The sequence below is a fragment of the Triturus cristatus genome, chromosome 7 (genome assembly GCF_964204655.1).
Source record: "Triturus cristatus chromosome 7, aTriCri1.1, whole genome shotgun sequence".
Classification (NCBI taxonomy): domain Eukaryota; kingdom Metazoa; phylum Chordata; class Amphibia; order Caudata; family Salamandridae; genus Triturus; species Triturus cristatus.
Window position 1 is genome coordinate 1,044,394,033 of NC_140590.1, and position 1,153,433 is coordinate 1,045,547,465.

The window sequence follows — 1,153,433 nt, forward strand, 5'->3', positions numbered from 1 at the left end:
TGGAGTGGCGTACTGTGGACTGTTGTAGAGTGTCCTGGTGTAGAATGGAGAGGTGTAGCGTGGGGGGGCTTAGAGTGGGGGGCATAGAGTTTGGGGTGTAGAGTGGGGGGGTGTAGAGCTGGGTTGTCATAGAGTGGAGTAGCATAGCATTTAGTGGCATGTTGTAGAGTAGAGGGGAGTGTCTTACAATGGAGGACCGTAAAGTGACATGCCGTAGAGTGGAGTGTAATGTCATAGTGTAGAGTTGCATATAAGAGTGGTGTGGATTGTCATAATGAGGAGTGGAGTGCTGTGCGGGGGCACCCCTTTCCCCTTTATATATACATACTGGCGTGCAGTGGTGTGTCATAGAGTGGAGTCACTTGTTGTACAATGGAGAACACTGAAGGGACAGAGTGGAGTGTCATACAGTGTCGTTGCATAGAGTGTGGTGGCATAGAGTGTGGTGGCACAGAGTGGATAGGCGTGTTCTACTGTGGAGTGTCGTAGAGTGGATTGCAGTGGAGTGTTGTAGACTGGAGTGCCGTGTTATAGAGTAGAGTGGCATGTCAGAGTGGAGTGGAGTGGAGTGACGTGATGTAGAGTGGAGTGGCCTGTCATAGAGTGTTGTACAGTGTAGTATAGTGGAATAGCGTGTCAGAGTAGAGTTAAGTGGCTTGCCATAGTGGTGTGTCTTAGAGTGGAGTGGCGTAAAGTGGAGTGGCGTAGAATGGAGTGGCGTGGCGTAGAATGGAGTGGTGTGTCACACAGTGGAGTGGTGTGTCATACAGTGGAGTGGTGTGTCATAAAATGTACTGCATTAGGTGGCATAATTTGCCATTTCTGTTGCATAATTTAATCAACCTGTTGCATAATTTGGTCCTCCCTTGGCACATAATTCCAGTGGCCCTGCAAATGAGCTAAAATGATCATTAAATACTTTAGCCTTTAATTGTAAAGGACTGTAAATGTGCCACAATTATTCAGATTTGTACAGCGCATGGATACCCAACAAAGGAATTTCCAGCGCTACGCTACAGAAAAGGTACTCAGAAATAACACAGGCGCTCCTCCTGATTCCAAAGTTAAAACAACCAGCTTTTAAGCTTCTTGCGGAAGATTGACAGCGAGCGGAGACTGAAAGCGAGTGGCAGGCAGGGGTGGCTCCTCCATGTGGCGAAGGAGCGTCGCCCCACTGCTTTCTCGCTGTGCGAGAAGCAGATGCATAAAATGGTATTTAATACCATTTTATGTTTCTGCTTCTCGCACTGCAAGGAAGCAGAAAGGTTTGGTTGGGGGCAGGTGGGTGGGCGGGCCTGCTTGATGGCAGGGGAGGAGTGGCTAGCCCAATGCTGTGGGCCCTGACTGTTTGGTCGGTCCTCTGGGGCCGACCAAACCAGTCATGTGCACTCTCCATTTTCAAACTTGAGAGGGTTGCACTCCGATTCTTCTGAATGCTTATCACCATGTTTAACCACACAATTCTTCTTTTGGCGTGCTCACTGATGACGTGCCAAGCCCAAACAGCACGTGTAGAACTAAGCGTCATCGTATCGAGGCTTCTTTTAACCCCAAAATCAGCGGCGACAGCCTTAAACTGCGTTTGCAGATACTTTTAATCCGTCATCATCTTTAATTAATTAATGATGACGGATTAAAAGTATCTGCAAACGCAGTTTAAGGCTGTCGCCGCTGATTTTGGGGTTAAAAGAAGCCTCGATACGATGACACTCTCCATTTTCTCCATGTAGGCTGCATGCAGCCTACATGGAGAAAATGGCCTCCCCATAGACTCCTGTGCGGTCAGCGTCCCAGCCAATCACAACGCTGCCATTGCAGTGATGTGTTTGACTTAGGGGAGGGAAGGGAAGCTGCCTGCTTCCTGTTGCAGAGGACAAAGCAGGAGCGACGACGCGGGACAGGGCAGTTGAAGGTAAGCTTTTAAATTAATCCTTCCCCCCACACGATCCCCTCCCTGCGCGACCCCTTTCCCCCCCCCACCCGCGACTCATACTGGCCGCGACTGGTGTCAGGCTTTCAGGTCAGGGGAAGAGAATTCCACAACTTTGGGGCTAAAAAGAAAAATACTTGGCCTCCTTGTCTGAAACTCCTAACTCTAGGAACTACAGCGAGGTCCAGATTGCTTGAAGGCAAGGACCGGTTAGGTGTGTATGGCATCACCAGAGATCTTAGGTAGGAGGGGCCAGAGTTTGAAAGACATTTATGCACAAAGCATAGCGCTTTGAATTGAACGCAACGTTCAACTGGAAGCCAGTGAAGGTTGCGGAGCAGGCTGGCAGTGTGATGGATCTTAGGGGTGATTAAGTAGGAGTCATGCCACTGCGTCCTGCACTCTTTGGAGCCACCTGAGAAAGTTCTTCGTTACCATGTTTCCATAATAAAGCCTAGAAACAACCAAGATATGGATGACTGGTCGCTAGGCTGAGGTCGGGAGACATCCTAGAATTATTTTGAGCTATTTCAAGATACCGAAACAGGTAGCAGCCACCTTTGTGATCTGGTGACCCATGGACAAGCTCTCATCCAGCCAGACTTCCAGATTCGTGACCACTGTTAAAGGAGTGGGGATAGTACCCATCACCTCAGGCCACAGATGTGGGCCCCACAGCTGGGGAGGTTGCCCAACAATATGACCTCAGTCATTTTTCTGTTTAACTTCAAGGAGTCAGAGTTCATCCAGGAGCAGACATGTATGAGGCAGCTATTCAGTGCCTCTGTGCTATGGTTCTCCTGAGATGAGAAGAAGAAAACAACCTGATATCGTCGTGTCACGAGAGGAGGGTGAGACCGCACTTTTCTACGATGTCTGCAAGAGGCCTTACGTACAAGTCAAAGTGTGTTGGGCTGAGGGTGGAGCCCTGCGGGACCCCAGAGGGAAGAGGGTGTAGCTTAGAGTGATGGTGCGGACTTGAAAGACAAGATTTTGTAGGAAGGAGCTCAGCCAGAACAGAGCTGTGTCCTGCATCCCCACAGCCTCTATCCTTTGGAATAGTGTGTTATGGCTCACCATGTCGAACGCTGTGCTGAGGTCTAGCAGAATCAGTGCAGATGTGTCACTGTTGTCTAGTTGTTGCGTTTGATATTCTGTTACGGCCTGTAGGGCTGACTCCGGCCTATGGCCGGCTCTAGAGCCGATTGTGAGGGGTAAAGCAGGCCATTGTGTTCGGTGTGGATCGTGAGTTGTTCGTTCACGTGTTTTTCCAGACCTTAGACAGAGTAGGAAAGAGGGATAGCGGTTGATAATTAGACCAGCTAAAGGGGTCTAGAATATGTTTTTTGAGTAGATGCATGACCATTGCATGTTTCCATGCCTTTGGGACCATACCTTTCGAAAGTGAGGCATTTAGAAGCTGTGCAAGTATATCCATCAAAGATGGTTCTAGTATGCCAAACAGTGAAGAAGGGCAAGGGTCAAGAGGTGAGCCTCATCAATGGAAGTGAGGAGGGATTTGAAGACCGTGGGGCCCTGGGGCTGAAATGAGCTCAATATACTTACAATAATCATTATCATTGTTATATTCATTATTATTGTCTGTATTATTGATAGCAGTATTATTAACAAGTTCTAGTTATTAATCAGTAGTAGTAAGTTGCTAAGTAAAGGTAATAATAATAGTATACTAATACTTTCCTGATTTTTAAGAAAACGCAACTGCTGATTTGCTGAGATAGTATAATAAAGGAGTGTTTGAGCAGCATATAACAGTAGCTGTTTTTTAGGTAAGTGAACCTTGGTAGTCAAATCTAATGCATGTGGATCCCGGAGGTGTTGTTTAATTCAGACTCCAGAGTCAACGTTCAATATTAATTTTGCGGAACTGCAGCTTTGCAAGGGCTGGTGCCAGCCGCCTGCTCTCAGCTTGCTTGGCACAACCTCATTTGCATATCTTGCTTCTCCTGCTGATAAATGCTTGTGATTTCTTTTCCAGTTGTCAGCATTTTATCGCCTTTTTTTGTTGTTCTTCCCGCTTTCGTGCTCTGGTGAGGATCGCCGGAATGTTTGTATTTTTAATTAGTTCCTTTTTTAGAGGAGAAACACAATTTGTGCTTAATTGCAAATCAGTCAGGCAACACAGAGCTGAGCATTGTGGAACAGCCCTAATCCGGTGGGAAAATTTGGATAAACAATTAATAAGAGAAAATGGGAAGGGTGCGGGTGAAAAGTCTCATTTTCTAAGGTGTTTATTAAAAAATGATTAAGAACTCTGCAAATCAATAAATAAGGTTCCAATTATACAGTATACTTCACATATTTGTATTATCATGTTTTGCCATTGACTATTTCTTCATATTCTTATAGACGACATACACAGGTGTAGAATTTCCTCAAATTTTTAAGTAAAGATTCACCCATCTAATATTTGAATTTCTTAAAATTATAAATGTTGCTGGTTATTCTAGCATTGAGAAAAGGGAAGCACTGTTGCACTAACACTCCATGCCAATGAAGAGTAGATTCACATGGGGTAGATACCAGTCCTAACTACATCCAAAACAAGCATTGGCATAGCCAATAGGTCTCGCCTTTGGGACCTTATAAGTGTTTAGCCATGCAACAGTTGCATAACTAAATACTTATGAGGTCCCAAAAGCGAGACCTATTGGCTATGCCAAGCGGCCGCTAAAGTGAAAGTGATCGCGATCAAACTTCAAAGCGGCTATGCGGCCGCGAAAATGAAAGTAATTGCGGTCAAGCGCTGCGCGCGCGCCCGCGCACATGCGCTGTAGGTCTAGGCTGGCCTGGTAGCACTTTTTGGAGCCCTCTCAATAAGTCTCGCCAGACCAGCGCATGCGCTGGGTCAGGTGAGACCTAAAAACATCAATGAGGCCCCCCACCTGTCAAAGTACCACGACCGAACAAAATGATCATTTAGTTTTCTTCCGACGCTAGGCACTTACCATCAGGGGCCATATTACACACAAGGCGCATTTTCATTGTTTGCACCGGGTGAACCTTTTAAAAGGTACACCCAGCGCAAACAATGAAAACGTGCCATATTATGAGGAATGCCCTGCCCGCAGGGCAGCTGCAAACTCGGGCTGCCCCCAGGGCAGCGCGGTCAGGTGAAAAACGGAGCAGCTGTTTAAAGCTGCTCTATGTTTCCTCAGTGCAGGCTGCAACCCGCCTGCAATTTGATGGGGGATTAGAGATACCCTTGCAGGAGGTGCAGTGAGTTACTGCACCTCCTGCAAGGGTATGTCTGAGGGTCCATTAACCCCCTGCAGAGGGCTGCTATCAGTGGGCGCACTGACAGCTTCTTTGCCTCTGCGCCCTCATCTGTAATACTGTGTGGGCACAGAGGCAAAGGGATTCCATCTGCCCCATGCAAATGAGGGAACGTCCTCTGAACATAGCCCTGGCGTTTTATGTGCGCCAGCGCTATCTGCATTACAGAAGGGGCCGCACAAGCATCTGCAGCTCATTCTGTAATACTAAAGTGCCCCAGGGCGTGCAAAGTCGACGCAAACGCCTGCTGCACCCCCGGGGCACTTGTATAATATGGCCCAAGGTGTAAGGAAGCTGGGGCCGTATTATACAAGTGCCCCGGAGGTGCAACGGGTATTTGCGCCTACTTTGTGCACCCCTGGGGCATTTGGTAATACAGAAGAGGCCGCAGATGCTTGTGCGGCCCCTTCTGTAATACCGATAGCACTGGCGCACATAAAGTGTCAGCGCTATCTTCAGAGGGTGCTCCCTCATTTGCATGGGGGTGTGCCCCATGCAAATGAGGGAATCCCTTTGCCTCTGCGACCGGGCCGTATTACAGACACTGGGGCAGAGGCAAAGAAGCTATAAGGAGGCACGCCCCCTGATGGCAGCACTCTGGAGGAGGTAAGGGGGGCCCATGGATCCCCCAGACATCCCCTTGCAGGTGGGTGTAGTCACTCACTGCACCCGCCTGAAGGGGCTCTGTATTCCCCCTTCATAGTGCGGATGGGTTGCCACCTGCACTGTCAAAACACGGACGGCTTCAGGCCAGCACGAGTTCAAGGCTGCCCTCAAGGCAGCGCATTCATCATAATACAACGCATTTTCCTTTATTGCGCTGGTCACACCTTTGAAAAGGTGCACCCAGTGCAATGAAAGAAAATGCGCTGCATGTATAATACGGTCCCTGGATTCTAAAATCGAGCACGCCTCCACCACACAGGATAGATGGACGCCTGAAAATCAAATAGGCCTCACTGTCCACCGCCCGCAAGAAAGGGCTACTTTTGCCTTTCCTGGGGGCTGGTGAAACAAGATCTTACCCACTTGGTTTCACTACTCCAAGGACCCAGCAAACACTGGAAATAACAAGCATTTAGGTAATAGACAGACACCCAGTCCCACAGCAGCTGAGTAGGCAGAAGGAGTGGGATGGAGATGGTCTCATTGAACCAAGGAGGGCAAGGCAGAGTAGAGAAACAAGGAGAGATAGGATAAGAGAGGCAGTGGGGTATAGGGAGTGAGAATAAAAGGAGAGTGAGATAGGGTATAAGAGAAAAGGTTACTGGGAAATATGCAGGAAGAGAAAAAGTGGAACCAGAAAGAGACGGGAGAGTGTGAGCTGAAAGGTAAAAAGAAGCAGCGTGGAAAAGAGAGAGAGTAGGCAGCAAGAAACAGCAAGAGGGAAAGATCAAGACTAGACAGACAGTGAGATGGAGGGAGAATGAAAGAAAGTGAGGGATCATTTACATGGTTCTTGCCAGGCTCGTGTTTTAGCGCTTAAAGCCAAGCCGCCCCCTGGCTCAGCGTCTTTCCACCATTTTTCTGGAATACTCACCTCTGTTAGTAAACTTGCCAATACTAAAAAGATAGTAAGGTTGAGTGGTTTTGCAGAGTTTAAAACCTGTGGCCTGAAGATTGCACACAGATATTTGCATGGGGCCCACAAAACACTACACTGTTCTGTTACAGTTACTGAAGTACTGACCGCACACCGTGTTTGTGGGGCGGTTGTGAGCTGTCCTATGTCTTTAGAAAACTGGTAGATAGGTAGCTCTTCGCGAATATAAGGCGGTGGGTGATCAAATTATTCAAGTATTTAGGTAGTTTTACATAGCAATATAGCCAGGTGTCCCTCGTTTTACACCTCTCAGCCCTATGGGTCCCAAGGAATGTCAGATAGGGAGGTTTGGAGGGTGACTACATTGAATTAAATTAAAGCGAGATATTTTTGGGACGGTGAGAACGTTTGCAGGGCAGGGGAGCACGTGGAGGTCTATGGGATGAAATCTGCTTGTTTGGAGGTTGAAGGTGAGTTCAAGGAGGGTGAGACCCTTCAAATGAGCGTGAGCCTGAGAGACGTGCGTGAGCACAGACCTGTTGCAGAAGAGGACTTTTCCGCATTACATTTGTCATTGATTGCGCTACTTGCCCTAAGAGCATATTACCTTTAATGCTATGAATTTAAGATCTCAGGGGCTTATTTACAAGCCATTTGAGCCACTGGTGCGTCACTTTTAATATGGAAAGATGTAATGCACCGGTGGTGCAATGGGCTTGTAAATAAGCCCCTCAGTTTCTGTGTTTTATTTGGCAGCAGGTGAGCAGTGTCACTGCCGGCCCTCACAAGACCGCATCTGCTATATAAATTCAAAGACAATACAAATAGAATATACAACCCACACTGACAGTGATACCATAAAGCTCAGCGGTTGGGCAGTCAATTGTAGTTCATACAGGCTGCTAATAAACTACTTGACACTCACGTCAGACAAGACTACTGTAGGTCACATCCATCACCCAGCACTGTGCCAGTCCACAGCAATAAACCACCCATCACCAACTGAACAGACGTGGAATAACTGGAGAGATCTGCCAAATGCCGCTGGCCAACAGAGGATTTTAATTTAGTCCACTACTGCAGGTCGCAACAAGCTACATTCTACCATCGCTGCTTGACATCTCATAATGACAAACAAATGGGATGATATTAACAAAGTCATGTATCCTCATCAAATGGGGCATGTATTATTGTGTTGAGGTTGAACAAGTGGAACCTCATAAAAATAATACATGCACCAATTGCTGTGGAAACATTTCTGAATTAGGGAGGATGTGTGTGGGTAGCTCCTTTTCTCATATTTCTCTCCTCTTTTTCTGTTTTGGGTGTGAATTAACAAAGTCATCCTAGCAGATCTTGCCACCATTTCTCCACTTAACCTATGCCTGCTGAGGACCATAAACTTTATACAAAATATCTCTGAATGGACAACCCAGTGCAGTACCAGCTATGTGGATTATGAACATAAGAAATACCATCAAAGGACTTGAAGAGCTGCTTAAAGCTGCCAGTGTGCTGAAAACATAAACTGCGTCTCTGTCTCTCACACTTCTTCATCCATCACACTCCTAAGCACTAACACGATAACCGCACCTTGGTGTTCCTCAAGCAGGATGTGGAATCACGTCCCACAATGTTCAAAACAAAGACAACATTCTTCCAACCACACACCCTACATGGTGTAATGCCCCATATACGGGTAGTAACCGTGATATAAATGTTGCCATACAATACAATATAACAAAAAAGGCTTAAATATATCATGAATGTGGCAAGTATGTAGTGACCATTTTAGTTTTGCTGTTTGATTGGAAATCAGATGTCCAAAACGCCACCTGCACACTGAGTATGTGAGAATAACGAAGCATAATCTTGGATGTAAGCAAAAACCTAACCAACTCACAGACAGTACACCAGAAAGAAAAATTATTCACTTGCAGCAAATACGAGAAGAGCTTTAGTTTGTCAATAGTACAAAAGTGTATTCAGAAAAACACACGGGAAAAGACTTTCAAACGCATTGAGGCTCAGATTTACCAAACATAACGCAAGACTGGATTTTGTTAAAAACAATTGTGCTGCGTTATGCTACTGTTTTGTATCATGGGAATCTCCATATTTACAAATTGCTGCACTATGATGCAAACCTATGCATCGTAGCACAACGAGCCATAAGGCAACATGTACATGCATACCTTTAATCAGACTAGCTTTCCTCAAGGCAGAGTTGCATCACACAAAAGGCATGTGCATCGCTTTTCCATTTAAAAAAGACTCAATCTCATGCAACATTTCTGCACTTTCAACATGGCAAGGCAGAGATATGCTAACACTCAGAAGAGTATTTTCCAAGCGAAGTCAAGCAGGTTAGAAGAAACAGGAAGGTAAATTTCACAGAGGAGGACATTTTTAGGTCTCGCCTAGCATCGCAGCGCATGCGTTGCACGCTCTGCGAGATCTATTGCCATCGGGTTGCTTTAGGAAGTGGAGTCGAAGCTCCGCCCATGCTTTTCATTGGCGTGCGTCACACTTTATGTTAAACACTCGCCTTTGATTTGGAGTGTGGCTTGTTTGTTTCCTCCTTGTCTCCTTTTCGGCTCGCCCACCCGGCTGGATATTTTGCTCGCACACGGTGTTCATTTTGCTCGCACACGGCGTCTCTTCCACCTTGGTGTGCGGTCCTAGTGGCCTCGCCGGGGCTTTTTTTTTGTAAGTGCTGTGACGTCGTGATTTAACTTTAAAAATATGCATATTTTAATGCGACAGATCACTGCAGACTGGGCGTGTGGCATCAGCGTGTGGCATCTTATGTCAAACGGTCCTTTCCTGTTATTTACAGCTTGGGCTGGCTGCCAGTTGTTTCCGTGTTCGGCTCAATGCGTGAGCTACAGGTGACATTGACAGCAACAAGATTTGATCCTCTGCATTCAGCCATGGCTCCTGATGGGCTGGCTTCCAAGCTGAACCGGAGGCTGAAGGTGGAGGAAGGCGGCAAAGAGCCTCCGGGACTCGGGAAGGGCGGAAAACCAGAGTCGGAGCGGCAGAATGGGGAGCCAGCACCAAGCGCTGGACTGGAGTTCAGCGCTAAGTTGCAGTGACGGAACGACCTGAAACAGGGGTTAGGTGAGCAGCAGCAGCCGAGTTTGCGGGTCTTCCGCCCATATACTGAGTTCAAGGAGTTCAGCAGGAAGCAGATCAAGAGCATGGAAAGCATGTTCAAACAGTGAGCCACAGCGCCAGTCTGCTTCGCGCTGCATAAAAACAGTCCTCCAGGCTGCACCCCGGCTGGTCCACAACAACCGTAAAGCCGCCACTCTACCTTGTGCACAGCCCGCACATGTTTAGCCCCTGTATATTTCTAATGCGTGCAGTGTGTCTCCTACAGGTATGCAGTGCTTGCATACAGCACTCCAGGCTGTAAGGCTTTTGCCCCAGAACCACCATAAACTGAGTGGAACTGCTGCATGCCACCTTGTGCACAATCCGCACATCTGCAGACCGCCAATGTGTACATCCATTTACACCTACATTCATGCAGTACATGTAATCATCTCCTTGCTGCACCCTGGGTGCCAGCCTCTGCAGAACGAAATCAAGCACATCGCGCTGATACAGTAAGTCACGGCACTGCAGCGCCATACAGCCTTGGCAGATCAGGATAATTCTCTGAGGTTTGACAACATGAATACACATACAGCTTTATTTTCACACCTCCAATGTCTGCAGGTCAAGAGCACGTTCAAACATTGCATAAATCATACAGCTCGTTACACGCTGCTTTCTACCTACCACAACCCGTCCATGCAGATTAAATGGTAGAACATACTCGCACCGAGTCACTGCACCTCCCAACCCCTGAAGATCGAAAATGAATATTAAAATAGTGAGTCAGATCCTGTCGCATAAACATCACCAGGGCACCCACACACTACTATTTGAGGATACCACGCGCCATGACCTGCTCGCTGTCATTTCCCCTGTTCTTGAAGTGACCATGTCATCTTTATACTCTCGCAGCAAAGAGTACACCCGCAACCGGAAGTGGCAGTCCAACTCGCCCCCATCATCTCCCTCTCCCACCACCAAAACTCTTAGAGTAAGACTTTTTTTCTTGTTACCTTTTGCTTATATAAAAACATTTTCTGATGCCTGACTCCTGCAGTGATGAAAGCTATTTCACTAATAAGCAGCTAGAAGGAAAGTTGATGCTCCTGAAATTTTAGAGAAGCAAAGTGTTATGGTTTCTTTGAAATGCATTTTGTGGCAGTTGTTCAAAGCAATAGCTTGCTGTTGAAAGCCTGCAGCACTTTCTTTGTTGGTATTTGAAAAATATTAATTAATAAAAAATGAAAAATCCCATGCACTCATAACCTTAGTATATAAGGAAACTGACATATCAGTAAATTTGACTTTACAGAGAATGGCACATTTATTTTCGATTCCAGCAAGCCAATTAGTCCTGAAGTGAAAGATGTAGTATTATATATGACTAACAGCAAGCAGTGCTGCCACTGAACCAACAGCACGCGGAGCTGCCAAAGAGTCAGCAGCACACAGACACAGCACTGCCATTCAGCCAGTAACACACTTTTGTTGGAAGAACCAATAAAGAATTCTGTGAAAAAAACTATTATTTCAAACACTACACAGCTCTACAAGTAAATTTGAAACTGGGAACTTCACTACACACCACATAAACTCCATAACACATGGATAAAAGACATTGTCATTTACAACGCCATTTACAACGCCAATAGCTCTAACTTAAGCAAATGCGAGACCTATTGCATTTTCAATGCTTGTTATTTCTAAGGTCACTAAACAAGAGAAGTAACTGTTTCTCACTCCAAATTACCATTGTCCAAGAAGCAAACTGTATGGAGGGGAATAAAAATGTGATCGCACCAGGGAAATCTTACGGATTTAGGGGGGTCCCTGGACCAAATGTATTTTTGGGGTCCCTGTTTGGATCAGTTTTGAATTTATGATCCAGTTTCAGCTCTTTCACACCCTCTTCACTGACAGTGCAAAGGCACACTGCCCCAAATTCTAAATGTGTTTATGTTATGTTATGTTATGTTATATCCATTTATAGCGCGCTCGGCTACTCGTAAGTGTCCCGGCGCGAAACCCAAGGGGAGAAGGAGAGTCCATCATGCAAAAAGATGTGTTTTAAGCTTCTTTTTAAACGCTACAAGATCACGAGTGAGGCGGAGATCAGATGGAAGAGCATTCCAGGCCATGCTGGATTTGACCACAAGGGAACAGCCCCCGACCCTCTGGAGCTTGAAGCGCGGCAGAGGAACGAGGAGCACAAGGTCCGCGAAGGGACATAGAAGGAAAAGAGCCTCTGGAGATAAAGGGGGCCCTGACCGTGGAGGGCACGATGGGCCAGGACCAAGAGTTTAAACTTGATCCTAGCCGCCACGGGCAGCCAGTGAAGAGAGTGCAAATGAGAAGTGACACTCTTCCTTGGCGAGATGCCCAGGAGCAATCTGGCCGCCATGTTCTGGACCACCTGTAGTTTTTCAATCAGGTACCCAGGGACCCCAGCATAGAGGGCATTGGCGTAATCTAGACGAGAGAGAATCAGTGCATAGGTGACAGTTTCAATAGCGGCCTGCGGGAGCAATGGAAAAAAATTCCTAAGAGTTTTTATAAGACCAAAACAGCAGCCAGCAGTTTTCCTGATATCTAATATTCAGGGATAATGATGTGTGTTTTCAATATTGTAACACAGCAGCAGCTCACTAATATTACTGCAAATAATCTCTGTGACACCCTCCCATTTCATATGTAAAATCCTGTTTGGATCTAAAAGGAACGTTTTTTATGGAAGTTGCATCAAACATAAGCTCAACATTTGCCTGCAAAATGTCTGTAGTACACTCTCACACATCACCCACATTAAAAATAAATCAAAGAGCGAAGACTACATGCAGAACAGAGCTGGATCTATCAGGGGGCCCCCTGAAAGGCTGGGGCCCTTGGGCAGATCCCACTTTGTCCATGCCTTAAAATGTCTCTGGATAGTACCGACACACTGGATTGTTGTAGAATGCAGGAAAAAGTGGCATGATTACAGGTACAGACCTGAGGAGAAACTTGCAAGCAATCTGAAAGCTGCAATGACAAGTGTAGGACCAGACATCCATGAGGACTTAACACCAATGGAGGAGCACACTGCAGCACACACTGGACCTGAGATGGCTGCTGACAAAGAGGGCACAGACACTGCTAATCTTGAGATGATACCTATATTTCAGGGCAAGTGTAAATGAAAGATTATGCTTCTCATTTTCTGATTAGGATTCATTTAAATACAGCTATGTCTACCTAATACCTCTCAGCATAATCAACACTCTTTGCAAAGTCAGTTTTTGAAGTATATGAAAAAGGTCTTGAATAAGAGTAGTTGCATTGTACACTTTCTTTGTCCATTTTTACATTACACAGTAAGTGAGCATTGTTGACTGCAATGCTCCCCATATTTCTAGGCGTTTTCCTAAGTGTTTAATGTAACAATAAAAGTATGGTTGCTTCCTTTCATTGTAAGCAATATGATTCTAAACCTTAATCAACAAGTTACCTTAATTCAAAAATTTCCATGGTTGCATGGATGTGAATGGTCATGGACCATCTACATCACTTTTGCTCAGGTCCACCTATTTGTAAGGAGTGGCTCATCATATGATTGGCTCATGCTCCTTGGTCGGTACTGAGGGCATATGATCATGGCTAGATCATGGCTAGATGCCCTCAACCTTTGGATTTTTTGTCTTTATTTAGTGTTTATAGTATTTTTGACCCCAGAGTCCAGAAGGATTAGGGGACACTGAATAATTTGGTTGTTAACCTCCATTCTCTGTCCCTGAGATATTGATCTTTGAAATTTCCTTTGTAGATATGATCTTACTGAACAACAACTCTCTAGACACACCAGACAGTCATCTACACACCATCTAAGCATCAGGACCTATAGTGAATAGCCAGATGTTAATACCCATGCATAGACCTTAGGAAATACCCGCTTGACCTAAGAGCACAGCAGGTCAGCTTCTGGACACACCATCACCTTCCAGGCTCCTACCAGGCCTATGGATACTCTGGACAGGCTTCAGGACAAAACTACCAGCTTGTGCTACAGACACAACAGCCGGTACTCTGGAAACACCAGACTGTCCTTTGTACACAATATCCAGGGCACCTCAGACAATCCTCTGGGAACACCACCTGGGTCTCATCTCTCAGAAGCCACACCTCTGGACATACTAGCCATTTATATAGCAATAGAAATTAATGTTGAAGTCCTATTGCTTTCTTTGCCCTGACATGGCTGCAGTATATAAAATTCCAGTTTTCATCTTCACTACTCTTATTAAATAGTTACTTGAGCATTGTGCGGGATAATAGGATAACTTAACTAACCATCTCGTGGGAAATATTTAAATCACTTGTTTCTCAATATCCTAATGCTAACTTCATTATATCTGGCGATTTTAATATACAACTTAACACTGCCAACTCAATAACAACAACAATGCACACCAAGTCCATTAACACGTTAGTTCAGAACTCCCATGAACAACTTCAAAGATTTGGATTCCGGGTGCTTAATGAATGTCCTTCAAACAACTTATTCATGGTTCAAACATTAAGGTCTTATCAACATAGTTCAGTTGTAGATCATGCTATTATTTCAGAAGGCTTGTTGACACATCATTGGATTTTTTATAGTACCAAGAATTGAAAGTGGTTATAATCCTCAAGTTTTATCTTTGGATCTACTTATTCCGTCATAAGCAGAAATCCACCAAGCTGTTTCTTCAAACAACCTACAACGCTTGTCTTGAAGGTCCAATACCCAGGACGAGATCCTTCAATATGCAGATTCACTATTAAGAGTGTATTGTTCTTTTCCTGCTGAAAAACATCTATTGTGGTTAAAAAGAATGCCATCATACATTGATTCATCTCAAAATGTGTGCCCAAACGTTCGAGGAAGGATAACCTCCTTGTGAAATCTACTACAAAATGGTACACGCCAACCGTGCATCAACAAAAGAAGGATCTGAATACAATGAAGTCATTTTGACCAAGTTTATTCCAAAGTCATGGCAAGGAAGCATTATGCAACCTATCTACAAGAAAGGCCCTGTGGACTCACCCACAAACTATCATTTAAGTGCGCTGACAGGTGTAGAGGCAAATGTTTTTTCCTCTCGTCTGTTAGAGGAGATCGAAGCTTGGGCAGATGCGGCGCAGCTCATTCTATTGAATCAGACTGGATTTAGTAAGGGCCTGTGGACCTCTCCCAATCTGCTTGCACTGCCACTCCTTACTGAGAATGCCATATCAATGAAGCACAACATTTACATCCGTTTCATTTGATTTCAAGGTGGCCCTTTGCTAAGGTTAACCACATGGGGTACCCCAGAAAAGCTTCTGGGCCTCATTATACCCCTTTACCCAAACATGTGGGTCCAGATCAAGTTGGGAGATGGAACATCTCTCGCTTTGAGAAACAAAACATCAAATAGCCTGAAACAGGGGTGCTTTCTCACCCCCTGTTTATTTAATTTTGTTATGGAAGACCTCAAACAACGTTTGGAAAAAAACAACTCCCACTCTCCTTGTCAAACATTCCATTACACTATCTGCAATATGCCAATGATACTGTTTTACTTAGTCAAATACCTATAGGTCTTCAGCATTTAATCAACTCCTTTGAAAAATATATATTAGCCAATCATCTTGAGCTTAACATAAAAAAAACTGAGATCCTGTTGATCGGAGCATCTCCAGTCAAATCACGGTCCTGGCATTCAAGAGGGAAACTAACTGAAACAGTTAAAGGCTCTAATTACCTTGCCATTTTGATTGACAATAATTTTGTCCTTCAGAAGCCATTTTGACTTACTCAAAGCTAAAGCTGCTACTAACATTTCTGCCTTTAAGACTCTTCGTGATAAATTGGCATAGCCATCTTAGGTTCGTCTTGTGAATATAAAGGTCAGTTCAATTAATTCCAGCTTTAACATAAAATTATTTTTTTTTTCGAGGGAAAGATGTAAAACTATTGGCTCTGTTCCATGTCAAGGCAGTACAATCTGTTTTTAGGTTTCCAATGACTATTGGCAAGGCTACAATTCAACTAGAGTTTGGACTTCAAAGACAGACCTTAGAGTGCCAAGCAGCATTTCTGTAATATTTGAATTCCTTGGCTTCATCAGACCCTGGCTCTCTTGCCAACATGTGCTGGTTGCCAGTCATCAACTCTGCCCATACCGGCCAATGACGGGTTCATATGACGAATTCCCTCCAAGTCTTGGGCCTATAGGATCAATGGCCTATTCATATGACCGCAGCATGCTTTAAGTTCTCTCTGAATCAATGTTTCTTTCATTCCAGTTGGACATAGAAGCTGTTGCAGCTAAAAGGCATGCTTGGTCAATCATCAACTCCTACGAAACTCTGGGCATTCAATCCTACTTGATGACACATTTCTCTCCTCGCATGCGAGATTCATCCTTGAGGCTAAGACTTGGTGTTCATCCAACTAAGGATGGGTCTCCAAAATGGGTACAAGATTGGCCTAGTAATAAAGGCAGGTGGTGTGGATTCACGGAGTAGACACTATTGCATCAGTATATATTTGACCAAGTTCATTACATTCTCGTCGAATTTTGCTGAGACCCTTATTTCTAAAAGCTGTGTTAAGAACGTGTCATCAAGACCTTATTTTATGTTTATCAGGCAATTCTATTCCACTTATCTGCTGGTTTGGCAGAGGCCAAAAAATAATTTCCTGTTTCAATCTAATTTGTTTTTTGTAAATGAGAACATTACTGTTTTTTTCCCTGATAGCTGATTGGCTGAAACAATTATTTCCCAGGCTTTTTAAGTCACTGTATTTCTGCCAGACATTGTGTGTTCTGAGCTGTTCAATAGGGAAATTGTTCAATATTTGCACTTTAGCATGTTTGAACATGTTATGTGAATGCTTTGCCCACACCTTGCTGTTACGTAAGGCTTGACTATAGTTTTAGTTGTACTCATTAAATTATGTGGCTATATGAATTGAAGAACATTGGTGCAATCTGTTAATTCACTGTTTTTAACTTTGCTGACGATTAATGTTTTTAGATTACTTGTTTGTTTATATGCGCTTTGCACTTCCGTAACTTCCATTTTATTTTATCTTCAAGATCGAAACTTTGGAAAAATGTATTTTGTAACACAACCTTGTTTAGAGTTATTGTTGCACATATGACGGAATTCATTTTATTACCAGGTTCATCAAGTCATACTGATGGAGCAAGGACTCAAAGAAAAGAGACTTGCTCGGAAGCAATCATCTCATTTAACTTCTAACCTTGTATTAACTATGTATTGTGTAAATTAATACGCATCACATTTGACATAAAAGAAAGAGAAGCTTGCCTGTGTGTCTTACTAATAAGTAACTCGAGCGAAATTCTAAAATGGCCGCTAGCGGGGGAATCTTTACTGCGCATGCGTCAACTTCATCTACGCAGTATGACGAGCTGTTGCTTGGAGGGAATTTCTTGCACCTGCGCAGACGCTATTAAAATGGCTGCTTGAAAGCTCACATGCTTGGCATCTGCTCTGCTGAAACTAAACCAAGCTGTTTTACTAATGCTAATGCAGGGAAAGCATTTATAAATAAATGGGATTAGAGTAGTGATAGGTGGTATACAGTGAAACCATTTTATTTTGAAATTAATATTTGTTTTTTTGACTCTATTAGTATGTATTTGGGCCTCTCATACAAATCCAGTCTGTAACCCACCTGATCTCCACACATACATGGTGTGAGTGAGCCGGAAGAAGTGATGTGAGTCTTGAACGCAGTCCAAGGACACAAAAGATACATACCCTGGGAACGAGCCGAAGTCCTCCGAAATGAATGGAAACACATGAAAATTATACTTTTGTGTCTAATAAGATGTGAATACGGGTGGGAATAAAGATTTATGAATGCTGCAGAGCTCGGGATACTGTCAGAGTGATGAAGAATCGAATGCAGAACCCTCTACCTAAACTCAATAAATTTAGACGAAGATCGGGGAAGAATCTCGAGGAGGAAGAGAGTGTCAGAGAGGGGTGATACGTAAGCGTCGGTGTTAGAGAGGTCCTCTATCCTGTCCTGATTCCTGTCCTGAAGCCTTTGTCACCTGATCTTTCCCGGGGGACCCTTCCCAGCTCCTTGGCCAGGGGACAGGTTTTCACACCATCCTAGGTAAATATATTTTCATGAATGTGCAGATGTGCTTTTCTCTCTATCCTCTACTTTCTGAGCAATGTCATTGCTGGGTATGATATATCTGTTTAATTGATTAATAATTGAATCTTCCTTCCTATGAGTGACGGAGACTGTACTGTACTTTGAAAATGGTTCACCTGAAATTAATTTAGATAAAGTCTTGAAATTTTCCCGAGTCTGTGGACATTTCATTCCAAAGAGAAATAATTCATGTCATTTCACCATCAACTAGTTCAACTAATGGTCCATTGACCAGAGGAAAGAACTTTTTGATCAGTGAAAAATTAGTTAGGAATGATAGGTAACTAATCTTAAAGTAAGAAACAACACAAACTTTGACTCCAGCGGTTTTACTGGCCTGTGCGTGTGTATGTGTGTTTATGGGCCCAGGTGAGTATATGGTATTGGAGTATCTGTTGCTGGTTCACCGCTGGATCAATACTACTTTAGTTGAGTTACTGAGTTATTCAAGTATTGAATAAGAAAATGATTTAACAGTATCCACTTTAGCACATTTTCACTTATGCCCGGTGAATGATTTGTCCATGACTGGAACATTGTATATATTATAAAATCAACACTTCATGGATAATGTATTTTAAGCCATATTTCAAAGATATTGTTCTTGTTTTGAATTGGGGACTGTGGGGACAGATCGAGGAGAGGTGTCAAATTAGTTGGTAGGTGATGGCCTGGGCCTTTCTAGCTTAAAACTTCATATTGTTTCTTTGTAATAACAACCAAATTAATCTGAGGCCTCCGGGCCACATGGATCCGCCACGTTACTCTCTGAAAACATAACAATAGTGAGACTCCACGTTCAAACTCGGTGGATCGGGGCTTTCTCTGTTCCAGGCCCCACAGGCCACCAGTTGCTCATATTTGTTTTTCTTTCTGCTCCCATGCCCCACCCAAACAGGTGTTCGTTGGACTAGAAAGACTGCGGTGGTCGTTAGAGGTGGGCAGTGGCATAGCGAACGATGGTTTACATTCCACCTTGGGATTACTGGGGATCCTAGCTGGCTCCTCTTAGCGCCAACCCCCTTGGCATTTAGGATGTTTTTAACTCAAGTTGAGTCAACAGGCACTCACTTGTGTCTTCTGGTTACGTAACAATGCGTGCACCATGATCGCCATCTAGTCCGGGTGGTCAGGGCTGGCTATAGAGCTGGTGGCGCCCAGTGCGACAATGTTTGTTGGCGCCCCCCAATGACCACCTCCACCACGGATTCCATGACTACGACCCTTTACCAGTACTCAAGTCTCCATAACCACTCTCTCTCAGATACATATATAGCACAATCTCTCAGATACATATATAGCGCCACTCATACCAGTGTAGGGTGTCAGAGCATTTTGCATCACACACACATTACACAAAGACAATCAATCATACGTGTGTAACTCAGCGTATAGGAAATGTTACAAATAGAGGACTACATGGTGTAGGAGTCACATGTCATCCATACTGGTAGGCAGAATAGTTTAATAGTGCCTGGTCTGGAACACCATAGTCGGGGGTTCTCTTTAATAATGAGAATAGATTTCTGGCTAAATTAATCCTTTTTGCAACATTAATCTTTGCTCAAATCTATACTTTGCAGGGTGCATGCAGTTCTTTGATAAAAGTTAATAGTTCAGTACAATTAAAAAGTGCATAGAATGTAAATAGGTAAATGGGTGACTGCTTTTGTTTCTTGCAATTTATAAATTCAAATCCTATTTGAGGAATTTAACCTATAAATTGCAAGTAACAAAATTATGTCTCTTTTAAAACGAGTAACCCACTGACCTATTTACAATCTATTCACTTTGTAATCTGCTCGGTACTTGTTTTCTGCAACAGGCATATTAACCCTTTGCACTACTTTATAGTGGGTCAAAACCCCAATTAAACAAAACTCTGATCCCTCTTCAGGAAGAACAATAATTCCAGGATTTATCCTGATATATTTTTTGCAGGAGGAAACTGGCGGGGTAGCAGCAGGTGCTTTAAAATAACAATAAACTTGAAAACACGGCGCCCCCTGGAAGCCAGCACCCGGTGCGGTGGCACCAGTCGCACCGACCTAGAGCCGGCCCTGCGAGTGGTAGCAGTATGAAAAGCCCAAGGCGCATTGCCTGCCTTGCTGAGTACTCACTGAGCAGTGTGGCGCCCAGCACCAAACAGAGGCTCAAGCACTTAGCACCTGAGAGAGCAGCTGCAGTAAAGGACTGATGCCGACAGTCATGGCAGGCTTACCAAGGCAGGCTGAGAAGGACAATAACTGGCCACTGTGTGGCACACCACAGAGATGAGTCCAAAAGTCTCATGAACACTGGGCAGTGGTTGAATTGCACAAAAAAGAATGGGAACTGTAATTCTGAGTGCAAAGGATGCTGAGACAGCCAGGGGCCGCTCCTCTGCATTGGCGGGGGAGCGTCGCTCGACTAGCTCAGACCCAGCAAGTGAAAAATAAAACGAGATTTTACCATCGTCTAATTTTTCATTCGCCGGCTCTGAGCCAGCTTGTGCAGGGAGCGGTGGGGTGGAGCATGGGAGGGGGAGAGGGAGTGCTATTTGCACTTCTAAGTGCACATGTGTGTTTGGCCAGCCGTCTCAGGCTTGCCAAACACACATGCGCACTTTGGTTTCTCCAACCCGGCTGCATTGAGCAGCCGGGCTGGAGAAACCCTGCAGACTCCCTGAGCGGAGCGTCTTCTCGACCCACTCAGACCAATCCTTGCGCAGCTCCCAAGCATGAGAGCAGTGCGGGGGATTGGATGGGAGTCTGTGTAGCAGTCCCAGTGCCTGCTGGGACATGGAAGTTCACCGAGGCGCAACGCTACGCTGGATGCGGCTGGCATGTTAAGGTAAGTGGGTTTTTCCTTTTTTAATTATTAAAACCCACGCATCCCCCCTCTTGCGCTCCCACCCGTCTCACAATCTCTTAATTGTGTCAGCCACCACTGGGGACAAAGAGTGTAGGGGCGACGGGTGGGTCAAAGATGTGGCAAAATAGAAAAAAATTATCTGTAACTGTTTTGTCCGTCTTTCACCTTGAAGTAACTATGTATAAATGGAAGTGTAAGACTTACCTTGGTTAAGAGCTCTGGAATTGAGGCTGAAGGGATAGAAAGTTTTGCACAGTGCCTTTATAGGGGTGAGGTCATAAAGATGTTCAAACTACATGCTCATTCAGTCTTTGTCCTCTCTGCAGAGAATACAGAGCAGGGGTCAAATATGTGCCTATTTCAAACAAAATATTTTATGAAAGTGGGTGAAAGAGGCATGCAGCTGTTGAAATAATGACAATGCCAAATAAACAAAAATGGTGTGTATATAGGTGAGGAGATAGAAAGTGGATGGGCGTGTGAAGAAGGAGGCAATAATAGAAAGTGCATGCAGAAGGACAGAGTGAAAAGGGGAAGGAGATGGTGTGTGAGATATGCAGACTAGATTTCAGACAGATGTCATGCGAAAAACGGCATAAGTGGCAATGAGTGAGAAACTGTAGGGGAAAGTTATGTAAAGGAGACAACGTGAGTTATTGAGACATTCTGAAGATCAGTAGTGCTCCTTAAAGAGATCATAGTAACTCACCAGGCCGGTGCCTAAATACTGGTCATTGATTTGAATTTCAAGCGAGTAACTAGCACTTGAACTGTACACGTTAGGTTGCCACCTTTCAACAAAAAAAAATTACTGGCAGTTTGTTCATGTTTTAAGAGTTTGCAAAGGCCCAGATATAGTACTACATACATTTTATGTAAATAGTCTGTATTGATTTGTAAAATGAGCTTTTGTTTCTGTTTACTTTTATTATCGGTCAGGGATCATTAACGCAGGCCTAAAACATCTAAAGGAATTTCTTTTTGTGTTTGCTGGTTGAAATATGTAAGTACTGATAATGGGAGAAAATACCGTCTTTTAGTGGTTTTTCTAATGTTTGTCATGCCTGTAGGAATCACTAGTCACGCATCTGGAGTAGAGTGTCACTCCCATGCTCACTGACACAGAAGATCTCTTTTGCCTGGACCATCTGCAACGCTGGAGTTAGTGGAGTTTACTGGGGACGCGAGATGATTTCCCTTTTTCGGCTCCATCTGCACCCCACAGCTTCTGCTCCTGCGTTATCCCCTCTGTCCCTTTGTCTCTGTGCCCACATCTTGTCCACTGATTCTACTAGGTGCTCGAAGCTCTGAGCTATCAGCGCTGCAGGATGGCCTTAAGGCACTAGGCTCAGTGGTTTCGTGCCCCCAGGTCAGCTATTACAGCTGTCACCATTCCAGCCATTTGCCTGATTGTTCTGTTTTATGAATTTATTCTGAGTACATTTCTCATATTCCATCCTGCAGCAATGAATTTATTCTGAGTACAATCGATTTATTTCTTTTTAGGTCTCGCTGAGTCAGCGCACATGCGCTGCTCGGAGAGACATTTAGTTGGTGAGTTTTCAAAGTGCTGCTGGCTGGCCTAGCGCTTGGGTTCACGCGAGCAGCCGGCAGCTTTGCAATATGTACGGCCGCGATCCTTTAACTTTCGCGCGCGCAGCCTACTTTCACTTTTCCCATCGCGAGCGCACCTCTCGCGTCCACTTTTTGCTCACGCTTCTTGTTTTGTTTATACTTCTCTAACTTTTCGCAAGGCTTGAAAAACATTTATCTTTATAGAAGACTTTCATACCTGTTGTTCCCTGTTTCTCCTTTCTAATAACAAAAACTGTTTTTCCTAAATGTGTTTTTTCGTTTTCGAGAAGGCTTGTTATAGCTGGTTTGAACACAATTAGCTTATAATTTACAACGAGGAAGAGTTTGGATTTGAATTTAACTATTGTATGTTCACAGCTAATTAAAATCATCGCAAATCATCATAGTGAAATCAATAGAATATAAAAAGAGCACGTGATTAAAACCTGTGTTATAGATCAAAATGTTTGACCCCAGACGCATTATAATATATGAAATAAATAAACACCCATTAAAATTTGATACAACATTTCAATCCAGTTTTACAATACGAGCCAGCATAGTAAGAATACATAGCTGAGAAGTGGTTACTGTTCAGCAAATACCGAACAATCACTAAAAGTACCAGTACTGCATAAAATATACCCATCATGTATCATGACATAAACGGAGTCATAACAATATGCAGAAAGTGTACTCCAAAAACTCCCCTTTTGAACATTCCTCCATTGCAACTTTGCAAGTTCTAATGTTCAGCTGTCTAAAAATTGTGACCAGCCAGTAACATGTTGGTGCAATCAGTGTGGTGCATATGCAGATAATATGCTGGACAGTTTCCAGTGCTGCACCACAGCTCCTACATAGAGTTTTGTGAGCACCTGTCAGCCGTCCGAATTTGTATGCCTGGAGTGGGATCAACCCCAAATTCAAGTGGAGGAATAGGGTTTTCGTAGTTAACTCAAATGTACAAGATAAGTAAGATGGCAGCCATAGCGGATGATACAGGCCAACCAATGCTATAACGGGCTCTAGCGCGAATTGCCTCTAAGTCATCATGGGTAGACAACAGCCTTGCCTGCTTTCAAAAACATTCTTGCTATTTCGGAGGAAAGGCAGTTGCATCACGGCCTTGACTGCAAGCCCTTTGATTGAATCCATGTATAATTTCTGTAGACCTGATTCTTTGCCCTGAATATTACTCCATAAAAGCTGCTTAGATGAGCGCTTCTCATTTTTGCACAGAGGGAAAGGAAGTGTGCATAACTAATATAATCCCGCCGTGTCAGGTTGAACTCAAGACGAATATGTGCTTATGCCGTGCACTGTGGTAAATGGAACAAGCATTGGCATAGCCAATAGGTCTCGCCTTTGGGACCTTATAAGTGTTTAGCCATGCAACAGTTGGTGTTGTTGCGCCAAGGATATTGTGCTGCATAACTAAATACTTATAAGGTCCCAAAAGCGAGACCTATTGGCTATGCCAATGCTTGTTTTATAAGTGATCCTTTGAAGGGAATGAGGTGATCAACTATGCAGCACCAAAACGCAAAACTTAATTTGGGCCAAAACTTCGGTATGTCCTTTGAGGATACACAGGTCTATTAAATAATTACACATAAAAACAGGAAAATTAGATAAAATCGGTCCAGTTTAGTTGTAGCAGTTGCCTACATTTTCATGTTTTTTATGAAATACAAGTTGCCATGTCCAATTCACTCATGGAGCCTGTGGCAGACGGTTCTATCAGGGGCCAGCAGAGGGCGCTACTCGCCTGCCGATGAAATTCACTGAGCCACATTCTATGATGAAAGGGAGAAGTGTTCCTCTTCCGGGTCAGCGGCGGGAGAGACAGCACCAGAAGAAGATTCTGACATCACTTCCTGTCTCTCCTCGTGTTTTTCCCGCTGCGGTGGAGGGAGGACCCCGTGCAGTGTGCAGTTATCTTCATCTTCGGGCCCAAATCTGCATCCGACCCACCGCATCTCCAGGAGGAGAAGGCGAGAGCCTGGAAATATCTGCGCAGGTTCCTGCTCAGGTAAGAACTTGTCAGGACCGTCTGCTGTGTTTGTAGAAATAGGCTCAATAATCTTGAAGGCAATCTCTGCCAGGAGCAGGGCTGAGTTGGACTTTCTTTTCGGGGGGCCTCAAGGGGGCTATCCTCGCGGCCCTGGGGGTGTTTGTGGTCATCATTTGTATTAAAGAGGGGAGCTATGCACTGCCGTGCATCTTGCTGCACTGTGAGGAATCTGTGCACGCCCCACTGCATCTTACTGCACTGTGAGGAATCTGTGCGCACTGCATCTTACTATACTATGAGGAGCCTGTGCTCTGCACTGTGAGAAATATTTGCGCACTGCACTACATATTACTGCACTATGAGATGTCTGTGCACTGCACTTCATCTTACTGCACTATGAGAAATCTGTGCATGCTGCACTGCTTTTACTGCAACATGAGGAATCTGTACACACTGCACTGTTTTCTTACTACACTAAGATGAGCGTTTATAGCCTCTAGGAAGTTTACACTACCCTTGTTGTTTCAAAAAGAGAAACTCTGTGCACACTGCTTGAACGTTTACTTACACTTTGAGGAACTCTGTCCATTTTCCCCTATTTTTTCCTATACTATGCTGAGTGTTTACAGAAGAGCTAATTGGTGCACGCTGCACTGCTCTTTCCTAAACCACAAGGGGCGGTTACGGAAGAGGAATGTTCGCATTTCACCATTTTTCTTAACCTGCACTAAAGGGGTGTGTGCAGCTACAGGAGAGAGTCCGTTTTACAACTGAATAAAGGATGGTTATAAAAGAGTAAATCTGTGCATTCTGCACTGCTGTTTACTGACACTATGAGGTGCCTTTACAGAAAAAATCTGTAACCACTACACTACTTTTTCCTATACTACGAGGGGCAGTAACAGGAGGAAATTATGTACATATAATTGCTCTTTATTACTCTATGAGGGACATTTACAGAGGAAAACTGCGCACTGCGCTGTGAGAAGTGTTTACTAAAGAGTAAATCTGCACAAACTGCTCTGCTTTTTACTACACTAAGAGGAGTGTTAAAAGTGATTTACACCTGTGCACACCACACTGCTCTTTACTGCATTATAAATTGTATTTACGGATCTGTAAGGCACACTGATTATTACTCACACAAAGAGGGTATTTAGAGTGGAGGCGAGCTGTGCACTTTACAGTGCTTTGTGCTCACACTAGGAGGGCATTTACTGTAGGAACTAAACCATGTCCAGGCATTCACACTTTATAAAACAGCGATCAGAAAGTTCTGTGATAGGTGAAAACTCTCGTCCCTCATGAGATTTCATCCTTTTTGCTGGTGGTTTACGACAAAGCTGTAGGTTTCTGCATGTGCACCGTAGCAGCAATCCAGCTGTTCCTCTTCATGTGTGAATGCATTTCCTTGCTGTTGTTTGTTTGGTCCAAAGTAGTGAACTAAAGCTTTAACTTCATGTGCAGTTGTGTAAGTACTTGACAAGGTGCGGACTTTTACTTCAAGATTTTGGATGTTCACAGATATTCCTACACAGTGACAATCTCAGCCTGTTTAATAAGAAAAAGATGAAGTATGATCTGTCCGTCCAAGCATCCTTGTATGTATCCCTGAGTAAAGGGATTTTGTTTCTTTGTCTGCTGCTAAACACCACAAACTTTCTGTGGTGATGTCATGTACTCAGATGACTGTCAGAACCTCCATATGTCATTTGGAGTGTTGGTAGACTTCTGATTTCTAATGTTCTGTTACTGTCAGTTACCACCTGTGCCTTGGTCATACCAGGGACGGCTCTCTGTACCAATAAACCTTTGGCATCTACCTTACTTTATGTTCCCTATCATCATTTCATTGGCGACAGAAGATGGGATTTGGAGCTACAATCTACTTTCATACTACAAGATGCGAGTCCACTGCAACTCTACATTAATATGAATTCCTTTTGCCCAGGTACCACATCCTGTCACTGTTTCCACTGGACTTTTCTTCCACTAACCAACAGTGAGTACATTTTTTTTTATTAATGATCAAGGCGTTTGGAATCGTCCATATACAGAGAGCCGTGCCCTTCTCAAGTTCAAATCCAAATTTGAATAGTACTTTATTGACTTTCTCGTTATTTCCCCTAATATCTGTGCTCGCACCGCACTGGGAGGAAATGCAAAGTTTAAAGTTAATTTTGGAAAAATCATACGGAGCCCAACCGTGAGACGCTCTCGCGCTCTGCTTCCCTCGAGCCACCTCCGCGCTCTGTTTCGCTCATGCTATCTCCCAGCGCGCGATTGAGCACTCACCTAAGCTTGTGTAACTGCCATTGTTCTCCTCCTGCATTGACTTCAAGATTTGTGACGCACAGCGTCAACACGGAAGGAATTCACGTTTTAACCCTGTGGAGCGCAACGTACAGCATCGAAGACGCAAAAATTATTTACTTTGCTACGCGCTGACGCGCACAGCATTTGCGTGTCAAATTCACCTCCCTGGCGTAATTTCTTTTGTATCGCGCTGACGCGCACAGCCATTGCAGTTTGCTGATATGCTCAGCTTTAGCATAAAGTTCGTATATGATTATAGCACTCGTTGCATCTTCGCTGATACACACAGCTTCTACTTATGTGTATCATTCAACACTCCCTTTGGCACAGACAGTATCTTTTTCCTACTCATTTTAAATAACGCATTACTGCCATCTTGTGGAATAATTCATTGATGCATCAGAAAATCAGATTTAAAAAAAAACACACTCTTGAGCAAATTTCCAGCACATCTGTCTCATTTATAACTTTATTCACTTCTACATTTTAAATCTTCATTACAATTTTTTTTTTCTTTCTTTTCTTCTCTTTTTCTTCCTTTTTCTTTTCTCTTCTTCAATTACTTTTCTTCCATATTTTTACTCACTTTCACCAACATGCAGAGTGTCACACCTCCTGCACCCTTTTTACAGGAACCTGGAGAACCTCCACTTGAATGGAAGTTATGGGTCAGATCTTTCAAAGCATATCTTGGTGCTCTTGATGGACAGAGATACAGGCCTGAAAGAAAGAAAAACTTGATGTACTACCATTTGGGAGTCGAGGGTCAAAATGTCTTTGATCATCTACCTGACTTTGAGCCACCCGAAGGTCAAGACCCTGACGAGTTTGAGATAGCAGTAATGCAATTGGATAGGTACTTTGCTAAAAACAAAAAACATTGTTGTACATAGATTCAACTTTTTCACTAGAGCACAAAAACCCAATGAAAGCATAAACACCGTCATTACTGCGTTAAAAGTCCTTGCTGCAAAATGTGAATTTGATAATTTTACATCTCAACTTGTAAGGGATCAACTGGTTGCACGCTGTTACTGTAAAAAAGTACAACATAAATTACTCACTTGCAAAGATCCAACTCTCGATGAAGCAGTAGATATCGCGAAGAGCATTGAAAGATCTATGGATGATGCAAAGCAACTTGAGTCTGCTTTATCAAATTCCACTATTTCTGGTGCTGTCCACTCTAAACCTTCCTTTTCTTTTTCTTCTCTTCCAAATATCCCAAGAAGATCCACTATATTCAGGGGTGGAAGAAACTTTACACCTAACAGACGATTCAACTATAAAATAAGTTGCTATAGATGTGGATCGTCCACGCATGTATCTTCCTTCAAAAATTGTCCTGCAATTAATCAACAATGCAGTAAATGTGGCAAAATAGGTCATTTTGCAAATGTTTGTATGGGAGGTAAAAGGGGCAATGTAAGATGTGTACTCAATGATTCTGATGATCAACTCAGCGAAGATGTTACTAATCAAGAATATCTTGTAGTGGTTAAGAATTGTTCAGACAACTGTGTTACACAACATATTCCAGATCCAGAAGTTGAAGTTTTCATTGATAATGATCATATTCAACTTCTTGTTGACACCTCCTACTCCCTATCGTGAGAAACTTATTCTAGCCGCGCATTCTGGTCATCTTGGGGCAACCATCACTAAAAGGAAAGTTAGAAATGATTTCTGGTGGCCAAGAATTGACATTCAAATAGTATGGTTAAGAATTGTTCACGTTGGAACACTAGCGACAAAGTGTTAGTACTTGAAGGTACTATTGAATCTCCTGTTCTTCCTCCCAGTAGAGCATGGCAAAAAATTGGTACGGATTTTCTAGGACCATTTCATGTTCTCCCTTCCAGTTCAAGATACTTTTTAGTTCTAATTGACCATCTATCTAGATGGGTTGAAGTTGAACCTATTTCTGTTCCAAATTCAAAAAGTGTCATTAATTGTTTGAACACCATTTTTACAAGAGAAGGCTATCCAGAAGAAATTCTCACCGATAATGGTGTGCAATTTGTGTCGCATGAAATGACTTCGTTTTTGGGTTCCTGTGGCATAAAACACACCAGAACTCCACTCTACCATCCGCAGAGTAATGGCAAAACAGAGGTTTAACGGAGTCGTGGTGGAGTGCGTACAAGCAGCTTTTAGATCTAGATCTTGTGTTTTTCAAGCTGTTAAAGATCTTGTTTGGTCATATCGCACTTCACCTCACGTTGCAACCAACCTTTCCCCTTTTGAACTTATGAGTAGGGGTGGGCGGAATTTGCGGAATTAACCTCCGCAAATTATCGCGAGATTGCAGAAAATCTCCGCAAACACGCCGGAAATATCGCGAAGATGCGGAAGTTTTTTGCCGCCTGTTCGCGGTATTTTTTGCGTGTTCGCGGGTCGCCAACTTACCCATGCGGTCGCTCATGGGCGCGGCCATCTTGTTTTCACTTGTCCCGCCCTCTGGCGTTGTTTACTTCCTGTTCCGGGTCGCGCAATGCATGTTCGCGGTCGATATTTCCTGTTCGCGATCGCTTTTACTTGATCGCGTTGCTTTTTGCTTGCTCAGGGAGAAAATATCGCGCGAACTTGCGCACGTGGTCGCAACGGGCGCGGCCATCTTGTTTTCCACTCTATTGCATGGTTCTGGGGCCTGATTTTCAATCCTCCCTAAATCTTTTCAATCCTTTGTTTATAGCCACTTTTTTCGGATCTTTATTACTTATTATTTCTCTAACTATTTTCCTGCCTCTATATTTTTGGTTTTTGTGTACCTTTTTTTTTGTTTTTTAGCTACTTTTTCTCTTTGTATTGCCTGCTATTTATTTCCTTTACTCCTTTATTTATTTTACCTTTTCTTTCCCGCCCCGTCCCCAGAACCATGTCCAAGGGCAGGGCTGTTCGCCGGCGCAGCCAGAGCCGCGACCGCCTTCCTTGCGGAAGGCGGCGCCCACAAGGGGTGCATGCACGGGCCTTATTTGGGGAGGCGGAGTTGGCTGCACTAATTTTCTTTGTGCAGCGCCACCTCCCCTCAACCCTGGCAGCAGGTGGCAGGCCTGGGTCCGGGTACGGCCTCCGGGAGCGTCGGCAGCGGTGGGGGAAGGTGCGCCGGGCAGTGTCTCGCATCTCTGGGGTCCGGCGCACCCAGGCACAGCTGACGCACCGGTGGTCCGACATCCTGGACCGTGAGCAGGACCTGCTGGACCTGCTAGGAGTGGAGGTCCCGGGGCTTGGTGAGTACCTATTTAATTATTACAACTTTGTGTCTGTTCTTCTGCTCTATGTTATATATTGCGAATATCTTTTTTTCCTTCCAACCAGATAGAATGTTGCTGCTTGCAATACATTCCAGGTTAATAATGTTTAAAAGTCTTCTGTGATTATGACACAGGTGCTCTTCTGCGCTACTACTAATCTTACTTGTTTGCAGCTTTGCGTTTGCGCTTGCTTAGCGTGATTCTTTACGAGTTTATTTTAGAGAAATTAAGTTACGTAATGCTACAGTGACTCATGTCCACTCCTTACTTTGTCCTGTCACTAATAGATAGGGGCGGATTGATACATAGGTTTAGGTACTTTGTATGAGCTTCTAATTGGTTAGTGGTATGCGTGATGCCCCCTCACTCAGTTACGTGACGTGCTGCTAGTACGCCAGTCTTTAGAACCTTTCTAGTTTGTTCAATGAGTGGAGGTAGGCTTTGCAGTTACTTAGCAGTAGCAGATGAGCATCAATCAAACCAAAATTGTGTATATACAAAAAATGTAGTCATGTTAATGTGTCCTCCATGATTGGATCATACACATTGTTGAGGAATACAGTCGAAATGCATACTTAATGTACAATTGGCATGCCTGGAATAGGTGGGCTAGGTTGGGTGGTAGGTTGTACTAATACTTAGGCTTACTTGTAACTTAGTTTTCTGGAATCAGAATGGAAGAATGGATTACTGTTGATAAATAGTAACTTAAGTAGTCGAACTGCGAATCCCCCGATATTACATGTTGACCAGATGAGATCGGTCAATGTAGTTATTGCAATTGTTTACATAAGTGTTTTTTGACCGTTGTTGAAAAAAATTGTATTTGCTTAAGTTGACACCATCCATCAATGTTTGTCTTTCTTATATCTTTCCTGTTCATCAGCACCCAGGGGCAGACGGGCAGGGACTGGGCAGTCGGCGGGACAGGAACACCACGAGGAGGACACCGCTGAGGGCTCCTCTGCTGGCCCCAGTAAGTCTTCTTGTTTTTAATAATATTTCTTATTCCATAACTTTTACTGCCCCATTTCTCCCGAACTATAGTGTGTTTCCAAATGCTATTTTTTACCACCAATTATCCTTCGATCTGTACGGTTTCAAAAAGCTTATCCCTGCCTCCGCTATGATGACTGAGTACTACTACATACTATCAGTCTGTCTGTCTGTACTGTAGTAGCTAGTCTTGCCCAGTGCCACTCTTTGTGAAAGGTTGTAATATAAAACTCATATTCACCAGTAGCTCATACAATCCGTTGGGTCGTTGTCTTGTACTACTTTTTACTCTTGTTGATGTTTAGGCTTTGAAAATTCACAGCAACAGCCCTACCAGATTTCTTAATATTTTGATATGATACCCTATAGGACATACAACTGTTGTAGGGATCTTGCACATACATTTGCACCAGAAAATAGGATGTTGGTGATGGTAGGTTGGACCTTCCTTGCACACCTCAATCAGAAATTCCGCACCCACCACAATTCCACTGCTTGACTATAGTACTGTCTTGTCATACCTATTAGGTCTCGGAACCCTCCCCCCAAGACAACCAACAAGTAGACAACCCAGAACATTAACACACCCAACCTCTGTCGTGGAAGCAATTCACATGCACACCCTTACTTTAATTTGCTCAATCGTGTAAGTTAGTCCACTCCACACCAAATACCACAAAGTCTATGTAAGTTTAAAATTTTTATTTCAATTTGAGAAGGTCTGTACACTGTTATCTTAGCAGCACCAACCGGCAAATCAATAACATTAAAACAAAATACATTGTTACACTAATACAGTTGGGAATTAAATCATGATAACTGAAGTGGTGGAAGGCAGCACCACCATCCCATAGCAATTTAGTTTATATACATTTATAAATGAAGATGTGAGTGAAGGGACCCCTCACCTCAGAAGAACCTAGTACTGGTAGTTGGTGCATCGTTCAGAAGCTCTGGTTCGTAGAAGCGAATCTTGCGTCTGTAATGCGAAAAAAGGAAATGGTGTGCGTTAGTATATTGCAACTTGCAAGCATTTCTCAGCCGTGCCAAAAAGTGTAGCATCTATGGATAAGCAATATGGACTAACAGTAACAGTAGTACACCAGTTCTTCCTAAAAAAGTGGCTTGGTAATGTTTGTTGACCGCCTGTACGCAGCGCGTAGACTAGACAGTAGCAGTGTGAGGCAGGTCATGTGGGCTCAAAGGTGTCTTAAGAAGCTGCAAGGTAAAGGTAACGTCACATGTGCATGGCTAGGGCTAATCAAGCAAATGCTACAATGATCATATAACTTAGTGTCTACTCTACTACTACCTGATTTGTACTAGTGATTTATGTTAGTATTAACTCATTTTTCAACCTTGCTACTGATCAATAGGGGGGAGGTGTATATGTTGCCTAATAAATGTGTAATGTTTTCTAGGCGCACTACCGACCACCATTGCTGGGGCCAGCGAAGGCGACGCAGAGGGCGAGGATGCGGCAGTTGCAGATAGCAACGGAGGGGGAGTGGCAGCACCAGTGGCAGGCGGTGGTAAGTTAGATTCATAATCTTTAACTATTGTTGAACTTGACAGCACACTCACTGCAAAGGTGTACTGTATGTATATGTATACTGTAAAGTTGTGAATTAGGGCCCCATTAGGATGGTGGGCGTATTGCCCCCGCCGGGCTGGCTGGAATTCACTGCCGTCACAGCAGGGGCAAACCTCCCGCCATCCCTGTAGAAAATATTCAGACATGTCTAGGCGGAAAAGGGTTCAATATGGCGGTGGTGTCTCTCTCACCACACCGGCAGCCATATAATCTGCATTTTGGAATGCCTTTGCGTGGCGGCATTACCGTCCGCCACGGAAAGGCATGCACACATTGCAGAGTATGCTTGGGGGCCCCCATGGAGGGTACCTACCGATGCTATGGTACCCCCCGACTTTCAAAGCAAAACGTGACAGGCTCCGTGCGAGGCCCGTCATGTTGTGCTTGGAAAAGCAGCACAACATTTTAGCATTGCTTTCAGCGTCACTGTGCCGGGCGCATCATCCTAATTAATTGTCCCCACGGGACCCCCACCCTTTTTAGCAGTCGGATGGCGGGCGGACAAAGTCCGCCCGCTATCCGATGTCGTAAGTAAGTATGAGTTCTTGGGGACGTTTGAAGAGTGAACTAGAAGACTAGAATTCCCTTTAATTGGTATAGGACTAGGAGCCAGAGTATTGAGTAACCAATGGCCTCATCTATCTGATTTCAACTCCGCTTTGAAAGTTATGGAGAAGAGCACCTGGTGCACTGTTCAACTAAAAAGTGTAAGACAGGTGGAAGGAAGAAGGACGGGCGACATTTAAAATGTTATGTACTACTGTGCTTTATTTTATAGTGCTACTCTACCATGCCACTATGTGTATAAATAATTACCTTGTCCTACTGTTTTATTAAGACTATATTTTACAATTGTCTTGTTTTTTTCTTTTTGATACACAGCTACTCCGAAAATCAACCGGAAGGAGTTGGCCGCCAAGGCACGGCGCCGGAAGCTGGAGGCAATCCAGCAGGAATACCGGCGGCTGGTGGTCCTAGCCGAGGAGGAGGAGGAGAGTGCAGCAGCAATTGAAGCCTCCTCCAGTGCCCCGGGCCCCAGCCACCGCCCTCCAGCGGTACGGCGCCACCGTCTGGCGGCTGCCCGCCGCCACCGTGCCATCTCCGGTGCCCCCCCCCACTGTGGTTGCAACTGCCGCGGCCTTAGACGCCGCGTCGCCCATTTAGAGGACCAGATTCGTGTCCTCCTCCAGTCCCGCCCCACCAGTTAGTCCCTGTCACTGCCCCTTTTTTAATTCCTGTTTGTTTCCTCACTCGTTTGGGCGTTCTCTATTTCTATGGACAGTCGTTGGGGTTAGGGAGGGGGGTGGGTCAGCTTTTGTGGGTTTAGTTTATTTGTTAGGGTCAATTAAATATATTTTTCTATGTTACATGCAATGTTGTTAATGTTTTGTAGGTGGGGTAACTGTTTTACATCACACTGTTTCTTTGCTGGTGCATGGCCGCCCATAGCGTGTGTTTGATTTCAATAATTTGCTGACTGTATAAGACACAAACAGATAGATGCGACACACCTCACTCATTGACTGGTCCTACTATGCATTCTTTGGAGTGGTGTTTGAAACTGACATCATTGACAACATGTCCATTATTGATTCTGCCTCCCCCAAACTTCTCTCTTACCGGTGCTTGATGTTTATGTCCAACTGTGGCACAGCACTGGCTGCATGGTGAAGATGGTTTCCTTTTTCATACATGCCATGATTGGGGTGGTGGTGGTAGTATAGTAGTAGTATACACTGGCAGGGTAGCAGCATTTCCAAAAAAAGAAAAGGAGATAGTCAATCGCCTTTGAGAGACTGTTAGAGGAGTAGTTGAATGAAGTACATCACAGAATTTACCGAGCAACAATTATATGCTCAAATATTTGACAAAAAAAATGAATGCTGGATATTATGAGGATAGCCTACTAGACAGAGTTACAAACTATAGTTTTGTCGACTTGGCTATGCCTACAGTCTAACAGTTAGTGCATGATATGAGGAATGACAACAAACAAATCAAATCAATGCCGGCAATTCATGCTGAGGTATATGTTCCTTTGTTAAATAAAATAACCTGTGAAATATCCTACTCATGGGTGGGCAAGCAGAAGAAGATCATCGCTCTGCATTGAAATTGAAGTAGTGTTGCTTTCACCACATCCGCCCCAGCAAGTGTGTGATTAAGTATTGGTGTACATTTAATTTAGTTACACCTCGACAATAAGTCACACAGCCCGGGGGAAGAGGGTTAGGGTCCGTTGATTGGATGGGAAGGGGGATTTTGGGAAAGGTTTGACATAGAAAAACAGTATGCATACATAGACAAACAACAATCATTGAAGACTACCATACCATATCCATTCCATATGTTAAGGTATAAAAAAGGAAATGCATGCATGATGAGACCCGGATTACATACACTTCTATTTCTTGTTCTGTTCCGGCCTTAAAACTTTAACAGATAGCAAATAGAAATTTTAAATATTGGTAGTGAAGAATCGTAAACACAGAGCAAACGTAATGATGATTGATAATAACAACTCCAAGAACACACTGTTGTAAAGAATGTATACAAGATATTAATCAAATTATTTAAAAGAAGTGAAAAGTGGATACTGTTACTGTGTTATCCTGGTCAAAAATGTGGACTGGTTTTTTGCATCTCGGCTTTGCTCTTGCTCCTCTCGTCCATCAATCTTGGGTGTGTCGCCTCACCACTCGCCACTGCCCGGCTGGAATAAAAAGGTGATTGATTGGTAAGGTAATTAATATGCATTGTAATGTTTTACAAAGTTTTGGACAAGGCCCGGCCTGTAATTTTAGATTGAAAACCAAAGGGGATATTCAGAAAGAAAGTGAAAACAAATGCACAAGTGATGGTGTAGTGCAACAAGAACACTTTCCGAGGTGGCATGTATGCATATGCATCATCTCTACTGTAGTCTGTTTCCAGCATAGACCTTCAACAGTAACAGGAGAGATCAGGCCCACAGTGCTTACCATTAGCACATCCTACGTTAACACTTTAGAGTCCTTTTTTTTTTTCTCTCAAAGAGTTGGACAAACGCAAAGCACATTATCCATTCCAGACATAGCATTTTACAGTTAAAGTTAGTAAAATCAATGCACTGCAGTCATCCCACCGCTACACTCTATTCAACTTCTACACAGACATTTGGGTGTGCTGTGGTTGTGGTTCACGTGTTTACCTTTAGGCTTTTCCGTTTTATGCCACTCATGAAACATCCTCCTGACTTCATCATCAGCTCTGATACTTCTACTGACTGAAGATCGGCCTGCAGTACAAGTGTAATTTTTAGAACACAACAAGAGTAGAAATATAAATATTACTGACTTGAGTCATTCTTTATTGTGTACAGAAAGATAGATTAACACTAGTACACTTTGACATCATTCACTTTGTGCACAACAAACAACGCAAACACAAAGATCAATAGCTCAGAGTCAGGTGTCCAATGCATGCCATTAATTATCATCATTTATTACCTGTTACTTCTCATCTTAAGTTAACGGGCTGTCTCTTTCGCCATCATCATGACGGACGGTGCTGTTTAAGTCACAGTCATTTGCATTGCGCAGCAGATTGAGTGAGTCCCCTTCCTGTATTGAATTAAAAGCAATGTATCACCAAGATGCAGGAGAAGTACACATTTCTTGTTTGCCAGAAGAGGAAAATTAGTAATTACTAGTGTGTTCTGTAGAAAGTTGATTAGTGGCAGTGCACAATTACATCAATTCATGCGAAACACACCACAAAATCTACATCATTCAGTCTGCTATTCTGCGGCCAATGCATGGCATCAATCATTACCTGTTGCATCTCATCTCGTTAACGCTGCAGGCCGTCTCTTTCGCCATCATCATGATGGACGGTGCTGTTAAGTCACAGTCATTTGCATTGCGCAGATTGAGTGAGTGCCCTTCCTGTATTGAATTAAAAGCAATGTATCACCAAGATGCAGGAGAGAAGTACACATTTCTTGTTTGCCAGAAGAGGAAAATTAGTAATTACTAGTGTGTTCTGTAGAAAGTTGATTAGTGGCAGTGCACAATTACATCAATTCATTCATGCGCAACACACACAACAAAATCTACATCACTCAGTCTGCTTTTCTGCGGACAATGCATGGCATCAATCATTACCTGTTGCATCTTATTTTCAGTTAATGGCCAGTCTCTCTCGGCTCTGAAGGAGGATAGCTATAGAAGTCATCAGATTCATGGTCCACTTGTTTTGGAAGGACGAGGAAAGTTTGAATTTGTTGTTACCATCATCCAATCATCATTCATGAGGGAAATGGAATTGACCAGGAGATGCAGTATGATCGAGCGGAGGAGCTGGATTCTGAGGACTGTAGTGTCAAATGGCAGACACCTGAAACTTGCATCTTAAATTAGAAGATTAGAAGACGGTGATAATGCATTGGTTGCGATTCACAAGTTTATAACCGGAACAACAGACACAAACAAAGGGGGAAAAAAGGGAGGAAGACAGTAAGTGCGAGCCTAATTGTCAGGGAAGTATAGCTCGTCCTCAAACTCTGGGGGATCGTCCAGTAGTAGGTAATCATCTGACACAATACTTCCGTCACCTGAGCCGCTGTCCTCATCTTCCTCTGTTGATTCATGCATTGTGTAATTCGGTGGTATGAAGTGCTGATTCATTTTGATCATTGTTAACCTCTCCACGTTTTTGGGAGATAGACTGGTCCTTCTCAAGGTTACAATGGAACCAGCAGCACTGAAAACACGTTCGGAAGAGACACTTGCGACAGGGCAAGCCAGATAGCTTATTGCCAGCCTGCTGAGCTGTGGCCATTCAGACCTTTTCCTATACCAATACTGCACTGGGTTTTGATCAACGTACACCTCTGTTGGGTCGTCCAGATAGGCCTGGACCATCCGCTCAATGTTCAGGGTTGCTGCTGGTAAGCTTTTGTGCTGTTTTTTCTGTGCATCAGCACTGTGCTTACGGCCCATCTTTACATACCAATCTGATAATGATTGTACTCGGCTGAATGATCCAGTTATTGTTTTTGTAGTCGATGGTGATGGTGAGTGTTGCGATTGTGAGCCAACCGCACTGCCCTCAGCCGACGAAGTTGCACTTGATTCTGCATGGCCTGCTTCAGTATCAGTACTTGTTGTGGGTTGATGTGGCGGGCTTTTAATTAGCAGCCCTTCGTTTTCAAACTTGATGGCTGCTTCAGCTATACAACTTTTGTAGCGGGCAACATCAGTGTCGGAAAAAGAAAGGAATAGTCCTAATTTTGCACGTGGATCCAGAATTGTGGCACAAATGTAATGGTCTTGTGACAAAATTTTATTTTGTATCCTTACATTTTCTGATAAGCGCCTGGATAAGCTCTCCACCAAGTCATGGGCTTGCCTTCTGTCCTCTACACCTTTGTAGGATTCAGACACATTATTCAGCTCATGCTCTAGCATTTGCAACAATGGGATCGCTTGGCCCATTGTACAGTCCTCCTTGCTGACTTCACGTGTGAAGACCTCAAAAGGAGACAGCATCTCAGTCAGGCATTGAATTAGGGTCCATTGCTCCCTCTGAAGGGTCATGCCTTTAACACTAGCATCACTGCTTCTGTACCAGACATAATCATTGAGTGACCTGTGCTGTTCGTACAGACGATCAAGCATGTAATACGTTGAGTTCCAACGTGTTGCCACCTCCTGGATGAGTGCCTTGACTGGCACCCTACGCTCACGTTGGAGGATCCTCAGCTGCTTCCGAGCTTTAAAAGAATGGCTGAAATGAGTGCATATTCTTCGGCAGATGGACAGTAAATTGCTTACTATGGGTTCTTTTTTCAGAAAGTCTTGCACTATAATGTTTATGCAGTGTGCCAAACACGGAACCCTGAAATAGGAACCAAGTTCCATGGCCTTAAGTACATTACTGCCATTGTCTGTGGCAACAAAACCAATACCAAGCCCTCTGGGCTGCAGCCATTCCAAAACCTTGGTGCGAAACTCTTCTAAAATGTTTTCAGCCGTATGAGATTTCTCCATGGCGAACATGGCTACAGTTGCATGTTTCCGAGTACCTTCAAAAATCGCAGCTGTGTCAACAACACCTCGTGCAGATAGTTGATCTTTAACCCCCACAAAAGAGATCCAGTGTGCAGTGATACACATGTAATCTGTGGCTTGGCAACTGGTCCACATGTCTGTTGTCAGGTGGATATTGTGCACAGCACTCTTCTGCAAAGCTTGTCCAACCAATTCCAGCACATCATGATGTAGTGCCGGAACAGCAATTCTTGCGAAATAGGACCGGCTTGGAACTTTCCATTTCGGGCAGATGGCAGACACAAATTCAAGGAAACCCACCCATTCCACAAATGAAAAAGGAAGAAGGTCCAGCGCTAACATTTTAGCCAGCTTCGCATTGTACAATCGTGCCGTTGGGTGGTTGCGTTGGAACTGCCCCTCCAACCTAAACATGCTGTCAATGGTAGGCTGGCTTACTTTCCTTAGTGGTGCCATTAACCCACTAAGGCTCAACGACACAGATTGTCTCATTGAGGTACTTGCCGCCGGTCGCCTTGGTGTCTCACCCACACTCTGAGTATGGCTCTTACTGCGGTGCCACTCTGATGTTACTGAGGAGGATGTGGGCGTTACCACTGCAGTGACTGCACTACTGGAGACAGGGCTAGAAATGCCTCCCTGTTCTTCACCTGCCACCACAATAATATCGCTCCCTGATTCCTGACCAACTTCAAAGGGTTTAGTTTTCCTACTTTCTTTTAACTTAAGTAGGTGATCCTCCCACACAATAGTGTGGTGTATTCTGAGATGACTTGCTTGTCCTCCGGTACCATAGTTTGTACCAAGCTTACCACGCCGAACACCTTGCCGACAAATTGCGCATATAGCAATGTTCTCCTCCTTGGCGCTAACAGAAAAGAAGTCCCAAACTGGGGAGGAGAACTTTCTGGCACTGCTGGATGTGCCACTTTCAACACCAGATGAACTTGAGGGGGTCCTTGAAAATATGTGACCCTGTCCACCTACACTGTGACTTTTACTACCACTTCCTACTGAGGTGGTTGAGCTGGATGTAGGTCCCTGCCGGGCCTTGGAAAATATGGCAGCTGGAGGTAGTGGTGGTGTAACCTGTGTTGGTGAGATCCGTGCTGCATCCCACTCAGTAGCAGCCTTTCTGGATAGGGTTAGAATGTCGGTCTCCAATCCCTTTGGGGCGGGAGTAATGTGCGTGATGACTGGCTCGTCTTCATCAACATCATCACCCCCCTCTTCTACATCTACCTCCATAACTCTAAGTTTTTCTGGGACCTTCCTTTTCAGAAGCAATGTCTTGTGGCGTACTTCACTCTCAGACCGAGCTGGTGGGACCCAAGTGTCATTACGATCATCAGAAGCGGGGCTTGAAGAAGAAGATGATGGACTAAGCCTCCTTTTCCTTGCTGGTGGTCTGGAAGACAATAGATGTTCTGAAACAGTGGTTTGACTTCGCTCCGCTTTGTCTGCAGGAAGCTCGATTTCCTGAAATGCCCCTACGTCAGGAGCAACAACTACTATGGTGGGCTGTTGTGGCGGCTGCTGCTGTTCTGGTTGCGGCGGCTGCTGCTGCTGTTCTGGTTGCGGCGGCTGCTGCTGCTGGTCTGGTTGCGGCGGCTGCTGCTGCTGGTCTGGTTGCGGCGGCTGCTGCTGCTGGTCTGGTTGCGGCGGCTGCTGCTGCTGTTCTGGTTGCGCCGGCTGATGCTGCTGTTCTGGTTGCGCCGGCTGCTGCTGCTGTTCTGGTTGCGCCGGCTGCTGCTGCTGTTCTGGTTGCGCCGGCTGCTGCTGCTGTTCTGGTTGCGCCGGCTGCTGCTGCTGTTCTGGTTGCGCCGGCTGCTGCTGCTGTTCTGGTTGCGCCGGCTGCTGCTGCTGTTCTGGTTGCGGCGGCTGCACACTGATCTGCTGAGTTTGCGCCTGCGTTGAACTTGATTGTGTACTACTTTGCGGTAATGACATTTCTTCAACATCGCTGCCCGTTAGTAGACTGGCTACCTCTGCGACAGTAAAGCCCTTGGGCCTAGGTTGGTGGGGTTGCTGGACCGCTGTGCTGCTCCCAGCTTGGTTCCCGGACAACGCTTTGGTGCCAAAAAAAACCTTGGCCGGCACACCACCAGTCGTGGTTAATGGCACTTCCTTTTTCTGTTCCTTCTTCTCACCAGCAACTTTCTTGGTACTGGACCTGGTACCTTTCTTTGGGGCCATCTTATTCCGACGTCAGGCAGGAGGCAGATGCACAACAAGTTCTGGTCACACGTGGGCGTGATGCGCAGCAGGACTTCTGTCTGGCTGGCAGTACAACGGGTAGCCAGGTGATGCCGATGACACCTCCTACTCTGTCTTTTGTGCACCTAAAAGCAAAGAAGACAGGAGAAGAACATCAGTGAAATGTTGCATTTGTTTTTGTGGTTCAGTTACTTAGTACTGTACTAGTGCAAACAAAAGATAGTCTAGCCATTTATGAATTTTTTTGTAACTAGAGCTATGTTATACTACTAGTACTGTGTACAGCCACACTACACTCTCAGGAAGGTGATGTCTAAAAATTCAACAGATCACATAGAAAACACTTGATCAATAAAGCTGTGGCTACCTGCTCTGGTAGCAGTGGATGAAAGCAGGCCTGCTGGCAGACAAGGCCAGGCAAGCTTGCAGGCCTAGGCCTCAAAATGGCCACCAGCCACATGGAGAGCCCCAACAACAACAGCAAGGCCACCCCAAAATACACACTTCCCCAACTCAATCCAATGCCATCCATGCCCAAAATGATGTCTAAAATCAACAGAACACACAGAAAACAGTAGATTACTAAAGCTGTGGCTACCTGCTCTGGTAGCAGTGGATGAAAGCAGGCCTGCTGGCAGACAAGGCCAGGCAAGCTTGCAGGCCTAGGCCTCAAAATGGCCACCAGCCACATGGAGAGCCCCAACAACATCAGCAAGGCCACCCCAAAATACACACTTCCCCAACTCAATCCAATGCCATCCATGCCCAAAATGATGTCTAAAATCAACAGAACACACAGAAAACAGTAGATTACTAAAGCTGTGGCTACCTGCTCTGGTAGCAGTGGATGAAAGCAGGCCTGCTGGCAGACAAGGCCAGGCAAGCTTGCAGGCCTAGGCCTCAAAATGGCCACCAGCCACATGGCGAGCCCCAACAACATCAGCAAGGCCACCCCAAAATACACACTTCCCCAACTCAATCCAATGCCATCCATGCCCAAAATGATGTCTAAAATCAACAGAACACACAGAAAACAGTAGATTACTAAAGCTGTGGCTACCTGCTCTGGTAGCAGTGGATGAAAGCAGGCCTGCTGGCAGACAAGGCCAGGCAAGCTTGCAGGCCTAGGCCTCAAAATGGCCACCAGCCACATGGAGAGCCCCAACAACATCAGCAAGGCCACCCCAAAATACACACTTCCCCAACTCAATCCAATGGCATCCATGCCCAAAATGATGTCTAAAATCAACAGAACACACAGAAAACAGTAGATTACTAAAGCTGTGGCTACCTGCTCTGGTAGCAGTGGATGAAAGCAGGCCTGCTGGCAGACAAGGCCAGGCAAGCTTGCAGGCCTAGGCCTCAAAATGGCCACCAGCCACATGGCGAGCCCCAACAACATCAGCAAGGCCACCCCAAAATACACACTTCCCCAACTCAATCCAATGGCATCCATGCCCAAAATGATGTCTAAAATCAACAGAACACACAGAAAACAGTAGATTACTAAAGCTGTGGCTACCTGCTCTGGTAGCAGTGGATGAAAGCAGGCCTGCTGGCAGACAAGGCCAGGCAAGCTTGCAGGCCTAGGCCTCAAAATGGCCACCAGCCACATGGAGAGCCCCAACAACATCAGCAAGGCCACCCCAAAATACACACTTCCCCAACTCAATCCAATGCCATCCATGCCCAAAATGATGTCTAAAATCAACAGAACACACAGAAAACAGTAGATTACTAAAGCTGTGGCTACCTGCTCTGGTAGCAGTGGATGAAAGCAGGCCTGCTGGCAGACAAGGCCAGGCAAGCTTGCAGGCCTAGGCCTCAAAATGGCCACCAGCCACATGGCGAGCCCCAACAACATCAGCAAGGCCACCCCAAAATACACACTTCCCCAACTCAATCCAATGCCATCCATGCCCAAAATGATGTCTAAAATCAACAGAACACACAGAAAACAGTAGATTACTAAAGCTGTGGCTACCTGCTCTGGTAGCAGTGGATGAAAGCAGGCCTGCTGGCAGACAAGGCCAGGCAAGCTTGCAGGCCTAGGCCTCAAAATGGCCACCAGCCACATGGAGAGTCCCAACAACATCAGCAAGGCCACCCCAAAATACACACTTCCCCAACTCAATCCAATGGCATCCATGCCCAAAATGATGTCTAAAATCAACAGAACACACAGAAAACAGTAGATTACTAAAGCTGTGGCTACCTGCTCTGGTAGCAGTGGATGAAAGCAGGCCTGCTGGCAGACAAGGCCAGGCAAGCTTGCAGGCCTAGGCCTCAAAATGGCCACCAGCCACATGGCGAGCCCCAACAACATCAGCAAGGCCACCCCAAAATACACACTTCCCCAACTCAATCCAATGGCATCCATGCCCAAAATGATGTCTAAAATCAACAGAACACACAGAAAACAGTAGATTACTAAAGCTGTGGCTACCTGCTCTGGTAGCAGTGGATGAAAGCAGGCCTGCTGGCAGACAAGGCCAGGCAAGCTTGCAGGCCTAGGCCTCAAAATGGCCACCAGCCACATGGAGAGCCCCAACAACATCAGCAAGGCCACCCCAAAATACACACTTCCCCAACTCAATCCAATGCCATCCATGCCCAAAATGATGTCTAAAATCAACAGAACACACAGAAAACAGTAGATTACTAAAGCTGTGGCTACCTGCTCTGGTAGCAGTGGATGAAAGCAGGCCTGCTGGCAGACAAGGCCAGGCAAGCTTGCAGGCCTAGGCCTCAAAATGGCCACCAGCCACATGGCGAGCCCCAACAACATCAGCAAGGCCACCCCAAAATACACACTTCCCCAACTCAATCCAATGCCATCCATGCCCAAAATGATGTCTAAAATCAACAGAACACACAGAAAACAGTAGATTACTAAAGCTGTGGCTACCTGCTCTGGTAGCAGTGGATGAAAGCAGGCCTGCTGGCAGACAAGGCCAGGCAAGCTTGCAGGCCTAGGCCTCAAAATGGCCACCAGCCACATGTCCAGGCCCAACAACATCAGCAAGGCCACCCCAAAAAACACACTTCCCCAACTCAATCCAATGCCATCCATGCCCTAAATGTGATTGAAAATGAAATATATTCAAAAAACAAAAGGAACAGTTGCTTCATCATGCACACACACACCCATGAGGCCATGCCCATGGCTAGCTCGGGCCTACTACTACAACCCACAAAATTAAAATAAATTAAAAAAAAAAAAAAGGAATGATGATAATTAATTATCAAAAATAAATTGTAGTTACACAACAACTGCAATGCCCACAATCAAACACAACAACCACTTACTTGTAAAATATCCTATTCCAAAAATCCTGAAATCCAATTGCAATGATGCAGCAGACAAAAAGAGAGATCTTTCCAGCTCCAAATCCAAAGGCAGAATGAGCAGGAGATGGACAAAGCACTGGGAGGAGCCTGCTGGACAGGAACAGGAAGTTGGAGAATCTGTGTCACTTCCTCCCTCTCTCCACTTTGTAAAAAAAAAATGACTCCTGGAGTCCTTGCACAAAAAAGGAAAGCCAAATGTGAATGTAAGGAGTTCTTTTCATCCAAAATCAGTATTTGCAGATGGTTTCATGCTGCTAGAGCCGATATTCCTCTCCAAATTGTAAATTTTACATTGTTGAGTTCTCCAGCTTCACATTACTTCCGCCGGCGTGTCGAAAACGATATGATCGCGTTCTCTTCTTTGTCCCTGTCGCGTTGGATATGACGTGTTCGCGGTCTCTTTCTCCTGTTCGCGTTCGATTTCATGTGCCCGCGTCCTCATTCTCTGGCTCGCGATGTAGAATGACATGTTCGAGATCTCAATCTTCTCATACTCGCGCGGTGCATGATCGCGAGAAGAAATACCTGATCGCGCGACAAATGACGTGATCGCGTGAAAAATGACTTGAATGCGGCCGCGAACTCTCGCGAGACAGCGCAAAATGGCTACCAAAATCCAACATCTCGTGGAGAACGCGACCGGGTCAAGAAAACTTGTCGGAGAACGCAGGGATTCAGGTAAGGCGATCGCGCGCGCGCGAGAATGTATTGTTTTACAGCGCGAGCAAGAAAAAAATTATCGCTAAGCTGCGGAATGCGGAAATTTTGACATTTTCGCGCTTTCCGCGGAACGCGAGAATGCCAAAATATCGCAACTTCCGCGAACGGAACGGAATTTTGGCCCAGGCCTACTTATGAGGTGCCGAAAAGCATCTTGTCAAGTATATACTTTTTGGATGGTGAAATTTTTTAATCATGGTAGTGATATGAAATGCTTATGGGAATCTGCATGGAAAACTTCAAGTGAAAATTGTTCTAAGTCTTGTCAATTTTCAAATAGAAAAGAACCTCACAGACTATGTATTGGAGATTGGGTTAGAGTCAAAAATCCAGTTTCAGTGAGTAAAGGTCTTTCCAAATTTCTTGAGTCGCAACAAATTATAGATATACGAAAGAATGCTGCAAAGTTGACGAATGGTAACTGGTGGAGCACCTCTCGTATTGCCAAGGATCCTTCTTTTTCTTCCAACATTGATAGACACAATCAAAATGTCTCAGGAGGGGATGGCGTTAGGAAAAGCACTAGAATTTGTTCTAGACCTCAAAATCTACAAGACTATGTTTAAATCTCACTACATGTTTTTTTTAACTGTTTTCGGAAATTGTGTTACATCCTCACTATTTGTTTTCCAGTTGTTTTTCCCTCTTTTTCGGGTTTTTCCTTTGTTTATGTATTTCTTCTTCTTTTGTGTTTCCTTAAGAGTTGTTTTATTTAAAGGGGAGAAGTGTGGTGATGTCATGTAGTCAGATGACTGTCAGAACCTCTATATGTCATCTGGATTGTTGGTAGACTTCTGATTTCTAATGTTCTGTTACTGTCAGTTACCACCTGTGCCTTGGTCATACCAGGGACGGCTCTCTGTACCAATAAACCTTTGGCATCTACCTTACTTTATGTTCCCTATCATCATTTCACTTTCCCCTATAGGCCATGTGCCTAGGCATGTGCAAGAGGTCTGGCGAATAAATCTTCTCAGCTGTCGTACTCAGCAAATCTTACTTCTGGTACTACATAAGGTTAAATCCGTATATCACACAAGCTGTCTTCGCTGACGTCCCTGTAATAGTACATCCATTGTAAATCAGCAGATGTCCTGCTTCACCCACTTCTCAGTTCCCCTGCCTTATTTAGAGATGGGAGTATCACTGAATATCCGATAGCCCAAGCGCTTTATGGCTGCCTGCTCAACTATTTAAGATGCACCGCCCAACACAGTTTTTTTTCCTGTTCATGACGCCATGAAAGTAATAACATTAACAAAGCTACAAAAGTAGTCCCAACGTAAGAGAGGTACCTACATGTGTTGTTGTTTTACTGCCTAAAGAGAATTTCCTAAGGATATAGTTAGGGCCACTGAAATTACATGGAAGGGTACCGCCAAATAATGCAGTAGGGTTGTCTAAATGACGTGGCAAGTAAAGACAAATTATGCATCACATTTTGATAGTGTTACTTTATTATTTTGTAATTTTTCCATATGGTAATACTGTCTCTGCAAAAAGTTCAACTCATTAATACCGGTTTAACAACCAAATACAGAAATAAACTAGTAAAATGACCAGTTAACCTTTGCGAAGTGGCTTCCACTGAGCATGAGCACGTGTGGTCACGTTTTGATTTGTTTCAGCTAGAAATCTGCATATTATACAGCAGATGATAGATTATGTGGCAAATGCAGCAAATCTATTACTATGCAAAAAAACGCCATGGCTACAGAATCTCCTAATTCCAGTGGGTCTGGATAAAGTAGCCTCTTTCTCTACAGAGAAGAATCTCAGGATGTGGTAGTGTTGCCCCCTGTCAGATCCTGTTCTTTTTTTTTTTTTTTTTACTTGAGCTCATTCCTCCCCTTTCTTTCACCTCCTTTCTCCTTTGCTCTTATTCCTGGTGAGCAAATCTCAGCTTTTTCCTCTCAAACGTGCTGGCTTTCTCACCTTCTTCAGCCATAGTTTGTTGGAGTCATCTACAAGGTCAGGGTCTTAGTCAGACATAACCCACTGAGGGAATAAGTCCTTGAGTTGATGACAGACAGTGGTACCTTTGAAATCTGAGAGTAAGGAGAATGTCTCGAGGAAACCTTGGAAAGCACATATGAGGTCACATTTGGGATGATGTTTCTGGAGAAAACCTGTGGCAAGAGATTAGGATAGACTGATGCCATAGCACTCCCTCCTTAAATTCCCATCATGTACCTTTCTCTAAATGCAACACAGTTTCCTCCTTGCCCACTCCCAAATTGGTTCTTAATAAAACTCACGAGAATCTGCCTACATAGTTTCTCGGAGTCAGAGTCCTCCATCTTGCCTGCAAACACATATTCCTCAAAGGACTGGATGTCAAGGTCTACACCGAAGAAACTTGTATCTGCTACTCTACTGTGCAGGTAATGCTGTGTTTAAGTTGAACTTCTTGTTCTGTTCAAGACAGTTGGAGATGGGACTTGCAGATATCCCACCAACTTCTACCTATTGTCAGACCACTTTCGGTGGCTATAGGGCAGACAGACTACTGGCCGCAGCCGTGGTGTGTGTGGCTGTTTCCCACTGGCATCCTGGGTCCTGTCCTAGGATAGCTCTGTAAAATTCACAACCCTTACTGCCCTTTATTAGGTCTCGCCTGAGCTATCGCGTAAGCGATGCTCTGCGAGACATTTAGTAGGTGGGTTTAGAAAGTGCTACCCACATTTTTGTGCTGGCGACAAGCTACAGTGCACGATTGCGTGCACGCGCACAGCTGCTCCCCGCATTCCCCCCTCCCTTCTTGCCCAGCCATCTGCCTTTCCTGCGCCAGCCTTCAGCCCCATATCCGCCCCACCCCCCGCTGCTGCGCGCATCGCAATCACTTTCGCTTTGAGAGCGATCGCGATGACTACCCTTACATACATTCTGAGCTAACTGCACATCACCTACGCGCCCGTCGGACCGGCCTCCTATGCTCCTTTCGCCCTCAGTCCTAAGCCAGCACGGAGCTCTGCTGTCGCCCGCCCTTCAAACCTACAGCTCGCCTCTTACACTCCTTACCTGTTTATGTTACAAACGGACCTCCTGCGCCACTTTCAACCTCCAGCAGCAGCTCTCCTCTTACACTCCTTACCTGTCTATGTTACAAACAGACCTCCTGCGCCACTTTCAACCTCCAGCAGCCCTGGCCCCAGTACCCACCGGCCTTCTCCGTTTCACTCCTCACACAGCCACCATTTTGTTCCCGTAATTTCACCCTCAGTGTTGCCAGGTCTAAGAAGCCCGCCCATGTGAAAGCAAGCCCATCCCTACATATCGACAGTAACTGTCTACAAAAGAGAACATGTGACTCATCGCTCCCATTGTTAGTGAATCAACGTGAATGTTCGTCCGCTCTAATCGATGTCTATACTTTTCGACCTCATACAGCCTGTGAAAAAAGAAAGGAGCGCCAACATTACTCCAGCGGCTGGAACGAGGCAGGCCAATCTCGGTCACTACGCAGCTCAGGGTCGGTGGAAATTCATTATCAGTCCAGTGCTAAAAATTGGATGGGCATAGTGCAAGCAGTGATAGAGTTGCTCTTAAGATTCGCACAGTGCTGCGGGCTTCTACTTTTCACAGGCACAAGGTATAGTTTTATCCATTTGAAAAGTTAGCAACATTTATCTCGACCTAGGGAGGAAGTCTTTAACCAGTGTCAAATGAAATGCAGTTGCATCCCGAAACCAGTGTTGTTATTCAGGTCTGTCGCAGTAATGGTCGTGTCACGTGAACAGATTTATGTCAGCAGTATTTTAATTTGTTTTGGGCTTTTAGTCTATTCACAGCCCAGTCCTAAAAGCCTGCTGTTAGTGCCATATTGGATTCTGTGGTGTGTTTTTACATTGTTTCAATAAAAAAACATTAAACACAAACTAAAACGCCTTAGTCAGCTTTTACCATCGACAAATCCAAATTCCGCTAACAGAGATCTGTGTATCCAATAGCGTAAGTTCTGTCTCTTTTGGACGGGTGTACACTTCGCCGAAAAAACACAAACGAGTCGCCACCAGGTTTGTTCTTGGCAGACACAGCAGAGAGGCCAAGACTTGACGGTGCACGGAATCTGAAAATTCTTTGAAGGGACTTCAGTGGCTACAACATCACAAGTGTTAACCCCAATTAGATCTAATTTGGAAGTGGAGGTTGTCATGTTGTTAAAGTGCAGCAGACAACTGCCCATGACCTCAGTGTGTGTGGGTGTAAGATGGCTGACACTGCTGGTGTTTGACCTACCACTGGAACTCACAAATGCTTACTGTGGCTGCGATCAATTCATGGATGTTGGGATTATATGGCGCTTATGCGAGACGTGACACAAGAGTCATCATCCACCCTTGATCCTCAGTGATAATATAGGGTGACTCCATATCCCACCTGCAGCCTATCACCAACATCCTATTTGCCACTAAGCAGCTAATGGAGGTGCAATGAGTGGAACCCACACAAAATAAAGGTGACTTGGAGAGTCCTGGTTTCTTTTTAGGTGTCGACTACAGACAGATTTAGCTGCCTGCTCGCAAGATCTGTCATTGCCGATGCAGAGCACAGACTTAGTGCAGGTTTTGCCCTTTGCTCATGATGCGGTGGTAGTGTTCTATCTCTGATGCCTGCTTTTGATTCCATGGTTTTTCAACTCTATGCTTGTGGGTATCACAATGAGGAGTATTTTGTCTCACAGTGTTCTGACTGGATGAGGTGTATCCTTCCAGTGCTGACTTGAGGGGCATAACTTTTCGTTTGCAGTTAGAATTCCGGGGAAGTGAATCAGTTTCCCCTGCACTCTCCCATTTCTTTTTCAGTGTCCCCAAAAGCCTTAATTTTTACTCCTCTCCTCATTTCCAGATGCTCCCTACCTCTCATCCCGCTGTGTATTTTCCTGAATATTTTTTATTGTTGTTGCTAAAAAGCGCCCGATAGCTGTAAAGTGCTGCCAGGCTGTTTGCTTCCCTTAATTGCACTCACACGCTCTTTGATTGTTTGTTTTTTATGTGCCTGCTTAACTGTCCATGTGCAGTGTTTCAATTCCCAATCCTAGGCCCTCCAATGCCCCTCACACTGCTCACCTGCCCGTTTTACATTTATTCATTTAATATTTGTTTTTTTAGAGAGCCTGGCAGCTACAAGTGCTGCCGGGCGACTCGCTTCTTTTTTAGGCCTCGCATACGCAGCGCTCAAGCACTGCGTAGGAGGCACTTTAGCGGTCGTTCTGCGCTTTTACGTCCGCGCGGCGTTCCTGTTACTGCCGCACGGCCAGTGCTTTTTTCCTCTGACCCTGCTCACAAAACACATTATGCTGAAAGGCACTTTGCACCACTGCTAAATTACCATAGAGCGCGTCCCTAAATACCAGCTTCTGTATTTTAGCAGGGATCAGCAATCGGCACCCCAACTATCTTGTGTGTCTTATAATGTGTTTCTGTACAGTCTTAAGTCATTTTTCTGGGGAACTTATCTTCACTTCCTCACTGGCCGAAAACAAGCAGAACATCATTATCGGTCTACTTACTAGATGATTCTTTTCAGAGAGCAAGGTACGAGAAGGTGAACCTTACCCAATTTTGCAGCCTCCAGCTCCTTCCTGATAGTCTGGGCCAGTTATCACAGAACACAACTCCTGTTTCAGTGGGCGGCACTAGCAGCTGCCTTCCTTCCACCCGCAAACTGTGAAGTCGCTCTTCAGCTGAAGAATCCCCACATGGGAGAGTAAACATAGGGGAGGATGCTTGCAAACCCAGCGGCCGTCTTTAATCCGCGTTATTTCAGCGTCCACACTAGAAGAATTAACAAACTTGCAATCCTTTTTCATATTTTTTAATGACGATTAGTAGTTTCAAGTTTTCATCATATATTTTCGATATCTGATAATATAATACAATATGCCAACTTTTTAAAATGACTTGAATGAGATCATAAAGCAAATCCATTTGAAGACAAAACTGCTATGAAACCGTTTTTGACCAATACACTTATTTATGAGTTGCTTTCATGGTGAGCTATGTTTGTTTGAGCTGGAAATGATGCTTTTCTAAAGTTGCTCCCTAGCTTAATACAAAAGAGAGAAAAAAATAAATTAAGAAAGTTGCAGCTAAACACACTGACGCCTATGCCCAGCAGTGGAGAGGTTGTGGTGTAACCTCCTGAGCTGCTGACTTTCGAACTGGGGAGCCGGGTTAGAGTCCTGACATCGGTAAAAATGTGCCTTAACAACAAGCATTGGCATAGCCAAATGTCTCGCCTTTGGAACCTTATTAGTGTTTTTCTCCTTCTGTCCCCTTCGTTGCACCCGTGATTCTGTGCCTTTTTTGTCATGTCCCCTTCGCTGCCCCCGTGACTCTGTGCCTTTTTTCTCCTGTCCCCTTCGCTGCCCCCGTGACTCTGTGCCTTTTTTCTCCTCCTGTCCCCCTCGCTGCCACCATGATTCTGTGCCTTTTTTCTCCTTCTGTCCCCTTCGTTGACCCCTTGATTCTGTGCCTTTTTTCTCCTGTCCCCTTCACTGCCCCCGTGATTCTGTGCCTTTTTCTCCTTCTGTCCCCCTTGATTCTGTGCCTTTTTAGGTCTCGCCTGACCCAGCGCATGCGCTGGTCTGGCGAGACTTATTGAGAGGGCTCCAAAAAGTGCTACCAGGCCAGCCTAGAGCTACAGTGCATGTGCGCGGGCGCCGCGCTTTACTGCGATTACTTTCGCGGCCCCACGCCCGCTTTGCATAGCCAATTGATATCGCTTTTGGGACCTTATAAGTATTTAGTTATGTAACTGTTGCATAGCTAAACACTTATAAGGTCCCAAAGGCGAGACCTATTGGCTTTGCCAATGCTTGTTTCTCCTTCTGTCCCCTTCGCTGCCACCGTGAATCTGTGCCTTTTTTTCTCTTGTCCCCTTCGCTGCCCCGTGATTCTGTGCCTTTTTCTCCTTCTGTCCCCTTCGCTGCCCCGTGACACAACCACACACAACCACACAAAAACAATCACAAGCACACACACAACCACACCACACACCACAAAACACACACAACCACCACACACACAACACACACACACAACCACCACACACACAACACACACACACACACACACACACAACCACACACACACACAACCACACATACAAAACCACACACACAACCACACAGTCAGTGCACGCTTTCACCGGGCACAGACACCATCAGTCGTCAGTGCACGCTTTCACCGGGCACAAACACCACCAGCCGTCAGTGCACGCTTTCACCAGGCACACACCACCAGACGTCAGTGCACGCTTTCACCAGGCACACACACCACCAGCCATTAGTGCACAATTTCTACAGGCACAAACACCACCAGCCATCAGTGCACGCTTCCACCAGGCACACACCACCGGACGTCAGTGCACGCTTTCACCAGGCACACACACACACGACCAGCCGTCCGTGCACGCTTTCAACAGGCACACACACACCACCAGCCGTCAGTGCTCGCTTTCACCAGGCACACACACACCACCAGCCGTCAGTGCATGCTATCACCAGGCACACACCACCAGCCGGCAGTGCACACTTCCACCAGGCACACACACCACCAGACATCAGTGCACATTCTACAGGCACAAACACCACCAGCCATCAGTGCACGCTTCCACCAGGCACACACCACCGGACGTCAGTGCACGCTTTCACCAGGCGCACACACACACACACGACCAGCCGTCCGTGCACGCTTTCAACAGGCGCACACACACCACCAGCCGTCAGTGCTCGCTTTCACCAGGCGCACACACCACCAGCCGTCAGTGCACGCTATCACCAGGCACACACATCACCAGCCGGCAGTGCACACTTCCACCAGGCACACACACCACCAGCCATCAGTGCACAATTTCTACCGGCACACACACCACCAGCCATCAGTGCACACATCAATTGTTAACGCATCCACAATTCACTATTGTAGCAATCGCAGTAAGGCGCACTTTACTTTTAAACATATTCATCTAAAGCGCAGCATGCCACCATTGCTACAAAAATATATACACATTGTTTTGGCCTACAATTTATAGACTTTTGTTGCAATTGGCGTTGCAATATTTAGCAATGCCAATATCTCAAACTTAATTAATGCGAGACCTATTGCATTGCAAATGCTTGTTCTTACGGCAGCAAGAGTAAGCAGTCACGGCTTCTCAGGGAGGTGGTATGATGGGGCTGAGATTCAGAAGTAATCCATCAGACGCTGTAACATCATGTCCAGCTCAGGGCTTATTTTTACGTGGCAAGAATGTACTTTAATGTCAAAGCAAAGCCACATACTACACAACAAAATGAGAGCCTAATATGGGGTTGTAATCAGTTGCATCTAATAGTGAAGAGCTACACCCCCTTCTTCTCTCTAGCTCCCTTCTCCTTCCCACTATGTTGAATTGTATGTCTCTACAATTCCCAAAGCTATATGGAGGAGACAATCAAGGAACAGGTGCGAATAACTCAAAGCAGTCTCACTCAGCAGCTGTATGTAGGAGGCATGAATGATTCACCTGTGCAAATAACTCAAATCAGTCTCACTCAGAAGCTGTACGAAGGAGGCCAGAATGAGGCACAGGTGCAGATAACTCAAAGCAGCGTTACTTGGTCAAATGTCTTTTACAGGTCCTGATTAAAAGGTTGTAAACAGTGCGGCGGTTTTGTCCCTGTGAATCAGTGTCTGTCACGGTATGCAGGTAAAGCCCCATGTTTTCGTGCACTTCTCAGTGCTCAGTCTCAAAACTGGACTGTCACCTGCTATGCTGTTGTCTGTCCCTCTTCTCCCTCAGAGTTCTCCTAAAATAGACCTTCTGAGAATCTCATCTCTCTGTTTCTGATATAGTATCTATCTCTGGAAACTGGAATGTTGGACGCTCTGCCTTCCTCCTTCTCTCTTCTGCCACGGAGTCCTCCTGGTTTTCTTCATAGAATTCTCCACTTCTTTCATCACGTTTGAGTGTGTTGGTTTTACAGAATTACCATTTCAGTTTATTGATTTTAACATAAATGCACTCGTATTCTATCTGTAACTACCTCCGCTAATGAGCATTAAATCTAGCTTTTGACTTTGACGCATTAGTGGGATGGTATGGTCATGGCTTACTCCTCAAGTATGATGAAAGAAGAAAAACTGAGATATAAACAGCACATAAATGCCACTCTATAAGTGTATTGCCCTGTTCGCATTATGCCTTAATAAATAGAATAGAATGAGACATTTATTCACTTTCATTAGTTTGGAAAGTTGCAATAGTGTTGAAGTTAAATGTACTTCTCCCTGTTGCCCTCTTCCATAATCTTAGTCTGTGCTCAGGCTACAGTGTGGCACTTAGTGGCACCTCATTCTGCTCGGGTTACAGCGTGGCACTTGGTGGCACCTCTGCACTCAGGTTACAGTGTGGCACATGGTGGCACCTCTCTGCACTCCGGTTACAGTGTGGCACGTGGTGGAACCTCTCTGTGCTCAGGTCATAGTGTAGCACTTGGTTGCACCTGTGTTTAGGTTACTGCTTGGCACTTGGTAGCTTCTCCCTGTTTGCGTTTTTACCTTGTGACCTTGGTGCGTCATGCATGCCTGAATTGCTTGTACAGAATGTCTTGTGTCTTTCAGTCGTATGTGTCCTTGGCGATGAGCATCGTCTCCGGGTGTTGCTTGTTGACAGAGTTCCAAAACATAGAGGCGGACATACTGGACGGGTGCAGCCTGTGTCAGCCTTAATCAGTCAGTTCCATGTGAGTCCTCCTCTGCTGTTACTGTGTGATACCACAACACCACCAAGAGTGGTAATCTTACTACCACGAGGTATAAACTCCCTAGTAAGGATGTGGAGTGACTCGCACTGTTCGAGAATTTTTCTGTATCTGAGCCTCAGCCAACGTATTTATCATAACAGACAGCATAGGTTCCACACTGGGTTCAGCCTCAAGGCACCTTATATAAATATAATGACTACCAGATCCAAGAGCATTGCAATCTTTTTTTTTTTTTTCCTTATTCACCAAAAGGAAACTGGCATGCAAGGCCTCTGTTTGCTTATCAATTTTCTCATAATATGTACAGGGAGCAATTGCAAAAAAAAAAATAGAAACGTGTAAGTATGTTCATTTTTAGGTCTCGCCTGAGCCAGCGCTTTAGCGCTGCTCTGGCGAGACTTATAGTAAGCGAGTTTTGGAAGTGCAAACAGTGGCTTTGCAGGCCTCCAACTACAGTGCATGTGACCCGTCCGGGCGCGCGCACCATTTGGAGTCCTGAAACCACTCGTTTGCTTTCACTTTCGCCGTGATGGAAACCCTTCGCCAAGCCCTGCCAAACATACCCCGTGCACCTCCTTCCAGATCTGTTCTTGCTAATCACCCGAACGCACTCGGACAATTTAAAGCAGAGTTGTATTTTTTTTATTATAAATGAGAGCAGTCTTTAGTTGTTAATTGTCCTCTTGGTTTGCTCCACACACGCTCCGTCCCTGCACCTCCTTCGAGATCAATTCTTGCTAATATAGCACTGTTAACACACACGCTCCGTCAGGGCACCTCCTTCCAAATCTGTTATTGCTAATCAAATGCATTTTCGTTTTTGCTTCCGTTTAAACAAAAAAAAATATAACCATTTGGCAGCCTGCGTGCCTGCCTCCACTCCCCCCTCCCACTCCCTCTTCGTCAGCTTCAGAGCACGCTTGCTTTCAGATTTTTCGCTCGTTACAACGACTGACTCACTAGCCTTCCCCCCCCCCCCCCCCCCAAACAAACGTCTCCTTTCGGACGTGCAGCGAACTCCAGATTACTTCTCAGCACAGTGAGGAAATAGGCTGAAATGTTTGTTTGGTTTTGTTTTTGAAAAAGAAACAAAAAATTGCATCAGAAACGGGGGCAGCCAGTATGTCCCAAGTGAGAAAACATCACGTGTACCTTAACCTTTTGCCATATTTCACACAATGGATTAGTGCCCAACAGGTTTCCAAAAAAGACTACGTGCCACACACACATTATTGAAATCTTGCAGGAATGTCTCTTTACGCGAATTCAAAGCACTCTGTGATTGCTTGGCATGCACTTTCTCAACTTTTGTTTGTTTGTAAAGCCTTAGCCACTATTACAGCGGCCCTCGCATGGCAGTCTTCCCCGCCCCCACCCACCCCCCTCTCTCAGATGCTCCAACCCCTCCCTTCCTGCAGGGAAAAACACGATCACACAACAGACATCAGGCGCCACAGATATCGAAACCAGACCGAGCCTTTAGGCTTGGTAAATGGCCCATTCGCAAGTGTGGGAATTACAGACAACAGGGGCGCCTGGAGAGAAAAAAAAAAACGCAAACATCCTTCCAATTGCAGTTTCCTGTTCTGCTGACAACACAGGATACAGTGGCCAGAGAGAAGTCTTTACAAAAAGACATGACTGCTCTGATAAAATGTTTTATAACAGTTACGAGATTTTTCTTGGAGCACTCCAGAGAGTGCTCAATGTTTGCCGTTTACAAGTTCATTACTAAAGAAAAGTTGGTTGTAGGAAAATCGACAGGAAATCCATTTTGGACGCTTTAAAACTAGTTTTTTATTAATTGTTATGCACTCTTTCACTCATTATCCATTTCATACCATTACACAGGATGAAAGGTAAGAAATTGAACAACGGCCGTAGATTTCTACACGATTACTTCACCTGCTTCTAGACTTAATGTGCTGTTCGAGGCACTATGTGGGGTACCCTTATTGGATGTGAGTCGACATTGATGTCAGAGCAAATACAACGAGGCTTTATGCACTCAGACCGCTATAGATAACAAAGTAGGACCCTTGCAGCCCCCGTTTACATGTAGGCAAGAGCGACCTTATGTTTGCGGAGATGCTACTCACCCGAACGCACTCGGTCAATTTAAAGCAGAGTTGTATTTTATTATAACTGAGAGCAGTCTTTAATTGGTATTTTTGCTCTAGATTTGCTCCACTAACGCTCCGTCAGTGCACCTCCTTCAAGATCTGTTCTTGCTATTCTATCATTGTTACCACACACGCTCCGTCAGTGCACCTCCTTCCACATCTGTTCTGGGTCATCTATCATTGTTACCACACACGCTCCGTCAGTGCACCTCCTTCCACATCTGTTCCGGGTCATCTATCATTGTTACCACACACGCTCCGTCAGTGCACCTCCTTCCACATCTGTTCTGGGTCATCTCTCATTGTTACCACACACGCTCCGTCAGTGCACAGGGCTGCATGCCTCACATTGCTACAGAAAAAAATGCTGCATGCCACTCACTGCTGCACGCCGCACACTGCTGCACGCCGCACACTGCTGCACGCCTCGCACTGCTGCACGCCTCACACTGCTGCACGCCTCACACTGCTGCACGCTGCACACTAATTTGATACAAGTTTACGCTACTGACACTGTAAATGACAATGCATTTGATTTGTAATAAAACCAAAACATAAAATAAAAAGGAATTGTAATTTTACAATGCCAATAGCTCAAACTCTTACAAATGCGAGACCTATTGCATTGCAAATGCTTGTTATTTATGAAGGTTAAAGCAAAAATATCTTCTGGAAGATGAAAGTGGTCTGGCATTGGCGAATTTTAGATATTATTATGCAGACTTGCATGAATGAAAATATTTTTCATGGTGTACCATGGGAACATGCTTTTTTGCCAATTATATGGTAAAGGTGATTAGACTTGAAGCACAGCCCTGTTTGTTGAAAATCCATAATCCAAATCCAGTTTTTCCCGAAACGTGTCATTTTTGTTCTCCTCGGCAGACTTTCTTTCTGCAGTCGGTGATCCTGACATTACACACAGATATAACGCTGAACGAATGCTTAAAGAAAGCTGTATCTGGTCTTTTGGGGGCTAGCACTCCTGGTAAAAGAGTAAATTTGGAAAATCTGGAGACTGGATTATAGAGTGTGAGATTATAACATGAGAATCAATAGGTGTACAAGAACAAGGTCACAGGGATGGTATTTATTCTCTTATGGCCGATCGCTAGTATACTTCAGAATCTCCATCTATGGGATTAGGAAAGCACAAGAGCATTAGTAGGCAATTCAATTAGCAAAATATCCTCTGAGGTTAACTTGAAGATTTGGAAAGAGGTTTGCAAATATAACCTAACGGTCCTCAACAGAGCAGGTTACTGCAGGATGTAGCTCTTTGTTCCATGCACGATTTATTATATTCCATGTTTTATTGATTTCTTTCAAGGAGAAAGTAAAAAGCACAGCTAATACAGGGATTCCCATGGAGCACCGGAATATTACACATCAACTTGGTACATTTGAGGAGCCTTGTGTGAATGCACAATTAGTCCCTTCTCCTTGAGGGGAGTTTATGTGTTCATTTAATCTATTGAGGTAAAAATTCCTCCGGGCTGCCCCGGCATCATTTAACCCCTCTATAACGAGCTCACGGGCCTTGTCTCTGTTCCATCCCTCAGTCCGAAGCAGTCCTTCCAAGGCCCCTATATCTTTTTAGGTCTCGCCTGAGCCAGCACATGCGTTGCTCTGGAGAGACATTTAGCGAGTGGGCTTTAAAAAGCTGACCACAACTTTTTGGGTGGCATAGAGCGTGCGGTTACATGCACAATGACTAGCAGAGTTGCCATCTGGCTTTCCTCTCTCGTCATGGTGTGCGCACATCGCTCACCAGACGTGATGCTGCAGCTGCTTTCACTTTCGCGTGCTAGAAGGAACGGGAACGGCAACAGCGCGCGATCACTATCTTGATCAGTTTCACTTTCACGGCTGCCCGGCCAATGCTTGTATTGTATTCTATTGCTGAACCCGTGCATAAAGCTAGGCTTGAAGTGTATATCATAGACGTCAGCACTGCATGATTCACCAAGCGTGGTTATTGAAAATGAGACTTTGTTTCCTTAGAATGAGATCAGTGTCATTGAGATGCGCTTGCCGTTTATAAGGCCCTCTGCTGTTTATTCATCTACTAAAAGTGATAGCGTCTATCTGCAAGAGGGAAACAGATTTTTAAAACGGTGAATCAAGACTCATTATAATGTAAAACCAAAAAAATTATATATCTACGTAAAACAAGATGCCAGCGACTTTGTAGCCAAGCCATGCCAGGCTTCGTCTACGGTTTACTGTGTGCTTGCCTTGTTAATTTGTTTTTTGGAAAGCAAGGTGATATTCTTCGTGTGATGTCCTGTAAAGGTCTTGTTTCGTTTTACCTGATAGTAATGTTTTCTTTCTGTCTCCCGAGTCGTGTGTGTAGTCCTTTAAAGCACCCGCTGCTCCTTGCGTTGCGCTTTCTCCTACTTCTTGACAAACCGCTTCTCTCGCTGGCCAAAATAAATAATGCAGCCTATGAAGTAAAAGCACGGCTCGCGGTAGGAAGACACTTTTAAGAACTAACTATATGAAGATATTTTATTTTTGACATGCTTGGGGAATTAATTGCTTTGTCATCATGAACATATATCAATGTTCTGTTACAATGTTTCAAACATAACTGATCACCACCCTCAATCTGTCTCACTTTTACTGTACATGATTTCCTTCTGGAATGCACGTTATACGCAAACAAGCACATCGCATGTGTATTCTAATTTTGAAATCAATATAAGATAATCAATGATGCACTAGTTTCTTGTTTGATATTTGACAGAATATCTTCGTTCTGGAACGCAAGCGTTGTCTATACTGATATCAGATTTTCTATAGCTTTTCCGCTTGTATCTCACTTGTAACTCACTCAAGTCTTCTATCTTTCTTTTCAAATTCCCAGGTGCACATTTTTATTCAGACGTTTCATACGCATTATCTCCTCCAGATCTCTGCCTAGTATTTTAAGCGCCTCACATTCCGCTCTGACTCAGACGTAGTGGAACGCGAACGGCACGTGCTCCCGTCACTCATTTCCATGATGTTCCACTGGGATTTGCTCCCAACAGGCACTAGGCAATTGAGCATACATGCAACCCCCCCCCCACCCCCCACCCCCCACCCCATCACCCTTAATCTTTACGGGCTCCTGTAATATGGGATCTTTTATCGCCGAGCTTGTTCAGACTCGTGGCTTCATACAGCACGAGAGATGGCGTTTGGCAGCGAGCGAGAAGATACACAACTCACTCTCAAGAAAATCACAAAGAACAAACACATCGGAAGTTAACTCGGACTCTCGGAAGCAGAACGCGCTTTTGAACGAAGTTGATGACCTTGTCTACGATTATAAAGAAAAATAATCATAACAGTTAAATATCAGTTAATAGCGTGATTTATTAAAACCATTGCAATGCATCTGCAATGAACCAGAGCCCCTTTCGGACCCCATCCAGGGTCAGGCTGCAAAAACAAATAGGCCCTGGCACCAAGGTCAGACTGGCCATACCATACTGCGTCAGAGTTACCGGGGAGCAGCAAGTCAGGAAACTGGATTCTGCGGGTTCAGTGCCTGCAGACTGCAGGGGTGTAGTACCTCTACTCCAGAGGAGTTCTTTGGTGATTTATCGATGACTGGAGGAGCTCTGGGATTCTTGGAGGCCTCACAGTTCCAAGACGAGACAGCACACCATGATTGTCAAGTCCTTAAGGCACCAGGCAGGGTTTCGTGCCATAATTCTGCATCAGGGCTTCTGTTCTCGGGTCAGCAGCTCCTCTTTGTCTGTATCTTCTTTGTGTCCGTTTAATATGAAGTTCAGGGGCCAGGGAGAACACCTAAATACTAAATGTAAGTATGTTAAGGAGGGTGACATCAGTTCCTATTTTTCTGTGCCTTTAAATGCGTATCCGAAGCTCAGCTCCATTTTTCTACAGTTTTCCAAACTAGTGTGCTAGGTTACAATATCCCCACTACAAATTACAACATTTAAACAATGTGATGACTGTCAGAAACAGATGTCCATAACTGACCCACATGAGGTGTGCCTTTGGTGTGTCGGCTTCGGGCACAATTTCAAGTCATGTAATGAGTGTGCCCTCATGCACCCGAAGACTACCCCAGGACCGTGAAGTGAAGCTGTAGGCCTCAGGGCATCAAAATAAGTTACTGACCATGCAAAAGTCCTGATCCAAGTGAAGACAGATCTTCTTTTTGATCGAAATCATAAGGTAAGTCGAAGTCCAAGTTGAAGAGGAAACAGAGGAATGTAAAATGGGACTTGACCCGAAACTACTACTCTCTATTGAAAGAGAATTTTATTAAGATACCAATCGGTCTCGCTCCCAATTTCCTCTTGAGCCAATTACTCAGTTTATCACAATGACTTTAAGGAGGGCATGCTGTTTACTTTTGGCACTCTTCCGGCTCCCTCTGGTAGACCTTTGGGCCCAAAGGATTCGCAGGAGTCTCCAGTCCGCTTACTGCTGGCAAATCCGTCCTCTGCACTGTTTGAGTCCCTAGGACTGTTTTGAGTTATGCACCAACTCGGGTGCCAAATTCCATCTGGCCCGAGACCTGCACTGGCCCATCTTTCATCAATACTGATAACCATGTTGCCGCAGGGGAGTTCGGTGCTAGCTCCCGATATCTGACCCGAGCTGAATCCATCTCGACTACCGAGGTTGTGGTCCGACTATAATCCAGTGCACCCAATTTCTGTCCCGTCTGATTCTGACAATGTACTCACTGCCGCAGAGCTGTGCTCAGATGTTCCATCTGTGTTTTTTGGTTCTAATTCAGACCAGAGTTTACCTTCCGCCAATGGTAATGGTGAAGATGAGGATGATTTACCCTTGCAGTGTGGTGATGACAGTTTATATATGGACCTACAGGAGGCCGATGGGCATAATACTTACTATGATACATGCCTTCTTTTAAGGTTAAAACAACATCCTTACAGAGCTTCTGCTTCTTCTGAGTCCTTACTCTCATTTGGCAAAGCCCTAACTAATTCTCTGATGGGCGCCTTGCTCTTGCTCAGCAGTGAACAGACAGGTGGCCAGGCACCAAAGACTAGTAGTGATCCTGATTTTTCTGGCTCAGCATACTACTCTACAGAAGTTCTTTATCCGGGCTTCGATCAGCAAGGTGAACCCCAATTAATTCCTACCAAACCCCTACCCCAGATGGGGAGTCAAAAACGATTGAGTCGTTCTGGAAACAAATGTTCTCTTTAGTTAATGCCCTATGGAACATGGCTAGCGAGATATTCCGGTGATTTTGGAAGAAATTAGGGCCTCCCCTAATATGTTATTTGTGCTTGTCTTGGTGATATTGATTGATTTGGACTAGCAGCCAATATCAGTATGGTGCTCTATCGCCATGCGTAGATGCCGTTCATGATTCCAGAGATATGAAGACATCCCTTATGGATATGCCTTTTGATTGGTCCCATCTATATGGTGAAAATCCCCCTTAGAACATTTCTGAGGTAAACCAGGTCATGCACACCTTTTAAGCCTCTCAACCCTTGCCGGATAGTTTCCACACAGTTTTGGTCTTTCCTAGACTACTCATGAGGGCTGACGGACAGGTAGCACCATGGTACCAGCCCCCATCCCCACAGCAGTCACACTAAGTCCTTTCATGGCTGGGAAGGAGTCGGGCCGGCACAGTGCAGGTCCCCAAGGCTCCTGATTATGTAGCCCCTCTCACATGCGGCATCACCTGCCACAAAGATTTAGTTTGTCCTTAATGGTGCATATCCATCCTGTGGGAGGCAGGATACAACAACTTCTCCCAGGGTGGCAGTCCTTCACATCCTCTTGAACCATTTGAGATGCCACAGTGAGACCTTAACATGGTCCTGATGTTCTTCATGTGTACGCCTTTCAAACCAATGCACAGCTGCTCATTGCATCTTCTAACTCTGTTTTCCTCATTGTATTCACTTCAGCAAATAGGGATCTCCGTACACCACTCTACACCAACTTTTATCCAGACATTCTGGTTCTGAGCACCTCAGTGGCCTTTTTGACAAAGATTGTGATTCCTTTTTTTAGTTTGTCAATGCATCACTTTCACAGCTGTCTTTGCTTCATGTCACTCCCCTTAAAGGAGGAGGAGAGACCCCGTCTGCTGGACCAGGTAGAGCTTTATAAGAATGTGCTGGTCTTTTACTCCTCTAGGCAAATTAGTTAGTGCTTACTGAATCCCATGAAATCTGTGAAACAACACATATCATGAGTCCAAAACCCTAACAAGGAAGGCTTGCCTTTGGTGTACTATTGGCTCACTCAAACACATTCCAGAAGGAACAGGTGGAAGAATAGCAGACATAGTCCCAGAGCAGACATAGCATTCATAACAGCCTTAGTGGTGAAAGCAGAGCCTGAAAGGTATAAACTGCCTCCACTGATACTAGGCACTGCAAGTCTTTTATGATTGCTCGAGCAATAGCAGTCTTTTACGGCTACACACACAGGAAAGAATCAACCCCAACTAATATATAGTTTTTTTAACTGACAGCTTGAAAGTCGGTGAACATGGTTGAGGAAACTGCACCAAAAACACTTGTCGAAGTCGGGGTGGCCCGATGATGAAGCATGACACCACTAGGGTGTGTGAGGGTACCTAAACCAAAAGGAATTGCTTCCTTGCTCACCTATTGGTAGAGTTGACATTTCCCCACAGTAGCTTCGTCATTACATTCCATCTACGTACATTGATTTTGACCGGTTAGTGGTCAGTTGGAGAGAAATTATAGTGACATTGATTATATAGGGAGGTATCTCTCTGACCTTGAATCCTCTCCACCCTCTTGGCGAATGAAAAACGTTTTTCAATAGCCTTTTGTGTACACACTCCTGTTCTCTGTCCCTGTGACAGCACAGGTAGCACTCCCAGGTCAGAAGTGGCCTCTCCGGGATCAGTCTTGAGGTGCTGTTCTCTCAGATCAATTAACCGGCTCACATGTGTTGCAAAAGCGCTCACAGTACTGGACTGGAAGAATACTGTTAGGGAAAAATATTTAGATATTTCAAATAGATTCTTTAGTCACAATTTAGCGCTTGGATCACAGTTTTTCACCACAGTTCTGCAGATTTCTCATGTGTTACCCATTGATGAAGGTAAGAGCATGTTCCACCATACAGCTCTTTGCAGCCTGCAACTGGCACTAAGCAAAAATATTTTGCAGCTCCTACAATTCGGTTACTGCTCCGGGAGGATCTTCTGTTGCAGCAGTAGGGCAGGGTTCTGCAGCCAAACCTGTGCAATCTGAACCTTCATGGAAAACTGTTTTATTTTTTGATTTGCCTTTGGCCCATTAAGGTCTTTTTGGAGGCCACTGTTAAAGGTTATTTCTCAGCTCTTTCATCTGTTTTTCCATTTGCCGGACCAACCGTCCTTGTTTTAAATCACCTGGTGTGATGCAGTTTCTTAAATGTTTGACATACAATTTCCCTCCCGACCTTTTGGGATGCCACAGTGTGACCTAAACTTTGGTCCTGATGTTTTTCGTGTGCACTCCTTTTGGACCAATGCACAGCTGCTCTTCACGCCTTCCAACTCTAAAGACTAACTCTTAAGACAGTATGAACTCCCAACTCTTTTGATACAACAGCACTACACCAACTTTTATCTGGGAATTCTGGTGCTGAGGACTCGGGTGGCCTTTTTCACAAAGGTTGTAACTCCTTTTTATGCTGGTCAATCTGTCACTCCCAACAATCTGTGCCCCACCTCACCCCTCAAAGGAGGAAGAGAGACCCCATGTGCTGACTCATTGTCAGTGAAATTGATCTCCCTCCCTCGCAGCTCCACCATTAAGTGAGGCCTTCCCCCGAGACCCTGCACTCTCGAGTGTTGTTTTTCGAGGCCCTGCTCCACCCGCAGGTTTTACCTGCGCTTCATCCCTGGTGGTCTAGTGGACCTCTCTCCTTTTTCTCGCTCCGTTTCCACTTGTTTTACCCTCTTCTCTTTTCTGCTTGGCTGCACTTTTCTGCTTTTTGCCTTATTTTTTCCTTATTCCTCTTTATTTCCTTCTAATTCCTTTACCTCCTCTTATTCTTTTTTTTCCCCCTCCCCCCCCCCACACAGCATGACCAGCACAACCGGCCCAATCCAACTCCCCGCTCGCGCCTCCCAGCTGCCCCATCCTCCCCGACACCTACTTAATGGCAGCCGCTGTGCGGCCGTGCACAGCGGCCACGCCGATAGCACGCCAAAGGCAAGCCCGTCCGCGACCAGCGCCAGGAACCCTGGACCTCCACGCCGCCATTGCTATGACCCAGCGACACTCCACGCACTCAACCCAGGCAGCAACAACAACTGCGAGCTAGCATCACCAGCTGACACCCACGGACCCTTCAGCTGTCACTGCTGCTGACTCACCTACAGCACCGCCAAGAACACAGACCCAGCACAACCCGCCCACAAGAACACTACCGAACCGAAGACCCTGAAATGCATCCTCCTCAACGTCCTCCCTCCACAAACATGCCTCTGAAATCTGGGACCTCCTCGACAGCACCACCCCGGACTTAGTGTTCTTCACTGAAACCTGGACCAACACAACCTCAGGCCGGACATCGCCATTGCCATTCCCCAAGGATACAAGATCTCCAGGAAGGACCGACCCACCCGCGAGGAGGAATCGCCATGGTCCACAAATCCACCGTCCGCCTGAGCACACTCCCTGACGAGCCCACAGACCTGATGAAACACCTTCACTTCAAGATACTGATCAACCCTACCACCACCCTCTGAGGAACCCTCATCTACCGACCCCCCCCCCCCTGGATCTCACGGACCTTTCGCCAACTCCATCACAGACATCATCTCCCCACAAGCCATCGCATTAACCAACTACACCCTGCTGGGAGACCTCAACTTCCACCTCCACAACCAACTGGACCTCAACACCACATCCCTCCTGCACAACATTGGACTCCGCCAGATCGTGACTGAACCCACTCACTCAGCAGAACACACCCTCGACCCCCCCCTCTCCACAGCAGGAAACTCCCATCACCATCAGCCACACCACAGAACTCCCATGGACTGATCATCCATGAGTCTTCTTCACTTTCAGAACACCCACCATCAACAGACACCAGCACCTGCTCCCACAAAGAAACTGGACCAAAATCACCAACGTTCAGCTCCCCTCCGCACTCAGCAACTCCACCCCAACCATCGTAGAAAATGACGACCCCAACACCGCTGCCCGAACCCTGCACAGATGGATCTCCGACAGCACCAATGCCTTAGCCCCCTCAAGAAAAACAACAACACCCACGCCAAGAAAGCTGGATCGTTTACCACAAACTTCGAGAGTCGAGACGCATTTGCCCCAGCCTCGAAAAGGCCTGGAGGAACACCAAATCCACAGAAGTACACAACAACTTCAGAGCCGCCACCAACGTCCACGACCAACTCATCAGAAAAACGAGGGAAAAAACGATTGAAGACAGAATCTGCACACAACAGTAAAGAACTCTTCAACATCATCCAGGAGTTCGCCCAACCCACCAGCGAATCTACTGACATCCCTACCTCACAAGACCTCTGCGACAAATTCAGCACCTTTTTCCACCACAAAATCAAGAACATCTACGACAACTTTGACTAAGACAACCAACACAGTGACCTTCACCAACTAACCCCGACACCCGGAACCCAGCGATTGACAACTGGACAGCCCTCACCACCGAAGACACACTGAAGATTATGAAGTCGATCCACTCCGGGACCCCTGCCCCCCACCACATCTTCAACAGAGCTGCCAACACCATCAACCGCTCCCTGGCAACCGCCTCGTTCCCTGATGACTGGAAACACCCCGAGGTCAACCCCCTCCTGAAGAAACCCTTGGCAGACACCACCGACCTCAAATACAACAGACCCATCTCCCTTTCCCAGCGAGAAGTCATCGAGAAAGCCAGCAACAGCCAACTCGCCACCTTTATCGAATAGCACAACATCCTCGACTCCTCCCAATCCGGCTTCATAAAAAAACACAGTATGGAAACCGCCCTCCTCGCCGTAACAGGCGACATCCGCACCCTACTGGACAAAGGAGAAACGTAGCCCTCAACGGCGTTCGACTGGATCTGGATCCACTCCTTCCTATCAGGCAGAACGCAGCGGGTCAGACCCCCTCCCCCCACCCTTCCCTCCCCCATTCCTCTCGGACCCTACACCAACCACCTGCGGAGTCCCCCAGGGCTCCTCCCTCAGCCCTACGCTCTTCAACGTCTACATGTCTCCGCTAGCCCCCATCGTCGGAATCTACGAACTCATTGTGTCATACTCAGACGACACCCAACTCATCCTCTTCCTATCCAACGAACCCACCACCACCAGACACAACTTACAAGAAGGCATGGAAGCCGTCGCCAAATGGATGAAAAACAGCTGCCTACATCTAAACACCAAAAAAACAGACGTACTCTTCATGGGCCCAAACCCATGCCTGGAATGACACCTGGTGGCCCCCCCGCCCTCAGAAGCCCGCCCACACCCACGGACCACGCACGCAACCTGGGAATCATCCTGGACTCCGAACTCAAAATGGACCGCCAGATCAACTTCTTCTCGTTCTCCTGCTTCCACAGCCTCCGCCTCATACGTAAGACCTTCAAATGGATCCCCTTCGAACACAGGAAGACCGTCACTCACGCCCTGGTCACCAGCAGATTCGACTACGGCAACGCACTCTATGCCGGAATAAACAAAAACCTCACCCGCAAGCTACAGAACATCTAGAATGCCTCCGCAAGACTGGTCCTCAACCTGCCAAGACACTGCCACATCTCCCAGCGCATGCGCACACTTCACTGGCTCCCCATTGAGGCTAGAATCACCTTCAAGATGCTCACCCACCCCCACAAGGCTCCACGACACTGGACCATCATACCTGAACAGCCGACTCAAATTCCACTCACCCCAAAGGGCCCTACGATCAGCCCAGCTCTCCTACGCCGTGGTCCCCAACACTAGAAAGACCAGATCAGGAGGCCGCTCCTTCTCCTTCCTCGCGGCCAGAGCCTAGAACGCCCTTCCGCTCCACCTCCGACCGACAACATCGCTCTCCATCTTCGTAAGAAACCTCAAAATCTGGCTCATCGACAGACCCTCTCCTTGATGGACTGAAACCTGCACCTCCCCCACCGCCTTGAGGCACTTACAGGTGAGTAGTCGCGCTCAACAAACGCCTGATTGATTGATTTGATTGTGCTTGAACAGGTAGTGCGTTTATAGAGTGTGATAATCTAATACTCCTCTAGGCAAATTAGTTAGTGCCCTCTGAATCCCATAAAATTTGTGAATCCACACCAATTGTGAATCTAAAATCCTAACAATGTAGGCTTGCTTACGGAATACTATTGGCTTACTCAACCACATTCGAGAAGGAACAGGTTCAAGAACAGCAGACATAGTCCCAGAGCAGACATCGCATACATAAATGCTTTAGCGGTGAAAGCAGAGTTTGAAAGATATGAACTGCTTTCATTGCTACTAGGCACTCCAAGTCTTTTATGACTGCTTTAGCAATGGCAGTCTTCCACTGCATGTGGTAACTCCCCCTTAAGCCATGCTTAATGTTCTGGGAGACATACAGGGATTTCTAATGTTACATATTGTTCATAATTTGGAAGCAAGCGGGGCATGGCCAGGCAAGATGGCTGCGTAGACATGTATCCTTGGAGGTCCTGCCGACCAACATTAAAATCCTGCACTACCTGCAACAATCGGTAGCAATCCCACCGGCACACAATTGAGTACTGCGTCCCCCGCCCCCCCGTATAGCTTGCACACCCGGAGCCGACATCGGAGGGGGCAGTGAAGCTGGCTAACGAGCAGCCCACTGGGAGGTTAGCGGCTCCGACAAGTGCGCTGCGGCAGTGCCAGGCCGCTTTGAGAACATTCGCCCTGCACATGGATACGTCCGAAGGAAAGGCGCCCACTGTGGATCAACGTGCGGGGGCAACACGACCTATGACCTGGGTGAGTGCGGGAGGTGGCCATGAACAAAGGCAGTGGGCTGCACTCCGATGAGCCGGAGCTCGGAGCTGAGGAGGACCGCAGTGAGGGTGAGGTCTAGCATTGACCAATGAGTGTCAATGAACATTTTCGATACAAAATAAACATGTCTAATGATCGATGCAGACAGCAAGCAAACAAACAAAAAATGAATCCCGTGAAAGCACGCTTGAGACCCTACCAGCACCAACCAATCTTTCTATCTCATTACCTCACCTGGGGTTTAATATGGGTCCTGTGGTCCCTGTTGTGGGTAGAGCATCCTCTGCTGGCCGTGCCGAGCCGAAGGCCTCTGTGTATCTTTTAGGTGCCAAAATCTTGCTTCACTACACACTGCACCTCAACTCTACACTTCCAAAACATCACGGGTTGGAAGATGCTCTTTTGAAGAGGGAAATGCTCTTCGGGACAGTGAAAGAAAAAGGTCACTGAAGGTCACTTCGTTGTACCTGTACCACAGGAAAAAATAGTGTTGCCGCTGCCCTGAGTGTAACAATCCGACCATGTGCAAAGGCCAGGTGTTAGCCCTCCCTCTGCCATGGATGGGTTCATGGGATCCCCATCACGTGTCACTTAGGAAGACTGCATGCACCAGGTGTGACCATGGGATCTGGGTCAGGGGTTATTGGGTACAAACTTCAGGCCATGCCCTGTTTTCCTCTCACGTGGGCAGGTATATTGGTACCGATGGGAGCACCTCTCGGGGAAACTATTCAAAGAAGGCCACATCATCACCAGAAGTCAAAAATGTTCATGTTTCCTGCGGTGGCGCTTTAAAAAAAAAAAAATCAAACATTTAAAGGAATGGCAGTGCTTCTCTAGCTAGGAGGTGTCTTCATCACCTTTTTCAGTGTCTGCAAAAATCTTCACCAATGAGCAATTTAAAAGAAGGACAGACAATATTAGCTATGCACTATCCTATTCTGATGAACTGTCGACTCCCGTTACGACTTTGACAGCATGAGAGACTTGTGTGGTTAGGGTAGGCCGGCCCCACGCCTAGGTTTTCGAAGGGCAGTACCTACTTTTAGGCAGAATGTTCACATTTCTACCACCTCCCAAAAACATTACAGGCATTCGCTAGAGAAAGTGTTAATTTCTACCAGCACAGCAATAAAATAGCATTTGAACAGTGAAAAGTCTGCCCAGAGGCATGTTAACTCAGTCTCTACAAGCAATTCAACTCTGCCCCTGCGCACCCCCGTACCAGGGCGGTATGTGGTGCCCACTGCAAATGACGGCAGGTGCAAGAAAAGCCCCAGAGTGGCTCCCGGGCACAGGGAGCAGGGGAGGGGGTCAGGTGTCGGCGCGTGCACCTGTCCGGTTTGAGGCGGCAGGTGCCATGTGCACCTAAGACGCCTAGAGCCATGCGGCAGAGGCGCAGGCGTGCAGCTTCCAACCCCCTTTAGGAGAGTCCAGTGCCAGCCGCATGCATCGCAGTAGCTCTTTTGCTGTCCAGGTAACCCGACCGCTAATAATTATATTTTTCACATCTCCTAAAGTGCCTCTTCTTGTTTATGCATTTCTAAGAGAAGTTGGTGCATGGTCCCATACCATGTTTCCTTCTACACACACACTGACAGCTCTCCGTGACTCGCAGAGGGGCCGCAGCACCCAAGGCAGCTCCCGTGCACGCCCGCCACCTGTAACACCTGCGCTCCTCCCGCAGCGCTGACAGACACAACATGCTTAATGAATGGGGGTCCCGGGCCGCACGCCGCTTGGTGCCCTGAGCGCACACCGAGCCTAACCGCACGCCTGCCATATGCCGGTGTAATCCCCTGCAAACACGCGCTCGCTCTGCACACTTCCAGCAGGTATGCAGCCTCAGGTAGTCCCCGGGCTTGCCCGCGCCAGCACTACTGCTGAGACAGGCAGGGGAGGAGATGGCGTATGCACGAGGGTGCCCTGCCCTCTTCAGGGTCAACGAGTGCACACCGTGTGCACCGGGGCTGCCATGCCAGGGCACTGTGGCAACCGCTCCACAACAAACTGCCTGTTACTTCAGCTGCCTCTGCTCCGTGCAAAGGAGGCATGCTTTCCGGAGCATTGCAGCACACACGCGAAAAAGAAAATGCACCTGTTCCGCTGTCTTCCCTTTCCAATTATGTGCAACAAGCAATTTTCAGACCTGCCTGTCAAACATAAACTAAATATTGTTAGGCAAGGGAGCCTTAATTCAAGTCAGTCTTAGTTAACGTCACTAAGCAAGTTTTATATGAAGAAAACAAGTGCTGAAACACAAGCACGGCCCCGTGGCTGCGAAAGTTAATTGTTGTGAGAGAGAGGGGGAGCAGGAGGTGAGCCCACGAGTGGTGCGTGGGTGCGCAGTTTGCTCATTTTCAAGCACTGCACTCCTGCTTGTGGCGCGCCCCTGCTCGCTCTCCCCAGGTGGATGCTGCCACAGGCACGAGTGTGTGCTTGGAAATGAGCAGAGTGACGGCTAAAGGCCCTCCTATGCAGCGCATGCGCACTGCGTAGGCGAGACCTAAAAAAGTGGAGAAAAATCAGTAAAGAGAATTGGTCACTGGAAACATCAGAGTGAACCAATAAGAAAATCGACTTGGGTCAATTCAGGACCATCGTTGACAGGTGCTGGGAAAAGAAGAGAAAAAAACAGTAAGGGTGGCAATATGACTCCCTGTCACAGCAGTGGTGGGATAATACTGTGCTGTTAATAACATTGAGACTTTCCAACACCGAAAAGGCAATAGACACAATGTACTCCAAGGGCCTGATTTCGATTTCAGGAGACAGGTTACTTCATCACAAATGTGACTGGTATCCCGTCCGTCTTATTAAAAGTGTGCTAAATCTTGTGGTAATTGTAATCAAGTGGACAGGATATCTGCCACGTTTTTGTAATGCAATAACCTGTCTGCTAAACTCTAATCAGAACTAAAGTCTATAACAAGTATTGTAGGAGGAGAGCGAACCAGCACTACATTATGGGGGAGTACGGGGAGCTAGAGGCGGGTGTAGTCCCAGCCACTCTAGAAAACGGATCTGAGTCTGAGAGTGGACTGATAGTAAATGAACCCTTGGATCTGTCATGGGAACACCCCAAGAGTAGTTCTAAGGATCCTTTTGTCTCCCAAGCTCATGCTGTCTGACACCTGAACACTCACGATCATCGTCTAGGCAGGCATCCTCCGTGTGTTGTGCTTTCTGAGGTTCTGCTCAACTCAAGTAATGGGTCAAAGTGGTAAAACCCATGCAGCAAGTGCCCATGTGAGGCCCCAGGAATGGGATGCATTGTACACCAATACACCACCAAGTACAGATGGAAACATACCTAGAGAGGAACACGTACCTACCAGTGCACCTCCTCTGTTTGTACCTTTTAAGCACCTGCCTGCGCACTTCCTCTATTTGTGCCTTATAAGGTCCTGCTCTTTCTTACTAATTTACCCTGTGAACACTGGTAAATCACTGCCTTTTATGAAGTAAATAAGATGTGATGTATTCAGCATAACCTTTAGTTAAATATATGTGTATGGTAAAATATCCCTTGCTAAGTTTCAAAGATGGTAAAGAGGAGATGTCTTTTATAACCAGATAAATATTGTGTATTCATATTCCATTACAATTGTGTTGAGTAATTTTAAATCTCTTTACATTCAACAGGAAAACAAAGTCTGGAATGCAAAAATAATTATGAAGATAATACTTAAACTCTGTAAAACAGCTGTCAGAAATAACAAGCACCAGTATACAGAAAAATATAAGTGCAATCGGTGACAGAGGAACCTGAACATAAACTGACAGATCCTGGAAGAAGCGGTCAAGGGTAATTCAGTAATGTAAGAGTTTGAGCTGTGACAAACCACCTCCTGAAAAAAACGGAGTTCTACAAAAGCTTTGATCATGGGCTCGGTATCATGTGTTTACAGCAGTTCTACGATTCCTAAAATGATAACAGAGCATCATTCAGTGCTCTTGGTGTATTGTAAGCTCTTCCTGGCTATACTACAGCAACCAGAGAAAAGCACAACCGAGTGGGGTAAAACAACTGCAGGATAAATGAAAGAGGGGTTCTACTATCTAAAATATATAATACAGTCCCAATTTGCACTGATCAGAAGTGAGAATAATCTTTTACCCGCAAGCATCAAAAACTGTTATCCAGTCTACAGGCACAATCACCCACAAAGAAGCCTGACACATTGTAATGAATGTGCTTTTCACAAAAAGGACACACCCAAACCCTGCACTCCCACCTGGGAGGCAATAAAGCAAATTCAGGTGTTAGTGATGCCAAGATGTAATGAATGTCTTACCACCCCTGGTGCAGCAAACACTTCAACACAAAACAAACAGCACCTTTTGAAAAGGGGTTTTATTTAACAAAATGCAGGGACTCTCTCTCTTTCAGAATAAGGCTTGGAGTTTATTACACAATGCTCTCTAAACAAAGGCTGTCTCAGATACCAAATGCACAAGATTCAAATATATGTAGCAAACTATAATCTAAATGCATGAATAAAACTGATTAATAAACAAGCAGCAACTGATATAAGATAAGACACACTGGACGTCCTGCAAGAGATCAGAAAGATATATATGTATATATATATATATACAGCAGAAGATTACTCTGGATGTGCACCTCCTACACCACAAAGAAAACACCTTAAATGATCAAAGTCACTGGCTAAACATCACAATGGCAATAACCACAACTCAGAGATCAAAGCCACTGGCTAAACATCACAATGCCAATAACCAAAACTTCAATGTTTAAAAAGGTAGGCCAAATGTATCAATGAATGCAGATTCCCAAATATCAATTAACTACAATGAACAATTAGAATAAAATGCAGTATGTACAGGTAGCAAAGAGTAGAAAATATATACAAAATGGTTAGGAACACCTCACCGACTGAAGTTGCATCATCCTTGCCAACTCAAGCTTTAGGAAGCCCATCAAAAGCCCAGGAAGGAGTTTCAGTCAGGACTCAAGTTCCGACACCTCCACAGCAGTACGTCTACTCTGTGGTGAACTTCCACCTGGCCCACTAAGGCTCCCAGCTTAAATATCATTACTAAACGTGAGGCGAAGCTTCTAGAAAACCTCGCCCACTCATTAGAAAAAACCGAGCTGGCTGTACCCGTCTGCGCCCAGGCCAAGACGGAGGCTGGCCAAGCTCCCGTATTTTGACTTCGAGGCAGAGTTGCACATTCCACAAACACTTCCCACAACATATTCCAGTTCACTCTGGTTGGTGAGGTGCGAAAAACAAGTGAAGAGCAGAAAGACCTTGAATATGAATCGCAAGCACTGCTGTGTATGCAGAAATAAGGCAAAGTCAGACATGAGGCCATGTCAAAGTCAATAGTTAGCAACTATAATTCTCATAACCCAAAACAACTTGCAAGCACTGCTGTGCACGCAGAAGTAAGGCAAAGTCAGAAAGCAAGATGACATGAGACCATGTCAAAGCCAATAGTAAGAGCTAATAATTCTCACCAATGTACAACACAATGCACATGTGTGCATCACTGCCCACAACACTGCGCTTCGAAACCAAAGAGTACATTCCACACCGCTCCCTCTCACACTTTCAAATGTACATCCCACACCTTCTATTCTTGGCAAGACTATTCTACTCCGTGACAGCTCCCACTGAAAGACAGCAAGATTACAAGACAGAAGAGAAGCAGGCATATGAGGTACCGTCTCATATGTCCAGATTAGGGTATAATAACACACTAAAGTCAGTTAAAATGGTGGCAGTTGAAGGTCATCATAGGGTGCCAAACCACAAGAGTGGCTCTTTCGCTACACAAATATTATGAGTGTAGCAAGTATTTAGTGACCATTACATTTTACTTTTAAATTAAAAATCAAATGTCCTAAGTACTAACACATACAGGAAATTTGGGAATAATACAAGTGCTTTATCAACCATGTTGACCCTTCAGGAAACGCAGATGTGGGAAGAGGACATCTATAAGCCCAACCCAGAGGCACTAATCAAGAAAGAAGAATCAAAGACTTCCATTGAAATCTTTAGTTTGTCATCCCTACTAAAGCACCACCGGGAAACGCACACAGGAGAGAAACTGTTCTATTGCAATGAATGTGTACAAAGCTTTAGTCATTTAGCACTCCTAAAAGAGCATCAGCGAACACACACAGGGGCAAAATGTGGTGAATGTGTTAAGAGTTTTAGGGCCAGATGTAGCTAGCGAAATAGCGATCGCAAACACTGAAATCCACAGAATTTCAGTGTTTGCGATCGCAAAATAGCCTTGTGCAATGTAGAGAAGAAAAAATCTAATCGCAAAATAAGGATTCGCAAAAATCGAGACCAACCATTCTGCGAATCCTTATTTTGCAAATCTGACCTACCGAGTCCCAATTTGCGACTCGCTAATTGCGGAACCGCAAATAAGAATTTGCAAAGAAATGTATTAAAAATTGCAAATTGCGATTTCATTGAAAATCGCTATTTGCAACTCGCAAATTACCACCAACTCAAAGCAGGTGGTAACCAGGTGCACTGCATATAAACATCCCCAAAATGCATAATTTTTCACACAATGGCAGCCCTGTATGTCATAGCAAGGAGGATGGGGATGCAAGCAACAGCACAGAGGATGAGGAAGCGACAGGAACGCATATACAGAGTGCGCATTACCCTGTTCCAACTGACAGAAGAAGAAATACATGAGAGGTGCAGGCTTGACTCCACTACCATCCTAGACCTGATCGAGACCTGCATCCAATCCTGGAGCATCAGACAGGCAGGACCCACGCAATTCCAACACATGTGCAGGTCCTGTGTCCACTGCACCTACTTGCATCAGGTAGTTACCAGGGGGTGATAACTGTAGCCGGAGGGGTCTCACAAAGTTGCCTGTCACGCTTCCTCAACATCTTCCTGGATGCCATGCTTCAAAGAATGCACCATTACGTCCGGTTTCCCACCACGCAACAGGAACTGCATAAGATCAAAATGGATTTCTATCACATGTCATTGGGTGCATTGATGGGACACATATTGCAATCTGTCCCCCCTCTGCTACTGAGTATGTATATCGGAACAGAAAATCCGATCATTTCATCAACGTCCAGGTCATTTGTGAAGCGTCACACATCATCACTGATATAGTAGCAAAATTTCCAGGAAGTACGCATGACTCTTACATCTTTAGGCATAGTGGAAACTATACACGTCTGACTTGGGGAGAAATTAGATTCTTAGATTAACATGAAAAGAGAATCAGGATTTCATTAAAGACACGGAGACTAACATTATGCATACATTCTTTTATTGCCACTCCTGAGCAGCTCCTTTAAAGAACTTAAATTACAACAACCCAGCATTAGAACAACTCAAAACCAATAAATGTCTCCTGCACAGAATGCTCATCCTCTTTGAAATGCAATCCTTTGAAAAGAAATCATCTTCTTCTTCTCAATTCCATTAAGTCCAATCCTCGAAAATAAGTTGACCAAATGAACGTTATTCTGAAATAAAACAAATACTCCTGCTTAATAAAATATTTTAAATAACGAAACATCTCAAAACCTTGATCTTAAAATATAAACCACTATATTCTTTAAACGTTTTTTTTTTTTTTTTTTAAACCTTAAACTATCATTATTTTTCCAGAACTCAAACCAAATTATAAAATAACTCCTCATACTTGGGTGAGGAGGGTGGGATAATGTTAGCCTCCGTGTCTTTAATGAAATCCTGATTCTCTTTACATGTTAATCTGAGAATCGTCATTTCATTACAAGACAGGAGGCTAACATTATGCATATTGAAAGCCTCTTAGCACAACATTAGACATATTACTTTAGGCCAGTAGAGCATGTCTTGCAAAAGTATCTGCATTAGACCAATCAGCAGCTTTCATAATACTCTCCTGACTTCCACCTATCAAACAGGACTTACTCGCCATAGCACCCTTATTGGAATGTGCTTTGAATTTTTCAATATCCACACCAGCCTGACTCATAACACATCTCACCCATCTTGAAATTGTAGCAGTACTAGCTGCTCTAAATGGTTTGACAAAAGAAATCAACAATTGATGTTCACCATCCCTTCTATTCTCAGCAACTCTACACTCCTATTCTTTCAAACAATCCACCACACATAATTTTCTGTACTCCTCATACATAGGATAAAACACAGATGGCGACATTGTCTTCGTTCTTTTAAAGATTTAAAAATACACGCCATCTGGAACAAAATGTCTATTATTAACTCTAAACATTTCACATCAGATACTCTTTTGCAAGAAATCAAACATAACAGAGTTGCCAATTTAATAGAAATATTCTTATTACTCAAATATTTATTTGAAGGCCATTCACAGAACAACTTTAAAACCAAATTCACGTCCCACATAACATCATAACGAGCCCTGGGAAGTCTCTTCAATCTCATGCACTTCAACACTGTACAAACCAAAACATTACTCCCAATAGACTTTCCTCCCACCATAGCATGGCCTGCTGAAATTGCTGACCTATAACAATTTATGGTCCGATAACGAAATCCTTTTATTAAAATGCTCCACAAGAAAATTTACAAGCTCTACAACAGGGGCCTCCACAGGATCCAAACATCTCTCCAAGCACCAACACATCCAAATTCTCCATACTCTCTTGTGCCTTCTCATTGTCCCTGGAGCCCAAGATTCTTTGAGCAACTCTGCAGGCTCATTTGAAAGTCCTTTGACGCAACCGGATCCCCTGACACTTTCCAGACAAGAAGGTCCAACCCCCCACTCATATTCAGAGGATTAACTTCTCCTTGCTTGTTTATCAACAAATCCTCTTCTGTTTTTATTAAAAAAGGAACACCGCACACTAACTCCAGCACCGCCGGAAACCAAGCCTGAGTAATCCAAAAGGGGGTGACCAGAACTATTTGACATCCTTCTCTCCTCACATTCAATAATACCCTCTGTATCATTGCAAATGGAGGAAACGCATAACCCTTCAGATTCAACCATGCCTGCTGAAAAGCGTCCGTAGCCAAAGCTTCTGGATCCGGCATCCAACTGTAAAACTTCTCCAACTGGCGAGTCAATCTCGACGCAAACCAATACACCTCCAATGGACCCAAAACCTTCTGAATTTTCCTGAAGTATTCCTTTCCCAACATCCAATCACTGTAATCTCTCACATGTCTTGAATTCCAATCCGCCACCACATTTTTTATACCTGGAAGATACTCTGCTCTCAACGCTATCTTGTTCTTCAGACAAAACATCTACAGCACCTTTGCCACATCCGAAAGATTCTTGGACCTGCAACCTCCCATACGGTTTATATAAGCTACAGCCGAAATGTTGTCCATCTTCAGTAGCACAGTCCGACCCTGCAATCTTACCAAGAAACTCTTCAATGCGTACAAAGCTGCATTCAATTCTAAACAATTTATGTGCATTGTTCTTTCCTCCTTTGACCAAGCACCACCTGTTTCTTGATGACCCAATCGGCCCCCCCATCCTAACAGGCTCGCATCCGTTTCCAGATTAACAGCCGGAAGGCAACCAAAAATTGCTCTTCCATTCCAAATTGTGCATCCACCACTCCAGCTCTTCCTTTTCCTCCACGTCTAATACTATTTTGTCCCATACCACAATTCCTTTCTCAAGGCATTTGCTTTCACTCTCTGTAATGCTCGATAATGCAGGGGACCTGGAAAAATCGCTTGAATAGACTAAGAAAGCAAACCTAGAATCCTCGCCAAATCTCTCAACGTCATGCTCTCTTTCTCCTGAGCCCTCAGCACTTCTTTCTTTATCATCTGTACTTTCTTCCTCGGCAACCTCAAAACCTCCTCCTCTGTATCTATCGTGAAGCCTAGAAAATCCAAACTCTGAGCTGGCTCAAAAACTGATTTCTTCTGGTTTATCAAGAAACCTAAATCCTCCAACCTGTTCACTACAAATTCTAACTGAACCTCTAATTCCTTTGCATCCTGCGACATCAACAATATGTCGTCTAGATATACAATTAACCTGAAACCTCTCTCCCTGAAAAAAGCCACAACTACTCTCATTAACTTGGTAAAACACCACGGGGCTGAAGACAGACCAAAAGGAAGACAAAGGAACTGGTACAATTGTCCTCTTCATCTGAATTGAAGAAATGTCTGGCTGCACTCCCTTCATTGGAACGGTGAAATAAGCGTCCTTTAAATCCAGTTTCACCAACCAATCCCCTGGTTGCAACATGTCTCTCAGAAGCTGAATCCCTTCCATTTTGAAATGTCTATAAACTAAGGAATGATTCAGACTCCTTAAACTTATCACAGGTCTCCAACCTTTCTCTTTCTTTTCCACCAAAAATAGAGTGCTCACGTAAACTCTTAAATCGTCTTCTATCATACATATCGCTTCCTTCTCCAACATCTCTTTTACTTCCAAATCTACAATATCCATCTTTTCTTTGCAAAACACTAACTCTTTTGGTTCTATACTTTGAAAGGGTTCTTCCACAAAATCTATTTAGAACCCCTGAACCACATTTAAAATCCAAGGATCCTGCGTAATTCTTTTCCATGCTTCTACAAAATACCTCAAACAACCTCCTACTTTTCTGAGGGAAGAACCAGAAAATGTCCCCTTTGTTCCTTGATTCGATTGACTTCTTCCTCTTCCCCCTCTATATCTTTGTGATCTTCCTCTTTGAGGGAAAACATTCGAGGATCCTTGGAAACCCCTTCCTGATCCTCTATTTGAATAGTTGTATTGTGAATAAAACTGGGACCTTTGTATTCCGCGGCCGGCATACTGTCCCCGTCTACCGGCCATTCCAAAAACACCAAACACCTTCTTCATGTTTGTCTGTGCTCTATCAAGCGCAGTAAAAGTAGCTACATGCTTTCCTAAACTTCTAACAGAGCCATCTCCGGACAATAATCCTTTTGCATCCTCACAATGCTCCTTGTTTGCCAAGTCACCTAATTTTGGACTTATCTTGAAAAGTACTGATTTTCGTCTCTCTGCCAACAATCCTGAGTTTGCATTCCCTAACAACACCATTGCTCTCTGACTCCAACCACGTAATAACTGTACATCCACATTTTCTCCGTTTAAATAAGCCTCTTCAGTCATGTCTAAAACTTTCCCTAAAGGACCCAAAACGTCCAGTAATCGATCCAGACATATCTTCAAAGAACGTTCCAATCCCTTCCTAGGATCCTTTCCCAATTTAAAAAGATACAATATTAAATCAGGATCTAGATTTGGTGTTTGGCACACCTTGTAGTCTATCTGCGGTCTCGAGCATTCTGCCCTCAAAACGCTCCTCACCTCTCTATCCAGAGGTTTTCTTATCCAATGTTTAATGAACTTGGCAAAATGTTCATGCAGCCAGCAGTCCGCACTTCTCGGATGTCTTATTTCATAAAGATTAAACATATCTCCACCAAGTGGATCCTCTTAATATCATCATTAAGAGCATCATCATGATCCACATCTAATACATATTCATCAATAAACTTATTGTATCTTTCTTCATCTCTTACATCCACATCCATTGTATACTCATCATCTGAGTCATCTTTTGTGCCGCTACGGACACCTTTCACTTGCGTACCGCCATGGGTACCACTCTTTCTTATGGAGCTTAATCCATCTTTCCCATCCTTATTCAGATGTTTACTCTTTTTTACTTTTTTATATCCTTTCTTCTCTCTGATATCATCTTCCTCATCTGAGTAAGACCAAAAAACCTTCATCTGACCTATTATCTTTCCTTTTCCTATCCATTAAAATTTGTATCGCTTCCCTAATTGAACTTTTCACCTCAGTCTGAATTAGTTTCCTGAGGTTCTCTTCACTGACTCTCCCTTCAACCACATTCACATTCTGTGAAACACTAGACTCCTCTGAGTTCATTTTAAATCTTTAAAATAATCTCTACTCCAACACCTAACCAAACTCACTAAAATCCAACAGCTGACCCCAAACGCTTCTCCGATAACCTATTCTTCTTATTAATTTTTTTTTTATTCTTACATTCGCGAGCAAAACTACGTATCTATCCATCTAAAACATTGATTTCTTCCCAATCCAAAAGGCCACCGAACTCTCGCGAGATTTCGGCAGCCAATAGACTGTCAATCCTCCTCTGTGACTCATTCACGCACTTGTGTGATTACTTTTAATCCGTTGTAGCAACAACGGCAAACCGAGAAGACCCCTCGGTATTTGCGATTCGGGATAGCGAATTTTAGGGAATCGCTAATAAATAGCGATTTTTTTTTTTCCCCCAACATTGCGGTTTGAGATTCGTAAATAGCGATTCAGTAAAAATCGCTATTTAGGAATCGCTATTGTGGTCTTTCATACATCTGGCCCTTAGTCTGTTATACCTCCAAAGACATCAGTGAGCACACACAGGGGGAAAATCATACCATTGCAATGAATGCGTGAAGAGCTTTAGTCTTTTATCATACCTCCAAAGACATCATCAAATGCATACAGTAGAAAAACTATACTATTGCAGTGAATGCGCAAGTAGTTTTAGTCAATCTTCAACATTAAAGAATCATCAGTTAGCAAACACGGGAAAAACCATTCAAGAACAGTGAATGCGTAAAGAGCTGTAGTCAATTATGCCTACAGAGCCATCAGAGATCTACAGAAGATGATACAATTACTATTATGTGGGTCATTCTAATGCAAGAGGATAATACGTAGATTATATAAGACCCGACTACCAAAAAAGAAGAAAAAATCATATGTCTAGAATTATAAAAATGTTTTTTCTCCGTGAATACTCATTTCCCTACAGGTAAGAAAAAAGACATAAACTAGCAGAAAACACATTGGGACTTAAAGACAGTGTGGACTATAAACACACCCGCTAAAGTGCCTGTTCTCCAGATGTGTCCAACATCGAGCTGGATCCTGTGGAGATTTGTTCTCTTATTAACTATGTAAATTAGTCATGGTTAGATTAATTATATATAAATAAAGTGTAGTGTCCTACATATGTTCTTGTCATGCCCTCTACTCCCCCGCTCAGCCAGTGTGTTTGTGTGTGACCTGCTCGGAATGTTGGAGTGATGATGCAATTGGAATGTTGGGTGCCTGAGAGGTTTGGAGCAGCAGTTGAGAATGGGCTGAGCAGAAAGCAGCCTGATCCTGGTGGGGCTGCTACTGAGAACATAACTACTTGTTGTACTTTTAACTATCTTCATTAAAGCTTCCTGAATTGCATCCTTAACTGCGTGGACCTCCTTACTACATTTATTTTGCGACGAGCTAGTGACAAACCTACGTTATAAAAGCAGATCTCAGGGACCTTGCGAACAAATGAGGACCTGAAGATGGAAACAACTACTGAGCCTACAGTTTCTACCACTGCAAACCATTGAATGAGGTATCCACAAGAAAGGAAGTACTCCAAACAAGGGAGTTATACTTTGAACATCAAAGACGTCTACATGAAAGAAAACATTTCCTCACAGAAAAGAAGATGACTAGATGTAGGTAAAGATGAAGCACTACGCCTTTCAGCCCCACCAGTGTCCTCACCAACGGACAGCCCTAGCCCAGGCGTTCAGTGCTCATATGAATTACTACCTATTGACTGTTTTTTTACCACCTTTGTCTTCACGTCATACAGCCTACCTTAACGTGCTGCGCTCATTAACATTTTTACGAACTTGGGATTTCCTGTGCAGTCTGTACCACGCTTTCAACGACTTTGACAGCTTTTTACCTCACCATTTCTTTTCTCAAAACTGTGGTTAGAAGATGTTGTCTATAAAGGACTGCCTCCATAGTACATTCAACTCGTCAAGAATGTTTTTCAGGGTCTGTCAGGGAACTTTGTGGCTTAAATAGTGCACTGCGCCCGCTACATTGTGTGATACTGAGCACACTCTGCCTGCCTAAATTCCTTAGGAATGGTACCAGAAGTGGTTGAAGTGTCTGGTCACGTCATGTTTCAGTGGTGGGGACTGACTGTACAGGTCAGGAGTTTAACTTTCTCCACACACATTATTTTGACTGACTTTGTGTTTATGCGTGTATCTCTGTCTTGGTGCTGGTGGACAGTGTGGACTGTGGTGTGTGTTTCATTCAAACTGTGGTGAGTTTTACTTCTCCTTAACATTCGTTGCGTTCTGCCGGTACATCTGCAGTTTCAACTGTTATTCTTATGTTTAAAATGACTGCACGCAGCTCACCTCATCTTCTTTGCCGCGTGGATCTCCTCGAGAATCCTGTGAGACGACACGCGCTGACATCACGGCAGATCTGGCTGTGTGACACTGTTTGGTGCCCGAGTGCGCCGGGAGCCACCCAGCACAGTGGATCGTGCGTGACGCCATATGTTGTATGCTTCAACACGGAAGCAGCAGAATCAGTTTCTACCGTGTTTTCATTCCGGAGGATCCGCAATGTACCACTTGCATCTTGAAATTTGTGGCGGTAATCTCCAAGTTTGTTTCCATGTTTCCTGTGAGACGTTTGCACTTTTGAAGAACACTCTATATGAACTTACACGCTTGTGTAGGGAAAAATGTAAGTACATTTTTTTTGGGCTGCAATGTCTGGACCAACTTCTGGCTCTCTAAATACTCCATTGGAATATTTGTTTTTATAAGTGGGTGCCTTCAACCGGACTCTACATCAATGCTGGACTACTCCTATGTGCTGACTGTGCACAAGGATGACAACGGCTTTCCAAATGCACGATGTATTCTAGCTGACAATGCATGAGTGTGTTTCAAGGCACAGTCAGCTCTTGTCCATCACTTAAAAGCTTGTCTTATCATGAACTTTAGTGTGTATCACAGGACTTCGGTGACACGCGCACCCTAAAATCTATCAGTCAGCAAAAGAAATGCTAATGTGTTTTGTTATTTAAGCATATTGTACACTTTGCTGTGATTACACCGAATGCATCTTTGTTTTGGCTTTTCGTACATTTCATGAAGGTTCAGTCCTTCTCCCCACTGCTTGGGATTGTTTGGTGGGTTTCGTTGGCACTTCATTTTAGATTCATGTATTTTGGGTACACACCTTCAGGGTATCTTTTTTCTGCTCATGTGTGTACTCCTTACACTTCTTTCTTCCCTACGTAGGGATGGCAATGGGTTTCAAGTCCTATTTGCTTAGTGTACATTTGCCTACATGGGCTACCTACAGTTCCTACCCTCACACAGGGCATCGTTGTATGGGTGTTTGTCCCATTTCACTGTAGCTAACTATTCCGATGTCAGGCGTTTGGTTATGGGTACTGTCCCATTTACAGTAGTTAACCTCCCTTACGTCTCGGGGTAGGTTATGGGTCTGTCCCATCTTCTTGTACATTGTTACCCTCACACAGGGTGTGTCTGTTTGGGGTCAGTCCCATTCACATTAGCTTACGCCCTTTTGTCAGGGGTAGGTTATGGGTTTTATCCCATCTTCTATTACACTTTTACCCTCACACAGGGTGTGTTTCATGCGGTATAGTCCCATTGCAACATATCACTACATGTGACCTCTACACGGGGGTTGTCCTTTCACGGGCTATCATATTATGGGTCTCTGTCCCAATTGCTGTTATTTACTCGAAATATTATTCTTATAATGTTCCATGTCAATTTTAAAACGCACCGTTATTCTCATATTATTATATTGTCAATTTAAAAATGGGGGAGGATGAGTTTTACTCTTGGTATTTGCTTCTCATCTTCTCTGTTTTCTCTCTTGTCCAGTTCTCCATGTGATGTCACATATTTCTGTTCATCCTCGGCATCTGGACTACTTTAGTTGTTAGTCTTCCTCGTTCCCAGCCTTTCTCTCTTTGAGCTTCATTCTTTTTCTTCCTTGTTCAAGAGGAGATCATTCCCTCTCTTCTTCGCGTGTCTGGGTGTTAGTCTTGTGCTCTTTACGCTTCGTGCCTTGTCCTTCCTTCCTTGCTTGCCTGCCTGGCCAGTGAGTGTGTTTGGGGGTAGTCTTTGATACGACTGTCCTTTTACTTTCTTGCTGTTTCTCACTACTTATTACGTTTCTCCTTGTTGGAGAGGATGGGTTATTTTATATGTGCCTTTCACCCTTTGCTTCCTCTTTGCTTTCCCTCACCCTTCTCTTCGCTCACTCTTTTCTGTTTTTCTCTTGTCTTTACTTCCTCTGTTGCATTTGCATTCCTTTCAGCTCTTTCCTTTCTGGGTACTTATTGTTGCATCACTTTTAAGTATAGGACTATTTCTTCCGTTTTATACGAAAGGGGGATATGTAGTATCCTACTCATGTTCTTGTCATGCCCTTTACTCCCCCTGCTCAGCCAATGTGTTTGTGTGTGACCTGCTCGGAATGTTGGAGTGATGATGCAATTGGAATGTTGGGTGCCTGAGTTGTTTGGAGCGGCAGTTGAGAATGGGCTGAGCAGCAAGCAGGCTGCTCCTGGTGGGGCTGTTCTTGAGTACATAACTACCTGTTGTACTTTTAACTATCTTCATTAAAGCTTCCTGAATTTCATCCTTGACTGCGTGGACCTCCTTACTACATAAAGGTGATGAGTTTCTTATTTGCAGAGCATCGTTCAACCAAATTCTAAATAGTGAAAGGACAGAATCCATGTATGATGGCAAAGTTATTGATATGAGGAAGAGATGTTGAAAAGTTTAGTTCTTAATCGGTTTTTGAAGGTTTGACAGTTTGATAAACATTGAATCTTGAGCAGTAAAGAATTCCTGCTGTTAGAAGCTAAAATTGAGAACCGCAAGAAACATGAATCATATTCAGGCTTGCCCAAACGATATTCAAGCTTGTGTTTATAAGTATAAAGGCCCCCTCATTTTATATAAATGCCTCTGGTGAATTCATGGACTTATAAAGGATGTGCTACCTCGTGAGCAAACAGTGAAAGTCTGTGATGAACAGGACACTTCCTCAGACCCCAAATGCCACTGACTGCAGTATTACGAATCATCTTAAAATAACCTTTCTGTTCCTGGAACCCTCAAATACACAGTGTTTTCATAGCCCAGGCTTGTATAGAGCAAGGAGTTCACCAATCAAATGTGCATTTCATAAGAAAGAAAAGGAAACCTTCATTAGCCAAAGACAATAGAAAGTAATGCATTCCACTGAATGAATTTTAACAAAGTAGTGAGGCCCTGCTGTTGACATGTATCACCACCACCTAGTAGTAGTAGTTTGGGACGAGGTCACTTTCAGAACTTAGAAATGAAACTCTTACTGGCTGTTAAATACCAGAATGAGCACAACACCTCGATTTCACCCTAGTTCCGTCCGTCCTGGCATGTTTTGCTTTGAGGGTTTTGTGAACAAATGAGAGTCCAGTGTCTCCCTCTATTAAAGAGTCTTGAGATTTTCTCAGAAATGTTCCCCACAAGTACAGTACCATGTCTCTCTCAAAAGACCAGAGGTCAAACTGTGAAGGACAGATGTCCATAACGGATCCCCACTTCATCTGCCTCTGGTAACTCTGTTCAGACCACGACTCACGGTTCTGTGACTACTGCGAGAACAAGCACCCAAAGGTCATCAAGGACTATGAGGCGAAGTTCTTAATGGCCCAGCCCAGGAATGAGAGGCACAGTTTACATTGCTTCCAACCTCACTACAGGTCACCGTCATCCCACTCTTCAGGTGGTAAGGGAAGAATGCACATAGAAGCATTCGAAAGGCAAGTCACCTCAATGTCTTCTGACTTCCACAGGATATTCACCTTGGAACCGTAGTTAGTTGTCATCAAAGCAGTTGACTGTTTTCCCAATGGCCCTGCTACGGTGACTTCCCTGGCCCTGGCCCAGAACTGTTTCAAACTCCACCGGATCCATCCTCGACCTTCCTAGATGCTTCGTGACTGGCCTTCTCTTCTGGCAGTTCTGACACTGGCACCTGTGTTCCCCAAGTTTCACTGTGAACTGGCAACATTTTTGCTGTATATTCAATCTTCGCTTGGGCATTTGTGCCATCCTGCATGCTTTCCGGCCCTAAGTATTGTATGACCTCCCTATGTTTATGCACTTGGTTCTGATGCAGTTTTGCTCCATCCCATCTGGACTAGCACTGACTAATCCATCTTTTGATCTGGCTTTTAGATAATGAAAGATGCTTCGACCTGCTACCTGGCAGCTCCACCACTACTGATGCCTTCATCACTCCTGCTTCTGGCGCCAATCCCTGAAATTGTGCCTCCGTCCAAGCTGCACAGGGAAGCATCAAGACTGTAAGGCTAGTTACTAGGGCAGAAACATGTTGGCTTAGAAGAGACACTGTGAACCATTGTTCTCAAACTACCATCTCAATTTGGTTTTTAGCTTTCCCCGAGGTCCCCACCATTAAAAGGGATATACCGGGGAATCACAATGTATTTGGAATTGATCTGGACCCCGTCATTGATTTTATCTAAGAGATCCGTCTTGTCTGAGTCCGTCAGGAGGTTGTGTCCGCTCTGGTGGCACTGTCCTTACAGGGTGGGGAGAGGTCACTGATGATGATATGGATCGTATTCCGCTTGCTCTGATAGTAGGCCTGACACGTCCCTCATTGGACTTTGACGTGTATCCCAAATAGGGATAACAGTCACTTGGTCCTCTTCCTAGCGCTACTGTACTTATTCGTGATTTAGTTAACTGACCAGAGTCCATAACTTCCGACAGATAGACAAAATAATGAAGCAGCCAGGCAATCAGAATCCCTTCAGTTGTACACCCCTGGCAGTTTTTCAGGACATTTCTGCCTTGACACTGGCTAGATAGACATCACTCAAAATAGCAACTGACTACGTAAGAGCCCATAAGATACCTTATCGCTAGGGTTTCCCAACATGCCTTTTGTTCCACTGCAAGGAGTAGCCAAACATAATTTCCACACAACAGGCTGAAGTTGCACTGTGCCAGCTAGAAGATTATCGGAACTCCATGGAGGAACAAGTCGGCCAAAAGTGCCTGGAATGGAGATGACGACAACAAAGAAGGCAAGACAACATGACATATGTAGGAAAAACGGTTAGCTCCAATCCCCCGCAGAGATGACCCTCACCCCCAGAACTCCTGATCTGGTATTCCATCAATGCTGGTGCTGCTAGATTTGTCTGCAGCCTTTGATAGTGTATCCCACACTGGGCTGATTCAAAGGCTGCATGAGATTGGCAGTTTTGGTACGGCTCACCAGTGGTTCTGGGATTTCTTAGGCAAAAGATCTCAGACTATCTCGCTAGGCACTTTCAAGTCTTGCACTATGCTGATTGATAAGAGGGTACTGCAGGCTCTTGTTTAAGCCCCACACTGTTTAACATCTTTGTGGCCACTCTAGCTACCATCGCTATAACCTTCAGATTTGAAATTATATAATACGCTGATGATCCTCAGCTTATCAGTTCCTTTTAGGAAGACCTGGACATGGTCAAAGACCAGTTCTCAAAAGGCATGAAAGCAATTGCAGACTGGATAGCGACAAACTGTCTGTAATTAAATACTGAGAAAACCGAGATCATGCTATTGGGGAAGGCACAGCAACTTTGGACCTCAGAATAGTGGCCTACACAATTAGTTCCTGCTTCTATACCCAAACAGGTAGCTAAAATTGTGGCCTTAAAGTAGATCAGTCGTTATCTAGCAAAGACCAGGTCGTAGTCACTAGCAGTAGTTGCTGCAACATGATATGTCCTCTGAAGAAAGCTTTTTCCTATCTTTCACTCTCTGTCGGGAAAACCCTTGTTCAGGCTCTGATTATAAGCAATTTTGACTACGGCAATACTCTACTTCCATCAGCAAATGAGGCCTTAATGTCTAAATTGCAAGTGGAATCCATCATGCGTTGTCTGCCATTAGACAACGTCCCTCTGGGCGCTACGTTGGATTTGTCGCATTAGCGAGTTTGGTATGTTATATGTGAAGTTGAATCAATGAGGTTGATACTGGTCTCGTCCCAGGAGTTTGTAGCAAAACTTTATTGATATTCCATGATTTAAACGAAGGAAAACATCATCCTGATGGAGTTAAGCTGGGCCCTTCATCAGGGGGATCTAAACAGTAAAATAAAACTAGTATCACAATGGGGGACCATGCCAAACGAGAACATTGTATTAAAGTACCTAGTAGGTTAGTGCAGTGGTGCCAGGTGAACAAAAGGGATCCACCAATAACACGTGGATAATTTATCAATAAAGGTGGTAAAGGCAATTGGAAAACGTTGGTCTTAATGTGCAACAGCCCTACTGAGAAATCCCATTAATAGTTGTTCTGTTTATTGTATAATTCAAAAAATCACGAGTCAAGATTGAAGGTGAAAATTCGAAGTGAAACTGCAACGTGCCAGTAGAGAAATACGGTGAGTGTGCAATAACAGAGGATACTAAAATATATGATGTGCTGTGGAGCGTGTGTGATAAAAACGCTATTTACGAACAATATCACCGGTGTAGCCGTTACTGTCATATGTAAGACAAATAGAATCGGAAGAGTGCCGGTTATATCAAAAAGTAAGTTACGCCGTGAAACTTAAGAAGGTTAAAGCGTGCTCTGTATATGCATCAAAGGACGACGTTTGTGAAAACTATCAAGCCGAGTGTGGGTCGCTGAGTTATTGCAGCCAGTAGATAACCGTGTGCATAGAATTCGTCACCGTGATAGAGGCATCTTACCTTCGCAAGTTTGCGTGCAGTTAGTACCGGGTCTGCATCAGATTTGCAAACAAAGCTGAGCCGTGCTTGGTTAAAACGATCGTCAAAGATGACGGACTAAAGGCATTTTTGAAAGACTAGAGTGTGAACTCAGAAAAGACGATAAGGTGCCATATTGTGGATAGTGCAAAACGTGTAAACGTTAATTCCGGGGGTGTTTCCAGGACAGTGAAAAGGAGAAAATCATGTTAAATGAAATAGTAAAAAACAAACATTCCGTGAAAAAACGGTAGGAGAAAAAGACCTCGTGATGTTCAAGCTGTAATGTTATCATAAAAACAACTACAAAGGAGTAATGAAATCTCCCATAAAACTGTGTGATGACTGCATAATACCCATGTTCCACACATGTTATAGGTAACACGCAAATTCCAAGCGGTCATTGAGGCCCTTGGGTTTCAAAGATTCCAGCTTGTATATCCAAAAATTCGGTTGCCTTGTACTTTTGACAAAACTAGGCAACCAACTTACTACCACCATGTTCAGAAAACCAACTGACCGCAATAACCTCTTACATTACAAAAGCTTCCACCAACCATCATTGAAAAATCATTTACCGTTTTCACAACTACTCTGGGTCAAAAGGATAGTATCAGACGACTCTGAACTACAAACACAGACCAAGGAAATGGTCCGCCGGTTTCAAGCCCGCGGATATCCGCATGAAACCCTACAAAAAGCAATCACGAAGGTGGCCAACACAACTCGATGTGCTCTACTACAACCATCTACCCGCAGGGAACAACAACTCATGGTGGTGGTCTCTCGATATTCCACCATGAGCCATCGTTTTAAACAGTCCATTAAAAAACATTGGCCTCTATTGGCCCTTGAAACAGACTTTAATGGCATTTTCAGCGAGCCGCCAATTTTTGCGCACACAAGAAGTAAAAACATTCAAGAATTGATTAGACCGACCTTTAAACCACAAGTTACCGAATACCGGGGGACCATCCCCTGTCATAACTGTAGCAATTGTCACAACATTATTAAGGGCAATAAGATTATGCACCCCATGAGGGGCACTCCCGTCAAGCTACACGTCAACGCCACCTGCGAAACTACCAACGTAATTTACCTATTGAAATGCCCATGTGGACTTGTATACGTGGGCAAAACAGAAAGGAAAATAAAAACCCGGATACACTAACATAAAAGCAACATACGTACCACCAACATGAAATCAACCGTTGCCACACGTTTCACTTCGAATTTTCACCTTCAATTTTCACTTGTGATTTTTTAAATTATACAATAAACAGAACAACTATTAATGGGATTTCTCAGTAGGGCTGTTGCACATTAAGACCAACGTTTTCCAATTGCCTTTACCACCTTTATTGATAAATTATCCACGTGTTATTGGTGGATCCCTTTTGTTCACCTGGCACCACTGCACTAACCTACTAGGTAATTTAATACAATGTTCTCGTTTGGCATGGTCCCCCATTGTGATACTAGTTTTATTTTACTGTTTAGATTCCCCTGATGAAGGGCCCAGTGTGCCCGAAATGCATTGGGATCACATTTAAAAGGAGCTTATCTGCATCAGGATGATGTTTTCCTTCGTTTAAATCATGGAATATCAATAAAGTTTTGCTACAAACTCCTGGGACGAGACCAGTATCAACCTCATTGATTCAACTTCACATATAACATACCAAACTCGCTAACGCGACAAATCCAATGTAGCGCCCAGAGGGACGTTGTCTAATGGCAGACAACGCATGATGGATTCCTGACAAACACACTCCCCGGGTTCAGAGAGTGATGGGTAAGTAGGCTGGTCGTACCTGGCCAAAACACTTGACAAGACCACTGTGGAATCATTTATATTAGCAAATTATGTAGAGCGATCCAAGCCTATTCAACTGACCGGGGGTGCATGGCCGGGGTATCCTCTCTTGCCTCTGATTTTCTCCCTGATGATGGAACCTTTTTTCACTGCATGATGGCTAATCCGCTGATTACAACCTAGACACCAATGACAATCAGGTAAAAATAAATTTTGACGATGATGTTCTGTTTTTTTACTATCCCCTTTAGCGCCCTTCCTCCATTGCTGACTGAACTCAAGCGATTTCACCTCATGGCGGTTTCAAGGTAAAAAGAAATCTACATCTGAAAAATGGAGCAGCAGGTTTTGGACTGCAACTGACCCCTAATGGGATCAAGTATTCGTGAGTGGTTACTCCACCCACCACAACAGATGTTTTCCATAGCAATGAGCCTCCTCTCCTGGATACCCTGTTTAAAGATCTATATAGGTGGGATAGATTGGAAATTTCTTAGGTGGGCAGGATGACGTTTGTACCAAGACTGCAATTTTATGCCAAAACTGCTTAAAATTCTCTGTTCTCCTCCAGTATGGATTCCCTTGGAGGTCCTTAATTATTATTATTATTGATTTTTTGTAAAGCGTGTAATTACCCACAGGGCTTCCCAGCGCCTTAGGGACAGGTAGGACAACTTGGAAATCATAGCTAAAATAACCAGGTTTTCAAATCCTTGCAGAAGGTAGATAAGGACTCATGGCATCTCAGAGACTCAGGAATAGTGTTCCATAGCCTGGTGTCCAGGAAGGAGAAGGAACGGCCACCCATGTGGGTGTGTCTGACTCTAGGAACTGTAAAAAGGGATCAGTTGCTCGAGCAAAAAGTGCTGCTGGGTGGTAGGGCACCACCAGTTTTTTGCAGGTACTGAGGTCCCGAACGCGAGCTGATTTTGTGCATAAAGCAGAGTGCCTTGAAATTGATTTGCTTTCCCACTGTGAGCCAGTCAAGGTCATGGAGGAGGCCAGCTACAGAGGAGAGTTTGGGAAGCTGAAACAGAAGCCTGGAGGCAAAGTTATGGACCACTTGGAGGTGCCTTATGACAGCCTTATCTGCCCCTAAGTGTAGGATGTTGCCATAATCTAACCTTGATAGTATCATGGCTGTGATAACTGTCATTTGATCCAAAAACTGAAGCAACCGCAGGATCTTTTTGAGCCATTTCAAAGTGGCAAAACATATGGTGGTTACTTTAGCCACCTGTGGCTTCATAGACAGGGTGGAGTCCAGCCAGAAGCCAAAGTTCTTCACCTTATTGGTGAGTCCGGGAAGCGCTCCCAGCGTAGCAGGCCAGTGTTTGGGCCCCCAAACCTGGGGATTCTTGCCCAATACCTTTACCTCAGTCTTCTCACCATTTAATTTTAGAGAGTTAGTATTCATCCAGGTAGAGACAGGGCCGAGGCAGGAAGTATGGTCTTCCGAATTGACTACCTGCCTGAGAGAAAATGATCTGGGTGTCGTCCGCATAGGAGAACAGGGTGAGACTGCAGCTTTCCACAAGGTCCAACTAGGAATGGACATGAATGTTAAAAAAGCATAGGGCTAAGGGCTGATCCCTGCATCAGCCCTTAGCCCAAGACCAAGTTGAGTCAGTCTTTCAGCAAGAGTGTCATAAGACACAGTGTCAAAAGCTGTGCTGGGATCTAATAAAATCAGGGTGGCTGTGCCGTTCATATCCAGGAATTGTCTAAGATTTTCTGAGACTCCTAATAGGGCAGTTTTGGTGCAGTGCCCCACTCCAAATCCTGACTTAGAGGAGTAAAGGGCATCCTGGGCCTCCATGAATGAGGTGAGTTGGGCATTCACATGTTTCTCCAGTATCTTGGGGAAAATAGGCAGCAAAGAAATGGGTATAAAATTGGACCAGTTAGCAGGGTCCTAGTGGGTTGTTTTAGCAAGAGGAGAACCATAGCATGCTTCCATTCATTAGGTGAATGCCTCTCGTGTAGAGAGGAATTGAGGAGTTCCACCACCAGATGCATAAGATGTAGACTCAGAGTGCTCAACTTGGCTGGTGGGGAGAGGATCTAGTGGCCAACTTAATTGAAAAGCTGCAGTAGGTCGAGAAGGCGAGGAGAATCCAAGGGGAGCAGAGACCACACTCTTGCAGGTGACTAGCCCGTAACCGAGGGATTTTCTTCCCTGTTAGAAGATTGAGTGGAATTGGAGTTTAGGCTATTGCTCCCTGAATGGGATTTGCCAGTCCTTGCTGTGGCTAGGGTAAGCTGAATGTCTGTCACCTTCTTGACAAAGATGTCCGCAAGCTCTTTGCATTGAGCTTGTGACAATGAGGGGGACTGAGCAGTATTACTGGGGTCTGGCAAGTCTTAGACCACTTTGGAGTGTTTTGGAGCAGTTTCGTGCTTAGAGATGTTTTCTGAGTACAGGAAAGCTCGAGCATTTCTGCAGTACATATGATATTGATTCAGAGCTGTTTTATATTCCGTTTTGAATTCTTGTCATATACCTACCTCCAGGCCCTTTCTAGTTGCTTACAGAGTTTCTTTTCTTCCATTAAGGTCTCATTAAACTAGGGGCAATGGGGGTGTTGCCTGGATGAAGATTTATGTTTGGCGGAAGAATTGTGTTGGAGAGTCTCAAAGCCAGTTGTCTACAGTGGGTTGATCTAAGTCCATCTTCTGTGCCAGCTGAGCTGAGGTGTTCAGCAGGCACATGTTGAAAGGCAGGGATGTCTAATCTGGCCCAGTTTCTGGCCATGACTTTGGGCCCGACTGCCGGCGGAGTGGGTGAAGTGATAATGTTCAGGAAGGGCACTTAATTCCTCACTCAGACATTTTGGTTTTTATATGGGATAAAAAGCCACCACGGATAGCCAGTTACATTTTGATGAGGAGGCTGACATATGAGTCCCTGATATCAAATGTTGCATCTCGACTGCACATATATCCCAAGCATTGGTATGGTGTTCCCCGGACGCAGATCAACTCTGTGCCTCCCAGAACAAGAATGTATCATGCACCCTATCTGCCAAATGCTGTGCCTTTCCCTGATGGCTCATCGCCCCCATCCCTTAAGATGTACCACACAGTGACCCTACCGTACTGGCATAAAGCAGTCCAGACAGAGGATATAACCTACCCCTCCTCCTGACCCCAGTTATAGGAATCTCAGACTTCCCACCTGGACTGACTGAGAGGACATTCCTAACTTGAGAGGGGCTGTGAAATGCTGTGTTTGGGTTAACTGTATATAGGGGGTACCCAAGAAAAGGAATCTGTGCACTAATAACTTCCTACTGGGTCTCAAAGACATATATTTACTGACTAAACTCCTTCTTAAGTTTCTCTTTCAATGGTCTTGTATTCTCCTTTGATAATGGATCTCTAGTTTCAGATCTAAACATTCACACGTTACATATATGATACTGGATGTTCTTACTGGGATAGATGCCCGCAAGGACCAGGACTAATTTGGTTCCTGCCTTTGAGTAAACACAGGACTTGTCTAAGTTAAGCCAAACACATTGAAGTTTTCAAAATCATTCACATTCTTAAATATTTGTGAGTATAAAATTTCAGGGTTACTCACATTTATAAATAGGTCATCAACATAAAGTAATACCTTTACATCCACCCTAATTGCTCACTTGAACCATCACTGTGGGGGCCTAACTTAAGAATTCTAATCAATATCTCTACTGCAAGAGAAAAAAGAATGGGAACAATTGGCAGCCCTGCCTGGTATCCTTGTAAATAGGAATGAGATTGGGCAAGTCATTGTCTATCTGTATCTTCGTCACAGGTTCTGCATATAATAATTTAACGTAGTCCATGAAGACAGGTGTTTTTCAAGCAAGCCAAATAAGTAGCCCAATCCAGATGATCAAATTGCCCTTACAAAATCAATTTAAAGTATAGTGGTGGGAATGAGAGTGTGTCGCACCTGGGCAACTCTTGGGCTGTCTGATGTTGTACGTTAGTTGTGGTGGGGAATAAAACTGTTCTGCTCTCTGTGTAACAGTATTTTTTTAATAAGTATTTTATTTTCATATTCGGCAAAGAGATCGGTCTGTAGGACTTGCATGGAGCATCATCATGGGCCTTTTAATATAACTTTTCTGACCCACTCTAATGTCAGGGGTTAAAATGCCCTCTGTTGGTCCTCTTTGTATAGCGCTAGTTGATGTGCGGTGTGCAGGGCAGTGCTAGCTTTATAGAATTAGACTGGTAGTCCGTTTCGGCTTAGCATTTTCACCAACTGCAACCGTTTAATCCCTTTTGTGATTTCTTCACTGAAATTTCAATTAAAGGTCTGTGTCTCATGTGCAGCCAATTCAGTCATGGCCAAAGTAGTCTCCAACCGCTTTTAGTGCATCTGCCTCAGTCCCAGATTCAGGGATTTTGAGCTGTCTATAAAATCAAGCAAGCACCACTTTCTAAAAGTGGCATTTTGAGAATTGTGTCTTAAAATCCACCTTTACCATTAAAGAGGATTTTAAATTACAATTCCTTAGAGACCCGCCATGATATTGCTACCTGTTCCTAGCAACGGTTCTCACTTAATAAATGTACTAAGCAACCCAGCGTTAACCCATGAGAGAGGTAGGCCTTGGAATTGTAAATATCATATTTAAGAATTATTCAGTACTAGGACATGTAAAACTTAAAAATACACGTCCAATGCTCTAAGGGCTGTTTATGGCCTACCTCAGGGGTGATGTATATGCATTAAAAAGGAAGGCTTAGGCCTGGCAAAGGGGTTATTTTGCCAAGTCGAACTGGCAGTTTAAAACTGCGCACAGGCTGCAATAGCAAGCAGGAGACATGTTTGAAAGGGCTACTTAAGTGGGTGGCACAATAAGTGCTGCAGGCCCACTAGTAATATATTATGTACAGACCATGGGTACAAGTAGTACCACAGTACTAGGGACTTATAAGTAAGTTAGAATGTGCCAATTGACTGTAAACCAATTCTACGTTGTTTAGGGAGTGAGCACTTTAGCAGTGGCTAGCAGTGATAGACTGCACAGAGTCCTATGGCCAACAACAATAAATACCAGCAAAACAGGAGAAGTGAAGGCAAAAAATGTGATGGAAGACTTCAAAGGCTGACAGGGATACCCTTTGAAGTATACGCTCTGGGCAGAGTGAGCTCGTAGGACATTGCCAGAATGCTGTCCCCTTCTATAATAACACAAATGTATAGTAGTGATTTGCCTGCAGCTGCCCCTGAGAATGCATTGCCCATACTTCAGATGGTAACCTGCTGCACTTACCATTCAAAATCCCCCCAGTCCATAACTATGCTGCAGTGTATATTGTATTCAAATGCATTGTCAGCATTGCATCTGGGCTTATATCTTTTTTCTTAATGCTGTGTTTTCTTAAGTTTTCTTGGTACATTGGTATTCACTGTGGTATAGGAATTGAATGTTATATGCAATGCCGTTCTTACTTGTACTGTTGAAAATTAATTAAACATATTTGAAAAAAAGGCTGACATGTATACCAAAGTAGTCTACAGAAGTAGTACTGCTGAAGTGCTAAACATGATATTCTCAAGCCTACGAGTGTAAATCTCCACCTCCCCTATCTTTCCTGTGGAGAGAACCTCACACATGTAAGTTTACTTCTTGGTAGCAAATGTAGGAGGGAATCAGGGAGGGTGGCTGGAAAAAGAGGCATACTTACTCCTAAATGAGAGATGTATAGGGAGGAGGAAGGAGAGGTTTAAATAGAGTGGGCATACACTCACCCACAAAAATGTAAACCTGTTGCTATTCACAAACTGCACTTCTAACGTTACTACAGCCAAAAGGGGCCCAACACATTAGTAAGTTACTCAATTGGAGAGCTGGTGTAAGTCTAGTACCACACATGGCCAAATGCTGATACTGCATCACCCTCCCATGGAAAATAATAGAGGTAGGATCTTACATTTTAAAAACAAAACAGAAGTATGATGATGTTAAATTAAATTATTGAAAATAGTTCAACATAAATAAATATCATTTAAAAAACAAAGAATATCTACAAAATTAAACATAAAATGTTTTAAGAACCTTTTTAGAATGTAGAAGATAGTGTAACAATTTAAATAAAATATAACATTACTTTTAATTAATTCTATATATCACTTTAATTATTAATGCATAATACCAATATCTTTTACTCTGGGTGAGAATTTATTTTTTAATTTAAACTTCAGCAAAATACATGTTATTTAACTTAATATCTTTAAACTAATTAAATATTGTATTCAAAATGAAGCAAATCGTGCTGTGACATTTTGTTTGTTCTACATTCTCCATTGCTCCCTCTGGGAATACCACACAACACAGATTATTCCTCCTATAACATCTGTCTTTGTCCTCCTCTCCCACCAGGAGATCTTGGAAGAATGAAATAACTTGTGCCACTGCCGTTGAGAGTTCTTTAACAGTGTTGTTCAGTTCCGAGATTTATTCCTCCGCTTGGGAGAGTCTCTCCTACCTTACAGAGGTCCTGTCTCAGGAGTGACAAATTCATACTCAACTCACCAATTTTTGTCTCCAGGATTGTTCTTGATTTTTGTATAGCTTGCAAGATTAAGCCTGTCAGGTCTGACAGGGAATCAAGATTAATGAAGTGTGTGGCTATTGTTGTTTCGATTATCAACCAAGTCGCTATCCTCATGGGTGGCGGACACCACTATAATATGTTTTTTGACCATGCCTTCTTTGATGAGGTTTGTGCTTTTGGATCCCTTTGATGGTGCTGGAGTCAATCATTCAATAGTTCTAGAAGCCAACTCGTATATTATATTCCTGGGAAAGTTTCAGTCTTGGAACAGTTTTTAGGTAGGGCCTCGCTATCAGTGGCTAACCACTCACTGTAGTGTCAAAGTGTATTGAGCGCCCTATAAAATATTAATTTGAGCCATCCACGCCAAGCCTTCAACCTTACAAGTACCAAGCCCCAAGGGGTCAAGAAGGAACAACAGACGGCCCATTACCCCACCAGTGCTGCTCCCAAGCTAGCCGATGTGTACTAGTGAGTTTCAGACCTCGTGAACTTGCCTAGTGTTGTAGTGGCAATAGTGTTTCACCGAGGTGTCTTCCGTCAAAAATAATAGCTTCCAACTGTGACAGAATGGCTCAGTAAATTTTAAATGTCCTTCACCACATGACCTATAACAAGCAAAGTTCAAACTTGGACAGTGTGAAGCTCTCAGTAGCTCCACTAGTTCACAGACAAGTCTGAATCGCTCATCTACCCCACAGTTACTGGAAGGCACATAAGGCCTCTCCAACAGAGTGGTGAGTGTCCTCAGCACACTGCTTTTCACATCTGTTGTGATTCAGGGGTAGCTAAAGACGCAAATGCTATATCCGTCATTCCCCAACCCCACCCCCACACACTTACCTGTATTCATATGCTGTGGCCTTTTAAGATGCATTTCATGTGGTCTATGGGACTGCCTCGGGTAACACTAGTCTCTTCGGGCCCGCTTTGTCCAGTCTGTCTCGTACTTTTCCTCTTCTGGCCCACTTACCTCACCAGCCAACCATCCTTGCCAAGGACAGCTGAGTATGGCACAGTCTGTATCAGAAAAGGGAGCTCAAGTGTTATGCCGCAAGAATCAACCCGGCACCAGTCACATACACAGTCCAGCTTGGCACAAGAGTGACTTCCGGGACCCTTTACTTTCACCGGTTTGTGTCACATAATTATGTCTCTTTCTCCTTCCCACCACCTCCCGACAGTGTGGCACCATTGGCTCCATCCAGTCCTTGTGCCCACCAGGTGTCTCCTCCCCACAAGGCAGCTTCAACAGTGTACAGCTGAGAATGTGAATCTGCAGCACTGAATGAGTCACTACACCGTTAATGGACTCCACTTACATGGGACTTGGGTACAGCTGCCATCGTTGGTAGCAGTTTAGCTCACACCAATTCTTATGAAAACTGCCAGTCTATCAGGTGAGGTCCTCATGCCTTTCATTGCCAAAATTTATGTTGGAAATAAGGATGATGCAGGATTCACTGGGTGTATGGATGGAGCATTACAGAGATGCGCCATCATGTGGACACTCTTGGAGGCCCTCATACATATAGTGCTCTTAATGTCTATTTTTATCGAAATGGACAGCTGGACATGGCATTGTGGCTAACAGAAACTGAGTTGTGCCAACAGCAGATTTGAGGATCAGAAACATCTCATTACAGTGGGAAACATGTGGAGGCCTGTGACTGAGCACAAACCTATGAAATGATTATATAATGGAATTGGCTGTGGGAACTTTCAGCCAACTACAGGTAAAACATTGCTTTCTGTTAGGACAATACGGGGTGTGCACAGTTCTGCTATTGTCTAGAACTTCCCAAGGGTTGATGGCAGGCACTAGACTCTGCCTTTGAGCAGCTTCTTTTCTGGGAGCATTACAATGCAGCTCCTTGAAACACACCTCCAGCACTATCTGAAAAGAGGTGGGAAGGTAGTAAGTATTGGAGGTCTTTGCACCACAGCCCTATTAGGTCTCTTCAGTGTTTCTTTGTCTCCATGGTGCTCTTATACTTGCTCCTTCCCTGTCTGCTGTGCTGCTCCCGGTCTGCTTTTATGTGCACCTTTCATCTGACAACTGAAGCTAAATGGGTATAGCCTTGCATGTTGGAGATGCCACGTATGGTGTGAATACCCCGGAGTAGTGAACTAATGACAGTATTGAACTAATGGGAGTTAGCGAATGGGATGTTTGTTAACAGACTTGTATTTGCAGTCAAATATTCAAGCATACCTATCGAGATTTGCCCCAAAGTGTAAAAACAAAAATACAAAAGCATCGCCCAAAATAGTGCAACTAGGCCTGGTGGCTGAAAAAATATGTACTGGAGTAAGATGGATAAAAAATACAATCCTGATGATGCGATATAAGAGTGGGAGACAATTAAATGTGTAACTGTGGAGTGGGGCCATTGGAGTGGGGCCTGGTGGCAATTGGACTAGAAGAAGGCAATATGGAGGGTGGCACTGATGAGGAGTACCCAGGGTTTGTGGATTACCCTGGAGGGGACCCAAAGATTAGCCAAAATACAGCAAATTTTCTTTTTGTTTTTATTTTTAAAAATGAGAGAAAAGTGCTGCAAATGAAAGCGACTTGTTTTTTCCCTGCAAATGGTATCAACAAAGGGTTTGCTGGGCTGAAATCACCTTTTCCCCAGCTTTTAGGGATCCACAAAATTCCACCCACCCAACATTCCTCAAAGTCTTCAGAGAAAAATGGTACCTCACTTGTGTGGGTAGGACTAGTGCCCGCGACGGGAAACGGACCAAAACACCACGTGGATACACCACATTTTCACAGTGAAAACTAACCCTTTTTTGCAAAGTGCCTAGCTGTAGATTTTGAACCCTAGCTCTGCCGACACCTAGAGAAACCTAGCAAACCTATAGATTTTTGAAAAGTAGACACCAAGGGGAATCCAGGATGGGGTGACCTGTCTGGCTCTCACCAGGTTCTGTTACCCAGAATCCCTTGCAAACCTCAAACTTTGTAAAAAAACAAACAAACACATTTTGCTCACATTTCTGTGGTGGATAGTTCTGGAATCTGCATAGATCCACACATTTCCTACCACCCAGTGTTCCCCCAGGTCTCCCGATAAAAATGGTACCTCACCCGCGTGGGTGGGTCAAGTATCTGTGACAGGCAAGGGCCCAAAACGTATTGAGGAGACATTAAAATGACCTATCACAAAACAACCTGGTTTTGCAAAGGGGGTCACTTGGGTTTTTGTCCCCGGGCTCGGTGGCCATCTTGTAAAACTACCAAACCCACACATTTCTGAAAATCCAGTGAGGTATGGCTTGGGTGGATCCCCCAATGTTTTCCTACCCAGAATCCACCTGCAAACCTCAAATTTAGCTGAAAAACAGTTTCCACATATTTTTGGGTGGAATCACCGTGCCGGCACAAAAGTCCTACCCCACAGCATTCCCCTCAGTCTCCCGAATAAAATGATACCTCACTTTTTTTTTTTTAAACTACTGATGGGGGGCTAACGCGGCCTTTATTACTTACAGAAACCAATATCAGAACACCCACCTTGGGCCGGCATTAAAAAAGCAAACCAAGCAACTAGAGACTCTGGAACACTTTACGAGTATCACGCTGGCTTACTACTAGGTAGGACACGATGGCCATAAGCACTCAGAATAAATCATAACCTGATACTGTCTCACACTAGGGAATCGTTATCTTGGCTAACACATGAACATTGATTATTGATCTAGGGATACCGCAGTGTGGGAATTAATCACAACAGTAAAGACGGAGAATCATCTAAAATGCAGCCGGGACGGAAGTAGAACCGGCGGGGAGGTGAGGTGAGTGATCACTCACCGTCTCTTGCATTGATGATCATGTTTACCAGTAATAAGGTTATTTACCATACAGGAACTAACACTAATATGAGTACCTCCTTGTACCCTGTTTTTCAGAACTGGACAGGTTTCGTCCACTTGCTTGACAGGTAGGATGATGGACCTGAGCGTAGGCTCCCACTCTTATCTAGATTATCTTCACCATTATAAACATGAATGTACCACCTTGGTCAGTACCAATTGAAGATGGGGACGTTTGGTCTTGTCTTCCCTTTTACCCCAGCTTAATTATAATGTTTGGCCTTCCCATATATAGATGTCACTTGGGTTACAAGCACCCATTTTGAATAGTGATTCGAAATGTTACGGGTTTCAACCACTTGCTGGGATGATGAGCACAATGCAGACACGTCAGTTTGCATCCACCGTTTGGGCTGTATTTTGTGGGCAACACATATGTTCACAATAAACCTTTACACAGAAAATACTCTCCAAACAGACCCCTACCCAAGATCTATGCAACTCCCCGAATGACTATTTCATGGATAAAAGTTCCAGCATTAAAGCCAGCATTTCCACTTCCAGACATATGGAGCCTTCCGACACTATGATAACCAATACAGTCACCATAGACTACTTTCCTGCCATTTGCTCACAGACCTTCTTAGACTTGAGTCAAATCAGGCTCCTCTAGAGACTGCTGCCCCTTCACATTCTAAAGGACATCTTCTCTGCTCTGCCTCATACCGTGTTGCCCTTCTTAAATGAGTTTCTCGCAGGGCAGGGTCCCAAACGCATTCAAGAATGCAACAGTGGTCCCTCTCCTAAAGAAACCAGGAGCCGACCCCCTGAATCCATCGAACTATCGCCCCATTTCCCTGCTCCCCTTCTTGGCCTAGATATTAGAGGCTCATGTTGCCAGGGGTTTATCCAACTTCATTGAACACTCCACACACTTAGATCCTCACCAAGCAGGCCTCCTGCCCGCTCACTCCACTGAGACTGTAATCCTCTCGGTTCTGGACGCCTTACGAGCAAATGCAGACAAGGGCACCCCTCAGGCCCTAGTGCTTCTGGATCTGTCGGCCGCTTTTGACACGGTCGACCATAAAATCCTGATGGACCGTGTCTGACAGGCCAGCATAATGGGTTCAGCCTTCAATTGGATCAAGTCCTTCCTCGAGGGCCGCATCCAAACAGTACACCTTGCCCCTTTCACTGCTCCCAAGATCGCTACCACGTATGGGGTCCCACAGGGATCGTCGCTGTCCCCCCCCCCCCACTGGTTCAATCTTTACCTCCTGCCCTTGATTCACTCTCTAAGGAACAGGAAGGTAACCATATTCAACTACGCTGATGATCTTCAGCTTGTTTTGACTCTTGAGAACTCCTCTGACTCAATCCATGAATTCCAAGCCACCATGCTCCATATCCAGCGTTGGATGTGTGGTAAATAATTTAATTACCGGGACTTAATTTGATACAGAAAAATAATAAATATAGCTCAGTAAAATAAGAGGCAAAATCCGTGATATTAGAGGTTCGGAATGGGCTTTATTCCAATGGACGATTTCGAAATCGTGGACTCCAGGTTCCATCACCACGGAGGTTCAGGAAGTGAAGTACATACTTTATTGATAAGTAATTACTTTTATACAATAGGCATTACAGTGAAGCAAATGCAGGAGGCGTAACAATTGTCAATAGAGATAAAACATACATGCGTAGCAAAAGTGGGCGTAACTGGGTGTAACTAAAGAACGTCATCAGGTATGATGTCATAATAGGGTGGTTCCATGAAAGAATTTCGCAATGTCAGTAGAAATACTTGGCAGAAATGCGCGCGTATCAGCATGACGTATGATTGACGTGCGCCTAGGGGGTGAAGGGGATTTGATATTTAACTCTACATGTGGCGACAGATGTCTGGAGGGTCAAGTCAACCTAATCCCAAATCATATCTAACATCCTATGTTTAAAGAACTATGTTATCCAAAAGAGAGGTCTCTTAGAGTAGAATCTTATTCTATACTGACTATACTGACTGTTAGTGCGTGTACAAGCGTCTAAGTGTCTACACTAGATGCGAGGGCAGAAGTCTTCCATGATAATGGGGCTATGAATTACTTGCATAAAGACAGAGAAGCCGGGCCTTTGCTCGGTAGCTGGAAGAATGTTTACTTAAACTACTAGACAGGAATGCATTGGGCAGGGAGCGGAGCAGATAATTTCGAAGGTGAAATACAGCTTTTGGCAGGCAACAAGCTGATGTCAGGCACCGTGAGCCGCGCAGGGAATGAGACAAAGTTCACGGTCACAGATGCAGGCTCAGACTGGAGCTCTCAGAGGCAGAAGGCAGGAAAAGCTTGATGGCAGAATCAGGGCCTCCTTGCCTGGACTGTAAAATGGCATAAGTGAACCATATAAAGCCGGTGGCCTTTCGTATTTAGGAATGGAATATCCGGCCCATTCATGGCGGATCTGAAAGAGGACATGTTAACGGTGGACGCACATGTATTTGCGTCTTCATAACTGGAACTGGAGGGAACATACATGTATTTATGATTCATACATGAAACCGTTGGGGTCCAAGATAGGGGACATAACTGATCATAAAAATCCATATTTCCACATTCCCTCCTTGTCCCCTACTTGCCCGTCAAGAGATATCAATCTTCATCAATCCATTGATCTGTTCATATAGCATCATTTGTTCTTCTTTTTTCTTCTGGGACGAACGAAATCTTGGTGGTGGAATACACGATGTGGCACACAGACCACAGATCGCTGGTCCACATTGTAGACATAGACAGCAACTGAATAGTATGAGAAAGCCAATACCTAGGAAGGATAGGACCTTCCATCCAAAGGTAGATAATACACTCCAAAACCAACCGGACCAAGTCCAGGTGCCTGGATTCTGGTGTATCTGGCTTACAATCTTATGAAGACGAGTTATGGCTTTATATACAGATGGCGAATTTTCTGGTATGAAAATGCAACAACTTGATCCGATGACCCTACAAGCTCCGCCCCTATCGGCCAGGATGACGTCAAGGACAAGACGATTTTGAAGCACAACAATCCGCATAGCAGACTGTTCTTCTGTTAAATTGCCTAAGGCGGAAATAGTTTCGTTCACTACTGCTTCAAGGGTTCTAGTTAATCTACGTATCAGCTTACTATTAGTGACTGTACCTATATAGGGAAAGAGACCCTTATTGAAATCTGTGTATTTTTCCCATGCTGTTTCAGTGTAATCGACTATTGGGAGATCTCTCCTTTCTCTATTGTGTACTAAATGAGTATTTCTGTGATAATCAGGAGGAGCTAGAAAAACAGGTGGCAGAAGGAATCCGATGTAGCAGGTACCATCCCAATCTAGAGGCAGACGTATATATGCCGTCTGACCACATATAAAATAGGAATGGCGGGAAGCTCTAAATGTCGACTTGCCTTGATCACTAAATTCTATTACAGTGGTGCATCTACTATGGCCCATATGTATGGAACCATTCTTTCTTACACATAATTCACCTTTTACTGGAAATACTGACATGGCGGGCAAAATTGGAGTAGCTTCGGATTCGACATTCAAGATCAAGAGATTAAGCGTAAAATTACCTAATCCATATACTTCATTTTCTAGATCAGTTCCTGTTCTTTTGGGAAGTCCCTCCTTGTTGGGGTGGCAGACTTTAAGTAAAACTAAGTTCAGATTTCCCCATACCCCGTTGTCTTGATAAACTGCAGAGTTCGAATCTAGGGAATTGATTAAACTAAACCATGCTCCACAGGAGCCGTTGTGTGTGAACGGGTATGGAAAGAGAGGTAGAATTCCTTTATAATTCTGATAGGGAGGGAGTCGGCCACATATCCAACAATTTGTAGCATTGCTAACCTGATGGGAATGATGTAACATACTAATAAAAGTGTTATTGCGCAGCGCAAATCTATATGACAATTCATGCGGAGGTAATTCACTAAAAGAATGTTCAGCAGTAACATTATAAACATGTCTAGAAATAGGATAATATATGTGCAACAATATACTTGTAGTAATTATTAAAAGACTTAGAAAAAACAGAATTAATAACGTCACTGTGCAATGACTACGCAGTGATTTACAGTACGCATGTCGTTTCAGCTTTATCCTTTTGTTTCTTTCTCTGTACAGGTCTAAGGGATACATGTCAGAGACAAATTCGACCGCTTCACCTTGGAGAGGACTTAAACAATCAAATTGCCTGACTGGTTAGACCTGAGTTTTAGTTTATATAGTTCACGACTATTCAATTCAACCAAAGGAAGTTTAGAGTCACTCGGGGAAGACACGCAAGGTGTGTCGTTTACATCTGATGGTAGTCCATGAAATTTCTTGATATGACTTGAATGTATCCAGCCTTTTCGACCCTCGATCTTCACGGCTGTCCTCGTCGTTAATAATACAAGCTGAGGCGACCTCCACCTAGGATCCAGCTGAGACCTCCGATCAAAGTTCCTCACTAAGACTAAATCTCCTGGAATTACGTCATGGGGTTTCACCTCAGTGTTGTCGGGAAAAGCTGCAGCTACCTGTGAACGACAAGATTGTAGTGCAGACATCAAGGAAGCCAAGTAATCTGTCAGCATATTACAGTCAATATCAGTTATTTTGCGTGGTATAGGCGTCCCCCACATATTTGGTGGTCTACCGAAGATCACTTCATAAGGGGATAGCCCTGTTCGAGAGTGTGCTACCATTCTCATGTAAAAGAGTGCAACGGGTAAAGCTACTACCCAGTCTACACCTTTCTCTCTACAAATTTTGGACAACCTAATTTTCAGGGTCTGATTATGTCTTTCCACGAGACCTGCTGCCTCGGGGTGTCGGACACAGTGAAACTTCCACTGATAACCTAACAAAAGTGAAACGTGTTTCATTAGTTCAGATGAGAACGGCTGGCCGTTATCTGAGTAGACAACACGTGGTAAACCGTACCGTGGGAAGAATTCTCGAACTAACTGTTTGGCAGTAGTCGGGGCAGTGTAATCTGAAACCGGGTATGCCTCTGTCCAACGGGAAAGAGCACAGACAACTACGAGAACATATTTGAATCCTCGACATCGTTCCATCTGGATATAATCCATCTGGAGGACTTCAAAAGGGTGATCAGGAGGCTGAAATCCACCCTGTTCTACGGGAATGCTTTTTCCTGGGTTAAACTGACAACAGATCATACAGGTACGGACTTTGTTTAGCCGCTGCTCGTAAATGTTTGTTGAACCAAATGTGTTGGATGCTGTCTAGCATAGCTTTTTCTCCTAGATGTGCTGGACTATGTACAGTGTTAATAACGACTTGGACCATTGAATCAGGAAGGAACCACACAGATTTTTCCTTTGTCATCCATCCTTGATCCGTTTGGATCCCTCCTAACTCAGTCCATTTCTTTATTTCGTCTGGAGTAGCATGTGTCTGTATGTCAATTACGTCAAGAGCGGGATCCTTAAATCATCATGCCATGTGTTGGTGTCGGGACTATTGTCTTTGTCATGTCGGATGTTTGAGTTTGAGCAGTCTGTTTAGCTGTTCTGTCAGCTAGATCATTGCCTTGAGAAATGATATCAGTAACTTTCGTATGAGCTTTACATTTCATAATTGATATTGCAGTGGGTAGATGTATTGCATCTAATAAGGCATGAATGAGGGGTCCGTGCTGAATGTGGGCACCGTGAGAAGTTAAATAACCTCTCTCTCGCCACAGCACGCCGAAGTCATGTACAACTCCAAATGCATAACGTGAATCAGTGTATATGTTGACTTTTTTATTTGTGGCTAGAATACAGGCTTGTGTCAGAGCGATGAGCTCTGCTGCTTGAGCGGACAAGGTATTTATACAATTTGTTTCAATGATTTCAGCGTCTGTTGTGACTGCATAAGCGGCCACTAACTCTCCTGTACCTCGAGACACATAGTGACCTTTGAAATCACGTAAAAACAATCTTACTCCTTCCGGAGAACAACATATTATAGCTCCTAGAGCTTTCAGTGTTTTTATACCTAACAAGTTTTCTGGACATGATTCAGTAAGCAATAAATCTGTAGTTCGGGTCAAGGGTCCTATCGTAAGTGGAAGAGGCTGTGATACTTCATTTACAATAGGTTTTCCTGAAAAACCAAGGGAAATATTCTGTGAGCCTGAGAGGGGTGCCCCTGGAACCTCACTACGTTTTATAGTTGTTCGACTTGCCCCTGTATCAAGTAAAAATTTTCTATCTTGGCCTAATAGTTCACTATGTACATAAGGTCCTTCTTGGTCTACCGGGACCTCGATAAGGGGTAAGTCAACTTCCCTCTCTAGGCTGGTTCATGCGTATCGTTGATAATCAGGATAGTCACACTGTGCGGTCTGGTACAGCTGTCGTGTCGTGGTTTGTGTGGCAGCAACAGGCAGCGCTGGTGCAGCTGGCACAAACTGTATAGACTGTTGTGGAGCTGGCATGGACTGGGTATGCTGCGGTGCTCCTTGTTCATTCTGATCCTGTCTAGGTGGCCGTGGTCTTTCTTGTGTTTTACCTGTGGCGATATTACGCTTCAAGACTGGGCAATCGTGTATGTAATGACCTGGTTGTTTACAGTAGTTGCATGTCCCTTTTACAGGTCCTGCTGAATCACCGGACTGTGTCGTACCCTTTTTATGACCTTCAGCTGGAACTGTCTGGGAGACTAGCATTTTCATTTTTGTGTCTTTCATGCGTTTCTGTTCATGTTCTTGTTCCTCTCTAATTCTATTGTAATGGTACTGTAACATTTGTAACATTTGTGATGGGGTATTACCTTGCCAAGTACTCTCGAATTTTAATACTCTATTCTTCACCTGGGGCAAGGAATTTTCAACTAATTTTGTCACAAACAGATGTGGGTATGACTCGCTACTTGCTTTTATACCACTATTTATACCAAAACATTTTTCGAATCGGGCATAGAAATCACTAGTGTCTTCATCTTGCTTTTGTTTACAGGCTGAGATTGCACCCCAGTCTTCCTTTTTCGTGGTTAATAAACGTGGCAGTACCTGTACTAGTAAACCTGGTAGTGCTTTAGTTTTATCCCCAAGCCCCGAACCTGGACCTCGGGCCCTTTCTTCATTTTCTAATGCTGTCCAGTCTATCTTTTGGTCTCCCACCTCCCACTCTTTTTCCTTGAGTTTTTCATAAATGCCAGCAGGCATTAATACCTTTAATATTGTCATAATGTCGGGATAGGTATACTCTCCCATGAGTAACATGTCTTTAATTTCTCGGTGAAAACCCGCTGGGTCTTTGTCATGACTGGGTACCACTTTCTTCATTTCTAACAATTCTATTTTCGATATGGGCGTATATACATATACACGTTTAAACTGATTGTCCTCGCCCTTTATTGGGTGTACTTCTCGTAAGGGATTCTGTCTGTCCATGTAATACGTCGTTCTTTCCTTGATGGGCAGTGAGACATGTTCTGGGCATACAAAAAGGATGTACTGCTTTCTTGATTCTAGTATTTCTCTAATTAACTTAGTACCTGAACCTCTCCATCTATTCGGGAGTAATTCAGTCAATATATCAGGTAACGGACCAGGATCGGAATGTTGACTTTTATAAAGTATAAGAAGTTGTTGAATCATATAAATCCCAGCTAAACGCTGTTCATCTGGGGTGAGGTTCAAAAATGTGTGTGCTACTGTATCATCACCATATTTTCCGGGACTGTCAACCCAATGAACGGCTGACCTGGCTAATTCTTGTTCATCCATAGAATCGAGTAAATGGTAACCCCTTCGTTCTTGGAGTAATTTGTCAGCGGCTTGGAACGAATGCTCGGGGGACCTTAGATTTATTATAGGTGTATGGAAATTCCTGTTATTATCTGGACATATCGGACGTATCGGGTCAGTGAAACATCTAGTACTATTACAAGATCTTCCTCTACCTACATAGGCTATGGTTTCTGACTGTCCTGTGGGCAGTCCTGATCCTTCCTCCTCCTCATTTTGTTCAAACTGGTCTACCGCTAATCTCTCTTCGTGTAGGCGTTCTATTTCTTTACGGATCTTTCGGCACATGGCTATTATACATTTTTGCCTATCATGTCTCCCTTCTGATATATTCTGGCTCCATCTGGTAAGGGTTTGCATTATTTCCGGATCTACCCCCGGTCGGTCTTGATTTCTGATTACACAATTTATGAGGAAACGTAACAGTTCCCCCTGTATCTCCACTTTCTGGTATTCCATAGCTCTGTTAATACATTCAGAATCTCGCCCTGTTTGGACAAAATGATATATATTATCTAGATGCATAGTCATTCCTGGTAGCTTTCCTAAATACACCGCAGCTCGTCTGATACGTAATGATGCCAGGATCATTTCGTCCTCTTTTCCGGGCACAGGGTCATATCTACAATCTACAAGAAGTTCCTTAAGTGTACGGGAATTTATGAGTTTGGGGGTACGTGAATGTGCTGATTCTTGAAAAGTAAGTTTATTTATTCTGGGTGGCGTAGAAAAAATGTTGGTAGCACCTCCGGTAGCCCCGTCTGGGGTATCGGGCGTGAAAGGATTCGTTGAACGAGATACAGCAACTATAGGTGTGGACACAGCTGTAGAAGCGGCTGTAGGAACAGATGTGGAAACAGATGTGCTTGCCGGAACTTGTGTCAGGATTTGATGCCGTAGGGATACAGATACAGGATCTTGGCGTTGAACCTCCCCGGCAGACGGTCTATGTGGGGCGGGGTTAGCATACTCGGGAGCTGCTTCATCTAAATATGAGGAAAGAAAAACATCTTCTGCTGTTCTAGGATGCCCCTTAGGATGCATTTTTATTGGGAACAATGGGGGTGGCAAGTCTTTTGGTATCTCCGGGGTAGCCTTAGGTAATCCCTTGGCCAGAAGGGGATACATACCATTCATAAGGGCATTTCTTTGTCTGTCTACTTGTTCTGATTTCACTCGTGTACCTTCTTCAATTAATAGATTTTCTCGGACTTTATTTGAATTTTCCTTACTCTTCTCTTCCTGTCTACGTGCTTTTTCTGTACGTCTATACGATTCTTTACGCCATAATTCAATGGCGTCTTTCTGTGATTGTCTAGCTTTCCTTTTCCATAATTCTTCCTCTACTTTCACGATGCAATCTGCATCCCAGGTCCCAGCTGCGGGCCACCTCTGACTTTCTGGTAATTCCTTAGTGTAGTCTACCCATAGATCAAGAAATAATATGGCTTCTAGGCCATGTTTATGATACATGAAGTACCCTGGAGTGTCCCTAGGAGGAATGGGAACAGCTTCTTCGAGTACCCCTTTTCTAGTTGTGATCTGTCTTAGTTTCGAAAAGAGCGGCATATTGAGAACTGATCTGATACTTGGTCTTGAACAAACTTAATACAATAAACACAATAATGAACAGTCATTCACACCACAATATGCAGAACGTTTTAACACATTTAACATTTAACGTTTTTAAATGAGCAACAATGATGATGACGATCTAAGAAAACTTAATCACAAAACATAATCCTCGGCATTAACTGAATTATTCTGAATTTATATACTTGATATACTAGATATACTGCTAAACAGTACAGATACACTGCTAAAACAGTGCAGACCGGATTTGTGTACCCAAACCCGTCTGGACCGGCACAACTTATGTGCACGCCAGAACGCCTCCCCAGTAATGGTACTCACCGGGTAGCTCGGAACGGAAGGCCTCGGAACGGAACTGAACTGAACTGGACTCGACTTGAAAACTTCGGACACTTCGGAACATCGGAAACCTCGGAACTTCGGAACTTGGTGGGCCTCTGTATACCTCGGATCTTGCTCTCTCAGCTAGGCTCTGGTCGGGATACTTCGCACTTCTCACCGCCTCGTCTGGGTGTTGATCGCAGCCTCAGTCGCCCCCGCTTGACCGGAGGGAGATACAGGAAATCCTGCTGGTACGCGTTGTTGTCCGTCCAGCTGTGGCAGGAGACCGGGCCTGCAACGCACCGCCGGCGCGTGAGATGAGAAAGTGTCCCTGTTCGGGCGCCATTCATGTGGTAAATAATTTAATTACCGGGACTTAATTTGATACAGAAAAATAATAAATATAGCTCAGTAAAATAAGAGGCAAAATCCGTGATATTAGAGGTTCGGAATGGGCTTTATTCCAATGGACGATTTCGAAATCGTGGACTCCAGGTTCCATCACCACGGAGGTTCAGGAAGTGAAGTACATACTTTATTGATAAGTAATTACTTTTATACAATAGGCATTACAGTGAAGCAAATGCAGGAGGCGTAACAATTGTCAATAGAGATAAAACATACATGCGTAGCAAAAGTGGGCGTAACTGGGTGTAACTAAAGAACGTCATCAGGTATGATGTCATAATAGGGTGGTTCCATGAAAGAATTTCGCAATGTCAGTAGAAATACTTGGCAGAAATGCGCGCGTAGCAGCATGACGTATGATTGACGTGCGACTAGGGGGTGAAGGGGATTTGACATTTAACTCTACATGTGGCGACAGATGTCTGGAGGGTCAAGTCAACCTAATCCCAAATCATATCTAACATCCTATGTTTAAAGAACTATGTTATCCAAAAGAGAGGTCTCTTAGAGTAGAATCTTATTCTATACTGACTATACTGACTGTTAGTGCGTGTACAAGCGTCTAAGTGTCTACACTAGATGCGAGGGCAGAAGTCTTCCATGATAATGGGGCTATGAATTACTTGCATAAAGACAGAGAAGCCGGGCCTTTGCTCGGTAGCTGGAAGAATGTTTACTTAAACTACTAGACAGGAATGCATTGGGCAGGGAGCGGAGCAGATAATTTCGAAGGTGAAATACAGCTTTTGGCAGGCAACAAGCTGATGTCAGGCACCGTGAGCCGCGCAGGGAATGAGACAAAGTTCACGGTCACAGATGCAGGCTCAGACTGGAGCTCTCAGAGGCAGAAGGCAGGAAAAGCTTGATGGCAGAATCAGGGCCTCCTTGCCTGGACTGTAAAATGGCATAAGTGAACCATATAAAGCCGGTGGCCTTTCGTATTTAGGAATGGAATATCCGGCCCATTCATGGCGGATCTGAAAGAGGACATGTTAACGGTGGACGCACATGTATTTGCGTCTTCATAACTGGAACTGGAGGGAACATACATGTATTTATGATTCATACATGAAACCGTTGGGGTCCAAGATAGGGGACATAACTGATCATAAAAATCCATATTTCCACAGATGGACCTCAACCATCTTAAACTCAATCCAGGCAAGACCGAACTAGTCCTGCTCGGGTCGGGCCAGATCTCCTAGGGCCCACACTATTGGCTGACTGAACTGGGACCTCCACCCATCCCGTCCCCCTCCGTAAAAAGCCTAGGAGTTACCATAAATGCTGATCTCTCACTTAGAGGCCAAGTAGGAGCAGTGGTCTCTACCTGCTTCTTCCAGTTGCGCAAAATCTGCAAGATTGCCCACCTGCTTACCCATACCGCTCTCATACAGGTAGTGATCGCCCTGGTACTCTCTCATCTTGACTTCTCTAATTCTACTTACCTCGGCATGCCACTGTTCTTACTCAAGCGTCTCCAGCTAGTGCAAAACCAAACTGCGAGACTAATTCACAAACAACCAAGATGGCAATCTGCCAGACCTTTATTATCAAAACTTCACTGGCTCCCAATCGCCCAACAGGCAGCTTTTAAGACTGGGTGCCTAATCTTTAATTGTAGGAGCCCTAAATTCATCAGCTGCATGATATCGAGGCATGTCCCCCCCCCCCCCCGCAACCTGCTTTCAGCACACCTCCAGCTACTAACTACTCCTACTTTTAAGCTCAAACACCAAGGAGGGTGTAAGTTCTCCTATCTGACCCCTAAATTTTTTTTTAACTCCCTATCACTAGTGATCCTGTGGTAAATAAAAATAAATATTACCGGACTGAATTTCATGCGGAGTCTTAAATTGAAGTAAATAGCTCAAAATAACAAGAGGCAGAATCCGTGGTATAAGAGGTTTTCTAATGGGCTTTATTCCATTCAAAATGGCCGACTCGAGTCGCGGTCCTCAGGTTCCGTCACCACGAGGGTTCAGGAAGTGAAGTACAATAATTCATTAACAGACATGTATTTTTATAATAAGTGCATTACAATGAAACGAATGTAGAAGGCGTAACATTTGATAAGAAAAGTGACAAAATAGTGACATAATCGAAACTAGGCGTAATAAGGAATAAAAGAAACATGATTGGTTAGAATTATCAGACATAGGTGGATCTATAAGATAATACTTGGCATAGATGCGCGCGCGGCAGCATGACGTGTAATTGACGTGCAACTAGGGGGTGAAGGGGACTTGACATTTAGCTCTACATGTGGAGACGAGAAGTCTGGGGTCAAGTCAACCTAATCCCAAATCATATCTAACATCCTATGTTTAAAGAACTATGTTATCCACAAGGAAGAACTCTCGGACAGAATCTATTCTATACGGACTGTGTGCGTGTACAAGCGTCTAAGTGTCTATATGAGATGCGAGGCCAGGCTTGTATAGAGCAAGGAGTTCACCAATCAAATGTGCATTTCATAAGAAAGAAAAGGAAACCTTCATTAGCCAAAGACAATAGAAAGTAATGCATTCCACTGAATGAATTTTAACAAAGTAGTGAGGCCCTGCTGTTGACATGTATCACCACCACCTAGTAGTAGTAGTTTGGGACGAGGTCACTTTCAGAACTTAGAAATGAAACTCTTACTGGCTGTTAAATACCAGAATGAGCACAACACCTCGATTTCACCCTAGTTCCGTCCTGGCATGTTTTGCTTTGAGGGTTTTGTGAACAAATGAGAGTCCAGTGTCTCCCTCTATTAAAGAGTCTTGAGATTTTCTCAGAAATGTTCCCCACAAGTACAGTACCATGTCACCTAGAGGCACCTAGAGAAACCTAGCAAACCTATAGATTTTTGAAAAGTAGACACCAAGGGGAATCCAGGATGGGGTGACCTGTCTGGCTCTCACCAGGTTCTGTTACCCAGAATCCCTTGCAAACCTCAAACTTTGTAAAAAAACAAACAAACACATTTTGCTCACATTTCTGTGGTGGATAGTTCTGGAATCTGCATAGATCCACACATTTCCTACCACCCAGTGTTCCCCCAGGTCTCCCGATAAAAATGGTACCTCACCCGCGTGGGTGGGTCAAGTATCTGTGACAGGCAAGGGCCCAAAACGTATTGAGGAGACATTAAAATGACCTATCACAAAACAACCTGGTTTTGCAAAGGGGGTCACTTGGGTTTTTGTCCCCGGGCTCGGTGGCCATCTTGTAAAACTACCAAACCCACACATTTCTGAAAATCCAGTGAGGTATGGCTTGGGTGGATCCCCCAATGTTTTCCTACCCAGAATCCACCTGCAAACCTCAAATTTAGCTGAAAAACAGTTTCCACATATTTTTGGGTGGAATCACCGTGCCGGCACAAAAGTCCTACCCCACAGCATTCCCCTCAGTCTCCCGAATAAAATGATACCTCACTTTTTTTTTTTTAAACTACTGATGGGGGGCTAACGCGGCCTTTATTACTTACAGAAACCAATATCAGAACACCCACCTTGGGCCGGCATTAAAAAAGCAAACCAAGCAACTAGAGACTCTGGAACACTTTACGAGTATCACGCTGGCTTACTACTAGGTAGGACACGATGGCCATAAGCACTCAGAATAAATCATAACCTGATACTGTCTCACACTAGGGAATCGTTATCTTGGCTAACACATGAACATTGATTATTGATCTAGGGATACCGCAGTGTGGGAATTAATCACAACAGTAAAGACGGAGAATCATCTAAAATGCAGCCGGGACGGAAGTAGAACCGGCGGGGAGGTGAGGTGAGTGATCACTCACCGTCTCTTGCATTGATGATCATGTTTACCAGTAATAAGGTTATTTACCATACAGGAACTAACACTAATATGAGTACCTCCTTGTACCCTGTTTTTCAGAACTGGACAGGTTTCGTCCACTTGCTTGACAGGTAGGATGATGGACCTGAGCGTAGGCTCCCACTCTTATCTAGATTATCTTCACCATTATAAACATGAATGTACCACCTTGGTCAGTACCAATTGAAGATGGGGACGTTTGGTCTTGTCTTCCCTTTTACCCCAGCTTAATTATAATGTTTGGCCTTCCCATATATAGATGTCACTTGGGTTACAAGCACCCATTTTGAATAGTGATTCGAAATGTTACGGGTTTCAACCACTTGCTGGGATGATGAGCACAATGCAGACACGTCAGTTTGCATCCACCGTTTGGGCTGTATTTTGTGGGCAACACATATGTTCACAATAAACCTTTACACAGAAAATACTCTCCAAACAGACCCCTACCCAAGATCTATGCAACTCCCCGAATGACTATTTCATGGATAAAAGTTCCAGCATTAAAGCCAGCATTTCCACTTCCAGACATATGGAGCCTTCCGACACTATGATAACCAATACAGTCACCATAGACTACTTTCCTGCCATTTGCTCACAGACCTTCTTAGACTTGAGTCAAATCAGGCTCCTCTAGAGACTGCTGCCCCTTCACATTCTAAAGGACATCTTCTCTGCTCTGCCTCATACCGTGTTGCCCTTCTTAAATGAGTTTCTCGCAGGGCAGGGTCCCAAACGCATTCAAGAATGCAACAGTGGTCCCTCTCCTAAAGAAACCAGGAGCCGACCCCCTGAATCCATCGAACTATCGCCCCATTTCCCTGCTCCCCTTCTTGGCCTAGATATTAGAGGCTCATGTTGCCAGGGGTTTATCCAACTTCATTGAACACTCCACACACTTAGATCCTCACCAAGCAGGCCTCCTGCCCGCTCACTCCACTGAGACTGTAATCCTCTCGGTTCTGGACGCCTTACGAGCAAATGCAGACAAGGGCACCCCTCAGGCCCTAGTGCTTCTGGATCTGTCGGCCGCTTTTGACACGGTCGACCATAAAATCCTGATGGACCGTGTCTGACAGGCCAGCATAATGGGTTCAGCCTTCAATTGGATCAAGTCCTTCCTCGAGGGCCGCATCCAAACAGTACACCTTGCCCCTTTCACTGCTCCCAAGATCGCTACCACGTATGGGGTCCCACAGGGATCGTCGCTGTCCCCCCCCCCCACTGGTTCAATCTTTACCTCCTGCCCTTGATTCACTCTCTAAGGAACAGGAAGGTAACCATATTCAACTACGCTGATGATCTTCAGCTTGTTTTGACTCTTGAGAACTCCTCTGACTCAATCCATGAATTCCAAGCCACCATGCTCCATATCCAGCGTTGGATGTGTGGTAAATAATTTAATTACCGGGACTTAATTTGATACAGAAAAATAATAAATATAGCTCAGTAAAATAAGAGGCAAAATCCGTGATATTAGAGGTTCGGAATGGGCTTTATTCCAATGGACGATTTCGAAATCGTGGACTCCAGGTTCCATCACCACGGAGGTTCAGGAAGTGAAGTACATACTTTATTGATAAGTAATTACTTTTATACAATAGGCATTACAGTGAAGCAAATGCAGGAGGCGTAACAATTGTCAATAGAGATAAAACATACATGCGTAGCAAAAGTGGGCGTAACTGGGTGTAACTAAAGAACGTCATCAGGTATGATGTCATAATAGGGTGGTTCCATGAAAGAATTTCGCAATGTCAGTAGAAATACTTGGCAGAAATGCGCGCGTATCAGCATGACGTATGATTGACGTGCGCCTAGGGGGTGAAGGGGATTTGATATTTAACTCTACATGTGGCGACAGATGTCTGGAGGGTCAAGTCAACCTAATCCCAAATCATATCTAACATCCTATGTTTAAAGAACTATGTTATCCAAAAGAGAGGTCTCTTAGAGTAGAATCTTATTCTATACTGACTATACTGACTGTTAGTGCGTGTACAAGCGTCTAAGTGTCTACACTAGATGCGAGGGCAGAAGTCTTCCATGATAATGGGGCTATGAATTACTTGCATAAAGACAGAGAAGCCGGGCCTTTGCTCGGTAGCTGGAAGAATGTTTACTTAAACTACTAGACAGGAATGCATTGGGCAGGGAGCGGAGCAGATAATTTCGAAGGTGAAATACAGCTTTTGGCAGGCAACAAGCTGATGTCAGGCACCGTGAGCCGCGCAGGGAATGAGACAAAGTTCACGGTCACAGATGCAGGCTCAGACTGGAGCTCTCAGAGGCAGAAGGCAGGAAAAGCTTGATGGCAGAATCAGGGCCTCCTTGCCTGGACTGTAAAATGGCATAAGTGAACCATATAAAGCCGGTGGCCTTTCGTATTTAGGAATGGAATATCCGGCCCATTCATGGCGGATCTGAAAGAGGACATGTTAACGGTGGACGCACATGTATTTGCGTCTTCATAACTGGAACTGGAGGGAACATACATGTATTTATGATTCATACATGAAACCGTTGGGGTCCAAGATAGGGGACATAACTGATCATAAAAATCCATATTTCCACATTCCCTCCTTGTCCCCTACTTGCCCGTCAAGAGATATCAATCTTCATCAATCCATTGATCTGTTCATATAGCATCATTTGTTCTTCTTTTTTCTTCTGGGACGAACGAAATCTTGGTGGTGGAATACACGATGTGGCACACAGACCACAGATCGCTGGTCCACATTGTAGACATAGACAGCAACTGAATAGTATGAGAAAGCCAATACCTAGGAAGGATAGGACCTTCCATCCAAAGGTAGATAATACACTCCAAAACCAACCGGACCAAGTCCAGGTGCCTGGATTCTGGTGTATCTGGCTTACAATCTTATGAAGACGAGTTATGGCTTTATATACAGATGGCGAATTTTCTGGTATGAAAATGCAACAACTTGATCCGATGACCCTACAAGCTCCGCCCCTATCGGCCAGGATGACGTCAAGGACAAGACGATTTTGAAGCACAACAATCCGCATAGCAGACTGTTCTTCTGTTAAATTGCCTAAGGCGGAAATAGTTTCGTTCACTACTGCTTCAAGGGTTCTAGTTAATCTACGTATCAGCTTACTATTAGTGACTGTACCTATATAGGGAAAGAGACCCTTATTGAAATCTGTGTATTTTTCCCATGCTGTTTCAGTGTAATCGACTATTGGGAGATCTCTCCTTTCTCTATTGTGTACTAAATGAGTATTTCTGTGATAATCAGGAGGAGCTAGAAAAACAGGTGGCAGAAGGAATCCGATGTAGCAGGTACCATCCCAATCTAGAGGCAGACGTATATATGCCGTCTGACCACATATAAAATAGGAATGGCGGGAAGCTCTAAATGTCGACTTGCCTTGATCACTAAATTCTATTACAGTGGTGCATCTACTATGGCCCATATGTATGGAACCATTCTTTCTTACACATAATTCACCTTTTACTGGAAATACTGACATGGCGGGCAAAATTGGAGTAGCTTCGGATTCGACATTCAAGATCAAGAGATTAAGCGTAAAATTACCTAATCCATATACTTCATTTTCTAGATCAGTTCCTGTTCTTTTGGGAAGTCCCTCCTTGTTGGGGTGGCAGACTTTAAGTAAAACTAAGTTCAGATTTCCCCATACCCCGTTGTCTTGATAAACTGCAGAGTTCGAATCTAGGGAATTGATTAAACTAAACCATGCTCCACAGGAGCCGTTGTGTGTGAACGGGTATGGAAAGAGAGGTAGAATTCCTTTATAATTCTGATAGGGAGGGAGTCGGCCACATATCCAACAATTTGTAGCATTGCTAACCTGATGGGAATGATGTAACATACTAATAAAAGTGTTATTGCGCAGCGCAAATCTATATGACAATTCATGCGGAGGTAATTCACTAAAAGAATGTTCAGCAGTAACATTATAAACATGTCTAGAAATAGGATAATATATGTGCAACAATATACTTGTAGTAATTATTAAAAGACTTAGAAAAAACAGAATTAATAACGTCACTGTGCAATGACTACGCAGTGATTTACAGTACGCATGTCGTTTCAGCTTTATCCTTTTGTTTCTTTCTCTGTACAGGTCTAAGGGATACATGTCAGAGACAAATTCGACCGCTTCACCTTGGAGAGGACTTAAACAATCAAATTGCCTGACTGGTTAGACCTGAGTTTTAGTTTATATAGTTCACGACTATTCAATTCAACCAAAGGAAGTTTAGAGTCACTCGGGGAAGACACGCAAGGTGTGTCGTTTACATCTGATGGTAGTCCATGAAATTTCTTGATATGACTTGAATGTATCCAGCCTTTTCGACCCTCGATCTTCACGGCTGTCCTCGTCGTTAATAATACAAGCTGAGGCGACCTCCACCTAGGATCCAGCTGAGACCTCCGATCAAAGTTCCTCACTAAGACTAAATCTCCTGGAATTACGTCATGGGGTTTCACCTCAGTGTTGTCGGGAAAAGCTGCAGCTACCTGTGAACGACAAGATTGTAGTGCAGACATCAAGGAAGCCAAGTAATCTGTCAGCATATTACAGTCAATATCAGTTATTTTGCGTGGTATAGGCGTCCCCCACATATTTGGTGGTCTACCGAAGATCACTTCATAAGGGGATAGCCCTGTTCGAGAGTGTGCTACCATTCTCATGTAAAAGAGTGCAACGGGTAAAGCTACTACCCAGTCTACACCTTTCTCTCTACAAATTTTGGACAACCTAATTTTCAGGGTCTGATTATGTCTTTCCACGAGACCTGCTGCCTCGGGGTGTCGGACACAGTGAAACTTCCACTGATAACCTAACAAAAGTGAAACGTGTTTCATTAGTTCAGATGAGAACGGCTGGCCGTTATCTGAGTAGACAACACGTGGTAAACCGTACCGTGGGAAGAATTCTCGAACTAACTGTTTGGCAGTAGTCGGGGCAGTGTAATCTGAAACCGGGTATGCCTCTGTCCAACGGGAAAGAGCACAGACAACTACGAGAACATATTTGAATCCTCGACATCGTTCCATCTGGATATAATCCATCTGGAGGACTTCAAAAGGGTGATCAGGAGGCTGAAATCCACCCTGTTCTACGGGAATGCTTTTTCCTGGGTTAAACTGACAACAGATCATACAGGTACGGACTTTGTTTAGCCGCTGCTCGTAAATGTTTGTTGAACCAAATGTGTTGGATGCTGTCTAGCATAGCTTTTTCTCCTAGATGTGCTGGACTATGTACAGTGTTAATAACGACTTGGACCATTGAATCAGGAAGGAACCACACAGATTTTTCCTTTGTCATCCATCCTTGATCCGTTTGGATCCCTCCTAACTCAGTCCATTTCTTTATTTCGTCTGGAGTAGCATGTGTCTGTATGTCAATTACGTCAAGAGCGGGATCCTTAAATCATCATGCCATGTGTTGGTGTCGGGACTATTGTCTTTGTCATGTCGGATGTTTGAGTTTGAGCAGTCTGTTTAGCTGTTCTGTCAGCTAGATCATTGCCTTGAGAAATGATATCAGTAACTTTCGTATGAGCTTTACATTTCATAATTGATATTGCAGTGGGTAGATGTATTGCATCTAATAAGGCATGAATGAGGGGTCCGTGCTGAATGTGGGCACCGTGAGAAGTTAAATAACCTCTCTCTCGCCACAGCACGCCGAAGTCATGTACAACTCCAAATGCATAACGTGAATCAGTGTATATGTTGACTTTTTTATTTGTGGCTAGAATACAGGCTTGTGTCAGAGCGATGAGCTCTGCTGCTTGAGCGGACAAGGTATTTATACAATTTGTTTCAATGATTTCAGCGTCTGTTGTGACTGCATAAGCGGCCACTAACTCTCCTGTACCTCGAGACACATAGTGACCTTTGAAATCACGTAAAAACAATCTTACTCCTTCCGGAGAACAACATATTATAGCTCCTAGAGCTTTCAGTGTTTTTATACCTAACAAGTTTTCTGGACATGATTCAGTAAGCAATAAATCTGTAGTTCGGGTCAAGGGTCCTATCGTAAGTGGAAGAGGCTGTGATACTTCATTTACAATAGGTTTTCCTGAAAAACCAAGGGAAATATTCTGTGAGCCTGAGAGGGGTGCCCCTGGAACCTCACTACGTTTTATAGTTGTTCGACTTGCCCCTGTATCAAGTAAAAATTTTCTATCTTGGCCTAATAGTTCACTATGTACATAAGGTCCTTCTTGGTCTACCGGGACCTCGATAAGGGGTAAGTCAACTTCCCTCTCTAGGCTGGTTCATGCGTATCGTTGATAATCAGGATAGTCACACTGTGCGGTCTGGTACAGCTGTCGTGTCGTGGTTTGTGTGGCAGCAACAGGCAGCGCTGGTGCAGCTGGCACAAACTGTATAGACTGTTGTGGAGCTGGCATGGACTGGGTATGCTGCGGTGCTCCTTGTTCATTCTGATCCTGTCTAGGTGGCCGTGGTCTTTCTTGTGTTTTACCTGTGGCGATATTACGCTTCAAGACTGGGCAATCGTGTATGTAATGACCTGGTTGTTTACAGTAGTTGCATGTCCCTTTTACAGGTCCTGCTGAATCACCGGACTGTGTCGTACCCTTTTTATGACCTTCAGCTGGAACTGTCTGGGAGACTAGCATTTTCATTTTTGTGTCTTTCATGCGTTTCTGTTCATGTTCTTGTTCCTCTCTAATTCTATTGTAATGGTACTGTAACATTTGTAACATTTGTGATGGGGTATTACCTTGCCAAGTACTCTCGAATTTTAATACTCTATTCTTCACCTGGGGCAAGGAATTTTCAACTAATTTTGTCACAAACAGATGTGGGTATGACTCGCTACTTGCTTTTATACCACTATTTATACCAAAACATTTTTCGAATCGGGCATAGAAATCACTAGTGTCTTCATCTTGCTTTTGTTTACAGGCTGAGATTGCACCCCAGTCTTCCTTTTTCGTGGTTAATAAACGTGGCAGTACCTGTACTAGTAAACCTGGTAGTGCTTTAGTTTTATCCCCAAGCCCCGAACCTGGACCTCGGGCCCTTTCTTCATTTTCTAATGCTGTCCAGTCTATCTTTTGGTCTCCCACCTCCCACTCTTTTTCCTTGAGTTTTTCATAAATGCCAGCAGGCATTAATACCTTTAATATTGTCATAATGTCGGGATAGGTATACTCTCCCATGAGTAACATGTCTTTAATTTCTCGGTGAAAACCCGCTGGGTCTTTGTCATGACTGGGTACCACTTTCTTCATTTCTAACAATTCTATTTTCGATATGGGCGTATATACATATACACGTTTAAACTGATTGTCCTCGCCCTTTATTGGGTGTACTTCTCGTAAGGGATTCTGTCTGTCCATGTAATACGTCGTTCTTTCCTTGATGGGCAGTGAGACATGTTCTGGGCATACAAAAAGGATGTACTGCTTTCTTGATTCTAGTATTTCTCTAATTAACTTAGTACCTGAACCTCTCCATCTATTCGGGAGTAATTCAGTCAATATATCAGGTAACGGACCAGGATCGGAATGTTGACTTTTATAAAGTATAAGAAGTTGTTGAATCATATAAATCCCAGCTAAACGCTGTTCATCTGGGGTGAGGTTCAAAAATGTGTGTGCTACTGTATCATCACCATATTTTCCGGGACTGTCAACCCAATGAACGGCTGACCTGGCTAATTCTTGTTCATCCATAGAATCGAGTAAATGGTAACCCCTTCGTTCTTGGAGTAATTTGTCAGCGGCTTGGAACGAATGCTCGGGGGACCTTAGATTTATTATAGGTGTATGGAAATTCCTGTTATTATCTGGACATATCGGACGTATCGGGTCAGTGAAACATCTAGTACTATTACAAGATCTTCCTCTACCTACATAGGCTATGGTTTCTGACTGTCCTGTGGGCAGTCCTGATCCTTCCTCCTCCTCATTTTGTTCAAACTGGTCTACCGCTAATCTCTCTTCGTGTAGGCGTTCTATTTCTTTACGGATCTTTCGGCACATGGCTATTATACATTTTTGCCTATCATGTCTCCCTTCTGATATATTCTGGCTCCATCTGGTAAGGGTTTGCATTATTTCCGGATCTACCCCCGGTCGGTCTTGATTTCTGATTACACAATTTATGAGGAAACGTAACAGTTCCCCCTGTATCTCCACTTTCTGGTATTCCATAGCTCTGTTAATACATTCAGAATCTCGCCCTGTTTGGACAAAATGATATATATTATCTAGATGCATAGTCATTCCTGGTAGCTTTCCTAAATACACCGCAGCTCGTCTGATACGTAATGATGCCAGGATCATTTCGTCCTCTTTTCCGGGCACAGGGTCATATCTACAATCTACAAGAAGTTCCTTAAGTGTACGGGAATTTATGAGTTTGGGGGTACGTGAATGTGCTGATTCTTGAAAAGTAAGTTTATTTATTCTGGGTGGCGTAGAAAAAATGTTGGTAGCACCTCCGGTAGCCCCGTCTGGGGTATCGGGCGTGAAAGGATTCGTTGAACGAGATACAGCAACTATAGGTGTGGACACAGCTGTAGAAGCGGCTGTAGGAACAGATGTGGAAACAGATGTGCTTGCCGGAACTTGTGTCAGGATTTGATGCCGTAGGGATACAGATACAGGATCTTGGCGTTGAACCTCCCCGGCAGACGGTCTATGTGGGGCGGGGTTAGCATACTCGGGAGCTGCTTCATCTAAATATGAGGAAAGAAAAACATCTTCTGCTGTTCTAGGATGCCCCTTAGGATGCATTTTTATTGGGAACAATGGGGGTGGCAAGTCTTTTGGTATCTCCGGGGTAGCCTTAGGTAATCCCTTGGCCAGAAGGGGATACATACCATTCATAAGGGCATTTCTTTGTCTGTCTACTTGTTCTGATTTCACTCGTGTACCTTCTTCAATTAATAGATTTTCTCGGACTTTATTTGAATTTTCCTTACTCTTCTCTTCCTGTCTACGTGCTTTTTCTGTACGTCTATACGATTCTTTACGCCATAATTCAATGGCGTCTTTCTGTGATTGTCTAGCTTTCCTTTTCCATAATTCTTCCTCTACTTTCACGATGCAATCTGCATCCCAGGTCCCAGCTGCGGGCCACCTCTGACTTTCTGGTAATTCCTTAGTGTAGTCTACCCATAGATCAAGAAATAATATGGCGTCTAGGCCATGTTTATGATACATGAAGTACCCTGGAGTGTCCCTAGGAGGAATGGGAACAGCTTCTTCGAGTACCCCTTTTCTAGTTGTGATCTGTCTTAGTTTCGAAAAGAGCGGCATATTGAGAACTGATCTGATACTTGGTCTTGAACAAACTTAATACAATAAACACAATAATGAACAGTCATTCACACCACAATATGCAGAACGTTTTAACACATTTAACATTTAACGTTTTTAAATGAGCAACAATGATGATGACGATCTAAGAAAACTTAATCACAAAACATAATCCTCGGCATTAACTGAATTATTCTGAATTTATATACTTGATATACTAGATATACTGCTAAACAGTACAGATACACTGCTAAAACAGTGCAGACCGGATTTGTGTACCCAAACCCGTCTGGACCGGCACAACTTATGTGCACGCCAGAACGCCTCCCCAGTAATGGTACTCACCGGGTAGCTCGGAACGGAAGGCCTCGGAACGGAACTGAACTGAACTGGACTCGACTTGAAAACTTCGGACACTTCGGAACATCGGAAACCTCGGAACTTCGGAACTTGGTGGGCCTCTGTATACCTCGGATCTTGCTCTCTCAGCTAGGCTCTGGTCGGGATACTTCGCACTTCTCACCGCCTCGTCTGGGTGTTGATCGCAGCCTCAGTCGCCCCCGCTTGACCGGAGGGAGATACAGGAAATCCTGCTGGTACGCGTTGTTGTCCGTCCAGCTGTGGCAGGAGACCGGGCCTGCAACGCACCGCCGGCGCGTGAGATGAGAAAGTGTCCCTGTTCGGGCGCCATTCATGTGGTAAATAATTTAATTACCGGGACTTAATTTGATACAGAAAAATAATAAATATAGCTCAGTAAAATAAGAGGCAAAATCCGTGATATTAGAGGTTCGGAATGGGCTTTATTCCAATGGACGATTTCGAAATCGTGGACTCCAGGTTCCATCACCACGGAGGTTCAGGAAGTGAAGTACATACTTTATTGATAAGTAATTACTTTTATACAATAGGCATTACAGTGAAGCAAATGCAGGAGGCGTAACAATTGTCAATAGAGATAAAACATACATGCGTAGCAAAAGTGGGCGTAACTGGGTGTAACTAAAGAACGTCATCAGGTATGATGTCATAATAGGGTGGTTCCATGAAAGAATTTCGCAATGTCAGTAGAAATACTTGGCAGAAATGCGCGCGTAGCAGCATGACGTATGATTGACGTGCGACTAGGGGGTGAAGGGGATTTGACATTTAACTCTACATGTGGCGACAGATGTCTGGAGGGTCAAGTCAACCTAATCCCAAATCATATCTAACATCCTATGTTTAAAGAACTATGTTATCCAAAAGAGAGGTCTCTTAGAGTAGAATCTTATTCTATACTGACTATACTGACTGTTAGTGCGTGTACAAGCGTCTAAGTGTCTACACTAGATGCGAGGGCAGAAGTCTTCCATGATAATGGGGCTATGAATTACTTGCATAAAGACAGAGAAGCCGGGCCTTTGCTCGGTAGCTGGAAGAATGTTTACTTAAACTACTAGACAGGAATGCATTGGGCAGGGAGCGGAGCAGATAATTTCGAAGGTGAAATACAGCTTTTGGCAGGCAACAAGCTGATGTCAGGCACCGTGAGCCGCGCAGGGAATGAGACAAAGTTCACGGTCACAGATGCAGGCTCAGACTGGAGCTCTCAGAGGCAGAAGGCAGGAAAAGCTTGATGGCAGAATCAGGGCCTCCTTGCCTGGACTGTAAAATGGCATAAGTGAACCATATAAAGCCGGTGGCCTTTCGTATTTAGGAATGGAATATCCGGCCCATTCATGGCGGATCTGAAAGAGGACATGTTAACGGTGGACGCACATGTATTTGCGTCTTCATAACTGGAACTGGAGGGAACATACATGTATTTATGATTCATACATGAAACCGTTGGGGTCCAAGATAGGGGACATAACTGATCATAAAAATCCATATTTCCACAGATGGACCTCAACCATCTTAAACTCAATCCAGGCAAGACCGAACTAGTCCTGCTCGGGTCGGGCCAGATCTCCTAGGGCCCACACTATTGGCTGACTGAACTGGGACCTCCACCCATCCCGTCCCCCTCCGTAAAAAGCCTAGGAGTTACCATAAATGCTGATCTCTCACTTAGAGGCCAAGTAGGAGCAGTGGTCTCTACCTGCTTCTTCCAGTTGCGCAAAATCTGCAAGATTGCCCACCTGCTTACCCATACCGCTCTCATACAGGTAGTGATCGCCCTGGTACTCTCTCATCTTGACTTCTCTAATTCTACTTACCTCGGCATGCCACTGTTCTTACTCAAGCGTCTCCAGCTAGTGCAAAACCAAACTGCGAGACTAATTCACAAACAACCAAGATGGCAATCTGCCAGACCTTTATTATCAAAACTTCACTGGCTCCCAATCGCCCAACAGGCAGCTTTTAAGACTGGGTGCCTAATCTTTAATTGTAGGAGCCCTAAATTCATCAGCTGCATGATATCGAGGCATGTCCCCCCCCCCCCCCGCAACCTGCTTTCAGCACACCTCCAGCTACTAACTACTCCTACTTTTAAGCTCAAACACCAAGGAGGGTGTAAGTTCTCCTATCTGACCCCTAAATTTTTTTTTAACTCCCTATCACTAGTGATCCTGTGGTAAATAAAAATAAATATTACCGGACTGAATTTCATGCGGAGTCTTAAATTGAAGTAAATAGCTCAAAATAACAAGAGGCAGAATCCGTGGTATAAGAGGTTTTCTAATGGGCTTTATTCCATTCAAAATGGCCGACTCGAGTCGCGGTCCTCAGGTTCCGTCACCACGAGGGTTCAGGAAGTGAAGTACAATAATTCATTAACAGACATGTATTTTTATAATAAGTGCATTACAATGAAACGAATGTAGAAGGCGTAACATTTGATAAGAAAAGTGACAAAATAGTGACATAATCGAAACTAGGCGTAATAAGGAATAAAAGAAACATGATTGGTTAGAATTATCAGACATAGGTGGATCTATAAGATAATACTTGGCATAGATGCGCGCGCGGCAGCATGACGTGTAATTGACGTGCAACTAGGGGGTGAAGGGGACTTGACATTTAGCTCTACATGTGGAGACGAGAAGTCTGGGGTCAAGTCAACCTAATCCCAAATCATATCTAACATCCTATGTTTAAAGAACTATGTTATCCACAAGGAAGAACTCTCGGACAGAATCTATTCTATACGGACTGTGTGCGTGTACAAGCGTCTAAGTGTCTATATGAGATGCGAGGGATAGAAAACTTTCCATGGCAACAGGGCTATGAATCACTTGCAGGAGGACGGAAAGGCTGAGTCCTTTGCTTGTGGGCTAAAGGAAATGTTTACCTAAATCACTGGACAGGAATGCATCGGCTGAAGAGTAAAATAGATAATTCGAAGGTGAAATACAACTTCTTGGCAGACAGGCGAAAACTGGCCGAGGCAGTCACCGTTAGCTGCACAGGGAGTAGGACAAAGTTCATGGATACAGATGCGAGCTCAAGCTGAAGCTGTCAAAGACAGAGAGCAGGGAAAGGCTTTGAGGACAGAATCGGGCCTACTTGCCTGAACTGTAAAAATGGAGTAACTTAGCCATATAAAGTCGGTGGCTTTTCATACTTAGGAATCGAATATCCAACCCTGTGATGGCGGATCTGACAGAGAACATGTCAACGGTAGACACACATATGTTTGCGTCTTAGAAACTGGAACTGGAGGGAATATACATGTACTTGTAACATGCATATAGAACCGTTGGGGTCCAAGATAGGGGACATAACTGATCAGGAAAATCCACATTTCCACATTCCCTCCTTGTCCCCTTCTTGCCCTTCACGAGACATCAATCTTCATCATTCCATTGATTTGCTCATAGAGCATCATTTCTTCTTCCTTCTTCTTCCGGTATTTTGAACGAAAACCTTGATGTGGAATACACGATGTGGCACACAGACCACAAATCGCTGGTCCACATTGTAGGCATAAACAACAACTGAAGAGCATAAGAAGGCCAATACCTAGGAAGGATAGAACTCTCCATCCCCAGGCTGATATCACACTCCAAAACCACCCGGACCACGTCCAAGTGCCTGGATTCTCGTGTATCTGGCTTACAATCTTATGAAGGCGTGTTATAGCTTTATATACAGATGGCGAATTTTCTGGTATGAATATGCAGCAGCTGGATCCGATGACCCTGCAAGCTCCGCCCCTATCGGCCAGGATGACGTCAAGGACAAGACGATTCTGGAGAACAACAATTCTCATCACTGATTGTTCCTCTGTCAGATTGCCTAGGGCGGCTATAGTCTCGTTTACTACAGCTTCAAGAGTCTTGGTGAGTCTGCGTATCAGCTTACTATTTGATATTGTACCTATATAGGGAAAGATACCTTTATTGAAATCTACATACTTGTCCCATGCTGTTTCAGTATAATCGACAACTGGGAGATCTCTTTGCTCTCTATTGTGTACTAAATGAACATTCCGATAATAATCAGGGGAAGCTAGGAAAACAGGTGGCAAAAGGAATGCTATGTAACAGGTACCATCCCAATCTAGAGGCAGACGCATATATGCCGTCTGACCACATATAAAGTAAGAATGGCGAGAAGCTCTAAATGAAGATTTACCTTGATCACTATATTCTACTGTAGTAACGCATTGGCTATGGCCCATGTGTATGGAACCAACTTTTCTTACACATAATTCACCCTTAACTGGAAATACTGACATAGTGGGCAGAATTAGTTCAACTTCGGATTTGACATTCAAAATCATAAGATTAGGCGTAAAATTACCTAATTTATACACTTCATTTTCTAAATCAGTTCCTGTTCTACTGGGGTGACCCTCCTTATTAGGGTGACAGACTTTGAATAAAACTAGATTCAGATTTCCCCATATCCAATGTTGTTGATAAACTGCTGTGTCTGGGTCTATGGAATTTAATAAACTAAACCATGCTCCACAGGAGCCATTGTGTGTGAACGGATGTGGAAAGAAAGGCAGAACTCCTTTGTTATTCTGATAGGGAGGGAGTCGGCCACACACCCAACAATTGGTGGCATTACTAGTCTGATGGGAATGATGTAACATACTAATGAATGTGTTATTACGCAGCGCAAGTCTATAGGACAACTCATGTGGCGGTAGGTCACTAAAAGAGTGTTCATCAGTTATATTGAAAACACGTTTAGAATCAGGATAATACATATGCAACAATATACTTGCAGTAACTATTAAAAAACTCAAGAAAAACAAAATTAATAAAGTCACAATACAGTGGCTACGCAGTGATTTACAATACGCCTGTCGTTTCAACATTTCTCGGGTATTTTCTCTACTCAGGTCCAAGGGATACATGTCGGAGACAATTCAACCGCTTCACCTTGGAGAGGACTTAAACAATCAAATTGCTCGACTGTTTGGGCCTAAGCTTTAATTTATAGCACTGAGAGTCATTCTTTTCAACAAAAGGAAGTTTTGAATCAGTCTGTGAGGGAGTGCAGGGCACAGTGTCTATATCTGAAGGTAGTCCATGGAATTTTTTGACGTGACTTGAATGAATCCACCCTTTACGTCCCTCGATCTTCACGGCTGTTCTTGTGGTCAACAGGACCAACTTCGGTGCTTTCCACCTGGGCTCCAATTGACTTTTCCTGTCGAAATTTCTCACAAAGACAAGATTACCCGGAACAATGTCATGGGGTTTCGCCTCAGTGTTGTCGGGAAAGGCTGCAGCTACCTGTGAACGAGAAGATTGTAGTGCAGACATCAAGGAAGCCAAGTAATCTGTCAGCATGTTACAGTCAATGTCAGTTATTTTGCGTGGTATAGGCGTCCCCCACATATTCGGTGGTCTACCAAAGATCACCTCATACGGGGATAGCCCTGTTCTAGAGTGTGCTACCATTCTCATATAAAAGAGTGCAACTGGTAATGCTACTATCCAGTCGACACCTTTTTCTCTACATATTTTGGACAGTCTGATTTTCAGTGTCTGGTTATGTCTTTCTACGAGACCTGCTGCCTCGGGGTGTCGGACACAGTGGAATTTCCACTGATATCCCAACAAGAGTGAGACATGTTTCATTAATTCGGATGAGAAAGGCTGACCGTTATCTGAATATACAACACGTGGTAAACCGTACCGTGGGAAGAATTCTCGAACTAGCTGCTTGGCAGTAGTCGGGGCAGTGTAATCTGATACGGGATACGCCTCTGTCCAACGGGAGAGAGCGCAGACAACTACGAGGACATATTTGAATCCTCGACAACGTTCCATCTGAATATAATCCATCTGGAGGACTTCAAAAGGATGGTCAGGAGGCTGAAATCCACCCTGCTCTACGGGAACACTCTTTCCTGGATTAAACTGACAACATATCATACAGGTACGAACTTTTTGTTTAGCTGCTGCTCGTAAATGTTTGTTGAACCAAATATGCTGAATGCTGTCTAGCATAGCCTTCTCTCCTAAATGTGCTGGACTGTGAACTGTAGCTATAATGGCTTGAACCATGGAATCAGGGAGAAACCATACAGATTTCTCCTTTGTCATCCACCCTTGATCTGTCTGGATCCCTCCTAGTTCAGTCCACTTCTTTATTTCTTCTGCTGTGGCATGTGTCTGTATGTCAATTACATCAAGTGCGGGATCCTTAATTGTCATACACTGTGTTGGTGTCTGAACTATTGGCTTTGTCATGTCTAATGTGCGATTCTGAGCAGTCTGTTTAGCTGTTCTGTCAGCTAAATCATTGCCTTGAGAAATGGTATCAGTAACCTTCGTGTGTGCTTTACATTTCATAATCGATATAGCAGTGGGTAGATGTATTGCGTCTAACAAAGCATGAATGAGGTGTCCGTGCTGAATGTGGGCACCATGGGACGTTAAATAACCTCTCTCTCGCCACAGCACGCCGAAGTCGTGTACAACTCCGAATGCATAACGTGAGTCAGTGTATACATTAACTTTCTTATTTGTGGCTTGAATACAGGCTTGCGTTAGAGCTATGAGTTCTGCTGCTTGGGCTGACAAAGTATCTATACAATTTGTTTCAATAACTTCAGTGTCTGTTGTGACTGCATACGCGGCCACTAAATCTCCTGTACTTGCTCTCATGCATGATCCGTCTACATACAACGTCAGGTCTGGATCTAACAATGGAACGTCTGTCAAGTCTTGTCTAGGTTTCGTCTTTATTTCAATGATTTCAACACAATCATGAGCTAGTGGGTCTGTTCCAATTACAGGTAATAGTGTAGCAGGATTCAATGTATTACACCGTCGGATCTCTATGTGTGGTTGAAACAATGTCAGTTCATAACCGGTAAGTCTTGCTATGGTCAAGTGTTGTGTTTGTGTTCGGTTCACAAGAACCTCTACTGCATGTGGTACTTGAACTGTCAATGGGTGTCCTAATACTATGGCATCGCTTTGTCTGATTGCTAAAGCTGTCGCTGCCACTGATTTCAGGCATGCAGGCAAAGCCTGAGCTACGGGATCTAATGTACTGGAAAAATAAGCACATGGCTTGCATGATCCTGCTTGATCCTGAGTGAGTACTGACAAGGCAGTACCTTCGCGTTCTGTAACAAAGAGTGTAAAATGTTTGCTATAACATGGCGTTGCTAAAACAGGTGCTTGACATAAAGCTTCCTTTAGGCTTTCAAAAGCTTGTGTATGTTCCTGAGTCCAAGGGAGAACAGTCGATGTGGCTGCCTCCTGTGTGGTTAACTGAATAAGTGGTTTTGCTAGAAATGCGTACTGAGGGATCCACTGCCTACAATATGAAGTGAGGCCTATGAAAGCTCGCACCTCCTTTTGTGTCTGGGGTATTGACATGTTAGCAATTAACTGAATGCGATCTGGTGTAAGCTGCCTTCCCTCCTTGGACAGCGAGTGACCAAGATAAATAACTCGCTGAACACAGAATTGCAGCTTAGAAGGGGACACCTTGTGCCCCTTGTCGGCTAGGAAATGTAAAACTGTCAGAGAAGCTTTTTCACATTCTGACTCGCTTCTTGCGGTGATCAGCAGATCATCGACATATTGAAGCAGTGCAGTATTGACTGGCATGTGGATACTGTCAAGTTCTCTTTTCAGTGCTTGGCTGTAGATGCTGGGGCTTTCTGTAAATCCTTGGGGAGCGCGTGAGAATTTAAAACTGCGCCCATTTAAACTGAATCCGAACAAGTATTGGCTTTCCGGATCTATTGGGACGCTGAAAAAGGCATTCTTGAGATCGATTACAGTAAAGAATGTTGCTTCGGAATCAATTGCTGTCAACAATGATGATATATCAGGGACCACAGGGAATTGTGGTACAATACACTTGTTTAGTTCACGCAAATCAATAACCAATCGGTATACTGGCGGAGCAGTAGGATCAGTTCGTTTAAGAATCGGAATTATCGGTGAATTACATACATTGGAGTCTGTTTCTACAACTACTCCCTGGGCAATTAGCTCATCAATGATTTTCAACAAAGCCACTACAGCATCATGCGGTAACTTGTATTGTCGCATTCGTGGTAGTACCACTCCTGCTTTCAATGTAACTCGATAGGGTGTAATGTTCATGCAGCCAACATCCGTAGGGCCTTGTGCCCATAGATGTACTGGTAAAGTCTGTAGTCGGGGATCCATGTCTCTAGACACATAGTGACCTTTAAAATCACGTAAAAACAACCTTACTCCTTCCGGAGAACAACATATTATGGCTCCTAGTGCTTTCAGAGTCTTAATTCCTAACAGATTTTCTGGGCATGATTTAGTAAGCAATAAATCTGTAGTTCGTGTCAAAGGTCCTAACGTAAGTGGTAGAGGCTGTGATACTTCATTAACAATAGGTTTTCCTGAAAAACCAAGGGAAACATTTTGAGAGCCTGAGAGGGGTGCCCCTGGAACTTCACTACGTTTTATGGTTGTTCGACTTGCCCCTGTATCGAGTAAGAATTTTCTATCTTGACCTAATAATTCGCTATGTACATAAGGTCCTTCTTGATCTACAGGAATCTCGATAAGCGGTAAGTCGACTTCCCTCTCTAGGCTGGTTCATGCGTAGCGCTGATACTCAGGGTATTCATACTGTGCAGTCTGATACATTTGTCGTGTTGTGGTTTGTGTGGCAGTAGCAGGCAACGGTGGTGCAGCTGGCACAAACTGTATGGGTTGCTGTGAGGCTGGCATAGACTGTTGCTGAACTGGCATGGACTGTCCATGCTGCATAGCTCCTTGTTCATTCTGATCTTGTCTAACTAATCGTGGTCTCTCTTTTGCAATACCTGTAGCTATATTACGTTTCAGGACTTGACAATCATGTACATAATGGCCTAGTTGTTTACAGTAATTGCAGGTTCCTTTTACAGGAACTGCAGAATCACCAGAATGTGTCACACCCTTTTTGTGACCATCTGCTGGTACTGTCTGAGAAACTAGCATTTTCATTTTTGTATCCTTCATGCGTCTATGCTCGTGTTCTTGTTCATCCCTAATTCTATTGTGGTGATACTGTAACATTTGTAGCATTTGCGACGGAGTGTTACTTTGCCAGGTACTCTCGAATTTCAATATTCTATTCTTCACTGGAGGCAATGCATTTTCCACCAATTTTGTCACAAATAAATGTGGATATGAGTCACTACTTGCTTTTATACCACTATTTATACCAAAACATTTTTCAAATCGAGCATAATAATCGCTTGTGTCTTCATCTTGCTTTTGTTTGCAGGCTGTGATTGCACCCCAATCTTCCTTTTTTGTAGTTAATAAACGTGGCAGTACCTGTACTAGTAAACCTGGTAACAGTTTAACTTTATCCCCGAGCCCTGAACCTGCAGCTCGGCTCCTTTCTTCCTCTGCTAATGCTGTCCAGTCTATCTTTTGGTCTCCCACTTCCCACTCTTTTTCTTTCAGTTTTTCATATATGCCAGCAGGCAAAAGCACCTTTAATATCGTCATAATATCAGGAAAGGTGTACTCTCCCATTAGTAACATGTCTTTAATTTCTCGGTGGAAACCCGCTGGGTCTTTGTCATGACTAGGTACTACTTTCTTCATTTCTAATAATTCCATTTTTGATATGGGTGTGTAAACAAATACACGGTGAAACTCATTGTCGTCGCCTTTTATTGGGTGCACTTCTCGTAAAGGATTTTGTCTATCCATATAGTACGGCGTTCTTTCTCTGTGGGGCAGCGAGAGAGAATCCGGACTTACAAAAAGGACGTACTGCTTACGTGACACTAATATCTCTTTAATCAGCTTATTACTAGAACCTCTCCATCTGTTTGTGAGTAGTTCCGTTAATATATCCGGTAAAGGACCAGGGTCAGCATGTTGGCTCTTATATAATATGAGAAGTTGCTGAATCATATAGATTCCAGCTAAGCGTTGTTCATCTGTACTGAGGTTGAGAAACGTGTGTGCTACGGTCTCATCACCGTATTTTTCAGGACTGTCAATCCAGTGAACGGCTGATCTGGCTAATTCTTGCTCATCCATAGAATCGAGGAGGTGGTAACCTCTTCGTTCTCGTAGTATCTTATCTGCGGCTTGAAACGAATGTTCAGGAGACTTCAGATTTATTACAGGCGTCGGATACGTTCTGCTATTATTTGGACATACGGAGTGTATGGGATCAGAAAAACATCTAGTATTTTCACAAGATCTTCCTCTGCCTACATAAGCTATGGTCTCTGACTGTCTTGCGGAATTCCCTGATTCGGACACTTCATCTTGCTCAAACTCGTCTGTTCCCAATCTCTCTTCATGAATACGCTCTATTTCTTTACGTATTTTTCGGCACATGGCTATTATACAATTTTTCTTATCGTGTCTCCCTTCTGATATATTCTGACTCCATCTTGTAAGAATAAGCATTGCATTCGGGTCTACCCCCGGACGATCTTGATTTCTGATTACACAGTTTATGAGGAAACGTAACAGTTCCCCCTGTATCTCTACTTTCTGGAATTCCATAGCTCTGTTAATACATCCCGGATCTCGTCCTGTTTGAACAAAATGATATATGTTATCTAGATGCGTAGTCATCCCTGGTAACCTTGCTAAATATTCTGCGGCTCGCCTGATACGTAATGATGCCAGGACCATTTCGTCCTCTTTACCAACCACTGGGTCATATCTACAATTTACAAGGAGTTCTTTAAGCGTACGTTCACTTACGAATTTAGGTGTACGTGAATGCGCTGACTCTTGAAAGACAAGTTTATTTATTCTAGGTGGTGTAAAAGTACTGCTAGCACCTCCCGTGGCCCTATCTGGGGCGTCGGGTGTGAATGGGTTTGTTGAACGTGACACAGCAACTATGGGTGTCGATACCTCTGTAGAGTCGACTGCGGAGACAGATGCGGAAACAGATGTGCTGGCCGAAGCTTGTATCGGGACTTGCTGTTGCACGGGGACAGATACCTGGTCCTGACGTTGGACCCCTCCGCCAGACGGTCTATGTGGTGTGGCGTTAGCATACTCGGGAGCTGCATCGTCTAGATATGAGGAAAGAAAAACATCTTCTGCGGTTCTGGGATGCCCCTTTGGATGTACCTTAATTGGAAATAATGGGGGTGGCAAGTCTTTTGGTATCTCTGGAGCAGCCTTAGGTAGTCCTTCGGCTAGAAGGGGATACATACCATTCATAAGAGCATTTCTTTGTCTATTCACTTGTTCTGATTTCACTCGGATACCTTCCTCAATTAATAGATTTTCTTGAACTTTATTTGAACTTTCTTTACTCCTCTCTTCTTGTCTACGTGCTTTTTCTGTTCGTCTATGAGATTCTTTACGCCATAACTCAACAGCGTCTTTCTGTGACTGTCTGACCTTTCTTTTCCATAACTCTTCCTCCACTTTCATGATGCACTCTGCATCCCAGGTTCCCGCTATGGGCCACCTTTGACTTTCCGGTAATCCTTTGGTATAATCTACCCATAGATCAAGAAACAATATGGCATCTAAGCCATGTTTATGGTACATGAAATGCCCTGGAGTATCCCTAGGAGGAATAGGAACTGCTTCTTCAAGCACCCCTTTTCTGGTAGTAATCTGTCTTAACTTCGAGAAGAGCGGCATATTTACAACTGATCTGATACTTACTCTTAAACTTGCTTAATACGAGAAACACAATAATGAACAGTGAACAATGAACAGTCATTCATACCACAATATGCAAGACATTTCTGAATACTTTAAACTTTAAACATTAAACATTATAACAATGGTCGACAATGATGACAGTCTGCCTAACTAATCACCACGCTGAATTCTTGACAATAACTGAATACTTCGGAATACTTGATATACTGCTAAACAGTACATATACACTGCTAAACAGTGCAGACCGGATTTGTGTACCCAAATCCGTCTTGACCGGCACAACCTATGTGCGCGTCAACACGCCTCCCCGGCGATGGTACTCACCGAGTAGCTCCTTGAAACGGAAGGCCTCAGAGAATGGACAGGACTCGATAACTGCGGACATCGGACCCTCTGGACGTCGGGATTTCGGAAAACCTGGTGGGCCTCTGTATACCTCGGATCTTGCTCTCTCAGCTAGGCTCTGGTCGGGATACTTCGCACTTCTCACCGCCTCGTCTGGGTTGATCGCAGCCTCAGTCGCCCCCGCTTGACCGGAGGGAGCTTACAGGAAATCCTGCTGGTACGCGTTTTATGGTCCGTCCAGCTGTGGCAGGAGACCGGGCCTGCAACGCACCGCCGGCGCGTGAGATGAGAAAGTGTCCCTATTCGGGCGCCATTATGTGGTAAATAAAAATAAATATTACCGGACTGAATTTCATGCGGAGTCTTAAATTGAAGTAAATAGCTCAAAATAACAAGAGGCAGAATCCGTGGTATAAGAGGTTTTCTAATGGGCTTTATTCCATTCAAAATGGCCGACTCGAGTCGCGGTCCTCAGGTTCCGTCACCACGAGGGTTCAGGAAGTGAAGTACAATAATTCATTAACAGACATGTATTTTTATAATAAGTGCATTACAATGAAACGAATGTAGAAGGCGTAACATTTGATAAGAAAAGTGACAAAATAGTGACATAATCGAAACTAGGCGTAATAAGGAATAAAAGAAACATGATTGGTTAGAATTATCAGACATAGGTGGATCTATAAGATAATACTTGGCATAGATGCGCGCGCGGCAGCATGACGTGTAATTGACGTGCAACTAGGGGGTGAAGGGGACTTGACATTTAGCTCTACATGTGGAGACGAGAAGTCTGGGGTCAAGTCAACCTAATCCCAAATCATATCTAACATCCTATGTTTAAAGAACTATGTTATCCACAAGGAAGAACTCTCGGACAGAATCTATTCTATACTGACTGTGTGCGTGTACAAGCGTCTAAGTGTCTATATGAGATGCGAGGGATAGAAAACTTTCCATGGCAACAGGGCTATGAATCACTTGCAGGAGGACGGAAAGGCTGAGTCCTTTGCTTGTGGGCTAAAGGAAATGTTTACCTAAATCACTGGACAGGAATGCATCGGCTGAAGAGTAAAATAGATAATTCGAAGGTGAAATACAACTTCTTGGCAGACAGGCGAAAACTGGCCGAGGCAGTCACCGTTAGCTGCACAGGGAGTAGGACAAAGTTCATGGATACAGATGCGAGCTCAAGCTGAAGCTGTCAAAGACAGAGAGCAGGGAAAGGCTTTGAGGACAGAATCGGGCCTACTTGCCTGAACTGTAAAAATGGAGTAACTTAGCCATATAAAGTCGGTGGCTTTTCATACTTAGGAATCGAATATCCAACCCTGTGATGGCGGATCTGACAGAGAACATGTCAACGGTAGACACACATATGTTTGCGTCTTAGAAACTGGAACTGGAGGGAATATACATGTACTTGTAACATGCATATAGAACCGTTGGGGTCCAAGATAGGGGACATAACTGATCAGGAAAATCCACATTTCCACAATCCGATCCTGCAACAACCTCTTGGTGTTTAGAAAAATGCTCAAGACATGGCTGTTTGAGCAGGCTCATGCGTAATCCATCTCTGCCTTGACACTGCCCAAAGTAAAGCGCCAAGAAACCTCTCGGTGAACGTGCGCTATAGAAATCTTTACTAACATAACATAACAGAAAACAGTTGCATTGCTATGTGACTTGTATGACCTCAAAGTCACTGGGTGTTCACCTTGTAATGTTTATCCTTTTAAATTTGGTATTGGATCGGCTGATCCTCTATATACATTTCTCTTTTGTAGCCCTGAAAAAGTCGATTGGGATATCACCCACGACGAAACGCGTGTTGGCTGGGCAATCCTTCAAAATAAAGAACATAAGAACACCTTAATAACTATAATTATTGAAAGGAACAATAACTGATATCAATGTGGTTTTAATATGCGATTGTATCACGGTGTAAATACTATATCATAAGTGTTGATGAGTACAGCCTGTGCATAGGATAGTGTTGATGGGGGACAGAAAGACAGTGGCATCTTTTTGGGGGGTGAGGGCATTGGCATTCCCATTCTGGGCAGCCCCCAGCCATGAATTTTGAAAAACATTTACCCCTGGTTGCTACTGGGCTTTCTGCCCTCCTGACGGGTGCAGATATGGGGCTATTGCCCCATCTGCCTCCCAGCAGGGGGCGGGGGGCACAAAGACTGTGGTAATTTTGTTGGGGGAGGGGGCATTGGCATGCCCATTCTGGGCAGCCCCCACCCCTTCGGGGGAGCACATCAGGGGCTACTGCCCCCATCTGCCTCCAGGGGGGGGCAGAAAGACAGTGACATGTTTTTTTGGGGGGCATTGGCATGCCCATTCTGGGCAGCCATCACCCTTACGCATATTTAAAAAAAATCCCTGTGGCCTAGCGGGCTTTTGACTATTGCTCCTATCTGCCTCCTGGGGGGGGGGCAGAGAATCGTATTCCTTCTTTTGGGGGTAGGGTGGTGGCTTTGGCATATAGATAAATCCCTGGCGTCTAGGGTGCTTTCTGTCCCCCCGGGGGGGGGGGGCAGATTGAGGGCAGAAAAGCTGTCTGGCAAAATTAAATGGGGGAGAGAAAAGGCCCTTACCCAAGGAGCCACTCCCCCCTCCCTTGTGGCTAGTGGGTGGATCACTGCTTGGGGATCACCCTCCTGGGGCGATTCCCAAGCAGGGATCCCCTAGGGAAGGGTACCATTGGAAAGGGGAGATTCTCCCCTTTCCAATGATACCTCTCCCAAGTGTTTCGGTGCTCGGGGGCTGAGATAGCCCCACAAGCACTGAAACGTTGAAACTGAAACTAAGTTTCAGTATTGTTTTCAATGTAATGACGACAGCGCGCAATGCGAGCGATCGTCATTAGATTGAAAATGAGTAAAGGGCCTCAGGAGGTTGGGGAAGCTCTTCCCCACCTCCCAAGGCCCCAAAAAAATGGAAATCCCTCTGCTGTTTGCAGCAGAGAGATTTTGTGCCCCTGTCATCATGACGGAATGGTTCCGACAGGAGCACTGGTGCTCATGACAGAACCATTCCATCATGAGCACCAAAGGGGTTAACTTAAGCTTCAGTAAAATGTTTTTATTAAACTTAAAATATTTAATTTCAGATTCGATTCAAAATTAATTAATGCTGCTGATTTGTTTTATTTTGTTCTACATGTAAAATAAATATATGAAACTAATGTATATTCATTTGTAATATAAAAATATTTTTACTAATATATTATACAACGTAACCTTTTTAAATTCTCCCTAAGCTTTACTATAGAGAGATCTCCACTCCGCCTTCATGCTTTCTCTAAAGTGAATTATAGGGCAAAGTAAAAAAGTGTGTTTAACATGAAAAATAATTATCCCACATTTTTTATGTGGAGCTGCAGTAATTTTCCATTGTTTTGGGTCTCTTTTTGGCTGTACTAACTTTACACGATCAGTTTGTGTATAGCAGTCCGCTTCCTCTTTTATCGATTGGTGAATGTCCCTCCCTAAACCCCTCCCAAACCCTCTCTGATCGGCTCCCATTTAGTAGTAAGTATACCTTTTTTCCAGCTATTGCCTGTGGTCCCTCACACATTTACTACTAAGGGTCTGATTATGAATCGGACGCTTTTTCCTGCCCATTCGTAAACCCCCGTTTATGCATTTGTTGGAATTACCAGTTGAGTGCTATTTAACGCATCCAATATTTATCGGATGTGTTAAATGCCTCAACCTTAGTTCAATTTCAGTGAGTTAAACCTGCCGCAATTTAACAGGACAAAACCATACAGTAATTACTGTATCGTGGATTTTGGTGCATTAAAAAACCCAAATCTGCATTTTGTTCCCCAGAAACCCCTAATAGGTGCTATTGATCACACCCAATAAATAATGAACCGCATGGTATTATATAATAGGTGTGATAACTAGCCCCTATATTTGTAATCAGGCCCAAAGTAGTAAACTTACATGTGTGAAGATCTCCCTATAGAAAACATAGGTGAACTGGAGGTGGAGACCTTAGGTTCGTGAATAGCATTTTGTAGGACTTTAGTAGTAGAACAAAATGTACTACAAAGTGCCATTTGTGAATTAGGCCCCTTAGATTTAAAAATGTCATCCTTTTGAGATGCTTTTTCTCAGAGCATTTCAAACCCTCTCATATGATCCCCAGCATATACTGTTTTATTCACCACAAGTACCAGATAACCGACCTAGAGAACAAAGAATCCTTTCTTTATTGTTTTATGTTATGTAGAAAGTGAAAATGTTGAAAGATTGCATGGGTCTTATTTACAAATAGAAATTATAGCATGTGCTGCGACTAGACTGTAGCGCTCCTATGTTACTCTAGTTGTTAACTTAGGTTACTGGCTCTATAAATCAGTGGAAAAGTTTGTTGAAAATGTATAAAAACTATAAAGAGATTAGAGTCAATACCCACATTTTGGAACATCAGCTGCGTCAACAGGTCTATAAAGTCGATGCATAACTGTTCCATTTTAAGAATTGCATATTTGGAAATGTTATGCGGGGTCTTCCCTTGATACACAGCCCCTGATGCTCCTTCTTAAAGGACTTAGACTTGCATGGTGATGTCATTACCAAACACAGACCAGAAAGTATTAATGTGCCCATCAAGACATGTGACAAAGAAAAGGACAGAGTTGGTTAGGTACACACATTCAATAAAAAATATATATATATATAGTTTTCTTCTTTTGTGTCATGAGGTTGAATCACTACTGAGCTGTCTACTTGCGCAGGGGCCCGTACATCTGATACTTTTTCCATCAGATCACACAAGACCCGATATGGCCAGTATTACCAGATGGCACCATGGTATTAGAATAAAAGTTAGTTTTGGCCTTTCCCTTTACGAATCATTGATTCCAGGTGTCTATGCCGGATTTGTTCAATTGAGCTGAATCAGAACTTCGAGAATGCACTGAGTTTTTAAATAAAGTATAGGACCAAAAAGGAGGTGCCCTGATAACACAGATCAGCTTGGTAACTCAATATCTGACCTTTGTGAGTCAGCGCAAGCATGTATCTCTACAAGAGTAAACAGCTTATCTCAGTCTTGAAAAGGATCTGGTCTTCTGTATCATGAGCCACCTCTTCAGATAAACGTAAAGGAGTGTAAGCATTTGTGGAGTAAAAGACCGCTTCATGTTAGGTCTCAACAGTCGCTGTGGCTTAGCCATTCCATATCACATCTGTCAAAATCATCCCGAAACATCCACTTTGCAGGGGTGGCTCCTCCTCCCACTGCTAGCAGATATATAAAACGGTCCTAAAACATTATTATTATTATTGTTTTATCTCCGTGCTGCTTACATGGAAGTGTGAGAGGCTGGGCTGGGCCATGGCAGGTAGGAGTAGTGTGCTCTTATAAGTGCGCCCATCAGTTTGGCTGGCTGTTTTAGGCCGGTCAAACGGACATGCGCACTTATGTTTCTCCAACCCGGCTTTGTTCCACAGCTGTATTGGAGAAATGCCACAGGCTCCCAGGTACTGTCTGAGCAGCAAACAATGCCACTCAGACCAATCCTGGTGCTGCTCTCATGCTATGAAACCACCCTACCATGTACAAGTGGCAGCCCCCAACACTGCCACTTTGGCGAGTATTCCAGACACAAGTTATTGCTGGGTGGGTGCATATTGTTTTAGTTGAGTTGTACCACTAACGTTCCTAAGGATACACGATGAGTTGTGTTCCTTCCTATTTTGCAGGTCTAACTGTTGGTAAATACCTGCTGAAATTTGCACTTTTTCCATCCAAAATACAACATAAGGTCTGCCATGTAGCCAGTGGGTTGCTAAAAAAAGAAACTGAATGAAAAAGAAAAGTGCAGAAACGCATCCGGGAAAGTATAATCAACTCAGGAAATATGGGACATACAACATGCAGCATGACTTGAATTACATTAAGGGTTCTTGCAGACCTTGGCGAGAAAAAGATCTGTCTTTTCCTTGTATAGATAATGACATCTCTCTTGGGCCTGGGAGGGGCTCCTTTTGATTACTGCTATGTGCTTAGTATTGGCTGGACCCACCAAACCTATAACCCTGGATTCCAGGTTCTCCTTTACCCTTAGTCGTGGAGAAGTAACGTTTTACAGGACATAAACTAGAACTATGATACCCCAACATCCGTGCCTCACTCATTCTCCTGGTGACTCAAAGTAACCCATACTGAGAAATGTAAAGTCTTCAAGCAGTTGTTTGAGGTGAGGGATTTTATGCCAGAGGTGATATACTCCTTCTCAGAACACAGCCCTGTTGTATGTGCACTGCGAGTCAAATCCTTGACACCCAGAACTCAGAGCTCATCTGGACTGGAAGAAGTACCTAAGAAGGACTCCACTGCAGCAGCATGGAACCAGCAGAGAGAGGCTGCACTGGCATGGACTGCACCTGCTGAACCTGGTGGACAGCAAAGAAGGAGGACTGTGCCTACTCGTAGAGACAAGCCTAAGCCAAGGGACTTCAAGGGTCAGTTAGCTAACCTCCTCTTCACAGCACAGGGACACAACAGCTGAGAAGTCTGCTGGGGCAAGATGGTAGCCCATAATCTTCAGACCGCCGATAACTGCCACCGTGTGTGACATTGCATTGTCACTTTAAGGTTTGGGAATTATTGGTCTGTAATAATTCTAAGTGGAATGTCAGTTGTGAAGAGAGTGGAAATTCTGATGAGTTGGCAGTTGGATCTGCAGGTTGATGGCTGAGGTGATTAAACCCTACCTAACGCAAACTACGTGTGAAGAGACTTTCTTGTGATGAAGTGACTACATTACATTGGCGACGATCGTGGGAACATAGAGGAACATCACCTCAACATCCAGTGCATTGTATTCTTATCGGCGGATTTAAATGTGCAGCGCATCCGTTTCACTGCGGTGAACTTTTGCTATGTGGCTGTTTTGATGATCGTAGGGAGGAAACTCCTCGTCCGACGCCTCTTGACAAAACCCCGAGGTCAAATCTTGGAAGGATTAGGGGTGTGAGGAGGGGGCAGAGATCGACGGATGCAAGTGTTTCAGTGACGAAGTATTAACCGTGAGGTTTGCGTTCCAGTGACGATGTGGAATTGTCTTTCAAGGGAGCGCGTCAACCAGTGACGACGTGGGAATCGTCTTTTCAAGGGAGCGTGTCGTGAGGATTTTCACCTGCGTTCCAGTGACGAATTGACATCCGTCTTGTGTGCGCGTCTGTATCGTTTTTCACCTGCGTTCCAGTGACGAATTGACATCTGTCTTGTGTGCGCGTCTGTATCGTTTGCGCATGCCTAAGGTGCAAGTACACTGTATTTTCCAAAGAAAGGTGTTGGCTGTCTCTCACGCATGCGCGAAGTGAATAGAGAAGACGTTACTAGTCTCTGTTCGCGCATGTGTGTTTTAACAAAGAAGGCTTGGTGTGGCATTTTCTTTCAGAGGAGCAATACATATACATGCAATTGTTCTTTTGTAATCGGAGGGTGAGCTAAATCTACTATTTAAATGTGACGAGTCATCACTTGGAGTAAAAGGTTTACAGTATTCAGGTGGCTCATATTTATATGCTAGTGTTTTTTGTTTTTTTTTTAAACATTTATACAAAGACTGATGTTACTTTACTGAGGTATTAGCCTATAGTGGAATTCAGAATACTGAATTATTTTTAACACGGTTATCTGTTGGAGGTGGTATAAGTTTTATAGGCAGTGGAAACAAGGTAATCTAGTATGCAGAACGTTACACAACCTCCATTTTTTTTGTCAAGTCCGGGTGAGCCGAGTATTAAATGGCAAAAGTGGAAGAAAATTTTCGTGAACTACGCCAGAGTCTGTGGAACTAATTTAAGTGCAGAACGTAAGCACTCTCTCTTGCTGCATTGTTTAGGAGGAGAAGGTCAGGAGGTTCTGGAATATCTACCTGATCTTACTGTTGCAGAACAGAGAAATTTGAATGAATATGAGATTTGTATGGAACAGTTAGACCGTCATTATCTTCCACGTTTAAGTACCATCATGGAGAGGTATCATTTTGGACTGCGTGAACAAAAGAAAGATGAGTCTGTGGAAGAGTTTCTTTCTGCTTTAAGAAAGCTAGCATCCTCATGCAAGTTTGGAGGTGCTACGGAAGAAAGGATAAGAGACCAGTTTGTTTTGAAATGTGCTCATGATAACATTAGGAAAGAACTTTGGCTGAAAGATGAGCCACCGTTAGATGAAGTAATTACTATTGCAAAACAAGTGGAACATATGATGAAATGTGTTGATGAGTTGAGAGTGGAGAAAAACAAACCGATTGCAAATAACACTAGTGTTGAAGAGGTGGTATGTCAAGTGGCAAAAAAAGATTTGGAGGTAAAAGAGAAAGATAGATCTACGCAGGGTAATGAGAGTGTACAAGGGAGTTTTAGTAAGGCAACATGCTATAGGTGTGGGAGGCTAGGTCATCTAGCTAATGCACCCTTTTGTCCTGCTTTAAAGATAACGTGTAGTACGTGTGGTAGGAAAGGACATGTTGCAAAGTGTTGCAGAAGTAAAGTAAGGAAAGGGGATCAAGCAAAAGTGCAGCCTCAGGTCAAAGTGGTAACCTTTCAAGTTGATGTTCTGGAAGCAGTTCATCCTTCCCACCCAGTTATCATTGAAGGCGTAGAATTAGAATTCAAATTTGATTCTTGTTCTCATTTGACGATGATGAATGAAGATGTTTTCATAAAACATTTCAGCAGCTCTGTGAAGCTTTTCAAAAGTGATGTGTCTCCGCAAGGATACGGTGGGGCGACCATTAAAATGTTAGGATATTTTTTAGCAACAATTGAGTTGGGTGGACGAATGATTGCTGGAAAGGTGTATGTGGCTAAATCTGGTGATGTGCTTTTGGGTTGGCCTCATCAACGTCTTTTGGGGGTTACTCTGAATCCTAACATGGTTCCTCAGGTTCAAATACAACAGGTGGGTGATGTTGGTTCAATGTTTGCAGAACAATTTCCTGAGGTGTTTGAAGACAAACTAGGTTGTCTCAAGGGATACAGACATTGCATCCGTTTAAAAAAAGGAGCGATTCCGGTTGTGGCAAGGTGTAGAAGAATACCCATTAATGAACAAGTTGGTGTGCAAAAAGAGATTGAACGGTTGGTTGATTCGGGTGTCATTGTGCCAGTGGAAGCAACAGAGTGGTTGGCTCCCATTGTTGTGGCCAAGAAGGCTAGTGGAGAGCTTAGGCTTTGCATTGATTTGCGCTCTCTAAATAAGGAGGTGATAGTAGATCATTTTCCGTTACCTAATATAGATGAGATGGTTGGGACTTTGGAGGGTGCGAGGTTTTTTTACCACGCTGGATTTAGCATCGGCCTATCACCAGGTTGAACTGGATGAGTCTTCACAAGAGTTAACGGCTTTTGTGACACCAATGGGCACCTATAAATTTTGTAGGATGCCTTTTGGTTTGGTTTCTGCGGCTGCAGTTTTTCAACGAATCATGAATAGGATTTTGAAAGGCATTGGAGGGGTCAGATGCTATCAAGATGATTTGCTGATTTATGGAAGATCCAAGTCGGAGCATTACTCGAGGGTGTGTGCCGTGTTAAAACGATTGAAAGAATCAGGTTTGACACTAAAGAGAGAGAAATGCAGGTTTGGTGTCGAGGAAGTGAACTATCTGGGACATTGCATTACTGGTCATGGTGTGTTCCCAAAGAACGAGTTAGTGGATACTATTGTGAATATGAATGAACCTACCAACAAGGAGGAACTGTTATCTTTTCTTGGAATGGTAGAATTCTATAGTAAGTTTATTCCTGGTTACGCTGACAAGACTCAGAGTTTAAGGAGTCTTACGGGCAAGAGTGTTATTTTTCAGTGGTCTGTAGAATGTGGGAATGAGTTCCGTTTGTTAAAAAAAAGAGTTGATGAAAGCACCTTCGCTACAGGCATTTGTTCCGGGACAGGATACGTATATTTTCACTGACGCTAGTACGAAGGGTCTAGGAGCTGTGGTGGTTCAAAAGCATGAGGGTGCAGAGAAGTTAATTGTGTGTGCTTCGAGGTGTTTGAGAGGTCCTGAGTTAAATTATTCGGTAATTGAGAAAGAGTCATTGGCCATTTTTTGGGCTCTGAGAAAATTTAAGAATCTGATCTGGGGAACCAGGGTAAAAGTCTTGTCGGATCATAAACCACTTAAAGAGGTGTTTTCAAAGAAAGGTTTGGATTCTATTTCCTCGAGGATTAGGAGATGGATCATTGCTCTCCAGGAATTTAATTTTGAAGTTGACTATATTCCTGGAGTGGTCAACAAGTCTGCGGACTGTCTGTCTAGGCTAGTTGATCCTAATGGGTGTGTGTTCAGTGATGATGTCGGTAAAGAAGAGGACTGTGTTAATGTTTGTGAAGTGACATCAGGTGCCATTAGTGAATCTGATTGGAAGGAGGAATTGGAGAAAGATGGAGAGGTAAAGAAGGTGATGGAAACTTTGAGATGCAATGGTCGGTTGGAGAAACCATGGGCTTTGGTTGGAGATGAGCTCTCAGTTAATGAGGGTCTACTTACTCGTGGTACTAGGCTGGTTCCTCCTGCAGGCATAAGAAGCAAACTTCTTGGGTTAGCTCACTCTGGACATCTTGGGATTGTTAAAACGAAAGAGTTTATAAGGCTACAATTTTGGTGGCCAGGCATGGATCTAGAAATTGAAAGGATGGTTAGGGATTGTCTGGAATGTTGTGCGAGTGATTAAGTATTGAAGACTAGGCATATTCCTATGGTATGTAGGAAATTACCGAAATACCCTTGGGATGAGATAGCCATTGACATTGTGGGCCCGCTGCAAGATGTGAGTGACACTCCCTATCTAATAGTTGTGTTAGATCTGTATTCTAGATGGGTTGAAGTGGGTGCAGTGAGAGAAATCTCAACGGGATGTGTCATCAAATTTTTGGAAGGGATTTTTAAAAGGGAGTTTTCCCAATAGCATTCTTTCTGATAACGGGCCACAATTCTGTTCTAGAGAGTTTTTAAGTTTCTTGAGTGAGTGTGGGATTGTTCAAAAAAGAAGTGCAATCTATCATCCAGAAACTAATGGGGCTGTGGAACGAGTAAACAAAACTCTAAAGGAGAGTATACAGCTTGCGAGGGTAAACAATCTAAACTGGAAGGAGGTTTTGCAAGAAAGAATAACAGCCTATCGCATGTCTCCACATATGACTACTGGGAGATCACCTTTTGAACTCTTCAGAGGTAGGGCGCCTAATTCTAAGTTGTGTCCAGGTTGGATGAAACTAAACAAAGGTTTGGTTAATAATCAAATTGGTTCCTGGAGAGAGAGAGGGAACTAGATAAACAGGTAGAGAGGAAGGTTTATTTTGATAGGAGAAAATCTGTGCAATTTAAAGAGGTAAAAGTGGGTGATTTGGTGAAGATAAAGGCTCCGGTTGGATGTCAACCTGGTTCTAAGTTTTCTAGGTGCAAGTCGATAGTCAAATTGTTCAAAAATGCTGTTAAAACTGATGATGGCCGAATATGGAACAAAAATCGAGTTGTGGCCGTTAATCACAACTTGTCTTCCTCCAAAGAGCAGGGGGTTTCTAACGATTCTTCATGCTCTTTGGCGGGTTCGTCTGGTTCCATCTCAAATAGGTCTCCAGGGACCGTTACAGGTGTTAGAGAAAGGAGTCAGAGGGTGCGGAGACTCCCGGACTACATGAAAGACTATGTGTGATTTATTTCTTTGACTTGTATGTCACACATATAATAACTGTTTGTTTTGTTTTTAAACTATGTAGTTCATTGTTATTTTTTTTTTTTTTTATTATTGTAAAGAATGGGAAGATGTTATCTTATGTACGTAGAGATGTTTATTGGTTATTATTGTAAAGGGGGAAGATGTGTGACATTGCATTGTCACTTTAAGGTTTGGGAATTATTGGTCTGTAATAATTCTAAGTGGAATGTCAGTTGTGAAGCGAGTGGAAATTCTGATAAGTTGGCAGTTGGATCTGCAGGTTGATGGCTGAGGTGATTAAACCCTACCTAACGCAAACTACGTGTGAAGAGACTTTCTTGTGATGAAGTGACTACATTACACCGTGCAGCGCCACAGACCAGGACCTGATGTTTAAAGTTGCGCCTGAGTTTGCTGAGCCTGGGAGAGTCATCGCAGTGCAGCATTGTTGCCCAAAAGCTGAGTTATCACCCAGGTAAGGATTTGGCTGTAACCACGATACCGGGCGACTAGTAGCTCAGTGCCGACTGGACTTCTACCAGCACAAGAAGACTTCGAGGTATGTTGACCCTGTGACCAGGACCACATCACCCCCTTTGTGGACCGATAAGGAGCTTCAGGCAGACTCCCGTCAACTGCATTGCAACCAAAGCATCCTTGAATATCTTCTGCATCCTTCATCCCTTGCATCAGGACAGCTTCCATAGAAATCCCTCGCAAAGAGGATAATGTGTCTGGAACCCCCTCACCTGTAAAGGTAACTGATTCTGAGGACCTTGCTGAGCCCCCTGACTGGCTCTCTAATGTAGTTGGTCACTTAAATAAAATTACTTTAACTGACCACAATAGAGCTGGCCTACATTTTTGCTGAAAAAGTTGCTAAGTATCAAATTCGTTGAATTTGCCAGTGCTTGTTCACAGTTGAGTGGAATGCTTTGATTTGCTATACCTTGTAAATTCTATACCTGTGGAACCCTCCGGTGGATCGTTTTAGTTGTGGTGTTTAAAAATACACAAAAATACAGTATTTATATAAATTGATGTCAGATTTTTTTGGTAGCTTGTCAATTTCATCTTCAATTGTTTTGGCGCTGTTTAAATGCTTTACACCTGTACATGTATTTGCTGCCAATCTTCTGTGATGCTGTCCACTGCATTTTACATAAATCAAACTTTTTATGAGGCACAAGTAATTGTATACATTTGTAGTTTCCTTTTGTAGCGTTGCTTTTGTTATATTATATGTTGATCCCTCGTGGTCAGGACGCAAAACCTATTGTTCATTATTTTATTTGACAGTGCCTTAAATGTATATTATGAATAAGACACTAAGCACCATCCATCTCTGTTTGAAGAGGGAGTACCTGGTGGAATACGTTACAACAAACAACGTATGTCATACATTCACTGGGGTGAATGTATGACATTGTTCTGCATTCTGTCCATCAATTGTTGTTTTTGCATTTGTCACCCCGAGTGGGAAGGGTATGCTCAGACGTGAGTCCCTTGCTCTCCATGCCACTGGAATCAGGCTATCCTGGCTGACGAGGGCTGAAAGCCCAAAACCGGTCCTAGGATGCTTGTTTCCAGTCCAGGGAGGACCTGGCTTGGCAGTTCGGGCTGGACTGTTCCCATGGGGCACAGGGTCAAGGCTGATTTGCATATGGCTGGGTTCAAACTGGAATGGCATGGTGAGCAAAAAAACGATGGATTTAGGCCCAGATCTCTGTACTGGGGTGAATGTATGACATTGTTCTGCATTCTGTCCATCAATTGTTGTTTTTGCATTTGTCACCCCGAGTGGGAAGGGTATGCTCAGACGGGAGTCCCTTGCTCTCCATGCCACTGGGATCAGGCTATCCTGGCTGACGAGGGCTGAAAGCCCGAAACCGGTCCTAGGATGCTTGTTTCCAGTCCAGGGAGGACCTGGCTTGGCAGTTCGGGCTGGACTGTTCCCATGGGGCACAGGGTCAAGGCTGATTTGCATATGGCTGGGTTCAAACTGGAATGGCATGGTGAGCAAAAAACGATGGATTTAGGCCCAGATCTCTGTACTGGGGTGAATGTATGAAATTGTTCTGCATTCTGTCCATCAATTGTTGTTTTTGCATTTGTCACCCGAGTGGGAAGGGTATGCTCAGACGTGAGTCCCTTGCTCTCCATGCCACTGGAATCAGGCTATCCTGGCTGACGAGGGCTGAAAGCCCGAAACCGGTCCTAGGATGCTTGTTTCCAGTCCAGGGAGGACCTGGCTTGGCAGTTCTGGCTGGACTGTACTGTTCCCATGGGGCACAGGGTCAAGGCTGATTTGCATATGGCTGGTTTCAAACTGGAATGGCATGGTGAGCAAAAAAACGATGGATTTAGGCCCAGATCTCTGTACTGGGGTGAATGTATGACATTGTTCTGCATTCTGTCCATCAATTGTTGTTTTTGCATTTGTCACCCCGAGTGGGAAGGGTATGCTCAGACGTGAGTCCCTTGCTCTCCATGCCACTGGAATCAGGCTATCCTGGCTGACGAGGGCTGAAAGCCCGAAACCGGTCCTAGGATGCTTGTTTCCAGTCCAGGGAGGACCTGGCTTGGCAGTTCGGGCTGGACTGTTCCCATGGGGCACAGGGTCAAGGCTGATTTGCATATGGCTGGGTTCAAACTGGAATGGCATGGTGAGCAAAAAAACGATGGATTTAGGCCCAGATCTCTGTACTGGGGTGAATGTATGACATTGTTCTGCATTCCGTCCATCAATTGTTGTTTTTGCATTTGTCACCCCGAGTGGGAAGGGTATGCTCAGACGTGAGTCCCTTGCTCTCCATGCCACTGGAATCAGGCTATCCTGGCTGACGAGGGCTGAAAGCCCGAAACCGGTCCTAGGATGCTTGTTTCCAGTCCAGGGAGGACCTGGCTTGGCAGTTCGGGCTGGACTGTTCCCATGGGGCACAGGGTCAAGGCTGATTTGCATATGGCTGGGTTCAAACTGGAATGGCATGGTGAGCAAAAAAACGATGGATTTAGGCCCAGATCTCTGTACTGGGGTGAATGTATGACATTGTTCTGCATTCTGTCCATCAATTGTTGTTTTTGCATTTGTCACCCCGAGTGGGAAGGGTATGCTCAGAAGTGAGTCCCTTGCTCTCCATGCCACTGGAATCAGGCTATCCTGGCTGACGAGGGCTGAAAGCCCGAAACCGGTCCTAGGATGCTTGTTTCCAGTCCAGAGAGGACCTGGCTTGGCAGTTCGGGCTGGACTGTTCCCATGGGGCACAGGGTCAAGGCTGATTTGCATATGGCTGGGTTCAAACTGGAATGGCATGGTGAGCAAAAAAACGATGGATTTAGGCCCAGATCTCTGCACTGGGGTGAATGTATGACATTGTTCTGCATTCTGTCCATCAATTGTTGTTTTTGCATTTGTCACACCGAGTGGGAAGGGTATGCTCAGACGTGAGTCCCTTGCTCTCCATGCCACTGGAATCAGGCTATCCTGGCTGACGAGGGCTGAAAGCCCGAAACCGGTCCTAGGATGCTTGTTTCCAGTCCAGGGAGGACCTGGCTTGGCAGTTCGGGCTGGACTGTTCCCATGGGGCACAGGGTCATGGCTGATTTGCATATGGCTGGGTTCAAACTGGAATGGCATGGTGAGCAAAAAAACGATGGATTTAGGCCCAGATCTCTGTACTGGGGTGAATGTATGACATTGTTCTGCATTCTGTCCATCAATTGTTGTTTTTGCATTTGTCACCCCGAGTGGGAAGGGTATGCTCAGACGTGAGTCCCTTGCTCTCCATGCCACTGGAATCAGGCTATACTGGCTGACGAGGGCTGAAAGCCCGAAACCGGTCCTAGGATGCTTGTTTCCAGTCCAGGGAGGACCTGGCTTGGCAGTTCGGGCTGGACTGTTCCCATGGGGCACAGGGTCAAGGCTGATTTGCATATGGCTGGGTTCAAACTGGAATGGCATGGTGAGCAAAAAAAACGATGGATTTAGACCCAGATCTCTGTACTGGGGTGAATGTATGACATTGTTCTGCATTCTGTCCATCAATTGTTGTTTTTGCATTTGTACCTGGTGGAATATGCATTCTAGTGGTGAATTATTTCCATTGCACAAGGGTGTGCGTTTATCATGCACTGTTCCGGTTATGTGGGTGTTTGGCACTTTAAAAGTGAACCACTTTCGGGAGCGCTAGGTGGCGCACATCAAGATGGCCGCATCGATGTGAGGCTCCCGATGCCTGACCCCTCGCATCCGGCTTTCATCCGCGTCCCGCCGTCCTAGCGGCGATCTGAGGGTCCCTGCCTGCAGCGGGACCGAGGAACCACGCTCGGTGACACTTTGAGCTGCCTTCCTGCTCCCGGGCCCGAGTTCTGCCACCCCTCGCTGAGGGGCCGAGAGTGTGACGCGGCTGGCTGGTGCTGTCCCCGGCACTGGCTCCTACGCGAGGCCTGCGGCGCCAACGAGAGACACGGGCCACGAAGCTGACGGCGGCCGGGCGCACATCGCGGGATCCAGGGGCACCCCCGAAACCATCCGACGCTGTTGCTGGCTTGGTGTGGAGCCTCCCCCGACCCACGGGACGCTGCGGGGATCCTACGTGGCCGGGAGGGCCCTGAACCTGCTGTGGCCTGTGATGGAGCTGGCTGGAGGTGAGAGCTACGGACCTGTGTGGGCGGCCCCGGTGGGCCATGCCGGCCCTGACTCCTTCCCCCGCACCATCTGACAGCTGGCGCCGGAGGCGGATGGACGGAGGCCTCGTTGGGGGACGCGGACGTGCTCTCGCCGCAAGTGCCGGCTTCCACCGGGGGAGGGCCCCTCCCCGGCTGCCGGCCATTGGACTTCCCTCCCCCGCCACCGCTGGCTGGAGCCTGCTGCTGTTGGGCTTGGTGCGCCCTGTCCCCCTTCCCCACCTGGAGGGGTCCTGCTGGGGCCCGGGGCCGGGAGCGCTGTCGGGCGCGCCCGTGGGCCCGTTGTGGGTGCTGGACCCGGCACGGGGCTTGTGCTGACGGCGCCTGTGTGAGGGGGCCACGCCGGACTGGCTCTGCAGCGGGTCGGCGGCGTCCTCGGTGGACCCCTGTGAGGGGACGATAGCACCTCTTCTTCTCCGCCTTCCTCTTAGCCCCGGCCTTGTGCGGGCCAGTCGCTTGGTCGTTGGGAGAGGCTGGTTGAGGATTCGCCCTACAGCGCCTAGACACCGGTGCGCACTCCACGGGGGTAGCCATGGGCAAGGACAGGGGCGCCAAATCAGCGGCCGCGCCCCACCAGACCAAAATCTACCGCTTCACGACCTCCGACCTCCGACCCCCCGGGCACGGGCGGGGAGGCGGCACCGACTCCTGGCACGGACCTTGCCGCCATATTGCAGGCCATCACCGCCTCCCGTACGTCCCTCGAGGGGATGGTCGGGGAGGTGAAAGTGGACGTCGCGCTACTGCGACAAGACCTGCGCAATGCCACGGCCCGCATCACCGAGACGGAGTCCCGGATCTCGACGGCGGAGGACGACATTCGGCAGCTGAAAGACCAGGTTCGGGAGCTCACGACCCATTCTAAAGAGCTGCATCGGTGGGCGGAGAATGCCGAAAATCGGGCCCGCCGCAACAACCTCCGCCTGGTGGGATTTCCGGAGGGGGCGGAATCTGGCCGCACTGACGACTTCCTGGAGAAGTGGTTCAAGTCCTGGATGCCGCCGGCCAGTTTGTCCTCCTGGTTTGTCATCGAGCGGGCGCATCGGTCGTTGGCCGCCAAGCCTCCGGTGGGGGCCCCCCCGCGCTCCTTCATCTTGCGGATCCTCAACTTTAGTGACAGAGACGCTATTCTGAAGGAGGCGCGGGTGCAGGCTCCCTTGACCTTCAACAACCACAACATCATGGTTTTCCCAGACTACACCCGGGAGGTCCAGGAGCAACGCCGCTCATACATGGAGGTAAAGCACAAGATGCGCTCCCTGGGTCTCAGCTACCAGCTTCAATTCCCAGCACGCCTCCGCGTTGTCTTCCAGAGTAAGACCCTGTTTTTTGACACTCCCCGGGCGGCCTGGACTTGGCTCACTGAAGAACTACTGCTGCGCCAGGCCGAGCGGGCGTCACCGGCTCGGCGGCCTTCGGGCCGGGATGCGGCCGGGCCCCGGCGCCCGGGCCGCAGGAGGCGCACGCAGTCCCGGCAGCCCCGGGGTGGGCTGGCGGCTGGGCCTCGCTCCGCAAGTGCATCGGGGAGAAGACTGCGGGACTCCTCCGCCTCCTCTGGGACGTCCTCCCGGGTGGCTGGGGGCCCCGGGCGCCAGTCGGCCCGTCTGTTGGACCCGTCCCTGACCCACCTTCCCGTGTCAGTGGACCTTTCTGATCTCTCCCGCAGCCCAGCTATCTGACTCTTCTCTGTCCTCTGTTTCGGCAGGGGATTCGACGGCCTGGTCCCGCTGCTGGGACCTCTACTACGGACCTGGATTCAGCGGCTTCCCGCTCATGTGTAGCAATCTAGGACCGGACACTCGCATCCGTACATCTGGAGGGGTCCACCACGCTCTTGACACCCGAACACGTCGCTTGGGGCCTTGTAGTTGCTGTTACAGTTAGGGAGACAGATGCTTCAGTTCTCGAAGTGTAGGGGGGGGGGGGGGGGGGAGGAGGTTGGTTTTGTTGGGGTTTTGTTTTGCTGGTTGCTCCTCTTGGGGAGGGTGTTTCCTTTAGTTTGGGTCGGGTTCCTCTTGGTCGCGTCACACAACAGCTCCTTGCGTGCGCTGCTGCAGAGCTTCGCACTGACACTCATATGCGCTCCACTCGCGCCCGCTCCCCGCCTGGCCTACCTGGCTCCCTTTCGATTGTCCTCTGCTCTCCCCGCGCTGCCTGGGCGATCCTCCTTCTCTTCCTGCGCGTCGGCGCGGCCTCGGGTCCTCCCGACGCCACCCTGGGTGCTCGATCCCACGGCGTACCATGCCCGTGGCTTCCATGGCTGACCTAGCCCCCGGGGCTCGGCTGCGCATACTGTCCTGGAATGTGAACGGCCTGTTGGATAGGCTCAAGCGCACTGCAGTCCTTAAGTATGCTCAACGCATGGGGGCCCGACGTGCTCCTCCTTCAGGAGACCCACCTTATCGGGGAAAACTGCCCCTTCCTGGCGCGTTATGGATACGATCGGGTGTGGCATTCAGGGTTTGCCCGTGGCTCCCGCTGAGTGGCAGTCCTGCTACGCCGCTCTTTCCCCTTTGTCCTTACACAGGTGACCCACGACCCTCGGGGCACCGGGATTGCTATTTGCGGCATGCTCGATGGTAGACCGATTAGCTTCCTCTCGCTCTATGCGCCGCCCACGGGACTGGCGCAGGCTTTGTCCCACGCGGCCTCTCTGCTGGCGATGCTCCCGGGGGGCACTGTAGTGCTTGAGGGGGATTTTAATGCCGTCATGGCCCCTCAGCTGGACTCATCGGGACCGATTTCGGATTCTCGCGCAGCAGCTGGCGGGCTGGGCCGAGGCTCAGGGCCTCTGCGACGGCTGGAGACTCTGGCATCCTCAGGCTCGTCAGTACACTCACACGTCGGCCGCTCACCATTCTCACGCCCGCCTTGACATGATCTTCGTCCCCCCCACCGACTGCGGGGGCGTCCAGGACGTCCGCATTCTTCCCAGGGGGATTTCGGATCACTCGCCGGTCCTCCTGGGCCTAGGTCCTCCGCCGCATATGGCTCGTCCGGTGTGGCGGTTTAGCGCCTGGTTCCTCCAGGACAGGGCGCTGCGCAAGGCGGTGGGCACCAAACTTACTCAATACTATTCCACCAATGAGGGCTCGGTCTCGTCGGCGGGTACCCTGTGGGAGGCCTGCAAGGCGACCATTAGAGGGGCCGCTAAGGCGCATGTGGTGCGGCACCGCCAGTCGCGGCTGCAGTAGCTCACTGCCTGCGAGGCCCAGGCGCTCAGACTGGAACAGTCTCTCGCTGCACACGATGACCCGGCGGCGACCCGGCAGCTGCAGCTCCTTCGCCAGGAAATTAGTCAGCGGTCCCTTGAGGCGGCCAAACTCCTCTGGCAGTCCTCGGTGGCGAGGGTGTATGGCTGGGGTGACAAGAACGGCGCGCTGTTACACCGCCTGGCTGCCTACCCCAGGGCGTCGTGTATCATCCCGGCGGTCACGGATTCCGCGGGTGTGCTCCGGTCCTCCTCTGTGGAGATGGCGGCTGCTTTTGCCCAGTTCTATTCTCAGCTCTACCGAGCTCGTGCACCGGATCTTTCCTTGGCCGCTCTACTCGCGTCTGGGGGCGCACACCTCGCCCGGCTTTGGCCGGCCGAATGGGAGAGCCTGGAGGTCCCCATCTCCCTTGAGGAGATTGGAGATGCCATCGGGCGTACATCCGCGGGGAAGACTCCGGGACCTGACGGGTTCCCCCAAGAATTCTACGCCGCCTACAGAGACACCCTGGTCCCGCGGTTGCGCGCTCACTATGCGGAGGCGATTGAGAAGGGTTCCTTCCCCCCGGAGGCGGATCTGGCTACGATCGTGGTTTTGCCCAAATCCACGCCACCGTCCACCGACAGGGCGGCCTACCGTCCCATTTCGCTTATTAACACGGACGTGAAGCTCTACGCGGCGGTCCTGGCCCAACGGCTTCGGCCCTTGTTGTCGACCTTGGTCCACCCGGACCAGTGTGGCTTCATGCCCGCTCGGGGCACCCGCCACTGTCTTCGCCGTCTCCATGTGACCCTGGCCCACCGCTATCGGCTGTCTCCGTACCTCGCTCTCCTCCTCACTGATTTCGAGAAGGCATTCGACTCGGTGGGGTGGGCCTACCTATTTGAGGTCCTGACCCACATGGGTTTTGGCCCCCGGTTCGTGGGGATGGTGCGAGTCCTCTATGCCCATCCCCGCGCCAGGGTCTTGGTTAATGGAGTGCTATCGAGGCCATTTCAGATCGGCCGGGGGACGCGGCAGGGTTGCCCACTGTCGCCCCTTCTCTTTGCCCTCGTGATGGAACCCCTGGCCGCCCTGATTAGATCTGATCCCGTCCTTCGGGGATGGGAGTTGCCTGGCCTAGAGGCCGACAAAATCACACTCTATGCGGACGACGTCCTGCTGTATCTGAGTGACCCGGCGCACTCTGGGCCCCGTGCCCTCTCCATCCTGAGCCGTTTCGGCCGGGCGTCTGGTCTATCCCTCAACTCGCGGAAATCGGTGCTGGTCCCGTTGCACCCCTCCAGGGAGTGTTTTGACTGGCAGGAGACCATCCCTCTCCGCCGGCTATCGTTTCAGTACCTGGGCATCTGGGTCTCCCTCCTCCCGGAGCTGAGCTGGGCACTTAACGTCACCCCCCTGGTGAAGAAAGCCAAGGCGGACTTGGCGCATTGGCACCAGTTGCCCCTCAATCCGCTAGGGAGGGTGGCCCTCTATAAAATGATGATTCTTCCCCGGTTTCTCTATGTGCTGCAAAACACCCCCCTCTCTTTTCCGCGTCCTTGGTTCCGCGAGTTGGACGCGATGGTGACGAGATTCCTCTGGGGCAGTGGGAGGCACCGGCTGGCTCTACAGACGTGCCGCATACCCACCTTTGAGGGGGGCCTGGGCATGTCAGACCTCTACCTTTATTATCTTGCCACTCGCCTGCTGGTCGTTCATGACTGGTTTGGGGGGGGGTTGGTCTGACCCAGCCTACAGGGTGGAACTCGGAGATTTGGGCTTCTCCGGTATTCAGGATCGCCTGTATGGTGCGTCCGTCCCCGCCTCTTGCCCGGATATCACCAAGGCCGTATTCCTGTCCTGGCGAGCGGCGCTCCGTCACACCCGCTGGACGGGGAGGCTGACCCGGGTCACACCCCTGTGGCACGGGACATGGCTGCGAGAGGTCGCGGCGCTGGAAGGGTTTAGATCGTGGGACTTAATTGGCATTTCCCAGCTGGGGGACGTCTGGCGGGGCGGGCGAATGTGTTCCTTTTCAGAGCTGCAGGCGCGCTTCTCCCTCCACTCCTCCCAATTCTTTAGATACCTCCAGCTGCGCCACGCTATACGCACCCACACCCCGCTGGACGTCCGGCTGCCGGACCACAGCCCCCCAGAGGCTCACGTCATGCTGGGCAACTTGGGGAGGGGGGGCATTTCCAGGATTTACCGCTCCCTCGTCAACTGCACTCCCACATTCCTTGAGGGCCTTAAAAAACGCTGGGAGGTCTGGGTGGGTCCCCTGGACGAGGCCGACTGGCGGGATGCCCTTATGGCCCCCCGCTTGGTGACGGCCTCAGCTAGGCTACGACTTGTCCAAATTTATTACCTACACACTGCTTATCTCACGCCGGTCCGCCTCCACGGCGCGGGCCTCTCCGGGGACGCGGCTTGCCCCCGCTGTGGTTCCGAGCCGGCTGACTTCCTTCATATGGTGTGGTCTTGCCCGGAGCTGGAGGGGTTCTGGAGGGGCATTGAGTCCGAGCTTACGGAGGTCCTGGGGTGGGAGGTGCCGCATGAACCTAGACACTCCCTATTGGGCATCACGGATGGTTTGGATGGCACGCGCCCGGAACAGTTGTTCCTCATGACGGCCTTGATGGTGGCTAAACGGGACATTGCAGCGGCATGGAAGCAGCCACAGCCGCCAACCATAGCTAAATGGGGCGCCGGGGTGGACTGGTGTGCGGCGCAGGAGCGGACTCTCTATCAGGCACGTGGCTGTCCCAAGAAATACCGGAAGGTGTGGGGGAAATGGCTGGGCAATATACCTTAGCGGGGTGGGTTGGGGAAGGTTTTGGGAGAGGGTGGGAATGTGATGTGTGGTGGGGATTTGGAGGGCCAGACGATTTCTGTTGTTGTAATGCTAAAAACAATAAAAACTTGTTTATCAAAAAAAAAAAAGTGAACCACTTTCAGTGCAGCTCTTGCGTAAAAGTGCATAGCTCAGCTGATCGTCCCCTCAACCCCATGCCCAGAGACTGACTGGCCTAGAGTCTAATCTCGAGAGTACCACAGATGCCATTGGTATGGCAGGTGACAGACTGCGCACCAGCCCTCCTGTCATTTCCGAGATACCTTCCATGTGGACTTCTCCTTACAGGCCAATCTCCCTTGACTCATGGTCTTCGAGATCAGGCTAGATCTGGATTTATGACTTGGAAGAAATGGTTTTATGAAGGTGACATCAGCAAACCAATGCCTATGTCTGGAGCCTGGGAATACCCAGAGAGACACTCTGCTCACTGCATGCTGGGAGGGGCAGATGAGCCCTCTCACTGTGGGATGGAGTGCAGTGGGCCTCCTCATTGTGGTGGGACATTGTCTTCTACTCCCAGCACGCAGTGAGCAAACACCTCTCACCATGGGATGCTTTGGAGAGGGCCTCCTCAATGGATACAGAGAGAGACACGTTGCTCACTGTGTGTTGGGAGGGGGAGACAAACCCTCTCATTGTGGTATAGAGTTAGTGGGCCTCCTCACTGGATACCCAGAGAGACCTTGCTCACTGCATGCTGGGAGGAGAAGACGAACCCTCCTCACCATGGGATGGTGTGGAGAGAACCTCCTCATTAGAAGCCGAGGGAGACACACTGCTCACTGCGTGTTGGGAGGGGTAGACCAACCCTCTCAACATGGATGGTATGGAAGGCCTCCATACTGGATATTCAGATACACTGCTCACCGGGTGCTGGGAGAGGAAGACTAATCCTCTCACTGTGGAATGGTGTGGAGAGGGTCTCCTTACTGGACACCCAGAGAGACACGCTGCTCACTGCGTGCTGGGAGGGACGAACCATCTTACTGTGGGATGGTATAAAGTGAAACCACTCACTGCAGGTTGGGAGGCAGAAGGGGAGTCTACTCTGTGGGCTACTGTGGGAGACAGCCACTCACTGTGGGATGGCGAGGGATTGCTCACTGGAGGCTGGGAGGGAAAAGAGTCCACTCACTGTGAACTGTTGTGTAGAGGCAGGCACTCAGTTTAAGCTTGCGCATAGAGGCAGGCAATCACTGCGGGCTGGTGGTGAAACCCGACACTTCACTTCCGGCTGGTGGGGGCGGCGGCTCCACTGCTAAGGTGGAGGAGCTTCGCCCCACTGCTTTTAAGCAGTGTAACTAAAGGAAAAATAAAATGATAACTCAATGTTATTATCATTCTATTTATTCCTGCTGCTTTGTGGCCAGGGCGGGTGGGGCTGCTCTGATTTCAGAGCAGGGCAGAGGAGGAGTATTTGCCCACTCCAAGCGAATTACACAGCCTGGGTGGAGAACATGCCCAGACCCCCAGTCTCTGCCTGAGCACCCAACCACGGTGCTCAGACCAATCACAACGCTGCATTGCAGCCTTGTGATTGGTCAGGGGAGCCTGGGTGCTTCCTGTTCCGGCCTCAGTCCGACGTGGAGGAGAGATTGAGAGATGCGCCGTTAAGGTAAGTATTTTTTTTTTTTTACATGTGTGTGGAGAGGCAGTCACTCACTGTGGGATGTGTGGAGAGGAAGTCGCTCACTCAACTGTGTGGAGAGGCAGTCGCTCACTCTCGGCTGATGGTGAAAGGCAGCCACTCACTGCAATGCTTGACTCCTACTCGCCTCAATGGACTTGCTGCTGAAGGACCATTTCCCATTTAAAAGACATTGTTTGCAAGAAATATCTCGGGTGAGACTTTTATATGAAATGGAAATGAAATGAAATGGCGATTTATAGAGCGCAAAAAAATCACCCTAGGGTGTCAAGGCGCTTACTCATTGAAGCCAAATTTGACTGAAGAGTTCACAGGCACTTTAATGAATAAACAACCAGGTCTTTAACGCTTTACTGAAGGCTAACAGATGTGTCTCCTGTTTCAATTTTATAGGAAGAGAATTCCACACTTTAGTTGCACCCAACACAAAGCTTCTTCCCCCCCCAGGAACATTTTTTCCCCCCAGGAACAATAAGATCATGTGCAGAGGAAGAACGAAGAGTGTGTGCTGGGATGTAGGGTATCAAGTTCCGTTAAAAAAAATCCTGGTCCTATACCCTGTGTGGTCTTAAAGACAATACACAAAGCCTTAAACTCAATACGTTTGCCTATTGGCAACCAATGTAGGTCCTTGAGTGTCTTTGACACAGATCTGTGTCTTGGGATATTGAGCAAGAGCCTAGCCGCTGCATTCTGCACAACCTGCAGTTTCGTTAGGCATTTTTTCCGGAGGTTGATAAAGAGCCCATTGCAATAGTCGGCCCTAGAAAGGACAAGCGCTGAGACCACTAATTTATGAAGCTCAACCGGAATGAAAGGAAGGATTTTTCATAGGAGTTTTAACGTATAAAAAGAAAAGGAGGTAACCTGGTTTACATGCTTTTGGAATGAAAGTTTGGAGTAAAAAATGACTCCCAGGTTCTTAACCTTGGTCACCGGCGTCGGTAATGGCCCAAATTCCAGGGGCCAAATATCAGGTGACCAAATGTTAGTATGTGCACCGAAGAGTAGGCCCTCTGTCTTGCTAGAGTTAAGTTTCAAACAGTTAGAGGTCATCCATTCCCCAACCTGATGAAGGCAGGCGTGGCATTGTTTCAAGGTGTCAGTGGGGAATCCTGATACAAAGACGATAATCTGCATATCGTCTGAATAAGAAACAGCCGGAAAAAACCCAAGGACCTGATCAACTTTGCCAATGAAGCACCATAAATGTTAAAAATGGTCGGGCTCAGGGAAGAGCCCTGTGGCACCCCACATGGCAATGTAAAATTGGGCGATCTAAGATTATCTAACGCCACAAATTGTTCCCTGTCTGACAAAAAGGAGTTAAGTAGGGTAAGTGCATTCCCTTTGATGCCAATACTCCTTAGAACTTCCAAGAGCTTCTGATGGTTCACCGTGTCAAACACGGCCGAGAGGTCGAGCAGCACAAGTGCTGCACTGCCCCCCGAGTCGACCGTTTGCCTAATCATTTCCAATGCAGTGATCAATGCTAATTCGGTACTATGGTGCTTTCGAAACCCAAACTGAGTGTCATCTAAAAAATCATTCCTTTCAATGTATTCAGACAGGACACTAGTCATTGCTTTCTCAGCCATTTTCGCAGGTAACGGCAGTCTGGAGATTGGACGGTAATTATTGGGATCAGTATCGTGCAGAGTTGGTTTCTTTAAAAGGGGGAGCACAGAGGCCAACTTCCAGCTGGTGGGGAAAATGCCAGTGGAAAATATTTGATTAAGAATAGGCAACAGGTGAGACGCAAAAGTCTCAGAAAAAAGATGACATTTTTTTGGAGGTCATAAATCCAAAGGGGAGCCTGATTTAATAGATCTTAACAGGTTAATTGTTGCTTCCATTGTGAGCGTTGGAAAAGTAGATAATTCAGGAGATCCTGTAAGTGGTTCCGGCAAGCCAAGGTTTAGCTAATACCTCGGGAACGACAGCTATTTCTTGATTATAGTTTTGGCGAAACAGTCGTAGACCGCCTTGACTTCATCTTGAAAGAACGTAGCCACCTTGTCGCAAAATGCCTGAGTTTTTGGCGATTCAGCGGCCTCAGTGCCTTTGGCTAATCGTTTCACTGTCGAAAAAAGTTCTTTTGATGAGTTTTTTGCGGTCAGTATGGCTGTAGTGAAATAATTAGTTTTTTCTATAAAAATGAGTTTTTTACACTCAAGTAAAGTAGATTTATAATTAGCTTTATTTTCCGGGTCGAGTGATGATCTCCACCTCCTTTCCAGACGGCAACATGTTTGCTTTTGTGTCCTGAGCTGCTCAGTGTACCAGGGTTCGGTAGGTCTAGGCCTGTGGCGAGAGATCCACTTGGCTGGTAGGGCTTGGTCTATTGACTTTCGCAGCCAGTCCTCAAATGCAGCCATGGCTTCATTTGGATCTTCTAAAGATGGTGGAGGATTTTGGACTAATACAGATTGAAATACGCCCCCTTCCAACTCATTCCAAGGCTGGACCATTTTCCTCTGCCTGTTTATCAGATTCCCTGTCTGGGTGTTTTGTATCAGAAATGAAAACAAAATGGCCTTATAGTCTGACCAAACTATTGGCATTGGTGGAAGGCATTGTAGATGATTATTACTGGAGAATATTCCATCCAATAAATGACCCCCCGAGTGTGTACTACCAGTCGCCAGCTGAGTGACGCCCATACCTTTAGCAATGTCAATAAGATGGGCAGCATCACCATCCAACGGATCCTCCAAGTGAACATTAAAGTCCCCTAGGAGCGTGAAATCAGGTGACTGGGATATAACGTCCAGGGAAGTACCAATATCCTCCAGAGAGTAGGCCCGAGTGCCTGGTGGCCGATAGCATAACAAGCCATTGAAAGAATGGTGGTTGCCTATCATTAATTAAAAAAGTAAAGATTCCAAGGAAGGACCATTATGTTGGGAGGTAAAAACCCCTTTCCAAGTACTGGGAAACAGGACAGCCAGTCCTCCTCCCCTTTTGCCCACTCGGTCTTGCCTATGTAATGTATACCCTGAAGGAACAGCCATCGCTAAATCAGGATCAGCTGCGGTGTCTCCCCAGGTTTCCGTAATAAATGCCACGTCAATACTATATGTTTCAATAAGCATGGCAAACTCATTAGCGTGTTTGCAAAGTGACCGAGCATTAATAAGGCACCCTGATATGGACATTGCATCATTCTTCGCCATGGGTAATTGCTTTAAATTTAGTGATGATTGGGGATATTCTGGTGGATAGTGGGAATACCCACAGGCTTTACAATTAAAATGAGCCAGGCATGGATCGGCATTGATGTCAATTTCTGCATTACACCTACCATATTTGTTATAGGCCCACAATTGTTCCCCAGTGTAGCTACGTATGGGGACAGAGTCAGAGAAGGGCCTAACACCGGCAGCATCCCTGGCCATGAACGCAGATGGGCTTGCCTTTGGCGCGCTGGCTGCGCGGCCGTTGTGCGGCCGTGCTTAAATCCCCCCGGTAAAACATCTCAGACGGGAATGCGTCTTGCGTACTTCCGGGCCAGGCAAATGTCCTAATGGCCAGGTGGAAGTGCAGGCACCACGTTGTCCATTACCAGCCCAGTGAGGTGCAAGTTCACGGAGGCAACGTACGGGCGGTTTTAAAGGCAGGCAAGTCAGTTTTGTTTTAATAATAAAATAATTCGGTTTTCGTTTAAAAGTTACACGCAGGAACACCACTAAAACTAATTCATTTGGTTTCTAGCTGTAACCCTCCAATTGTGACACCGTGCAGTACAGCCCCCTAGGTCTTCCCCACAGATTTTTTAAAAGCAGTAAAAACACACTAAATACACACTAAAATATTTACAACAAGATTATTTCAGCAAAAGTTGACGGACCTAGCGTCCTGCCTCAGTGTAGCAAAATGAGCAAGGTCTAGCGTCCGCTTGCGGCGGTGCTTAAATCCCCCCCGGTAAAACATCTCAGGCGGGAATGCGTCCTGCGTACTTCCGGACCAGGCAAATTTCCTAATGGCCAGGCGGAAGTGCAGGCACCGCATTGTCCATTACCAGCCCAGTGAGGTGCAAGTTCACTGATGCAAAGTACGGGCGGTTTTACAGGCAGGCAAGTCAGTTTTGTTTTAAAAAGAAAATAATTCAGTTTTCGTTTAAAAGTTACACGCAGTAACACCACTAAAACTAATTCATTCGGTTTCTAACTGTAACCCTCCAATTGTGACACCGTGCAGTACAGCCCCCTATGTCTTCCTCACAGATTTTTTTTAAAAAGCAGTAAAAACACACTAAATACACACTTAAATAGTTACAACAAAATGATTTCAGCAAAAGTTGACTGACCTAGCGTCCTGCCTCAGTGTAGCAAAATGAGCAAGGTCTAGCGTCCGCTTGCGGCCGTGCTTAAATCCCTCCGGTAAAACATCTCGGGCGGGTATGCGTCCTACGTACTTCCATTACAGAGTAATATTAGAATCTAATTCCCTTTGTAGGTACTACATGCTGAACACACATGGCTAAATTTGTTATATATCACTTAATAAGTTTGCCACCCAATTTAGGAACTCCAGGTTTTGGTAGAAGAGTGAGCATAGACTGGGATTTAAGTGCTTTACTCCCAAAAAAGGTTTGGATCGATCCAGCAGGACTCGCCATGGCCCATAATCCGCAACAGTGAGTAGTTTAGCAATTAACCTTTCTTTAGTCCTTAAAAACTCCCAGAATATGAAATATTTGAAATTTGTTTGAGGTCTGTTGGCAGTAAAGAACTAGTTACTTACCTTCGGTAACGATGTATCTGTAAGAAACATTAGTTAGATTCCTCACCTTAGAATATCCCCAGGCGTCAGGCTGGATCCAAAAAGATTTTTGTAGCAATACCCCTTGCGCGTCGGTAGGCGTCGTCTGCGGCTCCGCGTCCGTCGTCGGCATCGTGCGCCGGAATGACGGAGTACTTAGACACCGCCCTTGCACGCTGACGTCAGTTCTTGTACATAGCTTTCCGTGCCAGGGACGCCGAGCCATGCAAGAGTCCGACACTGGTGCCAAAAAATCTAGGGCCCTGAAAGGGAGAACCTTAACCCTAGATGTCGGTTCGCAGAACGGGGAAGCTGGGTGGGTCGGTGAGAAATTTAACTAACTAATGTTTCTTACAGATACATCGTTACCGAAGGTAAGTAACTTGTTCATCTGAAAGAAACACGTTAGTTAGATTGCTCACCTTAGAATAGATACCCCAGCAATACCAACCCCGGTGGTGGGTCTGCAAACCAAGATCACTCCAGAAAGTCCTGGAGAACTGAACGGCCAAAGCGGCCATCTCTCCGGACTTGGCTGTCCAGGCAATAGTGCTTGGCGAACGTGTGCAGTGAAGCCCACGTCGCCGCCTGACAGATGTCCTGCAAGGGGACTCCCCGTCCCAGGGCAGCTGTCGCTGCTGTGGCCCGGGTGGAATGGGCTCTCAGCCCAACAGGAGGGACCTTTTTCGCCAAGGAATAGCAGGGTTTAATACACAACACGACCCATCGCAAGATGGTCCGCTTGTGCACAGCTTTACCCTTCTTAGCACCTACATATCCAACAAAAACTTGGTCGTCCACCCGGAACGGTTTTGTGCGGTCAAAATAAAAGGACAGTGCACGTTTTGGGTCCAGACGGTGGAGCCTCTCCATCTTTTGAAGGATGCGGAGGCGGAAAGAAGGTGGGCAGTGTGATAGATTGCCCGATGTGAAAGGGAGTCACGACTTTAGGAAGAAAAGAAGGACGTGTCCGGAGGACAACCTTATCCGGATGAACCGAAATGAAGGGAGGCTTAGCTGACAGAGCCTGGAGCTCACTCACCCGCCTAGCGGAGGTGATAGCCACCAGGAAGGCAGTTTTCAGAGTCAGTAGACGAATGGGACAGTTGAGAAGGGGCTCAAAGGGAGCGCACATCAGAAAAGTGAGAACAAGGTTCAAGTCCCACTGAGGCATTACGAATGGAACAGGAGGGAACATATGAGTAATGCCCTTGAGAAAACGTGAAACCCCAGGGGACCTGAAAAGAGAAGGCTGATCAGGAAGCCGTAAGAAGGCAGAGATTGCAGCAAGATAACCTTTCAAGGTGCCCAAAGCAGAGCCCTGCTGGGCCAAAGAAAGAAGAAAGAGGAGAACCTCAGAAAGAGGGGCGGAAAGGGGATCCACAGCCTTTGCTGTGCACCATGCCACAAATCTGTTCCACCGGCAGGCGTATACAGTCTTTGTGGAGGGACGCCTGGCTGCCAGAATGACATCACAGACTTCAGAAGGCAAGTCAAATGGCATCAACTGCCGCCTCTCAATCTCCACGCATGGAGGTGGAGGCTGGACAGGTTCGGGTGGAGGACCGTCCCCTGCTGCTGAGGTCCTCCTGAAGAGGCAGTCGTATCGGGAGATCGATTGCCCTTCTGAGTAGCTCGGGATACCAGAACCTTCGTGCCCAATCCGGAGCCACTAAGATAACTTGGGCCCGGTCGCACCAAATCTTCAGCACTCTGGGCAGAAGTGGTATAGGCGGAAAGGCGTACAACAGACCGCAACTCCACTCGCGACTAAAAGCGCCTCCGAGCGAGTGCTGCCTTGGAAATTCCAACGCGCAGAACTGCTGACATTGCGCGTTCTCTTCGGTGGCGAATAGATCTAACCAAGGCTCTCCCCACTGCAGAAAGAGACCTTGCGCTACGTCCGAGTTCAGACGCCATTCGTGATCCATCATGCACCAGTGGCTGAGTTTGCCTGCTCTGGCGTTCAGAGAGCCCGCCAGATGTTGAACCACCAGGGTGATGCCCTGGTGTTCCAGCCATGTCCAGAGGCGCAGAGCCTCCTGACAAAGGGTCCACGACCCCACCCCGCCCTGTTTGTTGCAATACCACATGGCGGTGGTGTTGTCCGTCACCTGCACGACACTTCCCCGGACAGAGGGAAGGAAGGCTTTCAGTGCAAGCCGGATCGCTCTCAGCTCCAAAAGGTTGATATGGAGTTGAGCCTCCGCCGAAGACCAGAGTCATCTGACCTCCGCCTCTCCCATATGGCCCCCCTATCCCAGGAGGGACGCGTCCGTCACTACCACGTGCTCCGGTTGTGGTAGGGAGAGGCATCTGCCACTGACCCAATCGCGGTCCGTGAGCCACCACTGCAACTGGTTCGCAGTGCCCTCCGAGATCAAGACATGGTCGGACAGGTTGCCTTGATGCTGGGCCCACTGAAACTTCAGGTCCCACTGCAGAGCCCGCATTCGCCACCTGGCGTAATGCACCAACAGGATGCAGGAGGCCATCAGCCCCAGAAGCTGCAGCACTAACCTGACCGAAACCCAGGATAGAGGCCGAAAGATGGGAATCAGAGCCTGAATATCCCGGACCCGCTGTTCCGGACGATAAGCCCGGAACTGCGCCGAATCGAGAACCGCTGCGATGAAGAGGAGCTTCTGGGAGGGTCTCAGATGTGACTTTGGCACGTTGATGGAGAACCCCAGCAAATGCAGGAGGTCGGCCGTAATCTGGAGTTGGGAGACGACTTGCTGGGGCGAGCCCGCCTTCAACAGCCAGTCGTCAAGATAGGGGAAGACTGGAACCCCAGATCTGCGCAGATGAGCTGCGACCACCGCCATCACTTTCGTGAACACCCGAGGGGCACTGGTGAGGCTGAAGGGGAGCACGGTGAACTGAAAGTGCTCCTGACCCACCGTGAACCGCAGGTAACGCCGGTGGGCCGGCAGGACGGGGATGTGAAAATAGGCGTCCTGCAAGTCCAACACTACCATCCAGTCTCCAGGGTCAAGGGCAGCCAGAACCTGAGCTAAAGTTAGCATCTTGAACCGTTCCTTCCAGAGGAAGGTGTTGACGCTCCTGAAGTCCAAGATAGGGCGTAGGCCCCCTTTGCCCTTCTTGGGAACCAGAAAGTAGTGGGAATAGCAACCACGGCCTACTTCTGGACCAGGAACGCGCTCGACGGCCTCTTTGGCCAAGCGGGCCATAACTTCCTCCCGCAGAAGATTCAAGTGATCCTCTGATATACGGTGGCACTGCGTTGTCATGGCTGGAGGGGTCATCTCGAAGGGGAGGGAGTAGCCCCTTCGGACAATTTGCAGCACCTACCTGTCCGAAGTGATGGAGCGCCAGTGGAGCAGGTGATGGCGAACTCTGCCGCCCACTGGCGTGGAATGGGCCTGAAAGCTCGGACTAGGAGGGCTTTGAGGCGGATGCTGCCGGGGTGGATGTGGACTGACCGGCACGTTGTCCTCTAGTACCGCCACGGCGGAACCCACGTCCGCGACCGCGTGCAGGTTGGTTCTGTGGCCGGTGGCTAGGCGGACGTGAGGAGGCACCCATTCCTTGGCCACAAAAGGGGCGAAAGGCGGAAGTTTGCAGCCGTGGGGCCGAGAGACCCAAGGACGTGGCCGTAGCCCGGGAGTCCTTAAAACGAGCCAGCGCACTATCCGCCTTCTCACCAAAAAGGCGAGCGCCATCAACGGGCATATCCATGAGGGTACTCTGGACATCCCTGAAAATGACGTGGACCGCAGCCAGGCGTGGCGGAAATCGCCCTACCCAGCGAGTCCGTGGTGTCAAGTCCACACCGTATGGCATGTCGCGCTGCATCTCGCCCGTCAGCAAGTGCCTGGGAGAGACGCGTCCGAGCCTCCTCCGGACACAGGGGCAGCACGTCCTCCACCGCATCCCACAGAGACTGGGAGAAACAGTCCAAGAGGCAAGCGGTGTTCAAAGACCGTAGACCCAAACTCAGGGAAGAGAACAGTTTCTTTCCGAACTGTTCCAGCCTCTTGGATTCCCGTTCCGGAGGAGCGGACGAGAAGGAGGATTGGGAAGTGGAGGCCTGGATAACCAGGCTCTCAGGTGTGGGGTGTTGGGACAGGAAACTAGGGTCGCCTGGAGCAGGGCGGTGGCGCCGGGCCACGTTCCGATCCACAGGAGGAACTGTGGAGGGCTTGGACCAAGTGCCCTGCAGAACGTCGATGAGGGCCTCATTAAACTGCAGCAGAGGATCTGTGGAGCTTGCTGACGGTTGAAGCACCTCTGTGAGGATATTAGTCCTCACAGCCACAGCAGGCAACTCGAGCCCCAGGGCTTCGGCCGCCTTGCGTAGCACCACTGAGAAAGCTGCACCTTCTTCGAGGCCACAGTCGGAGAGATGAAACCAGTGTCCGGTGAAGTGTCCAGACCACTGGCATCCCCCAGTTCGTCTGCCCAGTCCTGTGAAAGTTGGCCCTGGATGGCCATAGGGTCCTCCGACCCCTCCCAGTCGCCCCCGTCATCCGATTCCTGATAAACAGGTGGAATGATCGGAGCCGGACGGTAGATGAAACGCTCATCCATCGGCGTCTGGTAAGGCGCCGGGTGGCGCCGCGCCGGCTCCGGACAGGGCCTAAACCGGGGAACGGCGTCGTCCGGAGACGGCGCCGGAGGTGGAACCGGTGTCGACGCCAGCGGAGGAGGCGTTATGAGGTCAAACGGCGTCGACAGAGATCCAGGCCTGGATCCCTCGGGGACCTGCGGCGTCGGGACCGAAGTCGTCAACGGCGCCGGGGTCGGAGCCGCCAGCACGCAAGGTTGCCCAGACGAGCCCTCGGGGCCCGAAAGCGCACCGGCAGGCGTCGACGGCGGAGCCAGGCCCCTCATGGCTGAGAGGCACTGACCTCCGCCGGAGTCGCGTCAGTCCCAGGGACCGGCGGGTATGGAGACGGACGCGGCTCCTGCGGCTCCGATGGAGCCGCGGGGTTGGGACCACCCTGACCCTCGGCCGAGTCGCCCGACCGGCGAGGGGAGTCCGAAGAGCGGTGTCGCCTCTTGGACTTCTTTGATCGCTTCGACTTACCCGAAGACTTCGAGCCCGACGAGCGATGAAGGTGACTGCGGCTCCGCGACCGGTCCTTAGACCTCCTCCTGGACCGGGACCGTGAGCGGCGCGGAGCCGAGTGCCGAAGCTCGAGAAGCTTACGGGACCGCTCCCGCCTAGCCTTCGAGATCAAGGGCTGACAATAGGGGCACGACTCCGCGTCGTGGTCGGCCCCCAGGCAGTAAAGGCACCGGTGATGGTGGTCCGTCACCGACAGTCGATGACAGGAGTCACAGGCTTTAAACCCAGGCATCCTACCGGCACCAGAGTCGAGTCGACAGAAGACCAAAAAGAGTCAAAAAAGTTTAGTCAAAAATTGACTAAGGGGTAAGCTCTTCCCGGATCGGCGCTGTCTGGCGCGGAAAAAAGAAGAACTGACGTCAGCGCGCGAGGACGACGTCTAAGTACTCCGACGACGTCATTCCGGCGCACAACGCCAACGACGGACGCGGAGCCGCAGACGACGCCTAGCGACGCGCAAGGGGTATTGCTACAAAAATCTTTCCGGATCTAGCCTGACGCCTGGGGATATTCTAAGGTGAGGAATCTAACTAACGTGTTTCTTTCAGATTTTGGGTGTAATTATGCTAGCGTAAATTGTATGAATTTCGTACCCCTACTTTATACCCATTGTGGGGCATTTTAGGGTGTGGATGAATGCCCAGAGAGGTGCTCTTGTATTGTCTTGGGGTGTCGAGCCTAGCAATGTGATGCAGTAGGAGGTGAGAGAGATGCCCAGTAAATATAATTGGAATTAGTTGGTGTTTTCTGATTTACTATGCAAGTCCCTTCTCAATATTTCATGGCTTCTATTAGGCTAGAGGCAGGGAAAGTGGTCAGGACTCTTCCTAGGTGGTCTGACTTCTAAATAGCCCAGTTGGAGGGTGGGAGGTGCAAGCCGAATGAAACGTGCAGCTACAGTGCACAAACCTAGGGGAGGAGCAGTGGGGTGCTGCGCGCATGTAAATCAGAAATAAAGGGGGTAATCAGAGAAGGCCCACAAATCTATTTGGCAACATGCAGAAGGCAGATATGCAGCCAAATAAGTGCAATGATGCCTAATGGGCGGAGGTGGACGTTGGTGACATGAACAGCAGCCACGCCTCTCTTCAAAAGCAGAGAGACTGCCTGCTGATGTGCAAATACATTTCAGGAGTGAGGAATGAACAATTAGGCTTGGCAGCCTGAGCAGAAACTGAAAGATTTATAACAGGTCCAGATTCGGCCTACTCCTGCAAGGCAGAGGAAGCCAACATTTAGAGATTAGCATACCCTTAAATATTGAACAGAGGATTTTGAATTTCATTCGAACCTTGAAAGTTAGCGAGTGTTAAAAAACAGACTGTGTATACCGAATCATGTCTTCTCACTCAAGATGCAAACGTTCCACTGCCATTTTGAACTCTTATTTAATTAGGTCATGCAAATAGCCCTTTTTATTTTCCATCTGGAATTAAGAGAGGTTATAGGAAATCAATTAAATTAAAAGGGATGTACAGAAATATTATTCACAGTTGACACCATGAAAGAAGGTAAAATGCAGTATGCAAAAATGTAAAATATGAAAAAAACACTTTACGTTTATTGCATCGTTTGCAATGTGTATAGGAGGATCCAAGAAAGAATTAGGCAAAGACCTCTGGCTACAGGCATGTTGAAGGGACCAGGTACCAAGTACGTACTTCTGTTTTAGCATTGTTGATTTTGAGGTCACAAACGCACATCCGCTGTTTGTTTGATCTTGGATGCGTGGCTAGAAAAAAACTTAGAAAGGTGTGAAAGTGTTGGGAGACCCGAGTGACTGCTGGGGGATACCCCGGCCACCTCAAGAGGGCTCAAATTCAAACTCCCTCCAGTCAGATAGACAGGCAGGCAGGGAGGGAGAAAGGAAGTGAAAGACACAGACATCAGAAAATAAGAAAATGCAGACAGATTGATGGTTGTAGCATTTCATAACAAGCGCGTGTCTGCCAGTGAAACTGAAAGCTAAATGAAGCGTGCAAGGAGAGAAGTGTGAGGAGACGCCAGCGAGGAGAAGCCATGCGCGTGCACATCGCCTGTCCGTGCGCGCACATGATTTGTCTCCCTTCGCTACCAAAACCGACAACAATAGTCTCACCAAGGCGTTCGCTAGGCGAGACCTAAAAAGGGGCAAGGAAATGAGACATACCTCCGCGCTCGGTTAGGATCAACCGGACATCTGGCAAGCGGGGCTTTGGCAGCGTCTGTTAATTTCCTGGATATTTCAAATCTGATGGAGAACTTACTGTAAACCACCCTCTTTAGGAAGCCGACCGAAAGGAACACATTACTGAGATACAGCAGCCATCACCCTAGAGGCCTGAGGGACAACTTGCCCTTTGGGCAATTTCTCAGAATTCGTCGGAACCGCTCCCTTAAAGAGGACTACTTTGGAGAATCGTAGGGACTTATCAATCGCCTCATCGAGAGGGGTTACCCAAGGAGACTAGTCAAACGAGCACACAAAAGGGCTTGGTTAAATACTAGAGAGAGACTGTGCTTACACCCAAGTCATGCGCTAACGATACAAGAAATAGAATGATATGCGTTACCACCTACTGTACCGGCAGCAACAAAATCAAACGGATTGCGAACCACCATTGGAAACCTATTGCGGATGATCTTAAACTTTTTGACCCACCCATGCATTCATTCAAAAAGTGCAAAAGCATACGTGACCATGTGGTACGCTCACTTCTGGAAACTCTACCACAACCATTGATTCAAATTCTGTGGCCCCTACCTGAGATCATGGGCCATCACAAATGCAGCCGATGCAAAGCATGCAGTTTGAACATCAAAATTAGGCAATTTAGTTATAAACAGCGTACAGTCGACCTAAAAATCCACACAAACTGCAACACTACTGACGTCATTTATGCCATCGTCTGCCCATGTAATCAGTTGTACATATGACCGACGCGCCAGAAAGTATAAGTCTGCATCCTCCAACACTGTAGCAGACTTAGGTGTGGCACGGTTTGGACACCCTTGGTAGAGCACTTTCAGACATTGAGCCATTCACCAGAAAGCAACAAATGGGTGGTCCTAGAGAAGGTTTCTTTGGGCATTAGGGGGCGGGGATATCAATTCAGTCCTCAATGTCTAGGAATGCAAATGGATGCATTCCTTTGATACGATCCCGGATGGGTTAAATGAATTGGATGCCACCAGTGTGCAAATGTCATGTCTTTCCTATGAATGAATTATTGTGATCTGTATTGTATATCGACTATGTGGTCCTCGTAGTGTAACATCATAGATCGGCCTTTGATTTTCCAACCAACGATTTTATCATGCTGTACATTCAGACATTTTCCTTTTTAATATGAATGTTTATATTGATGTTCCCCCTGAAGATCATACCCACTTAAACGGGATGGCAACATGGCCACCTGTTTGATTTGGGCCTTTGGACCACATCCGACTGTTTGTGTTTGATGGTACAGATGTTTTGATTTCATGTATTCTCATTTCACCTTTCCTTGATGCAAAACGATCTTTTCAACCACCTACACGGCGGCCATGACCACAGTCCTCATTTTTTTAGCATTCCACTAGAATCTTCTAGGTAGATTTAAGGGTTTCATTCATTGCCTCTCTTTGATTGATTAATTACGACAAATTTTTCCATCACCTGTAGTAACTAGGCCACCTTATTTTTGACTATTCTTAGGTGACTGTCATTACGATAGTATGGTTTTTCATGTATATTTAGCCTTAAAAGCGGCTGGATAGGTTTCTACCAATTGTTGATGTATATATTGCTCTTCACCATTCTTTCCTTTTGTCAACCCTCACCAATGCACATCTTAAAACACTCCCTCTCTTCCCCTTTGGAGCACCCCCTCACAACTATGTCGATATTTCTGCTGCGATTTGGTATGAATGCTCATTTTGTTCTAAATAGGAATACATTGTCAATTTGATTTACTAAAGGTGATGTTGTATCTGATAAGTTCAATTCCACTGTGACCCCTTTATCTTGTACCATCATTTCTACTATGGCACTTTAGGAATGGTCATATTTCCTGGTTAAGCTCAATCAGATTCCAGGCCTTTGTGATCAGTACTGAGCAAATGTAATTAGCAGCACGAGGACCAAAGGCCTCCCCACACAATAGAGCCATTAACAGTGCTTGGCCCAGTTCTTGGGAAAGAAAGGGCATGGGAGGAAATCTGCATCTGTTAACTAGTTTGTCACCCTGCACCTGGCCCCCAGAAAGAAAGGAAGAGAGCCAAACCTCTGGAGTCAAACACAGGAAGGGCTCCCCTTTGAAGTTTAGGTGTGAAGAGATCAGCCAGCTGTTATGGCAGGGGTGGCGCGTGACATGTTCTCCACATATATCTTGAAGTCACCATATTGAAAGGTCCCAGAATGCTTTGAAGGAGTGTTGGAACAGGGAAGGAGCGATAATTTGGCACCCTAGGTGTGACCAGGCATGACTGGCTTCTAGAACTCCATACCTCTGCCGAAAAAATCCCTGAACAAGGAAAAGACAGATGAGAAGACATTGGACCAGGGAGCAATGATGGTGAAAGAATACCCAGCTGCTCCTGGTTGCAATTTCTTTGTGGGAGAGTATATTTATAAGTTGACTGTCAGACTATTTTTCATGATCATCCCCTTTTCAATACCACAACTTGTGTTCTGGGAATAAAGTTTTTACAATTCCAGCACAGGTTTGATGAGTACACACAGGGCAGTAGCAATGCTGGAAAAAAGTGTTAAGCCTGCCTCACTACTGCCCTCATGGACGTAGCTTCAGTGGGGAATATGGGGTGGGACACCCCCTAATAATTTCTCAATCAGGTCTTTGCCAGACAGTAAAAGTTGGATCAGCCGTCTGCAGCAACAGTGACATCAAATCACTGTTGCTGCAGACTGCGTAGTGGTGGGCGAGCCACCTTATTAGCAGGGAGTGGTGAGCCAAGAGTCTAGTTTGGCTGCAAGGGCCACACATGAGCAGTCGAGAACATATTTGCCATGGAAATAAAGCATGCAACAGACATAATGCAAAAATATTATAGTCACTTAAAAATTAAAGTGTACTTCTGTAGCAAGTGGAAGCGTTTCACCTTAGTACTTCAGATTATTTCATTGCATTTATGGTAAGGGGCAGTTTGAGAAAATGAACTGCGATGCCTACCACCATTTTGATGACAATAACACTAGCGAAACCAGAGGCAAGTCAGCAGTCGTGTACCAGCCATGTAGCTTAGATCCTTACTATATATGGCGCAACATTATACTCTGTTAAACCAAACACACATGGTTTTTGTACAACACACTTCCTGAATTCACAGATTTGAAGGTGCTCTCATGTGTGATAATGAAGACAAAGAAAGCTTGGTGAAATAAAATATTTGCCTAAGAACACTCAATTTTTCAAAGCATGGAAGCTGAGATTGATCCAAGATTTTCTGGCTTCCCATTGTGCATTTAGCTACTAGATGGATATCTCTTTCCCTCTCCTATTCTAATTAAAGGTCACAGTTCGAAGGGTAATTCTTGGTACACGAGGTTAGAACATGTGGAGAAGGCAGAAGTCACATGAAGGCCAAGCTTGATTTAGGCTTGAGGATCCAAGAATATCTTGAGCTGAGCAAGAGCCAGGCATCTGGCTCAAGCCTTCCATGGCCCACCCACCTATCTCCAAAACTGGGCCAGGCATAGTAGAGAGACTTATGATTTGTGTGTTTCGCAGGCAAGGCCGAGGACCCAGAATCGATTGGGCCCTAGCCCGTCAACCACTCCAAATCAGTATGCTGTCTCGGTCAGGCCTGTCAGACCTCAAATTGGGCAACGATTAAAAACTTTTTTAAACGGATCCCTATGAGGTCCTAAATTCATGTGCTCTACATGCAAAAGCAATGCTTGAATTCCCAATGTATGTATAAAGTGCTAAGGTAATCCATAACAGCGACAGCCCATACTTAAGTTTCAGTTTTACTCATGTTCGGATACATTTGTTTTTTTACATCGTTTGTGTTTCTGTAGTTTTTTCATGCAATGTATAACTTTTTTATGTGAACCAAATCATCACTACGCATCTGAGTGAGTTCTGGTGGTGGGTGAGTGTTCAGGACGGGCACAAGTGAGAGCTGGAGAGGAGTCTTAATGTAGTGTGAATTTCTCACAATGCCAGTGTGCCATAAAGGTGTTCAGACCTCATGAATGTGCTGCCCTTGGCCTCTCTCCAGACTGTACAGAACGATGGTCAAATATGTGTCAACTATACCTCTGATTTTATGCCAAAGTGTGTGAAGGAGGTCCACGGCAGTCGAAATATTGACAGCACCAAAGAAAAATAAGATACAGTGCCCGAAGTAGACTTGGTGGATTTTGTGTGTGTAAGGGAATGGTGAAGTGAGGAGATGGTGAAGTGAGGGGATGGTGAAGTACATGCAGAAGAAAAGAGTGGCAAGAAAGTGTGAAGAGGAAAATGATGCGCGAGATATGCAGATCAAAGATTTTGGGAGAAAAGGGAGCAAGTGTCTAACGTGGTGACATACAGCAGAGTAAAGTAGTGTGAAGAGGTACAGAAATGATTGGAACACACTGAAGGCCATTTCCTCTTCCACAGATCTTAGCAATGTTTCATTCAGTCTCAAATCTTCAGAAATGAAACATTCCTATTCTAATTTCTCACAATAAAATCGAACGAGCATTTAAAAAGTCAACAGGTTTAGCATGTTTTTTAGGCACATGTCTGTTGTGTTATATATCTGGATGCAATAACATACAACTCATTGAAAGATACTCAGTCCCAGGGTGAGCTGTCCTTCGGTTGGGCCGGTGAATGTGAGAGTGGTTTAGATAGATTTATGCCAACAATAAGAACGTAAGATATCTCTGCTAGCTGTGGATGGGACAACAATTTAGGGGCAGTGTGTGTGCCTGGCTTGTAGTACTTAGTGGCTTGTCTACTGTAGTTAGTCAGACACCAAACTGCATCTACATTTGGGCTGTTAATTTCTTGAAACAGGGAACTCAAGTCACAGGCTTAAGTGCTGATCAGCTTTCTTCAGTTAAATCTCAAAATGCACTCATGATATACCTGCTATATGTATGTGTGAGGTCGTAAGACCTGATTTCACTTCTTATGTTACTTCCTGTGAGGTCCTGGGTTGTGATGTCACATGCTGTGATGTCACTTTGTTGCGGGGATTCTGCTTATGCACAGAACTATGCGCAGGAAACCAGGACCTCAGAATTGTGGTGTACCAGAAACTCCCCTCAGAACCAAGAACCCCTATCCGACTAGCTTAGTGTCCCATTCGTTATCCGAGATTTAGCTCGGCGGTCCCAATGTATAGACAACCCAGAACAAGCGACTTAGATATTCTCAGGAGTGGTGGGAATCCGAAATACCCGTTGGTATCTATATATCAGTCCACAACAGAATAACAAAGACACGGTAAAGTTTAAAGAGTTTATTTTATAAACCTCGCGTCCTAAGATGCAGTACTTTGGACAAATGGTTAAGATCAGAACCATCAGCATTGTTACAATACCATAGAAAATTAAAGGAGCAATCATAATAATAATGACAGTGGAAAGCGACCACCCTCCTTTCTCTAGCAACTAATAGGTTATTATTAGACTAATAGAAGGTCTCTTAGGCTTGCATGGGGGACCCCATACCTTATGGATCAGCTTAGTGGAATCACATCACAGGATCAGCTAGGCTCTCTCCTGCAACAGCTCTTCGTTTCGAATGCCCGTGAAAACATGCTGCTCTGCAATATTAAAGGACTCGTCTTTCAGGTATTGGCAGCTGTATGTATGTTATGGCTAAGAAGTGGTACGATCAACCTGAACACAACAACCTGCACCGTTTAGTGACCCAGACTCGTTCTTTACACAGTGTACAGACCAAGGTCACTACTTACTGTTAAGGATGTTAAACAACAGACGGTTCTCATGTGAAGCAAAGTCGAGTCAGCAGTTCTCGAATGAATAACATGTAACAGTGTCGCGTGCAAAAGCAGCAAAAGCAGCAAGCTGGCTTTCTAACAGCCGACGAGGTTATGCTAACTTAGCGTTGTACATAGGGAGTGGTTAACCCATACTACAACTTGCATAGTGCCTTGTTTGGTTAGTCAACCCACTTTTTTTTTTTTTAAGGACTTGTACCCTGGTGCAAAACAAATCGCCCAAGTCCTACTAATTGGTGGATGAGACATTAGATCCATGTCTCTTATTCTTTACCATTTCCCATCTTATTAGTTTCTTGTCACTCGGGTGGATCTCAACTAAGCTAACCTTTATCTCATTAAGGGACTATAGCTGTTCAGAACTTGTGAAGATCTTTAAGGAGCATAGAATCTTGTTGGTCTTGTGGACTTCAAGATGTTTGACCATACAACAACTCAAGGTGGAACTAGCTACAGAGAAGCAATACCAACATGGATCTCCAAAAAATACAAAGCAATGCCCTGACCACAAAGGCAGCTGAAAAATATTCCCGATAACAACTCACAATGCGTCTTGCAATTGCTACTAACACAAAATGAAACAGACAGGAACCAAGTCAAGCAAATACACACGTGCTGAATGTAGGAAGCTGGCTCATTATTTTGTGTACCAAAATGAGGTACACTGTGTAACGAGTTCAGGCAACCCTTATTGGTTTACAGAGGCAAAAATGATAACACTAAATGCTCTCTTTTGTGGTAGTGTGGGCAAGAAGTTTAGGCTTATCAGAGGGCAGTGCTAAGCAGAGGCAATAAATGAGACACACCCAAGAATAGATCCGAGACTAATTTAGAATAATATCTTATTTTTATATAATTTGATACTTAAGTACTTTTATAAATATTTAATTTCCCAGGTAGGTAAACAGTTGACTTAAATGAGTCTTTATGCAGCAATGCTTTGTAATGGGGAAAAAATGCATATGGTGCATAGTTATTTATGGTTGGTTTCTGGGGGTCTCCTTCTGGATTAGCGTCCAAAGTACCACCAGCAGTTACTTGTTCCCTGCCCTGGGGCGCCCAGGTGCAGAGGTGCTGGCTGGTTTGGTAGCTTTGCGTGCTATGCAGGTGGAAAGAAGCGGGCCACCTTAAATACAGGCTAAGGGGGGGGGGGGGGGGGGGGGGAGTTGCAGACAAGTACGGGAGCTCCCAATGAGAAGCTAGGGTCACCAGGGTCCTGGGAGCTAGGGGGCACAGCCGATTGGTTGGTACCCGGGCAGGGGCGCTCGGGTGCAGAGTAGACAAGGCCTTTGATGCACATAGCCCAGCCGACCTAACGGTTGTCAGTCTCGCCGGTTCAGAGTGCAAAATCAGGAAACTGGCCCACTCTGGAGGTGGGTCTCTGTAGTGCTGACATCCCTAGATGGCTGTTCGGTCTCGGTGCTGTTAGAGTTCTGACTGGACTTAAACAGGCCTTGGTTGCTGCAAGGGGTCCGGTACCCCAGGTATTAGTGCTGTGAGGCTCCGGTTGGTCCTGGTGTCCTCTCACTCAGTGGGGGAAAGATCTGACCTTCAGAGCACAGGTACTTCTTCCTGGGGGTCTGCTGTGTTAGGATGGCCAGGGAGTTACAACACAGTAAGCTGGACTCTGCTTCTGCAGTGCCTGTGGACTGCAAGGGAGTAGCTCTTCTACTCCAAGAAAGATTTCTGGATATTTGCGAAGGGCTGGCAGTCTACTGGGGTTCTTGTTAGTTGCTAAGCTGCAGGATGAGTCACTCCGTCATGATTGTCGAGACTGGTGCACGCAGGAAGGCAAGCAGGGTTTGGCTTCAAAAGTCCACAGCAGTCTTAAGTTCTCAGTCTCTCGCGGCTCTTCTTTGTCCTCTTCTTCTAGATTCGTCAAAATCTAAGTTCCTGGCATCAAGGGTGCCCCATAACACTTAACTTATGGGTGTTAAGGGAAGTGACGGGTAGTAGCCAATGGGTTACTTACCTTTAGGGTGCCTACACACTCTAGTTGACCATCTCCTGTGGGAAGTGGGCATAACCCTGACCCAGTGAGCCCAATTCCACCAAACACCAAAATCGGTTGGTACTAGCCTGATAGGGAACATGCCTCCCGACTGGATAATTTTCCCACCTGTCCTGGTGCTAAATGGGCCTCAGGGTAGGAGGTGGCATCTCCCAAGTGTGGGAAAGGCAGCGTCGCAAATCAAAGGCAGCAGAGGCCTTTGAAGCCTGCTAAATACTTACTTATCCTGCTTGGAGGAGGTGACAACACCTCTGGCCTGAGCAAGCATTGTTTTTGCCCTCGGAGAGCGTGGGCTCTCACCTGCAGAGGATCAGAAACCTGTCTGTGGTGGCTGGCTGATCTGCACCAGTCAGCCAGTACACTAGAGGTTGGGAGGCTTTCAGGGGACAACTCTAAGGTGCCCTCCCGGTCCATGTATTAATAAATTCATCACTGGAATCAGTGTGGGCTTATTAATACAAGGTGTTTGATATCAAACGTTTGATATCAAACATATTTGGCTTCAGTGAAGCCATCATGTAGCTAGGGAACTTGTAATCAGCAGTGCCCAGTAGATATGCTCAAGATGGCTTCCCTTTTCACGGACAATGACCAAGAATCAACATGGACATCACAGGGGCATATCTGCTCATGCACATATTTCCTCACGTGATATAATGCACCCTACCTTAGGGCTGCAAGGCCTGCTGTAGGGGTGACTTACGTTTATTACATGCAGTGTCTGCAGGCATGGAACACAGGAGGTGTGCCATGTTGTGTCCTCACTTTTCTCTGCACCATGTCACGCAGCCTGCAATGGCAGTTTGCAAGAGTGTGCTGAGGGGGTCCCTTAGGGTGGCACAATACATGCAGCAGCCCTTAGAGAACCTCTTTAGCCTCTCTGCCCAGGGAACTAGATGCAACATTTAGTAGGGACTTCCAGGGGGTGCTAAAGGGACTGGCAATTGTGGGTACAACAGTGCAGTTTTAGGTAAAGATATCTGGCACTGGGGACCTGGAAAGCATAAACCCTGTGCACTTATGTCAAAATTAGATCAAATACCAGGAACAAAATGGGAGTGACCATGTAAAAAAAGGGTCACTTTCCAACACTGAAAGGATATCAAACCAAGAGCAATCCGTGCCCATTAAAATTGGGGATGAGCCAGTCCAGGGAACACACAATAACTAAGTTATTCAATATTGAATAGGTATACAAATGGATGAATTCTGATAACTGTACTCGCAGTAGGAGTGTCAAATAATTGGATCTGACTCGTATCACCTGCATTTGAAACATGTACACATTCCAGGGAATCTAAACCCGGAAACACAGCGATATGTATCTAGAGTAGATATGCCCTAAAAATAGAAATTACAACAATCAATTTGTTAAGAGGATATCCTGACACATAAAATACTAACATTCCGCTGCTATTTTACCCTGATGTTGATGCAGTCCTTTTTTTAAAACATTTCTGCCTCTCCCAAGCTCAGCACCTTATCAACATTTAAAGTTTACATGGAGTAAATGAAGACAATCCTACATCGAAATTTATAACCAGGGAAGACTGCAAAGTAATGTGCTTTGTACAAATCAGTTACTCCTGTAAAGCAAAATGCTAAACACTGCACTAAGCCAGGATCAAATATAACAACTTGGTCAAGCTGGCATTCTATGCAAAAGAGACACCTTCGACAGCAAAAGAATTATACATCTAATGGAAAATTATATAAAAATATCAGTTTTCTCTTTTACGCCTACCTTGGATGCTGAAAAGCTTTCAGAAAGGTGGTTTGGTAGTTTAAGCGGACGGCACTATCAAAGTTTGGATATGGGCATCCTTCAAAGGCAATGATATCTGAAAATTGGAATAGTCCATTTCGAATATAGAGCTGAATAGCTATCTTTCAGGGGGGGAAAAAAGTTTAAATCAAGGAATGGTTCCTGTTTGCCCTCTGTCAACGTCTCTCATACTGAAAATCAAACTTCTACCTGCAAAAAAGATTAAATCGACAATAGCAAATAAAATGGCAACGGACAAGTATGTAATGATTGATTCACTGTTAATTTAATCTAGTTATTAAAAGACCGCTTTACTTGCATCCCCCATTTTAAGAGTTGAAAACCCTTTCCATTGCACAGCCATTCGGTAAAGCCAGTTTGAACAATGTACACGATCAAGTGAAATGGAAGCTAACCAAATACCCTGAGGCGTATCAATAGTGTTAATCGAAATACAAATATCCCAAAACATCGATAGAATCAGTGCAGATTCTGCAAAGTAAAACAAATCTCAGTTCTGGTATTGAAAAGAAGATCTCTGGCTCCTTCTGGTTAGTATATAGTTTTCCTGCTCACCCAGGCCATTAAAATATAAAAATGGACACAAAGTTAAGAGTTGGTTCACACCAGTGCCGTATAACAGGGACATTGATAAATAAAAGTTGAGGTTGCGGAATAAGGTGATTTACTCAAGAAAGGAGCGTATTAAATCCTGAAAGCGTAAATTGGATTTTGAATCACGGGAAAGAGAAAAGCTTCATCACCATTAACCATGAAATTGGGCTATGAACCCGGAAATAAAGAAATGAGTCACCAGCAAGCTACATTTAAAATGACTAATATAATTTCGAGGACTAGTCCATACAATCTACAAATTCATTTAAACCATGAACCCATCAGAAACATAGGTCTCCTACAGTGAAATGATCTTGATGAACAAGTTACTTACCTTCGGTAACAATGTATCTGTAAGAAACATTAGTTAGTTAGATTCCTCACCTTAGAATATCCCCAGGTGTCAGGCTGGAACCGGAAAGATTTTGTCAGCAATACCCCTTGCACGTCGCTAGGCGTAGTCTGCGGCTCCGCGTCTGTCGTCTGCAGAGTACTTAGACGCCGCCCTCGCGCGCTGACGTCAGTTCTTGTACATAGCTTTCCGCGCCAGGAACGCAGAGCCATGCAAGAGACCGACACTGGTGCCAAAAAAGTATAGGGCCCTGAAAAGGATAACCTTAACCCTAGATGTCGGTTTGCAGAACGGGGAGGATGGGTAGGTCGGTGAGGAATCTAACTAATGTTTCTTACAGATACATCGTTACCGAAGGTAAGTAACTTGTTCTTCTGAAAGAAACACGTTAATTAGATTCCTCACCTTAGAATAGATACCCCAGCAATACCAATCCCAGTGGCGGGTCTGCAAACCAAGATCACACCAGAAAGTCCTGGAGAACAGAACGGCCAAAGAAGCCGTCTCTCCGGACTTTGCTGTCCAGGCAATAATGCTTGGCAAACGTGTGCAGCGAGGCCCACGTTGCTGCCTGACAAATGTCCTGCAAGGGGACTCCCCAACCCAGGGCAGTTGTCGCCGCCTCGGCCTGAGTGGAATGGACCCTCAGCCCAACAGGAGGTTCCTTTTTAGCTAAGGAGTAACAAGCTTTGAGGCACAAAACGACCCACCGAGAGATGGTCCGCTTGTGCACCGCCCTCCCCTTCTTAGCGCCCACGTAGCCAACGAAGAGTTGGTCGTCCACCCGGAACTGTTTTGTGCGGTCCAGATAGGAGAGCGCACGTTTTGGGTCCAGACGGTAGAGCCTCTCTTCCTCTTTCGAGGGATGCGGAGGCAGAAAGAAGGTGGGCAGCGTAACAGACTGCCCGATGTGAAAGGCAGTCACAACCTTAGGAAGGAAGAGCGAGTGCGGAGCACAACCTTGTCCGGATGGATAGAAAGGAAAGGAGGCTTAGAGAGAGAGCCTGGAGCTCACTCACCCTTCTAGCAGAGGTGATAGCTACCAGGAAAGCAGTCTTAAGCGTCAACAGACAAAGAGGACAATTATCAAGTGGCTCAAAGGGAGCGCACATCAGATATGTCAAAACAAGATTCAAATCCCACTGAGGCATTACGAAAGGGACAGGAGGAAACATGTGAGTAATGCCCTTAAGGAATCGAGAAACAACAGGGGATTTGAAAAGAGAAGGCTGATCAGGAAGCCAGAGGAAGGCAGAGATAGCAGAAAGATAACCTCTAAGAGTGCGCAGAGCCCTGCTGGGCCAAAGAAAGAAGGAAGAGAAGAACCTCAGAAAGAGGGGCGGAAAGGGGATCCACAGCCTTTGCTGTGCACCATGCCACAAATTTGTTCCACCTACAAGCGTATACCGTTTTAGTGGAGGGACGCCTGGCTGCCAGAATCACATCGCAGACTTCAGGAGGCAAGTCAAATGGCATCAACTGTCGCCGCTCAATCTCCACGCATGAAGGTGGAGACTGTACAGGTTCGGGTGGAGGACCGTCCCCTGCTATGTATTATGTATATTTGTTGATCTCGTAAGAGATCTACAACAATTAAATTAAAAATGACTGAGAATTGACAAACTATTCCAACACTTCTTTCCCCAAACCACTTCAACATTCACATAAATGTTTTCAATTAAAGTATTTCGGCACAGTTGTCATTTTAAATACTTCACAGAGATGCGGGGAGGAGGGGAGGGATACAATCAGCTGTCTGGTTCATTTTGGAGGAAAGCCAGTATCCCATGACTGAGATCAGTCCCCTACCAGGTTCGAGTCTCAGCATCCGGCTCAACATTCTGTGATTATGGGCTAATCACTTAATCTCCCTGTGCCTACTTAAAAATGAATGTAACCAGTGCTCATGTAGGCGCTCCGACTTCGGGTCGAGTTCACGCTATATAAAATCGGGACAACAAAATTAAGATAAAAAGCTTTGCACATGGCTCTCTAAAAACAGAAATGTCAGCGGTAGACGAAACGAATGGAAAATCATATACAATGTTGCCAACATCACTCACCAGATTTATTGTTAATGGTCCTGTAATGCCAAGTAGGCCTTGATCTGCTGATAGACAACAGCAATCCAGGAGTAGGTGCTTTGCTGATGGTATAGCTTGTGCCAATTGAGAAACAGGCGGGCTATGTCAGAAGTTTTAACGCAAATAGTGGCAGCAAGACAGGCCCTAAAAAAAAAAAAAGCCACTGCACATGCAGTCATGCCTATTAAATAGGTAGCAGGGGAAGGTTTGCGTTATGTCTGTATGCAAACACTGCGAGTTACCTACCACAATTTATATTCCCATTGGACAGTACACCCGTTTGAAGAGGAAGTTCGAAAAAGTGAAATCCGCACACAGCTTTGTTAAATGTGGACAAATACAGATGCATTACTAGACAGCTATTGCTCAAGAGGAAAACAAGATTTATTAAAAGACACGCAATCCCCCAAATAAAAATAAATAGGAGGAAAAGCGAAAGTGGGCCATGCGCGCGTTGTGCTGAAACGCCACGCCGCGACCCGTACACATCTCCTGCCAACCGTTCGGACGAAAAATCGACGACAATAGATCTTGCCAAGCGATCAGCGCATGCCCTGCATCGCTAGGCGAGACCAAAAAAGGATGCACAAGTCCTAAGCATCAGCTTGCCAGGGAACAAGTAGTACATGGAGGCCGCACGGAGTGCTTGTAGGTCACGCATATGCAGATTTTTTTAAACGAGTAACGTGGTCTTTAGAGTTAGGAGCCCCAAAGTACAACTATACAAAGGCTTGATGTGAGCACACATAAGGAAAGTGAGTGTTCATAGACTAGTAACTTTTAAAAGTGCCACATCAAATACTTGTCGAGACAAGGATATACCAAACTAAAGAACATCATGTAACTTAGGCTGCAGAGGATCAACCTCTTTCTTTGCATCAGGTGATGAACTTGGAAACGGCTTGAGTAGCTAGACTTTGTGGGTGAGTAGCAAACATGCAAAATGACATCCACACCTCTGCCGAAATAACAAAACCTCAGCTTATTCTGATCAATGTCCATGCCTAGAGGTACAGATTGTGGTGATTCTGATGAAGTATTTTATCCCATTGCTAGGGGAGCAAACCCTCCTGAAGAGGTAGCAGGAGGGCAAATGCTGAGGGTCAGGAGACCGTACCAGAATAAGTTAACCTCTGTCCCACGAATTTCTTTTCAGGATCCGCAGAGGCGGGTATACATATAGAAGACAGGGAATCCTTTGAATGCAGAAAGTCTCCCGGAGAGCCTTAAGTAGGAAACTAGAGCGCAAAAGGCTGAACATTGTTTTTTTGCTGGAAGCAAAATGATCAGAGACACCACTCAAAGAAACCGAGTGACTGTTTCAGATGCAGCTAGCACTCATGATTGTTAAGATGTCACCTGCTGAGTTTGCCTTTCATGTTTCAGTGTTTAAGGATCCTGCCAGATAATATAGTCGGAAAGATCTTGCGAAGTTCCAGCCACATCCTCCTAGCCTCCACATAGAAGGCACAAGGGTCTGCATGTACCAAAAAGCATGAAGCACCAGGAGGATACAAGACAAAGCAGTCTCAGAACTAACATGTCTGACAGAAGTTCTTGTCTAAACATCCAGATCACAGCTCGAAAGTACAGGGATCTGTGGCTTTTTAAGCTGTCCTTAAGTGACTTTAGAAATGAAATGAAATGAAAATTTGACTTATAAAGCGCTACAGTTGCCCTGAGGCGTCCAGGCGCTGGAACAGATGGGGCCCTCTTGAGGTTACTAGCTAGGCATTAAACAGCAGGGTTTTTAGCTGTTTACGAAAAGTGGTCGGGTTGGGGTTGTTTCTTAGCTGCAAAGGGAGTGAGTTCCAGAGTTTGGAAACGTTATACGAGAAGGAGCGTCCTCCTGCTCTAACTCTGCGAGTTCTGGGGATCTCGGCCAGGAATGCTGTAGAAGAGCGGAGGGATTTATTCGGCCTATAGGGAGAAATCAGAGGTCGATTGATGTCTGGGCCCGTTTCCCAGAAAGTCTGGTGGGCAATGCAGAGCGATTTGAATCTTACTCTGTCCCTGATAGGTAGCCAGTGCAAGGTCCTCAAGCTGGTTCTCACTGAGGTCCTCCGGGGGATGCCCAACAGTGCTCTGGCAGCACAGTTTTGGGTGCGTTGGAGCTTCTGTAGGGTGTAATCCGGGGCTCCCAGGTATAGGGCGTTATTGAAATCCAAGCGGGATTGGATAAGGCCCTGTATAATTATCTGTTTGGCCTCGAAGCAGAGGAGGGGAAGGACTTTCTTGATCACTCTGAGGAGGCCAAAGCAGGTGGCTGAGATCTTAGTGGCCTGTGTGTTAAAGCTCAGAGACTTGTCGAGCCAGACCCCTAAGCTTTTGATGTTATCTCTGGAGGGAAGAATCTCTTAATCACACGTCGTTCTCACTAGTAGGATAGAACATACGTGACACTAAAGAACTCTCTGCAGCTATTCCTTTTCCCTTGGGGAACATAAAAGGAGCCGGTGCAGTAATGAACTTTAACCTCGAGCATAATTTTCACGTAAAGCAACAATTAGACTTAGATGTTGAAGTTCTCAAAGGCCATTCTAAGTTAGTTTCCAGTGGAGCCAGTAAGCTCTTTTTGGTCCAATGGGAGTGCACTCATTTGCACTGGGCAGAAATGGCTCTAATGACACCCTGGATGGCGAAAATAAACTTAAATCCAACTCACGATGCTCAGTCAACAAAATCTTTATCGACGTTCTTTAGCATACATTTTCTGTTTTTTCCAGACTATCACCTTGTTCTGATTAAATGCCAGACTCCTTTCTTAGGTTGAAGCTTACCAGACAGCGCAGCTGCCTGGTTTGCTAAGGGGATCTTGTTAACATTCTAAAAGCTTCCTTTGCAATGCATTCCACCCATTGCTTACCACTGGCTTGTTTTTTTTTCTCACCTTTGCTTGCTTTCTAATAGCGGACTATTTATTTTAGGCTGTATTAAAAAACAAGTTACTTACCTGTACACTGTGGTTCTCCAGTATTGAAATCTTTCATAGATTCACATCCTTGATTCTTCCCCGTTCTCATGGTATAGATGAAAGATTTAATACTGGAGAACTTGAGTTTGTCCCTCCTGTGGAGCATAGCCCATTTACTGTATTCTTCCACAAGTAAGATTTAAAGACCTGTAAACAGGCCTGTAAATCTTGTTCCTGCCACATTTGCTGCGCATTCAATGACAGAGGTCAAAAGCCAGGTTCTGTCTTCAATAGGAGTTTGGTGTTTCCTTTTTTTTCTCTGACTTCAAAGTGAGGATTTGTGTGAATCTTGCTTTGAAAGCAAATGCTTTTTTTTCTAGCACACAACAAAAAATGTAAAGATTTGTAAATGAACTATGCAGATATATCAGAATATGGAAAGCACAAAGATGAAGCAGATTATTTTGTAATTCTGAAGTGTGGTGTAAACATTTTAATACGATCAAAAACAAATCAATACATCAGGGGATGACATTTCAAAACATTATCATTTGTGCGCTATGTACTTGTATCAGTAAAACTGCAAATGCAATTGTCATTTCAATTGAAAATGTGTTGTATGTAATAGCAGTGCGCTACCAAACCATGCATACGCCACTCTACGACACACCACTTGAATGACACTTTACTCCAATCTATGCTACACCACTCTATTCCACGTCACTTTGTACCACTGAATGCCACTTTGTGACACTCTACTCTACAACACTAGTCCTCTCTGACATTCCCTCTACGCCACTTTACTCTGAGACACTACTCTACTATGCCACACTGCCATTCCACTCTATGAAACGAAGCCACTCCACTATACGCCCCTCTATTCTGACACTCTAGGCAACTCCCTCTTCCCTACTTTATTCCACTCTACTTCACGCTACTCCAATCTATGACACCATGCCACTCCAGTTTGAAACTTTACTACACTCTACGCCACTTTACTCCACTCTACACCCCTCCACACTCTACTCCTCTGACAACACCCCATGACATTATGCCACTCCAACCTGACACTTTACTCCGCTCTATACCACTCCACAACACTTCGTCCACTTCCCTCTACTCTACGACACATTAGGCAACTCCCTCTTTGCCACTTTACTCCACTGTACTCTATGACATGCTACTCCACTCTGCAACACTCTACTTCAAGCAACTCAATCTACAACACTCTAACACACACTACTCCCTCCATGGCACTGCCACTCCACTATCAACTTTACTCCACTCTCTAACTTTACTCCACTCAATGCCCCTCTACTCTGACACTACACCACTTAAATACATTCTTCATCCCTCCACTCGACCACACTCCACTCCCTCCACTCTATGGCACTATACTCCACTCCCTCCTCTCTATGGCACTATACTCCACTCCCTCCACTCTATGGCACTATACTCCACTCCCTCCACTCTATGGCACTATACTCCACTCCCTCCACTCTATGGCACTATACGCCACTCCCTCCACTCTATGGCACTATACGCCACTCCCTCCACTCTATGGCACTATACTCCACTCCCTCCACTCTGGCACTATACTCCACTCTGGCACTATACTCCACTCCCTCCACTCTCTGGCACTATACTCCACTCCCTCCACTCTGGCACTATACTCCACTCCCTCCACTCTGGCACTATACTCCACTCCCTCCACTCTGGCACTATGGCACTATACTCCACTTCCTCCACGCTGGCACTATTCTCCACTCTGGCACTATACTCCACTCCCTCCACTCTGGCACTGTGGCACTATACTCCACTCCCTCCACTCTGGCACTATCCTCCACTCCCTCCACTCTGGCACTATCCTCCACTCCCTCCACTCTGGCACTATGGCACTATACTCCACTCCCTCCACTCTGGCACTATGGCACTATACTCCACTCCCTCCACTCTGGCACTATGGCACTATACTCCACTTCCTCCACGCTGGCACTATTCTCCACTCTGGCACTATACTCCACTCCCTCCACTCTGGCACTGTGGCACTATCCTCCACTCCCTCCACTCTGGCACTATACTCCACTCCCTCCACTCTGGCACTATCCTCCACTCTGGCACTATCCTCCACTCTGGCACTATCCTCCACTCTGGCACTATCCTCCACTCCCTCCACTCTGGCACTATACTCCACTCCCTCCACTCTGGCACTATACTCCACTCCCTCCACTCTGGCACTGCACTATACTCCACTCTGGCACTATACTTCACTCTGGCACTATACTCCACTCTGGCACTATACTCCACTCTGGCACTATGCGACGGCACTGCTCCACTCTATGCGACGGCACTACTCTATGCGACAACACTACTCCACTCTATGCGACAACACTACTCCACTCAATGCGACAACACTACTCCACTCAATGCGACAACACTACTCCACACGACGACTACGCCACTCTATAACACAACACTGCTCCACTCAAACGCGTCACTAAATTTTAGCCATGCTGAACAGCTGCCACGCTCGCGTAAAACATGGCTAAAACACATTGGCAAAGCCAATAGCTCTTGCGTAGGTGAGACCTATTGGCTTTGACAATGCTGATTACTGTGTGTGTCTGTATGGTTAGGATATACTGCTTACCTTTGCGAAGAGGTGTTGCATACGAACATATCAAAATTTCGATACTACTAGGAGTGATCAGTTTAAGTTGCAATAGTAAAGAATAAAAGAACACACTTCACACTGATGTGTATCTCGTTATCTCCCAATTCTGGCTTAGGTAAAATATTTTGAATGATCCATTTGGCAGCAAATTAAAGTGAGACAGATAAATCTACCCAGGGTCACAAGAGTCGGCGGTGCGGCCCGGATTAGAATGTATGTCTCCTTGGTTCAAAGCTGACAATTTAGCCAAAGAAAACCCGGCCTCCCCTGTCAAAATGTTGCCTTATGCCATTTCTTGTGGAGACACTTTCAGTTCAATCATTACCCACATTTCAGATTATGCTCCTCAGTTAACGTTTTGAAATGCAACTTGGCTGCTCTGTATTCTGAATACTATCCAGCAACAAGGGAAAAGAGCGCCAACCTTAAAATGAATATATTTGTTAAAGACTTGGTTAAAAGCAATTAACGAAGATCATGAAAGACATCTATTCCACCTATTTGCTTTGTGAGCGCGCTCACCCGCCGAGATTCCACCACAAGGGAATTGGACTAATCCCTTCTAAACACCCAGCTATCAATGAACTCTTTACATAGCGACGAGGCGGAAAATAAATGAAGCTTACAGTACACAAGCAATGAGAAAACTATAACCCACGGATCATCCAGAGTTATTTGGAAAGTGAAAATATATATGTGTGTAAATATATATGTGTGTGTATATATATATATATATATATATATATACACATACATACACACACGAGATTAAACAGTTTTACTCATTCTCCTGACTGGTGTCACATCCTTTCTTGTGCATAATTTAGTAGAGCCGTGTTTTAATTACTCGATGGGACAGAACGGGCGCCATTACACTTGCTAATGAGCAGAAGCCACTGCACTCCTGGTGGGAACTGTCAATCAAAAGGACTTCGAGCTATAAAGCTCGAGACTGGAGGGGGAGCTGCACTTTCATGCCGTTCAGCTGATTGCACAAGAAGCAGGTACAGGAACCAGATTCGGGGAAAGCAGCAGATTTCCCTTGGGTGAATTCCCGATGGAGAAGGTCCCGGTGCAGTTCTTCAATCTCAGCTCAACGAACAGCTCGCTGCTGCCCCAGCACATGCACTTTGCTGGCGGCTACCTGCCACCGGACTCCAGGGAGTGGAAGCTGACGGTCCCTGCCCTTCTCGTGGTCATCTGCTTGGTGGGCTTTGCAGGCAACATGTGTGTGATCGGGATCCTGCTTCACAATTCCAGGAAAGGGAAGCCCTCCCTGATCCACTCCTTGATCTTTAATTTGAGCTGTGCAGATGTCTTCCTCCTGGCGTTCGTGGTTCCTTTCCGGGCTGCTGTCTACTCCAAAGACACTTGGAACCTGGGCTGGTTTGTCTGCAAGACATCGGACTGGTTCGTGCACGTCTGCATGACTGCTAAGAGCATTACCATTGCCGTGGTGGCTAAAGCCTGCTATATGTACGCCAGAAACCCTACCAAACAAGTAAACATCAAGCATCAAACCATCGTGGCCATTCTGGGGTCTACATGGCTCGTGGCTTTTATTTTACCACTTCCTGAATGGTTCTTCACCTCCACCAAGCAACTGGCAGGCTCAATGGTGTGCCTTTTGGACATTCCAGAGTATGCGCACGAATTCATGGCTATCTTTGTAAAACTGTTCCCCATATTTGTTTTCTGCACTCCTTTTCTCCTGGAATTCTTGTATTTTTGGAAAGCTTATGGCCAGTGCCAACGCAGAGGGACCAAAACCCAGAATCTGAGGAACCAGATCAGGTCAAGGCGTCTGACTGTCATGTTGATGAGCGTCTCGCTCACCTTTTCCATCCTATGGCTTCCAGAATGGATATCATGGCTTTGGATGTGGCATCTACAAAGAGAAGGTCCTTCTCCACCTCACACATTTAAGATTATGGCTCAATGCATTATGTTTTCAATTTCTTCTATACATCCACTCATATTCTTGGTTATGTCAGAAGAATTCAGAGAAGGTTTCAAGGGCTTGTGGAAAAGGATAGCTTTTAAAAAACCATTAGCTGCTCCTGACAACCAAGAAAGCCAGGCGGGTAACTCAGAAGGTCTTCCAGATTCCGTTCATTCCCAGGAGCAATTGGCATCTCCCCTCCACCCCGAACACTCCTGCTCCCAGCATCATCTGGGAAGCCCAGACAACAAGGAAGCACCAGTCCTTCCGGATGTGGAGCAGTTTTGGCATGAGCGGGAAACACTTCCTTCTGATCAAGATAACGACCCCATCCCTTGGGAACACCAAGATCAAGAGACAGTAGGTTGCAACAAATGAAGCTGCGAGGGTAACACCCTCTATAAATATATACTATATATTTTAAAATGTATCTAAAAACATAAGTAGCTCTTAGCACTGTAGCCCACATTAGTGCAGTTTCTTTTCACTTGTAAGTGTAGGGTACTAATAAATGTGACATTAGGTAGATATTTTTTTCTATTTACAATTGTGTGGATTTAAATTTCTATTAAAAATCACCTGCATTTACATTATAGTCAAGTTGTACTTTTGTGGGAGAGTGCATTCTAATATTTTTTACCTTTTTTGTACGGCTCCGGTGGCCAGAATGTTACACAAAAAAGTCAAAAATAAAACAAGTTTGAATTAATGTAACAGTGTCTCCGAATCTCAAATTACTGTTGAAAGGAAAGTATTCTACAATTATTATTTTCTATGCAATGGTCAAACTTCGACAAGTATTTATATGTATATTAATTGTTTTTTGTTTTTTAAAGTTTTATTTAACATTTAGAAGTCCAAATAAGTTAATTCAGGGAAATGTTATTAGAAAGAGTTAACATGCATTACGTTCCCAATATGTCATTTTGGGGCTTTGATTAACCTAAAAACTACTTGGCCTTTGTTATTGTGGTTTATAATGTAAGTAAAACTCGTGAAGGCACTATATAAATAAGGAGAATAAACAAAACACTACCTTATGTAATAAAGTTATTACAAGTCTCTAATGAGTTCAACAATCAAATTAAAGAACAAGGCCATAGGCAGAGTTCTTTTACATAAGGGGGATTTTTATTTCATATAGTACATTGTCACACCATTAATGTTGCTTTGTTCTGCCCCAAAGTCCTCAGAAATCCCTGTTAAGTCCCTCGTCTCTTGCTCCTTCTAATCAAGATCTGGTTGAAAATAACAAACAGATATGGAATTTCAAGGCAAAAATGCACACTACAACAAACAGTTTGTAATGTCTTAAACTCTGAAGCGGTTTAGGGAATGTCATTATCAAAGCGAGTTCTGTACTTTTGGATGTGTGAGAAACGGATAGCGTGTCACTCCCTACCAGTACAAATGACCATTTCAGCATCAACAGCAAACGATTTTCAGGACAAACATTTAAAAGAGAAGGTGTCAGAAGATGGTGCTCCGCTCAATTGTTAAATGGTTAGTTAAGCGCCCTGGTCAGATAGCTGCTTTTCACACTGTTGTCTCTGGCACCAGAAAACTGACATCACAACTCAACCACAGTAAACAACTAAATAAGGATCGCCAGTTAATTATTTTAGTACATATGGTTACTGATGCCACTGGTAGACTGGAATCAAAATGTAAATCAAAATTTTAATGGGGGACCATAATACACGCAACACATTAGATAAATGCATACTGTATTTGGCCATCATTACTGCACAGCCAGTGAAAACAAAACCTATCAACTGCATAATGCGCAGAAATGAAGACATGGCAACAAATTATCTTCCATAGTTCCAGGGAATTGCATCATTCGTGTTAATTATATATTTCAAACAATAAAAATTGATATTACAATTGAATTCATTCTAGGCAAGGCATTAGTGTTTGTTCTTCAAGCATGTCAATCCCTTTGGTTAATCCATAGTAAGTATTCAATGAAAACAGTTTTTTGTTTACTCGGCATTCTGCCCAAGCAAAGTAAATCCATACAGACCACTGCCTTTTTCTTTTAGCTAAATCCCACAACCAGCAACGTTTAAATCTTGCATTCTCCAGACTTATGCTAAAGCAAAATTGAAAAAAACGAAAAACAGTACTCTAAAATCTCATCAACTAGCAGTAATAAACCCTAAACTGCAGAATTCAATTTACTGATTAAAAAACATTTTAATTTTCCAAAATACTCTACCGTTGTGTCATTCTACAGCAAACGAAGAATGCAGCATAAAATAAATAAATAACAGGTAACATGCTTATTATTATAATCCAAAAATGGCAATCCTGGCTTCTGATGGCATTTAACTTTGGACTCTCAGTTAATTGTGTCACTAGAAACCTTGATTGAATTATAAAATACACAATGGAACATTCATCAAACAGACAGACAGGACACTGTACAGCAATAGGAACCAAAGTATAACACAGCTGCACACTGAGGTCAGGTGCCGTTCATCCAGTAGAAGAGGCGGCAGGTGGGATAATGGTGAGGCCAAGGTTGCTTTATATGATCACTGTTAACTTTGGACTATATAATTTAGGAGAGAAGGGCTTGGCAAAAGGGTTTACACTCCATATGAATTTGCAAATCAAGGCAACCCTGTCAAGACACATTCTCATCACCAAAGTTCATGGGACCTGGTAATCGTGAGATAAAATATGCTCATAGGATGTGCTATTTGTCACACAACACAATATCATGTCAACAGCTCCCAATTTATTTCAGACCCACATACCAGTATGTGAAATGTGGGGCAAGCACTGTTTACAGCCATTATTGTTAGAGGATTCACAAATGCAAAATGGCTGCTCCCAGACAATTTAAACCTCAATTCATCCAATGAAATAATTAGTGGGGATGTTTTCAAATTCAATGACATACATACAGTTCACACAATGCACAGTTGAAATTTGCTTTTGGGGAACAGCAACAAAAAACGCTGGGGAGTTTTTCCATTACAATACGAAAAAAGTTGCGGGAGGTAAACTCTGGCTGCATGACAAATCTGAAGTGGAGAAGTTTAGTATTTTCAGCGTTATAAGTAGAAAATTCAGCCCATAAAGAAGTTTGACTGGGGACATATTCTTGGACGCACAAGCTGCTTCAGTTTCAGGGTTTAATATGTGGCTACACTTTAAGGCCACTGGAAACACGTGTTTCAACAAGAAATAAACCCTTTAGAAAATTACTGTAGCGCACAAATCAACCATGTAAGGGTTGCACCATGAGGTACTTAAAGTTTCAATAAATAGGACATTAAAAAAGATAAGCACAATGTTTACAAATATTTTAAATTCAAAGCGCCATTTTGAAATAACTGCCACTCTACTTTCCCAAGTAAACACGAGTACACAGGAGTGAAACAAAATTCACCAATGAATGAATCAATTTATTCGGTTTAAATGAGTAGTTTGCAGTTTTTTTTTGTTTTTTTTAAACTGTTGCAACCACAAACCAGGTCCACACCTCCAACCTCCAGGCACCCAAAAACCAAAGTCTGTCTATAGGGAATATTAACATGATAGTGGTGTAAGTCTCACCTCTTTAATGTCTGAATATGGCAATCAAAAGCTGAAATGTAACCAGGTAACGTTTGAGAACAGCCATGCACTGTCCTGTACTAAATGCAGACTTTAGCAGTATATTTTCATTAATCTTTGATAAAAACCAATATTTTGTGGACACCTATGAACTAGAAGTAGGTAGATTATGGTGCAAGTGCTGCAAATTCAGAAATGGATGCGAAACATAGTTGCATCACAATTTCAGAGGCCCTACCTATAACTCATACTCTTCCCCACTGATTCTATTGTAACTATTTTTATTAAACCAGGAAAAATAATTTGGCGCAGTGGTAAGCTGTTGTGAAAGTTTGGGTGCTAACAAATCAAACTGGGTTGCAACCATAACTACTGGTGCTGTCACACTATGTAACTCCACAAAGATACATATTTATTTAAAGTCTGACTTGGCGCCCCTATAATTAAGATTTACATACATGCACGTTATAGGGAGGAAAGTGCTAGTACATTGTGATGAACATAAACCACTCTTTTCATTCAAACATTTAAAAATAAATTTAGCAGTTTAATAGACTTCAAATGTACAATCGTTAAAAAGCGAACTAGTACATATTTCAAGAGATGCAAGTGTCTTTCATACAATCTGTTCAATTGCCACGCAGGCAAAGATTCAAGTTGAGAAATTAAACAAATCGTATAATTCTTGCAATGTCTGCCACAAAACCACATTTCATGAGGTAACCAACTGATGAAGCACACTTTATACATTCTCAAACCCCCACGCACTGGCAAAAATTTTTAACATCTAGAGCTGCTAACGACATTTACAATGACTAAAAGATGCTGCAATTAATGTTAAACTATACTGAACCGGTGCCCCCCCCCCCGCCAGGCTAGGCTCCTCCGCCAGAAAAACCAAGAGTTACCATGTTCTTCTACAAAATAATTTGGACTACTTATATATGTGAAGTATCCATACCAGCAACCTCCCAATCAATAATACAGGTCTAAAATCCCCAAAGTAATAGGGTTGACATGTTTTATAGAGGAAGCCTTGCCTGGTGCCTGTCACATTTAATGCTAAATATGTGAACTTGTATTGCGTTGAAGGATACCACAAGGCATTTCAGAGAGCTCTGATCTATAGGCAGTGCAGACGGAATATGTTAATCCAAGAACCAAGTATGTACAGCAGAAAATGCAGGAACAATCCGGTCTCGACAACATTCTGGAAGTCTAAGTTGCCCATTCTAATTAAACAAGGAAAGCAAGTCAGCTGGAATGGAAAAAGTCCTAAGTGTCATTGTTCTTCCTTCAGAACTGGCTAGACCACCTTTGGTGTTTGTCAAAACTAATTTTTGAGATGTACATCTAGGGATTATGGGCATTTAAGATCCATATCCAATATTAATACGGCTAAACCAAACTGTCTAAAATGCTATGTTGTGGTTTAGATGAATCCTTAAAAAATATTTTGGTCAAAGACATACGAGAGTAGAAGTTTAACACCAAAAGTTGGCTTAATAATCCTGAGCTAACTGACTACTTCACAACTTTTTAGGGAGAAGCCTGTGTCAACACAATAGTAAGTAAATCTATTTATGCATTTAATTAGAGTAAACCAATATATTCGTGAACATGGTCATGGCATAGAGGTTTTTCCTTATACACCCACATGAGATAATGGCACTTTTGTCTTTACTTTCACCCGAGGACAAAAAGATGACTTTAAATCAAAATAAATACTCAAGCGCTTAACTCATTTTACTTGAGCTTATGTTGTGCACATAAATGAGGAAAGGAAAACCGAAGTTTACTATGGACTACCAGCTGTTGAAAATAATTGGCGTTTCATTTATTGCTCTTTACAGAATCTAGCTTAGCTTGATTTGCTAATTAACTTGGATGGTGTAAGAAGTTGTTGGGACCTCGCTGCAGTGCAAACCATGCTCATTTTACCCCAATCATTACCAAGTCAGGGAATGACAAAGGGATAATTCTGAACATAGAAATGTGAAACCAATGGCAGAAAATTGTTGTTCCTGCCCTCATTACAATACGGAAATTCAGCATGAACGTGTATGGACAAGTGACCTTTAAGGATTATCTTTTTATGACTGCAGCAATTTGCTGAGAAAAAAGCAGAGAGGAGGGACTTAAGAGACAGCTACTAAAACCCCAGCCTAAGGATGAACCAACCATCAATCAGATTCAACAAAGTAAAAGATAAGTTAATTAGGAAAGCTGTAAAAGCTTCTATTCTGTCAAGAAACCGAACAGAAATGTAGGTACCAAATCTGACCACTAAATTCAAAGCCAAATCCACTGGATTAATATAAATGATGTGGGCATATCAACCACATAACTAAGTGTCCCATGGAGGTCATGGCAATAGAAGCACATTAACTACCATCTTTAAAGCCAACATTCCTCCTCTCCATGTTAAACAAAACGGTCCCATATTTGAGCGCTACACAGGCAACAGACTGCTGAAACAACAATGATTCTTCATCAGGTGGTACTGCAAGTCAGATTCAAGTGTGCATGAAGAACACTGGCATAACATTTTCCAAGCTGTGTATAAAAAAAATGTTGGTTTATTGTTGTTCAAATACAGAAACTGAACAATTCCAAAGTTTCAAGATTAAACTCTAGAAACACAAGTTCAACATTCAAACAGGAGCATACAGTTGACAAGATTTAGCCTGTGTATTCTAGAAATGGATGAAGACGTCTTCATTGCAAATAAAAATATATTTTTACAGTCGTCCTGGGCCTAATAATCACTGGGTGATCTTCACAGCACGTGGCTGAGCAAGAACTTTGCAGACAAACTTTCTCTCGAACAAAGCAACCAGCTTTATCGATACCGCCAAGAGGACATTAAAAGCAGACTTGGGTACCAACTGAAAACGGCAATAAAACAAAATCATCTTTGACTGTCTTGAAACTTAAAACAGGCACTATTCATTTTACGGTTTCCAATAGTACAGAGTTAATAAGGTGGGTAAACATCACGGTATTGCGGCATCTTTCAGAGAACATCAATCAGGCAGACCAGCTGTGAAATATTTTCATTCAAACAGAAGGGAAAAAAATGACCCTTTGCAAGAATGTCATGGTCTACCATGTGAAAACGTAGCTCAAATAAAATACCACTGTTTACCACTTCCTTTAGTTGAAATTGGTTGAGCCTTCTTTTCAGACTGTTCAACCGCAAAGGAAAATTCCACAACCGTTTGACTCACCAGTATCATGAATGTTCAGGGTCATTATGGCCGTTTCTTCCATAAAAATTAAAAAAAAAAAAAAGGAGAAGAATGCAAACAAATACTACAGGTTATTTCTTTTAAAGGTCACAAGTCAGAATTAAAGATTCCATTTTTGTGACAATCCATGCTACACAAAGAAAGCATAAATATTTAATGGGTTCATTTTTTTGTACAAAGGCCATTCTCTCTTCAGAAACGCTGCTTTTTCCTCTGCTCCTCCGATCAAGGGGGTTTTCTTTGACCGTACGTACGTTCGTTATAATGCACATGTAAAAAAACCGGACAGGTGGCTCATGCAAGCATTTTTCCACATTTCCATCCACAGCGTCTTTTAGGATTATTTTGTCGACCGCCTGGTGGGTTCAGAAGCTGTGGGAGGCGGCGGGGGCCCCCGGCGATCCAGATCGTCCACATATGACACAATTAGTTTGCGCCTTTCCTCGGGCACACAGTCGAGCACCAAATAGCGCTTGTCGTTCTGTAAAACCTTCTCAATGTCTTTTAGATGCTGGTCCGATTCTTGGACTAATTTTTTGGATCTAAATAGGAAAAAAGTAAACAATTTTAGAAAATCCACTTTTAATTAATGTAATAAAATCTATGCTGGATCGGCCTTCATTAAACTGGTTAAAATAATTAACAGTTTCTTACAATACATGCTTCAAGAAAACAGGCGAGTGTTGTAAAAGTTTCATATTGGTAACTTAAATGACATATCGCATAAGTCAATCAATGATTCATCATTTTTATTAAACTCAAATCAACTGATGCATACAGACTGCATTATGTACAATGTTTAGAGACGGGGGAACTGCACACATTGCCACCCATCTCAATAACTATCATTTTATTGAACATGGAATGGTAAGATATCATATCACTGCCAGCATTCAAAATGATCCCTTCACAGATTTCAAATTCTCAACCACATACACTCATGTCAAGCTCACATTTGGTGTTAAATGTTTAACTGTAGAGGAACTGACCACACCTGCGCCAAGCCTATCAAGGAAACATTTTGCAGGCTTAATGTTCATATATACACAATACCCTCACATGCTTCGTACAACTGCTCCCAAGACTGTCACCCAAAGTTTATTCTTCATGCCATGCCCCTGAAAATTAGCAGTAGTTCAAATGTTTTTTTAAATAAAAAAAACATGCATAAAGAAAACCGTATGCATCAAAGACGCCAATTATAATATGCCAGTATGTAATACCTTGTTGACTATTACTGGAATTACTTTTTTTTTGTAATAACCTTTATTAAATACGTTTTCCTTATTAAGTCATCTCTTGCAGCTCCATGACCCAATGTTGCTTGTAACTTTAGTATGCCCACTCCTCCTTCTAATGTCTAATGTTTAACCATCAAATAGACTATTGTCTATCTGGCTTCTTTTCTTTTTACATATACGCATGCCATTTTGATGACAGTGCCTCCTTATAAATGCTTGACAGACACTAAAATCTGGAATACATTTGCACTCAGACCGACGTACATGCTTGAACCACATGACAGATACAAATGCTCAAAGTCACGCAATGCAAACACTCCATGTAATACACAACCCGTCCAAACCAGTAATAACACACACAATTCCATTTTCAGAATGTACACACTCTTCAAAGACATGCTCCTGAAACAAACATTGAGAACACATACTAATTCAATATAAACTAACTGATACAGCTAATACACATACTCCATGAAATAGAAACTTTTAATACATATACACTCAACATCATGATACACACCTGGCAAACACACTGATAACACTCCTGACTCTACATGTGCTTGAAAGATGCTCTACCCATACAGACCTTACAAATACAATCAAGACTTTCACTCCTGAATCCACTTGCCGCACACAGATACACTATTAATTCCTTACACATTTTGAAAATACACCAGTCTCCATTTTTGTTAATATAAACGTTTGCAAAGAGAATGCATGTATTTGTAATGCATTTTTAATAACAGGAGTTTGAAAACCCGTTTCTATACTGTTCAAGGACTTCTGAAAATGTTTTAAAAAAAGAATAGTTTTATTCAGTGAAAACGTCAATCTGAAAAGCAAATTAACCCAACAAATACAAAAACAATTAGTCCTCGGTTCCCCCACCTATACAAAAGCAACACCACACATATTTCAAGATAAAACGGACATTACTCACGTTAACTACTTTAAAACTAATACTAAAACTCTCAAATGAATGCACACAAAAACCAACAAAACAGACGATCAATCAAGGATTCTTCAAGTTAGACTGCATGTCTCGAGTTATGTGACAACATAACAGAATAGGGGTTTAAACTACAACAATGTAAAGGACAATTTACGCCAAGAGTGAGAGAGCTCGTAAGCGCATGTATCAAGACTAGATTTAAGGCCTCAGTTTGAGCACAACAAAGTTGAGGGAAATTACTGGCTGCTATTTTTAGAACTGAAAATATTTACTAAAACAAATGTGTCTGTACTCTGGGTTATGCTTGAATATGGAACAAATGGCTGAAACCGGAAACCTTGCACTTGCAAAGGAAACGGTGCATTCCAACAGGAGTTATGTGACATAAAAGGTCGTAGAGTTCTCAAATCACACCAATGACATTTTAGCTACACGTGTTATAACTGTGTGTTACTCTACCATCTAGCCTCCACCACATTTGAAAGAAGCATTCTGCTGAAGAATGGAACTGGTGGGGCACCTTGTTCTCTTTGGAGAACCCATGAAGGAGATTACTGAAAGCCCCTTCTCAGTGAACTTCCTAAGACAAAATATAAGCAGGCCTAACAAATCTAACCTTCCTTTGAAAGTTATAAGCTCTTCAGATCACAGTCCCCGGTTATCGTAGAGCTACCAAATGAAGGGAATCCGAGTAAATGTGGTAATGAAGACAAGCCTCTTAGTTCACTCAGATCAAAAGGCTAATGTGCTGCTGCAGCTGGTGGATAGAAGACCAACTTAAAAACCAACACTAATGCTGATGACAACAGCTTTGCCATATCCCTTTGGCAATGCTCCACTCACATAAAGCAGTCTTCTATCTACTCACAGAACTGGTCTTTGTTCTGGTTTCAGCCATACTTAGGGGGTGGGCAGTCATGCTAGAAGCAACTTCACAGACTAGGGTCATTACTTCCCTGCATAAAGTGATCAGTCCAGACCTTCACAATTAACAATATCATGCAGTGCGTTTTAATGACACATTGGCATTTTGTCTTTGGGAGAGATGAAAACAAGTTAGGATGAATGTGAGGCGGAGGGGGTTCAACAAATTTAAGTGGATAATGACTTCGTTGGCAAAACCGTACTCACCATAAGCTCTGCCAATTGAGGGGAACCCCCCACCTTGATGACGGAGACATGTCAAATAAATTAACCAGATGCTGTGTAGTCTGATGAAATTGCTTTACAATGGTTGTAATCTTTGCTTACGTAGTTTTCAAATACTAAATAGAAGACCCTCAATAGGTCCGTCAGTTTCCTGAAAGGTTGGGATATAGACACATGGGTCTCCAATGAAGGGACTGCAGCCCTCCTGTACAAACGTAATGTAGTTTTGTATAGTGCACGATTACCTGTAAAGAGTGTCCTGGTGCGAACGGGAAAGGATAAGTAGTCAGGTTTTGAGTTTCTTGCAGAAGCCAGAACGGTCAGAGGTGATTTTAGGTCTGGGGCGGGGAGTTCCACAGTTTGACCAAGAAATGGGAGAAAGTCTGGCCTCCAGATCTGGTTTTCCAGCTAAGGTGAATGACAGCAGCACTGGAAGAGCAGCAGCGGAGGTTGCAAGATGGAAAATAAGTAAATGACAAACATCGCTCAGGTGAAAGCTATACTCATTGGATATGAAACACATTTAGTTAAATGTCAGCCACTTTCTTGGTTTCTCCACCAGTAGCTTAAGGACAGGAGACTGGGATATGCCTCAAGTTAACAATGCATTCATTATATTTGTAAGGATATGAGAATACCCATGCCCTCCATATTTCATCAGACGATGCCCAGAAGGTAAAGGAAGAATACTACTAGAAGCAGATAACCTGGACTGTAAATAGACAGCAGACTATGCTCTGAACGGTCTAGATCCGTGGTGCTTTTAAGACAAGTGGCTGTATTATCCCTAGGTAGCACATGATCTTGGCCTGCGTTGTGGTATGAAAAAGTTGGTAAACAAAATGACAAGCTTGATACATAAAAGTATTTTGGAGCTCAAAAATGACGAAGAGGGTGTTGTAACAGCTGCAATATACTGTGATATTTTTTTTTCTTATTGCCTTCTCAAATAGATATATATCGAGCTTTACTAAAGGTTTTCTTTTTTTATTAAGAGGAGCAAGAGTGCTCACCTCTCATGGAGGATGAAGGGAGCTTTTGGGTACTTGTGATGTGTCGGGAGAGTAGACAACTTCACTGGCCATTTTCACTGCATGCCTATATACAACCATGCCCCAACTGCCTCCTGCTCTTTGCACCGAGACCCAAAGGAGTCTCAAGAACGAAGCCCACACTGGCAGAAATCTTAGCCATTGCTGGCCTCCGGTAGATCAGCTGAAGTTCACAGCTGGAAACAAGGCATATCAGCCAGACAAGTGTGCTCATTTGTCAAAACTCCATTTTGAACCTTGAGCCAAAACTGATTTATGACATTTCCCCCAGAGAGGATCTTTAAAACTGGTCATCATGTTTTAAAGTGCATTTGTATAAAGTCAAGAAGTCTTGGATCACTAGATCCATGTTGCCTCTGATCATAAAACCAGAAAGGAATGCATTCCAATTTTGAATGTGACCAGTCCACTGATCTCTCTACTTTCATAAATGTGCAGCTTTGAACAGAGTTGAACAAATCTCTTGTGCACTGAAGCACTCTTGAAAAGATCAGCTGTACAGTATCTGTTGAGGGGATACCATAAACTTATTTTTTCTGGCCTTATTTGATCGACAACTGTATATTTAAGGATAAACCAGACCCACCTTCAGTCCCAAAAGAGCTGTAATCACTGCATACAAATATGCATAAACAAGGGGCAGAATGTTCGCCAATTAGCAACACTAGTAAGTTAAAAAAGCAGAACTGTGAGTCTCAGCCTCAGAAAATATATGTATGCCTGATTAACCATTCTAAATGGCAAGGAAGAAGAATAGTGCGTTATTGCAGCTCTGCATTTACCAGGGTTTGGGTGGTATCCACACCATATTCAGATACTTTTTCGACACAGGAGGCTAAACAGATTCAGTAAATATGGTAGGGGCAGTAAATAAAAAGGTCAAGCAACAAATATTAGTCAAAGGCAAATCGGAACAGAGGAGTAAAATGATTGTTCTGAAATTCCCAAGGATAAGTTCTGTGCAGAGAAATGAGTTGCTTCTAGAGGAAATGACTAGTGTCATTAGTAGCAGTGGTTTGACAGTGACAGAAGGTTCAGGGATGCTAACCATGGGTATATGGATTGCTGGCAGAGAACATTGTACAGAAAAATCTGTATTTGTGCTCATCAATTAAATTGTAATAGGTGAGCTTCAAACTGGATTGCTACAAGTATAATAAAACATGTAGCAGGTTTTGTGGCTGCTAAGTGACTAGAACAAAACAGTTACAAACTTATTATAGAAGAATAAAGTTAACTATCATGATTCAGTAAACACTATGCACACAAGCTTTTCCACTTTGTGCACCTGTGGATATCCCTGCACCTGGTGACAGGACAAGATACTACACCAAAAGCTGCTTTATTTAGAGAGGCTTAGCACTCCAGACACCATGGAAATAAGCCACTGAGAAAGATTTCCCACATATGGCTCATAGGTGAGAGGGAGGTCGAATGTAATGAGAAAGAACCTATGGACTTTAATGGAGTTACCATAAAGGTTAGTTTATACTACTTTTGCCCCCTAGCCATTTCCCATTGCCACCCTGTGTGCAGATTCCACCACAATTGACACTAATGAAGGGAAGAGGAGTAAGAAAGTGGTAATAGGCACATTGAGGATAGACACAGTTTAACAGATGTCTGCCAAAATGTACCTTTGCTCTGGAAGAAAGCCTCCAGAGAATAATGCCAGCAGCATGTGTATGGAGCAGCCAACTTTAGCATCCAGTATATATCGTAAGGATCCCAAAGGAGATGCAGTCCCACTCCCTTTTAGCTTCAAAAAAGTAGTAAGAATAGTACACATGCCCCTCCCTGTGGGTGAACTGACTCAATTGGTCCAAAACAGAAGCCTTGCTACATTTTGCAAAACATTATTCAGCTGCTGGCTAAGGCACAAATGGCCTGGGTGGTAGCGGCTGCGGTAGTTGTGGTGTCTTTTTGTTTACAGAGAGGACACCTTTGAGTCTTTGGTGTACTGTGTCTAGGGAAGAGAACTTCCACCTCACCTTCAGCGTGGTGTGGGCCTTCCCGAATGCTGCAGAGCACTGGTCCATCAGGGAATCAACTGGAACCTTTCTTTGCCTCAGCTGAGGTGGGCAGAACATGCTTGTTTTTTTACCCTGAATTTCTTCATCTTCACATGCTTTCCGAGGAAGAAAAGAATATAGTTTCAAAAGGACTCCATAGCTATTATAGAGGAGGTGGTCCGGCAATACTGCTTCAAAGGCACTAAAGCACAAGTTACTTACCTCCGGTAACGATATATCTGTAAGAGACATTAGTTAGTGATAGATTCCTTACCTTAGAATTACCCCCAGGCATCAGACTGGATCCGGAGAGTTTTGTCAGCAGTACCCCTGTGCGTCGGAAGGTGGCGTTGTGCGGCTTCGCGTCTGTCGAAGGCAACATGATCGCCGGGATGACATCGTGGCACCTACTTAGACGCCACCCTTGCGCGCTGACGTCAGTCCTGTACACGACTTTCCGCACCGGGAACGCAGAGCCATGCAAGATACTGACCACTGGTGCATTAAAACTAGGGCCCTGAAAGGGATGACCTTAACCCTAGAAATCAGTTCGCAGAATGGGGAGGATGAGTGGGGCGGTAAGGAATCTATCACTAACTAATGTCTCACAGATGTATCGACACCGAAGGTAAGTAACTTGTGCATTTGAAAGACACATTAGTGATAGATTCCTTACCTTAGATACCCCAGCAATACCACCCCGGTGGTGGGTCTGCGAATCAAGATCACACCAGAAAGTCACGGAGAACAGAACGGCCAAAGAGGCCATCTCTCCGGACTTGACTGTCAAGGCAATAATGCTTAGTAAAAGTGTGCAGTGAGGCCCACTTGGCTGCCTGACAGATGTTTTGCAGGGGGACACCACGTCCCAATGCAGTAGTAGCTACTTCGCCCTGGTAGAATGGGCGCGCCGCTCCACCGGAGGTTACTTTTTAACCTGAGAGTAACAGGCTTTGATACACAAGACGATCCAGATGGGAGATAGTCCTCGTGTACAGCCCGGCCTTTCTTGGCGTCTATGTAGCCAACAAAGAGCTGGTCATCCACCAGGAACTGTGTGCGATTCAGGTAAAATGAGAGCGCACGTTTTGGGTCCAGACGGTGGAGCCTCTCTTCTCTCTGGAAGGGTGCGGAGGGGAAAAGAAAGTGGGCAAGGTAATAGTTTGCCCGATGTGGAAGGCAGTAACAACCTTTGGCAAGAAAGAATGACGAGTGCGAAGCACAGCCTTGTCCAGATGAACCGATAGAAAAGGAGGTTTACAGGAAAGAGCCTGGAGCTCACTCTCACGCCTAGCGGAGGTGATGGCACCCAGGAAAGCAGTCTTTAAAGTCGGTAAACGGAGAGGACAATTGTGAAGCGGCTCAAACGAAGCACACATCAAATAAGTAAGAACTAGATACAAGTCCCACTGCGGCATCACAAACGGATTAGGAGGGAAAAGGTGAGTAATGACTTTGAGACATCTATTTACAACAGGGGACTTGAAAAGAGAGGGATGATCAGGGAGCCTGAGAAAGGCTGACATTGCAGAAAGGTAGCCCTTAATTGTGCCCAGAGCAGAGCCCTGCCAGGCCAAAGAGAGAAGGAACAAAAGGACTTCCGACAGTGGGGCAGAAAGAGGATCCACAGCCTTCGCTGGTCACCATGCCACAAATATGTTCCACCTGCAGGCGTATACATATTTAGTGGAGGGATGCCTGGCTTCAGACTTCAGGAGGCAGGCCAAATGGAATCAACTGTCGCCGCTCAATCCCCACGCAAGGAGGTGGAGGCTGGACAGGTTCGGGTGGAGGACCGTTCCCTGCTGCTGCGATCCTCCCGAAGAGGCAGTCAAATCGGGGGATCCGCACTCATACTGAGTAGCTCAGGATACCAAACTCTTCGAGCCCAGTCCGGAGCCACAAGAATGACTTGGGCCTGGTCGCGCCTGATCTTCAGCACTCTGGGCAGAAGTGGTATAGGCGGAAAGGCGTACAACAGACAGCAACTCCACTCGTGACGAAAAGTGTCACCGAGCGAGGGCCGCCTTGGAAATTCCAACGCGCAGAACTGCTGACATTGCACGTTCTCTTCGGTGGTGAATAGATCTAACCAAGGCTCTCCTCACTGTTGAAAGAGACCTTGCGCCACCTCCGAGTGAAGATGCCATTCGTGATCCATCATGCGCGTGCGGCTGAGTTCGTCCACCCTGGCATTAAAAAAAACAGCCAAGTGTTGAACCACCTAGGAAATGCCTTGACGTTCCAGCCATGTCCAGAGACGCAGAGCCTCCTGACATAGGGTCCACGTCCCCACCCCGCCTTGCTTGTTGCAGTACCACATGGCGGTGGTGTCTGAACACCTGCACCAATCTCCCCTTGACAGAGGGAAGGAATGCCTTCAGTGCAAGCAGGATTGCCCAGAGCTCTAGAAGGTTGATGTGGAGCCTGGACTCCGCCGGAGACCAGAGGCCTTGTATCTCCGCCTCTTCCCTGTGGCCACCCCATCCCAGGAGGGACGCATCCGTCACCACTGTGTGCTCCGGTTGGGGAAGGGAGAGTGATCTGCCGCTGAACCAATGCTAGTTCATGAGCCACCACTGCAACTGTTGTGCAGTGCCCTCCGAGATCTGGACGTACTCGACAGGTCCTCTTGATGCTGTGCCCACTGGAACTTCAGGTCCCACTACAGAGCCCGCATATGCCATCTGGCATGATTGGTCAGCAGGATGCAGGAGGCCATAAGGCCCAGCAGGCTGAAGGTCATACTGACAAACACCCAGGACAAGGGCCGAAAGATCAGAATCATAGACCGAATGTCCCGGACTCGCTGTTCGGGAAGATAAACCTGAAACTGCGCCATGTCCAGAACCGCTACGATAAAGAGGAGCTTCTGAGAGGGAATGAGGTGCGACTTGGCACGTTGATGGAGAACCCCAGCAAATGCAGGAGGTCGGCCGTGGACTGGAGGTGGGAGACAACTGCCTGGGGCGAGACCGCCTTCAACAGCCAGTCGTCGAGACAGGGGAAGACTGAAACCCCTGATCTGCGCAGATAATCTGTGACCACAGCCATCACTTTCGTGAACACCCGAAGAGAACTGGTAAAGCCAAAAGGGAGCATGGTGAACTAAAAGTGCTTGTGGCCTACCATGAACCGCAGGTAACTATGGGCGGCTGGACAGCGACATGAAAATAAGCGTCCTGCAAGTCCAACACCACCGTCTTGCGGGTCTAGGGCAGACAAGACCTGAGCAAGTGTGAGCATCTTGAACTTCTCCTTCCGGAGGAAGCGATTGACGTTCCGAAAGACTAAGATAGGACGCAGGTCCTTGTCCTTCTTTGGAACCAAGAAGTAGTGGAAGTAACAATCACAACCTACTTCTGGCGTCGGAACGCGCTCGATGGCCCCCTTGGCCAAGAGGGCCGCAACGTCCTGCTGGAGAAGTGCCAAGAGATCCCCCGACATGCAGTGATACTGAGGTGGCATGGCTGGAGGAGTAGACTCGAAGGGGAGGGAGCCCCTTTGGACTATCTGTAAAACCCACCTGTCCGAAGTGATGGTGCACCAGTAGGGGAGGTGATGGTGAATCCTGCCGTCCACTGGCGTTTGGTGGTGGGCCTGAAACACCGAACTAGGACGGTTTGGAGGCAGTGGTGGAAGGGGAGGTGGTGGACTGACCCACCCGCTGGCCCCGTGACCCTCCTCGGCGGGTCCCACGACCGCAGCTGCACTGAGACTGTTGCTGCGCAGGCCTGTGGCTTTGAAACAAACATGTTTGGGGCACCCCTTCCTTGGACACGAAAGGAGCAAAAATCAGAATCCGAAGGAGTGAGTGTGGCCAAAAGGCCCAAGGACTTGGCTGTAGCCCGCGATTCCTTAAAACGCTCCAACGTACTGTCTGCCTTGTCGCCATAAAGAAGTGTGCCATCAAAAGGCATGTCCATCAGGGTATTTTGGACATCCCCAGAAAAGCCCCATAGACGTAGATGTTGGTGGAGGGCGTACGAGGCCAACAGACATCGGCTAGGATCCATGCATGGATTCATGGGGGTCTTGCGGTGTCGGAGCAGTCAACGACGTCGAGGCCGGCAGCGAAGAAGGGCGAGGACCCCCAGTCGGACCCGCAGGGCCCAAAGGCACGCCGGTGGGGCCCAATGGGCCAAAGAGGCAGGCCATTGCTGACAAAGTCCTGCAGCTGGGCCGGAGTCGCCGACGGACCCAGGAAGGGTGGGTAGGCCGTCGGCTACGCCGGAGCCGCAGGGGCGGCACCACCCGCACCCTCCGCAATGTCGCGCGACAGGCTAGGGGAAGGCGAAGAGCAACGCCGCTTCTTCGTGTTCTTGTACTTCGCCTTACCTGACTCAGAGTGCAAAGACTTCAAACGATGATGGCGCCTCCGCGACTGGTCCCTCGACCTTGAACGGTGTGGAGTCGACTCCCAGGCCTCAAGCAACTTTCGGAACCGCTCGCCTTTGGAACCAATTGACTTTGCCAATAATTGTAACCATGCTACATAACAAACAAGGACAAAACCTAAGAGGTTGGCTGCAGCATTTTGGTTGCTGGTGTGCACACCAAGAATACACACACTTACGGAATGACCGGAGCATTTTATTTTGCTGATCAACGTGTGGGTGGGGGCAAAGAATGCAGGTCTGTGGAATGCAGGTGGGGGAAGCAACACAGCAGAATTGCAGAGGGCTGAGAAGCAACATTAAGGCAGAGGAAGCAAACAGAAGGCAGGCATAAACAAAACATGGGTCTCTAGTGGGGAGCAACATGGAGGGCGTGGGTAGGAAAAGCAACAGGCAGGATGCAGGGAGTGGAGCAACAGAGTAATGTGGAGGAGGGTGGAGGCAAACAGAGGAGCGGATGTAGCAAGCTGGCTCTTTATATAGTAGACCAAAATGAGGTACACTGTGTAAAGAGTCCAGAAAAACCAATTGGTTGACAGAGGCACAAATTATAACCCAACTGCTCTCTTTTGTGGTAGTGTGTCTGAGCAGTAAGGCTTATCAAAGGGTAGAGCTAAACATTTACTGCAAACACAAAGGCAGTAAGTGAGAGACACTCAAAGAAATCAAACTAATTTATTTTAAAAAACAGATTTGTATATAAATTTAGATACCAATATCATCGCAATTGGGTAAGTACTTGAAGATATTAATTTTTACGTTTCAAAAGTTCACCCAGTGCAATTTCTGGAGCGGTAATGCTAACCTATGGGGGTAAAACAAACTGTATTTGGGCACTTATCAGCGACTCACAGGGCCCATCTCCCTGACTCAAGGAGTATGGGGCATGGTCCAAGGCCACACCAACGCGTCATTTCGGGCGGCACTGGGGCACCCGGGTGCAGAGGTGTGTTTTAGCGTTGGGTGCCCTGTTCACTTCAATGGGGAATGGTCTGGTTGTAAAGAGGCTGCAAGCTGGGACTGGGAGGCCAGACTGCCGAACCCACAGGGGGGCTCAGTTATTCAGATGCTCGGGCATGTAGGGACCCAATTTGTCCACTTCTCAGGCTGTGGGGCTCGGGTGCAGTGGTGCTTTTAGGTGTCTGGTTCTTGCTTCAAGAGGCACTTGCGGTTGAGGGGACCTGCACAAAGAGGCTGCAGACGGCAACTGGGAGTCCAGTCTGGGCAAACCCAAGTGGGGGCTCAGCCTTTAAGGGTCTCAGGGCCCTGTTGGAACCGTCACCTTTCTCAGACTCTGGCAGTGGGGTGTGGGTGCAGAGGTACTTTGAGGTGTCGGGTGGGGGCGGTCGGAAGCTCACTCTGACGTGGTTATGCAGAAAGGGGGCAAACAGGACAGCTAGGCCACTCTCTATGTGGGTCTCACTGCCCCTGAAAACGACGTACAAGTCGATCTTCCTCTGTGTTGGTGTCCGGGCTGGACACAACAAGCCTGGTTGCAGCAAGGGGTCCAGTACCATAGGTATTGGTACTTTGCAGCTCCGGAAGGTCTTGGCATCCCCACACTTGGAAGGAGGACGATCCAATCTGTGGGAGCATGGCGATCTCTTCCTCTGCAGCGTCAGCTGTCCGGGTAAGCAGGACAATTAACTGGACCTTGCTCCTTTCGAGCCTGTGGCTGCAGGGGAGAAGCTCCTCTACTCCACTGGAGTTCTCTGGCGATTTGCAAAGCACTGGAAGCTCTCTTGGTTTCTTGTAGAGTGCAAAGCGGCAGGACGAGTTTCACCACGAGGGTCGGGTGCAGCAGGCAGGCTGGTAGGGTTGGCCCCAAGTCAGTTGTTGCTTCTCTGGTCAGCAATCTTTTGTCCACTCCTTTGTGTCCATCGATCTGAGGTCCTGGCATCAGGGGTGCCATCTAAATACTGTATTCAGGGGTGTTACAGGGAGTGTCAGGTAGTAGCCAATGGGCTATCTACCTTTAGGGTGACTACACCCTCTATATGACCACTTCCTGTGGGAAGTGGGCATAACCCTAACCCAGAGGATCTAATTCCACCAGAATCCAAAATGGTCCCTTAGAGTGGAACAAGATATTTATACCACTTAGGGATCCTGTGTAGTACCTATTCCCTAGGTACCAGGGGTACCACTTACTAGGGTCTAACAGAGGTGCTAAAGGCCTGGTCAACTGAGTATCAATTGACCAGTTACCCTGTTTTGGGTAAAGAAAACTGGCACTGGGGACCTGGATAGCAGGAACCTAGTGCACTCCAGTCACAGTTTCATCAAATACAAGGCAAAAAGTGTGGTGGTAATGTGGGTACATGCACTCTCATGGGTTGCTTAAGAAAAGCAGGGTTAAAGTGTTTTCAATTATAATGTTAACAGTAAGAAAAGAAATATGCATGCAATTTTATAGGAAGGACTCTAGACTAAAACTGATAGTGCATGGGAGAGCAATTGAAAGGGCGAATCTATATAAACTGTAAACGCACAGACAGCAGATCAAAGGAAAACGGTTTTGAAAGTAGAAAATGTTAATGTTATGAAAAGAAAGTGTTGGGAGAAGTGGGAAAATGCATATACGCTCATGGCGTGCCATTATAATATATATATATATTTTTTTAAAGTTCAAAGGCAGAAGTTACTTTCCATGTCAGATAGCAACATTTTCCCAATAGGGATTCGACCTAAACATGAGTCAGAGGAGGATTTGAGGGTTGTCAATGGACAATAAGGCTGAAATAGTTTATAGATTTAAATAAAGCCATGCTCATAAAATGTCAGAAGTGCCATACATAGCAGCTTGAAAAAGATGCATTTTTCGATAGGTAAGTGGAGTGCAGTAAGGGAAGGTGAAATATGGGCTTGTGCCTTTTGAATGACTTGGCGCCTTGTCAGGAGTTTCGAGTTTGGTACTGTGAGTGGGTAGATCTAGCCTTTTATAACACCTTTGTAATTAATAAACTCCCAACAGAGAAGGGAGTGGAACTTCTGGAAAACTGGTCCCTGGATGCTAGACTACTTACCACCGAAGGGGTTGAACTTGTAGGTTACAATGCACTGACAGGTTATTCGGGGAAGAATTGTATTTAACTGCTTCCCTTACTTATATAAGCTATCTGGCAACGATTTGTGGTTTGGTTAGTTTGCTCACAAATTCAGTGTTCCACACCTTTGCTGTTTCGTTCTCTCACTTCCCTTTTCCCCTTGGTGTTTGCCTTGTACCGTGACCAGCAAAGAGACCACCTGCTGTTCAATGTCTCAGATGCCAGACTATCCCGGGGAGCATTGCTGCTATCCAGGTCAATAAGTGTTCTCATGACCGTTACTCCTGCTGAGGATTCAGGTAAGCGTGCTGCATACTGGCCAGGATAATCCGTTATAAGTGTGTTCATGTTATTCAGGTTTACTTAACCAGTTTTCCCAGTACTCTAGTGCACTCCTCTGTACCTTACAGATGAGTGTTTTTCCACATACCCTGTAAGTCCAATCCAGGTTTTGCCATCTCTAAATGGCCACAGCAAGCGCTCATTTCAATGTTTTGTCATTTTACCCTTCCTTTTCTTGTAAGGTATTTGGTGTTTGGCTATCCAAACCCCCCTGAGGGTGTTTTGGGAGGGCCTGATCTCTCAGTATATGAGAGAGAGGAGAGAGGGCGAGAGAGAGGGCGGGAGGAGAGAGAGGGCGGGAGGAGAGAGAGAGAGAGAGAGAGAGAGAGAGAGAGAGAGAGAGAGAGAGAGAGAGGGTGGGAGGAGAGAGGGCGGGAGGAGAGAGAGAGAGAGGGCGGGAGGAGAGAGAGAGAGGGCGGGAGGGGAGAGAGAGAGAGAGAGGGCGGGAGGAGAGAGAGAGGGCGGGAGGAGAGAGAGAGAGGCGAGAGCGAGAGCGAGAGAGAGAGAGAGAGAGAGAGAGAGAGAGAGATTATTAACTTAAGCTTCAGGGATGCGACAACAGACCGAGTTGTGGAATTTCAGGTACAAAGACGGAACAATAACACCTATCTTTGGAGGCCTGATACTTAGTGTTCAGTCACTGAGATTGCAGGCTCATCAAAATGATTCATTCAAATCTCCTGAGCCTGCTGGGAAAGCTGTGGGTTCGTTGGGCATGCCTGTGCTTGGTGGAGGTGCTATTGCAACCATCAAGGTACAAATTTTACAGAACAGTAGTCAATGCCACAATGAGGAACAGCTCCTTTACTCTAAGCCATACCACAGGACGTCAAATGTACTAGGAACACATGAACTCTGTCCTTCACCAATAGAACATCAGCAGCAGTACCTGAAACTTATTCCTAAATATTGGACATTTGGACATAATTAAGAATACTCCTGAAGAAATGACTTTACACAAGGATCACAGTGTCTTATTTCTCAAATTAGAGGACTTCACCAGATGGTCTTACAAATACAATACAGGCAAACTACAGATGCAGTTATATAGTATGTCCATTTAAGAAGGAATTTAAATAGAGCCCTGAAGAAGTCAGTGAGGACGAAACACGTTGGCTACGGTTTTAAGTCAATTATCAAAAGAAGAAAATGAATTTTTTTTTTAAAGAAAATACATCTAAAGTATATTGTGTAATGTAAAGAATATGTATTGTGTGCCATCATCATTTGTGAGAATTTTGCTGCACTCTTACTCAATACAAGTGGCATGTTTTGGTTACTTTGGGGTGCTGAACCTCTAAAAAGTGATAGTCTAAATAGATGCACATCCTCACTATCAGTTTTGGTCCTCTGAACGTCTGACTCTTTCAGGTGGGCCCTCTTGAATCGAGAGGTCCTAGTGGGTGCATATACAAAGGAATCATACATACTTGAAGGAGCAGAATAAGCACCCAGTATCTGGACCAGAGTCATTAGGACCAGCTATGTCAGACAAAATGATGATTCGGCCTGGCTGTCAGTTCTCAAAAACAGCACTCAAAGCTGCAACAGAGAAGTTGGAAACTGGACCACAAAGGTAGATGTCATTTAAAAGCTCTTCCACAGGGCGCTGACAATACAGTAGAGCAAGAATAAGTGGTTAGGTATCCAAAGATCGATGTCTGAGTGGGCGATTTCACTGTCGGAGGTTAATGATCACATTTGCTTAGGGCTGAGTTTGACCGCCAAAGGAGAACCCAGGGGAGGAAGTTGTGGTGGTTCTGTGGGGGGAAGAAGATGCTTCATTAGCTTATAGACAAGACTGGCCAGTACCAATCCAGGTTGCCCATTCTATTTTTACCTCCCACATCATCTTTCTGCTGATTAAATAGAACCTCGAGAGTGGTGCATAACCCTAGTCTGCATGCAAGCTGGGTGATTGCAGAGAGACCTCATACCAATGCCATCACAGACAAAACTGATGTGAACTGGATGACTATTCTCCAGGCATGCAACACAGAAACCATGTGCTTCAGTTATTGTAAATGGCCAATGACAAAACACTTATAACTTAAAGCAGGAGCACTGCAACATAAACAGCTAAAAAAGCTGTAGATAAAAAAAAGTAGTCTAGAAAAAGTATTTAAAAGTGATTGAAAAATGGGGTTTCTCAAAAGAAATTGGAGAATGAAAAAGAGCAGGTCCCAATCCACATTGATTGGCAGAAAAAACATGAAAACAAAGAGGACATGCTGCGCAGATATGCATATGTGGAAGCTCAGTTTAACAGCTAGAGGAGCTGTTTAAAGAGGCAGGGATACCTATACGTTGATAACGAGAGAAGGCCAAAGAAGAGAAATGTCCAGTTTAGTGGGAAAGGCAAAAGTTCTTGAAGTCTGAGCATTTTACAGTCAGCAGTCATTATAGGTAGTGCTTTGCATAGTGATATAGCCATTGAATTTCAGTCTAAGAACTATGACTAAAGGTATACAATAAAAATAAGACCTTGAATTTTGGTGGGGTTTCAGCTCAGAGCAACCTGCAAGATTAATAGTACTTGCACGTAACACACACGCCGTTACAGCTAATAGTGCTGCAAATTCTGTGCTATGCACATTCTTGCCATCTAGTGCTGAGGTGACTCATGATACTCACAATGCCCCAGTAAACAAACTCCACTTCAGGTTCTGGTTTTCCCCAAAATGGTATGAGTAGAGAAGCAATGTAGTAGTGTGTACTGCGAAACATTTTAAAAGTAATGGCATACGTGATGGTAAGGATCTCCCAATGGGAGAACAATTAGTCCAGAACTTGGAGGTAAACACTGTGAGCTCCCGAACCAGAGAGGGAGGACTATGTGGTTGATCACCTGTGGCTGTGGGGTGAGAAGAAAGTTACTTACTTTTAACTGTAGTTCTCCAGTATGGGTAGCTTTCATAGATTCACATGCTTGAATCATTTCCCGTCATCTAAGTGGGACTCCCACATCAGAACTAGAAAGCAGTACAATGTTAAACCTAGCCTAGAAATACTGAGGAACATTATCTTTAGTAATTTATCCACATTATTTAAAAAGAACCAAACTCCAGCCAATCCGGCTGCAGTACCCTGTAGCACACTCCCCCCTCAGTGGCTTTGTTCCCTCAGATTTTCAAGCACCAGTGTGAACATGTGGTAACATCAATGATTGTGTGAACCTCTCAGGGTAAAAAGGTATGCTATTGTAGTTAATCTGATTTATGAAATTACTTTGTTCTGTGCTGGTATAAATTCAAACATCTTGACATGTAAAGAACGCAATGGCATTTCTGCTCTATCTTTTGGATTTTAAGAGAATGTCTTCAAGACAATCGGCTCATTTAAATGAAATTCTGATGGAACCTTCAGAATGAATTTCAAATTTTTTCTTAGAATTACTCAATCACTCCTGAACTGCAGAAATGCCTCTTCAATGGTGAATGCTTGTATTTCACTACCTCTCCTTGCTGAAGGAAATGCTAATAAAACACAATTTTGCAAGAAAATGTTTAGTTATGCTTTGTGAATATGTTCAAATGGGATTTTCATCAACTGTGGGAGTACTGTATTCAACTGCCAGAGAGGAGGATGCTTTATTGGAGGTTTAAACTCTAAAAAGTCCTTTGAGAAACTCTTTAATAAGTCTGTTGTACTATAGCGATTGTGCCCCAGAAGATCTTCGAAAACTGGATATTGCAGCTAAATGCACTTTAACAGAAGTATAAGCAACAACCCTTTGAGCTAGATGCAACAGAAGGTGGGACCTCTTCTGGTGTAGATGTTATGGGATGTATTTTTGATTAAGAAACCAGAAACAAAAATGCTTTCATCTGAATCCATAAGTTTTGTTTGTACTATCCACTCGGGCTAGAATTGCTTTACATTCCTTCGAAATGTTTAAATGTGCAAATTCATTGTGTTCAGGAGCCAAACTGACAAGTGAAAGGATTTTGGATCTGAATGAAGTACCTTGGCTCCGATCATCATCAGTAGATGAGAAATCCATTGTAGTTGGATGTGACATTTCTCTCACAGGAGTAACAGCTCTGTGAACCAATGTGAAGCAATTTTGAAGCTAGAAGAATTATTCACCATTGTTCCCTCGTCATTTTGCTGAGAAGCCTTAGCAGTAAAGGTATCGGGGACAAAAGTGTAGGCAAAAATTCATGACCATGCTATCGAAAAAGGCATTCTCCCATGAGCCTGGTTGTGGATGCCAGCTTGTGTAAAACCTGCAAACTGGTTTAGATTGTGATTTGCCTCATTGGACAAAAAGATTTTGTCCAGTATCTCTTGGTTGATTTCCCATTCGTGGCAGTTGTTCTCATTTTGCTCGATGTGTCTGATAGAACATTGTGCTATCCAGGTACATGTTCTGCTTTTAGTTTTATTTGATGATGTATCAACCATTCCAATATTTTTTAGGTCTCCTGAAAAGTTGCTAAAGACTTGGTGATGGCTTGTTTGTTGATGTAATGCATAGTTCTGGTACTGTCCGTGCATACAAGCACTGCCGATCCTTTTATTGTCGGAAGGAAAGCCTGCAAACTTCAAGCTACGGTTTTGAGTTCCAGGAGAGGTATATACAGGCTTAGTTGATGTGACTAATTTTCATTGATTTCCAAATTTTGTAGATGAGCTCCCCACACTTTTAGAGAGGCATCACAAAATGAACGATCTTAAGCATGAAAGTCAAACCTGTCAACAGATTTGTCCCTTGGATCTACCATGGAAGTGCTGTTCTCAGCTCTGAAGTGATTTGAATTATATTCTCAAAAGATCCTCGAGTCTGGATCCATGGTTTGTCTAGTTCTTATTGAAATTGTTGCATTCAAAAGGTGGCAGAATGGGACTAAAAGATTGCATGATGAAATCATTCCTAATAGAGATTTGAATACGCAAACTGAAACAGATTCTCTGTAAGGAAATGCTACTCGCCAGTATGCATCTTTTCTTGGCATGTAGAGCTGCAGAGTTGTACACTGTGCATAGATCGCCATCTGGTGTTGGGCTCGGATGCTTGCACTTTGTCGTGGAAGAGTCTTTTGTAGTCACGGGATAGGCAACTCCTCCCTTGGACGATAGTGCGCATGGGCATCGACTCCATCCTCAAGATTGTTTTTCGCAATAATGGGGTCAGTAAGAAATAAAGAGATGTCCATGTGAAGGTATCTAATTAAGATAGTACTGGAACAGATACAGGTTCCGGGGAGGCGGGTGGCCGTGTACAACTCTGCAGCTCTACATGCCAAGAACAGATGCATACTGGTAAGTAGCATTTTCGGTTCGCGGCATATGAGCTGCAGATTGTACACTGTGCATAGACTGTATAGCAGTTTCTCCCCCTAGCGGTGGTCACCTGTATCTGTTGCAGTGGTTTGAAAGTGTTTTAAGAACAGCTTGACCTACGGAAGCTTGTTGCTTAGCCTGCACATCAACACAATAGTGTTTGGTGAAGGTGTGTGGTGTAGACCTTGTTGCTGCTTTACAGATGTCATCTAAGGGAATTTTCCCTAAGAATGCCATGGAAGCCCCTAGTTTGCATGTTGAGTGCGCTCTAGGAGCATGGGTTAATGTGCGTTTAGCCTTCTCGTAGCATATTTGAATGCATTTTACTATCCACCTAGCGATCCCAGCTTTGGAGATGGGGTTACCTTATGAGGTGGGGAGTAGGCTACAAACAGTTGTTTTGACTTTCTAAAGGGTTTAGTACTGTCAATGTAATAAAGTAGGGCTTTTTTGACGCCCAGTTGTGAAGAGCTCTCTCTGCTACCGAGTCTGGATTTTGGGAAAACACTGGTAACTCAACTGATTGGTTAAGATGAAAAGCAGAGATTACTTTGGGAAGGAATTTTGGATTTGTTCTAAGAACCACCTTGTTGTGATGTATTTGTAAGAATGGTTCTTGTATGGTTAAAGCCTGGATCTCACTCTCCTAAGAGAGGTAATTGCGAGAAGGAAAGCTACTTTCCATGCGAAGAACTGTAGTTCACATTTGTGTAGAGGTTCAAATGGGGGGGGGGGGGGGGGGGTGAGATGGAGCATGAGCCTGGAAAGAAAAATGTTTAAATTCCACACCGGAGAGGGCTGGCAGTCTGGGGGGGGGGGGGGGGGGGATTATTCTTTTAGGGCCCTCCATAAAGGCTTTAATTGCAGGTACTCTAAATAGTGACAAGTGTTGTCCGTTTTGTAAGTAAGCGGCAAGTGCCACTAGGTGTAATCTTATGGATGAATAGGTTAGATTAGACCTTGTTAAGTGTAGTAAATTGCAAATGATGTCCTGGATTGAAGCATCCAGCAGATCGATGTTATTGTTATAGCAGTAGATGATCAATCTTTTCCATTTTGCTGCATAGCAAGCTCTAGTAGTAGGGTGTCTGGCTTGTCTAATGATGTTCATACAGTCCGGTGGAAGGTTAAGATAACCGAACTCTAGGACTTCAGGAGCTAGATCGCTAGATTCAGTTGACCTGGCTCGGGGTGCCTTATGTCCCATGGTTCTGCATTAGCAACATTGGGGAAGAGATGTAGTTTTTGCTGTTGAACTACTGAGAGTTCCAGTAGTGTTGTGAACCACGGTTGCCGTGCCCATGTGGGAGCTACCAGGATCATCCTGAGAGACTGTTGTCTGAGCTTGCGTACTACTAGGGGAATCAGTGGGAGTGGCGGAAAAGCGTACGCAAATCTGCCTGACCAGTTCATCCATATTGCATTGCCTTTGGACAACGGGTGTGGAAACCCGGCGGCGTAGGTTGGGCATTTTGCATTTCCGTGTGTGGTGAACAGGTCTATGTCTGGCTGACCCCACATTTGGAAAAAAGGTTGAAGAACTTGGGGATGAAGTTTCCATTTGTGTATCTACTGTGTCTGTCGACTTAGCAGATCCGTAATCTGATTGTGAACTCCTGGAAGATGTTCTGCCAGAAGCTACATGTTTTGTGGAATGGCCCATCTCCAAATGTTTTGCACCAGCTGAGACAGCTACAAAGAATGTGTGCCTCCTTGTTTTTGTATGTAATACATGGCTGTCATGTTGTCCGTCCGGACTAGGACAGTTTTGTGATGTAGATGTACTTGGAATGATTTTAATGCTAGAAAGATTTCAAGTAATTCTAGGTGATTGATGTGGAACACTTTCTGTTGAGTGGTCCATTTGCCTTGAATTGTGTGGTTTAGGAGAGGGGCTCCCCAGCCGGGGAGTGATGCGTCTGCTGTTAGCACTATCTGTGGAACCAGCTCTAGGAACGGCCGCCCTTTGGAAAGGTTTTGTGTTTTCCACCACTGCAGAGAGCGATGTGTGCGGCTGTCTACCAACACAGATCTGTAAGTTGTCCTTGTGCCTGGTTCCACTGACGTGCTAGGCATTCGTGTAAAGGGCGCATCTGAAGTCTTGCATGAGGTACGATAATAATGCAAGAGGCCATCATTCCTATGAGTTGCATGAATACCCTTGCTGGGAGGGAATGCTGTGGCTGAAATTTGGTCATTAGTGTTTGTATGCTGGTTATCCTGGCTGGATTGGGATATGCCAGAGCTTTGGAGGTGTCCAGTGTGGCTCCTAGATACTGATGTATGTGGGAGGGCTGAAGATGTGACTTGGTGTAGTTTATTGTGAATCCCAAGTCGCGTAGCAGCTGGATGGTTTGATGAGCGTGACGAACACACAGGTTGAATGACTTTGCTTTTATCAGCCAGTCGTCGAGGTATGGAACAACATGGATTTGTTGTCTTTTCAAGTGTGCTGCTACTACTGCAAGGCACTTTGTGAACACCCTGGGTGCGGTGGTCACCCCGAATGGAAGTACTTTGAACTGATAGTGTTGTCCGTCCAGTATGAATCTTAGATATTTCCTTTGAGCAGGGTGTATAGAAATGTGGAAGTAGGCGTCCTTGAGATCTAGTGTGGCAAGGAAGTCGCCTTGTTGAAGTAGTGGGAGGACCTGTTGAAGAGTGATCATGTGAAGAGTGATCATGTGAAAATGATCTGACTGTATGTAGAGATTGAGTGGTCTGAGGTCGAGTATTGGCCTTAGGGTGCCGTCCTTTTTGGGGATTAGGAAATACAGCAAGTACACCCCTGTTCCTTGATGCTGTAAGGGAACTAGTTCTATTGCCTGCAATTGAAGCAGTGAGAGAACCTCTTGTTTTAAGAGTGTGAGATGTTCTGTGGACATTGGATGCTGTTTGGGTGGTAGGAAGGGTGGGGTTGCTGTAAGTTCCAGGCAGTACCCATACTGGATAATTTGTCTTACCCACTGTCTGTAGTGATGGAATTTCAGACAGGTAGGAACTGTGATAGTCTCCCTCCGACCGGTGTGGAATGGTCTAGGAGAAGTCACTGTTTGTTAGTGGGAGAGTCACGAGTGTTGTTACCTCTCCCTTTGTTATTTCCCCTGTATCCGCCTCTAAAATATCATCTGTTGGGGAATGTTTGCGTGGTTTTTGTAGGACGAAGAGGCGGTGTCTGTTCCGATATTTTTGGATGCTCCTCTATAGAAGGAGCGACTAAAGGAACCACGTGTGGATGGAGTCTGTAATGCCCCCATGGATTTAGCAGTCTCCTTCTCCTAGGTCCAAAAAGTTGTTCTTGATTGAACGGTTGAATGAGGATAGTTGTCTGTACCTCCTGTTTGAAGCCTGAGATTCGTAAGCAGGCATGTCGTCTGAGTAACACACTAGTGTTAATGGCCCTAGAGGCTGTGTCAGCTGCATCAAGGACACACTTAATTGATGCATTGGTTATTAATTTGCCCTCCTGGAATAAATCATTTGCCTTGGTTTTAGATTGGTCAGATAAATGTTGTAATAGGGTTTCCAGTTGGTCATAGTGAGCCCTATCGTACCTAGCAAGTAATGCCTGTGTGTTGGCTATTCGCCAGTGATTAGCTGCTTGGGCAGCAACTCTCTTGCCGGAGGCATCTAACAACTTAGACTCTTTATCCGGAGGTGGCACATCGCCGGTGGTCTGAGAGTTGGCACGTTTTCTAGCATTAGTTACCACTAGTGAGTCTAAAGGTAGTTGACCCTTGATGTAAGTGGGATCATCGGGAGCGGGTTTAAATTTTTTGGCAATACTGGGTTTGAGAATTCTAGCTCTCACAGGGTCCTTGAATATGTGTGGTGCATGTTTAATGACACCCTTTAGCACTGGCAGGGTTTGTATAGTCTTTTGTGACTGTTCAAAGGTGTCTAGAAGAATGTCCTTGTCTGCAGGGTCACAATGCATCTGAACATGATGGTAGAGAGCTGCTCTATTTACAAGCTGACCAAAGCCAATATTGTCATCTGGGTGAGATGGCTTTGTTGGATATGCCTCGGGATCAGGGAGGTTTGGAGGATCTATTGGGTCATCATAATCGTCAAAATCGTCCTGTGGTACGTCTGGGTCGTCATCGGGGTCAGTGAAAGGGTCATTGTTGCCTCCCCCCCCCCCTAAATCATCATCCTGTGGTGGTGGTGACTGTGGTGGAAGTTCTGGAGAATGTGGAGACACAGGCTTAGGAGAAAGAAAAGGAGAAGAGGGTCGTATAGGTGAACTGGCACAGTCTGCTCTTTACAGGCACTGCAGGAGTGTCTGGTGTGTCCAGCTTCCTCTTTTTGTGTGAAACAGCAGCCACATGTCATGTTTTGGGGTCTATGTGGAGAGTTTTTTCTTTTGGATTGATAGAATCCGGTCGAAAAAGTTCTTCCTCTTTGGTAACAGCTTCCGGCACAGATTTTTTCAGGTCCGAGCGGGGTTTGAATTTCTGCTACGAGGCCTTGGGAGGTGGTTTGGAGTCCTTCGGCTTGACTGTGGAGGCGGAAATCTTTTTCGGTTCTGAATGCTTTGGTTTCGGGTCCGATGACTTACCTTTCGGCATGGAAGTAGTTGGTGCCAACGTCTTTTTGGGAGTAGGCTGCACTCCTGTCTTTGGTGCCGAAGGCGCCTGCGGGACACAGATGGGTTTGCTCGGTCCCGAGCTACCGGAATCTTATCTTCGGAGCAGGGCCCTGGGGCGGGGCTTCTGAAGCTTGTTTTCGGTCACGACAGGGACTAGCAGGCGAAGTCTTGACCGGGGCCTTGTTTTTTTCGGGTGGAGTTGGGGTAGGGGCAATTGTACTCACTCGTTGACCAGGAGTGATGTGGTCATCTGAGTCTGAGTCGTCTGCTTCGGACACGATATCCACGGCCTCAGAATCCTCCTCCGGGATATCGGGGCCTTCATCGAAGATGTCTAACGGTACCAGAGCTGCTCGCTGAGCCATGATGTGTCGTCGGGCCCGGCGATCACGGACGGTCTTTTTAGATCTAAAAGAGGCGCAGCCCTGGCAATTGTTCTCGTCGTGCTCAGGCGAGAGACACAGGTTACAGACCTTGTGGTGGTTACTGTGTGGGAATTTAGCACCCCACTGAGGGCAAGTTTTAAATGGAGTCCTTTCCATTAGCTGTAGGAGTAGTTGAGGTGCGCATCGAAGATCACGCGATCGAAAACAATACTGTCGAGTTTTAGATCGTTTGCGCGTCGAAAAGGTGGAGAATATGGTGCGCAGAAGTTACATCCGAACCCGATGGCGGAAAAAAACAATCTAAGGATGGAGTCGATGCCCATGCACACTATCGTCCAAGGTAGGAGTCACCTATCTCGTGACTACAAAAGACTCTTTCTTCCAAGACAACAACAAAGTGCAAGCATCCGAGCCCAACACCAGATGGCAATCTATGCATAGTGTACAATCTGCAGCTCATATGCCTTGAACTGTACTTTCCAAATGTATTTACTTGACTCACCTTCTGCACGTTGGGTATACCTTGTATTTTACAGTATCTAGGGTAGCACCCAGGAACGTTCTTTTTCCGGATGGTCAAAGAACTGATTTTTGTGGGTTCTGAGTGGAGCCTAATTTGTTGAAAACTTAAAGACAAGCTCTGGTTGATTTCTTTGCCATCTGGTGAGAAGGCGCTTTTATTAAACATTCGTCTAGGTAACACTTGGTGTTCTTTTTGTCTTAGGAATTCAGTTACTGGGGGCAAGGATTTATGTAAAAATACTGGGATCTGGTTTTAGTCCAAATGGAAGAACTTTGAACTGAAAATGGCTGCTGGCTACTACGAATCTTGAGAATGTGCCGTGTTTTGGATGAATTGGAATATGAAGTAGGCATCCTGGACATCTAATGTTGCCATGTAAGTGGCATGATTGAGTAGTTGAAGGATGTGTCTTGAATCCTAACCAAGCAAAATGATGGCTTCCTTAAATATTTGTTTCGCTTTTGTAAAATCAAGAATGGGTCTCCATTCCCCTGCCTTTTTTCTTTTCAAGAAGAAACAGGAGTAGAACCCTTTCTTTCTGATTGCAAGGGACTCTTACTATGGCTTCTTTGCTGACCATTGTTAGAATTTCGTATTTCAAAAGATGGAGATATTTTTCGAGATGGAGTTGGGGCAGTTTTTGAATAAAATCCTAAGTATGACCATAGGTAATCAGGTCTAATACCCAAAAGGTCTGTTGCTACTGATCCTAATTTTGGTAGGTAATTTCAAATTTGTCCCAAGAAATGTAGAGTACGATTTTGTAACCAGCGCCTTTACCCTGTCATGGTCTTCTTCCTCAATATTTACCCTGCGGGCATCATTGACCTACCGCCCTCCTACTCTTTTGAACCTTTTTGCTAGATTTTGAAGAATGCTTTAAGCTTTTGGAGCCATGATAACAATCTCTCCTCTGTCATTTAAAGTTTTTGAGGAAAACTTACAACATATTTTACAGTCTTAACTTGTGAGATGGATAGAAACAGTATATGCAGTCTTTATGCTGATCTTCTGAATGTAGTCTCTTCTTCCCACGTGTGCCACATGTTCTGAAAAGTCCTTTTGTAGCATGACATGCTGTGCATTATTCCAACATCTAGTGGCTGGGTCTGGAATTTTCCAACTTTTCTTGTTCTTTAGTCCTTTCTTTATTTCTAGTTTGTTTTGTGGGGATCTCATCAACAGAACTGCCCATTTTGTGCTTCCTGTGAAGCTCTATCTCCTCCTCCTACGGAGGCTCCCACTTTTGTCGCCATCTTCAGAATCTTTTTTTCCGCCGTTGGGTCTGGAAGCCTACTGAAGGAACTCGAACAAAGAAAAGTTTTGGAAAGAAATAACAGAAAAACATTGAAAACCCAATTGGACCCATCATCGAATAATAGGTACAAGAGGAGAATTTGGAGAAAGAAGAAGAGTTTGGGCAGACTTTTAGAGAATGCCCATTCAAGGGTCTCCCTGAAGGGCCTAAATGGAGAATACACTCTTCCAGTTTTGCGACAACTGCGATCACAAGTTCTTCCAGAAGGACAGGCACTAAGTATGCAGCCCCTGTTTTCCTGTTGAGCACAGAAGAAAGGATTGCAACGTCTGCTTGGTCTTCAGGTCGAAGACAATAAGGGTGAGGGAGAGACAGAGGCGGCCCTCATCACAGCATGAACCGCAGCAGACAACACAATCCTTAAAGGACCTGGGCCCTCTCCAGCAAAGACGACGACAATATTGCCGCAGAAGGAGATGTCACGATGTTAAAGGTGAGGGAAGATGGTTGACGTCGAAGGTCCAGCGACAAAGAAAACAAAGGGCCTTTTTTTTTTAGCAATGTCTGACCTTGAAAGCAGTCAGATTTCTTCAACAGTTGGTAAGCTGCTGATAGTAGAGATTGTACTGTTCGTAATTAGTTATACAAGATATAGATTAACTGAGCAGAGTTCAGGGGAGACTCTTCACATGATGTGAGGTAGAAAATTTGAAGGAAGGAAGCCTCTGAGGAGAGTGTTCTAGAAGATGCTACAGCCCGACTGGATGAAGTTTGGTTCTCTTTAACCAATGTGGATATGTTACTAAAGTAAATGTTCTCTAGCCTTTTTAGATGATAATGTGTTCCATTTATCACAAACCTCAGGTTCTGGTGAGGTGACGGATTAATCTAGGAGGAGTTGCATAACTACACCTTGGCGAAGACAGGAAGACTGCCAGAGCAGCGTGGACAAGTGACTGGAAAAGGTGAGGGGTTCACTATAGCAAGGAGTAACATCTGAATTTTAGAAACGTTGAAGCATAGCCAAATTGAGTGCATCCAGCTATGGATGTCGACTAGCCAGTCTGCAAGATGATGGCATCTGCTACTGTCCTCCTATAGTTTTAGGAGAAAATGCATATAATCAAAATACACATGGCAGTGTAAAACACAATTACTGAGGTAAAGAGACAGTAAGGTCATGCACACATTAAAGGGCAAGTTACTTACCTTTGGTAACACCTTATCTGGTAGCGACAATCTAGCCACAGATTCCTCAACATAGAAAATCCCAGGCGTCAGGCTGGATACGGAAGACTTTTGCTCGAGCAATACCATTGCTCGCCAGTAGGCTCCAACGGCGTCCATGCCAAAGGTGGCGTCCGTGTCACCTATATAGGTGCTACCTCAGCGTGTTGACGTCAGTCACTTTTCATGACTTTCTACACCCGGAACGCTGAGCCATTAAGTGCACGGACAGCGGTGTGTTTAGAACAACTAGGGCCCTGAAAGGGATCAGCCCTGACCCTAAAAACCAGATTTCAGTGCAGGGAGGATGCGTGGGTCGGTAAGGAATCTGCAGCTAGATTAGGTCTCTACCAGATGAGGCATTACCGAAGGTAACTTGTCCATTTGATAGAGCCATCTAGCTCCAGATTCCTTACCTTAGAATAGATACACAAGCAATACCATTCCCGGAGGACGGACTGAGGACAAGTTTAGACCAGAAAGTCCTACAGGATAGAGTGGCCAAAAAGGAGATCCCCTGCAGACTGGACTGTCCAGGCAGTAGTGCTTAGTGAACGTGTGCAGTGATGCCCACGTTGCTGCCTGACAAATGTCAAGGACTGGAACACCAAGTTGCAATGCTGTGGTCGGAGCCTTCGCTCTGGTGGAATGAGCTCTTAAGTCTTCATGAGGCTGTTCTTGGCAACAGCATAGCAATTGTGCTATCGCGCGATAGCCTTCTTCTGCACCACACGACCTTTCTTTGATCCAACGTACCTCACGAAGAGTTGGCCATCCACCGGAGCTCTTTAGTGCAGTCAAAGAAGAACGACCACAGTCTTTATGGGTCAAGATGGTGTGGGCGGCCCTCCTTTTTAGAGGGGTGAGGAGGAGCATAGAAAGTGGGCAAGGTGACTGCCACACGTGGAATGGTGTTACCACATTCAGTAAGAGAGTGGCCCTAGTCAGAAGCACCAACTGATCAGGTAAGATGGCCAGGTAAGGAGGCTTGGACGACAGAGCCTGCAATTCACTCTCCCTCCTGGCAGAAGTTATTGCCACTAAAAAGGCTGTTTAGATGGAAAGCAGCCGGAGGGGGCAGTTGTGCAGAGGTTTGATTGGAGCGCACATCAAGAAGGTGAGAACCAAATTAAGGTCCCACTGAGGCATAAATAGGAGATTTAAATAAGAGGGTTGGTCTGGCAGTCTCAAGAAGGCAGACAATGCTGAAAAGGTACCCTTTAAGCATGCCCAGAGCAAAGCCCTGCTGGCAAGGGTCAAATAAAAAAAAAGGACAAGTGAGAGTGAAGCAGAAAGAGGGCAAATAGACCTTTTGTGCAATATTTTAAAAATTTCTGCCACCGGCAGGCGTACACAGTATTGGTAGAGGGACGCCTGGCTGCCTAAATCACACCACGGACTTCAGGAGGAAGGTCCAAATTGGTCGTCTGCTGCTGCTCAATCTCCAAGCAAGAAGGCGTAGAGTTGAAGATTGGGATGGAAGACCCTTCTCTGCTGCTGCGACAGAAGATCCTCCCGAAGCGGCAGCCTGATTGAAGGATCGATGCTCAGTTGTAGAAGCTCAGAATTGCCAGACTGTCCATGCCCAATCCGGGGCCACAAGAATGACTTGGGCCCGGTCGCTCATCTTCTTGATTAGCCTGTACAGGAGTGGTATTGGCGGAAAGGCATACAGGAGACCTGACCTCCATTCGAAACGAAAAGCGGCGCCGAGCAAGTGCTGTCTGCGAAACTCCAGCGTCCAAAATAACTGACATTGCGCGTTCTCTGAAGAAGCAAACAGATCTAACCAAGGCTCTCCCCCATTGCTGAAAGAGGTCTTGCTCCATCTCCGGACCTTGTTGCTGGCAACCATGTGATAAACAGGGATACTGGACTATCTGGATTTCGAGCTGGGATTTGACTTGATTTACCCTTACTCTGAGGTGAATACCCGGACAACACTACCACGACCTATAAGGATCGCTGTGAGTACTCTACATTACATATTAAGCCCTGATGAAGTTCCTTATGCAAAAGGAAAGAAACGCGTTGGCTGATGGCCGATTTTAATTCAAGTTTAAATAAAGAAGAATGATGAACAAAACTTGTTATCCGACTACATTTCTGGTGCACCTTCCACCCAAAAGTATCTTTCCCTTTCTGGATTCCAGTGGCGCTCAACGGCGGCGAGTGCTGGAAGTAGATGCACAGGACAATAAATTTAATGCGACAGGGATTGAGGTGCTGAACCTTTGGTCAGTCGTTGGGAGGTTTGTCTAGAAGGGAGTAAAGCTTTCAATGTCAAGTGAATCGCTTGAAGCTCCAGCAAGTTGATGTGGAGTCCGGATTCCCCTGGAGAACAGAGTCCGCTGATCTCCACCTCTCCCAGGAGTGAAGTATCTGTCATTACTGTGTGATCTGGTTGTGGAAGGGAGAGGAAGAGGGACCTGCCTCTGACTCAATCGTGGTTGGTTAGCCCCCACTGCAGATCATGTGCAGTCACCTCGAAGATCTGGACTACTTCGAAGAGATTCCCCTGATGCTGGGCCCACTGGAACCTCTGGTTCCACTGCAGAGCCTGCATATGCATCTGGCATGTGTCACTAGCAGGAGGCCCAGCAGCATCAGTCATTCTCACTGAAATCCCGGACAGAGGTTGAAACATTGGTATCATAACCTGAATATCCTGGACTAGCCGCTCGGGAGGATAGGCCATAAACCGCACTGTGTCCAGAACAGCTCTGATGAAAGGGAGCATCTGAGTGGCAGTCTGGTGCCACTTCGGCACGTTGATAGTGGACCCCAGCGAAAGCAGAAGATTTGCCATAGCCTGGAAGTGGATGAGGATAGTCTGGGGCAAGCTCGCCTTCAACAGCAAGTTGTTGAGATAGGGGAAGACTGGCACCCCTGATCTTTGCTGACGAGCTGCAACCACCACCATCACCTTGGTGAACACCTGAGGGGCGCTGGTAAGGCCAAAGGGGAGCACTGTGAACTGTAAGTGCTTGTGGCCTACACTGAACCACAGATAGCGTCAATGGGCAGGCAGGACGGGAATGTGAAAATAGGTGTCCTGCACCTCCAACGCCACCCATCCAGTCTCCAGGGTCTAGGGCAGACCAGACCTGAGCCAGAGTGAGCATTTTGAACTTCTCCTTTTTGAGGAAGTAGTTGAGGGCTCGCATATCTAGACTAGGACTTCTATCTGAAGAACCCACTTGTCTGATGTGACGTTTTGCCAGTGGTGGAGGTGATGGCGGATTCTGCCACCAACCGGACGCCCATGGTATTAAACAACCAGACTAGGAAGGTTTAGAGGCTTCAGGGGGAGGCGTGGACTGACTGGAACTCTGGATGCCTGACCCACAGGGTCAAAAGGAACCACAGCCATGCGGAGGTTTCTGAACTTGAGTAATCTTGTGGGTGGGATACAGCTGGCCCGGCTGAAAGCCCCTTCCGTGACCACAAAGGGGCGAAAAGCAGACTGGCAGTGTAGAGACTTTGCCAAACTGAGCAAATGTGCTTGACAATTGGTCCCTTCTACCTATGGCAGATCATCAGTTTCAAGACAAAGAAGGCCTCAAATATGTAAAATAAAGGAATGTTAAACTGGCCAGACACACTTTCAAGTGCAAAGACACCACAGGGTGATGAAAGGTTCTCAAAAAGGGGTACAATGGTGCAAACCTGAGGCAAGAGCATCACTTTTAATAAATGTTATGCATGCCCATGTACTAAAACAGTCTTGTATCAGGGACCGGGTTTCTAGTAATTACAAGTTTCTAAACTTATTAAAGTACGAAAAGAACTAATGTTTGGTTAGGTCCGGAATTCTAACCAACCAGTTACACAAACAAGAAAACAACTGTTGTGTATTTAAGCCCTAAAAGCAAACTGTGATCGAACAAAAGTGCATACCTTTAACGTTTTCTTTCAAAGAGCACATTTTATTGATTGTTTCAGCTTCTATTCGCCATGAGCCAGACAGAGGCATCACAGAGCTGTGCATTGGACGCTTAACAATACATTTGGCTTGCAAACAGACTGATGCAGGATTTGAATTTTATGTACCATTTAAGGTAAACAAATGTGGAAGCTAATCACTTTATTAAAAGTGAAAGTTGTAACATCTGGGTCCTTTGTTATACAATGATAAAAGTAAAAAAGGATATTTTCTACTTTTTAAAAATACAAATATCACAGAAAAGCAAGTTACTTCCTTCTATGGATGTTAGAACACACTAGATAAAGACAGCACTGTAGTTGATCACACTTGTAAATGCTTAATTACTGGAAAAAAAGAAGTACGTACCGGTAAGTTATAAATTTGGTCTCTTTCAGAAGGGTCCTAAAATCAGCCTTTGCAGTAATATATTTATCTCTGATATATTCCTCAAATTCTCTTTGTCTTTTCTGGGGGGGGAGAGAAAATAAATATTTTAATAAATTATGTATTTCTTTCAATCTGTTTATTTGTATATTTCTTGAGGTATGCACAAAAGAATAAAAATAAAAAAAACTTCTTTAACCTGTAATGATAGGTAAAACTAGAAGACAACTTTAGGAAAACAGTGAGGGAAGGATTAGTTTTGATGTTGGGGGAAACAAAACCAACACCCTTCTTTAAAAATGACATCCATTGTCCCCGGTCTCACATTTACAGTAAGTCACACGACTGGGTGATGCCAATGTCTGACGGACCGAACTGACTGGATTAAACTTTTACTCCTGGTCAGAGTACTTACTGTCCAAAAAACATGTATATAAATGTATTAAAGACAAACCAAAAAAGCCCATTGTTGGAAATGGGGGTCTCTAGTTGGCAGTGGTATCCACCCTGTCCAAGTAGGGACCCTTTCTTATAGTCAGGATAAGGAAGCTACACACCTAGATAACCCATGCTCACCCCCTTGGTAGCTTGGCACGAGCAGACAGGCTTATCTCTGAAGCAATGTGTAAAGTATTTGAACAAAACACACACAGCAACAGTATAAACACTACTAATAGACACCACAACAGTTGAGAAAAATAAATTTTCTTTATCAAAACCAAAGAAGACCAAAATGACAAAAATCCAACATACACAACTCAAAACATGACTTTTAAAAGGTTTCCAGCAATTCTGTCCATAGAAATCTATGGATTTGTCATTTTTACACAAAGTACCTCAAATACTTAAAAATCTACAAGGCAAGATATTTGCAGAAGAAGGAAGCGTCCAAAAACAGCGATGCGTCAGTTCCTGAGTCCTTGGTGAGGTGATGCGACAGTTCTGCTGCACACAGACGTGATGCGTCGAATCGCGATTATAAGGGGAAGTGATGCGTTGATTTCCCAGGCGTGTCTGGTCTGTGGGTGTTGCGTTGGAAAAGCTTGCCGCACAAGTGCAATGCGTGAGAAAATTCAGGCGCTGCGCTGATTTCCGTAGCCGCTGACCGGCGATGCGTTGATTCTTTAGGCTGCACAGCGGGGCCTGCCCGGGGAGTCAGTGTGTAGCGGTTTCTCTGGCAGGTGCTGTGTCGATTTCTTCGGCCGCACAGGGTTAAGCAGCCACAATTTCTTGTGTGGCGGTGCTGCGTAAGGAAATTTAGCCACAACAACAGCGAAGCATCGATTTTGAAGATTTCTTCAGTTCTTCACAGCTTTCCGTAGCAGGAACAACCTCAAGGGGCCCAGAACTGGAATAGGCACTCCCAGGCAGGTCAGACTGCCCAGTGGAGGAGTTCAAGAAGGCTGTAGGTGAGGTCTTTGTGCCCCTGAGACTTCAGAACAGGAGGCAAGCACAAACAAGCCCTTGGAGATTTTTCTCAAGCAGGTTTCACAGCATAGTCCAGTGCTTGTCCTCTCCTTGGTAGAAGCAGCAACTACAGGCCAACACAGCAAAGCAACACACAGCAAAGGGTCAGCCTCTTCCTCATAGCTCTTTGGCTCCTCTTCTTGGCAGAGGCTCCTATTGATTCCAGAATTAATCTAAGTTCTGGGGTATTAGGTATAATACTTCTACCCATTTTTTCCCTTTGAAGTCTTTGTTCAGAAAGTCTCTCAAGCTCAGTAAAACCAGTCCTTTTCCTCCCTGGTCCAGTTTAACTACAGGACGTGGCGGCAGCATTGTGCAGAGCAGCCACAGCCTATTTAGGTGTCAGTGACAACTCCTCCCACCACTCTAGCCGAGGATGGCCCATCAGCATATGGCACACCTCCGCTCCCTTTATGGGAGTGTCTGGAGCGAATGCACAAACAGCACGTCAGTCAAAAACCACACAGTGGATCCACAAGCAGTCAGAAGCACACAGGATGATTAACAGGAAAATGCCCACTTTCTAAAAGTGGCATTTTCAAACACACAATTTAAAAACCACCTTTACAAAAATATGTGCTATTACATTCTGAGTTCAGAGAGCCTAAACTCAAACTCTAGCTGTTCCCAGTTGAAAGCTACACTTGTAAAAGGTTACAGGGCAGCACCAATGATAGCCTATGGGGGAGCTAGTCCTTGCAATAGCGAAAAACAGTATTTCACTATCAGGACATGTAAAACACACCAGTACACGTCCTACCTTTAACATACACTGCACCCTGCCCACGGGGGTACCTTGGGCCTATCTTAGGGGTGACTTACATGTAAGAAAAGAGAAGGTTGGGGCCTGGCAAATGGGTGCATTTGCCAGGTAGAAATGACAGTTAAAAACTATGTGCCCAGACACTACAGTGGCAGGTCTGAGACATTTGAAAGGCAACTGGGGTGGTGGCACAATCAGTGCTGCATGCCTACTAGTAGCATTTGATTTACAGGCCCCGGGCACACAGTGCACTTTACTAAGGACTTACCAGTAATTCAGACACAGTAACCATGGATAACCAATCAGATTCACAATTTACACATGGAGTACTTGCACTTTGGCACTGATCAGCAGTGGCAAAGTGCCCAGAGTACCTAAACCGGCAAAAACTAAATCTGGCACAAAGTCAAAAATACAGGGGATAGATGCAAAAATTCAGGGGAAACCACGCCAGGGATGCCAGGTCTAACATCTATTCATTTAGAAACTTTATTTAGCATAATTTATTTTAAATTATGAACATTTACTGTTGGAATGAGTGCTTAACCATTTTGCCTATTAAAAGTAGAAAATAAGGAAAATGTTACCCTGTAAGTGCCTGTTGTGGCATGTCGTGCTGTAGATTCACATGCTGTGTAAACTCCTGCCCTTTAGTGTTGGGCCTGGATGTTTCATAGCACGAGGTATAGTGAATCCTCCTCTTGCTGGTAAAGCACATTGTCATCGTCTCCATGGTTAGATTGTTTTCTGCATGGTGTGATGATGTGAAGTGAAGCAAATACATGTACAGAGAAATATCCATGTGAAAGTGGAGAATAGATAGTTAAGGCTACTGCAACGCCCAAAGGCATCCGTGGAGAAGGGTGGACTCATGTGACTATACAGCACTACATGTCATGAACAAATGCTAACATGGTAACATTTTCTGTTCGAGACATGTGTGGCTGTAGATGCACATGCTGTGCATAGACTGTAAAACGGTACCCCACTCTCCCACAAAAGGCAGTGGTTAGCCATTAGGTGTTTCGCAGTAGACTGAAAAAGTGTACAGAGCACTGCCCGACTAACATTAGCTTGTTGGCGGGCTAGGACATCCAAACAGTAATGTGTTTTGAAGGTGTGTCGTGTGGCCCAAATAGCTGCTTTGCATAGGTCAGCTATTGGGATGTTCCCCAGGAAGGCCATAGAAGCTCCTTTCTTCAGAGTGGAATGAGCTTTAAGAGGATGGACACAGTCCAGTTAACTTTAGCATTGCATGTCTGGATGAATATAACGATCCATTTGGCAATGCCTTTCTTGGTTAGAGCCGCCTATTAATGAGGTTTGGAGAAGGCAACTAAGGGTTGTGACTTCCTAAATGGTTTGGTTCTGGCAACAGTACACAAGGGCTCATTTTACATCCAAAGTATGGAGAGCCAGTTTCGCAACTAAACCAGGCTGTGGAAAAGACAGGAAGTTCAATGGATTGGTGTAGAAAAGCGCCCCTTTTAGACATGGTCACCCTCACTTTTTGCTGGTATTTGATGCAATTTTGACAGACGTGCACTGTGTTCCTGCTATCTAGGTCCCCAGTGCAAGACCTCTTTCCCTAAAACTGTGCAATTGTTCCAGAGACTGGCAATATCTTTAGCAGCCCCTGAACATCTCTAGTAAATGGTACCCCTGGTGCGTAGGGCAGGGAGATTAAAGATGGTCCCTAAGGGCTGCAGCATGTATTGTGCCACCCTAAGGGACCCCTCATCACGCTCATGTAAACTGCCATTGAAGGCTGAGTGACATGGTGCAGAGAAGTGAAGAGACAACATGGCACAGCTCCCATGTGCAATGCCTGCAGATACTGCATGTAATATAAGTTAAGCAGAAGTTACTTACCTTCGGTAACGATATATCTGTAACAAACATTTAGTTATAGATCCCTTACCTTAGAATTACCCCCAGGCGTCATACTGGATCCGGAAAGTTTTTTCGTCAGCAGTACCTCTGCGCGTCGGAAGGTGGCGTCGGTCGGCTCTGCGTTCGTCTTCATGGTGGTGGTGGTCGCCGGGATGATATAGCAGCAGCTACTTAGACGCCGCCCTCGCACGCTGCCAGTTCTGTACACAACTTTCCATGCCAGAAACGCAGAGCCATGCAAGACACTGACCATTGGTGCACAAAACTAGGGCCCTGAAAGGATGTCCTTAACCCTAGAAATCAGTTCGCAGAACGTGGAGTATGGGTGGGGCGGTACGGAATCTATAAGGTTTCTTACAGATATATTGTTACCGGAGGTAAGTAACTTGCGCATCTGAAAGAAACCCGTTAGTTATTGATTCCTTACCTTAGAATAGATACCCGATCAATACCAACCCCGGTGGTGGGTCTGCGAACCAAGATCACACCAGAAAGTCCTGGAGAACAGAACGGCCAAAGAAGCAGTCTCTCCGGACTTGGCTGTCCAGGCAGTAGTGTTTGGTGAACGTGTGCAGCGATGCCCACGTAGCCGCCTGACAGATGGCATTCAGAGGCACTACTCTTCCCAAGGCAGAAGTGGCTGCCGTCACCCTGGTGGAGTGAGCGCCTAGCCCCACTGGAGGCTCCTTTTTAGTTAGAGAGTAACAAAGCCTTGATACACAACACAACCCATCGAGAAATAGTGCGTTTGTGAACAGCCCGACTCTTCTTTGCACCCACGTAGCCAACAAAAAGTTGATCATCCACCCGGAACTGTTTTGTGCGATCCAGATAGAAGGAGAGCACACGTTTTGGGTCCAGACGTGGAGCCTCTCTTCTTCCTTCGAAGGATTCGGAGGTGGAAAGAAGGTGGGCAAAGTAATGGTCTGCCTGATGTGGAAGGAAGTGACCACCTGAGGAAGAAAGGATGGACGGGTCCGGAGAACCACCTTGTCCGGATGGACAGACAGGAAAGGAGGTTTTGAGGAAAGAGCCTGGAGCTCACTCACCTTTCTAGCACAAGTGATGGCTACCAGGAAAGCAGTCTTAAGAGTTAAGAGACGCTATGGACAATTATGAAGCGGCTCAAAGGGAGCGCACATTACGTACGTACGTATGTACGAGATTCAAGTCCCACTTAGGCATAACGAAAGGAATTGGAGGAAAGAGATGCGCTAAGCCTTTCAAGAAACTGTTAAATACCGGGGACCTGAAAGGAGCAGGCTGGTCTGGCAGCCAAAGGAAAGCAGAGATCGCAGAAAGGTAGCCCTTGATAGTGCCCAGAGCAGAGCCCTGCTGGGCTAAAGAGAGAACGAACAAGAGTAATTCAGAGAGAGGGGCAGAAAGGGGATCCACAGCTTTTGCTGTGCACCATGCCACAAATTTGTTCCACCTGCGGGGGTATACCGTCTTAGTGGAGGGACGCCTAGCTGCCATGATTATGTTACAGACTTCGTGAGGCAGGTCGAAAGCCGCCGCTCAATCTCCACGCAAGGAGGTGGAAAATGGACAGGTTCGGGTTGATGACCGACCACTGCTGCTGTGGCTGAAGATCCTCCCGAAGAGGCAGTCTGGTCAGAGGATCGATGGCCATGTTGAGCAGCTCGGGATACCAGACTCTTCGTGCCCTATCCGGAGCCACAAGAATGACTTGGGCCCGGTCGCACCTGATCATCAGCACTCTGGGCAGAAGTGGTATAGGCGGAAAGGCGTACAACAGACCGCAACTCCACTCGCAACTAAAAGCGTCACCGAGCGAGTGCCGCCTTGGAAATGCCAACGCACAGAATTGCTGACATTGCGTGTACTCTTCGGTGGCGAATAGATCTAACCAAGGCTCTCCCCACTGTTGAAAGACACCTTGCACCACCTCAGAGTGAAGACGCCATTCGTGATCCATCATGCACCTGCGGCAGAGTTCGTCCACCCTGGCATTTCAGAGAACCTGCCAGTTGTTGAACCACCAAGGAAATGCCTTGATGTTCCAGCCATGTCCAGAGGCGAAGGGCCGCCTGACATAGGGTCCACGACCCCATCCCACCCGGTTTGTGGCAATACCACATGGCGGTGGTGGTGTCCATGAACACCTGCAGTACTCTTCCCCGGACAGAGGGAAGGAATGCCTTCAGTGCAAGACAAATCGCCCGTAGCTCCAGGAGGTTGATGTGAAGCCCGGACTCCGCCGGAGACCAGAGGCCTCTGATCTCCGCCTCTCCCATGTGGCCGCCCATCCCAGAAGGGAGGCATCTGCCACCACAGTGTGGTCGGGTTGGAGAAAGAAGAGGGACCTGCCACTGACCAAATCCTGGTTTGTGAGTCACCACTGCAGTTGTTGAGCAGTGCCCTCTGAGATCTGGACGTAGTCGGACAGATTCCCTCGATGCTGGGCCCACTGGAAATTCAGGTCCCACTGCAGAGCCCGCATATGCCACCTGGCATGATTGATCAGCAGGATGCAGGAGGCCATGAGGCCCAGCAGCCTCAGGGTCATTCTGACCAAAACCTTGGACAAGGGCTGAAAGATTGGAATCATAGCCCGAATGTCCCTGACTCGCTGTTCGGGAGGATAGACCCGAAACTGCTCCATGTCCAGAACCACTCCGATGAAGAGGAGCTTCTGAGAGGGAATCAGGTGGGACTTCGGCACATTGATGGAGAACCCCAGCTGATGCAGGAGGTCGGCTGTAGTCTGGAGGTGGGAGACGACTGCCTTGGGCGAGCCCGCCTTCAACAGCCAGCCGACGAGATAGGGAAAGACTGAAACCCCTGATTCGCGCAGATGAGCTGCGACCACCGCCATCTCTTTCGTGAACACCAAACGGGCACTGGTAAGGCCAAAGGGGAGTATGGTAAATTTAAAATGCTCGTGGCCTACCGTGAACCGCAGGCAAAGCCGGTGGGCCGGCAGGATGGGGATGTGGAAATAAGCGTCCTGCAAGTCCAACGCAACCATCCAGTCTTCCGGGTCGAGGGCAGACAAGACCTGAGCAAGCGTCAACATTTTGAACTTCTCCTTCCGGAGGAAGCGATTGACGTCCCTGAGATCCAAGATAGGACACAGGTCCTTGTCCTCCTTGGGAACCAGAAAGTAGCAACCACAACCTACTTCTGGGAGAGGAACACGCTCGATGGCTACCTTGGCCAAGAGAGCTGTAACTTCCTGCTTGAGAAGTGCCAGATGATCCTCCGACATGCAGTGGTAACGAGGTCGCATTGCTGGAGGGGTAGTCTCGAAGGGGAGGGAGTAGCCCCTTCGGACTATGTAAAAAAAAACCACCCGTCTGAAGTGATGGTGCGCCAGTGGGGAAGGTGATGGCGAATACTCCTGCCCACTGGAGTTTGATGGGCCTGAAAGGTCGGACTAGGAGGGTTTGGAGGCTGCTGCAGAGGGGGGTTTGGCTGGCCCCCTTAACCATGATGCTGGTTCCGACGTCTCCGGCCGCGCGCAGATTGGGTAACTTGCTGCAGCCTGTGTACCTGGGTGGGATGCAGCGGGGCGCCCCTTCCGTAGCCACGAAAGGGGCAAAAAGCAGACTGTGCCGGACGGGAGGAGAGGCCCAAGAACTTGGCCGTAGCCCGTGAGTCCTTGAGCACGCTCTAGGGCATCGTCTGCTTTGTCGCCGTAAAGGCGACAGCCATCAAAGGGCATGTCCATCAAGGACTTCTGGACATCCCCCGAAAAGCCAGTGGACCTCATCCAGGCGTAGCGACGAAGCGCTACAGACGTTGAAATAGTCCTGCCCAGAGAGTCGGCGGTGTCCAGCCCACAACAGATCGTAAACTTAGCTGCATCTCTCCCTGCGGTGACAGCCTGGGAGAGCACTGCCATGGCCTCCTCCGGACACTGAGGCAGCACTTGCGCCACCATATCCCACAGTGAGTGGGGAATAACGGCCCAAGAGACATGCGTTGTTTACGGACCACAGTTCTAAGCTGACGGAAGAGAAAATGTTCTTCCCAAAATGGTCCAGCTCATTGGATTCCCTTTCCGGTGGAGCGGTAGGGAAGACTCTTTTTGGAAGCGGAGGCTTGGACCACCAAGCTCTCCGGGGTGGGGTGTTGGGAAAGGAAAGTGGGGTCGCCCGGAGCCAGCATCGGGCGATCATCCTATCCACAGGAGTCCCCTTGTTGGGCCTGGACCAGGTGCCCAAAAGGATGTCAGTGAGGGCCTCGTTAAACGGGAGCAGGGGCTCCGAAGAGCTCGCCGTCGGTTTAAGCACCTCAGTCAGGAGGTTAGTCCTGACCACCACTGTAGGAAGCTCGAAGTTGAGAGCCTCGGCCGCCCTACACAACACCACAGCGTATGAATCTCCCTCCTCCGTAGCCACGGTAGGAGGAGACAACATGCCAAGGTCAGGATAAGTGTCCAGACCACTGGCATCCCCCAGTTCCTCTCTCCAGTCCTGTTCAGACCCTAGCTGGTCAGTTAAAGGGTCACCTGACGCCTCCCAGTCATCATTATCCTCTGGTTGCCACTGTGGTTGGAAGTGGGCCCCAGAAGAAAACAGGGGCATGAAAACCCCACCCGGCGCCGATCGATGCCGGTCCGGAGCAGTGTCCACGTCAGGAAGGAGGCTGGGGTCAACGCCGGCCGGGGGGCCGACAGGCGTCTGGCACGGTAGTGGTGCCATAGGAAGCGGCGCCGGTGGAGGTGAAATAAGGTCAACCGGCGCAGATTCGGATCCAGACCTGGATCCAAGGGGGGACCTGCGGCACAGGAGCTGCCGGCAGTGAAGACCTAGGCCCCCCTCCCCCCCCAACAGATTCCGCAGGGCCCGAAGGTGCTCCGGCGGGGTCGGTCCACCCAAAGATGGCATGCATCACCTCGTAGAACGTACGAAGCTGGGCAAGGGTCGCTGCGGAAAGGGAGGGAAGCTCGTAGTTGAGCCTTCAGGCTCCACGCGCGAAGCAGCGGGAGTGGCACCACCCACGCGCCTCGTCGAGTCGACCGACCGCGAGGGGAAGGCGAAGAGCGACAATGCTTCAACTTCTTCTTATGCTTAGACTTACCTGACCTCAAGAGCGAAGACTTCGAGCCAGACAGATGGTGGCTCCGCGACTGGTCTCTCGACCTCCCTCTCGATGGGACCTCGAACGGCGCGATCAGACTGCCGTCGTTCAAGCAGCTTTCGGGACCGCTCCCGCAAAGCCTTCGGCGTCAACAACTGGCAGTTGGAGCATGACTTGAGGTCGTGGTCACGCTCCAGGCAAAAGAGGCACACGCAATGCGGATCCATCACCGACCTCAATTGGGTACAGGAACCGCAGGCCTTAAAACCGGGCATCCCTCGTGCACCTGTTCGGAGTCAGACTCGAAACAAGACGTCGACAAAAGTCGAGAAAAAACGTAATCAAAAAATGACTGAGGTACCGCTCTTCCCGGATCTGCGCTGGCTGGCGCGGAAAAAGAAAGAACGGACGTTAGCATGTGAGGGCAGCGTCTAAGTATCTGCCGCGACGTCATCCCGGGGACCACAACGCCGAACGCGGAGCAGACCAATGCCACCTTCCGACAGGCAGAGGTAAGGATGATGAAAAAACTTAACGGATCCAGTCTGACACCTGGGAGTAATTCTAAGTTAAGGAATCTATACCAAACGTGTTTCTTTCAGATTCACCCCTACAGCAGGACTTACTGCCCCTAAGGCAGGATGCCTAAAATTACATTTGAGGACATAGTTGCATGAGCAGATATGCCCCTGTAATGTCCATGCCGATTCTTGGACATCGTTCGTAAACGGGGAAGCCATCTTGAGCAAATGTAGAGGACACTCGTGAAAACCAGTTTCCCAGCTACATGACGGCTTCACTAAAACTAAAGATGTTTGGTTATCAAGCCCACACGGCTTCCACTGATGGATTTATTAATACATGCACCAATAGGGTACCTTAGAGGAGCTCCGTAAAAACCTACCAACCACTACTGTACTGGCTGAATGGTGTAGACCAGCCAGCCACTACAGACAGATTTGTGACTCCCTGCAGGCGAGAGCCCATGTTCTCTGGGGGCAGACACAAAGTGACAAGCCAGAGGTGTGGTCACCTCTTCTAAGCAGGATGGCTAAGTAATCAGCATATCAAGGCAGGAGGCTTCAAAGGCCTCTTCCACCTTTGATATGTGACGCCGGCTTCCCCCAGTCTTGTGAGATGCCACAACCTGCCCTGGAGCCCATTTGGTACCAGGACAGGCAGGAACATTTGCTAGTCAGGAGGATTGTTCCCCATCAGGCTAGTACCACCCCTAAGGTAGGCTACCTGACATGAACATGAAAACTAGCATTCCAGTATCTTTGATTTTTGGAGGAATTAGGTTAATTGGGGCTGGGTTATGCCCAGAGTACAGTCGCCCTAAAGGTAAGTAGCCCATTAGCTCCTACTGGTCACTCGCCGTAATACCTCCAAATTAAGTATTTAGGTGGCACCCCTGAAGCCAGGAACTTAGATGTGACGGATCCTGAAATGGACAAAGAGAAACTGTGAGAAAATGAGGACTGAAGACTTGCTGTGGACTTTTGGTGCCTAACCCTGCCTACACCAGTCTTGACAATCGTGCCCCAGGGACTTGTCCTGCAGCTGGGCATCTGCCAAGAACCCCGATAGATTGCCAGCTCTTCGCAAATTGTCAGCAATCTCCCTTGGAGTAGAGGAGCGACTACCCTTCAGCCCGCAGGCACTGAAGCAGTAGTGTCCGGTCCACAGTGTTGCGTCAGGCTGTCCAGGGAGCCGCAGCAGCCCCGGAGGAAGAGGTGCCTGTGCTCCCAAGGGTTAGATCTGCTTCCTGCACTGAGTGAATGGACACCAAGACAGACCGGAGCCACACAGCACCAATACCCAGAGTATTAGACCCCTTGCAGCAACCAAGGCCTGTTTAAGTCCAGTTAGGACTAACAGCACCGAGACCGAGCAGCTGTCAAAGGACGTCAGCACCGCAGAGACCCATCTCTAGAGTGGCCCAGCTGTCCTGACTTTTGCACCCTTTATCAGCGAGACCAACAACTGAGAGGGCATTTGCCTAACAGAGCCCAGCCGACCTAGCTACTCAGCACCAGTGTGCCACAGCTCTTTGTTGGTTATGTGGGCGCTAAGAAAGGTCGGGCCATGCACAAACGAACCATATCCAGGTGGGTTGTTCTGTGCATCAAAGCCTGCTATTCTTTGGCAAAGAAGAAGGAGCTTCCAGTGGGACTGCACGCCCATTCCACCAGGGCGACGGCAGCTACCATTGCTTTGAGACTAGGAGTCCCCCTAAATGACATCTGTCAGGTAGCTACGTGGGCATCGCTGCACATGTTCACCAAACACTACTGCCTGGACAGCCAAGTCCGGAGAGACTGCTTCTTTGGCTGTTCTGTTCTCCAGGACTTTCTGGTGTAAACTTAGTTCGCAGACCCACCTCCGGGGTTGGTATTGCTGGGGTATCTATTCTAAGGTAAGGAATCTATAACTAACAGTTTCTTTCAGATTAACAAGTTACTTACCTTCGGTAATGATATATCTGTAAGAAACATAGGTTAGTTAGATTCCTTACCGCCCCACTGATCCTCCCAGTTCTGCGAACTGACTTCTAGGGTTAAGGACATCGTTTTAGGGCCCTAGTTTTGTGCACCAGTGGTCAGTGTCTTGCATGGCTCTGCACTTCTGGCGTGGAATGTCGTGTAAAGAACGGCCATCGGCGCAAGGGTGGCATCTATGTAGCTACCGCAACGTCATCCCGGCGACGACAACCAACGCGGATTCGACAGTCGCCACCTTCCGAAGCGCAGTGGTAATGCCGGCGAAAAACCTTCCGGATCCAGCCTGACGCCTGGGGGTAATTCTAAGGTAAGGAATCTATAACTAACTGTTTTTCAGATATGCCACCTTCCAGGAGAGGAATTGAAGGGGGCAGGAGTGGAGGCCTCAAACGGAGGGCCCATGAGTCTTATAAGTACAATGTTGAGATTCCATGCCGGGGCCTGTGGGACCAGAGGAGGAATGACCCTCGAGATCCTCCAAGAAAGCTTTAATGAACAGAATCCTGATGCGAGAGACGTGTTGTCTAGTCCGGAGGTAGGCAGGCGTGGCAGCCAAGTGTAGGCTTATTGAGGAGAACTGAAGTAAGTAGCAATGTCTTAAATAGTAGCTTTGAAAGGATCAATGTTTCAAGAGACAGTAGTAAAAAAAACTTCTTCCACTTCGCTGCATAGCAGACCCAGGTGTTAGATCTGTGCGCTTCCTTGTGAATACTCATGCATTCAGGTAGAAGATTAAGTCACCCAAAATCTATGACCTCAGGAACCAGATTGCAAAGTTGAGAGCTGGGGTCTGGGTGCCTGATTTCTCCATGGTTCTGGGTGAGAAGGTACGACTTGTTGGGGAGCCTCTTGTGCATAACCAGAGAGTTTGAGCAGAGTCATCAACCAGAGCTGGAGGACCCATATGAGAGTCACCAGGATGAGATTGAGGGACATCTGCCAAAGCCTCCAAATCACAAACGGAAGGAGAGGGAGAGGTGGAAAAGCATAGGCAAATATCCCTGATCAGTTCATCAAGAGCGCATTCAGCTGGACTTTGGGAACCTGGAGGTGAAGTTTGACATTCAGCAATTTACACCACATCAAACAGTTCTATTTCTGGGAAACCCCATCTCTGGAAGTACCGAACGAGCATTTGCAGGTGGAGTTCCCACTCGTGGACTTGCTGCATCCTGCAGAGGAGGTCGACAAAATAATTATGCATACCCAAAAGGAAGTCCTCTAACAAATTGATTTTATGGCAGAGAGCCCAATGCCAAAGGTTCTGAGATAACTGCAAGAGTTGTGGAGAGCGTGTGCGCCCTTTTTCTGAAGGTAATACATGGCTGTCATATGGTCAGTTTAGACAAAAACAACTTTGCCTTTCAGGTGAGGTACGAAAGCCTTCAACACTAGGTGGACAGCTAGGAGTTCCAGGTAGTTGATATGTAGGCCCTGGTGTCTGCGCTCCCATTGGCCTTGGACAGTCAGGTACTGTAAGTGTGCACCCCATCCAGTAAGAGACATCCACTGTAATGGTCCTCTGTGGTCATGGGTCAAGGAAAGCCCTCCCCCCTACAACAAGTTGTTGGTGTTCCACCATAGCAGAGTGCAACAAGTGCGGCGGCCAATCAACACTAGATTGTCACAATGACCCTCCACCTGCGACCACTGTTGGGGTAGGTATTCCTGCAACAGATGCATGTGTAACCTGGCATGAGGTTCAATGGCAATGCAGGAGGCCATCATTCCTAGGAGGCACATGGCTGTTCTAACCGTGAACTGTTGATGCAGCTGGAAAAGAGGAAGCAGTGCCTAAAAGGAGTGTATCCTAGCAGAGTTCGGATTGGCCATGCCTACCTTTGAGTTAAGAACAGCTCCCAGGTGGGGATGGATCTGGAGGTGTGATTTTGTGGCACAGATGGTAAATGTTAGAATCCAGATTCCCTGGGTGGCACAGGTGAGTACCTGGGACAAGCAGGGGGTCCTTCTTCTAGTCAGGGTAAGGGGTTACACTCTAACAATAACCCCCGCTCACTCTCTAGGTAGCTTGGCGCGAGCAGACAAGGCGTGATCTTAGGCGTAATGGTTAAGCATGTGTCATCACATACAACAATCCAATGTTACCCCCACAAATGGACTCCACACTGGGTGTATCAAAAATTGAATATGCTACTTACCAGTATGCATCTGTTCTTGGCATGTAGGGCTGCTGACATTCATATCTGTGCATAGATCGCCGCCTAGTGTTGGGTCCGGATGTTTGCACGTTGTTGTCCTGGAAGAGTCTTCGAAGTATCCTTGGATAGGTGACTCCTCCCCTGGACTACAGTGCGCATGGGCATCCTCTCCATCCTCAGATTGTTTTTCGCCATTGTGGCAGTGATGGAGTAGATACAGAAAGTGATGACCATGCTTGCAATAATTCTGAGAGCTGCAGCTGCGACAGGCGCCGGGGAGGAGGGAGGGCGATATGAATGTCAGCAGCCCTACATGCCAAGAACAGATGCATACTGGTAAGTAGCATATTCAGTTCGAGGCATGTGGGCTGCTGAATTCATATCTGTGCATAGAATACATAGCAGTGCCCTCTATTGGCGGCGGCTACCCGTGCCAGCTGCAGCGGTCTGAAAAAGTGTTTTGAGAACAGCCTGTCCTACAGCTGCCTGCTGTTTTGACTGCACATCTACGCAATAGTGTTTTGTAAATGTGTGTGTAGTGGACCATGTGGCTGCTCTGCATATATCATGCAGGGGAATATTTCCTAGGAAGGCCATGGAAGCCCCCAACTTGCGTGTTGAGTGGGCTCGTGGTGGAATAGTTAATGTGCGTTTTGCCTTTTGATAACAGATTTGAATACACTTAACTATCCATCTGGCTATCCCTGCTTTGGAGATGGCGTTACCTTTGTGGTGTGGGGCAAAGGCAACGAACAGTTGTTTTGTCTTCCTGAAGGGTTTAGTCCTGTCGATGTAGTACATGAGGGCCCTCCGTACATCTAGTGTATGTAATGCCCTCTCTGCAACAGTTTGTGGGTTTTGGAAGAAAACGGGCAGTTCAATAGTCTGGTTCATGTGGAACTGCGATATTACCTTGGGCATGAATTTGGGGTTGGTACGTAGTACGACCCTGTTGGCGTGAACCTGAATAAATGGCTCTTGAACGGTTAGTGCCTGGAGTTCACTAACTCTTCTTAGGGAAGTGATCGCTACCAGGAAGGCTACTTTCCAGGTAAGGAATTGAATCTCGCATGAGTGTAGAGGTTCAAAGGGTGGACCCATCAGGCGTGTGAGGACCAAGTTGAGGTTCCACATTGGAGCCGGTGGGTGACTAGGTGGAATGACTCGTTTGAGTCCTTCCAAGAATGCTTTGATGGCAGGCACTCTGAAGAGAGAGAGGTGCTGCCTGGTTTGCAGATAGGCTGATATTGCGGTCAAATGGACACGTATAGAGGTGTACGCCAGATTGCATCGGTATAGGTGTAAGAGGTAACATATGATGTTGTGGATGGATGCGTCCAGCGGGTTAATGTCATTATTACCGCAATAAATGACGAACCGTTTCCATTTGGCTGCATAGCAAGCTCTTGTAGTGGGTCTCCTGGCCTCCTTGATGATGTCCATACAGTCAGGTGGCAGATTGAGATAGCCAAACTCTAGGACTTCAGGAGCCAGATCGCCAGGTTCAGCTGTTGCGGATCTGGGTGCTGAACCTCTCCATGGTTCTGCGTCAAATGCGCGGGTTTGATCCGCAGCCTTTGATGCGGTACCACGGAAAGTTCGAGGAAGGTGGTGTACCACGGCTGGCGTGCCCACGTGGGAGCAACTAGGACGAGTGTCAGGGAGTGTTGTCGGAGTTTGCGAGCCACCAGCGGTATCAACGGTGCTGGGGGAAAAGCGTACGCAAATCTGCCGGACCAGTTCATCCATATCGCATTGCCCTGCGACTGCGGGTGTGGGAATCTGGCGGCGAAGCTTTGGCATTTTGCGTTTTCGCTTGTCGCGAATAGGTCTATTTCTGGGTGACCCCACTGCTGGAAGTACGGTTGGAGTACCGATGGGTGTAACTCCCACTCGTGCATCTGGTGGCTGTGTCTGCTGAGCAGATCCGCCATCTGGTTGTCCTTGCCGGGGAGGTGTTCCGCCATGAGGAACATGTTCCTCTGAATGGCCCACTTCCACATGCTCTGAGCCAGATGAGACAACTGTGGAGAGTGTGTCCCTCCCTGCTTCTGTATGTAGTACATTGCGGTCATGTTGTCCGTCCGGATCAACACGACCTTGTTGCACAGATGTACTTTGAAAGCCTTCATGGCCAGGAAGATTGCCATCAGTTCCAGAAGGTTGATGTGCATCTTCTTCTGTTGTGTCGTCCATAGTCCCTGCACTGTGTAGTGGAGTACATGAGCTCCCCATCCCTGGAGAGACGCGTCCGCTGTCAGTACTATTTGTGGAACAGGCTCTTGGAACGGTCGGCCCTTGCAAAGGTTTTGTGGATTCCACCAATGCAGAGAGTTGTATGCCCGACCGCTCACCAACACTAGGTCTTTCAACTGTCCTTGAGCCTGATTCCACTGACGTGCTAGGCACTCCTGAAGTGGGCGCATATGTAATCTCGCGTGCGGGACTATGAAGATGCAGGAGGCCATCATGCCTATCAACTGCATAAACACTCGCGCTGGAAGCGAGTGGTTGGGTCTGAACTTGGAGATCAGCGCTTGTATGCCGTTGATCCTCACTAAATTTGGCTGAGCTGTGGCCGCCAGAGTGTCTATAGTCGCACCTAGGTACTGTTGTACGTGTGCGGGCTGGAGATGAGACTTTGGGTAATTTAGTGAGAATCCCAGACTGTGAAGAAGGTGAATGGTACGGGACACGTGGCTTGCACATTGCTGGGCTGATCTCGCTTGAACGAGCCAGTCGTCTAGGTAGGGGTAGACGTGTATGTGCTGTCTCCGTAAATGTGCCGCCACCGTAGCTAGGCACTTTGTGAAAACCCTGGGCGCTGTTGTCACGCCGAAGGGAAGGACTTTGAACTGATAGTGCTGCCCCTGAACAGTGAACCTGAGGTATTTTTTGTGTGAGGGGTGGATGGGTATGTGAAAATACGCATCCTTGAGGTCCAGTGATGCTAGGAAGTCTCCCTGCTGGAGAAGCGGAAGGACTTGCTGTAGAGTGAGCATGTGAAAGTGCTCCGAAAGAATGTACTGGTTCAGGGGTCTCAGGTCTAATATAGGCCTGAGCGACCCGTCCTTTTTTGGAATTAAGAAGTAGAGGGAGTAAACCCCCGTGCCCCGCTCGTGGACGGGTACGACCTCGATAGCGCCTTTTAGAAGCATACTTTCTACCTCTTGCTGTAAGAGCGTCAAGTGCTCTGAGGACATAGGACGGTTTCTTGGTGGTATTGTGGGTGGAGTGGAAGTTAACTCCAGACAGTAACCGTATTTTATAATATCTTTGACCCACCTGTCCGTGGTGATGGAGTTCCACGTGGACAGGAACCGTTGTAGCCTTCCCCCGACAGGTGTTATGTGGTCGGGAGGAAGGGAGAGGGCGTCACTGCTTGTTCTTGGGGGAGGACCTGGTGTTGCCGTAGCCACGTCCTCTGCCCTTGGTACTGGAGCCACGATAGCCACCTCGGGTGTTCTTATCGTAGGTGGTCTGCGTATTACCCTTGTTATATGTTTGTTGTGACCCCTGTCCTCTGCCTGCTCCCTTGTTTCCGGGGCGACGAAAGGAGCCGCTCCGAAAGGACTGAGTTTGTAGGGCGCCCATGGACTTTGCAGTGTCCGTGTCCTTTTTTATCTTCTCGAGGGTGGCGTCAACCTCAGGCCCGAACAAAAAGTCGGGGTTGACGGGCTGATTAAGTATATTGTTTTGTACCTCAGGCTTGAATCCTGAGATACGTAGCCAGGCGTGACGTCGTAGGATGACGCTAGTGTTGATGGCCCTGGCAGCCGTGTCAGCAGCGTCTAGTGCACATTTGATGGCAGCATTTGTGAGTAGCTGTCCCTCTCTGATAAGGATTTCTGCACCTTCTTTGTAGGGGTCAGGGAGGTGTTGAAGGAGTTGCTCCATTGTGTCATAGTGCGCCCTATCGTAGCGAGCGAGGAGCGCTTGAGTGTTAGCTATGCGCCATATGCTTGCAGCTTGTGCGGCAACTCGCTTGCCGGAGGTCTCCAGCACCTTGGACTCCTTGTCCGGGGGAGGAGCGTCACCCGTTGTCTGCGAGTGTGCCCTCTTGCGGGCATTCGCCACAACGATGGAGTCGAGTGGTAATTGTCCTCTGATGTAAGTAGGATCCCCAGGTGCTGATCTGTATTTCTTATCGATCCTGGGGTTTATCACTCGTGCCCTGGTGGGTTCCCTGAAAATGTCAGTGGCTGGCTTAAGGACCCCCTTCAACATTGGCAGAGTCTTTACATGTCTTTCTGAGGATGCAAAGGTGTCCATTAGAAAGTCATCTTCGATGATATCAGAGTGAAGCTGTACATCATGGTTGTTCGCCGCCCGTTCAATCAGAGCGTTGAACGCCGCAGTATCCTCTGTGGGTGACGTTTTTGCCCCATATAGTTGTGGGTCCTGTGCATCAAGAGGTGCACTGGGGTCTGCAGGGTCGCCCCAAGTTTGGTCAGGGTCCTGCTGGTCATCAGGGTCCGTGTCCACATGGTAGGGGACTTGTTCACCCATGTAGTCCTCCAATGCATCCGTGTCGGAGCGTGTGGGGGAGGCCCGGTGTGGATCCTGGTAGGGTGAATGAAAGGGTTCATACAGGAGAGGTTCTGTGTCCACAGGCAGCTTCCTCTTTAGCGGGATCCTGAAAGGTTCCAATGGCGGTTCCGAAGTTATCCTTCGGTCGTGGAGAATCATCCTGCCAGTGTCGGCGTCGATGACGCGTGACGGAGACGGCTCGACAGGCGTAACCGCAGTTTTGGTGGCCTGTGTCCTGAGTTGAAACGCCTTCGGGATTGTGGATGGAGGCAAGCCGAAGGTAATGCTGGTCGGCACCGACGAAACCGCTGGATCGATCGAACCCGACTGGTCCTGGAGGGCAGCCTTGGTTTTGCAGCCTGGCATTGCGCCAGGCCGTACTCGGGGCGCCTTAGAGGTCGTGGCCCCCGCCAGGGTCGTCGAGGCGGCTGCAGATATCTTCTGCGCCCGTGGTGCATCGAGCCGAGGTGCGGAGATCACCGTCGACGTCTTCGACACGTGAGGTTTCGGTGTCGTCGAGGGAGTGCTGCGAGGCGTAGCAGGCGGGACGGCCCTCGGTGTCGGTGGCGTCGACGCCGGTAACCGAGCAGGTTTGTCGGCGCCGATGGCCTTCTTCCGTTTGTCGACTCCCATGTCGCCCGTCTCGAGTTCGGCACCGAAGTCCCCCTTGGTGCGGTCGGTGCCGACACGGTGCGCCGGCGTCGAAGGTGTTGAAGGCCTCGATCCGACTAGCGCCACTTTCAGTTTCGGTTTCGTAGGAACCTGAGCAGCTTTCGGTTTCGGTTTCGTGGAAGGGAAACCAGCTGGCTTAAGCGGTAATGGCTGCCGCTGAACGTCCGAGGCCGGGCCCGAGGGCGGGGCCGAAGGACTGCGTGATAGGTCTCGGGTAAGGCCCGAAGGCGATCCCTCGACCGGAGCCATAGTCTGTGGCACTGGTGAATTCTCGGTTTGAACAGGTAGGCCTTGTTCATCATCGGAGCTACTCTCTTCGGCCCCTAAGGCCTCCTCGTCGTCTCCTACCTCGGTGTCGTCTTCACCTCTGTGGAAGAGTGACTCGTCGGCCTCGTCCGATCCGGGTTCTTGGTCGGAAACGGGACTGGAGGGTAAGACTTCTACTTCTTCGACGTCGTCCGCGTCGAAGATGTCAGCTGGGGCCGGTGCCGCGTGCTGCGCTTCGAGCCTCGCCGCTCGACGATTCCGCAGAGTCTTCTTTGAACGGAACCGGGCACAGGCCATACATGTCGACTCGTCGTGGTCCGGCGAAAGGCATTTGTTGCACACCGGATGGACGTCGATGTGTGGGTACTTCGCATTACATACCGGACACCTTTTGAATGGCGTCCTCGATTCCATCGTCGAAGTAGTTGATGGACAGGTAAATGCGAACAAAGTCGGTGCTGAAAGTTAGTAAACTAACAGAGTATCGAAAACCGATCGACAAACAGTACCGACGCGAACTAAAGGCCTTGTGGCCTCGACAAAATTTTTTCCTAACTTGAGCTAAGATAGCACATCCGAACCCAATGGCGGAAAAAAACAATCTGAGGATGGAGAGGATGCCCATGCGCACTGTAGTCCAGGGGAGGAGTCACCTATCCAAGGATACTTCGAAGACTCTTCCAGGACAACAACGTGCAAACATCCGGACCCAACACTAGGCGGCGATCTATGCACAGATATGAATTCAGCAGCCCACATGCCTCGAACAGACTTCGTTTATAGATTTCAGATTTATCACAAGACCCAATAACGTGTAAAACAGGTCCACAATTTTACTTGGCAAAAAGAGTTCTTAGTTCAGCGTAGTGTTACAAGGTCTGTGCACTTTGTTCCCGGCTCTGTTGGGGGAACGGGTCTCACTCGCTCTGCGGCCGCTCCAAGGGGGAGCGTGCACCTCACGGTGCGATCGGGCACAGTACCTTTATCTTGTGGAAGTGGGCACGAAGGCTTCGTGGGCATCCAGTGCGGTCTCTAATGCGGTGTCGTCCTGGCGTTGCGTACTACGGTACTTGGAGACCTTGGGCGTGCAGGCTCAGGGGACGGGCATACGGGGGCACCTTCCAGCAGGTTGCATCGTTCGCGCCGTGCCGGTGAGGGGTAAACTTAAGGTCACGCTGCGGGGCACAAACACTCGTACGCTCCTCACAGGGGAGACGCACGGGATCACCACACGCACTGCGGCTTTCCCAAAAGCAGAGGGAAGGCGCGTACGCAAGCAATGTGGTTCGTAGGGGGGTAAAGCAGGTACGGTCACAGTCCTTCCGTTACGGTGCGAGTTGCGACTCGTAGGGGCCAATAGTCACGTTGCTCAGGCTGGGTGAGACCCTCCTTTGCGGTGCGAGCTACAGCTCGTAGAGGGGCCACAATCACGTTGTTCGGGCCGGACAGCGGGTGCAAGCTTCAGGGAAAGTACGCTTCGTTCGGGAAGCGCACGCAGCAGTTCTCTTCCAGATTACAGGGAAAACGGTCCATTTTCCTGCTCTCTCACACAGCGGTGAAGTCCACTGGTCCTGGGACTTCATTCAGGGGGCAAGCTCAGCAAAAGCCCTTGGAGATCTTAAACAGCACAAGTTGAAGCAAAGTTTATCAGCAATCTTTCTCCTCTCCTTCAGCAGCAGGGCAACCACTGCAGGCCAATCCCCCAGGTCAGGGACAGTATTCCTCCCACAGCTTTCCCGGTTCCTTCTCCTCAGGCAGAGGTTCGTCTTGTAGCAGGATCTGATTTCTTATGAGCAGGGCTCCTACATTTATACTACATTTCTTTTGTTCTCCCAGGCCAGGGGGGCCCTTGCCTAGTTCAGTCCAGTTCTGGAGCACTTTGTTTATGCGATTCAGGCTTCTTCATTCAGGGTGCAGGGCAGAGTCCTCAGACGTTCCACAGGGGGAGGAGCCGGCATTGTGGTGGCAGAGCACAGTCCTATTCAGAGTCCAGGTGCACTCCTCCCACCCATCTACCTGTCAATCGTCCTATTCACCACTGGGCTACCTAGCCCTGCTTATCAGGGTTTCCCCAGGGCTGTCACTCACGCAAGCCAGACAGCAGATACACATCACGCAGAGGCGGGCTGAAATGGTTAGGCAAGCAAAGGCCAGCTTTCTAAAAGCAGCATTTGCAAACGCAGAATATTAAAATAAACCTTACTAAAAGATGTACCTTATTATTCTGAGTTCAGGCATACTAAACTCGATCTTCTACCATGTTCCCTGGGCCTGTTAGGATCATAGGATGTAACAATCTTAACAGCCCATTCTGGCCTATGAGAACAGGGTAGCCTTACAATAGTGAAAACGAAAATGGCTGTAATTCACTATTAGGACATGCCACACACATCAGGGCTTGTCCTACCTTAGGCTTACAATGCACCCTGCCCTTGGGCCAACCATAGGGGTGACTAATATGAAGTTAAGGGAAGGTTTTAGTGACTGGCAAGTGTATGCACTTGCCCAGTCAGCATGTCCGTACCAGACTGCACGCAGGTTCTGCAATGGCAGACCTTAGATACATTTTACCAGGCCGCTTCGGTGGGTGGCACAACCAGTGCTGCGAGCCCACCAGCGGCATTTGCATTTACACACCCTGGCACCCCTGGTGCACTTTACTGGGGTCTGATAGTAAACCAAATAAGCCAATCATGGAATCCAACCAACATATATATTTTACATAGGGAGCACTTTCACTGTGGCACTGGTTGGCAGTGGCACAGTGCTCTGAGCGGCCAACACCATAAAAACACATGAGGCACAGTGACAAAAAGTGGAAGGGAGACTGACGCCAAGGTGCCAGGTCTAACAGTAAACCCTAACTGGTGAAGGTCTATTGTGACCTGTGTGTTCTCACGGCATTGCTGGAGGGAGGCACTCATGATCTGCCAGTCATCCAAATAAGGGAAGACAGACACCCTGTCTGCGCAAATGTGTGGCCACCACCGCAAGACACTTTGTGAACACCAGAGGTGCAGTAGTAAACCCAAAAGACTGAATCGGTAGCGTTTTTCACTGACTAAAAACATGAGATATCAGTAATGGCCTGATGTATTGCTATGGAAAAATAAGAGTCCTTCAGGTCGAGAGCAGTCATTAAGTCACCTTGCTGGGGAAGTGGAATGACATCCTGGATAGTGATCACATGAAAGTGCTGTGAGAAAGTGCCCTCCCTCTTGCATGGTATGCCCCCACTTTTTGCTGTTCTTTGACTGAGTGTGCCCCGGGCTCCTGCTAATCAGGTACCCAGGGCCAATGTTTATTACCCTAAAATTGCATTGAAGCCTAAACCCAATTGGCATCTCTGGTCACATGTCAGCCCCTGGTAAATGGTACCACAGGTACCCAGGGCACTGTGACCAGAGAAGGCCTCTAAGGGCTGCAGCACTTATTGTGCCACCCTAAGAGGTCCTGTACCCTGACACACACACTGCCTTAGCAGGCTGCGTGTCTTGGTACAGAACTAAGTCTGCACCAACATCTGTGTGCCATGCCCACAAACCACTGCCCTGGCATAGATCAGTCAGCCCTCTGGCAGGGTGCACTATATCAGTGGTGAGGGTACAGGTGCATGAACTGTGTACACCTACAGTGCCCAAGTCCATTCTTGGGCATTGTAAGTGCAGCGCTGCCATTAAGAGTATATGGTGCTGGGAGTTTGTCATTAGGAACTCCACAACACCATAATGGCTACACTGAAGACTGGGAAGTTTGGTATCAAACTTCTCAGCACATTAAACCCACACTGATGCCAGTGTGGGATTTAATGTAAAATGTACAACAGAGGGCATCTTAGGGATGCCCCTGAAAATCGAATAAATTCTAGTGACCCGACTGAGTGGCTGCTTAGGGTGCCACCAACAGACATGTTTCTGGACCCCAGGGTCAAGAGCCTACTGCTCTCTGGGGCCTGAAACAATGCACATCCTGGGACGAGGTGCCAAGCCTCCTCCCCCAGGATGGGCAGGATTCTCTAAGGGGAAGCTTCAAAGGCATGCTGCCTTTGTGAGCCTCTCCAGACCATTTGCTGCTTTCAGCAAATGGTCCCCACCGGTTCTACCCCCCCCACTTTGGGCGGGAGAACCGGCGGGAAAAACATGCGAGGGAAAGATATGTGCCCACCTCTGCCAACTCCACCCCTCAGGTGGGGGAGGCGAGGTGAAGCACAACTTCGAGTACCCACCATCTTGAGGAGGGGGGGGGGGGGGACCTAGCCAACCAGGGACAGGCTCCTGCCCCCCAGCCACTGGAGGGTGGCACGATAGGGGGTGCACCCACCCAGGGAAGGGACCCATTGGTCCCTGCCATTTACCTAGCTGTAACGCCCCTAAATCTAGTATTTAGGGGCACCCTGAACCTTGCTTCCTCAGATCCAGAAAGGATAAGAAGGACAAAACAGCCATGCATTCGCAAACAAGAGGAAGATGCCCACTGACTTGGCCCTAGCCCTACCGGCCTGTTGGCCCTCGAATTTGCTCCTGCAAACTTCCGGTGTGTCCTGCAGCCAGCAACCTCAAAAACCCCTCAGGACCTGCCTGCCTTCACTTCCGAAGACCGCTTCTCTTGTGAACACCAGATTTGTTCAACTGCAACCTCTGGCAGCAGCCGGAGAACGCGAATCCAGCCCACTCTGCACCCGCCGAACACAGCCCGAGCTTGAGTGGAAAAACACCAAGGAGGTGGTCAACCTGGCGATCCTGACCCAAGGTACGGTGACCCCTGACCTGCCTCAAGCCGACGCCTTCAGCCTAAATCCAGAAGGACCCCCTGACCGCAACCCGGAGCTGGTGAGAAGATCCGACCCCAAAAGGCACCCCTGCACCCGACGCCCCACGGCCTTGTGTGCCCAAATCAATGGTGCCTAACCAACCCTTAACTTCCCAACTTACCTCTCGAAGTGGTGGTCGCACCCAGAAGTCCTTCGTTCCCCTGCCTGCAGTGCTTTTGCAAACCGGAGGTTCTCAATTGAAAACAAGGCACCCGACCTTGAAACAGCACCCTGCACACGGCCGCCCCAGTGCCGCTGAGGGTGCACCTTTTGTACCACTTTGTTTCCCCATTTGCCCTGACCTAAACCCTAGGAGCTTTGCTCCCACAACCCAGTGGCCTGTTTGCCAGCAGCCACCAACCGGAGGCCCCCTATCCCCCATTGGATAACATTGGGCCTCAACACTCTGCACCCGGCCTCCCTAGTGCGGCTGATGGTGTAACAAGAGTGCATCACTGACCCTGGGGGACCCCTGAGTCTAACCCCAGAACCTTAACTCCCACAGTCGATAACTTACCTGTGAACCGATAACCTGTTTTTCCTCCATAAGATAACATAGAAACTTTTTGGAAGAAAATTGTCAAAGTGTGGAGTTTTGAAATCTAAAAATATTCTTTAAATACCGCACGAATAACCAAAACGTATTTACTTACCCGTTTGCAGGAAATGTCCCAGTGCTGAATCTAGGCATCCAGCACTGAGTTCGAAAAGTAACGTAAAAAGTAACTTACCTGTAATTTACTGAAAAAACCTATTCATTTCAATGTACTGTATTTGCAAAGTGTTGCAACCTACTGCATCCCCTGTAAATCAAACAAAGTACAAGTTCTATTGCATTTTCAAACTGTTCTACATTCAGCAACTTATTACTGTAAAGAATGTAATGCTTACCTGTGCCAGACTTGCTTGGTTCTAAAAATAAAACAGTATATTTTTTATACAAAAACAATTGGCGTAGAGTTCAGTTCGAGTGTGTGAATTCATTTGCTGACTGAGTGTGTACATCAAATGCTTAACACTGTCCTCCGATACTGCCTTACTGCTCGACCACTCTATCACAAATAGAGAGTAAGGTTCTATCTAACTTTAACCTCTGCCTACTTCTGTGGTCACCTGGACTCTATACACACAGTATACCTCATTTTGGTGTAGTATACATAGAGACAGTTCCCTACAAGTGCTCTAAAAGGATGCATTTGTTTAGGGGCTGGAGGTCCAGAATGGGTCTAAGGGACCTGTCCCTTTTGAGCATTACGAAGTACAGAGTACAGAGTACACTACGGTGCCATACTGATGGTAGGGGACAAGATCTATAGCACCTTTTAGAAGGTGTGCTTGGACCTCCGCCTGCTTGCACTGCTTTGGTGGAATCTGAACATCCAAGTCTTCCTCTAAGGATAGCTGGTGTTTTAAGGGTGGAACAGCAGCTAACGCCCAAGGGCAGACAAGGATCCGGCCCTTATGAGGATGGTTGACCAAGTTTCTGTATTGCATCGATTTTCTTCCTGCAGTTTGAGGAGAATCTGTATGACACTGACGTTGGTCTTGCTGGTCGATGCCGAAGTCTTTAGCTCTGGGGGCTGGTTTGGTTTCAGCACAGAGGCAGATGTGGTCAGCGCTGAAGGTCGGCTCGGTGCAATTGTATCTAGCACTAAAGCAGCAGGTCTCAATGGTCTCAGTGCCGAGCTGGGCAGAGCGTCCAAAGTGGTTTGTGGTTTTCTGACCATTGTCCAAAGGCAGTGGTTGTCCGAAGGCCTGTCTCTGGTGCTCCACAGTGACTTTGTGCCCTTTGGCAGAGGGCTGCTTGGATTGAACGCGGTGTGGAGGGAATGCAGTACCCGCGGACTGCTGGGCTGGTGGAAGATCCTCGTTTTCCAGATCGGAAGCAGAGCTTTCCATGGGTGGGTGAGGCCTCTTCATCTGCAGCAGACTATTGTGGATGATGTACCCCTGATGTTTTCAGGACCAAATAGGCCTGGTGGGTAGTCACCGTTCCTATGCAACATGTCAGGTAAATGTGCCAGATGGTCGCAAAGAGTCTTCTAGGAATAGAGTGAGTGGCAGGCATTGCAGAGAGATTTGTTGTGTTCGGGCCACAAGCACAAATTGCAGATCTGATGAAGATCGACCTAAGGATATTTTGAGTAGTGGCGAGGCCAATATCGAAAAGGCATCCGTTCCATCACCGTCGAGACTTGGTAGAGAGATGCAATGTACAGATGTAAGTAGAAACCGAAGGGCGAGGCACAGGAGGGGCCGCGGTTAACCCAGACTCGCCTCAAAGTAACCAAGTGTTGACCTGAGATGGAAAATAAGGGAGATGGGATTGGTAAAGAATACTGACAATGAAAGAACCAATTTGAACCACGGCGTCACCCCGAAGCACACAACCGAACCAGACAGAAAATCTAATAATGGAAACTAGGACTACGCACATTACCCTCAAGGGGATACACAATATCTCGTGACTCGAAATACTTCTTCAAAGAAAAACAACTTACACCCATCCGACCCCAACAGTAGATGGCAGGAGTGTACACAGCATGTATATCTACAGCCACATATACCTTGAACATTAAGTTAGTCTGCATTTGCTCTAAGAAATCTAGTTACATAACCAAGTAAAGCAAGATGATTGTTATAAATATATTATTTGTTAACAGAAATACACCATTGTGATGATGTCGACTCTAGTTTGGTGCAAGCACTCTGTATTCTATCTATCAGGGCAGTGTACAGTGAAGAGCTGCAGGATTAAAAGGGGGCAGGACCAAGCATGATCATTAAACAACTTGCCCTACGAGCAAGTTTAAAGGTCGATAGAAGGCGACACTACCCAGAAGGTTCCTACTTTCCAGAGCACCACGAAAAAGCTGTCAGAAGAGGAATATCTGCACTTAATTGGTATATATAAGTTTCTTTTTCTGAACCAAAAGAGTGGGAAGCTGAACATATACAACTCTTGTGTATCTTACAGTATGTTAGGTCATTGATGCAAAAGGTCATTAGACAAAAAGTCCTTACTAACCACTGGGCTGGAATCGTTTTCAAAGCATCCAAGTGAGATAGCTTGAGTGCTACGACATGGAAAACCCTTTAGTGAAGCATAATTTGTCTTGAGTTATTAAAAACTATAATGATTGTTGTCCCATATCCACTCAAGGGAACCAGAGTCTGGGAATTCTGCAAGAACAACTTTGGCTATTGGTGGCAAGAGTGCACAGAGTGAATTAAGGACTTGAAAATTAAAAGTACAAAATGTGTCAGACTATTGGCCAAGTTGGATTAGGCTAATATGCCTACAAGATGCATTTGGTAGTTATCACCAACAAGATGATGATGTTGGCAGCATGCAATGTGCCAACACCACATCTAGTAAGACCTAACGTGTTGTGCTTTTCTACTAGACAACATAGGGAGTGCAAAATCAATTCCATAAATGCGCCAAGCCGCAGAATCCTAATAACTGCATATCTATAATCTATTTCCAACTGTGTTGAAGCTATGGGAACCCATGGTCCCTCACTGAAAACAAAGAGGCCTTAAGTATTAAAGAGTACAGATATTTCTGCAGATGGGAAATGGGTCATAAACCCAAGCCATGCCACTTACATTACATAGCGATATTATGAATGAGGTCATCAATTCAGTCATGACTGTGAGAAAGTGGCTCTGTATATACTGTTCCCAAATAGGTACAGGGTGTACCGAGTCAACAGTCCCCAGAGGTTTGGCAGAGGCTAAAGTTAGATATAACCTTACTCTCTAAAGTGGCAGCTTGGTCGAGCAGTAAGGCAGTATCAGAGGACAATGTAAAGCATTTGTTGCACACACTCAGCCAGCAAATGGTCTCACACACTCAATACCTGAACTCTAGGCCAATGGTTTATATATAAAAAATATATGCTTGTTTGATTTTAGAACCAACAATAGGTATTAAAATATACTTTCTCAGAATGAGATGCTTTATATAAATACTTTTGCAATATGCAATTGACTTTTGTAGAAAGTTACAAGTGGTTGCAATAGGCAACACAATTGCAAACACAATAATGCATTGAGTTCAATGGAAGTTTCAAGTTATTTGCAATAGATAACTTTTAGGATTACAGAACTGGATCCTAGATTCAGCCCTGGGACAATACTTGGAATCAAGTGATGAAAGTCGACTTAATTACTATGGTGATTTTTAGACAATATTTTGCTATTTTAAAAGTTGACACTTAGAAAATATTTCATAGAAAACAGTCAATGATTCCCTATGGCAGAAAATTCAAGTTGCAGGTATAGTATGTTCTCGTTACTTTTGTAATCCAGGACTGGGTGCCTAGTCTCAGTACTGGGACCTTTATCCAAAACAGGTAAGTAATTACGTTTTCAGAAATTATACGATTTTTAAAGAATATTTAAAGTTTGCAGAAATTGACACTTAGAAGACATTTCCCAGAAACAAAGTAAATGATTTCCTATGGGAGAAAATTGGGTTACTGGTAAGTACAGTTGTAAGTATTTTTCCAGAATCAGTGCTGGGCACCAAGATCCAGCACTGGGAGCTCACCTAAGAGCAGGTGAGTATTTTCGTTTTCGTTACTCTGCTGATTTTTAGTGAATATTTTAAGTTTTGAAAAGTCCACACTTGGAAGAGATTTCAGGAAAAGCCAGTCAAAGTTACCCTATGGAGAAAATTGAGTTATCGGTTTAAAGGTAAGTACTCGACTCGCAGAGTTAAGGTTCTGGGCATAGACTCCGGGGTCTCCCAGGGTCAGGTAGGTACAGTTCGTTCACCCTCAGCGGCACAAGGGCGGCCGGGTGCAGAGAGAGTTAGGCCCAATGTTATCCTATGAGAGGTAGGGGGGCCTTGGTTGGTGGCTGCTGACTAGCAGGCCACGCGGCTGTGTGATCTGGGCTCCTGGTCACTTACTCAGGGCAAGTGGGGAAGTAGATAGGTGTAGAGGTTGCACTGCCAGGGCCACTCGGGCGGCTGGGTGCAGGGTGCTTTTGATCCTTCGGGCGCTCAATTGATTTCAATGGGAAATCTCCGGTTTAGAAAAAGACTGCAAGCTCGGGGACGAAGATTCTTCAGGTGCCACCACCACTTCGAGAGGTAAGTTGGGTAGTTGGAGGATAGGTAGGTGCCCCGGGATTGGGCACAGGGGGCCGCGGGCGGGCTGCCTTTTGGTGTTGGGAAATCTTACCCTCTGTTGATCGCGGTTGGGGGGGCACCTGGTTCTGAGGCTGCAGGCTTCTTCAGGAGTGTCGAGGGAGGTCCTTGGGTGCCAGACTCGGGGTCACAGTCGCCGTGGGGTCGTCCTCGTGGTCTTTGTTCACTCTGGCACAGGCCAGGCTTGGCGGGTGCAGCGTGTGAAGGGTTCGCGGTTCCGGGCTGCTGCCAGGGATTAGAAGTAGATTTTGAGTAGAGCCTCTACTCATGGGAGTCCCAAGGGTTGAGAGTCAAAGGGTAGCCAGCTCCTCCGGGGTTTGTGAGGTTGCTGGCCACAAGAGATGCCGTGTTGGAGCAGGACCAGGTTCGAGGGTCGACAGGCCGGTTGGGCTGGGGCCAAAGCAGTTGGTGTCTTCCTCTTCTTAACAGCTGCAGGGCAGGTCTTCTTTCTTCTAGCTCTTCTTCGGATTTCGAAATCTGGGGAAGGAAGGTTCAGGGTGCCCCTAAATACTAGATTTAGGGGTGTTACAGGTAGGTGAAGGGCAGGGACCAATGGGTCCCTGTCCTGGGGCGGGCACACCCCCTATCCTGCCTCTCTCCTGTGGGAGGGGGGCAGTATCCTAGTCCTGATTGGGCAGGGCTTCCCATCTTCAAGATGGCGAGAGCCCGGAGATGTGCTTCACCTCGCCTCCCCCACCTGACGGGTGGGGTTGGCAGGCTGGCACATCCTCTGTCCTTATTTGGGGTTTTCGGCCAAGCTTCCCACCAGAGTGGGGGGTTGCAGTGGCCTCGAGAAGCTCACAGAGGCGGCATGCCTTTGAAGCTTATCCCTGCCCATCCTGGGGGAGGAGATTTAGCACCTCGCCCAGGATGTGCATTGTTGCAGACCCAGGAGAGCAGGGGCTCTCCTACCCAGGGGTCCAGCAACATATCTGCTGTGTGGCAGCCTCAGAACAATCGTGGATTGTAGGTTAGGTTTCAGGGGGCATCTCTAAGATGCCCTCTGGGGTGCTTGGTACATTAAATCCCACACTGGCATCAGTGTGGGTTTAATGTGCCGAGAAGTTTGATACCAAACTTCTCAGTCTTCAGTGTTGCCATTATGGTGCTGTGGAGTTCGTGTTTGACGAGCTCCCAGTACCATATACTCTTAAATGGCAGCACTGCACTTACAGCGCCCAGGAATGGACCTGGGTACTGTAGGGGCACAGGGCTCCTGCGCCCACATCATTGGCATAGGGCACCCAGCTAGAGGGGTGGCTGATGTATGCCACGGCAGTGTAGGTGGTGGGCATGGCACACAGGGATGTGTGCCATGTCGACTGTGTTTTGTCTTGTACCCAGACACTCAGCCTGCAAGGGCGGTGTGTGTGTACGGGTACAGGACCTCTAAGGGTGGTACAATGAGTGCTGCAGCCCTTACAGGCCTTCCCTGGTCACAAGGCCCTGGGTACCTAGGGTACCATTTACCAGGGGCTGACATGTGGCCAGGGTTTGCCAATTCGAGTTTTGTGTTTTAGGGAAGGAACATAGGCCCTGGGGACCGGATTGGCAGGAGTCCAGGGCACACTCAGTCAAAGTACATTCAGCAAAAAGTGGGGGCATACCATGCAAGAAAGATGGCACTTTCTCACAATGACATGGAAGAATGATAGAATAATCCATACTTGCCAAATCAGCTAAGCCATTTTTGAGAAATGCCCCCCTCCAAACTGTGCACCTCCATTAGAAACTTGGGTCAGACATGCTGGGTAGTTCACGTGGTTACTGTGCAAATTGCATAAATGGATACTTTGTCATGAAATGAAACTAAGAAGTATGAGATGGTATGAATAACAAAGGAGGATTTTGATGGAGCAGAATCAAAGACTATTTTTCCTTTTCTACAATGGATATGCAGTTGTGAAAATATCTGGGTGTATTATGGCTATTATGAAGAACACTAAGTGTTGTCATTAATTTATCCTAGAAAAAACATGTGTGCATTTTTCTGGCAACCAGAGTGCCAGTAATCCAAAAAGCCTAAAAACTAGCAATTATGAAGTTGCGCAAACTACTTTTACAGGAAATAGAAAAATACAAGCATGACATTTTTTGGCATGGAGTGACAAAGGGCATATTAAAGTGATAACTGGCAATTAAATGAAAAAGAAATTTATTCAAATAACCCTCACCCACCAGGGTTACCCCTAGGTGGACGGCTTCATCATAGGGTTCTTCCATTCTGCTGTGGAATGGGGTGCGCTACAGCCAACGGATACGTGGGAGCACTGATAGTTTTATAACCTGATGAGAAATAAATAGGAGTGGGGGGTTGTTTTGAAATTAGATATTTAAAAATACCTGGCCAGTCCGAAAATACATTTTTATTAGCACCTCTAACCAGTATGGTTAAAATGAGGGGAAAGGTAGGAACACCCAGGCTGCTCCCTCACTCTAAGGAACAAACTGCTACGATGGTGCCAGTGGGCGTGGCCCACCAAGACGAAATTCTCCCTGAGCTGCCGTCAACATCCTCGTGTTGTCAGGAGACCAGAACGTGGATCTGAGAAAAATGGCCGCTCGCGATGGGCCAAGCTACTTGGTACACATTTCCCACAGTCGTGGGTTCGCATCCTCAGTGGGCTGTGTTGCCATACCGGGATTGGCAATTTTGGCAACGTTTAATAAATTTAAAATGCGTGATTTTGGCAAGGGTTTGTAAAATTAAATGCGTGATAAAAGTGGATGAAAAAAGGCAGAGTACTCGGAAAAAAATGGTTAGTTTTGATCTCCAATAGCGGTTAATGTGCATTCAGAGATCGATGCTATAACACCAACAAAATCAGACCAACAAATTAATATAAAAATCAATAAGGAGTCGAAGGAAATCTGCTGTTGCTAATAAAGATTTCTTGAAAAAACGGTTACTCCAGGGGTTTGGTTAGGGAGATACACAATTAGAAAGGTATGGACGTAAAGCATGATAAAATGGATGATGCTTATGCAGAATGCCATGTCTAAGGGGGTGGGTGGGGGGGGGGGGGGGGGTGTCACAGAGCACCATATAAGGTACAGATGGGTAAAAACATGTAAATTAGCCTTAAGGAATCTTTTCGTTGAGACCGCCTATGTGCTTCTTAAGCCTAAAGACCCCTCGTTGCTCTTTCTCAAACAGCTGTGATTCTTGGCTCAATTATTCAATGGTCACCCATTTTAGGTCACTGGTAGTGTGTTTATGCTCAATGTAGTGAGTAACAGAAGAGAATTACAGCTGTATTGAGTAGACATCTTTGTGGTAGCGCAAGCACTTCGCAGATTGCTGTGGTGTTCACAGATTCTAGTTTTCACTTTACGTATGGTCATCCCTATGTAATGTAGCTTTCAAGAACATGTGATCATGTATATCAAAGATGCTTTATTCGACAGTACATGCCATAAAAGCGTTACAGATAAAAGGTAAATACATTTTAGAAATAAAACAATTAACATTTTCGTGCAAGATTGCAAGACGGACGTCCAAATTCCCAATATAATACCAAGACATTAATTCATGGGAGAACGAACATTAAAAAGCAATCTTTTCTGGGGCGTGGCTTGCCGAGCTGCGGAATGGCCGCCATCTAAGCGAGCTCCGCCGGCCGGAATAAAATCCTTTCATCAATCCTGCACTTTTGGACGAGCTGAGCCCGCCGGGACCTGCTGCGGCGATAGCGCATGTGGCGCGGAACACGGAGGTGAAATTCTGGAGCCCGGGAGTCCTTGGCGGCAGAGATATTGCCCAATGAAAACTGAGGCGGTGTGAGGGGCTGCGGCTGTCGAACCTGGAAGCGGCTCGACGTAAAATTGAGGCCGGGGCGCCCACGCGGCTGTGGGCCCGGCTGCCGGAGGGGGCTTGTCTGGCTGGGGGCTCGCTGGGGGCCTGGCCGATTGGCGCGCTGCAGCGGGAGACACGTCGTTGCCGATACTGCTGTCGCCCTACAAGACTATGGTGGCGTCTGGAGGCAATGCTGAGGAGTATTGAGGTGAGGAGAGGTGAGCGCTACGAGTGGCGGCAGTGCGGGAGATCTAGCGCTGACGAAGGCCTTGAGGGGGAGGAGACCGTGTGTGCTGCTGCCCCGATGCCCTGGTGAGACTCGAGGAGGTACTGGCGGCCGACTATGCAAGGCGGAGAGGCCCACATGTGGATGTGACCGGGTGGCAAGCTTGGTGGCTGTTGAGACTGCGCGGCTGGGCCTGAGGGACACGCATGCTGGAAGAGAAGACGAGCAGACCGACGGTGTGCTGTGGCGATGCTGAATCGTGAGAACGCAGGTGCGCGCCGGTGAACATATGAGGTGGTGAGGAGTGCCCATTAGCTCGGGAGGTGCCGCTCGGCTGGAGAAACCGTGGAGGGGGTTGCCAGCGCCTGACGCTTGCGAGAGGTGGTTGTTGGCTGGAGCTGCCCCCTGGGCCGCAGCGAGGTGCTCTGATCGGGGGTGCCTTCGCCGGGCTGCCAGGAGAGAGAGGGACCGGCGCTGTACTTGCCCGAGGGCCGCCTGCATATGCGGGGAAGCTGTTACTTTGACCCCAGTGCACACCCGGAGGACCATCCCACCCACTCTGGCAGTCGGATTTGCCGGCACGCCATCGAGGTTAGTGTGCGAGGAGTGGGGGACCTTGCTTATTGCCCGGGAGGGCCGCCCTCTGCCTGGTGGCTCAGAGGTGGATTCCGTGACGGCTGCGATGGGGAAGCATGACGCTAAGCAGTCGAAGAAATCATTCGACAGTAAGCGTGCGACAAGGCAAGTGGACGCCGGAGCTGAGATGCAAGCGGAAAGCAGGACTGGACAGGTGGTGGAGGATCAAGGGGAGGATTTGCGGACCCTTATGCTTGAGATGAGATCCAGCCTCCGCAACATTGACACTAAGCTGGACACCCTGACGTTGCAGCTCGAATCGGTCAAGTCGCAGGTTACCACGCATGAAGAGCGCCTGGACACGTTGGACGGGCGTGCTGCGGACTTCCATGAGTTTCAGGTAGAGACTAAGGAGCAGCTCCTCCACATGGACAAGCTGTTGTGAATCATCAGAGCGAAGAATGATGACTTAGAAGCCAGATCGAGGCGCAGCAACCTCCAAGTCACGAGGATTCCGGAAACAACCGCTATATCCAAAATGGAGACGTATATTACGGAGCTGCTCCATGAGCTGTTCGACCCGCACCTCTCTGCGGTGTTTGTGGTGGAGAGGGCACATAGGTCGCTGGGCCAGAGGCCGCCGGTTGGAGCACCTCCGAGGCCCATTATTGCTAAGCTCCTTAACTACCAAGACAGAGACGTTATCCTCAGGCTTGCGAGAGAGAAGGGAAAGATAACGCACCAGGGAAATGCACTTTCTTTCTATCCGGACTTCACTCCAGCTGTGCAGGCGGCGCGGAGGGAGTTTGTGCCGGCCAAGAGACTTCTCCTTCAGGCGCAGATCCCATATTCATTGCTGTATCCGGCGAAACACAAGGTGGCGTTTGAAGGCACCACGCACTTCTTCACGGATGCCAAGGCGGCGATGAAATTTGCCAAACATGTGGGTGGAAGGAAGCCCAAGAGACAAACTGGGGGAGCGGAGGTGGCGGCTGGAAACCTGAGCGACAATGACTGATATGGGTATCGTATTAATGTACAACACCTTGACTATCCCTGCCGCTTGCTAAATCTCTGCCGAACATTTGTGGTCACCTGCTTCTTTCCCATACTTCCTTGCCGCGCTGCACTGTACCCCCCTTTTTTGTAAATATGATCTCAGGCGGGCCAGGCTGTCTGCAGATCTTCTGGCCACCCTGTTCTAACCGGGGTAAGACGCGGGCATAGGCACGACCCCATGGGAAGGTTCCCGACTCTGTTGACTGTTTTTGTTTCTGGGATGTGCGATTCACAACCTGATTGGAGGGTTGGAGTGGGTGGGGGGTGGAAGATGGGGTGTTTTGGTTTGGTAATTGGTTCCAGCTTACATGTAATCTGCTATGTGGTCGCTATCGTACATAGGAACTGTGGAGGATAATGGGTGTCTCGTTTTGCCGTACAAATGACCCAACAGTTAACTAATGCCTTACACTGTGTAACTTGGAATGTGCGGGGTCTGAATGACTGCAGAAAGGCTAGACTAGTGCACGCATACTTAGTCCGCCACAATATAGATATATGCCTCCTCCAGGAGACACATCTGGGTGCCTCCTCGTCTCCCCGGCTCCGCCATGCCCGTTGGGGTCATGTATACTCTGCCACGTACTCAACTTACGCCCGGGGGGTGGCCATTTTAGTTAGGCGTGGGTTGGATTGGAGGGAAGAACTGACGCAATGTGATCCCGAGGGAAGATATGTTTTAGTCCGGGGACTTTTATGTGGTATATTGGTGACAATTGTAGCTGTGTATGGCCCGAATGTAGACTCCCCTGGTTTTTTTCAGGACGTCTGGGCGAGGGTGCGGGCGGCTGGGTGCAATACCGTCCTCTGGGGCGGAGATTTTAATGCAGTGTTAGATGACGCGCTGGATAGACAGGGTGCCGTCCGCAGCCTACACCCCGTGGCGGGCGCTGCTTTGGGGGCGATTGTGGAGGAGGAGGGTCTGGTCGATGTGTGGAGGGTCAGGAATGGTGGGCTGAGGGAGGGTACATGTATCACTGACCACCGCTGCGCCTGGTCTCGTTTGGACTACTGGCTACTCTCTAGTGATGCTGCTCTGTGGACGGTGGAGGCTGAGCACATGCCGCGCTCGCTCTCGGACCATGCACCTTGCCTATTACGAGTGTCATTGCCTGATCTGCCTCCACGCAGCTTCTCCTGGCGCCTGCCGCGACATGCTCTGCTGGACGAGGCCTTTAAAGGAGGAGATAAGGGCGGACATTACTGAATACTTTGAACTGAACACCGGCTCGGTGGACACCGTGTCGTCTCTGTGGGAGGCATTTAAGGTGGTTATTCGAGGCAAGTGCATTGCTCGACAGGCTGGGGTGCTGAAAGCTATAAGAAATACGCTGGCATCCCTGGAGGCGGACATAAAGGATCTGGAAAAACGCTTTTATGCCACAAACACTCCTGACATCATGGGTTTACTGAAGAGTAAGCTTTTGGAGTATGATGAGGAGGCACAGCGGGAAGTTAAGTTCCTGGGTAAACACGCGGAGGCCAGACGGTACGGGGAAGGGGATAGGTCGGGTCGAACTCTGGCGAATATGATACGGCCGTCCAGGTCTGCGACATTTGTCCATGAACTGCGTTCGAAAACCGGGGCCACAATCAGGGGGAGAGGGGACATCCTGCATGCCTTCAGGCTTTTACTCAGACCTATACACTGCCACCCAGGGTGATGGAAGGGTTGGACTCCTTTCTTGAGTCCATAGCACTAGTCTGGTTCAATAACAAACATAGGGAGTACATGGATCTCCCGATAACGGCCGAAGATGTAGCCCAGGTGATCAAAAGCTTGCCCTTCGATAAGGCCCCTGGCCCAGATGGCCTGACCACGGCCTTTTATAAGGCATACGCTGAAGAACTGGCTCCCAAGCTGCTGGCAGTGTATGAGGAAGCTTTGCAGGTGGGAATGCTCCCCAAAACAATGCGGGAAGCGTCGATTATTACCCTGCTCAAACCGGATAAACCAAAGGAAGAGCTGGACTCCTACAGGCCTCTCTCTTTAATAAATGTGGATGTGAAAATATTGGCCAAACTGCTTGCTAATAGAATACAACCAATGCTACCCCTGATAGCCTTACCAGATCAGTCTGGATTTATCCCGGGGCGGTCCACCTCCCATAATCTACGTACAATCTTTGCTATCCTGCATTACTTACATCCGGACGAGCACGCGGCGGTGGTCTTCCTAGATGCCACCAAAGCGTTTGACACTCTAGAATGGCCATATTTATTTGCAATACTGAATCGTATCGGCTTTAGCCAGCTTTTAATCAAAATCCGATTGCTGTATACTATGCCTTGTGCCAGAGTCAGGGTGAACGGTATGAACTCGGACCCATTCCCTATTTCGCGGGGTACGCGTCAGGGATGCCCGCTGTCCCCGCTACTCTTCGCAATTGCGATGGAGCCGCTAGCGGCTCGTATTAGACAGCATCACACGGCGCGAGGAATAGGACTTAGCTCACGGAGCCTGCTGATATCACCCTATGCAGACAACGTAACACTATCTTACAAAGCCGGAAGAGAACCTGGACATAGTACTACGGGAATGTATCCGCTTTGAGGGGCTGGCCGGTATAGCGGTCAACTGGTCCAAATCGGTGGTTTTTCCATTGACGGAGAGTACCCCGAGGATGACATTGGAATACCCCTTACGGTGGGAAACGGATGCATCTGGGTGAGTCGAGTCCCTCAGGACCTTTGGACTCTAAACTTTGGGAGGGCTGTAGCATGGCTGGAGGAACGGGTAAAGGTATGGATGAGGCTACCTCGGTCCCTAACGGGCAGGATAGCCCTGGTCAAAATGGTGGTTTTACCTAAATTTTTATATTTATTTGCGAATATACAGATTCCTCGGACGTCCCATTTTTTCGCAACGCTACGGTCGCATCTGCTTGAGCTCGTGTGGGCTGGTGGCCAGGCGCGAGCATCCTGGGATGTGCTTACTTTGCCATTAATACAGGGTGGGCTGGGAGCGCCAGACATGCGCTTATATGCCCTGTGCGCACAAGCCCAATATTTGCACTTTTGGGTGCATCCGACACCTTTCCAGCCGCATGTGGCTGTAGAGCGGGACACTGTTGCGCCGGTCCCGCTAAGAGTGGCCATCTGTGCAAAGGCGCGCCGCCCCCGAGGAGATGTGGACACTGCGGAGATGCTGCGCTGGGTCTGGGTGGAACTTCGGCGCAAGGCGGGAGTGCCGCTACTGTATGCCCCTTCTCTGTCCCTGGAGCGTAACCCATTATTGCCTTGTATCGGAGACGGAATTAGCCCGCCACTGCTGCGGTGGATGCACTTGCTTACCTTCGCGGATCTATTTCCGGATGATAACTTCGTGCAGCCGCCGGTGGCAGCGGAGGGGCAGGCGGTGCATTTCTCGGAATTATTTTTATACCACAAGCTGAGAGAGAACTGCCGGGCGCTATGTGCGGACTTTCCGGCGGCCCCCCCAGTGTTCCAGGCGCTGGAGGGCGTGGTGGGATCCCCGTCTCCCAGGCGATTGGTCACTAGACTTTATAAGTCAATGCAAAATGTGGCGCCTGCGGTTCGAACCCAGTCCCTTCAGCACTGGAATGAGGAGCTTGGCTCTCCCCTATCGGAGGAGCAGTGGACTTTCTGCAGTGGACTTTCTGCTGTGGACAGCTAGCTGAGCTCTCCCCGAATTATAAATTAAGGCTTATACATTTTAGGTATTTGCATAGAATTTATAGAACACCGATCGCTCTACATACATTGGGTCTGAGGGAGGATGTCGGCTGTTGGAGATGCAGAGGTGAACCTGCCTCTTTCTTACATGTGGCTTGGTCCTGCCCCAAGCTGACAGAATTTTGGTCCCAGGTGTTCACTCTGGTCAATCAGATATTGGGTCGAACAGATGGCCCGTCCCCTGAATTGGGGGTATTGGGCTATGTCAAGGACACGCCGCCTAAAGAACGTAAACTCCATGCTTTGCTCCTTCTGTTTGCCAAACGACAGGTAGCAATAAACTGGGGTCGAAGTCGGGTGCCCTCGGTGAAGGGATGGCTGGCGGACGTGACTTATGGACATGTACAGTTGAGCGCATTTTGGGACTTGTTGCCATCGGCCTCCCGCCCACGGGACATCTGGGAACCCTTTGTGCGGTGGGCTCAGGAGAGGGGAGTGGTGGAGGAGGAGAGGGCTAAATTGTATGAGTGAGAGTGGGAGGTCGGGGGTGTGACTCGCAGGGGGGGGGGGGGGATTGGACTTGCCCGGGGACTGGTGTGAGAGAGTCTGGGCGGCTTCTTTGATTAGGTCGTCACCCGGGTGGAGATTGAGAAGCCCAGGCAAGCTTGTACATGTTACTGGATGGGCGCATTGGCAGATTTAGTCTGGCCCCGCACTGGGGGGGGGTCCAATACGTGAGGGTCGAACATGATGACAGGAACACCCACAGATATGGATGTATATACGCGACTGCATTGACATGTACCACAAATGTACCGAGGATATAATATTGCTGGCTTGTTTTGTTGGTTACAGTATGTACCGTTCTGTTAATCTCAATAAAGAAAGCAAACTTTTCAGAGGACCTCAATTGGTCACAGAAAGGGCATATAAGAACAAGATGGAATCCACACTTCACAATGGGCCGAGTGCACATACATGAATAAGCTGATGTTCCTTTTTCAGTTTCCAGATGAAATTTGCTGCACGTATGACCCACATCCACCTTAAGAATTTTGCCATCGGTATAGCATTCCTGAGTGATGAATCTATACAGAGAATATGGAGAGCTGTACTACACGATCTTGTACCCATATTCCTGCAAATTTGCATCAGCCCTACTTTGCGCGGGCCTACGTAGTCAGGGCAGACAAACAGTACATGTGATAAAGTTTCTGCCTGGTCTGCACATGTTTTATATTTGTTATCCTTTGCGGTGGACCATTTGGATGTGAAGCACTTTAGGGATAAGGTTCCTGATCTAAATTGGAAATACAATTTCCGGTCCAAGGGCTTTGTAATAGCATCCCAATAAAACTCGAGATTTAATCTGTAGGTGAAGCCTTGTAAGTGAAGTGGAATCGTGGCATCTACACTCTTCTTGTGCAATCATCTCACAGTATTTATCCTTAAGCATGTCTTTTGACGGGAACAAGGAGATAGTAGGGTTATCCCACAAATGTGCAAGGCCCATTCCATAGAAAAGGCCCCTCAGATTGCTCAGCCAGCTGATTTTATGGAATTGGTCTGTATCAATTATGTCCCTTAAGCCCTTCGCATAGTCTGTCAGTTCCGGCCTACACCATAGCCTACGCCAGTATAGAATAGGTCGTAATCTGGCGAGGTCCGCCATAGCATTCTTACCTAAATAGCTCCTTAGTGGAACAATGGGTGTACTTTGTGGTAGACTGGTTATCGCTCGAAAAAACATTCTCGGCAACAGTTAGCTGCGGCAGATTTTCTAGGCACCATAGCTCGGCACCATAAAGGGCCGAGCTCACCACCTTGGTGTTATAAATTTGAAGTACTGGGCTAGGTGGTTTTGTCAGGGAAGTTCTAAATTCCTTTCTTAGAATGCCCGCCGTCTGTGTTTTAATGCCATGGCATCAACATGCAGCTTCCATCTCATGTCCTTCTGCAATTTGATGCCCAAATAGACACATGCATAGACCTGCTCAAGGGGAAGCTCATCCATTGTTATTTTGCCCTTAAAAGATCTATGTTGATTAAAAGCCATGAATTTTGTCTTATCAGCATTAATTTTTAGGCCTCGAAGACGATAAAATTCTTCATATCTTCGCAATGCAAGTTGTAAGCCACTTGGAGTTTGAGATGACCAAAGTATCATCTGCGGACATTAAGATCAGGATCTTTCTGCCTGCTAAAACAGGGGCGTCAGTGTGGGTGGCAGCCCAAAAATTTGCCACTCCATTAATAAAAAGGGAAAACAGCTTAGGAGCCAACACATATCCCTGACCGACGCCCTTCCGTACTGGGAAGGGATCTATCTTTTCTCCCTGCACCCCCCATCGGATCTGTGCAAAGTTGCCCTCATGGAGGTGAACAATAAGTGAAAATAAGTCCAATGGCATCCCTATTGCTTTCAATACCTCCCACAGTTTAAGCCGTAGGACCAGGTCAAAGGCTGATTTCAAATCGACAAAGTGAAAGACCTGGTCGATTGTGCTTATGTGGGCCAGAAAGCCTGCCTGAAGGAGGCTAATGGCATTTTCATCCATACATACATACATGAATCTTGGCCAGGACAAGCTGAGCCACCACATTTTCTATGGAATCTATGAGGCTTATGGGTCTGTAGTTGCCTGGCATCGATTTATCTCTACCTTTAGGGCTCGTGCTAGCGTTGCAGTGCGGAGCACTGCTCGCGCATTGAGCGCCCTCTTGTAGGGGGGTTTAGAACTGTACCTAGAAATTGCACATGCTCTTGCGTGTGCTTTTGCTTTTTTGTTACGGGATTGGCTTGTGCGTGCATTTCAGAAACAGAGCACGCAATAGGCCAAAGGCGGGCGCGTTGCTCCGCCCATGGCCTATTGGTGTCTGTTACCCGCACAGGGTAACATGTGGTTTGCATTATCATGCGCAGAAGCGTGCAGGACAATGCAAAACACATGGCTCGCTGTGGCGCACGTGCGCGCGCACCACTCGTTATTTAGCCTCTGTGTCATTAGAAAGCTGTATTACCATGAAAAACGAAAAAGAAAAACACGTGCACTGAAGCACATTATTTCAAGATTCTCTGTAAGCTCGTAGGAATACTACATATTAATATGTCCCCATTTCTATGAGTGGCATTACTACACATTAATCGTTAAATCGTAGTAACTTGTGGAAACATTAAGGTTTTCTGTATGCATTGGTGTGGAATTTGCTACGTGCGTGGGTATTCCGTGTTGACGCTGCTTTAACTCTGTCGGCTCTGACTGCTCTATGTACCGGGATATTCTCATTTTGCCTCCCCAAGCACTGGAATTTCTCGTTTGTAATGTTGAAAACCGGTACTCGCCGAACAGTAGTGCAAAGAGGCAGCTCGTGACTGATGCACAACCTGCTCCCGTTCCATCCTACCGGCTGCTGCTTTGCTATCAACAGCCCGAATCAGCAACAAAGGTGTGTGACTCCATGGGCCCTTGAGCAGTGTTTGTAGGTCAGTGATCGCTGCCCCACCCTAGATTGTCCTGCAGAAGCATCCTAGCTTAGGTACAGTGTCAAAACACAATAAAAGCACAACTCTGGCCCTCATGCATAGCATAATAAATTACTCATGCATGCTACACGGCAGACACACACTTTTCCATTTAATAACTTTTCTAGAGTAGCTTGATACCTGCCTTGCCTGGGTGGTGAAGCGCTATTTAAATACAATTACAATACAATCTACCCCAGTCTTGGAGGTTATCCGAGCAGATGCGTGAGAAGTCTTAACAGTGCTACACACATTATCGCCTTGCTGATGGCGGTGGCCAGCTATTGTGGAGAAACATTTTTGATCTAATAAAACTGCTCTATTTTGTGTCTCTTCTGAGAAGCTTTTCTGGTTTCTTCTGTGATCCAGAGATTTGAAAAAAAAATCTACTATTTTTTTTTAAAAGACTTGTTTTAATAAAAAGCTTGCAAGACCTGCAGTGTCTTAAAGATCTGGCGCACAACAAATTCACAATCAACTGTAACAAAAAGGCATAATTAAAATACTTTGCCACTGCCTCCAGGTTTTCTTTAGAGGACTTTGTAAACTGTCTTTTTATAGCACAGAATTTTGATTGACACGCGAACCTCTGAGGACTTGGTCACTAGCTACATTAATTTTAACGACCCCCGTACAGATACCTAGCTCTAAAGGTCTATCAATTTAAAGTCCACCATAATGGTAGTTCATTTTTCAGATACCATATATTCTTTACCATAGTTTTGATTGCATAACTTGCATCCTTCCACTACTTACATACAGGGAGATATCTTTCCTTTTATGTGAGAACTCAAAAGGGGGAGAGTGAGTGTGTTTTTGCTCTAAGAGCTGCATCTCCTCTTAAATTCCCTAGCTCCCAATTCTCTACGTATTGCTCCCTTCTACTACTTCCCTGTAACCTAATTCATTGCTTCCTCAATTTGTCATTTTTAGTTTTGAAAATCACCCTCACAACTGCTCCACCCATTCACCACTCGAGCACTGCTCATCACCTTTATTGCTCCCCAGCACCGAATGTTGCATTCTTTATGTTTTTTAAAGTCTTTTTATGCAGGGCCCAGCAGCCGCAATTTGCTCCAGGGACGCTCCTTTCTTTTTTTTAAAAAAAACATGCTTGTTGCACAGGATGTGTGTTTTGTACCACTCTGGAGTGATTTTATACCATTCTGGAATGGTAAATTATAGTAAAGAAAGGAAAAACCCAATGACAGTCACATTACGTTAAGTGCATTTGTGGTTAATGTGGGGCTACCTGAAGCGTAATGAGCCACACACATGCATGATGATGCATGCACACATGTGCATCACTGTGCATTTTTATTTTTTGCAAGTGCTGTTCAGCATCTACTGACCTACTGCCAAAGTTAATAGGTCAGCATTGGCAAAAAAGACCAAATCAATTGGCTCTGACAATCCTGTACATAATTTCTGATACATCTGCTTAACGTGAGCTAATCAACTATTACTTTTGTGGTTGTGCAGCTAGTAATATGCAGTCTGTGTACATCAGGGGTCTCCAGCCTTTTCTGTAATAAAAGCAGTTCATGTTCAAATCATCCCGAGCTACTAATATTAGTGTTGTAATAGTGACTGCATCCCTTAGGGATTGGAGGGGACCGGAGGATCCTGGTGGTGGAGAACACTGTACATTTTACAAGTGTGAGATTGAAGGGGGGAGGTGGGTATCCATGTGATATTATGCTTACAATGTGCTTGTTTTCATGAGAGCCTTGTCGTATTATAAATCAATAAAAATGTTCTGATAAAAACAGTGACTGTATCGGATAAGATTATATTAGTGGTCACTATATGAATGATTACCAGCAGTGATCACCTCAGTTCATCAGGCAAGGTTGAATCAAACAATGTAAAATGCCTTTATGTGGATAGCATAGCTGCAATGCCCCTGGAACAAAGGTAATATTATTCATAACTCTTCTCAAGACCAATTGATTTTGCACTAAAATATAAACTGTAAAAAATATGTTGAAATTCATGTTTTTTTAAAAAAAATTGAGCTTATGAATTCTGATAATACACACGCTCATCATGAATACCTGCTTTTCAGTTTTGGTATGATTATATTAATTCACTAAGCAAAATCATCTAATTTAGAAGGCTAGCTGCACACAGGAGTGCTACATACAAGTAGCTCGACAGCTACCAGGGGCTCTCTAGCTACTCGCTGGACAAGCCTGGTGTAGATGCAAAAATTAAGGATCACAAAAACTACTTCGCAGTAATAACCCACAACTGAAATAGACAGTTTTATATTATTAAAACTACACAGTGGCAAGGTACATCTTAATACTCTAAGTCTAACAAGAATCATACTCACAGTTAATGTATATGTCTGAAAAAGTAGACAGGAGATAGTTTCCACCAACTAGAAAAAGCAGATGCCACGGTAGACTATTCTTTTGCAGAACTGGGAAAAAAACACAATCTAAAGGATTCTGGGGGATCCGTAAATAGTCCATATTACTAGAGATTCCCAAACTGAATGGAGATGCAAGTTTAAATCACTCGATGAACCACAACTGGATTGTAAAATCTGTTGGAGAGTCTTCTAGATACTTATAAAGCAGTGAGATAGTAGTGCTGCATTTTAAGGTTCTGTGATTGGGAAAGGCTAGTATGCAAAACGTGTGCCCTTTAATATCCACATACCTTAAGCATTATGACCTCAACTGATTTCAAGCCACAAGGAGCCCACCAGCAGTCTGCGCAGGATCACAATCAAGTATGTAGTGTAAGGATAGTGTCCCATATCCACAAATCCAAAAAGTCAAGCACACAAAACAGAAGCCAAGTCCCAGCAAGATAAATAACAATTCAACAGTAAGGAATAAACTAACGGACACAGCAAGCAACATTACATGCAGACAGGAAATTTTAACTGAAGGATTTGCAGATTATTCTGAGATAACAAGCATTTGCAATGCAATAGGTCTCGCATTTACACAAGTTTAAGCTATTGGCATCGTAAATGACAATGCCTTTTATTTATGTTTTAAAAACGTAAACAAAAATAAAAGGCATCGTCATTTGCAATGTCAATAGCTCACATTCGTGTAAATGCAAGACCTATTGCATTGCAAATGCTTGTTGTATATTGGGATTATCTCTACTCTCAGCCAGGTGACCGGAATGGGAGCACCATGGGCAATAGAATTAGCTAATATCAGTATATATTGGGTCCATTTAGGTCTGTCCTGCAAGAACATATCAGCAGGAACGCAGACAAGCCCTGGTATCGACCTCCTGTAAGTGAATTAAGGGCAGCACTAACGTCTGCCTCATCAAATACCTTAACATTAGGGTTGAAATATATCAATTCAGATCTACAATCCTCTATTTCATCACTAGCATAATGGGCGGAAAAATGCCTAACCCACACATCTGGATTAACATGATTTTCCGGCGGTGGTCCCACCCCTCCACACCCCCATTTTACCAGATGCCAAAACCGTTGCGGGTTTGTGGTACCACATGCATGTTTTAATTCCAACCACCAATCCTCATCCTAGGCTTTTTTGGCAGAAAGGGTGACCTCCGTATATGCGGTCGTAGCAGTTTGCACTCTAGTCACATTACCTGACTTGATAGCCTCACTAAGGGCCCCACATGCGTGTCTCCACAGTCAGTATTGTACCAGCGGTGTTTTGCTTTGATTTCTCGTGTCCTGGCTTTGCTTGGTCTTTGGAAGTACGATCTAATTTTAAAAAATAACGTATTGTGCAATTGTGTAAAATCATTGGACGACTGATGTTTAAAAAAGGATGTCTCCGTCACTTGGACTGTATTTTCCATCTCATTTATTATGGAAGATAACATTTCTGGGTGCTCTAAAATCATGGACCATTTAACTCGCCACTTGTTATTTGATAGCTGGAGGTCACAAGTAGTATATGCTGCAGCATACTTTACTCGCTGCCTTGTGTCTTTGAGTACAAACCTAGAGTACAATGGGTCATGGTCACTCTCCACACTTGCCTTCACTACTATGTCCTCAAGAGCGTGCCATAGGTTCAAACTAACTAAGACAATCGATGCGATTTCAGTGATATCCACTATTGAATGTTTTTGCCACATGTCTGTTGGATGTAGTTCTACCATTGGCTGCCCTTAAGCTATATTCTAAACAAAGAGCTTTCAGTTGGATGGCAGACTCGGGCCATCGTTTAATTGGTTCAAGTTCCAGTAGTGGAACGCCCCATTGTTCATCCTCCTCACTTGCTGCATCATTATCCTCATTATCAAAGGGTTCAAATGTCGTATTTAGGTCCCCAACTATTACTAAAGAGGCAGCCCCTGAGGGAATTTCTAGGAGCTCGCCTAAGACATAAATAGTGTCCGATATCCGCCCCCGCTGAGGCCTCTAGCATAAACATTAGATAGATCTATAGGGCCATAATGATCAGACATCAGCCTAATTGCAAGATTGTCATTGCTGGCTATAGGGACGGCCAGGATTTTGAGGCCAATATCCTGTCTAACCCACAGTGCAAGTCCCCCCCCCGATTGCCGCCCTCTAACACTCTTGTTTGCCGAGATATAAAAGTGAAGGTATCCAGGGTGATTTATAGGCTCTGTGGACCAAGTTTCTTGGGAGGCACAAATATCGAACTCCTCTATAAAGTTATTCCAATCGGGAGCATCACCCCTGTGCCTCAAGCCAGCAATATTCCAGGATAATATTGTAATAATATGTGATGATATGTTTAAATCTGGCATTTGGTCTGCCCTAGAGGTTAAGGATCCTGGCGCCTGATCTAAAATATGCCTAGGAATACTAGGAGAGCTGGTCGACGTTGATGGTATACCATCCAGACGAGGGACAGTAAACTCGCTGGTGTGTGTTGTTTTAATGACCTGTAGACTAACAGCAGTGGGAGGAGAACACCTTCAATAAATCTCACTGAGTGGGGATCTGGAAGATTGGGGATCATTGGGATGTTTAAAAATGAAGCCACTGATCCTATCTGGGCAATTATATTTAAAGCGGATTACTGTGTTAAAAAGATGTGGAGTCCGAAAGTCAAAGGCTACCAGATTTTCTACTAGGTCATGGTGTAATAGTGTAAGGGCAATGGTGTCTGAGAGATCCCGTGGTGGAGAGCCTTTTGCCCCTTACCATATCATCCCTTATTATGTATGGATCGACACCCTCTCACTTGCCCAATCCAGTGAATGGCCTTGTTGACTTAAGTTGCCTCAGCTTCGCTACATATCTCAGGTGTGAGCTTGGGTGCGTTAATCAAATGTATTGTCCGCTGTCACCCAGTGGAGGTGCCAGTGTTCGTTACCTGTTGAGTATGGATACTTGCTTGGAAGCCCTGTGCGTGGTTCAAGGTAGGGACATGATGGAGGGAAGCTCTGTTGTATATTTCCCCACCTTGATGCTCAAATGGTTGTTGGGTTCCTTTGACACTCCCATGGCTTACTCTACTACCACTAGCACCAGTTTCAGCCCCCTGGGATTTGCCTCCTAATGTAAGGCACGGTCCGGCTAACCCCACCTTGCCATTTACTGGACTAATGGACTTAGGACATAGTATTTTTTTGAGGGATTGAACATCATTGAGTACCCTGCTAAGGGTTCAGAAAGGCTACATACAGCTGTCTTGAGTGCTCTAATTTCCTCTGCTAAGTTAATTATCTGCCTTGAAAGCAACCTTTACAGGGGCATCTCGCTATGGACGGAGCTAATATGTGTGGCTATATTTCCATTAGCATGAGCAACTTCCTTACTATCATGGTAGGCGTGGCCTGGACAGGCGGATGCCCCCCGTGTGCATGCTTTGTCAGTGCACCCATTTGTGCCTCACTAACCAGATTGGTGTGCTTATCTAGTAGATCATTATTGTCCATGATGGGGGCAAAGCTGTTGCTACAGGGGAAAACTAAGAGTTTGTCTATTGACTCTTGCACCTCTATTACTTCATTATTGATCTCCGTGGGGCTAGGTTTTAAGACAGGCACGGGTAGTTTCTTTCCCTTGATTTAATAGCAATGGGATACGGCCTTGGCAGATGTTGTGGGCAGGGCTACCCTGGGGCTGCATTATATGTTCTTGGGTCAGTTTGCTGTTTGAGTCAAGAAGATCTTCGCATTCTGATAGTAAGGTATCAATGCGATCTAACACCCCATCCCCCCTGACCCCTTCGTTGGAGTTCGAAACCTTTTTGCATTTCTTTCTTTCTTCTTCCGTCTCCTTTCGCTTTCCCATTGTAAAACACTCGGCACAAAATAATTAGCTAAGAGCAGTTGCATGCACGGTGGCCAAAGGTGCGAAAATAGTCACCTGTATACAAAGTCCATAGTAGTGCTAGAACAGTACCTTTATCCTGTTACGGGCATTCAGTGAAAAGATAGACGAGAGTGTGGGGTTGGCAAATGACAGAGGGATAGCCCAGCTCAGCCTCTTCCTGCCTCTGACGGGCCCTTGGCCCGGGCTCGCCTGCGCGCTTTTAGCGAGGCAGGAGTCCGAGCCAGCTTTTAAGTGCCCACCGGCGCAGGAAAGGCAATGCTGGCGCCTCCTGGCGCGGAGTAGTATGGGGGATGCAGTCCTCGGTGGCCTCTGGCATCCGACAGCAATGAGGTGCATAAAAAACAAGCATTGGCATAACCAATAGGTCTCGCCTTTGGGACCTTATAAGTGTTTAGCTATGCAACAGTTGCATAACTAAATACTTAAAAGGTCCCAAAAGCAAGACCTATTGGCTATGCAAAGCGGCCATGCGGCCGCGAAAGTGAAAGTGATCGCGATCAAACATCAAAGCGGCGGCGAAAGTGAAAGTAATCGCGGTAAAGCGCGGCACAAGCGCCCGCGCACTGTAGCTCTAGGCTGGCCTGGTAGCACTTTTTGGAGCCCTCTCAATAAGTGTTGCCAGACCAGCGCATGCGCTGGGTCAGGCGACACCTTTAAAGCACTCACCGGTGCAGGAAAGGCAATGCTGGCGCCTCCTTGCGATGATGCAGTCCCAGGTGGCCCCTGGCGTCCGACAGCAATGAGGTGCATACAAAAAACAGGCTCCCGCGAGGCGGGAGTCCGAGACAGCTTTTAAGCGCCCACTGGCGCAAGAAAGGCAATGCTGGTGCCTCCTGGCGCGGAGTAGTATGGGGGATGCAGTCAACGGTGGTCTCTGGCATTCGACAGCAATGAGGTGCATAAAAAAAAAACGGCTCCCGCACTGCGGGAGTCCGAGAACTTTAAAGCACTCACCGGTGCAGGAAAGGCAATGCTGGCGCCTCCTGGTGCTGAGGAGTATGGGGGATGCAGTCCCCGTGGTCCCTGGAATCCGACAGCAACGAGGTGCATTAAAAAATGGACTCCGATAGGGAGTTGCATTTGGTGAAATGTCGCAGCTCCTATGTTGTGTTATTGAATGTGAGCATTCTGGTTGCCTTAGTCAAGTGGCTGCAGTTACCGCAAGAGTGACGTCCATTTTTAGGGGTGATAAAGCCTTGATTAGATCTTTTTTCATTGTTTGTGCTTGGTCATATATGTACCAACATGTCTCTTATGCTGCGGCCCCTTCTGTGGGAGAACATGGGTTTAGGAAAGTTGGTGATTCCGCTATTTAGCATGCGCCAATGCTTATTGACAATTTTGCTTACTTGATTGGAAGACATGCTGTAGGTGGTGATGGATATGGGTTGGTCTTCCTTGTCTTTTGGTGGAGGGATTTCAAGCAATGCCTCCCTGTGGTTGTTTCTGGCTCGTTTAATTAATTTAGAAACAATTTTGTGAGGGTTGTTTCGCACTTTTAGCTTGGAGGCCAGGCCTTCTGCCTGCCTTTTGTAGTTGCTCAGTTTGGTACAGTTACGTCTACGTCACAAGAATTAAGCGGAGGGGTGGTTTTCCCCTGGGGTGTCTTGGATGAAAAAACTGTCAAAAGAGAGTACACAGTTTTTTGCTGTATTTTTAAAACTGAGCAACTAAAAATGTTCCTAAACCCACGTTCTCACACAGAAGATGTCTGCTCACTATACTGCGCATAAACACACTACCAGTGACCTAAAATGGGTGATCATTTAACAATTGAGCCAAGAATCACAGCTTTTTGAGAAAGAACGATGGGTCTTCAGGCTTAAGACACACATAGGAGGTCTCAACGAAAATATTCCCTGGGGCCAATACACGTAATTTTTCACCATCTGCACCCTATACGGTGTTCTGTGACCACCACTGGACATGGTATTCTAGTATCATCCACTGTACCATGCTTTATCTCAATACCAGCCTTTCTAATTGTATATCTACCTAACCAGACCCCTGGACTGGCCATTTTTTTCATATATCTTTATTATGAGCCACACTGGATTTTCTTTAGATCCTTATTAATTTTTATATTAAATTTTTTGTTTCATATTGTTGGCATTATAGCATCTATCTGTGAATGCACCTTAACCACTACTGGGGATCAAAACCAACATCAATTGTTACTCTCCCCACCCCCTCCAAGGACTTTCCCCATTCCTATTTTTGCATCCACCCATCAAACATTTTATTTTACAAAACCTTGCCAAAATCATGCATTTTTAATTTATAAAACTTTGCCAAAATCAGCAATACTATTACAGTGAAACGGACAAATGAGGATGCAAATCCACTACTGTGGGATCACGCACTAAGTAGCTCGGCCCATTGCAAGCGGCTAATTTGCTCAGGTCGGCATCTTAGTCTCCTGACAAGAGGACGTCTAAAGCAGCCCGGCTCAGGGATGATATAATCTCAGTGGGCCCCGCCCACTGGCACCATCGGAGCCACAGGTGTGTTCCTTAGAGTGAGGGAGCAGCCTTGAGGAAGCAAGTCAATGCAGGCCCCTGCCCGCATTTGTTTTGCATTGCTAGCTCACCATCTGGACACAATGTGTTTCTCTCTGAACTAGAGTGTGACTACAGTCATCTCTCTTCCCCCGTTTAGACTCATGGTGCCTAAATTAGGCTAACTATATGCATGTAACTTTTTCTCTTAATAATTGATGTCTTTAAGAATATATACGAGTATACAGTGTGCCCTGCACTTCAATGCTTTATTGCATGACTAGATGTGCTCACTTTTTAGCAGAAAATCTATCACTATTCCCCAAAATGGTGTAATGTAATATATATACACATATACACACACACACGCAATATAACCTCAGGAACATGTTTTAATTAACTTTTCTTTTTCTCTCTCTTCTTCCCCTATGTACCATTGCAGTTTTCCAAGTAACAGACCAATTAGGTGATATATAAAAATATTTTTTTTCTGCCTTGGGGTAGGCTTGAAACTAGTTAACCAAAGAAACCCAGGGACGTCACCCCAGTGTGTTTCTTCTTTTCCCTTAATTTTAACCATATCAGGTAGAGGTGCTAATAAAAATGTATTTTACGACTAGCCAGGTATTTTTAAATCTCTTATTCTCCCACCCCCCCCCCCCCCCCCCCCCAAAAAACCCACTCCTATTTATTTGTCGTCGGGTTACAAAACTATAAGTGCTCCCACGTATCAGTCGGTCATAGCACGCCCCATTCCGCATCAGAATGGGAAGAACCTTATGATGAAGCAGGCAACCTATGGGTAACCCTGGTGGGTGAGGGTTATTTAAAGAAATGTCTTTTTCCTCCAATAAAAACATCGGGAGGGTAAGAAGAAAAAAAAAGCAGAATTCACGTTGGTCAGAGTGACTGATTTGTAGTGGCTACAATCAAAGCCACTCTGTTTATTGCCCTTTACTTTTCCATGGAAAAGGAGTGCCTTCAGACTTTGAAAAACCTATTAACATATTAAAGTAACTTTTTTATTATCAGTGGTGATAAATTATGAGTGGCTCCTCAATCTGATTCAACCAAATATGGCCTATTTGCACCCTTGTCAAATACAAAATATGGAAATAATGGTACTTTCTTGCATAACTTCAACCAAAGGGCCTCAAGTGCTAGTAAAATGACACTTCAATCAAAAATAAATATACCCATTGTATTGGTCAAATAGCGGGAATGCAATTCTCAATTTTAAGCTCTCGCCTTCTTGCAACATTTTCCCATCAATTCAGCCTGGCAAATACTAAATTTAGCTCCCAAAGGGGGAAAAGGACATCTTATTGGATGGTACAATTTCTTTAGGCCTTCTACATAATCTTGTAAAGAACAGACACACTGAGAATGCTAATGCAATCGGGAGAATGGTTCAAATGACCATACTGCACAAACTCAAGAGCCTGATTATTAAAAGTTCAGAGATATTAGTGTGTGCTGCAATATCTTGACTCCAGTTTTTGATTGTAGACCTGGTCCAAGCAGACTTGCAATTACCTTTCCAAATTGCAAGGACTGGCCTAAAAGCATAAAGAAATGTTTTTGGCCAGCTGGTCAAAAAACCAATCTCCAGAGATACTGCTCTGTAGTACCTGGAAGTAATGCCTGAGCTCTTTGTTAGGATGCCCCACAGCTTAATTTGAACCAGTGGCTGCAGGTGGGGCTCAATGACACTTATCTTTCGGCACTGGCACTTAATTATCCTCATCAGACTTCGACCCAAAACAAGAGAATAACAAAGGGGGAATGGAGGCAGAGAAAGAAAAATAGTGAGAGAGAAAGCAAATGAAAAAACATGCAGGAGTGAGACAGGGAGTGTCTGTGATGGATTAAAGATGCAAGAGGTGGAAGCAAGACTATGCAGTCTTGCTATTTGACAAAGACCTGCAACTTCTGAGCAAAGGTTTGGGCTCGGCACTTATCTTTTCAAATTAAGCACTGGGATTACCCCCCATAGGATGAAAATCTGGTTCGGAACATAGCTGCGAGTGACCTATTATGATGATCTGAAATTCTTAAGGCACCTGCCTGTTTATTTGGATCGCTTGGTAAATGTTCTACAGTTAGTTTGATGTTCCTGTCTATCAACCAACACCATACTGCTGCAACTTCTCCTTACTGAATCCTTCCTTGCTTGGTGAGTTACTATTTCACAGCTGAAATGGGCCAGAGTCCACTCGACAGAAGCTGTAGATAATCGCTCCCTTTGCAGCATGTACTTGGATACCCTTAAAATGCGTTCCATAATCTAAAAGAGCAAACATTGACTCTCTATCTGATGGCACGGACTGCTGTAAGACAACATCTCATGAAGTTATGCATTTTGCCCACTTTGGAAAGGGCTGCAATGCTGCATCCAATAGCATGAACCAGTCTGGTCAATTTCATTCACCAACAAACCTCCAGACACTCCCTGAAGTTCTCTCCTGTGCAGTCCAGTGTGGTACATTGTTGTGAAAGAACCCAAAAAAACCCCAGAAGAGGGGATATTTAATTACCTGTTTTGTACATTTCTGTTGAACAGAAAACAAATAATTCTTTTGCGAGCCCAGACTATCGCTTAATTTCTAGATACTGTAACCTTTTTATTGAAGTGGATTTGGATTTCGTGTCACTTACATTAAGTTCCAACCTGTTAAACACGGATTATTTTAGAATCTTAGAGTCATTTCTCCTGTCTCCTATGAAGTGCAAATATTAGGTACGGATACACAAATCTGTATCTTACTGGGGTGATTAGCTACTAGAACCATGCATTTTGACATCAAAAGCAAGCTCCATCAAGCAAATCCAAACGCTTGTTGGGGTAGAGTGGAGTTTCAGAGTAATGCCAGCAACTGTATTATCTTTTTTCCCCATTTGTTGGTTATTGCTAGGCCTAAAATGGGTCTCAGTTCTTTCATTTTCTCCACCAATGAGTACATTGAGGATATGCATTTGCTAGTGTATACCAACAGCTCTTTGCACCGCTTATTTGTTGCTCTTTACACAGCACACTCTGCTCTCCTGAGATGTGCGCAATGCTGGTTATGGGTGACTAGAAGTCTAACTGTAGAAGGCTGGCTTAGTATACAGTGCATCCTTATTTAAGTGATGCACCTTGCAGGCAACCCTTATGATGATTTTAGTGGTCTTTGATAACCATAGAAAGCTCTCAAAGTGGTAGCTGTGGAGAGCAGCCTTCAGGCTTATCTTTGAGTATTAAGCAGCTTGTTTTGCCAGTTTAATCAATAGTGTGAGTTAAATGAAAAAGAACCACACTGTTTATATAGAATATAGAGATCTCAACACAATACACAAGAATACTGCAATCAGGTAAGTAGCACAAAATACAGTGGTCTCCAGGGGAAGACCAAACTATGTACTAAAAAAATGGCACCCGAACTGTAAAGGAGAACAGGACTTGGACCAGAAGGCCAAGAAGAGCAGGGACACAAGGAAACACCCAAGATAAGTACCCAGGGACCCCATGGAGGCTGTGTATAGAGTGGTAACAGAGCTGTGTGACCGATGGAAGTCTATGGATAAGTGGCTGTTGCAGTTTTGCAGAAGGACCCTTCCCAGAGGACCCCGAAGAATTCTCTTGGGGGACGGAAGGTTGGAGAGCGACCCCACTTGTGGATGTGCCGTAAACCAGGTTACCTACACCAGGGAAACCTGGTGCATAGGGGTGAAGAGACGTCGGAAACCTACATAGACTACAATGGAAGAATACCTCTGGAGAAGACTGCGAAGAAGTCAGGTGGAATCCAAGGGTAGATTCTGGAAGTGAAGAACTTACAAGCTGAGGGGACAGAGTCTATGCCACTCAGATGTGACCAGGAGGCACAAAGATACAACGCCCACCGATGTTGGGAGGTTCAGAAGAGAAGACAGTGACCTTGTTGCTGCAGCTGTGGGGACCAGGCAACGCGAGGAAGACCAGGAGCCGTGCATGAACTGTCCCAAGTCTGATGTCGGTGACTCGGTGGTCGGTGTCCGATAGGAGCACCAACTAGCCTTGTGATGGAGTTACGCTGGGACCAGCAAGGTCTGAGGGACTCACCAACAGCAGGAGAGTCAGAGCAGGCCCAGAACAAGCAGGGGAGCCCACTGAAGCAGAAGACGACCCTCAGGAGTACCCACAGGCGAAAGACCCAGAAAACGGAATTTTAAAAAGAGACAGCACACTGCCTTGTAGCCCAGCACTCAGTTCGCCCCAATGCATTATGGTAAATGAAGTGCATGATAACATTTACTTCAGTGACCGTCTTTAGTTTTTACCCTGGCCGGTGCAGCCAGTACTGTGCATCTCTAGACGTGTTTCAGGATAATTGTCCTTCAGTAGAGAGCATCACGTCATTTTGGGGGAGCTGGAAATGCTGCTGAAGTCTTCTCAGGTCTATCACTCACTGCATGCAGGAAAATCAATCAAAGCTAGTCAGCTCATGAGCTCAAGGGAGCCTTTTCAAACTGCTGGGATGTGATGCAGTGTGCTCCCACTCTCTTTTTTCTTAACGTCAAAGGAGTTGATGTGTTGTGCCTTGATATCCGACCTCAACGCTGGACGTGACTGGAGAACTAATGGGAATCGCTGCTTGAAGTTAAATGTCTCAATTCATTGTGCTTCGATGTCAAATGTGCCAGTGTGACTGATGCATGTAAGTATGTATATGGGATTTGTATAGTGTAAACTAAGCCAATAGGCAATGGAATGCTGTAAATGGTCAAAGGCAAACTTTAAGTTGGTGAGTAATAAGAGGGGAAGCATAGTTGTGGACAATTAATACACTTTGATGTTTTTTTTTTTTTTTTTTTTAAAGAGGCCTTTCCTGAATTGGAGCAGCACTGGTAAGGTCCTGATAAAACACAGGGATGGGGTTTTTAGATCCTGGGTGCATAGATGGAAAAGGCCTCATTGTCTGGTTTTTAATTTGCTCCACTTCTTAGTCTGCAATCTGATGGTATCCTGACTGCGGGTGTTCCAAGAACTACAAGAGATGTCTGCAAGCAAAGAAGGGGTGCTGATGAACAAGTTACTTACCTCCAGTAACACCTTATCTGGTAGAATCTATCTACGTACAAATTCCTTCCCTTTGAATTATCCCCAGGCATTAGACTGGATCTGGATTTTTTTTTGTGAGCAGTAGACCTCCACGCCGGTCAGTGGCTTCAATTGAATTCACATAGCGTTATCTGCGCCAGATGGGAAATGTGCGGTGCCTATTTAGGTGCACCCCACCACGCTGACAACAGTTTTTCTCTTTTTTTTTTTTAAATATCAAGAGGAACTCAAAGTTAGTATATATCATCAAGAGGAACTAGGATGGGGGTACGTGATAACGAAAGACTGTATGATTTTTGTAATAAAAAGAAAGTGTGTCCCTGGTGTGCTACAACGCCTGGTTTACAGCGGAGCAGGTATCTTTACTGAGTGTGCAGTGGGGGGATGTAAAAGTGAAGTTAAAAACTGTACAGTGGTCCCATTACCCACAGGGTTTGTTTTAATGTTTGGGCCACTGGCAGTAGTAAAAACAAGGCAGTGGATGTGTGTGGAGTGGTAATTAAGAACGCCTAGATCCAGAAAACGGTCTACATGTTTTAGCCAGGCCTTGGATGTCTACTGGCTTTCCTCAGGACCTAGAAATATGTGTGAGATGTGAGATCTAAACCAGGCTTATTTGTTAGATCAAAAATGTGTTGCAAGCTCTATGGTGCACTATGTGTAAGAGGGGAGTGCCCACTTAAGGCATTCCTGTAATTCAAAAACGTAAAACGAGACATACAAACAAACATACAGATAATTTGCGAATTTAGGCAAAGTTGATATTAATTACGTACATAAGTGTTTTGCCGTGGTGACCCTCAGGGACGCGGCAAAAGCGGCGGTGTAATGCCGAGGTGGCAGCAATATGTGGCATTTCCGGTATATGTGCTACAGTATAAACGGTTGTGCGTATTGATCACAAAAACACTAACAAGGACAAATTCCTACTTGATAGGAAACAGTGGTGGATTTATAGTTTATCCACTCAGCTCCATGGATTAAACGACTATCCCCTGGCACAGCCTTAACTATTAACTCTCAACACGAAGGGCCGTCTGTCTGGACTCATGAATATAACTTAAAAACGAGACATACTCCTTTGCTTCGTGTACGCTCGGACGTGTACAACATAGGGATATTCACGATGTACTCCCCTCAGGCACAGGACAGCCGCACACTGTACTTCATATGGGCCTGACACCGTGTGGTCAATGCCCATACGGCTCCGCAAGTGCTGTAATTGCTGTCAGTGCTGTTGTCCCCAATACATATGGGTTTAACAATACATACCTACAATTTGTTTTTAACCCACATTTCCCTTAAGATTTTAACCGGGCGAAATGCGTCCCGCGTCACCCACAATGGCCACACCCACTCTCCAGGTAGTTTATCTAGTTGCCATGACATCCGGGCGAACATGCCCCCACGTCATCCGACATGGCCATACTCAAAATGAGGGCTTCCTATAGTCTGTTTTCTATGTCCCCTCCTCTCTCTCTCATCCACAGACAACACTCGAAATTGGGCACACCTGCTCCTTCTGCTAATCGCGGGACATACTTAAGCACTTCGTAGACCCGGACCATTCATCGACTGAGATCTGAGACAGCCGACTAGGTCTTCAAGCGGGTCCAGAGCTGCGATGTAGTAAGTTGGGCTACAGGGAACCACTCTTCTGCTACTATCATGGTAAGCCTTTCCTTTCCAGCGCTTCACCACGGCCACTATGCCGTCCTCCTTTTCCCTTTTTCTCCCCAGATTTTAACAACCAGCTAGAACCCCTGCCGGAATCTCATGAGGCATTTCTGCTAATCGCAAGTGTAAGAAAGGCTTTAATAACAGCATATTCACTTACCGATACGCACAACCGTTTACACTGTAGCACATATACCGGTAATGCCACATATTGCCGCGACCTCTGCATTACACCGCCGTTTTTGCCGCGTCCCTGAGGGTCACCACAGCAGAATACTTATGTACGTGATTAATATCAACTTTGCCTAAATTCGCAAATTATCTGTATGTTTGTATGTATGTCTCGTTTTATGTTTTTGAATTACAGGAATGCCTTAAGAGGGAACTCCCCTCTTACACATAGTGCACCCTAGAGCTTGCAACACATTTTTGATCTAACACATAAGCCTGGTTTAGATCTCAGATCTCACACACTTCTAGGTCCCGAGGAAAGAAAGATACCTGCTCCGCTGTAAACCAGGCGTTGTGACACACTCGGTGTCACCAGGTGGGCACGATGATGAAGCATGCCACCAACTATGTTGGTGGGTGAGGGTTTCATAAAAAGAAAAAAAGTGTTTTTCTTTTTATTACAAAATCATACAGTCTTTCGTTATCACGTACCCCCAGACTAGTTCCTCTTGATGATATATAACAGTTTCTCTTTGCCACTTTATACGCCACAAAAACCACTGACCAATGGTGTGTAAAACTAGGGGCTCGGAAGGAGAAAAACCTGTTCCTAGAAATCCGTCCACAGAGCTGGGAGGATGGCTGGTCGGTAAGGAATCTGCGGCTAAATAGTCTATCAGATCAGGCATTACCAAAGTTAAGTACCTTGTTCAACTGACATACTTCCAGCCGCAGATTTCCTATCTTGAATAGATACCCACGCAATACCTTGCAAGAGGTCTGTCTGCGTAACAATTTCATACCAAAAAGTCTTGCAGGACAGAACAGGCAAAGGTGCCATCCTGGCAGACTTCACTGTCCAGGCAGTCTCGTTTTGTGAATGTGTGCAAGGAAGCCCACGCTGCCTCCTACAAGATGTCAAGGACCGGTACTATGAATGCTAATGCAGCAGTCGCAGCCTTGGCTCTAGTGAAATAAACACGCAAGCCCTCATACGGTGCTTCTAAATAATGCGTAGCAGATCTTAATGCAGAGCATGATCCATTTGGAGATGGTCTGTTTCTGCCAGCCTTCCCTTTCTTCGCTCCAACACACCCCAGAAAGAGTTGGTTGTTCACCCAGAACTCTCTTGCGCGATCAAGGTAAAACTAAAACTCTCTTTTTGGGCACACTCTGTGATGTCGCTTCTCTTCCTTAGAGGGATGTGGAAGAGCATAAAAAGCAGGCAGAATGATAGACTGGCCTACATGAAAGGGAGTGACTACATTCAGTAGAAAGGAAGCTCTAGACTGGAGAATAAGCTTTTCTGGGTAGATGTTCAGGTAAGGACGCTTTGATGACAAAGCCTGAAGTTCACTCACCCTCCAGGCAGATGTTACTACTACCAGGAAGGCTATCTCGATGGTAAGGAGCCTGAGAGGACAGTCATGAAGTGGCTCAAAGGGAGCACATATTAAACACTAGGACAAGGTTAAGGTCCCACTGAAGCATGATAGAGAGAATGAGGGTAACATTTATGTTGCAAACCTTTAAAGAACCTATGTACAATAGGGAATTTAAAAAGGGATGGCTGGTCAGCCAACTGCAGAAAGGCTGATCTAGTAGAAAGTCAACCCTTTAAGTTGCAAAGAGCAGAGCCGTGCTGGGCAAGGGAAACAAAGAGAAGAACCGGAGAAAGGGTGTCAACCTCATTTTCAACATACCATGCCTCAAACTTGCCCAAACGTCAGGCATATACCGTCTTGGTGGAGGGACGCTTGGCTATCAGAACAACATTGCAGACTTTAGGCGGAAGGTTGAAAGCGGTCAACTCTCGACACTTTATATTAACACAAGAAGGCAAAGAGTGAATAGGTTCGAGTAGAGAACCCTCCCCTGCTGCTGCAACAGATGATCCACCTGAAGGAGCAGCATTATTGGAGGACGTTCAACAGCTAGGGATACCAAAGTCTCTGAGCCCAGTGCAAAGCCACAAGGATGACTTGGGCCCAGTCGTTCCTGATCTTCTGGAGAACTTTGCACAGGAGTGGTATGGGCAGAAAGGCGCACAGGAGGCCTGAACTCCGCTTAAGACGAAAAGCATCTCCGAACGAGATCCGCCCTGAAAACATACGCGTGCATAACTGCTGACGTTGCACGTTCGATGGTGGCGAACAGATCTAACCAATGCTCTCCCCACTGCTGAAAGAGGCCGTGCTCCATCTCCGGATGGAGACTCCATTCGGGATCCGCTAGGCATCTTCAGCTGAGTTTTCCCACTCTGGTATTCCGAGTCTGCCAGGTGTTGAATGACCTTGAAAATGCCCTGAATTTCCAGCCATGTCCAAGGGACTCTTGCAAGAGGGTCCACGACTCCATCCGCCCTGTTTGTAAAAGTACCACATGGCGATGGTGGTGTCTGAACACCTGCAATAGTCTTACCTTGATGGAGGGTAGAAAGGCTTTTAATGGCAGCCGGATCACCCCGAGCTCCAACAGATTGATGTGGAGTCTGGATTTCGCCGGAGACCAGAGTCCTCTGATCTCCACCTCTCCAAGATAGCCGCCCCATCTCAGGAGTGACTCATCCGACACCATGGTCAGATCTGGTTGGGTAACGGAGAGGGGTCTACCGTTGCAGATCTTTTCCAGTTCCCTCTGAGTTCTTGACCATATCAGAGAGATTTCCCTGATGCTACACCCACAGGAACTTCAGGTCCCACTGAACAGCCCGCAGAGGACAGTGGGCATGTGTCACCAGCAGGATGAAGGAGGCCATGAGGCCCAATAGCCTCAGACTCAGTCTTACCGAAATCCAGGATAGAGGCTGAAACATCGGTATAGTCTGAATATCCTGGACTCACCTTTTGGGAGGAAAGGCTTGAAACTGCAGGGTGTCCGGAATAGCTCAGATGAAAGGAAGCGTCAGAGAGTGAGTCAAGTGCGACTTCGGCATGTTCATAGGGACTGAAAAAGGTCTGCCATAGTCTGGAGGTGGGAGATGACAGCCTGGGGCAAGCCGACTTTGAACAACCAGTCTACCAGAAAGGGTAATACTGGCACTCGTGACCTCCAAGGTGAGCTGCAAACACTGGCATCATTTTGTGAACACCCGAGGAGCGCTGATGAGGTCAAAAAGCACAGCGAACTGAAAATGCTTGTGGCCCACTGTGAACCGCAGGTAAGGCCGGTGGGCAGGCAGGACAGGAATGTTTAAGCATGCGTCCTTAAAGTTCAACGCTACCATCCAGTCTCCTGGGTCCAGGGCAAACAAGACTTGAGCACTTTGAACAACTTCTTGAGGAAGAAATTGAGAGGCCCAGGTTGAGGATGGGACTAAGGCCTCCGTCCTTCCTTGACATAGGAAAAGCAACCACAACCTACTACTGGTGTCGGCACACTCTCTATGGATCCCTTGGCCAAGAGAGCTGTCACTTCTTGGTGGAGCAAAGAAAGAAGGTCCTCAATCAGCCTGTCGCAAGCAGGTGGCTTGGGTGGAGGGATAGTCTAGAAGGGGAGAGAGCAGTCTCTCAGGACAATCTTCAGAACCCATTGGCCTGATGTTATAGACTGCCAGCGGGGCAGTTGGTTGCGGATGCTGCTACCACTGGGTGTACAAGATGGTAAGGGGGTAAACTTATAAGGGTTTGGAGGCTGCGGCTTCTGGGGGTGGGAGGTGGACTGGCCCAACCTCTGGCTGCCCGACCCACGAGGTCTGTGGGTCCTGTTTCCTCGGCCACGCAGAGGAAGGTAAGCTTGCACGCAGTGGTGGCTGGGTGGATATAGACTTGACTGGAAGCCCCTTTCGTGGCCATAAAAAGGAGTGAAAGGCAAATTGGGGGCGGCGAGGGGCCATGGAAAGGCCTAAGGACCTGGCTGTAGCCTTGTTTTCCATAAAGTGCTCCAGCGCTGAATCTGATTGCGTTGGCATCGGGACCGTCGCTGGGGAAGGTCAAGGTGGTATAACTGATGTTGATCCAGATCCATCTATGGATCATAGGGGCCCGACGTGCCAAAGCATGTGCCGCCAGAATGGAACCATTAGGGGCCCCTCCCAAACCCATGGTCCATTCAAAAATGAGGTGCCTGGCCCCATAAAACTTGTGGAGTTGAGCAGGGATAGCTCTGGCTCCTGGAAACTCGAGGAAGCACTGAGCTGTAGGCACTGGCTCAACTGCAGAGCCAGACCTCGAATGTCGATCCTCTAATTTCGACGCTCCCTCATCTCATAGGTCAACAGAGAAGGTGAATTTTAAGATCTCTTTAACTTCTTGCTTTTTTTCTTTTTGTGGGAGTTAACAGATTGGCCTGAGGAGTTGGAGTGCAACAAGGAACTTGGACTCCGCGACCGATCTCGGGACCTTTTCCTCAAGTGGGATCAAGAGTGTCGCAGCAGTGCTCGTCTGACGGCAAGGTGCTTGAGGGACTGCTCCCTCAAGGCCTTGGGGTACATAGCGGCGCAGGTCCTCATGTCGTGGCCACGTTCCAAGCACCGGAGGTATACAAGGTGGTGGTCAGTAACAGACATCTGTCGGTGACTGGTGCCGCAGGGCTTGAAGCCGGTCTTCCTAGTGGATAACCCTGCCACACCAGGAGAAGAACTCTTTAAAAAAAAAAAAAAAAGCTCCATCAAAACGTTGGAAAATGACAGTCAAAAAGTGACTGAAGTGGTAGCTCTCGCTGGATCTATGCTGATTGGTGCATACAGAAAAGAACGAACGTCAGCGCACTGGCGTGGCGCCTATATAGGCACAGCGTAAGTCCCATCCAGCGTGGATTACACTATGCTGAGCTGATAGATGCCACCTACAGCTCACTGGTGCTGGCACTGCTTATGAAAAAAATATCTGGGTTCAGTCTGACACCTAGGGCTAATTTAAAGTTAAGGACTCTGCGGCTAGAAGACTAACAGATCTACTTGACGTCAATGGTCTTTGGTGTGAAGGGCTCAGAGCGAGAACGTGTCAATTTCAACAGTGAGCACAATTCTGAGTCAGTTGATGTGCCTGCAGAGCATCAGCTTAGATCTGAACTGTAATTTTTCTTAGGGAGTCCTACCTGAGAGGGGTTTAGAGAAATCAGAGAACACTGATGTGGAGGCAGATGCTCCCTCTGGCTTTCACTTGCCTTGCTCTCAAGGTAGCTTCTGAGGGAGGTATTGAATACTCTTTCCCTCAGCTTTATCCCCTCAACAAACATGTATATTCAAAGAGAAAGGACTTTTCTTCATGTTCTGGTTGTGGGGAAGACACATGGAATAAAGCTTGTGGAGCCAGTTTTGCTTGATCATTTGGGAAATTATAGAATTATAGAAAGTTTGAAGTCACGCTCTGTGGGCAGAAAACCAGCACAAATGCTGAAAAAAGCAATTACAATTAAAACAATGCTCCAGAAACGCACATCACGGTAATCTTTTTGATCTCTCATTGTGTGAAAGTAACCTTCTAGGCACAGCACAGCAAGTCATTATGAGTGTTTAGGCTCTGTAGGTCAGCAAGTAGTAAGTCTTACCATTTCTTTTTTTTTTTTTTAAGAAACAGTTTAAAACCTACTTTAGTAATTTCTTTCAGCATATTAATCACTAATCGTTTTTTTTAAATTCATAATAGGAAGGACAAAAAAAATAATTAATGGCAGACTGTCAGTTCTAGGTTTCGTTATATTTATTATAATTATTATTATTTGAGTTTTCTCTCATCTCTTGTAAAAAAAAAACTGTTTTGGGATCCCACATGTGGTGGATTTAATTAGTGTCCATGACCAGCAGTAAAGATTGCGCAATGGAGAAAGGGATGGTGAGGGTTTACATAAAAGGGTTAATGAAAACATTAGGAAAGCTGTCAGATAGTGTAAGGAGTGGACTATGTGTTAACCATTTCCATCTGATGGGCTATTAATGCCCCGATCTGAGGGTTTCTCAGAAAGGAATACCAGATCATCATATTTATATTTCATCCTGAAAGGAAAGCTATGCTGCCCCTCTTGTAAACCGTCCAACCCCGGTTTCCCCAAAAATACACAGTGGCAGAAAAACAATATCACAAATGTGCAAAGCTATAAGTTAAAGACAATTCAATTCTTCTCCAAAAAGACCATCAGCCATCTATACTCTTATGACGCTACCCCCAAGTTAAACTTTGGTAGTTTGGTAACCAATACTCTTTTTTTGCTCCTGGTGATGGTAGAATCTGGTTCACTTACTAGTGGCTGTAATAACTGAAGATTCCATGTTCTTCCTCTATCTATTTCATTCTTGGACTACTTCATTTTTACAGCTTTACAGAAGCATGTCAGCTACCTATTCATTTCTGAACCTGGAAGCTATATTTCTGAGTCTATTACCTGTACGGAGTACTTTGTGAGTCTCTTCTCTACCTCCCCCCCCCCCAACTGGCATTTTATACTGGGCCAAAACTATCATGAGTGACATCCAGCCAGGAAAGCAGCCGAGAAGCGAACTAGTGAATGACTGGATGAACATTTCAGACTTCAGTTTCCAGCGCATGTGCATGCACTGATGTGACATTAAGAGTCCAGACCTACTCAAACCAATAAACAAATTCATCTGTATCGTCATAAATGTAAAACGTTTCCCCATTGAGCTTCTGTTGCATTTTCAGTGCATATAACAAACACTATTTCAAATGTATTTTTGTTCCACGCTGGTTGAAAAAGGGCTGTGACCAAAAGCTATAAAGATACTGGACTGGACCACCGTAGTGTCCAGTGCAATGGGTTAGACAGGAAACAATCAGAAAAAAACCCTACCACCTTTTCCAGGGAGTGGAGGCAGCTACTGGAGTAGTGTTTGTAAATGGTAGAGTGTTGGCCACTGGCACACTGCTTTGAACAGTGAGCTGTGGGTATGAGTGTGCCCGATACAGCAATCATATTGATACCCATGAGGAAATTCCATCACCCCATTAGGACCCCCACTCAGCATGGGATGCTTGATGCTGCTAATGAAAGTGGTACAGATCCATGGTCTGCCTAAAAGCAGTGCCTGTTTCAGCTCGAGTCCTTCTGCTTCAATGAGAGTCTTCCGGAACTAGTACTCAGTTTGCCTGGTGCCGCTTTACTGCCAATTTCTAGATTATGTCAATGAAAATGTGTTACTCCCACTCCCCTTCACATATCCTTGTCCCCACACACTCCTTCAGTTTAAACTTGGAGGTTCTGAGGCTGTTGGCTGGGGGGCCAGCAGCCGTCTGGAGTTGCGCATTTCCATAGATCCGTGTGTGGATGGGACTAACATTTGGCTCAGTTCTCAAGTTTTACGGTGTGTCGTGTTTACTCTCTGGATAACCAGGACTGTGAGCACAAGCTTATCACTGAATCTGTTAATTTTGTTTCCCTTTTATATAATCTTGGTTTTTGATGTATTCTTTTAATGTTCCTGCTTTCGTTCCTTTTATACATTTGTAATCAGTGTGGGGACATACAAGTTCATTCATTTATTGTAAGATGTTTAGGATCAACAGTATCTTCAGTACGTCAATCAATGTAGTCCTATTGAGTCTTAACTGATCATTGTAGCTTTCTATATGCACTAAAGTGGCATTCCACAGAAAAAGATGAAACCGAAACAAGTAAACTGAATTACAGAGACAATTTGAAAGGGTATGCATCGTTAATAAGTAAAAAAATACATTAAAAAAATAAGAAAAAAAACTAATGAAACTAGTTCAACTGAGGTAAGAAAACAATTACTTTCTTTTAACCTTTTAGGCAACACTTCAGTGTTCTCCGCACGCAGCTGCTCACACTACACTTTACTATTTTATAGCAAGTAAATATTTATCACTGAAATGCTAAGAGTATTAAATTACAAAACTGGCTGGGGTCATCACAAAGGTCTCCAAAAGAAGTAATAAAAAGCAATAAAAGAATATATGCCAAAAGATGTGCTGGAGGAGGCAAACAAATTGTTCTTTGTGGAGAATTGATAGTGCAAAGTAAACTTCTGCAGTTTAATTGTTCTAGATTGAATGTAGCAAATAGAGGCAAATAACAGCCTACCCGGTCACTTGAAGAATATTTAATACACCGGGGATCTTCCTTAATCATCTTTTTCACCTCCTTCCAAGACGACGTTAGGGTAATCTGCAACAAAAAAGCATAGTATATTACAGTTAAGCTATAGTACACTGAAATAAATAAATGTGGGTAGGAACTTGGGTGGCACATTTCACAACTGAAGAAATGTGTAGAATATTAGCAGCTGCTTATTAAAGTCTTTTATACATTAAGGTGTGCACAAAAAACAAAAATGGTGGTAGAGTTTCCGGTGACTCAAGGAATCGCAAGGGAAAGGCTTAGTGAGAGTCTTAGGTATACCGCAGTGGTTTCATCCAGGAGCTGCCTGAAGTGTTCCCTCTTTTTTTTGGTGAGCGCTTCGATATGTTCAGTAAAAAGTTTTTCCTTTTCTTCTCGGTCTAAAGCCGATCCAGATTCCCATCGGTGATCTTTCCTGAGGGTTCGCCTTGTATCAGACCATGATACATCAGATGATCGAACCTAAAACCAATATGATAATTAGTCTCATAAATGTCATCACAAACCAAGGACGAAGTACAATGCAAAAAAATAAATACTCATGTCCAAGGTTTCCACTTTGACTATAAGGTGCAGGGTGACCAATCTTTAACAAGTCCAACTCATTTCCTTAGACATGCACTAGATCATCATATGCTTTTAACATTTCTATCACTACAGTGTGATACTAGGAATATTCCGGCACAAAAAAGGTTAATTGTAGCTTTAATGGAAAATATAAGGTAAAGTATTTCTGTTAACTGACCTAGGTTTAACTCAGATTTATAAATAGTAAATCCCTGGGAGCCAACGTCAACTTAACCAAGAGGTCAATTTTTCACATTGTAATTTTGCAGTGAAACTTGAAAGCTGCAGAGCATCAGAAGTGGTGACTATGAAGAAACATTTCTGTATAAAATATTTAATTGCTTCTAAGACAGACGGAAGAAATGGTTGAGGAATGCTGGAATATATTTTGTAGGCTCCATAAAATACAGAACGCATCAATGTTACATAAAATGAATATATCAAGAGTAGATACTTGTCCCAAAATTAACCAAAATGGGACATGTTTGCTGCATGTGGTATGAAGTTGGAAGTAAATCACCACATAATACTATTCAGTCTGAGACAGGAGCAAAACAGCAGGAATAAAAATATCCTTCATGCTTAAAGCATGTCTGTTTGGTGTAATCACGCTTGTAACTACAATAAAAATTAACAGGACTTTTTATTGCCATTAATATTAGATACTGGCAGGATTGCGATTAAATGGATGAAACTGGAACCGCAAATGATGGTGTGGTTTAGACACTATTTAAACGTCCACTGCAGAGGAACTACAGTTAATGAATACTGAAAGAGATGATAAACTAGTAGCAGAGTTTCTGCTGTTCCTCCAAAATGATACGCCATTTTGAAATTACTATTAGTAGTTGTATTTCCAAATGGTTATAAACCGTGACAACTTGGTGCGCTTAATAATCTTGCTAGATTAAATATTTCAGGCGTTTATCATGGCGTCGCAGACATTCTGAAAATATATTATGAGAACAAGCCAATGGATTTTGGGAGTGGGGGTGGTGGTCTTCGACTTGGTCACTCATAACAATTCGAAGAGGAAAGCCATAGCTGTTCTCCGCAAAGGTTACTGCTGGTGTTCATAACAAGAATTCACCTGGTGGCACTGCAACAACCATAATCAAGACCGACTGAAAACACTGCCATTGAAGCTTGACATAAGAGCGAAATTGCAAAATGGGAGAGTAATGTAATTATTACCATATCAGACAGCAGAGCCTTGAAATTCTGAATGGCTTCCTCCCGTTTATGCTGCTCTCTTTCCCGGTCAATTTCCTTGGTTTGTTCTGAACGCGCCTTTTGAACTTCTCGCTCTCGTTCACGTAAACTGGCTTCAATGCGGGCTTGTCTTTCTAATTCCTTTTCCTTCTCCGTGTCAAAATTCTGTGAAAAATGAAAATATATTGCATTTAAGGTCATCTACTTTTACCTAGTTTACCATCAACAAGACGCTTATTTAGAGCTGTGCTTAAAGAGGAAACTTTTTTCTTTACAAATAGCCACACTCTGTTCACTCCAGGGTACTTATCTGTAATTGACCTAGGTTTCCTGTTAAAGCTAATAGTGAAATTAAAGATAACAGTGGAGATAAGTTAAGACAGAAAAAAATACACAGCTCGGTATGCGTAAAACCATCTTAGCTGCTTATGGCAGATCCTACTGACAACAGCATCATGAATGGGATTATCTGCAAACAGAATTTTAAATATAAATAATCAACAACCCCTGTGGTATTTTTTATTTAACTAAAAAACAAGTTACTTACCTGCGGCAATTCCTTTTCTGGTAGACACTGTACATTCTTCACCTTGTGAATTTCCCCTAGGCACCAGACTGGATCAGAAAGTTTTAAAGCAATTTCCTCACAGGTCGACAACTGGTGATGCACATTTCCAAGGAAGGAGGAAGGAGGGAGGATTCGTGAGGCATCTGCACTTAGATAGAATCTCTACTGTAAAAGGTGTTACCGACCAAATGTAAGTAACTTGTTCTTCAGCTAGAGACATCTAACTGCAGATTGCTCGCCTTGTGAATAGATACCAAAGCAGTACCCCCGTAGGTGGTGGGTCTGAGGAATGACTCACACCGGGAAACCCTGCAGGCTGGCAAGTTGCTCATCCTACCAAACCTGGTTGCCCAGGCATAAGTGCTTTGTGAATGTGTGGAGGGATGGCCACGTAAAGGCCTGGTTAATGTCCATGACTGGCACAATGCGTGCCAGAGCAGTTGCAGCAACCTTCGCTCTGGTGGAGTCAGAATGCAAACCTTCTGGAGGCTGCTTCCAAGCTAGCCCATAGCAGATCTTTATGCATGGGAACATTCACTGAGACACTTTCGTTCAAAAGACAGTAAAAGCAGGCCATCTTGCTGGTAATCTCTGGTTCGCTTGGTACCAAAAATAAGAGCCCTCTTTGGGTCGTCGGTCAAGCTTTTCCTCCTTCTTAGAGGGGTGAGGTGGAGCATAGAAGGCCAGCAGAGTAACAGATTATCCTACGTGGAAGACTATAACCTCCTTTGGCAGAACAAAATGTGTTTGTCCGGAGGACTACCTTGACCAGGAAGAACGAAGTGTATGGTTGTTGGACACACAGTGGCAAGAGTTCACTCACTCTCTTAGAGGATGCGATTGTGACTAGGAAAACCATCTTGATGGTCAAGAGGCATAAGGGGCAACTGTGCATAGGTTCGAATGTCATGCATGTTAGATGAGAGATCCAAATTAAGGTCCCATAGCAGCATCTCAAAAGGTACTGATGGGAAGATATGGGTCAGTCCCTTAAAAAAATACAGCACAATAGGTGACTTAAAGAGGGAAGGCAGATCCGGTAATCATAAGGCGGCCAAAAAGGCAGTCAAATTACCTTTAACTGTAGCCACAGAAAGGCCTTGAGGCCAATAAAAAAACACAACAGAAGGAAGTCTAACAAACTTAGTTGTAGGGGTTGAACTTGATGGAGAGAGCACTAGGCAACAAACTTAGTGGAAGAACACCTGGCAGCCAAAATCCCGATCAAGAAGCAGAAGACTTCTCGGAGGGAGTACTAGCTTGGAAACTTAAAAAATCTAGACACTGCACATTCTCTGCAATGGCAAATATATCGAGAAAGGGTTCTCTCCATTACGGTAAGATGCCCTGTACCACCTCCAGGAGTAACTGCCATTTGTGATCCACTAAGCACCGGAGGCAGAGTTAGTCTGTCCTCGCATTTAAAAGGTCCTACCAGGTACTGGACGTTCAGTGAAATGCACTGAGCATTCAGCCACTTCTAGAGGTACATAGCCTCCTGGCACAGGACCCACAACCCCACTACGCCCTGTTTGTTGCATTATCACATGGCAGTTGGTGTCTAAGCACTTGTACCAGTTCCCCCTTTGATGGTCGGGAGGAATGCTTTCAGTGCCAAGAAAATCTCTTACCACTCCAGCAAATTTGATGGGGAGGAGAGCCTCTGCCAGAGACCAAAGTCCTCTTATCTCCACCTCTCCCAGATGACCCCCCCCCCCCCAACCTAGCAATGATGGATCTATCTTGATCATTGGCTCTGGGTGTGGCCCTGATCCAAATATGTCCAAGCAGCCATCACTGCAGATCATTTACAGTCTCGGACACCTGCATATAGTAGGATAGGTTGTCTTAGTGTTGAGCTTACTGAGACTTCAGATCCCTCCTGGATAGCCCGTATGTGCCTCCTGGCATTGTCCACAAGTAGTTTGCAAGAGGCCAAGAGCCCAAGAACAGCTCTCACGAGACCCAGGTCAAGAGTTGAAACATTGGGATCATAGTCCGAATAACCTGAAGTTGAGACCGTTGGCTAGCTCGAAGCACCACAGCCAGGACGGCCCCAATAAAGGGGAGCTGCTGTGAAGGTGTTAGGTGTGACTTTGTCCCATTGATGGAAAAACCCACCAATGTTAACAGGCTGGCTGTCATCTGGAGGGGTGTACAACTGTTTAAAGTGATCTCGCCTTCAGCAGCCAGTCTTCAAGGTATGGGAAGACTGGTATTTCCGAATTATGCAGATGGGCAGCCACCATTTTCTTTGCGAACACCTGAGATGCACTGGTAAGATCAAAGGTGATCCCAGGAAAAGAATGTGTTCTTAATCTTCCTGAAACAGCAGGTAAGGTTTTGGGATTCCAGGATGGGGGATGTGAAAATAGGCATCCTACAAATCCAACACCACCATCCAGTAATCTGCGTCCAGGGCAGACAGAACTGGGGCCAGGGTGACCATTCTGAACGTTGTCGCTGCCTCTGCATATATCCCCTACCGCAGCCTGGAAAGGGGTGGTGTTGTGGAAACTACAGAGTTAGCTAAGCAAGATCCAGACGGCGAAAAGTAGCATTGCTGTTTTTAAATTTAAGGGGAGAATAAACCTTAACCCCAAAAAGTTTAGAGCCCTTGAATGGCATATCTTTTAGGGACTGCTGAATGTTCGAAGAGAGGCCTGTAGATTGACTCAAGGCATGGCATTTAAGCACCACTCTGGTTCAGACTGCCCTACCAAGTCAGTCGCGTCCTGGCCAGAATAGATAGTATATTGTGCAGCCAATTGGCCATGGAGGATCAGACGTTGCAAAATGTGTCTGACATTCTTGGAGACGGCCGGCAAAAAAATCGGTCACTGTACAACAAGGTGTGCAAACACCATCCCTAGAGCCACAAGGTGTCTATGGATAACAGGGCAAGCATTAGAAAACAATTGTTTTGGAAAAATCTCCATGCATTTGAATTCTCGGTCGGGTCAGGCTGTGGGGAAAGAGTTGGGTTCTGGCAGCTGGATGATGCGTGAACCACCAATCCCTCCAGGGTGGGGTGTTGAGTGAGGAAGTCTGGGTCCCCAGGAGGTGGTCTGTGTCACCTTGCCACTTGTCTGTTGACAGGTGGGCAAGATCCTGATTTCGCCAAGGTAACCCTCCAATACTTCTACCAAGGCTTCACTGAAAGGAAGCAGATATTCCTGAGTGGTAGATGCTGGCTTAAGAACCTCATTCAGTAAGTTGGTCTTTACTCTTTACATAGGTAGGTTAAGATCAAGAACTTTGGCCACCCCTTCAACGACTGTAGCAAAGGAGGCAGATTCTGCAGTGGAAATAGAGAAAGATGAGCTTGAGTCTATGTCAAAGGAGGTATCTAATCCACTGGCATCTTGCAGTTACTCCAACACACTACCCTCATAAGAAAATGTTTTTTCTTCAGTATTCGAATCATAAAACTACTGATCCTCATCCAAAAAGGTAAAATAGCATGGTAGGAATCATTGTGGTTTAGCTTTGAAATCAGAGAGAATGATCGGATCTGGGTCTGGCGTCAAGGGTCTAGCCTGTGGTGCTGGTCTTTGTGCCGCGGACGGTGTTGGACGTTGCACCGTGGGTGGAGCCAGTGGCACCATACTGGAGAACAGGTCTGAACATGGGTGAAGGTCGAGTAGAGCGCTCAGTTTCAGCTAAGGATTCTATGATTAGAATCCGGCAGGCTGCACGACGAATCCTTGAGGCCCGGTGTTGCTTCAAAGGGATACGGTGGGGTACTACAGATAAGAGCGGAGGCCTCCTTTAAATAATGCACCTAGTCTGCCGTGGCTGTCTGTTGAGAAGGAACAAAGTAGAGCGGAAGCATTTGTGGAGCAGCTCAGAGGCCTAGAAGTACATGGGGTGTTGCATGACTCCAAGAGACGGGAGTAGGGGGGGGTGGGGTACGGTGGCGAACCATGCTCTGACTTATGTTTTTGCGTCTCCCTGACATACCTAAACTCCTGGATCTTGATGAGGAGTGGTCTCGGGATCAGTCTCGGGAGTGGGAGCGTGACTGCACTCTTGACCATGTCCGGGACAGCTTTTGCGACTTCATTCAGAGCTTGGCAATGGCAAGTTTGGCAGTGTTGTCCCCAATCTCCGTTCGGGTCACTTTTAAACAGCACGAACAAGACTTGGTGTCATGCATAGCGCCTAAGCATCCAAGGCCAACAAGAACTGCCCACTGCAAGGAATTTTGGTGGGGAAAAAAAAGCACATTTTCCTAAAGGAAATTTATGTCAAGAGAAATGACTGTTGGCTTCAGATCCATGTTGGAGGGAGCCTAAAGAAGGAACTGAAGTCAGCATGTGGAGGTATTCTAGTGGTCACATCACATCTGGAGCAGATGGAGCCGTATGACAACTGCCAACACATGGCAGAATTGCTTTAAAATTTACGGATATAGTCTGGAACTTGGGGGAAATTCACAAGGTGAGGAAACTGCAGTTAGAATTCTCTGTCAAATACCTGTATCAATAACTTAGCAAAGCAAATCTGCAACTGCATTAGTACAAGAGAAAACACCCAAGACAGTGTGACTTTCAAAGGGGTTGCACCACCGCAGCACCATTAAAGCACATCTGTGACACAGTTACTCACTAGGAAAATCAAACAGCAGCACAGGATTACTGGGAAGTGATGATTTTGTATGTTTACTGTGAGCGGATGTCTGTTTGCTACATAAGCTTTCGAGACCGGTGGGGTCCCTTCTAGTAAACTGAACTTTTGAATATGGGTCATGAGTCTACAAAGCATACTTATGATGACATCTATGCACTCTTTCTGATCCAATAATAGGAATCACAACCTGTAATAAAACTAAAAGATTCCATTGGACTAAATTTTTAAAAAGTAATATCAAAAACTTTGCAGTGTCATCCAGTAAAGATTAGCAGACCTCTCAGCCAACTCACTGCTCTAGCAAATTCACTGATGGATGACTATTATTCAGGTACCTAATGAACTCCCCAACGTTCCCCACATAGTATTCTTCAAAGAACCAAATCTAATTCCACCCCCAATCAAAGCATGTTTTTAGGCTGTGGGATTTTAGATCTCAGGAATGCTAAAGTAACAACTGAGTTAACTGCAGCCTTAGTCCTAAATTAATTGCATCAAAGAACAGGTATCCAGAAGACAATGGAATCTGCTGAGGGAGGTTGGACATGAGCCATTTGAATACTTGTTTTATATTCATCTTACCAAAAGTAATGGCAGCAAAATATAGTAAATCATGTCAAATGCGGATAGGTTCAAAATCATTAGAATAGAGGAAATTATTTTGTACAAAAAAAAAAAAATCCACCACAGGAAGAATGTCAATTATCCTACGAAGGGCAGTTTGCATAATACAGCCAGATCAAAAGCATGAACTGAGGAAGCCCAGAATGAGAGGTATTTTAATTTACTTGAATCACCAGACACTAACTGTTGCTTGGCAATATATGATTTGTGCATTTTGGGTCTTAAGTTAGCAGTGTTTGGGTCGACATCAGGTTTTTTTCAGTAGTGGCCTAAAGTCCTACTTTGAGAGGCTCACCAACAGTACCTTGATTAAGGGAGCTAGCGAGGAAAAAAGGGCCTTTCTGAATTGTTTGGCAATACCAGGGGAATAGTGACATCTGATTAATGCAAACGTTTGGGTTTCAGCTGCTACTTAGGATGATCTGAATGAATGTGAAAGCACACCATTTGGAGGTATATGATATGCAAGGATGATTGTTTGTGTTAAGAAATGGAGGGCACCAACCTAGCTCCTGATGTCACTGCTTTTCAGAAATATATATCGGATAAATTCCTTGCATCAATATTCATTTACCTGGGCTACTGTCTGTTCTATTTAGTGGTCATTTAGTATGTTGAGGAGCTTTTCCAGGCGATTACTGTCTTAACTAAGTCTTTTGCTAAAAGATAGAGGGATGATCTGACAGTGAGGCACAACTGCTGTGTCTAGTACTGCCCCAATAACAGTAATGCCAGCATGAGTGTCAGATCATGTCAGGGGCTTTCGGAAGAAGTTATGAGCTCTACATGAAGGGTCAATATTTTTGAGCTTCAGTACCTGTATTTGATGCAACAAGCTGAAATGTTAGGATTTGAGCAAGTACTGATATGAAGATGAACCTTTTTTAATTTGAAAGGGAAATTCACAAGGTCAGAAAGAAAGTCAATCCAAGCTCTGTTTATCACTTCCTGAAAAAGACACTGTCACAATTCACAAAAGGTAGTAAATAGTCTCATTAGGATATTCATGAACAATATTCTTTTGGCTGCCGGGCCTGCGCACTCTAAGGGCAATTAGTGCAAATGGCAATCATTTGGTGAGTGTCTTGAGAACATCTGCCATTTTCTAAGTGTTCAAGGGAAAGGTTGGCATAGGTTTATTTCTTTGATCTTATTTTAAGTGCTTTAGTTTTTGCCAACCCCCTCACACCATTAGGCATACACGTAGTAAACCGCATGCTTCAGTTGTTAAGCAATTACTAAGCAAAGTTCGACAGAGGACTGAAAAACAAATGTTCAGTCAAAGAATGTTTTATACAGTCATATGTATTTGAAAATTCATAGCTGGAATTTAAAAAATACCTCTGAATGGTACAGATATGGAACATCTAGCAAGAAAAAAAGAACACAACTGACTTTTGAAGGGTGGAGCAGGGCTTTTTCATCACAAAAGAGGAGGTGATTATTATGACAGGATAAATACTGATAATCAAATCGCACCATGGGGATAGATTGAGATGATAAACATTAGGATATCAACTGAGGGGTCTTTGCTCCTTTACACTGAACATATAACCCCCCATATCAGGGAGATTTATTTACCAGGGCTACCCAATGACCCAATATTGACACTGGGTGGGGACTTAAGGTTCATAATGGATACAATTTTAGAAAACCAAGCATCACACTTAGGTTCCACCAATACAAGGCCCACACATCAGTTGAAAAAACTGGCAAAAAAAACGTTGCACTCAGACTCATGACTGACACAAAACAGAATAAAGAGAGTACATATCTCCTAAACCACACAATGACTTCAGTAGTAGTTAAGAAAAGATCACATTGTGTCTCAAACTGATGCACAGAACCGATTTCTATTGAAGACCACATAGCTATACAAAAAAACCTTCAAGGTAATAAGCATGCCCCTAAATATACAAGCATTGGCAGCGCCAACAGGTCTGGCAATGGCTCCTTAACTTTAGGTTTTGACGATGCTTATTATATTCATGAATAATGTTTGTAAGCAAACATTAAATGTATGACAACTAGCATTGCAGAAAAGCCAAAATACGTACATAAATTTTGTGCAAAAGCACACAATACATGAGCATTACCTGGCACTGAAGGAGACTTCTTAATGTGCACATTTTATAAGAGCAGATAAGCTAATGGCTAAAGGGGGCTGACTGTGTGCCACATACTGTATGCTGGGGTGAGCAAAGCAAAATATGAATGACACCACAGCAGATCAAAGCTTGATAAGGGTTTAATGATGAAAGGCCCTATACATAGCCCTGCTAGTACGTATATACGTTACATCTATTTTTAATAAAATACAAAAGGTCTTGGCTAACATCACATTTAAACGTGGCATAATATAAATAAAAAAAGTTGCTGTTGACAACAGTGAAGATTAAAAGGGACAAACTACTTTCAACCAACACAAATAAATCACACATTAAATGTGAAGGCTGTAAGACTTTATTAGGGGTACAACTAATGGATTACAACTCATACAAATACCATCTTTAAAAACACGTATTGGCATAGCCAATAGGTCTCGCCTTTGGGAACTTATAAGTGTTTAGCTATGCAACAGTTGCATAACTAAATACTTATAAGGTCCCAAAAGCGAGACCTATTGGCTATGCAAAGCGGCCGCGAAAGTGAAAGTATGCACGGTAAAGCGCGGCGCGCGCGCCCGCGGACATGCACTGTAGCTCTAGGCCGGCCTGGTAGCACTTTTTGGAGCCCTCTCAATAAATCTCGCCAGACCAGCGCATGCGCTGGGTCAGGCGAGACCTAATAAACTAGGCAACATGAGACCGCTGTACATTATAACCGCTTATTCAGCACAATAGAAGCAGCCGTGTAATGGAAAATTACTGGAAATGTTACAAATGTGGCACTAAAACTGTGAAAATTATGGTAATCAAAGAAGAGAAATTTGATTATCACTGCACACCTTTAATTAAAAACTATATTTGCCACCTCTAAACCTTATAAAAAAGTGAAAAAACAGTCCCAAATTCAAAAAGAAACTAATGACAACTTAAAGCTCTCTAACTTACACCATATTAAAGAAGCCAACATTTGAAGAGCATGCAAGTGATAATGGTCAAATATAGTTCCCCCAAGCACACAATCGCAATTAATATCTTCTCTTACTCCATTCAAACAAGAGAAAGGTGCAAATAATCATAATTGGAATGCTTACTAGGTACTATTTGTCAAAACAAACTCAAGCACTAAAAACAAGATTGTGAGAGAAAATTAAGTCTATTCTCATGATAAAGTACCACTACGATCTTCAAGAATTAAACACAACTTTTGAAAACTTTGATCCTGCATAGAATATAGGCACCTTGAGCTGTCATCAATTTAGGGCCATGTGAAAGGACATGAACTAGGATTTCAAAATGGGCAATGGAGAGAGGAGGTCAAATCTACTAGAGAAATAAAGATGCGTATTGTATTAGAAAATGTCAAGTTCATAACCCCGCAATGGTCGCCTGTTGAGGAGTGGTGGGGGAATCCAATGAAAATTAAGACTGTGCCTATAGTAAATTACAAAATTAGCATTCACCCTTTAATTTTCCCATATCATACTGTAAAGCCACCAAATTGACCTCACCCATTTTCTAGAATGGAAAAACACTCAGTCTGGGGCTTACTTAAACTATGTTCAAGAAATATTATGTTCTTCCGGCATAGAGCGGCCCTGCTGTGGAACTCTCGGCCGGTTCACATTCGGGAGCTTACTAACTATCTCCATTTCAGGAAAGCAATCAAGACGTTCCTGTTTCCGTCCTCGTAGGCCTTGATCGTTTCCGCGTACTGCTCTGCTGTTTAGCGCCGGGACGCCTCTTAGCTGGGGTAGCTGTTGCGCTCTATAAAATTGTTTAACTTAAGAAAGGAGGGGCCCAACTGGCCTTTATTACCATACTTTAAACTTATCAATTGGTGTTTATTGCCACAAATACGTATTGGTGTTTCCGAAATGAGGAGTCTTTATAAAAACGATGTAAGCTCTAGATGGAGAAACTAATTCCCAAGTACCCTTTTAAAAGAAACCAACATAAAAACCATCATTGACTAAAGAATGAAAATAAAAACATGCCAGAATATGGACGCTTCCTTTTGGAAGAACCTAAACATCAGTATTGCTGGAAAAAGTATTCAGTGGCAGACGGCATTATGCAGAAAAACATGCATGAAATCAAAGATACCTAACTGACCAACAACAAAACACACATCTTTTGTTTAACTGCAAAAATGTAAATGCCTACACCTGTAAAACTCCTAATTATAACAAATTAAGCAATACATTGCCAACCTTACATATGCTGTTCCACTTCCACAATTATATCATGGGTTTAGTGCATCGTAGAAACTAGCCTCCATTCCATTTTCATGTACCACTAAATGCGAACAAACACAAAAGAAATAGATTATGAGGAATCAGCTTTTTATGGGAAGAGGACAGTTCACTTCCTGATGAATCTAGGGAGGAACAAAGCATGATCTTCAACTAGTAAGTCATTTGCATTGGTTGCTCTAGCCCAAATCCAGAATACGCTTCTCACCAGTTTGTGCAGAAGTCCTCACGTCAAGAGTTTATCATCGAGCACAAATGAGCATAACTAGGCAGGTGGTATGCACAAACTGAAGTTAATCTGGTTGAAATCCCATAACCACTCAAAAGCTCAAGCAGAGCGAAAACATGGGTTCACTAGGACTCTCGGCTTGCCTTTGAAAGTGCAAGACCAGGAATTGATCACAATAGGGAAAACTGAAGCAAAAGAAAATGGCCATTCACTCACCAACATGAATACATTGCAAATTCTTAAAAGGGTATAATGGGGCCCATATATGGACTTGTCTGCAGTAAGTAAGGTGACTTAGCCAACCACTAACTAAGGAAAAAGCACAACAGGCTGTATAAGACAACAGTAGAGGGCCCTGCTTACAGAGCTAATGTGTTAAAGAACAAGGTTTAGTTGAAAAGTGTATCGGGCATTATGCTAGATATATCAGGATGCAGATTAGAAAGCATTACCTGCATGGTTCAGACACTCTTAGTTCTTGCTAGCCCTCCTAGAAAAATAGACGGGAGCATCCTGCACTGGTGTAGAAGACCAGCAAACGTAAAAACAATTACACAATCCCTAAGAATTTGAGTACCCATGGACATGCTTTGTGCTAGAGTGCCAACTCTAGATAAGCTAATTTTTTCATGCCACACCATGTTCTTAACTCTACCCACCTTACATGCACCCCCCTTACATGCACAGTTGTAACACAGCAAACGGTGCTTAAGGAGGACACATGATGTGCTGTCAAGAAGCGAGAGCAAGGATTAAAGAGAACATGAATAAGGAAAAAGGTATTTTATGCTTACTCGGTCGTCCTGCTCTCACATTCCCAAATGGTTAAAACGGAATAAAAAGCTTAAATCGCTTGAATGGCAAAAACAACAAATATATAGAAAGGTCTGAAGCAAACATGCAGCATAAAAGATCCAGCATGAATGCTTCATCTGTACTGAAACATGTATTGAGGGCGTAATGTTTGCAGAAAGCATGCAAAGTAGCCCAAGATACAGTCCTACAAATGTTGGTATTGTTTTTTCTCTGGTAGAATGAGCTTAAACTCCTCTGATGCCCTAGCATTTTGCAACTCAAAAGACTATCCATTTATGTGACAAACGCATGGTTGAATAATTTGCAGGGCTTTTCAAGTAAAACATCAAAGCTGATTTCCTGATTGCAAACAGTCTCTTCAGCCAAAGAAGCACGGTGTGTAATGCTGATAGAATGGCCAACAATTTTGGTTTGACTGACACTCAGTTAATACCTCTGGAATAAGAGATGGGTATAACCAAGAGATTAACCTATCCTCATGCAACATGACTTTATACAAGACCAAAAGCAAAGCTTACCAGTTCCCCTGGCATCGGTGCCTACTAATAATAAAACAAAGGCACACATTCAAGGTGGACCCAAGAGGCCATGGGCTCAATAGATTTGTGCATGAGCAAGATCAAAAGCAAATGTAAGTAGCACGGAGGTTAGGATCCTTAAGCGGAGCAGGACAGATGAAACCACTGATTTGATGATCCATAACTTAATTTGCCACTGAAAATGATAGGAATGGACACCTTTTGCGTGGTGTACCCCCAAGATTTCACCTTGGCTGTTTATACTGGATTTATAACTCTGTACCCTTAACCCCTGATAACCTGTGGTAAAGCACCTATGCTCCTCATTTCAACATGATGAATGAAATTAATATACACCTAATTGGTACAAACTATACCCAGGGCCCGGAAGTTAAATATCACCAGTGGACTGTAGTACCTACTCTGCCACTGGCTACGTGGCAGTGAAAACATTGCTTCAGGCCTGTCAGTGTAGCCTGACTGTAGTAGTGTAAAAACTGCAATTCACCCTGTCAAGATAAAACCTTTTGACAGGTCAAAACCTCCCTTTTAAATGTTGAGTCACCCCTATGTAGACGTTGTCACCCACAAGGCAGGGTGCACAGCAATTAAATGTAGGACGAGCGGAAATTTTATGTTAACATGGCCTTAAAGTGAGAAGCACCCAAAAGCTATTTTTCGCTGTGACAGACATAGCTGTCCTATGTAGGAAACCAGAGTGCAGATTAAAAATTCTAATAATGTATTTTGGGAATGAAACTAGATAGAAAAATAATTAAACAGCTAGTTTTAATAGTTATTAGAAATCCAATTCAAAAGTGAAGTTGGAATTGAAATTAACATTAAGGAAAATGTCACACTTAGAAAGTTACCTTTTCTCTGCCTGAAGTTCCTTAAGGCTAAATTGGCATTTGCTCTCCTGCTTCTGCCAGTAATTCGCATCTGAATAGGTATAAGAAAAAGGTGCAAAGTACCTCCCAGGAGCAAACAGGCTGACCGGAATAGACCAAGATGACTTCTCTGATGACACAAAATGCAGGGTAGGGGTGTGGGCATCCTCTTTGACATTGTCAAATCATGCTTGACATGTCAGCTGGGTTTATAACATGAGGGGGGGGGGGGTGTGGGACACTTGAATGGAAGGGAAACAGGAAGTAAAAATACATCTTGTGTATCAAAGTCTTGTTACTAAAAACCTTATCTTTGTTCTACCACACTTCTGTCCCTGGGTTTATTGTGTGGGTACAGTGACTGCCCCAAACTGGATTTTAGTGTTGGATGTGGGAAAAGCCAAGGATTACCATAGTATTTACTCCCCTCCCCAGCCCTCAAAGCCCATATTTAGTGTGGCCGAAGACTTCAGCTATCTTGAAAATGCCCAAGGTGCATAGGGTTGGCCCCGGGAACTTTAACCCCATTGGTTTGGGTGTGCCCAGCAGTCACTCACTAGCTTGTGTGATATAAATGTGGCATTTCCAAGTACCTACTTCAGAACACTCCTGGATCTGAGGGAGAACAGAAGAGGACTGGACCTCTTCTCCCTTGTACTCAGGACAAAGTGAACTCCAAGGATCCTAAGGCTCACCTTTTCAGCTACAGGGATAAAACAAGCTACAAGAGGCCTTTCTGCAACTGACCAGCAGATCAGTGGCGACTGGAACTGGTCGAGACCCTACTGTTTGCCTCTGGCTTGACGCAGTGTAACACTGCAGTATACAAAAAAGTGATGGATAGAATGCTTGATTTATTATCAGCCACTGGTAATAACTTGGGCCGCATCACAACACATTGTTCTTTTGCACACCAGGTCTTCTCAGTTTGGACCTAGCCATATGCAAATCAGAGTTGACCCAGCTCCAGTGAGAAGTCCAGCTCAAACTGCCAGGCCAGGTTCTCCATGAACTGGAACACAAGCAACTCAGGACCGGTTTCACCCTTATTAGGACTTATCAGCCAGGTACAGCTTGGTTCCATTAGCAGAATGTGCACAGGACAAATGTATTGGCATACCCATCCCAATTAGGGCGACATACTAATATAAAAAAAGCATTCTATTAATCACCTTCTTCTTGGTGTTGCAGTTGCTGCCTTAAGTGCAATAGAATGCCCAGGTGTGGGTACCAGGCTTACTGTGCTACTGGGCCCAAGCTACACCCAAATGGAGAGCCCCAAACTGGGCAAAACCGGTCTTGGGTTGCATCTGTTCTGGTTCACAGAGGACCTGGCTTTGCAGTTAAGGCAGGGTTGTTCCTATTGGAGCAGGGTCAAGACTGATTTGTATATGGCTGGGTCCAAACTCAGATGGCATGGTGTGCGAAAAACGATGTACTGAAGTGCATCCCCAAGCAATTGCCAGTGGCTGAGATTAATTCAATCCATCACCTTGTTATTGCAGTTGACACTGTGAGCCTAAATGCACCCCCTGAGGTTCTGGGGGCTTTAGAAGTGTACTCCAGTGGTGGATTGGAACTTATAGAACTAAAGTCAGAAGGTAAAAACTTTGACCAGGATGAACCTCGTTGGTGTCTGATCTGTGCTTCATTGAGGTCAGCGTCAAACTGAGCCCGGGTCCCAGTCTACAGCAACCATTGTCTAGGAGTCACTTAATGCTTCTTAGGCTAATGCTCCTTGAAAACGTTAAAATAAATCTCTCCAGTTCACGTTATTGGATTTTTTTCACTTTGGTGGCATTTTGTTTTATTAAATTTCACTCTCGTTTTCTAATTTGGTTTAGGATTTTTATAGCTTTGCATTTCTACCTTATTACTGATTTGGTAATAGTTTGCACATTGCCCTATGTTAAGTTTAATACAACAGTCACCCAACGTTCCAAGGTTTGGAGAAGGAATCCCCAAACAACAATACAAAATCTTCTCCTGAGCAAATGTCCATTCCGAAGTAAATCCAGCAGTCTGTAGTTTTGATTTTTTTTTGTTTTATTCCAAACGCCAGAAGTCCAAATAGGTAATATCACAGCCAGTCTGAACAGAATGCAGCCAACATGTGTTTCATCTCGTGGATAGTTTCCACCAACTTCATCAGGGCTATATCTCCGTACCTAATCCCTTAATTCCTTATTATGTTACAATCCAACAGTCGGCAATTAATGTACCTGCAAAGAATGGGGAGAGTGCTCCTCATGGTATCTCTGTGTCTATATTAAGCTTGTCTGTTCTGTTTCAGAGCTACCACGGGGTTGAGATGAGGTTAATTTAGGGATTTTTAGGGTTCACCCTGACTAGGTTTGCAATTATTCCTTGTGGTGGGTAGTCAACCCCCCACACACACACACAACCCCAAATAATCCAAATTCTTAGAAAAATGTTTTAGGAGGAGTTCTAAAATGCTGTAAAGATCATATTCTTTAATTAAAAGAACTGAAAAGTCATAACATTTAAAGATACCTAATAAATGATTAAAAGCCTATCCATTTCTTATGAAAAGAACACAGCCATTTTCTTAAGTATTGGTTCTTTGTAAAAGCCTCAATGCAATACAGCATCTCATATCTACTTTTTCCAAATCACGTAAGGGAATACAACTTTTGATGTTCATTTCTTTCTGGGGCAAGCCCCAGATCTTGAAAAATGTTCTGCCTGCTCACATGCAGCAGTCTGCTGTCAAAGTACAACTTCATTTTACTCCTCTGCTGAAGAACGTTGTTGCCTAGAGACCACTCCTACATCTGAATCATGTGCTGGCAGAATAAAAAGAACAATTTTTATTGTGCGTTAGGACTCCAAACAATTTGCCCCAAAGGCGAATAAGGAAATATTTCACTAACAGAAAACAGATAAGCTCCAGATGTTAATATTCAGGTCGGTCTGTGTCCTGGTGTTTCAAGAGGTGGCCACCACAAAGTCTCCACCCATACGGAGTCTAATCCACGGCTAGTGGGAAAATGGGGATCGGTCTCTACAAACTTCTAATCACAATATTAGTCTTAAGAGGTCGCCAATGAAGAGACTACAACACCTGGTCAGAAAATTAAAATCATTCAAATATAGAATCATGTCTGATTCCAGTTCTGGTCCAGATAATGTTGAACCCTCATCGAAAGTGAGTCAGGGGAGTGCTAGAAAATTTAAGGCACAAGGGTATTTGTAACTGCCATGTCACAGTAGCTGGCAAGGCTGGAAAAGGAATATGCTACTTACCAGTATGCATCTGTTCTTGGCATGTAGAGCTGCAGATCTACACACTTGTGCATAGATCGCCATCTGGTGTTGGGCCCGGATGTTTGCAGTTTGTTTTTCCTCTTGGAAATTCTTTGGAAGTCACGAGTTCGGTGACTCCTCCCTTGGATCGTATTGCGCATGGGCTTCGGCTCCATCCTCAGATTGTTTTTCGCCAGCAGGGAAAGATGGAGCGTAGTAATAACAGTGAAGATACCCATGTGTGTGTTATCTAAATAAGATAAGCTGGAACAGATACAGGTAGCCGGGGAGGCGGGTGTAGATCTGCAGCTCTACATGTCAAGAACAGATGCATACTGGTAAGTAGCATATTCCATTCAAGGCATATAAGCTGTAGATTACACACTTGTGCATAGATTATATAGCAGTATCCACCGTTAGCGGCGACCACCCGTATCTGTTGCAGTGGTTTGAAATAATGTTTTGAGTACAGCCTGGCCCACACTAGCTTGTTGCTTAGTTTGCACATCTACACAATAGTGTTTGGTGAAAGTGTGCGGTGTTGACCATGTAGCTGCTTTGCAGATATCATCTACTGGGATGTTACCCAGAAAAGCCATTGAAGCCCCTATTTTACGTGTAGAATGGGCTTTAGGGGGAACGGATAGCGTTCGTTTTGCTTTATTGTAGCAAATTTGAATACATTTGACAATCCACCTAGCTATCCCTGACTTGGAGATGGGGTTGCCTTTGTGTGGTGGGGAGAAAGAGACAAACAACTGTTTGGTCTTACGGAAAGGTTGTGTTCTCTCGATGTAGTAGAGTAAAGCTTGTTTGACATATAGTGTGTGAAGAGCTCTTTCTGCAACAGTTTGTGGTTGCGAGAAGAATACTGGTAGTTCTACCGATTGGTTTAGGTGGAAAGGAGAAATGGAATTTTGGGTTGGTACGAAGAACCACCTTATTATGGTGCATTTGTAGAAAAGGTTCTTGATTTGATTTGTAGATTTGTAAAGCGCAACGTATGCCCGCGGGCGTCTTGGCGCAGTAGTTGGTAGGAATAGTGAGCTGTGGCGTTTCAGTTGACAAATAGCCAGGTTTTCAATAGCTTTCTGAATGACATAAGCGATGTGCTGTTTTTTATTTGAATTGGGCAGACTGTTCCATGTTTTGGCTGTTCCCAGCAGGAAACTTCTGCCCCCCCCAACGGGCCTGCTTGTATCTGGGGATTGACAATAATTGCTGGTGGTTTGACCTTAAATTTCTAGTTGGTGTATATCTTTGCAGGTGCGTTCTTATATACAATGGTCCTCTGCCCTGTAGGGCCTTGTATGCTAGACACTGACTTGAACTTGATTCTCTTTTCGACTGGAAGACAGTGGAGGTCTCCCAGCCAATGGGAGACTGGTTCATATCTGGGTATATCTAAGATTAGTCTCGCTGCTGCATTCTGCATTCGCTGAAGCTTCTGAAGGAGCTGTGATTGTAGCTCCACATATAGCGCGTTGCCGTAATCCAGTCTCGAGAGGGCCAATGCTGTGACCAAAGTCTTCAATGAATCTTTAGGGATAAAAGAGCTGATTTTCCTGATCATTTTCAGGATGCCCCAAAAAGTGGAGGCAAGTTTATTGATCTGGCATTTGAATGTCAGTCTTTCATCGAGAATGACCCCCCAGGTTCCTAACCTTTGGGACTGGGGTAGGGTATTCACCCATGTCAGCTGGCCACCCTCTTGGGGACCAGAAGGTGGTGTTTGTCCCTAACAGTAGTACCTCGGTTTTTTCACAGTTTAGTTTAAAACAGTTTTTCTGCATCCAGATGTTTATCTGGGACATACAGATATTAAATTAGTCAGCTGTCGCCTCGATGTTATTAGAGATTGATACAACCACCAGGGTGTCGTCGGCGTATGATATCACCGAAAATCCACATTGCCTAATAATTGCTGCCAGAGGGGCAACGTATATATTAAACAGTGTGGGGCTCAAAGATTAACCCTGTGGCACCCCACATGGCAGCAGGAAGGATTTGGATGATGATCCATCTGCTTCTATTCCAAAGGATCTATCTGCTAAATAAGACGAACGTAGGGTGATGGCAGCGTCTTGAAGTCCGATCTCAGCTAATCTACCAATTAGGATCTTATGATTAACAGTGTCGAAGGCCGCCGAGAGATCCAACAAGATCAAGGCGGCATTCTTTCCTGCATCCAACGTTCTTCTAAGCTCCTCTACTGCCATTATCAATGCAGTCTCTGTCCCGTGGCCTTCTGGGAAACCGTATTGTGAGTGGTCCAAGAAATTACCCGCGGTGATATATGTTGTGATCTGCGAATTAAGTAGCTTCTCCAGCACCTTAGAAGGGAACGGAATCCTAGAGATGGGCCTATAGCTGCTAGGTTCATTGGCATCAAGGTTAGCTTTTTTCAGTAGCGGTCGGACTGAAGCTAACTTCCATGCCATAGGAAAAGTACCTGATTGTATTATATCCACAAATAACATTTTGAGTTGCTCGCTGAGCATTTCTGGGAATAGGTGGAAAGCCTTGGGTGGACAAGGGTCAGACAGTGCCCCTGACTTGATAGTCTTAACCACTTGGGTTATCTGTTCCATCGTAGATCCAGAGAAGGCGAAAAACTTGTCTGATGCCTCTAGTCCTGGCCTGGGTCCTTCATTTGAAGAGGTGTAATTGTCCAAGAATGTTCTATAGACAGTCTAGACTTTGTTTATGAAGAATTCACCTATGGTATTACAAATATCTGGGCTGAACTCTTTCAGAGCATTCGTTGGGAGATTTGTCCGTTTTTTTACTGTGTCAAATAGTTCTCTACTGGTGAATTTTCTGTGTAAAATATTTACTCTTTTCCTCGATGATCAGTTTCTTATATTCTGTCAAAATATATGAGTATTCAATCTTTGTCTGGTCATAATTAGCTCTCCACTTTCTTTCTGACCTTCTACATTCTTTCTTTTTCATTCTTAGCTTTTCTGAGAACCAAGGTTCAGAAGGTTTTTTTCTTTTTGGTGTGAAGCTCTTTTTAGGAGCTGTCATGTCTAATGCTGTCTTAATCCAAGTGGAAATTTTATTAACCCCAGAGTTAGCATCTGAGTTTAGGTTTGGCTTTGAAGCACTTAATTGGGCATGTAATTTAGGTATGTTTATTTTATCCCAATCCTGGTATATGACCGAGGTGTTGTTACTACTTGATGGTGTTTTATGCCCCTTGTTCTGTACCATGAATATTATTGCTTTGTGATCGGACCATGGGACAGGAATAATTTCCGAGATTCTTATCCCTGGATTGGAAGTAAAAATTCCATCCAGTGTATGTCCTAAGACATGTGTCGCTTGTCTAACTTTCTGTTTTAGGGAGAAACTTGCCATGGTCTCAGTGAATGTGATAATATTGTGATCCTTTTCTTTTTCTAGATGATAATTGAAGTCTCCCAGCACTGTGAAATCTGGGTGGTTTATGCTAGACTCCAAGAAGGGGCTGATATTGTCAATTAGGGGAGTCAGGGCTTTCGGCAGACGATATATAAAGAGTCCTTTAAGTGTATCATTGTTGTTTATTGATATTTGGAATGCTAATGTTTCACAGTCCTGTGTACTGCCCATTTTGCCTCCTGCTACTCTGATTTCTTCTCTAGAGATGCTAGCTAATGCTCCTCCCCTCTTGTGTGTTCGGACAGCCCTGGTAATGGCGTAGCCTGCAGGGAGTGCCAGTGTTAGTTCCGGGTCTGATGTTTTTTCTGCCCAAGTTTCCGGTATAAAGGCTAAATCGAGTTTGTGTGTTTCAATCATTTCTGCAATTTCAATGTTATGTTTTATCAGTGAGCGTGCGTTGATTAGCACTGCTTTGGTCTCTCTAGTATTAGGGGTTTTTAGCTGTGTCATTTGTGCCCTTACTTTCAAGTAGCTCAGCTGCAGCCCACATTGTTTGCAACTATTTGGCTCCTCCTGAAGATCGTAACGTAACCCACAGTTTGATGTACTCATAGTGTTCAGCTCATGTGTATAGGTCACAGTGTTTGTTACTAATGGCCGAGACACAGGGGTCATGGCGCTAGGCACAGTCGGACTTGCCTTTGGCACGTCCGCTGCGCGTGCGCTCCTGCATCGGGTTTTATGTGGCGGAAAAGCTAGTCCGCTACCCACTGTTCCCCTGAGGTGTCCAAAGATTCCAAATATGTCCGCCTAGAAGCGCCTTCCGATCAACAGCACTTGCCGGGTCGGACCGAGGCGTGTTGGCGAGGACCAGGTAGCGCATAAAACAATGTGCAAATATGCAGTTTAAAAGGTAAGTTTCTGTGCCTATGTGCACTTCGCAGCAAGTATAATGAACAAAAGAGCAGTGAGCAATTCGGTAAAATATCGTTATGACTCCAATTTTATCCAATGTCACGCTAATCAGTGCAATATTTTTAGTTTTTTAAAAGCATACAATATTTACATTGAATGTCATTTGCTTCAGCTAGCGGCGCCGCCGTTACACCGCAGTCCCACCGCGTCCGCTTGAATAGTAAATGCTTGTATCTCACTGACCCTTCTGAGGGAAGTGATGGCTACAAGAAAGGCGGTTTTCCATGTTAAGAATTGAAGTTCAAATTTGTGTAGGGGTTCAAAAGGAGGTCCCATTAGTCTGGTAAGAACGATATTTAGATTCCACACAGGTGAGGGTGGTACTCTGGGGGGAATTATTCTTTTAAGGCCTTCCATGAAGGCTTTAATAGCAAGTACTCTAAAGAGTGAGAGATGTTGCCTGTTTTGTAGGTAAGCTGCTATGCCTGCTAGGTGTAGTCGAATGGATGTATAGGCCAGATTGCACCTTTGTAGGTGGAGCAAGTAGCCTATGATGTGTTGAATGGACACATCTAGTGGATTGATGGTGTTGTTATGGCAATAGATAACAAAACGTTTCCACTTGGCGGCGTAGCACGCTCTAGTGGTAGGGCGCCTAGCTTCTTTGATGACGTTCATACAGTCAGGGGGAAGATTTAGGTACCCAAATTCTAGGATTTCAGGAGCGAGATCGCAAGGTTGAGCTGAGCTGGGTCCGGGTGTCTGATCTCTCCATGGTTCTGGGTTAAGAGGTGTGGAGAGGCGCGTAATTTTTGATGTGGTACTACCAATAGTTCCAGTAGTGTGGTGTACCACGGTTGTCTGGCCCAAGTTGGCGCTACTAATATTAGTGTGAGGGAGTGCTGTTGTAGTTTGCGCACTACTAATGGAATTAGTGGGAGAGGCGGAAAAACGTAGGCCAATCTGCCTGACCACTTCATCCATATCGCATTGCCTTTGGACAATGGGTGTGGGTATCTGGCGGCGAAGCTTGGGAATTTTTTGTTTTCGTGGGTGGCGAAGAGGTCTATCTGTGGATGCACCCACATTTGAAAGTATGGGTGAAGAACTTGAGGGTGAAGTTCCCACTCGTGGAGTGGTTGTGTTTGTCTGCTGAGTAGATCTGCTATAGTGTTTTGTACTCCTGGGACATGCTGGGCTAGGAGAAAGATTTTCCAGGGTATGGCCCATCTCCATTTGCTCTGTGCTAATTGAGAGAGCTGTGGAGAGTGTCCCCCGCCTTGTTTTTGAATATAATACATGGCTGTCATGTTGTCTGTGCGGATTAGGACTGCTTTGCCCAAAATTTGTGTCCGGAAGGATTTTAGGGCTAGGAAGATCGCTAGTAACTCCAGATGATTGATATGGAGTAGCTTCTGTTGAGGTGACCACTTGCCTTGCATGGTGAGATGTAATAGATGAGCTCCCCAGCCGGAGAGCGATGCGTTTGCTGTTAGTACTATCTGTGGAACCGGGTCCAGGAACGGTCGACCTTTGGAAAGGTTTGTGGTAGTCCACCACTGCAGACAGCGATGGGTACGACAGTCTACCAACACCAGATCTGTTAATTGACCCTGGGCCTGGTTCCATTGGTGCGCTAAGCACTCTTGGAGAGGACGCATCTGGAGTCTTGCGCGAGGTACTATGAAGATGCAAGAGGCCATCATCCCTATTAGTTGCATGAAAACCCGAGCTGGAAGAGGGTGTTGTGCTATAAATTTTGCACGTAGAGCCTGGATGCTTGCAATCCTGGCAGGATTGGGGTAGGCGAGCGCTTTTGAGGTGTCTATAGTGGCACCTAGATATTTTACGTGGGAAGGGTGGAGATGGGACTTTTTCGTGGTTTACCGTGAAGCCCAGCTGATGAAGTAGCTGGATGGTGGTGTGTGTGTGTTGTACACACTGATTGTATGAACTGGATTTTATCAGCCAGTCGTCTAGGTAAGGGAAGACGTCAATGTGTTGTCTTTGCAGATGTGCTGCCATCACTGCTAGGCATTTGGTGAATACTCGTGGTGCGGTTGTGACTCCGAACGGGAGCACTTTGAATTGGTAGTGTTGGCCGTCCACTACAAATCCGAGGAACTTGCTGTGGGCCTTGTGCACTGGAATGTGGAAGTAAGCATCTTTTAGGTCCAAAGTGGTGAGGAAGTCGTTTTGGGAAAGTAGCGGAAATACCTTCTGAAGCGTCACCATATGAAAGTGGTCTGAGTGTATGTATGTGTTTAGGGGCCGAAGGTCTTGGATGGGCAGTAGCGTTTCGTCCCTTTTTGGTATGAGAAAATACAGGGAGTAGACCCCCATATTTTGTTGGTTGGCTGGAACATGTTCTATTGCCTCCTTGTCTAGGAGGGAGATTACCTCCTGCTTGAGTAGCCGTAGATGTTCTGGTGACATCGGGCGTTGTCTGGGTGGAATGTTTGGGGGGGTAGATGTTAGTTCTAGGCAGTAGCCTGACCGAATTATTTGTGTTACCCATTTGTCTGAGGTGATGGTAGTCCAGACCGGAAGGAAATGTTGGAGTCTGCCCCCGACCGGAGTGTGATGGTCTGGGGGATGTGGAGGGAAGTCATTGGGGAGGCGCGGTGGCAGAGCGGGCGGTATTTGTTTTGCCTCTGCTATTGTTGCCCCTGTAGCCGCCTCTTTGGTAACCCCTTGTAAACGTGGACTGAGTAGGGGATTTGTATGTAGTGGAAGCGGAGTCTGAGGAGTAGCCTCCGGATGTGCTCCGAAAGGAAGAGCGTCGAAAGGGGCGTCTGGGAGGGTGAGATTGTAAGGCTCGCATGGATTTTGCAGTGTCCGTATCCTTTTTCATTTTCTCCAGGGCGTCATCCACTTTGGGGCCAAACAGATGTTCCTGGTCAAAGGGATGGTTGAGGATGGAGGCTTGTACCTCCGGTTTAAAACCGGATATCCTTAGCCAGGCATGGCGACGGAGGAGGACACTCGTATTGATAGCCCTAGAGGCTGTGTCTGCTGCGTCTAAGGCACAACGTATGGAGGTATTAGTAATTGTTTTGCCCTCCTGAATTAGCTCATTGGCCCTAGCTTTGTATTTATCAGGGAGATGGTGCATTATGGCTTCTAGCTCATCATAATGGGCCCTGTCATACCTCGCTAGTAGCGCTTGTGTATTGGCGATACGCCATATATTGGCCGCTTGAGCTGCAGTACGTTTGCCTGATGCGCCCAGGAGTTTAGACTCTGTCAGGTGGTGGTGCATCACCTGACGCCTGAGAGTTGGCCCTTTTTCGTGCTGTGGATACCACCAAAGAATCTAGTGGAGCAGGCCCTCTGATGTAGGAGGGGTCTGTTGGGGCGGCTTTATATTTTTTCTCAATGCGCAGGTTAATGACCCTGGCCCTGACTGGGTCCTTAAAGACCTCCGGCGCATGTTTTAGAACACCTTTTAGCATAGGCAATATGGAGGTGGTCCTATGTGTGGTGTCAAATGTGTCTAGGAGGAAATCCTCCTCCACTGGGTCGGTATGTAAATCTACCCCGTGGTAGTGTGCCGCCCTTTGCAATAATTGATTGAACCCCAAGGAGTCTTCTGGTGGAGAAGGTCTGGAAGGGTAAAGGTTGTCTTGTGGGACATTAGGGACATCAGGGATGTTATAATCGTCCCATGGGTCTGGGGAGCCTGTGGGAGTGGGGTCCCCTGTAGGTATATCTTGGGGTACATCCCCCATATCGTCGTATGGATCCCTGTGATCATCATTATCCGAGAATGGAGTGGGGGAATGATGAGGTGGGGGTGGTGAAGGGGGGGTGGTGAAGGTGGAGGAGGGGAAGGTGGAGGAGGTGGGGAAGGTAATCTGAAAGGGGAGGTAGCAGAGTCCTTCCTTTTTGGAGGTGGAGGCGGAGCAGGCTGGTCTTATTGTGTCTTTTTGATAGAGAGCATTAAATGTCCAGTTTTGGGATCCTTAATGTTTTTTGTAAGGGATCCGGTGTAAATAGTCCTGGAGAGGCTGGTTGGTCCGTTGGCGCCGAAGCCGTTGATCTTTTAGGCTGGTTCGCTGTTTGGGACCATGCTTTGGGAGCTCCGGTTGGTTCGTCGGCGCCGAGATGGATTTCGGCTTCGAAATGCCGGTGGCCTTGTGGGCTATTGTCGGTACCGAGGATGGGGTCGGTGCCGAGGAGCTGGGTCTCGACCCAGAGTGTTTCGGTGTGGGGCTCGGTGTCGAGGTGGAGGCCGGCTTCTTTTTCGGTGCTGAAGGGTGTTTATCGGCTCCGACGGTGGGCTGGCTCGAGCCCGAGCCGCCTGAAGGCTTATTCGGCTTCTTTACCGGCCCCGAAGGTGCGGTGTGGGAAGCAGTGTCTTTGGTCTTGCTTAGGCCCGAAGGCGAAGGCGTGACCGAAGCCTTTTTCGGTGCCCGCGAGGGTGTGGGGGAGGAGGTGGGGATAGTAGTACTCACGACCCTCTGTGCCAGAGTGATGTCCTCCACATCTGAATCGTCTGCTTCGGAGGCGCTGACTAGTCCCTCGTCGGTGTGGTGTTCTTCCGGAGCATCGACACCTTACCCTAAGATGTCGTCCGGGATCGCCGAAGTGTGTGCCATGGTTCTTCTGGCTCTTCGGTCCCGAAGCGTTTTCTTGGACCGGAAGGATTTACACGCCGGACAGTCTCGAGCCTCGTGTTCAGGGGAGAGGCAGAGGTTGCACACCTCGTGGAGATCGGTGTGGGGGAATTTTGACCCACATCGAGGACACTTTTTTAATGGAGTCCTTTCCATTAGCCAGGACCGGAGCTTAGGTAAGCCCGAAGGCCGCCGTCGACGACTGGAACCGAAGGTCTTGCCGATGAGAGGCGTGACGAATGGGGAGATCGCGATCGAAAACAATACCGCTAATTGGGGTGAGGATTGCGCGTTGAACTGGAAGCTGTTCGGAACCAGAGCGCGAAGATTACATCCGAGCCCGATGGCGGAAAAAAACAATCTGAGGATGGAGCCAAAGCCCATGCGCAATATGATCCAAGGGAGGAGTCACCAAACTCGTGACTTCCAAAGACTTTCCAAGAGGAAAAATAAACTGCAAACATCCGGGCCCAACACCAGATGGCGATCTATGCACAAGTGTGTAATCTGCAGCTCATATGCCTCGAACATATTATTCCTCCTGCTTCTAGGATGGGATTCGTTCTGGAGGTGACAATGCCAAATATATGTCAGCACTGCACTTAAGAAGTAAAGTCTCAAAGGTGGCAGAAGACGAGACAGACGTTTCCATAAATCAAGGAGAAGCTGGTTAGAAATGTGAGGTCCCAATTTGGAAGAAAGTATTGGCAAGCTAATAGGTCTGGCTTTTTGTTATTGCAAGTGCTTAGCAGATGAGGGGTGCCTTTGAATGTAGTGCTTTCAGGTGTCCTATAAAGAAAATAGCATAACTATATACAGCAGACGTACGCAGTACATTTCAGGTATAGTTTAATCAAAAGGAGTCAGACGAAGCTTGCGTTGTAACTGGAGAACTTAAAGTATACACTTTTGACAAAGTACCACGTAGGAAGCTGGCGCTGTATATACGAACCCAAAGTAAGGTAGAGTCTGCAGTGCAACATCAAAGGTAGGCAAAGGTAAAAGTAGATAATACCTTACTCTCTACTTGTGGTAGTGTGGGCAAGCAGTAAGGCGTTATCAGAGGGTAGTGTTAAGTATTTATTGTACACACTCAGACAAGAAATGATGTGACGCACTCAAAGACTGAGCTCAGACCAATTCTGTTTGTATAAAATTACCTAGTTATTTTATTTTTCTAAAACCAAGCCAGGCCTGGTGCAGGTAAGTGAAATAATACTTTGAAAGATTTACACAGTGAATTACAGTTGAATGCAGGTTGGTTGATTTACAGGTAAGTCCATCAGAATTACTTTTCAGTTACTTTGTAGATTAATGGACACGTTACTTCTTGGATTAGTTTTTAGGTTACTTTTGCTAATCATTGTGATATGCCTAGATATTACACAGGGACATTTCCTAGCAAAAGGTAAGTAATTCAGTTATGGTACATTTGCAGTTTTTCAAGGTTTCATACGAACCAGCTCCACACTTAAAAGAATTTTCAAAGGAAAAGCAGTCAATGCAATCATATGGTAGGAAATGAAGTTATCGGTTTACAAGTAAGTACTTATTCGTGGGAGTTGGGTTTCTGTGGTTAGAACCAGAGTTCCCCCAGGGTCAAGGATGCACTCTGAAAACACCGTCAGCGGCACAAAGGTAGCCTGGTGCAGAGTGCTGAGACCCAATGTTATCCAATGGGGGATAGGGGCCTCTGGTTGGTGGCTGCTCAGGAGCAGGCCACAAAGTTGTGGGAGCAAAGCTCCTGGACTTAAGATCAGGTCAAAGGGGGGGATAAGAGTTAGCACACATGGTGCACCCATAGCGGCACAGGGGCAGACGGGTGCAGAGTGCTGATTTGGCGTTGGGTGCCCTATTGTTTTCAGTGGGAGTTGCTGGTTTTGGATTTTGGCTGCAGGCTTGGTCCAGAAAGACTTCTGGGAGAAACCAACAGCTGGGCAGGTACGTTTTAGGGCTCGGGGATGTAGGTGCACCGCAGGTTCTCTTCTCCAGGGAGCAGGGTGGCTGGATGCAGGGGTGTCCATGGAGTTCTGATTTCACCTTACTGGGCCACTCGCGGTTGGGTGGAGGGCTCCATTCAGGGGGTGTAGGAGACGTTGGGGAGTTCTGGAGGGGTCAGGTGTCAACCCACACTGGACTCAGACTCTGGAGGGCTGGGGGGACCTTGCTGAGAATGGTGGGCCACTCAGACTTGGGCCGTAGGCGTCAGGTACAGTGGTGGTTCCAGGCATTGAGTTTCTTTGTGCTCAGCAGACTTGGAGTCTTTCTTGGTTGTTTCTTTTGAACAGAGCTGCTGTTCACAGGAGATCCGGTCTTTGTGGAAGGCAGTCAGTCCTCACGTGGGTTCTGGGGGTCGCTGGCTGCAGGACAATGCGACATTTGGTACAGGATCTCTGGAAACTGCAGATGGGCTGGTGTCAAGTCAGTTCTTCCCTGAAGTCTCCTCTGCCAGGCGTCTTCTTGGTTCAAGACTGCCCTCTGAATACTGTATTTAGGAAGTGTTTTAGGGGTCTCGAGGTCAGTAACCAATGCGCTACTGACCTTAGGGTGACTACACCCTTGGTGTGCTCATCCCATGTGGGAGAGTAGGCACAATCCCTAATCCTGATTGGAGAGTGCCTGCCATCTGTAAGATGGCAGGCATTGAAGAGTGGGTTTCACCTCGCTTCCCGCATCTGAGGGGTGGGGTTGGCAGAGGTGGGCACACCTTCTGGCCTGTGCTAATTTTTCCTTTTTGTCTTCCCACCGAAAAGGAGGGGAGACAGGAAGGGGCCTGCTCCTGATAGCAGGAGATGCTGGGGGTCGCGTTACAAAGGCGGCAAGGCCGTTAATGCTCCCCTGCCACAGATGGCTCTTCCTGGCCTGGGGGAGGTGTGACCACCTCTGCCCAGGAAAGGTATGTTTCTGGGTTCAGAGAGCTCAGGCTCCCACCCCAGGTGTCCAGAAACAGGTCTCGTGGTGGCGGGCTGGTGAGTACCAGTCAGGGAACCCACCAAAGGCTGGTCGTTTTTTCAGTGGGCATCTCTAAGATCCCCTCAGTGCATTTTTCATTAAATCCCACACTAGCATTAGTGTGGGTGTAATGTGCTGAGAAGTTTAATACCAAACCAAGTAAAGCCATAATGGTGCTGTGGAGTTTGTAATGAAAAACTCCCAGCACCATATACTCTTAATGACATTACTGCACTTACAATGTCTAAGACTTGCTCTAGGGGTACAGGACACATGCACCTGTACCCTCATCACGGGGGGGGGGGGGGAAAGGGAAAAGAGAGAGAGAGAGAGAGAGAGAGAGAGAGAGAGAGAGAGAGAGAGAGAGAGAGAGAGAGAGAGAGAGAGAGAGAGAGAGAGAGAGAGAGAGAGAGAGAGAGAGAGAGAGAGAGAGAGAGAGAGAGAGAGAGAGAGAGAGAGAGAGAGAGAGAGAGAGAGAGAGAGAGAGAGAGAGAGAGAGAGAGAAGAGAGAGAGAGAGAGAGAGAGAGAGAGAGAGAGAGAGAGAGAGAGAGAGAGAGAGAGAGAGAGAGAGAGAGAGAGAGAGAGAGAGAGAGAGAGAGAGAGAGAGAGAGAGAGAAAGGTACAGGGCCTCTAAGGGTGCCACAATAAGTGCTGCAGCCCTTAGAGGCCTTCCCTGGACACAGTCCCCTTGGTACCTATGGTACCTTTTACAAGGGACTGACATGTGGCCAGAGATGTGCTAATTGGGGGTACAAAGTACAGTTTTGGGAAAAAACACAGGCCCTGTGAACCTGATTGGCAGGGACCCAGGGCACATCAAGTCAAAGTGCATCAGTAGTCTCACAAAATGTGGAAGGTTACTGCAACAGAAACCAAGCTTGCGACATGCCTGTGTTTTCATTGAAGCTTTAAAAATGGCTATTGACACAAACAAATGTAATTTGTGAATAAAAAAGCTGTGTAAACAACATGTTATGGCAGCAAAGTAAAACAAATGAATGTTCACAGGTAAACAGCACTGTCTCTTTAGTACTCACATCCTAAACAAATGCCCCTTAAATCAGCAATACAATATCAACAACATAAATGCATCAAAGAAAACACAAATGCTATCAATTACTTGTTATATGTGTGGTGCATCCGCAGTTTAAGCAAAGGACTACTTGATGCGACATCACCAAAAAATATTGGGAACACAAAATAGACAATGCAGCAATAGACAATGTCATGGCCTAATGGACAGCCCATCCAAACAATAAGAAATCATTATAAAGCATCCATTCTCTTAACTACTACTATCTATAGGACATTTTTGAAGAACTGATGACAAGAGGTGCTCCACTCAGCTAAATCAGACTACAGCCAGACTGAAAAAAGTATAGGAAACCAATTTGAAAAGCGGTAACAGACTTAATTCCCTTCGATATCAATGCATGACAAAGATTCATACTTTTTAGCGGCTCTTGCACAAAGTCATGCATTCCAGAATCAGTTGCCACTTTTTATCTTTTAGCCCGGAGGACACCCTTATTAGGCAGAAAGTTAGGATCAGCTCTTAACTGAGATTTAAAGGTAGTGCAAAGACGGGGTCTGAAAAAGAAAAAGAAATTGTGTTCCTTAACGAACAAGCCAAGTTGTCTAACAGTGGTGAGAGAAAATGGACTGAATCCTTGTGGCAATGACACTGTTAACCAACTTACAGAAACTGCTGAACTACTTATTTCTCCATAAAAAGGCCATAATTGAAAATGTAGCATAATGTGATAGAGTGGGGAGCAAGACAAAATAAGAATCAGTATTACCAGTAGATTGGTGTAATTAGAGGCCACTGTATGTTAGATAAAAGTCAGGTGAAACCTGATTGAAAGGTAAGAGTCAAGGGACCTGCTGAGAAAAAGAACAATTCCAATGAGGAGAAAATCGTAAAGGAAGTGAACCGCCACACTTCTTTTGAAAGACTGGTCTAGAAATACAGTGAAAAATCTGGACTCAAAGCTCCACAACCAGAGGAGAAATTATATCACCTACATAATTGACTGCATTGAAGTCTTTGGTAGTCTCCAGAATCAGAAAGATTTACAATAGTGTTCACGTCAAGCAATACTAATCCAGGTATCAAATATTCCTTGTTCTTTTTATTTACTGCTTATTCATCTTTTTTACCCTTTTTCCTCTCCAAGTCCTTGGTTCCTCAGTGCCCGATCAACCACAAAATACTCTCAGCTTGTTCAGTTGGGCTGTGCTGTGGCAAAAACACACCCCTCAAAAGGTGTATGGTTAGTTGCAGGTGTAATCAGGGCATCTAAAATTGAAAGTACCCAAGACCTGCAATGTAGTGGTTTCCATCTTTACTTGCTTGCTTACTTGCTTGGCAACAAACTTTCAGAAACGGAAAACACGACTGTCTAACCTTTAACTAGGAACCAGAGACTTTAATTGGCATTTCACATAACTTAACAGTTGTATGCCAGTGTCCAGCACAAAACAGGCTGGAAGGCTAAGTGAAACAAGTCTGATTACCATTACAAACAAAATTGGTAGAGTGGATAAATATCGAACACACCTTTGCAATTTTTTCAATATACTGTTTGAAGAGGTCCTCCCTCATGGAGGAACCATCCACAGCTTTGTATCGTGGGTCTCCTTCTACTTTGTCTTTCACCTTGCTCCAACGTGACTGACCATCCAAATGGTGATTAGATAGCAAGTCAAAGAAGTCCATTTTCACCTATAATCAAACACAGGCCAGGAACAAAAAACAACCAAATTAGAATGGAAACAAAGTCCCGAAACGTTTAAAAAAAGTAACTTGCATAGTAATAACAGAAATGTAAACATTTAATCCTTTTAAAACTGTAAATATATTTTGATTCAGTTTACTTAATTTTTTTTATGCTGGGTACCTATACATTAACTGCAAATTAGATGATGCAAAGTTTAATAAAACCCTCATCAAAGCGGATACAATGCCAACACAAGTAAAAAATTTATGACTGAGGAATCCAACAAATTGTCAAGGCATTCAAACACATACTACAAGGGAAGAACCCAACCGCCCATGTGAGAGTAATTTGGTAGAGGCCTCAATAGCTGCAGAATTTATAATGAAAGTATGTTTCTTAAAGATTATTTAAAGAATTCTAGAACCGTCACTGCACAATTAAGTGGAAATTAGTACTTGCTCCTCACATACACAAAAGAGGCTTACTAAGGGAAAAGTTACTTGAGGGTAGTTAGTGTGGTGAACTCATCCAACAAATGAATTCCCATCACCAAGAACTGGGAACCTTAAAATTACAGCCTGTAATAAGGCATCCTCGAATATTATGAAAAATGCAGATTTTAATAGTCCCAATTTATGAAGATGGATTCCCGCAGTAAATAAACAAAAACGCCAGGCTTCACAAAAGCATATTACTAGTTAAAATAGAAATACATATTATGCACTGTAACTAACCTTCAACTATCCTCGCACCCCCCACCCTTATACACCCTAATTTACTCACTGAGGGCTTTTATTAAGTGTTTCACAAGGCGAAAAGCAAGCACCATACACCTGAGCTCAAGAGAAATGGTAAGCATAAAGGCTAAGCATTGCATGCGTGCCATACAAGACATTTAGAAGTCACATTAATCCTGATAATACACATGAATACAGCCCACCATTCCTCTATCGGTCTGGCTCGGTTGTGCAGGTGAGAACTGAAGCAATGTTTAGCCTAAAAAAAACAAAACAGGCCCACCCTGTCAAAAGCCAATCCCTAAATATATATGAGTATTATGCTCTAGTAAAATAGGCTTAATTGCTTTGAATTTTTTTCTATATGGGTACAATTAGAATTCTAAATTTAATCCAAATGCCATAAACAACTGCTTTGTTTACTTATGAAATACAGTCATGTATGTTAAGTAATGCTATATGTGCATTGCAAAGTGTTATTCTTTGGCCTCTTGGTGTTTCTGGTTCTCTAAGGTAAACTAGGTAAGCAATTTGTTTTCCCTTATACAACTATCTATGGTATCTATGGAGGCGAGGAAAGGCAGTATAACATTTCTTTTTTGGTATAAGGAGTTGGTATGTATCAATAGTAGGGCCCGCTATCTAACCAGTGTAAGTGTAGCACTATTGACTATTTTTTCATTTAATAAACAGGGGATCTGTAACAGGATGTGTAATCCTCTAAAGGAACCAAAGTGGACATGGCTTCGTAAGATTGGTTCCCATTTGCTTTGTTCCTGAATTAAGATATTAGTGACTGCTCATCTTGTTCAATGACTCCTAGTGCTAGGCTAGTGTGTTCTCTCTACTTTTAGGTGCTTTGTTCCAGTATCCAGGTAGGTTCCCACACATTATACAGCACAGCAGCGCCTCGTCACCAAGTGTTTCCACCATTCTTTCTCAAAACAAATGGTTAGGATGTACAGAAGAACAAATAAAGGGCAGCCGCAAACTAAGGTTTGAGCAAGGAATCTGCATTCCCAAGAGTTAATTTAATGAAGGCAAGCATCACACTTATTCTAATGAAAGATGGAATCATGAGGGGGGGGGGGGGTCTACTTTGAGGATAGACCCTTACATTAGTCTGGTTTGAAGTGAGAGAGGCAAGGGTGGAAAAAGGAGAATGGCACAAAATGTAATCACTGTGCTATGAGCCTGGCTGAATGAATGAGAGTATTTGAGAATTAAGAACAGCTGAGATATCCTTCTTGACAGAACATGCATTAAATGGCTCTTCCATTTCGAAATAGGTTTTTCTTCTATAGGTTTCTCTGGCTTTAGTAAGAAAGTTAAACACCACTCTAAGAAGAGAAGATCTTAAAATATAAACTTTCCAGCACCTGTGCTCTTAGGTTTAACCTGTTTACTGAAACAAATCATTCCTTTCATTTAGGCCAGCAGATCTGAACAACTTTTGTCTAAAAGCATATTCAAAGAAGCCTGGCCACATTTCTGAATTTCTAGATATCACTGAAAAAGCAATAAAGCAGAGAGGAGGCAGTCTGCTATCCACTTCTGGACCAATTACTCGAAGTGTCATTACACCTTTCATTCTTAAAGGGGGGTGTGGTGGTGTGGTGGTGTGGTTGGTGTGGTGGGTGTGGTTGGTGTGGTTGGTGTGGTGGGTGTGGTGGGTGTGGTGGGTGTGGTTGGTGTGGTTGGTGTGGTGGGTGTGGTTGGTGTGGTTGGTGTGGTGGGTGTGGTGGTGTGGTGGGTGTGGTGGTGTGGTGGTGTGGTTGGTGTGGTGGGTGTGGTGGTGTGGTGGGTGTGGTGGTGTGGTGGTGTGGTTGGTGTGGTGGGTGTGGTGGTGTGGTGGGTGTGGTGGTGTGGTGGTGTGGTGGTGTGGTGGGTGTGGTGTGGTGTGTTGGGTGTGGTGGGTGTGTTGGGTGTGGTGTGTTGGGTGTGGTGTGGTGTGTTGGGTGTGGTGGGTGTGTTGGGTGTGGTGTGTTGGGTGTGGTGTGGTGTGGTGGGTGTGTTGGGTGTGGTGTGTTGGGTGGTGTGGTGGTGTGGTGTGTTGGGTGTGGTGTGTTGGGTGTGGTGGGTGTGTTGGGTGTGGTGTGTTGGGTGTGGTGTGTTGGGTGTGGTGGGTGTGTTGGGTGTGGTGTGTTGGGTGTGGTGTGGTGTGGTGGGTGGGTGGTGGGTGTGGTGTGGTGGGTGTGGTGTGTTGGGTGTGGTGGGTGTGTTGGGTGTGGTGTGTTGGGTGTGGTGTGGTGGGTGTGTTGGGTGTGGTGTGGTGGTGTGGTGTGTTGGGTGTGGTGTGTTGGGTGGTGTGGTGGTGTGGTGTGTTGGGTGTGGTGTGTTGGGTGTGGTGTGTTGGGTGTGGTGTGTTGGTGTGGTGTGTGTGTTGGTGTGGTGTGGTGTGGTGTGGTGTGGTGTGGTGGTGTGGTGTGGTGGTGTGGTGGTGTGGTGTGGTGGTGTGGTGGTGTGGTGTGGTGGTGTGGTGGTGTGGTGTGGTGGTGTGGTGTGGTGTGGTGGTGTGGTGTGGTGGTGTGGTGTGGTGGTGTGGTGTGGTGGTGTGGTGTGGTGGTGTGGTGTGTTGGTGTGGTGTGTTGGTGTGGTGGGTGTGGTGTGGTGTGTTGGGTGTGTTGGGTGTGGTGTGTTGGGTGTGGTGGGTGTGTTGGGTGTGGTGGGTGTGTTGGGTGTGGTGGGTGTGTTGGGTGTGGTGTGTTGGGTGTGGTGGGTGTGTTGGGTGTGGTGTGTTGGGTGTGGTGTGGTGGTGTGGTGTGTTGGGTGTGGTGTGTTGGGTGTGGTGTGGTGTGGTGGTGTGTTGGGTGTGGTGTGGTGTGGTGGTGTGGTGTGGTGGTGTGGTGTGTTGGCGTGGTGTGTTGGCGTGGTGTGTTGGCGTGGTGTGTTGGCGTGGTGTGTTGGCGTGGTGTGTTGGCGTGGTGTGTTGGCGTGGTGTGTGGGCGTGGTGTGTTGGCGTGGTGTGTGGGCGTGGTGTGTGGGCGTGGTGTGGTGGTGTGGTGTGTTGGGTGTGGTGTGTTGGGTGTGGTGTGGTGTGGTGGTGTGGTGTGGTGGTGTGGTGTGTTGGCGTGGTGTGTTGGCGTGGTGTGTTGGCGTGGTGTGTTGGCGTGGTGTGTTGGCGTGGTGTGTTGGCGTGGTGTGTTGGCGTGGTGTGTTGGCGTGGTGTGTTGGCGTGGTGTGTGGGCGTGGTGTGTTGGCGTGGTGTGTGGGCGTGGTGTGTGGGCGTGGTGTGGTGGTGTGGTGGTGTGGTGTGGTGGTGTGGTGGTGTGGTGTGTTGGTGTGGTGTGTTGGTGTGGTGTGTTGGTGTGGTGGGTGTGGTGTGGTGTGTTGGGTGTGGTGGGTGTGTTGGGTGTGGTGTGTTGGGTGTGGTGTGGTGTGGTGGTGTGGTGTGGTGGTGTGGTGTGTTGGCGTGGTGTGTTGGCGTGGTGTGTTGGCGTGGTGTGTTGGCGTGGTGTGTTGGCGTGGTGTGTTGGCGTGGTGTGTTGGCGTGGTGTGTGGGCGTGGTGTGTGGGCGTGGTGTGTGGGCGTGGTGTGTGGGCGTGGTGTGTGGGCGTGGTGTGGTGTGGTGGTGTGGTGGTGTGGTGTGGTGGTGTGGTGGTGTGGTGTGTTGGTGTGGTGTGTTGGTGTGGTGTGTTGGTGTGGTGGGTGTGGTGGGTGTGTTGGGTGTGGTGTGTTGGGTGGTGTGGTGGTGTGGTGTGTTGGGTGTGGTGTGTTGGGTGTGGTGGGTGTGTTGGGTGTGGTGGGTGTGTTGGGTGTGGTGTGTTGGGTGGTGTGGTGGTGTGGTGTGTTGGGTGTGGTGTGTTGGGTGTGGTGGGTGTGTTGGGTGTGGTGTGTTGGGTGTGGTGGGTGTGTTGGGTGTGGTGGGTGTGTTGGGTGTGGTGTGTTGGGTGTGGTGGGTGTGTTGGGTGTGGTGGGTGTGTTGGGTGTGGTGGGTTGGGTGTGGTGTGGTGTGGTGGGTGTGTTGGGTGTGGTGTGTTGGGTGGTGTGGTGGTGTGGTGTGTTGGGTGTGGTGTGTTGGGTGTGGTGTGGTGTGTTGGTGTGTTGGGTGTGGTGTGGTGTGGTGGTGTGGTGTGGTGGTGTGGTGGTGTGGTGTGGTGGTGTGGTGTGTTGGTGTGGTGGGTGTGGTGTGGTGTGTTGGGTGTGGTGTGGTGTGTTGGGTGTGGTGGGTGTGTTGGGTGTGGTGTGTTGGGTGTGGTGTGGTGTGTTGGGTGTGGTGGGTGTGTTGGGTGTGGTGTGTTGGGTGTGGTGGGTGTGGTGTGTTGGGTGGTGTGGTGGTGTGGTGTGTTGGGTGTGGTGTGTTGGGTGTGGTGGGTGTGTTGGGTGTGGTGTGTTGGGTGGTGTGGTGGTGTGGTGTGTTGGGTGTGGTGTGTTGGGTGTGGTGGGTGTGTTGGGTGTGGTGTGTTGGGTGTGGTGGGTGTGTTGGGTGTGGTGGGTGTGTTGGGTGTGGTGTGTTGGGTGTGGTGGGTGTGTTGGGTGTGGTGGGTGTGTTGGGTGTGGTGTGTTGGGTGTGGTGTGGTGTGGTGGGTGTGTTGGGTGTGGTGTGTTGGGTGGTGTGGTGTGTTGGGTGTGGTGTGTTGGGTGTGGTGTGGTGGTGTGGTGTGTTGGGTGTGGTGTGTTGGGTGTGGTGTGGTGTGTTGGGTGTGGTGTGGTGTGGTGTGGTGTGGTGGTGTGGTGGGTGTGGTGTGTTGGGTGTGGTGGGTGTGTTGGGTGTGGTGTGTTGGGTGTGGTGTGGTGTGGTGGGTGTGGTGGTGTGGTGTGTTGGCGTGGTGTGTTGGCGTGGTGTGTTGGCGTGGTGTGTTGGCGTGGTGTGTGGGCGTGGTGTGTGGGCGTGGTGTGTGGGCGTGGTGTGTGGGCGTGGTGTGGTGTGGTGGTGTGGTGGTGTGGTGTGGTGGTGTGGTGGTGTGGTGTGTTGGTGTGGTGTGTTGGTGTGGTGTGTTGGTGTGGTGGGTGTGGTGGGTGTGTTGGGTGTGGTGTGTTGGGTGGTGTGGTGGTGTGGTGTGTTGGGTGTGGTGTGTTGGGTGTGGTGGGTGTGTTGGGTGTGGTGGGTGTGTTGGGTGTGGTGTGTTGGGTGGTGTGGTGGTGTGGTGTGTTGGGTGTGGTGTGTTGGGTGTGGTGGGTGTGTTGGGTGTGGTGTGTTGGGTGTGGTGGGTGTGTTGGGTGTGGTGTGTTGGGTGTGGTGGGTGTGTTGGGTGTGGTGGGTGTGTTGGGTGTGGTGTGTTGGGTGTGGTGTGTTGGGTGTGGTGTGGTGTGGTGGGTGTGTTGGGTGTGGTGTGTTGGGTGGTGTGGTGGTGTGGTGTGTTGGGTGTGGTGTGTTGGGTGTGGTGTGGTGTGTTGGTGTGTTGGGTGTGGTGTGGTGTGGTGGTGTGGTGTGGTGGTGTGGTGGTGTGGTGTGGTGGTGTGGTGTGTTGGTGTGGTGGGTGTGGTGTGGTGTGTTGGGTGTGGTGTGGTGTGTTGGGTGTGGTGGGTGTGTTGGGTGTGGTGTGTTGGGTGTGGTGTGGTGTGTTGGGTGTGGTGGGTGTGTTGGGTGTGGTGTGTTGGGTGTGGTGTGGTGTGGTGGGTGTGTTGGGTGTGGTGTGTTGGGTGGTGTGGTGTGTTGGGTGTGGTGTGTTGGGTGTGGTGTGGTGGTGTGGTGTGTTGGGTGTGGTGTGTTGGGTGTGGTGTGGTGTGTTGGGTGTGGTGTGGTGTGGTGTGTTGGGTGTGGTGGGTGTGTTGGGTGTGGTGTGTTGGGTGTGGTGTGGTGTGTTGGGTGTGGTGGGTGTGTTGGGTGTGGTGTGTTGGGTGTGGTGTGGTGTGGTGGGTGTGTTGGGTGTGGTGTGTTGGGTGGTGTGGTGGTGTGGTGTGTTGGGTGTGGTGTGTTGGGTGTGGTGGGTGTGTTGGGTGTGGTGTGTTGGGTGGTGTGGTGGTGTGGTGTGTTGGGTGTGGTGTGTTGGGTGTGGTGGGTGTGTTGGGTGTGGTGTGTTGGGTGTGGTGGGTGTGTTGGGTGTGGTGGGTGTGTTGGGTGTGGTGTGTTGGGTGTGGTGTGTGTGTTGGGTGTGGTGGGTGTGTTGGGTGTGGTGTGTTGGGTGTGGTGTGTTGGGTGTGGTGGGTGTGTTGGGTGTGGTGTGTTGGGTGGTGTGGTGGTGTGGTGTGTTGGGTGTGGTGTGTTGGGTGTGGTGTGTTGGGTGTGGTGTGGTGTGGTGGGTGGGTGGTGGGTGTGGTGTGGTGGGTGTGGTGTGTTGGGTGTGGTGTGTTGGGTGTGGTGTGTTGGGTGTGGTGTGGTGTGGTGGGTGGGTGGTGGGTGTGGTGTGGTGGGTGTGGTGTGGTGGGTGTGGTGTGTTGGGTGTGGTGGGTGTGTTGGGTGTGGTGTGTTGGGTGTGGTGTGGTGGGTGTGTTGGGTGTGGTGTGGTGGTGTGGTGTGTTGGGTGTGGTGTGTTGGGTGTGGTGTGTTGGGTGGTGTGTTGGTGTGGTGGTGTGGTGGTGTGGTGGTGTGTTGGCGTGGTGTGTTGGCGTGGTGTGTTGGCGTGTTGGCGTGGTGTGTGGGCGTGGTGTGTGGGCGTGGTGTGTGGTGTGGTGTGTTGGTGTGGTGTGTGGGCGTGGTGTGTGGGCGTGGTGTGTGGGCGTGGTGTGTGGTGGTGTGGTGTGGTGGTGTGGTGTGGTGGTGTGGTGGTGTGGTGTGGTGTGGTGGTGTGGTGTGGTGGTGTGGTGTGGTGGTGTGGTGTGGTGGTGTGGTGTGGTGGTGTGGTGTGGTGGTGTGGTGTGTTGGTGTGGTGTGTTGGTGTGGTGTGTTGGTGTGGTGTGTTGGTGTGGTGTGTTGGTGTGGTGTGGTGTGTTGGTGTGGTGTGTTGGTGTGGTGTGTTGGTGTGGTGTGTTGGTGTGGTGTGTTGGTGTGGTGTGTTGGTGTGGTGTGTTGGTGTGGTGTGTTGGTGTGGTGTGTTGGTGTGGTGTGTTGGTGTGGTGTGTTGGTGTGGTGTGTTGGTGTGGTGTGTTGGTGTGGTGTGTTGGTGTGGTGTGTTGGTGTGGTGTGTTGGTGTGGTGTGTTGGTGTGGTGTGTTGGTGTGGTGTGTTGGTGTGGTGTGTTGGTGTGGTGTGTTGGTGTGGTGTGTTGGTGTGGTGTGTTGGTGTGGTGTGTTGGTGTGGTGTGTTGGTGTGGTGTGTTGGTGTGGTGTGTTGGTGTGGTGTGTTGGTGTGGTGTGTTGGTGTGGTGTGTTGGTGTGGTGTGTTGGTGTGGTGTGTTGGTGTGGTGTGTTGGTGTGGTGTGTTGGTGTGGTGTGTTGGTGTGGTGTGTTGGTGTGGTGTGTTGGTGTGGTGTGTTGGTGTGGTGTGGTGTGTTGGTGTGGTGTGTTGGTGTGGTGTGGTGTGTTGGTGTGGTGTGTTGGTGTGGTGTGTTGGTGTGGTGTGTTGGTGTGGTGTGTTGGTGTGGTGTGTTGGTGTGGTGTGTTGGTGTGGTGTGGTGTGTTGGTGTGGTGTGTTGGTGTGGTGTGTTGGTGTGGTGTGTTGGTGTGGTGTGTTGGTGTGGTGTGTTGGTGTGGTGTGTTGGTGTGGTGTGTTGGTGTGGTGTGTTGGTGTGGTGTGTTGGTGTGGTGTGTTGGTGTGGTGTGTTGGTGTGGTGTGTTGGTGTGTGTGTGTGTGTGTGTGTGTGAGACAGAACACGAGTCTTTCTACAGTCTCACCCTACCTTGAAGGTGCCTCAAAATGGTACATCTAATGATGTTCCCACAGAACTGCAGCTTCCTTGTGAAGAAGCCACATTTTCAATAATCACTGCTTGTTTATGTAAGCAGCTACACATACCCTGGAAGATTAACAGACTGTAGACATTCTGCTGATGCTGGCAAACATAAGTATAGAGGAAACCAGCATTGTTAGAGAGGGAATGAATTACTCTGCAATCCACAAAGCTAGGAATCAGAAAAGCTTATGATCCAGTCACAAACATTTAGATCTTTAGGAGCACAATCTAATAGTCATATCAGGTGAACGTCATCTGTTAAATGGTTCCATACAGATGCGACAAAATTGTATTGAAACAATATTAGTAGATTAGTAAAACAGCAAGAGGTAGGTTTCTTTTGTGACTATATTCAATCATGTCTCATTTTATATGAGTTTTGCACCTGACATTTACAAACCATGCATTCCAAAGCACCTTCAACACACTAAGATGTGTTATTTATCAACATACTAAGCCTGATTTTGGGGCATAATTTACTAATAGCAGTGTACATTTCTTAATTTGAAATGGTATGTGTCGGGACACAACTGTAGACTGCTACCTTGTCTTGTCCACTTTAGTCTAATTAGACACCACAAATAAAAGGCCACCAATCAGTGCAGAAAAATATCTTCTGATGCTCCTATTCTGAGAAATCAGTAATGCATGTAACCAATGAGAAAGAGAAGAAACGTATTAAATAAACAATGCATACCGACATTTGTCTCTTTTTGCAACATGTATAGATCTTGTAACAGTTACCAAAACATGTAAGTGGTACTAAATTAGGATGCTTTCTAAGCTATGTATAAAGTAAATTTAAATATACAACACCACCCATCACCCACTCAACAGGCACAGAATAAATAACTGAAGAAATCTGCCACATCACTCTGGTCACCAAAGGACTAATTTAGTCTACTACTTTTTGTTGTCCAAACTAACTACATCTCACAACTAAGCGGTACAAAAGGGGGTGGTGATGGACGGAGCATCAGAACCAATCAAACACTCACACCCAGTCAACAGATCTGGGTTTGATCCATCACCGTTCTTTAGCCCACTCTGCCACCCCAGTTCAGACATGGCCATATGCAAATCAGTCTGACCCTGTGCCTCATGGGAACAGTCCAGCCCGAACTGCCAAGCCATGCCTTCCCTGGACCGGAAACAAGCTTCCTAGGACCGGTTTCTGGCATTTCAGCCGTCTTCAGCCAGGCTTGCTTGAATCCAGTGGCAAAGTGAGCAAGGGACTCACGTCTGAGCATACCCTGCCAACTTATGGCGAACAAAGCGGTACAAAAGGGGTGGTGATGGACGGAGCATCAGAACCAATCAAACACTCACACCCAGTCAACAGATCTGGGTTTGATCCATCACCGTTCTTTAGCCCACTCTGCCACCCCAGTTCAGACATGGCCACATGCAAATCAGTCTGACCCTGTGCCTCATGGGAACAGTCCAGCCCGAACTGCAAAGCCATGCCTTCCCTGCATTCAAGAAAACCTCCCGACATCTCTCTTCAGCCAAACAGTAAGGACCATAAACCTAAACAGAAAATTTCACAGAATGAACAACACTGTGTGGTGACCAGCTTAGTGAACCGAGACAATAGGAACTATAAAGGGGCCTGTAGAGCTGAGCAGAGCTGCCAGTTTGCTTAAAACTATAAACTGCATGCCCGTTGTCTCACACTTCTTTATCCATCGCACTAGGCATGCATTCCATAACACGATAACTCCACATCGGTGGTCATCATGCATGACATGGATACACTTCTTATATAGGATTAAAACAAAGACAAAACTCTTCCAACCACACAAACTATACAGTGTGGGGTGCTACCCATTGAGATTGAGGCAAGCACTTCTGCATCCCACACTGGGACAGTAAGAGACATATAAATGATACAAAACACCTTTGATACTTTGACAAACAAACACTCATCAACAACCTGCCAAGACTTGGTTTTGGAAATATACTAAGCTGCTACAATGCCCTAAAGTCTGCAGTAGCCAAACCTTCGATACAGCTGCATTACTTGCATTACTTTATAGTGTAACCAATGTTCCCTCTAATTTTTTTCTCCTCAGTGTGCGGCAGTGTAAGGTCTCTGTGCGCTGCAGTCAAGGCTATGTGCGCCAAGAACCCGACCGCACACGTGGGTGCAGCGAGAGGGGTTCCTGCTTGATTGTAGAGATAACGGAACTTGGTACTGGAATGCAGGAGGCCTGCTTGATGGGGCAGATCACCTTTGAATTTATGATTCAGTTTCAGCTCTCTTGTGTCCTCCTTGGCCAGATCACAAACAGTGCACAGACACAAATTCTAAATGTCTTTATAGTTAATATTCAGGGATAGTGATGTATTTTTCCAAAATTGTAATATAGTAGGAGCTCACTTATACTACTGCAAATAATCACAGTGACATCCTCCCATTTCTCATATCAGAGATCCTGTTTGCATCTAAAAGAATTTTTTATGGATGATGCATGCGTTACTGATTTCTGTACCAATAACTCTTTTAATGCACCATTCCTTAGTCTATGTAAAGCATGACTTGGAGATGGTGGTGGCCTACCGAACAAAAAAAAAAAAACCTTTACTTCAGCTGAAAAAAAATCTTATACTAATAATTCCTGTCCCTTTTTGTGGGATTGTCGTCTGTTTCAACTGCTTCTAATATCTTTACTCTTCTGGAGAATTATTTCAGGAAATAGCCCCATAACTGTCCAAGAAACACTTGGTGCAACAGCTGTAAGCTAAGCATGCTACGCTGGATGAGACTTCCAGTGCTTTTGTCAACAGTTGGCATGGCAGTTGGCACGAGGTCCCCAGAGGCACCCGCTTCCCCCGCAGACAAAGAACAAGAATCTCAGGTGGACATGCAAAGATTAAATTCCAATACAGAGACAGTCATCAGAAGAATCTGTGGGGCATTTTCACAAGGAGCTATCGCCGAATTAACGGCACTTTATCGCAGCCAAAGTCGTGATAAATTTAACTCCCCAATCACAAGGTGGTGTTAACAACCCACAGCACCAGTTTACCTGAGATACCAGCCGCAAAAATCATCGCCTCAGAGGACGCCCGAAACTATCGCTAATGAGATGCAGAGTAGGCGTTCCCATGCCAAAAGCCGCGACACCACCACACCTCAACATTCTCAACGACCAGCCAGATTGGCTATAAAAACACCAAACAGGCGATAAGGTGCGTTAGCAGCAAGAAATTTACACCTGCTCTGACCTAGTGTAAAGTTGGACGGCAGCCTGCACCACAAAAGGGAGCCCAGCCCAGGGCTACATCGGAAGGGCAACAGATGCCATGGAGCCACTCATCATGCGGGCCGGACACCCAAGGTGGCTACAACACCCACCGTCACCACCCCAGGACCCCAACCCACACCGGAACACCACCCCCGGACAACCACAGATGCAGCGCAGACAAAGGCAGCGGAAACGCACCAGCCTCACAGACCAAACATCTGACAATGTCACCGTCCACTACAGGCTGAAAGGGACAACCATCCAACGCATCCTGACCAGCATCGTCTAACAGGCCTACGGCACCAACACAGTAGACAATCAACATCCCACCCCACCCCAATCTGCTGGCGTGGCTGCACCTGTTGGCCCCTGGAATCCTCAAACCAACATCCGCCAGAGTCAGAGGAGTCTCACAGCCAGCCACATCCTAGTCCCCCACACCTGTCCTGGACATCACCATCACCCTGGTTCCCCAGTCCCCCTACGTCCAACACAATGCGCAGGATCCGCTGGAGACCAAGCAAAGACCATACACCATAGCAGGATGCTTGCATGTGTTTTGGGCAATCCACAGCACACGTCCTACCTGTGCCCCCTGGTGACACAGCACACAATAACCGCAACAGGAAGCACACGTCTCACATCAATGTGCAGGCAACATCAGAACACATCTGCTGTAAAGGACAGTACTTACTTCAAATAGATCAATAATGCTTTGAACTCGCAAACAGTAAGGATTTTAATGTAGTCAATCGGAATAGATGGATCAAGACCTACAACCACTGATAAATGTTTAGAACTGTTGGCCTACCACACAGAGTCATCCATGTAAAAACAGTAGTAACCTGAGCTTTGTTGAGCACCGTAACTAAACCATAGCTTACACAGCTCACAGCCGACACCTCTGTGCCTTCCTTTAGTCAATCCAACACAAACTGGGTGGTTGAGGGTGTCAAAAGGCCCTAAGAGATCAAAGTATATAAAGATAGCTGCCTCACCCTGATCTGACGCCTCAAGTTATACTGTGAGGGGGGGCGTGACATTGCCTCTCCATGTCTCTACTGAAGATTATCACAACAAAATTACCTTTCCAATACAATTACCTCATGTATTACGCTGTGCACCTCAACCTCATTAATGTGTAAAATGTGTAAAGTAATTGAGTATTTAACATTTATTTTCACTTTCTATTAAATAGAATAACAAAAGAATAATATAATAAAATTATCATCAACAGTAATCGCATTAGGACGAGGATAATGATAGAGGTAATTTTAAATACTTTATGGCAATTGATTAAACTAATTTGAAATTAATATAACATATTTAAAATAAATATTTAAGAGTGTTTGGAAAAGTGGTTATGCTTACAGTTTGGATTAGGGTTGTTGTTCGATTTCCTAGTTAAACTATTTAGGGTAGTTTATTTTATAAATAATAATAAAATATATTGGCCAGTGTAAGCATTAGCATTAAAATTTAGATAAATGTACCATATTCGTTGAAAAAAGCTTGAAATGCAATTAAATTAAGAACTCTATTTAACATAGATTATGGTTAGGACAATAGTTTCCCAAACAATTTAATTTAGCCAAATTTATTTTACAATACTTCAACTAAGAGACAAAAAGAACTTAACATTTGTAATTGGAAATTTGTAGCATTAGGGTTAAACACAAGAAAATTCACCTGAATTTAATTTGACCTAATTTAGATGAATTACACATAATTCTGTACAAATAATTAGATATCACAGGGGTAGAATTATGGTTAGCAATAGGGATATGATAAGGACAAAACACTAAATTTATTTAAAAATATAATTAATTATGAAATAATTGAATATTATTGCCACAGAATATGGTTAGGTTAAGAGTCAGGCATTAGCAACTAGGTAAATGTTATAAGAAGGAGATGTGGTCTAGCTAAAAGTAAAATTAATGTTAAACCACTGTAGAATGGCCAAATGTGATAAAAGTGTTGTGTTAATGGCAGGAAAGGTAATAGTTTGTATTCTACTGTGACGGAAAATGTGGCCATTTCAGCCTCTCTTCAGAATGAATCCTGACAGCTGATGACAAAAAATGGGATTCTATATACTCCTGGAGTAAGATGGATGCGCTCTGTCCAGGATCTCAAATGGAAGTGATTGAAAAAGGGTGACACTAGCAAAGAGCAGAGGAAGCATAGCACCGTTCTTTGCATGAGAAGTGATAGGGATTCGCTTCAGTCAGGAACACTAACAACTGTCAACGAAGCGCTAACAGAGCTAACCAGCACAAGTACTACAGTGGAACAAGGGCATAGCTGAGGACACGTCATGTTTAGTGCCCAGATAATACCAGATCTATCAATTGCTGTAATTCAACTAAACTCTAGATGTTTCTCCAGAATATTACAGGCTATGGAGGCATGAATGATGGCCCACATCAGCCACACAGCCGCGCACCATTAGGAAAATTAATGCAGAAAGTTAACCAACACAACGTGTGTTTTCAGAATCCTGAACGCACAAGTCGTGCTTGTTGACTTTCTGCATTTTTTTTTTCTTAAGAGTGCGCTGTTGCGGGGCTGATGTGGGCCTTTGAAATAGCATTCATGTTAATTGCAGCGCCCATGTGCTCTGCAAGGGGGACACATCTGGAGTCTTGCGTAAGGAACAATTAGAATGCAAGACACCATCATTCCGATCAACTGCATGAACACTCGGGCTGGTAGTGAGTATTGCGGTTTAAATTGTGATATGAGGGTTTGCATGTTGCGTATTCTGACTGGGATGGGGTACGCTAGAGCTTTGCAAGTGTTTATTGTGGCTCCTAGGTACGCTTGCATGTTGGAGGGTTGGAGATGAGACTTAGTTAGGTTCACAGTGAATCACAAGTCGTTTAGCAGCTGAACTGTTTTGTAAGTATGGTGTATGCAGCGGTGTTGTGACTTGGCTTTTATTAGCCAGTCGTCCAAGTAAGGGAAGACGTGAATGTGTTGTCTTCTTTAATGATCTGCGACCACAGCTAGACACTTAGTGAAGACTCCTGGTGCTGTAGTTACCCCGAACGGGAGAACCATGCATTAGTAATGTTGCCCGTCCACCACGAACCAGATGTATTTCCTGTGAGCTGGGTGAATGAGAATATGGAAGTAGGCGTCCTTTAAATCTAGAGTGGAAAGAAAGTCTCCTTGCTGAAGCAATTGGAGTACCTGTTGAAGGGTGACCATGAGGAAGTGGTCTGAGCGAATGTAGAGGTTCAGCTGTCTGAGGTCCAGTATGGGCTTGAGAGACCCGTCCTTTTTTGGAATTAGAAAGTATAGGGAGTACACTTCTGTTGCTCGATGACGTAATGGGACCGGTTCTATAGCATGTTTTCCTAACAGAGAGAGGACCTCTTCTTTTAACACAGTGAGAAGTTCTGGTGACATTGCACCCTGTCTCTGAGGGAAAGTTGGTGGAGTCCTGGTAAGTTCCAGGAAATAACCATATTGGATAATTTTAAATACCAACTTGTCTGTGGTTATTGAATTCGAGACAGGTAGGAACTGTGAGAGACGTCCCCCAACAGAAGTGGAATGATCTGGGGGTAGTGGAGGAAAGTCAGTGTTTATGGGCAGGGGAAGTGCGGGTGGAGTTACCTCTGCCTCTTCCCTTGTTATTATTTCCTCTGTAACTTCCACGAAAATAACCTCCGGAGGAGTAAGATTGGTTGTTACCTTTATAAGAGGAAGAGGGATTTTCTGTTGACAGTGTTTTTGAGCCACCCCTGTAAAAGGTGCGGCAAAAGGAACCCCTGCAAGAATGTAATTGCAGTTTCGGTGTCTTTCTTCATTTGTTCTAATGAAGTATCTACTGTTGGCCCGAAAAGATGCTCTTGGTCAAAGGGCTGATTAAGTATGGAGGATTGTACCTCCTGCTTGAATCCAGAGATTCGAAGCCAAGCATGTCTGCGCAACAGTATGCTAGTGTTAATTGCACGAGATGCTGTATCCGCTGCATCTACTGCACGTTTTATGGAAGTGTTGGTGATGAGCTTTTCTTCCTAAATGAGGTCGTTAGCTTTAGTCTTATATTCGTCTGGCAAATGTTGCATCGGTTTTTCCAACTCATCATGGCGAGCCCGGTCGTAGGGTGCTAACAGCCTGAGCATTGGCAATACGCCTATGATTCGCAGCCTGTGAAGCCACTCTCTTGCCAGAGGTATCAGTAAGTTTAGACTCCTTATCAGGAGGAGGGGCATCGTCTGTGGCCTGAGAGTTAGCTTTCTTGCAGGCATTAGATACAACAAGAGAGTCTAAAGGCAACTGGCCTTTTATGTATGCAGGATCTGTAGGAGCGGGCTTGTATTTTTCATCCACTCTAGGTGTGAGTATCCTAGCTCTAACTGGATCTTTGAATACTTTGTCGGTATGTTTTAACAAGCTCTTGAGCATAGGCAAAGTGTTAGTAGACCTTTGTGAGTGTGTGAATGTTTCCACAAGGAAATCTTCTTCTAGAGGGTCTATATGTAGCTCCACCCCATGGAATTGGGCAGCCCTGTTGATAAGCTGGGCAAAGCCAATGTTGTCATCGGGTGGAGAAGATCTGTAGGGATGCAGGTCAGGGTCACTATTTTGATCTGGATCCTTATTATAATCTTCCCAGGGATCTGGGTCATGTGGAATATCCGGATCCTGTAGGATATCCTCATCATCTTCATCCCCATCCCCGTAATCTTCATCCTGTGGCTCAGGTGAAAATGGAGGTGGTGGTGAATTTGATGGTGTAATTATCAAATGGGGATTCGGAGGAGGAGAGGGAGGTATGTAAGGGGTAGAAGGGTTAGTGGCCATATCTTTTTAGGTCTCGCCTGGCGTAGGCTGTGCACATGCGCAGTCTCGATGGCGAGATTTAACGATTTGGGGTATTTTCGGTAAAGGGCATTAAGTCCCGCCCCTCTTTTCCATTGGCTGGTGTCACCGTTTATGCTAAACGGTGGCCAGCCATTGGAAAAGAGCTGTTCCTGACGTTTTCGTTCGGCTTTTTCGCCCGTCCCACTTGGACGGGCTCGCAGGCTTTCCTTCTGAAGTAAAAAGTTTCTTATCTTTATGGGGCCAAACATATGGCCCCATAAAGATAAGAAAGCTTTTACTTCAGAAGAAAAGCAGGCGAGCTCGTCCAAGTGGGACGGGCGAAAAAGCCAAAACTAAACGTCATAGGCTGCCTGCTTTTTTATGTATGCGCCTCATGACTCCACCACCGGGAGTATGTCTCACACCTGGACGCATGGTCTCACTCATGCCCCGCCTCATCAGGCATCCAGACTTTCCCGATAAAGGGTGAATTTATAGTCTTTCACACCCCGCTCCTGGGAAGCTTTGGACCGCGTAGCTCATGGCCCAGTTTTGGACAGAGAACTGCCCTTTCTGGTATCACGTTTATAATTTTACAAATGGGCGTTCACCTCCCTGGTCGATAAAAGAAAGCTTTGCTGCCGGAAAGGGTCAGCAGGGAACCCACGGACCATGCATCAGCCATTCACGCCTCTCTGATGTCTCTCCCTGACAAGCTGCACATGGCATGCCCCGCTGGTCTGTGCAAGGAATGCGGTGCTTAGCTCTGCTAAGACCATCACAGACCTTTGTGCTTGTGGGCATCCGAGGGGCAGGTCAAAGGTGAGGTGAAACTGAGCTGCCCTCACCCCGCAAAGGAGATCACAAGTTCCAGAATGCCAAGGATCACATGGCTGGGAAAGCCTGCGCTCCCAAAACCCCGATCTCTCCCAGGGGGAAATAATTAAGGCAGAACAGTCCTGTAGGTCTTAGAAGCACCCCCACCCGCCATACACCCCCACCACGACTGGCCACATGTCATGTGAGTCGTCTTCAACTGATCCCCTTGTTTTTTTAGCCAATTGTATTTGGGAGTCTTGGATTGTAAGTAGGAGCCCCGACGCCCAACATGGCACGTGATGTTGCCAGAATGGTAAAAAAAAGACAGACTAAAAGTAAGCCTGGTGACCATGCGGATCTTTCAGAGCACAGCACTCCTGAAAGAGGCCAACATTTGCATGGGCAACGGAAGTCGAACGGCTGTTTCCTTCTAGAGTTGCCAAGGATTGAATGGGCGCGATTGTGGCCTAGTCGGAGAGACGCTGACCTTGGAACATTTAACAAAAAAAAGAATGTGATTCTGTACTAATCAGTTTATCTTTGTGTTTCAAAATATAAAGGCGTGCAATGTAAATATGTAAACAAGCACTGATAAAGCCAATCGGTCTCGGCACTGAAAGGCCTTAGCCAGCTCTTTGGCTTTGCCAATGTTTTTTTAAATACAGTTTAGCACAAAGTCCTGATCAAAGGTTTTCACAGTTTACGTGATGCACAACGAATGGGAAACCGCGATCGTAAGACAATACCGTCGAGGTTAGAGGATTGCGCGTCGAAGGGGTTCGAAAACGATAACAGGGTGCAGCAACACACATCCGAACCCGATGGCGGAAAAAAAAAAAATCTAGGTATGGAGTCAATGCCCATACGCACTATGACCAAAAGGAGGAGTCACCTACCTCGTGACTACAAAGACTTCTTCGAAGAAAAAGTGCAAACAACCGGGCCCAACACCAGATGGCGCTCTATGCTAAAGCATATGATCTACAGCTCATATTCCTCGAACATACATTTTTGTTCTTTGGGGAGTACATCTGGGAGGGAGATATATATATATAAACACACACACACACACACACACACACAGATGTACACATGTGTAAACATTTACTCAGAGGCTCTGTAGGTCAGCACTTCATCTACTGGTCTACTCCAGCTCATTACATACAATTCTTTTTTCTTTCTATTTTTTCCATTTTTAGCAATCCTTTTGTATTTAAACCACGTCTTTAGAATGCAGTATTTCAACTTCAATAGTAACTTCTTTGTGCCAATAAAGGATTATGTACTTTCCCTGCAAGCATCTGTTCTCGGCGTGTGGTGCTGTAGATTCACATGCTTTTCATAGGTCTGCCATCTAGTGTTGGCTCGGATGATTGTAAGTTGCTTTTGCTCAAAGAAGTTTGAGTCACGAGGATGTGTGATCCTGCGCATGGGCATCGACTCCAATGTTAAGATTTTTTTGCTGCATGCGGGTGAGAATGGAGTTAGAATAAGTGTTAGTAATTTGATGTACATGCAAGTAATGTGAATTAAGGTAAACTAGAAAAGTTAACTGACCTATACAAAGCATCCGGGGAGGAGGGTAGACGCATGTGAATCTACAGCACTGCATGCCAAGAACAGATGCTTACAGCGTAAGTAACAATCCATTTGAGACGTGTGGCTGTAGATACACATGCTTAGCGTAGACTGTAAAACAGTCCCTCTCCTAAAGCGGTGGCTAGCCCGTGGGGGTTGCAGTTGTTTGAAAAAGAGTACGTAGCACTGCTTGTTCAACACTGGCTTGTTGACGTGATAATACATCCACACAGTAATGTTTTGTGAAAGTGTGTGGTGCTGACCATGTTGCTGCTTTGCACATCTCTTTGGGCATGTTCCCTAGGAATGCCATGGAAGCCCCTATTTTACGAGTTGAGTGGGCCCTAGGGGAAACAGGTAAATGTCTTAGCTTTAGCATAACAAGTATGAATGAAACTGACTATCCATCTAGAAATCCCAACTTTTGAAACTGGTTTTCCAGTGTGGAGAGGTGATAAAGCAACAAATAATTGTTTGGTTTTCCTAAATGTTCAGGTTCTGTCAATATAGTACATTAAAGCGCTTAACGTCTAGAGTATGAAGAACTCGTTCTGCAACATAATCAGGTTGCGGAAATTAGACCGGTAATTCTACTGATTGGTTAACATGGAAAGCTGAGACTATTTTGGGTTTGTTCTGAGCAGTACTTTGTCTCGGTTGATTTGTAAGGTTCATTTTCTTGGGATTGGTATGCCTGATTTCGCGATGGTTTTGTGTGAGAAGGTCCAGGGGAAGTTTGTCGTGGGTAACGTGAGAGTTCCAGTAGTGTGGTGAGCCATAGTTGACAAGCCCAGGTTGGAGTCATTAGTAGTACTAGGGTGACGGAGGTTTGCCTGAGCTTTCTGACCAGAAATGGAAGTAGTGGGAGAGGTAAAAAAGCCTAGGGAAATAACCCAGACCACTTCATCCATAGAGCATTGTCCTTGGATAGAGGGTGTGGGAACCTGGACGTGAAGTTTAGGCATGGCTTTATTTGGCTGGTGGCAAACAGGCCTATTTGTGGAAACCCCCACTTGTGAAAGTATGGTAGGAGGACTTTGGGGTGAAGTTCCCACTTGTGGACTTGTTGCTCGCCCTGCCGAAGGTCTGCAACTTGATTGCCTGTCCCTAGTATGTGTTCTGCTAGGAGATGAATCCAGTGATGTAATAAGCACCAGATGGTCTGGGCTAGGCACGATAATTGTAGCGAGCGAGTGCCCCCCGTGTTTCTGTAGATAGTATATGGTTGTCATGTTGTCTGTCCGGATTAGGACAACCTTGTCTATTACGTGAGTTTGGAATGCTGTCAATGCCAGGTGAAAGCTTGACGCTCTTGGCAATTGATATGGAGATCGTGATGCTTGGTATCTCATACACCCTGGATTGTAAGATTTTGAAGAAGAGCCCCTCAACCCGGCAGGAAAGCATCTGCTTTGAGAATGGCTTTGGGAACTGGGTCTAGAAACAGCCGCCGCTTCAACAGGTTTTGAGAGTTCCACCACTGCATAGAGTGATGTGTGGCGGTCTATCAACAGTAATTATGTATTTGACCCTGTGACTGAGTCCTTTGACCTAAGAAGCATTCTTGCAGCAATCTCATTTGAAGACGGGCATGTGGGACTACTGCGATGCAGGATTCCATTTTAAAACTGTTGGGCTGGTGTTTGAATGTTTTGTATTTTGGCTGTATTTGGGTATGCTAACCCCAAGAGTGCACTGAATATGGCCCTTAAATACAGTTGAATTTGTGATGGTTGTAGGTGTGATTTTCGCATATTGATGGTTAACCCTAGGTGATATAGTAGGGTGAGTGTTTTTGTGTATGTTGGCTGCAAATGTGGGAGCTATTTGTGTTTTTTTTAAGCCAATCGTCCAAGTAAGGAAATACGTGAATGTTTTGTCACGCAGAAGTGCTACCAACACTGCTAGGCATTTTGTCAATACCCGTGGGGCAGTTATGAATCCGAAGGGAAGCACTTTGAATTGACAGTGCTTTCCTTGGAAGACAACCCGTAGGTATTTGCAATGTACGGGATGTGTGGGTATATGAAAGTATGCGTCCTTTAGGTCTAATGCGGACATGAAGTTGCCCCTTTGTAGCAATGGTATTACTTCTTGAATGGTGACCATGTGGAAGTGTTCTGACTGGATGTAGTGAATTAGAGGCCTTAGTTCAATGATGGATCGAAGTGAACCATGCTTTTTGGGAAAAAGAAAGTATAGTGAATATACTCCTGTTACTTGATGTTGAAGTTGGACTAGCTCTAGGGCTCTTTTGAGTAAGAGAGCTGTTAACTCTGGTTTGCGCAGAGCTTGGTGTTGTATGGAAACTTTGGGCTTCTGAAAGGCTGCGTTTAGCCCGATTTCCATTTTAAATTTGTATCCTTTTCGTTGTCTGTTTTATTGAGGAAATTGTGGGGGGTGTATTTTAACTGTGTGAATTTGGCCCTCTGACTATCTCTGTGTGAGATTTGAATTTTGTCATCCAGCAGTTTACGGCCACTCACCGGGGTTCTTGTTACTAAGGCGCATCACGAGCCTTTGTTACGGGTTGCTCCTCTGGGGGATTATTGGTACCACAGCAGCCATCTTGAAGGCGACGCGCGTTTTTCGCAGTGAGCGCTCTAGATGTTGCACGCTGAATTCCGGACCCAGCCACGCCCTTTAAGTAGTAGGCCTGATCGGAAGCGCAGCGGACGAGTGCAGCGGGCGCACCTAAGGCAAGCCCGTCTGCGCCAGTCAGCGCGCAGTCAGGGCCCAGGGCACGTCACTCTGCCCCACTTGTCTTAGAGTCCTCCTCCCCCATTACCTTTTCGGCAGAGCGGCTGAAATCCCTGCAACCCCCTCTGTGTCCAACTCAAAGTCTGTCCCAATGTTCCCTCCAGAGACTTTTCCTGTGGTGATTGTGCGTTTCATTTCACGCCTGAGCTTAGACCGATTGGTTTGGCTGACGTCTCTTCAAGTTCTGGAACCATTAGCGCCGGACTTATTAATGCGAGATCTGTGAACAAGCACTGCGTTGATGTGCTCGATCTGGTTACGGACAATAAACTGGACATCTTGTTCGTGACAGAGACCTGGCTAGATGCCTTCTCTAATCCCATAGTGGCCATGGCTACACCCGCGGGATTCAAAGTTCACCGGGTTGATCGTTGTTCTGGCAGAGGTGGAGGCCTGGCCATCTGGTATAGGGAAAACTGGACCTTTAGGAGCGAAATCTCTACTCTTTGGGGCGAATGTGAAGCCTTGAACTTTAGTCTCCAACTATCGGCCCAATTCACTCTGGGTGGCTCTCTGATCTATCGGCCCCCTGGCTCAGCTGAGAATTTCTTAGCGTCCTGTGGGGAGGCCTTAGCGGAGCAGGCCCTGATGTTCTCGAAGTTTGTACTCCTTGGGGATGTTAATATCCACCTTCATTGTAGCGAGGAGGCGGACTCCCTGGCATTTTTAGACTCCCTTCATCTTGTGAATCTCTCCCAAAGGGTCATGTTCCCAACACATCAGGGTGGCCACACTCTGGACATAATTTGCACTAATTTCCCCACATTAGTTATGAAGCCGCGTCCAGTGGCGTGGTCAGATCACTTTCCCATCTTTTTCTCTTGGGCTTTGCAAAAATCATTGAGGCAGTCCAACTGCAAACGCCCGCCCATCTCCAGGAAGGTAGATCCTATTCAGCTCAGCCTTGCGCTTGATGCCTCATGGCCTACTTTCGGGACAGGCTTGGAGGAGAATGTCGCCCAATTTGCTGACTGGATTGCAGGTTCAGTTGCTTCGGTGTCAGCAGCAGGTCTGCCAAGGCTGAGAAGAGATGCCCCTTCTAAGCCATGGTTCACTCCCATGCTGCGGAATCTGAAGCACGTCTGCAAAGTTGCGGAGAGGACCTGGCGTTCCGGTGGATATCAGCACCGTGATAGAGATTCTTAGATCTAAACAAAAACTTTACTATGGAGCGATAGGGGAGGCCAAGGGTCTGTATTACGCAGCCCGTATTGAACGCGCTAAGAACAACTCTAAAGAGATCTTTGCCATAGTGCAGAGTTTCCTAGCCCCTAGCGCATAGGTGGAGGTAGCCCCTGCCTCGGAAGTCTGGGTTAATACCGTGGCATCTTTTTTTAGGGATAAAATAATCAGCATCCAGGAGACATTTCGGTCGTTGGTGAGGTCTGGCAGCCCTGAGCAGGCGCCTCTTCTGCCTAGGGCACCTTTGATCCCCAGCTTCTCTGATTTTAGTATCATTGACTTGACAGGTTCTCTTAGAATTCTTAAAAGCCCTCAAGTCTGGCTCGCCTAACGACCCGTGCGTGGCTAGACTACTCTCCGATGCGGCTGACACCACCAACTTAGAGGTGAATCTCCTGGTTAACCAATCATTACGGGAAGCGTATGTGCCTATGGCATCGAAACACGCTTTAATTCTACCGCTACTTAAAAAGCCATCACTTGATCCTTTGCTCCCAGAAAACTATCGTCCCATCTCGCTTTTGCCTAGTTTGGCCAAAGTATGCGAGAAGGCGGTCACGTTCCAACTGACTAACTTCGTGGAGGGAGCAGGTGTGCTTCACCCGGCACAATCTGGATTCCGTGCCTCTTACAGTACCGAATCCGCACTGTTGGAAGTTTCGGAGTCGATTCGGGAGTGCCTGGATGCCGGTGGGAGAGCAGCATTGATATTGCTAGATCTCTCGGCGGCGTTCGGCACGGTGCCCCATGCCATGCTCCTTGACCGCCTCCTGGATATTGGAGTATCTGGGTGGGTGCTGCTTTGGATCAGCTCCTTTTTGGAGGGAAGGATGCAGCAGGTCTGGCTCCCTCCGTGTGCCTCGGTCCCCTTGAGGGTTACCACGGGGGTACCACAGGGGTCGTCACTTAGCCCTCTGCTATTTAACATCTATGTGACTCCGCTGATTTTTCTGGCGGAGTCACTGGGGGCTAAAGTGATGGCCTATGCTGATGACACCCAGCTGCTGTTCACTTGGAATAAGGAAGACGACTCGGTGGCTAGACCTCATCAGTGTCTGTCCTCGGTCTTTCAGTGGTTGGCTAATGCACAGCTGAAATGTAACGAGGCAAAGTCGGAGGTCCTGCTGTTTGGTTCCTTTTCTCCTGACTTCAGAGCAAGACTCTGGCCCTCAGGCTTTCCATGTCCCCCCGAGATTAATGGGGCCGTCAAATATCTCAGTGTCTAGTTTGACGAGAACTTGAACTTTGCATCGCATGTAAAAAATCTGGCCGGCACATGCTTTAGGCTGATGAAGAGTTTGAAGAAGTTTCTCTCCTTGCTGCCATATAAGGCCAGAGAGACGGTGGTGCGCGCACTGGTTCTCTCCCGCCTGGATTACGCGAATGCCCTCCTGGCGGGCAGCCCGGGCTACCTTGTAAAGAAATTGCAAGTGGTCCAAAAGTCAGCCGCCAGACTTCTAGGTGGGCTGTCCTCCAGGCATAGTGTACGGGCGCAGCTTCGGTCACTTCATTGGCTTCCCGTTGAAACACGACTGAAATTCAAAATGCTGTCAATTGTGCAACAGGCCCTCTATGGATTAGGCCCCTCTTATTTGCAGGACAGATTCACCTTCTACATTCCTAGGAGACAGCTTAGGTCGTCCTCACTGCTGCTGATGCAGGTGCCCAAATTTAAGCGTCAACGGCTGGGGGGCAACTCTTTGGCCTGTAGAGCCTGCCTTGCCTGGAATTCGCTTCCCCTGACTTTGGGGGCCATTTCTGATCCTCGTCTGTTCAGGAAGTCTTTGAAGACTCTGTTGTTTTAATGAACATCTGTGTTTTTGGGCTGCCTTTCTGTTGCTAGCGCCGGGACACTTCCGAGTAGCTGTGCGCTGAATAAATTAAAACAACATAACATGGTGTGTAATATTTGGAGGAGTAGTTTTGTGCCCCAGACAGTAACTATGTTGGATAATGTTCAACACCCATTGATCTGTTGTAATGGATTTCCATTTTGGGAAGAAGTTTTGTAGACGTCCCCCGACAGGTGTTTGATTGTCGGGGGAAAGGTTGAGGAAGTCATGGTTTGGCTGTAGTATTTGTGGTTCAAGTAGAATTTCCGAGTCCGTGACCTTTGAAATTATTACCCCTATATGTGACCCTGTAGAAGCCTCTGGAGGTGGATGGCTGGCCTTGGTTTTTATATGAAGACCCTGAGATGTCTATAGATGCAGATCTGGCACCCTATTTGAAGGAGGGGCGACAAAAGGACCCACAATAGGAAAGCTTGGAGGGCACCCATAAACTTCATTTTATTGAGTACCGCCTGCTGTACTTCGGTTTTAAAACCGGAGACACAAAGCCAAGCATGTCTAAGTAGCAGAATTCTTGTATTTATGACTCTAGCTTCAGTGTCAGCAGAGTCTAGTGCACATTTGATGGAATTATTGATAATTAGCTTCCTTTCATTGACGAATTCATACCTGCGCTTTTTACATTCCTCTGGGAGATGCTGGAGGAGCCCCTCCAATTCATCCCAGTGGGCTCGGTCATAGCATGCCAGAAAGGTTTGACTGTTGGCAATTTGCCAATGATTTGCAGACTGGGCTGCAACCCGTTTTCCTGATGTGTCAATGAGTTTTGACTTTTTGTCTGGGGGAGGTTAACTGTACTTAAATGTAAACTGGGTCAGATAGTGCTACCGTGTATTTTTTGGGTCAATCCTTGGCGTGATAATTCGTGTTCACACTGGATCTTTAAAGATATAATCAGAGTAATGTAGCACTCCGTTAAACATTGGTAAGTATTGGGACTCTTGTTGTGCAGTAGTGAGGGTTTCAGAGTAAATCATCCTCGATAGGGTCTTTGTGTAAGGGTACCTGGTGGTATGCTGCAGCCCTGGCTTTGAAGCCTTGATAAGCTGAAGCATCATCTGGTGAGGATGGGCGCGCGGGACAGAAGTCTGGGTCTGTATCCCCTTGTGGCTCTATGTCATAAGTGTCCCATGGGGCCTCAGGATTTGTGTCCTCTTTAATGTCATTATTATACCTGATGGGTGAATGTGTGTGAGGAGGTGAAAATGTTGCCTTCCTCGGACTGTTGTGAGGAAGCAGGTGGCGAAGTGGAAGGTGGTTATGGTGGAGCTGGAGAAGTAAGGTCAGGAACATGTAAACAGCTAGTGAGCATGTCTTTTTTCTACCTCTTGAGAGGCTGAATAGGAGCGTCAATAGCCTCTTTGAAAGACAATAGTCTTTTAGAGGCTAGAGGCGTTGCTGGTTGAAGAATAATTAGAAAGTGGCATGATTTCTTTAGGCCTTGCAATGATTTTTGTTTTTGTAACTCTTTACTCTGTTATTCTAAAGAGGTATTGACTGTGTGGTCCTGTATGAGAACCTCATAATCAGAGGAAGGCGTGATTTCCGTTCATTTCAGAAATGGATTCGCAAAGGGAAATACTGGATTCCTTTAGGATTCATACAGAAAATAAATTCACTAACAAACTCCGTGCACATTACTTTTGTGAACAGTCCTAGTGACATCAGGAAATTACACACATAGTAAAACAAAATACACATAGATATGCAAGCACATTGTGGCTCTTAGAACAGACGTGTTTTACCATCAGGGTGGGCCACTAACAATATTGGTTAGGCAAATGTCTTATTAAAAATTAAAAGCAGGAATTCGAAATGCAAGAAACTACAGAAAAAGGCACTGACAGACCCAGGACAGCATTAATTATCACAACACTGGATACAAAAGTGAAACTGCTCACCAAAAAAGGCAGCATATTTTAAAGAAGATTGGCACAATGAAAATCACCTAAGATATTGGGGTTTGTACTAAATAGTGTTATTACGTGGTGAAACATATCCTGAACTTTTCATATTCGTTGAGTGAGCAGATCCTCAGAACGTGCCCAATGAAAATTTTTAAAACAAAGGAATGGAGTCATCTTTAATTATTACTCCAAACCGGTTAAGAAAAACAGTTGCTTTAAAGCACTTTCTCAGTAACAAAACTCCTTTCTCAAGATTACCTTAGTTGATACATTAAGGTCTGCGAAGGTTAAGAATGTCACATTTAATTTTTTCCGCGCAAAAAATTAAAGTAATAGGGACTATTTTGATTTTTTTAAATAAAGGCACATGAATTTCAGGAACCTGGCAGTATCCTAGTACAAACAAAGCAGGGTCAACGAAGAGGAAACCTAATCAGCTCATCAGCATATTGAAGACATCAGGCAGTCGCAAATCCCCCCCAAAAAAAACAACAACAAAAAAAACGATTGTTAGGTTACGTGAATGAAGCATCCACACTTAGAAAAGTTAGTTATAATTAGGTTTCTTTGTTTTCATAGTTTCTCTGTTATTGACTGTATTTTCCAGTGTTTCCGCAACAAGTCTGAAAATTAGTGGTTAATCAGGTTTATATGTTTACGTGCCACAAAACCATGCCAGATACTGTTTTTCCAGTGTTTACAAAACAATTTATTATAGCAATGCCCTTAGCAAAGCCTGCCTCCTATCCATCTCTCCAAGAGCCCTGTTTGCCAAAGTCTTCCTCTTCCAGATCCCATCTGTCAAAGCCATAGCCCTGATTTTGCGCAGTCCACTTGGATACAAACGCTATTATAGAAATGGTGAGGCAAACTTCTTTGCCTTTAAAGGTACCTGCCTAACACAACCTATAAGCACAGAGTTCACCGTTTAGTCTAATTAATTGTATTATTTCTTATCTTAAGAGATATCTGCCTTGAACTATCAGCATCAACCACGTTTTGGATAAAACAATGCCTTTCTTCTTTTTGTCAGTCACAAAGTCTTTATTATGATTATTCATCTTAAAAGACATATATACAATAAAACAATGGAAGATACAGTGGCCATAATGTGAATCACAAAATACATAATTTATACACAACAACAATTCATTTAAAATTTGAATAACCATAAAACCATAAAACTCCATCTAAAAGAATAAAATCACACGTTTACTGTATCCCACCATTTCTTTCACGGGTAGCCCAAGACCAGCTTAAGAATTTAGCCACCCCTATTATAATGGTTTCATTGTCTCCAATTTTCAGGAGACGTTTAGCGATCATAGCAGAGGTTGTACAAAAGGATCTGCACAGGGGTTTGAGCCACATGCCCCTAGCTAAATGATAGGCTGGACAGACATAGAAAAGATGGTTTATGTCTTCAATACAGTCAGGGCAGAATGGACACCTATCTCCCGTACCAGTTTTCCATTTACTGGTGAATTTCCTAAGTGGGAGCGTTTCTACCCTGAACTGATGGTACAGCCTACGATCCCGAGGTTTGGTGATCAAATCCCAATATACTTCAAGGGTTGGTTCATCCTTAAAATTCCAAAAGGCTCTAGTCAGCGGGGAGCCCACCAAAGTAGAGAATCTCCTGCTTTTTACTAGACTCCAATATGCTACTCTTAAGTCGGTCTTAGATGGAGGGGTGACGATGTCCGGGGATACCCAGAACTCCCTCATTCCCATATCTATAAGGAGGTTTTTAACATTTTTTAGCCATGGAATCTTATTAGAATGGTCCAACCCCCTTACTTCAAGTAATGCCTTTGCGAAGTGATGTAGTTCTGGGGTAGACCACAACCTTCTCCAAAAGAGGACCATTCTAAGCTGTACAATGTCCTCGATGGGATTACACCCTAAATCAAACAATAAAGGGATTCGAGGGGTCGATTGTGGGAGGCCTACGATTGATCTTAAAAATTTGTTTTGGGCTAGAACTAGATCAGACAGGTTGCAACACCCCCAAATCTCAGCGCCGTATAAAATAGCAGGAACAATTTTTAAAGAATACAGCTTAATGACTGGGGCCACTGGCTTGGTTAAGGAGAGCCTATGATCCCTTAAGAGGGCTCCTGCAAGCTGAGAGTGTTTCAGAGCTAAGAGCTTCATCTGTGGGGTCCAGCTCAACTTTTCACCCAGGGTAATGCCTAGGTAAGTAAAGACTTTGGTCTGCTCTAAAGACTTCCCCACCCATTGAGACTTTGGCCGTAACATCTCCTGCTCCGTGGAGAACCATAAATTTTGTTTTTTCTACGTTTACCTCAAGCTCATGTTCGCTACAAAAGGCCTCAAAGCGGGATAAAGACCGCTGCAGACCCTGCCGTGTTTTGGATAAGATCAGGGTATCATCAGCGAACATGAGCAAGGGCACCCTTTGGCCATCCAGCTTAGGAGCATCAGTGGGATATTCTTCAAAGAACTGGACAACCCCATTTATAAACAATGAGAACAATGTTGGGGCAAGAACGCACCCCTGGCGCACTCCTTTCTCTACCATGAATTGTTCTGTGACCTCTCCCGGGTTCCCCCAGCGAACCTGGGCATAATTGGAGCTATGAAGCTTGATCACGAAATCAACTAGTTCCTTAGGCATCCCTAACCTTAACAGCACGTCCCAAAGTTTTGATCTTGGGACAAGATCAAATGCGGATAAGTCCATCAATGCTGCAAAGATGAGCCCCTTGCCCAAAAAAACCTCCTTCCAGTAGAGTAAAACGAACTTGAAGACCTGGTCCTGTGTTCCCATGTGGGCCCGAAACCCTACTTGGAGATTTGATAGTATATCTCCTTCAGCCATCCAGCTATGGATTCTCCCAAGAATGACACGAGCAATAATTTTTTGCAACGCATCGATGAGACTGATTGGCCTGCAATTGCCAGGTGCAGAACGATCTCCCTTTTTTAAAATTGGGATTATTTCTGCACCAGACCAGGAATTGGGGAATGGAGTTCCCCCTGCCAATGAGTTCATCAGATTAGTTATGTATGGGGTCCAAAGATCGTGATCCCGCCTAAACAGGTCCGCTGGAATGCAGTCGGGGCCGGGAGCTTTGCCACTGGGGATGTTCTTCAGGACCGCCTCCACTTCCTTAATGCTAAACCTTAAAGGAGTGTCTATGGCTATAACAGGAGCGAGTGTCACCCGCTCAGAGCCCTGCTGGTATTGGGCTTCAAAGTGGGCAACCCAGTGATGTGAGTCCACATTGTTGTTAGGGACTAGCGACCTCTGTCCATTCCCCCGCTTTATTAAATCCCAAAAATGGGACATATTCCTGCCTTGGCAGGCTTCAAGCAGATCTTTCCAACGGTTCTCGTCCCACTCTCTTTTAGCCTGCTTTAGTGTAGATTTATACAAGAGCCGAGCCTGTTTAATTGTAGGATAAATTCTAGATTTAATAGCGGACAAGAGGGCTTTATGGGCAGATCCTACATAGCTCATTGTACCAAGATGTTAGTTCAAATTTTTGATTGGCCCTCAAGGGCTTGGTATTAATAAAGTAGGTCTTCAGCTTGCTGGTGAGCTCCTTGTGGATCAGTGGCACTTTGATATTAAGGGTGTCCTGTGAGCTACATTCGTTCATTTCTCCAAGAGCTCTTACAACCAGTGCCCTAATCTGACACTTTTATCTCATCAAGAGCCACCTTAGCCCATTTGACTCGCCTAAAATCATTACCCAGTGTTAGTGGGACTCCGCAGCTGGCTGTATTCCCCGCAGCCGGGGGGGTTAAAACCTTGAATATCTAGAGTGAGGACCAGTGGATTGTGGTCACTTTCAATGCGAGTTTGAACAACCATATCTAGCACAATACGCCAGATTACCAAATTGACCAATATGTAGTCAATCCTACTTTTAGTACGACCATTGTCAAACGTCGCAGCACCCAGGGCATCAGATTTGGTCCTACCATTAACTGCTCTGTAGCGCCATTCCAGACACAACCCTTTTACTTGGAGCGCTGCCTCTGTCCATTTCTTAGCGGGTGGTAAGTTCAGCTGCGGGACGCCCCAAAAGGTGTCCTCCTCTTCACTCAGCATGCCATCCTCACTGCCCAGGGGTTCAAAACAAGTATTGAAATCTCCCATAATGATGGTGTTATCACTTGTTGAGACTTCCGCTAGAAAGATCTCAAGTGCGGAGATAACCTGGGAGCTCCTACCACCCACTTGGCCCCTAGCATATATATTGAAAAGAAATAAACTTGGGCCAGACTGGAATTTGACTTTAATTCCCAGAATGTCCAGGTTATCAAGGGGAATCATTTCAATACTCACCCCCCTAATTTGCCTAACCCAAAATATTAGACCCCCCGCCGGTCTCCCTCTATATCCCCTGATTGCAGGTTTCGAGAAATTTAAATAGCCTGCATGGAAGATGTTCTCCACTGCCCATGTTTCTTGGAATGCCCAGATGTCAACTTCGTCAATTGATAATGACCAATCAGCTAGGCCAGTCTTGGATTCCAACCCAGCAATATTCCAAGAAGCAATGGTCATGGGTTCCTTAGGCCCTGGGTTGATTGAACACCCAACAGACGTTAGTGGCTCTACATATGGGCTGCCTGACTGCGTTGTGGAAGAAATGCCTTCCTTCTATATCCAATTCCTTTCCACATACCACGTTTAAGTAATCTCATGCATTTTATTCTTAAGGTGATTTTAGCCATGCTTTTTAGTTGCTGGATTCCCACATACATGCACAGTGCTTGGGGGATTGCCAAACACCTTTCTGTAGAAACTGCCAGTGGTTCACAAAAGAAGCATGGAATCAAACTGCAGCAATAACTAAACAGGAGGAAACTATAATCTCAAATGACAAAGATTATGAGAATCATATGGAGTATTCATAAAAATATACACTTGTTATTGCACCGATGTTATTGCTAAAACACTGTCTATATACTTTATTTATTGCAGCTATCTATTGGTAGCTGCAATATTGCTTTAACAGTGTAAAGGGGCTTACTCACCTACTGTGCCTGAGCACGGTTGAAGAAAATGGTAGCACTATATTGCCTTAAAAGGCAGTGCTACATTCATATTGAACAAAATTAATGTTAGACTACCTTCTTGTCCAAACTACTCCTGGGTCTCACTATGTCTGTTTCCAGACTATATGCACTCTCTGACTCTATAAGTTTGTTTCTTTAAGACCCAGTATGCCTTACTGCTCATACACCTTGTATTTGCCTGTCCATGACACTTCTCTCCCATCCTACTTGCGCTCCTCTGGTTTCTCCCAGCTCCCCTCTTTCTTCTCCTTTTTTTGAATGCATTCTTATCCTGTGCCTCGCTTCGCCCTTTCATCAATCACATGTCTCTTTGGTCCCAGCATCTTCCTGTATTCTCCGATGTCTCACTGTTCAAATCCACTAACTGAATCCCTTGTGGCTCTAGCTCCCTATGCTTTCTTTTTACTCCTCCTTGCTGTTCACCCTGTGCTCAACACCTCCACCCCCATGGCTTCATTGTTAATGCTGTCTCACCCTTGTTCCCAGCACTTCTCTACATATGTGCAATAAGGGGAAGTCATGGCGACCCAATCCCTGAACTCCACTAGGGGCATCAATCACTCATGCGCCTTAGGTGGCTTTAAAGGAACAATGTTAGCTACGCCACACCAACTCGCAGGGGCAGATGCACATGCAGCAAGATTGCTGTACCAAGAAGCAGAAACATTGAGTATGTGACAGGAAACAGGGTTATTAGTATGACTTCCAAGTAAGGTTGATTCAGGGAAACTAAAAACTCATTCCCAATGTGGTCCTAGGTGCACTATGTTGGCACCACCTTCTTGGAAATCCTACATGCCTTTCCCGGACCCCATCTCCTACTCTCTTCTAGCCCCAACACCTCCCTTGAATCAGGTGGCCTGTTACTGTCAGTACGTGCAGGGGCACAATTCAATATGTCCGGAAAATTCTTTTGAATTCTTCCCAAGCACTAACCCCTTCTCAAAGATCAACCTCTAAGCACACTCCATGACTTTGCCCCCTTTACAATGCGCATGAGAGGTGAACATAATGGAATGGAATTTGGCTTTTTTGGGTTAAACCAAAACCCAGAAATAATAGTTGTGTCCGCTTCAGTAGCAATGTAAGGAAGAACATCAGAGTCAAAATTATTTTCTCAAACCTGTAAAATGTTAATTGATAAAATCCCAACACAGGCCCTACAAAACTTGATCTAAATTAATAACAGAATAAAGAGTGTAAAAATTCTGGGTTCTTGTGCTTTGTTATTAAGGGTACAGTAGGTTTACAAGTCTGAAGAGATTGATGATGTTACGAAGATCTTCTCAGAAACCTACTTACTAACAAACGATGGAGGAATAATAAAACAAATGAAGAGTTGTGACGATATTTTCAGTCAACTTCTAGGGGGCATTGAGTCCTCGTACACGACTTAATTGATAGTTAGCCTCTGGCTTTGAAAACCTACTGAAACAATGCGGACGACTTATGCCTATTGTTGCACACTTATTAGGAATGGCTGAAATCCACTGTATGCTATAAAGTCCAAAAGGTGCACTGCAGTACAAAATGGATTTCGGAGTAAGAGAATAATCTGAAGTGAAAAAAACTGAATATAGATTTAAGACAAGAGGAAGTGAATACTAAAACTAAACCTAATGCAACAATCTAATCCAATAACGGCTGTATAAAAGACCATTAGGGATACAGGACCTGTGTCTAATTTTCTTAAAGACCAAAATGGCACAGCACCGAGGACAAAAACATACTGAGACAACGTACAAGTTAACCTAAGAGGATTGCTAAATCCGACCCTATCTTTATGTCGGAAGCAATTTTGCAATGAAGGAAAACTCGAGGAGATGATCCAGGGTTTAAAACATTTGCTTCAACAGTCCTAACAACAAGTTACTTAACTTCAGTAACACTCCTTCTAGTGGATACATGAACCACAGAATCCACACCTTCGAATACTGCCTAGGCGTCAGACTGGATCCTCAGATTTATCATAGCAGTGCTCCCCTGCACCGCTAAGTAGTGCCATGAGCCTCGTGTTGGCTCCATACCACCCTGGAAATGATGGAACTGAGCTGCATATAAGGGCTATGCCTGCATGCTGACCTCCGTTTCTTATCTCTTCCCTGCCCTCAGAAGCAGAGCATGAATAACTGGTGGGTACAGCGTGCGGGCGCAGTAGCAGCTGCTCCATGTGAGTGTCGGGGCTCTGTAAACCCAATTCTGACCAACACAAGTGAGGAGACCGCACTGTGTTCAGGCAGAAACAAAAACGTTATTGCAGCGTGTCTGCAGCATTTGGTAACTGTTTATTTAAGACCATCACTAAGCATGTACAGGGTGCACACTTGTATAGACCACCCGCCCTTCACTTGAAAAGCCCACCCTTCCCCCATTCATCATTAGTAGATGCCCTTGCCACTGATTTGACAAGGCCTCAGGTTTGGGGCATTACAGCACGAGAAAAAGGGATTTATTATTGATTTCTATGCTGTTCCCTTTACTCCTCTGGCGATCTTCAGAGCAATACACAGCACTGCTGACTGCATGATGAGTGTTTGGTTAAAAAAACAAGCATTTGCAATGTAATAGGTCTCGCATTCACACGAGTTTGAGTTATTGGCATTGTAAATGGCAATGCCTTTTATTTATGTTTTGGGTTTTAAAACCTAAATAAAAGACATTGTCATTTACAATACCAATAGCCGAGGAAGAGACCGGCCTGTGACATCTTCAAAGTAGTGATAAATAGTGCAGTGAAGATGTGCAAGTGTTGTAAATTACACAGACACAAAGTGTGAAGTGAAAGTAACATATGACCCGAGCTATAAACACTAACCAAGCACTCAAATACCTTTCGCTCTGTGATTACACTGTTTCGGAAGAGTGAGAGGGGGGGCTTCCCCCCCCCCCCCCCCCCGGGTCTGTTTCGCGCTCTATAAAACTTTAAAATAAATAAGTAACTAAATAAATACAAGGCGAGTGAGCTTGACTGGTGAGCGGTGGTGAGAATGATTGGTCAATAGATATGCAGCCACTTAGAGATTGCCCTGGTAAGCAACGTGAGTGCCATGGCATGTAAGAGTAGCAGTTGTTTATTTTGGCTCATGCTGGGCCGTTACCTGGCACGGGGCAATGTTGGCAAGTATATTTCTCAGCAGTCACACTATTTTGTTAAAGCTGGTGTTATTTTTACTGGCACACAATTGACATTTTCACTGTACCAGTGACGTGGCAACAATATTAGTCTGTGCAGCCTCCAGTGTTCCTTTGGGGGGCACCATTTTAGACACATGCTTGATTTGCTGCAGCAGAACAGCCATGCTCACACGTACCTCTGCAGTCCAGCTAGCTAATCATTTATAGCACTAATTCCAATTTGTCTGATGCGAGTATTCATTTACGTAGCATGCATGACTATTTTGGGCAATATATATATTTTTTAAAATATGCTTTAACATTCCCTATTAAAAGGGGAGCCACTGAAATCAGTTGTTGGGGGTAAAGGATTTTGGAAAGGCTGGAGGAGCGCTAGTGTTCAATCATGTGTGGACATCTCTCGGAGAAGTTCAACAATCAGACACGTTTCACCCAGTGTACGCCAAGGTCGCATGATGTAGGAGTTCAGCACGTAAGTGTGGGTAAAAAAGCTAGGAGTATACTTACAACCTCCCTGATATGCAGAGTAGGGAGGAAAGACTGGGCGAGGGTGACCGTGGATGGGAGCACCATTGAATATCGGATCACTCACTTTGAAGTTGTCGTTACTGGCCTAGTGGTAATGTTAACGTATGCCTCGAGCGCAAGGCTGTGCCTTCACACAGCGCTATTAATTACAAATAAATATATATTAAAAAGAATCTGGACAAGCGCTGGCTATGGGTATCAATTTGTGCAAGAGACGAGACGGCTAGTAGATGGTGCTACACAAGGAAGTCGGTCAAGGCGTAAGACATGTAGCGCTTGTTAATTAATCCATGTGCTTTGAAGCCCACTTCTCCCAACATTAGGCTCCTTTATGTAGGTTGCTTCTTTAATCAGCTGCGTAGTTTCTGCTTTAAACTGAAAGGCGCTCCCACGCTATTACTAAATCCTGTGCGAGGAGGAGCTGAGAAGACAGCTGGGCTCGAACCCCGTCAACACCGACTGACTCAGCCTTTCATCCCTGCAAGGGCGATTCAATGAACTGACAGAACTGCGTACTTAGGATGTCCGCTTTTATTTTAGAAGTACCCCAAATCGCCGATTCCTACTAGTATTGTATTGTAATTGCATTTATGTGCTAACACCCTCTAACGAAGCGTCGAAGCGCTTTACACTGGTATCACTCTACACTGTATATCAAAGTTACTGGTTTACCCATTGGTGATTTTTTTGTCAATAATACATTGTTGTAAATTATACATTTTGTTACTATAATCCATTGAAGGCTGCAGGTAAAGTCTGCTAAACTTTAGTATTTTACTGCGTGTCTTACGAAGGAGGCTTGGCTTTTTACTTCGGTCTGTTCTCATTCGCGGTAATTGTGAAAAATCTGCTGATAGCATTTAATTAATTAAAATGCACATATCAAGTTCAAAACCGTAACCTTTGGTTTCTGTAAGATTGTTTGAAAATTTGTTTTCAGACGGTGTTGTAATATGTTGTGTACCTTTAAAATATAGCCAAACACACGCAATAAACCAGAACATGCCAACACAGCCTACAGTCGCATCAAGGTGACAAACTCATACCAGCTAAAACTGGAAAAAGACAGCCCTGGTTACCAGGATTTCTAGCCTCCCTGTACCAATAAAACTCACTTTACTAATTCCTGCTTTCTGTTATTTCTGATCTCCTGTTAAATGCCTACCTTGGTCAATTCATAGTCTTGTGACCATGTTTTTTTTTGTTGTTTATATTAATTATTTATTATTTTGCTTCAGCATTTTCATATTAATATTTTTTTTGTTATTGTAAAGGTTTTTATTTGCAGTTTTAAACAGATTTGGGTCAATCCGTTAGCACAGTTGCGGGGTTTCGGGCAAAACGCGGTTTTAAATAAAAATAAAATAACTGTAGTCTCTGATCTTACTTTAACCAGGTGCGATTTTCACCAAAACCTACATTTACTCCAAACGCACTCCAGGAAACCCTGAGCGCAACGAATAAAAAAGTATTCTATTCGAAACTGAAAACTCCGTTGACTTTCAACGAAGTATTCCTACCGTGAGTTGATGCACATAAGCGATACCTCTCGTACGATTCAGCAACTCTGCCCTCTGCTCCGGTCTGTAGTATGAATTATAGAGGCTGTTCGAAACCCGCCTCAGGAACTTGACGCAGGCATTCATCTTTTAACCACCTGTTCGTGAAATTGTGTCATTTTGTAATGCAAAACGATTAGTGCAGTGTGCCTTACAGTACTATTCAAATAACATGAGCACCCGAACATTATTTTGTGTAAGGCAGCCTCATCCGCACCTTTGCTTTAGATTGTGTTTGAGAAGGTCGCACTACAGGAAAATGTTCTGTTTTCTGTTGAAAACCTCATTCATAACCAATGTCTTGTTATTTCCTGCTTATATTTATTTTTTATCTAAATAAATTTAACGTTCAATGTAAAGCGCTCAGTTGCTCACTGGAGGTAGGCAGCGATATATCAAACACTAATCAAAAAAATTGATATATCAAACACTAATCAAAAAACATTAAGGCTCATTAAGTAATATTTTGAAATTAAAGTGGCGGCGTCATGAAGAAACACTTGTGAATGACAAAGTCGAACACTCCATCATATGTATACATTCACAATCCATGTCTGTAGTTAAATACCTAACCATGAAATTTAAAACTAGGAGCTGTACACGCCGCTCCATGGTCCAACGAGAGGTGCGCGCGCGCGCCACAGCGAGACATCTGGTTTCAATTATCGCGCCGTGTCTGGGCACGATAATTGAAACTACATGGCGGCCGTGCCGGTAACCGACACCAATAGGCCATGGGCGGAGCAATGCGCCCGCCTTTGGCCAAGTGCGTGCTGTCTTTGTTAAAAAGACGCACGCATAGGCCAATAGCGTGGGACCAAACAAAAAGCACACGCACGAGCGTGTGCGATTGTTAGGTCAGTTTTTGAAAGCCCTTACATAAAGTCTTCGCCAGAACAGCGCATGCGCGCTGTTACAGGCTCGACCTAAAAAAGGACTGCTTGATAGACGCTTATCTGTGCCAAAGTCAATTTTTTTTTTACTTCTATGCAAAATGATTCCTCAGAAAGAACTTGCAGCATGTGTTGCCATTTTTCCCTTAAATAACTCATCTAAATAGAAAAAAATTAGAGACCACGAGCATTGGGCACATTAAAGCACACTAAACAATTTTATCGTGATGGATAATTTCTGTATAGTTATCGGAAATGTCTATTTGAAAGGAAGATAAAAAAATGGACAATCCCTGTTTATCAGGTTCATCTTCTTGTCTGAGCTACTGCAGTTGCAGGTTTAAGATCAGAAAAATGACTTCAAATACAGCGGCCTTAAAAGACAAAAAAGTAGATGTTTGACTCCTACACTCTGCAACCCTCAATTCGAATGAATCAGTGACTGCCTGGACATAATGTGTAATGCAGATCAAGTATTTATTACCTTTGACAAATTTCTCTATGTATGCGAGTGTCTCAGCTGTTCCCTGTGAAGGCAACTTACACTTGTGCTGCCTTGAGAGTACCTCTCTGTGTGTGAGATTAGTCAAACTAACTGCTTTTGGCCTTCTTGAACCTGTCATGCAATCAAGCGACAGTTTCTATACGTCTGCCTCTCCGGAATCCAACTTTTGTGTATGAGGAAGCTTGCAGTTCAGAGCATATGCTAAACATATTCTCTGTGCCTCAAGCTTGTATTTCTGCCTTTGCTGAACCCAATCACTCTGTAAAGACTGCACCACTACTATTGCTCTAGCTGTATAGCGTGTAATGCAAGCGTGTGCTGCCTGTGCTGTACTGGATGTGTGTGCATAGCCGAAGCTTGTGCTTTTGTTGCCTACTGTACTTTTTCTGTAGCCAAGCTTGCAGCTCTTCCACTGCTGTACCAGTCATTTATATTGAGAGAAATGTTTACCTTTGCAGTCACAAAATATTCAGTTGAGATTTGATGCAAAATTAGAACTTTTCATCAAAAGCAAATATTTGAATAATTTCAGGCAGAGACTTGGGATTGATTGGGATGTTCCACAGGAGACCAATATCCCCCTGATCTTTGCCTCTGATGAAACTCCTCCCAAGCCCGGCAGTGATGCGCCCATCACCAATGTCTGCTCTGGGTGGGTATGGAGAGTGGCCTGCTACAGGATAAAGTGTTAGCCAACCACCACTGCCTCTTCCGAGAACTGGACAGTGTTGAAAGGGTGGCGTAACTGATGGACCCAAAGAGACAAAGTTCCACTGAAGGGCCTGCTTGAGCCAACTGGTGATGGCGAAAAGGAGGATGCAGGAGGTTAAGGAGCGTCAGACCCACCCTCAACTTGATCCAAGGAGCAATCCTCATACATCGGGAGCATAGCCCCAATGTTTTGTACTCTTTGATGCTGAGGGATAGGCCTGACCTCTGCCATATCCAGGATCACCTAATAGTTGGAAGACAGAGAGCTAATTAGGTAGGAGCTTGTTAACTTATGGCGAACTCCATCAATGCCAGGAGTTCTGATGTTGTCTAGAGGTGGTCAATGTCAGATTGCGGCAAGCCTGCCTCCAGCGGCTAGTCGTCTAGATACAGGAATACGATTTCCGATCTCCAAAGATGGGCGGCAACCACCGCCATCACTTTCGCACACATTCAGCACGACAACCGGTAGCACTTTTGTAATATGGTACTGCGACACAGGTCGACAATGAGCCAATGTCTGTTTGGGATCAGACATAGGCGTCGCCACCGGGTCAACAGGAGTGGATGGTGGGATCAGTGTAAAAGTCTGCACTGGGGCCTAGTAGTGGGGCAAAACGGGGCAGACGTAGGGGAGGATCCCACCAATACTAACGACCTTGAGGTCCCTGCGGTTACTTTGCGTTAAGAGGCATGCCAGAGGGAGCAGGCAGTGAGCTAAAGAACTGCAGCATGGCCTCTTTGAACCCAATCTGCTGCAGGGCTAGTGGTGGTCCTTTAAAACATTTGGTGCGTGGAGATCAACTGGGAAGTCGCTTTAGTAACTGGCAACGTAAATGGAGAGCGGATGAGGTCGGTCTCTTTGCTTTTTTTATGTTTGCTATGGACTTGGACTCACCTGAAGAGTTTGAGCGGGAAGTAGAATGGTCACAAAAATGGCCCAGATATCAGACATGCCAGTGACTTGGAAAAGACCTAAGTAAAGGGTGCGACCACTCTTGTGCTTGGCAGCATACAGGTTTCCCTGCCAGTCTTAAATCGCCTTCAGATGCATGGTGCCCACTTATCAGACAACTTAGCAGTGTGTCCAGCTCAGGCACCAAGGAGACATTGTGCGGGCCCATGGCCAGGATCTTTATCCTGAAAGTGCAGCACAGCTTGAATCCTGTTGTATGAGGTGGAACGAATAGTTTCTTACCTGTCGGTGTAGTTTTGCAGCTTGAAGATCTTTCTGGATTCACTATGCTGTGCATTATTCCGCGATCTTGTGGTTGGGTCCAGATTCGTAGTCTTTTCTTTTTTTTTTTTTTTTTTTTTTGTAGCCCAGGTGGGCGTCGACGTACACCATTTGGTGCACCTCCCGTGACGTCGTCGTGCTTCCTGCGGAAGTCCCACCTTTGGGGCGCCATCTTCGGGTTCTTTTTTCCTTTCCTCTTTTTTTTTTTTTTTAACCCTAGGCGATTGATTAATCCTTCTTGTTCCTTTATCTGTATGTTTGTATTTCTTTGATCTTTTCCATTTTTACCCCCTCTTCCTCCAGCCTCATCTTCCTGGCGGAGGTGGGTGGGATCGCTAGTGAATCCAGAAAGATCTTCAAGCTGCAAAACTACACCGACAGGTAAGAAACTATTCGTTTTGCAGCGTGAATCTTTCTGGATTCACTATGCTGTGCATCGATTTTGTAGCGGTTTTCCTAGTTCTGTGGTGGCTGGGTGGTAGATGAGCGTTGGTCGTTGAAAATGTGCTGAAGCACCTTCTGTCCAACCTGTGCTTCCTTGTTCATCTGAATGTCCACGCAGTAGTGTTTCGTGAACGTGTGCACAGATGCCCAAGTTGCCGCGAGGCATATGTCCTGGATGGGCGTGTTCGCCAGGAAGGCCACGGTGGCCCCTTTCTTCCTTGTGGAGTGAGCCTGCGGCCCCTCCGCTAGCTCCTGTCCAGCCTGTTTGTGGCAGAATTGAATAGTGAGGGCAATCCACCTTGCGATGGTGCCCTTAGTCACTGGTCTACCTATGAAGCTAGTAGCAAAGGACACAAACAGCTGTTTCGACTTCCTGAGTTCCTTGGTTCTCTCAATGGAGTGCATCACAGCTCTTCTGGCATCGAGGGTGTGCAGTGCCTTTTCTGCGTTTGTAGTCGGGTTTTGGAAGAAACTTGGTATCTGGATAGCCTGATTTATGTGGAACGCCGACACTACCTTTGGCATGAAGTGTGGGTCCGTTCTCAGGACTATTCTATCTTTGTGAATCTGAATGTAGGGTTCCTGCAGCGTTAGCGCTTGAAGCTCGCTCACCCTGCGTAGTGAGGTTATTGCCACCAGGAAGGCTGTTTTCATAGTCAACATCTGCAGTGTGGCCTTGTGAATGGGTTCAAACGGTGCCCTCATGAGCTCCGTCAGGACCACATTCAGGTTCCATGCCGGTGGCGGCAACCTTTTCGGGGGGGCCATCCTTTTGGCTCCTTCCATGAATCTCCTCACCACCTGCGAGCTGAAGAAACTTCCACCTTTTTCACCTCTGGTGTAGGCCACGATGGCCGCTAGGTGTACCCTTAGTGAGCTCGAGCAGAGGTTACTCTTTAGAAGGTGTGTGAGGTACCTCAGTACTGTTGAGTCTCTTGTCATTCTGTTTTGCAGGCCCTTTTTCCGGCACCACACCGTGTACCTCTTCCATTTGCGCTGTAGCATTTTCGTGTAGTTGGTTTCCTCGCCTCCCGTAGCACTCGCATCGTGCTCGGCGGCAATCTTAGGTGCGCGAACTCTATGTCTTCAGGAGCCATGCCGCCAGGTTGAGGGTCTCTGGCTCTGGGTGCAGGACCTCTCCGTTTTGCATTGAGAGCAGGTCCTTCCTCCTCTCGAACCTGTATGGGTCGCCTTGTGCCATTTCTTGAATTTGTGAGAACCATGTCTGCCTCGCCCACTGCGGAGCCACCAGGATCAGGGTCATGTTGCTGGTTCTGCACTTGTCGAGCACTCTGTGCAACAGGGGTATCGGTGGAAAGGCGTAGGCAAATGTCCTCGACCAGCTTATCCATAGGGCATTTCCCTCGGATTGCTGATCTGGTTGCCTGGACGCGAAGCTTTGGCATTTTGCATTGTGGCGTGTTGCAAAAAGGTCTATTGTGGGAGTCCCCCATCTCCGGAAGAGTTTCTCCGTTTCCTGGCCATTGAGCTCCCACTCGTGTGATGCTGAGGTCTGCCTGCTTAGCCAGTCTGCCTCTACATTGTCCTTCCCCGGTAGGTGAATTGCCAGTAGATCTATCCTGAGAGGTATGGCCCATCTCCAAATCTCCTGAGCTAGGGATGAGAGCGGGAACGACTGTGTCCCCCCTTGTTTGTTGATGTAGAACATCGCCGTGGTGTTGTCTGTTTGGACCAACACCTTCTTGTTGAACAGGTGCCTCTGGAATGCCTTCAGGGCTAGCAGGATTGTTTTCAACTCGAGGTAGTTGATATGGCGGACCGCATCTGCAGGGGCCCATAGACCCCTCACTCTGAGGTTGTCCATGTGCGCTCCCCATCCCTTCTGCGATGCGTCCGTGGTAATGGTCACTGCTGGGATTGGTGGTGTCAGGCTTCTCCCTGCTGTTATGTTGCCTCTGTTCCACCAAGTTATCTCCTCCTGCACTGCGTGCGTAACAACCACTAGATCCTCCCAGCTTCCGTTTGCTTGTGACCATTGTTGTTGTAGCCATTCCTGGAATGGTCTCATGTGCAGGCGTACATTCGGCACCAGCTGGATACAGGACGCCATCATCCCCATCATTTTGCTCACAGCCCTCACTGTCAGAGCTCGCCCCTTCTGGTAGAGCTTTGCCTCCTTCAGTAGAGCCTCTGTCCTCCTCTCGCTGGGCACTACTGTACTGTTGCGGGAGTTGATCTTTGCCCCCAGGAAAATCTTCACCTGCTCTGGTTCCATCGAAGATTTTCCCCAGTGGATCGAGAATCCCAGTTTTGTGAGGGTGTCTGTTACGCGTTTTGCGTGCCTCTCGCACTTTCCGCGTGAGTTTGCCTTGACCAGCCAGTCGTCCAAGTAGGGGTAGACATGTATTCCCTGCCTTCGTAGGTGCGCCGCTACCGCCGACAGGCATTTTGTAAAGACCCTTGGTGCTGATTTTAATCCGAAGGCCAGGGTCGTGAACTGGTAGTGCTCTTGTTCGATGTTGAATCTCAGAAGGCCCTTGTGCCTTCTGTTTATTGGGATGTGAAGGTAGGCATCCTTGAGGTCCACGGTGACCATGAAGTCCCCTTCTCTTATCTGTGGCAGAACCTCCTGCAGTGAAGTCATTTTGAACCTTTGCGTTCTGATGAACTTGTTTAGGTAACGGAGGTCTAGTATGGGTCTGAGGTCTCCGTCTACCTTCGGGACCACGAAGTAGTTTGAGTAGACCCCTTTGTTGCGTTCTCTGAACGGCACTGTCTCTATGGCTCCCTTTTGCAGGAGTTTCCGCGTTTCTTCTCTGAGTATTGCCAGTTCTTGGGCCGATCTCAGTCTTCCCCTTGGTTTCCTGTTTGGGGGTCTTTTCTCCAAATCTACGCAGTACCCGTACTGCACAACGTTCCGTATCCACTTGTCTGTGGTTATACGCCGCCACTCCTGAAGGTAGAACCTCAGTCTTCCGCCTACTGGTGTCGTATGCTCGTAGGCTCTTGAATCTTCTCTTCCCCCTGATGACACTTTTTTGCGCCTCACCCTTGGGGTCCTGACGAGGGTAGGCGTCCTCTTGCGTGCTGAGTCAATTTGTCGAGGGCTGTTCGCCCCCTCTCCTCCTTTGGCCACGTCCGTTCCCTCTCCCGCGAAAGGACTGGCCCCGAGGTTGATATTGCCAGTTTTGCTTCTGTTGACCTTGTCCGTGACCTTCACCCTGCTGACCTTGTTGGAACGCCTGGTGCGACGTCCCCTGCTGGCTTCCTCCCCTACCGTAGGGTCTTCGAGGGATTTCCTCGCCTCAATCCCCTCAGCTGTAGGGCCCCCATGGACCTCGCCGTCTCGTTTTCTTTTTTCAGCTGGGTGAGCTTGTCGTCCACTGTTGCTCCGAACAGTGTCTCTCCATTGAAGGGGGTGCCCAGGATGTTGTTCTGCACTTCCGGTTTGAATCCCGAGATTCTTAGCCATGCATGCCTCCTCTCTGTGACCCCTATGGCCATGAGTCTTGCTGAAGTCTCTGCCCCATCCAACGCCGTCTTTATACAGGAGTTGGCGATGTTTTTGCCTTCATGTATCAGGTGAGAGGCTCTCTGCCGGAATTCTTCTGGGAGGTGCTTTACTAACTCCCCCATCTCATCCCAGTGCCGGTACTGGTGTCTATTGAGGAGTGCATTTGAATTCGCCATGCGCCAGTGCATTGCGGCGTTCCTCTCGACCTTTCTTCCTGTGAGGTCAATCCTCCTGCTCTCCTTATCCGGGCGTTGGCCCTTCTCCTGGCCGTGGAGGCTATGATGGAGTCCGCGGTCACGCTACCCTTGATGTAAGGGGGGTCCAGGGAGGAGTGCTTATATTTCTTCTCTGTCCTGGGCGTGATCGACCGGCAGGTTGCAGGTTCCTTGAAGGCTTCTCTCCCCTGATTCATCACGCTTTGTAGCATGGGGAGGAACTGGCTCCTTGTCTGGATGGGGAGCAGTGTCTCGACGAGAAAATCGGCTTTCGGTTTCTCCTCGTCGAGTTTGACGCCGAAGGCCATTGCTGCGCTCCTGACCACCATATTGTAGACCCCGATGTCGTCGGGTGGCGAAGGCCTCGAAGGGTACGTGTCCACGGGCTCCTCCGGGTTTTCGGTGTCGAGATCGTGCCATTCGACGTCGTTGCTGGTAGATGCCGCCGATTCGTAGAACGACCGTTGGTCTTCTTCCTCGGCTTCTCCCTCATAATAGGGCTCTTCTTCCTCTTCGAGTTCCCTTGTCAGCCCTTCGGCGTCGAACTCGTCTTCGACCTCCTCGACGTCCGCTGATGGAACCGTTGGAATCTTGAATTCCTTCATTCTGGCGTCGAACTCCTTCTTTCTTTGAAGGATGTTCTCCATTTCGGCCTCGAGCCGCCTCTTCTTCTTCTCCATCTCGGAGATGCTTTCGGCGTCGACCGCGGGTCTTTTCGATGAACCTTGCGTCGACGTCGAACGTTCTTTCTGCGTCGATCGGCCCGTTTCATGGGATGATTTCGACGACCCTTGCCTTTCGGCGTCTTTCGGCACCGGGGAGTCCTTATCTAAGGATCCGCTCTGCCTCTTGTCCGTGGTTCCCCCTTTGGACGTCGAAATTTTCGGCGCCGGGGCTCCCTTCGTGGACTTTGACTCAGATTTTCTCGAGTCACCCTCGTGTTGTCGAGGTACTTTTTGTTTTGCGCTCGACGATTCTCTTACCTCGTCTTCTTTTTTCTTGTCGGTCTCTACGACCGTGAAGTTTTCGGCTGTCTCGGCGACGTTGTCCTCGTCGTCTGAGGAGAGGCCCAGAGCGTAGAGCGTCGGGGGCTTCCCCTTGCCGTCCATGCTGGCGTTGGCCCTTCTCTGCCGCTCTCTCACCCTGAGTGTCTTCGGCGCGAAGGCTGAGCAGGCGTTGCAGTCGATACTCTGGTGATCGACCGGTAGGCAGAGGTTGCAGACCGGATGCTGGTCTCTCTGCGCGAACTTGTGGTGGCAGTTTGTCTCTGAGCGTGCATTCTCCAAGGCCGAAGAAAAGGGGGCTGGTCCTCCTTTCTTCGCGCTCCTGATGAAATCTTTTCCTTTCCTGATATCTTCTAGTGTTTCTATCGACGAAACTCGCTTTTCTTCCTTCTTCCTTCGAGTGTAATTCTGGAGCTTCCCGATGACGATCCAGACCCAACGGCGGAAAAAAGAATCTGAAGATGGCGCCCCAAAGGTGGGACTTCGCAGGAAGCACGACGACGTCACGGGAGGTGCACCAAATGGTGTACGTCGACGCCCACCTGGGCTACAAAAAAAAAAAAAAAAAAAAAAGAAAAGACTACGAATCCGGACCCAACCACAAGATCGCGGAATAATGCACAGCATAGTGAATCCAGAAAGATTCACGCTGCAAAAACAAAGTTCTGTAGCACACTATATAAAGTGCGGAAGCTGTCTGAAAGGAGACAAATTAGGGAGAGGATTCACACCTAAACCACTGAAAGAAAGGAACCGACATACATTTGCAGGGGTGGTGCTTATACACACCTCTGCTCTATTCCTTCCTAGAAGGCAGGGAGCCAACATAGACCTGTATGGAGCCAGCGCAGACTTGTATGGAGCCAACTAACGGTGCGCAGGAGGACTGCCATGAAAGATCTCAAGATCCAGTGTGCCGCAAGGGAAATCTGAAGTTTGAAATATCCAACAGAAAGCTAATAAACCATATCGTTAATAAAACCACCCCCCTTGTGAATCTATAACTACTGAAGAACTGGTACTGCTTTGTAAGTACTAAAACACCAGAGAAAGAAAACACAGAATGAAAGAATGAATGTGGAAGGAATTTGCGCTTTAGTCTAAAAAACAAAAGGATGCAATATCCAGCATAGGATCCAATGAATCAAGAGTGGTCTTCATGGGAGGCAAAACAATAACCATTCCAATATGAACCATCAGTATTACATTTTACAATGATATCACATTTCTTCCAGACAGAGCATTCTTACTAGAAATTTGAGGTTCTCACAAAAAGCTACTACAAGGTTTGATCAGCTCTATGGGAGTCAGCTGTGAGGCAACACGAGTCCACAACAATTAGTAGGGGAATGCGAAATTAGGAAGGGAAAGAATTGGCGCCTCGGCAGCACCACGGATAGAATTGGTAAATTCAATCGCCCACAATGAGTCAACAGAAACACATAGTGCAGGATCATTACTACAACAATGGGGACCAAATCAAGGCCCAAAATGCTTAGTTGTATGCATTCAGAAGCAAAACAGGAACTATGAAGGACTTGCAGCTAAAACTATAAATATTAAACTCCTAAGAAGCTATGCAGTTAAGTGGCCATTCTCATAATAAATACTAATAAAGATTACTTTTGTGAAGTTGTCATGCACTTACAAATAAGTGTCGCTAAGTTTCCACAAATTATGGGAGATAATTAGGTTCTCTTATTGTAAGACGATCATTCTTTGATTATACAAGAAAATAGTTTCCACCTCTAAACTGAAAATATGCTGTAAAACCGGACCCTGCCACAAAAAGTTAAATCCACAACCTCAAATTTTGTGTAAATGACATGGCAGTCATAGCTCGGGTTTTTCCATGGCCAATTAAAGACTCCCTGTGATGTTTGTTCTCAAGCAAATGCCTATACAATCGTTTGCTCAGCGGAGGTATTGCGTTTATACAAGAGGTGGAGAGAAATGTGTTTCATTGAATCAGTTGAAAAAATGGGTAAGACAGAAGAAAAATAAAATTGAAGGGGCAGTGAGCTACATCAGTGGAAGGGTCTTGGCTTCTGTATTGGAAAAGCTTGATAAAATCAGAGTGATATGCTTCTTCAGAAATAGATGGTCAGAACTAGCAGAGGCTAGGTTAGAGTAATTAACAGCATTAACAACAGCATAGGACCCAAAGATAGTCTGGGAAATAGAAGCTGTATATAATGCAGCCTTATAGATGCTCAGAAAAGCTACTGGCTATGCAGAGAGCACGCCAAGGAAGAATGAGTCTGGGAGAACAAGTCAGCTAAATGTTTAGGAATACGTATGACAACAGAACCAAATAAACGCCTAAAATACTAACCATTGCATGTGAGCCCTGAATTCTGTGAGGTTTTTTTCTATTTCTACAGCAAAACAGGTTACTTCCCAAAATAGAGATGCCTTAAAAAACTTTAGATTACAATCTTCTTAAAATGTAATAAATTCAAAGTTATTTTTATTTCTATGGGTAGACCAAAAAGACATGGATACAGAGTATATACAATTTATTTTCTTCATTTAAACATCTGAGCACCACTCGTTATTTCACAAGAAAACAAATGTAAAGTACCGGAGCTTCGGGATGCTAAAGTCACGACACAGATACACATTCTTTCCTCACTAGGGAATTCCATAGTACTCTGCGCATCAGTGATTGACAGCCATCAGGCTGGACTGAATGACAGGCGGCACAGCACAAAAGTGTCAAGCCTAGCCTCTTGTTACAAAACAGAATACATAAAAAGGTTACACAGGGATTTCAAAAAAAGAATGTTAGTTTCAAAAGCAATTAAACATTTTTGAATCTTCAACACTGAAAATACAATATCTAAACAGAAGGTATTTACATTTTCTTTTGCATTTCGTGGCTGACTAGTTATATAATCCAATCCTAAAATTGTCACAATCAATACCATAAGAAACTACATCTTTAAAAAGGCATCAGAATTCACTTAAAGAAGCATGATAATTCGCAGATCATTATAATTTGTAATCGCCCACACAAAGATACGACGAGACAAGTCAGCACTCAATTATTAAACATATCATATAAAAAAAAAATCTTTGTTTTTCAGTCATTAGGATTTTATTCACTTTAACAGGGCGTTAGATAATTTAAATGCATATACCTTTTTCCTGGAGTGGTACAGCTTCTATCTCTAGTTTAATAAGCAATGTCAATGTTTTCAGTTTAGCAGGACATCATTAAATGCTTCTAAAGGTCATCAAATACTACACTACCACAGCTTTTTCACTTCCTCAAGTCACCAGAAAGGAACGTTCAGTTATGTGGCAGAGTGTTTTGATGGTTACAATATTGATAGCTCTTCCCTACGAGTCTGCCTTCACAGTGGTGAGCTTGTGCTCCTGACACCTCAGGCAAATGACATTTGAAAGTCATTAATCTTTAATAGACGACCTTTATATCTGAAGAGATGCAATTTATACTGAAATGTTTACAGAAAAAGTCTGAAATGGTATGGCTTAATGGGGAAAAAAGATAAAAGAGTGCTTTGAAAACCATAAATAATATTTCATACAAAAAAAGTGTTACTGTGACAACGTACCAAGGTAACTCAAAACCAGACCTTCAGGTTAAAAATAAAAGTTCCCATTAGAAAAGTCCTTTTTTCAACAAACTTTCCAAGTATAATGCCAGGGAGATTAACTAATCTTTCTCTATGATCAGCTCTTGTAACATATACCAACCTGAAAGAGAATGAAGATACAACTCTGCTACATTTATGGATTACATATTACATACTCTTCCCTGGCTATTCTATAACTGAAATCTATTAACAAACAGGGACATGCATTACTGGGACCTTCAAAGAAGCAACTAATGCATGAATGGGCATTGAAAAGGTGTTCAAAGATGAAAACTGAGTAAAGTAAAAACATTTTTTTTTTAAATTCACTTCGTAAGGTAAAATAAATGTGGGAAATTGACAATTGCCCGAGGTGTTATGAAAAAGTGGGAAATGGGTAAATCAAGATGTGTAGTGGTAGTCAATATAAACGTAGCATTAGTTGTCTACCATTTGCGAATCTGGTGCACTAAGAAAATAGTGTAACCATTGAAATACAAAAAAAAAGCACTTACCTTCTCGCCTTTGGACTTGGAATCTTCCTTCTCTCTTTTCCGAGAACTCATCATAAATTCAGTGAAAAGTGCCTCACGGTCTTTCATTTTTTCAATAGTTTTGAATCTGGAGTCTCTGGCATGTTTTGCTGCAAATTCGCTGAAGGTCATCCTATGAAGATACAGCAGTTATATTTGATTAGGAGCTTTGCCAGAATCCACAGGATCCAAGCAAGGACATCTTAAAATAATTATCTAATCAGTAAGTTGCAGAGATTTACATAATGCACATCTCTAGACATGAAGCTCACTCCATTTAATGAGTTTGAAAATATTTCATTAAATGCAAAACAATGATTATTAGTTTAGGTGGCAGTAATTGAACGAGTCACTATTGTACTAGTAACAAATATAAAGGCTAGAGTGAGATACAGAAAAGACCCTTGTAAAGGAGACAAGAATTAAAGTCGCTGCAATTATCTTACTCCCACAGGCTAGCTCTCCTGTTTCCAGTAAATGGGTAGACTCCCCAACAGGAGGATTAAAACAATACTTTTTTCAATGCCCTCAAATGTAAGCGTGGCAGATAAGATTGCTTTCACACTGGCAGTACCTTTCACACTGGTCAAATGAGCTCCAAGGCCCAAGGGAGGATATTTTTTGGCCAAGGCATGGCCACTTGATGCAGGGGAGAATCCATCACATTAAGGTCCATTTTTGGACTGCCTTTCCTTTTTACACACTAGCAAATCCAACAATCAGCAATACAATCCTCCTTTAACCCTATCAGCGTAAAAGCGAAGAGCCTGACGAGAAAGTCCAACTGGTAAAGCCTTCATTCCTCTCTAGACCGATGTGGTGTAGTGGGGATAAAGTTATTATGGACTGTCTCTTATCAGGGAAAATGGAAGTATATGAAAGCTCAACTGACAAGTTCTGCAGCTCACTGATGCAATGCACAGAAGTGACTGCAATCAGAAATACGATCTGGATCTGTACTTCGGTACACCAGACCCTCCAAACCCAGTCTGGGTATGCAAATGAGCTGTGCTTGTCCTACGCAATTTTATTCAGCACTTGTAGGATCAGGGGCAGAAATGGAGATGCATAAAGCAGAACTGAGTACTACTGAAAGTGTAACCAGTCTCATAGGAGACTTTTTTCAGGAAAACTCTAGAACACACACAGCACTAAGTACTGAACGCTTTCAGAGGTAGCAAAAAACTATTACGGCTAGGCTCCAGAGGGCAAAAATCCCCAACCGCCACATCGGAGTGTAAACACCACTCCTCGTCGGCAAGACAATACTAGCTGAGTTAATCTCCTTTGATATTGAGGGATCCTACCACATTATTAACGGTCTGGGAGATCGGGCGACATTCCAGCCAACACCATAACTATAGTCTCCAGATCAAGCATGTGACCCACTCCACCCTTCATGTTGTAGTACCACATGGCAGTCATGTTGTATGTAACCACCTGTATCAAACTGTCTCATGAAAAATAAGAAGGCCTTCAGACCCAGTCAGACGGCACACAGTTCTAGCAGATTTATGTGGAAACCCTGATCCACTTGAGACCTTTGAACCCCACATCTTCCTGGTGGCCTCCCCAATTTAGATGAGATGCATCAGTCAACATGACTCCTGGAGCGGGTAAGGCAAATGACCTGGAAAGTTTGTAGATGATATTTGGATGCTTAAATGAAAAACCCCAGAGTGGCCAACATTGTTTTCTGTAGGCGGTCCAAGACTAACTGAGGCAAGCTTGCCTTCAACAACCATTTGTAAAGTGATAAGAATAAGTGTAGTCTAGACCTGCGAAGAAGAGTCACAACCACAATCTTTGTGGGTACCGGAGTAGCTGATGTAATGCCAAAAGGCAGGGCAGTGAAATGGAACTAGTCTGATCCCACTACAAACAGATACCTCCTTGTGGGACTGCAGGAGCTCCAGATGGATAAGCCTCGATTATGGAACACTCTGATGCTTCTTGAGCCTTTTCAGTGTGATGTTTCTGCACAGTTTAAACGTGCATTTTCACAGAAGAATATACGATTTCAGTCTCAAATCACACGTTTACAGCAAGGGGAAATAAGCTCTAGCCTCATTGTATATGCTCATGTAAAACAGCTATGGTAAATGTTTCGGAAACATTTGCATTCTCTACTACGGAAGGGTAGGAAGCAACAACAACTTTCAGTGCCAGGAACACTTGACTGAAGCACTGGGCTTACAACTTAAAGTTCACATACTCAAGCGTAGCAAAGCTTGTGCAACTTAAATGAACAATAGCAGGCCTGTGCTGGTTTAGAGGAAGAGATGAAACCTATTTGCTCACACTTTTGTTAAATTTTCCATGAACTACTGCAAGCATATTCACTGGGTTTAATTTTGGAAATCTCTTTCCAGTATGATGGAACAAAATCTCACTGCCACCATAGTTGACAAGAATGTATTTACTACGACATGGATGCAGGTTCAACAAGTAATGAGTAAGTCATGCAGGACTTTATGTAAATAGTGCTGGTATAGTTCACTGCAACCTATACTTGAAAGTTTGTGAGCCAGATAAAAGTAGCCAAACTCATCAGCACAATACGAGGAAAAGTTTGAGATGGTCAAGTATTTGCAAATCAGGAGGCATGATATGCAGAGAATCATTTGTGTTCTTTTTGGTCTCAACACCTAGGGTGTTGTTGAAAACAATCAGTTATTTGTATTTCCTTTTGCAAGGTGAACGAGTCATTGTGACTTAAAATGGATGGCTTTTTGTAGGTCAGATGGGACAAGTAAAACAACACCAGGAAAAGAGCAAGTAATCTCTGTTTCCATAAACCAAGAATAACCAGGGCTTCCTCAATCATGTGGAAGAATACAATAAGCTGACATTACCTCACACGGTGCAACCACTCAAAGTCGGAATCAAATGATGGAAAGTTTGAGAGCCATGGGGTATTGGTTGGTGGGTGGAGTTTGGGGAAGTGGTTTAAGGGTAGAATACAAATTCTGGGATGCAAGATGTGCTGTTTTCACAAAGCAGTGTATTTATGGTTGAAAAGAGACTGAAAATAGAATTAGACTGCTGTTCTTTAAAAAAAACATGCAAGCATAGGTCCCTGGCACCTAGGAATCATTTCCCCTGTAGGTGGCTCCACAAGGAATAACATGAAAAAAATACTTAAATAAAATGTTCCCCTTATGGCAATAGCACACTGAAATCAGGTGAAAATGTTTGTAATAGTGTGAGAATAACTTCATAAAAGCAGAGCAGGTGAATGAAAACTGAAACACTGCCTCCTGAACGAAACACAAACAGGAAAAGGATTGAGGTCTACCCAGGTACAGATTATAGAGGACATGGATCGATGGATAGAAGGGTCAATTTATAAACAGGAATTCTTGATCAAGTATTTGGAACACATTTCCAATAACCTCCAAGACCTTGTGGGACCATGTTCCCCCATCTAAATATCATACATAAAAATATTGGAAATGGAGATACACGATTTTCTGTAAGAGGTGTATTAAATTGTCATGACAGTGGCCTGGACAACATGCTTATACTACTGGGCAGTCCAGTGGACTAACAAAGGATTAGCTTTTTTAGCCCTAGGGATGACCCAATATTGTGTTTGGAGCTGAATTTATTTCAGGGCCCACACTAATAGATAAATTCATTCATATATTTTTTCTCTCTCAACCCAGGCCACCTTAAATCCTCTGAAAAACTAGCTGAAGAATTCGGTCTTCACTGACCTTAATTCTATTGATGGCTCATGTTCAGATGTATGTATTTGAGGCATATTAAGCAAACCTAACATCACTTCTTGAGTTTAGTCTGCTGGAACCTAAAGCCACAACAGAACTGATTGGCAGCAGAGTGATATCAATTGACTTGCTCACTGATAGTCAATGTGCAGGACCACTATATTGAGAGATCAATGGGAAAAGGAGGTGGGGACATGGAATATGATGAACTGCTAGAGGTGAGGATGGTCCTACACAAAGTGGCGGTCTCCACCTAATTCAATTTAACTATCTACATAGGTACTATTAAACTCTAATGTGACTATTAAATGAGCAGATTAACCATTACTCTCTCGTAGATGTAGAACAGACAACTGTTTTTTTCTTCTGTACACTGAATGAAACTTCCCTGAGATTGCCTCAATTTTGGCAGGTGATAGGATTTACAACGTCCAAGCCTTGGAGCGCCCACTCAAGCAATTCCTGAAAATGGTCCGATTGGGAAACATGGAAGGAAACACACCACAAACATTTGTATGGATGGGCTATCTGGTCACTGAGTAATAACACGCAACCAGGTTAGCAATAACATTCCAACAGTAGCAAAATGGCTTCATGGAATGGACAGGTGGGGTTACGCAGAGAAAGGGATTTATTTACAGAGACCGTGGACAAATAATCATCAAAAGATGTGGGGTCCATGGGTGGAGCTTTCAACTGTAAACTACTAGACTTGCTCATAAATTACTACACTATGTTTAATGATAACTGGACAATAATGTTTGCAAACTTGTACTGTAATTTTAACATACTTTAGCCAATGAACACAATCCAATACCTCTAAACTGACGCTAGTAAAAATTGTTTAGTAAAAAATAAATTAGGCTTCTTTCATGTGAAGAAAATGTGTTACCTGTAACTGTAGTTCTCCAGTATTGGTATCTTTAATAGATTCACATGCTTAAAATCATTCCCCGTCAAAGTGGGAGTCCCATGGAACTATAATAAAGCAATATGCATTACTACAATCGATAGAACAGCAACGAAGCACAAGTTACTTACCTTCGGTAACGATATATCTGTAAGAAACATTAGTTAGTTATAGATTCCTTACCTTCGAATTACCCCCCAGGTGCCAGTCTGGATCCAGAAAGATTTTTCGTCAGCAGTACCTCTGCGTGTCGGAAGGTGGCGTCGGTCGGCTCCGTGTTCATCCTCGGCGTCGTGGTACCCGGAATGACGTTGCGACAGCTACTGAGATGCCGCCCTCATGCGCTGACATCAGTTCTGTACCCGACTTTCCGTGCCAGAAACGCAGAGCCATGCAAGACACTGGCCATTGGTGCACAAAACTAGGGCCCTGAAAGGATGTCCTTAACCCTAGAAATCAGTTCGCAGAACGGGGAAGATGGGTGGGGTGATAAGGAATCTATAACTAACTAATGTTTCTTACAGATATTTCGTTACCGAAGTAACTTGTGCATCTGAAAGTAACACGTTATAGATTACTTACCTTAGAATAGATACCCGATCAATACCAACCCCGGTGGTGGGTCTGTGAACCATGATCACACCAGAAAGTCCTGGAGAACAGAACGGCCAAAGAAGCAGTCTCTCCGGACTTGGCTGTCCAGGCAGTAGTGTTTGGTGAACGTGTGCAGCGATGCCCACATGGCCGCCTGACAGATATCATTCAGAGGCACTCCTCCAGTAGTGGCTGCAGTCGCCCTGGTGGAGTGAGCGCGCATCCCCACGGGAGGCTCCTTTTTAGCTGGCGAGTAACAAGCCTTACTACACAACACAGCCCATCTAGAAATGGTGCGCTTGTGTACTGCCCGACCCTTCTTTGCACCCACGTAGCCAACAAAAAGTTGATCATCCACCCGGAACTGTTTTGTTGTTCGATCCAGATAGAAGGAGGAGCCTCTCTTCTTCCTTTGAAGGATGCAGAGGTGGAAAGAAGGTGGGAAAAGTAATGGTCTGCCCAACGTGGAAGTCAGTGACCACCTTAAGAAGAAAGGTTGGACGGGTCCAGAGAACCACTTTGTCTGGGTGAACAGACAGGTAAGGAGGCTATGAGGAAAGCTGAAGCTCACTCACCCTTCTAGCAGAAGTGATGGCTACCAGGAAAGCAGTTTTAAGAGTCAAGAGATGTAAAGGACAGTTATGAAGCGGCTCAAAAAAGGGAGCACACATTAAGTTAGTACAAGATTCAAGTCCCACTGAGGCATAACGGAAGGAATTGGAGGAAAGAGATGCGTTAAGCCTTTCAAGAAACGGTTAACTACCAGGGACTTGAAAAGAGAAGGCTGATCTGGCAGTCGAAGGAAGGCAGAGATGGCTGAAAGGCAGCCCTTGATAGTGCCCAGAGCAGAGCCCTGCTGAGCCAAAGAGAGAAGTAACGAGAGGACTTCAGAGAGAGGGGCAGAAAGGGGATCCACAGCCTTTGCTTTGCACCATGCCACAAATGTGTTCCACTTGCAGGCGTATACCATCTTTGTGGAGGGACGCCTAGCTGCCAAGATTATGTCACAGACTTCGGGAGGCAGGTCGAAAGAAGTCAACTGCCGCCGCTCCATCTCCACGCAAGGAGGTGGACACTGAACAGGTTCGGGTGGAGGATGTCCCCTGCTACTGTGACAGAAGATCCTCCCGAAGAGGCCGTTTGATTGGAGGATCGATGGCCATGTTGAGCAGCTCGGGATACCAGACTCTTCGTGCCCAATCCGTAGCCACAAGAATCACTTGGTCCCGGTTGCCCCTGATCTTCTTCTGCCCACAGTGCTGAAGTGGTATAGGCGGAGAGGCGTACAACAGTCCGCAACTCCACTCGCGATGAAAAGCGTCGCCAAGCGAGTGCCGCATTGGAAAGTCCAACGCGCAGAATTGCGGACATTGCGCGTTCTCTTCAGTGGAGAATAGATCTAACCAAGGCTCTCTCCACTGTAGAAAAAGACCTTGCACCACCTCCGAGTGAAGACGCCATTCGTGATCCATCATGCACCTGCGGCTGAGTTCGTCCGCCCTGGCTTTCAGAGAACCTGCCCGGTGTTGAATCGCCAAGGAAATGCCTTGATGTTCCAGCCATGTCCAGAGGCAAAGGGCCTCCTGACATAGGGTCCACGACCCCACCCCGCCCGGTTTGTTGCAATACCACATGGCGGTGGTGTTGTCCATTAACATCTGCAGGCAGTACACTTCTTCGGACAGAGGGAAGTAATGCCTTCAGTGGAAGACGAATTGCCCGGAGCTCTAGAAGGTTGATGTGGAGCCCTAGAAGGTTGATGTGGAGCCCGGGCTCCACTGGAGACCAGAGGGCTCTGATCTCCGCCTCTCCCATGTGGCCGTCCCATCCCAGAAGGGAGGAATCAGTCACCACTGTGAATTCTGGTTGGGGAAGGGAGAGGGATCTGCCACTGACCCAATCCTGGCTCGTGAGCCACCTCTGCAGTTGTTGAGCAGTGCCTTCCGAGATCTGAACGTAGTCGGACAGATTTCCCAGATGCTGCGCCCACTGGAACTTCAGGTCCCACTGCAGAGCCCGCATATGCCACCTGGCATGATTGATCAGCAGGCCATGAGGCCCAGCAGCCTCAGGGTCATTTTGACCGAAACCCGGAACAAGGGCTGAAAGATCTGAATCATAGACCGAATGTTCCAGACTCGCTATTCAGGAGGATAGACCCGAAACTGCGCCGTGTCCAGAACAACTCCGATGAAGAGGAGCTTCTGAGAGAGAATCAGGTGCAACTTCGGCACATTGATGGAGAACCCCAGCAGATGCAGGAGGTCGGCCGTAGTCTGGAGGTCGGAGACGACTGTCTGGGGCGAGTCCGCCTTCAACAGCCAGTCGTCGAGATGGGGGAAGACGGAATCCCCTGATCGGCGCAGATGAGCTGCGACCACCATCACTTTTGTGACCACCCGAGGGGCGCTGGTAAGGCCAAAGGGGAGCACGGTAAACTGAAAATGCTCGTGGCCTACCGTGAACCGCAGGTAACGCCGGTGGGCCAGCAGGACGGGGATGTGGAAATAAGCGTCCTGCAAGTCCAACGCTACCATCCAGTCCTGCGGGTCGAGGGCAGACAAGACCTCAGCAAGCGTCAACATTTAACTTCTCCTTCCGGAGGAAGCAATTGACGTCCCTGAGGTCCAAGAGAGGACACAGGCCCCTGTCCTTCTTGGGAACCAGAAAGTAGTCGGAGTAGCAACCACGATCTACTTCTGGGACAGGAACGCGCTCAATGGCTCCCTTGGCCAAGAGAGCCGTAACTTCCTTCTGAAGAAGTGCAAGATGATCCTCCGACATGCAGTAGTAATGAGGTGGCATGGCTGGAGGAATGGTTTCGAAGGGGAGGGAGTAGCCACTTCGGACTATCTGCAAAACCCACCTGTCCAAAGTGATGGTGCGCCAGTGGGGCAGGGGATGGTGAATCCTGCTACCCACTGGTGTTTGCTGGGCCTAAGAGGACTGACTAGGAGGGTTTGGAGGCTGCTGCGTGGGGGGGGGGGTCGGGGGTTGGTGGACTGGCCCGCCGGCTGGCCCCTGGAACAAAACTGGTTCCGACATCCCCGGCCGCGCGAAGGTTAGGTACCTTGCTGCTGTCTGTGGCCCTGGGTGGGAACATAGCAGGGCGCCCCATCAGTAGCCACGTAAGGGGCAAAAAGCAGACAGCGCCGGACAGGAGGAGAGGCCCAAGGACTTGGCCGTAGCCCCAGTGTCCTTAAAGCGATCTAGCGCGTTGTCTGCTTTGTCGCCAAAAAGGCGACGGCCATCAAAGGGCATGTCCATCAAGGTATTCTGGACATCCACTGAAAAGCCAGTGGACCTCATCCAGGCGTAGCGCCCGAGTGCTACCGACGTTGAAATGGTCCTGCCCAGAGATTCGGCTGTTTCCAGTCCACAACAGATTGTAAACTTTGCTGCGTCTCTCCCTGCGGCGACAGCCTGGGAGAGCACTGACCGGGCCTCCACCTGACTATGAGGCAGCACTAGAGCCACCGTATCCCACACAGTGCGAATAACGGCCCAAGAGACATGCGGATTTTACGGACCGCAGTCCAACGCTGGCGGAAGAAACATTTTTCTTGCCAAAATGGTCCAGCTTCTTGGATTCCCTTTCCAGTGGAGCGGTGGGGAAGGCACTTTTGGAGGTTGAGGCTTGAACCACCAAGCTCTCCGGGGTGGGGTGTTGACAGGAAAGTGGGGTCGCCCAGAGCCAGGTGGTGGCGTCTGGCGATCATCCTGTCCACGGGAGCCCCCGTGTTGGGCCTGGACCACGTGCCCAAAAGGACATCAGTGAGGGCCTCATTGAACGGAAGTAGGGGCTCCGAAGAGCTCGCTGCCGGTTGAAGCACATCAGTAAGGAGGTTAGTCCTGACAGCTACCGTAGGAAGCTCGAGGTTGAGAGCCTCGGCCACCCTATGCAACAATACAGCATATGACGCTCCCTCCTCCGTAGCCACGGTAGGAGGAGACAACATGCCAAGGTCGGGTGAAGTGTCAAGACCACTGGCATCCCCCGGTTCCTCTCTCCAATCCTGTTCGGAACCAAGCAGGTCAGTTAAAGGGTCACTTGACCCCTCCCATTCCTCCTCATCTTCCTCTGGTTGCCACTGTGGTTCGAAAGGGGCCACAGAAGTGAACAGGGGCACAAAAACCCCACCCGGCGCCAGATAAGGCGCAGTGTCCACGTCAGGAAGGAGCCTGGGGTCGGCGCCGGCCGGGGGGGGGGGGGGCTGACTGGCGGGCACGGTTGTGATGCAGTCGGAAGCTGTGCCAATGGAGGCGTAAAAAGGTAAGCCGGCGCTGGGGCCGGAGCCACCACCAGCGAAGACCTAGGCCCACCAACCGAGTCCGCGGTGTCTGAAGGCACGCCGGCGGGGTCGGTCTGTCCAAAGATGGCATGCATCGCTTCGTAGAAAGTACGGAGCTGGGCGGGTCTCAGAAAGGGAGGGAAGCTCGAAGTCGGCCCTTCACGAGCCGCGAGAGTGGCACCACCCGCACGCCTCATCGAGTCGGCTGACCGACGAGGAGAAGGCGGAGAGCGACAATGCTTCTTCGACTTCTTCTCATGCTTCGACTTACCCGACCCAGAGTGCGAAGACTTCGAGCCGGACTGATGGTGGCTTTGCGACCGGTCCCTCGACCGGGACCTCGAACAGCACGGAGCTGACTCCCGACGTTCAAGTAGCTTTCGGGATTGCTCCCGCAAAGCCTTCGGAGTCAACAACTAACAGTCGGAGCATGACTTGGGGTCATGGTCACGCTCCAGGCAAAAGAGGCACACGCGTTGCAGATCCATCACAGACATCAGTCGGTTACAGAAACTGCAGGCTTTGAAGCAGAGCAGCCCTCGTGCACCTGTTCGGAGTCGGAGACTCGAAACAAGACGTCAACAAAAGTAGAGAAAAAGTTAGTAAAAAAATGACTGAGGTAATGCTCTTCCTGGATCTGCGCTGGCTGGCGCGGAAAAATAAAGAACGGACGTAAGCAAGCGAGGGCGGCGTCTAAGTAGCTGCCGCGACGTCATCCCGCCAACCACGACGCTGACAACGAATGCGGAGCCGAACGATGCCACTTTCCGACGCGCAGAGGTACTGCGGACGAAAAAACTTTCCGGATCCAGTCTGATGCCTGGGGGGTAATTCTAAGGTAAGGAATCTATAACTAACGTGTTTCTTTCAGATCCATAGGTTTTATTCCCTATGTCCTTTTTAGAAAGGACCAAACTACAAACTTTAGCCAATCAGGTGACAGCACCCTCTAGAACAATCTCAAGAGAGGCTGAATCCCTCAGATTTATGAGCACAAGTGTAATACACAAAGAATCGATATTGAGGGGAGCTTCTCAGGGAGGGTCGCATATGAATCTATGAAATATACCAATACTGGAGAAGGAATATGCTACTTACCAGTATGCATCTGTTCTTGGCATGTAGAGCTGCAGATCTATACACTGTGCATAGCTCGCCATCTGGTGTTGGGCCCGGATGTTTGCAGTTTGTTTTTCCTCTTGGAAAGTCTTTGGAAGTCACGAGTTCGGTGACTCCTCCCTTGGTTCGTATTGCGCATGGGCTTCGGCTCCATCCTCAGATTGTTTTTCGCCAGCAGGGAAAGATGGAGCGTAGTGGTAACAGTAAAGAAACCCATGTGTGTTGTATCTAAATAAGATAAGACTGGAACGGATACAGGTAGCCGGGGAGGCGGGTGGGCGTGTATAGATCTGCAGCTCTACATGCCAAGAACAGATGCATACTGGTCAGTAGCATATTCCGTTAGAGGCATATGAGCTGCAGATTATACACTGTGCATAGATTATATAGCAGTACCCAACCCTAGCGGCGACCACCGGCATCCGTTGCAGTAGTTTGGAACAGTGTTTTGAGTACAGCTTGGCCCACACTAGCTTGTTGCTTGGTTTGCACATCTACACAGTAATGTTTTGTGAAAGTGTGCGGTGCTGACCATGTGGCTGCCTTGCATATGTCATCTAGTGGTATGTTTCCTAGAAAACCCATAGAAGCCCCCATCTTTCTTGTAGAGTGGGCTTTAGGGGGAACCGATAGCGTTCGTTTTGCTTTGTGGTAGCAAATCTGTATGCATTTTACAATCCACCTAGCTATCCCTGATTTAGAAATAGGGTTGCACTTATGTGGTGGAGAGAAGGAGACAAATAGCTGTTTGGTTTTCCTGAAAGGTTGTGTGCGTTGGATGTAGTAAAGTAAAGCCCTTTTTACATCCAGTGTGTGTAACGCTCTTTCCACAACAGTTTGAGGTTGCGAGAGAAAAAGACTGGTAATTCTACCGACTGGTTTAAATGGAATGGAGAAATGACTTTGGGTAGAAACTTTGGGTTGGTGCGGAGTACAACCTTGTTCTGATGCATTTGGAGAAAAGGTTCCTGTATAGTGAGTGTTTGTATTTCACTAACCCTTCTGAGGGAAGTGATGGCCACTAGAAAAGCTGTTTTCCATGTGAGAAATTGGAGCTCACATTCATGTAATGGTTCGAAAAGGGGTCCCATTAACCGTGTAAGAACTATAATCAAATTCCAGACCGGTGAGGGTGGCACTCTGGGTGGAATTACTCTTTTGAGGCCTTCCATGAAGGCCTTGATGGCAGGCACTATGAAGAGTGATAGGTGCTGCCTGTTCTGTAAGTAAGCAGCAATGGCAGCGAGATGTAACCTAATGGAAGTATATGCTAGGTTACACCTTTGTAGGTGGAGTAAATAACATATGATGTGCTGTATGGACACATTTAAAGGATTGATTGTGTTGTTGTGGCAGTAAACAACAAATCTTTTCCACTTTGCCGCATAGCATGCCCTAGTAGTAGGGCGTCTAGCTTCCCTGATAATGTTCATGCAATCAGGGGGAAGGTTAAGGTATCCAAATTCTAGGACCTCAGGAGCCAGATCGCAAGGTTGAGCTGAGCTGGGTCCGGGTGCCTGATCTCTCCATGGTTCTGGGTTAGGAGGCATGGTGAGAGGTGTAGCTTTTGGTGTGGTACTACTGAGAGTTCCAGCAGCGTGGTGTACCACGGTTGTCTGGCCCATGTTGGAGCTACTAGGATCAGTGTTCGGGAATGCTGTTGTAGCTTTCGCACCACTAATGGAATTAGTGGGAGAGGTGGAAAAGCATATGCAAATTTGTTTGACCAGTTCATCCATATCGCATTGCCTTTGGACAATGGGTGTGGATATCTGGCGGCGAAGCTTGGGCATTTTTTGTTTTCGTGGGTGGCGAATAGATCTATGAGTGGATGCCCCCACTTCTGAAAGAACGGGTGAAGAACTTGTGGGTGAAGTTCCCACTCGTGGATCTGCTGCGTCTGTCTGCTGAGCAGATCTGCCACGGTGTTTTGGACTCCTGGGACGTGTTGGGCCAGGAGAAAGATGTTTTGTGGAATTGCCCATCTCCACATGCTCTGTGCTAGCGGAGAGAGCTGTGGAGAGTGTGTGCCCCCTTGCTTTTGAATGTAGTACATGGCAGTCATGTTGTCTGTGCGAATGAGGACTGCCTTGCCTGAAATCTGCGTCTGGAAGGATTTTAGGGCGAGGAAGATTGCTAGTAACTCCAGATGGTTGATGTGGAGTAACTTTTGTTGTGGCGTCCATGTGCCCTGTGCTGTGAGATATAACAGATGAGCTCCCCAGCCGGAGAGCGATGAGTCTGTCGTCAGGATTATCTGTGGGACCGGGTCCAGGAACGGTCGACCTCTGGAAAGGTTTGTGGTGTTCCACCACTGCAGAGAGCGATGGGTGCGACCGTCTACCAACACCAGATCTGCCAGTTGTCCCTGGGCCTGGTTCCACTGGCGCGCTAAGCACTCTTGGAGTGGACGCATCTGGAGTCTTGCATGGGGCACTATGAAGATGCAAGAGGCCATCATCCCTATCAGTTGCATAAACACTCTTGCCGGGAGAGAGTGTTGGGATATGAACTTTTGGCGCAGAGCCTGTATCTTTGCAATCCTGGCAGGATTGGGATAGGCTATGGCTTTTGAGGTGTCTATGGTGGCACCGAGGTATTGTTTTGTGTGTGATGGTACCAGGTGGGATTTTTGATGGTTCACCGTGAACCCTAGCTGGTGGAGTAGTTGGACTGTAGCGGCGGTATGATGTAGACATTGTTCGTAGGACGTGGCTTTTATTAGCCAATCGTCCAGATACGGGAAGACGTGAATGTGCTGTCTTCTGAGGTGTGCAGCCACTACTGCTAGGCACTTGGTGAAGACCCTTGGTGCTGTAACCCCGAACGGGAGGACCTTGAACTGGTAGTGTTGCCCGTCCACCACAAATCTGAGGTACTTTCTGTGAGACCGGTGTACTGGAATATGAAAGTATGCGTCTTTCAAGTCCAGAGTGGTGAGGAAATCGTTCTGGGAGAGAAGTGGGAGAACCTGTTGAAGGGTTACCATGTGAAAATGGTCTGAGTGTATGCAAGAGTTTAGAGGTCTGAGATCTAGGATAGGTCGTAGAGTCTCGTCTGTCTTTGGAATTAGAAAGTACAGGGAGTAGACCCCTAAATTTTGCTGATTAATGGGGACCTGCTGTATGGCTCCTTTTTGCAGGAGGGAGGTCACCTCCTGTTTTAGCAGTGCAGTATGTTCTTGAGACATAGGGCGGTGCCTGGGTGGAATGTTTGGGGGGCAGATGTTAGTTCTAAGCAGTACCCTGACTGAATAATTTGTGTCACCCATTTGTCTGAGGTGATTGTCTCCCAGACGTGAAGGAAATGTTGTATTCTGCCCCCGACCGGAGTGGAATGGTCTGGAGGGAGCGGGGGAAAGTCATTGGGTAGTAGGTGTGGCAGAGCGGGCGGTATTTGTTTTGCCTCTGCCCTTATTATTGCCTCTGTATCCGCCTCTTTGATAACCCTTTGTGAAGGTAGATTGAGGAGGGGATTTGTAGGACGTCTATGCACTATCCGAGGAGTAGCCTCTGCCCGTGCCTCGAAAGGAAGAGCGGCGAAAGGAGCGTCTAGGAGTGTGTGACTGTAGGGCTCCCATGGATTTCGCCGTGTCAGTATCTTTTTTCATCTTTTCGAGGGCTTCATCAACTTTTGGGCCAAACAGATGATCTTGGTCGAATGGGTGATTTAATATAGAGGCTTGTACCTCAGGTTTAAAACCTGAAACTCTGAGCCAGGCATGACGACGTAGAAGGACACTGGTGTTAATGGCCCTGGAGGCTGTATCTGCTGCATCTAGGGCACAGCGAATAGAGGTATTAGTTATTATTTTTCCCTCTTGGATCAATTCATTGGCCCTGTTCTTATATTTTTCAGGGAGATGGTGCATGATGGTATCTAACTCATCGTAATGTGCCCTGTCGTATCTGGCCAATAGCGCTTGTGTGTTGGCGATACGCCATATGTTGGCGGCTTGCGACGCAGTGCGCTTCCCTGACGCGTCTAGGAGCTTGGACTCTTTGTCAGGTGGTGGTGCTTCGCCTGACGCCTGAGAATTGGAGCGTTTCCTAGCTGTGGACACCACTAGGGAATCCAATGGTGCAGGGCCTTTAATATATATGAAGGGTCTGTGGGGGCGGCTTTGTATTTCTTCTCTATATGGGGGTTTAGGACCCTGGCGCTGACTGGGTCTTTAAAGACTTCCGGCGCATGTTTAATTACCCCTTTTAACATAGGTAGGATGGCAGTAGACCTATGTGCGTCTTCAAAGGTGTCTAGGAGGAAATCCTCCTCTACCGGGACAGTGTGTAACTCCACCCCGTGGTAGTGTGCCGCCCTCTGTAATAGGTGGTGAAAACCCAAGGAATCTTCAGGTGGGGATGGCCTAGATGAGTAAAGGTCATCCTGTGGGACATCTGGGATGTCCGGATTATTATAGTCGCCCCATGGGTCTGGAGATCCAGTAGGGGTGGGATCCTGTGGCACATCTGCTGGATCATAAAATGGGTCTCCTAAGTCGTCTGGGACAGGAGACAAGGTTGGGGAACGATGAGGCGGGGTGGAGAGGGTGGAGGTGGGGAGGGTGGAGGAGGTGGAGGAGGGGAAGGCACTCTGAAAGGGGAGGTAGCAGTGTCTTTCCTCTTTGGAGGTGGAGCTGGTTTATCCAAGTGTCTCTTTTTTGTAGACAATGTCAAATATCCAGTTTTTGGATCCTTGGTGAGTGTCTTTTGGAGAGGATCCGGTGTAAAAAGTTCTTGCGACACTGGTTGTTCGGTCGGCGCCGAAGTTTTCGGGGCCGACGGCTTTTTAGGCTTGTCCAAGCTGTGCTTCTTTGGGACCTCCGATTTTTTGGTCGGTAGGTTTCGACACCGAAGGCTTTGGTACTGGGTTCGGTGAGGAGATGGAGGCCGATCTTTTCTTCTGTGCCAAAGGGTGTTTTTCGGTACCGATGGTAGGCTGGCTCGAGCCCGAGCTGCCGGAAGGCTTCATAGGCTTCTTTACCGGGCCCGAAGGCGGGGTGTGAGAAGCAGTGTCCTTGGTCTTGCCTAGGCCCGAAGGCGAAGGTGTGACGAAGCCTTTTTGGGTGTCGGTGTGGGAGGGGGTATTGTACTCCCGACCCTCTGCGCCGGGGTGATGTCCTCCACATCTGAGTCGTCGGCCTCAGAAGCACTGACGAGGTAGTCGTCCTCCTGTTCGATGTTCTGCTGTCCCGGAGCTTCGACGTCGTCCCCGAAGATGTCGACTGGAGCGGAGGTCGAGGAGTGCACCATGTTGCGTCTAGCCCGTCGATCTCGAATGGTCTTTTTGGAGCGAAAAGACTTGCAGGCGGGACAGTCTCGAGCTTCGTGTTCAGGGGAGAGGCAGAGGTTGCACACCTCGTGGAGATCGGTGTGGGGAAACTTGGACCCACATCGAGGGCACTTCTTGAAAGGAGTTCTTTCCATCAGCCGAGACCGGAGCCGGAATAGGCCCGAAGGCCGCCGTCGACGACCGGAATCGAAGAAGTGCCGAAGAGAAGGTGATAAAGATGATTTATTATCTGAAGGATCTCGATGAGCGAGGATTTTGCGTCGATCGGTGAACTGGAAAGTTCGGAACCGGAGCACGAAGTATTACATCCGAGCCCGACAAAACAATCTGAGGATGGAACCGAAGCCCATGCGCAATACGAACCAAGGGAGGAGTCACCGAACTCGTGACTTCCAAAGACTTTCCAAGAGGAAAAACAAACTGCAAACATCCGGGCCCAACACCAGATGGCGAGCTATGCACAGTGTATAATCTGCAGCTCATATGCCTCGAACCTACAGTTACAGGTAACTAATTTTCTTCTCCCGTATTGAATCTTTCATACATCCACATGCTTGAATCAGAATCATAAGCAGTAAACCAAGTGAAGAACAATAATATACATAGCGGACAGTGGGAAATAAACAGATTGGCAGCACCACCTGTCCCACAGCTGCACCAGTCTTAGTTTTATCCAGACAATAAACCTTCGTAAAGTTGTGCCATTGAGTCAATGTTGTTGCTTGGCAGATATGCTGGATGGGCATCCCAGCAAACAGAGCTGTTGAGGTGGAGACAGCTTGGGTGGAGTGGTCCTTGCCCATGTCTAGCTATGTTTTTCCTGCTTGCATGTGACAAAGTTGAATGGTGGATGCATTCCATCTGGCAATGGTCTGCTGGGAAACTGGAAGACCTTTTCTAATACCATGATATGCCAGAAACAACTGAGCCACTTTGCAGATTTGATGGGTCTTGTGTAGATAAGATTTGAGACATTGTGTGACATCTAGGGAACGTAGATATTTTTCTGCAACAGTCTGAGGATTGAGGAAGAATGTCCGTAGAATCGCTGGCCTATTCAAGTGGAAGTTTGAAGGGACCTTGGGGATAAACCTAGGATTGGTTGCAAGTATTACATTGTCTGATTTGAATTGAAGGAAAGGTTACTTAATGGTAAATTCCTCTTATCCTTTACACTCTTGGCAGATGTGAGAGCCACGAGAAGTGCAGTTTGCCAAGTAAGGTACTTCAATTATGCTTTGTGAATGGGCTTAAATAGTGTTTTCATGAGCTGTCCCACCACCACATTCAAGTACCACGATGGTGGGGGTCTCCATACCAGAGAAAATGTCCTGAATAGACCCTTGAGAAATGGTTTCATAACGCAACTTGACCATAAAGAAGGTGCATTACTGGATCATCAAAACCCGGAAATTGCCACCAGGTGTACTTTGATAGAAGAATGAGTCAAACCAAATCTTGCCAGGAGACGTAGGTATGGGAAGATTTGATCCAGAGGGGATTTGAGAGGATGGACCTTAGATTCAGCACATCGAAGGCAGAAATGTTTTCATTCGAGTTTATACGTTCTGTTTGTGGTGTCCGCCCTTACTTTGAAAAGGATTTCCCTGCAGTCTGAAGGAATGTCTAACATGGCAAAGTCATTGAACTCAGGAGCCAGGCCAATAAATGTAGCAATGTCTGGTTGGGATGACGGACCAAGACATGGTTAATGGTAAGTGATGTTATGGTATCGGTTTGAGCTGAACATGAGGTTGTTCCAACAGGAGAAGATGCTCCGTGAACCAGAACTGTATGGGCCACTTGTGGGTATTGAGAGTCGGCAAGGCTCTTGAGCTTGTTGAGCACCCTTGGGAGCAATGGGATTGGAGGAAAAGCGTAAGAATCCAGACCATCTCCTTGAAAACGCATTCTCTCACGACCCCTTTTGGCGATGCTAACTCACGAAGAATGGGCATTTCTTGTTCTTCGTAACAAAGAGATATAGGTTTGGCACACCCAAACAATGGAAGAGTTGGTCCAGAATGCGATGGTCTAGCTCCTACTCACAGTAAGGGATACTGGTCCTGCTTAGTGAGTCTGTGAAGATGTTGGAAACTCCAGGGACATGTTCTGCTTTGAGCGTTATCTGATGTTGAAGAGCCCAGTGCCAGATCTCTTGTGCTTGAAGAGATAGCGCTGGTGAACGTGTTCCACCTTGTCTGTTGAGGTAAAACCTGTTTGCGGTGTTGTCTGCACATATGAGCACTGATGGCTGCACTATCTTGGGGAGAAACTACTTTAATGCCAAGGCAATAGCCTTGAGCTCCAACAGACTGATGTGCATCTTTGTTTTGTCTGGACCCAATTTGCCGCATTACTGCAAGCTTTGACAGTGTGCACCCCAACCTTCCAGGGTGAAATCCATTATTATGACCTATTCAGGGATTTGTGCCAGATATGAAAGACCTGTGAAAAGATTTGAAGTTTGTGTCCACCAAGTCATGGCTTTCCTCATTGCTGGAGTTATTTGAATGAGGAAAAAAAGGACACCTGCGCCTGGCGCCATTGTTTATCCATTTCTTCTTTAAGTGGAAGCATTTGTAATCAGCAATTCGGAATAAGAGAGATGGAGGAAGAAGTCATTCCTAGGAAGGACTTGTAGATCCAGACAGAAATGGATTTTCTTGTGGACACTCAGTAAGCTAGTTGTCAAATCTTTATTTGCCTGTCTTGAGGGGGAAAGGCTTAGTTTTGCACAGTGTCGAGGAATGCTCAAGAACGTCAACGTTGTTGTGGGATTTAAGTGAGGTTTTTGATGGCTGACTGCTAGACAGTCTGGTAAGCAATGAGAGGCATGTGGACGAGGCTGTTGCTACTTGTTGTGTGGGAGCTTTTCTGAGCTAATCGTCCTAGTATGGAAAGACTAGGACTCCTTTCTGTCTGAGATGGGCTGTTACTGGGGCAAGCATCTTAGTATTAATGTGCGGTGCTGATTTGAGTCCGAATGGAAGGACACTGAATTAGTAATGGGTGCCGGCTACCTTGAAGCACAGGAATCTGTGGTGTTTTGGACGTAGAAGTATGCGGCTTGAAGGTCCAGAGATGTCATATGATCTATTTTGTCGAGACAGTGTAGTATGTCCTGGAGCACAACACACAAAAGGGGGCTAAGAGGAGATTTAAGGACCTGCATGGTCAGCCTCCCCACTCGTAATATTGATCACAAAACAACCGACGGGTCCAGAACAGGAGTCTGAGGGAAATGCGTCAACCTAGCTGAGAGGGGGGATCCCTTTTTAAAAACGGTTTTCCTCAGACACCAAAGGTGTCATGCTTCATCATACGAGTGCCTCCTCGCGTCAAGAACCTAGTCTTGAAGCGGGCTACGACCCCCTCGCTGTGAGGGAGGAGTTCAGTGATGTTTTCAATGAGTCAGGCGGCTTTTCCTATAACCCTATGTGAGCGTGGTGTATTGAGAGAAGTGCAGTGCTCGTGTAAATGTGGATTAAAACTGGCTACCGGGTTAGCTATCGACAAATTTATTCAGCTACCCTGTGTCAGGATTAAAAACAGCAAATCTGGTAATGGAAATGTCAGAATTAAAGACAGCTACATTAAAGTGTGATCAACATGTTTCGGCCTTGGGAACTATCAAAGTGTCATGGCCTTCATCAGGATCAACAAAACAGCTACTGCAAACAGTGAGTGAATGAACAAATACATGTGCGAAAAATAGAAACCACGGTGTGTAATATTGAACCACAGGTCTTGTTCAGTAGGTCCACCGGTAGGACTTACAAAAGTTAGGGCGCTAGCCGCATCTGTCCTGGGCCATTTAGCCAAAGGTACATATGCCTACCAACATCTCCACGTGGGCGAGGTATGCAGTCACATGTCCAGCAGGCAGGCTCACTGTGGCCTGACTCATTGAAAACATCCCTGAGCTCCTCCCTCGCAGCGAGGGGGTTGTAGCCCGCATCAAGACTAGGTTCTTGACGCGAGCAGGCACCCCTATGATGAAGCACGACACCTTTGGTGTGTGAGGAAAACTGTCCTTAGACAGAGATTCCCCCCCCCCCCCTTCTCTCAGCTAGGTTGACGTATATCCTGGAGCGTCACCATGAGGAAATATTGTTTCTTTAGAAATCTGTTCAACCTCAGCAAGTCGAGGATTCGGCACCAATCCCCTGAGGTTTTCATGATAAGAAAGAACCGAGAGTAGAAGCCCAGACCTTTCTGTAGTTTTGGAACAAATTCTATTGCTTCCTTCTTCAGCATGGATACCTGAGTGTGTGTGTGTGTGTGTGTGTGTGTGTGTGTGTGTGTGTGTGTGTGTGTGTGTGTGTGTGTGTGTGTGTGTGTGTGTGTGTGTGTGTGTATGTGTGTGTGTGTGTGTGTGTGTGTATGTGTGTGTGTGTGTGTGTGTGTGTGTGTATGTGTGTGTGTGTGTGTGTGTGTGTGTGTGTGTGTGTGTGTATGTGTGTATGTGTGTATGTGTGTGTGTGTGTGTGTATGTGTGTATGTGTGTGTGTATGTGTGTATGTGTGTGTGTATGTGTGTATGTGTGTATGTGTGTGTGTGTGTGTGTGTGTGTGTGTGTGTGTGTGTGTGTGTGTGTATGTGTATGAGTGTGTGTGAGAGAGAGAGTGTGCTTGTGTGTGTGTGTGTGCTTGTGTGTGTGCTTGGGTGTGGGTGTGTGTGTGTGTGTGCGCGTCTGTGTGCGTGCAGGGGGGCAAGGGTCCTGTTGGTGGGATGTTTGTGGGTTTGTGGACTAACTCAAGATTGCGTCCTCAGGAGATCACATCGAGCACCTACTTGTCGGATGCTAGCCTGGTACACTGATGAAGATGGTTTGAAATTCGACCTCAAACATGGGTTGGTGAAAACTGAAGGGGGGGGGTTGCTAGTCGCCACTAGATTGTGGTCACTGTTTCCTATTGAAGTCTCTGCTGATAGCTTTCCTCTGGTTGAATGTTTATATGCAGCCGCTGGTGGCTTTCTAGATCGCTGCTCTTGAGAATACTGGGAAGCTCCTCTCCCTCTGGCTCCTCGAAAGGGAAGCTTCCTATATTGTAGACTCCCCAGGGACATTGCTGTATCCGCATCAGCCTTGATGGACTGAAGCGCATCATCCATGTGCTTTCCAAAGAGCGATTTGCAGTCAAAGTGCATGTCCAATATTTTACATTGGATCTCTCAGTGGAAGGAAGTGGATTTTAACTATCCTTGTCTGCGGAGAACAGCCGCTCCCACAAGTTGCCTCAATCCAGTAGAAGAGACATCAATGGCACAGTCGATTATCTCTGCTAATATTCTTTACCCCCTCTTGTAGAATTTTCTGAGCTTCTTGTTTGGCCTCTCCTGGTAGCAAGTCAATGTAAGAGGACATTTCCGACCACATTTGGCCGTCATAACGGCCTAAGATTGCCAAGGAGTTTGGCACTCTAACAGTCATGGCGGCCATGGAGGATCCCAATCATAGGACCATCCCTGTCCGGAGGAGTGGAAATTGGGGTGACTGGTTCTTAGAGCGACTTTGTGCCGCCTGGGATACTACAGAGTTTGGTTGCCATATCAGACAATTTGGAGAGTCATTGGGTGCCTTGTACTTTTTGTCCAATCTTGGGATGACTTTTGAAACTGTAGCCGGGTTCTTCATGGCTTTATGACCTTCTTGCCAAATAAAATAAATAATAGCCCTCAGAATTTTGGTAGGTTGTTTAAAAATCATAGAGGAAACAATCTGTTTGGTAAGAAGCGGAAGCTCAAACCGTTTGGCTGCTCTCTCCAATAAATTATGGAAGCTGCTAATGTCCTCTGGCGGAGACTCTACTGGTGCAGCTGCTGGTGGGGATGAAATAGCTGTCCCACTCACTGAAAACTGCGGTATTGTCTCTTAATTCACCCTTTTTTCTTGCCTTCGTCCGAAGTTTGTTTGTGGCATAGGAGTTGCAGGTGCAGATAGATGGTGGAAATCTAAAGTAATAGTCTTGTAACATACTTTGCAAATTGGTAAACAAAGACACTTGAATGGAAGCCTCTGGATAGTCTTTCATTGAATACTCATCCTGGTATTGCTCTCAGCATTCTCTTGCAGAGTAATATTGCTCCCCAGGGTGATAGTGCTGGTCATCACAGTCGAAGTCCTGGCATTTCCCATACAGCCACCCCAAAGGAACCCTCATCTTCAGAGTCATCTTCATCTAAGAGGTGTGCAGGTGCGTAGAGCAAACACATTACTTGGAGAGGTGTGGGCTGAAAGGATTGTGTCTGCATAAGATTCATCTGCTACAGGGATTAAAGACAATGGAAGGAAATGCCAGCTTTGCCATAGTTTTTGTTATAGACGTCGACTGATCTGTAGTCGCAGTTTTTTTTTTTTTATCTTGGACGTGTATCATAGGCCGCATCAGTATGGATGAACCCATTGTCGACGGTATCATCGTTTGGGCAAGAGATCTGACAAGGGAGACCTGGTTAGCAAGAACCCAGTGCACTTCCAGTCGAAATTACATCATGTACCAGGCAAAAAGTGGTGTTGACCATGTAAAAAAGGAGTACTTTCCTCAAATACTCCTAGGTTAATTATAAGAGTAAGCCGTTTATCCATTAATTGTTGAATTTGGTGGGTGGGTACGAATTTTTATTCTTCCCAATTTGATATCTCCAGCTTGGATTCAGGATGCTAATACAAGTACATTTTATTATATGTATTTCACTGTTTGTTTCTACAGAACTTCAGTGACAGTGATAAACGCATGGTAATGTGCTTTCATTAGAAACATTTGTTGAAAAACAAAAATCCATGACAAAAAGAATTAAAACATGCATTAGCATATCCAATAGGTCTTGCCTTTGGGACTTTATAAGTGTTTAGCCATGCAGCACGTTATCCTGGGTGCTGTGCAGCAAGGGATTGAATAGCTATACAACTACTACATAGTGGGTCATGCAGTCCGATTTTCAGAAATAGTGTACAGATGCATACATATTTTTGGGTGGGTGGATCAGCAACTGCACCCATAGGCTTGTGTGTGGTGGGGCCAGCATCTCTTGTAATAAGGCATGTTTGTGAGAAGTGTGTGGGGGGGAGGGGTGGGTGATGGGGCGCGAGCTCAGCAGCATGTGACCCTGCAGTAAAAGAATAGTGCTTTGGTACAAATGCATTGATTGGAATGACACAGCGGTAGTTTAAAAAAAAAATAAACTTTGGCATCAAATAATTAAACACAATGTAAAGCTCCCCATAAATTATATTCTGTGTGTGTGTTTTAAAAACAAAGAGCTGGTATAGTAGTGACTAAGTCAGTTAAACTGGCAACCAAACACACAAGAGTCAATAATAGCCCAGAAAGACTCTGACAAGCAAAGCCTAACAATATCGCTCTCCAGATGCTAACCATTTGGCAGGACATACTCTTGACGGGGTCTGTTCTAACTTACCCTGGCTCGTGGCAGACACTCCCTCTCCCTTAATCTGGTCTGACCATTCCTTCATTCCCCTTAGAATCACAGTGCCTCCGAAGACACAGATAGTGAAACATTTTAATAATCCTCAGCAAGGGCCTCCATGGGCACAGATTGCCAAAAATCCGAATCTACTGAGGATGGCTAATGCTCTTGCTCCCATGTTGACAGGCAATACAGAGATAGACTCTCGCTTGTTTCAGTCCTGGCTGACTAATGTCGGCAAGGCACTCATGCCCTCGGACATGAACAACAAGCCGTCAAAATCAAAAAACCTAAATACTCCCTGGTTCACGCCCCAATTGGCCCGAGCACGCCTGCATTGCAGACAACTGGAGCGACAGTGGAGAAGGGGGTATATGGAGAAACAAAAAAAAATTTTCAGGGAAAGTAGGAAAGCGTATTTTTCTCTGGTTAAATTAGCAAAAAAGGAATTTTTCACAAAAAAAATCACCATTGCCAAAGATAACCAAAAATTGATTTTCAAAATCGTGGAGTCTTTCACTAAGCCTAGGGCGGAACAAAGGGATCTTTTAGCGTCTCAGTCACTCTGTGATCAGATCTCCCTGTTCTTTGAGGAAAAAATCCTCAAAATTCAGAAAGATTTCCCAGATTGTAATTCCATCTCTGAAACTCCGCTGATGGATACCTCTGCCTCCATCTCTACTTTTGAACCGGTCTCGTTGGATATGACTCTCATAGCCATCGAAAAATGTAAATCAGGGTCTCCATTGGATGCATGCCCCCCGTCAATTCTACATCAATTATTGGAGGTAGTTAATCCGATAATAAACCAGATTGTCAACTCGTCTCTTAGGACGGGCATTGTACCAACTGATTGGAAGTTGGCTCTGGTCAAACCCTTAAAAAAGAAACAACATATTGACTCGGCAGTACTCTCAAACTTGCGCCCTATTTCACTGCTTCCAATTCTGGGCAAAATTACGGAAACCTTTGTCTTAAAGGAGTTAACTAAATTTTTTGAGGAGCAACATACCCTCCATCCATGTCAAGCTGGTTTTCGGCCCAAACACTCCACAGAGTCAGCCCTTATTGAGGTCTCCGAATCCTTGAAAATGATTGCGGATAGGGGCAGGAGGGCCGTTTTGATTCTCTTGGATTTATCAGCTGCATTCGACACGATCTCTCATGACATTCTTCTGAGACGTCTCGAATGCAGCGGTATCTCTGGTATGGTGCTGAGATGGATCAAATCCTTCCTGACCTCCCGGAGACAGGCGGTCACTTTAGGCCCCTTTCTCTCCTCTGAACGATCCATTTCTGCAGGAGTCCCTCAGGGATCTTCCTTGAGCCCATTACTCTTTAATGTCTATATGGCTCCCCTTATTACCCTGATTAATTCTTTTGGGATTGAGGTTATGTCATACGCGGATGACACTCAAATGATTATTTCTTTGGAGAATGATTCTACGCAAGCCGAGATGAACTTTAAATTCTGTTTGACTGCGGTTCTTCAATGGATGTCGATCAACCATTTAAAGTGTAATACAGACAAAACAGAGATCCTCCCTATTGGGGCGGATACTCTCTTCCAACCGTCCAATTGGTGGCCCGACGGAGCAACCCCTCCACCAGAGGTTGTGAAAGTTGTTAGGAATCTGGGGGTCCAATTTGATAACTCCCTCTCTTTTCTCCCCCACACCAAAGCTGTTGCAGGGATGTGTTTTAGTTTAATCAAAACTCTAAAAAAATTCTTCCGGTTTCTTCCTTTGTCTGCAAGAAAGTCTGTTGCTGTGGCCCTGATACTTTCTCGTATTGACTATTGTAATGCACTCTTGGCTGGAGCCAATAAGTCAGTCCTTAAGAAGCTTCAGGTGGTACAGCATGCCGCAGCCCGCCTGGTTCTTAAACTTCCCAGAAAGTCCTCAGCCTCCGCAGCTCTGAACAAACTGCATTGGCTCTCGGTCCCTAAAAGAATCCTCTTCAAGATTCTTCTTATTACGTTTAGGGCAAAGATGAGGGTCGGCCCCAAATTTCTGTCAGCACGCTTCACTCCATATACCACCACCAGAGTGCTCAGATCCTCCTCGGCTAATCTTCTTAAACTTCCCAACTTTAGATATAAACTAAAAGGCGCAAGAACCCTAGCTTTCTTGGGTGCCAAAGCTTGGAACAAACTCCCAGCTCAGATCAAACTGTGCAACACCGAACTTTCATTCAGGAAAGACCTTAAAACCTGGATTTATAGTACACCGGAGGATTGTTGTCTTGCACTAATTTAGTTATTCTCAGGAAACTCACTCTCTGTTATTCTCTTCACTGTATGACGCTAGCGCCAAGATACTCCTCGCGGAGTGATAGTAGCGCTCTACAAGTACAATCTCAATCAATCAATCAATAACTGGCAAGCTACTTGACCTTACTAATTGTATGGTCAAGGAGGAGAGAAATACCCTAGTGGCTGACCAGCCATCACATGGAGCCTTTGTTGCGGTGCAGCGAGGAGTGGGAGCAGGAGAGCCGACACTTGCGGTTGTATGATAGAGTGTCTCCACAACAATGTGCCAGCCTGCAAAGAGTGAAGCTCTGTGCGGGGGCAGGTAGTGCACCTCATTAGGCCTAAGGTGCCCTGGGGGACCCTCTGAGCCTGGAGCGCTCATCCCCGAACTGCTTCCTGTATAGAAGTGCAGCTGCTATTTATGGAAGCCTTGATTCACTCCTCACCCGACATCGATGTATTTCTAATTGCAATATGTTTGCAGAGCAAACATCTCTGTAAATGGTCAGTACAGGCTGATTTCAGCCACGCTTGTTCTTTCAAGTAATGGCATTTTTGTCAATCCATGAAGAACAATGTCACTTCGAAGCAGCACTCTCTGCTTTAAATGTGCACAAAGTTCCATTTACAAAACTGTTTACATTAAGGAAGCAGATAGTAAATATGTTATACAAGTCACCAAAAACATGACAGTCAAACAAAAGACACAAACAGGAGGAGAAAGAAAAGCACATAATCGGCTTTACGCTGTGCAATGACAAAGAAAAGCGCATAGCCTCCCAAATCGGCTGCATTGCATGAAAGCAGGTGCCGTGCTGAAAAATGAAATGCGGCGACTGTGTAGATCAAAGTTTTACACTGCACTAAAAGGGTCTGGCCTCCCAAAGCTGCAGCATTTCATGAAAGCGGGAGCCATGCTGAAACCTGAAGTGCGGCGCCCTGGAGTGGTCGAAGGTGACAGCAAACAAAACCGTTGGGTAGGAGGGGAAAGCAGTAACAGAGGATAAGTATGGCAAATGAATTGGTCGCGAAGACACAAATTAAACAAAACAACATTTAACCGAAGCAGAGGCAGGGCAATCAAATAAAAGAGTGCTATGAAACAGGGCTAAAAAAATCCACTCGCACTCTAGCGTTTGTGAGCCAGATTTAATTAGGACGAGCTATGTTTAGGTCCTGCTCGCCCCTTTGGCGAGTAGGAAGACAAAATGACTTTTGACCTCTGCCTCTGAAAACAGAGCAAATGTGACAAGATAGCAAGATTGCTCACAAAGTGAATGATCAATAAAAATGCCTTTAAATCTGGTTAACTTGTCACATTTGCTAGGCTTTCAGAGATAGAGGTCAAGCGCATTAGTTAGGTCAAGCGCATTAGTTAGGTCGAGTAGAGGTTTCAAGTTACTAGACCTGCTGGACTAGTGATATTTTTATGATTTGAGCCCTGCGAAAGTATCGTAAATAACATGAAGAGTAAGAGCACATGTAAGAAGGGCAGTCTGTATGGGAGGTTACAAAAGTCCAAAAGGAGTGTCTAATACGCTATTTCACCAATCAAAAGCTGGGAATTATAAAGGACAATGAAAGGAACCAATTAAAAAGATGGGTGGTGCTTGTAGATATAGCATTTTCTACAAGAGACAGCGTTGTCTAGGCGAGATGTAAAAAGGACAAATTGTGATTTCAAGTACAAGTATTTTGGAAGAGTCAACTATTATCGTAGATACCATGCCAATAGCTTCTCTGTGGGGGACAGTGAACCAAGAGAGACTGGACAAAGACGAGAGAATCCAATCAAGCAAAGAATTTATACATACAAGATCTACTCGTTCAGATATCTATTTTCAAGTCACTCAATCCAGAAACTGTGGAAAGGTGTGGACTAACCCTCATATAGTTATTCCAAAAATACCACACGGTTGATACATAATTCATGGCAGTAGTGCCTGCTTTGCCACTTGAGGAAGGAGTTTTGGATTTACCCGTAACTGACCTTTTGAATTTTTGGTAAAAAGTTGTCGTGCAGGATAATATGCCCCTACCCAAAAGTTGTTGTGAGGGTACTGACGAACAAGTTACTTACCTTCAGTAACGATGTATCTGTAAGAAACATTAGTTAGTTAGATTCCTCACCTTAGAATATCCCCAGGCGTCAGGCTGGATCCCGAAAGTTGTCTCAGCAATACCCCTGCGTGTCGCTAGGCGTCGTCTGCAGCTCCGCGTCAGTCTTCGGCGTCATGCGCCGGGATGATGTCGGAGTACTTAGACGCCGCCTTCGTGTGCTGACGTCAGTTCTTGTACATAGCTTTTCGCGCCAGGAACGCAGAGCCATGCAAGAGACCGACACTGGTGCCAAAAAATTCAAGGGCCCTGAAAGGGATAACCTCAACCCTAGATATCGGTTCGCAAAACGAGGAGGAAGGGTGGGTCGGTGAGGAATCCAACTAATGTTTCTTACAGATACATCGTTACCGAAGGTAAGTAACTTGTTCATCTGAAAGAAACACGTTAGTTAGATTCCTCACCTTAGAATAGATACCCCAGCAATACCAACCCCGGTGGCGGGTCTGCGAAACAAGATCACACCAGAAAGTCCTGGAAAACAGAACGGCCAAAGAAGCCGTCTCTCTGGACTTGGCTGTCCAGGCAATAATGCTTAGCAAATGTGTGCAGCGATGCCCACGTTGCCGCCTGACAGATGTCTTGCAAGGGGACTCCCCGTCCCAGTGCAGTGGAAGCCGCAGTGGCCCAAGTAGAATGGGCTCTCAGCCCTACAGGAGGTTACTTTTTAGCTAAGGAGTAACATGCCTTGATACACAAAATGACCCACTAGATATGGTCCGTTTGTGCACCGCTCGTCCCTTCTTAGTGCCCACGTAGCCTACAAAGAGTTGGTCGTCCACCCGGAATTGCTTGGTGCGATCCAAATAGAAGGACAGCGCCCGTTTTGGGTCCAGACGGTGGAGCCGCTCTTCCTCTTTCGAGGGATGCGGAGGCGGAAAGAAGGTGGGCAACGTGACAGACTGTCCAATGTGAAAGGTAGTCACAACCTTATGAAGGAAAGAAGGACGAGTTCTGAGAACAACTTTGTCCGGATGGACAGAAAGGAAAGGTGGCTTAGAAGAGAGCCTGGAGCTCACTCACCCTTCTAGCAGAGGTGATGGCCACCAGGAAAGCAGTTTTGAGCGTCAAAAGACGAAGAGGACAATTATGAAGTGGCTTAAAGGGAGCACACACCAGAAACGTCAAGACCAGATTCAAATCCCACTGAGGCATTACAAAAGGAACAGGAGGAAACATGTGAGTAATGCCCTTAAGAAAGCGAGATACAACAGGGGCTTTGAAAAGAGAAGGCTGATCAGGAAGCCGTAAGAAAGTAGAGATAGCAGAAATATAACCTTTCAGGGTGCCCAGAGCAGAGCCTCGCTGGGCCAAAGAAAAAAGAAAGAGGAGAACCTCAGAAAGAGGGGCGGAAAGAGGATCCACAGCCTTTGCTGTGCACTATGCCACAAATTTGTTCCACCAGCAGGCGTATACCTACTTTGTGGAGGGACGCCTGGCTGCCAGAATAACATCACAGACTTTAGGAGGCAAGTCAAATGGCATCAACTGACGCCGCTCAATCTCCACGCATGGAGGTAGAGACTGGACAGGTTCGGGTGAAGGACCGTCCCCTGCTGCTGCGACAGAAGGTCCTCCTGAAGAGGTAGACGGATTGGGGGATCGATCAACAGACTGAGTAGCTCGGGATACCAGTACCTTCTTGCCCAATCCGGAGCCACAAGAATGACTTGGGCCCAGTCGCGCCTGATCTTCTTCAGCACTCTGGGCAGAAGTGGTATAGGCGGAAAGGCGTACAACAGACCGCAACTCCACTCGCGACGAAAAGCGTCCCCGAGCGAGTGCCGCCTTGGAAACTCCAACGCGCAGAACTGCTGACATTATGCGTTCTCCGAAGAGATCTAACCAAGGCTCTCCCTACTGCCGAAAGAGGCCTTGCGCCACGTCCAAGTTGACACGCCACTCGTGATCCATCATGCACCGGCGGCTGAGTTCGTCTGCTCTGGCGTTCAGAGAGCCCGCCAGATGTTGAACCACCAGGGTGATGCCCTGATGTTCCAGCCATGTCCAGAGGCACAGAGCCTCCTGACAAAGGGCCCACGACCCCACCCCGCCCTGTTTGTTGCAATACTACATGGCGGTGGTGTTGTCCGTGAACACCTGCACTACACTTCCAAGAACAGAGGGAAGGAATGCCTTCACTGCAAAACGGATCGCCCGCAGCTCAAATAGGTGGATATGGAGTCAGGACTCCGCCGGAGACCAGAGGCCTCTGATCTCCGCCTCTCCCAGGTGGCCCCTCCATCCCAGGAGGGACGCATCAGTCACTACTACGTGCTCCGGTTAAGGTAGGGAGAGGGATCTGCCACTGACCCAATCGCGGTCCGTGAGCCACCACTGCAGCTGCTTTGCAGTGCCCTCCGAGATCTAGACACAGTCGGACAGGTTGCCCCGATGCTGGGCCCACTGAAACTTTAGGTCCCACTGCAGTGCCCGCATCCGCCACCTGGTGTGATGTACCAGCAGGATGCAGGAGGCCATCAGACCCAGAAGCCGCAGCACCAACCTGACCGAAACCCAGGATAGAGGCCGGAAGATGGGAATCAGGGCCTGAATATCCCGGACCCGCTGTTCCGGAGGATAAGCCCGGAACTGCTCCGTGTCCAGAACCGCTCCGATGAAGAGGAGCTTCTGAGAGGGACTCAGATGCGACTTCGGCACATTGATGGTGAACCCCAGTGAATGCAGGAGGTCGACCGTAGTCTGGAGGTGGGAGACTACTGCCTGGGGCGAGCCCGCCTTTAACAGCCAGTCGTCGAGATAGGGGAAGACTGGAACCCCTAATCTGCGCAGATGAGCTGCGACCACCGCCATCACCTTCGTGAACACCCGAGGGGCACTAGTGAGGCCGAAGGGGAGCACGGTAAACTGAAAGTGCTCCTGGCCCATCGTGAACCGCAGGTAACACCGGTGGGCCGGCAGGACGGGAATGTGAAAATTAGCGTCCTGCAAGTCCAACGCTACCATCCAGTCTCCAGGGTTGAGGGCAGCCAGAACCTGCGCTAAAGTGAGCATCTTAAACCGTTCCTTCCGGAAGAAGACGTTGACGCTCCTGAGGTCCAAGATAGGGCGCAGGCCCCCTTTGCCCTTCTTGGGGACCAGAAAGTAGTGGGAATAGTAACCACGACCTACTTCTGGACCAGGTACATGCTCGATGGCCCCCTTGGCCAAGAGGGCCGTAACTGCCTCCCGCAGAAGATTCAAGGGATCCCCTGACATACAGTGGTACTGCGGTAGCATGGCTGGGTGGGTCGTCTCGAAGGGGAGGGCATAGCCCCTTGGACCATTTGCAGCACTCACCTGTCCGATGTGATGGAAAGCCAGTGGAGCAGGTGATGGCGAACTGCCTCCCACTGGCGTGGAATGGGCCTGAAAGCACGGACTAGGAGGGCTTTGAGGCGGATGCTGCCGGGGTAGATGTGGACTGACCGGCACGTTGACCCCCAGTACCGCCTCGGCGGAATCCACGTCCGCGACCACGTGCAGGTTGGGTCTGCGGCCGGTGGCTAGGCGGACGCGAGGGGCGCCCCTTCCTTGAGCACGAAAGGGATGAAAAGCGGAAGTTTGCGGGCGCGGGCCGAGAGGCCCAAGAACTTGGCCGTAGCCCGGCAGTCCTTTAAGCGCACCAGCCCACTATCCGCCTTTTCGCCAAAAAGGCAACTTCCATCAAAGGGCATATCCATGAGGGTGCTCTGGACATCCCCCGAGAAAGACGTGGCCCGCAGCCAGGCGTGGCGGCAAAGAGCCACCGTGGTTGACATCGCCCTACCCAGCGAGTCCGTAGTGTCTAGTCCACATCGGATAGCATGTCGCGCTGCATCCCGCCTGTCGGCAAGAGCCTGGGCGAGCCGTGTCCGGGCCTCCTCCGGACACTGGGGCAGCACGTCCTCCACCGTATCCCACAGGGAGTGAGTAACGGTCCAAGAGGCAAGCGGTATTCAAAGACCGCAGTCCCAAACTAAGGGAAGAGAACAGCTTCTTACCGAACTGTTCAAGCCTCTTGGATTTTCGATCCGGGGGAGCGGACGGGAAGGAGGACTGGGAAGTAGAGGCCTGGATCACCAGGCTCTCACGCGTGGGGTGTTTGGACAGAAAGCTGGAGTCGCCCGGTGCAGGGCGGTGGCGCCGGGCCACGTTCCGATCCACAGGAGGTACCGTGGAGGGCTTGGACCAAGTGCCCTTTAGAACGTCTACGAGCGCCTCATTAAACTGCAGCAGAGGCTCCGAGGAGCTTCCTGACGGTTGGAGCACTTCAGTGAGGTTAGTCCTCACGGCCACAGCAGGTAACTCCAGCCCAAGGGCTTCAGCCGCCTTGCGCAGCACCACGGAAAATGCAGCACCCTCCTCCGAAGCCAGTGGCAGGGGAGGTGTCCAGACCACTGGCATCCCCCAGCTCATCTGCCCAGTCCTGTGATAAGCTGGCCTGCAAGGCCAGAGGGTCCTCAGGCCCCTCCCAGTCGTCACCTTCATCCGATTCCTGGTAGACAGGTGGAATGATCGGAGCCGGGCGAAAGATGAGATTGCCACCCATCGGTGTCAGACGCGGCGCCCCTCCAACGCCGGTCCCGGACCGGGACTGAACCGGGGAACGGCGTCATCCGAAGGTGGTACCGGAGGCGACGCCGGCGGAGGGGTCGTGAGGTCGACCGGCGTCGCCTGGGATCCAGGCCTGGATCTCGCGGGGACCTGCGGCGTCGGGACCGGAGTCGACGACGGCGCCGGAGCCGCCGGCCCGCTAGGCCCCCCCAGTCGAGCCGACGGGGCCCAAAGGCGCGCCGACAGGCATTGACGGCGGAGCCAGGCCTCTCATGGCCGAGAGGAAGGCACTGATCTCCGCTGGAGTCTCCAGGGACCGGCTGGTATGGGGACGGACGCGACTCCTGTGTATCCTACGGAGCCGTGTGGGTGGTAACACACGAGCCCTCAGCTGAGTCGCTCGACCGGCGAGGGGAGCCCGAAGAGCGATGTCACCTCTTGGACTTCTTACCATGCTTCGACTTACCCGAAGACTTGGAACCGGACGAGTGGTGGTGACTGCGGCTCCGCGACCGGTCCCTCGACCTCTTCGACTGGGACCGTGAACGGCACGGAGCCGACTGCCGGTACTCCAGGAGCTTGCGGGACCGCTCCTGCCTAGCCTTTGAAGTGAGGGCCCGGCAGTCGAGGCACGACTCGGAATCGTGGTCGGCCCCCAAGCAGAACAGGCACCGGCAATGATGGTCTGTAACAGACATCAGTCGGTGACAGGAGTTGCAGGGTTTGAACCCGGGCAGCCTACCGGCACCAGAGTCGAGCCGACACAGACCAAAAGAGTCAAAAAAGTTTAGTCAAAAAATGACTAAGGGGTAAGCTCTTCCCGGATCGGCACTGTCTGGCGCGGAAAAAAGAACGGACGTCAGCGCGCGAAGGCGGCGTCCAAGTACTCGGACTACGTCATCCCGGCGCACAACGCAGACGACGGACGCGGAGCCGCAGAAGACTCCTAGCGACGCGCAGGGGATTGCTGACGAAAAACTTTCCGGATGCAGCCTGAAGCCTGGGGATATTCTAAGGTGAGGAATCTAACTAATGTGATTCTTTCAGATGAAGTGCAGAGAGTTAGAAATTACAAATGGCTGTTTAGTTCTGACCTACATATATCTTTAGTGTTCTGAAGAGAATTCTTCAGGGTACATTTTAGAGGTAACAAGACTTTTCTAAAGTGTGTGTGGAAGGGGTGGCGGTGCCAGATTCAGGGAGAATGAGTTCAACTAACAGGTCTGATTAATTTGCAAGTCTGAACTCATTTTAGAGAGAAAGGATGGGGGGTGCACCGGTTCTAAAGGTGAAAAACCTTGGTTCTTAACTGGACAACGAATTGTCGATGAGGCCTCTGGTCGCGAAGGTGGCTGCCACATGCTTTGGGATTCTGAAATGGCTGCGAAGAATCCTTTGGATTTTTCTTTTCTCTGCTCAAAATACAGACATTCATGCCCTTATTTCATCCAGATTGAACTACAGCAACGTCCTTTATCTGGGAGCTGATAGAGCCTCTATAAAAAGACTGTAGGTGGTTCAAATCTTGGTAGCCAGGCTACTTTACAGAGTCCCAACAAGCATTTGCAATGCAATAGGTCTCGCATTTACACGAGTTTGAGCTATTGACATTGCAAATAACAATGCCTCTTTTTGTTTATGTTTTTTAAACATAAGTAAAAGGCAGTGTCATTTACAATGCCAATTGCTTAAACTTGCGTAAATGCGAGACCCATTGCTTTGTAAATGCATCTTAAATCTGTTAGCTGCAACAGCCCCCACACAACACATTGGACCTCCGGGACTATCTCATAAGCAAACCCTGGGCCTTGTCCCCTAGGTGTCCGTCTTGTTCCCAAGAGTTTTCCACTTGGCTTCGCCGATGGTGCCATACTGGAGTTTACGTTGGGAAAATGAAAATGCACATTTTTGGACTAAGATGTAACAATTTTAGGAGAGCCAATGGCAGGTGTGTGGCCTGGTTTAAGTGAAATGAACAATATTCATAGCTATCCGCGTAGTTTCCAAAGGGGTTTGCCGTCATTGTTAGTTACAATAATAATTGCAGTACTAAGAAAGGTCGGTAACACGTGTACCAGTGCGGGAAATACAGCCTTTCATCCTAACACGTTAGATAAAATGAGGACAATCGTTTGGATACACTCGCGCCTGGTATGGTGCAAAGTGGCAGTTGAAAAAAGCAAGTATTAATCATCAAGAGGATTCTCGACAGCTAGGGCCTCTTCAAAACCGAACAGGCTGAGGCAGGGTCAGTGACATGCCAAGCAGCGCCTGACATTCGCCCGCCCACTCCAGCACTCCCGCCTTCTCCGATACGTAAAACTTGATGTATAACTGACTATGTCTCAACCCTCCTGACCTTTCAGAGCCCCATTGAGCCCAGTCCAGCCCCACATCCATCGGCTTTTCAGAAAAGCCTTTGGTCACGGCCGCTAGAACTATGCGATGGGGAGGAGCAAATTATATGGCCGGGTTGACTAAATTAGGTGGCAACAAAAGGCGCATTTTGCAGCGTTAATGCGGCGCATATTGAGACAGTATTACTGTATTACTTTGTATTTTATACACTTTAACACTGTCTAAGCAAAAGTTCCGCCTCAGTAGCAACAGCATAACACTCAAATACAGAACCAAGGAACTGAAATGTGGCCAGTCCACTTTTGTGAAGGGCCCTCCCTGCACAGCAATGCATACCGCCGCATTTTTAAGCTAGACACATTATATGGCAAATGCAGAAAACAGGACGGTCGCAGAATCGCATAATTCCGTTGGCCCTGCCCATACACCCTTACACCGACAGGCCAAAGAGTGCTAGGAGACATCCCATATTCACTCCGTCTCCACCAAGCACCTGTTCAGCTACTCACGATCCATGTCATCTTGGCAGACCTTGCCAGCTCCAGAGAAACAACTGGTGTGGCGAGGGGGGCATTGTGGGAGACAAGGCGATGCATATCAGACGAGCTCTCCTGAGATGAATCCACAAGGAGGGTGCAAATAAAAACTGTACATTGAGAGCGGCATCAAGAGTGGCAGGCATTGACCACTGCGTGTGATCGAGTGGCATCTTAATATCTCATCAGCAAAGTTATCTCTACATACTAAAGCGCGTGCTGCAGAGATCTGTGAGCAGCAAGTGTCAGATTTTAATCCCAGCAGTACAGAGTCCGCCTCCTGATGCAGATAAAAGGAGTACCACTGAGTTTTGTAATGCAGAGATTATTCAGTGACAAAGACCACCTCGCTTTTGCAATACAGAAGTGTTCGATACCATTGTTATACCAATTTCCGACCAGGCACTACTAGCATGCAACTCAAGAGGGAGGGTCATAATTCAATAAATATATAGAATTAACCACCAGATTCCTCAGTGCCACCATTTTCTCCAGCTTCTTGGCTATCTTCATCAGTTCATCTTCTCGCCCCATGGTCAGGCTATTGGCTTCAATTGACCAAAATACAAGGAATGGGGCCCCGGAGCAGCACGAGACAGGTGGGAAAGGTTCTACAGGTGAATCTCAAGAGACATACATAGTCAGGTGGGCGGGGTGGACTGCAGGGTGTCGCGAGCCATCAAGGTTCGGCTGCCGAGCGATGCGTGGCGGGAGAGCTCTCGACACAAACACTGCCGATAAGAGACTACTTAAAAGATTAAGTGATGGAGTCCCAAGTTTTATTCAGATTTGATTTTAATCTGTCGGCAATCCGCCGGCGTTGGCTCGCTTCTCTTCAGTCGACTGTCTCAGGGCGCTTCGCAGTTCGGGTATGCAAGCCGCTTAACATTTCTTAATTTGTAAAAGATGAAGTGCTGGAGTCCCAAGTTTTATTCAGAAGCCCGCGGCTGGTGCTCTCGAAAGCCAGGGGTGTGAATACTACCACTGCGTAGTGTCTCTTCAGCAGTTTTTCGTGAGTGAAGGTGCTTAGCAGTCAGGTCATGTGAGCCACATGTACGTGCACAGTACGGAGGGGAAGGGTGACAGCGCAGCTGTCCGGGAATTGAAACTATGCAGTACAGAGATGTCTGCAGAGGAGGGGCACTGCGTGTAGTTGGAGAGACAATGTGTGTACACGATGAGCCTGGCGTGCAGTATTAGCCACACCTGCAGAACCAACCAGGCCGTGCGCTGTGGCCAATCATGCTCCACTACTAATCTGCGCCACGCTACCCTATAAAATGTGTCTATTAATACCTTGTTGCTCTGTTCCCTCCAAAGCCTTAGAATTAACCAGCCTTTTGTATGATGAGCTTCAATGGATATTCAAAATCCGCGCACATTAACAGGGCTGTTGAGATCCTAGTGGTCTGATGTGCGTTACTCAATCCGTTCCGGAAGCATTTAGGCCCCAGGTCATGAACCATCAGCATCACACCTTGAAATGTCATCCACCAGAAAAGCAGCACGTTCAGGTGACTTCCCTATGGACTCACAACATTGAACACAAACACCGCCGAGAAGAGGCGTGGCGCGATGATAATAGCACTCCGTGGTGTGACAGGCTATACTTGGCACTAGGGACTTACTTCATGGGGCAGGCGCTGGACCCACCACTCTGGGTGCCACGAAGCGGGGCTGTGTCCCGTGAGCCCGTAGCAGCAGGTGGACAGAGTTGTAAGTGAAGGTGGGCGAACCAAAAAGTTAAACAAGCGCTCGCCATCTGTTTTCACTCGGCCGCTTGTTTATATTTTGCATCGCGTTTTCATTTTCACTTTAAGTGAAAGCGCGATGCAAAAATAAACATGCGGCTGAGTGAAAACAGATGGCCCCCCTAAAAAAGATAAGAAATTGCTTTGCGACAGCCGCAAAGCAGAGGAGCCAGTCCGGATGGGCCGGACGAAAAGGCGAAAGGGCGACAACAAAAATACCCCATTTCCAATGGCAGGCCACCGTTAAGCATAAACGGTGACGCAAGCCAATGAAAATGAGGGGCGGGGCTTGGAATCCCCTTCTGAAAACCCCTCATCCACAAAATATCTCGCCCAGCGAGCAGCGCTTTGCGCTGCAACGCCAGGCGAGACCTAAAAAGTGCATTGGCGGCGTCTCTCCTGAAGGAATTGCATTGGCTTACGGTGGAGAAGCGCATTTTATTTAAAACTCTGCTTGGTGCAATGTGCTAGATCAGGAGCTGGCCGTTGGTACCTACATGGACTAGTGAAACCTTATCTTCAGACTCGTTCACTACGCTCTAGTGATCTTTCCCTATGCGCTGTTCCAAGAGGTAAACTGACTTGTTTGGGAGGACGTTCCTTCGCCCAAGTTAGAGGCTGCACTTTTTTCTTCCTTTCGGAAATTGTTGAAAACCAGGTTGTTCGAGCAGTGTGATGAGACTAGTGCCGGGAAACCCCGTTGTGGGTTGCTGCTCGCACTATATAAGCTCTTTTAATAATAATAATGGGTTAGTAGGAGCATACTGTGCTTGAATGTGTTACATGGCTTGTGAGTCATGTAAAGCTTAAATCATTGTTGACTATATTTGTTTCTCCAGATACCAAGCGCATAGTAAACATGAAAGCACACAATGTTCTAACTGAAGAACTCTTTGCAGGCTTCTCGTACCAAAGCAGTTGAAAGGAAGATTCAAGCCCAAAATTCGAGGTATGCAGGAGCCAGGCAATCAAGTTTAACAAGCATTTGCAATGCAATAGGTCTCGCAATTACATTATTTTGAGCTATTGTCATTGTAAATGGCAATGCCTTTGAAAAAATTAAAAGGCAGTTATTCACAATACCAAAAGCAACATCTATTGCATGGTGTCCATGAAGACGGCGCCGCGCTTATTAAAGTAAAAAAAAAAAAAGTGTTGTGGGGGATATTGCTATTGGCAGTGTAAACTACTGTCTTATTTAGGTTTTAAAAAATCCGATATAAATAAAAGGCATTGTTAATTACATTCAGAGTCGGCATTGAGCTCCTTGGACTGGCAATCCCCGAGCCCAATCTCGTTTTTCATGGAATGTGCGACCCTGGCCTTAACTGAAAATTTCTTTGAATTTAAACAACAACTTTACCATCAATGCCAGGGTACTTCGATGGGGAGCACCTTTGCCCCTAGCCTAACCTGCCTGTATATGGCAGCTTTTGAGAAGGATGTCATCAACAATGACAACAATCCATACCACAATAATTTGAAACTTTGGAAACGTTTCATAGATGACATCCTAATTTTCTGGCATGGCACCTTGGCCACATGCAATGTATTTGTGGAATGGATCAACCATCAGAATAACTATTTGCAATTCTCGCACACTATGTCAGACACCAATGTTGCATTTCTTGACTTGAACATCATATTGTCTGAGGGACACCTCTCCACCTCCCTATATAGGAAACCTACTGACCGTAACAGTTTACTCCTGTAACAAAGCCACCATCCCAAAGCCCTAAAGGACAACTTACTTTTTGGCCAGTTCCTGCGCATAAGACGCAATTGCACAACGACTGAGTACAAAAAGGAATCAGCCACGTTAGCTACCAAACTCATAACTAGAGGTTACCCCTCCAAAATAATCAACGACTCGATGGAGAGAGCAAGAAACAACCCTAGAGAGTCACTACTTGAGGTTCACAACAAACCCACCACTGACACGCTTACATGTGTAACCTCATTTACACCCAACTCATCCCCTACCAAAAAGATCATTTTTAAACACAGGGGGTTTACAGATACCTAAGCCTAGATTTGAGGACATGAGAACTTGCAGTCTAAGAGACATCCTTATCCATACGAGACCCAAGATGCACACTATCTCTACACAAAAGAATATGTGGGGCCTACCACCTGTCAAAGGACACTACCCCTGTGGTGCATCCACAGTGTGCAAATACACAACATTAACCAAAGAGGTTACCCTGCGGACAAACTTCAAATGGTCCATCCAAAAACACACCAATTGCAACACTAGACAGTGCATTTATTTGATCACCTGCCCCTGTGGCTTGCAATATATAGGAATGACCATGCGAACAGTAAAAAACAGAATAATCAAACATAGGAGCAACATACGCTGTCCGAGAGCTACAACTAAACTATACAGACATTATACGGAGGCACAACATTCTCCAGATTCAATACACTGGATTGTATTAGAATCTCACATACAGATTTCCAAATCCTCTTTATTCAGGATTGAACAGAGATGGGTGCATAGATTATCATCTCACACATAGGGACTCAATGACGATATCCCGTGGTGCTTGCTTCCTTAATGATCTCCTTATGTAGCCTCTATACCTCTATGATCATTGAGTGAATATCTCTAGTTGAGTTAGATCTAGCGTTCTATTGTTGTCACTCGCTTTTGTCTATTGATTGGTTAGTCCTTACTGACAGCGACCTGTGTAGTATTCGAATGCGTCCGCAACACTCAGCACTGTGATGTCACATTACCAGCACATTGCTGTACCATTACCACCAAGTTACTGCTCGCGGTGGTATTTGGTATTGTTCACTTGTTGCCACTAAGTCTCCTGCTGTTAGCACGCACCCTGACAATATATATGCCTTGCTACTGCAGCAATGTACTACGACTCATTCCATACTAAAATGGCCGCCATGTCTACCACTAGCTCTAACAAGGAGCTCCAAGCGTCGCACGTCATGCGCGAGCCCCTAGCGGCACGCGCGTACCAGGCCCCCCACGCAGCTCCGCCCATCGCTTTACAAACGCATACTATATCCTCCCGCCGCACCGGCAACCAGGTACCACCCCGGTTCCTGGCGGTAGAGTAGGTCACAAATCAATGCAATTCGGGGACCTCCACGGAGTCATTTCTAGAAGCAGGGGACCACAGCTTAAGCAATTTGTATGATTTGATCGCCAAAGCAATACACAAAACAAATATAAATAAGTATTAGTCAATTCACAAATTATAAAACATTTTATTAAATTTGCAGCAAACAATGTGTGGGATTGACCAGGAGGCTGCTTTACACATGTCCAGTGGGGCAATGCTGCAGTTTTGTTTCATGTGAAGAGTGACCTGGGCTTTAAAGGGGGGGCTCTCTTGACTCCGTTTCAACAGGTTTGGATATATTCAACTATCCAGCTACCAATACATGCTTTGCATATAGGCTGATCCTTGTGTGGCTTCATGAAGCACACAGAGTTGGCCTGAACTAGGAAAATGCATAGTCAGGTCATTGGAACACATGGGAGCATGTTTACTGTCCAGAGTGTGTATTGCTTGTTCTACTACGGAGTCTGGTTGGGGAAGAAGAATGGGAGTAGTTCTACTGTCTGGTTAAGGTGGAAATGAGATACCACCTTAGGCAGAAACATAGGGTTGGTTCTGAGTACTATTCTCTCCTTATGCACTTGAATGAAAGGTTCTTGTTAAGTGAGTACCTGCAGTTCACTAAGGAATCTGAGAGAAATATTTGCCACCCAATGATAATAATTAAAACAATTTAAAAAAAAGACTTTCCAGTAGAGGTCACAAGAGGCAGGTTTCAAAAGTAGGCCCTATACGTCAAGTGAGGACTACATTTAAGTTCTACACAGGAGCAGGGGGAACTGGGGAGATGGCCCTTTTAAGATACTCCATAAAGGCCTTAATCACTGGTATGCGGAAGGGGGAGCAGGGCTCTCCATCATGCAAGTTAGCTGCTATAGCTGCTAAGGGAAGGCATATGGAAGTGTAAGTGAGACCTACTACTGGAGAGGACGCAAATAGCATATGACATCCTAGAGAGCAGATTTAAGGGGTCCAGATGCGGAGGAATGCAGTAATAGAAAATCTTTCACTTGATTGAATTACAAGCTCGTGCAATTGGTCTATGCGTTTCGTGGAAGATGTCTATAGGAAACCGAATTCTAAGAACCGTAGACGCCGGAAGGCTAGATTGAGGTGCTTGGGGTATGGGTGTCCGATTTCGTACTAGTGCCCATGTTGGGAAGCTTCTTGTGGTGACTGGTGAACATCAGAAGTGCGGTGTACCAGGGCTGTTGGTGGGAGTTTGGGGGTCTACGAGGATGAAAGTGAGATGTTTACTGCATCTTCAGCACTACGAATGGAAGGAGATGGAGAAGCAGGAAACCTAAGCAAATATCCCTGACCAGTGTGTCCACAATGCGTTGCTCAGGGAACCACTGGGTGAGGTACCTGGAGGCAAAGTTTGGGAATTATGCATTTTAAAGTTTGGCAAGGCGATCTACATGTGAAGTGCCCCAGTGTGGAAGCAGTTGTCAAGGACTTCAAGGTGTATTCCAATCCGATGGGGTCTTTGACACCACTTGCTTGGGAATCAAGGGTGTTTTGGGATTTAAAGGTAGTTTCGGCACCGATTAACTTTTTGATGCTGAAGGCAGGATCGAAGCAGAGCTTTGCTTCGCCATTGAGAGGATCTTCTGCTTTTAAAGCTCTCTCAGGCTCGTCAGAGCAGCACCTGTGGTTGGGGTCTGAATCAACTCAGAGGTTTTCTGTTGATGCAGGCTGCTGCTGAAAGACAGTGGGGCCCCATAGGGCTGAGTCTATGCTCATGAGATAAATGTTTTTTTGAAAATACCACACCTCTCAAACATAAAAAATATATTGTTACACATCCAAGGTCTGGAGTTTAATAGTTCACCACTCTAGTGTCTGATAAACTAAAAGTAAAAGTGAGGTAATCACTCGGAAAAGTGCTGAAACCATAAATTTAGGAGTTACGGAAGTTCTCATTAGCGGAATTAGTCCGCACAATCAGTATTTTCTGGCAAACCATCCATTCATTAACATACCTGGGGTTAATTTTGGATTCTTCCATCATTCTTTTGAACTCATCCCTTGCATGCATGATTTTGTTTTTCTTTTCTTTACGCTCTTCCTCAGCCCTGGTTTTCACATATTGATCAAATACCTATGTTAACCAAAACAAAATATGGTCTTACTTTAACAGCAACAATATACACACTCTTGAAAAAATACAGTCTACTGTATTGCATAACAAATTGCATTTTTTAGCTTCCCAGTAACAAAAAACAATTTGTGAGGATGATGTTACCTATTATGGGCCACATACAACTAATCTAGTGATAAATATATTACAAACTGACAAAATAACAAAAAGGAAGCACGGTTCACTAGTAATCCAAGCTCTGCGCTGTTAGAATCTCCACTTCAGTCAGAAATATCAGGAACAGCTCGGACCCTTTTGCAAGACCCCAGAGCAATTTGCAATGCATATATCAATATATATTCACAGGAAAAAAATTCTGATTAAATGGAGATAAGATACAAATGCAGCCTTCCAAATACTAAACTGAATGTGTATGTTACTTTTAAAATTAATTCCAAGAAAAATGTAAAATATAACAATGCAACATGAGTCCTAACATTGAGGCCAAATGACAATAGAAAAACATGTAATCGGAGAAAAATGCCACAAGAAATGCAAATGCAATGGATTGCTGATGAAAATATAATACTACTTTAAGGAGCAAGCAGCTTTCATCTCCCAGTTTGTGTTGTAGTGTCTTTTGCTTCAGTTCCTTATGATGGAATAATGTCAATCCCTCCCAACACTTATATATTGCCAAGAGGTAGGAGTCTTTATGTCAAAGCAAGATTCCTACAATAAGCTTTTCTCCTGCATTATTTAAGATTCCCTGATGCACAAGTAGAGTTACAATCAAGTGGTTAGTATTTGAAAAGAATAGCAAGACCGTGCGGTAAAAATGTGGTACCAACTCCCAAAATGCAGGAGAAGAAAACAAGTTACTTACCTGTAACTACAGTTATCCAGTATTGGTATCTTTCATAGATTCACATGCCTGAATCATTCCCCGTCGCCGAGGCGGGAGTCCCACGGTAAATACAAAAGTAGTGCCAAGAGTAAATAATAGTAGTAGGCTAAAAGAAAAAGCCCAAGGCCTAAGTCTTAGTAGCCTATCTACATCATTATAGAAAAAAGAACCAAAGATTGGTCCCAGCCAATCAGCTGCCAGCACCCTCCAGAACCTTCCCAGCAGAGGCAGTTCTCCTCAGATTTTCCTAGCACAAGTGAGAAGTAAGTATACCAGATATAGAGAACTGACTAGCCGGGGAGGAGGGTGGGTGCATGTGAATCTATGAAAGATACCAATCAGAGTAGTAAGCAGTATAACCATATACTGTCGTTTGCGGATGGTGGGAGACACTGGTTCATAAACTCCCGAATAGCATCCACAGTGCTTGCAAAAACACATCTCTTTTTTTTTTTTTTTTTAAAGAGTAGTCTTAAAGGAAGCAAAGCTATATCCAAGTATTAGCTATTATATATATATATATATACACACAAATATTTAAAATCTTGCAGATATATAAATCTGTACATTTACATGAATATTAAAGAATGGAATAATACATAAAAGGGCAAAGTATCTGAGTCTGGTCTTAATGAAAGATGGCATAGAACAGCCTGTCCAATCGCTGCATCATCTTGATGCGACAATTGAAGACAGTAATGCTTCGTCGACGTGTGGACATTTTTACATGTCGCAGCACAACATATTTTCCGGAGTTACTCCAGCAAATAAAACTGTCGACGTCAATACTGTTCTTGTTGAATGAGCTTTGACTTTCCTCTGCAAAGGTCTGTTAGCCTTGTCGTGGCAAAAAAGAATAGCAGATGCCAGCCATCTGGCTATTGTTCTGCTTTGTTACAGCATTTCCAAGAGTTGCTTGACCATTCGCCACAAACAGCCGGTTGGATCGTCTGATATCCTTAGTTTTCTGTAGGTAGATGCTCAAAACAGTGTGTAACATCCAGCGAGTGTAATGTTCATTCAGCTGGAGTGGATGGATCCGGAAAGAATGTTTTTAATCTTACTGGTTTGTTCAAGTGAAATTTTATGGTACCTTAGGAAAGAAACTGTGATTTGTTTGAGGGTTACATAGTCTGAAGCAAAATGTAAAAGGGGTTCATTTATAGTGAAAGCTTGGATTTCACTAACCCTTCTTGCCGAGGTAAGAGCCAGTAAATGGGCAACCTTCCAAGTGAGGAATTTGAGATCAGCTTTATGGATAGGCTCAAATGGACGCCTCATTAACTGCACTAGCACAGTGATGAGTTCCCACTCTGGAGGGGTGCTCGCACTGGAGAGAAGGCTCAGAAGATTCCTTTCATAAATTGTTTGATAAGAAAAGGCGAGCAGAGAAAAGGGAATTTTGAGTATTTCCTGAATCTAGAAAGTGCAGCAAGATGTACTTTGACCGGTGAAAAAGTAAGCCCAGACTTGGCTAGAGAAAGCAGATAATGGAGAACTTGTTCTGCAGTAGCTTGAATTGAGTGAATATTATTTGCCTCACATCAACAGCAAAATCGGTTCCATTTGAAGCGATAAGTTTTGATTGTGCTTTGGGCACGAGATTTGGCCAATATTTCACGACAGTCTTGTGAAATGTTGAGGTCCTTGAACTCTTTAAGAAATCAGGAGCCATGCATGCAAGTGCAGTGACTGTGGGTCCGGATGAACCACTTGGCCTCCGACCCTTGACAATATCATAGGCGTCAGCAGTAGGCAAATGGGTTTGCCTTGAGACAATAGTAGAAGTTCCTGGAAGCAATATTGTCTTGGCCAACGGGGTGCAATCAGAATTAGACAGCAACCTTCCAACTTCATGTTGCGGAGCACCCTCGGAATCAATGGTATTGGGGAAAAGCGTATACACCAATCCCTGATCCCTGTTGAGGGAACCTGCTGGCATAATATTGACATTCTTTGTTCTCTCTTGTTGTGAATAGGTCCAGGGCTGGCTTACCCCAAGCTAGGAACACTGTGGTCGCCTGTTCCTTTTCCAGCTTCCAGTCTTAACAGTCCGACTGAGACGTGCTCAGCGTATCCGTCAGGGTATTGAGGAGACCCCTGACATGTTTGGCTCTCAGGGCATCTTGTGGAAAGTGACCTATTCCCACAATTCCTAAGCTTCTTGCGAGAGCATAGCTGATGTTTATCCTCCTTGTTTGTTGATATAATACATGCTGATGGTATTGCCAGTCCGGACTAGCACCGACGAACCCTTAATCCTCGGGAGGAATGCTTGGAGAAAACAGATAAACGGCACGACGCTCAGCCTGTTGATCTGCTGTTTTTATCTTTGAGATCAAATCCCGCAGATGACCTCCCCATCCTTCCATGGAGGTATCGGTCGTTAAAACGAAATCTGGAATGGTCTGTAGGAACGTGAGACCCTGGGTTAGATTCTCTGTCTGCGACCACCAATGTAGATAATTTATCATGTGCGGCGTGACCTTGATGGTATCGTCAAATGAATCCATGGCTTGTTGGCATTGAAGTTGCGGTTCCTCCTGAATAGGTCGCATTTTGAGCCGTACCAAGGGTATGAGATGTATCGTTGAAGAGAACATCCTCAGGAGCGAAGCGAACATTCGGACTGAAACTGGCCTTTTTTTTTTTTTCCCTTCAATTAACCTTGCAATTTGTGAAGATGCAGTTGGCGACCAAGTGACAACAATGCGTTGAATTGGACCGTGTGTAACATGACTTGGAGGACGTAACTGATTTGCTGTCGTTGAGAAACAGCCTCAGAGAAGAGATGGATACACTCTGTTGTAGCAATCTTGGTTTCATGTTCTGAAGGACCTTTGAGCCGTCAATCGTCTAGATAAGGGAACAATTGTATTCCTCGAGATCGCAATGCTGCTACCAGTGGTGCCAAGCACTTCGTGAAGGTTCTTGGTGCCTATTTCAGCCCAAACAGGAGCACTTTGAACTGAATGTGCACAAGGCACTTGAAAGCGAAGATATTTGTGATGTTTGGGGTGGATAGGTATGTGGAAATACTCATTTTCCATATCCAGAGAAGCCATAAAATCTCCTTTGTTTAAACAACTCAAAATCTCATGACGACGAGGGGGACCCCTGGGCAGAGTAATAGGTGGCTGTTTGATGAATTCCAGGGTGTGGCCATTGGTTACTAGGTCTAGAACCCATTGGTCTGATGTAATTTCCTGCCGCTTGTGAACAAAGCTGATATCTTCTGGCCCACGGGTAAGAAGGGTAAAATGGTTGGTGCCCTATGGAGATCACTGCTTCCTGTTAGCGTCTCGGCCTTGATACTGTGATCTCTTTCGACCACCCTGACGGGAGAAACTAGCCGTAGACTATTGACGGTATGATGTCTGGCTGTAAGGCTGTACTGGGATCGATACTGCCTATTCTGTTGGTTTTGGTATCCTCCTCTGGACGAAAAAACCACGTCCTCTCGCTCCTCTGAAAGATCTGCACCCGTATTAAAGGGTGCCTGATGATCCTGCAGTATCCGTGTTAATTTTTATAGCTAAGAGGGTTTCATCAATGTGTTCACCAAACCAAAAACCTCTTCATCATAGGCCATGTCTAGAATCTTTGATTGCCCCTCAGGCTTGAAAGTAGTGGCTTTAAGCCATCCCTGGTGTCCAAACACTGCAGCCCCTGCTAGCTGACGGAAATTGGTGTTCACTATGTCCAAGGCGCATCTATAGTTTCCGATGCGGCACATTCTCCTTCCAACAGAATCTTTCTTGCTTTCTGCCTTCGGTCCTCAGGAATGAGGTCAATGAGACTCGCCATGTCTGACCACATTTGACGGTCATAACAGCCGGTTATGGCTAGAGGATTGGCAGCTCTAATAGAGGCCGCTGCCATGGTAGAGAATTTTTCACTGTTGGGCGGCCTGTAAAATTATTGAAGCTGGCCGAGGGCGACCCATTAGACATTATGGGCTTTAGCAGGTGCACAGTATTTCTTTTCTATCTGTTCGACTAACTGGGAGTAGAAGTCTAGTTCTTGCCCACTGTATTAAATTATGTACAGGATGCAGTCATAAATGAGGCCATCGTAGACGATCTCATCGTAGACTTTGCTGTCATAGACATGGGACTGTAGGCGAGGTTATTGCAGACGAGGCCGTCGTCATAGATGACCGTCCTGAACAACCATCATAGATGAGGCTGTCGTAGACGACCGTCATAGACAATGTCATCATAGATGAGGCAATCATAGGTGAGGCCATCCGTAGATGAGGCAATCATAGATGAGGCAACCATAGATGAGGCAATCATAGATGAGGCAGTCCTATGATGGCCATTTGTGGATGAGGCCATTCGTAGATGGGGCCATTCGTAGATGGGGCCATCCATACAGGATGAGGTTGTCGTAGACGATGGTCAGACAATACCATCATAGATGAGGTAATCATAGGGAGGCCATCCGTAAATGAGGCAGACCTAGATAAGGCAATCGTATGATGAGTTTTTCTTCTAGATGAGGCTGTCCCGGGCAATCTCATTGTAGAGGAGGCCATCGTAGATGAGGCCATTCGTGGGTGAGACCATCATAGATGAGGCCATTCGTGGGTGAGACCATCATAGATGAGGCCGTCGTCGACGACCGTCGTAGATGAGGCCGTCGTCGACGACCGTCGTAGATGAGGCCGTCGTCGACGACCGTCGTAGATGAGGCCGTCGTCGACGACCGTCGTAGATGAGGCCGTCGTCGACGACCGTCGTAGATGAGGCCGTCGTCGACGACCGTCGTAGAGGAGGCCGTCGTCGACGACCGTCGTAGAGGAGGCCGTCGTCGACGGCCGTCGTAGATGAGGCCGTCGTCGACGACCGTCGTAGATGAGGCCGTCGTCGACGACCGTCGTAGATGAGGCCGTCGTCGACGACCGTCGTAGATGAGGCCGTCGTAGATGAGGCCGTCGTAGATGAGGCCGTCGTAGACGACCGTCGTAGATGAGGCAGTCGTAGATGAGGCCGTAGTAGACGACCGTCGTAGATGAGGCCGTAGTAGACGACCGTCGTAGATGAGGCCGTCGTAGACGACCGTCGTAGATGAGGCCGTCGTAGACGACCGTCGTAGATGAGGCCGTCGTAGACGACCGTCGTAGATGAGGCCGTCGTAGATGAGGCCGTCGTAGATGAGGCCGTCGTAGATGAGGCCGTCGTAGATGAGGCCGTCGTAGACGACCGTCGTAGATGAGGCCGTCGTAGACGACCGTCATAGATGAGGCCGTCGTAGACGAAGCCGTCGTAGACGACCATCGTAGATGAGGCAGTCGTAGATGACCATCGTAGACGACCATCATAGGAGGCCCATCATAGATGAGGTCCATATTGTTGAGGCAGTAATATTAGACACGGAGTTTTGTAATAGACTCCTTAATGTCAGGTTAAACAGATTTCCCTGATGTAGGGATGAAAAGGGAGTTGTAAGATCAGCCTCTGAGGAGATTTTTCCCACTTGCCTCTCTCTGTGAGAAATGCCTATCAAGACTCAAGGTAGGTCTTTATGGCTTTTTTGCGCGCCCTCAGGAGGCTCCTGGCGCGACTTCTCCCTTTAACCTCTCCTATGAGGTGAAGCAATCCTCGTCGTTCTCATCAGAAGTGACAGATGAAAGTCTCTGTAGTCCCAATAATAGCCTCATCTCTCAGAACGTGAGAGTTATTGAGGAAAGGTTAGACATATTTCGTAGTCTATTACCTTATTTCCTGCCACTCTGCCATATTACTGCCTTAATAGGGTCAGAGAAATGAAGTATGATCTTGGTATGATCCAAAAAGTAGTAATAGCTGAAGAAACTGAGCAGAGCTCAGGGAGACTCCCTTCACACACGACGTGCGGTGAAAATCTGAGGAGAACTGCCTCTGCTGGGAAGGTTCTGGAGGGTGCTGGCAGCTGATTGGCTGGGACCAATCTTTGGTTCTTTTTTCTATAATGATGTAGATAGGCTACTAAGACTTAGGCCTTGGGCTTTTTCTTTTAGCCTACTACTATTATTTACACTTGGCACCCGACCAAATAGGCCCCCTTAAAGCAGATTGACAGCTTGGTAATATGCTTTGGAGTCTGAATCCAACCAACAGTGTCTTGTGAAGTATAGGCGAATCTTGCAAGTCAATGCTTAATGTATATCCAGGAAAGGTACATTTAATAGTAAAGTTGCAGTGGAGCATTACAGGTTGTGGAATAAGCCATAAAGCTAGGTTGATAAATCTATATTTTCCAGCTGTTAACACATCATACCCCAAGAGACAATTCACCTGGAAATATAGTTTACAGACATCCTAGTTCTGGAACATGCAAATCTCTGTTGGGGATGTAGGTTTTTGAAGTACACGGACAAGGAAACAGATTTACATGGAAATTTCAAACAATGCTAAACAAAAGTGAATGCTTTGTTCTTGTTACTACCTATTTGGAATGAAACCTGTAGAAGGATCATGCAAGTTCAGAGTCTCAAGACCACTAACGATACAAGTGATCGCAGCTCGGTAACAGGGGACCCAAAAAAAACCTTCAATGTGGATATGTGAATAGGGTTAAAAGTAAGAGGCATTACTCTGGCCAAGACAACAAGACAACTTTAAGGTCACAAGAGATGGCCTCCTCAGAGAAAAATCACACTACAAGCCATCTGAGAAATCTTTAACCACAAGAATATTGAAGAAAGTCATCTCAGACACATCTTTCCTGTGGGCTTTGGTAGCTGCAAGGTACATTTTGAAGGTAGGAAATTGAAAAACTACCTTTGTTAGGTGTAAAAGGTACAGTCACTTCTGGACAACTAAAATTATTGCCAGTTTCCTGTTCACACAAAATGCAAAATCTCTTGAAAATGACCACACACTTCCCTCAGAGAAATTCAAATGTCCTATATTGTGTGTATAGTCAGCAGCAACTGTACCAAGATAAACAATAGTTATGTTGGGATGGTAGATTTCCACTTACAGTGGGAAAAAATCTTTGATTTGGATAGTAATTTCCAGTGTTGTCTCTTCAAAATGAGCAGAAAAGACGAGCACTACAACTGTTTTGACAAATCAGTTTCATATTAATCCCTGTTTTGAAACGGCTCAATCTGTGTGGAGTTGCTGAAATCGTAAGAAGGGAAAATTCTCAAAAGAGCATTCCAACAGGACCACCGTTCTCGGAACCTGCGCATAAAATCTGGGCATTTATTGCTCTCTGATAATGCATTAATGTCGATTTGAGAAAAATCACAATTATAGACAACATATGAGAACAGTCTTCCCAATACCACAATTTTTGTTTTTTGGAATATCTTTATCAGAACATCGGACATTTTCTACCCCAAGCAGGTGCACAGATATTGTGTTAAATGTTCATCTAACCGGCACTTAAATAAATCAATAGAGATTACAGGGCGAATGTCCTGGATGTGGTGTCTCCTTGTATGAGAAGGTGGTTTTAGTATTGACAATTTGAATCAGAACTCTGTCCGTCATCAGAGAGAGTTGTAAAGCATTGAGGGATACATGGTTAGGTCTGCAATCTAAAAAGTATAAATTATATTGGTCTCTTTCTGTGAAAAACATCTTTGAATTGTTGGCTCTCAGATTATCATCCCATTGCAGTCAAGGATGCATATATGACTGTAGGAAGCTGGCTCTTTATGTGATGTATCAAACATTTGATAGTGTGTGTAAGGAGTCCATGGGTTCCCTTATGAGTGTGGCCAGGGGCTTGCTATGAAATCCCAAAGTGCTCAATTAGGGGGGTAGTGTGGTTGAGCAGCCTTAGGCTTAACACAGAGTTGTGCAAGACATTTGCAAAGACACACAATGATTAATAAATAACTCAAAAAAGGAGATCCACACCAATTTATAAAAATAGCAAGTATCTTTACATAGGTTTAGGCATCAGAGAAAAATCATCCAGGTAAGTACGTTTTAAAATATAACTTTTCACTTTAAAAAGTGGACACTGCAATTTCAGCGTTCTGCAATATATTCATATGAAAAGAAGAACACGTTCTACAAACAGGTAAAGTATATCGACTTACAGGACCAATACCAAGGAGTTAAGGTGAGCGGTGGGCAAGGTCCAAGGCAGCACCAACAGTACACCACCAGTGGCACAAGGGAGTCCGGGTGCACGTCAGCGTCGGGAGCCCACTGCGTTTCAATGAGGATCGAAAATTGTAAAAAGAGGCTGCAGGCGCTGGCTAGGAAACCAGTCAGGCTGAACCAGCAAGTAGGCTCAGTCCTGTGATGCTCAGGGACAGCCTTGGTCCTCTTCTGCAAGGCCCAGGAGCGACAGGTGCAGGTCGGTCCTTAGGGGGTTGGGTTTTTCCTTAATGGAGCAGTCACGGTTGAGGGGGGCCTTTGTGCAGAGGCTGCATGGGACGTCGAGGAGTCCAGGAGGGGTGAAGCGAGAATGGACTCAAGCTATGGAGGGCTGGGAAACCTTGGTGGAACAGTTGGTCCACTTCAACTCGGCCGGAAGTGACGGGTGCAGTGGCGGCTTCAGGTGTCAGGTTTTAGCGATTCCAGAGTCTTCTCTTTTGGAGATTCTTTGGAACAGGTCCACTGTTCAGGGAAGGTTTTGAGTCTTTTTTTAAAGGCAGGCAGTCCTCCCAGGTTTCTGGAGTCACAGCTGCAGGACGAGATTACTTTGGCGCCATTTTCGACAAGGGATGCAGCCATGCCGCAGGGTTGGTACCAGGTCAGCTGCTTCTTCTCAGCTTTTGCATCTCTTCAGTATCCTCTCTTCTTAGGCCATCAGGATCTGCTCCTCTGTTGCCAGGGACTCCCCTAAATACTGAACAATACGGAACTTAGGGATGTTAGGGGTGTGTAGGGTAGTCGCCAATGGGCTACTGACACTTGGGGTCACCACGCCCCCTATATGACCACTGTGAGAAGGGGGCATAACACTGCCCCAGAATTCCTAAGTATGCCATCACAAACATGGCTATTTCTGAAAAATAAAGCCCACCTCACAGTAGTCCACCTATGGGGTGGTACTAGCCAGAGGTGGCACGCCTACCTAACTAGCTAATTCACCCGCCTGTCCAGATGCCAAGGGAGGTCCAGACAGGGGGGATGGCTTCCTCTACTTTGAGAACCAGATTTGCATTCTAAAGATGGCAGCTTGTTTGAAGCTCGACTGCTCAAAAAAGCTAATCAGCGGATCATCCTGTGGGAGGGGGTGTTGCACCACTTTCCAGTCAGGTTTTTGTTCTGGGACTTTGGAGAGCAAAGGCTATCACCGTAGGTCAGAACAGCGTCTCAGGTGCCAGGCTGGCAAGAACCAGTCAGCAAGCACACCAGAGGTTGGTGGGTTTTCAGTCTGGGTGCATGTATTGGCAAATCCAGCAGTGACATCAGTGTGGGTTTACCAATACGAGATGTCTGATATAAAACATTCATATTTTCAGTGAAGCCATCATGTAGCTGGGGAACTCATTTTCACCAGTGTCTAGCACATGTTTTAAAATGACTTCCCTGTCCACTTGCACTGGCAGCAATAGGATTGACTAACACAGGGACACATTTGCTGATGCAGGTGTGCCCTCACATGTAATTTTCAGCACCCTTCCTTAGGGCTGTTACACCTGTTGTAGGGGTAACTTACAAATATGACATGCAGTGGTAGGGGACATAACACAGAGGTGAGTGACATGTGTTTTCACTTTTGTCTGCAGCAAGACATGGAACCTGCAATGGCAGTCTTGCATGCATTTTGAGAGGGGTCACTTAGGGTGGCACATACACCCCACCTTTTGCTTGGTAAATGATGTGATTTCGACTGAAAGTTCACTAAGTTCCTGTTCACCAGTTCCCCAGTGCAAGAGCTCTTTACCAAGAGTGTACAATTGTTCCCACAATTGGCAAAACCTTCAGAACCTTCTGTTAGTCCCTAGTAAATAGTAACCTGGAAGCTAGGGCCTGGGGTACTAAAGAGGTTCCCCAAGGGCTGCAGCATGTATTGTGCCATCGTAAGGGACCCACCACAAACTCATGCAGACTGCCATTGCAGGCTGTGTGAAATGGGTAAAACAAATGTGAAAACATGACACAGCACACACTGTGCCATGCCCACGGACACTGCATGCAATAATTGCAAGTCACCCCTACAAGAAGCCTTATAACCCTAAAGCAGGGTGCATTATATTACATGAGAGGACGTATCTGCATGAGCAGATTTGCCACTGTGCTGTTTAGTCTAATTACTAGATAGTACAAGTGAACAATGAAACCATTTTAACCCCTTCGCCGCGGCAGGAATTCCGCCGCGGCACTGGGGGGGGGGGGGTTTGGGGGCAGGTGCGGTGGCGCTGTGCTCGTGACGGAACCACTCCGTCACGAGCCACGGGTGAGCTGTGCTCATGACGGAGTGGTTCCGTCACGTCTCCGCCCACTGCGCTAATCACCCGCACAGGCGGGGAATTAGCGCCGCGTGGGCAGAGCGGCCGCCAACGGCCGCAGCATGACGGAACCACTCAGTCATGAGCACACGGCACCCGTGGCTCATGACGGAGTGGTTCCGTCATGAGCTGGGAAGGGGTTAAGTATATGTACTGGGAAATAGTCATTAAGAGTTCCCCAGCTACATGATGGCTTTACTGGAACCTATGGTGTCTTGATAAATTCATACCGATGCCACTAGTAAAACATGCACCCACTATCTAGTGTGCTGGCTGACTGGTCGTGTCCAACCTGCCACCACAGACATGTTTCTGACCCCTGCAGGTGAGAGCTCCCGATTGGAGGACAGAATCCATGCCTGCTCCGGAGGAAGGTGTTCACACCTCCTCCAGCAGGATGGCCAGTGACTTAGCATTTCAAGGCCACCTTTGATACGAGACCCTGGCTTCACCCAGACCTAAAAGATGCCTCCCCCCCACCTACCCCCTGCTCTGAGGCCCATTTGGTACCAGGGCAGGTGGTAAGTTAGCTATGGCATAGGCGTGTTGCATCACCAGACTAGTCGCCCCCTAAGCTGGGATGCCTGATGTAGTCCATGAAAGGATTCCACCATCTTGTTTTTTTACCATGGTAACTTTATTTCGGTCAAAAGACCATAAAAGTGCAATAAAATATGTACAAGTACAAAAATAAAACCATAGATACAGACAAGGTTTTAAAAAATTTATTTAACAATAAGTTATCATGAATAATAGTAAAAGAGAAAGATAAAAGCACAAAAGGCCATTACTTTAGGTTAATGAAACCCAGCCTTCTCCGCCACATACCATATAAAAAGCGGGAAACTACAAAGACACAGAGCATCAGTGTCATAAGTTAAAACTCTGCAGGCTTGTGCACATTGTCTAAGACCCACATTTTTGCACAGAGGAATAAGCCAACATTTTCGAATCGCACTGTATGCTGGACAAAAGAACAGGATATGCACAATATCTTCATTGCAAGTTTTGCAAGCAGGACAATTACCCTCCATCGATTTTTCCCATCTAGATGTCAGCGCCCCAATTGGAAGAGAACCATGTCTCAGCTGAGTATACAGTTTTCTTGCCAATGGAGGCTGTACTAAGTCCAAGAATACCTCCATCTTAGATTCAATTTTCACCAATAGGAACTCAGAGGTCAACCTGCCCAGGGAGGTTGAACAGTGTAATGTTTTGAGATTATAAGATCTAACAGCTGCCAATATCACAGACCTTTGAATCCTCACACAACTAATCTCCGGAGTATCCCAGAGTTGGGGCAAACCAACTTGATAGAGGAAAGTCTTTATATGAAGTAACCAGGGTATACTCTTGTACTTTAGCTGCCCCCAAATTGCAGTGAATTCTGTTTTAAAAAATGCAAGCTCAGGCACATGCCAAAGCCTTCTCCAATAAAGCAATGGTCGTGCCGCTGCCAATTCATTAACGGGTTCCAGATCCATATCCAACCGCAGTGGAATGAGAGGCGTGCTCAGAGGAAGGCCAACCAGACCACGCATAAAGGCTTGTTCTACCTTCCGTAAATTGAGTGCATTTGTGTGGCCCCAGAGTTCAGCAGCGTACAAAGCTGCTGGCCTCACCTGTATTTTATAGATCTCTAATACTGGAGTAACAGGTTTAAATATAGAAGTTCTATGGAATCTACCGATACCCCCGTTATCTGAGATAGCCTCAGGGAAGATTTTGCTACTTGTGCATCCCATACAAAGTGCTCAGTCAGCGTGACCCCCAGATATACAAAAGTTTTAACTCGTTCTAGGGGAATACCACCAAGTACGGGATTCGGTCGGGTGTGCCTCGGGGGATTGAAAATCATAAACTTGGTTTTCCTCAAGTTGATCTCCAATCCCCGCGAGGCGCAAAAGGTCATAAACCCATCCAGGACCCGCTGGATGCCCGATGATGTCCGCGACAACAACAAAGTGTCGTCCGCGAACATCAGAGCGGGCACCCGACCAGAGGCCAATCTCGGGGCATCATTGTCCCTGAGACTATTTAGTTCATCTATCAGTCCATTAACATATAGGCTGAAGAGTGTAGGGGCCAGTACACAGCCCTGGCGGATCAATACATCTAGTAAATAGGTTGGGAGACCAAGTTCCTCCAACACCATCCAGAGCTTTTCCCTAGGAACCAGATCAAATGCGGCCCACAGGTCCACAAAAACAAGGTAGAGGCTGCCACCCTCTACTCTTGCAGTTTTCCAATATAGGACCTGGAGCCGGAAGATCTGGTCCAAAGTTGAAACACCCGTTCTAAATCCGGCTTGTAAGGGAGTCAGTATTTTATTCTCCTCCATCCAGCCTAACAATCTATCCAATAAAATTCGGCCCAACAGTTTGAGTAGTATCCAATAAACTGATGGGTCTATAATTGGATGGGACTAGTGGGCAGCCCTTCTTTCTTAAAGATGGGAACAATCTCTGCTCCAAGCCAGGTGTCCGGCAATACGGAGCCTTGCAGAACAGCATTGAACAGAACCACCAGGTATGGAGCCCAGATTTTTGGTTGGGAACGGAAGAGGTCCCCCGGGAGCTTGTCGAGTCCTGGTGCTTTATTTAGGGGCAGTCTCTCAATTGCAGATTCCACTTCCTTAAAAGAAATGGAATCTAAGTAATTAATGTCGATCCTATCCTGAGGGTCCTGCAAGCTTATCCCTTTCCGAGTACCCAAAAGTCCCGGCAGACTACATTCATGGGGGGAGTCTAAGGGCGCAAGAGTCCCAGGAGCTAGTATATTATCCTGGTCCTGGCACACAAAAGCCCTCGAATCTGGACTTGTGTAAAGTACTTTAAAACGCGCCTCCCACACTAGGGGAGCAATATTTGAGACCCCTTCCTCTCTCACCCCACTCATCGTTGAGGTGGCGATGCCCCAAAAGGTCTTGGAATCCTTTGTGAGGAGTGCTCGTCTCAGGTCGTTCCATCTGGATTCCTCCCACTCTCTCTTACCCCTGGTTAATTCCTTCTTATGCAGCATTCTAGATGCTCTGATTTTAAGAGTGTCTTTAGATTTAATTGCTGCAAGCAAATCTCTTTGCTAGTTTACAAGCATGGTCATACCAGGGGTGTGTTCTAGGCCTTGACTGCCTAGTCCCAGTAACTGGATAGAATACCTCCCCTAGGCTCGTAGTCAACTTCCTATGTATCTCTATAGCCTGCCCAAAGGAGATAAGACCCCCCATTTCACTTATGAGCGGAGTAGCAATCTGATAGATTTCTGCAAGTCGAGTTGGAGATTCCACACATGTTGGCCACTTAACCCTTCTGCTGCTGTTAGATATAATAAAAGGTGGTGCAGCCAGGTTTGCGCTTGATTCTGGGTTGGTTAAGCCAAATGCACCAGGTTTAAGCGTCAGAACCAGAGCATTATGGTCACTGTCGTGTCTTAATACAACCCTGAAATCTTTAAGCTTGTCCCAGTGTTTAGCTTCCAACAAAATATAATTATAATGGAAGTACTATTAATCCTATTATATGTGGGTAGACCGGAATTAACATTATCGGACCTTCCATTGCATGCCCTTAAAGACGTTGCAAGTGTTAAGGATTTAATTTGCAAAACCAACTTGGTCCAAGCCCTTACTGGGGTAATCGTGGAAACCGGAATGCGCCAAAGCGAGTCGACTTCATCTTGATCGCACTGCTCAGGATCGCTCAGAGGTTCGTATTGACAATTAAAATCGCCACCCAAAATTATCGATATTGAGGGATCAAGTGACTAAATGAAAAGGTCAAGTGCAATAATAGTACTCTATTCCTTTCCATTCATGGTAGGCCTAGAATAAATGTTTATAATGGCCACTCGTGATTTATCAAGTAGAAGTAATAGAACACATTGAATATCTGGGGAATTTGTTTCGAGCTGAATAGCCCGTATACCTAGATGTATCCCTACCCATATGTATAGCCCACCCGAAGGACGGCCCTTGCCCCTGGAAACAGCAGGAGTATCAAAGGTCGCAAAACCAGGACTTGCACTCCCCTCCAGGGCCCAGGTCTCTTGCATCAAACAAATATCGTACATAACCATAAAGGCGGACCACTCTGGTACAAGTAATTTGTTCTTAAGTCCCGCTATATTCCATGAGAGGATCTTTATGCACCCTTCCATCGCTTTTTCTAAACCTTGCTCGTCTCCCTGTTCTTTTGGGGGGCCATGACCTAGGATACCTTCTACTCTCTTATCCACCCTCCTAGCATCAATGGGGCGAAGAATTATCACCAGTGGGTAGGGACAAAATATCCTCCACTAATCCAAAACCATCCATGCGTTCACTATTAATCATGGGGAATTATTGACTTCGTTATTCCCACCACCCTATTTAAAATGGAAGCTATTCTATCCAGTTTCGAAACTAAAGGTTTAATATGGGTGACAATAGTCTGCTCCAAGCATGCCTGGAGACCAGCCACCATATTGGTGACCCAGCACGGTACCCCTAGTTGTGGATACAGGGTACTATCGGATGGGGTCACCAAATTATGGTTGGCCAACGTTTTTTTGCCCATTTTTTTTTTGGGGGGGTGGGGGGGGGGGGGGGGGGGGAGACTATTTTTCCCCACCTTAGTTCCTGGCTTCCCGGATTTCGCAATAGGTGCGGGGGAGGAAGGAGTCAGGGTAAAGTGTGGATCTTCAACATTTCTAGGAAACTCCACTAGGACCTGCCCTATTTCCTCGTCTCTTAGAATTTCGAGAGGAATCTGTGTACATGGCAACTCAGCATAAGTGGATGCAAGGTAGGAATTTGAGACCATAGGATCAATAGTAATTACTGAGCAATCCCCTCCTTGATCTTGTAAACATACTGTGGGAGTAAGGGATAGTCTCTTTTCAGTGTTTTCAATTGCATTGGCAACGACCCCAACTGTTTGTTGTAGCATTTTATCAAAAGCCGTCAGCGTTGGTAAGGACTGAGGCAATGCTGCGTGCAATCTAGTGTTCGGGCGGGACGCAGCTAACTTTGATATCTTGCCCACTTTACTCATTTTTAAAAATGATACATTAGCTACAGTTAATCAGATGAATTAACGAATACAAGAGGAAGTCCCGCACAAGTCAAATATAGCACAAGGGGTCCATTAACACCCTGACAGTCAGGTAATAGTGACAACAGCTATAAATGTCCCAGTAGGAATACCTTTATATTTTCCTTCCAGTCACGCCTGTTCCTTGGATGGCAGTGTATTAGGGAGATGTCCCAGCCCGGCCCCCGACGGCCACAGACGGCCCGCCCTCTGCTCGGGCTCAGCCCGGCACGTCACGTCCCGCACGCGTCCTCGCGGGACGGGAGGCGTTCAGCTGTTTAATAGCGCCTCCGGGCGCAAGTAGCGTCGTCAGAGGTGCGCCGGTGGTAGCTGGGGCACCTGGGATATGTAGTTGAAAGCCGTTGCCCTCACGGCGTGCGATGGATGATAGCTCTCCCCAGCGCCGTTCCCCTCACGGCCAAGGTTGTCTGGTGGAGAAAAGAATTATGCAGGGCCCACTGGAAATTTTGTTTTTTGTGGAATTAGGAACTATGGGACAGGGTTATGCCCACACCCCACAGCAAGTGGTCATATAGGGGAGGAGGGACCCCAAAGGTAAGTAGCCAATTGGGTACTACCCTTCACTCCCCTTAACACCCCTAAATTCAGTATTTAGGTGGCCCCCTGATACCAGGAACCTTGATTCGACTAACTCCAAATGAAGGACAAAGAACGTAAAAACAAAGAACTAGCTGTGGACTTTGGCGCCAAACCCTGCCTGCTCCTGTCCAGACAATTGCCCAGACCCAACTCGTCCTGCAGATGTCCCTCTTTCAAAGGCCTCTGAAGGCTGTCAGCACTTAGTCTACCAGCCAGCATCTCCCTTGAAGTGGAGAAGCCACTTCCCTGCAGCCTGAAGGCACTGACCGCGAGGTCCGATACATCGATCTGCTGACCACCGGGCCCACCGACGTAGCAGCCAGCAAGGAAAAGGTCTCCATGCTCCAGGAGGTTAGATCCATCTCTCCACCCAGTTTGGAGACACTAGCGCCCCCAGGAGCCCAGCAATACCAGAGGTACTGGAGCCTGATGAAAGCACCGAGGCTTGTTTGTGTTCAGACCCAACACCATCACCGCCAAAACAGACCTGCATGTCAGGAGCCTTCACCAGAGGGCAGATCCATGCCAGAAGCAGTCTTGCTGTGTTTCTTCTCACTCTTCTGCAGGTGCACAGAGAACCGTGGAAGCCTCAAACTCAATGACCCACCGGTTAAGACACCTATACCTCCAACCCCAATATTTTCCCATTAAAATCAATGGCCCTGAGACCCCCAAGAGTTAATGAGTGAATCCCGCCTTTGGATTCTGCCAGACTGGTCCCCCAGTCCTCCCTTGCAGCCTCGTTTCTAAAGGGACTTTTCCCATTGGCTACAGCGTGTAGCGTTCGAGGCTACCACCGCTGAAAGCCCCTCTGGACCGGACAGCCCAGGGCAAGTAAAACTGACCTCTTTGTGCTTTATAGGACCTTGGCCCCTAAAGTCCAGAAGAACAGTCCTGTAAGTAGTCTGTAAGTGTACCTATGCAGTGTATGTTTCACCCATAGGATAATACTACCGCTTTCGATACTCGTGTCTCAAATTTGACAGCTGTCATTTTCTACTGTAAAATTTGATAACATCAAAAATACTTACCTGATTACCAAGTTCTTGGTGTCTAAAATTCTATAAAAATGTTATTTTTCTAAATTGGTCTTAAGTTTTTTCTTGAGTGTCTCTCACTTATTGACTCTGTGTGTACAACAAATGCTTAACACTACCCGCTGACAAGCTTAAATTGGTAGCCCACACTACCACAAAGAGCATTTGGGATTATTAGTTTAATCCCTGTAAATCAATAAGGGTCGTCTGGACTTTGAACATAGTTTATCTTATTTTTGTACCCTACATAAAAAGCCAGCTTCCCATCACTATGGTATGAGGAGGTATTATCTGGAGACCATATTTTCGCTGGTATTGGGAGTTCAATGTCTGGATCTCGCTATAAGATACAGCATGCATCCCAGGGATCTGGGCTTTGGGGAGGGTTTCCTTGTGAGTCTGTCATGTGCGTTATGACTAGGGCTCCTTGTGGCTACATCAGCTGAGTGTACGGAAGATGGCGACATAGGTTGCGGAGATGGAGTGCAGTCTAGTGGCATAGGATTTCTGGCCTTATATGTTCCATACTCTCTCTTTAGAAGAGGCTTTGGAAGGTCAATATCCAGTCTTTTTTTTTCTTCTTTTAAATCTGTGTTCTCAATCAAGTGTTCATCGACAATAGGGCGCTTCTTGTGCATGAGGTCTTATAGGTTTTCAAATAAGTTTCCCTCTGTATTAGTGGTTGTTACCGTCCTAGATTTCTTCGACACAGTGTCTCTAAATGTTTGACTATGCTTGGTCGGAGTGTAAAAGGTTAAAGCAGAAGCTGTTGGTGCCGTTGGTTTTTTAGGTATCGGAGATAAAAGTGCAACTTTGCTCCGAGCCCTTTTTCAGAGGGGATGTATGTTTTGGCTCTGAAGGGGTGTGTGTCGATGCCATAAGTTTGGTCAGTTAAGATGGCTTTGGTCGAGCCAGAAGGGAGGGAGGTGTTGGAGTCTCTGCTGACACCATCGGCTGTGCATGTGTTGATGGCTTAGTCGGCATCGAGGGTTGCTACCTATTGTCTTCATGTCTTTCCTGTGGCCTGAGCAAGATAGAGTATGGTCTCGTTCTGTCTCGGCTCCAAGGTGCGCTCTCTGTGGCGACCAGTACCCAAAGGCTGTGGAGCACCCAGGCGATGTGTGGCCTGTGGGTTTGGTTTTTTGGTGTGGAGAGTGCTGCCTGCTTTGGGCACTCATGGGCCACGGCTCAGTCTTTATCCAAGGCCCGACCCGGATGCCGCCTGTCTGAGTAGGATCCAGTGTCGACATCACCGATTTGTCCTCTTCATGTTGGCAAGACTCCGAGGTGAAATAGTGCGGGCTGCACAACATGGCACCCCCTTCTGCAGGAACATTGCCTTCTTTGTTGCCAATCTGTAAATGGTGTCCATCTGCCGAGATTTCAGCTTCTACCGCCATCTCCATGGTATGTGCTAGGTATCTGACACATCTAGAGTAGAGTCTTTATATTTTTGAACAGGCCGCAGGCTGCGCAGTCCTGTTTATGCTCTGGCGACAAATTAAAGTGAGATGTTGTGCTCAGTACGCGTATTTAGCCTTCCATTGAGGACATTTTCTAAAAAGACCTTTTTCCCCTTCCATACTCCAGAGGCGAAGATTCTCGGTAGACCCTTGAAGGGGGCTCTGGCGTAGAAGCGGACACGAACAAAGCAATAGCTGAAAAACCGGGATCCTATAGCTGGCTATGCCGAGGCAAAGTAGTTTAGTTAAGTAAAGCCCGCTACGAATCGGTTAGGCATCCATGGGAGGCGAAGATGCTCAGAAATCCGGCGCATTCCGTCTAAACCCAATGTAGGAATAAATCAATCTAACAATGGAGCCATTGAACATGGTCATTCTCTATCAAAGAGGAGATTTGAATCCACATCAGCAATAAAGACTTCTTAGAGAAAAAGTATTTGTAGAGTCCAAGCTCAACACTAGCTGGCAGGAGTGTCTGTTGCATGTATATTTACAGCGAACACATCCTCCGAATATAGTCTTCCTTGTGGAAGACGTGCAGTTCGATGAAAAGTGGCTGCCAGCTGGATGACCTTGCAATTCTCCGAGGGGGAGATACCATGACAGGGTAATGGTTGAGAAGAGATCTACATCACAGTCGTCCAAAAGGTAATTTGTGGTCCTTGGCTTGAAATGTGTACTGTGGGAAGTGTGTGTGTTCCAATGCAGTTTCCTCCTTAAATGTAAATCTCCTCTTTTGATGCAGTCTCTGTGGGTTTGCCAGGGGTTACTCCGGGGAAATCTTCTCAGTTAAATGATGACTAAAGAAGTGCTCTGCCTCGTATCAAGCTCCTCATGCAGCCTTTAAAGGAACGGCTGTTCAGAGTATTCACAGCCAGTAGTCAAGGGTGTTCAACATGGGCAGGGTCCTCGCAGTCTATGATGAATTTGGCGCCTGAATGCAAGGAGCCTTCCGCTTTGAGTGGAGACGGCACTAGTCAGCGGTCTTGGAGCTCGATGGTCACAAGAGGATAACGCCCTTGCTCAGGTCCTTTTTCAGATAAGAGGCATACATTCCATGCTGACCAGAGCTCTAAGGCAGCGGGTGCACTGGAAAGTGTGGTGTTTTCTGGAGGACGCCGGACTCCCTCAGAAGCGGTGCTCTGCCTTAGCATGAGGACTCTTGGAAGGCTTGGAGTGGGTGTCCAAGCCAACTGTACTTCTGATCGGTGTGGATGTCTTCATTAGAAGGCGGCTGGTCTTGGAGGTCGGGAGAGCCTCTTCTTCCTTCGGGCCGGAGATGCTGGAGAAGATGGCCTCGGATGTAACAGCTGATGAGGTGTGATGTAGTAAGGGTAGGCATCCTCACCTTCCTCTGTGATGAACGAGTCATGTTCGCCAAAGATGTCGGGCATGTCAGCAGCAGACTGCTGGTGCATTTTTGCATATAGTAGCGTTTATTTACGACTGGAAGGACATGCAATTTCCACACGAGGCATTATCGTGGTCGGAGGAGATGCAGAAGTCACAAACTTCGTGGTGATCATACCACAGGTTATCACAAGGCACCAGGGTGAGTTATGGAAGGACATCTGTAGCACTGCCCTGTGGGGTTCTGCATTCTCCAGTGTGGAAGTGATCAATGCATAGGGGCACGAGGACCCTGGCATTCAGGGACTCGATTAGTGACGTGGGTCCCTGGGTAGTGTTAGAGAGAACAAACTGAGACAACTAAGGTTTTTCCGAGCATGGGCCGAAAAGGTTCACTATACAAACAGGTTGAGTCTAAAAGCCGGGTCGATACACCTCAAAGTCGATGTCGGAAAAAAAAAAATTAAATGGAGTCAGTGCCCATGCGCATTGCCTGCTAATGTTCTAGTCACAGTGCATCCCATGAAACAAAAGCCTTTCTTCAAAGAAAAACATGCAAACACCGGAGCCCAACACTAGGCAGGAGTATGCAGGGCATGTGTATCTACAGCAGCAGATGCTACCAACATAAGAGTTTAAAAAGCAGCTTGGGTTGGGCACAATGGGTTAACCATGAAAAAGATAGGTGTATCTGAACAGTTGGTCCGGGATACTAATAAAAATTTAAAAGAAATTGCCCATTGATTGGCAGAGGAAGCACTGAGTTCCCTAGGTCATTTTGCTACCTTAGTAGAAGGGCTGGTAGTGCAGAACTGAATGAATATCATAGGCTGGTCGCTACACTGAAGAAAATGTTGCAGCTGGAATTACAAGACCTGGTGCTCGAGTCCCAGAAACAAAACTTCAAAGGCTAGATAAAGGGGGCATTGTAGGTACAAACTGTACACCAGGGCCATGTGGGGGCAGGAGGTAGGGTATCGTGGTACTGAGGAAATATTTGAAAAAAAAAGAATTAGTATATGGACATAGATGAAACACTTTGGTCAACTGCCACTGTGTGGGCCATGCACAGTGATTTGGGTGAAGGGTCAAGCCACCTCTACACACTGACTAAGGGTATGAGAAGGAGCGCTATTAGCCAACTGCCATTGCGCAAGCATAGCGCAGTGGGGGTTCGGCCAAGGACCAAACCCACCACTGCCCAATGGCAAACGCCATTCACAGAGGGGTGTAAGGCGCACCCAGTGAAACTGTAGCCAACTCCCTGCTGCACACGGCTGTACATATCTGGGGTTGGCCTACCATACAGAATTATGATGTCACATTACCGTTTTTTTTCTGCTAACATAAATAAATGGAAAAAGTCACCCTGTAACCATCTGTTTGGAGCGTATGGTGCTGTAAAGTCATATGCTCTGCATACTCTAGTCAGTCATCTAGTGTTGGGTCTGGATGTTCGCAAATTGTTTTTTCTTTGAAGAAGATCGAGTCAGAAGACGTGTTAAGATGCCTCCTTTTGTTCAGAATGCACCAGCACATAAGCTACACCTCATTTTGTATTCCGCTCAGTGGATATGTAGTGTGAGTATAGTGTCGAAGACAGAGTGTAGTGTTCATAATAAAGTGAATAAATGAAAAGGCATGGAAAACATCTGTGATCATCGCAGGCTTGAAGAGAGGAGGGCAGGCATATGTGAATCTACAGTATTACATGATACAAAGAGATGGTTATAGGGGGAGCAACTTTTTCCATTGGCAGCATATATATCTGCATATACATGTGACCTGCATAGATTGGAAAGCAGTCTATTTCTTAAGTGATGGCTAGCTTTCTGAGGATACAGATATTTGAAATAGTGTTCTTATTACAGGTTGACCAACTATGGCCTGTACAATCCAACTGCGTAAGCCTATGATGGTGAAAGTCACCTGCAGAAGGGGATCTAGAAAGAGCCAGAGAACAAGTTGCTCCTGTTACACAAAAGAAGAGAATATTTGGCCCTGGTCGCTACTAACACCAGATCCTCCCAATAGCCTTCTACTTGGGCCCACTGTAGTGGGAAGCACTCTTGCAATTGTATTATCAGTATGGGGTACAATTGAGCCATCATCTGCAACAGTTTCATTACATTGGTAGGACGGTGTGTCTCAAAAAGAGGTAGTTGCTGTTGGAATGACATCACTCACGGTTGGTTGGTTTGCGCCTTGCCTATTTCCACAGGCTGTGATGCAGAGACTGCTGCTCTTTATCAGAAACGTCGTCGAAATATGGAAACACAAATGACATTCCTGTGCAGATAGGCTTTAACCACCACCAGGCCCTTTGTAACTAACTTTGCAGCTATAATAACTTCAAAGGGCAAAACATTGAGCTGGTAGTGCTCTTTACTTAACAACAAATTGTAGGCAATGTTAGTACCTTTTCTCCATAAGATGAAGATGGTCTGAACTCAGTACATGATGGCGGGCGGGATGTTGGGAAAAGTATGTGCAATAGGAGAAGACCCACTGGTCTGATGTGATACTTTTCTAGTGTGACAGGAAGTGCCTTAATCTTCCCCCGATAGATTTGGTGTGATTGGGGGAAAGTGTAGAAAGCTAGCTTTATATGTAATGTACCAAAATGAGGTACACTTCATAGGTAGACTTACACGACTGTTCTAGATTAATCGTAGTAGGGGCTAAGGTCTGAGAAAACAATAAGAGTTAGAGTTTACCTGTCCTGGGCCTCCTGGGTGCAGAGGTGCTTTATGCAGCGTTAGCCTCGAATGTTACCTATTAAAGCCAATGGGAAAAGTACCTGTTGAAAAAAAAAAAAAGCTAAGAGGCAGGACTGGGGTACCAGTACGGCAGAACTAAAGTGGGGGCTTGGTTCTTGAGAATCTCAGAACCACAGAGACATTGTCGGTTTACATGAGCCCGGGTTGGGGAGCTCGGTGGCAGAGGAGTTTTGTCTGGCGGTTTAGCGAGTTAGAGGCTCTCATGGTTCTTGGTGTACCTGCAGAACAGGGGAAATAAACACAGAGGAGCCACTCTCGGATTGGAGCGGACCGCTCTCGAAGTCACTCGACAGGCAGGTAAGTTTTGGTAGCAGTGGTGTATCGACTGAACACAAATAAGCCTTGGTGCTTGCAACTGGTTCCGGTACCTAGGATATTGGTGCAGGGCAGATCCTGGTGTCTTGAAACTTGGCAGGGAGACAGATCTGACCCCCAGGAGCAACAAGACCTTTTGCTGGGGCTTCTCCCTTGGTGGGCCTGAGGGTTGACAGAACGGTGTACTGGGCAGCTGGAGTAGGTGTCTGCTGGTGCAGGGGAGTGGCTCCTCCACTCCAATGGAGATGTTGCTGGATTGAGGAAGTGCTGGACAGACCTCTATGGGTTTGGGGAGTCGTTTCCACTTCTGGACGAGTTGGCGTCAGTTTTTGCACCAAAGTTAATGCTGGTCTACAGTTCTCACGTATTGGTCTCTTGCCTTCTTTTAAGCAGACGTATCGGAGTTCCTGGTGTCAGGGGCACCTAAATACTCAACTTAGGGGCATTAAGGGGAATGAAGGGTAGTAGGTAATGGGCTACTTATCCCTGGGGTCACTACACCCCATATAGGACCATTTTCTGTGGGGAGTGGGCATAACCCTGTCCCAGAGTTCCTAATTCCACCATTAACAAGAAGGTAGAACCCTTCTTTCACGGAGCACCTCAGGTAACCCACCTAAGGGGTGTGACTAGCCTGGTGGTGCAAGAGGTTTACTGCTTAGCTAATTTCCTAACTATCCTGGTGCTAAATGGGCCTCAGGGCAGAAGGTGCAATCTCCCAGGTCTTGTGGAAGCCGCAGATGCATATCAATGGCGGCAGTGGGCTTTGAAGCCCCTGGCCTTGATATACTAAATCAATAGCCATACTGCTAGAGGTGGTGTGAAGATCTTCGTTCAGAGCAGGCATCGATTCTGGCCTTAAAGCTCGGGCTCTCACCTGCAGGGGGTCACAAACCAGTCTGTGGTAGCAGGCTGGATGATATCAGTCAGCCAGCACACTAGATACTGGTAGGTTTTTCTAAGTTGCCCTCTGGGTGCATGCCATAATAAATCTTGTACTGGCAAAAGTACAGTTTAAGACAAGGTATTTGATACCAAACACCATAGGTTTCAGTAAAGTTATCATGTATTTGGGGAACTTGTAATGACCAATTCCCAGGACATATACTCAAGATGTCTTCCCTGTTTACTTGTACCATCTAGTAGTTGAACTAGACAGCACTGGGAGATAGCTGCTCATGCAGATATACCGTCACACGTAATTTATTGAACCCTGCCTTAGGGCTACAAAGCCTGCTGCAGGGGTGACTTACATATATTATATGTAGTGACTTTGGCATGGCACACAGTGAGTGTGCCATGTCGTGCTTTCACTCATGGTTTGCACCATGACACGCAGCCTGCAATGGCAGCCTGCATGCAATTTGTATGGGGAGTCCCTTAGTGGGGCATAATAAATGCTGCAACCCTCTTTAGTACTCATACCCTAGGTACCAGGGGTACCACTTATTTATGACTTACAGGGGTGCTAAAGTGTGTGGCAATTGTACTGCAATTAAAACATTTCCCCTTGTTTTAGACAAGAGCACTGACGTCTGGTTAGCAAGCTTCAGTGCACTGTCAGTCGGAAAACAGCACCTAGCAGTTCTAATTAGGGCAAAAAGTAGGGTGACAACTGCAACAAAATTCCAGTTTGCTACAGAAAGGAAAGGGTTCTGTAGCAGAAGAACAAGTTACTTACCTTTGGTAACGATATATCTGTAAGAGACATATTAGTTAAGGATTCCTCACCTTAGAATTACCCCCAAGCGTCAGACTGGATCCGGAGAATTTTCCCTTCAGCAGTACCCCTACATGTCAGTAGGTGGCGTTGGTCAACTCCGCCTTAGTCATTGGCGTCGTGATCGCCGGAATGACGTTGCGGTATCTACTTAGAAGCCGACCCTGGGCACGGACGTCCATTCTTTACACGACATTCCACGCCAGAAGCTCAGAGCCATGCAAGACACTGACCACTGGTGCACAAAACTAGGCCCTGAAAGGGAGTCCCTTACTCTAGAAGTCAGTTCGCAGAACGGAGAGGATGGGTGGGGCGGTGAGGAATCCATAACTAATATACGTCTCTTACAGATGGAGCGTTAGCAAAGGTAAGAAACATGTTCATCTGAAAGAGACTATTAGTTATGGATTCCTCACCTTAGAATACATACTTCAGCAACACCAACCCCGGAGGTGAGTCTGCAAACTAAGTTCACACCAGAAAGTCCTGGAGAACTGAACAGCCAAAGAAGCAGTCTCTCTGGACTTGGCTGTCCAGGCAGTAATGTTTGGTTAACGTATACAATGAAGCCCATGTGGCTGCCTGGCGGATGTCATAAAGAGGGATACCACGTCCCAAAGGAGTAGTGGCTGCAGTGGCCCTGGTGGAATGGGCACACAGCCCCACTAGAGGTTCCTTCTTAGTTAAGGAATAGCAGATTTTGATGCAAAGAATGACATATCAAGAGAAAGGCTGTTTTTGCATGGCCAGGCCTTTCTTGGCGCCCACACAGCCAACAAAGAGCTGGTCATCCACCCGGAATTGTTTTGTGCGATCCAGGTTAAAAGCGGTCAACTGCCGCCGCTTAATCTCCACGCAAGGAGGTGGAGGCTGGACAGGTTCGGGTGGAGGACCATCCCCTGCTGCTGCGACAGAAGATCCTCCCGAAGGGGCAGTCTGATTGGAGGATCATTGGCCATGTGCAAGAGCTCAGGATACCAGACTCTTCGTGTCCAGTCTGGAGCCACAAGAATGACTTGGGCCCGGTCGCGCTTGATCTTCCGCACTCTGGGTAGAAGAGGTATCATCCAGTGGGGATGCTCTAGCAGGATATGGCTCGAGATCAGGGTCATCCTATGGGTCAACTACATAATCCTCTCAGGGATCATCTCCTTTCGGAGGCCTATAGCGGTCCTCATAGGTGTCCTGTGGGTAGTAAGGACTACATGGGTCTGAGTCAGTAATCTGTGTCAGCTGTAGGGGAGTGTGGAGATAAAGTAGGTGGTGTGGAGGGTAGAGGTGGAAACAGTGTGCAGCTAGTCCTATCTAACCCTTTTGATGATTGATGGTGTAAGAGAAGGGGATGAGGTTCTTCCTCAAAAATGAAGTGTCTATTTTTGGGTGTAGTGCTAAGCTCTGGAGTCGAAGGTCTGGCCATTATATTTTGCTGGTGTCCGGGTGAATAAAAAGTTTATTTTGTCTTTCATCAAAGCAGCTACCAGTTTTTCAAAGATCGATCCCCGTGAGGAATCAGACCTTGGAATTGGAGGGGCCTTTGGTGCCAACTTTGGTGCCTGAAGTTGGGGGATCTTAGCCATCAATTTAAACTCTAATGTGATTGGTCAACAGCCTGGGGCTTAGGTGCTGGTGGCTTTGGTGCCAAGTGAGGTTTTTCAGTACCTAGATACCAAGCGGGAGACAGATGTGATTCTGTGTTGAGTGGGGCTTTGACCTACGTTAAGCAATATTTGGTGTCCAGGGCATACCAGCTGGAGATGTGGAACCTTAAAGTTTTAGCTGCTTTCAGCTCAATTCTGGGCTGGATGACAGACTCCAGCAAGAAAAGTGTTCTGCTTTAGCCACTGGTCGTTTAAAGGCTCAAAACTGATCTTAAGGCACAGGTGATGTGAATGGTGTAAACTTTGTCTTTAGCCCAGGTCCTGATGCATGCCTAAGTCTTGGTTAAGAGAACTCACCCTTCCCCTTTGAAGTTGGAGGACTCTCTTAACAGGGACTCAGGATCGTCTTGCGTCTGGGCCTGGAAAATGTGGGAAGGGCTGGTCTCTTTCTGCTTGGCGCTGGGGTCTTCTCAGTCCCGAAAATGTCAGGAATTCTCAAAAACTCAACATCACATATTGAGATGAGCTCACCTTTACTCCCTCCAGTGTCGGAGTATCTTTTTGCAGCGGGAGGCAAAGCAGGTCAGATAGGATCTCTATATGTGCTCTGGGGATAGGGGTTAGACGCATCCTTTCGGTCCAGGGGTATTTTGCGTTACAGTTAAGACAGAAATAAAATGAGTGCTTTCCATAATACAATCAAATGTGCATTTTCGAATAAAGCCTCGACCAACACCAAAGGAGACTGATGCCTAACAGGAAGGAGACTGACGCCCTGCTTAGGACACCACATAATACAGCACTCATGAATTGTTAAATGAAATTTGATGAAATCACAGATGACATTTCAAGTGACAGCATCACTGGAAACATCATAAAATCATTTTGACACCATCCTTTGGGGTTTGTGATCTTGTAATTCAACAAGCTACATATACAAGCATTAAGGAGGCTGCTTCTTACCTAGTGCATACCATTTTAATGAAAGTACAATCTATCAAGAGATGATTCTCTTCTCCGATGCAGTACTATCATGGATCCTAAAAGAGGAGCCTCTCCTGTCCTTCAAAATGAAGAGGTGGTGAGAAGAAAATTAGCAACGTCGTGTGTTGGCTGACATGGAGAGAGGTCACCACCTTCAGAAGGAAGTAGGTATGAGTCAGAAGAAACAGTTTATCCAGAAAGAAGCTTGTGTACAGAGTGTTAACTGAAGAAGCTTCAAGCTCACTTACCCTCCTGGCTGAGGTAATGACAACTAAGAAGGCAGAATTAAGAGTTCGGAATCTGAGCGGACATCTGCAGGAGCTCGAATGGGAGCCCATGAGAAATGTTGGGACCAAATTAAGGTCCTATTGGAGCATTATGAAAGGAGCAGGAGGGAACAAATGCTGCAAGTCCTTAAGAGATACATGTCACAACAGGCAATTTAAACAGTGAGGTCTGATCTGGCAACCACAAAATAACCAATTTGGCTGAAAGATAACCTTTAACGGTGCCAAGGGGCACGATTGCTGGGCTAGACACAGTACAAACATTAAGATCTCCAATAAAGGGGCTGGAAATGAGTCGACATGATGTGTGTGGGGGGGGGGGGGGGGGGGGGAGGGAACGGGAAGACACCAATCCAAAACATTTGCCCCAACTGCAGGCATATATAGTATTTTTTTAGGGATGTCTGGCGGCCAAGAGGACATCATAACTCTTAAGAGGAAGAGCAAAGGCATTCTACTGTCTCCACCAAATCTCAATCCATGAAGGTTGAGTGTGCGTAGTTTTGGGTGCAGGACCTTGCCCTGAAGCTACAACAATAGGTTCTCCTAAAGAGGAAGCCTGGTCAGAGGACACATGCTCAGGAGTTCAGGATACCAAACTCTCCTTGCACAATCCGAAGATGTACAGGAGTCCCATGTACCCGTCTAAGAGGAACATGTCTTCGAGCTAGAGCCCCTTTGGAAACTCCAACGCGCAGAAGAGCGGACATGGCGCTTTCTCAGCAGTGGCAAATATCTCAAGCCAAGATTCTCCCCACTTTCAGAAGAGACCTACACTATCTCCGGGTCTAAGCGCCATTTTGATCTGCCAGGCATCAGTGGCTGAGTTAGTCTGCCCAGGCATTCAGAGACCAACCAGGCTGCACAACAAGATGTCGTCCTGTCGCCCTAGTCAGGTTTAGAGGCGTAGGGTCTCCAGGTAAAGAGTACATGTCCCCACTCGGCCTGTTTGTTGGAATACCACGTGGTGGTATGTTGTCTGAAAACCTGAATCAGTCTTCCTATGATGGATGAAGATGTGGAGCTGGGACTCTGCCAGAAACCGTAGTCCTTTGAAATCCACCTCTCAAAAGCAGCTGTCCCAAACCAGAAATGATTTGTCGGTCACCACTGTCAGTCCAGGTGAGGAATGGAACAGGGTCTGTCGCTGGTCCAACTGCAGTTCAATAAACACCACTGCAGATCTTTTGCAGTCTTCTAAAAAATTTAGACCAGGTGACAGATATTTCCCTCAAGCTGAGCCCACATGGACTTCAGGTCCCACTGCATAGCCAGCATCGGGTGTGGTTCACCAGCAGGATGTAGATGGCCTTCAGGCCGAGCAGCACCGGAATCAGTCTCACCTAAATCCAGGACAGAAGTTGAAACATTCGGATCACAGCACTAATGTCCTGGACTCTCGAAACTGGACCATGTTCAGAATTGCCCAGATGAAAAGGAGCATCTGACAAGCAGTTTGGTGCAACTTCGGCATGTTGATCGTGAACCCCCATGAATGGTGACAACTGCATGGCACTAGCATGCCTTAGGCAGCCAGACAGATGCAGGGGATAACGGAGACCCCTGACCTCCGAAGGTGTGCTGCAACCACAGACGTAACTTTTTTTTGTGGTTTTTTTTTTTTAACGCTCAGGGGGCACTGCTGAGGTCAAAGGAGAGCACAGAACACTGGACATACTTGTGGCCTACAGTGAACCACAGGCAACGCCTGTGGGCTTCCAAGAGGGGGAGGTGGAAACAAGCATTGTGTAAGTCCAACACTACCATCCAGTTTCCAGGTTTCAGAGCAGACAGACACTGAGCAAAGGTCACCATCTTACATTTCTCTTTCTTTCAGGAAGGTGCAGAGGGACCACTGATGTAATATTGGGGGGGGGGGGGGGGGGGGGGGGGGGGGTGTCTGTCCTTTTTAAGCACCAGAAAGTAGAAGGAATAACCACAATATCCTGCTTCTGGCACTTGCACCCTCTCCAAGGCTCCTTTGGCCAGTTGAGCCTGCACTTCTTGATGAAGCAAGGTGAGATGGTTTCCCTCAGCCGTTCCGAGGATGGTAGCAAAGGCAGAGGGGTTTCCATGAAGGGAAGGGGATAGCTCCTCTGCAAATATTGTAGCACCCACTTGACAGATTAAGGTCAGTTGGGGCCGATGGTACGTTAGCCCTATGCCAATGGGATGATCATGCTGGGTGGAGGGCTCAAAAGGCTTGGACGCCGAGGCAGCTGGAGAGCACAGATTTGGACAGCAAGCTGGGACTGGACAGCACGCCAGGATAGGCTCCAGAACCCTCTGTGTAATCTGCGACCCTGGCCAGGAAAAGGCTGCAAAGCCTGTTGGGCAGTGCAGGAAGATGGCTCTGTATATGGTATGGCACTAGGTGGCTATACTGTGCACAGACTTCAGGGCTTCCCCAAAAGTGTTCACAGGTCCCCAAAAGTGTACAGGCCTCAATGTAAAACCCAAACTCCTCTATTAGTAGCAGTGTGGGCGAGCACCCTTAGGAATAACACAGAGGAGTGTAAGACCTGCATTGCACAACATTGACCAATAGTGGACACACAACTCAAAAAGGAGATTCACACCAATTTTCGAAAAATAAGCTTTGTTTGTACTTAATTTTAAGACCAAGATCTTCGCGATTAGATGAGTTAATTAAAAAAATAAATACTTTTCACTTTCGAAAGTACAATTTCTGAACAGTTTAATGTTATCCTATGGGGAAAACAATATCGCAGTTAAACAGGTATCACACTTACAGCTCCAGATTTCGGGACCAAAGGTCTGCAAGGGGCAAGGGTCAGGAGAGTACCAAAACTGCACCACTAGCAGCACAGGGTTAGCTGGGTGCAGTGGTCACAAATCGGCGTTCAGCCAAATGTGATTTAATGGAGACTGGAGGTGCTCAAGGTCACTCTGCTTGCAAGTAACTAAATCGGTTGCAGGGGACATGTTTGTGGGTTAGGTTAAGCACAGAGGGGGGCCACAAAGCTGCACCAAACATACACCAGCTGCAGCATAGGGGCAGCCGAAGGCAATTTCAGTGCCAGGTGCCTAATGTTCTTAAATGGGGATTCTGTTGTTGACAAACCGGTTGCAGAGGAGGTGGCAGAAGAGAGACCAACGACAGCAGAATTAAGTAGCAGTGTAGGGGGGTCGCAGGGGTAGTGTTAATTCAGCTCGCCAAGGGGCTTCGGGTGCAGGGGTGCCTTTCGAAGTCAAAGTCTTCTTACCGGAGCAGGTCATGGTCAGGGGTGCTTCTAGTTTCACAGTGCAGGCGCTGTCGTAGAGATCATGAGAGGTCAGCTAACGCTGGATTCAAGGTCAGGATCGCTGGGGAGATTTCACTGGACAGGTGAGCCACTCGGGCCGTGGACGTCGGGTGCAGAGTGGGCTGGAATCACAGTTCCAGCTGGATCCAGAGTCCTTGGCGTACATTTTTTATGGGACAGGTCTGCTGTCCACTTGAGATTGGAATCTTTTTTAAAGGCAGCAGTCCTCAAGGTTTTCAGAGGTCGCTGGCTGCAAGACAGATCGCAGGTTCGCAGAAACAGGAGACAGGCCGGTAGGGCTGGGGCCAAGGCAGTCTTCTTCAGGCATTTCTGGAGGGATGCCTTGTAGAAGCTGGCTCTGTATATACGTTACCAAAATGAGGTATAGTGTGCACAGAGTCCAGTGAAACCCCAGGAGGTAGGCAGAGGTAAAAGTAGATCACACCTAACTCTCTATTTAAGGTAGCGTGGGGGAGCTGTAAGGCTTTATCAGAAGGTAGTGTTAAGCAATTATTGTACACACTGGCAAGAAATGTCAGACACTCAAACACTGAACTTAGACCAATTTTGTTTGAATAAAAATATTTAGTTATTTTATTTTCTAGAACCAAGCCACGCCTGGTGCAGATAAGTGAAATAAATGCTTTGCAAAATTCTTGTGCAATGTTTTACAATTGAAAGCAGGTTCAAATACAGTTAAGTTACTGTTTTGCGATTACTTTTCAGTTACTTTGTAAATTACTTTACATGTTACTTATTACCGCTGATCCACCAATGTAGGAAGCTGGCTCTGTATATACTATACTAAAATGAGGTATAGTGTGCACAGAGTCCAGTGGAACCCCAGAGGTAGGCAGAGGTAAAAGTAGATAGCACCTTCCTCTCTATTTGTGGTACTGTGGGCGGGCAGTAAGGCTTTATCAGAGGGTAGTGTTAAGCATTTGTTGTACCCACTCGATCAGAAAATGATGTCACACACTCAGAGACTGAACTCAGACCAATTTGCTTTGTATACAAATATTATTTAGTTATTTTATTTCTAGAACCAAGCCAAGCCTGGTGCAAGTAAGTAAAATAAATGTTCTGCAAAATTCTTTTTACAATTACATGCAGGTTCAAATACAGTAGAATGAATTACAGGTAACTTACTGTTTTATGATTATTTTTCAGTGACTTTATAAATTACTTTACACGTTACTTATTGGATTACTTTTCAGATTACTTTTGCTAATTAGTGTGATATGCCTAGATATCACACAGACATCTCCTAGACAAAAGGTAAGTAAATCACTTTTAGTACATTTGCAGTTTTGTCAATGTTCCAAACAAACCAACTCCACACTTAACCGCGGTTCGGATTCTGCCTCGGTGCGGCGGTTTAATTAAGTGGGCGGGGCCGCGTAGGCCAACGGATGTGCGCAGCACTACGGAGGTAGTGCTTGCGACGTCCGTTAGCCGACAGAAGCAGCGAAGGCGTTAAAACAATTTTTAGGAAAAAGCAGTCAATGCAATCCTATGGAGGAAAACAGAGTTATCGGTTTACAGGCAAGTAGTTGGTATTCTGGAACTAGAACCAGGGTTCCCCCAGGGTCAAGGATGCACTCTCAAAGCACCCTAAGCAGCACTAGGGCGGCCGGGTGCAGAGTGCTGAGGCCCAATGTTATCCAAAGGGGGATAGGGGGCCTCTGGTTGGTGGCCGCTTACGAGCAGGCCACATGGCTGTGGGAACAGAGCTCCTGGTATTAGGTTCAGAACAAAGGGGGATTCGAGTTAGCATCCAAATTACACACGCAGCGACACAGGGGTGCAGGGTGCTGTTTTGGCGTCTGGTGCCCTGTTGGTTTCAATGGGGATTCTACAGTTTCAACAGACTGAAGCTCGGGGACGAAGATCTTCTGGGGTGACAAAGGGTTGGAGAGGTAAGCTGGGATGCCTGGGGATGCTGGGACACCGTCGGCTGGGCCACCAAAGGCTGTGGGACTTCAGGTGCAGGGGTGTCTTTAGGCATTAGGTTTCCCTTACCAGCTCCAGTCGCGGGGATCCTCCAGAAAGAGGCTGCAGGCTTCGCCGGGAGATTCGAGGCAGGTCAGAGATCACCAGATCTCTGTTCAGGATCGCCGAGGAGACGACCTCGTGGTGTTGGGCCACTCGAACTTGGGCTGTGGGCGTCTGGTGCAGACTCCCGGATTTGGCTGGAGCCAGAGTCTGTGGGTGAGCAAATCCGGGGCTCACAAGGGGGGTCAGAACCGGTGGGGTCCAGTTGCTGGAAGCAGCAAATTGCCTGGGGAAGCTCAAAAAGGCAGCATGAAGCTTCCTCTTCGTGGACCCTGCCCATCCTGGGGAAGGAGGTTTGGCACCTCGTCCAAGGATGTGCATTGTTTCAGACCCCGAGAGCTGCAGGCTCTCTACCCAGGGGTCCAGAAACATGTCTGGTGGTGGTAGCTGGCGAGCTGCCACTTAGCCTGGACACTAGGGTTAGGTCGTTTTTCAGGGAGCATCTCTAAGATGCCCTCTGTGTGCATTTTTTATTAAATCCCACACTGGTATCAGTGTGGGTTTAATGTGCTGAGAAGTTTGATACCAAACTTCCCAGTTTTCAGTAAAGCCATTATGGTACTGTGGAGTTCGTAATGTCAACACCGAGCTAGAGGTGTGGCCGAAGTATGCCAGGGAAGTGGGTTGTAGGCATGGCACACAGGGAGGAGTCTACACGCACGTGGTATTTGGGCAGACCACGCTTACGGGCTGCACGCTAAATTTTCAAAAATGATTTAACCATCCAGTGAAACTATTTGGAGAAAAGGTGTACACTTGGCTACCCCCTCAAATGAATCTGATGAAGTGACTGCCCTGTTGCTAAGTTGCACCCAAGGAGTACTTTTTAAACGAGTAAAGAAATGGAGGTCACGTGCGGCAGTGAAAAGATCTTCATCCAAGGATCGGTGACTTGAGAACTTTGTTTAAAAACAAGACGAACGGTTTTGGGGTTGGACCATGCATAAACATTTAAGTGTTTAAACATGTTTATTATCAACACACAAACACATGGTTTTCAGTTACATGTTTTACAAGTCAGAACTGGAAAATTATATAATTGACGTTTCATTTAACAGCTGAGGGTGGGCGGGGTATTCTAGCGAGTTGCCTGGGGAGGTTTTGTTAACAGGGAGAGGACCATTGGTTATGGCAGCCATCGGATGATCAGTTAACTGGGGTCAATGAGGTGTTTGGAGCAGTGCTTTATGGGATCTGAAGTAGCGAAGATACTGGGAACGAAAGGCCCGTTTAGTAGGATTGGCTGATTGGGAGGGGTGGAGTTACGTCATGCAAGTTTAAAAGGAAAACAGTAGTAAAGAATGGGATACTGTTTGGCGTAAGGAGAGAAGACGCTGGGAAGGAGATTACTCTGTTAAGAGATGAAGGTATGGGAGAAGTTTTATGCAGTTTGGGTTATGAGCGTAAGTTAACTAAGAGCAGTGTCCAGCATGAACTGTCGAATAATGCCTGATTGGGGTTCCAAAAGAGAATGCAGGATTAACATGGGTGGCAATGGTGGGTGTGAGAAGCTCCTTTGGGCACAGGTTTGTTGCGTGTGGTCGCACATTTTGAGGGAAAACATTGGTTATTAGTATAAAATATCATTTATTGTTTGTGTATTGTATCATTTGATGTACAGTGGTCTAAAACAAAAACTAATGGTAATGTTTTTAAACTTGTAGTGAAACCCCTGAAGAAGGGCTATTGAAAGCCCGAAATGCATTGGGTAAATGTGATCAACTACCGAGGAGGTTTTATGTGACGTCATGCTTCAGAAAAAGGCCTGGATTGGCATATCTGGAGCAGTAGAAACTTGTTTAATACATAATGTGGCTCACATGTGACAGGATAACAAGTTAAGGGCAATATGATATTTGGAATACCTGGAATAAAAATTGTTGAAAATATGGACAAGCTTGGAGTATTTTGTTCACGAATTGTGGAGTGTGCTGTGTGTCCGGCGTGGGAGTAATACTTTGCTCCCTTTTTGATGAGTACACAGGGATGTGTGCCATGTCGACTTCACTTTGTTCTGCACCAAAACACGCAGGCTGCAAAGGAAAGGCAGTGTGTGTGTTTAAAGGTACAGGGCCTCTAAGGGTGGCACAATAAGTTCTGCAGCCCTTAGAACCTTCCCTGCCCTTGGTACCTGTGGTACCATTCACAATGGACTGACCTGTAGCCAGAGAGTGCCAACTGGCTTAACTTCGCTTCCCACCAGAGGTGCGGATTTGACAAAGATGGGCACACCTCCTAGCCTTTCTAAGTTTTACCGCCGGTTTTCCCGCCCACAGTAGGGGTATAAACCAGGGGATGCCATCTGCTGTGAGCAGCAGAGGCTGGGGTCGCATTACAAAGGAGACAGGCCTGTGAAGCTTACCTTTGGGTACTGGCCCATCCCGGGGAGGACGTGTGACACCTCTGCCCAGGATGTGCATTGATTCTGGTCCCAAAGAGCAGAGTCTCTCCACCCAGGGGTCCAGAAACCTGTCTGTGTGGCAGGCTGTCTAAAGCCAGTCAGTGCCCACCGGGGTCGGTAGGTTTTCAGGGAGCACCTATGAGGTGCCCTCTGAGTAAATGTTTTAATCAATCTCACACTGGCATTAGTGTGGATTTATTACAAGGAGCTAGGAGCTATTTGGTACCAAACAATCCTGGTTCCAGTAAAGTCATCATGGTGCTGGGGAACTAGAGTTGTTGAGTATCCAGCCCATGTACTCCTTATGGCTTCCCTCGCACTTATATTTAAGAATGGATTTAAGTACTGTAGGGGTGTATCTACTCATGCAAATGTCCCCTCACCTATGATATACTGCATCCTGCCTTATGGCTGTAAGACCTGCTAGAATGGTGCCTTACCTATACCTGCAGGCAGTGCAGGTTGGCATGGCACCCAGGCAGGGTGACATGTCGACTGTCGTTTTTCAACTCATTACGGCATGCAAGATGAAAGGGAAGTGGAATGGTCCTAGGAAGGGGGGTCACAGGGTACCCTCTTCAGCTCCTAGGCCCTCAGCACCCGGGGTACCACTTACTACTAGAGCCTTACAAGGGGTAGAAGTACCAATTGTGTATAGGTTTTTAGGGAAGAAGCACTGGCACATGGGACTTAGTTGGCAGGGAACCTGTGAACTACAATCAAAACAACAGCAAATACCAGGCAAAACATTAGGCATAACCTTGTCAAAAGAGCCCCTTTCTAACTGGCGGTTTGGTAAGGCTGGTATTATGGTTGTCCACAGGAGCTCCGCCCAGGACCACAAAAGGGAAGAAAGGACTGTTGCTGTGGTCGGGAAGCCAGAGAAAGGCTCAGGGATCTGGTTGTGACCCAGCTTTCAGGAAACTGCCTGAGCGCCATGTCAGCTCTGTCACCATGCTTGGACAGCCCTCAAGAACCCAGTGGAGCGCAACAAGGCAAGGTGCACCTACCTAGAGAGTTCGTGATGTCCAGTCCGTACCAGATTGAAAACTTAGTTGTGTCCTAACTGTCCAAGCGCCTGGTACCGGATGGCTCAGTCCTCTCAGGGAGCATGGGCAGAAACTGTGCAACCGAGTCCAATAGACCACTTAAACATCGCACCATGAGGCATGCAGTGTTCACCAACTGCAAGGCCAAGCTGGTGAGAGAGAAGAAGCTCTACTCAGAAGTGTCCAGCTTCTTGGATTCCTTATTAGTTGGGGTGAAAGGGAATGCGTTTGGGTGACCTTAACTGTTGAGGCCTTCACTACCAGGCTCTCAGGTGAAGGATGCTGGGAAAGGAAGGCTGGGTATCCTGGGGAATGACTATGGCGACTGGCAATCATGTGCTGGACAGGAGCCAGTGTGCAAGGTTTAACCCAGTTTCCCAGAAGAACGTCTGTGAAGGCCTCATAAAAGGAGACCAATGACTCTGCAAAGCTCACCCGTGGGTGAAGCACCTCTGTCAAGATGTTGGTTTTGACCTTGACAGTTGGCAGTCGCAGGTCAAGGGCCTCTGCTGGCCTACATATCACTGTAATAAAGGATGAATGTTACTCGAAAACAGGGCCTGGAGGGGAGATCAAGGCTAGAGTCAAGGGAGGTATCCAGACCATTGGCATCACTGAGGTTCTCATACCAGTTGTGTGCTTCTCAGGGCCCTACTTCAAGCGTCCATAACCCCTCCTCTTCATTCTCACTTTAGGTGGGTAGGGCCTGTCTAAGGGTGGCAAGTCCAGAAGTGGATATGGCCTAGAAATCACTGGAATGGACATCAAGCAGTGTCAGGTAGGTTCCATTTCTGAGTCAGAAAAGGCAACAAGCTTGTCGTACAGCTGCCAGGAGGCTACGTAAGGAAGACCAGGGTGGGGGTGGGTGTACGACCTGGGTGGGGGTGGGTGGAGGACCAGGGTGGGGGGTGGGTGGAGGACCAGGGTGGGGGGTGGGTGGAGGACCAGGGTGGGGGGTGGGTGGAGGACCAGGGTGGGGGGTGGGTGGAGGACCAGGGTGGGGGGTGGGTGGAGGACCAGGGTGGTTGTAGGCATCTGGGGCGGCATCGGACCGGATCCAGGGACGGATCAAGAGGGTCCAGCTGGTGTTGGGATGAACCCACCAGTTCTAACACAGCGGGAGCACCTCTTGGCTCAGGGTGGCCAAAGGCGCAGCAGGAGTCTACAGCCCAAAGATGGCAGGCATGGCATCATAAAACTTACTTGGGGAAGCAGAGCTCTGCCGCCAACTCCACAGGTGGAGTGTGGCAACGTGGCCTCGAAGCACATCGTTTGGATGGGGAAGGTGAAAAACGCTTAGATGACTTTTGCTTATTGTCTTACACAACTTCAAGGAAGGTTTTTTGGAGTGTAAAGCCTACCGTTCACGAGGTGACTCAGGGAGCAGCCCAGAGATTTTTCTCGGGCGCGGGCCTGGGAAAGACACAGAGCCGCCTTCTGCAACGCTGCCAAGAACTTCATCACCCACTCCAGGAAAACATTGGGGTGCATTAACCTTGGGGTCATGGCCAGGCACCACAGACAGACCAAATGAGGACCAGACACAGACATCTGTCTGAGACATAGCTCACAAGGTTTAAAACCCATAGATTTATCAGGAAACATATCCTTAGCACACTGGGAGCAAATTGCTCATAAAGAGTCCACAAAAAGTTAAAAATGCTGGCCAAAAAGGAACTGAGGAAGCTCTCTGAATTAATGCTGGTAGCGCAGAAAGAAAAGGAACTGTGTCAGCGTGCCGCCTATATAGGAACCAGGCGCATTACTTCCGACGCGGATGACATCGATGCTGATCCAATCGTTGCCACATACGAGGACGCAGAAGTACTGCTCAAGATTTCCCAGATCCAGTCTGATGCCAGGGCAATATTCTAAGGTGAAGAAGCTGTGGTTAGAAGTCTATCAGAAATATTGTTCAGGCTGTGGCCAGCCAACTGACTGACTAGCTCCCTATAAAGTGGCCAATCAGAGCATCTCTAGAAAACCAACAGTCCAAATATCACCATCTTTTTAATACTTCATGATGACCCAGCGTACCTCTTTAAACGTAAATTTCTCAAAAACTGCTAAATGGATTTACACCAGATTATGAAAAGCATTCAGTAAAGTACGAACTTTTTGCCAAATTTGGCATAATTCTACTCAACCATTTCTGTATCGCTTACCAAAATTTCCGTTAGAAATTAACATGGGAAAGCAACAGTTTGGGAGCCCCTATTTGCTGGCTCCCAATCGATACCTCATCCAGAAACTTTCCAGGAGGGAGCAGAGGCAGTTTTTTGAAGGTTTGTAAAACGGCACCAAAGTTATTAGCAAAACCAAAAATGCTCTTCCTATAGAAACTGACCTAACTACACACATTCACGACTGCCACTGTGTAACGAAGGAACGCGTTACTTACCTGTAACTGCGGTTATCCAGTATTGGTATCTTTCATAGATTCACATGCCTGAATCATTCCCCGTCGTCGGGATGGGAGTCCACGGTAAATAACAAAGCAATGTCTTAGTAGACATATAGAGTAATAGGCCCCAAAAAGGCCTTATCTTAGTAACATATCCACGTCCTTCTGTAAAAAAGGACCAAAGTTTGAAAAGTAGCCAATCAGCTAGCACCACCCTCTAGAACCTTTCTGGAAGGAGCTCTAGTCCCTCAGATTTTCGTAAGCACAGTGCTAAGTCGTTGTATCACTGAGAGATCCAGGCGAGCCCTTCCAGAGGAGGTGGGTTGCATGTGAATCTATGAAAGATACCAATACTGGATAACCGCAGTTACAGGTAAATAACGAGTTCCTTATCCAGTATTAGGGTATCTTTCATAGATTCACATGCCTGAATCAGAATAGCAAGCAATAATAAGCACATTTCGAAAGGTACAGTATATATACAGTTGCTAGATAACATATGCATGTGAAACAATGACACAGCCAATGTATACATCACAGTGCAAAATGTGCGTAAAGAGGCAAGGATGGTGGGATGAAAGGAAGGGCTCACCTCTAATGAAATAGATGACGGAGTACCGCTTGACCCACTGCAGCGTCCTTCATGATCTCCATACCCAGGCAGTAATGCTTGGAGAATGTATGCGGCGTCTTCCATGTGGCCGCTCTACAAATTTCCGCAATGGGCACTCCTGCAAACAGTGCCATGGAAGTAGACATTGCCCTTGTGGAATGGGCACGAACTGTTGATCGCAGTGGACGCCCTGCTTGCTGGTGACAGAAGGTGATGGCTGAAGAGATCCAGCGAGAGATACTTTGTTTGGTAAGTGGTAGCCCCTTTCTAGGCCTACTGTACGCTACGAAGAGTTGATTAGACTTACGAAATGTTTTCATTCTATCAATGTAAAACTTCAGGCAGCGCTTAAGGTCCAATGAATGTAGAGTTTTCTCCGCTACGGTTTGTGGATTCAGGAAGAATGAACGTAGCACGATAGGTTCGTTAAGATGGAACTGTGATGGAACTTTAGGAATGAACTTCGGATTTGTTCGAAGAATGACCCTATCCTGTTTGAACTGAAGGAAAGGGTCTTGGATTGAGAACGCCTGGAGTTCCCCCACTCGCCTTGCCGAGTTAAGGGCCAGAAGGAGTGCAGTCTTCCAGGATATATACTTAAGATCTGCTCTGTGTATGGGCTCAAACGGGTGTTTCATCAGTTAAGCCAGAACCGTGTTGAGATGCCAAGCCGGTGGTACAGGTCTTACTGGAGGGAATGTTCTAAACAGTCCTTTAAGGAATTGCTTGATAAGCCTATGAGACCACAAAGATGGACCTGTAGAGGATCTCCTGAAGCGCGATATTGCTGCTAGGTGGACTTTAATGGAGGCATGAGCAAGACCAGATTTTGCCAGATGTAGGAGGTACGGCAAGATTTGTTCCGGAGTGGAAGAGAGAGGGTGTACTTTGTTTGCTTTGCACCAGATACAAAACCTCTTCCATTTAAATGAATACGTTCTGTTGGTACTATCTGCTCGTGCTCGAGCTAGAACTTGTCTGCAATCAGGAGGAATGTCTAAACCCTGAAACTCTCTGAACTCAGGAGCCACGCTGATAACGAGAGATGCCGGATCCGGATGCTGAACTTGCTGATCGTGGAGCGTTAGAAGAGATGGAAACAGCTTCAACTTGATTGGCGGTTCCAGGGAGAGGAGGTGAAGCTCCGTGAACCAGTGTTGGCATGGCCAAGCTGGAGCTATCAATATGAGTGTGCAGGGTTCCGCTTTCAACTTCCGGAGCACCCTGGGAATCAGGGGAAATGGCAGAAAGGCGTACGCAAAGACGTTGCACCATGCGATCGAAAATGCATTCCCCAGGCATTTGGCGCTCTGCTGGGTGGCGAAGAGGTCCAGAAGAGGGGTGCCCCATCGAGCAAATATGTTGCTGAGGACCAGTTGACCCAGCTCCCACTCGTGGCATGTCGCTTGTCTTCTGCTCAGAGAATCTGCCAACACATTGTGGGCACCTGGAACATACTCTGCTCGGAGAGAGATGCTGTGACTGAGCAGCCAGTTCCAAATTTTTTGCGACTCGTGAGAGTGTGTTTTCGAATGAGCGCCCCCCTGTTTGTTCAAATGGTGCATTGTAGTGGTATTGTCGGTTCGGACAAGCACTAGGGAGTTTTTGATTCGTGGAAGGAAAGCCACCAGAGCTAGATATACTGCATGCAGCTCTAAAAGATTTATATGAAGTGCCTTCTCGGAAGGGGACCACTTTCCGCTTATCTGCAGTTCTTGAAGGAAAGCCCCCCAGCCCTCTAATGAGGCATCCGTGGTGATGATATGCGGAGCAGCAAGAAAGGCAAGCCTTGAGAAAGGTTCTGGGGGCAAATCCACCACCGTAGAGCCTTTTTGATCGCAGGGATCACCTGGACAACGTCGAAGGACCTGTACACTGGACCCATTGATCCGACAGTTCTTCTTGAAGAGGTCGAATGTGAAGACGACAATGCGGAACTAACAGGATGCAAGAAGACATCATCCCCAGTAGGGATTTGAAGAGACGCACCGACAGCGTCTTCCTGGACATTATACCGAACGCCAACGACTGAAGTTTGTCTTTGCGTTCCTGTGATAGAAATGCCTTCCTCTGTATGGTGTCGTGTAGCGCCAAGAAAATTCATGCGCTGAGACGGCAGCCCTAGACAATGAAAAAGCCTCAGACAGGCGATGGAGGACATGGTCGCGCCTTCTAGAGATGGTGACTTGACGAGCCAGTCGTCCAGATATGGGAAGACTTGATGGTGATGTTGGCGTAGATATGCAGCCACTAGACATTTGGTAAAAATGCGGGGCGCCGATTTGAGTCCAAACGGCAGAACCCGAAACTAGTAATGCCTGCCCGCCACCATGAATCGTAGGAAGTTTGTGGTTGCGGTGTATTGGTATATGAAAATAGGCGTCTTGCAGGTCTAACGACACCATGTAGTCGTCCGCATTGAGAAGATGTAAAACCTCCTGAATGGTGATCATACGAAACGACTGTTTTTCAGAAACTTGTTCAGATTCCTCAAGTCCAATATCGGTCTCCATTTTTTCTCCTTCTTTCGGATGAGGAAGAAACGGGAGTCAAACCCCTTTCCCCTTTGACTTGGGGGAACTCTCTCTATAGCTCCCTTTTGGAGCATGAGCGCCACTTCCCAGAGTAAAGCACGCAAATTTTTGTGAAGCATTGGGTGGGGTTTGAGGCGGGATCAGGATGAATTCTAGAGAATGGCCGAATTGAACTAATTGTAGAACCCAACTGTACGTAGTTATTTTTCGCCAATTTGTAAGAAAGTGGTAAATTTTCCCTCTAATCTTGGAGGGTAGAGAGGAGTTGGAGACCGGCGGTAGTTGAAAGTCATTGCCGTCGAGCGGCATCTTTTTGTCTCCCTCCCTTGCCACGAAAGGAAGATTTAGTGTAGGAGGATTGTTGACGCTCTTGGAATTGCGAACGGTATTGCTGGGAAGAAGGGAAGAAAGACCGGTGTTGGAAATCTCGTCTAGTCGATGTTTGACCCCTCCCTCTTGAGCCTCGAAAGGAAGGGTTCCGGAATTGTAAGGTACCCAAAGCTCTGGCGGTATCGGTATCTTTCTTAATACCCTGTAATGCCTCATCAATATGTGAGCCGAACACAAGTTGGCCATCATATGGCATGTCCAGTACTTTGGTTTGGACTTCTGGTCTGAAGGAGGTTGCCTTTAACCAACCTTGGCGCCGCAGCACAGCTGCGCCCGCTAGCTGGCGAAATCCGGTTGAAGCAATATCCATTGCGCAATCTATAATTTCAGAAGCAGATCTTTCCCCCTCTAGCAAGATCTTCTTTGCCTCTTCTTTTGACTCCTCAGGTAAGTTTGCCAAGTATGGCGCAATGTCTGCCCACATCTGCCGATTGTAACGTCCCAATAGTGCTAGGGCGTTGGAAGCACGCACTGTCAAAGCAGACATTGAGGAAAAACTCTTGCCGATGTTATCCAGCCGCCTACCCTCCTTATCTGGTGGAACCGTCAACAAAGCAGATGGGTTTTTTGACCTCCTCTGAGCGGCCTGGGTAATGACAGAGTCCGGTTTTGGATGGCCTGTGAGACAAGCTGGAGCAGTGTCTGGCGCTTTATATTTCTTATCCAGCCGAGGTAAAACTGGAGGGACCGAGGAAGGATTCTGCATAATCTTTATTCCTTGTTCCCAAATGTAGTCTATCATAGGGATTGCGCGAACAGACTTTTTAAAGGGTTCCTTAAAATCGTAGAGGAAACAATCCTGTTGGTGCGAGGGCATAGGTATCTGAAAGCGCTGGGCCGCTCTCTGTACGATATTATGAAAGCCGCCAATGTCCTCCGGCGGCGAGTCGGCTGTGGTAGGAGCAGGAGAAACTGGACAGGGAAGAATGTAGTCATCCCATTCGTCCTGATGAGATTGGACATCCTGAAGCTCTCCTTCAGGCTCCTCTTCGTCGTCGTCTGTAGTGAGACGAGGTGGTGATGTGACCGTCTCTGACTGCAAAACCAATGGAGGCGGTCGTGGCCTTGGTGTTGGAGGCACAACTGGCATCGGGGAGGGAGCCGGCTTCGGAAACCGTTGCTTATAGTCAGATATAAGGAATTGGAGATCCGTGACCAGAGACGCAGGCAGACAAACCATAGATGGTGGAAGCTGCGTATATTCCTGAGGAGAAACCTCCTGATAGACCTGTTCAATATCCTCATAGTCAGAGTTATCCTGATATTTTACATGTAGTTGCGAAGGACTTGTCGCAGCAGAGAATATACTGCCGTCATCCAAGTCTTCCTCCTCAAAAAGTTGAGCCGGAGGCAAGGTTGGGACCTTCTAGATGAAGTCAGGGCCGGTTCCACTGCACGTTTGGTGATCTTGAGGTGCACATAAGTACTTTGTACATCAGAGTCCATATCTGACGGGCCCGTCGACGGTAGGGTCGTAGACGGTGTAGTGTGGATAGGCATTATTGACATTTGAGACGTCGTCGACTAGGTCATCTTCGACCGTGTCGTAGTCAACGATGATAATCGCTTCGTCGACTGCTTAGTTGACGGTGTCCTCGTCGACGATGTCGACGAGGGAGCTTTCGTCGATGGTGTCGACGATGCTGTCGACGGCGATCGCAGCATCGACGGCAGCTTAGCTGACCACGATGACTTTTTAATTTTTAGCGTCGACGAGATAGATTTACCAGCCGTCGACGATGGAGTGATCGTCGATGTAGTCATTGACTGGGATGCGACAGAAGTAGATATTGTCGCCGTCGACGAGGTAACCTGGACTGCCGTTGATGGAGATCTCCTCGTCAATGAGGTAGTCGTCGTCGACTGGGTGGAAACAGGCTTCTTAAAGGCATGTGGAACATCCTGAGGAGAAGCAGTCCCTGGCAGAGGCTTGGCCAGGCCCTCTGAAGACTTTTTGTGCGTCTTCTTTTGAGGTGGCTGCGACGAAGGGCCCGGAGATGCCACCCTTGGTCTCTTTTGTGAGGAGTGAGAGGAGATGGAAGAACCCTCACTTTCCTCAGAGGACACTACAGTATCCTTGTCCTTAAGTCTTTGCAGCCAAATTAAAAGGCGCCCTTCGCGGTCTTTAAGGGTCTTAGAGGAAAAGGTACGACATACCTTGCAATCCTTCGAAGTGTGGCTAGGATAAAGACAGTAAAGACAGTCCTTATGTTGGTCGTCCACGTGAAGCCTCTTTTTCCCCCAGGAAGCACAGGACCTGAACAGGCCCTTCTTCGGGGTATCAGCCATGACGAAGCCAAGTAATCCTCACAGAAAATGCAAACTTGAAGCAAGAAACACTGGAAATCCAGAAGAAATGAGCAGAGCTCAGTGGAGACTCCCTTAGCACGACGTGCGGTAGAAAATCTGAGGGACTAGAGCTCCTTCCAGGAAGGTTCTAGAGGGTGGTGCTAGCTGATTGGCTACTTGCCAAACTTTGGTCCTTTATTACATAAGGACGATGATATGTTACTAAGATAAGGCCTTTTTGGGGCCTATTACTCTACATGCCTACTAAGACATTGCTTTGTTATTTACCGGGGACTCCCATCCCGACGACGGGGAATGATTCAGGCATGTGAATCTATGAAAGATACCCTAATACTGGATAAGCAGTTACTTACCTTCTTTTAAAGCCTTATCTGGTAGAGACAAGATCTAGCCGCAGATTCCTTACCTTTGAATTAAACCCAGGCGGCTGGATCCTGCACCACATATAGAAACTGCTATGGAAACCGTATGCTCAAAAAGTGTCTTTTTGAAAAAAACATTTATATTATTTTTTTAATAATGAAAGGCACAAGAATACATATAAGGGATCTGGAAGAAAAAGAGAATAGGTCGGGAAGGATGGGTGGGTGGGTAAGGAATCTGCAGATAGACCATGTCATCTTGTTCCTACCAGATAAGGTGTTACCAAAGGTAAGTAACCTAATCATCCGATAGAGAGGTCTAGTCACAGATTCCTTACCTTTGAATGAGATACCCAAGCAATGCCATCCCAGAAGAGAGTCCGCAAACCGATTCCAAGAAAGATCCCCGAGTAGGCTATCCGGTCTGTGTATATATATATGAGAGTGAGAGTGAGAGTGAGAGTGAGAGTGTGAGAGAGAGTGTGAGAGAGAGTGTGAGAGAGAGTGTGAGAGAGAGTGTGAGAGAGAGTGTGAGAGAGAGAGAGAGAGTGAGAGTGAGAGAGAGAGTGAGAGTGAGAGAGAGAGTGAGAGAGAGAGTGAGAGAGAGAGTGAGAGAGAGTGAGAGAGAGTGAGAGAGAGAGTGTGAGAGAGTGTGAGAGAGAGTGAGAGAGAGAGTGAGAGAGAGAGTGAGAGAGAGAGTGAGAGAGAGAGTGAGAGAGAGAGTGTGAGACAGAGACTGAGACAGAGACTGAGACAGAGACTGAGACAGAGAGAGACCAGGAAGGGAGGTGAGGAAGACGACAAACCAAAAACATTGTGGAGCACCCCGCACGGAATCCAATACATAACGGTGTAAAACCATGAGAAAAGACACCAAACCTGAAGAATAAGACGAGTAGGAAAGAACTCTCAGTATAACATAATACTATAACGCCTTCCTTAATGTCAACCGGGCCAAAAGAATGGGGCGGAAGGCCAAGGACAATTGCTAAAACTACTAAGCCAAAGCTCCTAGCCATAGAAGTAAGCAATGCAGAGTGCACGAACCAATTATTTAAGAAAACCATTGCGAGCAATAATCATGGCCACAGCCCACGCATGGTCGGTGGAATCACCTTGAGGGAAGAAAGTACAGAGTGAGAAAGTACAGAGTGCAAACCAACTAACAAGCGAAGGTCCCTTCAGGACACGAGGAAAAGTGCAAAAACGCCAGCAAAAACATACTTTGCCCTAAGAGGCAGGAGAACAGGACTTACTTTAGAGATACCTAATAAAAGAAGGTATAAAATCTATAAATATATATACATACACCGATGTATATGCAGAAATTACAGTGTAAAATAAAATGTTCCTAAGAAGGGTACATATTAACAGCCTAACATCGGCCATGGGCCGAAGATGAAAACAATGGCGAGCTGGAAACCAGCCACACATGTTCCTGTATAAAAGGGATTGGTGGGGGGAGGGAGGAATCGCATCACAGAAAATACAATGAGCAGATAGAAAACATTACCGACTGAACAGTTACAATCAGACAGTCGAGAGACAATTGAAAAGAAACAGCAGGGGAGAAACAACCCCACTAGAATAAAGAAATAAAGACTACTATGGAAGAGTGTAAAAAGGGTCGAATTGAACATGGCCAACACAGGGGAGGCCTAGAGGGATAGCTAGCTCCCATCTTAAAAGAAAGAAAAGCAGACAGAGAAGGGACCGGGCTGAATCAGCAGACCAAAAACAGCGAAAATAGTATGGGAAGACCATTGCCAAAGTTGGCATATTTCTCAGATCAGCTTCTATTTAAGGTGCGATACAATCTAGAAGTCGTTCTCTTTTGAAGCAAGGTAAGTCATCAACAAATCGATCAGTTTGTACTCTTGACTATTTAAGCTTTCATATACGCTGTCTGAGCCACCTCCTTAGATCAGGGAAATTCGAAATGTTTCATCCAAGGACATCTCGCCATGCCTTGGACGAGGTTGTGCTGAAAGCTCCTCTTTTTTTTTTCCAAATCATTTTTATTGAATTTCAAAAAAATGAACAAATAACTACAGAAATAATAATAATAAGTACAAATCATGAGAAATACAAAATAAATCGAAAGCTACAAGTTACTCAAGTGCCCAGCCATGGTATTCGCAGTGAACCTGCAGTGACGTACAGTTAGGTGAACAAGTACAGCACCCCCACGAGAGTTAAAAAAAAAAAAAAAAAAAGCGAATATATATACAATACAATATATAGCGTAGGTGTGTCAAGCAGGTACCTTTTCACAGTTGTGGGGGCAGGAAAATACAATGCAGTACAGTAGTATCGCCACAAATGTAGCATACAATACGCATTATAGTCTGGGGACTTAGGTCGATTTTCACAGAGAGATGAGGCATCAGGGGACTTCCATAGTTTCCTGTGGAATTTACGCCAGGGAGAGATATGAAGTGCGATAGTATCTGCTCCTCTAAGGAAAGATAGCCATTCTTGCCACATTCTAAAAGAAACTTCTTTGGAGTTTTTCCACTTACTCAAAACAATTTTACAGGCTAAAGTGAGCATGAGGTCTAGCTAGTAACGGTCCTTCACATCTTTGATCTTAGGATCCATAGCACCTAATATAGGAAAATTCCCTTGGGGGAACTATGTTGAAAGTATTGCTTATACACTCAAACCTTGTCCCAGTATGTTTGTAAGGTAGGGCAATAGAAGAGCATGTGGGCGAGGTTACTGACGTAAGACTTACAGTTCCCGCACGTCGGGCTCTCACTAAGATTAAGTTTAAAGATTTTCTTGGGTGTCCAGTATGTCCCATTTATTAGCATAATTTTGGTTTGCGACAAAATTGGAGATATTTTATTCGAAAATGGGGTGATGTGTATTTTCTCCCAATCATATGGGATATTGCTGGAGTTGGGTTCAGCTTACCATTTTACTTCACATTTCATGTGAGATTTGCGAGGCTTAGGGGAAAGAAGTTTATATATTTTAGAGACTGTGTCCTGCCTTTAGTAGCTGTGACATCTTTGAGACTATCGACGGATCGGAGGGTGTAATAAAGCGCTTTGAGAGGAGAGATTTTAACTTTAGAATTTATAAAAATCCATCGACTCTAGCCCGTGTCGAGTCTGGAGGACAGAAAAAGATAATGGGAGGGTTCCAATAAAAATGTTTTTGACTAGATATATACCCTTTTTAGACCAATGTCATCTCTCCATCAATCTACAGGCTTGGGTTGCGCCAGAGAGAGGACAGATTGGACTTATTTATTTTTATATTTAGTGTGGAGAGATGTTCCAGCCATAATAGGGCTCTTAGTATTAAGCAAAATTTATTTTGAGTGGGGGAAGATAAGATATATCCATGGTGAGGAGAGCAGGTAGATGCATATCATTGATGATTGACCTTTCTATATCTATCCAGTTTGGGGTGTAGTCAGTCTGAGGGATTAGCCAGTTGGAACCTTGTTTGCAAAGATACGCTGTTTGATAGTTACTAAAGTTCGGAAGGCCCAGACCACCTTTCTCTTTCAGTAACTGGAGTTAGATCATTGATATTCTGGGTTTCTTGCCTGGCCAAAGGAACGTGTCGAAAAGTTTATATATTTTATTGAGGAAGTCATTTGAAAACATCATTGGTAGCATGCTAGCTAGATAATTAACAAGAGGAGTAATCATCATTTTTAAAGTCTCAGCTCTTCTCCACCAAGATAAAAATTTAGGTGACTAACCATCTAACAATGAAGAGTTTTTTTGTAGAGGGCATTCTCATTGGTTTGAAGGGTGGTGAACAGATCTCCAGTGAAATCCATGCCCAGGTACTTGAAGCACTTAGGTTGCCACAGGAGACCCGAGTCGCCAATAATTTCTTTACCGCCAAGGTTGTTCAGGAGTTTGACCTCAGTCTTGTCTTTATTTAATTTATACCCGGATACTGCAGAAAAGTCTTCTATTGAGGACATGAGAGCAGGGATAGAAGCTTCGGCATTCTCGGAGACAACTAGTACGTCGTCGGCATAAGCAGTTATCTTGACCGTACAGTTACTGAAACGTATCCCTGAGATCTGGTTATTATTCCTAAGGTGATTTAGGAAGGGTTCAATTGCAAGTAGAAATAGGGAGGGGGGAAAGGGAGCAGCCTTGTCTTGTCCCTTGTTCTAGTTTGAAGGAAGATGAGAGGCAGCCACCTGATCGTACCCTGGCCGAGGGATTAAAATATAGTGACATTACCATACGCGTAAAATTCTCGCCCAAGTTAAATTTATCCAGCATTGCTTTCAGGTTGGCCCAATCTAGTTTGTCGAAAGCCTTTTCGGCATCCAAAGTGATAGCAACTGTGGCGAGTCAAAGTTTGGCTTTCTCCAGGACATGAGCTAGGATACATGTATTGTAACTAGATAGTCTTTTTTTTTTTTTAAGACAACTTGTGAGGGATGGATACGTTTGGGTAAAAATGTTTGAAGGAGTTTGGCGAGGGTCATTGCATACATTTTGCAGTCTAAGTTAATTAGAGATATCGGCCAGAGTTTTTGGGGCGTGTTGAATCCTTCCCCTCATTGGGGATTACAGCTATTTTGGCTTATGCTGGTGTCCCATTAATTTGGCCAGAGTTACTAAATTTGTGCAACAAGTTTAAAAGTGGGAGAGTTAGTGTCGAGGAGAAGCATTTGTAAAACTTAGCATTAAACCCATCAGGGCCTGGAGCCTTTCCAATTTTGAGGGACTTAATTGAGCTTTCAATTTCTGAGGCGGTGATTGGGCTATTGATTTAGAGTTGTTCTTGAATCGAATTAACTCACCAGCGTTGTAACCTACATTTTTGTTTTAATACTGTAGTGTCCTAGGACCCTCTGGCCCACATATGCTTTTTGAGCCCTGAGGAAGGTGCGACCAGGATTAACGGGTCTTCACAGAAACACGCGTCGGTACAATCGTAGAAAACAAGAAAAGGATCTATTAATTCTATTATTTTTTTGGCATGTTTTCACAGGCTGATTGGAGAGAGTATTTATCCTTTATAAGATTATTGCTGTTCCAAAGAAAGAGCTGACTGTCTCTATAGATCCATTTGGGTATAAGACATATCTTGGTCTTCTGATGTTTGTTATATTTAATGTTTGTTTTAGTGGGTAATGAATGGTGTATGAATCAAAGTATGTGAGGTGTGTGTGGGCAGAGCTATTTATATTTTTCCCTTCCCACAGTATTGTTATTTTTTTATAATTAACAATGTATATCTCTATGAACAAAGTATAGAAGACATTTCTTTCTAACTAACAAATAAAAACTAGAATAAATATTTAAACAAGTTTATGTTTATTGATTGCATATAGAGACATATTTGTGGGCTCCTCTAGGTCTAGGACTCATAGCGAGCCTTTTTGAGATGGTGAGAGATTCCGCCGATTAAATATATATCTTGGTAGGATGTGTTTTCTGCTTGCTTTATTGACAGGAAGTGTGAAAGCCTGAATAAAGGACACCACCTGAGTCAGAACAAGACAATGCACCCTAGGCTAAGAACCATGCCCCTTCCCTAGCGTCTGCTAGGAAAGAAGGGCTCCAGATATAGTGGAAGGAAAGAAAACACTGGCTAGTGTGGAGAAACACGGGGTGGGGGGTCAAGGAGGAACCCTGTACACCATCTTCCGACTTGCACCGGTGCACCAAAGCATGGCATGTGGAGCCCCCTTCTAACGGGTATTACAGTGTCAGAAACATATGGAGGAATACCTATAAGACGCACAAAGTACCCTGTTGACCAGGGAACAAGGCAACAGTGCATCTGCAAAATACCATGAAAATACCCCAATCAGAACTTGGATAGAAAGCAAGAGAACACAGTGCAGCAACCGGCATAGAAACCAAACAGGGCCAAAAATAAGAAGGGTTCTATAACAACCAGGGACCACAATCGGTCATCAACAGGGTAAGAACGCAACAAACGAAAATGCCTGACAGGGCAATGCACCACACTGGATGCCACTCAAAGGTGACGAGTGAAAAGAAGAGGCCAACAGGCACCGCCGTATAACGGCTCACACATAAAAGAAACTATGGCGACCATACATGGCCAGACTGAGTACGGGGGGGAAAGCAAGGATTGTATAGCAATCGGATATTAAGATTTCGCTGCACTCCGACTACACCAAAAACAACAAAGTTTGAGAGCCAAACAGATATTAAACCATCGAAAGGCATGTCTACCAAGGCCGACTGAACAGCCTCAGAAAAGCCAGAGGGGCATTGCAAGGCACACCGGAAAAGAGCTACTTAAAGGGTCATGGCTCATCCGATGAAATCTGTGGTGTTCATGCCACAACGAATCAGCCATTTAGCCGTCTGGCATCCATTCTGGATCAGCAGAGTAAGAGTGTCCTGAGAGTCATCAGGGACGGAGGAGAGAAGGCGGGAGATCGAATCCCACAAAGCATGAGAAAAATGGCCCAAAACACTAGCCTTACTAAGGGACCGCAAAGCGGAGCTGGTGGCAGAAAAGAAATCAATCAAGAGCATCTAGATTTTTAGACTCCCTGTCTGGAGGGACGTCAGGTGTGTTAGATGTTGAGGGAAGCTGTAGCAGCCTGAACCACAAAGCGCGCAGAGTAAGCGGACGGAAAAAGCAGAGCAGGTCTCCAGGGACAGGATGGTGCCTATGAGCTACAGACCGGCACATGGAGGGCCTTGAAACTGGTTTAGCCCAAGTGCTAAACAGAATATTAAAGAGGGCTTCACAGGAAGGGGAAAACAAGTTCAGTTTTCATTCGGACTTCATGAACGACCCAAGTAGGGGATCAATAGCCACCTCCACAGAAGGAAGCTGCAGCCCCAGAGCCACAGAAACTTTGCAAAAGCTCAGCAAAAGCCGAGCTAGCCTCCAAAGCGAGGCTTGGAGGACAAAATAGGCTAGAGGATGGGGAAAAATCAAGGTCACTAGCTTCACAAAGGTCAGACATCCAATAAAACGTAGGAGGAGGCTGAGGAACTTAATTTATGGCCTCACCAAAATATCAGTGTTCCAAGGAAAATTAGCAGGGGGCTCGCCTGAAAGTAGAGGAAAGACTGTTAAATGGCTGCTGATCCAGACGTTAAAGCGATGGCACCTTGGCGTCAGGGTGAGAGGCAAAGTGGGGGTGATTGGTGCCGTTGACACAGAAGCGGCACCGGCGGATCCAACACTGGCGTCTCGGGTAGGAACCCCGAAGGGCTGTGCACTGGAGCCGATAAGGGGTCGATCATGGATTCGGTAGGCCTCACTGACCGGTTTGCAGTTAGTCAAGGCCTCACTGACCTCCTTAGAGCCGAGACGTGCACCAGAAGGAGGCTCAGAACCAAAAATGGCATGAAGGGAGAGATGGTATTCCCTCATATGAGCAAGAGTCGCCTCAGCACTGAAAACACTGAAAGGTGCAGGACAGATTCTCGCTCCGACACTGGAGGAACAGGAGTGTCAGGGACACTGCATGTATGCAGTAAAGTCTGGGAAGGCCGTGGCACCGACAGCTTACAGCGTGACTTAACAGACAGCGAGGACGAAGGACTTCGGGAGCTGACCCTCGATCGGTCCTTGAAGGGAGAAGAGGAGTGTGAATGAGAAGGAGCCCTCGACTGCCACGCTGCTAACAGTGTCAAGCGGCGCTCATTCAACCGCGAAAACCGAACCTGAAGACATGAGCTGTACCGTTCGGAGTCGGAGAGCACTCCCAGACACCACATGCAAATAGGATGAGAGTACAGGGATCGACATCTTAGTTCACAGTACCCCAAAGATATCCAGAAAGCAACACACTTTCGTCGCCAACGACGAGGTAGGCCAATATTGTCCAGAGGTACAGTTCTCCCGGTCCACGTGGAAAGGAAAAAACTGACGTCAGCACCTCAGGTGAGGGCTTATATGGACTCTGTCAACGTCTCATCTGGTGGAAGACGTCATTACGGAGGCACTCAACGCCCTCTACCGATGCGCAGAGATACTGCTGTAGAAAAGTTTCCGGATCCAGTCTGGAGCCTGGGGATGATTCAAAGGTAAGGAATCTCCTGCTAGATGTCTCCATCAGATAAAACTATATAGCGCAGAAATGATAATGGGGAAATAGGGTCTCATCAAAAATTTATCATCTTGTACATCATCAGGTAAAGTGTTCTGATTGGTTTCAATTCTGTTATCATATTTGATTCCATCACACTTCAGAATTAAAACAAGAGAACAAGATTTACAGGCTTGTTTATAGAAAGAAGCACTCGTAGAAGAATGCAACAAGGGGAGATGGCGTGAAAAGGCTTTGCTCCATAGGAGGGAAGAAACCACCCAGGACAGCCTAAAACAAAGCCACCAAATAGAAAGCCAGAAAATATGTGCTACAACCACAAAGCCAATACTAAGCAACATGAGTAACACATTCCCGGGAAGCTTTATGAATGTTGTCAAAGATGTCTTTAGCAAATCAGACAGCTGCACTGTTTGGTAGGAGTTGACTTTAAAAAAAGTGGTCTACCAACTATTGAAATATATTTGAAAATAATTTGTACAATTAATTTACAAGCTATTTAAATGGGTTAAAAAAACGACATCCTATAGCCTTTCATTTCACACAGCATGATTGTTAGGCAGTTCATTTTACTTTTTTTTTCCTCTGACTGCAAAGTTAGAGGATTCTGTAAACACGATCGCAGGATAAATTAAGGAGAAATTTGTAAGAAGACATAAGCTGACATCTGACCTCAGTCTTAGAACACACAGTAAATGTAACAAGATTTAAAGGCATCATTATTACTCTCACTATCTGAATTAAAAGAACACCTGTTCTTTGTCAGCTGGAGTCTAGTCAGACCGGGCCAGTAGCACCCTAAAGATAGCTCGCCCTGATAACATCTGACTCGCCATAGTGAGTAGATTTCTTGAGGAAATAAATACACACACACATATGTGTCTAATGTATATGTGCACATCACAAAGGGAAAGTAGATTACAGCACATGATGTGCTACAATATTAAATGAACAACATCAGTGGGGGCAAAAGATGCACAAACACCACAAATTCAAAAGACCCAATACTTTCTCATACCTGTTTTCTTTCCTTAGGATTCAGCAGCAAGTAACGGGGATCAAAAACTATCTTGTGCAGCTCCTTTTCCCAAGTTGAAAAAGCAGATACCTTTAAAATAGGAATTTATACAACCATTAAAAATGTCTTTAGGAATATTGAATTTCACAAATGTTACAAAGGCTACATAATGCAGACTTACAAATTATAGAATATCAGTTAAAAAGAGGACTTCTCTGAAACCAACGCTGAACTTCCCATCACTAATAGATGACAAGCAGCGGGTGGTTAGCATGGCAGCCTGGCACATTAATTGGTCCTGCAAACCCTCGGATAATTACACAGAAGTCACACACACCTAATTAGTCATTAAAACTACCACTACTGAGTGACATTTAGAATCCATCACAGAGGAAAGCCTTGAAGTTTTTGCTTCTACTTCTCTGATGCCTTTCAAAATGGTTTGATTTACTCTGATTATTTTTTTGAAAGAAAATCTTGTTGAATACTAAGCAGACCTCTACATATTCAAAGCCTAAACATCTAGCTCTGTTGAAATCTATTATGAATACAATTTCTTACACTTCAAACAAGATAAGAACAATGGATGCCTTGCAAAGCCACTTTAGAAGAACATAGGGTGAAAAGTAAAGTCCTTGGAATGTTCGACACACTGAAAGGAGAAAACTTAAAAACCATTTTTGAGCTGAAGAATCAGTAACCTAGTAGGATTCTTCCCCTCCCAAACAACAATACACATTTAACAAGCACAGGCAAAGCCAATAGGTCTTGCTTACAAGAAAGCTATTGGCTTGGTCAAAGTCTTAACCATATTGCACAACAGCAAGGCTGCCATGCAGCATGGCTGAAAGGAAACAAATAGGTGCTGGACTCTGCCAGCACTGGCCAAGTCATAGCATTTTTTTAAAAATTTCTAGCAGGATGGGAGGCAACATGGAGGAAGGATGTGTGGGTCAGGGAACAACGATAATGAAGGGTGTGGGATCAAAACACTGATGTGGTCAGCGCTGGCTGCATTATAGGGATTTTTTGTTTACTACATGGTGGGAGGTTGCACAGAGAGAGCAGGCCGAAGGCAACAAAAAGGGAGGGAGACTGAGCTGAGGGCCTTCACTTACAATAGGGGAAGGAAGGAATAGGCTTGCGGAAAGATGATGTACAATGGAGGGTGGGAGGAGCCAGGGGAGAGTTACAAAATTGACAACAGAAGGAAAGGTGGGAGGGTGGAGTCAAACAAGGGGGTGGATGGTGGGTCCAGCAACATGGATGATGGTGGGTTGATCAAGAGTGACGTGGCAGGGGTCAAGCAACACAATTGCAGGATGGTGGAGGGTCAAGTGGACGGCGCAGGGTCAAGTAACAAGGACGGGGAGGGTCCAGCAACAGTGACGGGTGAGGGAGGGTAAAGCAACACAGAGGCTGGAGGGCTGGCCAGGGGGGTCAAGCAACACCGAGGCGGGAGGGCGGGCATGTCAAGCAACACCGAGGTGGGAGGGTGGGCATGTCAAGCACCACATGGGGGAGGGCGGGGGAAATCAAGCAACACAGGCGGGAGGGCGGGTGGGGAGGATCAAGCAACACAGGCGGGAGGGCAGGTGGGGGGGATCAAGCAACACAGGCGGGCGGGTGGGGGATCAAGCAACACGGGCGGGTGGGGGGGATCAAGCAACAGGTGGGCGGGTGGGGGGGGATCAAGCAACACAGGCGGGCGGGTGGGGGGATCAAGCAACACAGGCGGGAGGGCGTGTGGGGGACGGATAAAGCAACACAGGCGGGAGGGGCGTGTGGGGGACGGATAAAGCAACACAGGCGGGAGGGGCGGGTGGGGGGGATCAAGCAACACAGGCGGGAGGGGCGGGTGGGGGGGATCAAGCAACACAGGCGGGAGGGGCGGGTGGGGGGGATCAAGCAACACAGGCGGGAGGGGCGGGTGGGGGGGATCAAGCAACACAGGCGGGCGGGTGGGGGGGGGGGGATCAAGCAACACAGGCGGGCGGGTGGGGGGGGGGGGGATCAAGCAACACAGGCGGGCGGGTGGGGGGGGGATCAAGCAACACAGGCGGGTGGGGGGGGATCAAGCAACACGGGCGGGTGGGCGGGTGGGATCAAGCAACACGGGCGGGTGGGCGGGTGGGATCAAGCAACACGGGCTGGAGGGCGGGTGGGGGGGGGGATCAAGCAACACGGGCGGGAGGGCGGGTGGGGGGGGATCAAGCAACACAGGCGGGCAGGTGGGGGGGATCAAGCAACACAGGCGGGCGGGTGGGGGGGATCAAGCAACACAGGCGGGCGGGTGGGGGGGGGGATCAAGCAACACAGGCGGGAGGGCGGGTGGGGGGGATCAAGCAACACAGGCGGGAGGGCGGGTGGGGGGGATCAAGCAACACAGGCGGGAGGGCGGGTGGGGGGGGATCAAGCAACACAGGCGGGAGGGTGGGGGGGATCAAGCAACACAGGCGGGAGGGCGGGTGGGGGGGGATCAAGCAACACAGGCAGGAGGGCGGGTGGGGGGGATCAAGCAACACAGGCGGGAGGGCGGGTGGGGGGGATCAAGCAACACAGGCGGGAGGGCGGGTGGGGGGGATCAAGCAACACAGGCGGGAGGGCGGGTGGGGGGATCAAGCAACACAGGCGGGAGGGCGGGTGGGGGGATCAAGCAACACAGGCGGGAGGGCGGGTGGGGGGGATCAAGCAACACAGGCGGGAGGGCGGGTGGGGGGGATCAAGCAACACAGGCGGGAGGGCGGGTGGGGGGGATCAAGCAACACAGGCGGGAGGGCGGGTGGGGGGATCAAGCAACACGGGAGGGCGGGTGGGGGGGGATCAAGCAACACGGGAGGGCGGGTGGGGGGGATCAAGCAACACGGGAGGGCGGGTGGGGGGGGATCAAGCAACACGGGAGGGCGGGTGGGGGGGGATCAAGCAACACGGGAGGGCGGGTGGGGGGGATCAAGCAACACGGGAGGGCGGGTGGGGGGGGATCAAGCAACACGGGAGGGCGGGTGGGGGGGGATCAAGCAACACGGGAGGGCGGGTGGGGGGGGATCAAGCAACACGGGAGGGCGGGTGGGGGGGGATCAAGCAACACGGGAGGGCGGGTGGGGGGGGATCAAGCAACACGGGAGGGCGGGTGGGGGGGGATCAAGCAACACGGGAGGGCGGGTGGGGGGGGATCAAGCAACACGGGAGGGCGGGTGGGGGGGGATCAAGCAACACGGGAGGGCGGGTGGGGGGGGATCAAGCAACACGGGAGGGCGGGTGGGGGGGATCAAGCAACACGGGAGGGCGGGTGGGGGGGATCAAGCAACACGGGAGGGCGGGTGGGGGGGATCAAGCAACACGGGAGGGCGGGTGGGGGGATCAAGCAACACGGGAGGGCGGGTGGGGGGGGATCAAGCAACACGGGAGGGCGGGTGGGGGGGGGATCAAGCAACACGGGAGGGCGGGTGGGGGGGGATCAAGCAACACGGGAGGGCGGGTGGGGGGGGATCAAGCAACACGGGAGGGCGGGTGGGGGGGGATCAAGCAACACGGGAGGGCGGGTGGGGGGGATCAAGCAACACGGGAGGGCGGGTGGGGGGGGATCAAGCAACACGGGAGGGCGGGTGGGGGGGGATCAAGCAACACGGGAGGGCGGGTGGGGGGGGATCAAGCAACACAGGCGGGCGGGTGGGGGGGGGATCAAGCAACACAGGCGGGCGGGTGGGGGGGGATCAAGCAACACAGGCGGGAGGGCGTGTGGGGGACGGATAAAGCAACACAGGCGGGAGGGCGGGTGGGGGGATCAAGCAACACAGGCGGGAGGGCGGGTGGGGGGATCAAGCAACACAGGCGGGAGGGCGGGTGGGGGGATCAAGCAACACGGGAGGGCGGGTGGGGGGGGATCAAGCAACACGGGAGGGCGGGTGGGGGGGGGATCAAGCAACACGGGAGGGCGGGTGGGGGGGATCAAGCAACACGGGAGGGCGGGTGGGGGGGATCAAGCAACACGGGAGGGCGGGTGGGGGGGGATCAAGCAACACGGGAGGGCGGGTGGGGGGGGATCAAGCAACACGGGAGGGCGGGTGGGGGGGGATCAAGCAACACGGGAGGGCGGGTGGGGGGGGATCAAGCAACACGGGAGGGCGGGTGGGGGGGGATCAAGCAACACGGGAGGGCGGGTGGGGGGGATCAAGCAACACAGGAGGGCGGGTGGGGGGGATCAAGCAACACGGGAGGGCGGGTGGGGGGGATCAAGCAACACGGGAGGGCGGGTGGGGGGGATCAAGCAACACGGGAGGGCGGGTGGGGGGGATCAAGCAACACGGGAGGGCGGGTGGGGGGGATCAAGCAACACGGGAGGGCGGGTGGGGGGGATCAAGCAACACGGGAGGGCGGGTGGGGGGGATCAAGCAACACGGGAGGGCGGGTGGGGGGGGATCAAGCAACACGGGAGGGCGGGTGGGGGGGATCAAGCAACACGGGAGGGCGGGTGGGGGGGATCAAGCAACACGGGAGGGCGGGTGGGGGGGGATCAAGCAACACGGGAGGGCGGGTGGGGGGGGATCAAGCAACACGGGAGGGCGGGTGGGGGGGATCAAGCAACACAGGCGGGCGGGTGGGGGGATCAAGCAACACAGGTGGGCGGGTGGGGGGGATCAAGCAACACATGTGGGCGGGTGGGGGGGATCAAGCAACACAGAGGTGGGAGGGTTGGGGGGATCAAGCAACACAGGTGGGCGGGTGGGGGGGATCAAGCAACACAGGTGGGCGGGTGGGGGGATCAAGCAACACACAGGTGGGCGGGTGGGGGGATCAAGCAACACACAGGTGGGCGGTGGGGGGGATCAAGCAACACAGAGGTGGGCGGGATCAAGCAACACAGAGGTGGGCGGGTGGGGGGGATCAAGCAACACAGAGGTGGGCGGGTGGGGGGGATCAAGCAACACAGAGGCGGGCGGGTGGGGGGGATCAAGCAACACAGAGGTGGGCAGGTGGGGGGATCAAGCAACACAGAGGTGGGCAGGTGGGGGGATCAAGCAACACAGAGGTGGGCGGGTGGGGGGGATCAAGCAACACAGAGGTGGGCGGGTGGGGGGGATCAAGCAACACAGAGGTGGGCGGGTGGGGGGGATCAAGCAACACAGAGGTAGGCGGGTGGGGGGGATCAAGCAACACAGAGGTGGGCGGGTGGGGGGGGATCAAGCAACACAGAGGTGGGCGGGTGGGGGGGGATCAAGCAACACAGAGGTGGGCGGGTGGGGGGGGATCAAGCAACACAGAGGTGGGCGGGTGGGGGGGATCAAGCAACACAGAGGTGGGCGGGTGGGGGGGATCAAGCAACACAGAGGTGGGCGGGTGGGGGGGATCAAGCAACACAGAGGTGGGCGGGTGGGGGGGATCAAGCAACACAGAGGTGGGCGGGTGGGGGGGATCAAGCAACACAGAGGTGGGCAGGTGGGGGGGATCAAGCAACACAGAGGTGGGCAGGTGGGGGGGATCAAGCAACACAGGTGGGCGGGTGGGGGGGGGATCAAGCAACACAGGTGGGCGGGTGGGGGGATCAAGCAACACAGAGGTGGGCGGTGGGGGGGATCAAGCAACACAGAGGTGGGCGGGATCAAGCAACACAGGTGGGCGGTTGGGGGGGATCAAGCAACACAGAGGTGGGCGGGTGGGGGGATCAAGCAACACAGAGGTGGGCAGGTGGGGGGATCAAGCAACACAGAGGTGGGCGGGTGGGGGGGATCAAGCAACACAGAGGTGGGCGGGTGGGGGGGATCAAGCAACACAGAGGTGGGCGAGTGGGGGGGATCAAGCAACACAGAGGTAGGCGGGTGGGGGGGATCAAGCAACACAGAGGTGGGCGGGTGGGGGGGGATCAAGCAACACAGAGGTGGGCGGGTGGGGGGGGATCAAGCAACACAGAGGTGGGCGGGTGGGGGGGGATCAAGCAACACAGAGGTGGGCGGGTGGGGGGGGATCAAGCAACACAGAGGTGGGCGGGTGGGGGGGATCAAGCAACACAGAGGTGGGCGGGTGGGGGGGGATCAAGCAACACAGAGGTGGGCGGGTGGGGGGGATCAAGCAACACAGAGGTGGGCGGGTGGGGGGGGATCAAGCAACACAGGTGGGCGGGTGGGGGGATCAAGCAACACAGAGGTGGGCGGTGGGGGGGATCAAGCAACACAGAGGTGGGCGGGATCAAGCAACACAGGTGGGCGGTTGGGGGGGATCAAGCAACACAGAGGTGGGCGGGTGGGGGGATCAAGCAACACAGAGGTGGGCGGGTGGGGGGATCAAGCAACACAGAGGTGGGCGGGTGGGGGGGATCAAGCAACACAGAGGTGGGCGGGTGGGGGGGATCAAGCAACACAGAGGTGGGCGGGTGGGGGGGGATCAAGCAACACAGAGGTGGGCGGGTGGGGGGGGATCAAGCAACACAGAGTTGGGCGGGTGGGGGGGATCAAGCAACACAGAGGTGGGCGGGTGGGGGGGATCAAGCAACACAGAGGTGGGCGGGTGGGGGGGGATCAAGCAACACAGAGGTGGGCGGGTGGGGGGGATCAAGCAACACAGAGGTGGGCGGGATCAAGCAACACAGAGGTGGGCGGGTGGGGGGGGATCAAGCAACACAGAGGTGGGCGGGTGGGGGGGATCAAGCAACACAGAGGTGGGCGGGTGGGGGGGATCAAGCAACACAGAGGTGGGCGGGTGGGGGGATCAAGCAACACAGAGGTGGGCGGGTGGGGGGGATCAAGCAACACAGAGGTGGGCGGGATCAAGCAACACAGAGGTGGGCGGGTGGGCGGGATCAAGCAACACAGAGGTGGGCGGGTGGGGGGGATCAAGCAACACAGAGGTGGGCGGGTGGGGGGTATCAAGCAACACAGAGGTGGGCGGGTGGGGGGTATCAAGCAACAGAGAGGTGGGCGGGTGGGGGGTATCAAGCAACAGAGGTGGGCGGGTGGGGGGAATCAAGCAACACAGAGGTGGGCGGGATCAAGCAACACAGAGGTGAGCGGGTGGGGGGGACTCAAGCAACACAGAGGTGGGCGGGTGGGGGGGGGACTCAAGCAACACAGAGGTGGGCGGGTGGGGGGGGGACTCAAGCAACACAGAGGTGGGCGGGTGGGGGGGGGACTCAAGCAACACAGAGGTGGGTGGGGGGGACTCAAGCAACACAGAGGTGGGCGGGGACTCAAGCAACACATAGGTGGGCGGGTGGGGGGGACTCAAGCAACACATAGGTGGGCGGGTGGGGGGGGACTCAAGCAACACATAGGTGGGCGGGTGGGGGGGGGACTCAAGCAACACATAGGTGGGCGGGTGGGGGGGACTCAAGCAACACATAGGTGGGCGGGTGGGGGGGACTCAAGCAACACATAGGTGGGCGGGTGGGGGGGGACTCAAGCAACACATAGGTGGGCGGGTGGGGGGGACTCAAGCAACACATAGGTGGGCGGGTGGGGGGACTCAAGCAACACATAGGTGGGCGGGTGGGGGGACTCAAGCAACACATAGGTGGGCGGGTGGGGGGACTCAAGCAACACATAGGTGGGCGGGTGGGGGGGGACTCAAGCAACACATAGGTGGGTGGGTGGGGGGGGATCCAAGCAACACATAGGTGGGCGGGTGGGGGGGGATCAAGCAACACAGAAGTGGGTGGGGGGGGATCAAGCAACATAGAGGTGGGTGGGGGGGATCAAGCAACACAGAGGTGGGTGGGGGGGGGATCAAGCAACACAGAGGTGGGTGGGGGGGGATCAAGCAACAGAGGTGGGCGGGCGGGTCAAGCAATATCAAGGCGGGGGATCAAGCAACACCGAGGAGGGACGGCAGGCAGGAGGGACAAAAGACACAGAGGTAAGAGAATGGGTGGGTGGGGGGGGGGGGGAAAATCAAGCAACACAGAGGCGGGAGGGTGGGAAGAGTCTAGCAACATGGACATGGGAAGGGGGTCAAGCAACACATACGTGAGGACACAAAGATCAGAAATAAACCATGGCAATAGGTAAAACACTATTCGGGTTGAAAGCTTCAACATAAAGAAAAAGGTAGACACAAAGAATGAGCAGTAGAAGGACACAAGTAATGCACCCATGCTCCAGGGAACAGAAACGAAGCAGAAGGAAGTCTACTGCATCTGACCAATAAGAAGGATGCACATGAGTGACAATGGAGGCTACCAATGGTAAGCGATGGGCGTCCTGTAAGCCCACTGTCAGAAAACAAGAGGTCTCGTAGAGACCGTGCATGCACTGTATAGGGAAGACAAAATAAAGTTCATTTGAAAAGGTTCAAATACATCATAAAAGATAGTTTCCTAACCCCTCTCTCAAGCAGCATATCTCTGAACTGTTTCATTCGAGCATCCAGTGGAACAATAGCCCTTTCCCGAGCAGCCTTGATTTCAGCCTCCATAGCAGCCTCCTTATCTGATTCCAGATCCTTGATATCCTCTTTCCTGCAAAATAATAATGCACATATATAAATACACTCATATTTATGAGCTTTAAAAAGCAATATTTCTTCCAATGAACAATAGGAAGATGTGGCAGTGTACCTCCAAGGCTTAGAGAACAAAACCTGACTAAACAGTTTAATTAACAACAAAAGAAAGACACTGGGGGTCATGGTCATAAGTCAACCTGAAGACAAAATACTAGTTAAACCCACAGTACAGATGAAAGAAAAGATGCTATTAAAGAAATAACTGTTACCCAAGTAACAAGAAGGGAATAGGTTACTTACCCTCTACGATTCTATTTGTAGCGTGAAGTGCCATAGATGTATATGCTTAGCATACTCCTGCCATCTAGTATTGAATATATGCAATTTGTTTTTCTTCGAAGAAGTCTTTAGAGTCACAAGGTATGGTGACTCCTTTAGCACAAACAGGAACAACAAACTGTGCTACAGACCGATGGGAATGCTTCGCCAGTAGATTGGCAGAAACATTCACCACACAACTAAAAATAAGGATCCACCAAACTCCCAGTGAGGTGAGGAGCATTCCAAGTGCCCAATGGAAACAACTGAAGCAACTCAAAAAGGCTATAAATAGCACCTTAAGATCTCTGCGATATAAACCTGAGGACATTAAATTTCAAATATTCCTTCAACAACAAAAAACTACACTTCAGATACTCTAGTGGGCTGCCAATAGGTCACAAGAAGACAAGGTCTGTGCAAGGCTATTCTCAGATATTAAGCTAAATGACAATGTGCACTTTATTGGGGGGGGGGGGGGGGGGGAGAACTGAAGGTGGTGATGGTCAACGAGATGTGTCTATCCCTTGGGGGAGTTGTTTCTCACATTTCTGAAAAAACTTGGGCAGCCTTTATGGAGGATCATTTCAATCACCAATCTGTTGCAAATGGCACACCCCAGGCAGCCTAGAAGGAAAGATGCCAAAGGATAACACTAAAGAAATCCGTTCAAAGTGAGCCAGACCATCACCCTAACCCCAACCAGCTGATGGATCACAGCATGCCTCAAAATCATCCTGGATTAACTCAATTAGATGGCAAATTGCAAAAGGAAGGAGAGAAGGGGTCCCGGGCCCCAACGGCATTCCCACGGCACTCTTCAAACAAAATGCAGAATTTGGGGCGGAATTTTTAGATGCACTTTTTTGACAAAATTAGATTTCTGGGCAAACTGAGCTTCATGGAAAGGCTCAACAAATCTCTCCAATTTACAAAAGTGGAGACAAGTCCTTGGCAGAAAAAAACTGTCTGGTTGCCCTCATCGAGAACGAGGCAAAATACTTTGCATGGACATTGTTAGAGGAACTTTCTTCTTGGGCATCTGAGAAAGCCATAATCCTGCACATTCAGTTAGGGCTTTCTAAAACATCAGGCACTACAACCAACATCTTGGCTATGTCGCTTTTCATCGACTTGGTGAAAGCCTCCAAGCTGCCCCTTCATCTCAGTTTCATTGACTTCAGGGCAGCCTTTGACCGTGTAGACTGGTAGGCTCTGAAGCAAGCTGGTCCGCAGGACTACTCCCCAAGTTCTATTGGACTTGCGCATAATGCTCCACATGGACTTGTGGGTGCAGGTGAAATTGGGTGCGGGACACACCTCTCTAGATGAATACCTACAAGCAAAGAGCTGAAGCAGGTGTATGTGCTCGCCCCCATGCTATTCAACCTCTTTATGGCTGACCTGACGCAAGAACTGAACACCTGCAACTCCCATGCCCCTAGGCTAGGGGGCATGGCACGGTCTACCTTTCTGTACATAGACAATGTGGTCCTAGTTAGTAATACTCAGGTGGGTCTGCAACACCTCCTCAACACAATGCAGGAAAACTCCTATGAGTATAGTCTGAACATCAATTTTGACAAGACACGAACAATGATAAACAACAACAGAAAAAGGACTCCAGTCTGGTATTTGTGCAGCACAATAATCCAGACTACAGCTGAATGCATATACCCAAATGTAGTTTTCGATAATGAGGGCCTATTGGCACATCAGTAAGAGGACATCAAAAGGAAAGGGCTGGCACTGGCAGTAACATTAAAGAACCTTAAATCAAACAACTAACAGGGCCCACACTGCTCCCCCTCCTCTGGGTAGAACAAGACAAAATATTACCAACCATAACTTATGGCAGCGAACTCCTGAAAGGTAGAGACGCTAAAATACTGGACAGCACTTTAGGTAAAGCATACAGAATCCTATTCAGCCTTCCAAACTATACCTCGCCAGCACGGATCAGGCTGTAGTTCAGCTTGCAAAAACTGTCTTTTCCCAGGCAAAGAATTTATAATCTGCTGCAACAAGATCAGGAAGGCAGTCTCCAATACCTTAAACTACTATTTATGGCAGGAGCTGCAGCACAGAGATGCATCGCCCACCAGAGCCTGTTTCAAGGAATCTCTCACAAAAACTAGGTTGACCCAGCTTTGGGAAGCCACTATCATCCACACAGCTTTTTAAAAAATGGTATGGAGTTTTTAACTATTGGAAATCAAGGCAACCTTTTCAGACAGAGACCATGCCTGGGTGACATTAAACCATTACTGCACAAGTGCGCTCCAAAAATATTTTAGTCTAGGCTATTCCAGAACCACCAAGAACTATTTTTGAAATATCGTTTGGGGCTACATCCATCTGTGCTGCATCTCCCCCCCCCTTGGCAGAGGGAGCGGTCATCAACTGCCTGCCACTAATGCGGCAAAGGAATGGAAGGTCTGCCGCATTTATTATGCGTCTGCAAAGCGTTTCTGGAGGAAAAGATTCAGCTGCTCAAGGCCCACTTCAATCAAAGAGGGATCACACAAAGGCACTGTAGGCTTGTAAAGTACCTTGCTCTGGTGGAAAAGAAAATAACAAAACGAGTAAGTTTGGTACCTTGACTACGATCCCCAAATATTAAAGGGAACTTGAGAGAAGGGCCATTGGTATGAGTAGTCTTCATCTGGGCACTTCGCAGACATTGTGGCTCTTTTAAACTTCGATGCACTCTGCCCTTTGCTCACAGAACTACTGTGTAGTGACTGGTTGCCATCTGACACTCCTGCATCTTCAATTAACAGATAAACGCTCACAAACTGGCTATTCAATTTAAAAAACGTTTTATGGTCACCTAATTTAAGTTGATTTAGGTTCGCAAAGCTGCTACAATCATTTCATGATACCAGAGCACTTACCTTTTAAACTGTGTATTTATGGTTTTATTGGATGTTGTATTGTACTGCCCGGGGTTTCAGTAACTATGCAAATAAAAATAAACTTGAATTATAAAAAACAAATAATCTTCAACACCTCCTATAGTCTGTATTGCACATGGTCATCAGCTCCTTTATTAGATGGTTTTTCACTCATCAGGTGAACTTAGGATAGGAGCAGGAAATTAAATAGTAAAGATGATCATGCAAGTAATGTTTTAGAAAAATAAATGTATTATAGAAGAATTGGTTAAGTCATTTTCCAGGGAGGAGGTGAGTGCATATGAATCTACAGCACTACATGCTAGGAATAGATGCTTATAGCGTAAGTAACATTCCATTTGTAGCATGTGTTGGCCGTAGATACATATGCTTAGCATCTAATGTAAAGCAGTGCTCCCAAAAAGAGGTGGCTGGCTAATGGCCGATGGGGATGCGTGATAAAGTGTTCGTAAGACAGTGTAACACACTCTAGCTTGCTGGTTAGCTAGAACATCTACACAGTATAATGGTTGGTGAATGTATGTGGGTTATTCCATGTGATTGCACCATAGATTCCTATTGAATATTGCTGAATAAAAAGCCAGAGATCTCTTTTTTACGTGTTGGATGAGCTCTCTGAGTACCAGGTAACACTCCTTTGGCATTGGCCAAGTTTGTATACATCCGACTATTCACTTTGAAATTCCTACTTTGGAGATTGGAGAGCCTCAGACGGTTTGACAAAAACACAAAAAGCTGCTGAGGTTTTTGAAAGGGCTTTGTCCTCTCGATGTAATACATTACAACTCTTTTAACATCAAGTGTGTGTAGTGCTCTCTCAGCTACCAAGTCTGGTTTTGGAAAAAAAACATGGGAGCTCAATGGTCTGATTTAAATGAAAAGAAGAACCTACTTTAGTGAGAAATTTGGGGTTTGTTCTTAGTAGTAATCTGTCAGGACAGACTTGGAAAAACAGATCTTCTAAAGTGAGCGCCTGAAGTTCACAGATCCATCTGAGGGATGTTATAGCTACCAAAAAGTCCACTTTCCAAGGGAGAAACTGTAGATCACATGAAGGTTATAGTTGAAAGGGAGAACCTATAAGTTTGGTAAGGACTATACTGAGATTCCAGACAGGTGCTGGTGGAATGGAGGATGGATCATTCTTCAAACTCCTTTCATAAAAGCTTTGATGACTGGTATTTTAAACAGATATATGTTGTGTTTTACATTGATGCAGCAAGTTTTGCCAAGTGTAACCAAATGGAAATGCAGGCTAGCCCCGCTTGTTGTAAGTGGAGTAGTTAACAAACCAGATCTTGCACTATAGGTGAGAGCAGTTAGAATTTGGTTTGCTACGCAATAGTATACAAATCTTTTCCATTTTGTTGTGCAGCATGCCTGTGTAGTAGGCTTACGGGCTTGTTTAAGAATGGTCATTATATTCTTGTGGAACATTTAGGTATCCAAACTCTAGGATTTCAGGAGCCAAATAGATAAGTTGAACTGGTCGTGGTGTCTGAAACTACGCTGCTCCAGAGATAGGTGTGGCCAGATTGGCAGCTTCTCATGTGGCGCAACTGTTGGCTGCAGCAGAGTTGTGAACCATGCTTGTCGTGCCTATGTTGGGGCAATTAGAATCAGTCTGAGAGAGGGTTGCCTGAGTTTTTTAACCATGTAAAGAATGAGTGGGAGAAGAGGAAAAGCCTAGGCGAAAATCCTTGACCAATAACTCTAGGGCATTGCCCTTGGACAGGGAATGGGGAAACCTGGAGACGAAGCTTCGCAGTTAGCATTCTGTGTGGCAAAGATCCATCTCTGGGGTTCATTATCGTAGGAAGAATGAATGGAGTAACCGTGTCAATTCCCCACTCTTGTACCTGTTGCATTCTGCGGAGCGTACCTGCGAAGTCGTTGTCCACCCTTGGTAGGTATTCAGATAGGAGGTGGATGTTGTGATGTATGCCCCAATGCCAGGATGTGCTGCGCTAAACGAAACAGATGTAAGGACTTTGCTCCTTCCTGTTTGTTTATCTAGTACATCGCAGTTATGTTGTCCGTACGGACTAGAACAACCTTGTGTAGAAGATGTTGTAGCAAAGCTTTGAAAACTAACTGAATCGCAAGAAGCTCTAGATGGTTGATGTTTAGAGACGTTTGCAATGGAGCCCATTGACCACGCACTGTGAGATCTTGTATGTGCACTCCCCACATGTGTACGGATGCATCTCTGGCAATGTCACTTGCTGAACTGGGACCTTTAAGGGCCAAACCTGCAACCAATTATTGCTGTTCCACCACTGCAGAAAGCGATGAGTCATTGGACCGATCAACACTAGATCTTGTAGGTGCCCCTCCGCGTGCGACCATTTAGACTGTAGACACTGTTGCAGGAAGCGCATGTGCGGTCATGCACGTGGCACTATGGAAATGCAGGATGTCTTCATACTTACAAGGCGCATCAAAGTTTTGACCGTAACGTGATGATGTGGCTGGAACAGAGGCAATGCAAATTTGATCTTTTGCACTCTTTCAGGACTAGATTCTTGCCCTTGCGGTGATCGAGTTTAGGGTAGCCCTGAAGAATGCCTGAATTTGCAAGGGTTGGAGGTGAGATTTAGTAACACAGAGTGTGAAGCCCATATTGTGAAGTAGATTGATTAGCTTTTGAGTGTCGTACATACATTGTTGTTTGCCATCATTCAACTGCCTAGATAGGAGAAAATATGCGTGCCCACTCTTCTCACATGAGCAGCTACCACTGCAATACATTTTGTAAATACTCTTGGTGCGATATTGGCAATATTTTAAATTGATGTTGGCCACTTACTTGAAAGCAAGGGTACCGCCAATGAGCTGGGTGTATTGGTATGTGGAAATAGGCGTCTCTGAGGTCTATGTCGGTCATGAAGTCTCCTAGGTGAAGAAGCAGTAACACTTCTTGCAGTGTTACATGTACAAGTTCTCCGATAAGATGTACCTGTCGAGGCCGGAGGTCTAGTATAGGCCTTAAGGCGTCCTCCATCTTTGGAATGAATGAGTTCACCCTGTATCCTTGGTATTGTTCTGGGGCTGGCTATATGGCTCCTTTTTGATGCAGAGCTTGAACCTCCTCTTGGAGGAGGAGTAAGTGTTATCTTGAGATTGGTTGTACCCAGGGTGGAGATGGAGTTCTAGACAATATCCATCTTTTATTATTGAAAGGGCCCACAGATCTGATGTTATTTGTTCCTATTGAGTGTGGAAATCCTTTAACCTGTTCCCCTACTGGTATTAAGTGGTGCTGGGGGGTACAAAGCCATTGCTTATTGAAGTGGCTCCCTTGGTATTGTATCCACAACCGCTTCCCCGGTTATTGGTTCTGTATTGACGTCTGTGATAGGACCCTCTGGTGCTTTGGTGTGGATAGGTGCCTTGATGGTTGTGAAAGGTACCTGCTTAGGTGGCAGTTGTACAAAAGGACACCATGCTGGTATGTTTGTAAGGCAGGATCTGTGTCTTTTTTAATTTTCTCTAACATTTCGTCTGCTTAAGGGCCAAAGAGGTGATCTCCATCATAAGGTAAATTTAAGAGATATTGCTGGATGTCAGGCTTAAAACCTGACAACATGGCTGCGCATCATAATGCTGTTAACCTCCCTAACACTGGTGTCTGCAGCATCTAATGCACACTGAATCGTCGCTTTATAGATGACTTTGCCTTCATCAACTAGTTTGATTCACCTCTGCTTGTAGGGATTAGGAAGATGATCTAACAATACCTGCATCTCGTCCCATTGAGCCAGATTATACCTTGACAGGAGTCCCATTGAATTGGCAATTCTAAGGTGGTTTGCTGCCTGTACCGCAACCAGTTTCCCTTCAGCATCAAATGTTTTACTCTCCTTTAACGGTAGGAAGTGCATCGCTTCTCCTGAGAGTTGGTTTATTTTCTAGCTGAAGTTGGGGGGGGGGGGGGGTGGAGCAGAGGGGATGTGGCCTATAACCTGCGTGTGGTAAGTTGTGAGGGTTGGTATTTTTTTTATTATTTTTTTTTAATCAACATGGTGGGCTTAAGCATGCCCTTTATCATGGGTAAGAACTTGAGGGCTCCTTGTGTTTTTGACAGAGTTCCTACCCGGAAAACCTCCTCATCTGCTACATAAAAACTTTGTGATATTCTCCAGCCCTGCATAGTGCCTCATTGTATGTGGGTAGTTTGTAAAGTGGTGAAGGTTTTGAGAAGTATAGATTGGGGTCTGTATCATGTCAACATGATAGTTTCTCAAGCTTCATCTAGATCAGGATCACCCTGTGGATCTGGTAGATAAGGAATATAGTATGGGTCTATGTTTTCCCCAGTGGTGCTGTTCTCCAATAATGAGGTAGTGGGTGAGCCCTGTAGGTGAATACAACGGGAGAGGTATGTGGAACTTGGTAAAGGAGAAGGTGTGGATGGTATTGCTGGAAGAGGAAGAGCAACAGCAGGAGAAAGAGAAAGAGGTAGCACTGAAGGAAGTGGGTAGAGGAATTGGAGGGTCCTCTGGGAAGTGAATGGGGCTAGTACCCTTGTCCCTGTGTTTTTTTACGTGGGGGCTTGTGTGGGTGAGGCACCATAATCTCCTCAAATGTCTTCCTTCTCCGCTTAGGCTAAATATTTGTAGGTGGGAGTGGTAGCTGCCTGTATCTCATTTGAGGACTAAAATCTTCTGCCTCGCATCAAGTTGTTCCTGAAGTTTTGATAAAATCTGCTCCACAAGCTTTATTTTGGGGCCTGAATAAGTTTTTGCATCTTTAGGTGTTTTGGATGCTGACAGTTTTCGACGTCGACAAAGTCTTTGATAACAAAGGCGTTTGAGGCTGATGGCATGTGGGAGTCCAACAGGGTTTCCAATGCAGACTATTTTCAGTGCCAAGGGAGTTTTCAGCAGCAACAGGCTTCAAAAGTGTTCTATGCTTTTCAAGCCCTGCACTCAGCTCCAAAGGTTTCTTTGACATTGATGCATGTTTTTTTGGATGCCAGCTCCAAAATTGGCTTTGAAGGAGTCTGTGCCTTAGTCTTTTTGGTTGCCTTGGAGGCTTGTTAGGATGGAAGGACGATTGTCTGCTCCGGAGTTCCGTAAGCCTCTCTTTGAACCTTTGTTTAAACTGGGTATGTGTCTGAGGCTTTCGCCATCGTACTCATGTGCCCTGTTGAGGAGATATGCTGTGCTTCTTCCACCCCTTGGTCTGAATCTGACCTCTCTCTGCTACTAGGAAGAAAAGGGTCCCACATCTCCGTCACGGACACGCTAGGCCTCAGGTTTGATTCCTGATTGTCTTGTGGGTGTGCCTGTTGGTTCCCGAAGATTTTGGGGCGTCTTCCGCTCATCATGCCTGCATCATAGTGTAGGCTCACTGACTCTTCTGTCGAAGAGACTATTGTGACTGAAAGGCCTGGCAGGCTCCACACAATGTTTCTTTATGGTCTGGAGACGGAGGTTGCAGACTCGATGGTGATCTGGTCCGGAGTATTTCGTGCAACACTTGACGCAGAAGGGAATCTTTTCATTCACTTCAAAAATCAGCAATCGGCTGGTTTTGTATGTGTTTGAGTCGATGGGTGGTGTATAGTCACCGAAGGGTCAGTGAGACCACATTGAAGTTTCGATCCCAGAGCTCTGAAAAATACATCCGAACCGGATGGCGAAGAAAAACTATCTAACAAAGGAGCTGAAAACCATGCGCAAAACAGACTTTAAGAGGAGCCATTATACCTCATGACTCGAAAGACTTAGAACAAAAACAACTTGCAACCTCCAAACCCAACACTAGGAGTATGCTAAGCTTATGTATCTACGGCCAACACATGCTACTTCTATACTATTTTAAAAACTGAATTTGGTCCATGAAATTTTTTTTAATTTTTTTTAAATCAAGACATCCTACCACACCTTTTACTCAATCAGCAATATAACAGACACAAACGCCCTTTGAACAGCATGAGCTCGGAGTTCGTTTGAAAATGTGGACCCAATGAGATGTAGTTGCTTAAACTGACAAACAGAGCCGGGCCAACTCACTTTCAGTTTACCAGGAGGCATGACAAGGAGTAATCACAAACAGAACCTTGAGGTTTCCAAATGCATATCATCAATAGCCTACAACAAACACTATTCCCAGGGCTCTTTTCCATTCATGATATCACAAATGTACAGTTCCAAACAGAACATTACATTATTTTACCAAGGTGCCATGCTTTGGTATGTCCAAAATTAACTTCAATCCTAAGAGTAAAATTATGTGGAGGTGGAATGGGAAAAACTACATTGTATAGCAATTTATCCAGTGGCTAAAATGTCATGTTTGTGCCACCCTAATAAGATTTTGATCTAATCTATGAAACTCAGTAAATGGTCAAATTAAAGATAAAATATCTAAAAATCACACAGTGGATAATTTTTCATGTTTACAGTTTGTGAAACAAAGATATTTACAGAGACAGCCACGCCTTAAGAGGTCAGTCTGTAAAAACTATACAATATCAACAGTGCAAGGTCATCTTCAATCTTTCTGCTTTCTCTTCAAAGACTTACTGTTGATTCTTAGAGTACAGAGGAAATCAAGATATAAATGAAAGCTATTTGCCTATGCAGTACTTTATAAATAAGGCTCACTGTTTTCTGATTTTACTGATTTTTTACAGCTACAGACAGAAAACCATTTATTTTCTTGTCTATTTTTAAATGGGGTTAAAAAGAATTACATTTTAGTAAAAAGGCTTAAACAGCAGGTTGATACTGAAATGAGCATATTTTCATACAAGTGCATTGATTTACTTCTGCTGGTGTTCATATCACTGAAACCTAGCAGGCATTCAAGAATGACTGCATATTTATTGGTTAAATAAAAGTGTAAATATACCAGTTTCAGCTTTACTTTTTTCACAAAACCCATAATAAATATGGATAAATACAGATAAAGTTGAAAAGAAATACATATATGGATAAATACATAAGGAAAGGATACAAAAAACTTAAATACCATCAAATCGTGAGCCCTATTTATAAACCACTTAATACAGTTCATAGGTGAGGGATGAAGACTATTGTAAGTCATCAGTGTATTATGCAACTGACATCAACTGTAAGTCACTGTAAACTAATAAAGCTTATTCTCTTGTTACAAGTTATAAAACATGATCTGAATGGTTGTTTCACAATTCATGTTAAAATAGTATTCAAGTCCCTCTGTCTATTAAGTATTATCTCACAGGAGGGTGGGTGAGTAAAACAAATGAAAGATATTTTCCAAGTTAATTTTACTACTTGGGTCCATATTACGGATATGGAACACTTTCCTTGTTTGTGCCGCAGCGCACCTTTCAAAAGGTGTGCCCGGTGCAAACAAGGAAAATGTGCCATATTATAATAAATGCGCTACCCCCAGGGCAGCTGCCAAATCGCGTTGCCCTGGGGGTAGCGCAGTCAAGTGAAATACGGGGCATATGGGGCAGTTGCTTAAAAGTTACTCAGTGTTTCACTGTGCAGGCAGTCATGGGATCCCCTCTCCCTCCCCTCCCCAGAGGGCAGTCTCAAGGAGTCGCATTAAAAGTGTGCCACCTTTTTGTGGCGCTCTTTCAGTGCGCCTCTTAAAGGCATGTCAGCCTCTGTGCCCATGTCGGTAATACAGCACAGAGGCAAAGCGATTCCCTCATTTGCATGGGGCCAGCTCCCCATGCAAATGAGGGAACACCTCATGATAACGCTGGTGAAACATGGGTGCCAGTGCTATCTATTACAGAAGGGGATGCATAAGACTCTGCAGCCTCTTCTGTAATACTATTGTGCCCCGGGGGAGTTCAAAGCGGGTGCACACGCCAGTTGCGCCCCTGGGGCAGAATGTATAACATGGGCCCTGGTATAGTCTGAAAAAATATCCTCAGATAAAGATTTTCATAGACTTTGTTCAAGTACAAATCAAAATATTAGTGCACTCAACGAAGAAATGAGCTAGAAAAAGTATACTTCCCTCTACAGCACAATAATAATCAGAAACAAGTCCATATTCAGGCTGGAACCTTGTCAAATTATTCTGGCCACTGTTATAATATAAAAAAAGAGTGGTCAGTGAACAAGGGCATTCAAAATGTCTAATTATCGCCTTTTATCTGTAAAATAAAGTTGGCAGTAGTCTTCAGTAATTTCTTCTCTATAACTCATTTTAAAGATCTAGAATTTTGGATAGCGATTACAACCTGCCTAAACCTGCTGTAATTTTAGTTATGCTAGCTTATGAACTTATTTATCGCTGGTTAGCAGTGCTCAGGACACAGCGGGTAATAGACATTATGATTTTTTTTTTTTAAACGACATCTCCTAACAAGTCACTTTTTCAGATAGAATAAAATGTTCATCTTTTTACTCCACTGTCGAACATAAAAGTCTGGTGTAGGAAGCTGGCTTTGTATACACTATACCAAAATGAGGTATAGTGTGCACAGAGTCCAGTGGAACCCCAAAGGTAGGCAGAGGTAAAGTTAGATAGCACCTCTCTCTATTTGTGGTAGTGTGGTCGAGCAGTAAGGCAGTATCAGAGGACAGTGTTAAGCATTTATTGCACACACTCAGCAAATGAATACACACCCTCAAAAACTAAACTTCATACCAATTGTTTTTGTATGAAAAATATTCTTTTAGTTATTTTATTTTCTAGAACCAAGCAAGCCTGGCACAGGTAAGCAATAAATAATTTACAGTAGTAATGCAGTTTGTAAACGTGTTTGAATTGAAATTGTATATGCACTTTGTTTTGACTTGCAGTATGGTTTCAGAGAAACGCAATACTTGGTAAATACAGTACATAGACTTGAAAAGGCTTTTCAGTAAAATTACAGGTAAGTTACTTTTGAGATTACTTTTCTTACTCAGAGTAGTATATCTGGATACTACTCTGGGACATTTCCTGCAAACAGGTAAGTAAAATCGTTTTTGTTAGTGCAATTATAAAGAATTTCTTAAGGTTTTCAAACTCCACACTTGGAAACGTTTCCAAGAATAACAGTCAATGTTATCCTATGGAGGAAAATCGTGTTATCGGTTTTGAGATAAGTATTTGGTAGAGGGAGTTGAAGTTCTGGTGGTAGACTTAGGGGTTCCCCAGGGTCAAGGATGTACTCTAGTTACACGCAGCGGCACTAGGGCGGCCGGGTGTAGAGTGCTGAGGCCCAATGTTATCTACTGTTGGATAGGGGGCCTCCGGTTGGTGGCTGCTGGCTAGCAGGCCACTTGGGTGTGGGAGCAAAGCTCCTGGACTTTAGCTCAGGCCAAATGGGGAAACAAAGTAGCACCAAAGGTGCACCCTCAGCGGCACTAGGGCGGCCGGGAGAAGGGTGCAGTTTTGACGTCAGGCACCCTGTTTTCAATGGGGAACCTCCGGTTTGCAAAGGCACTGCAGGCTAGGGGACGTAGGTCTTCTGGGTGCAACCACCACTTCGAGAAGTAAGTTGGGAAGTTAGGGGTTGGTTGGGCATAGTCAGTTTAGGCATCCAAGGCCATGGGGCATCAGGGTCAGGGATGCCTTTTGGGGTCCAATCTTCTTACCAGCTCCTGGACACGGTTGGGGAGACCTTCTGGATTTAGGCTGCAGGCGTTGGCTGGAGGCTTGAGGTAGGTCAGGGGTCATCGGATCTCAGGTCAGGATCGCCGGGGGGGAGGGGGACCTCCTCGTGGTGTTTGCCCACTCGAGCTCGGGCTGTGGACGGCGGGTGCAGAGTGGGGCGGATTTGCGGTGTCCGGCAGGAGCCAGATGTTGCAGATTAACAAATCTGGTGTTCACTGGAGACAAAGTCTTTGGGGTTGAAGGCAGGCAGGTCCTCCGGGGTTTTCGAGGCTGCTGGCTGCAGGACACACTGTGATATCACAGGAGCATGTTCGAGGTGGAGACAGGCCGGCAGGGCTGGGGCCAAGTCAGTGGGAGTCTTCCTCTTGTTAGCTGCTGCACAGCTGTTCGGTCCTTCTTGTAGATTTTCTTGTCTGAGGAAGCAAGGTTCAGGAGTGCCCCTAAATACTAGATATAGGGGCGTTACAGGTAGGTAAAAGGTAGGGACCAATGGGTCCCTTCCCTAGGGTGGATACACCCCCTATTAAGCCACCCTCCAGTGGGAGGGGGGGGGGGCATAAGCCTGACCCTGGTTGGCTGAGTCCCCCCATCTTCAAGACGGCGTGGACTGAGAGTTGTGCTTCACCTCGCCTCCCCCAACCGAGGGGTGGAATTGGCAGAAGTAGGCACACCTCTCTTCCTCACTTGCCTTTCCTGCCGGGTCTCCTGCCCAAAGTGGGGGTCAGAACCAGTGGGGACCATGTGCTGAGAGCAGCAAGTGGCCTGGGGAAGCTCACAAAAGGCGGCAAGCCTTTGAAGCTTCCCCTTCGTGAACCCTGCCCATCCAGGGGGAGGAGGCTTGGCACCTCGTCCCAGGATGTGCATTGTTTCAGGCCCCAGAGAGCAGCAGTCGACCAGAAACAGGTCTGGTGGTGGCAGCTGAAAGCATACACTCAGCCTGGACACTAGTGGTAGGTTAGTTTTCAGGGGGCCCTCTGTGTGCATTTTTCATTAAATCCCACACTGGCATCAGTGGGTTTAAAGTGCTGAGAAGTTGGATACCAAACTTCCGTTTTTAGTGTAACCATTATGGTGCTGTGGAGTTCGTAATGAAAAACTCCCAGCACCATATAATCTTAATGGCAGCACTGTACTTACAATGTCTATGAATGGACTTAGACACTGTAGGGGTACAGGGCTCATGCACCTGTACCCTCACCACTGGTAGAGTGCACCCAGCTAGAGGGGTGACTGACCTATACCAGGGCAGTGGGTTGTAGGCATGGCACACAGATTCGTACCATGTCGACTCTTCACTTTGTTCTGCACCAAAACACGCAGCCTGCAAAGGCAGTGTGTGAGTGCATACGTCCAGGACCTCTAAGGGTGGCACAAAGAGGGCTGCAGCCCTTCGAAGCCTCTGTTCACAGTGCCCTGGGTACCTGTGGTACCATTTACCAGGGGCTGACCTGTGGCCAGAGATGCCAATTGGGTTTAGACTTCAATGCAGTTTTAGGGAAAGAACATAGGCCCCGTGTACCTAAATAGCAGGGCCCAAGGGCACACTCAAAGTACATCAGCAGCTCAGCAAAAAGTGGAGGCAACCATGCAGAAAGAGGGCACTTACTCACATCTGGTTCCTGAATAAATGGTCATAAAAGCATGCTCCCTGTACGCTATCATAAATACAATTTTAGAGCATAAAATACTCTAACATTTCTGATGCTAAGGTATGTCCATTCCGGTTGACCTTACCACTTGTGTGAATTGCAGGACCAATGCCCATGAGCTAGACCTCTAACCACAGGTGTTTGCACCAAAGCATAAAGACATGTCTTTTTGAGCCACTTGCTGCAGACAACTCAATCGATATTAACAGCACCGTGAGGTCAAGAATGAAGTTCTAGAAAAAAAAACACTGCAACATTGCATTTGTGACTTTTTTTCATCATGTAGCTGACTGGACACACGCAGGAAGATAAGGAATGGCTCAGCAAATTCAGAATGAGGGTGCATGCCGGTGTGCCTAAAAAGGCTCCCACGAATCATGCCTACGAGGGGCATTCTGACAAGTATCTTATGACAAAAACTGCAGGTACTGATGTGCCTAGGGACTATTACAATGAATGTGGGTTAGTTTGTCTATAAAACGCTCACTAACACTTTATTGAATAATAGTTGAGCACCAAAGTTGAGATTTGACTAGCTACCCTTGCAGAGAGTTAGACAACAACATTTATTCACAAAGTACACCAAAGTGAGGTTGTCAACCAAGAAAAAAAAACAAAGGACAAGTGTGATGAAGACAGGCAATGCAATCAACATTACTTTGGTCACAAATGTTAATAGTCGGTAATGAGCCTTCTTTGGACAAAAGGGTGAATGCCCTGACACCCTACATGTATTCAGAATGAATAATTTGTGATCAAAACAAGTGGCCCTAGCAGGGATATCTTAATTTACCATGTGTGGTTTTGAAGCAGGCAAAACCAGAACTGTGAGGTGGCTGAAATGGCAAACCTCTTTGAATATTTTCCTGTCTGAGCACTCCTCTTCGATCTTGCTAACGAAATGCTCTATGTGCAAGATGCTATAAATGTTCTCAAACCCCAAATACATGATTACTGTTTGGCATTCTATTCTCACAAAAAGATAATTATTTGGCCCCTCAACAGCTTTTATTTATTTATTTTTTTAAACAGGGGACATAAGTTGTATTAAAGATGAATGTATTGCTCAATACACTAGAGTTTTTGAAGGCAGTTAAGAATGTACGATTATAAAGTTTGAGAAGAATCATAATCATTAAGTAACTTAAATAAAGGATAAGTATGAAAGTACTAATAGGCATATGTGCTGCAAACATCAGAAAGATGAAGAATCAAAGGATGTTGCAATAGGTCAATCCAGTACCCTTTCAGTTATTAAAGGAGTCTTGGATTAACTTTGCACAGGAATATATGGATATCTATTAAGCACTGCCAATCAGAGTGCTGGGATTTTGTAGAGGCATGCTAATAGAATTTTTCTAGAAGTATATGTAGATGAGCGGGTTTAAACCTCAGGTTGTCATTTCGATTGACATAGTGAAACAATGTACTCACTTCTGTAGTTATTCAACATTTTTAATCTCTCCCATTTTGAACATGTGGCCTTCGTGCTATGCTGGGCATAACAGGAATTTATCAGAAGTATATATCGTTGAGTAGAAAATGAATGAATGTACAAACGTTGATCACACTAGCTCCTTTTCAAATGTAAGTCACTACTTCTGACATTAACTACAGACAACAGGTTTGTAACAGTTGGGTCATATGTATAAAGATGAGATGTGGGGCTTGAAGGACAAGAAAGTACTAGTAAAACATAAGCTACTAGAAAGGTAAGTGTTGATTGTTCATACTTATATGCCAAGTTCTAACCCAGCCTCTTGACTGCTTGAACAGATTAGAAAGGAGTAAAGAATAGAAATGACTAGTTAATAAATAAGGTGAGGTGACAAAACACAAGTGTAAGGAGCCAAGAAAAATGAAATGTGCACTGGAGTACTCCAGTAGTTGATTGTAGCAAATATACGAATTTATGTGAACATGCATGTGTTGCAAATCCATAGGACACGGGGTTTCAGACAGAGTTCAACATGACTCTGGAGCAACTTATTTCATATTTCAGTACTAGGTGGGCAGTAGCAACTGCATGATGTGAGAAAGTGCCATCTTTCTTGCATGGTATGCCCCCACTTTTTGCTGAATTGCTGACTGTACTTTGACTGAGTGTGCCCTGGGCTCCTGCCAATCAGGTGCTCAGGGCCTATGTTCCTGCCCTAAAACCCAAAACGGCAAACCCTGGCCACATGTCAGCCCCTGGTAAATGATGCTCTAGGTACCCAGGGCCTTGTCACCAGGGAAGGCCTCTAAGGGCTGCAGCACTTATTGTGCCACCCTTAGAGGCCCTGTACCCTAACACAAACACACTGCCCTTGCAGGCTGAGTGTCTGGGTACAAGACAAAACACAGAGTCGACATGGCACACATCCCTGTGTGCCATGCCCACAACCTACACTGCCCTGGCATACATCATCCACCCCTCTAGCTGGGTGCCCTATGCCAGTGGTGTGGGCACAGGAGCATGAGCCCTGTGCCCCTAAAGTACCCAGGTCCATTCCTGGGCAGTGTAAGTGCAGTGCCGCCATTTAAGAGTATATGGTGCTGGGAGCTCGTCAAACACGAACTCCACAGCACCATAATGGCAACACTGAAGACTGAGAAGTTTGGTATCAAACTTCTCAGCACATTAAACCCACACGGATGCCAGTGTGGGATTTAATGTACAAAGCACTGCAGAGGGCATCTTAGAGATGCCCCCTGAAACCTAACCTACAATCCACGTCTTATCTGAGAGGCTGCCACACAGCAGACATGTTGCTGGACCCCTGGGTGGAGAGCCCCCGCTCTCCTGGGCCTGCAACAATGCACATCCTGGGCGAGGTGCTAGGTCTCCTCCCCCAGGATGGGCAGGGGGAAGCTTCAAAGGCATGCCGCCTTTGTGAGCTTCTCCAGACCATTTGCTGTACCCAGCAACTGGCCCCCACCGGTTCTGACCCCCACTCTGGCAGGAAGACTGGCCGGAAACCCCAAGTAAGGACAGGGGATGTGCCAGCCTCTGCCAACCCGACCCCTCAGGTGGGGGAGGCGAGGTGAAGCACATCTCCGGGCTCTCGCCATCTTGAAGATGGGAAGCCCTGCCCAATCAGGACTAGGCTACTGCCCCCTCCCAAAGGAGAGTGGCAGGATAGGGGGTGTACCTGCCCTTTACCTACCTGTAACGCCCCTAAATCTAGTATTTAGGGGCACATTGAACCTTCCCTCCTCAGATTACGAAAAAGCAAAAGGAGAAAGAACACCTGCCGTGCAGCTGCTAAGAAGAGGAAGACACCAACTGCTTTGGCCCCAGCCCTACCGGCCTGTCGACCCTCGAACCTGCTCCTGCTAAATCCCGGCACCTCCTGTGACCAGCAACCGCACAAACCCCAGAAGACCTGGCGACCTTGTGACACTGAGCATCTGGGACTCCCATGAGCAGTGGCTCTGCTCAAGCAATCTGCCAAACCTCTGGGGACTGTGGACTCTGTACACACTGTACCTATTTGGGAACAGTATATACAGAGCAGAGTCACTTTCTCACATTTGTGGATCAGCGGTGGGATACAAACTTGCATTTGTTGGACTACTTGGTTACCATCTGATCACACCAAACGCGTTACAACAAACAAATGATGGACGGAATGCTGACAATGCAGACATTCTCCCCCAGTCAAGAGATCTGGGTTAAATCCATCGTTCTTTTGCCCACTACGCCACCCCAGTTCAGACATGGCCATATGCAAATCAGTCTTGACCCTGTGCCTCATGGGAACAGTCCAACCCGAACTGCCAAACCATGTCTTCCCTGGACCGGAATCAAGCATCCTAGGACCGGTTTCTGGCTATCAGCCGTCATCAGCCAGGATAGCTTGACTCCAGTGGCGCAGTGAGCACGGGTCCCACGTCTGGGAATACCCATCCCACTTAGGGCGAAAAGCGTTACAACAAACAAATGATGGACGGAATGCTGACAATGCAGACATTCTCCCCCAGTCAAGAGATCTGGGTTAAATCCATCGTTCTTTTGCCCACTACGCCACCCCAGTTTAGACATGGCCATATGCAAATCAGTCTTGACCCTGTGCCTCATGGGAACAGTCCAGCCCGAACTGCCAAGCCATGTCTTCCCTGGACCGGAATCAAGCATCCTAGGACCGGTTTCTGGCTATCAGCCGTCATCAGCCAGGATAGCTTGACTCCAGTGGCGCAGTGAGCACGGGTCCCACGTCGGGAATACCCATCCCACTTAGGGCGAAAAGCGTTACAACAAACAAATGATGGACGGAATGCTGACAATGCAGACATTCTCCCCCAGTCAAGAGATCTGGGTTAAATCCATCGTTCTTTTGCCCACTACGCCACCCCAGTTTAGACATGGCCATATGCAAATCAGTCTTGACCCTGTGCCTCATGGGAACAGTCCAGCCCGAACTGCCAAGCCATCTGATCACACGACAGAACTCTTAAAATTGCCTTTAGAATTCGGATTGGTCTTTTTCAAAATACTAAAAGTCTTGTCAGGGCCTTGCTTAAGCCCCATTAGAATTTTAGAAAAATAAAAGTCACTATAGTCAGGGTAGAGGATTAGAACTGTCAGGTTAGAATGACTCAAACAAACCCAGCTATTAGTGATAATAAAAACATGGACCTGGTGGAGGAGCTCGACCTCACGCCTTACTTACACTGGTCTTTCAAGGAATTGAGGTCCCTATGCAAAATTAAAAATGTACCAATGGGCCTGCATCCAACTAAACTAGGGCTCCAGGAGCTCTTGGCTGAGTATGCTAAGGACCACCCATCTGAACATGGTGATGGCCAGTCAGATGAGGAAAGGGAAGAGGAGGAGGCTAATAACCCCCCAACACTATTTCCTAGGGAGGTAAGGGCCCCCATACCCTCGAATCCAAGAATTAGCATCTGGAATCTGGAGTTCAAACAGGTAAACCAGGTACCAGAGAGATCACTGGTGGACCCACCAGTGAAGAGGACAGCTTTTTAGCAAAGCTGGCAAAAATGTTGGATCTAGAGTCCAGGCTCCTGGCTCTAGAAAAAGAAAGGAGAGAGATGGGTTTAGCACCCATCAATGGTGGCAGCAATAATAAAAACAAGGATAGGGAGGAAACTTCTGATCCTAAAATCCCCAAAGGGATTGTCCTTAAATTTGAGGAAGGTGCGGATATCACCAAATGGTTAACAGCCTTTGAGAGGGCTTGTGAAATAAGAAGGGTAAAGACACCTCTCTGGGGGGCACTCCTGTGGGAACTTCTCTGGTAATTGCAGAGACATGCTTCTGACCCTCTCTGGGCCAGATGCAGGATCATATGACCTCATGAGGAAGACTCTGAGGGATTTGGATTCACTACTGAGGAGTATAGAATTAGAATCAGGGGGACTCACAAAACCCAGACCCAGTCCTGGATTGACTTCGTAGACTTCTCAGTAAAGACACTGGATGGTTGGTTAGCTTGACATGGGGTGCATGATTTTACTGGATTGTACAATTTGTTCATGAAGGAACATATATTGAGTAATTTCACAAATGAAAAGTTACATCAGCAGTAGCAGTGTGGCCACCCAACCTAAAGAAATATTTGCAGTGCCCCTGGGTAAATGGAACTAGGGTAGAGGCTCTGAGGGATACTGGTGCCAGTGTCACTATGGTGAGAGACACTGGTTTACCCTGAGCAATACTTGATTGGGAAGTCTTACCCAGTCACCAATGCGGACAGTGTCACCACTAGTCATCCCATGGCCATAGTGACATTAGGCGGGGGAGGGGGGGAGAAGGGGGTTACTGGCCTGAAACAGGTAGTGGTCTCTCCAAAGTTGCCAGCTGCAGGTCTGCTAGGAAATTATCTGGGCTGAGGTTGAGCTAAAGGCCCATGCAGCCATGCTGGACATCCCTGAATTGGTGTGTGCGCAAACAAGAGCACAGAGCAAGAGAAAGGGTGAAAAAGTAGGTCTGGAGCCTGAAATCATAGCCCAACTAACCAAGAGAAAAGGTAAGAAAACTGGGGAACCCGCTTCTGTACAGCAGACCACACAGGACCCCTCTCCACAGGGAGAGGACTTGGATACCCCCGAGGGAACTGAGCCCATGGAGCTTGCCCCTTACCAGGTTGAACTCTTGGGCCCAGGGGGACCCTCTAGGGAAGAGCTGTGCCAGGGTCAGCAAGACTGTCCCACTCTTGAAAGCCTGAGTCAGCAAGCTGTTTCAGAAGCACAGGCGGATGTCAGTGGTACCCACAGAGCTTATTGGGAAGAGGGATTACTGTATGCTGAGGCAAGAGACCCCACTCCTGGCACCACCAGGAGTGTGGTAGTGCCACAGAAGTACAGGGAGTTCCTCCTAACTTTGGCTCATGACATCCCCCTAGCTGGACATCTGGGGCAATCCAAAACTTGGGAAAGGCTAGTGAGTCACTTCTACTGGCCCCAGATGCACCAAAAGGTGAAGGCGTTTGTCAGCTCCTGTGTTACCTGCCAATCCAGTGGCAAGACAGGTGGCCACCCAAAGGCCCCCTAATCCCACTACCAGTGGTGGGGGTGCCCTTTGAAAGAGTAGGTGTGGACATTGTGGGTCCACTTGAACCTCCCACAGCCTCAGGGAACAAATTCATTCTAGTAGTAGTGGATCATTTTACTAGGTACCCTGAAGCAATTCCACTTAGGACTACTACAGCTCCTGCAGTAGCCACCCCTCCTGGGTGTCTTCACCAGGGGAGGGTTTCCTAAGGAGGTGGTTTCAGACAGAAGTTCCAACTTCATGTCTGCTTACCCGACACACATGTGGAAGGAGTGTGGAGTGCAGTAAAAGTTTACTGCACCCTACCATCCACAAACCAATGGCCTTGTGGAGAGATTCAACAAGACATTGAAAGGCATGATCATGGGACTCCCTGAGAAACTCAAAAGGAGATGGGATGTCCTGTTGCCATGCCTGCTTTTCGCTTACAGGGAAGTGCCACGGAAGGGAGTAGGTTTCTCACCCTTTGAACTTCTGTTTGGTCATCCTGTGAGGGGACCACTTTGTCTTGTAAAAGAGGGCTGGGAGAGGCCTCTTCAAGAGCCCAAACAAGACATAGTGGAATATATGCTTGGCCTAAGGTCCAGAATGGCTGAGTACATGGAAAAAGCATTAAAAAATCTTGAGGCCAGCCATCAGAAGCACTAGTATGACCAAAAAGCTGCACTGGTTGAATTTCAACCTGGGCAACAGGTGTGGGTTTTGGAGCCAGTGGCATCAAGGGCACTCCCAGGATAGATGGAGTGGGCCTTACCCTAGCCTAGAAAAAAAAGAGTGAGGTCACCTACTTAGTCGACCTGGGCACTAGCAGGACACCCAAAAGGGTTATCCATGTGAACCGCCTTAAACTCTACAATGACAGGGCTGACATCACCATTCTGATGGTGACTGATGAGGAACAGGAAGCAGAGAGTGAACCTCTCCCTGATCTCCTCTCCCACAGCCCACAAGATGGGTCAGTGGATGGTGTAGTCTTTTCAGACACCCTATCTGCCCAACATCAGACTGACTGCAAGCAAGTCTTGCAACAGTATGCTAGCCTCTTTTCCCTGAACCCTGGTCTGACAAACTGGTGTACCCATGATGTGGACACTGGTGACAGTGCACCTGTCAAAAACAAAATCTAGCGCCAGTCAGACCAAGTCAAGGAAAGCATCAAAGCTGAAGTCAGGAAGATGCTGGAGTTAGGGGTCATTGAACGATCTGAGAGCCCCTGGGCTAGCCCAGTGGTTCTGGTCCCCAAACCTCATCAACAGGGTGGAGAGAGATGAGGTTCTGTGTGAACTATAGAGGGCTCAACTCTGTCACCAAGACAGATGCTCACCCCATTCCAAGAGCAGATGAACTGATAGATAAATTGGGGGCAGCCAAATTCCTCAGTACCTTTGACTTAACTGCAGGGTATTGGCAGATTGGCATGGAGCAAAAGAGAAAACAGCCTTCTCCACGCCTGATGGGCATTACCAGTTTACTGTGATGCCTTTTGATTTAAAGAATGCCCCTGCCACCTTCCAGAGGTTGGTGAACCATGTCCTGGCTGGGTTGGAATCCTTTAGTGCAGCTTATCTGGATGATATTGCGGTCTTTAGCTCCACCTGGCAGGATCACCTGATCCACCTTGGGAAGGCTTTAGAGGCTCTGCAAAACGCAGGCCTCACTATCAAGGCATCCAAATGCCAGATAGGGCAGGGCACTGCGGTATACTTGGGCCACCTTTTAGGTGGATGCCAGGTACAACCCTTACAACCCAAGATCCAGGCCATCCTGGACTGGGTAGCTCCAACAACCCAGACCCAACTCGGGGCATTCCTTGGCTTGACTGGATACTACAGGAGGTTTGTGAAGGGATATGGGTCCATTGTGACTCCCCTTTCAGAACTCACCTCCAAGAAGATGCCCAAGAAGGTTAACTGGACAGTTAGTTGCCAAAAGGCTTTTGACACCCTGAAAGAAGCAATGTGCTCAGCACCAATTCTAAAAGCTCCAGACTATGCCAAGCAGTTCATAGTGCAGACTGATGCCTCGGAGCTAGGGATAGGAGCGATCCTATCCCAGATCAATGATGAAGGCCAAGACCAACCTGTTTCTTTTATAAGCAGGGTGCTACTCCCCAGAGAGCAGCGTTGGAGTGCCATTGAGAGGGAGGCCTTTGCTGTAGTTTGGTCCCTGAAGAAGTTGAGGCCATACTTGTTTGGTACTCACTTCCTGGTTCAAACTGACCACAGACCTCTGAGATGGCTAATGCAGATGAAAGGGGAAAATCCAAAACTACTAAGGTGGCCCATCTCCCTACAGGGAATGGACTTTGAAGTGGAACACAGACCAGGGACTGTCCATGCCAACGCAGATGGACTTTTCAGGTTCTTCCACTTAGACAATGAAGACTCCATAGGACAAGGTTAGTCTCATCACCTTTCGTTGGGGGGGGGGGGGAGGGGGGGGGGGGTTGTGTAAGAAAGTGCCATCTTTCTTGCATGGTATGCCCCCACTTTTTGCTGAATTGCTGACTGTAATTTGACTGAGTGTGCCCTGGGCTCCTGCCAATCAGGTGCCCAGGGCCTATGTTCCTTCCCTAAAACCCAAATTGGCAAACCCTGGCCACATGTCAGCCCATGGTAAATGGTACCCTAGGTACCCAGGGCCTTGTGACCAGGGAAGGCCTCTAAGGGCTGCAGCACTCATTGTGCCACCCTTAGAGGCCCTGTACCCTAACACAAACACACTGCCCTTGCAGGCTGAGTGTCTGGGTACAAGACAAAACACAGAGTCGACGTTGCACACATCCATGTGTGCCATGCCCACAACCTACACTGCCCTGGCATACATCAGCCACCCTATGCCAGTGGTGTGGGCACAGGAGCATGAGCCCTGTGCCCCTACAGTACCCAGGTCCATTCCTGGGCACTGTAAGTGCAGTGCCGCCATTTAAGAGTATATGGTGCTGGGAGCTCGTCAAACACGAACTCCACAGCACCATAATGGCAACACTGAAGACTGAGAAGTTTGGTATCAAACTTCTCAGCACATTAAACCCGCACTGATGCCAGTGTGGGATTTAATGTACAAAGCACTGCAGAGGGCATCTTAAAGATGCCCCCTGAAACCTCACCTACAATCCACGTCTTGTCTGAGAGGCTGCCACACAGCAGACATGTTGCTGGACCCCTGGGTGGAGAGCCCCCACTCTCCTGGGCCTGCAACAAAGCACATCCTGGGCGAGGTGCTAGGTCTCCTCCCCCAGGATGGGCAGGGGGAAGCTTCAAAGGCATGCCGCCTTTGTGAGCTTCTCCAGACCATTTGCTGTACCCAGCAACTGGCCCCCACCGGTTCTGACCCCCACTCTGGCGGGAAGACTGGCCGGAAACCCCAAGTAAGAATAGGGGATGTGCCAGCCTCTGCCAACCCCACCCCACAGGTGGGGGAGGCGAGGTGAAGCACCTCTCTGGGCTCTCGCCATCTTGAAGATGGGAAGCCCTGCCCAATCAGGACTAGGCTACTGCCCCCCTCCCACAGGAGAGTGGCAGGATAGGTGGTGTACGCACCCCAGGACAGGGACCCATTGGTCCCTGCCCTTTACCTACCTGTAACGCCCCTAAATATAGTATTTAGGGGCACCCTGAACCTTCCCTCCTCAGATTTCAGATTCCAGATTCCGAAAAAGCAAAGAACAAGAAGAAAGAAGACCTGCCGTGCAGCTGCTAAGAAGAGGAAGACACCAACTGCTTTGGCCCCAGCCCTACCGGCCTGTCGACCCTCGAACCTGCTCAATCCCGGCACCTCCTGTGGCCAGCAACCTCACAAACTCCGGAGGACCTGGCTACCTTGTGACTGAGCATCTGGCACTCTCATGAGCAGTGGCTGTGCTCAAAGCAAATTTCTAGCCCCTGGCACCAGCCCGGAACCGCGAACCCTGCACACTCTGCCAAACCTCTGGGGACTGTGGACTCTGTACACACTGTACCTATTTGGGAACAGTATATACAGAGCCACTTTCTCACATATGAGACCTGCTTCAGTATGAGCCCAGCCCCCACCAGGCCTGTTGCCAGCTGGCAAAGCAAATTATCTCATGCACATCATATTGGCATCACTGTGTAGACCAGCATCACATTTCTTTGAAGAAGATGTTGAGGGACTTCAAGGCTACAGGGTCAGTAACTCCAGAATACTGATGTAAAGATGGAAGTCCTATAAAAATATAAGCAACGGGCCGATGTGTTGGTGGTGAATAAAGACAAATTGTGGGTGCCTTAAAGAAAGTCATTTTGAGAATATTAGTTTTCAAATACCAGGCTATCAGTAAGAGGACAGCTAAAGCTGCACCTCCTATCGACAATGACAACATTTAGCCCACAAGGCCAAATCTCTCAATGAAATTATTAGATCGAGTTTTGGATAAGCACCAAAACCTTACACCAATGACCTTCAGGCCAGAGACAACTGTCATGAGACTGATTAGATTCTCCTGGTTGATGTTCAAGAACTGCTCCAATGAAGTATGGTTTCTGCCATGGCTGAGGGGTGTTTAAGTTCAGTTAACACAGATTGCCATGGATTACAAAATGTCAATCAAATGGTAAAGTTACTTTAGAATTATGATAAGAATGCTGCAATCAGCTCGTAAATTAGGCAAGGGCGGGGCACATTAGATGTGTGATTAAACGCTTTTGGGACATCTGTAATATGTAAACAAATATAACAGACATATGGCGCTGCTACGTTTACATGTTGAGAATTAAGGCAGTGCTAACAAGTAAAACCATGAACTGTGGTTTTCAAGCCATCATTGGTTAGTGATTATTGATAAACTCACCATTTTAAGAATTAATTAAATCAATTAAACAAAAGCTCAAAACAAACAAACACTAAAGCCAAAACACGAAAGGTGGTCTTGATTTGGTCACAGAAAATATTTCATTTTTCTTTTACAGTTTTTCCCCATTTGCTTTAACAAAAGGAAAAGACATCTAAAATGACCTGCAAACTTATCATACTTTGTTAAAAATTCTTAACTTAATGTAAGAAATATAGCGCTTGGATTGAATTTATATTCAAATAGTCATACAACAGCAATTTTCTTTAATGTAATGGACTGCAGTATTTTTCAAATGTCTGCTACTTAGTTTAGCATGAACTCTCAATGTACTGAACACAAAAAAGCGGAATAGGCATTCTGTCAAAAAAGGAGTTAGTGGTATACCTTGAGACTGGTTTAAATGGGTAGGAGAGGCAGCAATGAGAGGAACATCCTTTCACATGTATACATGAACCTGCTGTAGACATTGATGATAAAATCAGATATTTTATAGTAGAGTACCAGCTAGCCACACCAGACCACAGCCTCCTCGAGCCACAATCATTTGTGGGAAAAAAAGTTAAGACAGATTAGTCTAAACAGGAAATTAACACTTCAGACAATGAATACAAATAAACATTTTAATAAAAACAATCTAAAAAAAGCACTGCAATGGAAATGAAGCATTAGTTTTAGTCACAGTGAAATAAAAACAGTTGCTAAACCACTTGTTATGCTTATGCACATAGAGGGCAAGAGAATAGCAATATGATATTTTATAGCAGAATCCAGACACGAGGATTATACATTTTTCTATGGTACATCTCAGCAGCCCAAAACATTGAATCAAACTACATTTCTGCTACTAACTGGAAGTATGGGAACTGAGGAACTACCACTGCTCTGAATCCAGGTAGGAGCAAAATGCCACACCAACTGCTTTGAGTTGTAAAGTATGTACTAAAAGGCAACATTGCCTGTTCACAAAACACCCAGCCTAATGAATATTAAGTAGGCAATTCACATTTTACAATGTTAGTGAATGGCAGAGGCAGGTGGCTCACAAGAAACAGATGACTGACATCCATGCATTTACTTTACCACGTCTAATAAAGATACAAGTTCTCATTTAAAATTGAAAACATGTTTCCTGTTTGGGAAACATTGGGAAGTGGGTGGGAGCTGCCATGTCCAATATTATGACCAAATCTTCCACTGTATGGACTAGTTAACATCCCAACTTGAGAGGTGCTAGCTGTGCAGTGGTTTGGGACCACACCTTTGGTCACAGTCCATTGACCCCTTCCATTGCTACATGAAAACAAGGGAAAGCCTGTTTCACACCTGTCTGCAATTTGGAAAAAAGCTGTAAAACCACTTTTACAAGTTGAAAACATTTTCCAACTCCTACAAGGCTACTGTGCAAAGTGGAATTGTGGTTTTCGTTTGCAAAGACTAGTTCACGAGCTTTCTTAATATAAAAACCTTTCGGTGCATGAAGCCCAAAATATAGGGACTAACAATTTAACTGACAATCCTTAAACAGCCCTAAAGCACAAGGGAAATCTGATCAGTTATCTGGCCGTTCAGCAGCCAAGAATGCGAAGCCCTTTATGAATTTATGAATTCCATGTGCTTCAGCAGACTGATCACTTCCCCACTAACGTTCCTCACTTTCAAGTTTCTCTGTGCCCCCAAGCACTGTTAGCTGTTCTGTGTGCGGGGGGGGGGGGGGGGGGGGGGGAGGGGAGAGAAAGAGTGCAAATGTCACAGCACCTCTTTCCTAGGTGCTGTGCATTGCTGCAGTTTCTCCCATCAGATCAAGTAGGACTTGCAGGGGTCTGGGTGCAGGGGAGGGCTTGTTGGAACCAGACTCCAGTACAGTGTGATTCATCTGCCACCAGGTGGCAGTGCAATCATGAACACGTTTCTTCTCTGCAAGGAGACACTTAGCAGAGGTCCAGAGCAGCTGGCAGACTATTGCAGAATGAACTGCACTGTGCACAATTAGTGTTCCCTGTACTGTGCTATATAGGCTTTTGCCTGCAAATTACCTTGAATATTGCTTTGAGTCCTGCCAATCAGCCCATTCACCTACCTATTGCGGAGCTGTGATTTGCATTTTGGTAGTGTCTTGGCCAGTGAATGGGAACAAAGTGTTCCAAACCGCACCTATCAAAGAGGCCTTAACTCATGTAAAGTGGAAGTAGAGAGCTCAGTTTCTGATGGCTGACTCACAAATGGCACACACTTCTAATTAAGAGCAGCCCTTCGGGAGAATCAGAGCAATATTGTAGTTGTGACAGATCATAGTGACTTCTCAAAGACCATAATTATGTGTGTAAGTGGCACAGGAGCCACTAATCTATGGGGAGACCCAACAGAGGGTGACTGCCCAGGGACATGTTCAGTTCAAATGTTAATTATCTCTCTAGGGTCATCAAACCAGTCCAACAAACGAGGCAACATTTGTATGTGCAGCAGAGTATGTAAAACCATGCGAAAGGAGATTATAGTGTGCCCTTGACCCTACTGGAACACAATGTGGGTTTTTAGCCTTGATCGATCAGAAGATGACTACTTCACTAAAGTAAGGAAACCACTCCCCAAAAGAGCACAGACTCTTTCTTGAAATCCTGCCAGGACAAAAACTCTTGGATGTGCCAGGCAGTCTGACTAAAATTCTGGATATGGCTGAAGCACCCAGGGCCTTAGGCAGTTCCATCTTCCACAAGAACATAGCATATTGGGCTAGAGGGTGACATGCTTTTGCTAGGAATCGAATATGGAACATAGTCTACAAAAAGATAAGATCCCTGTGAATAAAAATAGACCGAAACTAAGCAACAAAATAGTTACTTCAGTAGGAGTAGTTTTGCAGCTTGAAGAATTTTCTGGATTCACATGCTGTGTATTATTCTGCCATCTAGTGGTTGAGTCTGAAATAGTCTGTCTTCTTTTTGGGTCTCGCCTGGCGAAAGCAGCACACGTGCTGCACTAGAAAGGAGAGCACCTTTTGTAATCAATTACGCGAGGGCTCTCATGCATGCGTCTGCAATGGACAAAGATGGCTGCTCTCGCCATTTGTCCATTGCAAACAGCATGCGCGTGTCCCTGGGACTGTGGACAGTCCCACGCCATTTTGTTGCCATAGCAACAAAATTCCGCTTTGCGTGTTTTTTTTATGTCAATCCCCCCGGGGCACAAGCAGGCATCCACTTCTGTCATTTTGCTGGGATCAGCTGTCCTCACAGAAGTGGATGCCTGCTTGTACCCCAGGGGAACTGCAGGGCAGCTGTTAGCATTTGCAATGCAATAGGTCTCGCATTTATGAGAGTTTGAGCTATTGACATTGCAAATGACAATGACTTATTTATGTTTCAAAAACGAAAACACGAATAAAAGCCATTGCCATTTGCAATGTCAATAGCTCAAACTCTCATAAATGCAAGACCTATTGCACTGCAAATGCTTGTTTTTTTGGGTCGCTGTCAACCACCATTTGGTTTCCGGTACGTCCCCTGTGTGACGTCAGATGGCATCCTGGAGGTCGGCGTGCGTGGTAGTCATTTGCTGATTTTTTTTTTCCTCTTCTTTTCTATTGGTAGTCCTTGAGATGGTAATTAAATAAGTGATGCAATCATTTGCTTCCTCACCTGTTTTCCTTTCAGGGGAGGCCGGGTGGGGTCGCATGCGAATCCAGAAAATTCTTCAAGCTGCAAAACTACTCCTACTGGTAAGTAACCATTTCGTTTTGCAGCGTGAATCCTTTTCTCCTGAGGTTGGGAGGCTGTGGTGAGAGGAAGACTTTGCAGACCGGTGTTGAAGCACCTTCTGTCCAATTTGAGCCTCCTTACTAATTTGTATGTCCACACAGTAATGCTTTGTAAAGGTGTAGGATGATGCCCATGTTGACGCTGCAAAAATAGTATCAATGGGTACATTAGCCATGAAAGCTACAGTTGCGCCTTTCTTTCTAGCGGAGTGAGCTGTAGGCCGTATAATCAGTTCTTTTTTGGCATAGGCAGAACATGTTTGGATGGTTTGTACTATCCATCGTGCAATTGTTGCCTTTGTGACTGGTGATCCTGTGTTGATGTGAGCGTATGCGGCAAACAATTGTTTTGTCTTGCATATTTGTTCTGTTCTTTGTAAATAGTACAGTAACGCTCTCCTTACAGCTAGTACAGCTAGGGTATGGAGACTTTGTTCTGCTTTTGTTTTTGGATTTTTGAAGAAAATCAGGAGGAGAATATTTTGATCCAAGTGGTATTTTGATACCACCTTTTTTATGAAGTGAGGGTTTGTTTTTAAAATCACCTTGTCCTTATGAATTTCTATATATGGCTCTTGTATTGTTATAGCTTGTAACTCACTCTCCATAGTGAAGAAATGGCGATGAGAAAGGCTGTTTTAAGAGTGACGTGTTTAAGATCTGCCTCGTGCATGGGTTCAAGAGGTTTTGTCATTAGTTGTGAAAGCACTGTATTTAGACTCCATGTGGGTACAGGAGCAGACCTTGGTGGTGCAATCCTTTTTGTTACTTTAAGAATCTCTTGATTAGAAGCCTTGTGAAGAAACTTTTGCATGCTCTCCCTCTTGTATATGCGATGGCAGCTAGGTGCACCTTTGTGCTCGAGAAATTGACATTGCGGTCTAGGAGATAGGTTAGATAAGTGATTACTGTCTCCTGCGTGTTGATTGAACCAAACTGATTGTTAGCAGTGCACCATGTGGTGTATCACTTCAATTTTGCTGTGCAGCATTTTCTTGTTGATTGTTTTCTAGCCTCCTTTAGAATTTCTTTAGCATTCCTTTAGAATTTCCAAGAAGAAGTTCTTAGGGGCAGATTGAGGTGGCCAAATTCTATGTATTCAGGCGCCAAGCTGCCAGGTGTAGTGTCGCTGGTTCTCAGTGACAAATTTGGGCTTGTTGCATTGTTAGTAGATCCTGGTCTGCTTTGATCCTTATGTTCGCTTTGGATAGTTCCAGTAGGGTTGAGTACCAGGTCTGTCTTGGCCATTTAGGGGCAATGAGAATCATGTTTGTTCCTGTGTGTCTTGCTTTTCCTAGTACTCTTTGTATTAGGGGTATCGGTGGAAAAGCGTAAGCAAATGTCTGACCAGTTGAGTGAAAGCGCATTCCCCTTTGATAGGTGATGTGGAAACCGCGAGGCAAAGGATTGGCATTTCTTGTTCTGCATCGTTTCAAACAGATCTATTACTGGAGTTCCCCAGCGCTTGAACAGGTATTGAACTGTTATCTGTTTCAACTCCCATTCGTGAGAGCAGTTGCTCTGTCTGCTCAACTGATCCGCTGTGATGTTGTCTAATCCTGGCAGATGCACCGTTTGTAGGTTGGTGTTCTCAGTTAGTGCCCACTGCCAGATGTCCGGTGCTAGTTTGCTTAGTGGAAAGGACTTTGTAACTCCTTGTTTGTTGAGGTAGAACATTGTTGTGGTATTGTCTGTCTGGATCAGCACAGTTTTCCCCTGAATGTGTTTCTGGAATGCCTTCAGCGCCAGAAAGACAGTCTTCATCTCCAGATAGTTTTTGGATGCCCACCATTGTATTTGTGCCTGCACTCTTTGTGTAACAACGACTAGATCTTCCCAACTCCTAGTGGCCGGAGATCAGCAGTTGGTAAGCAATTCCTGGAATGGGCGGATGTGTAGGCGAGCGTGAGGGATCAGTGGAATGCATGATGCCATCATGCCCATCAGTTTCATGCCTTTCCTCACTGTCAGATTGTCCCTTCTGGTAAAGGGTTGCCTCGTGGTGGATAGCTTGTATTCTCTTTTGTGTTGGATACGCCTTTGCACTTATTGTGTTTACTCTTGCTCCTAAGAAAGATTTTCCCTTTCTGGATTTGTAGATCTCTTTTGGTTTATTGAGAACCCCAGTTTTTGAAGCGTTAGTACAGCTGTTTGAACAGGATTGTCGCATGTTTGTTTTGAGTGTGGCCTTATGAGCCAGTCGTCTAGATAGGGATAGACATGGATTTCTTTTCTGCCACTGCAGCCACTTTGTGAAGACACGTGGTGCTGATTTTATTCCGAAAGGAAGAACCTTGAATTGATAATGTGTTCTGTAGGAATCGCAGGTATTTTCTGTGTTTTTTGTTCATAGGGACATGCAAGTATGCGTCCTTGAGGTCTATGGTTGCCATGTAATTCCCCTTTTGTGTATGTGGAATTATTTCTTGTTGGGTAAAAATTTTGAAATGTTGTGTTAATTTGAACTTGTGTATGAACCTTAGGTCCAGGATTGGTCTTAGAGACAGATCTAGTTTGGGTACAAGGAATATGGTGAGTAGTTTCCTGTGAACCACTCTTGTTTTGGCACCAATTCTATTGCTTGTTTTTGCTATAGTTCTTTGACCTCTGAATGTAGCAAGGTTTGTTCTGTGTTTTGGTATTTTCTTGCCCCTGGTGGGTTTGCTGGTGGTGTTCTTGTCAACTATGCAATACCCGTATTTTACCAATTGTAATATCCAATGGTCCGTTGATGTTTTGCAATTCTTTCAGGTAAAATGATATTCTTTCCCCCACTGGTGTTGTGTGGGTCTCTTTTCGTAAAGGAGTCAGTTTGAACCGTTTCCCCTTCTGCTTGAGGTTTGGCCTCTGCCTTGTGCTCGAAAGGGCTGCTTCTGCTGTTGCTGCCACCCTTGGTAGCTTGATTGTTGCCCTGTTTGTTGTGTCCAGCCTTGACCTTGTGACTGTTGTGCCATTTGCTGGCCCTGGCCAAATGCCCCTCTTCCTGTGGTTTTCTGTGATTGAAGCCCCCTCTTTTAAATGAACCTCTCTGCTGTAGGGATCCCACTGCCCTTGATGTTTCATTATCTTTTTTAATCTGTTACAGAGACTCATCGACCTCTTTTCCGAGGAGTGCGTCTCCAGTGAATGGCTCGTTGATGATGGAAGTTTGAAATTTCTGCTTGAAACCGGATATCCTGAGCCAGGCCTGTCTACTCAGGATGGTACCTGTGCACATTTGCCTGCTGCGTCGAGTGCTGATTGAAGGCAAGTATTTTCTACGTTCTTGCCCTCCTGGATGATGGATTTTGCTCTCCTTTTGTCTTCTGCTGGAAGCTTGTTAAGAAGCCATTCTATGTCCTCCCACTGTTGGTGGCCGTTGAGTAGCTGCTTCTTTTTCCATTTTTCGTCCCACCATATCCATTCTTTTACTCTCTTTTTCTGGCGGAGGCCCGGTATTGGAGACAGCATTGGCTCTTCTTCTAGCTGTGGTAACAATAATGGAGTCTGGTATCGTGTTCCCCTGGATGTACTTAGGGTACTTTGAGGATGCCTTGTATTTTTTCTCCACTCTGGGTGTTATTCCCTTGCTTGAGGCTGGTTCCTTGAAGGCTTCTTTGCCTTGATCCAGGATACTGGGAAGCATAGGTAGATACTGAACTCCCTTAGTCGCAGGGGCCAGAGTTTCAATTAGGAAACATGTGTCTTTTCTCTTCCTCGAGGGTGACTCTGAACCAGTCTGCTACCCTCTTGACTATGCCATTGTTAAAAGGCTATATCTCTTCTGCTGGGCTTTCAGTGTCGAGGTTGTTCTATATCACCTCGAAATTTTTGGAGATTTCATCCTCGTCAAGAAGGTTTTCATATTCCTCAAGTTCTTCGTCTCGAGGCTCTGGTGTGAGAGGTGATACGAAGATATAATCTTCTCCTTCGGTGTCCTCCACCTCTTCGGCATTGATGCTCTCTGGATCGATACCCGGAGCGTTCTTTTGTTCGAGGACCGTTTTAGGGATTCAAAAATCCTTTAAAGATTCGTCACACTCTTTCTTCTTTTGAAGAATAGCAGTCATCTCCTCCTCAAGCCTTTTTCTCTTCCTTTCGACCTAGAGGGCCCTCTCGACGTCAGAGGCTGGCGATTCTCTTTTTGCTTGCGCCTGTGTCCGACTTAGACGGCGTGGCGCTCTTCTTTGTGGGTTCGGCTTCGAACCTTTGTTTCGGCGTCTTGTGCGATCCGACCTCTTCGGTAACCTTTGGATGGGTTCCGTGGGGCTCTTTCGATTGCGGCTGATCCTCGATCGCCTTTGTTGCTCGGCGTAAGGCTGTCTTGTGTTGCGCCTTGTGTTCGTGGTAAACTTTTTTCCGGTTTTCTTAATGATTTGGGAAAATACAGAAAAAAGTTTTCGGTGTTTCCTGACTTCCTTCCAGACTCAACAGCAGGGAAAAAGAATCTGAAGATGGCTACCACGCACATCGACCTCCAGGATGCAATCTGACGTCACACACCTGACACCAAATGGTGGTAGACAGCGACAAAAACAACAAAACAAAAAAAAAACAAGAACACAGCCTATTCCGGACCCAACCACTAGATGGCGGAATAATGCTCAGCATGTGAATCCAGAAAAGGATTCACGCTGCAAAACCACACTTTTGGACGGCCACACTGCTGAGACCAACTTTTTTGTGGAGACCTTCATTAATAAGCTTTACAAATGTTTAAGGACATTCACCATCATTGGCAAGACCCAGGCTTCTATTAGGAAAATGGTTAGACCAAAGGTGTTTGCAGTGTGGGTGCAGCCCGGTGGGCTTCAAATGGGCCCAAGGGCTTTAGGAAAAGCAATCCATGGCAGGATGCCAAACATTTCAGCATTTCTTTAAAATTATAAGTGCTTGCACATGGAGCTAGTGGGGAACTTCTGAGGTAAGAAAACAAATGGATATGAAGGTGAGGATTATACCTCTACTAAGGCTGGAGATTATCTGGCCTCATTCAGTCACAATTTGACATGGATAGTGGGGGATGCTCTGGTGCTCCAGACAGTAATTAGATTCCATAGAGAGTTCTATGGGACTTCATCTCAAGGGCAGTAACCATCTTCAATGCATTTGTGTTAGGGGACCAGCTTCTTAAACAAGTTGATCAAGAGCTTCAAAAAGGAAGTGTCTATTGCTGGAGTGATTCCACAATCTTAGAAATCTCAGCAGAAATCTTTCTGGTGTGGAGAAAAGAAACAAGGGACACAGTGATCAACCTGCGGGACTTCGAAAAGTGGCTGGTTAACAGACTAAGTTGAAGAGTCTCAGTCTTAAAGAAATCCTGGTGGACGACTGGATGGTCAGCCTAGACCCTCAAGGACGATTTTGATTTTTGGTCCATTCGAAGTTGCTCCAATTTATTTGTAAGGGCCGATGTTGTAATTCGCAGCTTTATCCTTCAGCCTGGCAGCAGCCCATAGTGTTTCACCATACTTCTGTAGATGATTAAATCAATTTAAAAACATTTTGGGAGTCAGTGTAATGATACTCAAAATAAATGAATATAGCCAGATAATGGTTCAAGAACCTTAGGAGTCGATGTAGCACAAGGTTTAAGATTTTGTGAGCACAAAAACAAATTATCTTTAAATCTGTCTGAATATGATCTTCCTGCAGGCTCATCACCGACCATGGTTACGCTTTTTCAATGCAAAGTGGTGAATATCAGACGGAACCGAAGAGTTTACTGGTGAAAGACGCATCTGTCTGCTAGCCATGTTTGAGGATCTCTTCAGTTTAGGCCATCTTTCCAAGAGACCTGTAGTAAGACCTCTCTAAAGGCTGAAAGCTTCCATGTGAGGAAGAGTGTGACATACTCTAACATGATACAACTGACGGAAGAGGCCAGGATACGGATTTACATAAAGGGACAACATTGAAGCTGGGGAAAAAAAAGGAGATAATTAGCATGATTCCAAATATAGTGACAGAGGTGTGACCGCCTTTTACAGCTGGAAATTCACTGTGGGCTAGTGCTGCAACTGAAAGGTGGTCTAAAGAAAAGCTGAACTGTCATATAAAATGATGGTGGTAAAGGGCAATGATTTCTGGCATTTCTACCTGGCCCTGGAAGTCGCACTGAGAGAAGAGTAACTTCCAGGAAAGAAGAATCTAGTGCCAGATTGGAACTCCGGATACATACAGAATGCAAGAGATCGAAAATTAGCATTGCAGAATTTGAGGCCCTGATAGTTCTATTGGGATTCCTTCACGCTAGATCTTTGCCTCTAGAGTGAATTTTCAGTAGTCAAAATATGAAAGCTAGATAATGGATTCAGAGGCTGCAGAGGTACTGCCAGTCCATTTAATAGAGGTGTATGGAATGGAGATCCCACTGGAGTGGGATTTGATCATATCGTTAGTTTCTTTGCAAGCTAGCTGGGTCAGGAATGGCCAACAGGACAATCTATCTGCTCACATTCAGGTTAATGGTCACTGGTTGAGGAGCACCCATTGGTGTGTAGACTGCTGAAGGTGGGTAGCGGAGACTTGCCTACACTTGAGGATGGGTATGGCTCCAGCCCTGGACAGGGGACCCAAAATATTCCTGGCACAAATTCACTCTTTGAAGCCTCCCCTTGCCTGCTGCACTGATCCCCTGGGATCTAGGGAAAATGACTGTGGCACCAGGGGCGGCCTCGGATTTTTAAAACTAGAATCTAAGGGCTTAAGCCCAACGGGCAAATGTCGAATAAAATGCCTGTCCAGCCCTGGTATACGCAGGTGTGGGAAGAGAAAAATGTACTTAAATTATTTTGCCATGGCCCATGAATCAGGATCTTGCTAGAAAATAGATTTTACCGAAGTTAGGAAGCGCTTGTACTTAGTAGCATTGCAGGCCGACAGGAGTCTAATGTGCAGGTACTAAAAGAAGTCATACTATGTTTTCTTCTGCTGTTATGAGAACGGCAGTTTGATTCAAAGTGGTCTGTGAGTGGTAACTTGCCATCTCATTAACTATTCCATTTTACATTACAGCTTTCAATTCAGTTGGCCTTTTCAGCAGGCAGGATCAAGGTAAGCGAAATAAGATCACTTGCCTCTCTAAAATCAGGGTGGTACGTAAATAGAGTAATTTAAAGGGAGAACTCCATCTTGATGACAGATTTCTGGTGACCCCTTGTGAGCCGAAAAAAATGAGCAGCGCCACCAATGGAGGCAAACAGTTCCACAGATCTAAAGAGGATGCCAGTCTACAAATACATGTTAATGTTTTCCTATGATGCAAGCTGCAAAGTCAGGAAGTATTACAACACTAACAAAAACATGGATCAAAATGACAAAATATTTTTTTCAAAACGCTGATTTTTAACAGATGGGATACATTTGTTCATGATGTTAGACCTAAGATGTAGAGCTTTGAAGACAGTTGATGGGACTTGATCAATCAGGCTAGGAAAACCTTTTGCCATTGGCATGGTTTATCAATCTGATCGATCAAGACTTTGGTTAAAGGATTTTCATATGTGATTTAAATTGAATGCTGGGAGGACAGCATGTCTTAATAAGCCCACACTAGAATGCTGTTTTAACATGTGGACATTTAAATGCAAAATTTATACTTGCAGGAAAACTAGAAAGATTAACAGATTCATTAGCTCATCTGAGGAACTATGGTTTTTTATGAGGAATACAAGGTTGACTTGATACCAAATAATAGTTTCTGAAGAACTTCAAATCATCAGGTTATTTGGAAAAGGAACACTCACCTTGTGGGCGCTGTACACCAAGCTGAGTAACTGTAGAACGGTGAGGGCGGCATTCAAGAAGAAAAAACATGAAATGCCCTATTCTCTAGATTTGTTTTTTTATCAAGGAGCAAAGTAATTTGTAGGCCAGTGCAACTAAAATTGTGTAAAGGGAATTTTACTAAAAGCCTTTTTTACCAAAAAAGTTAAAATATGAAAAGGGCACTAACAAAATAAACTGAAGTCCCAGTCAGTCAGATCAGACAAAGTCCTAAATTTGATGCAAAAGAGCCTTGCTTTGTCATTTAAAAGCATGGGTGACACCAAATAAACACCAACTGCTAGTCTCTATGACTGGTTTGGGCTTACACTACACTTGATGCTGTGTTAATAATGCTATGCCCCACTATATCAGAGCTATTTCCTGCTAAAGAAAGGTCCTTCCAGGTGTCATTCATGATACACAGCACTTACACAGTCAAAATGACGGTAGGGCCATGACCAGCACAGCAAATAAGTAGTTTCCTTTTAAATTGGGCATTTCCATAAACACTAAAAGTTATTTTCACTGCATAGTAACATTTAATAACATTCCTACATTGTTCACACATCTTCGCATTTAGCAATAAAGGGTAAAGTCAACTACACAGATAGTGTTAGCGGCCTGCAAAGAATTAATTATAGTTCTAGAATTTAATTAAAATGAAGTAAATCATTCTTGCCAGGTAACTGTCTGCATGCTGTATACTTTCATGACAATCAAATTTAGCCATCAGACAGTTCAGGTCTAATGCGATCATTTATTCTCCAACGAGAGAAGGTGTGAGTGATCTGGAGCACAGATGCATTAATTACGGTCTTTAAAGGCTGCAGCAAAATTTACTTAGCAAACATGATACAACATTAGTTGAACGTGGATTAATTTTTATAAAAATGAGATTTAAGCAACAAGATGTGAAGAAAAGACAAGTAAAGCAGTTAAAGACATCTTAAAATACGAAAAGGACTAATAAATGGAAACGCATACAAGAAGAAAAAAAAAGGCAATGACAAACATTTGATTATGACCTGCAAAAATAAACAGGTTAGAGCGAATACACCAATTTTTGCAAAAGGGTAATGCGACATGAAATGTACTGTGTAGTCTTCTTGCTTCAATTCTATGCAGACATTCTGGCAAACCTCTATTGTTTCTTCATATAGGGAAAAAAAGGATTTTAAAATGAAAGCACAACAATGTTGTTTGTTGCATTACCTTTAAAAACAGAAGATCTTCGCTTAAATATCCACAGGTGCCAGACTCGATTAAGAAACTTTTCATAACTCTACCACACAAGTAGGGGATTCCGACTCCATCTTGGCACCGGAAACAACACAGGGTGAGGTCACAGTAGCCATATGTCATTGAACAACACGCACTTAAGTTGGCACTATTTCCATTTTTCTGTGCCCTTTGAGGCATAGGCATGAATCTATATGAGAAAATGGGGTTCTGTTTAAGTAAATACCCCCACACACACTTTTTGTCTGGCTTTTGAAGCAACATTGACTGTAGAGTACTGGGTCCCTGATGTATAGGTTCAAAAGTGTACTAGTGTTCTTTCCCTAAAACTGATACACAATTGGCCTTCCAGTCCCTGTGAGAAGCTTGCCTTATGGTGATTTAAGAGGTCTTCGATAACCTTAGAATGCTCTCTAAGTGGCAGCTGTGAAGGGCAGCCTTCAGGCTTTGTCCAGAAGGAGTGTAAAGCACCTTGTCTTATCAGAATGCAATCTTATACTATAGATTAAGTGAAAAAGAACCATACAAGGTATTTATAAAAATATGAATTTATTATATAATACTCTCTAACACGTTTAGATATCTCCTACCCGGAGATAACCACAAAGCATACAATACTGCAAAGAAACACAGTAAATAGCAGAGAATACACAGTGGGCCCCATGGGGAGACCAAGCCAAATGCCCCAATACACTAAATCCTGTCTGGGAGGTGGTCACACCTCCCTGTGACAGAATGCCTATTGTTATGCCTTCCCCTGCTTGAGCTTGGCTGAGCAGAAGGAGGGCAGAATCGTGTCGGCAGAAACCATTTTGTGCAGTACGGGTCCAAAAGGCTGGTACCGAGGACACAGAGCCTAACGGAGGGCTCTTCCAGTGCTTGTATTCTTACCTCCCACACCGTTTACAGTGTGGGAGGTAATATTGCAACATGTTTGATTCCAAACAAGGTAGGATTCGTTGAAACCGTTTGAGATGGTCATCCCGCAGTGCCCCTCTATATAGTATATGGCTGCTTTACTTACAACCCGGGAGAATGGACTTCGTAGGCTGTAGGGGTGTCCTGCTCATGCAGGGGCACCCTCACACTTAAAACCCAGCACCCTGCCTTTAGGATTGATAAGGTCTGCTATAGGGATGACTTATAGGTTTTAAGTGCAGTGACCCTAGATATATAGGAAACCTATATCTTTAGTAAATTGTGCTAGCACCATCTTACACAGGCTGCAATGGCAGGCCTGTAGTTCTATTTTGAATGGTCTCCAATGGGTGGCATAATGCATGCTTCAGCCCATGGGAGACCTCTGGTGTACGCCTATGCCCTGGATACCTTAGTATCATACTAGGGACTGATCAGGGTACCCCAGTATCCAATCTGGGAGTACTGAACACAACAATTTAAAGGAGAAAGCAGATAGACTGGGGTCCTGATTAGCAAGATCCCAGTCAGACTAGTAAAGAACAGCTTAGCACCAGGCAAAATGAGGGGGTAACCATAAAAACAGATCCTACTTTGCTACAGTCCCCCTGTAAGTCCTAGTAAAAGGTACATGATACCTGAAAACTAGATCTGCAACGAACTAAGAAGTCATCCCTGCAGAGAAGACTGAAGATAATGACTGTCTTGGCGCCCTGCCCTACCGGCCTGTATCCAGCTTCGACAATCTTGCGATCTGTCTTGAAACCAGCAACCTCTGAAAACCCTGGGAGTACAGCTCCCTTCGAAAAAGTCTCCAATCTTTGAGGACAGCGGACCTGTCCAGAAGAAATCAACTCCAAGAGCTCCGCACCCAGCTGGAACCGCGACTCTTGCCCACTCTGAACTCAACGAGACGGCCCGAGTCTTAGTGGCGCATCTGTCCAGGGAAGACTCCCCAGTGATCCTGACCTCGAATCCAGTGTTGGCGGACCTCTCCTGGCCTCCAAAACAGCGCCTGCAGTGTGAATCCAGAACCTCCCCATGACCGCAACAGACTCCGTCCGGTAAGAAGACTCCGACGTCAAAGAGCACCCCTGCACCTGAAGCCCTTAGTGAGCTGAACCCACGGTGCGCCTATGACCCCCAACACCTCTACTTACCTCTACCGTCATTGGCCTTCCTGATGCAACGTTTGGTGTAACGTCTGCAGCCTACTGGTCAACATCAGAATCTTCATTAACTAGCATTGGGCACCCGATGCCGAAATTGCACCTTGCACCCAGCCGCCCCTGTGCTGCTAGTGCTGTATGTTTGGTGCTGCTTTGTGCCCCCCCCCCCTCCCCTCCGCATGTGCTTAACTTAACCCCCAAAGCTTAGCCCCTGCACCCGATTTACTTACATGCAAGCAGTGTGGCTTTGAGCACTGCACCCGGCCGCCCCTGTGCCTCTGGTGGCGCAGTTTTGGTATTCACCTGACCCTTGCTGACCTTTGGCCCCAGGACTAGTATTGTAAGTGGGACAGTTAACTGTTTAACCACGATATTGTTTTCAACATAGGATAACATAGAACTGTTCAGAAATTGTTCCAAGATTCCAATTTTTAAAGTGAAAAGTACTTTTATTTAAAAATCGACTTACCTTATTTTCGAAGCACTTGGTCTTAGAATAAAATATAAACTAGGTATTTTTATAAAATTGGTGTGGATCTCCTTTTTGAGTCGTGTGTCCATTATTGGTCAGTGTTGTGCAATAAATGTCTTACATTCCTCTGTGTTGGGCCTAAGGCTGCTTGACCACAATACCATTAATAGAGCACTTTGTTTTTATATTGAGCCCTGTACACTTTTGTGAACTCCTGAACTCTGTGCATGGTATAACCACCTAGTGGCATACTATATACAGAGTCAGCTTCCTACATTATAACAACTGAGGCAATGTGGCAAGCTAACTTGGAACCTTATGGCTGCTGGGCATCATTCAGATCGGTGAGTTGATCAGGTTTGTTAAGGGATCTGTACGTAGATATAGCATGAACCAGAAGGATAGTTACCCAAGGTAGGTAACTTTTTTCTGAAGAATACTTAATTTTGCAGATTCAGCACCTGCTGAATGCATTCCAAAGCAGTACCTCTTTGCAGGTGATGAGTCTGAAGGGACGCTAGATGAATAAGTCCTAGAGCACCGAAGAAAGAGCCATCACTCCTCAACTCTGAATCCAAGCTGTAATACTTGGTGTGTCGAGAGATGCCCACGCCACACAGCAAATCACAGCCTTTCTCTTTGAAAGCCTTGAGGTTGAAGACTTTGCTCTGTTGATTTCTTTTTGACCATTTTGTAGCACATTTTGATGCAAAAGATGATCCAGCCCAATCAGGTCGCCTTTTGGAATGCCTTGTCCTCCTGGCTGCCTGAAACCGCACAAACAGCTGGCTGTCAGACCTCATCTACTTCGTGTGGTGCTTACAGATGGCCAAACCAATTCATTTCTCCTTTTTCATAGTGGCATGGGGTGGAGGGTAAAATGTAGGAAGAGTGGCAGATTGCTCCAGGTAGACAGATGCCATCTTATTTCGAAACAAGGATGCTTTATTTTGAAAGACCAATTTGTCCAACAAGATGTATGTCAAAGAGAACTTCAAAATGTCCATCTAAGCTCCCTGTAATGGAAACTGGAGTGTAGACAGTTTGTTCTGTCAAAAGTCAAAAAGATTAATCTGAGGGGTGCTCCACAGGGAAAGAGTCCAAGTTATCTCCAGGTTAAGATGACACTTGTGGTCAAAAAGGTTCCACTGACACTGTCAGCACTGGTGTTTAGAAAGCCAGCAAGATGGTTGGCATCTAGCCAATTACACGCTTGAATGCCCACACCATCAATTCCTCCCTGCTTGTTAATACCTCATCGCTGTCATATTGCCTGCCAATATTAGACAAACACACCACAAATAGATGGGAGAAATGCCTTGAGGACTAGGAAAATTGCCCACAGCGTGAGCAGATTTAGATAGAACACAATCTCCTCTGGTGAGCAGTCTGATCTTCAATTACTCTAGATGTGCATCCTACCTGATGGTGGATGCGCCCATCACCACAGTGCCAGTGGGTTAAGGGACATCCCTTGTAACAGGTGCTCGTCCCTGGAGATCATGATGGATTGAGATGCTACCAGTCAACTGGAAGCACGGGCAACGAACGCACAATTTGAGAGCAGTCTTGTGCCAGCATGCACATATAAAGGACAATGCAGGCAGTCGGCCGACCAAGCAGGTGAAGAACCATTAGGACCTTCAGACACACTTGAATCATATCCCAAATGTCCTGACTCCTCTATGGAGGAAGGAAAGGCTCGGAGAGATGTGTCTGATACTGCATCTACGAACAGAAGGCAAGCGAGGGCTCCGGGGAGAGTTGGGCACATTGGCAGCGATGCCCAAGTCCAACAGCAGGGAAGCTGTTGCCGGCAGGTGGTCAGACACCATCCACAGTGAGCTGGCCTTGAGCAGCCAGTCGTCTAGATACAGAACAACCACCACAAATTATCTTAGATGAGCTGTAACCACTGCCATCACCTTCTTCAGAATGACTCAATGAGCTGATGTTCGTATGAACAGAAGGACTGTGAACTGGTAGACAACATGACAAGTACATACTGTGCAACTACAGGGATCAATACATGGCAACTAACATCCTGCAAGTTGGGTGCCAGAAAGCCAGAGACAACACCTTGAATGTTTTTGTGCACAGGACTAAATTCAAAACTGTGAAATCTAGATTCAGATGAAGCTAACCATTCCTCTTTGGACACCAGGAAGTACGTGAAATAGCTTCCCTGCCCAATACTTGCTCTGAAACCAACTCCACCACACCTTTCCAGGAGCTGCAGATCTTCTGACTGATTGAGGTGAAAGAGGATCTGGGGATCGCAGCCCCCTTTTTACAATATGAAGGAACCCCTGGCCCAATGCAATGGACTTCCCGGCCAGCGTAAAGGAGGATTATCTGTCCAGCATATGCTCCTCTGAGGGGAAACTAAAACAGCTTTCCAAGTGCACCAAGTAGGAGGGCTTGTGGGCGTGTTGCCCCATTTCCTTGTCTCTGTACTGGCAAAGCAAATGGTTTTATTGCTTGACTGGTTGGGCGGGCAGAAGCTGAAACCTCTGATGAAGCCCAAAGCTGCTTAAATTGTTTATAGTCTCGAGGTGGAGACAAAGTCCAAAGATGTGGCTATCGCTCTGCTCACTTTAAACATCTTAAAAAGTAGAATTAGCTGTATAAGAATGATGCCCCAGCAAATGGCATGTCCATCAAGGTCACTTGAACACAACAAAAACTCAGCTCATCTCATCAACGCATTACTACATAGGGCCACCTAGGAGCCCATGCCCCAGACCACTTAGTCTACCATGTCCTGCACCACTCTAATGATCTGTCCAGTGACATTTTGGACATCTTTCACTGCCTTCATAAAATAGTCTCTGAAGTGGTTCGGCAGATTCGACACCACTATGGCTGCCATGACCAATAAACTGAGTATTTGCCCAACAAGCAAATGGCATTCAAGGATGAGGGCGCCAAACTTCCCACTAAGAATATAATTTTTCCTACAGCTTCTTCAATTACCTTTCAGGTGCGGCAGCATAGTTCTGTTCAGTATATGAGGATGCTTGTACCAAAGGCTTTCTGGTGATTTTGGTGGGAGGGATGCTGCATCTTTCGGTCAGTACCCTCTGGATATCGAGTGGATTAAGACGGGGACCGATGTGGGCTTGTCTAAACCACCTTTACTGAGTCTAGTAATGAGTCATCAAATTGCAGCAAAGGCTCGGACACAGCACTACCCAGGTGCAGGACCCCATCTAGATGTTAGACAAACTCCAAGCCGGTTCCTGGGACACAATCGCCATTTCCATTTAGGTGCCTAAGCTGCTAGTATTTTGCAAAGCCAGATAGTCAGCCATATCTGAAGAGGATAGCAACAAGTGGGCTGCTTCAATGCGGTCATCTGTGTCATGAGGCACCACCTCATATACACTTTCAATTCAAACTGTTTACAAACTGCATTACAACTGTAAATTATTTATTGCTTACCTGTGGCAGGCTTACCTGGTTCTAGAAAATAAAATAACTAAAAGAATATTTTTATACAAAAACAATTCGCCTGAAGTTCAGTCTTTGAGTGTGTGAATTCATTGCTGACAGAATGTACAACAAATGCTTAACACTGTCCTCCGATACTGCTTTATTGCTCGACCACACTACCACAAATAGAGAGTAAGGTTCTATCTAACTTTACCTCTGCCTACCTTTGGCGTTCCACTGGACTCTGTGCACACTATACCTTAATTTGGTAAAGTATATACAGAGCCAGCTTCCTACGCAAGTCTCTTTGGAGTTTTAGAAAAATGAAAGCTCACTTTAGTTAGAGGTAAGAGGAGGTTGGGAGTTTTTTCTTTTACAATGTCTCTTCACAAGGACTCAACTGTTAGTGAAGATAACAATGACTGAGATTCAGGTTCAGGAGCTCGACTTCACCCCTACTAGAATTTAGGGACTTAAGGTCTCTATGTAAACTTAAAAATATTAAAATGGGGTCCTATCCCTCCAAAGAAAAGCTCCAGGAGCTGTTGACAGGGTCTAAGGACCATCCTTCTGAGATTGGTGAAGACATCTCAGATGGGGAAGAAGATGGAGTGGATGAGGATACCTTATAACCCCCCTCCCCCCCTCCCCCACACACACCTCTTAGGGAGAAAAGGGTCCAGGTGGCCCGGACTCCAAGGATACACCTCTCAGCACCTAGATCCCACACAGGTGGGACAGGTGCTTCTGAGGACATTGTGGACAGCCTCAATGAGGAGACAGAAAGATTGGATATGGAGACCAGACTCCTGGCTCTGGAAAAATAGGAGATGGGCATAGCAGCCGTCAATGGTGACAGCAACATAAATAATAAGGATAAAGAACAATCTTATGATTCTAAAAACCCCAAAGGGACTGTCCCTAAATTTGATGAGGGTGATATCACATCACAAAATGGTTCACAGCCTTTGAGGGGGTCTGTGAAATGAGAAATGTATTCACAAAGGAACATTTTAAGTAATTGAACAAATGAAGTTACATCAACATTTGGTAGACCTAGGTCTAATTTCTCCTCAAGAATTGGGAAAGAAGGAAGACCACTGGGTCAAGACTGGGTAACAAAAACAGCCACTGGGGGTGACCAAAAGAAAGGGGTTACAAAACCTCCCCAAGTCTTCAAAAGGGCCCCAAAAACCTGCTCAGTGGGGTGGGTCCCAAAACTCGTCACAGTCCAATAAGAGGTACAAGGGAAAGAACTTTGAACCTCTAAAGGCCTGGTGTTTCAACTATAGGAAGTTGGGACACTTAACGGGAGATGCTACTAGTCCACCTCCAGCTACTACTGGTGTAGTCAGTCGCCAGATGGGATCAACAGTGTGCCCAGAGCAAATCAGGGTTCACACTGAAGCAGTTCTAGTCACAGAGGGTGAAGTTTAGTTTGGCACTTTAGCTGTGTGGCCACAAAACTTAAAGAAGTATTTACAATGCCCCTGGATCAATGGGACTAGAATATAGGCCCTGAGGGATACCGGTGCCAGTGTCACTATGGTTAGAGAGACACTGGTCTCCCCAGAGCAATACTTGATTGGGAAAACCTACTCAGTCACCAACACTGACAGTGTTACTACTAACCATGCCATGGCTATGGTGACATTAGACTGAGGGGGTGGGGGGAGGAAGGGGGAGGGAGGGGGAGGGGGGATGGCTGGGGGGGTTGCTGGGCGAAAACAGGTAGTGGTCTTTCCAAAGCTTTCAACTGCCGGTCTGCTTGGAAATGACCTGGAGACATCAGCATGGGCTGAGATACAGCACAACAGCACAACAGTCCAACTCTTGGGAGTATGAGGAAGCAAGCTGCTGCACAGGAGAAGGGAGATGTCAGTGTTACCCACAGAGCCTCTTGGGAGGAGAGACTATTGTACAGAGGTCAGATACACCAATCCTGGAGCCACCAGGAGAGTGGTAGTGCCTCAAGAAGTACAGGGAGTTCTTACTTTTGCTCATCACATCACCCTAGCTGGACATCTGGGCCAAACCAAAACTTGGGAAAGGCTAGTTAGCCCCTTTTACTGGCCCCGGATGTCTTGGAAAGTAAAGGAGTTTGTCCGCTCCTGTATCTCCTGTCAAGCCAGTGGCTAAACAGGTGGACACCCAAAGGCCCCCTTAATTCCACTACCAGTGGTTGGGGTGCCCTTTGAAAGGGTAGATGTGGACATAGTGGGTCCACCTGAACCCCCCAAAGCATCAGGAAACAAATTCATACTAGTGGAAGTGAATCATGCCACTAGGTATCCTGAGGTAATTCCCCTTAGGATTACTAAGGGTCCTGCAGTGGCCAAGTCCATCATTGGTGTCTTCACCAGGGTAGGGTTTCCTAAGGAGGTGGTTTCAGACAGAGGGTCAAACTTCATACCTGCTTACCCAAAACATATGTGGACAAAGCGTGGAGTGCAGTACAAGTCTACTACAACCTATCACCCACAAACCAATGGTCTTGTTGAAGATTTAACAAGACATTGAAAGACATGATTATGGGGCTCCCTGAAAAGCTCAAAAGGAAATGGGATGTCATCTTACCCTGCATGCTTTTCGCCTACAGAGAGGTGCCTCAAAAGGGAGTAGGGTTTTGCCTCATGAACCTCTGTTTGGCCATCCTGTTAGGGGACCACTCTGCCTTGTAAAAGAGAGTTGGGAGAAGCCTCTCCAAGAACCCAAACAGGATATTATGGACTATGTACTAGGCCTAAGAACCAGAATGGAAGTACATGGAAAAAGCTTCCAAAAATCTTGAGGCCAGCCAGGAGATCTAGGTGCACTGGTATGACCAAAATGCTGCACTGGTGAAATTCCAACCCGGGCAAAAGGTGTCGGTTTTGGAGCCTGCGGCACCAAGGGCCCTTCAGGACCAATGGAGTGGCGCTTCCCCAATTTAGAAAACAAAAGAGAAGTCACCTAATCGGCGTACATGGGCACAAGCAGGACCGCCAAAAGGCTGATCCAAGTGAAGCGCCTTAAGCTTTTCCAGGACAGGGCTGATATCACCATGCTGATGGTAACTGATGAGGATCAGGAGACAGAGTGAACCTCTCACTGACCTCCTCTCTTACAGCCCCACAGTTGGGTCAGTGTATGGAGTTGTCTATTAAGACACCCTCTCTGCCCAAAAGTAGGCTGATTGCAAGCAAGTCGTGCAGCAGTATGGTAAGCTCTTTTCCTTAACCCCTGGTCAGACAAACTGGTGTATCCAGGATGTGGACAATGGGGACAGTGTACCTGTCAAAAATAAGATCAAACTTTCGATAGATCAAGTTAAGGATAGCATCAGAGCTGAAGTCCGCAAGATGCTGGCGCTAGGGGTTATTGAACCCTCAGAGAGCCCCTGGGCCAGCCCAGTGGTTCTAGTCCCCAAACCTCATCCACAGGGTGGAAAGAGAGAAATGAGGTTCTGTGCGGACTATAGAGGGCTCAACTCTGTTACCAATACAGGGGCTCACCCTATCACAAGAGCTGAAGAGCTGATAGAAATTTGGCTGCACCCAATTTGTCTAAGTACCTTTGACATAACTGCAGCGTACTGGCAGATTGGCATGGCACCAGGAGTAAAAGAAAAGACAGCATTCGCCACACCTGATGGGCATTATCAGTTTACTGTTATGCCTTGTGGTTTAACGAATGTCCCTGCTACCTTCCAAAGGTAGGTGAATGAAACCCTTGCTAGATTGGAAGCCTTTAGTGCAGCATATCTAGATGATATTGCTGTCATAAGCTTCACCTGGCAGGATCACCTGATCCACCTGAGGAAGGTTTTAAAAGCCCTGCAAACTGCAGGCCTATCAAAGCATCCAAATGCCAGATAGGGCAGAGAACAGCGGTATACGTGGGCCACCTTGTTGGTGTAGGCCAAGTGCAACCCTTAAAGCCCAAGATCTAAGCCATCCTGGACTGGGTAGCTCCAACAACCCAAACCCAAGTCAGGGCATTCCTTGGCTTGACTGGGTACTACAGGAGGTTTGTGAAGGGATATGGATGCATTGTGACTACCTTCACAGAACCCACCTCCAAGAAGAAGCCTAAAAAGGTAAACTGGACAGTTAGCTATCAAAAGGCTTTTGACACCCTGAAAGAGGCAATGTGCTCAGCACCAATTCTCAAAGCTCTAGACTTTACCAAGCAGTTCATAGTGCAGACTGATGCCTCTGAGGTAGGGATAGGAGCTGTCCTATCCCAGACCAATGATGAAGGCCAAGACCAACGAATCACTGACAGAATATCGACTACAAGATTATCGACGGCAAAAATATCAGACCCGAAATATCGATGTCCAGAATATCGAAGTCCTATCTACATAAAAGTAAATACAAAAATATCGAGAAAAAAATCTAACAAAAATATCGTTGTTGAAAATATCGTTTTTTTATGTTTAAAAAATAACGTAAAATAAAGTAAATACATATAATTAAAAGTAACAGTTATTTTAAAATGTTTAAAATTATAACTAATACATATAATGTAAACATAAATTAAACATGTATGTATAATATATATACTTATAAATATTTTAATAACTTATACATTGTTAAAAAACATAAAAAATTATAAATACATATATGCATACACATACACCAATATAAATAAAAATATAAAAAATATATAACAAATTAAAAAAATTGAATATTTTTACTCTTTTTAAAATACATTATACACTACATTAACTAAAACAGTAGAGAAAATATTAGATAGCGGAAGGGATAAAATTACTATTCCTACTCCAGAGAGTGCAACAGTAGTGAAAGTGTTGGATAGCGAAGGGGTTACATTTACTATTCCCACTCCAGAGAATGCAACAGTGGGGAAAGTGTTGGATAGCAGATGGTTATAATTAACATACTTATCAATTAAATCATTTTTCACATTAGAAAAATTATAATTAATTAATTATAAATATTAACAAATAATGAATTCGTTCATTCTAATCAAATTACTCCCCACTGTATTCCCCTATAAACCCACAACGCGCTCCTAAAAATAAACAATTAATATAATTATCAAATAAAAATTAATTACCAAATTATTTAATGTAATCAATACCAATAATAAATATTTTAATAACTTATACATTGTTAAAAAACAAAAAATTATAAATACATATATACATACACATACACCAATATAAATAAAAATATAAAAATTATATATAACAAATTGAAAAAATTGAATATTTTTACTCTTTTTAAAATACATTATACACTACATTAACTAAAACAGTAGAGAAAATATTAGATAGCGGAAGGGATAAAATTACTATTCCTACTCCAGAGTGCAACAGTAGTGAAAGTGTTGGATAGCGAAGGGGTTACATTTACTATTCCCACTTCAGATAATGCAACAGTGGGGAAAGTGTTGGATAGCAGATGGTTATAATTAACATACTTATCAATTAAATCATTTTTTACATTAGAAAAATTATAATTAATTAATTATAAATATTAACAAATAAAAATGAATTCGTTCATTCTAATCAAATTACTTCCCACTGTATTCCCCTATAAACCCACATCGCGCTCCTAAAAATAAATATAATCAAATAAAAATTAATTACCAAATAACAATGTAATCATCAATACCAATAAATAACAATTAAGTACTTTATTAAAATTACATTACTTCCCACCCTATTCCCCTATAAACCCACAACCCGCTCCTAAAAAAATATAATTATCAATTAACCAATTAAAAATTACCAATAAATTAATAAAAACCAAATAAATACTTTATTAAAATTTAATAACTACCCACCCTATTCCCCTATAAGCCCACAACCCGTTAAAAAAAAAACCAATATATTCCCAATTATTAATTAACCACCAAATAATAACTAATTCATAATTAACAAAATATTAATTACATAAATATTAATAAAATATATTAAATATATTTAAATTACTTCCCACCCTATTCCCCTATAAACACAACTCGCTACGGAATAAAAACACAAAATTTACTTAAAAAATAACTAAACTTCAAAAAATGTAATACATATATTAAACAATAAATGCAATACTTAAACAAAAATATAGAATACATACATTTAAAATACATACAAAACTAAATAACACTCATATAAGAATCGATATTATCAACAACGATATTTTTATAAGCAGGAGGCTACTCCCCAGGGAGCAGCATTGGTTTGCCATTGAGAGCGAGGCCTTTGCTGTGGTGTGGTCCTTAAAGAAGCTGAGAACATACTTGTTTGGTACTCACTTGCTAGTTCAAACTGACAACACTCCTCTCAAATGGCTAATGCAGGGAATGGACTTTATAGTGAAACAGACCTGGGACTGCCAATGCAAATGGGAGGGGGTATAAGAAAGTGCCCTCTTTTTGTATGGTCACCCCACCTTTTTGCCAAACTGTTGATGTACTTTCACTGAGTCTGCACTGTGGTCCTGCCGACCAGGTACCCAAGGCCTATGTTCTTTCCCTAATTTTTTTTTAAAAAAAAACCCAATTGGCACTCTTTGGCCACATGTCAGTCTCTTGTAACTGGTACCAAAGGTACCACGGGCACTGTGCCCCCCCTACACCTTACAGGCTGCATGTTTTGGTGCAGAAAAAGTGAAGCGTCGACATGGCACAGAACCATGTGTGCCTACTGCACTGGCATAGGTAAGCCAACCCTTTAGCTGGGAGCACTATACCAGTGGTGAGGGTACAGGTGCATGAGCCCTGTACCCCTACAGTGTCTAAGCCAATTCTTAGACATTGTAAGTGCAGTAATGCCCTTAAGAATATATGGCGCTGGGAGTTTGTCATTGCGAACGCTACAGTACCATAATGGTTTCACTGTAAACTGGGAAGTTTGGTATCAAACTTCTCCGCACATTAAACCCAAACTGAGGCCAGTGTGGGATTTAATGAAAAATGCACTCAGAGGGCATCTTAGAGATGCCCCATAAACAAGCATTGGCATAGCCAATAGGTATCGCCTTTGGGACCTTATAAGTGTTTAATTAACCAGCACAATATCCTTGGTGCAACAACATCAACTGTTGCATAGCTAAACACTTATAAAGGTCCCAAAGGCGAGACCCATTGGCTATGCCAATGCTTGTTTTTCTAGTCACGAATGCAAGGCAAAACCCAATTTTCCACATACTTTCCCCCCCATTGCTGCTTTGATGAGTTCTCAGAGGATCTGCAAATCCTCACAGATCACTGTAGAGGGCCATGTATTCACCCCATTCAAGTAGTTAACTTTCATGCTGTGCACATTTAGCCAGACTGCTCAAATTAGCTCAGCATCATTTTGAAACTACCATAGGTAAGTGAGAAACTGCCGAATTAGCTTAGTCTGCTTTTTAAAGTAGCCCACTGTATCTCTATCCTCAAGTTCTCACATGATTTGCAGGAGAAGAGCTAGCATATGGTCGCCACCTTCAGTTTTATTATATACCACACGTTTTAACATCCATTTGCAGTATTAGAAAAAAAAAATAGATAAAAGTCAACTCAAGAGAATTTAGAGGGTAGGCCATGGATGCTAGTTAGTATCCACACACTTCTGGGGCGGAGACTAACTTGTGATCAGAACTTAGATGTGCTCTCGGGTGCAACCTCCCCAGGCCCAAAACCCTCATGAGACATGGGTAGGCTCAGTGTTATTGTCTGTATTCTCCCGATGGAGCCATACAGGGCAGTGTCTTAAACACAGTATGACATATAGATTCATCCTGGGTGGTACCTCTGGCGTGTATGGGGGAGAACCGTATGTGTATATATTTGTCAGTTGCATAGCATTTGGGTATGATGTCTGCTAACGAAGCCTTTCTAGTATGAGTGACTAATTCAAGTGCATGTACTCAGGTATTCGGTAGGTCTAGGGTCGTGAAGGCTTTGCTATCTCTATTTTTTGTAACCACCATACTCTTCTCTACCTAGCGCCCCTGCTTTTCACCCTCCCCCATTTTAGATCATCTCGCCAAGTCGAATTATCTGGAAATACGGATTTCCACCGGTTTGTAATGAAGTGTTTCACATGGAGTGCCAAATCTGCAAATCTTGCCTGCAGCCTGTGACTTTTGGGGGCGGGGATATAGCCCCAGTAAACAGCTTTCGGCTGTATTCTAGCTAACCCCTCGCCACCTCCCTTAGTGTAGTTTTTACTAGTGCCCAGTATGGTGAGAGGGTGAGGGCAGGCCCATAACATATGTAACGGGTTTGCATCTTGCTCCCTGTATCTGGGACATGACGACAACTTTGGCAACATAACATGTGGCCTGTCTGGTGCAAGGTAGGCTCTGTGTAACACCATGTAATGTGTTAATTTAAAGCTGGAATTACATGAGGCTTACTTCAGAAATGCAAGGATGGCACTCCACTCCTTGCCCTGTAATTCCCTCCCCAGATGGTGTCCCCACCTATCCATTGTGTCAGGGTGCAGCTATGTGAAATCTTATTCCTTGGTACAGCTAACATGTTAAAGTGTCTGCCGTTTCCCATTAAGTGGACGGAGTGTATACATTTTTGAGCGGCTGGTTCCGTACCATCTGGGGCCCTGTGAAATTTTATGTAACGTACAAAATTTGCATGTGTAAGAAATAGGGAGTATGAAAGACCCTGTGTGTGGACAAAGTCCATGTGATTCAGTAGTATACCATACCCAAACAGTGTCCCTATTGTCACCCATGAGTGTAGCAGTCTTCGCGTCAATGCACCTGTTGGAGTAGAGACCTGGGAGTGGTATATTAGGGACATAGGGAACAGCCTGAGCAGTGTATTTGAGATCAAATTTACAGTGTTTGAGAGCGACCTTCATCAGTACTGGGGCTGTAGCTGGGATCCCCTCCTGGGGGTAGAGCAATGTAGGTACTGTGCCTTGAGCGAGCATGCAAGGCGTATAGGCAAAAATCTAGATGAAAGGGTTAAAAGAGTAAAAAGGCAACGGTCTCACCCCACATTACTCAGCACCCTTTAAACGTGTCAGAATTGCCTAACCATGCTTGGAAGAGAATAGCTGTTGATTTCTTTGGTCCTCTCGAGAATGGACATCAGCCAACTGTCATTATTGATGACTACGACTGCTTTCAATTGGTAGATCTTTCATCCATTACTCATAAAAAGGTTTTTTATGGATTATATAGCTTCTTTGCGGCATGGGGTGTCTCCCTATCTTAATAATAATCCATACTTTCAAAGCGCAAACATATCACCCCATAAGGTTTCAAGGTGCTGGGGGCCGCAGGGGAGATTAAGTGAGCTAGTGACAAGAGTCACATGATGCTGAGCTGCCACCAGTGCCAGGTATCTTAGAGTGAGCCCCGTGCTCCAGAGGCAGTCGCTCTGGCGACACACTCCTCCCTCATCTTGAAATCGGACAACAGCCTGCCTTTCAGTAGCAGAGTTCAGACACTCTCAATGTAAAGTGTTGGATAAGGCACTTCTCTTTGGCACCAGGCCAATGGCCTTGAAGAACGACTCACGAGTACTCTACAGAAAACTGAAGCATGATGAATTATGATTGAACTTAGGTTCGGGGTGGACTCCATAGACCTGTGATGTAAGCGCTGGAAGGTAATAAGGTGAAGGCAGGTTCAGAAAGTTGGGTCCTCGCTTTACACGCTTAAGAATGAAGACGTGAATAACTCTCCGTCTGTGGCGTAGTCATTGGAGAGTGTCCAGTGCTGGGGAGGACGCTACAATTTGTGAACTTTAAAGCGTATTTACTGCTGTCCAGCAAAACTTTTATTTTAATGTAGCGCAGTTCCTTTTGGGGCACTTTCGTGCCTTGTCCCTCAACGTGTAAATACAAAGTCTACGTCACTACCGCATGGGTGTTTTCGAGTTGTGGAAACGTACAATAACCGTCACAATTTGAGACTTGGCGTTGTGTGATGGCTCCTATAACATTTAATCTTATCTGCCACAGCGGACATAGCAACAGTAGGCATTAGGCGCACACAGCTCTGCGACAGTACAGACAAATGGCTGGTATCATAAATGCTTGCCCGAAGAACCGGCGATCACACTGTACGCATGGGTAGAATGAGCAATTATCCAGCGGCAAGCATTTGAGACGTACTAAAAAACAAAAGTGAGGTGGGGAGGGACGGCCGATACCGAAAACTCTCAAACCTCAAAGGAAATGCCTGCGAAAGCAACACAAACAGGTGCCTCTCGGGACAGGCAATTACTATGCTGTGCAGGGTGAACACTGCTCTGGGGACATTCTGGAAAGTGAAACAATATCGGCAGGGGAGCAGCTGTATTTTGTCGGCGTTCAGAAAATTGCGCCACGGAACTAAAATCGTGCTACTGTCTGCCTCAGCTACCCCGACCCAAAAAAACACAAATATCTCTCAGCCTTTATCACAACAAGGATTTTTATTAAGCTTATGCATGTGCCACATACTCTGCATCCCTTCGATTTGAAATTATCACACTTGTAAAATTTCTGGGTGGAAGTCATTTTCACTCAATGATTAGTTTCCTCTTGTGACAATTTAATAGAAAAAAGGAAGTATGAGTACTAAATGGACGAACCTTATTTTAACAGCCTCTCTCAGTCCAGCTTTGTTATCTCAGTCCAGCTTTGTTAGGTTGAAAGCTATCTTACTTCAGTACCTTCTGACCCGCCCCAGATGACTTCACCCTCTTCTGGCATGCGATTAACAAAGATATTAAATAACCTGAACGTTCAGGTTAAAAGAACCTAACCTGGGGGTGTCAGAAGGACAATTGTTTCCCGAAGAACACCCGAAGAAAGGGGCAGAACACTTCCTTTCTTGAGTCCCCTCACTCACCAGGGTTTCCCCACGGTGACATGCTTCATCATTGGGGTCCTCTCAGTCCTCTACGGGCTGAGGCGTGCTGCAACTTGCGGATTACGTAGGAGTACTAAAACAAATTATGTGTGGTGCAAGTGTAGTGGTATGGAGTGGAACAAAGTGAATTAAAATAATCAACTAGTGGGCCAAATATATTTTATTCTTGCTCCTAGCTAATTGGTTAAAAAGGGGGGTAATACGCTAAAATAACCTACTATAATGGGTAAGTGTACTTAGCATATGGTCAACTAGTTTCGAGCTTCCCCAGCTCTTCCTCAGGACTACCCTGGGACCAGCCAGTGCAAGTACCACTCCTAGTAGACCTAATTCCGGTGCAAAAACAAGTGAAAAACGCTGCGACTAATAAGCATGCGTTATGGACAATACATACGTAAGTGTACGCCTGGCAATGTATCTTAAGAAGCAATACTATGCCTCATGGTCAACGGAGGGGGTGTGGAAATCTCGTACACTTGTACGTTGAAGACCACACTCTGGCACACCTACTGGAGACCAACCTCGCGGACCGCATACTGCGATTAACAAAGGCCACCCCCTCCAAGAGCAGGTTTGAACCATGATATAGTTGTACTACGCCCGCATCCTGCAATGTAGGCTTTCCCAGATCCATGCAGTTATTACTTCAACCCTCTGCTTCTGCTGCCAGTGTATCTTCAAATACTTGACTTCTGTTTCTTCACAAATGCATTTTCCGATCACAGTGGCCCAAATCAACTTGAATCAAAACAGGATTTAGGAAGGCGAAGCTGGAGAATCGTCAGTGCGTCTAGTGTGTCCGACGGACAAGCAGCGCAGATGTTAAAGTACACAAATTGTCACAGAACGCTACCCTCCATGGCTACGCCAGCACGAGCTTCGCAGACTAGGCAATGGGTCTGAGGCATAAGGCACCAGCACGCAGGAAAATTCCACAACTCAACCTAGAGCGCGCGATCTGTTTTGGTCTTAGTAAACGGCCTCACGCTGACAGATCTGAGAGATAGAGGGACGTTCAGCAGAGCCTGACAGACGCCATGGCGCTGTCCTGGGGTGGAAGCCAGGAGACCCCAATCCCGCTGCTCTTCAGGCTTGGAGGCGATTTCCGCCACAGAAATCGTCATTAGTCGCTCACCTTTTCCGGCTGGTCTCACGCTGGTGACAGGAGCTCTGACTTCTAATCCTCTGAGCCTTTTCTGGCACGACAAACAGCAGCTTAGCAGCCAAGCGTATGTATATATATTTTTTTATTTTAAAATACTGCCACAGAGTCCAGCGGGAGGTAGCCAATAGCCGGAGAAGAGGAGCCGCAGACCTTAGTCGCTGTAGGAAGTGATCTGTATATTTCGGGCTGCGTCACGCCGAGTCTTGTAGAAACAAGTACGGATCGCTTTCACTTTCGTCGTGAAAGCTTTCTTATCTTTATGGGGCCATGTGTTTTGAAACACAAGGCCCCATAAAGCTAAGAAAGCTTTCACGGCAGAAGAGCCCGTCCAAATGGGACGGCTCAGAAAGCCGGACAAAAACGTCACCAACACCTCTTTTCCAATGGCCGGCCACCGTTTAGCATAAACGGTGACACCGGCCAATGGAAAAGAGGGGCAGGGTTTAATGCCCTTCACAGAAAATATCCCAATCATTAAATCTCACCAGCGAGACTGCGCATGTCGCAGCCCACGCCAGGCGAGACCTAAAAACGACCTAACTCTAGTGTCCTGGCCGAGTGGCTGCTCGCCAGCTGCCACAACTAGACAGGTTTGTGGACCCCTGCATCAAGAGACTGCTGCTCTCGGGGGGGGGGGGGGGGGGGGGGGGGGTCTGCAATAATGCACATCAGGATGGGCAGGGTCCATGAAGGGGGAAGTATCAAAATCTTACCACCTTTGGGAGCTACCCCATCAATTTGCAGCTTCCAGCAACAGGCCCACCGGCTCTGACCCCCAAATTGGGTGGGAAAATTGGCAGGAAAACCAAGTGCCAACTCCACCCCTCAGATGAGGGAGGCGAGGTGAAGCACAACTCTCAGTCCCCAGCATCTAGCAGATGGGAGGACCCAGCAAACCAGAGGGGACCATCCAACTGGAGGGTGGCACAATATGGGGTGTACCCACCCCAAGGAAGGGGCCCACTGGTCCTGACCTTTGCCTATCTGCAAAAACACCTAAATCAAGTATTTATGGGCAACCCTAAACCTTGCCTCTGCAGACAAGAAGGACCGAAGAAGCTGTGCTGAACTAAGAGGAGGATGCCCACTTACTTGGCCACAGCCCTACCAGCCTGTCCCCACCTCAAACCTGCTCCTGCAAAATCACGGTGTGTCCTACAGCCAGCAGCCCTGAAGGACCCGAAGGACCTGCCCTGACTTCCAAAATCAAGACTGTCTCCTGTTAGCACAGGATTTGCTCCACAACAGACTCTGACTCCGGCCAAATCCATGAGTTTGCACCACTCTGCACCAGACGCCCTGAGTTCGAGTGGCCCAACACCACGAGGAGGTCTCCCTGGCAATCAGGACCTAAAATCTGGTGATCTGACGCGCCTCGAATCAACAGTCAACGCCTGCAGCCCCTTTCTGGAGGATACCCCCGACCGGAGCTGGTACGAAAACCCAACGCTTAAAGACACCCCTGCACCCGATGTCCCACGGCCTTGCGTGGCCCAACGGACGGTGCCAAGCATCCCAACTTACTTTTACAACTGGTGGTCACCTCCAGAAGATCTTAGCCCCCTCGCCTTCAGTGTTTGTTGCAACCGGGTAATCCCCACTGAAAAGGCACCCAATGCCAAAACAGCACCCTGCACCAAGCGGCCCCTGTGCCGATGGAGGTGTACTTTCGGTGCGAACTCGGATCCCCCTTTGCACTGAGCCTAACACCAGGAGCTTCGCTCCCACAACCTTGTGGCCTGCTCGTGAGCAGCCTCTAACCGGAGGGCCTGTATCCCCCATTGAATAACATTTGGCCTCAGCACTCTGCGCCAGGGCTGCTGAGGGTGTTCTGAGAGAGCATCCTCGACCCTGGGGGAACCCTGGTTCTAACCCCAGAATACCAACTCCCACAAATAACTACCTACGTGTAAACCGAACACTAGGGCGGCTGGGTACAGAATGCTGATGCCCAATGTCATCGGATAGGGGGGCCTCCGGTTGGTGGCTGCTCACAAGCAGGCCACAAGGTTTATTTATTTATTTGCGGGTTTATATAGCGCTAGAATCGACTCCAATGGAGTATCTCTGCGCTTTGGATCGGGTTTCAGCTGATCATTAGCAGACAGGGAGAGCCGGCTTAGATGTCACTTTTAAACAACAAAGTTTTAAGCTGTTTCCTGAATTGCAAGTGTTCGGGACATAGTCTTAAAGTTTGTGGTAGACTGTTCCACAGTGTAGGTCCCACGACTGACAATGCTTTACCCCCATGTCTAGCTTTTTTGGCACGGGGCACTACCAGCAGAAAACCATTGCTGGATCTCAAGGTCCTGGTAGGAGTGTAGGGAATGAATTTGTTTTCCAAGTACAGGGGACCTTGGCCATTTATACTTTTGTGGATCAGGCAACAGATTTTAAACTTAGTCCGTTGACGGATTGACAGCCAATGCAGTTTTTCCAAAAGAGGTTTAGAAGCTGTTCTCGGAGGGGCATTAAGGACCAGTCGAGCTGCTGTATTCTGGATCACCTGTAGTTTGGCCAACACTCCCTCAATTGCTGAGAGGAGCAGGCCATTACAGTAATCCAGCCGACTTAGAACAAGAGCCTGCACCAGGGTCCTTCTGGAAGAATCCGGCAACAAAGGAAGAATCTTACGCAACAGGCCAATAGTGTGGAAGCATACACCTGTGATATAATTGGTATGTTGCCTTAACACTAAATCCTGGTCAAGGCGTATGCCCAGATTTTTAACAACCTGCTTCGGTTCAGGAACCATACCCAGATCGGGGGGCCACCAATCGGGGGACCACAGTATCTTGGCCCCTCCAAACAACATAATCTCTGTTTTGCTGACATTGCATTGTAGGTAATTAGAGGACATCCATTGTCCTACAGCCTTCATGCCTGCCGAGAAAGAGTTCTTAATTTCCGTCGTGAGGGTTTTGAAAGGGAAGAGGAGCTGCGTGTCGTCAGCATAAGACACGGGAATAAAACCAAATTCGCGCATCACTCTTGCCAGGGGTGCCACATAGATGTTAAAAAGTGTAGGGCTCAGACAGGAGCCCTGTGGCACCCCTTTCGTAATTTCTACTTCCCTAGAACGGTAAGTACCCATGGTGACAGTCTGGGTACGGCCAGTAAGAAAGCTTCTCAGCCAGGCAAGGGCTTTGTTCTTCACTCCCATGATCGACAACCGGTCAACAAGAATGTTATGTGACACGGTGTCGAACGCTGCTGACAAGTCAAGCAAAACTAAGATTACAGAGTAACCTCTATCTTGAAGCATATGTAGGTCGTCTACCACAGACAGAAGAGTAGACTCTGTACTGTGTTTTGGCCTGAACCCGGATTGTGAGTAGTCCAGGCCACCCACATCTTCAACAAAGCCTGACAAATGTCTATTGACATGTTTTTCTGTCAATTTCCCCAGAAAAGGAAGCAGTGAGATAGGTCTTAAATTGGTAAGCTCGGTCCACGGGATAGATGTATTTTTCCTGATGGGCCTTACCAGCGCACGCTTCCAATCCTTGGGAACAGAGCCCAAGTCAAGAGATAGGTTGACCAGTCCTTGAATCATGGGGCCAAGTTGTCCAGAAAGGATGGGCATAAGTTTGGCAGGTATGATGTCATCCGGACTACCACTTTTTATCTGGGTCATCAAAGCCAATAGGTCCGGGGAAGAGATTGAGGGGAAAGGTGTCTAAAATTTGTGTATTAGGCACATGTTCAGTATCATTAAAGACCTGACAGGGGACCATGGCAGTGGAGGCGATGTTAGAATTGACAATATTCTCATAAATCCTGTCTATCTTATTAGAAAAGAAGGACGAAATTTGATCACAAAGAAGTTGAGATACTGATTCAGAGCTTTCACAGGCAACTGGCTTCATAAAAGACTGTAGAACCTGATAGAGAACCCTTGAAGAATTCCCTGCCGCAGCAATTTGTGATGCTATATGGGTTTTACGTGCCCCACGAATGGCTTTGTGATAGATGGATAGAGAAGCCCAGTATTGCTTTCTATCCTTCTCCTGATGTGAGGTTCTCCATCTTTTTTCCAGCTTCCTAGAGGTCTGTTTTAAAATTCTAAGCTCATCAGAAAACCAGATCTCTTGTTTGTTGGCAGGGCGTGGTTTAAATTGTCTCAATGGAGCAATGGTGTCTATCGTTCGCCTAGTGGCTAAATCAAATTCCCTTAAGGCACCATCAATTCCCTCTGAGGCAGTGTAGGAGGGTTTAATAAAATCATCTTTAAAAGTTTGTTCATTGACCTTATACCAAGGACGTCGTTTACAGGGAAGAGAGACTGATTCACGACCAATATATTTATGTTGAAAAGTATGAAATTTGATAACAAAATGATCAGACCAGCCGGTTTGAATAGGCGGTAGACATGAGACTAAAGGATGGTTTGCTAATATGAGGTCTAATGTGTGTCCTGCCCGGTGTGGGGGCCCAGAGTTAACCTGTGATAACCCCAGAAGCAAAAGGTCCTGTAAAACCGACTGGGCTTCTTTACAATTTTTTAATTCACTGTGAATGTTAAAATCTCCAAGTAAAATAAAATCTTTATCATTGCTGATATATGGAGCCAATGACTCAAGTAGAATGTTAGAAAAGTTTGCACATGAGCCCGGGGGGCGATATACTAAGGCACCCATCTGAGTGGCTGTGTTTTTTCCAGAAGAAGAGATTTTAAAAATTAGTAGTTCAATTTCCGGTGTAGATAGCTCAGTTACCATAGAACAATCAATATCTTGTTTGTGAACAATAGCAATTCCTCCGCCTATTTTCGAGGGACGATCTAATCTAATTATTTTAAAACCCAAGGGAATGGCTAATGCAATTGCTGGAGTTGAGCAGGGTTTTAACCATGTTTCTGTGAGGAAGCATAGATCTGGATTGCTAGTGGAGATTAGGTCCCATATCTCAGAAGCATGTTTCGGTAGAGATCTTACATTACACAATAGATTTTTCCTTCTTGTAGTAGTATTGGTAATATTGTTACCAGTGTTACCGGAGGGGAAAAAATCCGTCCTAGGTCCATGAGGATGGGCGTTCTGACTGACAATGGTAAACTGGGTCTGACAATGGCGGCAGGAGAAGGGGCCTTCCACCTCCACATTACCTCCTAGTCCACATGTCCGAATGGGGCTCACGCCCAGCTGACGTAGCGTCCCACTGGAATATGTGATCCTCGTTGTAGTGGTCAAAGGTTGAATTATAGTCGGTGTCCCCATAGCCACTAGCCCCGTCCTGTCGCGGACGGGCGCAGACGGGCTGGTCTTAGGCTAGTCTTTGGCGCCGTCAAGGGCGCCCCTCTGCGCGCAACCGCTGCGCGCTCGGGCCGACTCCTGGCTAAATAGTCTCTCGTCAGGGCTACTAGAGCGCTAACCGCTCAGCTGCGTCAATGTCAGTAGGCGTGTCTGGCTCTCACCTGCCCCGCCCTCCGCTCAACGGTAGCCAATACCGAGTCGGACCGGGGCGGGCAGGCAGTGACACCGAGCACAGACCAAGTTTGAGCCCTGAAGGCCCCCGCAATCAGAGGATAATACAAGTAAGTTAAAATTAATTAATAGAGCGCTAAGTGAAACGAGCAGAATTTACAGTCTTTCAAACTGATCATTAAAATTGCTACATTAAAATGAGTGTTAAAAGGGTACAGTGAATTCGCGTGCAAAGTACAAAGTGCAAAGTAAGACCGGCGTTTTAACCAGGTCAAGCAATTCTCTCGTGACAAGTCTACCACTCTCTCAGGGCAATGACAGCTGAAGCCGGGCGCCAAGCGGATTAGGAAGACACTGCCACCGTCATCCCTTGCCGTTGTGGGAGAAAAGCACCTGGTGGTAGGCTCAGGGCAAAGGGGGATCTGCGTTAGCTCCCAAAGTACGCGCGCAGCGGCAGAGGGGTGCAGGGTGCTGTTTTGGTGTCTGTTGCAACAAACACTGCAGGCTCAGGGACGAAGATCTTCTGGAGATGACCACCGATTGGAGAGGTAAGATGGGACGCCTGGGGATGCTGGGACACCGTCGGTTGGGCCACCGAAGGCCATGGGACGTCGAGTGCAGGGGTGTCTTTAGGCATCGGCTTTTCTTACCAGCTCCGGTCGTGGCTGGGGGGGGGATCCTCCATAAAGGGGCTACAGGCGTTGATTGGAGAATCGAGACCGGTCAGAGATCACCAGATCTTAGGATCGCCGGGTAGACCTCCTCGTGGTGTTGGGCCACTCAAACTCGGGCCGTGGGCGTTGGGTGCTGAGTGGTGCAGACTCGCGGATTTGGCCAGAACCAGAGTCTGTTGTTGAGCAAATCCGGTGATCACGGGAGAAAAAGTCTAGCAGGGAAGGTCCTTCCGGTTCTTGAGGACTGCTGGCTGAAGGACACGCTGGGATTTCGCTGGAGCAGGTTCGAGGTGGGTACAGGCCGGTAGGGTTGGGGCCAAGTTAGTGGGTGTCGTCCTCTTAGTTCAGCACGGCTTCTTAGGTCCTTCTTGTCTGAGGAAAGGTTCAGGGTTGGCCCTCAATACCAGATTGAGGGGTGTTACAGGTCGGTAAAGGTAGGGATCAATGAGTCCCTTCCCTGGGGTGGGTACACCCCCTATTATGCCACCCTCCAGTGGGAGGGGGAATATGCCTCTCTCTGGTTGGCTGGGTCCACCCATATGCATGATGGCAGGGACTGAGACTTGTGCTTTACCTCCACCACCTGAGGGGTGGGGTTGGCAAAGGTGGGCACACCTCCCTTCCTCACTTGGTTTTCCCGCCGATTCTCCCGCCCAAAGTGGGGGTTAGAACCGGTGGGGGCCAGCTGCTGAAAGCAGCAAATGGCTGGGGGAGCTCACAAAGACAGCAAGCCTTTGAAGCTTTCCCTTTGTGGACCCTGCCTATCCTGGGGGTGGAGGCTTGGCACCTCAATCAAGGATATGCATTGTTTCAGACCCCAGAGAGCAGTAGGCTCTCGACCCAGGGGTCCAGAAACAGGTCTGGTGGCGGCACCTGGCAAGCAGCCACTCAGCCAGGACACTAGAGTAAGGTTGTTTTTCAGGAGCCATCTCTAAGATGCCCTCTGAGTGCATTTTTCATTAAATTCCACACTGGCATCAGTGTTGGTTTAATGTGCTGAGAAGGTGGATACCAAACTTCCTTGTTTTCAGTAAAGCCATTATGGTGCTGTGGAGTTCGTACTGACAAACGTCCAGTACCATATACTCTACTTGGCATTACTCCACCTACAATGTCTAAGAATTGGCTTAAACACTGTAGGGGTACAGGGCTCATGTACCTGTAGCATTACCACTGGTATAGGGCACCGATTTAGAGGAGTGGCTTACCTATGAAAGGGCAGTGAGTTGTAGCCATGACACACAGGGATGTGTGGCATGTTGACTCTTCACTTTGTTCTGCACCAAAACACGCAGGCTGGAAAGAAAAAGAACGGAAAAGAAAAAAAAAAAAAGAAAAAAGGAGGAGAGTGAGTGAGTGTGAAGGTACAGGCCTCGAAGGGTGGCACAGTAAGTTCTGCAGCCCTTAGCGGCCGTCCCTGGCCTCAATGCCCTTGGTACCAATGGTACCAGTTACAAGGGACTTGCATGCAGCAAGAGTTACAATTGGGTTTTGTCTTAATGCAGTTTCAGGAAAGGACATAGGCACTGGGTACCTGGTTGGCAGGATCCCAGGGCACACTCCGTCAAAGTACATCAGCTGTTTGGCAAAAGGTGTGGCTCACCATGCAAAAACAGGGCACTGTCTCACACAACATTTCCCCCCTCCCCCCCAAACGAAACCAGATCTTTCCGTAGAGAGTCTTCATTGTCTAAGTGGAATAACCTGGAAAGTCCAACTGCATTGGCATGGGCAGTCCCCGGTCTATGTTCCACTAATAAGTCCATTCCCTGTAGGTAGATGGACCACCTCAAGAGTTTAGGATTTTCACCTTTCATTTGCATTAGCATTTGAGAGGTCTGTGGTCAGTTTGAACTAGGAAGTGAGTACCAAACAAGTATCGTCTCAGCTTCTTTAAGGACCAAACCACAGCAAAGGCCTCCCTCTCAATAGCACTCCAACGCTGCTCCCTGGGGAGTAACCTCCTGCTTATAAAAGCAACAGGTTGGTCTTGGCCTTCATCAGTGGTCTGGGATAGGACCGCTCCTATCCCTAGCTCACAGGCATCAGTCTGCATAATGTACTGCTTGTTATAGTCTGGAGCTTTGAGAATGGGACTGAGTACATTGCCTCTTTCAGGGTGTCAAAGCCTTCTGACAGCTAACTGTCCAGTTGACCTTTTTGGGCATCTTCTTGGAGGTAAGTTCTGTGAGGGGTGTCAAAATGGACCCATACCCTTTCACAAACCTCCTGTAGTATCGAGTCAAGCCAAGGAACGCCCAGATATGGGTTGTTGGAGCTACCCAGTCCAGGATGGCCTAGATCCTGGGCTGTAAGTGTTGAACTTGGCCTCAACAAACAAGGTGGCCAAAGTAAACAACTGTTCCCTGCCCTATCTGGCATTTGGATGCCTCGATAGTTAGGCCTGCAGTCTGAAGAGTTTTTCAAACCTTCACCAGGTGGATCAGGTGATCCTGCCAGGTGGAGCTAAAGACAGCAATATCATCTAGACATGCTGCACTAAAGGCATCCAATTCAGGAAGGACTTGATTCACCAACCTTTGGAAGGTGGCAGGGACATTCTTTAAACCAAAAGGCATAACAGTAAACAGATAATGCCAATCAGGTGTGGAGAATGCAGTCTTTTCTTTTGCTCCTGGCGCCAAGCCAATCCGCCAGTACCCTGCAGTTAAGTCAAAGGTACTTAGACAAATTGGGTGCAGCCAAATTTCTATCAACTCATCAGCACTTGGGATAGGATCAGCAGGTGTCTTAGTGACAGTGTTGAGCCCTCTATAGTCCACACAGAACCGCATTTCTCTTTCCACCCTGTGGATGAGATTTGGAGACTAGAGCCACTGGGCTGGCCCAGGTGCTCTCAGAGGGTTCAACAACCCCTAGTTCCAGCATCTTGCGGACTTCAGCTCTGATGCTTTCTTTGAAGTGATCAGACTGTCAATAGATTTTGTTCTTGACAGGTACACTATCCCCCAGTGTCCACATCATGGGTACACCAGTTTGTATGAACAAGAGTTAAGGAAAAGAGCTTAGCATACTGCTGCAAGACAACTCGATTCACTGATCCATCTTTGGGGCTGTAAGAGAGGAAGTCAGGGAGAGGTTAACTCTCAGGAACCTGATCCTCATCAGTCACACCTTTTAGGGTCTTGCTTGTGCCCTGGTCTACCAAGTAGGTGACCTCACTTTTCTTTCATAGGATGGGTTAAGGGCCACTCCCTTTGTCCTGGAGAGTCTTTGTTGCCACAGGCCCCAAAACCCACACCTTGTTGAAACTCCACCAGTGCAACATTTTGGTCATACCAGTGCTTCTGGAGCTCCTGGCTGGCCTCTAGTTTTATGGAAGCTTTTTCAATGTACTCTGCCATTCAGGACCCTAGGCCTAGTACATAGTCCACAATGTCTTCTTTGGGTTCTTGTGGAGTCTTCTCCCAACCCTCTTTTACAAGGCAGTGTGGTCCCGACAGGATGGCCAAACAGAAGTTCAAAGGGGGAAACCCTACTCCCTTCTGAGGCACCTCTCTGTAGGCGAAAAGCAAGCATTGCAAGAGGGCATCACATCTCCTTTTGAGCATTTCAGAGAGCCCCATATTCACACTCTTTAATGTCTTGTTGAACCTTTCAACAAGACCATTGGTTTGTGGGTGATCGGATGTAGCAAACTTGTAATGCACCACACGTTTTCCACATGTGTTTTTGGTAAGCAGACAAAGTTTTAACCTGTGTCTGAAACCACCTCCTTAGGAAACCCTACCCTGGTGAAGACACCAATGAGGGCCTTAGCTACTGCAGGAGCGGTTAATAGACCTAAGGGGAATTGCTCAGGATACCCGGTGGCATGATCCACTACCACCAGTATGAATTTGTTTCCGCAGGCTGTGGGATGTTCAAGTGGACCCACTATGTCCACATCTACCCTTTCAAAGGGAACCCCAACCACTTGTAGTCAGATTAGGGGGGCCTGAGGGTGTCCACCAGTTTTGCCACTGGCTTGACAGTTGACACAGTAGCTGACAAACTCCTTTACCTTCTGAGACATCTGCGGCCAGTAAAAGTGGTTAACTAGCCTTTCCCAAGTTTTGGTTAGGCCCAGATGCTCAGCTAGGGGAATGGAATGTCATGAGCCAAAGTAATTAAGAACTCCCTGTACATTTGAGGCACCACCATTCTCCTAGTGGCTCCAGGGTTGGGGTCTCTGGCCTCAGTGTACAGTAGTCCCTCCTCCCAATGAGCTCTGTGGGTACCACTGACATCTCCCTTCTCCTGTGCAGTAGCTTGCTGCCTCAGACTCTCAAGAGCTGGAGACGTCTGCTGTCTAAGGCACAGCTCTTCACTAGTGGGTCCCTCTGAGCCTAAGAACTCAACCTGGTAAGGGTCAAGTTTCATGGGCGCAGTTCCCTCTGGGGCTTCCAAGTCCTCTTCAAGAGGAGAGGGGTCCTGAGTCTTTAGCTGTTCAGAAGCCGATTTCCCAGTCTTCTTACCTTTCGCCTTGGAAGATTGGGCAATTCTTTCAGGCTTCAACACTTCTTTTTTACCCTGCTTTTGGCTCTGTGCTCTAGTCTTGACACACTATCAGGGATGTCCAGCATTGCAGCATGGGTATTTAATTGTATCTCAGCCCATGCTGAGGTCTCCAGGTCATTTCCAAGCAGACAGGCAGCTGGAAGCTTTGTAGAGACCACTATCTGTTTCAGGCCACTCCCCCAACCTCCTTTCCCCCCGGCCACCCAGTCTAATGTAACCATAGCCATGGCATGGTTATTAGTAACACTGTCAGCGTTGGTGAGTGGGTAAGTTTTCCCAATCAGGTATTGCTCTAGGGAAACCGGTGTCTCTCTCACCATAGTGACACTGGCACCTGTATGCCTCAGGGCCTCTATTCTAGTCCCATTGATCCAGGGGTATTTCAAATACTTCTAAGTTGGATGGCCAAACAGCTGAAGAGCAAACTCAACCTCACCCTCATGATTAGAACTGCTTCAGTGTGAACCCTGATTTGCTCTGAGCACACTGTTGATCCCATCTGGAGACTGACTACACCAGTAGTAGCTTGAGGTGGACTGGGGGGTGCTTCTTGCTAGGACAAGTAGCATCTCCAGTTACGTGTCCCAACTTCTTACAGTTGAAAAAACAGGCCTTTAGAGGATCAAAGTACTTTCCCTTTTACCTATTATTGGACCAGGAAATTTTTTGGGACCCACCACACTGAGCAGGTTTTTGGGGCCCTTTTGATGACTGTTGCTTTTTATCTTTGGGGTTCTCACCCCCTTTCCCCGGGGAGGTTTCGTAACCCCTTTCTTATGGTCACCCCAGTGGCTGTTTTTGTTACCCTAGTCTTGACCCGGTGGTCTTCCTTCATCCCCAATTCTTGACGAGAAATTAGACCTAGGTCTACCAAATGTTGATTTAACTTTTCATGAGTGCAATTACTCAAAATATGTTCCTTCATAAACAAAATGTAAAGTTCATTAAAATCATGCACATTATTGCCAGTTAACCATCCATCTAATGTCTTAACTGAGTAGTCAACGAAGTCAACCCAAGACTGATGTGGGGTTTTGTAAGCCCCCCTGAACCTAAACCTATATACCTCAGTTGAGTCCAAAGCCCTCAGAGTATTCTTCAAGAGGTCATAAGGCCCAGCATTTGCCCCTGTAAAGGTCAGGAGTGTCCCTGCAATTACCGGTCAACAGTTCCCAAAGGAGTACCCCGTGTGACTTTCACTTTCCCCATTTCACTGGCCCTCTCAAAGGCTGTGAACCATTTTGTGATGTGATATCACCCTCTTCAGATTTAGTGACAATCCCTTTGGGGATTTTAGGATCATAGGATTGCTCTTTAACCTTATTATTTAAGCTGCTGCCACCATTGATGGGTGCTAGGTCCATCTCTGCTCTCTCTTTCTAGATCTAGGAATCTTATCTCCAGATCCAATCTTTGTCAACCTTATTAAAAGGTTGGTTTCCTCGTTGAGGCGGTCCTCAATGTCCTCAGAAGCACCTGGCCCACCTGCGTGGGCTCTAGGTGCTGAGAGGTGTATTCTTGGAGTCAGGGCCACTGGGGCCCTTTTTTCCCTAAGAAGTGGGGGGGACAGGAGGGGGGTGTGAAAGGTATCCTTAACCCTTACATCATCTTCCCCATCTGAGAGGTCTCAACCAATCTCAGAGGGATGGTCCTTAGCATACCCTGCCAACAGCTCCTGCAGCTTTTATTTGGAGGGAGAGGACCCCATATTAATATGCTTACGTTTACATAGACACCTTACCTTCCTAAATTTTGAGTGGAGATAAGGGGTGAGGTTGAGCTCCTCAACCTGGTTCTCCATGTCATTTTTGTTATCTTCACTAACAGCTAGGTTCTTGTTAAGTGGCATTGTAAAAGAAAACTTACAACACCTCTTACCCCCAACTAAAGTGAGCTTTTATTTTTAGGTCGAGCCTATAGCAGCGTACATGCGCTGCAATAGGAAAACAACCTCTTGCAACTGACCAGGACTTTCACAAGCTCGTGCTTGTGGCATTTTTTACACCAATATTTCTATTGGTGTTTGTGTGCGTCTTCCTTAAAAGACAGCACGCAAGTGGGTAAAGGCGGGTGCATGTCCCGACTTTCCCAGCGAATGTAACCGCCCACGGCCTAGTGCTTGCGGTTACGCACAGAGCCGCATACGTTTCCAATTATCGCGCCCGCGTTAATTAGAAACAGATTGCGCCTTTACAGCACCTCCCAGGACTCGTGGACAAGGCACACCTCCCGTTGGCTGCCGCCGAATCACAAACAGCAGACTCCTGCTCTGCAGCAGCACCCTGCTGCCGTGTGTCTTATCAGAACTACGGCGGACCTTCACTTATATTTACTTTATTTTGAATGTTTATTTTCCGAAGGTTATTTTTGTTCTCTTGTTCGGCCACATTCCATTTATCAGCACTGTGGTAGCAGTCCTTCATGTTCAGATATGGATCTCAGCCTGGGCTACGCTACATTTTTGTGCTCAGCTCTTCACTTACATTTTCTTTATTCCTCGCCCTCCGTTCAAATGGGTGCCTTTGGTCCCCATTTGAGTGGCAGCCAGAAGGTGAGAAAAGGGTTAATGCCAGATTTACTGTCCCCATCAGAGAAGAGAAGTGAACGCCTAACACGAAACATTGCTAAAGCGAACGCCCCCCTCCGCCCAGACCTCCCTACTCTCCCATCTACTTTCTATCTTGATATTCTCATCCCCTGATCCCCTCTTTGTTAATGAGCCTACTCTGACATCAACAGCCCAGACAGAAGAGGGAGTGTGCTTACACTGACGCAGAGTGTGGGGTCCCCGGTCCCCACCGCATGCCCAAGTGTGCGGCTCTTTATCTGGAGCCAGCACTTTAATCTCTCAGCTTTACAAGAGGGTACGGGGCGCAAGCAGAAGACAAACCGCGGACCCTTTACAGCCTCTCAGTCAGGCAAGAGTGGAGTGGGGTCTGTAGGCTCCTAGCACGACAAGGGTGCAGATCTGCAATCTACCACACACAGACACAACACACGCCTTGCCAAAACACTTGCACACAGAAACACAAACATATACAAAGGCACAAGAAACAGACCAGCTCTCTATCAAACATATTGGAGCTCAAAATCTCTGCTTTGTTAATTTGTGTCTATCCCCACATAAAGCCAGACCTCTGAACACGCTTGTAAAGCATCCAAACATCTATGCCTTACAATCTAAGGAGCTGTAAGTCTGCATTAATATTTCATGAAGTCTGAAATCAGCGGGGGGGGGGTGAGACTGAGACTGTGATTACTAATGGTTTATGAGGATGAGAAGGCTTTTTCCCAGTGAAGTGGCCTTGAAATTCTCAAGGAGGAGTTGGTTATCATGACACTACTTCCATTCTGGTGAACTCGAAATTCAGTTCAGTATTTTGATAAATACCTATAATTTTTGATGGGATTATGGTGCTCAACGTTGTTGATTGTATTCCATGGCGCACTTTCAGGGCTTCAGATACCAAATGTAAACTTGTCTGAGAAGGCAAAGTTCAGGGAAGCCCCATAAAACTAGATTTAGGGGCGTTACAGGTACGTAAAGATCCGGACCAATGGGTCCCTTCCTTGGGGGGTCCTTTCATCCCCAATTATGCCACCCTCCAGTAGAAAGGGGCATACGGCTCTCAGGTTGGCTGGGTTTCTCCATCTGCAAGATGGTGGGGACTGAGCTGTGCTTCACCTCACCTCCTCCACCTGAAGGGTTGGCAAAGGTGGGCACACCTCCCTTCCTCGCTTGGTTTTACCGCTGATTCTCCTACCCAAAGTGGTGGCTAGAGCCGGTGGGGGCCTGTTGCTGGAAGCTGCAAATGGGTGGGGGGAGCATTCCATTCGTGGACCCTGCTCATCCTGGAGGAGGAGGAGGCTCAAGCACCTCGTGCCAGGATGTGCATTGTTTCAGACCCCCCCCCCCACCCCCCGAGTGCATTTTTCATTAAATCCCATACTGCCATCAATGTGTTTAATGTGCTGATTAGTTTGATACCAAACTTCCCAGTTTTCAGTAAAGCCATTACGGTACTGTGGAGTTAGCAATGACAAACTCTCAGCACCATATACCCTTAATGGCATTACTGCACTTACAATGTCTAAGAATTGGCTTAGACACTGTAGGAGTACAGGGCTCATTCACCCGTACCCTCACCACTGGTATAGTGCACCCAGCAAGAGGGGTGGCTTACCTATGCCAGGGCAGTGGGTTGTAGGCATGGCACACAGGGATGTGTGCCATGTCGACACTTCACTTTTTACTGCCCCAAAAGATGCAGTACATATCTACTTACCAGTATGCATCTGTTGTTGGCATGCAGAGCTGCAGAGATTCGCACAGTGTTGGGCTCGGATGCTCGCACCTTGTTGTCTTGGAAGAAGTCTTTTGTAGTCACAAGATAGGTGACTCCTCCCTTGGACGATAGTGCGCATGGGCATAGACTCCATCCTCAGATAGTTTTTGCCATGAAGGGAAATGATGGAGTTTGTAAGAAACAGAAAGAGGTCAATGAGAATGTACCCAAGTAAGATAATACTGGAACAGATACAGGTTCCAGGGAGGTGGGTGGGAGTGTGAATCTCTGCAGCTCTACATGCCAAGAACAGATGCATACTGGTAAGTAGCATTTCTCGTTCGAGGCATATGAGCTGCAGAATTCACACTCTGTGCATAGACTGTAGAGCAGTTTCTCCCCTAGCGGTGGTCGGCTGTATCGGTTGCAGTGGTTTGAAAAAGTGTCTTAAGAACAGCTTGGCCTACAGAAGCTTGTTGTTTCGCCTGCACATCTACACAATAGTGTTTGGTGAAGGTGTGTGTGGTAGACCATGTTGCTGCCTTACAACTGTCTTCTACGGGAATGTTCCCTAAGAATGCCATCAAAGCTCCTAGTTTGCCTGTTGAATGCGCTCTAGGGGGAATTGTTAACGTACGTTTTCCTTTCTGATAGCATATTTGAATACATTTTACTATCCACCTGGCAATTCCGGCATTGGAAATAGGATTGCCTTTATGAGGTGGAGAGAAAGCTGTGCCTTTATGAGGTGGAAAGAAAGCTACAAACAGTTGCTTTGTTTTCCTAAAGGTTTTAGTCCTGTCTATGTAGTAAAGTAAAGCTCTTGACGTCAAGCGTGTGAAGAGCTCTTTCTGCTACTAAATCAGGGTTTTGAAAAAATACCGGTAACTCTGATTGAGGTGGAAAGCAGAAATTACTTTGGGAATGAATTTTGGATTTGTCCTAAGAACCACCTTGTTACAATGTATTTGTAAGAATGGTTCTTGAATGGTTAAAGCCTGGATCTCACTTACTCTTCTGAGAGAGGTGATTGCGACAAGGAAAGCTACTTTCCATGTAAGGAATTTTAATTCGCATTTGTGTAAAGGCTCAAATGGGGGACCCATGAGTCTAGTAAGATCAAGGTTTAGGTTCCACAATGGAGAGGGTGGCAGTGTGGGTGGAATTTTCCTTTCAAGGCCTTCCATAAAGGCTTTGATAGCGGGTACCCTAAAAAAGGACAAATGTCTGTTTTGTAGGTAGGCGGCAAGGGCAGCCAGATGTAATCTTACTGATGAGTATGCCAGATTGCATCTTTGGAGTTGTAGCAAATAGCAGATAATGTTCTGAATTGAAGCATCTGATGGGCCAATTTTGTTATTATAGCAGTAAATGACAAATCTTTTCCATTTAGCTGCATAGCAAGCTCTAGTAGTGGGGCGTCTGGCCTCCTTAATATTCATACAGTTAGGTGGGAGGTTAAGGTAACCGAACTCTAGGACTTCAGGAGCCAGATCGCTAGATTCAGTTGTGCTGGATCTGGGTGCCTTATCTCTCCATGGTTCTGCGTTAGCAACTTTGAGGAGAGACGTAATTTTTGGTGTGGAACTACTGAGTTCCAGTAGTGTTGTGAACCATGGTTACAGTGCCCATGTGGGAGCAACCAGGACCATCTTGACCAGGACCATCTTGAGAGACTGTTTGAGCTTGCGTACTACTAGCGGAATAAGCGGGAGTGGCGGAAAAGCGTACGCAAATCTGCCTGACCAGTTCATCCATATCGCATTGCCCTTGGACAACGGGTGTGGGAACCTGGCGGCGAAGGTTGGGCATTTTGAGATTGCCTGTGCGGCGAACAGATCTATGTCTGGTTGGCCCCACATTTGGAAAAAAGGTTGAAGAACTTGGGTATGAAATTTCCATTTGTGTATCTACTGTGTCTGTCGACTTAGCAGATCCGCTATCTGATTGTTCACTCCTGGAAGATGTTGTGCCAGAAGGTATATGTTGTGTGGAATGACCCATTTCCATATACTTTGCTCTAGGTGAGACCACTGCAAAGTATGTGTGACTCCTTGTTTCGGTATGTAATACATTGCTGTCATATTGTCTGTGTGGACTAGGACAGCTTTGTTGAGGAGATGTGTTTGGAACTACTTTAACGCTAGAAATATTGCCAGTAATTCTAGATAATTGATGTGGAACAGTTTTTGTTGCATGGTCCACCTGCCCTGAATTGTGTGGTTTAGGAAATGGGCTCCCCGGCCGGTGAGTGATGAGTCTGCTGTTAGAACCATCTGTGGAACTGGCTCTAGGAACGACCGCCCTCTGGAAAGGTTTTGTGTGTTCCACCACTGCAGAGAGCGATGTGTGCGGCTGTGCACCAACACCAGATCTGTAAACTGACCTTGAGCCTGGTTCCACTGACGTGCTAAGCCTTCCTGTAAAGGGTGCATCTGAAGTCTTGCGTGAGGTACAATGAAAATGCAAGAGGCCATCATTCCTATGAGCTGCATAAACACTCGTGCTGGGAGAGAGTGTTGGGGCTGAAACTTGGAGATGAGGGTTTGCATACTGGCTATCCTTGCTGGATTGGGGTATGCCAGGACTTTGGAAGTGTCTATTGTGGCTCAAAGATACTGATGTATGTAGGAGGGTTGAAGGTGTGATTTGGAGTAATTTATTGTGAACCCCAAATTGTGTAGCAGTTGAATGGTTTGATAAGTATGGTGAACACACTGGTTGCGTGACTTGGCTGTTATGAGCCAGTCATCGAGGTATGGAAATACATGGATTTGTTGTCTTCGCAAGTGTGCTGCTACTACCGCAAGACACTTTGTGAACACCCTGGGTGCTGTGGTCACTCCAAATAGACTTTGAATGGATAGTGTTGTCCGTCCACCGTGAACCTTCGGTATTTCCCGTGAGTAGAGTGTATGGGAATATGGAAGTAGGCGTCCTTGAGATCAAGTGTGGCAAGGAAGTCGCCTTGTTGAAGCAGTGGAAGAACCTGTTGAAGAGTGATCATGTGGAAATGATCTGACTGTATGTGGAAATTGAGAGGCCTGAGGTCTAGTATTGGCCTTAGGGTACCGTCTTTTTTGGGGATTAGGAAATATAGAGTAAACCCCTGCCCCTTGATGTTGTATAGGGACTGGTTCTATTGCATGCTTTTAAAGCAGCGAAAGAACTTCCAGTATGAGGGGTGTCAGATGTTCCGTGGATATTGGGCGCTGCTTGGGTGGTATGTTGGGTGTAGTTGCTGTAAGTTCCAGGCAGTAACCATAATGGATAATTTGTCTTACCCACTTGACTGTAGTGATGGAATTCCAGACAGGTAGGAACTGAGAGTCTCCCTCTGACTGGAGTGGAATGGTCTGGAGGGAGTGGAGGAAAGTCACTGCTTATTAGTGGGAGAGGCGCAAGTGTTGTTGTTACCTCGGCCTCTTCCTTTGTTGTTCTTTCCCCTGTACCCACCTCTAAAATATCCCTTGTTGGGGGATGTTTGTGTAGTGTTTTTGTAGGAGGAAGAAACAGTGTCTGCACGAATGTTTTTGGATGCGCCTCTATAGCAGGAGCGTCGGAAGGAACCTCATGTGGATGGAGACTATAATGCTCCCATGGATTTAGCAGTATGTGTCCTTTTCATTTTTTCTAAAGCTGTGTCCACAGCTGGGCCAAAAAGTTGTTCCTGATTGAACGGCTGGTTGAGTATAGTTGTTTGTACCTCCTGTTTGAAGCCAGAAATGCGCAACCAGGCATGTCTCCTTAGTAACACAGTAGTGTTAATGGACCTAGATGCGGTTTCTGCTGCGTCGAGGGCACACTTGATTGTGCGTTAGTTATTAATTTGCTCTCTTGAATTAAATCATTGGCCTTATACTGATCAGGCAAATGCTGCAATAGGGTTTCTAGCTGGTCGTAATGAGCCCCTTCATACCTGGCAAGTAATGCCTGCGCATTGGCTATCCTCCAGTGATTAGCTGCTTGGGCAGCAACTAGTTTGCCTGAAGCATCTAATAATTTGGACTCTTTGTCCGGAAGTGGAGCATCACCGGAGGTCTGAGAGTTGGCACGTTTTCTAGCGTTTGTCACCACTAGAGAATATAAAGGAAGTTGACCCTTGATGTAGGTGGGATCATTGGGAGCGGGTTTATATTTTTTGTCAGTTCTGGGATTGAGAATTCTAGCCCTTACAGGGTCTTTGAATATGTCTGGGGCGTGTTTAATGATGCCTTTTAACATTAGTAACGTTTGTACAGTTTTTTGTGACTGTGCAAAGGTGTCTATTAGGAAGTCCTCACATGTGGGATCTGAATGCATTTGAACACCATGGTACTGGGCAGCTCTGTCTATAAGCTGACTAAAACCAATATTGTAATCTGGGGGAGATAGCTTTGTTGGGTATGCAAGGGGATCAGGAAGGTCTGGAGGATCTACTGGGTCATCCTAATCATCCCAATCGTCCTGTGGTACGTCCGTCGTCATCAGGGTCAGTGTTTCCTCCCCCACCCCCTAAATCATCATCATTCTGTGGTTGTGGTGTGTATGGTGGTAGTATGGGAGAATTTGAAGGAAAGAAAGGCTTAGTAGGAAGAACAGGAGAAGAGGGTGGTAAAGGTGAAGTGGCACAGTCTCTTTTTTACAGGCACCTCAGGGATGTGTGGGGTGTCCAATTTCCTCGTGTGTGGAACATTGACCACATGTCCTGTTTCGGGGTCCACTTGAAGAGTTTTTTGTTTCGGCTTGATGGGATCCGGTTGAAAAAGTTCTTCCTCTTCGGTAGTCTTTGGACGCCGATGTTTTCGGGTCCGAGCGGGGTTTAGATTTCTGCTCTAGAGCCTTCAAAGGGGTTTTTGGATCCTTCGGCTTAGAGTCAGAAATCTTTTTGGGTTCCGAATGTTTCAGTTTCGGATCCGAGGCTTTTTCCTTCGGCGTCGAGGTGCTCGGTGCCGATGGCTTTTTAGGGACTGCGGGAGTAAGATGAGCTCCCGGTTTCGGTGCCGATGGTGTCTGGGGGGCACTGATATGTGGCTTGGTCGGTCCAGAGCCACCTGTAGGCTTCTACTTTGTCTTCAGAGCCGGGGGTGGGGCTTCTGAAGCTTTCTTTCGGTCGCAACTGGGGCCTGCAGGCGAAGTCTTGACCGGAGCCTTCTTTTTTTTCAGCTGGGGTTGGGGTCGGGGCATTGTACTCACTCGTTGACCTGGAGTAATATGGTCGTCGGAGTCGTCTGCCTCAAACTATTTCCAGATCCTCCAAATCCTCCTCCGGGACATTCGGGGCCTTCGAAGATGTCCTCCGGCACCGGAGCTGCCCGTAGCGCCATAACGTGTCGTCGGGCCCGACAATCACGGATAGACTTATTGGACCGAAAGGAGGCACAGGCCTGGCAATTATTCTCCTTGTGCTCGGGCGAGAGACGGAGGTTGCAGACCTTATGTTGGTCGCTATGTGGAAATTTAGCTCCACACTGGGGGCATTATTTTTAATGGAGTCCTTTCCATTAGCCGTAGGCCTGAATGGCGTCGATAGGCCTAGCAGCCCGCGTCGACGACCGGAAAAGAGTCTTTGAGTAGCGCGTCGAAAAGCACGTGATTGAAAACAATGCTGCCGAGTTTGATATGCTGTGCGCGTCGAAAAGGTTTGGATAACACGATACCGAACCGCTGAAGTTACATCCGAACCCAATGGTGGAAAAAAACAATCTGAGGATGGAGTCGATGCCCATGCGCACTATCATGACTACAAAAGATTTCTTCCAGGACAACAACAAGGTGCAAGCATCTGAGCCCAACACCAGATGGTGATCTATGCACAGTGTGTGAATTCTGCAGCACATATGCCTCGAACACATATATACGGCCTCTAATGGTGGAACAATAAGTGCTGCAGCTCCTAGAGGCCTTTCCTGGCCAAAGTGCCCTTGGTACCAGTTACAAGGGACTTGCATGTGGCCAAAGACTGCCAATTGGTTTTGTTGTAATGCAGTTTAGGGAAAAAATATAGGCACTGGGTACCTGGTTGGCAGGAACCCAGGGTGCACTCAGTCAAAACACACCAATAGTCCTTATCTTCTTGCATAAAAAATTTGATGACTGGTATGGCAATTACATTTTGTGAGGGCTCCCTTTGAATAAGCTGCAATGAAGGATGTATGCCTTTAATGACACACAAAACAAACTGCAATCCACTAGGTGTGCCATTTGGCATGCCAAGCTGAACATTTTAATGGGGCACAACACTAGCTTTCTCTCCCATTTAATAGCATAGCACATCCTCGTGGATGGTCTACTTACCTCCATAATGATATTGAGCATTTTCTGAGGCATCTGTAGATGGAGTTCTTCTGCAGCCAAGCCATACGTTGTAGCTCCTTCGGATGAAAAACTATGCCCCCCTGCATTGACAAGGTGTTCTTGTGTAATGGCATTTTCATGCATGTACCCAATGCTATATGTACTAGGCGAGGGAAGCATGCTTGATGCCACCACCTGAATGCCACTGGGATTAAATGCCATGCTGGACGTTCTGAACTTCTCTCGCACATGTGGAATCATGTTTGGTACCAAGAAGTACACCGAGTAGACTACAGTGTTTCTTTGATGTGAAGGCAATGACTCGGTAGCCTGCTTTTGTAGAAGTTCTTGAATCAACTGTAGGTTCATCTTCCCTTTGCGTCTATTGTTTTGGGGATACTGTAGTAGTTGTCTGTATGAGTTCTATGCAACACGTGTCTTGCAAAATTTAGCACCAATTTGCCTGATGTGATGGACTTCCAGATGCTTAGGAAAGGCTTTATCCCCCTCCTACAAGTGTTGTATGTGTGTGGGTGGGGGCAGATGGAACTGTGCTCCATCACTTTAGTATTTGTCAGGAGTTCCCCTAGGGATGCTGCCTCTACCTTTGCCCCTGCCTCGAAAAAACATCTTGGGATTCTGCAAGTGTGCCACAAACAAGTTACTTACATTTTGTAACATTCTTTCTTGAAGACACTATCTAACCGCAGATCTCACCTTTTCAATGTAACAGATGTCAGACAAACCAGAAACGTTTGAGCAGTACTTCAGCTCCGGAAAGGACATGTGCAACCTATTTAGGTGTCACTCTGGCAAGCTATTGTCAGTTGCTTTCGAGGGTATCAACAAACCGCAGCACAAGAAGCAAATTGGCCTTTGTTCAGCATACAGATTCCTTAACTTGGGATCATATCAATGAGTAGACTAGGAAGGTTTGGAGGGCCTTTAAGGAATAGTTAGAGGCTCTACCAAAAAGAGCCTTACCAAAGATAATTAACTTGTGCTTCTGATAGGGAATTCTAACTGCATATTGCTCACTGTTAGACAGTTTGAATAGATCCCAGAGCAGTACCTATTAGCAGGTGGGTTTGCGAACTGGCTCAAACCAAGAACTCATGTAGGACCAAGCAGGCGAAATGCCGCACTCGGCATACATGGCTGTCCAGACAGTAGTGCTTTTTGAAAGTATGGAGCAACACTCATGTAGCTTCCACGCAGATACACAGGACAAGAACTCTGAGTGCCACCACAGTGGTAGTAGCTTCATCCCGAATGGGCTTGTAGACCTTCTGGAGACTGTTTTGGCCAATGTGTAGCAGAGCTTGAAGCAGAGTACAATCCAACAGGAGAAGATTCTTCTCTGCACTGCCTTGCCTTTTTCCCCAGCAGTGAACCCAGCAAAAGCCTGGTGTGCTTTAGTATGATCAATGTGAAAGCTCAGCACTCTTTTGGGGTCCAAGTGATGAAGTCTCTCCTCATCCTTAGAGGGGTGAGGCATATTATAGAACACCAATAGGGTGATGGACTCGTCACTCGGCGATGATGACAAGGATAGTGCTTTGAGTCGCAGGTGACAGCTGTGAAGCGGCTCAAAGAGTGCGCATCAAATATGTGAGGACAAAGTTAAGGTCCCACGGCAGCATTACAAAAGGAGAGAGAGGAAACAAGTGTTCAAGGCCTTCAAAAACTGCATCACAACTAGTGACTTCAATGAGGGCTGGTCCATCAACCATAAGGACCTCCAAAGAGCCAAAAGGTAACCCTTAACTGTGCCCTAAGCAAAGCTATGAAGGGCAATACACCAAACAAACAGTACGTCCGCTAACTTGACCTTGAGGGGGTCAATCGGACGTGCACAGCACCAAACCACAAATTTGTCTCAAAGGAGGAAGGTCGAAGGTGTTCAGCTGTCACTATACGATCTCCATGTATGAAGGAGGAGTTTGGGAAGACTTTGGTGCAGAACACTACCCTCTTGAGACAGCAGGTCCTTCCGGAGCAACAGCCTGATCGGAGGACAAATGCCCAGGAGTTCTGGATACCATACTCTAAGTGCCCAAACTGGGGCCATCAGGATCACTTGGCCCAGACGTTCCTGATCCTCTTCAGGACTCTGGGCAGGAGTGGCATAACCGAGGAGGCATAGGAGTGTAGAAATCTACTCTAGGCAAAAAGTGTCCCCTGGCGAGAGGTGCCTTGAAAAGTCCAACCTGCAGAACTGCTGACATTGCCTTTTCCCAACATGGTGAATAGATTGAGCCAAGGTTTTCCCCATATCCAGAATGGACTTTGCACCACCCCCAGGTGTAACTGCCATTCATGATCCACTGGTCGTTGAAGGTTGAGCTTGTCAGCCCTGGCATTCTGCTATCGGGTGGTACACCACCAGGAAGATCCCTTGATGGCTCAGCCATTCCCAGAGGCGTAGCACCTCCTGGCATACGGTCCCACACCACCCTGTTTCTTGAAATACCTCAGGGCAGTGGTGGGGACTGCAAGCACCTGCACTAGTCTGATGAAAGAATGGCTTTTAACACCAAGTGCATGATCATCAGCTCCAGGAAGTGGATAGGGAGCTGAGCTTACACCAGAGGCCTCTGCTATCCACCTCTCCCAGATGTTACCCGTTCCCCCCCCAACCCAGAAGGGATGCATCGGTCTACTGTCAACTCTGGGTGGGGTAGGGACCCAATCATGGTCCAGTAATCACCAATGCAGATCTATCGTATTGTCCTCTGAAATCCAGGAGTGGTCAGATATGTCCTCTTGATATTGGACCCACTAAGACTTCAAATCCCACTGCAGAGCCAGCATATGCCACCTGGTGTGCATGGCCAGCAGGGTGCCATCAGTCCCAGTAGCCAGTCAACCTCGCTGAAATACAGGATAAAGAATGGGATCATTACCCGACTGCCGTGTATTCTCCTTTTCACGACGAACGCACGAAATTGGAATGCATCCAGAATGGTTTCTATGAAAGGGAGCGTCTCAGAAGGAGCCAGGTGAGACTTTGGCCCGCTGATAGTGAACCCCAAGAATGACCTGAGGTTTGTCATAGTCTAGTGGTGGTTGACGACTGCCTGGGTGTGCTGCTACCACCGTCATTCCTTTTTTAAACACCTGAGGGGCCTGTGAGACCAAAGGGGAGCACAACAAACGGAAAATGGTTCTGTACTACCACAAACCATAGGTAGAGTCGATCTGCTTGAAATATGAGGATATGAAAATAGGCATCCTGCAGGTTTAAAGCTATCATCCTGTCTCCAGGGTTAAGAAATGCTAACAAAAAAGTGAGAACCACAGAGCAGCTCTGGATCTGGGTCTAAGGGTGCAGAAAAAGGGAATAGACATCAAAACGCCCGGAGGGTGCTATATTGCTCCAGTGAGGTCAAAATAGTATTACTTTTGGTGTAGAGATGGAGTCCGCTCCACCTATTGACTTCGTACGAAACATTTCCAGATCTAGTTTTGCACCTTGGATCTTCAACAGGTGAGGAATCTGCCAGGACAAAATATCAATCAGGAAATAATTGTATTTTGGCAAGATCAAGTAAAACAGAACTAAGCAGAAATATTGTAGTCAACAATGATGTTTAGACATCTTTAGAGAGCCATTACAATCTAGTTTCCAGTTTACAAAATGTCCTTCGAACTGTTATATGAAACGGTTTTGTGACTTATTTTGAACAACACGCAGTATATTTTTGTTTAATTTCAGTAAACATGGAAGTTTTGACATTCAAAAGAGGTGTGCAAGAAAAGCACACAGGGTTCTCCTGAAACAAACATCGGACAAGTTTGTGATGTAATAACCTGTGCACTTTGATCATGGACAGCACAGTCTGGGACATTACTTTACACTGTAAAATTCAGTCCCCAGAAATGTCAGTAATTTGCTGTTCATCAACAGAAAGTGTATACATTAATATTAATAGCATAACTCAAAAAAAGGAAAATTGCAGCAACAGAAAAAAACTTTGAAATGGAACACTACAGACTGATTTAGCATAAACTGGATTTCAAAAGAAGTGCACCTATTGCATTGGATTATACTAGTATACCTGTAGGAGGCATTTTTTTCTGCATGTGACTTGGAGTGTTTCAGCTTTAACAGGAGAGAATAAAATTCAATTTGGTGGACAAAGACTTCTGTATGCCAAAAGTAGGTGCATCACTAATCAGCCTTTAAATGAATTTGATGTGTGCAATACATCTCAAACTGGCCATTTTGGTGTCACAAAAAGAACACTGAGGAAGCCACAGCTGTGCAAGTGCCTTGGATTTACAATTAAACGACAACATTTATTAACTGCTGCTAAAGCAAGTTTACATTTATAGTCAGAACAGCGAATGAGAAGAGTACCACAAATGTGGGTTGACTACACTGGATGCCATGCCATGCCCCTTCTGAAAAATGAGTGAGCACCAAAGAGTTAAAACAGCCTAAGACAGTAGAGAGCCATCAACGAGAAGGCTGGTACAGACTGGGGAAAAAAAATGGTTGATGGAAGTATACAAAAGAATTTTAAGTAAACTGAAGAGAAAAGGAAGAAATTATGGCCAATGAGAAGGTCAATCGGGCAATGACAATTTCCCAAAATTCCTGCTCATTTGTGCAGAGAGGAATCATGAACTGAATTGCATTGTTGAATCACTCAAGTTCCTATTCAAACAAACTTCATCCAAAGTTTTGCACCATAGATGCAAGTTTTTTAATACATAATAGCTCTAAAAGTGCGCTATCAGTGCTCTGACTATTTCAAAATTAACTCATCATCACTTATCCTGTTGACTGAAGACATTACTAAGACAATGGCACATTTGAAATTCTAAGACAGCAGTGCAGCTTAGATTCATCTTGAACAACATTTAGCAGGTTGCATACATCAACGTTGTCAAAATAATACATAATGCAGCCTACTCTAGCATGAGGCTTTAGAGCACGACAGACATTTTAGTATGAATTTAGAGACAAATCTTTTCAAACACACAATTAAGATCCCAAATCAAATTCCCCACTCAAAGTAATTTACTACCCACTTACTTCCGTTTCTTAGCTTTAATGGGCTCATCATCATTCATCTCTTCGGCAGATTCTTGCTCTTCTTTAACTATTAAAATAATTTTAAATGTCAATCTTGCTCATATTCTAAGTTCAGGTTAAACGTTTGCAATTCAAGCACATTAATTTAATAAGACGTGTTGGCAACCAGTGAATCATCATGTACAGCACAAAGTACATTTCAATCTCAATGAAAAAGCAGGATTAATAATGCATCAATTCGATTTCAGCTGCAGTGCCAAAATGGTACTGTAACGAAAATATAATTCCTTCAAGTATCCTAAACAGTTCAACAATTCAGTACCAAAACCTCAGTTCTACTTAACAAAATAACATACCTATATAACTGAGCTAAACATGCCTTCAATTATCAAGGGCAACAAGTAGAAATCAATATTTAAGTGTTTTATAAAAGGAAGGAAATTAAAACTTAATAATTCCAATACTTTTATTTTACCGTGTGGACGTAAAATAAGAAATATGAAATCCTTCTATATCGAGAACCAAAAAATTCTTTTAGTGAATAAATTTTGTTACCTTGGCATCATGTTTTCTAGCAATGGCATGTGGCACCAAGAGATTTTAAATGTTCAGGCCAAAATGGCCAAAAGCGCCTACGGCGTTTTTAAATTTGCTATTAAATTGGGGGATCGTCGCATATTTGATATGTTACATATTTACAGAAATAAAAGTGTTTCGGTTGCGCTTTACGGAGCAGGGGTTTGGGGCCATTGCCCTCATGGAGAGCTTCAGGTGGAGGAAAATGTTTTTTTAAAGAAGCTATTATGTTTACCTTCGTCTGCCCCCACTGTTCTAATTCATAACGAAGTGGGGTTGAACTATTTGACTGATCTGATAGGGTTGAGACCTCTAATGTTATGGAGATCAATCTGGATGAAGAAAGAGACTGGGTTCAATAGAAGTATTATAAAGGACTGCCTTTGTTTGGACAAATGCCTACAAATCCCCTGGTTAAAATACGTGGTATCTACATTTAAGGACCTATTCCAAGTGAACATTTTGGAAAACCCGAATTATGCGACTGAATTCCCTAAATCAGAATTTAAACATTTTCGAGGGAAAAAGCCCAACATCGTCATCTCAAGAATATGCAGTTAGCAACCGTGGCATTTTATTACTCACAGGAGCACACTGTAGGGTTTCAACAATACCTATCAAAGGTTATTAGAATTTCACATCGGCTCTTATTGACCCGATTGAGATTAGGTATTGTTCATCACTTGGTGGCTTTTCCATGTATAAAAAAATATCCCACTATTTTTTGTCCATGTGATGGAGTCACTTAACAGAGTGTCACACATTTTCTCCTAACATGTGATCTATACACGCATTTGCGCACCGTCTATCTCAAACCACTTTTTAAAAAATACGGGTCTCGAACTTTGAAATCTGCTTTGAGCCTGTTGTTTACTTTAAATGAGATAGATATATGTTTTTTTACTGCTACGTTTATCCTAAAATGAATTGCTGCTAGGAAAAGTATGGTTTTTTAAATATCCTGTTCTGATGGCTGACCACTTTGCCATATAATTTCTGTTTTTTTTAATCCTCTTAACTGTTTTTTTGGACAAATTAATCTAGTATGTTTCACACTATTTTCGTTTTTTATGATGTTATTGTGTAGTTTGCTGTCTTGTGCTTTTATGATTGTTTTTTAATAATCGAATAAAGCTTAATTTGAATTGAACTGTCTAAAATGTATTACTATAGGTTACTGTGGTAACTTCTCAATCCCTATCAATTTACATCCACAGTCACAAATTTTAAATTTAACTTTGTACCAAAGCAAGAACTATAAAGGTTTAATGGCACTGAGAACGTGAAAAATCATGAAACCTATATTAAGAAAGATCTGTTCTACCAAAGCAGGCATCAAATGTGCTTTCGGTTCAAATATTATGATGCTGTCAAATGGTACATGGAGTTCCAGATTGACTAAGGAGGCACAGTAAGCCCCCGAGCTTTCCAACTTAAACAGTTATTATTAAAGAATATGTAGATTGAATTCTACTGATGGATTAATGTTCCTGCCCATACAATGTATAAAATAAAATACCTTAAAAAATTATTTACAGTGGGTTCCCTTCTTGCAGGTCTGGGTTTGACAGTTAGTGGTTCCTGCAAAACCCTGTTAATTTATGCACTGCCTCATCAAGAATTTTGAAGACAAACATTGACAGAATACAGGGTTGTGGGTGCAAAGGTCCTGGTCTTAGGCTCAGGGCAAAGGGGGATCCGAGTTCGCACCCAAGGTACACCGCAGCGGAAGCTGGGTGCAGGGTGCTGTTTTGCGTCGGGTGCTCAGGTTTTCTCAATAGGGATTCTAGGAAGAGGTACAGAAGGTCTGCTTTCACACATCTCAGCCAATCCAGGACCACCAAGATGACTTGGGCCCAGTCTTGGCGGATCTACCTCAGGACCGGAGGAATAAAAGGCATGGGATGAAACACACAGTTGAGGAAAGTTCCATTTCAACTAAAATGCATACCCTAATGCCCAACTGCATCGGATGCTATAAGGCACAGAACGTCTCGCAAGGTGAATCCGAACCAGTGGCAAAGAGATCCACGTGGAGCACACACGACTGATAAAAGATGCTCTTCACAACCACATGGTAAAGACGCTATTTGTAGTCGGCAAGGTGACACAGAATCACATCATCTGTTCTGGTATTCAGCAAGTCCACTAGATGATTCGCCACCAACCACACTCCATGGCTCTGCGTCCATGACTAGATCTGGAAAGGTTCTCCTCCACAACCCTACCACACAAGTCACACCACAGCGCCCCCAGATACCTCAACAGAGTCCACAAGGTTGCCCCGCGCCAGAACCACAACCTGCAAAAGCACAACTGGAGATCCCTCACATGACAGTTGGCATGCATGACTAGGAGATTGCAAGATGACAGCAGGCGAAGGAAACACAGGACTGGAATCCAAGTCCCTTTCTAGAATGATGAAAGCAGAACATAAATGTCCCACAATCTCCGTTCAGGTGGAAAGGCTATGCCCAAGGTGGTATACAGTACTATCTCAATGAACAGGAGGTGCTGAGAGGGCTGCAGGTTTGGGTATGTTGATGGAGAGACCAAGTTGTGCAGCAGAGGTGATGTTGACTGCTGGCTTAACTGCATCATCCCTTGAGTCCTGGCTTTCAGAAGCTAGTCACTTAGAACAGAAAAAAACTGAAATCCCTGACTTTGACACCCAACATCACCATTGAAAAAACTCATTGCACCGACCACAGACCAAAGGAGGGACCGCATATTGGTAGATGAGCCCACGACAAAACGCAGGTACTTACTGAGGGACTTCAGGATAGATATAAGGAAATACGTGCCAAGTCTAGTGACACCAGCCTGTCTGTGAGTTGTAGTGCCAACTGAACCTGTAAAAGGAGCAGCAACTTGAACTTTGTTTTGTTGTTGAGGAAGAGGTTGAAGACTGAGGTCAAGGATCAGATGAATGCAGTTGTACTCCTTTGGAACAAGAAGGATTTAAATTAGCATTCTTCATCAATCTCTTGCTTTGGCATCAACTCCAAGGCTCATAGTTTAAACAGGACTGGCATTTCCTGCTGCAGTAGGAGGAGTTCCTATGAAAAGTCTGACCAGGGAGGAGGGATCCAAGAAAGAAGACCTTTGGAAGGGTAGGGTATAACCATTTTCTACAATTTGTATGACACAATGACCCAAAATTAGGACCTTCAATGCCTTTGGAAAAAAGAACACCCAGCCTCCCACCAGTCTCAAATGAACTGGCAAAGGAGAACTAGAGTTGCTTCCCTGTGGTGACTGGGAACTACAAGGAGGGAGTAATTTTCTGAGGGACCGACTGCCTCCATCTTCTCCACTACCCTTAATTTGTCGTACGATGGAGTTCTGGCATGGCTGTTGAGTGGGGGCTGCCTGGAGCGGAGACGTTGAACCCTCTCCTAAAACCACAATACTTCATAAACCCATGAAACTCCTTCCTTTGAGGCTGCAGACCAAGGCAATGGCAGAACATGTCCTATATTGTTCCAAGGCTGAGTTTGCCTCCTCCCCAAAAGTTTGGGGCCTTCAATAGGGAAGTCCATCAACATGGGCTGAACATCAGAAGAGAATCTGGAAGATTCGAGCCAGGCAAGTCTTCGGACAGCACTTGATTCCTTAGACCTGGTGACCGAATCCGCTGTATGCAGGACAGATTGGATTACTTATCCAGATGCTGCTTGGCCATCTCTGAAGACTTAGATGGGGATCTGAATTTCCGAAGAAAGATTGGGCAATAGAGTTCCTGCCTGTGAGAAAATGGCTCTGTATATACTGTTCCCAAATAGGTACAGTGTGTACAGAGTCCACAGTCCCCAGAGGTTTGGCAGAGGTTAGAGAGTAAGGTTATATCTAACTTTAAATTGGTAGCTTGGTCGAGCAGCTGCCGTATCAGAGGACAGTGTAAAGCATTTGTTGTACACACTCAGTCAGCAAATGGTCTCACGCACTCAATTACTGAACTCTAGGCCAATGGCTTATATAAAAAATATATGGTTGTTTTATTTTAGAACCAACAATAGGTATCAAGAATATACTTTCTCAGAATGAGATGCTTTCGTTAAATACTTTTGCAATATGCAATTGACTTTTGTAGGTAATAGTTGCAGGTTGTTGCAATAGGCAACACAATTTCAAACACAATAGTACATTGAGCTCAATGGGATTTTTAAGTTATATGCAACTGATTACTTTCAGGATTACTTTTCAAACTCCACGACTAGATCCTAGATTCAGTCCTGGGACTGGTCTTGGAAACGAGTAAATTCGTTTTAGTTACTGTTGTGATTTTTAAGCAATATTTTGCTATTTTAAAATTTAACACTTAGGAACTTTTTCTGTTCAAATTACCAATGTTATCCTATGGAAGGAATTTCACTTCGCAGGTAAGTGGGGTTATGGTTACTTTTTCTAGGTCAGTGTTGGGTCCTAGATCCAGAACTAGTGTACCACCTGTAAGCAGTTGAGAAACTGCGTTTAAGTTATACAGGCGATTTTTAAGGAATATTTGTAGTTTGCACAAAAAAAACGAGTTACTTACCTGTACACTATGTTTCTCCAGTATTATCTTTCATAGATTCACATGCTTGTATCTTCCCCGTCGTCATGGTGGGAGTCTCACGGTAACAGAATGACCACAGCAGTACTAGAAAAAAACTGCATAGCAAAATCCCATAGGGAATCAGTATTTGGTAACCAAACCTCATCATTATTTGGACAAAAACTCATCCAATCGGCTGCCAGCCCTGACATCACACTCCCCAGCAGAGCCATCCTACCTCAGATTTCCAGCCCAGAGTGAGAGACAAGGATATATCTAGAGATAAAGAGGTTCTAACTGAGAAATAGGGAGGTGGGCGGGCGGCATGTGAATCTATGAAAGATAATACTGGAGAACCATAGTGTACAGGTAAGTAACTAGTTTTTTCTCCAGTATTCAATCTTTCATAGATTCACATGCTTGTATCAGAATAGCAAGCAGTACTTCTCTCAAACCGCATTTCCAGGATAGAACCCCAAATAGTCAGTGGGCTCTGCTCCCCTGTGCAGAATATTAACATACATTACAGTTTTCAAAATATATCAGAAAATCATTAGTTGAGAAGACATATAAACATTTGTAATATGCGAACCAAAACATTTACACACATATATATATATATATATATATATATATATATATATATATACACACATACACATACACACACACACACACACACACACATCCATATATATTTTAATAAATACCTTATTGAAATAGATGCCATAGAACCGCCTGTCCCACTGTTGCATCCTTTTTCTATGCTGTGTCTAGAAAATAGTGTCTAGTGAAGGTGTGCGTATTTTTCCATGTCGCAGCTCTGCAAATGTCTGGCAACGACACCTCTGCAAATAGAGCTGTAGAAGTTGCCATCTTTCTTGTGGAGTGCGCACGTACCTTGGCTTGTAAAGGTTTTCCAGCTTTGACATGACACAAGGAGATCGCCGAAGTTATCCACCTCGAAATACTGGATCTGGAGAGTGATAAACCTATCCTGGGGCCGGAAAAGGCTACGAAGAGCCGATTTGTTTTTCTGAACGATTTCGTCTTATCAATGTAAAATTTCAGACATCGTTTAATGTCTAAAGAGTGTAGAGCTCTTTCTGCAGATGATGAAGGATCTTTAAAAAATGTAGGTAAAACTACCAGTTCATTCAGATGAAAGTTGGAGGGGACCTTAGGAATACACTTTGTGTTCCTTCTCAGAATAACTGTCTTGTCTGAATTGTAGAAATGGTTCTGCAATTGAGAAAGCTTGGATCTCGCTGACCCTTCTTGCTGACGTTGAGCGCTAATAATAACACTGTTTTCCATGAGATAAACTGTAAATCCGCCTTATGTATTGGCTCAAATGGCGGTTTCATGAGCTGTGCAAGAACCGTATTAAGCTGCCAAGTAACCACTGGTCTTTGAACTGGGGGGGGAACATCCTGAAAAGCCCTTTGAGAAATTTTTAATAACTCTTTCAGACCAAAGAGATGGGTGGTCAGGAACTCTCGTGTACCTTGAAATAGCGGCCAAATGCACCTTTATAGACATATGAGAAAGTCCAGATTTGGCCAACATTAAAAGATATGGAAGAATTTGATCCGTAGAGACTTGAAAAGGATGTAGACTTTTAGATGCACACCAATGACAAAATCGCTTCCATTTAGCCGAATAGGTTTTATTTGTGGAGATTGCTCGAGATCGTGACAATCTCCCGGCATTCCTGAGGGATATTCAAAAGTTGGAACTCATGTTCGTGAGGTTCCATGCTGACAAGTTCAGCGATTTTAAATTTGGATGCAGTATCTGGCCGTTGTTCATAGTTAGATCCTGCACGAATGGAAACTGTATCCTGGGTGTCACTGAGAATTTGAGAAGTTCTGAGAACCACGCTTGTCTCTGCCATGCTGGGGCAATTAGAATCAGATGACACAGCTCCGATCATCTTTCTCAAGACCTTTGATATTAGTGGAAAAGGGGGAAATGCATACGCAAACATCCCTGTCCAGCACATCTGCAACGCATTGCCCCACGACCCTTTTTGTGCAAACCTGCTTGCAAAGTGTTTGCATTTTGAATTGTGGCGATCCGCGAACCGATCTAGCTTTGGAGTGCCCTATAGCTTGAATACTTTGAGAAGTTGCCTTTGGTCCAATTACCACTCGTGAGAAACCTTGGACGATCTGCTCAGAACATCTGCTCTTGTGTTGTCCACCCCTGCAACGTGTTGGACTTGAAGCGATATGTTGAGATTCAGAAGCCACTTCCAAATTTCTTGTGCTTGCTTCGACTATATTTTTGATTTTGTACCCCCTTGTTTTAGTAGGTAAAATATGGATGTTGCGCTGTCTGTCTTGACAAGTACTGTCGAATTGACACTCCTGGGAAGAAACGCTTTTAGACCCAAGAAAATAGTCTTTAGTTCCAGCAAGTTGATGTGGAGCTGAGCTTCGCTCTTTGACCAGTGACCCTGAATTTCGAGCTCCTGCAGATGCGCTCCCCAACCTTGTAGCGAAGCGTCTATCATCATCACAAAACTGTAGTTCTGTGGTTCGAAAGTCAGTCCTTCCACTAAATGATCTCTGATCTTCCACCATGACAGGGCCTTTAGGATCTGAGGAGTGATAACTATCCGATCTTCGAAGGATCCCGGAGACTGAATTCATTGCTTGTCTAGCAGTTCTTGAATAGGCCTCATGTGAAGTCTGCTATTGGGAAGAAGGAGGATACAAGAGGACATCATCCCCAACAATGATTTGTAGGTTCTTACTGAAACGGACTTTATCTGCAAATGTGACGTCAGCTTTATGTTTTTTAATACGTTCCTCTGAAGGATAAGCCTTCGCCTTCTTTGTGCGAATTATAGCTCCCAGAAATTGAAGGGACTACGATGGCATGAGATGTGATTTGTCTAGGTTGACTCTCAGACCTAGACGATTGAAAAGGTTCATGCACACTTGTAGAGAATGTTGGGTTTCTCTGAACGAACCACCTTTTATGAGCCAATTGTCTAGATAAAGGAAAATTTGGTGACCTTTAAGTCTTAGATGTGCTGCTACTGCCGCCATACACTTTGTAAAGATTCTTGGCGCCGACTTTAGACCGTAAGGCAATACTTTGAATTGATAATGGCGCCCCGCCACCATTTTTTCTGTGATTTATATGAATTGTGACATGAAAATAAGCATCTAAGAGGTCCACGCCAAATAAGCTCCTTTGCCAATCAAAAGGAGTATTTCTTGCAGGGATAACATTCGAAAGGATATCTTTTGGACGAATTTGTTCAAACCTCTCAGGTCCATTACCTGCCTCCATTTTGATGTGTCTTTTTTTCTTTATTAGGAAGAAATGCGAATAAAAGCCTTTCCCTTGTTAAAGGCGCGGAACTTCTTCTATTGCTTCCTTTTGTAGAAGAGATGAAATTTCTGCCTTGAGGGCTGAAAGATGTTCTTGTCTCCTGTGTATAGGAGGATGATTTGGGGGCTTTTGCATGAACTCCAGGGTATGGCCATGTTGAATCACATCCAAAACCCATCTGTCTGTTAGCGACAGCCAAGCCGGATAAAAGGAAGACAGGTAATGATTGCTGATGTTTGAACATGTGGCGGGTGCCTCGACAGTCACTGTCGTCTATTGGATTGTTGCGATTTGCCTCTCGCAGATGATCTCCCTCTGGACTGTTGTTGGGAAGTGTTTGATGAACGAAATTGCTGATTACTCGAAAATTGTCAATATCCCTGCTGATTGTACGGCTGATATCTATTGGATTGGAAAGAAGATCTTTGCATAAATTGTTCTCTGGATCCTCTCTTCCGAAACGACTGGAACCTGCCCTGCTGAAGGGATCCCAACACACGCGCTGTATCCGTGTCAGTTTTGATACTTTGGAGGGCATCATCCACATGTTTTCCGAATAGGTTCTCTCCGTCAAACGGCATGTCCACTATTTTCGCTTGCACTTCTGGTCTAAAAGAAGTGGCTTTAAGCCATCCTTGCCTTCGTAGGGCCACTGCACCTGCCATTTGCCTGAACGCCACTGAAGAAAAATCCATCACAAGGTCTATGGATTCGGAGGCCGCGCGAGCCCCATCCTGTAAAATAGCAATCGCTTCCTCTTTCTTATCCTCTGGCAGATGAGCTAGTAAAGGTGCTATATCAGACCACATATGCCTATCGTATCTGCTGATGAGGGCTAACGCATTTGAGGCCTTTATGGAAGACGCTGCCATCACAGCAAAACGCTTCGCCGCACCACCCATTCGCCTCCCTTCTTTATCCGGGGGAACTGCAGATGCGGAAACCGGATTTTGAGTGCCTTTGAGCGGCTGGCATCACTACAGACTCCGGCCGCGGATGTCCAATTAAGCAAGCCGGAGAAGATTCTGGGGCTCTACATTTCTTTTCTATCCGGGGAACTGAGGCAGCTACCGAAGCCGGGTTCCTCATTATTTTTAATCTATCATCCCAAATGTGAGCGATAATTGGAATAGATCTAATGGATTTCCGTGAATCCTCTTTGAAAATATAGAGGAAACACTCAGCTTCTTATACTGGAAGCGGAAGCTCAAATCTTGACGCTTTCTCCATGATATCATGGTAACCGCCAATGTCTTGTGGCGGAGAATTCGCTGGTGAAGGAGATGGAGACGGAGTAGTTGGAAGGATGTATTGGTCCCATTCATCCCCAACCTGAGAATCCTGAAGTTCTCCCACTTCCGGTTGATCCGCGTCACTTTCCTCTAAATCATCCCTAATTGTCACAATAGGGGGAGATTGAATTTTCGGAGTTGAACTCTTGGGAGAGGAATGAGGTGGTTGAACTTGAGCAGGCTTATCTGAAGTTTTAGAAGTTTGAGTGTTTGTGTCAGGAAAACGTCGATAATCATTTATCATAAGCCGTAAGTCTGTTACTAGGGAAATTGGCATTGAGATAGTGTCCTCTCTCAAATCAGACTGAGGATCTTCCTCCTCTTCGTAGTCATATGACTGCTGAAATGACTCATACCTCCTTGAATCTTGTGCAGGATGATCCTGGAAAGAGAAGACTTCCTGAACCTCCTGATATTCTTCATCGTCAGTCTCCTGGCTCTTTATTTGAAGTTGAGACGGACTATATGCCACTCCTGATGACTCTTCATTTTCAGACTGTAATTCCAGCAGATTAGATGGAGGAAGCGGAGAAATCTTTGTCCAGGCCGTAAAATCTGAAGATTTCTTCATCGTCGACGAGCCAGTCGACGATGGAATAGATTTTAATGAAATTGTCTTTGCCCTGGGAGACTAAGGATGCCGTCAACAGAGCTCCCGTCGACGGAGTTTTCGTCGACGTGGAAAGAGGAATTATTGTCGACGAGGTGGTCGACGACGAAGTCATCACCCTCCCCGTCGACGGGATCGTCGACAGGCCTTTCTTCGACGACGATGTCTTAGTCGTCGCCGTCAACGCAGCTGTCGTTGTTGATATTGTAGTAGTCTATGGAGTCGTCGACAGTTTTATTGAAATCAAAGCCGGCGACGCCCCAATTTTCATCGACGGAGCTGAAGAAACTTCTCTGGACTCTGTAGATTTTTTAAGAGGAGTATGAGGAAGTGAAGAAGACGAAGCCTCTTTGCCTTCTGCTTTTTAAGCTCTATCTTTTCCTCCGAAGCAGAAGATTCTCTTTTTAGATGATCTAGATTCCTCTTCAGAGTCAGAATCTGAAATGACCTTCTTTTGAAGCCACAACAGTAGCCTTGCCTCCCTGACACGCAGGGTTTTCGCAGAAAAGGTTCTGCAATGTTTACAGCCTTTGGGCACATGTTTAGGGTGTAAACAATACAAGTAGTCCTTGTTGGGGTCTTCAGAAAACAGCCTAGGTTTTCCACAGGATCTGCAGGGCCTGAAGAGCCTCTTTTTAGAGCTTTCAGCCATAGTAAGCAAAAATATGAAGCAAACTACATCAAATCCAGTAAACAGAAAGGACTTCGTTGAACAAGAGGTCAAAAGTTCACACAGGAACAAAACTGAGCAAGGCTCAGGGAGACTCCTCCTCACACGAAGGCGGTTGGAAATCTGAGGTAGGATGGCTCTGCTGGGGAGTGTGATGTCAGGGCTGGCAGCCGATTGGCTGAGTTTGACCAAATAATGATGAGGTTTGGTTACCAAATAATATGATTCCCTATTAGATTTTGCTATGCAGTTTTTTCTAGTACTGCTGTGGTCATTCTGTTACCGTGAGACTCCCACCATGACGACGGGGAAGATACAAGCATGTGAATCTATGAAAGACTGAATACTGGAGAATCGACACTTAGAAGAAATTTCACAGAAATAGTCAATGATTTCCTAAGGGAGAAAATTGAGTTAGAGGTAAGTACGGTTGTGACTACTTTGCAGGGTCAGTGCTGGGCATCAAGATCCAGCACTGGTATCTCTCCTAATAGCAGGTGAGTATTTACGTTTTCGTTACTCGGTTGATTTTAGGTGAATATTTTAAAGTTTAGAAACTCCACACTTAGAAGAAATTTCAGAGAAAACCAGTCAATGTTACCCAATGGAATAAAAGTGAGTTATCGGCTTTTGGGGAAGTACTCGACTAGCAGAGTTAAGGTTCTGGGCACAGACTTAGGGGTCTCCCAGGGTCAGGTAAGTACAGTTGTTACACCCTCAGCGGCACAGTGGCAGCCGGCTGCAGTGAGTTAGGCCCAATGTTATCCTATGGGAGGCAGGGGGGCCTTGGTTGGTGGCTGCTGACCAGCAGGCCAAGCGGCTGTGGGAGCTGGGCTCCTGGTCACTTGCTCAGGGCAAATGGGGAAGTAGGTAGGAGTAGAAGTTGCACTGTCAGGCCCACTCGGGCGGCTGGGTGCAGGGTGCTTTTGAGCCTTCGGGCTCTCAATGGATTTCAATGGGAAAGCTCAAGGACGAACAAAGGCTGCAAGCTCGGGGACGAAGATTCTTCAGGTGCAACCACCACTTCGAGAGGTAAGTTGGGTAGTTAGAGGATAGGTAGGTACCCAGGAGTCGGACAAAGGGGGCCGCAGGGCGCCGGGGTGCCTTTTGATGTAGGGAAATTTTACCCTCTGTTGATCGCGGTTGGGGGGGGGGGTCCCTGGTTCTGAGGCTGCAGGCGTCGTCTAGAGCATTGAGGTGGGTCCTTGGGTGCCAGATTCGGGGTCACAGTCGCTGGAGGGACGTCCTCAGGGTCTTTGTTCACTCCGTCACAGGCCAGGCTTGGTGGGTGCAGAGTGTGCAGGGTTCGCGGTTCCGGGCTTATGCCAGGGGTTAGAAACTTGCTTTGAGCAGAGCCACTGCTCATGGGAGTCCCAGATGCTCAGAGTCACAAGGCAGCCAGGTCCTCCGGGGTTTGTGAGGTTGCTGGCCGCAGGAGGTGCAGGTTCGAGGGTCGACAGGCCGGTAGGGCTGGGGCCAAAGCAGTTTGTGTCTTCCTCCTCTTTGCAGCTGTACGGCAGGTCTTCTTTCTTCTTCTTGTTCTTTGCTTGTTTGGAATCTGGAGAAGGAAGGTTAAGGGTGCCTCTAAATACTAGATTTAGGAACGTTACAGGTAGGTAAAGGGCAGGGACCAATGGGTCCCTGGGGTGGGTACACCCCCTATCCTGCCACTCTTCTGTGGGAGGGGGGCAGTAGCCTAGTCCTGATTGGGCAGGGCCTCCCACCTTCAAGATGGTGTGCACCTGGAGATGTGCTTCACCTCGCCTCCCTCACCTGAGGGGTGGGGTTGGCAGGCTGGCACATCCCCTGTCCTCATTTGGGGTTTCCGGCCAGTCTTCCCGCCAGACTGGGGGTCAGAACCGGTGGGTGCCAGTTTGCTGGGTACAGCAAGTGGCCTGGAGAAGCTCAGAGGCGGCATGCCTTTGAAGCTTCCCCCTGCCCATCCTGGGGGAGGAGACATAGCACCTCGCCCAGGATGTGCATTGTTGCAGGCCCAGGAGAGCGGGGGCTCTCCACCCAGGGGTCCAGCAACATGTCTGGGCAGCCTCCCAGACCAGACGTGGATTGTAGGTTAGGTTTCAGGGGGCATCTCTAAGATGCCCTCTGTAGTGTTTGTATATTAAATCCCACACCGGCATCAGTGCGGGTTTAATGTGCTGAGAAGTTGGATACCAAACTTCTCAGTCTTCAGTGTTGCCAATATGGCGCTGTGGAGTTCGTGTTTGACGGGCTCTCAGCACCATAGACTCTTAAATGGCAGCACTGCACTTACAGTGCACAGTAATGGACCTGGGTACTGTAGAGGCACAGGGCTCATGCTCCTGTGCCCACACCACTGGCATAGGGCACCCAGCTAGAGGGGTGGCTGATGTATGTCAGGGCAGTGTAGGTTGTGGGCATGGCACAGATGTGTGCCATGTCAACTCTGTTTTGTCTTGTACCCAGACACTCAGCCTGCGAGGGCAGTGTGGTTGTGTTAGGGTACAGGACCTCTAAGGGTGGCACAATAAGTGCTGCAGCCCTTAGAGGCCTTCCTTGGTCACAGGGCCCTGGGTACCTAGGGTACCATTTACCAGGAGCTGACATGTGGCCAGGGTTTGCCAATTTGGGAGTTTAGGTTTTTAGGGCAGGAACATAGGCCCATGGCACGTGATTGGCAGGAGTCCAGGGCACACTCAGTCAAAGTACATTCCGCAATTCAGCAAAAAGTGGGGGCATACCATGCAAGAAAGATGGCACTTTCTCACACTGCCATATCCCATAATACGTGCATATAGTGTCCCAGAAAACGTGACATACAAAAAGTTGCCCCAGCTGCAAGACTTTCTTGGCCGAAGCTTCCATCTTTTTTGACTCCCTATCTGCCAGAGAAATACGGAAATTACTAAATTTCCAAATCTAGAGGACGACGAAGCCTGAATAACCAGGCTTTCCAGAGAAAAATGCTCTGACCCCTTCCCCCCCGCATAACACTACCCTCAGATAAAGCCTTACTGCTCGCCCACACTACCACAAATAGAGAGTAAGGTGCTATCTACTTTTACCTCTACCTACCTTTAGGGTTCCACTGGCCTCTCGGCACACTGTATTTCATTTTGGGATAGTATATACAGAGCCTGCTTCCTACACTCCTGGGGTCAAACCAATCAGCCAGTACCCTGATGTCAAATCAAAAATACTGAGAAATTTGGCTGCCCCAACCTGTCAATTTATCAGCTCTAGGAACTGGGTGTGCATCTGTCTTGGTTACTGCATTGCGGCATCTATAGTCCAGACAAAACCTCAGCTCTGGTTTTCCACCCTTGGAATGAGGTTTTGGGACTAACAATTGGGCTGGCCCGGGGGCTCTCAGAGGGTTCAATGACTCAATTCCAGGATCTTGCAGACTGATGCTCCCCTTAACTTGATCAGAGGGTCTGTATATTTTGTTGCGACAGGTGTGTTGTCCCTAGTGTCCACATCATGGGCACACCATCTCCTTTTGATCTGGTCAGGATGTCCCATGATCATACCCTTCGTGGTCTTGTTGAATCTCTCAATTAGACCATTTAGCTTATAGGTGGTAAACCTGTATGTCATCCCACACTCAGCCCACATGAATTTTAGGCAGCAAGACATTAAGTTTGTACTTCTGTCTCACACCACCTCCTTAGGAAAGCCCACTCTAGCAAATCTAGTGATGAGGGGCCTGGCAACTAAAGGAGCAGTGATAGTTCTTAGGGGAATTGACTCAGGATACCTGGTGGCATGATACACTACCAACAGTATAAATCGGTTTCCTGATGCTGTTGGAGGGTCTAGGGGACCGCTTATGTCAATCCATACCCTTTCGAATGGAACCCCAACCACTTAAAGTGGAATTAAGGGGGCCTTTGGGTGGTTACCTGTCTTGCCACTGGCTTGACGGGTAACGTGAGTTGCAAAACTCCTTCACCTTCTGAGACATACCTTGACAGTAGAAGTGGGTGACTTACCTACTCCAGGTCTTTGTCTGGCCAAGTTGCCCAGCTAAGAGGATGTCGTGATCGAGTAAGTACTCTCTGAATTGCTGAACAACTGTCGCTCTTAGAGACACCATGTTTGGGTTCTCTGGCCTCTGTATACAGGAGTCCCTCCTCCCAATAGGTTCTGTGGGACCCACTTATACCTCCCTTTTCCTATGCAGCAGCTTGCTGTCTCAGGCTCTCGAGAGTGCGACAAGTTTTCTGTCCCTGGCACAGCTCTTCCCAAGAGGGTCCCCCTGGGTCCAAGAGCTCTGCAGCATAGGTCCCAAGCTACTGGGGCTCAGTTCCCTCTGGGGCTGACAGGTACTTTTCCTTAAGGAGAAGGTACCCGAGCTTGTGGCTGTTCAGAAGTTGGTTTCCGAGACTTCTAACTTTTTCTATTAGAAGTTTGAGCCATTATTGTGGACTACAACTCCCTTTTCACCCTGTGCTTTGCTTTATGCACTGGCTTTTACACACGCCCATTTGGGTATTCCCAGCATGGCTGCATGGGATTTGAGCTCTACTTCAGCCCATGTGGAGGACTTCAGATCATTCCATAGCAGACATGCAACAGGAATCGTAGAGGGCATGACCACCTTCTTTTGGCCAGTAACTCCTCACCATTCTAAGGAAAACACAGCCATCGGATCAATCTTAGTCTAGTTATCAGCACTGATGACTGGATAGGTCTCTCCAATCAAATACTGCTCTGGGGATATCGGTTTCTCAGTCACCATAGGGACACTTGCATCTGTATCCCTCAGTGCTTCCACTCTAACCCCATTATTGTATGGCTGTTGTCTGTACTTCTCCAGAATACTGGGCCAGACAGCCAGGGCAGCTACACCCACCCCACCCTCTGAGATTTAAGTGGCTTCAGTGTGCTCTCTGACCTGGTCACGGCACACCAAAGATTCCATCTGGAGACTTACCACTCAAGTGGTAACTTGGGGTGCACAAGAGAAAGTCTTTTTGGGACAGGACGAGTCCTCGGCTTGGTTTCCATTGGCTTTACAATTGAAACACCAAGCCTTTTTGGGAAACCAGTTCTTACCTTGGTAACCAAGCTTGGATTGTGAAGTCTCTCTGGGCCCACCCTTCTGAACAGGTTTTCGGGGGCGTTTAGAAGACTCTCCACCTTTTTCCTTAGACTGTCCCACATCTTTCCTGGAAAGTTTTGGGTGAGGGCAGGCACAACTTCAGACCTCCCGTAAGTCCCTAGTAAATGATAGCCCTGGTACCTAGGGTATTGGGACTGAAGAGGGTCTTCTAGGGGCCCCTCACCTAGGTCACTGCAGCCTGCATTGCTTGGCGCAAACAAACAAAAAACAACAAAAGGTGACATGGCACACTGCACGTGTGCCATGACAAAACAGCACAACCTAATGTATGGGTAATTCAAGTCTCTAGCAGACCTTAGAAGACCTAAGGCAGGGTGCACTATATCTCAGGTGTGGGAATATCTGCATGAGAAGATATGCCCCTACAATATTTAAGTCTATTCTTAATATTGTAACTGCCAGGGAAGCCATAGAGTGTGCATGGGCTGGAAACTCGACAACTCTAGTTCCCCAGCACCATGATGGCTTTACTGAACCCTGGAGTGTTTGGTACTAAACAATTCCTCTTACTAAACCCACACCGATGCCAGTGTTGGATTTATTAAAATATGTACTCAGAGGGCACCAGGTGCCTCCTGAAAACCAAAATCAAGGAATGAATGTGTTCCTTTCCATTTCAAATAGTGTCATGTTGCACTGCCTGTGACATGGTCAGAATGGCTTGCCTGCCTAGCTAGTTTAGGTAGGCTGGCCATGTTCAATGTAGTTTTTTAAATAGGTAGCATAGTTCTTTCACACTACTTTCTAAATACAAACGAATGGGGAGCGCAAATACATGACCTTCCTCTGTGATGACTTCAGTCAATCATTCTCGGTATAAGAATTAAGTTTGAGCTTGGCAGAATCAGACTGGAAAGGAATGTGGAATATCAGTTGAACCCCAGGCACACCTATTCAATATGGTCATCTAGGAATCAATCTGTGGCAATAAAACGAAGAAAATTGATTGTGGCTGGTCATTGCTAAAGCAATAGGTCATTTCTGTAAGCCTACATAACAGAGAAAAAGTACTTTCACATTCCCATACATCTGAAGCATCAACGCTTTCTCAGGCTCGAGGGGGAAGGGTGCCATTACCAGTTCAAGTTGCTACCCTTGAGGTTAAAGTCTGCTCCAAGAGTTTTCACAAACAGCTTGGCGCCAGTGGTGGCCTTTTTCCCCATCGATCCTGTCACCAGGTATTCCCTTATCTAGACAGCTGGTTGGTCAAGGCTCCATCATTCCAGGTCGCCAGAAGTTCTATGGATGCCTGTTTTCGACTCCTTCACTCTCTGTCTCTCAAACACAGCAAGGAAAAGTCCTCTCTCATTCCTTCCAGGTCACTAGTGTTCCTAGGAGCAACTCTGGATACCACGTAAGGAAAATAGGATTTCACGTCTCCTAAACACAGTACAATCCCTTTCCACAAAAAAGTGCGTTTCAGTATGCGGACTTTCAAATTAATGCTAGGGATGATGTCACCCTGCATCCCGCTCATCCCACAATGTCGCCTACAGATGCGACCCATTTGTTCACTCGGTCGGTAGCTGCAATTCACATATTTATTTTACAACTAATGTTTATATGAAGCTTTTCAAGTCTTATGTGATGGCAGTTTGGTCACCACCTATGCACGGTTTGTTTCAGACTCCAATGGTGTGGTGGAAATACTTTCAAATTTGCATTGTAGGTAGGTACAAATATATACATTCTGAGCTCCACCTACGATAGTAGCCCTGAATTCAAATGGTTTTATTTCTTCTTTTTTCAGTATTTGGTTTGTATAATTAATACAACAGATCACTGGTAGTACCTTTAAATTCCATTTCAGAAACAGTTGTCGCCCAGATATTTTAATAGCGTGCATTTAAAGTTGTTTGAGATGAATTAAATTCACATGCGTGAAATTTGGAAGAGGTAGTCTTTCAATTTTACTATCAGAACGGATGGCTGAAGATTAAATGGTTCTGAAAAAAGGAGCTGTATTAGCTACTTATCCCACAGGTGTAAATTCAGATGCCTGCAACGGCACAAACATTGCCTGCTGAGATACTGACCATGCACAACTGCAAAAAGGTGCCCGTCCTGTAGGTTAGAGTGTCACTCAGACGATTCCTACTGCTGACATTTAGTAAGTTTTCCTACAGCTGAGCTCTATAGGGCCACTCTTTTGGTAGAGCCACATGGTTGTCTTAGACTTTCCTATACCCTTGCTGCTTTTAAGACTGAGACGAAGAGAACTATGGAAGTATGCGTCCAGAAGATCGACGGAAGACACAATCCTCCAAATTCATGAGAAGCAAAATCGCCTGGAGCGACAACATCCGGAAGGGACAACTTTTGTTGAACTTGCTCAGCAACCTAAGGTCCATAATTTGCCTCCATTTTCCGGTCTTTCTTTCTTAAAAATAAAGGAGAGTAGAATCCTAGATTGTGCGGACTGCTTGGCACTTCTTCGATTGCCTGTTTAGAGAGGCGCAATCTGATTTCCCTCTTGAGGAATGAGAGATGACTATGAGAAGTTCTACGCGGAGGTTAATCTGGAGGCTGCTGAACACATTCCTGGGTGTGACCATGGTAGAATAAGTCTTACATCCATTTGTCGGAAGATATGAGCTTCCATTGATTAAAGAACTTGAAGCAGGAGGGCCGAATTGAAGTGGGACCACAGTAGACGGGGCCTGTGAATCCTCATTGCCTCTTGTTGGCGTCATGAGCTCCTCCTCCAGGCACTGGGTGACGATGCGTCGATGCTCTAGGGTAGGCTGGTGTGGATGTTTGACAAAAGGGCTGTGTAGAGTACTTTGATCGAAATCCCTGCTGGGACTAGGGTTGAAACCAGTGCTGGAGTGGAGGTCGAGAGAGCTATTGACCTCTACCTCTTCCCCAAAAAGAAGAAAACTACTTTCTGCAGATTCGTCAGCAGTTCAGCTGCATCTGTATCTGACTTTATCGACTGCAGCGCGTCATCCACGTGTTTGCCAAACAGGAATGCGCCGTTAAACGGCATATTCAACACTTTGGCCTGAACCTCTGGGCGAAATGTAGTAGCCTTTAGCCACCAGTCACCTCAACATCGCCGCTCCCACCATCTGTCTGAAGGCAATCGATGAGATGTCTAGCGCCACATCAATGATTTCGGATGAGGTTCTCTCCCCCTATAATAGCAAATCCTCTGCCTCCTTGTTCTCGGGAAGATACTCCAACAAGAAAGATGTCAGACCACATCTGTTGGTCATATCTCACGATGATTGCCATAGCGTTGGAGGCTCTGATGGTGGGGGCTGGCCGCCTTCCTTGTCTGGCGAAACTGCACATGGAGAAGAAGGATTTTTACATCTTTTGAGCAGACTGCATAATAACTGAATCAGGCCGAGGATAACCAAGGAGGAATGCAAGAGAGTCCACAGGTCCTTATCTAGTTTTGGAACCACTGCAGGAATAGAGGCTAGCACCTTCATTAACTTCAGGCCCTCCTGCCATAAGTAGTCCACGATGGGTATGGCCCGAGTGGAGTGTTGCGTAGAAGGTTTCATACAAGAAACACTGTCTGCCTAGCAGGCATATAGAGATCGAAGCGCGTTCCGAGAGATGGTGAAAGCCACAGATATCTGCAGGTGGAGAGTCTGCTATAGGCGGAGTAGGTGAGGGCGGAGTAAGAGCTACGTAATCGTCCCATTCATCATGGACATCCGGATCCAACTGCAGCTCCCCTTCTTCGAGCTGCTGATCATCACTGTCCTGCAACTGAAGCACAAGTTACTTACCTTCGGTAACGATATATCTGTAAGGAACATTAGTTAGTTATAGATTCCTTACCTTAGAATTACCCCCAGGCGTCAGACTGGATCCGGAAAAAATTGTCAGCAGTACCCCTGCGCGTCGGAAGGTGGCGTCGGTCGGCTCAGAGTCCGTAATCAGCGTCACCGGGATGATGTCGTGGCAGCTACTTACACGCCGCCCTCGTGCGTTGATGTCAGTTCTGTACACTACTTTCCATGCCAGAAACGCAGAGCCATGCAAGACACTGACCATTGGTGTACAAAACAAATCGTTTTACCTGTCGGTGTAGTTTTGCAGCTTGAAGGCTTTCTGGATGCACTATGCTGTGCATTATTCCTCGGTCTAGCGATTGGGTCCGGAATCGTAGTATTTCTCCTCTTATTTTTTTCATGGCCCAGGTGGGCGTCGAAATCCCACCATTTGGTGTCCTCCCGTGACGTCAGCGTGCTTCCTCTGGAAGCTCCCACCTTTGGGCGCCATCTTCGGATTCTTTTTTTCTGGTCTTGTGCTATTCTTGTTTTTCCTCTTCTTTTTTCAAAGTCTTTTTCCATTTTTAATCCCTTTCCTCCGGTCTCATCTTTCTGGCGGAGGTGGGAGGGTTCGCTAGTGAATCCAGAAAGTCTTCAAGATGCAAAACTACACCGACAGGTAAGAAACTATTCGTTTTGCAGCGTGAATCTTTCTAGATTCACTATGCTGTGCATACACTTTGTAGCAGTTTGCTATGTTTGTGGCGGCTGGGTGGAAGATGAGCGTTGGTTGTTGAATATATGCTGAAGCACTTTTTGTCCTACTTGTGCTTCCTTGTTCATCTCTATAATAAACGCAGTAGTGCTTAGTAAACGTGTGCACTGAAGCCCATGTTGCCGCCAGGCAAATGTCTTGGATGGGTGTGTTTGCCAGGAAAGCTATTGTTGCTCCCTTTTTTCTGGTAGAGTCAGATTGTGCTGCTCCTTAGTTCTTGGCCTGCCTGTTTGTGGCAGAATTGGATTGTCTTTGCGATCCATCGTGCGATGGTGTTTTTAGTTACCGGTCTTCCCAAGAAACTGCTTGCGAAAGACACAAAGAATTGCTTTGTTTTCCTACGACATTAGTCCTTTCAATGCAATGCATCACTGCTCTTCTAGCGTCCAGAGTGTGCAGTGCCCTCTCTGCGCGTGTGGATGGTTTTTGGAAGAAACTTGGTATCTGTATTTGACACCACCGTTGGCATGAAATGTGGGTCTGTTCTCATTACCACCCTGTCATTGTGAATTTAAATGTAGGGTTCTTGTAGTGTTAGCGCTTGCAATTCGCTCGCCCTGCGTAGCGAGGTGATTGCCACCAGAAAGGCTGTCTTTATAGTGAGTATATGTAGAGATGCCTTGTGAATGGGTCGCAAGGTGTCTTCATAAGTTGCGCTAGAACTACATTGAGGTTCCATGCAGGCGCTGGCATCCTTTTTAGGGGGGGGGGGTCATTCGTTTGGCCCCCTCCAGGAATCTTTTTACCATCTTGAGAAAGTGCCACTTGCATGGTATGCCCCCACTTTTTGCTGAATTGCTGAATGTACTTTGACTGAGTGTGCCCTGGACTCCTGCCCAGGGTCTATGTTCCTTCCCTAAAACACAATTCCCAAATTGGCAAACCCTGGCCACATGTCAGCCCCTGGTAAATGGTACCCTAGGTACCCAGGGCCTTGTGACCAGGGAAGGCCTCTAAGGGCTACAGCACTCATTGTGCCACCCTTAGAGGCCCTGTACCCTTACACACACACACTGCCCTTGCAGGCTGGGTGTCTGGGTACAAGAAAAAACAAAGAGTCAACATGGCACACATCCCTGTGTGCCATGCCCACCACCTACTCTGCCATGGCATACATCAGCCACCCCTCTAGCTGGGTGCCCTATGCCAGTGGTGTGGGCACAGGAGCACTGTGCCCCTATAGTACCCAGGTCCATTCCTGGGCACTAAGTGCAGTGCTGCCATTTAAGAGTACATGGTGATGACAGCTCGTCAAACACAAACTTCACTTGCCCCATAATGGCAACACTGAAGACTGAGAAGTTTGGTATCAAACTTCTCAGCACATAAACCCACACTGATGCCAGTGTGGGATTTAATGTACCAAGCACCCCAGAGGGCATCTTCGAGATGCCCCCTAAAACCTAACCTACAATCCACGTCTGTTCTGAGGCTGCCACGGCTGCCACACAGCAGACATGTTGCTGGACCCCTGGGTAGGGGAGCCCCTGTTCTCCTGGGCCAGCAACAATGCACATCCTGGGTGAGGTGCTAAATCTCCTCCCCCAGGATGGGCAGGGGGAAGCTTCAAACGCATGCCGCCTCTGTGAGCTTCCCCAGGCCACTGCAACCCCCCACTCTGGCGGGAAGCTTGGCCGGAAACCCCAAATAAGGACAGGGGATGTGCCAGCCTGCCGACACCACCCCTCAGGTGGGGGAGGCGAGGCGAAGCACATCTCCGGGCTCTCGCCATCTTGAAGATGGGAAGCCCTCCCCAATCAGGACTAGGCTACTGCCCCCCTCCCACAGGACAGAGGCAGGATAGGGGGTGTACCCACCCCAGGACAGGGACCCATTGGTCCCTGCCCTTCACCTACCTGTAACGCCCATAAATCTAGTATTTAGGGGCACCCTGAACCTTCCTTCCCCAGATTCCGAATTCCGAAGAAGAGCTAGAAGAAATAAGACCTGCCCTGCAGCTGCTAAGAAGAGGAAGACACCAACTGCTTTGGCCCCAGCCCTACCGGCCTGTCGACCCTCGAACCTGCTCCTGCTCCAACCCGGCATCTCTTGTGGCCAGCAACCTCACAAACCCAGGAGGACCTGGCTACCTTTTGACTCTAAGCCCCCTGGGACTCCCATGAGTAGAGGCTCTACTCAAAATCCACTTCTAATACCTGGCAGCGGCCCGGAACCGCGAACCCAGCACACTATGCACCCGCCAAGCCTGGCCTGTGCCGGAGTGAACAAAGACCACGAGGACGACCCCACGGCAACTGTGACCCCGAGTCCAGCACCCAAGGACTTCCCTCGACACTCCTGAAGAAGCCGGCAGCCTCAGAACAAGGTGCCCCCCCCAACCGCAATCAACAGAGGGTAAGATTTCCCGACACCAAAAGGCACCCCTGCACCCGACGGCCCCCTGTACCCAATCCCGGGGTACCTCCCTATCCTCCAACTACCCAACTTATCTCTCGAAGTGGTGGTGGCACCTGAAGAATCTTCGTCCCCGAGCTTGCAGTCTTTTTCTAAACCGGAGCTTTCTTCATTGAAATCAATTGAGAGCCCGAAGGCTCAAAAGCACCCTGCACCCAGCCGCCCGAGTGGCCCTGGCAGTGCAACCTCTACACCTATCCACTTGCCCTGAGTAAGGGACCAGACGCCTAGCTCCCACTGCCGCATGGCCTGCTCGTCAGCAACCACCAACCAAGGCCCCCCTACCTCTCATAGGATAACATTGGGCCTAACTCTCTCTGCACCCGGCCGCCCTTGTGCCGCTGAGGGTGAACCAACTGTACCTACCTGACCCTGGGAGACCCCTGAGTCTATGCCCAGAACCTTAACTCTGCCAGTCGAGTACTTACATTTAAACAGATAACTCAAATTTCTCCATAGGGTAACCTTGACTGATTTTTCCTGAAATTTCTTCTAAGTGAGGACTTTTCAAAACTTAAAATGTTCACCAAAAATCAGCCGAGTAACGAAAACACTCACCTGCTATTAGGTGAGCTCCCAGTGCTGGATGTTGGTGCCCAACACTGACTCTGATAAATACTTACAACTGTACTTACCAGTAACCCAATTTTCTCCCATAGGAAATCATTGACTGTTTTTCTATGAAATTTCTTTTAAGTGTCAATTTCTGCAAACTTTAAATATTCTTTAAAAATCGTATAATTTCTGAAAACGTAATTACTTACCTGTTTTGGATAAAGGTCCCAGTACTGAGTCTAGGCACCCAGTACTGGATTACAAAAGTAACGAGAACGTACTATACCTGCAACTGGAATTTTCTGCAATAGGTAATCATTGTTTGTTTTCTATGAAATATTTTCTGTCAACTTTTAAAATAGCAAAATATTGTCTAAAAATCACAGTAATTAAGTAGACTTATCACTTGTTTCTAAGTACTGTCCCAGGACTGAATCTAGGATCCAGTCTGGAATTCCAAAAGTAATCCAAAAAGTAATCTACTGCAAATCACTTGAAACGTCCATTGAACTCAATGCATTGTGTTTAAAATTGTGTTGCCTATTGCAACCACTAATAACTTTCTACAAAAGCCAATTGCATATTGCAAAAGTATTTATATAAAGCATCTCATTCTGAGAAAGTATATTTTAATACCAAGTGTTGGTTCTAAAATAAAACAAGCATATATTTTTTATATATAAACCATTGGCCTAGAGTTCAGTTATTGAGTGTGTGAGACCATTTGCTGACTGAGTGTGTGCAACAAATGCTTCACACTGTCCTCTGATTCTTCCTTACTGCTCGACCAAGCTACCACTTTAGAGAGTAAGGTTATATCTAACTTTAGCCTCTGCCAAACATCTGGGGACTGTGGACACTGTACCTATTTGGGAACAGTACACACAGAGCCACTTTCTCACATCTGGGATGTAAAGAAACTTTTCCTTGTTTCTCCTCTTGTATAGGCTACTATTGCTGCTAGGTGTACTCTTAGCGAGGTGTAACTTAGGTTACTTTTTAGCAAGTTCGTTAAGTATCTTAGCACTATTGATTCCCTGGTGATTCTCTTCTAGAGCTTTTCCCTGATGCACCATTGGGTGAACCTTTTCCATTTTGCTACATAACACTTCCGTGTGGTGGGTCTCCTTGCTTCCCGCAGCACCGCCAGCGTGCTCTCTGGGAGCTTTAGGTGCGCAAACTCGAAGTCTTCAGGAGCCAAGCTGTTAGACTGAGGCTCTATGGTTCTGGGTGGAGCACCCTTCCGTTTTACATCTAGAGCAGGTCTCTTCTTTTTGGGAACTTGTGTGGTGGCCCCTGTGCCATTTCCACTATTTGTGAGAACCAGGACTGCCTGGCCCACTGTGGTTCTACCAGAATCAGCGTCATGTTGCTGGTTCTGCACTTGCTGAGCACCTTGTACATCAGCGGTATCGGGAGGGAAAGCGTAGGCAAATGTCTTTGTCCCGCTTATCCATAGGGCATTTCCTTGGGATTGCTGTCTGTCTGGATGCGAAGTATTGGCATTTGCATTCTGGTGTGTTGCAAACCGGTCTATTTGTGGGGTCTCCCACTTCTTGAATATCTTTTGCGTTTCCTGTGGATTGAGCTCCCACTCGTGGGATGCTGATGTCTGTCTGCTTCCACATTGTTCTTCCCTGGTAGATGTATCGCCAGGAGGTCTATTTGTAGTGGGATGGTCCATCTCTATCTACTGCGCTAGCCTTGATAGCGTCACCGATTGTGTTCCTCCCTGCTTGTTGATGTAGAACATTGTTGTGGTGTTGTCTGTTTGTATTAACACCCTTTGCCCGTACAGCTGTTTCTGGAAGGCTTTTAGGGCAAGGAACACTGTCTTTAGTTCTAGGTAGTTGATGTGTTTGATCGCATCTGTGTCCACAAACCCCTCACTTTGAGCCGGTTCATGTGCACTCCCCACCCCATTTGGGATGAGTCTGTTGTGATGGTCACTGTTGGAGTTGGTGGTGTAAATGGCTTCCCCTTTGTTATGTTCTCTTTGTTCCACCACGCTATCTCCTCTTGCACTGCGTCTAGATCTTCCCAAATCCCTGTTGCCTGTGATCATTGTTGTTGGAGCCAATCCTGTAATGGTCTTATGTGGAGTCGAATATTGGGGACTAGGTGTTTGCAGGACGCCATCATCCCCATGAGCTTGCTCACTGTCCTCACTTTCAGAGCTTGCCCCTTCCGGTATTGACGTGTCTCCTTTAGCAGGGCAAAGGTTTTCTTCTCGCTGGGGAACACCCTACCCTGAATGGTGTTGATCTGTGCGCCCAGAAAGATCTTCACCTGTTCTGGTTCTATCGAGGACTTTCCCCAATGTATAGAAAACCCTAGTTCTGTCAGCGTGTGCGTGACCCGCTGAGCATGTAGTTTGCATTGGTTGTAGGAGTTCGTCTTTACCAGCCAGTCGTCGAGGTAGGGATATACATGTATTCCCTGCCTCCATAGGTGCGCCGCTACCGCTGCTAGGCATTTTGTGAAGACCCTTGGTGCGGATGTCAGTCCAAAGGCTAGGGCCGTGAACTGGTAGTGCGCTTTGTTGATGGCAAACCTCAGTAGATGTTTGTGTTTTTGATTTATGGGAATGTGTAGGTAGGCATTCTTGATGTCTATAGTGGACATAAAATCCCCGTCCCTTATTTGTGGTATAACTTCATGTAGGGACGTAATTTTGAATTTTTGCGTTTTTATGTATTTGTTTAGGAACAGTAGGTCTAGGATGGGTCTTAACGTTTCATCCACTTTTGGTACGAGGAAGTAGTTGGGAGTACACTCCCTTGTTTCTTTCCTTGTACGGCACTGTTTCTATCACCTCCTTGTGGAGTTCTTGTGCCTCTGCAGGAGGAGCGAGAGCTCTCTTGTTGAGCGTGTTTTGTTGGTTGGCCTCCCGTTTGGTGGTGTTTTTTCCAGTTCTATACAGTAGCCGAACTGTATGTACCCATTTGTCCGTTATCTTCTTCCACTCCTGGAAGAAGTGTTTTAGTCTGCCTCCTACCGGAGTTACATGTTCGATGATTTCTCCTTTGTGTGTGTCTAATTGTTTTTTGTCTTTTGTTGTGCCGCCCCTCTAGAGATGTCTGGGTGGGCACGTTTGGTACAGCGGAGTCACTTGGAGGCGGGTTGCTGTCCCCGTCCATTCGATCGCCCCCGAAAGGACTGGCCCCTCGGTTGGGACTGCCAGCTTTGCTGTTGCTGACCTTGCTGCTGCGCCTGGTTGTTTCCTTGATAAGTTTGCTGGAAGGCCTGGTGTGATGTTCCCGGTTGGCTTGCTCCTCTGCCACCCGGTCTCCTTGAGGGTGTGCCCCTTCTCATCCCTCTGAACTGCAGTGATCCCATGGACCTTGCAGTTTCATTATCCTTTTTGAACGGTGTCAGCTTCTCGTCAACTGGTGTCCCAAACAGTTGTTCCCCGCTGAAGGGTGTGTTCAGAATATTGTTCTGGACTTCCGGTTTGAAACCCCGAGATACTCAGCCAGGCATGCCTTCTCTACGTTACTCCAATCATCATAAGCCTGCTGGATGTGTCTGCTGCATCCAGGGCCGACTTTAGGCAGGTGTTGGCCATGTTTGTGCCTTCCTCCACCAGGTGTGTTGCCCTCTGCTGGTATTGTTCTGGGAGATGTTTGAGCAGCTGCCCGACCTCCTCCCAATGTTGGTACGCATACCTGTTTATTAGGGCACTGGAGTTCGCAATGCGCCAGTGAATCGCCACATTCCTCTCTACTTTCCTCCCCATGAGGTCTATTCTCTTACTCCCTTTGTCTGGAGGTGGCCCTGAGATCGTAGGAATGGTGGCCCTCTTCCTGGCTGTTGACGATATAATGGAGTCAGCTGGTACGGATCCCTGGATATATGCTGGGTCCTTCGAGGAATGCTTGTATTTTTTCTCTGTTCTAGGGGTGACAGATCTGCAGGCTGCTGGCTCCTTGAAAGCTTCCCTGCCCTGGTCCAGCACACTTGGGAGCATGGGTAGGAATTGGCTCCTAGTTTGAGTGGGGAGCAGAGTTTCCAAGAGGAAACCAGCTTTTGATTTCTCTTCCTCCAATTTAACCCCATATGTTGCTGCAGTGTTCTTGATGACCATGTTGTAGATGCCAAAGTCGTCTGGCGGCGAAGGCCTCGATTGATAGGACTATGCCCTCCTCAGGGCTTTCGGCGTCGAGGTCCTGCGCCTTCGAGGATGTCCAGCCCAAGTATGTTCGCTGATCGTCCTCGCCTTCTCATAATACAGACCCTCTTCGTCCTGTTGCTCTGCTGGTTCAGGAGCTTTCGGAGGGTCGGCGCCGCCTTCGGCGTCGAGCGTGGCTTTTCGGGACCGTGCTTCAATGACCTAGGCTTTTCTAGAGCTTTCGCTGGCTGGGAGTCCTTTTAGAAGGATCTGCTGGTCTGTTTGTCCGTGGACGCAGCTGTGGCCGTCGAGTGCTTCAATGGCAGTGCTCCTTTCGAGGACTTTGGCTCAGTTATTTGAGAGTCTGTCGGGGCTTTAAGGTTCGACGTCTCTTACCTCCTTTGTCGATTTCTTATCGGTCTCTGCTACCGTATAGTCCTCTGGACCCTCGGCGATGTTGTCCTCTTCTCCGCTGGAGAGGCCCAAGTCCCAGAGCGACGGGGGTTGTCCTTGCCCCTGCATGGTGTAGTTCGCTATCCTCTGTCTCTCCCTCACTCTGAGGGTCTTGGGGGTGAATGCCGAGCAGGCGTTGCAATCCTTGCTTTCGTGGTCGATTGGCAGGCAGAGGTTGCAGACTCGGTGCTGGTCCTTCTGCACGTACTTGTGGTAGCAATTACGGCAAAATTTGATTGGGGTTTTGTCCATTCCTGCGCTCAGGGGTCCCCTACGTGCGCATTCTCCGTTGGATGTCGAAGTTCTTTATCTTTCTCACCCTCTTCGTCGTCCCGGCTCTGTGCTCCTGGTCGTGTGTTGAAAAACTCCAACTTTAGGTGTTTTCTTCTTGATTTTCCTCTTCTCTTTTCCCAAAAACTCTGGAACTTCTCGGTGACGATCCAGACCCCCAACGGCGGAAAAAAAGAATCTGAAGATGGCGCCCAAAGGTGGGAGCTTCCGGAGGAAGCGCGCTGACATCACGGGAGGACACCAAATGGCGGTACGTCGACGCCCACCTGGTCCACGAAAAAAAGAAAAAGAAAAGAAAAATAAATACTACAATTCCGGATCCAATCACTAGACCGCGGAATAATGCACAGCATAGTGAATCCAGAAAGATTCACACAGCAAAACTAGGGCCCTGAAAGAATAGACTTAACCCTAGAAATCAGTTCGCAGAACGGGGAGGATGAGTGGGGCCGTAAGGAATCTACAACTAATGTTTCTTACACATATATCGTTACCGAAGGTAAGTAACTTGTGCATCTGAAAGAAACACGCTAGTTATAGATTTCTTACCTTAGAATAGATACCCCAGCAATACCAACCCCGGTGGTGGGTCTGCAAACCAAGATCACACCAGAAAATCCTGGAGAACAGAACAGCCAAAGAAGCCGCCTCTCCTGACTTGGCTGTCCAGGCAGTAGTGTTTGGTGAACCTGTGCAACGATGCCTACGTGGCCACCTGGCAGATGTCATTCAGAGGCACTCCTCTTCCCAAGGCAGTAGTGGCTGCCGTCACTCTGGTGGAGTGAGCGTGTAGCCCGACTGGAGGCTCCTTTTTAGCCAGAGAGTAACAAGCTTTAATACACAACATGACCCATCGAGAAATGGTGCATTTGTGTACGACCCGACCCTTCTTTGCACCCACGTAGCCAACAAAAAGTTGATCATCCACCCGGAACTGTTTTGTGCGATCCAGATAAAAGGAGAGCGCACACTTTGGGTCCAGACGGTGGAGCCTCCCTTCTTCCTTTGAAGGATGCGGAAAGAAGGTGGGCAAGGTAATGGTCTGCCCGATGTGGAAGGCAGTGACCACCTTAGGAAAAAAAAAAAAAGGATGGGCAGGTCCTGAGAACCACCTTGTCTGGATAAACAGACAAGAAAGGAGGCTATGAAGAGCCTGGAGCTCACTCACCCTTCAAACAGAAGTGATGGCTACCAGGAAAGCAGTCTTAAGAGTTAAGAGACGTAAAGGACAGTTATGAAGCGGCTCAAATGAAACGCACATTGTGAGTAAGTGCCCTTTTTCTTGCATGGTATGCCCCACTTTTTGCTGAATTGCTGATGTTCTTTGACTGAGTGCACCCTGGGCTCCTGCTAATCAGGTACCCAGGGCCTATGTTCCTTCCCTAAAACTGCATTGAAGCCTAAACCCAATTGGCATCTCTGGCCCCATGTCAGCCCCTGGTAAATGGTACCACAGGTCCCAACTTACCTCTGCAAGTGGTGGTCACACATAGAAGTCCTTCATCTCAGGGAAAACAGGGTGCCAGACGTCGAAACAGCACTCTGCACCCGGCCGCCCCAGTGCCACTGAGGGTGTACCTTTTGTGCTTCTTTGTTTCCCCCATTTGCCCTGGCCTTAACCCTAGGAGCTTTGCTCCAACAACCCAGTGGCCTGCTTCACAGCAGCCAACAACCGGAGGCCCCCTATCCCCCATTGGATAACATTGGGCCTCAACACTGCAACCGGCCGTCCTAGTGCTGCTGACGGTGCAACAACAGTGCATCACTGACCCTGGGGGACCCCTGAGTCTAACCCCAGAACCTTAACTCCCACAGTCGATTACTTACCTGTGAACTGTTAACATGTTCTTCCTCCATAGGATAACATTGACAATTTTCTTCCAAAAAGTTTGTGTGGAGTTTTGAAATCTAAAAATATTCTGTAAAAATCGCACAAATAACCAAGACGTATTTACTTACCTGTTTGCAGGAAATGTCCCAGGGCTGAATCCAGGTATCCAGCACGGAGTTAGAAAAGTAACGTAAAATAACTTACCTGTAATTTATTGAAAAAGCTATTCATTTCAATGTACTGTATTTGCTAAGTGTTGCAACCTACTGCATCCCCCTGTAAATCAAACAAAGTACAATTTCTATTGCATTTTCAAACTGTTCTAAATTCAGTAACTTATTACTGCAAAGTATTTTATGCTTACCTGTGCCAGGCTTGCTTGGTTCTAAAATAAAACTGTATATTTTTTTTATACAAAAACAACTGGACTAGAGTTCAGTTCTTGAGTATGTGAATTCATTTGTTGACTGCGTGTGTACATCAAATGCCTAACACTGTCCTCTGATACTGCCTTACTGCTCGAACACTCTACCCCAAATAGATAGTAAGGTTCTATCTTTAACCTCTGCCCACCTCTAGGGTCATCTGGACTCTATACACACTACACCTTACTTTGGTGTAGTATATATAGAGCCAGTTTCCTACACACATTAAATAGGTTAGCACAAGGTTCAAGTCCCACTGAGGGATAACGAATGGAATTGGAGGAAAAAGATGCGTTAAGAAACGGTTAACTACCAGGGACTTGAAAAGAGAAGGCTGATCTGGCAGCCCAAGGAAAGCAGAGATGGCAGAAAGGTAGCCCTTGATAGTGCCCAGAGCAGAGCCCTGCTGGGCTAAAGAGAGAAGGAACAAGAGTACTTCAGAAAGAGGGACAGCAAGGGGATCCACAGCGTTGCTGTGCACCATGCCACAAATTTGTTCCACCTGCAGGCGTATACAGTCTTTGTGGAGGGACGTCTTGCTGCCAAGGTTACGTCACAAACTTCAGGAGGCAGGTCGATGATGTCAACTGCCTCCACTCAATCTCCACGCAAGGAGGTGGGGACTGGACAAATTCGGGTAGAGAACCGTAACTTGCTGCTGCGACAGAAAATCCTCCCGAAGAGGCAGTCTGATCGGAGGATCGATGGCCATGTTGAGCAGCTCGGGATACCAGACTCTTCGTGCCCAATCCGGAGCCGGAGCCACAAGAATGACTTGGGCCTGGTCGCGCCTGATCTTCTTTAGCACTCTGGGAAGAAGTGGTCTAGGCGGAAAGGCGTACAACAGCCTGCAACTCCACTTGCGACGAAAAGCTTCGCCTAGTGAGTGCCGCCTTGGAAATGCCAACGCGCAGAATTGCGGACATTGCACATTGTCTTCGGTGGTGAATGGATCTAACCAAGGCTCTCCCCACTGTAGAAAGACCTTGCACCACCTCAGAATGAAGACGTGATCCATCATGCACCTGCCGCTGAGTTCATCCGTCCTGGCGTTCAGAGAACCTGCCATGTGTTGAACCACCAAGGAAATGCCTTGATGTTCCAGCCATGTACAGAGGCGGAGGGCCTCCTGACAGAGGATTCATGGTGGTGGTGTCCGTCAACACCTGCACTACTCTTCCCCGGACAGAGGGAAGGAATGCTTTCAGTGCAAGACGAATCGCCCAAGACTCCAGAAGGTTGATGTGAAGCCCAGACTCCAGCGAAGACCAGAGGCCTCTGATCTCCGCCTCTCCCATGTGACCGCCCCATCCCAGAAGGGAGGCATCCGTCACCACAGTGTGGTCTGGTTGGGGAAGAGAGAGGGATATGATATTGACCCAATCCTGGTTTGTAAGCCACCACTGCAGTTGTCGAGCAGTGCCCTACGAGATCTGCACGCAAATCGGACAGATTCCCCTGTTGCTGCGCCCACTGGAACTTCAGGTCCCACTGCAGAGCCCACCTATGTCACCTGGCGTGATTGATCAGCGGGATGCAGGAGGCCATGAGGCCCAGCAGCCTCAGGGTCATTCTGACCGAAACCCAGGACAGAGGCTGAATGATCAGAATCATAGCCCAAATATCCTGGACTCGCTGTTCGGGAGGATAGACCCGAAACCGCGTCGTGTCCAGAACCGCTCCGATGAAGAGGAGCTTCTGAGAGGGAATCGGGTGCGACTTCGGCACATTGATGGAGAACCCCAGCAAATGCAGAAGGTAGGCTGTAGTCTGGTGGTGGGAGACGACAGTCTGGGGCGAGCCCGCCTTCAACAGCCAGTCGTCGAGAAAGGGGAAAGACAAACCCCTGATCTGCTCAGATGAGTTGCAACCACCGCCATCGCTTTTGTGAACACCCGAGGGGTGCTGGTAAGGCCAAAGGGGAGCACGGTGAACTGAAAATGCTTGTGTCCTACCGTGAACCGTAGGTAACGCCGGAGGGCCGGCAGGATGGGAATGTGAAAATAAGCGTCCTGAAAGTCCAAAGCTAACATCTAGTCTTGCGGGTCGAGGGCAGACAAGACCTGAGCAAGCATCAACATCCTGAATTTCTCCTTCCGGAAGAAGCAATTGAGGTCCAAGATAGGACGCAGGCCCTTGCCCTTCTTGGGAACCAGAAAGTAGTGGGAGTAACAACCACAACCTACTTCTGGGACAGGAACGCGCTCGATGACTCCCTTGGCCAAGAGAGCCGTAACTTCCTGCTGGAGAAGGGCCGGATGATCCTCCAACATGCGGTGGTATCGCCGTGGCATGGCTGGAGGGGTAGTCTCAAAGGGGAGGGAGTAGCCCCTTCAGGCTATCTGCAAAACCCACCTGTCCGAAGTGATGGCGAATCCTGCCACCCACTGGCGTTTGATGGGCCTGAAAGGTTGGACTAGGAGGGTTTGGCGGCAGCTGCAGAGGGGGGGTTGGTGGACTGGCCCGCCTGCTGATCCCCGGAACCTCGACGGGTGTTTCCACGGCCCCGGCCGTGTGAAGGTTGGGTAACTTGTTGCGGCCTGTGGCCCTGGGTGGGACTTAGCAGGGCACTCCTTCCGTAGCCACAAAAGGGGCGAAAAGTAGACTGCGCTGGACGGGAGGAGAGGTCCAAGGACTTGGCCGTAGCCCGTGAGTTCTTGAAGCACTCTAGGGCATTGTCTGCTTTGTCGCCAACTAGGCGACAGCCAAAGGGCAGGTCCATCAAGGTGTTCTGGACATCCCCTGAAAAGTCAGTGGACATCATCCAGGCGTAGAGCCGAAGCGCTACCGAAGTTGAAATAGTCCTGCCCAGAGAGTCGGCAGTGTCCAGCCCACAACGGATCATAAACTTTGCTGCATCTCTCCTGGCGGCAACAGCCTGGGAGAGCACTGCCCGGTCCGGCTCAGTGTCAAAGTCGGGATGGAGATCGGGGTCGATGCCAGCCGGGGGCATGACGGGTGTCGGTAGCGGAAGTGGTGCCTGTGGAAGCGGCGCCGGTGAAGGTGCAATGAGGTCAACCGGTACCGATCTGGATACAGGCCTGGATCCAAGGGGAACCTGCGGCGCCAGAGCCGCCGGCAGCGAAGACCCAGGTCCCCCAACTCAGTCCGCGGGGCCGGAAGGCGCACCGGTGGGGTCGGTCCACCCAAAAATGGCATGCATCGCTTCGTAGAACTTACAAAGCTGGGCGTGGGTCGCTCTGGGTCCCGGAAAGGAAGGGAAGCTCGGAGTTGACCCTTCTGGCTCAGCCCACGGAGCTGGCACCCCCTCGGTGCCTCGTCGGATCGGCCGACCGAAGAAGAGAAGTCGAAGAGACGATACTTCTTCGACGACTTCTTATGCAGAGACTCAAGATGCCTTCTGGGTGCATTTTACATTGAATCCAACGCTGGCATAAGTGTGGGTTTAATGCACTCAGACGTTTGCTACCAAACTTCCAAGTTTTTAATAAAAGCATTATGGAGCTGAAGAGTTCGTAATGAGCATCTCCCAGACCATATACTCTTTATGGCTTTACTACGCTTACAATGTCTAAGAATGGGCTTAGACAATGTAGAGGTAGAGGGCTCATGCCACTGTACCCTCACGTTAGGGCTAGTGAACCCTGCTAGAGGGGTGACTTACCTAAGCCCAAGGCAGTGGGTTGCAGGCATTGCACACAGGCATCTGTGCCATGTTGACTCTTCACTTTTCTCTGTACCAAAACATGCAGTCTGCAATGGCAGTGTGTGGGTGTTAAGGTACAGGGCCTCTAACTGTGGCACAATAGGTGCTGAAGCCTTTAGATGCCCTCCCTGGTCCCAGTGCCCTTGGTACCTTTTACAAGGGGTTTACCTGTGGCCAGACATATGACAATTGTAGGTGCAAAGGTACAGTTTTGGGAAAGAGCCCATGGCCCTGGGAACCTAGTTGGCAGGGACCCAGAGCACATCAAGTCGGGTTGCATCAGATGTCAGGCAAAAATTGGGGGGTATCCATGCAAAATGGGCACCTTTCCAACAGACGCCAAAGATGTGTTTGGCTCACAGTGCTCCAGAATAGTGGAGCAGCACTGACTGTCGAGCCCTCTTTGGAGGAGGATCAGGGGATGGCACTGTCAGAGCAGTTTCTTTCCCTTGCCCTAAAGCAAAGGCTCAGTTTATAGTAGAACCTTGGATGGAAGACTCGCATTAGATGTGCAGGTGAAAACCTAGCTAGGCATGGTGTTCAGCCAGGGTTCAACCTAGGCCAACAAGAGATGAAGATTAGAAGAGAACAGATGTTTTACCCCAGCATTTTGACTTAAGCCAAACCACAAGTGCTTTTACTTTGATTTCAGGACCGGGATGGAAAACAGGAAAAAACAGAAAACCTCTTTTTTTTAATCATACATCCCTTGGCCAGAATACCATTTATGTCTGAACATTACTTCTAAACCAATAAAACAGTCTTCATCTAACCACTCCCTTTTCCACAACAGAGTTCAGTTATAAGATGGTATTTAAAAAATAAAATGTATGCATGCATTCTTACATGACTCAATAAATTTCTTTACTTCCTCCAATCCTCTTTTGTGGGGTGGTTCCTGAATGATTTTATCAACATCTGCTCTTCCAACTAGATCTTCAGGCCTGTCCCACATGGAGAGACGAGTGGTGGGATTGTAAAAGAACACACGCTCATCACCTGTCCACACTACGCACCTAAAGGTTTGGTGACAAGAATTTAAGACATCAATAATTGCCATCAGCAACAAATATTCACTTAAGTACATCATTACGTTACATGGCGTGCACACAATTTCGGTTAATAATTTGCACAGAATACTCATGACAGTAAACAATCATATTAAAGGAACTAACAATAAATTGAAAACAAATTATCTACAGCATGGGTATACTGGGCTTTGAAAAATTGTCCAGAGCACAGGAAATATTGTTTGGGGTCCAGAACAAGAAGGGCCAACTCTTGCAGCACAAAGTCTTACAGTTCTTTAATAGGAGTCTTTGAAAAAGTACTGTATGCACTAAGGTAAGAATTGTATCCTTATATCCAAATTGTTCAAACTTGTATATACGATTCATTAATGCAAAGCCTTTACTATTAGTGTGCTTGTTTTAAGGAAATGTGAGCTCAGTATGCACGACTGACAGTAGTTCTATTATAAAAACATGCATGTTTGCAAAATGTAACAATTTGAAACTACCTATAATGCTACCAGAATGCTATAAATGAATATAAAAACACGCAGAACCACTAATGTAAGACTGGGATTGGTTGCGTTCTATATGAACAAGTTACTTATATATGGTAGACACTATCTCGTGGAAGATACCTTACCCCGAGGTGTCAGGATGGAGCCGGAAATTTTTCTTGAGCAATGCCCTTACACCCCAGTAAGTGGTACCGTTCAGCTCCACGTGGCATCACCTGCACCAAAAATGACATGCACGGTACCTATGCAGGTGCCACCATAGAAATCCATTCAGAGAGCAGGGAAGATGGGTGAGTCAGTAAGGAATCTACAGCTAGAGTCTCTACCAGATCAGGCGTTACCGAAGAAAGTAACTTGTTCATCTGATAGAGACTTCGGTGGCAGACTCCTTACCTAGAATACATACCCAAGCAACACCTCCCCGGCGGGGGCTCTGCAGAGCAATTTCACATGAGGAAATTAGCAAAACGCCCATCCCCCAGGCCTGGACTGTCCAAGCATTAGTGTAAGGTAAGCAAGTCCACACTGCTGCCTGACAAATGTCCAGGACCAAAACTCCGTGTTCTAAAGCAATGGTAGCAGCTTTAGCTCTGGTGGAATGATTTTACAACCCTTAGGGGGTTGCGTCTTAGTGCGGAGCAGATTTTGATTAAAACGCGCACCATCGTGAGATGGTCCTCTTCTGTACGACCCAACCGTTCTTCGCTCTGAAGTACCTCAAGAACAGTTGGTCGTCCACCAGGAACTCTTGTGGGCGGTCAAGGTAGAACAACACTCTTTTTGGGTCCAGACGGTGAAGCTGCCCCTCTTCTTTGCAGGGATGAGGCAGGACGTAAAATGTAGGCAGTGATGGATTGGCTTATGTGAAAGTGAGTGACTACTTTACAGAGAAAGGAAGCCCTCATACGAAGCACCAGTTAGTCTGGGTAGATGCCCAGGTAGGAGGCATGGATGACTAGGCCTGGAGCTCACTGACTCTCGGAGCAGATGATATTGCTACCAGGAAGGCCATCTTTATGGTAAGGAGCCTGAGAAGACAGTTGTGCAAGGGCTAAAGGAGCGCATATCAGGAACATCAGAACCAGATTAAGGTTCCGCTGAGGCATAATGAAGGAAGAAGGAGGAAACCTATGTTGCAAGCCTTTCGCTTCATCACACAATCCGTGGAGTGACTGGAACTACAGATTACCAATAAGTCTTAGTATCGGGTTCGAACCATTATTGTTTGTAACACGCATGTGTAGCTTTTAATGACAAAGTGTGTTGTCTCTTGTGTGTTCTCTCGTGATATAGATAGCTTTTTTGTGATTATTTCCAATTTCTTTTTATGAACTGTTTGATTAACTGTGTCTAGGATTTACTAGGCTTTATTAGTATATTTGTGATCCCATTTGTATGTATTGGATTGTTTTTAACGTAGCAGTGTATCTGCACTTTTTATGCATATGATGTTTTATACTATCAAAAAATAGATAGATTTTTTACTTTTGTGCATTCTGACCTTGGGCTTACTATAACATCTTCTTAGTGTGTATGGCAAATGAAGAGTGATGTGAACGAGTGTGGTTCTGATTGGAGCAAGACGGTACAGTGATCAGTAGTACCATAACCAATAGTCCTGAGCATTAAACCGAAAGGAAATCTTCTCTTGTTTAGCAAACCTTTCAAGAACCAATGTACAATAGGAGACTGGAAGAGGGAAGGTTGAAAAGGCAACAGCAGAAAAGCAGATATACCAGAAAGGTATCCCTTAACCATGACCCGAGCAGAGCTCTGCTGGGCAGGGGAAAGAATTAATGGGAAAACCTGAGAAAGGGAAGCAGAAAGGTGGCCAGCTTGTTTCTCTGCACACCAAGCCACAAACTTGCTCCAATGGCAGGCGTATATCGTTTTGGCAGAGGGACGCCTGGCTGCCAGAAACGCATTGTAGATTTTGGGCAGAAGGTCGAAAGCTGTCAAATGTCACCGCTCAATCTCTACGCAAGAATGTGGAGCCTTGACGGGTCTGGACGGAGAACCCTCCCCTAATGCTGCAACAGAAGATCCTCCCAAAGGGGCAGCCTGATCTGAGGACCGATGGATGGCTATACTTAACAGCTCGAGACGCCAGACTTTGTGACAAGTCTGGAGACACACAGATGACTTGGGTCCGGTCATACCTGATCCTCTTGAGAACTCTGGGCAGGAGTGGTATAAGCGGAAAGAAGTACAGGAGGCCCGAGCTCCACTTGAGAAAAGAGTCTCCGAGTCGCTTTGGAAACCCCAACGCACGGAACTGCGGACACTGTGCGTTCTTGTTGGTGGCGGACTGATCTAACCAAGGCTCTCCCCACTGCTTAAAGAGAACTTCCACCACCTTTGAAAGGAGACCATTTCTAACCCACCAGGTATCTACGGCTGAGTATGTCTGCTCTGGCATTCAGAAAGTCCACCAGATGTTGAACCACCAAGGATATGCCCTGCTGTTCCAGCCATGTCCAGAGTTGCAGGGTCTCTTGACATTGGGTCTACGACCCCAACCTTTTTGTTGCAGTACCACATAGCAGTGGTGTTGTCGGTTGTAGGAAGCTGACTCTGTATCTACTATACCAAAGTGAGGTATAGTGTGCACAGAGTCCAGTGGAACCCCAAAGGTAGGCAGAGGTAAAGTTAGATAGCACCTCACTCTCTATTTGTGGTAGTGTGGTCTAGCAGTAAGGCAGTATCAGAGGACAGTGTTAAGCTCAGTTCAAATAGCTTTATGTGTCAACATGTATCATAAAAGCATTATTTGACATTTATATAATAAGACAATATATCTTCAGTAATAAAAAAAATCTTTAAATATAAAAGTTTGTTTAAAAAATATCTTGGCATGACATTATTAGCAGCATGTTAAAATACAAAGCATAAAACAAGTCTCACTAAAAACATTAATCTTAGAAGAATATGTACATGTCGCTTTCTACGAGTTCCTTCCATCCCAGGTACTCAATAGTCATAATAAAAATACAACAAAAGGGGCATAGTCCATAATAATAGTCAGTACATAAAGTGCTAGTGCTATATCCATCATAAACAGTATTCATAAATAATGAAGCAACCCAATATAATCTGTGGTTTTAGCACATTATGTAACAGCTTTTTTTAAAAAATTTTTAACTGCCGCTAGGGTCACAATTGCCTAAATTGAAATCACACCACGTAGGGCTTTGATTCGAACTAACCAAGCTTGACCCAAAAACTTGGCCACTCCACATGAGAATAAAACACTGGGGACAGATTTTAAAATGCGCAGAGCAAACCGGTGATCGAGGGTGCCCATGTCACTGCATATTGGTTTTAACCATTTAATCCTTGCTATGTTGTAGACAGGACAAGCGAACAAGACATGAGCAACACACTCAACCGGGGCTCCAAAGCAGGGGCAACTCTGTTGTGTTCTCAGCTGCGTGCCACTTTGCCATTAGGGTATTAACAGGGAGCGTGCCGAACCTAAACTGAATATACAGAGTCCTATCTCGTAGGACCTGGATCACGTCTAGGTAGGGCTCTAGGCTTCTAGTTTGCTTAAACATAAGGAACTCCTTTGTCAATCTTCTCATAATTGGTTTGCTGATCTCTTGGTTATCAATCCAATCCCAATAATAACGCTTAAGTTCCACCTTACTAATTTGGGTATCCCATGATTCTTTTAGGCCAAGTTGCATCATAGTTTCTTCACATAAGATATCCACTTGATCCTATGGTCCACATCCAAATTCATTACCGCCGTTAGAACCAAGGCGTAGTTGGTAAGCTCTTCAGTATGCCTTAGGCGTGCCCAAAAAAGCAATGGCCATAGCCTAGCAATTGCTCTGAACGGTCGCCTACCCATGTCATACATTAAAGGTGTTAATGGGGTTTTACGGGGGAGCATTACCAAATCCCTCAAAAATATGTGCTCGGTCCTACTCAACTCATCCACGTTTTCGAACCCCCATAGCTCGGCTCCATACAGAGCCGAGCTAACTGCCCTTGCTTCATAAACTACGAGCGCCGGGGCAACTGGCCTACTATACGAGGAGCAATGTTCTTTGCTCAGTGCCCCGGTCACGCGATTATGGTTCAAAAGCATTTTTGCTAAATGGAGCCTCCAGTGCATTTTATCAGAGAGGCGTATGCCAAGATATTCAAAGTTCCCGACTCTCTCTAAGTGGGTACCATTCAGTGTAAAATTATTCCTAAAAGATTTGTGGGGGTTAAAAGCCATGCGCTTTGTCTTTGTGGTATTAATAATTAAGCTCCGTGCATCACAGAAAGATTGATATCTATTCAATAATTTTTGTAGCCCTGCTGGAGTCTTTGACATCACCAAGGTGTCGTCAGCGAACAGAAGCGTTGGCACTTTGTCACCCACCAGGATTGTGGCATCAGCTGGATCTTCTTGCAGGAACTTCACCACCCCGTTCACATACAGAGAGAACAGGGTGGGAGCCATAACACAGTCCTGGCGGACTCCCTTGTCCACAGGAATCTGCTCCGTCATATGACCTTGGGCACCCCATCTCACCTGAGCAGAGTTTCCTTCATGAAAACGGATTAGTAAATTATGAATTAACAGTGGAATGCCCATATCTTTTAAAATCTGCCACAATTTAACCCTAGGTACCAGATCAAATGCTGTTTTTAAGTCAATAAATGCCAGGTAGAGGCTGCCTATTCCAATTAAAACAAGTTTCCAATATATAAGCATTAGTCTAAAAACCTGGTCGATCGTCCCGGTACTGGCCCTAAAGCCCACCTGGTATTGTGAGAGGATGTCCTCCTCTTCAGACCATGATTGGATTCTCTCTAAGAGGACCCTACCTAACACATTTTGCATTACATCAGTCAGACTTATGGGCCTGTAATTTGAGGGATCTTCCTTGTCACCCTTTTCAGGTCTCGCTAGAGCCAGCGCATGCGCTGGCCTGGCGAGACATTTAGTAAGCGGGTTTATAAAGTGCTACCAAAGGCAACCACCAGCTTGCTATTACGCGCACATGCGCGCGCACGCCTCGCTCCGCCTCTCCAATGTTCTGTTGCTGATCTTTCACTTTCACTCGCACGCACACACAACTCCCGTTCCCGCCCGCACGTTTTGTTTACACAAACATTACCGGCTTGTTTAACTTGCAGCGGATGACACTAGACGTGTTATGACGTCAGATTCCGGGCCATTTAACACAACGTGGCCGGCCACGGAACTCATTTGTTTCTGGGACCGCAGAGACTGCGTCACGCTTTACTTTCCGGTAAGTCGGCCACTAGAAACCCTTTCCCATACTTGTGCCCAGCGCTCCTGTGTAATAGATTAACTTGTATTTCTTCCTGTCGGCATTATTCTGCTCACCTTTTCCACACGGTGTATTATGACCAGTATGCACGTAGCCAATGAACCGGCAGCAACTCCGTCGATTCCCCTGTATAATAGACTGACTCATATTTTCTTTCGGCATCACTTCAATCGCTTTTGTCACCCGTGGTATTATGACCAGATGCACGCAGCCCCTTTATATACAGCAACTTTGATAAGCCTTTTAGCAGTATAATTACCCTACTGTATTACAGACAGACTCGCTTTGTCTCTGACCCATCCGACATGGATTGTTACCCTCACCCATGACTGAATTTTAACTCAATGTTTTACTTTCAGGATTTAGGACCGCTAATTGGACATTCTGGTAAGTGCTATGCTACATAACATAGCATTTCCTACTTTACGTTTGAGGCTTTCTGTTTTCGAATTTCTGTGATGTAGGTTTGCTTATGACCAGCATCATTACACAACATGTTAATTTGAAGGCCCTAACATGTTAGTTTGTTGAATTACTATGCTGCAGGTGAAGGGCTGAGTCACTGCAGCTCGGCGTGCTTGGTGATATTTACCAACACAGCTCAGCGAGGCTCTATTTCTAGTTTGGGGGCAGTGGGTCCCTCACAACCATGGATACCAGGGTCAGGCTGCCCTATAAGGTCATCAAACCCCATGGGCTGGTCTGAGCGGCCAGTGTGTAGGGCGTTTATTGGCTGTTTTTGTCCTTATTTTTCATAAGCACTAATATTAGGTGCATCCCTTGTCACAGGTTTCCAAGTTCCTCATTCTGCCCGTCTTTCCTTGTCTCCTCACTATCCCTATCTGATTCCCCTCTCATTTTGTTTGTCCCTTTCAGGGTTTCTCCTTCCTAATAATTTTCTATGCCAATCTCTTCCCTTCTCCGGTCTCTCACTTGCCCATATCTCCTTCTCTCCCAGGCATCCCTATTCTGGCCTATTTCTCATCCTCATCTCTTGCCCCTTATGCTTCTCTTTATATCCTTTCAAGTTATCCCTTTCCCCTGTTCTCTTATTTTACGCTCTCTTCTGCTTCCTTTCAGCCCCTCCTTTTCTTTCATTCCATTTCTCCCTCTACTATATTTCTAGCTTTTCCTCTATCCACCCACTCAAAAGAGTACACACAGAGCTAGGACGAGACAAGCACTGTGTTAAAAAAAAATCCAAGCCTTTGACCTCATTCAACCTTTGGTCTCTGGTGCCACTGCACCTGCTGCACCATAGATAGCGGTGTCCCTGTTTTGCCAACCTTGTGGCATTCGTACTCTGTGCACACTTAGGATCTCTTAGGGTTCAGTCACACACCACCTCCCAGGCTCTCTCAGAGAGGGGGGCCTTCCCATTCTTTCCACTACTGGGTCTACATAAGAGATGTGGCTGCCACATTCTGCCTGCTGAGGCCTCTCATTCCCATTCTATGGGCACTCGCAGCTTCTTAAGAACCGACAAACCCTTCTTCTGTGCGCTATAGGTAGGGCCAGACTCGGAACCCGAAGCAGCCCAAACAACCACCATTGGCAGAGCAAATAGCCCTAGCTTGTAATGTACGTGTAATGTTACGTGTTGTATTAGTATTATATATCTGTATGCAAAGACAGAAGCAGCAAAATACTAGTTGGGCGGCACACTATGCTAAGAATAGATTTTTAGCCTGCGTATATTTAAGCCAAGCCCTTAATTACATCTTCTCCCCACTCACCCTTTTGCTTCTCCCCTGAAATATTGCCAAAATGTTGACTGTGTGGGCATGCTAATAGGGGATAATCTGATGCATAGCTAAACTTATAAGGTCCCAAAGGCGAGACCTATTGGCTATGCCAATGCTTGTTGTAAATAGGAACTACTTCTGCGCCTTTCCAGGATTCTGGAACTGGGCATCCTGCAGCTATGGCATTAAACAGTAGCTAAAAATAGCACGACCGTCTAGGATCGAACAAAAATAAATCTCCTGGCAGACCATCTGGTCCTGAGGCTTTAGCGGGGACTAGTTTCAAAATCGCAGACTATTTCAGCCCGCGAGAAGGAATCACTAATATCCCCTATAGGAGGGATGTCTGTGGTGCCGCATGGCTCCTCCAGACTTCCGTCCTCTATAGTTGAATATTGTTTTGCAAAATGATCCTGCCATTCGTGGCAGGTAATATGGTTGGGCATAGTGCCTAGAGCCCTATTGTTTCCCAGACTCACTAAGGACCAGAAGCAGTTCTTGTTCTTTCCCAGACTTGCTTCCTTCAGCTCTTGCTAATACCGTTCATCCCACTCAAACTTTGCTTTGAGCAAAGCAACCTTATAATCCTTCCTGGCCGTTTTAACCCTGGAGTAGTTTTTAGTTCTAATTGCTAAGGTCAGAGATTGTCTTTTGAGCTTGCAGGCTTTTGTATACCACGGGTGCTGTTTTGTTTTGGGGCGAACACACGGAGTGTATTCTTGCATGGAGCCTGAAAATAGGAACTTAATATCTGAACAGTACAGTGGTGAGGTTCTGGGCGTAGCCTCAGGGGTCCCCCAGGGTCAAGGATGCAGTCTTGTTACACCCTCAGTGGAACAAGGGCGGCTGGGTGCAGTGTGCTGAAGCCCAATGTTATCCAATGGGCGATCGGGGGCCTCCGGTTGTTGGCTGCTGAGGAGCAGGCCACAAGGTTGTGGGAGCAAAGCTCCTGGTGTTAGGCTCAGGGCAAAAGGGGATCCTGTTTAGCATAAAAATTGCACCTGCAGCAGAGCAGGAGCAGTTAGGTGCAGGGTGATGTTTTGGCTTTGGGTGCCCTGTTTTCAACGCGGGTTTTCGGTTTTGGTTTTCAGCTGCAGGCTCGGACCAGGAAGACTTCTGGGAGGAACCAACAGCTGGGCAAGTAGGTTGGAGGGTTCGGGACGTAGGTGCACCTAGGGTTCTCTTCTCCAGGGTGCAGGGCAGCTGGATGCAGGGGTGTCTTGAGGTCAGATTTCACCCTACCAGGCCACTCGCGGTGGGGTCTCCGTGCAGAGGCTGCAGGCGATGTCAGGGAGTCCTGGAGGGGTCACCCCACAGTGGACTCAGACTCTGGAGCGCTGGGGGACCTCGCTGGACCATATGAACTCGGACCATAGGCGACGGGTGCAGTGGTGGTTCCAGACGTCGGGTTTTTTTCCTCAGCAGGCTCAGAGTCTTTATTTGGTGTTTCTTCTGAACAGAGCAGCTGTTCAAAGGAGAACCGGTCTTGGCTGAAGGCAGTCAGTCCTCCAAGGGGTTATGGAGGTCGCTGGATGCAGGACAAGACGATTTTTGGCACAGGATCTCTGAAAAACTGCAGACTGGCAGGTAGGGCTGGGGCTAAGTCAGTTCTCTGCAGTCTCCTCTGCTGGGCATCTTTCCGTCCTTTTTCTTCTAAGGTTGAGGGAATCTGCTTTCTTGGTTCAGGAGGCGTTTTAGGGGTCTTGAGGTCAGTATCCAATAGGCTATTGACCTTAGGGTGACTACATCCTTGGTGTGCTCACCCCACGTGGGGGAGGGAGCACAATCCCTAATGTGGATTAGGAAGTGCATGCCATCTGCAAGATGGCGGGCACTGAAGTGGGCTTCACCTCGCCTCCCCCATCTGAGGGGTGAAATTGGAAGAGTTGGGCACTCCTTCATGGCTGGCGAGTTTTTCCCACCCGTCTTCCTGCCGAAAAGGAGGGAAGACAGGAAGGGGGCCTGCTCCTGATTGCAGGAGAGGCTGGGGGTCGCATTACAAAGGCTGCCAGGCCTCTGAAGCTCCCCTGCCACAGATGACTCTGTGCGAACACCTCCGCCCAGGAAAGGTTTTGTTTCTGGCCCCAGGGAGCGACAGCTCCCACCCTAGGGATCCAGAAACATGTCTTGTGGTGGCAGGCTGGTGTGTACCAGTCAGGGAACCCACCAGAGACTGGTTGTTTTTCAGAGGGCATCTCCAAGATGCCCTCTGTGTATTTTTACTTAAATACCATACTGGCATCAGTGTGGGTTTAATGTGCTGATAAGTTTGAAACCAAACTTCTCAGTTTTCAGTGTAGTCATTATGGTGCTGTGGAGTTCGTAATGACAAGCTCCCGGCACCATATACTCTTAATGGCAGCACTGCACATAAAATGTCTAAGAATGGACTTGGACACTGTAGGGGTACAGGGCTCATGCCTCTGTACCCTCACCACTGGCATAGGGCACCCAGCTAGAGGGGTGACTGATCTATGCCAGGGCAGTGCGTTGTAGGCATGGCACACAGGGATGTGTGCCATGTCGACTTCACTTTGCAGGCTGCGTATTTTGGTGCAGACCGGGGGCGGGGGGGTCTGGGGGGGGAGAGGAGAGAGAGGAGAGGGAGAGAGAGGAGAGGGAGAGGAGAGAGAGGGAGAGGGAGAGAGAGGGAGAGGGAGAGAGAGGGAGAGGGAGAGAGAGGAGAGGGAGAGGAGAGAGAGGGAGAGGAGAGAGAGGGAGAGGAGAGAGAGGGAGGGAGAGGAGAGGAGCCTGTCTTAACTAAGAGGCATGGAGGAAGGGATAGCCTCAAAGGGGAGTAGCCCCTTCGTATGATATGCAAAACCCACCGGTCTGATGTTATAGACCAGCAGGTGATGGCAGATCCTGCCCCCTATGTGCTCCTGATGGGAAGAGGGCAGACAAGGGTTTGGAGGTTGCGGGGGAAGTTGTGGACTCGGCCAACCTCTAGCTGCCTGACCCAAGGGGTCTGTGAGTACCGTGTCCTCGGCCACACAGACTGGGAAGCTTGAGGCTGCAGTGGCTAGGTGGGTAAAGAAGCGGGTGGGAGCCCCTACGTGGCCGCTTAAGACTGATTGGGGGTGACAAGGGGCCGTGGAAAGAATCAAGGACCTGGCCGTAGCACTGCTGTCATTAAAGCTTTCCAGTGCTGAATCCGCCCATATTTCCTAAGAGATATGAGCCATCAAAATGCATGTCCATGATTGATATTTGGACATCCCCTGTAAAGCCAGTAGTCCTCAACCAGGTATAGCGATGTAAGGATACTGTCGACGAAACCACTCTTCCAAGTGAGCCAGTGGTGCCCAAACCTTATGGTCAACTCAGCTCCATCGTATCCATTGGCAACAGCCTGGGAGAGCATGGCACGGACCTCCTCCGGGACCGTTAGCACCGGTTCCCACAGAAAGTGAGAATAGCGGCCCAAAAAGTATGCAGTGTTCACAGACCGCAGTGCCAGGCTGGTGGAAGAAAACATCTTGCCTAAGTTGCCAGGCCTTTTGAAATCACGATCCGGGGATGCGGTTGGGAATGCTCCAGGATATACATGGGAAGTGGGGGCTTGGACCCCCAAGATCTCCAGGGAAGATATTGTTCTGTGAGAAATGTGGGGTCCCCGGGGGGGGGGGGGGGGGAAATGGCTGTGGCCTATTGTCCTGTTCACAGGAGCCCCGTGTGGAACTTGGACAGTCCTAAGCTGGGCATCAGTAAGTTATTCATTAAATGGGAGAACAGCTTCTGAAGGGTACTCTCGCGGGTGAAGCAATTCCGTCAAGACGTTAGTCTTGACTGCCAGTAAGGGTAAGTTAAGGTCCAGGACCTCAGCCGCCCTCCTCACCACCACCATTGCAAGTGAAGCTTCCTCCTCCGTAACCAAGTCTGGGTAAGAAAGCGTGCCAGTATCTGGAAAAGTATCCAGTCCACTGGCAGCTACCAAATCCTCATAGCAGTCCATGCTAGCAACATATGGCTGGTATTCTTCAGGGTCCCATTCCTCACTGAGTCCTAGTCCATAAGAATAGGGCTCAGGCTCCAGCCTGGAAGGCATGGTTCCCATCAGCGGTCGACACACCTCTGGCTCTATGTCGGGGATATAAATAGGGAAGGCGCCGCTAGTGGGTGCCGGTTGCATCGATCTCTGGACCAGTGCCAGGGAAGGTTAACTTGGCATAACCGGCGCCAATTCGGATCCATCTCTGGATCCCTGGCGCCCGGATGGTACCAGAACTACCGGCGTAGATTCTGGAGGGGCCGTTCTCGAACCCACGAGGTCCTAAGGTGTGCCGGAGGTAACGTTCTGCCCAAATATGAGGTGCATAGCTTCAAAATTCTTAATTGTGCGGGGGTCACTCCAGCTCCCAGAAACTCGAGGAGGCATTGAGCCAGCCCAGGTGCTGGCTCAACCACGAAGCCAGGCCTCGAGCAACACTCCCTCTTCTCGTTGGCCGAGGTGAAGTCAAAGCACGCTTCGACTTTTCTTGAGGCGGGACTTACCCGAATGGCCTGGCAACTTCAAATGCGATGAGCTTCACAGACTCCATGAGCGCTCACAGAACCTTCCTCTTGACTGGGATCTGGTTCATCAAGGCATCTCACGTCGAGCTGCCAGGAGCTTGAGGGATCAGGGGCATGATGCTGCAATCTGAGCAGGCTTTCAGGTCGTGGTTGCCATCGAGGCACCAAAGGTACACAATGTGCGGATCTGTCACCGACATGGAGCGTTAACATGCGCTGCAGGGCTTGAGTCTGGTCTTTTAGAGGATATTCCTGCCACACCAGGAGGAAACAAACTGAAAGCACTTCGACAAAACTGCAAAAAAAGTCAGACAAAAATTGACTAAGGGGTAGCTCTTCCCGAATCTGCGATGACTGGCGCATAAAGAAATTAACTGACGTCAGTGCAATGGGGTGGCCCCTATATAGGGGGCACACACATCACTTCTAGCGCGGAAGCTGTCACACCGAGCACCAACCATGTCACCTACCAGCATGCAGGGGTACTGATCAAGAAAAATTTCCTGATCCGGTCTGATGCCTGGGGATAATTAAAAAGTAAGGAATCTGTGGTTAGAAGTGTATCAGATAAAATGTACACAACATTTTTTTACAAATTATCTGGGGGTGGGAAGAGGGGGGGGGGTTTAATCAGTAAACTATTTTGCAACTTTAGTCCTAGTTCTGCATCACAGGAAACTTCACTGAAGTCACATTTTAGAATAATTCAACACTGGGTGCATGGACGTCTCTGAGCGATACATCTTAAATATTTGTATATACAATTATTCACAGAGGTACTAGAATCAATATTTTTATATAACAAGGAAGACCCTTCAAAGGCCTGTTGAAGGAAAGATTTTTCAAAATGTAAACTGTTTGAATTACAAAAGAAACTATTTGAAGACTGCATACCACTATCTGATATGCAAAAAGCTAAAGAATAAGTCTACTTTGTAGGGGGAAAAACGCAGCCTGATAGGCTAACATGGAAAGCAGATGTTAAAATAGCTGTGTAAATAGACAACTACTCCTTTAAGGATCCAGAGGCTTCCCCTACCAATGACGCATTTTACTGCCAGTTGCCTTACAGAGTCTGTTCTGTGAAGATGTGATAGCTGCTGTTTTGAAAGCAGAAGATAACCCAGCCGGGGTGGCGGTGGGTCATTTTATACTTCAATAAAGATTACTACGGTGCTACTAGGACTACAAGTAACCATTGCTTCTGTATCGTAGGATCTTCACTGACAGTTACATATGTTAGAATGTAATAATCTAGGAAGACATTTCGTACTGAGGCTCTTGGGCAGAAGACACACAAGTTAAATAAGGTATTCAACTCCACTAATAAAACATGTGCCTACTTGTAGAGGTTTCAGAAGGTGGCTTGACTGACTTTTGTGTTGACCTGCATGTGTGAATTTCGGCAACTTTGCTTTGTGAACATGCTTACCAATATCTGCTACCAGAAGATTTGAGCCAAGCTGTGGTGGATGGTTTACCACAGACTAAATTAGCTTTTGGCCTTGGTGGGGCAGGTTTATTATTTGTTAGCTGGTAGCATACCAAAATGCATGACACAACCCACCATATGATAAATTGTTTGGATGCGACAAGACCATGTCGAATATGACCACAATTAATGAATAACTTTAGTCTCAGTAACTTAAAATCATCCAAGAAGAAATGCAGAATCCTTTTTGCTTCTAACAAATACAGTGAGAGTTCTGCTGGAGTTGATGGATTGTGAAAAGGGTAGGTAGTTTGATTAATGTGAAACTCCGACACCCCCTTAGGAAGAAAGGACAGGTGCTCTCTTATAACTATCCCATGTCTATCAAAGACTCAGTATGGTTCTAAAGCATAAAGGAATTGCATCTTTCTCACCCTTTGGGCAGATGTTATTGTAATCCAAAATGCTGGTATCCAAGACAGATGTTGCAATGTAGCCTTGTGACCAGGCTCATATGGAGTGCCTGTTAATTTAGATAGAACTACGTGCAGTTCTCATTGAGTTGTTCTGATCTGGCACACACTTTAGCACCCCTGTAAGTCCCTAGTAAATGTCCCTGGTATCTAGAGTATGGGTACTGAAGAGGGTTCCCTAAGGGTTGCAGCATGCATTATACTAACCTAAGGGACCCCCACACATTGTATGCAGCCCAGCATTGCAGACTGTCAGGGTGCAAAGCATGGGTGAAAAAGTATAGTTTCTTATCTATCGGTGTAGTTTTGTAGCTTGAAGAATTTTCTGGATTCACATAATGTGCATAATTTACACCATCTCATGGTTTGGTATGAGATTTTCTCCCAAAAACGTTTGTCCTACTATTTTTAGGTCTCGCGAGCCAAAGGCTCGAAAGAGACATTTTATATGTGGGAATTTCAAAGTGCTACCCACACTTTTGGCTGGCCTAAACCTTGAGTGCACGAGATCACATGCACGTGCACAGCTGCTCCTCTGCTCATTGCATTTCCCCCCTCCCTTCTCACCCAGCCCTTTGATGCTCTGCTGGAGTACTTTCACTTTCGCCGCTTTGACCCTTGCATTCCCCCCTCCCTTCTCACCCAGCCCTTTGATGCTCTGCTCGCATCTCCCTCCTCTCTGGGCGTGAAGGGAGACAGAGCCATCCTGCTTGATTACTCTATAACCTGTAACCCCACCCAGTCTTTTCGCCCTCTCCATGTGTCTTGTTCTCCTCATGGGGTCACGCTCTTTGCTCCCCATGTACCTCCCTTGCACCCTCCTTTTGCCCCCTCTTTGCCCCTTTCTCCCTCTCCTTGCTTCCTTTTCAGCTTCCGTACTTTTTCTCGAGGCACACTACAAACACTGTTCAGTTTTGCGTGTAGTCACAGTTCTACCACAGAAATGTACACATTCTATTGCTTACAGACTTCAAGCCCATTGCACTCTAGCTGCAAAACCGATCCATTCATGTGAGTGCTTTAGTACAACGCGCACACAGCGCACTTTCAGTTCTGTGCCGGTGCGAATTACAGCGCGCCATGGGTATACACAGACGTTGCCCAAGGTGGCTATTGACAAACACTGAATGGGTTTCAAGCCGCTACCCAAAAAACAATACATTGATATACAGAGCACGCGCACAGTTTTGCGTGTAGCCACAGTTCTAACACAGAAATGTACACATTCTATTGCTTACAGACTTACAGCCCATTGCACTCTAGCCTGTGGGCCCCGTGAACTGTGGAGAATACAAAGTCGGACTCGCATGTTCAGCACAAACTCCCCCATCCTCCCCCACCCTCCCAAAAAATGGAAAGGCACAAGTTTAACACTTTAAAGGGCTCTGTTTATTATCGGAATGGCACCAACATCGTATTTCTGGCTATGGCTCCTCACACTGTCTTATTAGGCAAGCCCCCCCCTCAGCCGCTGCCAAACCGATACATTCATGTGAGTGTTTTAGTACAACGCGCACACAGCGCACTTTCAGTTCTGTGCCGGTGCTCATTACAGCGCGCCATGGGTATACACAGGCACTGCCCAAGGTGGCTATTGACAAACGCTGTATAGGTTTCACGCTGCCAAACCGATCCATTCATGTGAGTGTTTTAGTACAACGCGCACACAGCGCACTTTCAGTTCTGTGCCGGTGCTCATTACAGCGCGCCATGGGTATACACAGGCACTGCCCAAGGTGGCTATTAACAAACGCTGTATAGGTTTCACGCTGCCAAACACATCCATTCATGGGAGTGTTTTAGTACAACGCGCACACAGCGCGCTTTCAGATCTGTGCCGGTGCTCATTACAGCGCGCCATGGGTATACACAAGCACTGCCCAAGGTGGCTATTGACAAACGCTGTATAGGTTTCACGCTGCCAAACCGATCTATTCATGTGAGTGTTTTAGTACAACGCGCACACAGCGCACTTTCAGTTCTGTGCCGGTGCTCATTACAGCGCGCCATGGGTATACACAGGCACTGCCCAAGGTGGCTATTAACAAACGCTGTATAGGTTTCACGCTGCCAAACACATCCATTCATGGGAGTGTTTTAGTACAACGCGCAAAGTGTGTGCTGTACACATGGCAACACCGTGCCACAGCGCACTGTTGCAAGGAATGCTTTGATCCTCGGAGGCTAACAGACCTCACTCTCTGCATTAGTTAACCCCGTCTTGGCACTGCATGAAAACAGGGTACACACTGTCCACCATGAAGTGAGACATTGTCCTCGGGGCTGGAGATCCTATTTAGCAATCTGCTTTAAACATTGTGATTCATTTAGGCCATTAAACATAAAGGAGCACTGGGAACGCTGATAACATGGATTCCATTTTGAGTATTGACTACAACTTTTAAAAAGCACGCAGTACTGAAACAAGCATTTACACTGCAATAGGTCTCGCATTTAAAAACAGGCATTTGCAATGCACTAGATCTCGCATTGACACGAGTTTGAGATATTGGCATTGCACATAACAATGCATTTTTTTTGGGATTACTTTTTGAATACTTAAATAGAAAGGATTTGATATTTACAATACCAATAGCTCCAACTCCAATAAATGCGAGACCTATTGCATTGCAAATGCTTGTTGTGTTTGTTGTTCGTGGGTGTCGACGTACCTCCACTTGGTGGTCCTTGGGACGTTGTCGTGCTTCCTCCGAAGCTCCCTCCTTTGATCGCCATCTTCAGATTTTTATTTTTCCCTTCCCTTGGAGGAGAAGGGAGAGTTCACTTGTGAATCCAGAACATTCTTCAAGCTGCAAAACTACACCGACAAGTAAGAAACTATACGTTTTGCAGCGTGAATCCTTTCTGGATTCACATGCTGTGCATCGATTTTGTAGCAGTTTAGTATTACAGTGGTGACTGGGGTAAAGATGAGCACTGATTTGAAAACAGATGTTGTAAGAACTTTTGTCCCAGTTGAGCTTCTTTGTTCATCTGAATGTCCACACAGTAGTGTTTTTTGAACGTGTGCACCGATGACCATGTTGCTGTCATACAAATTTCTTGAAGTGGAGCATTCGCTAAGAAAGCGATGGTAGCTTCCCTCTTTGTTGAGTGTGCATCGAGATTGCTTAGTAGTCTCTCACCCGTATTCTTGTGGCATAACTGAATTGTTTGCAATCTATCTTGCAACTGAGTTCTTTGTAACTGGCCTTCCCAGCAAACTATTTGCAAATGACAGAGTTGCTTTGTTTTCGGTTAGTCTTTGTCCTTTCAATGTAATACATTACCGCTCTCCTTGCATAAGAGTGTGTAATATTCTCTCTGTGTACGTCTTAGGTTTCTGAAAGAAACTTGGTATCTGAATATTTTGACTAATGTGCAATTGCAAGATAACCTTTGGCATACATTGTGGGTTTGTTCTCATGACAATCCTGCCTGTGTACTTGAAAGTAAAGTTCCTGTAATGTGACTGCTTGTAACTCTCCGACTCTGCATAGTGATGTTATGGCCACTAAAAAGGCAATCTTTAAGTGTGAGCGTTTGTAAAGTTGCCTTATGTAATGGTTCAAAGAGTGCTTTCATTTATTGTGTGAACAGAACACCTGATGGACAGAATGCAAAACAATGTCATACATTCACCCCAGTAAATCAATCTTTTTTTGCTCACCATACCATTCCAGTTTGAACCCAGCCGTATGCAAATCAGTCTTGACCCTGTGCCCAATGGGAACAGTCCAGCCCGAACTGCCAGGCCAGGTCCTACCTGGACTGGAAAAAGGCATCCTAGGACCGGTTTCAGGGTTTCACCCCATATCAGAAAGGATAGCTTGACTCCAGTGGCATGGAGAGCACGGGACCCACGTCTGGGCATACCTGTCCCACTCGGGGTGACAAATGCAAAAAGAACTGATGGACAGAATGCAGAACAATGTCATACATTCACCCCAGTACAGAGATCTGGGCCTTAAATCCATTGTTTTTTTGCTCACCATGACATTTAAGTTTTAACCCAGCCATATGCAAATCAGTCTTGACCCTGTGCCCAATGGGAACAGTTCAGTCCAATTGTGTGTCTTTTGCCCTCTCGCACTAAGTGCGCCGGGTATGCCCAGACGTGGGTCCCTGGCTCACTGTGCCACTGGATTCAAGCTATTCTGGCTGACATGGGGGGGAAACCCCGAAACCGGTTCTAGGATGCTTGTTTCTGGTCCAGGGAGGACCTTACTTGGCAGTTCGGGCCAGACTGCTCTCATGAGGTACAAGGTCAAGAGTGATTTGCATATGGCCAGGTCTCAACTGGGGTGGCATGGTGAGCAAAATATTTACGATTTAACCCAGATCTCTTGACTGGGCGTAAATGTTTTGATTTGTTCTGCAAACCGTCCATCAATTGTGTGTCCTTCATTAATTGTGTGAGCACAATTACATGTGGGAGGTGACATCCTCCTTGGGGGTGCAATTCTTTTTGCTTCTTCTAAGCACCGTTTGATGACTTAACATGAAAAACGTCTTCTAATGTGACCCTTTGTGTATTACACTATTGCTGCCAAGTGTACCATTAGGGATGAATAGGTTAGATTACACTCTAAAAGGTGTGTTAGGTATTTTAGTACTGTCTTTACCCTAGATATTACTTTCCAGAATCCTTCTTTACACCATAGTGAGTATCTTTCCCATTTCGCTATATAACACTTTCTAGTTGTTGGTTTTATTGCTTCTCTTAAGCCTGCCATTATCTTATCTGTTAGTTTTAAGTGTCCGAATTCAAAGTCTTCAGAAGTTATGCTGCCAGACTTAGAGAGACTAATTCTGGATGAAACACTTTCCATTCCTGCATTGACAACAGGTCTTGGCTGTTTGGTAGTTTGTGAACCATCACTGGTGACCGGTATATCAGTTCTGAGAATCAAGTCTGTCTTGCCCACTGTGGTGAAATTAGTAACAGTGTCATGCTGCTGATCCTGCATTTGCTGACCACCTTGTAAAGAAGTGGTATCCCGGGGACCACAAGAGCATGCCAATTTCCCTGAACAGTCTATCGACAGTGCACTCCCCACTGATTGGAGACACTTATCTGGAGGAAAAGTGCAGGGATTTTGCGTTCTGGGAAGTTGCAAAGAGATCTATTTCTGGTGTTCCCCATTTATGAAAAATCTTTAGTACTGTTTGGTAAAGTTCCCACTCGTGGAACCATGAAACTCGTCTGCTCAGTCTGTCGGCTTCTGGGTTGTCCTTCTCTGGTAGGTGAATTACCAGAACTTGTATTTCTCTGTGGTTGGCCCAGACCCACATTTCTTGTGCTAGTCTTGACAGTGGTAGCGACTAAGTTCGTCCTTGTTGGTTTATATAAAGCATGCCGATTGTTTTGTCTGTTTGAATCAATCTTGATTTTTCCCAGAGCTCCTTTTGAAAGGCTGCTAAGGCTAGGAATACGGTCTTTAGTTCTAGGAAGTTAGTGGAACCCTTCTTTCATGTAGACATCAGGTAGAACACTGAAGGGGTGTGACTAACCTGGTGGTGCAAGACGCCTACCCGCATAGCTAATTTCCCACCTGTCTTGGTGCCAAATGAGCCTCAGGGGAGGGGGTGGCATCTCCCAGGAATGAAGAAAGCAGGGGACGCATATCAAAGGCGACAGGGGCTTTTAAATCCCTGGCCTTGGTATGCTAAATTACTAGCCATCCTGCTGGAGGAGGTGTGACCACCTTCCTCCGCAGCAGAGAATGTGTTTGGCCTCAAAGTGCGTGGGCCCTCACCTGCAGGGGGTCATAAACATGTCTGTGGTGGCAGTCTTGATGATACCAGTCAGCCATCACACTAGATACTTTCAGGGGGCAACGATAAGGTGCCCTCTGGGTGCATGTCATGATGAAGCTTGTACAGTCAACAGTACAGATTTAAGACAAGATCTAGGATATCAAAAACCATAGGTTTTAGTAAACCAATCATGTAGCTGGGGAACTCGTAATAGCCAGTGCCCAGTACTTATACTTAAGATAGCTTCCCTATTCACTTGTACCACTAGTAATTGAACTAGACCACACAGGGGCATAGTTGCTCATGAAGATATGCCCTCACATGTAATATAATGCACCCTGCCTTAGAGCTACAAAGCCTGCTGACTTACATATATTACATGCAGTGATTTGGCACGGCACACAGTGTGTGTCATGCAGTGTTTTGCAGAGTGAATCTTTCCTGGATCCACATGCTGTGCATTATCCGCCATCTAGTGGTTGGGTCAATCTTGTTTTTAGTGGAATTAGGAACTCAGGGACAGGGTTATGCCCATTCCCCACAGGAAGTGGTCATATATGCGGTGTAGTGACCCCAGGGATAAGTAGCCCATTGGCTACTCCACTTAACGCCCCTAAATTTAGTATTTAGGAATCCCCCTTACACCAGGAACTCCGATTTGTCTGCCTGAAAGCAGAAGGACAAAGAAGAGCCAAAGACGTGATAACATTGGACTAGCAGCAACTTTGGGGCAAAACACTGCCTGACTGCGGCTCTCCCGGCAATCACCGACAGACTCACCCAGAAGCGGAACGGCCTCCCCAAACCCTCAGAGGTCTGCACAGCACTTCCTCAATCCAGCAATATCTCCCTTGGAATGGCGGAGCCATTCCCCTACACCATCAGGCACCGACTGCAGTGGCCTAGTACACCGTTTAGTCGGCCCCCGGGCAGCCTTTCAAAGGGTTCTCCGACCTGCCACTGCAGTGTCTGCGCACAGTTTCCTCTGCCAAGTCGACCTGGCAAGTGCACCCACTTGCGAGGCTCAAACCTTCCCTTTTCTTACATGTAAGGCACGCCCTAAGGTACCCCCTTGAGCAGGGTGCAGTGTATGTAAAAGGTAGGACGTATACATGAAAGGGTGTGTGTCATGTCCTGATAGTGAAATTCTGTGCTTTTGTTTTTCACTATTGAAAGGCTGTCTGCCCCATAGGCTTCACATGAGTTGCCTCGTAACATTTTACAAACATAACTCCCCATTGGGATAAGATAGTAGAATGGAGTTTAGTATGCTTGAACTCAGAATTAAAAAATACATCTTTCAGTGATGTATATGTTGTGTGTTTGAAAATGCTACTTTTAGAAAGTGGGCATTTTCTTGCTTAACCATCCTGTGAGCCTCTGCTTTTAGTGTGTTCCTGGTTTAAAGTGACGGGAGCACGGGATGTGCATTCACACTAGACCTTTCCTAGGTGACTCGTAGCTAGGCTGAATTAACCGGACTGCATTAAGAGTATTGTATTGTATTTGCATTTATATAGCAACTTACAACCCCTGATGAGGCAGTGGGAAGAGTTGTTGCTGGCACCTGAATGAACTGTGGCTGCCTCTCACAAAGTGGTTTCCACCTCCTGGAGGGACCCTGGTCTGGGACAGGCGGAGCTGGCTTATGTATGCCTGTGGAACTTTGTCTGTACCAACTTCAAAGGGAAATGTGGTATACATTTTGGGGCCTTTACCCTAGAATTTTAAAAATCTTTTGGGATCAGAAACCTGACAAGAAGCCCTGGTCTAAATGATGCCGCTGCAGACACCGTGGCTTGGGGGCACCACTTGTAAGTTACACGACGCACCGCACCACACCACACCCTTGGCCCACTGACAGTGGCGCCATAGACTCCAGTTCATCAGATGATGACAGTGCTTCGCAAGGACGACGCTGCTGCCTGCACCATGACATGATATCGCAACGAGCACCACCCCACTTCGCAATGAAGCTCTGGTCTCACCGACGGCGCTGGTCGCAGTCATCGAGCAGCTGCCTGCACCATGACCCGAGGGCTCTGCACGTCGCACTGCTGCCTTTCACACCACAGCCCCGAAGCCCACCTGGCTCCTAGAATTCAATCTACAACACGTGGATCTCAAGGGCCCGACGACTCCTGCACTGACCTCCGGAACAGACGCCTACCTACACCAGACCTTCGGTGCTCATCGAGAGGTCACAGACGCCCTGCATCTCTAAAGGTACTGTTTGCAGGTCTTCCCAACACAGTAGCTGGCACGCCATGCCGTGGTCAGCCAGAACTGTTGGATTTGTTGGTTCACAACACCGTGATAGTACCGGATTGAGCTATCAACTTCAAGGAACTGCTTTTAAAGTAAATTCTTGCTTTATGAGTATTATAAATAACTATGTTGAATTTTTATCGTTTTGGTCTTGTCTTACACAGATAAATATTGGCTATTTTTCTAAAACCTGTGTGGTGTCCTTTTGTAGTGTTTTCACTGTATTACTGTTGGTTATGTGCAAATGCTTCACACACTGCCTCTGAGATAAGCATGTCTGCTTGTGCCAAGCTACTAAGGCGGTGAGCAGGGGTTATTTTAGGAGTGTAACTCCCTTATCCTGACTAGGAAGAAGGGCCCCTACTTCGACAGGGTAACAACCTGATAAAAGGCGACACCATTTTTAACATAGTGTTTTCCTTGGAAGACCAACCGTGGGTATTTTCAGTGTGAGGGATGGATAGGTATATGGAAGGAGGCATCCTTTAGGTCTGAAGCAGCCATGAAGTTGCTTTTTTGTAGTAGTGGTATCACTTCCTGGAGTGACCATCGAGTGAGTGAGATTGCGAATGGGTCGTAGTGACCAGTCTTTTTTCGGGAATGAGGAAGTATAATGAATACACCCCGTTCCCGGATATTGAAATTAGACTAGTTCTATAGTTCTATAGCTCCTTGGAGCAAGAGAGCCGATATCTCTGGTTTGAGGAGAGTTTGGTGTTGTATGGATAGCTTGTGTTTGCGAGGCGGAATATTTGGAGGAATTTTGATGAGCTCTAGACAGTACACATGTTGGACAATTGTAGGAAACTGGCCACTGTATATACTATACCAAAGTGAGGCATAGTGTGCTGAGAGTCCAGTGGAACCCCAAAGGTAGGCAGAGGTAAAGTTAGATAGTACCTTATTCTCTATTTGTGGTGGTGTGGTCGAGCAGTAAGGCAGTATCAGAGGACAGTGTTAAGCATTTGTTGTACACACAGTCAGCAAATGAATTCACACACTCAAAGACTGAAGTTCAGACCAATGGTTTTTGTATAAAAATATTCTTTTAGTTATTTTATTTTCTAGAACCAAGCAAGCCTGGCACAGGTAAGCAATAAGTACTTTACAGTAGTAATGCAGTTTGTAAACCGTATGGATTACAATAGTAAATGTACTTTGATTTGACTTACAGTATTGTTTCAGAGAAATGCAATGATTTGTAAATACAGTACATAGACTTGAATAGGATTTTCAGTAAAATAGCAGGTAAGTTACTTTTTGGATTACTTTTCTTACTCACAGTAGTATGCCTGAATACTAATCTGGGACCTGCAAACAGGTAAGTAAAATCGTTTTTGTTAAACAGTAATTTTGAAGAATTTCTTTAGGTTTTAAAACTCCACACTTGGAAACTTTTCCAAGAAAAAACAGTCAATTTTATCCTATGGAGGAAAATTGTGTTTACAGGTAAGTTACTTTTGAGATTACCTTTTTTTACACAGAGTAGTATACCTGGATACTACACTGGGACATCTCCTGCAAACAGGTAAGTAAAATCGTTTTTGTTAATCGGTACAATTTTAAAGAATTTCTTTAGGTTTTCAAACTCCACACTTAGAAACTTTTCACAGAAAAACAGTCAAGGTTATCGTATGGAGGAAAATATTGTTATCGGTTTTGAGATAAGTATTTGGTAGTGGGAGTTGAGGTTCTGTTGGTAGACTCAGGGGTCCCCCAGGGTCAGTGATGCACTCTTGTTACACCCTCAGCGGCACTAGTGCGGCAGGGTCAGTGATGCACTCTTGTTACACCCTCAGTGGCACTAGTGCGGCCGGGTGCAGAGGAATGTATGTAGTTATCCCGCTGTCTTTTTCCCCGCAGGGAATCACAACGCAGTCGTTACAACGACCGCGTTGTGATTCCGCATACCATTACTCCGCAAGTCGGAACAACGACTTGCGGATGGGGGACGCTGGATGTTGGAATATTATAATTTACTATTCCAACTCCAGTCTGTGCGGAAAATAGAGAAGGTGTTGGATTTCAAATCCAACACCCCCCCCCCCCTTCCACAAATCATTGTTCCGACTTGCGGAGTAATGGTATGCAGAATCACAACGCTGTCGTCGTAACGACCGCGTTGGTTCCCTGCGGGGAAAAAAATTTGTGGTGAACGTAGTTTACCGGTGCAGAGTGTTGAGGCCCAATGTTATCCAAAGGGGGATAGGGGCCTCCAGTTTGGTGGCTGCTGACTAGCAGGCCACCAGGTTGTGGGAGCAAAGCTCCTAGACTTTAGCTCAGGGCAAATAGGGAATCTAGCCAGCACAAAAGGTGCACCCTCAGTGGCACTGGGGCAGCCGACTGCAGAGTGCTGTTTTGGCGTCGAATGCCCTGTTTTCAATGGGGATTTTCGGTTTTGGTTTTTAGCTGCATGCTCGGTCCAGGAAGGCTTCCGGGAGGAACCAACAGCTGGGCAAGTAAGCTGGAGGGCTCGGGACGTAGGTGTACCTCGGGTTCTTTTCTCCAGGGTGCAGGGCGGCTGGTTGCAGGGGTGTCTTCTGATGTCAGATTTTACCTTACTGGGCCACTCGCAGAGGCTGTAGGTGACGTCAGGGAGTCCTGGAGGGGTCAACCCATGGTGGACTCGGACTCTGGAGTGCTTGGGGACCTCGCTGGGACCGGTGGGCCACTCAATCTCGGGCCATAGGCAACTGGTGCAGTGGTAATTCCAGGCGTCTGATTTGTTTTTCATCAGCAGATTCAGAGTCTGTTTTCGGAGTTTCCTTTGAACAGGCTGCTGTTCACAGGAGATCCGGTCTTTGTTGAAGTCAGTCAGTCAGTCCTCCCAGGGGTTCTTGAGGTCGCTGGCTGCAGGACAAGACAATTTTTGGCACAGGATGTGGGCACACCTTCTGAGCTGGCTAGTTTTTCCCACCTGTCTTCCCGCCGAAAAGGAGGGGAGACAGGAAGGGGGCCTGGCCCTGCTAGCAGGAGAGGCTGGGGGATCGCATTACAAAGGCTGCCAGGTCTTTGAAGCTCCCCTGCGACAGATGGCTCTTCCTGGCTTAGGGGAGGTGTGAACACCTCCGCCCAGGAAAGGCTTTGTTTCTGGGCTCAGGGAGCAAAGGTTCCCAACCTAGGGATCCAGAAACATGTCTCGTGGTGGCAGGCTGGTAGGTACCAGTCAGAGAATCCACCAGAGGCTGGTCATTTTTCAGGGGGCATCTCTAAGATGCCCTCTGTGAGTATTTTTCATTAAATTCCTCACTGGCATCAGTGTGGGTTTAATGTGCTGAGAAGTTTGATACCAAACTTCTACGTTTTCAATGTAGCCATTGTGGTGCTCCCAGCAACATATACTCTTAATGGCAGCACTGCACTTACAATGTCTAAGAATGGACTTAGACACGGTAGGGGTACAGGGCTCATGCAGCTGTACCCTCACCACTGGTATAGGGCACCCAGCTAGAGGGGTGACTGATCTATGCCATGGCAGTGGGTTGTAGGCATGGCAAACAGGGATGTGTGCCATGTCGACTCTTCTCTTTGTTCTGCGTCAAAACACGCAGCCTGGAAAAGAAGAGGTGGGGGGTGGTGTGTGTGTGTATAATATATATATATACATATACATACACACACACATATACACATACACACACACACTTAAAAAACCATAGGTTTCACACACGTTATAGTTAGGAACCTTGCAAATTCACTTAAAAAAACCATAGGTTTCACACATGTTATAGTTAGCTGGGCATTTCACACTGAAAAACCAATGAAATTCCCCCGTTATAGTTAGGGCAGATAACTATAACTCGCGCGACCGCCACTCTATCACAAGGATGATGTCATCGGTGATGTCATGAGTAATGCCACTGACCAGGTCATGAGTGATGTAATATGTGACGTCATGAGCACTGGATTGCGGGCGCGCGAGTTATAGTTATCTGACCTAACTATAACGGGGGAATTTCATTGGTTTTTCACGAGTGAAATGCCCAACTAACTATAACATGTGTGAAACCTATGGTTTTTTCAGTGAATTTGTACGGTTTTTTTAAATGCTAATTTATGTATTTATTTTTGTAAAGTTTTTTCACCGCGCGCCCACGTTACGTAGTTCGCGGAATTTTTCCGTTCCTACCGTGCGCGTACGCTACGCGCACTCCGCGATTTTTCGTAAAAAAATTAAAATACATTTTTGCCCTTGGGGGTCCTTCTGGGACCCCCTGACCAAGGCTAGGGGGTCAGGAACTGTCCAGCCTGCCCCCTTTTCACGTTATCCTCCTTTGTTTTTCACCCCCTCAGACTGCGAGAGACAAAATGGTGGCCGACACTTCCTGGTTTCGACCGATTCGAATGTTTACTAAGATCTAACAACCAATCAGAATCGCGCTCGCGCACGGCAGCGTGCGCGTACGGTAAGCTTACGGTACACGCTCGGAACGCGCCTATAGATATATATATTGATTTAAATGCTATTTTCTCAGGAAATACTGAACAGATTTACACCAGACCTGCAAAAGGCACATCCCTGACCTGAGGACTACCTCTCTGCCAAATTTCAAGTAATTCTGTTCAGCTGTTCGGGCTGCAGCTTGGACTAAAGGTCGTATGGAAAAATGCATGGGGGAAATGCGTTTTGGGACCCCCCCCCCTTTTTCTCAGCCCCCGCTTGACGAATCCCCCCCGAGACTTTCAGGGAAGGAGCAGAGCGCCCCACCTATTTTGAAAATTTCGCGAGGATTCGTCAATCGGCGCCAAAGTTATTCAAAATAGAATGTTGCGGATTTCCTATGGAAACACGGTCCTAACTATAACTATCTACTGGCAACCGCCAGTAGATTATATATATATATATATATATATATATATATATATATATATATATATATATATATATAAAAATAAAAATAAAGGTACAGGGCCTCTAAGGGTGCCACAATAAGTGCTGCAGCCTTAGAGGTCTTCCCTGGTCACAGTTCCCTTTGGGTTAGGTTTGAGGAAAGAACACAGGCCCTGGGAGCCTGATTGGCAGGGACCCAGGGCACATCAAGTCAAAGTGCATCAGTAGTCTGGCAAAAAGTGTGTGTGTGGGGGGGGGGGGGGGGGGGGGTTCTGCAGCAGAAACCCACTTTCCTACAATAATGTCCAACACCCATTGGTCTGTTGTGATGGATTTCCATGCCCGTAAAATGTTTTGAGGACGTCCCCTGAGAGGTGTTAAATGGTCGGGGGGAATGATGAGGAAGTCATTGTTTGGTTTGTATTTGCGGTCTGGGTATTATTTCGACAGCAGCCTTTGAAATGATTTCCTCGTTAAGTGTCCTTGTAAAAGGTTTTAGCAGTGGCCGATTGTCCTTGATTTTTATAGGAGAACCCGGTGGTGTCTGTGGAGGCAGACCTAGCAAAGTGTTTGAAATTGGGCGATGGAAAGACTTGCGATAGGTGGGGGTTTATAGGGCTCCCACTGAATTTGCGACATCATTGTGCTTTTCATTCAGCTGTGCCTATCTGAGGGCAAAAGAGGTGATCTTAGAAAAGGGAAGATTAAGAATTGCGTGCTGCACTTCAGATTTAATGCAAAAAACAACAATTGATGGACAGAATGCAGAACAATGTCATACATTCACCCCAGTACAGAGATCTGGGCCTAAATCCATCGTTTTTTTGCTCACCATGCCATTCCAGTTTGAACCCAGCCATATGCAAATCAGTCTTGACCCTGTGCCTCATGGGAACAGTCCAGCCCGAACTGCCAAGCCAGGTCCTCCCTGGACTGGAAACAAGCATCCTAGGACCGGTTTTGGATTTCACCCCTCTTCAGCCAGGATAGCTTGATTCCAGGGGCATGGAGAGCACGGGACTCACGTCCGAGCATACCCGTCCCACTCGGGGTGACAAATGCAAAAACAACAGTTGATGGACAGAATGCAGAACAATGTCATACATTCATATGGCTGGGTTCAAACTGGAATGGCATGGTGAGCAAAAAAACGATGGATTTAGGCCCAGATCTCTGTACTGGGGTGAATGTATGACATTGTTCTGCATTCTGTCCATCAACTGTTGTTTTTGCACTTTAGGTTTAAAGCAGGAGTCAGAGCCAAGCAGGTCTATGTAAAAGAAGGCTGGTGTTTATGCCTCTAGCCTCAGTGTCAGCGGAGTCTAGTGCGCATTGAACGGAGTTATTGATTATTCAGTTCCCATAACGCCTTTTTTGTATTCTTCTGGGAGATGTTGGAGGAGCCCCTTCATTTCACCCCAGTGAGCCCCATCATAGCGAGATAAAAAGCTTGACTGTTGGTAATACGCCAATGATTAGCAAAGGGGGGCATCCCCAGCTGTTTGGGAGTTTGCCCTTTTTCGTGCATTAGCCACTACCAGGGAGTCTGGGGTCACTTGTTCTCCAATATATAAAGGATCAGATGGTACAGCCTTATATTTTTGTCAAACCATGGTGTTATTATTGGTGCCTTTACAGGTTCTTAAAAAAAAAAATGCAGCCTGCATGACGTTACATTCCTTTAGGGAGTGATAAAAATTGCGACTCCACCGCCCCACCCCCACCTCATTGAGAAGTAGAGTGTTTCAAAAAGGAGGTTGTCCTCTATAGGGTCTTTATGCAAGGGTACTTGATGAAATGCTGCAGCTCTGGCTATTCGGTCTTGATAGGCAGAAGTGTCATCTGATGGTGGTGGGCGTGTGGGATGAAGGTTCGGGTCTGTATCCCACTTCTGGCTCTGTATCATAAGCATCTCAAGAATCTTCAGGATGTGTCTATTCTGGTATATTATCATCCTCATCTATGATGGGTGAGTGAGGGGACATGTTGCCTGCTTCAGATTCTTGTGGTGAATCAGGTATTGGAGCGGATGCTGGGGTGGTGTTAGTGAGGTAGGTATGGGAATGTGTAAACGGCTAGTTGCAAAGTCCTTTCTCTTCATTTTGATAAACTGTATAGGAATGGCTATAACCTCTTTGAAAGCCAGCTGTCTTTGAGGATTGAGGCTTTGCCGGCTGAAGAATTATCTTTTTAGTTCCAGGCTGAATTTGTCAAGTTTTCAGCCTCGGATCGAGCCCTTCCTGCATAACATCAAGGATTGGTTTGGGTAGAGTCCAAAAGGTGTAACATTTCAGTGCCGGTGTGCTTTGGAACTGAAGCACTGTGGCCCTAGTCTTTCAGAACTGAAGTGAATGTTTGGCGAGTTGGTGCCGAATCAGACTTTGAGGAGGCGGAGGCCTCTGCTGTAGGCCACATTTTTGGTGCCGACCCGAGGGCGGGGCTTCCAAGTCTGTATGTTGGTGCGTGTGCCATAGCTTTTTTGCAGTGGCGGATCATGGATAGATTTTTCGGACGGAGACAATTTTCTGTGTTTTGAATCGAGGGCAGATGTACTCACAGTCTGATGTTTTGGGGCAGACTCCAGGCTGGCCGAACCTTCTTCAATGCCTGAGCCGGAATATGAATTGTGGATGGATAAGGATTCCTCTTGGGCAGCCGATGCTTTCTCCTCTTACTCATACAGTCGACCAAAGAGGTCTGGTGAGTTGTCTGCAATGTATTTTTTGGGAATGGGCACGTCGATCCCAAAGTCTATTTTTGGATCAAAATGATCTGCAGGCCTCACAGGTATCCTCTCTTTGATGAGGCAAGAGGCATAGATTGCACACAGAATGTTGGTCAGTGTGAGGGTTTTTGGAATGGCACTTCGGACAGAAACGGAATGGAGTGCATTCTATTAGCAGCGCGTTCTCCGATAAAATTTGCTGTGGTTGAAGACACCAAGACAAGTACAGCCTATAGGTCGTGGGGGAGAGTAAGAACCAGACGAGCAAATTGTTATTTGCCCGGAACGCAAGTGTAACTACGCAAACAAGACAATATCACCGATTTTGTGGATCTACTTGTGAACCAAAGGGAACCTGAAAGGATCTTGAACCGGAGGGCAAGAGATTACATCCGAACCAGTCGACAGAAAAAAAACAATAATGGAGTAGATGCCTATGCGCAGTATCACCAACAGAACTTCTTCAAACAAAAATAACGTATAGTTTCTTACCAGTCAGTGTAGTTTTGCAGCTTGAAGAATTTTCTGGATTCACATGCTGGGCATTATTACGCCATCTAGTGGTTGGGTCCAGAACTGTATAATTTCTTCTTTGTTGTTGTTGGTGGGCGTCGACATACCACCATTTAGTGTCCCTCTGTGACGTCGACGTGCTTCCTATGGAAGCTCCCACCTTTGGTCGCCATCTTCAGATTCTTTTTTTCCGCCGTTGGGTCTGGATACATATGGAAGGAGCTCCTTAAGTGGAGATAAGAATCGATGAAAATAACTAAAATGATCTACGGAACAAGAGAAGAAGTTCTTCGACGTACAGGTCTTCGAGTCTGGAAGCTGAGGGCGCGGCGAAGAGAAAAATTCAAGACTTCGACAACACACAAAGAATGCGCATACAGGGGGGGCTCCCTGTGCGCAGTAATGGACAAGACATCATTCCATTTCTGCGGAAATTGTCACCACAAGTACGCACTGAAGGATCACGCCGGTCTGCAACCTTTGCCTGCCGCTAGACCACTGAAGCAACGACTGCAATGCATGCTCGGCTTTCAGCCCAAAAACTTTGGGGGTAGGAGAGAGACCGACAAGAGCAAATTACAACATGCAGGGTCAAGGGCCACCACCATCGCTTCGAGACCTGGGGCGCACAGCCCAGTCGAAGAGGTCGAAAAGAAAACGCCAAAGGAGGTAAGAGAACCATGACCACAAAAAAGTTAGGCAACACACAAAAGTGTGACTCTAAGTCCTCAAAAGCAGCCTGGGCGTTGAAGCATTCGACGGCGGCAAGCGCGTCCAAGGACAAACAGTCCATCGGTTCCTTAGACAAGGACTCAGACAGGAAAAACCCTAGAAAAAACAAAGGCGTCGAAGGAGTCATGAAAAGGACTCTTCGACGTCGAAAAAAGAGAGGGTAAAACAAGCTTCGACAGCTCCGTCAAGCTCGAAAAGAAAGGCGGAAAATCGACGCCAAAGTACACGCGTCTGATATGGAAAAGAAAAGGAAGCGGCTCGAAGCCAAAATGGTGAGTATCTTGCAACACAAGAAAGATTGAAGAAAAACTTAAAGAATTCAGAATTCCGAGGAAAAGTTCGACCGACGTCGAACAGGAGGTCGATGAACTACAGACGCCAACCACCCCAGAACCTGTCCAAGAAGAAGACGAAGAAGAATACTGCTTCGAAGGGGATGAAGATGTCCAAACTTATGAGGGTTAGGTGACCTCGGAGGCTCAAGACCTACAGTGGCAAGATCTAGACGCCGAATCACCAGAAGTGGTGGATACATATCCATCGACTGAACTGGAGGAGTATCAACCTAGCGACTCGAAGAAACTTCTTCAAACAAAAATAGATGCCATCATCTGAACCAAACACTAGATGGCGGATGTAGGAAGCTGGCTCTGTATATGGTATTGCCACTAGGTGCTAATGCGAAGAAGAGAGTCCAGGGGATCCCAAAGGTGTACAGGGCTCAATGCAAAACCCAAAGTGCTCTATTAGTGGTAGTATGGACTAGCAGATTTAGGGATAAAATTTTTTTTTTTTTTTAAAAAGGAGTGCAAGACATTTATTGAACACACATGATCAATAAAAGACATGACTCAAAAAAGAGATCCAAACCGGTTTTATAAAATTACACTTTGTACTTTATTTCAAGGCCCAGGTCTTCGTAATAAGGCAAGTACATTTTTAATTAAAGGAATATGCTACTTACCAGTATGCATCTGTTCTTGGCATGTAGAGCTGCAGCTCTACACACTATGCATAGATCGCCATCTTGTTGCTTAGTTTGCACATCTACACAGTAGTGTTGAGTGAAAGTGTGCGGTGTAGACCATGTAGCTGCTTTGCAGATATCATCTCAGGGGATGTTCCCTAGACATGCCATGGCAGCCCCTATCTTACGTGTAGAGTGGGCTTTAGGGGGAACAGATAGCATTCGTTTTGCTCTGTGGTAGCAAATCTGTATGCATTTAACAATCCACCTAGCTATCCCAGATTTGGAGATGGGGTTGCCTTTGTGTGGTGGTGAGAAAGACACAAATAATTATTTGGTCCTGCGAAAAGGTTGTGTCCTCTCGATGTAGTAGAGTAAAGATCTTTTGACTTCTAGGGTGTGCAGAGCGCTTTCTGCAATGGTTTGTGGCTGCGAGAAAAATACAGGCAGTTCCACAGATTGATTGAGGTGAAAGGGAGAAGGAATATGCTATTTACCAGTATGCATCTGTTCTTGGCATGTAGAGCTGCAGATCTACACACTTTTGCATAGATCGCCATCTGGTGTTGGGCCCGGATGTTTGCAGTTTGTTTTTCCTCTTGTAAAGTCTTTGGAAGTCACGATGTCGGTGACTCCTCCTTTGGATCGTATTGCGCATGGGCTTCGGCTCCATCCTCAGATTGTTTTTTCGCCACCAGGGAAAGATGGAGCGTAGTAACAACAGTGAAGAAACCCATGTTTGTTGTATCTAAGTAAGATAGACTGGAACAGATACAGGTAGCCGGGGAGGCGGGTGGGCGTGTGTAGATCTGCAGCTCTACATGCCAAGAACAGATGCATACTGGTAAGTAGCACATTCCGTTTGAGGCATATGAGCTGCAGATTACACACTTTTGCATAGACTATATAGCAGTTCCCAACCTTAGCAGCGACCACCGGTATCTGTTGCAGTGGTTTAAAATAATGTTTTTAGTACAGCCTGGCCCACACTGGCTTGTTGCTTGGTTTGCACATCTACACAATAGTGTTTAGTGAAAGCGTGTGGTGTTGACCATGTAGCTGCTTTGCAGATATCATCTAATGGGATTTTCCCAAGAAAAGCCATGGAAGCCCCTATCTTCCATGTAGATTGGGCTTTAGGGGGGAACGGATAGCATTCGTTTTGCTTTGTGGTAGCAAATCTGGATGCATTTTACAATCCACCTAGCTATCCCTGATTTTGAGATGGGGTTGCCTTTGTGTGGTGGGGAGAAAGAGACAAACAGTTGTTTGGTTTTTCTGAAAGGTTGTGTTCTTTGGATATAGTAAAGTAAGGCTCGTTTGACAGCTAGCGTGTGTAGAGCCCTTTCTGCAACGGTCTGAGGTTGCGAGAAAAATACTGGTAATTCTACAGATTGGTTTAGGTGAAAAGGGGAAATGACTTTAGGTAGGAATTTTGGGTTGGTACGGAGAACAACCTTGTTCCGGTGCATTTGAAGAAAAGGTTCTTGTATGGTAAGTGCTTGTATCTCACTGACCCTTCTAAGGGAAGTGATGGCTACAAGGAAAGCTGTTTTCCATGTGAGAAATTGCAGTTCACATTTATGCAAAGGTTCGAAGGGAGGCCCCATCAGCCTTGCGAGAACGATATTTAAGTTCCACACAGGTGAAGGTGGTACTCTGAGGGGAATTATTCTTTTTAGGCCTTCCATGAAGGCTTTAATGGCAGGTACTCTGAAAAGTGATAGGTGCTGCCTGTTTTGTAGGTAAGCTGCAATTGCTGCGAGGTGTAGCCGAATGGAGGTATAGGCTAGATTACACCTTTGTAGGTGGAGTAAGTAGCATATGATGTGTTGTATAGACACGTCTAGTAGATTGATTGTGTTACGGCAAACAACAAATCTTTTCCACTTGGCAGCGTAGCAGGCTCTAGAGGTAGGGCGTCTAGCTTCTCTGATGACGTTCATACAGTCAGGGGGAAGGTTTAGGTATCCGAATTCTAGGATTTCAGGAGCCAGATCACAAGGTTGAGCTGAGCTGGGTCCGGGTGCCTGATCTCCCCATGGTTCTGGGTTAGGAGGCATGGTGAGCGGTGTAGCTTTTGGTGTGGTACTACCGAGAGTTCCAGAAGCGTGGTGTACCACGGTTGTCTGGCCCATGTTGGAGCTACTAGGATCAGTGCGAGGGAATGCTGTTGTAGCTTTCGCACCACTAATGGAATTAGTGGGAGAGGTGGAAAAGCGTGCGCAAATTTACCAGACCAGTTCATCCATATCGCATTTCCTTTGGACAATGGGTGTGGGTATCTGGCGGCAAAGCTTGGGCATTTTTTGTTTTCGTGGGTGGCGAATATGTCTATCTGTGGATGCCCCCATATTTGAAAAAACGGGTGAAGAACCTACGGGTGAAGAACCTGCGGGTGAAGTTCCCACTCATGGATCTGTTGCGTCTGTCTGCTGAGCAGATCTGCCATGGTGTTGGACTCCTGGGACACGTTGGGCTAGGAAAGATTTTGTGTGGAATTGCCCATCTCCATATGCTCTGTGCTAATTGAGAGAGCTGTGGAGAGTGTGTGCCGCCTTGTTTTTTAATATAATATATGGCCGTCATGTTGTCTGTGCGAATGAGGACTGCCTTGCCTGAAATCCGTGGTTGAAAGGATTTTAGGGCTAGAAAGATTGCTAGTAACTCCAGATGGTTGATATGGAGTAACTTTTGTTGAGGCGTCCATGTGCCCTGCACTGTGAGGTGTAATAGGTGAGCTCCCCAGCCAGAGAGCGATGCGTCTGTTTGTATTATTTGTGGAACCGGGTCCAGAAACGGTCGACCTTTGGAAAGGTTTGTGGTGTTCCACCACTGCAGAGAGCAATGGGTGCGACCGTCTACCAACACCAGATCTGTCAGTTGCCCCTGGGCCTGGTTCCATTGGCGCGCTAAGCACTCTTGGAGTGGACGCATCTGGAGTCTTGCGTGAGGCACTATGAAAATGCAAGAGGCCATCATCCCTATCAGTTGCATAAACAATCTTGCTGGAAGGGAGTGTTGAAGTACGATTTTTTGTCGCAAAGCCTGAATGCTTGCAATCCAGGCCGGATTGGGGTACGCTATTGCTTTTGAGGTGTCTATGGTGGCACCGATGTATTGTTTTATGTGGGATGGTGTTAGCTGGGACTTTTGGTGGTTCACCATGAAGCCTAGTTGGTGAAGTAGTTGGATTGTAGTGGCGGTGTGGTGTACACAATGGTTGTATGAAGTGGCTTTTATCAGCCAGTCGTCCAAGTATGGGAAGACCTGAATGTGCTGTCTTCTGAGGTGGGCCGCCACTACCGCTAGGTACTTGGTGAATACCCGTGGTGCTGTTGCGACGTCGAATGGGAGCACCTTGAACTGGTAGTGTTGTCCGTCCACTACAAATCTGAGGTACTTTCTGTGAGCATGGTGTACTGGAATGTGGAAGTATGAGTCTTTCAAGTCCAGTGTGGTGAGGAAGTCGTTCTGGGAAATGAGCGGAAGCACCTGTTGAAGCGTTACCATGTGAAAATGGTCTGAGTGTATGTATGTGTTTAGGGGCCGGAGATCTAGAATAGGTCGTAGAGTCTCGTCCCTTTTTGGTATTAGAAAATATAGGGAGTAGACCCCCTAAATTTTGCTGATTGACGGGAACTTGTTCTATTGCCTGTTTTTGTAGGAGGGAGATTACCTCCTGCTTTAGTAATGTGGAATGTTCTTGTGACATTGGGCGTTGCCTGGGTGGAATGTTTGGGGGGGTAGATGTTGATTCCAGGCAGTATCCTGACCGAATAATTTGGGTCACCCATTTGTCTGAGGTGATGGTCTCAAAGACGAAGGAAATTTTGAAGTCTGCCCCCGACCGGAGTGGGATGGTCTGGAGGGAGCCGGGGGGGGATGGAGTCATTGGGTGTGGCAGAGCGGGCGGTATTTGTTTTGCCTTTTGATAGCCCCTTGTGAAGGTGGACTGAGTGGGGGATTTGTAGGAAGTGGATGCGTTATCTGAGGAGTAGCCTCTAGATGTACTCTGAAAGGAAGAGCGGCGAAAAGAGCGCCTAGGAGGGTGTGACTGTAGGGCTCCCATGGACTTCGCCGTATCGGTGTCCTTCATTTTTTCGAGGGCCTCATCTACCTTTGACCGAATAGGTGTTCCTGGTCAAAGGGATGATTAAGGATGGAGGTTTGTACCTCTGGTTTAAATCCTGATATTGTTAGCCAAGCATGGCGACGGAGGAGGACGCTAGTATTAATGGCCCTGGAGGCTGTGTCTGCTGCATCTAAGGCACAGCGTATAGAGGTGTTAGTGATTGTCTTACCCTCTTGAATTAATTCATTGGCCTTAGTTTTATATTTTCAGGGAGGTGGTGCATTGTGTTTTCCCAATTCATCATAATGTGCCCTATCGTATCTGGCCAATAGCGCTTGGGTTTTGGCGATACGCCATATATTGGCTGCCTGTGACGCAGTGCGCTTTCCTGATGCGTCCAGTAGCTTTGACTCTTTGTCAGGTGGTGGTGTTTCGCCTGACGCCTGGGAATTTGTTCTTTTTCGTGCAGTGGAAACCACTAGGGAATCTAGTGGCACTGGCCCTTTGATATAGGCGGGATCTGTGGGGGCAGCTTTGTATTTTTTTTCTATGCGTGGGTTAATGACCCTGGCCTGACTGGGTCTTTAAAAACCTCTGGCGCATGCTTTACCACCCCCTTAAGCATAGGTAGTATGGAGGTAGACCTATGTGTGGTATCAAATGAGTCGGAGGAAATCCTCCTCCACTGGGTCAGTGTGCAACTCTAGACCGTGATAGTGTGCCGCCCTTTGAAGTAGATGGTGGAACCCTAATGAGTCTTCCGGTGGAGATGGCCTGGAAGGGTAAAGGTCATCTTGTGGGACGTCGGGAATATCTGGGTTATTTTAGTCGTCCCATGGGTCTGGGGATCCTGTAGGGGTGGGGTCTTGGGGCACATCCCCTATATCGTGATATGGGTCCCCCTGATAATCATCATCTGGAGACGGGGTCGGAGAGCGATGAGGTGGGGGTGGAGAAGGGGGCGGAGGTGGAGAGGGTGGAGGAGGTGGGGAAGGTATTGTGAAAGGAGAGGTAGCAGAGTTCTTCCTCTTTGGAGGTGGAGGCGGAGCTGGTTTATCCAAATGTCCAGTTTTTGGATCCCTGGTGAGTTTTTTGTAAGGGATCTGGTGTAAATAGTTCCTGTGACAGTGTTTGGTCCGTCGGCACCGAAGTCTTCGGGGCCGATGACTTTAGGCTTGTCCGTGCCAGTTTGCTTAGCACTGGGCTTGGGAACTTCCTATTTCTTGGTCGGCGCCTAGATGGGCTTCGGCTTGGAAGTGTCGGTGCCGAGGGCCTCATGGGGTTTGGTCGGTACCGAAGATGGCGTCGGTACGGAAGCGTTGGGTTTCGACCCCGAGGGCTTCGGTGCGGAGCTCGGTGTCGAGATAGAGGCTGGTTTCTTTTTCGGTGCTGAAGTGTGTTTCTCGGCACCGCTGGCAGGCTGGCTCGAGCCCGAGCCGCCGGAAGGCTTACTTGGCTTCTTCACCGGCACTGGTTCTTGGTTTTGAACCGTGAGGTTTAGCAGTGTCTTTTGACTTCCTCGGTTCCGAGGTGGCTTTCAGCTTCGAGGTTTGGGAGTCGAGGCTTTTCGGCTTCTTGCTCGGCTCCGAGGGTGTTATCAGTGCCGAGGAGCCGGTGCCAGTCTTCGGCGCTGAGAGCTTCGGGGTCAAGCTCTGCACTGACGAGGAAAGGAGAGGTTTCTTTTTCGGTGTCGGTGCCAATGAGGTTTTTTCGGCACCAAGGATAGGCTGGCTCGAGCAAGAGCTGCCTGAAGGCTTGATGGACTTCGTAACCGGGCACGGAAGCGAGGTATGGGAAGCAGTCTTTTAGTGCATACCTAGGCCCGAAGGCGAAGGTGTGATCGAAGCCTTTTTCAATGGCGTGGAGGGGGTTTAGGGTCGGGGTCAAAGTCTGTACTCATGGCCCTCTGTGCCGGAGTGATGTCCTCAACGTCTGAGTTGTCAGCTTTGGAGGCGCTGACGAAGCCTTCCTTGGTGTGCTGTTCCTGGACATCGAAGCCTTCTTCAAAGATGTCATCGGGGATCGAAGTCGACGAGTGAGCCATTGTTCTCCTTGCTCGTCAGTCCCGGATAGTCTTCTTCGATCGGAAGGAGGCGCAAGCTAGACAGTCCCTTGCCTCGTGTTCTGGGGAGAGGCAGAGGTTGCACACCTCATGGAGATCGGTGTGGGGAAACTTCGACCCACATCGAGGACACTTCTTAAACGGAGTCCTTTCCATCAGCCAGGACCGGAGCCCAGGTAGGCCCGAAGGCCTTCGTCAACGACCGGAATCGAAGACTTAGATTGTTGAGTCGCGTCGAGTGTTGGAGAACATGTTCAAGACAATACCGCCGAAGAGGGGAGGATTGCGTGTCGAACAGGAAAACTGGAACGGTTCCGAACTGGAGCGCGAAGAACACATCCGAGCCCGATGGCGGAAAAAACCAATCTGAGGATGGAGCCGAATCCCATGCGCAATATGATCCAAAGGAGGAGTCACATACCTCGTGACTTCCAAAGACTTTCCAAGAGAAAAACAACTGCAACATCCGGGCCCAACACCAGATGGCGATCTATGCACAGTGTGTAATCTGCAGCTCATATGCCTCGAACAATACATTTCACTTTAAAAAAAAAAAAAGAAAAATCGACACTTTTTACACTGTGCAATGTTATCCTATGAGAAAAAATCTTTTTGCTATTAACCAGGTGAGTATCGAATCTACAATTTCAGTCTTCGGAGACAAAAGTGAGCAAGGGCCAAGGGTTACGTAGGTTTCAAAACTGGACCACCAACGGCACAGGGGCGGCCGGGTGCAGAGTTCAAAATCGGAGTTTGACTCAATGCTTTCCAATGGAGATAGGGGGAGCCTGGAGCTACACTGCTTGCAGGCAAGTAAATCGGTTGCATGGGCCAACTTTTGGGGGATGCGTTAAGCACAGGAGGGCCACATAGCAGCACCAAACATACACCACCAGCAGCACAGGGGCGGCCGGGTGCAGGGTACAAATTCAACATAGGGCGCCAAATGCTTTTCAATGAGAATTATCCTGACAGCAAAGAGGCTGCAGGAGTGGTACTGGAGGTAGCAGGAGGAAGACCAATGACAGCAGAGGGAAGTTGGTATGTAGTGGGTCATAAGGGCACCGTCGGTCCAGCTCAATAGGGCAGAGGGGCTTCGTGTGCAGGAGTGCCTTTGTACGTCAGAATCTTCTTACTGGAGCTGGTCATGGTCAGGGGAGCCTCACACTGCAGGCACTGTTGTAGAAGGCAGTAGGTCAGCCAAAGCTGATCAGGTGAGGATCGCCGGGGAGACTTCACTGAACAGGTGAGCCACTCAGACTCGGGCCATGGGCGTCGGGTGCAGAGTGAAATGAACACGTAAGCTTTCTGGGAGTAGCTTCCTGGCTAGAGAGTAGCAGACGTTGATACAGAGCACGATCTAATGAGAGACGGTTCTCTTCTGCACTGCCTTGCCCTTTTTAACTCCAGTGAATCAGTTAAAGTGCTGATCGTCCACCTGATGGGGTTCGGTACAATCGATGTAAAAATGGGTCGCTTTTTTAGGATCAAAGCGATGGAGCCTTTTTTCCTCTTTAGAGGGATAAAACTGAGCAAATAACACCAGAATGGTGATGCTTTGCCTGCATGTAATAGAGTCACAACTTTCAGATGAAAGGAGGCTCAGGTCCTTAAGACCAACTAGTCTGGGAAGAAATTTGCGTATGGTAGATTGACAGAAGGGGCTTGGAGCTTGCTCACACGTAGCTCTGATGTTATGGCAATAAGGGAAACAGTCGCGAGCATAAGAAACAGCAATGGAATGTTGTGTAAAGGTTCAAAGGGTGTACACATAAGGAAAAGGACCACCAAATTCAGGGCCCACTGAGGCATAATGAAAAGAGTATGAGGAAAATTATGCTGCAAACCTTTCAAACATATAACAGGTGATTTAAACAAAGACAAAAGCAGAAATATCTGTCAAGCATACTTTCACTCTGCCTTGCTGGCCTAGGGACAACACAAAAAGAAACACTTCATAAAGTTTGACCTGAAGTAGGTCGATCTGTTGATTACCACACCAAACCAAAAATGTGTCCCAACGGCATGCATATACCTATTGAGTGGAGGGGCGACTTGCTGCCAAGATGACTACCATAACCTAAGTGGGGAGGCCGAATACAGTGAACTGCCGCCCCTTATGGCATGGAGGTGAAGTCTACGCACGCTCTGGTACATGACCCTGCCCTACTGTTGCAACAGAAAATCCACTCTAAGCGGCAGCCTGATAAGAGCACAGATCTTTATGCCCAGGAATTCTGTGTACCATACTCTTCAGGTCCAACCGGTGCCACAGTGATGACTTGGGCCAGGTTGTTTCCTCATCTTCAGAGAAGGGGCAGGAAAGGTAGCAGCGGAAAGCCGTACAGGAATCCCAAGCTATACTCTAGGCTGAAAGTGTTACCGAGATACGTCTGGGAAACTCCAGCACACATGTGCAAACACTGCGCATTACAGGCAGGCAAGAATAGAAAGAGCCAAGGTTCTACCCATTTGCGGAAGATACCTTGCATCTCCTCTGCATGTAACAGCCATCTGTTAACCGCTAGGCATCGATCTACTCCTCAGAGGAGACATGGAAGTAGGCCTTGAAACGATCCATGGCAGCGGAGGCAAATCTAGAGAGCGCAATGCAACCTAGAGTGCGTTGGCAAAAGAAATAGTAGGATTTGGAGGACACAAAGGAGGTAGCATAATTCTCTTTAATGGTGTTGGAGAAACTGGGGAAGGGGGTGTTAGGAAGAGAACCTCTATATCTCGACATCAACAGGCAAGGTGATAATGACTCAAGACTTTTCGAACATAGATGCAAAGCTGAGAGAATTGATATGTACTGATGAAGGTGTTGCCACCATGGTGCAATTCGAAATAAACAGTGAAAGTGACTGTTGGTCTATGTCTCTTCGATGTAGATCGAGTGAGTTGCTATAATTCTTTTGTATCCGCGCTTCTGTCCTTAGACGTCACTCTGTGGGAGACTTTTCCAGTTGCTGGCTCTTTTGCAAAAGCCAAATCCAAAGTGAAAATTCACTGAAAAAACAGTGGTGTGAACACCCCTCAAGTGTTCTGTGATCCTCCTTCTCACATGCAAGAACAAAAAAAATAGACTGTGGAAAACAAGTACAATGTGTCAAGCCAGTACAAGGTATCATGGGCAAGGAAAGCTCCTGGTGCATAAAAGGGACTGTTTTATCTAGTCTCAAACCTTTCCAATCTAAGCCTGTCAAGCTCCACTTTTCCCTCAATGGTAGACAAGGTATTATGCACATCATATGCTGAAATAGTCTTTCATAGAATTCAAAATCTACATTTCGAAAACAAATCTTGCCTTACATAAGTTCCAGAAGGGTGCTGCTAATCACACGTACAATAGCACCATATGCACGTAATTCTTTATTCAAATATTTAAGATGAATTGCTACGGAGTCCACACACGTAGCAGGGTGTTTTTAGAACAGTCAAACTAAAGTAAAGATCTTACAATTCAGAAATAACATTCTAGAGTATTCTATAGTAAAAGGTGTTTAATGCTTTCCAATATTACAAAAAATATATTAATGGAGAATCAACATAAAAACAGCCAGAAAAACCATCATAGGCAAGATGAAAATAACTAAGGAGTTCAGATCTTTAAAAAAAAGTCACAGGAGTGCACTTGCAGATATAGATGCTCTTAAATTTGAATACACTCATAACTTTGTCATCTACAAGAGATTACAGAAGTACTGATGAAAGAAAAAGTTACTTACCTTTGGTAATGCTCTTTCTGGATACTCTGTTTATTAAACATCCTTTATTGGGGGTTTACATTGTGTTTTTGCAATAACACGAAAATAACCACAAGCGCTATCAACATCATCAGAGAGAGAAGAAGCATCAATTGCACATAAATATCTGTGGAGGAGTGATTTACATAAGATTGCCGAAACAACAGATACCTGCGTCTACTCAGCATACTGGGTGCAAACATGAAAGAGTCGGATCATATCTTTCAGGATACTCTAACTGCAGATTACTCACTTTGCGAATATTGCTCAAACGTCTGATTGGATCCAGAAAATTCAAAGCAGTGCTCCTGTGCACTAGCAGGTGGTGTCCTGCGGCTCCATACTACTGTCATTCCACTCTGGAAGTGACAAGCAGAGCCACATATAAAGAACCAACCATGAGCGCCGACATCAGCTGCTTTCTAAGGCTGTCCGCTCCCTCAGACGCAAAGTCCATCTGCAAATTGTCAAGTCCAGTGTGCAGATCTCTAGATTTGGACCTTTTTAGATGGAAAGGATTCCAGTTCACAGAACAAGAAGGTGTAAGTGGGTGTCACAGAGTATTCACCAAAAAGAGTGTTACCAAAGGTAACTTTTCTTCTGATGGATACATCTAATACCAGATTTCTCACTATGTGAACAGATCCGACAGCACTTCCACCACAGGTGGTGGATTTGTTTAGTGCCTCATACCAAAAACTCTAGCAGGACCAAGCAGACATAATGCCCGTATTGACGGACAGGACTGTTACGGCAGTAGTGCTTCATGCACATGTGTAAAGACTACTACGGAGCCACCTGACAAAGTTCCAGAACAGCCATTCTGTGTGCCAACGAAGTGGTAGCAGCTTTAGCTCTGGTGTAATGAGTCTGTAAGCCTTCCGAAGGCTGCATCTTGGCTAATGTGTAGCAAATCTTGATGCAATGCACAATCCATACAGAGAGGGCCTGCTTATGAAACACCTTGCCCTGCTTTGCACCAGTAAACCCCACAAAATGTTGGCCATCCATTTGATGTTATTTGGTGCGGTCAATGTAAAAGGAGGGCTCTTGTCTCTCTTCCTCTATTGAGGGATGAGGCAGATCAAAGAATACTGGAACAATGATAGTCTGGCCACTTTGGAACGGTGTTACAACTTTTGATAGAAAAGTAGCTTGAGTCCTGGGAATCCGCTTATCCGCCAAGAATTGTAAAGCGGTCGAACAGAAAGACTGAAGCTTGTTCACATGTCGAGCTGACATATCAATGAGGACAACTGTTTTGAGGGTCAGGCGACGTAATGGCAACTGTGCATCTGCTCAAAAGAAGCGCACATTAAACAAACAAGAACCAAATTTAAATCCCACTCTGAAATTGCAAAAGGCTTCAGTGGAAACAATGTTACAAATTTTTCACAACTCATCAGAACCGCCAATTTAAAAAAAATTAAGGCTGATCTTCAGCCGCAAAGAAGCACACTGTCGATAGTTCACCTTTAACAGTGCCCATAGCAAGTCCTTGCTGGGCAAGGGACAGAATAAACAACAAAATGTTGGAAAACTTGGCCTGGAGTAGATGGATCTAACGGGTACCAGTATCAAACTACAAATGTGTCCCAATGACTGGTATACATCTAGTTTGTATAGGGACACCTCGCAGACAAGGTGAAATCATGGACCTCAGAAGGAAGGTAAATTGAGGTCAGCTGCTGCTGCTGCTCAAATGCCAAGTATGGAGATGCAGACTGTGCCAGCCCACGTTTATTTTTAAACTTACCTGAAGACAGACACTGAAGAAGATCCACCACAGGAACGACTTTGACCGGTGACAGCATGAACTGTTTCAGCTTCTGGCAACATTGTTTTGTATGTTCCCGTATGCCTTCAGGTTGATCTAGATGCAAATGCGGGATGTCCTTGAGTCACGATCTGATCCCAGGCACCTCAGACTTACCTAGTGCGGTATCTGTCACAGACATTGCTTGGTGACAGTCACTAAAAGGCTAAAACCCTGTCATTTTTTAGTGAGGGGACATTCCTTTCACACAAAATTTGGAAAAAACTAAATTGAGAAAAAACTTGTCAAAAGAAAGTAGCTCTGGATCAGGTAGCCCACCTCAGGGGTGGAACTACCTTGCGGGTGGACACGCCTCTCTGACTACTCATTTTCCTGCCTGTTTTGGTGCCAAATGGGCCCTGTAAGGGGGGGTTGGCATCCCTCACCTCTGAAGAAAGCCAGATTAGAATTTGAAAGGTGGTGGGCTCCTCGAAGCTCACTGCCTTAGAATGCTAACTTACGAGCCTTGCTGGAGGAGGTGTAAAACACCTCCCTCCACAGCTGGCATTGTTCCTGATCTCCTGAGAGCGTTGACTCTCACGCTTGGTGGTCAGAAACTAGTCTGTGGTGGTAGGCTGGACTGGACCAGCCAGACAGCACACTAGCGAGCTGGTAGGTTTTAGGGGATACCTCCAAGGTACCCTATTGGTGCATGTATTAATAAATCCATCACTGGAATCAGTGTGGGATTATTAATAAGAGGTTTTTGATACCAAACACCATAGGTTTCAATGAAGCCATTATGTAGCTGGGGAACTCGTTCTGACCAATGCCTAGTACATACCTAAAAGATGGCATCCCTGCTCACTTGTAATGTCTAGTATTGGAACTAGACATCACAGGGGCATATTTGCTTACGCAGATATGACCGCACATAAAATAGAATGCCTTAGGGCTCAAAGGCCTGCTGTCGGGGTGACTTGCAGATATCAGATGCAGTGACTTTGGCATGGCACACAGGAGTTTCATGTCATGTTTTTATTCATGGCTTGCACCATGTCACGCAGACTGCAATGACAGTCTGTGTGGAATTTGTGGGTCCTCTAGGGTGCAGGGATGTGGAATTCCTATAGCCGGACGCCCAGGACATATTGTTTCGGGTCAAGGGCAACAAGTTTTAATGTGTATTTTGTCCTTGGGACAAGTAGGCCCAACCCCCTACAGCACAAACCCTTTGGCTTCCAGTTTACAGTACCACATTATGGATCAGGAAAGGGCAATGTCTGCAGTTAAGGTAATATTTGTGTCCATGTGTTAAATGCTGTTCAAGCTTGTATTTATGGTTCATTAATACAAAGCCTTTACTATTAGGGTGAGCACTAAAAGTAAATGTTGTAAGCTCGGCCTGCACTACTGACGGTGGTTCCAGTATAAATGTGTACACACGTTTTCAAAGTTTAGTAATATGAGGCTATGTATAATGCTCCCAGAATGCTCTGATTATATGCAAATATTTGCCGAAGCTTGAAAGCAAGAGTGATGATTCTTTGCTTTCAAAATAAAATGTTCACAAAAAAATGCAAGTAGGAAAAAAAAAAATTTTGCTAAACTACTGTAAGCTTTTAGGTACTATATCTTTGCAGCATCATTTAGTAATATGTTGATGTATGCTTGTATTTGCCAAAAATATTCATAATGGAAAAGCAGTGTAACCAGTTTAAATACGATTGTGGGAAACAAAATTGAACAAGCATTGGCAAAGCCAGTAGGTATAAAATTGGTGGTCAGCCTTTTGGTTTTATCAATGCATGACTGTTTAGGCATAGTTTTTGTAAAACCTTATCGGTGTGGGAGCTGCTGGGCCCTCACCATTCTAGGGTCCTCACCATTCTAACAAGCATTGGCAAAAGCAAAAAAATGTTGGTCTCAAAAAGCACACAGCAGTTCAGGGTACTGAATCAAATTACTTTGTGTGCCAATATGTTCCTTGTAAAAGAGCAGAATACTGTCATTTACAGTGAAGCTAGATGATAGACCGAGAGAAAGCGAGAGAGGGAGAGACAGAATTTTATTAAGCACAAAAGGTCATGGTTGACGCCAGGCCTAATTAGAGGCCCAATTATTAAAGAAAGTCTCAAAAGTACATCCATGGTATATATCCTTGCATTGAGTGCATATATTCAGTTTCTGTGAATTCACAAGAATTTACAGAAGTAGGCCAAGAAATAGTACTCCTACAAAAATATTTGTGAACTGCATGTTAGCATGAGCAAATGTGCATGTGTAGATTTGCTCGTGTAAAAATATGAATGTTTTAAGTTCACTTTTCCTCCAACCACTTTTTTTTCCCCAACCCTGGAAAAAGTTTTACGTCTGCCCCTGTCAGGAGTAAATTTTCAACCTTTTTTAGTATGGAAAAAAATTAGAAAAGAGTTGGTGCAAACCCTTAAAACACGCAAGTTAGTAGGTTTGCACAGACTCAAAAGGGCATTCCAACCCTTGAACTATTGCTTACCACTAGCTTCAGCCCACGTATGTAGATCTGCAGAAATATAGCAACATAAGGGAATTGCTAGTATTCAACCCTACTATGGTATGAGCCCTGGCATAATTAAAGAGGCTATATCAGAACTCTTATATAATGACTGCTGCTGTCATTTGTCGCTGCATTACATGGCACAAAAGGGACAAGTGGATTTTGTTACAGGACAAGTAGATTTATAAAGCAACCTGCCCCATGGACAAGTGGATATTTTATTAAATTACACACCCCTGAGGGTGGCATAAGATATGCTGCAGGCCTCTGTGACCCTCTTTGGTACTCATGCCCTAGGTACCCGGGGCACTATTCACTAGGGACTTACAGGGGTTGCCCAAGTCATTAGCCAATTGTAGCACAATTAGACTTTACCTTGTTTTAAGGAAGGCACACTGGCACAGAGGTCTGGTTAGCAGGCCTCGGTGCACTGTACAAGTCGAAAATCAGCATCTAGTAGCTACAAAGGGGCCAAAAAGTAGGGGGATAACTGCAACAAAAGCCCAGTTTCCTACAAAAGGGATCTTGTATAGTGAGTGTATGTAGCTCATTAAGGCGTCGCAAAGTAATGTCCACTAGGAAGGCTACTTTCTAAGAATTGGAAATGCATTTAATGCAAAGGTTCAAACAGTGGTACCACTAACCATGAGTTTTATATTGAAGTGCCACAGCGGTGCAGGGGTGTTCTAGGTGGCATAATCCTTTCAAGATCCTCCATAAAAGCCTTTAGTACTGGATCTGAAAATAGTGAAGGTAATGCTCCGTTTTGCATATATTCTGCTGCTGCTACAAGATAGAGTTGTATGAATGTGTACGTCAATCCTGCTTTTTGTGAACACAGAAGATAGGAAATTATATCTTGATCGTTACCTATAGAAATTGAAGGTGATTTGCAAGACAGAAGTAGCTGAAGCGCTTCCACTTAGCAGCACAGCATGCACATGTGGTGGGCCTACGTGCTTCACAAAAGACAGCCATGAACTCTGCAGAAAGTTAGCCTTGAACTGTTCAGGAAGTTTAATTAAGCTAACTCTAAGGTCTCAGGGGTCAAATTGCAAAATATAACTTCTTGGGTTTGGGATGTCTGGGTTGCATGAGAAGGTCAACTCTGAGTGCAAGTCTATTGTGAGGCAGGATGGACATTTCTAGTGGGGCTAAGTACCAAGGTTGCCGAGCCTAGGTTCAGTCCACTAGAATGAGCACCACTGGACATTGTGCATATTCCTGACTACATGTGGGATTAGTAGGAGTGACGGAAAAGCATAAGCAAATATCCCTGACCAGCACTACTATAGTGCATTGTCTATGGATTGTGGGTGTGGATAGTTGGGGACGAAGTTTGGGCATTTGTTGTTTTAGTGAATGGTGAAATGGGAGATTGCTGGACTTCCTCCATTAGTGAAACTAAGTTTGTAGGGCTTGAGGATGCAGTCCACACTCATGTACTAGTTAATACATCCGGTTTGTTATCCACCCCTGAAATGTGTTCTGCTAGAAGTGTGTTGTGATAAACAGCCCATTTACTAATGTTTTAAGCGAAGTTGAACAATGACAAAGAATGTGTGTGCCCCGGCTTTTGAAGGCAATACACTGCAGTCATGCGGTCTGTCTTTATTAGGGCTGTATTGTTCCTTCTTGTAGGAAACTGGCACTTCATATGATAAATCAAAATTAGATGCATAGTGCAAAGAGTCCACGGGTTCCCTTATGAGTGGACAGGGGCTTGCTCTAGCAATCTCAAGGTGCTCTTTTAGGGTGTAGCGTGGTCAACCAGCCTTACGCTTATCAGAGGGGAGAGTTAGACATTCACAAATACACACAATAGTCAATAAATGAGCAACACCAATTTATAAAAATAACAAGTATCTTTTGATATATATTTTGGCACCAGTAGCAATAGGTTCAGGTAAGAACATTTAAAAAAAAAAAAAAATTGTTTTTAAAAAGCCGACACCAAGTGCAATTTTTAGAAGCTGCAATGTTATGCTATGGGAGGAAGAACAAGTACGGCATTCAGGAAGAGTACAGTGCCTTACAAGACCAATTTTCCAGGAGTTAAGGTGAGTGGTGGGCAAGGTCCAAAGCAGCACCAGCAAGACACCATCAGCAGCACTAGGGCGGTTGGGTGCAAAACAGCATCAGGTGTCCAATGTAAGTCAATGGAGATCGGTCTTCGCATAGAGCGGCTGCAGGCTCGGACTGGAAAGGCCAGTCCTGTGAACCAACAGGGGGACTCAAAGCCACACGATGCTCAGGAACATAGGGACACCTTTGGTCCTCTTCTCCACGGGCCAGGGGCGACCAGTGCAGAAGTGTCTTTAGGAGTTGGGTTTTCCTTCTAAGGAGCAGTTGCAGTAGAGGGGGCCTGCGAACGGAGGCTGCAGGTGATGTCAGGAAGTCCACGAGAGGCGAAACCACAGTGGATTGTCTCTGGAGGTCTGGGGGACAACACTGGCACCATTAGTCAACTTCAACTCAGGCTTGGAGAAACAGGTGCATTGGTGTCCTTAGGAGTAGGGTTCTTGCGATCTTGGAGTCCCTTCAGGTCAGGATGCAGGGAAGCAGCTCCGCTGCTCCATGGGAGCTCTTGGTTCCTGGGTGTAGTGCTGGCAGGTCTCCTAGGCTTTGGAGATACTGCAGCTGCAGGACAGTTGACTTTAGGCGCAATTGTCTAAGTCAGCAGGCAGACGGACAGGGTTGGCGCCAAGTACATTGCTGTGGCTTCAATTCTTGCTTTTTGCAATTCTTCAGACAGGATCTGACTCTGGTGCCAGGGGCTCCCCTAAATACTGAATTTAGGGGAGCTGGGGGAGTGTAGTGCAGTAGCCAAAGGGCTACTGACCCTTGGGGTCACAACACCACCTAGATGACCTCTTCCTGTGGGAAGTGGGCATTGTCCCATAATTCCTACGTTTGTCATCACAAAGATCGAATAGTTTACCTGTCGGTGTAGTTTTGCAGCTTGAAGACTTTCTGGATTCACTATGCTGTGCATTATTCCGCGGTCTAGTGGTTGGGTCCGGAATCGTACTGTTTGTCTTTTTTTTCTTCGGTGGCTCAGGTGGGCGTTGACATCCCACCATTTGGTGTCCTCCTGTGACGTCGACATGCCTCCTCCAGAAGCTCCCACCTTTGGGCGCCACCTTCGGATTCTTTTTTTCTTGTCTTGTGCTATTTTGTTCATCCTTTTCCTTATCAAAGTCTTTTTTTTAAATTTTTTTTTTTTTATCCCCTTCCTCCTGTCGGAGGTGGGTGGGTTCGCTAGTGAATCCAGAAAGTCTTCAAGCTGCAAAACTACACTGACAGGTAAGTAACTATTCGTTTTGCAGCGTGAATCTTTCTGGATTCACTATGCTGTGCATAGACTTTGTAGCGGTTTGCTAAGTTTGTGGCGGCTGGGTGGAAGATGAGCGTTGGTTGTTGAATATATGTTGAAGCACTTTTTGTCCTACTTGTGCTTCCTTGTTCATCTGTATATCTACGCAGTAGTGCATAGTGAACATGTGCACTGAGGCCCATGTTGCCGCCAGGCAATTGTCCTGGATGGGTGTGTTTGCCAGGAAGGCTATTGTTCCTCCCTTTTTTCTGGTAGAGTGGGCTTGTGCCGCTCCTTGTAGTTCTTGGCCTACCTGCTTGTGGCAGAATTGTATTGTCTCTGCGATCCATCGTGCGATGGTGACTTTTGTTACTGGTCTTCCCAAGAAACTGCTTGCGAAAGACACAAAGAATTGCTTTGTTTTCCTACAATCTTTAGTTCTCTCAATGTAATGCATCACTGCCCTTCTAGCGTCCAGAGTGTGCAGTGCCCTTTCTGCGATTGTGGATGGTTTCTGGAAGAAACTTGGTATCTGTATTGTCTGGCTTAAGTGGAACCTTGACACCACCTTTGGCATAAAGTGTGGGTCTGTTCTCATTATCACCCTGGCATTGTGAATTTGAATGTAGGGTTCTTGTAGTGTTAGCGCTTGCAGTTAGCTTACCCTGCGTAGCGAGGTGATTGCTACCAGAAAAGCTGTCTTTATGGTGAGCATATGTAGAGAGGCCTTGTGAATGGGTTCGAAGGGCGCCTTCATAAGTTGCGTGAGAACTACATTGAGGTTTCAAGCCGGTGGTGGTACCCGTGTGGTAAGTCTTCTTGCTTCCCGCAGCACCGCCAGCGTGCTCTCTGGGAGTTTTGGGTGTGCAAACTCGAAGTCTTCAGGAGCCAAGCTGCTAGGCTGAGGCTGTCTGGTTCTGGGTGGAGCACTTCACCGTTTTGCATTGAGAGCAGGTCTCTTCTTTTTGGGAACTTGTGTGGTGGCCCCTGCGCCATCTCCATTATCTGTGAGAACCAGGACTGCCGGGCCCACTGTGGTGCTACCAGTATCAGTGTCATGTTGCGTGTTTTACATTTGCTGAGCACCCTGTGTATCAGCAGTATCGGGGGAAAGCGTAGGCAAATGTCTTCGACCAGCTTATCCATAGGGCATTTCCTTGAGATTGCTGCCCTGGCTGTCTGGATGCGAAGTCTTGGCATTTTGCATTCTGGTGTGTTGCAAACAGGTCTATTTGTGGGGTCCCCCACTTCTTGAATAGCTTTTGCATTTCCTGTGTATTGAGCTCTCACTCGTGGGATGCTGAGTCTGTCTGCTGAGTCTGTCTGCTGAGTCTGTCTGCTGAGTCTGTCTGCTGAGTCTGTCTGCTGAGTCTGTCTGCTGAGTCTGTCTGCTGAGTCTGTCTGCTGAGTCTGTCTGCTGAGTCTGTCTGCTGAGTCTGTCTGCTTCCACATTTTCCTTCCCTGGTAGATTTATCGCCTGGAGGTCTATTTGCAGTGGGATGGGCCACATCCAAATCTCCTGCGCTAGGCTTGATAGCGCCACAGATTGTGTGCCTCCCTGCTTGTTGATGTAGAACATTGTTGTGGTGTTGTTGGTTTGTATCAACCCTCTCTAGCCGTACAGTTGTCTTTGGAAGGCTTTAAGGGCAAGTAACACGGTCTTTAGATCCAGGTAGTTAATGTGTCTTATCGCATCCGTTTGTGTCCATAAACCTCTCACTTTGAGCTGGTTCATGTGCGCTCCCCATCCCATTTGGGATGCGTCCGTTGTGATGGTCACTGTTGGAGTTGGTAGTGTAAATGATTTCCCCTTTGTTATGTTCTCTTTGTTCCACTATGTGATCTCCTCTTGCACTGCATGCGTTGCAACCACTAGATCCTCCCAACTCCCTGTTGCCTGTGACCGTTGCTGCTGTAGCCATTCCTGGAATGGTCTCATGTGGAGTCGGATATTGGGGACTAGGTGAATGCAGGATGCCTTCATCCCCATGTGTTTGCTCACTGTCCTCACAGCCAAAGGTTGATCCTTCCGGTATTGACGTGTCTCCTTCAGCAGTGCGAAGGTTCTCTTCTCGCTGGGGAACACCGTGCCCTGAATGGTGTTGATCTGTGCGCCCAGGAAGATCTTCAACTGTTCTGGTTCTATCGAGGACTTCCTCCAGTGTATCGAAAAACCTAGTTCTGTCAGCGTGTGCGTGACCCGCTGAGCATGTACTTTGCATTGGTTGTAGGAATTCGCCTTTACCAACCAATCGTCTAGGTAGGGATATACATGAATTCCCTGCCTTCGTAAGTGCGCCGCTACCGCAGCTAGGCATTTTGTGAAGACCCTTGGTGTGGATTTTAGTCCAAAGGCTAGGGCTGTAAACTGGTAGTGCGCTTTGTTGAGGCAAATCTCAGTAGATGTTTGTGTTTTCGGTTCATGGGAATGTGTAGGTAGGCATCCTTGAGGTCTATAGTGGACATAAAATCCCTGTCCCTTATTTGTGGTATAACTTCTTGTAGGGACGTCATATTGAATTTTTGAGTTTATGTATTGGTTTAGGAACCGCTGGTCCAGGATGGGTCTTAACGTTTCGTCAACTTTTGGCACAAGGAAGTAGTTTGAGTACACTCCCTTGTTTCTTTCTTTGAACGGCACTGTTTCTATTGCCTCCTTGTGGAGGAGTTCTTGTACTTCCTGCAGGAGGAGCGCAAGCTCTTTTGCTGTGCGCGTTGTGTTTGTTGGCCTCCTGTTTGGTGGCTTTTTCTCCAGTTCTATACAGTATCCTAACTGTATGATGTTTAGTATCCATTTGTCTGTTATTTTCTTCCACTCCTAGAAGAAGTGTCTTATTCTGCCTCCTACCGGTGTTACAAGTTCGCTGTTTTCTCCTTTGTGTGTTTGTAACTGTTTTCTGAGTCTTTTGTTGTGCCGCCCCCGTAAAGATGGTGTGTGGGTGGGCACGTTCGGTACAGCGGAGTCACTTTGAGGTGGATTGCTGCTGGCCCCCTCTTCTCGTTTGTCCACGTCCGTTCAGTCGCCCCCGAAAGGACTGGCCCCTAGGTTGGTACTGCCAGTTTTGCTGTTGCTGATCTTGCTGTGCCTGGTTGTTACCCTGATAATTTTGCTGGAAAGTCTGGTGCGACGTTCCTGGCTGGTTTCCTCCTCTGCCGTTCGGTCATCTTGAGGGAGTGCCCCATCTCATCCCTCTGAACTGCAGTGCTCCCATGGCCCTCGCAGTTTCATTTTCCTTTTTTGATCTGTGTCAGCTTCTCGTCCACTGGTGTGCCGAAGGGAAATGCTACTTACCAGTATGCATCTGTTCTTGGCATGTAGAGCTGCAGATTTACACACTGCGCATAGATCGCCATTTGGTGTTGGGCACGGATGTTTGCAGTTTTTCTTCTTGGAAAGTCTTTGGAAGTCACAAGGTATGTGACTCCTCCTTTGGATCATATTGCGCATGAGCTTCGGCTCCATCCTCAGATTGTTTTTCGCCAGCAGGGAAATGATGGAGCGTAATAAGCAGTGAAGATGCCCATGTGTGCTGTATCTAAATAAGAAACTGGAACAGATAAAGGTAGCCGGGGGACGTGTGTAGATCTGCAGCTCTACATGCCAAGAACAGATGCATACTGGTAAGTAGCATTTCCCGTTCGAGGCATATGAGCTGCAGATTACACACTGTGCATAGATTATATAGCAGTACTCGCTCCTAGCGGCGACCACCAATATCTGTTGCAGTCGTTTGAAATAATGTTTTGAGTACAGCCTGGCCCACACTAGCTTGTTGCTTAGTTTGCACATCTACACAATAGTGTTTAGTGAAAGTGTGCGGTGTAGACCATGTAGCTGCTCTGCAGATATCATCTAATGGAATGTTCCCTAAAAATGCCATGGAAACCCCTATCTTACGTGTAGTGGCCCACTGGCCCCTGCCCTTCACCTACCTGTAACGCCCCTAAATCTAGTATTTAGGGGCACCCTGAACCTTCCTTCCCCAGATTCCAGATTCCGAAATACAAAGAGCAGCAAGAAGAAAGAAGACCTGCCCTGCAGCTGCTAAGAAGAGGAAGACACCAACTGCTTTGGCCCCAGCCCTACCGGCCTATCGACCCTCGAACCTGCTCCTGCTCCAACCCGGCATCTCTTGTGGCCAGCAACCTCACAAACCCCGGAGGACCTGGCTACCTTATGGCTCTAAGCCCCTGGGACTCCCATGAGTAGAGGCTCTACTCAAAATCTGCTTCTAATCCCTGGCACCAGCCCGGAACCGCGAACCCTTCACACTCTGCACCCGCCAAGCCTGGCCTGTGCTGGAGTGAATAAAGACCACAAGGACGACCCCACGGCGAATGTGACCCCGAGTCCGGCACCCAAGGGCTTCCCTTGACGCTGACAACGCCTGCAGCCTCAGAACCAGGTGCCCCCCCCCCACCCCCCCCAACCGCGATCAACAGGGGGTAAGATTTCCAGACACCAAAAGGCGCCCCTGCACCCGGCGCCACGCGGCCCCCTGTGCCCAACTCCGGGGTACCTACCTATCCTCCAACTGCCCAACTTACCTCTCGAAGTGGTGGTGGCACCTGAAGAATCTTCGTCCACGAGCTTGCAGTCTTTTTCTAAACCGGAGCTTTCCCATTGAAATCAATTGAGCGCCCGAAGGCTCAAAAGCACCCTGCACCCAGCCGCCCGAGTGGCCCTGGCAGTGCAACTTCTACTCCTACCTACTTCCCAATTAGCCATGAGCAAGTGACCAGGAGCCCAGCTCCCACAGCCGCTTGGCCTGCTGGTCAGCAGCCACCAACCAAGGCCTCCCTGCCTCCCATAGGATAACATTGGGCCTAACTCTCTCTGCATCCGGCTGCCCCTGTGCCGCTGAGGGTGTAACAACTGTACCTACCTGACCCGGTTTGAAATTGTGTTGCCTATTGCAACCACTTGTAACTTTCTACAAAAGCCAATTGCATATTGAAAAAGTATTTATATAAAGCATCTCATTCTGAGAAACTATATTAATACCTATTGTTGGTTCTAAAATATATAAACCATTGGCCTAGAGTTCAGTTATTGAGTGTGTGAGACCATTTGCTGGCTGAGTGTGTGCAACAAATGCTTTACACTGTCCTCCGATACTGCCTTACTGCTCGACCAAGCTACCACTTTAGAGAGTAAGGTTATATGTAACTTTAGCCTCAGCCAAACCTCTGGGGGCTCTAGTCTCTGGACACCCTGTACCTATTTGGGAACAGTATATACAGAGCCACTTTCTCACAGTCATTGGGCAGGGGAGGAGGTAGAGCGGGAGGTGTTAGTTTTGCCTCTGCCTTTATAGTAGTTACCCCTGTAGCCGCCTCTCTGGTAACCCCTAGTGAAGGTGGATTGGGTAGGGGCCTTATAGGAAGTGGAGGCGCTGTCGGAGGAGTAGCCTCTGGAGTTGCTTCTAAAGGAAGAGCAGCGAAAGGCGCGCCTGGGAGCTTGCGACTGCAAGGCTCCCACAGATTTTGCTGTGCCTGTCCTTTTTCATTTTTTCAAGGGCAACGTCGATGTTGGGGCCAAACAGATGTTGCTCAACAAAGAGGTGGTTGAGGATGGAACGCTGCACCTCGGGTTTGAAACCTGAAATTCGTAGCCAGGCATGCCTACGCAGGAGGACGCTGGTGTTAATTGCTCTAGAGGCGGTGTCAGCTACATCGAGGGCGCAACGAATGGAGGTGTTAGTGATAATTTTACCCTCCTGGATTAGCTCGTTGGCCCTATTCTTGTATTTGTCAGGGAGGTGTTGCATTATGGCTTCCAGTTCATCATAATGTGCCCTGTCATATCTGGCTAAAAGCGCTTGGGTGTTTGCAATGCGCCATATTTTGGCAGCCTGGGATGCAGTTCGCTTGCCAGAGGCGTCTAGGAGTTTGGACTCCTTATCGGGTGGTGGAGCCTCACCCGATGCCTGGGAGTTTGCACGCTTTCTCGCATTGGAGACTACTAGGGAGTCTAGTGGTGCGGGGCCTCTGATGTAGGTGGGGTCTGTAGGGGCAGCTTTATACTCTCTCAATGCGAGGGTTGATGACCCTGGCCCTGACCGGGTCTTTAAAGACCTCCGGTGCGTGCTTAATAACCCCTTTAAGCATGGGCAGAATGGAAGTGGCCCTCTCTGTAGTGTCAAAAGTATCTAGGAGGAAGTCCTCCTCCACGGGGTCTGTATGGAGATCAACTCCGTGGTAGTGTGCAGCCCTATGGAGCAGTTGATTAAAACCCATTGTGTCTTCGGGGGGGACGGTCTTGAAGGGTAAAGGTCGTCCTACGGGATGTTAGGGACGTCTGGGATGTTGTAGTCGTCCCATGGGTCTGGGGAGCCTGTAGGAGTGGTGTCCCCTGTGGGCTGGTCATGCGGCCAGTCCCCTGTGTCGTCGTAGACGTCGTCGTCATCCTTATCAGGAGAGGGTGTAGGAGAATGATGATGTGGGGGAGGCGGAGGTGGTGGAGGAAGGGGGAAGGCAGTCTCAAAGGGGAGGTAGCAAAGTCTCTTCTCTGTGGAGGTGGAGCAGGCTTGTCCAGCTGTCTCTTTTTGATGCTGAGCATCAAACGTCCAGTTTTAGGGTCCTTCACAAGTGTTTTTTTGTAGTGGATCGGGCCGAAATACTTCATCTGTGGGGGGGGCGATCCTTCGTGCCGGAGGTGTCGGAGCCGTAGGTTTCTTCGGCTTCGACTCGGCATCGGTTCGTTGTTTTGAACCGTGGGGCTTCGAAATGTCCGTTTGTTTCCTCGGTTCAGAGATTACTTTCTGCTTCGAGGTGTGGGTTTCGAGGGCCTTTGGTATTTTGAACGGCTCCGGGGATGGTGTCGGTACCGAGGAGCTCGTGCCAGTCTTCAGGGTGGAGTGCTTCGGTGTGGAGCTCGGCGCGGAGGAGGAGAAGGAGGCCATCTTCTTTTAAGGTGCTGCTGCCGAGGAGTGTTTCTCGGCACCGACGGCAGGCTGGCTCGAGCCCGATCGGCCGGAAGGCTTGATGGGCTTCTTAACCGGGCCCGAAAGCGAGGTATGGGAAGCAGTGTCTTTGGTCGTGCCTAGGCCCGAGGGCGAAGGCGTGACCAAAGCCTTTTTCGATGTCGTCGAGGGTGGGGGTCGATGTTAGTACTCACGCCCATCTGTGCCGGAGTGATGTCCTCTACATCTGAGTCGTCAGCTTCTGAGGCGCTGACGAGGCCCTCTTCGGTGTGCTGCTCTTTCGGAACATCGACACCTTCTCCGAAGATGTCGTCTGGGATTGAAGTCGACGAGTGAGCCATTGTTCTCCTCGCTCGTCGGTCCCGAAAAGTCTTCTTTGAACGGAAGGATTTGCAAGCCGGACAGTCTCTTGCCTCGTGTTCTGGGGAGAGGCAGAGGTTGCACACCTCATGCAAATCGGTGTGGGGAAACTTCGACCCACATCGAGGACACTTTTTGAATGGCGTCCTTTACATCAGCTAGGACAGGTAAACCCGAAGGCCTTCATCGACTACCGGAATCGAAGACTTCAAATGATGAGTCGCGATGAGTGTGTAGATCGCGACCGAAACAATAACGTGGAAAGGGTTGCGCGCTGATCCAAACCGTTTTCAGTTCTTCTGAACCGGAGCGCGAAGAACACATCCGAGCCCGATGGCGGAAAAAAACAATCTGAGGATGGAGCCGGAGCCCATGCGCTATATGATCCAAAGGAGGAGTCACATACCTCGTGACTTCCAAAGACTTTCCAAGAGGGAAAACACCTGCAAATATTCGGGCCCAACACCAGATGGCGATCTATGCACAGTGTGTAATCTGCAGCTCATATGCCTCGAACCAGTTGTTCCCCCATTGAAGGCTGTGTTCAGAATTTTGTTATGGACCTCCGGTTTGAAACCTGAAATCCTTAGCCAGGCATGCCTCCTTTCTGTCACTCCAATCATCATGAGCCTGCTGGATGTGTCTGCCGCATCCAGGGCCGATTTTAGGCTGGTGTTGGCCAATGTTCTTGCCTTCCTCCACCAGGTGTGTTGCCCTCTGCTGGTATTGTTCTGGGAGATGTTTGAGTAGCTGTCCAACCTCTTCCCAGTGTTTGTACGCATGTCTGTTTATTAGGGCATTGGAGTTCGCAATGTGCCAGTGAATTGCTGCATTCCTCTCTATTTTCCTCCCTGTGAGGTCTATCCTCTTACTCTCCTTGTCTGGAGGTGGCCCTGAGTTTGTGGGAATGTTGGCCCTCTTTCTGGCTGTTGTCGTTATAATGGAGTCAGCCGGTACAGATCCCTTGATATATGCTGGATCCTTCGAGGAATGTTTATTTTTTTCCTCTGTTCTAGGGGTGACAGACCTGCAGGTTGCTGGCTCCTTGAAAGCTTTCCTGCCCTGACCCAGTACACTTGAGAGCATGGGAAAGAATTGGCTCCTAGTTTGAGTGGGGAACAGAGTTTCTAAGAGGAAGCAGGCTTTTGGTTTTTCTTCCTCTAATTTGACCGCACACGTTGCTGCAGCATTCTTGATGACCATGTTGTAGATGCCAATGTCGTCTGGCAGCGAAGGCCTCGACGGATATGACTATGGATTCTTCTGGGCTGTCGAGGTCCTGCCAATCCAGGTCCTGCGCCGTTGAGGGAGTAGATTCAAAATTTGTTTGTTGATCTTCCTCGCCTTCTCCCTCGTAATAATACAGGCCCTCTTGTCCTGCTGCTCTGCTGGTTCTGGAGTTTTCTGCGGGTCGGCGGCGAACTCCTCTTCGACTTCTACTTCGACAACCGTCGAGGGCTTCGAAGGGATGATGCATCTGCTCATCCGTTCTTCGAAAACCCTCTTCCTCTGGAGGATACTCTTCTTTTCTTTCTCTCCATTTCGGCCACATGTTCGGCGTCAAGAGTTTTGGCACTTCTCTTCGATGTAGACGTCGCAGTCTGCTTTTTTTCCTTTGGCGTCGAGCGTGCCTTTTCGGGGGCGTGCTTAGACGACCTAGGCTCCTCTTGAGCTTTCGCTGGCTGGGAGTCCTTTTCAAAGGATCCGCTGGGCTGTTTGTCCGTGGACGCAGCTGTGGCTGTCGATTGCTTCGACGCCTGTGCTCCTTTCGAGGACTTTGGCTCTGTTTTTCGAGAGTCTGTCGGGGATTTAGGGGTCGACGTGTCTCTTACCTCCTTTGTCGCCTTCTTATCGGTCTCTACGACCGTGTAGTCCTCTGGTCCCTCAGCGATGTTGTCTTCTTCCCTGCTGGAGCAGCCCAAGTTCCGGAGCGACGGAGGTTCGCCTTGGCTGGCAGAGACTAGACAGCAAACACACCAGAGGCTGGTAGGTTTTCAGGGGGCACCTCCAAGGTGCCCCCTTTGTGCATGTATTCACAAATTCACGTCGCGTTTTCACTTTTGTCTGCACCAAAAAAATGCAGCCTGTAATGGCACCCCTGCATGAGTTTGGTGAGGGGTCCCTTAGGGTGGAATAATTTGTGTTGCTGCCTTTGGGACCCTATTCAGTATCCCGGTAACAGGGGTACCATCTACTAGGAGCTTATAGAGAGTGCAAACTGTATTGCCAACAGGGGGAACAATTGCACAGTTTGGGGAAAAGAACACTGGGGACATGGTTAGCAGGAGCCCAGTGCACTTCAGTCGAAGTTGCATCAAATACTGAGCAATAAGTGTGTGTTTGGGGAGGGCTACTGCAACAAAAACACAGTTTCCTTCCAAGCCCACCCAGCCAACAGACCAGGAGACTCAGCCATAAACTGGGAGAGTCTTCCTAGTCTGTCAGGCGAGGAAGAGTAAGGAAACAGGGCTATCCAAGTTGGAGACTCACCGTTTGGTCCCACTTTCCAGTTGAAAGCTAGGAGGACCTCTTCATTTGAGGAATCATTCTCCCAGGCAACATTGGCAACCCCTGGGGATACACTAGTGGGTTTCTTTTTAGGTCAGGAAGCGTCTTTGGCTAGGAGCCCTATCTGTTTACAGTTAAGGCACCAAGCCTTCTTGGGGTCCCAGTTCTTACCCTGGTACCCACATGTTTAGTGAGGTGTCTTGTTCCCCCCCCCCGACCGGTTTTTCGGAGCCTACAGAGGACTCAGTTTCTTGGTTTTTAGAGTGGTCCACCTTTTTCTCTTGGGGTTGAGGGGGTATTAACCCCTTTTCCTTGGTCACCCTCTCCATGACTAGTTTTGGACACCTGTTTTTACCCATAGATTAGCCTTCTTCTCCAACTCTTGGGGAGAGACAGGCCAAATGTCCACCAGGTATTGATGCAGCTTTTCAGAAATAGTTACTTAACAGATGTTACCTTTCAACCAACCACATAGTGTTTTCACTGAAAAGCCTACAAGATCTACCCAGGTCTGACTCGAGGTTTTTCAAGACTCCCTGATCCTGTTTCCCTCAATGGCGAGTCCAAAGCTCTCAATCAAGGTGACCTTCATGAGGGCAAAGGACCCAGCATCTGCACCATTCAGTGTGTTTAGTTTATCCCCACACTTGCCTGAGAACAGCTCCCAGAGAAGGGAAACCCAATACTTCTTGTGGAGTTGTTTCATTTTACAAGCTCTCTCAAAGGCTGAAAGCCACTTGTGATGTCATCACCCTCTGTATATTTAGGGACAATCCCTTTGGAGATTTTAGATTCAACAACCGCTTCTTCCTTCTCCCTATTTATAATTTTGGTGCCACCAGAGATGGGTCTTAGGCCGATGTTGGCTCTTTCCATCTTTATAGTGTAGGACGCTGGCTCTGTATATGGTATGCCACTAGGTGGTTATACTTTGCACAGAGTCCACATAAGTGTACAGGGCTCAATGTAAACCCAAAGTGCTCTATTAGTGATAGTGTGGGCGAGCAGCCTTAGGCCTAACACAGAGGAGTGTAAGAAATTTATATTGCAACATTGACCAATAAGGGACACGAATAAAAATGGAGATCCACACCAATTTTATAAAAAGAAGCTTTGCTTGAGTTTTATTTTAAGACCAAGATCTTCACAATTAGATAAGTACGTTTTGCAGGAAAAATACGACACTTAGTGCAATCTCCAAAGAGTTCAATGTTATCATATGGAGGAAAACAATAATACGGTTATACCGGTAAGTGCACTACCTACAGTTCTAGTCTTCGGTACCAAAGTTCAGCAAGATGCAAGGGTCAGGTGAGTACTAAATCTGCACCAGCGGTGGCACACGGGGGGTGGGGGCAGTTGCAGAGGTCAAAATCAGAGTTCAACCCAATGCTTTACAATGTAGAATGGGAGTGCTTAAAGCCACACTGGTTGTAGGTTGGTAGATCGGTTGCAGAGGCCAAGCTTTGGGGGTTACAGCAAGCACGGGGGCACAAAATAGCACCAAGCATACACCACCAGCAGCACAGGCTCAGCCGGGTGCAGGGTGCAAATTTAACAAACACACAATGCTTTTCAGTAGAGAACTTGCTTCGGGCAAACAGGCTGCAGGTGATGCACCAGAGGCTGCGGGAGGGAGACCAGCAACAGCAGAGGTAAGTTGGGATGTAGAGGGTATTAGGGGGCACCGTCAGTTCAGCTAACCAAGTCCCAGGGGCTTCGGGTTCAGAGGTGTCCTTAGGCGTCGGATTCTTCTTACCGGAGCCAGTCGCAGCCGGATGGAGCCTCTGGATTCAGTCTGCAGGCGTCTTTGTGGAGTCCAAGACGGGTCAGCAAACACTGGACTGGAGGTCAGGATCACTGGGGAACCTATTCTGGGTAGGTGGTCCAGCTGGACACAGGCCAGAGGAGTCAGGTGCAGGACTTGCTGATCCGGAGGGCACCGGAGTCCTATGTATAGGTTTCTTGGAGACAGATCCGCTGTCCTCTGGAGTTCTGGTTCTTTGTCAGAGGGGCAGGCAGTCTTCCTCGGGTTCTGAAGTCGCTGCTTCCAGGACAGGAGTCGTCGTAGTCTTATGCAGCGTCTTGGAAGCTGGAGACAGGCCAGTAGGGCTGGGGTCTATTCAGTATTCGTCTTCAGGGTTCGCTGCACTGCGCCGTCTTCGTCCCCCTTAGGTCACAGGAACTAGATTCCAGGCCAGGGGGAGCCACCTAAAAGGAAAATGCTACTTACCAGTATGCATCTGTTCTTGGCATGTAGAGCTGCAGATTCGTATACTTTTGCATAGATCGCCATCTGGTGTTGGGCTTGGATGTTTGCACTTGTTTTTGTCTTGGAAGAAGTCTTTGTAGTCACGGGGTAGATAACTCCTCCCTAGAACGCTAGTGCGCATGGGCATCGACTCCATCCTTCGATTATTTTTGCCACGAAGGGTTACGATGGAGTAGTAAGAAGCAGAAAGCGAAGTCCATGTGTAATGTATCCAAGTAAGATAGTACTGGAACAGAAGGAGGTATCCGAGGAGGCGGGTGGGCGTATACGAATCTGCAGCTCTACATGCTAAGAACAGATGCATACTGGTAAGTAGCATTTTCCGTTCGAGGTATATGTGCTGCAGATTGTATACTTTTGAATAGACTGTACAGCAGTTACCTCCTTAGTGGTGGCTACTTGTATCTGTTGCAGTGGTTTGAAAAAGTTCTTAATACAGCCTGGCCCACACTAGCTTGTTGTTTTGCCTGCACACCTACACAATAGTGTTTTGTGAAGGTGTGTGGTGTACCCCCAAGTTGCTGCTTTGCGGATGTCATGTAGGGGCATGTTCCCTAAAAATGCCATAGAAGCTCCTAGTTTGTGTGTGGAATTACCTCTAGGGGGAATGGTTAGTGTGTGTGTTTGGCTTTGATATAGCATATTTCGATGCATTTAACATTACACCTTGCAATTCCTGCCTTTGAGATGGGATTGCCTTTATGATGTGGGAAGAAAGCCACAAAGTTGTTTGGTCTTTCTAAAGGATTTTGTCCATTCAATGTAGTAGAGTATTGCTCTTTTAACATGTGAAGAGCTCGTTCTGCCACGGAGTCTGATTGAGGAAAAACACTGGGGAGTTCAACAGACTGGTTGAGATGGAAGGCAGATATGACTTTAAGTAAACATGTAGGGTTAGTCCTAAGAACCACCTTGTTATGAAGGATTTGTAAAAATGGTTCTAGTATGGTTAATGCCTGGAGTTCACTAACTCTCCTGAGAGATGCGATAGCAACCAAAAAAGCTACCTTCCAAGTGAGGAACTGTAGTTCGCATTTGTGGAGACGTTCAAAAGGGGGACCCATGAGTCTGGTAAGGACCACATTTAGGTACCACATTGGAGAGAGCAGGACTCTGGGTGGGATTACTCTTTTAAGTCCTTCCATAAAAGCTTTGATACAGGGCACTCGAAACAATGACAAGTGTCTGTTTTGAAGATAGGCTGCTATGGCAGCTATATGTAGCCTAATAGATGTATATGCTAGGTTACATTGTTGTAGATGCAAGAGGTAGCAGATCATGTTCTGAATAGAAGCATCGTGTGAATTGATTTTGTTGTTCGTGCAATAAATGCAAATAGTTTCAATTTTGCTGCATAGCATGCTCTAGTGGTAGGGCGTATAGCTTCTTTAATGATATTCATACAGTCTGGTGGAAGATTTAGGTAGCCAAACTCTAAGACCACAGGTGCCAGATCGCAAGGTTGAGTTGATTGGCATCTGGATGTCTTCTCTCTCAATGGTTCTGAGTGAGTAGTTTGGGTGAGAGACGCAGTTTTTGATGAGGGACTACTGATAGTTCCAATAAGGTTGTGAACCATGGTTGTCGGGCCCATGTTGGAGCAACTAGGATCATTGTGAGGGAATGGTGTTTGAGTTTTCGAACCACTAACGGAATGAGTGGGAGAGGCGGAAATGCGTAAGCAAATTTGCCTGACCAGTTCATCCATAGCGCACTGCCTTTGGACAATGGGTGTGGATATCCGGACGCGAAGGTTGAGCATTTTGCGCTTTGGTGTGTGGCAAACAGGAAAAGCATAAGCAAATTTGCCTGACCAGTTCAGCCATAGCGCACTGCCTTCGGACAATGGGCGTGGATACCTGGACGCGAAGGTTGAGCATTTTGCGTTTGTGTGTGGCAAACAGATCTATTTCTGGGTGGCCCCACATGCAAAAGAATGGAAGAATAACTTGAGGATGAAGTTCCCATTCATGGATCTGCTGTGTCTGACAACTGAGCAGATCTGCTATCTGATTGTGTACTCCTGGGAGGTGTCCTGCAAGGAGATGCATGTTTTGTGGAATGGCCCATCTCCATATGCTCTTTGCTAGGTGTGAAAGCTGCAGAGAGTTTGCCTAGGAGGTGGAGTTGAAAAGATTTTAATGCTAGATTAAAAGATTGCTAACAATTCCAGGTAGTTTATGAGGAATTGTCTTTGTTGGGGGGTCCATATGCCCTGGATGGTATGGGTTTGCAGATGAGCTCCTCAGCCGGTGAGCAAGGCATCTGCTGTTGGACCTGTCTGTGGAACCGGGTCGAGGAACGGCAGCCCTTTGGAAAGGTTTTGTGTGTTCCACCACTGCAGAGAGTGATGGGTCCACAAACACCAGATCTATTAGCTGACCTCGAGCCTGGTTCCACTGACGCGCCAAACATTCCTGTAATGGACGCATTTGGAGTCTTGCAAAAGGGACAAGGAGAATGCAGGACGACATCATCCCGGTTAACTGCATGAACACTCGCGCTGGTAGCGAGTGTTGATGCTGAAATTCTTGGATTAGATCTTGTATGGTGCTTATCCTGACTGGATTGGGGTATGCTAGAGCTTTTGAAGTGTCTATTGTAGCCCCTAGGTATTATTGTATGATGGGCGGTTGGAGATGTGAACCTCAAGCAGTGAAGCAGTGGATTAGTCTTGTGTGCGTTTTGCACACAGCTGCTGTGTGATTTGGCTTTTATGAACCAGTTGTCCAGATAAGGGAAGACATGAATGTACTGTCTCCTTAAGTGGGCTGCAACTACTGCGAGGCATTTGGTGAAGACTAAGTGCTGAAGTGACCCCGAATGGGAGGACTTTGAATTGGTAGTGTTGACCATCTATCACAAACCTGAGATATTTCCTGTGAGCGGGGTGGATGGGAATATGGAAGTAGGCGTCCTTTAGATCCAGAGTGGAGAGAAAGTAGCCCTGTTGAAGTAGTGGAAGCACCTGTTGTAGAGTGACCATGTGGAAGTGGTCTGACTGAATGTAGAGGTTTAGTGGCCTGAGGTCCAGTATGGGCCTGAGAGAGCCATCCTTTTTTGGAATTAGGAAGTAGAGGGAGTAAACCCCTGTGCCTTGATGAAGCAAGGGGACTGGTTCTATTGCGTGTTTTTGTAATAGAGAGAGAACCTCCTGTTTGAGAGAGGACATCAGGTGCTGTCTGGGAGGAATGTTTGGGGGGGGTAGAAGTGAGTTCCAGGCAATAACCAAACTAGATAATTGTCTTACCCACTTGTCTGTTGTGATGGAATGCCAGACAGGTAGAAACTTCGAAAGACATCCCCCGACAGGAGTAGGATGAGCGTGGGGGGGGGGGGGGGGGGGGAAGTGGAGGGAAGTCACTGTTTAGTGGTAGGGGAGGTGCGGTTGTTGTTGCCGCAACCTCTTCCCCTATTATTGTTGCCTCTGTATCCTCCGCGAAAGTATCCTTTGGGAGATGTTTGAGTGGGGCTTTTGTAGGAGGTAGAGGGCTGGTCTGAACCCTTGGTTTTTGAGCCAGCTCTGTAGAAAGAGCAGCAAGAAGTGCCTCTAGGGGAAGTAAACTGTAAGGCCCCCATATACTTAGCAGTCTTGGTGTATGGATGTGTCAACTGTAGGCCCGAAAAGATGTTCCTGTTCAAACTGCTGCTTTAAAATAGCAGTTTGAACTTCCTGCTTGAATCCGGAGCCAGGCGCGTCTGCGCAACAAGACACTAGTATTAATTGCAGGAGATGCGGTATCGGCCGCATCCAACGCACATTTTATTGAGGCATTGGTAATTAATTTGCCCTCTTGGATAAGGTAGTTAACCTCTTACCTGTACTGATCAGTAAGTTGTTCCATGAGCTTTTCAAGCTCGTCTTAGTGGGCTCTGTTGTATCTGGCCAATAAAGCTTGGGCATTGGCGATGCGCCAATGGTTTGCAGCCTGTGACGCGATACGTTTCCCTGATGCGTTAATTAATTTGGATTGCTTATCAGGAGGTGGGGTGTCGCCTGTACCCTGTGAGTTTGCACACTTGCGTGCATTAGTTACCACAAGGGGATCTGACCTTTAATATAAATTGGGTCATTAGGAGCTGCCTTGTATTTTTTATCCACCCTGGGGTTGAGAACCCTGGCTCGGACTGGCTCCTTAAAAAATTCTGAGGCATGTTTTATCAAGCCTTTTAACAGTGGCAGGGTGCTTGTTTTTTGCGAGGGGGCAAAGGTTTCTAGCAAAAAAAGCCTCATCTAATATGTCTGAGTGTAAGGGGACTCCATGGTATTGGGCAGCTCTGGTGATTAGTTGCGCGAGCCTAGTGTTGTCATCTGGTGGTGACAATTAGATGGATAGATATTCGGGTCATTATGTGGGTCGGGGTCTGTATTGTAGTCCTCCCAAGGGTCTACGTTATGTGGGATGGTATGTGAATAATCATCATCCCCTTGTGGATCTATATCCCCACCTACGTCATCGTCAGTATCTGATGTCTGAGGTGAAACTATAGGTTGTGGGGAGTGTGGTGGAGAAATCAATAGGTGTGGATTAACTGGCGGAGCAGGAGGTGGGGAAGTGTTATTGCCCATGTCCTGTTTCTTAGGAGGTATTGAAGGTCCATGGAAGTGTTCAGTTTCCTCTTTTTTGGAGGCTTGGCAACTAGTTTGCCGGTGTTTGGATCAATAAACAAAGTTTTCTATTTTGGGTCCGAAAAATCAGGCTGAGTGGGCAAATTGTCTTTGTTCGGTGCCTAAGATTTGGGAACCGGGCCTTCCTTGGATGGAGTCTGAGTGTTTTTTCTGAGGATTTTTTCGGCTCAGACGACGTTTGAGTCTGAAGCCTTTTTCGGCTCCGAAGATTTCTTCGGTTCTGAGTCTTTGGTATGCTCCGACGCCGAGAGCTTAGACGTCAATGAAGAATCTTTGCCTTGTGGCTTCGGTGCCAGGGAGGACCTCCCGGCACCGGAATGGGGTTGACTCGAGCCCAAGTCGAAAGGCTTATGTTTCGGTTTCATAGCCGGGCCCAAGAGCGGGACGTCTGAAGTATGTGGTCTGTGTCGACCCGAGCTGGAGGGTGGGGGTGTTACCGGGACCTTCATTTTGTTTTTGGGAAGAGGGGAACAGTCACCCCTGCTCACGGACTACTGATCAGGGGTGGCTGTCTCCTCTTCAGCATTAGAGTCATCAGCTTTGGAGACATAGATGTCTTCTTCGTCACCCGATTGTTCCCGCTGGATCTTAAGATCTGCTCCGAAGACGTCCGAAATCGAGCTGCTTCTGCAAGACATTTTGTCATGTCGAGCCTGACAATCACAGATGGTTTTCCTCGACCTGAACGATGCACAGGCCTTGCAGTTCTTTTCTTCGTGTTCCGGGGAGAGGCAGAGATTGCACACCTCGGTCAAGTCTGTGTGTGGGAACTTAGCACCACACCAGGGGCATTTCTTTAAAGGAGTCCTTTCCATTGACTGCAGGCATGGTCGGCGCGGAGAGGCCCAACGGCCGCAAAGATGAAGGTCGAGAAGTTTGTTTTGAAGATGCGCATCAAAAAGGGAAAGGGATCGCGACAATACAGTCTAGTGGAAAGAATTGCGCGTTGAAGGGGGATTCTAAACCGATATCGACCCGGAGCACAGCAATATATATCCGAACCCGATGGCGTAAAAAAACAATCTAAGGATGGAGTCGGTGCCCATGCGCACTATCGTCCTAGGGAGGAGCCACCTACCTCGTGACTACAAAGACTTCTTCCAAGACAAAAACAAGTGCAAACATCCAAGCCCAACACCAGAAGGTGATCTATGCAAAAGTATACAAGCTGCAGCTCCTATGCCTCGAAAACTAAGTTTAGGGATGCTTGTGGGAGTAGCAGCTAGGGCCAATGGGCACCTTACCTGGAGTGACTACACCACCAATTATGCCACCCTCATGTGGGAGGGGGGCATAAACCTGGCCCCGATTGGAGCAGTCTACCCATCTTCAAGATGGTGGGGCCCGAGACATGTGCTTCACCTTGCCTCCCCCCACCTTAGGGATGGAGTTGGCAGAGGTGGACACGCCTCCGAATTTAAGTGCTCCCGCTGGTTTTCCCACCCAAAGTGGGGGTGTAAACTGGGGGTTACAATCTGCTGCTAGAAGCAGAAGCTGGGGGTCGCATTACAAAGGTGGCAGGCCTTTGCAGCTTCCCTCTCGAGCACTCTACCCATCCTGGGGGAGGAGGTGTGACACCACCGCCCAGGATGTGCATTGTTTCTGGTCCCTGAGAGCACAGGCTTTCGATCCAGAAACATGTCTGGTGGCGGCAGTCTGCCTACAACCAGTCTGTGATCATATCAGGGTTGGTAGGTTTTCAGGGGGCACATGTACCAATAAATCCCAAAATGGCATTAATGTGGGATTATTGAAAGGAGTAGTTTGGTACAAACACTCTTGGGCTCAGAGAAGCCATCGTCGAGTTTCCAGCCCATGTACGCTCTATGGCTTTCTTGGCACATACAATATCTTAGAACTGACTAAAATATCGTATGGGCATATCTGCAGATATGCCCACACCTGTGGTATAGTGCACCCTACCTTAGGTCTGGAAGGCCTGCTAGAGGGGTGACTTACCTATACCTTTGGCAGTGCTAGTTGGCATTGCACACAGGCAGTGTGCCATGTTAACTATCATTTTGTCTGCACCAGGCCATGCAAGCAGAAGTGGCGGTCTGCATGGCCTAGATGAAGGGTCCCTAGGTAACCCTCTTCAGTCCCCATGCCCCATGTACATTTTACTAGGGACGCCTGAAGGGCCAATAGGAGAGATTTGTATATATTTTTATATTTTTTTCCATACGTGATGCAGCTACTGTGTCCTTAAATTTTCTCAGAGGCGGACTAGACTGTCTCAACAAGGAAATAGTCTCCCTCTTCTACAACATGCATTGTATTATTGTGATGTCATACACCAGTCTGTATTACAGCATAGAATGCTGTTGTATTGTCAGGGTGGGCATACAGGCTATCTCGATCCAAGGAGGATTGGATAGATACTTCTGGAGGTTGTTGTAAAGGCAAAAAAGGCAGTGGTGAGACTGGCCTCAATAGTGGAAGAGACAGATGTTTGTGAGTTTATAGTAAAGGAAGTGGCAAAGATGCAGTTGCTGGCGCTTGCTATGGCATTGTAGGCACAGGTACAGGCTGAGGTGAGGATATTTGCCCCTAGATATTTTTGTGCTCTGGATGTCTAGGAATGTCATACTAGTTCTTCCTCGAAAGTAAGCTTCCTTTTCTTTGGGATGGGAGGGAATGTGGAGACAGGTGGTTGTTGTGGTGGCTTGGTCATAATTCTGCCAATTTGAGGATGAATAAAGAGGTGTTTTTGTGAACATTCAGCTCCTCTGCTAATCTTTCAAAGAGGAGTGCCTTCAAGATCTCTGAAGTGGGCGTGGAAAATCTTTTCAACTTTAGCTCCAAGCAGGTCTTTGCCCATTCAGGCATGTTGGCACCATGGGTGTACAATTTTGTTTGTTCAACTGAGATTCGCTCTTTCAGCTCTGACCGTGGCCCTATGGCAGAAGTCGGCTTTTGATTTTTTGGGATGTTTCGACACTAGATACCGGACTCACAGGAAAAGTGCTCCTCTATGTAAGATCTTGACAAAAACTGCATATCAACTCGAGGTGGTCTGAAGAGAGGCAGAGGTTACAAACCTTGTACTGGTCGGACCAAAGATACTTAAAATTGCAATATGGGCAGATCGAAAAGGAGTCAACTCCATATGCCAAAGTTCTCAGAGACAGAGTCCTTGAGGTCTTACTGATGTTGGTGGATCTGTTAACAGTCTATGAACGCTTGAACATTTGAACGCCCCTTTTGGTAGAGACTATCTAGCAAAAGATTCCTCACCTTTTGAATATATCACAGGTATCACACTGGACCCGGAAACTTTCAGCAGTATCTCTAGGCACCAGAAAGTGGTACCTTGCAGCTCTGCACGGACGCCATTCCTGTCTAGAAATGATGTGCGGGCCAATATAGGTGCCACTACAGCGGGCGGATGTTAGCTGCTTTTTAGACTGTCCGGGCCGCCAGACACAGAGCCCCAAAAGCAAATTGGCAGACAGTGTGAAGATTCCTAGACTTGGGATCTTATTAATGGATAGAGTCCAACTAAAGAACAAGGAGGATGGAAGGGTCGGTGAGGAATCTGCAGCTTGATAGTCTTTACCAGAAAGAAAGCTACCAAAGGTAAGTAACTTGCTCTTCTGATAGAGACTTCTATCCACCTATTAGTCTCCTTTTGATGAGATAAAGCAACACCTATTCTGAGGGGGGTCTGTGAATGGACTCAAACCAGAAAGTATTGCAGGACCGAGCAAGCAAAATAAACCTCCAGGCAGACCAGACTATCCAGACAATAAGGGTTTGTGAAAGTGTGTAGGGACGCTCATGTAGCCACCTAGTAAATATCTAAGACAGTCAATTTGCGTTCCAATGCAGAGGTAGCAGCTTTAGTCCTGGTAGAGTCAGCATGCAGTCCTTTAGGGGGTTGTTTTTTGGCCAGTGAGTAGCAGAGCTTAATGCAGAGCACAATCCAGCAGGAGACTATTCTCTGCTCCACTGTTTTGCCTTTTTTTTTTCCACACCACAGAACCACAGAGCTGATCGTCCACAAGGTGGTCCTTGGTGAGATCTATGTAAAAACTCAGCACTCTCTTGGGGTCTAAAATGGTAGTCTCTCCCCTCCTCAGAGGGGTGAGACAAAGCATAGAACGCTGGCAGGGGGACGGTTTGGCAATAAGGAACATTGTCTTGATGGCAAGGAACCATTGGGGACAGCTTTGAAGAGGTTCACACTGAGTGCACATCAGATAAGTTAGGACCAGATTAAGGTCCCAATGAGGCATAACAAAAGGAGAAGGGGGAAACATATGATGTAGTCCTTTTAAAACATCGCATCACGATTGGTGATTTAAACAAATAAAGGTGTACAGGTAACTGTAAGAAGGCACAGAGGACCAAAAAATTACACTTCACTGAGCCCAAAGCAAGGCCTTTATGGGCACGAGACGGAACAAATACAAAATGTCAGACAGTTTGGCCTGGATGGGGTCAAAGGCATATACAACTTTTGTTGAGGTACTCCTGGTTGCCAAGAGGACATCAACCACCTCTGGAGGAAGGTCAAAGGTGTTTAGCTCTTGAAGCACAATCTCCAAGCACGGAGGTGGCGGTTGCGAAGGCCTGGGTGCCGAACCCTGCCATGTTGCTGTAACAACAGGTCCTCAAGGCAGGCACAGCATAATCAGCCGTATCGTGTGGCTCAGTGGACTAATGCCTTCAAATCCCAGCAGGTCTACTCAGACTTTGATCCATTTGGGGTTGACAAAATGGTACCATTTAGATGGGTAACAAGAAACATCTGTTATTCAGCGTCAAGATACCTCCGGGTGTACGTGCGCTTTACAAATACACATGTTATGTTTAGAGGGCATATGCTGAAGCTCAAGAGTTCTGGATATCACACATTTTGTGTCCAACCGGATACCACTAGGGTGACTTGGTGCCAGTCTATCCTGATCTTCTGGATAACTCAGGGCAGAAATGGTATTGGCGGAAAGGCATACAGGAGTTCAGAGATCCACTTGAGGTGGAACACGCAAAGCGAGGCACACCTTGGAAACTACAATGCACAGAAGAGCTGACAATGCACGTTCAACAATTAAGTCAAGGGTCACCTAATTTGTGGAAGAGACAGTGTTCCACATCCGGGTGTAGCGGTCAATCATGATAACCTTGGCGGCAACAGCGAAGCTTGTCTGCCCTGACATTAAAAAATCCTGCCAGGTGATTCGCCACCAGGAAAATTACTTGGAGGTCTAGCCATTTCCAGAGGCGTGAAGCCTCCTGGCACAGGGTCAGTGCCCCCACTGAATCATTTGTTGCAGTAACATGTGGTGTTGTCGGTGAGCAACAGCAGCAGCCTTCCCTTGACGGACAGACAGAAGGCTTTCAACGCCAAACAAATAACCCTCAGCTTCAGAAGGTTGATATGGATTCAGGACTGAGACACCAGAGGCCTCTGACCTCCACCTCTCCCAAATGGCCGCCCATTCCTTGAAGGGATGCACAGGTCAATCCTGTCGACTCTGAATGAGGGAAGGAGAGGGGTCTGTTGCTGACCCAAAGGCAGCCAACAACCTCCACCACTGCAAATCTATTGAAGTCTCCTCGAAAACCCGAACATAGTCTGAGAGGACCCCTTGATGTTGGGTCTACTGGGACTTCAGAACCAACTGCAGAAACTGCATATGGCACCAAGCATACTTGACCAGCAGGATGCAGGAGGTCACGAGTTCCAGCAGCCTCAGAGTTTACCTCATTGAAATCCAGGACTGAGGCAGAAAGATGGGCATAATAGCCTTAATTTCTTGGACTCTCCCAGGGAAAGGCAAGAAACCAAATTGTGTCCAAATCAGCTCCAATGAAGGGAGAGGTTAGGAAACGTGTTAGGGTTAGACTCAGAGGCCTGAACCACAAGTCTGTCAGGTGAAGGGTGCTCCGAGAGTAAAGTAGAGTCACTTGAAACAGGATGATGGGAGTCTGTCAATTTGTCAGTGGACATGGGGTCAGGAGAAGCGTTCGGCTCAGGCATCTAATAAAGTGTCCGTCAGAGCCTCATGCAATGGGAGGAGAGGATGAGAAGAAGTCTGTTGAGGTTGCAGGCCCTACATAAGCACATTAGTTTTTACCTCCATGGAGGGGAGCTGGAGGTTGACCACTTCAGCTGCTCTAGGCATAACCATGGGAAAGGAAGCAGATTCCTCTGTGGCAGGCCCAGTAGGATAAATGAAGAGCAGTTTCCGTAGAGGTATTGAGGCCACTAGGTTCTTGCAAGTCCTTGTACCAATTGTGCCAAAAAGGGAGTGCAAGGTGGGCTGCCTCCCTTGAGGGGCTTGAATGCCCAATGGTGGAAGAGGCGCCTTGGGTGGATTCGGACGCAACTCCAGTTGATGACTGATCGGTGCAGACTAGATGTTGGAGAGAACAATCTGGTCCTCCCCCAGCGTAGAACACAGGGCTGGCACAGATCTCTGAATGGAAGTGAGGGACACAGTGGAGCTGGAGGAAAAATGAGCTCAGAGGGTCCAACTGGCGCTGAGGGTGAATAAACCAGTGGTACTCCAGATGGGCAGCCTTGCAGCTCGTTGAGGCCCAGAGGCGCACCAGAGTGAGTCGGTGGGGACCCAAAGAGCCAGAGAATGGATGTGCAGAAATCTTCACCTGTAGCATCATGGCGTTCGGGCCCAGAAATTCGGGTTGTGATGGCACGACTTGAGGGTTCGGCTCTGAAGTCGGGTGATTTCAGAGGTGCAATAGAGAACAGTGGTGTTGCCCCCACGTCTGTTAAATCTAATGCGAGCGGCGCGAGAGAGCAGATTCCCGATTGTTTCTTTATCTTTACATGAAGACTTGAAGCGTGAAAAAGACAGGCCTCTCGAGCAGCTCTGACTCTGGGAACATGATCTAGAATAAATATTGAATGTGGACTTCTCTTATTTCCCTTTTATATCTTCACAGGAGAGGCACTGAGCTGGCATTTTAAGCTGATGTCCCAAATACTTTCCTGCCAGTAGCATCCAGTCATTTACTTTAGTACCCTGGTAGAGTGGTAGCCTCATAACCGAGGTAAGTCTGCACTTACAGACGTCACTAGAACAGAATTAGGCTTTTAAGTAAGGAATATGCTACTTACCAGTATGCATCTGTTCTTGGCATGTAGAGCTGCAGATCTACACACAATGCATAGATCGCCATCTGGTTTTGGGCCCGGATGTTTGCACTTGTTTTTGTCTTTAAAGGTCTTTGGAAGTCACGAGGTATGTGACTCCTCCTTTGGATCATAGTGCACAAGGGCATCGGCTCCATCCTCAGATTGTTTGTTGCCAGCAGGGAAATGATGGAGCTTTGTAAGAAACAGGAAAGATGCCCATGTATGTGTATCTAAGTAAGATAATACTGGAACAGATCAAGGTAGCCGGGGTGGCGGGTGGGCATGTGTAGTTCTGCAGCTCTACATGCCCAGAACAGATGTATACTGGTAAGTAGCATATTCCGTTCGAGGCATATGAGCTGCAGATTACACACTATGCATAGATTGTATAGCAGTATCCCCTCCTAGGGACCACCAGTATCTGTTGCAGTAGTTTGAAAAAGTGTTTTGAATACAGCCTGGCCCACACAAGCTTGTTTAGTTTGCACATCGACACAATAGTGTTTTGTGAATGTGTGCATGTGAGAAAGTGGCTCTGTATATACTGTTCCTTAATAGGTACAGGGTGTACAGAGTCCACAGACCCCAAGGGTTTAACATAGGGTAAAGTTAGATATAACCTTACTCTCTAAAGTGGTAGCCTGGTCGAGCAGTAAGGCAGTATCAGAGGACAGTGTAAAGCATTTGTTGTACACACTAAGTCAGCAAATAATTCCACACACTCAATAACTGAACTCTAGGCCAATGGTTTGTATATAAAAAATATATGCATGTTTTATTTTAGAACCAACACTTGGAATTAAAGGAATATGCTACTTACCAGTATGCATCTGTTCTTGGCATGTAGAGCTGCAGAGTTGTACACTTAGCATAGATCGCCCCGGATGTTTGCAGTTTGTTTTTCTTCTTGGACAGTCTTTGGAAGTCACGAGTTCGGTGACTCCTCCTTCGGTCCGTACTGCGCATGGGCTTCGGCTCCATCCTCAGATTGTTTTTCGCCAACAGGGAAATGATGGAGCTTGGTAATCACAGTGAGAAACCCATGTGTGTAGTATCTAAATAAGATGTACTGGAACGGATACAGGTAACCGGGGAGGCGGGTGGGCGTGTACAACTCTGCAGCTCTACATGCCAAGAACAGATGCATACTGGTAAGTAGCATATTCCGTTCGAGGCATATGAGCTGCAGATTGTACACTTAGCATAGATTATATAGCAGTACCCAACCTTAGCGGCGACCACCGGTATCCGTTGCAGTGGTTTGAAATAGTGTCTTTAGTACAGCCTGGCCCACTCTAGCTTGCTGCTTGGAATGCACATCTACACAGTAATGTTTTGTGAAGGTGTGCGGTGTAGACCATGTGGCTGCTTTGCAGATGTCATCTAAGGGTATATTCCCTAGAAAGGCCATAGAAGCCCCTAACTTTCTTGTAGAATGGGCTTTAGGCGGAACAGATAATGTTCTTTTTGCCTTTTGATAGCAAATCTGTATGCATTTTACAATCCACCTAGCTATCCCTGATTTAGAAATGGGGTTGCCTTTATGTGGTGGAGAGAAGGAGACGAACAATTGTTTAGTCTTCCTGAAGGGTTGCGTTCTTTGTATGTAGTATAGCAAGGCCCTTTTTACATCAAGTGTGTGTAAGGCCCTTTCTGCAACAGATTGAGGTTGCGAGAAGAAGACAGGTAATTCCACCGATTGATTGAGATGGAAGGGGGAAATGACCTTGGGCAGAAACTTCGGATTTGTGCGAAGTATGACCTTGCTGTGATGCATTTGTATGAAGGGTTCCTGTATAGTGAACGCTTGTATTTCACCAACCCTTCTAAGGGAAGTGATAGCTACGAGAAAAGCTGTTTTCCAGGTGAGAAACTGTAGCTCACATTTATGCATTGGTTCGAAGGGCGGACCCATTAGTCGTGTAAGAACTAAATTTAGATTCCATACAGGGGAAGGTGGTGCCCTGGGAGGAATTACTCGTTTGAGGCCTTCCATAAAGGCTTTAATAGCGGGCACTCTGAAGAGTGATAAATGCTGTCTGTTTTGTAGATAAGCAGCGATCGCTGCTAGGTGTAGGCGTATGGATGAATATGCCAGGTTACACCTGTGAAGATGGAGCAGATAGCATATAATGTGCTGTATGGATGCATCTAAAGGGTTGATTGTATTGTTACGGCAGTAAATTACAAATCTTTTCCACTTTGCGGCATAGCATGCTCTAGTGGTAGGGCGTCTGGCTTCCATAATGATGTTCATGCAATCAGGGGGAAGGTTAAGGTATCCAAATTCTAGGATTTCAGGAGCCAGATCGCCAGGTTGAGCTGAGCTGGGTCCGGGTGCCTGATTTCTCCATGGTTCTGGGTTAGGAGGCATGGGGATAGGTGCAGTTTTTGATGTGGTACCACTGATAGTTGTAGTAGCGTGGTGTACCACGGCTGCCTGGCCCACGTCGGAGCTACCAGAATGAGTGTGAGGGAGTGCTGTTGTAGCTTCCTGACCACTAATGGAATTAGTGGGAGAGGTGGAAAGGCGTATGCAAATCTGCCTGACCAGTTCATCCATATCGCATTGCCCTTGGACAATGGGTGTGGGTATCTGGCGGCGAAGCTTGGGCATTTTTTGTTTTCGTGGGTGGCGAAGAGGTCTATCTGAGGATGCCCCCACTGTTGGAAGAATGGCTGAAGAACTTGTGGATGCAGTTCCCATTCGTGTAGTTGTTGCGTTTGTCTGCTGAGCAGATCTGCCATGGTGTTTTGTACGCCTGGAACGTGTTGTGTCAGGAGAAAGATGTTTTGGGGAATTGCCCATCTCCATATGCTCTGGGCTAAGCGGGAGAGCTGGGGAGAGTGTGTCCCCCCCTGTTTTTGTATATAATACATTGCAGTCATGTTGTCTGTGCGAATGAGGACTGCTTTGCCCGAAATCTGTTTTTGGAAAGATTTTAGGGCTAGAAAGATCGCCAAGAGCTCCAGATGGTTGATGTGGAGCAATTTTTGCTGTGGCGTCCATAGACCTTGCATTGTGAGGTGTAGGAGGTGCGCTCCCCAGCCGGAGAGCGATGCGTCCGCTGTTAGAATCACCTGAGGAACCGGGTCCAGGAACGGCCGCCCTTTGGAAAGGTTTGTGGTGTTCCACCACTGCAGAGAGTGATGTGTGCGGCCGTCCACCAACACCAGATCCGTCAGCTGACCCTGGGCCTGGTTCCACTGTTGTGCTAGGCACTCTTGAAGTGGACGCATGTGGAGTCTTGCATGGGGCACTATAAAGATGCAAGACGCCATCATTCCTATGAGCTTCATGAACACTCTTGCTGGAAGAGAGTGTTGGGGAAGGAATGTTTTGCGTAAGGCTTGAATGCTTGTGATTCTGGCTAAGTTTGGATAGGCAATACCTTTGGAGGTGTCTATAGCGGCCCCGAGATATTGCTTTGTGTGAGATGGTATGAGGTGGAATTTTGGTAGTTCACCGTGAAGCCTAGCTGGTGGAGCAGTTGGATGATGCTGTTTGTATGCTGCACGCATTGGTGGTAAGACGCAGCTTTTATCAGCCAGTCGTCTAAGTAAGGGAAGACGTGAATGTGTTGACGTCTGAGGTGTGCTGCTACTACCGCTAGGCATTTGGTAAACACCCGTGGTGCGGTGGTGACCCCGAAGGGGAGAACCGTGAATTGGTAATGTTGCCCGTCCACCACGAACCGGAGGTATTTCCTGTGAGAGGGGTGTATTGGAATGTGAAAGTATGCGTCTTTCAGATCCAAGGTTGTGAGAAAGTCTCCCTGACAGAGGAGCGGGAGGACTTGTTGTAGGGTGACCATATGGAAATGGTCTGAATGTATGTAGGCATTTAGAGGCCGGAGGTCCAGAATGGGCCTGAGGGTCCCGTCTTTCTTTGGTATTAAGAAATATAGGGAGTAAACCCCTAGATTTTGCTGATTGATGGGGACCGTGTTTTTGGAGGAGGGAGAGTACCTCCTGTTTGAGCAGTGTGGAATGTTCTTGAGACATTGGACGGTGCCTTGGTGGGATATTGGGTGGGGTAGATGTTAGCTCGAGACAGTACCCTGACCGAATGATTTGGGTCACCCATTTGTCCGATGTTATGGACTCCCATGCGTGGATAAAGTTTTGTAGTCTGCCCCCGACCGGAGTGGAATGGTCTGGGGGGAGCGGAGGGAAGTCATTGTGTGGGCGGGGTGGCAGAACGGGTGTGGTTAGTTTTGCCCCTGCCCTTATTGTTGTTGCCTCTGTAATCACCCCTTTGGTTGCCCTTTGAAAAGGTATTTTGAGGAGGGGATTTGTAGGAGGTAGAGGTGCTGTCGGTGGAGAAGCCTCTGCCTGTGCCACGAAAGGAGGAGCGTCGAAAGGAACGTTTAGAGGCTTGTGTTTGGAGTGCCCCCATAGACTTTGCTGTGTCTGTGTCCTTTTTCATCTTTTCCAACGCTTCGTCTACCTTGGGCCCAAAGAGAGTTTGTTGGTCAAAGGGGTGATTGAGTATGGACGCCTGGACTTCAGGCTTAAACCCTGAGATCCTGAGCCAGGCATGGCGACGAAGCAGGACACTTGTATTTATGGCTCTAGAAGCAGTGTCGGCTGCATCGAGGGCACACTTAATGGAGGTGTTTGTAATGAGTTTACCCTCCTGTATTAGCTCATGAGCCCTACGCTTGTGTTTCTCGGGAAGGTGCTGCATAAGAGCCTCGAGTTCGTCGTAGTGTGCTCTGTCATAGCGCGCAAGTAGCGCTTGTGTGTTTGCAATGCGCCACATGTTTGCAGCTTGAGAGGCGGTGCGCTTGCCAGACGCGTCTAGGAGTTTGGATTCCTTGTCTGGCGGTGGGGCTTCTCCTGAGGACTGGGAGTTAGCCCGCTTTCTAGCTGTAGAGACAACTAGGGAATCTAAGGGAGCAGGGCCCTTAATGTATGCAGGGTCTGTGGGTGCCGCCTTATACTTTTTCTCTATTCTAGGGTTTAGTACCCTGGCCCTGACAGGGTCTTTGAACACCTCTGCGGCATGCTTGGTGACACCCTTAAGCATGGGTAAAATAGAAGTGGATTTGTCCTGTATGTCAAATGTATCCAGTAAGAAGTCGTCTTCCACTGGTTCAGTGTGCATGTCCACCCCATGGTAGTGTGCTGCTCTCTGCACTAAATGATGGAACCCTAAGGAGTCCTCTGGAGGAGACGGCCTGGATGGGTATAGGTCGTCCTGAGGTATATCGGGTACATCAGGGTTATTGTAATCCTCCCATGGGTCTGGGGTCCCCGGTGGAGTGGGATCCATTGGGGCGTCCGCCGGGTAATTGTCCGGGTCCCAGTCATCCGGATCTGGGGATGGGGTCGGAGAGTAGTGAGGTAAAGGTGGCGGAGACCTGGGAGGGGGAGGGGGTGGAGGAGGTGGAGGAGGGAGGGGAGGCGGTAGTGGGGAGGGCACTCTGAGGGGAGAAGTAGCAGAGTCCTTCCGTTTGGGTGGTGGAGGAGGAGCCGGAGTATCAAGGCGTCTTTTCTTGATAATTAAAGTCAATAGCCCAGTCTTTGGATCTTTGGACAGAGTCTTTTGTAAAGGGTCTGGTGTAAACAGAGCCAATGGCGCCGAATCGTCCGTCGGCACCGGTGATTTCGGAACCGAGGGCTTCGATGGTTTGTGTGCGCCATGCTTTTTTGGGGCCTCCGGTTTTTTCGGCGTCGAAGGAGTTTTCGGCGCCGGAGCGTCGGCTCCGAGAGTCCAGGCTTCGGCACCGGTGGCTTCGGAGTCGAGCTGGATATTGCTTTCTTCGGTGCCGGATGCTGTTTTTCGGCACCGGGCGTCGGCTGGCTCGATCCCGAGCTGCCGTGAGACTTTGGAGGCTTCGACACCGGGCCCGAAGGTGGGGTGATAGAAGCTTTGGTCTTGGTTTTGCCCAGGCCGGCAGGCGAGGGAGTAACCTGAGTCTCTTTGGTTTTGGGCGCGGGGGTGGGAGGGGGCACAGTACTCACGACCCGCTGCGCCGGTGTGATGTCCTCCACGTCGGAGTCGTCGGCCTCGGAAGCGCTGACGACGTCTTCTTCCTGCTCGGTGTGCGTTTGCCCCGAAGCTTCGGCGCCGTCTCCGAAGATGTCCGGTGGAGCTGCAGACGATGAGTGCGCCATGGTGCGTCGAGCTTTTCGATCCCGGATGGTTTTCTTCGATCGAAAAGACTTACAGGCGGGGCAGTCTCTGGCCTCGTGTTCTGGAGAGAGGCAAAGGTTACACACCTGATGGAGGTCGGTGTGGGGGAATTTAGACCCACATTTTGGGCACTTTTTGAACTGAGTCCTTTCCATCGGCCGGGACCGGAGTCGAGAAGGGCCCGAAGGCCGGTGCCGATGTACGGGATGGAGAAAAGTGCCGCTTCGAGAGATGAAGAAACTCGAAGAAACGAGGATTTTCCGTCGAGGCTGGAACCGTAGAAGTTCGAAGCCGGAGCACGAAGTATCACATCCGAGCCCGATGGCGGAAAAAAAACAATCTGAGGATGGAGCCGAAGCCCATGCGCAGTACGGACCGAAGGAGGAGTCACCGAACTCGTGACTTCCAAACACTGTCCAAGAAGAAAAACAAACTGCAAACATCCGGGGCGATCTATGCTAAGTGTACAATCTGCAGCTCATATGCCTCGAACATATACTTTCTCGACAGGAGATGTTTCATAAAAATACTTTTGCATATGCAATAGACTTTTTAGTAAACAGTTACAAGTAGTTGCAGTAGGCAACTCTATTTCTAAACACAATACATTGAGCTCAATGATAAATTCAAATTATATGCAACAGATTAATTTTTAGATTACTTTTGTAATTCCAGGCCTGGATCCTAGATCCAGTCCTGGGTCAGTTCTCAGAATGAGCTGTTGAAAGTCGACTTTGGTACTGTAATGATTTTTAACTAATATTTAGCTATTTTAAAAGTTAGCACTTAGAAAATATTTCAGAGCAAACAATCAATGATTCCCTATGGAAGAAAATGTAGGTTACAGGTACAGTAGGTAATCGTTACTTTTGTAATCCAGTACTGGGTGCCTCGACTCAGTACTGGGACCTTTATCCAAAACAGGTGAGTAATTACGTTTTCAGATGTTATACGATTTTTGAAGAATATTTAGAAATTGCAGAAATCAACACTTAGAAGAAATTTCACAGAAAAACAGTCAATGGTTTCCTATGGAAGAAAAATGAGTTAAAGGTAAGTATAGTTGTGGGTACTTTTCTGGGCACCAAGATCCAGCACTGGGAGCTCACCTAAGAGCAGGTGAGTAAATTCGTTTTTGTCACTCGGCTGATTTTTGGTGATTATTTGAAGATTTGAAAAGTCCACACTTAGCAGAAATTTCAGGAAAAAGCCAGTCAATGTTACCCTATGAGGAAAATAGAGTTTACGGTTTAAGGGTAAGTACTCGACTGGCAGTGTTGAAGTTCTGGGCACAGACTCGGGGGTCTCCCAGGGTCAGGTAGGTAAAGTTGTTTCACTCTCAGCGACTCTAGGGCAGCCGGGTGCAGAGAGAGTTAGGCCCAATGTTATCCTATGAGGGATAGGGGGGTCTGGGTTGGTGGCTGCTGTCTGGCAAGCCACGCGGCTGTGGGAGCTGGGCTCCTGGTCACTTACTCAGGGCATGTGGGGAAGTAGGTTAGAGTAGAGTTTTCACGGCCAGGGCCACTCGGGCGGCTGGGTGCAGGGTGCTTTTGAACCGTCGGGCGCTCAATTGATTTTTATGGGAAATCTCCGGTTTGGAAAAAGACTGCAGGCTCGGGGACGAGGACTCTTCAGGTGCCACCACCACTTCGAGAGGTAAGTTGGGTAGTTGGAGGATAGGTAGGTACCCCGGGATTGGACACAGAGGGCCGTGGGGCGCCGGGGTGCCTTTTGGTGTCGGAAAATCTTACCCTCTGTTGATCGTGGTTGGGGTGGCACTCTGTTCTGAGGCTGCAGGCTTCTTCAGGATTGTCGAGGGGTGTCCTTGGGTGCCGGACTCGGGGTCACAGTCGCCGTGGGGTCGTCCTCGTGGGTTTAGTTCACTCCGGCACCGGCCAGGCTTGGCGGGTGCAGAGTGGGCTGGGATCGCGGTTCCGGGCTGCTGCCAGGGGTGAAAGGTAGGTTCTGAGTAGAGCCTCTACTCATGGGAGTCCCAGGGGATCAGAGTTCAAAGGTAGCCAGGTCCTCCGGGGTTTCTGAGGTTGCGGACCACAAGAGATGCCGGGTTTGGAGCAGGAGCAAGTCCGAGGTCGACAGGCCGGTAGGGCTGGGGCCAAAGCAGTTGGTGTCTCCCTCTCCTTCGCAGCTGCAGGGCAGGTCTTCTTTTCTTCTCGCTCTTCTTGTAGTTTCGGAATCTGGAATCTATCTGGGGAAGGAAGGTTCAGGGTGCCCCTAAATACTAGATTTATGGGCGTTACAGGTAGGTGAAGGCCAGGGACCAATGGGTCCTTGTCCTGGGGTGGGTACACCCCCTATCCTGCCTCTCTCCTGTGCGAGGGGGGCAGTAGCCTAATCCTGATAGGGTAGGGCCTCCTATCTTCAAGATGGCGAGAGCCCGGAGATGTGCTTCACCTCGCCTCCCCCACCTGAGGGGTGGGGTGGGGTGGGCAGGCTGGCACATCCCCTGTCCTTGTATGGGGTTTCCGACCAAGCTTCCCGCCAGAGTGGGGGGTTGCAGTGGCCTGGGGAAACTTCTAGAGGCGGCAGGCCTTTGAAGCTTCCCTTTGCTCATCCTGGGGGAGGAGATTTATCACCTCACCCAGGATGTGCATTGTTGCAGGCCCGGGGGAGCAGGGGCTCTCCCACCCAGGGGTCCAGCAACGCGTCTGCTGTGTGGCAGCCTGGGCAGCCTCAGAGCAGACGTGGATTGTAGGTTCGTTGTAAGGGGGCATCTCTAAGATGCCCTCTGGGGTGCTTGGTACATTAAATCCCACACTGGCATCGGTGTGGGTTTAATGTGCTGAGAAGTTTGATACCAAACTTCTCAGTCTTCAGTGTTGCCATTATGGTGCTGTGGAGCTCGTGTTTGACGAGCTCTCAGCACCATGTACTCTTAAATGGCAGCCCTGCACTTACAGTGCCCGGGAATGGACCTGGATACTGTAGGGGCACAGGGCTCCTGCGCCCACACCATGGGCATAAGGCACCCAGCCAGAGGGGTGACTGACATATGCCTTGGCAGTGTAGGTGATTGGCATGGCACACAGAGATGTGTGCCATGTCGACTCTTCATTTTGTCCTGCACCCAGACACTCAGCCTGCAAAGGCAGTGTGTGGGTGTAAGGGTACAGGGCCTCTAAGGTTGGCACAATGAGTGCTGCAGCCCTTAGGGGCCTTCCCTGGTCACAAGGCCCTGGGTACCATTTACCAGGGGCTGACATGTGGCCAGGGTTTGCCAATTTGGAGTTTGTGTGTTTTAAGGATGAACATAGGCCCTGGGCACCTGATTGGCAGGAGTCCAGGGTACACTCAGTCAAAGTACATTCAGCAATTTAGCACAAAGTGGGGGCATACCATGCAAGAAAGATGCCACTTTCTCACAGTGCGGTGTAGACCATGTAGCTGCTCTTCAGAGATCGTCTAAGGGAATGTTCCCTAAAAATGCCATTGAAGCCCCTATTTTTCGTGTAGAGTGGGCTTTAGGAGGAACCGATAATGTACGTTTTGCTTTGTGGTAACAAATTTGTATGCATTTGACAATCCACCTAGCTATGCCAGATTTTGATATGGGGTTGCCCTTGTGTGGTGGTGAGAAAGACACGAATAGTTGTTTGGTCTTACAAAAAGGTTGTGTTCTCTCTATGTAGTACAGCAGTGCTCTTTTGACATCTAGGTGTGAAGAGCTCTTTCTGCGACTGTGGCTGCGAGAAGAATACAGGCAGCTCTACAGATTGATTGAGGTGGAAGGGAATGTTGCGGTTAGAATTTGGTTAGAAGAGCTTGTATGCTTGCTATCCTGGCAGGACTGGGATAGGCCAGCGCCCTTGAGGTGTCTATTGTGGCACCGAGGTATTGTTGCGTGTGGGACGGTTGCAGCTGGGACTTGGCGTGGTTTATTGTGAACCCCAGGTCGTGAAGTTGTTGAATAGTGGCGTGAGTTTGTTATACACACTGATTGTATGAGCTGGCTTTTATAAGCCAGTCGTCTAGATATGGGAAGACATGGATGTGTGGTCTTCTTAGGTGTGCCGCCACCACTGCTATGCACTTGGTAAACACTCTTGGTGCTGTGGTGACTCCGAATGGGAGTACTTTGAATTGATAGTGCTGACCGTCCACTACGAATCAGATATTTTCTGTGAGCGCTGTGAATGGAAATGTGGAAATAGGCATCCTTGAGGTTAGAGTAGCAAGGAAGTCGCCCTGTGAAAGCAAAGGGAAGACCTGCTAAAGTGTGACCATGTGGAGTGTATGTATAGGTTTAGCGGTCTGAGGTCTAAAATAGGCCTTGGAGAATCGTCCTTTTTTGGTATGAGAAAAAAGAGGGAGTAAACTCCCTTGTTTTGTTGGTGCAGGGGAACTGGTTCTATTGTACTTTTTTGTAGGAGGGAGATTACCGCCTGCTTTAGCAGTAACAGATGTTCTTGTGACATTGGACGCTATTTGGGAGGTATGGTTGGGGGTAGATGTTAGTTCGAGACAGTAGGCTGATTGAATTATCTGTTGCACCCACCTGTCTGAAGTGATGTTTGCCCAGGCAGGGAGGAATTGGTGGAGTCTTCCCCCGACTGGAGTGGAATGGTCTGGGGGAAGTGGAGGGAAGTCATGGGGTGGGGGTGGAGGCAGAGCGGGAGTTTTTTTTGCCTCTGCCTTTACTGTTGTTCCCCCTGTAACCACCCCTTTGGTAACCTCTAGTAAAGGTGGATTGGGTGGGAGCCTTGTAAGAAGTGGAGGGGCTATCAGAGGAGTAGCCTCTATGGGTGCTTCTGAAGGATGAGCGACGAAAGGACCGTCTGGGAGCTTGCGACTGCAAGACTCCCATAGATTTGGCTGTGTCTGTATCCTTTCATTTTCTCAAGTGATACGTCTACATTGGGGCCAAATAGGTTTTGCTCATCGTATGGCTGATTGAGTATGGAACTCTGGACTTCAGGTTTAAAACCTGAGATGCGTAACCAGGCATGCCAACGCAAAAGGACACTGGTGTTTATTGCCCTTGAGGCGGTATCTGCTACATCTAAGGCACAACGCATGGAGGTGTTAGTGATGGTTTTACCTTCCTGTATGAGTTCATTGGCCCTGTTTTTATACTTGTCAGGGAGGTGCTGCATTATGGACTCAAGTTCATCATAATGTGCCCTGTCATACCTGGCTAACAGCGCTTGGGTATTAGCAATGCGCCATATGTTTGCTGCCTGTGACGCTGTGCGTTTGCCAGAGGTGTCCAGGAGTTTAGATTCCTTATCTGGTGGTGGTGCGTCACCTGATGTTTGGGAATTGGCTCTCTTCCTTGCATTGGAGACTACCAAGGAGTCTAGTGGTGCGTGGCCTTTAATGTATGATGGATCAGCCTTATTCTTTTTTCTATTCTTGGGTTGATGACGCAAGCCCTGACTGGGTCTTTAAAGATCTCTGGTGCATGCTTAATGACCCCTTTAAGCATGGGTAAAATTGAGGTGGACCTTTGTGTGGTGTCCAAAGTGTCCATGAGAAAATCTTCCTCTACTGGGTCTGTATGAAGGGCAACCCCGTGGTACTGGGCAGCTCTGTGAAGGAGCTGGTTGAAGCCAATATTTTCCTCTGGAGGGATAGATGTCATCTTGTGAGGTGGAGGAAGAGGAGGAAGACGACGAGGAGGAGGAGGAATCCTTAATGGAGAGGTAGCAAAGAACAAGTTACTTACCTTCGGTAACGCTTTTTCTGGTGGATACAGTATCTGCCTGTGGATTCCTCACCTTGTGAATATCCCCTGCGCCAGCATTCCACAGATTTTTTTTCCCCCAGCTCTCTACGCCGACGTGGACGTCATAATGCTTCGGCTCCGCTCGCGACTCCGTATGACGTCACCGGAGCCATAAGAGAGCCACGTCGGCGTGATGACGTCAGTTCCACCCATTTTTTCCGTGCCTCCGAGGTGCACAGGTGGACCAACGACAGATTCAAAGTACACACAGTATACAATATACAATCAAATATGCATAGTACATAAACAAAAGGAAAGCTAAAGAAAACAAGCATTTCCTACCAATGTACCAGAAAGAAAGAAGCTACAAAGCATAACAACATCTCAAGCAAGACATCTTCTAAGGTATACAAAGGTGGACAATGGGGAGGCGGGTGGGCTAGTGAGGAATCCACAGGCAGATACGGTATCCACCAGAAAATCCGTTACCAAAGGTAAGTAACTTGTTCTTCTGATGGATACATCTGCCAGTGGATTCCTCACCTTGTGAATAGATTCCCACAGCAGTCCCACTCCCGGAGGAGGGTGTCCACCTTCCTATACCAAAAAGTCTTGCAAGACAGAGCGAGCGAAGTGGCCCTCATTCCTCATCTCAGAGTCTAAGCAATAATGCTTTGCGAAGGAATGGAGGGAGGCCCAAGTCGCGGCCTTACAAATGTCTGCCACAGGAACACCCCTGGCCAAAGCAGAGGTGGAAGACTTAGTCCTAGTTGAGTGAGCTCTAATACCCTCAGGAGGAACCTTACCAGCCAGGGCATAGCAGATCTTGATGGCAAGGATGATCCATCTTGATAGAGTGCGCTTGTGCACAGCTTTTCCTTTAGAATGTCCAACATACCCCACGAAAAGCTGATCGTCCAAACGAAAGTCTTTCGTTCTGTCCAAGTAAAAGCTCACAGCTCTTTTTGGGTACAGACGATGAAGCCTTTCCTCCTACTTGGAGGGATGTGGAGGTGGATAATAAAACAGTGATAGTAATAGACTGCCCCAAATGAAACGGAGTAACCACTTTAGGCAGGAAAGCAGCCCTGGTCCTGAGTACCATCCTTTCAGCATGTAATGTTAAAAACGGGGGTTTAGAACTAAGAGCTTGAAGCTCACTCACCCTCCTTGCCGAGGTTATGGCTACAAGAAAGACCGTCTTAAAGGTCAACAGCCTCAAAGGACAACTATGAAGAGGCTCAAACCGAGTTCTCATCAGAAAAGTTAAGACAAGATTAAGGTCCCACTGTGGCATTACAAAAGGAGTAGGTGGAAACCTGTTTGTAAGTCCTTAGTACAATAGGAGATTTAAATAACGACGGTTGATCAGGAAAACATAGAAAAGCTGATAAGGCCGATAGATAGCCCTTGACCGTGGCCACAGCACAGCCCTGCTGAGCCAGGCAAAGTGCAAACGGAAGCACATCAGAAAGATGGGCTTTTAAAGGGTCAATGGATCTCTCTCCACACCATTTAACAAACTTAGACCACCTATATGAGTAAATGGACTTGGTGGAGTGTCGCCTGGCCGATAAAATAACATCCACCACATCAGGCGGGAGAGAGAAGGAATTCAAGTTGCCCTGTTCAATCTCCAGGCATGAAGGTGTAAGCTCTGGAGGTGGGGGTGTAGAACCTGCCCCTCCGACTGCGAGAGGAGGTCTGCCCTCAGAGGGAGACTGAGCGGAGGGCACGAGGAGAGGTGGAGAAGATCTGTATACCACACCCTTCTTGGTCAATCCGGGGCGACCAAAATAACTTGGACCCGGTCTTGGCAAATCTTCCTCAGAACCCGAGGAATCAGGGGTATGGGAGGAAACGCGTAAAGGAGTTGTGAGCCCCAACTCAACTGAAACGCGCCCCCCAACGCTCCCTGCATCGGATACTGGAGACTGCAAAATGATGGGCAGTGCGCGTTCTCGCGGGTGGCGAATAGGTCCACCCGAGGTGTCCCTCGGACGAACCACCTCTGGATGGAGCCTCCACTCGTGGTCGGCGGAGAACTGCCGACTAAGACTGTCCGCACGTACGTTCAGCACCCCAGCCAGATGATTTGCCATTAGACAAATCTGATGGTCCTGAGCCCAGGACCATAGAGGCAGAGCCTCTCTGCAGAAACAATGCGACCCCACTCCTCCCTGCTTGTTGACATACCACATCGCGGTAGTGTTGTCCGTCAGGACTTGAACAGACGGACCCCGAAGAGAGGAAGGCCTTGAGTGCCAAACGAATCGCCCGCATTTCCAGAAGGTTGCTGTGAAGCAACCTTTCCTCTGGAGACCAAAGACCATTGATCTCCAGATCCCCCAGATGCGCACCCCACCCTAGGGCGGAGGCATCCGTTATCACTGTGGCCACCGATGGAGGCAGATGGAAAGGCTTCCCTTTAGACAGATTCCCCCCCCACGCTCCACCAAGATAGATCCGCTGCAGCTTCTCTGGAGATCCTGATCGACTCCCTGAGATCTCCGTTGTACTGATACCACTGCCTGCGGAGGCACCACTGGTGCGCCCTCATGTGCCAACGTGCATGGTTGACCAACAGAATGCAGGAAGCGAACAGACCGAGCAGACGAAAGGACCTTCAGAACTGGAACAACCGCTCCATTGTGGAATAAAGGGATCATCTCCTGAATGTCGAGAATTCTTTAAGGAGGAGGAAATGCTCGACACGCAGTAGTGTCCAGTACCGCCCCTATGAACAGGTTGTGTTGAGAGGGCACCAGGTGCGATTTGGGCACATTGATCGAAAAACCCAAGTCGAATAACAGCTGAGATGTTACCTGGAGATGATGTTGCACCATCTCTGGGGACTCTGCCTTCAGAAGCCAGTCGTCCAGGTAGGGGAAAACTGGAATCCCCGACCTCCTGAGATGAGCAGCCACCACCGCCATCACCTTCGTGAAGACTCGAGGTGCGGTAGTAAGACCAAACGGGAGGACCGCAAACTGGTAATGTTGCGACCCAACCTTAAAACAGAGATACTTCCTGTGCGACTTCAGGATTGGAACATGGAAGTACGCGTCCTGTAAGTCGATCGACACCATCCAGTCTCCTTGCTGCAACGCTTGAAGAACCTGCGCAAGAGTCAGCATCTTGAATTTCTCCTGTTTCAGGTAAAAATACAAGACTCTGATGTCCAGGATCGGACGCAATCTGCCGTCCTTCTTGGGAATCAGGAAATACCAGGAGTAGCATCCCTGAACCCTTTCCTGCTCTTGAACCACCTCTATCGCACCCTTTTGAAGCAAAGCTAGAACCTCCTTCTTCAAAAGAAGCAGATGGTCTTCTGAGCAATAACTCTGGCAAGGAGGGTAAGGGGGAGGAAACTCCAGAATGGGAAGGGCGTACCCAGTCTCCACGAGGTTTAGAACCCAAAGGTCGGTTGTAACAGATTTCCAACCTCGCAGAGAGTGGGACACTCGACCCCCCCCCCCCCCCCACAGGTCTCACATGATCTAGGATGGGGATCTAGGGCTGCTTCCCTGAAGCTTCATTGGGAGCAGAGGAGGCAGAAGATGAAGATGGGTTGCGGCCAGAACCTCTCCGTCCCCTTTGCCTTCCTCTATACGACCTATAGAGGGGATTCTGCTGCTGCTGTTGCTGCTGCTGCTGCTGTTGAGGCTTCCGGAAGGAACGAATTGAGGATCTCCCAAAGCCTCTGAATTTCCTAAGACCAAATCCCTTAGCAGGAATCTGTAATCCTAAAGATTTCGCCGTTACCCTGCTTTCTTTAAATCTTTGCAAGGCGGAATCAGCCTTTTCGCCAAAAAATTTTATCCGTCAAAAGGCAAATCTACCAAAGTGGCTTGAACATCAGAAGAGAAGCCAGAAGAACGAAGCCACGCTTGCCTCCTAGTGGCTATCAACGATCCCATTATCCTTGCCACAGAATCAGCCGTGTCAAGCCCCGTCAGCTGCCTGTCAGTTTCCACCTCCATAAAAGAAGCTTTATCTCCTTCTGGCAGCTTAGGGGCTAATGATTTCATTGAGTCCATAAGAGCATGAACGTAGCGCACTTGTAAGCAGGTGGCATTAGTGGATTTAAGCGCCATCCTCCCCGAAGAAATGGTCTTTTTAGCTGCCTGATCAGTCTTTTTAGACTCCCTATCCGCAGGAGTCTGAGGGAAGGCGCCTAAAGAATGCTTCGAACATGAAGCTTGCACCACCAGGCTTTCTGGAGAAGGGTGGGAAGATAGAAAACTTGGATCCCCAGGAGACACCCTATATCTCCTTGCCACCTGTCTGGAGACTGCCGGCGAAGAGAGTGGCTTACGCCAGACGTCCATAACTGGCTCCAAGATAGCCTCATTAAAAGGCAACAAGGGTTAAATAGTTGAAGCTGGCGAATGTAGTACTTCAGTTAGAAGGTTTGGTTTATAGTCAGCAGAGGGTAACTGCAAGTCCAGCAACTATGCGGCCTTCTTAATAACTAAATGATAGGGAGCCAGTTCTTGCGGTGGCGAGGATCTAGTAGAAAAATGGTCCCACTCCAGAGTTGTATCAAAACCACTAGCATCTTGAATGCCTTCAAAGTCGTCAGAAGATGTATCCACCTCACCTTCTTCCACTTCCTCCCTATAACGCTCCTCTTCCAAGACTCTCTGGGCCGCTCTCCTTGAACGGATCCAAGGAACCGGCGCCGGTGGCGCCGTACGTGGAGTCGGTGGAACCGAATGTGGAGTCGCGGCGCCGGACGTGGAGCAGAGGGAGTCGGCAACGGCGTCGAGGAGGGCTCCGAAGAAGGCCGATCCAAACGAAGCAAAGATGGATCCCCAGACGGCGCCGGAAACTGCCACGAAGGAGCCATCGGCAAAAAGGGCAGAAATGGGGCCTGAGCATAATGCTGCGGCACTCCCAAGGTGTATGCCATAGGACCCACGGGACCAGATGGTGCGCCGGATGGGAAGGCAGCCTGTTAAAAAATCCCATACATCGCATTAAGAAAATGCCTCGAATCCGCCCCCGGAGTTGGGAACTGCGGATAAGGGATTGATTCCGAACCCGGCTGAGGAGTACCTGGAACCGGAGCTGAAAAGTCCTCGACAGGAGCCACAGGATCAGCCGGCTCTGGTGAAAGCTCTTTTTCTTGTTCTTTCTCGACGTCAGAAGTAGAAGACTCCACTGGCGCCGGAGACTGCGCCGGAGACCGCGGAGACCGCGCCGGAGACCGCTTCGGCGAAGGTGACCTCTCTGGAGACTTCCTAGGAGATGGAGAAGGAGATACAACATCCTTACTTCGACGTCGAGGCGACGGCGATCTCGAAGCCTTGCTCCTCGAAGACCGGAGCCGAGAGCTAATCTTGCTTTTCTTGTGATGCTTCTTCGACGAAGAGTGTGAAGTCGACGACTCCGGCCTCGATCTCCTTCCTACCCCTCTTTTCCTTCTGCGCCTTGGCCATGAAGAGCTTCGCCTCTCTCTCCTTCAAGGCCTTGGGGTTCATTCTTCTGCAGCTGGAACAGTCCTCCACGTCGCTGTCAGAAGAAAGGCACCACAAACAATCTTCATGGGGGTCAGTCACTGACATGTGGCCCCCACATTCCCTACAAGGTTTGAAACCGGACTTCCTAGTCGAAGACATGGTGAATTCACAAACCGTAACCCACTACAAGACTACAAAGTAGCAGGAGAGTGCTGGAAAACCGTTACGCGTCAACGGCGCGGAAAAAAGGGAACTGACGTCATCACGCCGACGTGGCTCTCTTATGGCTCCGGTGACGTCATACGGAGTCGCGAGCGGAGCCGAAGCATTATGACGTCCACGTCGGCGTAGAGAGCTGGGGAAAAAGTTCCGTGGAATGCTGGCGCAGGGTATATTCACAAGGTGAGGAATCCACTGGCAGATGTATCCATCAGAAGTCTCTTTTTTGGTGGTGATGCCGGCGTTTCTAGGGGTCTTTTTTTGATGCTAAGCATTAAGTGACCAGTTTTAGGATCCTTCACAAGAGTCTTTTGGGTAGGATCTGGACATAACAGTTCTTCTGTGGGAGGCAGATCCTTCAGAGTAGACGGCTTCGGTGCGTAAGCTTTTTCGGCGCCAACTCGGTAGCGGTTCTAGGTTTGGAACCATGCAGTTTTGCAGTGTCTTTATCCGATGGAACCTGTTGTTGTTTCGGTTCCGAGGTCTTTGGCTTCGAAGAATGGGAGTCGGGGCCCTTCGGTGGGCGTTTTTTGGTCAGCTCAGAGGGTGTTGTCGGTGCCGAGGAACCGGTGTTAGTCTTCAACGCCGAGTGCTTAGATGTCGAAGCAGCGGTCAGCGTGGATGAGGAAGAGGACTTCTTCTTTTTCGGTGCCAGAGTATGTTTTTCGGCACCGAGTGTAGGCTGACTCGAGCCCTTGTCACCTAAAGGCTTAGTAGGCTTCTTTACCGGGCCCGAAGGCGGGGCATGGAAAGCAGTATCTCGCTGTGCACCTGGGCCCGAAGGTGAAGGTGGTACCGAAGCCTTTTTTGATAGTGTCACGGGGGGGTTTGGGTCAGTGGCGACGTCTGTACTCATGGCCCTCTGAGCTGGAGTGATGTCCTCGACGTCGGAGTCATCTGCTTCGGAGGCACTGATGATGGCTTCTTCGACCCGACCTTGCTCCGGAACATCGACGCCTTCTTGGAAGAGGTCGTCGGGGATCGAAGATGACTAGCGAGCCATTGTTCTCCTAGCTCGTCGGTCCCGGATAGTCTTCTTGGAGAGGAAGGAGGAGCAAGCTGGACAGTCTCTGGCCTTGTGCTCCAGTGAGAGGCAGAGGTTACACACCTCATGCAGGTCGGTGTGGGGAAACTTCGACCCACATCGAGGACACTTTTTGAATGGCATCCTTTGCATGAGCCGGAGATGAGGCCCAGGTAGGCCCGAAGGCCTTCGCCAAAGACCGGCATCGAAGACTTCGAAGTTGAAGGGTCGCGCGGATTGGGAAAACGCAATAAAAACAATACCGTAGGGAAAGATTGCGCGTCGCAAAAGAAAATCGTTAACAGTTCCGAACTGGAGCGCGAGAACACATCCGAGCCCGATGGCGGAAAAAAACAATCTGAGGATGGAGCCGATGCCCAGGCGCACTATGATCCAAAGGAGGAGTCACATACCTCGTGACTTCCAAAGACTTTCCAAGACAAAAACAAGTGCAAAAATCCGGGCCCAACACCAGATGGCGATCTATGCATAGTGTGTAATCTGCAGCTCATATGCCTCGAACATCTAGATTTTTTCAACAGGTGCAGAATAGCCGCTTTGATAGATGGCAGGTAAAGGAACCTTTCCTCCGTGATATCAACTAGGCCACGTAATGGCAAGGGTTTTGAAGCTACATTTAGCTGCAAAGTTTGAGTTAACCGAAACAACCGGCGGTGGTTCTCTCAAACGTAAGCTCAACTTAGCCACTCACCTGGCTAAGACATCACAAAAAATTGTAACAGAGACAAAGGAGGAAGAAGCGGCTGATGAAAGTGGCATATTGGATGAATGGGTTTCATCTGTGCTCAGAATAGGAGACATGGATCTGGAAGGATATTGGTTTCTTTCTCCTCTCCAGGTTGCAATTACAGGCTCCTCTAACTGAACCTTAGGTAACCAGGTCAAAGACAGGGCGCTCAACTTTCAATATGGGTCAAAGTACCAAATTACAGTAAGTACATAACGGTGCTCAAAAGGGAAGAAAGGTTGGTTACCTGCACAACCCCACCTTTACCCGCACACCCAGATAAAAAGAAACTAAAAATTGGATCCTCCCTGAGCACCCTAAAATTATATGATCCACAAATACAGTATTCAATGTCCATCAATGTATTCTGTTTTCTTTAAAACAGATATTCTTATGACTTTACAGATAGTGAGTAAGGCGTTCTAAACAGGAGGATATCAATATTTTCTTACTTTGGCATTCGACTTTCAAGGACTAAAACGTAATCTCGGCTCTTGGGCTTTCACGCACTCGGGTGTTGAAGCAGGAGATACTTAGTGCGCTGATTTTTATTTAAAGTTTTCTTTGAGACTTTATTCTTTTTCACAATGGGTGATGGTCTACTATGATACTTTGACTATCTTTTTGTTGTATGTTTAATCTCTTAATTGTATAAGGATAAAGGTGTAATAACATGCATTTATATAATCAAGTAAGAATTGTGCTTATATTTTGCTTATTTGGGTTGGCAGCCCTGAAGAAGTCAAGGATGCTTGATTTAGCATGACGAAACACGTGTTGGCTGCTTTGAAAATTGTTTATATCTAAAGAAATACCTTATTGATTGTTTTGGATGCACGGACATGAAAATTCTGCTGTACCAAATGAATATCTGATTTAAAGAAAACAGAATAAATTGATGGACATTGAATACTGTATTTGTGGATCATATAATTTTAGAGTGCTCAGGGAGGATCCAATTTTTAGTTTGAAATTACAGGCTGCTGTAGATCTTTGAGGATGCGTTGGAGTCTCTTCCATAGTGGAGACCTACACAGCGGCCTCAATACCTTCCTGGGAGGTGAAAGCAGCAAACGAACCCGTACTGGATCCTCAAAAATGACTTTTGCTCTTTATGGTCTGAAAGCTAGTGGATGTGGAGTGAAATCTAGCTTCAGGGTGCTTTGCAGGGCACTCTACTCTCTTTTTCAGAGTTGAAGTGCAAAGAGATGAAAAAACCTGGTGTCAGGAAACCTGGCAAGTTGATGAGGTGATGACTGCCTGACGAAAATAGTAGCAATGTTGAAGCATGTGATACTATTAAAAGCGATAGAGTAGCAGTCATTAGTATTGACATCGTACAGGATGATTACAGACTTGCTTGTTTTTTTTAAAGTCTATAGTCCAGGCGACCTTGACAGTCTCCTCTGGCATTTCCTCCTTGACGTCAATGAATAGACAAATGGTGTTCTAGCTTCAACGTTCGGGGTTAAGAGAGTCCTACCAATGTCAATTGAGATACAGGCTTAGACGTAGATAACAATAGTAATTATGCTGATGTCTACTACTTAAGTGTTGGAGGTTTTGAGTTTTTGGTGTGCTCTCCATGACATCCATAAGTGGAAAATGCAGAGCCCGCTTTCAACAAAGAGCAGGTAGGGGCAGATGCTCTTGACACAGACAGTTACAAACGACGTCGACAACAATGTAGTCAGTGTCTTTCCTTTCCAGAGCTCCTTTTTCCGGTTGTCCCTCTGTGGGGGTCCTTTTGAGGAGCAAGCTGACTTTTAGAGGATGCATGAGATTTCCGAAAAATTCTATGGATCCAGTCTGCCACCCAAGGATCTATTCTAAATGTGAAGTATCTTTGGTTAGTGGTACCCACTAAATCAACAACCATTCTATATTAGTTCCTCTTTATACAGGAAAGCAGTGCCTCATTTTAGGCAGCATACAAGACAGATGTTGCCCATATCTTGAGCCATGTATAGGAATAAAGATTATGCATTTCATCCAACTGCAACAGAGCAGAAAATCCAGTGTTTGTTAGTGTCAATGTGTATCATTTTGTAATGTTTATAATAGATGTTTAACAACACACTTACTGGAGGTAACCGAAATTACAGTGTACATGAAAATATGCGCTAGTGATGATAAATACCATGGAGTGCCAGGAATTGCTGTGGTAGCCACTGGCTTTGCTTTTTGAGCAGCCTTTTCTTCCTCTGTCATTTCCTCCTCTTTTGGTTCCTGGAGACAAATGAAAGCTGTGATTAAGCATATCTGAATTCACTGATCAGTAATCTAAAAATTATACATATTGTGGAACCTATACCACAATTCAGTCACTATAAGTGACCAAAACGGATAGTCAGCCATGGAGAGATAATTTTGTCTGATCTAAAAACAAAAAGGTGAGCCACTTTACTTGCTGTTGGAGACAATATTCATTACCCTGCCTAGGAAGCATATATACCCCTCGGTTCATCTTAGCAAACAACAAAAGTATGGACTTGTAGCCTGATGCCTAGGTGATCCTATATTTATGCTATAAACTATGAGAATGTTTCACAAACAGGGTACCCATCTACATGTAATCAGAAGCACAGATGCAACAAGTGTATTTCAAACTTCTAGCGGTTCACCCTTAACAGTAATGCTATTTCTTGTTCAAAGGGATTTCCAATGAATCATAAGTCCTAAATTGACAAATTCCATGAGTAGGATGCGAGAGCACTTAAAAAAAAAAAAAATGTAAACAAAATATATAAAACGAAGGACATTTGTTGAAAATGCATACAAAATACACAAAATGAAATCTATCTAAAGGCCATATCGGTCACATTTCGTTTTCTCTAAAAAGCTTGCCAGATCAATACATTTGCCAAAAACCTCATTCACAAAATGGTTGAAGTACCGAGATAGGTTGCAAGCTTGAGAGGCTGGAAAACCAACTGATTCATTAAGAAAGTATACTCCTCCAGTATCTCAACTTGCTCGGTCAGTGAGTGGTATAGTATGTGTGGAGACTTAAGATACTGACCTGAATGCAGGGTTGCTAACAGTTCCTCCAAAAGTGTTCTAGAAATACATGTAAACCACTACTTTCTCTTTTAAGGGAATTGGTCCTGTGCGTCTCCGGCTGGTCCTGATGTCCTCCCACTCGCTGAGGAGACAGAACGGACCTTCAGGAGCCCAGAGTCCTCTTCCTGGGGAGGTGCTGCGTCGGACTGTCCGGGTAATGAAAACTCAGAGGAGAGCACCTTGCATATGTGATGCATGCAGCTGCAGGACAGTAGCCCCTCTACTCCAAGGAAGTTTCTTTAGACAATTGGCAGCGCAGCCCTCTGGGTTTCTTGAAAACTGCACAGCAGCAGGATGAGTCTGCTTCTTCCATGATTGCTGGAGGCAGCTGGCAAGGTTGGTGCCAAGTCAGTCGGTACTCCTAGATTCTCTTAACAGGACTCTTCTTTGTCCACTCCTCTTGATCTGTCTGAATCTGAAGCCTTGATATCAGGCGGTCTCCTAAATACTCAATTTAGGGGCGTTAATGGAAGTGAGAGGTAGTAGCCAAAAGGCTACTTAGCCCTGGGGTCACTAAAACCCCTAGATGACCACTTCCTGTGGGGAGCGGGCATCACCCTGTCCCAGTTGTGGCCAGCAACCTCACAAACAACGGAGGACCTGGCTACCTTTTGACTCTAAGCCCCCTGGCACTCCCATGAGTAGAGGCTCTACTCAAAAACTACTTCAAATCCATGGCAGCAGCCCGGAACCGCGAACCCAGCACACTCTGCACTCGCCAAGCCAGGCCTGTGCTGGAGTGAACAAAGACCACGAGGACGACCCCACGGCGACTGTGACCCAGAGTCCGGCACCCAAGGACGTCCCTCGACAATCCTGAAGAAGCCTGCAGCCTCAGAACCAGGTGCCCCCAACCGCGATCAACAGAGAGTAAGATTTCCCGACACCAAAAGGCAGCCCTGCACCCAGTGCCCCGCGGCCCCCTGTGCCCAATCCCAGGGTACCTACCTATCCTCCAACTACCCAACCTGCCTCTCGAAGTGGTGGTGGCACCTGAAGAATCTTCGTCCCCGAGCTTGCAGTCTTTCTAAACCAGAGATTTCCCATTGAAATCAATTGAGCGCCCGAAGGCTCAAAAGCACCCTGCACCCAGCCGCCCGAGTGGCCCTGGCAGTGTAACCTCTACATCTATCTACTTCCCCACTTGCCCTTAGTAAGTGACCAGGAGCCCAGCTCCCACAGCCGCGTGGCCTGCTAGTCAGCAGCCACCAACCAAGGCCCCCCCCCACCTCTCATAGGATAACATTGGGCCTAAATCTCTCTGCACCCGGCCGCCCTTGTGCCGCTGAGGGTGAACCAACTGTACCTACCTGACCCTGGGAGACCCCCGAGTCTATGCCCAGAACCTTAACTCTGCCAGTCGAGTACTTACCTTTAAACCGATAACTCAATTTTCTCCATAGGGTAACATTGACTGGCTTTTCCTGAAATTTCTTCTAAGTGTGGACTTTTCAAAACTTAAAATATTCACCAAAAATCAGCCGAGTAACGAAAACGAAAATACTCACCTGCTCTTAGGTGAGCTCCCAGTGCTGGATCTTGGTGCCCAGCACTGACTTTGAAAAATATTTACAACTGTACTTACCAGTAACCCAATTTTCTCCCATAGGAAACCATTGACTGTTTTTCTGGGAAATTTCTTCTAAGTGTCAATTTCTGCAAATGTTAAATATTCTTTAAAAATCGTATAATATCTGAAAACGTAATTACTTACCTGTTTTGGATAAAGGTCCCAGTACTGAGTCTAGGCACCCAGTACTGGATTACAAAAGTAACGAGAACGTACTATACCTGCAACTTGAATTTTCTGCCATAGGGAATCATTGACTGTTCTCTATGAAATATTTTCTAAGTGTCAACTTTTAAAATAGCAAAATATTGTCTAAAAATCATCACAGTAATTAAGTCGACTTTTATCACTTGATTCCAAGTACTGACCCAGGACTGAATCTAGGATTTAGTCCTGGAATTCCAAAAGTAATCCTAAAAGTAATCTGTGGCAAATAACTTGAAACTTCCATTGAACTCAATGCATTATTGTGTTTAGAATTGTGTTGCCTATTTCAACCACTTGTAACTTTCTACAAAAGTCAATTGCATATTGCAAAAGTATTTATATAAAGCATCTCATTCGGAGAAAGTATATTTTAATACCTATTGTTGGTTCTAAAATAAAACAAGCATATTTTTTATATATAAACCATTGGCCTAGAGTTCAGTTATTGAGTGTGTGAGACCATTTGCTGGCTGAGTGTGTGCAACAAAGGCTTTACACTGTCCTCTGATACTGCCTTACTGTTCGACCAAGCTACCACTTTAGAGAGTACGGTTATATCTAACTTTAGCCTCTGCCAAACCTCTGGGGACTGTGGACTCTGTACACCCTGTACCCATTTGGGAACAGTATATACAGAGCCACTTTCTCACATCTACCATTGCAACATTGGGTGAAAATGCTGATGGAATTGTCTTTCGGAAGCAGAAAGGCCCGAAGAATGTGCTGTGCTCTGCTTTTCTTAAAACGTTCCAAGGTTAAGTCCACTTTGTTGAAAAACATGCAAGAGCTGTCAAATGGCAGGTCCATTAAAGATGCCTGGGCAATCCTAGAGCACGTTCCAAACACTCGGTAGTGACCTGTGAAACGTACAGCTAATTACCCACTAGGTCCTTGAAACTGAGAATTTCATTTGCCCTGGTTTGAAGATCCCACTAGGTGGTTCCACATCAGAGAAATTATTTGGGGGGTCTGCCACTTTCAGAGGTGTACTGCCTCCTGACACAGAACCCACAGCTTCACCCACCCTGCTTGTTGCAGTACCACATGGTGGTAGTCTAGTCAGAGTACCTGCACCAGCCTTCCTACTCACCAAACTAATCCCCCTTAACTCCAACAAACTGATGTGGAGCCGAGTCTCTGCCAGAGACCAGAGGGTTGTGATCTCCACCTCTCTCAGATGGTCTCCCACAATCCAGGAGTGAAGAATCTGTGGTTCTGGGTAGGGTAAGTAGAGTGGCCTGTCAAAGACACACTCGCAGTCCTGCAGCCACCAATGGAGAGCCTTAACAGTCTTCTCTGAAATCTGGATACAATCAAACAGAGAGCAACATGTGCCACCTGAAACGTTGGGCTAGTAGGATGAATGAGGCCAACAACCCCATGAGCCTCAGTCATTCATACTAAGATCAAAGACCAAGGTTGCTACATCAGGACATAGCCAGAATGTCATTGTCATAAGAAGGCGTCAAGTGGGTGAAGATCTAAAATAGGACAGAGGCTTCTGCCCTCCTTTGGCACAAGGAAGTAGAGGGAGTGACATCCAGTTCCTACTTCAGAGGCCAGAATCCTTTCTATGATCAGGCAAAAGGGCCTGCACGTCATGCTGTAAAACTGACGGATGGTCTTCTGTCAGCAGCCCTGAAGGCAGTGGAAGAGGAGGAATGAAAAGGAAGGGAGGAAATAGCCATAACGGACAATGTGCGGGACCCAATGGTCTGTCCTGATGACCTGCACCCTTGAAGGAAATATCGGATCCCGCTTCTGCGTGGTTGAATGCCAGCAAAAACAAACTAAAGCAGTTAAGCAGCTGTGGATACTGGAGGTGCAGGGTATGCGCTGCATGTTGCCCCTCCAGCCCTATTGTCTGAGAACCGTGGCCTCTGCCACGAAAAGGCTGAATGGCCTGCTGGGCATGAAGGGGATTCTGGGGCTTGCGAAATTGTAAGCATCTACCGTAGCCACAGAGAGGGGGAAATTGCTGATGGAATTGCCTTATGGCAGCAGAAAGGTCTGAAGAACGTGCTGCGGCTCTGCTCTTCTTGAAAAGTTCCAAGGCAGAGTTCACTTTGTTGTCAAACATGCATGAGCCAGCCATAAAGGATGCCGGAGCAATCCCAAAGCGCGTTCCAAGCAATCAGTGGCGTTCACTTCAGATCTATTTAAAAAGTTTGCCATATCGCAGACATCCTAAATAGCCTGGATAGGGGAAACCCAGTCAAATGTCACTGTATTCCAAAGGGCATGACAGTCGTTTCTGAGAAGCCAGCTGGCATTTACTGATCTCAGAGCACAGCTTGTTGAGGAAAAACAATCTGTTTACCAAATATTTCTATTGATTTCAACTTGACAACTAAACCACCAGACTCCCTGGCATAGGATGCTGTGTAAAAAAGGCAGGGTTGCCAGGCACAGTGTGATGGCGACAAGCAACTTGCCTGTTAATTGGTAGGCCTGAACAAGGCTTGGACCAAGTGGAGCCATGCTCCATCCCCAGGCACCACAAAGCCTTTGTGAGGGTCTATCAAAGAAATCTGTTTGGACGTCCCTACAAGGTTTAAAGTCTGTTGGTTTAGGGGGTGACATTTTCCCTTGCACACTGGTAACATTTTGAAATAAGCTGCTCTACGACTAAGGAGAAGCTCCGCGTCCGCGTCTAAAGGCAAGTATAGAAAATAACTAACATTAGGGTTCATGGGTGGCACTTATATGTGGCTCCACTCATCACTTCCAGAGTAGTTCATTGTCGACGTGGAGACACAAGACACCACGTACCAGAGCAGAGAAGAACCACTTTTAAAGTTTCCAATTTCAGTCTGACAACTAGGGATTATTCACTAGGTGAGGAATCTGTGGTTAGAAGCATCAATCAGAACAGATCAAATCACAGCAAGAATAAAAGGGATCATGAAATTGCAATGGAAAATAAACTTGAGACATCTAATTTAAATAGGGATAGAGGGGCACCATGGATTCCATCAACAAGGCTTAGAGGGGTCAAAATGAATGGTTGAGTTAACAGCTTAGCTACAATATATGGGTGTTCAGCACCTCCCCCCCCCCCCCCCCCCTCCCCATGATGAAAATCTACACAGATAAATATGTTTCAGCTGCATCCTGTGTGGCAGGAATCTGTATGTGTGCAGTAATGTAGGCAGAGGAAACCATTTACTCAGACAATGTCAGCCTTACCATAATCTCCCTTAAGTCAGAGATGTCTAGACCGAGGCTGAAGCTCCAAAATGCAGAGAGCACATCTGCTCATCTTTGAATGCCGTGTAATGACTACACAGGAGAACACCTGCTTTTCCTTTTTACAATGCCCCACACATCATAATCTCCCCCAGTAAAAACAACCCTTTAAATCAACCAATCCAGTAATTGCTCCCAAATGTAGACTATGCCAATACCTGTATGAACGCAAGTTTAAATCTGAAAGAAAAACGCCAAGCACTAGAAGATTATTAAAAAGGACAGTACCAAGTAATTTAGTAGGAGTTATTTAGTTGGAGTCTTTTACCTCTATCTCCTCTGGAGGTTCTTCTTTTCGATCCTCTTCGTCAGTATCCATGGACTTTGGCTCGTCAACAACTGGCTCAGATTTCACAACTGGCTCAGGTTTAAGCTTTTCTTCTACTTTTTCTACAAAAAAATGTTTTTCAATAATAATAGCCATCCATGAAATTATTCTTTGCATATTATGCATTAGAAATTTGATATGTTCTGGCTGGACTTCATGTTAAGCATGACAGTGAAACTGCAGATCATAATTTAAGCTACATTTCTTAACTTTCCAGTAGTCCTCTTACTTTGTTTACAAAAGCCCAATACATGTCCAAGGGGAAAAAACGATACAAGTTTCAAGACTCTTATTTTTGCCAGTTATAGCCATTTCAACAAAGTGACAGTGGCCCATGACATTTAATGAGCGCAAACACATTTGGTCATTATGTATGCTTGCACTAATGGTCAAATGTTTGAAACCTATCTCGAGGCTGTTTTACTCTGTACCCATTTCTACTTACAGTACAACAAAGGAGAGAACATAACTCTTTGCTACAAATTAACATGCTTTTGGATGAAAAACTTGTATAAATCAGCTATAAGAATAAACAATGTTTATATTTAAAGGCTTGCTAAGTGACTACTGCATTAACTCCTAAATGTGGACTTTGGTGGACAATCAATCCATGCCGCCTGACTTTGCTTTCATAAAATATTTTTTGTTTAAACACAATCAGGGAAAAAAACATGAAGTTGTTTCTGGATAAAAACAAGCAGTTTACCCCAAGACGTCCAAAAGTAATGAAACAATAGAAGCACTGAATTAAAAACACACCCTAAAAGGACAACTGTCAGAGTAATTTTCAAATAAAAAATCCCAAGATTTGTTAAATACACTTGTATCTTACTATGATAAAGTCCTTTACCTTTTTGTTTGAGTTCTTGGGGCTTTTCCCAGGTTGATTCCAGCGTTCTATTGTTATAATAATAGGTCTTCCCTTCTGCCGTTTTATATTCAGTCCATTCAGAAACTATGGTCGCTCCAGCTAGTGTAGCTGGAGATGCTGCAATAGCAACTTGGGGGTGGATCATGGGAACCATAGGAGGAGCAATTCCTTGGAGCATACCTACAATGGAAAGAACAAACATGCAAGCTTGTCAGTTTTTAAAAAAAGAAGTGAAGCAACTCTTCCATTCAGTGAAAGCTTCTAACAACTAGTAGTTCTCTAAAATAGATACTCCTGCAATGTAAATGGCAGAACTGGCCCTTTTGATTAATGAATCACCTTTGGAAACTTTTAAGCAGGAACCCAACACAATATATAGGCCTTTTAACTGCATGTATTCATGCAGGATAAAATAAACTGAATGCTTCAGATTACTTTACAGAAAATTAATAAGCTATTCTGAAGGGCTAAACCTCAAAGGCTAAAATCTGAGAATGGCATGATAAGTAAATAATTCCATTATTATAAAGCTTTAACAAAATATATGAGCTTGCTTACTGCTTAAAATAAAAGTTTGTTCGATTTCCTGCTGCACACTTATCTTGTATGTGACTGATACAGCACAATCATATCTACAAGTAGCAGGACAGCTTACTAGTATATTCATTGTAGAAGGAACATCTTCAACATGAGGTGCTGTACACTGAAAGCGTGTATCAGACTGTAGTGAGTAGGCGGGTGTACCTGTTTGCGTAGGTCTGCTTTCTTGTGTCTGCATATATCCACCTACCTTCAAGAATGCCCGAATCTGAATATTTTTCCCCATGTATGTTTCTCCGCTGGTTTCCATATCTATATGTACATATCTGCGCATGCGTGATGCAGTGTGTGTATTTGCATGTGACCCAGTATGAATGTTAGTTGAAACATTATTCAACAAGCATTGGCATGGCCAATAGGTCTCGCTTTTGGGACCTTATAAGTATTTAGTTATGCAGCACAATATCCTTGGTGCAACAACACTAACTATTGCAAGGCTAAACCCTTATAAAGTCCCAAAGGCGAGACCTATTGGCTATGCCAATGATTGTTAAGTACTGGAAAAGGTATTAAAACTAGAAAACTACTGAAGATCATAGCAGCTAAGTTGACAGTAATTCGTCTCGAGTTACTCGTTCTGCAGCTGTGTGTGACAGTTTTGCCTCTCACTTCCGAGAAATAATGTCCTGCGTCACTTCAGGGCAGAGGGCGATGAGAAATACGAATACAGAGTAAGCGTGGCTGTTACTCTCCCGCCTCGGCGTAACCATCCCCGCTATAAATGGCAGCAGGCGCGTGCAAAGCTGCTGAGCCAGCAAACAGCAGTTTTCAGATCGAGGCTCCAGCTGGCACGGAGAGGTCGCGTGGAGCCACCCTGAAGCATGTCACCACACTCGAAGCCATGTCTGGGAAAGGCAGTTTTCATATTTCTCTCTTCAGAGTTACATTCAGATTGTACCTGAACCCCGCATGCACTCCCTACAAAGTGTTGGGGCCTATAAATACTACATCGAAGAAAAACATTCTATTAGCCCCGCACTTGAACACTGAAGCCCTATTTGCTCCACAAGTTCCTATGTGGATAATGTCCAAGTCAGGCTAGTTTCCCTAGTTTTGCAACTAACATCCTTTAATTACTCGGAGATTTTGTTTACAGAAGAACACCACATCGGGTAGTCACACACATTAAACATGTGTGCTCAGTCAGCTTTATGTTGCCCACACCAAACACCTCCCTATCACAAACCTGTGCCAATGTCCCCTAACAATCGCAGAGACTGGTCCGAGGACGCTGTGATTTACAAGGGAGAACAATGTGGCTGACGCAAAACAGAGGAAGAAAAAATTAAAACAATTCCCTGATAAGACAGGAGAAGGGGAATAGGACAAATAATACTGTATGACTGAAAAAGAGGCGCGCGAGACGCCATATGTGGTGGGGGAGGGGGAGAAGCGGGAGCTGTGTGCGCACGCGGCCAAAACTTGGAAAACGAGCATTAGCCGCGCGCAGAAAAAGTGAAAGCTCCAGATGGCGTCTCGGGCGCTGAAAGCTGCCGGCTGCGCACATGAACGCAAGCGCTAGGCCGTGTGGCAGCACTTTCAAAACCCGTACACTAAATGTCTCGTCCAGACCAGCGCATGCGCTGGATCAGGCGAGACCTAAAAAAGCAGGTGGTGACGCATGCTTGAGACCATAGGTGATACATTTATTTCAACTGCATTTGTATATTGCAGTAGACCTTCAACAGACAGAATCAAACATTTACAAGCGGAGTAATCTTCCTGAATCAAAGAATTTTAGGCCTGCTGCAAAAGCAGAGATTAAAACACAGCACTAGAGTTTTGAGGTACATTAACTTAGTGACCAGACTTCGCCTTCACCATAGATTTGGATTAAATGTATTTTTAAAAAAAGCTATCTATTAGCCCCAAAGAATGTGAACACTACCCAACTTCTATACATGAATAAATGACTGAACTATGAAGCAATTACGTTCTCTACGTTCCAACAAATATGATAACCATTAAAAGAATGTGCCACACACAACTGGACAAAGATCATTTCAGCTGGGGCCACGTCAAGATCAATGCTCCTTCACCTAGTACAGATTAAGTATAAAACTTCCACCTGATTCTCATGCATCAAGATAACTTTCAACATGCAAGTTTCTAAACATGAAAACGTTCTAATAAAAATGACCTCCATATTACTAAATAGCAAGTACACAGTATACAACAAGACATCACTGTTTCAAAAGAAACTGTAAAGAATACTGGCAAAACCAACCAACAAACTGCATAAAAATGTATAACTTAGTCTGAAATGTATAACTTAGTCTGAAATGCATAGTCTACTCACGTTGATTTAACAAGTACATGCATGCAAACTTGCAGGAAAAAAAAAAATTTGATTTTAGAAGTTACCGGTCTTGGTGGTAGCAACAGTCTTCACATACGGGCAGCTGACTATTTGCATCATTGTAACACCTGAAAAATGGATAGGTAAACATGTTGGAAAGCTCCCATTTCATGTGCACTACCACAAAAGGTGAGGTACAATAACAGTTATCAATGAATATTAAAAAATGTTTTTCAATGTTAACACAAATTAAAACTTTAAATACGGCAGTTGATGCCCTGTGATGCTCAATAAAACATTCAGTACCATTCAGTTTTACCCTGTAAGTTTGCAGTATTTATGAGCACACAACTGCCATGTCATGAAAACAGTCTGTGCATTTTAGCATATACTGAAACATTTGTAGGGCATAAACATTAATAAGAATGTGTATTACACAGAAGCATGTGGATGGTGTAGACAAATGTTAAAGTTCAATGCTATGGACAACAATAAATTAATCACTACTTTAGCAATACTGAAATTTGAAAGGCTAGTCAATTTGTGATCCATCACGAAGCCCACAAACATTGAAAAGGTTTTTGATATTTCTCAGTTAATCATTTAACATTCTAAACAAGAAATACAAACCTCAACAAGGATGCTATGCTAGCTACTACTATTTAAATTTGCAGCACAATCAAAATATGCATTCCATTTTGATCACAAAATTAGGGTTATCCTAGGAGGAATTTCAAAGTCTGCTCAGGAGAGCAGAAGTTGCCAACCTCATTGAAATATAAAAGAAGTGTAAGATTTGGTGTCAGAAGCCTGTCCCAATCCGCCAAAACTTGCAGATACTTCTTTTACACACAAACGTTTTTCTGATCAGTAAAATATGAAAAGGGTGAAAATGTTATCTACCTTCGGTAACTCTTTTTGGTGGATACTTTCTCCAACGGAAAAGTCATCACCTTCTGAATACCTGCAGAAGCCAGAATTGATTCAGATTTCTTTTTCCAAGCACCTATTCCAGCACACCAGTAGGATGTGCCTTCAAGTCAGTGACTACTTTCAGAAGTAACGGTGTGGAACAACATATAGGCACCATCCCTCCATGCCAATGTAAGTTTACCTTTCCGCGCCGTAAGAGGCATCTCAACTGTGAAAGCATGCTGCATATAATTTGGGAGCTTTTCATACTGATAACACTCCACTCTACAGAATGCGACATTTCCCTGGTCCACTGTCAAATTTGAGTTTTAGGGATTGGTAAATAGGACTATGCTTGAACCAAAGATCCAGATCAAAGGCACAGAAAGAGCGGAAAAGAGGTCTGCCCGCATGGGCGGTGCCTATATGCAGCTTCATGACATCACTTCAGGAGGTGGCAACAGGCCGCTGAAGGAGCAAGTTGTTGAGAAAAAATCCTGCTCCAGTCTGGCACCTTCGGGTATTCAAAAGGAGAGGAATTTGCAGCTAGAAGCACCCTTTAGAAATATAGATTTTCCCTCCATATTCTAATGTACCTACAACAAGAAAGAAAGGACAATCTTGATGATAAGTTGATACATTGGGAGCAGATTTTAAGCAGTACCAACTTTCTCAAGATGCACACCTTTGCTATCTCAGCTATTCTAGGCTACTATGGATAAGCATGACCTTTCCAAAAAGTAGAACTCAATATTCATATTGGCCTCATAAATGTGTTCAGTCAAAGGAATGTGCTGAAGAGCAGCGGAATTGCCTCTGTCAACATGAGGGCAGTACATTTCAATAGCCGTGTTGCAAGTTGTAGATGCTTAGAAAAGTCTGCCCCCCCCCCCGTTTTCCCTCTTTGGAACACAGTTAAAAGAGTAACTGCTTGCTTCACAAATAATTAGAACATGGCTACACCAAATATCAAGAGAATCCCATCAACCCCCCTCTTGACTGAAGGCATGCAATTCCATACTGATTTAGAGTAAGGATATTTATGGAACATGAGCTTTAGAGAAAACAGTTTATACATACCAAATGAATACAAGCATTCATGGATCAAATTACTGACATGAAAACAGACACATCACCTTCATATTCAACAGTTTAGGTAAAGTGAAGCAGTTCACTGGAGTAAAGACAATCTTCCTGTTTTAAGACTTATGAAATCAGTCTTGCAAGCGTGGCTTTTATTTATAGGCCACAGATTTGGCACAATATGGTAGAGGCTATGTCCTTAGAAGATAACAGTAGAAAACCCTTACAAGTGACCATGCCCAGGAAGAAAGCACAGGTTGGGTAAAGGCAGAGTAGAATTTCGCTATCACTTCAGTCATGAGGCACAGGTAATAACTGTGTCTGAGAAAAAGAGTACCAATGATAGAAGATAGAGTGGAGTTTGGAACAATTTCACGGCAATTAAATAATTAAGCCTTCAGAGGCCAAAGCAAAGAAGATAAACATGGTACTTGGTGAAGATGTATTCAAACTCTCTACACTGCTCCAAATAAACGCTCCACCCCCTAATCAATTTAAACCATTTATCGCTTTCTAAAATTACAGGTGAATTAGAAAGCAAGACGCACTGACTGCAGAACATTCAGTGTTCATTTCACCAGGTTTATGTCGCAAACCAATTTTTTTTTCCACCAGATTTTAAGGGAAGTACTCCCTGAAAACAGTGTAGGCATATCACTGTAAACAAATGATATTGAATTAAATATACTCAAGGTACAAAATAGGAATTTTTCATTGACTGAGGTTCTGTCTACTATGAAGGAATCTTCTGTGGAACTCCCACTGGGTCTTTAAGGATGACTGTTTAACAAAGGCATAAAACGGAATATGCCAAAGAACCTTTTCAAATAATGCTAAGCATGCACAAGATGACTAAGAAACCATATTGGTTGCTCAGGTGACCGCCGCGCACACCTGTCGGAGTGAGCCTTCCCTGTACCAATATTTTACGTTTTCAATACTATGTAACTGATATAAATCTTGTTCTTGTCTCTGAAAAGGAGGATTTGAATTACAAATTGTAACTAGAAAGGACAGTCAAAATCATGTGACCTGTGGTGCCATCACATTTCTGTTGCACAATTTAAAAAAATCAACATTGAATGTGCCTGCATGTTAGTTCATATGGTTTAAGCCCATGCAGTGGCTATTTGGATTAAGTTTGAAAAATATTTATAGCAGGAAAATGCAGAATAATGATTTCTGTTTGACTTGCTTCCATTACTATTTAATTTAATTCAGGTATTTTTCTAGCCATTACTGGTTATTGAGAATAAGGAGTTGGTTTGGGTGATTTTGCAGATATGACATTTAGATTTTTTGTCAATGTAACCAAGTGATCTGGATTGTGTAATTGATGTGGGAGAAAGTTCAAAATGAGGGAGTGTTCCAATTCATTGAACAGAAGGGAAAGAATCTTTGGAGTGAAAGGCAACACATTCAGTCTTCATACGGTTTCATTTAATGAAGAAAGAGGCCATCCAGTTTATAACAATTTACAGGTAGATTTGGCATAGTATGCCTGCAGGTTTTAAGCATAGAGATACAATACCGATATTATTATCTGTATTTTGTTTAGCTTTGAATTGATATTAGTGTAATTAGTTTCCATACAAGCTGAAAGAGTACATTCTTTTTATTGATGGTGATAAAGTCAAGTATTAATTATGCGAAGTTAGAACATAGGATGAAACAAAAAAAGCTATTGATTCCAAATAGAAAATACATGTAGTTTAGTAGTATGACAAAAGACTAAAGATTTGTGATTGCGCTAACACTACAGACAGCAGCAGCTGCTGGGTTTATTCAGTTGTACAGATTCAGGTTCTGAAGCATTGAAGAGCACAACACTGGACTATGAACTAAGCGACTAACTCATCATCCAGTTGATCACTGTTGCGGCAGCTGTATTTTGCTTTTGTTTGTTCCATGTGTCCTCAACACACAGATGGTCACAAGAGAAGGAAAGCCTATGGATTCATGATGTTGGATTGTGTCAATTTTTAATGATAACGTGAAAACAAACCTAGGAAGACTAAGTCAGAATGTCTGTCACAAAAGAAATAGCTGATGCATGGCAGACAAGCGAAGCCTAATATTTTGGCAAGCAAGGACGAAGGTATAAGCAAACTCATACAATGCTGACCTGAGCTGTTACCTAGGAATGTAAACAGTACATTTTGACCTTCTAAAGAATGGCAGTCCACCCTAGGGTAACCAAAATCAATGTATCAAAAAAACTACAGGCAGCAAGAAACAACATCTACTTAAATGAGTGCCAAATGTTGCAGATGAAAAGTTGCTACTGTGGGTTAGCTTCATAACTTCATGTTTTCTAAATATTTCAGCTCATCAATGCGCTGGTCTTTTTTAAAATTAACTTTTAGGTCAGGGTGGATTAATGATATCAAGTTAAAACAACTGTGCACATTGACAATGGCCCATGTTGCTTTTCAAATGGGCAAACCTCATAGCACTGTCTTTCACCCTGCCAGAATCTGCTCTCCTATAGTCCCACAGCTGGTCAGTCAGGAATTAAAAGTGGTTGGAGGAGTTGGATGGTCAGGGTTGATCTATTACAGAGCCACATTAGAAAGGCTAGAGTTAATGGGCGTTCTACATTGACCAATAATAGAAAAGAGTGGGGCTGACCTTGGGAGGGGCTGTAATGGAAAAGGAAGCATAGGTGAGAGGACAGTCCCCTACATAGAGGGGGCACCATTGTGGAAAGGGGAAAAACGGCTAGTTTAGTTGAGGAAAGAATGGTGAACATTGATGCAAGTGGAATTTTATAGAGATCGCTTTCCTGCAGCCAAGTGACTTCCACAGCTGAAAGGAGGGATTCTCGGCCAGAGTGCAAATACCACACCACAATCTAAGAACTGCACACAATACTCTGTGCATCATACATCACCAAACCCAACAGTTTAAAAGGTTACACCGGGGGTAATAATAGATATAAAATAATGCATTAAAACTGGAGTAAAAAATATATATATATTTAATCGGTTGGGAGGAGGTCAACTGGTACACAAAAGGAAGACTACATTATATGACTCATCGGTCGACTTTGAAGCTAGGGAACTTGGTGCGAGTCTGACCAGAGGCTCAACATCCTGTGATTCTGGGCAATTCACTGAATCTCCCTGTGCCTAAAAAATGAATGTGTCCATCTGTAATGCAACTGGTAATCATGTAAAGCGCTCGGTTAACTTCAGGTTGAGATTACGCTATATAAAACTACAAAATATATATATTTGATTAAACATCTCAGAATACACCTTTTGCAACACACTGCTTTTTGATCGACTAAAACAAAGCCTGAGCTTGCAAAATTTCTAGGTTTTAGTGAAGGAGGAATACACAAGGAAGCTAAATACTTCACTGCTCTACAGTGATTAACCAGTGGACACCTAAAATACTGCTGAATTAGTGTCTTAAGAGTGATTCTCAAACAATTCCAATGAAAACAACCTAAAAAGAAACTATAGAACCTCCATAGTGGAGAGCAAAGATCTTTGAAATTGGGAAAGACTGTTACTTGGGAAGGAAAAGCTAGTCTTATCTTAACGGTAAAACAGCAAATGTATTACAGAAAATATTTCATACATTATTTTTCTTTGACGCATTGGCACTCCTAAGAGACAGGTCAGAAGACTTCATATCACTTAAAAAAAGAAGAAAAAAAGGACTACAGGGTAATTCCTTAGAGAACGGCAATGAGACGAGACAATGAGCTTTGTTAGTAACCACCTCTTGATATCAGTTACCTAAAATACATAGTAGGGTACAAATCCCAAAAGAATACCTATATCAGTCAGTCACTAAACTATTTTGCATCAATTAAAACGCCCAAAAGTACAATAAATACACTTAACGGTTTGACGCTCTAGAGCGTTTCTAAAGCAAGACAAATTACACCACTATATTTACTAGAATACCGATAAAAACCATTACAGCAAATAATGTAGGAGTACCAGAACGACCTACATTTATACCTACCCTCATATCTAGCCTAAAAACTGTCAATTATAAGGCAACCTTTCGAAAATTTTGGTATAATAAAAGGTAAAAAGGAAACCCTAGTCACAGCGACTATAAAACTCGACGACGTTTTAAAATTGCCCAAAGAAAGACGACGATAAAATTGCATATTTAAGGATCTGCCAATTGCTGAATGAAATTTAAAGCTGGTAAACACGGTCTGAAAGCATGTTTACGTAAAAGGGGAATATCCACACCCTTTAATGTCTGGGTTGACAGTTTAACCACTTTTTGTGTAATGGCATCCTGGTGAAGATAGAAAATATGTCCGGCAGCTATTTTCAGGCCAGGAGTAGGTAACATAGAGAATCTTACCTGCATCACATGGGTACAGCTGTATAATGTATAGCTCGCTCAGTTCTCACTTATGTTTCGTCCAGCTTCTACCTTAACCAGGACATTGTCCATCCTAACTTTTGACCAGAACCTAAGAACTCAAAAAAGAGAAGAGTTTACTCTCTCAATGTTATAAGGGGTTTGGATGACTTTATGGAAATAAGCCTTGTGGCTGAGCACATCCTTGATTTACACGATCACATGAATGCTGACAATACACAGTGGCACCTGTGCAGGTCTCTGAGGATCTCGCAATACATTCTTCATTAACTCTAATCAGACAGCTAATATGATCTGGCCAAATAGTTCACTAAAATGTTTTAAGGTCTGCATGACCACAAGGGTATTCTAAATATTCATGCATGTGTAGCATTCGATAGGACTGTGGGTCTCACTGTAAACTTGTGTATGGTGTAATATTTTTTGTAAAAGCCCCTACATCTGTGCCTCAAATACACACTTACCTCTACACATTTAGATAGATTTTGATATCGTACTTCCTATGGAACTGTAGTTAACAGCATTTTGTTCTTGAATACATCCCAGGAGAAAAGCACAATATATGCCTATGGAGGATATTAGAAATTAGACCAGTGCCTCTGGGTATCACGGAAGTACTGCAAGAGTGTCACTTCTATGAGCCAGCTGGCTTTCTAACATGCAGAAAGCATGGAATATGTCAGATAAGTGTGGAATGGTTTAACTGAGGTTTTCCTGAATATTCCAACAAAAAATGTTATGCAGAAGATCAATAAACGCATCCAAAATAAAGATAAGATTCAAAGAGGTTTGAGGCACAATTTATTTATAATTAAAAAAAAGATTGGGTCTGCATCATCTTTTCTCAAGTAGGTAAGGAGAGAATTTTTAAAAGCAGGACAAATTCCCATATATCGCCAATTAATCCTTTGTCTAGTGATTCAGACATAACACATGCATCATGCATTACTGATCAAGTCTTTCAAACGCATATTACGACTTGGATAACCGTTTTCTGAAACCAAGTAAACGGTTTCCACTGTTACTGAGACTTTTGCATTAGTTCCTCCATAATTACAAGGTATATTTCAAATGAATACACTGAGCTAAATTTGCAATATGTTAATCACAGCTAATGCAATTTTAGCGGCCCAGAGTAGCATCATTTTTCAGCTCAGATTCTATTTTAATGTATAATCATTTTATATTCTTCACCGAAGACAACAGTAATTTCCGGACAACTTTGAAAAACAAAAACCCAACTAAGGTATTGAAGATGGGTGTTCCCATCCAAGAAACACACTGAAAAATACTTCCATTTTTTCACCCAAAAAGAATACATAGATCCTATTGTGCAAAGAGAAAGTACTTGAGAGGCACATTCTAGAGGGAAAATAGAACTAAATGGACCTTTATGGCGACTGTTGCAATACTTTACCTCCATGAAGGAACCACTGGGAAGTTAAACAATTCAGGAAATTCAATTTAAGTAATTTCTGCTCACAAGACTCTGCACAGTGTAATTTGTTAGCATAGTAGTTTAGCTTGCTAGGTTACACCTTTTAACTGCTGTTGCAATTCTTTTAAGTGTTGACGGTCAGAAAGATGCACTGACTCAGCTGTGACACTATGGTTGGTCAACCCCCCTTCTTGACTTGGAGCCTTCCTTGTTCACCTAATATCAATAACTATGTCCTAGTTGTTCGTTCCATTCGCCTAGGTCAGTGCATGTGACTTTCCATTAAGAAATGAAAAGAATTATTATGCTGAGCCCATGTAAAACTTAAAAATGGAGCAGCATGAATACATTTAGTGATTTCAATCTCAGTATACACACAAGTATGGGTCTGAACCATGGTGGTAAGTATACTTTAAAGTATAGTTAAGAAAAGGAAAAATTTATTTGGGCTTTAAAAGGTATTCCATACACTGCAACGAAACACCTTGAGTTTCTAGGCGGATTACTTTGTTAATTGCAAGCCATTACTTTTACATGAAATCTTAAGTATTTACTTTTACATTAAGGCTTAAATCTTAATAAACATTCCCACATGCAGAATTATTCTCTGCACAAAACCTAATTCATGTTCAACTAACGGATGCTACTTCATTTCTACAGAGTAAGCTATCAGTAAGTTGCTCTTTGCTTTCGAAATTAAAAATGCTAAGTTGTTGGTGAAAACCAACACATCTTTAACAATAATGGAATTGGGGCGAGGTCAGGAAGATAGCTGATGGCACTTAAAACCAGAAGTTCAGCTGGCTTAAATCCGTTCTGCAAAATATCCTCATTATATCCTGCCGCCTCACTATGATGAAGATATACCTATATTGAGTAAACGTTCCTACCTCTGAGAACCGCTACTCTAAAAACGTCACCTTGCAACAGCGAAAGCCAGTGCTCTAGGATCAGCTGTGCAGCCACACTACAATTAAGCCCGACGCAAGTCTTCAGACATCCCAAGCAAAGCCCTCAACACTGGCACATTAAAAAAAAAAAACAAAAAAAAAAACAGGCCAATGTCATAACAGTCCGCTCAAAAGTACGTGAGTTGAGCAGAACGCCATTTAATGGGAGCAAAAGTAACACATGGGCCCCTCACTTATTTCAACCATAGCAATGGAAGGAAGGGGCATTTGTTTGAGGAAACAAGTCAGATGATTCTTTTGAAGCATATCTAAAGTCAGGATTATCTCGAAAATAACATTAAAGAGTATTATTTATGTTTTTATTCAAATTTATTTGAAGCACTTGCGGTTGTCAAACCCAAAGAGGATACCACATCTGTCTGGGTCATACAAAATGTCCAGGCTAGTCCAGTAATCACAATAAAGCATAACCCACTGTGGCTAAAATAAATGCAGAAAGCTCGGCGCATACATCCTCTTTTTAAAGTGGAAAATATGAGAAATGTTGAAATTTTTTCTCAATTCTAATTGCACTGTGAGTATAAAATGAGAGGAATCGCTAAATATTTTACAGTTGGTAATATCTGGACAGTATTAAAATGAAAACCCTTGGCTCCGAGAAGTTAGGTAAGGATACTTTCAACCTATACCTTAAATGTGATCCATTCTCCTACAAGCTGTTTAATAGATGGGTGTGTTTAAACCTGTATGAAATGTTTCAAACATGCTGTAATCTCACGTATTATCCAAATACAGCATTTCACCAAATGTGTGTGAAATTGCTGCCATTTCATATAATGCAAACTGTGCTTGTGGGAGACATTTTCTCTACAAAGAAGTTTTTTTCTCTAGCGAATCTCCTGTTGATATACTGATCACAACTTTTTAGTGCAAGATATACCCTCACTGCAAAAAAAAAAAAAAAGTAACTGAAGTACAGAGAAATTTATTTTGTGTAAATAAGTGCAATTTTGCAAAAAGATTCGCCAATTTCGCACAACCCAAGTAAGGCTAATATGGTGTCAGGTCTACATAAAGATACATCATCAACCACAAGTATAACTCATACATTTTACATAAGGGTGAGCTATAAGTCCTAGCAGATTTAATTAAAAGGGGTTCCACACAGATGGAGATGGTGACATGGTGAAACTCTGCCTCATTACAAGAGAAATGTATAACTTAATGTACTACTCTATTAAGCTCACTAGAAGTGACATGCAATTGCTCTGCCTATAGCTTGCTTGCACTGCCCATGTTATTTGCTGAACAGGGGCATACCACTATTCCCAGACATTGATGTCATAAGGTAGGGGGAAGTTTGTGTGACAGATTCTATGACCGGGTTTATTATGCTTAAAGATTAAAATCTCTTTTCACTTCAGGTTCATGCGTATAGACAGCAACAAAATAAGAAAAGAGAACAACTGGGTCCTTATGCACAGCATTTACACTACTCAGAGAGTGGGCATAGAACTGGTAAACCTATGGCACATCTACGGAGTATCAGGTTACTGTTCTATACAAAAAAGTGCCTCCCCAGGGTTAAGAAGACCTTTATAAATACAATAACCACACAAAACGATTCCCTGGCATATTAACATGCCTCCAAGGGAATGGCTTGTGTCACTCTTTGGTGATCTCAACAAATCATTCTCTTGTTGCTTACCCCTGCATGAATGAGCTGGTTTTGTGGGGCTCATGGGTGGACTCCAGTCATTCTCTAGCTTATTTACCAAAGGGGCTGAACCTCTCACTTGGGAAAGGTGAGGGGAGGCTAGGGGTGATTGAGACAATGAACCTTATTAATGGTGCCTCTAATCTTATGCCATGCACCTCCCTAAATAGGCTTAACATCTGCATACATCTATATTCACACTCTGCACAACATCTTAAACTTAAGTGCAGCACTATGCTACCAACCAAGTTTGGAGCAGGTCTCTCAAATAGGACATTTTACATCAAACCCGCTTCCAGCCACCCACTTTCGAAAAGGTAAAAGTGAACTGCTTAAAATCGGAGCACTCATTTAACATGTCTGGGGTATGAAGCACTACACAATTGCTGCATAACCATTTCATATAATCTGAAATTGGTCTGATTTGAGCCAATCAATAGACGGGTGTGGAGGTCCATTAGTAGTTTGAATCCTCAAATGTATGCTTGTAAAGTTTTCTATACTGTGGTAGAAGTGTCTTGTAATATGGAAATGCTAAAATGTCAGCACCTAGATATTAGAACAATTCAGTATTGGACAAAGGAGGTTTCTCAAAGGTTGAACTTTACCGGGATGATGCCTACTGCAGGAAATGTTGAGAGACAGAAGATTTGACTGAGACAACCTTCAAGGGAACTTGAAGAGCAAGAGGAATCCCAGTTACATCTAACTAAGAAATAAATAAGTACATGAAAATGGGAATTGGAGTGAGTGTGTGGTTTAGTATGACCAATACAAGGGGAATTCATCAGTTGCCAAATGTTTACCAAACTCAGGGAATTCATTAATTTTAGAAAAGCATGGTCGGATCTTCACCCAGCTTGACCCAATGTTCCTAGTTAGAGGCATCTCGCTTGATATTCAAAGTACAACTGCACTTCCCACCACCATTCCAGTGCAAGTAAAATTGTTGAGAAAAAATGAGCTTCTGGCGCACACAGAGAATAATCAGTTCACACAAAACATAGGTTCATTTTCTCAACTACCCTCATATAATTCCGTTTAGGTGTGAAAAACAAACCGCATTGGGCTTAGACACCACAAGAGGTTTGAATGTCATTTTACCAGAAGGCAGCACTGAGCACTTCATGTTCAAGAGCACTGGCTGTACCGATTAAGTAAAAAAAAAAAAAAGAAAAGTTGTGAGCACCACCCATAACAATGGTCTGAGTAGATCAGGGTTGACCAGATAAAGCAGTTCCTAATCAGGAGAAATTTGAGCGGGACAGCTTTAAAAATGAACAATCTAGAAACAATGGTCAGAAAGACTGCTTGGAAAGAAAATCTCAGACTCACATCTGTCTTCTGATGAATTGAACACAGGCATGTAGCTAGACCGTACATCCTAATAATTTTCCCTCAATCTGATGGTATTCGAGCAAAAAGTATTTGTAGGGATTAAGCACGCTTCGGATACAGTCATCTCAGAAAACGGGACAGACATTATCCTTGCTAGTCAACTTCCTGCATCAATAAGAGCGTCTGAAAGGAGTTTATTTGACACGAAAATATTTCAGAGTATAGACAAAAGACAACATGGTGAAAAATGTAATAAAATAATAAAGTAAGAGTAAACAAAGAATGACCTTTGGCACCTTTCGGTAGGAATGTGGGTATTAGTACAGCTTAATAAGCAAGAAACATTAGCAAAATCGAAAAATGGTGAGATGCTAAAACACGTTTGCAAAGAGGCAGGGTGTTCGCATCCTGAACTGACCATCCAGAAGATGGCGGCAACTACTGATGGAGGACGGGTTGAGACCAAAACAGCAGGAAAAATTCACCTAGGCATGCAAGTCTATATAATACATAAACTCAAGGTGCGGACTTGACTTATCCCTATCCAGTATGAACAATAGTTACTTACCTGTAATCTGTGGTTCTCCAGTATTGGTGTCTTTCATAGATTCACATGCCTGAATCATTCCCCGTCGTCGGAGTGGGAGTCCCACGGAACATAGAAAAGCAATATGTATGCATATAACAACCAAAAAACCCTGGTAACCTGAACCAGGAAGTAAAGTAGCCTAAGCTACAAGGGAAAAAACTTCCACAGCTATGACTATCACAGTCATTATATCCAGTCCAAACTGCAGCCAATCAGGCGACAGCACCCACCAGAATGTTCTCCTCAGAGGCTCAGGCTCTCAGATTTTCTCGCACAGGAGTGAAGCAATACATAATAACCTAAAAAGCCACTGAGGGGAGGTGGGCGGGTTGCATGTGAATCTATGAAAGACACCAATACTGGAGAACCACAGATTACAGGTAAGTAACTATTGTTCTTCTCCAGTATTTGGGGTGTCTTTCATAGATTCACATGCCTGAATCAGAGTAGATAGCAGTACATAACCTTATGCTCATAAGACGCCACTTTGTATCATAGACATATACCTTATGAAACAGTATAACCATAGAGAAATACATGTGTGTTTCAACATATGCAAAACAATTTCAAGACAGAAATAGTATGGAAAAGAGCGTCTTATAAAAGCATAGTGGAGGAGGGAGAACAGAGGCTCACATTATTTGAAAAGATTGCGTAGAACAGCTTGTCCCACTGATCCATCCACATCACTTGCAGCTTCCAAACAGTAGTGTCTGGTAAACGTATGGCAGCTGGACCATGTTGCCGCTTTACAGATCTGGTGAAGAGGCACACGGGCGAAAAGAGCTGTAGATGAAGAGATTGCTCTCGTAGAGTGTGCTCTTGGGGTCGCTTGCAATGGTCTTCCAGCTTGATCATGGCCTAAACAAATTGCAGCCGAGATCCAACGAGCTATGGTTGGCTTTGATACTGAATGGCCTTGGTGTGGTTTACCATATGCTACCAAGAGTTGGTCCGATTTGCGCAGTGATGCTGTACGCTGCAAGTAAAACTTCAGACATCTTTTGATGTCTAGGGAGTGCAAGGCCCTTTCTGCAGCTGTTATCGGATTTGGGAAGAATGTTTTCAAAACTATGGGTTCATTAAGATGGAAAACCGTCGGAACCTTTGGCATAAACTTTGGATTAGTGCGCAGCACCACAGACTCAGATGTGAATTGCAGAAAGGGTGGATGAACAGTGAACGCTTGGAGATCACTAACCCTTCTTGTTGAAGTTAGAGCCAATAATAAAGCAACCTTCCAAGAAAGGAACTTTAGATCCGCCTTGTGGATGGGCTCGAAGGGATGCCGCATTAGTTGTGAAAGTAATATAGCAAGGTGCCAAGAAGGAGGTTGACGCCGAATAGGCGGGAACATCCTAAATAACCCCTTAAAAAATTGTTGGATGACTATTGGAATAGAGAGAGTTAACACCATCCTCCGAAACCTTGAAATTGCAGCCAACACCTTCAGAGTAGAGTGGGAAAGACCTGACCTCGCCAGCTGAAGAAAGAAAGGCAGAATTTGCTCTGGTCTTGCGTGGATCGGATGGAGATTAACGGATTTGCACCACATGCAAAACCTCTTCCACTTTAAATTGTAAGTTTTAACAGTTGCGGGTGCTTGAGCATTGGCCAAAACCTCTTGACAGTCTGGAGGGATATCTAGGTGTGCAAATTCAAGCTGTTCAATCAATCAATCAATCAATCAATCAATCAATCAATCAATCAATCAAGGCATTTATATCGCGCACTACTCACCCGGAGGGGTCTCAAGGCGCTTGGGGAAGGGGGTCTGCTACTGCTCAAACAGCCAGGTCTTGAGCTGTTTCCTGAAGGCGAGGTGGTCCTGGGTCAGCCGAAGGTGGATGGGCAGAGAGTTCCATGTCTTAGCCGCCAGGTAGGAGAAGGATCTTCCTCCGGAGGTGGCTCTCTGGATGCGAGGCACGGGGGCGAGGCGCGCGGATCGTAGCTGGCGAGTGGGTGCGTAGAAGGCGAGGCGGTTGTTGAGGTATCTTGGGCCCAGGTCGTGGAGAGATTTGTGTGCGTGGGTGAGGAGTCTGAACGTGATTCTCTTGTTGACAGGGAGCCAGTGTAGGTCTCTCAGGTGGCTCGAGATGTGGCTGCGTCGGGGGACGTCTAGGATGAGTCGGGCGGAGGCGTTCTGGATACGCTGAAGTCTTTTCTGAAGCTTGGCTGTTCCGGCGTAGAGGGTGTTTCCGTAGTCTAGTCTGCTGGTGACGAGGGCCTGGGTGACCGTCTTCCTGGTCTCGGTCGGGATCCATCGGAAGATCTTGCGGAGCATGCGGAGGGTGTGGAAGCAGGATGAGGAGACGGCGTTGACTTGTCTGGTCATTGATAGGGAAGAGTACAGGATGAAGCCCAGGTTGCGTGCGTGGTCCGTTGGCTTTGGTGCGGTGCCTAGGGCTGGGGGCCACCAGGAGTCGTCCCATGCGGAGGGTGATGGTCCAAGGATGAGGACTTCTGTCTTGTCCGTGTTCAGCTTCAGGCGGCTCGTATTCATCCACTCGGCGACGTCTTTCATCCCTTCGTGCAAGTTAGTCCTGGCGCTGTCGGGGTCTCTGGGGAGGGAGAGGATCAGCTGGGTGTCATCGGCGTAGGAGATGATGTTGAGGTTGTGTTGGCGTGCGATGGCCGCGAGGGGTTTCATGTAGACATTGAAGAGGGTGGGGCTGAGCGACGATCCTTGCGGGACGCCGCAGATGACTCCGGTGGCCTCAGATCGGAACGGAGGGAGGCGTACTCTGTCCTGCCGGCGAGGTACGAGGTGATCCATTCCAGAGCCTTCCCTTGGATACCGGTATTGTTGAGGCGTTGGACTAGGGTGCGGTGGCAGACAGTCGTCGGTGGCTGCGATGAGGGCGATGAGGGCGGTCTCAGTGCTGTGGTTGGCTCTGAAGCCGGATTGCGATGGGTCGAGGGATCCGTTCGTCTCGAGGAAGGCGGACAGTTGCTTGTTGACGATCTTCTCGGCGACTTTGGCAGGGAAAGGAAGGAGCGAGATTGGGCGGAAATTCTTGGTCGGTTGCGTCCGCAGTTGGTTTCTTCAGTAGTGCGCTGAGCTCGGCATGCTTCCAGCTCTCCGGGAAGGTGGCTGTGTCGAAGGAGATGTTGATGATGTCTCTGAGGTGAGGTGCGATGATAGAGGCTGCTTTGTGGAAGACATGGTGGGGGCACGGGTCCGTTGGAGATCCGGAGTGGATGGTGTTAATCATGCGGGCCGTGTCCTCGGGAGTCACCTTGGTCCAAGTCTGGAGAGTGACGGTGGTGTGCGAAGGTTCCACCGATGGGTGCGGGGGTGGAGTCCCGAAACTCTCGTGGATATCGGCAATCTTGCGGTGGAAGTACGAGGCGAGGGAGTCGCAGAGGTCCTGTGAAGGGGCGATGTCGTTCCTTCCGGTGGTGGGGTTGGAGAACTCCTTGACGATGATGAAGAGCTCCTTGCTGTCATGGGCGTTGTTGTCCAGTCGTTCCTTCAGGGATTTCTTCTTGGTGGTGCGGATGAGCTGGTGATGTCTGTGAGTTGCGAGTTTGAGGGCGGTCATGTTGTCGGCGGTCTTGTCGAGGAGCCAGGCCTTCTCGAGTGTGCGGCAGGCCTTCTTGGAGTCCTTGAGTTCGTCGGTGAACCAGGGGGCCTTCTTGCTTCTGGGCTTGGTGGGTGGGTTCTTCAGTGGGGCGAGGTCGTCGGCACAGGTGGTCAGCCACTGCAAGAAGTTGCGGGCTGCTGTGTTGGGGTCCGTTGTGCTGACAGGTGGGTTCTGGCTGAGGGAGGAGGTAAGCTGGTCGGCCGTGATCTTGCTCCAGTTTCTGTGGGGGACCTGCTTCGGGTGGTGGTGGATCGCGTTCTTCCTGAAGCTGAAGTGGACGCAGCTGTGGTCGGTCCAGTGAAGTCCGGTGGAGTGGCTCAAGGAGATGTGTGTGCTGGACGAGAAGATCGGGTCGAGCGTGTGGCCGGCGTAGTGTGTGGGGGTGTTGACCAGTGACTTCAGTCTGAGGTTGGCGAGGTTGTCCAGCAGGGCGGTGGTGTTGCGGTCGCTGTTGTTCTCCAGGTGGAAGTTGAGGTCTCCGAGGAGGATGTAGTCGGTGGAGGGGAGGGCGTGTGGGCTGATGAAGTCCGTGATGTCATCGCAGAACTGTGTGCGCGGTCCCGGGGGTCTGTAGATGAGGGTGCCTCTGAGGGTAGTCTTTGGGTCGGTGTGGATCTGGAAGTGCAGGTACTCGGCGGCGTTGAATGCGTCGATGGAGTCAGTCGAGATGCGAATGGTGTCTTTGTGTACGATAGCGATCCCTCCTCCGGTCTGGTTGACGCGATCCCTCCTGATGATCTTGTAGCCGTCCGGGATGGCTATGGCGATGTCGGGGGCTGAGGAGGCGTTCATCCAGGTTTCCGTTAGGAAGGCGACGTCAGGAGCAGCGGTGTCGATGAGGTTCCAGAGTTCCACGGCGTGTCGGTGGACGGAGCAGGTGTTGATCAGGATGCACTTGAGGTGGTCGCTGTTGTCCGTCTTGAAGGGCGCGGTGCAGGTTCGGAGGCAGGAGTTGCAGGCTCGGCAGACGAAGGGTCCATGGGTGCGTCGCGGTGATGCTCGGTAGCATCCGGGGGTTTGGCCGGTGTTGAGTGCGATGAGTGTTGCGGCAGCGTAGGTTCTGCAGGGAGGGGTGGCGGACGCGGGGGCAAGGGGGTCTGGCGCTGGGCGCGGTCCAGGCGCGGACGGGCGCAGACTGGCTTACCTTTGGCGCACCTTAGGTGCTCCCGCTGCGCGCGTCCGCTGCGCGGTCGCAGAGGGGGCGTCATAAGTAAGGAGCCGGGAGGGAGGGTCAGCCGGGAGGTGGGAGGCGGGGGGACCAATGGGAGGCGGGGGGACCAATGGGCTGCAAGGGGAGGCGGGCCTGGGGTCAGCGTCGGCAGGAAGGAGGAGCGGACCAGGGGCAGCGGCGGAAAATGGCGCCAAAAAGAGGTGGCGGCGGCACCTACCAGGAGCGAGGGCAGCGGTGGAAAGGCGGAAGGTGAGGGCAGCGAGCGTCAGGAGGCAGCAGGAGGCAGTGGAGGAAGCAGGAGGCCGCAGGCAGCGGCGGCAGCAGGAGGCGTCCAGGAGCGGCAGGCAGCAGGGGTGAGGAGCGACCAGCTGTGGGGGCACAGGGGGTCACCTGTTGAGGAGCCATGCCGCTAATCTCAGCGATGCTGGGTCCGGATGACAAATTTGACCGTTCTGAAGGGTCAGAAGATGTGGAATTGGTCGAATCTGTATGGGCTCGGCCTCCGAGAGGAGGAGAAGTTCTGTGAACCAGTACTGGCGGGGCCACCTGGGAGCAATTAAAATCATGCGGCAAGGCTGTTGTTTGATCTTGCGCAGAACTCGTGGAATTAACGGGATTGGTGGAAAAGCGTAGGCATATATTTGCGACCAATTCATCGAAAAGGCATTTCCCAGCGAGTCCTTGTGGGGAGCCCAACTTGCAAAGAATTGGCATTTGCGGTTCTGGCTGGTTGCAAAGAGGTCTAGATCGGGATGCCCCCATTCGTGAAATACCCCGTCTAGGAATGGTTGGTGTAGCGCCCATTCGTGATTCGACGTTGTGGCTCTGCTGAGGGAATCCGCCAGAACATTCGCGATTCCTGGGACGTGAATGGCTTTGAGGTTGATCTTGTGGCGAATCGCCCAATCCCAAATCTCTTGCGCTTGCTGAGATAGGAGGGCTGACCTCGTCCCGCCTTGTTTGTTCAAGTAATGCATACTTGTTGTATTGTCTGTTCTTACAAGTATGCATGCTCCTCGGATGATGGCTTGGAAGGATTTTAGAGCCAAGAATATGGCTCGCAGTTCTAGCAGGTTGATATGCCACTTTCTTTGTTCTAGAGTCCACCTGCCATTGACTGTCATTCCTTGAAGGTGCGCTCCCCAACCCTCGAGGGATGCATCTGTGGTGACTGTGAAATCCGGCATTTCGACCAGAAATGGACAACCCTCTTTCAAGTGGTACAACTGACCCCACCATTGAAAGGCGTCCCGCATTTGTGAGGTGATGTGAATGATATCCTCGAATGACCCTGTGATCTGAAGCCATTGCAGATTGAGCTCCTCTTGCAACGGTCTCATACTGTACCGACAGTTGGGAATGAGATGAATGCAAGAAGAAATCATCCCTAGGAAGGATTTGTACACACGGACTGAAACGCACTCTTTTGATAGCAGTGAGCGCGCAAGGTTGCATATCTTGATTTGCCTTTCTTTTGACACAAAGGCCTTGGACAGATCCGTGTCTAATGTCGCTCCTAGGAACGTTCTTCTTTGCGAAGGAGGTAAATGTGATTTCTCCAGATTTGTTGACAAACCCAGGGACTGGAAGAGTAAGAGGCATTTTTGAACATGCTCGGATGCTACCTTGGCGGAATTCGCCTTGATAAGGCAGTCGTCCAGGTACGGGAATATTTGAACTCCTTGCAGACGGAGATGCGCAGTCACTGGCGCTATGACCTTTGTGAAGACTCTGGGTGCAGAACGGAGTCCAAATGGGAGGACTCTGAATTGAAAATCCCTGCCAGCCACTCTGAACCATAGAAATTTTCTGTGCCTGGGTAGGATTGGTACATGAAAATAAGCGTCCTGCAGGTCGAGGGTGGCCATATAATCTCCCATCGAAAGCAACTGCAGAATTTCTTGGAGCGTTAACATCCGGAAAGACATTTTCTTAAAAAATTTGTTGAGCGCGCGAAGGTCGAGAATTGGACGCCACTCTCCTGACTTTTTCCGGATGAGGAAAAACCTTGAATAAAAGCCCGTTCCTTTCTGTAGGAGAGGGACTTTTTCGATTGCTCCTTTTTGAATCATCAAATTTTTTGGGGAAAAAACGCTCCTTGAGATGAGCAGGGGGTGGGCCCTTGGGAGGAGAATTTGGCGGAATTTTTGTGAATTCCAGAGCATGGCCTCTGGATACTATATCTAATACCCACTTGTCTGTGGTAATCTTGGATCAATTTGAATAGAAGTGGGATATTTGACCTCCAATCTTTGTACGTGGTAACGGTAGAGATGGTGGCAGGTGGCAGAACTCATTGCTTCTTACTGGACTCTCGTCCACGAAAGGACTGTTTCCTTCGAGACTGCGAATATGGTTGATTTCGCTGTCCGTAATATTGCTGGCGATAATTCTGAGATCTTTGGCCAGTTTGGGAGGTTTGGAAGGAACGCTGCTGATTATAACCTCCCCTGCTAGAGAAGGATCCACGTCCTCTGGCTCTACGGAAGGAAGACTTTCGAAATTGCAAACTACCTAGGGACCTTGCCGTATCCTTCTTAATCGCCTGTAGTGCTTCATCCAAATGTGCACTGAACAAGGACTCGCCATCAAATGGCATGTCTATGATTTTAGACTGCACCTCCTGGCGAAAAGAGGTTGACTTTAGCCAACCCTGCCTCCTCAGCACTGCAGCTCCTGCCAACTGCCTGAACCCAGTTGATGCCACATCCACTGCTGCATCAATGATCTCCGCTGATGCATACTCCCCTTCCTGCAAGATCTTTATGGTCTCGGATTTTGAAGGCTCCGATAACATGTCGAGGAAAGGAGAGATGTCGGACCACATCTGGCGGTCGTATCTCCCTAAAATCGCCAGGGAGTTTGCAGCCCGAACTGTGGTTGCTGCCATCGTGGAAACCTTCTTTCCTATTGCGTCCAATCTTCCACCATCTCTATCAGGTGGAGCCGATATGGGCGTTGAAGGATTTCTAGCCCATCGCTAAGCCGCTTGTGCTATAACAGAGTCCGCCTTAGGTTGACCAATAAGGCATGCTGGCGAGTTACTTGGGGCTTTATATTTCCTGTCCAGCCTTGGTAACACTGCTGGAAGATAATTTGGGGTAGCCATCAGTCTCAATCCCTCCTTCCAAATAAAGTCGATGATTGGTATTGCCCGAACCTGCTTCCTTGGTTGGTCCTTAAAATCATACAGGAAGCAGTCATCCTCCTTTGTTTCCATGGGGATCAGGAATCACTTGGTCGCTCTTTCCGTAAGTAAATGGAAATTCCCATTGTCCACCGGGGGAGAATCCACCGAAGGCGGAGCACAGGAAAACTGCTGCGTTGGCGAATGGCTCTCAGGCTCACTGTGAAGAACTAGCGTCATTTTTTGTGGAAGAAGTGGATTCGATCTACAGATCCTTTCCCCCCCTTACTACACCCATTAACACGGTAGAATCTATGTATGACATTGCCACTCCACTATTAGTGCTTCCTGTGCCATCTCAGGAAGAATTTGATTCCCTAGTGGTGAGGGTCAAATCGGGTTCTCCGATGGACCCTCTGAGACCTGCACAACTCAGGGAATCCGCTGAGTTCTGCCTCCCGTTTCTTCTCAATCTCATTAAGCTGTCTCTTAATACTGGGATGGTGCCTATAAAATGGAAGCAAGCTATGGTGATGCCGATATTGAAAAAGGCTACATTAGACCCAGCAAAACCAGAACATTACCGGCCCATTTCTCTGCTTCCATGGGTCTCCAAGATTGCTGAGGCTCATGTTAATAATATTCTATCTGGCCATCTCTTAAATATAGGTATCCTTCATCCTTCCCAGAATGGCTTCAGAGCAGGCCATAGCACTGAGACAGCTTTGGTGGCTATGGTTGAGCATCTTCGAAGATTGTTAGACTCTGGACAGACGGCGGCACTGATCCTTTTGGATCTCAGTGCCGCTTTCGATACGGTCTCCCATTCGATTCTGCTCCAGAGATTGAGAGAAGCCGGAGTGGACGGCACTGCTTTGGACTGGTTTCGCTCATTTCTGGCCGAGCGTACTTTTAAAGTGTGTACTCCCCCCCCTTTGAGTCTTCTCCCCGCCCTATTTCCCAAGGAGTTCCGCAGGGTTCGGCACTTAGTCCGACTCTGTTCAACTTGTATGTGAGACCGCTGACGGAGGTTGCCAATAAATGGGGTTTAACCATGGTGTCATACGCTGACGACACAACTAGCGGTCGCACTAAATGGGAACACTACGCTGAATGCCTCTAGTTTTCAAAGAGCTCTTAGAGAGGTGGCAAGCTGGATGACTGATAATCGTCTCCAACTTAATGCAGCTAAAACCGAAGTGCTAGTGTTGGGCAAAGAAATTCATCTTTGGGGAGATGACTGGTGGCCGTCAGAGCTTGGCCAAACTCCTACGCCGGTATCTCAGGTGCAGAATCTTGGGATCTTGCTCGATGCCAATTTATCATTCATCCCCCACACAAAGAAAGTGGCGGGCACTTGTTTTGGCGTTCTTCAGAGTCTCAGGCCTATTTTTTAATTTTTCGGCGCTACCACCAGGCAACTCATAGTGCAGGCTATGATTCTTTCCAGATTGGATTATGCCAGTGCACTTTTATTGGGCACCAATCAAGCAGAGCTCACACGTCTTCAGCGTGTGCAAAATACGGCTGCTCGAATGCTGATCGGTTTGCCTAAGTTTTGTTCAGTCAGGCGTTCTATCTCCGATCTTCATTGGTTGCCTGTTAGGCAGAGGATACAATTTAAAGCACTGTGTCTGGCTTTTAAAATTCTGAAGTTGGCTTCCCCTCCTATTCTAGCTCAGGCCATTTCATACTATACTCCTGCTAGAACACTACGTTCAACGGGACAATTTCTAGCTAAAGTTCCCAGTTTTAAAAAATCCAGAATGGGCGGTCGCTCATTCTGTGTTCTGGCAGCTAGCCTCTGGAACACATTGCCGGTTAGTATTCGATCTATCTCTGACTTGCTCCTTTTTAGGAAAGCTGTAAAAACATTCTTGTTTCCTTTGGTTTAACGGTTACGGCTGGTTGATATGTTGGTTGTTATGTTGCTCGTCCTTTGTAGCGCCGGGACGCCGCTTGGCTGTGGCATCTGTGCGCTCTATAAATATAAAATAACATAACATAACAGAAGGAGTTTGTACCCGATAATTATCCCACTCCGACATGCTAGAGTGATCATCTACCTCTCCTTCCCCTTCATCGTCATGAACCTGCAATTGACGAGATGGCAACGGAGAAGGTGGTCTTGGAGACTGAAAAGACGACCACTGCACTCTTGGCCTAGGTGTCGACGGAAGAGATTCCGCCGTTTCCGAAGGAGGGAAACGTCTATAATAATCTTGCAACATATACTGCAGATTATCAAGCAGTTCCAATGGCATTTGACCAGACGGCACCGGTGCAGGAGGTGTCGGCTGTGGTTCTGTATTAGGATCTTCGTCCTGGTCATCATCATCTTGATATTTGATGAGAAGCTCCGATGGACTCCTTGCAGTCCGAAACCTCTCATCCTCTCCGGAGTCGTTATCCTCATCCTCCTCGGATTGTAAAAGTTGCGCCGGCAATTTTAGAGGCGGAATAGCTCCTAAAGACGATCCTCGGCGCTGAAGAAGCGTAGTCGCTGTTGCCCTTTGATCAGATATGGCAGACGCCGGAGTCGCAGTCCATACCTGCATATCCATGCAGGTAGATAAAGGAGGTGGTGACAATCGCATCGACGGAACCGACGACGGTGGTAATCCTGACGAAGAAGCCATTTTCGACGACGAGGCTGTTTTCGTCGACGAGATGGTAGCCGTCGACGAGGCAATGAGGCAATTTATCGACGAGGATGTCGCCGACGAGGCAATCTTCGTCGACGAGGGCGTCGACCAGTCCATCTTCATCGACGCATGAATCTTAGTCGACGAGCCACTCTTAGTCGACAGGGCAACTGTCGACGGTACCACAATCTTCGTCGACGGAGCAGTCGTCAACGAGGAAGTCTTGGTAGACGGAGCAACTTTCTTGCTTCTTTCCGTCGACGGAGCGGAGACTAGCGATGACACCTCCTTCGTCGACGAGATAGGTTTAACACTCACCGAGACCAGCGTCAACGGCGACGAAGCTGATGACATTATCATTGCAGGTCTCGGCGACGAGAATGTAATCGTTGACGTTGAAACCGCGTCGACAATAATAACAGTCGACGCCACTGCCGTCGACGGCGACGACGGCAATCTCACCTGAGGTAAATTCCTGTCAGGAAAACTTTTAGCTGGTAGATTTTTTCCTGATTTCCTCGGGGGCGTAGAGGACTTGGTTCCTGAAGGAGGAGACGTCTTCTTAGATGAAGACGAAGACTGACCCGAGCCCTTAACAGACTGGGCTCTCCTCAACACCTTCGCCCCAGTAGAAGAAAACTCTTCTTCAGCCACCATCTTTCTGGAAGACATAGAGGAGGCACTCTCTATCTCTGACAAAGGAGCATCTTTATCCTTGAGCTTCTGTAGCCACAGAAGAAGGCGTCCTTCCCTATCCTTTAGGGTTTTCTGAGGGACAGTCCGGCAAATCTTACACTCCTTCACCTCATGATCAGGATAGAGGCAATAGATGCATTATTTGTGATGGTCTTCAGAAAAAAGCCGAAGCTTTCCGCAGGACTCACAGGGTCTGAAGAGGGATCTCTTTGTAGTTGACATCCTAGAAGTTGAAGAAACAGCAGAAAAAACTTGAAGTACTGAGCAGAGCTCAGGGAGACTCCCTTCACACGAAGTGCGGTAGAAAATCTGAGAGCCTGAGCCTCTGAGGAGAACATTCTGGTGGGTGCCGTCGCCTGATTGGCTGCAGTTTGGACTGGATATAATGACTGTGATAGTCATAGCTGTGGAAGTTTTTTCCCTTGTAGCTTAGGCTACTTTACTTCCTGGTTCAGGTTACCAGGGTTTTTTGGTTGTTATATGCATAATTATTGCTTTTCTATGTACCGTGGGACTCCCACTCCGACGACGGGAAATGATACAGGCATGTGAATCTATGAAAGACACCCCAAATATTGGAGATTCTGTATTCCTCATTTCCCACCATTTCAGAAATGCAGGTGATGTAATAGTTTTAGATTAAATACTGTAGGTTCATCAAGTTAAAAGCAATCCCTGACAGGGTGACATTCACTGAAATATTTTAATGTTGGTATTTTGAAAGTACAACAGATTTGAGCAAAAAGGGGTTAGCAGAGCCTACTACATGAAACAGAAGAACACAAGCTCATAATGTCTTTGTAAAGTCTGCCTACAGGTTTGTACTCCATAAGCTAGAGCAACAGACATGTATAGCATCTGCTTATTAAGCAAATTCTGCCCCTTTAGTAAACACCCTTTTACCCATTTTAAAACAGTCAAAATAACTGGAAAAGGGGAACACAGCAGATCAATTTGGGGCTCCATTTATTTTTCCGTATTTGACACTCAAACGTTTGAAAATATTACTAATATAATATGTTGATTTTATCATTACCAACCCCAGTACTTTAGACATTCATTGGGTGTTGTCATTTATTAAATAGTCTAATGCAAATAAAGGTTTAGTAAATAAAGAGAATTTACAATAACTAATGCATCATTACATCCCTGTGACTAACAGCAGATGCTCTAAAGCAGGGAAGGTGCTCCAAAGTCAACAATAAAAAAGGCCAATATCCAAATTTGGCTATAACAGATAGTGCATCCCATAAAGATGCAGTGGCTTCTAGCAATACTGTTCACTGCAGGGGCACAAATCAAGTAAATCATGACTGTTTCACTTTTCCCACACAGACTGCACAATGGGAGTCTCAACCACCTAGTTACTCGTCCCAAATCTCTTTCGAGTGGATCATAAAAAAGCAGCATTGGATACCATCAACTGTGGGGAGAGAATCCATGCATGCAACAGAACAAGTTACTTCACTCTGGTTACACTCATTCTGATGGATACGCTAACCACAGATTATTCAGCTTTTAAAATTTCCCAAGGCACTAGAAAATGTGAAAACGTTTTCTAGCAAGTAATCCCACGTCAGTAGGTTGTTCCATCAGAATTTGCAACACCTTTTGCTGCCCCCTAGAAGGGATGGCGCGGAATCGTAGATTGGTGCCAACCCTGCAGCGGTAATCTGCTTACAACCGAGCACTCTGCACCATTAGACACAGACTGACAGTAACAGAACACCTATCAGGTCACTCCACACAATATAGAAAAGGGCTTGTCGTTGAGATACAGTATCCACCGAAAGTAAGTAGTTTATTCTTCTGACAGATGCTCCTAACCACAGATTCCATACCTTCTGATGGATACCAAATTTGTACCTCCCAAAAGGTGGATGGGCATATGGAGGATAATTCAGACCAGGAAATATGCTGGATCGAGGGAACAAAAACACGCTCCTTGAGGACAGGGAAGTCAAGAGTGTAATACCTGGTGAAGGTATTGATGGGCACAAATGTGGACGCCTGTCAGAGTTCTGGAACTGGAACACCCCAGGCGAAGGTCATAGTTGACGCCTTAAGTTTGGTAGGAAAATCCCAAAGATTTTCAGAGGCTCATTCTTAGAAACAGCACCATTTTAGGCAAAAGAAACAATCCACCTGGCTATGGCCCGCTTCTGGATTGCCTTTCACTACTTAGCATCCGAGAACCAGACAAGGAGTTGGCCATCCACTCTGTACTCCTAAGTGTGATCAATAAGAAAGATTAAAAGTTCTCTTGGGCATTGGTAGATGATGCCAGGGACGGTGGGTCCATTGGGGTGTTGCCCCCCCGCCCGCAGCTCCCTCGGCGTCTCTGAACTTAAGTAAACTGAGTTTACTTAAGTTCAGAGACACTGAGGGAGAGCAACTGACAATCATGTCAGTCAGCATGATGTCAGACCGCCCACCCCCTTCAGAGTCTGAAGGGGGTGGGCGATCTGGCGTCATGTTGACTGACATGCATTGTCAGTCAGACCGTCACCAGGGGCATGCAGCAGCACAATGCACAAGTGCGCATGAGAGGGGACGGAGGGCAAATTTTCGCACCGTGCCCAGTCATGCGCACTTGTGTTTGCACTGGCTTGCGCATGCCCATTAGGAGAGCGAGGGTTGAGCAAAGGCTCAAACCTCGGTCTCCTAATGGGCATACGGGCGGAGAGTAATCATGCCCTCAGTCAATCCTGGCGCTGCCAGCAGCACCAGGATTGGCTGAGAGGTGTTGCCACTTGCCAGCGGTGATGTGCGGCTGTTCCTGAGTGTTGGCGCCAACGGACCCGAGGCGGCGCAGACCTGATCATTTCTTTATTTTAAAACTCCCCCCCCCCCCCCACCCTGCGCGACACCCCACCCCCTGCGAGCTTTGTAATATTTTGTAAACCCCTCCCGCCTCCCCCCACCCTGTATCTCTCCCCCCCCCCCCCCCCCCGCAGCTACCAGTCATGCCGCCCACGGGCCGTGACTGTTTCCTACTGCTTTTACATTTTGTCTCTTGCTGTAAAATCTACTGAAAAGTTGCTAAGTGGAGCAACTTTGCATGCTTAGGTAGGAGTAATAATATGTATGGTGCGTCTATTACTATTTTATGAAGATTGTCCATCTGTCATTGCCATCAAATTAATGACTAAATAAGTTGAGTCGATTCTTCACCATTTTCGTTTAGGAGCCGAGGTAGCTGGGAACTGATTGGGGGATGTGGAAGGGGAGTTAAAAAATGCCAGAGCAGACTGGGCTGCGTAGCTCAGGAGTTATGAAGGGAAGACTTTTCAGTATTTTCCTATTTTCCAAAGAACTCCTGTAGCAGAGATTTGTTTTTAGAAAATAGAAAAATCGGATTCCCCGACATGGTGGAAGGTTATGTGTTTTTTCTGGCTGTCGTGGATTACGCCGCTCTGTTTTTTCTCGCGATGGTAAGGGCGGCGTGGGCTCCACCTTAGGTAGAAGTAGAACCCCTACCCCCTGCACACTACATAAAGCTGTGCATAAAAGAGATTGACCAGTGCATCCATCAATTTTTGATGCACGCTTCTTTAACACCACTCTTTAAATGACCCCCATCAGCGATCGGTGCTGGCAGTTGCTGCCCATTTACACTGTGGATGTTGAGAACTTGCATAAACCCCTCGCACACTTAATTTTATGCGTCATTGATGTGTGATTTTATTACCACTGTGCACTGGAGAGTATTTGAAAAATCTGAAAAATGTCATAGCTATGTGTGCTTAAACTTGCTTTGCGTTTCCTACAGCAAGGCAATTTGCAGAACAGTCTGCTAGAGCCCTTTGCTTATGAGACATACACAAGTCCCTCCTCTTCGGAGAAGGGTAGCATTACTTGCCTTATACAGCTTGAAGCTTGTATGAAACATCGGATAGTATTGCGGTTGACATACACAGAGCTGGGGCCCATTTCTTCACTGATGTTAACCGTTTTTGTGGCATAAACTATAAACGTCATTAACTCATTGGGTCTGAAGATTAGCCTTGTATTTCACATTTGAAAAGGGGATGGAATCCATGTGTTCATGTATTACAACATAAACAGCACAAACCGTGCGCATCTCTGGTGCACTTGCTGTCTCCCCTCCCTGCTCCTTGAGCAAAATCAGTAACATTCGATGCAAATGCATTTCCATGGGTTTTGCACGAGTGCAAGTTTTTTCTAACGTGGCCCCTGGTGAATGAGTCATGAGTCAGGAATTCCTAGGCTGTAATATGAGTAAGATAGCCGTGAGTTACAGCGCCTGCTGCAGAGATCTGTGTGTGCTCTGCAAGTGACAAAGTTTAAGTCTAGTGTGATAGTTCTGGGGGTAATGCAACTGCCGCAGAGTTGTGTGCGTACTCCATGTATTATGTAAAATATATGTATACTGTCTCAAAGTCAGCAAGTTTCTCTCTGTAGCAGAGGAGTTACAAAGTCGGAGAGTTTGTTTGAATAATGGGAGTATGTTGTCTAGCCCACGCCACTAAATGTGCAGTAGGTGTTTTTCGAAAATGACGCTCTGCCTGCCTGGAGTGGAGGGGGAGCTCATGGGAAGGAGGGAGTTTTGGGGGAGGGTATATGCCACTGAATGATGAAGGGGTTACGCCGCGTGCAGCAGTTGTGGCAAGCCATTGTGCGCTCCAGCTATCTGTGGGGAACTTTCTTTGACATATGGCCGACATGGCAACGTATGGCCCTGTCACGCCACGTTCATGGGTAATTCATTGGTTATAGTGGTTATCGACCAAGCAAGGGTTTATGACGTGGATTGCTTATTGTTCCATATAACAGACTGCTTGTCACGTGTCTAAGAAACAATGTGCCGTTTTTCAACATTTTTAAGTTTTTAACACCCTAGCATTTGGCAGTGCTGGCAGAGGCAGTGGGTAGTACAGGTAGCAGTGGTCTCCAGAGATCTGTATGTGATCTACAGGTTATAGGTTCTTATGTCAGTAAGGTTGACTCAGTCTTTCATCTTTCTGAAGTCGCTAAAATGAGTACCAATTTCAATTGGATAATAATCATATATAAAATATGCTGTGTAAAGTGTTTTAGATTAAGGCACTATATTGATACCAGATTATTATATTTGCCTGCGGTAACGTAATAAACGGAACCTTCATTTTTAGGTCTCGGCTAGCGAAGGCTGCGCTTGCGAGATATAATGACTTGGAGAAGAGGGGCTTGAACCCGCCCCTCTTCTCCATTGGCTGACCTCTTGAATGCTGGCCAGCCATTGGAGAAGAGGTTCGTCACTCCGAACAGGCCCCGTCCTTTTCGGATTCGGGGGCGTGTTTTTTGCTACTTTTCTAATTATCTCCTCCAGCCAATGGCAAGCGAACACGCCCCCGAATCCGAAACCGCCGCTGCCTTTCTCCGAGGCATTTCTGCTTCGCCTCGGAGAAAGGCAGTGGTGTGCTTGTTCCTCTTGTGTAATCCGTCGCTGGACCCCCTTCCTGGAGTAGCTCTGGCAGTCGTGGCGGTTGTATCGGGGACTCTGCACTATCCCTGTTGCTTGAGCCAATCTCTGCCTGCTCACAGCTGCAGGCTCCCCCGTAGTGGATTGCCCCATCCCTGCCTCCCCCTCCTCTGCCCCGGAAGAGAATTCTGGTAGCAGCACGTTGCCCCCTGTGCAGCTCCTGCGCCGCACTCGCCCACGGCTGTTCTGCCGCCGTATTGCCGAACCTGATCACTGCGTCCCCAAGAAGCAGCAGCTGCCGGTGACCACACTTAGCTCCTGGATTTCCCCATATCTCGCCGTGTACTGGTGAGTTTCCTCCTTATTATCATCTTTCGTTCACATCAACCAACGCTTGTGATTTCCGATGCTCACCCGCGAACCGCAGACCAGCTGGCCGCCATGTTTTCCCCGACCATCATCCATTTACAGTGCATTTTGCTGAGTTGCTTCGGTTTAACTGCAATTTTACACACCGCTTCCACCAACACGGACTTCACTAATGTGCTCAAAATGTACGAAGCAAAGCTGCAGTGCGCCTGCGCGTCATTATAAATTGAAACTATACTTTGTCCCCGCGAGCACCCGCCCTAGGCCGCAGCAAACAACGCCCTGCACACTTTCTAACAGGGCTCACAAAACTAAAATGCGGGGGGCACCGAGAGATCTGGAAAATACCAAGGGCCTGGACCCAGCAGCCTCCCGAGCCGTAGCAAGGATGACATAAGCATTACATCAGGTCTCTGTCCTCGTTATGCTGGTAAAACAGCCACTTAATGGGTGAAGTAGGCCCCTTAAACTCCTGCGTCCGGTATTACTGCACCTGCTGCACGAATAACAACTACGCCTCTGTCTATCTAGATGGCAGCCAAGCTGCGAGGAATGGGTTTGGCCACCCGGAAGGGGTGTTTGACTTTAGAATTCTTTGGAGTTCCTGCGATGAGGCACACGTTTTTGGGGCGTGCTTCATTCTTCAATGAATGAATGAATGAGGAGGCGTCTGCGGCAGACGCTGTGCGTGCGGCTCCCAGCGTTACCAGATCACCCCAGGTGGGTAGGACGCCACGTTTCCACATTTGGCTGTCACTCAGCATATTACCGCATTCAATAGAACATGACCTTTCACTTTCTCTCATTGGAAGCTTCGCTTCTTGTCGACATTTGAAACGCAAATGCACGTTTTTTTCTTACCTTTTAGAAGCATGGAACGCAATGGCAGGCAGAGAGAGGGTGATGCAAGTGTTGTGCACTGGCCTGGAAGGTTGCTGGCAGTGCATACACCAACCCCCTCCTCCCCCCCCCACCCCCACCGTGTGTGGCACCCCGGGCACACACACAGCCACCCCGAGTACTTCTCAGGTCTTTAAAAGACCATTCGCTTGTTAATGGGGCTTTGTTGGTTTTTCACCCCTTCTAGAGCCCCTGCATCGCCACTGACTATTGCTGGAAGAATTAGCACATTACACAATACCAAGCCCTGGCTGCTGAAACCCCGAAATCGTTAGTCTCCCGCGCCAGTGTGGGTGGCTCTGTGTGTGTGGGTGGCTTTGTGTGTGTGGCTCTGTGTGTGGGTGCAAATGCAATAGGTCTCGCATTTGAGAGAGATTAAGCCATTGACATTGTAAATAACAATGCCGTTTCTTCAACCCCTTCGCTGCGGCGCGAATTCCGCCGCAGCGTTGGGGGGGGGTTTGGGGTGAGCGCGGCGCCGCCATGCTCATGACGGAACCACGCCGCCATGAGTCACGGGCAAGCTGTGCTCATGACGGCGTGGTTCCGTCATGACTCCACCCACTTGCGCTGATCGCACGCACAGGCGGGGAAACAGCACCGTGTGGGCGGAGGGGCCGCCAACGGCCGCAGCATGACGGAACCACTCCGTCATGAGCACACGGCGCCCGTGGCTCATGACGGAGTGGTTCCGTCAGAAGCATGCAAGGGGTTAAATGTTTTAATAACAAAAACATAAACAAAAATAATGTCATGAGCAATGGCAACAGCTCTAACTTTAACAATGCCGAGACCATTGCATTGTAAATGCTTGTTGTACATTTGAATGGTTGCTGGCATTGCAGTAAACGCTGACACGGAGTGCTCGAGAGAAACATTTTTGCATGGAATGTCTCGAGTCTGTGTGCATCTTGAACTGAGCCCTGAGAAAAGAAAGCTTCTTCACAAATTTGTGGCTGCCAATTCATGTGTGAACGGATAAGAACACCTGCCTTTTAGTATTATCTTCTTGCTTGAGCCCTGCAAATTCAGAAATACATTGTTAACTCTTTCTGTGGCAACCGTCAAATAGTCTTGCTAGGTGTGTGCATTTTTTATTCGCCTGGGTTGGTAATATGGTACACTGATGCAAACGTGTATGGGTGTGCCCTGACTGTATCAGGGGCAGACATGAATGGAAGGCCTCTGAGAGATAGGAGACATTTGTAAAATTACAGTAGACCGATACGATGCATTAAAACACATTTTGAGTACATTTATAAAACGCTTAGAAAAAGGGGATGATTGTGAAGCGCTTAAAGCAGTATGTTTGGTTTAACAATCTTTTTGCTGTCCATGCCATCACACCCTTCATGATGGCCTCACAGAAACTGTTGAACAAATTAATGCAAGAAGATAGAGGGCAGTTTTTAATGCGTTTAATATTTCAAGACTATACGCTCCCACTGCTTAATAAGCCTTGCTTTATCGCTGCATTCATTTGCTTTAAAATGCACCATTTGCAATCTTTTTAAAATTTCTTTCTCAGGAGACGGACTCTCCCTAGACCCCAGGTTTGTCCATTGAACTTGTTTGCATCGCTAACTAGTGTATTGGAAAGGGTAGAGCCAACGCAGTCTTGTTTAGTACCCTAGCCCCCTTCAGAAGTCAGACTTGCTTGGCAACCCAGAAATTTTCTGAAATAATGTATGAGTCTTCTTTTATGAATACCTAGAAAAACTGAATTTTGAGTCCATTTATCACAAATAGTGCTGAAAATTGCACCAAATAGATGCCAATTTTTTTTAAGTGTGTTCACGCGGGAGACCCCCCCCCCCCCGAACTCCCCTTATTGCCGGACTCGCACGCTGCACTCGCATACGTTGATTCGTTCTGCATACGCCCCACCAGTTTCAAATTCCACCAGCCACCACTGGATGATGCTTCAAAGAAATGGTACCTAAAATGTCATAGTAGCTTAGCAAGGAAAATGCTACTTACCACAGTATGCATCTGTTCTGGGCATATAGAGCTGTTGATTCATATGCTTTAGCATAGATCGCCATCTGGTGTTGGGTCCGGATGTTTGCACTGTTTTTCTTCTCTTCGAAGAAGTCTTTCCAGTCACAATGTAGGTGACTCCTCCTTTTGGTGATAGTGCGCATGGGCATCGACTCCATCCACAGATTGATTTTCCCATAAGGGTGATGATGGAGTTAGTAGGAGTAGTAAAGAGATGTCCATGTATAATGTACCTAAGTAAGATAATACTGCAACAGATAAAGGTTCCCACGGAGGCGGGTGGGCGCATACGAATCTAAAGCTCTATATGCCAAGAACAGATGCATACTGTGGTAAGTAGCATTTTCTGTTCGAGGCATATGAGCTGTAGATCATATGCTTTAGCATAGACTATACAGCAGTTATTTCCCAAGCGGTGGCTAACCTGTAGCTGTTGCAGTGGTTTGGAATAGTGTTCATAAAACAGCCTGGCCCACACTAGCTTGTTGTCTTGCCAACACATCTACACAATAGTGCTTTGTGAATGTGTGTGGTGTAGACCGTGTTGCAGCCTTGCAGATGTCGTCTAATGATATATTCCTTAAGAATGCCATAGAAGCCCCCAGTTTGGATGTAGAGTGCACTCTAGAGGGAATTGTTAATGTGCGTTTAGCTTTAATGTAGCATGTTTGAATGTATTAACTATCCACCGTGCAATACCTGCTTTTGATATGGGATTGCCTTTATGCGGTGGTGCAAAAGCAACAAAAAGTTGTTTTGTTTCCCTAAAGGGGTTCTCTCAATATAATATAGTATGGCTCTTTTGACATCTAATGTGTGAAGAGCACGCTCTGCCACGGAGTTGAGTGAACACAGGTAACTCAACAGACTGGTTGATATGGAAGGCAGAGATTACTTTGGGTAAAAAATTTGGGGTTAGTCGAGCCCATGTTGGTGCAACTAGGATTATTGTCAGGGAATGTTGTTTGAGCTTCAGAACCACTAATGGAAATAGCGGGCGAGGTGGAAAAGCGTAAGCAAATTTTCCAGACCAATTTATCTATAACGCATTGCCTGTGGACGATGGGAGAGGATACCTGGAGGCGAAGCATGGGCATTTTGCGTCGAGGTGGGTGGCGAAGAGATCTATTTCTGGGTAGCCCCACATCTGGAAGAATGGGAGGAGAACTTGAGGAAGTAGTTCCCATTCGTGGATCTGTTGTCGTTGGCAACTGAGCAGATCTGCAATCTGGTTGTCTACTCTTGGGAGGTGTTCTGCAAGGAGATATATTTGAGGAATAGCCCACATCCATATGCTTTGAGCTAGTTGTGAAAGCTGTAGAGTGCCCCCTCCCTGTTTTTGTATGTAGTACATTGCTGTCGTGTGGTCTGTACGAACTAGGACAGCTTTGCCTATTAGATGCAGTTAAAAGGCTTTTAATGCTAGAAAAATTGCTAGTAGCTCCAAATGGTTAATATAGTTTTTTTTGTTGTAGGGTCCACATTTTTTCGGTTCTGAACGTGGTTTAGATTTCTGCTCTGGAGCCTCTGAAGGGGTTTTTGGGTCCTTCAGCTTCGGTGTTGAGTCCGAAATCTTTTTCGGATCCGAAGGTTTGAGGTGTCCACAGATCCGAGGCCTTTTGTTCTTTCGGTGCCGAAGTACTTGGCGCAGAGGCCTTTTTGGACACAGCGGGATATGTTCCCGCTTTCGGCGCCGATAGTGTTTTTGAGGCCCTGACTTGCGGCTTGCTCGATCCAGAGTCGCCGGAAGGCTTTCCCTTTGTCTTCGGAGCCGGGGCTTCTGAAGTTTCCTTTTGGTCGAGACTATGGCCTTCAGGCAAAATCTTGCCTGGAGCCTTCTTTTTTTCAGGTGGGGTTGGGGCAGGGGCAGTTGTACTCACTCTTTGACCTGGAGTGATATGGTCATCTGAGTCGGAGTCATCTGCTTCGGATACGATGTCGAGATCCTCCAAATCTTCTGCCTCTGGAACGTCGGGCCTTCATTGAAGAGGTCTTCTGGCACCGGTGCAGCCTGTTGCGCCATAACGTGTCGTCGAGCCCAGTGATAACGAATCGTCTTTTTGGACCGGAAGGAGGCACAGGCTTGGCAATTTTTCTCTTTGTGCTCGGGCGAGAGACAAAAGGTTGCAGACCTGGTGTTGGTCGCTGTGAGGGAATTTAGCTCCACACTGGGGGCATTTTTATGAATGGAGTCCTTACCAATAGCTGTAGGCCCGACTGGCGTGGATAGGCCCAGCATCCCGCGTCAACGACTGGAACAGAGTATTTGAGTTAGCACATCGAAAGGCATGCGAACGAGAACAATACTGTCCAGTTTGCGATGGTTTGTGCGTCGAAATGGTTTGGAAAAGACGGTACTGAACCGAAGCGCTGAAGTTACATCCGAACCTGATGGCGGAAAAAAACAATCTGAGGATGGAGTCGATGCCCATGCGCACTATCGTCCAAGGGAGAAGTCACCTATCTCGTGACTACAAAAGACTTCTTCCAAGACAACAAGGTGCAAGCATCTGAGCTCAACACCAGATGGCGATCTATGCAAAAGTATGAATTCTGCAGCTCATATGCCTCGAACAGTAGGTTTTTAAAGATGAGCTCCAAAACCAGGGAGCGATGCGTCTGCTGTTAGCACTATTTGTGGAACCGGGTCGACTAATGGCTGCCCCTTGGAAAGGTTTTGTGTATTTCACCACTGCAGACAGCGATGGGTGCGGCCGTCCACCAACACCAGATCTGTTAACTCACCTTGAGCCTGGTTCCATTGACGTGTCAAGCATTCCTGTAGGGGACGCATTCGAAGTCTTGCATAAGGAATGATGAGAATGCAAGTGGCCATCATGCCTATTAATTGCATGAACACTCAGGCTGGTAATGAGTGTTGAGGCTGAAATTGGGATATCAGATTTTCCATGTTGTGTATCCTGACTGGGTTGGAGTATGCTAGGGCTTTGCAAGTGTCTATGGTGGCTCCTAGGTAGTGTTGCATGTTGGATGGCTGCAGGGGAGAATTGGTGAGGTTGACAGTGAATCCTAAGTCGTGAAGCAGCTGAACTGTCTTGTGAGTATGATGTATACAGCTGTGTTGTGGTCTGAATTTTATTAGCCAATCGTCCAGGTAAGGGAAGGGAAGACGTGAATGTGTTGTCTTCTTAAATGAGCTGCGAATACATACACTTGGTGAAAACTCTGGGTGCTGTAGTTACCCCGAACGAGAGAACTTTGAATTGGTATTCTTATCCATCCACCATGAACCCAAAATATTTTCTGCGAGCCGGTGAATGAGAATATGAAAATAGGCGTCCTTTAAAGAGGGGATCGAAAGTCGCCCTGTTAAAATAGTGGAAGCACCTGTTCGAGTGTGACCATGTGGAAATGGTCTGATTGAACGTAGAGATTTAGCTGTCCGAGGTCTAATATAGGCCTAAGAGAGCCATCCTTTTTGGGGATTAGGAAGTACAGGGAGTATACTCCTGTCCCTTGATGTTGAAATGGAACTATTGCATGTTTCTCCTATAGAGAGAGAGAGAACCTCTCGTTTCAGGAGAGTGAGATGTTCTGGTGACATTGTACGTAGTTTTGGAAGAATTGTTGGGGGGAGTGCTTTTAAGGTTCAGGCAGTAACCATACTGGATAATTTGTAGGACCTACTTGTCTGAAGTGATTGAGTTCCAGACAGAGGAATTGTGAGAGACATCCCCCGACAGCTGTGGAATGATCAGGGGTAGCAGAGGGAAGTCACAGTTTGTTTGCGGGGGGAAGTGCGGGTGGAGTTGCCCATGCCTCTTTCCCTATTATTCTTCCCTCTGTAATTTCCTAGAAAATAACCTCTGAGGAAGGTGGATTGATTATTCCCTTTGTAAGAGGGATTCTCTGTGGACATTGTCTTTGAGCCACCCCTGTAAAAGGAGCCGCGAAAGGAACACCTGTTAGTAGGAAACTGTAAAGCCCCCATAGACTTTGCGACCTCAGTGTCTTTTTTTCATTTTTTCAAGCGAGGTATCTACAGCTGGTCCGGTTGATTATGTATGGTGGATTTTACCTTTTGTTATGCATGTCTGCGCAGTAGCACGGTAGCATTTATTGCACGAGCTGCTGTGTCTGCTGCATCTAGTACACATTTAATGGAAGTGATAGTGAGGAGTATGCCTTCCTGGATTAGGTCATTAGCCTTTGCTTTGTGCTGATCAGGTAAGTGCTGCAGTAGTTGTTCTAACTCATCATAATGAGCCCTATCTTAGCGTGCTTGTAGAGCCTGAGCGTTTGCGATACGCCAATAATTCGCAGCCTGTGTAGCTACTCTTTTACCCGAGGCATCAATGAGTTTGGACTCCTTGTCAGGAGGGGGTGCCTCACCTTTGGTCTGAGAGTTAGCTCTCTTGCGAGCGTTGGAGACTACAAGAGAGTCCAAAGACAACTGACATTTGATGTAAGCAGGATAAGTAGGCGAGGTATTCTTGCTCTAACTGGGTCTTGGAATAGTTCATCTGTGTGCTTTAACATGCCTTTTAGCATAGGTAAAGTATGAGTGGACCTTTGTGAATAGGTGATTCAATGAGGAAGTCCTCATCCAAAGCTTGAGCTGCTCCTTGTAACTGTTGCCCTGCCTGCGGCAGAGTTGAATTGTCTGCGCAATCCATCGTGCAATGGTTTTCTTGGTGACTGGTTGTCCCAGAAAACTGCTTGCGAAGGAGACAAAGAACTGTTTTGTTTTCCTGCATTCCTTGGTTCGCTCTATATAGTGCATTACAGCCCTTCTGGCATCTAGTGTGTGTAGAGCCCTTTCTGTTTTTGTGGTCGGTTTTTGAAAAAAACTTGGTATCTGGATTGTTTGGTTAATATGGAACCGAGACACCACCTTTGGCATGAAGAGTGGGTCAGTCCTCATTACAATCCTGTCCTTGTGTATTTGTAAGTAGGGCTCTTGGAGTGTGAGCGCTTGCAACTCACTTACTCTTCGTAGTGACGTGATCGCCACTAAGAAGGCCATCTTTATCGTGAGCATGTGCAGTGTAGCCTTGTGAATAGGTTCAAAGGGTGCCTTCATCAGTTGAGTTAGCACTACGTTGAGGTTCCATGTGGGTGTAGGCATCCTCTTTGGGGGGGGGGGGGGGCGATTCTCTTGGCCCCTTCCAAGAATCTCTTCACCACGAGAGGTGAAGAAACTTTTCCCCGTTTTCCTCTTGTGTAGGCTACCACCGCAGCCAAGTGCACCCTCAGGGATGTGTAGCTTAATCCGCTCTGTAACAGGTGCGTTAAGTACCGTAGTACTGTTGATTCCCTTCTGACCTTCCGTTCTAGTTTCTCCTTGATGCACCATTGGGAGTACCTCTTCCATTTTGCTATGTAGCACTTTCTTGTGGTGATCCTCCTTGCCTCTGAGTACTGCCATAGTACTTGCTGATAGTTTTAGGTGCGCATATTCTAGGTCTTCAGGAGCCATGCTGCTAGGCTGAGACCCTCTGGTTCTGGGTGAAGCACCCTTCCGTTTGGCATTGTTAACAGGTCCCTTTTCCTTGGGAACCTGTGTGCTGGCTCTTGTGCCATTTCCACTATCTGTGAGAACCAGGACTGTCTGGCCCACTGAGGTGCTATCAGCGTCCTGTTGCTGATTCTGCATTTGCTGAGTACCCTGTGTATCAGTGGTATCGGGGGAAAAGCATATGCAAAGCTCTTTGACCAACTTATCCATAACCCATTCCCTTGGGACCGGTGGTCCGGTTGTCTGGATGCGAAGTATTGGCATTTTGCATTCTGGTGTGTTGCAAATGGGTCCATTTGTGGAGTACCCTATTTCTGGAAAAGCTTATCTATTTCCTGCTGGTTGAGCTCCCATTCGTGGAAGCCGACGTCTGTCTGCTGAGCCGGTCTGCTGCCACATTTTCCTTTCCTGGGAGATGTATTGATAGTAGGTCTATTTTCCATGGGATGGCCCATCTCCAAATTTCTTGTGCTAGCCCTTATAATGGTACGGATTGTGTTCCTCCTGGTTTGTTGATGTAGAACATGGTGGTTGTGTTGTTTGTTTGGACCAACATCCTGTTCCCGTACAGCTCTTTCTGAAAGGCTTTTAAGGCTAGGAATACAGTCTTTAGTTCCAGGTAGTTGATGTGTCTGACCACATCTTGCAGCGACCATAGACCCCTCACCTTGAGCTTGCTCATGTGTGCGCCCCAACCCAGCTGGGAGGCGTCCATTGTGATGGTCACTGTTGGAGTAGGTTGTGTGAATGGCTTACCCTGTGATAAGTTTTCCTTCTTCCACCACGCTATTTCCTTCTGCACTGCGTGCGTGACAACCACAAGATCTTCCCAACTCCCTGTGGCCTGTGACCAGTAACCATTGCTGCTGGATCCATTCCTGGAATGGTCTCATGTGTAGTCGAATATTTGGGACTAGGTGGATGCATGACACCGTCATTCCCATCAGTTTGCTCGCCGTTCTCACGGTCAGAACTTGCCCCTTGCGGTAATTACATGTTTCCTTCAGCATCGCCAATGTTCTCTTCCTGCTGGGGAACACCTTGGCCTGAATGGTGTCGATCTCTGCCCCTAAGAATATCTTTATCTGCTCTGGTTCTGTTGACGATTTCTCCCAATGGATTAAGAAACCCAGTCTTGTCAGTGTTAGTATAACCTGCTGGATGTGAAGTCTGCATTGGTCGTACAAGCTAGCCTGTACGAGCCAGTCGTCGAGATAGGGGTATACGTGTATCCCTTGCCTTCGTAGGTGTGCTGCGACAGCTGCTAGGCATTTTGTAAACACCCTTGGTGCCGATTTGAGGCCGAATGCCAGTACTGTGAACTGGTAGTGGTTTTGATTGATCACAAACCTCAGCAGGCGCTTGTGTTTGTGGTTGATGTGGGATGTGAAAGTATGCGTCCTTTAAATCTATAGTCGTCATGAAGTCTCCTTGTATTTGTGGTATTACCTCTTGTAGGTAAATCATCTTGAACCTTTGTGTTCTTATGAATTTGTTCAGGAACCTTAGATCTAGGATAGGTCTTAGTGTCTTGTTCACCTTTGGCACTAGGAAGTAAGTTGAGTTAACCCCTTTGTTGCCTTGGTACCACCTCTATTGCGTCCTTGCTGAGCAATTCTTGTGCTTCTAGCTTCAGGAGCGAGAGTTCCTTTGCTGAGTGTGCCCTGTTTCTTGGTTTTCTGTTCGGAGGTTGTCTTTCTAACTCTATACAGTATCCATATTGTATGATGTTTAGTATCCATTTGTCAGATGTGACCTTTCTCCATTCCTGGACTAAGTCTTATTCTTCCCCCTACCGGTGTTGAGTGTTCGGGGTTCTGTTTGTCGTTGAACGTTTGGCTGGAGTTTCCCTTTCTGTCCTTCCGCCCACCCCAAGGTGTTGCTAGGGTGGGGGCATTTTCTTTACTGGAGTCACTTGGCTGAGGGCTGTTGTCGTCCTCTCCGTGTTTGTCCTCGTCGGTTTCCGCGCCCTCGAAAGGACTGTCCCCGGGGCTGGTACTGCCAGATCTGCTGCTGCTGTCCCTGCTGTTGCTGGCTTTGGTTGTTCCCTTGGTAGCCTTGCTGGAACGTCTGGTGAGACATGGAGGGCGCGTTGCCTCCCCTACCACCCGGTCTTCTCATGGGTGTGCCCCTTCTCATTCCCACGCCTCCATGGACCTTGCAGTTATGTTGACTTGAAGCAGTGTCAACGTGTCGTCGACTGGCGTGCCAAACAGTTGCTCTACGTTAAAAGGTGTGTTTAGGATGTTGCTTTGCACCTCTGGCTTGAATCCCGAAATTCTGAGCCATGCGTGTCTTCTCTCAGTCACTCCTATCATCATTAGCCTGCTTGATGTTTCTGCCGCATCCAATGCCGATTTTAGGCATGTAATCGTACCGCTTTTCGCCTCCTCTACCTGGTGAGTTGCTCTTTGCTGGTACTGTTCTGGTAGATGTTTTAGGAGCTGTCCTACTTCATCCCAGTGTTGGTAAGCGTGCCTGTTGATCAGGGTGTCGGGAGTTAGCGATACGCCATTGGATTGCCCGCATTTCTCTCCACTTTCCTCCCTGTGAGGTCCATTCTCCTACTCTCCTTGTCTGGAGGTGGTCCAGCATTAGTGGGTACATTGGCCCTCTTCCTAGCAGTTGCTGCAATAATGGAGGCAGCTGGCACTGAACCTTGGAAGTATGCCGGGTCCTGTGAATGTTTGTATTTCTTCTCAGTCCTAGGGGTCACAGCCTTGCATGTTGCTGGCTTCTCAAAGGCCTCTCTTCCTTGAACCAGCACACTGGTGAGCATGGGCAGGAATTGTCTTTAGTTTGTTGTGGCAGCAGAGTTTCCAGGAGGAAACATGATTTCGGCTTCTCTTCCTCCATTTTCACCTCATAAGTCAGTGCAGCCTTCTGCACGACCATGTTGTAGACCCCTATGTCGTCTCGTGGCAAGGGCCTCGAAGGGTACGCGTCTACCCCTTCTTCCAGCAATTCTGTGTCGAGATCTTGCCAATCCTGGTCTTGGGCCTCCAAGGGTGTCGAGTACCGGTAGGATTGAAGGTCTTCGTCGCCTTCTCCCTCGAAATAGTAGTCTTCGTCCCCGATTTTCTCGACTGGTTCGGGGGTTTTCGGCGGTTCCGCGTCCTCGTTGTCTCCTTCAACTGCGGGTTTCAGCGGGATGGTGTACTGGCTCACCTTATCGTCTAAGTCCTTTTTCCGTTAAAAGATGCTCGCCATTTCGGCCTAAAGCCTCTTCTTTTTCCTCCTCTCCATCTCAGCGGCGTGTTCGGCGTCGAAGGCTGGAGCGCTTCTCTTCTCAGCGCCGTCGACGAAGCCTGGCCTTCTCTTCTCAGTGTCGAGGTGTCGTTCGAGGGCAACCTTCGACGAACTTTGTTTCTCGAGGACTTTCGCCGATTGAGAGTCCTTTTTGAAGGATGCGCTCGGCTGACTGTCCCTGGTAGCTGTTGCTTTCGTCGAGTGTTTCGACGGCAGAGCTCCCTTCGAGGACTTGGCTTCACTTCTGTGAGTGTCGCTCAGGGCTTTTGCTTCACCCTTTCGAATGTCGCCTGAGTGTTTAGGGGTCGATTACTCCCTTACCTCCTTCGACGTCTTCTTATGGACCTCAACAACCTCTTCTGGTCCTTCGGCGATGTTGTCCTGCTCTCCACTGGAGAGACCCAAGTCTCGGAGTGATGGAGGTGGCCCCTAGCCCTGCATGTTGTGGTTCGCCCTTGTCTGCCGCTCCCTTACTCTGAGTGTCTTCGGTGTAAATGGCATTGCAGTCTTCGCTGCTGTGGTCAGATGTTGCAGACTGGATGCTGATCCTTCTAAGCGTACGTGTGGTGGCAATTGGTGCAAAACTTGAACACTGTTTTTGTCCATCCCCACGCTCAGGGTGCCCCCTGCGAGCACATCCTCCGTCGAACGTCGAGGTTTTGGTCGTAATACTTCTCCCTTGTCGCTCCGGGTACGTGACTTGTAGTCCGTTGTAGTTGAAAACTTGCTTCTTCGTCGATTTTCTCGAATTTTCCTTGATCCCCCTTTCAAAACTCTGGAACTCTATGGTAACGATCCAGACCCAACGGCGGAAAAAAGAATCTGAAGATGGCGACCAAAATGGGAGCTTCCGCAGGAATCGCGCAGACGTCACGGAGGACACCAAATGGTGGGACGTCGCCGCCCATCTGATCCACAAAAAAAAATAAAAAGTGAGAAAATAAGATTCCAGACCTAACTACAAGATGGCGGAAAAATGCACATCATAGTGTATCCAGAAAGTTTCATGCTGCAAAAGGGTTAGTACCCATGTCCTTTGAGAGGTATAGGAGAGTCATCTGAGATCAATCTTCTCTTTCTTGGGAAGAGTGGCATGAATATGTCCCGTTTGACGGTTAATGACAAGTCCATTTTGTTTAGGATCCAACTGTGGTTCATTGGACCGAGGCTCTTTGGCTGGAGTGTCCTTTTCTTTATGTGTGGATTTCGGTGCCAAAGGTTTCGGCTCTGACCCTTTTGCTGTGGAAGGTTTTGGCTGAGAGTCTTTGGGTTTGGTAGGCTTCGGCTCCGAGCCTTTCAGGGTTACCGATTTCGGCTCTGACTGTTTCGGTGTTGGAAGTTTCAGTTCCGAACCTGTAGGTGTGGAGGATTTCGGCTCCGACCCTTTAGGTACAGGGGTCTTCAGTTCCAAAGTTTTCGATGCCAAAGGTATAATCTTCGGTGCCAGTGTATGCTTTGACTTATGTTTCAGTGCCGAAGGTGTTGGTTCAGCACCACAATGGGGCCGGCTCGAGCCCAAGCCGTAAGGCTTTTCTTTACGTTTCTTAGCCGGGCGGAGCGTTTGAAACTTTGTCAGTGCCAGCCTGAGGGCGAAGGAGGTACCGGAGCAGTTGTCTTATGTTCACTGGGCATGGGGGGAGTTAGTACTCACGATACGCTGACCCGGAGTGATGCGCTGTTCTTCCATGTCGGAGTCTGCTTCGGACAAAGAGACCTGTTCTTCCTCGGCTCCTTCAGCTGGGTTTTGGATATCAGAATCTTCGCCGAAGATGTCCGGAACGGAGCCACTGTGGTGTTGCATCTCGGGGCGTCGAGCCAGACGATTACAAATTGTCTTTTTCGATCAGAACGATCGACACGCGTCACACTCCTTTTCGTTGTGTTGCGGGGATAAGCAGAGGTTGCAGACCTCATGCAAATTGGTGCGGGGAACCTTAGCAAGACACCCAGGACATAGTTTAAATGGAGTCTGTTCCATCGACTGCTATCGCGGTCGGCACGGGTAGGCCCAACGTCCTGCTTCGAGTTTCCAGATCGAAGGTTTTTTCCAGTCGAAAAGATGCGCGAATGGGGAATTGCGATCGATGACAATACCATCGAGGGTAGAGGATTGCACGTCGAAAGAGTTCGAGAACGATACCGAATCGGAGCGCAGTAATACACATTCGAACCCGATGGCAGAAAAAAAACAATCTGGTTATGGAGTCGATGCCCATGCGCACTATCACCAAAAGGAGGATCTCCTACCTTGTGACTGGAAAGACTTCTTCAAAGAAAAACAAAGTGCAAACATCCGGACCCAACACCAGATGGCGATCTATGCTAAAGCATATGCTCTACAGCTCATATGCCTCAAACACAATGTTTTTCCTAGTTGCATTTTTCTGTGAACGTTTTATTTAAAAGCAAAAGACTCATTAATCTTGCTTTTAAGCTTCTGCAAATATTTACATCTAATCAGAGCATTCTGGGAGCATTATATGTAGCCTCAAATTGGTAAACTTTGCAAACGTATGTACGCATTTTTATACTGGGACCAAAATCAGCAGTGCAGTCCTAGCTTACAAAAATTCTCTTAGAGCGCTTCCCCTAATAAAGGCTTTGTATTAATGAACCATAAGCACAAGTTCAAATAGCAATAACACATGGACACAAATATTACTTTACCTGCGGACAATGCCCTTCCTTGATCCGTAATGTGGTACTGTAAACTGGCTGCCAAAGTGTTTGTGCAAAGGACAAAATAAACATGAAAACTTTTTGTCCTGGACCTGAAACAATATGTCCTGGGAGTAGTGTTATAGGAATTCCACACCCCTGCTAAATTAGTTTTTAGTCTTTCCCATCCACCCAAATAACAAAAGGGATACCTTGGGAGTGGAAGAGGTATTTTTATCTTTAAAGTAATGCCCCCTATTTAATTGTCTTCATAACAGCTACCTGAAATAAGGTCAAGCCCACCCTGGCCTTTAGGAGCAAGGGTGAACCCGATGATGAAGCATGCCACTACTAGAGGGGGTGAGGGTTATATAAAAAGTATGATTTCCTTTCCTATCTCTGAGTAGTGCTTAGGTTCGGCACGTGAGCCCGTTGTTTCCTTGCACGTATGAGGATACCCCAAAGGGGAAACTTTTAGATCAGAAGTAGTAACATAGGGAGGCCGTATCCCTTCATTCTTGGTTCAGAGGATCTCTATCCATTTGGTACCGTGGGATTCCCCTGATCTCTAGGTTTTAAGTAAATTAGGAGTCACCAACCTTTTTCAATTGTGCAAGCTACTACTTATAAATGAAAAGCACCTTGAGCTTCTCCCTGATATAGTGTCTACATAAAAATACATAAAGGGAGTAGAAGCGAGCAAAAAAAGGAGAAAGAAGGGTAGAAGGAATACAAGATGGAAGAGAAATAAAGTTAACAAGGTGAAAGTGAAATCAAAATTAAAGAAGGAACCTACAAAACAGACGCGAAGAAAGAATAACAAGAAGAAAAGGATAAACGAAGAAAGGGATGGAGAAGACCATGAAAGAAAAGGAAGAAAAGAAAGAAAGACAAGGCGGAAGAGAAAGGAACAAGAAAAGAAAGATGGAGGTAAACAAGATAAGATGAATGCGATTAAGGCAATGAAGAGAAAGGGAGGAAAGAAGGAATAAAGCAGAGAAGAGAAGGAAAGAAGGACAAAGTGGAGAAGGAAAGGAAAGATTGTGAAACAGCTAAGTGAAGGAAGTAAGGATAGAATGCAAGAAGGAGAGGACAGAAAGGAGGACACAAGGACATAAAGGAAGAGTTGAAGGAAAGGAATGCAGGAGAGAAGTAAAGAAACAAAAGGAGAAAGCAAGAAAAGAACAAACAAGAGAAAGAAAACAAGGAAAGGAGAGAGAGAGACACATAGAAGGAAGGAAAAATGGAAAGAAGCTGTGCATGGTCATGCGCATGAAGGTAAAAAACTAAGGTCCCACTGCAGGGGGGGTGGGGAAGAAGCTAGAGGAAACGTACGTAAACCCTTTCAAAAACACATCAAAACTGGTGACTTACATAAAAAGGGCTGATCTGGAAAATGCAGACAGGCCACAGGTGCTGACAAACTTTATCAATAAAAACAGCAAAAGCCTCACCAGCCCAAAGACGGGAAAAACAGAAGAATATCAGAAAGGTTAGTAGTCTGTAGTAGTTAGACCGGACAGTACGGACACCAGGCCATTTGTTTTGCCCAACATCCAGAATAGATGGACATTGTGGGAAGATGGCAAGCAGCTAGGGTGACATCCACTACTTGATTTAGAAGAAAGAATCCCACTCAGCTGGTTCCACAAACTTTCCACACATGGAGATGTAATAGGCTAAGGAAGTTAAAGTGTAGAACCCTGCCATGTTGTTGGGAGAGATGGTCCTCTCGAAGAAGAAGGTTGAGCGTAGAGTAAAGGCTCAGACTCAGCAGGCCAGAGTACCACACTCTTTTTGCCAGTCCAGGGATAACATGAGCTGAGCCTGGGGACTCGAGACTTTCTTCAGAACTCCTGCAAGCAACAGCAGAGACTGTAATGCACATAGGAAGCCAAAATCACACGGTAGACAAAATGAGGATCCCAGGGAACTTTAAGTCAGAAAGCTCAACAATACGCGTTCTTGGAAGTGGCCAAAAAGATCTACCTCAGGCATACCCTACTGGGCGACTGTACTTTGAATCACTTAATGATGCAGATGCCACCAACTGTCGGCTGGATTGCCCCAGCAGAGCTTGTTCACCCTGACATTTAAGGAATACTGCCAGACGAAAGGCAACCCAATTCCCTTAAGGTTCGGCCGGTGCCACAGACATAGGCCTGGCAGTAAGCAAGGCCTCCCCCAACCCTATACACCCCCCCCCCCCCCCCACACACAAACAGGGGGTTAAGACCTGAACATACTGTATTGCTGCTAATGAAACTAGGAGCCTGGAGACAGTGAACCCAAGAATCATGCCATAGCGTGGCAATCTTTAAATCTCTCCAAAGATGAATTCACCTGGTCACCAAAAAGTCCAGAGCAATCAAAGGGTATATCCATGAATGATGCCTGGATGCCCCCAAAGAAAATCATGGCATACATCCATTAGTGATTACAAACCTACACTGTCTGTGGTGACCAGCCCTGTCCGTAAAATGTTTTTGGAGGCATCCTGTCCTACGTAGGAAATTCGCATTAAAGGATTTCAAAACCCTTCAGGGATGTCAGGTATGAGCTGGCTCACCACACCCTGGTGGCATGAGTTTATCTGACCAGGAGGCAGACCACATTCAAAGACCACAATACCAAACTGGTGGAGGAAAACACTCTCTTGCCAAGATCTTCAATGTGCTTCAACTCGCCACCATCATGGAGAGCAGTAGGCTAAGCATTCAGATTGACTTAGTTGGCTGAAGCTTGCACAACAAATATTTCAAGTGTTTGGTGACAAGGCAAGAAGGCTGGGTCATCCGAAGCAGGCCAATGGTTCCTAGCGATAGAGTAACTTTATAATGCCATTAAACAAGACTTCCACCATGCCGCAGGCAGTGTCTGTCAATTCCTCAATGAAAGGAAGCACAGGCTCTGGAGCGGAGGGGGTCAGGCAGCAACATTTCCACAGATGGCTACTACAGTTCCACTTTCTGCAGATCAACATACTACAACAGAGGTACTTTTCTCAGCGGTAGGCCCAAAAGAAGCAAACTTTCACCTCTGGAGGAGTGCTATTTTCGAGGTTTAATTCCAGCCCATCATCAGCGTAGTGAGGGAGTAATAAAATGTCCACCTCCTCCTCATCATCATCAGTCATGTGGAACATTCTGAAAGTTGTGAATGGGATTAAAGTAAGGCCTTCAGCAGCAAAAGACACTGGCACAGAGGCACTGCCAATAGTTTTGTCTTCTAGCAATCTCATAATGAAACATTGGCCAAGCAAAAGCTGATTAAGGCGCCAGATGAGGTATGGGCAAAGGGACAAATCATACAAAACAAACCTAAAACATTTTCCAAACCAAGGTAAATCCAACATTCTTTTGCAATCCCAAATTTTGCAATCATATAAAACTAATACATAATATGTAATGGGGGATTTTAGAGCAGATAATATGAAAGACTAAGCAGCTAATTGCAGGTGATGGTCGTACAAAGGTCTAACTGGGTCAGTAGGCACCAGGGCAGGACCCGGCTGCATAAGTCTGATCAGGTGCATGACTAATCCAGGAGACCCAAAAGCACTCCATGGAGATCCTAAATTGGCCAGAAAACCATCCGCATTGCCTCTTTGAAGGTCTGTACCTGCTGTGGAGTCTAGGATGGCCAAGAAAATTCAGAATGCACCAACTCCAGCAATGGAATGAGGGTTGGAGTCGAACAACCGATGCAGAGCTCAGCCTATAGAGTGCCAACTGCACAAATCTTCCATAGAGCAGTAGCAACAGAGGGAGAATTCCCTTCTAGATTTCTTGTGTGTACACAGATTTTTTTTATTGGACATCATCTTAGGCCTACCCAAGGACAGAGACCTGGAGAGGGAACAGCCCTGCAATTTGAAGCGGGACCCCTTTGTTCAGCAAAGTACAACTTCACCACCCTCTCCCTGAAGCTACATCAGGTAGCATTTGCCACACCACTTGGAAACATGCTTGATCCAAAGACAAATACAGACATAAAGGGGGTCCATAATTGACATCTGCCAACAAAGTTGAGGAGCGGAGCTCTGGATCCACGTCGAGAAGCATGGAAAAAAGGAAAAGGACATCAGTATGTAGGGGTGGTGCCTATATACGAAGCCACACCATCACTTTCAGAGGGGAATCAGGCTCACTGGATTAATTGCTAGCCATTTCCAGATCCAGTGTGACGCCAGGGGGAATGGAAAAGGTGAAGAATCTGCCATTAAAAGTATCCATCAGAACCGAGACGTTATAAGAGCAGACATGTGTTGCGCAAGAGCAGGGAACTAAAACGGCAGACACACAAGCCAGCGAGGAGGATGGCATCAAGAGGCATTGGGTCGGTTTTATAATATTTCCTTCACCCCTTTGGTGTCACCAATTGAGCTAGAAACTCAAAATAAGTGGGTGCCCTACCCAAGGAAGGCATGGAAGAAATGTGGAACAGATAAGCTACACGTTATGGCTCATCAAGAAGGAACTCAGACTTTCTAGGTACTGTTATTAACTGTAAGCTTTTAATTATTCATACAGAAGTACTAACTACAGCATGCTACTTGGTATTTCCTGGAAGACCACGTGGAGTCAGTGCTACAACAGTATAGAAATGCAGACTAGACCTCTCCACTGTCCATATCTATGCTTGAACATGCAGGAGTCAAGTATGTATGCCATTTAGAGGATAATAGGAAATTACATTTATAAAACATGGTACTAGTGGGTCATGCAAAAAAATATTGAAAAATTACCTGGCAGTGGAATAGGCATCCCAGGAAGCGGAACACGAAATGGAGGCACCATGACTGGTGGAAAAGCTGGCATGGACGCAGTTGGTTGAGGAATTGCATGAGTCACTGTGGGAGGTAAGGTCTGTGGGTGAGACTGATGTAAAGTCTGTCCAGAGGTGGTAGCAGGAGCTGCTGTTGAAATGCTGACTGTGGACGTAGGCACTGGAGCAGAAGAACTGGATATCTGGGCTGAAGCAGTTGAGGCTGATAAAAAAAAAAAAGGTTAAAACAATTAATAGAAGCGTAATGCTTAAACATTTTTACCGAATGGGCACACAATATAGAATCGAAAATCACAAATTAATAGCAATGTGCATTTATCTTCATTTAACTGAACAGATGTCATGACATTGGAGGCTAGTCTCCAGTAACCCTGTGAAGCCTTTGAAAGAGAACAAAAGGACAAGTACAAAAGGACATTCAAACCAAATTCCTGTCACTGCATGAGCAACACCTTTTTTAGGGCTGTAAACAAGAGTAAAGTGAATATTTAGCACAAAACAGTGCATCCTGCAGATCACTGTTGTGTTCTTAATTGCCTATCAGCAGAAAATTAATTGGGCTGCACACGAGATGATGGGCTAATGCAAACCAATGACTTTAGAAAATAGCCTGCAGAAGTTAATCGGATAGCCGATTCACATTGTTATTATGTACATAATCAGTCTTTTCCAGGGTTTTTAACAATACAAATCAATTGTTGCCACAACAATTACTACAATGAACCACAACACATTTTGTAAGGCTGCCAGTCCACTCCCATCTATGTACATAGGTATGAATATGAAGTTATCAAAGATAGAAACAAAGCCCATTTCACTGGTTGCCTTGATGACTGACGCTCTAAGTCAGATCAATTAATGATGAAGGAAACACCTATTATTTTTTTAACGTCAAAGCATTCACCATCAAGTCTCATAACTACAAGACACCAAACATTGTAAAATTCAATATCGAATAAAACAGTTTAATGCTGATCACTGCCCGCTCTTAAGGAGCTGAAAATAGAACTCGTGTAGGGTACTCTTGATCCCTTCAAGCAAACCGGTAATGTAGGTGAAGGCCATTATAAGACCTATTTTTCAGAAGAGTCATTTTCTTGAAACACTTAAATGCACAGTTCAACTCCATGCCGCAACCCAGGAAAGTGTACTTCAACTAATCAGACAAATGTCAGCAGTCTGAGGAGAGATCACGTTACATATATCTTCGATAATGCTCTTTCAAGTGGAAACTTTCTAACGCAGATTCCTCACTATAGAATATTATCCAGGTGCTAAACTAGATGTGAATTGGTCAGTAGTGTTCCCATGCACTAACAAGTGGCATCATACACATTTAAGCGTTAACCAGACCCTCTGACAGTTTATTTTCCTTTTCTGCACCCTCAAACTTTAGAGGATATAAAGTGACCACCTTTACAGAACAGGACGGTTGGGGGAAGCCTGGAATCTGCAGTAGAGTATCCAACGTCAGACACAGAGCCATTGGCAGATCAAAATGACAGTATGCAGATCTCTAAATTGAAACCTTTTTAAAATGGAGAAAAGAGTCCATGCAACACAAAGAGGAGGCAGGTTGTTGGGGACGAATTCACGTTAGGATAAAGTATCCAACAATTGAGCGCTAGGTGGCGCTAGCCAAGATGGCCGCGCTGAGGTGAGGCTCCTGGATGCTTGACCCCTCGCATCCGCCCTACATCCGTTGTGGCTGTCCCAGGTGTCCCCTGATGACCGCCGAGTGCTGAGGAGCTGCTGCCCTGTCCCCGGTGCAAGTTTCGGCCGAATTCCTGCAGCGGGAGCCGAGATATACAGCCCGTGAGCTGCACAGGTAGCCGAGACGCACCCGACTGGTCCTGGAGACGGCAGTGTCCCCTAATCGAGCCCCCGGCGCACCACGAGGGGCGAAGGCCGCGAGGCCGCCGGAGGCCGGCCGGGGACCAGAGGACTTGCGGAGAGGAGCCTGGGCTGGTGCCGGGCCTTGGGTGAGCTTGGGTGAGCTGGGGGGGCGGTGGACGGTGAGCGCCCCCCGGTGGTGAGGCGGCCCTGTCCGGCGGGCGGCTCGGCCCGAGCTGAGTGGGACTGCTTGAGGGGCTGACTCCGGCCTCGCCGCTGCTGCTGCCTGCTATTCCCTGGTGCTGGGCCGACGCTGCCTAAAAGTGGGCGGGCCCCCCCTGGACCCCTGCTGGCCTGTCCTGGTGCCATCCTCTCTGGTCGCCCCGGGTGTGGCGTGGCCCCCACGGACCCTGTGGACATCTGCTGTGCCTGGAGCGGGGACGTTCCCTGGCGCCTCCGCTGCTGGCCCGCGAGGACGACTGTACCGGACCTCTTCTGCCCTGCACTGCCACCCGGGGGCCACTGCCGGCCGGGGGGTCCTCCCCCTCCCGCACCTTCACTGTCCCCCCCGGCGCTGTGCCTGATCCGTCGGAACCGGACCTTGAGTGGACACGGCGTCCCCTGGAGCCCTGGGCCTACGCGTTGGACATAGACGGAGGATCATCGCTGGCGCAGACCGTGGCGTGAGGCCCGCGGTGTGGTGAGTGCGGTACGGCCTGGATCAGCCGGAGGGGGTGCGTGTCGAGCGGGCTCTGGACCTTCCATTGTTGGGGATCAGACGCGCCTTCGCCCTCTCCCTTCTCCTCGAATCCCCTCATTTCTGGCCAGGTGCAGGGGGCGGCTCCGCTTGGCGGGTGGGGGCCGCCTGCCGGTCCACTGCGCCCGCCCTTGGGGCCGGCACGTGCCCGCTGGCTCCAACATGGGCAAAGAAAAGGGCTCCAAACCACCGGCGGCGTCCCACCAGACGCGGATTGATCAATTCGCCAACTCGGACCCGCCGGGTGCGGGTGGAGGGGGGGGCGCCGGCCCCGAACAAAGACTTGGCCGTCATCCTCCAGGCCCTCGAGGCCTCTCGCACATCCTTGGAGGGGATGGTTGGGGAGGTGAAGGTCGATGTTGCGCTCCTGCGGCAGGACCTCCGCAATGCCACGGCTCGCATTACCGAAACGGAATCCTGGATCTCTACGGCAGAAGATGACATTCGCTTGCTACAGGACCAGGTCCGGGAGCTCACGACCCACTCCAAGGAACTGCACAGGCGGGCAGAAGACGCCGAAAATCGCGCCCGTCGCAACAACCTTCGCCTGGTGGGCTTTCCGGAGGGGGTCGAGTCCGGCCGCGCAGATGACTTCCTCGAAACGTGGTTCAAGTCCTGGATGCCAGCGGCCGGTCTGTCGACCTGGTTTGTGGTGGAGCGGGCACACCGGTCGCTGGCGGCCAAACCTCCGGTGGGAGCCCCCCCCGCGCCCCTTCATTCTTAGGATCCTCAACTTTCGGGACAGACGCTATCCTGCGGTAGGCGCGGGTGAGTGGCCCTTTGACTTTCAACAACCACACCATCATGGTCTTCCCAGATTACACCCGGGAGGTCCAGGAGCAACGCCGCTCCTACACGGAGGTCAAGCAAAAGCTGCGTTCCCTGGGCCTTCAATACCAGCTCCAATTCCCAGCCCGCCTACGTGTCGTTTTCCAGAACACGACACTGTTCTTTGACACTCCCAGGGCGGCTTGGACATGGCTCACTGAGGAACGACCCCTGCGCCAACCCGGTGAGACGTCCTCCAATTCTGTGCCCCGGGGCCACGGTGCAGCTGGGTCGCAGCGACCGCGGCGTAGGAAACGCACGCACTCGAGACAGCGCCGGGGTGCAGTGACGGCCCGGACCCGGTCTGAGAGTACATCTGGGAGACGGGTGAGGGACTCTTCTGGCACATCATCCCATGCGGTTGGGGGGTCCCGGCGCCGTCTGTCGCCTCGTCCGGGTCTCAAACCCCCCTCAATGTGCAAATTGACTTGTCAGACCTCTCCCGCAGTCCTGCTATATGACTTACGGTCTGTTCATACATCCACAGGGGGAGGCGGCGTCCCTGCCGGGTGGCGGGGGTGGGGGGCTCTGCAACCTCACGCTTTCCCGCAGCAACCTGGGACGAGACACTGGAAATCCGTGCTTCAGGAGGGGTCCACCACGCTCTTTACACCCGAGCGCTTAGGCTTGGGGTCTTGTAATTGTTGGTTTAGTTAGAGCGACAGATGCTTCCGTTCTTGAAGTGTAGGGTGGGGTGTGGGGGGTTGGGGTTTGCTGTTTGTGGGTTGTTCCTCCTTGGGGGACTGTTTTGTTTGGTTCTGTTTTCTTTGAGCCTCCTCTGCAGCATCTCACTTCACGTGACGCCACGCTTCTCCATGCCGCCACCAACACAGGCGCTGCCGTCAATTGCCCTCCTGCGCTGCCCGCTGGCTTCCCCTAGCGAGAGATCCGTAGCCCTGGCTTCCCCTGGCCACTCCATTCCCAACGCGCTTCGTTCCCGCCACTACCATGGATGAACTAGCCTCTAAGGCTCAGGTGCGCGTCCTGTCCTGGAACGTGAACGGCTTACTAGATAGACTCAAGCGCACTGCCGTCCTTAAGTACGCCCAGCACGCGGAGGCTGATGTGCTCTTGCTTCAGGAAACCCACCTGCTTGGCGAGGGGGGGGGATGGGGTCGCCATCCTATTGCGCCGCTCCTTCCCTTTTGTGTTTACCCGGGCGATTCACGACCCCCATGGGATGGGGATTGCCGTTTGTGGCAGGCTTGAGGGTCGGCCGCTCAGTCTCCTGTCACTCTATGCGCCGCCTACCGGGCTATCTCAGGCTCTATCTCACGCCGCATCGTTATTGACAACTCTCCCACCGGGCGCTATTGTTCTGGGGGGTGGACTTCAATGCTGTCTCGGCTCCGCTGCTCGACTCCTCGGGTCCGGTTTCGGCGCCCCGCGCCGCGCGAGCAAAGCAGATGGCGAATTGGGCGGAGGCCCAGTACTTATGCGATGCGTGGCGGATCTGGCACCCACGCGCACGGCAGTACACTCACACCTCAGCGGCCCACCACACCCACGCGCGTATTGATGCGATCTTTGTCCCCCCCCCTGCCGACTGTGTAGGCATCCAGGATGTCCGCATCCTTCCCAGGGGGATTTCCGATCACTCTCCAGTCCTCCTGGGTCTGGGCCCCCCACCTCGTGGGGCCCGCCAGATGTGGCGCCTCAACGCCTGGTTCCTCCAGGATAGGAAGCTCCGTAGGGAGGTGGGGTCCGCACTGACGCAGTATTTTACTGATAACGACGGGTCGGTCTCCTCGGCGGGTACCCTGTGGGAGGCCTGTAAAGCCACCGTCAGGGGGGCAGCCAAGGCACAGGTGGTGCGGCACCGCCGGGCGCAAATCCAGCAGCTCACTGCCTGTGAGGCCCAGGCGCTACGTCTGGAGCAGTCCCTCTCTGGGACCGGGGATCCGGCCGGGACTCGGCAACTGCGACTTTTGAGGGAGGAGATCCGTCAACGGTCGCTTGATGTGGCTAAGCTCCTCTGGCAATCCTCGGTGGCGAGGGTATATGGGTGGGGCGATAAGAATGGTGCGCTGCTGCATCGGCTAGCCACTTATCCCAGGGCCTCGCGCATCATCCCGGCGGTGGTTGACTCTGCCGGCCTGCTCCAATCTTCCTCCGCGGCCATCGCGGACGCCTTCGCTCAGTATTACTCGCAGCTATATCGGGCCTGGGTGTCGTACCTCTCCTTGGCTTCAATGCTTGCCGCTAGTAACCTACGGCTTCTCCATCTTCGGTCCAGCGACTGGGAGAGTATGGAGGTGCCCATTTCCCCTGAGGAAATTGGGGATGCGATAGGGCGCACGTCCGCGGGGAAAACTCCGGGTCCGGACGGCTTCCCCCAGGAGTTCTATGCCACCTACAAGGACCACCTGGTCCCACGGTTGGGTGCCCTCTACGCTGAGGCGATTAAGAACAGCTCCTTCCCTCCGGAAGCCGACATAGCCACGATCGTGGTCCTGCCCAAGTCTACGCCGCCTTCTTGCGATCGGTCGGCATACCGGCCGATCTCTCTCATCAATACTGACATCAAACTTTATGCGGCGGTCCTGGCCCAGAGGCTCCGGCCCTTTCTGTCATGCTTGGTGCACCCGGACCAATGCGGTTTCATGCCGGACCGCGGCACTCGCCATTGCTTTCGTCGTCTTCACGTGGCCCTGGCTCACCGCCAGCGCATCTCTCCGTATCTCACCCTTCTCCTTGCTGATTTCGAGAAGGCCTTCGACTCGGTTGGGTGGCCCTATCTCTTTGAGGTCCTGACCCACATGGGCTTCGGCCCCAAGTTCGTTGGAATGGTGCGGGTCCTTTACGCGCGCCCTCGCGCCAGAGTGCTGGTTAACGGGGCACTGTCGAGGCCCTTTCGGATTGGCTGGGGAACGCGGCAGGGGTGCCCTCTGTCGCCCCTACTTTTTGCTCTTGCAATGGAGCCCCTTGCTGCCCTGGTCCGAGCGGATCCTCTTCTTCAGGGCTGGGAGTGGCCGTGCCGTGTGTCGGACAGGATAGCTCTTTACGCGGACGACGTTCTGCTGTATCTTAGTGACCCGGCGCGCTCGGGTCCCCGGGCGCTTCATCTCTTGAGCCGCTTCGGCCGCGCCTCCGGTCTTTATTTAAACCCGCAAAAATCGGTTTGTGTGCCTCTGCACCCCTCCCGGGAGTGCTTCGACTGGCAGGACAATATTCCCCTCCGTCGGTTGTCCTTCAAGTACCTGGGCATCTGGGTCTCTCTCCTCCCGGAACTGAGCTGGGCTCTCAATGTGGCCCCCCTGGTCAAGAAAGCCAAGGTGGATCTGGCGCGATGGCAGTCGCTCCCGCTCAATCCACTGGGGAGGGTGGCACTTTACAAAATGATGATTCTCCCCCGGTTCCTTTATGTATTGCAGAACACTCCCGTGTCCTTCCCGAGGCCTTGGTTCCGCGAGCTGGACGGGTTGGCGACTAGGTTTCTCTGGGGTGGTGGGAGACAGAGGTTGGCCCTGTCGACTCCCCACCTTTGATGGCGGACTCGGCATGACCAACCTTTACCTCTACTATTTGGCCACCCGCCTCCTGGTCATTCATGATTGGTTTGGAGGGGGATGGTCCGATCCGGCCTACAGGGTGGAATTGGAGGACCTGGGTTTCCCCTGCATTTTAGACCGCCTGTATGGCGCCCCCATCCCCGCCTCCTGCCCAGACATCACCAAAGCGGTCTTCCTGGCCTGGCGAGCGGCGCTTCGCCATACCCAATGGACTGGGAGGCTGACTCGCGCCACTCCCCTCTGGCAGGGGACATGGCTGAGAGACGTTGCGGCTCTGGAGGGTTTCAAATCATGGGACCTGCTCGGCATTTCCCAGTTGGGAGACGTCTGGCGGGGGGGGACGCATGTGCTCGTATTCGGAACTGCAGGCGCGCTTCTCCCTCCACTCCTCTCAATATTATAAGTACCTCCAACTGCGACACGCCATACGCACCTACACTCCTCTGGACGTTCGGCTGCCGGACCACAGTCCCCCAGAGGCGCAGGTCATGCTGGGCAACCTGGGGAGGGGGGGCATATCCCGAATACACCGTTCTCTTATTAACACCACCCCCACGGCCCGGGAAGACCTGAAGGAACGGTGGGAGGTGTGGGTGGGTCCCCTGGACAAGGTCGACTGGCGGGATGCCCTTATGGCCCCCAGGCTGGCGACGGCCTCCGCCAAATTGAGGCTTATCCAAATTTACTATCTTCATACTGCCTACCTCACACCGGCTCGTCTGCACCGTGCGGGCCTCTCCGCTGACGCGGCCTGCCCCCGCTGCGGTTTTGGCCCGGCCGACTTTATTCATATGGTGTGGTCGTGTCCGGATTTGGGGGGCTACTGGAGGGGCATAGAAGCTGATCTTACGGAGGTCTTGGGCTGGCTGGTGCCACATAACCCTAGACACACTCTTCTGGGCATCACTGATGGTCTCGATGGCACGCATGCTGAGAAGCTGTTCCTTACGACGGCATTAATGGTGGCAAAAAGGGATATTGCGGCTGCCTGGAAGCACTCACAACCGCCTAGCCTGGCCAAATGGAGTGCTGGAGTGGACTGGTGTGCGGCACAGGAACGGACCCTCTATCAGGCGCGGGGTTGCCTTAAGAAATACCGTAGGATCTGGGGGAAATGGTTGGGCAATGTCTTATGAGGATGTGGTTCCGGGGGGGAAAGGAGGCGGGGGGGGGGGGGGGGCGGTGGTATTGTGTTGTGCGTTTGTAAAGTGGCGGCTCGACAGGCTCAATGTTTCATTTGTTGTGTCACTAAAAATAATAAAAACTTGGTTATCAAAAAAAAAGTATCCAACAAAAAGAGTTACCAAAGGTAAGCAACTTGTTGTTCTGATAGATACTTCTAACTGCAGTTTCCTCACCTTAAAATAGATACCAAAGCAGTACCTTCTAAGGTGGGGTGTCTGTTTGGTGGGCTCAGACCGCAAAGTCTGCCAGAACCAAGTGGTCTATGCATCCCTCTTGCCGGATCTAGATGTCAAGGCAGTAGTGCTTCATAAGGAGTATGTTACTTAACACTGTAATCACCTATTCGTAGTGTGTAGTGCTACAGATTCACATGCTATGCACACCCCTCCCCATCTAGTGATAGGCCCCGGACTCTACAATTAGTTTTTATGGAGGAGGTATTTTATGGTCGACATCGTGCGACGTTTATCTCCTCCTCTGAGGTAATGCGCATGTTCAACAGCTCCTTTGTTAGATTGCCATATTATTCCCGGTCATGCACGGAGCGAGTATATAGCCTGCTAGGTTCGCATTTGCTTTGGAACATGCTTGAATTTTGTGTATATTTGACACCATTTAATACTTGCGGGGAGAAGGGAGGGTGCATGTGAATCTGCAGCACTTCCTGCTACGAATAGATGCTTCAAGGGTAAGTAAGATACTCTATTTGTAGCATGTGTTGGCTGAAGATGCATATGCTATGAATAGACTGTAAAGCAGTACTCCTCTTGCGGCAGCTTTAGGCATCACATGGTGTAGTTGCTTGAAATAATGTGTGTAGAACGGTTTGTCCCATTAGAGATTGCGGTCTGGCTTGTACAGCCACACAAAGGTATTTGTTAAAGTGTGTGGGATTGTCCATGTAGCCGCTTTACAAATGTCTGTTAGTGGCATATTTCCTAAGAAGGCCATTGATGCTCCCTTTGTCCTTGTGTAGTGAGCCCATGGCGTTGTGGGTAGTACTCTCTTATGTAGCAAATTTGGATGCATTTATCAATCCATCTTGCTGTTCCTGCATTTGAGATGGCATTACCTTTCCTTGGGTTTGGAAAAGCAATAAATAGTTGTATTTTACAAAAGGTTTTGGTTCCTTCCACCTAGTACATGACATCAAGTGTACGTAGTGCCCGGGGGCGCTAGAGGGCGCACGGCAAGATGGCCGCACCCTAGTGTTGCTCTGCCCGGCTGAGCCACCATCCCCCTAAAATCCTCCTGAAATGGCTGCATCTACCCTGCAAAAACGCGCAATCCCAGCTGTGTGATCACCCTGCACGCATCGGTGGCACTGTGGGGTGGCGAGGAGCGCCATAACGGCTGGATTCCTGAAGTGCTGAGGCCCGGTGTGAGCGCGCAAGATGGCGGCCGCTGAGATGGCCACCTAGCGGAGCTTGGCTGCTGTGTTCCTCTTTCACACGCTGCGTCGGAGCGGCGACTGGCAGCGGGCTGGGTGCTGCCGCAGCTGTGCGCGACCTGAAGCGGAGGCTCTGAGAGCGGAGACATCGCGCACTGCTGGTGCGCACAGGGGCCCCGACTGGACGGGGAGAGGTGCAGCGGCCTGGCAGGAGACTCCTGGGCACCACGCCGCAGCGTAGAATACTATCGGAGACAGCGACCCTCACGGGGCCGGTCCAGGTGAGTGGGGCGCTGCCTGACTGGGGCCCGTAGCTGCGGTGGTGGTTGTGGGCCTTGGCTGGGGTCGCGGACTGCTGGGGCGAGCGCCTGAGGGAGAGCTAGCGGCTAGAGTGACCCCTCAGGGAGGGACGCTGCAGCGCGGGAGTCACCACAGCGCTTGTATGTGCTGGTGAAAACGTAGACCAGCAATTGCCTTCACTGTTACACACTCATGGCCTGACTCACGTTCACTGCGCAGTGGTTGCTGGAAGGCCCCCCCTTTGCAGTTTGCAGTCAGTGCCCCCACATAGGTAATGCTTTGGAGGTGAACCTTGGGAAGGCGGACAGCGGGTCAATCCTGGAAGTGCAGGGGCATTATAAAAGGCAGAGGCTGGCGCGAGCAACTGCATCCTCCTGAGGTGTGAGCCGGGAGAAACGCAGTATTTGCTAATTTGCACATTTATCTTTTATTCAGGGGCTGCGGATAACTTTCATTGGGGTATTTTAATTGAAATCGTTCAGTTGATTATTGCTGCTATACTTGGTGGGAAGGTCTTTTAGGAATCGTACCTGTGCTGTTCGGTGTCTGCGCGTCTGCACATGTGCGCAGACACTCTTGGTCGCCATCTTGGGAAGGCGGACAGCGGGTCAATCCTTGAAGTGCAGGGGCATTATAAAAGGCAGAGGCTGGCGTGAGCGCACAGCGGACCCGCGGAGCGGACCCGCGCAGCGGGCGCGCCTAAGGCAAGCCCGTCTGCGCCCGTCCACGTTCGGATCGCTTCCAGCCATGCTGCTCGTAGCCCCCCCAGGTCAGAATTGAGCGGACGTGAGAGCAGCTTTATGCATTTTCACAGTCAGACTGTTTAGAGCCTACATTTTTTGAACCAGGTCAAGTGGAGGCGGATGAATGGGGACACACGGAGTTTCATTGCAGGTTCTGTGCATTTAACTTGAATAGGGCTCCTTGGACAGAGGAGGCAAACATTTGTATCCCTGGGGATGTACTCAGTTCTAGTTCCTTGTGTAGTTCCAGCCCCGGGCGACAGATCAAAGCCTGCTTGATCAATTGCATGTCTCTCCCTAAACATGCTACGGACATATGGCTCTCGCTAAAGACCTCTGACTGAGATATGATGTTTATTACGGAAACTTGGCTGAGAGAGAGTTCAAATCCAGATATCTTTCTATCCATCCCCAAAGGCTATAGAATAGTTAAGATCGATAGGGCAGGCAATAGGCTAGGTGGTGGCCTTGCCATAATTATGAGGGAAGGGTGGGAAATCTCACATAAGAAAATTGATGGCATTGGGCCCATGTCTTTTTATGTCAAGTTTTCCACAACCTCCTCTATGGCAGGGCTCTTGGTCTACAGACCCCCCAATACCGTGGCCGAAACTGTATGACTATCGCTAACCTTTCTCTGAGGTACTCAAATTTCACCGTTCTTGGTGATTTTAATGTCCATATGGACAATGTGAATTGCCCTTTAGCCATTCAATTAGGAGATCCCCTTAAAGGTCTAAATTTGACTCAAAAGGTTTCATATCCGACTCATGCAGCTGGCCATATTTTAGATCGCCTCTTTACTAATGACTCAGTCATTCAGGTGGAGGAGCCCTTACCGGTGACCTGGTCGGACCATATGCTGGTCACATTTAGGCTGACTTGGAGAGTCTGTGATAGCCATAGAAGGTCTATCACGGAGAACAGGAGGAACTGGAGGAAGGTTATACCTGAATCTATGGTTGGTGAATTATATAACACCTCCCTCGAACTCTCCGGCGATCCTAATCTCGATGCTCCTCGATGCTCCTCTTTTTAATGGGTTAATTCAGCCCTATTAGGTCGGTTAAACTGTCCAGGAACAAACACTCGGCCCCCTGGTTTAACACGGAGCTCCGTATGGAGAAAAGTCTGTGTAAAAGGCTCAAGCGTGCCTGGAGAAGAAATTATGAACCCTCAGCCAAGTGTGAATATAAGGCAGCACAGAGGAAATTCCACAGTTTGAAGCGTAGGATTATTAGGGAATATGTGGCAACACAGATCATGGACTCTGACAACTCCCCCAAATACATTTTCAAGATAGTAGAAGGCTTTATGAAACCTCAAGCCTTGAAGAGCAGGATTCCCCCATCTGTGGCTCTCTGTGAGGAACTAGCTGTCTTTTTTCAAATTAAAATTTCAACCATTTCGTCGCCAAAGGAAGTAGCCATATCCGCTAAACTTAGGCTAGTCCAACTCGAGATTCTGCACAGGGCGTACCTCTCAGAGAAGCAATTAATGATGATGGGCAAAAGTGCAGACGGGCAGTGTAGGAGACGATGTGGGATGGAAGGCGGGTTCACGTATATTCTCTGGGAATGCCCGTTAATTCAAGGCTACTGGGGAAAAATTTTAAAATGTATTAGTGAGATTTGGGGAGTCCCTCTTATGCCCGACGCCAAAAGATGCCTGTTGAACGTCTGGGAGCCCACAGATCTTGATGTGAAAGGAAGAATATGGGCCGCTCTGGGGCAGATGATTGCTAAACGTAACATAGCGCAGGCATGGGGGGCCACCGTGCCGCCGAAACTGAAGAAATGGAAAGAGGACATGGACTGGTGTATGTTGAGAGAGAAAACGGTCTATGTGGCTCGGGGATGCCCCAAAAAATGGATTGCAATATGGATTAAATGGAATGTGTACCGGGGAGGTCTGTGCGAACCCCCGGATGTCCCAACACCCGAAGACCATTGTAGGATATAAATACCGCTGCGTGGAATGGTAGGATGCCCGTCATAGCCGGGAAAATGTATGTCAGCCTTTAAACTATGTTTACCACTGTGACGTATGACACATGTACCTGTAAAGCATGACTGTGTTGCTTAAGTTCAATAAACAGAGTTATAAAAAAAAAAAATTTCAACCATTTACTCTGCCTTTCCTGTATCAGGAACACCCGATGTGGCAATTTTTGACACATCTGATAAATGGTCCGTTTTTTGTCCATTTGAGATGGAGGCGTCTCTGAAAGAACTAATGAAAATGAAATCAGGCTCACCTCTTGACCCCTGTCCTGCCAGATTTTTAAGCTTTTTGCACCTGGGCTTAATGGTATACTGAACTCAATCTGGAATACCTCCTTGGAGACTGGGATCTTTCCAACTAGTTGGAAAAGGGCCTTTGTTCGGCCTATTCTCAAGAAAGTGGATGCTGATCCAGCAGAGCCCAAACATTTTAGGCCTATTTCTGTCCTGCCTGCATCTGCCAAAATCTTAGAAAAAGAAGTCCAGAGACAACTTTCTGAATTTCTAGAATCTAATAATCATCTTCACGACTCTGTCGGGATTTAGGACAGGATACAGTACGGAGACAGCCCTTCTGGAGGTGGCAGAATCAATTTGTGAAACCTTATATCAGGGAAACTGTGCAATGTTGGTGCTGCTGGATCTGTCCGCAGCCTTTGACACGGTGTCCCATAGGATCCTCCTAAACAGACGTCATTTAGGAGTAACAGGGACTGTCTTGAGCTGGTTTCGCTCATTTCTTGAAGGACGGTCGCAACAAGTATTTTTGCACCCCTATGTTTATAGCTCTGGCCCTGTGCCTTATGGGGTTCCACAGGGTTCTGCTTTAAGCCCCACACTTTTTAATGTTTAGCTGACTCCCCTTGCGGCAATTGTAGAAAAATGGGGGGTGAAGGTGGTCTCGTATGCAGATGACACTCAACTTGTGTTCTCTTTTAAAGAACAAAGCGAGACAGCCTTCGCCAATTTTAGACAATGTCTCCTAAATATTTCATCATGGATGACGGACAGCTGCTTAAAGCTGAACACTGATAAGACAGAGGTCTTATTTTTTTTAATCAACCAATCCTTCCGTGTACTGAGCTAAGGTGGCCAGCCGAGCTAAACCTTCCCCCGCTACCTGTATCCTCGGCGAGGAATTTGGGTGTCAAGGTTTGATTCCCAACTTACAGGCAAGGCACAAATCACACGTGTCCTCTCAGTGCTTTTGGAAACTTAAGGCCCTGCGTAGATTTCTTCACTTCCTGCTGATGGATTGCAGGAAGTCAGTGGTCTATGCCCTAATCACATCTCAACTCGACTATGCTAATAGCCTCTATATTGGTCTCCCGGAGTATTTGATGAGGAGACTGCAGCTCATTCAAAATGCAGCAGCCAGCCTAATCAGGAATGTGCCACTGCGACATCACATCACCCCCCCATCTACGCAGCCTACATTGGCTACCAGTGAGGAGAAGGGTACAGTTTAAAGCTCTAGTATTGGCACACAGAGCAATAAGAGGGGCAGGTCCTCATTATCTGAAGCAGAGGCTCCAGAAATTCCATCAAATGAGGGCACTCCGATCTAACAGTTATAATCTTTTGGTCACTCCTCGTTTTAGGAAGGCAATGACCGGCGGCCGTGCGTTCTCTGTCAAAACTGCTACATTATGGAATACTATGCCCAATGATCTCAGAAATGTAGAGGCTGATATCCCGTTTAGGAGAGCTCTTAAGACTTGGCTTTTTGGTTTGCCCTAGATACAGTGATCCTCCCTGGTCTCTCCCCCTCTTAGTTAGGATGCTAGCGCCGGGACACTTCCGTTGGCGGTAGCCGAACGCTCTATAAGTGTTATTAATAATAATTACCTGGGCTCCATCTTACCATCTGGAAGGGGGTGATATTCGAACAACGGACTCTGCTTTAGAGCTGCTGCAGACTATTGCTCTCTCCTGTTACCGCGCTCCCCAGCAAAGTTCTTAGAGATTACTGGATCTTGTATTTACAATTACGAGTTGCCACTTGTCACTGTGCTGGATGGTCTCTCTGCATTGTACTCCATGATGGCCGGCTGAGTGGAGGTGTGCCCGATATCTCACTACCACCCGTGGCTGGCGCTGTGTGACTGAGCGGAGGGAACACTCTGAGGCCTGGACCCTGCGCTGGAGTGAGCCCCCACATATCCTTGGTTTGCGTGGCTTAGTTCCCCAGCAGTGGTGGCGCCTAGGTGGGCACCCAATTCCTGATTTGGATATTAAAGCGTGACTCGAGTCCTACCTTTGCTCTCCTACTTTCACCTGCCTACTGATTCTGGTAACATCACTGTGAGGGTCCGAAGCCACGCATTCCTATGCTACAATGGTCATTCTTCACACTCTTGGCACGGCTCAGCCCCCACTCTCTGCGGCCCCTGTGGCAGTGTATGGGTGGGAACATGTTGGGTGCACCACTGCACTGGAGGAGAGTATTGCAGTGCAGGTACTTTCGGCACCACGCTTTTGACATACGAGGGGGTTTGGGGATGTGTGATTTTTCATCTTACTTCCTCCGGATCGCTTAGCCCAGACCCTGTGCGATATGGGCAGAACTGACAAAACCCAACCTCGTCTCACGTTTGAAGCGCGCAAATCTACTAAGACTCCACAGAAAGCCACCTCGGACTCTGAGGCTGATGCACAGGAAGGGGGGCCCTCTACCCTCGAGACAACGCTGTTAGCCATGCAACGCAGCCTCCAATCCATTGAGGGCACGATGGTGGCTGTAAACCATCGACTGGACCATATGTCCTCGCAATTAGAAAAGCAAAACACCAGCATGGGGGGGGAAGTCAAGCAGGGGGTGTCTGCTACAGAAGACTGTCTCAGTGAGGTCTCCGGGAAAACTCTCAATATGGAAAAATTTCTCTCTATTATACAAGCTAAGAACGAGGACTTGGAGGCACGCTCCAGGCGTAACAGAATCAACAAATGTGGGCAATGGGGCATGGCTGACCGCCAACAGGAATGGCCACAGCGTAGCCAAGCTCCACTGCGCCACTCCCGCCAATATCCGTCCAGTATTATCCGCCCTGGCCAAATCTAGCTCCTGAGGGGCCAGAGACAACCTATAGAGTGAATTCCACCAGCGGGCGAACTTTGAGCGACTTTGAAGGGGGCCATCAGCACATACGCCCGGCGCCGGCCCTCACCGCCAGAGACAAGCCGGAGAACAGCGAGGCTGATCGGGGCGGTACAGCCACGCGAGGTCACGGCCTGGAATTCAACCGCCCTGCTGATGGGCGTCGCGGACCACCACGGGTGTCGGGCTGGCAGCACACACGATCCAGACCACGGAGGGAGGTGCATGTGGCCCGAGTGCGAGCCCCGGCGAGTACCAGTTGCAAGTTTACTGGGGCTCCGACATTGGCGCTGATGGCACAGTGAACCATCCCCACTCCGGCTGTCCATCCTGGGGGGCCTGTCGAGAGGCGAGCATACAGACCTGCGGACCGGTGTAGTCCATCTAGCACCTGCGTGCCAGAGGTCCATCGGACAAACAAGGGAATAGACTCCAGTCGAGGTGCACGGATGACTCCGGGAAAAAACGTGGCCGGCCTAGGGGCCCGGACTGAGGTGAGGCCCTCCCCCCTGCGACAGTAACACTGGGGATCCTGATGAATCTGGACCCCTCTCGCACATGGGAGAGTAAACCTGTGGACGGCCACATATGCTCACAAGGAGGAGTGGGTTTGGACGTGGGCCTTGGGAGATCTAGCGAGGTGTGGTGGCACCTCGTGGCTGCATGGTGGACTCCCGCTCCTCAATTCTGGCTTCAATTCCCCTCACGCACGTCCCCGTGTCTGTCCAGTGGTGCCGTATCCGAACTTGGACACAAGACACGGCCCTCGGCCCCCAGCAGTGGCCCGACGAACATTTTGTGCACATTGCGCTTCCCTCGGGCAACGCAGATACTGAAACTGGATCAACGAGTGGGGTTGTACCAACCAAACCCGACAGGCCAGGAGGAGGAGTTCACCGCAGGCGGCGGTTAGTAGTGTGTGCAACTGGACCTCCCCCCTGTTGGCGCCTGTGGGAGACAGCATGGCGACGGGCGGCAGTGGTATATCGACGGCTCAGACCAAACTGGAGAAGTTTGCATGGCAAAAACAGCAGGGCGAGGACCGCGAGGTAGCCGTGGCCCCACATGACAGAACCCACAAATAAAAACCTTCTAGCAGTGATCACCGCGGTGCGCACCTCCCTAGAGACCCGTATTGACACGATCGCCACCGAGCTGACGCTGATCAGGGAGGATCTGAGACGGATGGCAGAGCGAGTGACCACAGTTGAAGCCAAAACGGCTGAACTAGAGACTGGCACAACCCTCTTGAAAAAGCAGGTTTCAGAGTTACGTACATCTCAAGAAGCCATGGCCCTACAACTCAACGACTACGAAGGTAGGATGAGGCGTAATAATGTCCGCATCATTGGAACACCAGAGCGGGTGGAGGGGCAGGCCGCAGACCTCTTTGTAGAGGAACTTATCTTGAAACAGTTTCAGCCGCGTGGCCTGTCCAGGAGCTTTTTCGTGGAACGGGCCTATCGGGTGCCAGGGGGGAGACCTAAGCAGGGGGCTCCGCCCCGGCCACTCCTGGCTCGTGTATTCAACTTTTGAGACCGAGATGTGATTCTTCAGACCGCCAGGGCGGCCCCCGTGACAATTGACAACAGCCGGGTCACATTCTTCCCAGATTTCACACTGAGGGTCCAGAAACAAAGGCATAGTTTCTTGGAGGTGAAGTGAGCTCTAAAAGGAGCATGAGGTCAAATATGCCATGATGTTTCCAGCTAAGCTCCGAGTGGAATCCGAGGGCAAACTATTTTTTTTTTTTACACGACTGGAGGACGCCTGGGACTGGCTCGACGGTTGCCGCACTGTGGGCAAGAAACCACTCAAGTTTCCACATACATCGACCGGACCTGGCGACTACAGTGGCGCTCCCCTCCAAACTCGGATTTAGACTCACAGGGACCCGAGGGGTGACAATGAAACGGATTTGCGACTAGGGTCTGATTAATGGCATAATGGCTCTTCCAGCCCAGTTGGGTGCCGCTATGGCTTAGATGGCATTAAATTATGTACTAGCTGCCGGGCCTGAGCCTCTGTCTGCCACACGATTGTGAGCTGTTGACATCAATAGTTTATGTGCAGTTTGGTCTTTTCAATGCAGTCTGTGCCCCTAGCACAAAATATTGAATCAGTTAAGCCCACGGGGTCTGGAGGCCAGGCGGATTTTTGGTGTTTAGATAAATGTTCTCTGGGAGTGGGGTTGCCCAAGCTCCCGATGTTGATTAGGGTGGGAGACAGGCACTCTGCTAGTTGGGGCGTGTCGGGAGGTTGTAGGCACGCTATGCAGGGGGGTGGGGGTGTACAGGGTAGATGGGGAGGGGGGGGGGTTGTTTCTTATGTTTTCTTTGTTGCTTACATTGGTTCACCATGATTTTTGGCATGTTCCTATCACACATCTCTCTACATTCTACTGTGCCTGTGGTCACAATGGACGCTGCCCTGAGCAACTGGTTTACCTATGCCGTTCCTGGCAGGGGGTACCCTACTATCACCTCTGGGTGGGGATATCCGACTCGATACTTCCCTCACCGCAAAGGATAGATGGCACCGGATATGGGACTTCGAGTGGCCACCTGGAATGTAAACGGCCTGGGGCACAAGATCAAGAGGGGCATTGTCCTACGTTCTATAAAGAGGCAAGAACTAGATTTGGTAATGCTACAAGAAACCCACTTAGTCGGAAACTCATGCATGGCCTTGAATAGGAAAGGTTACACCATGGTGGTGCACTCTGGGTCCTAGAATGCTTGGTTCCAGTCCAGGGAGGACCTGGCTTGGCAGTTCGGGCTGGACTGTTCCCATGAGGCACAGGGTCAAGACTGATTTGATTTGCATATGGCTGGGTTCAAACTGGAATGGCATGGTGAGCAAAAGAACAATGGATTTAGGCCCAGATCTCTGTACTGGGGTGAATGTATGACATTGTTCTGCATTCTGTCCATCAACTGCTTTTGCACAGTTGAAATATGGCACGCAATTACGAGAAAAATGGGGTGGCATAACCGCCTAACGAAAGCTACACCGTTATGGGAACCGAGTAGTCTGGGCCGTCTCAGTCAATGCCCCAGGTTTGATTAGTGGGACACCATTGGAATCTCTACGGTGGGGGACATGTGAGTGAAGGGGAAACTGGCCACATTCTCCGACTTCCAGGCCATATACCGCCTGGAGCCTCAGACGTTTCGATATCTCCAAATTTGGCATGCCATCTCCGCGGCCTTACCCAAGGGAACCCCGCTCCCTGACTCTTCCCCTCTGGAGGATAGGCTATTATTAGATCCAATGGAGCATAAGGCCATCTCCCTAACATATAAAAAATTGGTGAATAATCGTACTGACCCTATGATTAAATTACGTACTAATTGGGAATCTGATCTGGGTGCTATAGAAGACGATTGGAGAGAAGACCTTGCCTCTCCGAAAGAGGTAGCCATCCCCATGCGTCTCCACCTTGTACAACTAAATGTACTTCACCGGGTATATTTTGATGCTAGGCTACTGTTCTGACTTGGGAGGCAACCAGATCCGCTCAGTCTTCGACAATGCAACCAAACCAGCACCTTCCTACACATATTATGGGAATGCCCACACGTACAACACTATTGGGAAGGGATGGCACGCCAACTAACCAGAGCGGGTGACAAACCCCTACGTCCCTCTCCCAAACTCTGCCTCCTCAACATATGGGAAACTATCGACCTCTCCCAGATGGAGCAGGCATGGGCCGCAATGTGGTGGATGTTAGCGAAATGAAATATCACACAGAAATGGGGACAAGACGTGAGTCCACTGGTATCAGACTGGGCAAAGGACATGGACTGTGCAATGATAGCCGAGAAAACGGTTTTCAAAGGTTGGGGATGCCCCAGGAAATGGGATCGAAAATGGGGAAAGTGGAACAAATATCGGGGGGACATATGCATCTCCCCTACAGTGGAACTGCGGCGTGAGAGGTAAGCACTAATGGCCCGCCTCCTGGTAGACGATGGGCCCCCTACACAGGGGATGTAACAGGTGGGTTAAGACACGACCCCAAAATGCACTCAAATACGTTGAATAGGACTCTAGCCTGCAAAAGGGTGGTGGCCACACTTAAGGTTCTCCTGGAAGTAGCCTGCGGGCAGGGTACATTGCATGCAGTGTGTATTAACTGGATGCGCATGTCGTGTTTTATTCATGCTGAACTGTTATACTGTCTGTATATCTTGGAACCAATGCACTTTCTTCTTATCAATAAAAATTTTTTTTTTTTTTTAAAAAGTGGGCAAAATGGAGACAATTATTGAAACCTTGATCACAGATCTTTGGTTCCGAGCAGCTTTCACCTATGTTCATTGTTCAACGGGCACATCGCTCTCTGGCTGCTAGACTGGTCCCGGGCGCTCCTTCCTGCCCCATTATTGCACGGGTGCTGAACTATAGGGATCGGGACGTCATCTTAGGCCTGGCCAGAGAAAAAGGTGCTATTGAACACCAAGGCAATAAACTCTTGTTCTTTCCTGACTTCACAGTCGCTGTACAAGCTGCAAGAAGGGAATTTGGGGCTGTCAAAAAGTTTCTCCAATTAGAAGGAGTTCCCTATGCCATGTTATATCCCGCCGGCCTGAGGATAGGCCCTGACGGAGACTCACATATTAAACAATCCCAAGGCAGCTATAGAAAATGCGAAGCGCCTGAAGAGAAGGCGACGCGACTCCCGAACACCATCGGATACGGAGGAACTGCGGGGCACGCTCGTAGAACTCATCCTACTGCCAAGTTTGCATGTTCAAACTGGCATTTCTCACTCTGTACCATGCTGTGCTTTTTGAAGGTATTTCTTGCTTTTCTGCCTTGTGCAGGTGGACACAGTCAAGACCCGATGTAATATGCATGTTTCCATACCACGTGTTAGGTTTTTCGGTATTGTTCTTACCAGGCACAGTTATGAAATCCTGCTCAGCCACCTCCTAATAGTTAGGAGGATAGTAGCACTCCAACGCCCCCTCACGGGAGTACCCCATCTATGTTTTGCATTGTTCCCCCCCAGTTGGGAAGGGGTAGGTGTGGGTTGGGATGGCTTTAGCGAGTTGGGGATGGGGGGGGGGGGGGGGGAGGGGGGGATTGTGGTTGGGGGAGGGTTGACGGGCACTTAACGCTGTTTATTTTATGAAATTTACCTTCTTGACTGCACTAGCGACCACGTGTCTTCGAGATATCCAATTGCCATGCTATTTTACAATTTGTTGGCTAGATGAGTGGTAAAATGCTATTCCTGACCTGGAACGTTCGTGGCCTCAATACTCCTAAAAAGATCAGGTCTGTGTTTGCCTACTTAGACAGGATGGATGGCCAGATCGCCTTTTTGTAGGAGACTCCTCTCACGAAATTATCGGAAAGGAACGTGATGGGTAGGTGAGCCGGCTTACGTGTAGCATCCGTTCTATTCCAGCTATGCTCGGGGTGATGATCCCGATCAAGAAAGGGGTTCTATTCCAGGTCACACACACCGAGACAGATGACCTGGGCTGAGTGGCGCTGGTGCATGGTCAGCTAGGTGGGTCGAGTGTTTTTAGTGAATGTGTATGGACCAAATATCAATGATCCGGCTTTTTTTGCTGATGTCTGGCGTCGCATCTCGGGGTTCCCTCATGCGGAGATATAATGGGGATTTCAATGTCTGCCTGGACATGGATGTTGATCGCATGGGCAGAGAGATGGCGTTACCTAAGCAGGCTGCAGAGACCTTGCTGGGCCTGATGGATGCAGGACGTTTGAATGATATATGGCGTCTGCAGCACCCTGGGATGCAAGAGAGCACGCTTGTTTCATCTGTACACGGGACCTGGTCCCGCCTAGATTTCTGGCTGGCCACTGCGGCTGCATGCACTTGGGTGGTTGGGGTACGTCATTTGGCTCAGACGCTCTCAAACCACTCCCCGGTGCTCCTGGAGCTGCAGGTCCCTGCGAGTGAGAGACCACTATTTCAGTGGCGATTACAGCCATCTTCACTGACTGACTTAGTCTTCAAGTCCACAGTTGGGGAGGCTATTCACAATTTTTTTAGGGAGAATACTGGCTCTGTTGATAGTGCCGGCACCATATGGGAGGCATTCAAAGTCAGTATCAATGGAGTCTGTATGGGGGCACAGGCTGGTGTTCTGCGGGATCTGCGGCGTAGAATTCACAAATTAGCTGCTGATATTTCCACTTTAGAATGTGCTTACGAGACAAACCCACTGCCAGAGACACGGTCTGAGATCTGTGAACTGGTGACCGAACACAATAAAACTGTCGATCAGGAGATGGTGCAAAAGTCCAGGCGTAGTAAGGCTCGATATTATGGAGAGGGGGCAGGCCTAGCCGCTCCCTTGCGCAGAAATTGACTGACTCACAAAGTCAAGAGTACATCACGGAGATGCTTGATGAGGCAGGGGAGGCTCATTATACCACGGCTGGCATTAGTGAGACCATACTAAACTATTATACTGCCCTTTATAACAATAGGACCGTGGTACAGCCGGGACACATACACTCTTATTTGGACGATGTCGCCCTTGGCTGGCTGGCCCCAGGACAGAGAATATATTACTCAACCTTTTGATGAGGAAGATGTGAAGCTTGCTATTATGTCCCTCCCCACATGTAAAGCTGCGGGTTTAGATGGACTCCCTAGCGAGTTTTATAAGACCTTCGCAGATGAGCTGGCCCCTAGACTCCTTGAAGTTTCCGCGGAGGCGTATGACACTGGACGCCTCCCACAGGGAAGCTCTCCTAGTTATGCTACTGAAACCTGACAAAGCGCCTAATTGCTGAGACTCCTTTAGGACACTTTCAATGATCAATTTAGACGCCAAGATATTAGCAAAAATGATCGCCCTTTGAATTCAACCTCTGGTCCCCCTGCTGGTGCTCCTGACTAGTCCGGTTTTGAACCCGCACGGTCTACCACGCATAATTTACGGACACTTTGCTACTCTCCCCTATTTCGACTGATTTTCAGGCCGTAGCAGTGTTACTTGATGCCACAAAAGCATTTGATTCTCTTTTCCTGGAATTACATGTTTACTGTACTCACACGAATGGGTTTTTCCCCCCGTTCTTTTTGCAGTGGATCAGGGTGTTGTACGCTGAACCCGCAGCCAGCGTTCGCGTGAACTGATGGGTGTCGTCGGCCTTTCCTATAGGCAGGGGTATGCAGCAGGGTTGCCCCTTGTCACCAATGCTTTTTGCGTTAGCATTGGAGCCACTGGCTTGCATACTGCGCCAGTTGCATTTCAGACAGCGACCACTCATTGTCTCGCTCTACGCGGACAACAGGCTTTTATACGTCCGCGAGCCTGCAACTTACCTTCCTGACCTGCTGAACGAATATGTTACATTTGAAGGATTCTCCAGCTTAGGAATAAACTGGACTAAGTCGACGGTATTTCCCCTGACGGCTGGTACTCACGAGTTTGAACTAGACATTCCCCTGTCCTGGACCCAGGACCTGGTGAAATATTTGGGGGTTTGATAGCACCCGGAGCAGGTCATTTCTTTGAATTACGGACGCACTATCACACAACTCGCAGACAAGGATGAGCGGTGGGCCTGACTGCCCCCTTCACTTGCGGATCATATCGCGGTGATCAAAATGGCTATTCTGCCAAAATTATTATATTTATTTGTGAGCATTCCTATTCGCCTGAATATCTCCATCTTTAAGGTGTTGCAGACGGCCCTATTGTCATTTGTCTGGGGGGTTAAAAACCCTTGTAGCTGGGATACTCTGGTACAACCATTTGAACGTGGAGGATTCAAGGCTCCGGATATCATGGCTGCTCGGAGCTTAAGCTCCGTAGAAGCCCCGCGCTCAACAACCTAGCGCGGCGCTTAAACTCCACAAAACCAGCAGAAAGCAACAACTCCCGACTTCGGAAGTTTGGGAGCGTCTGCCGTTGTGGCAGCCGTTCCACCTGGATGCTGCATCACCGGGATATCGGCTAAAGTCTTGCCAGACGATCGCGCCTCAAGATGGCGCCTGGGATGGAGCAGACTCTTGTTTGAACGTAGTAGAGCGGGGGTGCGACATCGGGAGCGGACTCCTGGGAACCTACACCTGATTAGCGATGTGTTCAGGGGCTCCCCTACCCGCTTCCCCGGTAAGCGCCCGCAGCTGATAGCGAACAGTTATACCGTAGGCGCAGCCCAGAACATTAGATCTACACCCAATGAGATCCAGACATACAGTGAGCCTCCATCCGCTTGTGTGGCCCGACCGCGTGTGGAAAGTAACCGCAGCCACAGTGGACATGCTGGAAAAGTTTTTCAGGAACCCAGAGGCACTTGTTGCCGAAGGCAGAAGTGAGCGGACCCCCGACCCCCCCATCGCCCACCCCCCACGAGCTAAAAAGGAGTCTCCTACCGCTCTGGCCTGCCGTGAAGGGAGATGCGTCTAAGTGGGCTTGTAGGGACTGCGCTACTCCCGATCGCCTGTGGACGCCTGGGAGATCTTGTGACCTTTTAAGAGCTAAGGGAGACTGGCCCATCCTTCCCTGTAAAGTACTGTAGTACCCGGCACACGTATGGTATGGAGAGGGGTCCCTGGGGCCACTATTTACTCGAAGCTGAGGCTAATGGGTGCTTGACCCCAACATGGCTGCCTGTGGTGACTTCCCCATCCCCCTCTCGCTTCTCACTCCCCCTCTTCCCCACGTTCCGTTCTGTCTCTCCTTCTCGCTCTTTAATGTGTTGCATATATTTGATGTAACGTGTAATAGTTATCATTGTTGTAACATTGTTGAACCTTATGTAAAGCGCTCTGATACCTACAGGTCTAGCCAGCACTATATAAACCTCATTAAATATGCGCCTCTATTTATGCGCCCAGGCGCAATTTGCGCATTATTGGTTCTTCCCACACCGCTTCCTCCCCCATACAGCGATAGAGGCTAACGCAATACTCCCCTTACCATTGATAGCGGCTGCACTTTCGGCTGAAGGTCCACGGACGGAAATAAATCTGGTGCAGTGCACTGCCTGGGCCTGGCAGGCGCTGGCTAGACGGGCATAGCTAAACTACCTCTACACCCTCAAGTTACCGATAGCAGCGCAGCCTGGTATCTGCGTGCCGTCGCAGAAACCCCAGCCGGGAGCTAGACCGCGCCCGTTCATCTTCAGGATACTCAACTACAGGGACAGAGAAATGGTGCTACGTGAAACACGCAAAATGGACAGCCTCAGAGTGAGTGGTAGCCAAGTAAAGCTCTTTCCAGACTACACCGCCTTAGTGCAACGCCGCAGGAGTAACTATGCAGCAGTGAAGCGCCAACTCAAAGCACTGGAACTACCGTACTCATTGTTATTCCCTGCTCGGCTGAGGGTGGTAGTGAAAGAAGGGATCCGCTTCTTTGATTCTCCTGCAGAGGTTTGAGACTGGTTGGAAGAGACGGGCGGTGGACAGGCGCAAGGCCCTCGGATCCTGATGGCGACAACCCAGCAGGCAGGAGGAATAGGCTACGAGGATGCAGAGGGTCGAGGCGTAACGCAAATGTGGGGATGGCAGCACCGAGTCCGGAGAACATGAGAAGGGAGAGGAAAGACGCCCTGGCAGCGGTCACCACCATCGGATCCCCAAGCGTCAAGGAACACTTCGACCCTTGCATGAGCGACGCCTTGGTGGTCAGTGGTTCATCGTCGCCATCAACCGAAATATTCGATGACCCCGCCCTACCAGTGGAAACGCCGCAAACCACCGATGGTATCATAGGATAATAAACTGGCAAGCTGAACTCTGGCAGCTCACGCAAGTAGATAATTAATTGTACACTGTGTTTTTCTCTTGGGTTACAAAGGAGGGCGGGCCTGTACAATTGCTGGCCACACTCGCCCATTGGGAGGCAATGCGGAAGCCGCTGCTCACATACCCGGCCAAGCTCCGTATATTGCCGCAGGAGGAGGGTACGCATGGAATGCCACTAAACCTTGAGCCGACTGGACTCACACACTTCTCTGGGTAACCATCTAGATGGTACACAATGTAAGAGGGGAAAAGGGGGGGATAGTCGCAGCAAAACACTATCTGTGCGTGTGACCCCTCAGGCAACACACTTAGTCTGTACTTTTACGTTGTTACAGAGTTTTGGACGGACATTCCGCAGAGTTCGCCCCAACTGTTATGTTGTTCCTTGTTCAATCATTGTTTTTGTTGCAACAGACCGAAACACCAGCACATATCCATGGCCCCCATACATTGCGGTGAGCCCCACCCTTGACGACCCCAGGGCTAATATAGTTATGTGGAACATGCGCGGCATGCACACACCCACGTGGTGTTACTCCATATTTGCTTACCTCCAGAACACTCAGTTGGAATTGCCTTACAGCAAGAAACGCATACAACGCAACCGGAGCTAGACAGGCTGCGCAAGCGCTGGAGAGAACAGGTGTATGGCACGGTGTACTCTGCACACGCAAGGGGCGCACTAGTCTGGGTGAGAGCGGGCACCCCATTAGTTTGTGAGGATGTGGTGACTGACCCAGACGGCAGGTACACTCTGGTGCGGGGGACCCTTAATGGTCAGGCAATATTATTAGGATCGATATATGCCCCAAATGTAGATCAACCGTCATTCCTAACGCAGTTGTCGTCAAGGTTGACACCTTACGCTGGGCTTCCCTGGTTGCTGGGTGGGGACTTCAACTCGGTACATATAGATACGTCCTCCCCCCGCCCCCCCCCCTCCCCTCCGAAAGACATCAGCTGTGTCAAATGCACAGGTGCTCACAGACTGGCTATCACACTGGGCATTGTTAGATATATGGCACACCCTCCATCCCAACAAACTTATCCATTCCTACTACTCTGGCTACACGACTTACATGTACGCTTGGACAGGGTGGTGGGCTCCCATCCCTACTCCCACTAGTTGAGACATCGGAAAACCTGGGGCGGACACACACAGACCATAACCCTCTGCAAATTCAGCTCAGTTGGGAAGCGGATCACCCTCCCATCCCCACATGGCGCCTCCAGCCTACTGCGTTAGAACACCCTGAATTCCGTGCATCACTCGGAACGGCTGTCCTCACATTTTTTGAACTTAAGGTACAGCAAGTAATTTTCTGTTGGAATGGGATGCCCATAAAATAGCAACCAGGGGTCACTGTCTAGGGGCCACATGGAACATACGTAAGCAACTAACACTGTTGCTTACCTGGCTGGAGTCACAGCTACTCCAATATGAACACGAGGGAGGGGGCAGACACTCGGACCGCCTGGAAACCCTCCGGGCTCAGCATGCGGAACTTATGGAGCAATTACGGTGCCATAACTACACAGCTCACACTGCTCGCGCACATGCCACAGCAGATAGGGCGGGCCGCCTATTAGCCTGTCTGCTGAAGCAGGAAAGTAAACACGCCCCAACTGGAGCCATACGTACACCGGAGGGGAACCTGGTATACACGCAGCACGAGATCCATAGAGTGATGGTAGACCTCTACACACAATTATACCGATCAAGGAGACGTTGCCAAGGTACAGAGCTGGAAAGATTCCTAGAGCCCATCCAGCTACCCACAGCATCAGAGACACATCAGGAGACACTCAATGGTCCCCTTACCTTAGAAGAACTCGGGAAGGCGATCCGATCTATGGCGTCCTGGAAATCACCGGGTCCAGACGGCCTACCAGCCGAATATTATAAAGTTTATCAGGAATCTTTGGTGCAGCAGTTGCACGCCCTCTACGTCGCAGCTCTGGAGGAGGACACGCTGCCCCACTCTATGCGCGAGGCCTACCTGGTGTCCCTGCTGAAACCAGATAGGAACCCCACAGCCCTGGGACCTTATAGACCCCTGGCACTGCTCAATGCGGACTATAAGATATTCGCCAAGGTGTTGGCAGAACAGCTAGCACTGGTAGTCCCCGAATTGGTTCACAGTGACCAAAATGGATTTGTGCCTAAACGTGGCACATCGCTTAATCTGCGAAGGTTTTTTAGAGTGGCGTCAGACAGTGTGAGAGCGTGGCCCAGAGTGGGATGCATTGTATTAGACCTAGAAAAGGCCTTAAATTGTCTTGAATGGAGCTATCTAACGGCAGTGCTATCGAAATAAGAGCTAGGCCCCGGATATCTTCAGATGGTTGGCCTCTTATAAAAGAACCCCACAGTTTGGGTGAGGTTGGGGCCATACATTTCTGACACTATTCCAATATGCAGAGGCACCAAGCAGTGGTGCCCGCTATCACCCCTCCTGTTTGTTTTGCCAATAGAGCCCCTAGCAGCAGCACTGAGTGCGACACTAGGAGATGGAATAACCCTGGGCGACGCGGTGCACCATGTGTCACTGTACACAGACGATCTCCTGATATACGTGAGTGACATAGAGAATATACCAACTCAGCTGGAGGATACATTACGTGACTTCACTGTCTCCCGGGGCTCAACGTAAATGCTGGCAAGTCCTGCATCTATGCATTTGGGGAGGGAAGCAGAGATTCGGGTTACACACTAAACGATATAAGGGTACAATGGAGGGAGGACACCTTCCGCTATCTGGGTATCCAGATATACCGTCAACCGACAGATCTATTTGACGGCAATCTAGGAAGGGCCTTGGCGGCACTCAAGTCGAAGGTGCACTTCTGGAGCACGCTCCCACGGACGGTCACTGGCAGAGTGGCACTATCCAAGATGGTGATCCTTCCCAGTCTCCTGTACTACTTTGCTAATCTCCCTCTATATATTCCGGCGTCCTCCTTCGCCACACTTACTAGCTTACTCAGGGATTTCCTCTGGGGGAACGCCAGACATAGAATGACACTGGTGAAATTGTACCTGCCGACCAACCAGGGGGGTTTTGCTGCGCCCTGTTTCGAGCATTACTACTTGGCCGCACAACTGCAGTGGATCTCCCGCTGGCTTGCAGATAGGGGTCGCAATGACACTGCGACCACACTACCTCCCTGCTCTCTGGAACAAATAACCAGACTCTTTCATCCGGCCACCAAAGCCGATGTACCGAAGCCACTCCTTCTGGTGGTGGCATATAAGTGCTACCGCCGTAGCCTCTACCTCACCAGAGCGCTCACTCCCTATGCGCCAGCAATACATCTAGAGGGAACCCCTAATGGGCCTGGAGTACTCACGCATATCGAGCTCAGGGACTGGCATGCAGCAGACGTGCAGACACTGGGAGATCTGTATCGGGATGGCACACTTATACCATTTAAATCAGTAGCTGAAGACACGGGGCTACCGCCGGGGTAATTTCTAAGACACCGATCGTTGGTTGCGACACTAGCTGCTAAATGGGGTGGACAGGACTACGGAACCGAGCCAACACCTTACCATACAGTACCTCCACGTTATGGGTCCGGGACGGCATTTAGTCCGCTGGTTTGCGGCGTCACTCCGAACACATGCAGCGAACAGCCTGGACCCACACCGCCGCAAGTGGGAAACAGATCTAGGGTGCCAATTGGAAGATAGGGAATGGTAAAAATTGTTGACGAGCCCAGTCCGCATAACCAGAAATATGTGATTCAGACAAATACAATTGTTTATTATAGTCCACAGAGCATATCTTACACCCGAGATGATTAACCAGTACTTTCACCGCGTAGATGCGGTGTGTCCTTGTTGCTCGGAACCCAGTGCGGGATCGATACATATGCTGTGGGATTGTCCCGGGCTACATACCTATTGGCGCACAGTCAGTGAGTAGTTACACGCATGCACAAGCCGCGGCATCCCCTTTGAATGGCCTTCTTACCTCTTGCACCATTTCCGTAGAACCAAGCGCCTTCTCACTAAGCGGTGGAAAACACATGATCCACCACATATTTGTGCATGGAGGTACTCGCTCTTAACTTGGGCCAAAGCAGAACAACTCGCCATATTACGGGAAGAAACGATGGGACTAGGGAAGGAGCCCATTGCTGCCCAATGGGAGGAATTGCTCGGGCCCTGCGACAGGCAGGGAGGGACAGCCCTGGGGGACAGTCTGTGGAAAGCTGATGCGAACACGTAGTGAGAGTCTGACACCCCGCCAATAGTCAGCAGTAATATCAGGCGCATGCATATACCTCACTTAAAGCCCAGGGTGAGCATAGCCGCAACGAATAGAGGGGGAGCTACTGTCAGGCTGATGCCATGAGGTGGGGGGCGGGGTGAGCGAGGAGGCATGGGGAGAGATAATTGCATAGACATCGGTTAATGCTGCCATGGTTAGTTTGGTTTTGATCGTTTTGACAACATCTGTTCAATTGTATCTGTTGAGAGATCGGAAAGGACTCTGTAACACGCACTGAGACCATGCAATTACTGTACTGTAAATTTTATCGTCCGTGAAATAAACTGTTTGGGAGGGTTAACCTCGACTCTGTACCAGCGAAGGCGCAGAAATGTATGTCTAGCATGAATAGACTGAGTAATGTACAGATGGCTCTTGATGTGACACGTTGCCTTTCGTGGATATGGAATGCCAAGTACAATAAAATAAAAACAGATTTGAACAAAAAAAACAAAAAAGGAAGCCGCTCTGCTGTATAAGTGAAAGTATTTGTTGAAGTGTGACCATATCTAATTGTTCTGATAGTATGTAGAGTTTTAAGGGCCTTAAGTCTAAAATAGTGCACAGACCCCTACCCTTTTTGGGAATTAGAAATTACAGGGACTAAATCCCTGTCCCTTGATGTTGTATTGGTACTGGCTCTATAGCCCTTTTGATTAATAGAGCTTGTACTTTATGTTTGAGCAGTTGTTGATATTCCAGAAAAAGCCTGCGAGTGTGAGGTGGAATATTGGGAGGATTGCTGGTGAGCTCCAGGAAGTAACCATGTTGGATAATTTCCAACACTCACTTGTCTAATTTTATTAATTGCCAAGTAGGAAGAAACTGCTGTAGTGGATCCCCCGACATGTGTAGGATGATCAGGGGGAATGATTATGAAGTCACTGATTGTTTCCAGATGGGAAGGTGGAGGTTGGTGTGCCTTTACCACGACATTTGGAGTGGTCACCCCTCTAGCTGGTTTTTGGAGTTTGTTCTTTTATGAGCATTAGACACAACTAATGAGTCTAGTGGAAGCTGACCTCTAAAACAAATTGGGTCAGATGATGGTGGTTATTACGTTTTGTCCACCCTAGTTGTAATGTGTGCACGTGCAGTGTCTTTGAAAATATCGTTTGCATGGCACATCATACCTTTTCACACAGTAAGAGACATTGTGTGTATTCCCTAGTTTTTCAAATAAAAAGTGTAAAGTGACCCTATGATATTGAGCTGCTCTAGCTACAAGCTCTTGCTATGAGGTGCATCATCTGGAGGTGATGATTTTGTAGGATAAAGATCAGTCTCAGTCTGTTGTGGAGGATCTGTATCATAACCCTGCCAGGGGTCTGGTGGAGCTGGATCATGATCAAAACACCTGAAATCTTCATGAGGGGCATTGGGTGGAGAACCCCGAGATGTGATATTTAGATGGGTTTGAGGTGAATAAGGTACCTTTGGTACTGGTGAATGTGGTGCTGGAGAAGGAGGAATAGGATGCAGGGGACTGGCAGCTATGTCCTTTTTCTTTTGAAAGGTATTTTGTCATGAATGTCCTATTGGAAAGAGGTTTTCCTTTTGGAAGATGGAACCGACGCAGGTTTTGTTATAATGCGTCCAGTCTCTGGATGAATGCGCATTTTCTTTTGCTTTGGATCAAGTCCTTCTTGCACAATTTGTAAAATGGGCTCCAGGAGTGCTTTAGGAGCAGATTTCTGTTTCGATGGCAACATTTTCAGATCCGAAGTTGTGTTCTCTTTTGGTGCCGATGGTCTGGAAACCAAAGAGGGTAGGCCTGGGCATTGAACTCTTCTCCCTTCACCTACTTTGCAGAGTTTTCTGCACTCTGCCCAGCTCATGGAGTGTAGAAAACTTCGCTTCGTGTAGTGCAGCAGAGTTTTTTTCCACGCTTGCGCTCGGCAGCTGTAGGTAGGCGAATGTGAGCTGCCGGTAGAATTTATACTCTAGCAGCAGGAAGATCAGTGCCACTTGCGGAACTCTGCAGAGTTTGTCACTTCGCTCAGTTCTACAGTACTCCGCCCAGGCCTAAGTTGTCTTGGGAGTTCAAACGGCCAGACGGCAGTGATTGCCCAGAAGCCTTTTATTGTACAGGAATGGACTGTCTGTATAGGCAGGTGAGGGGTTTGGGTACTCACGGCACATTGACCAGAGGGAAGATTATGAGACTCCAAATCTATCTCTAGGGAGTTGGAATCTTGAACAGAAAAGGTCCCTTCTTCTTCGGCAGCTGACGCTTACACGTCTCTCTTCCTGTTCGATATCTTCTTGGTCGAAGATATTGGGAGTATGCTCTATGTTCTGCCTCTGCAGCTCTCTGCGTCAATCCAGACAGTCCCGCACGGTCTTCTGAGATCGAAATGATCAACAGGCCTCACAGTCTTCTTTTTTGAGCTTTGGCAACCAGCAGTTTGCAGACTTTGTGAAGGTCGGTGCCCGGGTACTTGGAGTAGCACCAAGGGCATAACTGAAACGGAGACCATTCCATCAGCAAGTTATCTTTGATGGAGTTGGTATAGAGTGTAACTTAATCCAGATGGGCTAAGCCTAAAGGCTGCGGTTGGAATGTTCCAACCCGAATTGGCAAAAGTCTTCCAATTTTAGATACATGGTGGATGGAAAATCCATTCGAAACAATACCGACTAGGGTAGAGTGGACCCCGAAAACAGTCTCGAACCGCAGCGCTGCAAAACACATCAGAACCCGATGGCGGAAAGAAAACAATCTAACAATGGGGTCGATGCCCATGCGCACTATTACCAAGAGGAGGAGTCACCTTACCTTGTGACTCAAAAGACTTCATCTTAGAAAAGCAACTTGCAAACATCCAGATCCAACACTAGATGGCAGCAGTATGCAAAGCATATGTATCTAGAGCCATACATGCCTCGAACACTATATTTTGAGGAAATTATATCTTTTAATTCAAGAGGGGAAAAATAATCTGTTCTTTGTGTCAGTTATTTTTATTTCATGCTTACCTCTCAAACACAAAAGGACATCTGGGGTGTTCAACTCCTCCTCCTCCTCCTCCTCCTAATAACTGCCTTGCCTATTTTAACCTCATTCACAATAAATATGGGTTGTCTGTGCAAGTATGAGGAAGTACCTACAACCAACTTTATTGACATGACTAAATAATCAAGTACTGTCAAAGTTTACACATGTTCCTTACATACAACCAGTCCAACCGGGTACCATCATTTACTTTCGTCATGGGCAAAGTATGGTCCTGGAGCAGCCTGTAGCAGAGAGAACAGGGCAGGAACTGACTGCTCAGGGCACAGAGCTCTACACTATCAAAATTTCGGGGTGCGAAAACACCCAAAACACATATGAAGCATGCCACCACAAACAGTACGCAAGCACTACTGACTGCTGTAGGTCTCAGAGAAAGGCCTCACAGTAGTTACTATACTAAAAGGACAATATTATGTAGCCCACTAACTACCGGGAGATTTTCAGATAACCTTTCTTTTGTTAAACACCTGCTGTATCGATACAGAGTTGAGTTTCATTATTATGTACAGTTTGAAAATCAAAATCATTGATGTACCAAGAAGAATATGAAAGTGCAAGTGCTGAATTTTATTTCAGTTTTCAGCAGGATTGTCCCAATTAAACAACGTGATTTGTTCACCTGAACTCCAAGAGAAAATTCTCTATAACAATCATGAGATATCAATTTAATCAAAATGCTTTTGCTGATTTACAACATTCAAGTAAAACAGTCATTCAGCCACTTATCAGTCAGTGTACACAGACATCCCAACAAGGTGGCAGATGAAGAGCAAAGAAAACACAGATGTGATAGACAGATTATATTGATTTACTTGTATTGTTTTTCTGCAGGGAGTATTGTCCCACACGTCGCAAATGGCTAGTTCCTATCTGCCGTGACATGGCCACCCGTAGCCACAAGGAAGCATTTAGGATTTTTAAAAGTGACACGTCGCCAAAAATAGTATTTGCTACAAGTAAATTTTTGCAAGCAGTGTGGTTCAAAAGACTAAAAGTTTTAAATGCTAGAGATCGCTGTGTTCCCTAGATTGATGTCTTTTTTGATGTATTGCTGCTTATCTGCCTATTTGCACAATGCATGGTCACTTTACGTATTTGTTCCACAGCCCCCAACGCATATTTGAGGACAATATCTGTAAATATATTGCCTTTCGTCTTCTGCACATTTTAAAGTAACACATTTCAAAATAGCTTGCACCTTAGTACTTTCAATATTTTGAACATTCTCTTTCCAAGTTTTCTAATCTTTAGCTTGGAGGAATATTATCAAACCACGTGAAATGTCTTAAATTAATATTTTGAGTGTATTTTTAAAGGGTATTGTGATGATGCTGCATTTTTGTGCATACAAGTCTTTTTTTTTTTCACACTAGTTTTATGTATTCTCTTTGTATATTGATTGTTGGTGCTTCATTTTTACTTGTTGTGTATACTTTGATTGTTATTTTAACCAAATGAAGTTACTATTACTATTGATTTACTGGTGCAAGAGTTGATCTCAGATTAACTAATGAATATATGGGTGATAAATCACTTCGAAGAAGCTGCTGCCCAAACTACAAGATATTCAAAATCATGTCAAAAGGCTCAATTACAGTCTGAAAGAGAAACATTATCTCTTTACAGATCACAAAGAGTATACAAAAAACTACATTCAGACAAGTGTTTTCTAGTTCATATGGAAAATAAGTAAAAGGCCTTACCCTGGTTACCTCACAAAGTTAACAAGCTTTAATATGTCAACAAGAAATTAGTAAAATGCAGATCCCAAACTGATGGTTCCATGCGATTAATCTAAGGAATGTGCGAAGACTTCAAAATTACGGGGGTGAGACAGGGGGAAGTTTAACATGGGGTGGACACAAAACAGGAGCATGTAGGGGTGGTAGTAACACAGGAGCACATGCGGGGGAGATCAAGCTAATGAAATAACAGCATGGAACTGGCAGGGAGAAAGCACACTGGTGAGAAGGAAATGCAACGGAGTGGAGAAGCACACAGGCGAGAGAGGGGAACCCAGAAAGGTGCAAACAAGGGAGACCGGGGAAAGCACACCCATTTTCGTACAGTAACAAAACACGCAACTAACTGATAAGCAAGCAAATGACAATTAAGCAAAACAATGGTAAGCAATGAGTGAACTCTCCACTCGGTTTAAAATAACAGGTCTCAAATGGACAGCACATTTACTATCTTAGGCAAGGCCTTAAAGTGGAGAAGCAACTAAATTATTTTTTTGCATTATTCAAAATAGTGTTAAAAATCTGGTACTCACTGGAAATGGTTTGCGACACTGTAGCTGGAGTAGTAGAGGTTGTTGAGGTAGAGTGAGAAAGACTGCTTGAGGAGGATGTTGAAGAAGCCGTAGATGCAGGACTGCTGGATGTAGATGCAGTACTGGCTGCAGTAGCTTGAGTATGAATTTGATTTTGGGTTTGGGATTGTACTTGAGAATGGGTTGGCAGCTTGGACTGGACTTGAAGGGGACTCTGAGATTGTGATAGTGCCTGCAATTTGCTCTGTGCTTGGGAGTGGGCCTGAAGTTGACTATGAGGCTGAGAATGGACCTGCATCTGACTGTGAGCTTGTGAAATGGCCTGCAGCTTACTCTGAGTCTGGGAGATAGACTGCAGCTTGCTCTGGGCTTGAGAAAGGGCCTGTAACTGTGTCTGGGACGGAGAGAGGGTCTGTAAATGGCTAGGCGGTTGAGAGTGGGCCTGTAACGCACTCTGGGCCTGTAACGCACTCTGGGCCTGTAACGCACTCTGGGCCTGTAACGCACTCTGGGCCTGTAACGCACTCTGGGCCTGTAACGCACTCTGGGCCTGTAACGCACTCTGGGCCTGTGAGTGGGTCTGTAATGGAGCCTGGGCACGAGAATGGGTTTGCAATGGACTCGGAGTAGAAGCATGAGCTGGTAATGGACTCTGAGTCTGCAATTGATTTGGAGTTTGAGTGTGTGACTGTAACTGACTTGAGGCTTGAGAGTGGGACTGCAACGGACTCTGGGACTGAGAGTGGGGCTGCAAGTGGCCCTGGGATTGAGAGTGAGCCTGTAACTGGTTCTGGGATTGTGAACGGGCCTGCAACTGATTTGTGGCTTGAGAAAGTGTTTGCAACTGGGTTGTAGCTTGAGAGTGTGCTTGCATCTGGTTTGACGATTGAGAGTGAACGTGCAACTGGCTTGCAGCTTGAGATTGGACCTGCAGTTGATTCTGGCCTTGAGAATGAGGTTGACCTTGATTCTGTGTTTGAGTGTGCGTTTGCTGCTGGTTTTGGGTTTGCGACTGGGACTGCAGTTGGCTTGGTGCTTGAGAATGGGGCTGCAGAGGACTCTGGGTTTGAGAGTGAGCCTGTAAAGGACTTTGGACCTGTAATGGACTCTGTGACTGACCATGTATCTGCAGCTGATTCTGGGCTTGAGCTGCTGCTTGCACCTGAGCTTGAGCTTGTACATGGGCTTGCACTTGGGCCACTGCCTGTGCCTGAGCCTGTGCCTGCGCATGAGCCTGTGCATGAGCTGCCTGAGCTTGCACATGAGCCTGCACTTGGGCCACTGCTTGAGCCTGTGCTTGAGCTGCCTGAGCTTGCACATGGGCCTGAACCTGAGCCACAGCCTGCGCCTGAGCTTGAGCTTGAGCCTGCGCTTGGGCCTGAGCGTGAGCTGCTTGTGCCTGGGCATGAGCTGCCTGCGCTTGCACCTGAGCCTGAGCTGCCAACATTGGGGTAAGTTCAGATTGCTGAATAATTTTCACGCCTTCAGGTTTTGACCACGCAGATTCTCTTGTCCTTGCATTATAATAATAGACCTAGGAATAAAACAAAGACTGTTAAGACTCAGAAGGAAGAAAGGCAATGAGAGGAATTTTTCTGTTTAAGACATTTATCAAAAGCTGCACTGTTTGGAGAACTAATCAGTGTCTTTTCAATTAAATAGACCTCTGAAGAAGCCTATCAAATGCATTGAAAATGAAGATGCCATACTACTAACACACACACATCGGTCTCCCATTTGAAAAGAGTACATGGGATTGTGGAGAACCAGCATGGAAGATCGATCTATTTCATTATAAACTAAGCCCCCCTCAAATTGTCAAATTTAAGTACACATTCCAAGGCTCTCAACCACAGTGCAAAATTCCTTCTTTGCTGAGTTTTAGCACTAATTTCTATTTCAAAAACAAAACATTTATCCTTTATCATGCAATAGTGATCAAAATAATCAGATTGAGGTTTTCTTCGGCCTAGCTGGACACAAAATACTGGAATAAAGAAAATCAATTCAATTTGTATAAAAAAATACAAAAAAAAAAAATGAAGAATTTAATGCAAATGGCACCAATAACAATTTCACATTTATAAAAATGTCCTCCAAGCATTCTAAAACACAACCTATTCTTGTAAGGTCCAGAAAAGGTTTCAGTAATTTCAGCTAGAGCTCAACCCATGGTAGTGATGGAGAATAATAATAATTACAAACACCAGAAAAATTACAAAAATCCAAATGGGGAAGAGGAGATGTGAACTTTTTAAAACTTTTGAATAAAAATAGCACCAAATGTGTTGAGTGCCAATCATCAGCATCTAGATGCGCTTGATTGATATCTAGGTGCAATTCAGGGCCAACCATGATGGACTGCGGGTCGGATACAGAAACCAGGTTCATCCCTTTCAGAAGTTTTACAGTCTTCCATAGTTTACAAAACGGTAGCCAAAATTTCTCAGTGGGCCAAGGCAGCAGGCTGGGGCCAAGAAGGGCTCCACAAGGCGCGTAGCTATACTAAGAGTTTGCAGTGAAACTGTTGACTTTTGGCAGTAGAGTTCATAGAGGGAGAAATTCTAAATTTGCACCCAAGGATGGTCGTGCATCAACCAGATACTTTTCATATATCTTTGCCCAGTGAAGATGTCTACCACTGACTGGGCCAAGGCTGCAAGTTGTAGGCAAACAGGACTTCACTACGCCAAATACCCTCTCTGCTATGTCTCACCTAATTGTTATGTAATTCAGTAACTGAGCTCACCCAGGGTCATGCAGTCAGAGTGCTCACAGTCCTAAGATTTTTTTAAAAGGTATTAAACAGCAAAATCATATTTCTATGATAAATCGTCAAGGTGAAAGCACAGTTTGGCCAGACAGTGTGGTATAAGGTTGTTGAACTGTACCCAGTGTGGACACAGAGGGTACAGGATTTAATGTGTGATCTGGGACTTTAGGTGACATAGCCACATCACATTTAAGACATCGGTCTTGACAATCATCAGTTGCTGTAATCTCAGATGAGACCCTTGTGATTGATTTACCAGGATGTTGCGCAGTTATCTGTCCCTTGCTCGTGAAAACTTTTAGAAGTTCAACAGCAAATGGAGGATCTGTTTTTCGCTTCTATTTGTTTGACAAGAACCCAGTCTCCTTCGAAGACAATCTTCTCAGTTTGCAGACGTTTATCAGCATACGTCTTCATCTGATGTTTGAGCAGCATCAGCGATACAAACCTCTTCATCATTCGAAGTTTGTTCACCAGTCCATTGTGGTAGTTTGGTTCTTATAACTCTCTTAAACATCAGCTTGACAGAACTCTCATCGGTGGTGGAGTGAGGAGTCTAAAGTTGGGCACAAACGCCTTGACAAAGCCTGACTCCGCTCAATTCCCTCCATCGATGCACGTTGGATTACTCGTTTTAGGGTTCCCATAAAATGCTCCACAACCACGTAAGCCCAAGGCCACAAGGGTAGTACTTTTTTAATGCTCAACATTAAGTCTAGTCAAACTCCTTGCGGTTGAACATTGGACCATTGTCAGACTTGAGGATGTCTGGCATGTCCCGCACTGCAAATATGTCGTACAGTCGCTCAATGTAAGAAAGTGGCTCTGTATATACTGTTCCCAAATAGGTACAGTGTGCACAGAGTCCACAGTCCCCAGAGGTGTGACAGAGGCTAAAGTTAAATATAACCTTACTCTCTAAAGTGGTAGCTTGGTCGAGCAGTAAGGCAGTATCAGAGGACAGTGTAAAGCATTTGTTGTACACACTCAGTCAGCAAATAGTCTCACGCACTCAAGAACTGAACACCAGGCCAATGGTTTTGTATCAAAATATATAGCCGTTTTATTTTTAGAACTAACAATAGATATCAAAATATACTTTCTCAAAATGAGATGCTTTTGTTAAATACTTTCAATAGGCAATAGACTTTTGAATGCAATCGTTACAGTTGTTGCAATAGGCAACAATTTCAAACAATTATAATATTGAGCTCAATGGGAATTTTTAAGTACAGGCAATATCAATTACTTTGCATAGGTTTTTCTTACTCAGGGCTGGATCTATCCCTGGTGCATCTGCTGTAAACAGTTGAAAGAAATAGTTTTTGTTAGACAAGCGATTTTTAAGGAATATTTGTATTTTTCAGAAACCGACACTTAGAAGAATTTCTGGCAAAAACCAGGCAATGTTATCCTATGGAGGAAAGTTTGGTTATCGGAAAAATCGCTATTATAATTACTTTTCAGTGTCAGTGCTGGGCACCAAGATCCAGCACTGGGGTCTATCCTGGTAACAGGTGATTAATTTCGTTTTCGTTGTTCGGCTGATTTTTAATGAATATTTTAAAAAGTTTCAAAACTCGACACTTAGAAGAATTTCCAAGTGAAACCAGTCAATGTTACCCTATGGAGAAAATGTAAGTTATCGGATTTCAGGTAAGTACTCGACTGGCAGAGTTAAGGTTCTGGGCATAGACTATGGGGTCTCCCAGGGTCAGGTAGGTACAGTTATTACACCCTCAGCGGCACAGGGGCAGCAGAGTGCAGAGAGAGTTAGGCCCAATGTTAGCCTATGGCGGGCAGAGGGCCTTTGGTTGGTGGCTAGCAGTCCGGCCACGCGGCTGTGGGAGCTGGGCTCCTGGTCACTCACACAGGGCAAGTGGGCAAGTAAGATAGGAAATATGTTGCACTTTCGGGGGCACTCGGGCGGCTGGGTGCAGGGTGCTTTTGAGCCGGTGGGTGCTCAATGTATTTCAATGGAGAAGCTGCAAGATGAACAAACGCTGCAAGCTCGGGGACGGAGATTCTTCAGGTGCGCCCACCAGTTCAAGAGGTAAGTTGGGAAGCTGTAGGTTAGGTAGGCACCCAGGAGTTGGGCACAGGGGGCCGCAGGGCGCCGGGGTGTCTTTTTACGTCGGGAAATCTTACCCTCTGCTGGTCGCGGTTAGGGGGTTCCTGGTTCTGAGGCTGCAGGTGTCGTCAGGAGCGCCCTTGGGTGCTTTGATTCTTGGTCACAGTCGCCGGGGGGACGTCCTCGTGGTCTTTGTTCACTCAGGTACAGGCCGGGCTCGGCCGGTGCAGAGTGTGCTGGATTCGCGGTTCCTGGCTGGCACCAGGGGTTGTTGCTTGTTTTGAGCAGAACCACTGCTCGTGGGAGTCTCAGTCTTTTGGATGAGCAAGACAGTCAGGTCCTCCGGGGTTTGAGGTTGCTGACCACAGGAGACGCCGGGTTTTAGCAGGAGCAGGTTCGAGGGTCGACAGGCCTGTAGGGCTGGGGCCAAGTCAGTTGGTGTCGTCCTCTTGTTAGCAGCTGCACGGCAGGTCTTTATTTCTTCTTGTTTCGGATTCGGGATCTGAGGAAGGAAGGTTCTGGGTGCCCCTACATACTACATTTAGGGGCGTTACAGGTAGGTAAAGGGCAGGGACCAATAGGTCTGTTCCCTGGAGTGGGTACACCCCCTATCCTGCCATTCTCCAGTGGGAGGGGGGCAGGAGCCTAGTCCTGATTGGGCAGGGCTCCCCATTCTTAAGATGGCGAGAGCCCAGAGTTGTGCTTCACCTCGCCTCCGCCACCTGAGGGGTGGTGTTGGCAGAGGCTGGCACACCCCCTTTCCTCACTTGGGCTTTCCCGCCAGTCTTTCCGCCAGAGTGGGATCAGAACTGGTGGGGACCAGTTGCTGAGTACAGCAAGTGGTCTGGGGAGGTTCACAATGGCAGCATGCCTTTGAAACTTCTCCTGCCCATCCTGGGGGAAGAGACCTAGCACCTCGCCCAGGATGAGCATTGTTGCAGGCCCAGGAGAGCAGATGGCTCTCTACCCAGGGGTCCAGCAACATGTCTGCTGGGTGGCAGCCTAGGCAGCCTCTCAGTCAAGACGTGGATTGTGGGTTAGGTTCAGGGGGCATCTCTAAGTTGCCCTCTGTTGTGCATTTTACATTAAATCCCACACTGGCATCAGTGTGGGTTTAAGGTGCTGAGAAGTTTGATACCAAACTTCAGTGTTGCCATTATGGTGCTGTGGGGTTCGTGATGACAACCTCCCAGCACCATATACTCTTAATGGCAGCACTGCACTTACAGTGCCCAGGAATGGACCTGGGTACTGTAGGGGTACAGGGCTCAGGCACCTGTACCCACACCACTGGCATATGGCACCCAGCTAGAGGGGTGACTGAGGTATGCCAGGGCAGTGTGTTGTGGGCATGGCACACAGGGATGTGTGCCATGTCGACTGTTTGGTTCTGCAAAGGCAGTGTGTGTGTGTGTGTCAGGGTACAGGGCCTCAAAGGGTGGCACAATAAGTGCTGCAGCCCTTAGGGGCCTTCTCTGGTCACAGTGCCCTGGGTACCTAGGGTACCATTTACCAGGGTCTGACATGTGGCCAGAGAGGTCAATTGAGTTTAGGCTTCAACGAAGTTTTAGGGAAGGAACACAGGCCCTGGGCACCTGATAGGCAGGAGCCCAGGGCACACTCAGTCAAAGTACATCAGCAATTCAGCAAAAAGGGGGGGGGCATACCATGCAAGAAAGATGGCACTTTCGCACAGAGGGTGGCAGAAGAGAAGTGGTAGACCCCCTCAACAAGAATTTCACCAGTAGGCCCAAAATATAATCAAATCCTTTCAGAGAGTCCTTTAGCTGACAAACGATCCATAGTCAGGCCCTGCCAGAGACGAACATGCCATTGGAACATGGAGGGGGCCATCGGCTTTATCAATGCCACTTCTAATGCCATCTTGGCTTCACCTAAGCATAGCCACATTATGGACCGATCGCCCAACGATTAGTTTTTTTAAAGCGAGGTCCGTAGCCCCAACAAGACTAACTCAGTCGTCGGAGGTAGCCCAGGATATCCCTCATCTGGGCCAGGATCTCATTCCAATATGGTCTAATCGAGGGGCAGTCCCACCAAATATGCCTGAAGTCCCCTAAGAGTCTACACCCCCTCCAACAGCAGTCAGTGGTGTTTGAATAGATCCCATGGAGCCTTGCACGGTGGAGACAAGATACCAATCATAGAGAAGTTTGCAGGTGGCCTCTCTTAAGCCTAGTGATCGGTTGTGCTCAGGTATGTCTTTAAATGACATATTCCATTGTCTCACAGTAATTGAAGTGCCTAAAACCTTTTCCCAAAAGGCCCTATATCTCAGACTATGAGTGGGGGTCGAAGCATTAAGAAGCGAATAGATGAATGAAATGGTTCCCCTAGAAACACTCCTTGGTGCACAAATTGTTCAGTTGGAAGCAGATCCCTGGTGGCTGCCTGTCTATACTCGGACTGTGTTACCCTAGTGGACCAATTGGATATAATGATATCTCTCTGTAAAAGGGAGATTGAAGTTCCTGCAGCAATTGGCAAAGGTAATTATATTCCCACCATGGGACAAATCCAAGATAGTGAGACACCCCCTTCACTCAACAAATCAAAGGGTCCGTGAATGAGAAATGGTGAGAATGCTTTATTGAAGTGTATGGGGGTGTACGGGGAAGGTTGCAATATTGTTTTGCCGGGTTGTTATATCCCATACTTTGAGTGTGGTTCTATTAGGAATGCTTACATATACATTCGGAGGTCGTGAAAGGTTAGCTTTCCAAATTAGATCTCAGATTGTTCTGCCAGTGTCTGCTCTGTTCATGTGGAGACCGTGTTTCTCTGAATCTCTCGAGGATCATTCCGAAATCACTTGGGAGTTGGGCAACTCTATAATATGCTAGAAAAAGCAGGAGTGCAACCCCCACCTTCTGTTTAGAAAGCCATAATAGTTTGTTGGAGATGCAAGCCCTACGATTTTGGCCAAATAAATTTTGTTATCTGGGATCGTAAGGAGGGATAAAAAATTGTCTGACGGCTTCCACTGGTATGCCTGAAAAAATAAAGCACGTGAGGTAGGATCAGAATCCTGAGTGAAGGGATTTGTTCTGGAATTCGAAGGAGATGCCAAACTGGAAAGTCCACCTGTAGTGAATGTGACTTTCTCGCAGACGTTTTATGGACATTTATTGTGCCTTTTATGGTTGCTTGTACAACCGAATAATGTTTTTACTACTACCACATATGGCCCCAGCTTTTCACAAGATAAGTAATTATGGCAACAGAGCACTTTATCACATAGTATTTGACAAGTTCACATGGTCTTTCTGATTGCAGCATATCTGTATTTGTGCAACAGACCAAATCCAAGTAATAAATTGTCCATAGAGCCAACACGTGTTTCGTCCCATTTGACTTTCACGCTGCCACAAAAAAAATATTGAAAACTATATTTACCATAATAAACAATTAATTACAATATACTAAGAAAATTGCCATAAAAAAAAAATAACCTCATAGGCCACATCCAAACCTGCACAAAATCATCTGTGTACTGAAAAAAAAAGAAATCCAGAAATCAAGGTTCCCAGTGACCGAAAGCAGCTGCACAGACAGTTCAAATCAAGTGTTAACCTGTCGTTTTTCATTAAATTTAGAAAGGGCACCCAATGGCCCATGCTCTCTCCCAGAAAAGAGATACTCAGACAGACGAAGTTTCTCAAGCTATTTGCATATATGATAGTTGTCCGTTGAAATTAAGGTGCCCGCATCAGTGATTAGAACACACTAAAAAATTAAACTGGCTGGCAGTACCCCCATGCAAATCCAAGTGTTTTAAGAGGGACCATAGATCGGAGCGAGAAGTGAGAATGACCTATCCAACGTAGGCGGTATCCAATAGCTAGCAAGCATTGTTGAATACAAAGAAAAATTGTGAATGTTCGAAGAATAAGGGCAGAATATCCATGAAGTATTCCAGTCTGAGAAGGTAAAGTCAAATGAGCATGTGAGATAAAAAGGTATTACTCACAAAAAGTTAGATCCAAGATGGCTCCAGATTGTACAGTGCCACAGAAATGAAGTTGTTCTGGTGGACACCGTAGCTCGTATTATTTTAGTGCATCCATAACAATGAAGACTCTGGAATGTGCTTGATGCAAGTCAAATAAAAAAAATAAATGGAAAGGGCATAAAAACACAAGTATGACAGTGTACGGATCAAAAAAGTATTTAAAAAGAAACAATGTATGTCCAATCAAAGTAGTAAGGGAAAAGGTACACACTCAAATAAAAGTCCAAAATCTGATTATCGAACCAATGAAACTGTATACGAGCATTTCATGTAAGACTGCTATCGTTTCATATGGAAATGTGTGTGTCAGCAAATCAGTTGGGCAATAATAGGCCCATAGCATCTAAAATGAAGAAAACGTGAATCTTGTGATAATAGCCCGGAAAGTTGCCAACTTCAAGTCGTGGCCCACAGAATTCTAATAAGTAAAAAGAAAGGCATGCCAGCATTCCAAACAGTCAGCATTCTGAATTAAGTCAAAGCAAATACGAGTCCCGTTCGTAGAAAGAACAATGACAAGTTTACAAGAGCCATATTGAAAATGAAGTGGGTGTAATGCGCATCATCATGGTGGCCATATTAGAAGAGGTCAGTATAAAATAGCAGAAAAGGGTCAAAAGTGACGAAGAGACAAACACCAGTCACTAAGGTCGAACAAAAGGGCAACCCCCCAATGAAAGAAAGAAGATGAGACTGGCGATTGAGAGAAAACGTGAACTGTGTCATATAGTATGTGATAAGCATATATCTGAGTAAAACTGTTTGGAGGAGCCATGAACTTAAAGCTATAGTGTTCATTATCTGTAAGCAGGCTGTAATGAAGATTTTTAGACCAACACAAAAAAAATGCAATTCTCGGTCATGGTTTAGGCAAAAGTCCACTGTTCTTAACTTGCTAAACCATGTTGCCTCAGTCGTAAGGTACAGATGCCACCTCTTAGATGGGGTTTCATTTAATTTATGGCATAGAATCGCAGTTGAAGGTCATCTCTGTGGTATGATGAGACATACCAGGACAGGGGGTAGTTTGGATTCATATAGGAAATGGCATAAAAGTGCTCTTGTATTCTCTCTTTCAGAGGACAGATGGTGCTACCCACATAGATAAGGGTGCATGAACATACAATAAGGTAAACAATATATTATGTATAATGCACAAAGTCACATATGTGATACCGCTTCTTTGTGTTGTACTGAAAAGACCTGACCGTATCCAAAGCATGTGGGAAAACAGCACAATGACCCCATTTAAAGAAATCTACAGGCAATCTGGATAACCAAGATTGGACCTGATCCTTTTGTGTGTATTAAGGAAGCTATGACAAACTAGATTTCCAATTATTCTTCCCTTCCTATGTATCATCACAACCTGTGATGTATCATGACAGGTTGCTTTGGAATGATGCACGAAAGTATGTTGTCCATCCCAGGCAAGTTCCATATTTGCAGAGTACCCCTATACACATGACTACTCAACCAACTGTATGGAGTGATGAGTGTAGAAAATCTCATATGGTCTGTCTATCAGGATGAAGCCGTAATATGACATTTATATTAGTTTTTCTGATTTTCTTTTTCACTAATTCTATGGTCTTCATGGAGTACACCCTAGTGACTAATCTTTTTTCTAGGAAGGCCAGCTCTTTCCTATAAATTGCATCATTGTTACAGTTTCTTTCAAGGAGGGTCATCTACCTCAAAGGTACTGCACTAATCTGGGATGCGAGCTTGTGGCATGAAATAGTGAAGGCTGTAGGTTTATGATCCAATTTTTACCAATAGTACGGTTATTAGCATAGAGTATAATAGTTAGATATTCGATTTGTTTTTCTTTGCAGATGTGTGAAAGCAATATTGTATTAATTTCTGTTGAGATGTGTAAAAAGTTTTGATAATGAGTGTATATCTCCTGTCCAAATCGATACATATACCCAAGTACTTTTTCATACCAACCCATGTATAGGTTGGCGTACGAAGGTGAACGCTTTGAACCCATGACTACCCTTTTTATTGGTTAGTACCATTGCCCTTTGTGAATGAATACATTATTTTCTAACATATAGTTTATCATTTCCAATAGCATGTTAAAATGTTCGTATGGGTTTCATCGCCATGGTAAAGAAAATGTTTGATAGCCGTCAGGCCTTTATCCTTTGGTATGGGGAGCACGCATCTAGAGTAATTTATATTCCAAATTGGTAATCAAACGCAAAGCACGCCATTCCTGTAATCTCAATTCTAGTCTGTTAATGATGTCTCAGAGGATCACGTCCAAGTCTGCAGTAAGCTGTGTTGTCGGATAACGGTCTGTCAATTTCTTTTGAAAGTCTGTGCAGTAAGTTATTACAATGTTAGCCACAATTTGGCCGACTCTGTTATCGCTATATCTGTCAAATGCATAATCGTTTTAGAACTATTCTTTCCTTTACATTACCCCTTGTCCTGTTCCGAGAGAGCAGATAGATTAGTTGTTCAAGTATTCAGGAGCTTTAGTGGTGCTTAGGTCCTGGTTTTTACTATACAGAGAACTGTAGAAGTTCTTAAATATTTTCGCTATTGTGTCAGGATCAGAGTGGGATGTCGCCCTTCGGGTCTAGTAGGGACTTAATCATATTTTTTTGCATTTTGAATTTTAAGTACGAAGCTAAGATCCAAATCCCTGCCCTATTACTCAGTAACTTGTTATACTCATATTTCTTTTTCACAAATTCATTCAAGAGAAAGGTGTCTCTGAAGGCAATGTGTTTCCCTTCCAGTATTGATATCTCTTTCTAATTTTTGAAGATTGCTGTTGGCTTCCCTATTCATGGAGAATCTAATTTTGATGATCTCACCCCTTAGAATGCTTTTTAGTGCTTCCCACCTCATGAGGTCCGAGGTGTCACCGATTTTATTTTCAGTGAGGTAGTTCTGGAGCGAACATTCAATGCTTTGCCTATTTGAGTCTAAGTCTAGTACTTAGTTGTTGAATCTCCATAAGGCTGGTCTTTTGGAAGGAATCGGGTCAGAAATTAATAGACTGATGCAGGAGTGGTCAGAGATAACTCTTGGTTCGATGTAAGTTTGATCTATTCTATTTACCGCGTTACCAGAGATAAGTAGATAGTCAATGCGTGAATATGAGTTATGGGGAGATGAATAAAAGGGGTATTCCCTGCCTGTGGCATTTTGTAATCTCCAAGTACCAATCATAATAAAACGTTTGCATAAATTATTAAGAGCTTTATGTGATTTATTTTCACCAAAGGGGCAGCATGAGTTCCTATCTAAGGCTGGGTCTAAGGAAAGGTTAAAATATCCCGCAAGTATGTGCATGGCAGTGTCTAGAAATGTTTTAATTTCTTTAGAAAGGTCTTACCAGAAAGTCGAATGGTCTTTATTGGGTGGGTAAATGTTTGTGATGTAGAATTCAGATTTATGTTTCGCCAGTTTCGTTGTAAACCAGCCAACCCTGTGTGTCTGATGAGCTTGATACCAGATCTATGTTGGCTTTTTAAGGTGAAAAAACAGTTTTTTTGCATATTGCATATGAACCCGCAATGTCGTTGTATGACTTATTTGTAAGTGAGTTTAATTGTTTGGAATCAATTTTGGTTTCTTGTAATAAGATGTCCCCTCTCGGTTTGTGAAGATAGTCTAGAATCTTCCTTCTTTGGACTGGGTGATTTATGCCTTTAACATTCAGTGAGACTATCTTAATATTTTGTTGGGCCGCAGCTATCGGTAGGGACTGACACAAGAGAGTTTTTACAGGTTCATAGTGTGCGTTTCTGTACATAGCGGTGTCTTAATCAGTTGGCTTCTCACGATACGGGTAACGAGTAGACCTCCCTTTTGTATGAATAATAATACGCTGATTAGGAGTACTAGGGATAGCTTGAGTAGGTTCGAGAACATATAGGGCACATTTCCCATTGAGGAGCCACTTGTGTGCACATGGGCATTGAAGCAATTCCTTGAAGCAATTCCTGCAGTCTGAACAAAGAACACAGTAGAAATGATAACAGTCAAAAACAGAGAAAATCAAGACAAGTACATAAGAAAAAACAAGCTCAAACACCCTTGCCTCCCCCCTCTTCCACAAACCCTCCCTCCCTCCCAACCCCCAAAGTGTTGAACTGGCATGGTGACAGGGGAAGAGAGCTCCCCTCCCATGGAGAGAAAAAAGACGACATATTAACGTAGACTGAACGCATAAGACCAACATATGTCTTAAGGGATGCAAAACAGTAGCAAGATAAAGATAAAAGTCTCTGCTGGAGATAAACTGTTTGCTTGCTTGAACGTAAGAGCAAGTTGGAATAAAAATGTAAAGTTAAATGGCACTGCATGAACTTTATATTTAAGTATAAGGTAAGTAGCATGAGGGTCAGAGCTTAATTGATTAGACCCACAACGTACAAGTTGGTGTAAATATCCAAATAATGTGAAGCTTACTCACAACTATTCAATTGACGGCTGGGGAAGACTATTCGTCAATTTAGACACTGAAGGTTCTATCAGCGGCCGTGGGTAGTGTGCATTGTGTGGAGTGAAAATAGTGTTCAGGCATAAGGCTAATAGTAGACGAACACCATAACTGTGCACAGGTCATATCATGTCAAACTTAACAAGACAGATGTGGCAGATAAGAGTCAACCTGACATAACAGAGACAGACAAAATCATACTACAGTTGCGATGTGGTCTTGTATCTCAGTTTACATACATTTGGCACACAGTTTGGCATACCATTGGCATGCAAATGGCAGTGAATATGAGCAACCAGCCACTGGCCGCCTAACTAGCCAGATTTCATTTAGCAACTTAGCAAATGTTCACTTAACTGAATTGAGTCGGTGAATTCCTAACTTGGCCAATGTTCACATGTCAATATGGCAATTTCGCAATATAGCAAATGCTCGACTGGATTACTTTGGAGATTTCTTTAGTTCTTGTTTGTGTATCTTCGAAGGATCACATACGACTAGACAACAACTAAACCAAGATTGGGTAGCTACATAACGGTCAGAAGATTACACGTTGGGATCTTGTTAAAACAATGGTAACTCAAGATCTTGCAGCAGAAGAGCCAGGAGCAGAGATGTCCATAAGAGCTTCTTCTTTCCCTTCAAGGAATTTTTTCAGTGCATGGTGATCGGTGAAGAAGTGAGGAGTCCCCTGAACTGTGACGAGATATTTGGCTGGTCCTGCAAAGGAGAACTGGTAGCCCATGGCTTTTAATCTGGGGCGAAGCACCAGGAAGCCTTTTCTTGTTTTAACAGTTTAGTTACTATAATCATGCGAGATATAGATTTTATTCCATTTCCAGAGGATATGGTTATTTTTCCGCATGAAGGCGAGGATCAGCTCCACGTGTTGATACTGGAGAGGTTTGCACACTATTGGTCTCGGTGATTTCTGACCCTGTGCGCCCTGTCAAACTCCAGGGGTTTACTTAATGACAGATTTGTGGCATGAGTAAACCAGTTTTCCGGGAAAGAGATGCATGATCCAGACGGATCTTCCTCCCCCTTTGGTATTCCAAATATTTGCAGATTCCCACTTCTGTTTCTGTCTTCCAGGCCCGAAAGTCTTTTAGTGAGCGAGTCCATTGGGATGGTTAGGCACTGGAGGGATTTACTCATTTTGATTTCCGTATCTTCCAGTTGGCTAATTCTGCTTTCAGTATCTGTGATCCTAATGTTGGGGTCTCTGATGTCTTGTCGGATCGCTGATCTCAGTCTACATTCTATCCGTGTTTTCCTTGGTGGATTTAGCGAGTTCGTGGACATTCGCTAATTTATTTAAGATGGTTTCCATAGTGGTTTTCATATCCTCCTTGCCTTTAGTGGGTGAGTCTGGATTAGGCAAATCAGCTTTAACTCTTGAGGTTGGTCTTGTTTTGTCAGCCATTTTTGTAAGAGTACCGAACTTCTTCAGGATACTGGTGAAACGGTTGGCACCAAGGGGCCTGGTTACCCCTTCAGTGCACCTTCAATGTCTCCAATGCTACTTCAGTAACAGGATCCAATATAATCCGTGCTGGTCCAGCTGTCTCCTCTAAACCTATAATACTTTTGCCCCGTCTCGGTTGACGAAGAAGTGGCTGCCACTTCTAGACCTTAAATGCCTTTGCCCTGTTGAGATTGGCGGTGCAGCACACAGAACGTCGGTCATTAACAACAAGTTCATACTAGGTCTTTGCTGTGGTGACGATGCAGTACTCTTCTTTCAGCAAAGTGGCCCATGTATGGGAGGCATAACACAATGTGTGCTAATGTGTGCTAACATGGGCGATCATACCACAGGAGAGGATCCTTCTAGTAGTGAGCTATTGCCATGATAGGGACAATAGCAGGGTCAGACACTGCAGAAAAGCAGGGACGCTGAAAGGCACAATTTTTTGTGTGGCGCCGTGGAAGAGTAGCCTGATATTATAAAAGGTGCTGGGTTAATATGTCTGCAAGTGACCTACTGCTGAGGCAGCGAGTATTGCAGGCTCAGCAGGATACTTGTGAAGGGACCTTGATGCGGCCGCCATTTTGAGATCAGGCATATCAGGCGTGTGGGGTTAATTATGCTTGCAATTGCTCTTATTTCCTTTGTGCCAGGAGAGCTCACCTCCACTACATATATTCTTCATTCCTCGTCCGGCCCGTGGAGTCAAGGTGTAGCCCAGCCGTAGAGGTGTCACAGCACTGCAGCAGACAATTTCCTGAGGCCAATGCGGGTTACGCGCCACGGCCTCGGAGATGAGACTTGTGCAGCAGCTGTCAGAGATCGGGTCGCAGAGTAGCCATGCAACCAGTGAGTGGATCAACGATTCATCGGTGTCACTTTGAACCCTAGGTATTCAGCGTGGATTTAGTGCTGAGTGAGACTAACTCAGCAATAAGTGCATTATAAACGCTTAAGAAGGCTCGTCCATGGGAGGAGAAGCAGACTCAAGCCGCCATCTTCTCTGCACTCCAAACCACGCCAATTTGAATGGTAATGGCACTGTATTTTAACCCGTCTGCCAGAGAAAGAGCAGATAGCAGCCTCTACACATCTTTTAAACTAGAGCAGGGAACCAGACAGGGGTGCCCACTCTCACCTTCCTTGTTCCTATTAGCTATAGAACCATTCCTTTATCACCTACGGAACAACAAAGAGATCCCAGGTATACGCTTCAACAATACGGTTAAAATAACGGCTTAAGCAGACGATGTATTCGTTATCTCCTAAAACGCCGAGTCTGCTATAACAGCCCTAATATCCTCAATTGCTGACTTTTACACAGTGTCAGGATACAAGCTCAAAAAGGATAAGACTGAGGTAAAGTTGCTCAACAATCTCAGCGGCAAAGAAATAATTGGCAACTAGGGCCTTAGATGGCAACCAAATAGTATCAAATATCTAGGCTTAGACTTCACCAGAGACTTAATCACCACCCTATGGGTCAATGAGAATGCTCTCCTCAAAAAGGTTTCCACGCTACTAGACGATTGGTCGCCAACATTTTTATCCTGGTGGAGAAGAGCAGAGACAATAAAAATGATTATCACCCCTTTAGTCAACTATATGGCCAGTATGGTACCCATGACACTCTCTAATGAGTTCTTGTCCGAGATAGACAATATCTTCAACTTATTCCCTTGGCAAGGCAAGAGACCCAGAACCTCCATGAAAAAAGTTCAACTATCCAAAGAAAAATGGGGCTTGTGGAACTATCAAACAGCATACCTTTGCAAACAAAGAGCCAAGTGGCTGGCAACTGACCCTGGCTATATCCCTGTGTGGGTGGACGTTGAGAGGTCACTCATCAAGGGAATCCCCCTGTGCGCTCTCCTAACCATGGATACCTCTACCATCCCTCATTCTAAATATATTATTCAAAATACAAGAAGAGCCCTACTACGACTGGACCAAATGTCAGCGGAAAAATTCAACAAATCCAATTTCGCTTCTCTGTGGCACAACCCTTCCCTGAAGATAGATAACGAATAGTTTCTTACCTGTCGGTGTAGTTTTGCAGCTTGAAGATCTTTCTGGATTCACTATGCTGTGCATTATTCCGCGATCTTGTGGTTGGGTCCGGATTCGTAGTCCTTTCTTTTCTTTGTTTTTTTTTTTTTCTTTTGTAGCCCAGGTGGGCGGCGACGACCCACCATTTGGTGCACCTCCCTTGACGTCGTCGTGCTTCCTGCGGAAGTCCCACCTTTGGGGCGCCATCTTCGGGTTCTTTTTTCCTTTCCCTTTTTTCTTTTTTTTTTTTTTAAACCCTAGGCGATTGATTAATCTATCTTGTCCATTTTTCTGTACGTTTTCATTCCTTTTGATATTTTCCATTTTACCCCCTCTTCCTCCAGCCTCATCTTCCTGGCGGAGGTGGGTGGGTTCGCTAGTGAATCCAGAAAGATCTTCAAGCTGCAAAACTACACCGACAGGTAAGAAACTATTCGTTTTGCAGCGTGAATCTTTATGGATTCACTATGCTGTGCATAGACTTTGTAGCGGTTTTCCTAATTTTGAGGCGGCTGGGTGGTAGATGAGCGTTGGTCGTTGAAAATGTGTTGAAGCACCTTCGGTCCAACCTGGGCTTCCTTGTTCATCTGAATGCCCACGCAGTAGTGTTTCGTGAACATGTGCACAGATGCCCAAGTTGCCGCGAGACATATGTCCTGGATGGGCGTGTTCGCCAGGAAGGCAACGGTGGCCCCCTTCTTCCTTGTGGAGTGAGCCTGAGGCCCCTCCGCTAGGTCCTGTCCAGCCTGTTTTTGGCAGAATTGAATAGTGAGGGCAATCCATCTAGCGATGGTGCCCTTAGTCACTGGCCTACCCATGAAGCTAGTGGCAAAGGACACAAACAGCTGCTTCGACTTCCTGAGATCCTTGGTTCTCTCAATGTAGTGCATCACCGCTCTTCTTGCGTCGAGGGTGTGCAGGGCCTTTTCTGCGTTTGAAGTCGGGTTTTGGAAGAAACTTGGTATCTGAACACTCTGATTCATGTGGAACGCCGACACCACTTTGGGCATGAAGTGTGGGTCCGTCCTCAGGACTACCCTGTCCTTATGAATCTGAATGTAGGGTTCCTGTAGCGTTAGTGCTTGAAGCTCGCTCACTCTGCGTAGTGAGGTGATGGCCACTAGAAAGGCCGTTTTCATCGTCAACATTTGCAGTGTGGCCTTGTGAATGGGTTCAAACGGTGCCTTCATGAGCTCCGTCAGAACTACGTTTAGATTCCATGCCGGCGGCGGCAACCTTTTCGGAGGGGCCATTCTTTTTGCTCCTTCCATGAATCTCTTCACCACCTGCGAAGTGAAGAAACTTCCACCCTTTTCACCTCTGGTGTATGCAACGATCGCCGCTAGGTGTACCCTTAGGGAGCTCGAGCAGAGGTTACTCTTTAGGAGGTGTGTGAGGTACCTTAGTACTGTTGAGTCTCTTGTCATTCTGTTTTGCAGGCCCTTCTTTCTGCACCACACAGTGAATCTCTTCCATTTTGCGCTGTAGCATTTTCGTGTAGTTGGTTTCCTTGCCTCCCGTAGCACTCGCATAGTGCTCGGCGGCAGTCTTAGGTGTGCGAACTCTAGGTCTTCAGGAGCCATGCCGCCAGGTTGAGGGTCTCTGGCTCTGGATTCAGGACCTCTCCGTTTTGCATTGAGAGCAGGTCCTTTCTCCTCTCGAACCTGTATGGATTGCCTTGCGCCATTTCTTGAATTTGTGAGAACCATGTCTGCCTTGCCCACTGCGGAGCCACTAGGATCAGAGTCATGTTGCTGGTTCTGCACTTGTCGAGCACTCTGTGCAACAGGGGTATCGGTGGAAAGGCGTAGGCAAATGTCCTCGACCAGCTTATCCATAGGGCATTTCCCTGGGATTGCTGATCTGGTTGCCTGGACGCGAAGCTTTGGCATTTTGCATTTTGGCGTGTTGCAAATAGGTCTATTGTGGGAGTTCCCCATCTCCGGAAAAGCTTCTCCGTTTCCTGGCCATTGAGCTCCCACTCGTGCGATGCCGAGGTCTGCCTGCTTAGCCAGTCTGCCTCCACATTGTCCTTCCCCGGTAGGTGAATTGCCAGTAGATCTATCCTGAGAGGTATGGCCCATCTCCAAATCTCCTGAGCCAGAGAGGAAAGAGGGAACGACTGTGTCCCCCCCTGTTTGTTGATGTAGAACATTGCCGTGGTGTTGTCCATTTGAACCAACACCCTCTGGTTGTACAGGTGCCTCTGGAATGCCTTCAGGGCTAGCAGGATTGTTTTCAACTCGAGGTAATTGATATGGCGAACCGAATCTGCTGGAGCCCACAGACCCCTCACTCTGAGGTTGTCCATGTGCGCTCCCCACCCCTTTTGTGATGCGTCCGTGGTAATGGTCATTGTTGGGTTTGGTGGTGTCAGGCTTCTCCCTGCTGTCATGTTGTCTCTGTTCCACCAAGTTATCTCCTCCTGCACTGCGTGCGTAACAACCACTAGATCCTCCCAACTTCCGTTTGCTTGTGACCATTGCTGTTGTAGCCATTCCTGGAATGGTCTCATGTGCAGGCGTACATTCGGCACCAGCTGGATACACGACGCCATCATCCCCATCATCTTGCTCACTGACCTCACTGTCAGAACTCGCCCCTTCTGGTAGAGCCGCGTCTCCTTCAGCAGGGCATCTGTCCTCCTGTCGCTGGGCACCACTGTACTGGTCAGGGAGTTGATATTTGCCCCCAGGAAAATCTTCACCTGCTCCGGTTCCAGCGATGACTTCCCCCAGGGAATCGAGAACCCCAGATTCGTGAGAGTGTCTGTTACGCTTTTTGCGTGCCTCTCGCACTTCTCGCGTGAGTTTGCCTTGACCAGCCAGTCGTCTAAGTAGGGGTAGACGTGTATTCCCTGCCTTCGTAGGTGGTCCGCGACCGCCGACAGGCATTTTGTAAAAACCCTTGGCGCCGATTTTAATCCGAAGGCCAGGGTTGTGAACTGGTAGTGTTCCTGGTCGATGTTGAACCTTAGAAGGCCCTTGTGTCTTCTGTTTATTGGGATGTGCAGGTAGGCATCCTTGAGGTCCACGGTGACCATGAAGTCCCCGTCTCTTATTTGGGGCAGTAGCTCCTGCAGCGAAGTCATTTTGAACCTTTGCGTTCTGGTGAACTTGTTTAGGTACCGCAGGTCCAGGATGGGTCTGAGGTTTCCGTCTACTTTCGGGACCACGAAGTAGTTTGAGTAGACCCCCTTGTTGCGTTCTCTGAACGGCACTGCCTCTATGGCTCTCTTTTCTAGAAGTTTCCGTGTTTCTTCTCTGAGTAGGCCCAGTTCTTGAGGCGATCTCTGCCTTCCCTTTGGTTTCCTGTTTGGCGGTTTTTTCTCCAAATCTACGCAGTATCCGTACTGCATGATGTTCAGTATCCACTTGTCTGTGGTTATACGCCGCCACTCCTGAAGGTAGAACCTCAGTCTTCCGCCTACTGGTGTTGTATGCTCGTAGGCTTTTGATCCTTCTCTCCCCCCGATGTTACTGTTTTGCGCCTCACCCTTGGGGGCATGTCGAGGGTAGGCGTCCTCTTGCGTGCTGAGTCACTTTGATGAGGGCTGGTCACCCCCTCTCCTCCTCTGGCCACGTCCGTTCCCTCTCCCGCGAAAGGACTGGCCCCGAGGTTGGTACTGCCAGTTTTGCTTCTGTTGACCTTGTCCGTGACTTTCACCCTGCTGGAACGTCTGGTGCGACGCCCCCTGCTGGCTTCCTCCCCTACCGTAGGGTCTCCTAGGGATTGCCTCGCCTCATTCCCCACAGCTGTAGGGCCCCCATGGACCATGCCGTTTAGTTTTCTTTTTTCAGCTGGGTGAGCTTCTCGTCTACTGTTGCTCCAAACAGTGTCTCTCCGTTGAAGGGGGTGCAAAGGATGTTGTTCTGCACCTCCGGTTTGAATCCCGAGATTCTTAGCCATGCATGCCTTCTCTCGGTGACCCCTATGGCCACGAGTCTTGCTGAAGTCTCTGCCCCGTCCAACGCCGTCTTTATACAGGAGTTGGCGATGTTTTGCCTTAGTCTACCAGGTGTGAGGCTCTCTGGCGGTATTTTTCGGGGAGGTGCTTTACTAGCTCCCCCATCTCGTCCCAGTGCTGGTACTGGTGTCTATTGAGGAGTGCATTGGAATTCGCCATGCGCCAGTGCATTGCGGCGTTCCTCTCGACTTTTCTTCCTGTGAGGTCTATCCTCCTGCTCTCTTTATCAGGTGGTGGGCCCGAAGTTGCTGGTACGTTGGCCCTTCTCCTGGCCGTGGAAGCTATGATGGAGTCGGCGGTCATGCTACCTTTGATGTAAGGGGGGTCCAGGGAAGAGTGCTTATACTTCTTCTCTGTCCTGGGCGTGATCGACCGGCAGGTCGCTGGTTCCTTGAAGGCCTCTCTCCCCTGATTCATCACACTTTGTAGCATGGGGAGGAACTGGCTCCTCGTCTGGATGGGGAGCAGGGTCTCGAGGAGAAAATCTGCTTTCGGCTTCTCCTCGTCGAGTTTGACGCCGAAGGCTGTCGCTGCGCTCCTGACCACCATATTGTACACCCCGATGTCGTCGGGTGGCGAAGGCCTCGAAGGGTATGTGTCCACGGGCTCCTCCGGGTTTTCGGTGTCGAGATCCTGCCATTCGATGTCGTGGCTGGTAGATGGCGCAGAGCCGTAGAACGACTGCTGGTCTTCTTCCTCGGCTTCTCCGTCATAATAGGTCTCGTCTTCCTCTTCGAGATCCCTTATCAGGCCCTCGGTGTCGAATTCGTCCTCGACCACGTCCGTCGATGAAACCGTTGGAATCTTGAATTCCTTCATCTTGGCGTCGAACTCCTTCTTCCCTTGAAGGATGTTCTCCATTTCGGCCTCGAGCCGCCTCTTCTTTTTCTCCATCTCGGAGATGCTTTCGGCGTCGACCGCGGGTCTTTGACGAAACTTGCGTCGACCGTTCTTTCTGCGTCGATCGCCCTGTTTCCTGGGTTGTCTTCGACGACCCTTGCTTTTCGGCGTCTTTCGGCACCAGGGAGTCCTTTTCGAAGGATCCGCTCGGCCTCTTGTCCATGGTTCCCCCTTTGGTCGTCGAAGTTTTCGGCGCCGGGGCTCCCTTCGTGGACTTTGACTCTGATTTTCTCGAGTTACCCTCGTGTTTGAGGTACTTTCTGTTTTGCGCTCGACGATTATCTTACCTCGTCTTCTTTCTTCTTGACGGTCTCTACGACCGTGAAGTTTTCAGCTGTCTCGGCGACGTTGTCCTCATCGTCCGTGGAGAGGCCCAGATAGTAGAGCGACGGGGCCTTACCCTTGCCATCCATGCTGGCGTTGGCTCTTCTCTGCCGATCTCTCACCCGGAGCGTCTTCGGCGCGAAGGCTGAGCAGGCGTTGCAGTCCTTACTCTGGTGTTCGACCGGTAGGCAGAGGTTTCAGACCGGATGCTGGTCCTTCTGCGCGAACTTGTGGTGGCAGTTTGGGCAGAACTTGAATGGCGTCTTGTCCATTGCGCTCAGGGCCTCTGAGTGCGCATTCTCCAAGGTAGTCAAAGAAAAAGGCGCTGAACCTCCTTTCTTCGCGCTCCTGATGAAATCTCTTCCTTTCCTGTGATATCCTCGTAGTATTTATCGACGAAACTCGCTTTTCTTCCTTCTTCCTTCGATTGTAATTCTGGAGCTTCCCAATGACGATCCAGACCCAACGGCGGAAAAAAGAATCTGAAGATGGCGCCCCAAAGATGGGACTTCCGCAGGAAGCACGACAACGTCACGGGAGGTGCACCAAATGGTGGGTCGTCGTCGCCGCCCACCTGGGCTACAAAAAAAAAAAAAAAAAAAAAGACTACGAATCCGGACCCAACCACAAGATCGCGGAATAATGCACAGCATAGTGAATCCAGAAAGAGTCACGCTGCAAAAATATTATTCTGGGAAAATTGGTCAAAAAATGGCATAAACCTAGTCAAAGACCTCTTAACAGGGTCACTTCCCTCCCCCTTTTCTGAACTTCAGTCAAGGTATGGCCTGGAACCTTTAAAGATCTTTATAAATTTCTGAAAGTAAAGGTACAGCTCACGTCACACTAAATATTTCCATCCAGTCCGTCGATCCTCCCTAAGATGTCCCAACTATTGAAAGCAGTTCATACTGGGTCTAAAATCGTCAAACTACTGACTCCAAACCCACGTAAATCACACCTGATTAATGAAACAAAATGGGAATCTGAACCTAACACTAGAAATATTCCCTTTGACTGGCGTAAGATACATAAAACTCCCTGTACAAACAAAATCTCTCCTGTGTTATCCAAACAAAACTCATGCTAATTAATAGAACATATTGGACCCCTGAAAGGATCTTCAAGTTTAACCTCGTCAGAGTCCTACATGCTGGAACTGCAAAGCACATAACGGTGATTAGCTCACATGCTCTTTCATTGCCCCATCCTACAAACATACTGGCATAATATCTACAAGTGCATAAACAAAACATTGTCCCCCCCCCCAGGGAATTCTTATTAATCATTTGGGATTTTTAGACTCAGCACTTTATTCGGAGACCAACTGCTATCTATTGGACCTAATGCCCACATGCTCACACTTGCCTGCAAAATAATACTCAATAACTGGAAGAGCTTCAAAGAAGTCTCCTTCAGAAAATGGCAAGAATGGTTGTCCTTTCTCAGAGGGGCGGATAATATTTCCCTACACTCTTCACCATGGCGTCCATCACATAGGAAGCTATGGAAGTCCCTTGAAGCCTTTTCATTCAAGTTTGATCATCCTTGAACCAAATGACTCCTCGCGTAACCATCTCTTACATTTTTTTGTACCTATTGATGACAACCACAACACAAACACCTGAAATCGGACATTATCCCTCTGGATCACTAATACGTTTGTGGACTCTCTCGCCTACCCCCTCACATGGGTAATGTTTCACACATGACAAATCTCACGCTAGCCTCACTATGTCTATAACCTGATAAAACGCGGACGCGATGTGGAGGATTAGCGAGAATTACTGGTTTATTGATGTTTTGACATTACATCTGTACATGTGTCTGTTAACTATATTACAATAATGATGTTCTTACATAATATCCTTACAGTACATCCTATACAAACTTATGTCTACAATTATATGCTTAGCATGCGACCTTAAGGTCGACCTACATAATGTCAAAAACGAAAAACCTTCATGATTAACCTGACCACAATTCCAAATGCCACTTACTTCGTAGCCTCTCTGCAATTCCTTCGCCTTTTGTTTTTCTTTCTGTCTATTTACTTATTTATCTATTTAAATATTATAATTTGCAATCACATTCGTAGCTGTATTCCAACTCATGCCAATATGTGATTTTCTGTATGTACATCTAGGTTCTTGTTTTTTTCTTGAAATTTCAATTAAAAAAAATATTTGTAATCTAAGATTTGAAGCAGACCATCCCTTGGAACTCCAATAATCCTCTAGTTTGTAGAGTTCCGTTGTGACTAGTACATAGGAAATATCAATAGTATGGTCAAGTGACAGTTGAAATGAAAGTGGATCTAGGTCTAAAGCCACTGTCAATATTTAAGTTAGGAGTAATGTCTAGTTTATGCAATAGTGTTGAAAAAGAGGGGGTACACGTGTCTGACTAAGGCGTCAATAGATAATAGCATTTGAAGGTCCGGAATGTCTTTGCTGGATCTCTTAAACTCTTATATTAAAGAGGTGTTGTTGCTAACTCTAGTCTGTCCAAAAAGTGTTTGAGTTTTAGCTTTCAAACTTCAAAAAAACGGATGTGAATTTGTGTGAGATTGCCATCAAAAGTTGCATAACATCTTTATTTCACCTTGATTCAGAATACTCAGACAAACTGATTTGTAGATGTTATCAAGTTGTGGATTCCCGGCTGTCCCCTCTTCTGTTCTAGATTCAGGCCGAATTGTTTCCCTCTATTTCTGGTTCTTGGAGGCAGATTGTGAGGCAACACCTTTTCTGGTTTGCCCCCTTCTGGTGGGTGTGGACTGATAATAATGGAGTTTGCTTCCCAATACGGACTCTTCGTGACTCCGCTAAGAAAGTAGAGGTACTTGGTGTTGCCTGTTCAGTCCCTTTGAAATGATTACGAAGGCCTTCACTGGTGTCATTAGTGTTGTTCGACACATCAGAGTCAATGGTGGCACTAGTCAAAGCGGTTTTTGTATTACCGTGCTTACCTGGAGAAGTTGGGGTTTTTATAATGTCAGCTCTCTGTGCGCATAATGTGCGCATCCATTTGTCTTTAATGTACAACTGACGTTTCATTAGTACTGCTTTTAAAATTAGATGATTTTTTGGGGTTGCTCCAGGTATGTTAAACTCCCTTATCTCCTTCTCTAGTTAAACAATAGCTATCAACATATTGTCAGTTTTCCTTTCTGCAGATCTTATTAGTATGGACATTTTAGTATACTAGTGAACCTGGTCTATCAAAAATCTCAGAAAACTTCCCGCTTCATGTGCGCTGGCACGCATCCTTAATAGTCTATAAATATCATGTAGTCCCCTTTTCTGACGAAAGGAATGACCTCTTTCAGTATTGTCATCTAAAAACCTTTATTCCTTGATGTACTTGTTCATGGCCAGAGATCCAGGATGGGCCTTATGGACATGTCCGGTTTTGGGACTACTACACCCCTTGTCCTTTTTCTGACAGTGGCCCCTTTTCTACAGCCCTTTTCCGCAGCACTTAGGTGGCTTCCTATTTCAGGTGTATGGTATCCTTGTTGCTTTCGGGACTTGCTGGTGAATGGATGTTCGGCAGTGGCTTTACGAGTTCTATACAAAATCAGTGTCGGATTAGGATGAAAATTTGTTTGTTGGAGGGGAGAGGGTCATCCCTGTAGAATACTCCAATTCTTCCCCTACTGGTGTGGAGTGCAAAGGCTGGTGTGTGCAGTCACTCGCTGGTGTGGCCTCCGCTTCTCGGTGTTGCGCCTCTTCTACTCACTTGAAAGGGATGTCTCTGTTGTCCAGTGTATTGTCACTGTGTGGGTGTGCTGTGGCTTGGTTGTGGTGTGTTGAAGGATGTATGGGAGGTTGACTGTTGTGAGCCCCCTCAAGCACTCCTCCCTCGTGGAGTGCCTGCTCCCCAGAGTTGCAGTGTGCCCATGGACTTAGCTGTTTCGTTTGCCCCCTGAGAGTGGTCCTCGTTAGTGTGCCCATGGACTTAGCTGTTTCGTTTGCCCCCTGAGAGTGGTCCTGGTTAAAGTTGCCTACTGGTAGTGTCTGAGCAATAAGGGCCAACTTCATGCAAGTATTGCTGATCGTCTTTCCTTCTTGGACGAGGGCTTCCCCTCTTTTCTGATATTGCGCTGGGATGTGTTGTAGGAGACTCTCCATTGCTCCAAATACTGGTGGGTATACCAGTTCAGGAGGGTGCTGGAGACAGCAATCCTCCACTTAACCAATGGCAAACACTACATCATCCTGCCCACCATGTCCACCCACATCCTCATTCTTGGGTGGTAGGCTCACCGAGGCCAGTGGCATGGCTTGCTTGCGTGCCGTGGAGCTACGGGAATGGGCAGCCTATGATCGCCTAGTGAAAACAGGGTCCTGTGTACTTTGCCTGTACTTCGCCTCCACACGTGGGATGACAGCCCTTCGACGTTGTTGGTTCTTTAAAGACTTCCCTTCCCTGGTCTAGCAGAGGAGACTACGAAACTGAGAAAATTACAGACGCAACCACTAGATGGCAAAATAATACACAATATGTGTATCCAGAAAGATTCATGTCGCAAAACCTTGTTCCAAAACCACTACAAGTAATCTGGATGGAAGTCCTCATACACCAGATAAAAAATTCCAGAGAAACTAAACTCACTTAGAACAATACGGTATTAGGCATGAACGTAAAAAGAAGAAGCACAACTTTATTTCTGAGGTGACTGGTGTCAAAATGACAGCAGTCGGACAAAATAGGTTTAAGGAAATATACATATTACTGTTTGGGATTTGATATATTGCAGCCTACACAATACTTGGGAGGTACAGAGGATTAGGATATTACATAGCATGATGAATATGAACCATTTGCCAAGTATGGCTAAGAGACAATCTGAGAACTTATAATAACGTTTTTGATGAAGGCCTAACCTTTAGAGAAGACCAGACACAAATAAATCTCCTGCTATGTGCCATGGGTGTTGAATTCCATGCAAAACAAAATCCACAAGATGAAGTCTATTTCAAACTTCAGAAAAATTGAGACATTACTTACTCTTCAAGTAGAATATCAACTCTTTAATCTGAAGTAAACCCAGCAGTGTTTCTCTTACAATGTTAAAAATAAATATGCCTTTAAATTCGGTGTTTTTCTGGTCACATTTGCCGGTGCTTTAAAGATAGAGGTCAAATTGTCTGGCTATGTTTTCTGACAAAATGCTGTTTATTTTTATTATTATTTTTTTAAGTTGGGACTGGTGTTTAGGTTTCTTTCTCGGACTGTAAAGTGAGAGGAGTTTTAAAGTGGATTATGTGACAATTTTGGTGGAGTACAGGGAGCGTGAAAGGAAAGGCTGTGGGATGTCTTTGTGGCAACTCAAACTATGCATTCAGCAGTTAGGAAAGCAAAACTTCTTTATAATTCTGAATTGTACTGGAAACAGATTTTCATTGGTCCAAAACAAGGTACTTTACTTGGTGATGCACAAATGATAAATATTCACAGAAATCCATTTCGACATATCGTTTTTGTGCTAAATAAACTGCTAGTAAAACTGTTTGTGAAAAGTTAGTGGCCATTTCAATGGAAAACGCGCAGTTTGTAAATGACAATGCACTGCCACATATTCTTTCGTTACATACAAAAATTCAAAAGACACCCCCCCTCATGTTCATTAAAAGGTAGGTGGGTTGCAAATGTTTGTCATTCTAAAAAGTGGGTTGTGGGTCTAAAGTTTGGGAACCAATACTGTACAGCATGCACAAGTACTCCCCTATCTTACCCATCTGCTACCATCCCTTCATCAAGGCTATCTCATCTACTCCACTCCACAGTATTCTATTGCTTTATACCTAGTTTCTAGTATGCAAGTCCCATACATAACGACAAACCATAGAGAAGTATTAATTTGCTACACCATCATTAATCACTAAATGTGGTGGTGGCTATGAAAATTTTGTATTTGGAGACGACTACTCCCGATGCATAGTTGAAAATCAGACAAAGAGAAACATTTGCTTCAAAACCTAGTTCTGTAAGAGACAGAAACCCATATGTTAACATGAACTGACAAACCCAACAGATCTTGCCTGGGTATGGTAGTGATATAAATATTTTTTCATTGCAAACATACAGCACAAAAATTAAGTAAAAATGGACCATGCCGCCAAAAACATGGTGGGCATATGCTTGCAATAGAATTTTTTTTAAGTAAATGAATATTTACCATGACATTAAATTAATATAACCGTATGGGGCTCCTTAGAAAAACATTGATAGAGGTTAAGCACCCTTAGTGGCAAGAAAATCCAGCTTCATCCCACTCCAAGCTTTAGGTACCAACAGCTTCAGCATGAGCTCGACAACCACATACTGGACTTTGACTCCACCAGGTTGGCCTTAGTCTTGGACTTAGTCTCTGAAATGAAAGTCAAAATCTGCCATCAGGGCAAAGTTTTAAGGTAAAATATTTGACTAGGATCACCCGCTTGGTGTATTTGGCCTCTGCTCCATCAGGGTTAGCATGAAATTGTGCATAGGTCCTGGTCAACCAAGAAACTGTTTTTCCAATGGTGCCCGACTTTCTAGGCACGGTTTGCCCTAAAGCTTTAAAAATGCATCTGCCACCTGTCCAGCACTTTCGACCTGGTTAACCATACAATGCTGCAGCAGAGCATGGCAGAAATGGGAGCTCCCGTTGATATAATTTCATATTTATCACACTTCTGAATTTCTTACAGCACAAGTACGGTATGGCATAAATGAGGAATGTACACAGAAATTTAAGGTGACAGACTTCGAGAAGGCAGAGTCCTTGTCCCGTTTCCCTTTTATATATAAATGGGGCAGAGAGGGTCTTACAACAGTTAAAAGCAGATGTAACCAGAGTGGAAACTTGCCCAACCTCTATCGACGATGCAATGTTTCTCTCTAGGACTGCAACACCCGATAAACAACTTAGTCACTTTCATGGAAGAGAAAGACCTAAGACTAAATATAACACAAACATTTATTATGGTCTGCGGGAAAGGGAAAAGTAGAACAAAAGTCCAATATGTGATGTATAAATTAGCTGAGATTCAAAACTAGTGGCCCATTTCTTTTTCACAGAGGGTAACTGGGGTTCGCAGAAAGTAAACTGAAACTTAATTTTGTAAGGAAATCAGCAGCCCTATTTAGATTTGCAACAAGATGGATTTTAAACCTGCCAGAGAAATGTTGCGATTTAACAGCAGTAAATGCCTACCAGCTGCTACATATGTGGTGGCAATTTGGGGTATGACAAATGCTACCTTGCTACAAACTTAGAATTCTCTACTATGCAGAATGCTTGCAGCCACCCCCCCTACTCCCACTCTACTTCAACCTGTTACTCAGAGAATTAGACGTACTGTACTTGGAAGATGATACAGTTAAACCCGGTGATTTGTTGGTATAGTATTTGGAGCAGGTTGGGCACAAAGTTCACAAGGGACATAATAGAAGACTGTTAAAGCCATTTATAAAGCCGTACATGAAATTGATTAAACTTTTAGTACGAAGATTGCTAGTAATATTTAGCAATATAACAAAAAAGGAAATGAAACAGATTTTATAGATGGGGGCGCTAGAGGGCGCCAGACCAACATGGCCGCACTTTCGTGAGGCTCTCGCTGGCCGGGCGACTAATCCATCCTCCAGCCCATCCAAAAGCACGGAAACCAGCATGTAAGTGGCAATATCGGCGCAGAAAGCATGCTAGCACACTCGCTGAAATTTTTAAGCTGAACTGCCCTTGAGATCCAGAGTACGGGGCGTTTCTCTCTGCCCGCGGCCGCAGCGACGGACACTCCTGAGTGTGCGGTGAGGGGCGTGCGCGAGCACGCAGGATCGGGAATTCGCCGAGGCTGTTAGGCCGCAAAGCCCGGGCGGAAGAGGCATGGGCCGCGAGGAGGCGGCTGTGGGCCCTGGTGAGTTGGAGACGACCCGCAGCGAACAGACTACACGGTGAGGAGAGGTGGAGGAGGTCGGGGGAGGAACATCTGAACCCGGATCTCTGGGACCCTTGGAGGCACCAGAGAGGCTCCCATGCAGCCATCCACTGACGAAACATACGAGGAGAAGGTGTGGGGGTGCGCCGCCATAGTCGCTGGCCCGGCTGCATCTGCCGGATCGAAACCCTTCTCAGCATTCGTAATTACTTGGGGCCATGAGAGGTACTATACCTGATAATTTTTGGCAGTCTACAGCACCCCGCATACGTACCTGCTCCCTGCTGACGAGAGGCAATTACCTCGAAACACGTGTCCAGGGATGGCATTTTAAACTTTTTACTCGTGGCATAGGTGTACCCGCCGCTGTCACTACATTCTCAAGAATCCTATGGGGCTATTTGCTAGTATGACGAGCGGTGTGCGACCCACTTCGTATTTTGTATTTAAAGCTCCCTGAGCCATGGGTTGACGAGCCCGGATCCCGCACCCGCGCGCCGTGAGAGGTACTATACCTGATAATTTTTGGCAGTCTACAGCACCCCGCATACGTACCTGCTCCCTGCTGACGAGAGGCAATTACCTCGAAACACGTGTCCAGGGATGGCATTTTAAACTTTTTACTCGTGGCATAGGTGTACCCGCCGCTGTCACTACATTCTCAAGAATCCTATGGGGCTATTTGCTAGTATGACGAGCGGTGTGCGACCCACTTCGTTTTTTGTTTTTTCCATCCTTCGAGACCTTGATCGGCAAATCTTCCCCTTGACTTCCGGGGCGGAGGGCTTGACTATTTGGGGGCCTTCGGCGCGAGGAGTCCTTCCCTCGAATCACTGGTGGCCGCCCCATCGATTCCTAGGCCCAATTCACTACCCCACTGCATGGAGCTGCGGCTTTGAGAGGTGGACTGAGGCCCTAGTCGTGCCACATACGATTCCCCGCTGTTTGGGAGATTACTGGATCCGCTGGGAGGTGCGGCGGCGGGGGCGCTCCGTATCTGCTCCCGTGTGCTAGGACGCCCCCCCTTCCTGCATCGCCAACATGGGGAAAACAGACGCTAGACAATCTAAGCTCCCCTTTGAGTCCCACAAAAAAAAGCCCCGAGCCCCACCAATGGAGGATGGAGACTCTGATGGGGGAGACGGCACGGAGGTGGATTGGAAGGCGCTCCTGCTCAGTATGCAAACGAGTCTCACTTCCATAGACTCAAAGCTGGACAACATGTCTAAACGTCTGGACTCTGTGGTGCATCGACTGGATCAACAGGAGGTTCGGGTGAAGGAGGCGGAACAGCGGGTTTCTGATCTGGAGGATGGGACGGCGGCCACTACCACCAAGGTTACACAGATGGAGAGACTCTTAAAAGTGATCGCTGATAAGAGCGAAGATTTAGAAGCGCGGTCACGCCGAAACAATGTGCGCCTTATTGGCCTTGCAGAATCCACCAATGTGGGCAAAATGGAAATCTTCATTGAGAGGCTATTGGGGGAACTGTTCGGCCTGGAGGCTTTCTCCCAACAACTAGTGGTGGAGCGAGCCCACCGCGCTCTCGGCCCCTGGCCGATACCCGGGGCCCCCCCAGGCCTATCATCATCAGATTCCTGAAATACAGAGACCGGGACACTCTACTACGACTTGCCCGCGAAAAACAACCTGTCCAGTTTGAAAATGTCACGCTTTCCTTCTATCCAGACTTCACGCAATCAGTACAGGATGCGCGACGCAAGTTTGTGGCAGTCAAAAAAAAAGGCTTCTTCAGAGTGGCATCCAATACTCAATGATCTACCCGGCTAAGTTGCGTGTGATCCACCAGGGCAAACAGCACCTATTTCAAGACCCAGCACAAGTGAAACACTTTCTGAAAGAAAATAAGCGACCCCGTGACAATGCTCGGTCTCTCCCCCCCACAACCCCCCCACCCCCCCAAGGCGGGCGCGGTCCCGCTCGCTTACATCTGCACTGGACTGATCGAGAGCGACGCTCTCCTTTGTCTATCTTACAAATATGGTACTATTGCTAGATCCACCTTAAGGCATTTCTTGTTCTGTTTGGCAGTGTTTGCTATATACATTTGTATTAGATGCTCACTTAAAAGCCGTAAAGCTTCAGTAATCTCAGGGTTTTCACTATACAATAGCAACTATTCGCCCTGGCGCTTTCTCTCCCATTCCAGCTTTTGCCGTTAGTTGTAATGATGAATGTGCAGCGGGTGTAATATCGGGGGAGATCGTAGGCGGGTCTGGACCCCTTGTGTCCCCCAATATGGGTGTGCACCTCTAGAGTTATGATGTGGTTTTTTGGGGGGTTTGAGAGGGGGAGGGGTACATACCCGGCATGATTGGGATGTCGGTGTGGGTGGGGGGGGGGGGGATTTCTTTGGGAATTGGTTATGTATTGGTTGAGTATGTAATGGATAATGATACAAATCATAGAGTTAAAATGATCCCGGACGTGATCCGGACAAAGGTAGCAATAGGACATGTGGTTGACGGTATCCACTTTGACCAGACGCAATCTTATTGGGCAAATGAGCCCCGTCAGCAGCACTGATATTGGCTCGGGGGGAATGATCTCTACCATCACTTGGAAGGGGATTGGGCGACCCCAGGAAGCGCAGACAGATAGTGCATGCGTTAGATAGACTGAGTGTACACATAGTATTTTTACAGGAGACTCACATGGATCCACAACGCCGGAGTAGTTTCGCTTCTAGGTGGGCGGCGGACTCTGTCTTTGCGCCATACTCCTCATACGCCAGAGGTACCGCTGTACTGATAAACAGACATATCCCCTACACTCCCCTGGGAGAGGCGATTGACCGGGAGGGGCGGTATTGTTTAATGTGGGGCAGGATTGGCAATGAAACTATCACCTTGGCCTGCTCTTATGGTCCTAACTCTGATGACCCTAGCAGTTTTATTGCTCTCTGGAATAAGATAAAAGATATAGGATCAACACACATGATATGGGGAGGGGACTTTAATGCAGTTCTTAATCCAGTCATGGACAGATGGAACCCCTCTGCACATCACTACACCAACACGTATAGATATTTGAGAGACATATGCGACAATCAAGATGTCAGACGCCTGGCGGCACCTACACCCGATGTTGACGGAGGGCACACACTGGAATACTGAACACGCTTCATGGGCTAGACTGGACTACATCTTAATCTCTCGGGGTCTGGCCCCGGCATTGTCAGTGGTACAACATGTAGGCCGCACTTTTTCAGATCACTCCCCAGTTTTGGCTAAATTCCGGTTACTAGACGTAGTGGGGAAACCACCTGCATGGAGACTACAGCCCAACATTTTACTTGATGAACTCTTTCGATCAGAATTGGGACACGACATTGAGGAATTCCTCTTACACAATAAGGGATCGGTGGCGTGCGTGGCAACTATGTGGGAGGCGCTGAAGGTCACGATTCGGGGAGTTTGCATCTCCAAGAGCTCGGGGGTGCTGCGGGCGCTGCGCAACACACTACATACATTGGAGGACACACTTCACAAGTTGGAAACCCAACCGGGCTTCGCCACTAATGCAGACGCACAAGTTCAATACAGAGTGGCGTTGACTGACTATAAATCCACTGCTGATAGGGAGGCTAACTTTCGCAGTAAATATTTCAAGGCTAGGGCGTACGGAGCGGGTGAGCGACCCGGGAAGTCTCTGGCGGGAGTCGTGAGGCCCCCACGGCACTCTAATTTTATCACGGAGTTGGAGGGTGATGGAGGAGAACTCCTGCGCGACACACAATCGATCACGGCCGCTTTCACTACACACTATGCATCGTTATATACCACTACCAGGGTGGGGACCTTTGAAATGGATGATTACATGGGTGAGCTCACTTTGGGTTGGCTGCCAGACAATCAGCGAGAGTTCTTAGCGGCACCTATTGGACTGGATGAAATCAGAGATGCAATAGGGCAGATGGCATCCGGAAAAGCGCCGGGGTTAGATGGTTTGCCTATAGAATTTTACAAGGCCTACGTGGACATACTAGCGCCGGTGCTTAGGGAGGTCTTCCACGAGGCACATGAGTCTGGCGCACTCAAACCATTGATGCAGGAGGCCTTAATCACCTCCTTGCTTAAACCTGGGAATCCGCTGAAGTGCTGCGATTCTTACCGTCCCCTTTCCTTGATCAACTGCGATGCTAAGATCTTAACTAAGGTACTAGCTAATCGCCTGAAGTTACTGATAGAGGGGCTGGTGTTATCCAATCAAGCGGGATTTATTCCTGGTAGAGCTACCTCACATAACCTGCGTACCTTATTTTCGATACTGCAAAATGTCGACCCTGACTTACCAATGGTGGCAGTCTTCTTAGACGCCACCAAAGCCTTCGACTCATTGGAATGGGACTACCTCCTATGTATACTGCGTAATATGGGTCTACCCATAGGATTCTTGAGGTGGATCACGATACTTTATCATAAACCCATAGCCAGGGTGGGTGTTAACGGTTGTATATCTGAGGCCTTTGAAATATCAAGGGGCACTGGGCAGGGGTGGCCCTTGTCTCCCCTCTTATTTGCTCTGGCCATTGAACCCATGGCAGCTCTGCTCCGGCAGCACCACCGAGACAAGACTTTGCGTGGCTTCCAGAGACAGGTTCTGATATCCCTGTATGCGGATGATATCACGCTTTACATCAGGGACCCCTCCGTCAATCTTAACCCCATATTGAGAGAATTTATACGCTTCTCTGTATTGTCAGGTATTCACATTAACTGGGGAAAATCTACTATTTTCCCACTTACAGCGGCGGCGAAACCCTTCCCCCTTGATTATCCTCTGCAGTGGTGCGACAGTGAAGTCCGATATCTGGGAATACTGATCTCTCAGGATCGAGAGGAACTACTGAGGCTGAACTATGGCCGTGCAATGGACCATATTCAGACGTGCGTGACCAGATGGATCACGCTCCCCCTCTCCATGGCAGGCCGTGCATCCCTCATTAAAATGGTCATTCTCTCAAAACTCCTTTACTAATTTCTCAACATCCCTTATCACCCGAGTAAGTTTTTTTCCAAATCCTTGCGGTCTGAACTCATCCGGCTGGTTTGGGGAGGTAAGCGGCCTCGGTTGAGTTGGGATCGGTTGACTCGCCCATTTGCGCAAGGAGGCTTCGATTTACCGGATTGTGCACTATATTATCATAGCGCACAGGCACAATTCGTCTACTATTGGATCCATCCCCCCACCCCCCCTCCTTTTATGCCCCAGGTAGCTGTGGAACATTGGCTGGCGGACCCACCCCGCTTGAAGGGGCATTATTTAGTAAACCTGAAACACAGGCTATTTATCAGACTCCCATCTCTAGCTCCATTCTCGCTTGGCGGCACATTGCGCGTAAAGTCCAGATGTCGCTAATATATTCCCCATTGCTGCCACTAGCATACCACCCCTCACTACCTCTACTACAACTGTTTAAAAACATGATGACCAAACTTAACATTAAGACATGGGGAGATCTGTATCATGGGGGCCATTTTCGTTCACTAGCACATATGTTTGGGGACCTGACTCCTACTCCCTTGGATACATTTCTGTATATCCGGCTACGCAGTGGGATTCAGGCGATTACTGAAGCATGCCCTAATGAGCCACCCAGGTTTGAGCCACTGCACCAGCTGCTCCAAGCTGACTCTCCTGCACATGCGGTCTCCAAGCTATACCACACGACCCACACCACACTATCTTCGGTCCTGTAAAGCACGCACTAAATGGGAGGAGGAACTGGGTACGCTCTAGGAGGATGACCTCTGGAGCTTTTGCTGCCAACAGACTGAGCAGATCTCATCCAGCAGTAGATTCCGGATTATTCACTATAAATTCTTGCACAGACTTTATTGCACTCCCGCTCAGATGTGCAGGTTTGGCCTCCGAGAGGATGACCTCTGTGGGCGCTGTCACACGCCGTCAGCGGATTTCCTACATCTAGCTTGGGGATGCCCAGACATTCATAGATATTGGCAGCGGGTTTACTCGGGCCTTTCTGAAATGATAAACACCCCTCTAAATCCATCTCCAACACAGGCACTATTGTGGTACACCAAAACAATCAAAAGACTATCGTAGATTCATAACTGTTGCTCTTTTACTGGCAAAAAGACAAGTGGCCTGCCGATGGGGGAAGAGGCAGAGCTCCCAAGTTAAAGGACTGGATACAAGACATGGTACACTGTCAGGACACACTGTTCAGATACGCGGAGCTCCTGCCTACCGCCTCTAAACCCGTGGATATCTGGGGACCCCTTAAGAGTTATCTCCTGTTACATCCCACTGTAAACAATGTAGTCAATGTTGATGATAATACAGAAACCGCAACGAACTCCTGATAGATGGAACGGGGATGAAAGTTTGTCACATCTTCAGTTGGAAGTACGGTTGTGGGGGTTTATGCTACGCTGTTAGAACCATCTATGTACAATGGTGATGTCGCGCGTTGAATAGGTATGATTGGTGCTGTTACTACAGATGGACACTCCTGATGATACCCGGAAAAACCAAGCTCAGACAAGTGGGGTTGCACAATTCTGGGCGTTGCCTACCCCCCCCCTCCCACCGCCCCCACCCCCATTACCTATGACTGCAAAAATAAGCCTTTGATCTGGACTCCGTGCTGGCTAATATGATGATTTCGAGGAACTGTCAATTTGTTCTATGCTATGTGATATTGTTGTACCTTGTGCTAACAGCTCCTGTTAAAATTGTATATGGCTATGGAAAAAACGAATAAAGAAAGTTAAAAAAAAAAAAGAAAAAAAGATTTTATAGGGAACAGGACAGGGAGACGGTCAGAGTCCAGAGAGAGAGAACAAAGTCAGCTGTAAATAGATATTGCTTAGGACCCATACAACAGGGAATACAAGGATCGCTATACAAAATTAGCAAGACAGATTTCACTTAACCAGAATGCGATTAGGTCTGTTGCACTACCAGATGGCCTTTCCTAAAATGGAGGCATAGAGAAGAGATATCTTAAATGCCCTTGTGATGGGAAAACCAGTCAAATACTCCATTTTATATTTTTTGTAAATTCTACACGAATACAAGATCACGTGTATTGCGACACTGTATTTTAGACCAGCAGTTTTTTTTTGTGGTTTTTATTTGATTTTTTTTAAAACCTGGATGCTTTAAATTTCTCATGTAAATTAGAATATATCTGTATGTCATACAATATCGACATTCGTGAAGTCTGGCTTAAGAGATGGAAATACCTCATTCACTTAAAAAGATCACTTTATGAGAGAGCAATGAAATGGAAATTTCACAGTGAAACACAGGGTGAAATAGAGGGTCTATCCCCCCTGAACAGCTCGCTAAAATAGGAGTTTTTCCCTATTTTTAATATAGCTTGTAATATGCCTGGTTACTAACATGAAAATGAAATGTACTGCAATGTTTGTCTCGAACAAATCCTGTATTTAAAGATACATAATTCTTTTGACCCTTTCTAAGGTTTTGTGAATGCAATAATAACCAGTTTTGATTATAAGATCTTATAAAATTGGATATTTTATACGATGCCGATCTTTAATGGTTAATGTTCATCCGCACTTTATCATACTCCATCGCACTAGAAAATCGAATGCATTTTGTATTATGAGAATTTTTAAGGACATCAGGATACTGACCTACAATGATTAGAGTTTGTTTTACAATTCAGAGTGTCTTTTATAGAATATTGCTGATTTGAATCTTGACATAGAGGTTCTGAAAAGTATGTATTATCTTTTAAATATTTTTTATTCCTTTAAGGATTTTGTTCAAATCTGAATAAAGATTTTGAATTGAATTGCATCTATACGGTTTCTCTTATCCAATTTTAAGGATTATGGTTGTCTTTTTACTTTTTTCAAAACTGGCTAGTCAATTTCATTGTGTTGAGTTCTGAACTTTAAAACTGTTGGTACTGCTTGAACATAACACTCCTCTTGGGATTGTCAAATGTGTGTTCTATATTTATCACGGGCAGAGCAATGATGCTTTCAGAATGGTGCTTCACCTACTCAGATTGTTTTTTCATTAAGTTGGTAGGGGCCACCTGCACCCAAATTAACCCAATGTCTAATAATTCAGTATGTTCATTCTAGTCTAAAGGGACATGCATTCCACTGTTTTAATACTCTATGCAAGATGTTCAAAGCTAACCAGGACATCAGGCATCAAACCAACTTTAAAAGCACCGTATTTTTCCATCGAAGCCTAAGCAAAACAATATATAGTAAACTGAAGAGATTGAAACCTTTCTCAAAAGTAGACAGGTTTAGGAGCAATTGAGGGTTGGGCAACTCGCCTATCTTGCAATTTGACACAAAGATAGCTTTGTTGTATACATATCACAGGCAGTTAATATACTATCAAGAGAACCCAATACATCTCTAATGTACACATCACATCATAAACAGTAAGTTGCATTTTCCTTAAGCAAAAAAAAAAAATTCAGATGAAAGAAATTACTTTGTAGTTACTCACACGATATGCATTATTTGACCTACCCTACAAGATCTCTCTACTACACCCGAATGTGACAGACCCTTCTGAAGAGTCTTACTCTTCAATGAAATTACTACATATTACTGGAAAATCAAGAATGCATTTGTCTTTGTGCAATAGACATGGATGACATCAGTGAGGTAGAACTGCTAAAGAACAATTTTGAAATTCCATAGCATATAATAATTGAGAGATTGGAAACCAATCCACCATGACTAAACCCTCCATTAAGAAGAGTAGAATGGAGGCGGAGCATTGCCCTAGAAACAGGATTGTTTAATCATGGTCCACATGAACTAATGTCTGTTTTAGGTGTCTTTGAGCTGATCAAGCCAATACCCACCTCTACCTTTAGCTGAATTAGAGGGGGTACTGTGTGGATTGTTGTCAAAAAGTAGAAGCTCCCACTTAGAACGACAGAAAATCTCAGTCATGTAGAATGTGGCACAGCAAAGTATCAATGAACTGTAGGAGATGCTTCAGGCATAATCACATTACTAACGTGATCAGCTTTAAACAAGCAATCAATGTTGCAACAACTTCCACTGCAGCTTGTATGATACGCTATAATTCAAACATATACACACATACACAATATATTCTGATCCATTTTTAAATATACGTATTTGTTTCACAGTTAACCCACAAATGATCAAACCATATCTTGAGTTCTCGGATACACATTCATTTTCCAACATTTCTGATTTAAGGCATAGTTTCATCACAGAGCAGCATGCACAAAGTTGTATTACTTAACACCAGGCCTTACATTTCAGCCTTGGTACGCACTCATCCAGTGATGGGGGTTGGGCAGGAGTTTCAGGTCCTACTGGGCTCCAACTGAGAGCAGAGTCTGTTCTTGCTGCCGATCTTCCTGTCAAGAGACGTAGATGAAGCTTGTGGGCGGAGCCGAGCAGCATAGCTGCTAGTCAACAGATTGCAGGCTACACGACACGAGCCAAACGCAGCCAGTTACTGCAGTCATGCGGCCCCCACAGCAGGCTCCAGGCAGTTAGAGAGCCGTACTGACCAGCAACATACAGTGCCTCCCTGTTTGGACCACTGCACATATTCTAGCCCAGACAAGGGTCTGCGAGCCTACCCCCAGTGTCTGCACAAGGCACCTTGTAGCATCTCAGCGGCCTGGGACAGCAAACCAGCAACGAGTAAGGAACAAGGAGAGAAGGAACAGGCGAGCCCATGATTGCCCAGCAAAGTGAGAGCCCCGTCCCTACATAAGTGGCCCAGCTAGACCTGGGTACAGCTTGCGGGGATCCGACGAGCTCATGCTTGCCATTCTCCAGCAACCTCCCAGTTAATCCCCTTAAACACCTTAAAGGGGGGCAGATGTTACATAGAGCCAGGAACAAGGGGCAAAGGAACCTCGGAGCCAGGAACAAGGGGCAAATGAACCTCAGACCCAGGATAAAGAGAAGCAACGGTGAGCGAGAAGGAGTAAAAGTGAGAGCCAGCAGCCATGTCATGCAGCCAGGAGGTTGGAGCCAATCATCAAGGCAGTAGAGCTAAGGACTAAGTGGAAAACGAATTTAATTCCTCACCGCATCAGCCAGAACTTACTGCGCTAACACTACTGCTCTCAAAACAGTCAAGCAGACTTCAGCAGTTGCCACTTGCACTCTGGCATTCCCATACGCCTAAGTAGCACAGCAAAAAGCAGGCAATAACAGGAAATAACTGCAAAGCATCGACCAATAACCTAAATAATGGAAGGCCCCCCTTAAGATTAACAACCCCCAAACATTCCACAGCTGAGCTACCAGAAACCTTGACTAAAAAAAAAAAAATATCAAGCAACGTAAAACCAGCTCTGTTCAGAAAAAGGAGAACTAACTGGCCAAATCATGAGGTCAGGTAAATCTAAGGCCAATCTGGATCAGAGTAAAAAGAAAGCGATACATAGACCAACAAATCCAAATATAACCACCATGATATGTACTGAGGTGACAGTAATAAAAAAAGCCCTCATCCAACAAGGGTAGGAAAGCAGCCACAATAAAAGGCCAGCATCAGGTAACGGACTTCCTAATACAGAAGAAAACCACCCAAGAACCGGCTGCAGACAGATCAGGCAGTCAAGTAGAAACATTACATGGTCCTGAAAGTCAATCCTTGAACAAGGCAATGAAGGACAGGCTTCACAGCATAAATATATTAGTTCAAGCGCAGGTGCATAAAATCACCACATAGTCATCGCTTTCAATAATGAACCTCTAAGCACTTAGCAATTGGGATTCACTGAGTCAATGCCATACAGCAGACAACAGTAGAAAACAACAAGTTAACACAACGTTGGATACTGGGAATCACAGGAGCAAACATTGAGAATTTGAGACCTCTGAAGCTTTACAATGCGGAGAAGTAAACTCAGTCAAACAACGGTCCTCCACATCTGTAGGGAAAAGCTCCCACCAGAAAGCCACTCTTCTTTCACCCAGGATCACAGCCCATCACCAAATGGAAAAAATACACTTAAGAGGCCAGTCCTCTATTGAGCCCAATCAAGTTAACCATCTCTGCAGAACACAATACCTTAGAACAACACAATGAGGGCCATGGTGCTGATTTCACAGTAGAAACAATCGAGTAAAAAAAACAAAAAACAGAATGGTCAAAAGGGCTCAAACCAGGCAAATATTGTTGAAGAGGGCTCGGGGTTAGAAGTCACTTCAGACTTGGAAGCCGCAACTGTATTTGTGAAAAACAATGAGCCAGTTGGTTCCACCTTGCTCGCCCTTTTAAACACAATGGAGGCAATATCATCAGCAATTCGCTTTTAATCTGACAAACAGGAGATACAGGTGGACCTCCTCTATTCAGTGGCCATCCACGTGGTCGGTACTCACAAAAAGTTACAATCACTGAATGATCTCATCTCGAGAGCACAAATCTACAATTATAGGTCCCTTGTCAGTGCTCAAATTTACTGGACAAATTACCATCTCCACCAACCATCTTGATGCATAGTCTGCGGGAAGTCAAAACACAATCCAGAAAATCACAAGGAAAATCCGGGTAACAGAAAAAGAACAGAAACTCAACCCAGTCTGGCCAATCAACTAAACTCAGCCATCTCCCCCTTAAATGCTCCCAACCCCCACAAATGTGTAATAAAAAAAAGGACAGCAAAAGCACAGCAAGTGAATTGTCCATAAACGGAAAAGATACGGCAGCACACACTGCTCATCCAACAACACAGATAGACTTACTACTGTAATTGCTCAGGAGGGAAGAGTGAAGGGCCAATTCTAACCAAAAGAGAAGGAAAAGAAAAGGAAACACACACTAACACAAGGGGCCACAACAAGAAGTAGAAGCCACCTATTTTCCCATAAAAAAACAGAAATAGAACAACCAGTGGATGTAACATCAGAGAAGCAAATAACATTCACCCTATACTTAGAAAAACACCAGGAAAAAGAGCTTCCGCAAAAACAAACCTAACCCCTCCCCTCAGTCACGACGTGGGGAAAATACAAAGTGTTCCATCCGAAAGTCAAGACAATGCACAGAGGAAACTTGAAATAAGGACACTGGCAGAAATCAATTTAAATAAACAATTAGGGTAAGCGAGCACAACTTCAACAAACACAGACAAACTAACACCAGAGCATAAGCATACCCAAATAGAGAACTGCCACCCAAACTCGAAGTTTCAAACCATCCAGCCATTAAATGGGTATCAAGTCATGTACAATGAGGTGGATCAGATATCGTTGCAGGCAAAGATACTACTACTACTACCACCACCACCACTACCACTACCACTACCACCACCAAGAACAGCACACACACAGGGAGCCACATTGCGCACATTCTTCCACCTCACCCCCTCCCTGGGGCGGGAGGTCGGGCGAACAAATTAACAACGTCGGTAAATTAGAAATACAAAAAATATTTGAGTCCCAGGTTCAGAGTCTTTAACAGACGCTTCAGGACTAGAGAAAATAATAAAGAGCCTAAAGGCAGAGGGGACACCGGGCCACACAGACTACCAAACGCATTATTTAACAATGACGTCAACTTCTGGCCCAGTTACTGAATGCACCTCTTCAATCAAATCTACAGTACGAAAGGGGGCGCTAGAGAGCCTGAAGCAAAATGGCCGCACATTAGTGCCACTCAGTCAGTCGGGCCGCAATCAGTTTCAAAGTCCTTCAATAGCGCTGCCGTCGAGCACGAAAATAGACCGGGACAGGGCAAAGGAGTCCCAAACAAACAAATTGACGGCCTGCGAGACGGGGATTGTGCGAATTGCATTTAGATTCGGGCTGGGGCGAGGCCTGGAGAAAATGGCGTCTCAGCTCGACTGCTGCTGAGAAGGCGAATGCGGTGTCGCCTACGGAGCAGATGTAAGACTGCCGAGGCTGCCGTCGGGTGCTGTAGTGTACATACAGAGCGCGGAGCGCTTGGTGAGCCAGACTATGCAAGGTGAGAGTTAAGTAAGCGAAGCTGCTCTGCGCCAGATCGCTGGGATAAACGGGGCTGGGCGGGCCGATCCCAGGTGCCCCGCCTAGATGGAGTTGGCCCTGCCGTGGCGCTCGAGGTCCTGGGCCCCGGGGGACAGCGGCTGTACTGGCTAAAGCATAGCACTCACCAAGATAAATGCAGCGCAGATTGAGGCTGGCAGACGAAGCAGTGCGAAGATAGCGCAGTGGAGACGTGGCCCAGCGCCCGGCCTGCAGTGAAGGGGTCCGCTGACCCGAAGGAACTGAGAAATCCTGCTGTGTATAACGAAGCGCTGCACGCGAGGGGAAAAAGGTGAACAAAATACTCGTTTGGACACTAGTAATAGTGGTGTAGTGGCCTGACAAAGCAAACTAGGTCTCAACAAACATGGAAGTGACGGACTTTGAGGTAGCGCGAGCAGACTGAAGCAGGCATGTAATGGCACTGGTTTAACTCCTGCACATCAGCTATATAGACACATTAACATTGCTGGGAAGGCGCCGGCACGATTAAAATACCTGCGGAGGTGGTGTATGGTGATCCTGTGCCATTTTAATATAGAAACTGCCATATTGACAAAGTACTCCTACACGGCCCAAGCTAAAACAGAAAAATCTCGACTGGCAGTTCAGGGGCATTGCAAATCCCAGGGTAGCTGCTCGGCTGGACGCATATCGAATTAAAGATACCGGTGGAAGAGCACGCTCTTGGTGGTGCCATTACATCCCAAAATCAACTGTTGTACCAAGTGGAGGAGGATTGAGCGGTGAATACACTGGCACAGGAACTTTGAGGTTCAAACTACAAAAGGGCACCATGGGCAAGGCGGACAAGCAACAGCCCAAGCTTACATTTGAATCCAAGCGTGTTCCTAAATCCCAGAGTAAAGCAGCTTCGGATAATGAACAAGAATCAGAGGCGGGGGGCACTAGCACGCTGGACAGCACGCTCCTGGCAATGCAGCAGAGTTTACAATCTATCAACAGCAAGATACAGCCTCAATCTCAGAATGGATAATATCGCGGCAAAGCTTGACAAACATGGGTCTCGACTGACAGAAGTGGAACGTTTATCCACGACAGAGGATCAGTTGGGCATAATCAGTGCCTCGTGTTTACAAATGGAGAAGCTCTTAGCAGTAATAGAGGCCCAAAATGATGACCTTGAAGCAAGGTCGCGCCAGAATAATCTCCGCATTACAGGAGTGCCAGAGTCCACCAATACAGGCAGAATGGAGCTTTATGTGGAGGCCATGTTGAAGGATATGCTAGGTATGGGGCACTTCTCATCCATGCTCATTGTAGAGCGTGCACATAGATCTTTGGCCCCCAAACCAATGCAGGGCGCTCCGCCGAGGACCAGAATCTACGTTTTTTTGAATTACTGCGACCGAGATGCAGCGCTCAGGCTAGCCAGAGAGAAGGGTACCATGACATATCAGGGGATCGAAGTAGCTCTGTATCCGGACTTTACGGCGGCTGTGCAGCAGGCAAGACGTGAGTTTCGACAGGTCAAAAAGAAGATGCAAACTGTGAAAATGCAGTACGCCATGTTGTATCCTGCGCGTCCCAGAATCTGACATATGGGAAAAGCCAGGATATTTTTGTCACCCAAAGAACCAATATCATTTGTCAAGCAACTGGAACGACTAGAAGAGGCAAGACCCTCAGGAAATGATGCGGACAATGAAGACATAACTGTTGGTGCTGACTGCAGAGACAGGACAAGCAATTGGTAAAGGAGGGTATGGAGGTGGGTGTCGACAAAGAAATTGTCGCAGAGTAATTGTTATTGTTATTGATAGACCAGAAGGTGATGAGTATTGATAAATACACTAGTGTGAAGTGGACATGTAATACCTTCTGATAGCTGCTTAGAATGTCATCTATATAAATGGACATGGACAATGACTGATAGCAGGAGGCATAAGGGCGGATTAAGGTATATGAAGATGCAGTGGCATATAAAGCGGCCCAAGGGCGGATTAAGGGCTAAGTTACACAAACTGCCGCCCTCTGCAATTATCTGTGGCAGGGTTTTTAATGCTTCGTTGGTATAAGATGAGGATCGGTTGTCCACGGCGGAAGGGCCACCTAAAAAGGCGTCGGAGGATACTGTGGGGGGCAGGAGGGACCTGGGTCTCAATGATATTTGGCAGATGAGGTATCCTGGGCTCAAAGAAGGCACATATCACTCCTATGTACATAATCATGGTAACGGCTAGATTATCGGTTAGTCACAAAAGATGCAACTATGTGGATTAATGTGGTCAAACGCTTACCACAGACATTGTCGGATCATGCCCCGGTTCTGATGACTATGGAAATTCCCACATACAATCCCCCGCAGTTCCAATGGCGCTCGCAATTGTCCTCACTGCGAGATCAGGTATTCCTGGAAGGGGTAAGAGGGGCAATCGCAGAGTTCTTCAACATAATATAGGCTCAGTACAGAGTATGGAAACGATATGAGAGGCGTTCAAAATAACAATACGTGGTAGACTCCAAGCTGGGGTTCTTAGATCTCTTTGAGGGCAGCTGCGACAGCTTGAAATAAACTTGGGGAAATTGTAAAGGGCGTGTGAAGAAACAAATGAGGCCAAGCTGGCAGCAATTAGGGAAAAACGTACAGTATATAATGAAGTAAGGAACAAGAGGTTCGCCATATGTCACAGAGGGTGGAGGGCTAGAGGCTATGGGGAAGGGGGTAAGTCTGGGAAAGCGTTAAGAAGTACAATTGCATAGCCATGGGCGAGAACACATTTAGTAGAAGCTATCTCCAGTGAGAACACTGTCCAATAGGACACGCGGGGCATACTCAACACATTTGTACAGTACTCCGAAAATATGTATGCTGCCAGAGAGTCGGCAGAGGAACCAGAGATTGCAGAATGTTTAGAGGACATTGCACTGGTGTGGTTGACTCAGGGATAGCGAGATTTTTTAAGAACAAATAGCGATGGAGGAAATCAAAGAGATCCTTACTGCGCTACCTAATGGAAAAGCTACAGGGGGAGATCTGCCTGGGGAATTCTTTAAAGAGTACATTGACTTATTAGCTCCCCAACTCTATGATATGTATATGGAAGCATATGAGAAGCAGCGTCTAAATAGACTAAACCTCGTCACTTCGTCTCAGCAGGCTAGGAAAACCCAGCACACCCCAGCCCCACATCATCACCCATGCATTATGTAGGAACTACTATGACTCGTTAACACAACTGCGAGAGACTGCAGCTATAAATGTACATCGGACTAGCCTATAATACCTTTGTATACCCAAGTATGTATCTCAAGATGAAAACCCTTGCTGATGTTTAACTGTATCGACCATGTTAAAAAGAAAATCAATAAAAAAAATGTATTGTTGAAACCGGGTAAACTGCCAAAAGTTGTGACATGTACAGGCTGCTATCGCTTATCAACACTAATGCTAAGATATTGGCAAAGGTCATAGCCACTCGAATTAGTTTATTATTGCCCACAATTGTGCTGGTGGACCAATCTGGGTTTGTGCCTGCTCGGTCCACCTCACATAATTTGGATACGCTGTTTGCGGTGTTGCATATACTAGAACCTGTGCGGCCTGCAGTGGAGGTGCTATTGGACGCCGCCAAAGCTTTTGATTCAATCTCCTGGAAATATATGTTTGCGGTACTACATCGCATGGGGCGCCGGTGTCATTCAATAATTGGATCAGGCTTTTGTACACGGACCCCATGGCGCGTGTTAATGGGCACGCATCGGGGATATTTGCAATACATCGCGTCACGTGTGCCCCCGGTCACCATTATTATTCGCGGTGGTCCTCGAACCGCTGGCATGTATACTGCGGCAGACATGCGGCGGCAGCGCTGCGCTTGCAGTGTCCATGTACGCTGATGACATGTTGTATGGGAGGTACACTTGGAGAGGCTTATACAAGAATGTGTGAGATTTGAGTGGTACTCAGGATTAGGTATTAACTGGTCCAAGTCGATAATCCTCCCCTTGACCTAGAATACCTACTGAAAAGGTGCATAGACCCAGTAAAGTATCTGGGGATATGGATCCATAAGGAACCACAAGTGGTCCTACAAACTAATTATGGCAGGGCAATATCGTGGTTGGAGAGGCAGGTGACAAGATGGATCAAGCTGCCACTGTCCCTAGCGGATAGAATATCGTTGATGAAAAGGATAGTGCTACCTAAGTTCCTGTATCTATGCACAAACATCACCATACGCTTTTACAACACTTTGTACACTGTTAATTACGCTAGCTTGGGCTGGAGAAAAACTGAGACTTAGGTGGGAAATATTAACACTCCCGTTTGAGCAGGGAGGATTTACAGCCCCAGACTTACAATTATATTATTTATGTGCTCAGGCGCATTTCGCCTATTATTGGCAGCATGTAATAGTTCTATATTTGAGAGAGGGGAAATAGATACAGTACAATGTATAGTACACGCGTGGAGGGCACTTGGCCAACGGGCGCAGATTGTCCCATTGTATGCCCCAGCTATGCCGCTATTGCATCATTCTGAAATTTTCGTTACAAGAGAGAGTGGTTCACTAAGTATTCTACGTGCAGCGGGGTTTCACACGAAGGGGGGTGTCTACCGGGAGGGAAAATTCCTAGACACTTCAGTGATACTGAAGTACGATTAGGGGTCCCCAATGCCGCTGTTCACATATAGCAGACTTCACGCTGCTTTGCGCACCTTATACCCACAATTTCCAAAGAGCCGCAGGCTGCGGGGGGGGGGGGGGGGGGGGGGGGGGTTGGTACTTCAGTTGATTTATACAACAGAAAAACGGTCCCAGCTCATTACACGGCTATATAACGCCTCACAGAAAGACACAAGGGAATTGGGTGAGTGGTCTTTAGATAAGTGGAACACAGTCCTCACTACACCACTGAACATGGAGGACTGGAAGGCGTGCTGTACATTAACAGGGCAATTGAAGGCAAATGGAAATCTTAAAATAATACATTTCAAATATATACATCAGCTATACTATACCCCAGCACAACTTTAAGTATGGATTGAGAGACAATGCGAGCTGCGTAAGATGTGGGGCGCCTGATGCATATTTTATGAATTTAGCGTTGGATTGTTAAACGGTACAGGACTATTGGATGCAAGTTAAACACACACTCACTAATATGGTCATGGAGGCGGTGAAATGCACCCCACAAACGTGCCTTCTGGGTCTCAACAAAAGCCTACAATTCTCCAACCGAAAATTAGTAGCTATAGCGTTCTTGCTAGCAAAGCGGAGAGTTTCCATTCAGTGGCGTGGGAGGACTGCCCCGAAGCATGATCATTGGATACAGGACAAGGCATATTGCCGAGACCAGCCTGCATGCTACGCCGAGGAACTGCTGCATGCCCCTCGACCGAGAGATGTGTGGGGTCCATTCACTACATATTTGCTCAGTATGTCAACTGACTAGAGTTTGTGAATATGTTACCTATTTATCTACTGCTAATGATGTGTAGGATATGGACAGCATGTGGCTGTAAGATCGCTGTACTGTACGGTCATTCTCACTATTGCTTTGTAATTGCGCATCAGCCTTGTAAATTTGAATAAATAAACCAAAAATAAATACAAATTCTACAGTACAAATACTATTCCATCTTCCTGGAAGAAGGGAGTATCTTCCATTCCATCTACAAGAATGGCAGCCATTCATCTAAACTTAACTATAGGCTGATAACACTAATAGACGTAGAAGCTGACTTACAAGCTGCCTGTATTTTTCAAGACCTTAAAGCCTGGGTAGATAAATAAATCTAATTCCTAAAGCACAAACAGGTTTCAGGTCAGGAATGGGGACTACCACCAATTTATCTGCACTCACCACCTTAGCAGAAAAAGCAATTCAGCAAAACAAACTCGCTTATTCACATGTTTAATCGATTTAAAACGTGCCTTTGACAGAGGGCGAAACTTGCAGAACTGGCATTCCAGGAAAATTGTTTTAACGCAATAATAGCATTGTATAGTGAGAAATGGGCACTGGTCAAAGTTGGAAATAATAGAGTTGCATCAAAAATCCAAACAAATAATGGCTTGGAACAAGGGTTTGTTTTAGCCTAGTGTTTTCAATTTATACTTGGCCAATTTGAACAGCTACCTAACACAGGTGGAAAGTTTCCCACAGAAACTGTCAACAGAGAAAATTGTGTGCTTGCAATATGCCAATGACATCATGTTGAGTCAGACACCCATCGGGCCCCAAGGTTATTAGCATGACACTGCGCTGCAAGGCTTAGCACGAAATTTGAATAAGACAAAAAGTAGTTTGCCTAGTCGATTCTAAGTGCAAGTCACATCTGGTCCAGCAAGGGAAAACAAGTCGCTGTGGTACCCTCATACAAGTCCCTGGGCATACATATGGACCGACATTTGACCATGAAACACCACCTCGCTTCTGAGGGCAAAAGAGCCACAATTTGCACACAAATTTCTACTAAAGAGAAACATGCAGAGCCCATGGAAAGTTTGCCCACAATACGATACAGAAGTTTACATTGATTGGGTCTGATTTATTGAATTTGACACAGAATAGCATTATTTCCCTCCTATTTACTTCATTATGAGGACTGGTGGCTCACAAGGGGTAACATTTTAAAGGGAAAAGACACTGCAGGGAAGCAGCAATTTGGTGCAGTGTCCATCAGACGTCTCAATTTTTTTATTTTTTTTTAAATGCAAAACTGGCAGCTGGCCTGATGTCGCATACTTGACAATCTGCCTTCAACGATCACCTATAATCTTTTTGCAGTCCCATAGCCTTTGTAGCCCCATACACCTATGTATTGTGAGAAAGGCAACCCCAGAGCAGCTGCACCGCCTTCTAGGCCAGGTACTCTTTTGCACCTAGACACAACCCTGTGCCTCTGAGGGCATACTACAGACAAAGCCGGGAGGCTGTTTTACACTGCTCTATTCAACAAATCCATAGCAAGGCTGTGCGCGGATCCTCCTGTTTCTTCAGAATAGAAGAAAAAAAAAGTCACCCAAATAAAGAAAAAATAAATAGAACACACCCCAGGACACCAAAGGTAATCAGTGAGAGGACGGGAAGGGCAGCCCAACAGAAATCAAACGTGAGTTTAACTGGTTTTGATAATCTGCTTGGAAGGATCCCCCCAATTTAAAGCCCAGTTCATCAGCCTGGAACTGTGGAACCAGAGGCAGCTATGCAAGGTCTCCATGCCGCCATCAGCCAAGAATGGAACAGGTGCTTATCTGACTCTCACATATGGGTGAAAGATACTGCCTGTAGAATGACTCTTTGCTATCACAAGAAGGGAGCTGCAACAAAGAGGAGGCTTATTTGACACAAACATATCAAAGTCAAGCAGAGTTTGCAACAGCCATCTTAGGTTGGTACTACAGCTTCACTTCGGTTTTAACAAGTTTAAAAGTTTAAAAGTCAAACTTATACCAGGCTACAAGGTTGATTTTTTTTCCTCTTTCAACCACCTAGAATACTCTCTAACAAAGAGATCATCAGGGAAATTTCTCTAGCTCAATTCAGCAAACTGCAGAATGTTCAACTTTAGGAAATACTATGCACACAAGCTCAGAGAAAAGGTATGCTTTTAGCATAAATGTGCTGGTGGCATATTCTTCCCTGAAGTCCTAAGACCAGGCCTCAACTGGAAGTCACTGTGGTTCTAGGTTCCTAACTAAGGGCAAACCCCTGCTAACGAAAGTCTGTGTGGAGAATATCTCAAGGATGTCAGCCACCCAAGAGGCAAAAGGACCTTTCAACTGAACTTAGCCAAAACTACTGAGAAGTAACCGAGACCCAGAGGTTGCGCATCAACAAAACATTCTAGGACAGCCACTTCTGCAATCTGTCCTGTATATCCAAAAGAGCCTATATTTGCCAAGATCCAGCCCCAAATGAACACAGAGAAATAAGGTAGCATCCAGTTGGCTCACAGTTAACTTGCCAGTATTCCAGAGCAGTTTGAATGGTTCACCAAGTCTTAAGTGTTCTGGAAACGTCAATTTATGAAGGTATAAATGCCAACTGTTCCAATTCCAAGACTCACAGGTCAAGTCTGTGGGTCAAAGTGGCTAAATCAAGGTCGTGTTGGAGCTATCCGCATCGCAACTTGACAGTTTGGAGATACATGCCCCCGATGTTGGGTAGGTAATGCAACATGCACTCATAGCTAAAATAACTTTGGACCAGTTCTGTCCCAAACTCATTTCCTAGTGAACCATAATTCCCAACCAGCACACAGACCCCCCAAGGAGCCTTGTCAAACTGGATACAGACAACCATATGAACTTGCTTTTTTTGGCATTCAAACTAATTTTAGGGCTGGATGCGACTCCAGCCATAGGTGAGCTTTTAGATTTTTTTCAACATTTTTGGGTAGAAATCTCAGTCACTGACTCAAACATGATTTTTCACACCACGTGCACATGACTACCAATTAACTATGTTTAATAGCATGCATCATAGCTAAATGATTAGAATGTTGCATTCTGACTGGCACCCCAGTGTCAGTGACTGACAGACTACGGGAAAAAATAACCTGTAGCACATCTCATGGCTTGTGAAGGCTCCCCAAGAACACCTGGCGTTTTTCATCATATGAATCAGGTCAAAAATAAGGCATCATATTATAAAAATAAATAAAAACACAAATATGATGAACATGAACACTACAAAACTTTGTATCTCGGGCCCCGGATTGTGCTGGGGTACTGGCTTGTATTTTGTGCATATTCATATACAATAGTAATGTTGTGTATGAATGTTTCACCAATATCCACCTTAATAAAGTAAGATGTGATCGATAAACTTTGTTTCCACTCGAGAATCAAGTGGATAAGTAGAGCAAGTTATTTACTTGAAATACACCAGTTCTTCTGGTTCAGGGTTCCAAATGGTAAACATCCACCAAAAAACCATGAATGCTGCAATGCACAAAGAAAAGGACGCACAACTGCTCAGTCGGAGACTTCTTTCAGTGAACTCAAATGTGTCTATAGAGTATCAATTCAGGTAAAGTTTTCAGAAGAACTGTGTGGGAGATATTTAACTTCCCTGCAGTGAGCCCTGAGTTGAACCTTAAGGCGGCAATGGATGCATCAACATTTCTCATATTGGAATCCTCAGGAAAACCATTTGACATTTAGGGAACTCAGTTAATTCTTATGCGGTACCAAAGAGCTCAAAACAAAGTACGGACTGAACTGGTCTGCTAGCACACAGGTAACCCTTTAAAAAGACAATTATTTTTGCTACTACTCGGGCATAGGGATTGGTTTGTGATGTTAGAAGGTAGGTTAGCTTTTAATCTGTAATCAAAACAATTTAGAAACCGATTCCAGAGACTGACTAAAAATGAAATTAGAAGGAGATGCATGAAACTAAAACATTGTCTATCAGACCCACTGGGAAGGCAAAGAAACAATACAGGAAAATTACTTTGCATACGATGGAAAAACACTTGGATTTCTCAATAAATCAGTTACTTCTGTCAGAGAAATTTCAGCTAAAAGATCAGTCACAAGGAGCCTCACACTCAAGACTCAGTAGACCAAGTCAATATTCTCTACTTCTCAGAGGTATCAACTGCATGCACTTGAAATGCCCAAGTATTTGCACTTTTTCAATGCTGGCAGGCTGTAAATTCCTAAATATGACTGGTCAAAGGTCCTAGTACAAAAGCAGAAGGAATCTTAAATACTGCTAGGCTCTCTCTCTTCAGAATCGAAAAACAGCTGTTCCAAGAAGCAATGCGAGACAAATTAGATATGTTATCAACCGGGTATCAAACCTAAAGTGACCTAAAAATTATAAAATGCTTACTGTGCAGTACCAAAAAAAAAAAACGCATAATCCGATGAATGCCTCATCACAGTAAATGTTTGTATCAGCAAACACAAATTATACAATAGTTCCAGAGCATGGGGACAAGTTGCAACACATCTTAGCTGCATGAAGCTATGGAGGCCTATATTTTTTTTTTTGCAAACCACATCATCCAAAATATCTGCTGTACCTTCAGTTTCGACACAGTTGAAGATGACACTAATATTTGAATCTTACGTAGCATTCTTTTGATTATATGTTAATTTTTCTTCTCTGTGGATCTGACACTTCTCTGTGACGGTCACTTGGCATGGACCATCACCTACCCCATCACCATGTATGCGGAACAAGTCAAAATCTTGAGAACAGAAGGGCTCATCTCTTCACTCTCCTAGCCTTCAATACAAACTGGATAAACTAAAGGATTTGAAGAACGGTTGGGAAATAATCTTCAGAATGAAGTGGTGACTGTGTTGGTCAGAATGGAGCTCCTAGAAGGCAGTCAAATGATTTACCCAGACACACAGCAAGACCTCCACCAAAAGATGTAGATCAGGATAACATTTTGAGAACAACCGACTGGAAAGTGTACAGAACAAAAATATTCTAACGTCATGTCTTGATGAGCAGAACTTCGCATCTCCAATCCAGAAGACGTTTCACTGATACATCCATGTGAGCTAAACGTCAGCCACAGGAGCCATACACTGCAGGAAATGACAGTCTTCCAGAATCATTGCACCACTCCACTATATAACACGCAAGACTCATGAGCTTGGGTGCACAGGGATTTGGAGTAGATCAAAACTTACCTTTCCATCAGGAGTCTTGTTTTCAACCCATAGCTCCTCGTTCGGCGGTAGCGTTGGGGCTGGGGCTGGTGTTGGGGCTTGAACTGGTGCAGGGGTTTGAGCTGGCGTGTGGTTTGCAGGGGTTGTTGCAGGCGGCATTCCTGGCGGAAACATCATTCCTGGTGGCGGTGGCATGTTATTCATGGGCGGCGGCAAAAATGGAGGCCTCTACAGGTGAAAAACAGTAAGCTCAGCATATCAGTGAAATCATACTTTTGTTAAACCAAAATTTCTCTTCCCATGCTTCAAATATGAAATTGGGATGCTTTTCTTTTGGAGTGAATGTTAACGGATCCGGAAAAAGCTAGAACAGGAGGCCGATGAAAAATTACCTCCATTTTCTTTAAAGGCAGAATCAACATTCTAGTACACAAAAATTTGATAATCAGACCATGATGCAGCATTAACTTTCATACTCATGGAGTATAACTCATAAAAGACAGTTGTGAGTGGGCACATGTTCTTGCTCAAGACAAATCAGACCGCAGAATCACCATAAGCAGCTTTTTTTATTTCCAATCAAATTAGATACAAGCAGGAGGAAAGCTCACGGATTAGATCAGTCAAAATTAATTGCTAATGCAAGAAGCAACTGGGGAATGTGACAAAGGAAGAATGGATAATGGGAATCCATTGTGCGGAAATGAAAAAAGTAGCAGAAGAGCAGCAAAGAAAAAAAAGAAACAGATTGTATAAAAATAGGTGGAGGTGGGAGAAAGATGCAAAACGTAGAGCTTTTAAATGGTGAAAAGAATTCATGAAGGTGGGAGGACTAGAGAGTAGGTGCCCCCACTGCCACTTTGGGGTCTGCCCAACTTGAGATATTTATTCAAACTGGACCATGAAGGTCCAAATATTAAGATGGAAATGTAGAAAATGCTTTTTTCTGCCTGCACAAGACCTCTTTCATGTGCAAATGGTAAGAAGTGAACATTACATTAGACTGTGAAATGCAAATCAATAGTTTTTGGCAGTTTGAAGATCTAGAGCAAATGTTTGGGTTTTACTTCACCTTTTGCAGTAAAACTTGCTAAATGACTGCTAAAGAAAAACGTACGTCCTTTAGTAACGCTCTTTCTGGTGGATACACTACCTAACTGCAGATACTTCCCCTTGTGCCAGACTGGATCCAGAGAATTTTTTCACTATTTCCATGGTGTACAAGTAAGTGGTTCAGTGTCAAATCTGTCCCAGCCAGGAAGTGACGCCAGAGCATGCCGATATAAGTTTCCTTCTGAACCTTGTTTGCGCCAGCCAACTCTGAGCCACTGGCTGACAGATATTGACAGTGTGCAGAGCTCTAAATTGGAACCTTTTTATAAATCGAGAAAAGAGTCCATACTACAGAACGGGGAGGTAAGTGTTTCAGTGAGGAATCTGCGGTTAGATAAAAGTGTCCACCAAAAAAAGGCACAACCGAATGAAAGCAACTTGTTCTGCTTATGGATACTTCTAACCGCAGATTCATCGCCCTGTGAATAGATACCGCTTATGCCGGGCGCTTCATGCACTGGTACGAGCGGGAGCATGCCTGGGGCCATCATGCTGCCCGGTGGATGGAACACATTCTGGGGCAGGTACATCGTTGATGTAATTATGCTCTTGGATGGACCTACCCCAGATCTTTGATTACCATGCATAAACCTCACCATCAATTACAGTAGAGAACAGATAGACTTTTTGGACATCAATTTTTATGTGGAAAACAACGGTATACAGAGCTCTACCCATCGTAAGAATACTGCTTGCAATAGCACTTACATTTTAAAAGCGCCCACCCTCACCATGTAATTGACAACATTGCTTATGGCGAGATGGTTCGCATGAGGAGAAATTGTAGCACAGATGAGGCCTTTAATAAAAACATTAGTGAAACCAAATAGTGCTTTTATGCAAGGGGTTACCCTAAAAACAATGTGGAAAAGGCCCACAAAAGGATTAGTAATACACCTAGGAAAATTACCTCCAAGTCCAACCCCGCAAAAAAGACTAGAAAGGCTCCTGTGGCTTTTAACACACAATACAATGACCGTAGCAGCAAAGTACACAATGTTTTGAGAAAACATTGGCATCTACTACTGGAGGTTCCCAGTCTTAAAGAGTTTGTGACACCCAGACCAAGGGTCACATACAGAAGGGGACAGAATCTGAGGAACATTTTATGTCCCAGTTATGTAACCACACCAAAGACAGTCTCTATGTTGCCCCATAACATCGAAGGTTTTTTTACACATGTGGGGACTGCAACGTCTGTAAATTGGGGAAAAATAAAACCAAGACGTTCAGTTTTAACACAAATCGCATATATAATATCAACCACATGATCAATTGTAAAACCAGGTACGTTACGTATGTGCTGGGCTGCCCATGCAATAAAATCTATGTGGGCAGTACCATAAGACCACTTAAAATCAGAATCCAGGAGCACTTACGGGCTATACGCAACGGTAATGATAGATACCCTTGGACCTACCATATGCAAGAAAATCACAGCACTGATGAAGAATGTTGGTTCATAGGCATTGATCATATCCCACTTCATCCGAGAGGAGGTGATAGGGAACTATCATTGAGAAAAAATGAAGCTGGCTGGATTTGTAAACTTCTTTGTGTAGAAATGGGTCATAATAGTGATGAGGAGATGCATTATTTTCTATAGAGTCTGTATACTGTTTGAATGCTTCAGAGGAACATACGTAAATACAATATGGCGATTGACTCATCGTAACCATTTTTTTTTACATAATTTGGAAAAATTATACCTTTGTGTACCGGCTCTGATTTACACACACTAATAGGCTGGATTATTCTGTGTCTGCGCAAATGGTATAATAACTAAAACATTGATATGTAAAATGTATATACTTTTTTTACTACTCTCCTTTACAAATCATTGTCTCTATATCTTTCCTTTAGTCTCAAATGACTCTTTCCTATTGCATTTTGCTTGTTATATCATGCCTATTAAGGTCATGTTCTTCTCCACTACCTATAGGAATTTGGGAGCTATGGTATCTGCATCTGGTTACTATCACCCAGAACAGAGTCACAATCACGTGGGTTAATAATTGGAATTCCCAGGCTATGGGCAAGAGATCGTATAATGACCCATTCGACAATAAGAGTTTAAAATACAACTTAGAGTTAAAAAGTTATTTTACTCACACTCATCAGTTTATCAGTAATGGTAGCCGCTCTGGGCATACTGCTTGGCTAAATCTGATATATTCAGATGAACTCCAGGTCTTTTTATTCACATTATAACACATGTTGATACTAACATTGATCCGTCTCTAACGTCACATTCTGTGGTTCTAATCTTATACGTCTGTTCCTAAACTAACAGATGCAATTTATTAATTTATTCATTTACTTTCTTTAATGGTGTATTCAAGTTCTCAAGATTTTAACCTTCCCTATTATATTGTAATTCTATACTGTATTTAGACACCATGCCAATATGGCGTCCTTCTACGGCCTGGTTCTCTAAATAGTCCATCTTCCATTATCCTGTATCTGTAATTAATGAACACTCGATACGCGATGTTATATTGTTATGCATTTCAGTATATTGGGACCTCCCTTTCTGATCTTGGACAGGCACGGCGCTCATCTTACTGGTCTTGAGGACACTTGGATTCATTAATTTTTCTATTAAAAAAGGTTTTCGTTTTTCATTCTTTGTATTTCATGCAGCAAGTTATATAAGGAGTGATACGGTCAAGTTTGATTTGGCTTCCTCTTTACACAGAGGGGTGACTCTCCCCTTATCTGCATCTTGATATTCGAAATACACCATTACAAGATGGCGGCCACTCGTGCACCATAGATTCCGGAAGCTTATAATGATCAGCATACACAGCTGTTTTTGCTTGTCTGGGATGGACGCGGGTATATTAAGTCAGTTCTCAATATGACCCCTACCCGTCCCGCTTCAACTGACGAGAGAGGAACACCCTGACTGATTCTGGTAAGTGATCAGACACGGTCTGGCTGGTTTAAATGTTAATCTTGGGGATCTCGGTATAAATTGTTTATTATGCCATTTTTGAGGCTTTGACATATTCTACCGCCAAAACGCTTTAAGGTCTGCCCGGGGGATAATCTGACTTACATGGTTTCCCTCAGTTTGTCAATTCAGCCTCCTAAGCAATAGGTTATTTTATTCACAGAGATAGTTAACTCTACTCAATGTTTAAGGACATTTACCCCTCCTTTAAATTTAGTGTGATGTCATTGGATAGGCAAAGGTTGTTATTCTCCAGTTATCATGAGGCCCCTCTGCGTAAATTAGATAGCTCTGCATAGAAATCATGATTATGCCTCTCTATGACGATGGCACCCTGTGCACGTGTCAGTATGAGATCTTATTAAAGTTATATAGATCTCTTGACTTAGGCCGGTTGCTGCAACGTTGCATTCAATTTTTGGATATCCTTTTCCATCACTTGGGACTATGGATTTCTTCATCTTGGAGTGATTATACACACACCTGCCTTCCATTTTAGATAAAGCGCTGCTTTAATCTCAAGCATAGTAAGTATTAGGCTTCGATCTCAACTTTCTTGCCCAGCCTATATCTGTGTGGGGATTATTAACCAGACTCTCTCGCCTAATATAGATACTTTTAATGACGGAAGTATATCATACATCGATTATTCCTCGTTATTTGGACTGTTTACAACGCTACCAATTGAACAGATCTATCACGGTGGGTAAATTACATAGGTGCTGCAAACACGGATTGGGAATAAGGCTCTTCCTCACTGTCTTCTTAGATGCGCCATACCTTTTTGACTTACCACAACCTTTGGTTTTATCACTGGGGACTTTTTGTCTTTCCTATCTCTCTGTACTTGAATGGTCCTCTATTCTCTTTCTATATCAGTAAGCAACAGACAGGCTTTGGCCTGCATAACGTTACAAACCTACAGATCATAAGTGGTGGAATTTATAAATTGATATTCGTGTTATTCAATCATGTTATTTGACCTTTCTTCTCCACAAAGGCAGTTATTTATTATTGATTGTTATCAAACGTTAGGTATCTGAATTGAACACAAGATGTACATAGTAACAGTATACAAAATCAAAACTGTACTTTTTAAATGTCTTAGGTTACATTTCTGCCCTAGGTCTACTGATTTATATATTCATGTTTGTATATGTTTATTAAACCAACAGCCCTGAAGAAGTCCTTTTGAAAAGAACGAAAACGCGTCAGCTGTTTTTTGATCATCTTGATCATGTTTTAAACTTCATTGAAATAAAAGAAGAATCTGGAAGAATACTTGTGGACATGGATTCTATAAAATTCTTTGATAAAGTCTATTGGTGGTGCACCTGTGCTTTTTGACCAAAACAATACCTCTCAAGGTGGAAGGTCTGTGCAATGGCTCAGACCAAAAGGTCCTACAGGGCCAACAGGGAAAAATGCCCCTCCCAAATGACCTAGCTGCAAAGGCAGTAGAGCTTCGTAAACGTGTGAATGTTGCAGACTGACAGATGTCCAAGAAAGGGACTCCACATGCTAATGCAGTGGTAGCAGCCGTGACCCTGGTGGAATGGGTCCACAAGCCTTCTGGGGGCTGATTCTTAGGCAGTATGTAGCAGGTTTTGATATAGAGGACTATCGATCTTGAAATTGTTCTTTTCTGTACTGCTTCACCCTTCCTATCTCCCACAAACCCCCACAAACAGCTGATCGTTCACCTGATGATCTTTGGAGCAATCGACATACAAGCTCAAAGTTCTTTGGGGATCCAAACAAAATCTTAATTCCCCTTTCAAGGGATGTGCTGGAGCAAAGATGCCGAAAGGTTCATGGACTGTCTCACATGAAAAGGCATCACAACCTTGGGCAGGGATGCCACCCTATTTCACAGTACCAGTTTGTCCAGAACAAGGTGCTAAATGATTGGAGGACAGACAGCGCTTGCAATCGACTCATGAGACAAGCTGGTGTTGTTGCTATAAGAAATACTGTTTTCAGAGTCTGAAGACGCTGAGGGAAGCTGTGAATTGGTCCGAATGGGAGTTCACATCAAATATGTAAGAACCAGGATATGGTCACACTGTGACATCACAAATTGCAAGTGGAAACACATGGATTAATCCTTTCAGAAAACGCATTACAACAGGTGATCTGAACAACGAAGGCTGATATGAAAAACATAAAAAGGCCAAAAAAGAACCTTTAATAGAGGCCACAGTAAGAACTGCTGGGCTGCAGAGACTACAAAAAGCAGCACATATGATAATTTGGCATGCAACTGTTCTATCTGGCGAGAAGTACACTAAGCCACAAACTTCTACCAGCATGCCGCACTAATGTTTTTTGTGATGGACACCTGGTCACCAAAATGACATTCGCTACCTCGGACAGACAAACACAGTCAGCTGTCTCCGCGCATGTAAGTGTAGATTGCCCATGCCGGGGAGGGGAGTTCAGCCCTGTTCCTATAACAGTAGATCCTCCCAAAGCAGCAGCCTGATTGGAAGGACAGATGCCCATGCCCAGAATTACTGGGTACAACACAATCCAGAGCACTAATAAGGCATGGTAGGCAATCTAGGCAGAAGAAAAAATCCATCTAAAGTCTGCGAAAATTAGGGGTCCAGGCCCCATTTAGAGGAAAAGCTAACAGCGGAGAAGAGTATTCCTATTGGGAGACTTAAAAGAACTGTAGATGTGTAAACCTGTGCAAGGGAATAAAGGTTATTGTGACAAGCATGATGCAAGTCATACAATCTCTGAATATGAATATCAGATTGTGTGCTATTCAAATGCTAATTAACAACAAAAATGCTTTGAGAAAAAGTTTCTCGTTCACTATTTTGTACTCACAGGTTGGGAGCAGGAGAGTCATGGGAAACAAAAGTAACATGCTTTATAGTGGCAAGTCAAAATCATATACACCTTTCCAGCATGGTTTATGCAAAATTGCATATTCAAAGCTCTGAATGATATATAAATATTAGTGTCTGGATACTCCGAACGCCTGTACCATTATACATTGCCATTTTCTTCGAAGCAGCTAAAGAAATGCATGTGTAACAGGTTCGCTCTAGCATTAACACAAATTTCACAATCCTCCTGCTCACTCATGTGAGAGACTTTTGGGGTATTCACCGGCTTGTGAAATCAGCGAATCAGAGAGTAAACGGACCATATTTAATCTTTTACAGGGGTTAAACAGGATAGTACCCGACAACACAGGATAGTACATGGCCTAATAGAATCTATTAAGTCATCCTTAATGTGATGCATAAAAGAAGTCATGGTAAGCAAGAAACGCATTTATAAACTATCCATTTAGGTTTGTAAAGAATGTATCAACATTTACCTGAAGATGCGGTGGGCCCATCGGAGGAGGAATCCCTCCTGGCGGTGGTATTGGAGGCATGTTGTGATCAAATGGAGGGCGTCCAAATGGTGGACGAGGCGGTGGTGGTGGTCCTCGCATCATTCCAAATGGAGGAGGTGGTCGCATGAGAGGTGGTGGACCTCTCATAACTGTGTTGGGAGGTGGGGCCGGACCTCGGAATCTCATAGCCTGTTGCTGAGCCATCCTGTACAAAAAACACAAATTAAATCCATATTTTATTAACTTTTAACTGCATTATGCCACAAAGTAATCCTAAAACGATCATTTACTCAAAAAATGAAATGGAAATTAAGGAATTTTTAATACAAATGTTAAAGGAGCATACAATAGACAAGGGAAACTGCATGCAAACCAAGTGTATCCTGATAAAGGAAGGTGAAATAAAAGGGCACTTGAGGTGTAGCAAATCCTTGCTAAAAGTGCGGGGTACATATAGGTCTTATAACATGAAAAATAAAATGACGGAAAAACTATACATCTTTTCAGGTGCAAGACACCTACGCCATTGGACATTTTTAGGCCTTGTTTGACAATGCAGCTGTCACAAGACTATCAATAGAACAAGCATATGCAATGGAACAAGCATTTACAATGGAACAGGTCTCGCATTTACCAGAGTTTGAGCTATTGGCATTGCAAATGACAATGTCTTTTATTTACGTTTTTGAAACATTCCTACACCCATTTATGTTTCTATATGTTAATAACCTCCATCACACAAGACAAAAAGTTCACTATGGAATTCTGCTGAGGGCAGGGATTGTTCTCTGGCAAAGTTGATTTTCCTTTATCCATTGTCACAAGGATCCACCTTCATACCTGCAGAATCTCAGAGCTTAGAGTGGAGGCCCTGCTGTGGACAGGCCGACCCTTGGCCTGTGGTTCACCTGGGAAAGCCCTCTGCTGCGGGAGGATGATGGTGCTTTTAAGCACTTGTCCAGGCAACGCTGAGGAAGGGCCTGCCTCCTGTGCCTACTTGCTCTACAAGAACAGTGGTGGTTCTGGGACTGGCAGTACCGCTGTGGCAGCAATGCTCATGTCTCGTGCTGCGGGAGGACAACGGCACTCTTAAGGGCTTGTCCAGGCAACCAAGTTGAGGGATCCACCTCCTACACCACCTCGCGCCACAAGATCAGTGAAGGTTTAGGGACTGGTAGTCCTGTTGCAGTGTACAAATGGAATCTTTATTGGAATAATTAATAAAACCATTACATTGTACAGAGAAATTTGTGTTTTACCCAGCAAATTTGTCCATTTTTGTAGAGCTTGCTGGCTATAGGATGGTTGATATGATTGCTGGTGTTGTTGAGAGATGTTTACAAAATGCAAGGGTGGGAGATGAATTTATTAGCTATGATTCTTTCCATTCCATTTTTGTCAGCACCACTACCTGAGTACATTACGACCCACACCATGTATTGTCCAGGAGTATTGTTGGAATAGGACCGAAACGTCAACTACACCTACAAAGAGGCTCATTTTGGGGGGGGAAATGTATGGTTCTCTTTGGAATACACTGCGCAGAATATTAAGGGCTCTCTTATTTGATTTTTGTCGTACCCGGAATCTATCGTCACTCTTAAAAAAACGTTATATGTTGATCATATGCAGGTGGGGTCTCCGATGCCTGTCTATAATGTATGTAGAAATCGTGCTGTAGTCCCATTTTGGTTGAATCAAGCCGAAGGGTCACTTTCTCTCTTTGGTATACCCATTCTATGTGTGTATGTGAAGACGGAGGCACAGCTGTTGCATCGGGTGATGCTAATCTATGTGTAGAGCAGGGTACACTGTTGCTGAATATGTAGTATCTTTCTGTGCATGTGAAACGCCAACTGCACCTATGAAGAGGTCCATTTTGGGTAAACAACAAATCTAGGTTTCTCTTTAGCTACACTCAGGTGTACCTAAACCTTTGATATGCATCCAAACTTTGTATCCATGTGTACAAATGCATGTCAAATAAACGGGAGCAGGGACCACGGATCTCTCTTTTGGGGGTTTACATGTCTCTTCATGTCACCAGAAGCGTGAAGACGCTTAATTAAAACTCAGAATTTTCAGGAATCAACCTGAAGAAAAGTACCAACGCTTGTGAGACTTGTCGTGCCAGTAAAGACTATTGCATATACGGGGTGTCATCGGGATAAAGTGGAGGGGGGGGGGGGGGGGGGAGACACAGTACAGCTGGACTCCTGGGTCCCTTTTGGCTGGTGCACGCGTCACTCACTGATCGCCGCCACGTCACGCGAGCCACTGATACGGAATATTTAGAAAACTCCCCGGTGCCAGTCGTGCTTCTGTGGGATCCAGCTGTGCCCCCCCACCTCCACAGCTGCTGCGAGGAGCGGAATCGTGTCTGAGAGACGGAAACGAATGGGCGCCGGCGCAGGTAGTGTGGCCCTGCTGCCCACTGACGAGTGCAGGGAGAGTAGAATCTGGAATTAGAGTCTGGTGCACTATGAGCAGGGCCACCGAAACTGCGACTGTCTGCAGTGGGATTTTCCACATAATTATGGATTTTACTGCATTTGATGCATTTTCCATCAATGGGGTGGAACCTTTGACAATACGGCATTTACATATGTAAAAATGGCACAATTGTGAAGTTCTACTGCCTCGAAATGGGCCACATTATGAGACAATTAGCTTTTTCTTACAGCACAATTCCGCAAATTCTGCCACATAAAGTGTGTCCTCCTCTTTCGCATAACTCCAGTGGCCAAAACAATGGGTACTAGGGTGCTGGGGCGAAAAGGGCTGACCGGAATAGAAGACCAACAGCGTTTGGTTCGGGGGACCAGGGCAGACTGAAGATAAAGAGGGGCCATATGCAAATGATCCACCCCTCGCCTACACCTGAGCCACATTCCACTGGCAGACATGACCTACTGTGCCCTATGCTAATACCAATACCCTACTATGGCATGAATTAAAATTAATACAAATAGAAACATACATTATAAGCAACATCCTAAACATAAACACAGTTAAATGATATTGGGTAGCTGGAGATACAGCTCTTACCAGTACAGCTTACACCCCACACACACATTCTCTCTCCCAAGTGTGGCCTCTTTCAGTTGGGTGGGGATTCCATAAGAAGTAGGAAGAAACACCATGTCGAACAATGAACCAAGGGCCTAGCAATAAATGGTGCAACACGTGCAGTGGTACCGGGAGTCAGGGGCGCTCTAAACACTGGTTATTGCGGTATTTCCATATGCATCCAGAGGTCAGATGGTCATTTCCCGACCTTTGCTTGTAATGGGGCCAATTGCATCCTTCCAACATCCCTGCGCTGCACACGGTTGACTGGGAAGGCACCTTGTGATAGTGAGAGAGTGCGTCATATTGTGCAGACAGAGGTTAGCCAGGGCACAGGCTGGAATTATACGAGGAGGGTTCCATCTTGGGGCCTAGGTGGCGCACTTGAAGGGAGGGGTATGTTGACGGGGCAGTATTATCCAACACAGCTGCCAGACGCAGCTCTTTGGTGCACCTAGCCCGTAAGTGCGCTCTACGATCCTGTCAAGCATAGGCTCTTTTTTTTTTTTACGAACTCTTGCGTACTTTGAATATTAACCCGGTAATTTTACTTCTAGAGGGTGACTAGAAGCCACCAAGACCTGCGAAGCGGTCGTGATTTTGCCCTCACGCCCAGCTGCTGTTTCCTAGTTGTGACTTTCCACGGTGTTAGATGGGACACAGCCTGGCCGTGCCGCGCCGGATAGGAAGAGTTTCCGTCTCCTGCCAGCAGAGTAACTAAACCCGCTACCACTGACAGACCCCGGGAATCATCTGTCCACCAGAGCGTGCAGCAGACTGTCATGAACCGTGTAAATATACTCTGACAAGGATTGTGTTTGAATTATAGCGCGAATACTGTCTATTTTAGGATAAGACTCTGCCTTTCATTAATTAATAACCGTCACAGCGTGACCCACTATGTTTTAGGCACAGTGTCTAGTGCTCAAGAACGCTTTCAAAGACATAACAAGCGCAGTCCCGAAAGTGAAAGAGGACCGCGCTGCAGCCAGAGCATGGGGATCTCTTGTCTTTATGGGGCCATGTGTTTCTAATTAGAAACACATGGCCCTATAAAGACAGGAAAGCGCTTTGCGACAGCAGGAAAGCACTTTGCGACAGCAGCAAAGCAGACGACCCAGTCCGGATCAGAGGTGAAAGGGCGTCTACAAAAAACCCTCATTTCCAATGGCAGGCCACCGTTTAGCATAAACGGTGACGCCAGCCAATGGAAATGAGGGGCGGGGCTTCAAGCCCTCTTCTGAAAGTCCTCGTTAACCATAAATCTCCCAAGGAGTGCAGCGCTTTGCGCTGCAACGCCACGCAAGACCCAAAAAAGCTTTAAGAAGGGCTATTGAGAGAGGGGCTTTCCCTTCACCCACGTTTATTTGTCCCCCGTTACAGCATTGATCTATCCCCCATTACAGCATTTACCTGTACAACATTACAGCATTTAATTGCACAGCAGTTGTGTGCTTCCTCTGAACAAGAGTGCTTGTATTGTACGGATTATGCTCAATAGGGTTGGTCTGAGATGGATATGGTGACAAGCCAATGACAAGACTGTTGGTCAATTGATTCACTGGGAAGTTGTTGGATGCCATAAAACAGATTTGTAGGAAAAATTATGGTAAAAACATTAGATAAGAGTTATTTATTGTAAATTGATTACCAGATCACGGTAGTATGCAATGGTTTAGTACTATGAACACACTGCACCTGCATAAACCCAATATTTTTGGAAGCCCATTGTTTTCCTGTTAGGCAAAACCCCTAAGAAGTGGCTACACATTATGAACTTTGGTGTTAGGCCAGGAGTTTTCAATGTCATTTTGAGAGCTTTTGGGCAACATTTGGTGATCGGTCTAGGGAATGCAGGTGCGAACCGCTTCCTGTAAAATGTGTCAATCATAAGAGAATCTTGTGACGAGGATAAGGAGAAATGAAGACTCCCTTTGCAGCAGCTGAGCTCTAAATGAATGCCATCTTCAGTTTGTCATTGACTGACACTTAGACCTTCCAGCATAATTATCTACACTGGATTGGAGGGTGGACTTGTGTCCCTATGAATATTATTGCATGTTTGAAATCAGTTTGAATACAGGGCTTCAGAAGTCCAACGTAGATGCCCACTTTGGGCCTCCATTATACGAGGACCACATCTGTCCTCACGTCATTGTACTGATCTGTTTAATTGTGGGCTTCACACAGAATAAAACTTAATGTTAGACACCTGAACTGCACCAGTACAAAAGTGTGAGGAAAAGGTTATATAATATGAACATGAGTGCAGACATTTTTTAAATCCACCTGAGGAACTTTTCCATGTACGTGCTGACATTGTGTATTCTTTTCTTCTCCATGCCCTTGGAAAAGTTCCGAAAGGTTGCTAGAATAATTACACTTTATTAATCATTTATGCTTCTCTGAGATGGAAAGCCACTTGGGTTTGTTTCTTCCATTCAACTTGCAATTAGCGATGGTCTGGGATTACTTATCTAGAAAACGTAATGTGGTTAGCTATTCCTTTTTGTATGCATAACTTGAAGGAAAATTCCAATGGATTAGGGGAGAGGAGTGGAGTCTGTACGCAGACTTGTATGAAGTATAGTATAAATATGAAAGGAGAATTGTTTCAGTTGTTCATTACCTTCAAGGAACAGGGTTTTTCTATGTTGGTTTTGCACCCGCTTAAGCGTGAATAAACTGCCCTGTTTTACCTCCGACTACCTGTACTTCTTTGGATTTAAGTGGACAAGAGTGGAATTTTCCAGAGCACAGAGGTGAGTTCTCCACAAATGGTGTCTGAACATGGGGCCTCTATGTGGGAAATCCTACAGCATTTGTATCTGTGGCTGAGGTGACACGACCTGAGGCTGACCGATTGCTGGGACCCCTGCTAATGAGACTAGTTTCTCGCAGCTGCCACCTGAAGTCCCGAACTGCTGTCCCTCTGCAACAGGATCTCCCCGGCAGAGGTACAAAACCGGTCAAGCGAAAAGTGGCTGAATTGCAAAGTACAGAGAGTCGGACGATTCCAGCAAATACCTGGTGAGATTGTTCAGTTATTTTGTAACAAACGTTTTGAATTATCGATTAGTTTTTGGTATTGAGAATTTTATTGCATTATTTTGGTTGCGTTTCAGGTTGGATCTGATAAATAGGCCTGTATTGATAAGTTCTCTCACTTAGATGGTCTTTGACTTCAAGGCAAGATGAGCAAACGAATGAAATATATTTCAGTGTCGTCGTTGCGGTTTCATGAGTCTTATATGAACTTAGCGCTCCCCTTGACTATGTCGCTAAATAGACCCTAACTTAAAGCAAATATAAGGGGACCTAGTTAATGTCAGATCCCTAGGCAAGAATACACAACACATTTATGATTTAATTTTAAGCCAAAAACTGGACAGTCTTTTTATCACGGAAACTTGGCTGAAAGATTGGTCTAACCCAGATACTGCACAATCCCTCCTCCAGGATACCTCATATCGAGACAAGATAGACCAGTACATAGAAGGGGTGGCCTGGCAATAATATCATTATACGCTGAAATGCTCTACATTTGATCTCACAGAGCTTAAAGGGGCAGAAAGTCTTGGCTTCTGCTTCCAACTAGAAAGCTCTGTATCATTCGCGGGAGCCTTGATTTACCAGCCACAAGGGACTAGTCATACGTTTTTAGACACCCTGGGAGAAAATATGAGCACCATGGTGGTTAAATATTCCAATTTCACCCTACTGGGAGATTTTAACCTATACTTGGAATCAATAGATACGCCAAGTGCAAAAGATTTGAGAGATCGTAGAAACTCTGGGACTCAAGCAGCAGCTAGCTGGTCCTACACACTGCGCAGGGCATCCCCCTGGATGGTATCTGTACTAACTCCACCAGTCTCAAAGTAGACCCCCCAGGTCAACATAACCTGGTCAAAGCACAAGTTCATCCCTTTCAGCATCAGATCCCCCAATACACATCTCGTGAAAAATTCTAGACAAACCTGCCACAAAATTAGGAGAAAATGGAACAAAATGCTAGCCAATCCTAATCTGCACACGGCGTCAGAACAAGGTAGACCTACCTTAACAGGGGACCCCGCGCTAGATACTAACATCTTCAATGACTGGATGGCCTCACTTGGCAACATTTTTGCGCCACCTGCCCCACCAAATAGAAATATTTCTAATAAGGCCACTGCTCCCTGGTTCACCCCTCAGCTAAAATAATTACAAGGTAATTGTAGAAAACTGGAACGCAGATGGAGAAAAAGTTACAAATCAGAAGAGCTCACTCTTTTTAAAGCGGCTCTCAAAAACTACCATCAGCAAATTGAATCAGGAGAGAAAGGCCACTACGCAAATCTGATTAGTCAGGCAGCATCTGATCAGAAAACGATTTTTTAAATTGTTAGCTCTATTACACACCCTAAAATGCTCAAGCATGAAATTCCACCTTCACAAATCCTATGTGAACTGATTACGTTGATAAAAAAATTAAAGACTTAAAAAAACATTTTAAGCCAACAAACACGGTGCTTGCAGAAAGAGCCGACCTGGATAATAGACCCAAGCTTAATTGCTTCAAGGAGAGTAGTCTGGAACAGTCACACCAAGCTATCCTCTCATGTAAATAGGGCTCCCCTCTTGATCCCTGCCCTCCAAAAATATTGCATGCAATCACCGATACTATAAACCCAACTATCAACCAAATAATAAATTCCTCTTTCAGGCAAGCAACAGTACCAGCAAATTGGAAAATCACTTCAGTCAAGCCCCTCCCAAAAAAATAGCAACTAACGGACCCTGCAACCCTCTCGATCTCAGGCCCATCTCCCTGCTACCATGCTTAAGCAAAATAACAGAGAAACTAGTAAATATGCAACCAAATGCTTTTTTTGCAGGAAGTTAATATCTTACACCCTAGTCAATCGGGTTTTAGGCTTGGACACTGCGAGTCAGCACTGCTACATACCATGGAAACGTTAAACTTTGCCCTGGATCAAGGGAAAAATGCATTGCTGTTGGCTCTATCGGCCATGTTTCACAAAGTCTCCAACGACATCTTGGGAGACCGATTAGCAGCAAGTGGCATCTCACACATTGCCTTGGCCTGGCTAAAATCATTTCTTGAGAACAGGAAACAAAAGTAACCCTCGGCCACTACCAATCGACAGAGAAAACTTTGCTCTCTGGTGTCCCACAGGGCTCAGCTCTGAACCCAACACTCTTCAATATATATATGGCAACTCTGCTCAATCTGATTGCATCTTTTGACATAGAGTCTCCCTCATATGCTGAAGACACTCAGCTAACCTTAACGTTAGACAAAGATTCCACTGCGGCAGAGGAAAACTTTCAGCGCTGCCTCTCCGCAGTCATCGAATGGATTAAATCGAAACATCTCAAATGCACTAGCTAAACACAGAGATCACGCTGCTCGGGAAATCTAACATCTTCACGCCTAAACAGTGGTGGCCGACTGACACTACACCTCCTCCAAACACAGTGGATGCTATGAAGAACTTGGGGATAAGATTTGATACCTCATTGTCCTTCCACCAGCAAGCTCTCTCGGTGGCCGGCACCTGCTTCCACATGTTAAAATCTTCTAAAACGTTTTTTGATCTGCTTCCAGTCACAGCTAGAAAGACAGTTGCCTTAATCCTGTCTCGTCTAGACTACTGTAACAGCCTATACGCAGGTGCCAAGAAGGTAGTCCTGAAAATATTACAGATAGTTCAAAACGCAGCAGCCCGTCTGGTATTAAAATTGCCCCGAGGGTCCTCGGCATCAGTGGCACTCAAGATCCTTCACGCGCTGGCCGTACATAAAAGGATTGTCTTTAAGATCTTAGTAATCACCTTTAGAACTTTTAGGTCAACAGAGCCTAAATACCTTACGACTAGAATCAAACCATGTTACCCAACGCCTACTGAGATCATTTTCTGAAAAATTTCTAGCACCTCCCAGCTTTCATTTGACGTCCAGAGGGGGCAAGTCGATGGCAGTCCTGGGAACTAAAGCTTGGAACAGTTTACCCACCCATCTCAGAATCCTGTAGTCAGTATCCATTTTCAAGAAACTTTTGAAAACCTGGATATTTGCAGCCCTAGATAATATAGTGTTTTCACTTACCTGATCAGTTTTTCGACCACTCAAATGTTTTTCCTACCGCTACCTCTCTGCATCAGCGCCATGATGCTCCTCTTAGTGAAAGCTGCGCTATATAAATATCATTCATTCATTCATGCCTGGATGAGTCCCAACCATTCCAAGTCGAGGGTAGTCCTGCATGGAAGATGACGACAAAATATGGGACAGGTGTGAACTTGTGGAACAGACTGTGGCATCGATATACTAAGGGAAATGAGGATTTGAGATGGCCGCTGGACGGTTCGTTTGATCTAGATAAAATGTAATATTTGCAGCAATGTTTGTTTGAGAAAAAGGTCAGATAAGCAATGTGGGACAGTTTTAATAAATGGGAATAACATGCTACAATGTTAGTAATTAAAGAACAAAAAGAGAAGGAACGAGAACAGAAAAAGGGAGTGTTGCTGAAAGCCAAAGCATATGATCAATTACATCAAACTGAAAGTATTGAATGTATGGACAGAGAGTTTAGAATGACCACTAACGAGACATATGTGACAAGACATAGAACATGTGGACAAAGGGTGACGTATTAGACTATTGGAGAATCCCCCACCATATGTCCAACAGGTTCCCATACCTGTCACACAGGCACAAAATGTAACACTACAGATGGGTCAGCAGGGAAATGCACCTATAGTACCCATTCCAAATGCACCAATCCTGGGGGAACATGGCGGCCAGTTAGCAGCTGGTCGCGAGTCAGCCGTTCTCCCGTCCGTTAATTGTTACATCGGAGCCAATGCCTGCCTGCAAGCTTAACCTGGGACTAACCAGGGACTAATGCCGGAACGCTAACCTCTATCCTTTGCTTAATTTTGCCGGGTTTCGGCCCGATTAGTCCCCCATTTTACCTACCTTCGGCGGTGATTGCCGGGGGTTCGGCGTCTGCGTTTCGCCGTCTGGAGGAGCTGCCTTCTCGCTCTGCATCGGGTTCGGCTCCTCTGTTGTCGCCGGCTGGCCCGGATCCGATTCTGCCTTTCGGAGCCTCGCGGGATCTGGCCTGGTGTTTGGAGCTCCCGCTAGCATCGACCCGGAGGGGCGCCCGGTAGCTACACAGAGGTCAGGTTTGACTGAAGGCATGGTGTGCCGATGCTGTGAGATTGCCGGGTGAGACTGTCGGTTAAGGGGGTGAGTGAGGCCTGAGGAGATACTGGAGAATTGTGTGGGGGATTGTTGATTGCAGCCTTTAACTTCCAGCATAAACCTTTTTCTCTCTCCGGTGTGCCTGCAACGCCACCAGCCTGAATGTGCAGGGGCACTGCAGTATTCTTTCCAAGGGCAACAGGGGCACTAGCCGAATGTTGGCGTCTGCAGAGATTTGAGTACTTTCAGTGCCCTGGTCATATGTTGGCAAGTCTTAGTCGGTCTCCCCTGAAAACAGCCAGCCCTGCCATTGAAGACTGTAGCTCCCTTCTAACCTTCAGTCCAACTTACAGCCCTGAATATAGCTCTGAGGTTAAAGTAATAACCATCCCGGGGCTAATTAGACTTGGGGGGAACTCGGCCACCTATAGGGGTCAGTCACACACTACAGTTAGTTTAGGGAATGATTCTTTCCATCGCCACATGGAGGTAGAAAATCCGCACTTCGGGCAACAATTCGATCAGCTTGGGGGAGTGAAAAGGGCAGTTAAGGAAAAACTTGTATAAGGGGTCACTGCTGGGGTTGAAGACTACTGATCTGCCACCTGGAGGGTCTACCATTGAGTCCGCACAGGGTAGGAGGTACAAATTGAGCTCAAGAAACTTTTTGGGGAAAGAGCTCCTTTTACAACCCCCTACACATTCATCACAATCAACACAGCCGGTACAGCCCCCCCCCCCCCCCAGATCATTGAGACACCAACAAAACTTAAAAAAAAAAAAAAAAAAAAAAAAAAAAAAAAAAAAAAAGTCAAGCAAACCAGGAAAAATAACCCCTGTGAAAGGTAGAAAAAAAGACAAAAATCAAACCCTCCCAAAGATAACACCTTCACTGAGGTCTTATTTCACAGTCAAATCACAGATTCAGAGGGACCACGATAGACAGGCTATGGCAGAGGGAGGTAAATTGTCGGCCTCAAGATCTGCTGTCCCATTCTCAAATAGATTTTCCATATTAAGCGAAAAGGATTCTGAGACTTGTGGGATGGAGGGGGTTAATCAAATTGAGGTAGAAGAGACAGGGGGGTGCTTCTCCAGATGGAGGAGTATCTAGCCCTGGGGGTGCAGAGCAGAGCCCTGTTACACTACAAGGTATGTTAAAACAGTTATCGGCAGAGATTGGCGTTCGCTTTTCCACCTCAGAGGCCAATCAGAGAAAGATACAAGAGACCTGTACTAACTTAGAGGAAATCTTGATAGCATTAACACATCGGCTGGAGGTGTTGGAAAATAAAGTGGGAGAATTGGACCTGGAGGTGAAGGACAATTTGCAGGAAGTGATGAGGCTTAAAGAGAGGGAGCGGGATCTTGCTGTCAGGATGGAGAGACTTGAAAACACCTTGAGAAGGAACAATATAAGGAATTTAGACCCAAAAGAAGGACTGGAAGGTGATAATTTGAAAGCCTACGTAATAGATATTCTGACGAAAGCATTCCCCCAGTTTGCCTCAGTACCACTCTGGGAAACTGAAATCCAGCAGGTTCACAGAGATCCCTTTAAGCTGAACCCTGCACGAAAGAACCTAGGAAGATCCTTGTCTATATTCAGTCCTACCTTCAGAAAGAACAACTTCTGGGGGCTGCTCTTAAACTTAAATCCTCATTCAGAATTCGGTCTGATATATCAAAGGTAACAGAGGACAGGAGATGGGAACTAGGAAGCTGAAGGATGCCTTAAGAGAGCAGGGTGCGCAGGTGCAGCTGAGGCTCCCTGCCTTCTTGAAGGTTTTCTGGGCTAATAAGATGCATAATTTTAGGTTTCCAGAGGAAGTAGACTGTTTCCTGGCACAAATTAAAACCAATTTGTAGTTCTTAGGTGTCGACTCATGATTGAGAAAGCTCGGCTTCGATGGTTTAGTTTTTTTTGTTCTTTTTCTTCTTACTTTTAGGACGGGAGAACTCCGACTCATAAGGCAATAGATATTGTCAATGGTTAGAAAGGGAGTGTTCCCAGGGGAGGGTTGGAGGGAGTTTGGGGGGGGGGGGGGGGGGTTCTGCACGGTTGTTGGTGGGGAGTATTGGGAGAAAATAAAAAATAAATAGTGTAATAATATACTCATGTGACATAGTAACCTCCAGTAGCCAGAGTAGTGAGTGGGATCAGGCTAAAAATGGTGGGTAGTCTTCAGTATGGAACAAAACAGGCTTTGGGGCTCCTAACCTGGAACGTTAGTGGCTTGAGAGTTAGAAGAAGACAGCGTTTAGTTCTCCAGTATTTAAAAAACAGCTCAGCCAGTATTATTTTGATACAGGAAACTCATCTTATGTTATCTGAGTGTAAAGCGCTGTTTGGGAGACTAGGATGGGTGGACAAGATTATAGCCTCAGATCAGCTATGTTGTTCGAAAGGGGTTGCTATTATACTTAAATCTAACTCAGGGATAGACGTTATTAAGTCCCAAGTGGATGACCGAGGACGTTGGGCTATTGCAGAGATTAAAATACAGGGCTGTAAATGCACCTTAGTTTCCTTTTATGGTCCTAATGAGGAGGACGTGGGGCCTTTAAATAATCTCTGCCTCGCACTGGCAGACTTCGAGGCACCCCTGATAATGGGAGGAGATTTTAATGTACTTTTGGATAATTTAGATAGATCTTCCCCCGGTACAGATTTCTGCACCACATGTTAAAGCCCATCTTATGTCCACTCTTAAGAATTTAAATTTTAGCGATGTGTGGCGGGAAATAAAGGGCCAGAACAGGGAATATTCTTTTTATAGCAAAAAGAACTCACACTATTCCAGGCTTGACTATATATTTTTGGATCACTCTGAAATCGATAAAGTCAATCTAATCGAATATTTGCATATCCTTATTTCTGACCATGGTGCTGTAGCCCTTATCTTAGATCTCCCCCAAGAATCTCCCTTGAGGAGGTGGACTCTAAAGAGGAGATTTTTATTGCAGTCGTCTACTCCAGGTTTTTTTAAGCTTGCAACAGTGTTTTTTTAAAAGATAATGAGGGTTCGACATCTTTGAATAACGTCTGGGACACCTTTAAAGCCTGGTTGAGGGGAACACTAAAGGGAGCAATATTGCGTAGGAATAAGGTAGAGAGGGAAGATCTGGCGGACTTAGAAGCCCAAATAAAAATAGCCGAAGGTGATTTAAAGTTTAGGAACCCCCCCTCGGCAAAGAGTATGAAAACTTAGTGAAGAGGCTGGAAGAGCTGCCGTTACAATTTAGACTTAAATCGGAAGAGATTCTGCTTCAAAAATGGGAAGTCAGCAAGATGAGAGATTTCGAGCAGGGGGAGAACTATGGAAAAATATTAGCCATGAAGACTAGAATCGATAGGTCTCATAACTACATAAGGAAGATTAGAATAAATACACAAGTAATTGAGGCCAAAGATAAAATAGAGCAGGCTTTTGCACAGTTCTGCCAAGAGTTATATCAAGAGGAACAAGTTGCTGCCAAGCTAGATATCGATAGATGGCTTATAGCTAAACAACAGCCGAAATTATCCGAGGATAATCAAGAATCTCTCAAAGCAGAAATAACAGGGAGTGAGATACTGACAGTATTGGATAAAGCTGCCGGGAGGTCCAGACTCAATTACGACGGAGGTTTACTCTCTACTGAGGGAAGAGGTTATCCCGGTCTGGTTGGTGTTATTTAATGATATCCTCGCTGGAAGATCTATGCCAGCTTCTAGGAGTGGGACTGTCATACCACTGATATTAAAACCCGGGAAAGACCCAATGCAGTGTCAATCATATCGGCCAATCTAGTTATTAAACGTATATTTTTGCAGGGATACTGAATACCCGGCTGTCTAAGATAGTAGGTTCAATTATACATCAAGATCAGAAAGGTTTTCTCCCAGATAGACAGATGTCGGAATTAGTATATACCCTAATAGGGGCAACGGACTTGGCAGTCTCACAAGGTCAGCCCTTTTCTATTATTACTGTTGACGCTGCCAAAGCCTTCGACCGTGTGAGATGGGTCTTTCTGGATAGGGCTTTAAAGGTCTTTGGGTTAGGTGAAGGGTTCAGAGAAGTGCTTAAAAAAATATATAAGTCGTCCCCAGCTCAGATCCTAGTGAATGGCAGTCTTTCTTCCACGGTCAGAATTGGTCGTGGAACTAGACAGGGCTGCCCACTGTCTCCTATTCTTTTTGACTTATATATTGAACCTTTCGCCCAGAGCCTACGACAGAAAATGAAGATAGTGCCCTTTGTAGTGAATGGGTTTGAAGGAAAGTAGCCCTTTATGCAGATGACCTGGTTTTATTCTCCTCAAATGTCGGTTACTTTCCCAGAGCTCCTAGTTGAAGATCAGTTCTTTGGGAAACTCAGGATATGAGATTAATGAAGACAAAACCGAGATCATGGCCTGGAATATCCCTGACCATAGGAACACTTTTGCAAAACAGCTTAGATATCTGGAGTCATAATCACTCAAAATCCCGATAATATTCCAAAAGTGAATCTAGATAGGGTCTCTAAAGAGTTGGATGTCTTATTAAAAAGGTGGCAGAGTATCCCACTATCTCATTTTGGAAGAGTTAACCTTGTTAAAATGTGCATACTCGCAAAATACACCTACTTATTTAACAATATCCCACTAGAATTTGCAAGGGCAGACCTGCTTAAAATCCAGGGTAAGATCTCCTTTATTTGGGCAAGTAAAGGAATCCGGCTCTCTTGGAAAAAACTGAGGCGCAAACTACAGAGTGGAGGTATGGGTTTGCCGGACTTATAGTTATACTCATGGGCCTACCAACTGAAAAATTGCAGGATGCTATTGCAAACTCCGGACGACTCATTAATTGGGAACAGGTTTAAAGCTATGCTAGCTGGCATAGCGGAATCCGGTTTTATGTATAAATTTGGGTCTTCTAAATTTAAGAAAGTACGCTTGAAGACTGTGTGCGCGGCTAAGTTATGGTCGGTTTGTCGAGGCAGTTTGGGACTTCCTTACTATAGCGACTGGGCCCCGGTGTGGGATTCCCCCGGAACCCCAGAATGTATATTAGATGCTCTAGCTCGCCCTTTGATCGAGGTCGGAGTAATGCATTGGAAAGATATTATATTAGGTAGTGAAAGTCATCCTTGGGAATACTGGAATACCATCACCGGAGGCGCCCTTTCAAGGTTTAAATTCTACCAGATCTCCTCGTGGAGTAAGGCACAAAGCTTGCCATCCCCGGTTGAGCTCTCAATGCAAAGTGTTTTACAAAAGCCCACACCAAGGAAAAAAGAAGTGGCTCTATTGTACAACTATCTTCTCTCTGCAGCAGATAGTAAGATGAAGAAGCCAAATAGAGTTTGGGAAAAATACTTGCAGAGTGAGGAGTTGGATGAGATATGGCAAGTATCTATAGACACTCTTTTCCCGTTAATAAAATCGGCAGCACTCAGGGAGAACCACTTTTTTACAATCCACAGGCTATATTGGTCCCCTCTTAAAATGTCAAGAATAAAAGGCGGTGGAGAAGCGAGATGTCTCAGGTGCGGTACTTTGAACGCGGATGACATCCATATATTTGCTTCCTGTCCCAAGCGTCATGAATTTTGGGGAAGAGTGGGTAAGACCATCGCATGGGTGCTGGGTTCTGCTGTGGAGGTAAGCCCGACTTTTTATTTTTTGGTGTAGTTGGGGGTGTTCATATCTTAAATGGGGTACAACAGAAGTTACTGTTTTACTTGATTCTCCTGGCTAGGAGAGAGAGATATGCAAGCTGTGGGGTCAGGATCATGGAGTGCCTGGTGGAATTCTGTTAGATATTTTAGAGTTTTAGACCAGAGAGTAAATACCCACAGAGAGAGACCGGATATTGGGTCATTTTGGAATTTGTTAGATATTGTACATACCGATCAGATAGAATATATTAAGGACACGGTTTGGCTCCAATGAATCAAACCTCTGGGTCAGCTCAGGTTAAGTATTTCGGGCGGTCCCCGAAAAAGAAAAATACCGGCTGAGACTGTAATCCACCAAGCTATTAGCAACAGAGGTGGATCAGGTGGAGAGGTTGCTATAGCTACGGAGGTCATATGAGGAAGTAAAAAAAAAAAACAAAAAAAAAAAAATCATTTTAAAAAACCACACAAATGCACTAATCCTTCCTGCCCCATTACCAGGTCAGCAACTGCCTGTCCCACCCAGATCAATACTTAATCTGTCTGCTGTTCAACAGCAGTCACAAGCAGGACAAGCGATACCTGCACCAAATGTATTTAAAACCCCCAAGGCACATTTTTTTTACCAAGGCTAGTGACTGGACAAACACCTTCTGCATCCCAATCTGCTGGAAACACGCCTGTAGGTACCCCACCTTTGATTTACAAGCATAGTGGTAATTTGAGAGATCAGAGTGGAAATTAGAGGGACAGACCTAATACTAGATATGGATTACAGAGAGTTGATCCACAAGAGTTAAAACAGATAGCCCATAGATGGATGGATGACAAATAATGCCACCATGAATACTGTTATGCCAACTATAAATACGTTTGATGTTTTTCTGCAAAACGTACTCACTCAATATATGAATGAAAAGTTAGAGGACTGGTGGACATGGTGCAATAATACCCCACAAGAGGTGTTACAATTGTGGCATGATGCGCAAGGTCACATGATGCCTTCCCCAGATGTCCCACGGGCTGTTGAAAATTGTTTGCATCAGGGTGTTACGGTTAGAAGTAAATCTAAAAAAATGTATAGGAATGTCCCATGAGGGAAATAATCCCCCTTCCTGAACCACCTGCTGCTGCTGGTGTTGTTCCTGTTCAGAACAACATTTCCAACTTTGTTCATACTACATGGAGTATGTATGAATTAATGGCAATAAATAAAGATTTACCAGACTTTAGGAAAATCCAAAAGGGGTTTTATGAAGCCCTGGAGTCAGCCACTAAATTCAGTGTAATGACATTCAAGGACTTGAATCCATTTTTTGGTGCCTTAATCCCCAGAGAAGAACGGAATACGTAGACATGATGATGTAGCACACTTTGAGCACGCTTGGGTACATTTTGAAAATCTTGACACAGAGAGAAGACCAGGAGACAGACCAGATCAACTTGTACTTGATTTACCTGATCTTATTATTGCTAAAATTGCTACGAATAATACCAAGGGAAGATGTAAATTGGGATAAAATATCAGCGTGTAAACAAAAACCTACAGAAGTCTCAGACTATTTCACTAGGATGGAGGAAATACTCAGGGTTCACAGTGGTCACGATCTAGCAACAGTCACGGGGAAAAGAATGTTTGCTGACAAATTTGATGAAAGAATTAGGAGAGTTGATTAAAATATCAGAGCACCAGAGCAACTAAAGAACCTGCAGATCTTTTGGTAATGGCTGCATATTACGAGAATTACCAGAAAATAAGTATAGAAAAGAATGAAAAGAAAATTAAAATTAAAAGCAAAGTTTTTGCTACAGCAAGCATTTCCAGACGGGGAAAGTCAAAGGGGTGTGGGAAATGTGAGGGGAGACGTGGAAGAGGGGCTGGCAGAGCCTCATCAGCTCCTGCACAGCAACACAGAGCAGGATTAGGCCAAAATCAGTGTGCCGATTGCTTTCAGGAGGGTCACTGGAAGGATGAATGCCATAGTCTACAGGGCCAAGCAACCGTGGGAAGAGGTAGTTCAGTGCCAAGGGTTACAGAGAGAGGTGGCACAAATAGGCAAGATTTCGCCCAGCGTCAGAATGGCAATAGAAGTCAGAATCATTTTGATGGCCAACAAGTTGACAGAGGTTTCTATACTGAAGATTTTAATTGACATGGATTACAATACCTTTGAGTATTCACAATAGGACAGCAATGGAAATGGTGTAAACAGGGTCATGATTCCTGTTAATCAAGCAAGTCCATGTGTCACCATGGATATAGAAGGGGGAAGTACGCGACTTCCTTGTTGATACAGTTGCCACTCACACCTCTGTGGCTTATGACCAATTTCCAGGGGCTCGTCTCTCGGGCAGAATGAATACATAAGTGGTATTCTCAGGTATCCCCATCCAGAGCCCCAGCTCCAAACCCCTAGATGTTACTATAGGTCCCTTCAGCACCTCTGCCCCATTTGTGCTCACTAAAAATTGTGCTGGGAACTTATTAGGTCTGGACCTATTGAAAAGACAGAATGCTAACATTTATTGTTCTCCTGATGGTATCTTTATATCAATAGCTTCTGATAATTTTAGCAAATGTTTTACAATGACAGATGTTACTCACCTACCACCTGAATTACAGGCAATTGATAAAAACAGTCTGGCATCAGGAGAGAAGGATGTTGGTAAAATGGACATGAAACCCATAGTAATCACTGTTAAACAAGGTGCTCCCTTACCCCGCATTCCTGAATACAAAATATCCCGGGAGGGAGAGAAAGGTATGATTAAATACATAAGGTGATAATAAAAGAAACAGACAGCAGCCCATGTAATAGTCCTATACTTCCTGTTCTTTAAAAAAACCAGAGGGAATCCATGATAAATATAGATTAGTGATTGATCTTCGAGATATTAATAAAATTGTAGTACCCCAATATCCTGTTCCGGACAGGAGTTCTATTTATACCATGATTCCGTCTACAGCCAAATATTTTACTGTGCTAGATTTAAAAAATGCATTTTTAGTGTGCTCAGTGCTAAAGGAAGTCGATACCTTTTTTAATTTTTATTCCAAGGGCGTTCTAATTCAAAATTTACCAGAGTTCCTCAAGGGTATACAGAAAGCCCTAGTATATATAGTCAAGCATTGAAGAAACAATTAGATCTTTATATCCCCTCAAAAGGCTCTGTATTACTCCAATACATTGATGATCTATTAATTGCCTCAGATACAGAGGACGGTTGTGAGGAGACAGTTAATTTGTTACATCATTTAGCACTCCTAGGATATAAAGTGTCCTTATCTAAAATGCAATATTGTCAACAGGAGGTTACCTATTTAGGTCACCTCCAGTCAAAGAGGGGTAGAAGACTGCACCCACAAAGAATTGATTTGGTACAGAAAATGAAACATCCCCAGACCCAATCTGATGTTCGCGCCTTTATAGGTATGACTTCCTTTTGCGGGCAGTGGATATCTAACTTCTCTTTAATTGCAAAACCTTTGCTTGCTCCAACATCTAAGAATATTAGTAACCCACAGATGTGTGAGCATGCTTTTCAACAACTAAAGAATGCTTTATGCAATGCACCTGCTTTGGGTAACCCAGATTATTCAAAGGAATTTTGTTTGTCCATGAGAAAGATGGCTGTGGTCTATCGGTTTTAACACAATCCAAGGGCGGGGGGAATAAATCTTGTGCTTATTGTTCCATCACATTGGATCCAGTAGATAAGGCTTTTCCCAATTGTTGTCACGCGATAGCAGCTGCTGCGGTCAGACAATCTGAAGTATACGTTCTAGGTCACAATTTGACAGCTATGGTACCACACGCTGTGGATATGCCACTAAACAAAACTCAGACCCAACACCTGACCAGTGCACACCTAACAGGGTATGAGAACACTTTTTGCTCCAAATATTCTGAATCATTGCAATGTTTTGAACCCAGCCACAGTGCTACCCCTCCCCAGTGATTCAGGGGTACAACACCATGATTGTGTGTTCACCACTGAAGAAGAGACCAAGGGACGGGTAGACCTAACAGATACTCACATATCTGACCCACAGGGAGAGTTGTTTATGGATGGTTCATGTTTCAAATTACCGGATGGTACCAACACTGCTGCATATACCATCACCACTTTTAAAACAGTGGTAGAGTCATGCAAAATACCGCAAAGGTCAGCACAAGCAGCAGAAGTAATTGCCCTTATATGGGCATGAGAACTGAGTAAAGATCGGACTGTAAATATTTATACTGACAGTCCGTACGCCTTTGGTGTTGCTCACTCATTTGGGCGATTATGGAAAGGCGGCGGCTTTTTTGACCTAATGTGGTACTAAAATACAGAATGGGGAATTAATAGTAAAGTTATTGGATGCTCTGATGTTACCAAAAAAAGTTGCCATTGTAAAATGCAGTGCCCAGAAAAAGGTTGCTGATGTAGGTCAGGGAAATGATTTTGCAGATGAAACAGCCAAGCAAACAGCCAGATCTGAATATAGTTTAATGTAGGTTACAGTACCAGCTAGATGGGTCCCTGAAGTACCAATGTTTAAAAATACCTTATAATGTGTTAAAGATATACAATAGGAAGCTACCATGGAAGAGAAAGAGGCAAGGCAGATCTACGGTAGATTACAAGATACTGGATGTTGGATAGACCTTTCATAGAAACAAAGATGGATGCTTCCTAACTGTTATGTTAACGCTATTGTTACTATGGCACATAGCCCGGCTCACATTAGCGCCAAAGGAATAGGGAGTACATTAAACCACGTATGGTTCAACAAACTGATTCCCAGGGTGGCAGAGTCCCACGTCAAAAGATACACGATATTAGGGTAACAACCCGCCGCAAATCTCTATTCCAAAATTAATGAAAGGATGGTACGATGGCAGCATTGGATTGCCCAACATTAAAATGTACTATTGGGCAGCACAGCTAGCGGCCATCAATCATTGCGTGTTTAGACCTCCAGCTGACCCCGGCTTTGCAATGGACAGATAGCTATTGCCAGCAAGTAATTATACCTGTGCACTTTATTCAGAGCCCAAATAAATGAGCCTGACCAGTCCCACGAAGCATTAGATTAAAGTGTGGCATATGGCACACAAGAGTATGGGTTGGACGCACAAAATAACATTAGCCACTCCATTATGGGAAACGAAGCAACTCAGCTCATTATGACAAACCAAGGGGTTCGACAAGTGGGATACTATCGGGATCACTAGGGTGGGCGACCTCTGGAAAAAGGGGGAGGTGGTGTCGTTTGAAATACTGCAACAAGTATATGAGATGGCACAGACTGAAAGATTCAGGTACTTGCAGATACGTCGGGGGGGGGGACCCCTCCTGAGGCCTCTCCTCTCGAAGACAGGCTTTTGGATGGATATCTGCCTAAAAAAAAAATCTCTCCAACGTATCCAAAACTAATTAATCATACACCTGACTCCCTATTGTGCACAAAGTGAAAAGGACTTGACTGGACTAGAGGAGGAGGACTGGATGGAGGCAATGGCTTCACCAAAAGAAGTGGAGATTTTCTCAAAACTTAGACTAGTGCAGTTGAAAATATTGCATAGAATATATGTCACAGGGCCAAGGATGGTTAGGATGGGAGATCAGGAAGACCCTAGTTGTAGGAGGCAGTGCAGCCGGGAGGGTACTTTCTTCCATATTATCTGGGAGTGCCCACATACGAGTAGATACTGGAATAGAGTTCATAAATGTATGGAAGAGGTCTTGGGGTCCAATTTAATACCAGAGGCTAAATGATGTTAATTGAATGTATGGGAGCCAACGGATTTGGTAGGGAAAGAGAAAACATGGGTGTCATTGGGTCACATGGTGGTTAAAAGAAATATAGCTAGGAAGTGGGGAGTAAGAGGCGCCAACAATGTGGGAGTAGGAAGAAGACATGGACTGGTGCATGTTTCGGGAGAAGACAGTATTTGTATCCAGGGGGTGCCCAAAGAAGTGGATACAAATATGGAGCAAATGGAATGATTATAGAGGAAACATATGTACTCCACCAAGCTTGCCAACGGAAGCGTCCCAGGACGACTTAGAGTCGTAGCGAGAAAGATTGAGCAACTCAAGAGAGACAATATATGTAGAGGTCTGGTCCAAGTTCCATTACACAATCAATTTGATCTAAATCTGTATTATGTGCTATCTGTATTGTTATTTTATGTCAAAATAAAAAGAATTATTAAAAAAAAAAAAAGAAAAGATGCATGATATGCTCTACTTATAATCCAGGAAAATGTACCCCTTGCACCCCCAGATTTGCCTTGAAGTCCTGCAAATGGATTTCATAGAAATGGAAAGAGTGGGCAAGCTTTAGTAGGTCTTAGTAGTGGTTTGCACCTTTAGTAGGTGGGTGGAGGCTTACAATCTACAAAATAACACAGCCCTAAGTACTGCAAAAGTACTCCTGAAGGAATACTTCCCAAGATTTGGCTTGCCCCGAGTTCTTTGGAGCGACAATGGGCCACACTTCATTGGCCAAGTGAGGGACCTGGTCTGCAAAGGCTTGCCGATAAGGCAAAGGTTTCATGCTGCTCACCATTGAAAACTGGGAAAGATATGTGCTGAAACAAAATTAAAATGGCCTGAGGCTTTGCCCATAGCATTTGTTTTTAATGCGCAATACTGAAAACTCGAAAATGGGTTTATCTCCATTTCAGATAGTCATGGGGAGGCCTGCAAATGTGTGGGGTGTACCTAGTCCAAAGATTTTGTGCAATTGAATATCCTCTGCTTGTTGATTATGTTGACCGATTGACTAAGGAATTGAGTTTGATTCAGTCACAGGTGAATGCCAGTCTCCCTCCTCTTCTTGAAAGGTTCAGGTAATAATCGGAAGCCTGGAGGCTGGGTCTTCACTAGTCACTTTCAGGGGAAATCCAGTCTTGAGCCACGGTGGAAAGGACCGGTGCAAATGCTACTCGTCACTCAGACTGCTAAGTGCATGGGACACAAATTCTGGGTTCATGCCAACCACGTTAAGAAAGCTCAATTGCCTTTGTTCTATGATCAATGTGTGAAGCATGGAATTCCCGATTTGGAAAGTGAACAAATTCCACAGCAAGTATCTTTTAATGATGGTGAGCTGGTTGAAGAAGTAGCGCATCCACTGATCAACTTCACTCCTGTTGAGCCCAAATTGATACCAATCCCTCTATTTGAGCATCCGGATTGCGATTCGCCTAGGTATAATTTGAGACCTAGCACTATCAAAAACTATAGACTTCGAATGAAAAAACTATATCTGGAGAGATAGCAACCCATGCCAATGGTCAAGACCGCTAACGTTCTTTGACTGCTGAGCGTGATGGCTGCGAGGCGGTGAGGCTCTTAACATCGATGGCCTGAAACCGCACTGAAATCCGTCAAATCAATCAGTTATTTCCTCGAAAGTGCAGCGGAGTATGAGCGGAGTACCCGCTGTGGCACCACATAAAAAAAAAAAAAAACGGTGTCGAGGGACCATGGAGGGGAGATGCCGTGAGGAAGTTGGGTCTGGGAACCCAAGGCTCGAGTTATTCCGCGGCTGGCCTAGACTTTCGTATGGGGCAGCCGCGCTGCCGGATCATGCTGGTGCCTGAGACGCCTGTGACCGGCATCACACATTCGGACCCCGGAGGCGGGTGCCGAGCCAGCGACAAGCGTCTGCGATCTGTGGCGCAGCTCCGATCAGTCTGCCACCCTCTTGCATGTCGGGGCTTGAAAGAGGCGATCGCAGCCAAGTGTGATTATCACCATTGGGGGCGGAGAGCCCGTGAACACCCGCTGCTCCAGATAAATATGTGGTGACTGAAGTAAGCGAATATCGGGCCTGCGGTCGCGGTGTGGTGGTGCTGGAGGGATGATTTGCACCACAGTGTGGTGGGGTGCGACAACTTGGGGGCAGAAACACCTGGCTTGCCTCAAGAAACACCACGCGAAGTGAACGGGGGACACTGATCCCACGCCGCAATATGTGCGCAACACAAAGAACGGAGACCTCAGCTCGGGGCCTGGAGTCGCTGGCCATGCTCTCTTGCTACAAGGAGGTGTAAATTAACCACAAGCCGTCTGAGATACTGGGGACAGTGCGAAGACCAATTGGCGATCACCATTAGACAACGCTTGGGGCAGCCTTAGGTGCTTCAATTCGTGCACAGTGAGCGAGGCACGTGCTACCAGGACGGGGGTTCCGGTGTTTGCGACTCCATTTAAGCTGCTGCGCCATGTCTGGGCCGAAGGGTTAGAGGACTACAATCCAGACAAAGCTGGATAGTAGTCCTACTCAGAACTGGAGGGAGCAATCAAGGGAGCAGCTGAGAGATCTCTGACACCATCGGGAGAAGAGCAGACGTTGGTGGATGTAATGGCAGCCATTGCAGGGGTTCGTTACTCACTGGAACACAGAATGGACACTAGATCGATCGAAATGGCATTGATCAGGACAGATCTACAGAAAACAAGTGAGAAAGTGAACACCATAAAACTAGTGACCAAGGAACTTAGTGGTGACACCCAGCAGATGAGTAAAGAAATCAAAGAACTTCAAAACGGCACAGAAAAGACTTGATGCCCAGCTGGATGATTCTGAAAGCAGAACGAGACGCAATAACATCAGAATTATAGGGGTCCCAGAACAAGGGGAGGGACCGGACGCTGATCTCTTTGTGGAAGACTTAAACATCATCTGCCTGCATCCTAAAACTATCAAAATTCTTTACAGTTGAAAGAGCACACAGATTCTTGGGGGAGACCTAAGCCGGGTGCCCCCCCCCCCCCAAATGATGGAGTATGGGAGGGGGGGGAACTGTACCAGGGCTGCCCCCATTAGTCCCTGGCATCTTCGAAATCCCACCATAAGATTAAAATTAGAGCAAGAAACGGAACACTATTTTAACGAGAATGAAGGCACGGTCGACTCGGCTCAGGTCCTTTGGGAAGCCTTTGAGACAGTGATATGGGGACAGGCGCTCTTTCAGATCGCCGGGGCGAAAAATAAAAAACAGGCTAGACTTCTCCAATTAGAAGAGGAAATACTGAAATTGGAAGAAGAAATCGCAGCACTCACTGCCCAGGACAGCCCACATTCTCAATTTGACACTATAGGAACGAGGCAGCCAAAACTATGCTCAGCCACAAGCTGTGGAGTGTGTACGAACTGGCAGACAAAGCCGGGAAACTGTTGACCTGGCTAGATAGGCGGAAGGCAGTAAGCCGGCTGGTCACAGAGCTATGGGCTGACACAGGGAGAAACATTACTGATCCACAGGACATTGCGGACGAGTTTGGCAGATACTATGATCATATTTACACCTCTAGGTCCACCAGACAGGAGGCGGAAACTACAGAACTATTGGGAGAATTTTGTCTGCCTGTATTGGCAGACAAAAAGGCTTTGAAGGTAGACATTGCATCGGACGAAATAGCTCAGGCAGTTCTCTCCAGACAGGGAAGGCGATGGGCCCTAACGGCCTCCCAATAGAACTATACAAGCTGCGTCCTGACAAAGTAGCCCCTCCCCTCTGGGCGATGTTCATAGAAAGTCTTGAGATGGGCATTCTTCCGCTGGACCAGAGATTGGCCACCCTGATAGTGATACCCAAGGAAGGGAAACCAAGACATAGCTGCATGTCATATAGACCCATTTCACTGTTAAATGTAGAGGCCAACATTTTAGCCAAGTTTCTGGCCACCCGCTTGATTAGAGTTCTTCCGGAATTGGTCCACCCGGACCAATCTGGATTCATGCCATCAAGAAACACATCCCTGAATTTAAGGAGAGTGCTTGGGGTTTTGGGAAGGGTGGCACCATCATGGAGGACACAGTTGTGGTGTCTCTGGACGTCACATGGCATTTGACACCATAGAGTGGTCATACCGTTTCGCTGTTTTGGAGAGGGTAGGATTTGGTCCTAAATGTATTAGTTGGCTCAGACTTTTATACACTGACCCCCTAGCACAGGTGGTGGTCAACAACAAAAAGTCAGCTACATTCCATCTCCATAGGGGGACAAGGCAGGGTGCCGCTGTCTCCACTGCTATTTACACTCACACTAGAGCCTTTGGATTCGACAAGATACTGTAATAAGGGGGCAGCGCTGGTCCCAAGATTGGGAGGACCGTATCTCGCTCTACGCAGATTATATTTTGTTGTACTTGACCGCTCCACATTCGTAGAGATCTGAACATCTTCACTAATTTTGGTACATACTCCGGAAACACGCTCAACTGGACAAAATCACTTATTTTCGTGCTTAGGGGCAACTCGCCGGTCCTGCCAAAAGAATATCAGCTCAGGATAGTAACGGAGGGATTCAAATACTCGGGAATTTTTATCACCAAGAACCCCAAACTATTTTACTAATCTAATCTTCTACCATCACTGCAGCGACTGAAGTGTGATGTAGAACACTGGCAGTCTTTCCATTGTCGCACTTGGGGCAAGCCGCATTGTTTAAGATGATGCCACGGCCTCATTTTCTATATGTTTTACAGAACTCACCTGCCCTAGTCCCTGTGTCATATTTTAGACAGGTGGAAAGTACACAGCGAACGCTCCTCTAGGGAAGTAGTCCACCACATGTCATTCCCGAAACTGGTGAGAAGCTGGTACGACGGGGGAACCGGCTTACCAAATATCAGAAAATACTGCTGGGCGGCACAGCTAGCGGCCATCAATCACTGTGTATATTGGCCCCCTACTGATCCAGGCTATGCCATGGATAGATGCCTACTCCCTGGGGGTAATTACATGCAGGCACTGTACTCAAAACCTGCAAAGTTCCCCTTGACTGGCCCCACAAAACACACAGTACCGGTGTGGCACTTGGTCCAGAAACATATGGGATGGACAAAGACCATAACTCGGAGCACCTCATTGTGGGGCTCTGAACAACTGGGTGATCTCTGGAAAACATTTGATAAATGGGATCCGATAGGGATCTCGCGGGTGGTCGATCTTAGGAAAAAGGGGGAGGTGCTACCCTTCACAAACCAACAAAACTAGGAGTTCGCAGATTCAGATATCTCCAGGTACGGCACGCACTACATGCAGTCATTCTGAAGGGAGGGACCACTTCAGAGGCCTCTCCTCTCGAGGCTAGGCTTTTGGATGGTTACATGCCTGAGAAGGCAATTTCCCTGACATACTTGAAACTGATAAATCATTCACCTGATCCCTTCCCGCAACTTCGGGCAAAGTGGGAAAACAACATAGCAGAGCTTGAGGATGAAGAATGGGCAGAGGCGCTAGGATCCCCAAGAGAGGGGGCAATATCCTCCAAGTTGAAGAAATTGAAAATACTGCACAGAATCTATGTTACTGGGCCAACATTATATACACACACACATATATATTACAAGGCTGCCCTAGAAAATGGACGCTATATGGGGGAAATGGAATGAGTACAGGGGTAATATATGTGAACCACCCACGTTACCGGCGCATCCGTCCCCGGGAGAGTTAACACCCTGATGTACAAACGTTCACTGTAAAGTAGTCTTCTCATGATAATATGGAACTGTATACAACGTGTCACTGACTGTCGCGCCATTTGATTTGTACCTTTTGCACGCTGTGATGTTGTTCTGGTTAACAATAAAAAGAAAAAAGTGCCAACGTTTGGACCTGTACATAAGCAGGCCAGTGAGGCTTCGAAGTACAGGACACTGGGAACTTTTGATGGTCTCTGGTAGAATAGATAGGGATTTTTAGGAGGTCTTATCCACGTTACTTTGCTTGGTTTCTTTTTTTTGAAAGAAAAGAAAAAAAAAAAAAAAGGCGGCCTGCAGAAACAAGGTTATCTATCCAAGGAAAGGAAGGGTAGAAAAGAGGGGAAAAAGGAGAATGGTCTGAGCATAAAGACAAATATTAGGAGAAGCATCACTCATCAAGAACAGATATTTGTACATCACACACAAATAACACAATATGGGTAAGACTTATATTGAACTGAGACAGTTTGGGAAATCACCCTCTGATCTACGGCAGATGGGGAAGACTCCAGTGTCTGGTATACAACAATTTTGGACCAAGAAAGTGAAAATTGTTGTGCTTCTGTGCCTTCTAATAATAATAGTAGGAATACAAGGGTTGTTCTGGTGGTTAGAAGAAAACCACCCAGTTTCCAAATCAGTGACATCAGTCACCTCACCAATACCAGAGCATCAGTACATAACCCTTGCCCCTCATACGCAAGCACACCGCTTGCAATATGTGAATAATACATTCATTCAGGTTTTACTTAATGCCCATCTTGGATATAATGCTACAGATTGTTGGATATGTGGCTTCCTGCCATCTTCAGTCAAAAGGAAGGCACCTCTTATTCCTCTACCTTTATCCTACAATGGGTCTTGTAGTGCCTGGTGGGAATTGAATGTGGCTTCTTATATCAAAACTACTACTAAAACATTACAGAGCCAGCTTAGGGATCACCTTTATCATCTATGCTGGCCAAACACTGTTATAATCTATGGCACTATGGAGGAGAAAGAGGAATTTACAGGTTATAATAACTCCTCTATGTTATTATCCTTTAATGAGGGAAAACTGTCCAAGGTGGCTAGGATACCCATACCTGTGCATGCCCATAACACCCCCTTTTGTGTTCAAGGCAGAGGGCCCCTTGCTGTTGGGAATAGGGTTTGCTCCCTTAAAGTGATGCACTAGTTCATCATTTGTGGCCTCACAAAACACCTATTTTGTTTGCGGTAATCAGGCTTATGCCTGGATGGTCAGGCAGATGCTTTATTGCATGTATTCTTCCTCCCATTTACCTTGCACCATCTGATTATCACAGGACACATCGACTTAATAAACAGGAAGTACGGGTTTACCAGACAGATACCACGCTGCAGCAATTTATTGATGCAATGAAGGGTCTAGTGCCTTTCTGTGGTCCTATGGCCAAAAAAGTGTACAGGTGCGCCGATTGATCAGAGTAGTGGAAGATGTTATTAATGAGAATGCTGGTGCACTCAGTAACATTACTGTAGAAATGCAAGCTACCCGCTTCGTTTCCCTTCAAAATCGTATTGTTTTAGAATTTGTTTTAGCACAGAAGAGGGTGTATGCAACTTAATTGGTAGTGCCTGCTGTGTGTATATCCCAGAAAACACTAGTAATGTGAATTTGGCCATTCAAAAACTTCCCAAAATTGTTGCTGAAATACATCAGGATACTGGAGACTGGACATGGTCAGGTTGGTTTAGAGAAGTACTGCTCACATGGGGTTGGACACTATTAGGGATAGCCTTGGTTATAGGTGGGATTATTTTAGGGTGGTATGTGTGTATTATCTACCCATGTGCTGCAGCATGCTCCTTTCAGGCTGCAAGCCACCTCCAGTTTCTGTTCCACAACAGAATATGCTTATGATGGAAGGAGAAGAAATATTGGATTTAATGAACATTAGTGTAAGTGCCCTCACAAATTAGCCTTCTTACAAAGAAGTACTGTTATAATATGCATGGCCAATCCAAATGATCTTTTACTGATTCTATAGGTTAGTGACAGCAGGTAATTGGTAAATGTTGAACTCCTGACCGTTTGAGGACAAGGTTATGTAATATGAACATGAGTGCAGACGTTTTTCAAATCCACCCGACTTTGTACAACGTTGTCCGAGGAATTTTTCCATGTACGTGCTGACACTGTGTATTCTTTTCCTATCCATGCGCTTGGAAAAGTACCGAAAGGTTGCTAGAATAGTTACTTCGTTAATAATTTGTACTTCTCTGAGATGGAAAGCCACACTGGATTTTTTTTGTCCATTCAATTTGCAATTAGTGATGGTCTGTGATTACTTACCTTGAAAATGTAGTGTGGTTAGCTATTCCTTTTTGTATGTATAAGTGGATGGAAATTTCCAATGGATTAGGGGAGGGGAGTGAAGTCTGTACACAGACTTGTTTGAAGTATAGTATAAATATGAAAGGAGAATGTTTTCAGTTGTTCATTACCTTCATGGAACAGGGTTTTTCCTTGTTGGTTTTGTACCCGCTTAAGCGTGAATAAATCACTGTTTTACCTCCGACTACCTGTACTCTTTTGGATTTAAGTGGACAAGAGTGGAATTTTCCAGAGCGCAGAGGTGTGTTCTACACAGGTGGCCCTGTATGGTTCAGTTTATTTATAAAAAGTGCAATGTCCTAATTTAATTACCATAGTATTCTTTGTTGTTCGATGCAGGAAATACAGCTGAGCAGAATTACACCAAATTTGGCATGAAGACAGAACTTTACTCTAGGAAGTGGCTTGGATTGGTTTGGTGTAAATCAGTTCAGTATTTTTTTAAAAATTTATTTATTTTTTGTAATTTTATTTTAAAGTCTTGGCTTGGGCGTGAAGAGTTCAAATGTTATAAATATCTGGACTGTTAATTCGCGGATCCTCCAAGGATTCATAAAATCCTAGTAAAACAAGCATTTGCAATGCAATAGGTCTCGCATTTGGAGAGTTTGAGTAATTGGCCTTGTACAAAACAATGCCTTTTATTTATGAGTTTTGAAAACCTGCAAGCGGTGTGTAAACACGCACTTAGTACTTGTAGTCATTGCTTACGAGAAGCAAGGCTGGCAGTCACTGCGCCCATTTTACTGCCAGCCTTGCTTTTCGTAAGAATTTTCCGTGGGTTTGCGATTTTTCTATTGCAAATCTACTGATTTCAGGTTCTTCTGTACTTCAACCCGAGTAGTGTAGCGTCCAGATTCTCATCTTTACTATGCATTGTCTTTCTGCATTTGTGGTATTATGGCTACAGGAAGAAATTGTGCTAGATCATGCAGTACCCAAGTCAAGTCAGAAGCTTCAGCCCAGTCCAGATCCTGACATTTCTATTTCTTTCAAAAATGTCTGGTATAATAATAGATCAAAGTAGAACAGCAAATATTGAAAATTAAGAATCAAAATTATTCAATTTGTTTAATTAAAAAGATACAATGCAACTTGTGTTAAAAGACAGACTTACAAAGTTTGCAGAAGAGCATGCAATGCTGAACGAGGATTTGTATTAATTTGTCACTACTTTATTGCAAATATTTTGTCAGGAGAAAGCCAAAATTGATGCAGAGTGCAACAAGAAGATTACTGGCAGGTTATAATAAAAAAAAAAATTGTTTAAAAAAAACATTATGGGGTGTCTGCGGTGGCCTCCCCGAAAGAGGTGGCCATACCGGCCCGCCTTCGCTTCGTCCAGCTCAAGATACTCCATAGGGTCTATGTTACGGGGCCGAGGCTGATGCGTATGGGCTATACTGTGGACGGGTTGTGTAAGCGTGGGTGTGGCTCTTTGGGGACCTTTCTCCATATTTTGTGGGAATGCCCGGATGTGGCGCGATTCTGGAGTGGAGTGCATGAGGTTTTGCGGGTAGTTACGCGTGTGCCGCTGCTGCCCGAGGCGAGGAGATGTCTTCTGAATGTGTGGGAGCCAACAGACTACTCGGTGCCGCAGACGTGGTGGGTGACTCTGGGATATATGGTGGCCAAACGTGACATTGCTCAACTGTGGGGTTCCCAGAGGTCGACGACTGTCTCGGCGTGGAAGGATAACATGGATTGGTGCATGTTCCGGGAAAAGGTGGTGTATGTTGCGAGAGGTAAGCCTGGGAAATGGGTGAAAGTGTGGGGCCCCTGGAACGCCTACCGTGGGGGAATTTGTACCCCGCCGTTATTGCCCGATCCGTCACCGGCCCCGTCTCCTTAGCCAGTTTGTCTTTCCGGTTCTGGGTAATGAGTTTACTTAGTCCCCGTCCTGACCTTTTCCCTCCCTCGATACTCCTATGGACTAGTGGGGTCCCCCTCCTCGGGGAGCACATGCTGCTGTTTCAGATTGTGGGTTGCCTTGTGGATTTGTTTTTTGTTGTTATTTATATTAAAAGAAACCGTTATGTGGGGTCCGGATGGTGTGGCTGCCACCGCTTTCCAACTCCTGTGACTTTCTCTCTGCCGCAGCATGCGTGCTATTGTCTGTATCACATGCTCCTTCTGCTTGCTAGCGGCCGGCCTGAAGGTTGTAGGCCCATCTTTGTATATTTTTTGGATTCTGTAATAAACGGTTTCAAAAAAAAAAAAAAAAAAAAAAAAAAACATAATGCTGCCTACGTCTAGGGCAGTGTGGGATAAATTAACATGGTTTATTTTTTCAGACTTCCATGCCTCTGCACATATACAGAAACCAAATACCAAGAAGGAATGGGTTACCATATTTCACAAAACAATTCCACATTTGTACGTTGACATCCAACAATAATTAGGGATACCAGTACTGTAACCAGTTCTGTATTCAGAAGGGAAGTAGAGTGTCTCTCTTGGGCAGTGCATAATAACAAGTTTTTATTGTTATGCAACATAATCGCACTCATTTTATTAAATTTGGCAAAACAGTCGGTACCTTATCAAAAGCCACATAATACGTTTACAATTACATTTACAATATATGTACTTAAGCTGGCTGTGCTCCAAAAGACTACAATTGTAACCCTGGTTTTTGGCAATCCAGCAAATGTTTTTAAGGAAACCCGAGAACATATCCTAGAAAGCGCTTTTCAAGATCCACAGTGTAATCGTAGAATGGTAAAGCCAGGATTAGCAGTAACACGAATTTTCCAGCCAAGCTAAAGAAAATGAAGATGGCGAGGAAAGTGTGGCGGATAGTAAGAGCAGAAACCCTACGGAGCTTTTTGGTGACCTTTTCATATAAAGGGATCTGAAAATCAAGTATTTGTTGGCACAAAGCAGAAAGGAGATGAAGAAGCAAAGCATGACACTGGGGAGTGGAGGTCACATTTTTGTCCAAAAAGGACTATATAGCAGTACCCTATGCCCCAGTATCGTTAGAATTCACCAAATAGGCTAAGGGTACATTGCCAACATACTGCATAAGCTGTTGCTGTGAAATGGGGGGGGGGGGAAGTATCTTTCCACTCATTTTGAGGAGCCCCACCCCATTCACCTTGCAGCCCCCGTCGGCAACCGAGAGAAATTGATCCCTCTTTTAAAGCATCAAATCTGTTCATTTTCCAACAGGTTCTGCACCACATGTTAATGCTTTGATGCATGCAGACTAATAAACAAGAAAGTAAAAGAATCCAAGTTACTCCATTGCACGGCACCACACTGGCACCAGGTGTATACCTTTAATACTGATGAGATTTCCTTTACTGGAAAGGACAGGGTCATGATGAATGTGAGAGGAGGTGACAGGGAGTGCACGGTTATGAAAATGGAGTCAGAATACATCATCATGCTCAATAGCAGACATCCAGGGGGTCTCAATCAAGACGAGGAACTTCATGTGCACATTAGCGGAGATTTCAGACTGTGTATATCCTTAACCTGTCTCTGAAGATAGGAGATAACATGGCCACGTTATAACCTCCAAGATGGTGCATTTTATTTTAGAAACCAATGAAGGAAATGGGATCTCTCGTGAGGTCTCTCTAATAACCCCCATGTTTATCCTAGTGTTTCTGTAACCCGTTCTTTTCATGTCTTTTTGAGATTGATGCTGCCACATACATTTGCATCTTGTTGCATCAGCAAATATTGTAGATCATTCAAATACAGAGTAGTTTTTGGAATGTCTTTTTTCTTTTGTTTAGCACTTCTACATTACATGGGATTACATATTTCATCATGTTCCCTCCATAGTCACTCTTTCGTGGTATTGCGCTTTAAAATTTGATTGTTATAAGATTTGAGACGCAAAGCCACTTGGCTTGGAAACATTTGGGTGCAATTACTTTTTACAGAGCAGTCGGTTCGAAAACGCAAGCTTAATTTGGAGAGTAATCAATGTGTTTTTCCTTCATTCTTTTGCCACTTGGCAGCTGTACGAATTTTTAACTCTGCAATCTCGTCTCCAGAGACTAGTGTGTTTGAAAACGCGATGTTTAACCTGGAGCGTAATTAATATGCATTTCATTTATTATTTTTGCCACTCTACAGAAAAGCTGACATAGTAATTTCGGATTGTCAAATATTGCAACAATTGTAACGAACTACTGAAGTTTAATAATAGCATGTGCCTTGATTCCCTATGATGCTTTGGCTCAAATGTACAAAATCAGCATGATTATCCAATGCTAGTAACATATACAACACTAATAGTGACATAAGCTAGTCTGTTCACTAAGTTTACGGCGATGTGATGTTTTTAAGGGAATTGGGGCACATTTCACTGCTACATGTAGCTTTGACAAAGATAGCCAGGTCAAAACATATCAGCCAGCTGAATATATGATTGCAGAACTAACATCCTGGAGTGCAAGATTTTTGTGTTGGTTGAAACACACAGTCTCCAGTAGGTAGTTATAGTTAGGACCTAGTTTCTACATGAAAAGCATTGCTTGGTTTGCTAGTAACTTTAGCGCTGTTTGATTCATTTATTTTATTCGAGGTTTTATAGAGCGCAAACATGCCCAGTTAGGGTATCAGAGCGCTTTACAGGGATAAACATGTTACGTACAGGCAAAATACAAGGAATGGGGGTTAGGGAATTGAACACAATAGGACAAAAGCCAGAGTTCTATACAATAATCAGAATCATCACAAACTTTTCAAAACTAGCTTGCCACTCACTTCAGCTGCTTTTTGGAGAGTTTCAGGATGACTCATCAAGCAGGGACTGAGAAAAAGGGCAAGGGTCCCAAAACATTTTCCCAATGCACACTCCCCTAGGGAGTTTGAACATGACTACAGCCCGAACTGCATAACTGAATTACAGCAAATTTGGTAGAAAACTATCTCTGGGACCAGAAAGAGTGCGTTTTAGGTCGAGCCTACAGCGCTTGCACGGTCAGGCGATCTGTTGTACGTAGTCTGTGGGGTCTGACTGCTCCCACGCTGTGTGTCTTTTAAAAATTGGCGGATCTATGTCCCACTTTTTTTTTTTAAAGTTCACTCTCATGGAGTATTGCCATGGGAGCGAGCAGCGACGCACAAGGTGGCTGCTGCGGCGGGACACACGCTTTGCTCAGACAGCCCTTCTGTGTGTGTATTTATCTGGTGGGAATAATGCGTTCAAGCCACTGACTATGGATTTACTTGATGACTTTCTCCCCGGTTTTGCCTGCATGCTTTTAATTTGATTTCTGTACTTTCTAGTCTTTTGTTTACCTTTAATTTACATTATCCCATCTATTTACATTATGCGTCCCACAAGTAATCTCCCTGTGCCCTCTTTCCCCACCCCCTCACACAACACTCGCTGCCCACCCCCGCTCTACTTAGATCGCAGTTTTTTTAATGTAAATTTGTACAATTATAGAACGTGGGCACGGGGTGATTACGTGATTTGTGTAGGAAGCTGGCTCTGTATGTACTATAGCAAAGTAAGGTATAGTGTGCACAGAGTCCAGTGGATTCCCAAACGGCTTACAGAGGTAAACATAGATAATACCTTACTCTCCATTTGTGGTAGTGAGGACGAGCAGTAAGCAGGGATGTGGCATCTCTATAGCCCGATGCCCGGGGCATATTGTTTGGGGTCAAGGGCAACAACTTTTCACGTGTATTTTGTCCTTGGGACAAGTAGGCCAAACCCTCTACAGCACAAACCATTTGGCTACCAGCTTACAGTACCACATTATGGATCAGGGAATGGCATTGCCTGTAGTTAAGGTAACATTTGTGTCCATGTGTTAATGCTGTTCACACTTGTATTTATGGTGTATTAATGCAAAGCCTCTATTATTAGGGTGAGCACTCCAAGTAAATGTTGTAAGCTCCAACTGCACTACCGACCGCGATTCCAGTATAAAAGTGTCCACACACGTTTTCAAGGTTCGAAATATGTGGCTATGTATAATGCTCCCAGAATGCTCAGATTAGATACAAATATTTGCAGAAGCTTGAAAGCAAGATTGATGATGCTTTGCTTTCAAAATAAAAAGGTCACAAAAAATGCAAAAACATTTCGCTAAACTACTGAAAATTTTTAGGTACCATTTCTTTGCAGCATCATTTAGTAAAATGTGTTGATGTATGCTAGTATGTCCCAAAAATATTCATAATAAAAAAAAAAATATATAAAAAAAGTGTAACCAGTTTTAATAAGATTATGGGAAACAAAAGTTAACAAGCATTGGTAAAGCCAGTAGGTCTGAAATTGGTGGTCAGCCTTTTGGTTTTGTCAATGCGTGACTTGCTTTGGCATGTTTTTGTAAATCCTTATTGTTGTGGGAGCTGCTGGGACATCACCATTATAACAAACATTGGCAAAAGCAAAAATTATTTTGGTCTCAAATTCAAACATGAAAATTCTAAAGACAATTTAAGAGTTCCGTCGTGTGATCAGGTGGTGACTAAGTCAGTCCAACAAATGCAAAGTTTTATATCCCACCGCTGATCGACCAATGTAGGAAGCTGGCTCTGTATATACTATACCAAAATTAGGTTTAGGGTGCCCAGAGTCCCGTGGAACCGCAGAGGTAAAAGTAGATAGCACCTTACTGTCCATTTGTGGTAGTGTGGGCGAGCAGCAAGGCTGTATCAGAGGGTAGTATTGAGCATTTATTGTACACCCTCAGGAAAGAAATGATTTCACACACTCAAAAGACTGAAGTCTGACCAATTTATTTTGTATATTATTCATCTGTATTTTATTTCTAGAACCAAGCCGGGCCTGGTACTGGTAAGTGTATTATTCATAGAACAGTTGGAATTACTTTTCAGTCACTATTGAGATTACTTTGCAAATTACTTTTCAGATTACTTTTTAAGTTACTTTTTCTACTCAGTGTGATATGCCTAGTTATCACACTGGGACATTTCCTAGATAAAAGGTGAGTAAATCAGTTTTGGGAACAATACAGTTTCTTATGTTACATACAATTCTCCAACTCCACACTAAGAACATTTTTCACAGAAAAGCAGTCAATGCAATCCTGTGTAAGGAAACAAAGTTATTGGTTTAATGGTGAGTACTTAGTTTTGGGAGTTGGGTTTCTGGGGTTAGAACAAGAGTTCCCCCAGGGTCAAGGATGTGCACTCAAAGCACCCTCAGCAGCACTAGGGCGGCCGGGTGTAGAGTGCGGAGGCCCAATGTTATCCAATTGGGGATAGTGGGCCTCCGGTTGGTGGCTGCTCACGGGCAGGCCACACAGTTGAGGGAGCAAAGTTCCTGGACGTAAGCTCAGGGCAAAGGGGTGGGGGGGGGGGGGGGGGGGGGGAGAGGGGGTTCAAGTAAGCACCCAAGGTGCACCAACAGCGGCACTAGGGCAGCCGGGTGCTGTTTTGGCATCTGGTGCCCTGTGAATTTCAATGGGGATTCTCCGGTTCGAACAAACACTGCAGGCTTGGGCACAAAGATCTTCTGGAGCTGACCACCAGTTGGAGAGGCAAGTTGGGATGTCGTGGGATGCCAGGACACCGTCGGTTGGGCCACCCAAGGACGTGGGGCATCGATGCAGGGGGGGGTCAGCATCGGATTCTTCTTACCAGCTCCGGTCGTGGTCGGAAATGTATGCAGTCTGCTATTCCAGTATCTTTGCCCTCTTGCGCAATGCCTACCTTACTTATTAGTCTTGGACACAACCTTTAAAAGACAGCTGGCAAACCAGTGTTCACTTCAAAGGGTGATGTATGTTTGGGAATGGTGGTACAGTTCTTTTACCGTCTAATCATATGCAAAATTACACAGCATGGATCCATTGATCCAGTAATATAACTAAACTTAAGGATTCCCAACCTGTAGGCTATGCACCACACGTTTCTCTCTAGATTGAACATACACCCTGATACAGTGTCCAAATGGCCCTTCTTTCTGGCAATTGGGATTTCAACATATGTACAATCACAGCTTAAATCCACCCGCCTTGCTGAGACATGAAACCTACAGCAGTCTTAGGGGAAGCACTCAAACCAGTTACCCTGCAGTCTTCTAGTCTGTATTTAGATCCCCTATGAATGTGTTAAGCAGCTACGCCTTGACTGGGCGTTCACCACCCCCCTGACGATTGAAATGGAGTTTCCCCAACTTCCCTAATAAGCAACTCAAAAGCGGGCCTATAGTGAGGCAAGCAAAGTCACATGAGCACCTGCAGGGAAATTCCTTCTAAATCCTTACTGGTCCAGTGGTGTAAGCGAGATCCCAAAGGTAGAGTAAAGGATTGGACCACTGTCATTCTTTTTCTGCATACGTCCTGGTGTTTGTAATCAGCCTTCATTCACACCTGCTCAAATGTTATCAGTAACTTCCCCAAAAACAAGAGATTTTCATTATCAGAGATCACTGGATTTTACACTTATTTGGGTGCTGCAGCAAGCATCTTACCTGGGTGAAACCCTGCACCCCAGAAACAGTTAACTGACTGCCTCCACCTAGGACCAGCCATAAAGGGAACAAGCCTTTGCAATGCAATAGGTAACGCATTACTGAAAGTTTGGGCTACTGGCGTTGCATTTTTATTAGCAACACCAATAGCTCAAACTTGCAGTAATGCGAGGCCTATTGCACTGCAAATGCTTGTTGTTATTTGAAGTAAATCCGTTCAGCAGTTTGAATTATTAAAGTAAAAAGATTTATACGCATCTAGAGACGCTGACCCTCCGTGGATCCGACAGATCTCATGGTGAGATTTGATTGGCTGGCAACACTTCAACCAGGAAGTGTTGGCATCCCCCTTATGTGATTTGGACTCAAGTCCAAACATTTTAATTAAAAAAAATAAAAACACAAGGGGGCAGGGTGGAAATACCCTAACCCCCTAGGCCTGTTGTGGGGGGTCCCAGAGGGACCATGCCTAGGGCGGAATTTTTTTTCTCTTCCTATTCTACTGCGAAAAATTAAAATCAATAAATAAGTGTGCTTGTTTTGTATACGCCCACGCAGGGTGGGCCAGGTCTCGGAGCGGGGGTGTATTAATATACCTGGATGGGACCCCCAATCCCCTGGTGGATTTTCAAAACTGGGTAAGCGGCCACACTGCCTACCTTCCGGGCAAATTATGGCCCCCGGGACCCTATTCCCCGCTGTGCATTCCAAAGGGAGGGGGCCGCACGTCCCCCCCCTCACAGAGCCATTAATGGCCTGGGGAACTTAACCCTCAGGGCCGGGCTCCTGCTATGTCCTGGGACGCCAGTCCCCGAGACATTGCATGTTTGTTCTCGCTTGGTGGGAGCAATTTTAAAGCTCCTACCAAGCGAGAGCAAACACTAAGTCTCCGCGGGTGGGAGTATTAAAAAATTGACACGGGCAGGGAAACAGATAGCATTTTTGCACTGCTTCCTGTGTGCGAGAGCAATGCCAACTTCCGATGGAATGATGGATACGTTTTGCCAGCTGGCCCCCGCAAGACACTGGGTACCCTGGCTGGGACCAGGGCAACCACCACTGACTGGTCAGGCCCTGACGGATGGGGTCCCCGGAGCCAAAATCAATCCAGGGAGGGGGGAGCCACATTGCCCCTTCTCCTTTCAATTGGCCAGGTATTGAGGGATGGTGCCTCCTGGGGCTGAAGTCGGCCCATGGAGGGGAGGCCACACGGTCCCCTCCCCCCCCCTATTTTTGATCGACCAGGTCCCGGGTATGAGGTCCCTGGGCCTATATTGGCCCAGGGAGGGCCTCCCAATTAATAAAGGGTACAGAGCCCGGGGGATTGGGTTCCCAGGGCCAAATGCACCTGGGGAGGGGGGCAACATGCCCCCCTCATTTTTTATGGCTGGGTCCAGAAGCCAAAATCAGGCCAGAGAGGGGACTGCGTGCCCCCCTTCCAAGTTGCCTGCAAGTGGGAGGTTGGCCACAGGCGAGGCTCTGCGGACAAGCACGGCAAAAGACAGTACATGGGTTGGCTGCCTGCAGGTGGCGGGTTGGCCACAGGTCAGGTTCTGCAACAGATGCTCCCACACCGCACGGCCAAAGGCTGTGCACAGTGCTGAAATGAGTGCATGCAGAGGGTTGGACGCTGGCCCTGTGGCCGACCCCCTGTTGCGCACGGCCAAAGGCTGTGACAGTGCAGGAGAGGCTGACCCTCTGCCATACACAGCTTTTGGTCGTGTGTGTGTGTCAGGTGTTGGATTAATATATGTCCATCAACAGTTCTTTTTGCATTTCTCACCCCGAGTGGGACGGGTATGCTCAGACGTAAGTCCCGTGCTCTCCATGCCTCTGGAATCAAGCTATCCTGGCTGAAGAGGGGTGAAACCCCGAAACCGGTCCTAGGATGCTTGTTTCCAGTCCAGGGAGGACCTGGCCTGGCAGTTCGGGCTGGACTGTTCCCATGGGGCACAGGGTCAAGACTGATTTGCATATGGCTGAGTCAAAACTGAAATGGCATGGTGAGCAAAAAATCGATGGATTTAGGCCCAGATCTCTGTACTGGGGTGAATGTATGACATTGTTCTGCATACTGTCCATCAACAGTTCTTTTTGCATTGGTAATTAAGTATGACTTAAGGTTTAAAAAAAAATAGAAATTCACTGGGGAAAAAAAACCAAGGTTACTGGGACTTTATAGTTAGGAAATAAAATGTGTTTTTAAACCGTAGATGTTATAGTTAGGTTCACAATCTACACACACAAAATCACAGAAATTCAGCACTTATACTTATCTGAAGAAACTAGAACTCATGCCCCAAGGTAACTATAACTTGAGCCCTCGCCATGCAATGATAATTACCCCACATGTTGCATCAGTCCTTACATCTTCTAGGTAATCCTTCCAAATATCACTGCAACATTTGCAATACATTTATTGATGGGAAAACTGTGCATGGCAGGGGCGGCGAGTCATATTTACCATACGGCACATTTTACAGTTTCTTCAACTAACTGCTGTATTTCTATGGTGTTGTGCGTGAAAATTCTGAACCTAACTATAACGTCCCTGGAACCTTTGGTTTTTTTTGTGAGAATATATACATTAGGTGGGTTTTTTTTGTGTTTGTTTTTATTTTTGAACACACTTAAAATGTTTACAAAAGCTTGTTCCATCAAATGTAATTAGACAATCATGCTAATACATTGCGACAACAATACAGTGCATTGGTCTAATCCACCGGTCTTGTAATCTACAAACGTACTCCACTGATCAACTATTAACGCCAAACTTAGCTACTTTGCTCACTATTCTAGACCAACATATGGACAGATTTTTTGGGCCAACTCACATTGCGCTTGCTTGCTCTACCAGATAATCCACAACATATGTTCTATCAAGGTATTCAAGAAGAATCCAAGATCTACTATAGCACTTTTTATTCTTTAAGAGGTCTGGCCTAAAAAATTAATTACTTTATACCCTACTGAAATTGCATAACAGTGGTATAAGCAGCAAGACATGGCGTGCAACACAAAGTTAAGCACCCTAAGCACAACCTTTCCAGAACAAACTGTGCTATCAAGTTTGTTTCTAAAGATACATATACCCCACATGAACGATTACGCACTAAAGGCAGCACTGGACTATAAGTGACTACACTCCCCTTACGGGAATGCCTGAAAAGAATAAACAAAGAACGTCCAAGCCAAGTAAATTCAATATTTAGCTGTTGATGAATGTCAGAGAGAAAGTGTGTTTGAGCGCCAAGTCACTGCTGCCTTTCTGCTCTGTTTTGTCATATTTTCACTTTCCCATTACATTACGTCCAACATTAATGACTGCAGCAGCGCAATTAAACATTTTTTGAGGGGGAAATTAATTTTCTAGATATTACAAAGGCTCAAACACTGCTGGGTTAGAGTGTAAACATCGTCCCTCCTCATCTGCACCTTCGTAGCTCAAGCTACCAAACACATTCGCACATCCTATTCATACCCTTGCCATTAATTCCAACAACCGTGTTACCTCAATGCCTATCAAAAACCTCTCCGGAAAGTGCCGGCCTCCCAGACCCAATTACAAACTCCATTATCAACAACATAGCTCCAAACTAGATTGCCGTGAACTCTCAACACACTGAAGACCCCTCCCAGGTACCCCTCACATCTTTTCGCATAGTGCTGAACAGGTTTTAATGGACAGACTAATGATTAAGTACAGTGGAACATTGCTGGACATTTTATTGCCCAATGCAATAAAGCAGAATATACACTAAAGTATTTATGGTCGTGGTATATAGTGAAATGTTACTCTTATTTACAAGTACACAATTGGTCAACTTCTGTAGTACAATGATGTTCACAGTGAGCAGCACTGCCCGTGTCAACACAGTCATTTAGATGAGCAAATCTAGCACAATAATATCTACACACAATCCTAGAAAAATGCAGACACAAAAGTGAGCAAATGGCAAAATGTACTGACTTTGTACTTTAAAAGCAGTCAAGGAGGAAAGGCACCATATCAAATTTTCGGTTGCAATATGGGACCCAAGAAGCTGTTTGAGGTACAAGACTTCACTATTTCTAATTTCTATACTTCTAAAACTCAAATCAAAAAACATTTAGTAAGGAAAGCCATACAAAGACAACAGATAAGGCAAACCATGAGGATGTAAAAGTTACAAATATGTGATAAGGCTTTAAGTATGGTGATATAAATCAAAACTAAAACTAATTTAATGAAGAAACACTTGACAATTTAGGATGCCTCGAATTTGCTGACTGAGCAAAAGAAAATGGTCTTAAACAAGACAGCAAGAATCACTAGATTTCGGATGAAAACTTTACACCCCGGCAGAAAACACCAATTGCAACGTCCTTCGTGTGCATAAGCATGTTCTAGCAAGCCACTAGCCAACAGAATATATCTCTAGAAAATGTAATGCCTACTCAAGAATTGCTTTGAGAAGCTATGAATTTGAATGAAATTGCTTTGACAATTAACTTATTTGACATTATATATTAAAGAAGTTTCTCCTGCATTTTCTGTTGTGAAGCCACTATAGTAAAATCATCTTGTTGATATGGCCACATCTCAACAAATCACCCAGCCACCTCCATTTCTGTCATGGTCTAGGAAGCCTCCTATAGAGTGGTCACAGTGCTTGAGGCATTTTGAAAATCGTCTGGTTGCCATTGATACCACCAATTATAGTCCTGTGTGCAAATTTGGGCTTTTGTTCGGCTGGCTTGGCCAGAGTGCTCAGCAAATGTTTGACAATTTGCCATTGGTCTCTGAGCCTCAGGGTCATTCTAGTGATGACCAGTGGAATATTTATAGTGAAGCAGTTGAAAGACAACACGGTTTTTAAATGAGCCATGTATAATGTTGTAGAGGCACAATTTCTTCAACCGTGAACAATTTTCCGAGGAAGGCGTGGAAGAGTGTGAGCCAACATGGAGAATATTAGCTGCAAAATATGAATTTGGTATTAATTTAATTTAATTTAGATACTTATATGCTAGATCAATTTGTGTTTGTTTTTCTAGGAAGATCCAGGAAAGGTTGCAAAGCTGTAGGAATCATACACTAACAGAAGTTATTGATTCAGGCAAAAGTATACAGAGATCCTTGATTGCTTCGAAAGTGTTGAATGTAGAAACTGCAATAAATATCTTGTCTACACACAGATTCTGTTTGTGTAGGTAATACGTATGAGAAAACACCAACAAAAGATCCACAGGCACTTCTTATAAATGTTGTTCAAAGAACCAACTAAGTTATTTTACAGGACTATTATTTGGCCCAAAACAATATACTTACTAACTATTCTTAAATATAGGCAATCATATCTAGACCAATACTATCATAGTATCAATAATAGTCTGACAATGTACTCCTTGGGCCTTCATAGGTGGTTTAATATGGGTGGAATTCTCTTCGATACAGTTATAACTTATAAGGATATGCAACGGTCAGAGAGATTCTCCATTTATTTATTTTACTTTCAGGTCTAATAAATGACTTCTTGATCTATATATATTTGCCGATAAGTAGTTGGGGTATGGCAGATTGCAGCCTACTTTCCGACAAGTGTTGTGCTTTTATAACGGATAAACGCGGTTAAGGTGAGCTCTCTTCTTGAACAATCAAAAACAAATGGATGTTTTAGTCTAAACGTTGCTGAGCACAGGTTAGTTGGTGGATCTTATAATGGGTGTGATCATAGAGTATAGCTTGATCACTTTTATATAGAAGGAAGAAATAAGGAAAGTATAATTTTATAATGTATTTATTTGTGATAAAATTTAGCACATCATATTAATAAGTATTGTGTCCACCTATGGTGGAATTGTCTCCATCTACGCAATAACAGATGTACAATGAGCACATGGGTGTTATGGTGCAGGATAAATACAGTAAGTAAGTTCTATATAACCAAGACAAATGTTATTAGTTTATTTATAGCCCTGATGAAGTCAGAGATGCAAACGCATCCTACCTGACGAAACACGTGTTGCCTATATGTGCATTTGGAGAAGGTGTGGATAGAAATCATCTGGAGAAGACGTTTATAAACATTTGATGGAATAAAAGCAGTTGGAACAAGGACGGATTGGACTGTGATTTATATATATGGAGTGGTGCTCAGGATAAACTGTGTATACATTGTGGACTGGTTTCTGGTCCTAACTTTTAGAGGTATTGGTGGCTGCCCCATACCTTGGAGCACACAACGTGATAATTGATATATTGGACTGTAGGGACTATTGTGATTACGCACAAAACCTTGCCATAATTAGCTGTGTTTACATTAGCAAAATTGACATGGCTATCAAGGGAAAGGACATAACTGGTGGGCAAGATTTAGCTAGAATGGGCTTGTATCTTGTACAGGCAACCCTGTAATTGTTGAAGAGTTACTGATCACCTATGTTGGTGGGGTCAGGAATATGATTGAGAGCATATTTTGCAGGAGTTTGAGGATTTGTTTCGTGAGCAGGTGGGAGTAAAGGGTTTGAACATGAGATCAGACTCCGGGACAACCTGTGGTACACAAAGTTTGCCCTATTTTACTAGATCTTTTAACTAGTCCCCAGACATGACCATATCCTGACCAGTGGATGGATATCTCCTGGTAAGTTTAGCATGATTGCGCGCAAATCCAATTAGCAACTAGGTTGAAATTGCAATGGTGCATTAGTGTGGCGTTATAAAGAGTCCGGAAAAGGGGGACGCATTCAGCAGTGAACGATCATAAACAAGACAATAATAAGCACATTAATCATTGAGATTATTATTTTTTAGAGGGCATGCAAAATACGTGTCAAAAGTAAGATCCAAAAATGTCCTGGTGTATTTAAGGGTATTGCCACGGTTTAAGCCATACATTTTAATTTAAAAGCTTCCCTGCATACACTGTTTCTAAGCGCCTAGAACGATCTTACACGTGACGTGTATGAATTACACGAAAACCCATTATCCAGTGAGCCAAGGGTTCGGTCTCCCCTGCAAGATGGGAAAGAAATGCCGTAGCGGTCGCTGTCTCTACGTCGGAAGAATACGTCACATATATCCAGAACTTCAACAGGATAACTGACCACGCAACTGTACAGGGTCGAAGGGAATGCTGCTTCCCATAGAGCCTGGACTACACAACAAACATCACATCCTGCGAACTTCAGCAATGGCCCAATGACCTGCCGTATTTAACAGAAACTCTGGTCGCTCCAGGTTCCAGAGGCTTTGACTTTAAGAGTTTCCGTGCTTATTCTACAAACAAAGAGGCAATAGACCGGTGCAGACGGCTTACCTTTTACCGGCGGCGACTTCGGCGTGCTAGCTAGGCCTGCAGCGGGCCTCCTCCTGTTTCCTCCGCCTACTGCTTCCTCCTCCTCACCTTTGGGAACGACTAGTGGTTGGTCAAGGGGCTTGCGAGACGGTCAAAAGACAACCAATGGTTGATCACGCACGGGTCACGTAAAGTTCAAGCATAGACAGAGTAGAATTTTTTGCCGTCAGGGAAGCTCCATCAGCAGAAGCGCATGCTCTTTTTGGAATATGCATGTTTGTTCTAGTTTGCTTGTTCCCGTCCGAAACCTAGTGCAATAAAGTTGTTTTTGTTTAAAAAAAAAAACGCGAGAGTAAATTTATAGTTGTCTGATCTGACGAAAGTCGCCTCCTATGAAAGAACTCTATAGTGTTAGGTGTGTGCGAGTGGTTTGGTGGAATGCTGAAGGGGGAGGGTGTTGGTATTAGGAAAGATGGTTAATGAGAATCCTTAGGCACAAATACTTTAGGAGTAACTAACCGGGAACATTTGAGAAAAAAATAAAACAGTGGTATTTAATTTCCTCCGTCTCCCGGTTCCTCGTCTCAGTCCTTACCCGTGATATGAGACTTCGTTTGCAGAAAGGCAATTCGCTTGTTCAAAAACAGAAATGGATAAAGGGAGAAAGTGCTTCACTAATCGGAGGCATCTTTGAAGGGCGATGTCGATGGTGTCTTCGATTTCCATGCCCCCGACTGAGCTCCAGGCCATTATTAACGATGCTGTGGCAAGTGTCCTGGAGTTGCATTCTACATCGCTGCATAAGCATGAGGCTGGGACTGACATGATTCATAGCTGCCAAGGTCTCAGATTGCTTATGTGTGACATTTTCATAATTTCAGTGTTCTTATGAGTGACATGTAAGGGGAGAGGATGTGGTCCGTCGGCTAGACTGCCGACTTTGGTGCTGGAAACCAGGGTTTGAGCCTCGGGGTCGCGTCCACATCCTGTGATATTGGGCAAATCACTTAATCTCCCCGTGCCTGAATGTGTAACGTAACCAGTGGTCATGTAAAGTGCTCCAATACCTTCCGGTCGAGTTCACGCTATATAAAATCTGAAAAGAAAAAAAAACTCTATGAGTGACACTTTCTCGCAAAGATGAGGGAAACATATACATATCAGAAATCTCATCCATTTGAGCAACGAGGAAACTGTAAGAAGATCTTAGAACTGCTGCAAACACCAGAAATGAAAGGACACTAACTGCTCAGGAGGGCCTCGTAGTGATAAATCAATGCTAAATTGCCGGTAATATTTAAGTGAAAGAGCTGGTGAAGAAGTGCACCCCAGCTGCAGACCCCAACTAACGAACAGCCAAAGTTCTAGCCTGCTGATAACAGTCACAGTCAGTTTAGAACTGTGAGCAGAGCTGTAATGAAAAATTAAATAAAATTAGGAGATAAGTACTTTGGCACTAGTGTGAGTGACAGAGCGAGCATCACCACAGTACAGGAAAGCTCAGTCACGACGACTCTGGTCATACTATGCGCTTTACATGCAAATGAAGTCTTTGATGACAGTTTTAAGCACACTGTGTAGATTAGGATTGAAATTTCTGAATTGCAAGTAACAAAACAATCTCTGTGACAAAAGCAGTAACCCCCTGAGCTACCCACATAAAATACTGTTCTGTGATATGCAGGATACACGTTCTTTAAAGCAGGGATATTAACCCTCTTTCTGTGCTACTGGGGGAGTCAAAAGTTTAATGAGACAAGTCTGATCTCTTTGCAGCAGGTACAAAAGGGGGTAGTGATGGACGGAGCATCCGAACCAATCAAACACTTACACCCAGTCAACAGATCTGGGTTTGATCCATCACCGTTCTTTAGCCCACACTGCCACCCCAGTTCAGACATGGCCATATGCAAATCAGTCTGACCCTGTGCCTCATGGGAACAGTCCAGACCGATCTGCCAAGCTATGCCTTCCCTGGACCGCAAACAAGCTTCCTCCTGTAGAGTGCAGTTGTCTCACCCTAGGTGACAGGAGCGCTCATGCATCAGCCCGCACCAGCTACAACAGAGAGCTATAGGGCTGGTAAAACCATGATTTCCGGGGGCTGGTGCTACGATTAACGTGACAGAGATTAAATCTACTTAGTACGTGCTGGGCCCAGGCTGTACTTAGCAAACTTGAAGCTCTTGTAGAAAACGTGTGCGCACATACCGGGGCAACTAGGACTGAGACTTTAACCAACTGTTAGCATGCCGCAATTCAAGCATGTGTGCAGTGCACCATGGTATATGCATGTCTTTCACACAGGGATAGTTGACATTAGAACAATGGGGATATTTTCTGGTGTAATAGGCTTGGCGGACTAGACAGCTTCTTTTTGTGCCGTCCCTATGTGCAGCTAAATATAGTGCCCACTAGGAAGTGGGCAAGGAAACAAATCATTTTGTTTTATTTACCCTCACACACCCTAGTGGTGTCATGCTTCATCATCGGGTCACTCTGACACATAAAAGTCAGGGTGGGCTCAACCATATTTCAGGGAGCTCTTAGAGAAATTATTGGCCAGGGGCAATTAGAGATTAAAACTCCACTGGCAGATCCCAGTTTCCCTTTATTCTTGGATCTGTCAGGGATGTTCAAATTAGAGATGAACGGGTCAATTTATTCCCCCTGGCCAATAATTTCTCCAAGTACATGACAGATTTTGAAAAACAGGTGACAGTAAAAATCACAAACTCATCATTCAAAAGCTGTAAAAAAATAAGAGCAGGACGGACTTGAAAAAAGTCCTTATCCTTCAGAAGTGGTATGATAAAAGTTCTGCTTGGGGCAAAAAAATATTTGTAAAACATTACAAAATGAAGGGTATCCTGTGGAGACACGTTGTTGCAGCCACAGGCACCCAAAGACCCCAAATCACAGCATCCTCTGGGGGAGACTAACAATAAGTGTAGCAAATCAAATCTGAACCTGGTGAGCAGATAGCTACCTCTATTATTTTGAACTAAAGCGAGATAAGGTTCCATCCGCTGAGTCGTTGTCAATGACACTTACTTCCGCACCATGGGTTTCAGCAGGTCTAACTCTTCTCACACCAGAGCTCTTCATTCTAAGAAGTTGGACTTTGTCCATTGCCAATCCGCTTTACAGATGCCCTCTGGGCTAGAGAAGAGCTCCCCCCTCCCCAGTTGTATAAAAGATTCCTTGATATATTTAATCCAAGGAATTATTAAAGCCCCATCAAGCACAATGCAGTCTTTCAATATCAACCTGGTCTGGGAAAGGGCTTCTCTGGACCACAGTCTAATCCAGCCCAACAATGGCTAGAGAGCTAATAGGTCACTCAGATAACCTACCCCCAATTCTTCATGAGCACACATTGAGGGAGTACTTTTGGGGACACAGAGTAGCCGCTGCAATAACTTATTTTCCGTTACCTGAAAGTGGCCAGGTGCCCTATACCCCCAGACCTCACTGTCATATGAAGCCTTAGAAATGCATTCAGCCTAATATATTTTCATCAGGGTCTTGAGTTGTTAACTGCCCAGCCTTGATGCAAACTGGAGAACTGCAGCAATAGATCTCAAAAGCTCCTCAGTCTTAGCACCCACCAGGGGTTTCCACTACATATTAGAGTCAAACAGGACTCCTAGAAATAAAAATACTCTCACCTTAGCAATAGTTTGATTACAGATTCTAAAATAATTTGATTTGGCTGATATTGAGTCCACAACCATGACATATGATTTAGAAAGATTAACTGCCAAGTCGAAGTCCCCCATAAAATCAATGAAAGAGTTTAAAAGAATTTGCTATCCCCTTGCAGTCTCGGCCATTAGGACCTCATCCTCTGCGTACAAAAAGACAGGAAGCGGGCGAATGCCTACCCAAGGGCAAATGCAAAAACAACAATTGATGGACAGAATGCAGAACAATGTCATACATTCACCCCAGTACAGAGATCTGGGCCAAAATCCATCGTTTTTTTGCTCACCATGCCATCCCAAGGGCAGTCAGCTTTAGTCTCCAGCAAAGCCTGCTATTAATGTAAAGGGTGTAGGAAGCTGACTCTGTATATACTATACCAAAATGAGGTATAGTGTGTACAGAGTCCAGTGGAACCCCAAAGGTACGCAGAGGTAAAAGTAGATAGCACCTTACTCTCTATTTGTGGTAGTGTGGGAGAGCAGTAAGGATTTATCAGAGGGTAATGTTAAGCATTTTTTGTACAAACTCAATCAGCAAATGATGTCACACACTCAAAGACTGAACTCAGACCAATTTGATTTGTATAAAAAAATTATTTAGTTGTATTCATTTCCTAGAACCAAGCAAGACTGGCACAGGCAAGTGTATTTGATAATTTTTCAAGGCAGGTTAAACAATACAAGCAAGCTGAATGAAAATGGCCTTGTTACAGGTTTGTAAATGCTTTCAATACGGTGGAAATTACTATTAGATTACTTTGAATTACTTTGCAGATTACTTTCTTGACTACTTTTTCTACTCAGTGTGATACACCTAGATATCACACTGGGACATTTCCTAGGGAAAAGGTAAGTACGCATTTTTTTTTCTTAAAGTTCAATACAAAAACCAACTCCACACTTAGAACATTTTTCAAGGGAAAACAACCTCAACTGCATTAGGGGGGCCGGATGCAGAGTGCTGACGCCCAATATTATCCAAAAGGGGATGGGGGCCTCTGGCTGGTGGCTGCTCACTAGCAGGCCACAAGGTTGTGGGAGCTAAGCTCCTGGGGTTTAACGCTCAGGGCAAAGGGGGATCCGATTTGGCACCCAAAGTACACCCGCAGTGGTGCAGAGCTGACTGGGTGAAGAGTGCTGGTTTGGTGTTGGGTACCCTGTTGATTTCAATAGGGATTCTCCGTGTTCAACAAAGACTGCATGCTCGGGAACAAAGATCTTCTGGAGATGACCACCGGTTGGAGAGGTAAGTTGGGATGCCTGGGGATTCTGGGACACACTGTTGGTTGGGCCACCCAAGGCCGTGGGACTTTGGGTGCAGGGGTGACTTTAGGCATCGGGTATTCTTACCAGCTCCGGTCGCGGTCGGGGGGATCCCCCAGAAAGAGGCTGCAGGCTTCGCTTGGAGATTCAAGGTAGGTCAGAGATCACCAGATCTCAGGTCAGAATTGCCGGGTAGACCTCCTCATGGTGTTGGGCCGCTCAAACTCGGGCCGTGGGTGACGGGTGCAGAGTGGTGCAGACTCACGGTTTTGGCTGGAGTCTGAGTCTGTTGGTGAGCAAATCCGGTGCTCACGGGAGACAAAGGCTTTTCTGTGGAAGGCAGGGCAGGTCCTCGTGTTTCTTGAGGTTGCTGGCTGCAGGACACACCGGAATTCCACTGGAGCAGGTTCGAGGTGAGGACAGGCCGGTAGAGCTGTGGCCAAGTTTCAGTGCGGCATTTCGGTCCGTCGTCTTCTTTTCTTCTTGGTCGGTTTTTGTCTGAGGAGGTAAGGTTGGGGGTGGCCCCTAAATTCTAAATTTACAGGTAGGTATGGGTCCCTTTCTTGGGGTGGGTACACCCCCTATTATGCCCCACTCTGGTGGGAGGGGGGCATATGCCTCACTCTGGTTGGCTGGGTCCCCCCATCTGCAAGATGGCGGGGATTGAGAGTTGTGCTTCACCTCGCCTCCCGCACCTGAGGGGTGGAGTTGGCAAACAAGGGCACACCTCCCTCCCTCACTTGGTTTTCCTGACAATTCTCCTGCCCAAAGTGGGGGTCAGAACCTTTGGGGGCCAGTCGCTGGAAGCAGAAAAAGGCCTGGGAAAGCTCACAAAGGTGGCAAGCCTTTGAAGCTTCCTCTTCGTTGACCCTGCCCATCCTGGCGGAGGAGGCTCGCCACCTCGTCCAGGACGTGCGTTGTTTCAGACCCCCCAGCGAAAGGAGTGGCAGACCTATGCCAGGGCAGTGGGTTGTAGGCATGGCACACAGGGATGTGTGCCATGTCAACTCTTCACTTTGTTCTGCACCAAAACACGCAGCCTGCAACGGCAGTGTGTATGTGTAAAGGTACAGGGCCGCCAAGGGTGGCACAATAAGTGCTGCAGCCAATAGAGGTCTTTCCTGGCTACAGTGCCCTTGGTACATGTAGTACCATTTACAAGGGACTGACCTGTGGCCAAAAAGTGTCAATTGGGTTTTGTCTTCAATGCAGTTTTAGGGAAAGAACATATGCCCTGGGTACTAGTGTGACAGGCACCCAGGACATACTCAGTCAAAGCACATCAGCAGTTTAGCAAAAAGTGGGGAAAACCATGCAAAAAAGAGGGCACTTTCTTATACAAGCCCCCCAAATGAAAGAGGATGAGACTAACCTTTCCCTAGAGAGTCTTCATTGTCTAAGTGGAAGAACCTGGAAAGTGTATCTGCATTGGCATGGGCAGTCCCAGGTCTGTGTTCCACTTCAAAGTCCATTCCCTGTAGGGAGATGGACCACCTCAAAAGATTTTAACCTTTGATCTGCATTAGCCATTTGAGAGGTCTGTGGTCAGTTTGAACTAGGGAGCGAGTACTAAGCAAGTATGGCCTCAGCTTCTTCAGGGACCAAACCAGAGGAAAGGCCTCCCTCTCAAAGGCACTCCAACGCTGCTCCCTGGGGAGAAACCTTCTGCTTATAAAAGCAACAGGTTGGTATTGGCCTTCATCATTGGTCTGGGATAGGACCACTCCTATCACTAGCTCAGAGGCATCAGTCTGCAATATGAACTGCTTGGCATAATCTGGAACTTTCAGAATTGGTGCTGAACACATTGCTTCTTTCAGGGTGTCAAAAGACTTTTGGCAACTAACTGTCCAGTTAACCTTCTTGGGCATTTTCTTGGAGGTGAGTTCTGTGAGGGGAGTCACAATGGACCCATATCCCTTCACAAACCTCCTGTAGTACCCAGTCAAGCCAAGGAATGCCCTGACTTGGGTCTGGGTTGTTGGAGCTGCCCAGTCCAGGATGGCCTGGATCTTGGGCTGTAAGAGCTGTACCTGGCATCCACCAACAAGGTGGCCCAAGTACACCACAGTGCCATGCCCTATCTGCCATTTGGATGCCTTGATAGTTAGGCCTGCAGTTTGCAGGGCTTTTAAAACCTTCCCAAGGTGGATCAGGTGATCCTGCCAGGTGGAACTAAAGACAGCAATATCATCAAGATAAGCTGCACTAAAGGACTCCAACCCAGCAAGGACTTGATTCACCAACCTCTGGAAGGTGGCAGGGGCATTCTTTAACCCAAAGGGCATAACAGTGAACTGATAGTGCCCATCAGGTGTGGAGAATTCTGTTTTCTCTTTTGCTCCTGGGGCCATGCCAATCTGCCAGTACCCTGCAGTTAAGTCAAAGGTACTTAGAGATTTGCCTGCCCCTAATTTGTCTATCAACTCATCTGCTCTTGGGATAGGGTGAGCATCTGTCTTGGTGACAGAGTTGAGTCCTCTATAGTCCACACAGAACCTCATTGCTCTCTTTCCATCCTGTGGCTGAGGTTTGGGGACCAGAACCACTGGGCTGGCCCAGGGGCTCTCAGAGGGTTCAATAACCCCTAACTCCAGCATCTTGCTGACTTCAGCTTTGATGCTTGCCTTGACTTGGTCTGACTGTCGATAGATCTTGTTTTAGACAGGTGCACTGTCACCAGTGTCCACATCATGGGTACACCAGTTTGGCAGACCAGGGGTCAGGGAAAAGAGCTTAGCATACTGTTGCAAGACTTGCTTGCAGTCAGTCTGCTTTTGGGCAGAGAGGGTGTCTGAAAAGACAACTCCATCTACTGACCTATCATTTGGGTTGTAGGAGAGGAGATCAGGGAGAGGTTCACTCTCTGCTTCCTGTTCCTCATCAGTTACCATCAGCATGGTGATGTCAGCCCTGTCATTGTAGAGCTTGAGGCGGTTCACATGGATAACCCTTTTGGGTGTCCTGCTTGTGCCCAGGTCAACTAAGTAGGTGACCTCACTCTTTTTCTCAAGGATAGGGTAAGGACCACTCCATCTATCTTGGAGTGCCCTTGGTGCCACTGGCTCCAAAACCCACGCCTGTAGCCCAGGTTGAAATTCAACCAGTGCAGTTTTGTGGTCATACCAGTGCTTCTGAAGCTCCTGGCTGGCTTCAAGATTCTTGGATGCCTTTTACATGAACTCATTCATTCTGGACCTTAGGCCAAGCACATAGTCCACAATATCTTGTTTGGGTTCTTGGAGAGGCCTCTCCCAACCCTCTTTCAAAAGACAGAGTGGTCCCCTCACAGGATCACCAAACAGAAGTTCAAAGGGGGAAAACCCTTCTCCCTTCTGTGGCACTTCTCTGTAAGCGAAAACCAGGCATGGGAAAAGGACATCCTATCTCCTCTTGAGCTTTTCAGGGAGTCCCATGATCATGCCTTTCAATGTCTTGTTGAATCTCTCAACAAGGCCATTGGTTTGTGGGTGATATGGTGTAGTAAACTTGTACTGCACTCCACACTCCTTCCACATGTGTTTTAGGTAAGCAGACATGAAGTTAGAACGTCTGTCTGAAACCACCTCCTTAGGAAACCCTCCCCTGGTGAAGACACCAATGAGGGCCTTGGCTACTGCAGGAGCTGTAGTAGTCCTAAGTGGAATTGCTTCACGGTACCTAGTAGCATGATCCACTACCACTAGAATGTATTTGTTCCCTGAGGCTGTGGGAGGTTCAAGTGGACCCACTATGTCCACACCTACCCTTTCAAAGGGAACCCCCACCACAGGTAGTGGTATCAGGGGGGCCTTTGTGTGGCCACTTGTCTTGCCACTGGCTTGACAGGTAACACAGGAGCAGACAAACTCCTTCACGTTTTGGTGCATCTGGGGCCTGTAAAAGTGGCTAACTAGCCTTTCCTAAGTTTTGGTTTGGTCCAGATGTCCAGCTAGGGGGATGTCATGAGCTAAAGTTAGAAGGAACTCCCTGTACTTCTGTAATCCTGGTGGCTCCAGGATTGGGGTTTCCTGCCTCAGTAGACTCTGGGGGTACCACTGACATCCCCCTTTGCTTCTGAAACAGCTTGCTACCTCAGGCTTTCAAGAGTGGGACAGTCTTGCTGCCCCTGGCACAGCTCTTCCCTAGAGGGTCCCCCTGGGCCCAAGAGTTCAACCTGGTAAGGGTCAAGCTCCATGGGCTCATTTCCCTCTGGGGTGTTCAAGTCCTCTCCCTGAGGAGAGGGGTCCTGTTCTTGTTGCTGAACAGAAGCTGGTTCCCCAGTCGTCTTACCTTTTCACTTTTTCACCCTGCCTTTTGCTCTGTGCTCTTGTTTTTACACACACCAATTAAGGGATGTCCAGCATTTTTGCATGGGTTTTTATTTTTGTTCAATCTCAGCCCAGGCTGAGCTTTCCAGGTCGTTGCCAAGCAGACATGCAGCTGGTAGCTTTGGAGAGACCACTTCAGGCCCCCCCCCCCAGTCTAATGTCACCATAGCCATTGCACGATTAGTGGTAACACTGTCAGCATTGGTGACTGGGTAAGTACGCCCAATCAAATATTGCTCAGGGGAAACCAGTGTGTCTCTCACCAAAGTGACACTGGTACCTGTATCCCTCAGAGCTTCTATCCTAGTTCCATTGATCCAAGGGTACTATAAGTATTTCTTTAAGTTGGGTGGCCACACAGCTACAGTGACAAACTCAACTTCCTCCTCTGAAACGAGAACTGCTTCAGTGTGCATCCTGGTTGGCTCTGAGCACACTGTTGATCCCACCTGTAGACTTGCTACCCCAGAAGTAGCTGTACTTGTTGAACTAGGGGCCTTGTTGTGAGGGCAAGACTTGTCTACAGTTAAGTGTCCCAACTTCTTACAGTTATTACACCAGGCCTTTGAAGGATCATAGTTATTCCCCCTATAGGGCTGTGGAGTATAGGGAGTAGTTTGGGACCCACCCCCTGTGCAGGTTTTTGGGGCCCTTTGGAAGACTCAGACTTTTTATCTTGGGGATTCTCACCACCTTTCCCCTGGGGAAGTTTTGTAACCACTTTCTTCTGGTCACCCCCAGTGGTTGTCCTTGTCACCCTAGTCTTGACCCAGTGGTCTGCCTTCTTTCCCAATTCTTGGGGAGAAATTAGACCTAGGTCTACCAAATGCTGATGTAACTTTTCATTTGTGCAATTACTTAATATGTGTTCCTTCATAAACAAATTGTAAAGTACAGTAAAGTCATGCATATTGTGTCCAGTTGACCAACCATCCAGTGTCTTTGCTGAGTAGTCTACAAAATCAATCCTGGACTGGTTCTGGGTTTTGTGAGCCCCCCTGAATCTAATTCTGTACTCCTCAGTGGCGAGTCCAAATCCCTCAATCACAGTTCTCTTCATGAGGTCATAGGACCCTGCATCTGGTCCAGAGAGGGTCAGAAGCCTGTCTCTGCAGTTACCAGAGAACAGTTCCCACAGGAGCGCCCCCCAGAGAGGTTTCTTCACCTTTCTCATGTCACAAAGGCTGTGAACCATTTGGTGCTGTCATCGCCCCCCTCAAATGTAGGGACAATCCCTTTGAGGATTTTAGGATCATAAGATTGCTCTTTGTCCTTATTATTTGGATTGCTGCCACCATTGATGGGTGCTAAACCCATCTCCTTTCTTTCTTTTTCTAGAGCCAGGAGTCTGGACTCTAGATCCAATCTTTTGGCCAGCCTGGCTAAAAGGCTGTCCTCCTCATTGAGGCTGTCCTCAATGTCCTCATTGGGACCTGTACCACCTGGGTTCCCAGGGGTTGTTTCTTGGAGTTAAGGGTCTGGAGACCCTTTCCTCCCTAGGGATTATTGGGGGTGGGTTACCAGCCCTGTCCTCCTCATCCCTTTCCTCATCTGACTTGTCATCACCATTTTCAGATTGGTGAGCCTGTGCATACTCAGCCAGGAGCTCCTGGAGCCCTTGTTTGGTTGGATGCTGGCCCATTGGTATATTTTTAATTTTACATAAGGACCGTAACTCCTTGTAAGACAAGTGTAGGTAAGGGGTGAGGTCGAGCTCCTCAACCATGTCCTCTATGTTATCTTGGTTATCTTCACTAATAGCTGGGTTCTGTTTTTGAGACATTCTAACAAAAAGTTCTCACCCCCTCTACCCTTGACTATAGTGACGTTTTATGTTCTAAAATTCTAAAGGGACTTAAGCAAGGCCCTAGCAAGACTTTTAGTAGTTTGGGAAAAAAATGCCAATTTGAAAAATCAGAATTTTAAAGGCAATTTAAAGTTCTGTTGTGTGATCAGATGGTAACCAAGTAGTCCAACAAATGCAAGTTTGTATCCCACCGCTGATCCACCAATGTAAGAAACTGGCTCTATATATACTGCACGAAAGTGAGGTACAGTGTGTCAAGAGTCCAAGGGTCTCCAGAGGTTTGACAGAGGTTAAAGTTAGATAGAACCTTACCCTCCAAAGTGGTAGCTTGGTCAAGCAGTAAGGCAGTATCAGAGGACAGTGTTAAGCATTTGTTGTACCCACTCAGTCAGCAAATGAATTCACACACTCAAGAACTGAACACTAGGCCAATTGTTTTGTCTAAAAAATATACTGTTGTTTTCTTTCTAGAACCAAGCAAGCCTGGTACAGGTAAGCATAATAAATAATTTTCAGTAGTAAATTACTTGTATGAACACAGTTCAAAATTGCAGTGTAACTTGTACTGGTTTTGGTTACAGTTTTAAGTAAGCAATTTGCAACACATTGCAGGTATAGTACATTCAAATGAATGGGCTTTTAAAGTAAAATGCAGTTAATTACTTTTCAGATTACCTTTACTAACACAGGGTTGGATCCTAGATTCAGCCCTGGGACATTTCCTGAAAACAGGTGAGTAAATGCGTTTTAGTTAGAGGTACGATTTTTAAAGAATATTATTGCATTTCAAAAGTTGACACTAACTTTTTCACATAGAATCACCAATGTTATCCTATGGGAGGAAATTCACTTAGCAGGTAAGTTATGTTAACGATACTTTTTCTTACTCAGTGCTGCATACCTAGATTCAGCACTGGGACATTTCCTGAAAACAGTTGAGAAAATGCGTTTTGGTTATTTGGCTGATTTTTAAGGAATATTTGTAGTTTTCAAAAGTCGACACTTAAGAAACTTTTTGGGAGAAAAAGTGTCAATGTTATTCTATGAGGAAAAAGAGGTTATATGTTTCCAGGTAGGTAATCGGTCTTTGGAGTTAGGGGTCTGGGGTTAGACTCAGGGGTCTCCCAAGGTCAGTGATGCACTGTTGTTGCACCCGCATTGGCACCAGGGCGGCCGGGTGCAGAGTGTTGAGGCCCAATGTTATCCTATGGAGGATAGGGGGACTCCGGTTGGTGGCTGCTGGCAAGCAGGCCACGGGGTTGTGGGAGCCAAGCTCCTAGGGTTAAGCTCAGGATAAGTTGAGGACCAGGTTAGCACTAAATGGGCACCCTCAGTGGCATAAGGGCGGCCGGGTGCAGGGTGCTGTTTTGAGGTCGGGTGCCCTGTTGATTTCAATGGGGATTCTCCGGGACTGCTTTTAACTGTATCTGTGTCACGGTGTGTTACTGACTGTTTCGGGCGACACGCGAGCGCCTTTTTATTTTATTTTCTTGGTTTTGCACATTACTGGGGGATATGTGTGAGTCTGAAGGGAGGGGATCCAGGGAATTGTAGTAGGCTTTTCCAAAGTTGCTCTTACCCGCACCATAAAATATCTCTTCACTCTCGCACTTTGCGAGGAACAGAGGGACAGAGAACAGGAATTATCCCCACTTCCGGTAGAGAAGACTATCTCCTCACTTCCGGCTGCCACTAGAGCATCGCCATTTTTGTTGGCTCTCTAGTGGTCGAACCGCTGCATCTGCACCACTATTTGAGGAGGGGCCATGCAAGCGCGCAGCCCCAGGACTGCTTTTAACTGTATCTGTGTCACGGTGTGTTACTGACTGTTTCGGGCGACACGCGAGCGCCTTTTTATTTTCTTTTCTTGGTTTTGCACATTACAGGGGGAACGGTGTGAGTCTGAAGGGAGAGGATCCAGGGAATTTTAGTAGGCTTTTCCAAAGTTGCTCTTACCCGCACCATAAAATATCTCTTCACTCTCGCACTTTGCGAGGAACAGAGGGACAGAGAACAGGAATTATCCCCACTTCCGGTAGAGAAGACTATCTCCTCACTTCCGGCTGCCACTAGAGCGTCGCCATTTTTGTTGGCTCTCTAGTGGTCGAACCGCTGCATCTGCTCCACTATTTGAGGAGGGGCCATGCAAGCGCGCCAGAGGCAAGCCCGTCTGCGCCTGTCCGCACCTCGACTGCACCCAGCGCCAGCCACGCTGCCCGTGCCGGCCAAAGTCCGCTTAAATATACGAAGGAACGGCTGCTAGACATTAGGAACAAGGTTAGTAGGGGGGAGAAGGGTACTGAGGCGCTGCAGCCCAGCTCGGTTCTTGAGTGTGGTCTGCTTAACTGCCGCTCTCTGGCCAAACATCATCAGGAAGTCTCAAACTTGGTGGAAGATCTGGAACTGGACATGATATTCCTCACGGAGACGTGGTGTAGTAATGACTCACTGGTGGAACTGGGGCTCGCCTGCCCGGAGGGCTATTAGATCTTTCACAAGCCCAGAGTAACGGGTAGAGGTGGAGGGGTTGGGGTGATGTTTAAGGACACCTGGGCCTTCGCCCCGTTTAAGGTTGATGAGGTTGCAGGCATTGAGCTATTAGGATTCTCCCTACAAGAACAGAGGGGGAGGCTCCTTACTGGGATGGTCGGCTACAGACCCCCAAGCTCTAACACTCAGTACCAGGCGCTCCTGGATGTCATTGCGGCCCAGTCACTGACCGATTCTAGAATGTTGCTTCTGGGTGATTTCAATCTGTGGGAGAATGGTATTTAAGATAGCCATCTAAGAGACCTCAGGGAAACTTGTGAGAGTTGTAACTTACATCAGTTGGTCCAGCAACCCACCCATCAAGGAGGGCACATTTTGGATCTTCTGTTTGCCGACTGTACTGAAACCGAGGTGGTCAATATTCTACCTCAGACCTGGACCGATCACTCGCTGATCCAGTTTCGAATTCGGAAACCTGGAGACAAAACAACTGGACTGCCTCCAGTAACATATCGCATGGGGAGAGACTGGGCAAAACTCATGAAAATTAGGGCGGAGCCACTCTTTCAAAACTTGCCTTCCTTTGACCCTCACGAGTCAGTGGGTACGAACTATCGCCTGTATCATAACTACATCCATGAAGTACTAGATCGGCATGCGCCTTTGAAACACCTGAAGGTCGGGAAAAAACATTCCGCACCGTGGTTCACCGAGGAGTTGAGAACTATACGTAGGTCCTGCCGGCAGGCAGAGAGGAAATGGCGTAGGCACTATGCTGAGCATGATAAAGTAGTACTTAGAAGGGTGCTAGCTCAGTATAAGGAGCTGATTGCTAAGGCCAAGGCGGACTTCTTTACTAACACCATTCTGTCAGCACCAAATAGCGCCAGAGCTCTCTTTAAGATCGTTAGAGACCTCTCTACCCCCACTAGCCTAGGAAATGAAGTGGTTGCCTCGCAGGCGCTATGTGATAAAATTGCCTCCCATTTTGAGGAGAAAGTCTCAAAAATTGTAGGGGGGCTAACTTCACGTGACCCCACCCTCCAAAATACTCATGGACACATTCCTATGGAGGAACCCTGGGCGGAAACCTCTCTGGAGTACTTCACACCCCTTACAGAGGAATTGTTTAATAGTTGTGCACAGAATGTTAGGTCAGGGTCTCCGTTAGACCCTCTCCCCAATAAGATCTGGAAAGAGCACGCACAGGCCTTGTTCCCTCGGATGTGGCAGATATGTTGCCAATCCTTGGAGGAAGGGGTGGTGCCAGAAGCCTGGAAGCAGGCAGTGGTTACCCCATTATTAAAGAAGCCCTCCTTGGACCCGGGAGATCCTACTAGTTTTAGACCTATCTGTTTGCTGCCTTTTCCCATAAAAATTCTCGAAAAGGTAGTGAGTAGATCTCTCTCAGGGTATCTGGAAGAGTCTCATCTTCTGGACAAGAACCAGTTTGGCTTCTGGCCAGGCCATGGGACAGAGACAGCTCTGATCACTGTGTTAGACAACCTGCGGATGCGGGCTGACAGAAGCCTCTCGTCGGTACTGGTCCTCTTAGATATGTCAGCCGCGTTCGACACGGTTAACCACCGAATCTTGCTGAGTAGATTGGAGCGTTTGGGAGTTAAGGGCCGTGCCCTGAGATGGATGCAATCCTATCTCACAGGGAGACAACAGGTGGTTACCCTGTCCGCTTTCACCTCTGGCTGGACCTTGGTGGAGCATGGGGTCCCTCAGGGATCGGCATTAGCCCCATCCTCTTCAATATTTACTTGCAGCCATTAATCCCTATTATCAAGTCGCATGGGATTGACCTGGTCAACTACGCTGACGACACCCAACTGGTGTTCTCACTGGAGGGAAAGGGTGCATTGACTATGGACAGCTTTCAGAAATGTATGCGTCAGACTTCGGACTGGCTCAGGGAGAACTCTCTGCAATTTAACGGAGGAAAGACAGAGGTGATCTACTGTCCCTCGACGGGAGTACGGGACATGCCATTTGACTGCAAACTGATCCCAGAGGCGGAGCCCATTGTCCCTGTGACAACGGTGCGGAATCTGGGGGTCATGTTTGATAATAATCTTCAAATGGCCTCCCAAGCCAAAAAAACAATTGGGGTGTGCTTTGCCCTTCTGAAAGCTCTACGACAGATTCTGCCTCTTTTGCCTGTGGGGGACAGACCTTTGGTGGTACGCAGCATTATCCTGAGTAGGCTGGACTACTGCAATTCCCTATATTTGGGAGCTCCTCTTTACATCTATCAGAGCCTGCAGAGAGTCCAGTCTATGGCAGCCAAATTAGCACTGAACAGGAAACGCTGCTCTTCAACCACGTTAGCGTTACAAGAGCTCCACTGGCTTCCCATAAAGGAAAGAGTCATGTTTAAATCCTTATGCATTGTTTTTAGAGCGGCACATGGCCTTGGTCCAATCTCTCTGCAGGAGAGACTGTCCTGGTATAAGCCTCAAAGAACTCTACGCTCTTCGAATGCCTCTCTGCTAATCACAGGCAGAGTTAAGAAGGCCAGGATGGGAGGCAGGGCATTTAGTACAGTGGCCTCGCGCTGCTGGAATGACCTCCCTTTGAATATCAGACAGGCCAATTCCCTGATGGACTTTAGGCGGAGTCTGAAAACCTAGCTCTTTCCCAGGGAGGGGCCTATGATTTCCTAACCCTGCACTCTCGGCTGGCTTTTTTTCTCCTTTCTCCTCTATCTCGTTTCTGTAAGCTGTGGACACCTGGTTGGCTAAAGGTCTCTTTCTTCCATCTCAGTCCTAGTGCCAGGATACCCGTAGGGTGACAGTTGCGCTTTATAAGAACGAAATACAAATACAAATACAAAGAAACACTGCAGGCTCGGGGATGAGGATCTTCCAGGAGTGACCATCACTTCGAGGGGTAAGTTGGGATGTAGAGGGTTGGTTAGGCACCGCTGGGCTGGGCACACAAGGCCGTGGGGCGTCGGGTGCAGGGGTGCCTTGGGACGTCAGATTTTCTTACCCGCTCTGGTCGCGGTAGGGGGGGACCTCTGGATTGAAGCTGCAGGCGTCGTCTGGAGGCTTAAGGCAGGTCAGGGGTCGCCGGATTTTGGGTCAGGATCGCCAGGGGGACCTCCTCCTGGTGTTTTTCCACTCAAGCTCGGGCCGGGCTTGGCGGGTGCAGAGTGGGCTGGATTAGTGGTTTCTGTCTGGCACCAGAAGCTGCTGTTCAAACACGTCCGGTGTTCACGGGAGAAACAGCTTGGAAATTGAATGCAGGCAGGTCCTCCGGGGTTTTTGAGGTTGCTGACTGCTGGATACGCCGGGTTTTTTGCAGGAGCAGTTTCGAGGGGAGACAGGCCTGTAGGGCTGGGGCCAAGTCAGTGGGCGTCGTCCTCTTGTTAGCTCTGCACGGCTTCTCGTCCTTCTTCTTCTTCTTCTTCTTTTCTTGTGGTTGCTGGATCTGAGGAAGGAAGGTTCAGGGTGCCCCTAAATACTAAATTTAGGGGCGTTACAGGTAGGTAAAGGGCAGCGACCAATGGGTCCCTTCCCTGGGGTGGGTACACCCCCTATCCTGAAACGCTACAGTGGGAGGGGGCAGGAGCCTGTCCCTGGTTGGCTGGGTCCCCCCATCCTCAAGATGGCGGGGACTCGAGGTTGTGCTTCACCTCGCCTCCCCAACCTGAGGGGTGGAGTTGGCAGAGGTGGGCACACCTCTCTTCCTCACTTGTTTTCCCGCCGGTTCTCCCTCCCAAAGTGGGGGGTAGAACCAGTGGGGACCAATTGCTGAAAGCAGCAAATGGTCTGGAGAGGCTCACAAAGGGGGCATGCCTTTGAAGCTTCTCCTTCGTGAACCCTGTCCATCCTGGGGGAGGAGGCTTGGCACCTCGTCCCAGGATGTGCATTGTTTCAGGCCCCTGAGAGCAGCTGGGTTCCAGAAACATGTCTGGTGGTGGCAGCCTGCGCAGCCACTCAGTAAGGTCACTGGTAGTTGGTTGTGTTTCAGTGGGCATCTCTAAGATGCCATCTGTGGTGCATTTTACATTGAATCCCGCACTGGCATTAGTGTGGGTTTAATCTGCTAAGAATTTTGATACCAAACTTCCCAGTCTTCAGTGTAGCCATTATGGTGCTGTGGAGTTCGCAATGACAACCTCCCAGTAACATATACTCTTAATGGCAGCACTGCACTTACAGGGCCCAGGAATGGACCTGGGTACTGTAGGGGTACAGGGCTCATGCACCTGTACCCTTACCACTGGCATAGGGCACCCAGCTAGAGGGGTGACTGGTGTATGCCAAGGCAGTAGTTTGTGGGCATGGCACACACGGATGTGTGCCATGTCGACTCTTTGTTTTGTTCTGCACCCAGACACTCAGCCTGCAAAGGCAGTGTGTGTGGTCAGGGTACAGGGCCTCTAAGGGGGAAACAATAAGTGCTGCAGCCCTTAGGGGCCTTCTCTGGTCACAGTGCCCTGGGTACCTATGATACCATTTACCAGGGGCTGACATGTGGCCAGAGGTGCCAATTGGGTTTAGGCTTCAATGCAGTTTTAGGGAAGGAACACAGGCCCTGGGTACCTGATTGGCAGGAGCCCAGGGCACACTCAGTCAAAGCACATCAGCAATTCAGCAAAAAGTGGGGGCATACCATGCAAGTAAGAGGGCACTTTCTCACAGAGAGTCTCAAGGTGCTGGGGGTGAGGGGGTTGAAAGCAGCTCCGTACAGTCGAAGAACCAGGTCTTGAGTGTCTTCCTGAAGATGTTCAGGGAGGGGGCATGTCTAATGTCGATCGGGAGCTCGTTTCAGGTCTTGGCCGTGATGTAGGAGATGGCTCTTCCACCTGTTCTTGCTCTGCAGATGTGCAGTGTTTCGGCGAGGTCGGCGGATCGGAGGTTTCTCTTGGGTACATGGAAGGAGACTCTCTCGTTAAGGTATTGGGGTCCGGTGTTGTGGAGGCATTTGTAGGTGTGGGTAAGCATCTTGAAAGTTACTCTCTTCTCAACGGGGAGCCAGTGGAGGTTCTGCAGGTAATGGATGATCTGTCCGTGTCGAGGGATGCCGATGACGAGTTTGGCTGTGGTGTTCTAAATGGTCTGAAGTTTGCAGAGCAGAGACTTGTTGATCCCGGTGTAGTGGCGTTTCCGTAGTCCAGTCTGCTGGTTATGAGTGTGTGGGTGACGGTCTTCCTTGATTCGGGGAGATCCATTTGAAGGTCTTTCGGAGGACACGGAGGGTGCTAAAGCAGCTAGAGGCGATGGCATTGATCTGTCGGGTCATGTAGAGGGAGGATTCGAGTACGATGTCGAGGTTTTGGGCATGGTTCGTGGGGGTGGGAGGGCTGCCAAGGGCAGTGGGTCACCAGGTGTTGTTCCATGCAGAGGGGGAGGGCCCGAAGACCAGGACCTCTGTCTTCTCCAAGTTGAGCTTTAGGCATCTGTTGCTCATCCAGGATGCAATGTCCTTCATTCCTTCCTGGAAGTTGAGTCTGGTGGTGATGGGGTCCTTGGTGAGGGAGAGGATGAGCTGGGTGTCGTTGGCGTAGGATACTATACTGAGTCCGTGCTGTCTGACGATGGAGGTGAGGGGGGCCATGTGGATGTTGAAGAGCGTGGGGCTGAGCGATGATTCTTGTGGTACTCTGAAGTTGATGTCTGTGGATTCAGAGAGGAAGGGTGGCAGCCTGATTCTTTGGGTTCAGCTGGTGCGGAAGGAGTGGATCCAGTCGAGAGCGGTTCCCTGTATGCAGTCGTTGTGGAGTCTGGCGGTGAGTGTGAGGTGGGAGACGGTGTCGAATGCTGCAGGCAGATCGAGTACGATCAGGGCAGCGGTGTGGCCTTGGTCAAGAAGGGTGCGGATATCCTCTGTGGCGGCGAGTAGATCAGTATCGATGCTGTCTTTGCTGCAAAATCCAGAATGGGATGGGTCGAGGATGGCGTTTTCTTCTATGAATTTTGTTAGTTGAGCGTTGACGGTCTTCTTGGTTACTTTGGCTGCGAAGGGGAGGAGGGAGATGGGTCGGTAGTTCTTGAGGTCTGTGGGATCTGCTGAGGGCTTCTTGAGCAGGAGTCTGACTTCTGTGCGTTTTGAGTCGCCGGGAAAAATGCCGGTCTCAGAGGTGGCATTGATGGTGCATCGTAGTTCTGGGGCAATGGCGTAAGCGGCTCAGTAGGAAGATGTGCGGGGGCAGGGATCTGTGGGGGCTCTGGAGTGGATGCCTTTCATGGTCGAAGTGGTGTCTTCGGTGGTGACTAGGGTCCAGGAGGAGATGGTGGGCTGGCTGACATTGCTGGAGTAGAAGGTGGTTACGGAGTCAGGTGTCTGGTCGTTGAAGTTGTCGTAGAGAACCTTGATTTTCAGATGGAAGTAGGAGCCGAGCTTGATGCAGAGGTCCTGGGATGGGGCGATGTCCGTGGTTTCGCTGGCGAGGATCTTGTTCTGGATGAAGGTCCTTTTGGTGGATCTGACGTGTTGGTGGTATTCTATCATGGGGTTCTTGTAGATGGTGTGATCTTCCGATGCTTTGCTGTTTCTCCAGTTCTTCTCGAGATGTCTGCAGGTGCATCTAGATACTTGGAGGTCGGTGGTGAACCAGGTGGCCTACCAGGGGCGCTGACTGTCGGGGTTACATAGGGGTTCAAGCTTGTCTGCACAGTTGGAGATCCATCTGTGGAGTTCTTTGGCTACGAGGTTGGCGTCGGTTGAAGTGGTGGGGGCATCGCGGTTGAGGGTGGAGTTGAGCTGCTCCTCAGTGACCTTGCTCCAGTTTCTTCGAGGAGGGCGGGGTGCAGCTTTGGGCGGCGTGGGTTTGTTCATGAGGAAGTGTACGCAGTGGTGGTCTGTCTAGGGGGTTGCGTGGTGTGGCTGAAGCGGATGTTGTTCCCACCTGCAAAGAGGGGGTCGAGGGTGTGTCCTACCTTGTGGGTAGGCGTGGTGACGAGCTGTTTCAGTCCGATGTTGGTGAGGTTGTCCAGGAGGGTGGTGGAGTTGGGGTTGCTGGGGTTGTCAAGGTGGAAGTTCAGTTCTCCGATAAGTATGTAGTCCATGGAGGGGATGGCATGAAGTGCGATTAGGTCAGTGATAGTAGTAGTGAACGAGGTGCAACACAACAGCGGAGCTGTGGGGCAGAGAGCAGGGACTCCCGTTGAGAGGTCAGAGGTCCTACTTGCACGCCCCTGCAGCGGCCGCCATTAAGTAGGGAAGGGGGAACGGACGCGCAGCTGGGAGGCGGGAGCGGAAATCGGCTTGGGCAGCAGTGGCAGTAAGGGGGCAGCGAAAAACGGACAACGGAGGCCCAGAGATACGGGTACAATAAAAGCAGAATAAGGCACAATCAAAAATACAGTCACAATAAAAACACAGAATCCAGGCAATCAAGACTAAAAGCAGAACAGGGCACAGGGGCCTCAAGCACCTACGAGGAGCAGTGTAGGTGACAATGACACAACAGCGGAGCTGCTGGGGCAGAGAACAGGGACTCTAATGTGATGGCATGGTTAGTAGTAACACTGTCAGCGTTGGTGACTGGGTAAGTTTTCCCAATCAGGTACTGCTCTGGGGAAACCAATGTGTCTCTCACCATAGTGACATTAGCACCTGTATCCCTTAGGTCTTCTATTCTAGTCCAATTGATCCAGGGGTATTGCAAATACTACTTTAAGTTGGCAGGCCACACAGCTAAAGTGGCAAACTCAACTTCACCCTCGGTGACTAGAACCGCTTCAGTCTGAACCCTGATTTGCTCTGGCAACACTGTTGATCCCATCTGGAGACTGACTACACCAGGGGTAGCTGTAGGAGGACTAGGGGGCTTCATGTGCAGGACATGTAGTGTCTCCAATTAAGTGTCCCAACTTCTTACAGTTGTGTAACCAGGTCTTTAGGGGATCAAAGTTCTTTCCCCTGTACCTATTATTGGACTGGGAAGAGGTCTGGGACCCACCCCCCGTGCAGGTCTTTGGGGCCCTTTTGAAGACTCAGGCTTTTTATCTTGGGGGTTCTAACCACCTTTCCTCTGGGGAGGTTTTGTAGCTCCTTTCTTTTGGTCACCCCAAGTGGTTGTTTTTGTTACCCTTGTCTTGACCTAGTGGTCTGCCTTCTTTTCCAATTCTTGGGGAGAAATTAAACCTAGGTCTACCAAATGCTGATGTAACTTTTCATTAGTGCAATTACTTAAAATATGTTCTCTCATAAACAAATTGTAAAGTCCATTGAAATCATGCACATTATTTCCAGTTAACCAACCAACTAGTGTCTTAACTGAGTAGTCAACGAAGTCAATCCATGATTGGTTTTGGGTTTTGTAATCCCCCTGAATCTAATTCTATATTCCTCAGGTGTGATTCCAAAGCCCTCAATCAGAGTACTCTTCATGAGGTCATAAGACCCAGCATCTGCCCTTGTAAGGGTCATGAGTCTGTCCCTGCAGTTACCCGTGAACAGTTCCCAAAGGAGTGCCCCCCGTGTGACTTCCTCACTTTTCTCATTTCACAGGCCCTCTCAAAGGCTGTGAACCATTTTGTGATATCCTCACCCTCCTCATATTTAGGGACAATCTCTTTGGGGATTTTAGGATCATAAGATCGCTCTTTATCCTTATTTAGTAAATTGCTGCCACCATTGATGGGAGATAAGCCCATCTCTGCTCTCTCTTTCTCTAGAGCCAGGAGTCTGGCCTCTAGATCCAATCTTTTGGTAAATCTTACTAAAAGGTTGTCCTCCTCATTGAGGCTCTCCTCAATGTCTTTTGCAGTACCTGATCCACCTGTGTGGGCTCTAGGTGCAGAGAGGTTTATTCTTCGAGTCAGGGGCACTTGTCTTCAACAAATAAGCGAGAGGGGTTCCACTACACCAAAGGGAACAGAACACCAACCGAAGACACTATGTCAAAATAACTTGCCCAACTGAACAGTTAGACGAGTTTCTTAGTTGGCTGAACTCAGGTGATACAAACCTAAGATTTACAGCACACTATAGTAGGGTGGATGTACGATGATACAACGCGTACCATCACAACGTGGTATGTTACATCGCGGTCGTGACAACGCAAGTCATTACATCGACTTGCGTTGGAGGGCGCTGGATTTAGGAATAGTGTGAATTACTATTCCAACTCCAGTCTACGTACAGTAGGGAAGGTGTTGGAATAGTAATTCACACTATTCCTTAGTCTAGAGCGCCCTCCAGTGCAAGTCGGTGTAACGAATTGCGTTGTCACGACCGCGATGTAACCATACCGCGTTGTAATGGTTGCGTGGTAAAGGATGTTTCCCTAGTAGGGTGAGTGTTGATTATTTAGATATTACAATTGGAGTAAGGGATGGGAAACTGGAGGTAGAATTGTACACTAAACCTATGGATAAAAATACTTTACTCCACTACTCCAGTTTCCACCCTAGATCCCAGAAGGACAATATTCCATTAAGCCAGTTCCTCCATTTGAGGAGGAACTATACTGAATTAGATGATTTTTATAAACACTCAGAAGCCCTAAAAAAGAAATTAGAGGATAGAGGTTATCCCAGAAAATTAATATCTCACTCATTTAAACGAGCACGTTTTTATAATAGAGAGGCGATGTTTGATGGCCCTAGAAACAAAGACAAGATGACAAAAGTAGTCTTTGTGAGCCAATTTTATGAGATCAGTAATAAGATAAAAAATGTGATTAATAAACATTGGAATATATTGAACATTGATGAGACTTATTAGAAAGACCCATTTTTGCCTATAAACACAATACTAATCTCCGTAATCAATTGGTTCATACATATAGAGAGGAAACATCTCAAAAACAGAGGACCATTGACAATGTAAAACTGACTGGCAATATCAAATGTGGTAACTGCTCACTATGTGTACAATGCATTGTGGCAAAAGAGATACGACATAATGGCATAACTATGGTTGCCCACACCCTCAATAACTGTTGCAGCAAAAAGATCAAATATTTGCTTAAATGTCCGTGTGGACAAGCGTATGTTGGGGAGACAGGTCGGAAATTACGAATACGCCTTTTGGAACATAGATCAGCGATAAAAACAAAAAAGATCAACGCCCCTTTAGTTGCCCATTTTTTAGAACAGGGACATAAAGAAAATGATTTTGAATGGTTTATTTTAGAAAAATTCACCATGAACAAAAGAGGAGGAAACATGGAAGCGAAGAGAAAGGCAAGAGAACAATGGTATATTTGTATTATTAATACCATTAGACAGGGGCTGAATTCACGTGAAGAATGGGAAAAACTTTTGAAATAGCACAGGGATTACATGCTTTACTCTCCATGTGAGTTATATATTGGTTTTTATTTAGTGTTTTGTATATGCCCCTTATGATCATAGGAGAATGTTAATATTTATGTAAAAACAAAGGGGGCTAATAAACCCCAAGCGGTTTGATTCAGATGAACAAACAAGAAGTTAGATCAATAGGGGTTCCTTTGATGATGGAAAAAGCATATAGTGAGGTTTTAGACTTTATTTAAATAATTGCAATTTTGACAATAAATGTGGTCTCTAATAGATTTATACTTACATTGAGAGGTGGTTTTGTAATGTGGGTTATACTCGCAATATTTTTATACAAATATAGAACCTTATATTAATAATAATAAAAAAAACTTCTCACGTATGTTTTTAAAAAAAATTATATCATTAAAGAAAACTTAGTTTCAAATCGTCTTCCATTAAGCTGTCCAGTCCGTTCTTATGAATACGCTTTTTCCAGATCAAGCCCACTTTAAAATGGCGGATCCGGTTTAGTGGATTAGTCCGCTTTCCCTTTATTTGTTCTGGGGGGTTATCCATAGCATCACGATGAAATCCAATCAAAGATGGAGTATCCGCCTTAGTTGACTAGTCCTCTTTTTATCTCTATTAACTTTATCGATGGCGGAAGTAAGGATCTCTTTAAAAACGGCAGTGGAACGGGTCGGTTTCATCGAACTTACGAATAGAAAATAGGAGCAGGCCATGAGACTATTTAGTCCCGGTAAGTAATTGCTGGTACTTGTGGATGTTTTTTCGGTTTATGACAATTTTTGTCGTGCCGATTTAGCGTTTAACATTGGGAACCATGTTAGTCTTTCACGTTGAGACTTTTTATTTGGTTAGACAGGGTGGAACGTAACTTTATAGATTTACGCTACGACATGGGAATGTTGAGGATTTGCCTCTCGTCCACATAAAGAAAATATTTTCTGTGTGGGTATTGAGACATGGTTTGTGCTCCAAACAATATCGTGTATTTGATGCCTGTGTCGCGGCTATAGTGGCACATTTTTTTTTTATACCAATATTATACACATGAAGGAATTTTAAACTTGTTGTATTTTTGAATCTTAGAATGAAAAGGGCAATAAGTTACATTTTTGTATTTTGGCAAATGCGTTAGGCATGGTTTAATTGTGACTCATTAGGTCATTGTGATTTTTTAATAGGTAAATCGCATGAAGATCATATAAAGTATAATTGACGAGGTGCAATTGTGGCTATATAGGCTCTCAGTGAGGATCATAGCTCCGGTGGTCACACAAGTTTGGACGCGGGTAACAGGTACAACATGTTACGATATATATATATATATATATATATATATATATATATATATATATATATATATATATATATATATATATATATATATATATATATATATATATATATATATATATATACAAAAAAGTGAACTTTCATTGTTATCAACAGCCACACATGGTTTTAGACTGAATGTGGACTAATTAATGGCTGGGCCCCGCATTTGTTATCTTCCTTCTGCTGGTTTAAACATTATTGATACCATCAAAGATTTTATTAAGGTATAAAGATTAGAAAAAGATTACTGTTCAATCATAAAGATGCTAGAGGATTTAAATAAATTGAGAGCACAGAATATTTAGTGGTAGTAATCATAGAATATATATACTTTTCCAGGGAGGAGACTGTGTCCCCCCCATTCAGAGAAATAACAGTGAGGTACCATTTGTGAAGAAAAGTCTATATTGTGAAAGGAGAGATATACAGTCCTCCAGTCTACCCTTGATCAGGTGGGTAGTTTTCTTGGGAATAGAAAATAATATTTGAATGATAAATGTGTGGATGTGAGTGAGAGTCAGTTTGTTATGAACTAATATGGGGAGCATCACATTTTTCTGAGACCGAGAGTACAATATTGGAAGTATTTATTTTATGTTTTTTAAACTATAAAGAAATTGTTATCTTCTTGTAAATAAGTGATATTATGGTATGCAATGGCTATGTAACATGAATTGTGTGTAATGATTTTAATTGCAGTTTGTGCAAAAATATCTCATATGTATTTTTTTACATTGTTTTTTAGATACAATTACTTGGGAGATTTGCTATAAATGTTTGTCAGCCTGAAGAAGGTGGTGAATTAAACGATACCACCGAAACGCGTCGCTCTTTTTATTACGTTTTGTAGGAAGGATTCAAACAACATTTGGCAGAAATAAAGGAGTCTCTGGCTCAAGAAGGCATCTAGAACAACATTGGACTTGAGCAGAAGAAAATAAAATGCTCATTGTACATCCATCTGTGAACATTACCATCTAGGTTCATGTATTTTAAGTGCCTTTGATATACTACAAATTATTCTTTGTTGACTTCCTTAAAATTATTAGATTCTCCCATTTGTTATATTGATGATATATTTTTAATAGATTTTATGATATAAATAAAGAACACATGATATATTGTTTGCATATTGTATTTTCGGTCTCTATTGGGTGGTGGCATTTATTTCTATTGACTGTATGTGAGTGATTTGGTGTATGTCCTACAAGGAACCCAAAGGGATCTTTTTATTTTGACATAGTGTCAGGGGCACTTGTGCCTTTCTCTCCCTATGAAGTGAGGGAGGTGGAGGGGGGGATTAGGTAGTTATCCACATCCCCCCCTCTACTTCCTCATCTGTGAGGTCTTCACCATTCTCAGAAGGATGGTCCTTAGCATACCCTGCCAACAGCTCCTGGAGCTTATGTTTGGAGGGATGGGACCCCATATTTATATTTTTTAGCTTGCATAGAGACCTTAACTCCCTAAATTCTAAGTGGCGATAAGGAATGAGGTCAAGCTCCTCAACCTGGTTCTCCATGTCATGGTTATCTTCACTAACAGATTGGTTCTTGTTAAGAGACATTGTTTTTTATTTTTTATTTTTTTTATTTTCAAAAACCTTTATTTACTTCTTCAACACGGTCATGGTACACTTATTGCATGAAATTAGAGCATTTTACACATCTGGCAAGTCCCAAAGCACAATGGACATTTGCGCATCCCCACACGATATTAACAATTGACCTGTATAGCACGTCAGAGATGGGGGGAGCGAAAGAAAGGCACTGGAGGTAATGAGAGCCCTGTGAGAGAGGAGACAGGCCCGGCCAGAAGGGGGAAATGGACCTGGAGGGGGGGCAGCTACTGACCAGCACTGACGGCCGCCGCGGGCGAAGTGCCGGTGGGGAGGGCAGGAGAGGCAGCACTGCTAGACAGGGGCCGGGAGCGGAGGTATGTTACGAGGGGGCCCCATTTATCAGGTGGACGTGACCTTGCAGGCATCAGATCCCAGAACTCGGATAAAAGGGTCTGACATCTCGAAGCGTCTTCAAGCCAATGTGTGAACTTGGGCGCCGGTCTACGACCCCAGCACATAGCCACCCTGCGCCTTGCGAGGACTAGTAACATTGCAGTCAATCGGCGAGTGGCGTCCGGGCAAAACTTAACAAAGCCCAACAGGCACAGCGGAGGGTCAGGGGTGACCTGAGTGGAGGTTATCTCAGAGATGGCAGCGCAGACCTCCAGCCAGAAGGTCGACACCCCGGGGCACAGCCAAGCAAGGTGTGTGAGGTCCGCAGTAGGGGCAGAACAGCACATGCAATTGTCGTTAGGTATGAGTCCCACTTTGTGCAGCTGAGCGGGGGAGCGAATAAGCTTGTGTAAGTATTTGAAATGTATAAGGCGGAGACGATAGTTAGGGGACAGTTTCTTAGTCTGGTTACAGCAGTAAAGCCAGTCAGCTTGAGGAATGTCCACACCGAGTTCCGTGCCCCACGCCACCCGCACACGCTTGGTAGATATGGAGGAGGTCGACAACGTTAAAGCATATAGTTTAGTCACCAGCTTTCGGGGAGCAGAGGATGTGTATATAGAGTCAAGAGCGAGCAGCGAGGGCGGAGGCTGGGGGAATGTTGGGTGGAGCTCCCTACAGATGGCACGGAGCTGATAAAAAAGCAGAGTGTCCATCGGACCAGAGGAGGCAGGGAGAAAATAAAACATGTCCCCAGGGTAAAGATTCACCAGTGTCGTCAAGCCCAGACGAGAGGCATGTTTAGACATGCCAGTTGGTTGTAGGAGAGGGAAGGCTGGATGACACACAATCGGCATGTGTTTAGCCGAAAGCGTGGGAACGTTGAAAAGACGGCACAACCCCTGCCAGGCCCAGCGCAGGGTCTCGACTGTGTCAACCTCACCCCGTGGGTGGCCTGCCGGTGCGAACAAGGCGGTAGACAGAGGCCAGGGGGTCGCAAGGTCGGCCTTGACAGCGACGTGCAGCTGAAATGGAGCGGGGTGAGCCCAGAAGTGTAAGAAACTAGCCCGAGCACTTAAATCCGGAGCGCCCATGCCGCCAATGGACATAGGGAGGGTGAGGATAACATAGGCTATCCTCGGCTGCTTGCTGACCCAGACAAGTGAAATGATCAAAGAGCGAAGCTTACGAAAGAAGTGAGCGGTAAGAGGAATGGATATATTCAGAAAAAGGTAAAGAAATTTCGGGAGCACCACCATCTTCGCAATGGCGATGCGGCCTGTAAGGGACAGTGGGAGTCGATTCCAATGAGGAATTTTGGACTCGGTTAAGAGACATTGTTAAAAAAACTTCTAACCCCTCTTACCACTAACTAAAGTGAACGCTTATTTTTCTAAAATTCTAAAGGGACTTAACCAAGGCCCTGACAAGACTTTTAGTAATTTGGGAAAAAAGGTCAATTCAAAAATCAGAATTCGAAAGACAATTTAAGAGTTCTGTCTTGTGATCAAGTGGTAACCAAGTTAGTCCAATAAATGCTAAGTTCTATATCCCACCGCTGATCCACCAATGTAGGAAGCTGGCTCGGTATATACTATGCCAAAATGAGGTATAGTGTACACAGAGTCCAGTGGAACCCCAAAGGTAGGCAGAGGTCAATGTAGATTTACTCAGTGGTCCCTTCCGCCCTGTACTACTACTCGGGGACTAAATCTGGACTTCGAACAGAACTCGAATCATAGCCCCCATCTGGCCTACCCATCTAGTCACTGAACCTGCAAGCGACCGTGGAGACCTTGCTTTTTGGCTGATGCCCGGTGGAGCTACATGATAGCTAGGAGATGGGCCGCGGACTTCCCCTCTGCCCTCACCTACCCAGCCGGACTTTGGGCAGACTTTCCCTCGTCTCTCCGTCGTTCTCTCCCTCCTACCCCTTGACCCTGCCCTTTCCCCTCTACTCTCCTTTTACCCCATCCTCTTTCCTCTTTTAATGTTTTCCCACAGAGACCTAGCGTTCTGGCTGTTGCTCGGTGGATGTGAGACCGGCCTCGTGGCGTGGGCCCTCCCGACCAGCAAGCCACCCTGCAACCGCACCGATCCTCGATGTCACAGACTTCCGGCCACCATGGCCCAACATCCCGATGGCCGGCCAGACCCCAACACGCATGCCCGGCCGAGGGAGAGAGAAACCCCCAAGCCAGACCGAGAGGCGCCGACCCTGTCACACCTCTGGTCTCTTCCCCAAGGAAGGTTTCGATCGGCCACCAGGCCCCCGGTGAGCGGCCGCCTCGCCTGCTGGGTGTCTGGAGTCCCTCCCGGACCCACCTGAACAGATCAAAGGGCCGAGCGACAGGAAGCCCCGACACCCCGCCCCCAGGCACCAAGACCCCTCTCGGCGAGGACTCCGGACTTCAAAGAGGAGGGGAAGTATAACAAGGGGTGCGGAAGGGACGGGAGGCAGAGAAGACCTGGACTGACGAGAGCCTGCTGACCTGGTCGCGGCTCGATCGCTCCCCGAAGCGAAGAACGCTACCCGAACTCTGAACCATCTGAGCCCTGCTGACGCTGTCGCGGCTCCCCGAACTACGAACCATCTGAGCCCTGCTGACGCTGTCGCGGCTCCCCGAATTCTGAACCATCTGAGCCCTGCTGACGCTGTCGCGGCTCCCCGAACTACGAACCACCTGTGCCAGCTGAGTGACTCGCTGCACCCTCCTCTAAGAGAATCGGCAGAGATTGCCGAGAGAAGCAACATCCCCCCAGCTCGAGGATTGAGCGCTGTGCGCAGGATACTCCGCAGAGACACTGACTCAAAGACTGTCCCGCTACCCCCATACCCCCATCACGAGATCGCCGCCGCTTGTGGCACTAATTCCATACCTGCCTTCCGGATCATAAAGATCCCTTACAACTAACGATAAATTATACTGTCTTACGAAGAACTATTGTGTGGTGTCCCTCTATCAGAAGAGTGTAAGCGCAGCGTGTGCGATCCTAGGTATGAGACCCTTCTAGGAAGGGCCTCCCCGCTCTTGCTCGGCCTAACTCTAGGAGGGGTGGGTCCCCGGGTGGTCAGGAACGCATTCCGCAGCCTCCCCGGTGAACGCCTTCCAACATATGGTGGCAGACGATGGGATCCGAGCCAACACCTAGAGATCGTGCAGTAAACGGCTGACGCACTACCAAGAAGAAATGGAAGGAGAAACCTCCCTAGGTGCCGCAGGTACCAACACGAGCACGACATTCCGAGAGGACCAGTTGGAATCTTATACGCACCGAGAACTGAAACTATTTTGCAAAGACCTTGGAATCGCTACCACCGGATTAAGCACGAAAGAGGACTTCCAGGGAGCATTAAAGACCTGGGTCGAGGCAGGAGCTTCCCGGGCACAAACAGAAGGAGAGCCGCCAAACGAACCACGAAGCACCCCGGGGAGGAACGGCGCCCCCGAGGGGGGCCTATCCCCAGAGGAGCTAGCGGACCGAGTAAGGGCCGCAACCACGAACTAGAGCTGGCAAAATTAAAAATCGAGGGAGAGCCGAAACTGGCCGAAAAGAAACTGGCAGTAGAACAATTACGCCTATAAGGAGAACTCGAGGAAAAGAAACGACAGAGAGAGCACGAAGAAAGAAAACTCCAACTAGAACACGAATGCAGCCTGAAAGAGATCGAGCTCAAGGCTAAAAGTGAGGAGGCCAGACCCTCGGGAACGCAACCCCTCTCCTCCGTCGTGGAACCAAAGGTCCACATCCCCAAGGATGTGGTAAAGGAATACTATAAGAACGACGACATCCAGCAATGGTTCAAGGCCTACGAAGTCGCCATGACCTCCCACCGGGTCCCGCAGAAAGACTGGGGGGCTGGGTTGTGGGGCCGGTTCCTGAGCGAGGGGAGAGATACCCTACTAGATCTACCCTCCTCGGTGCTGAACTCCTACAGTCACATGAAGGAGGCCCTAGTAGCCAGATATGGGCTCACCCCCGAAATGTACCGGCAACGATTTAGAGACTGCAAGAAGATCCCCGGTACCACATGGGTGGAGTACGTGAACTTTTACAGCCGTGCCTTAAGGGCAGCAAGGTCTCCACCTTTGAGGAGCTGTTCGACCTAATCGCATGGGAACACTTGTCCGCCAATTGCTTTGTGGAGTTACGCCAGCACCTCCTGGACAGCAAACTCACGGACCCTCGAAAACTGGCCGTCGAGGCTGACCGATGGGTGAACACCCGGGCCTCACGGGGTCCCGTGGGAGACTACGGTCGCCACAGTCAAGGACCCCCCCGCCAGAGGGGCGGAGGGAATCAAGGCCGACCAAGAGAACTCCCGGGGGGATCCCAGCACAGTCCCCCCAGAGGACAACCTCCGCCCTTTCCAGCCCCACCTCCGGCCAGCACCGGGCCACCGGGGAGGTCGGGGCCCCGAGTGAGGATCACCTGTTTTCGCTGCCAACAGACCGGACACTATGCCAGTGACCCTCAATGTCCCATGTACCAACGACCCGCCACGACAACCCCGCCGGCTCGACAAATGGCCTCCGTAGCCCTGGGGGAAGAGATGGAAGACTCTGAAGAATGGGAACCAGCCGCCATGGCCTTGGTCTCCCTAGGGGACCGAGAGATGGTCCCCGGAACGTCCCTGCCCGCCAACACGAAGAAGTACCGACAGCAGGTGACGGTCAACGGTCACCGCGTCGAGGGCCTCCGGGACACGGGGGCGAGTGTCACAGCGGTCCACTGTCACCTGGTCTCCGAAGACCAGATCCTGCCTGATGCCTTTTGTCCAGTCATATCGTCAGACAATTCCGAGAGCCTATGCCGGATGGCCCTGGTCCCCTTCGAATGGGGGGGAGTCACCGGCAAGTTGAGGGTGGCAGTCCGAACCTCCCAGCCCGTAGACTGCCTCCTGGGCAACGACCTTGAGAATTTCCCGTGGGGACAAGTGGAACGAAGAGCCCATCTAGAGATGATGGGCCTACCCGAGTGGGTATGCGCCACCACGCGCTCTATGACTCTCAGATTGCCTTCCTCCGAGGGAGGTGAGGCCATTCCGCTGAACACAGTCACCATCCCCGAGGTCCGGGGTGCACTACCCGAGCCCGACGATCCCCTTCCGGAAGAAGCGACCATTCCCGACGATGGGTCAGTGCCTCCAGATCCCGAACCCCTGACCGAGCTCGGGGACCTGCCAGAGATGGCCCAGTGGCACTGCGAGGGAGGTCCCTCCCGAGAAGAATTCTGCCAAGAACAATCCACCTGCCCTTCTCTCATTGGACTCCGACAGCAGGCCGAGGCCCAAGCAGCGGGCGACCGGACCGGAACCCACTGGGTATACTGGGAAAACGGCCTCTTGTACAGCGAACAGAAGTCGGCCGAGTTGGGATCGGCCCGAGTACTGGTGGTACCCCTGCGCTTCCGAAATCTCCTCCTGGGCCTGGCCCATGGCCATGATGTACCCCTGGCCGGACACTTAGGCCAAGATAAGACCTACCAGCGATTCGTCACCCACTTCTATTGGCCCAAGATGCGAGCAAATGTGGAGGCCCACTGCAAGTCCTGCCTCACGTGCCAGGCCAGCGGAAAGAGTGGGGGGAAGCGCAAGGCTCCGCTACAACCCTTCCCCATCGTCAGTACCCCTTTTGAGCGGGTGGGAATCGACATTGTGGGACCGCTGGACCCCGAGACCGCCCAGGGCCACCGGTTCATCCTCGTCCTGGTGGACCATGACACCCGCTACCCCGAAGCCATTCCCCTCCGCACCGTGACGGCCCCCGTGGTAGGCCGGGCCTTGATGGGGATCTTCTCCCGCGTGGGGTTCCCTCGCGAAGTCGTGAGTGATCGTGGCACGAACTTTATCTCCAAATACATGAGGTCCCTATGGCAGCAGTGCGGAGTATCGTACAAATTCACCACCCCATACCACCCCCAAGGGCATGGCCTAGTCGAGCGATTTAACAGGACACTGAAAGGAATGATCATGGGCCTCGAAGAACCCCTACGCCGGAGATGGGACGTCCTCCTCCCTTGCCTCCTGTTCGCCTACCGAGAGGTTCCACAAAAATCTCTGGGGTTCAGCCTGTTCGAACTACTATACGGACACCCCGTCCGGGGACCCCTGAGCCTGGTCAAGGAGGGTTGGGAAACGACTCCCCGGGGGACCCCTCCAGATGTGTTCCGATACATCTTGGCGCTCCGCAACCAGACCTGGATATTCCGAGAACTCGCAGAGGCGAACCTCGAGGCTAGCCAGGAAGAGATGAAGCGCTGGTATGACCAGAATGCCACGCTGGTCGAGTTTTAGCCGAGCCAACAAGTCTGGGTCATGGCCCCGGTGAAACCCTGCGCCCTCCAAGACAAATGGACTGGACCCTTCAAGGTGGTCGAGCGGAAGAGCCAAGTCACCTATCTGGTCGATGTGCAGTCCCCGCGGAACCCCCTCCGGGTCCTCATTGACCGCCTTGGGGCCGCTCGCTACCTCAGCACCTTCGACCTAACTTGCGGATACTGGCAGATTGCCCTCACCGAGGGAGCCAAGGAGCGCTCCGCCTTCTCCACCCCGGATGGGCACTACCGCTTTAGGGTGATGCCGTTTGGAATGAAGAATGCCCCGGCCACCTTCCAGCGGCTGGTGAACAGGGTCCTGTCCGGACTAGAGGGGTTCAGCGCAGTGTACCTCGACGATATAGCGGTATTCAGCTCTCAATGGACCGAGCACCTCCAGCACCTCCGACAAGTCCTGCTGGCTCTGCGCCAGGCCGGCCTCACCATCAAAGCCAGCAAATGTCAAATTGGACAAGGCTCCGTAATCTATCTGGGGCACCAGGTGGGAAGCGGGCAGGTCGCCCCCCTCCAGCCAAAGATCGACTCCATCTTGTCCTGGGAACCCCCAACGACCCAAACAGAAGTCCGGGCCTTCCTGGGCCTCACCGGTTACTACCGGAGGTTTATTAAGAACTATGGCAGCATCGCAGGCCCCCTCACAGAGCTCACCTCCAAAAAACACCCCAAGAAAATACAATGGACTCCCCCATGCCAGAAAGCGTTCGACGCCTTGAAAGCCGCTATATGTACTGCTCCGGTACTTAAGGCCCTCGACTACGCCCAGGAGTTTGTGGTCCAGACGGACGCCTCGGAACACGGCATCGGGGCAGTCCTCTCACAGTTCAACGACAAAGGCATAGATCAGCCCATAGCCTTCATCAGCCGAAGGTTGCTGCCCCGAGAACAGCGGTGGAGCACCATTGAAAGGGAGACCTTCACAGTAGTCTGGACCCTCAAAAAGCTACGGCCCTACCTGTTTGGAACACACTTCCGAGTTCAAACAGATCACCGACCCTTGCGGTGGTTGATGCAGATGCGAGGAGAAAACCCCAAGCTGCTACGCTAGTCCATCTCCCTCCAGGGGATGGATTTCACTGTGGAGCATCGCCCCGGGACGGACCACGCCAACGCGGAAGGCCTGTCCCGATTCTTCCGCTTCAGCGAGGAGAACCCCCAAGTGGATGGGTAGTTCTCCCGCCTTTCAGCTGGGGGGGGCACGTGTGAGACCGGCCTCGTGGCGTGGGCCCTCCCGACCAGCAAGCCACCCTGCAACCGCACCGATCCTCGATGTCACAGACTTCCGGCCACCATGGCCCAACATCCCGATGGCCGGCCAGACCCCAACACGCATGCCCGGCCGAGGGAGAGAGAAACCCCCAAGCCAGACTGAGAGGCGCCGACCCTGTCACACCTCTGGTCTCTTCCCCAAGGAAAGTTTCGATCGACCACCAGGCCCCCGGTGAGCGGCCGCCTCACCTGCTGGGTGTCTGGAGTCCCTCCCGGACCCACCTGAACAGATCAAAGGGCCGAGCGACAGGAAGCCCCGACACCCCGCCCCCAGGCACCAAGACCCCTCTCTGCGAGGACTCCAGACTTCAAAGAGGAGGGGAAGTATAACAAGGGGTGCGGAAGGGACGGGAGGCAGAGAAGACCTGGACTGACGAGAGCCTGCTGACCTGGTCGCGGCTCGATCGCTCCCCGAACCGAAGAACGCTACCCGAACTCTGAACCATCTGAGCCCTGCTGACGCTGTCGCGGCTCCCCCAACTACGAACCATCTGAGCCCTGCTGACGCTGTCGCGGCTCCCCGAACTCTGAACCATCTGAGCCCTGCTGACGCTGTCGCGGCTCCCCGAACTACGAACCACCTGTGCCTGCTGAGTGACTCGTGGCACCCTCCTCCAAGAGAATCGGCAGAGATTGCCGAGAGAAGCAACATCCCCCCAGCTCGAGGATTGAGCGCTGTGCGCAGAATACTCCGCAGAGACACTGACTCAAAGACTGTCCCGCTACCCCCATACCCCCATCACGAGATCGCCGCCGCTTGTGGCACTAATTCCATACCTGCCTTCCAGATCATAAAGATCCCTTACAACTAACGATAAAGTATACTGTCTTACGAAGAACTACTGTGTGGTGTCCCTCTATCAGAAAAGTGTAAGCGCAGCGTGTGCGATCCTAGGTACGAGACCCTTCTAGGAAGGGCCTCCCCGCTCTTGCTCGGCCTAACTCTAGGAGGGGTGGGTCCCCGGGTGGTCAGGAACGCATTCCGCAGCCTCCCCGGTGAACGCCTTCCAACAGTGGAGCTACCTGATAGATAAAGAGGAGATGGACTTTGGACTTGCCCACCTGCTGTCACCTACCCAGCTGGTCTTCGGGCAGATATTCCTTTGTCTCCCTGTCCTATCTTCCCCTACCCCCCTTCCCTGCCCCCGTACCCTTCTTCGCTTCCATGCTCTTGAAATGTTTTTCTAGCAACTGATGTTACCCGAATCTAATGTACTGTGCAATTTTGTGGAACCTTATGTAAAGCGCTGTGATACCTACGGGTCTAGCCAGCGCTATATAAAACTCATTAAATAAATAGATAGAACCTTACTCTCTATTTGTGGTAGTGTGGTCGAGCAGTAAGGCTTTATCAGAGGATAGTGTTATGCATTTGTTGTACACACTTGATCAGCAAATGATGTCACACACTCAAAGCCTGAATTCAGACCAATTTGATTTCTATGAAAATATTGTTTAGTTGTATTTATTTCCTAGAACCAAGCAAGCCTGGCACAGGTAAGCGTATTTGATAATTTTCAAGGAAGTTGGAACAATAAAAGCAAGCTGAATGAAAACGACTTTGTTACAAGTTTGTAAATGCTTTCAACACACTGGAAATTACTTTGCAGATTACTTTCTGGAATACTTTGCAGATTACTTTCTGGATTACTTTTTCTACTCAGTGTGATAGACCTAGATAGCACACTGGGACATTTCCTAGAGAAAAGGTAAGTAAGCAATTTTTAGTTCTTTGCAGTTTTCTTAAAGTTCAATACAAAAACCAACTCTACACTTGGAACATTTTTCTAGGAAAAACAGACAATGTATTCCTATGGAGAGAAATTAAGTTATTCGTTAACAGGTAAGTACTTTGTTGTGGGAGTTAGTATTCAGGGGTTAGAACCAGGGTTTCCCCATGGTCAAGGATGCACTCTCAAAACAACCTCAGAGGCACAAGGGCGGCCTTGTGCAGAGTGCTGGGGCCCAATGTTATCCAATAGGGGATAGGGGCCTTCGGTTGGTAGCTGCTCACAAGCAGGCCACAAGGTTGTGGGAGCAAACCTCCTGGAGTTTAGCTCAGGGCAAAGGGGGATCCGATTTAGCACCCAAAGTGCACCCGCAGCGGCGCAGGCATGGCTGGGTGCAGAGTGCTGGTTTGGTGTCGGGTACCCTATTGATTGCAATGGGGATTCTCCGGTTTCAACAAAGACTGCAGGCTCGGGGACGAAGATCTTCTGGAGGTGAGCACACCAGTTGGAGAGGTAAGTTGGGATGCCTGTGGATTCTGGGACACTGTTGGCTGGCCCACCCAAGGCCGTGGGACTTCGGGTGCAGGGGTGTCTTTAGGCGTCCGGTTTTCTCACCAGCTCCGGTCGAGGTCAGGGGGATCCTTCAGAAAGAGGCTGCAGGCTTCTCTTGGAGATTCGAGGCAGTTCAGAGATCACCAGATCTCAGGTCAGGATCACTAGGGAGACCTCCTCGTGGTGTTTGGCCACTCGAACTCGGGCCGTGGGCGACGGGTGCAGAGTGGTGCAGACTTTCGGTTTTGGCTGGAGTCTGATTCTGTGGGTGAGCAAATCCGGTGCTCACGGGAGACAAATCCTTTTCTGTGGAAGGCAGGGCAGGTCCTCGGGGTTCTTGAGGTTACTGGCTGCAGGACACACCGGAATTCCACTGGAGCAGGTTTGAGGTGGGGACAGGCCGATAAGGCTGGGGCCAAGTCAGTGGGCATTCTCTTCTTAGTTTCAGCACGGTTCTTCGGTCCTTCTTCATCTTTGCTTCTTGATCAGTGCTTGCCTGAGGAGGACAGACATGAGGTCCATGAATACCATGTGGAGCGATTCAGAGCAGGCAACGGTGTATTTGTTGACCACTATGTATAGATTTAGGCACTGGTCTATAGGAGACTTCCCCTGCCTAAAGCTGTATTGCACTTCAGAAATTATTTTATTCTCCTCCAACCAGCTATTCAGTTTTCACATTAACACACAGCCCATTACCTTTGCAACAGCATCAATGAGGGATATGAGACAATAACATTGTGGGTTATCTTTATCTCCCTTTTTAAAAACTGGAACGATTTCTGAGGAAGACCAGGAAGGGGTAGGTCCCTCTCCCACTGAGGCATTTAGGATCTGTGTTAAGGTTGGAACCCAAACTACCACCTCAATAACAAACAGATCTGAGGGTATACCGTCTGGGCCCGAGACCTTATCCCGTGTTAGATCTTGGATTCCAAGGATAACTTCCTCTAGATTAAAGGTCAACTTTGACCTACCACTGGGAGGCTGTGCAGGGATGACTGCCTGCTCTGGAGGCACTGGATGGTTATAAATACCTTTAAAATGAGTCACCCATTGACTAGCAGTGATGTGGTGGCACAATGCAACTCCATTTCCCTGAGCAAAGTTTGGTTGAATTACAATGCACCAGAACGCTGAGCTATCATTCCCTGTGCTCGCTTGAGCTAGATCATCCCATGCTTGTACTCTCAATTCATCTTTACATCTCTTCAACTCAAGCTGATAGCTTTTACTTCAAGTGGCAACAAGTACACTATTTCTGGGGGTAGCTTTTAATACTGTTTTTAGGGTGCTCGGGGCTCTAGAGTAATCTGAGTCAAACCATTTAGGGTCAGAAGCGATGGAATTAGAGACCGGGCAGGATAGTTGCATAGCCCAAAAGTCTCTAGTATTGAATAATCAGTAGCAATGGGGTCTCAACAAATGGCAAAGTCCTGTGCACAGTTATAAAACAAAAGACATTTAAATATTTCAGGCTCAACTATTTCCCACCTGATACGCCTGCCTTGATCAGAAAGTGAGTAAACAACCAGGTGATGGAGCAGGTAGTGCAACATTTTGTATACCTCCTCTATTTTGCATGAAAAATTAATTGAATAACCTACTTATTATAATATACTAATTGTGTGCTGTGATATATTAAAACAAACCATTTGCATATACAAATTACACGTGGGAACTTGCTATTTGCATAGCAAAATAACTCTAATAACTAAAATATGTACGCATATTAACAGTACTATATGTGATAATTAGATATTGCATGATTTATGTTGCTTTTGTGACGTTTGCATCTTCGTGGAGGACCGTAAAGGCAGGGACATCTTAAGGATTTTGGGGGCCCTGGGCCAAACATATTTTGGGGGCCCCTTTTCAGAACAGCTTTGAATTCATGATCCAATTTGAGTCCCTGTTTCCCACGCAGTTTTCATTCGCTCAGCTGCGGTAGCAATCCAGTTTGCATCATAGGCATTAGCCTATGTAGACCCGCTGCAAACGGACGCACACAGCTGACAGTGGCAGGATTTAGTGTATCCTGCCCTGCTACTAGGTTTTTAATACTTTTTAAATTGTATATGTGTGGCTGAATTACTCTGTGCTTTCTAACAATTTCTCCTACCTACGCGCACTTGCACTTTACTTGATTCTGCTTGCCTACACCTCCTTAGCTGCTCCGTTTCGCATCTCGCTTTTCCTCCAGTCCTGGTCCGCCACGGATTATACGCAGATTGTGCGGAGGGCTGGGGCTACTACCGGGCTCCTCACTTCCGCCCACGCAGTTTCCGCTTCCTCAGCTGCGTTAGTGATCCAGTTTGCATCACAGGCATTAGCCTATATATTCCCGATGCAAACAGACAAGCCCGTCTGCGCTCGTCAGCTTCGCGGAGGCGTCCGGATCCAGCCATGCTGCCCAGTTTCCCTCCGGTGAGTTTCTTCCACTATATTACAATAGGGAAAACTGCTTAGCCTTAGGCAGCTACCATTATGTCAGTCTACAGCGGCTGATATGAGCTTGGAGGTAGACTTTTGATGCAATAAGTGCAACTGGTCTCTCCTCCAGCCCAGGAAACTCGCACCCAAGATCCTCCCACGAACAATAAGTGTAAAAACAATAAGAAAACAGAGGACTTAAAGGCCACCCTTTTAAATTGTTGCTCTATGCAAAAGCATGAGCCACACATTTATGACCTACAGCCTGATCTTTTATTTCTCACTGAGACCTGCCTGTATGAACCCTCCAACCCTACTATCACGTCGGCCATTCCTACGGGTTATAATAGCCTTTGGAGGGACAGACTGAGTGGGAAGGGGGGCAGCGTCACCATAATTTACAATAAAAAACTAGACTGCTCTACATCGAGGGTGCAGAGTCCTTAGGCTTCCGCTGTACCTTATCCCCCCATTCATAGCATAACTGTTTTTCTGATTTACAGATCTCTCGGTGCAATTGGAAATTGTATTACTACACTTAATACAACCACCACCTCCCTGGACTTAAAATACAACAACTGCCTTCTTCTGGGAGATTTCAATATACATATGGACAATGGAAAAGACCCTCATACAACCTAGAGATAGCCTAATCTCTTAGATTTAAACAAAGAGTTACTTCTAGCAAGGAAAAAAGAATTGCAGGAAATAGCCTGGTCAAAACTGACTCAAGCGGCGGAGATAAGGGATAGTAAGTTATTTTTGGGACATTGTTAACTCGTCTCTTTTAAAGGATGATTCCCTTCCTGACTTCCTGGCATGTCACCTGCGAGGCATGGGTGGCGCAGTTCACTAGTATCTTTAATCCCCGTGTAGCAGGATCCCACTCTAAAAAGGGGCCAGTTGACAAATCCATCGTTACCTCTGGACATTAAAGGTGAAGGTACCAGCATAATGGACATGATACTCAGGAACCTGGAAATGGTCCACGACCTAGCGAAATCTACCAAGCATAACACGGATCTTCTTTGTGGGACTCTTCAACTCACTGTCTCCCTCCCTTTGTCCTCCCTGACCCTTGCCTTTAGTGGATCCTGTCTTTTTCTGGATCGCTAATTTATCCGGGTATTGTAGGTGTTATCTTTCTGTAATTAATGCGATTTTCTTTTGCCGTTTGTTCCCCCTCCGTTGACCTGCCAGTTCCGACCCTCCTCCAAGCCCCCTGTCCCTTGTTGCCCTTTGACTAAGCACTCCTTCTCCCCTTGTTGGAGAAAGATCTAATATTCTTACTCTGGAGTCTCAGTGAACCCTCTGAGAGAGTCCACAGCGTCAAGGGAACCACGCACAGCTGAGGCATGGTATGGCGCCCCTTACCAAAGCGCTCTGATACTTCCGGGTCTAGCTAGCGCTATATAAAATCTTTCAAATAAATAAATAACTACCTTACAGGAAGTGGCTTGGGCACTGAATGAAAGCAAAGGGGGAAAGCACTGAGCCTGGATGGGTTACCAGTGGATGTTTTTAAGCAAAATGTTAGTTTATGGGCACCAATTTTAACTAGAGTTTTTAATATGGCTGCAGAATCAACTCCTCCTCTTACATGGAGTGCATCTATCATAGCTCATATTCATAAGTAGGGCAATAAATCAGACCCCAAAAATTACAGACCAATTTCATTGTTAGACTCGTCTGTTAAAGGGATGAGCATGGTATTACTGAAAAGATTAGAAAAATGGGCTTCGGACTGTTCAATTCTCTCACCTGCGCGATTTGGTTTCCGGAAAGCCCTAGGGTCTATCGAGCAATGCGTGAATCTTGACCTGCTTATAGGCAAGTATACTCGTGCCAAAGGTGGAAGATTATATCTTTGTTTCGCTGACTTGAGCAGCGCTTTTGATCTAGTAGATCACCTCACTCTTTGGACTACCTTGCTTGGTATGGGTGCCACTAGACCAAATGTCTTCAGTCACGCACACACAATAAATGAAAAAACAAAGCAAATGAAACAAATGTTTTGAAAATATACTGTCTTACGTTATAAACCTCAGTTAGCTAAAGCAATAACTGCAGATTTCTGTCTTACCAGAGAGTCGCCGATTTGAATCCTGGTTTTTACAGTGGGAAATAGTAACTAGTGTATTTATAGAGCTACAACTTCCATGCCTGTGGTAAAAAGCACTCTGACTCCAACAGTTAGAGCATATATGAGCTCCTCAGCAGCTTTTGTGTGTGTTGCTTAACCAGTTGCATAGGGTCCAGCGTCATGAGGCCAATTAAAGCCAGGCTCACCGGAATTATGCGGCAGGGGAGGATCAAATTATGTGGTAGGGTTGACTAAATTATGTGGCAAGAAAAGGAAAATTATGTGATGTTATACAGCACATTTTGTCATACATTTATTTTGTTATTTTGTCATTTTTACATTTGGTAAAAACTATCTGGGCATAGGTTTCACCTCATTAATACCGGTTTAATACCCAAATATAGCAAAAAGCATACTAGTCAAGCTTTGAAAAGGACCTTTCATATAGAGATGAGAGCACCTTTGCTGCAAAAAGGTGCGGGCAACACGCTGGAGCTCTTTTATTCTGAAAGGGAGGAGTTGTAGCCTAATGGCGAGAGCTGCCTACTTTGGAACCTAGTTCAGGTCCTCATATCAGCGCAACTCAAATCACTTAATCGTCCATTGCCTAAAATAAAAAAATATATGATGAATGAATATGAAATAGTGTTTGTGTAATGTATATGGTGCTTTTGTAAAGTTTTCCAATGCCCTTGGGCCAGGTCCTCCCTCCAAAAACCAAAATAGGGATGGATAACCTGATTCGAGATTGGAGTGATGGCCATGGTCGGTAAGTTGTGAAAGAGGCAGAGAAGGGTAGACTTCTACTTAGGGCCTCAGCTATCATTAGTGCAGTAAGTGCAGTAGCATTGGAGCCCAGGAGTGTGAGGGGCTCACAATAACCAAATTATGGAGAGAACAGTTTTTAGTCAATTTCTGTTATTGTTTGATGATTTTCCCCATTATATGTTTCACATTTATTGTGGATTATGAGCCACAAAAAAAAAGTATCCATGATATGATCTCAAAAGCTCTGCCTCTGCGCTCAGCCCTGCATCTCCTGTTTTCCGATCCTTGCCATAAAGTTTTGCAGGGGGGCCCCGACTCCAAAACATTTTGCTTTGGGGGGCTCTGAGCAAAAAAGTTTGAAGACCACTGCTCTAGACCAATTGTGAGCTTCCGGGCCAGACTGTATGAGAATTTGGTAAGCAATTATGGTTCTCAATTGGAGAACTGTGGGCCATCGCGTGCAGACAGCCGTACTTTGAGAAGCAGAACGCACGAGTCGTGTAACAACTCTGAAACTCTAACAGAGTTAAGTGGGGGAAGAAAAAAATCGACTGAGGAATACAAATTGATGAAAGAAAACGTAGAAGGTCTTCTATGGTCTTGCCTATCAACAACTTTTGGAAAAAGCTTGACTTCCTCACGCATTGGGCCCCAGGACTCATACATATTGAAACTACGCATTTGCTAAGGAACTTGCCTTGAAAATATAGGGAGGATTCTTTCACTTATTATAATGAGACTATACGAATAGCTGCCATTTGTCAATTTTCCATAAATCCTTTGACCCTGTCCCCTGGTTGCTGTGATATTGATGTGGGTATCTGGAAAGGTCCTGATGAAGGTGGTCTAACTACTCTTCATATACCGCCGAAACGCGCGTCGACCTGATGTTGAGCCTTGTTCTCTGAACATAAAAATCTATTTGGTTGTGGAGGTTTTCTGCGTCACACATAACCTCTACCTTGTTCAGATGCTGGTTGTATGAAGTTTGTGAGAGTATGTATGTGTTCGAATGGCTGTGATATGGATGTATTTATTGAAGTTAGTCCAGGGGTTATTTTTCTATTAAATGGATTTGTGCATGTGAAATTTTATGTAATTATTGTGATGATTTTGTTTTTTTTACGAATTTTCATAATCAGTTTTTTCTATTTGAATGAAAGAAAGATACACATAAAAAGAAAAAGAAAAGTGAAATGTTCTAAAATATATAAAGCAATTAAATAATAAAAGTAATGAAAATTTAAATGTCAAGTGTCACTGTTGTGATTATATGCATGAGATAGCTCAAGAGAGAGCAAGTCCTTGATGTAAGGAATAGATAGGCTATGAGGGAGCATATTTAGTGGTCTCTGGTTCTTTCCCCTCTTTTCCCTAGCCTTTAGAGGGGGCCCCCCATAGTGCAACGGTTCTCTGGGAGAATGCACTAATCATTTTGCAGTTAAACGTGGCATTCGACAAGTTTGTGTTTTAGCCCCTATTTCATTTTCTTTATTTATTAATGGGGTGGATCAGACTTTGCAAACTGTCCATGCTGATGTCCCACAAGTGGATGGGTGCCCCATTCCGATACTACAGTACGCAGATGATGCGGTCCTGCCGGCCAGGACCCCTCTGGGGTTGCAACATCTAAGGGATGCTTTGGGGGATTTTATTGGTGCACGGAAACTGGTCATTAACAAAAGTAAAACTTACACAATGGCATGTCGGTCCAAGGTTAAAAAACTGTAGATCGTTCCTTTTGAATAAAATACCAGTGGCTCCTGTTGAATAATTTTGTTACTTGGGCATTACCTTCTCTGGTAATGGCTCCTGGACTCGTGAACTCATTAATGTTAAGAGTAAAATGGACAGAAGTACACATGGCATTTTTAGATTTTCTGCCAAGTTGGGCTCCAGACCAGTTAAGGAGATGACTGAAATTAATAAGGCAAGGGTTTTATCCATTGCAACATATGGGGCTGGTGTATGGAGTTATTTTAATAGTAAAGTTTTGCAGACTAAGGAAAATGTTTTCCTAAAACGCTTACTTTGTCTGCCTACCTCGGCTTCATCTGAGATTATTCACAGAGAAGTCGGACTACAGTACCTCACAGATGTAGTTGCATCACGCCCCCTATTGCTTTGGCATTCTCTATGGTCCAAAGACAAAACCAGCTTTACCAAAGCAATTATCCAAGACAGTCTTAAATTGGACAACGCCATTATGATCCCTTGGCTAAGCTATATCAATTCTGTGTATAGCAAAATGTTTAATATGTCATTCCAGAATAACCCCCTTGAAGTTTTATCACTTAGTAAATTGTCCATCAGAGAAACTTAAATATGAATATTAGGAGGGAAACCCGGCTAGTTAGTGAGAATGAGAAACCATCAGTTATGTTTTATCTAACGCTTAACCAAGTACAGGGCTGCCAGGATTAGCTGACCTATATACACAATCCCATGCATCGCTTTGCCCTAGTTAGACTAAGATTGGGTATTGTCCATCATTTGGTTGCGTTTCCCATAAAAATCCTGTCCCTCAAACACGTTTCCGTGCCCATGCGATGGACAAAGTAAACAGAGCACAGTGCACTTTATGTTGTTTTGCAAATTTTATACTGGTTTCAGAATTTACTACCTTAAACCACTTTTGCTCGCATTTGGTGGTGGATCACATCTTGCTGCAGCAAAAAAAAATTCCGAGCTCAGCGATGCTAGGGTCTGTTTTAACATGGCGCTTTTTATTATAAATGCACTTAATATACGTAAAAGCATAATTATTCCCATGGAGCGCTGAATTCTTGATGATTTGATGTAATTGTACTATCTTTTTAATGACATTTTATGACTTTTTATGTTATGAACTACTCGCGATGTACTGTATTTTCTGTATACCTTTATGGTTGTTTCTACACACCGAATAAAGTTTAATGAAATGAAATGACCCTCAAACAATCTCCTTATTGGAGATGCTGCAGGCCTGCAACATGTTTCCATCTATTTCTTCGCCCACCCATGAGAAAGGGCCATACCCTAGACCAAATCTTTCACAACTTTGACATATCAGTAAGCCTACCTCTTCCCATTACCTGGTCTGACCACCTCTTATTAAAATTCGTCATTCCCAACTCTGACACAGCCCCTCGGGCTAACGCAGGGCAGAGGGTTCCTAATTACAGGACGTTCCATAAAATATCCATCCCGATGTTAGCAGACTCCCTCGGTCGTTCCTCACCAGAGCTGTCTAGCCGCCCGACTCGAACGCCCTCTCAATAGATTCATGGCTCTGAACCAACATTGGTGCAGCGGTACCGGTATTTTCCCACTCCTCAAAGTGGTTGGTCCCACCAGCTCCATGGTTTAACGATTCCCTCAGATCTAGCAAAAGAAATTGTAGAAAAATGGAACAGAAATGGCGTAAATCCTATCTACCTGAGGCCAGGAAGGTGTATAAAGACACCTTAAAAGCTCATTACATTCTTGTGAAGGCAGCCAAGAAAAACTTCTTTAAAACCAAGATAGAAAATGCCCAAAATAAGAGTAAGGAAATCTTTAGCATAGTTAAATCCTTTACCGCACCAAAAGCCGGCACAAAGGAAGAGCCATGCATGGAAGTATGGTCTAAGCAAATAGCTCAATTCTTCCACAAAAAGATCTCCATGATCCAACAAGCCTTCACTAACATCTCAGAGGAAGAACTGACCTTCTACCTCTTGAATCCTCCATCTTACTAGCTTTCCCTGAGTTTCAGCTTGAAGAGTCACTGACCCTTCTCCAAAGCATTAACTCCAACTCTCCTACCGACCTATGTCCAGTGAATATCCTGAACCTATTAGCTCCCACCATAAACCCCATGGTAAACCAGCTCTTTAATGCTTCCCTCTCCTCAGGCAACGTGCCAAATTTATGGAAGAATGCTAAGATTCTCCCACTGATAAAAAAAGCTACCGCCAAACCGACGGACCCTGCAAACTACAGGCCAATCTCCCTTCTTCCGGACCTCTCCAAAGTATTAGAGAAGCATGTAAACAAGGCCCTCCAAAAACACATTGAAGATGGGAAGCTCCTTCCTGAGTCCCAATCCGGTTTTAGGGCAAACTACAGTACGGAGTCCGCTCTGATGGAAGTGACTGAATTTGTCAAAGGTAAGCTGGACCAGGGAGGCAAGGCTGTTCTGATACTGCTCGATCTGTCGGCAGCCTTCGATACGGTCCCACATGAGAAGCTCCTGGAGAGACTTGCTAACATCGGCCTGGGGAGGACCGCCTTAACATGGATGTCATCCTTTTTGGAAAACCGATCTCAGGACATCTGGCTCCCCCCTTTCCCAGCCCCGGTTCCGGCCATGACTGTAGGTGTCTCTCAGGGCTCCATTCTCAGCCCTACCCTTTTTAATATATATTTATCCCCCTAGAATTTCTGGTAGAGGAAGAGGGTGCCAAAATTGTTTCCTATGCTGATTTTTACATGTGAAAAAGGAACTGATATTGATAGGGCAATGATTAGGTCTTGCCTCACAAAGGTTTTTAACTGACTTAAGATCAATCAGCTGAAGTGCAATCCTTACAAAACTGAAGTTGTTTTCTTTGGCAATATTATATTAACTCCCTCCTCACGGACCACCTGAATTCCAACAACAGGCTTGACCCTTCCCAAAATGGCTTTCGCCCTGGCCACAGCACAGAGTCGGCGCTCTTGGCAGTGACAGAACATCTGTGGACAGCTTTGGATGCTGGGCAGACATCGACACTGATCCTTCTGGATCTCAGTGCCGCGTTTGATTCAGTGTTCCACGCCATTCTGTTGCGATGCATGGAGAAGGCTGGAATTGTTGGTTCAGCCCTGAAGTGGCTGGCCTCATTCCTTGCTGATAGGATGTTTCAGGTGATAGCTCCCCCGTATACCTCTGGCATCTTTCCCATCAAGCAAGGGGTGCCACAGGGCTCTTCCCTGAGCCCTCTGCTTTTCAATCTACATGTACAACCTCTGGCCACAGTAGACAAGAGCAGAGGGCTGACCATGGTCTCCTATGCCGACGACACATAGTTGGTGGTGGCTCTCTCGAGCGACTCTAAGCAGGATGCTTTTAAATTTCAAGGCGATCTTGGGGTAGTCGCCGAGTGGATGACCGCCAACTGTCTCCAACTTAATGCCAACAAGTCGGAGGTGTTGTTGATAGGAAAGGACCATGGTCTATGGAATGAGCTCTGGTGGCCCAAGAGCCTAGGCACTGCCCTTCTCCCAAGCAGGCAGTGAAGAACTTAGGGGTTTGGATGGATGCTTCCCTTAACTTCCAGACTCAAATGAAAAAGGTGGCGGGAACCTGCTTTGGGTTGTTGCGAGGACTCATGCCCATTCTGGGCTTCTTTGATGCTCCCACCAGGCAAATTATAATCCAGGCCTTGATTATGTCAAGACTTGATTGCGCTAGCTCACTGTATCTGGGAGCAAACAAGACAGAAATACATAGGCTACAGAGAGTTCAGAATGCGGCCGCAAGATCTCTCCTCGGTCTGCACAGAGCCTGCTCAGTGACAAACGCTATTCGCCGTCCCCACTGGCTGCCTGTGGCTAGGCGGATTGAGTTGAAGGCTCTCTGCAAAGCCTTTAAAGTTCTGAAATTTGCCTCTCCTAATATATTGACTGACTTGCTTCTACCTTATGTTCCGTCCTGCCAGCTCTGCTCCATGGGACAACACCTGGTGGTGGCCCCCCTGGTTAGGAGGGTTCGTGCCGGAGGTAGTTCTTTTCGGAACAGAGCGGCCATCCTTTGGAACGCGCTGCCGGCCCACATATGGGGGCTCCATAATTACCTCGAATTTAGGAAAGCCATCAAAACCTTTCTCTTTCCCACTTCATAGGCCTCCTTGGGCCCTCCCTGATCTTGGTCACCTCATTGCTGTCAGTGCCGGGACGCCTCTTTGCTGGTGCAGCTGTCACGCTTTATAAACCCACTAACATAACATAAAAGAATCCAGAAACGCCTGACTGGAGCTCTTGGTGGCCAAAAGATCTGCCTGCACCACATTATACCTGCGCCAGGTAAAATGTATGCAGGGTGGGTTTCCCCCCGCAAAAAGCCTCATAGAAGTGGCACATTGAAATCTTTGAGAACTCAGTGCACCACTTCTAGGACGCCATTGCGTCAATATCTTACACCTGCCTCACAGCAGGCGTAAGACTGATGTAGGCCCTTTCACAAGGGGCTTGCCACATGTGAAAGGACACATTGCTGGATTTGCGTCAATTTTCAGACACACCCCAGCAATGCATCACTTTTGCGCCTACAGATATGTCAGGAATACTGATGTATCTGTAACTCCTTGCGACATGATGCGTCATACAGTAAATATGATGCATCCATCATGTCGCAAGGAGGGCGCACTAAGAAGTGACGCATCCTTGTTTTCACACAGCTATGCATCACTTCTCATATATAAGGCCCTAAATGAGTTTAAATCTAATATTCAGGGATAGGTCTGTGTGTTTTCAATATTGTAACACAGCAGCAGCTCACCAATATTAGTGCAAATCATCTCTGTGACGCCCTCCCATTTCGTATATGTTAGGCCTTGTTTTGATCTAAAATAAACTTTTTTTATGTATATTTCATGAAACAAACACAACATTTCTCTGCAAAATGGCTGTACTAGACTCACACATCAGGTACATAAAAAATAAATTAGAGGAAAACAGTATTTAAAATAATCTGTTTAAGAAATATTCAAGGTCATTAGGGCAAAACTCTGGAGAACGGAGCTGACTCTGTCAGGGGGCCCCTTGAAAGGCTGGGGCCCTGGGCCAGAGCCCACTTTGCCCCTGCATTAAAACGTCTCTGCGTAAAGGTGAATATGTTGCTTTAAATGTCGCTATATGCTAGGAAAATATTAAAATATAAAGGGATTAGTAAGGGTATAACATTAGAAGCATCATTTCTTTGTATTAATTATCCTTTTGTGTTTGTTTCGCTTAAGTTAACATTTGGGCCTATCGAAATATGGCGGCAGAAACCGAGTTCAGAAGTGGCCACCGTCTCGTGAAGAGCGAAGTCTACTGCGCAGACTCGGATGGCTCCGTGAACTTCCTAACAACTTCTATACACTCTGTCCCTGTCAAGGATAGATTATTGGTGGACTGCCAAGACCCCGAACTCTAGAAACTGGTATAAATGAACAATGGACTCTTACAACTAGAAGTCGAAACTTTGCCACAATCAGTATTGGATCATCACCGGAAACGTATCAGCAAAATCCATGTGAACCTGGACTGTCCAAAAATCGGACGTTTGCCCCCAACCAATCGAAATCTTTCTCCGCCCAAAAATGTTTCATGTTATCCCGAAATTTATTATAAAAGAATAGTAGAATAGGGAGGGGTTGGCTAAGCTATTCTATCCACATTTGGCGGTTACTATGACTGCACACCCTCTTTGACCCCCCCAGGCGATGACGGATGCTGGCACGACTTCTGGTCCTTTGACGATCTTTGGGACTGTAACGTGCTGAGCAAAGGACTTTCGTACTCTGAGACCTGGCCTGCTTTTTTGGACAATTTAACGACAAAATTCGGTTATGCAGAGCCAATGAATTAGAGAAAACCCAGATAGCCAGAATAGGTAAATATGGTGTTCTGTGATTTAATTAAATTGATCTAGAAATTCTAAACTTTTGAAGAGACAAATGCTAATATTAATTACAATGAAATGTTAGATAAACAAATATTGATTAACAGAAATTATGAGTTTGTGGTTCTTTGTTAAGGAGAATAAAGGATTCTGAGTCTTAAATGTGTTATAGCTGGTTCTAAATCACCATCAACCAATCCAACTAATTGGTCCGATCGTCCAAGTGGGCGCAGTGCCTTGATGTTTAGGATTAGGAATCTATAGGTGGCAAATGTTAATGTATATGATGTAAGATAACTTTTCTTTCCCTATAGGTTATAAGGTATCCCCACCCACATGTCCAGCGCATCTTTCCCCCGCCTGTGTGCAGACCTGTGAAAGAGAACGTGCGTGTGTTGGTGTTATGGGCCCCACCAATGAATGCGTATGTGAATGAGTTAGTGTGACGGCGGGTCTGCGACGCAGGGAGGATAGTTGTGTTGATGGTGACCTCAGCTAGGCCTACCAGTGCAAGGGGTTCGCCCTTCTCTGCACAGAGTCCTCAGACCAATAGGAAGAAGTTGGCACAGAAACTGGAATAGAAAATACAAAGTTTAATAAACCTCATGAGGTGGAACTACATTCACACAGCACCCTTCGGTGTTGAGTGAAGTAGCACACTGAACAGAAGAAGCATGGTCCTTTTATACCCACACAGGGGCTGAAAAAGGCGGTACAAGTACACATGAGAAGAGTTATGCACATAGATGGTTATACAGAAACTGCACAGTCAACAAGTAGGAGGAGTAATAAGTTGCTGACATCAGTTAGAACAGCCTGACAGTTCTATACTAGGAACAGGTGTACTCTACTAGCTAAGCACATCTGCGCATGTGCAAGACTCTGGGAGAGGGAAACAGCAAATGTCCAGCACATAGCTAACTAAAATGGCTGCCAAGTACAAAATGGCTTTCAGCTCATGCTAAGAGATTAATGCAATCTTCAACAGATGGTCCTTTTAGCATGAGCTAAAGACATTCCCATAATCCAGTAGGAAATATGCATATTCATTTTTTTCCATAAATTTATCAATATCCTAATTCATTGCTTGGTGGACATTTCTCATTCTAAATATTGTTAAGCTGGTATGTATAAGGTATAAGCAGGAGTACAAAGGGAACAGAGCATTGGGTCATACAGATATTTCTTTTTTTTTTGCAAAAACAATTTTTATTGCATTACACAGTTACAGTCACCAACATCAACGATCAATATACCAATGGCCGTATCAAGCGTGCGGGAACCAGTGCTTGCTATCGTTTAGACCACTGCCAGTTAATAATTCACTGTCCCCCAGCACTCCCATATGCAGGTGCCCCCTCCCCCCACCCACATGTCAGTGTGCCATAACATCAGGTACCAGGATAAGTTCTCTTTGTAAGTAACCGTGTTAGTTGCTGCAGGCAACTCCCCACCCCCATAGTCGGGCTCAGAGCAGTAAGGAGAAGGACAGCCCTCCCGCCTCCACGCGCGGTCTATCAAGTACCTCCCTACGACTACGCGTCTGCAGGCTGCCCCAGTGCGTCAGTGTCCTCCTCCACATCTGTTCCCCACCCTTGGAGTTCAACCACCAATGCTTCCCATGCATGCGTCATGGCCAGCGCCTTTTCATCGCTTCCCCGCAGCGCCAACTGCATCCGGAGTGTGCCCTCGCTATCCGCCCATTTGGTGAAGGTCGCCCTCCATCTCTGAAAGCTGGGACCAGCTCTTGATTTCCAATGCAGGGTAATTTCTCTTTTAGCCACAACGAGCCCCAAGTCACAGAACTTGCTCGTGATTTTCGCGCGGTGTATGAGGAAACCATAGAAGCAGACAAACTCCCATTTCCACCCCCAGTTCACGCCCTGTCACTTGGTTCAGGCAATCGATGACCTCCTCCCAGTAGCAACTTAAGAGGCCACAGGACCAGAACATATGTTTGAAATCAGCTCCCTCCTCCCCACAACGAGGGCATTGCGGCGTGGGGCCCCCAAAATACTGAAATAATTTAGCTGGCGTCAAGTATGCCCTATGCAAGATGAAGTACTGCACCAGTTGAAACCGGGCATTGCGTGTGCTCTTCCAGGCTCGTCTCTGCAGCTTGGGCCACGTCAGGACTGGGATGGGTTTCCCGACATCCATTTCCCATTTGTCCTTCAATGCGTTCAAAGGGGCTAGATGTTCCGTCGCCATTCTCTGGTATAGGCAGGTAATGGCCTTAGTTGTTCCCGCCGCCATAACCACATACTGACAGCCGACAGCCGTCTTGGGTTCAGAAAGTCCCACGTTCCAGTGCTTTTGGAGACCTGCCACCAGGGCTGCGTGGAGTAAATAGTCTCCCCTCGGGATCCCAAAGGAGTCCTGCAGCCCCTGGAATGGCTGAAGCACTCCATTCAGGTACAGGTCCACCACCATCTGTATCCCTAGATCCTCCCAGTGGGCCAGCCCCGACCAATCCCCACCATGAGGGAGGGCCGTGCACATACCCAATGGGATCTCCAGGGCGTAGGGGTGAGCAATGCCGGCCTTTCGCAGGCTCCGGTTCCAACACAGTCGGAGCGTTCGCTCTTCAAGCATTAGTTGTGGCAGCTCGAGTCGCTGTTGGAAGACTATAAAAGAAAGCACATGCCGCGGGATCAGTCTGCCCTGCGGGCCGTCAGGGCCTCTAAACTCCCTAGCCACCGCCTGCGTGAGCCATTGCAGCTGGGCAGCCAAGTAATACCACTCGAAGTCAGGTACCGCAAGCCCCCCCTCGGCTCTAGGCCGTCGCAGGGTGGCCAGCGCCACCCGCCGTCTGCCGGCACCCCAGATGAAGCCCGTGATCATGGGCGTGAGTTTGCGGAATAGCGACACCGGTACCCAAATAGGGAGCGTACGAAAAAAATACAACAAGCGTGGGAGCGCCACCATCTTCAGTAACGCCACCCGCCCAGCTACCGAGAGTGGAAGAGTGCTCCAGAATCCAATACTGCCCGCCAGGCCCCTGATCGCCCTCCCCACGTTCCCCTCCAACAGGTCGTGCTGGGTGTGGTAAATATGCACTCCCAGATACGGCAAACAGCTGTCCTCACAACGGACGTCTCCCAGGGAGGGGGGGGTCCGCCCATGTTGTGCGAAGGGATACACGCAAGTCTTGCCCCAGTTGACTTTTAGGCCCGACAGGTGCCCGAAGGCCGTCAGTAGTGCCGTGGCGCCCTGGAGGGCCCCCTCCACATCAGCCAGGAAGAGCAGTAAATCATCCGCATAGAGGGAGATATAATGGGTTTCCCCCCGCAGTAGCAGTCCTGCATATGTACGTCCCAGTCGTGCATGAGCCGCCAGGGGCTCGACTGCCAAGGCAAACAACAGCGGTGATAACGAGCAACCCTGCCTCGTTCCCCGTCGCACTGGATAGGGAGCTAATATCGTGGTCCCCGTCCGCACCCTAGCCACCGAGTTGGTGTAGAGCAACCTCGTCCAGCGCACTAACCCATCCCCCAAACCAAACTCCTGCAAAACCCTAAACAAGTAAGGCCACTGCACACTATCAAAGGCCTTCTCCATGTCAACTGATAGCATCAGGGCGGCAGGGTATTCCATGCAATCCACCTCCATAACCCGCAGCAGTCGCCGGATACACGTCGACGTGTTACGTCGAGGGATGAATCCCGCCTGATCAGGGTGTATCAGGGAGGGCATGTGAGCCAACAGCCGCGTGGCTAAGATTTTGCTCAAAATCTTATAGTCCACTGTTAGCATGGAGAGTGGGCGGTAGGCCGTCCTGGCTCCCGGGTCCCCTCCTTTTTTCAAGAGAGGTATAACCAACACCTCACGCGTAGAGGCGGGCAGCTGACCCTCCTTCCAGGCCTCCCTGTAGACGGATTGTAATTGCGGGGCAAGCAGTTATTGGGTCATACAGATAGCAGGAGAGAGTAATTACTATTATCAGAAACAGAACTATTAGCTTTCTAGTCCTAAGCAAATCCTAGAACCATCCAGTAAAAACATTTTCAAGACTCCTATGAATTTCAGTGACCATCAATTTCAACTTCAAAATAGCCAACAGCACATATTTAATAAAAACATTTTCACTAGACTTTTCCAGTGTTTCCTTTATGAGGGCTAGAGTATCAATCAAGAAAAGGGTAAAGTAACATTTGTCAATTGCTCAGATGAACTTTTCTCTTGCAGAATAAACATTATTCCTAATACAATTATGAAAGCAGTCAGACATATTATTACAAAAATGATCCTGGATCCAGAGGACCAGGAGGACCACACAGGACCATGAGAATTAGGACGAAGAGCTGCAAAGGATTGCTCCTCCTCAAAAATGGGACGACCAATGGGGTACATTTTCAACAAAAAAGAAAAGGAAGTCCTTGGGAAATTAAAGCCGCTGTACAACCAACCAGAGGGGAGTCTTCTCCCTGTGTCCGTTTGAGCCTCACAGGCAGGCTCTTGTTGTTCCCACAGTGGAGCTGCACAACTCGCAACTCAGGAATCACGGCCCAGTTTCAAGGGAAAAGTTTCTTCTTTCAGGATAGGGCAATCACCCACCAGGGCAAATGCTCTCAGCGATCCTGTCCAGTGTCTCAGGCAGTGCACCAGTTTTCTTCATTTCAATCTAACAGGCACCAGAGACACAGCACCTGTACCCTGAACTCAAGTCCTTCCCTAACTCCTGTATTGCTCTGCTGGCACACTGCTCTTTTGTTGGGGCCATAGATTGCATTCAGTGTGCCCAGGAATCTCTTGACCAACAAAGGTGAAAACTTTACAGCCACTTTGGGACCAGGATTCAGAGGCCTGATGCTAGGATCTCTGAAGCAACCCTTGTTTCAAAGGGGGTTACCTCAAGCAAACACTTTCTCGCCTTCCTGGTCGGTCTGTGACTCTCGGCTGGGCATCAAAAACTTGATCCACCATTTCTCCTTTCTGATTTGTGACCCCGTCTTTCGCCCAAGACAGTGGCAGGGGTACACACTTCACATCCCAGTGCTTCCGGCCTTCTACCTTCACTGAGGTCCTGGTTGCCAGCAATGGCTATCGCGTTCTATCAGCTGCCCCTGTTTCCCTTGACGCTGTCTGAGTTGCGTGGCAACCAACTTGGCGTTTTTTACGTTTTACGTCATACAGGGAGGGACCAGGTCGCTTTCATATATCAGCTGGCGTTTCTAACGCGGGTTCCCCACAGTAACGAAAGGTGGCACAGAAGCGTGAATCAAGACCGCTTGGAAGCAATTTGTTGTTCTCACCGAAAGTGAGTCTGCGAATAACACGTTGAAGCGTCTCCCTTTTCGGTTTGCTTTGCCAAGGTTATACAACTAAGCTTGCGTTTGTTATTTACCTTATAGACGCAGTTAGATTCTTCTAACAACTCCTGTTTCAAATTGGATTTGACGGCTACCATTCATTCTATCAAGTATTGTAGCTTACAAGTCAATTTTAAGGTGAGCCTTGACCAGGTCCTCAATCGTCCATTCTTTAAGTTGTGTCATCTATGTTTGAGTCTATTTTTCGCAACTTTGAACCTAAGACTGAGCCTGTCACCACTAGCCCCCTATTAAGGATGACCTTTAACCGGGTGGTTTGCCCTGTTCAAATAGAGTTTATATACAACAACCGCCTTCTTTATCACGATGGGAGCGCTGTTTAGTCGGAACAAACTGTAGATCTGTTTCTGCATGTACCAATTTTATGAGTGGTCTCTTTTTTAATTAGCCCCCGTTAATTGCCAAGCTCATCCCGATAATTATGTTGCTAATAACTGAATCTATACACATTACCCGCTTTCCCTATTATGGTAAGAGCTTTAGTTAGTTTAAACATGTTTGTTTTTCCGGTTCTGAATCCTATGAGTTGTCTTTCAATTGGCTCTTGGGTGTGATTGCACCCGGGTAATTGCGTTACCATTAACTGAATTTCTACCACGTTGAGAGCTCGAGCTTGTTTTACTCCTAAACAATTCACATGTCACGCTTGTACAATGATTCTGTTAGTTTCTTAATTCCCAGATTTGTTGGTGGAGCTTTTTTCGTATTAATGGTGATGGGTTGATGATTGCACGTCATCCAATACCATTTGTTTGAATTAATTTTTAGAAACTCCGCTGGATGAATGCATCGGACCCACAATGTGTGAATATTAGGCCATCCTAGAACAACGGCTAGGTGAGTCATGGCCATCTCAATTACCACATTTTTTGTAGTATTGGGACCATATGTATGTGACTATTTAGGACCAGCTTTTGACACGTACTTTACTTGCTTTTGTAGGTTGCCATTGTCAAATTTAAGTCCTGATGAAGACCCGCATGACGATTTAAGATCGCATATATAGGGTTGAAATGTCGACAGTACCTAGGACCAGTTCAAGACTCGGTTTCATATAGAATCTGAATTTTCCGTGGAAACTGGGTCATTGTGCTCTTTCAAATACTGGCCGTCTTTTATTCTGTATATAAAAACTTTTGTATTCACTTTGTATATATTGTGCACTAATTGTGTCACTTATGTCACTTTGTCACTGATTCACCAATTCACTTTAATCTTTATAACTTTGGTAGCCATACTTTGCAAAAAAAGAATGATATGGGTGTTGATATAAATGATGCAATTTATATATAAAGAACATTCTGCCACCCTACAAATCTGATTTTATTGTGATTTGTACACTGTCATTTCTTCATGTGGTCCACTTAAATACAACTTTTCTTAGGATCAGTTTTGTTTTCCTCTTTTGATTAATGTATTTAGGTTCTTTTTGATTCAATCACAACACAAAACAAAGCAATTGCTTGGACATACCCGACAGAACCACTGTATTTCGTATCATTTATACCCAGGTTCTGAGGGACACAGGGTCGCCCCATTGTTTACATAATATAGTTTGTGCAGGTGCTGACCTGCGAGGGATCCTTTCTCTCATTTGCTGTGCCTTTATAAACATTTGGACATTTCTAGTATTTGTCCCCAATTTGAAATTATTTTTGTACTATGTCAGATAAGGAGACTGACATATAGTGAAGAGTACATAACAAACCTCATACAAGAGCAGGGGGTGTCTAACTTTCTCTTAGGTCCAGACAGATTATCAGTAGATGTTGGTCTTAATGAGAAATTGGCGAAAATTGAACGATTAGAGAAGAAACTAATCCGTTCCAGGCTTCATGGGCACGTGCTGACCAAATATTTACAATCTAATATAATTCCCAAAGGACTGCAGGTTCGGAATGAGCCGGCAATCTTCATAGACGTACCAAAGTTTAGGAAAGGGTTCAGTTACGTGGCCAATAATTGCTCCAGGCACTGGATGGTGCTTGGAGTAGAGACTGCGATTGAGTACGTCAAGAAACTAACGCAAGAGATTGCGGAACTTAAAAGAGAAATATTGGGGGATAGTGCTTTAACGAATGCTAAGGAGGCCCTGGAAAGGGCTGAGAAGGCCCTAGCAGAATTCAACACAATAACCCTTAATAAAAAGTTGGACAAGCTCTCCAAAGATATAAGAAATTACGATAAAAGATTCACATACCCATACCTGGCAGATGATTACTATCAACAGGACAGCCAGGGTTTCTTTTCCAATAAAAGTAGACAAGGTCCCAGGAGATTCAAGACCTTCTCAGATTCCTCATTTGGTAGTGGCTCTGATTCAGACCTAGATAGACCTTCCACCAGCCGCCAGGACAACCAAGTGTCCCATTTTTTAGGGGAGGGCCAGCGACAACCAAACAGGGGCGGGGGCCAAGAGCAGTTCTGGGGTCGCTCAAGAGGATAGAACAACCACAGGGGTGGGAACACTCGGCGTGCCAACTCACGGGTCCGTTTCTTTCAGCCAGAAACACATGGCGAGATCTCGACCCGCAGACAAACATACAGATGGTGAACACGCAGTGTGATAATTTAGTGGTTGCCAATACACATCCCACTCCCTTGATTATGGGCCCCATTAGAAACCCAGGCATCTCCATTATGTCATTGACTTTACCTTGCTCACAACATAGATCTGTGACACACATGTCTACACAGAGCACGTCGGCCACAACCACCAATGGGAGCACAATGGAGCGACAGGAAACCAGTGATATCGTGACAGAAACCTTACAGCTGGATAATTCTGATATACTTTCCATTATGAACCCTCAACCCAATTCTTTTGATGATACTGCGTTGAATCCTCAAAACATTATTTGTCCTACAATGACTCAAGATTTGTCTGATCCATCGATAGCCGGAACCCAAGACCCTATAATCAATCTTTCGGACTATAGACTATCGAATGAGGAAAGGATGGTCCTTGCAAAAGGGTTAACGTTTGTACCTACGTCTGCTCCTGATTCCTTTAATGTTAAGGTTGAATTACAACGGTTTTTCAGGAAAATTAGTTTGAAATATTATTTCAGTAAAAATGTTTATGCCCCGGTAGCAGCTGCGACACCGTTCAGACCTTCCTCTACGTTCACTCCAAGTGCGTATATGATGAGCGAGAAAATACTCGCATATGAAAGAATTGTTCTTGAAGAAATCATGGATCTGATGGAGAAGAAGAAATATATAAAATACAATATCAGCAAGCAGGAAAGACTGGCATTATCTGCATTAGGAACCAACGATGCAATTGTGATCAGGGCCGCCGACAAGGGCGGTGCGGTCGTCCTACAAAACACACAAGACTACGTAGCTGAAATAGAGCTCCAATTGGGGATCAGAGACAGTTATTGCCCCATACCAAGGGATCCTACGTCGGAGGTTAAATCGTTGATTGAGGAGATAACCATGGATGGAGTGGCAAAGGGTTTCCTAAGTCAACCTGAGTGCGATTTTTTAAACAAAAGGGAAGCCAGGATCCCGACCATCTATACCCTTCCCAAAATACATAAGCGCCTAGAGAAACCGCCAGGGAGACCAATTGTCTCCAGATGTGGATCTGTTTTGGAACCACTCAACCAGTTCATAGATCATTTTTTCCAACCTTGGATACCTGAGAGTAAATCATATGTGCGGGACACAATGCACATTATTCAGCTGTTGGAGGGACAACCGTTTGACACCCAAACCCAATTACTTGTCACACTGGATGTATCCTCGCTCTATACCTCCATTCCCCAGGCTAGGGCCCACGAGGTGATTAGAGCTACCCTTGATAAGAGGTCGAGACCACATTGGATACCAACTGATTTCCTTATAGGCCTCTTAGAAATTGCAATGAAGCATAATTATTTTGTATTCATGAAGCAATTCTACTACCAATGTAAAGGCGTTGCGATGGGCGCTACCTATGCGCTGAGCCTGGACAATATCTTTATGGATTCATACGAGGAGGAACATCTTTACAGCCATCAAAACCCATTCATCAACCAAATTATGGTTTGGAAACGTTATATAGATGACGTTATAATGATTTGGACGGGCACTGGCGAGGAACTTGAGCAATTCTACGACTGGTTGAATACAAGATCAATAGATATCCAATTCACTATGACGAATAGCAACAAAACAATTGACTTTCTTGATCTTACATTTGAAGTTGATGATGGACGGTTAATTTGTGATCTGTATCGCAAACCTACAGAAAGGAACACCCTCCTCAAATATGATTCCCACCACCCACGCAGCCTTAGGGACAACCTCCCGTACGGTCAATACCTTAGATTAAGAAGGAATTGTACACGACAAGCTGATTTCTTTAAAGAAACTGAGATCCTCACTACTCGCCTCAAGGAGAGGGGTTATCCAACTGGCCTATTGAAACGCGCACGGAAGCGCGCCTGGTACTGCCCGAGAGACCAACTCTTACAAGTGAAAGAGAGAACAACGAAAATGGAGAATATTGTATGTGTAACTACATTCAATACTAAAAGTAATGACATGAAGAAGATTATGAAAAAATACTGGAACCTGGTTGCAAGTGAGATTCCAACTACTGAGGAACCATTATTTGCCTTTAAACGAGGCAGGAGTGTGAAAGATAATGTTGTCAAGGCATATCTGGAACCACCTAAACCTCTTGGACTTAGAGATCACCTGGGTTTGCCACCCCTCCTGGGCCACTACAAATGCGGCCACTGTAAAGCCTTTCCTTTGACAGTGGAGGGCTCCTCTTTTTCATATCATAACAGAACATACAAATCATTGAGTTTCACAAATTGTAACAGTACCAATTTAATCTATGCAATAAGCTGTCCCTGTGGCCTTCTATACGTGGGTCAAACCACGCAAAAGATAAAAGTCAGGATATTCCAACACATGAGTCGTATCAGATGTAGTACACAAGGGGCCCCCATGGTGGATCACTTTCTTGCGCAGAAACATCAGCCTGAGGATATCAAATGGTGGGTGCTGGAAAAGGTGATTTTAGCTCCAAGAGGTGGTTCGATTACATTCAATCTAAAGAGAAAAGAATGTAGGTACATTCCCTTGACACAGTTCAACAGGGTTTGAATGAGTTTGAGGAAACATCTAGACAGATGGGTCACTTATAATCCACTGGTTCTTTTCTCTTTGATATATTCTCAACTGCACAGATATCACTTAAAGGCTGCCGGCCATTGAACTCTTTTTTCTAGAGTAGGTTAGGTAGTGGATGTGAACGCTTGCCTAATCTAACTTAATCTACATTCCTAGATTTATATGTCATGTAGAACTTTATATGATTTGTTTTTTGAAACTTTATTGAAACACTCGTTTTTCACATCCAACTGAAAAGGTTCAACGTGCTCCATCTCTTGAGAGATCATGTTGTAACATGATGGGTTACAAATCATAGCGCGACTATGACTAAATTCTGTTCATGTTTGCTTAATGTGAAAATTATTATGCACAATAGTTGTATTAGGATTTCTACATGGATGTACTCTGTATGACATCTCACCAATGCCTTTTGAAACTTTATTGAAACATACTGTTTTTTACATCTAAATGAAAATGTTCAGTGTGCCCCATTTGTGAGGAGATATTTCTAAATTTGTTTTTGTTCAGATAACTGTTTTACAAATCATAGCGTTACTATTTTTAACGTTTGGCTCGATGTGAAATTATTATTTTGTTTAATAATAGTATCAGAATATTTTATATGGATGTATTCGGATGTTTGTGTTTCATAGAGCTGTGTGCGACATGTCACCAATGTTTCTTGAAACTTTATCGAAACAAACTGTTTTCAACTTCTAATTGAAAATGTTCAGTATGTCTCACTTGCAAAGAAAATAATTTTTTGTAATTTATTTCAATTTTTTGTAATTGTTTTGGCACATATAACAGCGTGACAATGCTGAATCTTTGTTCATGTTTGTTTTCTGTTGAAAAGTACTAGGTGCATTAGCAGTATGAGGGCACTTAAATGGAGGAATTCTGATTCCTTATTTTGGCTCTCGGCGGCAAATTCCGTTGCCTAGCAAACATCATGACACATTCCTCATTAGTTATGAGGACTCCTCAGAAGATTATACGTCTGACGTCAGTATAGAACGTAGTACGGTCGAATGGCTATCGCGTTCTATCAGCTGCCCCTATTTCCCTTGACGCTGTCTGAGTTGCGTGGCAACCAACTTGGCGTTTTTTACGTTTTACGTCATACAGGGAGGGACCAGGTCGCTTTCATATATCAGCTGGTGTTTCTAACGCCGGTTCCCCACAGTAACGAAAGGTGGCACAGAAGCGTGAATCAAGACCGCTTGGAAGCAATTTGTTGTTCTCACCGAAAGTGAGTCTGCGAATAACACGTTGAAGCGTCTCCCTTTTCGGTTTGCTTTGCCAAGGTTATACAACTAAGCTTGCGTTTGTTATTTACCTTATAGACGCAGTTAGATTCTTCTAACAACTCCTGTTTCAAATTGGATTTGACGGCTACCATTCATTCTATCAAGTATTGTAGCTTACAAGTCAATTTTAAGGTGAGCCTTGACCAGGTCCTCAATCGTCCATTCTTTAAGTTGTGTCATCTATGTTTGAGTCTATTTTTTGTAACTTTGAACCTAAGACTGAGCCTGTCACCACTAGCCCCCTGTTAAGGATGACCTTTAACCGGGTGGTTTGCGCTGTTCAAATAGAGTTTATATACAACAACCGCCTTCTTTATCACGATGGGAGCGCTGTTTAGTCGGAACAAACTGTAGATCTGTTTCTGCATGTACCAATTTTATGAGTGGTCTCTTTTTTAATTAGCCCCCGTTAATTGCCAAGCTCATCCCGATAATTATGTTGCTCATAACTGAATCTATACGCATTACCCGCTTTCCCTATTATGGTAAGAGCTTTAGTTAGTTTAAACATGTTTGTTTTTCCGGTTCTGAATCCTATGAGTTGTCTTTCAATTGGCTCTTGGGTATGATTTCACCCGGGTAATTGCGTTACCATTAACTGAATTTCTACCACGTTGAGAGCTCGAGCTTGTTTTACTCCTAAACAATTCACATGTCACGCTTGTACAATGATTCTGTTAGTTTCTTAGTTCCCAGATTTGTTGGTGGAGCTTTTTTCGTATTAATGGTGATGGGTTGATGATTGCACGTCATCCAATACCATTTGTTTGAATTAATTTTTAGAAACTCCGCTGGATGAATGCATCGGACCCACTATGTGTGAATATTAGGCCATCCTAGACCAACGGCTAGGTGAGTCATGGCCATCTCAATTACCACATTTTTTGTAGTATTGGGACCATATGTATGTGACTATTTAGGACCAGCTTTTGACACATACTTTACTTGCTTTTGTAGGTTGCCATTGTCAAATTTAAGTCCTGATGAAGACCCGCATGACGATTTAAGATCGCATATATAGGGTTGAAACGTCGACAGTGTTGTAAATTGAAACAACGATGTGATTAAGCATTTACTAAAGACATTAATTCCCCTCTTATAGAGCATGTTTTCTCTGTAATGTTGACCGAAGTTTGGACTCCATTTTGTATTGTCATGCTTCCACGTGTTCCCCACGAGAAGAGTCCAACCTCTGTGTTAGTTGCTCTTGTAATCTGCCTAGTAACAGTCTATAAATAGCTCCTTTGTCCATCTGGCACATGCCCAGACTTGACCACATCTGTTATCAGTTAGCCTTGCTTGACCATGTCCTCGCGGGCTCAAGGAGTGTGTTAGCTCCGCCCACATATTGATTCAGTATCGAAAATGACCATAAATGGTAATGTTCTTCGGCTTCATGTTGTATCCACCCACTTATGAGCCCCTCTGTTGTGTATAAAAGGGGACTGTGTACGCAAGTTCTTTGTGCTACTCTATGCAATACTGAAGAGTGTTGTGTGGATTGTAGGACCACCCTTAAGGGTTAATAAATGCTGTCTTTATACTTTGCAGTTTCCGTGCCAACTTCCTTATAGATTCCATACAGGAGAGCGAACCCTTGTGTCCTGCGGGCCTAGCTGGGGCCTGTATTCATCAATTGGCGCCCGTCACGTGGGGCTCATCGGCGACTCGGATGCTCGAAGGACTGGTCGCGACGAAGGTGAGGAATTTGACCGGGGACGTGATCACTGCCCGCGGCGTCTTAGCCCTGGCATCCCGAGGTTTTTCTTCCTTCCCTTCCGAGCTGACCGTCTGGGTGGCGCCGGTCCTCGACTGAGACCTCTTCTGTCGGTCTTGCCGTGAAAGCCGTTTGGGCGATTGTGGAGCTTGGCAGTTGGAATCTGGACTCTTGATTGGTAAGAACCGGTGTACGGTACTTGCTCCGAGTTTTTGAAGCCTGATCTGGCTATTTGAGTTTGATTTGTGATGACTAGTCATATTTTGTATTTGTCGTTGTGAAAATATATGCGTTGCAACACATATAGGCAGGTAATGTGGAGAGATTTCTCCGGAGCTGTGTAACTTTGAACGGCGCAACGATTAAGTGCCATTTTTCTATAATATTGCATATTTTGCATTATTTCTGAGCATGCCTGCTTTCAGCGCACTCCGTAAGTGGTGTTGCTGTTTCGGAAACCGGTTGAACCTCGAGGAATCTGCTCCAGCTCCCCCAGAGGGGACTCCTAATAGGGATATGTATGTGAAGCATGGTCTTTCTTCCATAATGTACAGCACAGTATGGAGGAAATATACAAAAAAAGATCCTGAGTTACGATGGCCTTTGTATGGATCGTTTGATATACGTAAGATTGAGTATGTGGAACAGTGTATGTGTAAGCGGCGTGCTCGTCAGGATATGTTTGAGTGTGTACGGTTGTGGGTGAAGGAGGTGCGTGAGCGAGAGAAGCGTGAGAAAGCGCTGTTTGATAAGGAACAACGGAAGAATGATCATGTGCGAGCCCAGGAAGCGAAGCGTCGGGAAGACAGAGAACAGACAGAGAGACAAGAGAAAGAGCGTAGGCTGCAAGTTTCGGGTCAATATGCTGTTCGGCAGCCACTCTATCCTGTCCTTAATAATCTTGATGATGATTTTTATTTACTAGATCGCTCTCCGCCCCCTTATGTTGGCGCATCTGCTCCGAGGCCACAAGATTCCGTCCCGGGTACGGGTAAGGTAGATACGCGGTCCATGTTATCGGCTGAGCATATGGCTGAGCTTCGGCAAATCTCTTTCCGTGCACTTAAGGGTAAGGTGTCCGTGGATGAATTGTTCCATACTTGGGGGTCGTGGCAGGATAGAGAGAGATTGTATTTTTTGAGTCATTTCGCTGAGGAAGTGATTGCTGCTTTTCGGAAATATTCTAGTGTCTTTGAGCCTGAAGAAGTGACATCGGATGCTAAAGCATTGCATGATGGTGTTTTTTCTCCCTTTAAGGCTCCTGATACGGCTCGGCGGTTATTCGCCTTGCGGGACGCGGTGCTGGCCCATAGAGAAAAAGCGCGCCAACGAGCAGGGGAGGAGACGCAGTCGGATTCGTGTACCGCAGAAGGCCACTCATCCACCTCTCAATCAGATAAGAGCGATCTAGTGCATGCTAAGCCAATGCGCGAGGCGGTGCCTTTGTATGTTCCTCCTAAAGGAGCGGGGACTAGCTCGGACATTACCTCCGCCGATGCTAAGGGATATTTTGTGTATAATTGGGTTTATACTCCGTGGCATAGAGCTGATGTGATGGCATTAAAGAATGCGCTGCCTGACCCCCGCAAGAATCCAGCGGCCTTCTACGAAGAAGTCGAGGGGGCCTTGAATTCTTGCGTTATGACTTTAGCAGATATCGATTTGTTCTTTGGCCTTATTCTACCACCGGATATGTGGCGATCTGTCCGAAAGGTAGATGATGTAGTTGCCTTTAAGGCCCGGTGGTCTGACCTTGAGGATGAGGATAGGGAACGGAAGCCCGCGCAGAAACCGCCCCAGAATACTTTAGATCTCCCCGCTGCTATTGTGGCTAAGCTGAAGACAATTATCCCCCCCAAAAAGATTGATTGGAATATGTTAGCTGCATGTAAACAGAAAGCTGACGAGTCAGTTGCGGACTTCTTTACGCGCTTTGAGGAGACGTTTCATGATTTTAGTGGCCAGTCGCTTACTGACGATACGGGCCGCCACCTTTTTGCGGATAAATATGTGGCTAATCTGCTGCCGGCAGTTGCGGCCCGTTTAAAAGCGAGTGAGAGTTCTTGGTCCTCCGCTACACCGACGGCCCTCCTGACTATCGCCCAGTATTATGAGCGTCAGGAGCAAGAAGCAAAGGGCCAGGAGGAAAAGAAATCGAAAGATTTGAAAACAAAGTTGATGTTGGCACAAGTCTATGGCCCGCCCCGGCGGGGTAGTAATAGAGGTAGGGGAGGATCTTATGGTCCTCCCTCGGGCCGATCTGATTTAAATAGGAACCAATGTGCGTATTGTAAGCAATCGGGTCATTGGGCTAGGGACTGCCCGGTGTTGCATGCATCGCGTCAGGGGCATCCCTATGGTGGCCCGCGAGGTAGAGGGGGTTTCTCCAACTTCCGAGGGAATTCTAACGACCAGGCTCGTTTTGACTCTGCTGGACAGCACCGCGATAGATCAAACGTTTTTGATCGCCAGCATCAGTACCAAGCGTCGGGGATTGACCGGTCGGGGTACCATGACTCTCAGCATGCATAGGAATGCGTTGGATGGGGGTTAGAATCAGTTGAGGTGCCGGTTGATCAGAAGGGTCCTTATGTATCGGCTGAGGTTTTGGGCTCTACTGATCAGTTCCTAGTGGATACAGGAGCGACACGTAGTGCACTGTCTAAGCAATTGGTTCCGGGGGCTCCCCCATCCGGCTTAATGGTCACATCGGTAGGGTTTGACGGAACGCTCTCCCGAAGCCCTCTTTCACAGCCCCTCATGTTTAAGGTTGATTCTTTTTCTGCACCCTGTCCGTTTCTGCTTGCCCCGTACACGCCGGACAACATTATGGGTCTTGATATGTTAAAGCATTTTAGGGCTACGATCCGTTGCTCCCCTGCTGGTGTACGGGTAATACTGAATGACAATTACCCCCGATCAGAACGGATGTGTACGATGTCAGAGGATGCGCTGTTAGCTACCCTCCCTCGTGCTTTGTGGGCAACTTCGGATACTGATGTAGGACAAATGGTGATTCCACCGGTCCACATTAGCGTCCAGGAGGGGGCGGTGTTACCACGCCTCCCACAGTACCGTATTTCCCAGGAGGGCGAGGAGGCTCTCATACAGATAGTGCAGGATTTGATGGCGGTAGGGGTAGTGGAGGAAGTCCCCTACAACATTTGTAACAGTCCGATCCTTCCCATACTGAAAAAGGATACGGATGCCAGAGTTTATCGGTTTATAATTGATTTGAGAGAAGTGAACAAGATCGTGATACCTCAGTACCCAGTGGTTTCCGATATCACGACGTTGCTTACCTTGGTCCAGCCTACGGCGACCATGTTCTCAGTGATTGATTTGAAGAATGCCTTCTTTTCCATTCCCATTCACCCTGATAGCCGATATCTTTTTGGGTTTACATTGAATAATAGATCTTATCGTTTCTGTAGGATTCCCCAGGGCTACACAGAAAGCCCTAGCATTTACAGTCAGGCTTTGAAACGACAATTGGATTCCTTTGCTCTGCTCGAGGGTGTCGCCCTCATTCAATATGTCGATGACATCTTGCTGGCGGCTGACACCCTGGAGTTGTGTGAGAAAAGTACGTTATCCTTACTTTCCTTTTTAGCATCCCACAATCATAAGGTATCTAGGAAGAAATTGCAATTCTGTAGACCAAAGGTGACTTATTTGGGTCACCTTTTGTCTAAGGAGGGACGTGCACTCACACCGGATCGTATCCAAGTAATTCTGGATACACCGAGACCGTCCACACAGAAGGATGTGCGTGCATTTCTGGGTCTTGTTTCTTTTTGTAGACAGTGGATATTGGGGTTTTCGCACATAGCTAAGCCATTATTAGCCCTCTTGACAAAGGACACGCCTATCCCAATCCCTTGGTCAGATGAGTGTTATACTGCTTTTCAGCAACTACGGCAGGCCCTTTGTTCAGCACCAGTGTTAGGGACCCCTGATTATGCAAAACCCTTTTCGTTGTATGTGCATGAGAAAGATGGATGTGCATTGTCAGTTTTAGTACAGATGCGCGGCGATAAGCAGCGCCCTTGTGCATATTTTTCGGCTGTACTTGATCCTGTCGCCCGAGCATTACCGGGGTGTTTTCGCTCGGTTGCGGCGACAGCTGTGTCAATACGCCAAAGTGAGGGAATTGTGTTATCTCATAAGTTGTTGGTATTAGTCCCCCATGCTGTCGATGCCCTACTCAATCAAACGAAGACGCAGCATTTGACCAGCGCCCGTTTAACGGGATATGAGTTGACGCTTTTGGCTCCTCATATTACGTTAAAAAGGTGCGTGACGTTAAACCCGGCAACATTGTTGCCATACCCCGAAACCCAGCCTGAGGCGCAGAAAGCGCATGATTGTATTCTCGTGACTGAGGAACAAACAAAGGGTCGTATTGATCTCCAGGATACGCCCTTTCCAGATGTAGATGGAGAACTGTGGGTGGATGGATCATGCCTGAAGCTACCAGATGGTACGACTTCAGCAGCGTATGCGATTACCACATTGCAAACGATAGTGGAGACAGCACGCATACCACAGAAATCAGCTCAAGCAGCGGAACTGATAGCATTAACACGAGCATGTGAGCTCAGTATAGGACTATGTGTGAATGTTTATACAGATAGCCGCTATGCCTTCGGAGTAGCGCATGACTTCGGCCTACTCTGGAAGGAGAGAGGGTTTTTAACGTCACATGGAGTACAGATAATGCATGGAGAGTTAGTTCACAATCTTTTAACCGCATTGACATACCCAAAGAAAATTGCTATTGTTAAGTGTAGCGCACATAGGAAAGTAGTTGACAAAGTTGGAGAAGGGAATGCGTTGGCAGATCGAGTAGCGCGGGAAACTGCGATGCAGCCCGGTACTACTGCCGTGTATGTAGTAAAGTCAAAGGTGGAAAGATGGCATGATGCGAAGGAGGAAGTGCGAGAAATGCAAAGGACCGCTTCTGACAAAGAGCGGGAACAATGGGCTAGTGAGGGAGAATTGGATGATGAGGGTTGCTGGAGAAATAAGCAGATGGATAGATGGAAATTACCCACGGCTTTTGTACAGCCTATGGTTCAGATGGCACATGGGCTAGCACATGTTGGAGCTTCCGCAATTGTGAAATTGCTTACCCAAGTCTGGGAGCATCCAGAGATTGCTAGCACAGCGAAGAGGGTGGTGCAGACCTGTATGATCTGCCTGAGGTATAACCCAGGAAAGGGTACTCGAACTCCAGCAGGAGGATTTGTGACACCTACTGCGCCCTTCGAGGTTTTGCAGATGGATTACATCCAGCTTGAGCGCTGTAATAATCTGAAGTATGTTCTAGTAGTGGTCTGCGCTTTCAGCAAATGGGTTGAAGCGTACCCTACGAAAGACAATACTGCAATGACTACTGCGAAGTTGCTGCTGAAAGAGTTCTTCCCTCGATATGGCGTCTGTAGACTTCTGTGGAGTGATAACGGCCCTCACTTTGTAGCGGATGTTATAAAGTATGTCTTGAAGGGCCTAGGCATCACTCAGAAGTTCCACGCCGTGTTTCACCCTCAGTCTGCAGGCCTAGTCGAGAAGTATAATGGTACACTGAAGCTTAAGATCGCTAAAATTCAAGCTTCGACGTCTTTGACTTGGCCAGACGCTCTGCCACTGGCGTTATTGTCAATTAGATCAGTACCGCACTCTCGAACTGGCCTTACGCCATATGAGATTGTTTTTGGACGCCCAATGAATATTTGGGGTCCACCCAGACCTAAGGCTGTGTATGATGTACCTTGTGTAATGATGAGCGATTATCTGGCACAGTTAACGGATAACTTGGTTTCTATCCATCAACAGGTCCGAGAGGCGCTCCCTGATCGGTCTACCGGCGAAGGACATGGTCTCCGGCCCGGTGACCATGTCATGGTGAAAGTCTTCGACAGAACGAACAGTTTGGAGCCGAGATGGGTGGGCCCTGAGCAGGTCCTCCTCGCAACGAGGACGGCTGTGCGAGTCTCCAACCGAAAGAATTGGATCCACTCTCTGCACTGTAGGAAGGTGCCGCCCGGATTGGTGGAACCTGCCGTGCTGACCGATCAACGAGAAATCTTGGCTGCAGAGACAGGCCGTGCTGCGGAGCCAAACGCCACCGAGGAGCTCTTTCCGGACCACGCGACTCCTGGAGGAAGGCGATATCATCTTCGACCAAGGAAGTGAGTTTTCCAGTACCGGGACATACTGTCAGAACGGCCCTTGGGTTAGTGAAACGGAGAGCCGATGAGGCAAGGGGGGGGGGATCAGCCCTGCATTAGTGTAGCGACACCCGTCTTGGCCCGCTGGTGAAGAAATCAACCGCTGCCCAAGGGGAAGAGTTCTGACAGACTTTTAGTTTCAGGAAGATATTGGGTTTTATTTTTGTTTTGATATGGAGAAAAAGAAAATCCTTTGTGCATTAGGGTTCATGTTGACAGTAGCCATTGTTGGGATAACCACATGGTTCGTGGAGGATGTAACTCCCGCTCGGAAGATTCTTGTGTTGACAACTCCGGTGCCTGAGGAGCACTACTTTTATACATTACCGTATCAAGAGTTGAAGCATCGACAATCTTACTTGAATAACACTTTCATCCAGATGTTGCATCATACCCACGTTGCTACGAATGCTACGAACTGTTGGATATGTGGGATGATGCCAGCTCATCAGAAGAAAGGAGGAACGCCATTTATACCACTTCCTTTCTCTCATAATGGCTCTTGTAGAGCATGATATACTTTGCTTTTTGCCACTCGGAAACCGACAGTGGGACGATTGCTTTTCAGACTCAATAAAGAATGCCATCAAGATAAGAATGGGTATCCACAAGCGAATGGGACAATTTGGGAGTGGGAAGAGTACCGACCAGACAATGAATCCATTCCCTACATCTTCACGAACACAAGAGACACTGTGGGAAAAGACAAATTTGTGATCCAAGTAGCACAAGCTCAAGCGGACCTGTGTGTCCAGAGTGTGGGTTTTATCCCTGTTGGTGTTAGTGATTGTATTACTGTTTTGAATATTGATGGGTTGAACAATAGTACCTTCTTGGCCTCCCATAATACGTATTTTGTGTGTGGAAATAAAGGTTATTACCGTCTGCCGGCTGGGTGGTCTGGGGTATGTTATGTATCATTTCTATTACCTCCTGTATTTCTAGCACCCGCATCTTATCATAAGGATCTGAAATTATTGAATAATGTGACTGTAAATAGGTATAAACGTACTTTATCAATTGATGATGTAGATCAGACTGATACCAGTCTGCAACAGTATATTGATTTTAACTTAGGACTGTTTTTCTTTGTTGGAGCTGCCCTGAACAGTAGGAAGATCCGAAGGTTAACAAGAGTGGTAGAAGCTGTGACAAATCAGACTGCTGCTGCTCTTGGGAATCTTACGGAGGAATTACAGATTACTAGAATTGTTGCATTGCAGAATCGTATGGTATTAGACGTTATGCTAGCAGGGAGAGGAGGAGCATGTAAAATTATTGGAAGTAGCTGTTGTGTGTTTATCCCTGATCATACGCCATCAGTTTATAATGCCATCAATAAACTGCATAAAATTGCAGCTGAGATCCATACAGAAAACAGCACTTGGTCCTTTTCTGGATGGTTTTGGGCGTTAATTACCGCCTGGGGATGGAAGGTTCTAACTGGTCTCTGCATTATTGTGGCGGTTCTGTTTTCATGCTGTATCTGCGTTCAATGTGGTCCCTTGCTCTGCTCATTATGTGTATCATTTTGTATCCCCAATAAGAAAGCTATTGCCGATGTTGCTCACCAGAAACGTTTAGCTAAAGAAGTTGAAGAAATGATGACGATTGACATATATGATGATTATCTTAACAAACCGGATGTCTTCAGTAAATGCTGAAAGGGTCGTCTGTTGTAAATTGAAACAACGATGTGATTAAGCATTTACTAAAGACATTAATTCCCCTCTTATAGAGCATGTTTTCTCTGTAATGTTGACCGAAGTTTGGACTCCATTTTGTATTGTCATGCTTCCACGTGTTCCCCACGAGAAGAGTCCAACCTCTGTGTTAGTTGCTCTTGTAATCTGCCTAGTAACAGTCTATAAATAGCTCCTTTGTCCATCTGGCACATGCCCAGACTTGACCACATCTGTTATCAGTTAGCCTTGCTTGACCATGTCCTCGCGGGCTCAAGGAGTGTGTTAGCTCCGCCCACATATTGATTCAGTATCGAAAATGACCATAAATGGTAATGTTCTTCGGCTTCATGTTGTATCCACCCACTTATGAGCCCCTCTGTTGTGTATAAAAGGGGACTGTGTACGCAAGTTCTTTGTGCTACTCTATGCAATACTGAAGAGTGTTGTGTGGATTGTAGGACCACCCTTAAGGGTTAATAAATGCTGTCTTTATACTTTGCAGTTTCCGTGCCAACTTCCTTATAGATTCCATACAGGAGAGCGAACCCTTGTGTCCTGCGGGCCTAGCTGGGGCCTGTATTCATCAACAGTACCTAGGACCAGTTCAAGACTCGGTTTCATATAGAATCTGAATTTTCCGTGGAAACTGGGTCATTGTGCTCTTTCAAATACTGGCCGTCTTTTATTCTGTATATAAAAACTTTTGTATTCACTTTGTATATATTGTGCACTAATTGTGTCACTTATGTCCCTTTGTCACTGATTCACCAATTCACTTTAATCTTTATAACTTTGGTAGCCATACTTTGCAAAAAAAGAATTATATGGGTGTTGATATAAATGATGCATTTTATATATAAAGAACATTCTGCCACCCTACAAATCTGATTTTATTGTGATTTGTACACTGTCATTTCTTCATGTGGTCCTCTTAAATACAACTTTTCTTAGGATTAGTTTTGTTTTCCTCTTTTGATTAATGTATTTAGGTTCTTTTTGATTCAATCACAACACAAAACAAAGCAATTGCTTGGACATACCTGACAGAACCACTGTATTTCGTACCATATATTAGCAAGGCACTCAAGAACCACTTTCATCTATGTGAGAGTAAAAGAAACAACAGCCTGGACCTATTGGCAAGTATAAAAGGAACTCTTTGGTGAACTGACAAGAGTAATACGTCACCCAATCCCAAGCAACCAAGGAAGTCTGTGTTCATTTACTAAATTCTGAGGAAAAGAGAAAAACAATACAGACAGACTCCAAATCCTTACATCTGTATATTCCTATCTTAATCATCTAAAGACCCTCAAGAAAAAAGGAAATGTTCTACACTTTTACTCATAGACTTTGCATTAATTGTACAGGACTGCAGACACTTCTAAAATGATTACTCTTAATAAAAGCACCTACATTGTATGCTTAGGACCATGCTCTCATGTTATAGGAGCAACAGGAAAATCTAAAACTGCTAATTTAACAGGGATTTCTATTACATAAAGAACTAAAAAACTTCAACATAATGGGTACATTTTCTCCAGCAGAACATCTTGTGACAAACAGACTCCTATAAAACAATATTTTCCTCAAAAATGTTTGCTAAGGATCACATGGGCATCTTCTCTGCATTCTATTTTTCACAATCCAAACTATGGAACATCAGCTCTAGTAAGGACTGTCAGTTTATTTACACAGACTAGCTAATAAAAACTAGCAATGCCCTTGCAAAACTGTATGTAGCATGAAAATAACAAACAATAGTGGTGTTATCACCTGAGAATGTTAGAACAAAAACTACCCACAGCTAGTTCCCCTTAAAGATCAAATAAGGAAACCACAATCTAGACTACTCATCCTTTCATAATTTCATCAGACAGGATGGGCAGTAACATAGCAAATTTATTTATTCATTTTATTAATGCTAATAATGTTTAAAACAATATTACTGAATAGCCAATTAAATGTCTCATGGCTATTTCACAGACAGTTTAGACAGGCTCAAAAGAAATTGAGAAAAAGAGAGAGAACACATACATTTGCCTACCCTTAATTTGTAGAGGAGCTCGCCTCCTCCCCCCATTTTTGACAGTAGGAAACTTGTAACAGGTTTCATTCTGTCAACACTATCAACCCCAATTTGTAGCAACTGGGCATAAACAAACTCTGAGGAGCTAAATAGCGCAGTGAGTTAGCTAAAGAACATATTCCTTTAGCAAATGTACAAGTGTGACACGAGGGCACATGAATTCAAACTAAATCCCATTGCTTCCTTAATTCAGCCCTAAAAGCATTAGTGCTACATATATGGCAGAGCCATTGTCTTAATAAGAGCTGACATATACCATTATTATTCAATCTGTTCATATGAGTGAACAAAAACTTGCTTTTGAAAAAAAAAGCAAGCAAAACCTCTTTCTGTCCCTGCCCGGCCATTTCGTCTTTGAAATGTCGAAATGTCAAAGCAAATGTTGCGCTGAGCCCTGCTTCTAAATGTAGAACTTCGACCTTTAACCTATTCGCAGCTGTTCTATCTTGAGTGCAAGGTTTTCATGCAGTTTTACAAATTCAAAGTGACCCTGGAGACTGAGAGCTCAACAGCAAAACCCACTCCATTCCTGTCTACCAGCAATTCAGAGGTAAGCTTAATAACTTCTGCCAGATTTTTTGTACATATTTATATTTGTAAGCAGTGTGCCGAGTGCTTGTCTAGCAGTATAGATGTCAGCTATTCATTCTATGCTTACATATGTGCATTTACTGTAGCCTGAGGCAGTTTAAAAGCTGCTCTGATTGGAATAACCTCATTTAAATAGTGAATGTTACTCAATTTCGACTTTGATATTTGGTGCACTTAAAAATAAATATCCTACAATGTTTTTGCATAATAGTCATCCCCAGAATGTCCCCTACATATCCCAGAGATGTGACATCAGAAATGTATAATGTATACCCTTATAAAAATGAGTTTTGTACGCCTGGGTAAAGTGACATTTCACATGTAAGTGACCCCCTATTGCTGTATAGCATGGCTTAAATTCAATTTGGATGCTACGAGGTCACAGCATCATTATTAGGCATTATAAATATTAAAAAAACGTATTTAATGCACCTATTTTAAATAACATTTTTTAATAATCAAAATATATATTTTTTTTTTAAATAAATCCAATCATTTTGATGAGTCCACATATGAAAAGCAAGCTGCATCCCTTGCCTATCATGTTTAAACGCATTCATTCATAGCCCTAAGAACAGAAACCTAATTTGAAAGTCTGCGTCACTTTTAAAGGACAGTCATTATTATTTAACATCAAAAACCACTCTTATCCTTATTTAAAAAGGCATTAAGAAAAGAAATCCCTACAGTCAATCTGTCCTCTGTTTATCAAAAATAATGAAACTATATATCTTACTTTTAAAACAGCAGTCTGAAATGCAGGATTTTACACCGTGCTTGCACTGACGTAAGGGGTAGTGACGTCAGCTGTTTTCTGTGGCCGGAGTCAGAAATACCCACGTGCTGACACAGCCGCTTGACACGTAAAGGCGTCGAATTCACACGCCTTTCAAGTCAGCCTTTCCACAAATCTGTCGTTCTGTAATGTATTCAGGTCTGCAACAACCAACTCACTCAGATAATGTGAATGCCTGTTACTACCTAATACAGAAGGATACATGCTGTGACATTTTGTATCCTAATTTTATCTATTGCAGAACACACAATTTCGTTTTTTGAAGCTTTTTTTATTCCTATTAAATGTGGATTCTTATTTTATCTTTAACATTATGGCAATTTCCACACATGTATAGTGTCTTACTCTGTCAATTTAATGATAGCGTGCAGCTATTTAGCATATATTATATAATTCATTGCTGGATTCTTTTAAAATGTATTTTATTTTAATGATATTTGGCATAACAGAATGATGACAAAAAAAAAACATTGAGCTCATTCCAGACATTTTCAAAACGGTGTCATACACATAATACAGGGCACTTAAGGCTAGCCATTCTTGCACCAAGAGCGCAATCGCTACTTACAAGTACCACTAATGACAAACCACAGACATTTAAACACACATTTAACCCACAGATCAACACTTAGGACAGAAACAAAAGACAGCCCACAGACTGTACTTAAACCAAACCATTTGTAAATACTAGTTGTAAGTCATATTCACTAGATTTGGCTGGCAGAACACCAAGAAAAAAACGCTCTGCATATCACCACTTATGAATGTTACTAAGTGCACAGACCAGGATCCTTTCTTTGTACATATTTAGTTCCTCGGGGTACTAGTCACCAAAGAAGAAATACTTTTTTATACCTAAACCTAGTTAAGTATCCCCTCTAGGGGAGCCGGCTTATTATATACAAGTTTAAAATGGTACATCCAAGAAAGCAACACATTCATAAATTCACCAGGGGGAAAACAAAAAGACCATCACGCATTGGCTTACAATTAACTGCTTTGTTCTTCAGCTCTAATGCTTTCACATAAATGTTCTTTCGCTGTTCTTTTTCAATCAAGGCTTGCTCACGCTTCATTCTTTCACGCACTTCTTTCTCCCACATTCATACACAATCAAACATCTCTTGCCTAGTCTTTCGCTTAAACATACATTGTTCCACATACTCAATCTTTCGTAAATCAAATGACCCATACATAGGCCAACTCAACTCAGGATTCTTACGAGTGTATTTATTCCATAATGCGCTGTACATTATAGAAGAAAGACCATACTTAATATACATATCCCTATTAGGCGTCCCCTCCGGGGGGCCGGTTGTGCTTCATCTAGTCTCAAATTGGTACCACTACAAAAGCAACACATCCTATGAAGTGTGCTAAAAACAGGCATGCCAAAAATAGTGCAGAATATGCAGTATTATAATCAAAGTAGCACTTAGGGTACCTTTAGTACGATGTGCCGTTCAAATCAATTCAGATAGAGAAAATTCTCCTCATTACCTGCCTATATAAATTGCAATCCATATATAAATCTCATAACAAACCAAGTTGGCCAACACCAATTCCAAATTCCAAAAGCCACAGTAAGTGTTACTAAACTACCTTACCAATCCCAGGCATCAAAACCAACAGCAAGCGCCACAGAAGGACACTTACCAATTTCTTGGTATCCAGGTTCCAACTGCCAAGTTCTAAAATCGACCAAATGGTCACTGCACGGCGAATCAACAGAAGAGATCTCAGTCGAGGACCGGCACCACCTGGATGGTCAGATCAGAAAGAAAGGAAAAACGCCGTGGTTGCCAAGACTCGGGTCTCATCGGGCAGCGATCGCGTCCAGAGCGAGATTCCAATCCTTCGTCGCGACCAATCCTTTGGGCATCCGAGTCACCGATGAGCCCCAGTAGTTGGGCGCCAATTTGTTGATGGTGACCTCAGCTAGGCCTACCAGTGCAAGGGGTTCGCCCTTCTCTGCACAGAGTCCTCAGACCAATAGGAAGAAGTTGGCACAGAAACTGGAATAGAAAATACAAAGTTTAATAAACCTCATGAGGTGGAACTACATTCACACAGCACCCTTCGGTGTTGAGTGAAGTAGCACACTGAACAGAAGGAGCATGGTCCTTTTATACCCACACAGGGGCTGAAAAAGGCGGTACAAGTACACATGAGAAGAGTTCTGCACATAGATGGTCATACAGAAACTGCACAGTCAACAAGTAGGAGGAGTAATAAGTTGCTGACATCAGTTAGAACAGCCTGACAGTTCTATACTAGGAACAGGTGCACTCTACTAGCTAAGCACATCTGCGCTTGTGCAAGACTCTGGGAGAGGGAAACAGCAAATGTCCAGCACATAGCTAACTAAAATGGCTCCAAGTACAAAATGGCTTTCAGCTCATGCTAAGAGATTAATGCAATCTTCAACAGTTGTGCTCTCTCTTTTCCCTCGGTTTTTGCGCTGGATCAGTATTTCTGGTAGCAGGATGATGGTTTTACTGCATTGGTTTGGTGATTATTGCTTATAGATTTGATTATTGATTGTGGATGTTGGATAAGTATTGGTTTATGTATTAACACTCTATGTTGAGTCGTGTTTCGTTCCATGTTGTTTTGACGACTTCTGGGATGTAGGAAGTCGGAAGTTTGTAACGATTCCGTAGTAGGGCAGAGGTAAGCGCTGCTCTCGGGAAAGACGGGATTGTTGTTACCCTGTAGGTACACTGGGAAAACGTGCAACGATTGAAGTTGCACGACGCATTGTCTGGGTTCGATTCGGTAACATCGTCGTGTGTTGCCGTTAGGGACATTTCCTGTATGAGAGAAGTATATGGTAGCGAAGGTCATCTGTGAAATTTTGGTCTTAAGTACCAGGAGTCCAAAATGCACTCTGATTACGCTTATCACTGGAAAGGTAATAGGTGTTCTCTAAGCTTGAAAGAAGGGTAAAGTAGAGGGATGTGCTACTTTATTAACAAATAAAATAATTCTGTAGTAGGGCAGAGGTAAGCGCTGCTCTCGGGAAAGACAGGATTCTGTGTGAGTGAACTACATTTTCGGTATGGATGTGTGTAAATGAAATAGCATTCAGGTTAATTGTGAAACTCTGGTTTTAATTCTCAGGAGCGTTGGGTCTCCAACAAGTATTTTATTACGGGAGAAACGGTTGGCTAATGCTTGCTGGAAGGGTGAAGTAGAGGGAAGTGCTACTTTATCAACGGATGTCACGATTCCGTAGTAGGGCAGAGGTAAGCGCTGCTCTCGGAAAAGACGGAATTCTTGTAAAAAAGGTCAGGACTATCCTTTTGTTAGCGAAACAGAGAATGGTGGGGTTTTTATGTCGTTGCTAACAGAATTTTAGTAGAAAGTGAATGTAAAAAGCTTGCCGACAAATTTTGTAAAGGAGGAGTCAGCAGGAGCAGGAGTAGCGAGAAAAGCTGATGTCAGAAAGACCGCGCTGGGATTGGACAGTCAGTAAGTGGCGTAGACGCTCCGGATTGGTGCGTTAGTGTGCGCCGCGCTAGGAGTGGAGAATTACAGGGTGACGTAGACGCTCCGGATTGGTGCGTTAGTGAGAGTCGCGCTGGGATTGGAGAATTACAAAAGTGACATAGATGCTCAAGATTCGTGCGTTAATGTGAGTCGCGCTACGATTGGATAGAACAAACAAAATAGTCGTAGAAGAAAACTAGCGATACAGAAAAGAGAAAATGATGTATTACGATCCACCAGAGAAGGAGAAAAAGTCCTGGTTCGGTAAAATCAAGAACTTATTTAAAAGGGACAAACCGATTGTGACTAGAAAGGGACAGTTGCTCCCACCAGCGAAATCACCTGCATCTTTTATGATTACGAAATAGGGTTATCATACATGTATTTGGTTAGACAATTGGGCAAAATATACAGAAGATGATGGAGTTTTGGCATTTCCAGAACATGGTTCATTTAATTTAGCGGTTTTGAGAAATCTGAGAGAAAGAATGATGAAATTAGAACCGAAACCTAGACCTACACAGTTTGAAGCATTGACAGAATGGGAAGATGAGATGTATGACCGAGAACGGCAACGAAGTGGCGGAAGGTATAGATTTATGTTTGGTAGATCATATGGACAAGAGAATCAGGATGATAGAATGAAGAGATGGCGAAGTGCAAATATGACTGATGGGTTGTTTCCTATGAGAAATGTTGAAGAAACCACTAGTAGAAAATGTACAGAAAAGAGAAATAATACAGGATCAGAAAGTTATAAGTATGGTGTGCATGAGTAGGAGGACGATGTACTGGAAGACATGTTTTATAAAAATCCACCCCCATATCAACCAAATTCCACATTGACACCGAGTGCCCCAGTAAAAGAATTGCCACAGAATACAAAATTTGAAACAGTACCACATGAGGCATGAAGAAATAATCCTTTCAGAGAAACAGAAAATACTCATGTTAGTAAAATGGCTAATGAAAATTCAGCTGAATTAGCTAGAACTACTTTGGAATTGACTGAAAAAATCCGAGAATTAACTAAAAATATGGAAGCCGTAACTGTTCCTGTAACAATAGCACCTGTAATGCCGATTTTTGATAAACAAAAGGATAGTGAGCATTGTCTGACTATTCCTTATAATTGAAACAGAGAAAGTGAAATACAAAGAAGAGATACAAGAGAACATTCATGGGGACAAACAAAGTACTCCTAAAATTTGAAAGTAAATCAGAGTTTAGTAAATAGAGCAATAATAACGACAGAGTCAGTACCAGGAGCACCAAAAGGATTAGAACAGACAAGAAATGAAATGATTCCTATAGGTCCTACTTCTGATGAATTAAGTGAATGGCTAAGAAGTTTACAACAAAAAGATGCTGAGCCTAAACCTTTAGATGTGTCCAAATTAAAAATAGTATTAGAGGAATTAATGGTAGGGACTATTCCTACAGAAAAATGAAAGAGCTATCAGGATAAAGAATTAATGTTTCTATGCAAAAGCATAACATGGAGAGCCAGAAATTTACATGAAAGACTAGAAGAAGTGGCAAATGAAATGGGTATTGATTTTGAAAAGGTAACGTCATTACAAAAACCATATAGAGTAGATTTTTCTGAAAAAGACAATGAAAACTTAAACACGACAGGACGAATGATTCAGATTAAAGATTTAATCATATTACTGAGAAAATGGGGCGATGTAGACAAATGGAAGAGTAGATGGTTTCGAAAACAAGACGATGCAACGGATAAAACGTTTGCAGCTTACCCAGTAAGAGAAAAGGAAAAAGTAGTAACTGAATGTCCCATGAGAGAGATTCCAGGTGGAGGCTATGTACATGTCCCCTGGACTAGACAAGATATTTTGTTATTTACCAATGATTTTCCACGACTGCGCGAAAAGCCAGTTGAGTGGTATAGGCAGGTAGACAGGTTCGTAAAATTATCAAAAGTTCTATGGATTGATTTGAATGGTCTTTTTGACATAATAGTACCAGCAGATTTATGGACAGAATGTAAGGTAATGATTAGTTGGCCTACACAAGAATACCATAGAGATCCAAAAACAGGTGCACCTGATCCAGAAGTAATGAAAAAATATGAACAAGTAATTACTTTTCTGAAAAATAAAGTACCTCCTAAAGAAACTGATTGGGTAAAAATTGATAGAACTCATCAAGAAGCGAAAGAATCGGTACATGCTTACTATGAAAGATTGATCCTTGCCTTTAAACAGTATAGTGGTGATGAAAACTTGAGTGAAAAGGATTTGAGTAATTTTGTATATCGATTTGTGTATGGATTGCGACCTGAAGTAAGTGAAATGATTAAACAGCATACAGTAGATTGGCAAAATAAAAAGATAGATGAAGTACTAAGACATGCAAAATATTTTAGTGATGAAATTGAGACAAAGCAGCGTAAATTAAAAGAAAAAGCCATGTGGGCTCAAATAAAAGTAGCAGAAAGACAGGAAGCACAATTGATTGAACAGGCAACTGGTACGGGTATGAAACCAAAATTTAATATTGGAAAAGGGAAAGGACAATTTAATATAGATGAAGCAAAAAAGAAATGGCCATGTCATAATTGCGGAAGAATGGGGCATTGGAAATCCGAGTGTAAATTTCCCCCGAGTGCTAATGGTGATAATGAATCATTAAATTCACAGGTGCAGAAAGAGGTGAGTTGTCAACCGCAGCAACAGCAGCAGGTTGTTCCCCAACAGAATCAGGCGCCAAAACCGCCTTTTCCACAGAGCGTAAATCATCAGAAATACAGTAATGAGACAGGATTCTACAACGAAGAACAGGTAACTAAGCAGCCGCGTGCTAGTGCTGTTTCGCAGTATTAGCTACAACGCGATGAGAGTGAGTCAGAAGAAGGTTATTGACAGTGCCGAGGAGAGGAAGAGGAGTGTGTACTTGGCGCAACTCTAGAAGTAGACCAGACAGGCCCATTTATGGATGGAAAGGTAAATGACAAAAACATTACTTTCCTAGTTGATACTGGTGCTACTCGTTCAACTGTTAGATCAGCTGATGTTAAAAATCTTCCTCCCTCGGACGAAACAATCCAAGTAGTTGGAGTATCCAACAGACAGATAAAAACGTATCTCACTGATCCAGTAAAAGTTAACATAGGGAAATTTTCTGAAATGCACCGCTTTGTCGTGAGCGATTCAAGCCCTGTAAATTTGTTAGGGAGAGATTTGCTGTGCAAGATGAATTGCACCATATTTTGTACTCCAGATGGTATAGCATTTGAGACTCCAGATGAAGATGTACTGTATAAAATGACTATGGCTAATATGGAACCTGTGATTACCGAGGCATTTGCTGTATTTAACCCTGCCTGAAGAGTTGAAAAAGACAGTAGAGGCGGAGGTATGGGATTTCACAGGAGAAGATGTGGGATTGATGAAAAATGTAGATCCTGTAAAAGTTGCTATAAAAGAGGGAGTAAGTTACCCAAATATTCCACAGTACAAATTGACACCCGAGATAATTGAAGGAGTTACTCCTATAATAGATAGAATGATCAAGCAAGGTATTCTGAGAGAAATAATGAGCAGTCCATGTAATTCACCAATTATGGGCCTGAAAAAGCCTAATGGAACATTTAGAATAGTACAAGACCTGAGAAAAATAAACAAAATCGTTGTGCCATGTTGTCCCATTGTACCAAATCCATCTGTGATTTTGTATCAGATTCCTCATGATGCAGAATGGTACACAGTAATTGACCTGTGTCATGCTTTCTTTTCCATCCCATTGCATCCTGACAGTCAACAGATTTGGAGGCGGAGCTTGCTCGGGACTGAGATGGCTGCCTGAGTCTCAGGCTCCGATACACCGTCACATAACCCGGCATTTATCCTGCAAATTTCCGCTGGGTAATTACTTTATGGTTGGTGTGTGGTTCGCGGAGGGCGCTCTCCCCGGCTCGGACTGCTCCCACGGCCTCGCGCCCCAGTACTCACGAGTTACCACTGGACTGCCCAGGAGCCGAGAAGGCCGCGGAACCCCGGACTACCCTGGTAGAAAGAGCACGGCGACTTCGGCGTGCGTGCGGCCGCGACCAGGGCCGGCCGCCCAAACCCCACGGGCTGGGGGTTTCCACGATTGGAGCGGACTACGACGGACCGGGGGCCCTCTTGCTTCACAGCGGGGACTGGTGAGAGTGGCAGTATTCTCACCGCAGCTGATGATCTGGCCGCTCCGGGGGACAGAATCTGGGATCGGGAGGAGGCGCCCAGCAGAGAAGCTGTGAGCGAAGCGAGACGGCGCTGTGGTGCCCTGGGCGCAGTGAGACGTTGGAAATCCAGGTGGGCCTTCATTACTGAATGGGACTGGGTGCCCCGGGCTTGGTATACAGGCTTCATTACATGCCCCAGCAGTGCCCATTTGGAGACAGGAACACAGGAAGGCTGTCAGGGAGGTTTAATGCCACGTGCTACTGCAAGTGGAGCAGAGTGTGTGGCTGTGACCTATGAACTGAGTAGACAGAACAATATTCGAGGAGCGGGGGCGCGGACACTGGAAAGCAGAGTCGCGGCGCATGGACCCTGACCAGTGTTCCTGGAGGCGCAGAGAGTCGGACCATAGGGGCGATACCTAGAAGAGGCACAAAGACAGAGCCCACCACATTGGAGTGAGTAGCAACTGAGGCCGCGACTAGACGTGACTGCTGATAGCAGGTCGGGCGGCGGAGCGGACATTGGGGTATTTGACCCCCCCCACACAAGTGGGAGCAGGCTATAGCGCTACAGAAGACCGCCTTTGCCAGCGGGGATAGAGCGGTGACGTTGGCAATCATTAAGGCTACAATAGGTGGTGGAAGACCTTACTGGTACCCCCCCTGCCCCCCCCCACACCCCCGGTGGCGCTGCAGCGGATAGCTCTGGGGAGGAGTTCGGACCAGGTGATAGATATGGGGGAAACGGATAAGACACAATCAAAGCTCACCTTCGAACAAAAGCGTTCCAGGCCGCAAGAGAAGACGCCAGGGGAAGGTGCCAGATCGGCAGACCTCACGGAGGGCGAACCGGATATTCAAAGCATGCTGCTGTCGAGGGAGAAGGGCCTACAGAGTGGCATTACCTCTTTAGGCACCAAAATTGATGCCCTCTCGTATTGTATGGACAGGATGGGTGAACGGCTGGACAAACATGCCGAAATATTGGACATGTCTGAAAGGTGCCTAACGGATGTGGAAGAGGCACAAACTACCCTAGACACAGACCATAAACAGATGGGAAGGGTGCTCCGGGCCTTGCAAGATAAAGCGGAGGATTTGGAGGCCCGTTCCCTGCGCTGTAATCTTCGCATCACGGGACTACCGGAAACAACGCAGACGGGCAACATGGAGCACTTTGTGGAGAAGTTATTGGTGAGCTTACTAGGGGCTGAGGTGTTCTCTAATATGTTTGTGGTGGAGAGGGCCCAATGAGCTCATTGGGGCATCGTCCGGCACCGGGTGCTCAGCCGCGGCCAAACATAGCGAAGCTGCTGAATTACCGAGACAGAGACACAGCATTGTGAACAGCGAGGGAAAAAGGAGCATTGCAACACGAAGGGTCGAACATCTCACTGTTTCCAGACTTCACAGCACGAGTGCAGGAGACGCGAAGGCAATTTGCTCCCATGAAAAAACAGATGCGGGAACTGGGTCTAGACTACGCCATGTTGTACCCAGCCAAGCTGAGGGTGAACAGACAGGGACATTCACATATTATTACAGACCCGACAGCCCTGCAGAAGGCGCTGAAAGACTGGGCCAAAGAGCAGTGATGGAGTCCGGAACGACATATCCCGGAGGAGACAACGGGCGGTTCGCTGGAAGAGCAGGACTGAGTTTTCCTTTCTCGAAGCTAGCGGATAAGTACTGCAGGGCTAGGTGGTGGGGAGGGGGCGGGATACTGGGATAGGAGTTTGATCGGTGTGTGCGGAGGTGAAGGGGGGGTGGGCATGTGGCCCTTACAGTAATAACGGCTGGGAAGTAGCGGTTAGTGGTAGAAGAAGAACACTGTGATGTTGAATGCTTAGGGACCGGGATTCCGCTGCGAGGCACTCATGGTGCAGTGCGCTATGGGTTCCACGGCACCAGTGCTAAAACGGGGAGAAGCTGCGGCCCGGGGACCAGACACCAGAAATGGATGTGCAGGACTTGACAGTGGGAAATGCGGTTGCATCAGTCGGTGTGCGGAGGCTGGGCGAAGAAACGGCCTGTATTGTACAGTGAACTATACACAGAGCGACCTCTGCCTCCGAGTGCGGAACACTACCTATGTTAATTAGGTTGAGAAGGGGGGGTGGGTGGCAAGAGGGGGGGTTCTGGGGGAAGAAACGAGACCGAGTTGCGGGTGGGCTGCTGTGGGTGGGGATGGGTGGGAAGGGGTAGGGGTACAGTTGTTTTTTGTTTGGGTGGAGATGTCTTTTGAATAGTTAAACCCTGCAACTTCTGCAATCACACTACACTTGTCGGGACAGGCTAAGTTACTAGCTCAATTGGATGACTATGGCTAATGGAGCTACGACCTCGAGGGACATAGACGCTCTCAGAGCATTAACGTGGAACGTGCGAGGTCTGAACGATCATCGCAAATTACGTAAAGTGCTGAGCTACCTTAATAGACACAATATAGATATAGCTTTACTGCAAGAAACCCACCTACCAGTACACAGCCCACTGCTGCGACACAGGGGGCTCTTGGATTGTGTTAATTCCGCTCGCTACACCACGCACGCTAGGGGGGTACTAACCTGGATTAACCCCAAGACAGATTACACGTTACGGCAATTGACGGCAGACTCGGAGGGCTGGTTTGTAATTTCCAAGCTGCAGGGTAGAGGATTGGATCTTTTAGTAGTGAATGTATATGGACATAACTATGACTGCCCAGAGTTTTTTACCGCCTTGGCTGGTGCGTCAGGGGGGACGGGGCGTCACACGTGCTCTGGGGTGGGGATTTCAATTTGATTCGGGACCCGGAACTAGACAGATCAGGGGGCCCGGCGAGAAGGCCGGCAGCGGCCGCCAGGGCTTTGGAAAGTATTATGACCAGTAGGGGCCTAGCAGATGTGTGGAGGGAATTACACTTGCAGGATGGCGGATACACGCACTACTCAGCACACTACGACCTACATACACGCATAGATTATTGGCTGGCGTCTACATCCCTTATGCCCGGGATTCGATCATGTCAGGTCTTCCTGCGCACCCAGTCGGATAATTCTCCAATCTTACTGTGATGTCCGCTCCTAAGAAGACGATATCACCATTTACATGGCGATTACCCCCGTACTCCCTGCTAGACCCGGTCTTCAAGGTGGAGATGACAAATATGGAAGGGTAGTGGTGTTCCTAAAAAGGAAAAGACCTGCACATCAAAGAGCACACAGTTGTATACAATTCAGTGAGATGACGTCAATCAGTTGATTATATAGAAATTAGATTTGGGTGCTTGACTAGCTATGGGCACTCACTACCCAAGAGTGCCAATAAGGTAGATGTAAAATCTACCTATATAATATGAAGAAATAGAGCTATTACAGCACAACCATGAATAATATATGCGAAGTCACACTGAATAACCAATAGTAAACACATGCGTTATTCAGAAGCGGAAACAGATATATATATATATATATATATATCAAAAGTTCATCTGTAGAAATCTTCTGTTCAGAAAGAGGGAGATGAAAGGTCCATATTGTTTGTGATGCAAAACATTCTTTTATTCGAAAGCTGTGTCAGGATCAGAATCCAAAAGCGAAAACAGCCAACACGTGTTTCGTCAGTACATTATTGGTACTAAAGACTTTCTCAAGGCTGTAAACAAACAAATAAAGTATAAAATACTAAATACATAATAAAAAAAAAAAATATATATATATTTTTTTTTTGTCATAAAACATATACATTTAATATTATAATCCAAAAGACGATAACAAGGAAGTATAATCATAAAGAGGCACCAATAAGGTTTATATATAGTCTTAGAGACTGTGAACAGAGCCCAACGTCCCGATTAGAGGACACACCAAAGTGTGAAAAGATAGTAGATATTTGACAAAATTGATGTAAGATGACATATACTAAGCATACAAGAGCCCGTATATAGAAAGAGGAAAGGGTCATATGAGGAAATAGAAAGAGATCAGAGATAAAAGGGTACGATGAAGAAGGGAAATATGTAGGTACACCGACTTAATAAGTAGGTGAACTAACAAAGTGACCAGTCTTGAATATAGAGAGTCAATGGTATAGTGAAAAACTGAGAAAAAAGAGTCGGAAAGTCTAAAATAGCGACTCCTAGAAAGATGTATATATGAGTCACATACCTATATAAGCAAATAATGTGCAATGGAGTCCAAAGGTTTTCATAAGGAGTACATGGGGTATGGCTCGAGTTAAGTAAAACGAGAGCGTCAAGGATGTCTAATGAAAAAACATAGAGATCAAATTGGTCTTGGTCTGACTGCATAATAAACGCAATATGTATATAAGTATATCGCAAAAATTCGAATGACAAAGGAAGTCAGATATAAAAATGTAACCATCCGTGGCAATGTATACAATATGATGATCCATAAAGGAGTACACCTCTAATGCCAAAATTAAAGAACAAGGATGTATTAGATAACAAAATAAATAGAAACCTAGTTGTGGCGTAGACGTGACCAATTGGGCACAAAAAACCATGACAGTGGAGTGATAGTCATGATATTAATTAAAAAACCCAGCCATTGTTTTGCCCAAAAGCAGCAACTCACCTATATATTATCCCAAAAATCATTGGTGCGGGAGTAGAGGGTCAGTGGATAATGTCCATTCAATACAATAACATCTAAAAACAAAACGAGCCATAAGTAAGAGAGAAACAGGGGGGTCCCAATGTAACTAGTAACCTTACTGTAAGTACCAGCTAGGACCAAACAATGACTCACCATAAGTAAAAAACGGAAGACGTTCTCCAAAGTCGTACTCTTGAAGTATCAAAAAGTCTTAATGCGAGAGTAGAGGGTCAGTGGATGATGTCCATATAGTGCAAAAACATCTAAAAATAAAGTGAGCCATATGTAAGAAAAAACAGGAGGTCCCAATAAAACTAGTAATCTTACTGTTAGTACCCGATTAGACTAAACAGCGACTCACCAAAAGTAGAAAACGGTAGATATTCTCCTATCTCGTGCGCTTGATAACGCTCCACAGGAAGCAAAGTCAGACCAAGAAACGCCATGTTAGGTGGACTCATATAGTGCACCCGATCACATGATCAGCGCTGAGGGCCACCAGGCAGGAGAATAGAGAGAGAGAGTGGACTAGTATGTGAAAAGTCAGCGCCATTTTGTAGTGGCTAATATATGCAACCAAACTCATGTTGAGATAGTATATGTAGTCCCGAAAACGGGATCTGCACATAGTGGTGTAATGGCAAATATGGCCAAATCTCCACACGTGAACACTGTAACTTGATTATAATAGTTATGTAGGAAGGGCCGTAAAGTAGGTAAATGGGCGCCATCTTGTAATGGTTAGTGCAACAATGAACAATGTCTGTAATATAGTCGAGGCAGTGGTAGGTGTTACACACACTAATACTAGGATCAATGATTTCTAAATCCAATGTTGGAAGTGGGCAAGGATGAAAAGGAGAAAAGATGCTGAGGCTCAGAAATAATGAGACACATAGGAGAAAAGGAAGTGTGAAGCTATAACAAAAGCGCCAAAAGACAAGGCATATATGCAAACCGGCATATGATACATGATAACACATATAGTGAATAAAGGCAACAGCAATAATGTATCGTTATGAAACTCTGTCAATACTGGATTGTTACAATAAGTAGAAACAGAGTTCTAGGTCACATACTATATACATAAAGAACTTTCCGATGTAGAAGTGATAACATTATTCTACTTATATTATCCCTGTGCTAGCAATTTAGTAAACAACAAAGATAATACAGAAAAAACATGAGGTGAAAGCATATGATTAATCCCGTAGGAATACATGTAATTCTCTATCTATGTTCAACCCATGATCTACTGATCTCAGTTTAATGAGCCACATAGCTTCTAATTTTCTAAGGGCTGAGGTCTTATCTCCACCCCTGGGGTTATCTCGTAATGTGGCAATACCATGAAATTTTAAGCCCAGAAGTTCCATAGATTTATGTTCGGTGTTGTAGTGAACGGCTAGAGGAGAATTCGTACTGTTATTTCGTATGGCTCGAATGTGTTCTTGTATTCGTTCTTTGAGGGCTCTTATAGTACTTCCAACGTAAATAAGATTACATTTGCACACAATACAGTATACAACATATTTAGTGTTGCAGTTAATAAACTGTGTTATGTTATGTGTTTGGCCAGTATTGTAACTAAAGCTCGTAATTTTGTTGTGGGCAAATTGACACATGTTGCACGTTGAACATTTATAGAAGCCTATCGGTTTAGCCGGTAGCCAGGTCAGAGCTAAATCATTTTTTATAGGCTGTTTGTTGGTAGAATTTAAAATGTTCCTTGAAGTCGCCAATATCTATATGGGTCTATTTGAACACCAACACATTTGGAGATCCTGTCCATCCCACCTCACCAACTCCATTGTCTACTGGGGTCGCTTCATTGACGACATTCTTATGATATGGAGAGGGAGTGACATTGACCTACATAATTTCATTACCTACATGAACACCAATGAGTACAATCTTAGTTTTACATATAGTTCCAATAAAGAACGCATTGACTTCTTAGATGTCACATTGTATGTAGAGAATGGCAAACTGGAATCCAGGTTATTTCGTAAGAAGACGGCCTGCAACTCCGTCCTACATGCAACTAGCGCTCATCTAACTGCCCAAGTTAGGTCAATCCCTTATGGTGAGATGACACGCATAAGGAGAAATTGTAGCACGGATCAGATCTTTCAACAAGAAATCATAAATCTTAAGCAACGTCTCTCTACTAGAGGCTATGATAAGGATACACTTCATAGAGCACACACCAGGATCAACAACAAAAAACGCTCAGATCTACTGAAGTACAAACCAAGCAATGGTAACAAATCTTGTAGAAAAGTGGCTATTATCACACGATTTCACACACATAGTAATGAGGTATTCCGTACTCTTCATAAAAATTGGCATTTACTTCGATTAGATCAAGACTTGGATCCTTATCTTGGGAACAAACCTGTGGTTACATATGTAAGGGGCAACACTTTAAGGAACATTTTAAATTCTACCAACAAACAGCCTATAAAAAATGATTTAGCTCTGACCTGGCTACCGGCTAAACCGATAGGTTTCTATAAATGTTCAACGTGCAACATGTGTCAATTTGCCCACAACAAAATTACGAGCTTTAGTTACAATACTGGCCAAACACATAACATAACACAGTTTATTAACTGCAACACTAAATATGTTGTATACTGTATTGTGTGCAAATGTAATCTTATTTACGTGGGAAGTACTATAAGAGCCCTCAAAGAACGAATACAAGAACACATTCGAGCCATACGAAATAACAGTACGAATTCTCCTCTAGCCGTTCACTACAACACCGAACATAAATCTACGGAACTTCTGGGCTTAAAATTTCATGGTATTGCCACATTACGAGATAACCCCAGGGGTGGAGATAAGACCTCAGCCCTTAGAAAATTAGAAGCTATGTGGCTCATTAAACTGAGATCAGTAGATCATGGGTTGAACATAGATAGAGAATTACATATATTCCTACGGGATTAATCATATGCTTTCACCTCATGTTTTTTCTGTATTATCTTTGTTGTTTACTAAATTGCTAGCACAGGGATAATATAAGTAGAATAATGTTATCACTTCTACATCGGAAAGTTCTTTATGTATATAGTATGTGACCTGGAACTCTGTTTCTACTTACTGTAACAATCCAGTATTGACAGAGTTTCATAACGATACATTATTGCTGTTGCCTTTATTCACTATATGTGTTATCATGTATCATATGCCGGTTTGCATATATGCCTTGTCTTTTGTAGCTTTTGTTATAGCTTCACACTTCCTTTTCTCCTATGTGTCTCATTATTTCTGAGCCTCAGCATCTTTTCTCCTTTTCATCCTTGCCCACTTCCAACATTGGATTTAGAAATCATTGATCCTAGTATTAGTGTGTGTAACACCTACCACTGCCTCGACTATATTACAGACATTGTTCATTGTTGCACTAACCATTACAAGATGGCGCCCGTTTACCTACTTTACGGCCCTTCCTACATAACTATTATAATCAAGTTACAGTGTTCACGTGTGGAGATTTGGCCATATTTGCCATTACACCACTATGTGTAGATCCTGTTTTCGGGACTACATATACTATCTCAACATGAGTTTGGTTGCATATATTAGCCACTACAAAATGGCGCTGACTTTTCACATACTAGTCCACTCTCTCTCTCTATTCTCCTGCCTGGTGGCCCTCAGCGCGGATCATGTGATCGGGTGCACTATATGAGTCCACCTAACATGTCGTTTCTTGGTCTGACTTTGCTTCCTGTGGAGCGTTATCAAGCGCACGAGATAGGAGAATATCTACCGTTTTCTACTTTTGGTGAGTCGCTGTTTAGTCTAATCGGGTACTAACAGTAAGATTACTAGTTTTATTGGGACCTCCCGTTTTTTCTTACATATGGCTCACTTTATTTTTAGATGTTTTTGCACTATATGGACATCATCCACTGACCCTCTACTCTCGCATTAAGACTTTTTGATACTTCAAGAGTACGACTTTGGAGAACGTCTTCCGTTTTTTACTTATGGTGAGTCATTGTTTGGTCCTAGCTGGTACTTACAGTAAGGTTACTAGTTACATTGGGACCCCCCTGTTTCTCTCTTACTTATGGCTCGTTTTGTTTTTAGATGTTATTGTATTGAATGGACATTATTCACTGACCCTCTACTCCCGCACCAATGATTTTTGGGATAATAGATAGGTGAGTTGCTGCTTTTGGGCAAAACAATGGCTGGGTTTTTTAATTAATATCATGACTATCACTCCACTGTCATGGTTTTTTGTGCCCAATTGGTCACGTCTACGCCACAACTACGTTTCTATTTATTTTGTTATCTAATACATCCTTGTTCTTTAATTTTGGCATTAGAGGTGTACTCCTTTATGGATCATCATATTGTATACATTGCCACGGATGGTTACATTTTTATATCTGACTTCCTTTGTCATTCGAATTTTTGCGATATACTTATATACATATTGCGTTTATTATGCAGTCAGACCAACACCAATTTGATCTCTATGTTTTTTCATTAGACATCCTTTTTTTTTTTTTTTTTTTTTTTTTTAATAGTTCAAAATGTTTATTTTAACTATCATGCTCTACAATACAGTATGCGAGCCACTAACAGCAGCAAAATGCAGAAACTCAAAACAATTAGCATTGTTACAATTCCATAGAGTACAAAGGGGGAAGTCATTATATAAAGACAGTGGGAAAAGGACAAGAAGACCTAACCACCCTCCCCTTGACTGGAAGACGTTTATTTATATAAAAGAAGATCTCTGGGCTTTGACAGCAGACCCCAAACCTTAAAGCCTGGATGTAAGGTTTACATCATAGGAACAGCGTAGCTCTTCTTCAGGGAAAGGCTTTCTCCAAGTGTGTTAAAACAACATGCAACCCCGTAATATCGAAGCACGAGTCTCCAGCATTGCAGCTGGGTTTAGCATGTTATTTCTAGGTGCTAGGGACTGACCAGAACAGAATAACAAGGGGTATTGTTTATCGAACTTGCACATCATGTTCAGACTAAACTCCAGGAAAAGAAGAGAAAGCGAAAAGCAGACCGTTCTCATGTGAAAGGCACAGAGTCTTGCAAAAACAAAGTCATGTAGTAATGTGCGCAAAAGCAGCATCATGGAAGCAAAGCTCATGCTAACTTTTTTTTTTTTTTTTTTTTTTTTTTGAAAAAGTTTTTATTGAACAATAATTCGGTTACAAGTACGGGCCTACAACCACCCAGGCCGGCCGCTAGGTACAGAAGGAAATCTACACATATCAAGGCTACAATCAGTTCCCAGGGCGCTGCCCCGCAGTGGCTCCAGATAGTTCTCGAGGAACAGGAAGCGTAAGTCCAACAATCACAAAAACAAAAGGAAAAACAATAAAAAACAAAAGGCGAGTTATGAGGGAAACCAGTGCGGATCAGGCTCCCCCCGGGAAACTCCCGTCAGGACAATTGAGCAATCCGCTAAAGAGAGGAGTACCGGGAGGCCGGGGTCGGAGGGGGGGGGGGGAGGGGGTCAAGGGAGATGAACGTCCATATGTAGTTGTTCCAAAAGGCGCCAGGAGCCATCAAGGGTCAGGGGGACATGGCGATATCAGTGTCTACCAGGGGGGGCGTACAGATGCCTCCGCGATACGCGTTCCATTGCCCCCAAATGCTACCCCATGCCCCCGGCTTGCCACGGGCCACATACACTGTCTTCTCCCTAAACATACACCAGTCCATATTCTCCTTCCATACTGACACGGTGGGCGGCCGTTGAGCGCCCCAAAGTTGCGCTATGTCCCTCTTGGCAATCATGTTCCCTAGGGCCGCCCACCGAGTCTGAGCCGCGCTGTAGTCATTGGGCTCCCACACATTCAGGACACAGCGACGCACCTCCGGCAGCAGCACAACCCCAGTAACCTGTCCCATTACCGTGTGGACCCGGCGCCAGTAGTCCGCCACCTCGCGGCACTCCCAAAGGGTATGAAGAAAGGTGGCGCTGAGCCCACAGCCTCGCTTACAGAGCCCGTCGTCGGAAAATCCCATCGAGACCAAGCGCGGACCCGTCACATACACCCGGTGGAGAATCTTGAGCTGTACCAACCGGAGACGAGCCGGAATGGCAACCTCCTTGGGGGACGACAGTGCAGACTGCCAATCTTCGTCGTCCAATTCCACCCCATCCCCAGTCCAAGCCTCCCGAAGGCGCACAAAAAGGTCCGCCCGGTGATTAATTAATTTTTTATAAATTAAAGAAATAGTACTATCAGGGACATGTCCGTCAAGTATGCGGTCCTCGAGGGGCGAGGAAACAGGGATCTTGGTCCCCTCCCCGAAGACCGAGAGCAGGGCGTGTCGAACCTGGGCGTAGCGGAAGAACTCCCTGTCGGTCAGCTCGTATTCTGCCTGGAGCACCGCGAAAGTCTTGACCGCACCCTTGTGCCACAGGTCTCCCACTTTGCTGATACCAATCGTGTCCCACTGGTCAAACCCCTTCGTGGTCCACAAGCTGCCCAGGCGGTCGGAGGCAAACAAGGGAGTAGCACATGTTAATCGCTCACTCCAGCCCATGGCCGCAGTGGCAGCCCTCCAGGTCCGCACAGCAATCTTAGTAGGACCCGTAAGGGTCCGGCCAGCCAGGCGGGAATAAAGTGCCCTGTTGTAGTTCCTGCCGGGAAGCAGGAACTTGTCCATCTCATACGCCGGATTCAAGCCGGGCGCATACGTGGCGTGGTTAATGGCAGATAGCTGCGAGGCCCAATAGTACCTGCGAATGTCAGGAAGCGCGATGCCCCCGTCGTACCAGGGGAGAGTGAGCTTGGCAAGAGCAATACGCGCCCGCCCGTCCCACACCAGTCTCCTCTGCAGGCTCTCCACCTCCCGAAAGTAGGCCACTGGGATAACGTCGAAGGAGTTCTGGAGTGCATAGAGGAACCTGGGAAGGGACATCATTTTGAACAGCGCGGCCCGACCCAGCGGGGACAGGGGCAGCCTGCACCACCGGGCCGTGTCCTCCCGCAGTCGCCGAAGTGGACGCAGGAGATTCTGCTCATAGCGAGCCGCCGGGTCCAGCGAAACGTATATCCCCAGGTACTTAAAGCCGCTCAGAGATATTTGAATCGGGAGCCGAGGCGGCAGGAGAGGAGGACCACCAGAGATGGGATAAACGCAGGATTTAGACCAATTGATCGTGAGACCCGAATTGTTCCCAAAGGAGGTCAGAACGTCAAAGAGGACGTTGAGCGACTGCCGTGGTGAGGTGAGATACAGGAGAATGTCGTCCGCATACAGCGAGACCCGATCTTCAAAGCCCGGGCCCCACCGGATCCCTCTAAGCGAGGGCTCCCAACGGAGCCAGGCAGCGAGCGGCTCCAGGGCGAGAGCAAAAAGCAACGGGGACAACGGGCACCCCTGCCTCGTGCCCCTGCCAAGGGCAAAGGGCCGAGAGACCCGCCCATTCACCACCACTTGAGCCATGGGTCCCGTGTAAAGGAGCCTCACCCAGCCAATAAATCCCTCTCCAAAGCCGAATTTATCCAAGACGGCCCAGAGGAATGGCCACTCAATAGTGTCAAAGGCCATCGTGGCATCCAAAGAAACCAGCACGGCCGGTTCGGAGAGGAACTCCGCCCTGGCAAGGGCACCGTGAAGACGCCGCAAGTTAAGAGCGGTGTTGCGGTGCGGGATAAAGCCGCATTGGTCCGGATGTATAAGGTCGCACACGACACTCAACAATCGATTGGCCAGGACTTTCGCCAGGATTTTAGGCTCCGCATTGAGCAGTGAAATAGGCCGGTAAGAAGTACAGCGGTCTCGCGGCTTGCCCTCCTTGGGGATAACGACTATAGTGGCCAAGCGCTGGTCGGCCGGAAGGGAACCCGCCGCAAGAGAGTCGCGAAACATGCGGCTGAGGAAGGGCGCAAGCTTATCAGGACGCAATTTGTATAGTTCAATGGGCAGACCGTTAGGACCCATAGCCTTGCCCGAGCGAAGGGAACGAATCGCGGTCGCTATTTCATCCGACGACAAGGGGGCGTCCAGCCGCTCTCGGTCCTCAACGGACAGGCCGGGCAGAGCAATATCTCTCAGTAGGAGGCGAGAGTCATCCTCATCCCTGCCAGTCACCGGGGAGTACACCGCCCGGAGGTGGTCAGCGAAACATTCCACAATCTCATCCGGCTCAGTCACACACACACCATCCGCAGCACGCAACTCGGGGACCACACGATTCACTCTCTCCTTTTTGTCCAGCCACGCAATCAACTTTCCCGCCTTGTCCCCCGCGTCATACAATCGGCCCTGCTGCTCCCTATACATAGTTTTGGCCGCGTCAGTGACCAGGGACCTATATTCGAACTGTTTCAGGCTAAGGGCATGTAGCCCGTCCGGAGTAACATTCGCCTCCAAGGCCGACTCCAGCCCCGAGATGTCAGTCTCCAGCTTCACCACCGCCTCGCTCCTAACCTTCTTGGCCACCACTATTTGGGCGAGGGCGTGTCCGCGTATCACAGTTTTAAAGGCTTCCCAAAGGGACAACGCAGACGACACCGACCCCTCGTTTTCACTGAAGTATTGGTCCATGGCCTTAACCAGGCTGTCACGAGTCACAGGGTCCCGCAAGTACCAGGGGTTAATGGGCGCTATCCGCCCTGCGGACCGCGACCCGGTGTCAAAGAGAAGCCACAGCGGAGAATGGTCGGAGATACCACGCGCCAGGTGTCTGACCTCTCGAATCCTACCAGTCTGCGCCGCGGGCATAAGGAAGTAGTCTAACCTGGAGAGACTCCCATGCGCCCCCGAATGAAAGGTGAACTGACACTGGGTCGGATGCATTAGTCTCCAACTATCCACCAAGCCGAAGGTCTCCAACATCCCACCCAGCCATGACTGGGCAGCGGGGAGGGTCCTTGGTGGGTGACGATCCAGTTCACCCGAAACCACAGAATTAAAGTCCCCGCCCATGAGCAGGAGGCCGTCCGGAAGGTCAAGCAGCATTCGACCCAAGTCAATAAAGGTGGAGTTCTGGAGGCCCGGGGGGACGTAGACTGAAACCAGGGTAAGGGGCTGCCCCTCCCACCTCCCAATCAAACACACATAGCGCCCTCTGTCATCCGAGACTATCCTCGTGATCTCCACCGGAAGGGAGGTTCGCAGGAGAATGCCCACCCCCCTGGAGCCAGTTGTGAAACCAGAATGGGCTACGAGGCGGTATCCCCCCCTGTTCATCGCATGGCAGACATTGCCGATCAAATGCGTCTCCTGGAGAAACACCACATCAGGAGTCAAACGACGCAAATATTGCAGTACAACACCCCGCTTAATACGGTCCCCCAACCCATTGACGTTCCATGACATAAGCCTCAACCCGTCTCCCCCCATCCCCTCCAATAGATCAAGAGGCCCCCAGCCCGCCGCACAGTTCCCAAATATGGACAAAAATCAATACCTCGCCCTGTAAACAAAAAACACACAACAAAACAACCCCTCTTCCCCCCCAACCCCACCCCAAGTCCAACTCCCCCCACCCTGCACCCCTGCGGGCCAAAGACCCCCCCCAACTTGCAGTGTGCCTGTCGCCCCACTAACCCCATTCTACAAAAAGACCCCGGAGGAGGAAAGGGACCCGAACCCGCCCGCACCCCTCACGGGTCCTGGTAAGACACAGTATGCAAAAGAGTAAGACCCAACTGTACAGTGCAAAACCGCAAAAGCAAGGACCAAATGTCAGTCTAAGGGGACCCGTCACCTGCGGTGCCCCCAGAGGGCCCGGGCCGGCCACCCCCGTCCGGCAGCGAGTCCAGCCAGTCACTTGCGGCCACAGGAGAGTCAAAAAAGGCTGTCCGCTCTCCATGCTCCACTCGTAGTTTCGCCGGGTAGATCATCGAATACTTCAGGCCTAGCTCGCGGAGACGGCGCTTCACCCCTTGGAATCCCATCCGCTGTTTCTGGACCAGTTGCGTGAAGTCCGGATAAAAATTGATGGTCGAGTTCTCGTAGCGGACCGGGCCACGGGTCCGTGAAGCCTGCAGAATAGCGTCGCGGTCCCTGTAGTGGAACAGTTTAGCCACGATAGGCCTCGGGGGGGCCCCCGGCCGCGGCCGGCCGCCCGGCACTCGATGGGCCCGCTCCACGGCGAAGAATTTGCTTAGGCCAGCCGGGGACAGCTGTTGCATGATAAGTTCCTCGACCACGAGGTCCACCGGGCGGCTGTCGGAGGACTCCGGTACACCAATGATGCGGATGTTGTTGCGTCGGGCCCGTCCCTCGAAGTCCTCAAGCCGCCGGGCCATATGGTCGTTGACCACTCTAATGTCCCCAAGCGCGGCCCGCAGATCCGACACCTCCGCACCCAGGGTGGAGGTCCGTGTATCAAGGGCCTGGACCCTCTCGTTAGTTTTGGAGAGGTCGGCCCGAATCAGGGTGACATCGATCGCGACAGTGTCGATCTTACGGGCCAGGGCCTCATATTGCGTCGCGATGGTTTCCCTGATGCCCTCGATGGCGCCCATAATGTCCTGCAGGGAAGGTTCCGCAGAGACGGGCGTGCCTCCCCCTGCAGCATCCGGGGAGAGGCCAGCAGCGCCAGGGGACCCCCTGCCCTGGGTGTAGCGGTCCATGTTGTTGCTCTGGACCGGCCCCCCGCGCAGAGAAGCCTTGGTCTTGCGCCCCTCCGGACCCCCTTTGCCCGCCATGTGAGCGCAGTCTCTCAATGGGACCTCCGATCAAGAGGTGTGCGGGCGCCAGCAAAAGGACCACTAACTGTCGGTGTAGGGGTCGGAGGCGTTAGGCCCACCAATAGCAGAGGGAAGCAAGCCTCGGGCAGAGGCCCAGGAGGCACCTCGCCACCTTGAGCACGCACGCCAGCTGATCTCCTGAAGGCCAAAACCGAAACCGAAAGTGCTGAATCGGCAACTGGCACCGCGCTGAGGCCGCTGTTGTTCAATTGCAGCCCGGCCCCACGGGTCACCTTCACCCCGGCCACCTCCGTCGGGTGGGTCCCAAAAGTTCCGACGACGACAACTCAGGATTCCCAGGTCCGATTAGAGTTTTAAAAAGAGATATAAGATCAGCTGGTCTTCATCTCCCAGATTCCATAAACCAAATCAGGATAGTCTCAGGATATATTCCGAGGAGCAGAAAGGGTCCGGGGAGCCCTGTGCTCACGCGACCATCTTGGATGCGCGCTAGGCTCCTCCCTCATTAGACATCCTTGACGCTCTCGTTTTACTTAACTCGAGCCATACCCCATGTACTCCTTATGAAAACCTTTGGACTCCATTGCACATTATTTGCTTATATAGGTATGTGACTCTTATATACATCTTTCTAGGAGTCGCTATTTTAGACTTTCCGACTCTTTTTTTCTCCGTTTTTCACTATACCATTGACTCTCTATATTCAAGACTGGTCACTTTGTTAGTTCACCTACTTATTAAGTCGGTGTCCCTACATATTTCCCTTCTTCATCGTACCCTATTATCTCTGATCTCTTTCTATTTCCTCATATGACCCTTTCCTCTTTCTATATACGGGCTCTTGTATGCTTAGTATATGTCATCTTACATCAATTTTGTCAAATATCTACTATCTTTTCACACTTTGGTGTGTCCTCTAATCGGGACGTTGGGCTCTGTTCACAGTCTCTGGTACTATATATAAACCTTATTGGTGTCTCTTTATGATTATACTTCCTTGTTATCGTCTTTTGGGTTATAATATTAAATGTATATGTTTTATGCCCAAAAAAAAAAAGAATTTTTTTTTAAATTATTTTTTATTATGTATTTAGTATTTTATACTTTATTTGTTTGTTTACAGCCTTGAGAAAGTCTTTAGTACCAATAATGTACTGACGACACACGTGTTGGCTGTTTTTGCTTTTGGATTCTGATCCTGACACAGCTTTCGAATAAAAGAATGTTTTGCATCACAAACAATATGGACCTTTCATCTCCCTCTTTCTGAACAGAAGATTTCTACAGATGAACTTTTGATATATATATATATATCTGTTTCCGCTTCTGAAGAACGCATGCGTTTACTATTGGTTATTCAGTGTGACTTCGCATATATTATTCATGGTTGTGCTGTAATAGCTCTATTTCTTCAAGGTGGAGATGGCTGACGCCATAGAAACTTATTTTGCCACAAATATCGGCTCGGTGGATAGCTTCCAGACGGTGTGGGAAGCATTTAATGTGTATATACGGGGGTTACTCCGATCCATTAGGTAAAGGCTGTCGACACTGGAGCGAGACGTAGGGGTACTCGAGGCCCACCAGTTGGCGGAAGCTGGCGAGGATGTTGACAGCGACCTGAAGGACTTATTACGGGACTATCAGGAAACAGCAGATAGGGAGGTGAAGCATATGGGTAAGTACGCCACAGCGCGTATCTATGGTGAGGGAGACCGACAAGGATCGGTCCTGGCTCGCATGTTAAAAGCTAAACGTAGTAAAGCACGGATCTCTGCAATCCGATCAGAAGGGGGCGACTTACTTATGGAGGAAGAAGACATTGCAATACTACTCCGACCTGTATACTACCCGCTCGTCTGATATGGAAGACGAAATTACTGACTACTTAGAACACATTAAGCTTCCATTTTTATCTAACGCGCGCAGGGAGTTCCTAAAGTTACCCATCGAAAAAGATGAAATAATGGAGGCATTGATGGGGATGCGGTCAGCTAGTGCTCCGGGTACGGACGGTCTCACTGTCAACTTTTATAAGTCCTTTATTGATATATTGCTCCCGCACATTTCCACGTTATTTGATGATATGTGTGTGACGGGCGTGATGCCACAGTCCATGAGGGAAGCAATGTTAGTCGCTATTCCCAAACCCGTTAAACCTCTTGAGGAATGCAGCTCGTACTGGCCGCTCTCCCTTCTAAATGGGGATGCCAAGCTTTATGCCAAAGTCTTGGCCAACCGCCTGACTCTGCTGGCTCCGGAATTGGTGGCTACAGAACAGGCGGGGTTCATACCGGATAGGAACCTCATGTACAACTTACGAACAGTATTTGGAGCTATGCAACATGTTAGACGGGAAACGAAAGCTATGGCGGTGTTTTTAGATATGGAAAAGGCGTTTGACTCGGTAAAGTGGCCCTATATGAGACACGTGTTTACGAGAATGGGGCTTGGCCCTGTCTTTTTACAATTGATTAGAGTGCTGTGCAATGCCCCATCAGCTCGTATACGGCTGGGGAACCTAGTTATGGACGCCATAGCTATTTCCAGGGGAACCCAACAGGGATGCCCCTTGTCACCGACACTATACGCCCTTATTGCTGAACCCTTGGCGTGTGCCCTTCGAGAATATCATAATCACAGAGGCGTGCAATTCCCTGCTTATAGTATCGTGATTTCAACGTATGCGGACGACACTCTACTCTATGTTAGAGACCCAGAAAACAACCTTTCGCCGATCCTCAGAGAAGTGGTGCGCTTCGGGGCATTGTCTGGACTACGAGTCAACTGGTCGAAATCCATTGCCTTCCCACTCATGCCGGCCACCAAGAACTTTGAGATGGAATACCCCCTGCAATGGACTGATGACTCAGTCAGAAACCTTGGCATCAAGTTGCATACAGACTCGGAAATAGTGTTTCGCGAAAACTATGGTCCAGCTGTCACCAAACTAGAGGAAGACATTGAAACATGGATTAGACTACCTTTGGCTCTACTGGGTAGAATCTCCATTATGAAAATGGTGATGTGCCTAGGTTCCTATTCTTATTTGTAAATATTCCGTTAGTGCTACCTTGCACATTTTTTGCTAGATTGACAACGTTATTAATAAAATTGGCTAGGGCTGGTAAGCAGGCCCGAGTACAGTGGAGAGTGCTTACACTGCCATATCAATTGGGGGGCCTGGGTGCTCCGGACCTTGAGTTGTACTATAGAGCGGCAAAGGGAGAGCAGCCGCACTGTTGGATACACGGCGAAGAAGATATACCATTCCTTAAGCTTGAAAAGTAATTTGCCGACCCCGTCCCGCTTCCAGCAGTTATCATTGAGCCGGTAGATCGCAGGACAGGAATATTAGATTCCCTCAACTCACCACGGCATGCCTGGCACTGCTTATTACAGCAGCAAGCGGGGGCACTGTTATATTCTCCAGAAATGCCAATTGATTGGTTGGTCTGGCTGGCTCCCTGTAGAGACGGTGGGGTGCTGCAAGCATTGCAAGCGCTCGCCCTGAACAAAGCAGGAGATTTGTTCTCAGAAGGGGTAGTTAAGAAGTGGGAGGAGGTTGCGGTTACTGCAGAATCCCTCACGGTATTGCAGAGATTCCAGTTCCACAGACTGCGTAGGGCACTACACCAACAACTGGGGGAGGATATGATCGAGCCCCCGGAAATAAAGGAATTGACATATATAATCAAAACCAAGTCCCCCCGGAAAATCGTCTCTAATATATATCGGATGGCTATGTCCCACAGGGCCAACCACTACACGAAGACCAGGCTTGCCTGGCAACGCGACCTCCACATGCTGATAGATGATGCCATGTGGTATTATTGTTGCAATAACACAAAACAGATATCCTTACATGGTAAACACAGACTTATACACTTCAAATACATCAATAGAGTGTATTACACGCCAGAGAGGCTACACAGATATGGGCTTAGAGAAGAGGCATTATGTGATAGATGTCATCACCCGCGTGTGGATTTCATGCATCTGGCGTAGCCCGGTACTGGGGAAAGATATTCCTTGAATTAAGTAACATAGTAGAACTGGAGATTACCCCTGACCCAGCCTTGGCATTGCTGGGCCATTCCAAACCATTACCGAAAGCTATCCACCGACTAGTGGACATGGTGTTATTAATGGCTAAACGCAGAGTAGCAATGTGCTGGATGAGGGGCCCCCTGCACACAGTGTCACAGTGGTCGAATGATGTACTTTACTGTTATACACAATCGGAGAACTTTTGCGAGTTGCCCCCCCCCCCCTCCCCCCCCCCCCCCAGAAATAGACCGAAGAACTTCTGGGGGTTATACACTACATATTTGAATAATAAAGGTAAGGACTCGACAGCGTCAGCACTGATAGTACCTGAAGTGGGTCCTGACTCTCCGGCCCAGTAGTGGGGAAGGATTGGCTCTGCCCTGGGAAGTGGGTGGCCTAGGGGGTGAAGAAAGGTGACTGGCTGGATGGATGGCATTGACGGTCGGGATGGATGGTTAGACGTCCCCTGGGATGTTAAGTTGGTTGAAAAATGGCACTGCTCAGTAGCGGGAGGGATGTTTCAAGTTCCAAGCCTCGTGATAAGACCATAATCCTTCCATAGGCGGAGTTCCCGATAGTTTAGTGTGGTGCTGATATCTCGTGGTTTGTTGTAGGGTAAGAAGAAGGGTGTTTAAACGCAGTTGCGCAGCATACGCGTAGTGCAGGATGTTGACAGTTATAATTACTTACGGTGATGCTGCTCAGCCTCCGGGATGTGGGCTATAAAGCTGTGTAGTATGCATAATAAGACTGAGCTGCTGGCCCCAGGGTTGTAGGCGTATAGCTGTGTATCCCAGTGATTGTTTTCTAATAAAATGTTTAAAAAAACGAAAAACAAAAGACAGTCAACAGATTTGGCCAACGTATCTTGGCATGGTGCCGAATCCCACAGGGGTACACAGAGAGTCCCTCAATATTCAATCAGATATTGAAAAAAGTCTCTAGAAGATTTAAAAATGCCTGAAAGTTCATTTCTGGTCCAACATATAAACTACCTACTTGTAGCATGAAGAACTCGAGAAGCTTGTGTAGTGGATACCATTGCATTGCTGAATCATTTGGCAGATGGAGGACTTAAATTATCCCCATCGAAATTGAAATTCTGTCAGAAAGAAGTACTATATTTAGGCCATCAAATCGAGAAGGGACTGAGAAAAGTAACTGCAGAAAAAAATCAAGATAATAAAAGGAATGAGAGCACCAATGACGCAAAGAGAAGTGAGAATGTTTCTTGGAATGGTTGGATATTGTCGTCAGTGGATAAGTAACTTTTCCCTGATTACAAAACCTTTGGGTCGCTTGACGAGAAGGGATGTAAAAGACCCCATTGAATTAAATAAAGAGGAATTAACGGCTTTTAAACAATTGAGAGACAGTTTGTGTGAAGCACCAGCACTTGGTATGCCTGATTATGAAAAATAATTTGAACTCTATTGCAGCGAAATAAATGGATGTGCACTTTCTGTATTAATACAGAAACTTGGAAAACTAAGGAGACCAATTGCATATTTCTCAGCTATATTAGACCCTGTAGCTGTAGCATTGCCAGGCTGTTTGAAAGCTGTAGCAGCCACTTGCAAGAGTTTGGAACACAGTGAAGGGATTTGTGATGGGATATCCTGTGAGAGTGTTTGCACCACACGATGTGGCGATCCTTTTAACAAGGAGCTGCACCCGGTTCATGACGCACAGTCGTCTGAATAACTATGAGAAAGTTATTCTAGGTGCAACGAATGTGAGCCTGGTGAGATGTCTGAATGTGAATCCTTCAACGTTATTACCTGATGCTGAGAATGTGGAAGTCAGAGATGATGTGGATCATGACTGTTTGGAAGTGCTTGACTTCTGTACCAAACCCCGACCTGATATAAAAGATGTACCTTTGACAGAAAGTGACTATGTGATGTTTGTGGATGGATCATGCTTGAGAACAGATGAGGGAATTCTGAGTGCAGCATATGCAGTATGCACAGTAGCAGCTGTATTGGAAGCATCATGACTGAAAGGAGTAAAATCAGCCCAAGTTGCTGAACTATTTGCCTTAACAAGAGCATGAAGGTTGGGAAAGAATGTGAGAGTGACTGTGATAACCGATAGTCAATAGCTTCGGTGTAGTGCATGATTTTGGAGAAATTTGGTCCCAAAGAGGATTTTTGACATCGAGTGGAACTCCTATAAGGAATGCTGAAGTCGTTGGAAAATTGCTTGAAGCGATACAGCTGCCTAAGCAGTTAGCTGTTGTGAAGTGTGCAGCCCACACAAGGTCCAGCGATTACATATCGGCTGGTAATCAGTTTGCCAACGATATGGCTCAATATTGCGCATAAAATCAGAATTCCATTAATAGGGGAAGAGAAGGAGAAAGAGAAATGAATTCATTCCCCTTGTTGTTTACTATCACTGTGAATACATGGGAGGAAGTAAGGCAGTTGCAGGAAGAAGCAGGAGATGAGGAAATGAGACAGTGGGTAAAAGCAGGATGTGCACCACGTGAAACAGATCATGTGTGGGTTTATCGGGATGGAAGACCGGTTATGCCTGATAGCATGGTGTCTGCCATGGCACGGATGTATCATGGACAAGCACATGTAGGAAGAGATGCAATGATCAGACTTTTTAAACAGACATGGTACAACGCAAAATTTAGACTTGTAGCTGAAAATCTTTGTCAGAGATGTCTTATATGTCAGCAGTTCAATCCTGGAAGAAAAACAGTGGTAAGTCTGGGAACGATAGGTCGAGAAGGAGGGCCTTTCACCAGAATGCAGATTGACTTCATTGAAATGCCCCATGTAACAGGTTGAGGTATGTTTTAGTGATGGTTTGTCTGTTCTCACGGTGGGTGGAAGCATACCCAATGAGAAGAAGTGATGGAATTACAGTAGCCAAGCTATTATTGAGAGAGTTCATTCCCAGGTTTGGTTTTCCAGTCACAAGTGAGTCAGATAGAGGAAAACATTTTCACAATGAAATCATGAAGTTAATTTGTGAAGCATTGAATGTACAACAGAAACTACATTGTGCCTATCGCCCAGAGGCTTCTGGTGTGGTTGAACAAGTAAATGGCACCATTAAAAACAGGCTGGGAAAAATGTGTTTAGCCACAGGTTTGAAATGGCCTGACGTCTTGCCTCTGGTAATCATGACTATTAGATCAATTCCAGATAGGAATACAGGATACAGGTCTGAGTCCCCATTAAATTGTCATGGGAAGAGCAATGCGACATGTTTTCATACCAGTCAACAAGCTATTGCCTATATCTGATGACTTGATGTTGGATTATTGCAAGGGGTTGGCTGATTCCGTTCATTCTGTGTTCCATCAGGTTGGATCGGATGCCACCACTCTTGAAAAGAAGCCAGCTCATGATTTGAGCCCAGGGGACTGGGTGAGAATAAAAGTGCACAGAAGACGAAACTGTTTGGTCCCACGTTTGGGAAAACCACGTCAGGTGATCTTGACTACGACAACAGCAGTAAAATGTGCAGGAGTGAAGAACTGGATTCATGCTAGTCACACCTTGCGAATTCCAAACCCCGTAGATAACAAGGAGGGAGAATACTTTGAAGAATCAGATACAAGCTCTGAATCAGATACTGAAGAAATAATAACGAGAGAAACTCCTGAAAGGGGGAACCAGAACAAAGCCCAGCTATTGCACCAGAGAACCTTCCTTTAAGAAGAAAGTTACAGATTTCTGTCACCAGCTCAGAATCAGACACCGAACCTGTCCAAGCACAAAAGAGAGAGAGTAAAAACAGTGAAGAGACTGTAAAGGAACTTTTTGGTAAGACAGCCCTGAATGAAAGTTCAAGAGAAATTCCACCTGAAGTAATAAAATTAGATGGTAAGGTACCAGATACAGAGAGTGAGGGAAGGATTTTTGCGGAAGACCCCCGAGGAGTTGTAGGGAATTCACACATCCAGTTAGAGAAAGGGACGGTTAGTCAGCAGGAAGATTGTGTGGAAGAACCACATGGGGGGACAGAAGTAGGTAATACAAAAGAAGTGGTGGAAAGAAGAACTACTGAAAGTAAAAGTCAAGTCGGAACTGAATCAGAGGACAGTGATGAAGAGGTACCAGAAGGTCGAGTCCTGAGAAAGAGAGGATGGAGAACTGAGAAAAATGAAAAAGGAAGTAAGTTGAAAAGGGCAGCAAGGGATGAAATTTGGCCAAACAAGATAAAAAGATTAAGATACAGATTGACACGAGTAAATTCATCTAGGTCTGAACAGGTGAATAAAGTGTCTAGCCAAGAGAAATTGAAAGACGTGGAGCAAACGACAGCAGAAGAAAATAAGAGAACGAGAAAACCTAACCAGAAGTATAAGTCGTCAGAATGGTCACATGTGGCACTGCCTAAAATAAAAGAAGAGGCAGACAGCCAAGGGGATCTAGAGGTGACTGTACCAGGAGTGGTTGAGGAAGACGAAGAATCGGAAATCCTAAGAGTTATCTTGTCCGACATCTGAGAAGAGATGGATGTTCAGGAAATTCTGCAACAAGACTACGAAAGAAAAGTGAAAGACGATCAAATGCCAAACTGAAAAGATAAAAGTGTTAAAAATGGAGAAACAATAAATAACCGGAAAAAGACATAAAACTGAAAAGAACCAAGTAAGTGCTTAGAGCCTTGGGTTAGACAAAACTAGTTGTGAAGTAGAAGAGGCTAAGTCAAAAGACACTGATCATTTTTCGAAATGGCAAACACAGAAGATAGAAAATCTAAATGTGTGTTCCTTAGAAGATGGTTTAAAATGTGTTGTTTTTGTACAGGATTACTAATGCTTCTGTGGAGTGCGTTGGCTCTAATGGTTTCATTTAAGGTTACACTAGAAACAATAGCAGGACATAGTGAGAATAAAACTAATGTAGAAAAGATTCAGAAGGTATATCCGAATAAATAGATACAAATTATTTACATAAAGATAAGTCTATAACTGATTTATCTAACAATGTATTTTCAAAATTACTATTCGAATATGTGAAGATGACGGACATGAGGGATTGCTACTTCTGCATGCAGTTGCCGGCGTCTGTATCTGAGGGAGTGACTTACCATCACCTCCCAGTAACATATAGAATAACATGTAGTGTACTAGCAAGTTTGTTTTACAAAATAGGGAAATTAGAATATTATTTTTCAGATGTAGATAATGTATTTTCACAAGTACCTGTAGTTAACAAGTTGAATAAAGTAAAACCTGCAAAAGTGTTAGGTGAATTTGTCTTAGAATCTAAAGAATCAACATTAGAGTCAATATTTAGAAATAATCTAACTTGCAGTTAAAGAAGGAGGAGAAGATTTTCTTGGATATGGTTGAAGAAAGGAGATTAAAAATGCAAAGGAAAGTACCTGAGGGAAAAGAAGAAAAGACAGTCTGGGATGTTGAAAGAGAAAAACATTTGAAAGGAGAAGCTAGTCCAACAATGGCTTTGGATTGGCCTCAGAAAGGAAAGTTGTGCATTAGAAGGAATCAAACTGCATATGATAATTATTTTGTAGGCACAAGTGATTGCCATGATACTTATAGAATCATGGGTGGATGGGGATTTTAAGGAGGAAATGATCCAGTTTTCCCTGGACTATATTTTATCTGCGGGAACAAAACATATTATTGATTGCCAGATCATTGGTATGGCACATCTTATCTAGGCCTGGTTTTCCCAAAGATATTCCATGTGGGAAGAGGAAAAGATGGTGCACAAGAGTTAGGTATTCAACTAACACGTAGGAAAAGAGAATCTTGGTCAGAAATTGTAGGAGACATTTTTGGAGCGTTGATACCAGCAGTGGGAATATCTCTGAATGCACACAAAATTAGAAAACTATCAACAGTAGTGGATCGCTTGTCAACAAGCACCGCTGGAGGATTTTTATTGGTAAATACCGAAATGGTTGCCATGCATGCCATGGTAATACAAAATCGACTTGCCCTTGATATAATTTTGGCAAAAGAGGGTGGAGTCTGTGGAATGCTGAAAGTTCAACATTGTTGTACTTACATTCCTGACGAAAGTCAAGATTTGAAGACATACATTAAGAATATAACTGATTTGCATGAAGAAATTGTTCCAATGGAGGCTGAAGGTATTTGGGAAAAGATTGGGAAAAAGTTTTCTACCATTAAGAACTTTTTACTTAAGCTAGGTCGTACCTTTATTGGTAAGATATTATTTCCAGTAACATGTGTGATTATTTTAGTATTAATTCTAAGACTAGGATGTTTATGTAGCAAGAAAAGGAAATTACGAAAACACATAAAAAGAGAAACTGTAAGAAACAAAGAGAAAGAAAGAAAAGAAAGAGAATTTGAAGAAGTAGAATTAGAAGAGTGGAAAGACAATATGTATAGAAAAACAAGAGAAGAAGAGACAGGGGAAACAGTAATGTAATCTAAGAAAAAGATTAATAGAATTGAGTTCATTTCTTTTACTACATTTTTTCAAAATTTAAAGGTAGTGTGGTGATGTTAAAAATCACCAAAGGGGGGGATTGATGGAGCAGGTAGTGCAAAATTTAGTTTACCTCCTCTATTTTGCATTAAAAATTAATTGAATAACCTACTTATTATAATATACTAATTGTGTGCTGTGATATATTAAAACTAACCATTTGCATACACAAATTACATGTGGGAACTTGCTATTTGCATGGCAAAATAATTCTAATAACTAAAATACGTACGCATATTAACAGTAGTATATGTGATAATTACATATCGCATGATTTATGTTGCTTTTGTGATGCTTGCATCTTTGTGGAGGACCGTAAAGGTGAATATATTGCTTTAAATGTCGCTATATGCTAGGAAAATATTAAAATATAAAGGGATTAGTAAGGGTATAAAATTAGAAGCATAATTTCTTTGTATTAATTATCCTTTTGTGTTTGTTTCGCTTAAGTTAACATTTGGGCCGATCGAAATATGGCGTCAGAAACCGAGTTCAGAAGTGGCCACCGTCTCGTGAAGCGCGAAGTCTACTGCGCAGACTCGAATGGCTCCGTGAACTTCCTAACAACCTCTATAAACTCTGTCCCTGTCAAGGATAGATTATTGGTGGACTGCCAAGACCCTGAACTCTAGAAACTGGTATAAATGAACAATGGACTCTTACAACTAGAAGTCGAAACTGTGCAACAATCAATATTGGATCATCACCGGATTCATATCAGCAAAATCCATGTGAACCTGGACTGTCCAAAAATCGGACGTTTGCCCCCAACCAATCGAAATCTTTCTCCACCCAAAAATGTTTCATGTTATCCCGAAATTTATTATAAAAGAGTAGTAGAATAGGGAGGGGTTGGCTAAGCTATTCTATCCATATTCGGCGGTTACTATGACTGCACACCCTCTTTGACACCCCAGGCGATGACGGATGCTGGCACGACTTCTGGTCCTTTGACGATCTTTGGGACTGTAACGTGCTGAGCAAAGGACTTTCGTACTCTGAGACCTGGCCTGCTTTTTTGGACAATTTAACGACAAAATTCGGTTATGCAGAGCCAATGAATTAGAGAAAACCCAGATAGCCAGAATAGGTAAATATGGTGGTCTGTGATTTAATTAAATTGATCTAGAAATTCTAAACTTTTGAAGAGACAAATGCTAATATTAATTACAATGAAATGTTAGATAAACAAATATTGATTAACAGAAATTATGAGTTTGTGGTTCTTCATTAAAGAGAATAAAAGATTCTGAGTCTTAAATGTGTTTTAGCTGGTTCTAAATCACCATCAACCAATCCAACTAATTGGTCCGATCGACCAAGTGGGCGGAGTGCCTTGATGTTTAGGATTAGGAATCTATAGGTGGCGAATGTTAATGTATATGATGTAAGATAACTTTTCTTTCCCTATAGGTTAAAGGTATCCCCACCCACATGTCCAGCGCATCTTTCCCCCTCCTGTGTGCAGACCTGTGAAAGAGAACGTGCGAGTGTTGGTGTTATGGGCCCCACCAATGAATGCGTGTGTGAATTAGTTAGTGTGACGGTGGGTCTGCAACACAGGGAGGATAGTTGTGCTCTCTCTTTTCCCTCGGTTTTTGCACTGGATCAGTTTTTCTGGTAGCAGGATGATGGTTTTATTGCATTGGTTTGGTGATTATTGCTTATAGATTTGGTTATCGATTGAGGATGTTGGATAAGTATTGGTTTATGTATTAACACTCTATGTTGACCGCTGAACACAAGATGAAATGGGCTACCGCCAGCTCATAGTGATTGTAACTGGGTTATGATCACTGAAGATGCTATGTGAAATATTGAAGGGAGTCACCAACAGAAAAAGAGGCGAGGACACAAATATAAAGTCTATAATAGAAGAACAGCCCTTGCCCTTAAACGTGGAGAGAATTTGCGGGTTTGGAGCGTGAATCAACTTGTCCAAGGCCAAAACGACGTTGTTATTAGTTAAAAATGTCTTTAGCTCAGGGCATTCTCCTGTGTGAACCATACGCACCCCCTCTTGGAGCCTTCATTCAGGTTTAAACCTGCGGCTATCAATGGTACACTCACAGAGGTGGGTGTTAAAATCCCCAGCGATAATTAAGCTGGGCGAACCAGTCCCATTCTCTGACAGAGATTCAATAAAAGAACCTAGGAGTGATGTGTTCGATGGACCACGGGAACCTGATGGAGCATTATAAAAGGGCAGTAAAAACAGTAGAACCCGTCATTGACAGCCTCAATGCCTGTAATTCGGTGCTGCCCATAGGAAGGACCTTAACTCGAACTTTCACTGTCACAGCGATGTCAATAGTTAGGCCCCCCTTTGGCCCTGCCAGAGGCTGAAGCAAGCGCTGGCACAAAATAGACTTTAAACCCCCAAAGACAACAACAATTTGAGGTCTCCCATGTTGCCTGCAAACAAACAACATTCCATTTTCTAATAAAAGTATGCCAATTTAGATTACTGAATTTTAAAGCAAGTCCAGCAGTGTTCCAAGTAACTAAAGTCAGATTATTATGGGGACACACACTAGTATCCACCCCAACAGGGATAGGAGAGCAGTTACCTAGAGGACTGGGGAAGTTCACAGGGTGAGCCTGGAGGGTCAGTCAATCGCAAGAATCCAAAGTCCTCAGAGAGGCAAAACGGTTCACAGATTCCAGAGAAGGAACTGCAAAAGAGTTCAGAGGTGGGCCAAAGTCCTGAGGCCCTGCCATGATCCGCGGAGCCATACAGGCAACCTCGGGCTCTAGAAACCCAGTGGGAGTGCTTGGATGGAAGACGGAGACCTGCGTGTGCACAGACTGCTTGCAGCCAGGACTTGTGCGGCAAGTAGGGGGCGATTAGAGCTCAGCACCACTAAGTCCCCCTCGCAGGCTTTAGCACCTTTCCCCAGCCAGCTGACTCTCCTCACCATGTTTATCCACTCATGTTAAATTGGAGTGGCGTCTAATCCAGTGAGTCAAGACTCACTCGCCCCCTGTATCAAGGGGGGGGGGGGGGTTCCCCAACACCACCACATTAAGGGTTGCAGCCTTAGCCAAATAGATGACTGCCTCACTTTTGATGGTACTAGGACTGTCCTGGGGGGGCATGGGAAGAAACAGCACATGGAAAAGGTGGCATAGGACCCCGATTACCGCACCCCTTCGGGTCCGTAGTCGCACTGACCCGCTGAGAGAAACTGGAACCAGAAGGTTGCCCACATGAACTCACTGCAGAACTACTTGGCAGTGAAGGTTTGGGTACTGTAGAGGCAGGCATTGGGCTTGACCTTGTGGTGGCAAGCTGGGAAATCTTGCTAACCTCTTCAGCAAGTTTGTCCAGTCTCTCTTTAACTGGAGTCATGCAATCATTTATAACGACAGTAGTTTTAGACAAGATAGGTGACCACATCAGGAAGGATTCCTATGGTAGACAACGTGCTACCAGTGCTGATGACATGCAAACCCTCTGGTCTGGAAGTCAGGTGCCTGGACGTATGCTTCCTTTTAGCCACAGCGGTGCAATTGCAAGTTGACAGCTGGGGCCCAGCTTCCATTGGGCGATCTATGGCAGAAGTAGCAGCTATGACCGCCTCGGTATCCGAAGTAACTGCATGGGTCCTCAAAGCCTCTGCACTGTTATCGATAGGCAATAGCGTTGAAGTCAAGCCGGGGTGATCCAACGACAAACGGCACTCCACTAGGTCAATTTCCTTAGAAATAACTCCCACAGCCCTTGCTAGTAAAGCATCTATTGTTGTGCCTTTAGGGCCTGATGTATGTTTAGGGCTAACTATCTTCTTCTTCTCCATGACAATGACAAAGGACCTTAGAGCCCACCACTAGAATAAGCTTGATCACCAGATCTGAACAGAGGTAAAAAGAGTGTCTCTCTTCCTTCCTTCCATGTGGTGGTTCATGAGAGTCCATTAGCTGACCCAGATGAGGATAACGTAGAGCAAGAGACTGGGCCCAGCCACTTCCGGCCACGGACAGGTACTCTTGGATGTGTCTTCGCCCGGGCACTCACCCAGGTGCGTCCCAAGCGTATCTTGTGGGAAAAACAAGGCACTTTTAAGTGCTAGGGCAACATTTTGGGTGGCAGCAGCACCTCCTTCCAAAAAGCAAAGGAGGATGGGAACGTAGTCCCACCCCAGCCTGCAGGGAAGTGCAGCAAAGTCTGTTGTGGTGTACCGAGCGTGGGAAAAATAAGGCGTTTTTGAGCACTAGGGCAACGTTGTGGGCGGCAGCAGCACCTCCTTCCAGGAAACAAAGAAGATGCTGGAAGTAGTTCCACCCCAGCCTGCAGGGAAGTGCATCAAAGTATGTTGTGGTATCCATTCCATGCGATTGTACGCATTCTGTAAGACATGCAATGGCATGGCTTAGAGGGTGTGGGGTCCTCCTCCACAACAAGAAACCCTGAGGGTCCCCCAAGGCGCGGGGGCCGCAGGGACCTCCGTTTTGCCCCTGCTTGATGCAGATGATGATGTGGGATGGTTTGGGGGAGAAAGAGCCTAGGGAAGATATGTGCAGAGCTCTCAATTAATGCTTTTTTACACCAGTTTTTGGAGTTCCTTGGCTTCCTACGTTTTGAGGTGGTTGATTGTGAAGAGGACGATTTTGCCAAGTTCCTGTATCCTGGATCTAATTCCCTACCTGTCCACGATGGCTTCTTTCCAGTCTGCTGTGGACTTGAGGAGGCTTCTTTGATGGATGACAATGATAAGAAGTTGAGTCTTGCCTTACAGTTGACTTATTCAGCATGTATTTTTCCCTGCAGGCTAGGACCTGTGACACTTATACTGTCCAACCCCTCCATAAAGATTTCTAGAGTCTTTTTGAAATGTTGCAGAAGAGTAAGGACCCCATACCCATTTTGACCTTGATAGAAGAATAGGTAAATGTTTAATGCATCTGACATTTGAAAGAGTGATCTATGTATAAGTAAAATTGGAAATAAAATGGGCCAGAAAAAAAGTATTGATGTTGGAAAAACAGAGATGGATTTTGGTGTTATTTTTATGATAGCAAGTATCTTTGGTGAACAACAAATTGTGTCCTGCTTTAAAGCAAAAAGTTTCAAGTTGTGGCATGTTTGGGCATTTTTCAAAGGCAGTTAAGAGGAGAGAACGAGGAAGGGTAAAGTGTTTAGAAGATGAAAACTCTAGTGATGATAATTCTACCCAGGAGGAGAAGGCATGCAAGTTTGTTTTGAATATTACTGATTCTTTTCCTAGAGTGTTGAACCTCGAGGATAAAAATGTATGGAAAAAAACTCTATGTGATATGAGGAGTGAAGGGGTAGAGCTACAAATATATTTGGATTCAGGTTCTCCATACGCTATTATAAATGAAAATGTATGGAAATCTAAATTTGTTGATGGAATTGGTATTAATTTAGAGAAGACCAACATCAATCCAGAAGGGTATTCTGGGGAACAAATTGATTTATTGGGATACTGTATACATGATTCTGAATCCAAATAGTTTGAAACTGGTAATGATTGTGAATAAAAGGGAGAACACCAGTCAGAGTGTGTTAAAGAAATTTCCGAATTTTTTTAGGAGGAAATTTGGCAAATTAAATGATTTTGAGCAGGAAATTTTACTTAAAAGGGATGCCATTCCGAAGATTTACAAAGCTAGAAACGTACCTATGTTGTTGAGAGAATAGGTTGAGAAAGACCTGTTAAAATTGGTACAGCATGACATTATAGAGGATGAGAAGTCCTTAGAATGGGTTTCCCCAGTGTAGTAGCAGACGTAGTGACAGAAAAATTAGGTTATGTATTGTTATGTATTGATCTTCGACATTTGAACAATAATATCCTCAAGGATCAATTCCCATTGTCCAAATTTTCTGAGATACTGGCTCTGGTAACAGCTGCTAAGGTTTTTACCACTATTGAACTGTATGCTGCTTACCATCAGATTGTGCTAAATGAAGAATGTAGATCATATACCACATTTGTGACACCTATGGGCTGTTATAGATTCAAAAGGATGCCTTTCGGGCTTGCCTCTGTGCCAGCTGTTTTTCAGTGTGTGATGCATCATTTATTTTCCAAAATATCTAATGTCATGTGTTTTCAAGATGACATTTTAAAATATGATGAAAAAAGAGAGGAACATGATAATATTTTGAAGAATGTGTTGGAAATGTTTGAATGAGAAATGGATAACAGTGGAACAAACGAAATGCAAATTTGGTATTGATTCAGTTACTTATTTGGGTCATCTTACATGTACTATGTGAGGACGGCGTTAGACCCAAACTTGAATAAGCAGAAGCTATTCTATTGGCACCAGACCCAATTAGTGAGGATGATGTAAGACCATTGCTTGGACTTGCAGAATTGTATTCAAAATACGTGAACAGTTTTTCTACAAGGTCATTTAGTATTCACCAGTTGCTTAAAAACAAATGCAAATTTCTATGGAGTGAAGAGTGTCGAAAGGGAATTTACAGATGTAAAAACAGCCATCGCTTTGTGTGGGTTTGATCCTAACTTAATGAGTGTGATTACTACTGACGCAAGTTGCAAGGGCATAGGCGCAGTGTTGTCTCAAGAAACGAAAAAAGGCAGTGAAGTAGTGATTGCATATGCTTCTAGGGCTCTTACGCCATCAGAAATGAAATACTCTGTTATTGAGAGGGAAACCCTAGCGTGTGGATGGAGACCGGAGCATTTTAGGTCGTTTGTGTGGGGTAAGAAATGTTTGTTGCGTAGTGACCATAAGTCTTTTGTCAGACTGCTCACTACAGAAGGTATACTTAAGGCGTCTGCGCATATAGCGAGAATGTCAATGATGTTGCAAGATTACACTTACAGGATTATTTATGTGCCAGGAAAAGAAAACATGACAGCAGACTTTTTGTCTAGAATGCCTTTGCAAATCAAAGAGTTTTTGAGTGTGTAATGAGATGAGTTTGACATAGCATGATCAAGGCATTTCCGCTATAAAGAAGGACATTTGGATGGGTGAGTATAGAGCAGATGAAGTTTTGCAAAAAGTCCTGAAGTACATGATTAATGGTTGGCCTACGAAAGGTGCTTTTAAATCGCTAATAAGAAGTTTTGGGGAGGTTAGGAATGAACTTACTTCAAATGCTGGTATATGGTATGATATGGAGAGGGGATAGAGCTGTTCCTCCAGCTGCTTTGAGGTAGAACAATACTATGCAATATCATGAAGGCCATGGAGGTATTGTTAGGACTAAACACAGAGTTACAAATGTTTTTTGGTGGACAGGTATGGACTTATTAATAGAAGGATTGGTGAGAAATGGCATTCGTTGTGCTAATTCTGATAATTCACAAAAAGATTTGAGACCTAACATGGGTGTCCCGTTTATTCCTAATGAACCATGGAATATGGTTGCTCTGGATATTATGGGGCCTATTCGAGAGAAATCAAAGTATATCATAGCCCTTATTGATGTGTTTTCAAGGTGGTCTGAAGTGCAAATAGTGCCGAAGTTGAATGCACACACTGTTTTGAGTTTCCTTCATATGGTGTTTAGTCTGGAAGGTTTACCTGTAACTATTATCTCTGATAATGGTGTACAATTTGTTTCCAACATGGCTATTGACTAGTTTAAGAGGGTGGTGGTTAAGCATTGTACCACTTCTCTTTATAATCCAAGCGGGAATGGTATGATCGAATGGTTTAACAAAGTGCCCAAGGAAGGTATCCATGTGGCGGTAAATGATAAAAGAGCTTGGGATCTACAAATTCTAAATAATTTGTGGTTGTACAGAATTACCACAAATGAAATGACAACATTTTCCCTTTTGAAATTATGAGGGGCCGTCTTCCCAGAAGCAAATGTGATCCGGGATGGTTAAAGACGTCCACTTCTTGCAAGGTAGATCTTGAGAAGGTTAGGGAGACTCTTAGAGATACGCACACAAAATACAAGGTGTGGTATGATAAAAGAGGTTAAATGATGGGAAAGTGTGGAGTCTCAAAAGCATTGCTTTTTTGAAAGGTGAGAAGCACATATATAGGAAAGAAAATGATGTTGGAGTGAGTTAGGATTTTTATGGTGAGTTTTGGAAAGGAATAAAAAGGCAGGGACATCTTAAGGATTTTGGGGGCCCTGGGCCAAACATATTTTGGGGGCCCCTTTTCAGAACAGCTTTGAATTCATGATCCAATTTGAGTCCCTGTTTCCCACGCAGTTTTCATTCGCTCAGCTGCGGTAGCAATCCAGTTTGCATCATAGGCATTAGCCTATATAGACCCGCTGCAAACGGACGCACACAGCTGACAGTGGCAGGATTTAGTGTATCCTGCCCTGCTACTAGGTTTTTAATACTTTTTAAATTGTATATGTGTGGCTGAATTACTCTGTGCTTTCTAACAATTTCTCCTACCTACGCGCACTTGCACTTTACTTGATTCTGCTTGCCTACACCTCCTTAGCTGCTCCGTTTCGCATCTCGCTTTTCCTCCAGTCCTGGTCCGCCACGGATTATACGCAGATTGTGCGGAGGGCTGGGGCTACTACCGGGCTCCTCACTTCCGCCCACGCAGTTTCCGCTTCCTCAGCTGCGTTAGTGATCCAGTTTGCATCACAGGCATTAGCCTATATATTCCCGATGCAAACAGACAAGCCCGTCTGCGCTCGTCAGCTTCGCGGAGGCGTCCGGATCCAGCCATGCTGCCCAGTTTCCCTCCGGTGAGTTTCTTCCACTATATTACAATAGGGAAAACTGCTTAGCCTTAGGCAGCTACCATTATGTCAGTCTACAGCGGCTGATATGAGCTTGGAGGTAGACTTTTGATGCAATAAGTGCAACTGGTCTCTCCTCCAGCCCAGGAAACTCGCACCCAAGATCCTCCCACGAACAATAAGTGTAAAAACAATAAGAAAACAGAGGACTTAAAGGCCACCCTTTTAAATTGTTGCTCTATGCAAAAGCATGAGCCACACATTTATGACCTACAGCCTGATCTTTTATTTCTCACTGAGACCTGCCTGTATGAACCCTCCAACCCTACTATCACGTCGGCCATTCCTACGGGTTATAATAGCCTTTGGAGGGACAGACTGAGTGGGAAGGGGGGCAGCGTCACCATAATTTACAATAAAAAACTAGACTGCTCTACATCGAGGGTGCAGCGTCCTTAGGCTTCCGCTGTACCTTATCCCCCCATTCATAGCATAACTGTTTTTCTGATTTACAGATCTCTCGGTGCAATTGGAAATTGTATTACTACACTTAATACAACCACCACCTCCCTGGACTTAAAATACAACAACTGCCTTCTTCTGGGAGATTTCAATATACATATGGACAATGGAAAAGACCCTCATACAACCTAGAGATAGCCTAATCTCTTAGATTTAAACAAAGAGTTACTTCTAGCAAGGAAAAAAGAATTGCAGGAAATAGCCTGGTCAAAACTGACTCAAGCGGCGGAGATAAGGGATAGTAAGTTATTTTTGGGACATTGTTAACTCGTCTCTTTTAAAGGATGATTCCCTTCCTGACTTCCTGGCATGTCACCTGCGAGGCATGGGTGGCGCAGTTCACTAGTATCTTTAATCCCCGTGTAGCAGGATCCCACTCTAAAAAGGGGCCAGTTGACAAATCCATCGTTACCTCTGGACATTAAAGGTGAAGGTACCAGCATAATGGACATGATACTCAGGAACCTGGAAATGGTCCACGACCTAGCGAAATCTACCAAGCATAACACGGATCTTCTTTGTGGGACTCTTCAACTCACTGTCTCCCTCCCTTTGTCCTCCCTGACCCTTGCCTTTAGTGGATCCTGTCTTTTTCTGGATCGCTAATTTATCCGGGTATTGTAGGTGTTATCTTTCTGTAATTAATGCGATTTTCTTTTGCCGTTTGTTCCCCCTCCGTTGACCTGCCAGTTCCGACCCTCCTCCAAGCCCCCTGTCCCTTGTTGCCCTTTGACTAAGCACTCCTTCTCCCCTTGTTGGAGAAAGATCTAATATTCTTACTCTGGAGTCTCAGTGAACCCTCTGAGAGAGTCCACAGCGTCAAGGGAACCACGCACAGCTGAGGCATGGTATGGCGCCCCTTACCAAAGCGCTCTGATACTTCCGGGTCTAGCTAGCGCTATATAAAATCTTTCAAATAAATAAATAACTACCTTACAGGAAGTGGCTTGGGCACTGAATGAAAGCAAAGGGGGAAAGCACTGAGCCTGGATGGGTTACCAGTGGATGTTTTTAAGCAAAATGTTAGTTTATGGGCACCAATTTTAACTAGAGTTTTTAATATGGCTGCAGAATCAACTCCTCCTCTTACATGGAGTGCATCTATCATAGCTCATATTCATAAGTAGGGCAATAAATCAGACCCCAAAAATTACAGACCAATTTCATTGTTAGACTCGTCTGTTAAAGGGATGAGCATGGTATTACTGAAAAGATTAGAAAAATGGGCTTCGGACTGTTCAATTCTCTCACCTGCGCGATTTGGTTTCCGGAAAGCCCTAGGGTCTATCGAGCAATGCGTGAATCTTGACCTGCTTATAGGCAAGTATACTCGTGCCAAAGGTGGAAGATTATATCTTTGTTTCGCTGACTTGAGCAGCGCTTTTGATCTAGTAGATCACCTCACTCTTTGGACTACCTTGCTTGGTATGGGTGCCACTAGACCAAATGTCTTCAGTCACGCACACACAATAAATGAAAAAACAAAGCAAATGAAACAAATGTTTTGAAAATATACTGTCTTACGTTATAAACCTCAGTTAGCTAAAGCAATAACTGCAGATTTCTGTCTTACCAGAGAGTCGCCGATTTGAATCCTGGTTTTTACAGTGGGAAATAGTAACTAGTGTATTTATAGAGCTACAACTTCCATGCCTGTGGTAAAAAGCACTCTGACTCCAACAGTTAGAGCATATATGAGCTCCTCAGCAGCTTTTGTGTGTGTTGCTTAACCAGTTGCATAGGGTCCAGCGTCATGAGGCCAATTAAAGCCAGGCTCACCGGAATTATGCGGCAGGGGAGGATCAAATTATGTGGTAGGGTTGACTAAATTATGTGGCAAGAAAAGGAAAATTATGTGATGTTATACAGCACATTTTGTCATACATTTATTTTGTTATTTTGTCATTTTTACATTTGGTAAAAACTATCTGGGCATAGGTTTCACCTCATTAATACCGGTTTAATACCCAAATATAGCAAAAAGCATACTAGTCAAGCTTTGAAAAGGACCTTTCATATAGAGATGAGAGCACCTTTGCTGCAAAAAGGTGCGGGCAACACGCTGGAGCTCTTTTATTCTGAAAGGGAGGAGTTGTAGCCTAATGGCGAGAGCTGCCTACTTTGGAACCTAGTTCAGGTCCTCATATCAGCGCAACTCAAATCACTTAATCGTCCATTGCCTAAAATAAAAAAATATATGATGAATGAATATGAAATAGTGTTTGTGTAATGTATATGGTGCTTTTGTAAAGTTTTCCAATGCCCTTGGGCCAGGTCCTCCCTCCAAAAACCAAAATAGGGATGGATAACCTGATTCGAGATTGGAGTGATGGCCATGGTCGGTAAGTTGTGAAAGAGGCAGAGAAGGGTAGACTTCTACTTAGGGCCTCAGCTATCATTAGTGCAGTAAGTGCAGTAGCATTGGAGCCCAGGAGTGTGAGGGGCTCACAATAACCAAATTATGGAGAGAACAGTTTTTAGTCAATTTCTGTTATTGTTTGATGATTTTCCCCATTATATGTTTCACATTTATTGTGGATTATGAGCCACAAAAAAAAAGTACCCATGATATGATCTCAAAAGCTCTGCCTCTGCGCTCAGCCCTGCATCTCCTGTTTTCCGATCCTTGCCATAAAGTTTTGCAGGGGGGCCCCGACTCCAAAACATTTTGCTTTGGGGGGCTCTGAGCAAAAAAGTTTGAAGACCACTGCTCTAGACCAATTGTGAGCTTCCGGGCCAGACTGTATGAGAATTTGGTAAGCAATTATGGTTCTCAATTGGAGAACTGTGGGCCATCGCGTGCAGACAGCCGTACTTTGAGAAGCAGAACGCACGAGTCGTGTAACAACTCTGAAACTCTAACAGAGTTAAGTGGGGGAAGAAAAAAATCGACTGAGGAATACAAATTGATGAAAGAAAACGTAGAAGGTCTTCTATGGTCTTGCCTATCAACAACTTTTGGAAAAAGCTTGACTTCCTCACGCATTGGGCCCCAGGACTCATACATATTGAAACTACGCATTTGCTAAGGAACTTGCCTTGAAAATATAGGGAGGATTCTTTCACTTATTATAATGAGACCATACGAATAGCTGCCATTTGTCAATTTTCCATAAATCCTTTGACCCTGTCCCCTGGTTGCTGTGATATTGATGTGGGTATCTGGAAAGGTCCTGATGAAGGTGGTCTAACTACTCTTCATATACCGCCGAAACGCGCGTCGACCTGATGTTGAGCCTTGTTCTCTGAACATAAAAATCTATTTGGTTGTGGAGGTTTTCTGCGTCACACATAACCTCTACCTTGTTCAGATGCTGGTTGTATGAAGTTTGTGAGAGTATGTATGTGTTCGAATGGCTGTGATATGGATGTATTTATTGAAGTTAGTCCAGGGGTTATTTTTCTATTAAATGGATTTGTGCATGTGAAATTTTATGTAATTATTGTGATGATTTTGTTTTTTTTACGAATTTTCATAATCAGTTTTTTCTATTTGAATGAAAGAAAGATACACATAAAAAGAAAAAGAAAAGTGAAATGTTCTAAAATATATAAAGCAATTAAATAATAAAAGTAATGAAAATTTAAATGTCAAGTGTCACTGTTGTGATTATATGCATGAGATAGCTCAAGAGAGAGCAAGTCCTTGATGTAAGGAATAGATAGGCTATGAGGGAGCATATTTAGTGGTCTCTGGTTCTTTCCCCTCTTTTCCCTAGCCTTTAGAGGGGGCCCCCCATAGTGCAACGGTTCTCTGGGAGAATGCACTAATCATTTTGCAGTTAAACGTGGCATTCGACAAGTTTGTGTTTTAGCCCCTATTTCATTTTCTTTATTTATTAATGGGGTGGATCAGACTTTGCAAACTGTCCATGCTGATGTCCCACAAGTGGATGGGTGCCCCATTCCGATACTACAGTACGCAGATGATGCGGTCCTGCCGGCCAGGACCCCTCTGGGGTTGCAACATCTAAGGGATGCTTTGGGGGATTTTATTGGTGCACGGAAACTGGTCATTAACAAAAGTAAAACTTACACAATGGCATGTCGGTCCAAGGTTAAAAAACTGTAGGTCGTTCCTTTTGAATAAAATACCAGTGGCTCCTGTTGAATAATTTTGTTACTTGGGCATTACCTTCTCTGGTAATGGCTCCTGGACTCGTGAACTCATTAATGTTAAGAGTAAAATGGACAGAAGTACACATGGCATTTTTAGATTTTCTGCCAAGTTGGGCTCCAGACCAGTTAAGGAGATGACTGAAATTAATAAGGCAAGGGTTTTATCCATTGCAACATATGGGGCTGGTGTATGGAGTTATTTTAATAGTAAAGTTTTGCAGACTAAGGAAAATGTTTTCCTAAAACGCTTACTTTGTCTGCCTACCTCGGCTTCATCTGAGATTATTCACAGAGAAGTCGGACTACAGTACCTCACAGATGTAGTTGCATCACGCCCCCTATTGCTTTGGCATTCTCTATGGTCCAAAGACAAAATCAGCTTTACCAAAGCAATTATCCAAGACAGTCTTAAATTGGACAACGCCATTATGATCCCTTGGCTAAGCTATATCAATTCTGTGTATAGCAAAATGTTTAATATGTCATTCCAGAATAACCCCCTTGAAGTTTTATCACTTAGTAAATTGTCCATCAGAGAAACTTAAATATGAATATTAGGAGGGAAACCCGGCTAGTTAGTGAGAATGAGAAACCATCAGTTATGTTTTATCTAACGCTTAACCAAGTACAGGGCTGCCAGGATTAGCTGACCTATATACACAATCCCATGCATCGCTTTGCCCTAGTTAGACTAAGATTGGGTATTGTCCATCATTTGGTTGCGTTTCCCATAAAAATCCTGTCCCTCAAACACGTTTCCGTGCCCATGCGATGGACAAAGTAAACAGAGCACAGTGCACTTTATGTTGTTTTGCAAATTTTATACTGGTTTCAGAATTTACTACCTTAAACCACTTTTGCTCGCATTTGGTGGTGGATCACATCTTGCTGCAGCAAAAAAAAATTCCGAGCTCAGCGATGCTAGGGTCTGTTTTAACATGGCGCTTTTTATTATAAATGCACTTAATATACGTAAAAGCATAATTATTCCCATGGAGCGCTGAATTCTTGATGATTTGATGTAATTGTACTATCTTTTTAATGACATTTTATGACTTTTTATGTTATGAACTACTCGCGATGTACTGTATTTTCTGTATACCTTTATGGTTGTTTCTACACACCGAATAAAGTTTAATGAAATGAAATGACCCTCAAACAATCTCCTTATTGGAGATGCTGCAGGCCTGCAACATGTTTCCATCTATTTCTTCGCCCACCCATGAGAAAGGGCCATACCCTAGACCAAATCTTTCACAACTTTGACATATCAGTAAGCCTACCTCTTCCCATTACCTGGTCTGACCACCTCTTATTAAAATTCGTCATTCCCAACTCTGACACAGCCCCTCGGGCTAACGCAGGGCAGAGGGTTCCTAATTACAGGACGTTCCATAAAATATCCATCCCGATGTTAGCAGACTCCCTCGGTCGTTCCTCACCAGAGCTGTCTAGCCGCCCGACTCGAACGCCCTCTCAATAGATTCATGGCTCTGAACCAACATTGGTGCAGCGGTACCGGTATTTTCCCACTCCTCAAAGTGGTTGGTCCCACCAGCTCCATGGTTTAACGATTCCCTCAGATCTAGCAAAAGAAATTGTAGAAAAATGGAACAGAAATGGCGTAAATCCTATCTACCTGAGGCCAGGAAGGTGTATAAAGACACCTTAAAAGCTCATTACATTCTTGTGAAGGCAGCCAAGAAAAACTTCTTTAAAACCAAGATAGAAAATGCCCAAAATAAGAGTAAGGAAATCTTTAGCATAGTTAAATCCTTTACCGCACCAAAAGCCGGCACAAAGGAAGAGCCATGCATGGAAGTATGGTCTAAGCAAATAGCTCAATTCTTCCACAAAAAGATCTCCATGATCCAACAAGCCTTCACTAACATCTCAGAGGAAGAACTGACCTTCTACCTCTTGAATCCTCCATCTTACTAGCTTTCCCTGAGTTTCAGCTTGAAGAGTCACTGACCCTTCTCCAAAGCATTAACTCCAACTCTCCTACCGACCTATGTCCAGTGAATATCCTGAACCTATTAGCTCCCACCATAAACCCCATGGTAAACCAGCTCTTTAATGCTTCCCTCTCCTCAGGCAACGTGCCAAATTTATGGAAGAATGCTAAGATTCTCCCACTGATAAAAAAAGCTACCGCCAAACCGACGGACCCTGCAAACTACAGGCCAATCTCCCTTCTTCCGGACCTCTCCAAAGTATTAGAGAAGCATGTAAACAAGGCCCTCCAAAAACACATTGAAGATGGGAAGCTCCTTCCTGAGTCCCAATCCGGTTTTAGGGCAAACTACAGTACGGAGTCCGCTCTGATGGAAGTGACTGAATTTGTCAAAGGTAAGCTGGACCAGGGAGGCAAGGCTGTTCTGATACTGCTCGATCTGTCGGCAGCCTTCGATACGGTCCCACATGAGAAGCTCCTGGAGAGACTTGCTAACATCGGCCTGGGGAGGACCGCCTTAACATGGATGTCATCCTTTTTGGAAAACCGATCTCAGGACATCTGGCTCCCCCCTTTCCCAGCCCCGGTTCCGGCCATGACTGTAGGTGTCTCTCAGGGCTCCATTCTCAGCCCTACCCTTTTTAATATATATTTATCCCCCTAGAATTTCTGGTAGAGGAAGAGGGTGCCAAAATTGTTTCCTATGCTGATTTTTACATGTGAAAAAGGAACTGATATTGATAGGGCAATGATTAGGTCTTGCCTCACAAAGGTTTTTAACTGACTTAAGATCAATCAGCTGAAGTGCAATCCTTACAAAACTGAAGTTGTTTTCTTTGGCAATATTATATTAACTCCCTCCTCACGGACCACCTGAATTCCAACAACAGGCTTGACCCTTCCCAAAATGGCTTTCGCCCTGGCCACAGCACAGAGTCGGCGCTCTTGGCAGTGACAGAACATCTGTGGACAGCTTTGGATGCTGGGCAGACATCGACACTGATCCTTCTGGATCTCAGTGCCGCGTTTGATTCAGTGTTCCACGCCATTCTGTTGCGATGCATGGAGAAGGCTGGAATTGTTGGTTCAGCCCTGAAGTGGCTGGCCTCATTCCTTGCTGATAGGATGTTTCAGGTGATAGCTCCCCCGTATACCTCTGGCATCTTTCCCATCAAGCAAGGGGTGCCACAGGGCTCTTCCCTGAGCCCTCTGCTTTTCAATCTACATGTACAACCTCTGGCCACAGTAGACAAGAGCAGAGGGCTGACCATGGTCTCCTATGCCGACGACACATAGTTGGTGGTGGCTCTCTCGAGCGACTCTAAGCAGGATGCTTTTAAATTTCAAGGCGATCTTGGGGTAGTCGCCGAGTGGATGACCGCCAACTGTCTCCAACTTAATGCCAACAAGTCGGAGGTGTTGTTGATAGGAAAGGACCATGGTCTATGGAATGAGCTCTGGTGGCCCAAGAGCCTAGGCACTGCCCTTCTCCCAAGCAGGCAGTGAAGAACTTAGGGGTTTGGATGGATGCTTCCCTTAACTTCCAGACTCAAATGAAAAAGGTGGCGGGAACCTGCTTTGGGTTGTTGCGAGGACTCATGCCCATTCTGGGCTTCTTTGATGCTCCCACCAGGCAAATTATAATCCAGGCCTTGATTATGTCAAGACTTGATTGCGCTAGCTCACTGTATCTGGGAGCAAACAAGACAGAAATACATAGGCTACAGAGAGTTCAGAATGCGGCCGCAAGATCTCTCCTCGGTCTGCACAGAGCCTGCTCAGTGACAAACGCTATTCGCCGTCCCCACTGGCTGCCTGTGGCTAGGCGGATTGAGTTGAAGGCTCTCTGCAAAGCCTTTAAAGTTCTGAAATTTGCCTCTCCTAATATATTGACTGACTTGCTTCTACCTTATGTTCCGTCCTGCCAGCTCTGCTCCATGGGACAACACCTGGTGGTGGCCCCCCTGGTTAGGAGGGTTCGTGCCGGAGGTAGTTCTTTTCGGAACAGAGCGGCCATCCTTTGGAACGCGCTGCCGGCCCACATATGGGGGCTCCATAATTACCTCGAATTTAGGAAAGCCATCAAAACCTTTCTCTTTCCCACTTCATAGGCCTCCTTGGGCCCTCCCTGATCTTGGTCACCTCATTGCTGTCAGTGCCGGGACGCCTCTTTGCTGGTGCAGCTGTCACGCTTTATAAACCCACTAACATAACATAAAAGAATCCAGAAACGCCTGACTGGAGCTCTTGGTGGCCAAAAGATCTGCCTGCACCACATTATACCTGCGCCAGGTAAAATGTATGCAGGGTGGGTTTTCCCCCGCAAAAAGCCTCATAGAAGTGGCACATTGAAATCTTTGAGAACTCAGTGCACCACTTCTAGGACGCCATTGCGTCAATATCTTACACCTGCCTCACAGCAGGCGTAAGACTGATGTAGGCCCTTTCACAAGGGGCTTGCCACATGTGAAAGGACACATTGCTGGATTTGCGTCAATTTTCAGACACACCCCAGCAATGCATCACTTTTGCGCCTACAGATATGTCAGGAATACTGATGTATCTGTAACTCCTTGCGACATGATGCGTCATACAGTAAATATGATGCATCCATCATGTCGCAAGGAGGGCGCACTAAGAAGTGACGCATCCTTGTTTTCACACAGCTATGCATCACTTCTCATATATAAGGCCCTAAATGAGTTTAAATCTAATATTCAGGGATAGGTCTGTGTGTTTTCAATATTGTAACACAGCAGCAGCTCACCAATATTAGTGCAAATCATCTCTGTGACGCCCTCCCATTTCGTATATGTTAGGCCTTGTTTTGATCTAAAATAAACTTTTTTTATGTATATTTCATGAAACAAACACAACATTTCTCTGCAAAATGGCTGTACTAGACTCACACATCAGGTACATAAAAAATAAATTAGAGGAAAACAGTATTTAAAATAATCTGTTTAAGAAATATTCAAGGTCATTAGGGCAAAACTCTGGAGAACGGAGCTGACTCTGTCAGGGGGCCCCTTGAAAGGCTGGGGCCCTGGGCCAGAGCCCACTTTGCCCCTGCATTAAAACGTCTCTGTAAAAAGGGAGTACAGAAAATGGTGGTACTCCAGAAAGAAGTTGTGGAAGGAGACATATAGACTTCTGATAATCAGTCTGTTAGAGCTGATGGAGGAAGTGAGCAGCTACCTCCTGAGAGGAAGAGAGTGTGTAGGAAGGGGAACAACCTTTACAACGCAACTTTTACAACGCACTACACTTACAACGCATTTTTTACAACGCAAAATCCATTACAACGCATTCCATTACAACGCATGACACTACAACGCATTTTTAAAAACTACCTTTACAACGCATTCCATTACAACGCATACTACCTTTACAACGCATACCATTACAACGCATAATATTACACTACACTATCCAACACTTACCCTACTGTTGCACCCCCTGGAGTTAGAATAGTAATTTTTACCCCTACACTATCCAACACTTACCCTACTGTTGCACCCCCTGGAGTTAGAATAGTAATTTTTACCCCTATACTATCCAACACTTACCCTACTGTTGCACCCCCTGGAGTTAGAATAGTAATTTTTACCCCTATACTATCCAACACTTACCCTACTGTTGCACCCCCTGGAGTTAGAATAGTAATTTCTACCCCTATACTATCCAATACTTACCCTACTGTTGCACCCCCTGGAGTTAGAATAGTAATTTTTACCCCTATACTATCCAACACTTACCCTACTGTTGCACCCCCTGGAGTTAGAATAGTAATTTTTACCCCTATACTATCCAACACTTACCCTACTGTTGCACCCCCTGGAGTTAGAATAGTAATTTTTACCCCTATACTATCCAACACTTACCCTACTGTTGCACCCCCTGGAGTTAGAATAGCAATTTTTACTCCTATACTATCCAACACTTACCCTACTGTTGCACCCCCTGGAGTTAGAATAGTAATTTTTACCCCTATACTATCCAACACTTTCCCTACTGTTGCACCCCCTGGAGTTAGAATAGTAATTTTTACCCCTATACTATCCAACACTTACCCTACTGTTGCACCCCCTGGAGTTAGAAAAGTATTTTTTACCCCTATACTATCTAATACTTACCTTAAATGCAATTTAATATTATGCGTTGTAATGGTATGCGTTGTAAAGGTAGTATGCGTTGTAATGGAATGCGTTGTAAAGGTAGTTTTTAAAAATGCGTTGTAGTGTCATGCGTTGTAATGGAATGCGTTGTAATGGATTTTGCGTTGTAAAAAATGCGTTGTAAGTGCATGCGTTGTAAAAGTGTGCGTTGTAACGACATACATCCGTGTAGGAATCTTGTTTGAATGTCTGATTATATATGTGAGGAAGATGGTTGAATATTGCATTGTATTTGCATCTTTTTGTTTTTTAAGGGAACTTTTACTCTTCATGTCTAATTTTGTATTTCTTATTATAGGTTTATGTTTGTTTTATTATTGTATAGGTTTTTGTTTTATTCTGTGATGTAATATAGTTTCATTGCACTCCATTGTGTTTTGCTTTTCAATTTCTGTGTCAGGAGGAGATGTGTTGTGTATAGCTTTACGTTCTTTGCACTGTTACCAAACGAGCCATGGAATTGTTTGTTTACGGTTCCATGGAGCGTGGATGGCAGTTGCAGGGTATTTGATCAGCAAGGAGGATCGCATTGTTGGTGGTTTTCATCTTCTTAAATAAATGCTCATTTTTCTTGACTCTTGGTTGAGTATTCACTTGACACGTACTCAGAGGTAAAGCAGCGTTTCGCAGGAACATAGCAGAAAGGTCCATATCAGATCCATAAATAAGTCCTAGAGTGGAGGTTGTGATGCTACGATCTAGCCAGTTCCCATTTTCATCCATACCAAAATGGGTCTGTCATATGAATGTATATTTTTGCAAATATTTTGTGCAGACTTGTGGAATGTGTATACACGTACACACACACTCCCCACCACAATCTTATGTGCAACCCTGCAGCCTTGAAGTGGAGCCCATACAAACCAGACAGTATTGCTAAAGGTATTAGGTCTAGCTTTAACAAGCTGGAGGGATGGTAATATTTTTTTTATTTTCGATTCCAAGCATATGCCACAAAAAGAATAACATGCGAGCCACCTAAACAATATCACCATATGCATAAAATATATTTTTATTTAAAAAAATAACCTGTATGGGAGCTTTCTAGCAGGCAGGTTTACCTAAAACAGTTTTAATATACTTCACAGGAAAATAGGATTTTTATTGGTGCAAAGTGAAAGCACGATTGGTTTTGAATTACTTTACCATGACGACACAGTTTAAAACGCAAAGATGACTAAAAAATGTACAAAAAAGATAAAGAATGGAAAGACAAAAGGCTTGTGCAAATGTAAGCATTGGTCCACCAGCCCTGGCACGTAAGCGTGCTTCTTCTTAGACAGATGTCATGTGATTGTTAGGCACATGTTAATTTGTTATTCGGAAGAGTGCTATCGCTCACGGTGCGGCAGATGCAATGAAGTGGGCTGACACATTACCACAGATTGTATGGCGTGATGGGTGGAAGCAAAATATGAATGACATTTGAACACATCAATGGATCAAGGGGGTTGACCCCAAAGCCCCTTTATGCATAGATATATGTATCCATTTTATACCTATGACATATTTTGGCTAAATGGGGCTGAAGACTCTGCTAAAGCTCTCTGAAGGCCAGACCTAAAAATAACTTCAAAATACTCGCTTACACCTGTGCGCATTGACCTAGTCAAGTAATGGTTAATTTTCCCTGCAAAATTCTCTCCAGATTTTTATACTCTGTCACCCGAGTCATATTTTGCTCTACCTCCAATATTATGTGTTAAGGTAAATTGTCGATACCACCGATAACCACAATAGGACAAAATGGTGCTTTAACAAGACGTAGCGCCATTGGGAGCATAGATCACTGAGGGATGTCAAAGACGGTTAAGGGGCACACAGCTGAGCGACCAACTCACAGGTGCTCCAGGGCGCGTGCAAGTATTTTATGTGCAATGCACACACCGAATTGGCATGTGAGCAAAGGCAACCCGTGGTCCTGAAAGCAATGCGCCTGGAGCCACCCTGCGGTTGATTTTCAGAGCAGTCGACCCTTGGCTCGCGCCCCAGGCCATTCTGCGTGGAATTCCTCCTGTGTAACTTAATTTGTCATTTTTTTACCCGGCCTCATATGTGGCTGTAAACTTTCAAGGAGCAAAGGAGAGCCTTAAAATCAATGGGCATTATATCAGTTCTCTGACATGGCAGGAAAAAGGTCGTGACACCCAAGAAGTCTGAGGTTTGAAGTTTTATGTGCGCAATTAAACATGCCTCGTCAGAGACAAGAACGTATATTATATAGTTAGTGTGCTATACTATTTTGGGGGGAAGAGGGCTAGTGGAACCAGAGCAAACGGAAAGCATATAGAGATGTAAATAGAAATGAAATGAAATTAAAGAAAAGAGCACGAGCGAAAAAAAGGGTGGAGAAACCCAGGTGTGAAAAAGAAAGGGAAGAATCAAAAACATACATTGGGGAAGCCAATTAATTGGTCCCGCCTTTGGGACCAATTGACTTTGCCAATACCCTTAGTCATGCTGTACAGCATCCCCGATGTTGTGAAGCATGACTAAATTAAAAAAAAAGCCTCATGTGCCATTTATAGGCCCATACATGTAAAATGACGCGGCTGATTTTTTTTCATTTGCTGATATCCAACTCAGATCAGCAGGAAAGTAGGTGTGGGGAAAAGCACTAATCGGGGCAAAGAGGGTTGAGGAATAGGGGTGGCTCCTCCACTATGGCGGAGGAGTGTCGCCCCACTGCTTTCTCGCAGTGCGGAAGGCAGAAACATAAAATGGTAATAACTACCATTTTATGTTTCTACTTCTCGTACTGCGTAAAGCAGAAGGGTTTGGTTGCGTGGCGGGCAGGTGGGTGGACGGAGCTGCATTGTGAGCAGGGGAGGAGTGGCTTGCCCTCTCCTGAATGCTCATCACTGGTTTGGTCAGCCCTCTGGGGCCGCCCAAACCAGTCATGCGCACTCTGCCCTTTCTCCATGCAGGCTGCAATGCAACCTTCATGGAGAAAATTACCTCATCGTAAGCCCCACCAATCACAATGCTGACATTGCAGAGTTGTTATTGGCTTAGGGGAGGGGAGGGAGGCTGCCTGTTCCTGCCGGAGGCAGGGGTCCAGTGAGCAGGAGCATGCACAGAGAAAACGAGGGACCCGGCCTGCGGACAAGTACGTTTAAAAAAAAAAATGTATTAAATTAAACCCCTCCTCCTCCCTGCACGACCCTCCCCGTACTATGCGCCCCCCACCCGCAATTAATGCTGACCGCGGCTGTTGGGGAAAACTACTTGGACGGTAGAGACACGTAAGCAGCACGAGGGCTGATGGGAGCTGAAGCAGCACTGGCAGTCAGAAGCAAAATGGAGGGTGTGGGTGAGGTGAATGAACAGGGAGGGCGTCAGGCAGGGAACAAACTGACGAGAGAGAGAGCAATGTGGTGCTCAGAGGGCCTGAGGACAAAAGCAAATGGGTGAGAGAGAGAGAGAAACATTGAGCTGGGAGTGGGAGAAGCACAAGTGTGAAAAAGCAATGCAGGTGGAGGGAACACACAAGGTCAAACAAATCATGAAAGGGAGGGTGAGAACCACAGAGGCAATAGAGAACAGCACTAGCGTGGAGTGGGAAACAGAAGCATACAGGGAGACAACTGGAAAACATATGCAATCTCTTGGAGTACTTAAAAAGACAAAAAGTAGTGCCTGAAAAAGCAAGCAGAGTAAGGACACAATAATGCGTCCATGCACCACATGAGAGACAAACACAAGAAGAGGAAGGAAAGTCTACACACGCTAACCAATAAGAAGCAAGCAAATGTGAGCAGCAATGAAGCCAACCAATGGTAAGCAATGGATGGGCTCTAAGCCCCCTGTATCTAACAATATGTCTCACAACAGACACCGCTCAGTCTAATATGCAAGACCTAAAAAAAGAAAAAAGCAACATACAAGGGCACAGAACTTTTCATCCTAACCAACCGTTCAACAATTGCTTCAGTCTGTTGATCTTCTTTATGTTAAACAAGCAACTATAACTTGCTAGAACATATAGTCAAAATGAAAATGCAGGTTTTACACAACGTGGTGGGAAGAGAAACATTACGTTATAAAATATGAATGGACCACTATTATGCATGGACTTCTGTTAATGCAATTTACGGCTGAAAAAAGTAATCGAAAGTTTAAAGTCTCTCTTTATATATAGGTAGAACATCCCAGCATTTTTCTTTTTGGCTGAGACCACCAAATTATCAATTGTGCCAATGCAACACAACATCAAATCCCCTATTATGGGTAGCCTGGTAATTTCGATGGAGGTTACCAGCTCATCAGAATTATGAGCTGCCAGTGTAATCTCTGGGTTAAAAGTCAGCAAGAAATGAGGAATTGCCAGGGGTGTTAGACCTGAATTAATGTTTCCCCTGGAACTGCAAAAGCAGCTGCAACCTTTGGGTTAACCTCCAGAAAGAAATGAGGAATTACTGAGGAACTCAAACCTGTAATTAGCCATTCCCCCGGTAATTCTTATTGTATTCCCAGAGATGTGCCTTTGTACGTTATCCGAAATTATCTAAATTCCTTTTAGTAGGTTTTGAAATTGTTGCATTACAAAGAGGTGTTGGGTGTGCTTCGAAGGGATAAAGTAAGTACTGCCTGGGCAGTCTGCAGATCTGGACTGGCAAATAGTCTGCGGTTCGAAATTGAGGAAATTATACAAATGTCATTGGATAAGTGGCCACTTTCTCTCATCATCCAGTGGGAGCTGTTGGATACAAGACTAACTTCCATTAACCTGGACACTCAGATTGCCTGCCCGTAGCTGACACGTTTTTGTGTAGCAGCCATTACACAACGCAGGGCTCAGATTCTGGTACAAGAAACCAGGATGACCACGCCTTGGCCTGAGGGGGAATGTGAGGTGACGGGGTCTCCAAATAGACTAAATCTAAAAAAAACTTTTGATCTTGTTGCAGGATCACAGCTCCCATTGTCTGATTCACAGACCTCGGGTACCCAGCATAATGGGTTCATTGGCCAAAGGGCACCCCCACAGACTGCTAGCACTGGAAAGTGCCCAGAAGTTCAGTGGAACAACTCAGGGCTTGAGAACCCAAAGGGGCCTCTTAGTTCACGGTCACTTGGGTCCACCCTTTGGGGTTTGAGACAACTCTCGTGAGGCCACAAACCTCTCAGATAAGTCTGGGTTTCCAGATCCAGCTACTGATTTTATACACCTAAAATTAAATTTAAAAAATGAAAAGTAAGGGACGGTCTTGTGGCCAATTCCTGCTGTAGACATTGGGTACCCAGGAGGTTGGGCAGCGTCTGGCTGAGGCAGTTTTGTTTTATGGCTACCCCTTCTGTACAAGGCCAAAGGCTATGTGTGGTGGTGGTTTGAGGCAGAGCATAGCCACAGGCAAAGCCAAGTAGCCAGCACTCACTGCACGTGGCCAAATCCCCTTTGGTATCGAAAGGCCACACAGGCCATGCTCAGCAGGGAGTGGCATGTGCAGGGATGGAACACAAGGGTAAACAGGAGATCATCAAATGAGACCTAGATAATCATGAAAAAAGGTATGGTTTCCTTTGCTCATTGCACATTACTAGATGTTTGAAAAAGCTCATTCCCTTACATAATTCTGGCTATAAAATAAAACCATAAAAAACAAGCAAGTGGCCAGTAATAGCTAGCTATGTTAACCATAACACCCTCCACAATGAAAACCAAAATTAAGCCCCCAGATAGACTGCTCATGACCAAACAATATGTATGACACTAAAGGACTTAACAAATTGACCTCATTAAATAACAATATACTGCAGTGCCGGTTACAAGTGGTACAGTCCTGTTCTCCCTATTCCACTTCTTGTATATTGTCAATATTCAACAAACTGGAGAAACTGGAGCTGCAAGGAGCACTGGCAGAGGCTGGAGGCGGATCGCTATGTACCAGCCCGCATTGGAATAAATCTTGCTTACATGAACACAGCTTCTCTTGTGGATTCAATGTACACTGCACACATCTCCAAGCAAAGAAATTATACTGTATCCATAGATATTTCATGGATAATTTAAAACGATATTTAATATAAGTAGTGATGTCATAAATGTAATTTGTAATGACATCTGTTTACATCATTAAAGGGATTCTGGAGGGGTAGTGACTGCATTTTAAAGACTGGTCATTGTTTAGACTGCAGGGTAAAGGATGTTTCCCGGTTTGGAACAATATATTTTCTTCGACGCCGTCTCCTACTGCACCTTAATCACGAAACTCCACAACCCCGGCATCCGCAACAAGGCCCTGGACTAGATCCACTTCTTCCTTTTGTCGAACACAGCGAGTCAGACTACCTCTATTCTCCTCATGGAGATCAGCTGTGGAGTACCCCGGGGCACCTCCCTGAGCCCCACCCTCTTCAACATCTACATGGCCCCTCTTGCAGCCATCGTCAAAGACTATGGACTAAACATCATCTCCTACGCTGACGACACCCAACTGATCCTCTCCCTCACCAACGGACCCACAACCGCAAGATAACATCTTCCATTGCATGATGAAAAACTGTTGCCTCAAACTCAACTCGGACAAGACCAAAGTCCTCTTCCTGTGACCCACCCCCTCAGCTTGGCACGACTCGGGTGGCCCTCCACACTGGGAACCCTGCCCACCCCCAAGGGCCACGCATGAAACCTCGGCATCATACTGGCCTTCTTGCTCACAGTGAACCGTCAGTTCAATGCCCTCTCCTCATCATGCTTCCACACGCTCAGCCTGCTTTCAAAGACATTCAGATGGATTACCACAGAATCCAGAAAAACTGTCACCCAGGCACTCATTAGCAGAAGACTCAACTACGGCAATATACTGTATGCCGGTGTCACCCAGAAACTCCTCAGGAAACTACAAAACATCGAAAATACCACAGCCAGGGTGGTTCTCGACATGCCCTGCCGCAGTCATATCACCGAACCCCCCTCGAACTCCACTGGCTCCCAGTCAACAAAAGAATCACATTCAAGCTCCTCACACATGCCTACAGAGCCCTCCATGACGCAGGACCAGCATACCTGATCCACCGCCTCTCATTCCACATACACGCCAGATGCCTCTGCTCTGCCCAGCTGGCCTTAGCCACCGTTCCTCAGATCCACAAGACTAGAACCGGAGGAAGATCCTTCTCCTACCTTGCTGCCAAGACCTCAAACACCCTGCCTCTCCACCTGAGACAATCCCCGTCGCTGACCCAATTCCCTAAGGACCTCAGAACCTGGCTCTTCGACTGACCCCAGCTCTCAGACGGATCAGCAGCTCTCATCCTTTACCCCCCATTGCCTTGAGACCCTCACAGCTGAGTAGCCGCGCTTTATAAACCCTGATTGATTGATCTTTCTACTCAGTCAGCCATCACCCTCCTTGGTCTTGAAAACACTGCAACAGATGTTTCCCATCCCAAATATTGTGATTGCTGCACCTCTAGTCTTTCGCTACCTGTAACTGCTTTATTTTTTCCTTGTTCTGTGACAAGTCGTCTACCGTCATGTCTGGAACTTCTGCTTCTTTGCAACATTGATTACACCGACCCAGTGGACTTGGGACAAAACTCATGGTATTTGATATTACTGTAACTGCTGCTCCTTTCACCAACCAAAGGATTAGGCACTGTCACTAGCCCTGAAAGCTGCATCTTATTAGCACACAGAGGCAATTAGTGTTTTCCTTGTGCATTTCACAAATGAATAGACAAAAAGATGATCCCATTGGATTTCTGGATGTTAAGCGGGCACCAAGGAGGACAACATTGAAAGCTGTTTATTTCATAAAGCAGCGTCAGGATAATCATTTTGCACACCTGCAGAGCTCATCCAAATGCGGAAAAGAATAGCATTCATTATGGGTAAATATTAGGACCGCGTGGGATTTGTTGTGGTGTCAGTGCTTGTTCGTCACAAATACCGAGATTAGAAAACAGATTCTGCAGCAGAGGCTAAAGAAAGAGAGATCCTGAGAAGAGATTGAACCAAAGTACAACAGATAAACAGAGACAATTTCATAATTCAAAAGTTAGGAGGAATGGACTTAATGATCAGATAATTGATTTGCTCTGAATTCGCAGGTAGGATTATTTTCCACGTAAACGATTTGCACAGTTTGAAATATGAGAGTGTGAATGATTTTGAGACAACACAATTGCTGGAGCATTGTGTATTTTACTTTTTATGGTATCTGTTGCAGCTTTATGCCCGGTAAAAGGTTCAATTTGTCGTATAGAACCTTGAGTAGTCCAGTGGAAAAACTTTTGGTGACTGTGCTGTTCTGTGAAGTTGAAATATAGACGAGGAAATCAAACAACAACCCTGGCACAGCAAAATATATCTACTCTGTGTTAGTTTTGAGTGCTACTTAACTGTGAGAGAGGTTCATAGATTTTTATCACGTCCTTGTGACAAAAGAGTGTCAGTGGTAGCACAGAGTATATTTGATTTAGTAGTAACACCTAGGGTTAGGGAAAGAAAGGTAAAGTGAGCACAGGGTATTTTCAGCAGTTGCCTTTAGTTATCATGAGAATGCCTTTTAATTGGCTCTCACTCCTTACCAGTGCCAGTTCGTGCTTGGCATTCATCTGAATTTCGGCAGAATATCTATCACACTATCATGGGGCGATATCTGACCAAGATGAGAACGTTGTGTTTCTGTTCCCCTGGCTGGGATCAAACCTTGGCCAATGGGAACACCCTACAGATGCGCCCTGCTGGGAAGGCTGAAGCTGGGTTGCCCGGGAAAGGCAAGAAATCACCTGACCCTTAGTGTAAGAGCAAAAGACATACAATTGATGGACGGAATGCAGAACAAATCAAAACATTCACCCCCAGTCAAGAGATCTGGTTTAAATCCATCATTCTTTTGCTCACCATGCCACCCCAGTTTAGACCAACCAGTCCTAGGATGCTTGTTTCCAGTCCAGGGAGGACCTGGCTTGGCAGTTCGGGCTGGACTGTTCCCATGAGGCACAGGATCAAGACTGATTTGCATATGGCTGGGTTCAAACTGGAATGGCATGGTGAGCAAAAAAACGATGGATTTAGGCCCAGATCTCTACTGGGGTGAATGTATGACATTGTTTTGCATTCTGTCCATCAACTGTTGTTTTTGCCTTAGTGTAAGAGGACAGCCCAGCTATCTTGACTTGTGTGAATAATGACTCACGGAACAGAATCTTCTTTTGCGGCACAAAATCCCTGCAGAAAGGATGTGCATACTATGGGGCTTATTGCAAGCCTGCCGTATTCAGGGTGTGGTGGTCGGACTGCCACAGGACCGCCGCCTCCACCAGGATCTGGCATCCCGCAGTGGTGGTGGTGTGTGAAGGGGCAGAAATATGCTGGTGGTGTCAATGCGTCACTGCCTAGCATATTCCAACTCGCATATCCACCGCCCATTTCATGGTGGCAACCCTGCCATAAAAAGGGTAGCCGAGATGCAGGTAAGGGGGCCCTAACAGGGCCCTCTGCCAATTCTGGGCCTGGGGGAGCATGCGGGGGGGTACATGTTGTGCCTCCCTAGAATTGCACCCTTATTCCTGTACGGTGTGGGATGCACGACATGGTGCATGCCACTCCATGCAGGAACATTCTGCAGACACACTCACGGCGGCAGTCTGCTGTTAAGGCTCTCCTATGAGTGTGACACAGCGGCCGCAGTGAGACTGCCGCAGCACCACGCGCCCAGCGAGGATTCAACTCGGAAGCCGGCGGGTGAGTGCACTAGAGGCTTGGTGGTCCTCCTGGCATCGCATCGGTGGCGGTGCTACAGGAGGACTACCAGACTAGTAAAAAGGCACTCAATATCTAAGCCAGAATGTCAATGCTACTAAATATCAACTACAAAATATCGAAACATTTATCGACAGGTAAGTAAGTCAAGATTTTCTATACCTAACTTCACAGATGTACCTATGCAGTACATATATCTTCTAGGTACATAGATGTGCTGTTAGGAATAGTAAATCTATACTTCCCTCTATGCACTTTTTTCCCAATATTTTATTCCTCGATATTCTGTCATGGATATTCTTGTATGTCAATATTCAAGAGTACAACCTGCAGACAGATGGCCTTGACTAAAGATCTCTGCTTCTTTTGAAGGTCAAAAATGTGCTTGCAACAATGAAGGGCTGTACCAGATGGCGAGCCTGCATTACCCTTTGCCCCTTGACCTTTCAGGAGCTCTTGCCACACCATTATAAATCAAGAAGGGAACAAAGGTTTTTCAACATTAAGCCTAGGTCTCAGGGTCGCATCCATTTTGCGCAGACAGGTTGTCCTAATTCTCGAACTATTTAAACCATGCATCCATGTCTTTCATTTCCTCAGATAGCATGTTTATAGGCGAAGAAGCACCTTGACTCCCAGTTTGTGTCTCCCAGTTGCTACTGGGCACCAGTGAGTCCCCTGCCACCGCAAGCCATAGAATATGACCAGCTATTTAAGAGCTATGAGCCAAATGTGATGGTACTCGGTGGACCAACTGTGAGCACAAACTCTGTTCCAAGTAACATTACCTTCTCTGTTGAACACTTACTTTGGAAAATGTTTGAAGCTGGTACTAGTTTGCCCCTGAACTCTTACCAGTGCCCACGTCCCTGATCAACATTCTTGTGCACAAGGTAACTAGACACTTCATGACCTAGAAAAATAGTTATTTGGCATTCTAAAACCAGCGTCTATGTGGGATGTTAATCTCAATTCACAATTTTATGGTGGGTGTTTTGGGGTTTAGAGACTTTTTGCAGAACCTCAGCCATTTGGGTTCAGACCCACTGAGTTGTTTATCCCAGCAAACTTGATACATATGCAGCATTCTGCATGCTACATTTGTCTATTGAGAAATACTGAAGTAGCAAATAAAACTGAGCACCCAGGATTATTTCCCATATGATAACATTGTCTGTAGATCCCATTATTGTTTCAGTTTTAGCACCTTACCAGATAACCTCTAAGAACTGTAGAATTCAGGCTCAAGAACGTGCTAGAACCATGGGCATTGTTTAGTTGCTCCATCTATTTTCTATTTGTAGAAAAATCCCTATTCTTTTTCTAAGCAATAACTTTGACAAGGCATCACTTTTATTGTTTATGAAGACTGTGTTTGCTATGCCAGAGTTCCAAAACCTTCTACCACCAGCTGGAATACATATCGATTGCTCAATCAAGCTACCTGTTGATGCTCAAGTGTAGAAAGAGAATAGTTTGACTATCTACTTGCAATGGCATTTCGACCCCTTCATAATTCGAGGGTTAACATCAGGACATATGCAGCATAGACTGAGCACATACATGGGAGGCCTGGTGGTACAAAAGGCCCAGGGGTGGTGAGGTACTGGATAGTCACTGCATATTGGTAGTAGAATGAATCATGAGTAGCGTGGGAAATGGCCCAACAAGGAGTGAATCAGGCCATGGAAAGTGAAGAGTCAAGCTACAGAAGAGAAATGCCAAAGGTCTGTGTCTTTCATGTGGAGATAGCCAATTGAATTGAAAATTCAGGCATCTCTCTATCTCCTCTAGTGTAAATCTTATTAAATAAGACAGACAGATAATGCTACAGGCTCAGATGAAGAACATATATAGACGTACTCAAGGCAATAGGAAGATAGACACACATGCTTAATTCCTAAGCTGCTCAGACAGTTCAGTGGGACAATGTACCTGCTACCGATATACTTGCACAGTTTGCACTCACAGAAGTTAGGGCTCATGTACAAAGTTTTTTGAAGATTGAAAACCCTAGGGTTCAGTAAATCTGAAGAGTTGTAACCGCTGAAAACACCTTTTTTTAAAAATGTACTAAACCCATTTAATTATTTGGAAAATGTTTTTCATTGGAATTATTAAATTTGTTTAGGGAACGTTATCGATCCTTATTTGGAAGGGGAGTTTCAAGGGCGTTCCTTTAAAATACCGCTTTATGTATTAATGTTTCGCAACCAAACTCATTAATATTTTACCACCAAAGGTTTGTAACCAATTCACAAACAAGAAGGGGTCCTCAAGGTACTCCTTCCCATTTGTGAATGATGAAAAAACATTTTTTTGAGTATACAGTGGTCCCATGGACCACTGCCTAATCTTTAAAAAGTTTGTTAAAATGTTCAGTCATTCAGTCATAGTGCATTTTTGAAAGTTAGAGTGCAACTATGAAACTGCACAACAAACAACTGATTGCAGGGTAAACAAAGGTAACAGAAATGATCAGAGTGTTTGAATGGCACCCAGGTTAAGAAAGAGAATCATAATAACCATGTCCTTTTCCTTACAATTGCTATCTACCTAGGGCCGTATTACGCGTAGTGCCCCGGCGCGCAATGGGCGTGTGCGCCCGCTTTTTGTGGCCTCGGAGCATTGTGGTTTTACCGAAAGGGTAGCACCTGCTTTTGCAGCTCCTTCTGCAATACTGACAGCGCTGGCGCCAAGAATCATTTTGCCACTGTGCTGCGCCGTATTATGGAAATGGGCGCAGAGGCAGTTATGCCATTAGGAGGCACACTGACAGTGCACCACAAAAAGGTGGCGCACAGTGAGGGTGCCCCTGTGGGCAGCCCTCTGGAGGGAGGAAAGGGGGTCCCATAGACCCCACCAGATATTCCCCGGAAGGCAGATACAGTCACTCACAGCACCTGCCTTCAGGGGATCTCTGATTCCCGTCACAGTGCAGGTGGGTTGCCACCAGCATAGAGAAACACAGAGCTGCCTGGAAGTAGCTGCTCCACATTTCATTGAATGTGCTGCCCCCAGGGCAGTACAAGTTTACAGCTGCCCTGGGGGAAGCACATTCATTGTAATAGGGTGCACTATTCCAGTTTGCACCAGGCACACCTTTTGAAAGGTGTGCTGATGTGCAAACAGGGAAAGTGTGCCTCATGTGTGATAACAGTCTTGGTATTTTGAAAATGGTATGTTTTACGAGGTCAGAAAACAGCTGTACCACAAAGGAAACTCTGAAGCCAGTTAATAAAACTTTATTTGGCTTTTATTTATTACCATAAAACTACAAAAAAATATAAAATCAGCAATTACATCAGATTATACAGGTTTAGGGTGATGGTTAACACACGAGGTAACAGGAAGTTAATTCTTTTCAGCTAATCTTTAAATCACTAATCAAACACCCAAGTATACAAATTAAAATCACGATTAAATAAATACCTTAGTCAAAATAATAGAAAGAATATAATATCCAATCTCCCAAACATTTTCGTATCTGTATCACCTACCAGATAAAAGCTGAGACTACATCACAGACCACAAGCATGCATACTTGCTGATGGAACATCATGGCTGGTCTCCATTCCCTCAACTAATACTTCTGTAACAAAGACTTATTAGTACTCCGCCCAACCCTCGCATAACATTTACAGAAGAATAGAGACTGCATAGTGCTTTGTTTTGAAGGCCCACCACAGGACAGGAAACCAGTGTCCTAGACCAATCATTCTGCCTCGGGAACGTCATCTAACAGTGAACAATGTTGGACCTTATTCTGGTTAACACAAACCTGTGTTGGATTTTAGTTCCTAATTCCAGGTAAGGTTGCAAACCATCCCTCATTAACAAAACAAAATGAAAAGAGACACCCTCCTTCTATGTTATATCTGCCTTCTTTGAACATCTGTTAAAACAAGGGTATTAAACTACTTTTTGCTAATCGCGGTGAGAGAATTAAGGTCAGTAAAAAATTCAGGTCTATTTAATCTGGCACACTGAGACTTGTTGTACTTTAGCCACGGGATGTCTAAGGCACGAACTAATGCCAAACAGCCTCTTACAATCAATCTGTTAAAGAGAGATTATTGCTGCGTCCATCAAGTGTGCCATAATAGGAGAAGGTGGAGCCGAACGAGAGCTTCCAGAAAACTCATGCTTAATTCCCAAAGCATACATGGGCACAGCAAGTTGGTGGAAGCGTCAGCATCTCCTCGAACAGGCATTTTCACAAGTCTGGAGATTCGTGACCCTAGACACCCACCCCATAATGGCCATCAAATTACAATCTAGACCGGTTTATAATGCGCATTTCTCTCAGTGGTTTCATACTAAAGCGTCATGATACAGATTTGTCTCATCGATGTTTCTTGCAATCAGTAACTTCCTCCATGAACCTTGTGCATCAAATAGGACCCTCAGGTATACGAAAAAAATATTCTATGCCAGTTGTACATCGCCCACTCTAAACTGATGGCATTTAAGAGACATGGCCTGTACATCATGGTAAAGGATTTACCCAGATTGACCTTAAAGTCCAAATCAGCCATGGAATCCACAAAGGCACTTAAAAATGATTGCAGACCATTTGAAGAATGGGCCATTGGTACCAAGTTGTCAGTGTACAGGAGAACATTGACCAATTTGGGGCATGTCCCTGGACCTCTCAACCAGCACCTTTTGCAAGTTGTTAATACATAGTGAGAAAAGGAAGGGCGCAAGGTCACAATGCTGTCACATCTCCCCTCGCAATGCTGAACTCCCTGGAACATTCCCCATTGATGTCATACCTGACCTTTGCAGTAGTTCCTGTATGCATTTCTCTAACAAGATTTACAATGGGTATCTCAATTCACCTACCTCCATCAAGCACCACAGTTTTGTGTGGTTAACGATTATGTTCCATTGATTACCTGATAGGTGCATAAAGGCAACATAGAGACACCGCTTCTTCGCTAACGTATATTTACCAATAATCAATTGAAGGTCCACACATTGCTCCACCGTCCCGATTCCCTTCTGGCTCCATATTGGAGGTTACGGAATAGGTGTTGATTCTTGAACCATGATTCTCATCTTACTAAGAATGATTCTCCCTGTTATCTCAACCAAGGAATCCAATGGGAGATCAGGCAATAACATTTAGGAACTCCGCGGTTTCCCCTTTTGTAAGTTGGGATAATCAGGGATTTAGACCAAGTGTCTATTTTTCTAGACCTGCACACTTATCTTAGAATGCTGATGAGAAGGAGGCCACATAGATGCACATTGGCCTTAAAAATATCCACAGGGATGTCATCTGGTCCAGGTAATTTCCTGCTATGGCTTTTAACAATTGGGCCGTCACTTCTATAGTGAGAATTCTAATGGTATACAACTATCTGGAAGGAGCAGAGAGTTACTTTGCCGCAATTCGTCAATGTGGCTTAATGTTTCTACACTATAATCTGAGTAGGTATTGCCAAAGCGAGAGACCCACCCTACGGGAGGAATTGCAACCTTTATTGGTTGGGCACTTGCCTCAATGTAATAGGGTTTGTTGATTACTTCCCAAATAGCTGCACTATCTTTCAGTAAGCAGTTAACGCTGCCTTAATGGCTTCATTCTGCTTGTCCAATACCTCTTTATATTGTCCCCCTACAAGCCAGCCACTTCTCTATTATCTCTAATAATTTTATTAAGGACTTCCCTCAAATCTCTTTGTGCCCAAGTACAATTACTATCAATCCAATTAGTATTTGTTGATCTTCAACCCGCACACTTCTTGTCAGCCTTTCCTTATTATATCTAGAAATTTCTGTAAATGCACTTTTTATATCATGATCCCTGGCTTTCTCATCTAGACAGACCTCAAAGTGACTGTTGTTATCCACTATCAACATTGCTAAAAAAAAACCTTGCCATTAACCCCGCTAAATTTGACAACCACCCTATTTGTTCTTGCCACCTCTATATCAGCCACATACTCTGTTCTCTCTTCAGAACTCTTATTTATGTTGTTGGTACAGAGAGAATTATTGTCACAAAAACATTTCACATGGATTCTTAAATTCACTAAAGGGGGGCTTACATTTTTGGCTGTCAGAATACAGTGAATCGTACTTCCTGCCCCCTGGCCTGTGAAAGTATAACCGAATGGTGCAGGATAAGCCTCGTTATCAAACACAACATTATTCTTATAAGAATATTAATCGCCTCTCCATATGCATCATGCATAAAATTCGTTTGTCCTATTTGATTAGAATCCGGGAATCCCACACATTTCCCTTCACGGTATCTGACAAAGATGCTTGTTGAAATCTCCACATCATAAAGTATAGATTTTCCAATCTGTCTTTCTAGATCTTTGTGAAGGGAAGGTATCACATCTGGGTTTAGGACCCATACTGTGGCAAATTAAATCTCACTCGTAAACTCTTTGGTAGAATGGATTTGAGGTGTAACCTCCAATGCCCACTTTTTAAAATAAGGTCAGATGTTGTGCAGCTGGGTTAAGAAGCTCTAGGAAGGTTGTGTGTTAACATGTGCACGCGTGTGCACACAAATCAGGATTAGCGAGAAAGACCTTTGGCTGACTCAGCTGCACATCTGCCAACAGAAATGACTGACGCAGATTGGGCCCAGATTACAATTAATGTAAATTGATAGGAGATCAAAAGGGAAGGCAACGTCCCATTTTGAATATAGCCTAACGTTTGTTTTTCACGATGCACTAAATGAGTGAATTGTGTTCTACTATCTCCAGATTGGCTTATGATACAGAAGTTAGAATTGCTACCTTGTTCCTAAACGTGTGCACCCGGAACCCAAATATGAAGTCCATTTGGATGTATCTGGGTGCCTTCAAATATACAATGATTTAGCATATCTCCCTTGTCCAGTCTTAATGTGATTCCTGCTTTTAGCTGTCCTGCTGGGAGGGTTAATGGCTCTGCTGTACCATGTAGCAGATTAAAGTTATCTGAACACAATAGGCCTATCACAGGGAGATTAGGCTTCTTGTGGTGGAGGAGGGAGATGGGGAGGAAATCTCCATTGCTGTTAGTAGAACCTGACCCTAAATTGGCTAAGAGAATGTTCCCACATGGTGGGAGGGGGAAGGAGAAACGCCGACTTCTAGCTCCAGTCACCACAGGGGGTGGGGGGGCCTTTGAAAGTTGCGTGGGAAGAAATCAGGTCTGGGTGGAAAGACCTTGGCTCAGACAAGAGATGTAAGAGAATTCTGGAGGGAGCTGCCACCCTAAAACCTTCCAAGAGTGCAATAAAGGGAGGGTATAGGCAGTAGACTGGATCCTGGCACTTCCTGGCTCTGTGGGTGACCCACCAATCGAAAGCAACTCTACCACCCTCTTTAAATCAATGCACAGTGTCAGAGGAGTGAGAACATGACTGTGAAGATGGCGGAGGACCCTCTTCAGCTGGTGCACGGCACCCCTGTCAGGAGGGAGTTCGCCGGCTTTTACTCTGAGGTTCTGTGATGTTTATCCAGGGTTAGCTGCACTGGCCCCAGCCTCTCTCTCAGGATTACTGGGTTGGATGGCAGACTTGCTGGGCTTCTGTGGACTGGTCCTGTTGTGAATGCCCATGAAATCACCACTAAGGGCTCTTGCTGGACCCTCAGAAACCTTTAAATTGGCAGAAGGCCTGATTGTCTTAGGAATGCAGGAATGTCCAGTGGTCTCCCATGGAGGACCTTAGGGTTCTGTTGCCAGGGAGATTCCAGGTCAGTAGACTACCAGGGTTGGACAGATGGGCGATCCAGGCTCCTACAGCCAAGCTGTTGCCAAGATAGAGAATGTAGCAGCAGTAGACACTTAAGTTAGGAAACCTCTTCCACAACTCTGAACGGTAGGAGCCTCCAGAAGAATATTGCAGGTGGTTGGACCATGTCACCACTATCAGGAAGCAGAAAACTGTTAGAAAAGTTGCCCAACAGGGCATGAGAAGTCATCAAAACTATACGTCACTCATGTGCCGTATGTGTGGTGCTGCAGAAGGTGCCCTAAAGCTGGGGGTACCCACTGCTATTGAGAAACTACCAGCAGGTATCCCCAGGAGAGTCCTTGAGGACCTGGGTTCCCTGGAGGACATAGTATGATATTTGTAATTGATCTTTTTATTTATAGGTGAGGTACCATGAACCACTTATCACATGCCTAAACATCGCCTAGACCCGAATTTTATGACCTGTGAGGAGGGTGTGCCAGCGCCAGCGCCATGGGCACAATGTGCATTATCGCCCAATGCCAAAAGCAGGACACAATGGTCTTCCCCATCTGGTATGAAGAGTGTTGACAGAGGGAAGAACTGCATCAACAAGTAGCCATGTGCCATTCTGTCCTGTGCAGGAACTGCCTGGATGCACAAGGAGGGCAAGGCATCCACATTGCTAAGTGAAAGCTCAGTGATCACATAACAAAGATTTTGTTTAAAAAAACAGGAAATATTTCCCAGGCCATGGCATGGTCATATAAAGAAAAACCTTCAAGTGATGGAGTGCCCTATCAGCCCCTAGAGCATAAGACCATTTGCATTTTTGGCTGTGGTGCTTCCTGAGAGGCAGGGTTCCCCCACAATATTCTGCTTGTGTTCAGAAGCCCACCTGGAGTTGTGGAGAGCTTCCAGGAAGAAATGTCTGCCCCCAAGTCTCTCAGAAGGGAGAATTAGTAACTGAGGAGAAGTTGTGACTTTAGTTTGCTTTAGGCATTTTTAGGTGTATTGTGTTTTTCGTGGGTAGGGTATGCCAGCAAAACAACAGGATCCAGTATGGAATTAGGGGCTTAATTGACCAGTTTAAGCTTCATTAGGGTATGTGTTTTTCATACCCATCTAGTTTGTGATGCTCCTTTAGAAGGGGTCTAACTGGTTTTTCCACCTGCCACTTTGTAAGTGTTTGTAAAATGAGAGCGGAAACAGATTGGAGGAGTGTTACAAAGTGGTTTCTAAGCTATGAATACCCTCGGTTATTTTATTTTGGGACCACTGCATTATTTTACTTCCCCTGAAGGCTGGAGAGTGGCAATTGGCCAATTTCAGCAGTAGAGAGTGAACAGACTTCCCGAGGGCATCGACCACAAGTGGACAGTCAGGCATCAGTGAATACTAAAAGTGAGGCGGAGGATGACTGTCAGTGAATTCCATGATACACTGGGATGATGGACCCATGAATGTTGGACATCCATCTATCTGGAGCCAAACCGCAACCCTCCTCCCACAGACAGCTGTTCAGCATCACAGTTGTGCCATACATGGATAAAGGTTGGAACCAGCATTGGATCGGGCCGATCTTGGAACATGGGACCCCTCTAAGGGCCCCAAATGCTCAAGGGCTGGATAGGCTGTTGCTTCTGAGGTTGATGGTGAAACAAGAAGGAACAATGAGATGTAGAAGGGTGTAAAGTCAGAAGTAACTTTTTCTCATTATCAAAGAGCTTCCCTAAGTCCAATAATTTGCATCAATCAACTTTGCCCACAAAAAGGGAAAACGAGTGAAAACGGCCTTCTGCCACATCTGCATCTTCTATGTTTCTCCAACAAAGGCATTTATGAGAAATAGTAGTTCCTTAAACATTTGACACAGACCACATGCCATCAAAGGTAGCAGTCAGAAAACACATCACCAATTCCATTGACATCAACTGTTCCAAACAGTCAAAGCCTTCCAGTATAGCTTTGCAGAGGGACTGAAAGTCTATAAAGGGCACATGAGTAACCTTGTCAGCAAACAACCCTGCCTTCAGAGAAAGGTTCATGGCAAATGCACTCCTCCCCTGCCCTCCCTCTGGGTGTCTGTACCCTCCATTTAGGAGTGGTACTTCCAGAAAGCTGAACTGTTAGGACACTTGTGGCAGCCACACTGCCTAGCTCTACCACCAGCTTAGGGGTGATATCCTGCAAGTGGACCTCCAGCCCAGGGTCTGTACCCTTAGGCTGAACATGTGCCTGGCAAGCCAGGACTTCCAGGGAAGTACACCAACCACCCCCCCAAAGGGAAACACACTCTGCATGTGGTGTGCAAGAGTCTGCCTGGCTCAGGTCACCTGACCCCTGTCCAAGAGACAGAGCGTGGAGCCCCCCAGGCCAGAAGTGGCCTCACCAGAGTCAGTTTTGAGATGCTCTGATCTCAGACCTGGCAGCCCCTGAGTCACTAGCACTCCCACTGGTTATTGTCTCACCCTCTTACCTCTCCATCTGAGCTTCTGCACCCTCCTCTGTGGAGTGGTACTGCCAGAAACCAGAACTGGTGTAAGGCTTGTAGAAACCGCTCCCCCACCCCCAAGTTCTGCTGACACTATGGGGCCCACCTTAGTGGATGGTCTCTCAGTATAGACTAGGCTCCCCTGCTGGTACTCTCTCTGGGCACTATCCAAGCTCTGGGGCTGTAAAAAGGGCACCCTAGGTCTCTGCCCACCCCACCTCTCATTTTACACTGGGAAGGGACATGATACCCTTTACCCCCCAACATTTATACTGGGACCTGTATGGATTACTGTAAACCTCCCCTACCCTCAGTTGGGGTGAACCTGAGCCAATACCCTTAGGATCACTCCGAAGTGCCTTGTCAGACACTCTGGTTCTCTCCCAGAGGTCGACCTCCTTTGCAAGATTCATGGGGTCAGAGAGCTCACACTCAACCAGGTGTTGGCATAGCCCTGGAAAACAATAACTGAACATGTGCTGTCTGGCAATCATACTGTACAGCCCTTCAAAAGTGTTTACCATGCTACCCTTCATCCAACTATCCAATACTCTGCAAAAGCACCCTACAAAATCCTCCCAGGACTGGTGAGACAGTTCCTGACTGCCCTTGAATCTCAACCTACACTCTTCTGGGGTGAATTCATACTTGTTAACCAGGGCCTCATTCATGTGGGTATACCTCAACCTGACCCCCCCTTTTCTATGGCCAGTAGGGCATCACTCCCACCACCAGGAATATGACTCCATATGCCATTTCCCCAATCCTCCTCAGGGACCCTGTGCACCTCTAGAGCTACCTCATATGCCTGAAACCACTGGTGTATGTCTCCCCACCCACTGAAACTTGGCACCAAGTCTCTGGGTTTGTGGGCTGTGTCTTTAGCACTAGACACAGTAGTTTTGCTGCTACCAATATTGTTGCTAATGAACCCTATCTACAGGGCTCTGATTTCCAGCTCCTTGAGACTCAGTTCATGAGCCCACAAGGCTTTTTTCTTTTCCATGGCTCTCTCAGCCTCAGCTGCCACCATGGCAAGTTTATATTTGGCTAAGGCCCTTTCAGCCTCAGCATTCCTCTCCTCATCCAGGCCTTTGTCAGCCTCAGCTCTTCTCTACTCTGCAGGCAGCTGGGCCAGCTGCAGCCTCAGGTCCCTCTCAGCCTGTCTATCCTTGAGCTCCTCGGGGGACAGGGTTTGGGAGGAGACACTGCTCCCAGCATAGGATCCAGTAGGGGACTCCGTCTCCGTGGGCTCCCATCTCTCTTCTGAAGCCTTTACCCGGTCATTTGTCTACTCCTCTCCCTCATTCTCAGGGCCACTGATCTCTTGGGGTCCTAATTCTGAGGTCAGGTACACCCAGGGTTCTGCCTTTTCTAAAGTATAGAAGTAGTCCTCTTCAGACTCTTCTGGTGGGGCAGATTTCAATCTGTGGATTTTCTCCCATGCTCTAAGGGTGAACTGGTACTCCAACTTTGGTTCACCCTTTGGGATTCTCAGTCCCCTCTCTCAGCACAACCTCCTCAGCTCAGCCTTGCTGTAGCTCTCACTGTGTTTGATATCCAACATCATATGTGGAGAAGTGTGGCTCAATGATTAGAGTGGCAGACCCTGATGCAGAGGTCTAGCCTGGGACCAGGTGTAAGGGTGCTCAGAATCTTCTGCAGGAGCGTCAGGATCCTGAAGATATATCCCTGTCTTCCCCTGCGGCCCTCCGTCTCTATCAGACCCTAGAGAACCGGATGGCACGCCAAGGGAAAACAGGGTGACAAAACAAGGGAAGGAGGGTATGACTTCAGAGGTAGTGTTGCGGAGGGTCCAAGAAGGTGGGTCTTCTCTGTATGCACCCTGTAATAGAAAACTAATCACTCTTCCCTCTGTCACATAAATAGTAAACAATGAATGTCAGCACGCTCACCTACCACTGGGGTCTGAATCTCTTGGCAGGATTGGGAATCACCAATATGGGGAATACCAGGTACACAGGAGAGGATAGGCATAGAATGACCAGTTTTTCCTAAATCACACAAGCTACAAGTCAGAGGAACTTATGTAATGGTAACATACATCACATCTGAGCTACTATAGGTCTTTCACTCACTCATGGAAACCACTCCAACTCCTCTTCCTGGTATTTACAAATGGCATGTTCAATGGAACTTCTGTGGATGTGGGCTACGACCTAACAGGAAAGCAGCAGGCAATAACGATTAGATTCACTCATACTTAAGAGACTTGTAAACACATAGGAAAAATGGAGCGCGTTGCGCTGTTACCGTGTTTCAGTCGTGCATCGGCTCTTACTTCGTGGTTCACGCTAGCAGCCCCCCTCGTATTAGTGAAACTGATTTCTCAGAGGAGAACTATCCCACCAGTCTTAAGGAGGAGAAATGAACCAGGGTTGTAAGATATGAGGGTGACTGTTGTGGGACGTTGTGGATCTTCCGGATGTCGGAGGAATTAGTGAATTCCCATTAAAAGGGAAGACAAGGAACTAGATGGTTGAGTGGGACTGAACGATGCAAGGGATAGCTGAACCCTCAAATAACAACAAAACAGGGTGGAGGAACGGAGTGGGGAAGGACACCGATAAAGAAACGACAAGCACACTATACACACTATCTTACCGCCACCAAGGTGCTCGCACTGCGTCTGAGAAGCAGCAATGGGAAACGGAAAAAAGGGCGTACTAATGGACGACAAACAATGGCACACACAAGCGAGCTCTAAGGTGGAACAGGAGAGCTCGCAACGGTAATACTTTGGCGTCTTGCAAGCACGCCAAAACCGCTCGAAAAGAACCCGCAAGGATTCACGCTACTCCGGAAACAGGAAGCAATCTTTCCGGAAGCCAGGCATTCAACACTCGGACCAAATCAGGCAACTAAGCTAGAACGCTAAGCGCAATTGTGCACGCCTAGCCTCCTTAAATACTGGTTCGTCTGTGGATCAGAGTTCGTGTCCCGGGGCATGACAGCACACTCCCCCCACAACGGCCCCCCCCCGTCTTGGGTTTATCAGGATGCCGCATGTGAAACAGGCGTACAAGTCGAGGGGCGTGGACATTAGCGACCGGCTCCCACGTACGTTCCTCCACTCCATATCCCTTCCAATGTACAAGGTATTGGAGTGTATTCTTCACCAATCGCGAATCCACTATGGATTCTACTTCATACTCAGAGGGATCTGAAAGAGAGACTGGAGGTGGACGACGCGGGAGCCGGGTGCCTGACTCCACAGGCTTTACCAGAGAAACGTGGAACACTGGATGTATCTTGAAGGAGGTAGGTAATTCCAGTTTCACAGCCACTGGATTAATCACACTGTGTACCTTGTATGGGCCTATGTAGGCAGGGTTGAACTTGCGTGGACCACGGAGTGCCAGATGTTTAGTGGAAAGCCACACCTTATCCCCCGGTTCATAGATAGGTTCTAACCGTCTATGAAGATCAGCCCCCTCCTTATACGCTATCTTTGCGGCTTCCAGGTTCTCCCGGGTGCAACTATGGATTTCTCGCAGCCGTGAGATAAATTCATTGGCCGCCGGGGTAGGGCCTTCCTGGGACACTCCAGTAGGTAACAACTTGGGATGGAATCCGTGAGAACTATAGAAGGGTGAGTAGCCTGTAGAGGAATGGGGGCTGTTGTTATATGCGATTTCTGCCACCCACACCCATTCATCCCATTCTATAGGTTTCTGCAGTGCCTGTGTTCGTATGTACTGTTCGAAGCATTGGTTAACCCTCTCAGTCTGCCCGTCGGATTGGGGGTGATGACTAGAGGACAACCTGACATCTATACCAAGCAAGGAGCACAAACATTTCCAAAACCGGGACACAAACTGGGCCCCCCTATCAGACACCAGCACGGAGGGAATTCCATGTAGACGGACGATTTCTCTTAGGAACACTGAAGCTAGTTCACTGGCAGTAGGCAACCCCCTCAAGGGAACAAAATGAGCTGTTTTAGTAAACATATCCACCACCACTAGCAAGGTAGTGTTGTGGTTTTGGGTCACCAGCAACTCGACAACAAAATCAAGGGATACAGTATGCCAGGGTCCCGGCGGAGCAGGGAGAGGCAGGAGTAAGCCCACTGGGTTTTGGCGAGAGATTTTGGACTGGGCACATACATGACACGTCTTAACATATGTCATAATGTCCTTCAGCATGCGCGGCCACCAGAATCGTTCTCGCACTGTCTGAGTAGTCTTTTTAATTCCTGGGTGGCCTGCCAATGTATGGGAGTGGTACCAATCCAACACCTGTTGCTGTAGTTCCCTAGTGGGTAAAACTATTCCCCCTTGTACACATACGTATCCGTTCTGAATGGTAGTGGGCTGAGAACCCACAACACCCCCCATTTCTGTTGATGACTGACTCTGCCTAACCTGGGTGAGAAACATTTCTTCATCCATATAATTTCCTGATGCTCCAGAATCTATCATTATTCTTACATGTAATCCCTGCTGTTCCAAGGCGATATAGGCGGAAACATAGAAATGTGACGTGGCGGACAAGTCGTGATCAGCGGGGGAGACCGTACAACCTGAACTGCCCGGGAGCCTGGTCTCAAAGGACCCCGGACTTTCTAGTTTCCCTGTCGATTAACAGGGCTCGGTTTGACAGGACACGCTCGTACAAAATGACCGGCTTTACCGCAGTACATGCACAATTTCTCGGCCCTTCTTCTCTGCCTTTCTCCTTGCGTCAAGGGGCCCCGCACCATCCCTATTTGCATAGGCTCGCTCTCATCCACGGACTTTGGCAGCTCACTCTTCTTCTCTTTAAACAGTCCATATCTCGGTTCCCCTTTTCCCTTTTCGTTTTTTCGTTCTCTTAACCTATGATCAATTTGAATCACTAAGTCTATTAGGTCAGGACAGGATTCGGGTAACTCAACTATTTGGGATAGAGCGTCCTTTAATTCATCCCGCAAACCCCTGTAGAAGAGTGCACCTCGTTTTTCTTCCGGCCAGTTGGCCTCTACCACTAGTCTCCTAAAGGAAGTGATGTACTGGACCAAATCATGGCTCCCCTGCTTCAAGGCTAGCAACTCAGTATCCGCCGCGTGGGTATACACATGTCTATCGAACAGTTTACGGAACTCCCTCCTAAAGGCTCCATAGTTATATAGTAGAGGATCATCTCTATCCACTAAGGGTATAGCCCAATCAGCAGCGGACCCGCTTAAATAAGAGATGGCGAACGCCACCCTAGACTGATCTGAGGGAAAACAAGCGGCCTTGCATGAAAAGTGTAGTTGACATTGACTCAGGAAAGCGGCACATCGGGCTGCGTTTCCTGCGAAACGCTCCGGCGGAGCTAGAGGAATGGACTGGGGGGTGGTTACATGGATAACTGGTTGTTGGCCAGTACTTCTCTCTCCTGAGGGCCCCGCTCTTTGTAGGCCCTGCAGGGCATCTACCCTTGCTGCTAAGGCCTGGGTCTCACCTTGCAAATTGCCTATCATATTGGCCACATCAGCCAACGTTACTGTTCCTAAATCCATGACGCTCGGGCAGAACACACTGTTTTAGGCTTAGCGTTCTGTAAGGGTGCTCAGAATCTTCTGCAGGAGCGTCAGGATCCTGAAGATATATCCCTGTCTTCCCCTGCGGCCCTCCGTCTCTATCAGACCCTAGAGAACCGGATGGCACGCCAAGGGAAAACAGGGTGACAAAACAAGGGAAGGAGGGTATGACTTCAGAGGTAGTGTTGCGGAGGGTCCAAGAAGGTGGGTCTTCTCTGTATGCACCCTGTAATAGAAAACTAATCACTCTTCCCTCTGTCACATAAATAGTAAACAATGAATGTCAGCACGCTCACCTACCACTGGGGTCTGAATCTCTTGGCAGGATTGGGAATCACCAATATGGGGAATACCAGGTACACAGGAGAGGATAGGCATAGAATGACCAGTTTTTCCTAAATCACACAAGCTACAAGTCAGAGGAACTTATGTAATGGTAACATACATCACATCTGAGCTACTATAGGTCTTTCACTCACTCATGGAAACCACTCCAACTCCTCTTCCTGGTATTTACAAATGGCATGTTCAATGGAACTTCTGTGGATGTGGGCTACGACCTAACAGGAAAGCAGCAGGCAATAACGATTAGATTCACTCATACTTAAGAGACTTGTAAACACATAGGAAAAATGGAGCGCGTTGCGCTGTTACCGTGTTTCAGTCGTGCATCGGCTCTTACTTCGTGGTTCACGCTAGCAGCCCCCCTCGTATTAGTGAAACTGATTTCTCAGAGGAGAACTATCCCACCAGTCTTAAGGAGGAGAAATGAACCAGGGTTGTAAGATATGAGGGTGACTGTTGTGGGACGTTGTGGATCTTCCGGATGTCGGAGGAATTAGTGAATTCCCATTAAAAGGGAAGACAAGGAACTAGATGGTTGAGTGGGACTGAACGATGCAAGGGATAGCTGAACCCTCAAATAACAACAAAACAGGGTGGAGGAACGGAGTGGGGAAGGACACCGATAAAGAAACGACAAGCACACTATACACACTATCTTACCGCCACCAAGGTGCTCGCACTGCGTCTGAGAAGCAGCAATGGGAAACGGAAAAAAGGGCGTACTAATGGACGACAAACAATGGCACACACAAGCGAGCTCTAAGGTGGAACAGGAGAGCTCGCAACGGTAATACTTTGGCGTCTTGCAAGCACGCCAAAACCGCTCAAAAAGAACCCGCAAGGATTCACGCTACTCCGGAAACAGGAAGCAATCTTTCCGGAAGCCAGGCATTCAACACTCGGACCAAATCAGGCAACTAAGCTAGAACGCTAAGCGCAATTGTGCACGCCTAGCCTCCTTAAATACTGGTTCGTCTGTGGATCAGAGTTCGTGTCCCGGGGCATGACACCAGGGTTCAATTCCTCGCCTCGGCGGGTCTCGGGCTCAAAAAATTCACGGACCTGATAATTCTCGCCTCGGTGCCTATTCCAATCATGGAGTCCCACTCTGCAACTCTGGGCAATAGCTTGCTTAATCTCCACAACGGCCCCCACAACGCTAAGGATGCCTGGCCTCCACCTTGGGGGTGCCCAGGAGTGGACGCCTCACAGGGAAAGCCAGGATGGGTTCCACAGCGGTATTCGTACAAGCACCTTGAGACCCTTGCGGGTGAGTAGTGCGCTATACAAGTATCAAATTTACATTTATGTGTCAGGCCACTGGTGTATACACTGCACTCTCCCCTCAGCTCAGGGTTCTCATCCTCTGTTGTTGCTTGCAGCCTCCAGGCTCCCTCACAGGCTCTGAGGGCTACCTGTAGGTTTGCTGTGGAACCTTTCCTGCCCACACTCAGCCCCCTCTCCTTGCAGAACCCCCTCAGCTCACTCCCAGTGTGGTATGATAGGCACTTTGAGAACCATGGACATCATGGCAAGGTATCACAAGTGCAACAACAAAAAAAGTCCCAAGTTGATGAAGGTGAAGCAGGAGTCAAATTTAGAAAAATTACCAATTGAGAGAAACAGGAGAATTTGAAACTGGTAATGGTCATTGTATAGAGTTGTATTGAACACTGAATTACTATATCGCATTGCACAAACTCAAGTCCTGGGGGAACATGGTGGCCAGCTAGTGAGTTTGGCTGCGAGCTCCGGCACTCCGACACATAATATAGAAAATGTGGCGCGGGGCACAGCGAATAACCATTAGAAGCTCTTGACATCATTGACCTCAGTTTATGGCCTCCATCTTTGGCACCTCGAGCAGCACGGGCACCGGAGATTCCGCTCCGTCGTCTTCATCCGTTCTGTCTGGTGTAGGCTCTTCCATGTTACGTGTGGCCGGACAGCTGCGGAGGGGTCATTGGGTGGCGGCTCGTGTGGGCTTCTGGGTTGCCACAGCAGTAGGAGGTAGCGTCTGCACAGGGCTCCGGAGGCAGCAGCTGGGAGGCTGGGAGGAGATGAAGAAGACTTTCTGATTGGAGCCCTTAGTCGGCAGACGGATTCCATGCAGCTCCAGTACCCAGAAGAGGTGGAAAAGCTCCATAAATCTATGACCCCTAAAAATAGAGGACCCCCAGGAAGAAACAGGGTACACAAATGGTTGGGAACTCAGACAACGGAGGAAAAGGGATCGAAGATGCGGGGAAGAAGCAGATAATCATTGATCCCCAAGGAACAAACCTTGCTGTTAATGCTGTTGTGGCAAGAAAAAACAGGTATTCCTTAAGAAATGCAGAGTTTGAGCATTTGTTAGTCCAGTGCGTGTGTTGGAAATGGCCCTTTTTGCAGGGTTATCCCTACACTTTTTGCTTTTTCCTCCTATTTTTTCCTGACCTGTGTATGTTGGTTTTAGGACTCTGGGCACGTCACCACTGCTGATCAGTGCTAAAGTGCATATACTCTCTGTGTAAACTGTGTTTTGATTGGTGTTTCCATGATTGGCTATTTGATTTATGTGTCAGTCCCTAGTAAAGTGCACTGCGAGTGCCAGGGCCTATAAATCAAATGCTGTTGGTGGGCTGCAGCACTGGATTGTGCCACCCATGCAAACAGCCTGTAAAGTGTGTCTAAGGCCTGCCATTGCAGAGCCTGTGTGCACCCTGGGGCTGCCATGTCGACTTGGCAAGTGCACACACTTGGTAGTCCCTAAACCTTCCCTTTCTACATGTTAGTCACCCCTAAGGTAGGCCCAAGGTACCCCTGTGGGCAGAGTGCATTGTATGTGAAAGGTAGGACATGCCCTGGTGTGTGTGTGGCATGTCCTAATAGTGAATTACAGCCTACTTCGTTTTTCACTATTGCAAGGCTACCTGTTCTCCATAGGCCAGAATGGGCGGTTTGATTATTACATCCTATAATCCTAACTGACCCAGGGAACATGGAAGAATTTTCGAGTTTAGTATGCCAGAACTCAGAATGATAAAATACATCTTTTAGTGAACTTGGTTTTAACATTCTGTGTTTGAAAATACCACTTTTAGAAAGTAGGTATTTTCTTGTCTAACCATCCAAAGCCTGCCTCTGCTAGGTTGTGTATTCCCTGTCTGGCGTTTGAGTGACAGGGCTGGGGAATTCCAGGAGACAGGGTGAGTCCGCCCAGTGGTGAATAGAGAGATCTGCATCTAGATGGGAGGGAGGAGTTGCACCTGGGACCTGAATAGGACTGTGCATGCCCCCCACAGTGCTGGCTCCACACCCTGTGGTGCGTCTGATGTTTCTGCCCTGCACTGTGAAAGGAGAGAAGGAATCATGTCAACAGAGTGCTCCAGGGCTGTGCCTTTCCTCCACAGTGCTGGCTCCACCTCGTATGGGGCGTCTGATGTCTCTGCCCTGCACTCTGAAAGGAAAGAAGGAGTCATGTAAACAAAGTGCTCCAGGACTGACCAGAACTGGTTTGGACTAGGCAAAGGCCCCCCTGCCCTCAGAGGACAAAGGATTTGCTGGTAGAAATATTAGAGCCCAGACCCCAGAGATTTAGATTACTTCTGAACTAAGGAACCTGCCAGGAGGAAGGACCGAGAAAGCTGGAGGAGTACTGCCCCTATGCTGCATGTTGAGGGGTTGGCCTGCAGTGGTTGCTTCTGGCTTGGGTAGGGAAAGGACTGGACTGTGCTTTCATCATTCTGCTGTTAGAATTTTCTCCAAGGGCTTGAAGTAGAGCTTGCGTCCTGTTGGAAGTCTCAGTGATATAAAAGACTTCACAGATCTCACTGGAATCAAGGAACCTGCCAAGACGAAGAGCTGCCAGGAGGAGTACTGCCCCTTTGCTGTGTTGTTGCTTTGTTGGGTTGGCCTGCAGCTGCTGCTTCTGCCTTGGGCAGTGTAAGGACCGGACTGAACTTTCTCTACTTGTGCTGAGTATCTCCAAGGGCCTGAACCGAGCTGGCCTCCTGTTAAGTTGTCTCAGGGACTGCAAAGACTTCACCAACCTCTGGGTACCGCTCCTGGAACCGCTGTTTCAGTTGCCACAGAGAAGAGGGAACCGCGACCAACTCCGTCACCGACTCCGTCGCTGGCCTTGTGTCCTGAAGGCACCGCAGGTCGCAATGACTTGTTCTGTACCGCAAGCCTTGGTCTCACCGACTCCGTCATCGAGCCGCTGCCTGCACCACATCGAGAGACACCGCAACCTGCATCGCCTCGCTTCACTTCGGTGGCCTGGGCTCACCTACATGGTTGCTGCTGGCTCAACACCCGTGACCGACTCGTCACGCACAGCTGTCCGGCTCGGCCAGCGCCAATTCCCGCCAACCGGCTCTGTCGCTCGCATCGCAACTTGCCAGCACCACATCCAGCACCGTCTCGCCCTGCACCGTAAGCCTTGGTCTCACCGACCCCGTCTACACGATCGTCACCGAGCCGCAGCTCGCACCGCATCGAGGGACACCGCACCTTGCACTGCTTCCACCTTCCACATTGACCGCGACGAACGCCACTACCGGCTCTGTCACCTGCCCAGCAACCTGCCAGCACCACATCGAGCACCGACTTGCCCTGCACCGCAAGCCTTGTTCTCACCGACGCCATCTGCACGATCGTCACCGAGCTGCTGCTCGCACCGCATCGAGGGACACCGCACCTTGCACCGCTTCCAATTTGCATCGCAACCGCGACAGATGCCAAGACCGATTCGCACACCCGTGTGAGCCGCACTAAGAAAGGTACTGTGAAGGAATCTGTCACACTGTTGCTGGCCCGTTCCGACGCATTCAGCGGGAACTGCGAGACTCTGTTGTTTTCAGCATCGCGGTGGGCTCGGACCGAACTACCGACTCGTACGAACTGTGTTTTGCAACGTATTTTGCAACTTAAAGACATTTTGAGAAGTAACTATTTTTGAAGTACTGTATTGTGGATTTTTATCGTATTTGGTCTTGTTTATATTAAAATATTAGATATTTTTCTAAAACTGGTGTGGTGTCCGTTTGTAGTGCTTACATTGTATTACTGTTGGTTTTGTGCAAATGCTTTACACACTGCCTCTAAGATAAGCCTGACTGCTCGTGCCAAGCTACCAAGGGGATGAGCAGGGGTTATTTTAGGAGTGTAACTCCCTTGTCCTGACTAGAGTGGTGGTTTCTGCCTGGCTTGGGTGCAAACCTTAGCCAACCAAAAATCCCATTTCTAACATTGGTTGTCAGCGGTGAGGATAGGACTTGTGTTTGCGCTTGACTTACAGTGATTGGTGTGCACTACTACCATATCGCAGACCATTACGTACCACGTACAGGTTCTTTTTCTTTTTGGCCTATTTTTGACCTTGCCAGTTTAAACTTGCTTCAACATGCCTGAATCGATTGCGTCATCACTTGCATCAATGGATATTGCCTTTGAGGAGGATCGATTGAAAGCCTACACTGTGAGGGAATTAATATCAATTTGCAAGAACCTGAAAGTCCAGGTCAGAGGCCTCACCAGGAAGGAGGAGCTACAAAAAGCGCTGAGGGCCTGGGTAGCAGCCAGACATGCCAGTGGGAAATCTGGTGATCTCAGTGGAGAGGCGGAGGAGCCTATTTCTAGGGTAGATGTGCTTTTGGGAAGGGGGAACTCTCCAGCAAGGCAGCAGTAGCTTGTCCCCAGAGGAGCTGGAGGACAGGCGGGAAGCAAGGAAGTTTGAATTAGAAATGCTCCGGATGGAGAGGGAAATAGAAGACTAAAGAATGGGCATGGAGGAAAGGAAGATGATCTTGGATCATGAGCTTGCACTTGAGGCAGACATTTTGGTGGATTCCAGGGGGTCTGCAGAAGCATCTGGGGGTGACCCTGTAGGAAGTGATTCAGGTATTTCTCAACCAAGGGTGGTGGGAAAGGTTTTTGGGAGCCCAGATAGGTCCCGGTGTCGTGGGAAGGGTGTAGGGACTCACGTCCTGTCTCTGCGGAGAAGGAGTGGGAAGGGGCTGAGGCCCAAGGTGCCCGAAACCCGGTCCCAGAGCCTGGGTGGTTCCATGAGGGAACACCAGGTAGGGAGCCTAGGCTGTACTGGAAGGCCACCACTTGAGGGGGACCCCCTAGTGTGTGGGGGATTGGGGGGGACTGTTGTAACCAGCATCCCACCGGTTTTGGTGTCTGGCAGCCCTGCTCCAGTTGGGAGAGTGCATGAGTCCAGATGGAGGGGTGAGAGGGGGATGCATTCCCCAGTGGGAGAACCAGTGGGTCAGGGTCCAGCCAGAAGGGCTGAGCCTCCTAGCAGTGACCATGGTGACACCACTTCTGTCCTGGGGGATCTTTGTGCACTGTCAGATGGACAGAGGTCAGGAGATCTGCGCCAGGCAGACTATCACACAACACATGAGTCATGTGTTACCCTCAGGGACAGCATGCGTGCTCCCAAGGAAGTCCTGGTGCACCGGACAGGTGCTCAGCTGCAGGGTTTAGTCCCTGGGTTGGAAAGCCAGGTTCAGGTCCTGCCTGACCTGGAGGGAAGGACGACTGTAAGCAGTGTCCTGACCGGGTTGTCTTCTAGGGGTACCACTCCTGGAAGGAGGTGCAGAGGGAGGGAGTCCTTGCCTCTGACCCCGGTTCAACCTGAGGGTTTAGACCCTAGCTTGATAGACCAGTTGTTGGAGAGAGGTCCTGCACTGGTAGGCGAGTTGGGCAGGACACCTGCCACAGGTGCCCTGACAATTTTGGAAGGATCAGTGGGTCAGGGGTTGCCAGCTCTGAGGTCAGAGCACCCCGGGACTGACCCTGGAGAGGCCACTTCTGGCCTGGGGGGTCTTCATGCTCTGTCAGGTGGACAGAAGGCTGGAGACTTGCGCCAGGCAGATTCTCGCACAACTCATGAGGAGTGTGTTTCCCTTGGGGGGGTTGGTGTACTCCCCCGGAAGTCCTGGGTTGCCAGGCACAGGTCCAGCTTAAGGGTACAGACCCTGGGTTGGAGGGCCAGGTGCAGGGTGTCCCCCCTGACCTGGAGGGAGGGGTGACTGCTAACAGTCCCCCTACCAGTTGGTCTTCTGGGGGTGCCGCTCCAGGTGGGAGGGTACAGAGCCCCAAGGAGGAGAGCTGGGTGGGGGAAAGCCCACCCCAGTCCCTTGTTCAGCCTCAGGGTACAGACCCTGGGCTGGTGTACCAATTGCAGGATAGCACCCCTGAACTGGTGGGTGAATTGTGCTGGACACCTGCCACAGGTGCCCTGACAATTCTGGAAGGGGGTACCGCTCCAGGTGGGAGGGAACAGAGCCCCGTGGAGGAGGAGAGGGTGTGGGAGAGTCCACCCCAATCTCCTGTCCAGCCGCAGGGTACAGACCATGGGCTGGGGGGTCAGTGCCAGGATGTCATCCCTGACCTGACAAGAGGGAGAGTGGACAAAGTGTGCCAGGCACCTGGGGCTACCGCCCCCCACTCTCTGACGCCACAGAGGTGAGAGAGCCCTGAGAGGCATGAGGCCTGGGTCTCCCCACTTACAACTGTCGGTAGCCACTGTGGCTTGCAGTCCTGGTGGACAGGGTTGCCCCTGGGAGGGGGACAGGAGTCCCACCCCAGGGATGGACTGGGCCACACCACTGTGTTGGCCATGTGGGCACTGTCGGCCTGTTGGGACACATATGTGAGCAAAGTAAGTTTAGGCGCTGCACAGATGGTGTTCACAGGTGAGGAGAAGGATTCCCCATGGGTCAGCTTAGTGGGCCCTGAGAGTATTGATAGAGGGATCCAACTAGGTTCAGGAAGCCATAGAACGGAAATAAAACCCTGCTGTGGCGGGCCAGATTCCATGTTCTATCGCCCCAAGCAGGGAAGTCCATCGAGGTATGGATTGGTCTTGCCTGGCTTTAGGCTGGAATGGGGTTGTGTTGGAAATGGCCCTTTTTGCAGGGATATCCCTAAACATTTTGCTTTTTCCTCCTATTTTTTCCTGACCTGTGTGTGTTGGTTTTAGGACTCTGGGCACTTCACCACTGCTGATCAGTGCTAAAGTGCATATGCTCTCTGTGTAAACTGTGTTTTGATTGGTGTTTCCATGATTGGCTATTTGATTTATGTGTCAGTCCCTAGTAAAGTGCACTGCGAGTGCCAGGGCCTATAAATCAAATGCTGTTGGTGGGCTACAGCACTGGATTGTGCCACCCACACAAACAGCCTTTAAAGTGTGTCTAAGGTCTGCCAGTGCAGAGCCTGTGTGCAGCCTGGGACTTGGCAAGTGCACACACTTGCTAGTCCCTAACCCTCACCTTTTCTACATGTTAGTCACCCCTAAGATAGGCCCAAGGTACCCCTGTGTACAGGGGGCATTGTATGTGAAAGGTAGGACATGCCCTGGTGTGTGTGGCATGTCCTGATAGTGAATTACAGCCTACTTCGTTTTTCACTATTGCAAGGCTACCTGTTCTCCATAGGCCAGAATGGGCGGTTTGATTATTACATCCTATAATCCTAACTGACCCGGGGAACATGGTAGAAATTCGAGTTTAGTATGCCTGAACTCAGAATGATAAAATACATATTTTAGTGAAGTTGGTTTTAACCTTCTGTGTTTGAAAATACCACTTTTAGAAAGTAGGTATTTTCTTGTCTAACCATCCAAAGCCTGCCTCTGCTAGGTTGTGTATTCCCTGTCTGGAGTTTGAGTGACAGGGCTGGGGAATTTCAGGAGACAGGGTGAGTCCGCCCAGTGGTGAATAGAGAGATCTGCATCTAGATGGGAGGGAGGAGTTGCACCTGGGACCTGAATAGGACTGTGCCTGTCCCCCACAGTGCTGGCTCCACCCCCTGTGGTGCGTCTGATGTCTCTGCCCTGCACTGTGAAAGGAGAGAAGGAATCATGTCAACAGAGTGCTCCAGGGCTGTTCCTTTCCTCCACAATGCTGGCTCCACCTCCTATGGGGCGTCGGATGTCTCTGCCCTGCACTCTGAAAGGAAAGAAGGAGTCATGTAAACAAAGTGCTCCAGGACTGACCAGAACTGGTTTGGACTAGGCAAAGGCCCCTCTGCCCTCAGGGGACAAAGGATTTGCTGGTAGAAATATTAGGGCCCAGACCCCCGAGATTTAGATTACTTCTGAACTAAGGAACCTGCCAGGAGGAAGGACCGAGAAAGCTGTACTGCCCCTATGCTGCGTGTTGAGGGGTTGGCCTGCAGTGGTTGCTTCTGGCTTGGGTAGGGAAAGGACTGGACTGTGCTTTCATCATCCTGCTGTTAGAATTTTCTCCAAGGGCTTGAAGTAGAGCTTGCCTCCTGTTGGAAGTCTCAGGGATAAAAAAGACTTCACAGATCTCGCTGGAATCAAGGAACCTGCCAAGACGAAGAGCTGGAAAAGCTGCCAGGAGGAGTACTGCCACTTTGCTGTGTTGTTGCTTTGTTGGGTTGGCCTACAGCTGCTGCTTCTGCCTTGGACAGTGAAAGGACTGGACTGAACTTTCTCTACTTGTGCTGAGTATCTCCAAGGGCCTGAACCGAGCTGGCCTCCTGTTAAGAAGTCTCAGGGACTGCAAAGACTTCACCAACCTCTGGGTACCGCTCCTGGAACCGCTGTTTCAGTTGCCACAGAGAAGAGGGAACCGCGACCAACTCTGTCACCGACTCCGTCTATGGCCTTGTGTTCTGAAGGCACCGCAGGCCGCACCGACTCACCCTGCACCGCAAGCCTTGGTCTCACCGACTCCGTCACCGAGCCGCTGCCTGCACCGCATTGAGAGACACCGCAACCTGCATCGCCTCGCTTCACTTCGCTGGCCTGGGCTCACCGACACGGTCGCTGCTGGCTCGACACCCATGACCGACTCGTCACGCACAGCTGTCCGGCTCGGCCAGTGCCAACTCCCGCCAACTGGCTCTGTCGCTCGCATCGCAACTTGCCAGTACCGCATCGAGCACCATCTCGCCCTGCACCGTAAGCCTTGGTCTCACCGACGCAGTCTACATGATCGTCACCGAGCCGCTGCTCGCACCGCATCGAGGGACACCGCACCTTGCACCACTTCCACCTTGCACCGTGACCGCGACGAACGCCACAACCCGCTCTGTCACCTGCACCACAACCTGCCAGCACCGCATCGAGCACCAGCTCGCCCTGCAGCGCAAGCCTTGGTCTCACTGACGCCGTCTGCACGATCGTCACCGAGCTGCTGCTCGCACTGCATCGAGGGACACCACACCTTGCACCGCTTCCATTTTGCATCGCAACCGCAACGGATGCCAAGATCGACCCACACACCTGTGTGGGCCGCACTAAGAAAGGTACTGTGAACGAATCTGTCCCACTGTTGCTGGCCCGTACCAACGCGTTCAGCGGGAACTGCGAGACTGTCGTTTTCAGCATCGCGGTAGGCTCGGACCGAGCTACCGACTCTTACGAACTGTGTTTTTCAACGTATTTTGCAACTTAAAGACATTTTGAGAAGCAACTATTTCTGAAGTACTGTATTGAGGATTTTTATCGTATTTGGTCTTGTTTATATAAAAATATTGGATATTTTTCTAAAACTGGTGTGGTGTCATTTTGTAGTGCTTACATTGTATTACTGTTGGTTTTGTGCAAATGCTTTTCTCACTGCCTCTAAGATAAGCCTGACTGCTCGTGCCAAGCTACCAAGGGGGTGAGCAGGGGTTATTTTAGGCGTGTAACTATCTTGTCCTGACTAGAGTGGTGGTTTCTGCCTGGCTTGGGTGCAAACCTTAGCCAACCAGAAATCCCATTTCTAACTGCGTGGGAGACCCTAATAAAGATAAAAGTTTGAGTAAGACAGTTGTCTCCCCTCTCCTGGTTGTGCAAACCAAGATCACCACACAATTGCCAGGTAACACTGAGAAACGGGGGAAGGTGTTGAGGAATAACAAATTCCTAGGGGGTAATATTAGAGTTACGCCATCCTTAAGGTCCTACTTAGAAAAATAAAATAAATAGAGCCCTAAAACAAAACGCCTTCTCCAGAAGCTAAAATTTATAAGGAGAATATGGCTACAATAAGGTCTCCTATGACCCCGCATATACAGTCAGCGGCAGTGACAGATCTGTCCACCTCCAATAGATTTTCTGCATTATCCGAGGATAATTTAGATGAGGGGCAGCCTCAAATGCATACCTGTATGGAAGATATAAATACTCTTAGCAATTCTTCTGGCAGCAAAGAGGCTCTAGACATGAGCCTTATGTTGCTTTCACTTTCTAGGGAGATTAAAGAAAAATGTGCACTCTCTGAAAACAACCAAGCTAAAATTCAGGAGTCTTGATGCTAAAATTGCAGATATCACAGTGAGGCTAACAGTGATGGAGACAGCGATCGGGATATTGCAGGATGAGGTCAAGTCTAATCACAGAGAAATTCAAACTCTAATAACCAATGAAAGAGAGATCAGAGATAAGCTCGAGACACTAGAAAATAACTCCAGAAGGAACAATTTAAGACTGCTAAATGTTCCAGAGGGGCTGGAAGGGGAAAACTTAAAAGGCTTCGTGATAAGCATTCTTAAAGAGTCAATGCCTGAAATCCAGACGAGGGACTTAGATCAGGACATTCAAAGAGTACACAAGGACCCGTTCAGGAGAGACCCGAAAAGAGATAAACCAAGGTAAATTCTTTTACATTTTCGTACTTATGTCATCAAAGAGTCAATTCTTTCAGCGGCCCTTAAAATGAAAAGCTTCCAAAAAGATGACTGGTCTTACATTATCAGAACAGACATAGCGAAGATCACACAAAATCGTCAGTGAGACCTTGGTATGTGCAGTCCAAGTTTGAAATCACTGGTAGCAACCGCGCAGTTGAAGTTTCCTGCTACTCCAAGAGTCATGTGGAGAAATAGAATGCACAACATCAGGGCGGTCTCTGAGGTCGAGAGCTTAATAAGTCAGATCAACGCACAAAAATAGGCAGAAGGAATCAGGTCACTGAGACTGAGCGTCATGGGTAATATGTGCTACTCCGTTTGGATTAAGGGAGGGTTCCCCAGGGTGGGTTGGGGTTGACGGAGATTAGTAGGGGTACACACACACATCTGTAATTATGAGCACTGTGTATGGAGCGGTAGGGAAAAATGTAAAAAATTATCCTTAAATATGACATCACTGAGTACTTTAAAGGGAGGCGACCAGGAGGTGGGATCAAAATAAGGGATGCATAAACAGCAGGAAATTAGAGTATTATCCTGGAATGTAAATGGCCTTAGGGAATATAGGAAAAAGAGAAAGATTTTGGAACTAATCAAACTTTCCAAAAATGATATAATAATATTACAGGAGACTCATCTTTGACATGAGGAATGGGATGAAATTCTTAAAACAAATAGATGGATAGCATATTTGACATCCACTAATCAATCATGCAATGTTTAAAAAATCGGAATGTGCTAAAATAGAGAGCTTCATTGTGGATATAGGGTGGCAGAAGGGTGATACCCAACATCAAAATAAATAAGTCAGGATACACACTGGTAGGTTAAATACGGTCCCAATGTGGATGATCCGTCTCCTCTTGGAGAATTATATAGACATTTACTTGATTCTAAGAATAATATTATTATGGTGGGGGCACTTTGATATTTCGATGAATTCCACCCTTGACAAGTCTTCAATAAAACACATAGTAAATGCTCCTAAAATGAGGAAGATCATACAGCAGATCATTAAGAATCTTGGCCTACTGGATATCTGGAGATTTAAAGGTGGCTCTAGAAAAGAGTTTACTTACCAGAATAAAAAACATTCACACGCCTCCAGAATAGATTACTTTCTTGTTGACGCAACGTTGAGTAAAAATATTTCCGTAGTCATGCATCAACCAGAACACCTTTCAGATCATGCTGCAGTAAAGTTAGTAGTCTCCGTAGACAGCAATCAAACTGAGTATAGGCGGACTCTAGATAGAACATGTTTAGGAAATCAAGATGTAGTAAATGCATTAAAAAAGGATACGGAAGAGTTATTTACGATAAATGAAACCTCGGCTGCACTTCATACTGTATGGGATGCCTTCAAGGCTTATATGCGAGGAAGAGTGACAAGTTATGCAGTGTTTAGAAGGAAAGAAGGGAAAAAGGAATTAAGAGAATATGAGGTTAGAATTGACAAGGCACAGAAAAACTATATGGACTGTCACAATGTCACTTTAAGAACCGAGCTTCACGGGAAGTTGAATGAGACCAGGGAACACCTAGTTGTAGTTTTAGAAAAAGGGTTCTAGAGAAGTGGGATGCCAGCAAACTGGCTCATTATGAATATGGAGAAGGGTATGGGAAATTACTAGCCTGGAAGAAAAAGCAAGATCAGTTACGAAATGCGATTAAGGAGGTGCAGATTGGCCCTACTCAAGAATGTTGCTTGGAGGATCATAGTATCGGGTTGGCATTCAGTTTTTTTTTCAAGACTTATATACTGAAGATACAAAGTCTAGCCAGACAGAAGTGAAGGAATGGTTGCAGCACGACCCTCTCCCTACGTTGAATATTAGTCAACAATCATTCCTCAATCAAGAAATCACTGCTCTAGAGATAGAGAAATCAATTGCCCATTTAAAAAGAGGGAAAGCGGCAGGCCTGGACGGCATCCCAAATGAGCTGTCCAAGGTTCTAAAGGAAGTGCCTGTCACACACCTAACTAATCTATTGAATAGCATCTATATTAATCATGCTCACCCTCGGCCCCATGGAAAGAGGCAGTTATAACATTAATTTTAAAACCCACCAAAGACCTTATGAAGTGTGAGTCTCGCAGGCAAATTTACTTGCTGAATAGTGACTACAAGATATTCACGCAAATACTTGCTGAAAGGTTAAACAGTGTTTTAACGAACATCTTACATGAGAATTAAAAGGGTTTTATGAAACACAAGCAGCTTCATGACTTAACACATGATTTGATTAGTGCAATTGATATTGCTATTACAACTATGTCTTCCTTAACTGATATTATGGTCGACACAGCCAAAGCATTCGATAGAGTCAGCTGGCTCTATCTTTATGAAGTTATCGAACAAAATGGGTTTGGCAACAACTTTCTTAAAGTTATAGGATCAATATATAATAAACCAAGAGCAAAGCTAGTGCTAAATGGGTCTCTTTCACCTAAAATGTTAATTGACTGGAAAACCAGAAAAGGGTGCCCATTATCGCCTTTACTTTTTAACTTATACATAGAACCTCTGGCTAGAAGAATCAGGGCAGAACAGAAAAGTCTTCTTTTTAAATATCTGGGCTGGATTAAAAAAGAAGTAGTATATGCTGACAATCTCTTAATCTATACATGTAGTCACTACCAGTCATAATGGAACTAACGGAGGCCTTTGGGAAAATCTCTGGATTCTTAGTAAATGAGGATAAAATGGAGCCAATGACTTGGAATGGCCCAGTTGACTCCACACTGGAAAAGCTGGAGATCAGATACCTCGGGGTAAGAATAGTTAAAGACCTGGACAAGATGGCTTTCATTAACTTTAACAGAATCTATTTGGAGTCTAAGAAATTACTGGAATCATGGATGCACCTGCCTCTATCGCTTTTGGGGAGAGCAAACTTAGTCAAGATGATGATTCTCCCCAAGTTTACTTTTATATTTAATACTTTACCATTACATTTTGAAACTGAGTGGTTCAGGAAGTTACAAGTGTACCTGAGTAGTTTTATATGGCAGAATAAAGCTGTTCGGATAGCCTGGAAAAAACTGTGTAAAAAGAAAATAGATGGAGGGATAGCACTACCGGATTTCCAACTATACCATTGGGCCTTCTTCCTGAAAACGTTAGACACCTTTTAATGGACTATAAGCAAAGAATTCCTCTTCACCTAAGGGTTTTGAAAAAAAAAAACTTCTGGAAGAAGGCAACTTGTTCTTTTTCAAATATGATCTCCCCAAATGTTTTAAAAATATCAAATGTAAGGTCCTACTAGCAGCCTGTAGACTATGGGCTCAAGACAAGCGGATTCTTGGAATTCCGTACTATAGTTGTAACGCCCCGATATGGAACTCACTGGGGACCCCTGAATGCTTTTTAGATGCCCTAGCCTTGCCTTTATGAACAGCTGGCTTGAAAAAATGGGGGCAGCTCTTTGATCATAGCTCTCTGGTATGATGGGTACTTTAGCAGCAAGCACTAACTTCACTCTGTCAAGGTTTAAATATCATCAATTAACAAGCTGGTCCCACAGCCAACAGAAGTTCGGGCTGGAAATAGAGTGGGAGTGAGAGTTAATGAAGGACCAGAGATATGTGAAGGAGGTGTCCAAATGTTACTGGATGCTGGTGGAAGCAGAGGACTGCCCCCTAACTTTGCCAGAAGAGATATGGAAGATGGACCTGCTGGAGTCAGATATTCAAAGTTTATGGCAAGTATCTATGGCTAGACTTTGGGTTACGGTGCGACCTGCACCTCTGAGGAGAAACCATCTGTTTACCTTATACAGAGCCTACTGGTCCCCAAAGAGGCTGTCAAAGGTGGGTGGAAGCAAAAAGAGACTATGCCCTAAATGTACGCTTGAAAATGCAGACGACGTCCATCTATTATGGCAGTGTCCGAAAATCCAACTCTTCTAGCAAGATGTGGGTACATTTTTGTCAAGAGTTTTGGGGGCTATATAGAGGTAAACCTTGAGTTGGTTATCTTTGGGATTTTACCTGGTGGTGGGAACAATCACAAGCTGAGGAAAGTTCCGGCTCAACTTCTTTTTATTCTGATAATAATTGCACGCAGGTAAATCTGCACAAAATGGGTGTCTCACAATGCACCATCTATACTTGAGTGGGTGTCTTACACCAGACATATTTGCAGGTTGGACTGCACAACTGGTTCTGCTAAAAGGATACAAATGTGGGATCCACTGCTTGCAAACTCCAAATGATATATTGCAAACAGGTAGGATTAATCTTGGTAGGGGGCGATAATGTATTGGTATAGCATACAAAATAGTCCAATGATTAGGACACACTTCAACAATTGAGGAGGCTAGCAACATCGAACTGACCTTTCCTCAAAAATGGTTTGAAGGAGGCCTTAAAAGGAGAAAACCCAAAAAACAAACACAAGTTCTACCCTCACCACTGATCACCAATATTAGAAATGGGATTCCTGGTTGGCTGAGGTATGCACCTAAGCCAGGCAGGAACCACTATTCTAGTCAGGGTAAGCTAGATACACACTAAAAGATAACCTGTGCTCACCCTCTGGTATCTTGGCACAGGGCAGTCAGGCTTATCTAAAGAGGCAATGTGTAAAGTATTTGTACAACACACACACACACACACACACACAGTAACACAATGATTACACCACATAAAGACTCCAAACTGGTTTAGAAAAATGAAGAATATTTATCTGAATAAAACAAAAACAAAACTACCAAAATCCAATCAGTAGAAGTTGAGATATGAATTTGTAAAGATTAAATGCAAAAACAGTGCTCAGAAGTCACTAGCTGTCAAAAGGTTACTTTAGGTTGCAAGGGACCGGTGTAGATCCAAGGTGCAGGCCAATGACGATGGAGGGCAGGCCGGTTCCAGGACCCTGAGGGCATAATGCATCAATCTTTTCCACACAGTTGGGTCGCTGCGCCATCATCAAGCTACACTGAGGAGAAGGCAATGTGTTGTTGTCAAGCCGTGCAGACCTTCAGCGTTGTGCTGCGCCGGCTATAAAACCGCTGTCGCCACACAGCATATGTATCAGCGTTGAAGGGCAATGTGTCGGTTCCAACTGGGGAAGTGCTGACGATGCATCTGATTTATAGCAAAACAGCTTCAGAACTCACGTGTGATCGCAGAATTTGGAGAGGTAACCTCAGGCAAGGGTAAGACTCACAGACGTCAGCGTCCAGCAGCACTAGCAGAATTGCAGGACGTCTTTTGTGTCCCTGAGACTTAAGAAAAAGGGAGACAAGCCAGCAAGCCCTTGGGAGGGAGTGAAGACATAGTACAGCTCTCCTTCAGCAGAGTCAGGGAGCAGCAGGCAGCAGGGCAACAAGCGGAAAAGCAGTCCTTCCAGAAAAGCAGTCAAGTTGAGTCCTTCGCACAGCAGTCCTTCTGCTAGAGGTCTAGTTCATGATCCACAAGTGTCTGATTTTAGTGGGTCAAAAGCTCAGTAGTTAGACCCAAAAGTGCCTTTGATGTAGGGGTGACTTCAAATCAGCTCTCTGAAGTGCACACGGATCCCTTTCAACCCAGCCCTGTCTGCCAGGCTATCTGTGGGGGGTAAATCAGTGCTTTGTGTGTGGACAGGACACTACCTATCACTGGCGCAACAAAACTTGAGGGGGCCTCCCTGCAAGGCACATGGAGGGGCCTCCTCCGTGCTCAATCAGGAGCTCTGCAGCCAGAGTGCTGTGCTTAGGGGGCCCCTGGAGCCTGGGAGCCCCCCGCACCGCGGGGGCTGTGGGTGCCTGCGTTACGCCCCTGCTACCTATTGAAGTGTAAATGTCAGCCACTCCCATTCCTCCCTGGCCAGGAAGGCCCATCAGAATGCAGATGAGTGCTCAGAATGCATAAAGTGTAGCTGTCACCCAACCCAGACGTGTACTGGAAACAGGCCGTAAGGCACAAAGAGTTATAAACACAGAGAAATGTCCACTTTCTTAAAGTGAGATTACTAAAACAGTAATGTTGAATCCAACTTCACCAGTAAGGAGGATTTGTCATTACCATTCAAAACATATGAAACATAAAAAGCTACTCCTCTCTGATCAGGAATTACAGCTTAAAAGTGTATTAAGGAATTCTCAATGCTCGCCTATGAGAGGAGTAGGCCTAACAGTAGTGAAAAATTAAATAGACTGTTTATCACTACCAGCACATGCAAAACATATCAGTACATGTCCTACCTTCCATTTACACTGCACCCTGTCCTTAGGGCTACCTAGGGCCTACCTTAAGGATGATGTGGGTGAAATCAAAGGGGAGTTTTAAGCTAGGTAAGTAGTTTTAAATGTCTAGTCGAGGTGGCAGTAAACTGCACACACAGGCACTGCAGTGGCAGGCTTGAGACAGGTTTGAAAGGCTACTTATATGGGTGGCACAATCAGTGCTTCGGGCATAGTAGTTCTTCATTTGCAGGCACTGGGTATATGGTATACCACTTTACAAGGGACTTACAAGTAAATTAAATATGCCAAACAAGTGTAAATCAATTATACCATGTTTAGAGGAGAGAGTCAACAAAAAGAAGGTCAGAAAAAGAGGAGGAGGAAGACAAAATATTTGGGGTGACCCTTCAGAGAAAGCCATTTTCCAACAAATGGGATGAAAAGAAATCAAGACAGTTTACTTGGTGATGTACGTGATAAATATTCACTAAAATCCGATTCCCACACATATTTGTTTTTGCTATATATATTTTTTACCAGTAAAGCTGCATGCCTATGCAAATGTAGTGGCCATTTCACTGGAAAATGTGCTTGCCTGTAAATGACAGTGCACTACCTCACCAATGCTCCAAAATGCACCACCATCTACATACCACACAGCCTTACTACTCTCCTGCTGAATAGACATTACACATTTGCGGCACTTGGCGTTTTTGTATGACGCTTGGATCTTTCACAATTCTAATGGCAGCACCCCCACTCTTTTAATAGTTCCAGCACAACTGGATTGAATTCTTCCGCACTCCCACCAAACTCCCGGAATTAATAAGGTAAAAGTTATACTTCAACTGCAATTCAATCACTTATTTGGTTTTCATTTCAGGAATTGCCTATTCGGGTTAGAAAGAAAGTTATTTATTGGGAATTGTTGAGACTTGCACGGCTTCCTTGTCCACAATTTTTCAGCTTCTCACCCGCAGTTTCTCAGAAACGCCTGATAATCTCAATAAAGCCACTAGAGGGCGCACACGCAACGTTACAAACAAAATACATCAGAACGTTTATAGGGCATCACGCACCTTTGTTCCGTTATCTTTGAACAGTAAGAACGCTCCAGTGCCATACGATTATTATTGTAAACCACCGAGATTTTCTTTTCCTACATAACACAATTCCCCCACTAAAACTGTACGTCTGATAGTGTATACGATAATACGGATACTTTGTGACTAGAAATAGGAAACTGGTGATGACCCTAGTTTAAATGGCCATTAAATAGTTTAAAACAGCTGACTCGGGACAAGTCAAAAGATAAATGATTAGTCCTGTGATCAAAAGATAAGTGACTAGTCCTATGACGGCTCCGCGGGAGTCTGCTGCTTCTGAGGACAAGACACGCACAGAACCGTCGCCGTCTGCGCAGTTGTTCTCACAGGTCGGCTAACAGCGTTTACAGTGCCCTCCGCGAAATCGTGATCGCGCGCCAAAGAGCGTTAAGACTTTTCTGCCCTGATTCCGAGCTATTTATGGCGTGAAATGATCAGACTACATCTCCCTGGGATATCACTACAGTATGTCACTACATAAGCTGATAATAATTTTTGTTTTATTTGTTTTGTTAGTAAATCAATTGGCCGTCCAGAGGTCATTTTAAAGGGGCTACAAGGCTAATCAGCTGGATAGACAAGTAATGTTAGGTGTAGTCAAAAATATCGATATTACTCTGTGCGTAGACCTAAGACACATTTGCCAACTCTCCCAATTTATGGTCTAATTACGAGGACCTTGGAATTTCAGAAGGGGGCCCGATACATGTGTTGCCGCGCCCATCAAGAGGTAAAAGTCCTGTGTAAGCAGGGTCAACTTAAGAATCCATGGGGCCCCGGGCTAGACATATTTTGAGGCCCCCCCTGTTCGGAACCACTTCGAATTTTATTCCTGCAATTTTGAATTGTAAACTTACATGTGTATATTATATATTACCTACTGGCGGTCGCCAGTAGGTAGTTATAGTTAGGACCCCTTTTCCATAGGAAATCCGCAACATTCTATTTTGAATAACTTTGGCGCCGGTCGACGAATCCTCGCGAATTTCTCAAAATAGGTGGGGCGCTACGCTCCGCTCCTACCCTGAAAGTCTCGGGGGGATTCGTCAAGCGGGGGCTGAGATAAACGGGGGGTCCCAAAACGCGTTTTTCCCATGCATTTTTCCATAGGACCTTTAGACAGGGCTACAGCCCGAACGGCTGAACAGAATTACTAGAAATTTGGCAGAGAGGTAGTCCCTAGGTCAAGGAAGTGCCTTTTGTAGGTTTGGTGTAAATCTGTTCAGTAGATTCTGAGAAAATAGCCTTTAAATCAATATATATATCTGAGCCAGCTTACGGTACGCTTACCGTAAGCTTACCGTACGCGCGGTGGTGTGCGCGAGCGCGATTCTGATTGGCTCTTAGATCTTAGTAAACATTCGAATCGGCCGAAACCAGGAAGCGGCGGCCGCCATTTTCTCTCTCGCACTGAGAGTTAGGTTGTTTAATTAAAACCAATACACATGTAAAGGAGCTGTTTTGACAGCTCACACACACATAGCCATGATGAGGGAGTCCCCCAAGACCCCCCAAGGCCAAAAAAGCCATTTTTATTTTTTCGCTAATTTCGCCGATTACGCTTACCGTACGCGTACGGTAAAAAATATAAAAAAAAAAACACTATCCACACTCTCCCCACCCCCTGTGCTTTTGGTGGCCCTAGGCCACCAAATGTGCAGGGCTTATCAGAGCTGTAAAAAACCACAATATTTTCAACAAAAATAATCAAAGAAAAAATTATCCACACTCTCTCCACCCCGTGTGCAAATGGTGCCCGAAGCGCACCATTTGTGCATGGCTTATAAGCACCGTAAGCACAGTAAGCACCGCGTGCTTACTGTGCACGCACGGTGCGCGAAGCGCACCGTGCACGCACGGAACGAACTGCGTTAAGTGGGCGCGCACGCCACGAATGGCGTAAAGTAACTTAGCATTTAAAAAAACGTACAAATTCACAGAAAAAAACATAGGTTTCACACACGTTATAGTTAGGAATTAGCATTTAAAAAACCTTGCAAATTCACTGAAAAAAACATAGGTTTCACACATGTTATAGTTAGCGGAAATTTTACTGATAAAAAACCTGTGAAATTCCCCCGTTATAGTTAGTGCAGGCAACTATAACTCACGCGACCGCAATCTTCTGCTGATGACATATGTGTCTTTATGAAAAAAAAATATTTGTAATATATGTATAGCTAAAAATGTATGGAAGAAGACATGGGCAAATAAGTGTCTAAATACAGTATTAGCATCAGCAGAAGATTGCGGTCGCGTGAGTTATAGTTGCCTGCACTAACTATAACGGGGGAATTTCACTGGTTTTTTATCAGTAAAATTTCCGCTAACTATAACATGTGTGAAACCTATGGTTTTTTCAGTGAATATATATATATATATATATATATATATATATATTATCTACTGGCGGTCGCAAGTAGATAGTTATAGTTAGGACCCTGTTTCCATAGGAAATCCGCAACATTCTATTTGGAATAACTTTGGCGCCGGTCGATGAATCCTCGCGAAATTTTCAAAACTAATGGGGCGCTACGCTCCGCTCCTACCCTGAAAGTCTCGGGGGGATTCGTCAAGGGGGGGCTGAGAAAAAAGGGGGTCCCAAAACGCGTTTTCCCCATGCATTTTTCCATAGGACCTTTAGACACAGCTACAGCCCGAACGGCTGAACAGAATTACTTGAAATTTGGCAGAGAGGTAGTCCTCAGGTCAAGGATGTGCCTTTTGTAGGTCTGGTGTAAATCTGTTCAGTAGGTCCTGAGAAAATAGCATTTAAATCAATATATATATCTGTAAGCGCGCTCCGTGCGCTTACCGTAAGCTTACCGTACGCGTACGGTGCCGTGCGCGAGCTCAATTCTGATTGGTGGTTACATGACTGTAAACATTCGAATCGGTCAAAATCAGGAAGTGTCGGCTGCCATTTTCTGTCTCTCGCACTGAGAAACTAAGGTGGATAACGTGAAAAGGGGGCAACGAAGAGAGTTGCAGACCCCTTAGCGTTCGTCAGGGGGTTCACGAAGGACCAAAAAGTATGAAAAATACATTTAATAATTTAAAAAAAAAATCGCGGGGTGCGCATACGGTAAGCTTACCGTACGCGTACGGTAAAAAAAAATACAAAAAAAAAAAGAAGTCACAATCACATTTATTAAATAAATTAAAGGACCCACAAGGGAGAAAAAAACAAATGTTACTGTGTAAAAAAAGGCGAGGCGCGCACGGCATGGACTGCGTGCGCGCAGGGTGTGCGCACAGTGAAAAACCAGAAAAAAAAATAAAAAATAAATACATAACTTAGCATTTAAAAAACCGTACAAATTCACTGAAAAAACCATAGGTTTCACACACGTTATAGTTAGGAATTAGCATTTAAAAAACCTTGCAAATTCACTAAAAAAACCATAGGTTTCACACATGTTATAGTTAGCTGTACATTTCACTCGTAAAAAACCAATGAAATTCCACGTTATAGTTAGATCAGGTAACTATAACTTGCGCGACCGCAATCCACAATGTGTAATTTCAGATGTCATCATTGACGTCATGAGTGGTGTCACTGACCATGTCATGAATGATGTAATATGTGACGTCATCAGCAGTTTATTGTGGGCGCGCAAGTTATAGTTACCTGATCTAACTATAACGTGGAATTTCATTGTTTTTTTACGAGTGAAATGTACAGCTAACTATAACATGTGTGAAACCTATGGTTTTTTAAGTGAATATATATATATATAGATTCACTGAAAAAGCCATAGGTTTCACACACGTTATAGTTAGGAATTAGCATTTAAAAAACCTTGCAAATTCACTTAAAAAACCATAGGTTTCACACATGTTATAGTTAGCTGGACATTTCCCTCGTAAAAAACCAATGAAATTCCCCCGTTATAGTTAGTGCAGGCAACTATAACTCACGCGACCGCAATCCTCTGCTGATGACGTCAGATATTACATCACTGATTACATATGTGTCTTTCTGAAAAAGAAATATTTGTAATATATGTATAGCTAAAGATTAATGGAAGAAGACATGGGTAAATAGGTGTCTAAATACAGTGATGTAATATCTGACGTCATCAGCAGAGGATTGCGGTCGCGTGAGTTATAGTTGCCTGCACTAACTATAACGGGGGAATTTCATTGTTTTTTTACGAGGGAAATGTCCAGCTAACTATAACATGTGTGAAACCTATGGTTTTTTAAGTAAATTTGCAAGGTTTTTTAAATGCTAATTCCTAACTATAACGTGTGTGAAACCTATGGTTTTTTAAGTGAATTTGTACGGTTTTTTAAATGCTAAGTTATGTATTTATTAATATTTTTTTTTCAGGTTTTTCACCGTGCGCGCACCGTGCGAGCGCTGTGGGCACTGGGTGCGCTTCGCCCACCGAGCACCCACGATGGGTTGTGCGTGCCGTGCGCGCACGGTGCGCGCACCCCGCGCTTTTTCGTCAAAAAATAAATGTTTTTTTCACCCTTGGGGGTCCTTCAGTGACCCCCTGACAAAGGCTAGGGGGTCAGGAACTGTCCACCCTGCCCCCTTTTCACGTTCTCCACCTTTGTTTTTCACTGCCTCAGACTGCGAGAGACAAAATGGCGGCCGACACTTCCTGATTTCGACTGATTCGAATGTTTACTGACATCTAACAACCAATCAGAATTGCGCTCGCGCACGGTGCGCGCCTATTGATATATATGTACTTTTAACTGAAAATTTTCTCTGGAACTACTGAACAGATTGACTCCAGATATTCAAAAGGCACATCCCTGACCTGAGGACTACCTCTCTGCCAAGTTTCAAGTAATTTTGTTCAGCCGTTCGGGCTGTACCTTGGACTAAAGGTCCCTATGGAAAAATGCATGGGGAAAACGTGTTTTGGGACCCCCCTTTTTTCTCGGCCCCCGCTTGACTAATCACCCCGAGACTTTCAGGGTAGGAGCGGAGCGGAGCGCCCCACCTATTTTGAAAAATTCACAAGGATTCGTCAACCGGCGCCAAAGTTATTCAAAATAGAATTTTCAGATTTCCTATGGAAACACGGTCCTAACTGTAACTATCTACTGGCGACCGCCAGTAGATAATATATATATATATATATATATATATATATTCACTTAAAAAACCATAGGTTTCACACATGTTATAGTTAGGTGGATATTTCACTCGTCACATATTACATCACTCATGACATGGTCAGTGGCATCACTCATGACATCACTGATGACATCATCCTTGTGATAGAGTGGCGGTCGCGCGAGTTATAGTTATCTGAACTAACTATAACGGGGGAATTTCATTGGTTTTTTACGAGTGAAATATCCACCTAACTATAACATGTGTGAAACCTATGGTTTTTTAAGTGAATTTGTACGTTTTTTTAAATGCTAATTTATTTATGTATTATTATTTTTTTTATATATTTAGTTTACAATAAACTACGTATTAAAAAAATTTTTGGGGGGCTTTTCACCGTGCGCGCACGGTGTGAGCACCCCCGCCATTAAAAAAAAAAAAAAATTAAAAACATTTTTTCTGCCTTCGGGGTCCTTCAGGGACCCCCTGACAAAGGCTAGGGGGTCAGGAACTCTCTACCCTGCCCCCTTTTCACGTTCGCCACCTTCCTTTTTCACTCTCGCACTGAAAACAAACAAAATGGCGGCCGTCACTTCCTGATTTCGACCGATTCGAACGTTGACTAACATGTAACCACCAATCAGAATTATGCTTGCGCACGTTAGGGTGCTCGCACGGTGCGCGCACGGTGCGCTCACGGTGCACGCTTATAGATATTTTTATGCTTTTAAATGCTATTTTCTCAGGAACTACTGAACAGATTGACACCAGACCTGCAAAAGGCACTTCCCTGACCTGAGGACTACCTCTCTGCCAAATTTCAAGTAATTCTGTTCAGCCGTTCGGGCTGTACCTTCGACTAAAGGTCCTATGGAAAAATGCATGGGGAAAACGCGTTTTGGGACCCCTCTTTTTTCTCGGACCCCGCTTGACGAATCACCCCGAGACTTTCAGGGTAGGAGCTGAACGGAGCGCCCCATTATTTTGAAAATTTCGTGAGGATTCGTCAATCGGCGCCAAAGTTATTCAAAATAGAATTTTCAGATTTCCTATGGAAACTCGGTCCTAACTATAACTATCTACTGGCGACCACCAGTAGATAATATATATATATATATATATATATATATATATATATATATATATATTGCTGCGACTCTCCTTCTCACATCCACCATCCAAAGAGAAAGACAGCACTCGCGGGGGCCGTTTCCAAAGTTTATTTACTGGAAACTGTCACGTAAACATAGATATAGATATATATAGATATAGATATATATATATATACAAACAAACAGGTTACCCCCAGTGAGGATGCCCTCCCAGCTCCCAGAGGACTGACTTCTAAAATGAGGGCTCCAACAGAGACAGCTTTCTGCAATCCAACCTCATAACAAACAGCTCTACGCGTTTCGAGCTTTCGTCCTTGTTCACAAGCCCTAACAAAACTGGATAGCACGGCCTCCATTACGTAGAACACATACTTTTAATATCAGAGTCCCGCCTCCATCGGCGTAAGCCAATGATGCATTATGGTGTTAGCAGTCTCTAGGTAAAAATATAATGCCCAAGTGGGTGGTGCTGTGGTCCTTAATATCGTAAAATCAAATCACCACAGTGGGTTGGTGAAGAGTTAAAAAACTGTGTCTGTTGCATCCAATATGCCACTCAAATCAAATCAAATCAAAAAGAGCTTTATTCGATTTCAGTCATATAAAATCACAAAAGCAAACAGATAAAAACATCTCAGGAATTCTTTAAAATACAAATATACACAATTAATCCAAACATATTATATTGGGGGGTTGACATTGCAAATAGAGCAGTCCTACAGAATTTGATACATTCTAATGTACTTTCTAAGAAAGTTAGACATTGATACCTTTCCTTGCTCTCAGTATACTTTTTAAAAAGCCAGCCATAGCTCCAATACAATAATTACTATCCAATAGCTGTAAATTAAAAAGGCAGGTCGACATTGCCTCCATCCCCCCAACCTTAACAGAGGCAAGATCCATCTGGAACTTTCCTTAGCATACAATTTGCAAAATAAAATCACATGAATAGTTGTTTGCGGGGACAGATCGTCGCAAGGACAATGAAGTACTGGGTTTTTCAGAACCAACCCAGCGGTGCCAGGGGACACACCCGAAGACTTCGAGTTCTTCCTGTTCCGGACTTACAGAAACACAGAGTCTTCTAGGTGAAGTCAAAGATCGTATTTATTGGCTGCAGACCAATCACAGGTATCCGAGAAGTACAACACGATGTATGTTCTCAGGAGACTGCTCCCGAACCAAAAAACAGTCTTTACTTATATACACAAAATCACGCTCTGGGCAACACCGCCCCTATTTTACTAGTGGTCATTCACATATTTTCACTTCAAAGAAACAGTAAAGTCATGATGATAATCCCACATTTCAGATCGTTCAGATCACAAGTATTTACCCAGCGAGGCTCAGAACACTCATCGGATATCAGCAGCCCCCACATAGTTCGGCACCTCCTCCTCCTAAAGTAGGTCATAAAGTAGGAAACAGAGTCAGGTGTGAAGGAGATTAGTCCGGGTTCGCGTGGGGAAGAACGACTTTATGATGTGTCAAACCCTGCTGCTAATCCCATTTGGCCGCAGTAAAAGGGACCGGCCGGACATGAAGGACCTCGGGCATTGGAGTCAGCTTGCACAGGTCACAAAGAAGTCACCAGAAGGTGTACGTTTCCTTTAGGCCTAAGCATGGCCTATGTGAGGGCAACAAATAGAATGGTTGCCGCTCTAAAATGGAACCCGAGGGTACGATACAATTCACCGTATACACGGTGAATTCATCGGTGAAACATGACGAAAACACTCATGCATACCGCGTTACTCCTTTGCGGTTCGCTGATACCAAAATCGGCATGGTGGGACCCTGCCACCGACATGGTTCCGAAATTTACAGTACCACAGACCCTCCTTTTGCCCTTACATAGGCAATAACTATACTAATCTGAGTCCAGGTCTATGTTCATGAAGTCATGGAGATGTTGCTGTAGCATCATCCTATTGCTTAGCTCGTCCCTTGATACAGGTCTCCTTACACATGATGTACCACAGAGGATGCACATTACAGGAGCACACTGTATACATAAACAGAGCAGGAAAATAATGGCTAAGGTCATCCCAGTGACTATTAGAATCTTCCATCCCCAAGCTGATATCAGTCCCCAGAACCACCCCATCATCGACCAATCTCCTTTATCCACGTGAATGGATTCAGAAATCTTATGCAGTTTGGAGATGGCTTGATAGACTGTCGGAGCGTTATCTAGTATGAAAATACAACAGCTTGATTGGATGACCTTACATACCCCACCACGGTCTGCAAGTATTACATCTAGAACCATACGGTTCTGCAACGTCATAAGGCGATCCGCTTGGAGCTCAGCTGTCAAGTTACCAAGGGCACCAGCCGTTACATTAACAGTGGTTTCCACTACACGAGTCAGTTGTATCAGGTTCCTACTATTGACCATTGGTCCCCAAAACGGCAGGAAACCCAAGAAGAAGTCTCCTGCTTCCTGACCGGCAGTATCCTCCTTACTAAAAACGCCTCTCACAACTCTGGTCTTGTGATAATCAGAGGCGGCAGTAAATGTCGGCGGCAGCAAATTTGCGACATAACATGTGCCCGAGAAATCAGGGGGCAACCATGTATATGCTCGGTCATTACAAACAAAGTATGTACCCTTGGCAGCCAAAAACGCAGGGGAAAACTGTGATGGGAAAGTGTACGTTTCAGTACAGTCACTCTTCCCTAGTTGAGCTCTTGGATTCTGACCATTGCCTTGTAAACAGAACCGACCTATATTGGGTACGATCCAAATTGGGGATGAACTTTTACGCTGTTTCTCGCCCAGACTAATGCCATACCCCGTCGCGTTCCAACCTACATAAGCTCGCAACTCATCCTTGGGAATAGATGAATATGCATCGATATCTCTGCTCATATCAGCAACTCCTTTCATCAAGGCCTTATTGTTCGTGCTAGGTCTAGTGGAACACGGTGGTCGCGGGGAGTAGGTTTCAACCGCAAAAAGAAATATAGTCTGGAATGCCCATGATGACTCATTATAGCTAAACGGTAGCACTAGATATGGGATACCCTAATTAATGGTATGCGGCATCAATCCACACACCCTGCAATTTGTCGTATTCATAACTAGTTGGTGTTGGTGCAGAAGTTGAATAAACGAATTGTTTACGAACTCAGAACGTCTAGCTTGTTCGTGTTCAGGCAGAGGGTGGAAAGAGTGTGAGGAAACAGTAGGAGGAGGTATGGGCTGTATAGTGGGTGCAAACGGCACTTGAAAAGACAATAATACATAACCTACAGAAAACATCATCATGCTAAATAGGACAAACAGACATAATATTACAAAACGTTTGCTGTTCATTACTTTACATATTCTGCTCTTAAAATTTATTTCCTCAGCAGGTCTCTTCATCTTGAAAAACTCCATCCTCTAATCGTGCTGTTCGCGGCGGATGGGTGTCTTCTGCTCAGGAGTACACTTGTCAGTCCAGGGAACGCCCTAGACCAACCAGAACCGTTGACCTAACGTCTCCGGCTTGTACCCCAAAGTCTTGGCACCGCGACCCTACAGCTGAACCCGGATGTTGGTTCGAAAAAGCAAAAAAATAGGAAAGTCTTTCAAATGGAAGAGAGAGCTGCACTTCTAAAAATTCTTAAAAAATAGCAAGGGAAAGAAAAATAATTTTATTTGTCCATAGTTCTCGGCCTCAGATTGTAGCGACTTCTTGTAGGTACTGTTTGGTCTTGAAACAAGAGTTCAGGCTCTGTGGTGTCCAATCGATTTGATGGCGGCACAGCTTCCTGCAGAATGTCGTCGTTCTCGTGTTCTGAAATTGCTCCTTTTACACGTGCATCGCTAAATGGCACGAAACGGGGCACAGTGTCAGTCTCAGAATCAGCGATACCCTCCTGGACCCACCGGTCATACGGCAGAGGCAAAGGAACTCTTTTACAATGTACGCCGTGAATCCAGTTCTTTTTCCCTTTCACTCGAACAGCTGATCTTGTCGAGATAAGGACGAGATGAGGGCCGGTCCAGCGGGGCTCATCATTTTTCGTTCTTTTGAAATTTCTGATCAGCACCCACGATCCAGGATTGATAGGATGTCCTGGAGCTTCAGAGGCCTGAGGCAGAGTATCGTGAACCTGTTGGTGTAAGACACGCAATTTAGCCGTCAATTCATACAGGTAATCAAGCAGTGCTGGATGTTCGATCTCACTGAATTTTGTCGGCCTTGGCACTCCCCATACATGGGCCGGACGGCCAAACACGATTTCATATGGACTAAGTCCCACTCGTGAATGCACAGTCATTCTTGTTGATAGGAGTGCTAAGGGTAGCGCGTCAGGCCATTTGAGACCAGAACTCGCTTGGATCTTGGCCAATTTGAGCTTCAATGTGCCATTATAGCACTCCACTAGTCCAGGTGATTGGGGGTGATTTGCAGCGTGGAATTTCTGCTTAATGCCTAATCCCTCACATGCATTCTTCATCACTCGTCCCACAAATTCACTCCCATTATCACTCCAAACCACTCTCGGCATTCCAAACCTAGGGAAGAATTCTTTGACAAGGGCTTTAGCGGTGGATAACGCAGTATTGTCTTTTAGGGGATAAGCTTCTATCCACCTTGAAAAAGCGCAAACAACAACAAGTACATATTTCAAATTGTTGCACCTTTCCATGTGGATGAAATCTAGCTGCAAAACCTCGAACGGATACGTTGGAGGCGCAAAATGACCAGCTGGAGTTGGGGTTCCCCTACCAGGATTGTATTTCAAACATACCATGCAATTTTTTACCACATTCTCTGCACACTTGGGAATTCCGGCATTCTGCCATACTGGAGCTAACAACTTACAAATCCCTTTCATACTGATATGTGCCATTCCATGTGCCATTGTAACCACTGGAAGCACATATGCATCAGGTAACAACCATCGCCGGTGCTCTGACAAATCAACCCAACAACCATTTTCATCTAATCTACCCTTACTTCCTCTCCACATTCTCAATTCTTGTTCTGTGGCTTCAGCTTGAAGGGACTTCACACTCTCTATCGTGTCTTCACACATTCCAACATCACCAACCCATCTTGCAGGGCCTGCAACATACATCCGATTCGTCACATCTTTTGCTGTTTCTTTCGCGATTTCGTCAGCAAATGCATTACCACGACCAACATCATCAATAACCTTCTTGTGTGCACTACATTTCACAATCGCGACTTGTAGTGGTAGGGTCAGTGATTCTAGGAGATCATTCACCAAATGACAATTCTGAATCTTAGTTCCATGCGAAGTCAGGAACCCACGTTCTTTCCACAGGCGCCCAAAACTATGGGCCACGCCAAAGGCGTACTGACTGTCAGTATATATATTCACTTTCATTCCTTTCGACAACACACATGCTCTTGTGAGTGCAATTAATTCTGCTGCTTGGGCTGAATTATGTGGTATACGTGCAGTTTCAACAATCGTGTGCAAAGTCATGACAGCATATGCAGCAGTCGTATCACCATTCGGAAGCTTGAAGCACGAACCATCCACCCATAAGGTACCATCACACTTAACCAGGGGAGTATCTTTAAGATCCACTCTCCCTTTTGTTTCTTCTTCTGTTCTGAACAGACAATCATGTTGTTCAATCTCATCTGTGTCTGTTGAAATCGGTAATAATGTAGCTGGATTCAACGTGTTGCACCTCTTTATGTGCACATGACTCGCTAGCAGTGTCAACTCGTAACCTGACAATCAAGCACTAGTTAAGTGCTGTGTCTTGTTCCTATTTAACAATGTGTCCACTGCATGTGGAACCATTACAATCAATGTGTTATTCATTACTAACCCAGCAGACTGTCGAATAGACACAGCTGCTGCCGCTGTGGCTCTCAAGCAACTTGGCAATGCCTTAGCTACTGGATCCAAAGTCAACGAAAAATATGCGCATGGACGCTGTCTGTCTCCAAAAGACTGTGTCAACACTGACAACGCACAACCTTCTTTCTCGTGAACATACAATGTAAAAGGTTTACTGTAGTCGGGGGTACCCAACACAGGAGCTGAACATAATGCCTTACGCAATTCCGAAAAACTTTTCTGACACTCTTCAGACCATGGGATGGGATTCGGTGTATCTTTGCATGTTAATGCTATCAAAGGTTTTGCCAACAAAGAAAAACTCGGGATCCACTGCCTACAGTATGAAGTAATACCTAAGAAAGCACATACTTCTCTCTGTGTTCTTGGCACGCTCAATTGTGCAATGGCCAGAATTCTCTCTGGGGTCAGTTTCCTTCCCTCCTTCGATAAGAGATGACCTAAGTAGGTCACTTCTTGTCGACAATATTGCAGTTTTGAGAGAGACACTTTGTGATGAAAAGCAGACAAATGACGCAACAATGACAATGTAGCTTCTTTACAAATCTCCTCAGTATCCGCGGCGATTAGTAAATCGTCAATATACTGAATAAGGGTAGCACCACTAGGTAGAACAATTGCATCAAGCTGCACTTTTAAAGCCTGACTGTATATTGATGGACTTTCACAGTAGCCCTGTGGAGCGCGTTTAAAGCGGAAGCTGCGACCTCCTAAACTAAAGCCAAAAACATCCCTGCTTTCCTCTGCAATCGGGATGCTAAAGAAAGCATTCTTTAAATCAATCACTGAGAACCAAGCAGCGGAAGCTGGGATCATAGTTAACAAGGCAGTTATATCAGGGACAACTGGAAACTGTGGCACAACTATCTTATTTACCTCCCTAAGATCGATCACAAACCTGTAAACAGGTGGCTGAGACGGGTCAGTACGTTTTAAAACAGGCAAAACCAGACTATTGCAAACGTTGCCTCTTGTCTCTTCAATTACATCCTTTTCAATCAAATCATAGATGATCGCTAACAACGCTTTCTCACCTTCATTAGATATCTTGTACTGAGGAATGCGTGGCAATTTAACATTGGCTTTCAAAGTGACCACATATGGCGGTATTTCCAAGAGACCCACATCGTTAGGGCCAGTAGCCTAAATGTCATCCGGAAGAGACGACAATTCAGCTGGCAGTTTGTTCTTCGACAAATACATGGGAGAAATCACTTCCTTTCCCAGTGTAATTTGTACTCCAGAGGGGGAACAATATAATGTCGCATGCAATCTCTTTAACAAATCCAATCCTAACAGGTTTTCACCACATCCTGTCGTTAGGATAAGGGGTGCGTTCAGCTCACAAGGTCCAACAGAAAGGGTCATAGGACTAGAGATCGGGTTCCTAACCGGGGCGCCAGAAAAACCTACCGAAACATTCATTTCGCCAGACAAAGGTGCGCCAGGGAGTTTTGAGTGCATAATTGAACTTTTTGCAGCACCAGTATCCAACAAAAAGGGCTCTGACACACCCGCTGTAGTCACCTTAACATACGGTCCACTCTGATCCACTGGTACTGAAACAACTCCCTCTCTTTGTCTACGGCTATCCTAGTAATCATCACCTTCTGCATTTCCATCCTCTGCATAATAGTCATTATTATAGTACTGAGTTGTTCTACCAGGTACATTGGCATGCTGATCAAAACTGTTCATCGTATTTTGAGGCGGAAGAGGACGCGCGTTCTGGGGAACATTCCCACGCCCTCTACCTCTAGGAGCTTGCTGACCACCTCTACCTCTCGCGCCATAAGCATTATTTGTGCGCTGCAACAATATAGGACAACTATACTTAAAATGACCTTCTTGTTTGCAATACGAACACTGATTGGGACCCACAGGAACACGCGGTTGGGAATACCCGAACCTTTGCGAGTTACTCTGAAACTGTTGGGGTTGTTGATAGTTGCTCTGACCTTGCTTATAGTTATTCTGATCTCCACATGGCGGGTAAGCTTGCTGTAAAAGAACCTTCGTCTTTAACTCTTTTGTTTTCTTGTCTGCTCTATCCTTCTCATCTTTATCCCTATTTTCGTAACACTGTGCAGTAGCCAGTATCTGCGCTGATGAGGAAACAGCCCAAGAACTCTCTGAATCTTTTAATTTCTTACACAACTCGGGAAGCAAATTATGCACAAATTTATCAACAAACAACCATTGGCCACCTTCTGTACTCATGTCTTGACCACTGTGGTCGATAAATGTCTCTTCAAATCTGGTGAAGAAATCAGACACTGTTTCATCTTTCTTTTGTTTGCATGCGGATAATTTATCCCAATTCACACGCATCGCGGGCATTAAAGTTTTCATGTAGTTAATAATTCTACCAGGGAGTTCTGCTACTAAGGGCTCAGGTTTTGCACCACCAACTTGTGCAGTGTCTGTAGCAATGATATTAGCCCATGTGTCACCTAGTTCTGCAGCATGATCTGCATTACAAATCACTCCCCATAAAGGCTGCGGAACAACATTCCCGAATAACATATCTATGTCAGCTGGGTTCATGACACACGATTCTGCAGTCTGTGATAACTCCTTATAATATCCTGCAGGGTTTTTACGGGGGTGAGGCAATGTCTGCTTAAGCGCTAAAATTTCTGATTGCTTCCATTGAACATGTACCCAAACACGCTGAAAATATGGCTGAACAGGTGGGTTAGCATTCGCATCACCAGGTCTCCAAACTGGAGGAACCTCACGCATCGGGTATTGGCGCGCTTTTACCTGTTTCCCTACAGGGAATTCCTGTTCAAACAACGACTGATGACAATCCCCATTCCTGAAAGACAGCAATGTCACAACTGCTTTCTCAACATCAGAACCCACAATCGCGCCTTTTCCAAATTCAAACCTTACTTGACACAACTCCTGCGGGCGTAAGTCTAAACCATGATCTTCCAATTCCTCACAGAGGAATTCACACATTTTCTCAAAGACGTATCTTTGTTGTGGTGCTTCCCATTGATGAAAAACATTCACAACAGACTCCACGTCATATCTAGAAGGATAAACAATCCATCTACGTGCCATGCGGTCCACTTCTTCTTTCTCTCTCGGACCAGGTATTTGACTACGTAACTGCTTACGTTGTGGACCAGGGGTCGTACTAGATGGTCCGAAGAGAGGTGATATAAGGCTAGTGACCACACTAGCTATTCGTTGTCGTGCAGAAGGAGAAGGTGAGGCAATAACAGGGGGAAAGTCAGAGGGAGGAAAAACGGGTGCAGATACAGGTACAGGGGTCGTATCAGGAAGAGCGCCAAGGGAGGCCACTGATGTACTAGGTAAAGTTGCAGGGAGCGCAGAAGAGATAGGCAGCGAAATCGGCGGCCCTTGAGGGGGCTGCGCCGTAGGCATAGGAGCCGTCTGAGGAAGAGCTGGCGGCTGCGGGAAAGCTTGCGGCGCATTAGCTGGAGGCTGTACATTTAAGGGTTGTGGAGGCGCTGTAGCACTCTGCACATACGGGGGTGGCGAACTCAGCAAATGTGACATTAGGGGATCTTTCTCCTTTTCTTTTGACGTGTCTTGCTGAAGGGGCGGCAAAACTGGGTAACATTTATCAATCACTAACTCACGTTGCCTACGCAACTGCTCATTCATTTGCTCGTCCTCATTATCTCTAAACTGGGAAGCTGCTTGCATTATCGACATACCTTTCTCTCTTTTATTTTTCTTTGCTAATTTAATTTCTTTCTGTTTGGCTTCCTTTCGCCATAGGCGGAAAGAATCAAACATTGCCGGCCGGGCTTTCTTTTAAATAATTTAACTTCTAAGTTATCTAGAACCTCTGTGTCGAAACTACCATTTTGGGGCCATGTTAAAACACCATCCTTCCTGGTGTATCGGATCCATACTTCATTATACGCAATGGGGCCCACGCCATGTTTTACATAAAGCTCATAAGTTGGAGTTCCAATTGGAGGAACCGGACACGAATCCTCTAATCGGGAGTCCCTATTACAACCCAAACAAAAGAAATTTCCAAATATACTAGAACCAGGCATCGTCGCTCACTAGTCTAGTTTCAAACTTCAAAGGATTATCGAATATGATAGTCTCGTGAATACACGAGTCCTTCGGCTTTGGCACTTGCAAGTTCCAAATCAAAGCGATCCCAAAAGGGATGCCAAACTAAGAACCAAACCAAGAACTGGGAGACGCTCCACTTATACTTAAATGAGGTATCGATGACGTCACCAGAAGACTCGTCTATTGTTTCGCTCTACCAAATTATCAAGGGTCCAAAACAGGGCGATAGTCAGGGCAGCAGTCCTTTGTAGCCGTCGGGACGCGGAGAACCTCGCAGTAAAGACTTTCGGACCACGTCGACATGCAGGGGTCGATGAAGTGGCGGCCTTCCTCCAGAATTTTCACACGAAGCTCCTCACGAACCTCTGGCTTGGACCGGTACCGCTGAAATCTCCCGACGTTGGGCGCCAACTGAAGTACTGGGTTTTTCAGAACCAACCCAGCGGTGCCAGGGGACACACCCGAAGACTTCGAGTTCTTCCTGTTCCGGACTTACAGAAACACAGAGTCTTCTAGGTGAAGTCAAAGATCGTATTTATTGGCTGCAGACCAATCACAGGTATCCGAGAAGTACAACACGATGTATGTTCTCAGGAGACTGATCCCGAACCAAAAACCAGTCTTTACTTATATACACAAAATCACGCTCTGGGCAACACCGCCCCTATCCTAGTGGTCATTCACATATTTTCACTTCAAAGAAACAGTAAAGTCATGATGATAATCCCACATTTCAGCTCGTTCAGATCACAAGTATTTACCCAGCGAGACTCAGAACACTCATCGGATATCAGCAGCCCCCACATAGTTCGGCACCTCCTCCTCGTAAAGTAGGTCATAAAGTAGGAAACAGAGTCAGGTGTGAAGGAGATTAGTCCGGGTTCGTGTGGGAAGAACGACTTTATGATGTGTCAAACCCTGCTGCTAATCCCATTTGGCCGCAGTAAAAGGGACCGGCCGGACATGAATGACCTCGGGCATTGGAGTCAGCTTGCACAGGTCACAAAGAAGTCACCAGAAGGTGTACATGTCCTCCTATGTGAGGGCAACAAATAGAATGGTTGCCGCTCTAAAATGGAACCCGAGGGTACGATACAATTCACCGTATACACGGTGAATTCATTGGTGTAACATGACGAAAACACTCATGCATACCGCGTTACTCCTTTGCGGTTCGCTGATACCAAAATCGGCATGGTGGGACCCTGCCACCGACATGGTTCCGAAATTTACAGTACCACAACAATGACATAGTTCTTTGGACCAGTCATTCATATCTGCATAGCTAATTAGTCGGTGAAAGGTCCCAAACCTAAAACTAATTAAAACATACCTATCATATCCCCCTAAACAGCGTAAAAGATATGGTTGGATATCAGATGTTATTACAGTCAATTGGTGTTGGACAGCCTCAGATTTATTCATCTCCATTGCAAGTCTGATTGTCTCAAGGTCATGCAGATTACTTTAAACACCTTCCGACAAATAGAGTTCAATGTCTCTGGGGAAGTATAAGAATCTGGATAACCAAGATCATGCATACATTTCTTTCCATATTTTAACCAAGTAATCTTAGTGGCATGATCCAACTTCATTGAATCCTTTATTTCTTTATTTAGGCCTGTGCTACTGGAGGTCCAAATTCTGTGCCAAACTAACACTGGTTGTACCTTAATAACATCTGAAATATATGGAATCCCCAGTTCACTATGGCAATTAAAAACATGGGAACTAGCAGGTTCAGCTAGAATAAATCTTAAAAAGGCATATTCAACATATTGAATGGGGGAGGAATCATAAAAACCCCAAACTCCCGCCCCAAAGGTAGCTATACTCACACATTTTGCCTGGTAAATTTTAAGAAGAATTTCCGGGGGCCTTTTTACCCTGTTTTTTGGAGAAAATGACGACAGCCGCGGTCGACTTCATGAAGAGAAGACTCCTACTCTTGACTGCCTGCTCCAGGAAGCAGTGCGATTAAATAAAATACCCAAATACGTAAACGTATTAGTGGAGTCTACCCTACTTCCACCAACTTGGAGGTTCCTGCATTTTTGTCTCCCCCGCCCGCAGGTCATCACAAAAGTTTTCTTGGCATTCAGTTTTAACCCTAATTCATCCATAAAACCAGTATAAAATGCAAGAGCTTTTTGTAGCCCTATCTGCGTGCTTGCCATGAGCACTGCGTCGTCTGCGTAGAGAAGGGAGACTATCGGACGTTTGTTGACATTCGGTGGGTTCCTTGCCTTAGCCACCAACTCCTGTTCCAAAGCGTTGGTATAAAGGGTGAACAGGAATGGTGCCAAGACGCATCCTTGTCTTACCCCCCTCTCTACTTTAAACGACGCAGTACACTTCCCTTTGGTTCCGTATTGAACCTTGGCAGTTGCCCCCGTAGACAATTGTCGTAAAAACTGTACCAGGACAGGATCGACCTTTAAATCAGTCAGGATGCTCCACAATTTACTGTGTATAACACAGTCAAAAGCGGCTGTGAGGTCGACGAATGCCAAATAAAATCTCCCTGCTTTAGCCTGAGTGTATTTTCCAACGAAAATACTAAGATTAAGAACCTTCTCATTTATTCCTAGGCCAAGTCTAAAACCGTATTGTACATCACTTAAAATGTTATTTTCGTCTGCCCATGTTTGCATACGGTCTAAAACAATCCTTCCTGCTACCTTCATCATGGAGTCTAATAAAGATATCGGGCGGTAGCATGCAGGGTTTTCCCGTTCCCCTTTTTTAAAAATCGGTACAATTATCGACTCCGACCAGGTATTAATAAAACCTTTCACACAGCAGGCTTGTAGGATCCGTGTTGTGTTGATAAGGGAAGGGGAAGTGAGGAGTCACACGGTGCACCACACTTCTAGCTAGGTGAGGTCAGTGCTCAGGGCGGGAATACCGGGACAACTGGGACCTTAAAACTGGGTAGGCGGTCTCCCCCTTTTACCCACCCAGCCCGTGAAACGCTTGCATACCTGCGAGAGCCACGCTCCTCCGGGAGCGTGGCTGGGCGACACACGGGGTCGTTGGCCTCCTGGCTCCAGGTGATCTTGCGACTGCTCCGCCTCTGCTTTTCCTCTGGACACCGTCTGCCTTGGTTCGCTCTTGATCCCTTCTGCTTCCTCGACTCCTCCGGTGTTCACACACCCCGACATCCGCCTTCTTCCGGACTTTGAAGGCCAAGCCTCCTCTTCGTCATCGCTGGGAGCGTGGATTAAGGAGAAATCTTCCCAGTTAAAGAAACAGTGTCCTTTTTCCTCGTCATCGGTCAAGGTTTTCATATCCGGGTTAGATCACTCATCCTGCTGCTGAGATAAGAGAGGGGAGACGGAGTTGGTTACCTTCCCCAAGCTATTAGGTAGGTCCGCCCAGCGCTTGGTCCGATACCCCTGTTACAGGGGGCTTACCAGCTAAAAGATACACACAATCTACATACTCACCTGGGCCCATAAACATTCATACATAAGCTGGTAAGTGCCGCTCGGATCAATTTAGGGTGAATAATACCTGCAAGATGAATTTACCTCACTTATCCTTACCAATCCTTTCGTCCGTATATACTTTCCTCTGATCAATGGACCTAGTTGTTAGCAGTATAGGTGTAATATCATCAAAGTAAATACTTTAAATGACCACAGACTCAAGAGAGTTTTAAATGTTTATATAGTAAATTTCAAGTGAACCAAAAAAAGCAAAGTACAGCTCGAACACCGTTTTCTTCAAGGAGGAAACATCAAATTAAGTCAGAAACTTTAGACTAAGTTATAATAATATAGAATGTAGTGGTGCCAGTTATAATACATCAAACGAAGTGTATAAACAAATGGAAAAAATATATACAAAATCAAGAGAAATTGAATAAGTGTTTGAGTGTTATTTAGTCACACTCTACACATAATGCAATGTTTTTAAGAGCAATTTTTACAAAAACATCATAAAAGCCTAGTTGATGTGTCCAACAAAGTTCAAGGGGAGGGGGAGTGATTTGAGTGAGGTAGTGAAATAAGTGACAAATACATCAAATTGGTAAAACAATCCAATTGTTGGGCATATTATTCAATGCCACATATTCTAACACAATCAAAGAGAGGTAAATGACAATTAATTGCATAACCATGTACAAGAGAAAGTCACAATGCGGCATGCACTGTTGGCAATACTGGTAGCAGTAGTATGTTGACGTTTCGACCCCTGAAGCTAAGTAGGTTTTTCAATCCTCACTGGCGGGGTCTTCCTCAGGACAAAGGTGAAAGTGAAAAGGGCAGGGACACAGTGTAGGGAGTAAAAGGACAAGCCTAGTAGGTGCACAAAGTCGTCACAGGCGATGAGGTCTCCGAAGGCTCCGGACAACAACTGGGGAAGAGATCCGTAATATTGCTTCAGTGCAGTGTAAATACTGCTGGAAACACCATGGTCACAAAACCATTGGTCGCAGAGTGATGTTAATCAAAATGGCTTGTAGCGGGTAAATTCAATAATTTCCTCCTTAGTTCGAAATGCTTCTTCACTCGAAACGTCGACATACTACTGCTACCAGTATTGCCAACAAACATGCCGCATTGTGACTTTCTCTTGTACATGGTTATGCAAAGGATTCAGGACATGATTCAGGACAGGATAGGTGACCTCTTCTAGATCCGACACCTGTGTCGCACCCCTCTCTGATACTGTCTTCCTCCTCGATTCTTTTGCGATCTCCTTCTAGCTCTTTGCCTAATTCCCTCCTCAATTCTTCTGCGATGTTCTTCTAATTTAGCTTTGGCTCTAAGTTCTGAAGTTCGGTTCTGCTTTAGGATCTGCTCAATTTTCAGACAGCATCTCAGTCTCTCAGCATCTCTGCAGCACGAGCGAGCAAGCATAACTAACTAAACTACCTCAATTATACTCTTCTAATGGTAACCACCACCCCCAAATATTTCAAGTTCATGAAACGCCTAATTCTGATTGGACAAGCAAGGGGGAATAATCATCACACCATGCTAAGTTTTAATATTTTTCTTAAAGCTTATTGTTCAATGTTCCCACCCCTTAATTTATTTTCCCAAGCTTTATTTTCCACCCGTATTCACATCTTAATCAATACAATGTATACAATTTGGTTCCGTTCACAGGACATCATGCTTGTTCCCAGGACATGTTGCTGTTTTCTTTTGGATGGTATTCAAGGCTTTGAATCATGGCTCTTGGCTTGTTACGACTGCGCATGTGAAACAATCACATGGTACACAAGCTTCAGTCCCCCTCAGAGGCCCAAATACGAACTAATAGAGAGGTCAAAGAAAAAGAATATTAAAACAAAAAATAAATGAATTCACTGTTTACCCCCTATCTCTACTCTAATCCCATTTACATATAAAAATCTTTCGCATTAGCATTTTAGGAAACTTGCATGATTTAGTTTCAGCAAAGCATGCACATTATCATGTGGGTTTCAGGCGGCCATTTTAAGAGCAACTGCGCAGCTGCAAAGTTTTCCCTCGAAGCGATAGTACATCATACTACGTAGATGCAGTAGACGCATGTGCAATGCAGAATCCCGCGTTTAGCAGCCATTTTAGTGACACTCTGGTTACTTGTTAGTAAAACACATAGGCAAGCTTCCCCTAGATTTGAATGTACGAAACGTATGGTGCAAATTAGTATTTACAAACACAATTATTACGGGGTTACGAGTTATTTGAGAGGATTGCTTCCGAGGAAGTCCCTTTTTATACGAGTCCTTGCTCCATCAAATAGAATAGTACAAGTACAACACAAGCACCTGCAATAAAACTGTCATTGGCTCTGAACAAGGAAATAGGCGCATTCCTCGTTCAGGGGTTTTAATCTCTCTGTTTCCATGAAAAGTTGAATTAGAGGCAGAATGTCCACAATGCTGCTCATCACAGGGATATGTATTACACTATTATTCCACAAAAAGCAGGCTAGTTGCTATTTGTACAAAGTACTCACAGCAATTGCTTATCTCAGGCAACAGTTCGATTAGCACGCCCTATTCCCAACAACATACATACATCCAGAAAGGCATGCATAGTTGTTAAAAGAAACAAGACATTTCAAAATAAATACAAACAAGACCAAAAAGCACCTGAAGTTTGTTTGCAGATGTCTTCGATCAGTCTTTAAAAAACACTTCTCAAATAGGGTTAATAATAAGTATCCTGCTTGCCTCGTAATCAAAGCTGAACTTTTATCGGAAAAGTAAGGTACCTTTTAGAAGAATAATGCTGCACCTTACAAGATGAGAGAGTAAATGTACAACACCGACACACACCATGATACTAGTACACTGCTGATGCATTGCAGCTAAAATGAGACACCGTCAGGCTGTTATGTCTGTGTTACATGCTGCTTTCAACCTATACTATCAATGTTAAAAGTGAAACTTCCAAGTCCCATGAAGCGACATGCTGCTTTAAAAGTCATAAGTAGCTGAGTATCGCAAATGATATTGGAATGTGGAACTAAGATAGGTAACACGATCACGAGGGCGTTAGAAAACACTAAGCATAGATAGCTTTTAAATTCTTTCTAAGGAGCTGTGGATCTACATGTACTTGGAAGTGGAATTTGACACAAAGCAGAGGGAATATAAACACATCTGAGCTCTGATCTCGTGTTATGAAATGACTGCAAATGGAGATGAAGATGAATGCAGCATAGGAGAGGAGAACGTGTCGCATACCTGTGCTTGTGACTTATGTGAACTGTAAATTACTTTTTAAGATGCTGCTCAGGGTGTTTTCAAGTATGAGTAGGTATTGTAAAGGATTATTTTTAAGGGACGCATGCTGGATGAACAATTAGCTGGGTCAATCATGTAGCAGCAGCTGAAGGGACTGGTAGGGAGTGATGGAGGCGACAGCAATAACTCTCACGTTTCCCAGACTCAAGTGTGAGTAGCTCATCAGTTCCAGGCGTTTACGCTGCATGCTGGGATTTGTAGTATTGACTAAAAAGCACAGCTAAGATTACAACAGACAAAGAAAGTTCCTGGAATGTACTGGATGAGCTACCATCTCATAGTGGGCCTGAAATATTTGAGAGCCCTGCAGGTGAAACGTGACCCATGTGACACTCTTGCAACGACCGTGTTTGGAAATTGAAGAGGGAATGCTCTGCTCACACATGTTGGATCTGATGTGCTTGTCATTCCCAGTCATCTTGGGCCTCATTTACGAGAAGTGGCGCATCGCTGCGTGAAAGCAGCGATGCGCCACTTCTCAGTGCGGCCTTCTTGCGACACTAATGATGCGTCATATTTACAATATGACGCATCATGTCGCAAGGAAGGACAGATACGTCAGAATAACTGACGTATCTGTCAGCCCAAAAAGTGGCGCATTGCTGGAGTTGTGTCGGAAGCCCGACGCAACTCCAGCAATGTTCCTTTGGGCCTGCGTCACCCTAACACCTGCCATGAGGCAGGCGTAAGGTTGTGACGCATTGGTGTCCTAGAAGTGGTGCAGTGAAAATCTCTTAGATTTTGCTGCGTTACTCCTACAGCCCTTTCTGGCGGGGGAACGCCCACCCTGCATACATTATACCTGACGCAGGTATAATGTAGCGCAGAAGCTTAAGAAGTGACACATCTGCCTAGATGCGTCACTTCGTAAATATGGCGCAACATGGCGCATTATTTACGCCACCGCTGCGTCAATAAAAGTGACGCAACGGCAGCGCAAAACTGGCGCAAGGGGCTCATAAATAAGCCCCCCTGTTTCTACTAGACTCAGGAGCCTGTAACACACTGCCCACACTGGTCATTAATGGGGGGAAGAAGTTCACAATTGTTTAATATCACAACACGCATCTCTTAAATTTGGTCCAACTTTCCAAAATCAATGGCACATGCCTTTCTCGCAAGTTTAACACCAAGGAGTTGTGCACTTCAGCAAGGACTTCATGGTTTATGGCCTGGCTTTTGATTCGCGCTGCTTGGCCTTTTCCGAGCTCCTGCAAGGTCCCCGAGCAGTGCTGAAAGCTCCAAGATTGTCCACGAATCACATACTAGTTACCTGGCTGTGCGTCTAGGGCAGGCTCACTGCCTCCAATTGCTGGTAATGCCAACAGGGCCGCCAAGCTAACTGCAATGGCTGATGGCTAGAATCCTGCAAGAAAAACCATTTGACCTGAGGTCCGAAGCAGGCCTTCTGTTACAGGCCCGTCCAGCCCCATGCCACAACCAAAGTGGAAACGTGCTTTACCCGACCCTCTTCCTGGACCCAGGCCGGGAAGGTGAAGCTGGACCAATAAGGGCCTGGGTAGAACGCCCTCCGGAGGCGGGAGCCCCGCCCTCTGCCCACATCAACATGCCGGCCAACACGACCGGCCAACACGACGGGGGGCCAGGATCGGATTGGCCCTAATTTAAACAAGGCAAGCTCCTTCCCCCCCCAATGAGGAGGCGAGGGAGGAAATGGGAGAAAATGCGAGGAGGAGGATAAAAAGGGGCAACGGCCCGAAGAAAGCACATTTCCCTCCCTCGCAGGAAGAACGAAAGGAATGAAGTCGTGGGCATACCTGGAGGCGACCCTCGCCCCGTTTTTGGCGCCAAGAAACCAGCGATTCAAAGACTCGGGAGGCTCCAGCGACGTTCCATCCCACGCTTGCCAAGAGACGGCGTCTTCAGGAGCGACGGGGGAGATCGTGAGCGGCGGAAGACCGGGGGAGCGTGCACAAACGTGGTCCAGACTAAAAGGGGCCCGGGCAGCGGCCTTCCCTCCCCAACGGCAGCGCCGGCAGCGGGCGTTCACAGCGCTTTTCACAAGGAAGCGAATCAGCTGGCCGCCAAGTACCGCCGGACGACTCGGTGCCGGAAAAGTACGGGAGGTACGGAGCCGCCTCCGCCGTAAGCAGCACAAACCGAGAGGTGTAAGCGGGGGCCTACAAGTGGCGACAGACACTGCCTGCTTTCGAGAGAAGTACCATGTTACCCGCACATGCCGGAGGCAGGAAGGATGAAGGGAACAACGGCTTCGGGGGTTTCGCGCCTTAGCAGAGAAGACGGAAAGGAAGGCCACGCCATCGCACAGAGGGCAGAGAAAGAAAGGAATGCCGGGGAAGCTGACCGACCTGACCGGAGAGGAGGACGACGCAAGGACGCTGTGTGGCATTTCGCGCCTTTGGTCGGAAAGAAGAAATGCAGATTTTGAGGGAGCAAGCAGCTGGCGTAGGATCACGGCAGTACACGAACCACGCGGGGGTCGGTGCGGGCGGCGGTGCCCCCGAACGGAGGAAGACGGGTTCGGGCGTCAGTGCCCCCATAACAAGCCCGGAAGCAAAATTAAAAGAAAAAGGTAAGGAGCGGGGCTGCGCGAAATAGGGGTACGGCCGACTCAATTTGGGAAGTAAGGGCTGCGGCCAGCCTACTAACAATCGCGGAGCACCCCAACCCGGCATTGATCGCAGAAAGAATGTAGCCTTACGGTGGGGGGTCGACCGAGAAAGGGCGGAACAGGGTTCGAGCCCGGTAAACAGTCCAGAGCCTTCGCGGCCTGGGTCCAATCTCGGTTAACTGCGCTGGGAAGAAGACAGGGCCGGTTTTAGTGCTGGCGCGCCCTGTGCAACAATGTTTGTTGGCGCCCCCGACACGGATTCTCTCACTAGCACCCTGTAACAATAGGTGTGTAAATCCGTATATAGGAAATGATACACGAGCCACAGGTCTGAGAGTGTAGAAGTCACATGTCACCCATAGTGGTAGGCAGTATAGTTTAAGAGTGAGTGGCGTGGGGAAGCACGAACGCAGAGTCGGAAAAGAAACAGCATAATGGGGAGTTTTTCTTTAATAATAGGGATCGATTTCAAGCCAAAGTAACCCTTGTTTGCGGCATTAATGATTGTGCTAAGGTATATTTTGCGGTTGATATGCAGTTCTGGGACGAAAGTCAATAGCTCACTATTCTATATTGGGACCTTTAAGTTATAAATGGCAAGTAACAAAAGATGCCTCTTTTGAAAGCAGTGATCTGCTGAGCTGTTCTACATCATATGCAGGCGGTAATCTACTGGGTACGCGTTCGTTGCAGCGGGCACATTAAACCTCTGCACTAACTTCACTAAGGCAAAACCTCAACCTTACAAGACACTGATCTCTCTCCAGGAAGATAATTACTCACACGAGTTTTTTCTTGTCTTTCATGTGAGGCCGGGTAAATGGGAATGGGACTGGTATATTTTGCGGTGTGTATACAGTTCTGGTATGAAAGTTAATAGCTCACTATGCTATATTGGGACTTTAAGTTATAAATTGCAAGTAACAAAAAGATGTCTCTTTGGAAAGCAGTAATCTGCTGAGCGGTTTACATCAGAGGCAGTCGGTAATCTACTTGTACGCGTTATCGGCAGCGGGCACATTAAACCCCGGCACTAACTTCACTGAGGCAGAACCTTAACCTTACAAAACAATGGTCTCTCTCCAGGAAGATAATTAATCACACAAGTTTTTTCTTGACATTCATGTGAGGCCGGGTAAATAGGAATGGGACTTGTATATTTTGCGGTGTACATGCATTTCTGGGATGAAAGTTAGTAGCTCACTATTCTATAGTAGGACTTTACGTTATAAATTGCAAGTAACAAAAAGATGTCTCTTTTGGATGCAGTAATCTGCTGATCTGGCTACATCATAGGCAGTCGGTAATCTACTTGGTACACGTTCTTTGCAGCGGGCACAATAAACATCTGCACTACCTCACTAAGTCAAAACCTCAACCTTACAAAACACTGAGCTCTCTCCGGGAAGATAGTTAATCGCACGAGTTTTTTCTTGACATTTAGAGGAGGCCGGGTAATTGTCGGCGGGAAGCAACGCTGCAGCAGGTGCTTCAAAAGCTTAATAAACTTTAAAAACACGGCGCCCTCAGGAAGCCAGCACCCGGTGCGGGGCACCGGCCGCACCGCACTGAAAGCCGGCCCTGTAAGACGATAGAGTTCAGGGCGGCCGATTTGTGCTTCGACTGCACACCTGCGAACGCTTCCCTATTAAATGTAAAACTCGCGGCGTATTGAGGGGTGTATAATTAAGTTTCAGGTCAGAGGACGTCGCCCGATTCTGAGGCTTGCAATTGTCGTAAGGTTTCGCATGGCGACACTAGAATCACCAGGTAAAAGGTTGCATTATCTCATGCAAGGCAAGTCACTGTCGCTTATGTTAGAGCACGTAGCTACGGCACCGCTGCCTCCCATGTAGGGATAGGGGGGCGTATGTGTGCAGGTGTATACATACGTATGCGGGTATAGATGGATATATATACTTTTTGGGGTCCCTCTGCAAAACGATCAAAGGGGCAGGCCCAATTTTCAGGGACAAACACAGGTTGCAATACTCAGACAACTAAGTGGTGTAGCAAAGGCAGAATTTTTCAGGGTTTGAATTTAATGGTAAAAGTGGTCCGGGGCTTTGGTTGCCGGTAACATCAACACGCACTCACGCGGCACCCCGGATCAGATACCCTTAAGTCGAGTTCGCGCGGACTAGAGCAAAGAAAAGAAATACACCATGTTTCGAAGGGGTAGGCATAGGGGCAGGCCCAATTTTCAGGGACAAAGACAGGTTGCAATACTCAGACAACTAAGTGGTGTAGCAAAGGCAGAATTTTCAGGGTTGAATTTAATGGTAAAAGTGGTCCGGGGCGTTAGTTGCCGGTAACATCAACACGCACTCATGCGGCACCCCGGACCGAGAAATACGTACGAGTTACCGAGTTAAGAGCGTATATACTGGCTGCACGATCTTCAGCTCCAGGCCGGCGCTAGGGCAGGGCACCCCCACCGAGCGACGACCGGGCATGGGGGAGCAGGTTTCCCTAGGCTAGGTGGCGCATTAAAGCTTCCCGTCCGCCTGCAAACTTCAGGAGACGCTTAAATTATCAGGGACACTCCGGGGACTAGCTCCAGCCATGCCCAGATCGGGATTTGGTTAGTAGGAGTCTCGATTCAGGGCAGCGTTTCGTAGTTATAGGAGGCAGCACCAAGGTCAACAGGCTATCGTGACTCAGTAATGATGGCCAGTAACCCATCCCCCCCCCCCCCGTATTTGGGAGGACCAGGGAAAGGACATCTTATAGGTTGACGGGTGCTGAGGGTAATGTGAATAACAACAATATACTGCACAGTTGCTGTTCATTAAGGAACAGAAGGTGTAAAGGGGGAAGTTCCACTACTGCCCCAAAAAAAAATAAGAGGGGATGGGGAAGGGGGATCGGGGCTTAGAAACTTGGGCAAATGGTCGACCTTAAACACGGACAGAGCCCATCCCCCTAGCCGGAATAGGGCACCCCGACAACCGAAAGGATGGTGAAGCATGAGGGGGAGGGCTACATGTCCCTAGGTTAAAATACACGCAAAGCGTTGACTCTGACCACGGAAAAGGAATGCGGGGCACCGGGCGGTAGCTATTTCACACCCCGGGGAGATTGAAATTGAGCTTAGACAGACCAGTGCCACAGCAGGGCGCAAGGGCACGAACGGGAGCAAGCGCGTGGCTACATGGGCCACCGCAACACGTGGGGGGCCTAGAGCAGGGGGTTTTTCTCTCGAGGAAGAGGGCGGAGGGGAAAGGGGGGAGCTCCCTCCGATCAAAGAACCGTAGGTAGCGTGGCGGGACAAGCACGAGGAAGCCAGTAGAAAGAGAAATGTACTAGAAGATAGATAGAAGACTCTCCCAGTGTCCTTGAGATGCCTCACGGCAGGGGCACCGAGGGAACCAAGGGGCGGCGTGCCGCCATAAAAAGAAGAAAGGTGATGCTCCCGCAGGACCCTTGGGATGCCTCATGGCAGGGGTACCTAGGGAGAAGATGGCAAGGACTCAGCCTCAGGAAAGGTAGAGTAGATGCCCAAGTAAGGTCCTTGGGATGCCTTAGACGGCAGGGATCCCTGGGAAAAGGGAGGGCCCCACAAAAGGTTTACAGGGCGAGCGGGACGGCACTTGCAGCCCGGGTAGGTCCAGACGGACCCCCTCCAAATCGGTAGCAAGCTGAAGCCTAGACCCGCGAATCGGAAACCCAGAGAAAAAAGGGGCCCCTCCCTCCCAGGAAATAGAGAAAGCTGGGTCCATAATGCAAGAGAAAGAATTTCAAAGGACTATAGATGAAAAGAAACGACATGTACAACATGGACATCAAATGACGCAACGACCACGAACCTTTGAAATGGAGAACAAAATGTATTGTATGTAAGAAATTAAATATTGACGTGATAAATAAACTGCGACCTTTTCAGGCACCAAAGAAAGTTGTCAGTGGTGATTCTAAGTTAAAGGTGCGCAGCGATGGTAACAGCGGAGGAAGCGGGACGACTAGACGCCTGGAGGGGGTTTGGACCCAGGCCGGGAAGGCGAAGCTGGACCAATAAGGGCCTGGGTAGAACGCCCTCCGGAGGCGGGAGCCCCGCCCTCTGCCCACATCAACATGCCGGCCAACACGACCGGCCAACACGACGGGGGGCCAGGATCGGATTGGCCCTAATTTAAACAAGGCAAGCTCCTTCCCCCCCCAATGAGGGGGCGAGGGAGGAAATGGGAGGAAATGCGAGGAGGAGGATAAAAAGGGGCAACGGCCCGAAGAAAGCACATTTCCCTCCCTCGCAGGAAGAACAAAAGGAATCCCACCCACCCACACCTGGAGCACGGGCGTCGCAGCCGTAAGGAGAACATGGGTAGCGGGACAAGCACGAGGAAGCCAGTAGAAAGAGAAATGTACTAGAAGATAGATAGAAGACTCTCCCAGTGTCCTTGAGATGCCTCACGGCAGGGGCACCGAGGGAACCAAGGGGCGGCGTACCGCCATAAAAAGAAGAAAGGTGATGCTCCCGCAGGACCCTTGGGATGCCTCACGGCAGGGGTACCTAGGGAGAAGATGGCAAGGACTCAGCCTCAGGAAAGGTAGAGTAGATGCCCAAGTAAGGTCCTTGGGATGCCTTAGACGGCAGGGATCCCTGGGAAAAGGGAGGGCCCCACAAAAGGTTTACAGGGCGAGCGGGACGGCACTTGCAGCCCGGGTAGGTCCAGACGGACCCCCTCCAAATCGGTAGCAAGCTGAAGCCTAGACCCGCGAATCGGAAACCCAGAGAAAAAAGGGGCCCCTCCCTCCCAGGAAATAGAGAAAGCTGGGTCCATAATGCAAGATAAAGAATTTCAAAGGACTATAGATGAAAAGAAACGACATGTACAACATGGACATCAAATGACGCAACGACCACGAACCTTTGAAATGGAGAACAAAATGTATTGTATGTAAGAAATTAAATATTGACGTGATAAATAAACTGCGACCTTTTCAGGCACCAAAGAAAGTTGTCAGTGGTGATTCTAAGTTAAAGGTGCGCAGCGATGGTAACAGCGGAGGAAGCGGGACGACTAGACGCCTGGAGGGGGTTTAACTCGTGACAGGGTTGGCGGGGAACAGTGAGGTTTTCTGGCTCTCACCCCCGCCCTGTGATGAGATAGTAAAGGGTTGAGTAACAGGTCTTGAGTGACCTGCAAGAAGCCTTGAAAGGAGCTGTGGATTGTGTAACAATCACCAAGCACCGCCCCTGCAACGCTGATATGCCCCGGAACTGCACCCTGTACATCCTATGGCCAGGACTGGCCGGAGGCTATATATTAAACGGGCAAAGATTGCACACAGTCTTTAGCTCACACCATCATTCTGTGTGTGTGTCTGATTGCTGCTGAAGTGCGACAAGGCCAGGCTTATGGCCTAGGGTGAGGCCCAAGTACACTGGTGACCCAGACCCCACCTGCTATAGAGGGCCACATTGCCTTTACAAAGGCGACTCATCATTCACAGTGACGCGGGCTCCCGCCAGCCGCTGTCCGCCTAATCAGCAGTGTAGCTACCTCGACTCTGCTTTGATCCACCTGTTTCCTGTTGTGAGTTGCGAAGGCCTTGAGGAGGTGACGTCGCCTTAGCACACTCTGAAGCGGTTCGCCGATTGCCCACTTGCCTGGCTGCGGAGGTCAGAGTCACATTCCCGGCCGCCATCACTGCTCGACGCATCGGAGCAGCATTCCCCGACTGATTACTTCATCACTGCCCGGCCCAGTGCACACAGCAAGGATCACTTAGTGGCCCTCCCTCCTCTGTGTCGCCACACGCTCGGGACGATTTGCCCAGAGGGCCTGCTGTCTCTGCATACGCCCCCCATTGACGCACAACTGCAAAGCAACACAAACACAATACAGTGAAATGCTTGCACTTACTTAAACAAACTTTAGAACAAGATAACAGATCATAAAAATAAATAAATAAAGAGAAAAGAAACAAAAGAGAATGTAAGACTAGAGGGAGTGGAATTGCGGCAGAAAACAGAATAAAACCAGGTAATACTGCCCCGGTGCTGCTCACCAGCTTACGTCCACAGGCAGCACATTCCAAATGATGACGCAATGGCAGATGATGATGTCACTAATGCAGCACGCCCACCACGGGAGTCTCAAGACTATTCTGACTCTCAGCATGCCCTAGTCTGCACACGGTCACCCTTCAACGAGCTAGTTGATCCAGCCACAGCATCCCTGCACTGGAGAACGTGGATAGGGAGGCTAGAGAACTACTAAATAGCAACCCGTATGTCTGACGGAGCCATAAAATGATCCCTCCTACTCCATTATGCTGGCAAAGAGATCTATAGACTGTTTGAGCACCTCCCTAATACAGGAGCCACAACCGACTATGACACTGCAGTCAAGGCACTCAAAGCGCTTTTTGACCCGCAGCTGAACCCCGACTTTGAATGTTTTAAGCTCCACCAGGCCCGCCAAAGAGATGGGGAGTCAATAGAAACTTTCTACGCACGACTGCATGAACTAGCCAGTACATGCACAGCAGACGATCAGCCCAAGAAAGTAAGGGCTCAGCTCATCCAGGGCTGTAAGAACAAGAGATTAAGGAGACTTATCCTAAAGCCACCCAATATCAGCCTAGATGACATCCTGATCCTGGTTAGGTTTCACAATCTGTCTGCACCAAGAGCTGCTGAAATGGACATTGCAATCACACAACAACCAGAGTGCACCCCCGCTATAAAGATAGAATGAGTCGACGGCGTGCACACTGATGGCAAGACAAGCAAGGCCAAGATGTCTATGCCCCTTCTTTCAGAGCCAAACTGCGGATACTGTGGCCGTGGTGCACACCTCCTGGCCCAAGGTCACCTATGTTCTAAATGTGTCAAGTTGAACCCCTTTGCCACCGTCTGCAGAGTGAGCGCTAAAGGAAAAGGTACTCAGGGAAGAAAAACTCAAACCAGGACTATCAGACAACTATCCATGGATGACCCTAAGTCCCTGAGTACTGCCAAGCTGCCACCATGCCATCAACACCGGTTGGAGGACTCCTCGCCAGATTGTGAAGAGGAAAGATTCCTCATCTCTTTCACAAATGACCTTAAATGACACAGACGGCCTCAACCCACCTGCATTGTTAACATTGCAGGATCCAGCATCAAGGCGCTCATCGACACTGGCGCATCAGTAAATGTAATGAGTATCCAGCAGTATCAGCACCTTCAGCCAAGACCACCACTGACATCAACAAGTACCAGAATATTCATGTACGGAAGCCAGTTATTGCTCCAGTTAATAGAAAGGATGACGGTGCAGATTAAATCTGAAGATCACAAGGTCTTGGCAACTGTCCACATTGTCGACAAAGATGCTGATACCCTCATTGGCAGCCACACAGCAGAAGACCTAGGTCTACTGTCTTTTGCGAGAAACGTGAAAGCATTCCAGATGCATGAACTTATAAACCAGTTTCCGAACTTGCTCCAAGGGCTTGGATGCATAAAGGCCCCACCAATCAAGCTACACATTGACAAATCTGTGAAGCCAGCAGCCCTCCGCCACAGGCGTGTGCCTTTTCACCTGAGGCTGCTGGTAGAAAAGGAATCAAACAAACTCGAAAGCCTAGGGGTGATCGAGAAAGTATCCGGCCTGGCACCATGGGTATCCCCGATGGTTATGTTATGTTATAAGGATTTTATAAAGCGCACGTACACCAGTTGGTTTCTTGGCGCTGATTCTAGGAGATACCAAACCCAGAGTTTATTCATAGGCCTGGATATACAACCATGTATTGATGGATTTTCTGAAGCTCAGCAGGTCAGTACATTACCTAATTTCCAGAGGAAGGGAATTCCACAGTCTGGGAGCCAGAGTTGCAAACCTGCAGCCCCCATGTCACTTAAACTTAAAGGCAGGAATTGCCAAAAGTTGGAGGTGAGCTGAGAGAAGGTTGCGTGAGGGTGTGTACCTTGAGATGAGGCTATCTATGACTTTGGGGCTCCGGCCATGTAGAGATTTAGACACCAAACAACCTTCTTTGAATGCGCAGCGTTGAGGAATGGGTAGCCAGTGCAGCTTCCTCAGGAGTGGGGTGGCATGTTGCCCCCTAGGTTGCTGGTAAATCAGTATGGCCGCTTGATTCTGTACCATCTGTAACCGTTTGGTTAAGAAAAGTGACAAACCAAGGTAGACTGAGTTGGCGTAGTCTATGTGTGACAAAACCGTGGCTATCATGACCTGCATCAGTGCTGCTTGGGTGAGTAGTCTGCTAATCTTTCTCATCTTTCGCAGCTGGAAAAAGCAAGTAGAGATCACAGAGCCAACTTGCGATATTAGAGACAGGACGTTATTTATTGCAACACCAAGGCTTTTGGCAGAGAAGGAAGGGGTTGGGGAGGGTCCTAGTTCCATTGGCTAATAGTGTGGGCCCCAGAAATTGTGGCTGCCCCCTGTCAGGACTAGTTCGGTCTTGCCTGGGTTAAGCTTTAAATGGTTGCAGTCCATCCAGTGGCGGATGAACAGCATGGTAGACTGAAATTCAGAGGCTGATTGCAGTGAGTTGTCGATGGTAAACATTAATTGGAAATCATCGGCATAATTAAAGGTGGCCACTTTCCTTTCCTTCAGGGACCGGATTAGAGGGAGAAGGTAGAGGTTAAACAAATGAGGGGATAGCGAGGAACCCTGCGGAACCCCACACGTGGTTCTTAACTTAGGTGTCGTAAACTGAGCTATGCGGAGTGACTGGGAGTGATCTTCCAGAAAAGAGCTGATTCAGCCGAAGGATGAGCCCTGGATGCCAGACTCCCTGACACGATCTGCCAAGATACCATGGTCGACCGTGTCAAAGGCGGCTGAAAGATCGAACAGCACCAGGGCCTGAGGAGTACCTCTGTCAGCCTTCTCTCGCAGGGAGTCCAGTACTACCTGGGTTCTTATCATTGAGATACAACTCTGCATTGACATGCAACTTTCCAACCAAGCCATCAAATGGGAACAGCACATTACGCCGACGATGGATGACACCATTGCTGACTTGAACAGGTCGAGGTGGTTTTCTAAGCTGGAACTCAAAGTAGGATACAACCAGCTGCTTCTTGCAGAAGAAAGCCGCTTTATCACCATATTCTTAACGCATCTAGGATTGCACAGATATAAGTGATTGAACTTCAGGATATCCTCTGTGGCGGAAGTCTTCCAAAATGCCATCAGAGAGACTGTCAGGCTTACAAGGAGTAATGAATGTGAGTCACGATATCCTAATCCACTCTGTAACTGCTGAAGAGCACCATAGACACGTACGAGCAGCGCTAAAGAGACTTTCAGAACACGGTGTTACCCTCCACAGAGAAAAGTGTTTTTTCTTTCAGAACTCTATCAAGTTTTTCAAATATGTCTTCAACCAACAGGGAGTACAGATTGAGCCCGCAAGTCACACTCCATCATACGAGCCCTGGCACCGACGACACTCTCTGAGGTATGAAGCTTCATGGGCATCCCGAACCTGGCGACCATCGCTGAGTCCCTACATGCCCTGACAAAAGCAGATGCCTCCTGGCAGTGGGGCCAGAAGGAGGAAGAGGCCCTTCACAAAGTGAAAGAAGCCTTTGTCAGCAAAACAACAATCGCCCACTTCAGCCCTAAGAGACAGATTGAACTCCTGATTGATGCCAGCCCGGTAGGACTGGGAGCCATACTCACCCACTAGATGGAACCGGGCAAGTGGGCACCGCTAGCTTTTGCAAGCAAAGCTCTCACGCCTACGGAGACCCAATACTCCCAGTTTGAGAGAGAAGCATTATCTATCAAGTGGGCGTGTGGCCATTTTCACCTATACCTCAGAGGCAGAACTCTATGCCATCCAGCTGCAACACTACCACATGGAAGTAATCTACCGACCTGGGGTTGAGAACCCGCCTGATTTTCTCTCCCATCATCCACCAGCTCCTGCTGACGACAACCATGACAGCTAGGATGCCACAAAAGAATACATTAGCATGGTGATGCAAGGTGCGGTCCCCCAGGCACTTAGCCTCCAGGAAATCAGTGAAAATTTGAATCAGTGCTAGTAAAAGTCATGGCCGCTCTCCAATGAGGCTTATGGCAGAACTTACTGAGAGATGCCAATGGCTGGCTTGGCCCTGAGAAGGAACACCTGATAAAACTGTGGAGAGTGCATGCCAAATTGAGCGCCACACCTGAAGGTCGTGTGCTATGAGGGGCATACATTGTCATCCCCAAAAGTCTGAAAGAAAAGTTAACGGCACAGGCTCATGGAGGCCACCAAGGGACAGTTCGAATGAAATTCCAGATGAGGAAAAAGGTGTGGTTCCCTGGGCTGGAAGCTGCTGTAGATGAGGCAGTGAGTTGCTGTCCATCATGTCAGATCACAGGTCTCCAAGAACTGCTGGCACCCATCATCACAGAGGAACCGAGCACTACCCTGTAGTTTCAATGAGCCTAGACTTTGGAAGCTTTCCAGATGGACAAATTACAGCAGTAATGATTGACAACTACTCTAAGTACCCCATCGTCGGAGAGATAGACTCAACGGCGTTTTCCAATGTAGAACCAGTGCTGGAAATTACTTTTGCGCTGTTTGGCTTCCCACAAGAAATAAAGACAGACGATGGTCCGCCGTTCCAGGGATCAGAGTTCAAAAAATGGTCACCGTGGTTCCTGATGCTCAACGGACATAGGCATGACACCATTCCAGTCTCCCCAGGATTACATGACTGAAGCAAAAGTCAGATGCACTCAAACCAATGTGAGTGCAAGCAAGAAGTGCTGTGCAAGAGTTTGGATGCTGTCAACTGGGGACCAGGTCCTGTTAAGGGACAGAAGACCCGGATGGAAGTTTCGAACACCATTCTAACCAGGTGCATGGTCACCACCCGAAAGGGCCAAGAGACATTCACCATAAATGTGTCATGGTTCCAAAGAGTGGATTTTAGAGCCCAGCCAACTCCAGAAATCGAAGAGCAAGAGACTGATTGGGATGGTTCGTTCAGGTGGTCCCCGAAGAGCCACCTGCCAGCAGCCCTACTCCTGAGTCAAGCATCCCTAGAAACAAATGTTGTCGACAGCCCCCACGGCACCCAGTAGCCTGAAAACTGAGGCACCTGCTCCCGTCATCAATGGTAGGACCTCAGGCCCAATCTACCCCTGAGCCAAAGACTCAGATACTTTGCATACAAAGTACGACGGCAAATTCCGACGCCAAGTTGGGGGGATGTAACAATAACCAAGCACCGCCCTGTGGTGCTGATATGCTCCAGAACTACACCCTGCACACAGTGGCGTAACAGAAGCCCCCGCAGTGCAGGGGGGCAGCGAGCACCAGTGGGGCCCCCACAGCAAAAGTGATAGGTTGTGGGCCGAGAGATGGGCCCCCTCCATGTTCTTTGCAGGGAGGCCCCTTTAAGTTGTGTTACATCACTGCCTGTACATCCTCTGGCCAGGCGTGGCCAGAGGCTATATAATAGACAGGTGAAGACCGCACGTGGTCTTTAGCTCACACCATGATACTGAGTGCGCGTGTCTCATTATTGCTGCAGCACGACAAGGCCAGGCTTAGGGCCTAGGGTGAGGCCCAGTACAGATGGAAGCGCCTGGGGCTGCCTTGTACAGCGGAGCTACAGATCCTACAAAAGCTCTGCTCTGTGCTCCAAGACTACAGGGCTAAGGACTAAGCCCAGCGTAAATGTGTCATACGTGCACATGCACATTGGGTACCTTGAAGGATCCTGCCTGCCTGACTCTCGTTCCCTATGAGGGTAAGAACGACAGCTACCACTCTCAGTTATTATACATTATTATTTTTTATCAACAGTCACAACAGAGAAGAAAACAAAGAGGGCGGAATCCCATAGCCCTTGAATAGGAACTGCCCATGCATTCATGAACCTGTAGAGTCAGCCTGATAAAACCAAGTTGTATGTTTGAGAGTAACCTGACATTAAAACTACAAATTAAAAAGGGTCATCCACATCTTTTTTGTGTGCTGTGGACCCTAAGGAAAGTTCTCCTGTTGGCCCCAATAGCCCTGGCTGCAGTTACTTCGCGTCTGGACTGTGGCAAGTCACTATGTAGATCTTTTGCTCTAGTGCAATATTATAAGTGAAAATACAACTTCAACCATCAGGCTGGTTATGGGCCTTCAACTGCACACGTTTGCACTGACTTTCTGTCCCTATGTGGATTCCCTTTAAATGCCTTGGATTCGCCAGAGAGCGCTCAGTCATTAGTGCGCTGGGGCTCCATAGATGCAGTCCTCCTGCCATCGTGCTGCTGATCTTCTGCAGGTCTCCAGGATCCATCATGCAAGAGGACGTGGCTGAGCCCTGCCTTAGCTCATGGGAAAAGTATAGAACAAATTAGCACTACCTGTGTGCAGTGAATCAAATCATCACAGATTCAGAAAACTTTTTTTAAACTTGGCTGTTCAGGGTCTGTGGCCTGGGGTGATGACACCTCCTTGGTGGTAGTTTCAGAGCCCTTTGTCATATGCAGCAGTATGACAATCAATTAAAGAAGTATAACGTTGAAAACATGAGCCAAAACATGACCATGTATTATAAACATGTATACTGAAAACAAGATGGAAAAGAATTAAACAAGAACTCATTGTCCCCGACAAATTGACCTTGGGAGAGTAAACTAACCAGCAGGCCCAGTCATAGCAATGGCTAGACAGCCAGTTCACTAGAATTGGCAACCACGTGCCTGCATGAATAGATGGGCCTTTAACAGCTTTCGGAATCTGAAAACGTTGACTTAAACGCAGTGGACAGGATTTCTATAGATTTGATACTTGCATATGAAAGGCACTTCCTCCACATTTCAATGGTCAAATTAAAAGTAAATGTGTTATGATTCGTAGACCTTAGGCTTCTAGGTGGAAGGTAAGAGGCAAGTAACGTTGCCAAGTAGTCAGTGACATGCCAAGATGCCAATTTAAGCTTTAGGAACAAAACAGGATTTTGAAGCTTACTTTTTCTTTAGTGGGAGCAAGTTTAGATAGACGGTCAAAATGATTTAAGCCAAACAGAAGGTAAACAGCATGGTTTTAGTGTGAATAACGGGTCTTTGAATGTATGGGAAAACAGGCAGCCCCAGGGTGCATGGAAGAGAGGATGGCCCAAAGCACCACCATGCTTCTTTAGGCTAAGTTATACACACGGGGGTACATTCAATTAGCCCCCTTTCAGCCCCAAAGCTCTCCATCACGTTGGCCCAACAGAGCCTGGCCAGGTTGATACCGTGTTGTGACACAGACCTCTGCATCGGGATGAAGGCATCTTGGTCTATAATTCCCCCTTAAGTTCCTACCCTTTTCCTTCTCTCAAAAATAAGATGTGGCCTAATGGCTAGAGCAGTCGACCTCGGAGCTGGGGAACGGTGTTCGAGTCTCGGCAGGAGCGCACAACATCCTGTGATTCTGGGCAAATCACTTAATCTCCCTGTGCCTAACAAAAATGAATGTGTCCGTCTGTAATGCAACAGGTGCTCATGTAAAGTGCTCTGATACCTTCAGGTCTAGTTCGCGCTACATAACCCCCCCTCCCTAAAAATGTACAATGATTTAGGATTAGGTGGGGTGGGGGAGTGTAGATCTATCCCATGGTATAGGAGTTCTTGAGGAAAGTGGCCATCATGGCAGGCAGCTAACCATGCCAAATGAAATTAGGGAAATTTGTTTCTTGAGGAGTTTTATGGTCTTTGTAGTCTGGGACATGGCTGGAACATGGAGTGTAGAATGGATGATGCAGCACGCATGTGGGGGTTTCTGTGTGATGTAGTGGGTTCTCAATTTGACAGAAAGGAGAGCCTTAGATGTTGCCTACTGTACATTCCTATTAGGAATTCATGTCCTCTTGGACTGATGTTTCTTTCATTAGAAGAATAGCGACAACCAGGGAGGGGCAGTGTCATATTAGGGATTTTGGGAGCACTGGGAAAGACATATTTGGGAGCCACCAGCTAGAATTTTTTTTTATTTCATTGCCCATTTCCTGCTAATTCAAGTCTGCATCATCCCAAACAATACTAAATTACATGTTAAACAAAAAGTTGAAATATGTCTTGTTCTGGACCACAAAAGTCCTCAAAATGATACAGGTGAGAGGGACATAGTCAGAGGTAGCGGTAGGCAGAGAGTGAGATCGGTTTAGCAAGAGAAATAGGAGAGACAGAGGGAATCTAGAGAGAAAAATCACTTTACCAGGGGGCCCTTGGAAGGTGGGGGCCGTGGGCAGTTGCCCACTTTACCCATGGCTTGAAACTTCTTTGTGTAGGGGGCTCTTTAGCCAGCCTCTTTCCTCCGTGTGTTTAGACTTCGAGGGGCATCTAAACCCTGAACTTGTGGGGAGATTGTGAGTTCGGTGAGGCCCTAATCTAGGTATCGATGAAACACTAATGTGTAATTCCCATGTTTGATTTATCGTTATGGCCCAACCATTGCACCGGAGGGAACACCAATTATTTGAGAAAAATGCTTTTGATCAGGCTAATGAAGGAGCTGCTCTCATCTTTCTTTCTTCGGGCTCACATGTGACGATTGCAGCTTCGGGCTCAGCATATCAGTGATATGTGGCGTGAGCCCAGCAGTTCATGAAATATTCATCCAGTGGCACGTGGGTGTGTCTACCTTGAGAATTTACACTCGCTCTCCGACAAATATATCAGACCGCCACTTTGAGGATTTAATACACCTTCAGTGACATTAGCTGTAAAACATTAAAGAGGGATCACACACAATGCTGCTGTAGAGTCTTCTTATATCCCATGATGCAAAGTGGCAGCCCTACTGTGGGGCGCAATGTGGGTCATACCCACACATAAAGAGGGCACATGGATAACTAGAGGGGAATACATTGTTAATTAACAAGAAACAAGAGAGAGAGAGAGTGTGTGTCTGTGTGTGCGTGTTCCCGTGCAGCAACTTGTCATGCAGGAGCGCCCTCTTCAGTGGCCCCTAACTCTTTATGGGGCCCCAATTCAGCCCAAGGCCCATGAGTACCTGTGAGATATACGAGACCCAGGGGTCCCTCATCACTTTCTCCAGGGAAGACTCATCCTTTTAGGTTACACCCCTGGCCCATGTGTGCCTGTACGCCCCTGAGGTGCTTTCCACCTTATCAGCATATGGTCCCTGTCCAGTCTCCACATGTCCCCTGACAGGTAAACCACGATCAGAGTCTCTCCTGTGTTTTACGATGAACAAATACCCTGTAATTTCACACATTTACTCTTTGGCTGATTCAGGTCTAGGACTGGGAGATGCTAGAAGATGTAATACGCTAATGAGACATAACATAAACGTTCTTGTATGGTGATGGATTTTCTTGGGTGAACAATTTCCTCCACATTATTCTTGACACGTATATGAGAGAATAACATTTCCCCATTCATACCCAGGGGTTCTAAGCCTGCTGGACACACATGCGTACACACACACAGACACACCGTTCTCCCCCTCTGCCTGCTCATAGTTTGCTTCCAGCCTCTATATCTCGGTCTGCGGCCAGCGGGACTGCCTTACCATGGCACCCTAAGAAAGGACCTGCCTGCAAATTTGATACTGCTGGTAGGGCAGGACACCTGGGAGCAGGGAACAACTGAGGGAACAAGTAACCTGACTCTACTCACACTCTCATCTAAACAGCACAGGCCAATGAGAATCAAACACACCTTTGTCCCCCTCGCGCTCTTAGCACACCACAATGCATTCTGCCCCAGACCTGATTAGGCTGGAGAAACCCTCCAGGTATCACTGGACTTTCTGCCTGGACCCCCTCCTCCACCTTAATGTTAAAGCCCTGGCACTCACATACATATCTTTACCTCAGAGTGTACAGGGTGGCACAGTTCAAATGGCCCAGGTCCAGAGCATCATGGAGTCTGTGGATTGCTTCACTAGACATCTGACACCCAAGGATTTGCAACCAAACTACCACAACAGAGTAAATCTTGATGCATTCTTAGAGGTTGATGTACCATAAAAGCATAGTCACATGTTTCAATATCAGAAGTATTTTACTTCCTCCAGTATTGATGCATGTCCACATACCCAGTGTGCACGGTCTACAGGTTCTATGAACATATTATGTTTCCTTCGCTGCACAGTTTGTTGCAGATTTCCTCCATTACTCTGTTTCAGTACAAAGTTCATATAAGGATCCAAGAAGGCCATTATTTGGCAATATATAGCTGAATTATATTTGAAAAACCTCTCTCTGAAGAATGCAGTAAAGTTGGCCTAACAATCAGTTTTTAGGGGCAGGGGAGCAAAATAAAAAATCAGGGAGGGTGGTGTGTATATATGAGTCGCAAGGTGTATAGAGGGAGAGACCACAACTGGCCACATTTCCCTTTCTAGTGGTTACCTGATATTCTACAGCACTCATCATACATCTAATTTGCTAGACACCGAATTGAACAATGTTGTTTAAAGTGATGCAGAAATGGGATGTAGAAACCTTCACCAGATTCACAGTGGAAGAACTCTCTAATACTATGAAACCTTTAAGAAACGGGATAGCCCTAGGACATGAATGTTAAGCAGCCAATGCTTAATTTGTTTAAAAATAGGCCCAAAGATTTGCTCAGAAGCCCACATTCGGTGCTACTGACTCCTGACCACCCTCCTTAATCTACCACCAGACACTCCCTGCCCCACAACCTCAATATTGCAAGTTCCTGTTTTTTTTCTTTGTCACATTTTTTCCATCTTTCTCTTCCTCCTTCTTTCCCCCTTGTGCATTTTTCCTTCTCTTGCTCTAAGTCAAACTCTGATGAGGAGAAACAAGAGCCAGCCTCAAACATACATTTTGGTGGGCCACACCTGCAACCCCCAGCTCAAATCAAGCCCTGTGTGCAGCACAGTTCTATAGGCAGTTTGATGTAACACTTGGCTTACAAAGCTCCATAACACTTCCTTAGATTAAGGTAATGACCCTGGCCAATCTGTGCCAAGCAACTGAAACCATAATCCCAAACGCAGAGACAGGCAGTTTAGACTGTTGTAGCTATTGCCAGATGTCCCTGGTGAATGTTATCTGCAGACTGAATATAATAGGCTAAATGATGCATCCCACTCAGTTTGAGCTTATCAAGCAAAGGTATCAACTGATCAAACCAGTTTCATGTGCATGTTACACACAAGGCACTCGAGCTTGAGGGACACCCTACTCTGATATGTATGAATGCAGGTAAGGACTTCAACAGGGTTGAGTGGCCCTGTTGTCAGATGTTGCAGTATGTCAGGGGTACTTCCTCTGATTGAGAACCCTTGAATTGAAATTATATATAAGAAGGAAATGACATCATCACTTCTTTTCAGAAGGTTATATTTTACTGCAGACGTCTAAAACGTGCATTAAGGATCGGATTTTGAGGGCACCGCTGATATTCTGATTGGATTTAAAGGTTTGGATGTCTGGTTTCCATCACTATCTGTATTGGCTTCTGATTCTGATGATGTTTTGGTTGTGAAGGAAAAGTCTGGTTCGCTGTCAATAAAGTCTATAAACCCAGCGAATGTTTAGCTTAATTTTATTTCAGGTAGCAACCTTGAACGCCAGCTTGTCAGCATTTATATGGATCATGACTTTTTACATGAGACAGGTTGAGAAGTTCCTTATTGTATTTTTTGGGAAGAAGCTCCAGGTGTGGGATGTCGTTATCAGGATCTGCCAAAGGCATAGAGCCTGTATTTTTTGCAGAAAACAGTTTTTCATACATAGAATATTTTTGCGGATTTTGCTACATTTTTCCTTACTTCTGCAAATGTTATAATAATTTGAGAAATTCAAGCAATGGGAGCAGCTCGGTGACAGAAGAATCAACTGTTGATTGGACACAGATGCCAACCGGAAGCACAGGACCAAGCGCGGCATATTTTATCAGTGCCAACAAAAGATCCTGAAGAAAGAGAAGGCAGAGGCCTTATGGGGAACAAAAACATATATGGTCGCATTATGGCTGCGGCCGCACCACATCCCTGCATTCACTATCCCATTGCAAAATCACCATAGTAAACACTCTGACAAGCAGTCCTATTATAAAAGGCACAGCAATCTAACCTATTACATTGCTTCTTCCCAAACTCGCTCAATAATCCTACACCTCCTCCTTCTGTATCTAGTAATCCCCAAGCATCTAGTTTAAAGGACCACCATCACACTACCCAATGACATGTTATCACAATACCCTACTGACACCTTTCTACTTCTCATGTTGTCCCTCAAATCAGTTACAAGCCACCTCATTCCATGAGGCTGGACTACAAACAAACCTTGAAACTCTCACATCTGCCCACAGCGTATTCTCATTCTTACTATGTCCATGGAATCCCTAATCTGACAGTAACAAGATAACCTTTACCAATGCTCACTTTGACTCCTACAGCCCCTCACTTCAATTGCCTCTCACACACCCCACCAAAACAGCAAAGGAAAGGTGCAGTCACTCTCCCTCGCCAGCTGCTCACAACCACCCCCACCTCTGTATCAATCACCCCCAATATTCTTTTGAATTTATCTGTGCTTGTACCATTGGCCTTTTCATATTATCTACTGCGCCCAGGCATAATTGGTCCTTTCTCTGACGAACCTGACATTGTTCATCAGTCACTTGTCCCTAACACTCCAATCATCCTTCTGGGCGATTTTAATCCGCCCCTTAACAATCAGAGACAACACATCGTATCCTCACAACTTTTCTCGGGTCACTTGCTAATCAACTAATGTTCAGTGAGTCAGAAAAATTGTTTGCATACCATTATTTTGTTGTATTTTTTTTTTAAATACAGTTATCTTTTTACAACTCTTTGTAAAAGCATGTGTGGTTTTAGTACTCTAGGGCAACATTTCAGAATGCACCAAAATGAAGATGCGTTACATTTTTAATGATGAAAAGCCACTGATTACTAAACTCAGGTTACTGGTAATCCTTGTTCGATGAACATGTTAAGTGCAAGCATCAGGACAACTGCTCGCTGGTGTGAATATCATTATATCTGAATATCATAGTCATAATATAGAGCTCAAAAATATTGACAGGTACATATATATTAATTGATTTTCTAAATCTAACTCCACTACTATGTACCTTCACGATACATATAGCATCAAGGTTAGTGGTTGTGAACTGAGAAACAATGGCTCATGGGCATGGTATATGTATAGAGGCAGAAAGAGTGGTCTACACCAGAAGAGGATGCCCCAGAATGTTTAACAGAGTATGGGGCAGATGGAGTGAGCACTACGGTCTAGGATGGAAGGGGTGAGAAGTAGTAATTTAAAGTTTATTCCTGTAGCATCATCGTGGGAGGCCTGGTCCCTACACTCGACCGGACCCAGTAAGGGGGGAATAAGTGAAGATGGACATGGGCAGTGTGGCCAGTCGAACTGTACTATTTGACTACAGATATACTCACTGAAGGTGTAGTGTATTGTGTTACTTATGATGTAAATGGGTCATAGGTTGTCTTAAAGTGAATGTAGCTTGTTTTATACTGTAAAAATCAAAATTAAAACTTTTTTAAAAAAAAGGTTATTAGTTGTTGAGTTAAAAGCAGGCAATTTATACTTTGCTATATGCACTTACCTTTCGATATATCTGTCCTCAATATTTTGGCTATGATATTATGGTATAAATACATTCTGTAGTCAATATTCCAGGTAACAACCCTATTTGCTAAAGGCAATGTTTCACTAATCAACTTTCGTTGTTTTGTTGCAGTAATCAAGGTTTGTTTTTTCCCCGAAGCTACACTAAAAAATAAATGTCTAATTAGTGAGGTTCATCATACAATTGGACACATACACATTTTTCTGATGCACTGAGCCAATAACTACTTTTGAAACCTTCCTTAATTCATGCAACATTGACAGGCTAATGGTGTAGGGAGACTTTTATTGGCACCTTTTGTGTGGCACTGAATTAATCTATTTATATTTCTCATAAAATTGCACAACTCATAGTCATTCCTTACTAACTTTCTTGCCCGTCTAAATTATATTGAACATATGTAACCACAAAAGTGTTTTTCGACTACACCTTGATGCTCTTGGAGCACTGCAACTTCATTTTAATACCAACACATTCTGTACAATCCCAACAACTCGCCCTATTGACAGAAGTTTATGAATAATACCCCAAACTTCTAAAAACCAAGGTACTTTGAATGGAGTTCAACAGGTATTCCTAGTTTGATGAATGCATCAAGCAAGTAGCAGTCTGATTTTCCTGTATCTATCTGTCTTCTCTTGCCTTCCCTTTTCAGTTACTTGTATCATAAAAACAACAAATATGAGGTTCTATAAGACGAAAGCAATACAATAGAAGTATTAAATTCGACTTGGTCAAACGGTTTCATACATTTCTTGACTCTCATCAAGGTAGGTATCTGGTTTGGAATCCAGCTTGTATCCTGAGTGTCATCTCTTCTGGCACCCTTAGTAGTGGGCGTATGTAGGAATAACAAGAGTAAAAATATTGTAGGACAAGAAAATGACGTCCTAAATATCACTTTCAAAAATATTCCTGATTGGGTGTGGGTTTTCTAATATTAACTCCAATTGGATGGTATTTTGTCAATTATATTTAGCACACTATATTTCTATCAGATATTTTGGTTTACGATATTCTGGTTCCGTAACTGACTGACAGGCTGGCACCCTCAGTGGTGTCATGCATGACTGCATGATTGGTATGCTGCCCGACCGGCTATCTGTCTTCCTCAGTGGTACTGTAGTAACATGTATATCTCTTTAAGGTGGGTTGGAATATAGAAGTATGGGGATGTCGTAAGAATGTTAGTGCTGAACAGGGAATACTAGAATGTTATTATTCATTCTCTGCTTGTCCTTTACTGAACTGCATGCAGTTTATACTTCATTACTTGAATAAACCATTTATTGAAGTTCCGATTTAAGTGTGATTACTACACTTGATTTGGCGACGAGCGGGCACCCATTTAGAAGAAGAGGAATTCGGCACGCATTTCCAGACGGATTCTCACTCTGCATTAATGAAAGCGGGACGACGCTGAGCTGATCGGGGATTCCTCTATTTCGGTTCGTATGTGTCTACGTTAGAATCATTGCACTTGGCGGGAGAAGACGATAAATTCGGATTGCGCTTGTGTTTTAGTAAGTTTATTTGTCTAATAACATGATTACACTTACTTACTGTTAGAATCAACGGCGGTAAACAGTTTTTTCAAATGCCGCGCTGCTTGTCCCTGACTGCCGAGAATCCATCGTCATGTGGATATCGTGATATGGATGTTTTTAAAATGGCCATCTTAGATCTCGATGACCACTATTCTCCTTCAGTATGTATTGCTGTCACAAGGCACACTTTCTTTCACAGGAAACAGGAAAAACACGAAACAATTGAAGAATAAGTGTCTGCATTAAAAAAATTAGCGAGTGAGTGTAGGTTTGCACAACTACACGACGAGTTCATTCGTGACCAGGTTGTCATGTATACTAAGAACAAGAGCTTACAGGATAAGTTATGGGTGGAAGGCGAAGGATGTTTGAAGGATATTATTGCAATGGTAAAAAAAGCTGAACTCTCAGAACGTTGTGCAAAAGCCACACTTTCTCAAGATAAAAAAGATTCTGATGGAATTGTGGGGAAGGTCGTAGAAAAAAAGTCAACATATAAAAGTCACAGAGGTACGAAAGTGGAAGGAAGAAAGGGAGATCATACTGAGCAAAAGAAATATGGTAATTTAATTTGTTACAGATGTGGTAGTTATTCACACTCTGCAGCGTATGAGAGGTGTCCTGCCAAATCTGCAAAGTATATGGAATGTGGTTTAATTGGACATTTCTCTAGGGTTTGAAGACGTAAGTCTAAAAAAAAACTAAAGGAAAAGTTGCCTGCGTACAAGAAGAGGCGGATGAAACCCTCTTGAGTTCTAGTGGGGATGAAGTACAAGTCAGGTGTGTCCAAAAGAAAAAAGTAGTTCTAAATATCACGAGTGGCTCTTCTTCGAAACCCTTATGTCTAGTCTCTCTTGGAGGCATTACAGTTCAACTGGCGGCAGATTCAGGGTCCCCGTTTACCATTATTTCCCAGGAGGTGTGGAAAAAATATTTCATAAATAATATTGGTGAGTGGTTAGAGCCAAATGACATTTCTGCTGAAAGTTTTACCGGGGAAAAAATTGACATGTTGGGTTTTAGGGCTTTGATCTTTCGCTTCAAGGAAAGACAGGCAACTGGGAAACTTTATATAGCCAAGGAAGGACCATTAGTTCTAGGGTGGAAAGACCAGAAATATCTGGACATTATTATTAATCCAAACAGTAAGGAGCAAGTTTTAGTGTCATGCGATGGAGAAGTCACTAGAAAGTGGGTTTTGCAGGAGTTTCCAGAGGTTTTTGCAAACAATATGGGAAACTCAAGGGTTTTCCTCACCAATTTTGTTTAGAAGAGAGTGCAGTTCCGAAAGTACATACAGTTAGAAATATTCCCCTTATAGTTAGAGAGGAGGTCAAAGGGGAATTGGAGAAATTTTTAAAAAATAACGTCATTGAACCTGTGGAAGCAGCCGAATGGGTTTCTCCATTGGTCGTTGCCCGGAAATCCAATGGGAAGGCTCGTTTGTGTAGACTTAAGATATCTAAATAACAATATATTGGTGGACCAGTTTCCCCTTCCCAGAATTGACGAGATGCTATCTTTAACACGGAATGCTAAGTGGTTTTCCACTTTGGACCTTTCTGCTGCTTACCACCAGGTAGTATTGGATACGGGGAGCAGACATTTGACCACTTTCTGTACACCATTCGGTTGTTACAGGTTTAAACGCATGCCTTTTGGGTTGGCATCAGCTGCTGCAGTTTTTCAGAGGCTGATGTCGAAGTTGTTCTGTCACATTCCTGATGTGGTGTTTTTTCAAGATGACATTTTGATAATGGGAAAGAACAGATGACATCAAGATGCCATCCTTAGGGAAGTTTTAGTTATTCTTAGGGACAATGGCTTGGTTGCTGAGGGCAATAAAGGCAAATTTGCAGAAAAATCTGTTACGTACTTAGGACATGAAATATGTAGAACAGGCCTTAAACCCAAAAGCAATCTTGTGGAAGCCATCATCAATGCCCCTTCACCTAAGATCAAAGGATGAACTTAGATCTTTCCTTGGTTTGGCTGAATTTTATTCGAAATTTGTCAACAACTTTTCCCAGAAAACTTACGAAATGCGTCTACTTATGAAAAACAAAGCCACCTTCTTATAGAATCACTCTTGTCAAATGTCTTTTGATAACATCAAGAAAGCCAATGCTTGTGCTCCTACGTTACAAGGATTTCATTCTCTCGCAAACACTTTTGTCACCACTGATGCCAGTGGCACGGGTTTGGGGAGTGTTTTGTCTCAAGTCTCTGAGCATGGTAAAGAGGTTGTTATTGCTTTTGCATCACGTTCTTTGTCTCCCACGGAGGAGAAATACTCTGTGATAGAACGAGAAACTTTGGCTTGTGTATGGGCCATGGAGCATTTAAGGAAATCTATTTGGGGAAAGAAATATTTTCTACGTTCTGATCACAAACCTTTAACCATATTGCTTACAACGGAAGGTCTTTCAAGAGCCTCGGCAAGAATTGCTAGAATGTCAATGAGACTTCAAGATTTTGTGTCCGAAGTACAATATGTCCCTGGGGCTAAAAATGCTATTACTGATTTCCTCAGTAGACTTACTTTACCTCTTAAGGAGATTGATCGTAACCCTTGGTGTGATTTTTGTGTTGCTGGTGTATTTTCTGACACTGCGGGTTTACGTAAGGATGATTGGGAAGAAGAGTATAAAAAGGATGAAATTCTACTGGCTGTTAAAAATAGGATCACCAATCGTTGGTCTAATGAATGCAAGCTTAAACCGGATTTGAGAGCATATTGGGAGGTACGTGATGAATTAAGTGTTGAAGGTGAATTTGTTTGTAGGGGAGAAAAAATTGTACCGCCTAACGGTATGCGAGAAAAGATTGTTTCTATTGGTCATGAGGGACATCCATGCATGTCTCGTACAATAAGAAACATCAAGGCATTATACTGTTGGCCCAGAATAGACTTAGAAATCGAAAGATTTGTACGTTCTTGTGTAAATTGTGAATGTTCAGACAAAACACAAAAAACACTCATCCCCCTATGTCATCTCTTGCTTGTCCTAATCTGCCGTGGGAAAATGTTGCGTTGGATATTATGGGACCTATTGTATGGCAAGATGGTATTACCTAGTACATTTTAGTTTTAGTAGATATCTTTTCTAGGTGGATTGAGGTTGAAATAGTCATGAAAGTAGACACTGAAAGCGTTATCAGTTTTTTTAGAAAAATGCTTCTTAAGAGAGGGGTTCCCAGCGTCCATCTTAACGGGCAATGGTGTTCAATTTAAATCCGATTTGATGAAAAAATGTATGGAATACATGGGTATTGAACAAAAATGTAATGCTCTATATCATCCAAGAGGTAATTCGGTTGTGGAGAGAGTTAATAGAGTTCTAAAAGGTGTCTTACAGTTGGCAAAAAAAGGAAACAAGAATTGGAATGATGAACTAGACAAGTTGATATGGTCATATAGAGTAACTGTCCATGATGCTGTTGGGGACAGTCCTTTTGGATTAATGCGTGGAAGATTTCCTCATTGTAGAATTAATCCTGGATGGATGGGTAGAAGTAAAAAGTACGACTGGGATTGTGAACAGGCTAAGGACTCCATCATTAACTCTCAATGTAAAAATAAACTTTATTTTGACGCTAAACATGGTACCAAAGAAGTTTGTATCAAGGTTGGGCAGTGTGTCAGGGTTAAATGTGGAAAGAAGTTGGGCAAGTTACATTCTAGATTTTCTGATCCTAGGATTGTGACTAAAGTCATGCGCAATACTGTTGTCCATCAAATGAGTCGTATTTCCATTTCAGGGGGTTCTGTTGTTATGAATGAGAGTTCTGTTAAGGATAAGGAAAACAATTATTGGTAGATAGATGCTTTGCCCTCGGTTGAGAAGAGAAAAGATGTGGCTAAGAATTCTGATTTTCGAGATTCTGGCTCTCATTCTGGAGTTCAGGATCCTGCTTCTCATTTGTTGGATTTTGTTCCACGGGACAGGTTTAGTACGCCAAGGTTAGAGAGTGAGTGAATACAGAAGTTCCTCAGGAGAGGTGTAGTAGTGAAGGTGAGCTGGGGATTGATTCCGAAGGGATTGAATCTGATGATCATGTGAATGTAGGGGAACCTGGTTTGGATAATGGAGTCTTGGCTGAACAGAACAATGTGAAAGAAAAATCCAGCAAGTTTGGGAAACGTATCATAACTCCAAAGAAATTTGAGGATTTTGTTTGTTTTTAAATTTCTTCATGTGTTATTGTGTATCCTTTTTTTAAAATTTTTTTTTTTAGTTTGTTAAGAAGGGAGATGTGTAGTAACATGTATATCTCTTTGAGGTGGGTTGGAATATAGAAGTATGGGGATGTCATAAGAATGTTAGTGCTGAACAGGGAATACTAGAATGTTATTATTCATTCTCTGCTTGTCCTTTACTGAGCTGCATGCACTTTATACTTCATTACTTAAATAAACCATTTATTGAAGTTCCGATTTAAGTGTGATTACTACAGGTACCCTCTAAGGTGTCTTCTGTGGCATCCTGACTGGAATACTGTTAGGCTCCTTCAGTAGCATCCCATCATCCATCCGGCGAGCACCCTGTACCTCCATCTCCTTCCAGCTGTGATGGGCCTGTTGTTTTTATTTATTTATGTTTCCTTTAGGTCTTGTAGTTCAAGTTGGCTGTTCTTTCGCCTCCACAGATTTTTCAGCTTCTCTTTTTCAAAGCTCATATCATCTCCAAATTTAGTTCTTTTCATAATGTTAAAGTACGAGCTGACCAACCACCAAAAGATATATGATACAGCGGTGTTATCTCTTCATCCATTACTTCCAGGGTCTGCTCCGGAAACGCACCTTTGTCCATTGTGTTCACGTCTGCCACTTTGTTTTCTCAAACAACTTTTACATGTTTCCACAAAAGCTGAAGGAAACGCGGCAGAGACACTGTACAGTGCTTAATCTGAGCCAGTGGTTTCCGGTGCTCATCACTTGCACTTAACTGTCAACGCCGGCACTTGTGACAGTCTGCTACAAGGTGGCGCTGTTTGGCTAATTTAGAGATGACCACAACAACAGTTAATTATTAACTCAATATATATTAAAAATGGCTATTACCTGCATCCCAAGCCATTCTTATGGGTTTGGAGGCCTGGGATAGTACGAATTGTCACACTTGTAGGAGTCTGATGGTTAGTAGTTGTGTTGTTACTATTATTGGCAGCATGGCAGGGGCAATCTGTGGTGCAAGCTGCAGTGGCCTCCTGACATGAGCCCTGGCACTTATTATTTTATAAATTAAGCACTGACTGCAAATTGGTTATAAAATGACCCAGGTGACAGCACTACAGGTAAATGTAATCTTAAACTCCAGGCAAGATTTTTATCAAAGGACTTATTGCTTCAACTCCTTGATTATAAATTAGACGGCAGCTGACCTGTCCATGGAACTGTCTACACATTCCCTGTCCTTGCATACTGATGCAATCCCTTAGGTTTGCATACCCTAGCCTTGCTGTAGTTGCCAAAGCTTGCCAACCGTCCTGGTCTCTGTCAGACAATAGAGTGTGTGGATACGCGGCCTGCATGGGCGTGTAATACATGCAAGAAGTAAATAAAGACAGCAGAGAAATAAATCTAAAAGTTGCCTCAACTGCGGTCGAAGTGAGGAGAAAATACGAGAAATGGCAGAGGTGACCAAAGAGGAAATCTTCAATGTTCACTTTCAAACCAGCTCACAACGACAGTGTTGGGGTAACTGGATTCGTTAACTATTTTGAAAAAATGGAAGAACTGACTACATCAAAATTAGCGTGTAACTGTCTTTTCGTTGTTATGTCTGTGATTGTGGGGGGAATTGGGACAGATACAGTTAAGTGTATTTGGTGTGGCACTTTATATGAAGTGGACACGTTATGGCATGATTTAAAATCAGTGCGAAAACGATGAATCAGCAAAACCATAAACTCTCCCATGCTAAAAGTGATGCAAAAGTGGAGCAAGGGGCTTGTAAATAAGCCCCTTACAACATGAACACTTGAATTTGTGGCATAGAGTGTTGAGCTGGAAACTACATTTTGCACTTTAGGATACAACTGAACACTGCTTTACAGCATTATCTTTAACAGGCGGCGCTAGGATTATAGTGCCTGGTGAATTAAGTCTCCTAAGAACTAAGAAATGGTGATATATAAACCCAGTCTGCTTTTACCTTCTTGGAGAAAAGCCTAGACTGGCCATATTGTGAATGGCTTGGAGTTCTATTTAATGGTTACCGAATTGAATAAAATGACCCCATTTTCAATGCTTAGCTGATATTCTCAAATATAGGGAGCACAACCGTTCATAAACAAAACTATTGTGATAGTCTGCGCAGATTTTTCCCTAGGGCAATTGTTTAAAGTATTTTCCAGTCATGTGAGGACTGGAATAATCCATATTAGACCAGGAAAATCCGGACAGGCACGAGCGCACCACCACTAAAGACATAGCTGCCAAGTTTTCACATTGCTTATTTGTGACATTTCCATGGTTTCAGAGCACTTATGAGTGACATTCAACTGACAAATGTATGACATTAGAGTGACACTTTCTTGTGAGTAAGATCAAGTAATGAAGTGCATGGAAACAGATAAATATCCGAAATTAAACCCTTTGGAGGAATGAAAAAGCCCTAAAACTATATTGAAACTGCTTCAAAACCCTGGAAATAGAAGGTTCACGCTTGCTTTATAACACTAAGGGGGATATTCTAAAGAACGGGCGATAATTATCGCCAAGCCAGGATAACGCAATTTTACATAACGCCATCTATCGCGGGATCCTAATGCCATGTTAACGGCGTATTCTCAACACTCCGGTACCAGGCGATATTCTCCCGATAACACGTCAAATGGCCACATTAAAATTACCGGGATGCCGATAAAAAAGGAAACCCGAACGTGAAAAAAGTTGCGATGGGCTCAACAGTGATAAAAACATCAGCGATAAGCAGCGCCAGGCTTGCTATTTCCACGTCAGGCAGGAAAAATCACCATAAAAGGTGCAAAAAAAAACCAAAAACCCAAACTACTGAGAAGCACCATGGAGGAAGCTGGAGCAACTACAGAGGCCAACCAGAACCCCCGAAGGACCAGCCAGTGTCCTCGGGGAAGGAGAAGGGCAAGGAGAAGAAGAAGAGGAACCTGCAATTCCATCCGCGGGTAAACAAGATCCTGATTACAGAGGTGATAGAACACCACCAACAACTGTCCATCAACTCCACTGTGTCATTGGCAACTAAAAATGCAATATGGCAGTCCATCTTGGCCAAGGTGAATGCAGTCAGAGTGAAAAGAAGGGAAGTGGACGGCTGCAAGAAGCGCTGGAATGATGTGAAGCGCAAAACCAAGCTAAAACTTGCTAACAACCGGAAAGCCGCAATGCAGACTGGAGGTGGGAGTCCAGCGCCACAGCAGGAGCTGGATGAGATGGACGAAATGGTGTCTACAGTCATCAGTGGGGAGACGGTGGCAGGAGTTGGGGGACCGGACACTGTCCAACATGACCTGACCCAACAGCAACAGGGTGAGTAACGACCAGGGACTGGGGGGACAGGGGGAGATGGGCACAATGGCACACATTCACAATTAAGTATAACACTGTGAACACCCACAATGAATCTGGATCATGACCCTGATCTCCTTCGCATACTGCAGCACACATAGAAACAGCAAGTAGGCCCCCGTCAACAATGTGCCCAGAGGGGGCCCTCCCCACACATCACTAATCTCACAACAAACCCAAGCACATGCACTGAACCCAGCAAAGCTGCGGGTCCATGAGCCACACTGACAATACAAGTGACACTGCATGACGATTAGCATGGCTGCAGTCCAATCGTCAAGACATGGTGCACGCCACGACACTGAGGTGGCTGAGTGTGGACCACATCCGTAAAGGAGCAGGTCACACCCTGACACATCCATGTGCACAAACAACCCCTGACGTCAACAAGACATCTGCGGAAAAACCATGCCCAAGAGTCCCAACTCCCACCAAGAGCCCAATTTACCCAAGTTTGCAACATCTCAGCACTGTATGAGCACAGAAGTGAAAGGCACACCGCCTGAAAGGGATATGGACCAGCAAAATCAGAGCTGCAGGGGCGACTCTCCCCCAATGCAGCACACACACATAAGAATCAGAGCACATCAACATTGACAACAATGTGGTTCAAACTGCAACACTTTCACAACAGAACAGAACAGAGGACACAACTGCTGCAACTTGTGTGTAGAAACTGGCCAATCACATTTGGCATAGCAGGAAACTGTGAGATGATAATGTACAAGTACAACCTCACATCCCTGATGGTGTAGCAATGTCCACTGTTCCGCATCAAATAGGCATCTCCTCCCAAACAGTCACAATGTACATTGTCATGCACTCTGTTTGTAAACTTGCCCAATGCGTGAACATACATGGAACACATTGTTAAAGTGCATCTCCCCTTCACATTGCAGAGGGAGAATCAACACCTCCTGCAGAGCAGACCATACATCTCTTCACTGATGATGAAGAGGACCTCCACACCATCTACCCCGACGCCCTCCAACAGCTCATGGACACCCTCAGCACCCCACCCCCAGGAGCAGGGCAGCCCAGCTGCATCAAGGAGACCCCACCCCTTGCACAGACCACACAGCAGGAAGCACCCACCACCACGGATGTCTCCCAGGACCCCCACGACCAACGCATGGCATTCCAATGCCGTGTGTTAGAGGCCCAGACGGAGATTGCGGATCAGGTGCGGGTGGGGTTCGACCTCATGGCAGCCAAACTAGATGCCATACGTGGGTATCTAAGTCCCATCAGGGACCACTTACAGTCCCTAATGGACACCGGCAGTCTGCTCCATGCTCTCCAACAAGCCATGGCAGACATCGCTGGAGTTACGACTCTGAGACAGGAACAGCTGTCTAGTCAGAGTGGCTCCAGTAATGTCACCCGGGAGTTGGGACACATGCGTAGGATCATGGAGAACATGGAGCGGATGCAGGCGGAAAGAATGGCTGCCACAGCTGTACACTAGTGAGATGTAGCTGTGATCTTCCATGCCCTGCAGATCCTCATCATGGCATTGCTGCCACAAGGCCTGGCGCAGATTAATGCTGCTACTACTCCATCCACATCTCCGCCCCCTGATGTGTCAGTGCCACACAGTGCAGCAGACATTCCACCTCCAGCCTCTGATGTGTCAGTGCCACACAGTGCTGCAGACAACACACCACCACCCACATGTGAGGCACATCACACATCAGAGGACGATGATGTGGATGATTCTGTCTTTGTGGTAAGAAGGAAGCGTTGCATTCATCCCTGCCACATGGCCTATTTCAGCTTGGTTCTGCCCTCTGCATCATGCCCTGGAATAACACCTTCCACTGTCCCCTGATACACTCTGTGACACTCACCTTGGCCCTGGACATGGACTGCCATATTTGGTTTGGTTACCAATGACAGAGCAATCAGACTGCGGACTGAACTCTTCCTCTTCCGATGAACTTGTCAATCCCTAAAGGACTCTGGCTGGCCCTCCACGGGGCAACAGTATAAAGTGGGGTTTGCATGTCCATGTACTGGTCCAGCTTTACCACTCCACCTAATGTGATTAAAACATTCTAATTCACACAGATGTGTCATGTCTATGATCAAGCAAGTATGCGATTGAGGCTAGGCCTTTGGCTTATGCTGCAGCAATGAAGATACACACACAACAGTTGGCATGTATGAGCCAAGACCCCGAGCAGTCTTGCGCTCCTTTATTTATCTATTCGGTGAGCCCGTCCTCCGTGTGCATGCGACATTGCAAGATTGTCGATTAAGGTCCGTGTGGCGCCGACTCTACAAAAGAGACACATGCCATAGTTACTTTTGTGGTCAGCCCAGAACTGAACCACGCCCAGAGACCAGAACTGAACCAGCCCAGAGCCTCGGGCCATTTCTTCCCACTCCTCACACGCCTACGCGTGGGCCACCGCCCGCGGCGCTGGGATGTCGTGCGCTTCGGAGTACGTCTCCAGACGTTCCACCCAGGCTTTCCAGCGGCCTGCCTGGGATGGGGTGGCCCCGTCTCTGTGAAGGGCTCCAGTGGCGTTACCGAGGACATGCTGTTGGTGCTGGAGGCGGACTTGTGGGGTTGCCCCACGGGACGATGACTTGTGGTGCACTGAGGTAGGCCCACCTGAAGAGCTGAGCGGGTGTGCAGCCTGCGATGATGCAGTAGGACTGGAGGCTGGACGATGACTTGTGGTGCACTGAGCTAGTGGCACCTGAAGATCTGAGCGGGTGTGCAGCCTGCGATGATGCAGTAGGCCTGGAGGCTGGACGATGACTTGTGGTGCACTGAGCTAGTGGCACCTGAGGCACTGTGTCTGGCATGGGCCTACCACTACGTGGTGATGACTTGCGGTGCACTGAAGAAGGCCCACCTGAGGAGCTGAGCGGATGTGCAGCCTGCGATGATCCAGTAGGCCTGTGGGTCTGGACTGGAAAGGATTTGTCTGAGACCTGCTGGACCGCAGTATAGGCCGGAGGGAGCAGTCAGCACAAACAGAACTCCGCGGTGCGGTGCCGCAGGGTGCGCTGGGGCCTGTTTCGCCGAAGCCAGCGATCGGCTGAGGAGGCTGCCAAGCTCGCGGGCCTCGGGCTTGAAGGTTGCACCGGCATGTGGTGAGCCCTCTTGGAGACATGCCGGTGGTGGCAGGTGAGCAGTGTGGCCTGGGTGCACAGGGGAGGGCAATCACCGCTGGGTGCCAGACGGGTCTGGGGACCAGCGGGCTGGGGTGCAACAGGCACCACCGGTCACGGTGGTGGCCTTGTGGCAGGGTGAGGGGTGCCGCCCTGGCAGACACGCTCCTGCAGGGCGATGATGATATGTGTGCCGGGTGGCGTGTGATGTAGCCACCATGTCGCCAATGTGAATTTGGCCGTTGAAGGTGGTCGGCCACGTGTGTGTAAGCTTATGGTCAGGATATGGCGGACACAGAGACACATGCAGTAGTTACTTTGGTCGCCATCCCGGAAGTGAACCACACCCAGAGCCACGGGCGAAATATTCACACTTCTACTCTGAACTGGCGTACGCCGGCCCAGTCCACTATGCTTACGCTTACAGGGGGGGCGACATAGCTACATGTCCGAGGTCTTCCCCACTGCCTGAGGTAACATGGTTGCATCCACTGTCCACAACACTACAAACACCAGCAGTATATGTCCACATGGACATGTCTGTGCTCTGCATACTCAAGACTGTTGAGCACATCACCGCCACACTTGGCATTGTGTACATTCCTATTCATGGGTCCATTGCCTTCTTCGCACATTCTTGGTTCCCACCTCTCCCCACATTCTGCAATTGTGTGGCAGAGGGGCTATGCCTTTGTGGATGGTTTGTCTACATGTCTGGCCCCTGCTACCACAGTTACTTGTGTTGTTGTGTCTGGTAGGTGGGCATGTTGGTTTGCATGTTGTATGTGATTTTGTTACGGGTGCATTCCCACAGTTGTGAGTTGTATGATTGTGGAATTGAGGTGTGTGGTGTGTTCCGTTGGTACTTACCAACAAGCAGTGTATTTCCATAGGTGCCAACCTGAAAGCGCTGGTTGATGATGGACTGGTGGAAGATGTAGGAATCATGCACACTGCCTGGGAAGTTGGCGACGACATTGGTGAACAGTCCCCGGTGGTCCACTATTGCCTGCACATTGATGGAATGCGTGTGCTTTCTGTTGCGGTAATTGTGTGCAGTGTTGGCAGGGGGCACAAGTAGGGCATGTGTGCAGTCAATTGCCCCCAACACGTGCAGGAAGCCAGCTATAGCGTAAAAGCCTTGCTTGGTCTCTAGATGTTCCTGCGCAGTGTGGGGGAATTGAAGGTGCTGGGGTATCAAGCTGATGATGGCATCCAAGACAGGTGTGAGGAACTTTGATAGGTCTGGCTGTGAGACTCCTCCGACTCTGGCAGTTGTTGGTTGGAAGGTACTAGAGGCCAACAAGTGCAGCACAGCCAGTAGCTTTGTCTGCGGAGGGATGTTGGTTGTCCGCTGTGTTGGTACCATTAGCGTGTGGGCAGTGTGGGTCAGGATGCGGAGGATGGCTGACCTTTTGAGCCTGTAGTGGCCAATGACATCCTCTGGCGTTAAGTCTCTGAGGCTGGTGCATTTTTGGAAGGTCCGCTGACTTGTTCTGCGCTGCCTCTGTGGTAGTCCGGTGGGGAGGTGGTCCTGGGGGTGGGGGTGGTCCTGGGGGTGGTGGCGGTGGTGGGTGTTGTGGCCCTCTTGGGTCTCCGAGCTGCATGATTAGTAGCTCCATGGCATCTGTTGGTCTTCAGATGTGGCTCTGGGCTGGGCTCCCTTTATACTGCATGTTTTTGCCCTACTTAAGACCAGTAGAAAGCAGGTCTTAAGTCCCTGCTGCTAACGTGCCTTATCACCTGTTTTTGGACCGCATCGCTGATCTGGCTGGTTGTTGAGAATATCGCGAAGTGGTGTTATCGTGAGTTTTTGGACGGGAACGCCTACTCTGCGGGGAACAACCTTTACAACGCAACTTTTACAACGCACTACCATTACAACGCATTTTTTACAACGCATAATCCATTACAACGCATGACATTACAACGCATGACACTACAACGCATTTTTAAAAACTACCTTTACAACGCATTCCATTACAACGCATACTACCATTACAACGCATACCATTATTACAACGCATACCATTACAACGCATAATATTACACTATACTATCCAACACTTACCCTACTGATGCACCCCCTGGAGTTAGAATAGTAATTTTTACCCCTAAACTATCCAACACTTACCCTACTGTTGCACCCCCTGGAGTTAGAATAGTAATTTTTACCCCTACACTATCCAACACTTACCCTACTGTTGCACCCCCTGGAGTTAGAATAGTAATTTTTACCCCTATACTATCCAACACTTACCCTACTGATGCACCCCCTGGAGTTAGAATAGTAATTTTTACCCCTATACTATCCAACACTTACCCTACTGATGCACCCCCTGGAGTTAGAATAGTAATTTTTACCCCTATACTATCCAACACTTACCCTACTGATGCACCCCCTGGAGTTAGAATAGTAATTTTTACCCCTATACTATCCAACACTTACCCTACTGATGCACCCCCTGGAGTTAGAATAGTAATTTTTACCCCTACACTATCCAACACTTACCCTACTGATGCACCCCCTGGAGTTAGAATAGTAATTTTTACCCCTACACTATCCAACACTTACCCTACTGTTGCACCCCCTGGAGTTAGAATAGTAATTTTTACCCCTACACTATCCAACACTTACCCTACTGTTGCACCCCCTGGAGTTAGAATAGTAATTTTTACCCCTACACTATCCAACACTTACCCTACTGTTGCACCCCCTGGAGTTAGAATAGTAATTTTTACCCCTACACTATCCAACACTTACCCTACTGTTGCACCCCCTGGAGTTAGAATAGTAATTTTTACCCCTATACTATCTAATACTTACCTTAAATGTAATTTAATATTATGCGTTGTAAAGGTAGTATGCGTTGTAATGGTAATGCGTTGTAAAGGTATTTTTTAAAAATGCGTTGTAGTGTCCTGCGTTGTAATGTCATGCGTTGTAATGGATTATGCGTTGTAAAAAATGCGTTGTAAGTGCATGCGTTGTAAAAGTGTGCGTTGTAACGTCATACATCCCTACTCTGCATATGATTAGCGCTAGTTGTCGCTGTCAGCCTTGGCGATGTTTTTAGCGGAAGCTATCGCAGGTAAACTGATGATGTCGGCTGTTAGCGCAGGCTTGTGAATAGGGCGATAAATCTATCGCCACTTTCGTGGTGGAAAAGTGCTGCTAAATCGGCGATGAGTTCTTGAGAATATGCCTCTAAATTTCTGCATGCTTTGCAGTAGCCTATCTTTTACTATGCGTAATACAATTTAAAAACAATATGCACAGTGGCATAACAAGGTGGGGGGGGGGGTGGCCTGGCACGAGTTTTGGCGGTGGCAGCCTCCCCCCAACCCCCACTCCTACCTGCCGCTGTCCTGAGACAGATAAAGCTGACGCTGGTTTTGCAGTGTTGCTAAGTTGTTTCATGAGCTGGATATTTTTTATTTTGCTACATTTCTCTATAATGAGGACAGGGAAAGATTTTATTTCTTTCCTCCCAGCACCTCGGGTTAATGCAGGAGCAGCAGAAGACGTGCCCACAGAGAGACAGTTCACCATCTCAGAAGCCCCTCGAGAATTGCCCACTTTGCCAATGCTTTAGAACATCCCAGGCTGCTTCTGAGGACTCTGGGAGTGACACGACGCCGAGTACAGAAGTGAGAGCCACTGACACACTCTGCCTCTCCTCACAGTGCTTCTTTGCCTGTCACAGTTCCGGATTACCAAATAGGCAAAGTAGGTACCGAGTAGGTACCGACCTATGGGCCCCACTCCTTTTAGGGGCCTGCTCAAAATAATATTTATTTGATCTTGAAAGAAGCTTTCTTAAATTGTTGCAAATTATTTTTTGTTTAATAACATTAATAATGTTGTGTTTAGTTTTGTGTAATAAAATTGGTTTACTAAAAGTGTTGGTTGGTAAAATTAAAAACGAATTAGAAGATAATGCGAGGTGGGACCCAAAATTTCGACTGACTAGGGTTTAATCCGGCACTGGCCTGTCACCACAAAGAGATGAAGCAATCTGGCATCCCTGTGTGCAGTAGCATAGACAGGAAGTTAAAACAAGCATTGGCATAGCCAATTGGTCTCGCCTTTGGGACCTTATAAGTGTTTAGCCATGCAACAGTTGATGTTGTTGCACCAAGGATATTGTGCTGCATAACTAAATACTTATAAGGTTCCACAAGCAAGACCTATTGGCTATGCTGCGAAGGCATGGCTAAGGCGGAGTTAGGCGCCATCCGTGTTGCTGTGATATAGTAACTGTATCTGTATGCTATCATGCCACAGATTGCTTTGTACATAAATGACACCAGACTCGTGCGGAGCTTGGACGGGCGAGTATGTTTCCACGTACAGCGTACAACATGTGATTGGCACATTATATTCCAACTTAGTGCAAATCTGGATTCTGCTGCCGTAAAAGGTGTCGGGTTTGTAGAACAAGAGCCCGAAGGACCTGCAGGATTCTGACGGATGGACTACCGAGTTGCCCAGCCTGGGAGCTCAAAGGCCATGCATGAGCATCCATTGCTTTGCCTCCCTGCTGAAGTGCAGAGCTTGTTGTGATGGTGGTTTGAGGGATAGAATGAGAGGCAGATGATGCTCCTTGTTCTGTAATGAATCTGAGAACATTTACAGTCACACCCTAAAGGGAAAGGGGGATTAAAAAAGTGCCCTGTTCACCCCAGTGAGTGAAAGACTGATAGAGCTGGACAAGAGGTAGGCAGTCAGATGTCAGGCAGGAGTTAGTCTGACTAGCAGGACTCTAGAGTGATAGTCACAGTTCAGTCTGTTTGGTGAATTCAGATCTAAGTAAGGTCTCTGAAAGGCCTCTGGAGTGAGTTATCTACCGGGCATGTGACTCCGAAAGATGGGTAGTGCAGGTATCACATTGACCCTTGGTGGAAGGCAGGCTCTCTTAATCTGCTTCCTCCAACCAAACTTAGGGCAGTATCTATGCCATGAGTGATATAGCGACAGTGCTGAAGTGGGTGGTGGCCTCCTAAAAAACGTTTGGGTACCTGCACTTATTTATATTTTATTATAACGCACTGAGGTCCATGAATTTCATGGGGAATGTGAAAGAGGACGAGGCAAGTTGTCCGGTGGAGTGGCAGGAGAGGGTCAGGTGGAATGGGCAGGAGAGGGTCAGGTGGAATGGGCAGGAGAGGGTCAGGTGAAGTGGGCAGGAGAGGGTGAGGTGGAGTGGGCAGGAGATTGTGAGGTAGAGTGAGCAGGAGAGGGTCAGGTGGAGTGGGCAGGAGAGTGTGAGGTAGAGTGGCCAGGAGAGGGTCAGGTGGAATGGGCTGGAGAGGGCCAGGTGCAGTGGGCAGGAGAGGGCCAGGTGCAGTGGGCAGGAGAGGGCCAGGTGCAGTGGGCATGAGAGGGCTAGGTACAGTGGGCAAGAGAGGGCCAGGTGCAGTGGGCAGGTGCAGTGGGCAGGAGAGGGCCAGTAGAGTGGGCAGGAGAGGGTGAGGTAGAATGGGCAGGAGAGGGTGAGGTAGCATGTGTAGGAGAGGGTCAGGGGGAGTGGGGAGGAGAGGGTCAGGGGGAGTGGGGAGGAGAGGGTCAGGGGAGTGGGCAGGAGAGGACTAGGTGGAGTGGGCAGAGAGTGTGAGGTAGAGTGGCCAGGAGAGGGTCAGGTGGAGTAGGCAGGCTAGGGACAGGTACAGTGGGCAGGATAGGGCCAGGTGGAGTGGGCAGGAGAGGGTGAGGTAGAGTGGACAGGAGAGGGTGAGGTAGAGTGGGCAGGAGAGGGTGAGGTAGAGTGGGCAGGAGAGGGTGAGGTAGAGTGGGCAGGACAGGGTGAGGTAGAGTGGGCAGGAGAGGGTCAGGGGGAGTGGGCAGGAGAGTGTGAGGTAGAATGGGCAGGAAAGGGTGAGATAGCGTGGGCAGGAGAGCGCCAGGGGGAGTGGGCAGGAGAGTGTGAGGTAGAATGGGCAGGAGAGGGTGAGGTAGCATGGGCAGGAGAGGGTCAGGTGGAGTGGGCAGGAGAGAGTCAGGTGGAGTGGGCAGGAGAGGGTCAAGGGGAGTGGGCAGATGAGGATCAGGTAGAGTGGGCAGGAAAGGGTGAGGTAGAGCGGACAGGAGAGGGTCAGGTGGAGCGGGCAGAAGAGGGTCAGCTGCAGTGGGCAGAAGAGGGTCAGCTGCAGTGGGCAGAAGAGGGTCAGCTGCAGTGGGCAGAAGAGGGTCAGGTGGAGTGGGCAGGAGAGGGTCAGGTGGAGTGGGCAGGAGAGGGCCAGGTGGAGTGGGCAGGAGAGGGCCAGGTGGAGTGGGCAGGAGAGGGCCAGGTGGAGTGGGCAGGAGAGGGCCAGGTGGAGTGGGCAGGAGAGGGCCAGGTGGAGTGGGCAGGAGAGAGTCGGTGGAGTGGGCAGGAGAGAGTCAGTGGAGTGGGCAGGAGAGAGTCGGTGGAGTGGGCAGGAGAGAGTCGGTGGAGTGGGCAGGAGAGGGCAAGGTGGAGTGGGCAGGAGAGGGTGAGGTAGAGTGGGCAGGATAGGGCCAGGTGTAGTGGGCAGGAGAGGGCAAGGTGGAGTGGGCAGGAGAGGGCCAGGTAGAGTGGGCAGGAAAGGGCCAGGTAGAGTGGGCAGGAGATGGCCAGGTGGAGTGGGCAGGAGAGGGCCAGGTGGAGTGGGCAGGAGAGGGCCAGGTGGAGTGGGCAGGAGAGGACCAGGTGGAGTGGGCAGGAGAGGGCCAGGTGGAGTGGGCAGGAGAGGGTGAGGTAGCATGGGCAGGAGAGGGTCAGTTGGAGTGGGTAGGAGAGGGCGAGGTAGAGTGGGCAGGAGAGGGTGAGGTAGAGTGGGCAGGAGAGGGTGAGGTAGAATGGACAGGAGAGGGCCAGGTGGAGTGGACAGGAGAGGGTCAGATGCAGTGGGCAGGAGAGGGCCAGGTTGAGTGGGCAGGAGAGGGTCAGGTGAAGTGGGCAGGAGAGGGCCACGAGAGGGTCAGGTGGAGTGAGCAGGAGAGGGCCAGGTGGAGTGGGCAGGAGAGGGCCAGGTGGAGTGGGCAGGAGAGGGCCAGGTGGAGTGGGCAGGAGAGAGCCAGTTGGCGTGGGCTCTTCCATACTGCCTACACGTAGAAACCACTCACAGTTTCCCGCCATGAGAAATACCCGCTTAAACCGAAGCTTTTTAGGTTAAAAAAAAGTTCACCAAGTTGCAATTTTATGCACTTGTCGATTTCACACGATCCCAGCAGTGGTCTGTCTTCTAATGGACTTATTCCCGTGGTGTATAAAACGCACACTGTGCATGCAGTTTATGCAATAGCAGTGAAGCCACATCTCTATGTTAGGCTAGATGTGGGAATCACACAGAGGGCTGCTAATGAAGTCGGTTCAAGCGGGCCACAGTTGGCATGCACTTAGTTGAAAGTACATGCTTATTTCTGTATTAAAAATAAGTTAACACCTGTGGATTCTTGGGCCACCTTTCCAAACTGAGCACATAACTTTCAAGAAAAGCATCTTTAACCTCTGGAGAAGTCATTTCAGAAGGAGTTTGAGGCCATCTCGAAAGTTTTACATGTATTGTAAGAGAGTTTCGAAAGACAAAATATATGTGCCTTTTGTACAAAAACATTACCTTGCCTTTTGTACAAAAACATTACCTTGCATGTAGGGCTCCCAATATTTGATGTATTTGCTGCAGTACACTCCGTCATTGCTTAGAATTTGAGTTTTTGGTAGCTAGAACTCAGAATATTCTCCTGAATATTCTTGGAGGAGAGCCATTGCCGCGAAAGTGAAAGTAATGGCCAGCGAGGAGGAAGAGATAAGAAAGGCAGATGGTGGCTGCGCCCGTTCACGTGCACATGCACGCAAGCTTCAGGCCAAGAAAAGCTTGTGGGTAGCATTTTGAAAAGCCCCTTAGTAAAAGTCGAGCAACAGCGCACACGCTGCTGTAGGCTCGACCTAAACACCACACAGCAAAACAAAGTAAGGGCAGAGAGCCGGCACAAGCTGGACAGCGGAACTTCAGAGGGGCGTTAAGGTTATCTGAGCTTTCCTCGTGAATAACAGACCCTCCTCTGATGGTCGGGCAGTAGACACACTATGGATTTTGCTTTAAGTGCAACAGCAATCCAGACAGGTGACTGTCTGCACTCTGTGCAAACCTGTCTGTGTCGTAGTCACAATGTATCTATTTTCCGGTGCTGCCTCTGTGCTACACAGGGGAAGGTGCATATTTTGAAGTATTTGATGCACCCGTGTGACCTCTCAAGCATGCACTGCACTTCGTATTATCAATGGTTCTTAAAGCACCTTCCTCAACCTGAGTTGTTCCTTTCCACGATGTGTGTTATTGTTACCCACTGAAATGTACTCATGCAGTCACCTTTGAAGAAAAAAGAGTTGGGTCGCCAACCGTACCCGCTTTCAGGACTTGGTGGATTACTTGGTTGAACAAGGGATGGACAATGCACAAGAAGTACCGGGAAGGTTGGAGGGGGTGACAAAGTCACTGATTGGGGATGATCCACTGGTCATTACAAGTTGGTCAGGGTGTGCAAGATTGTGTTGAAAGAGTTTGTCGGCTCAGCTCAGAGCATAGTATGTAGGTGTCAACCTCAGACGTTGTGTCTTTACAGCATGCAAAAAGCAGCCATCTTGTTGGCAGTCTTAGACCAATGGCCACACACAAGCGTACTAGGCAGACATGCTTGATAGCCTTTTCACTCTGTGGAATTGAGGCCCATCAAGTCTCTTACTGCTCTGAACAGGCAGTCTCCTATCTCTTCTGATATTGTCATGTAGTTCCTATATAACCTATACAGGATCTGTGCGTTTGGATAACATAAACTGTAGGATTGGTGGCAGACTGATTCTGTGCACCCCCACCGGGTATGTTAGCCTGTCTGTATCAGCTAGCTCAAAGTGCCACTAGAATCTCCTCATATTGGGGAGAGAATAGTTCTTGGCAACCTCAGAACATGACAACCCTGATCCCTCAGAATCGTGGAAACAATATACTACCATTCACTCAGTCACTCGTGCTCACTTAGTTTGTCTCAGAGATACACAGAATAAACATACTAGACGTTTATCAATAAGAATTTATTGAACAGTTGTTATTCTAGTGTAGAATAGATGAGCTGCAACAACCATTAGACAGTAGCAGAGATAAATGATTAGAAGTACTATGAAAGTAAAAAGATGGTACAGTTCTACCATCTTGCAGTAGTCTTGAATATATACAAGCACATAAAATACATGATAAACGATGCGTCCTCCTACGATGCCTCCCTAACTAGATGTACCTAAATGTACCTAGCATCTATGTAGGTGTTGTACCAGGAATCCCTCTAGGATCTAGTCCACCCCATTACCTGAGAATGAGAGAATATGGGACCTCATCCTGGTCTCGAGTTGGACACCCACGAGGGATGTTAGACCACTGCGAGCTGGAATGTCTGCTTGCAGGAACCTCAGCGTCTCTAGTCAGTGTGTCAACCGGAAAGTCTTGGTCTCCTCTGCTCTTCTAAGCAAGATGTGATGTATATATATCCATAGGTCTCCTCAGGGGTCCTACCTTGCTGTGTTACTGTGTCGGCCTAAAGGATGATGTTGGGCCTGTACTTTATACTGAGATATTATACATGTGATGTTAGTCCTTCTGTTAGTCCTGCTGTGCGTCCAAGAAGCCTCATGCATAATGTATGAGATTCAAACTAGGGAAAAACCCGCGTTCTGAATGCAGTGACGTATCTAGGTAAAAGGTCAGTCCCTAAGAACCGTTATTTATGTAATGTAGGTAAGAATATAGCTTAAAGGTTGCAATGTTACCTGCACCTATATAGGGTACCTATATGGAATTTAACAATAGTGCCGTTTTGTTTATGCATAATCAGCTCACGGATGCCACACATTTGGTAGCACTGTATGATTATGGCTAATGTTTCTTAGGTGCATGGAAGGTTTGAGCTTCCATCTTCCAATCTATCTGGTTTCAACAAGCACAGTTTAAGTGATCACACGATCCAAAACAAAAATTAATGTTCCCCATAAGATACCGGAGGTGATTCGTGGCTCCAAGAAAGCACACAGTGGAACTTCATGAAGAATCCTCCCTGGAATAACACAATTCCTCAGAAACATGCTCACCCTTCACACTGGTGTTAATTCCTGGCATCTGTCAGTACTATGGGTAGGAAGCAGTCAGCATAATAGAAGAAGTGATTAGAGTTACACTTTCTCGATCTATGTTCTTCATTATGCAAGAGCAGGAGTTGGAGACTTTAGAGAACTGGGTAGTGGAGAATAGGACACAAAGACTAGATACCGAGCTGGTGGATATTTACTCACTTCTGTTTTGTGTCTCCTCTTCTGGCACTGGCAGCATGAGTACTCAAACCCTTCAGTCCGATACCTAAGTGCCTGGCAACAAATCGTATGATTGCATGGTTTCTCTGATTGCTGAGTAGTTCGTAATCCAGATTTCCATCCTTCCACCTTTTGGTCTCCCTCAGTTCTGTCGGGCTGCCTATTACAGTTTCAGTCTTTCCTTTCTGTGTATGTCTATTCTGTGTTTACTGTTGTACCAGCAAACCTCTCGTTTACCACTCATTGCATCCTGGGGTTCTCCGCCAGTTCCTGGTGGGTGCAAGGGGTCATCGTAGCGTCATCCCCTTTGAAGTGTGGTAAATTGCCTAAATTACCATTTCATTATTGTAGTTATTCCGTGGCTCTAGTTCTAAACTTGTGCTTCCTCTTTCCTTCCTACGGTACATCTTTTTCTGAAGAGCTGCTGCCAGAAGACCTTGTGAGTGACAGGCTCATGCTGATGATTGGCATCTATGTCTCTCTCCACTGCCCCTTTTCTTCTCTTTTCTTTACAGGCCACGGTACTATTGTGAGAGCTGCTTGTCTGAGAAGCGTGGGTGGACTGGGATTTTGAAAGGATCCATCTTCTTCAGGCCAGCTTAATACTATGGGAGACTGTCAGAACCTCTTTCAGAGGGTGCTGGGGCAAACAGGAGCTACTGGGCCATACTGTGTAGGGTTTGAGGCCTTGTACTCCCAATGTCCCAAAGGCCTGACTTGATATGGCTCCTGAGCAACTGGGCTAAGTACCCATTCAGCACTTGACTCTCAGTGTAGTATGAGTCAAGCAGTCCAAGGCTTCTCTGGGAGGGAGGAAGATGTAGGGAGTGAACACAGGCTTATAACTCAAAATATGTTCAGTAGCAGCATTGAATGATTCTCCAGTAAAATACTTGCTTTTATGAAAAACGAAGTATATATATATATATATATTCACTGAAAAAACCATAGGTTTCACACATGTTATAGTTAGCGGAAATTTTACTGATAAAAAAACCAATGAAATTCCCCCGTTATAGTTAGTGCAGGCAACTATAACTCACGCGACCGCAATCCTCTGCTGATGCTAATACTGTATTTAGACACTTATTTGCCCATGTCTTCTTCCATACATTTTTAGCTATACATATATTACAAATATTTTTTTTTCATAAAGACACATATGTCATCAGCAGAAGATTGCGGTCGCGTGAGTTATAGTTGCCTGCACTAACTATAACGGGGGAATTTCATTGGTTTTTTATCAGTAAAATTTCCGCTAACTATAACATGTGTGAAACCTATGGTTTTTTCAGTGAATTTGCAAGGTTTTTTAAATGCTAATTCCTAACTATAACGTATGTGAAACCTATGGTTTTTTCAGTGAATTTGTACGGTTTTTTAAATGCTAAGTTACTTTACGCCATTCGTGGCGTGCGCGCCCACTTAACGCAGATCGTTACGTGCGCGCACGGTGCGCTTCGCGCACCGCGCGCCCACTTTACGCAGTTAGTGCCGTGCATGCACAATGGGCACGCGGTGCGCTACGCGCACCGCGTGCCCACGTTACGCTAGATGGGCCATGTACGCACGATGCGCTTCGCACACCGTGCGCACATGGTGGACATATGATGCACTTCGTTTTGAAAGGTAATATTTTAATTTTTTGTATATTTTATAAGCCATGCACAGATGGTGCCCGAAGGGCACCATTTGCACACGGGGTGGAGAGAGTGTGGATAATTTTTTTTTTATTATTTTTTTTAAAAATATTTTAGTTTATCTCAGGTGTAATAAGCCATGCACAATTGGTGCACTTCGGGCATCAATTGCACACGGGGTGGAGAGAGTGTGGATAATTTTTTTTTTTTTTAAATTTTTTACCGTAAGCGTAATCGGCGAAATTACCGAACAAATAAAAATTCCGTTTTTGGCCTTGGGGGATCTTTGGGGACTCCCTCAACATGGCTATGTGTGTGGGAGCTGTCTAAACAGCCCCTTTACATGTTTTTGGGCTTTATATTTTAAAAATCACTCTCAGTGCGAGAGAGAAAATGGCGGCCGCCGCTTCCTGGTTTCGGCCGATTCGAATGTTTACTTAGATCTAAGAGCCAATCAGAATCGCGCTCGCGCACGCCACCGTACGCGTACGGTAAGCGTACCGTAAGCGCACCGTAAGCTGGCTCAGATATATATATTGATTTAAAGGCTATTTTCTCAGAATCTACTGAACAGATTTACACCAAACCTACAAAAGGCACTTCCTTGACCTGAGGACTACCTCTCTGCCAAATTTCTAGTAATTCTGTTCAGCCGTTCGGGCTGTAGCCCTGTCTAAAGGTCCTATGGAAAAATGCATGGGAAAAACGCGTTTTGGGACCCCCCTTTTATCTCAGCCCCCGCATGACGAATCCCCCCGAGACTTTCAGGGTAGGAGCGGAGCGTAGCGCCCCACCTATTTTGAAACATTCGCGAGGATTCGTCGACCGGCGCCAAAGTTATTCAAAATAGAATGTTGCGGATTTCCTATGGAAACGTGGTCCTAACTATAACTACCTACTGGCGACCGCCAGTAGGTAATATATATATATATTATCTACTGGCGGTCGCCGGTAGATAGTTATAGTTAGGACCCTGTTTCCATAGGAAATCCGCAACATTCTATTTGGAATAACTTTGGCGCCGGTCGACGAATGCTCGCAAAATTTTCAAAACTAATGGGGCGCTACGCTCCGCTCCTACCCTGAAAGTCTCGGGGGGATTCGTCAAACGGGGGCGGAGAAAAAAGGGGGGTCCCAAAATGCGTTTTCCCCATGCATTTTTCCATAGGACCTTTAGACACAGCTACAGCCCGAACGGCTGAACGGAATTACTTGAAATTTGGCAGAGAGGTAGTCCTCAGGTCAAGGAAGTGCCTTTTGTAGGTCTGGTGTAAATCTGTTCAGTAGTTCCTGAGAAAATAGCATTTAAATCAATATATATATCTGTGGGCGCGCTCCGTGCGCTTACCGTAAGCTTACCGTACGCGCACGGTGCTGTGCGCGAGCGCGATTCTGATTGGTTGTTAGATCTTAGTAAACATTCGAATCGGTCGAAATCAGGAAGTGTCGGCCGCCATTTTGTCTCTCGCAGTCTGAGGGGGTGTAAAACAAAGGTGGATAACGTGAAAAGGGGGCAGGCTGAACAGTTCCTGACCCCCTAGCCTTTGTCAGGGGGTCTTAGAAGGACCCCCAAGGGGAAAAAATTAATTTAATTTTTTTTTTTAAAAATCGCCGAATGCGCGCAGCGTACGCGCACGGCGTAAACGGAGAAATTCCGCGAAATTCGCGTAACTACGCGTACCGTGCGCGCGCGGTAAAAAAGTTTTTCAAAAAGGAAAGCTTTAAAAAAAAAAAAAATTGTGAGGTAAGGTTGGCTCTTAAAAGAGCCGTTGGGTTCATAGAGGGATGGAGGAAAGAAAGAATGGGAATATTATGAGCGTCTACAAACATGCTGGTCTATCTTATTGTTAATAAGGGGAACACTGGTCTCCCCAAAAACAATAAGACCAGAACACGTTATACACCTCATTACAACCCTCCCAAATCGAGGGTTAACGTCCAGAGGAGCAGAAGAAGGTGATGCTCCCACCTCAGAGGAAGGGCTCAGCTGAGCTGCCGATGATGTACTCGGCTGAGCTTCTGAGGCTGGGCTCTGATGACTTACTGAAGAGTTTTCTCCAGTATGTCGATCCCTAAGGTGTCTCATCATAGAGTGATTTCCAAAGGAATACTTTTTCCTAGGATTTCCTCTTGATAAAACACGGTCACAAAGTGTGCAAGTGACCAGTGGAGCATTGACCTTTTTCTCCCCCTCTGGAAAAGTAAAATACTCCCATACAAAAGAAGTCTTCTGTTTCCTCCTTCTCTGGATGATGGTGGTGCTGCTAGCCTCACTCTCAGAAGAGGTCTGCTGTTCTGCCATTGTATCCCAAAGACAATTCAGCTCCTGCTCCTAGAGAATCACAAGCAGTAATGAGGGGAATGGGTGTGGTGTGGGAAGTTTCTGGAACTGAAAGTAATTTCAACCAATGAAAAGTGTTCTTTGTGGATCACATGACCTACCGTGCGCGCTCCGTAAGCTTACGGTACGCGCTCGTAAACAAGTACGCATGCGCGAACGTGACGCTTACGGAGCGCTTACGGAGCGCGTACGTAAGATGCACTCGCGCATGCGCATTACACGCCCCTGCGTAACCGCGACGTTGCTTCCGGGTGTACGCGTACATCACGCACGTAACGCGTAAGCGCGCTGTACTTATGACGTGCGGAGCGCGTAGCGTCAGCTTACCGTACGCATATCCTATTACGTACGCGCACCGTACTTATGACGTACGGAGCACGTACCGTCAGCTTACCGTACGCGCACGGAAAAAAATGCATAAAAAAAAAAAAACTTTCCATAATGCAGGATATAGTACATATATTATTTTATACATAGGTTTACAAAAAATCTCAAAAAAAATTTGCATTTAAAAAACCGCACAAATTCACTGAAAAAACCATGGGTTTCACACACGTTATAGTTAGGAATTAGCATTTAAAAAACCTTGCAAATTCAGTGAAAAAACCATAGGTTTCACACATGTTATAGTTAGCTGTACATTTCACTCGTAAAAAACCAATGAAATTCCCACGTTATAGTTAGTGCAGGCAACTATAACTCACGCGACCGCAATCCTCTGTTGATGCAAATACTGTATCTTTAGGTATAAATATATTACAAATATTTATTTTTTATAAACACACATATGTCATCAGTGATGTAATATCTGACATCATCAGCAGAGGATTGCGGTCGCGTGAGTTATAGTTGCCTGCACTAACTATAATGCGGGAATTTCATTGGTTTTTTACGAGTGAAATGTACAGCTAACTATAACATGTGTGAAACCTATGGTTTTTTCACTGAATATATATATATATATATATATATATATATATATATATATATATATATATATATATATCCAGGAACTCCGATAATGTCGCTTCTGACAAACGGATACGGACCACAGAATCGTGCAAAAGTTGAGTTTATTGCAAAATCACCATGCCGCCATGACGCGTTTCAGCCCGAACATGGGCCTTGATCACATGACACGGTAACGTTACATTTCATTGGTTTATATGACGTGAGTAACAAGCAAGCTGATTGGCATTTTCTACAAACATCAAATGACATAGATGACAGACTGCTAGCAAATAGTTGGTAGTTCCATACTCGTTCCAGGTTAAAACTACGTGTAAAATACAACGGGTAAAATTACATGTGATTAGCCAGGAAAGTTTATAAAAAACCTTAAAACCATTAAAAATTGGATAAAATAGATTTCTGGTGTAAATACACAAGCCATGGTTTCATTGGAACAAGATGCTAGTCTGACAGTAATTAATGCATAATAATCGATGATTTGAGCTTGAACTCTGAATATTGAGACTAAAAACCAATGTGAGAAAAAAGTGTGCAAAAAGGTGCAAAAAGTGCTTAAATGCCTGTGGGGGTACATAGTATGAAACCAAAAAATACATCCTTTGTCAAGGTGAATAATATTGGTGTCAAGTAAGACATGGATTATAAGCATATGCCAATATTTGATTGTCTTACCAATATTACCCCCGGTTGGTGCATAATTTCTAAGTGCAAGAAGACAAATGTAAATATATGTAATTCTGCTAGTTTGCATGAATGCAAATAGGTAGGTTTTCTTGCGAAATAACCATCTGGACAGAGCAAGTATAGGCGATTGTATGCATATAGTCATCCATGAGAAGAATTTTTCCTCACAATGGTTACTGGAGCCCCAGTGATACTGTTTATACATGCAATCACGGTCTGTCCAGTATAAACACAATTTCATTTACATGAGTCTTGTATTAAATAAAGCAATTTTTGTAGATATATTTTTTATATGTGGTCAGCTCATATTGGAGTATTAGGTTGCAGGTAGGCTTTGAGAAAGTATAATAAAATATAATATATAGGTCACAAATGCGCAGATATGCAAAACATGGATGACTCCTGCAAAGACAATCTAGTGATGCTTCTCAGTTATTCAGATTGAGTTGCCAAATGTCTCAAGAACACAACAAGTGATTGTAATTTGCCTCTCCACAAGATCAAAGTTGAAATATTGTGTTTGAGTACACGCGAGTGTCTTCCTAAGATAAATATTAATATTTGTGGACTAATGCGTAACTAAAAATAGTATTGTTCCCATTTAGAAGATCAAACTTATAAGGTTTAGATGAAAGATGTGTAGCCTTGAATATAGTCACTAAGAGGCTAGGGTACTCGATGGTTGAATATATAAATAAATAAATACATATATGAATCTATAAATGAATATCGTGATGCATAAAGGACAAATCAGTAAATATCATAATATAGTCTAAAATAGATAATATTATGTTTGTACAATATGTTATCATGTTTAATAAATAGGTCATTGAATAGATATATATTTAAAAGAGTGGATGAATAAAAAATCCCTAAAACCTAGTATAATAATGGTCCAATAAATACTTATAAAATCCTTATAAAATTACAATTTCTTAAAATAAAGTTTTGGTTGATTAAAAGGATCTTATACATTACAACATACACTCTATGACATATTGCGGAGATGGTCAACTAATGACCCCAGTAATATGTGGGTTATTTGTCTTGTATGGAGAAGTCATAGGCATGTGTAAAGATCTTCTGTAGCATTAAGGCCTGTTGGGTGTTTAGTGTTCAGTTCCAGGATATATTTTGTTTCTAGTTGACGTAATCTATGTTCTCTGTCTCCCCCTCGTCTGCTTGCTGGGATTGAGTCTATCACAAAATATCTTAATTCACTGCTCCGGGAGCCGTGTTCAGATTTGAAATGTCGGGCTACAGGATAAGTCTCATCTTGATTGGAAATTGCCCTTAGATGCTGTAGTATGCGTTTGTGTACTTGTAATTTTGTGCTACCCACATATTGTAGGTTGCATGGGCATGATAGTACATATACAGCAAAATCTGTTTTACATGTTAGGAGCTTAGGTATTTTGTGTTTTTTCTCGCTGAAGGGGTTAATGTAACAGGTTTTGTTTTCTCCCTGTAAGCAGGCTTTACACGTTTTGCATTTAAAAAAACCCTTGTGAGTTTGGAGCCAGCTCGTAGATTCTATGACTTCTTGGCTTGTTTTAACTAAGTCATCTCTCATGGAGCGGCTTCTACTGTAAGTTATTGGGGGTCTTTTCGGGAGTTCAGATCCTATAACGGGGTCACTGAGAACCATGGACCAATTACGGTTTATGATTGATTCAATATTGGCCCGTTGTTGGCTATGTTGTAGTATGATTCTAAAGTCAACCCTTGGATTGTCATCTAATACAGTTTCATGTGTGCTTTGCCTTTCCAAAAGGAGTGTTTCCCTGTTTTTGAGCATAGATTTAGTGATCGCACTTTGTATGACCTTATTTGAATAACCCTGTTCTTGAAATCTTTTTCTACTCTCATTCTGGGCTGATATGAGATCACTATCAAGGCTGTGTATACGTCTAAGGCGAAGTATTTCCCCATAAGGGATACTGGTTATTAAATGCTTAACATGTGAGCTACTTGCGTGCAGTGTGGAATTGCCTGCTGTTTTCTTGCGGAACAACTTTGTAACTATTTGGTTCTCCTTAATGTACACCTGGGTATCTAAGAATGTTACTGTGGAATCACTGATGTCCGCTGTGAAGCTTAGATTTAAGTCGTTGACATTGATGTCTTGTACAAATTCCTGTGCTTCTTCCTTACTACCATCCCATACCACAAACAAATCATCAATAAAACGCAGCCAAAGTTTTACATGAGAACTGACTTTGTCATGATGCTGTGTTCTGAGGACCAGCTCCTCCCACCAACCCATATGCAGGCACGCGTAGCTGGGGGAGAAGCTGGCCCCCATCGCTACGCCTCTTGTTTGTCTATATAGCATATTGTTGAACATAAACACATTGTTTTCCAAACAGAACGTAATCATCTTGATTAGCATGGCCTTGTGTTCTTTGCTTGTATCTAGTGCTTTGTCTAGAAAAAAGTCTATAGCTCGTAGACCATCTTTATGTTGAATACTCGTGTATAGAGAGACGACATCGAGTGCTATGAAGTGAAAGCCATTTTTCCATTCAAGGTTAAGTATTTTTCTTAGAAAATCGCTGGTATCACTCACATATGACGGTAAAGTTTTCACTAGGTCCTGCAGGAAAAAATCTATATACTGGGAAGTGTGTTCAAGATGGCAGTTCTTAGCTGATATTATAGGTCTCCCCGGTGGATTTGTAGGGTCTTTGTGTAATTTGGGAATGAAGTAGATAGTCGGTATGATAGGATGGTTATTTTTCAAGAATTTATATTCATCTCCCGTGAGTGTGCCATTGGATTTCCACATTGACAGGCTTTTATTGTAGGTTTCATATATGTTTTTTAATTCCACACTGCTGAATTTTGCATAGCATGTTCTGTCGTTTAGCTGACTGTAAGCTTCCTTGCAATAGTTTTCCTTGGACATTAGTACAATATTGCCACCTTTGTCTGAGGCACGGACAATCACATTTTTATTTTCTTTGAGTTTAATGATCAAATTCCTGTAGTCCTCATCTCTTTTATGATACTTCCTTTTGCTGCTGTATATTTTGCTATTGAGGGCTTTTAATTCCTTTGTTACTTGGTCATGGAATATATCAATTGAGTCCCGTAACATCACTGGGATAAATCTAGACTTCGGTTTGAAGCTTGTTTTGGTTCCAGGATTATGGGTGTTCACATTTGATGCATTGCCCTCATGTTGTTGGCTGGAAGTAGAGATCATTGTTCGATTTTCCTCAGAGCCTGTGCTTTGCGATGGATCCCACAGTTCTTGCATCTCGTTAAGGAAGGCTGTCTCAGATTGACTTGGCAAAGGGGTTATTTGGCATTCACCACTTGTTAGAGCGGGTTTTTTGTTGATGTTATTCAATCTGAAATATTTCTTGAGTTTTAATTTTCGAGTGCTCTTAAATATATCAAGTCTTGTCTTGGTGTAGTTGAAGTTATTTGGTGGGCAGTATGTAAGGCCAAGATTCAGAATATTCTTCTCGTTTTCACTTAATGTGATTTCAGAGAGGTTCACAATTGTTTTGTTGATGTCTCCTACATTACTGGTTTCATCTATTTGCCTCTTCTCCAAGAGCCGCGTCTTTTCTGATTTGTTCCTTGTCTTGTTTGCCTTTCGTCGTTGTTTGCGTTCGTGGTTTTTTGTAGGTCCGAGTTGTTTTTCTCTTGCCGTGGGCGAAGAGTTTGTCGCCTGTCTACACATAAAAAACTGAGTTCTTCGTCAAGTGTGTGTTTTTGCCCGCTAATGTTAGGTGTTGAGCCTCTGTCTGAGTCACTGTCCGGGATTGAACTTAAATCCGACGATGTCCCGGAGGTCATTTCGCCTGCGTGTAGATTGACAAATGCTACAGTTGCCGAAACATGTCTCTAAGACTACAGTATCAATAAAGTTTCTTTGAGCCACACCCCCTACTTGAGTGACAGGACTTCTTTGGGAGTGAAAAGGAGGCTGTTTGAATATTTCGGCGCGTAGCGGTAGCGCCGTTCCTGGAACCACCCGCAATCAGGTGCTGGAGGTGGAGAAAGGCATAGTAGCAACCATCCAGCCCCCGTACTTGGTACTCGCCGGGCTTGCAGGGATCAGACTCAAAGGTGCTCGCCACGGCTGAGAGGGTTGACAGACTCTCGAGCGTGATCAGCAGGCACCTGAAAATGCAGCTTGGTCTCAGCTTCCCCGCAGTTTTGAAAGACTACGGAGCGGGGCTCTGCGTGAGGCAGAGAAGTCGGGGTGAGTGGCGGCCTGAAGAGGTGACAAAAAAAACCAAAGAACTTAAGCACTGTTGAAAATGAAAACTGCCAGCATATTTGCTTTGTGAACTACTGATTACCAGCAGCACTTGCTGATCAAGCTGCGAATAATCGTTTACTAGGATGCAAGCGTGATGGGAAAAGCAGCAAGTGTGTGCTTTCATTTTAACAAAAATTATCTATACTTACATGGATTTTAAAGCAAATGCATGTAGATTGACAAAAGCTACAATTGCCGAAACGTGTCTCTAAGGCTACAGTATCAATAAAGTTTATTTGAGCCGCACCCCCTACTTGAGTGACAGGACTTCTTTGGGAGTGAAAAGGAGGCTGTTTGAAAATATATATATATATATGTATATATATATTATCTACTGGCGGTCACCAGTAGATAGTTATAGTTAGGACCGTGTTGCCATAGGAAATCTCAAAATTCTATTTTGAATAACTTTGGCGCCGGTTGACGAATCTTCGCGAAATTTTCAAAACTAATGGGGCGCTCCGCTCAGCTCCTACCCTGAAAGTCTCGAGGGGATTCGTCAAGCGGGGGCCGAGAAAAAAGGGGGGTCCCAAAACGCGTTTTCCCCATGCATTTTCCCAGAGGACCTTTAGTTGAAGGTACAGCCCGAACGGCTGAACAGAATTACTTGAAATTTGGCAGAGAGGTAGTCCTCAGGTCAGGGATGTGCCTTTTGCATATATGGAGTCAATCTGTTCAGTGGTTCCTGAGAAAATTGCAGTTAAAAGCACATACATATCTATAGCCGCGCACCTTAACGTGCGCGAGCGTAATTCTGATTGGTTGTTACATGTCAGTCAACGTTCGAATCGGTCGAAATCAGGAAGTGTCGGCCGCCATTTTGTTTGTTTTCAGTGCGAGAGTGGAAAAGGAAGGTGGCGAACGTGAAAAGGGGGCAGGGTAGAGAGTTCCTGACCCCCTAGCCTTTGTCAGGGGGTCCCTGAAGGACCCCGAAGGCAGAAAAAAACATAAAAAAATGTTTTTTAAATCGCGGAGGTGCGCACACCGTGCGCGCATGTTGAAAAACCATTAAAAAAAAATTAAAAATTTAATACGTAGTTTATTGTAAAATAAATATATACAAAAAAATAATACATACATAACTTAGCATTTAAAAAACCGTACAAATTCACTGAAAAAACCATAGGTTTCACACACGTTATAGTTAGGAATTAGCAATTAAAAAACCTTGCAAATTCACTTAAAAAACGATAGGTTTCACACATGTTATAGTTAGGTGGATATTTCACTCGTAAAAAACCAATGAAATTCCCCCGTTATAGTTACTTCAGATAACTATACCTCGCGCTGTGAGATGGACTAAGCCACGCCCTATTTACAACACTGAGTTAGCATAACCGAGATCATAATTAACAAGCAAGCTTGTCGCTTCTGCTGCGCTGCACACGACACTGTTGTTATGTGTTATTCATTTTGTAAAATGCTGACTCGACTTTGCCTTACAGGATAACAAACGGTTGTTATACATTCTTAACCGTGAAATGTGCCCTTGGTCTGTACATCATGCAAAGAACGCGTCTGGGTCACTAGAAGGTACAGAGTGTTGTGTTTAGATTGATCGTAGACACTTGTTAGACATATCATGCATACAGCTGCCAATGTTTGAAGGACAAGCGTCTTTAATATTGCAGAACAGTTTGGTTTTACATTCATTCGAACAAGAAGAGCTGATGCATGCTGTGAGAGCTGATCCTTTGATGTGATTCTACTAAGCTGATCTATACGGTATGGGGTCCACCCTGTTAGCCTAAGAGACCTTCTAATAGTCTAATAATAATAATGTATTAGATTATAGTGAAAGGAGTGTGGCCGTATACCACTGTCATTAATAGTATGATTGCTCCTTTCATTATATATGGTATTGTAATAATGCTCATGATTCTGATCTGTATTGTTAGTCTGCTAGTGTTAGCCAAAATACTGCGTCTTAGGACGCGAGGTTTATAAAATAAACTCTTTAAACTTTACCGTGTCTGTATTATTCCGTTGTGGACTAATAAATAAGTACGAACAGGTATTTCAGATTCCCACCACTCCTGAGAAATATCTTAGTCGCTTGTTCTGGTTTGTCTATACATTGGGACCACCTAGCTAGATCTAGGATAACGAATGAGATACTAAGCTAGTCGGATAAGGGGTTCTGGGTTCTGAGGGGAGTTTTCTGGTACACCACAATTCTCTGAGGTCCTGGTCTCCTGCGCATAGTTCTGTGCAAAAGCAGAATCCCTGCAACATGGCGCACCTAACGTTTGGTCTTAACGTCTGAGACGCTTTAGTAGTGCTGATTTTAGTCCACAACAACCCTCACTCTCGTTTCTGGAAAACTTGAGTGACGGTTTAACCTACCTAGGTTTAGACTAAAGGTTCTATCAAGCTTGAAAATTAAAAAGGTTATAATTTTTTAGCCCAAGTGCTACTGAGTAAATCGTTGATATTCTTTAAGGAGTCCTTATGGCGGTTAATATTCCCGCTCATAGTAGGGTTCCTCTGCGAACTCATCTGAGGGTGTATGGGGTACCTGATGGCGGGATGTCCGTAGTCTTTGTGGTCAGTGCTGATACCACCTACCCGTATGAGTTGTTTTACTCATGGGTGACCTTTGCGGAGGTGGATGCAGACGATAATTTGTTCCACGAATATACAGCTTCGGCTGTACCTGCGGCTTATGCCCCATATCGGACTCTGGAAATTCCTATTACTGCCTGGCAGCATACAATTTGGTTTAATGGCGCCCTCCCCCATGAGGTCGTACCGGCGAGAATGGGCCCGTTATCAATTGCGGGAGCTACATGGCCGGTGCTGGCCGGATATACTCCACACCCACGCTACATGACGATAGGCGTGGGTGATTTACGAACGCTACACACAGCCCTGATTACGGTCCATAGGACGTTAGTGCAGTATGTGTCACGCACAGTTCAGGTGGGAGCACCTGCGGTTGCTGGACACGGGGCGGATCACCATCACGCGGTGGTGATAAGCCCTGTTATGGTTAACGCGGTTGTCGGCAAGCGCCCCCTCAGTAAGGATGAATTTCCTTACTGGCTTGCAGAAAAATTTGATCAATTAGAAGCCGTGTTTCCAAACACTACACCTGTGGATAAACACAGGATACTCACCATTACTTTGCCCAAAGACCTGGTCCCTGAGCTTGTTGATTGTGACAATTGGAGCAAGATCTTTGCTGCGACATATTCGAAGTGCTACGGCACTCCGTCTATGGCTGTACTACCCTCCGTCATCAAGAAAGTTCAAGAAAGTCATGGTGCGGAGGCAGCTATTGAGTTGGGAATGAGGCTGGTCGACAGTTTCGATGTGGTTTGTTCCATGGTAATGGGCAACCTCAAAGGAGATGCCATGCAGTTCCAAGTTGGCAATATGCTGGAGCTTCTGGCTGATGAAGACAAGCCTCGGCAATTCGCAAAAATTATTGCGAAAGCCTACAGGATGGTTGGACGTAGTGCCTTAGGTGTAAAACCCACCATCAAAATTCCAGATGTAGTGCAACAAACTAAGGTTAGTTCGTCTACAAAAGACGAAAAGCCCAACTTTCCTAAACAAAGTTGGCGAGCCAAAAAACAAGAGAAGCAGCAACAGAAACAGGTTTCTCGTCCTGCCTCACCGGTTCAGTCGTATAGTGAACGCACTTATGATTTGCGCGATCGTACTCGTATTAAGTCACCTGATAGGTTTCTGAACAACGCTCTCCTCGTTCTTCACAGGAAACATCGACTTCGCACTCTGGTGGTGGAGAGCGTGGAAGAGGAAGGGGCACTCAAGGTCGAGACCAGCCCCGCCAGACTGACGTTAAAGGCAAGCAGGAAGATGCTGCCAGACCGCGTCCACCGTTTCAGAAAAAGAAAGTTGCTGCTATCTCAGCGAGATATGCCTCAGATGGTCAGGACACAGCTTCGGAACCTGACATGGGCACTAACGCTGCTAGACAGCGTGGCGGAGGTTACAGTAGTGCGGGAAGCATTGCGTCCATTTCTGGAGGCGACAGCAACTGACATATATGTGACAGTTGAAATTGCTGATACTCGCGTAGCCCCCCCAGAAAGAATATTTGAAATAGTCCTTAATATTGAGGGTGACATACAACGCAAAATTAAAGGTTTTTTTTGGGATAATCTTACCACCACATATGATATTCTTTTGGCGGAGAAAGATTGGCCTCCGGCTTTCATTTTGGACGCCCCTAAGGGCGAGGAAGTTATACTTCCTTCCTTTGGGCACGCAGTGCCCACGGAGGAGTCTACTAGGTTGGCCGGGGAGTGGGCGCAGGTGCTTGTGCCTGCGTTATATCGTAATCAGGTTGGCTGGGATCAATGTTCTCCCAATCACGAGATTCCATTGCGATCCGATCCCCAGCCTCAACCCCAATATCCCATGCGTCGCGAGGCTAGACCTCACGTCGCGTCAATCCTTGAGCAATTGGAATATCAAGGAGTAATTGAGACATGTGTGTCACCCATGAATAATCCTTTATTCACTGTGACGAAGCCTGACAGATCGTACCGCCTAGTTTTGGATTACCGGCATTTAAACTCACATTGCCGGACGTGTGCGGTACAGAATACTCATAGTTCGGTTCTCGTAGATAGTCTTGTGAGAAAACGTTTCAAAACTACACTTGACCTATCCAATGGCTTTTATTGCCATAATCTGGCCCCTCTTAGTTATGAGCGGACAGCATTCACCTCGGGTGGCAAACAAAAATTGTTCAAGAGGCTCCCGATGGGCTATAAAAACAGCCCTGGAGTATTTGCCGCTCGCGTGGTCTCTCTCTTAGAGATGGTAGACCCGGAAGCATACTCGTATGTCGACGACATCTATCTGACAGACGACGAGTTGCTTCCACACCTTGCGCGTGTGGATAACATAGTGACTATATTTGCAGACTTCGGTTACAAGTTTAACTTTAAGAAGTCGCACATTGCTGAATTTACAGTGTTGTTCTTGGGGTACGAACTCAATAATGAAGGTCGAGGCTTGGCACCGCAGTTCCTTGAGAAATGCGCAAACCTTCGTATCCCTATGACACTGAAAAAACTACAATCCTTGCTGGGTTTTGTGAATTTCGGTCGATCCTACATTCCTGATTATGCCCAGCGTATCAAGACACTGTATGCCTTGATACAACCAACTTATACCAGATCTTGCTGGCTGCCAGAGCACACGTTGGCATTATATACTTTGCAAACTGATCTTCTTACAGCTAAATATCTAAAAACTTGTGACAACCACACCAACCTGGTCATTAGAATTGTTCCAGGCGCGGAAGGTTTCACGTACTTAACGTTCAATGAGGGTGACACAGTCCCCATTGCTTACAAATCTCATCTGTACACTTCGGCTGAGCTGCGATTTTCCACTGTTGAAAAAGTTTTGACAGCAGTTCAGATGGCGATCCTGAAAGAACGAGCGCTATCACAAGGAAAGCGCATGCTGGTGGTAACACCGTTTCCTGCTCTTGAAGCAGTCACTAAAGCTAGTGTACCAAATTCTAAGGCTTTGCATCCAAGGTGGATACTTCTTTCACGCAGCGTTGCAGACTCAAGAGAGTTTGGAGTATGAATTCGTTCATCCAGCTCCACAGTCATTGCGCCCTATCGAGGAATACCATTGTGTCATATACACTGACGGGTCGGCGCAACCCGCAACTGGATCAAGGCACGCTTATT

At 46.2% G+C, this 1,153,433-nt stretch overlaps 3 protein-coding genes across 4 annotated transcripts; 2 read left to right on the plus strand and 1 right to left on the minus strand.

Annotated features, from left to right (window-relative positions):
• Positions 1–10,638: 10,638 nt before the first annotated feature.
• LOC146811065 (uncharacterized) lies at positions 10,639–34,441 on the plus strand. Its single transcript, XM_085615032.1, has 6 exons — positions 10,639–10,866; positions 16,182–16,368; positions 24,344–24,541; positions 30,980–31,069; positions 32,511–32,621; positions 33,566–34,441. Exons 1-6 carry the CDS (start codon positions 10,639–10,641, stop codon positions 33,889–33,891), a joined length of 1,140 nt encoding a protein of 379 aa, XP_085471158.1. The 3' UTR covers positions 33,892–34,441.
• A 158,240-nt stretch (positions 34,442–192,681) lies between these two features.
• On the plus strand, positions 192,682–194,182 carry GPR151 (G protein-coupled receptor 151). The gene has a single exon (XM_085618105.1). It carries the CDS (start codon positions 192,726–192,728, stop codon positions 193,986–193,988), a length of 1,263 nt encoding a protein of 420 aa, XP_085474231.1. The 5' UTR covers positions 192,682–192,725; the 3' UTR covers positions 193,989–194,182.
• A 5,554-nt stretch (positions 194,183–199,736) lies between these two features.
• On the minus strand, positions 199,737–898,031 carry TCERG1 (transcription elongation regulator 1). 2 transcript variants are annotated; one of them, XM_085618106.1, is made up of 21 exons: positions 897,908–898,031; positions 852,374–852,599; positions 844,989–845,195; positions 791,367–792,900; positions 756,353–756,595; positions 708,017–708,079; positions 705,032–705,232; positions 704,122–704,243; positions 697,905–697,993; positions 603,252–603,421; positions 568,012–568,078; positions 485,180–485,315; positions 476,870–476,959; positions 421,811–421,929; positions 379,794–379,944; positions 330,134–330,298; positions 299,796–299,978; positions 298,317–298,496; positions 297,999–298,082; positions 232,189–232,289; positions 199,737–200,973 (listed from the first exon to the last, which is right to left on the minus strand). In XM_085618106.1, the coding sequence occupies exons 2-21, from the start codon at positions 852,596–852,598 to the stop codon at positions 200,772–200,774; spliced, it is 4,332 nt and encodes a 1,443-aa protein (XP_085474232.1). In that variant the 5' UTR covers position 852,599; positions 897,908–898,031; the 3' UTR covers positions 199,737–200,771. The 2 variants fall into 2 exon arrangements, with proteins under 2 accessions (XP_085474232.1, XP_085474233.1); XM_085618107.1 differs by lacking the exon at positions 330,134–330,298.
• Between the last annotated feature and the right edge of the window lie 255,402 nt (positions 898,032–1,153,433).

What these genes read in the sequence shown, in the direction of transcription:
- LOC146811065 (XM_085615032.1), top strand. Translation starts at nt 10,639, where the DNA reads ATGAATATTAAAATAGTGAGTCAGATCCTGTCGCATAAACATCACCAG. An exon ending in CCACCACCAAAACTCTTAGA is followed by an intron (nt 10,867 to 16,181) that starts GTAAGACTTTTT and finishes CTTTCATTCCAG; the next exon opens with TTGGACATAGAAGCTGTTGC. An exon ending in AGCACCAGTGGCAGGCGGTG is followed by an intron (nt 32,622 to 33,565) that starts GTAAGTTAGATT and finishes TTTGATACACAG; the next exon opens with CTACTCCGAAAATCAACCGG.
- GPR151 (XM_085618105.1), top strand. Translation starts at nt 192,726, where the DNA reads ATGGAGAAGGTCCCGGTGCAGTTCTTCAATCTCAGCTCAACGAACAGC.
- TCERG1 (XM_085618106.1), bottom strand. Translation starts at nt 852,598, where the DNA reads ATGGCTCAGCAACAGGCTATGAGATTCCGAGGTCCGGCCCCACCTCCC. An exon ending in ATTAAAGCTAAGAAACGGAA is followed by an intron (nt 485,316 to 568,011) that starts GTAAGTGGGTAG and finishes ATTATTTTGCAG; the next exon opens with GAAAGAGGATATCAAGGATC. An exon ending in TCCTGGATGAAACCACTGCG is followed by an intron (nt 298,083 to 298,316) that starts GTATACCTAAGA and finishes TTTTTGTTGCAG; the next exon opens with ATTACCCTAACGTCGTCTTG.